The 968,224-nt window shown below is 30.1% G+C and overlaps 22 protein-coding genes, 4 long non-coding RNA genes, 1 other non-coding gene and 1 pseudogene across 38 annotated transcripts; 18 read left to right on the forward strand and 10 right to left on the reverse strand.

Annotated features, from left to right (window-relative positions):
• Positions 1-78,420: 78,420 nt before the first annotated feature.
• On the reverse strand, positions 78,421-199,397 carry LOC142241854 (uncharacterized). Its single transcript, XM_075313683.1, has 3 exons — positions 199,137-199,397; positions 117,235-117,406; positions 78,421-79,115 (listed from the first exon to the last, which is right to left on the reverse strand). Exons 1-3 carry the CDS (start codon positions 199,296-199,298, stop codon positions 79,087-79,089), a joined length of 363 nt encoding a protein of 120 aa, XP_075169798.1. The 5' UTR covers positions 199,299-199,397; the 3' UTR covers positions 78,421-79,086.
• On the forward strand, positions 117,314-179,322 carry Ntan1 (N-terminal amidohydrolase 1). Its single transcript, XM_075313682.1, has 7 exons — positions 117,314-117,455; positions 170,842-171,193; positions 171,532-171,714; positions 174,578-174,786; positions 174,857-175,018; positions 175,093-175,206; positions 179,230-179,322. The coding sequence occupies exons 2-7, from the start codon at positions 170,941-170,943 to the stop codon at positions 179,239-179,241; spliced, it is 933 nt and encodes a 310-aa protein (XP_075169797.1). The 5' UTR covers positions 117,314-117,455; positions 170,842-170,940; the 3' UTR covers positions 179,242-179,322.
• LOC142238686 (CDK5RAP3 protein homolog) lies at positions 193,761-195,825 on the forward strand. 2 transcript variants are annotated; one of them, XM_075310396.1, is made up of 3 exons: positions 193,761-193,869; positions 194,114-194,288; positions 194,358-195,825. In XM_075310396.1, exons 1-3 carry the CDS (start codon positions 193,864-193,866, stop codon positions 195,719-195,721), a joined length of 1,545 nt encoding a protein of 514 aa, XP_075166511.1. In that variant the 5' UTR covers positions 193,761-193,863; the 3' UTR covers positions 195,722-195,825. The 2 variants fall into 2 exon arrangements, with proteins under 2 accessions (XP_075166511.1, XP_075166512.1); XM_075310397.1 differs by lacking the exon at positions 193,761-193,869 and having other exon boundaries at positions 194,108-194,288.
• Positions 199,398-204,177: 4,780 nt separating the features above from the next.
• Positions 204,178-248,676, reverse strand: LOC142241606 (uncharacterized). Its single transcript, XM_075313391.1, has 8 exons — positions 247,167-248,676; positions 213,393-214,798; positions 212,197-213,337; positions 212,009-212,141; positions 211,319-211,776; positions 211,134-211,233; positions 205,121-206,553; positions 204,178-205,053 (listed from the first exon to the last, which is right to left on the reverse strand). Exons 1-8 carry the CDS (start codon positions 247,263-247,265, stop codon positions 204,178-204,180), a joined length of 5,646 nt encoding a protein of 1,881 aa, XP_075169506.1. The 5' UTR covers positions 247,266-248,676.
• On the forward strand, positions 239,936-240,264 carry LOC142237577 (uncharacterized). The gene is made up of 2 exons (XR_012722514.1): positions 239,936-240,016; positions 240,079-240,264. It is a non-coding gene; the product is annotated as an uncharacterized LOC142237577 (long non-coding RNA).
• A 1,736-nt stretch (positions 248,677-250,412) lies between the features above and the next one.
• Positions 250,413-251,603, reverse strand: Prosalpha3 (proteasome alpha3 subunit). The gene is made up of 2 exons (XM_075310641.1): positions 251,462-251,603; positions 250,413-251,295 (listed from the first exon to the last, which is right to left on the reverse strand). Exons 1-2 carry the CDS (start codon positions 251,462-251,464, stop codon positions 250,507-250,509), a joined length of 792 nt encoding a protein of 263 aa, XP_075166756.1. The 5' UTR covers positions 251,465-251,603; the 3' UTR covers positions 250,413-250,506.
• A 7,417-nt stretch (positions 251,604-259,020) lies between these two features.
• Positions 259,021-265,054, forward strand: dgt3 (dim gamma-tubulin 3). Of its 2 annotated transcripts, none has more exons than XM_075312527.1 (7): positions 259,021-259,107; positions 259,811-260,142; positions 260,209-260,386; positions 260,478-260,662; positions 261,368-262,021; positions 262,100-262,277; positions 264,760-265,054. In XM_075312527.1, the coding sequence occupies exons 1-7, from the start codon at positions 259,090-259,092 to the stop codon at positions 264,916-264,918; spliced, it is 1,704 nt and encodes a 567-aa protein (XP_075168642.1). In that variant the 5' UTR covers positions 259,021-259,089; the 3' UTR covers positions 264,919-265,054. The 2 variants fall into 2 exon arrangements, with proteins under 2 accessions (XP_075168642.1, XP_075168643.1); XM_075312528.1 differs by having other exon boundaries at positions 259,090-259,217.
• Positions 265,055-280,952: 15,898 nt separating this feature from the next.
• Positions 280,953-309,067, forward strand: LOC142238871 (atrial natriuretic peptide receptor 1). The gene is made up of 16 exons (XM_075310598.1): positions 280,953-281,775; positions 286,771-286,882; positions 290,382-290,547; positions 290,907-290,981; positions 295,760-296,036; positions 298,231-298,340; positions 298,404-298,592; positions 298,668-298,924; positions 299,241-299,356; positions 299,558-299,636; positions 299,702-299,822; positions 302,849-303,374; positions 303,469-303,796; positions 303,865-304,204; positions 307,818-308,091; positions 308,149-309,067. The coding sequence occupies exons 1-16, from the start codon at positions 281,187-281,189 to the stop codon at positions 308,367-308,369; spliced, it is 3,780 nt and encodes a 1,259-aa protein (XP_075166713.1). The 5' UTR covers positions 280,953-281,186; the 3' UTR covers positions 308,370-309,067.
• A 4,702-nt stretch (positions 309,068-313,769) lies between these two features.
• Positions 313,770-317,253, forward strand: LOC142241433 (ribitol 5-phosphate transferase FKRP). The gene is made up of 3 exons (XM_075313205.1): positions 313,770-314,981; positions 315,045-315,161; positions 316,033-317,253. Exons 1-3 carry the CDS (start codon positions 314,223-314,225, stop codon positions 316,867-316,869), a joined length of 1,713 nt encoding a protein of 570 aa, XP_075169320.1. The 5' UTR covers positions 313,770-314,222; the 3' UTR covers positions 316,870-317,253.
• An 8,140-nt stretch (positions 317,254-325,393) lies between these two features.
• On the reverse strand, positions 325,394-356,290 carry LOC142240681 (dynein intermediate chain 2, ciliary). Its single transcript, XM_075312390.1, has 9 exons — positions 355,950-356,290; positions 336,868-337,131; positions 336,694-336,799; positions 333,998-334,323; positions 332,789-333,227; positions 332,656-332,733; positions 332,423-332,595; positions 326,071-326,711; positions 325,394-325,785 (listed from the first exon to the last, which is right to left on the reverse strand). Exons 1-9 carry the CDS (start codon positions 356,040-356,042, stop codon positions 325,602-325,604), a joined length of 2,304 nt encoding a protein of 767 aa, XP_075168505.1. The 5' UTR covers positions 356,043-356,290; the 3' UTR covers positions 325,394-325,601.
• A 3,048-nt stretch (positions 356,291-359,338) lies between these two features.
• On the reverse strand, positions 359,339-364,398 carry LOC142241186 (uncharacterized). Its single transcript, XM_075312928.1, has 3 exons — positions 363,144-364,398; positions 362,369-363,067; positions 359,339-359,780 (listed from the first exon to the last, which is right to left on the reverse strand). Exons 1-3 carry the CDS (start codon positions 364,319-364,321, stop codon positions 359,483-359,485), a joined length of 2,175 nt encoding a protein of 724 aa, XP_075169043.1. The 5' UTR covers positions 364,322-364,398; the 3' UTR covers positions 359,339-359,482.
• A 37,438-nt stretch (positions 364,399-401,836) lies between these two features.
• Positions 401,837-402,377, forward strand: LOC142240104 (uncharacterized; annotated as a pseudogene).
• Positions 402,378-405,703: 3,326 nt separating this feature from the next.
• Grl40a (Gustatory receptor-like 40a) lies at positions 405,704-411,268 on the forward strand. The gene is made up of 2 exons (XM_075311820.1): positions 405,704-406,711; positions 411,155-411,268. The coding sequence occupies exons 1-2, from the start codon at positions 405,704-405,706 to the stop codon at positions 411,266-411,268; spliced, it is 1,122 nt and encodes a 373-aa protein (XP_075167935.1).
• A 1,685-nt stretch (positions 411,269-412,953) lies between these two features.
• On the forward strand, positions 412,954-414,604 carry Bap55 (Brahma associated protein 55kD). The gene is made up of 3 exons (XM_075309209.1): positions 412,954-413,275; positions 413,344-414,186; positions 414,251-414,604. The coding sequence occupies exons 1-3, from the start codon at positions 413,074-413,076 to the stop codon at positions 414,484-414,486; spliced, it is 1,281 nt and encodes a 426-aa protein (XP_075165324.1). The 5' UTR covers positions 412,954-413,073; the 3' UTR covers positions 414,487-414,604.
• Positions 414,605-415,945, reverse strand: Mtap (Methylthioadenosine phosphorylase). Its single transcript, XM_075309210.1, has 3 exons — positions 415,815-415,945; positions 414,787-415,566; positions 414,605-414,731 (listed from the first exon to the last, which is right to left on the reverse strand). The coding sequence occupies exons 1-3, from the start codon at positions 415,830-415,832 to the stop codon at positions 414,687-414,689; spliced, it is 843 nt and encodes a 280-aa protein (XP_075165325.1). The 5' UTR covers positions 415,833-415,945; the 3' UTR covers positions 414,605-414,686.
• A 6,481-nt stretch (positions 415,946-422,426) lies between these two features.
• Lhr (Lethal hybrid rescue) lies at positions 422,427-423,694 on the forward strand. The gene has a single exon (XM_075313857.1). It carries the CDS (start codon positions 422,503-422,505, stop codon positions 423,337-423,339), a length of 837 nt encoding a protein of 278 aa, XP_075169972.1. The 5' UTR covers positions 422,427-422,502; the 3' UTR covers positions 423,340-423,694.
• Positions 423,695-426,540: 2,846 nt separating this feature from the next.
• Positions 426,541-469,781, reverse strand: EDTP (Egg-derived tyrosine phosphatase). Its single transcript, XM_075308916.1, has 8 exons — positions 469,637-469,781; positions 469,006-469,481; positions 436,055-436,980; positions 435,417-435,971; positions 432,208-432,294; positions 431,939-432,142; positions 428,753-429,127; positions 426,541-428,671 (listed from the first exon to the last, which is right to left on the reverse strand). The coding sequence occupies exons 2-8, from the start codon at positions 469,111-469,113 to the stop codon at positions 428,536-428,538; spliced, it is 2,391 nt and encodes a 796-aa protein (XP_075165031.1). The 5' UTR covers positions 469,114-469,481; positions 469,637-469,781; the 3' UTR covers positions 426,541-428,535.
• Positions 469,782-472,576: 2,795 nt separating this feature from the next.
• Positions 472,577-481,866, reverse strand: DUBAI (Deubiquitinating apoptotic inhibitor). Its single transcript, XM_075309237.1, has 5 exons — positions 480,915-481,866; positions 480,592-480,849; positions 478,044-478,405; positions 477,057-477,978; positions 472,577-474,582 (listed from the first exon to the last, which is right to left on the reverse strand). Exons 1-5 carry the CDS (start codon positions 481,563-481,565, stop codon positions 474,043-474,045), a joined length of 2,733 nt encoding a protein of 910 aa, XP_075165352.1. The 5' UTR covers positions 481,566-481,866; the 3' UTR covers positions 472,577-474,042.
• A 959-nt stretch (positions 481,867-482,825) lies between these two features.
• Positions 482,826-485,505, forward strand: Tmem18 (transmembrane protein 18). The gene is made up of 4 exons (XM_075312300.1): positions 482,826-482,988; positions 483,049-483,166; positions 484,036-484,184; positions 484,667-485,505. The coding sequence occupies exons 1-4, from the start codon at positions 482,923-482,925 to the stop codon at positions 484,787-484,789; spliced, it is 456 nt and encodes a 151-aa protein (XP_075168415.1). The 5' UTR covers positions 482,826-482,922; the 3' UTR covers positions 484,790-485,505.
• Positions 485,506-486,489: 984 nt separating this feature from the next.
• cav (caravaggio) lies at positions 486,490-487,640 on the forward strand. The gene is made up of 2 exons (XM_075312362.1): positions 486,490-486,685; positions 486,744-487,640. Exons 1-2 carry the CDS (start codon positions 486,599-486,601, stop codon positions 487,548-487,550), a joined length of 894 nt encoding a protein of 297 aa, XP_075168477.1. The 5' UTR covers positions 486,490-486,598; the 3' UTR covers positions 487,551-487,640.
• Positions 487,641-488,864: 1,224 nt separating this feature from the next.
• On the forward strand, positions 488,865-546,929 carry Pdk (pyruvate dehydrogenase kinase). Of its 3 annotated transcripts, none has more exons than XM_075309052.1 (7): positions 488,865-489,769; positions 529,345-529,552; positions 529,628-529,818; positions 536,161-536,510; positions 536,582-536,806; positions 540,476-540,574; positions 546,233-546,929. In XM_075309052.1, the coding sequence occupies exons 1-7, from the start codon at positions 489,664-489,666 to the stop codon at positions 546,299-546,301; spliced, it is 1,248 nt and encodes a 415-aa protein (XP_075165167.1). In that variant the 5' UTR covers positions 488,865-489,663; the 3' UTR covers positions 546,302-546,929. The 3 variants fall into 3 exon arrangements, with proteins under 3 accessions (XP_075165167.1, XP_075165168.1, XP_075165166.1); XM_075309053.1 differs by lacking the exon at positions 546,233-546,929 and adding an exon at positions 541,886-542,146 and having other exon boundaries at positions 488,866-489,769; XM_075309051.1 differs by lacking the exon at positions 546,233-546,929 and having other exon boundaries at positions 488,866-489,769; positions 540,476-541,635.
• Positions 546,930-557,659: 10,730 nt separating this feature from the next.
• On the reverse strand, positions 557,660-637,752 carry ced-6 (PTB domain-containing adapter protein ced-6). 5 transcript variants are annotated; one of them, XM_075309047.1, is made up of 6 exons: positions 596,026-596,163; positions 595,431-595,846; positions 570,703-570,931; positions 570,200-570,636; positions 569,465-570,126; positions 557,660-559,708 (listed from the first exon to the last, which is right to left on the reverse strand). In XM_075309047.1, the coding sequence occupies exons 3-6, from the start codon at positions 570,892-570,894 to the stop codon at positions 559,473-559,475; spliced, it is 1,527 nt and encodes a 508-aa protein (XP_075165162.1). In that variant the 5' UTR covers positions 570,895-570,931; positions 595,431-595,846; positions 596,026-596,163; the 3' UTR covers positions 557,660-559,472. The 5 variants fall into 5 exon arrangements, with proteins under 5 accessions (XP_075165162.1, XP_075165163.1, XP_075165165.1 ...); XM_075309048.1 differs by having other exon boundaries at positions 595,431-595,561; positions 596,026-596,121; XM_075309050.1 differs by lacking the exons at positions 595,431-595,846; positions 596,026-596,163 and adding an exon at positions 637,607-637,752.
• On the forward strand, positions 608,200-608,856 carry LOC142237659 (uncharacterized). The gene is made up of 2 exons (XR_012722538.1): positions 608,200-608,351; positions 608,587-608,856. It is a non-coding gene; the product is annotated as an uncharacterized LOC142237659 (long non-coding RNA).
• LOC142241944 (uncharacterized) lies at positions 631,711-632,405 on the forward strand. The gene is made up of 2 exons (XR_012723881.1): positions 631,711-631,823; positions 631,889-632,405. It is a non-coding gene; the product is annotated as an uncharacterized LOC142241944 (long non-coding RNA).
• A 6,904-nt stretch (positions 637,753-644,656) lies between the features above and the next one.
• Camta (Calmodulin-binding transcription activator) lies at positions 644,657-927,711 on the forward strand. 4 transcript variants are annotated; one of them, XM_075309042.1, is made up of 24 exons: positions 644,657-645,257; positions 676,852-677,783; positions 681,911-682,949; positions 834,265-834,356; positions 878,512-878,579; positions 883,419-883,554; positions 891,649-891,720; positions 891,794-891,938; positions 894,002-894,057; positions 894,203-894,457; positions 898,505-900,013; positions 905,250-906,842; positions 906,911-907,032; positions 907,108-907,213; positions 907,293-907,402; positions 911,267-911,386; positions 911,454-911,575; positions 911,911-912,045; positions 920,685-920,752; positions 920,820-921,195; positions 921,277-921,694; positions 921,794-921,868; positions 924,561-924,674; positions 927,321-927,711. In XM_075309042.1, exons 2-24 carry the CDS (start codon positions 677,115-677,117, stop codon positions 927,403-927,405), a joined length of 7,485 nt encoding a protein of 2,494 aa, XP_075165157.1. In that variant the 5' UTR covers positions 644,657-645,257; positions 676,852-677,114; the 3' UTR covers positions 927,406-927,711. The 4 variants fall into 4 exon arrangements, with proteins under 4 accessions (XP_075165157.1, XP_075165158.1, XP_075165159.1 ...); XM_075309043.1 differs by lacking the exon at positions 911,911-912,045; XM_075309044.1 differs by lacking the exons at positions 644,657-645,257; positions 676,852-677,783; positions 681,911-682,949 and adding an exon at positions 748,194-749,067.
• On the reverse strand, positions 671,219-671,367 carry LOC142242215 (small Cajal body-specific RNA 14). Its single transcript, XR_012724055.1, has one exon.
• On the forward strand, positions 862,145-868,271 carry LOC142241102 (uncharacterized). The gene is made up of 2 exons (XM_075312839.1): positions 862,145-862,550; positions 867,407-868,271. The coding sequence occupies exon 2, from the start codon at positions 867,425-867,427 to the stop codon at positions 867,731-867,733; it is 309 nt and encodes a 102-aa protein (XP_075168954.1). The 5' UTR covers positions 862,145-862,550; positions 867,407-867,424; the 3' UTR covers positions 867,734-868,271.
• Positions 927,712-951,310: 23,599 nt separating the features above from the next.
• LOC142238458 (uncharacterized) lies at positions 951,311-954,062 on the forward strand. Its single transcript, XR_012722729.1, has 2 exons — positions 951,311-951,405; positions 951,552-954,062. It is a non-coding gene; the product is annotated as an uncharacterized LOC142238458 (long non-coding RNA).
• Positions 954,063-968,224: the final 14,162 nt, after the last annotated feature.

Here is a 968,224-nt window from a genome sequence, read left to right on the forward strand (position 1 = left end):
ATTCACTGGTAATTTGTATTCATGTATTCACTGGTAATTTGGAAAATAAAGTCATTAGAAAAGAAAGAAAAGATTTTTTTTTTTGGGGGGAAATTCCAAAATAAAGTGGATAAAATGATAGAAAACACAATACGTCTAATAACATCGCTCAAAATACAATGGATTTCTCAACCATGATATTTCATTTCAATTAAAATAATTTAATTGCTTCGCTGTTACTTTATAATAAATTTTGTTATTACATTTGGAAGTTAAAATATATATAAAAAATTGAAATAAAAATAAATTAAAATAAATATTCTCTATCACAATATTTTATATCAATTAAATTAATTTAATGTTATTGTTACTGTGTTAAATTATTATATGTAATTATTAAATTACGATAATTAAATTAAAATAGACTAAATGTATATTATTAATTAATAAATTAATAAAAAAAAATAAATAAAATGACATTAAATTAAATAGTTTTAAGTTAACCTGTAGCCTAAGTAGATAATGCAAATTATTCTCTTTTATTCTTATATTTACTACAAGTTTAATAAATAAGTTAACCTAAATTAAAGCGCATCAAACTATATATATTTAAATTAAGTAAAATTACATTACATTGGAAGTCAATTTAATTAAGTTTAATTAAATCATATTATAATTATAATTAATTAAATTAAATTAATTAAGTAGTTTAAATTAAGTTTACTTAAACTAATTTTATTAATCAATTAAATTAAATCTAATGTAATTCCATTAATTTAATTAAAATAATTAAATTACAAATTAAATCCAATTCGACCAACAAAAAAGCTCATAATATGCTATAATAACATTGTTCCATGGAAAATCACCCCATTGTATAGCATATACATCCACATATGGTTAAAACATTCTCGTAACAACCCTGACCTATTTTGAACCCTTCATACGTTTTTTGTTTTGGGAGATTTTGTTGACATTAAATTGCGACAATTAGGTTTCAGCGAGGCAAAACGCTTGGAAAGAGCCAACACAAATGCAATGGACAAGCAACTCATTCGGCCGTAAACACATACTCCTTCCACCTACCCCATCACGCCCCTATGGCAATAAATGCGTGTGTTGGTCACATCGTGTCAACAAAACCATTGAAGCATGTAATTATGAATGGAAAATGGGAAAAATCTTCTACCCATTGACCATTACTAAAAGTCACTGCGATCAAGTTCAAAACCAACGCATCATAGGTCAGATGGATGGACGTTTGCTTGGTGATAACCATGTGTGCAAAATGTTGAAGTAGGTTTGCTAAAAGTTCAAAAAACTTTGACTTTCATGACATTGAGTTTTATTTGTGTATAGAAGATTGAATTTGAGAGATTTCGGAATTCGTTTTGACCTTATTGGATTTTTTGTATACTCCTCCTTGGTATAACCAAGCCCAAAAGGCGTGTCAAGAAAAGCTTTGAAATACATATAGGAATGTCACCAGTATTGCTGAGAGGATATAAATCACAGCTTAAAACTTGGGATTAAATGCAAGCCAGATACAACCCCACGGTGTCTCTCAGCGTGGAGGTGTCAACACGTGCGTCATATTAAAAGCTATAAAACGAAAAACGTGTTCAAACAAATGAAGAATCCATATAGTGCTTTTTTTGGGATCTCTTAAAGTGGACAGATAAGGAATCCAATATTGTCCCCTGCCATGAACATTATTCACCTAAAACAGTGCGATAGAGTATTTAAAACATGAAAATTTTGCGAAGAAATTTTCCGCAAAGAACCCAGGACCTTTGCCGTCCTCCCTTTATTTAAAGGCATTTTACTATAAATATTACCTTCGATTTCAACGTAGACGAATCTCTATTCTTCTTATTTTTGACACATTAGATAATTTCCCGTCTTGTGTTTATTTTTACCTTTTTCTTGGCTTCCTATTCCTTACCTATTAACGCCACCTGTTGCTACATAGAGAAACTATTGCATACACAGCCTTATCGATAATTCTTCAAATACATTAATTTGCAGTTAGCTTTGCCACAAACCTTGTCGTTAATAACGTAAATTCCATTTACTTGACAACAATGAAGTTTTCGCATATGATTGCTTTGTGGGAAAAATGTAAACAATCGACAACTCTATTGGAATTTTACTGGCATATATTGTCATAGATATCTTATGAGCAGACACTTTACGGTTGCCCTAGTTTGTAATTAATACCCAAAAAGCCGTAGAAATAATCTTGTAATGGGAATTAAGTGCCGTTCACTTGGATGAGGATTTGGGAATTTTTCATAAAAGCGATGCCAACGATTTCAATTGATTCAAACCAGCATTGCCACGTTTTTGTATGACACCAAGCGCAAATGGTTTTAACAGGTTGGCTGATAGGTCCCCGGTCTGACATATAGATGGCGTCGCTAGTATTAAATGCATATTCACCCTTATTCCTGAAGTCGCCCTCGCTCTCGCCATCGCTTTTTGTCGCTTTTTAGTCGTCTCGTCATTCAATTGGTATTCCTGTGAAGTGGCGACGGCGACGACGACGATTACTTTTTTACCAATTACAATACTCGGTAATAAAAGGCCGGTATCACTAGAAAACAATCAGCTGCTGTGCAAACAATGAAATTTATTTTTTTCGGTTTAACATATTTTTATTTCCGACGCACTTCTATGTCGGAAAATCAAGAAAAATATTTAATTTGACGCGGGAAAAATGTGGATATATATTCAAGGAAAGTAAAAGCTTACAGAACTATAAAAATGGAGACGACGCTGAGATCAATGGCACAAGGATCATCATGAAAGAAAACAATCAGCTGATATACAAAACTGAATTTTAATTATTTGCGTTTAAAATGCTATTTGTTTGTAATCCAATTTTGACTTGGAAAATCAAAATAAATGATAAATTTGACTCGGGAAATGATTTAGATATCCACATTAGGACAATAACAACATCCGACATATACAATTGGAACGACGTTGACATTATGTGCCCAAGGATCACTCAAAGTTCGTGAAGGACACATTTGTCATCTAAGTTTGGTGCTAAATAAAATACATTGGCCTTGAAGGGTTTCTATTAAAAATAAATGGAATTGAAAATCAACACGTTTACTTTAATTGTACAATGTTATTTTCTATGATGTGAAGGTGATGACCATAACTGCTATATATACTGATTTTTTCTCATTTTTTGTAATTGTTGAAGATTAGTCACTTTACTTCTTACCAATTTCTATTTTTTTAATTTATTTTTCAATTGTTCGATTAATAAAGTCTAAAAAAACTTCTTCAAAAATTAAACACTAAACTCGTCGCTGGTAAATTTAAAGGCGACAAAAAGCGACGATATTGGCGAAAAAAGCGACACCAGGAATACCGATTTTCTTCGATAGCAGAATATATCGACGAACGGAATACCAATTAGTGGCGACAGACGAAAAGCGACAAAGAGCGACGGCGAGGGCGACTTCAGGAATAAGGGTGATTATTTGTATATAGTACCAACCTTCAAATGATTCGTGTCAAAATTTGATGTCTGTAAGTCAATTAGTTTGTGATATAGAGCGTCTTTTGTGAAGCAACTTTTGTTATTGTGAAAAAAATGGAAAAAAGGAATTTCGTGATTTGATAAAATACCGTTTCTGAAGGGAAAAAATACGGTGGAAGCAAAAACTTGGCTTGATAATGAGTTTCCGGACTCTGCCCCAGAGAAATCAACAATAATTAATTGGTATGCAAAATTCAAGAGTGGTGAAATGAACACGGAGGACGGTGAACGCAGTGGACGCCCGAAAGAGGTGGTTACCGACGAAAACATCAAAAAAATCCACAAAATGATTTTGAATGACCGTAAAATGAAGTTGATCGAGATAGCAGAGGCCTTAAAGATATTAAAGGAACGTGTTGGTCATACCATTCATCAATATTTGGATATGCGGAAGCTCTGTGCAAAATGGGTGCCGCGCGAGCTCACATTTGACCAAAAACAACAACGTCTTGATGATTCTGAGCGGTGTTTGCAGCTGTTAACTCGTAATACACCCGAGTTTTTCCGTCGATATGTGACAATGGATGAAACATGGCTCCATCACTAGTCCAATCGACAGTCGGCTGAGTGGGCAGCGACCGGTGAAACGTCTCCGAAGCGTGGAAAGACTCAAAAGTCCGCTGGCAAAGTAACGGCCTCTGTTTTTTGGGATGCGCATGGAATAATTTTTATCAATTATCTTGAGAAGGGAAAAACCATCAACAGTGACTACTATATGGCGTTATTGGAGCGTTTGAAGGTCGAAATCGCGGCAAAACGGCCCCATATGAAGAAGAAAAAAGTGTTGTTCCACCAAGACAACGCACCGTGCCACAAGTCATTGAGAACGATGGCAAAAATTCATGAATTGCTCCCCACCCACCGTATTCTCCATATCTGGCCCCCAGGGACCTTTTCTTGTTCTCAGACCACAAAAGGATGCTCCCAGGGAAAAAATTGGCTGCAATGAAGAGGTGATCGTCGAAACTAAGGCCTATTTTGAGGCAAAACCGAAGAAGTACTACCAAAATGGTATCAAAAATTGAAAGGTCATTACAATCGTTGTATCGCTCTTGAAAGAAACTATGTTGAATAATAAAAACGAATTTTGACAAAATAAAGTGTTTTGCTTTGTTAGACCGGGTTTTTCTTTGTCAGCCAACCTGTTATTAGAGAAATTTTCCTCATGACTGCCACCTACTGACGCAGTTTCGCTTCACAGTTTCGTCCTCTTGTATTTTTATTCTCTCTGACGGCAATGAAGAGTACAGAGCCGTTCAAACTCACTCAAAACATATTCAACATCTGTTTCACCAGCTGATTCCAAATGAGAACGCAGCTGATTTCCATTTAATTTCATATATTGTTGTTTGTTATCCGAGTGATTTACTATTTAATCTCGTATTAATATAAATGATAAAGCCTTAAAAAACATTCTAGTTGTGAAATACATAAAATTATATGAGTGTAGTGTTGAGAGACGATTAACGTTGAAAAGTGTTTGAACAAAGTTGTTGGGGCATAATTACAACATTCCAACATTCTTCCCATAAAGTGGTAAGAGCAGAACTCAAATAAACAACCAATTTGATTTTAGGATCTCCATCAGAACTTTGTGCAACGTGACTATCTTCAATATCTGTGAGGTATGTATATTTATAAAAGCGAATGAGAAGTTACATTGCCGGCTTCTTTCGGTTTATATGGCTCTTTGTTTAAGTTTTTTATCATTTAGGTTTATAGTATTTGATTCATAGACTCATTTTTATACTTATATAGACTCGATACGTTGTTTTGACCAAGTAATTTTTAAATTTGTATATTCCAAAATCGATTTTAATTAAAGTAGACTTTAGATTTATCCAACCTAAGTAGTTACATTTATAAGAGTAGTACTCGCAAAACAGTTTAGTTATGCCCTTTTTTGCCCGGCATTCTGATTTCTGAACCCGCACGAAGAGTTTAATTGTTCTGAAGTGTAAATTTTTCATATTCACTGTTGGAAGTTTATAAAGAATGGTGAAATAGAAAATAAGTTCGCATACAGCAACATGTATTTGATAAAATTTATTATATTATACACAGATCAAAAATAATCTGTTTTCTAATGAATAACGTAAAAAGTATTTTAAAATCATAGTTGTTCTAAAACAGAGCTTCTTAATCCAATTTGCTTCGCTTTTATGACATGCATTAGTTTTGAAATCGGGTTTTTGGCAGCTTCGACAATAAAATTGTAATAGTTATTATTATAAAAATAAATATATTTTAAAAAACAGCCCGTTTGTAGAAAAGTGTGTTTTTTTGCCAAAAGTTCAAACAATGCAGTCCAGATTTCACTTCTGTATCTTTCCAAAACTCAAGTGGTCACTGCAAAAACGGTTGAGTCGAATGAGGAGCTTAAAACTGAATCGAAGAAGTTGTTGATGTATATACCGGAAAGGAACTGTTCATCGTGAGTCGAGAATTGAGATTTACATTTTATCGGGGTATTTTAATCTTATTTTTCGTTCACAGTGGTATATTAATGTTTTATAAGCTTGAATTAGTTTCGTTTGAATAGTTTCTACATTTTCTAGGTGAATACTTGGATATTATTGATGTCAATGATCTCACATCGACATGTATACTAGGGCCACGAAAAAAGTTGATGCGGTCACCCCCCAGTTTTGTAGCATATTCGAAGACAATTTCAGAGCACCAAAACTTTTTTCCGTGCACTCTACGACCCCCCGAAATACAATTTATTGTGCTGTGTCGTCATTTGAAGTCCGATCGAAAAGAAACGCATATCGTTGTTCGTGGTTGATCAGGGGCTATATTTCGTACATTGGTCATTTTTGACTCCGACGTCAAATTTGATTATTAATTTTTTTATTTCGCTTCCTATGATGCCCATTTCTTATAACCATTATAAAGATCTTAACAAAATATAAATCTTTTGCTTTTGAAGTATTTACTTATATTCATAAACAAAAAAGTTACAGAGATTTTAAAAAGTCAATAGGTCACAAAAATATGGACAGACTTAAAAAATCATGTAGCGAAAGTGATTGTTAGAATTTTAAAACAGTAGGCTCTCAAAATTTTCTAGCAAAAACACATGCACTATGCATAACGCAGAAAATGCCGTAGTGCAAACAACGAGTATGTATACAAAGGTACCGTTAGAAAATGCCTTATAAATTAATTTCGTAGATGTGAATAACGATGTGCATGTGGTTTCGATCGGACATCATGACAACACAGTAAAAACTATTTGGTGGTGTGTAGGGTGACCTATTGACTTTTTTTTTTTGATTTTGATTTCCATTTATTTAAGCAATTCTTTTTAAAATCTCTGTAACTTTTTTGTTTATGAATATAAGTAAATACTTCAAAAGCAAAAGATTCATATTTTGTTAAGATCTTTATAATGGTTAATGAAATGGGCATCATAGGGGTATACGAAGCGAAATAAAACAAGTAAGGAATGTCTAAAGTCGGGCGGGGCCGACTATTTTATACCCTTCACCAATTTGTAAGTCCACATTTTCGATACCATATCAAATCCGTCTAATGTGTTGGATGCTATATGAATCCATACACATATATTCTGTATATCTGAGCAGATCTGTACAGAGTTATGCAATACTTATAGATTTTACATTTAAGTCGGCTAATGCGCTGAGGTGGAACACAATGTTAGTAAAAAAATATAGGAAACATTTAAATATGAACCATTTTTGAGGCAACTTCGCAAAAGTGTATTTATGATTTATCGGTCGATAGATGTGTAATAGAGTAGTAGGAAAATTTGAGTCATTTTGATAAGTTTTCGACTTAGCAGTGGCGATTTGATAAGGAAAATGTAGGTATTTCGGCCAGTTTTGCCTAAATAGGAAAAACATATATATGGAATCTATATCGAAATCTGAACCGATTGCAATCAAATTTCACATGCATAGTTACTATGTTGAATCTACTCCCTGTACAAAATCTCACGTAAATCGGATAACAACTTTGACCTCTGTGGTCATATGACGGAAAATCGGGCGAAAGATTTATATGGGAGCTATATCAAAATCTGAACCGATTTCAACCAAAATAAAGACGCATATGCAGAACCTTAATTCTACTGCCTGTGCAAAGTTTCAAGTTCAATTCTACTTCCTCTGCAAAATTTCACGTAAATCAGAGTAGCACTTTTGCCTCTGTGGGCATATTAGTCCAAATCGGGCGAATGATATATATGGGAGCTATATCTAAATCTGAACCGACTTCAACTAAATTTTGCACAATTAACAATACTATAAAACGTACTCCTTGTGCAAAATTTCAAGCAACTCAGGGCAAAACTCTTGCTTTTGGGGCCATATAAGTCCAAATCGGTCCAAAGATATATATGGGAGCTATATCTAAATCTGAACCGATTTCAACTAAATTTGGCACAATTAACGATACTATTAAACGTACTTGTTGTGCAAAATTTGAAGCAAATCAGGGCAAAACTCTGACTTTTGGGGCCATATAAGTCCAAATCGGTCCAAAAATATATATGGGAGCTATATCTAAATCTGAACCGATTTCAACTAAATTTGGCACAATTAACGATACTATTAAACGTACTCCTTGTACAAAATTTTAATCAAATCAGGGCAAAACTCTGGCTTTTGAAGCCATATAAGTCAAAATCGGACGAAAGATATATAAGGGAGCTATATCTAAATCTGAACCTATTTCAACTAAATTTGGCACAATTAACGATACTATTAAACGTACTCGTTGTGCAAAATTTGAAGCAAATCAGGGCAAAACTCTTGCTTTTGGGGCCATATAAGTCCAAATCGGACGAAAGATATATATGGGAGCTATATATAAATCTGAACCGATTTAGCTGATATTTGACAGTTTTGACGGGACTGACAAAATATTCAGATGTACAAAATTTGAAGAACTTCGGTTCATAAATACGTGAATTATGATCAAATCGGTGATAACTATATATGGCAGCTATATCTATATCTGAACCGATTTGTTCCAAAATTAATAGCGATTGTTTTCTACCCGAAGAAAGACGTTATGTCAAATTTGAGGACGATCGGACTTAAACTGCGACCTGTACTTTGTGCACAAAATTACATATACAGACAGACGGACGGACAGACAGACAGACAGACGGACATCGCTAAATCGACTTAGAATTTAATTCTAAGCCGATCGGTATACTAAAAGATGGGTCTATGACAATTATTTCTTGGCGTTACATACAAATGCACAAACTTATTATACCCTGTACCACAGTAGTGGTGAAGGGTATAAAAATTAAAAATCAAATTTGACGTCGGAGTCAAAATCAACCAAATATAAATGTCCGATCATATAAAATATACATATTCTTGATCAGGATGAAACACGATGTTGGCATGTCATTTCAATATTCTAAAACGTACTGTAAATCTTGCACAGATTTGTTTTTTTTACTGTACAAAGATCGAGTTTAAAGGTTTTTATAGGTTTCATATGAATCGATCACACCAGTTAGAATAATTTTTGTGTTTGGTGACAATCCCCTGATTGGACTTCTTGCGCCTCTAAAAGACGCAATTTCTGTCACCGCTGTCTAAACTTAGAATCTTGTTTTAGAACAATGTTCTGAACATTGTTTATATCAGTCCTTAGGTTAGATATAGTGACAGCTCAGACTCTCTGAGACTACTACTCAATGCCATCTTTATCTCAATCAAAAGGACAACAGAGCTTTATAGCCGAGTTCGAACGAGTGTAACATTACCTCTTAAAGAAACTTTGAAACATCACGATATACATCTTTTATTGTAGCTCAATTATTGCTCGGTATTCCAATTTAACTCGTGAAAGCCATGACGAACCGTGTTTATTGTCGATATATCTTTAATGTCCTTTATCGAATAATTGAAATGTTGAGTTCCGACTGTAATATTAGATGAGTTCCAGCATATCATGAAATTTTCAACTACAACGTATTTTCAGTTTCGAAAACTGCAATAGTCCAAATAAATATTGTCGGTTTTTATATCCATGGAAGATTTTTATCTTTAACCTAAAAAAAATTAAAATTAACAATGTTAGCAGAAAAAACAAGCAAAGTCTACGTCGGACTATATTATCAAAGTTGTTGGCTGCTATATCCAAATGACTATATTCCCCTATACATATATTTAAATTTGAACAGACTTAGAGAAAATTTTTTACACATCTAAAACATCTCTAGACTTAAAATTTGAACCGGCTAATGTCCTGGGACAATGCACAATGTTAGTAAAATCAATTTGAGTAAAACTGTGGGCTCTTTGGTCATATGAATGTAAATTGAAAAATTTAAATGGCCCTATATCTAAATCCGATATTTGACACACATAGTAAAAAAAAATTAACTCTACTCCATGTGCAAAATTTCACGTTAATCGAAATAAAACACTGGCTTCTATGGTCATATCAGGTATATATAAATCTGAACCGATTTCATCCAAATTTGACACACTTTACCATACTATCAATTGTACTCCTTGTGCATAATTTATAGCAAATCCAGGTAATTCTCTGGCTTCTGAGGCCATAAAGTGTATATCAGACGAATGATATACATATATGGGAGATATACACCCAGAAAAAAGTGCCTTCGAAACTAAAGGAAAAAATTTTCATCAATATAGTTTATCCATTTTATTTCCATTAAGGTAAATTTTTGTGAAAAATAATAAAATTTACTCGTTTCAGTAAAAAAATCCTAAACTGTAAGCAGTTAGGATTAGTTCATTAACTAGAATAAGGCATGGAATTTTACTCATACTATTTTCTTCGCTGGGTATAAGAATTTACTACTGAAAAAGAAAATTTTATTCACCGATAACAAAGCATTCGTAAAAATAAACAAAAACCGAACTAAAACCAAGTTTCCTCAAAATTAGTAAAATTTCTTATAAAATGATAATTGCTACTTCCTTTATAATAGAAAGTTTTTCATACATACGAACAACACTTGGCATAGAAAAATATTTTAGTTCATTCGTACTAAGAAGTATGCAATCCTTTCAAAACTTAAGGAAACACACTTGTTAGAATATAAGAAATTTTCCTACATTTCTATTGTCTACCTGTAATCGATACCTGTCATCGTAATCGATGTGTTTGCGCGTGGGTGTAATCGATATATTTGCGCGTCGGTTGTTTTTTAGTTGGAATCGCGTTGTTTTGGTATGCGGAGAGATTGTTAAAAAATAATATGGTAAAATAATATAATAAATAACAAATAAAATATATAAAATATTTGTTATTTTAAATTAGTGAGAAAAATTTTCGTTTTTTTAAATAAATCTATCAATGTTCGTGATAGTGTATAAAGAAAGAAAACACCAGCAGAATAACAACCCTTTCATTTGACTTCATTTTGGAATCTTCAATTATCAGGTAATATTCAGTGACGCTAACCTTTTGCAACAAAAATGTTTTATGATTTTTTATATTTGTAGGTATTGAAATTGTAAAAGGAGGACAAAATCGTTAGGCAGCAACTTATTAAAAGTGAAAAGTACAAGAAGAAGAAAAAGTGTGTTTTACAGTTGATAATATCACACGGAAATTGGAAATAGTGGAATAATAAATTAATATTTCAAAGAGATTCGATGCTGTTGATTCTTAATAAATATATTCAATATATTAATAAAACATGTCTTTTATTGAAGATAAATTTGCTTATAGAAATAAATAAAATTGTATTTAAAAACGAAGGTAAGCAGTTCTAATTATGAAGTAAAAGTTTTACCACAAATGTGTAAGATTTGTCGAAATGAATGAAAAAATTTCAATAAAATCATTCCATATATGAATTCAAATTAGTTAAATTTTTTCATTCTGTAGTATAGTGGTATATAAATATAGGAAAATGTTAACTAATATATGGAATGCATTATTCCTAATTTCTGCGAAAATCACATCGTTCAAACAAATAAAAATGTCTTTGGCGCTATACGAAGTTCAACTTTCTTCACAATGAGTTCATTTTAACTTAAAGAAGGGGTCACTTTTTTCTGGGTGTACCAAAAACTGAACAAATTTCTATCGAACTCAATAGGGCTTTATTCTCACCCCAAAACAAATACCTGTGCAAAATTCGATTGGGCTAAAACTGCGATTTAGACTTTGATCACAAAAGTGTGTTCACAGGCAGACAGACATGATTGGATCGACTCGTGGGCACGGTTGACATGTGAGCCAAAAATAATCTATCAACATTTGGAGAAAATTTTACCAACAAAACTAACACCAAAAAATCTTATTTTGTATTTGTTATTTTCTTTTTGTTTGTACAGAAAATTTTGTCGAAATTTTATTCCTAAGAAATTTTGTCAAATTTTTTGCTTTCTATAGAAAATTTTGTCAGTTTTTATTTCTATAGAATTATTTTTATTTGTACCGAAAATTTTAATTCTATAGAAAATTTTGTCCGAATTTTATTTCTTTCGAAATTTAGTCAACATTTTATTTGTACAGAAAATTTTGTCAAAATTTTATTTCTATAGAAATTTTGTCAACACTTTATTTGCAACGATAATTTTGTCAAAATTTTATTTCTATAAAAATTTTGTCAAAATTTTATTTCCATAGAAAAATTTGTCAGAATTTTATTTCTATAGAAATTATGCCAGCATTTTTTTCTATAGAAAACTTTGTCAAAATTTTGATTTTTATAGCAAATTTTGTCAAAATTTTAATATCTATAGAAAATATTTCTATAAAAATATTGTCAAAATTTTATTTCTATAGAAATATTGTAATATTTTTTTTTTTTGTAATTTTGTCAAAATTTTAATTTTATAGAAAATTTTTTAAAAATTTTATTTTTATAGAAAATTTAGTAAATATTTTGATTTCTATAGCAAATTTGATCAAAATTTTGATTTCTATAGAAAATTTTGTCAAAATTTAATTTCTATAGAAATTTTGTCAGAATTTTATTTCTATAGAAATTTTGCTATTTCTATAGAAAATTCTGTCAGAATTTTATTTCTATAGAAATTTTGTCGGCATTTTTTGGATAGAAAACTTCGTCAAAATTTTGATTTGTATAGCAAATTTTGTCAAAATTTTGATATCTATAAAAAATTTTGTCAAAATGTAATTTCTATAGAAATTTTGTCAGAATTTTATTTCGTCAAAATTTTGATTTTTATAACAAATTTTGTCAAAATATTTCTATAAAAATATTGTCAAAATTTTATTTCTATAGAAATATATTTTTTTTTGTTGTAATTTTGTCAAAATTTTAATTTTATAGAAAATTTTTTAAAAATTTTATTTTTATAGAAAATTTTGATTTCTATAGAAAATTTTGTCAAAATTTAATTTCTATAGAAATTTTGTCAGAATTTTATTTCTATAGAAATTTTGCTATTTCTATAGAAAATTCTGTCAGAATTTTATTTCTATAGAAATTTTGTCAGCATTTTTTTGGATAGAAAACTTCGTCAAAATTTTGATTTGTATAGCAAATTTTGTCAAAATTTTGATATCTATAGAAAATTATGTCAAAATTTAATTTCTATAGAAATTTTGTCAGAATTTTATTTCGTCAAAATTTTGATTTTTATAACAAATTTTGTCAAAATATTTCTATAAAAATATTGTCAAAATTTTATTTCTATAGAAATATTGTTAAATGTGTACTTTTTTTGTAATTTTGTCAAAATTTTAATTTTATAGAAAATTTTTTAAAAAGTTTATTTTTATAGAAAATTTAGTAAAAATTTTGATTTCTATAGCAAATTTGATCAAAATTTTGATTTCTATAGAAAATTTTGTCAAAATTTAATTTCTATAGAAATTTTGTCAGAATTTTATTTCTATAGAAATTTTGCTATTTCTATAGAAAATTCTGTCAGAATTTTATTTCTATAGAAATTTTGTCGGCATTTTTTGGATAGAAAACTTCGTCAAAATTTTGATTTGTATAGCAAATTTTGTCAAAATTTTGATATCTATAAAAAATTTTGTCAAAATTTAATTTCTATAGAAATTTTGTCAGAATTTTATTTCGTCAAAATTTTGATTTTTATAACAAATTTTGTCAAAATATTTCTATAAAAATATTGTCAAAATTTTATTTCTATAGAAATATATTTTTTTTTTGTTGTAATTTTGTCAAAATTTTAATTTTATAGAAAATTTTTTAAAAATTTTATTTTTATAGAAAATTTTGATTTCTATAGAAAATTTTGTCAAAATTTAATTTCTATAGAAATTTTGTCAGAATTTTATTTCTATAGAAATTTTGCTATTTCTATAGAAAATTCTGTCAGAATTTTATTTCTATAGAAATTTTGTCAGCATTTTTTTGGATAGAAAACTTCGTCAAAATTTTGATTTGTATAGCAAATTTTGTCAAAATTTTGATATCTATAGAAAATTATGTCAAAATTTAATTTCTATAGAAATTTTGTCAGAATTTTATTTCGTCAAAATTTTGATTTTTATAACAAATTTTGTCAAAATATTTCTATAAAAATATTGTCAAAATTTTATTTCTATAGAAATATTGTTAAATGTGTACTTTTTTTGTAATTTTGTCAAAATTTTAATTTTATAGAAAATTTTTTAAAAATTTTATTTTTATAGAAAATTTAGTAAAAATTTTGATTTCTATAGCAAATTTTATTTCTATAGAAAATTTTGTCAAAATTTTATTTCTAAAAAATTTTTGTCAAAATTTTATTTCTATAGAAAATTTTGTCAGAATTTTATTTCTATAGAAATTATGTCAGCAATTTTTTCTATAGAAAGCTTTATCAAAATTTTGATTTTTATATCAAATTTTGTCAAAATATTTCTATAAAAATATTGTCTATTGAAATATTGTCAAATGTTTACTTTTTTTGTAATTTTGTCAAAATTTTAATTTTATAGAAATTTTTTTAAAAATTTTATTATTATAGAAAATTTAGTAAAAATTTTGATTTCTATAGCAAATTTTATCAAAATTTTGTCAAAATTTAATTTCTATAGAAATATTGTTAGAATTTTATTTCTATAGAAATTTTGCTATTTCTATAGAAAATTATGTCAGAATTTTATTTCTAAAGAAATTTTGTCAGCAGTTTTTTGTATAGAAAACTTCGTCAAAATTTTGATTTTTATAGCAAATTTTGTCAAAATTTTGATATCTATAGAAAATTTGGTCAATATATATATTGTCAAAATTTTATTTCTATACAAATGTTTTCAAATGTTTATTTTTTTTGTAATTTTGTCAAAATTTTATAGAAAATTTTTTAAAATTTTATTTTTATAGAAAAATTTATTTCTATAACAAATTTTGTCAGAATTTTATTTCTATAGAAAATTTAGTCAAAATTTTATTTCTATAGAAATGTTGCTAACATTTTATGTGTATAGAAAATTTTCTAAAAATTAGTCATAATTTAGATTTTTATAGAAAATTTTGTTAAACTTTTGGTTTCTATTAAAAATTTTGCCGAAATTTGTCAATTTATTTATTTATTTGTTTTTTTTTTTTTTTTTTGTATAGAAAAATTTTCCAAAATTTTATTTCTTTAGACATTTTATTTGTAAACACAATTTTGTCAAAAGTTTATTTCTATAGAAATTTGTGAGGCTTCTGGGACCATATAAGTGCATATCGGGAGAAAGATATATATCTACCAAAATTTGGAGAACATTTTATGGTAAACAAGTATATACAGCAGTAAGTTCGGCCGGGCCGAATCTTAAATACCCACCACCATGAACCAAATATTAGGGGTTCCTTTGAAATTTCAGGAGGGCTTGAGGACTTGAGGACACTTTCCGAAGATAAATTTAAAGATTTCACCTATGAGGACTATATCATATTCTGGATTTATAAGAACCATTTTTGTTTGAGTTTTAGAGGAATCATTAACATCTCTTGTAAGTGTGCAAGAAAATTATAAAATAGCGTCTTGATTTGAAATCTTAAATCTGTAGAAGTAAAATCTGGAAATTTTACATTGAGTTTCAAGCAATTTTCATGATAAGTGCGCTTTCTACACCCTCAAGAAGTGAAGTCGGTCTATATGGAGGCATTACCAAATGGACCGATAAAAACTTAATCCGATACACGTTTTTGTGAGCCTAAAATACCAGAATATTTACAATTTAAGGCAAATCAGATAAAAACTACGGTTTCTAGAAACCTAAGGAGTTAAATCGGGAGATCGTTCTTATGGGGGCTATACTAAAATATGGACCGATACCGTTTTCGGCATACCTCTTTATGACCCGAAAATACCTCTAGATTTCCAATTTCAGGCAAATAGGATAAAAACTTCGGATTCTAGAAGCCCAAGAAGTAAAATCGGGAAATCGGTCTATATGGAGGCTATACGAAAATATGGACCGATACTCACAATTTTCGGCACACCTCTTTATGGTCCTAAAATACTTCTAGGTTTCCAATTTCAGACAAATTGAATAAAAACTACGGTTTCTATAAACCCAAGACCCCAAATCGGGAGGTCGTTTTATATGGGGACCATACCAAAACATGGACCGATACTCACAATTTTTGGCGCACGTATTTGTGGTCCTACAAAACCTCTAGATTTCCAATTTCAGGTAAATTGAATAAAAACTGCGGTTTCTATAAGCCCAAGAGTAAAATCGGGAGATCGGCCTATATGGGGGCTATACCAAAATATGGACCGATACTCACAATTTTTGGCACACGTATTTGTGGTCCTACAATACCTCTAGATTTCCAATTTCAGGTAAATTGAATAAAAACTGCGGTTTCTATAAGGTCAAGAAGTAAAATCGGGAGATCGGTCTATATGGGGGCTATACCAAAACATGGACCGATACTCACAATTTTTGACACACGTATTTGTGGTCCTACAATACCTCTAGATTTCCAATTTCAGGTAAATTGAATAAAAACTGCGGTTTCTATAAGGCCAAGAAGTAAAATCGGGAGATCGGTCTATATGGGGGCTATACCAAAACATGGACCGATACTCACTATTTTTGGAACACCTCTTTATGGTCATAAAATACCTCTAGATTTCAAATTTCAGGCAAATTGGATAAAAACTACGATTTCTATAAGCCCAAGACCCCAAATCAGGAGGTCGGTTTATATGAGGACTATATCAAAACCTGGACCGATATAGCCCATCTTCGAACTTGACCTGCCTGCAGACTAAAGACGAGTTTGTGCAAAATTTCAGCACGATTGCTTCATTATTGAAGACTGTAGCGTGATTACAACAGACAGACAGACAGACGGACAGACGGACATAGTTATATCGTCTTAGAATTTCTCCCTGATCAAAAATTTATATACTTTATATAGTCGGAAATCGATATTTCGATGTGTTACAAACGGAATGACAAACTTATTATACCCCCGTCACCATTCTATGGTGGTGGGTATCAAAACTACCAACAAATAATCTTATTTTGCAAAATGTTATTTTTTTAGAATTTTATTTCTATAGCATTTTTTTATTTGTATAGAAAATGTTGTCGAAAGTTTATTTCTATAAAAAATTTGGTAAAAATTTTATTTCTATAGAAAATTTTGTCAGAATTTTATTTCTATAGAAATTTTGTTAAAATTTTATTTGTATAGAAAATTTCGATTTTTATAGCAAATTTTGTCAAAATTTCGATTTTTATAGGAATTTTAATTTCTATAGAAAATGTTGTAAGATTTTATTTCTATAAAAAAGTTGTCAGATCTTATTTCTATAGAAATTGTTTTATTTGTATAGAAAATATTGTAAAAATTTTATTTGTATAGAAAAATTTTATTTCTCTAGAAAATTTTATCAAAAGTTTATTTCTACAGAAATTTTTTGAAATACCTCTTAGTTGAAGAGGAATATTTTGGAAAATCTGCCAAAACATCAGGAATTCTACCAATTAGTAAAAAATCTACCATTTTTGGTAGAATTGTACCAACTATGGAAACTGTGCTCTGGGGCCGGCCAAAGACACCATGTGTCTATCTCGTCTCTTTCTGGAAGACCCTGTTTCACAGTGTGGCGCAGGGAATAAATATTAGCAAAATATTTCCAATTAAAAATTAAAGATTATCTGAGGACATAAAATTTACACGATATTTGGGACAAATTTCATTAAAATTTTTATTTGAATTGTATTAAAGCTTCGACTAATGGTTAAGATTAATTTTTAATTAATGAGGACGTTTCATGATTGAAATGTTTTTGCAATTAGGATAAAATTGATCAATTTGACGTATCTACTCATAATAATATTTGTTTATATATTCCGTAAATAATATGGAATGCAAAATAATTCCTAATCCTCACTTCAATTTTATAGAATCTATATTTTAGTTGGGTTGCTTCCTCAAAAACGCTTTATTTTAAAGAAGCCTCGTCTATGTTTCGGAGTCAGGAACGAAATGCTTCATTTTATATCGAACTCTTTGACTCCAATTTTTTTTTATTTTCGATTTGACCTTTTGTGTTATGTACCAAAAGTTTAATTAAACCATTTTTAAAATTAACTCAAGATTTTTGTCAGTGTATACGAACATAATGTTAGTCATTTGCTAATCACCCTTTATTCCTTTAATCACACTCTATTACATCAAAAATTTGATATATTTCTAAATGATTCCTCTTAAAATTATAGACAAGTAATGATCAATTAGGCAGTCACATGACACTGTGGGTAACCACAATGCATTTTAGAAAAGAGGGTTAACTGGGCATTCAATGGACAGCATATATGACCCACGCTTATTCGGAAAGTGTCGATTATGAGGGTACCCTTTTCAAAGGCGATCTATCTACTGCTCTTAGATGGTGTTAACAATGGCTACTCATTCAATTTATTAATTATACCCCGACTATTATAGAAAATGAACATTTAAAAATCTCTTGTTAACAATGAAAGAGGTCAAAATTGAAAGAGACACCCCAAAAATAGGAAAACCTTAATTCAAATCGCATTTGTTTCTTGTTCACTTGGAAAGTCATAGTAATTCTATAGGAAAATATGATGGTTTATGAAACAAAATTCCCATAAATTGTTATTAAAATCAATTAGACCTCTTGGGTTTGTTAGATTTAGGTTTTAAGGTCTGCGGGGAAGGGTAGAAAAAAGCGATCGGTCTTTCACAAATTGTTATTCACCTAAATCTTTAACATTAGAACTAAACTCAACTGTTGTTATTATAAGTTTCCTTCACTACCAATTTTGTATTTGAACCCTTGGTCAATAAAATTATTTTCTTTTTGGGAATCTTCTGATCTCTTCTCTGTTACATAGGACATTGTCCGTCAACTCTTTTCGTTGCCTAAACAACTTGTCAATATACCCAAGTCTTAATAAAATTATTGTATTAATGAAATTTATTTTTATGATACAAACACGTTTTCCAATCTTAAGTAAATAAATATGTTTTGGGCAGCAATTCCTTTTCAAAAAATCATTATGATTATCATAGTTTTACTTCAACAAGGAAAAATCACTGCAAGCTGATAGAAAAATCCCTCTGGAAATCTAAAACCATCATAGTGAAATAATGATCCTTTTAAAACAAACATTGTAATCTTTATAAATCTCTTTCGTTTGTTTTTGCTGCAATTGGTGAATTATTTTGATGGCCTAATCGTTAAATATACTAAGTCGATTTAGCTTGTTGTCGAAAAAACAAATATAACAAAAAACGAGAAGAATATCAGGTACATATAGACGGCTTAAATTTCGGTCCGCCTGAAACTCAAATCTACTCCCCAATGTTCCTGCTCAGAAAAAAAAATACCAAAATATTTCCAATTAAAAGTAAATACAATTAAAAGTGAAATTGTTTTATCAAATTAGAAACTAACAATGATTAAAAATTTTTAATCTTTTAATTAAAAAATTATTTGACACAATTAACTTTTTAATCAAACTCGGAAGACTAAGTCAGATAAAAAACAATTATGAATTGTTTTGTAATGGTTGATAAAAATTTATTTGAACAATCAAACTAAAAACAGAAAGTGATTGAAAATAGTTGCGTTTTAATTAAAAATTATTTGAATTTTGCAATCAACATCAATTAAAAAATTAATTGATTTTTTTAATGAAATCAATTAATTTTTTAATCAAGTATTTTTGGTGCTTAATTAAAATTGTGATTGATAGACATTTCCGCGATTGAAGACATTGTAATTAAAAAAAATGGGACAATTAAATTCGTGATTGAATCAGAAACAAGTATATACGGCCGTAAGTTCGGCCAGGCCGAATCTTATGTACCCTCCACCACCACCGTGGTGCAATGGTTAGCATGCCCGCCTTGAATACACAAGGTCGTAGGTTCGATTCCTGCTTCGACCGAACACCAAAAAGTTTTTCAGCGGTGGATTATCCCACCTCAGTAATGCTGGTGACATTTCTGAGGGTTTCAAAGCTTCTCTAAGTGGTTTCACTGCAATGTGGAACGCCGTTCGGACTTGGCTATAAAAAGGAGGTCTCTTGTCATTGAGCTTAACATGGAATCGGGCAGCACTTAGTGATAAGAGAGAAGTTCACCAATGTGGTATCACAATGGACTGAATAGTCTAAGTGAGCCTGATACATCGGGCTGCCACCTAACCTAACCTAACCTAACCTCCACCACGGATTGCGTAGAAACTTCTACTAAAGACTGTCATCCACAATCGAACTACTTGGGTTGGGGTAACACTTGCCGATGGCAAAGTATCTTAAAACTTCTAAACATCGTCTTCTAAATTGTAAGATATTCCATATGGGCCGATTAAATACGTATATAATTCAGTTTGACAAAATTTTCCATAGAAATAAAATTTTGACAAAATTTTCTATAGAAATAAAATTTTGACAAAATTTTCTATAGAAATAAAATTTTGACAAAATTTTCTATAGAAATAAAATTTGGCAAAATTTTCTATAGAAATAAAATTTTGACAAAAATTTGTATATAAATAAAATTTTGACAAAATTTTCTACAAAAAATAAAATTTTGACACAACTTACTACAGTAATAAAATTTGGACTAAATTTTCTATAGAAATAAAATTTTGGTAGGTTATTTTTGGCGATTTGGACCAATTTTTGTGTGATTGGTCATCGGCTATATATAACTACAGTCCGATGTGGGCCAATTTTTGCATGGCTGTTAGCGGTCATAACTAGCGCACAATACCAAATTTCAACCGAATCGGATAAATTTTGCTCCTCCAATAGGTTCTGGAGGTCAAATCTGGAGATCGATTTATATGGGGGCTATATAATGGACCGATATGTACCAATTTTTGCATCGTTGTTAGAGACCATATACTAACACCACGTACCAAATTTCAACCGGATCGGATGAATTTTGTTCCTCCAAGAGGCTCCGGAGGTCAAATCTGGGAATCGGTTTATATGGGGCTAAATATAAAAATGGACCGATATGTACCAATTTTTGCATGGTTGTTAGAGACAATATACTAACACCACGTACGAAATTTCAACTGGATCAGATGAATTTTGCTCCTTCAAGAGGCTCCGGAGATCAAATCTGGTGATCGGTTTATATAGGGGCTATATATAATTATGGACCGATATGGACCAATTTTTGCATGGTTGTTACAGACCATATACCAACACCATGTACCAAATTTCAGCCGGATCGGATGAAATTTGCTTCTCTTTGAGGCTCCACAAGCCAAATCTGGGGATCGGTTTATATGGGGCTATATGTAATTATGGACCGATATGGATCAATTTTTTCATCGTTATTAGAGACCATACACTAACACCACGTACCAAATTTCAACCGTATCGGATGAATTTTGCTCATCAAAGAGGCTCCGGAGATCAAATCTGGGGATCGGTTTATATGGGGCTAAATATAAAAATGGACCGATATGGATCAATTTTTGCATGGTTGTAAGAGACAATATACTAACACTACGTACCAAATTTCAACCGGATCGGATGAAATTTGCTTCTCTTAAAGGCTCCGCAAATCTGGGGGTCCGTTTATATGGGGGCTATACGTAAAAGTGATCCGATATGGCCCATTTGCAATACCATCCGACCTACATCAATAACAACTACTTGTGCCAAGTTTCAAGTCGATAGCTTGTTTCGTTCGGAAGTTAGCGTGATTTCAACAGATGGACGGACATGCTTAGATCGACTCAGAATTTCACCCAGACCCAGAATATATATACTTTATGGGGTCTTAGAGCAATATTTCGATGTGTTACAAACGGAATGACAAAGTTAATATACCCCCATCCTATGGTGGAGGGTATAAAAAATTGTTTCCTGTACAGACATGCTGACGGACATCGCTGGATTACTATATCATTTTTCCCTGCTCAGCCCCTGCATAGCCAGAAATCGATTTTATAATATGTTACAAACTTAAACTTTTCGAGTTAGTATACTTTAGAGTTATGGTATCGATATGACTTAATGCCTACTTTTTAAAAGTATAAAATATCCAATTTTCTTATACCAATACGCGGGAGGATGATACGTTTTGTCTTATGTGGTTGAGGCAATGATTTGCGCGAAAGTATGCTGTGCTGCATGTTCCATCTAACACCCTGAAAACCAAAAAAAAAAACGAAAACTGGTTGGTTGTCCGATCACATCTAACACTCGATACATTTAATGAATTTTCCGTTGACCGACAAAAATAAGAAAAAACTTAACGTTGTCGTTATTGTTTGCCTTTTGGGATATTTTTCCGCCTCTGTAATAACACGAGTGATGCGGCTCATTGTAATTGGTTTGGAGCGATTTCTACCACCCCTTTGGGCAGGGATGTAAAAGAATTGTTTCAAAGAAAATGTGCAAATATGTCTCAGGTACACATGAGTTGAGAAAAATGTTGCATCTTAAGATTAGAATTTTGATTTCTATTATCCGCAGCAAGCCCACACTCGAGCATCATCATCTACTTTAATTAAATATTGACCTAATATTAAAGATTGTGCAACTTAAAATTTAGGATACGCAATTTGCACAATATTTAGGACAAAAATTCTTTGTTAGTTTATAATCATTGCTTCAAAATTAGTTTTTTTTTTTAATCTGCGTCCCTCCGTATGTTTTTGAATTAAGGAAATTTTTTCCTTAATGTAAAGACAAACATGTTTTCTTTAAAGAAATCGTCTTTAAATTAATTTATATATCGGATTTTTAGATTTAAGATAAAAAAGCTTTAGATATAGGCTACACTCAAATAAAATTTCATTAAAATTGAGCCAACGAAAACTTTTCATTAATATAACGAAACATTTTTATTAACACAATGAAAATATTCGTTAATAGTACGAAAGACTTATATTGAGAATTTTGCATCTTTGGTTTAAAGTTTTTGTTTTTTTTTTTTGAAATTAAGAAAATATTTTTACTTTGAAGTATCTATTATAATTTGGGGTCTTAAATTGGCATTGGTTTGTACGTAAATAGCTTTACTGGTATATCACAAAAATATATTGAATATTCGATAAATGAGATCTGTTGTAAATTTAATTTTATTGCCTAAAAATGTCTTTATTTTAAAGAAGCCGCATCTTTGGCTTGGAATCAATATCAAAAAAACGCTTTCATTTTTAATAAAAAGTTCAACATTATTTTGTAAATGGGTTTGAAAATATAAACCACACGCAGAGAAGAAATATGATCACCCAAACATGTTTCAAGAGCAAAATATTATTTTTGGGCGGTGATCACAGAACATTTTTGTCGCAAAAATGTTCTTTTGTTGGCAAACATATACATGGTTTCCGAGATCAGATACATAATTTTCGAGAAAATAACATTTTTGCGACAAACATGTTACATATTTTCCTACCAAAAACAACATTTTTCTCTTGAAAGACGGTCATCCACAATTAAATTACTTGGGTTGCGGACGATGGCAAGGCATTTTAAAACTTCTTAACATCATCTTCTAAGTTGTAAGTTAGTCCATGCGGGATATATAATAGACAAAAGAAAGGTTGATTAAATACGTGTATATTCAGTTCTTAACCGGTATATATAGGGAAGAAATAATTGCGAACTGATATGAACTTTTGTGCGGTAATTATAGAGCCAGAATTTAAATATGGGGGTCGCTTTATATGGGGGCTATATACAATTATGAACACGAGTCTGCCAAAAATGGCAGATTTTTTACTAATTGGTAGATTGGTAGAATTCTTGATGTTTTGGAAGATTTTGCAAAATATTCCTCTACAACTATGAAATGCTTCATAAAATTTCTATTGAAATAAAATTTTGACAAAATTTTCTACTGAAATAAAATTCTGACAAAATTTTCTATAGAAATAAAATATTGACAAAATTTTCTATAGAAATAAATTGTTGATAAAATGTTATATAGAATTTATATTTTGACAAAATTTCCTAAAGACAAATGTTGACAAAATTTTCTATAGAAATAAAATTTTGACAAAATTTTCTATAGAAATATAAAATTTTGACAACATTTTCTATGGCAATAAAATTTTGGTAGATTATTTTTGGCTCGAGTGGCAATCGTGGTTTTTCTGTGATTGGGAATCGGTTTATTTGGGGGCTATATATAATATAAATCGTTTCGGACCAATTTTGGCATTGTTGTTATCGGCCATACACTAGCGAAATGTACCAAATTTCAAACGGATCGGATGAATTTTGCTCCTCCAAGAGGCTCCGGAGGTTAAATCTGGGGATCGGTTTATATGGGTGCTATATATAAATATGGATCGATATGGACCAATTCTGGCATGGTTGTTAGAGACCATATACTAACACCACGTACTAAGTTTCAACCGGTTCGTATGATTTTTGCTCCTCCAAGAGGCTCCGGAGGTTAAATATGAAGATCGGTTTATATAGGGGCTATATATAATTATGGACCTATATGGACCAATTCTGGATTGGTTGTTAGAGGCCATATACTAACACCACGTACCAAATTTCAACCAGATCGGATGAAATTGGCTTCTCTTAGAGGCACGCCAAATCTGGGGATCGGTTTATATGGGGGCTACATATATTAATGAACCGATGTGGACCAATGTTTGCATGGTTGTTAGAGACTGTATACATACACCATGTAACAAATTTCAGCCGGATCGGATGAAATTTGCTTCTCTTAGAGGAATCGCAAGCCAAATATGGGGATCGGTTTATATGGGGGCTATATATAATTATAGGCCGATATGGACCAATTTTGCATGGTTATTAGAGACCATATAACTACCAACACCATGTACCAAATTTCAGCTAGATCGGATAAAATATGCTTCTCTTAGAGGCTCCGCACCGTGGTGCAATGGAGCCACTGTGGTGCAATGGAGCCACTGTGGTGCAATGGTTCGATTCCTGCTTCTACCTAACACCAACAAGTTTTTCAGCGGTGGATTATCCCACCTCAGTAATGCTGATGACATTTCTGAGGGTTTCAAAGCTTGTCTAAGTGGTTTCACCGCAATGTGGAACGCCGTTCGGACTCGGCTATGAAAAGGAGGTCCCTTGTCATTGAGCTTAACATGGAATCGAGCAGCACTCAGTGATAAGAGAGAAGTTTACCAATGTGGTATCACAATGGACTGAATAGTCAAAGTGAGCCTGATATATCGGGCTGCCACCTAACCTAACCTAACCTAGAGGCTCCGCAAGCCAAATCTGGGGGCCCGTTTATATGGGGTTATACGTAAAAGTAACCGATATGGCACATTTACAATACCATCCGACCTACATAAATAACAACTACTTGTGCCAAGTTTGAAGTCGATAGCTTGTTTCGTTCTGAAGTTAGTATGATTTCAATAGACGGACGGACGGAAATGCTTAGATCGACTCAGAATTTCACCACAACCCAGAATATATAAAGGGTGATTTGTTAAGAGCTTGATAAATTTTAAAAAAAAAAAAAAAGCATAAAATTTGCAAAATCTCATCGGTTCTTTATTTGAAACGTTAGATTGGTCCATGACATTTACTTTTTGAAGATAATTTCATTTAAATGTTGACCGCGGCTGCGTCTTAGGTGGTCCATTCGGAAAGTCCAATTTTGGGCAACTTTTTCGGCCGGAATAGCCCGAATTTCTTCGGAAATGTTGTCTTCCAAAGCTGGAATAGTTGCTGGCTTATTTCTGTAGACTTTAGACTTGACGTAGCCCCACAAAAAATAGTCTAAAGGCGTCAAATCGCATGATCTTGGTGGCCAACTTACCGGTCCATTTCTTGAGATGAATTGTTCTCCGAAGTTTTCCCTCAAAATGGCCATAGAATCGCGAGCTGTGTGGCATGTAGCGCCATCTTGTTGAAACCACATGTCAACCAAGTTCAGTTCTTCCATTTTTGGCAACAAAAAGTTTGTTAGCATCGAACGATAGCGATCGCCATTCACCGTAACGTTGCGTCCAACAGCATCTTTGAAAAAATACGGTCCAATGATTCCACCAGCGTACAAACCACACCAAACAGTGCATTTTTCGGGATGCATGGGCAGTTCTTGAACGGCTTCTGGTTGCTCTTCACTCCAAATGCGGCAATTTTGCTTATTTACGTAGCCATTCAACCAGAAATGAGCCTCATCGCTGAACAAAATTTGTCGATAAAAAAGCGGATTTTCTGCCACTGATTTTGGTAATAAAATTCGAACGGAATGACAAAGTTAATACACCCCCAAACTCGAAAACTTGAAATGTCTACCTTTAAAAAAATCTATTTCCCAAATTTTGAAAAAGTCGAAAATTTCACAAGAAAAAAAGCCTGGCTAGGCCTTTCAATTACATACAAAAAAAATTTTTTCTGATTCAATCACGAAATTAATTGATCCAATTAATGTTTTAATTGAAATGTCTTCAATCACAGAAATGATAGTATCAATTAAAAAATTAATTGACAGTCAATTAAAAAATTAATTGATCCAGTTAAAAAATTAATTGATACTATTAATTTGTGTGATTGATTTTTGTTTCAATTAAACAATTTGTTGAATCATGTAAGTTTTTAATTGAATATTTTTTACAACTCCTTTAAGATTTTAATTGGAAAAATTTGCGTGAAGTTTTTTTCTGTGTAATTGAAATAGTGGACTGTATTCGATGAATGTGCTGTAAAGAAGCCGACGTCTGCCGCATTGACCGGAATGGTGACGACCACTGTTTTAGGGGAATCACAAGGTGAGATTTCCTTGGAATATCTGGGGAAGAATAAATAAGAGGACACCGATGGGCCATGTATATCGTATTCTTTGGTACCTTTAGAGTATTCAAAGTATCTTCGCGATAGGTTTGGAAGCTTTTTTAAAATCCTTTAAGTTCATAATTTAAAATATACACCCAGAAAAGGAATATGATCACCTCAAACATGTTTCAAGAGCAAAGGTTATTTTTGGACGGGAAACGTGTAATCTGTTTGTCGCAACCATATTTTCTTCTCAGAAATTATAATTTTGGCAACCATGGATAATTTTGATGAGGAAACAACATTTTTGGGACAAGCATGTTCCATATTCTCCATCTATAAATAACACTTTGCTCTTGAAATATGTTTGGGGTGATCATATTCCTTCTCTGCGTGTAGACCACATTTCGCTCGACTCAGTGCTGTTGAGGTGAAAACCACATTTGTTGGACTTTTTCTGTAAGAAAGGGAAAATCTTCTATTTTACATGTTTTCATTCTTTAACACTTCTGCCGTAGCTCGATCTAAACACCGTTAATATTTTCCAAACAATACCTCACATTTCTTAGTTTGGCCTACAAAATAGAGACTCTCCCAATGTTGGCTAACAGGCAACTCGTAAGTTAAACTACAGCGTGCGTGAGATATGCATTATTTATCTTTTGGGGGAATTTCTTTTCTCATTTTAGACAATTTTTTTTTTCTTTCTCTCTAATTTTGCCCTGTGAAATGAAAAAAACTTCCTGGTTTCCATTTCTCAATATCGACCAAAAACGCCACAAAAATATAATCAGGCTGTTGGTTTTAGCACCGGCATCATCATCATTGTCGTCTGCATCGTGGTCTTCATCATCATTCCATGGATGCGAACACACATTGCTGATGGCTATTTTGTTGGTGAATGAGGTTATTTTGTCGTAATAACAACGGCCAATGAAAAACCTGAGATATCCTCCAAAGTCCAGGAAAAGAGTTAAGAGAATTAGCTTATTGAAATTTGTAAAATTTCCTTCTATTGTTAAGTTGCCCCACTCTCTACGCCATAGCGTTTTTCGTTTCATTCCATTCAATTGCTATTTTCATTTTATTTTTCGGACTTTGTTAATTTATACTATCGTGAATTTTTTTCTTCCTTAAGATATTGGAATGAAATATTTTCCCCCCTTGTTGTTTAGCAGTCATTGAAGAGGATTTTTATCTCCGCATTTCAATGTGCTGTATAGCGAACGGAAGAATGTTAATGACATTCAATGACTTTATGGGATTTACGGTGCTGTTGTAATGACCACTGTTGGCTGGTTAAGTGCTGAGGCAATTGCTTGATATTGTGGGTATTTCTTGTTTGTATTAATTATTTTTTTTTTTTCGTTCGTTTTTTCGCTTTATTTTGGTTTCTACATTTTCCCATCGCTATATTGTGTGCGGAGGTTAGGAACCCTTTGATCGTATCCTGTTTGGTGTTGTATCGGATGTTCTGTATTTTTCGTCTGTGTAGCCAGTTGTATTTCCTTTTTGAAAATTTGTGTCCATTCTCGATTAAATGGACATTTGTATGTTAATTTATGCTAAAATTTCATGTGATATTCATTAAGACAAGAAATCCCCTTTCTTGGGATTTATAGAGCATTTATAGGTAACAGTTGTGTTTTAGTTAGCAAACAGATATTAGAAGAAATTATGTTAGTCGAAATATTAAAAAAAAATTTTTTTCAATAAATTAAAAATCGTAAAGCGAATTTTATTAAAAAGGACCTAAATAAGAAATAAATAAAAACCATATGTCAACTTAGCTAGGGACATTTTTTTTAATTTTTTTATATTTTAATTTTTTTTGGTAACGTAATCTTTGAAATTGGCATCAACCCGATTTGTAATTATAAGATTCCCAGCAAAAAAAAAACAAGCGTCGCCAAAAAATGCATAGAAGCGATGAATTTAACTTAGGCTTGTCCTAGGACGGAAGTCCACAATATCAACAGCCGTTGCACTGAATATGCATCGCTTCTTTGGATGTGACTTTGTGATATTTTGCAAAATAAATAAATTTTATAATTTTTTATGATTTTTAATGCATTCTAACGTTTCTCTTGGTCTCTGTGATCACATTAGTGTAAATCAGGCGAAAGATATATATATATATATATATATAAGTGCTACATCTAAGTCTGAACCGATTTCTATCAAATTTGGCCACATGTGTACACTGATATAACAGCTTACCAGATTCCAAAGATTTCGTCTTTACAATAATGATATTCGTACTGATTCCGCGACAAAGAAGCGGAGAATTGAAGGACGAATGTCTTTAATTCGTGTTTTGCGTACTTGATACTAGGAAACAAATTTGAATTTACTAGTTTTGTTCTGCTTTTTTCTTAATTTGCTTTCACATTTTTAAGTCGAATCGAAATAACTATAACGAAAAAACGACTTCATTGAATAATTTATCGACTTTTGGACAAACTTTATATCACAACAAGTATATACGACCGTAAGTTTGGCCAGGCCGAATCTTATGTACCCTCCACCATGGATTGCATAGAAACTTTTACTAAAGACTGTCATCCAAAATCGAATTACTTGGGTTGCGGTAACACTTGCCGATTGCAAGGTATCTTAAAACTTCTTAACACCGTCTTCTCAATTATAAGTTAGTCCATACGGGGTATATATTAAACAAAAAAGGCCGATTAAATACGTAAATAATTCAGTTTGACAAAATTTTCTATAGAAATAAAATTTTTACTGTTGTTTTTGATCTCAGCTCAAAGCCATGCATTGACTAAACTACAAGTGTAGCTTAACCAACAGAGGAAAAGTATGCTTGTCAAATTTATTTGGGCATACTTTTCCTCTGTTGGTTAAGCTACACTTGTAGTTTAGTCAATGCATGGCTTTAAGCTGAGATCAAAAACAACAATAACGATTGAAGAGAAGCCAACAATAACAAACAAAACGAAATAAAATTTTGACAAAATTTTCTAAAGAAATTAAATTTTGGCAAAATTTTCTATAGAAATAAAATTTTGACAAAATTTTCTATAGCTATAAAATTTTGACAACATTTTCTATAGAAATAAAATTTTGACAAAATTTTATATAGAAATAAAATCCAATGAAGGACTGGGGAATTCTTCCCACTTAAATATGAGATAAATTATTAGTTTTTGTACCCAAAAGAATAGCAACAACCGAATTCCAATTACACCCAACAACAACAATGCAGTAATTTTAAATTAAGCCAAACGAAGTTTCGACAACCCACAAAACTGCTAAGAAAGCAACTACAGGGATTGATAGCAACAACAACAATGGTGTGAAGTCTGAGCAAGATTTTCCACTTGCACAAAAGTTAAAGCTACCACCAGTAATCATAAGTTTTGTTGGGTATCGGTTTAAATGGGGGTTATATATAATTAAGACCGGTGTGGACCGATTTTTGCATGGTTGTTAGAGACCATATACTGACACCACGTACCAAATTTCAACCGGATCGGGTGAATTTTGCTCTTCCAAGGGGCTCCGGAGGTCAAATCTGGGGATCGGTTTATATGGGGGCTATATATAATTATGGACCGATGTGAACCATTTTTTGCATGGTTGTTAGAGACCATATACTAACACCATGAACCGGATCGGATGAAATTTGCTTCTCTTAGAGGCACCGCAAGCCAAATCGGGGGATCGGTTTATATGGGGCCTATATATAATTATGGACCGATGTGGAACAATTTTTGCATAGTTATTCGAGACCATGTACATACACCAAGTACCAAATTTCAGCCGGATCGAATGAAATTTGCTTCTCTTAGAGGCACCGCAAGCCAAATCGGGGGATCGGTTTATATGGGGCCTATATATAATTATGGACCGATGTGGAACAATTTTTGCATAGTTATTCGAGACCATATACATACACCATGTACCAAATTTAAGCCAGATCGTATGAAATTTGCTTCTCTTAGAGCCACCGCAAGCCAAATTGGGGGATCGGTTTATATGGGGGCTATATATAATTATGGACCGATGTGAATCAATTTTTGCATGTTTGTTAAAGACCATATACTAGCACCATGTTCCGAATTTCAGCCGGATCGAATAAAATTTGCTTCTCTTAGAGGCTCTGGAAGCCAAATCTGGGGATCGGTTTATATGGAGGCTATATATAATTATGAACCGATTTGGACCAATTTTTGCATGGTTGTGAGAGACCATATACTGACACCATGTACCAAATTTCAACCGAATCGAATGAATTTTGCTCCTCCAAGAAGCTCTGCAATTCAAATCTGAGCGTCGATTTATATGGGGGCTATGCGTGATTTATATGGGAAGTTAGCGTGATTTCAACAGACGGACGGACGGACATGCTCAAATCGACTCAGAATTTCACCACGACCCAGAATATATATACTTTATGGGGTCATAGAGCAATATTTCGATGTGTTACAAACGCAATGACAAAGTTAATATACAATATGTGAAAACCTATATATGATTTTCCATTATATATTGTTACTGTAGTATAGATAGCGGGGCTATAGCCGCCCTGGTTAAAAATATCTAGATACGGCAATGCATATAACACCCAGTGTATAAAAAGAATAATAAAAAAAAATTGTCATAAAAACAAAGATTTCATACCCTTAAAGTGCGAATATCACTCTTTGCGTAGTATAGATTAGATTAAGTATATTGGAAGCCCGATATTTCATGCTCACTTAGACTACACGGATGAAAAAGGCTGTTTTTCATATGTTTGGCTATAAACATTATATGTTTGGAACACAAATTTTTAAACACAATATTTTTGAGTGCAAGCATATAATGTTCATAAACTAGCATAACATTTTTGGGACATATATGTTAATATGTTAGAACATATTATGTTTGGGACATAAAATGTTTGTAAATATAATATGCTTGGATGCAAACATATATTAATTTAGAAATAGCCTATAAACATATATGTGTTTAGTAGCTTGGAGCGCTATTTAACAGGGAGCGATATTGAATTAAGTTGGTGGTTTTTGCTTATTATTACAAAATTAACATTTTATTTTCCCTTGGGCAATTGATCAGCTACTTCTTTGATCCTTACAAACTGTGTGGTCCGCTGTTCGAATCCCCGTCCGGCAAAAGGTAAAATTAAAATAAAAAAATCATAAAATTGAATAATTTCTTCTACAATGTTTGTATTACAGAAAAAGGTGCTAAGAACTAAAAAATCTCGTGGAAGTGAGAAAGATGTGGGGGAATATACAATTGGGCAGAAACAAAATTTTGAGCATTCAGGTCGAATATTACCTGTTTATTTTCATAATTCATTATGATTGTAAATATATAAATAAATAAATAAAATTTTGAGCACAATATTGTTTGGGAGAATTTTTTTAAGCATATAATATTTTTGGGTGCAAAATGCTTCCAAACATATTATATGTTCACATAATACATATTGTTTTTTGGAAGACAACATTATTGAATTTGGATGCAAAAATACAAAATGTTTGGAACTTAGACTACCCAAACATATATTGTTTAGACCAATATGCTTTCAAACATATTATATATTGGAAGAGATCAAACATATAAATGTTTGGGCAATACCCAAAAATGTATATGCTTGAACCAAAATATGTTTGGGAGTATATGTTACAGAAGCGATTTTTTGTGAGCGTGTATGCAGTCCATTGTGATACCACAGTGGTGAACTTCTCTCTTATCACTGAGGGCTGCCCGATTGTACCTTCAATGACAAGGACCTACTTTTTATAGCCAAGACCGAATGACGTTCCACACTGCGTTGAAAGCAGTTAGAGAAGCTTTGAAACACTCATAAATGTGACCAGCATTACTGAGAGGAGGAGATAATCCACCGTTGAAGAATGTTTTGGTGTTTGGTCGAAACTGGAATTGAACCCATGACCCTTTGTATGCAAGGCGAGCATGCTAACCATTGCACCACTGCGGCTCACAAATGCCCTCTATCAACCGTTCAAAATTGGATCGATACAGGTCCATAATAATCTATAGCCTCAATTGCAAGGCGACAAATTCAATAGCATCAACATGATGGCCTTTTTGCACTTCATCCCAATAACTTCCCTCATATTTGGCGTTAAAAAAATCAACTAAAATTAATGCGTAAAATTCGTGAAATTTTATGATCCTCTTCCTAATTTAAATAGGGGAAGCTTCATAGAGGAACAAATTTCATCCGATCCGATTGAAATTTGATCCTCTAATTATCATGCGAAAATTGGTTCCGGTTTATTATTACTTATAGTCTCTTCTATATAAGCCGATGAAGAACTTAAGAGGTTTATATAGTTGTTTAATCTGCCTTACAATTTATAAGGCAAGGTTACCCTTGCCATCGGTAAATTTTATCACGACCCCAGCAATTCGATTTTGTTGACAGTCTTTAGTAGAACTTTCTACGCAATCCATTGTTGAGGGTACATAAGATTCGGATTTGGATTTTTTATTTCTCTCAAACTACATCGTTTGCTCATATCTCATCCACGCTTAAAATTTAGCTTTTGGTAATGCTGCAGAGAAGTTCTTTCTTCATGGGACATGTCCTTGCAAAAGTAATTAAAATTTCCATTTAATAGTAATTGGTTACCAATTTTAAACCAAGTTATCTTCAAAATTATTTGGTAATAAGAGTTTTTGCTGGCTAATTATTATGTTTAGACACAGAAATCATTAGCACCTTCCCCTATTTAAATTAGGAAGAGAATCATAAAATTTCACATTATGTATTGGTTGACTTTAAACGCCCCAACACGTATTTTACGCAATAATTTTAGTTGGTTTTTTAACGCAAAAGATGAGGAAGTAATTGGGATGGAGAGCCAAAAGGCCATCATCTTGAATATTTTATAATGTCCATCATTATCAGTTCTATAGAGACGCTTATTCCGCTATAATTTTGGCGCCCAACACGTTTCAAATGCTATTGAATTTAACGCCCTGTAGTTGACCCACATATTAGCTAACTACTTCGTATGGTACGAACATCATAATATTGCATTGAACTTAGAATTCAATCAACAATGTTCAATAAATAAACACCTCTGGAAATCACAGTTGATATGCAATCAATGGTAGCAATCCTTTGCCACAGAGACCACAGAAACAAATCAACCTTAATGTGGTGTGGTTTTTGTGTAGTAAATTACGTGGTAATGTGGAATTTTGCGATGGTGGAGTCTTATTGCAAATTACTGTATCGAATTTCGAACATTTGTGGTAACTGCAAGTCAGCATTTACTCCTTCCTGCAAACTCCAACTCTCATCAATATGCAAACACCATCCACCAGGGTATTTTTTGTTTTGTTTTTCTCACTTCATCGATCATTTGGCTTGACTTTGGCATCTCCATTAACTTCTTGAGCTTGATTTGTTTTTTCATTTTTGGGAGCACATTGATGTGATCTTTCAAAGCCTTCAATTTCATCAACTTGGATCTTGGCAGTTGGTGATCTTTGATTTTTCACTTAAACTTGTGAGGCAATTGCTCTTGCTTTTCCAGCAAATTTTTTGGTGGCAAATTGGTGTTAAATTGTTTGATAATCCTGATATTCTCTGCTACTTAGCCTTTATTGTTTTTTTCCCCTTTTGTTAGAGCTCTGTGTTTGTATTGGATCAGGGGTTCTTTGGGCTAATTTACTTTAGTGCAAATGAAGTTCAATTCCAATTGAACTTGAAATGACTCGGTTGGTATTGTTGACTTGATCTCAAGTAAATTTATGGGATGGGTGTTGTTCTTGAGTTAATTTTCAATTTGAGTTTTCATTTCTTGAATAAATCTTTGGAATTGAAAAATAAGATATTTTACTTGTTTTCTTGCAAAACAAATTGAATAAAAAAATTGGTATATATTTCGGCTGGAAATTCCAGAAGGGAGAAGGGGCGAGTCAAATTATGTGTGAAACATTCTGAAATATTACAAGCACTGCTGAGACTAGTATTAGGTTGAGACGGGATCAGATTCCGTGACCCTCTGTGTGTCAGGCAGACCTTTCATGAATATTAAACTGTTCAGCCATCTCGTTGACAGTTCAAGGGTTTGTAGGGCGACTGTCTGAGCATATACTTGTTGGAATATATCAGTCAATCGACCACCTCTTTCATGGCTAATCTTTCAGTTTGAATAACTCTAATTATACCCTGCGCCACACTGTGGAACAGGGTATTATAAGTTAGTGCATATGTTTGTAACAACATGGTGTCTTTGGAAATAATACTCAGGGTGGGTCCCTGAGTCGATATAACCATGTCCGTCTGTCCGTCCGTCCGTCTGTCTGCGAACACATTTTTGTGATCAAAGTCTAGATCGCAATTTAAGTCCAATAGCCTTCAAATTTGGCACATGTTTCTAATTTGGGTCAGAATAGAACCCTATTGATTTTGGAAGAAATCGGTACAGATTTAGATATAGCTCCCATATATATCTTTCGCCCGATATGCACTAATATGGACCCAGCAGCCAGAGTTTTATACCGATTTGCGTGAAATTTTGTACAAACATAACACTTAGTCCTATAGTCAAGTGTGCAAAATTTGATTGAAATCGGTTCAGATTTAGATATAGCTCCCAAATATATCTTTCGCCCGATATGGACTAATATGGTCCTACAAGCCAGAGTTTTGGCCCAATTTGTTTGAAATTTTGCACAGGGAGTAGATTTAGCATTGTAGCTATGCGTGTCAAATTTAATTGAAATCGGTTCAGATTTATATATAGCTCCCATATATAGCTTTCGCCCGATTTACACTCATAAGACCACAGAGGCCAATTTTTAACTCCGATTTAGTTGAAATTTTGCATAGGGAGTAGAATTAGCATTGTAGCTATCCGTGCCAAATTTGGTTGAAATCGGTTCAGATTTAGATATAGCTCCCATATATATGTTTTTCTGATTTCGACAAAAATGGTCAAAATACCAACATTTTCTTTGTAAAATCGCCACTGCTGAGTCGAAAAGTTGCAAAAATGACTCTAATTTTCCTAAACTTCTAATACATATATATCGAGCGATAAATCATAAATAAACTTTTGCGAAGTTTCCTTAAAATTGCTTCAGATTTAAATGTTTCCCATATTTTTTTACTAACATTGTGTCCCACCCTAGTGCATTAGCCGACTTAAATTTTGAGTCTATTGATTTTGTATAAGTCTATCAAATTCTGTCCAGATCGAGTGATATTTAAATGTATGTATTTGGGACCAACCTTTATATATAGCCCCCAACACATTTGACGGATGTGATATGGTATCGAAAATTTAGATCTACAAAGTGGTGCAGGGTATAATATAGTCGGCCCCGCCCGACTTTAGACTTTCCTTACTTGTTTTATAATGCATTATTCCAATTTTTTTTTGCCCAAACTTCTATTGCTCTCGCTATAGCATTGTATTCGTGATTTTTTCGAACCAAGCGATTGCTTACATACTCTTACGGCTGTTATTGAGGGAGACTTTTTGAGCAATATGTCTAAAGGCGATAGATGTAAATCCGATACATGTTTTTGTGAGTCTAAAATACCAGTATATTTACAATTTCAGGCAAATCGGATACAAACTTCGTTTTCGGGAGATGGGTCTTATGGGGGCTATACTAAATCAAAAGACCAATACATCTCTTTATGGTCCTAAAATACTTCTAGATTTCAAATTTCATGCAAATTGGATAAAAACTATGGTTTCTATAAGCACGAGAAGTAACATCTGGAGATCTGTCTGTATGGAGGCTATACCAAAATATGGACCGATACTCACCATTTTTGGCACAGCTCTTTGTCGTCCTAAAATACCTCTAGATTTCCAATTTCAGGCGAATTAGATAAAAACTACGGTTTCTATAAGCCCAAGACCTCAAATCGGGAGGTCGGTCTATATGGGGACTATATCAAGACCTGGACCGATATAGCCCATCTTCGAACTTGACCTGCCTGCAGACAAAAGACGAGTTTGTGCAAAATTTCAGCACGATTGCTTCTTTATTGAAGACTGTAGCGTGATAACAACAGACGGACGGACGTGGTTATATCGTCTTAGAATTTCTCCCTAATCAAGAATATATACTTTATATAGTCGAAAATCGATATTTCGATGTGTTACAAACGGAATGACAAACTTATTTTACCCCCGTCACCATTCTATGGTGGTGGGTATAAAAATGTAAGAATTCGTAAAAACTTGTTCACAAAAATCATGAATTTTGAAGAAAGTTCCGTAGTAGTAACTTTCTTTAAAATATGAAATTTTCTTAAAAAAGAAAAAAAATGTATAATTTTTTATTTTTTTATTTTTAATAACAAAACATTAACTTATTTCTAATATTAACATATTAGCTAAAATAAAAATAATCCTACATTTTCTTTCATTGTGGGTTCACTTTTTTGGGTTAATAAATATACGTTTTAATATCTAATTATAATAAGAATAATATCCAATTATGATACTTTAATTTAAAAAAATTCTTAAAATTTTGTTGTATGTGAAATTCCCTAAATAAATAATTCTCGATTATTTCTTTTCATGTACCAGCCTGAAAAAATAAACTTACATTGCAAATTAGTAATGATTAGTTGTAACTAACTCCCTTTTTCCACACTTAGTTTCAAACTCCGGCAAACCTCCTAAGTCATTTAAACAATTAATATTCACATGCAATTGTCTTCGTGTAGGAAATTTTGTTTAACCACACCACAACGAACCCTTTGTCAATATCATTTCATTTGTTAAAATAACAATTATTTAAATTGTTAATTTGACATACAATTCTACACTCGGTTTACAAATTGTCAATAATCATAACTCAGAGAGATCATAATCTGTCTGCGGGCCCTCAAGCCTTACCAAACGGTCCAAGAGATCTCTGACAGATGAATGAACGAATGCAATGGCGATTAATGCCTCCGCCCATATAATAATCGTATAACTAATATACAGTAGTTCAAGAAGAACAACCCGTGAACAAGATAGCTTGCGGCCAGTTAGATTTAGCTAACCAAACAATCCGAATATTGCGTGTATTATGAACATAAATTTTGAACCTCTTTTTCTTTTGGATATGGTTCTCAGTTTTCTATGTGTGTGTGTGTTCTTTATGGTTCTTCAGAAGTATTTTCATTTACCAACATTATCGTCGTTAAACCACCCTTGGCATGAGAATTGCATATCACAGTTGCATTAACAGCAGCCGCCGAATCGTTTGCAACCACTTAGCTGATGTTTTAGTCAGAGGGTGAACGTGCAACAATAGCTCCCCAATGTCTGGTTAAAGTGCGATCAACAATTTGTTCTTGATGCTAATTATATACAAACACACAAAATGATCTCACAGTTCATTACACCATTTCCATTTGAATGGTATTGCAAAATTTTGAATTTTCATCTATAACAGATATCAGAGAGAGCTTACATTTTCACGGTGCACTGAGAAAAAAATCGTAGTTAAACTAACGCTAAATTTAACTTATTTTTATTGCAAAAAAATATTTTCTTGGAATTAAATTTTATTTTTTTTCTTCGAAATTTTTCGCAGCCCAATGAAGTTTTCCTTCTTTTTTTTTTAGTAAGTATGTCTCAAACATTTTATGAACTCAACGTTGGTTCAATGACCGTACACAAAAGTTTAATATGAACTAAAGCAAAAGAAAATTTTCGTACGATTCGTACGATAGTATGAATGAACTACAATATGGTTAAAATGGTCATGATTTGGGGCCAATGATTTTTTCTTTACTTTTAGTTCATTTAATTTTTCAACTCCGGAGCCTCTTGAAGAGCAAATTTCATCCGATCCGGTTTAAATGTGGTAAGTGGTGTTAGTATATGGTCTCTAACAACCATGAAAAAATTGATCCATATCGGTCCATAATTATATATAACCCCCATATAAATCTATCCCCAGAATTGACCTCCGGCACCTCTTGGAGGAGCAAAATTCATCCGATTCGGTTGAAATTTGGTACATTGCGGTAGTAACATATATGGCCGCTAACAGTCATGCAAAAATTGGTCCATATCGGTCTATAGTTATATATAGGCGATCGCCAATCACAAAAAAAATTTGTACATATCGCCAAAAAAAATCTATCAAAATTTTATTTCTATAAAAAATTTTGTCAAAATTGTATTTCTATAGAAAATTTGGTCAAAATTTTATTTCTACAGAAAATTTTGTTAAAACTTTATTTCTAGAGAAAATTTAGTCAAAATTTTATTTCTATACAAAATTTCAGACTTTTTTTTTTTGTTTAATATATACCCCGTATGGACTAACTTACCATTTAGAAGACGATGTTAAGAAGTTTTAAGATACCTTGCCATCGGCAAGTGTTACCGCAACCCAAGTAATGCGATTGTGGATGACAGTCTTTAGTAGAAGTTTCTATAGAATTCTATTCTATAGATTGCATATATGCAATCCATGTTGGAGGGTACATAAGATTCGGCCTGGCCGAACTTACGGCCGTATATACTTGTTTCTACTATGAGACGATGTAATTTCGTGGGTTGTAGTTAAAAAGTACACCATAGCATTATATTTTCTGGTTTTAACAACACTTTGTGGAAATCTCAAAATGTGGACTATAGTTTAGATCAATTTACGCACGACGTAGTTCATTCTTGCTATAAAACAGTTTACTTTTTTTATGTGAAGTGTGATCCATCTTCGGCGATTGGTTCTCTTGATTTCTTGAAAGACAAGTGGCGTTGTGCTAGTGCTACGATTGCGACATGTCCAGTATTTACGAAAAATAGGTGAGCATTTGCTTGGAAGTACTTCGTGCGCGGGCATTTTTTGTTGGATTTAGCTCATGTTGAAACACCCATACAGTCGACTGCTGTTTTCTGTTTCAGGCTCATTCTCGAAAATCGACGAAAAAAGTTTTGACGGTCAAATGTTCATATATTTTTTTGGTACTCAAGCGCTAATTTATAATTTTAGTCAGCTAAGACATTATTTTACAATTGTGAAATCACTTCGCGAGGACTCAGACGTAAATTTTGCCCCCTCACCAATGTTCACCACTGATTTAGACAATATATCCTATAAATATAAAAATGATGGCTCACCTTCATATTGATCTGCCCCCGAGTTTTATTACTTGAGTATGTAGATGTAAAATTTCGTTCATAAATACATAGTAACCCAATTCCCATTATTATTTGTCATGGATTATTTGTCTCCTGCAAAAAAAAATATCACCAAAATATTTCCAATTAAAAAGTTGAGTGAAGTTGAACATTTTTTCAATTAATAAATTAATTGATACAACTGATAGATTTTTTTTTATTTCAATTTTTAATTAAAAATTTATTTCAAACAATCGATTGTTAATCAAATTATAAACAATAAATCAATGCGGAAAGTAATTTAAAATAGTTATCTTTTTTAATTAAAAATTAATTGAGTTTTGCAATTAAATTGTTAATTGAATCAATAAAAAAATTGTTAAAATATGCTAATGAAATCAATTAACCCTTATACTACGTTGGGGTCATTTGATGACCCATGTCGTATTTGTCATCACCGCATTTCTTACTGTTCGAATATAATTAAAAATTTCTATCACTCAGTGCATGAATTGGTGACATATGCTGAATTCATGTTGAGTAGTAAGAACTTTTAATTATAATCCAACAGTAAAAAATTCGGTGATGAAAAACACGTCCTAATACCCAACGTAGTATAAGGGTTAATTTTTTAATCAACATTTTTTTAATACCCAATTAAAACTGTGATTGATATTATCATTTTCGTGATTGAAGACATTTCAATTAGTAAAATTAATTGGATCAATTAATTTCGTGATTGAATCAGATTTTTTTGTGCGTGATGGTTTTGTGTTTCGAAACCTTGACCTTATTGCAGCCTGCAAGCTGTTAGTTGGGAGCCGCCGTGGTGCAATGGTTAGCATGCCCGTCTTCCGTACAGAGGATCGTGGATTCAAACCCGGTTTCGACCAATCACCAAAGCTTCTCTAAGTGGTTTCACTGCAATGTGGAACGCCGTTCGGACTCGGCTATAAAAAGGAGGGCCCATGTCGTGTTGGCACACAGCATCAATGGTTTCCGGAACAACAACTGATTTTGGTTGACCTTCACGAAATTCGTCTTGGAATGAATACGACCTCGGTTGAATTCACCAAACCATCGATAAACTGTGGTCTTGACGGAGCTTCATCGCCAAAAATTAAATTAAGTTAATTGATGTATTGTTCTTGGGTTAATCCACGTCGAAAGTTGTAAGAAATATACGCAAATGTTCACGATTTAATTAAATTTTTTGGGTGTGACGAATCCTTTAAATTGCTGTAGACAACACAAATACCGCTCTATGTCAAAACGTTCTGGGTGCGTACACAGAAAAAAAATCACGAAAAATTTTCCAATTGAAGTCTTAATTAAGTTATAAAAAATATTCAATTAAAAATTTAATTGATTCAACATTTTTTTTAATTGAAATAAAAATCAATTACAACAATCAATAGTAACAATTCATTTTTCAATTGGATCAATTAATTTGTTAATTTACTTTCAATAAATTTTTTAATTGATACTATCATTTCTGTGATTGAAGACATTTCAATTAAAACATTAATTGGATCAATTAATTTCGTGATTGAATCAGAAAAAAAATCTTTGTATGTATAACCTTGAAAATGTCAAGCTTTATGTTAGAGTTGTCAGTTGGCAGATTGCAGCACTAGAGTTGCTCAATACCGAAATATAAAAGTCAAACATAAAAGGTAACATAGTTTTTGCAATAATTTAAATTTTCTGAATTTGGTAATTCCCAAAATTTTTTTGAAAAGTTTATCGGTTCATTTTTCGGTTGATGTGGAATGTACCATAAAATATGTCCTAGTGCACACCCAGAGAAGGAATGTGATTTTGACTAAAGACAATAACTATGGTTTTTTATGTGTATCCAAATTTGAAAATAAATTTTCATTTGGAAATGGTCTTCTACTAAATGACTACAAGTTAATGGGCCTAAAAGCTTAAGTCACAACGGCTCTTGCAATTTTTTTTAGAACTCATACACACAAAACCACGATTTTTTGCAGTGAAAAAGTCTAAACAAGTTTTCTTTTACGTATTTCAATTTAAATTTCAGCAGTTCAAGTTTATGCTGATTGTCTTTCGAAATGTAGTGGTTGTCGCCGCCAACGTCGTTGTCGTCGTCATCGTCCTCATCGAATTACAATCGATTTTGCAACACATCTTGACTTTATCTCCAATTTAAAATCTTTTGCTTCTACGTTGTACTCCGAAATGGACAGATGATGTTGGGGCTACACGGCTGCTGCTGCTGGATTTGTAGTTACTGTGTGCTCTGTGTTGTGATGTTTCACTAATTGCATGTTGACGTTCTGTTTGTTCGTCCGTTCGTCCACCGCCATTGACGGACCTTTTGTTCTAGCTAAGACTGCCACCGCCGGCTACCCCATTCAAGAACAATCATCTCTGAGGCAATAATTAAATGCCAAGAAATACAACAAAATTGCATTTAATTAGAATTAAAAGTGATAATTTAAATAGTAATTGTGACGATTCTGCCTCATTTTGTTTTTGACGATCTTAGCTTTTTTATACTTTATCTGTTGATGGGTTGTAATTAACTTGGATGTATGTTACTAAGAGTACCTTTGGTTATCTTGGACAGTTCTTATTACGTTTTAGATCGGTTTTCGGTTTTAGAAGAGAGATTAAATGATATAGTAAACGTTTATTGTAGGAAAATTTGATAGGAATTAGTAAGAACAACAATATTCAAAGCCTAATTAGGAGGGTGACCCAATAGGTACTTAGCCTTAATAATATTGCAATGAAATTTTCTATACACTCAAAAAAAGTTTACTTGTATCAAAAGTTTTGATCTTCCCTTAAGGATTTTGGTATTGATTCCGTGCAAAAGATGCGGCTTCTTTAAAATTAAAACATCTTTGACGGACCTCCCTGGCTTTAAATCTAGGATAAATAAAATTAAAATTAGATACAGATCTCATTCATCGAATTTTTATCCTCTTTTTGCGATATATTAATAAAGGTATTTAACAGATTGGCTGATAAGTCCCCGGTCTAACAAAGAACAACACATTTTTTTTGTCAAAATTCGTTTTTATTATTCAACATAGTTCCCCTCAAGAGCGATACAACGATTATAACGATCTTCCAATTTTTTGATACCATTTTGGTAGTACTCCTTCGGTTTTGCCTCAAAATAGGCCTCAGTTTCGGTGATCGCCTCTTCATTGCAGTCACATTTTTTCACTGCGAGCATCCTTTTGAGGTCTGAGAACAAGAAAAAGTCGCTGGGGCCAGATCTGGAGAATACGGTGGGTGGGGAAGCAATTCGAAGCCCAATTCATGAATTTTTGCCATCGTTCTCAATGACATGTGGCACGGTGCGTTGTCTTGGTGGAACAATACTTTCTTCTTCTTCATATGGGGCCGTTTTGCCGCGATTTCGACCTTCAAACGCTCCAATAACGCCATATAATAGTCACTGTTGATGGTTTTTCCCTTCTCCAGATAATCGATAAAAATTATTCCATGCGCATCCCAAAAAACAGTGGTCCTTACTTTGCCAGCGGACTTTTGAGTCTTTCCACGCTTCGGGGACGGTTCACCGGTCGCTGTCCACTCAGCCGATTCGACTCAGGAGTGTAGTGATGGAGCCATGTTTCATCCATTATCACATATCGCCGAAAAAACTCGGGTGTACTACGAGTTAACAGCTGCAAACACCGCTCAGAATCATCAACACGTTGTTGTTTTTGGTCAATTGTGAGCTCGCGCGGCACCCATTTTGCACAGAGCTTCCGCATATTGATGAACGATATGACCAACACGTTCCTTTGATATCTTTAAGGCCTCTGCTATATCGATCAACTTCATTTTACGGTCATTCAAAATCATTTTGTGGATTTTTTTGATGTTTTCGTCGGTAAGCACCTCTTTCGGGCGTCCACTGCGTTCATCGTCCTCCGTGCTCATTTCACCACGCTTGAATTTTGCATACCAATCAATTATTGTTGATTTCCCTGGAGCAGAGTCCGGAAACTCATTATCAAGCCAAGTTTTTGCTTCCACCGTACTTTTTCCCTTCAGAAAACAGTATTCTATCAAAACACGAAATTCCTTTTTTCCATTTTTTTTTTCACAATAACAAAAGTCGCTCTATCTCTATAATTGACTTACAGACGCCACCGTGGTGCAATGGTTAGCATGCCCACCTTGCATACACAAGGTCGTGGGTTCGATTCCTGCTACGACCGAACACTAAAAATTTTTTCGGCGGTGGATTATCCCACCTCAGTAATGCTGGTGACATTTCTGAGGGTTTCAAAGCTTCTCTAAGTGGTTTCACTGGAATGTGGAACGCCGTTCGGACTCGGCTATAAAAAGGAGGTCCCTTGTCATTGAGCTTAACATGGAATCGGGCAGCACTCAGTGATAAGAGAGAAGTTCACCACTGTGGTATCACAATGGACTGAATAGTTTAAGTGAGCCTGATACATCGGGCTGCCACATAACCTAACCTAACCTACAGACGTCAAATTTTGACACGAATCATTTGAAGGTTGTTACTAAATAAAAATAATATGCATTTAATACTAGCGACGCCATCTATGTGTCAGACCGAGGACTTATCAGCCAACCTGTTAAAGACATCTTTGACGGACCTCCCTTGCTTTAAATCTAGGATAAATAAAATTAAAATTAGATACAGATCTCATTCATCGAATTTTTATGTACAAACAAATTCCAATTTAAAATCCAAATTATGACAGGTACTTCAAAGTAAAAACTTTTTTTAATTAAAAAAACAAAAAACAAACTTTAAACCGAAGAAGCAAATCCTTAAAATAAGTCTTAGCCTATATTTGAAGCGATTTTATCTTAAATTTAAAAATGCAATAAAGGGTGATGGTCAAAATTTGGTAAAGGGAAAACGCGTGTAAATCGGTGAAATCGTTTATTTAAAAAATCAAATTAAATTTCTTTTTCAAGTTCAATTAGTATAAAATTCAGGAAAAATATTCAGTTAGGCTTTCGCTTTTCCAAATCCGAATTGCCGGGCCTCACGCTTGACATCTGCCATCAGATTTTGTACAGGCACCTTGTCCACCTTCTTCGCCGCAGAAAGCCAGTTTGCCTTGAACTGCAGCTCGTCCTTAGCAGTTTTTTTGGTCTTCTTTAGGTTCCGCTTGACAATAGCCCAGTATTTCTCAATTGGGCGGAGCTCTGGCGTGTTGGGAGGGTTCTTGTCCTTGGGAACCACCTGCACGTTGTTGGCGGCGTACCATTCCATGGACTTTTTACGGTAATGGCAAGATGCCAAATACGGCCAAACAGTACGGAACAACCGTGTTTCTTCAGGAAAGGCAGCAGACGTTTATTCAAACACTCTTTCACGTAAATTTCTTGGTTGACAGTCCCGGAAGCTATGAAAATGCTGCTTTTCAAGCCACATGTACAGATGGCTTGCCAAACCAGATATTTCTTTGCGAACTTTGACAGTTTTATGTGCTTGAAAATATCTGCTACCTTTCCCCTTCCTTTTGCCGTATAAAACTGCTGTCCCGGGAGCTGCTTGTAGTCGGCTTTGACGTAGGTTTCGTCGTCCATTACCACGCAGTCAAACTTCGTCAGCATCGTCGTGTACAGCCTCCGGGATCGCGCTTTGGCCGTCGTATTTTGTTTATCATCGCGATTTGGAGTCACTACCTTCTTGTAAGTCGATAGTCCGTCTCGTTTTTTGGCTCGATGCACGGTTGTAGACGATACACCCAGCTTATTTGCGGCATCTCGGAGATAGAGAGGTTAGGGTTTCGCTTGAAACTACCGGCAACTCTCTTTGTCGTCTCAGCGGCTTCCGGTTTTCGATTCCCCCCGATCCAGACTTCCTGGCTGTCGACAAACGTTCCCCAAACACTTTAATTACATTTGTAACGGTTGATTTGGCAACTTTTAGCGATTTTGCCAGCTTTGCGTGCGAGTAGCTCGGATTTTCGCAATGCGCGAGCAAAATTTTGATACGCTGCTCTTCTTGCTTGGACGGCATTTTGACAACTGAAGAGTGAATTCCAAAATCAAGGAGCAACATTCTACACACACACACCTTCAGAATGAGGGGTGTTCAGGTTTTTTAAATACAAAATTGAAAGAAATACGTCAAGTTTATATTGACCAAATTTTGACCGTATCACCCTTTAGATATGCCACTTTTCTTATGAATGACTCTTTTTATACTTTTTGGTAATTTTTCACGCAACTTCATTCTACCACATCTTTCTCTTACAATGTTTGCTTATAGGTCTACTTTTATTTCTTAAGGAAAAATAGGTAATCGTTCTCCGCCACCTCAAAAGAAAGAGGGAGGCTTAAACAATTCACTAGACAATAATACGATACATTCGTTTAATTTGACAAATGCATTCAATTTGTAATATCATTTTTCAAAAGTCCCAAGACAATCGCTCTGTTGTTGTAGTAATAGCAAATTATATTACATAATAAGTCGTTAGTTGTAGCTGGTCATTCAAATGCCAATGCCAGATATTAATACGGTCTTCTCACCTTCGACGGTTGGCTTTCTTGGGAAAATGGCAATGGTCCCATTCAATCCTTTTCGGCCATGTAAACTTTTATGTTCTTTCCTTCTCAGCCTCCTTCTTTTCTTCTTTAAAACGAATCCTTAAATACGCATTAGTTCTTTACAAATGTTCCTGATAGTCCATGCTAGACAGTGAGCAAAGGTACCACCACCACGTAACAATGGAAAAGATTCTTTCATTTTTTGTTTTTTGTTTTCTTTCTGTTGGGCATCCATGACAACAAATTAGATTCTGTGACCACTGGTCATTAAAACAAATTTACTACGCACATCCAATGAACACATGTTGAGTGTGGGACAAACCTGAAAACAGTGTAACATGGAATAGGATATGGGGTATAAAATTCTTGTCTCCATTTCAATGGATAGTAGAATGAAAGTCACATTACAAGTGTGTGTCCCATACAAATCTAAATGTCCGTCCTAGAGGCTTTCGGTGACTCTATGGTTTGTGGTCTTGTGTTGGGCAAGGCATCCAATTTTGTATGCTCAGTGTTTGAGCATGGTGGTAAATTTATATTGATGGCAAATTGATCGAAACATAAGTTAAATTAATTTATCTTGGCGTTGGACAAAATCCAAATGTGATGTTAACTTCTTGGCTAGCTGTTTTTTTTATTTTTATTTTGTATTAGCCAATATTCTCTTTGGCAATAGTAATGTATAAAGGAACTGGTTTCACTACCATAGGTATGATTATAAAGTTTGTCTTTATAAAGAGTATATTAGTTTTTGAAATTTATTTATTATTTAAATTTAATCCCTGTGATTTAGGTTATCGTACCACTAAGTCAATTTCGTAGATTGGTGTATTTTTGTGTCTTTAACGCCGCATTGGATAAAATAAACACATATTGTATTCAGGATACATTTCATTAATATTAAGATATTTCAATAAAAATATTTATTTTATATTTGTTTCAAAGAAATTCTTAAAGAATTTTACACTGAAAATTACAGTGGACTGAATAGTCTAAGTGAGCCTGAAACTTAATCGGGCTTCCACTTCATCCTTTAACCTTTACACTGAAGAAAAAATATATAGAAATATTTAAATATATAAAATATAGAGTATATTTAGGTTAATTTTATGATATACAATTTACACAATATTAAGAACAAATATCATCAAAATAATAAAATTTCATTTAAACCAACATTTTCATGAAAGTAAAAAAAACATTTTTGATTTAAAGAATTAATCTTTAAATCTTGTAGTCGAAGATAATGCTGAAAGACAAGCTACATTCAAAAAAAAAAAAAGTTTATTTAAATGCAAAGATGTTGACCTTCCTTTAGGGATTTTGGTATTGATTTCGATCCAAAAATGTGGCACCTTTAAAATTTTTGAGACCTTTTTAACTTTAAATATAGGATCACTAAAATTAAAATTAGGTTACAGATCTCATTTATCGAATCTGTATTCTTTTTTGGCGATATATTAATAAAGCTACTCACGTACAAACAAATGCTAGATAAAAATGATAACATATACTTCAAATTGAAACATGTTTCTTAATAAAAAAAATAAAATTAAAAAATAAAGCAAAGATGCAAAATCTTTAGAATAAGTCTTAGACTATATTTGAATCCTTTCCTTTCCTTTCCTTAGTTCAAGAACATACAACTTTAGCGAAGGAGTGAAAATTTGCAAGATTCGTGTCATAAATTTATTGCAAACATTTTTTTAAGCAAAGATTGTAAGGCATTAGGAAGATGAAAAGGTTCAGGGGAGGTTAGTCCTTTCGTTCCTCCGAAAGGAGGACAAAAATCTGATTCCCACTCGGCTGTAAATCAAGACGTCAACATCACCACCTTGGCGAACCTATTGAAAACATTTTTTTAAGCAAAAATTATAAACTTTCTTTTAATTAAAATTTCTCTATTTTAAAGAAATTTGTCCTTAATGTCGTGTAAATTACGTGTCCTAAAATTTAGGTTGCATTATCTTTCATATGGGGTCAATATTTTTTCATTGGCTAGATGCATTAGGAAGGAAAAGGTTCAGGGGAAGTTTGTCCTTTCCGTCCTCCGAAATGAAGAAGAAAATCGGATTCCCACTCGGATGTAAATGAAAGCGTCAATATCACCACCTTGACGAACCTAATTTACGACGAGGTCTATCTGGGGTCAAGACTGACCATGAGATGGAAGAAATTAACTGGGGCAAACCAACGAAAGTTGAAAAGAAGCAACCAGATGATGAACGAAAAGCTCTGGAAGAGTAAAACACTGAAATACCGGGAAAGAAACCTTAAATACTGTCCCGACGGGGATCTCGAGTAGGCAGAATCTAACGGATTGCGGAAAAATTCGCCCTAATACGATGAAGGCGAGCACGTCCTCCCAGTCAACTGCGAAAAAGGAAAAACCAATCTAATAGTACCATCAATTGAGCATCGAGGATCTGACCAGCAACAGAATCCTGGACTATATTATGGCTAATGAAAATGGGCTAACAGTCTAAATAACAACCTGTGATATCAAAGAGGACCATCTCTTGTAGAGGCTTGGATCGAAAGACCCTGCATCAAATAGGGGATGAAATCCCTTCTAATAGTGGAAAAGTCAATCTGAAGCTGAAGAGGAAAGGCAATATCCCATGCACAGAAAAAAATTTCCGTAGTTAACCCTCTATCACTCATGAACTCCGATTTGTATGATTTTTTGTATTGGAGATGATAACAAAAAAATACACTTTTTTTTAATTTTCATTTATTTTTATTATTTGAAGAGAAACTCCCACAAATTGGGTGTGTTGCCAAACATTATTTGCCACCAAAAACAAAAAAACCGTAAAAATTGGTCAATAAGAACATTGTACAATAAAGCTCAAACACTTACCTCTCCAATTTATCAAGATTACACACAAAAAACAAGCACAACAATTTTTTATTATTTTTTGAAGTCAAAGCAAACCGGCACTTTTTCGTAAATACCAATAGTCAATAAAGAAATATCAATTTCCAGCAAGTAGTGACACCTAATTGTTCTATTTTTACAAGTTTATTAGCTCAGTATGTAAACCACGGGATTCAGTGCGTGATTGTGCTAAATAAGTTATTTCTATTAATTTTGAGGCATTCGAACGGTATGTTGCCTACAGTCTACACTATGATATAGAGGGTTAAACTAACGTTAAATTTAACTTATTTTTATTGGGAAAAAAATATTTGCTAGAAGTTAAATTTTATTATTTTTTCTGAAATTTTCCACAACTTAATGAAATTTTACTTTTTTTAAGTATGCCTCAAAAATTTTATGAACTAAATGTGGGTATAAAGTTCAATGACCGTACACATAAGTTCAATATGAACTAAAGCAAAAGAAGATTTTCGTACGATTGCCAATAATAGTAAGAATGAACTACTATATGGTTAAAATAGTCATGATTTGGCCCCAATGATTTTCTTCTTTACTTTTAGTTCATTTTCCTTCTATGAGAGGATGTAATTTCGTGAACTGCAGTTAAAAAGGGCATTAAATTTTCCTGGTTTTAACGACGCTTTATGGAAATCTCAAAATGTGGAGTAAAATTTTGTTCAATTTTCGTGCGAGGTAGTTCATTCTTCCTATAAACAGTTTACTTTTTTTCGGTGTAACTGGCGTATGTTTCGGTCTACGTAAAATAATGTTGCCGAAAATTCATATTGGAACGCATTCTAGAGGTATTAATTGGGTCGACAGAACAAGATATTGAGACTCGAGCAACAAAATCATGGATTATGTAATGGCTAATGAAGAGGGGCCGACAGTTAACAAACTGTAACTTCAAAGGGACCTTCTCATGTTGAGGCTTAAATCGGAGCTTATGTGAAGAGCCTGCTTCAATCCAATTAATTTTTTAATTGAAATGTCTTCAATCACATATATGATATTATCAATTAAAAAATTAATAGAAAGTCAATTAAAAAATTAATCGATACTATTAATTTTTGCGATTGATTTTTGTTTCAAGTAAAAAAATTTTCTGAATCAATTAAATTTTTAATTGAATATTTTTTAAAACTCAATTAAACGTTAATTGGAAAAAAATTCATGAAATTTTTTCCGCGTAAACAAAAATTAAATTTTATACAGAAAAACTCTATGGGATTGACTTTTTACATAATAAATCTAAAACTTGACTTATTCACTGAAAAAAAAAATATTGTCGTGAGACCAAATATTTCATGTCCTGAAAATGCGAATCCGAATTTTGCTTACCATGGAAAACGCATTTCTCTGATATATATTTTTGTCCTTGTCCAAAAGATGATAAACTTTTCAATGAAGTTTAGTTTTCATAGTTAAGTGATGCGACTTAAAATTGGGTATCCTACACTGAAAAAAATATTGACCTAATATGGAAGACTAGAGAAGACAACTTAAATTTTAGGAATCAAAATTTACCTAAAGTTAAGGACAAAATTCTTTAAAATAATGACATTTTAATTTAATGAAAATTTATAATCCTTGCTTCAAAAATTTTTTTCATTACATTTAGGAGACAAATCTTGAAAATTTCCGTCTCTCTGCTGAAGTTGTAGATCTTTGAAGTAAGACAAATTTTCCTTAAAATAAAGAAAAACATTTAATTTGAAGTACCTGTCATAATTTGGATTTTAAATTGGAATTTGGTTGGTATATCGCAAAAAGAGGATAAAAATTCAATGAACGAGATCTGTATCTAATTTTAATTTTTTTATCCTAGATTTAAAGCCGGAAGGTCCGTCAAAGATAAATTTATTTTAAAGAACCCGGATCTTTGACTCGGAATCAATACCAAAATCCTTAAGGGAAGGTCAAAACCTTTGGATCCAAGTAAACTTTTTTTGGAGTGGAAACGAAAGAAAATTGTGTTTGACTAAGGTTAACTTGGCTTTAAAAATTCTGCGAAGTTATTTAAAACCTTTAAATTTGTTCTTACTTTTCCTACATAAACAAAGCCTAATTTATACTTATAGTCGAGTCCGAAGTTGGAATGTTAAGTTGTCGTTATCATGACTTTAAAGGATCCTGATAGCACATGAAGTACAAAGCTGAAAATGAATAAATTAAACTTTGTTTCCTAGAATCAAGTACCCAAAACATAAATTTAAAAGAGAATTATGTATTTCATATGTCCTTACTACAATTCTTCGCTTCTTTGGTTTGGAAATAATTAGTATAAAGACAGACTTTTGAAACCGGGCATCCTTTTTATTCAGTGTTTATTCTCATTACAATTCCCAATATCTGAAAATTTAACAAAAGCTAAGGTAAAAGTATAACTAAACTTTTCAATTAATACCATGAAAATTGCAATCTCATACAAATTCATCTCAATTTCCTCAATAAAGTCAGTTCATGTCTTCATATTCTTTCCCCCCTATTGTCTTTGGTGCGGCGGAAGTACTTGTCACTCACAATTTCCTTTATAAAATTTAAGAGCAAGATTTTAATTAATCATTTGCACTTTAAAATAATTATTTATTATTCAAGTCAACAAACACCTCTACGTTCCTTTCCAGTTGCATAAATGACAATTAAGTCCATAGTTTTCATTTCCATTCATATCATGCTAGGTCTTCGCAAAATGGTACACTACCAGGGAAAGATTACCATTTGTATTAAAACCAAAGATTTTACGGCAGCTTGGACAAAACTTAAATGAAGTCAATTAACAGAGGGCAATCATAGTTGTTTTTTTTGCATATATGGCACATGCGTTGGTTATTGTCTTTGTTGCTTGGTTTTTTCTTACAGCTTGGAAGGAGTAAAAACTACGACCATCAGCACATGGTCATTGTGTGATATTTTATTAGATTAAATACACTTTTAGGATAATACAAGCGACTTATATTCGTGGAACTTTGCCTTGTATCTTTCGGTATTAGAGAATAAAAACAAACATAAACAATCGAAAATAGCTTTATCGTTTTTCAAAATATTCCCTTTTAAGATCTATACACTTTTGCATGCTTTTGAACCAATTGTCAGAGCACTTCTGCGACTCTGATTGAGATATCGTCAAAACGTTGTGAACACATCAATCGTTTCTTCAGGTGTCGGAAAACGTTGATCTCTCATTTTACTTTTTACGTACAGGAATAAAAAAAGTCATTCGGTACCAAGTCAGGACTATATGGGTCATGACCTATCAAATCGATGTTTTGAGTGCTTAAAAATGCAGTTGTTTGGGTCGATGAGTGAGAGCTCGCATTGTCGTGGTGAAAAGTGATTCGTCTTCGGCGGTTGGTTTTCCTGGTTTTTTGGAAATACAAAGGGTTATGTACTAGTGGTACGATTCCGGCATGTGCAGTTTTTCCGAAAAAAAAACACGCTATCATTTGCTTGGAAGTGCTTTGTGCGCGAGCAACTTTTGTTGGATTTGGCTCCCCTTGAAACATCCCTACAGTCGACTGCTGTTTACTTCCGGGCTCATACGCGTAAATGCACAATTCATTACCTGTCACAATGTCATCGACGTCTTACGAAACACCGCGATCGTGTTTTTGGAGCCTTTCGTTGGACCAATCGACACGAGCCTTTTTTTGAGCAGTTGACAAATTTTGTAGGATTGAACGCGAATAAATCTTTTTGCGGTTATAACAGGTTGGCTGATAAGTCCCTGGTCTGACACATAGATGGCGTCGCTAGTATTAAATACATATTAGTTTTATATAGTGCCAACCTTCAAATGATTCGTGTCAAAATTTGACGTCTGTAAGTCAATTAGTTTGTGAGATATAGCGTTTTTTGTGAAGCAACTTTTGTTATTGTGAAAAAAAAAATGGAACAAAGGAATTTCGTGTTTTGATAAAATACTGTTTTCTGAAGGGAAAAAATACGGTGGAAGCAAAAACTTGGCTTGATAATGAGTTTCCGGACTCTGCCCCAGGGAAATCAACAATAATTGATTGGTATGCAAAATTCAAGCGTGGTGAAATGAGCACGGAGGACGATGAACGCAGTGGACGCCCGAAAGAGGTGGTTACCGACGAAAACATCAAAAAAATCCACTAAATGATTTTGAATGACCGTAAAATGAAGTTGATCGAGATAGCAGAGGCCTTAAAGATATCAAAGGAACGTTTTGGTCATATCATTCATCAATATTTGGATATGCGGAAGCTCTGTGCAAAATGGGAACCGCGCGAGCTCACATTTGACCAAAAACAACAACGTGTTGATGGTTCTGAGCGGTGTTTGCAGCTGTTAACTCGTAATACACCCGAGTATTTCCGTCGATATGTGACAATGGATGAAACATGGTTCCATCACTACACTCCTGAGTCCAACCGATAGTCGGCTGAGTGGACAGCGACCGGTGAACCGTCTCCGAAGCGTGGAAAGACTCAAAATTCCGATGGCAAAGTAATGGCCTCTGTTTTTTGGGATGCACATGGAATAATTTTTATCGATTATCTTGAGAAGGGAAAAACCATCAACAGTGACTATTATATGGCGTTATTGGAGCGTTTGAAGGTCGAAATCGCGGCAAAACGGCCCCATATGAAGAAGAAAAAAGCGTTGTTCCACTAAGACAACGCACCGTGCCACAAGTCATTGAGAACGATGGCAAAAATTCATGAATTGGGCTTCGAATTGCTTCCCCACTCACCGTATTCTCCAGATCTGGCCCCAGCGACGTTTTCTTGTTCTCAGACTTCAAAAGGATGCTCGCAGGGAAAAAAAATTGGCTGCAATGAAGAAGTGATCGCCGAAACTGAGGCCTATTTTGAGGCAAAACCGAAGGAGTACTACCAAAATGGTATCAAAAAATTGGAAGGTCGTTATAATCGTTGTATCGCTGTTGAAGGGAACTATGTTGAATAATAAAAACGAATTTTGACAAAAAATTTGTTTTTCTTTGTTAGACCGGGGACTTATCAGCCAACCTGTTATGTCCATGCTGTTCCCATTATTCTTACAGCCTGTTTCTGTACGTCTTACAGCCTGTTTCTGTATGTCGAACGAGCTCTATCGATCGACCGAAATGCGTAAAAACAGTTGATTTTTGGTTATAAATTCAGCTGTTTGTTTCCATTTCAGTCGATCGATAGAGCTCGATCGACATACAGAAACAGCCTGTTAATCTCACGATTGGTCACATGACGACCCCGCAATACCACTTGGCGCACCTTCACGAAATTCGTCTTGGAGCGAACTATGACCTCGCTTGAATTCATCATACCATCGATAGCACTGGTCCTTGAAGGACCTACATCGTCAAAAATTGAATGAAGTTCACCGATGCACTGATGTTGAGTTAATCCACGTCGAAAGTTGTCAAAAATAAACACACGAACTTGTGCACGATTTAATTCCATTTTTTGGTCGAAATGGATCTTTGCTGTAAACAACAAAAGTAGCGCTCGTTTTGACATAACGTTCTGAGTACGTATAACCTCAAAGTTCACGATAGAGCTTTCAATTGCCAGATTGTTATAAAGGGTGATTCTTTTGAGGTTAGGATTTTCATGCATTAGTATTTGACAGATCACGTGGGATTTCAGACATGGTGTCAAAGTGAAAGATGCTCAGTATGCTTTGACATTTCATCATGAATAGACTTACTAACGAGCAACGCTTGCAAATCATTGAATTTTATTACCAAAATCAGTGGCAGAAAATCCGCTTTTTTATCGACAAATTTTGTTCAGCGATGAGGCTCATTTCTGGTTGAATGGCTACGTAAATAAGCAAAATTGCCGCATTTGGAGTGAAGAGCAACCAGAAGCCGTTCAAGAACTGCCCATGCATCCCGAAAAATGCACTGTTTGGTGTGGTTTGTACGCTGGTGGAATCATTGGACCGTATTTTTTCAAAGATGCTGTTGGACGCAACGTTACGGTGAATGGCGATCGCTATCGTTCGATGCTAACAAACTTTTTGTTGCCAAAAATGGAAGAACTGAAGTTGGTTGACATGTGGTTTCAACAAGATGGCGCTACATGCCACACAGCTCGCGATTCTATGGCCATTTTGAGGGAAAACTTCGGAGAACAATTCATCTCAAGAAATGGACCGGTAAGTTGGCCACCAAGATCATGCGATTTGACGCCTTTAGACTATTTTTTGTGGGGCTACGTCAAGTCTAAAGTCTACAGAAATAAGCCAGCAACTATTCCAGCTTTGGAAGACAACCTTTCCGAAGAAATTCGGGCTATTCCGGCCGAAATGCTCGAAAAAGTTGCCCAAAATTGGACTTTCCGAATGGACCACCTAAGACGCAGCCGCGGTCAACATTTAAATGAAATTATCTTCAAAAAGTAAATGTCATGGACCAATCTAACGTTTCAAATAACGAACCGGTGAGATTTTGCAAATTTTATGCGTTTTTTAAAAAAAAAAGTTATCAAGCTCTTAACAAATCACCCTTTACTAGGGTTACCCAATCCCGCCAAATAAAAAGCAACACTCTTAGGAGACACATTTCTCTGATACAAAGTTGTTTCCTTGACCCTGAGTCGATAAACTTTTCAATGACGACTTTTGTTCTTAGAGTTATTGGCCCCCAAATACTTGTACAAAAATAGGTGTTGTCCTTCGAGGCTGTATTTTGAAGACACTTTTTGCTTGATACGTGACATAATTTGTTAGTGAAGTCGAATCTCCCATTTTAACCATGGGAGCCACCGTGATGCAATGGTTAGCATGCCCGCCTTGCATACACAGGGTCGTGGGTTCGATTCCTGCTTCGACCGAACACCAAAAAGTTTTCAGCGGTGGATTATCCCACCTCAGTAATGCTGGTGATATTTCTGAGGGTTTCAAAGCTTCTCTAAATGGTTTCACTGCAATGTGGAACGCCGTTCGGACTCGGCTATAAAAATGAGGTCCCTTGTCATTGAGCTTAACATGGAATCGGGCAGCACTCAGTGATAAGAGAGAGGTTCACCACTATGGTATCACAAAGGACTGAACAGTCTAAGTGAGCCTGAAATATCGGGCTGCCACTATACCTAATCTACCCTAACCTAACTATGGTTGTGAAAGGTCTTTAATACCAGAAATAAATTCAAATTCGCCTTTTTGACTTGGAATCAATACGAAAATCATTAGTGTAAGGTCAAAATCTTTGGAAACGGATATATAATTTTTTTTCAGTGTACTTATATACTGTGCTTTCAACGAAAATGAAACGGACATATAATTTTTTTCAGTGTACTTATATATTGTGCTTTCAACGAAAAGCCAGTAGCTTGTCCAGTATAGGGAACTATAAGGATCAGGGAATCCGAAGCAGTTGTCTTCCCTGTAGTTTGCATTACATTTTTATATTTTCACCACAAAGAAAAATATTAATTTTTATATAATAATAATTTATTTTAGTTTAATAAAATTTAATTTAGTGTAATGTTAATAAATTTTGTATTACTAATTTAATGAAATACGATTAAATTATTGGGATTTATTTCTTCAAAATTTCACTTAGATCGTTTTCTAGGCAGATTTTTATTTTCACTGTGTATCCATCACATGTTAGTGCATGTCCAATGAACTATTCTATTCCTTTTTGTACACCAAAGCATCTTTCAATTCATTCATAAAATTGGCATTGGACAATCAAACCATCATCCTCCATTCATGAAGCACCACATAATTGTGTTGGTCTTCTAGTGATGCATGGTAATTAATGCAGGGATTGTAGCCAGTCAACACAAAAAACAATGACCGGAAGTTTTCATTTAATTGCACTTTTAGTTCAAATCATTGTTTTAATTTTGTTTGAAATTTTCGAGGAATTACAAAAATCATAGAACTAAGAGAAAGAGGAGAAAAGACCAGATTGTGGTCAACACCTTAATCATTTTTTTCTCCTCTACTTTTTCCTACTGCTCAAATGTCAACCAGTTTTAAACCATCAAAATAGAAATTCCTTCCATTTTTATGACACCTTATTGCACTTGAATAAAAAAAAATATGAAACTAAAACAAAATGTTAATATTAATTTTCCAAATGCCGTTCTGAACTACAGCATTTTAATTTACATCTTCTGTATCTCGAAAACAAAAAAGTTTACGACTTGGATTTTATGGCATTTTTACACCTCACATCAGCAAAAAGATGTCTTAGAATTGCCGGCTTTCACGAAAAGGGGCTTTTGCGGTTTAACTTAATTACATTAGTTTTGCCACATGGGTGATATTTTGTGCGCTTGGTGGTGATGGAGTCTGCATAATAATTCGTTTAAAAAATTTTTTTCTATGCGCTGAATTAGTTTTTATGACCAAAAAGATGCTGTTGGCCATTGAGGACCAGCTATTATCATCATCAGCTCAGCTCAGCATCATTTCCATACTGGTGGTGTTCTTTACCTCACTAATGGTTAAAGTGGCAATTATCTACGCAATTAAATGTTCATTTCAAATGTTTGTTGTAAAAAATATGGACAAGTGGTTTTCTTTCTTTTTTACTTTTTTTTTATTTTTTTTTTTTTTTGTTTTATTTGTGCTTAGACCTTGTGACACTTGGTCAAGTTTAATAACCTAAAAACATGTTACAATTGTAAAATGTAATCATCTTTTTAGAGCAGATACATCAATGAGAAAATAGGGCTGACATTACATCTTGTGAAGTTTGAAGAATTTACACATGTATACATGGGTCCTCAAGAAGATTAAATTCTAGTTTTCAGATAAGTCAGAAATTTAGAATTTATTCGCATGAATCCAAAATGTACACTCAAAAATATGTTTACTTGGATTCAAAGATTTTGACTTTCCCTTAAGGATTTTGGCATTGATTCCGAGTCAAAGATGCGGCTTCTTTAAAATAAAGAAATTTTTTAGCGACCCATCTGGCTTTAAATCTAGGACCAATAAAATTAAAATTAGGATCTCATTTATCAAATTTTCATTCTGTTTTCGCGGTTTATTAACAAAGCTATTCACGTACATACAAATGCCAGTTTAAAAATTCAAATTATAACGGATACTTCAAAGTTAAAAATGTTTTCTTAATTCTAAAAAAACTTTAAACCAAAGACGCTAAATCCTCAAAATAAGTCTTAGCCTATATTTGAAGCGTTTTTATCTTAAATCTAAAGTTTCAATATTTCAGTTAATTTAATGACAATTTCTTTAAATCAAAAATGTGTTTCTTTACTTTAAGGAAAATTAGCCTTAGTTCAAACACACGCGACTTTAACAGAGGGACGCAAATTTAAAAAATTTGTGTCCTAAATTTAATGAAAAAAAATTTTGAATCAAAGATTATAAATTTTATTTTAATTAAAATTTCATTATTTTAAAGAAATTTGTCCTTACTATTTTGTAAATTTCGCATCCTAAAATTTAGGTTGCGTAATCTTTAATATCACGTAAATATTTTTTTCAGTGTAGATTTAAATCTAGATAACTCCCTCAAAACTGTTTATACCCTGCACCACACTGTGGAACAGTTAGTGTATATGTTTGCAACACCCAGAAGGAGACGAGATAGACACATGGTGTCTTTGACAAAAGTGCTCAGAGTGGGCTCCTGAGTCGATATAGCCATGTCCGTCTATCCGTAAAAACATTTTTGTAATCAAAGTCTAGGTCGCAGTTTAAGTCCAATCGCCTTCAAATTTGGCACAAGTATGTGTTTTGGCTCAGAATAGAACCCTATTGATTTTGGAAGATATCGGTTCAGATTTAGATAGAGCTCCCATATATATCTTCCGCCCGATATGGACTTATATGGTCCCAGAAGCCAGAATTTTACCCTAATTTGCTTAAAATTTTGCACAAGAAGAACAATTAGTACTATAGCCAAGTGTGCAAAATTTTGTTGAAATCGGTTCAGATTTAGATATAGCTCCCATATATAACTTTCGCCCGATATTATTCCATATGGTCCCAGAAGCCACAGTTTTACCCCAGTTTGGTTGAAATTTTGCACTAGGAGTACAATTAGTAGTGTAGTCAAGTGTAATAAATTTTATTGAAATCGGTTCAGATTTAGATATAGCTCCCATATATATATCGTTCGCCCGAGTTTCACTCATATGACCACAGTGGCCAATCTTTTACTCCGATTTACGTGAAATTTTGCACAAAAAGTAGAATTAAAATTTCAACTGTCTGTACCAAATTTGGCTGAAATCGGTTCAGATTTAGATATAGCTCCCATATATAGCTGTCGCCCAATTTACACTCATATGGTCACAGAGGCCAATTTTTTACTCCGATTTTGTTGAAATTTCGCACAGGGAGTAGAATTAGCATTGTAGCTATGCGTGCCAAATTTAGTTGAAATCGGTTCAGATTTAGATATACCCAGCAAAAACTCCTATTACCAGGTATGAGTACAAGTATGCCTGCGCCAAATTGGTAACAACTTCCTCGTACATATATCAGTAGTAATACTTTTACACGGGCATGACATTGGAGGAAAGTACTTCCGTGCAAGCATACCAGCAGTCGACAAATAAGTACTTCTTCGCAAGCATACCAGCTCTCCAAAAATAATATCTTTACCATGAAGATACCCAAAAAGTGCGAACTCACCCCTGTTGTTTTGTAATCCAACACACTATACCACGCACCACGACATGGAACTATTCAATGATGTTATTTTGTAATATAAATTATGTACTATACAACTTTAGAAAACAAATTTTTATTGGCAATTTTTTCTGAAATGTAATTTGGCATTACTTATCAAGATGTGATTTTGATTACCGGTATTAATAGAAAGAATCACTTTTTGCCTACACAGGTAAGTTATTATTTTTAAATCCCAGGTAATACTACAATTAGTAACTTTTTGATTACCGGTATTACTGAAAGAATCACTAGTGCTTACCCAGTTTTTGCTGGGTAGCTCCCATATATATGTTTTTCTGATTTCGACAAAAATGGTCAAAATACCAAAATTTTCCTTGTAAAATCGCCACTGCTTAGTCGAAAAGTTGTAAAAATGACCCTAATTTTCTTAATATTCTAATACATATATATCGAGCGATAAATCATAAATAAAATAAATTTTGTGAAGTTTCCTTAAAATTGCTTCAGATTGAAATGTTTCATATATTTTTATACCCACCACCATAGAATGGTGACGGGGGTATAATAAGTTTGTCATTCCGTTTGTAACACATCGAAATATCGATTTCCGACTATATAAAGTATATATATTCTTGATCAGGGAGAATTTCTAAGACGATATAACGATGTCCGTCTGTCCGTCTGTCTGTCTGTCTGTTGTAATCACGCTACAGTCTTCAATAATGAAGCAATCGTGCTGAAATTTTGCACAAACTCGTCTTTTGTCTGCAGGCAGGTCAAGTTCGAAGATGGGCTATATCGGTCCAGGTTTTGTTATAGTCCCCATATAAACCGACCTCCCGATTTGCGGTCTTGGGCTTATAGAAATCGTAGTTTTTATTCAATTTTCCTGAAATTTGAAATCTAGAGGTATTTTATAACTATAAAGAGGTGTGCCAAAAATGGTGAGTATCGGTCCATGTTTTGGTATAGCCCCCATATAGACCGATCTCCCGATTTTACTTCTTGCGCTTGTAGAAACCGCAGTTTTTATTCAATTTACCTGAAATTGAAAATCTAGAGGTATTGTGTGACCACAAATACGTGTGCCAAAAATTGTGGGTATCGGTCCATGTTTTGGTATGGTCCCCATATAAAACAACCTCCCGATTTGGGGTCTTGGGCTTATAGAAAACGTAGTTTTTATCCAATTTGTCTGAAATTGGAAATCTAGAGGTATTTTAGGACCATAAAGAGGTGTGCCGAAAATGGTGAGTATCGGTATACATTTTGGTATAGCCCCCATATAGACCGATTTTACGATTTTACTTCTTGGGCTTATAGAATCCGAAGTTTTTATCCTATTTGCCTGAAATTGGAAATCTAGAGGTATTTTCGGGTCATAAAGAGGTGTGCCGGAAACGGTGAGCATCGGTCCATATTTTCGTATAGCACCTATAAGAACGATCTCCCGATTTAACTCCTTGGGTCCCGTAGTTTTTATGTGATTTGCCTGAAATTGTAAATATTCTGGTATTTTAGGCTCACAAAAACGTGTATCGGATTAAGTTTTTATCGGTCCATTTGGTAATGCCTCCATATAGGCCGACTTCACTTCTTGAGGGTGTAGAAGGCGCACTGATCATGAAAATTGCTTGAAATTCAATGTAAAAGTTCCAGATTTTACTTCTGCAGATTTAAGATTTCAAATCAAGACTTTATTTTATAATTTTCTTGCACACTTACAAGAGATGTTAATGATTCCTCTAAAACTCAAACAAAAATGGTTCTTATAAATCCAGAATCTGATATAGTCGTCATAGGTGAAATCTTTAAATTTATCTTCGGGAAGTGTCCTCAAGCCCTCCAGAAATCCTGAAATCCTTAAAAGGAGACCCTTATATTTGGTTCATGGTGGTGGGTATTTAAGATTCGGCCCGGCCGAACTTACTGCTGTATATACTTGTTTTTTACTAACATTGTGTTCCACCCTAGTGCATTAGTCGACTTACATTTTGAGCCTATAGATTTTGTAGAAGTCTATCAAATTCTGACCAGATCGAGTGATATTTAAATGTATGTATTTGCGACAAACCTTTATATATAGCACCCAACACATTTGACGGATGTGATATGGTATCGAAAATGTAGATCTACAAAGTGGTGCAAGGTATAATATAGTCGCCCCCGCCCGACTTTAGACTTTCCTTACTTGTTTTGTTTTAAAGAAGCCGCATTTGTAGTTCGGAATCAATGTCAAATCCCTTAAGGAAATATCAAAATCTTAAGATCCTAGTAATCTTTTGTTTGAGGGTAGATAACAAATTAGACACAAATTCGACTTTCTAAATTACAGTGAAACCTCTGAAGGGTTGACACCCATGGTCGCCTATATGTTGTCCACATTTGGGAGGTGTCGAGTTATGAGAGGTTAATTTTAATGTGTTAATATAGCAAACGTCCCGAGATAACTGTCCACATTTAGAAGGTGTCCGGTTTTCAGAGTGTTCAAGTTTGAGAGGTTTCACTGTATTGTTGAATAAGAATTTTAAAACAATTAAAACCCTGACTAATTTAAAATAACGAATTCATTCCAACTATCCATAATACCATCTCCACTATTATTTATAAACCATTTAGTCCTTGATAAAAATCTTTGAATTAAAAAACTAAAATATTTTTCATTCAACATGTCTACTCTAAACCAAAAATGAACTCAACCGGAAAGAAAATCTATGTTTTTTAATTTTTTACTAAACTATATTGCAAAACGCCGTCATTTTAAAAATAATAAAAATAAAAAATATTTGTCGACATATTAAATTTAATAAAATAATATATTTCTTTTTTTTTCTTTTCAGCTCATGTAAGTAAAACACAAATTATTAAAATGAAGGAGAAATATTCTCAAATTAATTTTCATGCACCAAAATAAAGTTAAATCTGCCTTTGGTGTCTTCTTTTTTTTTTGTTGAGTGTATTGAAAGACAGTTATTCTATGAATTCAATTTAAATTTCTGAATAATTTTTCCACTAAATACTTTAAAATACTTAAATATTTCTAAAAATGAACTCAATGAATTAATTAAACGCCAGATAACCAGCAATATAACCATCTGACCAATTAGAAAGAAACACTCATAATTGAAATAGTCAAGCTGAGTTTGTTGTCGGGGTAATGCATGAATGCATCTCACATAGCGTTGTCTGGTAATAATCACCCCACCGTCTCATCCCCCATCCAACGGCGCTTATCCTATGGATATTAGTTACACACATACTGCCACACACAATGTTATGACAACTAACAACATACCAAACTGTGCCTCTGAATTTTGACTCAATGTGTTAGAGTGAATACCTGCAACGGGATGAGGTAAATGGAATGTCAATAGAAAGAGATAAAGACTCAATATAAATTGTCAGCATACATGCGGGTATACACAATGAATTCCTGTGACCAATGAGTAAAAACTCTCTTTGGGGAAAGCTCATAAGTGTTGTGGCAAATAAACGAGGGTAGTTTACTGAGTTACGTATTTGATGCTACTCTTACTTCACCTATCTGTGTACATGCGTCCGTCTGGTGAAATCCCATTTATATATACAGCTGCGGTTAAAACAATAGTAGTGAAGAAACATAGACTAAGATTTGTAGCTCTACTACACTTTTCTCAACAAAACAAAGCAAATGTTTAGATTTAAGTTGAAATTCAGCCTAATTCTTAAAAAGTAGTAAAATTTAATTTTTTTTCTGAAATAGAATTTCGTTAAATAGGTTTGTATATAAAAGTGAGTTGTTGGTTTACGGTCCGCTTATGCTTTCTTAACTGCTCGCAGAGTAGGAATATGATCCTCCTAGACCAAAATATTATTTTGTTTGTCGCAAATATGTTATAAAATACATAATGTCCGAGAAAAAAACATGGTTGCATGGACTTCATTTTGCCGAATTATTTTCCCGCAACCATCTCCGAAGGATTTCAGTTCTCGCTTTCACGTTTAAATACTTTATGGTACCACCATAAAGCAAACGGTTTGCTTTTATGGACTACGGAGTATATTTTATATAGCATATGGGATCATTGTTGGCGAACAACAGACAATTTTTTAATTTGATTTATATTTTCCCCTTAAGAAATGAGTTTTTTTTTATAAATTCTCGTTTTTCAGAGGTTCAATGCTTCCTCTGCGTATTTTTAACACCAAATTCAAAACAATTATTTTTAATTTAAAGATAGGATAAAAACTTTCAATTCTTGTCGTATAAGAATATATACATCATAGTATATAATGTCGTTACAACAGTTTTATAATATAAAATCTCCGCGAGAAGTTTGATCGATGGATGGGCACGCGCAACTATTTTGACTGATACAACCATAAAATGGTATATCGTTACAACAAAAACAAAATTTAATCGATATAACGGAGTAATTATTTGATTATGCTACCTCGGCATGAGTGATTCGCTTAAATAAGGATTAAAGAATATCTCAGGGCATGGTATTCCATGCTATTTGCACTTGTCGGAAAGTTCGTCCGAATTTTTCTGCAGCTATCGCGATTACCCTTACGATTTTCTATGGTAATTGGGTAATTGGGCTGGCCACATCAAGACATTAACATCGTTATGCTTCAACCACTTATTCTGACATTTTTCTGTATGATTTGGAAGTTTATCATGTCGATACCTTCATTTGAGTGTCATTTCTTCTTCTGCGCGTGGCCACATTATATTTTGCACAATGTCTTTATATACGAAACGATCCATAATACCACTTATTTTATGTATTGGGCCGATTCCATGTTCTAGACAAACCAAAACGTTTCCTCCTCCAAGACGTTCAGCTTTAGGTCTGCGTACTAGCCTGAATCCATACGAATTTTTCAGATTGAACTTCGATTTAGCAGAGAAGAGGACCGTACTCTATTGATTTTTACTCCATTTAAGATGTTTCTCTGGAAATTCGATCTAAACTTCTATATTTTTAGTAGAAATAAGGATTTTTTTGCACTTCGGTACGATTTTAAGGCACCTTCAACAACTCTTCTTGGAATTGATCTTATAGAAAGACCGATCCTTTTTTTAATCGGATTATCGAATGATCGTCACATTTACTAGTTTTTATTGGTCGACCACCTTTCATTATGGGAGCCTTGTGAGCCTGAAGAACGAAGACGGCTTTTAGTTCGCGAAATAACACTATGATGGATTCCAAATTTGTTTGCACAGTTTGTTATTTTAAATGCATCAAGTACTTATTATTACCCATTTTTCACGAAATAATAAGGAGAAATAACCAATGTCTCAAATAAGAAGATTACTAAACATATGTATAGTTTCCTATTAATATTCTTATGACGCTCAGAGAGTGTTTTTGTTGTTCATGCACGATTTTTAATGCTCTGTACAGAAATCTATTCGCTCTGATTTTCTCTCCATTGCACTAAACATGCAGTAATCTCCTGATCGACTCAGTATTCAAGAATCCTACACACAAAGAAAATTTCATTAAAAGTCAGCCAACGAAACAATTTCATTGATATAACGAAACATTTTCATTAATACAATGAAAATATTCGTAAATAGTACGAAAAGTTACGTTGATTGACAGAAAATTCGTTATAGTAACGAAAAATTTCGTTGTATTAACGAATTTGTTTCATTGGATGACTTTTAACGACACATTTCGTTAACATAACGAAACTTTTTCTATTAGTGTAACTTTAAAGATTCGCGAAATTATATGTCGATTCCTTGAAAATAAAAAATAAAAATATTTATTTTTCTATTTTCTTTTTATGACCACTTAGTTTTAATAGATTTTTGTTTATTTTAATGGGCTGTTTTCGTCAATATATATAAATGCAAATAAAACAAGTTTATTTCATCTTTTTTCTCGACGTTTCATCGGCTTTTTTCCGACCTTTTCCAGAGAATTTTTTTTTTTAATATATTATTTTACATTTGTTTCATTTATAAATTATTAAAACTGGACATCACAAACAATAATAATAACTAAATAAATAAATAAAATGTAAATATTGCAGCAAAACTTAAAATCTATATCACAGAACTAAAGGGTGATTCTTTTGAGGTTAGGATTTTCATGCATTAGTATTTGACAGATCACGTGGGACTTCAGACATGGTGTCAAAGAGAAAGATGCTCAGTATGCTTTGACATTTCATCATGAATAGACTTACGATCTGCCACAACGTCGAATTTTCAGTGAATGGGCCCTAGAAAAGTTGGCAGAAAATCCGCTTTTTTATCGACAAATTTTGTTCAGCGATGAGGCTCATTTCTGGTTGAATGGCTACGTAAATAAGCAAAATTGCCGCATTTGGAGTGAAGAGCAACCAGAAGCCGTTCAAGAACTGCCCATGCATCCCGAAAAATGCACTGTTTGGTGTGGTTTGTACGCTGGTGGAATCATTGGACCGTATTTTTTCAAAGATGCTGTTGGACGCAACGTTACGGTGAATGGCGATCGCTATCGTTCGATGCTAACAAACTTTTTGTTGCCAAAAATGGAAGAACTGAACTTGGTTGACATGTGGTTTCAACAAGATGGCGCTACATGCCACACAGCTCGCGATTCTATGGCCATTTTGAGGGAAAACTTCGGAGAACAATTCATCTCAAGAAATGGACCGGTAAGTTGGCCACCAAGATCATGCGATTTGACGCCTTTAGACTATTTTTTGTGGGGCTACGTCAAGTCTAAAGTCTACAGAAATAAGCCAGCAACTATTCCAGCTTTGGAAGACAACATTTCCGAAGAAATTCGGGCTATTCCGGCCGAAATGCTCGAAAAAGTTGCCCAAAATTGGACTTTCCGAATGGACCACCTAAGACGCAGCCGCGGTCAACATTTAAATGAAATTATCTTCAAAAAGTAAATGTCATGGACCAATCTAACGTTTCAAATAAAGAACCGATGAGATTTTGCAAATTTTATGCGTTTTTTAAAAAAAAAAGTTATCAAGCTCTTAACAAATCACCCTTTATGTATGTTTACTCTTCCATTGCAATAGTTTAAAGAGTAAACATACATAGTTCTGTGATATAGATTTTAAGTTTTGCTGCAATATTTACATTTTATTTATTTATTTGGTTATTATTGTTGTTTGTGATGTTCAGTTTTAATAATTTATAAATGAAACAAATGTAAAACAATATATTTCAAATAAAAAAATTCTCTGGACAAGGTCGTAAAAAAACTTGTTTTATTTGCATTTATATATATTGACCAAATCAGCCCATTAAAATAAACAAAAAATATTTAATATCTGGACAGTCCTTAGCAGTTGAATACAAATAATTTCTAACAGCAATTTGATGTATTGAGTAGAGTGAAACTTTGTGAGTGTATTAACTATTTTGTAACTACAAAATACGAGTGGAATTTTTACCGGCATAGTTAACTCACATGTACAATATAGTCTGTCATATCAATTAATCTCAACTCTTTCCATCAGATTACGTATGCCAAGCATCCACGTACTTTCCTTGCAGCATCATCTGTTGCTTCACTTGTGCGTGTATGTGTGATTTTAACTTGGCTAGTTTGTGGTTTTAAATGAGAAGATGTTATGTTGAAGTCTCTCTCTCTCGCCAGATTTTGCTCTGCGAGATATTTCTTGGATTGAGGAGTGTTTTGTTTTTGTTTTGTTATCAAATTTGAACCGATTTGAGTTGAGAATAACGTTGCCACTTCCCGAATGCAAGTTTACGAAAATACAACAATAGCAAACGTACATAGGCACATACATTCTGTCGTATGATGACTGCCCCAAGAAATTGTTACAGTTGTAGTGTTGCCATCTAATACTAGAAACTTTGGGAATTTGATAGCAAAATATAAGAGAATTAAAAAAAACACATTGGGAATATAATTCATAACTTTCAGTGCAGTACATATTTTTTATAAACAGTTTAGTTATTACGATGTTGACGTCACAAGGAATTGCAATCATTTTTTTATAGATTGCTGATTTACACTATTTTAATAATTTTTGTATTTCACTAAAGGCGGATAAAAACTAAATACGTTTGTAAGACATAATTCTCTTTTAAGAATAACTTTTACCTTTGAAACTAAAAGGCAAAACTCTATTCGACTATTCATATTGGGTACTTACTATCTAGCCCACCAAACTGAAATAGAAATGTGCGCGTTACTTGAACTTGTCGTCACTCACGTGGGAGTCACGTGAAACGTTAACAAAATTCAAAGCAACTATTTTGAATTGGACTAAAACAATTTGACGTCAGTGAGCGCGAGTGCGAAATAAAATTGTTTCGCTTATGAACAAGATTTAGCTCAGGGTTAGATTGGGTTGTGGGGGGTGACACGAATCTGTGCAATATTTGTGTCCACATAGACCATAGTCGGTCCATTGCTGTCACGAAGCGAAGGAGAAAAGGTTCAAATTCCTTTTCTCCTCTTCATGACTGTCCCATTCCGGCCGAGATAATCATATGGTGTAATGATGAAAGCGAAAATACTCCTCAGACTGCAGTTTCGCAAATCGTTAATAGTCTGAAAGAAATAAGAGCCTAGTATCTGGTTTCTTCTATAAGATAATGCTGGACACTGGCTCAGAAAATGGTACGCATTTTCTATAGCCTCAAGGGCCAGACACCATCTACAAATATTAATATTCGTTTGACCGATCCTTACTATGTGTTTTCCCATAGTATTGTGACCTGATATGACTCCTATAATTATTTCAGAATTTTTTCTATTAGTTTCGTCCCATATCAGTTTTGTTTGGTCACTGAAGAAGCCCAACGCCCCTTCCAAAAGTCGTCATATTTGCCATTGATTCTTTTAATATCCAAAAAGCGGAGGAAAAACGTCTGTAATAGCGAATATATCCACCTGAAATATGCTGCATTCATCGTCCAACTTAAAGTATTCCCCAATTTTAAACTCCTTACAGTAAATACCACTGTCTGTGTCCTCGGTCATTTTAGAATCTCCGTATAGGTATTTAGATCTCCAAAAAGTATCCTGTTCCCAGTCCCAATCCTCTCTGTTTGGGATAATAGAGTTTAGATAACCCTCAGTCGAATGATTATCACCTACGCTGTCTTCCTGATATGCAAGTACAGTGGGCATACCCCCATTAAAATTTCCAGGGCGACAGTATCCGTTGTCGTCATCACACCGCTCATATAACAGGTTGGCTGATAAGTCCCCGGTCTAACAAAGAAAAACGCATTTTTTGTCAACATTTTTATTATTCAACGTAGTTCCCTTCAAGAGCGATACAACGATTATAACGACCTTCCAAGTTTTTGCTACCATTTTGGTAGTACTCCTTCGGTTTTCCCTCAAAATAGGCCTCAGTTTCGGCGATCACCTCTTCATTGCAGCCAAAATTTTCCCCTGCGAGCATCCTTTTGAGATCTGAGAACAAGAAAAAGTCGCTGGGGGCCAGATCTGGAGAATACGGTGCGTGGGGGAGCAATTCGAAGCCCAATTCATGAATTTTTGCCATCGTTCTCTATGACTTGTGGCACGGTGCGTTGTCTTGGTGGAACAACACTGTTTTCTTCTTCATAAGGGCCGTTTTGCCGCGATTTCGACCTTCAAACGCTCCAGTAACGCCATATAATAGTCACTGTTGATGGTTTTTCCCTTCTCAAGATAATCGATAAAAAATATTCCATGCGCATCCCAAAAAACAGAGGCCATTACTTTGCCAGCGGACTTTTGAGTCTTTCCACGCTTCGGAGACGGTTCACCGGTCGCTGTCCACTCAGCCGACTGTCGATTGGACTCAGGAGTGTAGACAATGGATGAAACATGGCTCCATCCATGTTTCATCCATTGTCACATATCGACGGAAAAACTCGGGTGTATTACGAGTTAACAGCTGCAAACACCGCTCAGAATCATCAACACGTTGTTGTTTTTGGTCAAATGTGAGCTCGCGCGGCACCCATTTTGCACAGAGCTTCCGCATATCCAAATATTGATGAATGATATATGACCAACACGTTCCTTTGATATCTTTAAGGCCTCTGCTATCTCTATCAACTTCATTTTACGGTCATTCAAAATCATTTTGTTGATTTTTTTGATGTTTTCGTCGGTAACCACCTCTTTCGGGCGTCCATTGCGTTCACCGTCCTCCGTGCTCATTTCACCACGCTTGAATTTTGCATGCCAATCAATTATTGTTGATTTCCCTGGGGCAGAGTCGGTAAACTCTGAAAAAAGTCGACTTATCGACAAGTGAAAAAAGTCGATTTTTCGACATTTGTATCCGTAGTCTCCGCGAAATCTTCCAATTCAAACCAACCGAAATGATGAAAGTCATGATGCCGTACGCCCTATGTATAAAGATAAACTAATTTATTTGACATATGGCAACACTATACGTCTACAAATCCAACCATTCGTTTATACGAGCAGATTGTTGTTGGTTTTTATATGCCCCCATAAGTGTGCAAGTGTTTGTGCTTGAGTATCGATGAGTTTTAATTTCTTCTCCTTGCTTTGGTTGTATCTGTCGGTGGTGTCCGAGCGTAAAAACGACCCACAATTCATTGGGTGCGCTTAGCTAGATTTGAAGTGCGCCCTCAACTCATTTTCAGTCCGGTTTTGTATTTGCCAGCGATCGTAGCAACTAGGCTGTCGTTTCCAATCGAATCCAACCAACTCTTTTTTGTTTGTTTTATTGTTTGGTGTGTGGCACAACACAAACCAACAAAAAAATATTGCTTGTCTGTTTTGGCTTTCGTATGTGCGCGCTAGGCTTCTTGCGGTCTTGTGAGGTTTGTCAGTCAAGTAAAATAAGCCTGCTGGCGTTGTCGTCGTCAAGTCAGTGTTAATAGAACGTTCCTGTCTTCTGTGTGATAAGAAGGAAGACATTTTACTGTGATTAATAAGAACAAACCAATTCCCACTGTGCGGTAAACGTAAATGTGAACACCAATTGGAAAATACCGACGGTATTAAGATAGTGAACTAGCCAGTGGTCGAGTGACGGCTCTATGTGGTTTTTCATTTTACTGATATTGAAAATTAATTTGCAAAATTTTCTTATATCTGAGTTGCTGTCGCGTAGACCATACAATACAGCCTTGACAAAATACGCATAAATATCGCGTAGTACCGCCATTGTGTTATGAACTTTGTGATTTGTGGGCTTCCCTTCTCCCTTGTCCCAGTGAAAACGAAGAAATTGTGCATAAATAATTAATCCGAAGAATAGAATTTTGCAATACAAAAAAAAGTAGAATTAAAAACATTTTCACATACATACACACACGTGTTACTTATCTTCCTTTCAATCCCTCATCGTGCTGGTGTTGTGGTATTATTGAACGAATTTGTTGTGAATCTATCCGATAAGAAATCGAACGTAATTCTCACATAAACAAAATAGAAAACCCCGCTTTTGAATACAATTCGAAGAAATAACAATAATCGAAGACAAAAACAAAACTGTCATGTAAGTAATTTTTTTTTAATAATATATCAATTTTTTATTATTCGTTGACAATTTCATATTCAGCTGGAATATTAAATACCCATACTGACAATTAGCGACAAATAATTAGCTTTTGTTTTTATTGTTGTTTTTTTATTAATTTGGTTAGCTAATCTAACGTTCCAATATTAAGAATTTCTAAAAAATATTATTTATAAAAAATTAATTCTCAGCCACAATAAAATAGTATGCAATTTTTATATATGTAACTCAAAATTGAGAAATGATTTAGGAAAATTTCTTTAAAATACATAATTTTTTTTTTGAAAGTTCATTTGTTTTGAAAGTACATTATAATCATCTTTAAAATTCGTGCAGTCTTTTATTGAAGTACGACACAATTTCCTTACTGTAAAAGGGAATAATCGTCAAATAAAACATACAATATTAATTTACAAAAAAAAAGTAATTACTACACAGAAAGAAGTATTAATTTAATATAAAAGTTTATGTCTTTAGAATCACGAAAAAAATCTTTAAAATAACTATAACTCATTTAAAAGAAATTTTGTAATATTTTTGTTTCTAAAGCCTAGTACTAAGATCACGTTTTCGCACGAAAAACTGTTATACTCCATATAAAAAACGTTAGCGCGGAATAAATGCGAAGTCTCTGTTTTGAGCATTTTCAAACACATATTTATACAACCCTGGATTTTTCGCACGAAAAAATAGGCAGGTATATTATTTCGCATAAATAAGTTAACATCCCTGGGTTTGAGACACTATTTACGGAGATAGATGAAGATATTCAGTTTTCGCAGAAACGAACTTAGTACTAAGCATAATTCATTAAACTTTGGATAATAGTCTTTGAAATATGCGTATATCCGTTAAAGTAGAATTTTGTTGAAGTAAGGCACATTTTTAAAAATGAAGTCTAGATAAATATTTTAAAATTAAAGAAATAATATTTAATTAAGAAAGAATATTTAATTAATTACAATTTTAACTTAGAAAATATAATATGAACTTATAAACAAACACTTAAAGAAATATTAATCTAATATAAAAAATATAAATAAATAAATAAATAAAAATAAATAAAATATATAAATAATTAAAATCAAAATTAAAATTAAAAAGATTAAGAAAAATTTCTTTACAAAAAGAAATTTAAGTTAAAAAGAGATTGTATAATATCCCAGCAAAAACTGGGCAAGCAGTAGTGATTCTTCCAGTAATACCGATAATCAAAAACTTACTACTTGTAAGTTCCTTTTATTAATAAAAGGAATCACTTTTGGTATTAATTAATACCAGTAATTAAAATCATATCTTAAGGTCCGGGTTCGAATCCTGCTGAGACCCTCCATTTAATTTTTTTAGGTTTTTTTAATCTTATTAAATAATAATAAATTAAATTGTTCTTGAAAGTTTGGTTTTTTCTTGACATTTTTCAAAAAAGAATAACCTCTACAGGTAAAATGTACCACCTCGCACACATGTTTAACATACATCCCAGCAAAAAGTGGATTACTATTTCAGCAGGATTGTAAGGGAGAGCGGCAGTACCAACTGCTTACAAAACAACGGAATCAACGCTGATTTTTGTGGGCGATGTCCCGATTTAGAGCAGTTTCTATATATATATAATTGCTCATTTTAATAGCAATATTACTCAGAAGTGATATATAATCTTGAGTAAAGCATTGTTGGCGTGCATCTATACACCATAAATTGGTTGCAATAACGTAAACGAATGATCATAAACTTGTTTGATTACTCGTTTACGTTATTGCCACCGATTCATGCAGTGTAGATGCACTGCCTACTTTATTGTATACCAAAAAGCGCAATTAACTCTTATTGCTGAAGTATTTTTTGCGATGTATTATAAATAAGATGGATGAAATAAAGTGCATGCTAATTTTTTAAAGTACATATAATATGTCGAAATATTGTTTTATTTTCGTTAAATACAATGTGTTCTAAACAACAAATGTAATAATGACACAAAAAATAATTTTTAGCGAAAATTACATTTCAGAAAAAAATTTCAACATATTACTTGATAATGCCAATAAAATATACCCTTGGTTTCTTAAGTTGTATAGTACATAATTTATATTGAAAAATTATAACATTGAATAAATCCATGCCATGGAGTAGGGTATAGTGTGTTGGATTACAAAACAACAGGTCTGGGTTCGATTCCTCCTGGCGTCATAGAGATTTTCAAAGTACAAATTGTACCATAAATATAAAGGGAGAGAAAAGGTTAGAAAAAGACCGAGAATAAGGGAGAATAAAATTTATAAATAGATATGAGAGACCAGAAAACTCACTCGCACTTTTTGAGTATATTTATGGTAAAGCTATTATTTTTGAAGAGCTGGTATGCTTGCGACGAAGTACTTATTATTCGACTGCTGGTATGCTTGCACCGAAGTATTTTCCTCTAATGTCATGCCCGTGTAAAAGTATTACTATTAATATATGTACGAAGAAGTTGTTACCTATTTTGGCGCAGGCATATTTGTACTCATACCTGGTAATAGGAGTTTTTGCTGGGTAGGATTGGATAATCATCTTTGAAATAATAGATATGAGAGCAGAAAACTCACTCGCACTTTTTGAGTATATTTATGGTAAAGGTATTATTTTTGAAGAGCTGGTATGCTTGCGACGAAGCATACCAGCTCTTCCAATTCCTGGTAATAGGAGTTTTTTCTGGGTAGGATAGGATAATCATCTTTGAAATAAGCGCACCTCCGTTAAAGTCGTATTTTTTGTGACCCTTAAAGTAAAGAGAAATATTTTAATTTTAAGGAAATAATCTTTAACTAAAATATACAATATTAATTTATAAAAAATAGTAAAAAATAACCACACTGAAGAAAATATTAATATACATGTTTATGCAATCAAAATTTTTAAGCTCAATATTTAAAAAAAATGTCTTTAAAATAAAAACATTTTTATTTAAAGGAAATTTCATAATATTTGTTTTAAACATTCATTAATTTTAGGATAACCATCTTTGAAATTTAAAACAGCCTTCTGAGGCAGTAAGAGATTGCTAGCTACCTGCAAAAAATATGAAAAATAACCTAATATGAAAGATTAACAACATAAATTTTAGGATATGCAATTTATACAATCAACAGAAAGTTCATAATCTTTGCTTCGAAAATAATTTAGGGCACGAATCTGAAATTTGCATCGTGCCGATAACATACGAATTTCTTTGAAGTAAGGAAAATTTTCCTTCAAGTAAACAATAGTATTCTTAAATTAACTTATCATACTTAAAATAATTCTAGAATAACATGAGATCATACACTGAAAAAATATTGATAAAAATAGGCTAATACTTTGTTGAGGTTATTGCATGTTTCGCTAAAAGTTTTTTTTTTAAGAAAACACGTTTTGCTTTGTTTTGGATTGTTGATATATCGCAACAAGAGAACAAAAATTCTGTAGATGAGGTCTGAATCCTAATTTTAAGTTTTAGAGCTTAGATTTGACTTTATTTTAAAGAATCCGCATCATTTGCTCAGAAGCAATACTAAAATCATTAAGGAGTCGTAAAAATCTTTGGATCCAGTAAACTTTTTTTAGTAATTACTTTCCTCCCAAACACATGTTTAGTACAGCGAATATCGTTTTGTAACAGAATATAAAAACACTTTAATTTTTATGGAATTAAAAAAAAATAATTTTTTAATTTTCTGGCAAATGTTATCTTCTATGGGATTAGTTCTAGCCACGTTCTCATCTGCAAATTTTGACAAAGTTTTCTATAGAAATAAAATTTTGACAAAATTTTTATAGAAATAAAATTTTGACAAAATTTTGTATAGAAATAAAATTTTGACAAAAATTTCAATAGAAATAAATTTTTGGCAAAATTTTCTATGGAAATAACATTTTGACAAAATTTTTTATAGAAATAAAATATTGACAAAATTTTCTATAGAAAAAAAATTTTAGCAAAATTTTCTATAGAAATAAAATGTTCACAAAATTTTCTATAGAAATAAAATTTTGGACAAAATTTTCTATAGAAATAAAATTTTGACAAAATTTTCTATAGAAATAAAATTTTGACAAAATTTTCTATAGAAATAAAGTTTTGACAAAATTTTCAATAGAAATAAAGTTTTGACAAAATTTTCTAAGAAATAAAATGTTCATAAAATTTTCTATAGAAATAAAATTTTGATAAAATATTCTATAGAAATAAAATTTTGATAAAATTTTCTATGGAAATAAAATTTTCACAAAATTTTCTATAGAAATAAAATTTTGAAAAAAATTTCTATTGAAATAAAATTTTGACAGAATTTTCTATAGAAATAAAATTTTGACAAAATTTTCTATAGAAATAAAATTTTGACAAAATTTTCTATAGAAATAAAATTTTGACAAATTTTTCTATAGAAATAATATGTTGGCAAAAATTTCTATAGAAATAAAATTTTAACAAAATTTTCTATAGAAATAAAATTTTGACAAAATTTTCTATAGAAATAAAATTTTGATAAAATTTTCTATAGAAATAAAATTTTGATAAAATTGTCTATAGAAATAAAATTTTGACAAAGTTTTCTATGGAAATAAAATTTTGAAAAAACTTTCTATTGAAATAAAATTTTGACAGAACTTCCTATAGAAATAAAATTGTGACAACATTTTCTAAAGAAATTAAATTTTGAAAAAAATTCTATAGAAATAAAATTGTGACAACATTTTCTGAAGAAATTAAATTTTGACAAAATTTCTATAGAAATAAAATTTTGCAGGATAACAGCCTGTTTCTGTACGTCGAACAAGCACTATCGATCGACTGAAATGGAGACAAACAGATGAATTTATAACGAAAAATCTGCTGTTTCTGTGCATTTCAGTCGATCTATAGAGCTCGTTCGACATACAGAAACAGGCTGTAAGATTTTTTTGTTTGGTCGTTTTTTGACAAAATTTTCTACAAATTTTGGTAAATTATTTTGGACTCGAGTGGCAACCGTGATTAGAACTGCAATTCTTATGTTAATGATGGATGACATCGTTGCAATTTTCCACGTATGGGGACCCATTTTAAATATTTATCGCAGCGATAACTGTCCATTATAGCCAGAATTCTCATTTCGCACCATTAAATAAAGACTTTAATCAATCGTTTGCTTGTGAATATCGTTCACATTTTCGAAATCTGTATATTGCATTTTTATGGTCATATTTATGACTCAATTATAATTTGAAGTGTCTTTCATTTTGTAATTTATGTGTAACGACATAACAATGACAACAAGACGCTCTCGGTTAACTGATAAGAAATTATGTTAGGAGGAATTTGCTCATGTCTGAATAACCGTGGACAGACATTGGAAAATGTAAATAAACACAGCATGATTTCGTTTTCGTTGAAAAGAATCCCAAAATCCCACTTCACACATTCTGATGTTTCTTCATTGATGGCAGGGCACCCAATTGCTTTCAATGAGTAAATCTTATCTGTAGCATTTCATCAGATCAGTAGTATGAATGCTTGTCCGAAAGGCTTTAACAAAATGAGAAAATTATGGTAAATAAAGATTATTGCTGCTATTAATCGATGATGATGATGATGATACTGTATAGATCATTTGAACCGTATTTCCGTTGTTAGAAGGAGGGAAGTGTAATACGAAAATGAGATTCATCGGCTCCAAATCTTAGGCTCCTTGCATCGTGAATCGCATAGAGGAAAGTTTCTTACAGTGACAGATTTTGAACCTATGTTGACCATTTATCATGTCGGAATAATCGAAATTCGGTTCATATAAAGAATATTAATTTTAACATAAGTGACAATTCGACTATTCAACATTATAGCTTATATTTTTGAAATCCGGCTGGAATTGAACACACACTGAAAAAAAAAACAATGAACCCACCAGGAAAAAAAATTTTTGTTAATTTTAGAAAACTTAGATTATTTTTAGAAATTTTTAACTAAACTGTATTACAAACGCTGACATTACGCCGATATCACAAAATTAAGTAAATATTTTTCGACAAATTTATGAAAAATTATTAGACTATTGTGTTTGGCTGATAAGTCCCCGGTCTAACAAAGAAAAACACATTTTTTTTTGTCAAAATTCGTTTTTATTATTCAACATAGTTCCCTTCAAGAGCGATACAACGATTATAACGACCTTCCAATTTTGTGATACCATTTTGGTAGTACTCCTTTGGTTTTGCCTCAAAATAGGCCTCAGTTTCGGCGATCACCTCTTCAAATTCTTTCCCTGCGAGCATCCTTTTGAGGTCTGAGAACAAGAAAAAGTCGCTGGGGGCCAGTTCTGGAGAATACGGTGGGTGGGGAAGCAATTCGAAGCCCAATTCATGAATTTTTGCCATCGTTCTCAATGACTTGTGGCATGGTGCGTTGTCTTGGTGGAACAACACGTTTTTCTTCTTCATATGGGGCTGTTTTGCCGCGATTTCGACCTTCAAACGCTCCAATAACGCCCTATAATAGTCACTGTTTATGGTTTTTCCCTTCTCAAGATAATCGATAAAAATTATTCCATGCGCATCCCAAAAAACAGAGGCTATTACTTTGCCAGCGGACTTTTGAGTCTTTCCACGCTTCGGAGACGGTTCACCGGTCGCTGTCCACTCAGCCGACTATCGATTTCGCTTAGGAGTGTAGTGATGGAGCCGTGTTTCATCCATTGTCACATATCGACGGAAAAACTCGGGTGTATTACGAGTTAACAGCTGCAAACACCGCTCAGAATCATCAACACGTTGTTGTTTTTGGTCAAATGTGAGCTCTCGCGGCACCCATTTTGCATAGAGCTTCCGCATATCCAAATATTGATGAATGATATGACCAACACGTTCCAGTGGGTCCATAATTAGTGGACAGTCATGAAAAGAAGTATAAATTCCTTCGCATTGCCCAAAATTTCGTGTAGGATTTGATTCACGGGATCTTTGGAACTGCATACTTTCTCTGACTTAATGCGTTGACACAATTTTAAATAAAATTCCGGCTGAAAATTGGGAGCATATTATTTCCAAATGTTTTTTTTTTTTTTGTTTCATTAACCGCTTTCCTTATACACATATACCATATGAACTTCCCAACCTTCCCTCGTATCTTTAAAACAAAACTAAATCCAGAATTTTTAGAATAGCGATAAGAAGCAATATGGAGTTTTTATGATCTTTGTTTTTTGGTTTTTAAGTGATAAGTTTTGTGTTTTTTTAAATGTTGTCATAAACTAAAAGACAATTACGAGAAGTAAACCCCAATGTTATCCTTCCAATGTCTGGTTCATCTTTCATGTATTTAACGATCTACCACTGCGACATAAATGGCCAAACTAAACGAAAATGATTTTGATAGCGACGATCTCTGCTGGTGGACATACACTTCCCATTTTTTTTTTTTTTTTGTGGGGGTTACCGACGAACTTAGCATATCGCACCAGCGGCATCATTATACTCTTCCTTCTCATCATCGTCATCATCATGATCATGGATATCAGAAGTCGTCAACATAAACAGATATTTCGGTGGGAAATTTATGCGTTTAATGAACTGCAAATGCATATCAACAACAGTGACGGCGTCTCGCAAACTCCAGTGAATATTCCATAGATATGCAGTCAATGATAAGCCCTTGGAGGAAACTCCAAAACTCCTTTAAATGTTTACTAAAGACCATCATCCATATGCGCTAGCGGTAGTTCAAAAAGCATAAAGCAACCTCTTTCTTTCGACATCATCGGAGACATTGAGGCGATGAGAAGGATGGACGGACTTTCGGGAAGGGCAGACATAAAACTTCAAAAATACATTGTAGTCTCGATATATGCTGAAACAAAAGGAAATAAAAGTTAAAAAAATGATAAAGTCAGTTTAAAACCAGAAGTTGATAAAGACAATTTTAAATTGGCAGATTCATATTTAAAACGTAATATGGTTGAGAAAATTTCGTTAAAACTTTCATAGAGTGGATTGCTGTGTTACACGAGTGAAAATTAGGCCACTTTAGGTTCACTTAGACAAACGGTCCATTTTTATAGCATTGCCAGATTTTAATTTCGAAACTATCCTTATCCTACATTGTCAGCATATTTTTTTGTCGTTCTAAATAAAGCAAAATACTGCGTCAGCGCTAAATTAAAAAAAAAAAAACAAGTATATACGACCGTAGGCCGAATCTTATGTACCCTCCACCATAGATTACGTAGAAACTTATACTAAAGACTGTCATCCACAATCGAATTACTTGGGTTGCGGTAAAACTTGCCGATGGCAAGGTATCTTAATAAATCCTTAACACCGTCCTCTAAATTGTAAGTTAGTCCATACGGGGGACATATTAAACAAACAAAAACGATTAAATACGTATATAATTCAGATCGACAAAATTTTCTATAGAAATAAAATGTTGACATAATTTTCTATAGAAATAAAATTTTGACAAAATTTTCTATAGAAATAAAATTTTGACAAAATTTTCGATAGAAATAAAATTTTGACAAAATTTTCTATAGAAATAAAATTTTGACAAAATTTTCTATAAAAACAAAATTTTGACAAAATTTTCTATAGAAATAAAATTTTGACAAAATTTTCTATAGAAATAAAATTTAGACAAAATTTTCTATAGAAATAAAATTTTGACAAAATTTTCTACGGAAATAAAATTTTAACTAAATTTTCTACAGAAATAAAATTTTGACAAAACTTTTTTTAGTAATAAAATTTTAACAACATTTTCTATAGAAATAAAATGTTGGTAGATTATTTTTGGCGATATGGACCAATTTTTGTGTGATTGGCCATTGGCTATATATAACTATAAACCGATATGGACCAATTTTTGCGTGGCTGTTAGCGGCCATATACTAGCGCAATGTACCAAATTTCAACCGAATCGGATGAATTTTTCTCTTCCAAGAGGTTCCGGAGGTCAAATCTGGGGATCGATTTATATGGGAGCTACATACCGATATGGACCAATTTTTGCATGGTTGTTAGAGACCTTATACTAACACCACGTACCAAATTTCAACTGGCTCGGATGAATTTTGCTCCTCTAAGAGGCTCCTGAAGTCAAATCTGGGAATCGGTTTATATGGGGGCTATATATAATTATGGACCCATATGAACCAATTTTTGCATGGTTGTTAAAGACCATATACAAACACCACATACCAAATTTCAACCGGATCGAATGAATTTTGCTCCTCCAAGAGGCTCCGGAGGTCAAATCTGGGGATCGGTTTATATGGGGGCTATATATAATTATTGACCGATATGGACCAATTTTTGCATGGTTATTATAGACCATATACTAACACCACATACCAAATTTCAACCGGATCGGATGAATTTTGCTCCTCCAAGAGGCTCTGCAAGCCAAATCTGAGGGTCGGTTTATATGGGGGCTATACGTAAAAGTGGTCAGATATGGCTCATTTGCAATACCATCCGACCTACATCAATAACAACTACCTATGCCAAGTTTCAAGTCGATAGCTTGTTTCGTTCGGAAGTTAGCGTGATTTCAACATTTTTTATTTACAAGCATTTTATGTCCCAAACATAATATATTCTAACATAGTAGCATATATGTCCCAAACATGTTATGCTAGTTTATGAACATTATATGCTTGCACTTAAAAATATTGTGTTAAAATTTTGAGTTGCAAACATATAATTTTTTATACCCAAACATATGAAAAACAGTCTTTTTCGTCCCCGTGCATAAAGTTTTTTTCCTTGTCCAGAAGTCGATAAACTTTTCAATGAAGTCGTATTGTCCTTATAATTAAGTGATTTGACTTCAAAATGGGTATCATAACATGAAAGAAAAAATTTTTGGGCTAAGGTCAACTTGACTTTAATAATTTAGAAAAATTCTTTAAAATTAATGAACTTGTCTTTAAATTTGTTGTGTTTTTGCATCTTGACTTCAAAGCAAAAAATTGTTTAAATATATGACATGTTTTTCAACACTTTATTTTAAAGAGTTTTTTTTACTTGAAACATAGCAACATGGAAACATGGAAAATAAAGTTGTCGTTAACTCGTTTTTAAAGGACTTTGATACCATATGGAAAAAAGCTGAAAAAAAACGAAAAATTAAAATTTGCTTCCTAGAAGCAAGTACACAAAACTCAAATTTAAAAGTATCCTTACTTTTAAATTTAAAAGTATCCTACTTGTATTCTCTGCTTCTTTGGCTCTGAATCAATACCAAAATTTTTAAAGTAAAGACAAAATCTTTGGAACCGGACATGCTTTTTTTTTCACTGTAGCCATATACGTTTCAAATAAACTTTTTCTCCCAATTTCTATTGCTCACTGTTGCAACATCTCCAACTTGCTGGTTCTAGAAGCCTAGTTGATCTAAAAGCTTCCCATCGGGCAAATGACTAAGTGAATGACTTTTATTGTCTATCTGTCCTTCTTGACGTCTGTCTATTTTCATCTGATGCCTGTTGCTTTCGTCCGTTTGTCTCTTCAAGTTCCATTGTACTCGGCAGTTAACATTTTTGCCGAAACCGTGTTAACATTGTTAGCAAACTTTACAAAAAAACATCACAAAACATCATCAGACAACACAGCAACACCATTGTTTTTGACTTCTCCAAAACATGATGTTATTCTGCAGTTACTGATGTTGTTATTTTATTTTAGTTTTTTTTTAAGTGATTTGGGAAAAATTAACGTTTTTCACTTCGCATTTTGTGTTTGTCCAAGTGGAGAAAGAAAACTGGCAAAATAAGTAAATTTTCTTAGTAGCCTGGCCCCAAGCGAAAGCTAATAAAACCTGAATTATGCAAAAAAAAAGTTTTTTTAGGAAATTTTAATAATTTTTTTTTTTTTAATTTACTTTCTTATAGATATTTTAAAAATTTATTTTATAAGTCAGTCAGCATTTACTTGTCACCATATTTATTTGAACGGAAATTTTAAATTTCCGAATAAGTAAACATTATTTTTGGTTAAATTTTCTCAAAATAAACCTATGTACACAGAAAAAAATTTCACGAAAATTTTCCAATTTAAATATTAATTGAGCTTTAAAAAATATTCAATTAAAAATTTAATTGATTCAACAAAATTTTTAATTGAAACAAAAATCAATCACAACAATTAATGGTATCAATTATTTTTTTAATTGGATCAATAAATTTTTTAATTGACCTTCAATAAATTTTTTTAAATTGATACCATCATTTCTATGATTGAAGACATTTCAATTAAAAAATTAATTGGATCAATTAATTTGGTGATTGAATCAAAAAAATAATTTTTGTGTATAGATTTTGTTGAATTACTTAATTTTAATGAGTTAATATAGAAAACGTCCCCAATTGTCTACTTTTGGGAAGTGTCTGGTTTTCAGAGTGTCTAAGTTTAAGAGATTTCACTGTCCACAGAATAACCCTCATATTCATAAAAGTTAACGTAAACTTTATACCTACTATTACCATACAAATTCATTCGATAAACTGTCAGTAAATTATTATGAATATGGGCATAAAAATTTAACAAGAATGAACTAACTCTGGCTAAAATTGATCGAATTTTATTGAATTTTTGAAATTTCCATAATACGTTGTTCAAAATAACGAGAATTTACAAAGATTTCTGAGTTTTTAACTACGATCTTGAAAATTTTCCTTCATAAAAGCAAAAATGAACTAAAAGTAAAGAAAAAAATCGTTAGCGCTAAATCAGGTTCCAACCACGCAGTAGTTCATTTTTATTATTTTTCAGCAGTGTAGGAATATTTTCTTCTGCTTTAGTTAGAATTGTATAGTTCACACAATTTTTTAGACACACTGGAAAAAAGAAAAAATTTCTGGGAAAAATTTTTTACAAAATTTTAAAAATTAACTAAAACGAAATAATTGTTTCCAATAAATATAAGTTACTTTTAGCATTAGTTTAACAACAAACTTTTTATCTATAAATAAGAAAGGTCATTTGCATGACCTGCATGTAGTAAATTTCATTCGAATGAAATACATTTCGAAGAAAATTTCGTATAGAAAAAAAATGAAATTTTGAATGAACTTTGTGTATCGAAAAGTTCTCTTGGAAAAGTTTTTTTTATCGATAAACTTAAAAAAATATATTTGAAGGAATGTGGTAATTCCGAAACGTGCGTCCATCCAACCATCTTGCAGTCTATAGGGCTTTGCCCAAATAAATTTGACAACCATTATTTTCCTCTGTTGGTTAAGCTACACTTGTAGTTTAGTCAATGCATGGTTGTAAGCTGAAATCAAAAAACAACAACAACATTTTGATAAACTTTTTTATTTAAATTAAATTATTTAATTAAATTACATGAAATTCAATAAAATTAAATAAATATAATAAAAGTACACAAAAATTCAGGTAAATTAATTTAAATTCAATAAATTATATTAAAGCGTATAATTATTTTTTTGGAATTTAATTTTAATTTGCGTAGTATTATAAATTATAAATTTAATTGAATTAAAGTGTAGCAAATAAAATTAAACCAAATTAAATATTTGTTTTTTTTTTAATAATTATTATAAATTTAAGGAAATAAATATTGTTTTAATTCAAGTTAGACAAAACTAAATTTCGTATAATTGAATATAAATTTAAAAAATAACAAAATAATAAAAATAATATAAAGTAAATTTAATTAAATTGAATTAATTAAATATAACTAAATCAAATTTTATGAACATAAATGAAATCAGATAAATTAGAATAGTCTTAATAAAATTGAATTACATATAATTGAAAATAAAAAATATAATAAATAATAAAATAATAAAAGTAAAAATAATATTAAAGTAATCTTAAGTAAATGGAATTATTTAAATAATTTTTTTTACTATGTTTTTTAGTAAATACACCCTCACAAAAAATCGCTTCTGTAACATATACTCCCAAACATATTTTGCTTCAAGCATATACATTTTTGGGTATTGCCCAAACATTTATATGTTTGATCTCTACCAATATATAATATGTTTGAAAGCATATTGGTCTAAACAATACATGTTTGGGTAGTCTAAGTTCCAAACATTTTGTATTTTTGCATCCAAATTCAATAATGTTGTCTTCCAAAAAACAATATGTTATTATATGACCATATAATATGTTTAGAAGCATTTTGCACCCAAAAATATTATATGCTTAAAAAAATTCTCCCATACAATATTGTGCTCAAAATTTTATTTATTTATTTATATATTTACAATCATAATGAATTATGAAAATAAACAGGTAATATAGGTGCTAACAACATAGGTTTTCGACTTGAATGCTCAAAATTTTGTTTCTGGCCAATTGTATATTCCCCGACATCTTTCTCACTTCCACGAGATTTTTTAGTTCTTAGCACCTTTTTCTGTAATACAAACTTTGTAGAAGAAATTATTCAATTTTATGATTTTTTTATTTTAATTTTACCTTTTGCCGGACGGGGATTCGAACAGCGGACCACACAGTTTGTAAGGATCAAAGAAGTAGCTGATCAATTGCCCAAGGAAAAATAAAATGTTAATTTTGTAATAATAAGCAACAAACACCAACTTAATTCAATATCGCTCCCTGTTAAATAGCGCTCCAAGCTACTAAACACATATATGTTTATAGGCTATTTCTAAATTAATATATGTTTGCATCCAAGCATATTATATTTACAAACATTTTATGTCCCAAACATAATATGTTCTAACATATTAACATATATGTCCCAAACATGTTATGCTAGTTTATGAACATTATATGCTTGCACTCAAAAATATTGTGTTTAAAAATTTATGTTCCAAACATATAATGTTTATAGCCAAACATATGAAAAACAGTCTTTTTCATCCGTGTAAGATCAGATAAATTAGAATAGTGGCTATAAAATTAAATTAAAGTAATCTAAAGAAATTTGAACTAATTAACATAATTTACACTAAGTGAAGATAAGATCTATGTAAGAAAATAAAATCAGAGATTAGAACAATGTAAATAAAATTAATTTAAAAGTGAAATTAGTAGAAATTTTTATTTGGTCCAGCCTGACTTACTCGATATCCTTTACACAAAAAACCTATCACCAACATTTTCCAATTAATTTTTTTATTGAATTAAAAATATATTCTGTTTTATTTTATTCAACTAATTATTTTATTAAAACAAAAAACTAACACAAAAATTAATTGTATACATTTTTTAATTGGATTAATTGACGTTGGTGTTTGAAAATATCATTTCCATGATAGAATAATATCAACCAAAATTAATTGAATCAATTAATTTCGTACTTGAAAATAAAAATATATATTTTTTTCTATATACACATGGCTTTGTTTTTCTAATCACTTGCTATTTCTGTTTTAAATCATATATTTTTTTATTAAAATTTAACCTTTTAAATGTCAATTTGTTCTAATAGCCTTTTTCAATTTGTTTCGTTATTTCGGCATAATGTTTCTTTGATGTGACACCCTCAAAAGTGACCACATTCATATTTACACCCACTGTAATTTGTTTATTTGCGGCCAATGGAAAAAGGTAGGCAAACTAGGTGGACAACAAAAAACACTAACTTTTGTCATTTACAAACAACAACATGGAACATGGCAAATCTTTTTCCGTTTTTTTTTTGGTTTGTATTGTATTGTTGCATTTCCACAGAACATGCACTAAGTAAATGAAAAGAAACTGTTCACTGGCAAAAAAAAAACAGCAACGAAGCGCATTTTTTATGTTTGGAGTGTAGCAATTTTTTATTTGCATTCAAGTCCCCCCAAAAATATGTACACAAAACACAACAACATGACAATGACAAAGAAACTACACAAGAACAGAAGAAACTACCAAGAAGAAGAAGAAGAATATAAAAATTAAACCACCAAAAGGAAATGAACACCATCGAATACCAGGCAAGGCGGCAAAATTGCCCTCCCTCGATCTCACTACCAACAATCGTCAACAGGATCAACATAAAAAGCGAAAAAAAAATTAAACAACGACCCACAAAACCAATACCGAAAGCCTAACTTAGAGATGACATACAGAGAAGTTTCGAATTTGTGCTCTCTATTGTAGATCAAGAATTTGTATAGCCATTTTATTTTTATTTTATTTAAATTTATTGTGAAAATAATTGTTACAAAAAGACTACAAAACTAAATTTTCAATTATATTGTTCAATTGTTCAAAAGCAAAAAAAGTTGTAACTAACATCAAATTTTAGAATCAGTTTGTTCGAATGGCTACCTTTGTCGCGTATCAGCGAATTCAATTGACCGGCAAATCTATCACATGCTGTACGAACGGTGCTGCCAGGCAAAATTTTCGGTTTGCTCTACAAGGCCAAAACAAGTTCCCCACTTTCTCCTACATTCTCTACAAAAAAATGTTTCCCCGCAATATTTTTCGTGAAATTTAAACAAAAATTACAAAAAATGTGGTTCTATATGATTTATTATCTTAAAACATACTCACAAAGTCCCTTTTGTTGGTCTATTGATAAAACTTCGTGTCCGCCAAAGAACATAACTATTTTTTCACGCCCAGAATAAATAATATAAAAATTATTAAAAATTGTATTGAATGAAAAAGTCCCTACATTTTGCTATATTTGGAAGCGTCGTCATTTGATGATAGAAACTTTGAAATGTTTTATTGCCAACCTTACAATCCAAGGTGGCCCATGCTCCAACGGATTGAAATCCGGAGGTTTTGGTTGAGATCCGGAATCTGGATTTCACTTTTCGGATCATTTCTGGTATTGTTACCGGTTTTCGTCCAAGTGACACCAACCTTACTCACCAAATTGCTCCAGGCGCAAAAGTTCAGCAAAACAATTTGGAAGTTCTTCTTAAGGCACAACTTTAAAAACACTTCCAAAAATGTCCTACCAAAGATGTTCTTTATTTTAACTGCACAGGAAGTTCATTTGAGTCAGTTTCTTATATCTCGTTTTTTTTTATATTTTTAATGGGAAATTTAAAATTTTATTGTTTCAAATGGGTTAAAAACAGATTAAAAATTAATAAAATAGTGCAAATTATTTAAATTTTGCCGAAAAAAAAACTAAATCCTTTCTAGAAAAATTGCGAATTTTTGAACATATTTGATATCAAACGTTCCAGACAAGCGTTATAATGCATTAAAAATCATAAAAAAATTTTGAAAATTATTTATTCGTCAAAATATCACAAAATTTCTTTACTCACATCCAAATCACTGGATCGCATCACACCTTTTTAAGAAGTGAAGCAAATTTATTGAAACGGCTGTTGAAATGGTGGACATCCGTCCTATGACAAGCCCATGTTAAAATCATCGCTTCTGCGCCAATTTTGAACCACTTCCGGATCCAAAAAAGAACATTTTCACTACTTTTTTGGCGACGCTTTTTTTGCTGGGTGGTTACGGTGGCGGTTTCACCATCGCAGCAAAAAAAGGGCTTCCCAAACACTAGTTTGGATCCCCAATTTGTGATCCGGAAGTAGTACAAAGTTGAATCATCTCCAATGAATTTTGTCATAGGCTTGTCATAGGACGGAAGTACTCCATTTTTGGATTCTTTGCATTGCTTTAGAAGTTGTGCCTTGAAAATTCATTTGGATGAAGAAAATTAAAAAACTAAAAAACAATTTTTTTTTTTCAATTTCTCTTTTTATTTTTATCAGTATTTTTTGTTACACTTTAATATTTAAATTGAAAAACTTCTTTGCTTCGACCGGGGATTGAACCTGGCTCTGTTGGCACCATAACAGAATGCCTTAGCACCCTCATCCACAAACGCCATTGAACACGATGCATCAAAACGTATATTCAAATGTTTGTGCCATGAGTCTAATATGCCCCCACGGCATGACATTCTAACTACTTTCTGAGATGTACTTTATTATTATGAATTAAAAAACTAAAGAACGCTGGTTCAAATCTCGCCACCGAAATGTATTTTATTAAATATTTTTCTAAAATATTATTTTTTTATGTTATACATCGTTTTGTATAAATATATTCAAATGGCGCAGGTTCAAATACCAGCGGGGATGATTTTTATTTATTTTTTTTATACCCTCCACCATTGGATGGGGGTATATTAACTTTGTCATTCCGTTTGTAACACATCGAAATATTGCTCTAAGACCCCCTAAAGTATATATATCCTGGGTCGTGGTGAAATCCTGAGGCGATCTGAGCATGTCCGTCTGTTGAAATCATGCTAACTTCCGAACGAAACAAGCTATCGACTTGAATCTTCGCACAAGTAGTTGTTATTCATGTAGGTCGGATGGTATTGCAAATGGGCCATATCGGTCCACTTTTACGTATAGTCCCCATATAAACGGACCCCTAAATTTGGCTTGCAGACCCTCTAAGAGAAGCAAATTTCATCCGATCCGGCGAAAATTTGGTACATTGTGTTAGTATATGGCCTCTAACAACCATGCAAAAATTGGTCCACATCGGTCCATAATTATATATAGCCCCCATATAAACCGATCCCCCGATTTGGCTTGCGGAGCCTCTAAGAGAAGCTAATTTCATCCGATCCGGCTGAATTTTGGTATATGGTGTAAGTATATGGTCTCTAATGACCATCCAAAAATTGGTCGAAATCGGTCCATAATTATATATAGCCCCCATATAAACCGATCCCCAGATTTGACCTCCTTGAGCCCCTTGGAGGAGCAAAATTCATCCGATTCGGTTGAAATTTGGTACGTGATGTTAGCATATGGTATCCAACAACCATGCAGGAATTGGTTCATATCAGTCCATAAATTTATATAGCACCCATATAAAGCCATCCCCAGATTTGATCTCTGGTGCCTTTTGGAGCAACAAAATTCATCCGATCTGGTTGAAATTTTGTACGTGGTGGTAGCATATGATATTTAACAACCATGCCAAATGTGGTCTTTATCAGTCCATAATCATATATAGCCCCATATAAAACGATCCCGAGATTTGGTTTTGGAGCCTCTGGGAGGAGCAAATTTCATCCGAGTCAGTTGAAATTTGGTACATTGTACTAGAATATGCACGCTCACAAAAAATCGCTTCTGTAACATATACTCCCAAACATATTTTGCTTCAAGCATATATATTTTTGGGTATTGCCCAAACATTTATATGTTTGATCTCTTCCAATATATAATATGTTTGAAAGCATATTGGTCTAAACAATATATGTTTGGGTAGTCTAAGTTCCAAACATTTTGTATTTTTGCATCCAAATTCAATAATGTTGTCTTCCAAAAAACAATATGTTATTATGTGAACATATAATATGTTTGGAAGCATTTTGCACCCAAAAATATTATATGCTTAAAAAAATTCTCCCAAACAATATTGTGCTCAACATTTTATTTATTTATTTATATATTTACAATCATAATGAATTATGAAAATAAACAGGTAATATAGGTGCTAACAACATAGGTTTTCGACCTGAATGCTCAAAATTTTGTTTCTGCCCAATTGTATATTCCCCCACATCTTTCTCACTTCCACGAGATTTTTTAGTTCTTAGCACCTTTTTCTGTAATACAAACATTGTAGAAGAAATTATTCAATTGTATGATTTTTTTATTTTAATTTTACCTTTTGCCGGACGGGGATTCGAACAGCGGACCACACAGTTTGTAAGGATCAAAGAAGTAGCTGATCAATTGCCCAAGGAAAAATAAAATGTTAATTTTGTAATAACAAGCAACAACCACCAACTTAATTCAATATCCCTCCCTGTTAAATAGCGCTCCAAGCTACTAAACACATATATGTTTATAGGCTATTTCTAAATTAATATATGTTTGCATCCAAGCATATTATATTTACAAACATTTTATGTCCCAAACATAATATGTTCTAACATATTAACATATATGTCCCAAACATGTTATGCTAGTTTATGAACATTATATGCTTGCACTCAAAAATATTGTGTTTAAAAATTTGTGTTCCAAACATATAATGTTTATAGCCAAACATATGAAAAACAGTCTTTTTGATCCGTGTGGCCGTTAACAACCATGCCTAACTAGGTCCATATCGGTCTATATATAGTCAGATAAATCGATCCCCAATCACACAAAAATTGGTCCATATCATATAGCCCCCATATAAGCTACCCCCATATTTCAATTCTGGCTCCCTACGTACCGTGCAAAAGTCCATATCGATTCGTAATTATTTGTAGACTTTCATACCTTTTTGTCTAATATATAGAACGTATGGACTAACTCACAATTTAGAAAACGATTTAAGATACCACAACCCAAGTAATTCGATTGTGGATGACAGTCTTTCGTAGAAGTTTCTACGCAATCCATGGTGGAGGGTACATAAGATTCGGCCCGGCCGAACTTACGGCAGTTTATACTTGTTTGTTATTCTTTTACTTTTTTATTGATTTTTCTATGCTTTTTTTGCGAAATTTAATTGTCCAAAACTTAAATTTTCACTTAAGACGGCCTAATTCCGTACTTTGTAAAACTTGTTTGAAATGTTTGTGGACTTATCCAAAAGGATTGCATCGGAAGTGGAAAAACTTGATGGGGGATTCCGGGATGCGCTTTAAAAGAAATAGTTATGGAACAACTTCCAATTTTGTTTGCTGGGATTATCATCCGCATGAGTTCTGGTGGTCAACTGAATTCAACTAAATCCGATCACTTTGGAATGGCTTCTCATCAGAGAAAACCAGATTTACTTGGTGCCCACTATGTTCATCTGTGAGCTCTTGCACTTTCTGGAACTTTACTGGCTTTAGTCCAATTCAATATGTACTGCATCCGTTCTCGCGATGTGTTCAGCTTACGTTTTCTACCACTGCGTCGTGGATTTTGACTGAAGCTGGCCTTCACTTTTCGAACCATTTCTGGTGTTGTTATGTGTTTTTTTTGTCCATATGTCGTAGGCGATGCATCACTGCCATTATCAGGATAAATGCTAGAGGGCTCAAACCAGGGCCACTTGTGTTTTTACAGCCAAATATAAAACAATCTATCACTCTGAATTTCCATCACGAGTACTTTAATTTGTGAATGCAAATATCAAAATGCTTTTGTAAACTTGTAAACAATAAAATAAACTGTCAATTGAATAAATCTCTCAGCTTTCAAACGAGCGGCCGAGAAATGAGAGCAACCTGAAGATGATTGCAATACTTATCAGCCATCGAGATGGGATGTGTTTGGCTATTTTTTATACATATTTTTTCATAAACAATTTTTTCTATTTAAATTTGTTTCGTTTAATACAAAATCGATTTTAAAACTTTCGGTATAAATCCTTTATTGAACTTCCTAATTCAGTAAACCAAATAAGAAAAACAAATCCCTAAGTGCTTTCAAGATGCTCTTCACGTTGTTGGTACTGTTGCTTCTGTGATTGTTAGCTGTTGTTTAGCAATAACATCAACGTGGAAGCTTTAGCAAAATAGTAATAACAAAAAAAAACTCATTGATACACATATGTGCAACACGTAGCAAAAGCACTAGGCCATGTCCAGCCAAGTATAAAACCAACTCCATCAGATTCCCTACTACCAATTCCAACATCAACATCAGCAGTAACATTGGAGACAGCAACTAGAAAGAAATTACGCAAAAGCGCAGGCGCAACATGGTGCTGACGATTTTTGTTAGCGCTTTCAAATCCAAATTACTGCCGTCTTTTAGCAGAGATCTTCTTAAGCTGTTCTCTTTGTGAATACCAAAGTATTTCGTCCATCCTTGTGGTAGCATTGAGTCTGCCACAAATGATGTTGCTGATGTTGGCCAATGTCGTTCCTTTTGAATTTTGTTGCTGATGACTTGTAGTTATTTCAAAATCTGTTCGGATTGTTTTTGTTGTTTTTTTTTTTTTCGTTGAGTTCTTTCTCTACTTCCCGGAGAACTCCAAAATTTCAAGCTTGTCGAAGAAAACACATAAATACATGCCTCCATAGTCGGTAAATAAGTGGTTTATACTTTGGTTTGGAATAAAAACAAACTAAATTAACATCTCTTCACATTGAATACACTTGGGAAAAAGTAAACAAGAATCTAAAATGGAGAGATGGCCTAGAATTTCAGTGGCAAAAGACAAAATTGTAAAAAAAATATATTTTCCTTAAACTCAAGGAAAACACTTTTCATTTAAAGAAATTATCTTTAAATTAACAAAAATATAGATTCAAAATTTCAATTAAGATGAAAATTATTTGTTTAAATCAAAAACGCTTTTCTTTAATTTAAGAGAAATTTGACCTACTTCAAAGACATATGACTTTAACGGAGGGACGCAAATTTCAAAGCTTCATGTCCTAAATTTAAAGAAACCAATTCTTAAAGCAGTTAATAAAATTTCTTTATTTGAAAGAAATTTGTTCTTAACCCTTTGACTACCGATGTCGAAAACGACAGCAAACCCTATTTCCCCACTTAGTTTCGATTTATTTCTCGATGTTATTTAAAATTTAAGGCTTTAATCTAAATAAAGGGTGATACGGTCAAAATTTGGTCAATATAAACTTGACGTATTTCTTTAAATTTTGCATTTAAAAAACCTGAACACCGCTCATTTTGAAGGTGTGTGTGTGTGTGTAGAATGTTGCTCCTATTTTGATTTTGGAATCCACTCTTCAGTTGTCAAAATGCCGTCCAAGCAAGAAGAGCAGCGTATCAAAATTTTGCTCGCGCATCGCGAAAATCCGAGCTACTCGCACGCAAAGCTGGCAAAATCGCTGAAAGTTGCCAAATCAACCGTTATAAATGTAATTAAAGTGTTTGGGGAACTTTTGTCGACAGCCAGGAAGTCTGGATCGGGGGGAAATCGAAAACCGGAAGCCGCTGAGCCGACAAAAAGAGTTGCCGGTAGTTTCAAGCGAAACCCTAACCTCTCTATCCGAGATGCCGCAAATAAGCTGGGTGTATCGTCTACAACCGTGCATCGAGCCAAAAAACGAGCCGGGCTATCGACTTACAAGAAGGTAGTGACTCCAAATCGCGATGATAAACAAAATATGACGGCCAAAGCGCGATCCCGGAGGCTGTACACGACAATGCTGACGAAGTTTGACTGCGTGGTAATGGACGACGAAACCTACGTCAAAGCCGACTACAAGCAGCTTCCGGGACAGGAGTTTTATACGGCAAAAGGAAGGGGAAAGGTAGGAGATATTTTCAAGCACATAAAACTGTCAAAGTTCGCAAAGAAATATCTGGTTTGGCAAGCCATCCGTACCTGTGGCTTGAAAAGCAGCATTTTCATAGCTTCCGGGACTGTCAACCAAGAAATTTACGTGAAAGAGTGTTTGAATAAACGTCTGCTGCCTTTCCTGAAGAAACACGGTTGTTCCGTACTGTTTTGGCCGGATTTGGAATCTTACCATTACGGTAAAAAGGCCATGGAGTGGTACGCCGCCAATAACGTGCAGGTGGTTCCCAAGGACAAGAACCCTCCCAACACGCCAGAGCTCCGCCCAATTGAGAAATACTGGGCTATTGTCAAGCGGAACCTAAAGAAGAACAAAAAAACTGCTAAGGACGAGCAGCAGTTCAAGGCAAACTGGCTTTCTGCGGCGAAGAAGGTGGACAAGGTGGCTGTACAAAATCTGATGGCAGGTGTCAAGCGTGAGGCCCGGCAATTCGGATTTGGAAAAGCGAAAGCTTAACTGAATATTTTTCCTGAATTTTATACTAATTGAACTTGAAAAAGAAATTTAATTTGATTTGCACGCGTTTTCCCTTGACCAAATTTTGACCGTATCACCCTTTAGAACCACGTGCCACTTCCTAATAAATAAATTAACACAAAACAGTAAATCCGTATTCCCCGTCCATTCCAAGAAACAATCAACACACGACTGAGGCGCAAAATGAAAATCGTGTGTACCTGCTCAATGTTTTTATAAAATTCTTTTCGCTGCAAAAAAGTTAAAAAATTAAATGGTCACGAAAAAAATGTACATGGTCTTTATGACCATGTAATGGTTCTAGACATGTCTATACTTAACCTATAAAAATACTTTGTTCCCTGTAAAAAAAGTAAAAAAAATTGAATGGCCAGGTACATGATTTTCCCGACCATTTAATGGTCTCAAATTATATCATTTAAATGATATAACATGTTTGCGGTAGTTGAGAACCATTCAAATGCTTATGGCCACCATACATTTTTCTTTCGCGGCAATTACATGCTCTAGATAAGCATTATGTGGATGCGGCACCCAGGTTTGCGGCACAAGGTTTTTCTGTGCGTGTTGAGGATCACTAAAATGCATTTTTATAAACTTCTTTAACAAAAATCGAAAAATACGAAATTTTGAGACCATTTTTCTACTGTATGCCTCCAGTAAATGGACATTCAAACAAAAACTGTAGATGCGATTTTTTCGGGTTCTTTTTTGTCACACTCCGAAAGATATTATAGGCCAAATAGCGCTTATTTTAGTAAGGCCATTTGGTGACAATTCAAGAATCAAATTTTCAGAAGAAACTCATATAATTGAGGGAGGGCCTAAAAATTACAATTTTTGTTCTACATGCTGTTAGTACAAGTAAACACAGAAGAAAAATTAAAGTTTATAATACTAGGTTTATTTCAATAGTGAAAGTGTTAACATTGTATAAATTGAGTCTGGTAAAATTTAGTTTGCATAATCTTTCATATTAGGTAAATATTATTTTCAGTGTAAGTGTACTTCCTCTTGAACATTATTGTCCTCAATAAAAATTCTGTCCTCTTTTGTGGGTCATGTCATTTCTTCTTTTTTTCTGTTTGGTGTTTTATGCTGTCGTTTTTTCATTTGTTTCGTATTCATTCTCATATGAAATAAAGTAGAAAAATTTCATTTACGTCAAGAATTTTTCAAATAACTCAAAGAATGGTAAATTTCATAAATGCATTTTACTCTTTGCCCGCAGCATAGTGACAACTTATTTAGTTGATATAAAAATATTATTGGTGATTTTTGCAATTCGCCACTAGCATGCGATATTCTGAAAATTTATTGTCTGTAGGGAAATGAAATATGTTTAATGGAAATATATTAAATGGACTATGGTAAATGTATTTCTCATAAAAATGTGTCAAATGAAAATTCGACTAAGTGAAGTACTTTCAATTCAAAAATTAATTGGATCAATTATTTCGCGATTGTATTGAAAAAAAATCTGTGTGCAAATTGAGTCTAGAATCAAAACTTTTTAAAATTTTATTTTTTATTTATTATTATTTTTTAATGTTATAAAGGTCCATCTATCTATTGGTATGTGGTTTAAAACTATTGTCGAGAGCAAGTTTTCTTTATTCCAACTACCTAACAAGTCTACCCTATCCATCCAACCCCTTATAGTCATATAAAATTTTGATATTTTAATTTAATATAAAATTCACAGGGAATCAAAACCACAATTTATATCTAAACCACCATATGTGCTGCATTCTTCTTATAAATTAAATTATAAATTAAAAATCCAATAAAAAAAATCATATGGAATCCAACCACAATACTCAAATCTCATATGCCTGTATTCAGCTCTACTATAAATAAGCTCAGTTACAAAGCTTGTTAAACCAACTCGATGCGCATGCGCAACGTGCCTGCTTATGGCAGTCTACAATATTTTTATCCCTGAAACTCTAAAGATAATTAATGATGCAATGCAGATAGAAGATATGCCTCTAATGCCAGCAAGACTGGCAATAAGAAATATGCAATCCTAGGTTAAGCCATCACAAGACTCTTATGGTGGCTTTAGTTTTGATCATTGACTGACAAGGATTCCTTTAGCAATCACACTCCAATATCGACATCACCATCATCCTCTTCGTTGTCGTCGTCAGGCCATAGACTACGTCATTGTCGTCATCAATAAATAGTTGGTCTCTCTATGATCCGGCCAGCAAGCACAACATATTTCCTCTAGATCCCTAGATTGCTATGGAAGAATACGGAAGACGGCGACAAGCCATGGACGAAATGCCTGGCATCTTCTCTCAGTAGGTAAAAGCCATCTCACGTATTTGTTTTTTTTTGTTTAATTTTTTTTTCTTACTGATACTGTATTCCTTTATTGCTGTGTGGGATAAAAAGCGATCTCCATCATCGCTGCCATCGTCAGTTTCCATAGGTCTGCGATCAACAATTTTTTGAACAATTTAAGCGTGTTATACCTATATTGAAACTATTGATGATGATGTTGTCCTGTGCGTGTAGCCACAATTTATTTTCCTAACAGTTTAAAATCATGTCCAACAATGGATAATGACCATATAGGAAACATTGTTTGAATACAAAATTCGGCCATTTCATTTTTATACAATGTTATCTTTATAAGAGAACTGTTTTATGAAAAAATTTCATCGAAATTTTATTTCCATTGAAAATTGGTTCGAAATTTTATGTCTATAAAAAATTTCGTCAAAATTTTATTTGTATAGAAAATTTCGCCAAAAAATTATGTTGCTACAGAAAATTTCCTATTTTCTATAAAAATATAAATTCCTAGAAATTTTATTTTAATAGAAAATTTCCTAGAAATTTTATTTCTATAGAAAATTTTTTAGTTTTTTTTTCGTGGAAATTTTATTGCAAAAGTAAAATTTTTGGAAATTTTATTCCAATAGAAAATTTTTTCAAATTTTTTTTTCCAATAAATTTCGTCGAAATTTTATTGCTATAGAAAATGTCATCGAAATTGTATTGCTATAGAAACTTTCATTGAAATTTTATTTTTATAGAAAATTTCGCCAAAATTTATTTTCTATATTTTTTCTTTTGGAAAATATTTTATTTCTTTTGGAAAATATCCTAGAAATTTTTTCTATAGGATACTTTCCTAGAAAATCTATTGCTATTGAAAATTTCCTACAAATTTTATTTCATTAGAAAATTTCCTAACAATTTTGTTTCCATAGAAAATTTCGCCAACATTTTAGTTAGGAAAATTTTCTAGAATTGTTCTCTATAGGAAACTTTTCTAAAAGTAAAATTTTTTAGAAATTTTATTGCAATAGAAAATTTTTTTTAAATTTTATTACAATAAATTTTGTTGAAATTTTATTGCTATAGAAAATTTTATCGAAATTGTATTGCTATAGAAATGTTCGTTGAAATTTTATTTTTATAGAAAATTTCGCCAAAATTTATTTTCTATATTTTTTCTTTTGGAAAATATTTTATTTCTTTTGGAAAATATCCTAGAAATTTTTTCTATAGGATACTTTCCTAGAAAATCTATTGCTATTGAAAATTTCCTACAAATTTTATTTCTATAGAAATTTTCCTAAAAAATTTATTTGTATACAAAATTTCCTAGAAATTTTGTTTCTATAGAAAATAGCGTCGAAATGTTATTTCTATAGAAAATTTCGTCATAATTTTATTGGTATAGAAAATTTCGTCAAAAATTGAGTTGTTATAAAAAATGTTGCCGAAATTTTGTTTCTATAGAATTTTTGCCGAAATTTTATTTCTATAGAAAATTTCGTCGGAATTTTAGTTTTATAGAAAATTTCGTCGGAATTTTATTTCTATAGAAAATTTCGTCGGAATTTTATTTCTATAGAAAATTTTGTCGAAATTTTATTTCTATAAAAAATTTCGTCGGAATTGTTTTTCTATAGAAAATTGTGTCGAAATTTTATTTCTATAGAAAACTTTGTCGGAATTTTATTTCTATAGAAAATTTCGTCAGAAATTTATTTCCATAGAATTTTTTTTTCGAAATTTTATTTCCTAAAAATTTTATTTCTATAAAAATTTCCTAGCAATTTTATTTCCATAGAAAATTAACTAGAAATTTTGTTTCAATAGGAAAATTGCGATGGAAAATTTTGCCAAAATTTTATTTATTTATTTGGCCGAAATTTTATTTCTATTAGAAATATCGCCAAAAATTTTATTTATATTGAAAATTTCCCAGAAATTTTATTTCTATAGAAATTTTGTTTCGATGGAAAATTTCGCCAAAATTTTATTTATATATAAAGTTTGGCCGAAATTATATTTCTATTGGAAATGTCGGCAAAAATTTTATTTATATTGGAAATTTCGTTAAAATTTATATTGTTGGTTTGTAATTTAATCATATTTGTTGTTTTGATCTCAGCTTTAAACCCATTTTCTTAACTAAACTACAAGAGTAGCTTAACCAACAGAGAAAAAGAATGTTTGTCAAATTTATTTGGGCAAAGCCGTATAGACTGCAAGATGGTTGGATGGACGCACGTTTCGGAATTACCACATTCTGCAGCACCTCTACCACTTGCAGCAAAACTATCAACCAATTATCAGAATAAATTCAGACAGTTCGCTAAACCCAAAGTGAACCACACTTGAACCTTCCGAAAAAATGATAGCCGGCTTATGCCGAAATAAATTCATATAAACATCTCTCTTTTCCTTTGCCACCATCAAATCATCGATTTGAGTGCAGTTGGCTGGGTTTATTTTGAGCGTGCTTCCTCTTACTTCATTCGTGCTTTGTTTCTTATTGTTGGTTTGTACTTCAATCATATTTGTTGTTTTGATTTCAGCTTTAAAACCATTTTGTTGTTTATTTCTATAGATATTTTGTTTCGATGGAAAATTTCGCCAAAATTTTATTAATTAAAATTTGGCCGAAATTATATTTCTATTGGAAATATCGCCAGAAGAAATTTCGTCGAAATTTTATTTCTATACAGTTCGTCCAAATTCTATTTCTGTAGAAAATTTCGTCGAAATTTTATTTCCAAAGAAAATTTTCGTCGAAATTCTTTTTCTATAAAATATTTTGTCAAAATTTTATTTCTTAGAAAATTTCGTCGAAATTTGATTTCCATAGAAAATTTCGTTAATATGTTATTTGCGAAATTTGATTTTTTTTCTAAAATCGATTTTTTATTCTGCGCCACTGTTATGTAATGAAGATCATTACACTCTAGCTTCAATATTCTCTTAGGTTTGCAAACGCCAGTTATGTATGCTGGCAGTGGACAAAGGAAAGCAGAAAAATTACTGATCATACAAGCTGTAATGCGTTGCAATCCATACATTATCCATGACGATCAATCAATTTGATCAGATCATCGTCTGGCCACAAGAGATGGCATCTAGTCCGTGATGATGATGGTGAAGTTGGTGTGATGCCTAATTCAGTTACTGCGCCTTATCCACGTATTGTCCAATGGAATTAAGTTTAAGTACACTTTTGCACCTTACCATGGCATTGCTGCTGACAACTGACATATGTTGCCTGAACTCCTAGCTTCTGCTGATACCTCTAGAGCTAGAGGTAGCCTGACATGCTTCATGGTGATGCACACGCTATCGATCACTGACAATGGGGTTGCCGAGCCGATCATGTGGCGCACGTTTACCAAAAATTCTTCATATGGCCCAGGGATGCTGTCGTTGCTCTTGTTGAGCTATGAAATATGGCCAACGGTCCGTCGTTTCTGGTACAGTGCTCTGTGTGTGGATATGAAGATGCTGCAAACATTGATGTCTTAGCTCACTTCTCTTTGCCCATGGATCATCAAACAATTGCTGGGGATAATTTAATATTGTCCTCTCTTTGTATTCACAGCAAGACTGTAATTTTCATCTAAGAGTTGGTTTTGCTGTTTTTTCTTTTTTTTTGGTTTTGACGACGGATATCTGACTTTGATTACTGACTCTTCACTCCGTTTATGAATGAAATGAAATCGTTGCAATTCTCGATCAATGTTGATCGCTTTGACTTCAATAGACTATCTAAAATTACAGATTATGACCACTTTCAGTAAACACTGCAATTACTGTCATCCTTTTATGTATTCTTAAGAGTTTTATTAAGCCAGATTGAATTATCATTTGTCATCATCATCATCATCTTGGCGAAGATTAGCGTGCTCAAGGAAATTGGAAATACCTTATCCGATACGAATATGGATGAAACTTTATATGTATATAGAAAATGTCAGGAATATTTAGGTTTAAGTTATTTATTTAAACAGGTCTATGGTCTTTATTATCTCGAAATCGTTTACAATAGCTTCAGGAAACTAATATGAAAAAAAATCTTTTAACATCTCCCATTTCTAATGTTGTTTTGATGACCAAAACAATAAAAGGTCCTATGTATGAATAAATTTTCTTAGAATTTTTAACATTTTAATTAAACAAAATTGTTGTAATAATATTTTAATAAAATCTTTTTTTTTCGGAAATTTCTATTCACATATATACAGGCAAAAATATTACCAAGTGATAACTTCTGATTGCTACTTCATGCAAAAGAATATCCAAATCAAAGCATTCAATTTATTTTATTTGTAAGTTAACCAGACAACTTCTATTTGTAAAACTAGTGGGGTGTTAGAGGGGGGTTATAGTCCAGGAAATAATGTCTTGATATTTAAATCGCTTTTCCCATATTATTCGAATCATGTTCATGTTGTGTTAAACGTCCATCATTCTTTTCATTGATTCACACACTCTGGTGGTCGCTCCATAGCAGTTGTAATACTCAAACATATGTCCATCCTTCCTTAACTTTGTCTCCGCTCGCCCTCTCCTGCTCTCTATCGGTCCTGAATAGAGGGACATTCTACATTTCACAATACTTTCCCAAAACAAATAAGGGGTGGAGTCCAATTGTGGTCAATGGACATAACATATTGATGTCCAAACATTTGTTTGGCTTTTCTTAATCAAAAGAAGATATTCTACTGATGGGATTTTAGAATAAATATATTTTTGAGAATATTTGTGGTTTCCCCATCATGTCGCATCGTATTGCAAAAGGACATAATAGTAAGTCAAGACGAGTTACAAATTGTATTTGATTACTTTAGATTAGTTGAACAAATTATTGTGACATCTAAAATAAATGTAGTATATATGTTAGTTTTAGATAATGCACAGTGGATGGAAAAAATATAAAAATAGGAATTGATAATTTTCGTCTCCATTTTTCATTACGAAATGAAGTAGAAAATGTTTTGGGGATAAAAATCATTAGATACATATTCACATCAAGTATATAATATTGCAGATATTTTATGGCCATCGTTCGTGAGCGATCCCAGTCCGCTCCACTGCACAATCATCGCACAATCATATTTAATTTTAATTTGATTTTACAATATTTTAAAAGGTGCCACAAATTGTTCGCTTCCAAAGATTTTGTCTTTACACCAAAGATTTTGGTATTGATTCCGAGCCAAAGAACCAGAGAATTGAAGTAGAAGACACTTTTAAAACAAAAAGACACTTTAAAACAATAAATTTGAGATATGAACAAATCGCTTGTGTTTAGTGACTTTTGGATAAGGAAAATACGTTATATCACAGAAATGCGTCCTCTACACACAGAGAAGAGATTGGTTGGAAATCGGTTGTACTAATGAACATTCTACGTTATGAATTATAAATCGGTTGCGTCAACCTATGTTCAACAATTACAAAAATTTATTCGTCCTATGTACGATTTGGTAATGGTTTCCAGAGACAATCTTTTATGATACAACACAAATAGTTGTAGCAACCAAATATCACTACTACAAAAAAAATTACTTGAAATCGGTACATATGACCTACCTTAAATAAACACCGTAACTGACATTCAGCAATCATCACTTACATACGGTAGCCATAGCCGAATATTATTTAAAATATTTTTCAAAAGTCATTTCTGTTATTATATTGTCAATAAATTCATATTTAACAGTATATGTATATAGAAACTTAAATCTTAGGTGCCCTTCGCCAAGGACAATATTCAAGATTTTATTCGGAAAATATCGCAACTTCAAATGATGGACCTATGAATCGGTTCGGTTTGTATCGGAATTGTATTTTGTTAGGGAACATAAATTAACTCCATATTCGTAACTTACAGGATCCGATGAAAACGGCCATAAAACTGGAGGTTTTGGTGGATGTTGGAACGTATGATTTTACTTCATCTATAGGATTTTGTTAGTGAAAAGGATAAACATGCTCCCTCATTTTGCTCTATTTTTTGAGAACATGTACCTGAAGACGAATGTGAACTATCGGTCCATATATGTGATTTTCACAACTAAGTGGTAGTCAGCGCTTTAATTAGTTCCCCAACGCTATTGAATGTTTGAAAGATCGGACAAAATGAAGATATAGCTCCCACATGCATCGCCCAATTTTGTAACTATAGTCTCTCTTTAATTTGGTACATACTTTATTATAATATCTCTGCATATATAAAATTTCGATATAAGAGTCACATAATTTGAAATTATAAGAAAGACCAAACAGCAAATTCGTATTTTTTGTAATAATAAATAATTTTCAACTCAGTTGTAGGAATCCTTAATGTTGGGTGTCACAACCGAATTATGGTGGTACCTTTAACCTGCACCTTAATATCACATAAGTTGTAATTGCCGTAATTCGATTGAATCGATTGAATCGACCGAATGACACAACTGCCAACAGATAATTGCTGTAACTGCCAAAAATGAGGTTGGCAATAAATTCTTTTATCACAACCAATCTGTATTCTCTGTGTATGCTAAGCAAAATTGGCATACGTACTTTAAGGACATGAAATATTTGGCCTCACGATATTTTTTACCAGTGCAAAAATATTTCTTCTGATTCAAAATTGTTTAATTGAGACAATCCATTATTTAATCCATTATATCCCAGCAAAAAAGCGTCGCCAAAAAAGTAGTGAAAATGTTCATTTTGGATCCGGAAGTGGTTTTTCTAGAATGGATTTAGCATTTCTTTTCGAGAAAAATTTAATAATTTGTACCCTTTTATTACTCCTTATTTTAGGTATTTAACCTATTTGAAACAAAAAAATTTTAAATTTCCTTTCAAAAATTTGAAAAAAGCGAGATAAAAAAGAATTAAAAGAACTTCCTGAGTAGTTAAAATAAAAAACAACATCTTTGGGAAAACATTTTTGGAAGTGCTTTTAAAGTTGTGCCCTTAGAAGCACTACCAATTTTTTTTTTTTTTTTTTGCTGGGATATTGTATATTTATAATTATTTTTCCTTTTTTTAATTTACATGAGTACGATTTTTTTATAAATGGATTTTTGAGTGAAATTTTAATGAACCAATGAATGGTTGATTTAAAACAAAATTTTCACTTATATTTTTAATTGGAGATATTTTATTTATTTAATTGTTATTTTAATTTTAATTGTTATAATTACTATTTAAATTAAAAATGTAAACAATTTTCAATAATTTTCATAATAGACTTTATATTTTAATTAGATTAAAAAATTAATTGTAATTATTTATTTTTGAAATGATTACGTTTTAAACTACACAGAAAAAATATCACCAACATATTTCCAATTAAAACAACTGATTGAAGTTGAAATCTTAATCAATTAAAAAATTAATTGATACAATTAACGCTCATTTTCATGTAGCTCCGTTAGGGTTTAACTCCCAGTTAAAAGAAAGTAAATTGCAAATATTTTCTCTTCGATTAACTTTAACTGAAAAAATTTCAGCAGTTCATTTGCTAATTGACATATGGAATATATAGGCAAGATGACAGATAAGTTCATAGTGCTGTTTAAAAGTTCGTTAGCTAACGGAACACTAACGGAGCTTCATGAAAATGGGGGTAAATTAAATTATCCCAATTAACATTTTATTAAAACAAAAAATATATCCCATTAAAACTTTAGTTTGAATTTAAACAATTTTTTTGGGGAATAATTAGTTTATATATACATACACTTCATGGGTTCAGTAAAGAAAAATTCAAAGAAAGTGAAACTCTTAAATTACAAGAAACATTATTAAAATAATTATGAAGAAATAAATAATGCAATAAATAATTGATTGTATCAATAAAAAAGAAATAATTGAGTTTTGCGACCAAAATCAATTAAATTTTTAATTGAACCAATTAAAAAATTAATAGAAGGTGCCGAAAACATCAATTAATTTTTTAATCGAGTATAGTTTATAGTTCTAATTAATTCTGTGATTGCTCTTAATTTTTGGTTAAGATGTCCTCAGAAATGATAGTATCAACCACCAACGTCAATTAAAAAATTAATTCATACAATTAACTTTTGTGATTGATTTTTGTTGAATTTTGAATTTTGCAGGGAACCTAATCTTTGCAAAAAAAAGTTTGATTGATTATCATAGCTGAAACGTCTTTTTTCGACGTCAGTTGACACTAAAAGAAGTATAGACCACTTTAACAATTTTTGTTAAATTATTATAATTTGAATTAAAATATAATATAATGCAATCAATTAAATTCTATTAAATCATTTTAAATTAGAATTTATGTTAATGTTCTATTTGTTTATGTTGTTTTATTTATAATTTCATCGACCTTAATAAATCACTTTAGAGAATTCACTCGCGCATTCAACATTGTAGAGACATTATTGCGATAGACAAAAATTATTCACATATTATCTCTACAAGGCAAGATTTCAGCACTTATATTTAAATGTCATCTAAACAATTTATTTCTTAGAGTTTTATTTTAAAAATATAAAAACAAACATAAGCAATTTGAATAGACTTTAATCGTAAAATTCCTGTACCAAGAGAATATTAAAAACCAAGCTTTGAGAATTATCATCTAATTTCTTGACAGAAATCCATTATGAGTTGAATTATTTAATAAAATTGGTCGAATCAAAACAGAAATATAATTCCGGTCTTATCAGTAATAATAAATAATAAACCATAAATAATTGAACATTTTCGATTGCGTTTTATTTGAATTTGAAATTCATGATTTAACAAAATAGCCAATAAATGGCCAAAAATATGAAAAGAAACACGGATATTATGACGTATATCCCAACCATTCAAACTGATATACTGCCCGCATAACTAAATGTTCACACGTTTGTTGATGTTGCCGTAAAAAATCCAACCCAACAAAAACTGAAAGAAATTTTACCAAATCAAAAAAAATATATATATTGCAGTATTCGATCAAATTTGTGTGTTGATTATGAAAAAAAAATGTTTCTTCGAAAGAAATATTTATTTTTTTTTTATTTATTATTTTATGATCACTCCCAATAGCGAAAATTTATTAGGGTGTATAAATATCCCTTGAATTATAATGTATCGAAATTGTAAATACTTTTAGCTTGCACCGACAAAAGAAAGTTAATATTTCCACTAGAAGGAAGAAAAAGGGAGACTTTGATAGTATGACCCAAAACGAAAATTGAAATTTTGAAAGATATTGACTTCATAAAAGGTTTAGTCAAAATTTTATTTTTGTAGAATTTTTTTTCCTATAGGAAATTTTATTACTATAAAAACTTTTTCAAAATTTTATTTCTATAGAAAATTATGTCAAAAATTTTATTTCTATCGAAATTTTGCCAAAATTTTATTTCTATAGAAAATTTGTCCAAAAATTTCATTTCTATAGAAAATTTTGTCAAAATTGTATTTCTATAGACAATTTTCTCATAATTTTATTTCTAAAGAAAATTTTCTCAAATTTTTATTTCTATAGAAAATTTTCTCAAAATTTTATGTAGATTTTTTGCAATATCTACAAAAAAAAAAAACAAATTTTGCCGATCTACCAAACAGTAGAAAATCTATAATTTTTGGTAGAATTTTATACTTCTATAGAAAATTTTCTCAAAAATACGAAATTTTCTCAAAATTTGACATCTATAGAAAATTCTCTCAAAATTTGACATCTATAGAAAATATTCTCAAAAATGCAAAATTTTCTCAAAATTTAAAATCAATAGAAAATTTTCTCAAAATTTTATATCTATAGAAAACGTTCTCAAAATGTTATATCTATCGAACATTTTTTCAAAATTTTATATCTATCGAAAATTTTCAAAATTTTATTTCTAGAGGAAATTTTTTTCAAAGTTTTATTTCTAGAGGAAGTGTGAGAAGTACCCTTTGTTGGAGAGAAATATTTTGCAAAATCTATATTACCAGAAAATTACGAATTCTGCCAATCTACCAAATAGTAGAAAATCTACCATTTTTGGTAGAATTCTACCAACTGTGGCAACCGTGCCTTCAAACTCCCGACAAAGCCATCAAACGCTGCACGAAAGTGTCTCTGTGGTATTTTGGTGCATTCCCAGCGAAGCGACCTCTTGAGATGATCGTCATTTTGGTATTTTTTAGTGGCAACCCTTACTCTCCAGGTACAAAATTCTTAATGATTGATCCGGAAATTTTGTTGGCTATTGTGTGGAAGATATGAACTTCCGTTTTAAGCTATTCGTGGTTGACCCGTGCTAAGTACGATGATGTTGAGTCCATATGTATGATCTGCGGTCGAAATGTTTTTATGCCCAGGACTTCATACTGTCTTTAGGACATTTTTCCCCAATAATATTCGGTGTCATATATAATTTTGACCATGGGATCAAAATTATATTTATTTTGAGCCCACGGACGATAAATACAAGCGGGTGATAAATACAAGCGATCGTTACGGCGGCCCAATCCATTACCATCGGCGGCACTTTAGTTCTGGTGGCCAATCGAAAGTGTAAAATTGTAGTTGGCAAGTAAACTCGATCGTTGTCACAAACGAGCTCTATAGATAACAACCTGAAGTTAGGGGTACTACATATCAGTCACACAGTACGTATATCAATATTTGATGTTACGTTGTGAAACTACACTGAAAAAAATATTGTCGTGAGGTCAAAGTTTTCATGTCCTTAAAATACGAATACAAATTTTGCTTAGCATAGGCGACGCATTTCTCTAATATAAAGAGTTTTTTCCTTGTCCAAAAGTCGATAAACTTTTCAATGAAGTCGTATTGTCCTTATAATTAAGTGATTTCACTTAAAAATGGGTATCATAACATGAAAGAAAACATTTGTGGGCTAAGGTCAGGTCAACTTGACTTTAATAATTCACAAAAAATCTTTAAAATTAATGTAATTGTGTTTAAATTTGTTGTCATTTTGCATCGAGGCTACAAAGCAAAAAAATCGTTCAAAAATAGGACATGTTTTTCAACACTATATTTTAAAGATTTTTTTACTTGAAACATAGCATAATTTCTACTGCAAGTCGACTCTGAATTTGGAAAATAAAGTTGTCGTTAACTCGTTTTTAAAGGACTTTGATAATATATGAAGAAAAAAGCCGAAAAAAAAACAAAAAATTAAAATTTGCTTCCTAGAAGCAAGTACACAAAACCCAAATTTAAAAGAGAATTGTGTCTTAAAAGTATCCTTACTTGTATTCTCCGCTTCTTTGGCTCGGAATCAATACTAAAATTGTTAAAGTAAAGACAAAATCTTTGGAACCGGGCATGCTCTTTTTTTCAATGTACTTAATTATACTATTGGATATTTAATAAAATTCTAAAGAAATTTTCCAAGTTAAATAAAATTTCCATTTAATTTACATCTCTTCAATGGCTCCAGTTAAGAAAGACGAAAATCCATAAAAACTAAAACCCATACATTTGCGTCAATAACATATATACGTAAAAGAAATCAATTAGAATTTATTATATTTTTTTTTTCATCTCACTCTACTCTATAGACTCTATAAACCAATGTGGTCAATGAAAAAATCTAGAAAAAAAAAACTTTAAAATATGCAAGTAACATTTCTTATTGGAAAATTTGTTGGGAGGAGCAATTAAAAATTTCAGACCAATCAAAATCTTGTAAAACAAATTTACGTTGTTATGTGGCAGTTACAATTTGCTCAAATTAAATCCACATATACCCCACCTTGAACTGCAATCTAACTCCTCTTTTTGCTACGAGCGAAGTAGTGGTAGTTATGGCTATTATTACTTGATTTCATATACTAGAGCTTAACTTAATTTTTGCCATTTTTATTCGCCATATTGTCGGACAAATGCAGAGTAATAACTTGATTTAATACCAAGAAGCTTGCTTTAATTATAGCTCATGTATAATTTTTTACACTCGTCTTATGTGTTTTATTTTTACACTGAAGAAAATGGAAAATAATGTCGGAAACAAATAACAACATCTTCATTATATTCAACGTCATAAGAAAACATGAACTAACTAATAACATATTTAAAAAACCATTAACCGGCTTTTAGTGTAGGGATACCAAAACGGGTTTTGAATGTCTTTCCGTTTGCCGGTTGTTGAAATTCCCTATTAATTATTAATTAACATTGACATACTGTGGGATACAATCAATTTTTTTAGTTTCGATTTCTTTAGTTATTCTTTGTTTATAGAGAATGAAATTATTGAAAAGGTCATTGGAGTATTCTAATTAAGAATCATTAGAACACAACAATAACATTTCAAATGACAAAAATATCAGATTCTTTAAAGAATAAGACAGTAGGAATTTTTGTAATTCTTGAAATATTTCAAATAGCAGAGTATAACTCGTCCATATTAAAATTTAAACTCGTGTATAGAAATATGTAATAGATTACATATGTACACTGACGAAAAAGACTTTTTTCATATGTTTAAGTGTAAACATTATATTTTTGGAACTCAAATTATTTGCACATTATTTTTAAGTGCAAGCATATAATGTTCACAAACTAGTATAATATGTTTGGGACATTACATTTTCTCAAATATAATATCTCTGGATTCAAACGTATAGTAATTCAGAAATTTCGTATAAACATATATATGTTTAGAAACGTCAGAGAGAGAGAGAATAAAAAAGACCGAAGAAAAATACATGTTTGTTTTCCGATTTCTTCGAAGATAATTGAATGGATAAAAAATGATACAGTCTTAAAATAGATTTTCAGTTATTACATTAGTTCACAGGATGACGGTTTTTAATGTATGGAACATTTCTAATTTCCACTATTCAATAGCTGTAAGATCTAAAATTTCAAGAACCTACAAAATGAAGGTTGTGTAACAGTTGGCTGACAAACAACAAAGAAAAACACATTTTTTTGGCAAAATTCGTTTTTATTATTCAACATAGTTCCCTTCAAGAGTGATACAACGATTATAACGACCTTCCAATTTTTTGATACCAATTTTTTTATACCATCCTTCAGTTTTGCCTCAAAATAGGACTCAGTTTCGGCGATCACCTCTTCATTGCAGCCAAATTTTTTCCCTGCGAGCATCCTTTTGAGGTCTGAGAACAAGAAAAAGTCATTGGGGGCCCGATTTGGAGAATACGGTGGGTGGGGAAGAAATTCGAAGCCCAATTCATGAATTTTTGCCATCGTTCTCAATGACTTGTGGCACGGTGCGTTGTCTTGGTGGAACAACACTTTTTTATACCCTCCACCATAGGATGGGGGTATATTAACTTTGTCATTCCGTTTGTAACACATCGAAATATTGCTCTAAGACCCCATAAAGTATATATATTCTGGGTCGTGGTGAAATTCAGAGTCGATCTGAGCATGTCCGTACGTCTGTTGAAATCACGCTAACTTCCGAACGAAACAAACTATCGACTTGAAACTTGGCACAAGTAGTTGTTATTGATGTAGGTCGGATGGTATTGCAAATGGGTCATATCGGTCCACTTTTACGTATAGCCCCCATATAAACGGACCCCCAAATTTGGCTTGCGATTGCTCTAAGAGAAGCAAATTTCATTTGATCCGGCTGAAATTTTGTACATGGTGTTGGTATATGGTCTCTAACAACCATGCAAACATTGGTCCACATCGGTCCTTAATTATATATAGCCCCCATATAAACCGATCCTCAGATTTGGCTTGCGGAGCCTCAAAGAGAAGAAAATTTCATCCGATCCGGCTGAAATTTGGTACATGATGTTGGTATATAGTCTCTAATAACCACGCAAAAATTGGTTCACATCGGTCCATAATTATATATAGCCCCCATATAAACCGATCCCCAGATTTGGCTTGCGAAGCCTCAAAGAGAAGCAAATTTCATCCGATCCGGCTGAAATTTGGTACATGGTGTTGGTATATGGTCTCTAACAACCATGCAAAAGTTGGTCCACATCGGTCCTTAATTATATATAGCCCCCATATAAACCGATCCCAAGATTTGGCTTGCGGTGCCTCAAAGAGAAGCAAATTTCATCCGATCCGGCTGAAATTTAGTATATGGTCTCTAATAACCATGCAAAAATTGGTCCACATCGGTCCATAATTATATATAGCCCCCATATAAACCGTTCTCCAGATTTGACCTCCGGAGCCTCTTGGAGGAGCAAAATTCATCCGATCCGGTTCAAATTTGGAACGTGGTGTTAGTATATGGCCACTAACAACCATTCCAAAATTGGTCCATATCGGTCTATAGTTATATATGTTATAGCCGATTTCCAATCAAACAAAAATTGGTCCATATCGGTTCATAATCATGGTTGCCACTCGAGCCAAAAATAATCTACCAAAATTTTATTTCTATAGAAAATTTTGTCAAAATTTTATTTCTATAGAACATTTTGTTAAAATGTTATTTCTGTAGAAAATTTTGTCAAAATTTTATTTCTATAAACAATTTTTTTTTAAATTTTATTTCTATAGAAAATTTTGTCAAAATTTTATTTCTATAGAAAATTTTGTTAAAATTTTATTTCTATAGAAAATTTTGTTAAAATTTTATTTCTGTAGAAAATTTTGTCAAAATTTTATTTCTATAAACAATTTTTTATACCCTCCATCATAGGATGGGGGTATATTAACTTTGTCATTCCGTTTGTAACACATCGAAATATTGCTGTAAGACCCCATAAAGTATATATATTCTGGGTCGTGGTGAAATTCTGAGTCGATCTAAGCATGTCCGTCCGTCCGTCTGTTGAAATCACGCTAACTTCCGAACGAAACAAGCTATCGACTTGAAACTTGGCACAAGTAGTTGTTATTGATGTAGGTCGGATGGTATTGAAAATGGGCTGTATCGGTCCACTTTTACGTATAGCCCCCATATAAAGGGACCCTCAGATTTGGCTTGTGGAGCCTCTAACAGAGGCATATTTCATCCGATCCGGCTGAAATTTGGTATATGGTGTTTGTATATGGTCTCTAACAACCATGCAAAAATTGGTTCACATCGGTCCATAATTATATATAGCCCCCATATAAACCGATCCCCAGATTTGGCTTGCGGAGCCTAAAAGAGGAGCAAATTTCATCCGATCCGCCTGAAATTTGATACATGGTGTTGGTATATGGTCTCTAACAACCATGCAAAAATTGGTCCACATCGGTCCATAATTATATATAGCCCCCATATAAACCGATCCCCAGATTTGGATTGCGAGAGAAGAAAATTTCATCCGATCCGGCTGAAATTTGGTACATGATGTTGGTATATGGTCTCTAACAATCATATAAAAATTGGTCCACATCGGTCCATAATTATATATAGCCCACATATAAACCGATCCCCAGATTTGGCTTGAGGAACCTCAAGAGAAGCAAATTTCATCCGATCCGGCAGAAATTTGGTACATGATGTTGGTATATGGTCTCTAACAACCATGCAAAAATTGGTCCACATCGGTTCATAATTATATATAGCCCCCATATAAACCTATCCCCAGATTTGGCTTGCGAAGTCTCCAAGAGAAGCAAATTTCATCCAATCTGGTTGTAATTTGGAACATGGTGTTAGTATATGATCTTGAACAACCGTGCCACAATTGGTCCATATCGGTCTATAATTATATGTAGCCCCCATATAAAACGTTCTCCAGATTTGACCTCCGGAGCCTCTTGGAGGAGCAAAATTCATCCGATCCGGTTAAAATTAGGAACGTGGTGTTAGTATATGGTCGCTAACAACCATACCAAAATTGGTCCAATCACACAAAAATTGGTCCATATCGGTTCATAATCATGGTTGCCACTAGAGCCAAAAATAATCTATCAAAATTTTATTTCTATAGAAAATTTTGTTAAAATTTTATTTCTAAAGAAAATTTTGTCAAAATTTTATTTCTATAGAAAATTTTGTCAACATTTTATTTCTAGAGAAAATTTTGTTAAAATTTTATTCGGTTCATAATAAAATTTTCATCATTGTCAAAATTTTATTTCTATAGAAAATTTTGTCAAAATTTTATTTCTATAGAAAATTTTGTTCAAATTTTATTCGGTTCATAATCATGGTTGCCACTCGAGCCAAAAATAATCTACCAAGATTTTATTTCTATAGAAAATTTTGTCAAATGTTTATTTCTATAGAAAATTTTGTTAAAATTTTATTTCTGTAGAAATTTTTGCCAAAATTTTCTTTCTACAGAAAATTTTGTCAAAATTTTTATTTCTATAGAAATTTTAGTGAAAATTTTATTTCTATAGAAAATTTTGTTAAAATTTTATTTCTGTAGAAAATTTTGTCAAATTTTATGTCTACTTTGTCAAACTGAATTATATACGTATTGGATCGATCTTTTTTGATTTAATATATACCACGTATGGACTTACATACAATTTAGAAGATGGTGTTAGGAGGTTTTGAGATACCTTGCCATCGGCAAGCGTTACCGCAACTTAAGTAATTCGATTGTGGATGGCAGTGTTTAGAAGAAGTTTCTACGCAATCCATGATGGAGGGTACATTAGCTTCGGCCTGGCCGAACTTACGGCCGTATATACTTGTTTTTATTTTATTTCTATAGAAAATTTTGTTAAAATTTTATTTCTATAGAAATTTTTGTCAAAATTTTATTTCTATAGAGAATTTTGTTAAAATTTTATTTCTATCGAAAATTTCATCACAATTTTATTTCTCTAGAAAATTTTATTTCGGTAGAAAATTTGGTCAACATTTTATTTCTATAGAAAATTTTGTTAAAATTTTATTTCTGTAGACATTTTTGTCAAAATTTTCTTTCTATAGAAAATTTTGTGAAAATTTTTATTTCTATAAAAAATTTTGTGAAATTTTTATTTCTATAGAAAATTTTGTTAAAATTTTATTTCTGTAGAAAATTTTGTAAAAATTTTATGTCTACTTTGTCAAACTGAATTATATACGTATTGGATCGATCTTTTTTGATTTAATATATACCACGTATGGACTTACATACAATTTAGAAGACGGTGTTAGGAGGTTTTAAGATACCTTGCCATCGGCAAGCGTTACCCCAACTTAAGTAATTCGATTGTGGATGGCAGTGTTTAGAAGAAGTTTCTACGCAATCCATGGTGGGGGGTAGATAAGCTTCGGCCTGGCCGAACTTACGGCCGTATATACTTGTTTTTTTTTTTTTTTGAAAATATTTAGCTTTCGCTTAGTTATTTGAAATAGTTATTTGAAATCACTCAATCTCCAATTTCATTCAATAAGATTGAATTCGTAGAAATTACACATTATTATTATAGTCCATGAATTACTAAACAAGTTAGCACAATCATTTATTATTTCTGTTTTTTTTTTTTTTTTTTAATAAACGACGACGACAGATCTGGTGGTAATAACCTACTATCATGAATCTATACCATGGCAATTTTAACTTCATAACAATTAAAAACACATTATCAATGCTAAGGTAAATATAAGTGAATGTATTATCTTTGTTAAAAATAAAGATGAATAGTAATCAATAAGTAAAACAGACATCAGAAATAATTAAACATGTATGGAAAAATATTCAAACTGTAGTGAAAAAAAGATTGGCGAGTCTGTAATGCAACAAAGTAATGCGTTATTTTTTATTTTATTTTTTCATTTTATGATCAAAAACAAAAATGTTGGCAATAATAACAAATTTTAGAATCAGTTCAGAACTCTTTAAATTGGCATAACTAAGGCACTAACTAGGGACTTAAAAAAAACAATACAGTCATCGCACGCTGTACGAAAGTGGATCTGCGGTATTTTGAGCCACACCGCCTTGCATACACATGGTCGTGGGTTCAAACCCAGTTTCGACCAAACACCAAAAATTTTTTCAGCGGTGATTTTTTCCCACCTCATTAATGCTGGTGACATTTCTGAGTGTTTCAAAGGTTCTCTAAGTTGTTTCATTGCAACGAAACGAACGATAGAAATAAATTGAGTAGCCTCCGTTGACGCGTATTGAGTGCGATGATGCTGATTCATGTTCATGGTCTGCGGTCGAAAGTTTGGCTGCCCAGAGCTGTAATACTGTTTTTATTACATTCTCCCTTAAGATCATCTTGAGATTATCGTCAGTGTCAACCTTACTTCCCCAAATGCCCCAGGCACAAAAGTCCTACAGATTTAGACCTTGAGATTTGGTGACAATTATGCGTTAGAAATTAAGTGAGTAATCTCTTTCAAACCTTTTTAGTTGACGAGTGTTGAGTGCGTTGGCGCTGAGTCATGGTCTGCGACTGAAAAATGTGCCGCATATGGCTTCAATACAGTTTTTATGAGATTTTCTCGATAATATGCAGTATTTAATTTGACCCACTATCAATGTAGAAGGGAGAACCGGCCGTTGCGACCCACTCAATTACGATCAACGGATCTTAAGTTATGGTAGTCAATCCAAGGTGTAAATTTGCAACAAAACCCTTTGGCAAGTAAATGCGATAATTTTCTATAAATATAAAATTTTGACAAAATTTTCTATAGAAATAAAATTATGACAAAATTTTCTATAGAAATAAAATTTTGACAAAATTTTCTATGAATATAAAATTTTTACACAATTTTCTATAGAAATAAAATTTTGACAAAATTTCTATAGAACTAAAATTTTGACAAAATTTTCTATAGAAAAAAATTTTGACAAAATTATCTATAGAAATAAAATTTTGACAAAATTTACTATAGAAATAAAATTTTGACAAAATTTTCTATAGAAATAAAATGTTGACAAAATTTTCTATAGAAATAACATTTTGACAAAATTTTCTATAGAAATAAAATTTTGACAAAATTTTCTATAGAAATAAAATTTTGACAAAATTTTCTATAGAAATAAAATTTTGACAAAATTTTCTATAGAAATAAAATTTTGACAAAATTTTCTATAGAAATAAAATTTTGACAAAATTTTCTATAGAAATAAAATTTTGACAAAATTTACTATAGAAATAAAATTTTGACAAAATTTTCTATAGAAATAAAATGTTGACAAAATTTTCTATAGAAATAAAATTTTGACAGAATTTTCTATAGAAATAAAATTATGACAAAATGTTCTATAGAAAAATGTTCTATAGAATTTTGACAAAATTTACTATAGAAATAAAATTTTGACAAAATTTTCTATAGAAATAAAATTTTGACAAAATTTTCTATAGAAATAAAATTTTGACAAAATTTTCTATAGAAATAAAATTTTGACAAAATTTTCTATAGAAATACAATTTTGACAAAATTTTCTATAGAAATAAAATGTTGACAAAAATTTCTATAGAAATAAAATTTTGACAAAATTTTCTATAGAAATAAAATTTTGACAAAATTTTCTATAGAAATAAAATTTTGACACAATTTTCTATAGAAATAAAATTTTGACAAAATTTTCGATAGAAATAAAATTTTGACAAAATTTTGTATAGAAATAAAATTTTGACAAAATTTTGTATAGAAATAAAATTTTGACAAAATTTTCTATAGAAATAAAATTTTGACAAAATTTTCTATAGAAATAAAATTTTGACAGAATTTTCTATAGAAATAAAATTTTGAAAAAATTTTCTATAGAAATAAAATTTTGACAAAATTTTCTATAGAAATAAAATTTTGACAAAATTTTCTATAGAAATAAAATTTTGACAAAATTTTCTATAGAAATAAAATGTTGACAAAATTTTCTATAGAAATAAAATGTTGACAAAATTTTCTATAGAAATACAATTTTGACAAAATTTTCTATAGAAATACAATTTTGACAAAATTTTCTATAGAAATAAAATTTTGACACAATTTTCTATAGAAATAACATTTTGACAAAATGTTCTGTGAATATAAAATTTTGACAAAATTTTCTATAAATATAAAATTTTGACAAAATTTTCTATAGAAATAAAATTATGACAAAATTTTCTATAGAAATAAAATTTTGACAAAATTTTCTATGAATATAAAATTTTTACACAATTTTCTATAGAAATAAAATTTTGACAAAATTTTTTATAGAAATGAACTTTTGACAAAATTTTCTATAGAAATAAAATTTTGACAAAATTATAGAAATAAAAATATAATTATTGTTGTTTTGATCTCATCTTAAAACCATGCGTTGACTAAACTACAAGAGTATGTTAGCTTAACCAACAGAGGAAAAGTATATTTGTCAATTGTTTTTAGACAATGCCCTATAGACTGCAAGATGGTTGGATTTTCGGAATACCACATTCCTCATCAGCATTCTCTACTTGCAGCGAAACTATCAATTAACAGAATATCAGAATAAATTCTGGTAATTCACTAAACCCAAAGTAAATTACACTTGAACCTCCCAAAAAATTCAATTTGATCAGTTAAAATCAATTAGATTTTTTAACAAGTAAAAATTATTTTTAAGGAAAGTGACAAATATGGAAGGTAAATTAATTTGAAATAAATCTGCCAGCTATCAGACGAGCAGTTTAGAGGCGAAAGCAATGTGATGTATTGGCAAAACCCAACCTGCAATTATTGATATCATCCTTCAGAAAGAAATAAAGTTGAAATTTTTTTATTTTCCAAGTACACAACTCCAGTATATTGGCGTTTTGGTCAAAACCCCCATTTAATATCATAATTAATTATGGTTTTAAATTATTTAATAAATAAGTATATTGACGTTGTTGTGGATTTACTAGAAGTTTCTTCTGTCAACCATTTCCAGAATATTAAGATTATCTTAGACAACATTTTAAATTCTTCTCCCAAAACGAGATAACTTCTCTTCAAATTGGTTTAATCTAATAAGACTAATATTTCAATCCCACTTCAATGAATTTTTCATATGTAAATGAACAACTTCCCATTTTGGTTTAGTTTTTTTCCTAACCATTGTTTGGAAACTTTTCTAAGCTGATGAATCAAGATAAACTAGCTAATATCTGGTGTTCATGCTGTCCATTATTTCATAATATTTTGTCTTTTGTTTAAAATAAAATACATACCTTGTTTAATATATTTCAATGTAGATTTTTTGTAATCTCTTTTCAGTAGCAGCAGGTGGCAAATGGTTGAGGTCTTTCCATCAATATTTTCAATTAACAGAACTGTTGCGGTTAGGAGAAGGTACCGTTGTATCCGGAAAGAATAGCTGGTTGTTTCATGTACGGAAATTAACTATAGATAATTGAATAGAATAAATTGAAAGTGTTTGAGTAGTAAAAAGGTAAGTTTTTTAAATGTTTTTTTTTTTTTTTTTTTAATTCTACATAAGATAATGTGTGGTTTCTTTAGTGATATTTGCTATCCTCTAATGGGATTTTTTTATTAACGTCACTGTTAACACATTGAAAAGATATTACTCTTGGCCATTAAAATCAATATTCTAAATATATTAAGTATTTTTAAATGAAGTATGAACAAGAAAACTATATACTATACATACTTTGTATGAAATTTTCAAGCCGTACTAATAGAGCACCAGATTTTCTTATCATACCTTCTTTTTTAAATCATATCAAATTCGATTTTCTTGGAAAAATCGAGAAATGTCCCGCTAAAAAATTGCCTTATCATTTGGTCCTATTTAGGAAGAGAAGTAAAAGGTCCACTTTGTCCGACCATTATTGTTTAATAATTTCAGGGAAGGCAATGAAAATGGAATACCTCATCTTTATTGAGCTTCAGAGAAAGGAAGTTTCGAGCAAGCCGTGCTCGTTTTCTGAATCTATTTACATGAAAATATCTGAGAACACGGAGGAGTTGAAATTTAAAAATACAAGGGCGGGGTTCAGTTTCCCACTCATACGTTAAAAAAAATAGAGTTGGGTAGTTCGCGAACGAACTAGTTCAATCATTTCGTACTATTAGGGAAGAGAAGTAAAAGGTCCACTTTGTCCTACCATTATTGTTTAATAATTTCAGGGATGGCAATGAAAATGGGATACCTCATCTTTATTGAGCTTCAGAGAAAGGGAATTTCGAGCTCGTTTTCTGAACCTATTTACATGAAAATATCTGAGAACACGGAGGGGTTGAAATTTAAAAATATAAAGACGGGGTTCAGTTTCCCACTCATACACCGAAAAAAAGTGAACTGTTTTATAGGAAGAATGAACTACCTCGCACGAAAATTGAACTAATTTTTACTCCACATTTTAAGATTTCCACAAAGCGTTGTTAAAACTAGGAAAATTTAATGCCCTGTTGTACTTTTTAACTGCAGTTCACGAAATTACATCCTCTCATAGACAAAAAAATGAACTAAAAATAAAGAAGAAAATCATTGGCGCCAAATCATCACCATTTTAACCATACAGTTCATTCTTACTATTTTTGTTGGGTAGTTCTCGAACAAACTAGTTTAATTGAACGGATCACTGAAATTAACGGGTTGAACTAGTTCGCATCAATCGTTATTTTTCGTTCACCATGTCAATTTAGCCAACTAAACACATTGCATCAGTTTCTTCGCTTCCCTTGGCAATGCCAAAATGTTCAGTCTTTATGCTCATATCACACTTTTTCGCACAGAAATTATTCCGGATTATTTTCGTATATGTTTCTGTGGAATAAATCAACACAGAGCTAATACTCCGGATCACTGAAATTAACGGGTTGAACTAGTTCGCATCAATCGTTATTTTTCGTTCACCATGTCAATTTAGCCAACTAAACACATTGTATCAGTTTCTTCGCTTCCCTTGGCAATTCCAAAATGTTCAGTCTTTATGCTCATATCACATTTTTTCGCACAGAAATTATTCCGGATTATTTTCGTATGTGTTTCTGTGGAATAAATCAACGCAGAACTAATACTCCTAATTTATGATGAACTGAACAAGAACAACAAAAGAACTTGAAATGGACCGACAATGAACTAGTGATCTAACTGACCGAACTAGTTCATTGATCGGAAAAGAGCTAAAGTGAGTGATCATTTCATTGAACTACAATGTCCAACACTACAAAAATTTGTATAGTGAAAATAAAGAAGCCGAGTTAATAAATATGGGATTATTAAACAAAATTAAATAAAAATGTATGACAATAAACATGGATGGAATCCAAAATCTACTGTGGCGCTTGGCCTTGGGTAAAGTTAAAATAAATAGTTGTACACACAAAAAAAATCCTTCCTCTCAAAACAAAGTTTAGACCAATGACAATATTTTTGAATTTTATTTTCCTGGTACAAAAGTTTCTTTATTTTGTTGATGTATTTTACAAGATGTAAATACAATTTAATAAGGCTATCTTCCGAAATTTTTCTGGTTAATTGCATCATACCTATATCTTCATCACTTCCTCATGATTTATTTTTCTCTCACCTCTTTCTCTTCTGTAATACACACCGTTTGTCCCCTTTTCCTAATTAACACAGAAATATCACTATAGTCATCAGCACACAAGTAATGTATACGGCCAAGCTTGTCTATTTATAGACCAGTGTGTAATGCACATACAAGTACATTTAAAGAAACTTTATTTATATTTTTTTATGATAAATATTTGAACTTTTTTGAGAGGTATAAAAATCTGTGACAAAAAACCAACGCTTCAGCAGAAAGCTTATTTTTGTTTTGTTTTTTGCATACAGGTAAAGTTAAATTATAAATAGAGACCAAAGATATTGAATTTTCTTCTCTTATAATTGAGTGCTACCCTATTCTATGGTTACGTTTCCCCGAGACAAATTAAATCGTTTTACAATTCGACTAAAATTGTTCTTTTTTTATAAATTCTTTTAAATGCACCAAATAAAATAATTTCAGTATTGTTCATCTCTTGTTCAACACATTCTTTGCTCAAGAAAGGCAAGACAAAACAACACCTGCCCAAACGCCATCTGATTTGACAAAAAGGCAACAAAAACTATAAAAATTCATGGAACTTTATCCAAATAAATACAATTTTTTCTTCACTATTATTTATTCTAAGTATTCGATGAATTTGAAACCAGTGATTATCTATCATTCCAAGCTAAATTTAAAAGGAAAAGAATTCGTCTTGAGATAGGCTTCGTTAACGCCGTCGACCACAACCACCATCATTGTTATAATGGCATACATCAATTATATTCATTTTATTGTAATTTACAACGCCTACCACCTTTCAACACCATTCGCGATTATTTAGAGCTTTGGAAGAGATAGCCTTTTGCAAACGCTATCAAACCACTATCATTCACCATTCGGCTGTAAATGAACTTAGAGAATGCTCTAAGAAGAAATTCAAAGTGAGACTCTTTCAAAAAAACAAATGGGATCCTTCATACCGTTTGTTTTTTGTTTTTCTTCAAATACTTCTTCCAGAATTCCGTTGAAAATCAAAGTTGATAGAAGAAAAAGGTATTCGCATGAAAAACCGCTGCATATTGCAGTCAAATAGACACTTCATCGCACCGATCAATCTCAACTATGCCAAGAGTTTCATTTCAAGCGGTAACGAAGAGAACAGATGAGGTAACAGATTTTTGTAAAAGTGAAATAGTATGAAAAGTGGAAGGAATTATACGAACCCTTCACACATTCAAAATGAAAAGATTTATGTATTAACCTCCCAAAGCTATTGCTTATTTGGGACCATGGGAAAACAAAAATCTAATTGAAGTATTTAAAAGACTGCAGTTCCATATTTTCAAGTTTAGTTCTTTCTATTAGTTAAATTTTTAGTTTTTAAATATATTGGTGAAGTATTCTAGCCATAAAAAAAGACAAAATGGAAAAGTATTTTTATTGACCCGGTATACATCAGCTGACTGTATTGAGCGGGCGAATTTTATGAAAAAAAAATTCTTCTTTATATATGTTAATAGTTGATACACACTGAAAGAAGAGTTTTCTTTTCTGAGGAACGACATTTTAGACAAACGATTTTTTTTTGCGTTAAAAATATTCTTGAAAACAATTATTTTATTTAATTTTTTTTTTTTATGTTTACATACCAAAAAATATTTTTTTCCCTCTGAAACGAAATTTTCCTACTTACTTTGGCCTCAGTAAAAAAAACAAGCACAATTGAATCATATATGAATATATGGAATGGAGTGATATTTGCACGCAAAAAAATAATTCTTTCCTCCTAAACGAAATTTTAGACAAACAAAGTTCGTTTCTCATTTGCTTTTCGTTGAAAGGAAGTGTATTTGGAAGAAAAGTATATACTTTTTGTGATAAACGTTTATTCTTTTCCAGGATGTAAAAACCATTTCATAAAGACTAACTCAAAAAAAATTTTTTTTCTGGCTAAGTGCATTTTCCCTCACATCTTTCTCACTTCCACGAAGTTTTTTAGTTCTTAGCACCTTTTTCTGTAATACAAACAATGTAGAAGAAATTATACGATTTTATAAATTTAAAAAAATTTTTTTTTACCTTTCGCCTGGACGGAGAATCGAACCGCGGACCATGCAATTTGTAAGCCAACACATTATCCACTGAGCTATATAGCCGTTACTGTCATCAATAAACAATTACCCATATAAGTTATATTTATATAGTATAGCTTGCGGCGCCCACGAGCCGATTAAACAAAGTTTATTTAACAGAAAAATACATTAGTTGGGCACCGTGGAGCAGTGGTTGCTACGTCCGACTTGAATGCCAAAGGTCGTGGGTTCGATCCCTGCTTCGACCAAAGTTTTTTTTGTACATATAAAGGGTGATACGGTCAAAATTTGGTCAATATAAACTTCACGTATTTCTTTCAATTTTGCATTTAAAAAACCTGAACACCCCTCATTTTGAAGGTGTGTGTGTAGAATGTTGCTCCTATTTTGATTTTGGAATTCACTCTTCAGTTGTCAAAATACCGTCCAAGCAAGAAGAGCAGCGTATCAAAATTTTGCTCGCGCATCGCGAAAATCCGAGCTACTCGCACGCAAAGCTGGCAAAATCGCTAAAAGTTGCCAAATCAACCGTTACAAATGTAATTAAAGTGTTTGGGGAACGTTTGTCGACAGCCAGGAAGTCTGGATCGGGGGGAAATGAGAAAACCGGGACCCGCTGAGACGACAAAGAGAGTTGCCGGTAGTTTCAAGCGAAACCCTAACCTCTCTCTCCGAGATGCCGCAAATAAGCTGGGTGTATCGTCTACAACCGTGCATCGAGCCAAAAAAACGAGCCGGACTATCGACTTACAAGAAGGTAGTGACTCCAAATCGCGATGATAAACAAAATACGACGGCCAAAGCGCGATCCCGGAGCCTGTACACGACGATGCTGACGAAGTTTGACTGCGTGGTAATGGACGACGAAACCTACGTCAAAGCCGACTACAAGCAGCTTCCGAGACAGTTTTATACGGCAAAAGGAAGGGGAAAGGTAACAGATATTTTCAAGCACATAAAACTGTCAAAGTACGCAAAGAAATATCTGGTTTGGCAAGCCATCTGTACCTGTGGCTTGAAAAGCAGCATTTTCATAGCTTCCGGGACTGTCAACCAAGAAATTTACGTGAAAGAGTGTTTGAATAAACGTCTGCTGCCTTTCCTGAAGAAACACGGTTTTGGCCGGATTTGGCATCTTGCCATTACGGTAAAAAGGCCATGGAGTGGTACGCCGCCAATAACGTGCAGGTGGTTCCCAAGGACAAGAACCCTCCCAACACGCCAGAGCTCCGCCCAATTGAGAAATACTGGGCTATTGTCAAGCGGAACCTAAAGAAGACCAAAAAACTGCTAAGGACGAGCAGCAGTTCAAACTGGCTTTCTGCGGCGAAGAAGGTGGCTGTACAAAATCTGATGGCAGGTGTCAAGCGTGAGGCCCGGCAATTCGGATTTGGAAAAGCGAAAGCCTAACTGAATATTTTTCCTGAATTTTATACTAATTGAACTTGAAAAAGAAATTTAATTTGATTTTTTAAATAAACGATTTCACCGATTTACACGCGTTTTCCCTTGACCAAATTTTGACCGTATCACCCTTTATTCCAGATATGGTTGGAAGATTCCGAAAAAATGTTCAACATTACATTCTACTATTTTAAATTTTTACTATGAACTGTAAAATGTGTCTTATTAAAGACCTAAAGTCCGAAAAGAACAGTGTTTGATACAAACGAAATGGACTGTATTGTTGGTTCAAAAATAACCTTTTTTATTGAAAAAATAAAAGTTTTGTAACAAACGAATTTTTATGGTGATAAAAGTGTATACTTTTCGAAGCAATTCAAAAAAACTCTAACAAAAGAAAAACGTTTTCGGTACACGTTTTCCAAACATAGAAAATGTTGTCAAAATTTTATTTCTATAGAAAATTTTGTGAAAATTTTATTCCTACTTTTCCTCTGTTGGTTAAGCTACACTTGTAGTTTAGTCAATGCATGGCTTTAAGCTGAGATCAAAAACAACAATAAAACTTTATTCCTATAAAAAATTTTGTGAAAATTTACTTTTATAGATAATTTTGTCAAAATTTTATTTCTATAGAAAATTTTGTCAAAATTTTATTTCTATAGAAAATTTTGTGAAAATTTTATTTCTATAGATAATTTTGTGAAAATTTTACTTCTATAGAAAATTTTGTCAAAATTTTATTTTTATAGAAAATTTTGTCAAAATTTTATTTCTATAGAAAATTTTGTCAAAATTTTATTTCTATGGAAAATTTTCTCAAAACATCATTTCTATAGATAATTTTGTCAAAATTTTATTTCTATAGAAAATTTTGTCAAAATTTTATTTCTATAGAAAATTTTCTCAAAATTTTATTTCCATAGAAAATTTTGTCAATATTTTATTTCTATAGAAAATTTTGTCAACATTTTATTTCTATAGAAATTTTTGTCAAAATTTTATTTCTATTGAAAATTTTGTCAAAGTTTTTGTTCCCATAGAACATTTTGTCAAAATTTCATTTATATAGAAAATTTTAGTTCTATAGAAAATTTTGTAAAATTTTAGTTCTATAGAAAATTTTGTCAAAATTTTATTTCTATGAAAAATTTTGTCAACATTTTATTTCTATAGAAAATTTTGTATTTTTTTGTCAAAATTTTATTTCTATAGAAAATGTTGTCCAATAAAATATTTTGTCAAAATTTTGCTTCTATAGAAAATTTTGTCAAAATTTTATTTCTATAGAAAATTTTGTCAACATTTTATTTGTATAGAAAATTTTGTCAAAATTTTATTTCTATAGAAAATTTTGTCAAAATTTTATTTCTATAGAAAATTTTGCCAAAAATTTTATTTCTATAGAAAATTTTGTCAAAATTTTATTTCTATAGAAAATTTTGTCCAAATTTTATTTCTATAGAAAATTTTGCCAAAATTTTATTTCTATGGAAAATTTTGTCAAAATTTTATTTCTATAGAAAATTTTGTCAAAATTTTATTTCTATAGAAAAATTTTGCAACATTAAAATCCTTTCCCTTTTCTCTCTCTCTCTCTCTGGTATATTTCCCGTATTAAGCAACTTCCCAAAAATCCTAAAATTCCACAATCCTTACTTATTATACCATCTCCTCCTATTTAGAGTACATTTTACAAAATCTTATAACTAAAATAAATCCCCAAAAAAGACCCCAATTGCAAACGTAGTTCTATGCATAGCTGGCATTGTTACGGCCGTCGTTCAACATCACTGTAGTCTCCCAAAAAGCCGCCATGCCGTTAAACTAGATCGCACACTAGAGATAGAGGCGTGCCTCGCGGCTAAAACTCTGTACGTGTTGGTATTATGTCCAATAAAAAACCACAAGTAATCCACATCAACTTACAATACAACCATCACCATGATAGGCTTTCTCCATAAACCAAAGTTAGTCAGTCATCCATATAGCTGTACCCCCTTTTGCAGTTCCCCCAATCTTGGATTCTGGGAGGCATCCTGCAAACTCTATTCAGTGCATAGAGATCATGAATTTTTGTTAGTTTTTATAAGATCATACAATTGCCATGGATAGAATGAAATTTATACATTGAAAAAAATATTAATCATAATTTTGAGTTAAGAGTTTACGTAATTTTAGTAAACCTTTAAAGCTTCAATTGTGACTCAGTATTATCTTCAAAGAAGATTGAGATGGTTCGGTTTCCAAATTTTGAATTTTGAACTTTTGAATGCCATGCACATTGAAAAAATTAGCATATAAAACCGAAATTGAGTCATGTCCACGGCTGCCTCTCATGCTACTAAAAATCTACTAAAATTTGAAGAACATTTTACCAATTCTACCAGATTTCAAAAAAAATCTTGTTTGAAGTTTAAAAAAAAAAAATATAAAACTAGAAAATTTTGAGAAATTTCTATAAAAAATTTTGTCAAAATTTTATTTCCAGAGAATATTTTATCAAAATTTTACTTCTATTAAAAGTTTTGTCAAAATTTTATATATACGAGTATAGAAATTTTTATCAATTATTTTTTTCATAGAAAATTTTGTCAAAAATTTGTTTCTATAGAAAATTTTGTCAAGATTTTATTTCTATAGAAAATTTTGTCAAAATTTTATTTCTATAGAAAATTTTGTCAAAATTTTATTTCTATAGAAAATTTTGTCAAAATTTTATTTCTATAGAAAATTTTGTCAAAATTTTATTTCCATAGAAAATTATATTTCTATTGAAAATTTTGTCAAAATTTTATATATATAGAAATTTTTGTCAATTATTTTTTTCATAGAAAATTTTGCCAAAAATTTGTTTCCATAGAAAATTTTGTCAAAATTTTATTTCCATAGAAAATTTTGTCATAATTTTATTTCTATAGAACATTTTGTCAAAATTTATTTATATAGAAAATTTAGTCAATTTTTTTTCTATAGAAAATGTTCTCAAAATTTTATGTCTATAGAAAATTTTGTAAATATTTTATTTCTATAGAAAATTTTGTCAAAATTTTATTTCTATAGAATTTTATTTCTATAAAAAATTGAAGAACCTCTTACTTGGAGAGAAATATTTTGCAAAATCTTCCAAAACATCAAGAATTCTACCAATCTACTAAACTGTAAAAAATCTACCATTTGTGGTAGAATTCTAGCAAATGTAGTAACCGTGGTCATTTCCCCCCACCAGATCTATGCTGAAGGAACATGGAAATGCGACCCTTGCCAGTGTTGAAACATGTGTAGCTTAGCGAACTAAAGATTGGCCACTCTCAGTTCAATAAATTAATGACTAAATTCCGTTTTCGTTACCCACCAGAGCTTCTATATAGTTGTAATTTTTATATTTTAAATATTGGGATGTATTAAAACAATTGGGATGTTTTGTCAATAAAATAATACCGAAAATTTTCTTACTCAAAGAGAATATCTTTAAATTTTCAAATGTCCATTCGCTTACAATTAGGAATAATAAAGGTCTAGTTGAATTATAAAACTGATAGACTAACAGCCATTTTCATGTAGCTCCGTTAGGCTTTAACTGCCAGTTAACAGAAATTAAATTGCAAATATTTTCTCTCCGGTCAACTTTAACTGAACAATTTTCAGCAGTTAAGCTCCTAACTGGCATATGGAATATATACGCAAGATGACAGATATGTTCATAATGCGGTTCAAAAGTTCGTTAGCTAACGTAGCACTAACGGAGCTTCATGAAAATGGGGGTAAATATATTTATTAAATGAATTATTATTTCAATTTATTTATTTCTTAAATTTAAATATTATTAAACTTTATTTATTTATTAACCATTTCCCAATTAATGTATTTGTTCCTTTGGAGAAGGAATTTATTTCATTCGTGTTCGTTTCATAATTCGTTTAAGTGATTGAAGGACGGTTGGTCTTACCACTGAATCTTCTACAATAAATAATTGCAAAATCTCTTAGAGTTCTCATTTTTCAAGTGTATTGCGCTTTCAAAACAATTGTGCTTCATTGCAGTCTGTTACATGAAATAAATTATACTACAGTTGAGATCAGCCTCAAAGTGAAGTGATGCAATAAATGTATAACTCTCCACCCCCATTTGAAGTTGGAAGTTTTGCAAAAACATCCAGTTTTCATTTCAGTTTTTCCCATTTCATCTACTATCCAACAAAATAGACATCATTTGGATGGAAGAATAACAAAGAAATCGAAGCGCATTGGTTTCTTCAAATCAACTAAAACATTGCAAAAACGCATTGTTTCGTAACCACACTGGTTATCAGCATCATTACATTGGCTTACCAGCATCATCGAACCAAGATCATTGCAAGAAAATCTCCTCTATATTTTGTTGTAAATAACCGTTATTAGGGATTATTGCTGTACCGATAGTGGGAAGGAAGTGCAGCTATTATCATTGTTTGTTTAAGAGTTAAGAACTACATTATGCAGAGAATAAAGTGTGTCTTTGAATGTGTTCACAACATTTAGGAAATTTTTATTTTGAACAATAGATGATTGCAAAGAACATATATTTTCTTATGAAGAAATATGTTTCTTTTTTTCCTCCTAATCTCACTAAACAAGTTTATGGTATTTTATATGATTTTATTTGGTTTTATACAAAATATTGACTTTAGAATAAAGTATTACATGGATTCTAAAACTAAAAGGACCTATTCAGTTAAGCCTTCTGGAATACAAAGGGAGCTTTTACTAATCTGAAGAATTTGTCCAAAAATATTGTATTTATGCACACAAGAACATAAAACGTTTGGAAATCAGGTGTCACAAACGTTGTGTTTTGCAGTTTTTTTGTTCCAAAAGTTTAACATTTATTACTGTAAACATTTATCACTTACACGTTGAGTGGTTGCACTCAAACCTTCAATAAATGTTTGTTTTTACCTCTTAATAAAGAACATTTACGGCCATTTTCATGTAGCTCCGTTAGGCTTTAACTGCCAGTAAACAAAATGTAAATTGCAAATATCTTCTCTCCGGGTAACTGAACTGAAAAATTGTTCCTAACTGGAATATGGGATATATAGGTAACATGACACATATGTCCATAGCACGGTTTAAAAGTTCGTTAGATAACGTATCACTAACGGAGCTTCATGAAAATAGGGGTTTAAACTCTTAATTACCTGCACACAGAACGGACTTCCCAAATAAACACACGTGTGCAGGATTTTACCGTTCGAGTTTCTTACCACGGGTGGGAGAAAACTCGATCCGGCTCGAAGGACCAAAATGTAAAGGAATTAAATTGACTTGACCCCACAGCCCTCATCTAGCAACTCAAACTGTCAAGCACACATAAGCCGATCTAAAAAAAAACTTTATTTAAAGTAAACAAGCCTCTTTAGGTCTCTTTCTTAAAGACGTTGTTCCTGATACAACTTTTGGAATTTGAAACAAAGTAATTTTACATACATTCCAAACATGTTCGCAAGATTTCGAAAGGATATCCGCAATTTCACAGAACTATATTAAATCTTTACTACGAAATCTCAAAATGTCTTATTTAAAGACATATTTGCTTGTTATAAACGAAATGTTCTGTGATTTTTGGAAAAAAAAAGTTTTGTAATAAGAATATGGTTGGTGAAAAAAAGTTTGAACATAACAAAACAAAACGATTAAAAAAAAAGAAGAGGAAGCACGCTCAAAATTAAACCCAGCCAACTTCACTCAAATCGATGATTTGATGGTGGCAAAGGAAAAGAGAGATGTTTGTACGAATTTATTTCGGCATAAGCCGGCTATCACTGTAAAGCCTTTTTTCGGAGGGTTCAAGTGTGGTTTATTGTTGGGTTTAATGAACTGCCTGAATTTATTCTGATAATTGGTTGATAGTGTTGCTGCAAGTAGAGGATGCTGATGAGGAATGTGGTAATTCCGAAACGTGCGTCCATCCAACCATCTTGCAGTCTATGGGCTTTGCCCAAATAAATTTGACAAACATTCTTTTCCTCTGTTGGTTAAGCTACACTTGTAGTTTAGTCAATGTATGGTTTTAAGCTGAGATAAAAAAAAAACAACAACAATGATTTCGAAGAAATTCAAAAAAACTGCAGCAGAAGAACAACGTTTGCGATACCCGATTTCCGAATATTTTTTTTTAATAGGAAGACTCAATTAGCCAGAAAATTAATTTTTACATCCCGTAAAGACTAGTTTATAACAAAACTAATAGATTTTTCCTCTAAACAACCTTTTTACCGCGAAAAAAATTCAAATGAAATTCGAAGGTCTGAAACTCATTTTGGAAGAACAGAAGTTTTTTGTGTGGAATAAAGGGTGATACGGTCAAAATTTGGTCAAGGGAAAACGCGTGTAAATCGGTGAAATCGTTTGTTTAAAAAATCAAATTAAATTTCTTTTTCAAGTTCAATTAGTATAAAATTCAGGAAAAATATTCAGTTAGGCTTTCGCTTTTCCAAGTCCCAATTGCCGGGCCTCTCGCTTGACACCTCCCATCAGATTTTGTACAGCCACCTTGTCCACCTTCTTCGCCGCAGAAAGCCAGTTTGCCTTGAACTGCTGCTCGTCCTTAGCAGTTTTTTGGTCTTCTTTAGTTTCCGCTTGGCAATAGTCCAGTATTTCTCAATTGGGCGGAGCTCTGGCGTGTTGGGAGGGTTCTTGTCCTTGGGAACCACCTGCACGTTGTTGGCGGCGTACCACTCCATGGCCTTTTTACCGTAATGGCAAGATGTCAAATCCGGCCAAAACAGTACGGAACAACCGTGTTTCTTCAGGAAAGGCAGCAGACTTTATTCAAACACTCTTTCACGTAAATTTCTTGGTTGACAGTCCCGGAAGCTATGAAAATGCTGCTTTTCAAGCCACAGGTACAGATGGCTTGCCAAACCAGAAGCTGCTTGTAGTCGGCTTTGTCCCGGAAGCCTGTCCCGGAAGCTGCTGCCATTACCACGCAGTAAAACTTCGTCATCATCGTCGTGTACAGCCTCCGGGATCGCGCTTTGGCCGTCGTATTTTGTTTATCATCGCGATTTGGAGTCACTACCTTCTTGTAAGTCGATAGTCCGGGTCGTTTTTTTGCTCGATGCACGGTTGTAGACGATACACCCAGCTTATTTGCGGCATCTCGGAGAGAGAGGATAGGGTTTCGCTTGAAACTACCGGAAACTCTCTTTGTCGTCTCAACGGCTTCCGGTTTTCGATTTCCCCCAGATCCAGGCTTCCTGGCTGTCGACAAACGTTCCCCAAACACTTTAATTACATTTGTAATGGTTGATTTGGCAACTTTTTGCGATTTTGCCAGCTTTGCGTGCGAGTAGCTCGGATTTTCGCGATGCGCGAGCAAAATTTTGATACGCTGCTCTTCTTGCTTGGACGGCATTTTGACAACTGAAGAGTGAATTCCAAAATGAAAATAGGAGCAACATTCTACACACACACACTTTCAAAATGAGGGGTGTTCAGGTTTTTTTAAATGCAAAATTGAAAGAAATACGTCAAGTTTATATTGACCAAATTTTGACCGTATCACCCTTTAGGAGTCAAACACGGATCAGGGATGCGAACAAGCAAGAAGCTGCAAAGCGGTCAAATCCACTGGAGAGGGTGAGAGGTTGAGTGAGTCTCTTATTGCTAGTGACAAAGCGCGATGCATTTAGAATCTTGAAAAAAAATATAACTTAAATTATGCGCAGATGGTTCCAATACTTGAGCAGCTAGAACTGAATATCGTGCAAGAGGCTACATGGTGTAATGGTTAGCATGATGCCCACACATACGATAGGTCGTGGGTTACCTCTCAGTTTAACCCGGACACCTAAAAATTTATCTTCTCTTCGCAATGCTGTTGACAATTCTGAGTTTGCATACTTCACAATAATCATTGATAGCCATTGATAGAATCTACTTTGGAAACATATTCCAAAGAAATCATAATTGTCACTAAGATTTTAAAAATAAACGATGATGGAATAAATTCGTCTCTTGCTTTTATATAATTATACGCTTTTAAAACAATATGAATGGATTTTTGTTTAACAATACATTTGCAATAAACGATATAGGTATGCAAATAGGCTTTAAGCATTGTTGTCACAATTGCAGCAATTTGAAAGTCAAATTAGAGAACAAAACAAAAATAATATAAAGAGAAACATACTAGCCCCACTAAAGCAATACCTAGGAAAAAATTTAAAAAAAATAGACAACAAAACACGATCATATTAAAACACACTTTTGGTTAAAAAAAAAGCGAAAAAAGCTCAAATTATTCCTTGAAAATTTATGATTTAAAATGATGTACCCCACTACTATGGTATGGTTGCAGGAAAAAAATATGCCTGAATAGAATATACAATGACCAAAAGTTCCGGAAACACCTATTTTTGTGTGTCTTAACAATTGTCTGTGGCATTGCCATGCTTCTCGGATGATCTAAGATCTAAATCGAATTCAATGACCAAACACATGTATGAATGGATGGTATATTGGTAGGAAATTCGAATGCGATCTTTAGTTATTTTTTTATTGCACTCCGAGCATTGTTTCCTTTATTGTTCAATAGATTCAATCAGTGGGGCAAACTTCGTACTAACACGCAAAACATATGTCGACATGGAAAAACACCCTAAAAATAAGAGAAAAAAAGTATTTCAGTCAATATACAGCTAAGTCGAAGAAAAACACCAACATTGGTATCAATGACTTTCGAAGCCACTCCCCATTGCATATGCATTTCATGTTCTTGCATTCCAATATCACAGATCGGTTCATCAGTTTCTTTCCTTTTCTTAGACAAGCTAGTAAATCCAAAAAACCTTTTACAAAAAAAAGTTTATAGTTTTGTGGGGCCTTTATATTGTTTTAGAGTATTTTTTCTTAAAAGAAAAATTGGCTTAATATAAAATATTAATATAAATACACAATATGGAGAACAATTTTTTTTAAATTCTCTAAGGTAGGGGAATTTTAAATTAAAGCAACAAAAAAAAACATTTTTGTTCCAAATAAATCTTTAAATAATGTTAAAATTAAATGAGATATTGCATCTATGGATTAAAGATTCAATATCGAATATAAGCTAAGACTTACTTTCATTAATTACTAAATAAAAACGAAATTTTTGTTAAAAATGTCTATAAAAATTAAATTTCACAAACAAAAAATATTTTTTTTTTCCTCAATCACGAAAATAATTGATCCAGTTAAGTTTTAATTCAAATGTCTTCAATCAAAGAAATGATAGTATCAATTAAAAAATTAATTGAAAGTCCATTAAAAATGTAATTTTTGTGTTTGATTTTTGGTTCAATTAAAAAAATTTTTTAATCAATTAAATTTTTAATTTAATATTTTTTAAAACTCAATTAAGCCTTTAGTTGGAAAAATTTTTGTGATTTTTTTCTGTGTTTGATAATAAATAAAATTTCAACAAAATTCTTATGAAAATCAAATTTTCTTTTATTTTGTTATATTTCAACAAAATTTGTACAAAACAGAAATTTAAACGATTTTTGTTATGAAAACTATGTTATCTTCTTTCGAAGGCCTTGCTTTAGTTTAAATCGTATGTATCCATATTGCCGCTAACACTGCAAGGAGTGTATGGCGATTTGTTAACCCCAACACCACCAAAATGGTTCGATAGTTTACCAAATCGAAGAAAATGCTAAAAAGAGCCTACCAATAGCCACAGAACGCAATAAGGAGACGCTAGCAACAAACAAACAATTCAGTGCGCATTCACCGTTTTGGCAGCGGCAATCGTGATTAAGATGAACCACAGTTCATAATGAGATATTCGAGCATTAACAATTCAACGACTATTGAATTTAAAAGGATGCCAAACAACGGTAATATTGACATACCAAAAACAAGCTAAAACTATTTTGCCAAAACTTTTATTCAATAGATATTTTGTAATATTGATTTGATATAATTTAATTCCTAAGAATTCCAATATCAATGGCTAAGGGTATTGATCTTTTATGGGTTGTGTTTTTGAATCGCTAAAATCCATGAAATTCATGTCTTATCTTGAAGATTGTTGTCACCGCTAATAATTAAAAAAAAAAAAAATACTTTTCAGTCATTAACTCCTTTGAGCCTTTTGCCCTTACCTTTAATTCGATAGATTTTTTTATTTGAGAAATTCAAGTGATTATGGACTCATAAGACCTTATGAAAAAGAAAGAAACCCCATCGTGACATTTTGAGCCTTTGAAACATTGTACCTCGTAAAGGAGAAAACAATTAAATCGTATTCCTGTCGCCAATATTTGTACACAGCCGACAGAAACAACAGCAATTTCATTTTCTGTACTTTGTAAAACATTTTTGTTGTTTTTTTTATTTACAGCTTTAGTCTCAGGCATTTGGCCTAGAAAGGGTTATAGAAGAGTTCTGAATAGATTTTCTCCATTTCTATAAATTACTAAAGCACGAAAGGGTCGCTTAAAGATTTTGATCTTAAACACTTAAAAGCTGAAAACTCTTTCTGTTCAATAGATAAACTACAGGATATATAATAAAATAAATATGAAATAAAAATTGAGATTCATGAAAAGATGATGTACAGTGGTAGTAGGAATGGTTCAATTTGGGAAGATTATTTCCATTAGAAGTTTGGATATACGACTCAAAATATGTTATCTTCCCCTGCCAGATCTACACTGAAGGCTATGGAAATTAGTTTTTACTGGCGATAAAACATGTATAGCTCGGCTTGTGTAGATTAGGTTAGGTTATGTGGCAGCCCGATGTATCAGGCTCACTTAGACTATTCAGTCCATTGTGATACCACATTGGTGAACTTCTCTCTTAACACTGAGTGCTGCCCGATTCCATGTTAAGCTCAATGACAAGGGACCTCCTTTTTATAGCCGAGTCCGAACGGCGTTCCACATTGCAGTGAAACCACTTAGAGAAGCTTTGAAACCTGAAAAACTTGTTGGTGTTCGGTCGAAGCAGGAATCGAACCCACGACCTTGTGTATGCAAGGCGGGCATGCTAACCATTGCACCACGGTGGCTTGTGTAGATTGGTATTTCGACATTTTCTTTCCAATAACTAATAAAGGCAATACCTTAATCTTCTTTATCCTGCATAGTTGGTATGTAATTATAATAACCTAGCAAAAAAGCGTTGGCAAAAAAGTAGTGAAAATGTTCTTTTTGGATCCGGAGGTGGTGCAAAATTGGCGCAGAAGCGATGAATTTAACATGCGCTTGTCATACACCGAAAGAATTTTCTTCGTAAAAAGAACGAAAAATTTCGTTAAAAGTACGAAATTTGTCATTGTTTTACAACCAAAGAAACTTTTCATTAAAAGTACGAAATATTTCGTACTTTTTACGAAGAAAATTTCTTCCAAAATTTTCGTAGTTTGTAAGAAAAAAATTCGTACTTTTTATGAAGAATCTTCGTACTTTTTATGAAAAATCTTCGTACTTTTTATGAAACAATTTTGTTCTTTTTATGAAAATGTTTCGTACTTTTTATGAAGAAATTTTAACGCAGAATGTTTCGTAAAATATTCGTAAAAACTTCTTCACAAAATTCATGAAATGTGAAGAAAGTTTCGTTAAAAGTACGAACTTTTTACGAAGAAAAGTTAATGTAGAATGTTTCGTATATTCGTAAAATGTTCTTAGTAAAATTTACGAAAATGAATGAAAATTTCGTTATTTTAATGAAGAATTCACGAAGAATATTTAATGAAGAATTCTTCGTAAAATTAACGAAGAGAATTCTTTCGGTGTAGGACGGATGTCCACCATTTCAACAGCCTTTACACTGAATATGCATCACTTCTTTACGTGTGAGCCGAATTCAGTGTTTTGGATGTGAATGAAAAAAATTTTTTATATTTTGACAAATAATTAATTTTTATAATTTTTTATGATTTTTAATGCATTCTGACGCTTGTCTGAAACCCTTGACCTCAAATATTTTCAAAATTTCGTAATCTTTCTAGAATGAATTTAGAAATTTTTTCAACAAAATTTAAATAATTTTTACCCTTTTACTAATCCTTACTCTGTTTTTAATATATTTGAAACAAAAAAGTTAAAATTGCCCTTTCAAAATATGAAAAAAGCGAGTTATAAAAAATTGAATTAAAAGAACTTCCTGATTAGTTAAAATAAAGAACATCTTTGGAAGTGCTTTTAAAGTTGTGCCTTTAGAAGTACTTCCAAATTTTTTAGCTGGGAATATATAATAATGGAAAAGTACTACATTTCTTGACGATATCTTCCTTAGTAATAAAATTTTGAAAATTTCGGCGAAATTTTCAATGAAAACTTGATTTCGACACAAATTTAAAAAAAAAAATTAACCTTTTTTACTGTAAGTAAAATGTTAAAAAAATTCTCTAAAAATAAAAATTTTCTGAAACAAATTTCCATAGAAAAACAAGTTTAACGAAATCTTCCAAAATTTTGAAACTCAACGAATTTTTCTATAAAAATTTGATTTAAAAAAATATATAAAAATAAAGTTTAATTTTTTTACAGTAAATAAATAGTTAAAAAAAATCAATAAAAAGAAAACTTTGAAAATTAAATTTTAAATTTCTTTTTATAAAAATCAAGTTTTTTTGCAAAAACCAAATCGTATATAAAAATTATAAAAATCAAATTTTTGTACAAAAACCAAATCGTATATAAATATTTCGACGATATTTTATACGAAAATTTGTTTCTGAAAAAAATATGTTAGCAAAATTTTCTTTAAAAAAGTCCACAAAAATCGAAAACTTTTACAAAAATAAAAATTCGATAATTTTCTATAAAAAATCAAAATTTAACAAAATTTTTATAAAAATAAATTTTTAATTGTTTTGTTTACAAAAAATGAAATGTTAACAAAATATTCTCTAAAAATAAAAATTATTATTTTTTAAATTTATTTTTAAAGAAATTTTCTTTAAAGAAATTCGTTCAAATTCTTTGTTTTTCTCTCGTGATCCAAAAGATAGATTTTAAAATCCAACAATTTAATTTCGAAGAAATTTCTATGTTATGAAAATTTTATTTCCACAAAATTGTTCATAAAAATAAAATTTTAATAATTTATTTTTACTAAAGTGGAATTCTAACAACATTTTCTTTAAAAATAAAAATTTTAAATTTTTGTAAAAACTTTTCTTTAAAAATATTCGACAAAATTGAAAAAAAAAACTTCTTCAAAAACAAAAGTTCGGTGAAGTTTTCTTAAAACAACAAATTTCGACCTAATTTTTTTAGAAAAATCTAATTTTATACTAAAACCAAATGTTGACGAAATTTTCTGTTTGTTTTTCTTTTGGGATGAACAAGTTTGCATAGTTATAAGGCCAAAAAATTAAATTTCGACGAAATTTTCTATAAAAATTTGATTCCGAAAATTTTTTTATAAAAATAAAATTTTAACTTTTGTTAATGAAATAATGATGAAGTGATGAAATTTTCTTTAAAAATAAAAAAAAATGTTTTTTTTATGAATTTTTCTTAAAAAATTTAGAAAATTCAAAAACTTCTCTTAAAATCTAAGTTCGATCACGTTTTCTGAATCTGAGGAATTTACTATAAAAATCAAATGTTGATGAAATTTCGTACTAGAACCAAATCATCTAAAAACCCCAAAATGAGTCATCCCCCACATCAGTCAATCAATTTTTCACCTCCCCCGTCAGATTAATACTAACATTAGACGACGATGAAAAATTTATAGCTAGGCTTCTGTAGATTGGTATCCGGCATTTTTTATTGAATAGAATATAGTAAAGTGTTGACAAATTTTCCCATAAAAAATTCCATAAAAAGAAAATTTCGGTAAAAATTCCGACAAACTTAAATTTCTACGATATTTTCTATTTGGCTATGACAATGTTGTTTTATAACAAAATTTTAACTATTTTTTTACAAAAATAAAATTTTAAAAATTTAGATAAAAGTTAAATTAAAAAAAAATCTTTAAAAAAAATAACCACATTTAAAAAAAGAATTTCACAAAAATCAAAGTAAGTGTTTTAACAAAATAAATCTGTAAAAATAAAATTTTTACCAAAATTTTGATAATTTCGATAAAATTCGACAAATTTTTTTGTAATGAAATTTTAACATTATTTTTACAAAAATAAAATTTTGAATATTGAAAAACAAAATTGTAATAAATTTTTCTTTAAAATAATTGACAAAATTCAAAAGAAAATCCAAAAAATCAAAACAACTGTTGACAAATGTTCACAAAAAATTATATATAAAAAAAAATTTACAAAAAATTTGATAAAATTATGTTTTAGCGATGTTTTCTATTTAATTTCGACGTTTTATTTTTATTATTTTTAACAAATTTGTTTACAAAAATAAAATTTTGAAAATTTAAATAAAAATTAAATTTGTTTAAAAAAATGGACAGAAATAAAAAAAAGAATTAAAAATCAAAATTCGACGTATTTTTATGTAAAAAATTTATATTTCAATTCAAGTTTTTATAACTAATCAAATTTTGAAAAAATATCCTACAAAAACGAAATTATTACTTTGTTTATCTCTTGCGATATATTTCCCCCAAAAAACCATAGGGTCCTCATTTTATAACCTTTTAGTAACCCTTTTTGCTTCGTAGAAGAACATGGTTACGTTTAATTGCAACAGATTTCAGATGCTGTTGTAGCCGTTGACTCCAATGTTTTTGAATCGCTGTGTGTTAGAGTTTCACCATAAAAATTGATCTTCATTCATTAGACAAAACGTGATAGTGTTTTACAAGAAGGTCTAACCAAAAACAAAAAAGCAACTCCTTTCGCGATATTATAAAGCAATGGAATCATAAACCTTATAGAACATGGGAAAGGGCTAAGCGAATGTGAGAGAGTGTGTTACTTATGGGATGTTGGCTGATGAAAAAAAGTGTTATAGTTTTAATCTTTTTTGGTTGCCTTCGCTTCGCAAGCATAAGATTGGAAAAACCAACTGTCTTCTTATCCACCTTTAATTAACAATAGCCTATATAATGAAGTCCCGTCATGATGATTGCTTCTTTAGAAAATCTTAACACTTCGCCTTTAGTTATCAGTCCCCTCTTCCATTTTGTTTTGGGGTTCAATAAATTATTTCAATTAGAATCATAAGATACCCTTTAATGTGTTGAAATTAATGTAATTGTTTGAATCCGCCTCTATAGAAAAAATGATTAATGATGATGATCAAGATCTCTATTGACATGCAGAAGATCACTTGTCCTAGGAATCTATCATTTCGCTTAAGAATCTACTTATATCTTTGAAAGTTATTTCCTAGAATAGCACGCACTAACAATGATGGTCACTGTTAACTAGAATACAGGCTGTTTAGAGTTAAAGTGGCATTAATGATCTTTCTTTCTTGTGAGTAGCATTTACTTTGCTTCAATGGAATAGATAATGATGAAAAGATCAGCAGTGGGCTTTATTCTTTTTAAAGAATAAATCAACAGGAGGTATGTGTTTTTTAAAAGAGGTGTTTTTTCTCTTCCATGGACGCCAAGATGGGAACAGGGTATTAATGAGGTGCATAATTTTATGGCAAGTGAACTATAAAAATGCATCAAATACCAAAGTCCTAATTCCCTAAGATAATTGTTCTGATTTACATATTTTATCATAAATAATACATACTATTTTTTATCCTAATAACTGAAACACATCTCTGACAATCCATTGAAATTTGATAAGTCAATTGTAACTGTCATAAATGTCGTCAATTGTCACTTCACTGTAGAAAAGAGTCTATCCGCAATATCTCAAAATATAGGATAGCCTGAAAAAGTGAAATGAAAGCTGCACCGTCTTATGTCGATGCCCGCATTCGGCTTATTCTGCTTTTTATTATTAATTTTCAATTCTTAAACATAAATTCTCTCAGTTTCCTGCTGTCAAGAGCTCCAGGCTTGTTATCAAATGACAAGATCTGGGCCTTGTGTCAAGGTAGAACAGTAAGAAATTTTTCAAAATATACGTTGCCTACGATTCCCGTTCCAGATTCTCTAACGCTGGTCACTCCTATTCGACATAAAACATTTTATGGATTTTAACAACATTAATTTTTTATGTTTTTAAGGTGTAACTTCATTATATTTTGGGACCGTTATGAAAATAAACTCCAATATTCCAATTAAAAAGTCCCTCAATTTTCTTTTAGGGATTGTGCCTCGTTTTAAAGGGTGCCTATTTTCTATTTCTGGGGTTTGACAATGGTGAGAACATTACACGCTTTTTGTTAAAATGTCGTTGCTATAGGAAATTTCGTCAAAATTTCTTTGCTATAGGAAATTTTGTGAAAGTATCATTGCAACAGGAAATTTTGTGAAAATGCATTTGTCATAAGAGATTCTTACAAAATTTCTTTACTAAAGGGTGATACGGTAAAAATTTGGTCAATATAAACTTGACGTATTTCTTTCAATTTTGCATTTAAAAAACCTGAACACCCCTCATTGTGAAGGTGTGTGTGTGTAGAATGTTGCTCCTATTTTAATTTTGGAATTCACTCTTCAGTTGTCAAAATGCCGTCCAAGCAAGAAGAGCAGCGTATCAAAATTTTGCTCGCGCATCGCGAAAATCCTAGCAACTCGCACGCAAAGCTGGCAAAATCGCTAAAAGTTTGCAAATCAACCGTTACAAATGTAATTAAAGTGTTTGGGGAACGTTTTTCGACAGCCAGGAAGTCTGGATCGGGGGGAAATCGAAAACCGGAAGCCGCTGAGACGACAAAGAGAGTTGCCGGTAGTTTCAAGCGAAACCCTAACCTCTCTCTCCGAGATGGCGCAAATAAGCTGGGTGTATCGTCTACAACCGTGCATCGAGCCAAAAAACGAGCCGGACTATCGACTTACAAGAAGGTAGTGACTACAAATCGCGATGATAAACAAAATACGCGACGATGCTGACGAGGTTTGACTGCGTGGTAATGGACGACGAAACCTACGTCAAAGACTACAAGCAGCTTCCGGGACAGGTGTTTTATACGGCAAAAGGAAGGGGAAAGGTAGCAGATATTTTCAAGCACATAAAACTGTCAAAGTTCGCAAAGAAATATCTGGTTTGGCAAGCCATCAGTACCTGTGGCTTGAAAAGCAGCATTTTCATAGCTTCCGGGACTGTCAACCAAAAAATTTACGTGAAAGAGTGTTTGAATAAACGTCTGCTACCTTTCCTGAAGTAACACGGTTGTTCCGTACTGTTTTGGCCGGATTTGGCATCTTGCCATTACGGTAAAAAGGCCATGGAGTGGTACGCCGCCAACACCGTGCAGGTGGTTCCCAAGGACAAGAACCCTCCCAACACGCCAGAGCTCCGCCCGATTGAGAAATACTGGGCTATTGTCAAGCGGAACCTAAAGAAGACCAAAAAACTGCTAAGGACGAGCAGCAGTTCAAGGCAAACTGGCTTTCTGCGGCGAAGAAGGTGGACAAGGTGGCTGTACAAAATCTGATGGCAGGTGTCAAGCGTGAGGCCTGGCAATTCGGATTTGGAAAAGCGAAAGCCGAACTGAATATTTTTCCTGAATTTTATACTAATTGAACTTGAAAAAGAAATTTAATTTGATTTTTTAAATAAACGATTTCACCGATTTACACGCGTTTTCCCTTGACCAAATTTTGACCGTATCACCCTTTACTACGTCCTACAGACTATAAGTTTTTACGGACGGAATGTCTGTGTTTGTAAAGAATCTTACAGTGTGTCCAATCGATACGACAATTCGTTGATGACTAAATAATCGGTAAATGTGTTCTCGATCCTATAAACATGCAACAGTATCGATTATGCCTTCGGACTTAACTTATAATGTGACCAATATATGTGAAACGTTCGACACCACCACTGTCGTCCAGATAAACTTATAGTCTGCAAGGCGCATAAGATATAAATTCACTGATTATTGTAGATTTTTTTAGTATATACGAATTAATTAGTGATAACAGAACATGGCTAAAAATGACTTAGACCACTTTAAACCGAACAAAGCTTTTTGCCCTGTTTGGATTGGAAATTTTTAAAACTTTAGTCACAGGCTACGTACAATATTAACTATAACTTTTGATAGAAGTGTCCGATAAATTCGAACTTTTGACAGGATGCAATTCACATCAATCCGAATAAAAAACAACGAACTCCATAAACAAATGCTAAGTCGACTTAGCGTACTCTGGAATGAGGACATCGAAATATAATGTTGCTTTTTTATCCACTTGTTTCCTTATCCCATATTCACTCAAGTACTTCAAAGATACATTTACTTCATACAATATTTTAGTTAGTCTACATGAAATCATTACCTTTTCGAAATCGTTTATGCTGCCAATGATAATAGTGACGGTGTTGGCGACGGCGACAACATTAAACAAATACCCATGATTAATGTCTTGCCATAGTGGAGACATTTTGCAGCAATCTTTATTTTCAGATCAACAACTTAACCATGAAGCAATCCTTGGTTGGTTAGTAGTACTTTACTAGGTATTAAGTAGATGCAATATGGTCACTTTGAATCTGTGGACCATCGAACATTGCATAGACTATGGAATATGATCTCATAAATTGTCTGCACTACCTTTGTCATTATTAATAGAAATTATACATAATATCTGACATAAATGGTCAATAAAAGTGTCGACTATAAATAATTTCCTTTCAATTCAATAGGTCTGCTTTAGCATTTTTTTTTGAAAATGCTTTGCGTGTTTGCCGTGAAACACCATGGAACACGCTTCTCTTCACGGAGTTCACCTTGGGAATATAAGCTTCATGCATGCAACATAGCATTATAATACATCTGCGTTCAGATCCATGCTTGTAATAAAGATATTAAATAGGTGCGAGGAAAAAAATGGGGATATATTAATATTATACTATCAATTTGATATTATACGAAGGAGGTTTGATAAGTACTTAATGAAAAACAAATAGAACAAAAACAAAGTTTCGAGTTAGTTGTTATTTTCAACATCAAAGTTATATCCTCAAACTCTTTTAAGCAAGCTGAAAACTACGTTTTCTCAATGCCTATAACACAGGACCAAGTGGCAGCTATGACATCCTCATTCGAACAATATTTGTACCCGCCCTGCTTCTTTTCTAAATTAGGAAACAACAAGAAGTCGAACTAGCTGTTCATAGTCCAATTCAATCAATTTAACAGTGGCTGGCTTGATCCCATCAATAAAATCAAGATAACCCATTAAAGATCGGCCCAATAATAACAATAGCATAATACGGTCAAGTAATCGTATTATATCCTGGATAGCACTTTGTGAATCCCAGCAAACGGCAGTCATAAACTTTCCGCCCGATGATACAGACTTCACCTTCTTCGTAGCAAGCTCATCGGCTATTGTTCATTGTTTCGACTGTCACCAAACAACGCAGAATGCGCTTATACAGTGTCAAACTCTACTCAGAAATAGTCCCAAGTATTCGCTTATTGTACGCAGTGAGCAAATGAGGCGTTTGATAGAGCATTCGCGTGATAAAAATGTATCCTAAAATAATAATATTTGTATCCTAACAAATGATTTTAATTTTATATAATCTAGGGATTTAAAGCTTTATTTTAATAGCAATCAATACCAAAATTCTTATGATAAGGTCAAAATCTTTGAATCCCAGTAAACTTCTCTAAACAAACTTTTTATATTTTTTGACACACACCAAAAAAATAAATTTTCTAATTCAATCACGAATTTAATTGAAATTAATTGATTAATTGAAAGATGATAGTACAATCACAGTTTTAATTGAGCACAAAAAAATGGTTGATTAAAAAATTAATTTTTTTTTTTTAATGGAAAATTTTGTAAAAATTTTATTTCTACAGAAAATTTTGCCAAAATTTTATTTTATCTTACCAAATTTATTTTATCTACCAAATTTATCAAATTATCGAAAATTTATTTTATCTTATTTTATCTACCAAGATATCAAGAAATCTACCAATATACCATACAATAAAAAATCTACCATTTTTGGTAGAATTCTACCAACTGTGGCAACCGTGGTCACCATACAGTACAATGTGGTCACTATACAGTATACACGAATTTAGATGTACAAATTTAAATATTTTTTTTTATTTTTTATAAAAAAGATTTAACAAATGTTTTGGAGATTTTTGTCAAGAATTTTAATTTAAGCTGGAAAAATTTGGAAATGGAAGCGTTCCAATTAGGGGACAAGAGCTAGAAAAATACTAGCTAAACTGGGTCTCCGTAACAATATTTGTTTCCTCTTTCATATTATCGTATGCTTCTCTCTCTCTCTCTATCTCTCTGAGTACATTTTGAAATATTGGGTGTTTAAAGCACATTTCTAAATTAAATTATTTTATATCCAAACATATTATACTAAAGCTATATACATATTATACTAAATGCTTCCACATAAACAACTTTATTTTAAAATGTTACGTCAAACACACATATTTTAGGGATTTTACTGCCAAGAATTTTTTTAAATTGTTTCTGATCCAATACCATTGCCTTGGATTGAATCAACTTTACTCAAAGCAGGAATAGTTACTATTTTACTTTTCTAGAAGAAAACTACTTTATTTTCCAAAATAAGCTCTGCAATAGCAACTCTATAAGTTTATTTTTATATAAAATTATTCCCAATAGTAATGTATATGTATATATATAATGTAAAAAAAGTTATTTCCAAATCTTCCTTTTATCTCACATGTGTTTTTAGAACCCAGGCGAACTCTGTTTTTCATTTGGATCATCTGGTAAGGCTTATTTCTTGGCTTCCCCTTCTATGATTTTTTGCCTTCACCTTCTATGTGGAATGGTGTAAATTACACCAAGTCAAACGTCCGCCAGCTATAACACCTCCTACTTCAGTACGCAAGCTAGCACTTTTTTTGTGGCTGGATATATCTAACTGACGGATTTGTATTGTCTGTTACAGGTCTTTTGTTTGCTATGCTGCTGTGAAATTTCCTTCTGCAAGTGAAGTTAGTTGAACAGAAAATGATCTTGTGAACAACAAGAACTTCTAAAGTCCAAAGAGTGTTGGTTCGTCATTTGTCAAATGCCATTGGCAATCAATCATTATAGCTGGTTAACCAACAATGTCTAAACAATCGTAGAGATAGTCAGTAATACAGGCCTTAGCCTCAACCACCATCAACACCATCGCCATTCCTGGTCATAAACAATTGTTCCTTTTGTATATCTCTTCTTCACAACTTAACACAATAGAGAGGAAATGATCTTTTGTGTTGTTATTGCGGAGCTTATTTTGGAAAATTAAGTGGTTTTCCTCTACAGAAGTACAAGAGCAACTATGCCCGATCCCCAGTCGTTGCTTTTGGTATTGGCCTCAAAACAATCAGAAACTATTTACAAAATTCTTGAGAGTACATTTTCAAAAGAGTCTTTTAAAATAAGTTCGAATTTATTGACTACCCTCATGTTGTTTTAGCAAAAAAAAAAAAAAAAAAAACATCTTAAAGATTTGTGTAATTGGTTAATTAATTAATTGTCAATCAATTTTATTGCTGATCTATGGAATCGTTGATGTCTTTATTAACTAAGACATTTTATAATCTTTCAAGTGCGAGAGGAAGAGAAAATAAGATAGTATCTTTGAGAACCTATTTAAATCTTTTCCTATTTCTATACAAACCACCAAAGGAAGTAGATATATAAAGGTGGTCCGATCAGTACAGAGTTTAGTAAAGAGAACAACCAGAGTCTACTAAAAGAGTACAACCAAAATCGCGACTGATAGTCTCTCGAGCCGAAATGTTCTTCGGTAGCTGCAGGACACACATTCCATTTTACAGATATTAGTAGCATGCGCGTGATTTTTAAGCTTGGAGACGAAATCCTAATGGCCAAATAAGAAGAACATCGCGAAGACCTGCTCCACCGTGTTGAGGAGCAATATGAAAAACTCAATTTGTTCTTCGCCACGGAACCACATCAGACACTGGTATCGCACTGGTATAAAGTAGAGGTATGCACAAAATTACATGGACAAAGGCAGTGTTACCACTGTGCCACTTCTTTCAAGCGGTGATACTTTTGTGCCACTAAATGTTATAATTTTTTACATTTTAGCTCCACTTTTTTGTTATACTGTGATACTTTTTATTTACTTATTAGTTTTTTAATCTCTAAAAGAGCATTTTTGGATGAACTTTAAAAGTAATGACTTAGATAGAACTTTTTTTGTTGTGCTGTGGTCCGGTAATCAGAATAGGATCTCGGTGTCTGGCTCCTCCATATACACGCCCAGTCCTCTCAGTTAGCATGCCCGCCTTGCATACACAAGGTCGTGGGTTCGATTCCTGCTTCGACCGAACACCAAAAAATTATTCAACGGTGGATTATCCCAGTAATGCTGGTGACATTTCTGAGGGTTTCAAAGCTTCTCTAAGTGGTTTCACTGGAACGCCGTTCGGACTCGGAGGAGGTCCCTTGTCATTGGGCTTATCATGGAATCGGGCAGCACTCAGTAATAAGAGAGAAGTTCACCAATGTGTTCACAACCATCCGCCATTTCACCTACCGTCTCCTTTGATGGTTGGAAAAAAAATTACACGAAAATTTTCGAAATTATGTCGCATTTCCACCAGACTATCGATGAGTATGTCAGTATTGGCATTAATACGCTCTCATATATCCAGTGCGTCACCTTTGGATTCAGGCCTCATTTAGAGCCCACAATTCTTCTGCACAGTGTCCAATAACATATCTGTAGCATTTCTCAGTGTTCCTTTTGATGTGGCTCTCCCAATTCAGTTTGTTATCTAAGGTTATTCCTAAGTACTTTATACTAGAGGTGTGCACGTGAGTAATAGTTTACTCACGCTCACGCACACTCACGACTGGAAAATCATACTCACGCACGATATTTTTTGGTAGGACTCACGCTCACGCACACTCACGACAAGAAAATTTGTACTCACGCACACTCACGCACGAAATTACCATGACTCACGAAAAATACCGTAACTCACGAAAAATATCGTGACTCCCGAAAAATGTCGTGACTCACGAACATTTTTTTTTGAGTAATTTACCTTAGCGACGTGTCTGAAAACATGAGCATTATTAAAATCGAGAGCGTTATTACACTCTTAACATCACAGTTGTCACTGTAATTTTAAGTGAATTTAACTATTTAGCGTTTTACACTAGAGGTGTGCGCGTGACACGAATTGTCGTGACTCACGCGTGAGTCACACTCATGACAACGGCGTGAGTGTGCGTGAGCGTGATTAACAAACCAAAATGTCGTTCGTGAGCGTGAGTCACGAAAATAATATCTTCGTGAGTGTGCGTGAGTAACGAATTACACTCACGAAAATATTCCTGCTCACCAACATAAAACGCTTAAGAGTTAAATTCAATTACAATTCTAGTGACCCTGGGATGTTAAGAATTTAATAACACTCTCGATTTTAATAATGCTCATGTTTTCGGACACTTCGGTAAGGTAAATTAATCATAAAATTATTCGTGAGTCACGATATTTTTCGTGAGTCACGGTATTTTTCGTGAGTCACGACGTTTTCGTGCGTGAGTGTGCGTGAGTACAAATTTTCTTTTCGTGAGTGTGCGTGAGCGTGAGTCCTACCAAAGAATATCGTGTGTGAGTGTGCGTGAGCGTGAGTAAACTATTACTCACGTGCACACCTCTAGTATAAAGTACTTAGGAATAACCTTAGACAACAAACTGAATTGGGAGAGCCACATCAAAAGGAGTACTGAGAAATGCTACAGATATGTTATTGGACACTGTGCAGAAGAATTGTGGGCTCTAAATGAGGCCTGAATTCAAAGGTGACGCACTGGATATATTAGAGCGTATTAATGCCAATTCTGACATACTCATCGATAGTCTGGTGGAAATGCAACATAATTTCGAAAAATTTCGTGTAATTTTTTTCCAACCATCAAAGGAGACGGTAGGTGAAATGGCGGATGGTTGTGAACACATTGGTGAACTTCTCTCTTATCACTGAGTGCTGCCCGATTCCATGTTAAGCCCAATGATAAGGGACCTCCTCCGAGCCCGAACGGGGTTCCAGTGAAACCACTTAGAGAAGCTTTGAAACCCTCAGAAATGTCACCAGCATTACTGGGATAATCCACTGCTGAATAACTTTTTGGTGTTCGGTCGAAGCAGGAATCGAACCCACGACCTTGTGTATGCAAGACGGGCATGCTAACCATTGCACCACGGTGGCTTCCAGAGGGAAACAACTGCTATGCCGATGAATCGAAGATGGCTGAGGGGACTGGGCGTGTATATGGAGGAGCCAGACACCGAGATCCTATTCTGATTACCGGACCACAGCACAATCCTGCAGACAGCAAAAAATTTTCTAAGTTCTATCTAAGTCATTACTTTTAAAGTTCATCCAAATTAAAAAACTAATAAGTAAATAAAAAGTGACACAGTATAACAAAAAAGTGGAGCTAAAATGTAAAAAATTATAACATTTAATGGCACAAAAGTATCACCCCTTGAAAAAGTTGGCACAGTGGTAACACTTTCTTTGTCCATGTAATTTTGGCTCATATCCAAAGAAATATCCCACTATTATTATAATTAAAAATTCATACGAAAGTATAAACTCTTCATCTAAATAATTATTATTAAATAATAATATATTAAATAATTGTGTGCCTCAATTAATTGAACCAAATTAATTGGAAGTGCTTAGTATAGTATAACATAAGAAGTGTATTGTTTATATCTAAATAATTCTGTGATTAAACCAAATTTTCTATAAAGAGGAAATTTCGACTCATATTAAATTATGTTATGCTTACTTATAAAAACGACCATCAAATCATAAAAAATTCTTAGAAGACCATAATCTCTCACTGAATTGGAGCATTTATTTGTCCACTTCCAGATCAATTTTGATATTCCAACCATCTAGATTATAGGTTGTAATATTCAATTTCTTGTTATCGAAATGATAACACTTATATGGCGGCGCTTGAATAAATCGACTACAACATACAAAGTATGTGTATGTAATAATTATTGAGATCTTTCATAGAAAGAATATGAGTGGCCCAAGCAAATTGACTTGTCCATCCGTTGACAACGTTGTCTCAAGTTGCAGTTGCAACGAAAAGCGAAACATGTCATTAAATGTCAAATTATAATGTTGACACTTGTATAACCAAACGTTTGTCATCCAAAGAGGCATTGATGTGAACAGTACAAGTAACCTGGACATCTAAGGCATACTTGTCGTCAATTAATTTAAATATATGTCCAAGTGTCTGTCTTATTGAATGGAAAAATTAATAGACATAACCCAACATACTCTCTTTGTAAAAATAATCAACAATGTTATGATTTCAAAGAAAAAATGTGTATAAATAGTTTTAATAGTACCCTTGAACAACGCCTTGAAATTAATAGAATTCACTACAAAAATAGCGATCCATTCCAATGAAGTCCATCAAAGAATCATTTTCCCCACATCCATGGCAATATTGACAAGCAAATTTATCGCAATTGGGACTCTGAAACTCCAAGAGTTACTATTGAGAAGCCCATCCATCCCCAACGTATGACTGTTTAATGCGATTTATGGTCCGGAAGGATCGTTTCGATCATACTCTTTACAAAATCAGGTTGATTGAACATGGGAGCCACCGTGGTGCAATGGTTAGCATGCCCGCCTTGCATACACAAGGTCGTGGGTTCGATTCCTGCTTCGACCGAACACCAAAAAGTTTTTCAGCGGTGGATTATCCCACCTCAGTAATGCTGGATGACATTCCTGAGTAATGCTGGTGATTCAGTGATAAGAGAGAAGCTCATCAATGTGGTAGCACAATGGACTGAATAGTCTAAGTGAGCCTGATACATCGGGCTGCTACCTAACCTAACCTAACATGTTCGTTACTGATCACAATTGGCCACCGATATATTGCGATTTATATCCTTGACCTTCTTCCATTAGGGCCAAGTGAAAAATAAGATCTATGCCTAGATTTCGTGAGGGTATTGAGGACATAGGGCAGTCAATTTGCGATTTAGTTATGCAAAATTTCATGAAAGGGATATGGTCCTATACGAATTGTCGCTTTGGGTATTAGGCCAGTATTACCGTTGTGCCATTTAGTTTTTACCAGCGGTGATATTTTTGTGCTTCTAAATGTCATATTTTTTACATATTTGTGCCACCTTACCCCATATTGTAAGGGGCACAATTGAATTACAGTAAAACCTATCTGAAGTGAATACTCACGGTGTTCACTTATTGTGGTCCCTAATTCATTTAAGGTTAAGGATTTGATTGGTGTTTATCAAATGTCCGCCGTGTTTATCAAATATATCGTCAAATACTAAATTTATAAGCGCTTTTCCATTCCCATACACAGAAAAAAAATTCACGAAAATTTTTCCAATTAAAGTCTTAATTGAGTTTTAAAAAATATGCAATTAAATAATTAATTGATTCAACAATTTTTTTACTTGAAACAAAAGTCAATGACAAAAAATAATTAAAAATTAATTGTATCAATTAATTTTTTAATAGAATCAATTTCTTAATTGACTTTCAGTTAATTTTTTAATTGATACTATTATTTCTGTGATTGAAGACATTTCAATTAAAAAATTAATTGCATCAATTAATTTCGTGATTGAATCAGAAAAAAAAATTTATGTGTATATAATGCTTTCAAGGGGACGTAGAAGCTGAGCCTTAAAGTATGCAAAGAAATGTTCTATAGTAGGCAAAACGGGTTACTTCCCTAAATTGTCAAACTTTTTTCTGTGCCTATTCTAGATATGTTTGCTGGGATTTATACAAGTCTTGGTTTTTTTCATTCAAATAATTTCACAAGAATATCTGGCCTATTGATTTGTTTTCCATAGAAGTACTGGTTTTTTCCACCGTATTCGCTTAAATAAAATATCAATTTCTTGAATCTGCAAACGGGTCTTTTTTTGTAGATTTTTTTTGCATGGTTTAACTTTCGTTACTATCAATTAATCATTGTCATGAACAAACCCCATTGCAACCAGCAAAAAAAACTCCAAAAACTAACTATTAAAATATCTCTTTTAGTCACTGACTTGATCGTAGCATTGGGGAGACTCTTAAGAGGTAGCGGCGAAGGCGATGCTGATCATCGAAATGCAGTAAACGTTTTTTTTTCGGAGGTTTTATGTGGTCCATGATGATGGCGGCATGCCATGTACATTCAATTCCTCATAAAACATCAGCATTAGCAACCGCATTGGCAAACAAACTTGGCCAGCATAGAAATATTCACAATCGTACTTAGATTATAGATATGTATATACCTCCCCCATCTTAATCCACCCACCCCCTACCATCGTGTCCTAATCTATAGAGTTTCACTTTAAACCGTCGGCCATCATCCTCATCGCCTTCGTCATTTCATATCAAATGTATTGAATCTCTATCGTATTGGCGTATTTTCGGAGCGATTTTTTCTTCTGCTTTTTTTGTTTTTCCCCATGTTAGGTTTTTTTATTGATTTCGGTTGCTGGTTTTGTGGCAAATAAAAAGCACGATTTACTATAAAAATAGTACCTACCAAATTTATTCCTAACTTTATTTTACTGTCCGTCCGTACGGATGTATGTCGCCGTCATGTATTACAATGGAATAAAAAACATAAAAAATAATAATTCCGAAACTTATAGATAGGACCAGAGTTTAGGCAAATGAAAGGAGTTGTAAAATTTTCTGTAAAAATAAAACGTTTCCAAACAATTTTGTTCTATAAAAAAATATTCGAAAAATTATATTTTATTTTCGGAAATTTTTATTGCAATAGAAAATTTTCGAAAAAAATATATCTGCAGAACAATTTTGAAAAAAAAATTATTTCTATCGAAAATTTTTATTTTCATAGAATTTTTTTTGGAAAATTTTATTTCTATAGAAAATTTTCGCAAAATTTTATTTCTAGAGAACGGAACGAAAATTGAATGTAAGTTAAACTTTTAGGGAAAACAATAGAATGAAGGCTAAGATCTAATGTAATTCCATATGTTGTTGCCAGATCCAATAAATAAATCATCCCCGATGTGGTTGGAAATAATACCAGAGAAACGTTGGATGGAAATAATGGAATAATTCAATACTTGTTTTATACGCATTTTAAAGTGACCTTGAAAGCCCATTAGAAAACATACAAAAAACAAATAGGAATATCATTTCTATAGAAATTTTTGTTTCTACAGAATATTTTCGAAAAATTTTATTTCTATAGAGAATTTCGAAAAATTTTATTTTTATAGAAAATTTTGAAAAATTTTATTTTTATCGGAAATTTTCCAAAAATTTAATTTTTACAAAAAGATTTGGAAAAATTTTCTTTCTATAGAAAATTTTCGAACTTTTATAGAAATTTTTCGAAAAATTTTATTTCTATAGCAAATTTTTGAAAAATTTTATTTTTATCGAAAATTTTCCAAAATATGTATTTCTCTCGAAAATTTTCCAAAAATTTTATTTCTATCAAAACTTTTATTTCTATAGAAAATTTTTCAAAAATGTTATTTCTATAGAAATGTCCCCAAAAAAAAAATATTTCCATAGAAAATTTCGAAAATTTTATTTTTTAGAAAATTTTGAAAAATTTTATTTTTATCGCATATTTTCCAAAAATTTTATTTCACAAAAAGTTTTTGAAAAATTTATAAATCTATAAAAAATTTTGAAAAATTTTTGAAAATTTTCGAAAAGTAAAAAAAAATGTTTCTTTAGAAAATTTCGAAAAATTTTATTTCCACAAAAAGTTTTGAAAAATCTTATTTCTATAGAAAATTTTCGGAACATTTCATTTCTATAGAAAATTTTCGAAAAATTTTATTTTTACAGAAAATTTTTGAAAAATTTTGTTGCTATAGAAAATTTTCGAAAAATTTTGTTTCTATTGAAAATTTTGAAAATTTTTGTATTTATCGAAAATTTTCCAAAAATTTTATTTCCACAAAAAGTTTTTGAAAAATTTTATTTCTATAGAAAATTTTCGAATTTTTTTCTATAGAAATTTTCCAAAAAAAATTATTTTTCTCGAAAATTTTCCAAAAATTTTATTTCTATAGAAAATTTTTGAAAAGTGTTATTTCTATAGAAAATTTCCAAAAAAAAAAATATTTTCATAGAAAATTTTTTAGAAAATTTTCGAAAAATTTTATTTCTATAGAAAATTTTCGAAAAATGTTATTTCTATAGAAAATTTTCGAAAATTTTTATTATATTATTTTATTTTGAAAAATCTTATTTCTATAGAAAATTTTCGGAACATTTCATTTCTATAGAAAATTTTCGAAAAATTTTATTTTTACAGAAAATTTTTGAAAAATTTTGTTGCTATAGAAAATTTTCGAAAAATTTTATTTCTATAGAAAATTTTGAAAATTTTTATATTTATCGAAAATTTTCCAAAAATTTTATTTCCACAAAAAGTTTTTGAAAAATTTTATTTCTATAGAAAATTTTCGAATTTTTTTCTATAGAAATTTTCCAAAAAAATTATTTCCCTCGAAAATTTTCCAAAAATTTTATTTCTATAGAAAATGTTTGAAAAGTGTTATTTCTATAGAAAATTTCAAAAAAAAAATATTTTCATAGAAAATTTTCGAAACATTTTATTTCTATAGAAAATTTTCGAAAATTTTTATTTCTAAGAAAATTCTTGAAAAATTTTATTTCTATTGAAAATTATCAAAAATAATTATTTCTATAGAAAATTTTCAAAAAAATGTATTTATATAGAACATGTTCTAAAAATGTTATTTCTATAGAAAATATTCAAGAAATTTTATTTCTATAGCAAAATTTTCGAAAAATGTTATTTCTATAAAAAATTTTCAAAAAATTGAAATTCTGCAGAAAATTTTCAAAAAATGTTATTTCTATAGAAAATTTTCAAAAATTTTATTTCTATAGAAAATTTTGAAAAAATTTTATTTCTATAGAAAATTTTGAAAAAATTTTATTTCTATAGCAAAATTTCAAAGAAATTTTATTTCTATAGCAAAATTTTCGAAAAATGTTATGAAATTCTATACACAATTTTCGAAAAATTTAAATGCTGTAGAAAATTTTAAAAAAAATTGTATTTCTATAGCAAAATTTCAAAGAAATTTTATTTCTATAGCTAAATTTTCGAAAAATGTTATGTCTATAGAAAATTTTCGAAAAATTTAAATTCTATAGAAAACTTTCGGAAAATTTTATTTCTCTAGAAAACTTTCGAAAAATTTAAATTCTATAGAAAATTTTCGGTAAATTTTATTTCTCTAGAAAATTTTCGAAAAATTTTATTTCTTTAGAAAATTTTCGAAAAAAAAAATTGTTTCTATAGAAAATTTTCGAAAAAGATATTTCAATAGAAAATTCTTGGAATATGGAAAACTTTTTTCTAGAAAAAAATGTGTTTGTTCGCCTTTCATCTCGCCTTCCTCTCATTTCTACGCTCCTGTTTGAACAATAGAAAAAAAAAACAAAATTTATATGCTACATCTGTTGCCACTACAGAAAAAGCCGTTGATGGTGGCGTTTTATGTGTTCCCCTTTTCCTCTATGGTCTAGCCTCTAAAAAACTCTTAGGGGGGAAAGGGAGAGTTTTTGCTTTGTCGTCTTTATATCGTTAACTGTCATCATTTTCAAATTATTTCTCGTAGAATATCTAATCGAGATTCATGCATGATCCTTTGCTAAATTGCATCCATGATTTTCGATGCTATTGTTCGTTCGATAGCAGCTTATACAACAGCATACAGATCTATGCTTAGGTCTTTTCCATTCGCTTACAAGTCTGAAACAAATGAAAATCATGATTTTTTTATTCCCTTTTCCTTTGTGTTACTTGAGATGTTTCGAGTTTTTGGGCGAAATTGTTGTCAAACAATTGGGCTTATGATAACTTTTTCTTGAAGGCTGAATATAATTTCTTTTCATCGGCATAGCCTGCTTTATTTTTTTGCTACTTTGAGAAGAAGGTTAATACGTGTGCCAAAGATTTCATGCATTTATTGTCCATGCATATTAAAATGGAAAACGACATGATAAACTAGATTGGATTACTCTTGCTTTAGGTGTTGTTGCATCGGCATTGTCAGATGGAGAGTACATACGTGGAGGCCACCTACTTCCTTTAGCCTTGTCGTCAGTTTTTTTTTTTTTTAAATGACAATGTAAAACAAAAAGAAAAACAACTCCAGTTTGGTAAACTACAACTTGGAGGCTTTTGGAATTATAAAACGGAAATTAAATTTTTTTCCGTTATATTAAAAAAAAACTTATTTGTGTCACTTTATAGTTTTTGTTTCACATTGGGACATTTTAAAGTACATATTTTAGGTTAGATTAGGTATGGGTAGTGGCAGTCCATTATTGAAGATTGAATGATTGAAATCATAGTTTTAATTGGGCATGGTTACACTGAAAAAACAGTGAACCCTTTTTCATTGCAAAATGAACTAAACTGTAGTAATATTGACCATGATTTAGCCCTTAAGATTTTTTTCAACTTGTCTAGTTTATACTTCTCTTAAATTTTAGTTCATATATAACATTGTATTTTAGTTCATTTTTACAACACCATAAGATTTATATACCCCTACCAAGTTAAAAAGTCAGTATTATTTTGGTTTACTTGCTTAGTTTGTAGGAAACCCGATAATAAAACTTGGTTAACAGTCTCTTTAAAATGTCGACGACTAAACTATTTTTAAATCAATCATTCCACAGTTCAGAGAAATTAAATAATTAAAGGAACAACAAACCGTTTTACTATTATGAAATTGTTCATACATTAAAGTTAAACTTTCTTTAAGCAAAAGTACTTTATTAGAAAAACTTATGATGAAAGTTCTTAATACAATGTTTTTTGTGAATAAAAATTATGACCACGTGGAACAGAGAGTAGTTCATTTGAACTTGCTGTTTGGACATTTTGACTTATCCTTTTTTTGTTCATCGTAGGTACACCCAGAAAAAAGTGACCCCTTCTTTAAGTTAAAATGAACTCATTGTGAAGAAAGTTGAACTTCGTATAGCGCCAAAGACATTTTTATTTGTTTAAACGATGTGATTTTCGTAGAAATTAGGAATAATGCATTCCATATATTAGTTAACATTTTCCTATATTTATATACCACTATACTACAGAATGAAAAAATTTAACTTATTTGAATTCATATATGGAATGATTTTATTGAAATTTTTTCATTCATTTCGACAAATCTTACACATTTGTGGTAAAACTTTTACTTCATAATTAGAACTGCTTACCTTCGTTTTTAAATTCAATTTTATTTATTTCTATAAGCAATTTTATCTTCAATAAAAGACATGTTTTATTAATATATTGAATATATTTATTAAGAATCAACAGCATCGAATCTCTTTGAAATATTAGTTTATTATTCCACTATTTCCAATTTCCGTGTGATATTATCAAATGTAAAACGCACTTTTTCTTCTTCTTGTACTTTTCACTTTTAATAAGTTGCTGCCTAACGATTTTGTCCTCCTTTTACAATTTCAATACCTACAAATATAAAAAATCATAAAACATTTTTGTTGCAAAAGGTTAGCGTCACTGAATATTACCTGATAATTGAAGATTCCAAAATGAAGACAAATGAAAGGGTTGTTATTCTGCTGGTGTTTTCTTTCTTTATACACTATCACGAACATTGATAGATTTATTTAAAAAAAAAACGAAAATTTTTCTCACTAATTTAAAATAACAAATATTTTATATATTTTATTTGTTATTTATTATATTATTTTACCATATTATTTTTTAACAATCTCTCCGTATACCAAAACAACGCGATTCCAACTAAAAAAACAACCGACGCGCAAATATATCGATTACACCCACGCGCAAACACATCGATTACGATGACAGGTATCGATTACAGGTAGACAATAGAAATTTAGGAAAATTTCCTATATTCTAACAAGTGTGTTTCCTTAAGTTTTGAAAGGATTGCATACTTCTTAGTACGAATGAACTAAAATATTTTTCTATGCCAAGTGTTGTTCGTATGTATGAAAAACTTTCTATTGTAAAGGAAGTCGCAATTATCATTTTATAAGAAATTTTACTAATTTTGAGGAAACTTCGTTTTAGTTCGGTTTTTGTTTATTTTTACGAATGCTTTGTTATCGGTGAATAAAATTTTCCTTTTCAGTAGTAAATTCTTATACCCAGCGAAGAAAATAGTATGAGTAAAATTCCATGCCTTATTCTAGTTAATGAACTATTCCTAACTGCTTACAGTTTACGATTTTTTTACAGAAACGAGTAAATTTTATTATTTTTCACAAAAATTTACCTTAATGGAAATAAAATGGATAAACTATATTGATGAAAATTTTTTCCTTTAGTTTCGAAGGCACTTTTTTCTGGGTGTAATTTTTTCACATATCTTGCTGGAAAAAAATGGAAGCAATAATGAAAATTGTTAAAAATTAACACCATGTAATGAAATATAATTTTTTAATTCATCATTTTAGCTTGTAACTTACCATATTTTATCAAAAGGTGTAAGGAATTCAACTTTTCTTTGGAAAACGTATCTCATAAAATGTGTACCTTAAACAATTAGAGAAATAATGGAGTATTCTAAATAAAATCATAAAACTGTGTTGTTATCGATGTGAAGGATATAATAAAATAATTATTCTAGTTGAAAGAAAGCCAAAGTTTTAATATAAAACTTACCAATTCTCTATTAAATTGTACGCTGAGGGGAAACATAAAAAGTTGTCCAAATTTATTTGGGTTACTCTGAAATTAAATATTTATTTTTTACATTAAATAAAATTACTAAAGAGGTTTTCAAAAGATCTAATGAAAAACTAATAATATGCATAAAAAACAAATATTCAGGTTAAAAGAAAGTTAAAGAATCCTTACCAATTCACTATTAAATTACAAGCAAAGGAGTACTAAAAATTTCTCCAAATTTTTAAGGGGTTATTGTGAAATTAAATATTTTGTTTTACATTAAAAATATTACATTGGTTTCCAACAAATTTTATTAAAGAAATACTAAAATAAAACTTGTAATATTGATGATAAAAAGGTCATAAAAACGTAAATATTCTAGTTGAAAGAAAGCCAATTTTAAAAAGGAAAACTTACCAATTCTCTATTTTTTTAAATTTGTTCAAATCCATCTGGAGTTTCTCTGAAATTAAATATTGATTTTACAACAAAGAAAAACATTAAACTGGTTTCAAAAAAAAATAATTAACAAATAATAATAGGCATAAAAAATATTATTTTTAAAAGAAAGCCATATTAAAAAAATGCTTACCAATTTATGCCTAAACTATATGCTGAGATATAACAAAAATTTTCCAAATTCATCTGGAATTGAATATTAATTTTTTACATTGAATAATAACAATTTCAATACACTTTCAATTTCAACATATTTTCATAAATATTCTTAATAGCTTTTTTCTAAACTACCGATAAAATATTAATAACTTTCATTTAAAAAATTTAATAAACAAACACCAATATATGTATCAAAACTCCAAAATATTCCATGCCTTTATATTCCCTTGTTGCATACCTGATTAAAAGATGCAACAGCCCACGCCAACGCCAACTATACAACTGAAGCATGCCAAACAAAACCAAGCAAAGCCAAAACATTCATACAACAACAAAAACACATGTGCCTTTATTGAAAACAACACCTCATCCAGCCAAATAAACCATCCGCGAATATCAAACACACACAAACCACTAAATGAACAAAAATAAAAACAACCCCACGCTCATGTATACACAACAAAACTCAAGTAACATCATCTTTACATTAATCACATTCCACTATGCCGATAAAGATCTCTCTACTATGCATTAGTTCATCGCATCTGCTGACAATTTACTCTAAGAATAATATTCGTAAAGACACACCAGTTTATGAACGATGAAACGTTTAACTTAAAATTTGCAAAATTTTCATGAAATGTTATCTACCATTTTTGACGAAAATGTATATAAATTTAATTACATGTGAACTAAAAATATTTCATTGGGTAATTTTTTACCAACAATTATTAACTATAGGAATTGTCAGTAAGAAATTGCTATCCACTTTCAAGTTCATTTTTCGTAAAAAAATATTTTCTCATACAAAAAAATTTTATAGTAAATTGCACTTATTATTTAGAAAATATTTTACATTTCACAAGTAGTTTTATAGCATGACAAACGAATTTTTAACTACCAGTTAAGAAATTTTTTAAGGAAATTCCCATCGTATTTTGTAGGCCATGAACTAAACGATTGCTACTTAGAATTTGTAAAATTTCCTTTCGAGTAGTTAATTTTCGTTGAAGATACGAAAAATGAACTAAAATTCTGGAAAATTCTTGTAATAAATTATTGTAAAAATCTTCTTAAATTTACGAGACACTTTTTTTTCTGTGTAGGTTAAGTTAGGTATAGTGGCAGCCCGATATTTCAGGCTCATTTAGATTATTCAGTCCATTGTGATACCACAAATGGGGAACTGCTCTCTTTTCAATGAATGCTCCCAGATTATATGGTTAGCGGGCACACTAACCATTGCACGGAATCATTGTGGTTCGATTTAGATATAATTCACAATATCTAAGGATTCTAAGGATAAGGATTTCAACCCTATTTAATTTTGTTGGTGATTAAATGATTACAGAAAAGTTCAAAAATACCGTGGAATTCAAGAATCTAAATTTTCACGTTCGTGAATAGTGGAAATGGAATTGAAGTGGATCTCTGAACATGGGTAATACAATTTTTTTTTAGTCAAATCAAGGGAGCCACTGTGGTGCAATAGTTAGCATGCCCGTCTTGCATACACAAGGTCGTGGGTTCGATTCCTTCGACCGAACACCAAAAAGTTTTTCAGCGGTGGATTATCCCACCTCAGTAATGCTGGTGACATTTCTGAGGTTTTCAAAGCTTCTCTAAGTGGTTTCACTGAAATGCGGAACCCCGTTCGGACTCGGCTATAAAAAGGAGGTCCCTTGTCATTGAGTTTAACATGGAATCGGGCAGCACTCAGTGATAAGAGAGAAGTTCACCAATGTGGTATCACAATGGACTGAATAGTCTAAGTGAGTCTGATACATCGGGCTGTCACCTAACCTAACCTAGTCAAATCAGTATTTTTTCAGTGTAGATACAGTAACATAAAAATTTTCTTCATTTATCAATGCTGCACCATTAAACAAATTTCCGCTTTCCATTTTCTTATTAAATTAACATCGTGTCCTGACCCGGTCACCAATTAAATTAAATTAGTGAATTGAAACAGAAAATTGATAGATAGATCTGTTCATTGGTTAATTGGTTAAATTAATGATGACACTCAAGACAACGAGACCAACTCGCTGACCAAGTATCCATCCAGTCGCTAAGTATTGATAAGTAAATGCATGTTCTCAATAGTTTCTGTCGAAATGGTTGGGCGAACATGTTGAAAATGACACTATAAAAACCACCACATCAACTAAATCAATTTTTGAGGAGATCAAACAGAAAAGTCAATTGGAACTAAAAGCTATGTACATTCATATTTTTTTTTATTCTATTCCATAAATTGAGTAGACGACCAAAATGAAGATGAATTTATTTTTGTTAGAAGAAAATAATTTTTGTCTAAAGAATATTTTCTTAGGATTGTAAGATTTTAATCTTTATTTTATGACGACGTTGCAGATTTTGAGCTGAAATAGTGATTCTCAGCGTCTGTAGTCCGGAAAAAATTTTAGACAAAGTAAATGAATTGGTTTTTACCATTGATCAAAATTTGCCCAATTACCGGTTTAGAATTTGGGGATACTACACTGAAAAAATATAGACCTAATATGAAGGACTATGCAACCTAAATTTTAGGACATCATATTAAGGACAAATTTGTTAAAATATAAAAATTTTAAAATTGCTTTAAATCTTTTTTCATTAAATGTAGGATACGAATCTTCGAAATGTGGGTCCTTCCGTTAAAGTACACGGATGAAAAAGACTGTTTTTCATATGTTTGGCTATAAACATTATATGTTTGGAACACAAATTTTTAAACACAATATTTTTGAGTGCAAGCATATAATGTTCATAAACTGGCATAACATGTTTGGGACATATATGTTAATATGTTAGAACATATTATGTTTGGGACATAAAATGTTTGTAAATATAATATGCTTGGATGCAAACATATATTAATTTAGAAATAGCCTATAAACATATATGTGTTTAGTAGCTTGGAGCGCTATTTAACAGGGAGCGATATTGAATTAAGTTGGTGGTTGTTGCTTGTTATTACAAAATTAACATTTTATTTTTCCTTGGGCAATTGATCAGCTACTTCTTTGATCCTTACAAACTGTGTGGTCCGCTGTTCCCCGTCCGGCAAAAAAAAATTTTTCCTTGGGCAATTGAACAGCTACTTCTTTGATCCTTACAAACTGTGTGGTCCGCTGTTCCCCGTCCGGCAAAAGGTAAAATTAAAATAAAAATAAAAAAAATCATAAAATTGAATAATTTCTTCTACAATGTTTGTATTACAGAAAAAAGGTGCTAAGAACTAAAAAATCTCGTGGAAGTGAGAAAGATGTCGGGGAATATACAATTGGGCAGAAACAAAATTTTGAGCATTCAGGTCGTAAACCTATGTTGTTAGCACCTATATTACCTGTTTATTTTCATAATTCATTATGATTGTAAATATATAAATAAATAAATAAAATTTTGAGCACAATATTGTTTGGGAGAATTTTTTTAAGCATATAATATTTTTGGGTGCAAAATGCTTCCAAACATATTATATGGTCACATAATTACATATTGTTTTTTGGAAGGCAACATTATTGAATTTGGATGCAAAAATACAAAATGTTTGGAACTTAGACTACCCAAACATATATTGTTTAGACCAATATGCTTTCAAACATATTATATATTGGTAGAGATCAAACATATAAATGTTTGGGCAATACCCAAAAATGTATATGCTTGAAGCAAAATATGTTTGGGAGTATATGTTACAGAAGCGATTTTTTGTGAGGGTGTAGTTTTTGAAGTAAAGCGAATTTTCCTTAAAGTAAAAATACACATTTTTTTTAAGAAATCGTCTTAAAAATAACTGAGATGTTGAATCATTGGATTGAAGATAAAAAATTTCAAATGTAGTGTAAGAATTATTTTAAGGCTTTTGCATACTTGGCTTACAAGAAGGTAGTGACTCCAAATCGCGATGATAAACAAAATACGACGGCCAAAGCGCGATCCCGGAGGCTGTACACGACGATGCTGACGAAGTTTGACTGCGTGGTAATGGACGACGAAACCTACGTCAAAGCCGACTACAAGCAGCTTCCGGGACAGGAGTTTTATACGGCAAAGGGAAGGGGAAAGGTAGCAGATATTTTCAAGCACATAAAACTGTTAAAGTTCGCAAAGAAATATCTGGTTTGGCAAGCCATCTGTACCTGTGGCTTGAAAAGCAGCATTTTCATAGCTTCCGGGACTGTCAACCAAGAAATTTACGTGAAAGAGTGTTTGAAGAAACACGGTTGTTCCGTACTGTTTTGGCCGGATTTGGCATCTTACCATTACGGTAAAAAGGCCAAGGAGTGGTACGCCGCCAACAACGTGCAGGTGGTTCCCAAGGACAAGAACCCTCCCAACACGCCAGAGCTCCGCCCAATTGAGAAATACTGGGCTATTGTCAAGCGGAACCTAAAGAAGACCAAAAAAACTGCTAAGGACGAGCAGCAGTTCAAGGCAAATTGGCTTTCTGCGGCGAAGAAGGTGGACAAGGTGGCTGTACAAAATCTGATGGCAGGTGTCAAGCGTGAGGCCCGGCAATTCGGATTTGGAAAAGCGAAAGCCTAACTGAATATTTTTCCTGTCAAAATTTTATTTCTATAGAAAATGTTGTCAAACTTTTATTTCTTTAGAAAGTTTTGTCAAACTTTTATTTCTATAGAAAATTTTGTCAAAATTTTATTTCTATAGAAAATTTTGTCAAAATTTTATTTCTATAGAAAATTTTGTCAAAATTTTATTACTATAGAAAATTTTGTCAAAATTTTATTTCTATATAAAGTTTTGTCAAACTTTTATTTCTATAAAAAATTTTGTTTCCATAGAAAATTTTGTCAAAATTTCATTTCTAAACAATTTTTAAAATGTCTAGCGATATATAAAGTTTTAGACAGGTAAATTTAAATATAATTTATTCAATAGAGAAACTTATGAACTCACTTTCAGCAAACTTCACCCATTTTAGGAAAAGGAATTATTTTCATATTTAGTAAAATTGTGTACTTTATTTGTATAAAACCTTTTTTCTCACGTTTAGTTGATGTCATTTAAGTAAGCAAAAAATAATTAAAATAAGAAAAATTTTCTTACATTTGGCAAGATTAAACTAAAATCAACTAATTTTCATGAACTAAAATAAACGTAAATTGACAATAAAAAAATTTGTTGTCTTTTTTTCTGGGGGTGATTTTAATTGTACAGAGCCTAAGTATATAGCTTATAACTAAAGTGGATTTACATTAAAAAGCCGCATCGTTGGCTCGAAATCAATACCAAAATTTTAAAGGAAGGTCAACACTATTGGATTTAAGTAAACTTTCTGTGGAGTCTAACCATATTTTTAGAAGTTTTTGTTTTGCGAGATATTCATCAATAACTCCTAAATAAAAATTTCCAAATAAAATATATCCCACATATATTTTTTAAATATAAATCCAATTTCTTAAAAACAATTTCAATATTTACATAGGTTTACCCATCCGAAAAAAAATCTAAAAAATTTATCCATGATAAATATCGACAAATATGAGCAACTACTGTAGCATTCCAGTACACCGTGTGTCACGCTAATCACAATGCAATTGTGTAAAAAGTAGTTTAAATCTTTATCTTAATCACTTTTTATTTCTGGGCGAGAGAAATAGGGAGAGCAATAAGTGATCCCGAGCTGAAAACCAACTGCTTTAGAGAAAAATGCATTCGTTTCGATTAAAAAAATACAACAACGACATATTCATAATAATCCATAGCAAAGAAGCGTTCCATGTCCTAAATTATTAGCCAGTTTTGTATAGGCCAAGATCGAGTCATCATGAATGTGGCGATAAAAAGACAAGAAAAACATATACAGCAGTCGAAATTGCACCAACTGCAGCAGCCGGCCGTTGCAATAACAGAATTGAATAAAAATTATTAAAAGTTGTTCGGCAAGCGACGAATGCACAAACGGACAAACGAACGAGCAATATAACAATAACAAATCACACATAGATTTAAATGTTTGATAATCATTTTTGCAACGACATTTGATTGTTGTACCATAAATTTTTTGTTTTGGTGTAGAAAGCTTTTGTCTGGCCTCTTCGGATTTATCTAGGGATGACAGTTGAGACAGGTTTTGTAAATTGTGGGAAAGTTATTTATTAATATCCTAATAGGGAGAAGTGGACTTTTGCTTACAGCCTAATTATATTGGAGGGGTGGAGTGCTGAGGAGATATCGTTTTCTAAGGTTGCAGCATTCTCACACCCAGAGGAGGAATATACTAACCTCCTAGAGCAACATTTTATTTTTGAACGGAAGCCGCTGAGATGACAAAGAGAGAGTTGCCGGTAGTTTCAAGCGAAACCCTAACCTCTCTCTCCGAGATGCCGCAAATAAGCTGGGTGTATCGTCTACAACCGTGCATCGAGCCAAAAAACGAGCCGGACTATCGACTTACAAGAAGGTAGTGACTCCAAATCGCGATGATAAACAAAATACGACGGCCAAAGCGCGATCTCGGAGGCTGTACACGACGATGCTGACGAAGTTTGACTGCGTGGTAATGGACGACGAAACCTACGTCAAAGCCGACTACAAGCAGCTTCCGGGACAGGAGTTTTATACGGCAAAAGGAAGGGGAAAGGTAGCAGATATTTTCAAGCACATAAAACTGTCAAAGTTCGCAAAGAAATATCTGGTTTGGCAAGCCATATGTACCTGTGGCTTGAAAAGCAGCATTTTCATAGCTTCCGGGACTGTCAACCAAGAAATTTACGTGAAAGAGTGTTTGAAGAAACACGGTTGTTCCGTACTGTTTTGGCCGGATTTGGCATCTTGCCATTACGGTAAAAAGGCCATGGAGTGGTACGCCGCCAACAACGTGCAGGTGGTTCCCAAGGACAAGAACCCTCCCAACACGCCAGAGCTCCGCCCAATTGAGAAATACTGGGCTATTGTCAAGCGGAACCTAAAGAAGACCAAAAAAACTGCTAAGGACGAGCAGCAGTTCAAGGCAAATTGCTTTCTGCGGCGAAGAAGGTGGACAAGGTGGCTGTACAAAATCAAGCGTGAGGCCCGGCAATTCGGATTTGGAAAAGCGAAAGCCTAACTGAATATTTTTCCTGAATTTTATACTAATTGAACTTGAAAAAGAAATTTAATTTGATTTTTTAAATAAACGATTTCACCGATTTACACGCGTTTTCCCTTGACCAGATTTTTGACCGCATCACCCTTTATAAATAGAAATGCTTGACTGTAAACTGTGAATCCACCAGAAAGAAAAATTTTGGTTAATTTTAGAAAATTTAGATTATTTTTAGAAAATCACTCACATCACGCCGATTTCACAAAAGTAAGTAAACATTTTTCGACAAATTTAAGAACATTTATTAGAAATAATTAATTTTTTTAACTCCTTAAAGAAAATTTTGTAGTTTGAAGGAAAAAATTGGAATTCAATATTGGAAGAATGTCTTTAGTGCTATACGAAATTCAAGATGCACGCATTAGTTAATTTTTTAGTTAATTTTTTTAATTTTTCTAACGTACGCAAAAATATTACAATAAAGGAAACATTCTCCAAACATAATAAGTCCATAAAATAAAGTTAGGTTAGATAGCAGCCTGATGTAACAGTCTCACTTAGACTATTCAGTCCATTGTGATACAATAAATAAAGTTAAAGAGGGTTCACTTTTTTTGAGTGTATGTGTTGCTTGAAGATTGTTGGCTATAGCAATAATTGTGTGTTTATGAAAAACTAGGCAAATATTTGCCCAAAATGACTGTAAAATTTTTTCCAAGGGCACTTTTGAAATATCTGGATACAGTGTTTTTAAATTATAAAATAAAATTAAATTGTAAAATCGTAAAATTATGGGATTAGTTTTTATTAAGTTGGTTTCATTTATTATAAGATTCCACGTTTACCACAAAAAGTGTATACATTTCGACTCAACATCCTTCCTCACATCCAGGGTTGCCAGCATTGGGGATTTTTTCCCAAATTGGGGATTTGGTGGGGAATTTCCATAAATTTGGGGATTTTTGTGGGGATTTTTTTCGTGAAATCGGTTTAGTCTTTTTTTAAACAAAATTCTATTTCTATAGACAATTTTGTCAAAATTTATTTCTATAGAAAATTTTGTTAAAATTTTATTTCTATAGAAAATTTTTGCAAAATTTTATTTTTATGATTTTTTATCTCATAATCTCGGCTATAGGTCTATAAATTAAACTTGAAATTGTTGGTTTCTTGTTTTTTTATTTTTAGTTCAACAACAAACACAAATTTTATTTCTATAGACAATTTTTGCAAAATTTTATTTCTATAGAAAATTTGTCAAAATGTTATTTCTATATAGAACATTTTATTTCTATAGAAAATTTTGCCATTTTTTTTCTATATAGAAAATTTTGTCAAAATTTTATTTCTATAAGAAAATTCTGTCAAAATTTTATTTCTAATCTAATCTACCAAACAATAAAAAATCTACAATTTTTGATAGAATTCTACAAACTTTGGCAAAGTGTCTACCATCCACTTTTACTAAAGGGTGATTTGTTAAGAGCTTGATAACTTTAAAAAAAAAAAAAAACGCATAAAATTTGCAAAATCTCATCGGTTCTTTATTTGAAACGTTAGATTGGTCCATGACATTTACTTTTTGAAGATAATTTCATTTAAATGTTGACCGCGGCTGCGTCTTAGGTGGTCCATTCGGAAAGTCCAATTTTGGGCAACTTTTTCGAGCATTTCGGCCGGAATAGCCCGAATTTCTTCGGAAATGTTGTCTTCCAAAGCTGGAATAGTTGCTGGCTTATTTCTGTAGACTTTAGACTTGACGTAGCCCCATAAAAAATAGTCTAAAGGCGTCAAATCGCATGATCTTGGTGGCCAACTTACCGGTCCATTTCTTGAGATGAATTGTTCTCCGAAGTTTTCCCTCAAAATGGCCATAGAATCGCGAGCTGTGTGGCATGTAGCGCCATCTTGTTGAAACCACATGTCAACCAAGTTCAGTTCTTCCATTTTTGGCAACAAAAAGTTTGTTAGCATCGAACGATAGCGATCGCCATTCACCGTAACGTTGCGTCCAACAGCATCTTTGAAAAAATACGGTCCAATGATTCCACCAGCGTACAAACCACACCAAACAGTGCATTTTTCGGGATGCATGGGCAGTTCTTGAACGGCTTCTGGTTGCTCTTCACTCCAAATGCGGCACTTTTGCTTATTTACGTAGCCATTCAACCAGAAATGAGCCTCATCGCTGAACAAAATTTGTCGATAAAAAAGCGGATTTTCTGCCAACTTTTCTAGGGCCCATTCACTGAAAATTCGACGTTGTGGCAGATCGTTCGGCTATTCATGATGAAATGTCAAAGCATACTGAGCATCTTTCTCTTTGACACCATGTCTGAAATCCCACGTGATCTGTCAAATACTAATGCATGAAAATCCTAACCTCAAAAGAATCACCCTTTACTTGAATATTTAAAAGTAAATTTTCGTTAATAAATACTAGGTTAGGTTAGGTTAGGTTAAAGTGGCAGCCCGATTAAGATTCAGGCTCACTTAGACTATTCAGTCCATTGTGATACCACATTAACTAAAAGTACCTATTACATATGGGCACTTCTAATTTTAACCGTTGAACCAACCAGATTGTTCCAAAAACATTAGCAGACAGCTTAAGTTAACGTTTTCCAGGTCCGCCAGTAATCTGAAGCTATATGCCCCTAAAATTTGCTTACGCCTTACACAAAATGCAGGACACTCACACAAGAGGTGTTTTATTGATTCCTTTTCCTCCGCATCATGACAGCTCATACAATAGTCATTATACTTCGCGCCAATTGTTTTTGCAAAATCGCCTATCAGGCAGCGACCCGTTATAGCAGATATCAGGAGTGATATCTGGCGTCGCGAGAACACTAGCATATCTAGTGTGCGGTTTAAGTTTAAATGGGGCCATATTTGCTTGGTGTCGTTAGGTTAAGTGGCAGTCAGGCTCACTTAGACTATTCAGTCCATTCTGATACCACATTGGTGAACTTCTCTCTTATCACTGAGTGCTGCCCGATTCCATGTTAAGCTCAATGACAAGGGAACTCCTTTTTATAGCCGAGTCCAAACGGCGTTTCACGTTGCAGTGAAACCACGTAGAGAAGTTTTGAAACCTTCAGAAATGTCACCAGCATTACTGAGGTGGGATAATCCACCGCTGAAAAAATTTTTGGTATTCGGTCGAAGCAGGAATCGAACCCACGACCTTGTGTATGCAAGGCGGGCATGCTAACCATTGCACCACGGTGTCTCCCCAGATTGCCAGAGGCATACCAACAGATTCTAGTTCCCCTGGAATATGTAAGGTAGTTCCTAGCCCTGCTAGTTCATCTGCTTCGCAGTTCCCCGGTATGTTCCTATGGGCAGGCACCCATATTAGGTGAATATTGTGCTGCTCAGCCATCTCATTGAGAGATTTGCGGCAATCGATGGCCGTTTTCGAGTTGAGGAACACAGAGTCCAAGGATTTTATTGCAGGTTGACTGTCTGAGTATATATTAATGTCAATATTGCTTGGAGCATTACTTCTCAGCCAATTCACCACTTCTCTTGTTGCTAATATTTCAGCCTGAAAAACACTACAGTGATCAGGTAATCTTTTCGCTATTCGAAGTTCCAGATCTTTAGAATATACTCCGAAACCCACTTGTCCATCCAATTTGGAGCCATCAGTGTAGAAATCTATATATCTCTTATTCCCCGGGGTCCGTGTACACCACGCCCCGCTGTTGGGAATTAGAGTCGCAAACTTTTTGTCGAAAAGTGGTCTCGCCAAAGTGTAATCCACTACGTTAGGCACATCTGGCATTATTTTGAGGAACGAACTGTGTTTAAATACTAGGTGACCGAACTTCCATTTTCATATCTCCAGCATTTGGAAGACAATCACCAGCCTCTTGGTGTTCTGGTTCGAAATCTTGATCTTATTGCAGCTTGCAACATCCCACCAAAAAAATGGAGCACTATTTCAGCAGGATTGTAAGGGAGAGATGCAGTACCAACTGCTTACAAAACGACCGAATCAGCGCTGATTTTTGTGGGCGATGTCCCGATTAAGAGCAGCTTCTACATAGCGCTGATATAATTACTCATTTTAATGTAAATATTGCTCAGAAGTGATATATAATCTTGAGTATAGCATTGTTGGCGTGAAGGAAAACAACACGACCTCTCATGCATCTATACACACAAAGAAAATTTCATTAAAAGTCAGCCAACGAAAAATTTTCATTGATATAACGAAACATTTTCATTAATACAATTAAAATATTCGTTAATAGTACGAAACATTACGCTGATTGACAGAAAATTCGTTATAGTAACGAAAAATTTCGTTGTATTAACGAATTTGTTTCATTGGCTGACTTTTAACGAAACATTTTGTTAATATAACGAAATTTTTTCTATTAGTATACTGCAGGAATATCGTAAACGAATGATCATAAACTAGTTTGATTACTCGTTTACGTTATTGCCATCGATTCATGCAGTGAGGATGCACTGCCTACTTCATTGTATACCAAAAAGTGCAACTAAACTCTTACTGCTGAAGTATTTTTTGATGGGATGTGACAAAATTTTAATTTTTAAATTTTTTTGATGTTCTACAGCAGAGCCTTTTTTCTTGAAAAAAAAAACTTGTCAAAAATTTATTGGGGATTTTTGTGAGGAATTTATATTTAAATTTTTGGAGACGAAAACATCATAATTTGGGGACAAGAGCCATTCAGAAGCAAATGGTAAACAATGATTGTTTGTCTAAAATTTCATTTGGGAGAAAAAATTTTGTTTTGAGCTAACGAGATCAATAAATAGAACAAACCTATTAGCATCAAAGCTGTGGTGATCTTGCTATTCCTAAATTTCTAAAATTTTGCATTTCCTTGATTGGCATATCTAAAACCATTTATATATCGCAAGTAGACAGAAGGACGGTTTAAAATTCTTGTCGTATACCCAAAACTTTATACACTTCAGCACTAACAACAAACTCCCCCAATGTCATAACTTTAAGGCTGGTTGATGGGAATCACATGAAGGTGGTCTTCCTGGCTCTGTCCAAAACATACACAAAATTTACAAAACGGACACATACAATATTCATGATTCTATACACTGCGCTGGAGTAGGGCCAAGAGTATAGAACTGGCCCAATAAAGAACCCAGAGCAAAAGATGCACCATGTATGTTGGTTGTATTATCAATGAGCATGTAGGTTTCCATGTTTTAACAGTTGTTGGTCCGTCCTACCCTCTCCAAAATCAAAGGAGAGATGGAAGATTTTATTAGGTGAGATATGAAGTTATACTCGATGGTGTATATGCATATGTAGTCATTGGATGAATCCTTTATTGCGTTATTGACCATGTTGGGCAGCGTTTTTTGGTTTCTACGTAAACTTTTGCATATTCTCTGTTATTGGTCATATCATAAATTTGTAATGTCTTCATATTAAAAATTTGTCATTTAATGTTTTTTATTACCTTAACACGCTCCTACACACACACACACACTACTTGTCATTATCCTTTATACTTAAAATTGATGTATATTAGGTCAGACAATTTGTCTTTAAAAAATAAAATTTTGTTGGAGGATTGGTTTGTGGAAAAACAAACAATGGTCTACAAAAATTTAATAGAAGAGTAAAAATCATGAAATTTATGAAAAATCTTTTTTTTTCAAAAAAATATATAAAAATCCAATTTCGAAAAAATTCTATGAATACAAAATTCGAATAAAATTTCTATGAAATCAAGTCTCGAGTTAAAAAATTTATTAAAATCAAATTCATAGAAATTGTTCTATGCCATTTTCAAACATTGATTTTAATTTAATTTACATTTATTTTTTTTTCAAAATTATTTAAATCTAATTTCGAAAAAATTTCTATGAATACAAAATTCGAATAAATTTTCTATGAAATCAAGTCTCGAGTGAAAAAATTTATTAAAATCAAATTTATAGAAATTGTATGCTATTTTAAAACATCGATTTTAATTTAATTTATGTTTATTTAATTAACTTAATTCAAATAATTTTAGACATACACTTTAACAAATAAAAAAAAGATTATGCAACCTAAAATAAAAATATATAAAAAAAAATCAAAAAAAAAAAAAAAATACAGTAACAAAGATTATAAACTTTCTTTTCATTGAGTTTTTTTTTGTGTCAATGAAAATGTATCCTAAGTATTTTGTAAAATAGAGTTACTATAGAAATTTTTAAAAGAGTCCCCATATACACCGCCCTCAATTTGCCTTAGTTTGATAAACTTGTAGGATATTGCTTAAGCTTATATAATATAAATATATTTATAATTACATCACATTGCATAATACACATATTATAATTTCTCTTTTTTTTTTTTTTTTTTGTTTGCAAAATCTAATTTCAGATTAACTCGTTTTTGTGTGGAGCTTCAATCTCAATCAAATCACAATATCTCAAAAAGGAAAAAAGCTTAGACTTTCATCATAGAATCCTTGTTAACAAAATGGTTTTAGTATTGAATGGAGTACTACAAGATGATTGTCCTATGGACACTACCAGTTTGTTCATGCAGCATCCAGTCTATAGAGATTATGCCCAGCAATTGTTATCGATACCCACAAAATCTGTAGGTCCAGTGGGTCTTCTATACGTAGGTCAACGTGAGCTGGCTGCCGCAGCACCACATGATAAAAATATCAATATAATCGGTACAGATGATGCCACCACCTGTATTATAGTGGTGGTTCGACATTCAGGTGAGTACTACAACTACACAAAGAAAATCCTAAGTATCCTTTTGTTAAGAAAAAGGATATGCCATAGCATCTACTTTCTGGGAATTTTACTATGAATTCCCCCTACTCCCCTCATTCTAAAGAACTTAAATTGGCTTCATTTTACATCTTTATGATGGACAAAGACTTTGTCCGTCTTGGCCACAGGACCATCTTAACGATGTGAGGGAAGTGTCCTTTTTAATTGAATTTTCTTAAACTGAATTTCTTTATGCATCCTTATTAGTAGCATTTGTAAAATGGTTTCCCATAACTATGAGATGCATTGTTGATTTGCTTCATTTCACATATACTTCCAGGTTCCGGTGCTGTGGCATTGGCTCATTTCGATGGTACTGGTGTTGATGAAGCTGTCTGCACTATGGTAGCTCGTGTACAAGAACTTGCATTGGGTTATCCTGAGGGTCGTATTGAATTACAATTAATTGGTGGCTATCGTGATCCTCAAAGCTATGGTGAAGAGGTTTTTTACAATATAATGCGTAAGTTGAATATTTTATTTAAGAAATAATTAATTTCAGAAAATTTTAAACTTCCTTTGGAATAATACAAAAGGAAAATGAATGAAAATAGGATTTAAAGTTGTTTATGAAAATTCAATAATTTTTAAAAATCCAATAAATTTTTTTACATCTCATTTGATTTGAAAATATCGAATTCTTAATAGCGAATATTTGGGAGAAATAAAATTTTGGGAAAATTTTCTATAGAAATAAAATTTTGATAAAATTTTCTATAGAAATAAAATTTTGGCAAAATTTTTTAGAGAAATAAAATTTTGACAAAATTTTCTAGAGAAATAAAATGTTGACAAAATTTTCTAGAGAAATAAAATCTTGACAAAATTTTTTAGAGAAATAAAATTTTGGCAAAATTTTCTATAGAAATAAAATTTTGGCAAAATTTTCTATAGAATTAAAATTTTGGCAACATTTTCTATATAAAAATTTTGGCAAAATTTTCTACAGAAATAAAATTTTGGCAAAATGTTCTATAGAAATAAAATTTTGGCAAAATTGTCTAGAAAAATAAAATTTTGGGAAAATTTTCTATAGACAGAAAATTTTGAGATAGTTTTTTATAGAAATAAAATTTTTGCAAAATTTTCTATAGAAATAAACTTTTGGCAAAATTTTCTAGAGAAATAAAATTTTGACAAAATTTTATAGAAAAATAAAACTTTGGCAAAATTTTCTAGGGAAATAAAATTTTGAGAAAATTTCCTATAGAAATAATATTTTGGTAAAATTTTCTAAAAAAATAAAACTTTCGCAAAATTTTCTAGGAAAATAAAATTTTGGCAAAATTTTCTAGTGAAATAAAATTTTGGCAACATTTTGTATAGAAATAAAATTTGGCAAAATTTTCTATAGAAATAAAATTTTGGCAAAATTTTCTAGAGAAATAAAAAAAAATTGACAAAATTTTCAAAATAAAATTTCTTTATATAGAAATTTTCTATAGAAAGAAAATTTTGGGAATATTTTCTATAGAAACAAAATTTTGCGAAAATGTTCTTTAGAAAAAAATTTTGGGAAAATTTTCTGTAGAAGTAAAATTTTTGCAAAATTTCCCATAGAAATAGAATTTTGGCAAAATTTTCTATAAAAAGAAATTTTTAGGAAAAATTTCAAAATAAAATTTTTTTATATAGAAATAAAATTTTGACAAAATTTTGTATAGCAATGAAATTTTGAAATAAAATTTTGGGAAAATTTTCTATAGAAATAAAATTTCGGGAAAATGTTCTATAGAAATAAAATTTTCGGAAAATTTTCTATAGAAAGAAATTTTTAGGAAAATTTTCAAAATAACATTTATTTATATAGAAATAAAATTTTGGAAAAATTTTCTACAGAAATAAAATTTTGGGAAAATTTTCTATAGAAATAAAATTTCGGGAAAATGTTCTATAGAAAGAAAATTTTGGGAAAATTTTCTATAGAAATAAAATTTTGGGAAAATTTTCTATAGAAAGAAATTTTTAGGAAAAATTTCAAAATAAAATTTCTTTATATACAAATAAAATTTTGAGAAAATTTTCTAGAGAAATAAAATTTGGCAAAATTTTCTAGAAAAATAAAACTTTGGCAAAATTTTCTAGAAAAATAAAACTTTGGCAAAATTTTCTAGGGAAATAAAATTTTGAGAAAATTTTCTATAGAAATAAAATTTTGGCAAAATTTTCTAGAAAAATAAAACTTTCGCAAAATTTTCTAGGGAAATAAAATTTTTGCAAAATTTTCTATAGAAATAAAATTTTGGCAAAATTTTCTAGAAAAATAAAACTTTCGCAAAATTTTCTAGGGAAATAAAATTTTGGCAAAATTTTCTAGAGAAATAAAATTTTGGCAAAATTTTCTAGAGAAATAAAATTTTGGCTAAATTTTCTAGAGAAATAAAAAAAAATGACAAAGTTTTCAAAATAAAATTTCTTTATATAGAAATTTTCTGTAGAAAGAAAATTTTGGGAAAATTTTCTATAGAAACAAATTTTTGGGAAAATGTTCTATAAAAATAAAATTTTGGCAAAATTTTCTATAAAAAGAAATTTTTAGGTAAAATTTCAAAATAAAATTTTTTTATATAGAAATAAAATTTTGACAAAATTTTGTATAGAAATTAATTTTGATAAAATGTTGGCAAAATTTTCTATAGAAACAATATTTTCGTAAAATTTTCAATAGAAATAAAATTTAGGCAAAATTTTCTATAGAAATAAAATGTTTGCAAAATTTTCAATAGAAATAAAATTTTGGCAAAAATTTCTATAGAAATAAAATTTTGGCAAAATTTTCTAGGGAAATAAAAAAATTTACAAAAATTTCAAAATAAAATGTCTTTATATAGAAATAAAATTTTGGCAACATTTTCTAGAGAAATAAAAAAAATTACAAAAATTTCAAAATAAAATTTCTTTATATAGAAATAAAATTTTGGGAAATTTTTCTACAGAAATAAATTTTTGGGAAAATTTTCTATAAAAATAAAATTTCGGGAAAATTTTCTATAGAAATAAAATTTTGGGAAAATTTTCTATAGAAAGAAATTTTTAGGAAAAATTTCAAAATAAAATTTCTTTATATAGAAATAAAGAAATAAATGTTGTCGAAATTGTCTATAGAAATGAAGTCTTGACAAAATTTCCTTTAGACATTTTTTTTCAATAGAAATAAAATTTTAGCAAACAAAAGAAATAAAATTTCTTCAGATTTGTGGTAAAATTTTCTTCCAATTTTGGTAGATTATTTTTGGCACGAGTGGCAACCGTAGCTATATAACCCGGAGCACAGCGTTTGGAACATATTACCAATATTTCCTTTTTTTGTTTTTGTTTTCTTTCAGAATCATTCCACAAACATCACCTCGAAATAGATCTTACACAAGCCTGCGTAGGTGAATTAAATACAATTTTGCGAGGTGATCTCAATTATCCCATCATTTATGGAGTTGGTGTCAATATAAAAACTGGAGAAATTTTCCCAGCCGCTTTTCCCGAACGGGGACCAGACAGAGAACTTCGCGATGCTCGTATTTTTATGGGAGCACAAACGGTAAGCAATTGATATTTAATTACTTGGCAAATATTGAGAAATAAAATTCAATTCTATATTTTCGAAACAGGTTCTTGATATATACGATGCCTCATTGGGTCTATTGCGTATTGGACCATTCAATTATGATCCCTTGAGAGGTGCTGATTTATGGTTATCACAAACCGATGAATTTCTGCTTCAACATTTATCCACCAGTCCAGAGGTGGAACCACCACACTTTACACATCATGTAAGTTTTACAAAATTAATTTAATTCATTTAAATTAAATTATTATTAAATTAAATTATTTTTTATTTGTTCAGATGAGGGCCACCATTAAATTCATTCAAGAGAATCAATTCCCTGCCATCACCGTTTTTCGTGATAACCGACCTCGTTATTATAGACGTGATGAAACTACAGGTTGCTGGACACTGGTTAGATATTAATTTATAATTCCTAAATGTTGTATCTTCTTTGAATTTGAATATTCTTATAATGTTTACTTTACATATGTACATGTATGTGTATGTGTAGGTATATATGTATGTCCTATCCTATCCTCTTATATTTTTTGTTTTCTTTTTTTATTCTGTTTTTGTGTTTATCCTAATTGATTGCAAAATATTTGAATTATTGTGTGTTTGAAACAAATAAAAAAAACAATAACAGCAAACGGCATTGATTATGCTCAAAAAGATTTAGTTCGAAACAAAGTAAAGTATTGATTTAGCAAAGAAAAGATAATGTTCCGATAATCATAATCGCAAATCGTAAGAAATTAATTTTTTTATAATGAAAAAAATCGAGATACCTTCTTACTTCAATCCAATTGTATGTGAAGTAAAAATTTTGTGATACCGATTATTGGAACATTTTTGAAGATTATCGATTTATTGTCTTGTTTGTAATCTTCTTTATTTTACTGTATATTAACAATATCTAATTTTCGATATATTCTTTGTACTTCATTCGATAATTTGTAGTATCCTTGACATTTCATTTATATCTTAAACTTTGTTTAGTTTGCCTTTTTCTAGAGAGTCGCATCAATATGCAGAAGTTTATTATGATGAAATTTTAAATTATATAACTAATAATCAATTTTCAACTAATCGATTTTTACAAAAAAAAATCGAGTTTTGTTATTTATATAATCAACTGAAATCCACATGCCTAAAAGATGGTTTTCTTTGAATTTAAAATCGATGTGAGATACTGGACGAAATCAAAGATGGCCTTCGACAAAAAGCCTTTTGTAATTCAAACTTTTTGAGATGGTCGATTTTGTCCAGTATCTCAAATCGATTTTAAATTCAATAGAAAGCCATCTTTTAAGCATGTGGATTTGTGTTATTTCAGTTGATTATATAAATAACAAAAATCGTTTTTTTTTTTTTGTAAAAATCGATTAGTTGAATATTGATTATTAGTTGTCTAATTTAAAATTTCAACATAATAAACTTCTGCAAAAAACTGTTTGTCATTTTCTCAAGATATTTAGAGTTTTCTTTCACGTTTAGTGTTTCGTTTTATACCATATAACGCGAAACAGTTCTCAATCAAATTGCAAACAGTTCTGGCATGAATTTGAAGTAAACAAAAACACCTCTCGGGTCAGTCCAAGTATGCATTACCATTTCTTTCGCAATCCTTCTCAAATGCTTCTGTTGAAAGGCATTTTGACTGAAAACATTTTATAAGTTAAAAATTCCTTAAATAAGGAATGTCATAATTTTACATTCCTTATGTGGACCAAAACTGACTAAAATGGACCTTTCGATTTTTGTCGAATTTAATGTTGAATAAACGAGTTTGACAAAAAAACAAGATGATTGACGATTGGTCAATTTTGATCAATATGAAAATTTGATTTGATTTAATTTCGAGTCACGATTTGACTCATTGACTACAAGCTAACACAGGAAGTATTTTTTTTTTTTGTGAAAAATTTGGCGTGTGAAAACTTTTTTCTACGTATAAATTTTCATTTTTGAATTGGCCAAAATCGACTAATTGACAAAAATTCTTTTATTCGAAAACTATACACGGAACCAAATATCATCAAAATATTTCCTAATAAAAAGCTGACTGAAGATGAAAACTTTTTCAATTAAAAACTTAATTGACACAATAAACTGTGATTGAAAATAGTTACGTTACAAAATTAATTTAATTTTGAATTAAAAAAATAATTGAAACTAGCTAATGAAATCTATTAATTTTTTAATCAACCATCTTTTTATGCTCAATTAAAACTGTGCTTGATACTACCATTTTCGTGATGGAAGATATTTCAATTATTTTATTAAATAATTTCGTGATTAAATTAAACATTTTTTTCTGTATACCTTTATTATGCTCTGACTTTTTATTTGAGCAAAAATTAACTAATGTTCTTAAAGTCGATTAAGTAAGATTTTATATTAGCCTAAATCAAATATTAAGTCCGCAAAAATCGAGAAAAAAATTTTCAGAATCAATCACAAAATTAATTGATCCAATTAATTTTTTAATTGAAATGTCTTCAATCACGAAAATGATAGTATCAATCACAGTTTTAATTGAGCATCAAAAAAATACTTGATTAAAAAATTAATTGATTTCATTAGCAAATTTCAATTAATTTTTTAATTGATTCAATTAAATTTTTAATTGATGTTGATTGCAAAATTCAATTAATTTTTTAATTAAAAACGAAACTATTTGTAATCGCTATACTATATTTCAATCACTTTCTATAACTATTTTAAATCCTTTTTAGTTTCATTCAAAAATTTATAGTTTCAAAAAAATTAATTAAGAATTTAAAAAATGTAATTTTTTAACTGTCCTATTCTTCGAGTTTGATTAAAAATTTAATTGTATCAATTAATTTTTTAATTGAAAATTTTAAAAATTTCAATCATTGACTTAATGTTTCTAGTTCGATTAAAAGATTAATAGTATCCATTAATTTTTTAATTGAAAAAGTTTTCAACTTCAATCAACTTTTTAATTGGGAATATTTTGGTGATATTTTTGTCTGTGTAGGCAGAATTTGATGTCATTCTTTCAATACCAATATAGGGCTGCTCAACTGTAGATTTCTTAGCAAAGAGACAATCCCACCCAATGACACCTAACCATTGCCCATAAAAGGGAATATTAACCTACTAACTATTCAGAAGTATTTGAATATAATTAAGACCTAATATTTGCTGTGGCATTGGGGATTTTTTATGTGGAACAAAACTGACTAAAATCGACTTTGATTTTATTTAATTTTGAAGAACATTTGAAGGCAAATATCAAGTCACGATTTGACTCAATTTTTTAAGAACATTGATTAAAAGCTAACATGGAAAGTAATTTTTCATTTTTTTTTTTTTAATTTGGTTGTTTGAAAACTTTTTTTACTCATGTATCCTTTGCATTTTTTTCAGTTGTCGAAAATCGACTAATTGACAAAATGTCGTTTATTTGAAAAGTGTATGTTCTACTTTTGTATTCTCATATTATGCTCGAAATCTCCCTTTTTGTGTTAGCAAAAATCGACAATTATTCCAAAAATCTATCAAGTGAGCTTTTATATTGGTCAAAATCGAATATTAAGTCCCCAAACATCGAAAAATTTGTTGCCGTTCTTTCAATGCTCACCAACAGGAAATTTAGACAATCCCACTCAACATTTTATTTCTATCGAAAATTTTGTCAAAATTTTATTTTTATCGAAAATTTTGTCAAAATTTTATTTCTATAGAAAATTTTGTCCAAATTTTATTTCTATAGAAAATTTTGTCCAAATTTTATTTCTATAGAAAATTTTCACAAAATTTTATTTCTACCAAAATCTACTCACTCACTTGTTTCTATCTAAAAACTCACTTGTTTTTATATTGGTCAAAATCGAATATTAAGTCCCCAAAAATCGAAGAATTTGTTGCCGTTCTTGCAATACGGACTCGAAGGCGACATAGTGCTGACCAACAGTAAATTTATAGCAAAGATACAATCCCACTCAAATAAACCTAAACATTGACCATAAAAGAGAATCTAACTATTTACAAGTACTTCAATGTAACAAAAGTGTAATTTTTCCATGACATTATTTAATAACTAATTTAGTTGTGTATTTTAAAAAATTATACATCTATTGAGAAAAAAAAATCGAAGCAAAATTTTTAAGTTTGCTGTACCGTCAAATGAGACGACTTTGCCTTTTTCAGCAGAGAAAAACTTGTGAAACGTTAATTTTGCTGCTTTTGCTGTTATTAATAATGCTTTCTTTTTAGTGTAATATTTGTTGTATATTCCCATAAATTGTTTAATATCTGTTTGTATATAGTTTGTAATTTTTGGTTATTCTCCCGAAAAAATATGTTGATAATTTCCTTGATGAAATACAAAAACAAAGACAAAATGAAAATAACAAACTGTAATCAATTTATTTAATTTTCTTTCTTTTTATCTACTTAAAGATTTTAGATTGAATATCATATCGAAAAGATTTTATAAAAAAATGAGAATTCTGCACTTATTTGGTACACGCCTTATTACGAAAGAAAACAAAATAATGGATATATGTTGCAAACACAAAACTCTCTTATTAATGAAATTGTTTAATTTAATTGAAATTATATAGTTAAAAATGATAAGAATTTAATAAATAAAATGTACTCTAATTACAAAAAAAAAAACAAATACAACAAGAAAACAATAATACAAGTTTATATTCAATAAAATTGATTTATGATCAACAAATAATCGAAAATTTAATTTATTCATAGTTTTTGTTTGAGGACAAGGTTAGGTTAGGTTAGGTTAAAGTGGCAGCACGATTAAATTTCAGGCTCACTTAGACTATTCAGTCCATTGTGATACCACATTTAACTAAAAGTACCTATTACATATGGGCACTTCTTTGAGGACAAAGAGGTATGCATTAGATAGGGTCACGGCCTAAAGGAAAAAAAAACAAGTATATACAGTACTAAGTTCGGCCGGGCCGAATCTTAAATACCCACCACCATGAACCAAATATTAGGGTTTCCTTTGAAATTTCAGGAGGGCTTGAGGACTTGAGAACACTTCCCGAAGATAAATTTAATGAGGACTATATCTGATTCTGGATTTATAAGAACCATTTTTGTTTGAGTTTTAGAGGAATCATTAACATCTCTTGTAAGTGTGCAAGAAAAGTATTAAATAACGTCTTGATTTGAAATCTTAAATCTTAAATTACTTAAAGAAGTAAAATCTGAAAATTTTACATTGAGTTTTAAGCAATTTTCATGGTCAGTGCGCCTTCTACACCCTCAAGAAGTGAAGTCGGTCTATATGGAGGCTTTACCAAATGGACCGATAAAAACTTAGTCCGATACACGTTTCTGTGAGCCTAAAATACCAGAATATTTTCAATTTCAGGCATATCAGATAAAAACTACGGTTTCTAGAAGCCCAAGGAGTTAAATCGGGAGATCGTTCTTATGGGGGCTATACTAAAATATGGACCGATACTCACCGTTTTCGGCACACCTCTTTATGACCCGAAAATACCTCTAGATTTCCAATTTCAAGCAAATAGGATAAAAACTTCGGATTCTAGAAGCCCAAGAAGTAAAATCGGGAAATCGGTCTATATGGGGGTTATACCAAAATATGGACCGATACTCACCATTTTCGGCACACCCCCTTATGGTCCTAAAATACCTCTAGATTTCCAATTTCAGACAAATTGGATAAAAACTACGGTTTCTATAAGCCCAAGACCCCAAATCGGGAGGTCGTTTTATATGGGGACCATACCAAAACATGGACCGATACTCACAATTTTTGGCACACGTATTTGGGGTCCTACAATACCTCTAGATTTCCAATTTCAGGTAAATTGAATAAAAACTGCGGTTTCTATAAGCCCAAGACTCCAAATCGGGAGGTCGGTTTAAATGGGGACCATACCAAAACATGGACCGATGCTCACCATTTTTGGCACACCTCTTTACGGTTCTAAAGTACCTTTCGATATCAATTCGCTACAAGGCAGAAATGCAGCCAATGTGTAAGCAGCATAACGATCATGACAGCAAAACTATTCGGTGGTGTGTGGGATGACCTATTGACTTTTTAAAATCTCTGTAAAAAAAGTTTCATATTTTGTTAAGATCTTTATAATGGTTATCAGAAATGGGCATCATAGGGGTATACGGAGCAAAATAAAAAAATTAAAAATCAAATTTGACGTCGGAGTCAAAAATGACCAATGCACGAAATATAGCCCCTGATCAACCACGAATAACGATATGCGTTTCTTTTCGATCGGACCTCAAATGACGGCACATCACAATAAATTGTATTTCGGGGGGTCGTAGGGTGCACGGAAAAAAAGTTTTTGTGTTCTGAAATTGTCTTCGAATATGCTACAAAACTGGGGGGTGACCACATCAACTTTTTTTCGTGACCCTATCTAGTATGCATCCAAAAACCTATGTCAGCTATTAACATAAGCTGATATAGGGCCTGACGTAACTCGAGGTGAGTATAATTTCACTAGCTCATGGGGGGATAATAAGAAATATGGCTTGGCATATGTTGATTATCTCAAAATAAATAAAAGTAGTACAGCAAACTAGCAATTTAAATTGATATCTCGCCATAGTAAAAAGCTTTGATTTCGAACAGGCCCTACATTTTACTTTGAGGTGCAATTGGAGATTAAAGTTTCAAATGGATCCATTACTGAATTGTTGTTCCTAGCCGAGACACAAACCATTTGGATTTTTGGTTTCTATGCAAATTTTACAAATATATATAATTTGTTGCTATCATGATATGATCATTCACGATCACACAGGAACGATGTATTATTCACTCAAAAAAAATCTTAGCATACACTTCAGTAATATCAGCTAAACAATTGGGCAACCATACGGACTCAGCATGTATATGAAGGCAAGGTGAACTAAATCATCCTAAGTATTGAGGATAAAGAAGATACATCTGAATAATTATATGGATGGATCGTAAATGGCTGAAGGCATTGGTGGTGTGACGAGTTGAGAATTAGAGATTTATACGAGATGAACAGCGAATACAGCATTTGGAAAAAAATTGGCAAAGCATGCAGAACTTCTATTGATGAATGTGTGTGAAGATAAATTCGAATTTGAAATTTGCAGCAAAAACTTAGCCGAGACACAAACCAACACCAAAAATATTTTTCAAATTCGAATTTAGGATTTCAAATTCGAATTTGGATTTTTAGTATTTAGCTTATTATTTAAAAACTAAGCCGCGTGCGATATAGAGAGTAGGCTCATTGGAAAGGGCTTGAGCTCAGCTTTCATAATCACAAAAGTCTTCATTAGAAAAGTATTTGTGAAAAGCGAAAATTTGAAAACAAAATTTTCATCAAATTTTTACAACGGGTCCACTGTGCCAAAACTAAGCCGCGTGCGATATAGAGACTAGGCTCATTGGAAAGGGCTTGAGCTCAGCTTTCATAATCACAAAAGCCTTCATTAGAAAAGTATTTGTGAAAAGCGGAAATTTGAAAATGCTTTTTAAACAAAATTTTACAACGGAGCCCACTGTGCCAAAACTAAGCCGCGTGCGATATAGAGCCTAGGCTCATTGGAAAGGGCTTGAGCTCAGCTTTCATAATCACAAAAGTCTTCATTAGAAAAGTATTTGTGAAAAGCGAAAATTTGAAAACAAAATTTTCATCAAATTTTTACAACGGGTCCACTGTGCCAAAACTAAGCCGCGTGCGATATAGAGACTAGGCTCATTGGAAAGGGCTTGAGCTCAGCTTTCATAATCACAAAAGCCTTCATTAGAAAAGTATTTGTGAAAAGCGGAAATTTGAAAATGCTTTTTAAACAAAATTTTACAACGGAGCCCACTGTGCCAAAACTAAGCCGCGTGCGATATAGAGCCTAGGCTCATTGGAAAGGGCTTGAGCTCAGCTTTCATAATCACAAAAGTCTTCATTAGAAAAGTATTTGTGAAAAGCGAAAATTTGAAAACAAAATTTTCATCAAATTTTTACAACGGGTCCACTGTGCCAAAACTAAGCCGCGTGCGATATAGAGACTAGGCTCATTGGAAAGGGCTTGAGCTCAGCTTTCATAATCACAAAAGCCTTCATTAGAAAAGTATTTGTGAAAAGCGGAAATTTGAAAATGCTTTTTAAACAAAATTTTACAACGGAGCCCACTGTGCCAAAACTAAGCCGCGTGCGATATAGAGCCTAGGCTCATTGGAAAGGGCTTGAGCTCAGCTTTCATAATCACAAAAGTCTTCATTAGAAAAGTATTTGTGAAAAGCGAAAATTTGAAAACAAAATTTTCAACAAATTTTTACAACGGTCCCACTGTGCCAAAACTAAGCCGCGTGCGATATAGAGACTAGGCTCATTTGAAAGGGCTTGAGCTCAGCTCTCACAATCACATAAGTCTTCATTAGAAAAGTATTTGTGAAAAGCGGAAATTTGAAAACAAAAATTTCAACAAATTTTTGCAACGGGCCCATTGTGCCAAAACTAAGCCGCGTGCGATATAGAGCCTAGGCTCATTGGAAAGGGCTTGAGCTCAGCTTTCATAATCACAAAAGTCTTCATTAGAAAAGTATTTGTGAAAAGCGAAAATTTGAAAACAAAATGTTCATCAAATTTTTACAACGGGCCCACTGTGCCAAAACTAAGCCGCGTGCGATATAGAGCCTAGGCTCATTGGAAAGGGCTTGAGCTCAGCTTTCATAATCACAAAAGTCTTCATTAGAAAAGTATTTGTGAAAAGCGAAAATTTGAAAACAAAATTTTCATCAAATTTTTACAACGGTCCCACTGTGCCAAAACTAAGCCGCGTGCGATATAGAGACTAGGCTCATTGGAAAGGGCTTGAGCTCAGTTTTCAGACCCACAATAGTCTTCATTATAAAAGTATTTGTGAAAAGCGGAAATTTGAAAATGCGTTTTCAACAAATTTTTACAACGGGCCCACTGTGCCAAAACTAAGCCGGGTGCGATATAGAGACTAGGTTCATTGGAAAGGGCTTGAGCTCAGCTTTCATAATCACAAAAGTCTTCATTAGAAAAGTATTTGTGAAAAGCGAAAATTTGAAAACAAAATTTTCAACAAATTTTTACAACGGTCCCACTGTGCCAAAACTAAGCCGCGTGCGATATAGAGACTAGGCTCATTGGAAAGGGCTTGAGCTCAGCTCTCACAATCACATAAGTCTTCATTAGAAAAGTATTTGTGAAAAGCGGAAATTTGAAAATGCGTTTTCAACAAATTTTTACAACGGATCCACTGTGCCAAAACTAAGCCGGGTGCGATATAGAGACTAGGTTCATTGACCACGACCTTGTGTATGCAAGGCATGCTAACCATTGCACCACGGTGGCTCCCGAATGACAAGGAACTTCATTTTCATAGTCGAATCCGAACGGAGTTTCATATTTCGATGAAACCACTTAGAGAAGCTTTGCAATACTCAGAAATGTCAACTTTTTAGTGTTTGGTAGAAGGTGGGATTGAACCCGTAATCCCTAGTATTCAGGACGGGCATGCTAACCATTGCACCACGGTGGCTTTTGTAAAAAATCTAATGTTGACAAAATTTTCCATAGAAAAAAGTATAGAAATAAAATTTTGTCAACATTTTATTTCTATAGAAAGATTTGTCAAATTTTATTTCTATAGAAATAAACATTTTCTATAAAAATAAAATTTTGAAAAAATTTTCTACAGAAATAAAATTTTAACAAAATTTTCTATAGAAATAAAATTTTGACGAACTTTTCTATAGAAATAACATTTTGACAAACTTTTCTATAGAAATAAAATTTTGACAAAATTTTCTATGAAAATAACATTTTGACAAAATTTTCCATAGAAATAAAATTTGACAAAATTTTCTATAGAAATAAAATTATGACAAAAATTTCTATAGAAATAAAATTTTGACAAACTTTTCTATAGAAATAAAATTTTGACAAACTTTTCTATAGAAATAAAATTTTGACAAAAATTTCTATAGAAATAAAATTTTGACAAAACTTTCTATAGAAATAAAATTTTGACAAAACTTTATATAGAAATAAAATTTTGACAAAATTTTGTATAGAAATAAAATTTTGACAAAATCGTCTATAGAAATAAAATTTTGAAAAAAATTTCTATAGAAATAAAATTTTGACAAAATTGTCCATAGAAATAAAATTTTGACAAAATTTTCCATATAAATAAAATTTTGAAAAAATTTCTACAGAAATAAAATTTTGACAACATTTTCTATAGAAATAAAATTTTGACAAAATTTTCTATAGAAATAAAATTTTGACAAAATTTTCTATAGAAATAAGATTTTGACAAAATTTTCTATAGGAATAAAATTTTGACAAAATTTTTTATAGAAATACAATTTTGACAGAATTTTCTATAGAAATAAAATTTCGACAGAATTTTCTATAAAAATAAAATTTTGACAAAATTCTCTATAGAAAAAAAAATTGACAAAATTTTCTATAGAATTAAAATTTTGACAAACTTTTCGATAGAAATGAAATTTTGACAAAACGTTCTAACATATATAAATGTTGACAAAATTTTCTATAATTCAACTGAAATCAAAGCAATAAGAAATAAATATAATTTGGACAAAATTTTCTATAGAAATAAAATTTTTATTGTTGTTTTGATTACAGCTTAAAACCATGTTTTGAATGAACTACAAGAGTAGCTTAAGCAACAGAGGAAAAGCGTGTTTGTCAAATTTATTTGGGAGTTTTTTTTTTAATTTTTAATTTGTCGTAAATTTATGTTCAAATTTTAGTAGATTATTTTTGGTATTACGAAGCAGTTTCAACATTTTCTTTTACATACAAAATGAGCCCTTTTTGTTATTTTCATTTTTTAATTCAATTGGCAGTTCATTAAATAATTTAAGCCTATTATATAATAATAAATATAAAAAAATTAACTCTTAAACAATTGCAAAAAAATATTTCTTTTGCTGGTAAAATAATTATAAATAAATAAATAATAGAAAATTATACAATTGATTGTCTCTAATAAAAAATTTAGTTTTCTACCAAAATCAATCAAATTTTTAATTGAAGCAATTAAAAATTAAGTGAAAGTGCCGAAGAAAACAATTGCTTTTTTAACCAAGAATATTTTTTATTTCTAATTACTTCTACGATTAATACTATCGTGATTGATCAGTTAAAAGTTTAATTGGAAATACGTTGGTAGTATTTTTTTCTGTGTATGGTCTACTATGAGTTTTTTTTATTAATTTTTAGGTTTTTGCACAAAAAATTTTGTTTACTTTTTTATCACGAAATTAATTGAACCAATTAAAAAATTAATCGACACTATTATTTATTTGTAGTTTAATTAATTATAAATGAGTAATGATACAATAAACAGTTTATTGGCATAATTTAAAAATTAATTGAATCAACACTACAATTGATTGTAAATTCCGAATTAATTAAGTATTTTTGTAATTTGTGATTGATGCTATCTACTTCTTTATGTAAGCCATTTCAATAAAAATAAAATTGCTTCGGTGAAAAAATAGTGTTTTGCTATCGTAATCAATTACACTTTTAATGGAATCAATTGGATTTAATTGAATTAATTACATTTGCGGACAAAATGATTCGGAACCGCGAATCAACAAAATCTTCATTACGCAGCAAAAATACCACCAATTTTTTTTTAAATTAAAGTTTTAATTAATAATTTAATTTAAAACCTATTTAATCACAATTTAATTGATTTCATTATTTATTTAGTTAAAACAAAAATCAATTGCATAATTGAATTGGAACAACTAATTTTTAGTTGTTATAGATGATTGATATTATCATTTTCGTGATAGAAAAAAAATTTAATTAAAAATCGATTGGAGCAATTAATTTTGCGATATATCAAAATTTTATTTTTCGCATGCAAACGCAGTGAACATAAAAGTTTATTGATAAATATCAGCTGTTCCCAAAGTGTGAGTCCTACGCAGAAAAAATATCTTCAACACATTTCCTTTGAAAAAGTTGATAGAAGTTGAAAAATTTTCCAATTAATAAATTAATTGATGCAACTAACTTTTTAATCAAGATGGAAACATTAAATTAATTAATAATCTTAAAATTGTTAAGTAAAAAACTAATTGATACAATTAACTTTTTAATGAAAAAATTAATTGATCAATTAAATTTTTAATTTAGTCATTTAAAAAATCAATTCAAATTTGCTCTTAACATCAATTAATTTTTTTAATGCCATTTTCGTGATTTAAGAAATTTCAATTAAATAATTAAATGTATCAATTAATTTCGTGATTGAATTAGAAAAAAAAGCATTTTTGTGTGTATACAAAAAAGAATATTGACAATATTGAGAAATTGTTTATCCTTTAAATAAAACTTTAAAATTTAATTACATCTATATGGTGAAGACTATTGTGGGTCTGAAAGCTGAGCTCAAGCCCTTTCCAATGAGCCTAGTCTCTATACCGCACGCGGCTTAGTTTTGGCACAGTGGGCCCGTCGTAAAAATTTGATGAAAATTTTGTTTTCAAATTTCCGCTTTTCACAAATACTTTTCTAATGAAGACTTTTGTGATTATGAAAGCTGAGCTCAAGCCCTTTCCAATGAGCCTAGGCTCTATATCGCACGCGGCTTAGTTTTGGCACAGTGGGCTCCGTTGTAAAAATGTGTTGAAAATTTTGTTTTCAAGTTTGCGTTTTTCACAAATACTTTTCTAATGAAGACTTTCGTGGGTATGAAAGCTGAGCTCAAGCCCTTTCCAATGAGCCTAGGCTCTATATCGCACGCGGCTTAGTTTTGGCACAGTGGGCTCCGTTGTAAAAATTTGTTGGAAAAGCATTTTCAAATTTCCGCTTTTCACAAATACTTTTCTAATGAAGGCTTTTGTGATTATGAAAGCTGAGCTCAAGCCCTTTCAAATGAGCCTAGTCTCTATATCGCACGCGGCTTAGTTTTGGCACAGTGGGCCCGTTGTAAAAATTGATGAAAATTTTGTTTTCAAATTTTCGCTTTTCACAAATACTTTTCTAATGAAGACTTTTGTGATTATGAAAGCTGAGCTCAAGCCCTTTCCAATGAGCCTAGTCTCTATATCGCACGCGGCTTAGTTTTGGCACAGTGGACCCGTTGTAAAAATTTGATGAAAATTTTGTTTTCAAATTTTCGCTTTTCACAAATACTTTTCTAATGAAGACTTTCGTGATTATGAAAGCTGAGCTCAAGCCCTTTCCAATGAGCCTAGGCTCTATATCGCACGCGGCTTAGTTTTGGCACAGTGGGCTCCGTTGTAAAATTTTGTTTAAAAAGCATTTTCAAATTTCCGCTTTTCACAAATACTTTTCTAATGAAGGCTTTTGTGATTATGAAAGCTGAGCTCAAGCCCTTTCAAATGAGCCTAGTCTCTATATCGCACGCGGCTTAGTTTTGGCACAGTGGGCTCCGTTGTAAAATTTTGTTGAAAAAGCATTTTCAAATTTCCGCTTTTCACAAATACTTTTCTAATGAAGACTTTTGTGATTATGAAAGCTGAGCTCAAGCCCTTTCCAATGAGCCTAGTCTCTATATCGCACGCGGCTTAGTTTTGGTGCAGTGGGCCCGTTGTAAAAATTTGATGAAAATTTTGTTTTCAAATTTTCGCTTTTCACAAATACTTTTCTAATGAAGACTTTTGTGATTATGAAAGCTGAGCTCAAGCCCTTTCCAATGAGCCTAGTCTGTATATCGCACGTGGCTTAGTTTTGGCACGGTGGGCCCGTTGTAAAAATTTGATGAAAATTTTGTTTTCAAATTTTCGCTTTTCACAAATACTTTTCTAATGAAGACTTTTGTGATTATGAAAGCTGAGCTCAAGCCCTTTCCAATGAGCCTACTCTCTATATCGCACGCGGCTTAGTTTTTAAATAATAAGCCAAATACTAAAAATCCAAATTCGAATTTGAAATCCTAAATTCGAATTTGAAAAATATTTTTGGTGTTGGTTTGTGTCTCGGCTAAGTTTTTGCTGCAAATTTCAAATTCGAATTTATCTTCACACACATTATTGATGAGATCTATATTCAGAAACGATGTCAGCATCTTCATCGTAAGTCAAGCTGCAACTGAAAATACCTTGGGTAATGTGAACATAAGGTCGTAGGAATACTTATGAGAGAGCTTAGAGCTTCCACTAACCGACATAATATTACTCTGTGCTGGGTACCGGACAGTATGGAATAATAGATAATGATGAGAAAGACGTGGCCATTGCGGACCTCTTTTCTCCCCTATCAATACTGATGACTCGAGGAAAGGAAGTTGGCCCCAGAGAGCCTGTTATCAAACCAAATCGATATTGGACGGCAAGAGTAGCAAGAACTCTATAGTTCTAATGCCAAAATAGAGAGGATTTAAGACCACGGTTGCCAAGAATAATCTACCAAAATTTGAAACAAATGTTACCAAAAATCTACCAAAGTTAAAACAATGTCTTAAGTTGGAATGTTTGGTCAAACATTTTGTGGTTAGTACGAAAAAAATTTTTTTGAAAGAAATGTTTCATTATTATTTCAGCATTTGCAATATTATATATTATGATCCCTCCTATATATATATATACTTTGAATTGTAGATGTATCGAATTGTAAAACTTAAATTTGACGTCTACAGAAAATATTGTCAAAATTTTATTTCTATAGAAATTTTTTTTCAAAATTTTATTTCTATAGAAAATTTTATTTCTATAGAAAATTTTCTCAAAATTTGATTTGTACAGAAAATTTTCTCAAAATTTGATTTGTATAGAAAATTTTCTCAAAATTTTATTTCTAAAGAAATTTTGTAAAAATTTTATTTCTATAGAAAATTTTGTAAAAATTTTATTTCTATAGAAAAATTTCACAAAATTTTATTTCTATAGAAAATTTTGTCAAAATTTTATTTCTATAGAAAATTTTGTCAAAATTTTATTTCTATAGAAAATTTTGTCAAAATTTTATTTCTATAGAAAATTTTGTCAAAATTTTATTTCTATAGAAAATTTTGTCACAATTTTATTTCTATAGAAAATGTTCACAAAATTTTACTTCTATAGTAAATTTTGTCAAAATTTTATTTCTATAGAAAATTTTGTCAAAATTTTATTTCTATAGAAAATTTTCACAAAATTTTATTTCTATAGAAAATTTTCACAAAATTTTATTTCTATAGAAAATTTTCTCAAAATTTTATTTCTATAGAAAATTTTGTCAAAATTTTATTTCTATAAAAAAATTTCTCAAAATTTTATTTCTATTGAAAATTTTGTCAAAATTTTATTTCTATAGAAAATTTTGTCAAAATTTTATTTCTGTAGGAAATTTTCACAAAATTTTATTTCTATAGAAAATTTTCACAAATATTTATATCTAGAAAATTTTGTCAAAATTTTATTTCTATATACAATTTTGTCAAAATTTTATTTCTATAGAAAATTTTCACAAAATTTTATTTCTATAGAAAATTTTGTCAAAATTTTATTTCTATAGAAAATTTTGTCAAAATTTTATTTCTATAGAAAATTTTGTCAAAATTTTATTTCTATAGAAAATTTTGTCAAAATTTTATTTCTATAGAAAATTTTGTCAAAATTTTATTTCTATAGAAAATTTTCACAAAATTTTATTTCTATAGAAAATTTTGTCAAAATTTTATTTCTATAGAAAATTTTGTCAAAATTTTATTTCTATAGAAAATTTTGTCAAAATTTTATTTCTATAGAAAATTTTATCAAAATGTTATTTCTATAGAAAATTTTCACAAAATTTTATTTCTATAGAAAATTTTGTCAAAATTTTATTTCTATAGAAAATTTTGTCAAAATTTTATTTCTATAGAAAATTTTCATAAAATATTATTTCTATAGAAAATTTTCTCAAAATTTGATTTGTATAGAAAATTTTGTCAAAATTTTATTTTAAAAAAAATTTGGTCAAAATTTTATTTCTATAGAAAATTTTCACAAAATTTTATTTCTATAGAAAATTTAGTCAAAATTTTATTTCTATAGAAAATTTTGTCAAAATTTTTTTTCTATAGAAAATTTTGTCAAAATTTTATTTCTATAGAAGATTTTGTCAAAATTTTATTTCTATAGAAAATTTTGTCAAAATTTTATTTCTATAGAAATTTTTCACAAAATTTTATTTCTATAGAAAATTTTGTCAAAATTTTATTTCTATAGAAAATTTTGTCAAAATTTTATTTCTATAGAAAATTTTGTCAAAATTTTATTTCTATAGAAAATTTTGTCAAAATTTTATTTCTATAGAAAAACTTCTCAAAATTTTATTTCTATAGAAAATTTTGTCAACATTTTATTTCTATAGGAATTTTGTCAAAATTTTATATAGAAAATTTTCACAAAATTTTATTTCTATAGACAATTTTCACAAAATTTTATATCTAGAAAATTTTGTCAAAATTTTATTTCTATAGATTTTGTCAAAATTTTATTTCTATAGAAAATTTTCACAAAATTTTATTTCTATAGAAATTTTGTCAAAATTTTATTTCTATAGAAAATTTTGTCCAAATTTTATTTCTATAGAAATTGTGGTCAAAATTTTATTTCTATAGAAAATTTTGTCAAAATTTTATTTCTATAGAAAATTTTGTCAAAATTTTATTTCTATAGAAAATTTTGTCAAAATTTTATTTCTATAGAAAATTTTATCAAAATGTTATTTCTATAGAAAATTTTCACAAAATTTTATTTCTATAGAAAATTTTGTCAAAATTTTATTTCTATAGAAAATTTTGTCAAAATTTTATTTCTATAGAAAATTTTCATAAAATATTATTTCTATAGAAAATTTTCTCAAAATTTGATTTGTATAGAAAATTTTGTCAAAATTTTATTTTATAAAAAAATTTGGTCAAAATTTTATTTCTATAGAAAATTTTCACAAAATTTTATTTCTATAGAAAATTTAGTCAAAATTTTATTTCTATAGAAAATTTTGTCAAAATTTTATTTCTATAGAAAATTTTGTCAAAATTTTATTTCTATAGAAGATTTTGTCAAAATTTTATTTCTATAGAAAATTTTGTCAAAATTTTATTTCTATAGAAATTTTTCACAAAATTTTATTTCTATAGAAAATTTTGTCAAAATTTTATTTCTATAGAAAATTTTGTCAAAATTTTATTTCTATAGAAAATTTTGTCAAAATTTTATTTCTATAGAAAATTTTGTCAAAATTTTATTTCTATAGAAAAACTTCTCAAAATTTTATTTCTATAGAAAATTTTGTCAACATTTTATTTCTATAGGAATTTTGTCAAAATTTTATATAGAAAATTTTCACAAAATTTTATTTCTATAGACAATTTTCACAAAATTTTATATCTAGAAAATTTTGTCAAAATTTTATTTCTATAGATTTTGTCAAAATTTTATTTCTATAGAAAATTTTCACAAAATTTTATTTCTATAGAAATTTTGTCAAAATTTTATTTCTATAGAAAATTTTGTCCAAATTTTATTTCTATAGAAATTGTGGTCAAAATTTTATTTCTATAGAAAATGTTGTCAAAATTTTATTTCTATAGAAATTTTGTCAAAATTTTATTTCTATAGAAAAACTTGTTAAAGTTGTATCTCTATAGAAAATGTAGTTAAAATTTTATTTCTAAAGAAAATTTTGTCAATGTTTTATTTTTATGGAAAATTTTGTCAATATTTAATTTTTACAAAAAAGTTGCTCAAAACTGTATTTCTATAGAAAATTGAAGTTCTTCTTAGTACAAGAAGTATATTTTGGAAAATTTACCAAAACATCAAGAATTCTACCAATATATCAAACAATAAAAAATCTATAATTTTTTGATAGAATTCTACCATCTGTGGCAACGGTGTTTGAGACCCTTAATGGAAATCATAACAGGAGGTGCTTATAAAATGCACTTCACAATCGGGCATTTTGTACAAATAAAGCGAATCACAATCAATATTGATTTATAAGGACGCAGAACAAAACCATTAACCCTATGAAGATCATTTATACATCATAATGCGGAATCCATTGGTCTGACAAGAGAGGTTAAAAGGCGCTTGGTTCGTATGGAGAACTTTTTTCCCCCAGTGCTGTATGAAAGACAGAACACCAAAGCTGCATTGAAAAAATTTTACATAATATTTTGTACAACCTCTTTTCAAAGCTTCTACACCTTTACATTAGTTCATTCATTTTCAGAGTGTTTCTTACAAATTTCGATTATAGTTGCGCCACAAATTTAAATGGAAGATAATTGCTTGTTTTATTAGAAATTATGAACAGCCTGTTTCTGTATGTCGAACGAGCTCTATCGATCGACTGTAGTTCATAGAGTCGATCGATTTAGCTCGAGAACAGCCTATTTCTATATGTCGATCGAGCTAAATCGATCGACTGAAAAACAGCTGAATTTAAAACCTAAAGTCAGCTGTTTCTATGAACTTCAGTCGATCGATAGAGCTAGTTCGACATACATAAACAGGCTGTAAGCTTATCCGGACGACAGTGGTCGTGTCGAACATATCACATATTACGTTAACTGCCTGTTTCGGTATGTTGATCGAGCTCTATCGATCGACTGAAAATCCCAGAAACAGCTGATTTTTGGTTGTAAATTCAACTGTTTGTTTACATTTCAGTCGATCGACAGAGCTCGATCGACATACAGAAACATGCTGTAAGTCCGAAGGCATAATCGATACTGCTGCATGTTTATGGGATCGATGACACATTTACCGATTATTTAGTCATCAATATAACACATTTACCGATTATTTAGTCATATCCGACATGTCGTATCGATCCGACACGACATGTCGGATCGATACGATTATCAGTTATTCCGACATTCCGTCCGGAATAACTGATAATCTGTAAAGCGAATAATACACAACCTTGTATTTTTTTATGATGTGAACGCTCCATAATATGAAAGCTCATATGTTAACACGATACGGCAACACTAAAACTTCTAATCAAAATATTGACAAGACGAGAATTGTTTGCGTGGACACGAAATAAATAAATTCAGCATAAAATCATGAATGTAAGTAAAAATAAAGTATAATAATAAATCTCCATGCTTCTCAACAAATTTAAATAATTTAGCATCCGAAAATAGTTGTGGGGCAAACACCTGTTGAGCTAATTGAGAGCCATACGTTTGCTTTGTTCCAGACACTATTCCAAAATATCTCTAAAATAGTTAACAATAAAAATTAATTTAATAGACCCAATTACCAGACTTCATTAACTTTCAACACATTTAATTTACTTTCTTTATAATGCAGGAGGCCGACATACCCATAGATATACATACTCTCAAATTACAAGATTGGCTTGTAAGTCGGAGAATTGTTCCTAAAAATATTCAGGCCAATCTTAAAGAAATTCGTTCAAAGATAACAACGGCTTTAATGGACATGCCTTCGCATGAGAAATTAATTGAATTATTAAAGGGCACAAGTAATTATACTTCTTAAAAAATCATCCAAATATATCGATAATAATAGCCCACTATCTACTTATTTCCAGACATAAACTACTACCATTGTAAGGAAATCATAGATATACTTAAGCAAACTGAAAAGGATACCAAAGGCCTCTTCGGTTCTTATGGCAGTAAACGTATGAAGGATTGGCAAGAAATCGTTCGTCTCTACGAAAAAGATAGTATATATTTGGCTGAAACTGCACAAATCTATGTGCGTAATGTAAACTATGAAGTACCCAATGTACGCAAACAAATGACCAAGCTAGAACAACAGAGCGATGAAAGTCTAAAACGAAGCATCGATTTGGGTAAACCAGAAACACAACTTCTAAATGAACATGCGGCTTTGCTGCAACAAATTGGTGTGAAAGGCGAAAATTTGAGGGAGGAATTCACCCAAGTTCTCTCTGGCTTACCAGAAATATATGCCAAGAGTATAAAGAAGATTGGTACATTGGATCAAGCTCTGGACTTGTATGCCGCCACAAGTGGACAAACGAAACAACAATGTTTACCCATTACCAGACATTTAATGGAATTCGGAAATACTACTGTCTATCAATACATTCACAAAGAGCCTCCATTGTCTGTGGAAGAACCCCCCATTAAATTGAATTTGAGCGAAGAGCATGATTCAAGGGGCAACGACAATGAAATCGATTTTGGAGATGATAATGGAGGAGCTTCTTCCACCATCTCGGGAGAAATGATAGATTTTGGTGAATTAAACTTGGAAAGTGGTGGAGAGTCAATAGATTTTGGCGATGGCGGTGAAGGAGGAGACATAGATTGGGGAATTGAAAGTTCACCCGCCGAAGCTGTTGAGGTAAATTTCGATATTCCCATAGAAGAATACGGTATTGTAGTAGAGGGAGCCGGTATGGATGGAGGAGTTGCCAAAGGCGATCAGGCTTATACGATCCTTGATTCTCCCAATTATCGCGAACGTTTTACAGATGAATTATATGAACTTGAAGCTTTCCTTCGTATGCGCTGCTATGAATTGAAACAAGTTAATACTAGCAGTAACATTATGTTCTCGCTTATGGAATCAATTTCTACACACGACGAGGAATCGCTGAGAAAAATGCTCTCAAATATTGAAGATATTTTATCTGAAATAAGTAGCCAGCAAACACGCCATCTCTTCCAATTGAAACATTCGCCTAAATACGCTGATCTATTGGCATCGAAGTTGAAGCAAATGATAAAGGCTGTAGAAAAGATACGCATTACCAAGCAAATTCTCAAGGACCGTTCAGTTGAATTGAAAGAACAACGTCTTCAATTAAATCCGGTGCTGGAGAAGTTGGTAGCACAAACAAAAGATCTACAAGTGAAAATTGAACACGATATATCGAAGCGATATAAGAATCGCGTGGTCAATCTATTGGGAGGTGTTTAGATAATTTTTTGTTTTCTGGTGAATTGTATGCAATATTTATGTGTGAGAAAAAATGTTAACAAGGTTGACGTGTAAAATAAATAAAAATATATTTTTGTTAAAAATTTTTAGACTAATTCTAAGAATCTAAAAGAGTTTGCCATAGCTATCTTGTAAATTTCTGAAGACCATGTTAGGTAAGCTATAGAGGCAGACTGATATGTCAGGCTCACTTAGATTATGTGATGAACTTCTCTCTTATCGATGAGTGCTGCCCGATTCTATATTAAGCTCATTGACAAGGGACCTCCGTCTTATAGCCGAGTCCGAACGGCGTATCACATTACGGTCAAACCACTTTGAGAAGATTTGAAACACTCAGAAATGTCACCAACATTACTGATAGGGGATAACCCGCTACTGAAAAACTTTAAGTGTTCGGTCAAAACTGGCGTTGATCCCACGACCTTATGTATGCAAGGCGGGCATGACACAGTTGGTATATATAGAATTACTTTTGTGCCAAATCGGCAACTGTTTTCGTAAAGTGATACTTTTGTCCTAGAAAATCCTATTTTTTCGTTTTTTGTGCCACCATTTTGTCGTGATATACAAATTTTGGCTCCGAATCCCGTAAAGGTTACAGCTGTGATTAGATTTAAGTTTAAAACTGTATTTGGGAACGCTTTTTCCATTCTAGGGTCCGCCCTCTAGCGGTGTTCATAAAAATGGGAAGCTTATATTGAAACCCGAAAATGATTTAATATAAAAAAACTCAGCTTGAACTTTCAAAAAGAGCCTACGTCATGCACTGGATTTTACGATATTTTTGTTTTGTTTTATAGTCTACGCGATAAACCCTGTACCAAAATAAATTGGGCATTTGAGAGGGTTATAATAAAGCTACTTCAGAGCAAATTCCGTGTAGCACCGCTGGAATTTAACTGTCAGTAAATTCGAGAAAGTTTTCCGGTTAAGTTTAAGTGCAAAATATTTATCAATTAATTTCCGAAATGTTATACCTCATTCACATTATACTTCCAAAATCCACTTGCCTTATAAAAAAGCGATTTCAAATCTACTTTTAGTAGATTTTGTGCCTAATATGTATGGGCTATTATATGAGTATATAAACAAAATGACTGATATTTTCCTAGAACATATTACAAGTTGGCTAGATAACCTTGTACTAACGGAGATTCATGAAAATGGGGTCTATGAGAATTTTTGATGAATTGGAGAAAAAATATTGTCAGGTTAATTTAGATCTAATTTGCAATTTAGATCTAATTTGCAACACAATATATACCACGTAGTCCATACGTGGTATATATTAAATACGTATATAATTAAGTTTGACAAAATTTTCTATAGAAATAAAATTTGGACAACATTTTCTATAGAAGTAAAATTTGGACAAAATTTTCTATAGAAATACGATTTTAACAAAATTTTCTATAGACATAAAATTTTGACAAAATTTTCTATAGAAATAAAATTTTTACTAAATTTTCAAAAGATTTAAAATTTTGACAACAGAAATAAAATTTTGCCAAAATTTTCTATAGAAATAAAATTTGACAAAATTTTCTATAGGAATAAAATTTCGACAGATTTTGCTAGATTATTTTTGCTCGAGTGGCAAGCATGATTATGAACCAATATGGACCAATTTTTGTGTGATTGGGGATCCGCTATATATAACTATAGACCGATATGGACCAATTTTCGCATGGTTATTAGCGGCCATATATTAACACCACGTTGCAAATTTAAACCGGATCGGATGAATTTTGCTCGTCCAAGTGGCTCCGGAGTTCAAATCTGGGGATCGGTTTATATAGGGCTATATATAATTATGGACTGATATGGACCAATTTTTGAATGGTCCTTAGAGACTAATACTAATATCATGTACCAAATTTCAGTCGGATCGGATGAAATTTGCTTCTCTTAGAGGATCCGCAAACCAAATCTGGGAATCGGTTTATATGGGGGCTATATATAATTATGGACCGATATGGACCAATTTTTGCATGGTTGTTAGAGACCATATATTAACAACATGTACAAAAATTTCAGCCGGATCGGATGAAATTTCCTTCTCTTAGAGCAATCGCAAGCCAAATTTGGGGGTCCGTTTATATGGGGGCTATATATAATTATGGACCGATATGGACCAATTTTTGCATGGTTGTTAGAGACCATATACTAACACCATGTACCAAATTTCAGCTAGATCGGATGAAATTTGCTTCTCTTAGAGCAATCGCAAGCCAAATTTGGGGGTCCGTTTATATGGGGGCTATACGTAAAAGTGGACCGATATGGACCAATTTTTGCATGGTTGTTAGAGACCATATATTAACACCATGTACCAAATTTCAGCCTGATCGGGTGAAATTTGCTTCTTTTAGAGCAATCGCAAGCCAAATTTGGGGGTCCGTTTATATGGGGGCTATACGTAAAAGTGGACCGATATGGACCAATTTTCGCATGGTTATTAGAAACCATATACTAACACCATGTACCAAATTTCAGCCGGATCGGATGAAATTTGCTTCTCTTAGAGCAATCGCAAGCCAAATTTGGGGGTCCGTTTATATGGGGGCTATACGTAAAAGTGGACCGATATGGCCCATTTGCAATACCATCCGACCTACATCAAAAACAACTACTTGTGCCAAGTTTCAAGTCGATAGTTTGTTTCGTTCGGAAGTTAGCGTGATTTCAACAGACGGACGGACATGCTCAGATCGACTCAGAATTTCATCATGACCCAGAATATATATACTTTATGGGGTCTTAGAGCAATATTTCGATGTGTTACAAACGGAATAACAAAGTTAATATACCCCCATCCTATGGTGGAGGGTATAAAAAACAAGACAAATATTATTATATATTTTTAAAATAGGCGTACCACTTTTTTCGGAAATTCTTAACTGTAACGCTGCCCACCATAAAAATGTATGAGGCCATAGTCAAGCTATCCAGAGGAAAACGAAAATAATTCGTTACTTTGGACTCAATCTTCTGCCTTCGACGACCCAATTATTTACGAATTGGTTTGCTGTGCGCAAACTATTATAACTCTTTAAACTTCATAAAATCAACAGTTAAATAGAAAGTTTGGTTTCAAAGAAAAAAGCAAATTTTTTCTGGCAGTGTGAAATAAAGCAAAATTCCAATTTTTGGCATTTTTCTAAATGAAATTTGAAAATTTTTTCTTAACAAGAGGTTGAACCACTAAAAAGTTAGGTTAGGCAATACCAAGAATCACTTATTACAATTAGTGCCGATTTCTCAGTGTCTTATTATTAATCGTGGTCATAGAACAGCTGATCGCATGCGAAATTTTTTTTTTTACCAAACAGTGTTTGAAAAACTTGCCATTAGGATATTTTATTTATTAAAAATTGAAGATTTTACTTACAGTAATTTTTTCGTAACAACTGATGACGTGCTTGCACATTTTTATACTTGCTCTGAACAGATCCCGTTTGAAGTTTGTTATAGAATCGTATGATATCGTAAAAAACTTCGTACAAGTTTTGCATTTCACTACTAATATCGATATCGATTTAAAATTAATCATGATGTCCACACAAATTCACACAAAATTTGGTTTATTTTTTTTACTGGATATTGGATTTATGTATTTATATAGCGCGAACTTCAACTTAATAATGCAAATCTCGACAGTATTACCAGATTGAATTTTAATAAAGTTGCATATCCTGGCATATTCCCAATAACAATTTATTGTGAATCATTAACCAAAGTTTTATATGCGATCATTGTGAATTAACTCGATAGTAGGATGGTTTTCTTATGGTATTGGCCTAGCCGTGATAAAATAAAAGACATCACAGAAAATTTATAATATGCCCGTCTAGAACTTCGAATCAACTAATCACTGCAAATTGCGAAGGTATTGCCAGGTTCTATTTTGATAAACCACTTTTATAACATATTCCCAATAACAAAGTCTTGTATGTGATCACCGTGGTGCAATGGTTAGCATGCCCGCCTTGCATACACAAGGTCGTGGGTTCGATTCCTGCTTCGACCGAACACCAAAAAGTTTTTCAGCGGTGGATTATCCCACCTCAGTAATGCTGGTGACATTTCTGAGGGTTTCAAAACTTCTCTAAGTGGTTTCACTGCATTGTGGAACGCCGTTCGGACTCGGCTATAAAAAGGAGGTCCCTTGTCATTGAGCTTAACATGGAATCGGGCAGCACTCAGTGATAAGAGAGAGGTTCACCAATGTGGTATCACAATGGACTGAATAGTCTAAGTGAGCCTGATACATCGGGCTGCCACCTAACCTAACCTAACCTTATATGTGATCATTGTGAATTAACCCGATATGCAAAGATTTTGATAGTACTGGATAGGCAAGTCGTAACGAACTAAAATAAATAACAGAACTCATTTATCCAGATCATTTCCACAAATATGCAACACTAGCACCAGCTGTTTAGATACAAAATAATCACAAAATTCGTCCGTTGATTAACATTCTAACCATTATGTTCCGGTCATACAATATTGGTGGTGGTAGATTTGAGTTACCACAACTCGCCACCAACAGTGACGAGCCACATTAATTGGTCATGTAAGAGACGTCCGACAACTGCGGCCATGAAACTTAATTGGATGATTGTCAATTGAACTTAGGAGTAAAGGCATTGAGTAGTTTTTATCCTTTGTCACATATCGAAGCAAAATCCTGGGGTTATTCAGCGTCATCACATCCTTCTACAAGGTACTCAATGAAGATCCATGCGCATCAAAAATACAGACTCCATAACCATGCCAGCCGATTATTCAGTTTTTCCACTCGGATAACTGAGCTATGGATGAAAACCTATTTTCACATATCGAACCAAAAACTTTGGTTTATTACAATTGAATATAGTCAGCCTTCGCGTTATTCACTTCACACTGAGCGTTCTCATACCCAATAGTTGGCGAATGATATGATAGACACAATAGTCGATGTCTTTCGAGAAGAGATCGTAACCATAATCATTGGTAGCTACCGTGGTTAAATGGTTAGCATTCTTGCCTTGCATACACAAGGTCGTGGGTTCAAACCCAGTTTCGACCAAACACCAAAAAGTTTTTCAGAGATGAATTATCCCCTCTTAGTAATGTTGGTAACATTTCTGAGTGTTTCAAAGCTTCTTTAAATGGTTTCACCGCAAAGTGAAACGCCGCTTCAACTCGGAAATATTTGCATCATATTCCCCATATCCTGCAAACTTGAATTTTTGTTTAAAGCCTTTTCTCCAACTACATTATAAATTCTCCTGCAACAAATTTGAATAAAAACACATTAGATTTTTAATTATTTTCTTTTTTATTTAATATACAAACTTTTTTCTTTTAATAATTACAGTTTTAGGTCTAATTGTTTTTTTTTTAATTTATTAAAATGTGTGTTTTTCTCTCTAGCATACTTTAAGATACTTTTTTATTGTTTATTTTTCTTTATTTTAACATACTTTCTCATTATGTTGTATATTATTATTATTGTTATTGTAATCTGATATTTTTAAACTTTAAAATCTGTAAGGTTTTTTTTTATTTATAAATAAAAAAAATTCACTTAAATAATAAAAACAATCTATAGTAAAAAAATAAAATTCACAAAATTTTTAAACAAAAAAAAAACAGATACATTATTACGATGTGTGTTTTATTAGTATAGAATACGAGTATACAATAGTATTAGAGGAGTTATAGTCAAAACAGGAAGAGTATAGTGTAATGTGGGAGATTTGGGGCGAGTGGGGGAAGTTGGATGTAGAGATATCATAACTAAAACGTATACGCATAATGCAAATGTGGAAGAGGTGGGTGTGGTGGTTATTAGATTTGTTGTTGTTCACAACAAAAACTAGTATTTCTAAAATAATAATCATCGTCAACAACCACTTGTACTAAAAATTATAAAATGAGTTTCATCTTTCGTTTTTGTTTTACAACACATTCATGTTTATACAAATTTGTTCCTTAAACGAGACACTAGAGTGATAGGACAAGAGATTAAATGTGCTATTTTATAAGGACATGAAATACGAGATTTTAAGCCCACTAGCAGAAATTACAAAGGACGTGGGTTAAAGAGTAAGATAAAAAAATTATAAAATTTATAAATATACACTATTATATTTTACAATAATATTTAAAAACCTACTATATATACTATATATGTATTATTGCTTATTTTAGTTAATGTTTTTTATGTTTCTTTTTTTGTATTATGTATTTGTGTATTTTTTATGTTTTTTTTTTTTTTTTTTTTTACTTGAAGTATATAATATAATGGGGTTTCTTGTATTAAAAATGAAACAAAATTATTAACTGGCTTCTTATAAATTGTTCCGATGACATTGCTCACCAGATTTGTTGTTTTCTTTTGTTAGAAAAAATATATATATAAAACATTAAAATTCTATAATAAATTTGTTCTTTTTTTAAAAGTTTAAAATATGATAAATGAAAAACAAAAAAACAAACAAACAAATAATTTATAATTTTTTTTAACTTTTAATCGAGTCATATGATTTCTTTCTATTTTATATGTTTGTGTTTTGTCCTTTTTTATTTAAAACAATTAATATTCTTTGAATTATTGAAAGCATACATTTTATATATATAAAACAAATATAACTTGCCTTAAAATTAATATTTTGTTTTGAGTGTGTGTGTGTGTTTTTTTTTTTAATTTCTGATCTTTTTTCTCATTTATTGTTTTAACAATAATCTTAAACATCTAAAGCATTATGCATTATGTATATTTTCTTTAGAAGTAGTAGTAGTAGTAATTTATACGTTTTTGTTTTTCTTATTTATCTTGTGTTCTGTCACTTTTCAAGTTATGTGTATGTGAGGCATATGCTGTTATAAACCGGTGAAAGTATTGTGAAAATGTTTTTAAATACCAATCCACTTTTATGAAGTTTGAAATCTTTAATCAAAATATTGAAAAATACGAACTTCTATTTATCAAATATTATGAAAAATTTATTGGTACAGAAGAAGTCTTTTTATAGAAATCAATTTGTTCTCTAAATGGGTTCTAAAATCGTGTCAAATTGAACTTTTCATTATATTTTAATTAAAGTGTATACATATAAACATAGTGATAGGTTGTAGGCGAAACATTTTTCCCCGACGAAGAAATAAAACAACCTTGTCGGCAAAAATTTTCTCATTTCTTGTTTCCGAGTGTTTTTGTTTTCAATAAAGCATGATTTTTCAATATTACACAGAAAATTTTTCCAATTAAAATGGAACAATTGTGTGTAGTGGTGAGTTAAAAAATTTGATAAGTGATGACTAATATATCCCTATTAATTTGACGACACAAACATGCCAACAGAGACCGGGAAATTTTTTATTGATATATATTCGGCGTTCAACTACCAATCCAACAACTGAAATAGTTGTTATACCAAAAGGCTGTGTTGCCCCTACTATAACCTTTTACCGATTTTAGCAAGCAGACTGATAAAAAAAATTACAAAAAATAAAAGTTTTGTTGTCGGTAATAATCTAGCCGTAGAGAGAATGATGTATAGCTCATTTTTTAAATTTAGATTTAATGTTAAAAAGTAAAATAAAAATTGTTTGAAAAAAAAACATCATCCCTTACCTTGATATGTCGACGAAGGTTTTATTTGTCAAGTAGATAAGTGATCCTTCTTTCCAATATAGAGTACAGTTCACGACTTCACATGTATCCCGTAGATAGATATTAAGTCAAAAATTTTGAAAATCGATTTAAACTTCTCATGGGATTCTCACTTATTGCGAGTTATTCCGATCGCTTTCAAGATGCACTCATACACTATTTGATTTTCTCATGCATAACACAGAGCGTTGTGACAACGCATCAGAAGCATTAAAAAGGTTCTAATACGTAAGAACTCTCAATGCTTCCTTTCATTTTTTGTTCTTAATTAAATATACTAGACTATTTATATTAAAAAATATATGTATATGTGTATATGAACAAAATATAATTAAAAAAAAAGAAAAAATAATCCTAAGACCTAATATGAAACATCGCCTCTCTTAGATTTTGTATTTGCAGTGGATAATGATGGAGATGAAACGGCCGATGGTGATGCCACCGCTGTTGATGTTTGTGATGTAGACATTGATGGAGGCACTGGTGGTGGCGGCGGCCACCAATGCAGCAACTCACTTTGTGTGTGTGCCGCCGCAGAATGACCAGGATGATGATGGTGGTGGGATGGATGCGTTTTACCACGCTGATATTGTTGCTGCATGTGATGGTGGGGGTGGTGGTGATATGGATACTGTGTCTGTGGATGCTGTGGATGGTGGTGGTGGTGATGGGATGCAAGTCCCTGGTGATAGACATGCGCTGCTCTCGTCGTACTACTATTGCTATTCCCGCCAGCCCCACCAGAGGGCATGACCTATTTTAAATGTCATTCATTTTTCACTGGATAGTACAATAAGTCGGGTTGTTGGACGTGTTGTTGTTGCATGTGATGCATATAATCACTGATCGGTGGTAATACCGCTTTGCCATCTTCTCCGCCCAGCACAGAATAACCGCCACGATCATAAACATGATGACCAGCATGCGGTGGCGGAGGAGGTAACAAGTGTGAAGCTGCAGCCAAAGGATGATGGGCTGTTGGCGCCAATGGGTGACCTCCCAAGGCATGGGCATGCGATTGCAAGGCATGAGGATGATATGGCTGAAAGCTATTCTTTTGCTGTTCTCCCATTTCGGCTAAACTTGTGGCATGATGGGCAGCTGGGTGATGAGGATGGGGGTCATAAATTGATCCTGGTGCTCCATATACACCAGCATGCCGTATTAAACCACTGGCTCCAGCAGTGGGCTGTAATCCATAAGCCGATGCAGCACTAGCTGTCTGGTGTTGTTGTTGCTGTTGTTGATGATGCACACTCAAAGCTGATTGCTGCTGTTGCTGTTGTTGTTGATTTTGTGTAGCTGCTGCCGTAGCCGTTCCTGCACTTCCTGCCACAGGCACAGAACTCTGTTGCATTAATTCGAAATTATATTCCATTGGATTCGGATTGTTATCGATGAGATTCGTTAAAATACTGCCAATGTTATTGTAGTTATGGGGATCAGCAGCTCCACCAACATTGCTAACACCGGAAGCTTGTTGATTCGCAGCACTTTGTTGTTGTGTAGCTTGAGGTGGTTGTTGTTGCTGCTGCTGCTGCTGCTGCTGCTGGGCCTGCTGTTGCACCTGTTGCTGTTGTTGACCTCCATTTGTACTGTAAGCCATTTGATTGGGCGTTTGATTTGTTTGCGGCCACATATTCTGAAAAATGAAATATATTAAGGAAATTTTGGTTAAATTACTCTAGAAATTTTTCTTGTGAACTTACCTGAAAGCTCATCAAATCTTGTTCCTGTTGTTGTTGAGCTGTTTTATTCGCCACCATTGGTGATTGGGGCTGTTGTTGCTGCTGCTGTTGTTGTTGATGTTGAGTACTAGTTAATTGATTTGTTTCTGGCACTCCTGGTGTACTACTGCCAGAAACATTCATTGGAAGACCCAGAAATTCGGAAGAATCTACTATGTAAAATTTATTGGGATTATCTTTGTCAGATGTTGGTAAATTACTAGCATTAGCTTGTTGTTGTTGCTGCTGCTGCTGGGGATGATTACTAGCATTTGCCGAGTGACCAACAAAGTTTATATTACCCCATGCATCTGTTGTATATTGCTGTTGATGGTTGGCAGCAACACTTGACTGTTGCTGTGGTGTAGTTTGAGGCTGTGGCGTATGAGACTGAGGCGCCGGTGATTGCAAACGAGTGTGTTGGGGTGAATGCATGGGCTGCTGGTGTTGTTGTTGCAACTGTTGTGCAGGCGTTTGATGGGGATGAGGTGATCTTTGCTGATTGTGTCTCTGATGGGAAGCGGCCGCTTGTTGCTGATGTTGTAATTGCTGTTGGTGCATCATTTGCTGGTGATGATGCATTTGTTGTTGGTGCTGTTGCTGAGCAGCGCTCTGTTGCAAATGTTGCTGATGGGGCGATGAGAAGTGCGGATGCTGTTGCGGCACGTGACTATGATGTGGACTTTGCGGAGTTTGACTACGCATATGTTGTTGTTGCTGTTGTTGGCCCTGTTGCGGTGGTGGCGGTTGAGGCGTTTGCAGCTGCTGCTGTTGTTGGTGGTGCTGTTGTTGATACTGGTTAATAATTTGATGTTGTGGATAAGCACCGGGATTAGTAATGGTTGATGAAGGGCCGCCAGCGGCACTTGGATCGAAATGAAATTGTGTTTCCGGTTGTGTGGGTCCACCGCCACCAAAACTGTTAATACGGGGCAAATTATTGTCCGGCGTGTGACTATTATTAGGGGTGTGACGATGATGCTGCTGCTGCTGTTGGTGAGGTGGTGGCGTCGGCCTTTGTTGCGGATGTTGACCGTGTGAAGTTAACATTGATTGAGTTTGTTGTGGCGGGCCTCCGGTTGGTGTTGGCTGTTGTTGTCCCAACAATTTCTCAGCACTGAAATTTTGACTGTACATGGAATTTGGTTGAGATTCACCAGACTGCAATGAATGTTGTGATGTAGACGCAGTCGACGATTGTGAGCTATTGTTACTAATGATGGCAGCATTGAAGGGATCTTGTTGTGAGGATGATGATGTTCCTGGTGTTGTTGACAGGGGTGGTGGGGTGGCAATTGCTCCCATCTTTTGTTGTTGTTGTGCCGCTTGTGGTTGCTGTTTTGGTTTACTAGCATTCGATTTCTTTGCAACTTTAGCTGGTGGTGGTCCAGGAACATCAGACATGGGAACCAATTCTGTAGAGTTTACGTAAAAAAATGTATCAAGTTATGAAAGTTGAGATATTAAAAACATTGCAAAGATCGGGTTAATATTGTAGACAACAAACATCTACTTCGCATACTTTTGTGTGGCGAAATTATATCCTGACCTAGGCCGGGAAATCATAAATGCAAATATTAGCTTTTCTCTTTATCAGAACCGAATATTTTCATATAGGTTTGAACCAGTGTTGCCAGTATTTTTCTGGCTCTTGTCACCAAATTATGACGCTTTCGTCCCCAATAAGGTATGAAGGTAACCATCTTCATAATTTCTATATTTATGGAATATATTGCCAAATCAGTGATGATCAGGGCAAGATTACTCACGAAATGATTGCACAATTGTAGAAAAATGTCTTAACCTAGCTGAGTAAAATTATAAATTAGCGTTTGGGCCCCCAAAATAAATGATTGCAAATCTTATTTATTATACTTAACGGATGTCGAAAATATCCCCAAATTTATGGAAATTCCCCACCAAATCCCCAAGTCCCCAACTCAAAAAATTCGTCCCCATTCATGAAAAATATCCCAATTTGCGGAAAAAATTTCCAATACTGGCAACATTGGGTTGAGCTTATATAATGACATTTATTTTCCCTGATGATGGGAACATCTCAACAAGATAGACTTATCGCAACACAAGCACCCACAAAACCCCACACTTAGGCTAAGAAGACAACAAGACCACAATTCTCTTCTATTCAATGCCAAGGAATCTTATTTGTGGGAACAATGTACAACCAATTAGTGAAGATTTGAAACACTCAGAAATATCACATGCATTCAGTGTTGCGAGTATTTTTCTGACTCTTGTCCCCAAATTATGATGTTTTCGTCCCCAAAAATCACCAATTTAAATATTCCCTGTAGGAATGTCTCGAACTCACTCAAAATCAAACTAACTTTTTACTAACTAATTTGAGGCGACTTTAAGATAACTCATTAGTCAGTTGAATTTTTCCCAAACTCACTTTTTCTCGATCAGCAATGAGTTACCTTTTAACTCACTCTAAGCTGATGCATATTTAAGTGAAGTAAAGTCATGGAAACAATTCAAATAAACAAACAAAAAATATGTATTGGCTTCTATAACTGTCAATTTGGATTTGGCTTTTTATATTTGTTTCAATTTAGCTTCTATTTTCAGAGAACTTTTGTAATTTTTTGTCACGGTTAGCGGTAAGTAGCATAGAAATGCATAATTCAAACGCAATTTAATAATTAAACTTTCCTTATTTCCTCGCCGTACTACTATTGCTATTCCCGCCAGCCCCACCAGAGGGCATGACCTATTTTAAATGTCATTCATTTTTCACTGGATAGTACAATAGGTCGGGTTGTTGGACGTGTTGTTGTTGCATGTGATGCATATAATCACTGATCGGTGGTAATACCGCTTTGCCATCTTCTCCGCCCAGCACAGAATAACCGCCACGATCATAAACATGATGACCAGCATGCGGTGGCGGAGGAGGTAACAAGTGTGAAGCTGCAGCCAAAGGATGATGGGCTGTTGGCGCCAATGGGTGACCTCCCAAGGCATGGGCATGCGATTGCAAGGCATGAGGATGATATGGCTGAAAGCTATTCTTTTGCTGTTCTCCCATTTCGGCTAAACTTGTGGCATGATGGGCAGCTGGGTGATGAAAATATGTATTGGCTTCTATAACTGTCAATTTGGATTTGGCTTTTTATATTTGTTTCAATTTAGCTTCTATTTTCAGAGAACTTTTGTAATTTTTTGTCACGGTTAGCGGTAAGTAGCATAGAAATGCATAATTCAAACGCAATTTAATAATTAAACTTTCCTTATTTCCACTAGAACCCATCATTATCAGTCAAGGAATAAATGGAAACTTCGAATAAAAGTGTTAAATGGCTGTTTGAGGACGAAGATATTGGGAAATACACTTAAGCGTTTTGGACTTCCCTGACGAATGCCACTTCCATTCAGTGTGCGTCATTACAAAAGTAGGTACAACTCCCTCTGAGTTAAACGAGAAAATTAACACAACACTCCAACTCAAGACAAGATGAACTCAACTAATATTATCCGAATTTTTACTTACGTTATATTTTATTTATTGTAAAATAATTTTAAAAAAATCTGAATTGTTATTATTTTTTAATTAATTCAAAATAAAATGAATCAAAAATAATAAAACAAAAACAAAATATTTTATTATCAACAAAGAGCTCACCATAAACTAATCAGTTAAGAGCTAACTCATAGTATGCTCATATATTATCAGCCTAAAGCTAACTCACTTTGAGCTAACTTTTGGTTAGCTGAAGCTTATGCAGGCTTGAGTGAGGACTGACTAGTTCCAATGACAACACGTGTTAAAACTGAATAGGATTTTACATGAGAAATGAGTTAGGATTTGAGTCACCTGTAACTCAGTTATGACTAACAATTTATTAACAGGGTTAATTCCTCACAAAAATCCCCAATACACTGACAAGATTTTTTGAAAAAAAAAATATAGCAAAAGGCTCTGCTGTAGAAAATCAGCAATAACTTAAAAATTAAAATTTTGTCAAATCCAACAATCTGCAATAAAATCAAGATTTCGAACCACAACATCAAGAGACTGGTAATTGTCTTCGAAATGCGGAGATATGAATTCGGTCACCTTATATTTATGAACGAAAATTTGCTTCTAAATATTCAAGTAGTAAATTTCGGTGGTAGACACGTTGCCAAAGTTATTCTAACAACCAGAAATGGTAGATTTTTATTTGTTTGGTAAATTGGTAGGATTTTTGATCTTTTGGTAGATTTTGCAGAGGTAAATTTTTCTATGGAAATAAATTTTGAGAAAATTTTGTATATGGAAAAAAAATGTTGAGAAAATGTTCTTCATAGAAATAAAACTTTGACAAAATTTTCTATAGAAATAAAATTTTGACAAAATATCTATAGTAATAAAATTCTGACAAAATTCATAGAAATAAAATTTTACAAAATTTTCTATAAAAATATAATTTTGACAAAATTTTCTATGGAAATATAATTTTGACAAAATTTTTTATAGAAATAGAATTTTGACAAAATTGCTTATAGAAATAAAATGTTTTTCAAAAAGTTTAAACCGATTTCTTGAAAAAATCCTTACAAAAATCCCCAAATTTATGGAAATTCCCCACCAAATCCCCAAGTCCCCAACTCAGAAATTTCGCCCCCATTCACCAAAAAATACTGGTAGGAGATAACCCGTATTTAAATTTTTTGTGTTCTGACGTGTGTGTATGCATACAAACAATTTCATGAAATTTTGAGGGTAGTCCTGTAATGTTTAGGATAACCAAACCTAACATGTGATGAATACGGCGAAACACAATTTTTTAATTATGGGAAGGCTTTTTCCTTGGTCGCAATTATTTTCCGTTATCGTTGGGTACTTTTTATTTCAATCGACATATTTTCACCGAGTTGCAATGGTTAGCATGCCCGCCTTGCATACATAGGGTCGTGCGTTCATCCCCAGTTTTTATCAAACATCAACAAGTTTTTTAGCGGTGGATTATCCCCTCTCAGCGGTGGATTATCCCTTCTCATTTCTGAGCGCTTCAAAGCTACTCTAAGTGGTTTCACCGCAATGTGGAACTCTGTTCGGACTCGGCTATAAAAATGAGGTCCCTTGTTATTGAGCTAAATATAGAATGCGGTAGCACTCCCTGAAAAGAGAGAAGTTCACCACTGTGGTATCATCACAATGGACTGTTTAATGTAAGAGAGCCTGAAATATTGGGTTGCCACTACACCTAACCTAACCTTGGATCAACATAAATGAATGATCCATTTAATCAGAAACTTCCGTTATGCCTATTCCGCTTTTAAATACACTTAGCTGAAACAGTTTACTTGAAATCTCTATGAACCATAGGAAGAGTTCTTGGGATAAATAAAGAGTACATCGTTGGTAAATATATGGAAGGGAATGAAAAAATAAATTGCCATATATTTTTATGTGTGGGCTTAAGGGGTCCTTAAATTTGTATGATTTTCTCCTTGTTAAAAGCTCAGAATAAAATCGTCGATGTATCAGGCTCACTTAGACTATTCAGTCCATTGTGATACCACATTAGTGAACTTCTCTCTTATCACTGAGTGCTGCCCGATTCCATGTTAAGCTCAATGACAAGGGACCTCCTTTTCGTCAAGTCAAGTCGATTCAAAATCATTTCGAAATCTTCTTTACATCAACATAGATATTCTAAAGTTAAACGGTATGAGAACTTTAGGATTCGGCAGCATTCCAGCTGCAATAAGGGGAACATATTGAAAACATGCCAAAGTAGAGATAATCGAAATAGTTCCTGGGAGATCCAATGTTCAGTATAGCATTTTGATAATCTATTAATTAAAAAGAAGAGGTAGAGTGCACAACAAACCGGATAGTGGTGTCTTGGGTTTAGTCAGCCGGTATGAGACAGAGAAACCTGAGCGCTTTCTTTAACCTATCCTCTAAGGGATAATTCTGACCTCTCAAAAAGCTCGAGGGAAAAAATATAATAAAAGTAAAAATAACCCCGCAAGTACTTACCATCACCATCCTTTGAAAATCGTTTAACCTTCTTTGGAGAGGGTTGATTGCCGTGAACTGTTTGTTTATGGCGAACAAGATGTGTTTTCCATTTAAATGTCTGCAAGGAGAAAGAACAAACATTTAACAAAAACAATAATGAGCAAAGTTTCAAAACAAAACAAAATTCAATTCGATAAACATACCTGTTCGCAATAACAGCAACTATGTGGCCTCTCTTCCGAATGTGATGGTAAGTGGCGTTGTAATGATTTCACTGAACCAAAACGTTTACCACACAATGTACATTTGCATTCGGAGGCATCCGTATGGGCATTACTGTAATGATCTTTTAAAGCTGGATATGTAAAATATGATGAACCACAGATCTCACAGACATATGTCCTCTTAATCTCTGTGTGTAATTGTACATGACGTTCCAAATTGGCCTTTAGGGTAAAACGATTCTGACATATGTGGCACTCGAACAAATTATCCTTTTTATGAACTCTAACGATATGTTGATAGAGAGCATTCTTGGAAGGAAATTCATCACCGCATACTTCGCAAATAGCACCATCAGCTTTATGACCAGTATCGTCCAAATGTTGTTGATGAAGTTTTTTATGGGAGAACTTTTGGCCGCACTCAATGCAAGAATATGCTAAAAAAAAATTGGAAATTCGTATTTTTATAAATAAGGCAAAATTAAACATGAACAGAAATAATAATCGTCTATAATCTAAAAAAAAAAAGAAAAATCATTTCAAAAATTCATTTTAAGAAAACGAGGCTGCACATAATGTGGGGGTTAATAATTTTTGTTTTTCTATTCGATTGAAATTTACACTTAATTATATGTTAGTCGACTGTTATGATTCTTGACACAAACTCACTTTTGAATTCCTTCTTATTGTGAGATTCAACATGGGCATGAAATTGTTGACGTCTTGAGTAAGATTCGCCACAGGTCTCGCAAACGAAAGGAAAGTCCTTTGCATGTACCGTGCGATTGTGATGTATAATTTCCTACGAAATAAAAGAGAATAAATACCAGCAAAATTTTATTATAATTCAGTCCTACCTCTAGGGAAGTACCATTGGCTTTGCCACAATCATGACAATAGCCAGGATGAATCTTATAATGATCCAATAGAGATTTACGTTTACGATATGACTTGGGACACAATAAACAATTGTATATGGGTTTTTCTTTCTTCGAGCCTCCTGATGCATTTGTTCCTCCTGGAGGGGCCTGCAGAGAGGTACTACTACTGCTACCACCATCGATAAGCTGCTGTTTTGGTTCCATGCCATCATTTGTATCGTTTTCATGATCTTCATCATCTTCGTCATGTGACATATCAGGATCGTCATGATCGAATGATGCATTGGCCGATGAATTATTACCAGTGGGAGTACTTGGATTTTGCAGTATACAGGGTGTTTGAGAGGTAGATGATGGTGGCATTGACCCCGAACCTGTCATGAAAGACGAGTGATCTTGTTGCTGCTGTTGCATAAGCATATGAGGTGGCATATTCTGCATGTGAGGTGCCATTTGTTGCTGGTGGCCTTGTTGTGGCTGCTGCATATATTGCAAATTGTCTGGGGTATTTGCTTGCGGTTTAGAACCACTTCCAGCAACTCCCAGAATATTGTCTATACTGTTGATAACATTATTGGGAGCATTTATTGGCATACGTTGTTGTTGTTGCATTTGTTGATGCTGTTGATTGGCATTCTCCATCATGCCACCCATCATAGCCAAGGGATGATTTTGCCCTGGCATATGCGTATTATATGGACCTTGTTGATGATGCTGGGTCTGCTGTTGTTGTTGTTGTTGCAGGAGGTAACGTTGCTGAGGAGTTTGTTGCTGGTGATGGGGCGGTGGCCCACCCTGTTGAAAAGCTTGTGGCTGTCCCATATTATTGTTCATTAGATTAGCAATGTTATGTTGCTGGGGCTTTCCACCAACCATTTGTCCCATATTGGACCCCGATTTCAGCCCATCTTCGGTCATTTGTTGGTTATGTTGCAGCATTTGTTGTTGGTGGTAAAGTTGCTGTTCCTTCGAGGACATATTTGGATGATTGTGATTACCAGCCATAGGTGGCAAGCCATGCATTTGTTGATTATTTAAATTATTAGGAATTAGATTATTAGCAGCGGGAACTGTTGCTGGTGTTAACCCATTCATGAGAAGACTGTTGTTGGCATTGCTGTAAAATACCATACATTAAAATATGACCTAACGCATAGATATTTCACACTTACCCTTGTTGTTGTTGCTGCTGTATTATATGATTTTTGAATGAAGCTCCTCCTACAGCTGTCAAATCATTATTGCCTCCAGCGCCCACAAAGGGTGAGGTCAGAGTAGAGGCACTATCTGTTGTTACCAAATCATTGGGCAAGGTATCCAAGCCATTACCGCCGGAGCTATTACTACTACCACCACTTACACTAACACTTGCACCACTGCCTCTTTCAATAACATCCTCGATCTCCGGCTCCATTACCAAACCATCAATGAGGCGGCCTGGTCCCACACCCTCATCAATAATCTCCTCAAACTTCATGATTTCATGTGAAGCCGATGACAATTGAGATTCAGATTCCATCTCGAAATCCATTTCGGAATCGTAGTTGTTCCCGCCAAGATTAGACGCTGCCAAAATACGTCTTCTCTGTTGCATAAGCAACATTTGTTGCTGTTGTTTTCTTAACTTCTGTTGACGCCACTCCTCTTCGCGTTCTAAACGCAGTGTATCGAGCACATGTTGAGGTGGTGTAGTGCCCAGTAATTTCCCCGTAAACACTAAATCAATTTGAAATTGTCGCAGGAATTCTTTGTTACGTTCTCTCAAGGCTATTTTTAAATGTAAACGAAATTGTTCTTTGAACACGCGTATACTCAACTCTTCGGACTTCGCATGGAAATGAATTGTAAACTCATTGTCCGCATGGAAGACATAACCTTCGCCCAAATGGGATACACGTTGTAGCTTTTCAAACAACAAACGTGAGTGATGCAATTTGCCCAGATTATTTTTACTACTATGTATAGCGAATCCTCTTCGTCTCGTTCTCTTCAAGCTATCGGAGGCAAGAGCGTCTAAACTATTACTTTCATCACCGTCACCATTATCGGCAGCCGCTATGCGGCCAAGACGTCGGGCGTGTATTACAGAGGAGGGGATCAAGTCTAGAGGATCACGACTGCTACCACTGGCATTCAAATGACCTGCGGCTAATGCTCTGGCCGATACGCCGACAACACCACCTCTAGGGACATAACGTATACGACGTTTATTGTGAAAATTTGAGTTTTCATTATCAACATCATCACCAGCATAATCAGCGTCCTCTTCATCCAGGCACATGAACTCCTCTTTGCAGAGGATTTTATCAAAGTTTTGATTTAAATCAGTCGATGAGGCATTCTCATCCTCAATCTTAATGTCCTCCTTTTTAGTGGCAAGTAATAATTGTAATTGTTTTTTCGAGGCGCCCTTTGTAGTAGTCGCGTAACCGCGATCCAGCAAATGTGAGAAGACACTTGGCACAACTTGTTCGCAAGTGTCCGAATATTTAAATTTTAGATTCTGTAGTAGATAATGCAGTGCATCGCAACGTGAGACTGGATCGAAACCATCCAGTGAGTTGAGTGTTTGATCGACCTGCAAGAAAGAGGAAAATTAAAAAAAAAATAGTTGAGTATTTATGATGTGTGACAATTTTCGTAATAATGATAAAATATACGATTAGAAATTATAGAAAATGCCCAGGGAACTAAAATGTGCTTCAAGTAAAAAAGTAAGCCGCACTTGTCGAGATACCATTTTACAAGTTGGAAGAAAGAAAATTTTAATAAAATTAAAGAGTGGTGTCCGAAGTTGGAACATCACAATTTAGTATAGTGACAATCCCAAGAATACGAATTCGACATGATACGCCGGTCCGTCTGCTAATGGCTGAATATCTTGAGCATATGGTGAGGATTATTACAGAATTTCCATACAAATAGTCATGGACCCAATCCCATTTTTTGCTCGACACCAAAAAGTTTCACAGTGGTGGTTTATGAGCTGGTGATATTTAAGAATATTTCAAAGCTTTTCTTGAAGCTTGATGTCACACTAAATTTTATACGCCGTTCAAACAAGGCCTTAAAAAGGCGGTAAGTCAACAATTATTTACGTGCATTTTGAATTTTCATGGGAAATTCATAATCGTCTGCGGATATACGCTACTTTTAGCAGTGATTCTGCAAATTAAATTAGAGTTTAATAGCTTACCGTGCTCCTTGCACAGAATTCTAATTAACTCTTCATTTTTAAACTCTCCACTAGAATAATACGGCTTCGCTTTAATTAATAATCGGCTGTTTTAGCAAAATAATAAAATATCAGAAAGAACCTCTTTGACCCTAAATTAAGTTGGTTTACAATTATAGTAATAGGATTTTTATTTATATTGTAAAGTAACAATAAGTTCTTTAAAAACTCAAAACCAAACAATATAATCCCTTAGCAACCCTACGTAACTATGCAAATAATATAAAGAGAGAGGGTGTGAGTAACAGGTTAATCAAATAAAATTATTTAGTCCATAAAAAAATATCTATTAAATTTTTGATGCAACTTAAATAATTATTTTCTCTCTATAACTGATCTAAAACTACAAAATATCCAAAGTCGTCTTTTTGGAATTTTGCAGAAGGTGCCGTATAAGTTGGCAACTCTGGTGATTGCGCGCACACACACGTCACACACGTATTGTGTGAGGGTTCAATTTAAAGAAGACCACGATCGCGAACAGAAATTTTTTAATAATTCAAGTGACACACATAATCTAAGAGCAAACAACAAAAACTAAAACGTTTCTCTTTTTAACGAAATGAGATCTAAAACATAGGAGAAAGATATTTTTAAAGAATTCTCTCATTTGTAAAAAGTACATAAACTTTCAAAAATAGTTTTTACTTTAGATATTTCCCAAATTCCATTAAGTTTTTTTTTGTAGTTTTAATTTTTTTCCAAAACAGGCTGAGTTGTTTTTTAATCACTTTATCCGAAATGGGGTTTGAATGTCAAGTCTTCCAGAATTGCTTACATACCACGGTTGTCGTCGTTGTCGTACAACCAAGCCACTAACTCACACCAACATAAACGGATGTAGAGAATGTAATCACACAGCACAATGATAACGGTAATGATTATTATTTAAAAAAAGTCTGATGAATGATATCGTTTAAAATGAATCAAAGGTATGGTGCATGCCCAGATGATGATGGATGTATTTTGGAAATTCACAAAAAAACAAAACGATACAATAGCCGCCACACCACCAACCCGAAATTCACTTGTTTATCTTCCGCCACAGATTCAAAAACTATTTTCAAATACAAATTTTACGAAAAACGCAAAAATACTGAAAAACACAGAAGAATAAACACAACACACACGAAGCAAAACTAAAATTTAATTTGTGCCACTTTTCCCCCATATATCAATCTATTAAACATTTTTTTTTAATATAACAACGTTGAGAAGTTGAAGTCAAGCTTAGAAGAGCTCGGCGGCCGCATACACATACATCAGCAACAAGGCATAAGAAGCAGCAGCAGAGTGACATATTACCATCACACAATTGCAGCGGCTGGCTACTGGTGGAAATGGCAGCTGCAAAATTCAAGCTGCGCAGTAGGCACAGCAGATACAAAAGCCAGTCGATGTGGTGGTATGTGTAATGACTATTCGTTGTCTCGTTCGTTGGTTGGTTCATTGTAGTCGTCGTGGTCGGTCGATGGTAATGAACGAAGAATGCATATTATTACTCTTGGGTTATGTTTTGGGTACTATGCTCAAAATAGAGTTGCCATCATCAAAGGGAAGCCGTTAATTTTGGCCTATAACTTTTAAAAATGGCTTAACATCAAAGACCATAAAGAGGAAGATATGAAATGAGGTGTGCTTGTGTTAGTATCAGAAACCAAAGATTACTATCATACTTGTAGGAAAACCGCACCGAATTTATTGATTTGATGCCGACAATTTTTATTATGCTATTTCCTTGAAAGTTCTCACATTTTTCTGCGTCGATTGTACTAAATTAATAATAAAATATTGCTCTTTGGAAAGTTAAAAAAATGGTTAAATTTGTGTTACTATTGCAAAGCGAAAAAGGAACTGAAAAAAAAAATACTTGCAACTTCTCATGAAACGTACAGTGGGTAACCGATATAAGTACATCACATATAAGAACATTATGCATATAAGAAAGTCATTAAAAACACCATACCCTCTTTTTCTGGTGAACATTAATTGCCTATAAAGGTGGGTATTAAGTTCGAGTTTAGCCGCTAAAGTCGTCATTTTTCACGATTACTTTTCTTAATTAATCCACTTTAAGGACTGCAAACTTTGTGAAAATTTGCTTTGGGCTATTCCGCATCAAGTTATAATAAAATTTGCAACAAATATGTATAATTGTTTGCCTTATTTTTACTGATTTAGTTTTCACTTTAGCGATTTCAGCGGCTAAACTCGAACTTAATAAAAAAATTAATTAAAGATATGATATCTTTAACAAAAACAATCGAATAAGTCCTCTTTTTACTTTGGTTTTGGTATTTTTAATCATTTACTTTTTTAGATGTGACAACCCTAATACAACCTCGTTACTCGACAGAGTACAGTGTGGTTTGCCTACTTGTCTCTGCATTTGTTGTTTGAACGTCGTTCGTTCGTTTGCTTTATCTAGTTCCGCTTCAGGCCACGAACACTAACTAATATTGGTCGTTGCCGTCGTATTAACTATACAAAGGCAAATGCATGTTGGATATGTTTGCAAGAATGTGTGTTCGATGTTCCTAATGTTGCGTTGTAGTACGTTCAGCCAACCAAAAACACCCACCCACTGAACACATCCGAACGAAGTCGGTATAAGAAATTCGAGAAAATTTTAAATTATTCCATTGGAATTGAAATATTAACGACATTAAACATAAACAAAATATTTTAATAGTTGAATTGAAATAGAGTACATTTTTTTCCTTTTTAACAGAAGATACTTTTAGGTTTTATTTATTTTTTCTGTTGGGTTCTAATTCAAGAAAAGTCACTAATAGGCTCTACACATTACGCTCAAAATCTACATTTTCGAGATTTGAAATCTACTTTTTATAATGCAAATGACAGTTGAAATCTAGTAGAAGTGGATTTTGAATGTGTAATGTGAATGAGGTATAAAATTAGAACTTAACACAAGCTGCTAAGAATAGCGTATATATAGTATAAATTCGAGATTCGATCGATGTAATAGTTTTCTTTGACCAGCGTTGTGTGACCATTTTCTTTTGCCATTGCTAGACCCTCGTATATAAAGTTGGATAGTTTTTAAATGCTTCTTCTGTTTTTGTGATATTGGTATTTTTCTAAGTGTATAAGAATAACATTGGCCGTTGTTTTTCGTAAATGTAGTTTTCTTTTTCTTTTTTTGTTTTTGTTATTGGTTACACGTCTTCCTTCCAATAACCAAAATCTATGGCCCCCATAAATATGCATGTATTAAAATCCATACAACCATGCCCCCCAATGGGCCTACCAACCATCCAACACTCAGCCACCCAACGCCCTCTTGGTGTATGCTTCACTTTAAAGCAATCATACAAACTAACAAGTACACAGTATCTGGTGGTACACACGTTAAACGTATATGGCCGTAGTTGGGTACGTAGTATTAAGTTGTTGTTGGCATTGTTTTTTTTACTACAAAAATATACAAATACATACAAGTGAACATGTAAAAATGGTGTACTTGTTTTTATTATTGTAGCAAGTTGTTGTACTTGTTTTCTTCCTTCGTCTCCGTCGTTGCTTGCTGCCGTCTACGTCGCCGTTATTGTTGTCATTTTTGCTTTCTGTTGTTGTTCTTTACTTTTGCTTATTGTAAAATGTACATCAGAAACAAGAACACGAACACACGGCTGCAGCAGCAGCAGAAGAAGCAGCTACGACGTCAACACACAGTCCGCACACAACCGAATGAACACACAGTGTGTCAAGTAAAATGCATTTAGCTCAGCTATATATAAAAATACATACAATACACAATGGACGGACGTTCAGACAGACACTCTACACAACAGCACAGCGCATAAAACTAAGCACACCAACAAATAACAAAAGCACATGCATATGACACACTCTCACACTATATAACAAGAATATTCACTGTTTGAATAAGTACAATACAGAGATGGATAAGTTGATTCTCCTTAGTTTCATATTTTGTTTTAAACGAAATGAGCTTTAAATATAAAAAAATATTTATATTCTCTTACTGATTCTATAAAATACTTGACTGACTTTTGATGCAAAATTCAATTAATTGCTTTATTTAAAATTTTAATTGCTGTTGCGAAAAAAATAATTACATATATTATTGAATTGTAAATAAATGTAGGCATATACAGTGAAACTTCTCAGTAGTGGACACTCACAAGCACCTAAGCACCTACATATTTAAGATGTGTCCACTTATAAGAGGTTAATTTTAGTGTGATAAAATTGCTAATGTGTCACGAAAATTGTCCACTTTTGAGAGGTTGTTCAAGTTTGAGAGGTTCCAATGTAGTTAAATTTTGAAAAAGTAGTTGACTGTTATCAAAGTTCCTAGGACTTGCCAAATCTGTTGCCCTCAAATTATCTCCTTTATACATAGTAATATCAACAAAATATTTCCAATTAAAAAGTTGATTGAAATTGAAATTTTTTTAAAGTAATTGATACAATTAACTTTTTAATCAAGATAGAAACATTAAGTTAATTAAGACAATGATTGAAAATTTCCAAATTTTTAATTAAAAAATTAATTGATGCAATTAACTCTTTAATCAAGTTCGGAAGACTAAGTCACATAAAAAGCCATGGATTTTTTTAAATGTTTAATTAAAAAAATATTTCAAACAAACAATTGTTAATCAAACTAAAAACGCTAAATCAATTCAGAAATTAATTGAAAATAGTTACATTTTTTAATTAAAAATTAATTGCGTTTTGCTATCAATGCCAATTAAATTTTTAATTGAATCAATTTGATAATGAAATCAATTAATTTTTAATCAAGTATTTTTTATGCCCAATTAATGGGAGCCACCGTGGTGCAATGGTTAACATGCCCGCCTTGCATATACAAGGTCGTGGGTTCGATTCCTTCTTCGATCGAACACCAAAAAGTTTTTCAGCGGTGGATTATCCCACCTCAGTAATGCTGGTGACATTTCTGAGGGTTTCAAAGCTTCTCAATGTGGAACGCCATTCGGACTCGGCTATAAAAAGGAGGTCCCCTGTCATTGAGCATAACATAGAATTGGGCAGCACTCACTGATAAGAGAGAGGTTCACCACTGTGGTATCACAATGGGCTGAATAGTCCAAGTGAGCCTGAAATATCGGGCTGCCACTGTACCTAACCTAACCATGCCCAATTAAAACTATGATTTTAATCATTCAATCTTCAATCATTTTCGTGATTGAAGACATTTCAATTAAAAAATTGGATCAGTTTCGTGATTGAATTAGAAACAATTTTTTTGTGTGTATGCATTTGTAGTAAATACCAAACTTTTACAGGCAATAGTTCGGTACTAAGTTTGTGTTGCTCTTGTTCAAAACGATTATTTTGAGTATTTTTGTTTAGTTATAAATTACGCTTTCTAACTACTCAATACACTTGCGTTTAAAAGTTTGCATATATTTTTAGGTTTATTATAGTTGAAGCAAAAATTCCGGCCCCTAAAGAATTATTACATATTAAAATATATTGTAAAATACATATATTTTAATAATAAAAAGAAATTAAAATGAAAATTACACAAATACTAGAACTCGTTCATTCAATTGTGATGCACTTGAAATATTAAAAAAATTTATGAAATGAAAAATTTTCAAAATTTTATTTCTATAGGAAATTTGGTCAATATTTTATTTTTATAGAAAATGTTGTAATTTTTTTTATTTTGTCAAAATATTATTTTTGCAAAATTTTATTTTTATACAAAATATTTATTTCTATAGAAAATTTTGTCAAAATTTTGTTTCTATAGAACATTTTGTCAAAGTTTTCTATAAAAAATTTAAGTTCTTCCTTGTTGGAGAGAAATATTTTGAAATGTCTACCAAAACATGAAGAATTCTACCAATTTACCGTGGTGCAATGGTTAGCATGCCCGCCTTGCATACACAAGATCGTGGGTTCGACCAAACACCAAAAAGTTTTTCAGCGTTGGATTTTCCCACCTCAGTAATGCTGGTGACATTTCTGAGTGTTTCAAAGCCTCTCTAAGTGCTTTCACTGTAATGTGGAACGCCATTCGGATTCGTCTAAAAAAGGAAGTACCTTGTCATTGAGCTTAACATGGAACCGGGCAGCACTCAGCGATAAGAGAGAAGATCACCACTGTAATATCACAATGGTCTGAATAGTCTAAGTGAGCCTGATACATCGGGCTGCCACCTAACCTAACCTACCAATTTACCAAACAGTAAAAAATCTACCAATCTTTTGTAGATTTCTACCAACCGTAGCAAGTGATTGCATTGCAAAAAACCTACATCTAAAAAAAATAGGAACACAAAAAAATAAAAAATGTCAAAAACCAATTTCTATGTAAATTATTACATTTTTATGGATATTATGATAATTATCGAAAATCTAATTTCCATCTCTGATATAGTGGGTACGTCGTAAATACCATCGTTGTTTGCCGTTGCCTTAGTAGTGGTGTACAACAAAAACGATGTTTGAACACTGAAACAAAAACAGACAGAACACATAGGACCACCATCATCAACCTCACACATAAAGTAGAAAAAGAAAGAAAAACAACACATCAAAATTGTTGCCAGATTTTGCTTTTGTTCTATTCTTTTATTAAATTTAATTTAATTGAATGCATTTTTTTAGATCTATTTTTATTACAACTGTTATACCCTTTTCTCTTTATACACAAAGCTCATAGATATCCGTATAGAGATATGTATGTTAGTAACTAAGTAATATATTTAATATATCAATAATATATTTCTTCAAAAGAAAATCCTTTAATGGCATTGCATGAAAAGCGTTTTGTTGACAAGATGTATGAGCTAGCAAATTTTCCCACTCTCTGCCTGCTTAAGGAATGTTTATTTTTGTTTATATCTTCCCACATTAATGTTCCATACCCCCTCACTCCCACGAATTTCCTATTAAGAACCCCAGTCTTTTGTTTTTAATTAAAGTTGTCCAATATTAATAAATAAATATAATTAATTTCGTATTTATATTTCCATTAAACATTTACTTAATGGATATTCATTTTTGTGGCGGTGGATAAGTGTATACGTGTATGTAACCCCATATATACGAACCACAAATAACATACATACATGCATAAATGCATATTTTAAATTGCCATACATACAAACACTGATGTACATATTTACGAACGAGTGTATGTTTTTGTATCCATACCTACACACATGAAGTGTAGGTCACTCTACAGGCGAATTTTAATATAAATTGCATAAATTTTTTGAATTGTCACAAAAACTTAAATTTTTTAACTAGGATTTTGTGTGTAGGTGTGTGCGTGTGTTTGAGTTTACATGCATATTTATATGTCAAACACAAACTTTCAAGTAATTGTTTGACACTATGAGTGAGAGAGGGCATAAAATATTGTTTGCCGCATTTCATTGAAGATTTTTCTTTTCTCAATAAAAAGATATAGCACAATGGCATTTGATATATTTAAGACCTGAAATAACACGCACGAAATACGAATGGAAAAAATTGCCACCTGTTGAAGAGAAAAAGCTAGCTATTCGCAAACCTTAACACATGATAATAAAGGGTGATTTGTTAAGAGCTTGATAACTTTTTTTTAAAAAAAAACGCATAAAATTTGCAAAATCTCATCGGTTCTTTATTTGAAACGTTAGATTGGTCCATGACATTTACTTTTTGAAGATAATTTCATTTAAATGTTGACCGCGGCTGCGTCTTAGGTGGTCCATTCGGAAAGTCCAATTTTGGGCAACTTTTTCGAGCATTTCGGCCGGAATAGCCCGAATTTCTTCGGAAATGTTGTCTTCCAAAGCTGGAATAGTTGCTGGCTTATTTCTGTAGACTTTAGACTTGACGTAGCCCCACAAAAAATAGTCTAAAGGCGTCAAATCGCATGATCTTGGTGGCCAACTTACCGGTCCATTTCTTGAGATGAATTGTTCTCCGAAGTTTTCCCTCAAAATGGCCATAGAATCGCGAGCTGTGTGGCATGTAGCGCCATCTTGTTGAAACCACATGTCAACCAAGTTCAGTTCTTCCATTTTTGGCAACAAAAAGTTTGTTAGCATCGAACGATAGCGATCGCCATTCACCGTAACGTTGCGTCCAACAGCATCTTTGAAAAAATACGGTCCAATGATTCCACCAGCGTACAAACCACACCAAACAGTGCATTTTTCGGGATGCATGGGCAGTTCTTGAACGGCTTCTGGTTGCTCTTCACTCCAAATGCGGCAATTTTGCTTATTTACGTAGCCATTCAACCAGAAATGAGCCTCATCGCTGAACAAAATTTGTCGATAAAAAAGCGGATTTTCTGCCAACTTTTCTAGGGCCCATTCACTGAAAATTCGACGTTGTGGCAGATCGTAAGTCTATTCATGATGAAATGTCAAAGCATACTGAGCATCTTTCTCTTTGACACCATGTCTGAAATCCCACGTGATCTGTCAAATACTAATGCATGAAAATCCTAACCTCAAAAGAATCACCCTTTATAACCAGCTAGAGTGAGCGTGTGTAAAAATGAACTCTTCTTACATTCGCTAAAGTTTGATTATTTATGTTGGAATGGAAACATTTATCAAAGTAGAATTTTGACTTTTGATGTGTGAATTGTTGAAAAACTGTTGGAAGTTTAAAAAACGGCCCTTGTAATAACCATACAGAAAATTGAAATCACATTTCTCCAAAGTAATCTTAGGGAATTTCGTTTGTCGAAAAGTTCATTCCGGAAGAAAGTATTTTTTCTTTGGGTGTATAATAGTTTACTTTCGTTCTACACGCAAAGAAAAAAAACGTTTGGAAAACGTGTACCGAAAACGTTTTTCTTTTGTTAGAGTTTTTTGAATTGCTTCGAAAATTTTAAACTTTTATCACCAAAAAAATTCGTTTGTTACAAAGTTATTATTTTTTCAATAAACAAAGTTATTTTTGAAACAACAACAGAGTCCATTTCGTTTATATCAAACACTGTTCTTTTCTGACTTTTGGTCTTTAATAAAACACATTTTACAGTTCAAAATTTAATATAGTACAATGTAATGTTGAACATTTTTTTCGGAATCTTCCGAACATATGTAGAATGTATGTAAAAAAAAAAAAAAAAAAACTTTGGTTGAAGCAGGGATCGAACCCACGACCCTTGGCATGATAGTCAGACGTAGCAACCACTGCTCCACGGTGCCAAACTAAATGTTTGTTTCTGTTAAATAAACTTTGTTTATTCGGTTCGTGGGCGCCGCAAGCTATGCTATATAAATATAACTTATATGGATATTTATCTATTGATGACCATAACAGGTACATAGCTCAGTGGTTAGTGTGTTGGCTTACAAAGTGCATGGTCCGCGGTTCGATTCTCCGTCCAGGCGAAAGGTAAAAAAATTTTAAAAATTTATAAAATCGTATAATTTCTTCTACATTGTTTGTATTACAGAAAAAGGTGCTAAGAACTAAAAATCTTCGTGGAACTGAGAAAGATGTGAGGGAAAATGCAATTAGCCAGAAAAAAATTTTTTTTTGAGTTAGTCTTTATGAAATTGTTTTTACATCCTGGAAAAGAATAAACGTTTATCACAAAAAGTATATACTTTTCTTCCAAATACACTTCCTTACAGCGAAAAGCAAATGAGAAACGAACTTTGTTTGTCTAAAATTTCGTTTGGGAGGAAAGAATTATTTTTTTGCGTGTATAGTAATATAACAACAATTTAATTTTTCAGAGAGTTTAAAAAAGTTTGTATGGTACCTAGGGTAAGGCTCTTAACTGTAGATTTCAATAATACTACGCCTCCATTATTTTATCCATGGTTGCGACATGTTCCCTATCAAAAAATAACATTTTGCTCTTGATAGATGTTTAAGGATATAATATTCCTTCTATTTGTTGTTCGTTTGACCCTAAAGTACAAAAATACAACAGCAGATATGGACTGATTTTCTTAGCACACATTTTTCTATGAGTGTAGTGCACGATTTTTTTTTTTTGAGATATTGCTCCTTGGGATTAGGTCCTGCCGAAAATATGTTATTCCGATGGAGATACGTTTCGAATCTGTGAAACCCTATCACCAATCAGAATCCTCTTCTTTTGGAGATATCTGCAGTTATACGGGAAAATGATACTTATGTTCCCACTGACTCGTTTTCCTCATTCGTTTTTCCTATGTTCTTCAAAGCCTTTGTTTATTCGTTTTTGTTTTGTATGAAGTTTATATCCATAATTTGACATATATTTTGAAAAAAGTATGTTCAGTCAGAGCATAATCCAAATGTCACTCAATTTTCGAATCAAATTCAGCCTATGATGCCATCTCTCACGGTAGATTTGTACTAATTGTTATGTTAACACATTTAGCCGGTATTGAGCTAGACGTACATTGATATAAATATACCAAGTTCTTTTCAATAATTGTAATTAATCAAAAACCAAATTTCTTCAACATGTCTGTTAAAGGAAAGCCCGAACGGAATTTTCGCTAACTAAAGGTGTAGAAAGTTCGAGTTTAGCCGCTAAAATCGTCATTTTTTCACGATTACTCTTCTTTAATAATCCATTTTAAGGAATACAAACTTTGTGAAAATTTTCTTTGGACTATTCCCCATCAAGTTATAATAAAATTTGCAACAAATATGTATAATTTTATGCTTTTTTTACTGATCTAGTTTTCAATTTAGCGGCTAAACTCGAACTTAATACTCACCTTAAAGTAGAAATTAATTTCTTATAGTAGTAAAAAATTATTTAATTCTAGATGAAAGAGAGCGAGAGAGAGAGTACACAATCTCCTTGTAATTGATTCATATAGAGTGCAATCTAACATATATTTCATGATAACCAATAACATTTACATCATGCTGTAGCGTATATAGCAGTCGTAGTGTGTTAAGGAGAAACAAAAGAAAAACAGGCTAAAAAAATACGATATTTTATTTCAATTTTTTTTTATATTCCTTTTTATATTTATATTAAAGCAAATTAAATTTATTGCTGCGGGCTTATGTGTGCTCAGAGTTGTAACGTTAAGCGAGGGGGCGGAAAAGGCGGTTATAATAGGAAGCAACAGAGGGAGGAAGGGAAGGTGGAAAATAACAACAACAACAGCTATAAAATTATGGACAATACTGGGAGGGAGAGGTGTGTTGGAGCGGGCGGCTAGAGGAAACAAATGGGGGGGGGGGGGTAGGTTAAGATAAAAGAAGCTTAAGAATAAAGAGGCAAAAAAGTAACAACGAAAATTCAGCAGCTGTACGCTGAGTTTGAGGGTAGAGTATGTATATGATGTATGTATGAATGTAGACGACATACTACATACACTCGTATATATGTATATTCCTGTACATGTATTTAGCTATGTATGAATATTGTACAACACATTGGATGGGATTGAATTGAATGGATGGTTGCTTGTTTGCTTCGTTGGACACCAACGTTTGTGGGGACTATGCTTGTGTGTGCGGTGGGGGGTCTAAGAGAGGATCTTTGTAAGAAGAAACAAGAAAACAAAAAAATTCAATGTATGAGTAGAGCGGCAGTAGAGAGCTCAGCAGCATTGTGTAAACGAACAGCTGGCATGACTGCGACTGAGCAGAGACAAGCATAAGCAGCAGTAAAAGCTAAATAAAAATAGAGGAAGAAAACTTGCTTATCAAGAAGAGAAAGCACTCAAATAGAAAATGTATTATTTTTTATTTATTATTATTTTTTCCTTATTATTGCTACCGTTGTTGTTATTGCTGTTGGCTGATTTTTTTTTTGTACGAATATACGATGCATGTTATTACATGTGTGCACATGTGTGTGTGTGTACAGCATGTATTTATATTAGAATATGCTGTCGTCGTTGTTATTATTATCGTTGTTGTAGCCAGTGTAATTGTGTGGTTGACGTTGCTGTTGTTTTAGTTTTGCGATTGTTGTTATTATTGTAATGACTCTGAGTGGGAAGTGGGACAAATGCATTTTTAGAAGCTGTCATACTAGTATTTGGCAAAAAGCTACAAGAAATAAAATATAATGCATAGCAAAAGACCAAAGAAGAAGAAGAAGCGAACAGCGACTAGTGCACAAACACAGATATCATCCACTTACTGCTCGCTTGCCACAGCAACAACGAAACGCGAAATGAAAAACTAGTGCAAATACATATTTTAGCAATTTAGTAGCATGCTTGTGTTGTAGTTATTGCTGTTGTTGTTGACTGTCAAGATGAGATGAAATTGCATTGGCATGTTTTGATGTTAATACCAGAATTAATGAAAATTTGAAACAAATATACCACACACTAACTACATACATATCCGTATAATTATGAAAAACTAGAAAGATATCTTCGGTGGCATACTAGTCATTTACATTAATAAAAAAACCTAAGGAAACACTTTCAAAAGAAACGACAAAACAGAAGCAAATGCATAAGTGGTACTGAACTATAAGATTGTTTTGCGTGCTTTTTGTTCCATCGAACGTAAGCAAGAAGTGCGTGCATGAATTATGATTCACAAATTTCGAGGAAAACTAATAGAAGAGGCCAATCAAAGCAAAGTTTTATGATTGATTTCTAATCAAATTCACATACACCCAGCTATATGTAAGTGACGCAATTTTGCCATACACAGAAAAAAATATCACCAAAATATTTCCAATTAAAAAGTTAATTGAAGTTGAAAATTTTTTCAATTAATAAATTAATTGATACAATTAACTTTTTAATCATGATAGAAACATTAAGTTAATTAAGTCAATGATGGAAAATTTTAAAATTTTTAATTAAAAAAATAATTGATACAATTAACTTTTTAATCAAATTCGGAAGACTAATTCAGTTAAAAAAAGTGCTGATTTTTTTTTAAATTTTTAATTAAAAATGTATTTCAAACAATCATTTGTTAATCCAAATAAAAACTCTAAGCCAATTCAGAAAGTAATTAAAAATAGTTACCTTTTTTAATTGATAAATTGATTGAATTTTGCAATCAACATCAATTAAATTTTTAATTTAATTTTAATTTGCTGAAAAAATCAATTAATTTTTTAATCAAGAATTTTTTCTATGCCCAATTAAAACTGTGATTGATACTATCATTTTCGTGATTGAAGACATTTCAATTAAAAAATTAATTGGATCAATTAATTTGGTGATTGAATCAGAAAAATTTTTTTGTGTGTATGTAACGTTTGTTGTTACTTTTAATATATATTTTTATATATCGCAAATTATACGAACTTCTTATAATTCGACTTTCATAATTCGATACACAAGCCAATCTCACCAATAAACTACACACTGACTGGACCACTCTTTGAAAATAATTAGGAAGTTTAATTTCCAAACCCAAAAAAAATTGAACCCACCATGGAAGGAAATGTAGATTTATTTTTGAAAATTTTAACTAAAATAGTTTTCTAATTGCAACATGTTAAAAATAAGTAAAAAAAATATATTAAAATTAATAAATATTTTTCTGTTGTTTAAGAAAATTTCATATGTAAGCATGGGTTACACGATGAACGAAATTTCTAGGCATATGGCATAAAATATTTTGTAGTTTGAATTGACAACACTTCGTGTCATCTACCCTGTTTAAATATTAAATTTTCTAACACAAAAAAGTGAACCCTCTGGGGGCCCTAAATCCAATTTTTTCAGTTCATGGAATTATTATTTTTTGAGAAAGATTCCTGAAAATTTGACGTACTTTATTTAAATTAACTAAAAAAGGGAAAACTGTACACAAATTAATCATAAAATTTTACTAAATTCGTATTTCCCACAAAATAGTTCACGAATACGCCTATCTTGAACTTCGTATGAAGGTAAAGACATTCAATTTTGAAGTAATTTTTTTCTTTCTTTCAAACTAGAATTTTTTATGGATTGAAAAACAAAGTAATTATGTTTAATAAATTTGCTTGCTTTTGTCGAAAATTATTTACCTCTTTTTGTGATATCGTCGTTTGTAATACAGTTTAATTAACATTTTCTAAAATTAACCCAAAATTTTTTTCCTGGTGGGTACACTGTTTTTTGAGTGTAAGAAGATCAAACGAATATATCAACATTCAAAAGTAAATATAATTGTCACCATTGATTTGGTACCCTATATATCCCATGGTCAATATTAATGGCTGCTGAACTCGTTATTGCTTCATTGGCAAGTTAACATTGAAAAATTTAATTGAAATTAACGTTAAAAATCCCAAACACGATCCTATATAGGTTTATGAAAATTAGGCTTTTCGAAACGTTCAAAAATGCATTTTGGCAAAGCCAAAAGTAGAAAAAGTCAATTTGATTCTGATCACAATTCCGACTTCATCCTTATCAGAACCTTACTCAGCACCATTTTGTACCAAATTCCATTATTATTTTTGTCACTTCCGAGAGATTCATGCGATTTACAATAAACTTGCGAAAAAAATTTATAGAAACCATTATTTCGCACATTGAAAGGTGTTTAGTTAGGTAACAGGGAGCGCTATTTAACAGGGAGCGATATGGAATTAAGTTGGTGGTTGCTGCTTGCTATTACAAAATTAACATTTTATTTCTCCTTGGGCAATTGATCTGCTACTCCTTTGTATATTTTAGGACCAATAATATGATCCGTGTTTGCGTTATAAACCCACACAAATAGTTTTAGTAAATAATTTCTTAATTCAGATTGCAAATAAGGCCATGCTATAAACGTCAGTTTTTCAACTCGAAAAAAAAAAACAAAGTACCACAAATGGAAAAAATTTCGCTAGTTTTTCGCATTTTTTTGGGTTTGTATGGAGTTTCAACGCGAAAACCGAACAGAGTACCGGCCTTTACAAAAAACGGCAGCATATCTTTAATTGTGTTTTATTTCTTGAAACCACCTATTTCTTGAACATATCACAAAAATCATTCCGTTTTTATACTCTAAAATATGTGGCAATCCTATGCATTCGACAAGAGTCTCTATGATGTTTTATTTTTCCTATTGTAAAACCCCTTTCTGAAGTTTATTCACCATACCCCCATTACATTCATCTCTAGGAATCGTTGTCAAGCCACTCAATATAGGACCCAACACACATGTATCCATGTCTGTGTGTACCTTTTATTGCCCCCATAAAACAATAATAAAAAAACACAACATAAACTAAATCTAACTAAAACCGTATGTATATTTGTGTGTATAAAAATGTCGGATACATATGTGAGAACGTTCGTATCTCACTCTCTCATACTTCTTCATAAACTCAATTAAAAGTGATAAAAACAAAAACTTAAATTGCCCAACATTAAAAACAAACTACAGGGGAATTAATTAAGATGAAATAACAATAAACCAAAAACACAGAATAAAAAAGGAGTACAGAAACTTGTCATTAGTCATAATAGATGAGAAAATACCCTACCTTATCATACTACAGTGAGACTGACATTGCCATGTTAAAGTACTGCAATAGAAATTCGTTCTTCTATGGCAGTATTTTTTATATAAAATATTGAACAAAGCTATTTTGCACTAAATAAGTCTTCTCGGAAGTTGGGAGGCTATATTAAAATTTTTGAACTTGATTTGCATATACATTATTTTGGTTAAAATTTGAGTGGTATTAATAAAATCAGAGGATTTATCCATATAGGGACTACATCAAAAATTTAACGTTACGAAAAATATTTTGAGTATTAAATTTTGAAGGAAATAGAGTACCCACTCCAAAGTAAGTGATAAACATAAACACTTTGTTCCTTTCGTTTCAAAAACTTCCAACTGTAGTACACACACAGAAAAATAATTATTTTGTTTTAATTTATTCTTAAAATGTTGTAAGATATTTCCCCAGCCCAATAAGATGACTTTGTCATTCCGTTAGTAACACATCGAAATATTAGCAGAAGACCCCATAAAGTACACATATACTGTGTCGTAGTGCAATTCTGAGTCGATCTAGCGATGTCAATCTGTGGAAGTCACGCTAACTTCCGAACGAAACAAGCTATCGACTTGAAACTTGGCATAAGTAGTTTTTATTGATGTAGATCGGATGCTATTGCAAATGGGCCATATAGGACCACTTTTACGTATAGCCTCCATATAAACCGACCTCCAGATTAGGCTTGCGAAGCCTATTAGATCAACAAATTTCATCCGATCCGGTTGAAATTTGGTACTTGGTGTATGTCTATACCCTCTATCAGCCACGCAACAATTGGTCCATGTCGGTGCATAATTATATATAGCCCCCGTATGAACCGATATCCAGATTTTGATTGCAAATCCTGTTGGGCGAGCTAATTTGAACCGATCCGGTTGAAATTTGGCACATAGTGTTAGTATATGGCCACTAACACCCATGTTAAAATTGGTTCATATCGGACCATAATTATTTATTTCTCCCTTATAAACCCATCCCATATTTGGCTTGCAGAACCTCTTGCAGGCGCAAATTTCACCAGATCCGCCTAAAATTTGGAACGTAGTGTTAGTATATGGTCTCTAACACCCATGCCAATATTGGTTCATGTCGAACCATAATCGAACTATATCACCCATATTAACCGATTCCCAGATTTGATCTTCAGAGGTATCTGGAGATGCAAATTTCATCTGATCCTGTTGAAATTTTGTACGTGATGTAAATATATGGCTTCTAACCACTCATGAAAACATTGGTATATATCGGTTCATAGTTACATAGATCCCCCATTTAAACCGAACCCCATATTTCACCTCTGGCTCTCTATTTTTCGCGGAAAATTTGTTTCAAATCGGTTAGTAATTATTTATACAGTCCTCTATTATACCGGTAAAGAACTGTATTGGACTAACTTCATGTGGACTGTTACAATTGACAAGACAATGTAATTAGGCTACCATGCCATTGGCGAGTGTTACCATAACCTAAATAATGCGATTGTGGATGATAGCCTTTAGTAGAAGTTTCTAAGCAATCCATGGTGGAAGGTACATAAATTTAGTCCTGACCGAACATACAGCCGTATATACTTGTGCTTTATTACTAGTATGTCTCAAATTTATGAACTAAATGCCTGTAAAATTTCAATGACCTTACAAATAAGTTCAATGCTAATTAAAGAAGAAAAGTAAGAATGAACTATGTTACAACGTTAAAAATCCAAAAATTTTAGTAAATTTTCGTTAATTTAATTAATCTCAAAATACAATAATAAATTGAAATACAATTTAGTTCCATATTTGCACGACATTCTTTATTTTTCCATAGCATAAATTACTTTTTTTCTGTGCACGATACTATAAAGTAGTTCCGAATTTCCTAAAACTTGTAAATCTTCAACTTCGTTAGGCGCTTAGGACATTTTTACATATTCTAACTCAATTTTTTTTCTTGAAAAAACGAAATGTTCTTAAGCCTTTGGAAAAAAAATTATGTCTATAAAATTTCTTGAATATGCCGAAAAATATTTAATTACTTCGTGATACTTTCACTTTTTATTGAGTGTAAGGGTGGAAAAAAAGTATGTGCGTGATGATAAATTCCGAATTTAGTTAGCAAAGACACAAACCATTTTTTTTGCAGAGCTCTGTTAATCAGTTAAACAGAGCTTCATAAAGGAGATAACAGAGTACTGTAACGAGTTAACAGAGGTATTTTCTGCCCTAACCAATGATAGATTTATTCTTTGATCGCCAGGAAAAATATTAAATGGTCTTCCTGACCATTTTACTTTATCTAAAATTAAACCACCCACTTGTGGCATTATCATTCACAGCTACATTCACACATATGTCTCAAAATTTTGCAGAAAATTGAGTTTTTCGGCACAATTTTTTTAGGAGGATGGGACTCACGTGCCCATACCCCATATGAAAGAGCTTGAAGAGCTCTATCGATATTAGAAAGAATTTTTTAGATCCGCCGGTCAGTTTTGGAGAAAAATAAAATTCTTTATAAAATTCTGGACAGGATGCCTCCAGTGGCCTCTGTGGCAGATCTGACCGGCGGATCTAGGTTAGGTTAGGTTAGGTTATGTGGCAGCCCGATGTATCAGACTCACTTAGACTATTCAGTCCATTGTGATACCACAGTGGTGAACTTCTCTCTTATCACTGAGTGCTGCCCGATTCCATGTTAAGCTCAATGACAAGGGACCTACTTTTTATAGCCGAGTCCGAACGGCGTTCCACATTCCAGTGAAACCACTTAGAGTGGGTACTGAGGTGGGATAATCCACCGCTGAAAAACTTTTTGGTGTTCGGTCGTAGCAGGAATCGAACCCACGACCTTGTTTATGCAAGGCGGGCATGCTAACCATTGCACCACGGTGGCTCCCGGCGGATCTAAAAAATTCTATCAAATATCGATAGAGCTCTTAAGCTCTTATGTGTGTGAAAATAAATTATAATGGATCTCGTTATAAAATTACAAAATGAGCGCCCCCTATATGTCAAATTTGGAACTAAAGTTACATTATAATGGATTTATGGTCAAAAAATAATTGTAATAAAATGCACAAAACGCGCAAATTAGTTAAGATAATATATCAAATTGTATAATATAGGTCGAACTCTATCCAAAAAGGTGTTCCAATACTCCATAACAATCATTGGTATGGAGATATAGTACCTTTTATACCTTGTGTCTCAGAAAGCAAACAAACAAGTGTGGGCTGTCAAAACCTACGGGGACTGGAAGTAGAAATCCAGATCTACTCAAGAACACAAACCTTGTGTTCCAGACCCGCTGGGGAGCCGAGATATTGACCACATTGTGTTATGGGCCACTCATCCTGGAGAGAAATTTTCAAATTTCATCCAAATAGAAATATGTGGGCTGTCAAAACCTACGGGAAATGGAAGTAGAAATCTAGATCTACTCAAAAACACAAACCTTGTGTTCCAGACCCGCTGGGGAGCCGAGATATTGACCACATTGTGTTATGGGCCACTCATCCTGGAGAGAAATTTTCAAATTTCATCCAAATGGAAATATGTGGGCTGTCAAAACCTACGGGAAATGGAAGTAGAAATCTAGATCTACTCAAAAACACAAACCTTGTGTTCCAGACCCGCTGGGGAACCGAGATAGTGACCACTTTGCGTTATGGGCCACTCATCCTGGAGAGAAATTTTCAAATTTCATCCAAATGGAAATATGTGGGCTGTCAAAACCTACGGGAAATGGAAGTAGAAATCTAGATCTACTCAAAAACACAAACCTTGTGTTCCAGACCCGCTGGGGAGCTGAGATATTGGCCACTTTGCGTTATGGGCCACTCATCCTGGAAAGAAATTTCCAAATTTCTTCCAAAGGGAAATATGTGGGCTGACCAAATTAACGTGGAATGGAAGTAGAAACCGAGATCTACTCAAAAACACAAACCTTGTGTTCCAGACCCGCTGGGGAGCCGAGATATTGGCCACTTTGTGTTATGGGCCACTCATCCTGGAAAGAAATTTCCAAAGTTCTTCCAAAGGGAAATATGTGGGCTGACAAAATTAACGTGGAATGGAAATAGAATCCGAGATCTACTCAAGCACATAACTCATGTGTTCCAGACCCGCTGGGGAGCCGAGATATTGGCCATTTTGTGTTATGGGTCAGTCATCCTGGAAAGAAATTTCCAAATTTCTTCCAAATGGAAATATGTGGGCTGACCAAACCAATGTGGAATGGAAGTAGAAACCGAGATCTACTCAAGCACATAACTCATGTGTTCCAGACCCGCTGCTGACCCGAGATATTGGCCATTTTGTGTTATGGGTCACTCATCCTGGAAAGAAATTTCCAAATTTCTTCCAAATGGAAATATGTGGGCTGACCATACCAACGTGGAATGAAAGTAGAAACTGAGAGCTACTCAAGCACATAACTCATGTGTTCCACACCCGCTGGGGAGCCGAGATATTGGACATTTTGTGTTATGGGCCACTTATCTTGGAAAGAAATTTCCAAATTTCTTCCAAAGGGAAATATGTGGGCTGACCAAACTAACGTGGAATGGAAGTAGAAACCGAGATCTACTCAAAAACACAAACCTTGTGTTCCAGACCCGTTGGGGACCCGAGATATTGGCCACTTTGTGTTATGGGCCACTTATCCTGGAAAGAAATTTCCAAATTTCTTCCAAAGGGAAATATGTGGGCTGACCAAATTAACGTGGAATGGAAGTAGAAACCGAGATCTACTCAAAAACACAAACTTTGTGGGCTCCAGACCCACTGGGGAGCCGAGATATTATTCACTTTGTGCAACTAGCGGGACTTTTGACCTTAGTGTAAAATCTCAAAAATGAAACTTTTTGAAAATGTTTAAAACAATATATTTTTATCTCCTTTACGTACTTTTTGTGAATATATTTTTTGTCGACAGGTATTAATTACATATTGATTTAATATATTAAATTTGTTTATGAAATAAAAAGTTATTAACGAGACAATATACCATAACAAAATTTCAAATTATACTTTTTATATATTCCATTGATCAATTTAAAAATTGTACAATATTGTTAATGCGTATTTAATGTAATATATTGAATTTGTTTTAAACTTTGAGTTTTTTTTAATTGTAATGCATGATATCGTACAAGAAATGTGGCTAAAATTGCTTAAATCGAAGTACAGTCTTATTAAGGTTTCTTAAATTGAAGTACAATCTTATTCACTTTCTTAAATCGAAGTACTGTGTTATTGAATTATTTTCTCTAACGTTTTTAGAGTTTTTTGCTAAGAGCAACGACTAAACCAACAAGTAATAAAAAAAGAATTTCGAGGGAATGGAGAATATTGAACACTTCCATAAACATTAAAATTATATTTGAATACAATTTGAAATCATTCAATTAAATTATTGAAGAAATTTGGAAATTTCTTTCCAGGATGAGAGGCCCATAACATAATGTGGTCAATATCTCGGCTCCCCAGCGGGTCTGGAACACAAGGTTTGGGTTTTTGAGTAGATCTAGATTTCTACTTTCATTTCCCGTTGGTTTTGTCAGCCCACATATTTCCATTTGGATGAAATTTGGAAATTTCTTTCCAGGATGAGTGGCCCATAACACAAAGTGGCCAATATCTCGGCTCCCCAGCGGGTCTGGAACACAAGGTTTGTGTTTTTGAGTAGATCTCGGTTTCTACTTCCATTCCACGTTAATTTGGTCAGCCCACATATTTCCCTTTGGAAGAAATTTGGAAATTTCTTTCCAGGATGAGTGGCCCATAACGCAAAGTGGCCAATATCTCAGCTCCCCAGCGGGTCTGGAACACAAGGTTTGTGTTTTTGAGTAGATCTAGATTTCTACTTCCATTTCCCGTAGGTTTTGACAGCCCACATATTTCCATTTGGATGAAATTTGAAAATTTCTCTCCAGGATGAGTGGCCCATAACGCAAAGTGGTCACTATCTCGGTTCCCCAGCGGGTCTGGAACACAAGGTTTGTGTTTTTGAGTAGATCTAGATTTCTACTTCCATTTCCCGTAGGTTTTGACAGCCCACATATTTCCATTTGGATGAAATTTGAAAATTTCTCTCCAGGATGAGTGGCCCATAACACAATGTGGTCAATATCTCGGCTCCCCAGCGGGTCTGGAACACAAGGTTTGTGTTTTTGAGTAGATCTAGATTTCTACTTCCATTTCCCGTAGGTTTTGACAGCCCACATATTTCTATTTGGATGAAATTTGAAAATTTCTCTCCAGGATGAGTGGCCCATAACACAATGTGGTCAATATCTCGGCTCCCCAGCGGGTCTGGAACACAAGGTTTGTGTTCTTGAGTAGATCTGGATTTCTACTTCCAGTCCCCGTAGGTTTTGACAGCCCACACTTGTTTGTTTGCTTTCTGAGACACAAGGTATAAAAGGTACTATATCTCCATACCAATGATTGTTATGGAGTATTGGAACACCTTTTTGGATAGAGTTCGACCTATATTATACAATTTGATATATTATCTTAACTAATTTGCGCGTTTTGTGCATTTTATTACAATTATTTTTTGACCATAAATCCATTATAATGTAACTTTAGTTCCAAATTTGACATATAGGGGGCGCTCATTTTGTAATTTTATAACGAGATCCATTATAATTTATTTTCACACACATAAGAGCTTAAGAGCTCTATCGATATTTGATAGAATTTTTTAGATCCGCCGGGAGCCACCGTGGTGCAATGGTTAGCATGCCCGCCTTGCATAAACAAGGTCGTGGGTTCGATTCCTGCTACGACCGAACACCAAAAAGTTTTTCAGCGGTGGATTATCCCACCTCAGTACCCACTCTAAGTGGTTTCACTGGAATGTGGAACGCCGTTCGGACTCGGCTATAAAAAGTAGGTCCCTTGTCATTGAGCTTAACATGGAATCGGGCAGCACTCAGTGATAAGAGAGAAGTTCACCACTGTGGTATCACAATGGACTGAATAGTCTAAGTGAGTCTGATACATCGGGCTGCCACATAACCTAACCTAACCTAACCTAGATCCGCCGGTCAGATCTGCCACAGAGGCCACTGGAGGCATCCTGTCCAGAATTTTATAAAGAATTTTATTTTTCTCCAAAACTGACCGGCGGATCTAAAAAATTCTTTCTAATATCGATAGAGCTCTTCAAGCTCTTTCATATGGGGTATGGGCACGTGAGTCCCATCCTCCTAAAAAAATTGTGCCGAAAAACTCAATTTTCTGCAAAATTTTGAGACATATGTGTGAATGTAGCTGTAAATGATAATGCCACAAGTGGGTGGTTTAATTTTAGATAAAGTAAAATGGTCAGGAAGACAATTTAATATTTTTCCTGCTGATCAAAAAATAAATCTATCATTGGTTAGGGCAGAAAATACCTCTGTTAACTCGTTACAGTGCTCTGTTATATCCTTTATGAAGCTCTGTTAACTAATTAACAGAGCTCTGCAAAAAAAATGGTTTGTATCTGTGCTAACTAAATTCGGAATTTATCTTCACGCGCATAAAAAAAGTCCGCTGTTAACCTGATGAAAAAATTAATTCATGTTTAAGGTGGGTATTAAGTTCAAGTTTAGCCGCTAAAATCGCCATTTTCACGATTACTTTTCTTAATTAATCCTCTTTAAGGAATACAAACTTTGTGAATATTCGCTTTGTGCTATTCCCCATCAAGTTATAATAAAATAATTAACAAATATGTATAATTTTATGCCTTTTTTACTGATTTAGTTTTTACTTTAGCAATTTTAGCGGCTACACTCGATCTTAATACCCACCTTTATTGCGAAACGATTATTTTGTTTCAGTTTGTTTTATAATTTTTTAAGAAATTTTCTCCAACAAAAAATTTTTTAAAATATGTGGAAATTTTCTATATTGCAAACAACTACTAAAAATTTTATTAACATGGGTATAAATTACAATGACCGTACAAATAAGTTCAATGCTTTTTTAAAAAAAGTGTAATAATGAACAACCGCGTGGTAAATATGGTATTAATTTGGAGCCAATATTTTTTTTTACTTTTGGTTCATTTTTGTTTTCGTTGGAAAGAAGTTAAAAATTCAAAAATTTCGGTAAATTCTATTTTTTCTTTTTTTAACTAGGCATTATGGAAATTTCAAAAAATTAGTGCAACTTAGTTCAATTTTCGCCAGAGGTTGTCCATTCCTCCCCCCAAAACTCTTGTATCTTGTATATGCAGTATGTACCTATTTCCCCATATCCTTAGCCATATTAGTCTAAAATCTAATGTAGTCGCATACTGATCTACTTAGTTTTTCTTGTAAGCAATACACAGTGGTATCTAAAGTTGCATCGAACATTCTCACCTGTATTTGTTTCATTTTTTATAAGCAATAAATACACCCAGAAAAAAGTGCCTTCGAAACTAAAGGAAAAATTTTTCATCAATATAGTTTATCCATTTTATTTCCATTAAGGTAAATTTTTGTGAGAAATAATAAAATTTACTCGTTTCAATAAAAAAATCCTAAACTGTAAGCAGTTAGGAATAGTTCATTAACTAGAACAAGGCATGGAATTTTACTCATACTATTTTCTTCGCTGGGTATAAGAATTTACTACTGAACAAGAAAATTTTATTCACCGATAACAAAGCATTCGTAAAAATAAACAAAAACCGAACTAAAACCAAGTTTCCTCAAAATTAGTAAAATTTCTTATAAAATGATAATTGCGACTTCCTTTATAATAGAAAGTTTTTCATACATACGAACAACACTTGGCATAGAAAAATATTTTAGTTCATTCGTACTAAGAAGTATGCAATCCTTTCACAACTTAAGGAAACACACTTGTTAGAATATAGGAAATTTTCCTATATTTTTATTGTCTACCTGTAATCGATACCTGTCATCGTTTGTGTTTGCGCGTGGGTGTAATCGATATGTTTGCGCGTGGGTTGTTTTTTTAGTTGGAATCGCGTTGTTGTGGTAAAATAATATAATAAATAACAAATAAAACATATAAAATATTTATTATTTTAAATTAGTGAGAAAAATTTTCTTTTTTTTGAAAATAAATCTATCAATGTTTGTGATGGTATATAAAGAAAGAAAACACCAGCAGAATAACAACCCTTTCATGTGTCTTCATATTGGAATCTTCAATTATCAGGTAATATTCAGTGACGCTAACCTTTTGTCACAAAAATGGTTTATGATTTTTTATATTTGTAGGTATTGAAATTGTAAAAGGAGGACAAAATCGTTAGGCAGCAACTTATTAAAAGTGAAAAGTACAAAAGAAGAAAAAGTGCGGTTTACAGTTGATAATTTCACATGGAAATTGGAAATAGTGGAATAATAAACTAATATTTCAATAACAGTCGATGCCGTTGATTCTTAATAAATGTATTCAATATATTAATAAAACATGTCTTTTATTGAAGATAAAATTGCTTATATAAATAAATAAAATTGTATTTAAAAACGAAGGTAAGCAGTTCTAATTATGAAGTAAAAGTTTTACCACAAATATGTAAGATTTGTCCAAATGAATGAAAAAAGTTCAATAAAATCATTCCATATATGAATTCAATTCAGTTAAATTTTTTTCATTCTGTAGGATAGTGGTACATAAATATAGGAAAACGTTAACTAATATATGGAATCCATTATACCTAATTTCTACGAAAATCACATCGTTCAAACAAATAAAAATGTCTTTGGCGCTATACGAAGTTCAACTTTTTTCACAATGAGTTCATTTTAACTTAAAGAAGGGGTCACTTTTTTCTGGGTGTAGCTTTCTCAAAACAATTGGACCTTCTTGATCCCCTTTACACGAGATGCGAAGAAAACTATAGGATTTTCTATAAACAAAATGCCATAGTACACTTTTCCAGGTATTTCTGATAGGTCTATATCAACTTTCACTACTGCAGTTTATTTTAACAACGACAATAAATCAGCTGATACGTCAAAACATTACATGTCATGTTTCTGTCAATGATTAAAAGCAGGATCTCGTAATTTCTTTGCCAAACATAAAATTGCAGCAAAAAAAAACAGAAATGATGATGAAACTCTAATAAAAATTGTCTTCATTTGTTCCTTTGTTAAAAGAGCCTTTGTTGCATTGTTCGGTCGGTTGATATTACTAGACAAAAGGTATGTACAAATATCTCCTCCTCATGCCCAGCAGTATACATTTGTATGCACATATAAACTTATAAATATACAAACACACACACCCTCCCACAGACACCAATATATTTACATGGTAATAAAAAAAAGTAAAACTAAATATTTTCTCAAAATAAAAATAACAAACTTAGAAAAAGAACATAACAACAGACAAACAAGAAAAACAACCAAAAACATTGCCACCACACAACCATCGACGTATCCACCAGAAACAACAAGAACAATATGATGATGGCAAAAAAAGAAATAAAATACAAAATAACAAAAACAATAAAACGAAATTTTTACAACAATAACGACAGCATTAACAAAACAAATGAAAAAATCTATACAGGGATAGGGCGACAGGTAGTGAGTTTGGAGGGGGGCAGAAATGGCCAAATTTGTAAAGAATGTTTGTTAGCCCAAATGACAACGAACTGACTGTCAGTTCGACAGACAAACTTATCTATCTCACTGTCTTCACGACCCGTTATTTAGCCTAACTGACGATGGCGATCCAACTATTCATCTATCCATACATCCACCAACCAACTCTCTGAATGTCTGGTTAGATTTTTTATTGCAAAATAGAAAATAGCGCAAACTTGAGGATTGGGAATGAAGAAACCGCCAACCAACCCAGCCATCCAGTCAGCCAACCAACACTAATAGTGAGCGGCGAACGAATGAATGAGATTTAGAACGTTTTTAGGGTAAATAAGAGAAAAGCCCAGAACAAACCATGGGAGAATATTTGCGTTTTTCTGTTATGCACAAAATGTAAGTCTGCTGCTTGCATGAGACGACTAGATGGGGATTTCGTTGGGGCCGAATATGATAGCAAGAGTAGGGTGGGAGAGATTTGAAAAGCAACCCATCGTTACCAACCATTTATAACGGAAGTAAAGTAAGGTGTGTGTGAGAGTGAATGAGCGTTGAATGTGGCATGTTTTTCTTGTTGTTGGCGTTGCCAGTAGGTAGGCAGATAGGTGGGTAGATTGATGGACGAATGTTTTATGGAGGGTATTTTTGAAGGGGGGAAACAGGAATTCCATTTAATTTCACAAAAAGAGAGCAAGAGTTGTGAGAGGGTGCGGTAGATATGCATATTACATTATTATGAAACAAGAGAGAACGAGCGAATGAACGAAAGACCGAACATAACAAACATGAATTCGTGGGAGGGGGTGTTGTTGGGTGGTTTGGGTGTTTGTATCCAACAACCTTACATACATACAATTCATGTATCTCCCCACACTAACACACACACACTCACACAAGAACTACGTTGTACGTGTGCGTTTGTATTGTAGATGTTGGATAAAATGCTAGAAAGGTTATGTTGAGCGCGCAAGCTGCAAATAGGCAAAACCGGTAGGTTGGAGGAGACAGGTTCAGTGTAAGGGAGGTGGGGTTTAGTGAATGTACAAAAAATTGGATTTTAAAAGGCTTTAATTTCGAGTAGAAGGAAGAAAAGCATTGTACATAAATTTCCAAAAAAAACGACGACAACAACAACCACAACATTGAGAAAATAGCAAGAATATACAGAGGAAGTTAATTTAAATTAAAATTGGAAAGAACAAAATCTCTTAAAGCATTAAAATGAAATTATATGTGTTTTAAATTAAGGCAGCAGATATTAATGGAATACTAATGAAATTGCTGGCTATGAATATTGGCAATTCCTTTAATAATCTAATAATGAATACACAATTGAAATTAAGATATACAAAGGGTTCTACGACGAAATTTTATATTCGGTTATAAAATTCGACTTGGAACTTGACTTGGACTTGGATTCTCAAAACATTTGAATAGGCAATCCTGAGTTCAGTAATATTTATTTTCGACACTCCATACACATAGCTGTAGATTAATGTAAAGTAGAAAATCTCAAAGCCACACTACACACCCTTCTGAATATCCTGATTGTCTTCTGAAAGAAACCGGTCTTAATCGGAGATGACTCAAAATGCTCAACAATGACATTTACATTTATAATATTGTGAACATGCAATGGAGAAGAATTGGAACATGATAATATATCAAATAACCTATTGGCCTTATTGTCTCAGAATAAGTGTCCTCGTCGAGAAATTGTTAAAGTGGCAATGGAAAACCAAAACATGATACTGATATTAATTTATCTGGCGAAACATGCGTGAGTACGGCTTTTTATGAGTGAATTTGGGAGCGTACGTACTGAACCCAGACGCCGAATGTGGAAGTGCTAGTGACAAAGGTACGTTCCAAATAGCTCAGCATAAAAACGAGGGCGAATATAATATGACAATTGAGAACTTCATGGCGTGTCTCAGTGACATACTTCTCACTTTATTTTACACAAATTCCTTCAAAATTTGATCAACTCATTGATCAATTGCCTCTAAATTGCCGATAAACCAAATTAATATATAAATACATAAATTTTACAACATTTTACGATAAAATAAATAGAAAAAAATATTTTATCCATTGTCACATATTGGTTAGATATGGCTGTATCATCTCTCAATGCTGCTCCAAAATACCTAAGGTAGCACCCACATTGCAAAAATATGATATAGAATTTATACACTCGCCTTTTGATGGTTAAGGATAAGGATTCCAGTATTGCTATCATTTTAGGAGCCACCGTTGTACAATGGTTAGCATGCCCGCCTTGCATACAAAGGTTTTGCAGCGGTGGATTATCCCTCCTCAGCGTTTCAAAGCTTTTCTAAGTGGTTTCACTGCAATGTGGAACGCCGTTCGGACTCGGCTAGAATCGGGCAGCACTCAGTGATAAGAAATAAGTTCACCACTGTGGTATCACAATGGACTGAATAGTCTAAATGAGCCTGAAATATCGGGCTGCCACTATATCTACCTACCTACCTACACTTAAGACTTTTTGATTGACCTGTTATTTTTATCTATAAAATGAATTTGGCATTGCTGTTGTTGTTATAACGTTTATTGTCACACATCTACGATCTATTATGAGTCAAGTTTGTTTGTCAAGACAAGTTTACAATTATCATGAAACCTGCAAAAAAGATTATAATATTGTGTGTGAAACTTGGCACAAATAAAATTGAAAATTGAAAACAACCTTGACATTCCTAGGATTTGGACCCTCTAGATGGCGATGGTTGGCGGTTACTGCAAAAACAACTTAGGAGGTGCTCTTTTACCACGAGAAGTAATATTTCGTCACAGACAGGATCGTCGTCTCCACACGAAGATGGTCAAGGGCACACCGCGAAAACTACATCTTAAGTCAAAACCTGAGCTGCATAATTTACCAGAGACGAGCAACAAATTTGTTTATATGAAGTTCATAAGATTTCGTTGGGACTTGTCCCAAATAGCTGTGGCATTGTGCGGATAGCTTGACCAGGACGTCGAAAATAAGGTCGAGATATAATATTCCCAATAAGTTGGCTGAGTATAAGCAATATTCACATAATATGAGTGTTGACGACTGGCTTACATCTGGGGAGTGCAAAACAGATTAGATAACACGTAATTACTAATGATATGTAAGCTATGCCTCTTCCAATTCAGGATAAGTAGAAGATAATCCGGCTGATTTTAGTTGAATTGATTACTCTTAGATATTCTCCTTCTACAAACAACATTGGCCCCCATTATTTCAGGCTCACTTAGACTACCCATCGTTTGCTCCCGCATGTACTATTCAGAAACCAACGTTTAGTCTCCAAGGATATAGGCTTTATTTCTGTCATAGGTTAAGATCTATGATGGCCGACCGAGCTATGGCTGGGACGGCTTAAAACCTCTGACGCATGCAGGAATGATATGCAACAAAATGGTTGCTTTTAGTTTACAATCCATGTTGATTATCGGCAACTGTAAATTTCCCTAGAGGTTCGTAACTAGTAAGAGAAGGGATATCAGACTATATGATTCACCATTACTCGTGTTCGAGTCTGATATCAGTAGCGGAATCACACTACCCATTTTCCAGAGCTTTGATAATTGAGTCGACCAATTAAAAAGTCAGAAAGCCTATAAAGGTCATTGGACTGTTTAGCAAGACCATCCCATGTGGACCATTGACCAGTCTTGGGCAACCCCTTTAGATCCTGTTTCGTGTTAAGCATCCAAATAGGTCCATCAGTGGCAATTGGAGCGAAATTCTCGTTGGATGGTTTCTGGGGAAAGAACAATACCAGAGTTCAGGGTTCTGCTCTATCCCCGCTCATACTAGAAGTACACGTTAAAGCTCCCCGGGATGATACTCCTACTAATAAACCTTAAGTCACAACTTTAGTGCAATGGTTGGAATGCTAGACTTGCATACAAATGAATAATTCATGGTGTTTGGCTAAATTTCAACTATTTCCGGAAAGTTGTTCTGACAATTTCTAAGCTTCTCTTAACATAGTGGTACCAACTCCTTCGAACATGTCTATCAAAATGTTTCAGTTTATCATTGAGTTTAAGTAAGAGCACTCATATATGAGAGAAAATGAAGCCTCCTGCGCGTGTAACTATAGGTATCGAAAATATCTTATATAGGCAGCATGAAGTTATTATTTTTCCTATCCTCCACTGTCACTTGCTATCAAATCCTATTATGGAGAATCCATTAGATGCTCCCAAGCGCCGATTAACATTTGTCCAATATTTTAATGACCTATAATTGCCCTATAAAACAATCATAAAAGCCAGTATCGTGTGCGACGATCTATAACTATGATCTAGCCTAATTAAAAGTTTACTTCATTAAATACAAAAACCGAATAAAGTACCAGCTTTAGTCCGTTATCATGATCAGTTTTCGAATTGAAATCACACTATTATCGCCGTTACTTAATAAATATTTTTATTATTTAATTAATTAAAATATTTGCTTCAAATCGAACTAGTATTTTAATAAAGCAAAAAAAACCTAGTACCGGCCTTTCAATAAAAAGCTACTAAAACCTTTTTAGTTTTGTTTGAAATATCATCATGTTGTATTTTATATGTAAGTTCCAGCATAAAAAAAATAATATTTTACTTTCGTGCTCAATTTCACAACTGGTTAAATGTACTGTTTTTATTTTGCATATTTAAAATGTCAAACTTGTTTATAGACGATCTCTTTTTTCTCTCCAGCTAAAATTTCATATTTGTTTACATTTTACTCCAGGGACATACTGGCAAATATTATTTGTTCATGGCAGCAGTAGCGCGGTCATAAACTTTAAAATAACCGACGTCATCTTATTAAACGTTTACAACAATAAAACTAGTGTTGTTGTTGCTGTTGTTCACATAAAAATGCTAAAATACTGGTTCTAACTGCTGCCGACGATGTCCCAAATACCACCTCACACTCACTAAGTCACTTACTCGCTCGAATTGAATGAGAGTAAATTAGATAAACGTTGTAAACAAACACGACAAACGATATGACGAGGGACGGACGGACAGACAACAAACGACGACGATCTATTTAATTAAAGCATTTCTTGCTGGTTTGTTGTTGTTGTTGTTTCTTTTGTTCTTTTTCAACAATATTTATCTTAACTGTACTCCTCCTCTTCACACACAATTCTCACAAAACTACTATGCGCTCAATATACACTCACAAGCAGCAACAACAAAAACAATAGCTCATCATACAACCAGCTAGATAGCTACATTGCCATCCAGCCAACTCGCTCACACCAGCCAGCACCGCACATAGCAATACACTCGTGAAATACACAAAACCAAAAAAAAAAAACAAATACAAGTAGAGCGCGCGCCTCAAATAACCCCCCAACCCGAAGGAGAAGAGCAAAAACAAAAACTGGTGGAATGAAAGCAATACGATAGACGACGACGTACCATCCACCATCTTCATCATCGTACCATGGTGATGTTGAATAATTTCCAATGTATTATAACGATTACTTCCTTAATTATGTTTAATTAAATACAACTCAATTATAGGAAAAACAAACAGGCAAATGTGGAAGAGCAAAGCAGGCAAAAAGAGACAAATGAAATTAATAGAAATATGAATCTTTGACTTTGTTGTTGTTGTTCTTTTTTTATAGATGCTCTCTTCATTCATTAAGGTGATGGAATTATTAAGCTTTGTGTACGGTTTTCTATTGTATTAGCACAATTTATTTCTATAAGTTTTTAATTACCAGTATTTTAAAATCCAATTGTTTAGTTTTTGTTGTTGCTACCGCTGCTACAGCCGCTGATGTATTTGTTGGTGTTGCTATTGTTGTTGTCGTATCCATTTTGTTGCTGTTTTGTTGATTTCTTTTTCTTATTCTGCATTTGGCTCTCTTTGCACTATAGCCTTATTTATTTAGTTGTTGGTTTTTGTTTTGTATTCGTTTGTTTGAAAAGGGGGAAAGATTGATGCTAGCTCGTTTTATGTTATTTAGTTGCCATTGGATGGATCGTATTGTGTATATTGTATTTAATTATGTTTATTTCATTATTTTCAAGCAGCTCAAATTCATCACACAAAAATATATTTAACTTTTATTCGTTATTTTACTCGTACGTCATAAATACATCTCGATCCACTACTATTATAGCAAGCACTACTTGTTGTTGTCTTGAGAGAAAACAGAAAAAACAATTGAGAAATCTCGAAATCTCGTAGCAAGTACGTAAGATTATTTTAGTTCCATCACACTTTTATCTAGTAGCTATTATTGTTGGTTATCTTTTATCTTGATCTTTAGACAAATTATCTGCGACATTTTTTCTTTTAACAAAAATCAAAACAAAAGAGAATTAGAAATTTTGAATAGTGCTGAGAAATTCCCTTCTTTATTGGCTACTTTTCCATGCGAGTATTCGGTACACTCAGATATTGAGGCACCAGAGTATCTCACTATATAGATGCATGTATGTGTGTACATGAGTGCGCGATGATTGCTTCTTTCTTTTTCTCTCACATTAGTTGGTGTTGTTGCTGTTCTTCGTCGACGTTTCGTTAGATTTTAATATACTACTTTTTTCTTATTATTATTGACTTTTCTTCGGAATTATGTTTTCGCCACACTTTCATCACCGATTCTCCTATTTTTACATGCAATCTTGCATCCTTTAGAAATTCTTATTTCTTCATATTATTTTTTCACTTCCAATTAACATAAAAAATTTACTATAGCCGTCGTCGTTTGGGGATGTACACACATTTTTTTTAAACATGCAATGTTTTACACACTTTTTCCGCTGCCATATATAAAATTTTTTTATAGAACACATTTACACCATCTTCATCATGACCATCACCATTACTACACACAATGGTTGTATGCGTGCGAGTTGCATAAATTGTGCTGGCTTCTTGCTATTTTCACTTGTTTTTCTTCTTTTCTGACAAAAAAAAAATGATATATACATTAATTTCTTTTAATTCTTCTTGCCACTCGAGCATCTCCTGTGCCACACAGCCACACACTATTATAAAAAGAATACCAGGCGAAGCAATTCGATAGAATCGAAATCGCGTTGAAAATGTTGGATTGCCTTATTTCGCTGTCAATTTCATGTTTACTTGCGATATTTGTATGTATTTTGCACAACATACATTCAAATTTTCATTTAAATTTATTTATTTTAATTTTATTCACGAATTTCATTGGTTATATTGAATATTTTACGCGCTTTTAATGGCCGTCAAATGTAATAAAATCGAATTGTGAATAGTGAATGGGAAATCGACGTTGATGGTATTCGGTAATCGATTACTAACTCTATAAAACGACTACTTAAAAATTAATATTGTCTAGAATCGATATTTTATACAAAATTATCGCCAAGTTTGATAATTTTAAAGGGGAGTTTACACAGATGCTACTAGTATGAAGTCAAAGAGTACAAATAAATGTACCAAGTACGTGATTAATGATCGATTCGTGTTTCACAATTGAAAATAAAAAATTGTCAAGGCTACTCTTATCGTTATTCATATATTACGATCTCCTGGTTTCCACATGTGAAACACGAACTTAGAACTTGCTTTTTATCGATTTTTATTCGCTAAACTCGTACCTAATACCAGCCTTTGAAGAAAACTTATTTGATGCTTTGGGGTTTGCGTGTTTTAAGCATATGTTCAGGGCAATCAGCTTTAATTCTCAGTTTCTCCATTTCGAAACAAATAATTTCGTTGCGGCTAGAAAGGGAGGCCCTTGTCATAGAACCGGGCAGCACTCAGTGACAAGAGAGAGATGTTCACCACTGTTGTATCACAATGGACTGAATAGTCTAAAAACCTCTATAGCATTCAAAAGATTTTACCTATGCTAATCAAAATATTAAGTTGGCGCTCAAAGCACAGGATTCAAAATTTAAGGTGGGTATTAAGTTCGAGTTTAGCCGCTAAAATCGTAATTTTTTCACGATGACTTTTCTTTAACAATCCATTTTAAGGAATACAAACTTTGTAAAAACTTGCTTTGGGATATTCCCCATAAAGTTATAATGAAATCTGCAACAAATATGTATAATTTTATGGCTTTTTTCTGATTTAGTTTTCATTTTTGTGAAAAAATGACGATTTTAGCGGGTAAATGTTTAATACTCTTAATTCTGCGATTAAAGGATCTATGATGGAACAGAAATATTCCGATATTAATACACGAAGTTCAATGCGACTACAAAATTTCTTATTTTGGAAACGTACACTGAAAAAAGCATTCCCAGCTCCAAAGATTTTATTTTTACACTATTTTTTTGTATTGATCCCGAGGCAAGAAAATGGATACTTGAACTAAATCTCTTTTAAATTTGAGTTGCGTTCGTGATTCTTGGAAACAGATTTTTATTTAATCGTTAATTATCCTGTCATTACTGTAACTTTGTGAACAAATTGAACACACGTTATGCATGCCAGGTAAGTAGGAGCTGATATTAAATACCATTATTATCAATATATGGGATGAGACTCGAAGAAATAATCTTGTAGCTCATTCAACGTTTCTGATACAACATCCTTATAAATCCTGTTCCGACTGTTGGTGTGCTACATGATCTCAAGCATTTTTCGGGGCTGGCCGTTTCGACCCTGACTTCTCTGGGTTGAGTATGCTTATCTACCTTGGCTGTTAGTTTTTTACAAACTGTTGGAAATATCAACCAGATGGGCTCAAATTCATTTAATTTTGAAGGTAAAATTTTAGATTTGTTTTGTTTTTTGGCCAATTTTTATAATCTTTTTATATTCGGTTACTTTGAATTTTTTGGTCTACTTTTTAAACAATTAAAATGCAAGTTTTACTTCATTTTTTAGTTCAATCTAATTTCAATTAAAATAATTGTCATTTATCCTAAATATAGACAAATATGGATGCAGTCAATTACGTTGATAAATGATTTCAATACTGCACCAAGTACTTGATTCTCACAAATACGAAACTCTAAAATACCATTCTTTTAGAAATTTTATTTCCTCAAAGATCTTAAACTAAGTTCTCATTTAGAAAATTAAAAACCCCATAATTTAATCCGAGCAATTATTTATGACTTTTGAGCAGCAGCAGCTTGTTTTTCCTTTTTCGCAGCTTCAGCTTCTGCTTCCAACTTAGTGTATTTCTCAATCAATTGTTCAACATCGGGTTTGGTAAGGATCTTAATTTCTGTTTTGTCATTTACTCTTTGCAATGTGGCCATTTCAATCTTCTCCGCAGTCAATTTGGTTGTATCCAATGTTTTGCTCAAAACTTTGACAGCTAAATCTTTGGCCTGAGCCAGGGTAATTTTATCATTTTCACTAAGCTCTTGTTTTAATTGTGAAATGGCAGCGCCAAAGTTATTGCCAATACAAGTTGCCTTCCAACCACCATAATTTCCACTTGGATCGGATTGATACAATTGATAGCCATAGTGTTTGTCCCATCCCATATAGAGAATAGACACACCAAATGGCCTCTTTCCACCATATTGTGTATAGGCTTGTTTAATGTCACACAGATATGAAACCAATTGTTCACAAGGCATAGATTCGCCATAATTAAATTGGTAACGCTGGGCAATGATACGCAACTCATTGGTTAGGACATTGGCATCGGCAGTGATACCGGCCACCGAACAAACCATGTCGTTGTTCAATTTGTAAATTTTCTCGGCAAAAATACTTCCATCAAGTAGCTTATTGGTGTTGCGACATTCAGCGGCTAAAAGAATACCATCTTCGGCCAGAATTCCCAAACATGTACCGGCATGAGAAATGGCTTCCATGGCATATTCCACTTGGTAAAGTCTACCCTCAGGGGAGAAGATTGTAGTACGGGAATCATAACGGCGTGCCTGGAAAAATAAAAGTAATAAGTTTGTCAACAAGTAAAACAATTTTGTTATTCGTTGCCCAAAAATAAAACCAACGGGTAAAATTTGCAAATCATTGGGCTCATATGGAGAAGCACAATATTTGTCTACCATTATAATGTGTCGAAGAACTTATATTTTTACTCACCATATTGAATTAAATAATTTCTTTTCGGGCTTATTTTTATATAAACAAATCAAATTTCACCTAAAACTACAAACCACATAAACTTTAGATGAAATGAAAATTACTTGTCATTGCGAGCCGATTGTTTGCCAGAGTTGCTCTATAGTTGCCTTTTTCGTAGTACTCTGTAATACAACCATGTTTTACCATCGTCTTGTTAGAACCCTCATTATCGACATGTTCGGAGAATCCCTTAGAGGGCCTTTTCACTCGAAAACTCAAATAGTTTTTGAATGTCAAATAATGTTCATATTAAAATTGTATATGCACAATAATCCAACTTTTGTATAGGAATTTAAGATTTCTATTCAAAAGCAGATCAATTTAGGTTTAGAATAACCTATATTGCAGCCAATTACCCAATTATTACGCCAATTATCACAGACATTGGACTTATTATTAGTTATGTTCGAAGGCATAATCGATACTGCAGCTTGTTAATGTGATCGATGGCGCATCAGTCGATATTTTGTTATCGCCCACAATTCGTAGCTTTTGACCACATTGTAATGCGTCTTACAGACTATAAGTTTTTCTGGACGGAATGTCTGTGTTAGTAAAGAATCTTACAGTGTGACCTATCGATACGACAATTCGTTGATAACTAAATAATCGGTAAATGTGTTATCGATCCCACAAACATGCAGCAGTCTCGATTATGTCTTCGGACTTAACTTATAATGTCGAACATATCCCAAATATTGTTCGACACGACCACTGTCGTCCGGATAAACTTATAGCCTGCACAGCGCATAATGCGTCTTACAATTTATAAGTTTTTCCGGACGGAATGTCTGTGTTTGTAAAGAATCTTACAGCGTGTCAGATCGATACGATTTGTCGGCGATGACTAAATAATCGGTAAATGTGTTACCCCTGCCAACATTTTTTAAATTTGGGGGCGCTATTAGGTGCCCTTCTGGATACATTTAGAAGGACGCCAATAAGAACAATCAGAAAAAGTGAATTTTAAGATAATTGTAAAAGAATCATTGTGGTCAAGTAATACACGATTATTTAGATGCTTATTAATGTTATTAAACATTTATAAATTCTCATAAATATAACATTTATACGACTATCACAACACAGTTAACATATTTTTGTGCATTAATAAAATATTGATGTTGAGTTGTAGCGTCTATCAGCCAGCGCTTTTATTCCCAATGGAGGAAAAATATTTAAAAAAAACTATCACTTTATTCCATTTGGAAAGTAAAAAATTGTTCACCAATATACCTTTCACAATTTTAAGCGAAATAACTATGTTTTCAGCACTTCACTATCGTTTTTATTTAAATAAATTATAAGAAGCTAGTTGTGCTTGGTGTTTCACAAAATATAAAATGGCTCTTGTAATAATAGTGATGGCAAAATATTTTTATGGGAATAGTGATGGCAAAATACTACCACAGTTGGCGATAGTTGCAGTGTCACTTATGAGTTGGTGGTAGCGATGAGGAACTTTGAAATGCTGGCTGGGCAGTGCGATGAAAAGATAATTTTACTCAAGATAAATTTACTCAATTGATACGCATTATCTTTTTCATTTAGATTTGATTAAGATATAAGATGAATATATTCGTTTTCATTTATAATTTCATTTATAATTTTAGAAAAAGTAATTGCTAATATAAAGTGATTTTCAACTCGAAAACCGCACACAGTACCGTCCTTAAAGTGATAAACTATGATAACACTATCCCTTTTTTCGCAATGGAATTAGAATAGGTTTTAAGTTGGCGACACGCCGCTAATCGCTTCAGTACTCCGTTCTGTGCTTTTCGTCTTCCCAATAAACACAGGATGAGCGTTTTTCAAATGCAACACCTTTTCAGTTTGAGGGTAAATATCATTTTCAACATAAATTCAACTTGACTTGAAACAGCTCATCTTCAATACATCTTCGAATTGTTTGCGAATTACAACCAATTTGGCAAAATGTTGACGAAAACTTTGAAAATGTGTTGAAGATAATTGGAGAAAACTTTGACAAAACACTACCCTGAAATGCAACGAAAAAACCACATCCCAATAAACACAGGATGAGCGTTTTTCAAATGCAACACCTTTTCAATTTGAGGGTAAATATCATTTTCAACATAAATTCAACTTGACTTGAAACAGCTCATCTTCAATACATCTTCGAATTGTTTGCGAATTACAACCAATTTGGCAAAATGTTGACGAAAACTTTGAAAATGTGTTGAAGATAATTGGAGAAAACTTTGACAAAACACTACCCTGAAATGCAACGAAAAACCCACATCCCAATAAAAGGTAGGTACTATGTTCGGTTTCCGAAGCGAAATCCCATACAAAACCAAAAATGCGAAAACTACCGAAATATTTTTTCATTTGTGGTACTTTGTTTTTTTCGAGTTGAAAAACTGACATAAAGTGCATAGTCCCTAATTAGGTCGGCTTTAAATACTTCCATATGTTGAGATTAGTTAGTTTCAAAACATGGCGCCATTTGTAATGTGAATTAAGAAATAATTGATTTATTCAAATGATTTGTGTTAAATTAGAATACAAAAGTGGTTCGCGTTGTTATTTAAAAATGCAATTAGATTGACGAAATAAAAATAACGGAGTGCTATATGTATATAACATATATAACAGCATCTGGTTCTGTAGCCGTTTCTGCCACAGTAGCATCTGCCCTCACATCCCTGACACCCACAATTGCAGCCACTACATCAGCTACAGTGAACAACTCCAACATAGCACCCTCAACACCTGCCACGACCACAGTGGCTGTGACCGCAAATATTGTATTGCAACAACCAAATACAACGGCCGCCCAAGTAGTGAGTGGTCTCATTGGGGTGGCAGCAAATACTACTCCAACATTAGCCACTATTACTAATTCTTCAAATGCAATATCGACTGTTGCTGCCGTTAGTAATACAAATGCAATACTAATGCAATGGTGGTTTCACAATCATCCACAATAGTATCACCAGCAGCTGGATCGAATGTTGTTGGTCCCACCACTACAATGGCTTTAGCAGGAGCTACCGTGGGACTTAAGTCTGGTCCAGATATTACAATGACATTGAACCGTATAAATACGGCAGAGAATGAAGTTGATGTGGAGGAATGTTTACCAGGTGATGTTGTTAAATTGGATTTTGCTGGCGAAGAAGTGGCTGGGTGAAATTTTACCCCTAAGGAATGTCTTCTAGGAGTTTCCAATCGGCGACCGGTGCCCGTTGGAAACTCCGCCTATTACAACAGTACCATCATCGCTTCAGCCATCAGCAACAATAGCATTCCATCAGCGTCATATTGTAGAGATACAACCAGGCCACCATTTATCATCATCCCCTGCTAACTTAGAATTGACTAATGTTATGCAACATAATGTTTGCACAGAACACGAAGAAGTAGAAGAAGCTAATTGTCATAATACTGCAGATGTAATCGATGAAGATTTCTTTTTTAAAATATGCTTAAAAACGATTTCGTCTTATCGCTGTAAACCCAGTGCTTCTACATTCAACACCCATTTTTTTACAAAGAAATGAATCTTATATTTTTTTTATTATTTTACCGCTCCTCGTAATTGCTCCCTTTTCTATTTGTTAAGCGAGCTCGTTTTTTGTGTGTAAGAGGCGTAAATGAATGAGAACTGAACAAAAGAAATCTTAATGCAATTTTAATTTTTAATGGAAACAACATGAAAGCTAAATATGAGAAATGATAATTAAAAATTTTTAAATATAACAATATTAATGAAAGCTGATAATCCAGAAAAGAAAACATTGTGTTCTAGGGTCTTTAATTAGTGTATAAATGTACAAATTAATAAAAACTCATAATAAAATTATAATCGAACTTGTCTTATTTTTATATACCGGGGTATAGGTAATTGGGTGGTCTTATACGTTTTATACTTTTTAATATAAAATTAGTAAATTTTAATATAAAATTAGTAAATTTTTCTGAACAAAGTTATATCCAAAATAAATGTTTATAGTAAATAATTAAATAATTTTTATTTAAATAGCAAAATAATTTTCTTGTATTCATCATTTGTCCAAAATGATTGCGATAGGCTGGAATGAAACGATTTAATTTCGTTGTGGCTTTTAAATTTCAGTTAGCGGCATTCTTGCATTTTATCAATTCAAAACACTGGTTGAATTTCATAACGTGACTGAAATAGTTATTGGAACTTATACATTGGGAGAGTATAACATCCTTCAGTAAACCAGCCAATTGCTTCTCAATGTATTAATTTCAGTCAACGAAGAGTCTGGTATAGAACACTAACATCCCTTTGTGACGAAATATAAGTCGGGAACAGTGACTTTGGCTTAGGAACTACCCTTGAACTTGAGTTATGGGCTTAAGTTGGTTGTTCCCCCCGATGTAACAATATTGGCAAATGAAATGGCGTTATTATCCTTTGTGGGAACTGTGGTGGTGACCACTGGAGTTGAAATTGCTAGTGAGGCGGCAACAGCATGTGCATAAGTACACTCTTGTCCACTGTTAATGCAATGCGATTATGTAGATATTGTGGACACCAACGAATTAAGTTTGTTGCTGAACGAATTATGAACCCATTGCTGCGGATGATGTAAAAGATTGCATAACACCGGAATAATATGTTTTTTTGATGTGCGTTACAAATTGACGGTATCCATTTGGAAAAGCTGAAGAAGACAATGTACCACATGTTGTAAAAGCTGTTGCAGAATGTGGTAAGACACCAGGAGTAGAGCGGCTGGAGCTTTATTCTTAACAATTATTAGTGTCCAGTGCTGTATGAGATTTTTTAGCAAAACAATCCAAAAACTGGTGAAAAACACTTTTCAAAACAATTATCATGAATGCGTGTATGTAAACAATCAGCTGCTGCGTATGTATAAGTAAAAATAGTATGACATTTGGCGATGTTGTCAATTAAATTGCGGAGAAATAAACGCGGAATAGCTCCAAAATAGCGGTTTTCTTCGTTCGAAATGTATTGTCAACACTCTCATTTTTCAACGCGAAAGAATGGTTAAGTGAAGTTTTTTTCGTGCCAACAAACATAGTACCCACCTAAACACAGGATGAGCGTTTTTCAAATGCAACACCTTTTCAGTTTGAGGGTAAATATCATTTTCAACATAAATTCAACTTGACTTGAAACAGCTCATCTTCAATACATCTTCGAATTGTTTGCGAATTACAACCAATTTGGCAAAATGTTGACGAAAACTTTGAAAATGTGTTGAAGATAATTGGAGAAAACTTTGACAAAACACTACCCTGAAATGCAACGAAAAAACCACATCCCAATAAACACAGGATGAGCGTTTTTCAAATGCAACACCTTTTCAGTTTGAGGGTAAATATCATTTTCAACATAAATTCAACTTGACTTGAAACAGCTCATCTTCAATACATCTTCGAATTGTTTGCGAATTACAACCAATTTGGCAAAATGTTGACGAAAACTTTGAAAATGTGTTGAAGATAATTGGAGAAAACTTTGACAAAACACTACCCTGAAATGCAACGAAAAAACCACATCCCAATAAACACAGGATGAGCGTTTTTCAAATGCAACACCTTTTCAGTTTGAGGGTAAATATCATTTTCAACATAAATTCAACTTGACTTGAAACAGCTCATCTTCAATACATCTTCGAATTGTTTGCGAATTACAACCAATTTGGCAAAATGTTGACGAAAACTTTGAAAATGTGTTGAAGATAATTGGAGAAAACTTTGACAAAACACTACCCTGAAATGCAACGAAAAAACCACATCCCAATAAACACAGGATGAGCGTTTTTCAAATACAACACCTTTTCAGTTTGAGGGTAAATATCATTTTCAACATAAATTCAACTTGACTTGAAACAGCTCATCTTCAATACATCTTCGAATTGTTTGCGAATTACAACCAATTTGGCAAAATGTTGACGAAAACTTTGAAAATGTGTTGAAGATAATTGGAGAAAACTTTGACAAAACACTACCCTGAAATGCAACGAAAAAACCACATGGTTTTCAATATTACTTTGGACAACAAAGTTCGTGGAAGAAATACAAAAATGTGGAAATTTTTTAATAATCAATTGAAATTGCTTATAATAATTGGTAAGTAAAACTAAAACACGAAATGAAAACTTTAAGGAAGTCACTAAAATCAAATCTCTTTGCAGACAACTAAAATATTTGGATGCTGATTCTTGGACACATTAAGAGGCTGGCCGATGAAAAATGGCTTATCGAGAAGAGAAAGTTTCCATAAATCAAAGTGCAACCCAAAAAACTTGTTATTTATGCTTTTCCATATCAAAAACTACTGGATGATAATTCGCATCACATCGATAGTTTAATTTACATCGCATCATCGGTTTAATTTGTTATTTTGTGAATTGAAATTGCTGGAAATTTATTCCAATTATCTGGTCATCAAGTTCCTGAAAATTGCCAGTATTTTAATAACAACAATTTTGTAACACCAACGTTCTTGAGGAAATCACGAAGTATGTGGTCAGTTGGAAGAAATACAAATTGGTAAGTCAAAATAAAAAGTGAAATGAAAACATAATGGAAATCACAAAACTCGATTGTTTTGCAGAAAACTAAAATCATTGGATGGTATATTCTTGGAAGATGTCGGCCGATGAAAAACCGATGAAGGGAACAACAAAGAAAAGTTTTCAGAAAACTTACAAAGTGCAACCAATTAAAACAAAGTGCAGCAATTCCTATATCAAGAACTTCTGGATGGAAATGTGCATTACATCAATTTACATCCCGTCATCAGTTTGAATTTTGTGATTTCCTCTTGCTGGAATCTATTCTAACACACAAGCCAGCCTCGATAGTCATTATTTCAAATTGCCAGCATATTAATTAATAGTTATTTGACACCATCATTATGGAGGAAATGGAATTATACATGTAAAAATGTTTACGGTATTTAAAGTTGTATTCATAGTTTTATTTATTAATACGTTTAATAAGATAATTACATTTTGATTGGTATTATATTATTATTTTTATATATTATTAATGTTATTTTTAAGATTATTATGTTTGTTAACGAAAAAAATAATAAAATTTACAAAATCTCTAGAAATTTAGTATTGACTTTCAGTTAGAACTAGGATTGACTTTCATACAAATTGTGGTTTGAAAGTATTCGCAACAATGCTAATTTTTTATTTTTATCACATTGAAAACTGTTTGAGAAATTATTGAGTAGCGATGCATTTCAATTTGAGGATTACAATTGAGAAATTATTGCTATTGTGTTGAATTTTACTGTTGAGGTTAATGTCTGTTTTTTGTTGAGAACGCGATTTTCTCAACAATTTCTCAACTTGATTATTACCCTAATCCTTTGAAAAACTGTTTGAAAAATTATTGAATTTTAGTATTTTTCAAACGTTTGTGTTTATTGGGTTTGCTTTATGTTTACACACTTACCAGTGTTATCGACATCAGTGATTTTAAAATGTGGGTGTGAGCACCCCATTAGAATAAGTATGAGAAATCTTTTTGACAACTAATGTTAAGGTTTGTTTATTTTTTTATTTTGAATATAGCCGCCATTTACTTCAACAAGGACTATGGGGGATCTAATAAATGTAATTAAAGTTGGAAGGGTAAAATTGCTGCAGTTTAGATGACCGATAGTTGAATTGCTTGCCTTTGAAATATATTTTGCAGCTTTGCTTATAGTGTAAATTGTAATAAGGTAATGATTTTACGCGGAATTTAGTCCGCCCTTGTGATATGGCCTTCGAGAGGCTTTTTGTATCCCATTTGTTTAACATCTTAATGAAATAATAAATATTAATGTCCTTGGAAAACGTTCTCCAAGAGTTTTTAACTAATTGATTTCAAAACAAAGTACAAAATGTAACCATTTACCATAATTAAAAAACTTATCTCAAGGAGTCTTCATCCTGGCCACAAGCTTACGACCCCTGGAATGATATTTTCTCATATGGATAACATTTGAAGTGGGTTAACGTTGTCCACAACATATGGCTTTGGTTTATTGCCAGAGTCTTAATGATAGTATAACGAATCAAAGGTGTAAAACTTTCTCTTATATCAAGAATCAAAACTTTGTAGAATCTACTGTGGGCCAACACGAACTCTCATTGCGAAAGCTGGGAGCAAATTTATATTAAATGAATGAGTTGTATAACAACTTTTGTTGGTCCTTTGAAGACCATATCTCAGGGTCTTGGAGAAAACAATAACTTAAGCAAGGCGCCACTAAACTGCAGCTAAGCTACATATCTAATTATGGGAGTTCTAATATAATACTGTTTTATTTAGAATATGGAAATTTTAAAAAAGCTGGGCTTTGATTCTTCTAATCAATGGATATTCTACGATGAACGTTTCCATAAATTCTTTGATTTCTTTGCGAACAACATAACCGATGCAAATATATTAATGGAAACTGAGGTTTTGGACCATGAGGAATATATCAAACGGAATCAGTATTTAGATGCGAAGGAACGAAAACATCGTCTAGATGAATTGGAACGTGAATATAGCGGTTTATTGTCTCCAAACACTGTGGACAAAATCGATTCTCTCCAGCAGGAATATGAAATAATGGAAAAGTCCTATAATGAATACAATGAGTTGGTGGAAGATATGAGGTATTTCCAATGTTTTATACTCCATGTGCTGTGATTAACAATTTAACGTTGTTGTTGTTTTTTTAGAGATACTAAGCATCTTTTAAACTGTGAGTTTAGTAAACTAGAAGATCGCTACAATATTCTTAAAAATAAGGAAAAAGAATTGATGGCTCAATGTCATATGAAGGCGAAAAAACTGGAGGATAGCGAAAGTGAAAATCATAAGAAATGTGGTGAAGTTATGAAAACATTTTCTAAAATGGTAATGAACATATTTGTTAGACCCCCTATATAATCATAGTATCCAATCCCTGAAACGCAATACTAATTTTTTTTCTTTTCTTTTCTTTTAGCAATCACCCCCGTTATTTATGCACCAAATGCCTTTAGATCAATATTTTGCAAAGTGTGATTCATTTACCCAATACTTTTCCCTATACATAAAGGAAAATTTTAAAATTGAAGAATATATAGACATGGAAACAAGTTTGGGTGAAAGTCAAGAAACTGTGGAAAAGCTTGAGAAATTAAAAAAAGCGTAAGTACTAGGGATAGTAATGAGATGCACAAGGTAGACTTAAAGGAATTATTATTTTTTTTTAATTTAATTGGGTCGACTTTCAACAACTAGATTTTTAGAAAGTTGAATTTTCCACTTTTTTTTAATTTGGATAAATTGATATCGCCATTTTACAAATTTGGATAGGTAGACCTTCTCAACTTTTTGCCGACTTTCCTTTGAATTTTCCGAGTATCAAGAATACTTTTTGTTGACTTTTGAGATTAAGATTCCATACTTTCCTTTGAATTTTCCAAGTATCAAGAATAGATTAGTTGATTTCATCTAACAATCTTGGGCATTCAGCCAAAAATCCAATGTTCTTTAATTCCAAATTTTAGGAAAATATTGGGCTTTGTCCGATTAATTCCAAATTTTAGGAAAATATTGGGCTTTGCCCGATTAATTCCAAATTTTAGGAAAATATTCGATAGGGTTGCTGAACATCGGCTTCGACCAAAAAACCCCCTTCGGTCGAGCTCTACCACAGAGGAAGCCACCTCGAAGTAAAGCGAAAATGGCTATTTATCACAATGTAGTAATATTTATTATACCAGCATATACGACTATAAATTAGGTTTTGAATTAAATTAAAATTATACATTTTCTTTGCATGTAAAAAAAAAAATAAATATTGATTTTTATACTTATACGTTTTTTGTTAATAATTTCCTTTTTCAATAGTATCGAAAAATACACCCTAGCCTACATAACGGAAAAAGCTAAGAAAAATGCTTTACAATGTGCCATGGATGCCTTAAATGGTACCCAGATTCATGTTATCAGTCTATCCGATATGCAAAGAGAAACGCAAGAATTGATTCAAGCAAGAAGTCGTCATGATATTGCCAATCAAACTTTGATGCAACAAATAATCCATCAGATCCAACAAAAATCTCAACAAACTGTTGAACTAATATTGTATGAAAATACAAAACAAAAATTGGAAAGGGCTCTAAAGCGTCATGAAAATGATCGTAGTCTAACTAAAGTAATATCAGAGGCTTTATCCAATGCTGAACTCATATGGATGACCATTCAATTGGATATGGAAAAGAAACGTAATCGTTTTGATAATACCGAACAATTGACAGCAGATTCACAACGATGTCAATTGCGTATACAGCACATGAAGAATGCTCAATCAATGGGTATGTCAGAAGAGTTTATACAACAATTGGCTCAAATGTTGGGACAACATTTACATCAAAATTTACGCTGTGAAGTGAAAACTTGCTTGTATGAATATGAGAAATTTAAGCGGTTAATGAACTATTCCCTGCAAGGATTATTAAATCGAAAACCTTATGCCTCAGCTATGGAAAAATTAAAGGAGATGTATGTTGTTGAATTTCGTATGTTAGAGATGGGGTTTTTTGTTAATGTTTGTTTGTTTTTTCTTTTGTATTTTTTTAGTAATCGAATTGAGTCCATTTTACATCCGTTTGTTTATGATAGTCCCGTGATGGCTCCCATGTTTGAAAATGTCCATTATTTAAAACCAATTTTCAATGTGAAAACACAACAACATCGTGTTGATAAACTGCTGAGACAATTACGTACAGAGTTCCATGAGAATGTTACAGAGCGTTTGGTAAGTTTGGTTTTTTGGAAATACAACTCTTCTTATTTAATTATATCTTAATTATAAGCGCCTTAAAGCAAATTTTCAGTCACTATAATATTTTCCGTTTACAACGAAATGGCCCTGCGGGTATATAAATATACGAAAATTCATTTTAATCCAAGCGAAGTTTTGAAATAACTTGCCCATAAGCAAGTAACATATATGATATAGAGTGTGGACTTTATAATATATACTGCTGCGTTTCATTAAACACACGAATTGAGATTTCTTTAAGGGGATATATAGAAGGATTACATACATAAAGGAGCATCAATAAAAAACATAGACAAAATCTTTGGTACACCTTTTTACATGGAGCCATGTACGGAATATGGAGAAATAAAATTAAAAAAATGTTTTACAGGCTCACAAAATCAAATAGGGAGATTAGCTGTATATAAAATTGTTCGATATAGCTCATCCTAGAGAATTGCATAGAAAATTTTTATCTATTTTATTTATCCATAGCGACAACTTGAACGGAAAAACGCAAAAATTTAAGCACATCTCTTGGTTGGTTTCTTTGAAAACATCTGATCGTAACATGTTGTCGTATATTACATCAAGACGTATATCGGTGTATAAAAATAGTACAAATTCGGTTAATATCGGGTCTGTAGAAAATTTTAGGTAGTTAGGGGCATTTGAGACCATACATTAATGGCCAGTTTCTCATCCTCCGATTAATTTTAGCCGGAGGATAGACCTACGGTTAGTAAAATTTTTGTATGAGATCAGCTGTTTTATCGACACGATAAATAATAACAAGACATTGAGAAACCGGCCCTTAATATAAAGATTTCAAGTGAATTTGATTGAACCAAACCCCTCTCTCAGAAATACAATTTGTAGCATTAAATTTTAGATTTGTAGGAAATTTTTTTGTTTAATTTCTAGATTTCTGTCTAAGCGTTTAAGAAGATATAATCGGAATATCACTTTTGGTACGATTTCAGATCTAAATTCCGTAAATTTGTACAGTGGATGGGTATTGATCGAAATGGGTAATTTTAATTAAAATGAAAATAATAATATTTGCGATATTTAGTATAATTTATATATCCAAAAATAAATTAGTTCATGTTCAAACGGAAATTTTTTGCAAGATCTTTCTAAGTCATTGCTTTAAATGTACATCCAAAAATGGTCTTTTTGATATGGTCTTCATTTTCCCTTTACAAGAAGTTCTTTTGAGGATTTTAAAAATCCTTTGTTTTACTAATTTTTTTTCGCAATAAAAATAAATTTTTTGAATTTTTCTGTAAGTAAACCAAAATAAGAACAAATAAAATAGTGGGAGTTTTCAAAAAATATTTGAAAAATATACCTATTTATTTCTAGGCAGATGTGGAATTTGCGATAAAATACTTGCCAATATTATTTTTGAAAAAATAAAGAAAAAAAATTATATGTATTTGTAATTTTTTCCTTATTTATTTATTTAATGAAATCCGAAATACTGAAATAGCATCACATCGCAAGGACTAATATGAAATCAATGCAGTGGATGATTAAAAAGGTGGCTTTTGCCCTATGACAAGCCCATGTAAAATTCATTGCATCTGAGCCAATTTTGCACCACTTGCAGATCCAAGTGGTGCTTTTTTAGCTGGGTATAATCCTCACAACCCCTTTTGGATCTAAAATACCTCTAGCTTCTTTCTATGCTTCAAGAAATCAAGTCAAATAAGTCAAATCATGCACCGATATATACTAAAATTTAGCACAGCTTCATACGAGCCTAAAATACTTATAGATTTCAAATTACGAACAAATCGGATGAACATGGAAGTCGTAATTTTTAGAAGTCCAATCGGGAGATGGTAAATATGGGTGATATATCAAGACATGGACCGATATAGACCAAATTTAGCACAGCTCTTTACGGACCTAAAATACTTCTGGATTTTAAGTTTCAAGCAAATCAAATGAAAATTGAAGTCAAATCGGAAGATCTTTCTAATGGGGTTATATCGAAACATGTTGCGATATAGCCAATCTTCGAACCTAACCTGCTTACAGACAAACGACGAGTTTGTGCTAAATTTGCACCACGATAGCTTCATTATTGAAGGTTCTAGCGTGATTATAACAGACAGGCAAAAACCAGATAGATAGACAGACAGACGGACATTGCTAGATCAAGAATATGTATACTTTATATAGACGGAAATCGATATTTCGATATGTTACAAATGCAACTACAAACATATTATAACTCCATTACCATCCTATGGGGGTTAGTATAAAAATGGGTCTAAATTTTAATCTCGATGGAGGATTAAAATTTAGACCCATTTTTAAACGATATTCGTGCGTTATTTATTATAAACTCTTTTGCAGATTTCAAACTTTTCTTTGTTGTTCAACAGCAATATACCATTTATCCACAATTTTTTCATAGAAAGTCCTTATATCTCAAAACATTTTTGTTCTACCTTTATTACAGGAAAAAGATAAACTTTGGCGTTATAGCCAATTACTATGGATTTGGTTTCTTACTGAGCCCCGGCGTGTATTGCATGCAATTGAAGAAGCTAAAAAAGCTGCATCTAAAGTACCCCAAATGACTGGCATCAAAACTTTAGGAGGAATCAAACGTAAATGAAATTAAAAATGCATAAACAAAGTAAAACAAAATTTCATTAATATTTTTATTCTAATCGATTTAGATATTTTAAAAGTTGTTTTTTTTCAAGTATATAAAATAAAGTTAAAGCTATAAAAAATAACAAAAAGGAAAACTACTAATTGAATGGATCAAATAACAACGAATCCATGGATACAACCATTTCCACCCATACATTTATAAATTTGCAGTGTAACAATAAAGCTCTATACAGTGTATCATTTCAGAAGTGGACACCATAGTCGCCTATATATGGTCTACATTTGGGAGGTGTCCAGCTATGAGAGGTTAATTTTTATATGTTAATATAGCAAACGTATATAATTGTCCACTTTTGTCAGGTGTATATTTTTCAGAGTGTCCAAGTTTGAGAGGTTTCACTGTATATGGTGTTTAGAAATATCTTGATATAACCACAATATTATTTTAAACTTACGTATATGTTTACTACCAAAGAAAATGAAACCATAAGAATCCTCAAACCATATTTTAGTGAGAACAATATTGTAAGGTATGTATGTATATTGAACGCAAATGTCTATCAAAATGTATATCTGATTATATGTATATGAATGCTGTTTATTCCCATAAAGATGATCTATTGATGCTATAATGATTACTAAGGTTATTGAGATGAAATAGTAGGGGTATTCAATATGGAGTTAGTTGTTTGTGAATTGGTAAGTTTCTAAATACATTTGCCTTTTGTATTGAATTACTCACATTACTATATAGTTTGCCATGGAACACAAAGTCCTCAGAGTAAGCTGCTGGTGACCGCGATTGAGCCAAAAATAATCTACCAAAATTTAAGCCAAATTCTACCAAAAAATCTTTTTTTCAAAATTTTTTGACGAAATTTCCTATAGAAATAAAATTTTGACGAAATTTCCTATAGAAATAAAATTTTGACAAAATTTTCCATAGAAATAAAATTTTGACAAAATTTTCCATAGAAATAAAATTTTGACAACATTTTCTTTAGAAATAAAATTTTGACAAAATTTTCCATAGAAATAAAATTTTGACAAAATTTTCTATAGAATAAAATTTTGACAACATTTTCTATAGAAATAAAATTTTGACAAAATTTTCTATAGAAATAAAATTTTGACAAAATTTTCTATAGAAATAAAATTTTGACAAAATTTTCTATAGAAATAAAATTTTGATAAAATTTTCTATAGAAATAAAATTTTGACAAAATTTTCTATTGAAATAACATTTTGACAAAATTTTCTATAGAAATAAAATTTTGACAAAATTTTCTATAGAAATAAAATTTGGACAAAATTTTCTATAGAAATAAAATTTGGACAAAATTTTCTATAGAAATAAAATTTTGACAAAATTTTCTATAGAAATAAAATTTTGACAAAATTTTCTATAGAAATAAAATTTTGACAAAATTTTCTATAGAAATAAAATTTTGAAAAAATTTTCTGTAGAAATAAAATTTTGACTAAATTTTCTATAGAAATAAAATTTTGACTAAATTTTCTATAGAAATAAAATTTTGACTAAATTTTCTATAGAAGGAAAAAGAATAGAAAATTTAGTCAAAATTTTATTTCTATAGAAAATTTTGTCAAAATTTTATTTCTATAGAAAATTTTGTCAAAAGTTTATTCGTTGAGAAAATTTTGTCAAAAGTTTATTCGTAGAGAAAATTTTGTCAAAACTTTATTTCTATAGAAACTTTTGTCAACCTTTTATTTCTATAGAAAATTTTGTCAAAATTTTATTTCTATAGAAAATTTTGTCAAAATTTTATTTCTATAGAAAATGTTGTCATAATTTTATTTCTATAGAAAATTTTCACAAAATTTTATTTCTACAGAAAATTTTGTCAAAATTTTATTTCTATAGAAAATTTTGTCAAAATTTTATTTCTATAGAAAATTTTGTCAAAATTTCATTTCTATAGAAAATTTTGTCATAATTTTATTTCTATAGAAAATTTTGTCAAAATTTTATTTCTATAGAAAATTTTGTCAAAATTTTATTTCTATAGAAAATTTTGTCAAAATTTTATTTCTATAGAAAATTTTGTCAACATTTTATTTCTATAGAAAATTTTGTCAAAATTTTATTTCTATAGAAAATTTTGTCAAAATTTTATTTCTATAGAAAATTTTGTCAAAATTTTATTTCTATAGAAAATTTTGTCAAAATTTTATTTCTATAGAAAATTTTGTCAAAATTTTATTTCTATAGAAAATTTTGTCAAAATTTTATTTCTATAGAAAATTTTGTCAAAATTTTATTCTATAGAAAATTTTGCCAAATTTTTTTTTCTATAGAAAATTTAGTCAAAATTTTATTTCTATAGAAAATTGTGCCAAAAATTTATTTCTATAGAAAATTGTGCCAAAATTTTATTTCTATAAAAAATGTCAAAATTTTTTCTATAGAAAATTTTGTCAAAATTTTATTTCTATAGAAACTTTAATTAAAATGTTATTTCTATAGAAAATTTTGTCAAAATGTTATTTCTATAGAAAATTTTGTCAAAATGTTATTTCTATAGAAAATTTTGTCAAAATTTTATTTCTATAGGAAATTTTGTCAAAATTTTATTTCTATAGAAAATTTTGTCAAAATGTTATTTCTATAGAAAATTTTGTCAAAATTTTATTTCTATAGAAAATTTTGTCAAAATTTTATTTCTATAGAAAATTTTGTCAAAAATTTTCTATAGAAATAAAATTTTGACAAAATTTTCTATAGAAATAAAATTGTGACAAAATTTTCTATAGAAATAAAATTTTGACAAAATTTCCTATAGAAATAAAATTTTGACAAAATTTTCTATAGAAATAACATTTTGACAAAATTTTCTATAGAAATAACATTTTAATTAAAGTTTCTATAGAAATAAAATTTTGACAAAATTTTCTATAGAAAAAAATTTTGACATTTTTTATAGAAATAAAATTTTGGCACAATTTTCTATAGAAATAAAATTTTGACAAAATTTTCTATAGAAAAAAAATTTGGCAAAATTTTCTATAGAATAAAATTTTGACAAAATTTTGAAAAATTTTCTATAGAAATAAAATTTTGACAAAATTTTCTATAGAAATAAAATTTTGACAAAATTTTCTATAGAAATAAAATTGTGACAAAATTTTCTATAGAAATAAAATTTTGACAAAATTTTCTATAGAAATAAAATGTTGACAAAATTTTCTATAGAAATAAAATTTTGACAAAATTTTCTATAGAAATAAAATGTTGACAAAATTTTCTATAGAAATAAAATTTTGACAAAATTTTCTATAGAAATAAAATTTTGACAAAATTTTCTATAGAAATAAAATTTTGACAAAGTTTTCTATAGAAATAAAATTTTGACAAAATTTTCTATAGAAATAGAAATAAAATTTTCCGTGGAAAAAAAATTTGACAAAATTTTCTGTGGAAAAAAATTTTGACAAAATTTTCTATAGAAATAACATTTTGACAAAATTTTCTATAGAAATACAATTTTTACAAAATTTTCTATAGAAATAAAATTTTGACAAAATGTTCGAAAAAGCTCAGCTCAAAAAATGAACGCAAAGCCTACACCAGTCAACTCATCGAACATCTAAGGTATAATTTCTGAAGAAATAAAAAGCTTGCAAAAAATTAGCATTTCCGCCCTACTACAAGCCCATGTTAAATTCATCGAAAACGTTACAAATGTTCACTACTTCCTGATCAAAATTTTGCTATCGAAACAATTTTTTTCTGGAAGTTCCTATTTTGCACCACTTTGTTGTCATCAAAAGAACCATTTTTATTTTTGTATATTTAACCATGCTTTTATTTGTCATCCAATCATGTCGGTTTAACATTATTATTATTCATCCTTTTGATTTGAAGTCCTTTTATTAATCACTATTTACTATTTATCTTAAAGTTGATTTGTCACCATTCAAAAGAAAACCCATAAAATCGAGAAAAAACAGGGGATGTTGTCTTCGGGATGGGAGAAATAAACCATTACCAGTTATTGCTTTTGTTATGATTTTTCTTCCAATAATCAACCGCTTACCAAAGTAACAACGCAACGCAATGTTGCCATAAACATTGAAACCAAACGTTCGTCAAAATGGCTGGCAAAGACAGCATATCACAGCAAAAACAACGCAACACTAAACATCATCCGAAAATCTCAGTAACAGTTTGAAATGTTAATTAAGAGACTGTCAATAAAAGTAAGACACCCCAAGTTGTTATCCGTATGCAGACCTTCGACTTGTGTGCGAGAAATCAATGTCAAAATGTATTTGGAGAAGATGAAAAGAATAGGTAACTAAGTTATTGTTGTTGTGAATAACCACATTTGTTTGGCCATGTAGTTTTGGGACTAAACGCAACAATTTCTTATTTGATTGTTACGGAGAGTAAAAACAGAACGAAAAACATTGAAGTGATGACAACCATTCATACAAAGAAGTTAGAATATGGACGACAGGCTCCCAGACCATCTGAGGCACGCGACACGAACAAGAATAAAATGAATGAAATGAACAAGAACATTATTCGGATTCTGGTAAATATGTTACAACAAATTTAGACTATTAAACAAATCGGCAATTACAGGAGGTCAAATACGAGTGCAGAAATGAAATTTTTATGAATGGAAATACTTTTGGGTTTTTGAGTCCATACTTTCATAAATGCCCAACAGTATACATAGGGCATTTCCATAATGAAAGGGATAATTTGATAATGATAAGAACCAAAAACTTTTAATCGCTATTAGTTGAACACTTTAAAAAAGGGTGGCGTATGGGTGATGAATTTTACCTTAATCCGTGCGTTCCACGTACGCACCAAATAACTTTCCACTGCATGTAAAGTATTGCCAGTATTGGGTATTCTGAGTTTGGATGGGGAATTTCCATAAATTTGGGAATTTTTGAGGGGGAGTTTTTTGGTTTTTCTTTTCTAACAAAATTTTATTTCTATAGAAAATTTTGTTGAAATTTTATTTCTATAGAAAGATTTTGCCCAAATTTTGTTTCTATAGAAAATTTTGTCAAAATTTTATTTCTATAGAAAATTTTGTCAAAATTTATTTCTATAGAAAATTTTGTCAAAATTTTATTTCTATAGAAAATTTTGTCCAAATTTTCGTTCTATAGAAAATTTTGTCAAAATTTTCTTTCTATAGAAAATTTTGTCAATTTTCTTTCTATAGAAAATTTAGTCAAAATTTTATTTCTATAGAAAATTTAGTCAAAATTTTATTTCTATAGAAAATTTTGTCAAAATTTTATTTCTATAGAAAATTTTGTCAAAATTTTATTTCTATAGAAAATTTTGTCAAAAGTTTATTCGTTGAGAAAATTTTGTCAAAAGTTTATTCGTAGAGAAAATTTTGTCAAAACTTTATTTCTATAGAAACTTTTGTCAACATTTTATTTCTATAGAAAATTTTGTCAAAATTTTATTTCTATAGAAAATTTTGTCAACATTTTATTTCTATAGAAAATGTTGTCATAATTTTATTTCTATAGAAAATTTTCACAAAATTTTATTTCTACAGAAAATTTTGTCAAAATTTTATTTCTATAGAAAATTTTGTCAAAATTTCATTTCTATAGAAAATTTTGTCAAAATTTCATTTCTATAGAAAATTTTGTCATAATTTTATTTCTATAGAAAATTTTGTCAAAATTTTATTTCTATAGAAAATTTTGTCAACATTTTATTTCTATAGAATATTTTGTCATAATTTTATTTCTATAAAAAATTTTGTCAAAATTTTATTTTTATTATTTGTAATTTTTGGTCATTTTTATTGCAGTTAGTTTTATATTGTTCTATTCTCATTCTGTGTTATTATTAAAAAAAATAGAACTCATATTTACATAATTTTATTTATAAAACAAGTAAGGAAAGTCTAAAGTCGGGCGGAGCCGACTATATTATACCCTGCACCACTTTGTAGATCTAAATTTTCGATACCATATCACATCCGTCAGATGTGTTGGGTGCTATATATAAAGGTTTGTCCCAAATACATACATTTAAATATCACTCGATTTGGACAGAATTTGATAGACTTTTACAAAATCTATAGACGCAAAATTTAAGTTGGCTAATGCACTAGGGTGGAACACAATTTTAGTAAAAAAAAATATGGGAAACATTTAAATCTGAAGCAATTTTAAGGAAACTTCGAAAAAGTTTATTTATGATTTATCGCTCGATATATATGTATGTATTAGAAGTTTAGGAAAATTAGAGTCATTTTTACAACTTTTCGACTAAGCAGTGGCGATTTTACAAGGAAAATGTTGGTATTTTGACCATTTTTGTCGAAATCAGAAAAACATATATATGGGAGCTATATCTAAATCTGAACCGATGTCAACCAAATTTGGCACGCATAGCTACAATGCTAATTCTACTCCTGTGCAAAATTTCAACTAAATCGGAGTTAGAAATTGGCCTCTGTGGTCATATGAGTGTAAATCGGGCGAAAGCTATATATGGGAGATATATCCAAATCTGAACCGATTTCAGCCAAATTTAGCACGCATAGTTGCTATGCTATTTCTACTCCCTATGCAAAATTTCAACTAAATCGGAGCAAAAAATTGGCCTCTGTGGGCAAATGAGTGTAAATCGGGCGAAAGCTATATATGGGAGCTATATCTAAATCTGAACCGATTTGGCTGATATTTTGCAAGTTTTTCGAGACTAATAAAATATTCGGATGTACGGAATTTGAGGAAGATCGGTTGATATACACTCCAATTATGACCAGATCGGTGAAAAATATATATGGTAGCTATATCTAAATCTGAACCGATTTTTCCAAAATCAATAGGGATCGTCTTTGAGCCGAAACAGGACCCTATACCAAATTTTAGGACAATCGGACTAAAACTGCGAGCTGTACTTTGCACACAAAAATATACCAACAGACAGACGGACGGACAGACATACAGACAGACGGACATCGCTAAATCGACTCAGAATTTAATTCTAAGCCGATCCGTATACTAAAAGGTTGGTCTATGATTACTCCTTCTTGGCGTTACATACAAATGCACAAACTTATTATACCCTGTACCACAGTAGTGGTGAAGGGTATAAATATTTATTATATTATGAATGTTTTTTATTACATACCCAAAATCTCGTTAAAATTGGACTTCCCAGAATAATAAAATATTATTCTATTATTCTAATATCGAAATATTTACTCTAACTTTACGATCTGACCTCGTAGCCGAAGTCAAAGGAAGGACTAGAAATGTAAATATAGAAGCAACAGGCGGCTGGCATCTATTTCCACTCAATGACAAAACATTGAAATGATACAAAAGAAAGACGAAGCCAATGGTCTGTGTGTCTAATAGCACACCAGCTTGCAAGTTCTCAATATCTGTTGTGTTGATATCTTCGTTAAAGTGTGGTCTAACGATGCCATAGACACACATGGGGTGCTACCATCGTATGTGTGTTTGTGTGTGCGAATTACTCGTACATTGAGATTCGTGTATGAAAAACGAAGAAGATTTGACTGTTGATGTTAAACCGAAAACTTCTTGGTGTCTGCTGTATGCGTGTTTGTGTGTTTATGTTGTGTGTTTATGTTTGTGTTTTACGCCAAGCAAAGGACCATGTGCGTGTGACTTCTTACTGCTTTGCATAATTGTTATGGCCAACAGCACAGGGTCAGACATAAACACGCACTCACACACACACACACACCTATCAACGCACTTTATAATATGCAAAGAATGTAAGTTATACCACGATATCACTCTTGTGCCACTAATACACAGCCACTTTGATCCTTAAGGAATTTTTTGCTATAAAAGCGGCATCAGGATATGCAACAGTTTCATTCGTTTATCATCAGTCAAGTGTATTGGAACTCTCTACTAACAGTGTTGGATTACATAGCCGGTCTATAAAGCGGCAAACAGCAAATTCTAGTTGAAAAAGGATAATTTTTAAATTCTTAAAGGATAAAACCAAAGGGATCTTTGAATTTGTTATGCATGACAGCATTTAAAGTGTGATTTCAAAAGAACACAAGTGTGGAATTAAATTAATGAAGTGTTTGGGTTTCCCCATCACCCCCCTCCCGCCATCCACCCAACTCATGAATGTGATTTTATTATTAAATAAACAAGACGAGTGAGTAGATGTTTTGTGTTCGGTCTCATCAAAAATACTAAAGAGAAGTCATGAAAATATGGTCAAATGTTGAAGTGCTTGAATGAATGACAAATAATGAGAATTTATAAATGGAGAATTTTTGAATATTAAAACAATAACAAATGAATTAATGCATGAAATAAGCAACAAGTCAAGGCGACAAATATAATAAAAGATAATAAATAAGAAAAAGGCTTTTAATGATATTCTATATATAAAAAATTGCATTTAGCATTTAAAGTGAATAAGAAATCGTTAACGCAAAAGGAACAAATCTGAAATTTATATCAAAGAAAATAAAAATACTTACACGTGGAAGTGATAAACTATTTGCAATAGACCATTGGAGCGTATGATTGTTAACAATTCCAGAAGTTTATTGGTGCGTATAATTGTTAATAATGCATGGACCATATATAAATACCCTTGAGAGAAAAATGGTTATTTATAGATATTTATTTATTCATCCTTTATATTATAGAAATTCTAACATTTCACCCCTTAATATTTGAATGAACATAAATCAAAGCAGTGAGAGTTAATTGATTTCCCAAAAAGAAAATGCTCATGTCCACAGTCTATGGATATTTGTATTTGAAATTTAATGACTCGTATCATTTTGATTATAAATGTATATACGCAATGAAAATTTATATTTTCAATTCTATAAGAAAACAGTAATCAATTCAGACAGATCCTTAGGGATATGTGTTTGGGATTGGTTTGAAGTATCATTGAGAATCTTATGGCTAAGGCAAAACAAATTTAATTTATGCATTTTATCAGAAATTGTATAAGATATCCGAAGATGCCTGTACATTGCAATGGTTGTGGTCTAGGGCGAGAATTTCAAAATAAATAAATTAAATAAAAAAAAATCTTATTATTTCATTAATTGATTTTGGTGATGTCGAATTGAACTTCAAGCTAAAATTACCTAATCGATACAGAGATTTTTAAATTGGCATATTAAATGTGAGAGATGAACAATTAATCGAATAATTACCTAATGTGAGTGTTTATGTGTCTTATGGTATGGTCACACTAGGCAAATATTTGACCTAAATCAAAAAAGAATCCGTCGCCACAGCCAAAGCAGCATACATTTTTAGCTCATATTGGATATATAACATGGTGGTAGGATTATTTTTCAAAACCCGTATCCAGATATTTGAAAAATGGTTCTGGAAAAATATTTGACACTCATTTTGGTCAAATATTTGCCATATCTTTTCAGCAATAGAAAATTAAAGCCGATCATAAATTATCACTTCAGTAAATTGTGAAAATTATAAATTTTTTGCCTGGGTGTTTTGAGGTACCGCCTATATTTATTTTTAACTACCGAATTCCAGGATTAAAAAGTCTAAATGGTTTTTTATTTGACCACCCAGCAAAAAAAAAAAAAGCGTCGCCAAAAAAGTACTGAAAATGTTCTTTTTGGATCCGGAAGTGGTGCAAAATTGGCGCAGAAGCAATGATTTTAACATGGGCTTGTCATAGGACGGATGTCCACCATTTCAACAGCCGTTGCACTGAATTTGCATCACTTCTCAAGGTGTGATGCGAATCCAGTGATTTGGATGTGAATAAAGGAATTTTGTGATATTTTAACGAATAAATAATTATATTTTTTTTTATGATTTTTAATGCATAACGCTTGTCTGGAACGTTTGACATCAAATATTTGCAAAAATTCCCAATTTTTCTAGAAAGGATTTAGCATTTTTTTCGGTAAAATTTAAACAATTTGCACTATTTTAATTATTTTTATTCTGTTTTTAACCCATTTGAAACAGTAAAATTTTAAATTTCCCACTAAAAATATGAAAAAAGCGAGTTATAAAAAATTGCCTCAAATGAACTTCCTGTGCAGTTAAAATAAAGAACATCTTTGGGAGGACATTTTTGGAAGTGCTTTTAAAGTTGTGTCTTAAGAAGAACTTCCAAATTTTTTTGCTGGGTATTAATGAATAATTCCTATTTGAAGAACAGATATTATTTTGAGTTCCTTTTATTTATATATTGTCAATAGAAATTAATATATGTTGCCAATAGAATTTAAAATGTTGGTATTATTTTCGTTATGGAAACCATTTTCTTCTAAAGGTTACAGTCATGTCATTAACATTCCAAATATACACTTCACATTGGAGAGATTCATGGGAAATATTTATGACTATATCAACAGTTTCGAAGCAAAAAAAAAAAATATATAGTATATATATATATCTTAAATATGAGATGCATAAGATACACACAAATAAATAATGTTCTTATTAAATTATCAAGAGAAAAAAAAAAGAAAAATTATGAAGTGTGTTAAATGTGAACAACTCAAATTAATTCGTCAAATGAATAATTCACTAACACAAAGGAAGCCGATTTCATATTAATATCCCTCACAAAGGAGAGCGAAGTGCTAACATACCCTGTGGGAATTTCTTGAACTCATTCAAAAGCAAACTAAATTTTGACTGAATTTCCGACAGGGTATATTCACGCAGCCCCACACATTTATTGTTCGAATGACATGTCGTAATATTGTCGATTTAAATTTGATTTAAGGCATTTAAATACTTATCAGTGATAACGCTATGCAACAAAAAATAGTGAAAGGTTTTCAAAAAAGTTTTGAAAAGAAGTAACATCAAGGAATCAGTTTATATGGGGGCTATAACATAGAGAACCACCATGGTGCTATGGTTATGGCATATCGCTTTGAATACAAAAGGTCGTCGGCTCAATTTCAGTGTCAGTCGAATACCAAAAAGGGGAAATATAGCAGAACACATTGATAAGAAAGTAATTCACAATAAAGGGATCACAATGGACAAAGTTTGGTATCGGTAGACCGAAGTGGAGGATTTGTGTAACTTATTTTTTAAATTTTCACAAAACATCCCTAATTATAATTTAAGAATAAATAAAACATTCGATTTATGTATTGGACATTTTTTATTTAAAAAAAATGCACTTTAAAAATATATGTTTACAAAAATTTTTAACTTTATTGAATTAGCGAGGAATTTTATTGTTATTTAATTTTTACTTTTTAGAAGACAATTTTTAAACATTTTTGATAGGTTCTGAAAAAAGAAAGTTTTAAAGCCAAAGAATAAATTGATAAACATTTTTTTTTTAAATTTCTATGAACAAGGGATTTGGAAAAATAAGAAAACCATTTAAATATCATGATGAAATTTTGTGTTACAAAGTGTATATTGATGTTTTTTTGCTTCAGATGAAATCATATAGGAAATTATATTAACATCTTTGCTTTTGATGTTTTTTGCTTTGAATATAATTCTAGGGTCTGTTGCATTTATGGTGACAACATTAAAACGGATATGTCTGGATACAGGGAATTTATTATTTTATACAGGAGAGAAGGAAGTGAGGGAAAAACCGGATATTAATTAATCACTACGATAATGGTGGAGATGTTAAAACTTGGATTTGTAAAATAACTTATATAAAATGTAAAAGTACTTTAAAATAAAATAAAAATAAAATTTTGACAAAATTTTCTATATAAATAAAATTTTGGCAAAATTTGCTATAGCTTTAAATGTTGACAAAATTTTGTATAGAAATAAAACTTTGACAAAATTTTCTATAGAAATAAATTTTTGATAAAATTTTCTATAGAAATAAAATTTTGACAAAATTTTCTATAGAATTAAAATTTTGACAAAATTTTCTATAGAAATAAACTTTTGACAAAATTTTCTATAGAATTAAAATTTTGACAAAATTTTCTATAGAAATAAATTTTTGACAAAATTTTCTATAGAAATAAAATTGTGACAAAATTTTCTATAGAAATAAAATTTTGACAAAATTTTCGTTAGAAATATAATTTTGACAAAATTTTCTATAGAAATAAAATGTTGACAAAATTTTCTATAGAAATAAAATTTTGCCAAAAATTTCTATAGAAATAAAATTTTTAAAAAATTTTCTATAGAAATAAAATTTTGACAAAATTTTCTATAGAAATAAAATTTTGACAAAATTTTCTATAGAAATAAAATTTTAACAAAATAGTCTAACATATAAAAATAAAATTTTGACAAACTTCAAAAAAAAAAAAAAAAAAAAAAATATATATATATATATATATATATATATATATATATATATATATATATATATATATATATATATATATATATATATATATATATATATATATATATATATATATATATATATATATATATATATATATATGTGTGTGTGCTCTTGAGATGAATTAAATTTATGATACTTTCGTTTTGCCTATGACGCGCTCAACGATCTTGTTACACAGAAAAAAATTTCACGAAAATTTTTTCAATTAAAGTCTTAATTGAGTTTTAAAAAATATTCAATTAATTTAATTGATTCAACAAATTCTTTAATTGAAACAAAAATCAATCACAAAAATTAATAGTATCAATCAATTAATTTCGTGATTGAATCAGAAAAAAAATTGTATGTGTATACAAAATGTATAAGAGTTACGCAGTGTTGCCAGTATTGGGGATTTGTCCCCAAATTGAGGATATTTTTGGGTTGGGGGTTTGGAGATATGGGTATTCCCATAAATTTGGAAATTTTTGTGGAGATTTTTGTCGAAATCGGTTCATTATAATAAATCAGGTTTACAATAATATGCTTTCTTCCGTGTTCATCAATGATGAGAGGGCAATAAATATATAAATGATGAAGATGGTTAACCTTCATAGTTTTCTACCACCCTATTTTATTAGAGTATTTAGAGGTAAATTTGGAAGAAGATCACCGGTCTTCTGGTGTTGTGATTCGAATTCTTAATCTTATAGCAGCTCACAAGCTGGCATGAGAATACATTTTATATTTTTTTAATTTTTTTAAATTATTACTGATTTTCGTTATTTTTTTCAAAGCTAGGCAAAAAAGTATTGGGATTTTTGTGAGGAATTTTAACTTAAATTGGGGATTTTTGAAGACGAAAGCGTCTTATTTTGGGGGCACTATTAATATACATAAATCCCTATATTTCAAATGAAAATTAACCCCAATTCCCGTTTGGGATTGTGCTTTGTTTCAAGTGTTTTCTGCGAGTGAAATATGGTCGGCGTTTTAGGTGATTTATCGCAAAGTGGTATAATTGGCTGGTCTTCTGCCTGGATTTAAGACTTTCTCCTATGGACAGTATCCAAAGTACGATATCGTCCACTATTTGAATAAGGCTCATATTCAATATAAAGCGTCGGTCATCTTTTGGGACCGTGTTCCATTTGGGTTTTAAGGCTCATTTTTCTGGAGCCTATTTCATATAATATGGGAACAAGAGCCAGAAAAATACTGTCAACACTGGATATACGTATCTTTTATAGGTGCAATGAATATCCTTTATTTTTAGGATAACATTACATCATTGTAGGCTTCCATCTGATTTTAGCTCTTTCTTACATATGTGGGCATGGAGTAAAATTTGCATAACACTTTAGGATCTTTGTGCGTATGTGGAACGCACCTATTAAGGTAAAATCAGTTTCCATCACTCATACGAAATGTTTCAACGAATAGCGATAAAAAGTTTTTGGTTACCATTATAAAATTACCCCATCAATGGATTTCTTTTCACCAAAAGCCTCCACTCTCTCTCTTCCTTATGGGAATGCCCTAAGTATACTGTTGGGCATTTCTGAAAGTATGGACTTCGAAAAAAACCAAGTGCTAAAAGGAATTTCAAAATCATTTCACTTTAACATGATAATGTTGCAGATGATATTCCGGTCGACATACATACTTTGTCCATCGTGCTGGTAATGTCCTGGTAATATTCTTATATATTTTTGTTATGTTGTAAAAATTTCTTAAACAGATTTCAAGAGAATATTGAGATTGGGAAAAGAAGTTAGAAACAAGTATATACGGCCGTAAGTTCGGCCAGGCCGAATCTTATGTACCCTCCACCATGGATTGCGTAGGAACTACTACTAAAGGCTGCCATCCACAATCGAATTACTTGGGTTGCGATAACACTTGCCAATGGCAAGGTATCGTAAAACTTTTTAACACTGTCTTCTAAATTGTAAGTTAGCCCATACGGGGTATATATTAAACAAAAAAAGGCCGATTAAATACGTATATAATCTAGTTTGACAAAATTTTCTATAGAAATAAAATTTTGACAAAATTTTCTATAGAAATGAAACCTTGACAAAATTTTCTATAGAAATAAAATGTTGACAAAATTTTCTATGGAAGTAAAATGTTGACAAAATTTTCTATAGCAATACAATTTTGACAAAAATTTCTATAGAAATAAAATGTTGACAAAATTTTGTATAGAAATAAAATTTTGACAAAATTTTGTATAGAAATAAAATGTTGACAAAATTTTCTACAGAAATAAATTTTTTACAAAATTTTCTATAGAAATAAACTTTTGACATTTCTATAGAAATAAACTTTTGACAAAACTTTCTATAGAAATGAAATTTTAACAAAACTTTCTATAGTAATAAAATTTGACAAAATTTTCTATGGAAATAAAGTTTTGGTAGATTACAAAAATTTTCTATAGAAATAAAATTTTGACAAAATTTTCTATGGAAATAAAATTTTGACAAACATTTGTATAGAAATAAACTTTTGACAAAACTTTCTATAGAAATGAAATTTTGACAAAACTTTCTATAGTAATAAAATTTGACAAAATTTTCTATGGAAATAAAGTTTTGGTAGATTATTTTTGGCGATATGGACCAATTTTTGTGTAATAAGTCATCGGCTATATATAACTTAAGACCGATATGGACCAATTTTTACATGGCTGTTAGAGGCCATATATTGACAAAATGTACCAAATTTCAACCGTATCGGATGAATTTTGCTCTTCCAAGAGGCTCCGGAGGTCAAATCTGGGGATCGGTTTATATGGGGGCTATATATAATTATGGACCGATATGGACCAATTTTTGCATGGTTGTTAGAGGCCGTACACTAACATCAGGTACCAAATTTCAACCGGATCGGATGAATTTTGCCCCTCCAAAAGTCTCCGGATGTCAAATCTGGGGATCGGTTTATATGGGGGCTATATATAATTATTGACCGATATGGACCAATTTTTGCATGGTTGTTAAAGACCATATACTAACATCAGGTACCAAATTTCAATCGGATCGGATGAATTTTGCCCCTCCAAGAGGCTCCGGAGGTCAAATCTGGGGATCGGTTTATATGGGGGCTATATATAATTATGGACCGATATGGACCAATTTTTGCGTGGTTGTTAGAGACCGTATACTAAGACCACGTACCAAATTTCAACAGGATCGGATGAATTTTGCTGCTCCGGGAGGCTCCCCAAGCCAAATTTGGGGATCGGTTTATATGGGGGCTATACGTAAACGTGGTCCGATATGGCCCATTTTCAATACCATCCGACCTACATCAATAACAACTACTTGTGCCAAGTTTCAAGTCGATAGCTTGTTTCGTTCGGAAGTTAGCGTGATTTCCACAGACGGACGGACAGCCGGACAGACGGACAGACGGACGGACGGACAGACGGACAGACGGACGGACGGACGGACATGCTTAGATCGACTCAGAATTTCACCACGACCCAGAATATATATACTTTATGGGGTCTTAGAGCAATATTTCGATGTGTTACAAACGGAATGACAAAGTTAATATACCCCCATCCTATGGTGGAGGGTATAAAAATAAACGTTAAATTCTTATATCGATATTATGCTTAAATGGTCGTCTCCAAGTAATGACTTGTCTTTGGTTTGCTCTTTCCCTCTATCTTACAGCAGATTTAAGCTGGTGTTGCTCTACTGATGCCCACCAAAAATATGAACGTTGATACCATCACAAGCTATACAATGGCCTATATAAAGTGTGAATATTATTCATAAGGATGTTGTGTGAAAGGACTCTTCAAAGCAAGCAGTTAACAAAATAGATTGGGAGGCCAGACGATAATCGCTGGTTATAAAGAGAAAAGAAAAAAGGCAACATCCTCCCCACCCATTGACTCATAACTTTCTCCAATATCTTGAACTTGAAGCCATTTGTGGATGTGGAATAAAATGCGTTTTAAAAAGAACTCCATTGGTAATATAAGAAAAACCAGCTACAGTAGCAGTACATCAATACACACCTCCTCCTCCTCCACCCTATCGTCGTCATCTTCAGACCGTGGTTTCAATAGTAATGGGAATATACTTATAGCCTGTGGATGCTGTCTTGTTCTGATTATTACCACTTTGGCCATTGTATATGAGACGAAACATATATTCCATGAAGACAAGACATATTGGCAGTTTGCCGTCAACGATGCTGAATACAATGATGGTGGTGGTATTGTCAATACTCAAAATGTGGACAACAATATGAAAAATGTGGCTTATGACCTACAGTCATTGGCCACAGGTAGCTTTTCAAGTTCAAATGAATATTTTCTTGGCTCATCGTTATACTACGATGAGGGTAGTAGTGATGGTGGTAGCGGTAATGGTGCTGGTGGTTCGGGAGCTGGAAGTCTGACAGGGAATACCCTTCTAGCCGGAGATGATATGAAACTTCGAAGGAAACGTGAAACTGTTGAATATGATGAGATGGGTAATCGTGTTTACAATGTGGGCGTATTGATGGCATCGCATTTAGGTGAGTATGTGTCTGATATGGAGTGATTGATTTATGTGAATGTTTGTGGTTATAAAGACAGTGAATCATTTGATGGTTGATTAGGAATGCTATAGATGACAAATTTTCTATGGATGTCATGTATCAAAGGCTTAAAGAATTATGTGTCATTCCCAATTACATACTTTTGAAGTATTGTGCATTCATTTATATTAAGACATATATTAATTTAAATCAATTTTATTTAATCAAAACAACTTAAAATTATATTAAATGAATTGGAACTAAAAAAATGTATATAACATACATGCTGGCTGATATGTAATGTAATTTCATCAAAAGTAAAAAAATCGGATATAGCATTAACTTTTAGAATCAGTTTAGATTTGTTGGAATTGGCCACCCTTAACGCGAATTATGTCCTTCAAGAGGCCGACGAAGCCATCACACATTGCAGAAAAGATGTTTTGCGACATTTTGGACCGTTCCCGTTGTCTTGAGATTATCGACACTTTCGTGTTTTTAGTGCCAACCTTACTTTCCAAAGTGCCCTATGCGAAAAAGTCCAATGGATTTAGGTCTGGAGATTTTGCTGGTTATTGTGCCGTAGAAATGAAGCGAGCAATCTTCTTTTTAAAACATTTGTCACGTGGTTTTTGTAGTCGGCTGAGATAATCTCAATAGCTTCCAGGGTCTCCGTACACTAATATAAAAATTTTTATTTCAAAATCGTGAACGGATGGTAACAAAATGAAACGGAAACGATAGCAAAAAATGAACGGCTTTTGTTTTTCTTGGGCCATGAGAAGTTTTAAAATATTCGTTAGACGCTCTGTTGGCATCTTCGTCGATGGTGTAATGTGGTGGAAATTATTGCTGAGGAATTTGATTCTTAGGTAGTCGGTTCGTCGGTTCGTCGGTTGATAGTTGATGAGAAATTGGGTTCGTTGGTTGCTAATTGATGAAAAGTTCCACGTTTGTGATCGATGATTGATGAAAACGTTGGTCGTTGTTTGTTGATGGTTCGTCGACGGTCTCGATTCGTTAGATGATCGGGATGTCGTGTTCGGATAATGGTCGGTTTCTTGGTGTTCGGTAGCTGATGATAAAGGGTGGTTAAAATTTCAAGGGCCGATGTTGATTTTGAATAAAACACAAACTATTTAGGAAATTATTGTAATTTTATTTTATTATGATATATTGGTATTACTGAATTATGTATGGAACAAAATATCGGCCAAATGGGCGCCGCGACCTCGGTGGCACACCTTCATCCGATGGTCCAAATTTTCGATGACGCTAAGGCATAATGGAGGTTCTATGCCCTTAATGTGCCGAATTATCTCATCCTTTAGCTCGTGAATTGTTGCTAGCTTATCGACGTACACATTTTCTTTCAAATAACCCCAAAGAAAAAAGTCCAACGGTGTCGAATCACATGATCTTGGGGGCCAATTAACATCGCCATTACGTGAGATAAGACGGCCATTGAATTTGTTGCGCAAAAGAGCCATTGTTTCGTTAGCTGTGTGGCAAGTGGCACCGTCCTGCTGAAACCACATATCGTCCACATCCATATCTTCCAATTCGGGTCATAAAAAGTTCGTTATCATCTCACGATAGCGAACACCATTCACAGTAACTGCCTGACCGGCATCAAACAGTCACTCTTTGTGGGTGCATTGGTTTTTCGACAATCACTCTTGGATTCTCATTCGCCCAAATGCGGCAATTCTCTTTATTGACGAATCCACTGAGGTGAAAATGTGCCTCATCACTGAAGATGATTTTCTTCGAAAATTGATCATTCAGTGTTGCCATTTCTTGGAACCATTTAACACGTTGTTGGATTGTGTATCTCTCCATGGTTCAAATTGAGTAAGTCTGTAATAGAGAAATGTCAAATAAAATTCGGAAAATAACTTGACGTTTAGGTGTGGTCCATATTCAACATCGGCCCTTATAATTTAACCACCCTTTATGTTCTGCCCGTTGATAATAGATGGTTGATAAAATGTCGGTTCGTTGCTTATTGATGGAAGTTTCCTTCTGCCTTTGGGCGCTTTCGTGCTGCTACAGTTGATCGTTGTGCAGGCAGTGTTGTGTTAGCTTCGGTGTCGGTTGTTCCTGGGATTAGTCGGCTTCTCAGCTTCGGGCCGGCCAGGATTACCGGCCGGGATTACTCAACTTCGGGCCGGTAATCGGCCAATTTCGGTGTTTACTGGCGACTACTACTACGGCTACCAGCTAGTCTACGAGCGAACAGTAGGCCCGTAGGTCTCTGTGGTGGAACGTTAGATCGATCTCTGTGGGGCAACAGTAGACCCTAAAGCCTCGGTGGGGGAACAGACGGCCCGAAGGCCTCTGTGAGGGGGAACAGTAGATCCAAAAGTCTCTGCGGTGGAACAATAGGTCATACGGTCTCTGTGGGGTAACAGTAGCCCCGAAGGTGTCTGTGTTGGCACAGTAGGACCGAAGGTCTCTGTGTGGGAACATTAGGCCTGAAGGTCTCGTTGTTTTGACGAAACCGACCAGCTGGTTCCTCAGATGTTCGATAGAATAACCTTCGGTGGTTATTCCTACCCTCCGATATTGCTCCACGAGCTGGTCCTTTTTCAGTCAGTAGATCCAGTCGAATGATTCTATATTTAAAAAGTACTTAAATACTGAACTCGGTTCTCCCTCGGTGGCGTTTGTTTTGGATTTTCCGCAGTGCGATTCGGAGTTTTGTTCATGCTCGGGTGCCAATTACGTTTGCCACAATTGGTAGAATTCTTGATGTTTTGGTAGATTTTGCAAAATATTCCACTCCAACTTTTATAGAAATAATATTCTATAGAAATAGAATTTAGACAAATTTTTCTATAGAAATAGAATTTTGAAAACATTTTCTATATAAATAGAATGTTGACAAAAATTTACTGTAGAAATAAAATTTTGGCAAAATTTTCTATAGAAATAAAATGTTGACAAAATTTTCTATAGAAATAAACAATTTTGAAAAAATTTTCTATATAAATAAAATTTTGACAAAATTTTCTGTAGAAATAAAATTTTGACCAAATTTTCTATAGAAATAAAATGTTGACAAAATTTTCTATAGAAATAAAATTTTGACATAATTCTCTATAGAAATTAAATTTTGACAACATTTTCTATAGAAATAAAATTTTGACAAAATTTTCTATAGAAATAAAATTTTGACAAAATTTTCTATAGAAATAAAATTTTGACAAAATTTTCTATCGAAATAAAATGTTGACAAAATTTTCTGTAGAAATAAAATTTTGACCAAATTTTCTATAGAAATAAAATTTTGACCAAATTTTCTATAGAAATAAAATTTTGACAAAATTTTCTATAGAAATAAAATTTTGACATTTGATTTGGATTTTCTATATAAATAAAATTTTGACAAAATTTTCTATATAAATAAAATTTTAACAAAATTTTCTTTAGAGATAAAATTTTGACCAAATTTTCTATAGAAATAAAATTTTGACAAAATTTTCTATAGAAATAAAATTTTGACAAAATTTTCTATTAAAATAAACATTTTGAAAAAAAAATTCTATTGAACTAAAACTTTGACAAAATTTTCTATAGAAATAAAATTTTGACAAAATTTTCTATAGAAATAAAATTTTCTATTGAAGTAAAATTTTGACAAAATTTTCTATTGAAGTAAAATATTGACAACAATAAAATGACCTGTCACTGGAATAATTGTGTCAGCTGTCTGACGTTTAGATATGATAGCAACATGAAATGGATGGTTGAGCCACCCTGTAATAAAATTTATTTTAGATTAAATTAAAACGAAGCAAGTTAACACTAATAATTTTTATTTTAGTTAACTATTTTAAAATAAACTTTGTATCGAAATTAAAATAATTTGCTCTCCTTAAAATTATTCACAGTGTTATGGTCATTCTCACAGTCATATGAAACTGTATAAGTGCGATTCGGAGTTTTGTCCGTGCTCGGGTGCCAATTACGGTTGTCACAATTGGTAGAATTCTTGATGTTTTGGTAGATTTTGCAAAATATTCCACTCCAACTTTTATAGAAATAATATTCTATAGAAATAATATTCTATAGAATTTAGACAAAATTTTCAATAGAAATAGAATTTTGAAAAAAAAATTTATATAAATAGAATGTTGACAAAATTTTCTGCAGAAATAAAATTTTGGCAAAATTTTCTATAGAAATAAAATGTTGACAAAATTTTCTATAGAAATAAATAATTTTGAAAACATTTTCTATATAAATAAAATTTTAACAAAATATTCTGTAGAAATAAAATTTTGACAAAATTTTCTATAGAAATAAAATTTTGACAAAATTTTCTACATAAATAAAATTTTGACAAAATTTTCTATATAAATAAAATTTTGACAAAATTTTCTATATAAATAAAATTTTGACAAAATTTTCTATTGAAATTAAATGTTGACAAAATTTTCTATAGATATAAAAACTTTGACAAAATTTTCTATAGAAATAAAAACTTTGACAAGATTTTCTATAGAAATAAAAACTTTGACAAAATTTTCTATAGAAATAAAATTTTGACAAAATTTGCTATTGAAGTAAAATTTTGACAAAATTTTCTATTGAAGTAAAATTTTGACAACAATAAAATGAACTGTCACTGGAATATATGTGCCAGCTGTCTGACGTTTAGATATGATAGCAACATGAAAATGGTTGCAATACAATGAGCCACCCTGTATTAAAATGTATTTTAAATTAAATTAAAACGAAGCAAGTTAACACAAATAATTTCTATTTTAGTTAACTATTTTAAAATAAACTTTGTATCGAAATTAAAATAATTTGCTCTCCTTAAAATTATTCACAGTGTTATGATCATTACCACAGTCATATGAAACTGTATAACTAAATAAAAAAATTGAATATTTCCCCTCTTTGAATGCATAGTGAACACATATCCATGGTAACTCTCTTTCTATATACTCGTATCATCTTGTTACATTTTCTATTCAATAGATTCTCCCTTTGACTTGGAACGATGTGGACCTGCTGTTGATTTGGCTTTGGATGTCATTAACAAGGAGTTCTTAAGACCTCACAATATAACATTGCGCAAGGTGCAAGCCAGGTATGTACATTCGATGGAATGTGATGATAAAGTTGATATGAAGAGTCAATAACTTTTAATATATAAGAAGTTGAAGGAATCGTAGTATGAAGACATGAAGATGTAATTGGGAAGACTTTCATCTTTTATGGCGAAATTATATATCCATAGAAATTGATTATACATAATTGTGTACATATTTGCAAATTGTGGGTTTCAATCATAAAACATTAATGTCCTTTTTAATTTTGTGGATGATTGCATTCAAGAGATAAAGTTTCATTATTAAATTTACCGACCTTTTAAAATCTTTAATGGTTGGCATTTTCTTTGCATTAATTTGTTTTGTCCTATTTACTTGACTGCAAAAGTGAAGGTTGTATTCTGCTTCGTATTGCCTTTTGAAATTAATTGGATATCCAAGAAAATGCTTTATAATGTTTACCATTTGTTTTATGGTTTTATAACCATAATGTAATTTATACGAATGTGCATTTATTTGTTCCTTCCTTCATTCATTTGTCTTTAAGTGGCTGTAATTTGTGGATTGTGGGACAACGGAAACACTTAAAGAGTGTGTCCTTGAATAAACTTTCATCGGAGGAATGCCAGAGGGCGGTAGAAGGAATAGGGTAAACCGATTGAAAAATAAATAAATAGGAATTTAAAAATGGTCTTATGTACTTTACTAAATAATTTAATAAAAACTAATAAAATATTAAAAAATAAACAACATTTTATTCTCCCATGTTCCTATATTAGAAAAAAATCGATATAGTCTCGGACATGGTTGCCATTTTGGTCCGATCAAACCAAAATTGGTCCAAAAAGATATTAATTTTTAAATTTGGTCCAATGATCGGACCAAATGGAATTTGATTGTTTTATGTCTATTTTCGTCAAATCGATCATTTTTTCAAAATTTTCTATAGAAATAAAATTTTGACAAAATTTTCTACAGAAATAAAATTTTGACAAAATTTCTACAGAAATGCAATTTTGTCAAAATTTTCTATAAAAATAAAATTTTGGCATTTTCTATGGAAGTAAAATTGTGACAAAATTTATATAGATACAAAATTATGCAAAAATTTTGTATAGGAAGAAAATTTTATAAAAATTTTATATAAAAATAAAATTTTGCGATAACTTTCTATAGAAATAAAAGTTTGACAAATTTTCTATAGATATAAAATATTGACAAAATTTTCTATAGAAATAAAATTTTGGCTAAATTTTCTATAGAAATGAAATTTTCACAAAATTTTTCTATACAAATGAAATTTTTACAAACTTTTCTTTAGAAAAAAAATTGGACAACATTTTCTAATGAACTAAAATTTTAACAAAGTTTTCTACAGAAAAAAATTTTTTGACAACATTTTCTAGAGAAATGAAATTTTGTCAAAATTTTCTATAGAGATAAAATTTTGACATTTTCTATGGAAGTAAAATTGAGATAAAATTTTCTTTTGAAATAAACTTTTGACAAAATCTTCAAAATTTTCTATAGAAATAAAATTTTGACAAAAATGTCTATGAAATAAAGTTGTGACAAAAGTTTTTATAGAAATAGATAGAAATAAAAATTTTGAATAGAAATCAAAATTTAAAATTTGAAAATAGATATGAAATTTTGACAGAATTCCCTAAAGAAATGAAATTAAAAAAAAATCTATACAAATGAAAGTTTTACAAAATGTTGTAAAAAATTGAATTTTGACAAAATTTTCTATAGAAATAAAGTTTTGACAAAATTTTCTATTAAAAAGAAATATGGAAACCTTTTTTCTAATGAACTAAAATCTTAACAAAGTTTTCCACAGAAAATTTTGTATAGGAAGAAAATTTTATAAAAATTTTATATAAAAATAAAATTTTGCGATAACTTTCTATAGAAATAAAAGTTTGACAAATTTTCTATAGAAATAAAATATTGACAAAATGTTCTATAGAAATAAAATTTTGGCTAAATTATCTATAGAATTAAAATTTTGGCAAAATTTTCTATAGAAATGAAATTTTGACAGAATTTTCTAAATAAATGAAATTTTGAAAAAAAAATTCTATACAAATGAAATTTTTACAAAATTTTTTGTAAAAATTAAATTTTGACAAAATTTTCTATAGAAAAAAAAAAATTGACAAAATTTTCTAATGAACGAAAATTTTAACAAAGTTTTCTCAAGAAAAATTTTTTTGACAAAATTTTCTATAGAAATAAAATTTTGACAAAATTTTCTATAGAAATAAAATTTTGACAAAATTTTCTATAGAAATAAAATTTTGACAAAATTTTCTATAGAAATAAAAGTTTGACAAAATATTCTACAGAAATAAAATTTTGACTAAATTTTCTATAGAAATAAAATGTTGACAACATTTTCTACAGAAATAAAATTTTGGCTAAATTATATTAGAAATAAAATTCTGGCTAAATTTTCTATAGAAATTAAATTTTTACAAAATTTTCTATTGAAAAGAAATATGGAAAAATTTTTCTAATGAACTAAAATCTTAACAAAGTTTTCCACAGAAAAAATTTTTGACAACATTTTCTACAGAAATGAAATTTTGTCAAAATTTTCTATAAAAATAAAATGTTGGCATTTTCTATGGAAGTAAAATTGTGACAAAATTTATATAGATACAAAATTATGCAAAAATTTTGTATAGCAAGAACATTTTATAAAAATTTTATATAAAAATTAAATTTTGCGATAACTTTCTATAGAAATAAAAGTTTGACAAATTTTCTATAGAAATAAAATATTGACAAAATTTTCTATAGAAATAAAATATTGACAAAATTTTCTATAGAAATAAAATATTGACAAAATTTTCTATAGAAATAAAATTTTGGCTGAATTTTCTATAGAAATGAAATTTTGACAGAATTTCCTAAAGAAATGAAATTTTGACAATTTTTTTTATACAAATGACATTTTTGCAAAACTTTCTTCTGTAAGAATGAAATTTTGACAAAATTTTCTACAGAAAAAAATTTTTTTGACAAAATTTTCTAGAGAAATGAAATTTTGTTGTTGATATTGTTGACCTTTTTATTTTAATTTTTATGATTTTTTATCTCATAATCTCGGCTATAGGTCTATAAATTAAACTTGAAATTGTTGGTTTCTTGTTTCTTTATTTTCCGATATTTCGGTTGACTTCGTCAGAACCGTTTTCAAGGATTTTCTACGCTGTCTGTTTTTCTACTATTTGTAGGATCTTTTCATCCATTTTGTAATCCACTATATACCCTCACATTTGAAGTTCACTTTCTTTATCCTAGTGAGCATTACGTTTACAGAAATAAGTTAACCTTGATGACCCCCCTCTAGGAAAACTAATCTTAATGAAGTCGTAGTTGTGGGTCCGTGATTATTTTCTCTAATGAGTTCTGCTATTTCATAGTCATTTTCAAGAATCCAGATATAATAGCCACTGGAATAAAATAACAAAACATCCACAATTGCTCCCAATTATTTGTATATTTATTGTACATTCGTTTTTCCAGTTATCCCTCATGCTCGGGTGCAAGAGCACCTGGGTTGGCTGCCGATATGCATTTTAAAAATGATGTGATAGCTTTCGTGGGACCTGCATGTGCTTTTGCTTTGGAACCTGTTGCACGTTTGGCTGCCTACTGGAATTCACCCATCATCACTGGAATGGGTGATCAGGTAAGCAATGAAATGGCACCAACGAAAGATTAAATTTTATCGTTGATTTCTCATTCGAAGAAATTCCATGGCTTAATCTTTTGTTGTTATTGTTGAAATGGTTAATTTCATTTGAATTAATTGACTGCGTGAGGTTAATTTCTCTGTACAGAATCTTTCGTTTTGTTCTTGGGGGTTATTTTCATTTGATTTTACCTGACAAATTCCGCAATTAAGTCTAGCCACGCAATTCATAGGAAATTTTGAATTGCCACATCCCCTGCAATAGATTTAATCATCATTTAATACATGGGTATTGTTTCCTTCTATGTTGTCGTTATTTCCTCTTCCTTTTTTAAAACCCCCATATTGCACAACAGCCACCATCAGAGGGCGAATTGACGGTTACATCTGGCATACTGGGCCGCATACACAAATGGAAAAATGAAAGTACCGTAAGTAGTAGTAATGCAATTATTTAATCTTAAATAAAGTTTTAATTTAATTTATTTTATCACGCCTTTGAAATAACTGAACAGATTCGAGTGTAGCAAATAAAGGAATAAAACCCGTCAGGGAATATAAGCTTCCTACAGTAGAACTCAGCATATAAGATATAAATAAGCCATCGTCCTCCATCAGATACATATATACTAAAAGTAATGGAAATGATTTTTTGCAAGTGTGGAATCATGTTTTGAATCTGACATTTGTTTTCCAATGATAATCTTTTTGATATATTTAGAAAATTACCTTAAAAAACTATTTAAAATCTACTGAAATCATTTTTTAATCCTATAGTTTAATTTTAATTAGAGTTCTTTTACCTTATTATTCAATATGCTCTTTTTCTTTGCACTTTGATAATAATTTGTAAGACACACTCATAGGTGACGAAAAATAGCAATTTAGTCCTTTTACGATAATAGATTTATTACATGTCTATGTGTCTCAGACAATCCATCACTCTTTTGTTTAAATTTTTCGTTATACATATGTTGTAGCTCAATGACACTTATGTAAACTTTTCCTATAAAAGCGTCTAGTATTTTAATTCTCTCAAAAGCCTTTGATATACAAGAGTTTGATACTATCATAACCAAGATTACCAAAAAATACTAAAGAGTGCCACATCAATGAATATGCCAGCTAAAGTATTTAATCCAATCCTCTCTGTATTTAACACTCCTCTCTACATTCTCCCACCCACGTTTACCAATTCAATTAAAATGTTTACATTTTACTGCTATGTTTTGTGTTTCTCATACTCACACACAGACACATATATACATCAGTGCTTGCACATTTGAGTGCTCCCATCTCATTTATGTTAATCAAGAGGATTAGCTTACTTTATAACGGTCGGTCTGTTAAACGTGGTAGTAAATATGGGTGGTTGAGGAAATTTCAATGTATTGGTGGGTATTATATTCGTGTTTCGAGCCGAAATTCAGCTTGATTTTAACGTTAATTTCTAAGCTTAAATTCTAAATCTTCTTTCTTCGATGCGTTGGAGGAATTTCATTTTGTTTTCATGTTTTGGTGCGAAAAACGAATATAAAACCCTCTTATATGGAATTTGCCATGTACGAGGTTCTAATTAATTATTAAATGCTCATACTTCTCACTTTTTTTAATAATGTATTTTCGTAATTAGGCCTTTTTTATTTTTTTTGTTTTTATAAATTCTTAATTACTTTTTCTTCGAACTACACTGAAATATATTGGTTCATATGTCTTACAACATTTTATGTGCACTATATCAATATTATATTTTTCGTTCAAAGAATTATTATTTCATAAAACTAGGGATATTTCAGTTTTAAAATTTGTGGCCTTTGATTTGCGCGAATATATGCCTACCAGAAATATTGTTTCTAGTATACAATGATCGTCTCAGAATCATCTCAAGAGTTAAACCAGCTTGGGCTGTCTGCCCATATATTGTTTGTTTGCAAGAAAAATAATCTCAGTTCGTAGCCAATCATCATGAAATTCAGTACAAGGTATTTTTTGACACAAGACCAAACGCTATTGACCTTTTAGAAAGGGAAGACAATTTAAATGTCGTTCCCTTATACAGAATAGTATATAATGATCGGCTCAGAATCATCTCAGGAGTTAAACCAGCTTGGGCTGTCTGCCCATATATTGGTTGTTTGCAAGAAAAAAAAATCTCAGTTCGTAGCCAATCATCATGAAATTCAGTACAAGGTATTTTTTGAGACAAGAACAAACGCTATTGACCTTTTAAAAAAGGAAGACAATTTAAATGTAGTTCCCTTATACAGAATGGCTGATATGTATTCTAACCAACCTCAGCTTGCTTTTATTTCTAAACTGCTCGTCTGAGAGCTGACAGACAAGTGATTACAAAAGCATTTTGATCTATGGTGAACAGAATCGGGTTTACTTGCCACAAAAAGGTCAGCTGAAAATGTACAATTTCAATTGGCTTTCAGAACTCAAGTGCCGCCTATGGTAATGGTGAGGCCTACGTCGTCCGATTGTTGCTCCCCGCTGATAATAATCTGATTGTTGCTCCCCTCTGGTAGTAATCGGCCTTGGGGTTAAAATGAATATCGAATATTATCGTAACAAGTATATACGGGCCGAATATTAAAGGCCCACCACCATGAATCAAAAAATATAATTGTTCCCGTAGAAAACTCTTCGTCAGGTTACTTGAAAATATATATATAGAATTTCAGGTGGATTTGATGACAGATACTCTGCTAAGCAAATATATAACAATACGGAAATCGAGAGACTTATTACATGGGAGCTATACCAAATCGTGGACCGATACACACCGTATTCGGTCCATAAATAGGGTCCGAAAATACCTCTAAATTTTGAATTTCCAGCAAATTGGATAAAAATTACGGTGTCTCGAAGTAAAATCGGGAGATCGGTCTCTATGGGGGTATCAAAATCAATCGATACGCCCATATTCGGCTTACTTATGTGTGAACCCAAAGACCTCTTGATTTTGAATTTCAGGCAAATCTGATAAAAATTGGGATATCTACACATTTAAGAGCCAAATCTGGAGATCGGTCTATATGAGGTAAATACCAAAACTTTAACCGATATACACCATAGTAGGCGTACTTATGCGTAAAAACAAAATATCTCCAGATTTTGAATTTCAGATAAATCGGATAAAAATTGCGGTGTCTAGAAGCCCACGAAGTCAAATCGAGAGATCGGACTATATCGGGGCTACACTAAACCGTGCACTGATATACGCCATATTCGGCACGCTTATTTATGAACCCAAAATACCTCTAGATTTTGATTTTCAGGCAGATCGAATAAAAGATCGGAAATTTAGACGCTCAAAAAGTCAACTCGGGAGATAGGGCTATACGGAGGCTAAACTAAACCATATTCGTCACACCTTTTTATTGGCTCAAAATACCTCTAGATTTTCAATTTCAGGCAACTCGGTTAAAAACTACGGTTTCTAGAAGCCCAAGAAGTAAAATCGGAGGGTCGGTCTATATGGGGGCTATACAAAAACATGGACCGATATACACCATTTTTCCACACCTATTTGTGGTCTTAAAATAACTGTAGATTTCCAATTTCAGGCAAATCGAATAAAAACTACGGTTTCTAGAAGCTTAAGACCCCAAATGATGGGATCCGTTTACATCACCATAAAATGTCGTAAAGACAGTATTGAAAAAATGTCCTAAAGACAGTATTGAAACTCTGGGCGGACATACATTTCGGCCACAGACCATGGATATTCCAACAGAATTCAGCACCAACCAAGAGTAGATTAAAAATGAGGTATCTAGTAGAGGTCTGCATCGAATAACTTTTCACTACATGTATGCAATTCACTGTCGAATATAGTACATACTCTGTCTTTCTCTCAGAGCGCAAGTAGTGAAGAGAACACTTGCTTGTTAAATACCACCAAGTACTTATCCGAAACAATATGTGTTCCGAAAAAAAGGAACAATAAAAATGCATGTACTTGAGAAAAAGTACAACATGGATTCTTTTCACTTCATGTGGTACCACAAGTATTTCTCAGTTATGTGCGAAGCAAAACTTTCCATTATTATTAATCATAGATATCTATGTATGTCACATATTTCATATATTTATGTATGTAACACACTTACCTTAACATTTGCCGTTCTTTATAACAAACCGAAAACATATATTGTGGAGAGTAACTGTTTTTTTGTATTTCTGAAACTGCACGTGGTACATGGAGTACTCTATGAAGTTTTGTTCTCGCAACATACTTGACGTGATCACTCTGAGTACACTTCAATGAGAGAGAAAGAGGAATATGTGTTTGTTGGTAGTGAAGAAATAAGAGTAGCAACAAGAAGTTACTCGTGGCTTTTGGTGTTCATCAAAATGTGTACCAATTATTTTGCGACTCTCTCAAATAGATGTACTCATGTAGCAAGTACACGTGTACTCTGCATTTACAAATGGAATTGTGCAGACCTCTAGTATCTAGTTTAATTTCTACGCACATTCGCCTCCAAAATCCCCGAATCTCAATGCATTGGATTTTTGCGCCTGGGGAATTTTTGAGAGTAAGGTTGGCACTAAAAAATAACAAAGTGTCGACCATTTCAAGACGGCCATTTGCCGGATATGGGCCAAAAATACCTCGGGGCCACTTTTCTGCAACGTGTGATGACTTCATCGGGCGTAATTCATACCAAAATTTCATGTTATTTTCAAAAATTTTTGTTTTTGAATAATAAATTAAAAGTATAACACATGTTGCATATCCACCACCCTGTAGTATTAACATTTTGATAATGCAGGTCCATATATCAGAATAATAAGTCATAATTTTGTTTAGTTTTAAGATGTGTCATTTAGAGTAATATATTCGCTAGCATTTTCCTTCAATATTTATATTAAGATTTTAAAATCTATGCTAAACTAATGTGTGTCCTTGCATACATTAAATTTAATTCCAAAAAAAAAAAATATATGTTAATAAGACATAAAAAATACTCATAGACATACACGTATGTGGGAAATTGAATATTAAATCACTAGAGACGCTAGAGCCTAGTGACATGCCTAGACAGGACTTCATAAAAAAAAATCATAATTCTCAAACTGTTTTTAACCCACATTATTGATTTTATTCTCCACTTGCTTATTTTCCTCTATAATGTTTCCACACACAAAACATGAACCACAATTTTATATGACTTTTGACTTTGGCACACCACAAAAGGGAATGTTTAAAGATAAAACCAAATATCCAACATTGACACGAATGTCCTACTGCCAGTGTCGTTTGAAATTAGTTTTTGCCAGTGTATTTCGTCAATTCAATTGGAAACATGTTGCCCTACTGGTGGATCGGTCAGATTTATTCTCTCTGACAGTGGGCAAAAATCTCGAATATGGCCTGCGACAAGAGGGTCTCTTGAGTTTTGTACGTGAGCTGAATGGTAATGAGCAGGAACATTATGACACATATTTAAGGGATGCCAGTATGTATGCCAGAGGTGAGTATTATCAAGATTAAGATAATTGATGAAGGTTGTGGATATGTTTTTTGTTTTTTACTAGATGGGGATTTTACTAATACTGATGAGATTTGTGTTAAAATTGTCGTACAAAAACAATTTTAGGTGGGCTGCATAATTAAGCTTAAAAAAAAAATAGTGCATGCTTTTAGGCTGCTTGTTGTGCTATTTAATTAGATGTCAATAAACATACTAAAATTGTCTGTTACAAAAAATTAATGAAATATTGTTTAAATGTGATTTTCTTTTATGTTGTCTCCTACTTCAGTTGTTATTTTATCTGTTCGTAGGACCTTAGTGCGTAAATGTATAGTGGCTTCCTATTTATATTAGGTCGGCTGCATAATTAAGCATATGCTTTGCATAGAAAAATAAAGCATGCTTCTAGGCCGATTGTTGTGTAATTTAGTTAGTTGACTATAAATATAGCTAAAATTGGCTGTTACAAAAAAATAATGAAATAATAAATAAATTTTGTTTAAATGTGATTTTCTTTTATGTTGTCTCCTACTTCTTGTGCAAATTCTTTAGTTGACAATAAATGTAACTAAAATAGGCAGTTACAAAAAAAAATGAACAAATATTATTTAAATGTGATTTTCTTTTATGTTGTCTCCTACTTCAGTTGTTATTTTATCTGTTCGGCCTATTTATTTTAGGTCTGCTGTATAATTAGGGCTTTGCAAAAAATTAAAGCATGCCTTTAGGCTGCTTCTTGTGCAAATTCTTTAGTTGACAATAAATGTAACTAAAATAGGCAGTTAAAAAAATAATGAACAAATATTATTTAAATGTGATTTTCTTTTATATTGTCTCCTACTTCAGTTGTTATTTTATCTCTTCGTGGGACCTTGGTGCGTACATTTATAGTGGCGGCCTATTTATTTTAGGTCTGCTGCATAATTAAGGCTTTGCAAAAAATTAAAGCATGATTTTAGGCTGCTTCTTGTGCAAATTCTTTAGTTGACAATAAATGTAAATAAAATATATAACAAATTTTATTTAAATGTGATTTTCTTTTATATTGTCTCCTACTTCAATTGTGATTTTATATGTGGGACCTAATCACGGGCTAATCACGGCATTCGATATAGAATTCATAATCGTATCGAAAAAATTGTCGATACGATTAAAAGTTTGGATCACGGTATTCGATCGAAATTTGATGCAATTTCTCTAACATTGCCAACAGCAAAAAACGAAGCAGAACAAAGTGAAATGACAAAATTAAGTTAGCGGCACGAAATAGAATGTAGAAAAACACATTTTTTAAAAAGTAAATTGTATTGCATTATATCTTATGGATCCATATCTCTTTTTACATTCTTCCGAAAACCTTCCTAATTGGAGGATAAGATGAATATAAAATAATTCGGCGACAAATAAGGAATGAAAGTGCACATTGTTGTGTAAGTACATGGGTTTGAAATGGTGTGAACTGTTAGAAAGTCACCTTTTGCAGACTCAATGGACGATTTCGGCTGACAAAGGAGGCGTTCAAATGGAAAATAATTTTTGTTGGCATGTCAACGTCAATTCTATCGCTTTACAATTGTCTGCCGTCTTAAAACTTTTTGCCAGTGGAAGCCTTCATCATTCACTACTCTTGCAAGGTGGTCCAGAAGCGTTACGTTGTCACGGAATGGTACGGTAATTGGTTGATCACAATCTCTTGGATATCGATCTAGCATGTGCACTTTATATGCGGTTCTTTGCCAAACAAGGATGCTCGCTCCCGAATTCGACTATGACCAATTTTTGTAAATTTCAATTTATGTAAATTTACTACAAATTAGGAACAATTCGAACTAAAACTAAATAAACATTTACTATTCCTATATGAAGAATAGTAAATCGAAAAAATTGTCGATCAAAAAAACTCGATATCGACTCCCGTGATCCGAAAAATTTCGATTTCGATCAAAAGTTCTCGATATCGAATGCCGTGATTAGCCCCCTGGGTGCGTAAATTTAGTGGCTATCTATTTATTTTAGGTAGGTTGCATAATTAAGCATATGCTTAAAAAATTAGTGCATACTTTTAGGCTGCTTGTTGTGCAATTTTATTGATTGGCATTGAATATAATTAAAATTTGATGTTACAAAAAATAAAGAAATATTTAACTAAAATTTATTTAAATGCGATTTTCTTTTACATTGTCTACTACTTCAGTTGTTATTTTATCCGTTCGTGGAACCTTGGTGCGTAAATTTATGCTGGCTGCCTATTCTTTGGGTATGACCAATGGAGATTGGGTCTTTTTAGATGTGGAAATATTTCAGGTGAGTTAGAAATAAATGACAGAATATAGTTGAAAAGAAATAAAATTCGGAAAATCTCTTTAGAGTTCCTATTGGGGTGATCATGATTGGGAAATGGGTGATGCCGATGATAGTCGTGCCCGTAAAGCTTATGAGGCTTTGTTAAGGGTTTCGTTGCTGCAGCCTTCAAGTCCTAAATATCAAGGATTTGCAGATAATGTTAAAGAAATGGCTTTACGGAATTATAATTATACTTTTAATGAGGGAGAGGAGGTAAGAGCGATGCTACAATCTTTGCAAAGCAAATTTAGGGTTTTGTTTATATCTTTTTTTGTTATACGAAATTAGGTTAATTTTTTTATTGGAGCTTTTTATGATGGTGTCTATCTCTTGGGTATGGCTTTAAACGAAACCTTAACCGAAGGTGAAGATATCCGTGATGGCATGGCTATAACTAGACGTATGTGGAATCGTAATTTTGATGGTATTACCGGTCATGTTCGGATTGATGATAATGGTGATCGAGATGCTGATTATTCCATATTAGATTTGGATCCCATTAATGGCAAATTTGCTGTTGTTGCCCATTATTATGGATTACATAGGTATGTTTCGTTTTAATTGTGATTTATAGATTTGCAATGAAATTATTTGTAAGTACTAACTGGTATACAGTTAAACATCTATAACTTGGACACTCTGAAATGCGGACACCTCTTAAAAGTGGAAAATTTTCATGAGTTGTTAGCCATATTATCACACTAAAATTTTTATGCTTCTTTATCATCATTAATTCGAAGTCTAATTTTGATTTTTATAGAAATTTTTGTTAAATTTATTTTTTGTTAACTTTAGTTTTCATAAATGTTTTATTCAAAAAGTACATATTCGGTTTAAATATTAAATTTTCTATTCATTTAGAAACTATTCAGGAGTCCATGGTAAGAAAATACATTGGCCTGGAGGTAAAGAAGGTCCGCCTCCTGATATTCCTAAATGTGGATTTCTTGGTAATTCACCAAAATGTCATGGTAATGGTGAGTTTAATTTTATATATTTAAAATATTTAATTTTTTTAATGAAAAAATATTTCAATCATGAATTAATTGGTGCTATTAATTTTGATAAAAAAAAAATAAACTAAAAATGTATTAATTCATTGGCAACTGAGGCCATCAGCTAATTAATTCATATTTTCTGATGATTTTGTATGCATTTGTATTTATACCAATCTATAGAATTGATCATCATGTATGCCTTGTTTGCTCTGGCCATATTTGTGGGGTTTACCTTTCTGGTTGTCTATCTTATGTGCAAGTACGTATCATTACTAACAAATTAAAGGTTTTTAATACAATAATGTATCTATGTAATGTTTATAGGCAAATGAAGCTGAATAATGAACTCAATAATATGTCCTGGAGAGTAAGGCCGGATGATGTTTTACTAGAAGTTGGTCGTCTATACGGAAGTAAGGTGGGATTGCAGAAACTTAATGCAGAGGTAAATAGGAACATATGATGAGAAAATGTTATGAGAAATTTCCCATAGAAATAAAATTTTCACAAAATTTCCCAAAGACATCATATTTTGAGAAAATTTCCTAACGAAATTAAATTTTTAAGAAAATTCATATAGAAATGAAATTCTCAGAAAATTTCCCATAGAAATTAAATTTTGAAAAAATTCCTATAAACATGAAATTTTAAGAAAATTTCTTATAAAAATAAAAAGTTGGAAAAAAATTTCGTATAGAAATGCAATTCTCAAAAGAAAATTTCTTATAGAAAGGAAATTTTGAGAAAATTTCCTATAAAAATGAAATTTTGAGAAAATTTTCTATAGAAATGAAATTTTGAAAAAATTTCCTATTGAAAATAAATTTTCAGAAAATTTCCTATAGAAATAAAATTTTCAGAAAATTTCCTGTAGAAATTAAATTTTCAGAAAATTTCCTATAGAAATTAAATTTTTAGAAATTTTTCTATAGAAAAAAAAAAAATTTCAGAAAATTTCCTATAAAAATGAAATTTTCAGAAAATTTCCTATAGAAATGCAATTTTCAGAAAATTTTAAATAGAAATGAAATGTTCAGAAAATTTCCCAAAGAAATTAAATTTTCAGAAAATTTCTTATAGAAATAAAATGTTCAAAAAATTTCCCAAATTAAATTTTTAGAAAATTTCCTATAGAAATTAAATTTTCAAAAAATTTCCTATATGAAAATTTGAGAAAATTTCCTATAGAAATGAAATTTTTGGAAAATTTCCTATAGACATAAAATTTTCAGAAAATTTCCTATAGAAATTAAATATTCAGAAAATTTCCTATAGAAATGAAATTTTCAGAAAATTTCCTATAGAAATGAAATTTTCAGAAAATTTCCTATAGAAATTAAATTTTCAGAAAATTTCCTATAGAAATGAAAGTTTTAGAAAATTTCCTATAGAAATAAAATTTTGAACAAATTTCCATAGAAATGAAATTTTGAAAAAAAAATCCTATAGAAAAGAAATTTTAACAAAATTTCATATAGAAAAGAAATTTTCAGAAAATTTCCTATAGAAATGAAATTTTTGGAAAATTTCCTATAGAAATAAAATTTTCAGAAAATTTCCTATAGAAATTAAATATTCAGAAAATTTCCTATAGAAAAGAAATTTTGAGAAAATTTCCTATAGAAAAGAAATTTTGAGAAAATTTCCTATAGAAAAGAAATTTTCAGAAAATTTCCTGTAGAAATTAAATTTTCAGAAAATTTCATGTAGAAATTAAATTTTCAGAAAATTTCATGTAGAAATTAAATTTTTAGAAAATTTCCTATAGAAATTAAATTTTTAGAAAATTTCCTATAAAAATAAAATTTTCAGAAAATTTCCTATAAAAATGAAATTTTCAGAAAATTTCCTATAAAAATGAAATTTTCAGAAAATTTCCTATAAAAATGAAATTTTCAGAAAATTCCTATAGAAATTAAATTTTCAGAAAATTTCCTATAGAAATGAAAATTTTAGAAAATTTCCTATAGAAATAAAATTTTGAACAAATTTCCATAGAAATGAAATTTTGAAAAAAAAAAATCCTATAGAAAAGAAATTTTAACAAAATTTCATATAGAAAAGAAATTTTCAGAAAATTTCCTATAGAAATGAAATTTTTGGAAAATTTCCTATAGAAATGAAATTTTTGGAAAATTTCCTATAGAAATAAAATTTTCAGAAAATTTCCTATAGAAATTAAATATTCAGAAAATTTCCTATAGAAATGAAATTTTCAGAAAATTTCCTATAGAAATTAAATTTTCAGAAAATTTCCTATAGAAATGAAAATTTTAGAAAATTTCCTATAGAAATAAAATTTTGAACAAATTTCCATAGAAATGAAATTTTGAAAAAAAAAAATCCTATAGAAAAGAAATTTTAACAAAATTTCATATAGAAAAGAAATTTTCAGAAAATTTCCTATAGAAATGAAATTTTGAGAAAATTTCCTATAGAAAAGAAATTTTCAGAAAATTTCCTATAGAAATGAAATTTTCAGAAAATTTCCTGTAGAAATTAAATTTTCAGAAAATTTCATGTAGAAATTAAATTTTCAGAAAATTTCATGTAGAAATTAAATTTTTAGAAAATTTCCTATAGAAATTAAATTTTTAGACAATTTCCTATAAAAATAAAATTTTCAGAAAATTTCCTATAAAAATGAAATTTTCAGAAAATTTCCTATAAAAATGAAATTTTCAAAAAATTTCCTATAAAAATGAAATTTTCAGAAAATTTCCTATAAAAATGAAATTTTCAGAAAATTTCCTATAGAAATGAAATTTTCAGAAAATTTCTTATAGAAATAAAATTTTCAGAAAATTTCCTAAAGAAATTAAATTTTTAGAAAATTTCTTATAGAAATAAAATTTTCAGAAAATTTCCTATATGAAAATTTGAGAAAATTTCCTATAGAAATGAAAATTTTGGAAAATTTCCTACAGAAATAAAATTTTCAGAAAATTTTCTATAAAAATGAAATATTCAGAAAATTTCCTATAGAAATGAAATTTTCAGAAAATTTCCCAAAGAAATTAAATTTTGAAAAAAAATTATAGAAATGAAATTTTGAGAAAATTTCTAATAGAAATGAAATTTTGAGAAAATTTCTTACAGAAATGAAATTTTCAGAAAATTTCATATAGAAATGCAATGTTCAGAAAATTTCTTATAGAAATGAAATTTTCAGAAAATTTCCCAAAGAAATTAAATTTTCAGAAAATTTCTTATAGAAATGAAATTTTCAGAAAATTTCCCAAAGAAATTAAATTTTGAAAAAAAAATTATAGAAATGAAATTTTGAGAAAATTTCTAATAGAAATGAAATTTTGAGAAAATTTCTTACAGAAATGAAATTTTGAGAAAATTTCTTACAGAAATGAAATTTTCGGAGAATTTCCTGTAGAAATTAAATATTCGGAAAATTTCCTATGGAAATTAAATTTTCGGAATAATTTAAGAAAATTATTTTATCTTACTTGCTTTCAGAATTTCTCGCTCCAACAGTATGGCATACATTCGGGACGTGCTTCTATAGCCAGCTGTACATCTTTACCCTTAACGCAAGTTTTCACTACAATTGGCATATTCAAGGGAGAACGTGTTGCCATAAAAAAGATCCATAAAAAGAAAGTGGATATAACATCAACCTTATTATGGGAAATTAAACAGGCTCGTGATGTTAGTCATGAGAATACGGTACGATTTGTGGGATCCTGTATTGATTTGCCTCGCCCAACGGTACTCATATTAACCGAATATTGTCCGAAGGGAAGTCTTAAGGATGTCCTAGAGAATGAAGCCATACAATTGGATTGGAATTTTCGTATGTCCTTAATACATGACATAGTTAAAGGAATGGCCTACCTTCATAATAGTGATGTTCAGGTTCATGGAAAACTACGTTCCTGTAATTGTTTGATAGATGGTCGATTTGTTTTGAAAATATCTGATTTTGGTTTGAGGACTTTAACCACCCCTTCGGAATTTATTAAAGATCAAAATTATTTTAATAGTAAGTATTGTTGGGCAAAAAAATCCTTGCAAGAAATAATGCAGGATGGATGATAGGTATCAGATGTAATAATAAAAAGTTTGTTTTTGTGTAGAATTTATGTGGATTGCTCCAGAATTGCTGCCGTTAACGGTATTCCCAGGCAATCCGGCCACTCAAAAAGGTGATGTCTATTCGTTTGCCATAATTTTGGAGGAGATTGTTGTTCGAGGTGGACCCTATGAGACAGCTAGGCAGTTTATGGATATACAAACAATTTTAAATCGAGTGGAGTCACACGAGAGTCCCCCATTTCGTCCATTTGTGGGTCAACGCGATTGTCCGCCTGATGTTTTGGATTTAATGGAGAAATGTTGGGCTGATCATCCAGATGATAGGCCAGCATTTGCTGCCATACGATCCACAGTGAGATTGATAATGAAGTAGGTATCATTTTAGATATCACTTGGCTACATTATTGAGATATATTATGGCTCTCCTTTTATTGCAGAGGATTTTGTGAAAACCTAATGGATGATTTGTTGCGTCGCATGGAGCAGTATGCTAATAATTTGGAAAGTTTAGTCGAGGAAAAAACAGAACAGCTGAGCATAGAAAAGAAGCGTACTGAAGAATTGCTATATCAGGTCTTACCACGACCAGTTGCGACGCAATTATTGGCCGGAGAAATGGTTCAACCTGAGCAATTTGAATGTGTGACTATTTATTTTAGTGATATCGTAGGCTTTACAGCCCTTTGTGCTGAGAGTGGTCCCATGGAAGTTGTGGATTTCCTTAATGATCTCTATAGTACATTTGATCGTATTATAGGATTTTATGATGTCTATAAGGTGAGTAGTTAAACGTAGAGTCTTGCAGGGCTCTCTACTGAACTTGGTCAACCAGAGTGAATGGTTATAGTACCTCAGGAAGCGAGGAAGTGGTGTTTCTTTCTATTTCTCCTTCAATGTAAATCACGAGTATATGTTACAAGTTATCATCATCAACTGAAGTTCGAGAGATGTTTTTTCTCTATTGCTTGTAATGAAGTTATTGCAAACCGTAGTGCCAGATCGAAATCTCAGCGATTGGGCTGAAAACAAAGTTGATACAAATATTATTACAATCCTATTCAATTTTGGTTGGTGCTATTAAAAAATGGACTACAATAACTCCATGGGAGTTATTGTACTGAATAGTCTAAGTGATCCAGCAACTTAATCGGGCTGCCACTTTAACTTAACCTTTAACTCCACGGGAATACAATTACGCATTTATACCCTATCCCATTTTCCAATAGAAATCTCAATCACATACAAAAATTGGTACACTTGCGTTGTTCGGCATTCAGAAAGGTTGGAGGCTACTTTCCTATTTTCTGGTGTCACAGACTTCTGTGAAAGAAATGAAGACCACCCGACTCGCACATATAGGTTTGCTCTTACCTCGTGGCACAGACAACATGACATGTAGACAATGTAGACCATGAACTCTGACCCTCTCCCGATCACGTTGGAAATTGACCTTGTGACAAACATCGTCATTCCCGGGAAGAGGACGTTTATGAACTTTGGTAAAGCTAACTGGGAGCTATTTACCACGTTAACGGAGTAAGACTTTGCCATTACTCAACTGACAACGTTAGCTCCTCCAGAAGAGAAGATCTCCAGGATACCGAGTCTCGCTAAAGAGATCGACCATCTTGTTATCACTCCTGAGCGAGCAAAGTGACACAAGCATTTGTAGGAGTCCGATCTGGTATTCAAAAGGTAGTGATTGATGATTCGGAACCTCTGGAACCCCAAACGGAAAGACAAAATCTTCAATTGATTTGGGAAGCAAACTCCGAAGGATAATACCCGTACGGCGAATACTTTCTGCAGACGAGCAACAACAACTGCAAGCAGAAGGCAAAAGCGAGACTTCCATGCACTCAGACTAAACAGCCCCCCTATGGTACCTTAAAGCTGTATACCGTCCTCAAGGCTGTGAACTGTCCGCTTCTCCTTTTTTTGTGCCGAAATCGACAGTCGCCTTTTTCACGTGTGTGGGAGACATCCACCTTTCAGCGTCGATGAGAGACGGCTGCCTAGAGAGACTCACTCTGTTATGATCTGGCATCACCATGTACCTCCCACTTCTGAACCCAGCAATTAAAGATGAATGCCAAAATGTGTATATTCGCTTCACATCGCGAGGCATCTCTTCGCATGTCCTGCCACCGTGGTGCAATGGTTAGCATGTCCGCCTTGCATACACAAAGCCGTGGGTTCGATTCCTGCTTCGACCGAACACTAAAAAGTTTTTCAGCGATGGATTATCCCAGCTCAGTAATGCTGGTGATATTTCTGAGTGTTTCAAAGCTTCTCTAAGTGGTTTCACTGCAAAGTGGAATGCCGTTCGGACACTCCGTGATAAGAGAGAAGTTTACCAATGTGGTATCACAATGGACAGAATAGTCTAAGTGAGCCTAATACATCGGGCTGCCTCATAACCTAACCTATGTCCTGCGAACCCAACATTCCTGAGGGAGTTCGTTTCCTCGAACTGGAAGTAGACGCCTAAAAAGCTAAATGCCCAATGTAATTGCATTGTCTTTTCAGATCGTACAAGCAGAAGGCAAAGGCGAGTATTCCGTGCACTCACACCAGAGAGGTTCCTATGGTCACCAGCCACTGCTGTGTACTGGAAGGGCTACACTACCATAAGAGCCGTGGGGTCGATGCCTGCTTCGACCGACAACCAAAAATTTTTTCAGCGGTGAATTATCACCTCTCAGTAATGCTAGTGACATTTCTGGGCGTTTCGAAGCTTCTCTAAGTGGTTTCAGAGCAATGTTAAACGCCGTTCGGACTCGGCTATAAAACTGAGGTCCCCAGTCATTGAGCTTAACATGGAATCGACAGAACTCAGTGATAAGAGAGAAGTTGATCACTGTGGTATCACAATGGACTGAATAGTCTATGTAAGCCTGAAAATTTTGATTGTCACCTAACCTACTACTACCAGATGTCTTTGTCTGCAAGGATCGGAAACTTTCTGCCCCGAAATCGACAGCAGCTATTTTCACGTCGTGGGAAACCACCACTTGTCAGCGACGAAGATAGACGGCTGCAGATCATCAGATGATATCTCAGCTATGATCTGACATCTTTATGTACCTACACAGTTACCTCTAACCTCTGAACCCAGAAATTCAAGATGAATGAAGTCAGTATTACAATGGTATTATAATCGACTGAATGGTCTAGGGTAGGTATGGTAGTTGTAGTGGCAGCCCGATATTTCAGTGGTGAACTTCTCTCTTATCACTGAGAGCTGCCCGATTCTATGTTTAGCTCAATGACAAGGGACCTCCTTTTTATAGCCGAGTCCGAACGGCGTTCCACATTGCAGTGAAACCACTTAGAGCAGCTTTGAAACACTCAGAAATGTCACTCTTTGCATGTCGAACCCAACATACCTGAGACAACTCGCTCACCCGAACTGGTTGTAGACGCTAAAACTCATGTTTGCCTTTTCTAGGATATACGTACATATCCTAGGGGCCGCAGCAAACACGTTGACTCCAAATCTTAGTGATTAAACTGCAGAATCTCAGCGATTCAACTATCAATGAAGTCTCAGTGATGTAAGTGCAGACCGAAGTGTCGGGATTGAATATCTGCCTGAGGACTAAGTAATTTGAAATTCGAACCGAAACCTCTGTGCCTGAATTGTAGATCATAGTCTCAGTGGATAAGCTGCAGATTGATTGAAATACCGAGCGGAAATTCTGTGGTTCAACTGCACAGTCTCAGTATTGAAAATTCCCTCTGCCTCTGCGTGTTGGAAATATACTGAACAGTACCAATATATTTAGTAGGGAGCCACCGTGGTGCAATGGTAAGCATTCCCGCCTTGCATACACAGGGTCGTGGGTTCAAACCCAGTTTCGACCAAACATCAAAAAGTTTTTCACCGGTGGATTATCCCCTCTCAGCAATGCTGGTGACTGATTGTTTCAAAGCTTCTCTATGTGGTTTCACCGCAATGTGGAACGCGGTTCGGACTCGGCTATAAAAAGGAGGTCCCTTGTCATTGAGCTTAACATGGAATCGGATAGCACTCAGTGATAAGAAAGAAGTTTACCACTGTGGTATCACAATGGACGGAATAGTGTAAGTGAGCCTAAAATATCGGGCTGCCATTATACCTAACCTAACCTAAACTAACATATTTAGTACGTTATGGTACAATTTTAGTACCTAAACATGGAACTTTATATACCTTGATTTTCGTGTGCTTAAAATTAATAGTCGGTGTTCCGGTTAATAGCAGTGCAAGTTGCAAGATAACTTATTTTTCATATTTTTGGAATAGTTTGGGTCCCGGGTTCGTCTTCTGTATCTATTGAATATGGGTCATATATCATTGAATTGTTCCACGCTAATGTTGACACTATCTTTAAACAATTTTTGTTAGGTGGAAACCATAGGAGATGCATACATGGTGGTATCGGGACTTCCTGAACGTAATGCTGATAATCATGCTCGAGAAATTGGTCTTATGGCTTTAGCTATCTTGGATGCAGTAAAGAGTTTCAGTATAAAACATAAACCAGAGTATCAATTAAAAATAAGGATTGGTATACATTCGGGACCCGTTTGTGCTGGAGTGGTGGGACAGAAAATGCCACATTATTGTCTATTTGGAGATACTGTGAATACGGCATCACGTATGGAATCAACAGGAATGCGTAAGTATTCCGTAGCTTTAAAGACCCCTTCGCTTTAAAAATCGCTTTCAATTGCAGCTTTACGTATTCATGTCTCCTCGGCAGCCAAAGTGATATTCGACAAATTTGGAACATTTGAAATGGAATTACGTGGTGAAGTAGAAGTCAAGGGTAAAGGTACCGTGACAACCTATTGGCTTGTTGGTTGCTCTGAACCAGATCCTCGACCACCAACACCACACAAAAATAATAATGACGATGTTCCATTTCCAATCCTGTTTCCGGCCATTGGAAAGTAAATGTCCATATTTATGCTATTTTCGAAAATATTTTCTTTAGTTCATTATCTTTATCTAAGCTAAGTTGGAGTGCTTAAATTTTATTTATATAAAGTCTGTGTACTATTCTAGATCACCAATCACTAAACTATTTAATCCCACTATAGTTCAATTATATTAGCATATATAGTTTGCATTGAAATTTCACCTGGTGAATTATGATGGATTTATGAAAATCTATCACAAGTGATATGAATATGAGTATTTTTGTTAGTGTTGTTTAGAAAAAAAAAACCAAAGGATTTAATTTCAAATGGTTTCTTAGGACTAAGCGAATGTGGTGAGAGAGTAAGATTAATATAAAAGCCATTGTGGGAGGGTGGTCGCATAAACACTTCAATTGTCAATAAAGTTTCCTTTTAACACTCGATACTCTACCAAGAGAAGAAAACATGTTTCAAGAGCAAAATATTATTTTTGGACAGGGAATATGTCACATGTTTGTCTGTCTATATCTTATTTACGATATAATTTTGTATGCGCTTAAAATATGTATTGTTTTCACGTCACTTTGCAAGGACTATTAATGTTAAGTATAAAAATGTTTTATATGGTGAAGTTAATCAAGAAGTTTGTATAATGAAATTTTGTATGAGATTTTTAAATGGAAACTTTTTGAAATAAATCTTAATGTTAAATGTTTAACATAAAAATATGTACATATATAGTTTTTATTTTGTAAGACTTATAGGTGGTTCCATCAATGACAATGTGGCACAACCACGATTGCAACAGTTGGTAGAATTCAACCAAAACTGGTAGAGGTTTTACTGTTTGGTAGCTTGGTAGAATTGTTTTCCAAATAAGAGATTCTTCCAATTTCTATAGAAATAAAATTTCGACAAAATTTTCTATAGAACTAAAATTTCGACAAAATTTTCTATAGAACTAAAATTTGACAAAATTTTCTATAGAAATAAAATGTTGACAAAAATTTCTGTAGAAACAAAATTTTGACAAAGTTTTCTATAGAAATAAAATGTTGACAAAATTTTCTATAGAAATAAAATTTTGACATAATTCTCAAATTAAATTTTGACAAAATTTTCTATAGAAATAAAATTTTGAAAAAATTTTCTATAGAAATAAAATGTTGACCAAATTTTCTCTAGAAATAAAATGTTGACCAAATTTTCTCTAGAAATAAAATGTTGACAAAATTTTCCATAGAAATAAAATTTTGACAAACTTTTCTATTGAAATAAAATTATAACAAAATTATTTATAGTAAGAAAATTTTAACAAAAATGTTTATAGAAAGAAAATTTTAACAAAATTTTCTATAGAAATAAAATTTTGACAAAAAATTTCGATAGAAATAAAATTTTGACAAAATTTTCTGTAGAAATAAAATTTTAACAAAATTTTCAATAGAAATAAAATTTTGAATAAATTTTCTATAGAAATAAAATTTTGACAAAATTTTCTAGAGAAATAAAATTTTAACAAAAATGTTTATAGAAAGAAAATGTTATCAAAATATTTTGTAGGAATGTAATTTTGACAAAATTCCTGTAGAAATAAAATTTTGACAAAATTTTCTATAGAAATAAAATTTTGGCAAAATTTTCGAAAAAAATTAAATTTTGATAAAATTATCTATAGAAATAAAATATTGACAAAACTGTTTATAGAAATAAAATTTTGACCAAATTTTCTATAGAAATAAAAAAAGATTCTATAGACATAACATTTTGCAAGAATTTTATATAGAAATAAAATTTTGATAAAATTTTCTATAGAAGTAACATTTTGACAAAATTTTTTATAAAAATGTAATTTTGACAAAATTCCTGTAGAAATAAAATGTTGACAAAATTTTCTATAGAAATAAAATTTTGACAAAATTTTCCAAAGTAATTAAATTTTGATAAAACTTTCTATAGAAATAAAGTTTTGATAAAATTTTCTATAGAAATAAAATATTGACAAAACTGTTTATTATAAATAAAATTTTGAAAAAAATTTCTATAGAAATAAAATTTTGCAAAAATTTTCTATAGAAATAAAATTTTGACAAAATTTTCTTTAGAAATCAAATGTTGACAAAATTTTCAATAGAAATAAAATTTTGAATAAATTTTCTATAGAAATAAAATTTTGAATAAATTTTCTATAGAAATAAAATTTTGACAAAATATTCTACAGAAATAAAATTTTAACAAAATTTTTAATAGAAAGAAAATTTTTACAAAAATTTTTATAGGAAGAAAATGTTAACAAAATATTTTATAGAAATGCAATTTTGACAAAATTCCTGTAGAAATAAAATTTTGACAAAATTTTCTATAGAACTAAAATTTTCACAAAATTTTCTATAGAAATAAAATATTGACAAAAATATTTATAGAAATAAAATTTTGACCAAACTTTCTATAGAAATAAAAAAAGATTCTATAGAAATAACATTTTGACAAAATTTTCTATAGAAATAAAATTTTGACAAAATTTTCTATGGTAATAAAATTTTGCAAAAATTTTATATAGACATTAAATTTTGCAAGAATTTTATATAGAAATAAAATTTTGCAAAAATTTTATTTAGAAATAAAAATTTGATAAAATGTTCTATAGAAATAAAATTTTGATAAAATTTTCTATAGAAATCAAATGTTGACCAAATTTTCTCTAGAAATAAAATGTTGACCAAATTTTCTCTAGAAATAAAATGTTGACCAAATGTTCTCTAGAAATAAAATTTTGACAAAATTTTCTCTAGAAATAAAATGTTGACAAAATTTTCTATAGAAATAAAATTTTGACAAAATTTCCTATAGAAATAAAATTTTTCAAACTTTTCGATAGAAATAAAATTTTAACAAAATTATCTATAAAGAAAATTTTAACAAAAATGTTTATAGAAAGAAAATTTTAAAATTTTGAAAAGAAAAATCTATAGCAATAAAATTTTGACAAAATTTTCGATAGAAATAAAATTTTAACAAATTTTTCAATAGAAATAAAATTTTGACAAAATTTTCTATAGAAATAAAATTTTAACTAAACTTTTTATTAGAAAGAAAATTTTAACAAAATTTTCTATAGAAATAAAATTTTGACAAAATTTTCTTTAGAAATCAAATGTTGACAAAATTTTCAATAGAAATAAAATTTTGAATAAATTTTCTATAGAAATAAAATTTTGAATAAATTTTCTATAGAAATAAAATTTTGACAAAATATTCTACAGAAATAAAATTTTAACAAAATTTTTAATAGAAAGAAAATTTTTACAAAAATTTTTATAGGAAGAAAATGTTAACAAAATATTTTATAGAAATGCAATTTTGACAAAATTCCTGTAGAAATAAAATTTTGACAAAATTTTCTATAGAACTAAAATTTTCACAAAATTTTCTATAGAAATAAAATATTGACAAAAATATTTATAGAAATAAAATTTTGACCAAACTTTCTATAGAAATAAAAAAAGATTCTATAGAAATAACATTTTGACAAAATTTTCTATAGAAATAAAATTTTGACAAAATTTTCTATGGTAATAAAATTTTGCAAAAATTTTATATAGACATTAAATTTTGCAAGAATTTTATATAGAAATAAAATTTTGCAAAAATTTTATTTAGAAATAAAATTTTGATAAAATGTTCTATAGAAATAAAATTTTGATAAAATTTTCTATAGAAATCAAATGTTGACCAAATTTTCTCTAGAAATAAAATGTTGACCAAATTTTCTCTAGAAATAAAATGTTGACCAAATGTTCTCTAGAAATAAAATTTTGACAAAATTTTCTCTAGAAATAAAATGTTGACAAAATTTTCTATAGAAATAAAATTTTGACAAAATTTCCTATAGAAATAAAATTTTTCAAACTTTTCGATAGAAATAAAATTTTAACAAAATTATCTATAAAGAAAATTTTAACAAAAATGTTTATAGAAAGAAAATTTTAAAATTTTGAAAAAAAAATCTATAGCAATAAAATTTTGACAAAATTTTCGATAGAAATAAAATTTTAACAAATTTTTCAATAGAAATAAAATTTTGACAAAATTTTCTATAGAAATAAAATTTTAACTAAACTTTTTATTAGAAAGAAAATTTTAACAAAATTTTTTATAGAAAGAAAATGTTAACAAAATATTTTATAGAAATGTAATTTTGACAAAATTCCTGTAGAAATAAAATTTTGATAAAATTTTCTATAAAAATAAAATTTTGACAAAATTTTCGAAAGAAATTAAATTTTGATAAAATTGTCTATAGAAAAAATAATATTGACAAAACTGTTTATAGAAGTAAAATTTTGACCAAATTTTCTATAGAAATAAAAAAAGATTCTATAGAAATAAAATTTTGACAAAATTTTTATTATAAACAAAAGTTTGAAAAAAATTTCTATAGAAATAAATTTTGCAAAAATTTTCTATAAAAATAAAATTTTGACCAAGTTTTCTTTAGAAATCAAATTTTGACCAAATTTTCAATGGTAATAAAATTTTGCAAAAATTTTCTATAGAAATAAAATTCTGCAAAATTTTTATATAGAAATAAAATTTAGCAAGAATTTTATATAGAAATAAAATTTTGCAAAAATTTTATTTAGAAATAAAATTTTGATAAAATTTTCTATATGCTTGCAAAACTTGTTTAGGCAGTAGCCGACTATCAAACCCTTTTTCGGAAGGTTCAAGTGTAGTTGACATTGGGTTGAGTGAATTACCCGAATTTATTCTGATAATTGGTTGCTAGTTTTGCTGCAAGTAGAGGATGCTGATGAGGAATGTGGTAATTCCGAAACAGCTGTACATCCAACCATCTTGCAGTCTATAGGGCTTTGCCCAAATAAATTTGACAAGCATACTTTTCCTCTGTTGGTTAAGCTACACTTGTAGTTTAGTCAATGCATGGCTTTAAGCTGAGATCAAAGACAATAATAACGATTGAAGAGAAGCCAACAATAACAAACAAAACAAATAAAATTTTGACAAAATTTACTATAGAAATAAAATTTTAACAAAATTGGGTTCACTTTGTTTTGAGTTATAGATGTCTCAAGTAACAGAAATATTAAAGGTACAACTAAAAACATTTAAGCTTTTTTCTTCAAAAGCTTTAATTCAGTATATTCCTGAAATGTCAAATAAGACATCTCCAGCATAGATGTATCATGTAAAGTTAACAGAAATGTTAATTCACTTATACCTGTATTTCTTGGTCTATGCTATACAGCTACAAAACTTTTAAGCTTTATTCCATTAAAAGCTTTTCAGTTATTCTCCTTTTCGCAGTATATTCTTGTCAAGTGTCAAATAAAAGCTTCCAACACATTGTCCATATGTAGATACGACAACAATGTACTCCTTTATCCTTATATTGACTTTAGCTGTCAAAATGTGAAAAAGGTGCTCAAAGAAAATCAAATTTGCAAAAAAAAAAAATAGAATAAAAAAGGATCTGAAGAGTAATAAATGAAATTAAATCAAGTACAGATACTAAGCCAAGGAACAAACTGCAATATGAATTGAATTCTTAGAATTTAAAGTAGAATAGATCAAAACAGAAAGTCATGTAGAAGCAGATTCCCGTGAAAACATCCCAAGGAACAAATAGCAATAGACCTTCAGATATGATGCTTGCACTGAATATACAAACAAGTCGAAAGGAATAAAAGGATACACAGTAACGAAATCATCTCATCCCCGGTTTAATCAATAGCAGTGCACGCACACATAAAGCAATAGTAGTCCACCAACCACCATTACAAACAATACCACCATTGTCCTCATCAGCACTGTAGAAGACCTACATCAACAATCCTCCAACCTAATAGCAAAAGTAACAGAAACCATGAAAATTATGCGTGTTCGTCATGCCAAACTCATTGTGGTCTTGATAGTCATAGCGAATCTTATACTTTTCTATTATTCGTGGAAATCAACATTGTGGAAAAATATAGCAGCCTCATTGACTCTGCCCAATATGGAGTCCTATGATTTGTTAAGAAAACCCACACAGCCTCATGTAGAGAAATCACCCAAAGATCGAGCCCGCAATGCCTTCAAACATATTCGAAAATCTATAACCATAGTTTTTCGAACATTCTATACATTCGAGAATGACATTAAAGACTCCATTGATAGTATATTGGACGTGATACCCAATATGCCCATTGTCATATACCTGGAGGGTATTCCCTATCCCCCATTGGTCTATCAACGTAATAGTTCAGCAGGCAGAGATGAGGTTAGTGTACGATTTGTTAATCTAGGATTTGATATTGCCAAGCCCATATACGAGCTTAACCCCTTGTCGGCCATACATACCAAATATGCTCTCTTTATGCCAGATAGTGTACGATTGTCTAGTAAAAATCTATTGCAAAAAATTCTAAGAGAAATTAATACCAATACCTGGGACAAAGATCCCAAGGTGGTAAGTAAATCGAAAGCTATGATTGCCCCCGAAGAGATAGTGCGTAGAGTGATAATAGTCCCCTTTGCGGGTAATTTGAAATCGTTTGTCGGTTGTACCCAAGTCACTTTAGATTTACCAAATTGGACGATACAATATGTGGCGGTGAATAGTACAAGTGATAAATGTGATTTGGTAAGGAGTTTTTAAGTAATGAAATTGAATGAATTTTTGAATTAAGCATTTTCATAATTTTAGTTTTTACAAAAACATGCTTTACTCGTGGATGTGGGAGTACTCAAAGAAATGCCAGAACCCTTGGCGGCGCCATTTCCTGAAATGTTCTACATACAATCCAAGCTGAGTAATATTACGGTAAGTATTGATGTAAAAAAAATACAAATATTTTTGAAAAGTCTGATTGAGGATTATTGTGCAGCTTTGAGATTCCTAAAGATTCCATTAGTTCTTCGTTTTTAAATAGATTTTAGTTCAGCTCTTCTTTAATGACAATCAAAACATTAAAAATTTTTATGAAAAAAAAATTAAGTCGAAAGACATTTTTTGGTCCTCAATTATAGGCTTGACTGTTTCCAATTTATTAACGCGTTATGAGAGCTCTACTAACATATATTACTGTTATGAGAGTCCATTCTCCTATCCATTTCGATTAAGATATTTTTTAAGAGACCATTTACACTCTCAGTAATCATGTTCGTAGTAGTAGATGATGAAGCTTGTTTACCGAAACGTTTATCCATTAGCATTATTATACACTGAGGGGGCCTCGCTCAAGCTGCGGAGAGGAGTGCTGCTGTTGCTCTTAAGAAAAGCATTATGCTGAAGATCTCTCACTCGTTTAGATCTCATAAATAACATATCATTCTCAGTTGCAATGTTATTAGCTTGTGTGCAGTTGAGACTGGAATCTGTCATTATTGCAAATGTCGAGAATGAGAATAATGTTGATATGATTATAGAGGTTAAGTTCCTTTTTGGTTGTTGTAATATTGCTTTTTTTTCAAAAGCTTTGGTTATGTTTTATGTTGCAAGTTTATTTTATTATTTAAAATTTGTTTTTGGTTTGTTGTTGGGAGAAAAGTGATTTATATTTAATGTGGTGGTATTTTCACAAATCTGTTATTTTTCTCTCAAATCTCATCTATGACTCCACGGTCGCTCTCTCATTTGTTTTATATTAAATTAGCAAATACATTTTAAAATTTTATTGTTTTTTCCCTTTCAGAAATTCGTTTATCCCCAATCATTTCAAGATGGACGTCGCCTCTTTGCCGCCTATCACACGAAACAGAGACGTACCGATATTAGACGACGTCAATTTCGAGAAATGTACAAGAAACTACAAATCAAACGAATCGTAAGACGTTCTCATAAAATTTCGACAAAAAACGATTCCAAAGATTCCGCTTCGTATAATGCCCAACATAATTTGGTATTGGACACACAATTCTCCTCTTCGAATTTCTCCTTGCCACTAGTAACTGATATCGATTTAATTGGTTGTGAACGAACCACCAAATCCTGTGTGGGTACTGTGTACAATCAACGTCCATTTTATGTCTATTTGGGTAAACATACACCGCCCTGTTGCCTGGATAAATTGAAGAGTACATTCAATCATGTCCTTGAGGAATTTGAAAATGTTGGCATACGCTATTGGCTGGACAATCAGGCATTGCGTACAGCCATTGATAGCAATCATCTATCACCCGATGCCTATGACATTGATATTAGTTTTAATGTCAACGATTTGGAACGTTCCAATTCATTGAAGAAATCACAAAATAAGCCCTATGTGGATAATGAGGGTTTCTATTGGATTAAGGCCACCGATGGTCATTATTTTAAGGTGCAATTTTCGAAAATCAATCAAATTGGAGTGAATCTATTGCCGTTTGAGATAACGGGTAATGTTGTGAAACCAAACGGTTTCTTTGGTTGGAAGGCAAAACAATTTTCAGCGGATTTCTTGCATCCAATGTCGACGGTGCTGTTTTTGGGTAAAAATATTATGTGTCCCAATAATGTGAGAGATTATTTAGATTTTAAGAATATCCCCTAAGAAGTGGCTAAATGAATGATCTGCCTCAAAGGTGAGTATATTCTGGATCATTTAATCCCTATGGAGATACACGCAGAAAGAGAATACCTTGAATTGAAATGAAATTTTAGACGAGGTTTTGGGTGCCATAAGTTATGTTTTGTTTGCCTTAGAAGAAAGAGTGGTAAATTTTTCTACGGAACGGAATTTGCGATACACGAAGCTTTCTTTTTACGGCAAAAAAGTTTTTTTTAAGAGCAAATAAAAAGGGCTAGAGATACGGTTGCCACTCGTGCCATAAATAATGGACCAAAATTTAAAGAAAATTTTACCACAAATCTAGCAAATTTAAAATATTTTAAAGCTTTCGATCAACTTTTTGTGGTTAGTATGAAAAAATGTATTTTCTTCGAATGAATGAATGATGTCACCTATTAGCGAACATTTTTTGGGTTCAAAAATATCCCTTTAATTGTAAATGTGTCGAATTTAGTTTGTACCAAAAAAATTGAACTTATTCCAATAGACATTGATACTAACAAATAGTACTAAAATTTTTAAAGAATTTTTTAAAGAAATTTAATTATAGAAAATTTTGTCAACATTTAATTTATATTAAAAATTTTGCAAACACTTTTACTTCAATAGAAAATTGTGCCGAAATTTTATTTCTATAGAAATTTGGGCAAAATTTTATTTCTATAGAAAATTGTGCCAAACTTTTATTCCAATAGAAAATTTTGTCAAATTTTGTTTTCTATAGAAAATTTTGCCAAAATTTTATTTCTGTAGAAAATTTGGGCAAATTTTTATTATTATGGAAAATGTTGCCAAAATTTTATTTTTATAGAAAATTTTGTCAACATTTTCTTTCTATAAAAAATTTTGCAAAATTTTTAAAGATTTTTTAAAGAAATTTAATTATAGAATATTTTGTCAAAATTTTATTTTTATTAAATATCTCGCAAAAATTTTATTGCTAGAGAAAACGTTCCGATTCATTGTCAAAATGTTATTTTACTTCATTGATACCGACATTGATACTAATAAATAGTACGACAATTTTTAAAGAATTTTTTAAAGAAATTTAATTATAGAAAATTTTGTCAACATTTTATTTTTATTAAAAATTTTGCAAAAACTTTTACTTCAATAGAAAATTTTGTCAAATTTTGTTTTCTATAGAAAATTTTGCCAAAATTTTATTTCTGTAGAAAATTTGGGCAAATTTTTATTATTATGGAAAATGTTGCCAAAATTTTATTTTTATTGAAAATTTTGCAAAATTTTTAAAGAATTTTTGAATAAAAATTAATTATAGAAAATTTTGTCAAAATTTTATTTCGATTGAAAATATTGCAAAAATTTTATTTCTATAGAAAACGTTCCGATTCATTGTCAAAATTTTATTTTACTGCAATAGATTATTGTGCCGAAATTTTATTTCTATACAAATTTTTGGCAAAATTTTATTTCTATGGAAAATTGTGCCACAGTTTTGTTCCTATAGAAAATTTTACCAAATTTTGTTTTCTATAGAAAATTTTTACAAAATTTTATTTCTACAGAAAATTATGCCAATTTTTTTCTATAGAAAATTTCTACGGAAAATTTTGCAAACATTTTATTTCTATAGAATATTTGGTCACAATTTTATTCCTATAGAAAATTTTGCCAAAATTTTATTCCTATATAAAATTTGGCAAAATTTTATTTCTATTGAAAATTTTGCCAAAATTTTATTTCTGTTGAAAATTTTGCCAAAATTTTATTTCTATAGAAAATTTTGCAACATTTTTAAAGAATTTAAAAAAAAATTAATTAAAGAAAATGTTGTCAAATTTATATTTTGATTAAAAATATTGCAAAAATTTTATTTCTATAGAAAATGTTCCGATTCATTGTCAAAATTTTATTTTACTTCAATAGAAAATTGTGCCGAAATTTTATTTCTATAGAAATTTTTGGCAAAATTTTATTTCTATGGAAAATTGTGCCACAGTTTTGTTCCTATAGAAAATTTTGCAAATTTTGTTTTCTATAGAAAATTTTTACAAAATGCTATTTATATAGAAAATTATGCCAATTTTTGTTTTCTATAGAAAATTTCTACGGAAAATTTTGCAAAAATTTTATTTCTATAGAAAATTTGGTCACAATTTTATTCCTATAGAAAATTTTGTCAAAATTTTATTCCTATATAAAATTTGGCAAAATTTTATTTCTATTGAAAATTTTGCCAAAATTTTATTTCTATAGAAAATTTTGAAAAAATTTTAAAGAATTTTTAATAAAATTTAATTATAGAAAATTTTGTCAAAATTTTATTTTGATTAAAATATTGCAAAAATTTTGTTTCTATAGAAAACGTTCCGATTCATTGTCAAAATTTTATTTTGCTTCAATAGGAAATTGTGCCGAAATTTTATTTCTATAGAAATTTTTGGCAAAATTTTATTTCTATGGAAAATTGTGCCACAGTTTTGTTCCTATAGAAAATTTTGCCAAATTTTGTTTTCTATAGAAAATTTTTACAAAATTTTATTTATATAGAAAATTATGCCAATTTTTGTTTTCTATAGAAAATGTTTACGGAAAATTTTGCCAAAATTTTATTCCTATATAAAATTTGCCAAAATTTTATTCCTATTGAAAATTTTGCCAAAATTTTATTTCTATAGAAAATTTTGCAAAATTTTTAAAGAATTTAAAAAAAAAAATTAATTATAGAAAATTTTGTCAAAATTTTATTTTTATTAAAAATATTGCAAAAATTTTATTTCTATAGAAAATGTTCCGATTCATTTCAAAATTTTATTTTACTTCAATAGAAAATTGTGCCGAAATTTTATTTCTATAGAAATTTTTGGCAAAATTTTATTTCTATGGAAAATTGTCCCACAGTTTTGTTCCTATAGAAAATTGTGCTAAATTTTGTTTTCTATAGAAAATTTTTACAAAATTTTATTTATATAGAAAATTATGCCAATTTTTGTTTTCTATAGAAAATGTTTACGGAAAATTTTGCCAAAACTTTATTCCTATATAAAATTTGCCAAAATTTTATTTCTATTGAAAATTTTGCCAAAATTTTAATTCTATAGAAAATTTTGCAAAATTTTTAAAGAATTAAAAAAAAAATTAATTATAGAAAATTTTGTCAAAATTTTATTTTGATTAAAAATATTGCAAAAATTTTATTTCTATAGAAAATGTTCCGATTCATTGTCAAAATTTTATTTTACTTCAATAGAAAATTGTGCCGAAATTTTATTTCAATAGAAATTTTTGCCAAAATTTTATTTCTATGGAAAATTGTCCCAGAGTTTTGTTCCTATAGAAAATTTTTACAAAATTTTATTTCTATAGAAAATTATGCCAATTTTTGTTTTCTTTAGTACATTTCTACGGAAAATTTTCCAAAAATTTTATTTCTATAGAAAATTTGGTCACAATTTTATTCCTATAGAAAATTTTGCCAAAATTTTATTCCTATATAAAATTTGGCAAAATTTTATTTCTATTGAAAATTTTGCCAAATTTTTATTTCTATAGAAAATTTTGCAAAATTTTTAAAGAATTTTTTAATAAAATATAATTATAGAAAATTTTGTCAAAATTTTATTTTGATTAAAAATATTGCAAAAATTTTATTTCTGTAGAAAACGTTCCGATTCATTGTCAAAATTTTATTTTACTTCAATAGGAAATTGTGCCGAAATTTTATTTCTATAGAAGTTTTTGGCAAAATTTTATTTCTATGGAAAATTGTGCCACAGTTTTGTTCCTATAGAAAATTGTGCTAAATTTTGTTTTCTATAGAAAATTTTTACAAAATTTTATTTATATAGAAAATTATGCCAATTATTGTGTTCTATAGAAAATTTTTAGGGAAAATTTTGCAAAAATTTTATTTCTATAGAAAATTTGGCCACAATTTTATTCCTATAGAAAATTTTGCCAACATTTTATTTTTATGGAAAATTTTGCCAAAATTTTATTTCTATGGAAAATTTTGCCAAAATTCCTATAGAAAATTTTGCCAAATTTTGTTTTCTATAGAAAATGTTTACAAAATTTTATTTCTATAGAAAATTTTGCCAATTTTTGTGTTCTATAGAAAATTTCTAAGGAAAATTTTGCAAAAATTTTATTTCTATAGAAAATTTGGCCACAATTTTATTCCTATAGAAAATTTTTCCAAAATTTTATTTTTATGGAAAATTTTGCCAAAATTTTATTTCTATGGAAAATTTTGCCAAAATTTTGTTTCTATAGAAAATTTGGTCAACATTTTATTTCTATAGAAAATTTCGCAAACATTTTATTTATATAAAAACCGAAGTACCTCTTAGTTGGAGAGGAATGTTTTGGAAAATCTACCAAAACATCAAGAATTCTGCCAATCTATCAAACATTAAAAAATCGATCGTTTTTGGTACAATTCTACCAATTGTGCCGTGGTTAGCGACCGTCATTGCATTATTTGTCATAAATTCGGGTTTGTTTACTCTTAAAGAGAATTTATAAAAAGGGGTATTTCGTGTGTAAAATTTCGTTCCTGATGGAATAGTTTTTCTTTTTTTTGTAAGGATTTTAAATTTAATTTTAAATAAAACAATTTTTTGAGTGTAAATATAAAATATTATAAAAGTTTAGAGTCTTAAGCAAATTAAATAATCTTGGGACAAAACTAAAAAATGATTTCATACTTATGTAGTCTTAAGGAAAACATTGTGAAATCGAATTGATAATCAGAACAATATAATATTTTTTACAGGCCTATAAAATACGTTTGTGCAAACCAAATTTTTAAATAATTTTTTATTTTGTTGCTAATGCCTTTTAGAAAAACAAATGGATCACTTTTACAATAACCAATAACTTTTGTCCCTAACGAAAATTTAAAAATAATACCTTTTCCTATTACTAAAATAAATTAAATAAATAACATTTGTTGGAAACATTTGTATGGTTGCGACCAATCAAATTTATAGCAAAGTAAAGTCTCTAAAACGAAGATTTGTCTTAAATTTCATTTAAAATCAAAGTATTGTTTTGTTTTTTTGCGTGTATAATTATCCTTTTCGGAAAATCTTTTGAGAGAAAGAGACGCTTAGAAATATGACTTAGTTAGATTTTTATTAATTTAGTTTATAGTTTACTAATGCAAAAATCCTTGATTGTTGATTGTAATTTAATTACTACTACCCCTATCCTCCTTTTGTATTGGTACTACCATTATCTAAGTACACTTACAAAAAAAAATAAACTTTGTTAAGTATTTAGCCTTATATTGTGAAATACTTATACTTACACATAACCACACACATACACACACACACATGAATACCTAAACACATATATTACACTTATAATAAATGATAGATAATCTCTGTGACACTATATAGTGAAAAATCTAAATGTATTTTGTTTTTTAATATTCTTAATATTATTGTTATATATATATTTATTATTATTATTTTTTTGTATTATGAAAAATTTCATTATCTCTCGATTTGATTTCTTGAGGGCATAGAATCTGTAACTTTTATAAGATTTTCGAAATCTAGAGGTAGTTTAGATCATAATAGTCATCAAATTCAATATTTTCATATAGCCCCTATATCAACCGATATATAGATTTTCCTTCTTGGAGAGGAAGAAAACACAATCCGATTTGCCTGAAACTTGTAATTAAGAACTATTTTAGGGTGACTTTTAATAGAGAGTTCCCTCCCTATGGACCGACTTTCCCAATTGATTTTCTTGAGGACATAGAAACCGCAATTTGAAATCTACACAGAAAAAATATCACCAAAATATTTCCAATATAAGTCAATGATTAAACATTTTAAAATTTTTAATTCAAAAATTAATCGATACAATTAAATTTTTAATCAAACTCGAAAGACTAAGTCACTTAAAAAAAGGTGATGGATTTTTTTTTTAACTTTTAACTAAAAATTTATTTCAAACAATCAATATTTTAATGAAACTAAAAACACTAACGGCAATTTTCATGTAGCTCCGTTAGACTTTTACTCCCAGTTAAAAGAAAGTAAAATGGAAATATTTTCTATCCGGTTTACTTTAACTGAAAATTTTTTTAGAAGTTAAGCTCCTAACTGGCATATAGAATATATAGGCAAGATGATAGATATGTCCATAGTACGGTTTAAAAGTTCGTTAGCTAACCTAGCACTAACGGAGCTTCATGAAAATGGGGGTAAGTCAGTTAAGAAAGTAATTGAAAATAGTTACGTTTTTAATGAAAAAAACTGAGTTTTGCAATCAACATCAATTAAATTTTTAATTGAATCAATTAAAAAATTAAATGAAATTTGCTAATGAAATCAATTAATTTTTTAATCAAATATTTTTTAATGATCAATTAAAGCTGTGATTGATGCTATCATTTTCGTCATTGAAGACATTTCAGTTAAAAAATTAATTGGATCAATTAATTTTGTGATTGAATCAGAAAATTTTTTTTCTGTGTGGTGTCATTTCAAACCCACAAAGAGATGTGCCAAACATGGTTTATATCGGCCTATATTTCGATATAGACCTAATTTGACTTCTTGAACCCACACACAAACATTTTTTTACTGATTCAATCACGAAATTAATTGATCCAATTTTGATCCAATTAATTCAAAGTCAATTAAAAAATTGATTCAATTAAAAAAATAATTAATACTATTAATTTTTGTGATTGATTTGTATTTCAATTAAAAAATTTGTTGAATAAATTAAAATTTTAATTGAATTTTTTTCAAAGCTCAATTAAAATTTTAATTGGAAACATTTTTGTGAAATTTTTTTCTGTGCATAAATTAAAATAAAGCTTTCAATTTGATACTTTAACAATATAAACATCCCAGCAAAAAAAGCGTCGCCAAAAAAGTAATGAAAATGTTCTTTTTGGATCCGGAAGTGGTGCAAAATTGACGCAGAAGCGATGAATTTAACATGGGCTTGTCATAGGACGGAAGTCCTCCATTTCAACAGCCGTTGCACTGAATTTGCATCACTTCTTTAGATGTGATCCGAATTCAATGGTTTGGATGCACATTAAAAAATTCTGTGATATATTGTCAAATAAATAATTTTAATTTTTTTTTTTAATTTTTAATGGATTCTAAAGCTTATCAGAAACGTTTGACCTCAAATATTTTCAAAAATTCACCATTTTTACAAATTGGATTTAGCATTTTTTTCGACAAAATTTACATGATTTGTACCATTTTATGAATTCTTACTCGGTTTTTAGCCTATTTGAAACAAAAAAAGTTAAAATTACCCATTAAAAGTATGAAAAAAACGAGTTATAAAAAATTGTATTAAAAGAACTTCCTGGGTAGTTAAAATAAAGAACATCATTGGGAGTGCATCTTCTGGAAGTGCTTTTAAAGTTGTGCCTTTGGAAGAACTTCCAAAATTTTTTGCTGGGATGCCAAATCTACCATGAAATGGTTTTTGTCAAAATAGAAGCCTGAAAATTCTAAAATTGAGATAGGCCTTGTAAGGGAAGAAATCCTTTAGATCGGTTTGTCCAGGCAGAAGATTTCAGCTTAAAAGGTTTTTTAATTTTGTATTTTCTTCCTAGCCATGAATAAGGCAACTAGGCTCAGTATTCGTCTTAGGAATCACTTGCTACTGCAGTCTTAACCCTCTAATGCCCCAATTTTTTTGCCGACTGATTAAATATTTAATGTTAACGACACAAAAGCAAGAAAACGAAACAAGACAAATTTATGCGGTAAAATTCAGTAAATGCTGCAAAGCCTCTTGGACAGATTTTACTAAGTTTTCTTTTTATTTTACCCATTTTTGTTGTCTTAAGGTGTGTTTTACTAAAAGCTTCCTGATTTTACGAAGCCTGCCTAAAGGCGGGATTGGGCATTAGAGGGTTAAGATCTCATGAGTTTTAGAGATTATTTTCTATTCTATTCCTGCTTTGTTTTTAGCCTTCTGAGAGGAAATTCTGCGCTTGCGTTTGATTGTGTCTGTATTCTTTCACTGTACGATCAGAATGATGTTAGAATTTCAATAATTTCTACCATTAAGCTTCTTGCCAAATGAGAGTATTTAATGATGAGATTACTCATTGCGTCTTGCATGGTGATTGGTGAGTATTTGAGAGTGATATAAAAAATTGAGAGCAAGAGAAAAATAGTTATGATTTGTATCATATTTCTACCATTAAGCTTCTTGCCAAATGAGAGTATTTAATGATGAGATTACTCATTGCGTCTTGCATGGTGATTGGTGAGTATCTGAGAGTGATATAAAAAATTGAGAGCAAGAGAAAAATAGTTACGATTTGTATCATATACAATGGAAATACAGTTGAGATTTTTAGCGATTAACATAAGCGTATAACTACTGCTGCCAACTTTTGACGACCAGAAATAACTAGATCCAACAGAATTTATAGCGGTATTATTTTTGTAAAAAATATACAGAAAAATATGTAAATGAGAATTATTTAATTTATGAATATAAATTTATTATTTCTTATTGTTATTTCATTTCTTTATATTATTTTTATTTATTTATTTGGTAAATCTTATAATTTCTTTTTACAAAAAACACCGCAGCATTATATGATTTTTCACATACAAGTTCCTTAATTAAATACATACACAAAACAAACAAAAATATTTATTAATTGTAAAAAAATGCAAATAAAAAATAAACTAAATTCCGAAAAAGATAAATATAAAATACATTTCGAATTTTTCTTTTCAACTTTGAACAGTGGTGGTGGTATCTTTGATTATAGCACCTTCTGGTAATTCTCGAACCAAAGAAAGTAATTTTTCCAATTTCTGAATTTGTAAAATGGATTGATCCAAATTTTGTTGCTTTTTGGGTGGTTTTACCATTACACGAAGATTGGGGGAGAGTTTCAATGAGGTTACAGTGCCCCTAGAAATAATATAGAAGAAATACAATTTAAAAAACAAAAAATATTTTTTCATGCAATAAAGGAATATGATCATGTCAAACCTATTTCAAGAGCAAAATTATATCTTTGAACGGAAAAAATTCAAAAATTTTGTTTTCTCGAAAAAATATACATGTTTGTCGAAATAAGATTCATAATTTCCGCAGAAAAAACATTCCCCATTTAAAAATAACATTTTGCTCTTGAAACATGCTTGAGGTGATCATATCTCTGTGTATTCCCTACAAAACTCGCACATTACTTACTTATCATCTCCCACGATGATAAATGGTAACTTCTCATTGAAGGACAAACGTGTTAGCTTATTTTTCCTTTTTGGCACCACAGCTTGCACACAAATTGCCTTGTATTTATTCACATTCAAATCGAAGACAAATGCCTTACCCTCATTGGTGACAGCTGCAAACACAGTACTCGAGTATGGCGACCATTTAACATCACCCACTGCAGAGCCCAAATCGAAAATGAATAGAGGTTCAGGACGCATATCTTCCCAGATCTTGACACGCCAATCTCCACTACACGATATAAAGATATTCGAATTGAACCTATTGAAGTCAATGCGATACACCGATAGATTATGGGCACGATAGGTCATTAGATATTTTGAACTATAGGCTATGCTACATTTGTAAATGCAACCCTCTTCCGTGCCTACAAGAAATATTTCCGGATCTTCGGGATGGAATTTCATACAGGAACCACAGCTACGTAAACGCATTTCGGTACCATCTGGTCCTGATACTACACCATTTTCGAGGAATAATGTAATGATGGTGGTGCACATTAGCTTATTTTGCATTAGAACCCAATTGAATACCCGTCCGCCAGATGATACGGAATAGAAGTTAATCTCACCGTCGGCCATATCGGGACCCCATTTTATCTGAAAATTAGAAAAATAAAACAAACAATTTAGGAATCACATGAATTGGATGTTGACATAATTTCAAAATGTCACAACTACCTAAGGGTTACACTCTCTTTCATCATCTCTAAAATTCCTAAAGAACTCTTGTCTAGCCTTATCTCATATAAAAGAAACCTTAGTCGCAGAGTCCTGCGCACTTGTGCCAAAAAAAAAAACTACCAAATTTAAAATTTTTGGTAAAAGTTTTGTCAAAATTTGTCAAAAAATTTTATTTTTATAGAAATTTTTTCCAAAAATGTATTTCTATACAAAATGTTTGCACCATTTTTTTTCTATGAAAATTTTTGCAAAAGAAAGAAAAATTTCGTAAAATTTTATTTCTATAGAAAATTTTCACAAAATTTTATTTGTATAGAAAATTTTCACAAAATTTTATTTGTATAGAAAATTTTGCCAAAAATGGATTTCATATTTGTTGTTTTGATCTCAGCTTAAAAACCATTGCGTTGACTAAACTACAAAAGTAGCTTAACCAACAGAGGAAAAGAATGTTTGCCAAAATTGTAAGGGCCGATGTTGAATGTGAACCACACCTAAACGCCAAGTTCTTTTCCGAATTTTATTTGACGTTTCTCTATTTCAGACTTATTCAATTTGAACCATGGAGAGATACACAATCCAACAACGTGTTAAATGGTTCCAAGAAATGGCAACAGTGGATGATCAATTTTCGAAGAAAATCATTTTCAGTGATGAGGCACATTTTCACCTCAGTCGATTCCTCAATAAATAGAATTGCCACATTTGGGCGAATGAGAATCCAAGAGTGATTGTCGAAATACCAATGCACCCACAAAGAGTGACTGTTTGGTGCGGTTTATGGGCGGGCGGCATCATCGGGCCGTATTTTTTCCAAAATGATGCCGGTCAGGCAGTTACTGTGAATAGTGTTCGCTGTCGTGAAATGATAACGAACTATTTATGGCCCGAATTGGAAGATATGGATGTGGACGATATGTGGTTTCAACAGGACGGTGCCACTTGCCACACAGCTAACGAAACAATGGCTCTTTTGCGCAACAAATTCAATGGCCGTGTTATCTCACGTAATGGCGATGTCAATTGGCCGCCAAGATCATGTGATTTGACACAGTTGGACTTTTTCCTTTGGGGTTATTTGAAAGAAAAGGTGTATGTCGATAAGCCAGCAACAATTCAAGAGCTAAAGGATGAGATAATTCGGCACATTAACGGCATAGAACCTCCATTACGCCTCAGCGTCATCGAAAATTTGGACCATCGGATGAAGATGTGCCACCGAGGTCGCGGCGCCCATTTGGCCGATATTTTATTCCATACATAATTGAATAATGCCGATATATCATAATAAAATAAAATTACAATAATTTCCTAAATAGTTTGTGTTTTATTCAAAATCAATATCGGCCCTGGAAATTTTAACCACCCTTTATTTGGGCAAAGTCCTATAGACTGCAAGATGGTTGGATGGACGCACGTTTCGGAAATACCACATTCCTCATCAGCATCCTCTACTTGCAGCAAAATTATTAACAAATTTTTGCAAAATTTTATTTCTAGAGAAAATTTCACAAGTTTTCACAAAATTTTATTTCTATAGAAAATTTTGCCAAAAATGGATTTCTATAGAAAATTTTTGCAAAATTTTATTTCTGTAGAATTTTTTGCAATTTTTTGAATTCTTTAGAAGATTTTTGCAAAATTTTATTTCTGTAGAAAATATTTGCAATATTTTTATAGAAAATTTTTGCAATTTTTTTATAGAAAATTTTTAAAAAATTTACAAAATTTTACAAAATTTTATTTTCATAGAAAATTTTGTCAAAAATGTATTTCTATAGAAAGTTTGTACAAAATAGATATTTTTTTAATTCCTTAGAAAATGTTTGTCAAAATTGTATTTCTATAGAAAATCTTTGTCAAAATTTTATTTCTTTAGAAAATGTTTGCAAAATTTTATTTTTATAGAAAATTTTTGCGATTTTTTTTGTAGAAAATTTTTACAAAATTTTATTTTCATAGTAAACTTTTGCGAAAATTTATTTTTGTCAACATTTTATTTCTATAGAAAATTTTGCCAAATTGTATGAAATTTGTCAAATATTTTTTTCTAAAAAAATGAAAAACTGCCTAAACATCAAGAATTCTACCAAACAGAAACAAAATCTACAATTTTTTAAAGAATTCCACCAACGGTGGCAAACGTGGTCCTGCATCAGAAATTAGTTTATTGTGATAACACATGTGGTGAAATTCACTATGCTGAATTTCATATCAGAGAGAAAGTTGCCATATTAAATTCTTATTTCAATTAATTTTCTTTAATGCAATAAAGGAAAGCGCTATATTTTTTATTTGTTAATTTTGTTTTCTAAAGCATCAAATGTCGGAAATATTATAAAATTTTAGAAAAAATGTAGGTTTGTTCCAATTGGCTACATTGGATACTAATTATGGCCTTCAAATCGTAGAAAAAGCCATTATAGGCTGCACGAAAGTGGGTCTTCGGTTTTTTGGTCCATTCTCAGGAAAGCGCCATCACGAGATTATCGATATTTTCGTATTTTTTAGGGCTAAACCTTACTCTTCAAAGTGCCCCGAACGCAAAAGTCCAACGGATTGATATCTAGTGACGATAGTGCGGTAGAAATGAAGCCAGAATTCTTTTTAAGCCATTCTTGGTTGACTTTGAGTCCTGTTGGAATGTCCTTGGTCTGCTGCAAAAATCTTTGTCTGACCAGGGTTTCAATAGTGTCTTTAGGTAATGTTCCTGCTAATATTCGGCATTTATAGATGAATACGAGAGGAGAAAGACTATCAGCCGTAACGGCGACCCATACAAATATCATCGGCAGCAGAGTCAAGCAAATTCGGTAAGTGGCCGGTTTAGTACAAGCAACTCCAACTGTTTCCATGCCCCTCGTTTTTGGGATTTCAATGGCTTAAGTCCAAGCAAATTTTTCCCTATGTTTTGCAACCGTCCTCGCGGTATGTTTAGTTCAGTTTTCTACCATTGCGGCGTGGGCTTCGTTCCAATTTGACCTTCACTTTTCAGATCATTTCTAGCACGGTTACCAATTTTTGGAGGCGAACCAGTATCACGATAAGATGAAATGGTACGAGTAACAAAAAATGTATTCACATTAAAATGCTGGGGGGCTCTATAGCCCCTTGTGGTTTTCCTGCCAAAAATATAGCAATCACGCTATCATGCATGAATTATATATTTTAAATAAATTAAAATACGACACAAGACTATAGAGAGACCACATAAAAATATGCGTAGATAACAACAATCTCCAAAATATGTAACATATTTATAAAAACAAAAAATTTCAAAACATAATTGAAGTTTAAGAAGAAAAATCCTGCACCCAGAGAAGGAATATGATCACCTCAAACATGTTTCAAGAGCAAAATATTATTTTTGGATGGTGACCATGTAACATGTTTATCGCAAAAATGTTGTTTTCTCGGCAAACATAACATGCTTTCTGAAAACAGATACATCATTTCCGAGAAAATAACATGGTTGCTGCGAACATGTTACATGGTCACCATCCAAAAATAACATTTTGCTCTTGAAACATGTTTGAGGTGATCATATTCCTTCTCTGGGTGTGGAATTAATCTACATATATGGGAATTTTATAAAAAATAAATCTATATAAAAAAGAAAAACACACAAAAATCAAAATGACGGGCTAATCAGACAGAAAGTTTAGATGTTAAAAGATGTAATGTGTCGGATATAGAAAACAAACATAAACTGCCAAAAATTAGGACGGGCGGAATTTTAAATAACCACTACCATGACAGGAATAGCTGGACAGTTACGAAAATTGTTTCTATAGATATAAAGTGGTGAAACATCGATTTATAAATGGTCTATCAGTTATGGACACTAGAGGCCAGGGTTGATAAAGTTGACACTTTTGTGCTTTTTTTTATACATTTCGACTGCCAAAAGCACCGTGGCACGACCGCGAGTCATTTGGTTCTTTTTCATCACAATTACTCTATATAGAGTTATTCTGCCTAAATGTGAACGTTTCTCACATATAAACTCAACTCTAAAAATTATAAAAAGCGGACATTGAAGAAATTAGGATATTACAGGATCTCAACATTTTTGAGAGGAATATTGTCTATACCACATTCGTTTGGTAGATTTTGCAAAGAGGTACTTCTTTGTGACAAAATTTTCTATAGAAATAAAATTTTGAAAGAAAAATCTATAGAAGTTTTTGACATTTCCTATAGAAATAATATTTTGACAAAATTTTCTTAAAAATAAAATTTTGACAAAATTTTCTATAGAAATTAAATGTTTACAAAATTTTATAGAAATAAAATTTTTACAAAATTTTCTTAGAAGTAAAAGTTTGACAAACTTTCCCATAGAAATAAAATGTTGACAACATTTTCTACAGAAATAAAATTTTGCAAAATAAGATTTTTTTAGAAAAACTAAAAAAAAATGTCCAAATCGGACTAGATTTTAATATATACTAGATTTTAATGTATACTTTTACAATAGTCTTTAAATTTGATATTATATAGTTTTAGCACCTTTTGGCTTCGACAAGTACATTTTTAGTACTTTTTCGTCAACATAATTTATCATCCCTGTTAGAGGCCATGGCAGAGATTTAATTTAAAATTACAGCTTCCAAGGACATCGGGTGTATTTGGAGATTTCTCAAGTAATTATCTCCATATACAAAATATGGATCTCAAATAACTCTAAATTCAAAATTTCTGACAAATCTTATGAAGATTTTAGACTGGGAAAAACTTCTTAAAACAAATCGGAAGATGGGTTTATATGTAGGTGCTATATCACAAAATTGTCCGGTATGGCTCATCTTCGAACTCGACATACTTGCCAAAAAATTTAGAACGTTAGGTTCTACTGCTATATTGTCTTAAAATTGTACCTTTATCAAGAGTACATATATGGTCAAAAATCGATATTTTAATATATTAAAAATAGAACAATACAATTGATCTATGCGGCCCATATTCTAGTAAAACCTACTTTTTATATCACCGTGAAATTTCACCCATGGCCTGAAATCCATTACTTCGTTTTTCGTTGTTCAATTAAAAACCCTAATGGAATCTAATTTGTCGAAATATTTCTCTAGTTACTAAGATAGGAAGTGTTTTTCAGTTTTGTTTCGCCGGAGTCGGAGTCGATCAAAATTTCTACGACTCCGGCTCCGACTCCGACTCCAGCAAAATCTTCAGACTCCGACTCCGGCTCCGACTCCACAGCCCTTGTTTCGACCAAACGTCAACAAGTTTTTCAGCGGTGAATCCCCACTCAGTAATGCTGGTGACATTTTTGTGTGCTTCAAAGATTGTCTTAGTGGTTTCACCGCAGCCTTCGAATTCGGTTATGAAAAGCAGGTTGCTTTTCATTTAGTTAAACATAGAATCGGTCACCACTATGGTGTTACAATCGACTGAATAGTCTAAGTGAGCCTGGAATATCAGTCTGCCACTATACCTAGCCCTTCATATTCTTGTCCAATAATCTCGCTTAAATATTTTAATAAAAAAAACTTCGTTGGTCGAAAATTTCGTTTCGAATGAATTGAAAAACTTTTTTTGTGTCTAACTTATCTAAAAATGACTCTTCCTTCCTTCATTAAACTTCCATGCCATAACCATAGTCTTACCTCCCATACACATTCTATGTGCTTATGTCCAACACCCATTGATACATATAGAGGTTCTCGATAATTTTCTTTAAGATTATAGACATGGACGTTGCCATCATATAGGCCAACGGCTACCAGAAAAGGATATTTTGGGTGAATATCACAACACATGACACCACTTTCCGTCATAACTGAAATTAATCGAGAGTTAAGGAAATTAAAAAAAAAAATAAATAAATGCATATTCTCACTGATATAATCCGGATAAGATGGATTTTTGACAGTAAACAAACAAACTGATCCTTCGCTGGGTTGTTTCATGAAATCATCTAAACAGCAGAGAATTAAAAAAAAATATTCACCACATCACATTTTATTACTCACGTGATCCAAAACATACGGCAAATAAATCATAGTAATGAGGATTAAACATAACATCGGTTACACTCATTTTCTTGGTCCTTTCATATTGAAATTTCCATAGAGGCAAAAGAGTACCTTCACCATCACGAAATTCATCAGCTGGATCTTCCCAATAGCGATAATCATGAGCTATATCCTTAAAAATATTCTGATTTATCATACGTTCCAATATTTGCCAACATTTCAGATATTTCTTATTCAACTCTTCGGCCATGGCTGCTTTTAATTCCTGTTTACTCATTTTCGATACATCTTTACGTTGAACTTTCTTATCCTCTTTTTTATCGCGATCTTTTTGTTGTTTTTCAAAATCTTCAGCATAACTGTCATAGATAACCCATTGAAGAACATTAGCTCCATATTGTGATCGAGGTGGAGGTATGGTTTGGGTTTCCACATTCTAGCAATTAGAAAATATTGAATACATTAATAAATTCTGGAGGAAATTGGATTGAAACTTAAATTAATCACAGCTAAAACTTAGTAAGTAGTTGAGGTGAAAAACTCATTACCAAATGCTCTTGTGGCATTACCCGCACCAATACATTATACTAGGAAGTAATAAATTACCTTAAACGAATGCTTTCCGGTACTAAACACCATTTACTCATTAGTACTACACACAAAAAATATAATGCTTACCTCCGAAAACTACACTGTAAGAAAAGTTTTCTTTTCTGAGGAACGAAATTTTGGACAAACAAAGTTTCCTTTGGACTCTACAAATTTTCTTTAAAAGCAAGTAAATAATTGATTTAAGTTAAACATAGAATTGCTTGCCAACTTTAGATTTATTAGCTTTGATACAAACACTACACAGACAAAAATTTGCGAAAATTTTTTAATTGATTTTTCAAAAATATTCAATTAAAAATTTAATTGATTTAACAAATTTTTTAATTGAAACAAAAATCAATCACAAAAATTAAGAGTATCAATTAATGTTTTAATTGAATCAATTAATTTTTTAATTGATACTATCATTTCTGTGATTGATAACATTTCAATTAAAAAATTAATTGAATCAATTACTTTCGTGATTGAATCAGAAAATTTTATTTGTGTGTACAGCAAAGGGGAATTTCGTTTCGGGAGGTATTTCTTTTGTCTTCGTGTGTTTTTTCACCGTAACGTAACATACTTATTAACTTTGTTTCGTAAGTCACTCACCCTTGTAGGATTTGTAAAAGTCAATGCTGCTCTCTCACAGAAATTAAACTGATTAATGAGTTTTCGTTTTTTACCACCTGTAGGTGGAGGTGGAGGGGCTGCTTCCACCACTTCTTCTTCAACTTTTTCAGCTTCGCCTTCTTCACCCTCAGCGCCTTCCTCAGCAGCCTCTTCTTCCGCTTCCTCTTCTGCAGGTTCTTCTTCGGCTGCTTCTTCACCTTCTTTGGGTTCTTGATCATCACCTTCTCCATCGCCTTCCTCACCGGGTTTTACACCAGCAGCTTCAGCTTCCATGAGTGAGTACCTTGGGGCGGGCAGGGGATAACCTAGAGAAGTATTAGAGGATAATATAGAGCAACAAATAAAATTTTGACAAATTTTTCTATAGAAATAAAATTTTGACAACATTATCTATAGAAATAAAACTTTGACAACATTTTCTAAAGAAATAAAATTTGGACAAAATTTTCTATAGAAATAAAATTTTGACAAAATTTTCTACAGAAACAAAATTTGGGCAAAATTTTCAATAGACATAAAATTTTGACAAAATTTTCTATAGAAACAAAATTTGGGCAAAATTTTCAATAGACATAAAATTTTGACAAAAAATTCTATAGAAATAACATTTTTACAACATTTTCTAAAGAAATAGAATTTTGACAAAATTTTCTATAGAAATAAAATTTTGACAAAATTTTCTATAGAGATAAAATGTTGGCCATATTTTCTATAGAAATAACATTTTTACAAAATTTTCTATACAAATAAAATTTTGACAAAAATTTCTATAGAAATAACATTTTGACAACATTTTCTAAAGAAACAAAATTTTGACAATATTTTCTATATACATAAAATTTTGACAAAATTTTCTATAGAAATAAAATTTTGACAAAATTTTGTTTAGAAATAAAATTTTGACAAAATTTTCTATAGAAATAATATTTTGACAAAATTTTCTATAGAAATAAAATTTTGACAAAATTTTCTATAAAAACAAAATTTGACCAAATTTTCTATAGAAATAATTTTGACAATATATTCTATAGAAATAAAATTTTGACAAAATTTTCAATAGACATAAAATTTTGTCAATAATTTCTATAGAAATAACATTTTGACAACATTTTCTAAAGAAATGAAATTTTGACAAAATTTTCTATAGAAATACAATTTTTACAAAATTTTTTATAGAGATAAAATGTTGACAAAATTTTCTAAAAAAATAAAATTTTGACAAAATTTTCTATAGAAATAAAATTTTGACAAAATTTTCTATAGAATTAAAATTTTGACAAAATTTTCAATAGACATAAAATTTTGACAAAAATTTCTATGGAAATAACATTTTGACAACATTTTCTAAAGAAATAAAATTTTTACAAAATTTTCTATAGAAATAAAATTTTGACAAAATTTTCAATAGAAACAAAATTTGGACAAAATTTTCTATAGAAATAATTTTGACAATATTTTCTATAGAAATAAAATTTTGACAAAATTTTCAATAGACATAAAATTTTGACAAAAATTTCTATAAAAATAACATTTTGACAACATTTTCTATAGAAATAAAATTTTGACATTTTCTATAGAGATAAAGTTTTGACAAAATTTTCTATAGAAATAAAATTTTGACAAAATTTTCAATAGACATAAAATTTTGTCAATAATTTCTATAGAAATAACATTTTGACAACATTTTCTAAAGAAATGAAATTTTGACAAAATTTTCTATAGAAATATAATTTTTACAAAATTTTTTATAGAGATAAAATGTTGACAAAATTTTCTATAGAAATAAAATTTTGACAAAATTTTCTATAGAAATAAAATTTTGACAAAATTTTCTATAGAAATAAAATTTTGACAAAAATTTCTATAGAAATAATATTTTGACAAAATTTTCAAAAGAAATAAAATGTGTACAAAATTTTCTATAGAAATAAAATTTTGACAAAATTTTCTATAGAAATAAAATTTTGACAAAATTTTCAAAAGAAATAAAATTTTTACAAAATTTTCTATAGAAATAAAATTTTGACAAAATTTTCTATAGAAATAAAATTTTGACAAAATCTTCTATAGAAATAAAATTTTGACAAAATTTTCTATAGAAATATAATGTAGACAAAATTTTCTATAGAAATAAAATTTGGACAAAATTTTCTATAGAAATATAATGTTGACAAAATTTTCTATAAAAATAAAATTTTGACAAAATGTTCTATAAAAAAAAAATTTTGAGAATTTTTCTATAGCAATAAAATTTTGACAAAATTTTCAAAAGAAATAAAATTTTTATAAAATTGTCTATAGAAACAAAATTTGGGCAAAATTTTCTATAAAAATAATTTTGACAATATTTTCTATAGAAATAAAATGTTGATAAAATTTTCTATAGATATAAAATTTTGACAAAAATTTCTATAGGAATAAAATTTTGACAAAATTTTCTCTAGAAATAAAATTTTGACAAAATTTTCAAAAGAAATAAAATTTTTACATAATTTTCTATAGAAATAAGATTTTTACAAAATTTTCTATAGAAATATAATGTTGACAAATTTTTCTATAAAACTAAAGTTTGGACAAAATTTTCTATAGAAACAAAATTTCGACAAAATTTTCTAAAAAATGAAATTTCTCTATGGTTACACATACAATATTTTTCAAATAAAAAACAAACTCACCTATTTCACCACTCTCTTCCATTTGGTATTTCGCCTCTTCGGAATCAATATGAAGAGAGTTGCCATCGAATTTCAATAAGGTCACAGTATTGCTGGCAGGTGGAAGCTATGCAAATACCGAAAAACCTTAATAGGAAAACTCTTTTACGCCCCATTTCGATTTCTATGACTTACGGTAACATATGCCTCATCTTTGAAACTATAGACTACCAAGTTATGGACAACATTGGTATTGGTATTTGTGAGAACTTTTGTAATTTCCTCAGATAATTCAGCTTCTGACATATCCAGTTGATGTTCCGGTCTATGCAATTGACGGGATTTCATCCAGGCATCCAGGTCATCACCGTCACCACCACCGCCTCCACCACCAGCACCAGCACCATCGCCACCAGCAGGTGGTGGGCCCTTAGGTTTTGTTGTAGAAGCCCGATTAAGCTACATGAAGAGGTTAGAATTGCATTAAAATTAATTCAATCTTTCAAGACAATGGGAAACAAAAAGAAAACTCTGTTTGCTGCTAATTGGTGGTGCTCAAAAAACTTACCACTATATTAAAGCTTTGTTTTTAAGTATATAAATATTATTTATATTAATTATAACTATATTATAGTTTTTACAAAAGTTTTCTTAAAAATTCAAAATATATTTATTCAAAAAAGTTACAAAAATCCAATTCCTTTATGAAAGGAATATAAAATTCCAAAATTTTACTGCACATTTCTAAAGCTTGCCTTAAGTAAAAAATTATGTGTTTCAAGAAGAAGTAGAAAATGTCATTACTATTGGAAGAAAATGGAAGCATGCTTCATGCAATTGTTTGTTTGAAAATCTTTGCATTTTACCTGATCCACATCGTTTTCAAACGTCGAGTCTGTTACGTTTTCAATTTCAGCCTCTAGAGGCTCAGACTCTGTGATATGATCTTCTGTGGATTCCATGAAGTTAAGTTTCTTTTTTCTAAGATTTATTTACAATTTTATTTTCTAAATAAACTTTGGAACTTTGAAAATAAATAATAAAATAAAAAAGATTATCGAAATATTTTTAAAATGTATTTTGAATTTTGGTGTTATTTACAGATACCAATTGTAAATATCTAATAGTAATGTGTTGGAAAATGTTGGTGCAATTGTTAGGTAATAGAAATTCTATTTAAAATTTTCCTTTTAAGATGTTAAGAATTTGAGATGTGAAAACAAATTTAAGTTAATTATATCCTAAAAATTTAATATCGTTTATTTTTATTTATGGTTTCAAATAATTAACATTAATTTTTAAAATTTTTTAGTATCTTAATTCATTCATTTTCATTTCAAATTAATTCAATTTAAAGAAAATTTAATACATTTATAAATTATTTTATTAGTTAATTTTAACTATGTTTTAGTTTAATATTAATTCATATTAAACTAAAACATAGTTAAAATTAACTAATAAAATAATTTATAAATGTATTAAATTTTTATTTCAATTAACTTGATATGATACAATATAAATTCATTTTGATTGAGGTGATTTTATGTTAGGTTATGTTGAAAAGAAGAGCTCCTTATTTTCCACCTCAAGTCGACAGACATATACACGGAAAAAATTTCACGAAAAATTTTCCAATTAAAATTTTAATTGAGTTTTAAAAAATATTCAATTAAAAATTTAATTGAATCAACAAATTTTTTAATTGAAACAAAAAACAATCACAAAAATTAATAGTATCAATTAATTTTTTAATTGGATCAATTAATTTTTAATTGACCTTCAATTAATTTTTTAATTGATACTATCATTTCTGTGATTGAAGACATTTCAATTAAAAAATTAATTGGATCAATTAATTTCGTGATTGAATCAGAAACAATTTTTTTTGTGTGTACCCAAGGTTAGGTTAGATATAGTGGCAGCCATCATAACTATAGTGAAGCATATATTGAATTTTCCCCAACTTTTTCCGAAAACATAGTCATGAATATCATTCATTGAAAACAAATTGAGTACCATCTTTATTACACTCCCATCATGAAATTTCACTCACAGCTTACATGCTTGAGAATTTTTTTTCAAAAGATTTGTGAATCTACGCCTTGGGTAATGACTAAAGAATAAATCCTCAATGCCCCATTGCGAGCATACAGATTTGTTATGCCGCAAACATAACATGTTCGCTGTAAAAATAACATTTTTACTGTGAAAATAAAATGTTTGCTGCAAAATTATATGTTTGAGAGCATACAGATTTGTTATGCCGCAAACATAACATGTTCGCTGTAAAAATAAAATTTTTACTATGAAAAAAAATGTTTGCTGCAAAATTATATGTTTGTCGCAAAAATAACATTTTTGAACATAAAATTTTTTGTGATGTTTGAGGCAAACGTAATATTTTTGCTGCAAAAATAACAATGTCATTCATATTCATTCGTTGGTTGAAACGACATTCGCTCTAGCCTATAAAATGGAGGAAGTCGTTGGGCTACACATAGAATCGGGTGGCACTCGTTCATATATAAGAGAGATGTTCACCAATTGTGACATCACAATAGACTGAATAGTCAAAGTTAGCATAAAATAAACATGTTAAGCAAACATGTTTTTTTTGCTGCAAACATGCTATTCGGCAAAAATTACATGTTTGCCGCAAACATAATATTTTCGCTGCGAAAATAACATGTTTGATGCAAGAATTTTAGGTTTAAACATGTTATTTTGCACATGGGAGCCACCGTGGTGCAATGGTTAGCATGTCCGCCTTGCATACACAAGGTCGTGGGTTCGATTCCTGCTTCCAAAAAGTTTTTCAGCGGTGGATTATCCCACCTCAGTAATGCTGGTGACATTTCTGAGGGTTTCAAAGCTTCTCTAAGTGGTTTCACTGCAATGTGGAACGCCTTTCGGACTCGGCTATAAAAAAGAGGTCCCTTGTCATTGAGCTTAACATGGAATCGGGCAGCACTCAGCGATAAGAGAGAAGTTCACCAATGTGGTATCACAATGGGCTGAATAGTCTATGTGAGCCTGATACATCGGGCTGCCACCTAACCTAACCTAACCCATTATTTTCACGGCAAACATGTTACGTTTGCGGAAAGTTTGTTGCTAACCTAACATTTTAGCATTAACAAACTTGCTATTCGGCAAAACTTAAATGTTTGCCGCAAACATAATAATTTCGCTGCGAAAATAACATGTTTGATGCAAGAATTCTATGTTCAAACATGTTATTTTGCGGCAAACATATTATTTTGACAGCAAACATGTTATGTTTGCGGAAAGTTTGTTGGTAACCTAAAATTTTAGCTGTGAAAATAACATGTTTGCTGCACAAATTAAAAAAACAACATATTTAAACCTATTATTTGTGCAATAAAACATGTTGTTTTCACTGAACACTTGTTATTTTTGCCGCAAACATAATACAATTGCTGCAAAAATAACATGTTTAAACATATAATTTTTTGGAATAAACACGTTATTTTTACAGCAAAAATGATATTTTCTATAGAAATAAATGTTGTAAAAATTTTTTTTTAGAAATAAAATTTTGACATAATTTTCTATAGAAATAAAATTTTGACAAAATTTTTTATAGAAATAAAATTTTGACAAAATTTTCTATAGAAATAAAATTTTGACAAAATTTTCTATAGAAATAAAATTTAGACAAAATTTTCTATAGAAATAAAATTTTGATAAAATATACTATAGAAATAAAATTTTGACAAAATTTTTTATAGAAACAAATTTGTTACGAAAATTCCATAGAAATAAATTTTTGACAAAAATTTCCATAAAAATAAAATTTTGACAAAATTTTCTATAGAAGTATAATTTTCTATAAAAATAACATTTTGACAAAAGTTTTCTATAGAAATAAAATTTACACAAAAGTTTTCTATGGAAATAAAACTTTGACAAAATTTTCTATAAAAATAACATTTTAACAAAATTTGCTATGGAAATAAAATTTTTATCGGACCATGTCCTAACTCTTTTCGAATATCGAATCATTCCAATCACATTTTTGCACTGTGTACAATTGAGGTTGCTTTGATGAAAGAGAAATTTTTGGACAGTTTGAGAGATTCAATAGTTATTCAAATGGGTGCTATTATTTTGACCGACACTGTAATCCTTTAAACTTTTTGCACCGCCTTGATAATCAATTTCACTTATTTTAGTTTTTCACAAATTTTATCTTTTTTTTTTTTGTAAATTTTTTATTAAACATTCAATGTTTATAGACGAGTGAGACCTTAGATTACCGCATTTTCATCGTCCATATTGAATTATTTCTGTTGCCCACGGGGAAAAATTGAGATTAGGAAATAGTTCTGACAAACACTTTCACTTCAATCTAGATATGAAATTGAACTAAATTAAAAAAAACACAAATTTATTAATATGATTACACCCACCGAAGTTCAAACGGAACTGTTAAGTACCAAAGAAACCAAAACTCAGCCCCTCAATTCAACTCAACCCAACTTTACTCAAACTTTTTTCAATTAGAATAATAGTCACATCTAATTATAAATAAAACAAAAATAACAAAAATACCACTAACTCACATACGATTATTAGTTACTGTCTTTTTGGGAACTCATAAACTTGAATATCTACAGCATTTGATATGTGGGTGAAGGAGTTAGATATGATTAACTTTGTTTGCCGATTTAATTTTGATATCATCATAAAAGGGTTAGTTAGAGTAGTTATTAATTATTATTTTATTTAAATTTTCCTAATAAATAATGTTTGAATTTAGATACCACAACTGCCTTATTTGCTATTTTCCACATTTGCTTGTTCGCTGTTTTTACTCCGAACGAGTGTCGTTTTGTTTTGGGAATTTTTTCGAGTTCGAATACGATTCCGGACTATCTCAAACGTCAATGTTTTGGCTTGTAATGTCTTCGTCTGGCAAAGAACTAATGTGAAACTACCAGAGAGAAGTTGAATTGCTATTACACAGATAACAAATGAAAGTTCCAAAGTTTTACTTTGGTTGTTATGATTTTCCATACATATTTGGTTGTTCTGGTTGTACCTATTGGAGTTGGAGGGCATTTCATGGCTCTTTCATCTATTCAAATTCAAGGAGAATAATGTTAAATGTACAGTGGTTTCGCGATAAACATATTTGTGATAGAATTACATCAATAATCAATTTTTGGAAATCTACCATATCGAAAATTGATTATTGATTTATAAAAAAAAAAGTTAACTTGAATCCAAAGATTTTTGCCTTAATTTAAAGACTTGCCTTTAAAAAAAATATAATTTGAGGAAACATTTTTGAGAATATTTTATATAGAAAGAAAATTTTCTATAGAAATAAAATTTTGAGAATATTTTATATAGAAATAAAATTTTATATGGAAATAAAATTTTATATGGAAATAAAATTTTGAGAAAATTTCATAAATTATCTTTAAAACTTTTAATTTTCAATAAATATCTTTAAAATGTTCTACAAAACTAAAATTTTTACCAAATTTTCTATAGAAATAAAATTTTGAGAATATTTTATATAGAAATAAAATTTTGAAAATTATTTTGACCAAATTTTCAAAAAAAAAAAACAAAAAAATTTTAACCAAATTTTCTATAGAAATAAAATTTTGAGAATATTTTATATAGAAATAAAATTTTGATAACATTTTATTTAGAAATAATTTTGAGAAAATTTCATAAATTATTTTTAAAACTTTTAATTTTCATTAAATATCTTTAAAAATGTTCAAATTTTCTACAAAAATCAAATTTTGACTAAATTTTCTACCAAATAAAATTTTGATCAAATTTTCTACAAAAATAAAGTTTTTACCAAATTTTCTATGGAAATAAAATTTTTATAAAAGTTTCTACAAAATAAAATTTTTATAAAATTTTCTACAAAATAAAATTTTTATAAAATTTTCTACAAAAATAAAATTTGACTAAATTTTCTACAAAATAGAATTGTGATCAAATTTTCTACAAAAATAAAGTTTGATTTGATTTGATTTATTCGTTTATATGTTATACCAAGCACAACAAGATAAATCTTATAAATTACAGTGCCGGTCGATATTTGATTTTAACAATTTGAATTAACTTAAAACTTAATAGTAAAATATTAGGGGGAAAATATTAAATAATTACATAACGAGTATACAATTTATTGCAAAAAATTAAATAACTCTTTTTTAAACGATGTGTAATTGCTTATGCGTTGTGTGGTGGGAGGTAAGTTGTTCCAGAGACGAATGCTGTGAATGTAGAATTGTCTTTCAGATACTAGGCTGTTAGCTCTAGGAGTTATAAGTTTCCTTCCTCTGTTAGATCGAGCGAATGTTAATCGGTTGTAAAGATATTTAGGTTCTTTTGTGTAAATTACTTTGTGTAGCTGTAACAAGCACCTTATATTTAACAGATTGTTAAAATCAACGTTGAATATTTTATGCGAAAATCTTGTAATACTATCTCGTCGCTTCCTGTTAAAGACGTATCTGGCTATATCATTGTAGGCAACATTTAATTTCCGTCTATCTTCAGCATCACAATTAGCAAACACTTCACAACCATAGAGTAGGGTCGGAACAAGATATGATTTGACAAAATAATAAAGTTTTGACCAAATAAAATTTTAAGAAAATTTTATATGGAAATAAAATTTTGGGAATATTTGATAAATTATCTTTAAAACTTTTAATTTTCATTAAATATATTTAAAATGTTCTACAAAAATAAAATTTTTACCAAATTTTCTATAGAAAAAAAAATTTGAGAATATTTTACATAGAAATAAAATTTTGAAAATAATTTTGACTAAATTTTCAAAAAAAAAAAAACAAAAATAACATTTTTACCAAATTTTCTATAGAAATAAAATTTCGAGAATATTTTATATAGAAATATATAAAAAACTTTGTCAAAATTTTATTTTTATAGAAGATTTTGTCAAAATTTTATTTCTATAGAAGATTTTGTAAAAATTTATTTTTATAGAAAATTTTGTCAAAATTGTATCTCTATAGAAAAGTTTGTCAAATTTGTTTCTATAGAAAATTTTGTCAAAATTTTATTTTTATAGAAAATTTTGTCACAATTTTATTAAATTTTAATAAAATAAAATTTTATCTCTATACAAAATTTTGCCAAAATTTCATTTATATATAAAATTTTGTCAAAATTTAATTTTATAGAAAATGTTGTCAAAATTTTATTTTTATAGAAAATTTTGTCAAAATTTTATTTCTATACAAAATTTTGCCAAAATTTCATTTATATATAAAATTTTATCAAAATTTGTTTTCTATAGAAAACTTTGTCACAATTTTATTTTTATAGAAGATTTTGTCAAAATTTTATTTCTATAGAAGATTTTGTAAAAATTTTATTTCTATAGAAAATTTTGTCAAAATTTTATTTCTGTAGAAAACTTGGTCAATATTTTATTTGATAATTTGATTTTATTCGATATTTTTTTATAGCAAATAGAAAATAATTGTTTAAGCTTGAGATCACGATCTCAAATTTGAAAATTTTATTTCTATAGAAAATTTTGTCATTTTTTTTTTTTTTGAGAGAATTTTCGAAAAATTTTATTTCTATAGAAAATTTTGGCGAAATTTTATTTATTTTGTCAAAAATGTATATCTATAGAAAATTTTGTCAAAATTTTATTTTTATAGAAAATTTTGTCAAAATTTTATTTCTATAGGAAATTTTGCCAAAATGTTGTCAACATTTTATTTCTTAGAAAAATTTGTCAAAATTTTATTTCTATAGAAAATTTTGTCAAAATTGTATTTCTATAGATTCCTCTGTTGGTTAAGCTACAATTGTAGTTTAGTCAATGTATGGTTTTAAGCTGCAATAAAAAAATCAACAACAATGCTTAAAGAACAAAACCAACAATAACAAAACAAAACAAATGGAAAATTTTATTTCTATAGAAAACTTTGTCAAAATTTTATTTCATAAATTGATTTTATTCGATATGTAAGCCTTTTCTTTTTATAGAAAATTTTTTCAAAATTTTATTTCCGTAGAAAATTTTGTCAAAATTTTATTTCTATAGAAAATTTTGTCAAAATTTTATTTCTATAGAATATTTTGTTAAAATTTTATTTCTATACAAAATTTTGTCAAAATTTTATTTCTATAGAAAATTTTGTCGAAATTTTATTCTTATAGAAAATTTTGTCAAAATTTTATTTCTATAGAAAATTTTGTCAAAATTTTATTTCTATAGAAAATTTTGTCAAAATTTTATTTCTATAGAAAATTTTGTCAAAATTTTATTTCTGTAGAAAATTTTGTCAAAATTTTATTTCTATAGAAAATTTTGTCAAAATTGTATTTCTATACAAAATTTTGTCAAATTGTTTTCTACAGAAAGTTTTATCAAAATTTGTTTTCTATAGAAAATTTTGTCAAATTTTGTTTTCTATAGAAAATTTTTGCAAAATTTTATTTCTATAGAAAATTTTGTCAAAATTTTATTTCTATAGACAATTTTGTCAAAATTTTATTTCTATAGAAAATTTTGTCAAAATTTTATTTTTATAGAAAATTTGGTAAAATTTTATTTCTATAGCAAATTTTGCCAAAATTTTATTTTTGTTGAAAATTTTGTCAAAACTTTATTTCTGTAGAAATTTTGGTCAAAATTTTATTTCTGTAGAAAATTTGGTCAAAATTTTATTTCTGTAGAAAATTTGGTCAAATTTTTTGTTCTATATCAAATGGAAGTACCTCTTAGTTGGAGAGGAATATTTTGCAAAATCTACCAAAACATCGAGAATTCTGCCAATCTACCAAACAGTAAAAAATCTACTATTTGTAGTAGAATTCTATCAATTCTGATTCGGACATCCCAAGCCCAACATTAAGAAAATACAGAAAATTTTGTCAAAATTTTATTTTTATAGAAAATTGAAGTATCTCTTAGTTGGAGAGGAATATTTTGCGGAATCTTCCAAACTGTAAAAAATCTACCATTTTGGGTAGAATTCTACCAATATAATTCGGACATTGTAAGCCCAACATTAATTTTAGGTTTAATAATTTTCAAGTACAATAACTCTCAAAAATTTCTATAAAAACAATTTTATTTCTATAGAAAATTGTAGTACAATTTTTAAGATTTAGGTTTTTAATACAAAAAAAAATTAATCTCAATCATTTTAATTTTATCCTTTATATTCAAAAAATAATATAAAGTAAACTTTAATCCTTACTTTCCGTGATAAACTATCTATAAATTGTATGCAATATTTTGAGTAACCTAAATGTAATTAAGATTGTTTAAATCTTTTATCATAAAACTAAATGTATCTGGTGACATTATCATAAAAAGTAAAATACTACTACTTTTTTCACCATGTAACTTGTAGTCTCAACACCGAATTGGCTAATTTTAAAATCCCCTCCAGAAACCACTGTTCGAAGTTTTGTTTTTGCCGAAAGGGGTAGTAAGGAAGAGGTAGTCAAGGAGCTTCATTCATTCATTCTTTACCAATTCCATTCATTAAAGTCAATATTTCATCATTGTTGTTGGTTGATTTCAGTTTTGTCTCGAAACTGTTGTCTTACCACACCGCATTGTAACAGACAGTGCAACAACTCTGTGAATGTTAGAACAACGTCAATATTTTCCATGTGGTAGTTTGATTTTGTTTTTTTTTTTGTTCTTGTAGTCAAATGTCGAATGTCGTCCGGATCCATGAATGACAGCTTTGATTATTGTGAAAGGAGGGAGGCAATGGAAGGATATTAGCAATGGCTTGAGTAGATAGCGTGCAATGCAATTTTATTTTTAAACCTCAGCCGGAAACTATAAAAGCAAAAAAACCAAAAAAGTAAATAAATCATTGTAACGAATATTGCTTCATCACCTTTAATCTTCGTGTTCTAATTGTTTCTAAAGTTGACTTTATTATAATTATATTTGTATTTTTTTTGTCATTTGTTTGACAAGAATTATATATCTACAGTGGGTAATGTTTTTAAAAAAGGACTACATTCATTGAAAAAAAAGGAAACTCTGGTGCGAAAATTCTATTAAATTCTATTCCATTTTTTGAAATTTCGAAAAAATAGCCAAAAATTTTTAGAAATATTAAAATTTTTAAATACCATTTATAAAAATCGTTCTCTCATAAAAGAAACAAATGTAAACCAATAAAAAAAGTAAATTGCTTCTACGTTTGACATCCATAAGGAGGTGGGCTTAAGCCGGGAAAAAATCATCTTAAAAACCTCTCAAATTTGTTTTATATCACCATATCACCAGTAGTCTTGATTATGAATTTCGCATAGCTGGCTTCGCACAAATATATCTTTAATTTGTTTCCATTTTTTGTATTCATTACAATTGTCCTACTGTTTTGTCTATTTCTATTAAAAGTATCACTCATTTAACTCGTTGCCTATATTAATTAGTACAAGGACATTTGGTATTTATCCTTTCCCTTAAAACAATAGTAATGGGATATCATGAATAAAGTTAATTATTATTAATTGTTGATTATGAGTTCATACATTATTATGATGATATATAACATATGATAACATTTATGATATTCGGAAAACTACCAAAGAACTACGAGAACACATAAAAATCGTTACAATTGGCAAAATAATATATTTATTAATATATTTAATATAATGATAAACTGTCAATAAATTGTTTTGCATATGGGCACAAATCTTTAAAAAAAATGCATTTTTTTAATGAACTATTCATACATCACCACCGAACGAAATTTTAGGCAAACGAAATTGTATTTCTGTTTAAAAAAGTATTTTCTTTAGGAGCAAAAAAAAAACAAAATTTTTAACTAGCAATGCAACTATAGCCTCTAGCATGCAAAAAACGCTTCATGACTGTCAATAGGAAGATACCAGGAAAAAATTATTGGAAACCATCTCACATTTACGAGTCTAAGCCTCATAGAAGAGTTTGCAAAAAAACAAGTAAGGAAAGTCTAAAGTCGGGCGGGGCCGACTATATTATACCCTGCACCACTTTGTAGATCAAAATTTTCGATACCATATTACATCCGTCAATATCACTCGATCTGGACAGAATTTGATAGACTTCTACAAATTCTATAGACTCAAAATTTAAGTCGACTAATTCGATTTTACACGGAAAATGTTGGTATTTTGACCATTTTTGTCCAAATAGGAAAAACATATATATGGGAGCTACATCTAAATCTGAACCGATTTCAACCAAATTTGGCACGCATAGCAACAATGCTAATTTTACTCCCTGTGCAAAATTTCAACTAAATCGGAGTTAAAAATTGGCCTCTGTGGTCATATGAGTGTAAATCGGGCGAAAGCTATATATGGGAGATATATCTAAATCTGAACCGATTTCAACAAAATTTGGCACGCATAGCTACAATGCTAATTCTTCTCCCTGTGCAAAATTTCAACTAAATCTGAGCAAAAAATTGGCCTCTGTGGTCATATGTGTGTAAATCGGCCGAAAGCTATATATGGGAGCTATATATAAATCTGAACCGATTTCAACCAAATTTGGCACGCATAGCAACAATGCTAATTCTACTCCCTGTGCAAAATTTCAACTAAGTCGGGATTAAAAATTGGCCTCTGTGGTCATATGAGTGTAAATCGGGCGAAAGCTATATATGGGAGATATATCTAACTCTGAACCGATTTCTACCAAATTTGGCACGCATAGCTATAATGCCAATTCTACTCCTTGTGCAAAATTTCAACTAAATCGGAGCAAAAAATTGGCCTCTGTGGTCATATGAGTGCAAATCGGGCGAAAGCTATATATGGGAGCTATATCTAAATCTGAACCGATTTCAATAAAATTTGGCACACTTGACTACACTACTAGTTGTACTCCTAGTGCAAAATTTCAACCAAATTGGGGTAAAACTCTGGCTTCTGGGACCGTATTAATCTATATCGGGCGAAAGATATATATGGGAGCTATATCTAAATCAGAAGCAATTTCAATAAAAATTTGGCACACTTGACTATAGTACTAATTGTTCTTCTTGTGCAAAATTTTAGGCAAATTAGGGTAAAACTCTGGCTTCTGGGGCCATATAAGTCCATATTGGGCGAAATATATATATGGGAGCTATATCTAAATCTGAACCGATTTCCTCCAAAATCAATAGGGTTCTATTCTGACTTGTGCCAAATTTGAAGTCGATTGGACTAAAACTGCGACCTAGACTTTGATTACAAAAATGTGTTCACGGACAGACGGACATGGCTATATCGAGTCAGGAGATCACCCTGAGCATTTTTGCCAAAGACACCATATGTCTATCTCGTCTCCTTCTGGGTGTTGCAAACATATGCACTAACTTATAATACCCTGTTCCACAGTGTGGCGCAGGGTATAAAATATGAGTCGTAGTCACGGTTTCCACGCTTGGTAGAATTCTACCAAAAATTAAAGATTTTTTACTATTTGGTAGATTGGTAGAATTCGTGATGTTTTGGAAAGTTTTGCAAAATATTCCTCTCCAACTAAATTTTCTATAGAAATAAAATTTTGACAAAATTTTCTATAGAAATAAAATTTTGACAAAATTTTCTATAGAAATAAAATTTTGTTGTTGTTTTTGATTTCAGTCTAAAACCATGCATTGACTGAACTACAAATGTAGCTTAACCAACAGAGGAAAAGAATGTTTGTCAAATTTATTTGCGCAAAGCCCTATTGACTGCAAGATTGGATGGTTGAAAAAATGTTCTATAAAAATAAAATGTTAACAAAAATGTGTATAGAAATAAAATATTAAAAAAAATTCTATAGAAATAAAATTTTTACAAAATTTTCTATAGAAATAGAATTTTGACAACATTTTCTATACATATAAAAAAAAATTTTTTGCAGTTTTTTTTTTTGTTTTGATAAAATTTCTCTTAAAATGTTTGTGGATTATTTTTGGCTCGAGAGGCAACCGTGGTTGCAGTACACAACAGATTTTTGATGAACCCCATAGAAAAGATATGTTATCACTAATATGCTTTCAAATAAAATGCTGATTGAATTTGAGAAAGTATTCAGTTAAAAAATTAATTTGCCTAATTAATTTGCCTAAATTTATTATTACAAAACTAATTAACAGGAATAATGGTCTTATTGTCCAAGCAATCATAACCCAGTAAAAATGATGTCAAAATCCACGAATAGAGCTTGGAACTGCTTCCGCAACCAGCGTATCCTCCAGTTCTCAGGTCTTCCAAAAAAAGCTATCAGAGAAGTAGTTTTCGTCGAATGAAAATGTTCGTCGGCGAAACAAGGGTCTGTTTTAAAGCAGAGGACAAAATAATAGCAAGGATCATTTGGGGATCGCTTGGCTTAGAGTATTACACTAGGGAAAAATATATTGAATACAAAACTATTTTTTTAGGGTTGAGGACTTCTCAAATAACCTGCTAAATTAGGGATAACATTAATATCCCAATATATATAGAGTACACTCTCTCCGTCTAAAAAATCCATAACGCAGTCTATTACAATATCTTTTGCATAATAATTGCATTACAAATATTTCAAAATGCATTCATATCGTTAATAACTTCCGTGACAAATATAAATGTGAACGTTTTGTTTTTTTATTATTATTTTTTTGTCCATATCAAATTTTCCAAAAAAAAACTAATTTAAATGTAACTTCATAGTGGCACATATTAAAAGCTAATAAGTTTTTCCTTCCTGCTTTAGGATATGCAAATAACAAGCAAGGCCTTTCAATACCTTTATTACTCCCATAAAGGGGTGGCAGTTTTTGGGGTGGTGGCGATAGCGATTACCTTGCACGGTTGCCACACGTGCCAAAAATAATCTACCAAAATTTTAACTATTTTGAAGTTTTTGATCAAAATTTTGTGGTTAGTATGAAAAAATGTATTTTCTTCTAAAGAAATGTTTTATTTAAGTTATTTCAATCACTACTTCTACAAAAAGGCAGAACTTACTCACAATAGATTTTGTTAGCAGGACCTAACATGAAAATTAAAACTTTTCAAAATATTGAATTTATAGAAAATTTTATTAAAATTTTGTTTTGTCAAAAATTTATTTCTATAGAAAATTTTGACAAATTTTTATATCTATAGAAAATTTTGTCAACATTTTATTTCTACAAAAATTTTTCAATATTTTATTTCTTTAGAAAGTTTTGTCAAATTTCTTTCGAAAATTTAGTGAAAACTTTCTTTAGAAAATTGTCTAAATTTGTTTTCTATAAAAAATTTTGTCGACATTTTATTTCTAAAGAAAATTTTAATTTTAAAGTTTTAAAAATATTGAATTTATAGAAAATTTTATCAAAATTTTGTTTCTATTGAACTTGTCAACATTTTATTTTTATAGAAAATTTTGTCAACATTTTATTTCTATAAAAAATTTTATCGAAATTTTATTTATATAAAAAATTTGTCAATATTAACTATTAACTATTTTAAAGTTTTTGATCAAAATTTTCTGGTTAGTATGAAAAAATGTGTTTTCTTATAAAGAAATGTTTTATTTAAGTTATTTCAATCACTACTTCTACAAAAAGGCAGAACTTACTCACAATAGATTTTGTTAGCAGGACCTAACATGAAAATTAAAACTTTTCAAAATATTGAATTTATAGAAAATTTTATTAAAATGCTGTTTCTATTGAAAAATTTGTCAAAAATTTATTTCTATAGAAAATTTTGACAAAATTTTATTTCTATAGAAAATTTTGTCAACATTTTCTTTTTACAAAAATTTTGACAAAATTTTATTTCTATAGAAAATTTTGACAAAATTTTATTTCTATAGAAAATTTTGACAAAATTTTATTTCTATAGAAAAGTTTGTCAACATATTATTTCTACAAAAATTTTTTCAATATTTTATTTCTTTAGGAAGTTTTGTCAAATTTCTTTCGAAAATTTAGTGAAAACTTCTTTAGAAAATTTTCTAATTTTTTTTCTATAAAAAAATTTTGTCGACATTTTATTTCTACAGAAAATTTTAAATTTAAGTTTTAAAAATATTGACTTTATAGAACATTTTATCAAAATTTTGTTTCTATTGAAATTGTCAACATTTTATTTTCATAGAAAATTTTGTCAAAATTTTATTTCTATAAAAAATTTTATCGAAATTTTATTTCTATAAAAAATTTGTCAATATTTTATTTCTTTCGAAAATGTTGTCAAAATTTTAGATCTTTAGAAAATTTAGTGAAAAGTTTATTTCTTTAGAAAATTTTGTAAAATTTTTTTTTCTATAAAAAATGTTGTCGACATTTTATTTCAATAAAAAATTTTGTCAAAATTTTAGTTCTTTAGAAAATTTTCTTAAAATTTTATTTCATTGAGAAATTTTATTTCTAAAGAAAATTTTGTAAAAATTTTAATTCTTTAGAAATATTTGTCAAAATTGTATGACTTTCGAAAATTTTGTTAAAATTTTTTTTTCGTTCGAAAATTCTGTGAAAGTTTTATTGCTATAGAACATTTTTCAAAATTTTATTTTTATAAAAAATATTGTCAAAAATTTCTTTATATAGAAAATTTTGCCAAAATTTTTATTTCTGTAGAAAATTTTGTCAAAATTTTATTTTTACCTTGTCAAAATTTTATTTTTACCTTACCTTGCACGGTTGCCACTCGTCCCAAAAATAATCTACCAAAATTTTACGCATTTTGAACTTTGTGATCAAATTCAAATTTCGTGGTTAGTATGAAAATATGTCTTTTCTTCTAAAGAAATGTTTTATTTAATTTAGTTTAGTTATTTCAATTACTACTTCTACAAAAAGGCAGAACTTACTCACAATGGACATTGATAGTAGGATCTAACGTGAAAATTAAAACTTTTCAAAATATTTAACTTATTGAAAATTTTATTAAAATTTTGTTTCTATTGAAAAATTTGTCAAAATTTTTTTTCTTGAATAAATTTCATCGAAATTTTATTTCTCTAAAAAATTTTGTCAAAATTTTATTTCTATAGAAAATTTTGACAAAATTTTATTTCTATAGAAATTTTTGTCAACATTTTATTTCTACAAAAAATTTTTCAATATTTTATTTTTTTTAGAAAGTTTTGTCAAATTTCTTTCGAAAATTTAGTGAAAACTTTCTTTAGAAAATTTTCTAAATTTTTTTTCTATAAAAAATTTTGTCGACATTTTATTTCTAAAGAAAATTTTAAGTTTAAGTTTTAAAAATATTGAATTTATAGAAAATTTTATCAAATTTTCTTTCTATTGAAATTGTCAACATTTTATTTTTATAGAAAATTTTGACAAAATTTTATTTCTATAAAAAAATTTATCGAAATTTTATTTCTATAAAAAATTTGTCAATATTTTATTTCTTTCGAAAATGTTGTCAACATTTTAGATCTTTAGAAAATTTAGTGAAAACTTTATTTCTTTAGAAAATTTTGTAAAAAATGTTTCTCTAAAAAATGTTGTCGACATTTTATTTCAATAAAAATTTTGTCAAAATTTTATTTCTTTAGAAAATTTTGTTAAAATTTTATCTCATTAAGAAATTTTATCGAAATTTTATTTCTAAAGAAAATTTTGTCAACATTTTATTTCTTTAGAAATATTTGTCAAAATTGTATGTCTTTCGAAAATTTTGTGAAAACTTTATTTCTTTCGAAAATTTTGTCAAAACCTTATTTCTTTCGAAAATTTTGTGAAAGCTTTATTTCTTTAGAAAATTTAGTCAAAATTGTATTTCTTTACTTAATTTTGTCAAAATTTTATTTTTTTTAAATAAATTTTGTCGAAATTTTATTTCTAAAGAAAATTTTATCGAAATTTTATTTCTAAAGAAAATATTATCGAAATTTTATTTCTAAAGAAAAGATTGTGAAAACTTTATTTCTTTCGAAAATTCTGTGAAAGCTTTATTTCTATAGATTATTTTGTCAAAATTTTCTTGCTATAGAAAATTTTGTCTAAATGTTTATTTCTGTAGAAAATTTTGTCAAAATTTTATTTCTATAAAAAATTTTGTCGAAATTTTATTTCTATAAAAAATTTTGTCCAAATTTTATTTGTTTAGAAAGTTTTGTCAAAATTGTATTTCTTTCGAAAATTTTGTGAAAACTTTATTTCTTTCGAAAATTTTGTCAAAACCTTATTTCTTTCGAAAATTTTGTGAAAGATTTATTTCTTTAGAAAATATTTGTCGAAATTTTTTTTCTTTGATAAATTTTGTGGAAATTTTATTTCTTAAATAAATTTTGTCGAAATTTTATTTCTATAAAAAATTTGTCAATATTTTATTTCTTTCGAAAATTTTGTCAAAATTGAAGATCTTTAGAAAATTTAGTGAAAACTTTATTTCTTTAGAAAATTTTGTAAAAAAATTTTTTCTATAAAAAATGTTGTCGACATTTTATTTCAATAAAAAATGTCAAAATTTTGTTTCTTTAATAAATTTTGTCGAAATTTTATTTCTATAGAAAATATTGTGAAAACTTTATTTCTTTCGAAAATTCTGTGAAAGCTTTATTTCTATAGAACATTTTGTCAAAATTTTCTTCCTATAGAAAATTTTGTCTAAATTTTTATTTCTGTAGAAAATTTTGTCAAAATTTTATTTCTATAAAAAATTTTGTCAAATTTTTATTACTATAAAAAATTTTGTCGAAATTTTATTATTATAAAAAATTTTGTCGAAATTTTATTTCTATAAAAAATTTTGTCTATAAAAAATTTTGTCTATAAAAAATTTTATTTCTTTCGAAAATTTTGTCAACATTTTATTTGTATAAGAAATTTTGTTGTACTTTTATTTCTAATGAAAATTTTGTGAAAATGTTATTCCTATACAACATTTTGTCAAAATGTTATTTTTATAAAAAAATTTGTCGAAATTTTCTTTCTATATAAAATTTTGTAAAAAAAACATTTTTTTTCGAAAATTTTGTGAAAACTTTATTGTTTTAGAAAATATTGTCAAAATTTTATTTTTATAAAAAATTTTGTCGAAATCTTATTTCTCTAAAAAATGTTGTCAAAATTGTATTTTTTAGAAAGTTTTGTAAAAATTTTATTTCTTTCCAAAATTTTGTGAATACTTTATTTCTTTCGAAAATTTTTTCAAAACCTTATTTCTTTGGAAAATTCTTTGAAAGCTTCATTTCTATAGAACATTTTGTCTAAATATTTATTTCTGTAGAAAATTTTGTCAAAATTTTATTTCTATAAACAATTTTGTCGAAATTTTATATCTATAAAAAATTTTGTCGAAATTTTATTTCCTTAGAAAGTTTTGTCAAAATTTTATTTCTTTCGAAAATTTAGTGAAAACTTAGAAAATTTTGTCAAAATTTTATTTGTATAAGAATTTTTGTCGAAATTTTATTTCTAAAGAATATTTTGTCAAAATGTTATTTCTATAGAACATTTTGTCAAAATTTTATTTGTATAAAAAATTTTGTCGAAATTTTCTTTCTATATAAAATTTTGTAAAAAAACATTTTTTTCGAAAAATTTGTGAAAACTTTATTGTTTTAGAAAATATTGTCAAAATTTTATTTCTACAAAAAAAAAATTTGTCGAAATTTTATTTTTATAAAAAAATTTGTCGAAATTTAATTTCTATAAAAAATGTTGTCGAAATTTTATTTCTATAAAAAAATGTAAAAATTGTATTTATACCAATCTACTAAACAATAGAAAATGTTCCAGTTTTGGTAGATTTCTACCATATGTGGCAACCGTGGTACCTTGTCGTTTTGTTTGTATAAAAAGGAAGTTAAGCACCATGTAAATTGCCATTATTTGGTGGCATGCTCAAAGAGAAACATTAGAGCTATTAAATTTCAAAGGTTACCACACGGATAGTAATAATATTGCATTGATAATATATATGTGAATACAAAGCATTGGGCTTCTATAGAAAATTGCAAGATTTTTGAACAATAATAAAAAAAGATAAAATAAAAAATATTGTGTGGATAATTTTGCAATAAAGGTGGTTATTAAGTTCTAGTTTAGTCGATAACATCAAAAATAAATATGTATAGCAGAATAACATTATAACTTTGTTAATTATAACTTAAAAGACAATGATACAAAGTATCAATGGAAATAGTTTATTTTGTTTTAAATAAATTATTAAAAAAACTAACTGTGAAAAATTACAATTTTACCGCAATAATGCGAACTTAATACTGGTTTTAAAGGAAAATTTAATTTATTCCTCTTATGGTGTTTTCGATAGAGAATTGTTCATTTTTATTGTATACAAACCCCTTTGCTAGATCCTTTTCCTTTGTTCATCGATTTATCTCCTCCAGCTCCTGGAGCATTTTGTAGGTGGGTTTTGCCTTTTCGGTCTGGCATTTTCTATTCCAACCACAAAGAAAACAAGGATCTAATATTTCTTCAAATTATTACTAGCACTTCAAAAGCTTTCGAACTCTCAAAATTTTTCTTTTGTGGAAAACAAATTTTCAATAAACTCTATACACACGCGTTTGCAACACACATAAAATAATATTTTAACAAATATATTACAAGTTCTTCGTTGATTTGGACAATTTACAAAAATATCTGATATTGGAAAAATTATAGTGCTTGATAAATACTGATTTATTTGAAATATCAACAAAATTTCTTTTTGTCATTTATGTCAAAGTGAAAAGAAGGAAACAATATGGAAATCTAGAATTAAGGTAGATTCCAATAAAAACCAAACAAATAAAATAACCGAAGAGTTACTATAGAAATTTGTAGGTAATCGATTTGGTTTCCACCCATACAATATGAGACAGGGACGTAGCCAGGATTTTTTTACTTTATTTCGCAAATATACAAACATGAGGAATATACAAATGAGAAAAAAAACAAGTAGATACAGCAGTAAGTTCGGCCGAGGCGAATCTTAAATACCCACCACCATGAATCAAAAATACTAGTTTCCTTTGAAAATTTCAGGGGGGTTTGATGACAGATATTTTCCCAAGCAGATCAGTTCAACCATTACGCTTCTCGAAGATAAATATAAAGATTTTACCTATGAAGACTAGATCAGATTCTGAATTTATAAGAACCATTTTTAGAGGAATCATAAACGTCTCATGTAAGTGCGCAAGAAAATAAGGAAATAACGCCTTGAGTTGAAGTCTAAAGTCTGTAGCTTTTTATTCCATTTATTTAAATGATTACGAAAAGTAAAATCCGGAAATTTTACATTCAGTTTCAAGCAATTGTGATCAGTGCACCTTCTCTACCCTCAAAATCTGAAATCGGTCTATATGGAGGCCTTTCCAAATGGACCGATAAAAACTAAATCATGTACATTTTTTTGGGTCTAAAATGCCAGTATATTTTCAATTTGTGGCGAATCGGATAAAAACTACAATTTCTAGAAACCCTAGGAATTAAATCGGGAGATCTGTCTAATGTGACTTTTCCAAAAACATGGAGGGATACACACAATATTCAGCACATCTAATTGTAGTTCTAGAATCTAGACCCCAAATCGTAGGTCCGGTTTATGATGGGGCTATATCAAAAACTGTACCGATACACAATATATTCGTTACACTTCCTTATAGTCCTAGAATGCATCTAAATTCCAATTTCAGGCAAATTGGGTAAAAACTACGGATTCTAGAAGCCCAAGAAGTAAAATCGGGAGATCGGTCTATATGGGGGCTATACCAAAACATGGACCGATAGTCACCACTTTCAGCGCACCTCTTTATGATTCTAGAATACCTCTAGATTTCCAATTTCAGAGTTGGGTAAAACCTACGTATTCCAGAAGCCCAAGAGTAAAATCGGGAGATCGGTCTATATGGGGGCTATACCAAAACATGGACCGGTACTCACCATTTTCGACACACGTCTTCATGATCCTAGAATACCTTTAAATTTCAATTTTCAGAGAAATTGGATAAAAAGTACGGACTCTAGAAGCCCAAGAAGTAAAATCGGGAGATCGGTCTATATGGGGGCTATATCAAAACATGGACCGATACTCACCATTTTCGGCACACGTCTTTAGGGTCCTACAGCACCTCTAGATTTCAAATTTCAGGTAAATTGGATTAAAACTACGGATTCTAGAAGACCAAGAAATAAAATCGGGAGATCGGTCTATAAGGGGGCTATACCAAAACATGGACCTATAGTCACCATTTTCAGCGCACCTCTTTATGATTCTAGAATACCTCTAGATTTTCGACACACGTCTTTATGATACTAGAATACCTCTAGATTTCAAATTTCAAAATTGGATAAAAAGTACGGATTCTAGAAGCCCAAGAAGTAAAATCGGGAGATCGGTCTATATGGGGGCTATATCAAAACATGGACCGATACTCACCATTTCCGGAACACCTCCTTATGGTCCTAGAATACCTCTAGATTTCAAATTTCAGGCAAATTGGATAAAAAGTATGGATTCTAGAAGCCCAAGAAGTAAAATCGGGAGATCGGTCTTATGGGGGCTATATCAAAACATGGACCGATACTCACCATTTCCGGCACACCTCCTTAGGGTCCTAGAACACCTCTAGATTTTCGATTTGAGGCAAATAGGGTAAAAATTACGGATTCTAGAAGACCAAGAAATAAAATCGGGAGATCGGTCTATATGGGGTCTATACCAAAACATGGGCCGATAATCGCCATTTTCGGCACACTTTTTACAGTTCTAAAATACCTTTAGATTTCTAATTTTAGGCAAATTGGATAAAAACTACGGATTTCAGAAGCCCAAGAAGTAAAATAGGGAGATCGGTCTATATGGTGGCTATATCAAAACATGGACCGGTACTCACCATTTTCGGCACACGTCTTTAGGGTCCTAGAGTACCTCTAGATTTAAAATTTCAGGTAAATTGGATTAAAACTACGGATTCTAGAAGCCCAAGAAGTAAAATCGGGAGATCGGTACTCACCATTTTCGGCACACGTCTTTAGGGTCCTAGAGTTCCTCAAGATTTAAAATTTCAGGTAAATTGGATTAAAACTACGGATTCTAGAAGCCCAAGAAGTAAAATCGGTAGATCGGTATATATTGGGGCTATATCAAAACATGGACCGATACATCCCATTTTCCGCACACCCCTTTATGGTCCTACAATACCTCTAGATTTCCAATTTCAGGCAAATCGGATAGAAAATACACTTTCTAGACGCCCAAGAATCAAAATCGGGAAATCGGTCTATATGTGGACAATACCAAAACATGGACCGATTGGCACCATTTTCGGTACACTTTTTGATGGTCCTAAAATACCTAAAGATTTCCAATTTCACGCAAATTGGATAAAAAGTACAGTTTTTATAAGCCCAAGACCCCAAATCGGGAGGTCGGTTTATATGGGGACCAGATCAAAACTTGGACCAATATAGCCCATCTTCGAACTTGACCTGCCTGTAAACAAAAGACGAATCTGTGCCAAATTTCAGGACGATAGCGCCATTATTGAAGGCTGTAGCGTGATTACTACAGACAGACAGACGGAAATGCTTATATCGTCTTAGAATTTCGATATTTCGATGTGTTACAAACGGAATGACAAACTTATTATACCCCCGTCTCCACTCTATGGTGGTGGGTATAAAAAACAAATATATTTGCCTCAGCTATCTTTTTATTGTCGTGATCGAATTTAAACCAAACATTTCTTTCTTTGGGTGTATGTAAAGTTTTTATTTTTAATTTTTTATATTATAATTTAAAAAAATATCCAAGACTTATATCTGCCAATTTAATGAAGTGGTAGAATATTTTTGAATAGTTTTTCACCGTGATCTTCACTACCTTCTTAGTTATTTCTTAAATTCTTCAAATAGTAATAACGATTTGATGGTCCAGGTAAATATAAATGATTCAGAAATTCATCGTCATCAAACTCATGGGGACGATAGACAAAAGGTTCCATACCATCCAATTTGATGTCATTATCTGAACTCGATGTTAATTTTTCATATATTTTATGTTTAAATACGGTTTGACTATTTTCTCGTGATGACCTTGGGGATTTTATAAATTCGTTGGGTTTTTTTGAAATGCAGTCAGCATGTTTCTCTCTTTCGGCCAAGACTTGCAGAAGTATAGGATTTCTGAAGAAAAGACGAACAAAAGATATAGGTTTAATTAATAATATTATACAATTATAAATTAAGATATACACGCAAAGAAAAAAAATCGTTTGGAAAACATGTATCGAAAACGTTTTTTTTTTGTTTTGTTGAGAGTTTTTTTTTAAATTTCTACGAAAATTTCAAACTTTTATAACCAAAAAAAAAAAAAGTTTGTTACAAAATTTTTATTTTTGCAATAAAAACATAACGTTTGATCCAAAAACACAATTAATTTCGTTTATATCAATAGCTGTTCTGTTCTGACTTTAAGGCTATGGTCACACTAGGCAAATATTTGACCAAAATGAGTGTCAAACATTTTTCCAGAACCATTTTCCAAATATCTGGATGCGGTTTTTGAAAAATAATCCTACCATGATGTTATATATCCAATATGAGATAAAAATGTCTGTTGGTTTGGCTGTGGCGACGGATTCTTTTTTGATTTATGTCAAATATTTGCCTAGTATGACCAAAAGCATAAGTCTTTAATAAGACACATTTTGAGGTTTCATAATAAAAATTTAATACCATGTATGTAATGTCGAACATCTTTTCGTAGTCTTCCAAACATATTTGGAATATATGTAAAACAAAAAACATTTTGGTGTTCGGTCGAAGCAGGGATTGGACCCACAACCCTTGGTATGCAAGGCGGGCGTGCCAAACATGGCTCTACGGTGGCCAAATAAATGTATGTTTCTTTTAAATAAAGTTTCTTTAATAGGCTCGTGGGCGCCGAAAACAATGCTATATAAATAGACCTGTTTGGTTATTTGCATTTGGCTTGTGCGTTGATGGCTACACACAAACAAAAAATTTTCTGATTCAATCACGAAATTAATTTATCCAGTTAATTTTTAATTGAAATGCCTCCATTTTTTATACCCTCCACCATAGGATGGGGGTATATTAACTTAACCCCCATATTTCAATTCTGGCTCTCTACGTACCGTGCAAAAGTCCATATCGATTCGTAATTATTTGTAGACTTACCTATACATACCTTTTTTGTCTAATATATACCACGTATGGACTACTCACAATTTAGAAAACAGTGTTAAGAAGTTTAAAGATACCACAACCCAAGTAATTCGATTGTGGATGACAGTCTTTCGTAGAAGTTTCTACGCAATCCATGGTGGAGGGTACACGCACAGAAAAAACATGTTTGGACATGGTTGCCGCATCCATTTAATGCTTATTTAGAGTATGTAATTGTCGCGAAAACCATGTATTTTGTCTTTGTAAAAATAATTTTCGAGCGGAGAAAAATATATGTTGGCAATAAGCATTTAAATGGTTCTCAAATGCCGCAAACATGTTCTATTATTTAAATGATAGAATTTGAGACCATTATATGGTCAGGAAAATCATGTATCTGACCATTCAATTTTTTTACTTTTTTTCAGAGAAAAAAGTATTTTTATAGTTTACGTATAGACATGTCTACAACCATTACATGGCCATCAAGACCATGTACATTGTTTTCGTGGCCATTTAATTTTTTAATTTTTTTGCAGCGACAAGAATTTTATAAAAACATTGAGCAGGTACACACGATTTTCATTTTGCGCGTCAGTCGTGTGTTGATTGTTTCTTGGAATGGACGGAGAATACGGAATTATTGTGTTTTGTGTTAATTTATTTATTCAGAAGAGGCACGTGGTTTTATGTGAATACAAAAAAGGAAAGTGTAATTGAAAAAAATATACCTGGTTTTTGTTCTGCATTTCGATATATGGTATAATTTATTTGTATTTGCAGTTACATGATGTCTGCGTTTGTACATTTGATGGGCACGAAGTAAATATGGAATGATTACTTATTGTTGAAATTGAATCAAACTAGAGTGTGTAAAAATATGTGAAGTTTGCTTGCACGACATTATAAATACAAATAAACAATGAATTAGTTTATAAAACAAATAAATAAAGTTGATTTTGTGTTTTCTTTTCTCAAGTGGCATCCTTTTTTCGACGACGAAAAAAGTTTTTTCATAAAAATCAAAACATTTTAGGTTGTGACCATGTTCTTTTAACTAGAAGAAAAACATTTTTGACGAATAACATAACATTTTAGATCGTGACCATTGTCTTTTAATGGAAACAAAATTCTTTTTATCAATATAATAACATTTTAGATGAGGACAATTGTATTTTTCTTAGAACCATGTTCACTGAGCCAACATGGTTGCAGGTTAAAATGTTACATGGTCGCCGCAAAAATAGCTGCTATCATATTATTTTGCTCTTCGAATATGATTGTGGCAATCATGTTTCTTCTCTGCGTGTACATAAGATTCGGCCTGGCCGAACTTGCGGCCGTATATACTTGTTTTTTTTCTTTTTTTTAATTTCTTCACCCAAATGAACTTCCAAGGCACAACTTCTAAAGCAATGCAAATAATCCAAAAATGGAGTACTTCCGCTCTATGACAACTCCATGTCAAATTCATTGCAGATGATCCAAGTTTGCACTACTTCCAGATCACAAATTGGGGATCCAAACTACTTTTTTTGGATGCTCTTTCTTTGCTGGGTTGTATCATGTTATTGTATACTCACTTTGTTCTATTTAACCACTGATCAATTTCCTCATCAGTTTTCGTTTGATCACCTACATAAGGATTCTCTGCAATAAATCTATTTCGTTTCATAATCAAAGCAATATCCAATTGAGATTCTTCATCCAATCCACAACCAAGACATTCGAGTCTCAATAGGTTAAGATTTTGGGTTAATATCTTAACCAATTCATTGGCAGCTATTGAGGTTACAGGAATACCGGTAATATCCAAAGTTTGCAATATTTTATGTTCACCCAATAATTCCTTAGCTATACAGCATATCAAAGACTTTTCGTGTAAATTGTAGGCACCTCTTAAATTCAAAGATTTAAGATGAGAAGTACCCAAAATACTGGAAACTAAAGCATGTAGACCATCTTCAAGAAAAGGATTACGTGCTAGACCTAAATATTCTAGATTAGCATTTTCGTAGGATCTCAAAGATTCACCCAAAGTCTCTAAGACCTCCACACCCAAATGATTAGATTCCAATTCCAAATTGCTTAGACTTGAAGCATTTTCAAATAATTCATAAAATGTACTGGCACAATCATCACCCAATGTGTCATAACCAAAATCAAGGGTTTCCAAGCATGGCAGACTATTTAGACCTCTTATAAGGGTACGAAATTTATCAGCATCCATGCGGCTATGACGTAAACGGAATACCTTCAATATGGGCAAATGACTAAGACCTCTGTAATTAAAAAGAAAATATTTAAAAATATATCTTGCCACAAATCTCTTTTGCTTTTTACAAAACAAACACCCACTGTGCCAATCTCTTGATATCCTCATGAGAGAAATTCAAATGACGTGTATGATAATTACGTCCCAATATAGGTGGCCCAAATTCTATGGTAAATGTATGGAGATTCTTGAAATATTGCACAAATTTTAAGTCTATATGATCACAATGCTCTGGAGGATATTTATAATCTCTCTTGTATTTCAAATACAATTCAATATTGCGATGATCCAGAAGATATTTTTCTTCGTCCTCTTCACTTTCGGATAATTCAATATCGAAGAAGCTATTGAAATTTTTCCTTTTCTTCTTTTTCGGTTTCTCTAGGAGTTGTTGTTTGGCCAAACGTTGGGCCTCACGACGTTCACGCCTTTCTTCCCGCTCACGGTGAGCATTGGCTCTCTGCTCACGCAAAAATTGACGTTGCTGTTTACGTTTAGCCTTTTCTTCGGCAATTTTTTGTTGCTGCAAAATTTGGGATTCTCTTGCCATTACATCTTCTTGAGAAAGATTTTTTATTGGTTCAATTTCTTCTGAAGTTGCTATGGATAATTCTGAAATATCTTCTTCCTCGCTGATGTCTTCTTCATCTCCATCATCTGTTCCAAAAGGTTTCTTGGGCTTATAAAATTTCTCAAAATATCTTTCCGTTTGTGATTTCAAATGCCTTATATGCATTTCCACTACAAAATCCTTTACCTTCTGGGCCAAATTGATCATTTCGTTTTCGGGCCAATATTCTGCCGGGCATTCCTCAACCATTTCTGTATATTTTAAAGAAATTCCCATTTGTTTCCAATTGATATCATGCCTCAAGGGTAAAGTTTTATCTGGATGTTTATCCAATACAACTCTCTTCCAAAATCTTTCATTATCTATGTGATAACATTTCTCCAAGGGCATATTCACATCCAAGGCATCATAATGAATTTGCATCTTCATTGGATCATTTGCTACCAATGGTAAGGGATCTGGCCCATAATTCCTTGCCAAACTTCTGACCGCCAAGTCAGCCAATGTTCCCAATTTTGAATTTTCTATGAAAATTTCTGGATATATTGTACGACCTCTGGAAGCTTTCAGAGCCTGTTGCGAAGGCCTGAAAAGCTCATGCATCAATAGCAATGATCGATCATTTGGTATAGCAAAGGTGATTATGTTACTGGGGATAGTTAAATCTTCCAATGATGGTTGTTCCTCCATGATGGATAATTGTTTTGAAGTTAGACTTGCTCTGTATGAATGCTATAAAAATTTCAATTTTAAGTTTTAGATGCCAAAATGACATGATACAATTCTCTATAAAAAAAAAGTTGGACACAATTTTCTATAAAAATACAATTAAAAAAAAAACTATTAAATAAAATTTTGACAAAATTTTCTATAACAATAAAATTTTGACAAAATTTTCTATAAAAATAAAATTTTGACAAAATTTTCTATAAAAATGAAATTTTGACACAGTTTTCTATAAAAATAAAGTTTTGAAAAAATTTTCTATAAAAGTAACATTTAGACAAAATTTTCTATAAATATGAAATTTTGACAAAATTTTCTACAAAAATTAAATTTTGACAAAATTGTCTATGGAAATAAAATTTTAACAAAATTGTCTATAGGAACAAAATTTTGACGAAATTTTCCATTATCATTCCATTATCAAAATTGTAAGATTTTTTTTAAATTTGGTAGATTTTTGATAAAAATTTCTTCAAATTTTTCTATGAAAATCTCTATATTGTACGACCTCTGGAAGCTTTCAGAGCTTGTTGCGGTCTAAAAAGCTCATGCATCAATAGCAACGATCGATTACAAATAAAATTCTATACAAATAAAATTTTGAAAAAATTTTCTAAAGAAATAAAATTTTGACAAAATATTCTATAAAAATAAAATTTTGACAAAATTTTCTAAAGAAATAAAATTTTGACAAAATTTTCTAAAGAAATAAAATTTTGACAAAATTTTCTAAAGAAATAAAATTTGTTGTTGTTTTTTATTTCAGCTTAAAACCATACATTGACTAAACTACAAGAGTAGCTTAACCAACAGAGGAAAAGAATGTTTGTCAAATTTATTTGGGCAAAGCCCTATAGACTGCAAGATGGTTGGATGGACGCACGTTTCGGAATTACCACATTCCTCATCAGCATCCTCTACTTGCAGCAAAACTATCAACCAATTATCAGAATAAATTCAGGCAGTTTATTAAACCCAACAAAAACCACACTTGAACCCTCCGAAAAAAGGTATTACATTGATAGCCGGCTTATGCCGAAATTGGTTGATAGTTTTGCTGCAAGTAGAGGATGCTGATGAGGAATGTGGTAATTCCGAAACGTGCGTCCATCCAACCATCTTGCAGTCTATAGGGCTTTGCCCAAATAAATTTGACAAACATTATTTTCCTCTGTTGGTTAAGCTACTCTTGTAGTTTAGTCAATGTATGGTTTTAAGCTGAAATAAAAAACAACAACAATGCTTAAAGAACAAAACCAACAATAACAAAACAAAACAAATGGAAAAAGAAGAGGAGGCACGCTCAAAATAAACCCAGCCATGTGAATTCAAATCGATGATTTGACAGTGGCATAGGAAAAGAGATATGTTTGTTTCGAATTTATTTCGGCATAAGCCGGCTATCAATGTAAAACCTTTTTTCGGAGGGTTCAAGTGTGGTTTTTGTTGGGTTTAATAAACTGCCTGAATTTATTCTGATAATTGGTTGATAGTTTTGCTCAAGGCCGTAGCCAGGATTTTAATTCGGGGGGGGTTCAACTTAAAAAAAAAATATTCATATAATCTCATGTGTAGAAAATTTTATTTATGCATAGGTATATATACAATATTTTTATAATATTAAATTGAGCCGACGGGCTTTTAGGGCAGCAAATAAATCAATGACTTCTTCAGTCGGCACATTTATTCGGCGATGAACCGACATTAATGCCAATCCTTTGAGTCTGCTCTCGCTAGTCGAATTTCTAAGATACGTCTTTAATCTCTTCTTTGTTGAAAATTAACGTTCGGATGAGCACGTAGTAAATGCAGGGATGGAAAATGCAGTACTATAGTACTTTTTTCAAACCTTTTTCACCCCGGTCAGTACCGTAGTACCCCCGCGAATGATTTAGTACCTTTTGTGTAGACATTTTTGAGTCGATATCAGATTTATGGTACAATAGTTTTAACAAAATATTTTAATATTTTGAGAAAGTCTTTATCAACCTTATTTGCTAATAGTCTTTTACAACTATGGCAAAACAGACATGTTCATGTGGGAAGAAAATCTCGATTTTGTAAAAGACATAGTCAAAAACAGGATTTTATTGAACTTCAAGAAAGTTTTAGTCGAAACAAGTATATACGGCCGTAAGTTCGGCCAGGCCGAAGCTTATGTACCCTCCACCATGGATTGCGTAGAAACTTTTACTGAAGACTGTCATCCACAATCGAATTACTTGGGTTGCGGTAACACTTGCCGATGGCTAAGTATCTTAAAACTTCCTAACACCGTCTTCTAAATTCCAAGGTAGTCCATACGTAGTATATATTAAACTAAAAAAGGCCGATTAAATACGTATATAATTAAGTTTAAAGTTTCTATAGAAATACAATTTTGACAAAATAAAATTTTGACATTTTCTATAGAAGTAAAATTGGAAAAAAATTTCGATAGAAATAAAATTTGGAAAAAATTTTCTATAGAAATAAAATTTTGACAAAATTTTCTATAGAAAAAAATTTTTACAAAATTTTCTACAAAATTAAAATTTTGACAAAATTTTCTATAGAAATAAAATTTTGACAAAATTTTCTATAGAAATAAAATTTTTACAAAATTTTCTATAGAAATAACATTTTGACAATGTTTTCCATAAAAATAAAATTTTGGTAGATTATTTTTGTATCGAGTGGCAAACCATGAATATGAACCGATATGGACCAATTTTTGTGTGATTGGGGATCGGCTATATATAACTATAGACCGATATGGACCAATTTTTGCATGGATATTAGCGGTATGGACCAATATGGACCGATATGGACCAATTCTTGCGTGTTTGTTAGAGACGACATTCTAACACCATGTTCCAAATTTCAACCGAATCGGATGAATTTTTCTCCTCCAAGAGGCTCCGTAGGACAAATCTGGGAATCGATTTATATGAGGCTATATATAATTATGGACCGATATGGACCAATTTTTGCATGGTCATAAGAGAACATATACCAACACCATGTACCAAATTTCAGCCGGATCGGATGAAATTTTCGTTTCTTAGAGGCTCCGCAAGCCAAATCGGGGGATTGGTTTATATGGGGGCTATATATAATTAAGGACCGATGTGGACCAATTTTTGCATGGTCATTAGAGAACATATACCAATACCATGTACCAAATTTCAGCCGGATCAGCTTCTTTTAGAGCAATCGCAAGCCAAATTTGGGGGTCCGTTTATATGGGGGCTATACGTAAAAGTGGACCGATATGGCCCTTTTGCAATACCGTCCATCAATAACAACTACTTGTGCCAAGTTTCAAGTCGATAGTTTGTTTCTTTCTGAAGTTAGCGTGATTTCAACAGACGGACGGACGGACATGCTCAGATCGACTCAGAATTTCACCACGACCCAGAATATATATACTTTACGGGGTCTTAGAGCAATATTTCGATGTGTTACAAACGGAATGACAAAGTTAATATACCCCCATCCTATGGTGGAGGGTATAAAAAGAATGCGATTCTATATTATCGATTTTTTATTTCGGTAGAAAATTTTGTCAAAATTTTATTTTTATAGAACATTTTGTCAAAATTTTATTTCAATTGAAAATTTTGTAAAAATTTTATTTCTATAGGAAATTTTTGCAAAATTTTATTTCTATAGAAAAAATTTTGCAAAATTTTTTTTCTATAGAATTTTTTTGCAAAATTTTATTTCTATAGACAATTTTTGCAAAATTTTATTTATATAGAAAATTTTGTCAAAATTATATTTTCTTTAAAATTCAGTCTCTTGACAATCTATATAGAATTTTTGCAAAATTTTATTTTTATAGAAAATTTTGTCAAAATTTTATTTCAAATGAAAATTTTGTAAAAATTCTATTTCTATAGGAAACTTTTGCAAAATTTTATTTCTATAGAAAAAATTTTGCAAAATTTTTTTTCTATAGAATCTTTTTGCTAAATTTTATTTCTATAGAAAATTTTTGCAAAATTTTATTTATATAGAAAATTTTGTCAAAATTATATTTTCTTTAAAATTCAGTCTCTTGATAATCTATATAGAATTTTTGCAAAATTTTATTTTTATAGAAAATTTTGTCAAAATTTTATTTCAATTGAAAATTTTGTAAAAATGTTATTTTTATAGGAAATTTTTGCAAAATTTTATTTCTATAGAAAAAATTTAGCAAATTTTTTTTCTATAGAATTTTTTTGCAAAATTTTATTTCTATAGAAAATTTTATTTGTATAGACAATTTTGTCAAAATTTTATTTTCTTTAAATGAAATTTGTGGTGCGAGAACAAAAACAATTTGTTTTTTTCGACCGTCGTTTGACGGGCTTTTCAACTAGTATTCTATGATTTGTGCTATTTTTACAGGTAAGCGTTTTTCAAAATAAAACCTCAGCTTTTCTTCAACATATTCGATAAGATTTTTCTATGCAGCTAAAAATATATATTTATTTATATAAAAATATTCATTCATTTCGGGGGGGGGGGTTTGATCCCCCTCATCCCCCCCTGAATACGGCCTTGGTTTTGCTGCAAGTAGAGGATGCTGATGAGGAATGTGGTAATTCCGAAACGTGCGTCCATCCAACCATCTTGCAGTCTATAGGGCTTTGCCCAAATAAATTTGACAAACATTTTTTTCCTCTGTTGGTTAAGCTACTCTTGTAGTTTAGTCAATGTATGGTTTTAAGCTGAAATAAAAAACAACAACAATGCTTAAAGAACAAAACCAACAATAACAAAACAAAACAAATAAAAAAAAAAAAAAAAAAAAATTGACAAAATTTTCTAAAGAAATAAAATTTTGACAACAAAATTGTCTATAGGAATAAAATTTTGACGAAATTTTCCATTATCATTCCATTATCAAAATTGTAAGATTTTTTTAAATTTGGTAGATTTTTGATAAAAAATTCTTCAAATTTTTCTATGAATATCTCTGGATATATTGTACGACCTCTGGAAGCTTTCAGAGCTTGTTGCGGTCTAAAAAGCTCATGCATCAATAGCAATGATCGATTATTTGCTATAGCAGAAGTGTTTATATTACTGGTTACAGTTAAATCTTCCAATAATGGTTGTTCCTCCATGATTGATAATTGTTTGGAAATTTGACTTGTTCTGTTTGAATTTTATACAAATTTTAATTTTAATTTTTGTTTTAAATTGAGGATTTTTAGCATTCCAGAAAATACTGGCAAAACTTTTCGAATTAACACGAATTATTCAATGTCTTTACATTTTTTTATTTTCATTTAAAGAAAATTTTTTAGAACCAACACAAAATTTTTGTCAAAAATCTATTTCTCAGAAATGAAAATTTGTGTGTATAAATAACAGTTACCATAGTTGGCATAACTTTGACAAAATTTTATATAAAAAACAATTGACAAAATTTTCTATAAAAATAATGTTATGAAAAATTTTTCTATAAAAATAAAATTTTGACAAAATTTTCTAAAGAAATAAAATTTTGACAAAATTTTCTAAAGAAATAAAATTTTGACAAAATTTTCTATAAAAATAAAATTTTGACCAACAAATTTTTATATAAAAATAAAATTTTGACAAAATTTTCTATAGAAATAAAATATTGACAAAATTTTCTATAGAAATAAAATTTTGACAAAATTGTTTATAGAAATAAAACTTTGACAAAATTTTCTATAGAAATAAAATTTTGACAATATTTTCTATAGAAAAAAAAATTTTGACAAAATTTTCTATAGAAATACAATTTTTTTCTATAGAAATACAATTTTGACAACATTTTCTATAGAAATAAAATGTTGACAAAAGTTTGTATAAAAATAACATTTTGGCAACATTTTCTATAAAATTTATTCTGATAATTGGTTGATAGTTTTGCTGCAAGTAGAGGATGCTGATGAGGAATGTGGTAATTCCGAAACAGCTGTACATCCAACCATCTTGCAGTCTATAGGGCTTTGCCCAAATAAATTTGACAAGCATACTTGTAGTTTAGTCAATGCATGGCTTTAAGCTGAGATCAAAAAAAAAAAACAACAATAAAATTTTGACAAAATTTTCTACAAAAATAAAATTTTATCAAAATTTTCTATAAAAATAAAATCTTGACAATTTTTTCTATAGAAATAACATCTTGACAAAATTTTCTACAGAAAGGAAATTTTGACAAAATTTTCTATAGAAATAAAATTTTGACAAAATTTTCTATAAAAAGAAAATGTTGACAAAAGTTTCTATAAAAATAAAATGTTGACAAAAATTTTGACAAAATTTTCTACAAAAATAAAATTTTCTAAAGAAATAAAATTTTGACAAAATTTTATATAAAAATAAAATTTTGAGAAATTTTTCTATAGAAATAACATTTTGACAAAATTTTCAATAGAAATAAAATTTTGACAAAATTTTCTATAGAAATAAAATTTTGACAAAATTTTCTATAAATATAAAATATTGACAAAAGTGTTTATAAAAATAACATTTTTACAACATTTTCTATAAAAATAAAATCTTGACAAAATTTTCTATCGAAATAAAATTTTGACAAAATTTTCTATGGAAATAAAATTTTGACAAAAATTTCTATAGAAATAAAATATTGACAAAATGTTCTATAGAAATAAAATTTTGACAAAATTTTCTATAGAAATAAAATTTTGACAAAATTTTCTACAGAAATAAAATTTTGACAAAATTTTCTATAGAAATAAAATTTTGACAAAATTTTCTATAAAAAGAAAATGTTGACAAAAGTTGCTATAAAAATAAAATGTTGACAAAAGTTTCTATAAAAATAAAATGTTGACAAAAGTTTCTGTAAAAATAACATTTTGACATTTTCTATAAAAATAAAATTTTGACAAAATTTTCTATAAAACTAAAATTTTGACAAATTTTTCTAAGAAAATAACATTTTGACAAAATTTTCTATAGAAATAAAATTTTGACACAATTTTCTATAGAAATAAAATTTGGCAAAATTTTCTATAGAAATAAAATTTTGACAAATTTTTCTATAGAAATAAAATTTTGTCAAAATTTTCTATAAAAATAAAATCTTGACAAATTTTTCTATAAAAATTAAATTTTGAGAAAATTTTCTATAAAAATAACATTTTGACAAAATCTTCAATAGAAATAAATCTTTGACAAAATTTTCAATTAAAATAAAAAAGTTGAAAAAATCAGGGGTGATAAATTTTTGACAAAATTGACAATTTTACGAAATTTTCCATAGAAATAAAATTATAATTTTTTTAATTTGGTATATTTTTGGTAAAATTTTCTTCAAATTTTGGTAAATTATTTTTGGCATGAGTGACAACCGTGGTATAGATCCGACTGTTTTTTAACCTATCCTGGCCTAAATTTTAGAATATTTTTTATTTTTGTACCCTCCACCGTAGGATGGAGGGGTATACTAACTTTGTCATACCATTTGTATGAAATCATACAATTTAAAAGGCAATGTTGGGAAGGTTTGATATACCTTGCAATCGGTAAGTGCTATCACAACCGAAGTAATTCGATTGCGGATGACAGTTTTTATTAGAACTTTGTACGCAATCCATGATGGAGGGTACATAAGATTCGGCCTGGTCGAACTTTCAGCCGTATTTACTTGTTTGTTTAGTTTAAGATCTTTGGCCTGTTAGCCCTTTCCCTAGTATATTTGTGAATTTTAATGTTTTGACCAATGAAACACATTTTGGATTTAATATAAAAAAGACATTAATACACATTTATTTCTGTTAAAAATATTATTTGAAACAAAAAAAAACACATGCAAAATTAAAAACGTAATTTTCTTATATATTGCACAGATACCTCTGGCAAATGTATGCAAACAAAGAATACCATTGGACCAAAAATTAGAAAAAATAGAAACCAAAAATATATACAAAATATAATCAAGGCATCCATTCAATCGATCACTTAGTCTGTTGGTCTATTGTTTGCCCAATTGTTTGTGACAAATGACGTGTCCCAAAAAGACGAAAGACGTCAATTAGCGAAAAATCAATTTAAAACTTAATTTTTTAATATCACGGGACGTATTAAAATTCAAATATTCAAAATGTCCAAAATAAAACTACATAGAATAGGATACACATATAACCACATATAAAGAAGAACTATGCATACTAGTATATATAAAAGGACTGCTACCAAAAATGTAGCAGTTTTCTTAGAAATAAATTAGATTAAAGTAAATGCAAATATGAAATATAATCATAAGTAGTAAGTAGAATGGATACAATGAGAATGAGCAGGGCAGTTCCTTTTCTATACTGGCTAAGGGTCTCACAGACGATGATCATCTATGAATGCCATCTGCAAAGAGAAATAGAAAATAAAAAAAATTAAATAAATAAATATTAAAGTAAAAATTAATTTAAATATAATTACAATAAAAAAAACTAATACAAATTTTTCGCCCAATATTAATGTCCACAATTTTAAATTCAAGTTCAATAAATATATAAATTTAATCTATAAATCGATTTCTCATATCTTACTAAAAAATACAAAAACATTCCAACTGATAGGCTTCACTTTGGCAATGCGTCTCTTCTTCTAAATATTTGGATTGATACTGAATAATTTTTATCAAGCAAACAAAAACAATTCTGGCCATGTTTATGCGTCATTGATATGTTCTCGTACATGCCAACACCAATTTTATTGCATTGTTTACACCAATTTTTGGCTGAGGCAGACTTAGTAATTGACTTATCGTTCACACATATCTCCATATATGTGTACACATATTCGACATTTTATATTAGATCGTTTAAACCAATGTTTTTGTATGAGAATTCTGAATAACAATAAGTACAACAAAGTTGTTCTATAGCACAGTGGTTAGTTGAAAAGCTTTTTATTTGGTCAATTGAAAATAATCCAGTAGATAAATTTCGACATCTATCGGATCCTTAATTAGGATAAAATAATAAAGTGGCATCTCTGGAACAACGGATTGCAATTGTTGGAAAAAAATATTCTACAAACGAAAAGTACAAGGTGGCTGATGTGTATTGCAACTAGATATGGCTTTCGGGATTTTTTATTTAAACTTTTTCGGGATCCTAAAAACTGGGATTATGTTTTTGTTAAATTTTTGCTAAAATTAAAAAAAGAATAAATTGGCTTGGTGTACTAAAATTTTTTTGGCGCTGTGGATTGTTATTATTCAAAATATTTTAAAAATCCCGAAAATTCGGAGTCCCGAAAAAATCTCAGGATCTCGAGATTTCAAATTTTAAAATCCCAGGATTTATAATATTCAATCCCGAATGGCATCTATAATTGCAAACAACTTCAGATTGCTGCCATTTCCAAATCGATCGTCTGACAGCTGATAGATTTATTCCAGTGACAGTTCATTTTATTGTTTACAAGCTTACAAAAGCATTTTGAAATCAATTACACTTAGATAGATTCGTGATGAAATTCAAGTGCCAAAGTGTGATTGCTTTATATTTGGCTGGACAAGGGACTATCGTTGGAGTTGCCCAGCATTTCAATGTGAAATGCTTGGTTTCAAATGAAAGTTGTATGTGTTTCGAGTATGAAAAATAAATATCGAAAAGCACAAAACAACGTAATCCTTGGTTTCTCGTAATATTGCTCGTTACCGTGTTACGGGCAGTTGCATTACGTCCACAAAGAGGCAACACACCCTCACAAAAAATCGCTTCTGTAACATATACTCCCAAACATATTTTGCTTCAAGCATATACATTTTTGGGTATTGCCCACACATTTATATGTTTGATCTCTACCAATATATAATATGTTTGAAAGCATATTGGTCTAAACAATATATGTTTGGGTAGTCTAAGTTCCAAACATTTTGTATTTTTGCATCCAAATTCAATAATGTTATCTTCCAAAAAACAATATGTTATTATGTGACCATGTAATATGTTTGGAAGCATTTTGCACCCAAAAATATTATATGCTTAAAAAAAATTCTCCCAAACAGTATTGTGCTCAAAATTTTATTTATTTATTTATATATTTACAATCATAATGAATTATGAAAATAAACAGGTAATATAGGTGCTAACAACATAGGTTTTCGACCTGAATGCTCAAAATTTTGTTTCTGACCAATTGTATATTCCCCGACATCTTTCTCACTTCCACGAGATTTTTTAGTTTTTAGCACCTTTTTCTGTAATACAAACATTGTAGAAGAAATTATTCAATTTTATGATTTTTTATTTTATTTTAATTTTACCTTTTGCCGGACGGGGATTCGAACAGCGGACCACACAGTTTGTAAGGATCAAAGAAGTAGCTGATCAATTGCCCAAGGAAAAATAAAATGTTAATTTTGTAATAACAAGCAACAACCACCAACTTAATTCAATATCGCTCCCTGTTAAATAGCGCTCCAAGCTACTAAACACATATATGTTTATAAGCTATTTCTAAATTAATATATGTTTGCATTCAAGCATATTATATTTACAAACATTTTATGTCCCAAACATAATATGTTCTAACATATTAACATATATGTCCCAAACATGTTATGCTAGTTTATGAACATTATATGCTTGCACTCAAAAATATTGTGTTTAAAAATTTGTGTTCCAAACATATAATGTTTATAGCCAAACATATGAAAAACAGTCTTTTTCAACCGTGCAGAAATGACCTGAAGAGTGAAGGCCAGATTTAATCGAAATCCACACCGAAGTAGTAGTAAACTTTCTCGTGAAATGAAATGAACATACACAGAAAAAAATATAATCAAAATATTTCCAATTAAAAAGTTGATTGAAGTTGAACATTTCATTTCAATTAATAAATTAATTGATACTATAATTAAATTTTTAATCAAGATAGAAAGATTAAGTTAATTAAGTCAATAATTGATTGTTTTATTAAAAAATTAATTGATACAATTAACTGTTTAATCAAACCCGGAAAACTAAGTCAACTGAGATCAATTTTTTTTTTAATTTTTAACTAAAAATTTATTTCAAACAAAAAATTCTTTAATCAAACTAAAAACAGTAAGTCAGTTAAGAATTAAATTAAAATTAAAAATAGTTGCATTTTTAATGAAAAAAAAAATAATTGAGTTTTGCAATAAACATAAATTAAATTTTTAATTAAATCAATTAAAAAATTAATTGAAATTTACTAATGAAATGAATTAATTTTTTAATCAAATATTTTTTGTAATGTTCATTTAAAAATGTGATTGATATAACCATTTTCGTGATTGAAGGTATTTCAATTAAAAATTATTGGAACAATTAATGTATGGTGATTGTATCAGATAAAAAAGTTGTGTCCATCTACAGAAAGGATGTAGTCATTGAAGTTTCAAAAAGTGCAAGAGCTCACTGAAGCACAAAAAAGTTCATTGAATGGAAACAACCCAGAGTTGCTTCGCTTACACAAAAATGACCAGTTATCCATTATGGGTTTTGTCCGATGAGAAGCAATTCCAAATTGAGCAGTTTGAGAACAAACAAAATGATCGGGTTTACTTGCCAAAGAGGTCAGCTGAAAATGTACACCTTCGATTGGCCACCAGAATTTAAGCGTCGCTGATGGTAATGGTGTGGGCCGCCGTAAAGGCCGATGGTTCCTACCACATCCAGAGAAGGAATATGATCACCTCAAACATGTTTCAAGAGCAAAAAGTTATTTTGGGATGGTGACCATGTAACTGCAACCATGTTATTTTCTCGGAAATTATGTACTTGTTTTCGAAAAGCATGTTATGTTTGGCGAAAAAAAACATTTTTGCGACAAACATAGTACATGGTCAACATCCAAAAATAACATTTTGCTCTTGAAACATGTTTGGGGTGATCATATGTTATTCCTTCTCTGGGTGCAGATCGTATATTTATTGACCGTGTGGTCAAAATAAATGCTGAATGTTAAATGTCAAAATCAGTATTGAAGACCTGGGCAGACAAAGATTTCGTCGCCATGGACAATGTACATTCCAACAGGACTCAATAACATACCATCACACTCGCACGGGTCAACCAAAAATGGCGTATAAAAAAGATTCCTTGCTTGATTTCTTGCGCACAATTGCCACCAAAATCTCTGGGTCTCAATCCGTTGGACATTTGCGCTTGGAACATTTTTGCAAATAGGGTTGGCACTAAAAAATACCAAAGTGTCTATCATCTCAAGATGGGGTAAAAACCCGTAGAGCTACATTCACAGGAAAAAATATCACCAAAATATTTCCAATTAAAAATTAATTGAAGTTGAAAAAATTTTCAATTACTAAATTAATTGAAAAAATATCACCAAAATGTTTCCAATTAAAAATTAATTGATGTTGAAAAATTTTTCAATTAATAAATTAAATGATACAATTAACTTTTTAATCAAACTCGAAAGACTAAATCAGTTGATGATGTTTTTTTTAAATTTTTAAATAAAAATTTATTTCTAACAATAAAACTAAAAACACAAAGTCAGATAAGAAAGTAATTGAAAATAGTTGCGTTTTTAATTCAAAAATTTAATTTAAATCAATTAATTGAAATTTTCAAATCAAATCAATTACTTTTTTAATCAAAAAAATTTTTTATGCCCAATTAAAACTGTGATTGATACTCATTTTCATTGAAGACATTTCAATTAAAAAATGAATTGGATCAATTAATTTCGTGATTGAATCAGAAAAAATTTGTTGTGTGTTCGTGCAGGGTGTATTGGCTTTGTCAGCCATAACGCGTGCCAAAGGTAACCAATTCGAATCAATCTAAACTGATTCTAAATTTTTTGCTTTTTAACATATCAGCCATTATTGTCGAATAAAACAAAAATTAAAAACAGTGTTGAAATTGAATTACAGTGCACTCGCGGTAACGTGAACACGCTTTTTCTGAGACTAACTACTCCGTTACGCTGAAAAACATGAAATTTGACGTTAAAGGCAGATTCACAATGCCAATATACAATTTCAAATACACTTACGGATTTTTTTAGTGATCTAGTTTGGCTTTTTTCGTGAATTTTAATTATTAATTTAAATTGCTTTATAATTCCATACCCACTGATATTTTGCCGATCTCTTTTTTTAATATTTTTCATGAAATTAAATTAAATTTTTAATATTACTACTAATAAAAACAAAAAAACTATCACGCTAGAACGTGTAAAACTATGGCTATGTTATATTTGGAATGGAATATGGCTATGTTATGTTTTGAAATTCGCTGAAGTTCGCTAACGTGAATTCTCTTGGTTTTAATTAGTTCACGTAATGTGCACTGCATTTTGTTTTTTTATTTATTTAATTTTTTTATACAGAATGCTTCGTTTTTGAGCGACAACAAACCACTGTGCTTTAATAGCCCAGTATGTAATTGTTCTAGTCAAACATCTGTCCAGACCAAAAACACATTATTTAAGGCTTAATCATTTATAGAACTCACATGGACACAAGCAAAACCACTAATCAGCGTAACAATCTCGGTGTTGAGGCATGACGGCTGTCATGTATGAAAAATTTCTTGTGTCGCACTTCATCTCATACTACTGGATTTTGTAATTATTTAAAACTTTATTAACATTTCGAATTGTTTTGAAATTAAAACCGGTATCTCATATAATGTTCTAAGCAAAGAGCGTAACCTTCGAAAAGATCATTGTTCATTGGTGGTTATGGCCGGACAGACAGACAGACAGACAGACATTAAGATCGGAGTTAAAACGCCAGCGTAGATGCCCGATGATTTAACGCCTTTTTGTTGTTTTTGTTGTTATTTAGAATCATAAGTTTTTGGAATATTTCTAGTTCAATATCAAGAATATTTATGTTATGTTTAACTACTTCCGCTTAAAAATATTTACTTTTTCAATTAAAATAGAATATAAAGCTTGAAGCAATTTTAAACGTTTATCCGGAAAATTGTTAATCGCAAGTACGGTCAGTTATAAACTGAGCGGGTAAGACCTAAAAACTATGGTATTTGTGTAACTCATAGCATTGATGGATAAAGTTATTACTTATTCCAAGCCAGAATATTCTAAAGACAATAAAGGTGGGAACTTATACTGTATATTGGAATGGGTAGCAAATATGGATAGTAAAGATAATCTAAATTTTATAAAAAGTAAAAATTTTTAATACTAATTTTTTTTTAATATTTTATTTTGCAAGATATTTTTAATTCCGTCTAATAAAAAAATACCCATTATTTTTTCAATAGATGGCGTTATTTATCTTTTTTATAGAGTTCAATATGTCGGTTCGGGTTCCCCTAGATGGCGCCAGCAAATACTTATTGCACAGAGTGGAACTGGGTATTATAAGTTAGTGATATGTTTTTCAGGCAGATTTAACAGGTATATGTTTGGAAAAATTCATTGGGGAGAGATTTTGCCATATATTATCTCTTAGCAATATTTTTAATGTTGACCTATTTTTCATATGAAAACGTTTATTGCGTAGTTTAGAAAAATGGCTTGACCGTTTCAAGGTTTGTTTTTTTTATATTTTTGTTTTTCACTATCAATTCATAACAGTGGATAACAAAAAACACAAGCAAACATTCTAAAGACCTTGGCAATAGTTTATAATAATCAAAATAGGACAATAAAAAAGAAGAAACTAAAACAAACAGCTACGATTATCTAGAATTAAAATCAAATATAATTGTACTCATTTTTATTTCCTAAAATTTCCTAAACTGAAAAATAATGAAAAAAGATGATAATAGATTTTAGCTCCATTCGCGTACCCCCTAATTTTTATAGTTATCAAATTTTGTTTTTAGTTAAAACTAACAGGAGGTACTGTCTAATTATCTGATGATTTTCAGATATAAGCAAATCATGTGTGCAATATATTTCTGCTAATTTTAGTAAAGAGTGTAAAATTCATTCTAAGCAAAGTGTGTAAAATTCATTAAGTTTTTGCTGGATAATTTTTACTAGTAAAGTATGCAAACAGACCTATTTTATTCTATTAATTCTGAGCCGGCGTACTAAGGAAACTTTTAAGATTTTAAGTCAATATTATCATACACAGACTAAGAATCATTTCTCAATATTCTTAGATTTTTATTAGATTTAACTTTTTTAATTTAATATGTAACCCAAATTAGCATCATTAAAATTCTAATGAATCTTTCATATTTAATTAATTTATAATTATTTAATTATTAATTTATTTATTATAAGCTAATTATAAAAAAACATCTATTTTAGCATCAGCGTCATTAAAAATTTTTCTATAGAAATAAAATTTTGACAAAATTTTCAATAGAAACGAAAATTTTACAAAATTTTGACATAATTTTCTATAAAATTAAAATTTTGATAAAAATTTCTCAGAAAAAAGATTTTGAGAAAATATTCTATAGATATAAAATTTTTACAAAATTTTCTATAGAAATAAAACTTTGAAAGTTTTCTATAAAAATAAAATTTTGACAACATTCTATAAAGAATGTAATAAAATTGTGACAAAATTTTCTATAGAAATAAAATTTTGACAAAATTTTCTATAGCAATACAATTGTGACAAAATTTTCTATAGAAATAAAATTTTGAAAAAATTTCTATAGAAATAAAATTTTGACAAAATTTTCTATAGAAATAAAACTTTCATAAAAGTTTTCTATAGAAATAAAATTTTGACAAAATTTTCTATAGAAATAAAATTTTGACAAAATTTTCTATAGAAATAAAATGTTGACAAAATTTTCTATAGAAATAAAACTGTGACAAAATTGTCAATAGAAATAAAATTTTGACAAAATTTTCTATAGAAATACAATTTTGACAAAATATTCTATAGAAATAAAATTGTGACACAATTTTCTATAGAAATAAAATTTTGACAAAATGTTCTATAGAAATAAAATGTTCATAAAAGTTTTCAATAAAAAATAAAATTTTGAGAAATTTTTGTATAGAAATAAAATTTTGAAAAAATTTTGTATAGAATTAAAATTTTGACAAAATTTTGTATAGAAATAAAATTTTGACGAAATTTTCTATAGAAATAAAATTTTGACAAAATTTTCTATAGAAATAAAATTTTGACAAAATCTTCAATAGAAATAAAATTTTCTATAGAAATAAAATTTTGAGAAAATTTTCTATAAAAATAAAATTATGAGAAAATTTTCTATAGAAATAAAATTTTGACAACATTTTGCAAAGAAATAAATTTTGACGAAATTTTCTATAGAAATAAAATTTTGGCAAATTTTTCTATAGAAATAAAATTTTGACAAAATTTTCTACAACAATAGAATATTGTCAAAAATTTTCCATAGAAATAAAATTTTAACAAAATTTTCTATAGAAATAAAATTGTGACAAAATTTTCTATAGAAATAAAACTTTCATAAAAGTTTTCTATAGAAATAAAATTTTGACAAAATTTTCTATAGAAATAAAATTTTGACAAAATTTTCTATAGAATCAAAATTGTGACAAAATTTTCTATAGAAATAAAACTGTGACAAAATTGTCAATAGAAATAAAATTTTGACAAAATTTTCTATAGAAATACAATTTTGACAAAATATTCTATAGAAATAAAATTGTGACACAATTTTCTATAGAAATAAAATTTTGACAAAATGTTCTATAGAAATAAAATGTTCATAAAAGTTTTCAATAAAAAATAAAATTTTGAGAAATTTTTGTATAGAAATAAAATTTTGAAAAAATTTTGTATAGAATTAAAATTTTGACAAAATTTTGTATAGAAATAAAATTTTGACGAAATTTTCTATAGAAATAAAATTTTGACAAAATTTTCTATAGAAATAAAATTTTGACAAAATCTTCAATAGAAATAAAATTTTCTATAGAAATAAAATTTTGAGAAAATTTTCTATAAAAATAAAATTATGAGAAAATTTTCTATAGAAATAAAATTTTGACAACATTTTGCAAAGAAATAAATTTTGACGAAATTTTCTATAGAAATAAAATTTTGGCAAATTTTTCTATAGAAATAAAATTTTGACAAAATTTTCTACAACAATAGAATATTGTCAAAAATTTTCCATAGAAATAAAATTTTAACAAAATTTTCTATAGAAATAAAATTGTGACAAAATTTTCTATAGAAATAAAATTTTGAAATAATTTTCTATAGAATCAAAATTGTGACAAAATTTTCTATAGAAATAAAATTTTGACATAATTTTCTATAGAATCAAAATTGTGACAAAATTTTCTATAGAAATAAAATTTTGACATAATTTTCTATAAAAACAAAATTGTGGCAAAATTTTCTATAGAAATAAAATTTTGACAAAATCTTCAATAGAAATAAAATTTTAAGAAAATTTTCTATAGAAATAAAATTTTGAGAAAATCTTCTATAAAAATAAAATTTTGAGAAAATTTTCTATAGAAATAAAATTTTGAGAAAATTTTCTATAGAAATAAAATTTTGACATTTTGTAAAACAATAAATTTTGACAAAATTTTGTAAGAAATAAAATTTTGACAAAATTTTATTTATATAGAAAATTTTTGCTCCATAGAAATAAATACAATTTTGACAAAATTTTCTACATAAATAAAATTTTGTCAAAAATTTTCCATAGAAATACAATTTTGACAAAATTTTCTATAGAAATATAATTGTGACAAAATTTTCTATAGAAATAAAATTTTTGACAAAATTTTCTATAAAAATAAAATTGCGACAAAATTTTGTATAGAAATAAAATTTTGAAAATATTTTCCATAGAAATAAAACATTCATAAAAGTTTTTTATAAAAATAAAATTTTGACAAAATTTTCTATAGAAATAAAATTTTAATAAAATTTTCTATGGAAATAAAATGTGGACAAAATTTTCTATGAGAATAAAATTTTGACAAAATTTCCTATAGAAATAAAATTTTGACAAAATTTTCTATAAAAACAAAAATTTTCTATAGAAATAAAATTTTGACAAAATTTTCTATAGAAATAAAATTTTGACAAAAATTTTCTATAAAATACAATTTTGACGAAATTTTCTATAAAATACAATTTTGACGAAATTTTCTATAGAAATAAAATTTTTGACAAAATTTTCTATATAAATAAAATTTTGACAAAAATTTTCTATAAAATAAAATTCTGACAAATAATTATATCATATTTTCTATGAAATTTTCAAAATATACTTAAATATATACATATTGAACTTTATTGATTTATTTTAGATTCAATTTTTTATTTGTTTTTTTATAATCATTTATATATTTTTTTACTTACAGTATATAGAAGAATCTATCGGTATCCTTGCTCATCATATTCCTTAATGATTTATTATTTACATCGATATTTGGAGTCATTGTAGATGATTTATTGGTGTATAGATCCAGACCTTTGCCTGAACCCATTGTCTGGGTAGCAGCTGGTGATAAGGTGGAATCTTTTGTTTGTCCAGACAAGAAAGAGAGGAATGCTTTATCCATAGTTAAGGCTGTTAAGCTGGCTGTAAAAATACGGAAACAATGAAAACGAAATTATATATTAATAGGAAACAATCAATTTGAAAAATTATAATAAGAAAAATACCCATAATGTCTTTCATGGGAATACAAAAACAATATTAATTCTTTGTTGTTAAACCTTTTCTATGTATGAAAAATATTAAAATAAAAAAAATATTGTAAAATAAATTTTTTGATAATTTTAAAAACATTTGAAGTCTATTACCCTGAATTCAAGGTCAATGTTAACTTTATCTTACTTTATTCTATTCTGGTGATAAGAATATATAGAATGCGTTTTTACAAGGGTGCTTCTGTGCCGCTATTCGGAGAGATATATAATAAAAAAAATAATTTTAAACTGAATCGTAAGGACATTGATATGGGAGAGGTTGTTCTATTTTTTCATGTATATCATTGAATTTTAAACTTGTCCTTGATGAGGGATAAAGGGTATACAAGTTTAGTATGATATTCAGAAAATGTATAAGATTTGGTTAAAGAAATATATAACGACTACTCCATGAACTGCCATAATAATTGTTTTAAATTATTTTTTATTCCTATAAAAAAATATCTATGTCAAAATGTATAAATCAAATCGATTAATATTTGATTTGCTATAATTATACATGCATATATATTAAATAAATATTGCATGTTCTAATCTTTTTATAGGCCACTCGAAAATACCAAAAAAGGGGCGTTTCACTCTTTTAATTATTCGCCGAATATTTGTCGTATTATCTCTAAGTAAATATTATCAAATTTTCAGACTATTCCAGATGTTGCTACCCTGAAAAATCTTATTTTCTTATTATTATTCATTCAGCTGTTACCGATAAATTTTTATCAGTTGTTTTGTTTGCTATAACAAAGAAATATCTGCAAAAACCATTAATGACTTAAGTGTCATTCTTTAAAATTCTAATTATTTGTATTCTAGATTATTTTGATTTTGTGTTTAATTTATTCAAAATATGTGTTTGACCTGTATTTGCATTATGTATAGATTTCTTTTCAAAATTTCTAATACAAGTTGTTGCTAACTGAATTAAGTTGTTCGATAAAACTTTGACTCTAATATTGGAACATTTTTGGATTCATTAAATAGCAAAATCTAAAACCATATAACTAAGTATATTTTTCTGTTTATCCAATAGACCTTAAAAAAATTGTATATGATTTGGAAATGTGTTATGAGATATCCCTAACGAAAATAGATTAACCCCAGAATCGGTACAGAACTACTCCTTGGTGTTTATGAAACAGTCCCAGTTCTGGCCAAAAAGAGAAAATTTTCTATAGAAATAAAATTTTGATAAAATTTTCTACAGAAATAAAATTTTGATAAAATTTTCTATAGAAATAAAATTTAAAAAATGTTCTATATAAATTAAATTTTGACAAAAATTATATATATATAAAATTTTGATAAAATTTTTTATAGATCTAGGTTATGTATAGTGGCAGCCCGATATTTCAGGCTCACTTAGACTATTCAGTCCATTGTGATACCACAGTGGTGAACTTCTCTCTTATCACTGAGTGCGATTCTATGTTAAGCTCAATGGCGTTCCACATTGCAGTGAAACCGCTTAGAGAAGCTTTGAAACCCTCAGAAATGTCACCAGCATTACTGAGGTGGGATAAACCACCGCTGAAAAACTTTTTGGTGTTTGGTCGAAACTGGGTTTGAACCCACGACCCTGTGTATGCAAGGCGGGCATGCTAACCATTGCAACACGGTGGCTCCCTTATAGAACTAAAATTTTGACAAAATTTTCTACAGAAATAAAATTTTGAGAAAATTTTCTATAGAAATAAAATTTAAAAAATTTTCTATATAAATTAAATTTTGACTAAAATTATCCATAAAAGTAAATTTTGATAAAATTTTTTATAAAACTAAAATTTTGACAACATTTTCTACAAAATAAAATTTTTAGAAAATTTTTTATAGAAATAAAATTTTAAAAATTTCTATATAAATTAAATTTTGACAAAAAAATCTATAGACATAAAATTTTGATAAAATTTTCTATAGAAATAAAGTTTTGACAAATTTTTTATAGAAATAAAATTTTGCCAAATTTTCTAAAGAAACAAAATTTTGACAAAATTTTTAATAGAACTAAAATTTTGACAAATTTTTCTATAGAAATAAAATTTTGACAAAATTTTCTAAAGAAATAAAATTTTGACAAATTTTCTATAGGAATAAAAGTATGACAAATTTTTCTATAGAAATAGAAATAAAATTTTGAAAAAAATTTCTATAGAAATAAAAATTTTGCCAATTTTTCTATAGAAACAAAATTTTTACAAATTTTTCCATAGAAATAAAGTTTTGACAAAATTTTCTAAAGAAATATAATTTTAAAAAAATTTCTATAGAAATAAAATTTTGACAATATTTCTATAGGAATAAAATTTTGACAAAATTTTCTATAGAAATAAAATTTTGAAAAAAATGTCTATAGAAATAAAATTTTGAAAAAATTTTCTATAGAAATAAATTTTGATAAAATTTTTTATAGAGCTAAAATTTTAACAAAATTTTTATAGAGCTAAAATTTTAAAAAAATTTTCTATATAAATAAAATTTTGACAAAATTTTTTATAATAACAAAATGTTGACACAATTTTTATTAGAACTAAAATTTTGACAAAATTTTTTATTCGAACTAAAATTTTGACAAAATTTTCTAAAGAAATAAAATTTTGACAAATTTTCTATAAGAATAAAATTTTGACAAAATTTTCTATAAAAATACAATTTTGACAAAATTTTCTATAGAAATAAAATTTTTACAAAATTTTCTATAGAAATAAAATTTTGACAAGATTTTCTATAGAAATAAAATTTTGACAAAATTTTCTATAGAAATAAAATTTTGACAAAATTTTCTATAAAAATAAAATTTTGACAAAATTTTCTATAGAAATAAAATTTTGACAAAAATTTTTATAGAACTTTAATTTTCCAAAATTTTTCAATAGAAATAAAATTTTGACAAAATTTTCTATAGAAATAAAATTTGTAGAAAATTTTCAATAGAAATAAATTTTTGAGAAAATTTTCTATAGATATAAAAATTTGAAAAAGTTTTCTATACAAACATGGGTTTGTCATTGATGGGTAAATATGTTGCCTTGGTGTTACACTACTTTTTCCCTCATTGTATTTCCGCCCAAATAATAGTGTCATTCCAAAGTTATTGTAAATTCATAATGTTGTGAGGGATGTAGGATCCAAAATCTATGACAGTGTCCTTCATATTTTGCAATCAATTTCGAAAATTTTTTAATCTTTTTCCCCAATCGAAATCGCCATTAGACTCATTCCAAAAGACATGCCATGGGTCAATTTAGTAGGACCACACCATAGACATGCCTCCCCTGGACCAGTTTTGGACAACCAGAAAGGACATTTTGTAATTTAACTAATATCAATGCTCTTATTACATATCACATGCCACTATACTGAGAAAAATATTGACTTAATTGGCCTTAATTTTATTTCACGTAATTAACACAATATTTAGAACAAATTTCTTTAAAACAATGACATTTTAATTAAAAGAAAGCTTATAATATTTGCTTCAAAAAAGATTTTTTTATTAATTTTATGACACGTATCTGGCAAATGTTCATCCTTGCATTAATGTTGTATGTCCTTGAACTAAGGAAAAATTTTGAAATTAAAGAAATTCTCTTTAAATTCACTGATATATTGAATCTTTAGATGTAAGAAAATAGCACTTCCGGCTCAATTTTTTTTTTAATTAAGAAAACATTTCTTTCCTTCAAGTATCTCTTATAATTTGGAATTTTAAACTGACATATGTTTGTACGAATAGCTTTAATAATATATCGCAAAAAAACGAATGAATATTTGATAAATGATAAAGTGTATTCTAAATTAAAATTTGTTGATCCTAGATTTAATTTTTTTTTTAAAGAACCTTCTCGGAATTAATACAAAAATCCTTAAAGGAAAGTCAAAATCTTTGCATCCAAGGAAACTTTGTTTTGAGTGTATATATGTGTCAAGTAATTATTAATTTTCAATTATATAAATTTATTGCAATGAAAACCTATTAAAGCGACCGTAATTCACAATATTTTATAACTGGCAATCAACATTAACCGCATTCAATTAATATCACCTGAGTTGTATGGCATTTACAAAAAAAAAATCACATTGTCAGATATTTTCCCATAGCTTTACGTAAATTTATTTTTTTTTTTCTTCTGAACAAGATTGAGATGAGGTCCATGTGACTACGGTGTGATATTTCTATGATTCGTAAGAGACAGTCGAGCACATGCTCAAAATAACTGATTAAGTCAAAAGAGATTATACAAGTTAAATTTAGAAGCAATTACACATTTTTCATATATTTACGATTTGATCTTTGATTAAAAATTCTATGGGAAAATATTCCCAATTGACAATCCGCATTGTCTTATTAATTAGATTCCTATATATAGTATAAATCGTGTGAATACCTCTTATACTTCATAATCAATTAATAGGGCAACAGCACAGTGGAAGATGGAATTCAATAATTCCACTGCAAATTGCCTCCTTTTTATAGCCGAATTCGAGCTGCGTTTCACATTACGGAGGACTTAGTTTATTGATAAGACAGACATTTATCACCTGTGGACTGAACCTAAAAATAATGGGCTGCCACTATATCAAGCCTACTTAAAAGAAATTAATTAATTATATAAAATATGATTAATTAAAATATAAATAATTATATTTAAAGAATATATACTATAGTGATATTCCATTAAATGAATACTATATTTTAATACCATTTGCTGCGAAATTATTGAACTCTATCTTCCACTGTGCCCTTTTGTTCCATTAATTTATTATGCTGTATTAGATATTCATACGATTTACACTATATAAAAAATCTGATTAATAATACAATGGGAATTGTTAATTGGAACTAATCAAAGCTCAAATCGTAAATATAAGAAAATGTGCAATTGCATCTAATTTTAAATTGTATAATCTTTTTGGGCTTAATCAGCAATTATACATGTGCCTGTCTCATACGAATCATAGAAATATCACACCGTAGTCACATGGACCTCATCTTAATCTCGATCAAAAGAACTGTGGGAAAATATAAGTTAATATGATTTTTTTTAGTTCCATGTATCCCCTACTGTTGCCTGAATTCTTATCACCCAAAAAAAGTTCAAAAGAGATCATTAGCCCGTCTAATGCGCTAAATGTAAAATTTTACACTATGTACATAATCAAACGACAAAAAAGCAAAATTATTGTAGTTAAAATTAACCATCTCATGCCCAATGTTGCCTATAAGGAATATTGTGCTTATATGCTTCTACACTCAAAAAAAGTTTACTTGGATCCAAAGATTTTGACCTTCCTTTAAGGATTTTGGTATTGATTCGGAGCCAAAGATGCGGCTTCTTTAAAATAAAGACATTTTTAGGCACCTCTCTGGCTTTAACCCTTATACTACGTTGGGTATTAGGTCGTAGTTTTCATCACCCAATTTTTTACTGTTGGATTATAATTAAAAGTTCTTACTACTCAGCATGAATTCAGCATATGTCACCAATTCATGCACTGAGTGATAGAAATTTTTAATTGTATTCGAACAGTAAGTAAGTAAATGCGGTGATGAAAAATACGACATGGGTCATCAAATGGGTCATCAACGTGGTATAAGGGTTAAATCTAGGATCGATAAAATTAAAATTGGATACAGATCTTATTCATAGAATTTTTATTCTCTGTTTGCGATATATATGAAGGTGTATTCATGTACAAACAAATTCCAGTTTCAAAAAACTGTTTTCTTAATGTTAAAAAAAATTAAACCAAAGATTCAAATCCTTAAAATAAGTCTTAGCCAATATTTGAAGCATTTTTATCTTAAATTTAAAAATTCAATATGTCAGTTGAGTTAAAGACGATTTCTTTAAATTAAAAATGTTTTTCTTTATTTTAACGAATATTTGCCTTACTTCAAAGATCTACAACTTCAACAGAGAGACGCAAAATTTCAAGATTTGTGTCCTAAATTTAATGAAAAAAATTTTTTGAAGCAAGGATTATTAACTTTCTTTTAATTAAAATGTCATTATTTGAAAGAAATTTGTCCTTAGCATTGCGTAAATTTCGAGTTCTAAGATGCATAATATTCCATATTAGGTCAATATTTTTTTCAGTGTAAGTCCCGTCATTTTGATTTGTTCGACATGCGATTTTTTGCATTATGTGACAAACCAGGATAGCAAGAACTTTGAATTTTTTTCATTTCATGTGTGAGTCAGGACTAACATATACAGTGCATTAAAAATTTTTAGAACCCGTATTTTAATTCGGGCATGAGAGGTTTAAAAAACTGAGTCTTGTTGGGAAAAAAATCAAAATTTAGCATTTCTACACGTTTTGAAAATCTCGAGTGTTTACATTAGCAAAAACTGGATTTAACTGCTCAATACTTATTAAATAAAATACTAGAAATTCAATTTTCTTTATTTTATTTTATTTTATTTTATTTTATTTTATTTTATTTTATTTAAGTAATTCAAAGACTTTAAAAGTCCAATTTAGTCATTCTATTTATTAATTGATTTTTGTAACTGCACAAAAAAATCCCAGTCCCCAGTACAGATATTAGCATTTATACGAACAGATTAATATCGAAACAATTACAATGAATTAATCTAGATACACTAAATTTTCTTATTGAAATATGATATAAACAAATGGTGATTAATATTTTTTAAATCACCTCCACAATCCGTCCGTCTATCATCCAGTTACTCCTAATTTGCATCATACCCATTTTTCTCCTTAGAAATGATTGTGTTGTTACTTATTTTTAGCTTCTTTGTGATATATATTTTAGTGGTTACAAAAATAAAATCAACTTTTTTTAATATATGTATGACTTTAACTATATGTATGTAACAATAAACCGGATTGTTTGTATGCAAATTTGCATTTATCCTCAATGGTATTTCGATTTGTAGACTCCGCCTCAATCCGGTCACAAATTTACAGTGGAAATATTGCCCAACCAACATGTTTAACAGTTCAGGATAAAATTAAAATACATTGCACTCGCGGTAACGTGAACGCGCTTTTTCTTACACTAAATACTACGTAAGGCTGAAAACCATGAAATTTGACGTTAAAATCAGATTCACAATGCCAAATACAATTTCAAATACGGAATTTTTTAGTGATCTATTTTGGCATTTTTCGTGAATTTTATGGCCTGTTCCTGTATATCGAACGAAAACTCATTCGAAAGAAAGGCAGTCACTCGAATTCGTATGAATTTGGGTTTTTCTATTTTTGAAAGTTCGTTTCGTTTGTAGGAGAATACATTGATTATCCAAAATGAGTATTTTCAAATTTTTGGCCTGAGAATTCAGTCAAATGTTAACAATGTTTTTACTTTTTTCTTGACACTTATTGTATACGTTCGTTTATTACTCGACAACAAAATATGAAGTGACTTGCCTTTCGAAATAGAAGAACAAAAATCAATTTTCTTTCGTTTGGAATACGAAAGAAACCTTTCGTTCCATATACAGGAGCAGGCCATTAATTATTAATTTAAATTGCTTTATAATTCCATTGATATTTTACCTATCTCTTTTTTTATTTTTTTTTTTCATGAAATTAAGTTTTTAATATTACTAATAGAAAAAATAAAAAAAATGTCAACGCTAGAACGTGTAAAACTTCCCAAATGGCTATATTTTGTTCTGAAATTCGCTGAAGTTCGCTAACGTGAACTCACTAGGTTTTAATTAGATCACGTTACAGCGAATGCCCTGTATATTAGTCTTGTCAAATACCCTCTATATTAAAATTTAAAAATTCAGGCGAATCTCAAATAAACGGAAATAGTGTTGCCATAAAATAACAAATTGAATTATCGACAGAAAGTGGTACTTTCTGTCGATAATTCAATTTGCCAGTATTGGGGATTTGTTCCCAAATTAGGAACTTGGAGATTTGGTGGGGAATTTCCATACATTTGGGTATTTTTTTTTTTTAAATCGATTTAGCATAATAAATTATCATGAAATTTTAACATTTTTGGAAAAGAAGTCCAGAGCTTCATCAAAATTTAAAAAAGAAAATTATGCTGCTCTTTATTCCACGGTATAAGAAAGGGTGCAATTGAAGCATTTGGACTACACGGATGAAAAAGGCTGTTTTTCATATGTTTGGCTATAAACATTATATGTTTGGAACACAAATTTTTAAACACAATATTTTTGAGTGCAAGCATATAATGTTCATAAACTAGCATAACATGTTTGGGACATATATGTTAATATGTTAGAACATATTATGTTTGGGACATAAAATGTTTGTAAATATAATATGCTTGGATGCAAACATATATTAATTTAGAAATAGCCTATAAACATATATGTGTTTAGTAGCTTGGAGCGCTATTTAATAGGGAGCGATATTGAATTATGTTGGTGGTTGTTGCTTGTTATTACAAAATTAACATTTTATTTTTCCTTGGGCAATTGATCAGCTACTTCTTTGATCCTTACAAACTGTGTGGTCCGCTGTTCGAATCCCCGTCCGGCAAAAGGTAAAATTAAAATAAAAAAAAATCATACAATTGAATAATTTCTTCTACAATGTTTGTATTACAGAAAAAGGTGCTAAGAACTAAAAAATCTCGTGGAAGTGAGAAAGATGTGGGGGAATATACAATTGGGCAGAAACAAAATTTTGAGCATTCAGGTCGAAAACCTATGTTGTTAGCACCTATATTACCTGTTTATTTTCATAATTCGTTATGATTGTAAATATATAAATAAATAAATAAAATTTTGAGCACAATATTGTTTGGGAGAATTTTTTTTAAGCATATAATATTTTTGGGTGCAAAATGCTTCCAAACATATTATATGTTCACATAATAACATATTGTTTTTTGGAAGACAATATTATTGAATTTGGATGCAAAAATACAAAATGTTTGGAACTTAGGGTACCCAAACATATATTGTTTAGACTAATATGCTTTCAAACATATTATATATTGGAAGAGATCAAACATATAAATGTTTGGACAATACCCAAAAATGTATATGCTTGAAGCAAAATATGTTTGGGAGTATATGTTACAGAAGCGATTTTTTGTGAGCGTGTAGAAACGGACACAGAATTTTACTTTGGGGGCCCCAAGTTCTCTTTTTAATTTTTCTTAGTTTGGCTAAGATATTTTTCGACAAAATCATTTCAGACTCGTTGCCCCCGTAATCAGTGTTCATCACTGATTTGGATAATATATTCGATAAATACAGAAATTATTGATCTACCAACCAATTTTACAACTTAAATATTAAGAAGTAAATTTTCGTTCATGAATACTTGGTGACCGAACCCCCATTTTCATATATCCAGCATTTGGAAACCAACACAAAGAGGTTGGTGTTCGAAATCAGCTTGCAAGCTGGTTTGTTTTTTTTTTCAATTTTTTTATTATTGTATTGATTTTCTAGGGCAGAGCCTATTTCTTTTTTTTTTTTTGTTTTTTAATTGTAAAAATGGGGATTATTGTGAAGAATTTAAATTTAAATTGGGGATTTTTGGGGACAAGAGCTAGAAAAATGGTGAGTACTGCTAATTATCTTATTTACTTTATGGGGAGACTCTAGCCCAAAATGGCATTTCCAATGGCGCTTTCTTGTGCCGCGCATAGAGGCAAATTGTTGTCATTTTTAGCACTAACGACAAACGATAGTGCTGCGATTGCCCTGAAATTTTACTTTGGCTTGTTTTCTCCTATTAATTCTTATCTCCCCGTTAAGAATATAGCATTTTTTTTTAAAAGGAAACACCATAGTTAAGTATTCCATGTATTTTGCCCAGGGCTGTGGAGTTGGATCCGGATCCGGAGTCGGAGTCTTAGAGTCGGAGTTTGAAGATTTTGCTCGACTCCGACTCCGGCGAAACAAAATTTGAAAAACACTTCATATCTTTGTAACAAAAGAAATATTTCGACAAATTAGATTCCATTAGGGCTTTTAATCGAACAACGAAAAACGAAGTACTGGATTTCAGGCCATTCAAAGTGTATTTATATGGGTGAAATTTCACGTTGATATGAAAAATAGTTTTTAGTAGAATATGGGCTGAATTGATCAATTGTATAGTCCATTTTTAACATATTAAACTATCGATTTTTAACCCTATATATACTCTTGATAAAGGTACAATTTTAAGGCAATATAGCAGTAGAACCTAACGTTCTGAATTTTTGGCAGGCATATTGAGTTCGAAGATGGGTCATACCGAACAATTTTGTGATATAGCACCCACATATAAACCCATCTCCGATTTGTTTCAAGTAAATTTTCCCAGTCTAAAATTTTCAAAAAAAATTTTGAGTTATTTGAGATAAATAAATGCGGAAATTTCGCGTCGGCCTAGATTTTGTATATGGAAATAATTACTTGATAAATCTCCATATACACCCGATGTCCTTGGAAGCTGTAATTTTAAATTAAACCTCTGCCAACGTGCGGTCTTTTGGGAGAAAGTTTGTTTCATCAATGTCACTCGAAATTCTTTACATTAAATTAATGGCCTCTAATTACACTGTGGTGCAATGGTTAGCATGCCCGCCTTGCATACACAAGGTTGTGGGTTCGATTCCTGCTTCGACCGAACACTAAAAAGTTTTTCAGCGGTGGATTATCCCACCTCAGTAATGCTGGTGACATTTCTGAGGGTTTCAAAGCTTCTCTAAGTGGTTTCACTGTAATGTGGAACGCCGTTCGGACTCGGCTATAAAAAAGGAGGCCCCTTGTCATTGAGCTCAACGTGGAATCGGGCAGCACTCAGTGATAAGAGAGAAGTTCACCAATGTGGTATCACAATGGACTGAATAGTCTAAAGGCGTTTTCGTTTCGCAAAAAATATGTTGCCTTGGTGTTACACTACTTTTTCCCTTATTGTATTTTCACCCAAATGATAGTGTCATTTCAAAGTTATTGCTAATTTATAATATTGTGAGGGCTTCATGACCCAAAAGCTATGACAGAGTTCTTCATATTTTGCAATCAATTTCGAGAATGTTAAACCTTTTTTGCCAATCGAAATCGCCATAAGTGAGCCTGATACGTCGGGCTGCCACCTAACCTAACCTAATGCAAACATTTCCCAGTAAATCTCTCAAACAGTTAGCTTTTGAAATGGAAAAGGAGAAAATGGCTTGAATTGTGGTATAACATAGTAGAGCTCGACCGAATCCGATCGACAAAAAAGCTATAACCGGCTGAAGCCGAATATTTTCCTCAAATTTGTAATTAAAGAAATTTGCTATAGAAATAAAATTTTATCAAAATTTTCTATAGAAATAAAATTTTGATAATATTTCTATAGAAATAAAATTTTGACAACATTTTCTATAGAAATAAAATTTTGACAAAATTTTCTATAGCAATAAAATGTTGACAAAATTTTCTATAGAAATAAAATTTTCTAGAAGATTTTTTTTTTGTTTTGTAGTTTTTTGGTAGATTTTTCTCCACATTTTGGTAGATTATTTTTGGCTCGAGTGGCAACCGTGCTAGCGAGACTATACTTTCTTTTCACATATTACTTGTACCATATGTAAATCTATCTAGTAGAATTCGTCTGAAGTAATGCCAGCAACAACAATTGAATGTTTATTTTTCATCAAAACTTCATGTGTGGCATTTTTCTCAATTCCCCTACTGTGCGTTTGTTGAAGGCTAGCAGGTTTTCAATGTACATATATAGGTAACACTTAATTTAAATACTACATTAAATTGATATATCGATTGTCGGTTGTCAATTGAACTAACATCGTTTTCCATAAGCGCTTTGTCCTCAAAAAAAAAAATATGTATTCAACAAAAAAGTAAAAAATATATATAAAGTATTCACAGATATACATATATGCCAAAAATAGAGACCTCTAATGCATTATTTATTTCTATGGAAATTTAAAGAATCTTATGGATATATTCAGCTAAAAAAATAAACAAAAACCATATTAACGTACCAATGCTGTATTGAAATAATTATATTAAAATCCTAAATTTTAGGGCGTACAGCGTTTTTTTTTTTTTTCTTTCTTTGTAGATATTGAAGTTGATATTGTTTGTTTTTATTTGTCTTGTTACTTTATTTTCTTTATTCGAATTCTGTTTCCGCAACAATTCCCACTTATGGCTGATAGAGCACAATCACTTAGCACTCTACACTCACGGTAGTCTCTGATCAAACTGAATTATGAATTGATTTTTGTTTCCCCAATATACTTTTGTCAGCAATCAGCTGTGTCGCTTTTACTATGAAGAGGGCCGATCAGGTTAAGACGCCACAATAGTGAGTGCGCAGCTGATAAAATAAAATGTACATACTACATATATACATACACAAAGAGATTGTAGTATAGTTGTAGGAGTATGAAAAAATAAAATTATTTGTATATACACATAGATACAGACATGTGTATAACACACTTATTTAAAAAATTATGGAATAAGATTGTTTTTATTTTGAGGCAATGTGTACTGTGTCCCGAATCATTTGGCCCTTTACCCCTAATTTAATAAAAATGAGCGAGAGAGAGAGTGAGGGAATGAGTTTTTAATTCTCTCTTCTCAGCAGTTGATTTGAATAGTAATACTCTCCCTCTAATGAAATCTATAAGCATATGATATACAGAGACTTCAGATGTATATGATATTTTACGTATCCCTCCTAGGGTTGCCAGATGATGGTTGCCGAAATCCGGGACATTGCGCCGTACATTCCGGGATTTGTCGGGACAAGCAAAAACAGTCATATTTTTCGATATTAGTTCCCCATATTTTATCACTTGGTAAATTTGCATAAACGCCATGGCGTAGTCGTAATTGTCAGCAAGCTTTGAAATTCCTAAATATATTGGAGCCTCTGAAACTTTCTCCCAAGATGGCTGCGACGATTTTATATAAAACGTAAATAATTTTGGGAATATTTTTTTTTTTAAACGGAAACCGAAACTCATATTTACTGGCATATTACTTTCGGGTTTGGCAAACAAACTTAAGCTCTGAGGTGACAATCGCTGCTTCTTTTGTAGTGGCTTTCGACTGGACTGGGAATTTGGATATCGCCATGGACATGGTTTTAGGTATATTTCGTATCCGAATTGGGGATTGTTATAGTGTCACTAAAGGGTCTATGGTAATCATAGGATAAAATCGAACTTTGAAATGATGGCAGGGAGCACAAACTTGACTTATAATTTGTTAAAATGCATTTTGCAGAAAAACGTGAATTGGATATTTGCGTATATTTTTTTACATTTACTACTCAAGTGACAGCTGATGATTCGCAAGACAGTGATTTGATTTTTTTCTCAAAGTGGTGAGATTAAATGAAATGGTACAAAATCGGACAAACAAATGTACATTTAAAATGTATGAAAATCCAAAACCAAAAATAATTTTGAAAGCGATTTAATTTTAAATCGTTTTCATTTTTAAGAAATGTAAAAAAAATAAAACATATGCCTTGAGTAATTGAAATTCCGGGATATTTGGTAAATTTTGTGAAAGATCCGGGACACTTCATAGAGACGAAATTCCGGGACAATCCAGGCGAATCCCGGCCATCTGGCAAGCCTAATCCCTCCCCATCAAAACAAATGTATAGAAGCCGGTATAAAATCGATAAAATTTGTTTTGATATCGGAATCCTAAGATGTTACCATATCGCAATAAAAAAAAACGTTGATATACATACAGTCAGCAAAAGAAAATTGTATATTAATCATTTGAAAAAAAATGTAAGACGATATATGAAGTAAATTATATATTAATTATACTTCACATTAAAGTTTGAAATCCGAGTTGCAAAATAATAAGAAAATTAATTCAGTTTTATTTCTATTTAGGGAAAGAAATAATAAAACCAAAAAAAATTAATTTCGCTTAGTACAAAAAAAAACCACAAAAGTATATACAAATTATTGGTTTTATATTCTAAATATTACAAGTTTCTATTATTTTGTATATATATTTTCCTGAAATTCCTATGGGGCCGTAACAAATGCATTCCATTATTTTGTATGGTGGCCTTTAACGTTTTTTACATCCTGCAGTCGCTTTAGTGGACCAGGCGTTTCGTCAAATCTACAGGAATTGATCTCTATATATCCATAAAGGCGGTTTTGATAGTTAAAGTTCTTCAGCTTTGTTTTCATGTATACCCACAGGTGTTCAATTGGATTCAAGGCCGTTAATACATTTTTGGTGTTACATAGCAAGTATTATTTAATAATATGGGACGAATGGAAATTCGACTTGGCTAGCGATAGAACATGTGTATAGTCAGTCTTGTGCACGGATGAAAAAGTCAGTTTTCATATGTTTCGAAAGACATATAGACGCACAGAAAAAAACATGTTTGGACATGGTTGCCGCATCCATTTAATGCTTTTCTAGAGTAGGTTTTTGTCGCGAAAACCATGTATTTTGTCTTTATAAAAATAATTTACGAGCGGAGAAAAATATACTCGTATATTGGCAATAAGCATTTAAATGGTTCTCATTATTTATTTTGCTCTTCGAATATGATTGTGACAATCATGGTTAGGTTAGGTTATGCGGCAGCCCGATGTATCAGGCTCACTTAGACTATTCAGTCCATTGTGATACCACAGTGGTGAACTTGGTAACATTTAATTACAACAAATAAAAGTGTAGGTTGCTGAGTACACGTTATGAATACAATAAAATAAATAAATTAATAAATTTTGCTGGAATTAACTATTTGGAGCCTTAAATAAAGATATGCTTAGAGTGAAACATAACATGTTTGCACAGTACAAACAATTTTTTGTTTGGACAAATTCTGAAAATATATATGCTTGAAGCAGAATATGTTTAGGAGTATATGTTACAGAGGTGATTTTTTTTTTGAGGGTGTGGATATTCATATCTGGCATTTTCTTTTCAATAACGTAATAATACCAATTTCTTAAACTTCATGTTCAATAAGCCCATATTAAAATTCTAATTATATGTAAAGTAATTAATTTGGAAGAACAACCTGTATTGATATCAGGCTAACATAAAAATAGTTTTTCGGAATATTTTTCTATAATCTACTTTGTTCATATTTCCTGCAATAAATATGAGTGTTCCAACGCCATTTGCAGCCACTGCACCCCACACTATCAACTACGTGTTTAACAGTATGTGTAATATTGCGTTTTTATAAACCTTCTCCCTTGTTTCTCCACACGTAGAATCAACCATCAGACGTAAATTAATTAAATTGGAACTCATCATTAAACAGAGCTGTGTCCCAAAATGCATTGCTTCGATCGATATATAAAATAATTATATATTTAATTCGTGAATTTTAAATAAAATCGTCGTTTATTCGATTTTAATAAATGTACAACTGTTTTTTTCTCTTCTTTTTTGCTGACTGTATAAAAAGCAAAGATCATCTTACACGTGCTGGCAATTTGCACCAATTACCCATAGGGTATGTATATTTTTCTAATACTGCAACTATTGGGAAATTCTTTTAATCATGTGACCTTCAATGTTGACGCTTCAAAACGATGTCCACTTTGTTTTCAATTTCGTTTAAACCAAAAGAATTTATAATTACACAAAATTATATATCGGTAAATGCATATAAAAGGGTGATTGTTTAGCTATTCGTTTATTCAGCGACGAAGCTCAATTTTGAACTATTGCAAAAGCTTCCAATTCTAAGATGACTAATTAAGTACTTGCAACTGAACAAAACTGAGGAAAATCCTGCCTCATAGCTTGTCGGCATCGCTGTCGTTGATTTATGCAATTTCGCAAAAGGGAAATTTTAAAAAAGGAATATATTTGTCCGCAACAGGTTGGAGTTGGAAAACGTAACGAAATCCAGAAGCAGTAGCATTATCTCCAACGAAGGTTCGGCAATCGTTGCGGCTACATCGGTAGTTATGTGGTGTGCCACTGAGAAATGCGAAAGATTAGTATCTATATTTACCCTTCGGGAAATTGGAGCAAATTGCCACTGACGGACCTATCACAGAACTGGCTCCAGTTAGTTGCAATAGTTGTAATTTATTTATTTCCGTACTCGCTTGATATTAAAATCTTAGATCCATTAAGATTTTAATATCCAGCAGTTTCACATCTAGTGAAATAAAATTTTCAGAATAACCCATTGTGCGACATATTTCAAAAGTTGTTTTTTTCATTTCGGGTTCGATTGGGATGCCCAAATTGAACAGACTTCTAAAAGTTTGTCCGATTCTGGTTCCTGAGAAGCTGTCTATGGGGTGCTCTTGCTAAATTGTCCCAGGACGTGTCCTTTGGGATGAGTCCAAGACGGAAGCCACCGTGGTGCAATGGTTAGCATACCCGCCTTGCATACACAAATTCGTGGGTTCGATTCCCGCTTCGACCGAACACCAAAAAGTTTTTCAGCGGTGGATTATCCCACCTCAGCAATGCTGGTGACATTTCTGAGGGTTTCAAAGCTTCTCTAAGTTGTTTCACTGCAATGTGGAACGCCGTTCGGACTCGGCTATAAAAAGGAGGTCCCTTGACATTGTGCTTAACATGGAATCGGGCAGCACTCAGTGATAAGAGAGAAGTTCACCAATGTGGTATCACAATGGACTGAATAGTCTAAGTGAGCCTGATACATCGGGCTGCCACCTAACCTAACCTAAGACGCGTCCTAAAATGTAAATTTACCCCGTCAATGACAACCCCATGTTAAAGTGACCGGTCCCTTCCACACGTTTTGACCAGTACTGGGACTGGTCCATACACACCAGGGACTAGTCCTGTACCGGTTCTGTGGTTGATCCATTTCCCATAGGGTAGCTCATCACGCCCGGATTCAGTTTCGCCTCGTGAATAGATTGTAACAGGTTGGCTGATAAGTCCCTGGTCTTACAAAGAAAAACAAATTTTTTTGTCAAAATTCGTTTTTATTATTGAACATAGTTCCCCTCAAGAGTGATACAACGATTATAACGACCTTCCAATTTTTTGATACCATTTTGGTAGTACTCCTTCGGTTTTGCCTCAAAATAGGCCTCAATTTCGGCGATTACCTATTCATTGCAGCCAAATTTTTTCCCTGCGAGCATCCTTTTGAGGTCTGAGAACAAGAAAAAGTCGCTGGGGGCCAGATCTGGAGAATACGGTGGGTGGAGAAGCAATTCGAAGCCCAATTCATGAATTTTTGCCATCGTTCTCAATGACTTGTGGCACGGTGCGTTGTCTTGGTGGAACAACACTTTTTTCTTCTTCATATGGGGCCGTTTTGCCGCGATTTCGACCGTTGATGGTTTTTCCCTTCTCAAGATAATCGATAAATTATTCCATGCGCATCCCAAAAAACAGAGGCCATTACTTTGCCAACGGACTTTTGAGTCTTTCCACGCTTCGGAGACGGTTCACCGGTCGCTGTCCACTCAGCCGACTGTCGATTGGACTCAGGAGTGTAGTGATGGAGCCATGTTTCATCCATTGTCGCATATCGATGGAAAAACTCGGGTATAGTACGAGTTAACAGCTGCAAACACCGCTCAGAATCATCAACACGTTCTTGTTTTTGGTCAATTGTGAGCTCGCGCGGTACCCATTTTTCACAGAGTTTCCGCATATCCAAATATTGATGAATGATATGACCAACACGTTCCTTTGATATCTTTAAGGCCTCTGCTATCTCGATCAACTTCATTTTACGATCATTCAAAATCATGTTGTGGATTTTTTTGATGTTTTCGTCGGTAACCACCTCTTTCGGGCGTCCACTGCGTTCAACGTCCTCCGTACTCATTTCACCACGCTTAAATTTTGCATACCAATCAATTATTGTTGATTTCCCTGGGGCAGAGTCCGGAAACTCATTATCAAGCCAAATTTTTGCTTTTTATCAAAACACGAAATTCCTTTTTTTCCATTTTTTCACAATAACAAAAGTTGATTCACAAAAGACGCTCTATCTCACAAACTAATTGACTTACAGACGTCAAATTTTGACACGAATCATTTCAAGGTTGGTACTATATAAATATAATACGCATTTAATACTAGCGACGCCATCTATGTGTCAGACCGGGGACTTATCATCCAACCGTTAAATGTACGCTCCACATTAAGCATTTATTTAATTAGGACGACAAGCCACATTATTGAACGCTTCTTTACGTTCCCTGTGCAAAAAAATGAAGCTGATATATGTCTCCGGTTGATGTGCCGCGTAAAGGATCCACGGATTAATGACATTACTGGGTATATTAATGAAGTTAAGGCACCATTAGAGCTATTGGTTTATACCGTGAGGTCTCATACCCGAATTGGAATGGATTGTTTTGGTTTCATGCACTTATAGTAAGGTCGTAAGTATAGCATTGGTTGTTCAATTGGAATTGGACAGGTTGAGCGAAAGTTTGTTTCCCGAATGTATTCCAGGTTGATGGAGTTTGAATTTTGTTCCCTGATTATTACTAGGTTGAGCGGCTCTGTGGAGGTATTCCACATTGAGCGATGGTTTGCGTAATTTTGTTCCCTGGTTGTTGCCAGGTTAAGCGGCTCTGTGTTTGTAGTACACATTGAGAGATGGTTTATTTGGTTGTTCCTTGGGTATTGCCAGGTTGAGCGTCTATGTGATGTTGATTTACATTGAGCGTTTATTAATTTAGTGTTCCCTGGACGTTTTTCAGGTTGAGCGGTTTGTTGGTTCTGTGGCAGCGAAGTTTTCTGTAAATGAAGACTGAGCCATGATCACTGAGGACAGGGTGGCCGAGTTGTAAGATGACTAACTAAGTACTTGCAACTGAGGAAAATCCTGTCTCAGAGTTGTGTATCATTTTCTACTTTACGTAGCTTGTCGGCATGGCTGTCGCCGATTTGTGAAAAACTTTCAATAGGCAGTAGTAGCAGGCGTGTCGAGAAGTTACGTTTTTTACAATGCATCTAGAAAAAATCACAGTTTGGTGCGGTTTATGGTTTGATGGCATCATTGGACCGTACTTCTTTAAAGATAATGCGAATCGTAACGTAACTGTGGATGGTGAGCGTTACCCTGAGATTATATCCAAAATTTTTGTGTCCAAAATGCAAGAGTTTGACTTGCCTGTCATGTGGTTTCAACAAAACCGTGCCACATATCACACATCACGCGTAACAATGGAGTTATTGAGAGGCGAGTGCGGTGACCATTTTATTTCACATTTGGGACCGGTCAATTGAACGCCAATATCGAGCGATTTAACGCCTTTAGAGTATTTTTTGTGGGGCTATGTTAAAGCTAATGTCTATACAGACAATCCCGCTTTAATTGACGCAGTGGAAGACAACATCGAGGCATTTCGTTAGATACCGGCCGTAATGTTGTTGGTTTCAAAATTGGACCAATCGGATGGACCATTTGAGACACAGTATCTGTCAATATTTGCATGAAATAATCTTCAATCGTTATTATTGTTTCAGCTTAAAACCATGCGACTAAGCTATAAGAGAGGAAAAGTATGTATGTATTTTTTTTTTTGGCAAAGCCTGCAAGATGGTTGGATGGACGGATGTTTTGGAATTATGACCAGAAAATGAAGCCGACACATTTTTGTCGGCGGCGGCGGCGGCTTGACGACTAAACCGATATAAATTTGTCGATTCGGCGGCGGACAATTATTCAATATAAAATCAATTTAAAGTTATCCGAATGGCAATGAGATTAGTTGTGCAACCAATCTTGCCATCAAATTTCCATTCCATTCAAATTTTCTGAGTTAAATTTTTGCAAAACTATTATAGCGACTTGATACTGACGGATTTTGGGTTGAAAGGTAAATATTTTATTAAGAATTTTTTCTGATTTAAATCAATATTTTTGATTTACGGCTAATTTTGAGTCGAGATGAGTCTACATATTCGGCGGCGGCTTCGACTGGCAAAAAACAGGTCGGCGGCGAGGCGGCGAGATGGCTTCATTCTCTGATTACAACATTCCTCATCAGCATCCTCTACTTGCATCGAAACTATCAACCGATTATCAGAATAAATTCGGGTAACTCACTAAATCCAAAGTAAATTTTATGTGTTTTCCTATAGACTCTTAAAAATTCACCCTTTAATGCAGGTGTATAACGCACGAACTCAAATAAAGAGTAACAGCCATCATCAAGGCCGTAGCCACGATTTTAATTCGGGGGGGGTTCAACTTAAAAAAAAAATATTCATATAATCTCATGTGTAGAAAATTTTATTTATGCATAGGTATGTATACAATATTTTTATACCCACCACCATAGAATGGTGACGGGGGTCTTCAATAATGAAGCAATCGTACTGAAATTTTGCACAAACTCGTCTTTTGTCTGCAGGCAGGTCAAGTTCGAAGATGGGCTATATCGGTCCAGGTTTTGATATAGTCCCCATATAAACCGACCTCCCGATTTGGGGTCTTGGGCTTATAGAAACCGCAGCTTTTATTCAATTTACCTGAAATTGGAAATTTAGAGGTATTGTAGGACCACAAATACGTGTGCCAAAAATTGTGAGTATCGGTCCATGTTTTGGTATGGTCCCCATATAAAACGACCTCCCGATTTGGGGTCTTGGGCTTATAGAAACCGTAGTTTTTATCCAATTTGTCTGAAATTGGAAATCTAGAGGTATTTTAGGACCATAAAGAGGTGTGCCGAAAATGGTGAGTATCGGTCCATATTTTGGTATAGCCCCCATATAGACCGATTTCAAGATTTTACTCCTTGGGCTTCTAGAATCCGAAGTTTTTATCCTACTTGCCTTAAATTGGAAATCTAGAGGTATTTTCGGGTCATAAAGAGGTGTGCCGAAAACGGTGAGTATCGGTCCATATTTTAGTATAGCCCCCATAAGAACGATCTCCCGATTTAACTCCTTGGGTTTCTAGAAACCGTAGTTTTTATCTGATTTGCCTGAAATTGTAAATATTCTGGTATTTTAGGCTCACAAAAACGTGTATCGGATTAAGTTTTTATCGATCCATTTGGTAATGCCTCCATATAGACCGACTTCACATCTTGAGGGTGTAGAAGGCGCACTGATCATGAAAATTGCTTGAAACAATGTAAAATTTCCAGATTTTACTTCTACAGATTTAAGATTTCAAATCAAGACTTTATTTTATAATTTTCTTGCACACTTAGAAGAGATGTTAAGGATTCCTTTAAAACTCAAACAAAAATGGTTCTTATAAATCCAGAATCTGATATAGTCCTCATAGGTGAAATCTTTAAATTTATCTTCGGGAATATCCTCAAGTCCTCCAGAAATTTCAAAGGAAACCCTAATATTTGGTTCATGGTGGTGGGTATTTAAGATTCGGCCCGGCCGAACTTAGTGCTGCATATACTTGTTATAATATTAAATTGAGCCGACGGGCTTTTTGGGCAGCAAATAAATCAATGACTTCTTCAGTCGACACATTTATTCGGCGATGAACCGACATTAATGCCAATCCTTTAAGTCTACTCTCGGTAGTCGAATTTCTAAGATACGTTTTTAATCTCTTCATTGTTGAAAATGAACGTTCGGATGAGCACGTAGTAACTGCAGGGATGGAAAATGCAGTACTATAGTACTTTTTCAAACCTTTTTCACCCCGGTCAATACCGTAGTACCCCCGCGAGTCGATATCAGATTTATGGTACAATAGCTTTGACAAAATATTTTAATATTTTGAGAAAGTCTTTATCAACCTTATTTGCTAATAGTATTTTACAAATATGGCAAAACAGACATGTTCATGTGGGAAGAAAATCTCGATTTTGTAAAAGACATAGTCAAAAAAAGGATTTTATTGAACTTCAAGAAAGTTTTAGTCGAAAAAAGAATGCGATTCTATATTATCGATTTTTTATTTCGCTAGAAATAGTTGTCAACATTTTATTTCTATATAGAATTTTTGCAAAATTTTATTTTTATAGAAAATTTTGTCAAAATTTTATTTCAATTGAAAATTTTGTAAAAATTTTATTTCTATAGGAATTTTTTGCAAAATTTTATTTCTATAGAAAATTTTGCCAAAATTTTATTTTCTTTAAAATTCAGTCTCTTGACAATAATCTTCCAGTGAAATTTTTGTTGAAATTTAGTAAAAAATACCTTTCCGCTCAAAAAATACCTTTTTTGTACTTTCTTAAAAATTGTATTTTCCATCCCTGAGTAACTGGCAAAGTGACCAAAATTTTTAAAAGAATATGCACGTTTGGAAAAATCTCTTTATTGCTTCCATCGCTGAATTAGGCAGGTTCTTTTCGCAGGTTTTGCGCCATTTCATTTACACATGTGTGTTTGGCTGTTTCGTTGTTGTTGCTATGGCCAAACAAAGCGAGTCATGTTCACAAAAAGAACAACAAACACACATAAAAAGCAGAAATACATTTTCCAAAAATGAAATTTGTGGTGCGAGAACAAAAACAATTTGTTTTTTTTTCGACCGTCGTTTGACGGGCTTTTCAACTAGTATTCTATGATTTGTGCAAGTTTTATTGGGAAGCGTTTTTCAAAATAAAACCTCCAGCTTTTCTTCAACATCTTCGATAAGATTTTTCTATGCAGCTAAAAATAAATTTTTATTAATATAAAAATATTCATTCATTTCGGGGGGGGGGTTTGATCCCCTTCATCCCCCCCCCCCCCTGAATACGGCCTTGGCCATCATGCTCCATTACCCACAGATAAAATCTCTCATTTGGCATTCGGTTTATGAATGGCCTTCAATAATTTTATAAATTCTATGGATAACATATAATTTGGGAAAAAACGAATCAGTTTAAATTATTACTTTGCGCAATGAATTATCAACGTATTTTGAGAGTGACTAGTGGATTTCTTCTGTTGACAGGTTATCAACTTCGTTCACTGGATCCAAAAAGTCTTCGTTACCGTTTATCACTATGGAGTGTTTTGAATTTCCTTCTAATAGCCTTGACTTACACTGTGTCTTTTGGTCATCATTTTGAGAAATCAGCTCTTTTAAAAATCGCTCTGGACTTATCGCCATTTTTAAAAAATCTCATAATTCTTCAAATATGGCTAGGACTAAAAGTCTTCATATTCTGTATAATTGAATGGAAATCGGTGACAAGTGTTCTAAATGGTCTGGTCTCAGTGTTGACCTTTAAGACCAATACTGATGATGACACATCTGCATCACCATTAAAAACGAGGTGGTGCAATGAAGTTGCTGCATATTTCATATTTTTCATCACTTTAATAGTAGCCCTGGCCTTTGGTCTATATATAGCAATTGAAATGAAATTTGAATTTCCACCATCAGACAATATAATGATTGCCTTGGCTTTACTAATACCCCATTTCATTGTATCTGGATCCCTAAGACTTCACAATATAATTTTATGGCTTCTACGCAACGAGCTGGAAAATTACAAGCAATTGGTTATACAGAAAAATGAGAAAGACCCTGCAGAAATTGTCATTGAAATTATTAATCCAGTTTTAAAAACCACTCAAGGCGATGTAGAATTGGTCAAGAATTCATCTTGTGAATCTTCACCCATAGATATATATGATATAGTTTTAAAGGGAATTCAATCTATAGCGGATTTTTTGAAATCCACCAATGGAGTTTTACAAAGACAAATGCTCATTTTAAATGGCCTCAATTATAATTGCCTTTTGTATGGAATTTTTAATCGTTTATATTTTGAAAAATATTGGCACCTTGTGTTTTTGGGTCGTCTACGTCGTATATTCTATGCCGCTAATTCAGTGATATTTGTGTGCATTTTTCTGGACTATTTGTTGCTGATATCAATGCATATCTGTTTTGATAAAATGGTGAGTAGAAAAAGTTATTTTGGAACTATTAAAGCTGGTGTATTAGAATCAGCTTAACATGTATAAAGATATATCAAAATATCAACTACTATTAAACAGTTTAAACAAGACGAACAATGGGGGCTACTCAGTCCGAATCTGTCTAACAGTTCAATTAACAATTGATCCAACTAATTTTTTAATTTAAATGTCTTCAATCACGAAAATTATAGTATCAATCACAGTTTTAATTGAGCATAAAAATTTAATTACATATTAAATGATTCCATTAGCAAATTTCAATTAAATTTTTAATTTATTCAATTAAAAATGTAATTGATGTAATTTAAATTAAAATCGGAACTGTTTTTAATTACATTCTTAACTGACTTATTGTTTTTTTTGTTTGATTAAAAATTGAATGCAAAAAAAAAAAAAACAAAATAATAATAATAAAAAATTGAAATAATTTTTAATTAAAAATTAAAAAAAAAACGTCCATCACTTTTCTTAACTGATGTTTTAGTTAAAAATTTAAAAAATGTATATCATTGACATAGTTAACTTACGGCCATTTTCATGTAGCTCCTTTGGGCTTTAACTGTCAGTTAACAGAAAGTAAATTGCAAATATCTTTTCTCCAGTTAACTTTAACTGAAAAATTTCTAGCAGTTAAGCTCCTAACTGGCATATAGAATGAATAGACAAGATGACATATATGTCCATAGATCGGTTTAAAAATTAGTTAGCTAACGTAGCACTAACGGAGCTTCATGAAAATGGGGGTTAATGTTTCTATCTTGATTAAAATGTTAATTCTATCAATTTTTTTATTTTTCAATTGAAAAATTGTTCAATTGGAAATATTTTATATTTGGAAATATTTTGGTGATATTTTAATATGGCCGGTTCGATAAGTACCTAGCCTCACTCCCTAATCGATACACGGTTGAAAAAGACTGTTTTTCATATGTTTGGCTATAAACATTATATATTTGGAACACAAATTTTTAAACACAACATTTTTGAGTGCAAGCATATAATGTTCATAAACTAGCATAACATGTTTGGGACATATATGTTAATATGTTAGAACATATTATGTTTGGGACATAAAATGTTTGTAAATATAATATGCTTGGATGCAAACATATATTAATTTAGAAATAGCCTATAAACATATATGTGTTTAGTAGCTTGGAGCGCTATTTGACAGGGAGCGATATTGAATTAAGTTGGTGGTTGTTGCTTGTTATTACAAAATTAACATTTTATTTTTCCTTGGGCAATTGATCTACTACTTCTTTGATCCTTACAAACTGTGTGGTCCGCTGTTCGAATCCCCGTCCGGCAAAAGGTAAAATTAAAATAAAAAAATCATAAAATTGAATAATTTCTTCTACAATGTTTGTATCACAGAAAAAAGTGCTAAGAACTAAAAAATCTCGTGGAAGTGAGAAAGATGTGGGGGAATATACAATTAGGCAGAAACAAAATTTTGAGCATTCAGGTCGAAAACCTATGTTGTTAGCACCTATATTACCTGTTTATTTTCATAATTCATTATGATTGTAAATATATAAATAAATAAATAAAATTTTGAGCACAATATTGTTTGGGAGAATTTTTTTTAGGCATATAATATTTTTGGGTGCAAAATGCTTCCAAACGTATTGTATGTTCACATAATAACATATTGTTTTTTGGAAGACAACATTATTGAATTTGGATGCAAAAATACAAAATGTTTGGAACTTAGACTATCCAAACATATATTGTTTAGACCAATATGCTTTCAAACATATTATATATTGGAAGAGATCAAACATATAAATGTTTGGGCAATACCCAAAAATGTATATGCTTGAAGCAAAATATGTTTGGGAGTATATGTTACAGAAGCGATTTTTTGTAAGGGTGTAGAGCTCGTTCGACACAGAGAAACAGGCTGTAGGTTAGGTTAGGTGGCAGCCCGATGTATCAGGCTCACTTAGACTATTCAGTCCGTTGTGATACCACATTTGTGAACTTCTCTCTTATCACTGAGTGCTGCCCGTTCCATGTTAAGCTCAATGACAAGGGACCTCCTTTTTGTAGCCGAGTCCGAACGGCGTTCCACATTGCAGTGAAACCACTTAGAGAAGCTTTGAAACCCACAGAAATGTCACCAGCATTACTGAGGTGGGATAATCCACCGCTGAAAAACTTTTTGGTGTTCGGTCGAAGCAGGAATCGAACCCACGATCTTGTGTATGCAAGGCGGGCATGTTAACCATTGCACCACGGTGGCGAACAGGCTGTAAATATTGTATAAAACTGTTATCATTTCAGTCAGATCCAAACGGCATTCAAGTTATCAGAATGCCACAGAAGCCTATTTTCAAGGCATTGAGAATTCGTATTTATATGTGCCGCAGCGAATTTCTCATATACGAAACGAACGCATTCGTTCGACTGAATCGCCAAAACCAGCTGATTTTTTCGTAATAAAGCTGCTTTCGGATATGAAAAATTTTCTGTTACTATTTTTATATCCATCACCATAGAATGATGATGGGGCTAACACATCGAAATTGGAGGTGTGCACGTGACACGAAATTGTTGTGAATCATGAAAAATTTCGTGACTCAAGCGTGAGTCACGCTGATGGCAATGGCGTGAGTGTGCGTGAGCGTGATTAACAAACCAAAAGTCGTGCATGAGCGTGAGTCACGAAAACAATTTCGCTAACGAAAAAAAATCCCGCCCACGGACATAAAACGGTTACGAGATGAATTCATTTACAATTTTAGAGACACCTAGGGTGTTAAGAGTTTAATAACGCTCTCGATTTTAATCATGCTCATGTTTTTAAACACGTCCCTGAAGTAAATTAGTTATAAAAGTAATTGTGAGCCACGACATTTTTCGTGAGTCACGACATTTCGTGCGTGAGTGTGCCTGAGTAGAAATTGTCTTTTAGTGAGTATGCGTGAGTCCTATCAAACAATATCGTGCGTGAGTAAGATTTTTCCGTCATGAGTGTGCGTGAGTAAAATATTACGCACGTGCACACCTCTAATCGAAATATCAATATCCGACTATAGAAAGCATAGCGAGAAATTCTAAGACTATAAAACGGTGCACGTCTGTCTGTTGTTATCACGGCACTGCCTTCAATAATGAACCTATGGTGCTGAAAATTTTCCCAGACTCGTCTTTTGTCTGCAAGCAAGTCAAGTTCGATGATGGGTTAAATTGTCCAAGTTTTTATATAGCCCCCCATATAAACCTACCCCCCGATTTAGGCACTAGAGCATCTAGACATCGCCAAATATGCTGTGAATCGGTCCATGTTTTGGTATAGCCCCCTATCTCTCAGTTTTACTTCTTTGGCTCCTAGATATCATAAATTTTATCCGATTTGCCTGAAATTGTAAATCAAAAGGTATTATAGGTCCATAAACAAGTGTGCCGAATATGGTGTTTATCGGTCCATGTTAGGGCATATCACCCATATAGATCGGTCTCTCTATTTGACTTCTTGGACTTGAGGCACCGCAATTTTTATCCGCTTTGCCTGATGTTTAACATGTAGAGGTACTTTAGGTCCAAAAATAGGTGTGCCAAATGTGGTTTGTATCGGTCCAAGTTTTGCTAGAACTCCCATATAGACGGATCTCACGATTTGCCTTCTTGGGCTTCTAGATACCGCAATTGTTAATATAGATATTTTTATGTACTTGATTTTAGGATGTATTTTCCATCAGCTATGATCACCCTATTACAATATAGCATTTTTAAAAGTCCTCCATGGTCGAGCCCAAGAAATTTTGTGGATCAAAATTCAAGTTTTAATTGCGGAACAATGCTGGAGAATTTATAGTACAATAAGGGAGGTATGATCAGTTCTATAAAACAAGAACTAATGGGCGGTATGCAACTTCTAGTGAAAATTGCGTTTACATGACAATAATATAATTTTTCCTGTGTAAAGAATCGATATCATGGGCTTGTGACTAACATATATGTAAATTTAGGTTAGAATCCCCCTAAAGGAAAAAAATATTTATTGCTTATTTTATAAGGAAATTTTTAGCATAGCGAAAGCTTATTTTAGTGTATTTGACATTTAGATGTATTTTTGTTTTCAGTAATCAACTGTGCGTCAGCTAATTGTAATACACAATCTTTAATAATTTCGTCATGATTTTCTGTATCCGAATTTGATTTCATTACCACTTCTATGTCTTCCAGAAACATGACTTTGCAAAGGAAATAGGCCTCCAGCTTGAAAATAAAAATTTAGAGAAGGAAAAATCTACAATTTTGGTGCAAATCAAATGTATTTTAAAAGAAAAACTAAATTTGAAACTTTTTGGATTTATGGATTTTAATTTATGGAATTTTGTCATAGTAAGTAGTGTTTCTTCCACTACTATTGTAATTTAGAAAATCGTCTCAATTCGTTCAATTTACTTTCAGATGCAATCCATAATGCTTTTGAGTATTGGAATTATTATCGTATATCAATATTTCAATGATCAGATTGATGCAGTTACCCAGCTTGTAGAGCATAGTAATGACGACGATGAGTAAACATGGGTAAACATGCACAGAAAAAACGTAAACTGTTTTATGGGAAAAATTAATTATATCTCGTGTGAAAATTAAACAGAAAAATACAATAACATTGTCCTCCAAAATATGTTTCTGAATGATTTTGTTGCATAGTTTTTTTAATATTCAACATTGGAGTTGAATAAAAAAATTATTTCTTATAGCAAAATATATTGCAATTTCGATTTTGGATAGAAAATTAAAAACTCTTGTTTTAAACGTTTAAAATATTTTTGTTTAAATTTAATTAATCATCAATAAAAACATTTTCTTTATACAAAAAAAAATTTTACCAAAAATGTGTGATGTTTCGATAAACATTCTTATATGCGTTTTTTTATATGAGATATGCTTATATCCGTTATCTACTGTATCCCATTTTCTACCAAGGAATTAGAATACATTTTTATTTGGCGATACACCACTATCGTTCATGGATTTTCGGCTACTGGGTAGGGTTTATCCGACTGTGTTAGGTGCTCTTAAGGGTACCGATTACAGCCAATACGTTATCAATTTGTCTCTCACTTTTAATACTTTATTCTCATTTATATTTTATATTTTTGCGTGGGTGACTAGCCTAAAGGAATTTTATTTAAACAATGAATGACTCGCACTCAGTGGTGCCAACTGTTTTGGGCTGAAAATCGTCAATTTTAAACATATTTTTCGTCAAAATCGTCAATTCATCCCAAGGAATTCGTCAAAAAATCGTCACTCATAAAACAGTTGAAAAAAAAAGATTTAGGAACAAAATAATAGTTTTATTCAAATATCTGAGGCATCCATATATTGTATACACAATAAAGCTGTTATTAAAAAAGAGGTTTTATTCATTTTAGTTACATGAATAATGCCATTTAAATCTCTAAGTAAGTCATATAGTTTCCAGTTTTTTAAACGACGATTAATTGAAATAAATTTTTAATTAATTTAAATTAATATATCGGATTGTGACCACATGTACTACATTGTTTAACAACATTTTCATGACAGAAAAATTTCCTATTCTCCAAGCGAATTTAAATCCTTATTACTTGCTCATGTATAATTTTTGTTATTATTACTATTATCGGTAATGAATAAATAAATAAAGTGAATTTAACTAAACTGGCTTCATAGCAATCAAAATTATTTCGCTTTAAATAGTTTCTAGACAAAAGAATACCTTGCAATGTTTAAGATTCAAAGGGATTTCGAATTTTAGGTTTATTTATACTGATTGCTTTGAAACTTCTTTCTACATTGGAGACGGCTGAAAGCAAGCTACATATAAATTGTCATATTATTGAGATCCAAAATAACATGTTTACATTACAACTTATGAAAATCGTCAACTTATAACTATATCACTTTGAAAAATCGTCAAATTGGCATAAAAACTCTTACAAGGAAACACTTGAGTCGAGCATTTTAAGAAATCGTCATCTCATAACTAAGTTGTTTAAAATCGTCTTCAAATTGTCAGAGGCCAAATTTACCATTAAAAATCGTCAAAATGACGAAAAATCGTCAGAGTTGGCACCGCTGCTTGCACTATAAAAATTCGGTCAAAATACATTGAAAGTATTATGACCGAATCTTGTATATTCGGTAGGCCCAATGCGACGTTACGTACGCCAATAATCCAACAAAATATTTATCGATAACTGTAAGCAAAACAAACAAAATATCAAGCGGCATTTGTCAAGAGTGTGTATGCCAGAAAGCTAGAATTATTGGCGAATTTTTTATACAAGTTTTACAAATAAATCTACCGCGGATAAAGTAGACTAGACACCAATATGAGTGCCGGTAATATGCTGTATGGAGGCGATGAAATTGGGGCCCTGGTTTTCGATCCCGGCCATCATTCTCTAAGAGTAGGTTATGCTCAAGAAGATACACCCAAAGCTGAAATACCCTCCGTAGTGGGAGTAGGTCCTAGTGCACAAGATTCTAATATGGACATCGAAACAAAAACAGATAATAACATAACCCAAAACAGTAAGAAAAACATTAAGCCAATTCTCATAAGGGAATGAATAATACTTCCCCTCCCATCCTATGTTTAGATTCTTCTTCCAGCAAATACTATGTTGATACCACATACATTAATGTTCCACGATCCCATATGGAGATACAAACATATATGAAGGATGGCATGATTGATAATTGGGATTTGTTTGAAAAAGTCATAGACTATGCTTATGCAAAGGTAATACAGTCGGAACCGGAATATCATCCGGTTTTATTTTCAGAGGCATCATGGAATGTACGAAATAATCGAGAGAAACTTACCGAATTGATGTTTGAAAAATACAATGTTCCAGCATTCTTTTTGGTCAAAAATGCAGTACTGGCCGCTTTTGCCAGCGGTCGTGCCACAGCATTGGTGGTAGATAGTGGAGCAACACATACTTCGGCAGTTCCTGTACATGAGGGCTATGTACTCTCCCAGGCTGTTGTAAAATCTCCTTTGGGTGGTGATTATTTGTCCATGCAATGTCGTCAACATTTGGAAAAACTATCCATCGATTTAACTCCATCGTATCAAATCGCTTCCAAGGATGTAGTGAAAGAACGGGATACGCCTCGCTTTACAACGCGTAAGATACCTGAAAATCTGACACAATCATGGCAAAATTATATGCAGAAGCTACTTTTGCAAGATTTTCAAATGAATATTTTACAAGTATTGGAAAATCCTTATGATGAAAGAGTTGCATCCCAAATACCCACTGTTCACTACGAATTTCCCAATGGCTATCATCAAGAGTTCGGTTCAGAGCGTTTTAAATTGGCCGAAAGTTTATTCGATCATGCTCCTTTGGGTGCAGGTCAACTAGCATCAACAAGTGTGGGCATGTGTGATGCAGATGTCCGCTTATCATTATATGGATCTGTGGTTGTTACGGGTAAATTGATCATTGTAAGGATTCTTTATAAAAAAAAGTTTACGAGTTCTTGTTATTTTCACAGGTGGTAACACTTTACTCCAGGGTTTTCCTGAAAGATTGAATCGTGATTTGCAACTACGTGCTCCTTCGAATACACGACTGAAAATGATTTCTGCCAATGGCAGTGTTGAGAGGCGTTTTGGAGCTTGGATTGGAGGCTCGATTCTGGCCTCCATTGGTACATTCCAACAAATGTGGATCTCCTCACAAGAGTATGAGGAATCAGGAAAAAGTCAAGTAGAGCGAAAATGTCCTTAAATAACTCGAGAAACATAAGATAAGCCAATATGACAAAATTTAATTATGGTCTGAGTTGATATCTGCCGAAAACTATAATAGTTTCTAATAAAAACGAAACAAATAACAATGTATACAATTTTTTTTTGAAATCAATGTTTATTTAATTAAATGCAGATTCCGCCAAGATAGGTAATTTTATTACATATCTCAAATTCTGATCATTCCTTGGTTCCTCCTCCCATCGTATTGTTGGCCACGCATTGCTGAAAAAGAAACATGGTCAAAACGTGGAAACATAAAATCAACAAATTGTCATACTTTTGCTTCCGTTATGGCATCTGACCATTCTTCTTGGACAATCTTACCCACAGCTTTCACCAAAATCATTTTTACTTTTTTTACATTCTCAGCAAATGTTTTCAAAACATCTTGTACGTTTACACTTTCGCATCCCTCACGCCAACAATCATAATCTGTTGCGATTGCTATTGCCCCATACAACAATCCAGCCTCTTTGGCTAAAACTACTTCGGGACACGTAGTCATATTGATAAGATCGCCACCCCATTGGCGAAACATTTTACTTTCGGCCCGTGAAGAGAATCGAGGTCCCTCTATTGTCACCATACAAGCCTTATCATGGACATCGTATCCCAGGTCCTTAGCGGTTTGAAGTAATATATTCCTGCAACGCTCGTTGAACGCAGGATACATGGGTAAGTGACAAACACCTTGTGGGCTGGACATTTCACCATCGTGAAAGGTTTGACACCTCTTAGTGGTTCGATCAATAAAATCATTTGGTATTACCAAATTACCAGGTTTAATTTCCTCACGCAAGGACCCACAAGCTGTGGAGACTAATAAATGTGTACAACCAGCTTCTTTCAATGCCCATATGTTTGCCCGGTAATTAACATTTGAAGGCATTATATTGTGTTTCCTACCATGGCGAGCTAAAAGCACACATTTTACTCCATCTATGTCACCTTCAATCAAAACATCAGACGGATTACCGAAAGGTGTTGTAACTGAAGTTTCTTTACGATTTACCAGAATATCTGGATCATCTAGACCAGAACCACCAATGATGCCAATCTGTAATTTATATTATGATTAGGAAATAAACACACACACACTTCATCTCTTGCTTAGGCCTATTCTTATCACCGGTAAAGTTCAAATGTGTTGAACTTAAGACAATTAAATGTAATAAGGCCAGCGATAAAATTTTCAGTGACACAATTCCAATGTTCGTACATAGGGAAAATGAACTCCCATGTGTCATGATCCCTTTATAACTATGGAGCACAATTTTCCTTTTAAAAAAGACCAACAATACTCACTTTCACGTTTTGTACCATTTTTATATTTTCGAATCCCAGACTTCTCAAAAGTTAGCAACCGGCACAAGATTCCAAAGAAAACAAATTATCTTTTGACATATTGTGGTTGCAGCACGACGAAAGCGACGTCGATAAATTTTGTTATCGGAAACATTACAGGGTGACTAAGAGGAGATAAAATAAACTTATAAAACAAAACCTCCGATTGGTCCAAGTATGTAAACTTTCGGTTCTAAACTCGAAAAATTAAACAAAAAATCAATAATTAAAATTTGTACTATAACTTTGCTTTTGTATGTCGAACGAGAGTATTTCAAATGAAGAAAATTTGATTTGGGTTTCTCTATAGGTAAGTACTATGTTCGTACTAAATTAAAAGTACAAATATATTTGTGAAGACGTTTATATTTTGCTCAAATAATGGATGGAACAGATCCAAGGAATTGATTGCAAATAATTTTATATTTCTAAATTAATTAATGAAAAAAGTAACCATGAAAACAAGCTGGTTTTCAGCTTGAAAACTTAACATAGTACTCAGCTTATGTCGAAAGGCAAGTCACTTCATATTTTGTTGTCGAGTAGCAAACGATCATATACAATATGTGCCAAGAAAAAAGTAAAAACAATTTTAAAATTTTAATGAATTCTCAGGCCAAAATTTTGAAAATACTCATTTTTGGTAATCAATGTATTCTCATATCTCTCTATCTTTGACAGTTATTAGAGAAATTACAAGTTTTGGCTAGAGATTTTTTTCCCCAGTAAAATCTTGCAAACCATAGGACACGTTGCCAGCTGGTTGTTGATAACAAACAAACTACCTGTAAAATGTACAAATGGATGTCAAAACAACAGGATCATGTTTTAGAAGCTGAAATTTTAAATGTGCATATAGTTACTGGATGCCGTTCGTGTACTTTTCAGAAAATTTTAAACCAAGAGAGTAAAATACATTTTGACCCTCTTTCTAGTTTTTAATGGATATTTTTCACTGGAAAAGTACGTGAACATAGGTATTGACGGTTGATCTCAATATTCGAATCATTACTCTTTTAAATTTATAAACCACCCTGTTATACAAGGGGCCCTCTGAACAATATTGTTATTCATTTTTGTTTTATGCTGTTGTACCCTGCAATATTTTCGAAATCGGATATTTATCGATGTCATTAACTTTACTCTTTTGCCAACTTAAATAAATAAACTTCATGTCGTGAGCGTCGTTCGTCAAGCAAGGTTGTGTTTTTTCAAGGCTGAGCTTCACGGAACTTGATCACTGCGGTTTTTCGAAATCAAGAAGATTGTGAAATTCTATCTATTTGGTTTCTCTTTTCTTTTTGATTTGGAAAAGAAAAATTGTTACCTATTATTGGCAAGGTGTATTTGCTGATTTTTGTTTATAGGCGGTAAAAATGCCGAATGGGACTGAGGCAAATGTCCCGCCAATTCCACCACCACCGGACATTGGGCGAAGATGCAGATCTAGAAGCCGGAATAAACTAGGAGGAAGAGAGGAAAGTCTGGACAAGCAAGGCACTAAGGTACCGAGATTAGAGGGTCGCCGTGATGTTAAAACATCTGGAGGTTCTCAGGTGAACCAATCGACCATGCTGACTAATTCTAGCCGTGTTTATGAATATGATGCAACAAGCGAAGGCCCCTTTTTAACGTTTTTAGAAACTTTTACGTCTGGCAACGAAAGAAAGCCGATTAACACCATGGCTGCGGCTAGATTCCTCAAAACGTTAAATATACCCAATATTCTGGAAATTGTTAAAGTTGGGTATGGAAGAGTGAAAGTTGTCTTCAAAGATGGTGCTTCGGCAAATAACTTCGTGAAGGATGCCCGTTTAAGTGAAGGTGGATATCAGGCCAGAATATTGGCTCACTTCGTGTCTATAGTAGGAGTTATTTATAATGTACCGGAAGAAATTTCCACAGAGGAGCTAAAAGAGGATTTAAAAACCAATGAGACAACGATTTTGGATATTATTCGAATGACTAGAAAAGAAAGAGGAGAGACCATAAATACAAGGAGAGTGAAGGTCATCTTCAAGGGGCGCAAATTGCCAGAGGTTATTGACTATAGTGGTGCAAAATTGAGGGTACACCATTTTATCCCCTTTGGTCAATGCTATCGGTGTTTCCGATTTAACCATTTTGCAGATCACTGCAAATCACCTGCTAATTGTCGTATTTGCTTCCAACGCCACGAAGTGGTTGACCCGAATAATTGCAGTAACCCGATCACATGCTCTAACTGTGGACTGGCGCACCCTTCCAATAGCCGCGACTGCCCTGCAAGGGAAAAGGCTTTTAGAATTAAAAAAATCATGGTCGTTGAGAATCTATCCATCCGAGAGGCAAGATCTAAATATTCTGCCATTTTTTCGAATAGGTTTGATATTTTGGATCAAAATCTTGATGTGGCTTTTCCCCCCATTCGGCACAAGCCGAACTTTAAGCCTTTCGCTAATAACAGCAATGTGAGCAACAATCTTGATGCAGCAAAAGATCTTCATAAACAATTTTCGTTTGCGCGAGTCGCCAAACTGAATATAAATAAGGAACGAGAGGAGGCTAACGCAAGAAGGACACAAAAAGAGCACCAGGCTGCTTTACAAGAAGGTGAGACGTATAAAGCTCCAAACGGTGTAGGTATTATTGCAGCGGAGAATTTGAAGACATCTGGTTTTGAGAGAGCTATAAATGAATTAGCTAAGAAATTAAATAATTACATTGTTGTGGGTGCAAATGGCTCCGGAGGAGACCATTTGAACTTCATTCAAGATCTTCATCAAGATATGAATCGCTTTTTTGCTACGCAAGACGTCGAGTTGATAAAAGCTGGGGGGGCCACTAGCCTCTCAGTGTAATTTTGTTTTTTTCATTGTATTATTATTGTTAAAGAAAAGATGAGAATTTTACAACTGAATATTCAGAGCCTGAGAAAGAGAGAGAACAAAGATGTCTTGGAATTATTTCTTGAGACTAACAAGATAGACATAGCACTACTGTCTGAAACATGGTTGACTGATAATTCGACTACAAGCATTTGTAATTTTAATTATGTTTATAAGAACAGGAGTGATGGATATGGAGGTGTAGGCATCTACATTAGAAGAGATATATCATTTTCAATTTTGGACAAATTTCCTGTTGGGGAAGTGGTTGGTATTCGTACTCATAATTTGAGGAAAAATGTCTGTGTTGTTTCGGCTTACATACCACCTAATACCTCAAACGGTGCTTTTAAGGCGATTATTTCCAGTTTCATTGACTCTGTTGAGAACATGTCCCTTCCGATGATTTTTGGCGGTGATTTGAATGCCAAATCGCATCTTTGGGGGTCTCCAGTTTCTGATACGAGAGGTGACATTCTTGCAGATTTGATGTATGGTTCTTCTTTTTGCTGTCTCAACACTGGTGACTACACTTTTTCTGTTCGTGATGGCCAATTCTCTTTTCTTGATGTTACGTTCTGCAGAAACTTTGTTCGAAATCCGAGTTGGTCTGTTCGGAAGGCAAAACTGACTAACAGTAATCATTTTCCCATTGTAATTGAAATCTGTGATATTGATCCGGCACCAAGGGGTTTCTACAAAGTGTGCCATCGCCGTGTATTAGACGGTGTTAGTCGTTTGAGTGTGGGCACCTCATATGAGGAATTCAGTTCCAAAATGGATTCTATAATTCAAAATTGTTCGGAATACATAGATTCTAGGAACAAATATAAACCCAAACCATGGTGGGACCCCGAGGCCTCAAGATTATTTCGAAGGCGCAATGCTCTTAGATTGAAATATCACCGATACAGAACTTATGAGAACTGTCAAGATTGGATTATGGCTGACAATGAATTGAAGAACTATATTGGAACTTTAAAGAAATCGAATTTTCAAGCCTTCCTCTCTGAAGTCTCTTCGGCTTGCTCTCCGAGGGAGGTTTGGGATAAAGTGAAGAACGTGCGGAAATTTGGTAAGGAAAAAAATATAAACAACATCTGGAATGAGGAACAGAAAGAGTGTTTTATCAATATGGTCACAGAATCTGCTCCCATTAACATCCCGCCGCCGCTCTCAACTGATTTTAAAAATAGAGACCCATTACCTCAATTCGGAGTATGTGATTTTGAATCGTTCATTAGATCAAGAAATCCCGGATCTGCAGCTGGTGCTGATAAGATAACTTATGAAATGATTATTAATTTAAAGGACTCAGACAGAATTGCGTTTTTCGAAATCCTGAAGAAGCTTTTCGAGGACGGTATTTTTCCTAATTCCTGGAGGAGAATTCTTTTAACGCCGGTCCCAAAGAGGAACAAAGATGCCACCATGATCGTAAACTTTAGACCGATATCGCTTCTGAGTGTACATGTCAAATTAATAGAAGGTGTGCTGAAAAATCTGATTAATGAACATATCAGATCATTTAACCTGCTCCCTGAACGCTCTTATGCCTTTAGACCTCATCATTCGACAGCCATGTGCATAAACGACCTTGTGAATTTTGTGGCCGACCTGAAGTCGAGGTCAATGCATGTAATGGGTATGTGTGTTGATGTGGAGAAAGCGTATGATTGCACAGATATAGAGGTTCTGAAGGATGTCATGGAAATTTTGGGCTTTAACAGTCACATTACTTGGTGGATCTATGAATTTTTTAGAGAAAGGATATTAATTTGCGGGACAAAGTCGAAAGAGACATTTGGTGGACTAGCTCAAGGGAGTGGGCTGAGTCCAATTCTTTTTAACTTATACACCATTTCACTTCATCATGTCAATTCGAGTCAATGTCGTTTATTTCAATATGCAGATGACTTTGTTTTGATCTGTTATGACAAGGATTTTAACAGTACCAAGACATTGCTTCAGTCTAAAATTATTGACTTTAAGGCAAGATGTAATGAAAAGAGTCTTAATTTCAACATGGCCAAGACAAGTGTGGTTCACTTTAACAGAAGACAACGAGATTTGAACATATGCGTTGAAAACACACTCCTGAATCAAGTACAGGAAATGAAATACCTAGGTGTGGTGATCTCGACAAATGGTTCGTCGAACGAACATGTGGACTTTACGATCAGGGAGATTGAAAAGAAATGCCGCTTCATGGATATTATCAATGGGTGTCGTTTTGGAGTGCATCCGATTAAGGCATTACTTTTTTATAAAGCATTTGTGAGGTCGAAAGCTGAATATGGAGCCTCGGCTCTTTCAAATATGTCTCAAGTTGCTTCTGGCAGAATTAAAAGTTGCCTTAATAATGTCCTGAGAAAGGCCCTGGGTCTCATACGCACAACACCTGTTTCAGTCATATATCATATGGCTGGTGAATTGCCTCCTGACAAGAGATTTGAATTGGCAACGGCAAAGGAACTAATAAAAGTTTTTGCGTTGAACCTTCCGGCAAAGGAGATAATGGCTGTTCGGGATCGTCCATTGAATTCTAGTTACTACAGAATCTATCATCAATTCCAGCATATTTTTGAAGACGTCGCACAGATCTCTGAATCAATCATTAAGCCAAGTAATATAAAGTTTGATGAGGACTTTTTCAAAGGAGCTGTCAAAAATAAGGCTGAAGCTAGCGTTGAACTGGTTAGGAGTCTGAGGTTGGAGAAGGAGGCGGATCTACAAGATAGAAAGTTTGATTTAATCTTCACGGATGGCTCAGTGCATGCTGAATATACGGGGGCTGCTTTCTACCACCAGGCTTCTGGTTTGGTTCAGGCCTTCTGTGTCACCAAAAGACTGTCTTCTATGTCGGCGGAGCTTGTTGCGTTATATAAAGCTCTTGAATTTGCTACAAACAACGGGCTGACAAATATTGCATTTTTAACGGATAGTCTAGCTGGAGTTCAAGCGCTTAAAAACAACGGAGGACTTAATTTTTTGGCACATCAATTTCTGGCTCTTGCAAATGAACACTGTGGAAGCATCGAAATACATTTCATTCCCGGGCACATGGGAATACCTCACAATGAGAAAGTGGATGAAGCAGCGAAAAAGGCATTTGAAGAGGGATGGCGTTTAGATTTGAAATGGCCCTTAGGTGATGCTATTCGTACAATAGAGGAAAAATTGTGGTTGAAATGGTCAACGGAATATATACAAGAGGCGTCAGTACGAAATTCCTGTTACTTCAGAATCTTTCCGACGGTGCGGAAGAAGCCGTGGTTCGGTAATGTGGCAGTGAATACTCTTCAGTGTAAAGCAATTAATAGAATACTGAGTGACAATGCATTCTGCAATTCTACACTTTATAAGGTGCGAGTAGCTGATTCTCCAGAGTGTGAGTCATGTGGTGGGGTGGAGACCCCATCCCATGTGATTTTTGAATGCCCTAGATTTTTCTTGGAAAGAACGCACTTCACCGAATTGGATGGTATATTTGATATTGAACAATTTGTTGACAAATTTGGTATAGAAGGTTTGAGCATTTTAGCGGATTTCTTGGAGAAGACTGGTCCATGCATTTAGTTTCATCACAGCATTGCGATGTCTATTAGTGTTGGCTTTGTGATTCCGGGCCAAATAAGTCTTCCAATAAGGGTGTTTTTTTTCATCGGCATTGGGAGCAACTTAAAAGGAAAAAAAAAAAAAAAAAAATAAATAAACTTTGCTTTCGTACAGCATTTCTCCATTCATATTAACCGAATAGTATAAGACACAAATAACCAATAATGGTTGGTGCCGAAGGGCGTGGAATCCAAGTTTTGAACATCTCCAATGTGAATGCACTAGGGAAGACCGTGCTCAACGATTGCAAACTACTGGAACTTATCCAACAATATCCTTTCCTATATAATCCTCGTGTCCGTCCCTATGGAGATTCAGACTATTCCATGTGGGCCTGGAAGCGTATTAATGCTGCATTTAATCGCAGCTATGAAAATGATCCATTTGCTGCATTCTCTATATCCGATTTAATGGAACGTTGGCAAACATTAAAACCTCTCATACAGTGTCTGAGTAAAGCATATGACCTTAATGCCATACCAGCATCGTTAAGAAAATCTGTTTTACAAATTAGTATAGAGCTAGAGGATAGTTCAACCAACTGCCTGCAAAAAGTAAATACACAAACACAAAATCTTCTATTGGAAAGAATGCAGGACATTGGTCAATTACCTTTGGAGAAAAGATTAATACTGGAATCGGATATATTAAATCTAATACTTAAAGCGGAAATTGATTTCAAACAGTCGTATACAATGGAACAAAGTGACATCACACAAGCGAATCAGGAAGCCGATGAATTTTTAAATGATATTGGCTTCAATCAGGTTTTGGAGATGGCATGGAAACAGCAACCTAAAATACTTCCCATTAAAACTGAAAATGGAAGTGTGACGAATGGTATCCAAGGTAAAAAACGTTCGCGTGGTAAATGGATACCATTGTCAGAAGTGGACAAACATATACGACATTGTTATGTCAGTATTAAGCGGATGAATATTGAAGATATACCTCTATCTGTCGTTAAAAAGGCAATTAGTCTTAAGACAGAAGTACATTAAGTTAACGTAATATAGATATAGTAAAGATGATTTTGTGGACAAGATATTTTCATCACTTATAAACGATATTCTCATATTTCGTATTCTAGCAAACTATTGAGATCGGCTTTTTATATTGACACTATAAATAAGAAGATATTGAGAAACCGCCTCTTAGTCTATAACCAATACTTAAATAAATGATATCATTGTAAAATAAAGGAATTATCCTCTGTATTTGGATATGTATATGTAGCGTAGATATAAGAATCTGTAGTACTAGTAGTGATTATCTAAGTTTTAATCCATAAGAACTTTTCATATTACTAAATAAAAAATAAAGGCCACATTCAAAAAATTAAACAACCAACAATAATTTTGAGAAAATTCTACCAAAAACCTACCAAACAAAAAAATCTTCTATAGAAAAGTTTATTTCTATAGAATATTTTATCAAAATTTTACTTCTATAGAAAATTTTGTCAAAATGTTATTTCTATAGAAAATTTTGTCAAAATTTTATTCCTATAGAAAATTTTGTCAAAATTTTATTTCTATAGAAAATTTTGTCAAAATTTTATTTCTATAGAAAATTTTGTCAAAATTTTATTTCTACAGAAAATTTTGTCAAAATTTCATTTCTATAGAAAATTTTGTCAAAATTTCATTTCTATAGAAAATTTTGTCAAAATTTTATTTCTATAGAAAATTTTATCAAAATTTTACTTCTACAGAAAATTTTGTCAAAATGTTATTTGTATAGAAAAGTTTGTTAAAGTTGTATTTCTATAGAAAATTTTGTCAAAATTTTATTTCTATAGAAAATTTTACCAAATTTTATTTCTATAGAAAATTTTACCAAATTTTATTTCTATAGAAAATTTTACCAAATTTTATTTCTATAGAAAATTTTACCAAATTTTATTTCCATAGAAAATTTTGTCAAAATGTTATTTCTATAGAAAATTTTACCAACTTTTTTTTATTTCCATAGATAATTTTTTCAAAATTTAATTTCAATAGAAAATTTTGTCATTATTTTATTTAAATAGAAAAATGTGTCAAAATTTTATTTCGATAGAAAATTTTGTCAAAATGTTATTTCTATAGAAAATTTTATCAAAATTTTACTTCTATAGAAAATTTTGTCAAAACTTTATTTCTAACGAAAATTTTGTCAAAATTTTATTTCTATAGAATATGTTGTCAATATTTTATTTCAATAGAAAATGTTGTCAAAATTTTATTCCTATAGAAAAATTTGTCAAAATTTTATTTCTATAGAAGACAATTTTGTCACAATTTAATTTCTATAGAAAATTTTGTCAAAATTTTATTTCTATAGAAAATTTTGTCAAAAGTTTATTTCTATAGAAAATTTCGTCAAAATTTTATTTCTATAGAAAATTTTGTCAAAATTTTGTCAACATTTTATTTCTATAGAAAATTTTGTCAAAATTTTATTTCTATAGAAAATTTTGTGAAAATTTTATTTCTATAGAAAATTTTGTCAAAATTTTATTTCTATAGAAAATTTTGTCAAAATTTTATTTCTATAGATTTTGTCAAAATTTTATTTCTATAGAAAATTTTGTCAAAATTTTATTTCTATAGAAAATTTTGTCAAAATTTTATTTCTATAGAAAATTTGTCAAAATTTCATTTCTATAGAAAATTTTGTAAAAATGTTATTTCTATAGAAAATTTTACCAAATTTTATTTCTATAGCAAATTTTACCAAATTTTATTTCTATAGAAAATTTTACCAAATTTTATTTCCATAGAAAATTTTGCCAAAATTTTATTTCTATCGAAAATTTTGTCAAAATGTTATTTCTATAGAAAATTTTGTCAAAATTTTATTTCTATAGAAAATTTTACCAAATTTTATTTCCATAGAAAATTTTGTCAAAATTTTATTTCAATAGAAATTTTTTTCATTATTTTATTTAAATAGAAAAATGTGTCAAAATTTTATTTCTATAGAAAATTGTGTCAAAATTTTATTTCTATAGAAAATTGTGTCAAAATTTTATTTCTATAGATATTGTGTCAAAATTTTATTTCTAAAGAAAATGTTATCAAAATTTTATTTCTATATACAATTTTGTCAAAATTTTATTTCTATAGAAAAATTTGTCAAAATTTTATTTCTATAGACAATTTTGTCCAAATTTTATTTCTATAGAAAATTTTGTCAAAATTTTATTTCTATAGAAAATTTTGTCAACATTTTATTTCTATAGAAAATTTTGACTAAATTTTATTTCTACAGGAAATTTTTGGAGAGGAATATTTTGCAAAATCTAGCAAAATATCAAGTATTTTACCAATCTACTAAACATTAAAAAAATCTACCATTTTTGGTAGAATTCTACTAACCGCGGCAATCATTGTACGGATTGATCTTTATACATAAAAAGCGGCCCATTTTTTGCGTATCAAAATTCGATACTAAAAATGCCCAAATATGGATTCATCATCTTTAAATTCAGTCATATGCCTAAATATGTTTGTATCCAATTGAATATAAATAAATATCGGATAAAAATTAAGGACACCACACGCTACCGTAGTCAACACGGAGAGTTGATTTAAATGGGCTCTTCTTTCTTCGTGAGTGTAAAAAAAAGTAGACAATGTTTGCTATTTCCACAGAGACTGCTTTCCCTTTTTCAGCAAACGTTTTGCTATTCTGGCAGACTGTTCTGCTGTGGGTGTATGAATTAGCAACCAATTTTTGGCAGTTCTGTAACACCAGGTCAACGACTTTTAATGATAATCTGAGGGATAGAACAGATATTTCTGGTAGACATATTTTCATATACATCAAGTTTAGTATACCCGGACCCGATCAATGCAAATAGAGGATACACAGAAAATATATGGATTCTTTTTTTGAAAATTTTGTTCCAGTTCATTAAAGTAAGAGAATCAAATTGCTAAAAATGTTTATCCCACTATAAGTATTAAAACAAAGACAAAGATATATACTAGAAGCGAATATTGGTTATATATCCTCTTTTTTATCGCACAATTGCTCTACAACTCTTTCATTTGTCAAAGGGTACGTTTTGACCAAATATTCTCTGTTCGACTGTCCTTTATGGCATTCACATTAGACTTGCAAAATCCACTTTAACTAGATTTCCCATGCATTTGTCTTTTATAAAGAGTCTATTAAAAAATTATCTAAATGACCTCCTGAGTTAAAACAAAACGTTTTATAAATTAGAATAATATATTTATTGTTGTTTTATTTAAATATAACAATGCTGCAATTTATATTTGTAACATTTTTTATTTAAATTGTTCAGTTGTTGTTTGCAAAAAATGCATTATACTAAAAAAAACAAACAAAATAAAAATTATGAATCAAGTAAAAAAATAACAATTCTTTTACAGCGGCAGCATATTTTTTTCTTTTGTTTTACATCATAATTCGAATATTTTTTTTTCATATATATATATACATAATTATATATACACATGGTAAACTGCATTATTTTATTTATAAACATTAATGTAAACATGGAAATTGCATTGCTTTTCAAAATTGTTTGTTGTATAATGATCTTGTTATAGTATTAAAAAAAAAACATAACAAACGAAACAAAATTACTGCAGAGTAGTATTATTTCATTTAGCTAAATAATTGTATGAGTAAATAGTATTGTATATTATTGTTTTTTCGGATTTTGAAAAACGGTTAAAGATTGTAGATAAAATATTTAGAAAAAATTTCCATAGCAGATTATAAATTAAGGATCGATAATTAGAATTGTGAATTAGGGTAGCAGAAGATTTATATCGCATATGAAACGTTCTTCAAAAAAATAAAATCAAACAAACTACTTTAGGAAAATTTAATTTAAGTGGCTCAAATAAATATTATATCAAAATAATTTAGTTGGTCTAATTAAAACTTTGAAGGTGAAGAAAGTAAAAAAAAAACTTGGCAGAAAGTAGCAGGGCACTTTCTTTTAACAAAATAAAAGGGAGAAGTCATAGCTAATGATTTCTTAGGCACGCAGATTTCAGAGAGTAGAAATCTACTACAAATCCTATTCTACTACTTTCTTCACATAGTGATTTTTAAACAATAATTTTTTTCTTTTGGTCAATACCTTAATTGCATAATTTGTACTTAATATAATTTGACAATAATTCCAAAAGATTTCCTCTTACTAAAAATTGAGCAATGATTTTTAATAAAATCGTGAAGTCAAGGCATTTTCCTTGAAATTTAACAAAACAAAATAATTTCAATCACATTTTTATATACAATAATATTATTTTGAATTTTTATTATGATTTAAATTAATGCCCCATTTTTTGCCAGCTAATAAAATCTTCGGGTATCTATAGGGTAAAATTCAGTGCATGCTATAAAGTCTCTTGTACAGTTTTAACAATTTTTTTTCTAACAATGTTGTTGTAAAGGACTTCTGCGACGATTAATAAATGGAAAATAAATAGGTTTTGTATTGTTCTTCTTATTTGGAAATTTATAAATAATAAATAAATTAAAAAAAAAAAACGGAATGCCTTATTAAAATTTACAACTTAAAAAACAATTTCGGGAAAAATACATTTTTTCTGTGCAAAAATCCACAGCAAATAGAACAATAATTGTTTGAAACAATTTTTCATGTCTAATGCCACCGTTTTATATTTTATTTTCAAATCGTCGAATTAAGGTATTGACCTGTCTTCCAAAAAATTTTCATTTGAAGACGTATCATATGCTGCTTTCCAACTTTCTAATAATCTGTAAAAAAATATGACTATATCTTAAAAATCATCAGCTAATAAATAAAAATATATATAAATTCTCAATTAAAATAAATGAAATTAAATTATTTTTTTTACAACCTCACTATAAATGGAATACACAAAAGTACTCATGCTGTTTGCTTTAGTCGTGAGAAATTTTAAACAACACTTACAAATCCCAAGACTATAATGCTCTTTAAAGCTATTTATCGTTTGTATATACTAAACTCTTTCGCTCCCTTTTGTATAGCATCAATCAAATATTCTCTTAATGATACAACAGCGTAATGTTAACACAATACAAAAAAATACAAACAAATATGTATATGTAAAAAATAAAATAAAATAAAAAAGTAACAAAAACATATATAGCAGGAACGAAAAGGTAGTTAGGTAGGGATTTTTTTTAGGTACTCCGGCGGAATTAAAACTAGTTGCACTTTAAAACAATTGATCGGCCAAAGTACCTATAAATGTGGCTAAATTCATGGCAGAACCTTCTTTAAATTTCAAACCTATGGTCTTTCCATAAGCCTGTATGAAAATTGCTCGAACGGCATTTAATCGTTTCTTTCGCCTGTATATTGTGGAAGAAAAAAAGAGGAAACAAAACCAATCATTATAAAATCCATATAAAAAATATTAAAAATTTACTTACGTTAATGTATTGATACCATTTGTTGTTCTATTTTCACTGATACCATTTGTAATATAATTAAGTCCATTATTGATACTGCCTAAACTTGCATTACTACCATTACTGGGTGTATTTGAGAAATTATTGCTACCATTACCAACACCAATACCATTTCCAGCTACAATGTAATGACCACTATTACCGCTGTTGCAGGATGTTACTGAATGTCCATCAGATTGTTGTTGCGATATAAAATGCATCATATAACTTCCATTCATCATTGAATCAATGGACCCCGTATCTGTAACCACTTGCCAACTGCCATTGGATGAAGTAGACTCTTGACGTTGGCGATTGGCACTAACACCTGGTACTGATATAGGACTAGTCTTCGATCTGTAAGGGAAAAAACGAAAATAAAATTCAATGAATTTTCCATAAGACAGTTAATTTAATTTAGAAATAGTGTCCTCATTTTATGATAAAAATTAATGTGGAAGAAATATTTCAGTAATCTCCGCACATCTTTTAGGCTCTCAAGAAGGAAAATCTAGAAGCCAGCCGGAAGTGAATTAATACAAGTCATATACTTCATCTTTATTAGTATACAAACATATACACACATATGTTCTCACATTGTCATAACTTGAATTGTACTTTATTCATAGTTAGTAGTCCGTTGTAATTTATATAAATTGGCCGCTATGTGGCTTCAAATTACATGATTAAAATGAAAATAAATAAAATAAACATACAGTGAAAACTCTCAAACATGGACACTCTTAAAACCGGACACCTCTCAAAAGTGAACAAATACCATGGCAAGTTTTCCACATAAGCAAATTAAAATTAACTCATAACTGAACACCTGCCAAATGTGGACAAAATTTAGGCAACCGTGGGGGGTTTACTGTATATAATTGCAATGAACATCTCATAAGTACAAAAGGCAACTTATTTCACAACAATAAGTTTAACTCAACTGAGTTCTTTTTAATTTCTCTAAACTTTGGGGACCTTTGTGAACTTATCACCTATCAATGAGTGCTACCCGATTCTATGTTTATCTCAATGACAGGGACCTCCTTTTTATAGAGGAGTCCGAATCACGGTTGCCACAGTTGGTAGAATTCAACCAAAAATGGTAGATTTTTTACTGTTTGGTAGATTGGTAGAATTCTTGAAAAATTAGACAAAATTTCTATAGAAATAAAATTTTGACAAAATTTTCTATAGAAATAAAATTTAGATAAAAATTTTGCCAAATTTTTCAATAGAAATAATTTTGACTAAATTTTCTATAGAAATTAAATTAGACAAAATTTTCTGTACAAATAAAATTTTGACAAAATTGTCTATAGAAATACAATTTAGACAACATTTTTCATAGAAATAAAATTAAGGCAACATTTTCCATAGAAATTAAATTTAGACAAAATTTCCGATAGAAACAAAATTTAGACAAAATTTCCAATAGAAGCAAAATTTTGAGAAAATTTTCTATAGAAATAAAACTTTGACAAAATTTCCGATAGAAAAAAATGTACACAAAGTTTTCTATAGAAAAAAAATTGACGATAGTTTCTATAGATATAAAAATTTGACGATATTTTCTATAGATATAAGAATTTGAAAAAATTTTCTATAGAAATAAAATTTTGACAAAATTTTCTATAGAAATAAAATTTCCGATAGAAAAAATATGTACACACAAAAAAATTTCACGAAAAATTTTCCAATTAAAATTTTAATTGAGTTTTAAAAAATATTCAATTAAAAATTTAATTGGTTCAACAAATTTTTTAATTGAAACAAAAATCAATCACAAAAATTAATTATTTTTTTTAATTTATTTATTTTTTAATTAATTTTTTAATTGGATCAATTAACTTTTTAATTGACCTTCAATTAATTTTTTAATTGATACTATCATTTCTGTGATTGAAGACATTTCAATTAAAAATTAATTGGATCAATTAATTTCGTGATTGAATCAGAAAAACAAATTTTTGTGTGTAGACAAAATTTTCTATAGAAAAAAAAATTTTGACGATATTTTCTATAGATATAAGAATTTGACAAAATTTTCCATAGAAATAAAATTTTGACAAAATTTTCTATAGAAATAAAATTATGACAAAATTTTCTATAGAAATAAAATTTTGACAAAATTTTCTATAAAAATAAAATTTTTACAAAAATTTCTATAGAAATAAAATTTTGACAAAAATTTCTATAGAAATAAAATGTTGACAAAATTTTCTAAAGAAATAAAATTTTGACAAAATTTTAAATAAAATTTTGACAAAATTTTCTATATAAATAAAATTTTGACAAAATTTTCTATAGAAATAAAATGTTGACAAAATTTTCTACAGAAATAAAATTTTGACAAAATTTTCTATAGAAATAAAACTTTGACAAAATTTCCAATAGAAACCAAATTTAGACAATATTTTCTATAGAAAAAAAATTTTGACGAAATTTTCCATAGAAAAAAAATGTTGACAAAAATTTTCTATAGAAATAAAATTTTGACACAATTTTCTTTAGAAATAAAATTTTGACAAAGGTTTCTTTAGAAATAAAATTTTGACAAAATTTTCTATAAAAATAAAATTTTGAAAAAAATCTATATATTCAATATCCTTAAAAATTTTATTTTTCGTGTTGGGTCATATCTTCAAAGTCAATTGTAAGTTCTCACTTTTTAAAGAAATAGTAACTTTCCCTTGTTGGTGCAAGCTAAATCGTTAAAACATTTAAAATTAGAAGATTTATATATTTGGTGGATTGTGGTAAATTTTTCTTCAAATTATGGTAGATTATTTTTGGAAGGAGTGGCAACCGTGGTCCGGTGAAACCAATTGGAGACGCTCTGAAACACTCAAAAATGTTACCAGAATTATTGAGGGGGGGGGGGTCGAAACTGTATGCAAGGGGAAACTTGTATGCAATGCTGCAATAGTTAGCATTGCATACAAGTTTCCCCTTGCATACATACATACAACGGTGGCCCCGACTTAAAACAAAAAAAAACTTTCCATTCGGTTTTTTCGTCAAAACTTGGACAAGGCGGCCACTGACTTTTGAAAACCTTAGGTTTTGTATCACCACAATTTAAGTTTAAATCTTATTGCCTATCATATCATAATCTTTAATTAATAAATATTCAATGAAATATACCATTAAAATTCAATTACATACCTTTTGGGATTTGGTGAACGACTCGTTAAAGGATTTATGACCATATTATTGCATGATGATTGTTGTGCTGTTACTGTTGCGGCGACTGTTGTTGTTGATGTCGTTGTTGCAGTTGCATAAAAATTATCCGTTATGGACATATCACAGTTGGAACTATTGGAAAAACTATCATTGCTGTCTTGATCGTAACTTAAAATAAAGTCTCTGCAATGAAAGTTAAAACCAAGAAGTTCAATATTGTTGATTGCACAAACATGAAAAATACTTACTCTTTAAGTGGTTCATCATCACAGCAATCAGACTTAATAACAATAACACTACTACTACCACTACTACTTGAGGTTTTAGTACGTTTTCTGGAATAAATAAAAAAGAATAAATATAAATCAAATTTAAAGAAAACTAATATGGAATTTCGAAATAAGTTAATAAATTAAAAACAAATATCTCATCCAATATTAGGACTTTTTCATTTGTTCCTAACTCCATGGTCATTAGTATACGAAGGTCCGCAGATGTTAGAGCAAAAAAAATATATATAAAGTCTTTGACTTTTGTTGCGACCATGGTAAACAAATTAAAGACCCCTTTGAATTATTTCTCTACGATACCACAGTAAGAGTTCATTAGCCTTGCACGTTAAATATGCCAATATGGGTTCGGGGACATTGTGTCCCACAAATGACGATTTATTACACCCAGTTAAATTTCAAAATTTTCAGAGAAGAGAGAATATAGACACCGTTCAATAAATATTATTGTTACAAATCGCTAATATTGCGGTTTTTGGATTATACGGCTTCTTTGTCTATTTGCTGTCCATATATAGCCTATCTTCAGAATGAAACTCTTTTTAGGTCCTGAAAATCTCGAGATCACTAAATATCGCCAGGTGAAATGTTTGAAAAACAAGCAGAAATAAAAAGTTTCCAACATTCCTATTAATGACTGTTGTCTTTGGTATCATAGTGTAATAACCAGCAGTGCCTCTAGTGGAGAATAGTGGCGAAAAATCAAGTGAAACCTCTGAAAGGTGGACACCCATGGTTGCCTAAATTTTGTTCACATTTTGGAGGTGTCCAGTTATGAGAGGTCAATTGTCCAAGTTTGGGAGGTGTCCGGTTTTCGGAGTGTCAATGTTTGAGATGTTTCACTGTAGATAGTTCTATAAACAAATCGGTGTAGACTGAAAACATAGCCAAGGTTCAATATCGTTACAAATTGCTAATATTGTCGTTTGGGATTCTCAAGAAATAAAATTAGAATACCGGCCTTATACGGTTTCTTGGTCTATTCGCTGTCCATATATAGCCCATCTTCAGAAAAAAAATATTATCAAGATTCTGAAACCGAAGCAAAGACAACATAAATGTAGATTAGTTTCTCCAAGCTGCTAAAACAATAACAACTTGTATCAAAAGAAATCCAGAACCCAAATTTCACCTAATCGGGATCCCAATTTTTGATGCTTACCCCAGCAAAAACTAGGTAACCGCATCTCATTACAATTCGCATTACCAGGAGTAATGCTGCCATTACACGTTGCATTACATTGCGGTGAGTTATAATGACTTACTTGTAATGACAAAAATAAATATAATGCCTAATAATTTTCGAATAGTTATTCTCAAATTTTTAGGCAGTTGGCTTAATAAAATAGAATTGAAAGGATTGAATACTTCTTAGTACGAATGAACTGAAATATTTTTCTATGCTAAGTGTTATTCGTATGAATGATAAGCTTTCTATAATAAAGGAAGTCAGAGTTATCATTTTATAAGAAATTTTACTAAATTTGGTTTTAGTTTTTGTTCGGTTTTTGTTCATTTTTACGAATGCTTTATCAGTGGATAAAATTTTCTTGTTCAGTAGTAAATTCGTATACCCTGCGAGGAAAACAGTATTAGTAAAATGCCATAAATTTTTTGTGATTCAATCACGAAATTAATTGATACAATTAATTTTTAATTGATCACAGAAATGTTATTAATTAATTAATTGATACTATTATTTTTGTGATTGATTTTTATTTCAATTAAAAAATTTGTTGAATAAATTAAATTTTTAATTGAATATTTTTTAAAACTCAAATAAAATTTTAATTGGAAAAATTTTCGTGAAATTTTTTTGTGGGTAGTTAATGAACTATTCCTAACTGCTTTCAGTTTAGGATTTTTTTACTGAAGCAACTAAATTTTATTATTTCACACAATAACACTAGTTTACAAAAAAATAAAAAATTCATGTACACTTAGATCAAAATACATAAAAAAGGTCGGCTCTCATCAAGTGTACATTTTCAGTGTAAACTAGTGTAATTTAACTTAATGCAAATAAAATGGCTAATCTAAATGGATGAATATTTTTTCCTTTAGTTTCGAAGGCACTTTTTTCTGGATGTAGTGCTCCTATTACACCATTACTCGCCATATTTTGATCCATTGTAATCGGCGATAGAAATCAATATTTTCGTGATTTGGTTGCCTGAGACAATAAGTGGCTATTTTACAAGCTTTGGTGTATCTACGAATAAGTGATTACATATTATGTTATTATATGCTTTAAAAGCACTACTTATTTCATGGCCGAAAGTATGCCTGGGGAGAAGTACTTTCCTCCTAGGACATGCGTATGTAAATGTAATCCGGAGCGATGCCAATTAATAAGTGGTTATTATTTTTTAAAACGGCTTACCTACAAGATTACCGGGTAATGAGAGTTTTTGCTGGGTACGGTGTAGACATAGACAGACTGGAAAAACATATTAAATATATAAAGCATCGCCACTAGAGTTGATGCAGTGTTGTCATTTATGTTGGTAACGAAGTATTTCTGACCATATAAACAGTGTTATCTGCTGATATGTGTTTCATACAAAAAATAATTTAATACGGTTTACCAGAATTTTAAAATTCCTCTTAATTGTCTTTTGATATCAAAGGGATAGTCTACATTTTCAATTTAGTGTGTAAATTTAAATTTTTGCCGCGACGACAAATACAATAAGCTTGTCGACAAAAAGAGAAAATCCTCTTTTCTTGTTTCCAAGTGGTTTTGATGGTCAATATAGCATTTTTCAATATGTATCTTTTCAATATGTATCTTGTTTGTTCTTGGGTTATTTGAAGATAAAAGAATGTCCACGTGACCAGGCGAAAACAATGCCTAATGGTGAATTCAAAAATTTGATAGGCGATGGCAACACTATACCACTATACCATCGCCAAGGAATTACAATAGATTTTAATTTGGCGACACGCCGCTAGCCGTCACGGTATTCCATGGCGGATTTTGGGCTTCCCATTTGAAATACACATAAACAAGTGTTCGCCTATCGTTATGGTTATATTTACACACTTAGAGAAATATTCCGAAAACTATTGTATTCAACTATTCTGAATCATTCGCTATTTTTGGTTTTAATATCTTTCACATAAAAAAATAATAAAATTATATAAAAACGCTCATTAATACATACCTATGTTCTACAATACTAAATTCATCATCGGTTATATATTTAAGCACATGAAAGCAAAAGAACATTATGTCTTCTCCTCTCTTTAGACGATCTGGCAGTTGATGGCCAAATAAATACCAATCGTAGGCCAATGTTAAATAAGCCATTTGTAAGGCATTTAAATTTTGATGTATTAGACCATCTGCCCACAGTGACAGACGTACTAGTGATATAAATAAGGGCGTTCGATCCCAGCCGCTAATGCAATGTATCAGTAAACCGGAATTTTCCTCTTGTATATACTTGAGACAAGCCTTTAGATAATTTTGTGTTATTAGCACCAAATCCCATTGTTTATAATCATTCCATTGGATATTCAAATCGGTGGTAGGACCTATTTTAGGTAAACTTATGATGGCATCATTGAATGACTGTTTCCAATTATAGTAGAGATTTTTGGCCATGTAATTATTGTCACGGAATTTCTTAAAAAATTCACAGCCAGGATAGGGAAGTGATAAAATATTGAATTCTTCATAATGATTTTCGGGATCAGCCTTTTCGGATGAGGATACACTATGGAAAAGAAAAAAGAAAACCAAATAAAAAGTAAATTATTATTAAAATGACAATATACTATGCCCCTATGGAATACATACGCCATAAAGTATTTGATTTTCCTTTTCTCCACCATCAAATCCACTATGGTTGTTACATTGAGTGCATTCAACAATTGTATGTCACTCTTAATCACTTCATCGTAAGAAAACGGTGAAGATTCATTTAAGGCATGATTCATCAAAGAATCTTCATTGTTATCATTGTTCTCATCATCGACTATATGATTCCCCCGATCGCTGTAATTGGTACCATTCAAGCAATCATATGCATAATCGACCACCTTGCGTCCATACGTTTCAGGCATTACAGATATGGTGGCCGAACGACAAATATATCTTCCACGATACATGATTACGGGAACGGCAAAACGTTGACGACATCTTGCATACTTGGCCATGGTAATGAGTTCACGTATTTTGTTTGCGTCATACAAATCTTCATAAATAGTATGTTGTGGATAAGAGGAACCCCCGATACCACCGCTACCGATGCCTCCTCCGCCACCCCCATTGACAGGCATTAGAGGTGATGTTGTCTGCTGGGGATACTGCAATTGAGTTGGAAAATATGATGGATGGGTGGTGGTGGAGGTGGTGCCGGTAGTAGAATGCGGTGATGATATTGAACCATTTGCAAATGTCACAAAAGCATGTATTCCATTATTGGCAGTTCCCATATTGAGGGAGGCTGGGGAAGAACCATTGATGTTGCTAGTCGAATTGTGATGAAAACCGTTGCTACTGCTACTACTACCGTTAATTTGTGTTGTTGTATTGATACCGTTTTGTGAGAATATATTCGTATTATTGGCTGTGATCGTCGTGGCCATATGTCCATGTTCGTATTCGGGTATAAAAATTCGACCAGGATAACGAGGACTTAGGATACCATTGCTGTTTTCAAGCTCGATAAGGGTGTAGTCTTCTTTAAATAGGAATTCACATTTTTTTGTTATCTCTTCTTCCTGAAAAGAAAAATAGAAAACAACAACAATAGAGTCAATAGATTTCATTGAAAAAATTTAGTTCCTAAACTTTGAGCTTAACATAGAGTCGGGCAGTAATCAGTCATAAGAGAGAAGTTCATTTTGATGTGGTGTGATAATGGAGTGAATAGTCTAAGTGAGCCTGAAATATAAAGATGCCATTATACCTAATCTAGACTTTTAACTAACGAAGTAACCTTCTTTTCTTCAATATTTGTCGAGAATAAAAGGAAAATAGTTGTTGTTGTAGTCCCTGGGAATTTATGTATGATAACAAATAAGGAGAATAAAAGACAACAAACAAATTATTAGGATTAGACATTATGACTCGTGATGTGAAGCGACAGTCCCCAATTTGGGCAAATATCTTGAATTGCGGGGTTCAGAAGGAAGAGGTAGCTATTTAAGTACTTAGAGATGCCAGATCTTAGCTGGGATAGAACCTTCCTAGTCTTTCTAGGCAGCCGTCTCTTATCGTCGCTGACAGGTGGTGGTCTTCCCCCAGTACAACGCTGCATAAATTAATAGGATTAGACATTTAGTCTTCTACATCTAGTTCGAGGATGAGTTCAGAGTGGGGTAGGTGTCAGGTTTGTTGGCTTTGCAGGAAACGCGAAGAGATGCCTCGTAATGTGATGGGACTGTCCACAATTTGGGCAAACATCTTGAATTGCTGGGTTCAGAAGGGAGAGGTAGCTATTCAAGTACCTAGAGATGCCAGATCTTAGCTGGGATAGCACCTTCCTAGTCTCTCTAGGCAGCCGTCTCTTATCGTCACTGACAGGTGGTAGTTTTCCCCCTAAAACAACGCTGCATACATTATTAGGATTAGACATTTAGTCTTCTATATCCAGTTCGAAGAAGCGAATTGCCTCTACTGGATGAGTTCAGAGTGAAGTACGTGTCAGGTCAGTCGGCTTCGCATGACACGTGAAGAGATGCCTTGTGATGTGAGGCGACTGTCCACAACACGGGCAAACATCCTGAATTGCTGGGTTCAGAAGAGAGAGGTAGCTATTTAAGTACCTAGAGATGCCAGATCTTAGCTGGGATAGCACCTTCCTGGTCTCTCTCTCTCTCTAGGCAACCGTCTCTTATCGTCGCTGACAGGTGGTGGTCTTCCCCCCAGTATAACGTTGCACTGGTAGGAATCTATAGCCTTCTGGACCGCTGCCGTGTGTGCCGCCCACAATGCCCTCCTTATTTCCTCATAACTGTGCCATCGACGACCAGTGGCATTCCGCAATGCTGTATTTTGCTCCGTTTGAAGATTTCTCCATTGGGTATCGCTAATACTGGGAGTCCAAACGGGGGCCGCGTAATCGATAAGGGTACCACCAATAGACTCATAGGTCCTCTGTATAATCTCTTTATCTTTCCCTTAGGTGCTACCAGCCAATGCCTTCAGAATCTTGTTTCTACTCCCAACGTTTTTGACTACCATTTCCGCCTGTTTTCCCAAGAGGAACTGACTATCAAAAGACACACCAAGAGGATACTCTGGCCACGGATGTAGATATCGAGTTCCAGGTTCAATTCCTTGGTCCGCGATGTGAAAATAGTCGCCATCGATTTAGGAGCAGAAAGTTTCAGATTCCTGTCGATAAAAAAGGAGACTCCAAGTGCAGGAAGGTAGTAGTTAATTCTCATCTCAAGGCCCCCGATATCCCTACCAGATGTAACTATGGAACAGTCGTCCGCATAGGTTATCAGGTGGAGAGGGAGCTCCTACCACGTAAAAGTTAAAAAGGAGGGGGAAGAGTACACCGCCTTGAGCCTTGTTCATTCCTCCTAGCTGAAAATCTTTCCTCTGAATTCAATATAGGACTATCTGCCAGCCATGTAGTTCTCCAATCATCTCTTAAAATTATTAGGGGAGAAGAGTCGAACCCTTTAAGCAAGTCTATTGCTACGAGAATCGAACGTTTATGCAGCCTCTTAATATTCAATCCCTCTATAATGTTGACGGTCAATTCACACAACGCAGTGGTTGTACTCTTGCCCGAGCGAAAACCATTTTAATGTTCTGCCAACATTAGATGTTCTGTGAAGTAGGGCAGTAAAACAGTTTCCAGAATCTCCGTAACGGAAGAAAGAAGACCAATAATAATGGGTTTACAAGTATAAAGGAAAATAGTTGAATGTAATGGTTTCTGATGCGAACCTTTCGAAAACACATTAATCGGGACTATAATCTTTTAATTAGAGGATCTTCCCATACATATCACCTAAAATGTACATCATTAGTGAAAGCATCGTCTCATATTTATGACAATACAAAAATACGGAAATGAATGAATATTACAGTTTGAAATTACAATTTCTCTTAAACTAAATACAAATTTATATCATTTTCTTTCAATATGCTCTCAGAAATTGTATGCGAAACTGTTCTCCAATACTTTTATCTTGATATATGTACGAATCAATGTATGTATATATAGAATCTAATCATGATGTGTTCTCAATGTCATCGAGAAATGTGTTTGTTCAATGAACATCGTATATTTATACGTTCATTGTGTTGTATTATAAAAACAAAAAATAAAAAAGATTTATTGCAAAATAATTTACCCTGCTATTTTTATTTGTGTTTTGTTTGAACTTCACACAATTAAGGTAAACAACACCGTCGTGTAATATGGGAGAACGTACATTGACATATACTGCTGAAATCAGAAATTCACTACCAGCGACGTCATCTCATCCCAGAGCACAATATACTCAGCGTAGAACGAATCACTGTTACCCTGGTAGATTGAAAAACGTTGGCAAACACTTTTCGATGCATTTGTTAATAAATAAGAAAATAAGAAGTTATAGTTTTTTTTTTACATTCAAATATGTTTTACCATCTTCGATGGATGTGTGTGAAGATAAATTCGAATTTGAAATTTGCAGCAAAAACTTAGCCGAGACACAAACCAATACCAAAAATATTTTTCAAATTCGAATTTAGGATTTCAAATTCGAATTTGGATTTTTAGTATTTGGCTTATTATTTAAAAACTAAGCCGCGTGCGATATAGAGAGTAGGCTCATTGGAAAGGGCTTGAGCTCAGCTTTCATAATCACAAAAGTCTTCATTAGAAAAGTATTTGTGAAAAGCGAAAATTTGAAAACAAAATTTTCATCAAATTTGTACAACAGGCCCACTGTGCCAAAACTAAGCCGCGTGCGATATAGAGACTAGGCTCATTGGAAAGGGCTTGAGCTCAGCTTTCATAATCACAAAAGTCTTCATTAGAAAAGTATTTGTGAAAAGCGAAAATTTGAAAATGCTTTTTCAACAAAATTTTACAACGGAGCCCACTGTGCCAAAACTAAGCCGCGTGCGATATAGAGACTAGGCTCATTGGAAAGGGCTTGAGCTCAGCTTTCATAATCACAAAAGTCTTCATTAGAAAAGTATTTGTGAAAAGCGAAAATTTGAAAATGCTTTTTCAACAAAATTTTACAACGGAGCCCACTGTGCCAAAACTAAGCCGCGTGCGATATAGAGACTAGGCTCATTGGAAAGGGCTTGAGCTCAGCTTTCATAATCACAAAAGTCTTCATTAGAAAAGTATTTGTGAAAAGCGCAAATTGGAAAATAAAATTTTCATCAAACTTTTACATCGGGCCCACTGTGCCAAAACTAAGCCGCGTGCGATATAGAGACTAGGCTCATTGGAAAGGGCTTGAGCTCAGCTTTCATAATCACAAAAGTCTTCATTAGAAAAGTATTTGTGAAAAGCGAAAATTTGAAAACAAAATTTTCATCAAATTTTTACAACAGGCCCACTGTGCCAAAACTAAGCCGCGTGCGATATAGAGACTAGGCTCATTGGAAAGGGCTTGAGCTCAGCTTTCATAATCACAAAAGTCTTCATTAGAAAAGTATTTGTGAAAAGCGAAAATTTGAAAACAAAATTTTCTTCAATTTTTACAACGGGCCCACTGTGCCAAAACTAAGCCGCGTGCGATATAGAGACTAGGCTCATTGGAAAGGGCTTGAGCTCAGCTTTCAGACCCACAATAGTCTTCACCATATAGATGTAATTAAATTTTAAAGTTTTATTTAAAGGATAAACAATTTCTCAATATTGTCAATATTCTTTTTTGTATACACACAAAAATGCTTTTTTTTCTAATTAAATCACGAAATTAATTGATACATTTAATTATTTAATTGAAATTTCTTAAATCACGAAAATGGCATTAAAAAAATTAATTGATGTTAAGAACAAATTGGAATTGATTTTTTAAATGACTAAATTAAAAATTTAATTGATCAATTAATTTTTTCATTAAAAAGTTAATTGTATCAATTAGTTTTTTACTTAAAAATTTTAAGATTATTAATTAATTTAATGTTTCCATCTTGATTAAAAAGTTAATTGCATCAATTAATTTATTAATTGGAAAATTTTTCAACTTCTATCAACTTTTTCAAAGGAAATGTGTTGAAGATATTTTTTCTGCGTAGGACTCACACTTTGGGAACAGCTGATATTTATCAATAAACTTTTATGTTCACTGCGTTTGCATGCGAAAAATAAAATTTTGATATATCGCAAAATTAATTGCTCCAATCAATTTTTAATTAAATTTTTTTCTATCACGAAAATGATAATATCAATCATCTATAACAACTAAAAATTAGTTGTTCCAATTCAATTATGCAATTGATTTTTGTTTTAACTAAATAAATAATGAAATCAATTAAATTGTGATTAAATAGGTTTTAAATTAAATTATTAATTAAAACTTTAATTTAAAATATATTGGTGGTATTTTTGCTGCGTAATGAAGATTTTGTTGATTCGCGGTTCCGAATCATTTTGTCCGCAAATGTAATTAATTCAATTAAATCCAATTGATTCCATTAAAAGTGTAATTGATTACGATAGCAAAACACTATTTTTTCACCGAAGCAATTTTATTTTTATTGAAATTGCTTACATAAAGAAGTAGATAGCATCAATCACAAATTACAAAAATACTTAATTCGGAATTTACAATCAATTGTAATGTTGATTCAATTAATTTTTAAATTATGCCAATAAACTGTTTATTGTATCATTACTCATTTATAATTAATTAAACTACAAATAAATAATAGTGTCGATTAATTTTTTAATTGGTTCAATTAATTTCGTGATAAAAAAGTAAACAAAATTTTTTGTGCAAAAACCTAAAAATTAATAAAAAAAACTCATAGTAGACCATACACAGAAAAAAATACTACCAACGTATTTCCAATTAAACTTTTAACTGATCAATCACGATAGTATTAATCGTAGAAGTAATTAGAAATAAAAAATATTCTTGGTTAAAAAAGCAATTGTTTTCTTCGGCACTTTCACTTAATTTTTAATTGCTTCAATTAAAAATTTGATTGATTTTGGTAGAAAACTAAATTTTTTATTAGAGACAATCAATTGTATAATTTTCTATTATTTATTTATTTATAATTATTTTACCAGCAAAAGAAATATTTTTTTGCAATTGTTTAAGAGTTAATTTTTTTTTATATTTATTATTATATAATAGGCTTAAATTATTTAATGAACTGCCAATTGAATTAAAAAATGAAAATAACATACATTTCTAAAAAAGGGCTCATTTTGTATGTAAAAGAAAATGTTGAAACTGCTTCGTAATGCCAAAAATAATCTACTAAAATTTGAACATAAATTTACGACAAATTAAAAATTAAAAAAAAAACTGCCAAATAAATTTGACAAACACGCTTTTCCTCTGTTGCTTAAGCTACTCTTGTAGTTCATTCAAAACATGGTTTTAAGCTGTAATCAAAACAACAATAAAAATTTTATTTCTATAGAAAATTTTGTCCAAATTATATTTATTTCTTATTGCTTTGATTTCAGTTGAATTATAGAAAATTTTGTCAACATTTATATATGTTAGAACGTTTTGTCAAAATTTCATTTCTATCGAAAAGTTTGTCAAAATTTTAATTCTATAGAAAATTTTGTCAATTTTTTTTTTCTATAGAGAATTTTGTCAAAATTTTATTTTTATAGAAAATTCTGTCGAAATTTTATTTCTATAGAAAATTCTGTCAAAATTGTATTTCTATAAAAAATTTTGTCAAAATTTTATTTCTATACAAAATTTTGTCAAAATTTTATTTCTATATAAAGTTTTGTCAAAATTTTATTTCTATAGAAATTTTTGTCATCATTTTATTTCTATAGAAAATTTTGTCAAATTTTATTTCTATGGAAAATTTTGTCTAAATTTTATTTTCATAGAAAATTTTGTCAAAATTTTATTTCTATAGAAAAGTTTGTCAAAATTTTATTTCTATAGAAAAGTTCGTCAAAATTTTATTTCTATAGAAAATTTTGTTAAAATTTTATTTCTGTAGAAAATTTTTTCAAAATTTTATTTTTATAGAAAATGTTTATTTCTATAGAAATAAAATTTGACAAATCTTTCTATAGAAATAAATTGTTGACAAAATTTTATTTCTATACTTTTTTCTATGGAAAATTTTGTCAACATTAGATTTTTTACAAAAGCCACCGTGGTGCAATGGTTAGCATGCCCGTCCTGAATACTAGGGATTACGGGTTCAATCCCACCTTCTACCAAACACTAAAAAGTTGACATTTCTGAGTATTGCAAAGCTTCTCTAAGTGGTTTCATCGAAATATGAAACTCCGTTCGGATTCGACTATGAAAATGAAGTTCCTTGTCATTCGGGAGCCACCGTGGTGCAATAGTTAGCATGCCTTCCATACACAAGGTCGTGGTCAATGAACCTAGTCTCTATATCGCACCCGGCTTAGTTTTGGCACAGTGGGCCCGTTGTAAAATTTTGTTGAAAAAGCATTTTCAAATTTCCGCTTTTCACAAATACTTTTCTAATGAAGACTTTTGTGATTATGAAAGCTGAGCTCAAGCCCTTTCCAATGAGCCTAGTCTCTATATCGCACGCGGCTTAGTTTTGGCACAGTGGGCTCCGTTGTAAAATTTTGTTGAAAAAGCATTTTCAAATTTTCGCTTTTCACAAATACTTTTCTAATGAAGACTTTTGTGATTATGAAAGCTGAGCTCAAGCCCTTTCCAATGAGCCTAGTCTCTATATCGCACGCGGCTTAGTTTTGGCACAGTGGGCTCCGTTGTAAAATTTTGTTGAAAAAGCATTTTCAAATTTTCGCTTTTCACAAATACTTTTCTAATGAAGACTTTTGTGATTATGAAAGCTGAGCTCAAGCCCTTTCCAATGAGCCTAGTCTCTATATCGCACGCGACTTAGTTTTGGCACAGTGGGCCCGTTGTAAAAAATTGAAAAAAATTTTGTTTTCAAATTTTCGCTTTTCACAAATACTTTTCTAATGAAGACTTTTGTGATTATGAAAGCTGAGCTCAAGCCCTTTCCAATGAGCCTAGTCTCTATATCGCACGCGGCTTAGTTTGGCACAGTGGGCCCGATGTAAAAGTTTGATGAAAATTTTATTTTCCAATTTGCGCTTTTCACAAATACTTTTCTAATGAAGACTTTTGTGATTATGAAAGCTGAGCTCAAGCCCTTTCCAATGAGCCTAGTCTCTATATCGCACGCGGCTTAGTTTTGGCACAGTGGGCCCGATGTAAAAGTTTGATGAAAATTTTATTTTCCAATTTGCGCTTTTCACAAATACTTTTCTAATGAAGACTTTTGTGATTATGAAAGCTGAGCTCAAGCCCTTTCCAATGAGCCTAGTCTCTATATCGCACGCGGCTCAGTTTTGGCACAGTGGGCCTGTTGTAAAAATTTGATGAAAATTTTGTTTTCAAATTTTCGCTTTTCACAAATACTTTTCTAATGAAGACTTTTGTGATTATGAAAGCTGAGCTCAAGCCCTTTCCAATGAGCCTAGTCTCTATATCGCATGCGGCTTAGTTTTGGCACAGTGGGCTCCGTTGTAAAATTTTGTTGAAAAAGCATTTTCAAATTTCCGCTTTTCACAAATACTTTTCTAATGAAGACTTATGTGATTGTGAAAGCTGAGCTCAAGCCCTTTCCAATGAGCCTAGTCTCTATATCGCACGCGACTTAGTTTTGGCACAGTGGGCCCGTTGTAAAAAATTGAAAAAAATTTTGTTTTCAAATTTTCGCTTTTCACAAATACTTTTCTAATGAAGACTTTTGTGATTATGAAAGCTGAGCTCAAGCCCTTTCCAATGAGCCTAGTCTCTATATCGCACGCGGCTTAGTTTGGCACAGTGGGCCCGATGTAAAAGTTTGATGAAAATTTTATTTTCCAATTTGCGCTTTTCACAAATACTTTTCTAATGAAGACTTTTGTGATTATGAAAGCTGAGCTCAAGCCCTTTCCAATGAGCCTAGTCTCTATATCGCACGCGGCTTAGTTTTGGCACAGTGGGCCCGATGTAAAAGTTTGATGAAAATTTTATTTTCCAATTTGCGCTTTTCACAAATACTTTTCTAATGAAGACTTTTGTGATTATGAAAGCTGAGCTCAAGCCCTTTCCAATGAGCCTAGTCTCTATATCGCACGCGGCTCAGTTTTGGCACAGTGGGCCTGTTGTAAAAATTTGATGAAAATTTTGTTTTCAAATTTTCGCTTTTCACAAATACTTTTCTAATGAAGACTTTTGTGATTATGAAAGCTGAGCTCAAGCCCTTTCCAATGAGCCTAGTCTCTATATCGCATGCGGCTTAGTTTTGGCACAGTGGGCTCCGTTGTAAAATTTTGTTGAAAAAGCATTTTCAAATTTCCGCTTTTCACAAATACTTTTCTAATGAAGACTTATGTGATTGTGAAAGCTGAGCTCAAGCCCTTTCCAATGAGCCTAGTCTCTATATCGCACGCGGCTTAGTTTTGGCACAGTGGGCCTGTTGTAAAAATTTGATGAAAATTTTGTTTTCAAATTTTCGCTTTTCACAAATACTTTTCTAATGAAGACTTTTGTGATTATGAAAGCTGAGCTCAAGCCCTTTCCAATGAGCCTAGTCTCTATATCGCACGCGGCTTAGTTTTGGCACAGTGGGCCCGTTGTAAAAATTTGATGAAAATTTTGTTTTCAAATTTTCGCTTTTCACAAATACTTTTCTAATGAAGACTTTTGTGATTATGAAAGCTGAGCTCAAGCCCTTTCCAATGAGCCTAGTCTCTATATCGCACGCGGCTTAGTTTTGGCACAGTGGGCCCGTTGTAAAAAATTGAAGAAAATTTTGTTTTCAAATTTTCGCTTTTCACAAATACTTTTCTAATGAAGACTTTTGTGATTATGAAAGCTGAGCTCAAGCCCTTTCCAATGAGCCTAGTCTCTATATCGCACGCGGCTTAGTTTTGGCACAGTGGGCCCGATGTAAAAGTTTGATGAAAATTTTATTTTCCAATTTGCGCTTTTCACAAATACTTTTCTAATGAAGACTTTTGTGATTATGAAAGCTGAGCTCAAGCCCTTTCCAATGAGCCTAGTCTCTATAGCGCACGCGGCTTAGTTTTGGCACAGTGGGCCTGTTGTAAAATTTTGTTGAAAAAGCATTTTCAAATTTCCGCTTTTCACAAATACTTTTCTAATGAAGACTTTTGTGATTATGAAAGCTGAGCTCAAGCCCTTTCCAATGAGCCTAGTCTCTATATCGCACGCGGCTTAGTTTTGGCACAGTGGGCCCGTTGTAAAAAATTGAAGAAAATTTTGTTTTCAAATTTCCGCTTTTCACAAATACTTTTCTAATGAAGGCTTTTGTGATTATGAAAGCTGAGCTCAAGCCCTTTCCAATGAACCTACTCTCTATATCGCACGCGGCTTAGTTTTTAAATAATAAGCCAAATACTAAAAATCCAAATTCGAATTTGAAATACTAAATTCGAATTTGAAAAATATTTTTGGTGCTGGTTTGTGTCTCGGCTAAGTTTTTGCTGCAATTTTCAAATTCGAATTTATCTTCACACACATCTTCGATGGTATATAGTGTAAACCATTGGAGAGGAACAAAAATTGTAATATCTGTAAGGGCTGTCCGGGAGAAAAATAATTTATTTATTTTTTTTTTTTTTGGCTTCGAATAGTGCAATTCGTGGCTTCGAATAGTGCAATTCATCTATTTGTTTGATGGGGTTTTGTTTGTGATATATACAAAGGTATATACTACACTTGTTTTATGTACGTAGACTGATATTCCGATTTGTCTGAAATTTGTAATTTGTTTGTTTGTTAGTTTCACATATCAAGCGAAGCGAAATAAGGATAAATAATTTATAATATGTTAAGCCATAAAAAGAAAAACGTAATATAAAATTATTATGAAAATAATTTGACAATAATTGCGATAAACAAGAACATTTAGTACATAATAAAATCAAAAGATAGTATATTTCGTTTTGCATCGTTTAAAAAAATAGAGATATTTTGAACTAATCTGCGTTGCTTGCATTTGTCAAGGAAGAGAATTTAGTTTTGATTTAGATATGGCGAAAATGTGTTTTCTTAATCATATATTCATAATTTATAGAACTCGACCGAAACGGGGTTTTTTGGCCGAGGGCTATGTTCGGCAAAAAAGCAATAATCGGCCGAAGGCAATTATTTTCCTGTAATTTGTAATTACGAGGGCAGTTCGGAAACTTCTTAGCCTAGCACAAAAAGCGCGGAATAAACAGAAAAAAGTTAAGTGTTTTGGAAACTTCCATCTCTATTATGAACACATGTTAAATTTTGTTTCGATCTGGCAACTCCTTCATATAGAAACAGGTGTTCAAAAAAGACACATCCACTCATTTTTTTTACAATGGAAACATTAGAAATTCAAGCTGTCATTAAATATTTACATAAAAAAGGTTTATCGGGACAAGAAATTCATAATGATATGAGTTAGGTGAAAGTGCTCCTTCATATGCAACGTTAAAAATTGGGTTGCTGAATTCAAACGTGGTCGCACAATGGATTTTAAGCGTCGTTTCATAACTGTTGATGAGACATGGATCCACTACTACACTCCAGAGACAAAAGAACAATCCAAACAATAGACTGAAGCTGGAGGAAGTGCCCCAAAGAAGGCAAAAACAAATCAATCGGCTGGTAAGGTTATGGCAACGGTTTTTTGGGACTTCAAAGGTATTTTATTGATTGACTATCTGCAAAAGGGTAAACCAATAAATTCAGAGTACTATTGCAACCTTTTGGATTAATTAAATGTATAAATTCGAGAAAAACGTCCTGGCTTACAACACATAAAAATAATTTTTCATCAAGGCAACGCACCAGCGCACAAGAGTGTTTTAACAATGGATAAAATCAACGAATTAAAGTACGAGTTGCTTGACCACCCACCTTATTCTCCTTATTTAGCTCCCAGTGACTTTTACTTGTTCCCAAATTTAAAAAAAAAAATTCCTTGCTGGCAAGCGTTTTACCTCAAATGAAGATGCAATTACAGTTGTAAACCACCATTTTGAAGACCTTTAGGAAAACTATTTTAATCAAGGGATAGAATTGCTAGAAAAGCGTTGGACTAAGTGTATTGAAGTTTCAGGATATTATATTGAAAAATAAAAATATTTTTGAAAAACTAACTATTCTCTTTCATTGATAGGCTAAAAAGTTTCCGAACCGCCCTCGTAAAGAAGTTTGAAGGGCTTATTTCAATATTAGCATATTTTATTCATCAAAGGCATAAACAACAACAATAAATGGTAATTAAGTCTATGTCTTATAACATTCTCTTAGAACTAACAGACTTTTTAGAATTCAGTAGTTTGATATAATATTGACAAATAAGAATTTAACACTGGGACAATTCGATATGAAATAAATTATTAGAAAATCATCGGTTAATCGGTCTCTTGATGCCAAAAGCCGATTATCTATTTTTGGCCGAATGCCGAAGCCGACTATTCGGTTGAGCTTAATGTATGTAGCCCGAAGAACTTTACAACAGTTCCCTCGACTATTGAAAAAATGCAAACACAATTGCAAATACCTCCTTATTTCTTGCACTAAACTATCTATCTAATTGAGCTATAAATATATGTAGTAACCAATTTTAATATATCAAAAATCCCTTGAGTTTTAGTAAAAAGAAATTATAATATTGTCTAACAGAGTTTCCACCAAACCGCAAACAAGAAGTAAAAAAATCACATGGAGAACCAGAATTTTGCAATAGCCCACTACGGTACGCTGCATCACACATACCAAAAATTCTCATGGCGTTGTCGAAGCATAGTAAAAGCCCGAACAAATCTCACTACAAAAGATTCTTCTACCAGAGCGAGTAATACGTGCGTCAGAATGAAAAGCACTGATTCCTCCATACCCTGTAAAACTTAGTCAGACTACGAATAAACACAAGACTGCCGAGCGAACGCCCTACAAAGCGCTCAACAAATGGTGTGATATGAGAAACCTGACCTGATCCGAATCGCACAATTAAACGCTTCCTGGACTTTTTCAAGTTATACCATACAAAATGACAGACATGACCAACACCGGGATCGATTTAATCCTTACACCACTCGGCAAAATTAAATCGTAATTATAGAGCTGTAGGAGACTCACTGAAACTAAGCCTGTCATCTACAAGAACTCTCAAATACGAGGGCGGTTCGGAAACTTCTTAGCCTATCAATGAAAGAGAATAGTTAGTTTTTTCGAAAATATTTTTATTTTTCAATATAATCTCCTGAAACTTCAATACACTTAGTCCAACGCTTTTCTAGCAATTCTATCCCTTGATTAAAATAGTTTTCCTCATGGTCTTCAAAATAGTGGTTTACAACTGTAATTGCATCTTTATTTGAGGTAAAACGCTTGCCAGCAAGGATTTTTTTTTAGTTTTGGGAACAAGTAAAAGTCACTGGGAGCTAAATCAGGAGAATAAGGTGGGTGGTCAAGCAACTCGTACTTTAATTCGTTGATTTTAGCGATTGTTAAAACACTCTTGTGCGCTGGTGCGTTGTCTTGATGAAAAATTATTTTTTGTGTTGTAAGCCACGACGTTTCTCTCGAATTTGTACATTTAATTGATCCAAAAGGTTGCAATAGTACTCTGAATTTATTGTTTTACCCTATTGCAGATAGTCAATCAATAAAATACCTTTGAAGTCCCAAATGAAACGACGCTTAAAATCCATTTTATTTCGCTTAAAACGATCCAAACAAGCTTGAGAAATTTTCATTCTTATGCGTTTTTGATCGACTGTTAACAAATGCGGCAGCCATCTAGCTTTTTCATATAATTTATAAATTTTTAATTTATAAATTTTTATTCAAATTAATAAACAACTAAACTAAACAATCTTATTTTACTTGACCACAATTATTCTTTTACAATTATCTTAAAATTCAAATTTTCTAATAGTGTGAAGGGGCTCTTATTGACGTCGCACCTAATAATTGCACTTATGCGAACATTTTTTTGTGGTAACTTGGCGTGGAACAATTTATCAATAGTGATGGCACTTTTGCGACGAGTTTTTGATATCGTATACGAGACTGTGGTGGAGACTCTCAGAAGTGCCACCAAATTCAAAAAAAAAAATGTTGACATGGTAATATGTTAAAAAATAATTTATTTAAATTTAATTATTTTTTGTAGCGCTCTATTTGGCCTATATATAAAAAAAAGTAAAATTTAATTTTCAAAGATTTTTTCTGTACAAATTCGGGAAAAATTGCAAGTCAAATTTATTTAAAAAAATATTATTTTACTAATAATTTGAAGGGGCTCTTATTGGCGTCGTTCTAAATTTATTTAAAAAGGCACCTAATAATTGCACTCATGCGATAATTTTTTGTAGTAACTTGGCGTGGTACAAATTCTCAATAGTGACGGCGCTTTTACGACGAGTTTTTGATATCGTATACGAGACTGTGGTGGAGACTCTCAGAAGTGCCGCCAAATTCAAAAAAAAAAAATGTTGACAGGGTAATATGTAAAAAAATAATTTATTTAAATTTAATTATTTTTGTAACATCTGTTATTGGCCTATAAGCTTGGTTATTTCACAAAAAAAATATAAATAAAAAAAGTACAATTTAATTTTCAAAGAATTTTCCTGTACAAATTCGGGGAAAATTGCAAGTCAAATTTATTTAAAAAAATATTATTTTACCAATTTTTGTATTTTAATTCAATTTTACTAATTAAAAAAAAAACGTTTTTTTTGTAAAAGTTTTCTAAATATCTCTTGAATATTGGTTTCATAGAACTTCGTATACAATGTTGAATTTTGCAAAAACAAAAAAAATTAAACTAATAAACATAACCCGGGTTCTTCTCCACACTGTATGGGCCACAGCTAATATATCATCCTCAAAGATTTCTGAGAAAGAAAATCAATGCACATTTTTTTATTATTATTGTATTTTTTCTTCTTATTGGACACAAAGGCAGACAACAATAAAAATAACAACAAGACAAACATAAACAAAAAAATATATATAACAATAAAAACAAATAAGAAGAACGACATGAAATTCATTACAATTACATGGCTGGCTGTAAACGTACAGCAAACTGCAATACAAAGTCATGCAAGAAGTACATATGTATGCGTTATAATATCGTCGTGTAAGTGTATTTTACAACAGCAAAATATTATATGTATGTATGTGAGATTGTAATTTTGTTTTGCCCACTGCTGTTGTTAATGAAAACAAAACAAAAAAAAAGAAAACACATTGAAAAGCGTCATCGCCGTCGTTGAACAGAAACATCTGAGCGCCTGCTTCTTTGGCGGAGCAATAGTTTAGTGAAAAAACAACAACTGCTCATCATTATGTTGGTGGTTTGGATGATGATGATGACGATGATAGTTTCTACTATTTTAGTGTGGTCGTCTTTTGTTGGGACACTCACTATTCACAAGTTTTACCACCATACAGGTTTCATGTAATGCGTTGCATGAGCATCAACGTAGTCATTCTATTTACACTACTACTCAAAAGTTTGTGATGTATATAGTAAAGGTTAGTTATAAGATACTAGCGTAACCCGGCCCACTTCGCTGCGCCTCCCGAAGCATATTTTCCTTAACTTAGTCAACCATATCTTTCGATCTGAAAACCAATTCGAAAAGATTTGAATTCTTTTAAAGACTAGGGTCAGGAGAAGTCTGGCACAAAAACTGAAGTACTGATTAATCACTCCATGATTTCCACACACGTGTCCCGTACAAAAAGTCGGACTACTTGCTTTTTCGTTATGCAGATGTAAAACGGACCGGCGTAACAAATTTTCAGTGAATTTCATGCGTGGTTTATCAAGGGAAGGTATACTGCATACCGTCCAAAAAATTGGAAAAATTAAAAGTACTTAAAAATTTACCATATTAATATTTGTTAAAGTATTGGCCACGGAGAACATGCCTTTCCCAAACATTTACCAGAAAATGAAGCACCCTCTACGTTGCTTGTCAACTTCATGTAAATTAAAGTTTTTTTACTTAAAAAAGTCTGACAGAAGCCTGTGGAAAAGTCATAAAATTATGTACCGAGTTCCCATTTATCGACAATCCTCTACTTTATATTTTCAAAAAATCAGGCAAAAGCGAACCTCCCACCTTCGCTCCTCCCCGACCAGATATGGTAAATTCACGTACCCTATATTAATTTCACAAACTACCCAACTTCACTATTCCCCTTCCCCAACCAGACATGGAAAAATCATGTACCCTGTATAAATTTAATCATCTTTCAAATAAAGCGGAGAAGGTTAGATTTTGCTCTATTTTTTCTAAAGGGACGTCACTTTCTCTGCAAATTCCAAAGAAATCTCTAAACTTTCCCTAAAATTTCGTAGTGTGGGGCAAGGAGAAAGTTCCCGTACCCAAAAATCAAGTACACCATATTGATTTCATAACCTTACCCTACGGCCTTTGTAAATTTCAAGTAAACTTGAGAATTATATTTTTTTTTTTTTTCAGTTTTAGAGGAGGTCTCACGCCCCGCCCCAATATCGATAAATGATATAGCGTATATTGTGTAGACATCCCAGAAAAACTGAAGCAAATTATAAGCCCAATTTTTAAACAGCATGGCAAGGGGAGGCCCCTCTTCCCTTCCGAATATCACAAAATCAAATATCCATTATAATAATATAACCTACCCCATCGTCCTCTGTAAATTTCAAGTAAATTGGAAAACTTTAATTGTTTCACGGTATGAACTTGAGGAGAAATGATGTCTCCCTGTGCCCTTTCATTTTTCCCCGACCAAATATTAAAAAATCTTATACCTCATATAAATTTAATAATCTCCCCCAAGTTCTCCGTAAAATTTCAGTTTTGCGAAAAATGTTAGTTCTTTCACTGTACTTTAAAAAAAAGTCGGACAAAGGGGAGGACCTACTCCAAATATCGAAAAATAAAGTAGCTGTCTAGACGCCCCCTTCAACCTTCCCTGAAATGTTCAAGCAAATCGGATAATTTTGTTCCAATTTTCAAAAAGTCGGGCAAAGGGGGGACCCCACACCATATATCAAAAAATGAGGTACCCTATTTTTACCACACGATTACCCTCTACGTTCTCCGAACATTTTTCATGTGAAAAAATTATAGCACTGCGATGAATTCAAATTATAAATTTTTGTAATGTGCGCTGTATGTAAAAAAAAGATTTCCCGCTTTTCTGTTAGTTAAAATGGGGGTAAGTTTTCTTATTATTCGACTATCTGAACATTTCACCGTTACCGATGAATTCTACAAAATACAATGCTGTTGTTACATTTGCTTTAGCTCTCTCTCTCTCTCTCATGCTATAAATTTTCTCTCACTATCTCTCTAACTATGCATTAATAAAACAAGTATATACGGCCGTAAGTTCGGCCAGGCCGAAGCTTATGTACCCTCCACCATGGACTGCGTAGAAACTTCTTCTAAACACTGCCATCCACAATCGAATTACTTAAGTTGCGGTAACGCTTGCCGATGGCAAGGTATCTTAAAACCTCCTAACACCATCTTCTAAATTGTATGTAAGTCCATATATATTAAATCAAAAAAGATCGATCAAATACGTATATAATTCAGTTCGACAAAATTTTCAATAGACATAAAATTTTGACAAAATTTTCTATAGAAATAAAATTTTAACAATATTTTCTATAGAAATAATATTAAAAAAAAAAATTTATAGAAATAAGATTATGACAAAATTTTCTTTAGAAATAAAATTTTGACAAAATTTTCTACAGAAATAAAATTTTAACAAAATTTTCTATAGAAATAAAATTTGAACAAAATTTTCTATAGAAATAAAATTTTAACAAAATTTTCTATAGAAATAAAATTTTGACAAAATTTTCTATAGAAATAAAATTTTGACAAGATTTTCTATAGAAATAAAATTTTGACAAAATTTTCTATAGAAATAAAATTTTGACAAAATTTTCTATAGAAATAAAATTTTGGTAGATTATTTTTGGCTCGAGTGGTAACCATGATTATGAACCGAATAAAATTTTAACAGAATTTTCTATAGAAATAACATTTTGACAAAATTTTCTATAGAAATACAATTTTGAAAAAATTTTCTATAGAAATAAAACTTTGGTAGATTATTTTTGGCTCGCATGGCAACCATGATTATGAACCGATATGGACCAATTTTTGTGTGATTGGAGATCGGCTATATATAGCTATAGACCGATATGGACCAATTTTGGTATGGTTGTTAGCGGCCATATACTAACACCACGTTCCAAATTTGAACCGGATCGGATGAATGTTGCTCCTCCAAGAGGCTCAGGATGTCAAATCTGGAGAACGGTTTATATGGGGGCTATATATAATTATGGACCGATGTGGACCAATTTTTGCATGGTTATTAGAGACCATATACCAACATCATGTACCAAATTTCAGCCCGATCGGATGAAATTTGCTTTTCTTTGAGGCTCCGCAAGCCAAATCTGGGGATCGGTTTATATGGGCGCTATATATAATTATGGACCGATGTGGACCAATTTTTGCATGGTTATTAGAGACCATATACCAACACCATGTATCAAATTTCAGCAAGATCGGATGAAATTTGCTTCTCTTTGAGTCTTCGCAGGCCAAATCTGGGGATCGGTTTATATGGGGGCTACATATATTTATGGACCGATGTGGACCATGTACCAAATTTCAGCCGGATCGGATGAAATATGCTTCTGTTAGAGGCTCCACAAGCCAAATCTCAGGGTCCCTTTATATGGGGGCTATACGTAAAAGTGGACCGATATGGCCCATTTGCAATACCATCCGACCTACATCAATAACAACTACTTGTGCCAAGTTTCAAGTCGATAGCTTGTTTCGATCGGAAGTTAGCGTGATTTCAACAGACGGACGGACGGACATGCTTAGATCGACTAAGAATTTCACCACGAACCAGAATATATATACTTTATGGGGTCTTAGAGCAATATTTCGATGTGTTACAAACGGAATGACAAAGTTAATATACCCCCATCCCATGATGGAGGGTATAAAAAAGGTAAATGACACCAACAAACGCAAGCTATTGCGGTGTGCACGTGAAATTGTCGTGAATCACGAAAAATTTCGTGACTTACACCTGAGTCGTGAGTCACGCTGATGGCAACGGCGTGAATGTGCGTGATTAACAAACGTGAGTCACGAAATTAATTTCTTCGTGAGTGTGCATGAGTGACGAATTTCGGAAAAATACGCACACAAAAAAACATGCCCACGGACATAAAACGCTTACGATATAAATTCATTTACAATTTTAGTGACACCTGCGATGTTAAGAGTTTAATAACGCTCTCGATTTTAATCATGCTCATGTTTTCAAACACGTCCCTAAAGTAAATTAGTCATAAAATTATTCGTGAGTCACGATATTTTTCGCGAGTCAAGGTATTTTTCGTGAGTCACGTGCGTGCGTGAGTACAAATTTTCTTTTCGTGAGTGTGCATGAGCGTGAATCCTACCAAACAATATCGTGCGTTAGTAAGATTTTTCCGTCGTGAGTGTGCGTAAGCGTGAGTAAAATATCACTCACGTCCACACCTCTAGCAACAACTACGCAAAAAAGACTTGCATATGACAAATCCCTGCGCTTATTCTTAATAAAATTCATGTAAAGCAATTTCTTTTCGACTGATACATAAAAATTTTCCCTCAAAATACCGCAATATGTAGCCAATATCGGTGCATACTAGATCTTCGGTACATGCAAATATTAGTTCTACTTTAAATTACTTGTTGGAAAAAAATGTGTAAACATTTGCCCAATAGTGTGTATGTCTCTTTAAACTGTAATAGCAGCAATAAGAAACAATCTTATAAAATAAGTAAGTGTTGTAAAGTTGTGTCTTGGAAACCCGGATTTTAAAGCCTTCAGAAGTAATGGGCAAACAGCAAATGCTAGTTGGAGTATGAACTACTTTTGTTTTATTTTTTTTTTTGGTACCATGTCTCAAGAAATAGTTTTCAGTTATTTTTTTCGTCTTCTTTCACAAGACTTTGTTGAGGTAGTTATTTTGGAGTTGTGCTATTGTTATTTAGCTTAATTCAATGGATGGATGGATGGCTGGCCGGCTGGCTGGATGTTTACTAAGTCAGGTTTATATGTCTTGTTATGTTGTTTATTTGCAATCCAAGATTACTAGTAGAGTTGGTTCATAAAAATGCAATTTTACAAAAACAAAAAAAATAAAGAAAATTAAGAGAGCAACACCAGTTTCGAGTAGGTAGTACTACCAGTTACTGATTCTTGTGTGTGTGTTTTTATTTCATGTCGGAAAGCATCAGCGGGAACAGCAATGGGGATGTTGGTCACGACAATGAGCACATGAATGAATGTAACTAAAAGTGCACAGCATTCCCGTGACCACTCACATTTCATAAAAAAAGTTGTTGGCATTTTTACATTCACAATACGAAGAAAATGCACACCCAATAATAAAAAGCAAGAAAGTAATCGAATGAACGGGTTTTAATTATAACAACAAAATCACGACCACCTCCAACAATATTAGCAGAAACAACAACAATGTGATTCATTAAAACAGCTATGGAGAAAAGGCATAAAGAAAAAATGGTGATATGTAAGCCATTACATTTCTTACACCCCCACATTTTGAAAAGCTTTGATGTCTAAGAGGTCAATTAGAAAATTCAATCATTTTGTTTAAAGAAAAATTTCTTTCTGGGAATATTGGGCTCTGAGTTTTTAGTGAAATTGTTTATTTTGGGTAATATCAAATAATTTTTAGTCTAAAAAAAATATTTTAAAATAACGCCCACATAGTGTGATTTGCTTAAATTTTTGCAGGCACGGTTGCCACACTTTATTTTAAAAATAAACTACCAAAATTTTAAGAAAAATTTACCACAAATCTACCAAATTTAAAAAAAATTATTTTGATCAAATTTTTAAGGTTAAGGTGGGTATTAAGTTCGAGTTTAGCCGCTAAAATCGTCATTTTTTCACGATTACTTTTCTTTAATAATCCATTTTATGGAATACAAACTTTGTGAAAATTTGCTTTGGGCTATTCCCTATCAAGTTATAATGAAATCTGCAACTGAAATCTGATTTAGTTTTCACTTTAGTGAAAAAATTACGATTGTAGCGGCTAAACTTGAACTTAATACTAACCTTTAGTATGGAAAAAATATTTTACTTCGAATGAATGTGTGATCCCTCCTATTAGCGACAATTTTTTTGGGCGTAATATTTTGTCAAAATTTTATTTCTATTAAAATTTTTGTCAAAATTTTATTTCTATTAATAAAAATTTTGTCAAATTTTTATTTCTATAGAAAATTTTGTCAAAATGTTATTTCAATAGAAATTTTCTCAAAATTTTATTTCTATAGAATATTTTGTCAAAATTTTATTTCTATAGAAAATTTTATCAACTATTTGCTTTTATAGAAAATTTTATCATATATTTATTTTTATAGAAAATTTTGTCAAAATTTTATTTCTATAGAAGATTTTGTCAAAATTTTATTTCTATTATTGTTGTTTTTGCTTAAAACCATACATTGACAAAAATACAACTGTAGACAATTTTTATCAAAATTTAATCGCGTAAGCGGACGAACCACGTTAGGGAGAGTGCTAGCATAGCCTTAGAAAGGAAGGTGGGATAGTAGAAGGTAGTGGGGAGTGGTGGTTAAATACAAGGATAGGATGCGAACGAATCGCCCTATGATGAATCGGGTGCTGCTATGGAAGTTCGGCTGCGGTCGGTGCCACTCGCTTTACTACTCGTCAAGCCTCGATTGATCCATCGCTGGCGGTTGTTTCACGGTTTTCCGCAGATTGATTCTGATCGGGTCCCTGTTTGGGCGCCATTTTTCATAGACAATTTTGTCACAATTTTATTTTTATAGAAAATTTTGTCAACATTTTATTTCTATAGACAATTTCGTCCAAATTTTATTTTTATAGAAATATTTACTTTTATATAAAAATTTGTCATATATTTATTTTTATAGAAAATTGTGTGAAAAATTTTATTTCTCTAGAAAATTTTGTCAAAATTTTATTTTTATAGAAAATTTGGTCAAAATTTTATTTCTATAGAATATTTTGTCAAAATTTTATTTCTATAGAAAATGTTGTCAAAATTAAATATCTATAGAAAATTTCGTCAAAATTTTATTTCTATAGAAAATTTTGTCAAAATTTTATTTTTATAGAAAATTATGTCAAAATTTTACTTTTATAGAAAATTTTGTCAAAATTTTACTTTTATAGAAGATTTTATCAAATATTTACTTTTATAGAAAATTTTGACAAATATTTATTTTCATATAAAAATTTATTTTCATATAAAATATTTACTTTTATATAAAAATTTGTCATATATTTATTTGTATAGAAAATTGTGTCAAAATTTTATTTCTATAGAATATTTTGTCAAAAATTTATTTCTATAGAATATTTTGTCAAGATTTTATTTCTATATAAAATTTTGTCAAAATTGTATTTCTATAGAATTTTTTTTTCTATAGAAAATTTTATTTCTAAAGAAAATTTTGTCAAAATTTTATTTCTATAGAAAATTTTGTCAAAATTTTACTTCTATAGAATATTTTGTTAAAATTTTATTTCTATAAAAAATTTTGTCAAAATTTTATTTCTATAGAAAATTTTGTCAAAATTTTATTTCCATAGAAAATTTTGTCAAAATTTTATTTCTATATAAAATTTTGTCAAAATTTTATTTCTAAAGAAAATTTTGTCAAAATTTTATTTCTATATAAAATTTTGTCAAAATTTTATTTCTATATAAAATTTTGTCAAAATTGTATTTCTATAGGAAATTTTGTCAAAATTATATTTCTAAAGAAAATGTTGTCAAAATTTTATTTCTATAGAAAATTTTGTCAATATTTTATTTCTGTAGAAATTTTCGTCAAATTTTATTTCAATAGAAAATTTTGTCAAAATTTTATTTTTATAGAAAATGTTGTCAAAAGTTTATTTTTATAAAAAATGTTGTCAAAATTTTATTTCTAAAGAAAATTTTGTCAAAATTTTATTTCTATAGAAAATTTTGTTAATATTTTATTTCTGTAGAAAATTTCGTCAAAATGTTATTTCTATAGAAAATTTCGTCAAAATTTTATTTCTATAGAAAATTTTGTCAAAATTTTATTTTTATAGAAAATGTTGTCAAAAGTTTATTTTCATAAAAAAATTTTGTCAAATATTTATTTTTATATAATATTTGTCATATATTTATTTTTATAGAAAATATTGCCAAAATGTTATTTTTATAGATTTTGTCAAATATTTACTTTTATAGAAAATTTTGTCAAATATTTATTTTTATATAAAAATTTGTCATATATTTATTTTTATAGAAAAATTTGTCAAATATTTATTTTTATATAAAAATTTGTCATATATTTATTTTTATAGAAAATATTGCCAAAATTTTATTTTTTTAGATTTTGTTCCATTTGTATTTACTTTTATAGAAAATTTTGTCAAATATTTATTTTTATATAAAAATTTGTTATATATTTATTTTTATAGAATATTTTGTTGACATTTTATTTGTATAGAAAATTGTGTCAAAATTTAATTTTATATAAAAATATATATTTATTTTTATAGAAAATGTTGTCAACATTTTATTTTATAGAAAATTTTATCAAAATTTTATTTCTATAGAAAATTTTTCGAACATTTTATATCTGAAGAAAATTTTGACAAATTTTATTTCTGAAGAAAATGTTGTACCTCTACCAAAACATGAAGAATTCTATCAATCTACCAAACAGTAAAAAATCTACCATTTTTGGTGGCAACCGTATCCTGTATCCGTCACAATATTATGAATTAACAATAACTTTGGGCTGACACTACTTTGTTTGCGAATTGAAAACGCCCTTAATCTATAAATCTATGCGTATAACATAAAAATATCAAGTATTACGATAGAGCTGTCAGTTGGCAGATTGCAACACTAGGGTTGTCCCAATTCCACCAAATAAAGGGCAACCCTCGTAAACGAAATTAAGTGTGAAATGTGATTTTTAGGTCTTTCTTTACAAGACGAACGAAACGTTTGTGTGTTTCACGGCCCCAAAGCATATACCATCACCTGAGATGGAATATTAATTATGATTACCATTTGCAAGCTCAAATTCTTATGCGTTGACTAGACAATTACTCTTGAAATCCATCACGAACAATTTTATTTTCATTGCTTTATGCGAGACTAACGCATTACTACTGTGTTACGAATTCTCTTGTTGCCGATCAGACGCATATCCGATGTAAAGGTGATAATGATTTCTCATTAGCAGATCTTAGTTATCGTAAGACGTAATAAACTACAAGCAAATTCTCAAAATCCAAATGACTTCATCGTAGTGTATTTTATTTCGTAGTTGATTTTATTTAGATTAATTCACAAAAGTGGTTCATTAAGTGCATTATAAATAATCGAGAAACAAACATTTAAAGATCGAACATCCTTATTCCAAAAACAAATGCGTCAGCAACCTATCTCAAGTAAAATATAAAAATGTGTACTACGTAGCTTTGTAGGTAGTAGGTAATAGTATAATAAAATAGTAAAAATAAAATAAATAATATGTACATCATTTAAGAGGCGCACTGTCCCTTCATTTGCGTAATGAACTTGAACTTGTTTTGGTTAGATAGCGATTGCAAACTGCATTTGATAAGATACAATTTTCTACAAAAAAGTATTTTTATATGAATTCAAATGATTAAAACGTAATGGTCGACTATGATACTCCTCTAAGGAAATTGTGATGTGAGAAATTATGTCGACTAATGATAACCCCCAACTAAGGGTGCATATACATTATATACTATGTCCTTTATCAACTATTTAATTATAAAAAATTAAGAAAGCCAAACAATTTTGGTTACCAGCTATATTGATTAGATGGATCAAAATTACTTTGAGGAAACATGATAATTATGAAAAAGTAATAAACTAATTATTTCAAATACGTTTATATTAATTGTAGCCTATAATATCCATAAAACTAGTCTAAATTTACGATCTACATCATTTTCAAACGACATTTGTTTCTGTAGGGTAGCTCAACTGTAAACAATTCCCATTATTTGCAAAAACATGACATTGAAGGAGAAAGTGTATTATAACACCTTCACAATCGACAACGTCTGGCTTTTATCTTGATTTCATTATATTATAAAAGAAATTTTTAGAATTTTTATATATTATTGATGGTTGTGTTCACATGCCACCATAAAACGTACGGAAAATATTATTTATTTTGCACAATTGCTTGTGTTTAATAATTACCATTGGAATTTTCAATCAAACATAAAGGAAAGATAAAATTTTGAAACACAGTGACAGAACAATACATTTTATTTTATTAATTGAAAGGTGATAACCTTTATAAGATAGATGGATTATAAAAAAAATCGAATATTTTTATATTGTGGAAAGTGAAATATCCATTATATGTAATTTCTCGAAGTAACTAAAGGCCAGTTAATAACAATTTTCTTACAATATAAATGTCTGTGTAACAAAAAAGAATTTGAACCTCATACTACGTTGGGGTCATTTGATGAACCAAATCGTGTTTAACATTAGCGCTACCTTTAATTGGAAAAATGAGTTATATACTCGGTTGCCAAAGTTGGTAGAATTCTACCAAAAATCATACAATTTTTTACTGTTTGGTAAATTGGTAGAATTCATCATTATTTGGTAGATTTTGCGAAATCCCAGCAAAAAAATTTGGAAGTTCTTCCAAAGGTACAACTTTAAAAGCACTTCCAGAACATGCACTCCCAATGATGTTCTCTATTTTAACTACCCAGGAAGTTCTTTTAATTCATTTTTTTATAATTTTAACTTTTTTTGTTTCAAGTAGGTTAAAAACAGAGTAAGAATTAATAAAATGGTAGAAATCATTTAAATTTTGTCGAAAAAAATGCTAAATCCAATCTGAAAAATTTGTGAATTTTTGAAAATATTTGAGATCAAAAGTTTCCGACAAGCGTTAGAATTCATTAAAAATTATACAAATTATTTATTTGACAAAATATCACAGAATTTTTTAATTTACATCCAAAACATTGAATTCGGATCACACCTAAAGAAGTGATGCAAATTCAGTGCAACGGTTGTTGAAATGGAGGACTTCCGCCCTATGTCAAACCCATGTTAAATTCATCGCTTCTGCGTTAATTTTGCACCACTTCCGGATCCAAAAAGAATATTTTCATTACTTTTTGGCGACGCTGTTTTTGCTGGGATATTACTATTCGACTGACAAAATTTTCTATAGAAATAAAATTTTTTGCAAAAATTTTCTATAGAAATAAAATTTTGCAAAAATTTTCTATAGAAATAAAATTTTGCAAAAATTTTCAATAGAAATAAAGTTTTGCAAAAATTTTCTATGGAAATAAAGTTTTGCAAAAATTTGCTATAGAAATTAAATTTTTTTAAATTTTCTATAGAAATAAAATTTTGCAAAAATTATCTATAGAAATAAAATTTTGCAAAAATTTTCTTAGAAATAATATTTTGCAAAAATTTGCTATAGAAATAAAATATTGCAAAAATTTTCTATAGAAATAAAATTTTGCAAAAATTTTCTATAGAAATAACATTTTGCAAAAATTTTCTATAGAAATAAAATTTTGCAAAGATTTTCTATAGAAATTAATTTTTTTAAAAATTTTCAATAGAAATAAAATTTTGCAAAAATTTTCATTAGAAATAAAATTTTGCAAAAATTATCTATAGAATTTTTTTTTTTAATTTTCTATATAAACAAAATTTTGAGAAAATTTTCTATAGAAATAAAATTTCGAGAAACTTATCTATAGAAATAAATTTTTGCAAAAATTTCTATAGAAATAAAAATTCGAGAAAATTATCTATATAAATATAAATAAAATTACTATTCGACTGACAAAATTTTCTATAGAAATAAAATTTTTTGCAAAAATTTTCTATAGAAATAAAATTTTTTGCAAAAATTTTCTATAGAAATAAAATTTTGCAAAAATTATCTATAGAAATAAAATTTTGCAAAAATTTTCTTAGAAATAATATTTTGCAAAAATTTGCTATAGAAATAAAATATTGCAAAAATTTTCTATAGAAATAAAATTTTGCAAAAATTTTCTATAGAAATAACATTTTGCAAAAATTTTCTATAGAAATAAAATTTTGCAAAGATTTTCTATAGAAATTAATTTTTTTAAAAATTTTCAATAGAAATAAAATTTTGCAAAACTTTCTATAGAAATAAAATTTTGCAAAAATTATCTATAGAATTTTTTTTTTTTAAATTTTCTATATAAACAAAATTTTGAGAAAATTTTCTATAGAAATAAAATTTCGAGAAAATTATCTATAGAAATAAATTTTTGCAAAAATTTCTATAGAAATAAAAAATAAAAAAGAAATAAAAATTCGAGAAAATTATCTATATAAATATAAATAAAATTACTATTCGACTGACAAAATTTTCTATAGAAATAAAATTTTTTGCAAAAATTTTCTATAGAAATAAAATTTTTTGCAAAAATTTTCTATAGAAATAAAATTTTGCAAAAATTTTCTAAAGAAATCAATTTTTTTTTTTAATTTTCGGCAATCCAAAGTGATCATATAAAATAATTACAATTAATTTTATGTTAGTTAGCTGATGGCCTCTGTAGCCAATGCTACTATTGTAATATTATTCTTATATTATACTATAAGTCTAATTTTGTGAATAAATAAATAAATAAATAAAAATTTTCAATAGAAATAAAATTTTGCAAAAATTTGTTATAGAAATTAAATTTTGTTAAAATTTTCAATAGAAATAAAATTTTGCAAAAATTTGCTATAGAAATAAAATTTTGCGAAAGTTTGCTGTAGAAATTAAATTTTTTTAAAATTTTCTATAGAAATAAAATTTTGCAAAAATTTTCTATAGAAATAACATTTTGCAAAAATTTTCTATAGAAAAAAAATTTTGCAAAAATTTTCTATAGAAATTCATTTTTTTTTTAAATTTTCAATCGAAATAAAATTTTGCAAAAATTTTCTATAGAAATTAAATTTTTTATATTTTCTATAGAAATAAAATTTTGCAAAAATTATCAATAGAAATAAATTTTTTTTTTTAATTTTCTATATAAACAAAATTTTGAGAAAATTTTCTATAGAAATAAAATTTCGAGAAAACTATCTATAGAAATAAATTTTTGCAAAAATTTCTATAGAAATATAATTTTGAGAAAATGATCTATATTAATATAAATAAAATTTTGAGAAAATTTTCTATAGAAATAAAATTTCGAGAAAATTATCTATAGAAATAAAATTTCGACAAAATTATCTATAGAAATAAAATTTTGAGAAAATTATCTTTAGAAATAAAATTTTGAGAAAATTTTCTATAGAAATACAATTTTGACAAAATTGTTAATAGAAATACAATTTTGTAGTGTTTTGTAAAATTTTCTTCAAATTTTTGTAGATTATTTTTGACTCGAGTGGTAACCGTGGTTATATACGAATAAAATATTGCTATATAATCATAATTTTTGTATTAAAAACAAATTTTATGTATGCGAATATAGAGAAAATTGTCATCGGTCGAAGAGTTTTTGTCCCCATCTATTCTGTTTTTTTTTTGTTAATAAACAGACTTAAGATTAATTGGGGAAATAGTATTAAAAAATACAATTTAAAAATAAAAAATTAATAGATTAATACGATTAAAAATATATTCCTAAAATACAAGCAAAAAATTTAACCAAGAGTACAATGAAACGATATTTCTTTTAGGTCCACAATAGGGTGTACCGAATATGGTTTATAATATCGCCCATATTTTCAGTATCCCCCATATATAGCGATCTCCCGATTTGACTTCGAAATACCGTAGTTTTTATCCGATTTGCTTGAAATGCTAAATATAGAGGTAGTTTAGGTCAAAAATAGGCCGAATACTGTGTATATCGGTCCAAATTTTGTTAAAGCCCCTATAAAAACCTATCTCCCGTTTTGAATTCTTGGGCATCTAAATAACGCAATTTCTATCCAATAGTCTTTGTAAATTGTAAATCTAGAAGTATGTTAGAACAATAAAGAGATATGTCAAATTTGGTTTATATCGAGGTAGTTTGGGTCAAAAATAGGCCGAATATTGTGTATATCGGTCCACATTTTGGTGTAGGCCCACAAAGACATGTGCCGAATTTGCTGTTTATCCAAATTTTGTTAAAGTCCCTATAAAAACCTATCTCCCGTTTTGAATTCTTGGCCATCTAAACACCGCAATTTTTATCCTATAGTCTTTGTAAATTGAAAATCTAGAAGTATGTTAGAACAATAAAGAAAATATGTGAAATTTGGTTTATATCGGTAAATTTTTGATATAACCCTTATATACACCGGCCTTCCTTCTTGAGGTGATAGAGGGATTGATAATACAAATTGAACGAAACTAGAATACTGAATTTCTTTTTGAAATCATATGAAAGGCGTTATTTCTTCGGACGCTTAGCCGAGATGTTTAACATTCGTATAAAACTAAAAAAAATGTTTTTATATATTCAGAACCTAATGTGGTCTCCTCCAAATGTAGAAACTATAAATTTAACTTCGGGAAGCACACCATTTGAACTGATCTGCTTGGGAGAGTATCGGCAACGACGGCGGTTTCAAAGGAAACTATTAAATTTTGATTGCTGGTGATAAGTATTAAAGATTCGGCTTGGCCGAACTTACGGTTTCTGTTTATATTTATATTTACATTATAATGAAACAAATATGTATTACTTTCCGCTAGAGGCATTTTTAATCGGTGGTGGTTTCTCTACAAAAGCAACGTTTTTCCGAGTTCTGCATTGATCGAAACAAATAGTAGTTCGATGAAGCAACGTCAGGGATATATGGTCGATGCATCTAAACTTCCCATCCAAGTTCTCTCAGGGTTTGCTGAGTAATCAACAATGTGTGTAGTCTAGCGTTGTCCTGATCAGATTTGACTTCGGTTGCTTGCTTCAATCTAATAATTTTTACAGACAATGTATGCGTTACCTAAAAATTCTTTTTGAACCCACGTCTTTTTTAAATCGTACAAATCCGTTGGATGATGAATATTTAGTTCTTTGGCGATGTAATGGCTGATTATGTGATGGTCCTGGCCAATTCTTTCCATAAATTCATAGACATTTTCAACAATAGTTCGACCAGAACGAACAATTTTTGGAACTCAATGGACGATTGAGTTCATCGTCTCCGTAAAAAGTTCATTTTATTTGGAACAAAAAAGCAGAAAAGGAAAATAAAAATATTTCTACTGTTTTTCATTTTAGACTCTTGAAAACTCTATCCTATTATCGATCTTTAATCTTATAATAATCGCTGACTTTATTAATATGTTCAACAAATGTCTTATTGTCTAATAAAGATCCAAACAATATTAGATGTACTTAGTTAATGCGCAATGTGAACAAGAAAATGGAATAGTGTTTATTTTTATTTAAGTCGTATCTAAGAATTGTGTTAATTGATAGCAAATTACGCAGTATATGGTACTAAAAATAATCACCAATAAAGCCATCAACAATGTATAATAAAATATTCTTAACCATTATAAAGGTGTCTCAAATCCCAAAAGATCATCCAAACCACTGAACTAGTTACTAATAGATTGTACTAGTTAACAAAATTTTTTGCACAATACAATTGTAAACGGTTGATAACCTCTTCAAAATCCAATAGCCTTGCTGGAGGGTAAGGCGATTCATTCTATAATAATGGCGCCATATAAACATGTTATTAGTTCTATTCATAAAAATTGTTGTGAGAATGTAATGGAGAACGTGAATTACGTATAATAACAGCAGAAAAAAAATCAAAACTACAATTACCACCTGACACTTTGCACCTTGGAAAAAGGCAAAACAGAAAATAAACAGTGAAAAAACGAAACTTATACGTTCTAATGCATAAAATCAACTTGTATGACAGAAGAAAAAAAAGACATTTGTCTTAACTATAAGTGCTGACGACAACAATCTTTCAGTTACAACACCACACCGCACCTCCGTTGTCTTATTCCAAAACCATATCAGTTAGGCCGCGGTGCGGTTTAGTCCCCTCACCTAAAAATTATTATCAACTACAGTTTATTATTGTAGCTTCTCTCTCATTGTTATTGTAATAATAAATATTTTTTTATTTCTATTTGCTTATCTTGGTTAGAAAATATGAAGGAAACAAAAAAAAAAAAAAAAACAAAATAAGAAATAGTTTATTTATTTTGCAATCAACGCAACATGAACGAAAACATTGTAGCAAAAACAACTTTAGCTTCAAGCTATTGTCTCATAAAGTAAATTCTTCATACATATATGTTTATTAATAATTTTTATATTTTGTAAGCTAAAAAATTCGATTGAATCAATTTTGAATTTTTTTCTGGGTAAACATTCTAAAACTCCATATGAAAAAATCTATGTATTTCAAGCAGTAAATTATTTATGGCAGTGCCCTGTTCGGGAACCGATCCCGGCACCGAGGCTATGTCGCATGCACTGACAATTACGGCGCATGGTTATCATACAGTTAATATAAACTCATTAAAGTTATTTTTGTCAATGGCACATCACATTAGATGTACGCGCTTCCACTGCAGAACATATGTGTCACCATGGACCGCTTACTTTCGAACTAGTTAAAGACTTGGGATTTTCAAGTAGCTGATGTATGAGTAGGACCAAGCGCTTCAATCAGGTACTTCCAACCCAATTCCAATTTTACAACAAAGCGAGAGGAGGTGTATTTATGAGCCCCTCACTGATTTGTTTGAATTTGAAGCACCTTGGTGTGCTGATTCTAATGAGATAAAAAAGTCTTTAGATATAGACCTCAAAGGGATCAATAATTTAGTATGTCAAGTTTTTTTCTTGGTATAAAAAATATTGTTTTCTTATTTCTGAAATTCGGCAGGAAAACGACATTCCGCTATGGACAAATTCCAAAGTGGGCTATCGCGAGAGCAAAGAGGATTGAGTCCATAGTGAGTTAAGGCTATCCTAAAGGGGAATAATTGGTCGCCCTTCGGCTGGGGATTGAGACCCTCTGCTGGATCGATAAAGCCCAAAGGCATATAGGTGGCCGGACTTCGGCCGTGGTTTGGGACTTTCTCTTGTGAACAGAGTCCAAAGTGAGCTAACACGAGCATAAAGGAGAATAAGTGGCCAGACATTGAGACTTTCTTCTATGGGCATAGTCCATAATAGGTTAAAGCGAGCCCAAAGGAGAATAAGTGGCCGCAATTCGGACGGGGTTGGAGACTTTCTCCTATGGCCGCCAGAGTCCAAAGCAAGAATAAAAACATCCAATTCAAACAATTCGGTATGGGATCCATTAACTGCAGTTTAGTCCAATACTGTTGATTCAGTCATCATATATATAAAGTCTAAGGTCCATCTTTTCTGCTTATACCAAGGACATACATATATATATAGACATTAATACATCGGAAATTCTTATAATATAGCCATAAAGCCAGTACTTACCACTGAACCTTCCTCACAAGGACCTGCTTCGAAAGATTTTCTTTCGAAAATTTCTAACAAATCGTGCAAATCCTTCTGTGTCACTTCGTGCATGGTGTTGCTGGACATTACCACGATAATGCATTTAATTTATGCTAAATACTTTGGAATTATCGCCTTTCCTTCTTTTTTGTTGTATTAATATGTGGTGACTCCTAAGTTTTGGGCTCGAAAGTTGGATTCCTTTATTATTTTTGTGTTTATTCCTTTGGTTTTAATCAAAAGTAATATTAAATAACACATCAATACACACACGAATAAACCGACACGTACACAGCGCTCTCTCACACCCTCTTTCTCTTTCTTCACCCCCTTACTTGGTTGTTTGATTGCTGATGCTGTTTGTGGTGTTTTATCTTGTTTTGTATATTTATAAATATTTTATATTATACTATTTAATATTATTTTTCCGTTTTTGTTTTCGTCTAGCCCAGAAACTAAAACAACAACAACCACTCACAAAATGTTATGTTGTGTTTTTATTGCGTATTTAAATGGCAAGTGTGTGTTTGTATGTTTTTGTGTAAGTGTGCGTTAAATACGCCTTAAAAAACGCGTGGACTTTAAGATTCGGTTGTAATATTGCACAAACCAAAGGATCGCACGCGAAAATGAACCTTATGGACATTCATTGAATTTTCACTATTATTAATTGTGATATTATAACTGATATAGGGAGATATTATTAGACACTGATTTTGTTGAGATTTTATAAACACAGACTACTGTCGCACTGACAACGCAAAATAGTGAAGAGAAAAACACTAGCGATGACGATTTCGATTGGCGCTCGATAAATAATCCCAACATGTTAGGTATGACAAAACAATTACAGGTAGTGCATTACATACCACAGGTTATTGAAATCAGCAAACTATCAAATATTAATAAAACTGGGGTACAAATACTGGCTTTTCTAACTCCATTTGCAAGTTTTTAAGGCAGGATCATAACAAAACTATATGAAATTTCTACACTTTAAAGTTCGATTTCATTCTCATCTTTACTACAGACACGTTTATATAAATAAACTAATTCATAGAAAATAATAAATAAATAAAAACATACAATTTTTTGGAACATAGAAATTAATGTCGGTGTCGGTTGAAGTGCTTATGCTTGATTTGCAACATCAATTGCAGTGCCATTTATTTACATTTTGTTTTGTGTTTACTATTCCGATGCCCAGTACAAACGAAACACTTGTAAAATGTAATTCACCAAATAAAGTTTTTTTATTAATATTTGTGTTTAAATTTCATGCTATATACATTGTTTATATTCTACCATATAGAAGGGAGCAGCTAGATGGTGGTTGCTAGTTTATTACGAAAATACCTCTCCATGATATATTTTGTTTTATCAATCGATCTGATTACATTCTTAAATAATAATGCGATCTACATTAGTATTATACAGTCACACAAATCAGTTTAATAAATAAATTATTTCTGAATTCACATTGCAAATGGCGCCATGTTATGAAAATACCGACTACACGGTTTACGTCAGTTTTTCAACTCGAAAAAAACAAAGTACCACAAAAGGAAATATTTTCGCTAGGTTTTCGCATTTTTGGTTTTGAGGCCGGTATGCACCTCTAGCGAAATTTTCGGTAGCAAAAATTTATTTAAGTCTACAACAAAAAAACAGCGCTGTGTACACAAATTTTAAACCAGCTAATAGCTTTTAAAAATTGTTAATATATGTTCCAAATACTCTTCAAATAAATTCTTTATTATTTACAGACCTTTTACGTACACAATGATTGTAATAAATTAAATGTTTGCTGCCAAAATATGCTTTTGACAACCCTGTTATTTTCATTAGAGATGCGTACCAGCTTACGAAATTGAACGCTACCGAAAATTTCGTTAGCATAAATAGCAATGCATTTCTTATGGGAATGAAATTTTTCGCTAGAGGTGCATACCGGCCTTTGTATGGGATTTCGCTGCGGAAACCGAACATAATACCTACCTTTTTATATGGGATTATATATGTGAATATCTTGAATCACCTTGTTGTTACTCCGATAATTTTGTTATCGAAACTTAACTACGCTGCTAGTGAAACCTTAAGGTGGGTACAATTTATTGGGTTACTAGCCGAAAAGCAGCTTTTTCCATGGTTGCTCCTTTGATTTAATTAATTTTAAAAATGAAATTGCACACAATCAATGCTTCAAATTTTATATTTTACATATTATAATTTTCATGTTGAAAGATTTGTTTGAAATGCTAATTTTTAATTTGAATATTCAAATCGAACATCTATTAACGAAAACTATTTTCAATATTTTTTTTTTTTTTTTTTTTTTAGGTAAGGTTATGGCGGATGACACGAATCCGAGCTAGAGGATTTGTGTCCACTTAGACCATAGTTGGTCCATTGCGGTTCCTCAAACTTCTTTCCATCTTCCTCTTCGTGTCTGTCTCGCTCTGGCCGGAATGAGTCCATTCTATGATAATGTGTCCTTCGTATGCGCCTAGGTCCTCTACCCCGATGCCTTGATGAAGGCAATACTCGTCAGGCTGCATTCTCGCAAGTCGGTCATAGTCTGAAAGAAATAAGAGCCCAGTATCTTGTTTCTTCTGAAAAATAGTGCTGGACACTGGCACAGGAAGTGAAATGAATCTTCCGTAGCCTCGGGGTCCAGACACCATCTACACATGTCATCATTCGCTAGACCGATCCTTACCATGTGTTTTCCTGGAGTGTTGTGTCCTGTTATGATGCCTGTTATCGCCCTCACATCCTCTCTTTGCAATGACATCAGGATTTCAGAGTTCCTAATATTATACTCGTCCCATATCAGTTTCGTTTGTTCACAGCCTATAGAAGAAGCCATCGTCTCTTCCATAAATCTTCATATTTGCTATTGATCCTGTAAATAAACAAAGAAAGCGGAGGAAAAACGTCCGAAATGACGTTATCCGTGCCACCTGCGCCTTCCTTAGCCAGTACATTTGCCTCTTCATTCCCAATTATGTCATAATTCCCAGCACAGAGTTACATTATGCTGTTCAGTGAGAACCGTAAGCTCTCTACGACAGCGGCTGACTACCTTTGACCTTATGTTCGTATTGCCCAGGGCCTTTATAGCTGTCTGACTATCGATGAAAATGCTGATATCGCATCTAAATAACGGCCTCATCGATAGAAGTTCCGCAGCTTTTGCAATATCAAATATCTCAGCCTGAAAAATGCTGCATTTATCGTCCAACTTAAAGGACTCCTTAAGTTCCAACTCTTTGAAATTTGTAAGAACTAAAAAAAGTTTATGCTTTGCCCTTATTAGTGTCTGTTTACAAATTTCATTCAGTGTGAAAAATAGCCCCTAGAGTACACATCTTGTTTGATGATATCAACCAAATTAACATCTTTTTTTCGGCAATTTCATTTAGAAAATGACCAAAGTAGATTTTGGCAAGCAGCTTTACCACTTCAGCAGATTTTTGTAAAAAATGTATGCTAACAAATTGTGGTTTGTGTATCGTTTCGGCCTCATTTGGAAATAAAACATTTTGCATTGCTTTTTTCTTCGGTACTTTTTGTTTTATTTTAAACACTTCTGTTATAAATCATTATTTTTGTTGTTAGGTTTATATCAATACATCCAAATCTCTTAGGTCCAAATTTTGGGGGTTATTAAGTTTTTTTTTTTTTGTTTTTGTATACCAGTCTTTGTTTTATACTTAATCCACATTCAATTCATATTTTTTGCGTGTTTATTTTGTTTACCACATCATTTAAAACAATAATTATAAGGAAAAACGAAAAAATAAACAAAAATATACATCGTACAATATTTTATAGTAATAAAACAAATTATTTAATAAATATATATTTTTTTTGTATCATATCTTATGAGTTTTTTTTTTATTTTAATTTCTTGCAAATTAAAATTATTATATATTTTATATAGTTTTTATTTTTTTTCTTTCATTTTTCATGTATGTTTTTATATCATTAATGATTGATTCAATAGGGATTTTGAATATTTTTTTTTGATAGTAATTATAATAATAATTTATATTTATGATTAAGAATATAATAATTATAAGTAGGAGTATTACAATTTTATTGCAATACCTGTATGTTTACGAATAAAATGTTATTTCCTTGCCTTGTTTTGTGTGAAATATTTAGCGTAAATTTCATTGTTTGATTTTATTGATTTAAACAGAATATAGGGTTTGGGCGGGAAGCGGATGTGGTGATAAGACTGTCTGTTCTAGATTGATTTCAGATTTTCTATAATTGCTGGAAAATATAATCGATAAGTTTCTTTTCCGAAATAGTAGAAGTATTTCTTTTAACAACAATAACTAAAGTGATTGACGACATTGGTTTGGTGGGTTAATGCTTTACTTTGGTTTCTTGGGATGACATGGGAAGGAGGGATATATAGATGAATTAAAGAATAAAAACAAAAATGTTCCTTAAGTGCTATACCGTAGAGGCCTTTCAAAGGTTCGTCTTTATCGATAATCGGAGAAACAAAATTCGTATCATACAAAAAGGCGTTTAATAGTTTCGTTCGTTCTCTCTATCTTCTTATAAAATTATCTTAATAAAATTTTGTCATACAAATTCCTCCATTTCCACAATCCGGAACCCAAGAATCTTGAGATATTCTTCACATTTCACACACAAATTTATTTTGAGATTTTTTGTTTTCACTCCTAAAATATCCTATTATCATAATGCATTTGTGCTATTCAATGGGAACTGTGAGGAATATAATATTTTCTTTTCTTCTACTACATATGTGTTCTCTAAAGTACAAATCATCTAGTACTTTCTTATAAGAATACAATATTTAATTACATTCCAAATGAATTGTGAGTTTAAGAAAAAGAGATAGAAGATGGTGATCCTATGCACATATTTTATCAAAAGGCAACAAAGAAATGTTAAAGGAAATTAGTAAGGAATCGTTGCTTCCAGTTTTCTAGTTATGCAGTTATTGTTTTGCTAAGATCAATTCATGGTTCAATACACAAACCGATTCATATTGTTTAGCATACTATTACCACCACATCCACTTGTGGGCGGTTCATCATCATCGAAACTATCACGTCTTGAGCCCTTTGATTTTGTCGATGACGATGTGTTATTTAAGGCTGCATTATTTTTGAATCGTCTTAGCTTAAGCTCTTCGGCGAATGCAAAATTATCATGTGTCACCATATCCCTTAGATCGCGCGGTAATTCTTCCAATGTCAAAGGTGAGGGAACATCTACTTTAATTACTTTAGTCGATGTTTCCGGTGTTTCATTAGACCTTGCTCCCATTTGATAGAATAAAATATATGGAGTGTTGGGTGGAGTTAGATTATGTAATTCCTCTGTACGAGATGGAGTTACAATGCTGTCATTGAATTTGTACCATTTATTAGAAGCATCAGCTGCATATGTATAATAATGCCCTGAGTCCATGCTAAATCCAGAATGTACAACTCCTGCATAGATGTCATAATGGACCGTTGCAATTTCCTCAAGATTTTCAGGAGAGCAAACCTTCAAAGAGACCTGAAAGTAAAGGAAATGGATGAAATGGATGTTACAATGATATTAGACAATGGAGAATAGAATAGAAAATTGGGCATTGTAGAATGAAGTCAAGATTTTAGATTTTCCAAATACAATATAGTCATATGCTCATATGAGTCCATTATAGTATATTCCTGTTGAAAACTATACGTTTGAATTCTTCAAAAAACGGTATGTTTTTAACTGTTTGGTAGATTGGTAGAATTTTTGATGTTTTGGTAGATTTTGCATAATATTCCCAACTAAGAGGTTATTAACAAATTTTCTATAGAAATAAAATTTTGACAAAATCTTCTATAGAAATAAAATTTTGACAAAATTTTCTATATAAATAAAATTATGACGAAATTTTCTATAGAAATAAAATTTTGAAAAAATTTTCCATAGAAATAAAATTTTGACAAAATTTTCTATAGAAATGTAATTTTGACAAAATTTTCTATAGAAATAAAATTTTGACAAAATTTTCTAATAAAATTTTGACAAAATTTTCTAATAAAATTTTGACAAAATTTTCTATAGAAATAAAATTTTGACAAAATTCTCTATAGAAATAAAATTGTACCAAAATTTTCCATAGAGATACAATTTTGACAAAATTTTCTATAGAAATAAAATTTTGACAAAATTTTCTATAGAAATAAAATTTTGACAAAATTTTCTATAGAAATAAAATTATGACGAAATTTTCTATAGAAATAAAATTTTGAAAAAAATTTCCATAGAAATAAAATTTTGACAAAAATTTCTATAGAAATAAAATTTTGACAAAATTTTCTATAGAAATAAAATTATGACGAAATTTTTTATAGAAATAAAATTTTGACAAAAATTTCTATAGAAATTAAATTTTGACAAAATTTTCTATAGAAATAAAATTTTGACAAAATTTTATATAATTTTCTAATAAAATTCTGACAAAATTTTCCACAGAGATAAAATTTTGACAAAATTTTCTATAGAAATAAAATTATGACGAAATTGTTTATAGAAATAAAATTTTGTTGTTGTTTTTTATTGCAGCTTAAAACCATACATTGACAAAACTACAAGTGTAGCTTAACCAACAGAGGAAAAGAATGTTTGTCAAATTTATTTGGGCAAAGCCCTATAGACTGCAAGATGGTTGGATGGACGCACGTTTCGGAATTACCACATTCCTCATCAGCATCCTATACTTGCAGCAAAACTATCAACCAATTATCAGAATAAATTCAGGCAGTTTATTAAACCCAACAAAAACTACACTTGAACCCTCCGAAAAAAGGTTTTACATTGATAGCCGGCTTATGCCGAAATAAATTCGAAAGAAACATATCTCTTTTCCTATGCCACTGTCAAATCATCGATTTGAATTCACATGGCTGATTTGACAGTGGCATAGGAAAAGAGATATGTTTCTTTCGAATTTATTTCGTCATAAGCCGGCTATCAATGTAAAACCTTTTTTCGGAGGGTTCAAGTGTAGTTTTTGTTGGGTTTAATAAACTGCCTGAATTTATTCTGATAATTGGTTGATAGTTTTGCTGCAAGTAGAGGATGCTGATGACGAATGTGGTAATTCCGAAACGTGCGTCCATCCAACCATCTTGCAGTCTATAGGGCTTGGCCCAAATAAATTTGACAAACATTCTTTTCCTCTGTTGGTTAAGCTACACTTGTAGTTTAGTCAATGTATGGTTTTAAGCTGCAATAAAAAACAACAACAATGCTTAAAGAACAAAACCAACAATAACAAAACAAAAGAAAAGAAATAAAATTTTGACAAAATTTTCTATAGAAATAAAATTTTGACAAAAATTTCTATAGAAATAAAATTTTGACAAAAATTTCTATAGAAATAAAATTTTGACAAAAATTTCTATAGAAATAAAATTTTGACAAAATTTTCTATAGAAATAAAATTTTAACAAAATTTTTTAGAGAAATAAAATTTTAACAAAATTTTCTATAGAAATAAAATTTTGACAAAATTTTCTATAGAAATAAAATTTTGACAAAATTTTCTATAGAAATAAAATTTTGACAAAATTTTCTATAGAAACAAAATTTTGACTAAATATGATTTTTTTGTAAAATTTTCTCCAAATTTTGGTAGATTATTTTTGGCTCGAGTGGCAACCATGATACGAACTGATGAATTTCTTATTATTTATCATTTTAAGATTGTAAAAATTTTAATTGTACATCATACGATTGTATTACTTACAATACGATTGCGCCCACTGTGATTGTTTCAAATACGACTGTACCAATTACGATTGCGCAAATTATGATCTTCAAAGTGCAATCAACTGTAATTGGCATTATTTAGAGTATGGAACAATTCCCATGCTCTTTCCGTTTTGTGACCGACTTTTTGTTCGATATAACAAAAGCAGGCAATTTTATTGTCATATCGAACTATTTCCATTTGCAACAATAGATTTAAAATGTTACTTTTTTCGACTTACCTTCTCATCATGGAATACTTTGTGCATTAGTTTGGCCCGCATATGATATTTCTGATCATATTTGAAATGTTTCAGTGTCAATATTAGATTCTTTGGTGCACTGATAACATTAATATAACGCTCAGCATCCGATAATTTCTTACAACGTTCACAAAAATATTGATTATCCCCATAGAGTTTTTCCGATGAACAATAGTATTCGATTAAATCCTGTACCGAATAATTGGAAGCACAATCATTTTTGACATCCGGAAAAGATAGTTGTAAATCACGAAAACTATCAATGTTACAACTTTTCCAACCACATGTCAAACATTTATAGGTGGTGGCTAATTTGCCCGTAAAAGTTTTCTCGATTGTCGAATAGGATGTTGTCGTTTGTGGTAACATGGTGGCATTACTGCTGCCCGCTGCATTTGAAGAGGATAGATTTTGTGAATTTGAATGTATTAAAGTATTGCCAATGGCAACGGGATTTGTGCTTAATGTATCGGCGGATATAGTTGTAGTTGTGGCATTCGTATTGGCATTATTAGTGGATATGTCATTGCAGCATTGTTCATCTTCAGCATCTTTAAGCTCACCTTCATCTTCCACATCTTCGTCATCATCATCGCCTTGACATATAGCTGTTGCCCCTCTGGAATCGTTTAAGTTAATGGATAGCTTAGCCTGTTCCATCTTTTTGCCGGTTTTCTTGCGAAATGCCATCTCCTGCTCATGTAGTGTTTCCAATAGGTATCCCAAAAATTCAGAACTATCCTGTTGATGGCCTGGCGAGAACCCAGGAGGTCTAGTGGCATTTAACACTTTCGATGGTGTTAACTCTTGACGAGTAGAATAGAGCATTAGGGCAATTTGCTGTTGCATTTTGATTAGTAAAGGTGACTTGGAGTCTGACAAAAGAATTTCTCGAGAAAACCTAAAACAATTATGGATATGCATTACAATATTAACACGGTATATGAATTTAGTATTGTTACTTACTCCTTGGTCATGGCTAACGCTTGTAAAACGCTATTCATATAGCAAGTATTACCCAAATTTACCAGGCCCACCTTTGCATTGGTGTTTCCTTGTTGCGAGAATGACGAATCTCCAGATGTATCGAAGGTTTTCTTTCCATATGCAAAGTTTAGATAGTCCTTGATATATCTGGAGCTTTGAAAATCTTTAAGAGCAATTTCTATGGGTTCATATAGATCATCATAGCGATAGAGTCGTGCCATTAAAGCTCTTGTCATATCAACCAATTGTTGTAGAATGACTTTAGTGCTTTCAGAATAATCTTTGCTGCTATTGGATTGTTGTTTTAGTATTTGGATAACCCGGGGAAAACGTGGTAAGATCTGAAAAAAATATTTTGTGTAAAAAGGTATAGTTTAGCTTGTGGATTACTTAAATATGACATTATGACAAAATATTTTGATATGGAAAGTCCAAAATCTTTACGGTTTGAAAACAATTATACGCAGTAGTTTAACATTACAACTCATTAGAATATGTCGTAATGTAAAGATGGGTGGTTGGGAGCCACCGTCCCAGTTTCGACCAAAAAAAATTCACAGTTTTGGGTATTTTATTTTACAAATTTTGGGCATTTTTTCGACTTGCAAAGAAATCGTAAGTAAGACATTTTTGTGCGTAGAAACTAAAATCGATTATCAATGCTGAAATTTATCAGCACAGAAATCACATCTTGGTCATCAAAGCTAAGAAAAGGTGTTAGGATTGGAGGAACTATTTTCCTGAAATCAAATCGGCCGGGCTCTACTGGCAATAGTATAGACTCGACGGTAATTGAATTCCGTTGAAGGCTCGCTAACTGTCGACGTTCACACAAAAAAATATTTTTTGTCTTCAATCACGAAATTCATTTATCCTATTAATATTTAATCTTCAATAACAGAAATATGTTCAATCACGTAGCTTTTTAATTGATTTTTTTTAACTCAATTAAGACTTTATTTAGAATTTTTTTTTATTTTTTTGTGTTACGATGAGGCAATTGACTTAAGCTCTATATTAACGAAATGACAAAAAAAAAAAACTCATTGCGGATACCCATTAATAGTTAGACCTACTAAGCTATATTGTGTTATAATCTGATAGTACATTCGTAGAAATACACGCCCTTAATGCCACACTGCCACCTAATACTTCTAAATATATTGAACAAATAGTGTACCGCAACAACAGTTTTAGCTGTAGTTTAATATGAAGTACAAAGATTCCTGGGAGAAAAGGATATTCAAATCTCTAAACAGCTTGTTCCACATTTGTTGGGCAAGTAGATATTAATGTCTACTTACATACAAAACGTCATGGGTTCAATCCTAGTTTCGACCAAAAATACCAAAACGTTGGTCAGTAATGGTGACATTTCCGAGTATTCCAACGCTTGATAAAAAGAGGTTGCCTAGAGGCAATCATGGAGAAGTTTACCACCTGGTGTACCACAATATATTGAATAGTCTAAGTGAGCCTAAAACAAAGGAATGCCGCTTTACCTATCCTAATCTAATGCTCTAACTATATTAACTTATCTAAAAAATACTTGAAAGTGAACCCTTTTTTCTTTTATTCAAAGCGTTTCAATAATTCGGCATATGATGATGTTTTATCTTCCTGGAATAATATTTGCTTACTTTCGTGCATAAAATAAATAAAATTTTGTGCATGATCTATTCGATTCAATTTTGTACAGTTCTCCCTCTGTGATGGCTTATAAAAAAAGACAATGCGACCATTCTGAAAATTGTTTGGCTAATTTTTGGCAGTAGTAAGTGAACGATGACAATTTAAGCATAAACGCTTATGCAAGTGATAAAAACAAACTTAGGTGTCCAGGCTAGCCAACATTTCGAGAGTATTCGTCCCTTTATTTATAAGATTTCATAATTTTTTATTATATATTTCCAAAGGTCAAGCATAATTTAAATCAACCATTGGAATCTTACATTACCGTTGCAAACGGTTTGAATTATAAACGAACTGTATTGACATATCATAGAAAACAATTTTTATATTGTAATTATAGATATTCATAATTGTTTTTTTTTTATTGTAGATCAGTTCCCGATGAAGCAATTCAATGCAATTGCCAAATATTGAACAGTAAAGAAATCTATTACATAATATAAAATTCTTTTTCATTTTGATAAATAAAAAGATCGAATAATACAAAGAATTTATACACAATAGAACTATAAACCTAAAAAAATCTTCAAAAGGCAGGCGTCTAATACGCAATTCTAACAAGTCAAACTAAGCATTGTAGTGATAAGAACTACCCACTGGTACTACTACTTTCAAACATTGATGACTAAGGCTTTGAAACCAAATAGTACAGTTTGAGAGTTAAAAATATACATTTTTACCATAACAATTTATTACAATTTCATACACACTATGCTAACAAAAAAAAAATATGTAATGATGCATAGCCTTATGTAGAAGAAAACATCAATTAACACTGATTGTATTCCTTTTAGTCATAAAAAAAATATTGCTATTTAATGTACTTTTCACTTACCTTATGGAAAATTTCTGGAGTTTGATCTATACATGTCAACATATGGAAAACAATTGGTGCTACCTTAGGCCGTAGCACCGGTACAATAAGTGATGAAAATAGTTGTTCTATATTCTCCAAAGCAATCTGATCAACAAGTGTAAATTTTTGTTGATTCTGCAAGCCACACAAAATCTCCATAATCCAAACATTAAGATTTTGACAAAACGTACAAATTCGCAACCATTCACAAAGCAGTGATACAGTTTTACATATACTCTAAAAATGTAAGATAATTTATTTTATTGAATGGATTAATATATATGGGTAAAATATTATTTTACCTGATCGGCTACATCGTCTTGTAATAGCCCCTGTACAGCTTCGTGAATCATATCATTGTTGAAGAGTTGGAAAATAACAGATAAAGCACAAGACGGTGGTGGTTCGCCACCAACAGTGATCAATTTACATACAAGTGGCAGGTAAGTGTGAAAATAGACCAGCTTATCATTGTTCTTTGCAAAGAAGGCTCCAACTTTTGCAATATCCTGTTTAAAACGTTTCATATCCTCAGCCGATTGAAGTGGCAATGGAACTCTTGACAATTTCACAATAAGATGACTGTAGATTTCCAGAATATGATTACCTATATCACCTTGCTTCTTTTCTACCAAATCAATTAATAACAAGATTTGTTTAATATCATTTAGTTGTTGGCCCACCATAGGGGACTTGGCTGCTAAATCCAATTCTGCGCCTCCAGTTGATGTTGCATGTGAAGTTATGGGTTTCGACTTGGCACTGCATCCTGGTAAATCAGCATTACTTGCTACACCCAATCCGACAGAATTCACCCCACTTCCATCATTATTCGTGCCACTCGTGTTCATTTTTTTCGTCTTGGTTACCGTGCCAGTCGACTTTACATTGGTGCCATTGATTTGATTCGCATCCGAAGAATTTCCTTCGTTATTGTTTTGCTTGACCGCCATATCCCACCAATTGATTGGAAATTAGGTATGTCTTCCAGACGGGGATGTCTGTCTCAGTGTCCTTGATCTTTTGCTTTCTTTTTGTTGTTCGTTTCTGTGAGTGGCCCAATTTGAAAGTCCGACAATTGAAGAAAAGTGCAATAAATTATTTCTATTTCTTTAGCTAAAACGAAAGTCACAATTTTTCGTCGACAAATCCGATAGTTTGTATGCACTACAATTTGATTAAATATTATTTTGCTATTGCAAATCACTCAATTTTCAACATTTGTTGTGTATGTATTACGCCTTTGACATAACTTGACACATGGGTTGTGTTCATTAGGGGGAACATAAAAGGAAAAACCTACGTCATTACCCTCAGCTAATCTAAATTAAAATGTTAGAGCATACAAAACGAATATTAATCAAAGTTTGAGAATTGTTTGAACTCAAAACAACGTCAAGGGCGATGTTTAGGAACATACTCTGCCGCCATTTTAAAGCGTGATTACTAATGACATTTTCTTTTCTTGTAAAAAATGCGCACTTTTTTGCATTTTGCCCGGAAATTTTACTTTTTAGATTATTTTCTAAAAATAATAGGCAAAAGTGCGAAAAAAAACTTCGAATTCTATTGAGAAAATAGTGCCATTTCATCCTCATCGCTACCACAGACTCGTAAATGTCACCACAACCATCGCGAACTGTGATGGGGGAAGCATATCAAAAAGTACAAAATGTACATGAAAGTATTTTGCTGGCAGGGATGTAGTGTAGTGTATTATTATATATTTTATTTTGATAAAAATGAATAAATTATACAAAATTCATGGAATTTTTGGCTTTGACTTTCAATTTGAAGTGGGGATATCATTCATACAAATTTAGGTTGAAAAGTATTTGCAACGATGTTAATTTTGAATTTGACTCGCATCGAAAATTGTTTGGCAAATTATTGCGTAGCGATGCATTTTAATTTGAGGATAACACTTCAGATATTATTGCTAATGTGTTGAATTTCACTGTTGAGGGTAATGTCTGTTTTTTGTTGAGAACGCGATTTTCTCAACAATTTCTCAACTTGAATATTACCCTAATCCTTTGAAAAAATGTTTGAAAAATTGTTGAAATTTAGCATTTTTCAAACGTTTGTGTTTATTGGGAATCCTTTAAAAAAATGTTTTCAAAATTGTTGAAATTTAGCATTTTTCAAATGTTTGTGGGGAATACTCAAAAATGGCTTGGCAACACTGATCGTTGTCGAATGGCATTTTGTTTTGTTTTTGTTGTCAGTGCCGTGTGTGATTGACGCTGCCGAGTTCGATAGTCCTCCCACAGTTTATAATTATAAAAAAATTGTACATTTCCTTCCAAGATGGCTATAGATCCGAATTTTGTTGAAGTCAATGAGGTCACGGATTATTGGTCATTTTTGATGAGTGTATGTATAACCCGAACCCATATAGTATTGACCGCATTAAAGTTTTCATCTTTCATCTAGATTGACTGGTGGGACTGGTGGCTTATTGGACTTGTCTTATTGCATATAATAACAACCACAACAACTTTAATGACAAGAAATAATACAAATTTCCAAATATTTCTGTTCCTAATTTTACGTAAGTTTCTTATCCTTGCAACTACTGGTCTGGATGTGTAATTGTTAAAAGTGTGTCATAGCATGACAAATCGCTTCAAAGGTTAAGGACCCCGCATTGCATTACCTTGGAAGTACAAACATGTTTTTATGCATTCGTAAACTAGTAGGGCATGATATTATATGTATTTAAATATTTATTTCCTCAAAGAGTAGAAATATGACATTCGGCGTTTATTCTAACGATAGGCTATTTAAGCAGCTGTTAGCCTGCATTTGTGGGTGCCACTGTATGCAGGCTGACATAGATATTTTTGTCCATATCCCTGACTTCAAAGAGCGCTCCAGTCTTTTTTTAGTTCAATGACAAGGGAAGTAATAGCTGTCAAATATACAAAAATTTTCAGGACTAACTTCAGTCAACTGTTTATAAACTTTAGCTGCTATTAATCAACCGATTTTTTGCTATCTTAAGGCGGTTTTCATTAAAAGTTTCCCTCTTTAATAAAGAAATATGGCATTAAGCGTTTATTCTAACGATTGGCTATTTGAGCAGTAGGTTAGTTTGATGTACTAGACTTAGTGGCAGGGTGGCAGCCAATCAGGTTCACATAGACATTTTTATCCATATCCCAAACTTCAATGAGTGATGCTTTCAACATCAGGCGTGGAACCTTGGCACCTCTGTTCAAGCTAAACACACAACCTAACCCCAGAAACCGCAAAGGAAGCAGGCCCTTGATATATGAAATATTTATCTTTGTACAAAAAAAAAAAAAACGGAATGCTAAACAAGACATTGCTTTTTGTTCTGTCTTATCAGTTTTTCAGAGTATATAGAAATGCCAAAGGAATTTCTTAATCTATTTGCTTTTTCTTGACTATTTGCAGTGTCTGCTGTTTACTTCTCCGAGTCCATCAACGAGTATGCTGCCCTTAACTGGCGCTCATTCTCCAAACAACAATACTTCGATAGTAATGGCTTATTTATATCCACAGTTTTCTCAATTCCCATATTGTTGAACTGTATGATATTGATTGTAAGTATAAAACAATGGCATTAAGCAATAAATTAAACAATGGCAACATTTATCTAAAGAAGCTTTGAAAGCTTAAATAATTTATGATATGTACATTTTGTTCTTTGTTAATTTATTTCTAAAATAACTTCGAATAAAAAATATGATATTTAAAATTATTAACTATCACAAAATTGAATTAAATTAAACTAAATTCTTAAAAAATTGTAATAAAACAACATATTTTTTGAAAACAAATACAGTGAAAATGTTAAAATTAATATTTTAAAAAATATACTATCCTTGTTGTAATTAAAAGAAAATCTAGCAGCTAATGAAAATAATATAAAACTAATATAAAAATGTAAATCATCTGATGAGTGCATTTTTGAAACTTAGATTACACATATCCTATATTAACAACTTCTAAAATTTATTTTTTTGTTTATACATTTAAATATACAAAATTAACTATTATTGAATGATATTTTTTTCATTTTTAGGGTGCATGGCTGTATAATTCAACACAAATGATGGCCAAACTTAAAGTAGCCCAGTTAAAGGATAAACTTAAGCGAGAACGATTACAACAACAAGCATCTGAAGAACATTTGAAAGATCAATAATTAATCAATAATAATAATAGTAGAACTAATACTAGTACTTCGTCAAGGCGGCGTTCCTTATAATTTTAGTGTTTGTCGAGGCAATAGACTTAAAGTTTCGGGAATCTTAACTGTTTTATAAATCTTATGTATATACATGTTTAATGTACTTTCTTTTGCATTCAGCAAAGGTTTATATATTTGTTTATTTAATTTTAAAAGCTTTAATATAGAGTAGCGCCATCTAAATAATTAAAAAAAAAAATATTGCATAGCATAAATTCTCAAGACAATATTTTCGCCTTGGAAACATATTTAGATTTGTAACCATCCAAATTTAATTACTTTATTTTGTAAACCAGTCAAATACAAATATTTCTTACTTCGTATTGAGTGATTTTATGTATTTGAAGTTAGTCACCATATTGTATGTGTAGAAATTGTGTCAAACTAAAGTGCAGACATTTTCTATAGCAACGAAGCACTGTTGTTTCTAATAAATATGTATATCTGCGTAGTAATTTAGTATATTAGTAGCATAAAAAAAAATTCAATATTGTCATCATTTGCCGTTATTTTGATATAATCTTTTTTTTAACAATGTAGCACTTGCTCAATATATTTATTTAATTATATTCAGAACTTAATTATGCCATAAATTGTATACATAAAAGCTTTATAAATATATGGTACATATATAAATAGGAAAGAAAAGCTAACATTTGTCAGTAAAACAAGTACCAACACATCTTTTATTTCAAACTAATATTTTTGGGCTTTAAGCTTGAAATGAACTCAGAGAATTAATGTAGAAATAGTGATGAAATTAAATTGTTTAAAATTGGCTTGGTAAGTCCCATAAGGAATTGACTACGTTCAGAATGAATTTGAAGGAGATCGTTTGGCCATGTATGTTGTCTTTGTTCAAGAAAATACCTTGTCCTTGATTCGATAAAGAAAGATAAGAATTTCGACCTAAATCTTGGAACAAATAAATAGATAGGCAAACGGACAAAGGTCTATATCGATTCACAAAGTGATCCCGAGTCGATCAATATAAAAATTACAAGAATTTTTCACTTTCATTCATTCCCACATTTGTCTATTAATTAATGCCAGTATTAAGTTAGCATTATTGAGCTAAATTGGCAAATTTTTCACGGTTACTTCTCTTTAATAATTCATTTCACCGATAATAAACATTTGCATTGTATCATTCCCCATTAAGTTATAATCAAATTTGCAACAAGAAGATATAATTTTATTCTGTTTTTTGCAGATTTAATTTTGATTTTAGCGGCTAAACTCGAACTTAATACCCACCGTTAGGCGATAGTCAATTTTCCTATAAATAATATAATTAAAGGTATCCCAATCACTGTTACATTATTTGTACAATTAATTTTAATTTTGTTCATCGCTGCTTTCCATGTTTTGTTTTTTTTTTTTGTTAATTGTTAGATAAACGTAAAATTGAATTGTTCGTCTAAAATTACCGGAATTTGTCTCCAAAAGTTGTATAGCGATATTGGGGGATAAATAAAGGTATAGTGCGAACTAGCATATATTCCAAGGCAGCTTATTTTTCATATTTCACTTTGAACTCAAATATATTTTAATTGACGTTAACAGGGTGGCTTTATTATTTCCTTGGTTTTCTAGGCCATATGGCCTAGCACTTTTTCTATGACAGAGTATGGCAACACTGAATGCAAAAATTCAATGCCTCCAAACGTCAGACAAGATGAAGAAGAAAACAAAACAATGAAATAAATCATATAAAATACACTGGCGCCAATTATTATGAAATTTACCAAATAAATCGACGTGATGGAAACACCATTTTATCAAATCCGGGAGGAGGACATCCCAAGTAATTGTAATAAAGAGACTGTTATGATGTTTGCAAAGAAATTGGTAAGACTTATTGATAACCACATTATGGGACAATTCTATTTAATGGTTTGTGTTCCAGGAACCTACTCAGGAAGACATCAACCGACAGTTGACGGACGAGGAGTTAATAGAGCTATGTCAAAAAGTGAAATGCCGTGTAGATGCCTTTCTCTGGAATCCAGTTTACGAATACCAAAAGTTTCTGCTAAAGAGAAATCGTTTTGTGGGCAAGTCACCTCTGGATCAAAGAAATCTAGTGGCCAAAGCTGTCAATCGTCATAAAGACAAAATGATGTACGACGAACAAGAAATCAAAAAAATACGACGAAAAGATTGGATATTAAGGAAGAAGGATAATATACTGTCGTTGGATCACTGGGCTTACCAGCGTAAACACCCAGATGGAGAAACTTCGGAAACGTCATCACAGAACGAAAACATTCAAGAAGACCATATGGAATCCCTTCAAATCGATGACTCTCCCATGGTTGAAGAACACCTAGATGAAACATGTCAAAGACAGGAAATTCAATCCCAACAAACTCCATTGATACCCAGCGATCTACTTCTTTCCCAAGATGAATTTGAAAATATTGCAGTGGTGCAGGAAGAGTGCGCTGAAGATTTTCAAAGCATTGAAGCTGATCTTCTAAATTCATCGGATATTAATACCGAAGAACTTCGTGAGCGAGGCGTAAATAAAAGCATAGCCCAAATGTTTGACGTAAACACAGAATCCATGACAGTGTTTGACTCTGAAGAATCTTCGATTCCTAATAAAATATCACAAGATGCTCAATCACAGGAGGTACTTGTAAGCAATAATTATGACGATTTCGATAATGGGGTACCGCTGACTTCAACACAATCCCAGCAAAAAGATTGAAACTAGATGAAATATTGATTGCATACCATTTGACGAAAATTTATTGTATTTGTTTTTTTTTTAATAATAAGTAGTAAAAGTAGCATTTTACTTTGACTTTGTTCTTTTAATTTTTGTCCATTAGCAGGATTGTCAAACTGTGTCAAACATTATGAGTGCTACATCCATTTTTTATATAAATCCTTTTGAAATCGATTATAGAGGAATTACAGTATTCTCACAAAGTCAAACAAAAACCAATAGTTTCAAATAATGTTTTAATTGACATTCAATTAATTTTTTGTCGATACTATCATTTCTGTGATTGAGGACATTTCAATTAAAAAATTAATTGGATCAATTAATTTCGTGATTGAAACAGAAAAAAATTGTTTGTGTGTGCTGCATAATGAGACTCCTCTCCTTCGTTGGCTATTCTAGCAAATATGTATGTGCCGTCAAATTCCAAAAATTTAGAACACTATTGAAACCAAAGACAATAAAATTGAGGAAGATAGGAAATTGGCTTGTGTCATACAAAATGTTGCATTTACCATGCTAGTTCCATACATGTTTGTAATTTTTTATTTGTTTTTCGTTTTTATTTTTTAAATGAAAAACTTAATTTTCTTAATGATACAATGTTAAATTTTAGGCAACAAAAAAAAAAAGAAAAAAAATTGCCTTTATAGAAATTTATTGCCTGCACTTAATTTCGTTTTATTTGCATTTTAATGCTATATCAATCAAAGACAATAAACTTGAGGAAGATAGGTTGCATTTACCATGCTAGTTCCATACATGTTTGTAATTTTTTATTTGTTTTTCGTTTTTATTTTTTAAATGAAAAACTTAATTTTCTTAATGATACAATGTTAAATTTTAGGCAACAACAAAAAAAAAAAAAAAATTGCCTTTATGGAAATTTCTTGCCTGCACTTAATTTCGTTTTATTTGCATTTTAATGCTATATCAATACTTGTCGTATACGCTTTTGGTTCGAGTATGAAACTAACACGGTAAATGGTTTGATCTGCTCAGTAGCCAATTTCCCATCTTCCTAGAGTTTATTGTCTTTGGTTCTGTGTAGCTCCTCCAAATATTCCACTACTAAAAGAATACAGGTCTATTATTAGCGTATTTGTATTTGAAAATAACGTTTCGCATATTTATCGATTAGTCTACATATCGAATTTGATGTTTACATTTCTGATCGAATTATCGCCTTCAGACAGGTTATCGCACAAATTACGCCATCGATTGTTCTCGTTGTATCGATTTTTGTCTTGATATCGATTGTCGTTAATTTCGTTGACCACCACCAGAAGATTTCAAGAAACGTTACCAGTAGAAGAGGAGACACGGACGGGAAAGATGATGGAATAAATATTCTATTGTACCTACGATTTCATCAATTGTTAATACTTGTGTTCGCTCAAAAGAAAACACAAAACCACCAAGATAAGTTCGGTGAAACAGAGATTAAATTAAGTTGAAAGTGAAAAAAAAAATAAAAAAGTGTAATTAAAATTATTAGATAAGTGCAACTTAACAACAACAACAGACAAAGATTTAAAACAAATGCATTGGGATGCTCTGGCATTTGAATAACGTGTATATCAATCTCCCTCATAGGCATTTATTTAACAGCTGTTTTGTGTAACCACCACCCGCTCTCGCAAAAAAAAAAATATACATATATTCATTTTTACTATATTTGCAAAATTCTAAAAGATTGATATTATAATAAATAAACTGATATAGGAATAAAGAAATTAACCGTATAACTTTAGACAACGAGAAGGTCATATAAAATTCTCAATTCGCACTCCCCTCCACCCCTCACAACAATACGGTCGGTCTACGTGACTGTGAGATTGGTGGGGTTCTCTACGACGTTTTACTCTTCAATGTTGTTATCCTCCTCCCCTCCTGGCGGGTATTATTGCTTAAAATAAATACAGGCATCTAGCAAAAACACTCGACATCATCTGTAGTTAATACGGGCACACGGAAAATAGAGAGCACAGAATATATTACAATACATTGTTGTTAATTACTAGATTCTTCGTTGTTTTTGTTGTTGTACGTGTTTATTGGCCGGCAAACGAGAAACAAAAAACTAAACGACAAAATGCGGCTGTTTCCTGTGAGGTTTTCGAGTAGCATACCGAAAATGATTGATTTCTACTCACAGTTTAATCCATCGCCATTGTCTATAAAACAATTCATTGACTTTGGTGAGTATTATTTATTTTTTTTTTTAACTGGGTTTTTAATATTGTGTATGGTAATATCTAAGGTGGCATCTTAATTTATCAGCTGACCAGAGAGTAGGAAATACAAGGTATTTTCTACTCTCCGAGCTGACTTTCAAGGGCCCAAATCAGTCAAATATCAAAACATATTAGTGTTAATAGTGGTGTTCCGGAGTAGGTAAAATAATACAACTGTTGCAGTTTGTTGAATCTCTATATTTAAATGAAAACTTTGAGTAATTTCAAAATGTTTATGAATTGTAATTAGAAAATTGCCAACTGGTCTCTGCTTTATGGCGCAGAGCCAAAAATTTCTTTGAAAATATCGAATTATTGAATAAAATAATAAATAAAAATTAAATTAATAAAAAATTAGATCCCCGAAAAAAGACTTGAATTTTCAATGTGTCATTGATTTTGAAGAAATTCTAATTCGATCAAGACATATTCATCCATCCGTTCGTCACTTTTAAAATCTAATTTCTGATCGAGACAAGATTTCGGCTAGAACGCTTATACAAATGTTGCTATTGATGTAGGTTAGATGGTATTGCATATGGGCTATAGCGGAACACATTTACTTTAAGCCGCCATATAACAGGTTGGCTGATAAGTCCCCGGTCTAACAAAGGAAAAAACTTTTTTTGGTCAAAATTCGTTTTTATTATTCAATATAGTTCCCTTCAACAGCGATACAACGATTATAACGACCTTCCAATTTTTTGATACCATTTTGGTAGTACTCCTTCGGTCAAAATAGGCCTAAGTTTTGGCGATCACCTCTTCATTGGGTGGGTGGGGGAAGCATTTCGAAGCCCAATTCATGAATTTTTGCCATCGTTCTCAATGACTTGTGGCACAGTACGTTGTCTTGGTGGAACAACACTTTTTTTCTTCTTCATATGGGGCCGTTTTGCCGCGATTTCGACCTTCAAACGCTCCAAAAACGCCATATAATAGTCACTGTTGATGGGTTTTACCTTCCCAAGATAATCAAAAAACAGAGGTCATTACTTTGCCAGCGGACTTTTGAGTCTTTCCACGCTTCGGAGACGGTTCACCGGTCGCTGTCCACTCAGCCCACTGTCGATTGGACTCAGGAGTGTAGTGATGGAGCCATGTTTCATCCATTGTCACATATCGACGGAAAAACTCGGGTGTATTACGAGTTAACAGCTGCAAACACCGCTCAGAATCATCAACACGTTGTTGTTTTTGGTCAAATGTGAGCTCGCGAGGCACCCATTTTGCACAAAGCTTCCGCATATCCAAATATTGATGAATGATATGACCAACACGTTCCTTTGATATCTTTAAGGTCTCTGCTATCTCGATCTACTTCATTTTACGGTCATTCAAAATCATTTTGTGGATTTTTTTGATGTTTTCATCGGTAACCACCTCTTTCGGGCGTCCACTGCGTTCACCGTCTTCCGTGCTCATTTCACCACGCTTGAATTTTGCATAGCAATCAATTATTGTTGATTTCCCTGGGGCAGAGTCCGGTAACTCATTATCAAGCCAAGTTTTTGCTTCCACCTTATTTTTTCCCTTTAGAAAACAGTATTTTATCAAAACACGAAATTCATTTTTTTCCATTTTTTTCACAATAACAAAAGTTGCTTTACAAAAGACGCTCTATCTCACAAAATAATTGACTAACAGACGTCAAATTTTGACACGAATCATTTGAAGGTTAGTACTATATAAAAATAATATGCATTTAATACTAGCGACGCCATCTATGAGTCAGACCGGGGACATATCAGCCAACCTGTTATACTGATCTCTAAATTTGACTTTATAACACGTGTTAATTTCCTCCAATACGGTTAATATTCGATATGTAATGTTAGTATTGATCAATATCGGACTATCGATACCCACATAAAACTCGATTCCCTTGTTTCACCTTTTGTATTTCCTGCTGATCCACTTTAGTCTGACCCTTAGGGTATGTTACTAACGTTACACTTTCTAATAATAAAAGAAAACAAACAAAAAAATAGTTCATAACGATCCATATCTAGATTTTCTTTCTTACGAACGAAACCAACGGTCACTCTCCGCGACCCCTCCGACTGTGGGAGCCACATCGCCATTAATAATCTAATCTTCCCAATTATTTTTCAAATATTCATATATTTCATATATTGTACGTAATCAAGATTTTAAAAAGGTCACCAAATGCACACAAAGTTCACGAAATGCACACAACAAATATTTTTTGTCTTCAATCACGAAATCAATTGAACCAATTAACCTCCCAATTTTGTTATAATTGGCCATGGGGCTTTGAAATTACAAATAAAGTATGAATGAATTAATTTTTAATTGAAATGTCTTCAATCACAAAAATGATAGTATCAATTGAAAGGCAATTAAAAAATTAATCGATATATTTAATTTTTCCGATTGTTTCAATTAAAAAAAATTGAATCAGTTAAATTTTTAATTGAATATTTTTTAAAACTCAATTAAGACTTTAATTGGAAAAATTCGTGTAATTTTTTTCTGTGTGTTATCGATTATTCTTTACAAAAGGTTTATTGAAAGTAAGATGGTTTAGAATCCATATTAGTCTGAAATTGTATTTAAAATTAAAAATAATTTTCGTGCACGTTTGAAATAGACTTATATTTATTTATTTTGTTATTATTTTTATATTTATATTTTTGTTTTGACCACTGACTTTAGTTGGTAACCCTCGCTCAAGTGAAAAAGTTTTGAAAAATATTTCGCAACATTAACAAATATGTGGTTACTCTTTCGCAAGCTAGATATTTATTGCACAAATAAATTTTGTCAACATTTTTTGGCTATAGAATTTTTTGTCAAAAATGTTTATTTTACAGGAAACATTTGTCAAAATTTGTGTGTTATAGTAGATTTTGTCAATTTCATTCTATAGAAATATTTTACATTTTTTTACCTAACAAAATTTCATTTTTTTGTACTAATATGAAAATTTCATCGACATTTTTTATATGGAAAAATTTTGTCAAAATTGTTATAGAACTTTTGTATTGTTTCTTAATATATTTTTGCTTAAAAAAAGTTTGTAAATTCTTTTTGCAATAAAAAAGTTTGCAAAATTTTATAGAAAAATTTGCTTTTTTTGCAATAGAAAAATTTGCAACTTTTTTTGAAAAAAAAAAAATATATAAAAAATAAAAATATAAATAGAAAATATATATTTTCTAAGCAAAAATATTTAAAAAAAAAATCTTTTTGTTTGAACATTTTGCTTTGAAAAAAAATTTTGTAAATTTTTTTTTGTATAGAAAATTTTGTTAAAATTCTTTTTCTAAAAAAATATTTTTCAAAATTCTATATTTCTGCTTAAGAAAATTTTGTCAATTTTTTTTTTCAATAGAAAAATTTGCAAACATTTGTTTGCTTTTCAAAATTGTTTAAAAATTTTTTTTGAGAAAAATTATTTTTAAAAAATTTCCTTTTTTCTCATCAATCCATTGTTCAAATGTAAATAGTACTTCAGCTGCCTTCCTGAAAGATTGTTGAATATTGTTCTCACTTAAATCAAACGAATAAATCAATTTCATAGGGTACATGCAATTCAACTTAAATTACTCTATAGGAATGTCTTTTATGTTTTATCAAATTCTCATACTAGTACACATACTATGTATTTCGTCCAAGTAATTGGAACAATAATTGAAAACGAATGACGTGTTTATAGCTAATGTTGTTGTATTTACCTCTGGGAAGCGGGGTGTCAGTAGAAGCACACTCTGTTAAATGTGTGTTCGCCCATAGGCCAACGACACTGTACCATAGACCACTTTATATTTTCACGAAAATGTTGGTATAAGAATGTGGTTATATATCCTATTCGTTCATTGAGAAAGGATGGAAATTTCCTTAGAACTGACACCATACACTTTTGTTACTTGTGTCATTGAAATATCCTTGAAATATGTTCTTACTTATTTCCTATCGTACGCCTTCAAGGTTTACTCTATTAAAAGAGCCTATCACCATGTCCCATTTCAATTTGTTTAGAATGTGTTAGACGTGTATGGAAAATGTAAAGCAAAATAGCCTTTTGAAAAACAATAAAAATGCTTGAGGTTCTTATCAAAGGTTCAATAGCGGAAATTTAATTTATTATTTAAATAAATAATGAGTTATATTATAGAAATGAGGTAACTTTTTATTTTTGTAATATTATGCGATACAATAAATTGGTAAAATATTTGCAATATACGCAATTAAGTTACAAATCATAGGTTAGGTACGATGGCTTTCTATCTAAGTATAAGTGATATCCTTTTTTGAAGCCACCTTGTGCGAAACTTCGTATATAAGTTTTGTCACAACCATTACTGATCATAGATAAGATATGTAATAGATGACCCATTGCTCTCCGGCCTGAAAATGTTAAAACCAAATGAATTCTCTGACATTTCGTTTTGTGTTTTTCATAAAGACAAAATTTGCTCAAAATTAAATATTGTATTTTCGCGGTTTTGGTCGGAATTTTTTGTGTAAATATAAACTTTTGAATATTTAATTTAATTATAAATCAGCTGGTGTATCAAAAATGTTCAAATTGTGGATAAAATAGGAAAATTTTAAAAACGTATCTCAAAGAGAATTTGGAATTCCCCCTATTTTCTTCGTTTATTCTTCATTTTGGGAACTGTCAAACCGCGTTTGACACCGATGGGTCCATAAATAACTAAGTAATAGATGACCCATCTGTGTCAAACGCAGTCTGACTGTTCCCAAAATGAGGAATAAACGAAGAAAATAGGGGGAATTACAAATTCTCTCTGAGATTCTTTTTTACAATTTTTCTATTTTATCCACAATTTGAACATGTTTGATACACCAGATGATTTATAATCAAGTTAAATATTCAAAAGTTCATATTTGAACAAAAAATTGCGACTAAAACCGCGAAAATACAAAATTAAATTTTTAGCAAATTTTCTCTTTACGAAAAACACAAAACGAAATGTGAGAAAATTTATTTGGGCTTCTTCAACATTTTCTGGTCGGAGAGCGATGGGTCATCTATATTTTAAAGAGTCTATGGATGGGTCATCTATTACTCCGTTATCTATGTTACTGATCACCGTTGGCCAGTGTGAACATGACACTTGTTACGACCAATATCTTCAGGCAGTAACAATTATCTCGAAACTAATAAAATAAATGTCCGCAATATGTACATGTATATGAACTGGTCTGGATCAACCATATTAGAGATAGGAGACTTTCCAAATAGGGTATTACACCATTTTATAGATGTTCTTATTACGAATAAAAATGCTTTGTCCCCTTTTCGTATAATGTGATCGATTACATTGTATACTAGTATTTGTCAATCTGTCAATAAATGTTTTTGAACTAAACGTAAGTAGGTATATATTTACATAGACTATTTGTGAAATAAACTAAGTACTGTATAAACAAGTGATATAGACATTTTAAATGAGGACAATAAATATTTTTCATTGTGATGGGTATTGTTTAGTAAATGTAGAGATTCCGTTTTATTTTAAGACTTTGTATGCCTAGACACAATGGCAAATAATTTTCTTGAGACGTTTGTAATTTTAAAAACCGCACTAAAAAAAAATCACATTATAACGGATACTTAAGAGTAAGAATGGATTTCTTAATTCCAAAAAAAAAAAAGTTTAAACAAAATATGTGTTTCTATACTTTAAGGAAAATTGCCCTTAGTAAAAAAAACAAATTTAACTGTGGGATGCAAATTTTTAAAGAAATTTGTCCTTAATATTGTGTAAATTGCGCCTCCTAAAATTTAGGTTGCGTGACCTTTAATACCATGTAATTATTTTTTTCAGAGCATGATATGGACTAACTGATTTTAAATTTGTCGCAATTTACTCTATAATTGTTAATTATTTATTTGTCTTTATTTTACTACTAATATTTTTAATTACACTTTTTCATATCTTAGTGGATATGAGAAGATGGAAATTAAATTCTTCTTTCAGTGTTGTTATATGATGAAGAACTATTCTGTTTTCGAAGTTTATTTTTCGATTTTTAGAATCAAAGGATATATAAATTTTTAGAGTTTTTGTATTGAAATTCTGGCTTTGAATTTAGATATTTCAGAGTGTGTTTAAAATTTTTAGAATTTGTGTATTGAAATTCTGTCTTTGAATTTAGATATTTCAGAGGTGTGTTTAAAACATAAGGTCATTTGCTTGCACAGTTGTTTTGTGGATTTCTTTTTATTGTTTTTAAACAAAATGTTTGTGGATGACACATGCCTACGAAAAATTCAAAAATTGTGCGCAATTACTGTTTATCGTAAACATGTTAGCCGCATACGTCTTTTTCTTGTTACAAAGAATTATGAATTAAAGTCTTTATAATAATTAAAAAGAGTGAAAATTTAACTCACACATATTCACGAAAGGTCTTTGTTTTTTTGATTTTTAAATATTACAGTTCTTTAACCTTGAAATTGATCTTCTGAAGCTTCCTCCAAATGTAAATGCCCATGATAAATGACGTAAAACCAAATGTTGCCTCATGTCACGAGCCAATAGTAATTATAAACGTAACGTCGAGAAGGTTATATTTTCCCATGTGCAATATTTTTATTTACAATGGATTTCCAAATTTTTTTTCATTAATTTTTCTTTAATATATTTTTTAAACAATTTTGTTTTAATATATTTTTGCTTAAAAACGATTTGTAAATTTTTTTAGCAAAAAAAAAAAAACACAAATTTTTTTGTTTGAAATAAAAAAAATTGCAAATTGTTAAAAAAAAACTAAATTTTTTTTCAATAGAAAAAATTGCAAAATTTTTTTGCAATAGAAAAATTTGCAAATTTTTTTTGCTATACAAATTTGTTAACTTTTTCAAAAAAATTTTACTACAGGAAATTAAATCAAATTTCGTCTGCTATAAAAATCTATCAAAATTGTTCTTCTATAGAAAATGTTGTCTTTTTCTATAGAAATTGTTTTTTTTTTTTGGCTACATAAAATTTTGTCAAAAATGTTTTTGCCATAGAACATTTTGTCACAACGTCATGATGTGCAAAACTTTAGATCATCGATGATTTTTACAAAATATTTGTACTAAAGTTTGTAAATACCCATGACTAGTGACGTAAAAACAATTTTTGCCTATTGTCAGACACCTTTTTTGCAATAGAAAAATTTGCAAAATTTTTTTTGCTATACAAATTTGTTAATTTTTTTTTTTTGAAAAAAAAAATTTGTATAGAAAATTTTGTCAAAACTCGTCGGCTACATTTTTTTTTTTGCAGTAGAAAAATTTGGCAAAAAAATTTTATACAATTTAGTTTGAAAAAACTATTTAAGAAAACATTTTTTTTCTAAAAAATTTCGCTACACTGATATTAAAGATTATTATTATTAAATTTTACGATGCGAAATTTACAAAATTAAGGACAAATTTCTTTAAAATAATGAAATTTTAATTGAAATAAAGTTTATAATCTTTGCTTCAAATTTTTTTCTCATTAATTTTGGGACTCAAATTTTGTAAATTTGCGTCCCTCCGTTAAAGTCGCATGTCTTTGAACTAAGGCTAATTTTCCTTAAGGTAAAGAAACAAGTTTTTGATTTAAAGAAATTGTCCTTAAATTAACTGAAATTCTGAAACTTAAGATTTCAAATAAAATCGCTTCAAATATAGGCTAAGGCTATGGTCACACTAGGCAAATATTTGACCAAAATGAGTGTCAAACATTTTTCCAGAACCATTTTCCCAATATCTGTATACGGTTTTTGGAAAATAATCGTACAACGATGTTACATATCCAATATGAGCTAAAAATGTCTGTTGGTTTGATTATGGCGATGGATCCTTTTTTAATTTCTGTCAAATATTTGCCCAATGTGACGATTGCATAAGACTTATTTTGAGGATTTAGCGTCTTTGGTTTAAAGTTTTTTTTTTTTTTTGAATTAAGAAATCATTTTTTACTTTGAAGTATCTGTAATAATTTAGATTTTTAAACTGGCATTTGTTTGTAGGTGAATACCGCGAAAAGATAATGCAAATTTGATAAACGGGATCTGTATCCTAATTTTAATTTTATGGGTCCTAGATCTAAAGCCAGATAGCTCGCTAAAAAAATTTCTTTATTTTAATGAAGCCACATCTTTGGCTCGGAATCAATACCAAAATCCTTAAGAGAAGGTCAAAATCTTTGGACACAACTTTTTTTTGAGTGTATACGAAATTAAATCAAAATTCTTCTGCTATAACGAAAAAAATTGTCAAATTTGTTCTTCTATAGAAAATGTTGTCTTTTTCTATAGAAATTGTTGTTCTTTTGCTACATAAAATTTTGTCAAAAATGTTTTTGCCATAAAACATTTTGTCACAACATCATGATGTGCAAAACTTAGATCATCGATGACTTCGACGAAATATTTGTACTAAAGTTTGTAAATGCCCATGACTACTGACGTAAAACTAATTTTTGGCTCTTGTTAGATGCCAAAGTCATTATAAACGTAACCGATTAGTTTATATTTTCCCATGTGCATATTTTTATTTACAATGGATTTCAAATAAATATATTATATGTTCCCCGTAAAAATGTAACATTATGCTCTTGAAGCATATTTGAGGTGATTATATTCTTTCTTCGGGTACAGGCCGACATAGGTTAGGTTAGGTCAGGTCAGATGACAGCCCGATGTATCAGGCTCACTTAAACTATTCAGTCCATTGTGATACCACAGTGGTGAACTTCTCTCTTATCACTGAGTGCTGCCCGATTCCATGTTAAGCGCAATGACAAGGGACCTCCTTTTATAGCCCAGTCTGAATGGCGTTCCGCTGAAAAACTTTTTTGTGGTCGGTCGAAGTAGGAATCGATCCCACGACCTTGTGTATGCAAGGCGGGCATGCTAACCATTGCACCACGGTGTCTCCCACAGACGGACATAGTTATACAGTCAGAAACCAATATTTCTATGTGTTACAAACGGAATGGCAAACTTATTATATCCCTATCACCATTCTACACTGAAAAAAAGCATACCCGGTTCCAAAGATTTTGTCTTTACTTTAAAAATGTTGGTACTGATTCCGAGCCAAAGAAAGCGGAGAATACAAGTAAGGATACTTTTAAGACACAATTCTCTTTTAAATTTGGGTTATGTGTATTTGATTCTAGCAAGCAAATTTTAATTTTTCGCTTTTTCAGCTTTTTTTCTTCATATTTTATCAAAGTCCTTTAAAAACTAGTTAACGACAACTTTATTTTCAAAATTAAGACTCGACTTCCAGTAGTAATTATGCTATGTTTCAAGTAAAAAGCGTCTTTAAATTTAAGTGTTGAAAAACATGTCCTATATTTGAACGATTTTTTGCTTTGTAGTCAAGATGCAAAAAGTCAACAAATTTAAAGACAATTTCATTAAATTTAAAGAATTTTTCTGAATTATTAAAGTCAAGTTCACCTTAGCCCTAACGTTTTTTCTTTCATGTTGTGATACCCATTTTTAAGTGAAATCACTTTATTATAAGGATAATACGACTTCATTGAAAAGTTTATCGACTTTTGGACAAGGAAAAAACTTTATATTAGAGAAATGCGTCTTCTATGCTAAGCAAAATTTGCATTCGTATTTTAAAGACATGAAATCTTTGACCCCACGACAATATTTTTTTCAGTGTATGAAAACATTTTAAGGAGCCTTGAAAAATTGAAAATTTTAACTAGCATTATTGAGAAGATTAAACCCTTCGTGTGAGACCATTTTTGGCTTTGATCAAATCTGGAATTGATTCCATTTGTAAGAAGACATTATAACCATAGACATTATAAACATAACAGTTAAAAAATGAATGTCATAATTAATGGATTTGAGGTGTACTGGAGATTTCCCCATTTTACAGTCTTCACATAGATATATTATAATAGAAAAAATTAATAAACAAAATTCTCTAACATTTGTTTTTTTTATAATATATATGTAGATTAAAATCGTGCATTATAATGTTACAAAATTTCTAATATAAATTCATAGTTTCGTGTTAAATGCATCTAACAAGTAAATGGTGTTTTGGTGTCTATGCCATAGCTAATAAAAATTATTGCTCACATCTGTCTATTTATTCCCAATTAGAATTTCAATTTACAAAAAAAAAAATGAGTAAAACTCAAAAACGTGCCAAAATATTATACAATAAAAATCTCTCTAGCATATCCCTCTTGCATTATATCAAAGGCAATATATATAGGGTATAAGTAAATTGCACAATTGTGTCAAGTCCCCCCCACCATATAATTTTCCGAAAATAAATTCCAATCAAAAAAGAAATGTGAAACTTTTTGCAGTTAGTATTAGAATTGCACTTGCATTTTAGTCTTTAACATTTGTATGCAAATTCTAACATCCGCCATGAGGATCACATTTTCAATGACAGGGCCTTCTTTGGAGAATCGTTTAATTATACAACAGTAATGAGGGTTGTTTGATAAGGATATTTCAATATTATTTCGAAAATGTTTGAACTGAAAAAATATTTGTAATATAACAAATATTTTATTCTTTAAAAAAAAAAATTATCTAATAAATGTTCTTCAATTTGTCGAAAAATATTTACCTATTTTTGTGGAATTGGCGTGACATCTGCGTTTGTAATACAGTTAAGTTAAAGTTAGTTAAAATTTTCTAAAATTAACTTAATTTTTCTAAAATTAACCAAAATTTTCCTTCCTTTTGGGTTCACTGTTTTTTGAGTGAAAATTAAATCCACACCCAAAAAAAAAAAATAAACTGTTTTATAGGAAGAATAAACTAACTCGTACGAAAATTGAACTAAATTTTGCTGCACATTTTGAGATTTCCCCAAAGTGTTGTTAAAACCAGGAAAATTTAATGTCCTATTGAACTTTTTAACTACAGTTCACGAAATTACCCCCTCTTATAGAAGAAAATATTAACTAAAAGTAAAGAAGAAAATCATTGCCGCCAAATCATGACCATTTTAACTTTTGGGAATCGTACGAAAATTTTCATTTGTTTTAGTTCATTTTGAACTTATGTGTACGGTCATCGAACTTTATACTCATAAAATATTTTCATAAACATATTCATAAAATATTTGAGACATACTTAAAAAAACGAACATTTCATTGGGCTGTGGAAAATTTCGCAAAAAGTAATAAAATTTAACTACTAACAAATAATTTTTTTACAATAAAAATAAGTTAAATTTAGCGCTAGTTTAACTACGGAAATTGTTTTCTGTGCATTTCAGTGGAACAATTTCAATTTTATTGGCCTTCTCTTCATTCTTCCAACGAGCATTTCTTCGAGATTTGAGAACATGGAATAGTTATTAGGGCCCAGTAACTATAGAAATAAAATTTCCTATAGAAAAAAAGTTGAGAAAATTTTCTATAGAAATACAATTTTGAGAAAATTTTCTATAGAAACAAAATTTTGACAAAAGTTTTTATAGAAATAAAATTTTAATAAAAATTTGTATAGAAATTAAATTTTGACAAAATTTTCCATAGAAATAAAATTTTGACAAAATTTTCTATAGAAATACAATTTTGAGAAAATTTTCTATGGAAACAAAATTTTGACAAAAATTTTTATAGAAATAAAATTATGATAACAATTTTTATAGAAATTAAATTTTGACAAAATTTTCTATAGAAATAAAATTTTGACAAAATTTTCTATAAAATTAACATTTTGACAAAAATTTCTATAGAAATAAAATTTTGCGAAAATTTTCTGTAGAAATAAAATTTTGACAAAGTTTTCTGTAGAAATTAAATTTTGACAAAATTTCCTATAGAAATAAAATTTTGATAAAATTTCCTATAGAAATAAAATTTGGACAAAATTTTTTATAGAAATAAAATTTGGACAAAATTTTTTATAGAAATAAAATTTGGACAAAAGTTTTTATAGAAATAAAATTTTGACAAAGTTTTCTATAGAAATAAAATTTTGACAAAATTTTCTACAGAAATAGAATTTTGACAAAATTTTCTACAGAATAGAAACAGGTAAGGAAAGTCTAAAGTCGGGCGGGGCCGGCTATATTATACCCTGCACCCCTTTGTAGATCTAAATTTTCGATACCATATCACATCCGTCAAATTTGTTGGGTGCTATATATAAAGGTTTGTCCCAAATACATACACAGAAAAAAATTTCACGAAAATTTTTCCAATTAAAATCTTAATTGAGTTTAAAAAAATATTCAATTAAAAATTTAATTGATTCAACAAATTTTTTAATTGAAATAAAAATCAATCACACAAATTAATAGTATTAATTAAATATTTAATTGGATCAATTAATTTTTTAATTGACTGCCAATTAACTTTTTAATTGATACTATCATTTCTGTGATTGAAGACATTTCAATTAAAAAATTAATTGGATCAATTAATTTCGTGATTGAATCAGAAAAAATTTTTTTTGTGTGTACATTTAAATATTACTCGATTTGGACAGAATTTGATAGGCTTTTACAAAATCTATAGACTCAAAATTTAAGTTGGCTAATGCACTAGGGTGGAACACAATGTTAGTAAAAAAATATGGGAAACATTTAAATCTGAAGCAATTTTAAGGAAACTACGCAATAGTTTATTTATGATTTATCGCTCGATATATATGTATTAGAAGTTTAGGAAAATTGGAGTCATTTTTACAACTTTTCGACTGCTTAGTCGAGGAAAATGTTGGTATTTTGACCATTTTTGTCCAAATCACAAAAAACATATATATGGGAGCTATATCTAAATCTGAACAGATTTCAATCAAATTTGGCACACATGACTATATTACTAATTGTACTCCTAGTGCAAAATTTCAACCAAATTGGGCCAAAACTCTGGCTTCTGGTGTCATATAATTCCATATCGGGCGAAAAATATATATGGGAGCTATATCTAAATCTGAACCGAATTCAATTAAATTTGGCACACATGATTATAATACCAATTGTACTCCTTGTGCAAAAGTTCAAGCTAATCGGGATAAAACTCTGGCTTCAAATTAGGCACGCATAGCTACAATGCTAAATCTACTCTCTGTGCAAAATTTCAACCAAATTGGGCCAAAACTCTGGCTTTTAAGACCATATTAGTCCATATCGGGCGAAAGATATATATGGGAGCTATATCTAAATCTGAACCGATTTCAATCAAATTTTGCACACTTGACTATACTACTAATTGTACTCCTAGTGCAAAATTTCAACCCAATTCGGCCAAAAATCTGGCTTCTGGGGCCATATAAGTCCATATCGGGCGAAAAATATATATGGAAGCTATATCTAAATCTGAACCGATTTAGATGCATATCGGGAGAAAGATATATATGGGAGCTATATCTAAATCTGAACCGATTTCTTCCAAAATCAATAGGGTTCTATTCTGACCCAAATTAGGAACATGTGCCAAATTTGAAGGCGATTGGACTTAAATTGCGAGCTAGACTTTGATCACAAAAATGTGTTCACAGACAGACGGACGGACGGACGGACAGACGGACTCAGGGATCCACCCTGAGCATTATTGCCAAAGACACCATGTGTCTATCTCGTCTCCTTCTGGGTGTTACAAACATATGCACTAACTTATAATACCCTGTTCCACAGTGTGGCGCAGGGTATAGTAAAATTTGACAACATTTTCTATAAATTCAATATTTTTCATATGCTATCAAAGTCCTTTAAAAACGAGTTGACGACAACTTTATTTTCCAAATTTGGACTCGACTTCCTGTAGAAATAATGCTATGTTCCAAGTAAAAAACATCTTTAAAATAAAGTGTTGAAAAACATGTCCTATAATTGAATGATTTTTGCTTTGTAGTCAAAACACAAAAAGACAACAAATTCAAAGACAATTTCCTTAATTTTAAAGAATTTTTAAAATTTATAGAAATAAAATTTTCTTTAAAAATAAAATTTTGACAAAATTTTCTATAGAAATAAAATTTTGACAAAAATTTCCATAGAAATAAAATTTTGACAAAGTAGTTTTCTATAGAAATAAAATTTTGACAAAGTTTTCTGTAGAAATAAAATTTTGACAAAGTTTTCTGTAGAAATCAAATTTTGACAAAATTTCCTATAGAAATAAAATTTTGATAAAATTTCCTATAGAAATAAAATTTGGACAAAATTTTTTATAGAAATAAAATTTGGAGAAAATTTTTTATAGAAATAAAATTTGGAGAAAATTTTTTATAGAAATAAAATTTTGACAAAGTTTTCTATAGAAATACAATTTTGACAAAATTTTCTACAGAAATAAGATTTTGACAAAAATTTCTATAAAAATAAAATTTTGACAAAAATTTCTATAAAAATAAAATTTTGACCAAATTTTCTATAAAAATAAAATTTTGACAATAATTTCTATAAAAATAAAATTTTGACAAAATTTTCTATAGAGATGAAATTTTGACAAAATTTTCTATAGAAATAAAATTTTGACAAAATTTTCAATAGAAATAAAATTTTGACAAAATTTTCTATAGAAATAAAAATTGACAACATTTTCTATAAATTCAAACGAGTTGACGACAACTTTATTTTCCAAATTTGGACTCGACTTCCTGTAGAAATAATGCTATGTTTCAAGTAAAAAACGTCTTTAAAATAAAGGGTTGAAAAACATGTTCTATAATTGAATGATTTTTGTTTTGTAGTCAAAATGCAAAAAGACAACAAATTCAAAGACAATTTCCTTAATTTTAAAGAATTTTTCTGAATTATTAAAGTCAAGTTGACCTTAGCCCTAACGTTTTTTCTTTCATGTTATGATACCCATTTTTAAGCGAAATCACTTAATTATAAGGACAATACGACTTCATTGAAAAGTTTAGCGAGTTTTGGACAAGGAAAACAGCTTTATATTAGAGAAATGCATCTTCTATGCTAAGTAAAATTTGCATTCGTATTTTAAAGACATGAAATCTTTGACCTCACGACAATATTTTTTTTTCAGTTTACAGAAATATTATGCGAATTTGTTATGCAATGAACTTCATTTGTATCCCCCTTAATGAAAAGGTATTTTTTATTGGACAAATGCCAGAAATTAGCGGCGGCAACATATGATCTACTTTATTAGCCAGTGACCCACTTATTTTATATCAAATTGAATATCACACACAACACACGTTGTTGATTATTTGATAACTAAAAATTCCATTCGAGTTCTAGAAAATTAAAGGTGGTTGAACTTTTATTATTTATAGCGTCGTTTATTGCGGAATTTCGATAATGTTTTAAAGTGTTAACAATAAAATCAAATTTTGTCTGTGGACCCTTTTCTATTCATGACCCTACCCAATAATTTTTTTTTGATTTCTTTTTTTATATGCCCTTGCATTCGCTTGTAATGTAATTGTGATTGAATTCACCCTATAGTTTAGTAATTTATTTCTAGTTTTTCAATCAATTTCCAACCAATTCCACACCCCGCAGAATTTTCTCTTTCATTCTATATGATCTGATTTACTTTTCGTCATTATACTATAGTCATTCTAGATATAGTTCAGGGTTTTTGTTCTACTGTTTGTACTCTCTTCAACGTTTTTATTGTTTTTGTCGTTATATGTCGATGTGGCGAGTACTGCGTTAGAATTTTTCGATTATCCAACAATAAAGACGTCAATTAATTTTCTCTTTTGTCTAATGTAGAATTACAAGAAACAAAAATATATAAAATGCTCATGATCAATAAACTCTTGTGTTAAAAAAAAAAACACTAATAAAACTATCATATTTAAACTCAAAATAAAGTGACCGCTTCTTTAAGTTGAACTTCCTATAGCGCCGTAGAAATTAGGATGAATACGTTCTATATATAAGCAGTCTTGCCAGTATTATCCGGGCTCCTGTCCCCAAATACGGCCGCATTTTCCCCAAAAATCACAAATTTAAATTAAAATTCCTCACAAAAATCCCAATAACTGTTTGTCAAGTTTTTATGGAAAATCCACTGAAACGAAATATTGACCTAGTATGGACCTAATATGCAACCTACATTTTAGGATACCTAATTTACATAACATTACGAACATACTCTTTGCATTAAGATTTTTATATCCTCCACCATAGGATGGGGGGTATATTAACTTTGTCATTCCGTTTGTAACACATCGAAATATTGCTCTAAGACCCAATAAAGTATATATATTCTGGGTCGTGGTGAAATTCAGAGTCGATCTAAGCATGTCCGTCCGTCTGTTGAAATCACGTTAACTTACGAACGAAACTTGGCACAAGTAGTTGTTATTGATGTAGGTCGGTTGGTATTGCAAATGGGCCATATCGGACCACTTTTACGTATAGCCCCCATATAAACCGAGCTCAGATTTGGTTTGCGGAGCCTCTTGGAGGAGCAACATTCATCCGTTATGGTTGAAATTTGGTACATGGTGTTAGTATATGGTCCCTAACAACCATGCAAAAATTGGTCCACATCGATCTATATATATGGCCCCCATATAAACCGATCTCCAGATTTGGCTAGCTGCTGAAATTTGGTACATGGTGTAAGTATATGGTCTCTAACAACTACGCAAAAATTGGTCCATATCGGTCCATAATCATATATAGCCCCCATATAAACCGATCCCCCGATTTTGCTTGCGGAGCCTCTAAGAGAAGCAAATTTCATCCGATCGGGCTGAAATTTGGTACATAGTGTAAGTATATGGTCTCTATCAACCATGCAAAAATTGGTCCACATCGGTCCATAATTATATATAGCCCCATATAAGCCGTTCTCCAGATTTGACCTCCGGAGCCTCATGGATGAGCAAAATTCATCCGATTCGGTTGAAATTTGGTATGTGGTGTTAGTATATGGTCTCTAACAACCATGCAAGAATTGGTCCATATTGGTCCATAATTATATGTAGCCCCCAAATAAACCGATCTCCAGATTTGACCTCCGGAGCCCCTTGGAAAAGCAAAATTTACCCGATCCGGTTGAAATTTGGTACGTGGTGTTAATATATGGTCTCTAACAACCATTCAAAAATTGGTCCATACCGGTCTTAATTATGTATAACCCCCATTTAATCCGATCCCCAGATTTGGCCTCCGGAGCTCTTCTTTCGATCCGGTTGAAATTTGGTACTTGCACAGAAAAAAATCACGAAAATTTTTCCAATTAAAGTCTTATTTGAGATTTAAAAAATATTCAATTAAAAATTTAATTGATCCAGCAAATTTTTTAATTGAAATAAAAATCAATCACAGAAATTAATAGTATCAATAAATTTTTTAATTGGACCAAGTAACTGTTTAATTGACTTTCAATTAATTTTTTAATTCATAATATCATTTCTGTGATTGAAGACATTTAAATTAAAATATTAAAAAATCAATTAATTTCGTGATTGAATCAGAAAAAAAATTTAAGTCAATTAAAAAATCAGAAAAAAATTTGAAAGTCAATTAAAAAATTAATTGATCCAATTAAAAAATTAATTGATCCAATTAAAAAATTAATTAATACTATTAATATTTGTGATTGATTTTTGTTTCAATTAAAAAAAAATTATTGAATCAATTAAATTTTTAATTAAATATTTTTTTAAAACTCAATTAAGACTTTAATTGGAAAAATTTTCGTGAAATTGTTTTCTGTGTAAGGACATGCAATTTTTGTCCTTACGACAATATGTTTCCTCAGTTTTAGACGGGATAAACTATTATAGGAAATTTTTTGGTCATCGGCCACCAAAAATAACCCCTCGTTTTTTTTCATAATGTTATTTGGATTAATTTTTCCTAAAATTGTTTTCCATATTGACGTTGATGTAAGCAAGCAGAATTTACGTCATTTCCGGTATTTTTGTCTATTTATTTTGCAGAATATATTTAAAACCTGTTGCTTACATGATTTTATATTGTTGTGGGGTTATTCTGCGTAGTCGCATGTTCAATGCCTAAGAATTTGTCATAGTACAATGTCCACAAATTTTTTATTTAGCATGTGTCTACGAAAATAAACAAATTTATTCACATATATGTATACGTATATCTGCAGATATTTATATGTATGCGTTTCTAATTTTTGTTTTATATTTTCTTCTGGAAAATGCTTATTCGAAGAAAAAAATTAATTAATATTGTTAGAAGAGAATATAATAACAATGTTGCTATTTTATTAATACACAATTATATTTGGTTTTAAATATTGATGCGAAAAGTTTTTATTATCCCATTTGACTGTAATTAAGTCCGTATCGAGAAAGATGTGAACAAGATCATTTATATTGGACAAAATTATTATAATTATAAATAGCCGTTTCTAGAGCAAGTTTGATGACGAACTGAATATTTCAAATTGTACCAAATAGATCATTGTAGTACAGTTGTACTTTTGGGAAGAGAGATGTAAAAAACGAATCTGTGCCAAATTTCAGGACGATAGCGCCATTATTGAAGGCTGCAGCGTGATTACAACCGACAGACGGACATGCTTATATCGTCTTAGAATTTCTCCCTGATCAAGAATATATACACTTTATATAATCGGAAATCGATATTTCGATGTGTTACAAACGGAATGACAAACTTATTATACCCCCATCACCATTCTATGGTGGTGGGTATAAAAAGTTAAATTTACCCATTAAGGTATGAAAAAACCAAGAACTTCCTGGGTAATTAAAATAAAGAACATCATTGGAGGTGCATCTTCTGGAAGTGCTTTTAAAGTTGTGCCTTTGGAAGAACTTCCAAATTTTGTTTGCTGGGTAGTAATGTATCACGTCATTGGCTACAAATCAATGCCAAAGTCATTAAACTAAAGGCAAAATATTTATTTCTTTTTCAGTATATATTTTCTAAATTTTTTATATGATCTTATGCATTTTTTTTAATTTGCAAAAAAACGTCACTAAGTCTATTTAATACATTTTATCAAAAGATCAAGAATTACATTTATATTTATTTATTTGCAAATTGGTTCAACAAGTCTTAATATTTGTATGTCAGAAAGCATTATGTGGTTGGATAAATGCCATGAATTCCCATATGATTATTATAGTACACTCGGGTACATTTAAGATTTAGCCATTGTCAATTGTCTTGTCTACTTATTTGTAAAAGGATTTTTATTATGTGTGTAAGCCTACCAGGGAAAAGGCGGTGGTTTTTTGCTTCCACTGTCAGAAATGACAATATTTCCCTAATGTATCTAAATCTATTTTTATTTTTAATTTATTATTCAATATTTGGTATGTTATTATAAAAAAATATGATGCAAACATTATTATTGGAAGCAATGGAATGTATGACAATAATTTGTCATATTTTGTGAGTGCAAAGATCGACAAATATACTAAGAAACTAAATATTCTTAGATGTCAAAATGTAGATGATATTGCTGATTTAACAATTGTACACTGAAAAAAAAAAAAAATATTGACCTAATATGGAAGATTATGCAATTTAAATTTTAGGACTCGAAATTTACGCAATGCTAAGGACAAAATTCTTTAAAATAATGACATTTCCATTAAAAGAAAGTTTATAATCCTTGCTTCAAACAATTTTTTCATTAAATTTAGGACACAAATCTTAAAATGTTGCGTCCCTCTGTTGAAGTTGCAGATCTTTGAAGTAAGGCAAATGTTCCTTAAAATAAAGAAAAACATTTTTAATTTAAAGAAATCGTCTTTAATTCAACTGACATATTGAATTTTTAAATTTAAGATATAAATGCTTCAAATATAGCCTAAGACTTATTTTAAGGATTTGCATCTTTGGTTTAAAGTTTTTTGTAGCATTATGAAAACATTTTTTACTTTGAAGTACTTGGCATAATTTGGATTTTGAAACTGGAATTTGTTTGTACATGAATACTTTTATTAATATATCGCAAACAGAGAATAAATATTCGATGAATGAGATCTGTATCCAATTTTAATTTTATCGATCCTAGATTTAAAGCCAGGGAGGTCCCTAAAAAATGTCTTTATTTTAAAGAAGCCGCATCTTTGGTTCGGAATCAATACCAAAATCCTTAAAGGAAGGTCAAAGTCTTTGGATTCAAGTACACGGTTGAAAAAGACTGTTTTTCATATGTTTGGCTATAAACATTATATGTTTCGAACACAAATTTTTAAACACAATATTTTTGAGTGCAAGCATATAATGTTCATAAACTAGCATAACATGTTTGGGACATATATGTTAATATGTTAGAACATATTATGTTTGGGACATAAAATGTTTGTAAATATAATATGCTTGGATGCAAACATATATTAATTTAGAAATAGCCTATAAACATATATGTGTTTAGTAGCTTGGAGCGCTATTCAACAGGGAGCGATATTGAATTAAGTTGGTGGTTGTTGCTTGTTATTACAAAATTAACATTTTATTTTTCCTTGGGCAATTGATCAGCTACTTCTTTGATCCTTACAAACTGTGTGGTCCGCTGTTCGAATCCCCGTCCGGCAAAAGGTAAAATTAAAATAAAAAAAATCATAAAATTGAATAATTTCTTCTACAATGTTTGTATTACAGAAAAAGGTGCTAAGAACTAAAAAATCTCGTGGAAGTGAGAAAGATGTGGGGGAATATACAATTAGGCAGAAACAAAATTTTGAGCATTCAGGTCGAAAACCTATGTTGTTAGCACCTATATTACCTGTTTATTTTCATAATTCATTATGATTGTAAATATATAAATAAATAAATAAAATTTTGAGCACAATATTGTTTGGGAGAATTTTTTTTTTAAGCATGTAATATTTTTGGGTGCAAAATGCTTCCAAAAATATTATGTGTTCACATAATAACATATTGTTTTTTGGAAGACAACATTATTGAATTTGGATGCAAAAATACAAAATGTTTGGAACTTAGACTACCCAAACATATATTGTTTAGACCAATATGCTTTCAAACATATTATATATTGGAAGAGATCAAACATATAAATGTTTGGGCAATACCCAAAAATGTATATGCTTGAAGCAAAATATGTTTAGGAGTATATTTTACAGAAGCGATTTTTTGTGAGGGTGTAAACTTATTTTTGAGTGTAGAGTATTATTACAAGCAAATCAGCGTTGTCACAATGAATTTTTATTTTGGACCAACATTATTCCAAAATTGGACCAAAATTCGTACCAGCGGATTTTTCCATTTTAAATTAATATAATTTAAAAGTTAAAAATTTTCCAAAATTTTCATAATATACATAATTTTGTGCAATGCTATGACATATACATAATTTTGTGCAATGCTATGGCATAATTTTTCAATTAAATTAATAAAATAGTATTTCTAAAATTTTTCATTTAATCGCCCATTGTACTCAAAAGTCGTGTGTTTGTAAATACTAAATTGAAAATGGGGATGGTCTATGGCATGGCGTGAATATCTTTTTCACGTCGCTCTCTTGCCCATACTTTTTTTACTACATTGTTATTGACGATTACGATTAGATTACACTGCCCTTTTCTAAGGTCATTGAAATTGGTGGATGATGTTCTCATCATTTGGTATTCGCAGCGAACTCGTTTTATTTACACTTATTGGCCAAAGAGTTAAGATATTTTATTTTTGCGGTCAATATTTTTTTTATAATATCCCGAAACAAAAAACAAACACAATAAAATAATATTTATTGCCATGTAGTAAATACGGACATATATACAACACAATATATACCAATACCTTTAAGGTGATAAGTAATTTGTAATGTGTTATTTTCGATAAAAAAAAAGTGAAAAGAAAATTATTTTTTTACAACATGCTATAGACAAATGGACTAATTCCATATCACGTTTATGATTCTTCATAGATATTGAACCAATTGCCGACACCTATTAAGATAAAAACAACATATTTATGATTGGGAATAGAAGAATACAAAAGATTAGTTTTTTTTTTTTTTAATATCAAGATCATATTAAAATATTTTAAAATTTCCCAATGTAGAATAGAGCAAGTTTGTCCCAAAAAAACCCGAAAAACAAAGCTGACTAAATGAAATCCTAAAAAAAGGAAGACACACCTCATGAATCCCATGATTTTAATCTTTGATACAAACGCCAATATGTTTGTCCATTTTATTACAGAGTTGCCTTTTATATTTCGTGATTAGAGAACAAAAATAAATATTAATCATCGAAAATCGCTTTATTGTTTTTTCAAAATATTCCCTATTAAGATATATTCTACTTTTGCATGTGTTTGAACCAATTGTCTATTGACTTTTCCACTCTGATTGAGGTATCTTCAAAACATGCAATATGAACGCATCAATCGCTTCTTCAGATGTCGAAAAAACGTTGACCTCTCATTTTATTTTTTACGTACATGAAAGTGAATCAGCACACATGTGGTGTCAAACGGAGAACAGGTGGTGTCAATTTGACAACGATAAAATGACACCATGCGTTGGCAAAAGAACAACCAGCGTTCATGATCTGAAAACGTAATGGTTACGAATTTATAAAAAAAATCTCCTCTACCGTGACTCGAACCTGAATTGTCTGCTCCAACTACGGAGTTGCCGTAAGAATATGAATATTGACTACAACGAATAAGGCAACATGGTCAAAGAAAAAAGATAGTCGTTCATAAAATCTGCGGAGCACGAAATCGTGAACATTCTGTTTTGATTTTTCGTGAACGTTTCCTTTTCATTTTGTTACCGCCCGTTCACGATTTTGCAACGTATTTTGTTCTATTAGTGCGGGAATAAAAAGAAGTCATTAGGTGCCAAGTTAAAATACTATATAGCGGATTACCATAAAATCGATGTGTTTAGTGCTCAAAAATGCTATTGTTGTAGCCGATGTATGAGAGCTCGCATTTTTGTGCTGAAAAGTTATCCTTTTTCGGCGGTTGGTTTTCCAGATTTCTTGGAAGACAACTGAAAAACGAATCGTTGTGTGGTATCATTGCGACATGTCCAGTATTTCCGAAAAGACTGGCGACCGTTTGCTTGGAAGTCCTTCGTGCGCGAACAACTTTTGTTTTGATTTGGCTCATCTTGAAACCTGCTGTTTACTTTTGGGCTCATATGCTTAAATCCATGATTCATCAACTGCCACGATATCATACACGCTCACAAAAAATCGCTTCTGTAACATATACTCCCAAACATATTTTGCTTCAAGCATATACATTTTTGGCTATTGCCCAAACATTTATATGTTTGATCTCTACCAATATATAATATATTTGAAAGCATATTGGTCTAAACAATATATGTTTGGGTAGTCTAAGTTCCAAACATTTTGTATTTTTGCATCCAAATTCAATAATGTTGTCTTCCAAAAAACAATATGTTATTATGTGACCATATAATATGTTTGGAAGCATTTTGCACCCAAAATTTTATATGCTTAAAAAAATTCTCCCAAACAATATTGTGCTCAAAATTTTATTTATTTATTTATATATTTACAATCATAATGAATTATGAAAATAAACAGGTAATATAGGTGCTAACAACATAGGTTTTCGACCTGAATGCTCAAAATTTTGTTTCTGCCCAATTGTATATTCCCCGACATCTTTCTCACTTCCACGAGATTTTTTAGTTCTTAGCACCTTTTTCTGTAATACAAACGTTGTAGAAGAAATTATTCAATTGTATGATTTTTTTATTTTAATTTTACCTTTTGCCGGACGGGGATTCGAACAGCGGACCACACAGTTTGTAAGGATCAAAGAAGTAGCTGATCAATTGCCCAAGGAAAAATAAAATGTTAATTTTGTAATAACAAGCAACAACCACCAACTTAATTCAATATCGCTCCCTGTTCAATAGCGCTCCAAGCTACTAAACACATATATGTTTATAGGCTATTTCTAAATTAATATATGTTTGCATCCAAGCATATTATATTTAAAACCATTTTATGTCCCAAACATAATATGTTCTAACATATTAACATATATGTCCCAAACATGTTATGCTAGTTTATGAACATTATATGCTTGCACTCAAAAATATTGTGTTTAAAAATTTGTGTTCCAAACATATAATGTTTATAGCCAAACATATGAAAAACAGTCTTTTTCATCCGTGTAGAAGTGTTTGGTCATTTTTTTTTAACATTTCTTCGACTAATCGACACGAGTCTTTTTCGAGCGTTTGACAAATTGTATGGGATCCAACACGAAAAAAATTTTTGGCGGTGAAATGTTCATGCAATATCAAATGTTTGTTGGTGCCACTAATGCCTAAGGTTGTCTAAATCTCACGATAGGTCACTTGACGATCTTGCAATATAAGTTGGCGCACATACAACACCAATGGTTTCCGGGACAACAAATGGTTTTGGATGACCTTCGCGAAATTCGTCTTGGAGTGAGCTACGGACCTCGGATGAATTCACCATATCATCGATGGAGCTTCGTGGCCAAAAATTAAATTTCGAAAAAATAATCGCACGAAAATGTTTTCGATTTAATTCCAATTTTTGGGCGAGATGATTCTTTTTAGTTTCTGTAAACAATAAAAATAGCGCTCGTATGTCAAAACGTTCTGAGTGCGTATAACCTTAAAAATATCAAGCTTTACGAGAGAATGTGGGCGATTGCAATACTAGATTTGAGAGTGTTATAAGCCACCAGATTTGGGAGTGTTTGGGAGTGGTGAGAGCTCGACTGAAGAATCGGCTTCGGCCAAAAACGATAATCGGCCACGAATCGGCCATCGACGTCAAGAGGCCGATTAACCGGAGCCAGTGTTGAATTTGTCTCAGTCAAAACATCCAGGAAAATAATCCACATCGGCCGATTATTGCTTCGGCAAAAAAACCGTTTAGTTCAAGCTCTAGAGTATTATTACAAGCAAATCAACGTTGTCACCATGAATTATTATTTTGGACCAACATTATTCCGAAATTGGACCAAAATTCGTACCAGCGGACCATTTTTCCATTTTAAATTAATATCATTTAAAAGTTAAAAATTTTCCAAAATTTTACTTCGATAGAAAAATTTTGTCGATATTTTATTTCTATAGAAAATTTTGTCAATATTTTATTTCTATAGAAAATTTTGTCAAAATTTTATTTTTATAGAACATTTTGTCAAAATTTTATTTCTATAGAAAATTTTGTTAAAATTTTATTTCTATAGAAAATTTTGTTAAAATTTTATTTCTATAGAAAATTTTGTCAAAATTTTATTTCCGCAGAAATATTTTCCAAAATTTCTTTTCTATAGAAAATTTTTGTCCAAATTTTATTTCTATAGCAAATTGTCAAATTTTTTTTTCTGGATCAAAATTTCGTCAACATTTTATTTATATAGAAAATTTTGTCAAAATTTTATTTCTATAGAAAATTTTTATCAAAATTTTATTTCCATAGAAAATTTTGTCAAACTTTTATTTCTGAAGCAAAATTTCGTCAAAATTTTATTTCTATAGAAAATTGTGTCAATATTTTATTTCTGTAGACAATTTAGTAAAAATTTTTGTTTCTATAGAAAATTTTATTTCTATAGAAAATCTTGTCAAAATTTTTGTTTCTATAGAAAATTGTGTCAATATTTTATTTCTCTAGAAAATTTTGTCAAAATGTTTGTTTCTATAGAAAATTTCGTCAAAATTTCATTTCTATAGAAAATATTGTCGAAATTTTATTTCTATAGAAATTTTTGTCAAAATTTTATTTCTATGGAAAATTTTGTCAAAATTTTATATCTGGAGAAAATTTTGTCAAAATTTTGTTTCTATAGAAAATTTTGTCAACATTTTTTTCTAAGAAAATTTTGTCAAAATTTTATTTCCATAGAAAATTTTATTTCTGGAGCAAAGTTTCGTCAAAATTTTATTTCTATAGAAAATTTTGTCAATATTTTATTTCTGTAGACAATTTAGTCAACATTTTTGTTTATATAGAAAAATTTGTCAAAATTTTATTTCCATAGAAAATTTTGTCAAAATTTTTGTTTCTATAGAAAATTGTGTCAATATTTTATTTCGATAGAAAATGTTGTCAAAATGTTTGTTTGTATAGAAAATTTCATCATAATTTTATTTCTATAGAAAATTTTGTCAAAATTTTATTTCTATAGAAAATTTTTGTCAAAATTTTATTTCTATGGAAAATTTTGTCAAAATTTTATATCTGGAGCAAAATTTCGGCAAAATTTTATTTCTATAGAAAATTTTGTCAAAATTTTATTTCTATAGAAAATGTTGCCAAAATTTTATTTCTATAGAAAATTTTGTCAAAATTTAATTTCTGCAGAAATTTTTGCCAAAATTTCTTTTCTATAGAAGATTTTTGTCAAAATTTTATGTCTATAGAAAATTTTGCCAAAATTTTATTTCTACAGAAAATTTAGCCAAAATTTTATTTCTGGAGCAAAATTTTGTCAAAATTTTATTTCTGCAGAAATTTTTGCCAAAATTTCTTTTCTATAGAAAATTTTGTCAAAATTTAATTTCTGCAGAAATTTTTGCCAAAATTTCTTTTCTATAGAAGGTTTTGTCAATATTTTATTTCTATAGAGAATTTTGTCAAAATGTTTGTTTTTATAGAAAATTTTGTCAAAATTTTATTTCTATAGAAAATCTTGTCAAAATTTTTGTTTCTATAGAAAATTGTGTTTGTTTCTATAGAAATTTCGTCAAAATTTTATTGCTATAGAAAATATTGTCAAAATTTTTGTTTCTATAGAAAATTGTGTCAATATTTTATTTCTATAGAAAATTTTGTCAAAATGTTTGTTTCTATAGAAAATTTCATCAAAATTTTGTTTCTATAGAAAATTTTTGTCAAAATTTTACTTGTATGGAAAATTTTGTCAACATTTTATATCTGGAGCAAAATTTCGGCAAAATTTTATTTCTATAGAAAATTTTGTCAAAATTTTATTTCTATAGAAAAATTTTATTTCTGGAGCAAAATTTGGTCAACATTTTATTTATATATAAAACTATGTCTATAGAAATAAAATTTTGACAAAATTTTCTATAGAAATAAAATATTCTATAGAAAATTTTGTCAAAATTTTATTTCTATAGAAAATTTTGTCAAAATTTTATTTCTATAGAAAATTTTGTAAAAATTTTATTTCTATAGAAAATTTTGTAAAAATTTTATTTCTATAGACAAAGTGTCAAAATGTTTGTTTCTATAGAAAAATTTGTCAAAATTTTATTTCTTTATAAAATTTATGTCAAAATTTTTTCCTATAGATAATTTTGTCAAAATTTATTATTATTATACACTCGAATTTCCCACTTTTGTTTTCAACGATATCACCACGTTTTTCAATGTCGAAATTTCACGTTTTTGGCAAAATCTTACTTTAATGCGAAATGTTGGCGTCTTCTTAACTTCCCAAAATTTCGAAATTTCTTTTAAATATCAATCTTTCTTTGAAAAATCTTTCTTGCTTTTTACTATCTGCTCTATTCTCTATTCTTCTATTAGCAGTACAATAGTTTTGTTTTTTTTTTTTTGCTTAATATATAATTTTATATTCTACAGAGAATGCTTTACTTCGACATGACCTTGAGAAGGCTAAATACACTACACATATAGCTTTACAAACGAACAAAGTAGCAACAAAATTAGTTAATTAATTAATTATTAATTAAGCGAGCAAGCAAAGTTGTAACAAAGACATTTTTAAATAAATTACATTATAAACATTAACTGATACGAAATTTTAGACACAATGGCAAATAGTAACAATAGAAGTACAAAGCAAAATTGTTATTTTAACGTTTTATCGTTATCGTTATTTTATTTATTTATACAAAGTACTCAAGTTGAGGCTGTTATTCCATCCATCATATTCAATTGTTTATCTTAAAAACCATGATACGATGTTTACTTTTAAAACTTAAAATAAAATATGCTCCCTACTCGTCTCAAATAACATAACAAAACAAATACTAGTAAAAAAGCAGCCATAATGTAGACAAAAATATAAAAAAAAAACAAGTCCAAAGATCAGTAGCAAACGTGTTTGCTCTAAATAGGGAAGTGGCACTATATACAATATACAAAAATACGCTAAAATCAAACTCGAAAAATCAAAACAGTAGAAAACATTTTTTTATAAGGTGTATAACAATATTAATTGTATGTATGAGATATTTAATATAAATTTGTCTAGATTTTTATTTATTTTTCGGGTGGCAAAAAACGTTTTTATTTTTAAATCAATTATGAGACAAAAAAAGTCCAAGTAATTCAAATATTTTGTTCAAAGGGTAAATTAAAAGCAAATGACAGTGTAAAACTGAGAACTACTTGGTAACGATTTAAAAGAAATTTGTGAAGAAGTATGAAGAAGTTTACTGGCAAGGGCCAAATGTATACCAGTTGGTTGGCTCTTTGATATCCATCCCAATTTTGTTTTGGTTGCTTTAATTGGCCAATGAGATCGGGAAGAATACCCGACCAAACCTAGGATATAAATTCAGGCTAGTCGAGAGAAATTGAGCAAGCGCGTGAAAGAGTCCGATCTTGGATATTGGGCTGCACTCAGAGAAGGAATATGGTCACCACTTCGATTAAAATGTTATATGTGGACGGTGTACATGTAACAAGTTTGTCGCGACCTTGATATTTTCTTAGACATTGTGTATCTGATTTCGACAAAAATTTTATGTTTTCTCCAAACATCTTGCTTTCTCTCCATCCAAAAATAATATTTTGCTCTAGGAGATAATCGTATTCCTTCTCTATGTGTGTAATCGATCGATGAACACGGCATAAAGGATAACATGTGCATTTCGTATGGGACACAAAATCCAATGTTGACTCGTTCAGCGACTTTATTTTTTAGTTAAAGCCCAGATTTGTGTTCCATTGCCTTATAAATGCCGGACATCTGGAAATAAGGGATGGAATACAATTTTGACAAAATTTTCTATAGAAATAAAATTTTGTCAAAATTTTCTATAGAAATAAAATTTTGTCAAAATTGTATTCCATCCCTTATTTCCAGATTTGGCAATATTCTATAGAAATAAAATTTTGACACAATTTTCTATAGATATAAAATTTTGACAAAATTGCCTATAAAGGTAAATTTTTGACAAAACTTTCTATAGAAATAAAATTTTGACAAAATTTGTTCTACACAAAAAAAATTTTGACAAAATTTTTACAAAATTTTCTATAGAAATGAAATTTTGACAATTTTCTATAGAAATAAAATTTTGACAATTTTCTATAGAAATAAAATTTTGACAATTTTCTATAGAAATACAATTTTTACAAAATTTTCTATAAAGGTAAAATTTTGACAAAATCTTCTATAAAGGTAAAATTTTGACAAAATTTTCTATAGAAATAAAATTTTGACAAAATTTGTTCTACACAAATAAAATTGTGACAAAATTTTTTTTAAACAAATAAAATTTTGACAATTTTCTAAACAAATAAAATTTTGGCAAATTTTTTTCTACACAAATAAAATTTTGGGAAAATTTTCTATACAAATAAAATTTTGACAAAATTTTCTATAGAAATAAAACTTTCACCAAATTTTCTATAGAAATAAAATTTTGACAAAATTTTCAATAGAAATAAAATTTTGACACAATTTGAAAAAAATCCATTCAAATAAAATTTTCATAACAAATAAAATTTTTTAAAATTTTGACAAAATTTTCTATAGAAATACAATTTTGAAAAAATTTTCTATAGAAATACAATTTTGAAAAAATTTTCTATAGATATAAAATTTTGACAAAAATTTCTATAGAAGTAAAATTTTGAAAAATTTTTCTATAGAAATAAAATGTTGAGAAAATTTTCTATACAAATAAAATTTTGAGAAAATTTTCTATACAAATAAAATTTTGACAACATTTACTGTAGAAATAAAATTTTGACAACATTTTCTATAGAGATAAAATTTTTACAAAATTTTCTATAGAAATAAAATTTTGGCAAAATTTTCTATAGAACTAAAATTTTGCCAAAATTTTCTATAGAAATAAAATTTTGAAAATTTTTCTATAGAAATAAAATTTTGACAAAATTTGTGCTACACAAATAAAATTTTTTCTAACCAAATAAAATTTTTACAAAATTTTCTATAGAAATAAAATTTTGACAATTTTCTATAGAAATAAAACTTTTGAAAATTTTCTATAGAAATAAAATTTTGAAAAAAATTTCTATAGTTATAACATTTTGACAAAATTTTCTAAAGAAATAAAATTGTGACAAAATTTTCTATACAAATAAAATGTTGACAAAATTTTCAATACAATTAAAATTTTGACAAAATTTTCAATACAATTAAAATGTTGACAAAATGTTCAATACAAATAAAATTTTGACAAAATTTTCTATAGAACTAAAATTTTGACAATTTTGTATAGAAATAAAATTTTGACAATTTTCTATAGAAGTAAAATTTTGAAAAATTTGAAAAACAATTTTGAAAAAGAATCTTACATATCATGATTAAAAATTATCAAACCACTTTTATTGTAGATCGACTCCTGATGAAGCAATTCAATGTAATTGCGAAATATTGAAAAAAAAAAATACATACAAAAAAACGATCTCAAGCTTGATTAATTATTTTCTATTGGATAAAAGATAGATCGAATAAAATCAAAATTTCTAATAGAAGTAAAATTTTGAAAAATTTTTCTATAGAAATAAAATTTTGACAAAATTTTCTATACAAATAAAATTTTGACAAAATTTTCTATACAAATAAAATTTTGGCAAAATGTTCTACAGAAATAAAATTTTGACAAAATTTTCTATAGAAATAAAATTTTGACAAAATTTTCTATAGAAATAAAATTTCGACTAAATTTTCTATAGAAATAAAATTTCGACTAAATTTTCTTTAGAAATAAAATCTTTTCTATAGGAATAAAATTTTGACAAAATTTTCTTTAGAAATAAAATTTTGACAAAATTTTCTATAGAAATAAAATGTTATCAAAATTTTCTACAGAAATAAATTTTTACAAAATTTTCTATAGAAATGAAATTTTGACAAAATTTTCTATAGAAATAAAATTTTGACAATTTTCTATAGAAATAAAATTTTGACAATTTTCTATAGAAATACAATTTTTACAAAATTTTCTATAAAGGTAAAATTTTGACAAAATCTTCTATAAAGGTAAAATTTTGACAAAATTTTCTATAGAAATAAAATTTTGACAAAATTTGTTCTACACAAATAAAATTGTGACAAAATTTTTTTTAAACAAATAAAATTTTGACAATTTTCTAAACAAATAAAATTTTGGCAAATTTTTTTCTACACAAATAAAATTTTGGGAAAATTTTCTATACAAATAAAATTTTGACAAAATTTTCTATAGAAATAAAACTTTCACCAAATTTTCTATAGAAATAAAATTTTGACAAAATTTTCAATAGAAATAAAATTTTGACACAATTTGAAAAAAATCCATTCAAATAAAATTGTCATAACAAATAAAATTTTTTAAAATTTTGACAAAATTTTCTATAGAAATACAATTTTGAAAAAATTTTCTATAGAAATACAATTTTGAAAAAATTTTCTATAGATATAAAATTTTGACAAAAATTTCTATAGAAGTAAAATTTTGAAAAATTTTTCTATAGAAATAAAATGTTGAGAAAATTTTCTATACAAATAAAATTTTGAGAAAATTTTCTATACAAATAAAATTTTGACAACATTTACTGTAGAAATAAAATTTTGACAACATTTTCTATAGAGATAAAATTTTTACAAAATTTTCGATAGAAATAAAATTTTGGCAAAATTTTCTATAGAACTAAAATTTTGCCAAAATTTTCTATAGAAATAAAATTTTGAAAATTTTTCTATAGAAATAAAATTTTGACAAAATTTGTTCTACACAAATAAAATTTTTTCTAACCAAATAAAATTTTTACAAAATTTTCTATAGAAATAAAATTTTGACAATTTTCTATAGAAATAAAACTTTTGAAAATTTTCTATAGAAATAAAATTTTGAAAAAAATTTCTATAGTTATAACATTTTGACAAAATTTTCTAAAGAAATAAAATTGTGACAAAATTTTCTATACAAATAAAATGTTGACACAATTTTCAATACAATTAAAATTTTGACAAAATTTTCAATACAATTAAAATGTTGACAAAATGTTCAATACAAATAAAATTTTGACAAAATTTTCTATAGAACTAAAATTTTGACAATTTTGTATAGAAATAAAATTTTGACAATTTTCTATAGAAGTAAAATTTTGAAAAATTTTAAAAACAATTTTGAAAAAGAATCTTACATATCATGATTAAAAATTATCAAACCACTTTTATTGTAGATCGACTCCTGATGAAGCAATTCAATGTAATTGCGAAATATTGAAAAAAAAACCAATACATACAAAAAACGATCTCAAGCTTGATTAATTATTTTCTATTGTATAAAAGATAGATCGAATAAAATCAAAATTTCTAATAGAAGTAAAATTTTGAAAAATTTTTCTATAGAAATAAAATTTTGACAAAATTTTCTATACAAATAAAATTTTGACAAAATTTTCTATACAAATAAAATTTTGACAAAATGTTCTACAGAAAAAAAATTTTGACAAAATTTTCTATAGAAATAAAATTTTGACAAAATTTTCTATAGAAATAAAATTTCGACTAAATTTTCTATAGAAATAAAATTTCGACTAAATTTTCTATAGAAATAAAATTTTGACAAAATTTTCTATACAAATAAAATTTTGACAAAATGTTCTACAGAAATAAAATTTTGACAAAATTTTCTATAGAAATAAAATTTTGACAAAATTTTCTATAGAAATAAAATTTCGACTAAATTTTCTATAGAAATAAAATTTCGACTAAATTTTCTATAGAAATAAAATTTTGACAAAATTTTCTATAGAAATACAATTTTGACAAAATTTTCTATAGAAATACAATTTTGACAAAATTTTCTATAGAAATAAAATTTTGACAAAATTTTCTATAGAAATAAAATTTTGACAAAATTTTCTATAGAAATAAAATTTTGACAAAATTTTCTATATAAATACAATTTTGACAAAATATTCTTTAGAAATAGCATTTTGACAAAATAGTTTTGCGACAAAAATGTTCTACGTTACCCATCCAAAATTAAAATTTTGTTTTATTGAGTTTGGTAGATACGTTTTATTTTTTTAATTTTCATAAAATATCTGTTTTCTGTTTTTGAGGTTCTTTTTGTATTCAATTTGATGTACAATGACCCATATGCTTGATTAGAAGTGGACAATTTGATTTCTTTTTACGAACAGTAAAAAAAAACCAAAACAATCTGAAAATACGTAATACCAAAAAAAAAAGTCAAAACAAAACAAAAATAAACGACTAGCCGAAAAAAGAAATAAACGGACAGACATGATTATGTATAAAAAAGCAAAACTAGTGGAAATAAACAAAATATGTAAAAATAATAGCAATAAATATATAGCGTCAGTGAAGGCTCGTCCAATGGTTCATCTATCTACATATGTATGTATGTAAAAGTTCCTAGTTTGTATGTATTAATTCATTGTTATTATTTTCATCGAAAAACACACACCCCCTTATCTATGTATCACTGTTTGTGTCTGTCTACTATCTGTCTTCTGTAGTTTTCTAGAATGATTAGTGAAATGCATATAAAAGTAGCTACAGTGGAATGAATTCATATATGGACATTGTACGTAGGTCTGGTGGCGATGAAATCATATGAATTTGATAACAATACCGTTCACAATAACATGTCAGTTTTTATAGAAAAACAAATTATGGTGTTATTTACAAACAGACTTTGAAATGAGTACTGAATAATCGATTATATTTTTCTATTGTCTTGCAAACTTTGAGATTTAGGAGAATCCTTAGGATTTTAAATAGTATCCCTTTAGCACGAGAATAAATTGAAGCAGTCTTTTTGAACACTTTAGAGCATATTTCAGGTTTCGATGAAACCAAATAAACACTCGATTTAGGTGGAACATAAAAAAAAACCTATTGCCTATATGCATGAGTAGGTTTAGTTACAAATTATTTCTCCATATCCAAATAAACAATTGCAAGAAATTGATTTTGAGTGTGGAGACATTCCAGGAGGCAAGGAAAGAAATTTAGTTTGTTCACGCAGAGAAGGGATATGATAACCTCAAAACTGTTCCAAGAGCAAAATGTTATTTTTGGCTGGTGACCATTTAACATGTTTGTGGAAAAAATGTTGTTTTCTCGCCAAACTTAACATGATTGCCGATAACAGATACATAATTTCCGAGAAAATAACATGGTTGGAAGATGTCAAAAAGTAACATTTTGCACTTGAAACATGTACGTGAGTGGATCATATAAGGAATATGGGTATTGGAATTGTGTGGAGAATGGACATACACTAAAAGAAGAGTTTTCTTTTCTGATGAACGAAATTTTAGACAAAAGTTTTCTTTTGACACTACAAAAGTTTCTGTTAAAAGAAATAATCGTCGGGTTATTTGCCTATTAGAATATTCTGTTTTAGTTGCGGCTACGATAACAAGAATCCGAACGTTGATGTATTCCAAACGCATCAACGGCTTCTTCAGGTGTCGATCTTTCGACTGCTTCGTAATTTCGGGCTCAATCGAAGATTCATCACCTGTCACGATGTCATAGACGTTTTTCTAAGTACCACGATCGTAATTTTGGAGAATTTCTTTCGACCAATCGACACGAACATTTTTTGAGCAATTGACAAATTGTGTGGGATCCAATGCGAAAAAAACTTTTAACGGTAATATGGTCATGCAATATTGTATGCATGCTGGTCCGGTCCCACTAATGCCTTGTTTCAATCTCATGATAGGTCACATGACGATCTTGCCGGAAACCATTGGCTCTGTGCGACTGATAGCACAGAGCCAATGGTTTCCGGAATACACGCAGAGAAGGAATATGATCCCCCAAACATGTTTTAAAAGCAAAATGTTATTTTTGACAATTTTGGACGGTAAATATGGAACATTTTTGTTTTAAAATTGTTCTTTTCTCGGCAAATATATACATGGTTGCCCAAATAAGATACATAATTTTCGAGAAAAAACATTTTTGCGACAAAAATGTTATATGTTCCCTGTCCAAAAATAACATTTTGCTCTTGAAACATGTTTGAGGTGATCATATTCCTTCTCTGGGTGTAACAACTGATTTTGGACGATCCTCAAGAAATTCGTCTACGACCTCGTTTGTAATCACCATACCAACAATAAACATTGCGGCTTGTTGGTGCTTCATGACCAAAACTGCACTGTTGTTGAGTTAATCCACGTCGAAAGCTGCAAAAAAAAAACACACGAAAATATTCACGATTTAATTTTTTTTGGGTAGGAGACTTTTTAAATTGCTCTAAACAATACAAATAACGCTCGTATGTCGAAACAATCTGAGTACATATAACCTCAAAAATGACAAGTTATGCGATAGACTGTCATTTCGTAGATTGCAACACAGGGGTTGCCCAAATAAAAGGCAACCCTCGTATCACATTCTCCTTTCAATTAAAATTCAACTTTTGACGTGTCGACGACGTGTAATTCGATTACTAGATTTTGGCCACTATAATAACCCAGCAAAAAAGCGTCGCCAAAAAAGTAGTTTGTATCCGGAAGTGGTGCAAAATTGGCACAGAAGCTAGGAATTTAACATCTGATGCACTGAATTTGCATCACTTCTTAAGGTGAGATCCAAAGGTGAATTTAGAAATTTTTAGATAATTTTATATTTTGTATTTTTCTAGCCCAGTAAAAAATTTGGAAGTTGTTCTAAAGTCACAACTTTAAAAGCACTTCCAAAGATGTTTTTGTTTTAACCCATTACTGCACTCTGTTCCCACATGGGGACACCTGTTTAAAGTCAAACAACTATGAGCTACACGATATTTTTGTAATTTTAAATACACACAAAAAATTTTTTTCTGACTCAATCACGAAATTAATTGATCCAATTAATTTTTATTGAAATGTCCAATTAAAAAATTAATTGATACGATTATTTTTGGGATTGATTTTTGTTTCAATTAAAAAATTTGTTGAATCAATTACATTTTTAATTGAATATTTTTTAAAACTCAATTAAAATTTTAATTGAAAAAATGTTCGTGAAATTTTTTTGTGTGTACACGTATGACAGTTTTATACTGCATCTGATCTATAAACAAAGTCATATTCAGTGCGTTATATTTGTGTGATTGGGGATCAGGTTATCTGAGGGCTATCTATAACTATAGACCGATATGGACCTAGTTTGACATGCTTGTTAGCTTCCTAGCACAATGTGCCAAATTTCAACCAGATCGGATGAATTTTGCATTTCCAAAAGGCACCGGAGGTCAAATCTGGGGATCGGTTTATATGGGGGCTATATACAATTATGGACCGATATGGACCAATTCCTACATGGTTGTTAGAGACCATATACGAACACCATGTACCAAATTTCAACCGAATCGGATGAATTTTGCTCTTCCAAGAAGCTCCGGAGGTTAAATCTGGGGATCGGTTTATATGGGGGCTGTATATAATTATCGACCGATGTGGATCAATTTTTACTAACACCATGTACCAAATTTCAGCCGAATCCGATGAAATATGCTTCTCTTAGAGGCTCCGCAAGCCAAATCTGGAGATCGGTTTATATGGGGGCTATATATAATTATAGACCGATATAGACCAATTTTTGCATGGTGGTTAGAGACCATATACTAACACTACCTACCAAATTTCAGCCAAATCGAATGAAATATGCTTCTCTTAGAGGCTCCGCAAGCCAAATATGGGGGTCCGTTTATATGAGGGCTATACGTAAAAGTGGACCGATATGGCCCATTTGTAATACCATCCGACCTACATCGATAACAACTACTTGTGCCAAGTTTCAAGTCGATAGCATGTTTCGTTTTTAGCGTGATTTCAACAGACGGACGGACGGACATGCTTAGATCGACTGTGAATTTCACCACGAGCCAGAATATATATAAAGGGTGATACAGTAAAAATTTGGTCAATATAAACTTGACGTATTTCTTTCAATTTTGCATTTAAAAAACCTGAACACCCTTCATTTTGAAGATGTATGTGTGTAGAATGTTGCTCCTATTTTGATTTTGGAATTCACTCTTCAGTTGTCAAAATGCCGTCCAAGCAAGAAGAGCAGCGTATCAAAATTTTGCTCGCGCATCGCGAAAATCCAAGTTACTCGCACGCAAAGCTGGCAAAATCGCTAAAAGTTGTCAAATCAACCGTTACAAATGTAATTAAAGTGTTTTGGGAACGTTTGTCGACAGCCAGGAAGTCTGGATCGGGGGGAAATCGAAAACCGGAAGCCGCTGAGACGACAAAGAGAGTTGCCGGTAGTTTCAAGCGAAACCCTAACCTCTCTCCGAGATGCCGCAAATAAGCTGGGTGTATCGTCTACAACCGTGCATCGAGCCAAAAAACGAGCCGGACAATCGACTTACAAGAAGGTAGTGACTCCAAATCGCGATGATAAACAAAATACGACGGCCAAAGCGCGATCACGGAGGCTGTACACGACGATGCTGACGAGGTTTGACTGCGTGGTAATGGACGACGAAACCTACGTCAAAGCCGACTACAAGCAGCTTCCGGGACAGGAGTTTTATACGACAAAAGGGAGGGGAAAAGTAGCAGATATTTTCAAGCACATAAAACTGTCAAAGTTCGCTAAGAAATATCTGGTTTGGCAAGCCATCTGTACCTGTGGCTTGAAAAACAGTATTTTCATAGCTTCCGGGACTGTCAACCAAGAAATTTACGTGAAAGAGTGTTTGAATAAACGTCTGCTGCATTTCCTGAAGAAACACGGTTGTTCCGTACTGTTTTGGCCGGATTTGGCATCTTGCCATTACGGTAAAAAGGCCATGGAGTGGTACGCCGCCAACAACGTGCAGGTGGTTCCCAAGGACAAGAACCCTCCCAACACGCCAGAGCTCCGCCTAATTGAGAAATACTGGGCTATTGTCAAGCGGAACCTAAAGAAGACCAAAAAAACTGCTAAGGACGAGCAGCAGTTCAAGGCAAACTGGCTTTCTGCGGCGAAGAAGGTGGACAAGGTGGCTGTACAAAATCTGATGGCAGGTGTCAAGCGTGAGGCCCGGCAATTCGGATTTGGAAAAGCGAAAGCCTAACTGAATATTTTTCCTGAATTTTATACTAATTGAACTTGAAAAAGAAATTAAATTTGATTTTTTAAATAAACGATTTCACCGATTTACACGCGTTTTCCCTTGACCAAATTTTGACCGTATCACCCTTTACTTTATGGGGTCTTATAGCAATATTTCGATGTGTTACAAACGGAATGACAATGTTAATATACCCCCCTATCCCATGGTGGATGGTATAAACAGACAATTTAACAGATAAAGCAAACTTCAAAACAAAAAAGAAGATGTTTTCACATCCATTAAAATTTTGCAAAATTCAAAATAGAATAATCATTTTCTACACTTGGTTCAATTGAATTGAATAGCCAAACAAAATCAACTAATTATCTCATTTCACTTTCATCTATAATTTTTTGCGTATTAGTTAAAGAGGAACTATTTTATTTTGCTTTAGCAATTAATATAAAAACAAATTGAAGAAGGTCATGAAGAGTAAAAGGAAACAATAAAATTATTAAAAACAAATAATAATAAATAGGACAAATAAAAACTTAATTTGGACTGGGATGAGTCTTAAGGGCACTTCTAAACCAGTTACTACTTCCAGAGAATCTTTAACAAAAATTGAAAGAAATTCAAATCTTGATTAATGTAATCATTCATTATTATTAATGGGTTTCTGTGAGAACAAAAATTAAAAATATCGCTGATTGTCAATGTCGTATATAACCTTGACATTAGCTTTCTCAATAGAAGTGATCAAAATGCTATCTTTGTTATGAATTTTCTTTGTGCTGTTTATCCTCCAAAAAGTAGAATAATTGTTCCAGAATACAATAGACATTTTTAAAAGCGGGAGTAAACCATTATCACATTTTTTTTTTAGAAAAAATAAACAATATAACACTTGAGTATATTGAGTTTGCTTGTCAAAATGATTAGATATTAATATGGCTGGGCGATATTATCAGCGGCACGGATGGCCTAGAATTCTAATAAGTCCAATCCATATAAATTCGTTTTTTTTTTGTATATATGTTTTCCTTTCATTGTTTGTTGATAACAAATATAGCAGTGTCTATCTCGAATAGTCCATAAGGCCGCTATAACAAATGTTTATATATTTTGTCATTTCTTTGACAACCTACTGCTAATCGCTAGACTTTATTTTATTGTTTTTTTTTCTGGGTCTACACAATAAAACGATGATCAATTTTATAAACAAACCAATTGAGAAAAAAAATGTTTTAGATTATAATATTTTTTTCAAATTGATAGTATATTGATAATGTCCATAAATCTGATTTGGGCTTATTTGAGAAGCACTTATTAATTGACTATTTATGCCATTCATCACAATTTCTAATCTAACTAATGCATAATTTTGTTTCTACTTTTTTGTTTTTAAAGGTCAAAATGCCTGTGAGAAAAAATCCTATATATTTTTGCGCAAGGAACTTCCAGTACGTTTGGCCAATATTATGAAAGAGATTGCCTTATTACCTGATAATCTATTGCATACACATTCGGTAACTCAAGTTAACTCATGGTATGTAAAAAGTTTCGAAGAAGTTCTGGAATATGAAAAGGCCGACCCCACTCATGATAATCTAAAATCGTAAGTCAAAATCATTTTCAAATGTAGAAACCCCTAAAGCAAATTGAAATCTTTGTTTTTTTTTTCGATATATAGTTTTTGCAGTGCTTTGGAACATATAAGAAATCGTCATAGTGATGTGGTTCAAACCATGGCTCAGGGTGTGCTCGAAATGAAGGCAATTGAAAATGGCAATGTTGACTCATCTATGGAAAACTCAATACAATATTTTTTGGATCGTCTTTACATGTCGCGTATTAGCATACGTATGTTAATCAATCAACACAGTAAGTGGAAATTTCATATTCATATTACTAAAATTAAAGAACAAAATAGAAAAAGAAAAAGCCAGTCAATAGAAAATTCTCACAGTTGTTTGTGATTTTTCAAAAAGTATATTTTTTTACTCTTTATTTCCAACAACTTGTTGAATGTGTTTGATGTATGATGTAGCTTTCAATTGTTGCTTAGTAAACAAGATCATAAAAGCTATACAGTTGAAACATATACCGCTTTAAGTTCATTAAATAATTGGTCTATAAAATATATTGTGGGAGATAGGAATTGGAATCCGAAATGATAATAGACTTCTCGACTTTTATGGAAAAAGTATTTTTTTTAAACCTTAATTCGCTATGTTGCTAGGGAATTGCTTTGACATAAAGGGTGATACGGTCAAAATTTGGTCAAGGGAAAACGCGGTGAAATCGTTTATTTAAAAAATCAAATTAAATTCCTTGTTCAAGTTCAATTAGTATAAAATTCAGGAAAAATATTCAGTTAGGCTTTCGCTTTTCCAACTCCGAATTGCCGGGCCTCACGCTTGACACCTGCCATCAGATTTTGTACAGCCACCTGTCCACCTTCTTCGCCGCAGAAAGCCAGTTTGCCTTGAACTGCTGCTCGTCCTTAGCAGTTTTTTTGGTCTTCTTTAGGTTCCGCTTGACAATAGCCCAGTATTTCTCAATTGGGCGGAGCTCTGGCGTGTTGGGAGGGTTCTTGTCCTTAGGAACCACCTGCACGTTGTTGGCGGCGTACCACTCCATGGCCTTTTTACGGTAATGGCAAGATGCCAAATCCGGCCAAAACAGTACGGAACAACCGTGTTTCTTCAGGAAAGGCAGCAGACGTTTATTCAAACACTCTTTCACGTACATTTCTTGGTTGACAGTCCCGGAAGCTATGAAAATGCTGCTTTTCAAGCCACAGGTACAGATGGCTTGCCAAACCAGATATTTCTTTGCGAACTTTGACAGTTTTATGAAAATACCTTTCCCCTTCCTTTTGCCGTATAAAACTCCTGTCCCGGAAGCTGCTTATAGTCGGCTTTGACGTAGGTTTCGTCGTCCATTACCACGCAGTCAAACTTCGTCAGCATCGTCGTGTACAGCCTCCGGGATCGCGCTTTGGCCGTCGTATTTTGTTTATCATCGCGATTTGGAGTCACTACCTTCTTGTAAGTCGATAGTCCGGCTCGTTTTTTGGCTCGATGCACGGTTGTAGACGATACACCCAGCTTATTTGCGGCATCTCGGAGAGAGAGGTTAGGGTTTCGCTTGAAACTACCGGCAACTCTCTTTGTCGTCTCAGCGGCTTCCGGTTTTCGATTTCCCCCCGATCCAGACTTCCTGGCTGTCGACAAACGTTCCCCAAACACTTTAATTACATTTGTAACGGTTGATTTGGCAAGTTTTAGAGATTTTGCCAGCTTTGCATGCGAGTAGCTCGGATTTTCGCGATGAGCGAGCAAAATTTTGATACGCTGCTCTTCTTGCTTGGACGGCATTTTGACAACTGAAGAGTGAATTCCAAAATCAATATAGGAGCAACATTCTACACACACACACCCCTTCAAAATGAGGGGTGTTCAGGTTTTTTAAATGCAAAATTGAAAGAAATACGTCAAGTTTATATTGACCAAATTTTGACCGTATCACCCTTTATGTGACTATGGAGTTGGGTTGGATATAGTATCAGCCCATTATTTTAGGCTCATTTAGCCTTATCAGTTCATTGCGATACCACAGTAGTGAACTTCTATCTCGTCACTGAGTGCTGTCCGATTCCATGCTTAGCTCAATGACAAGGGCCTTCCTTTTTTGTAGTCGAGTCCGAAAAGAGTTCTACATTAGGGTGAAGGTTAGGTTGGGTTAGGTTAGGTTAGGTTAGGTGGCAGCTCGATGTATCAGGCTCACTTAGACTATTCAGTCCATTGTGATACCACATTGGCGAACCTCTCTCTTATCACTGAGTGCTGCCCGATTCCATGTTAAGCTCAATGACAAGGGACCTCCTTTTTATAGCCGAGTCCGAACGGCGTTCCACATTGCAGTGAAACCACTTGAGAAGTTTTGAAACCCTCAGAAATGTCAACAGCATTACTGAGGTGGGATAATCCACCGCTGAAAAACTTTTTGGGGTTCGGTCGAAGCAGGAAGAACCCACGACCTTGTGTATGCTAGGCGGGCATGCTAACCATTGCACCACGGTGGCTCCCGTGGATGAAACTCCTTAGGAAATTTTTGAAACACTCAGAAATGTCACCAGGGTCACGGAAAGGGGCAAAACTGAGAAACTTTTTGGTGTTCGATCGAAACTGGGATCAAACCCAGGGCCCTTTATAGACAAAGCGGGCATCTTAAGCAATGAAACCACTTAGAGAAGTTTTGAAACCCTCAGAAATGTCACCAACATTACTGAGGGGGGATAATCCACCGCTGAAAAACTTTTTGGTGTTCTGTCGAAGCAGGAATCGATCCCATGACCTTGTGTATGCAAGGCGGGCATGCTAACCATCGCACCACGGTGGCTCCCGTGGGTGAAACTTCTTAGGAAATTTTTGAAACACTCAGAAATGTCACCAGGGTTACGGAAAGGGGCAAAACTGAAAACCTTTTTGGTGTTCGATCGAAACTGGGATCAAACCCAGGGCCCTTTATGTACAAAGCGGGCATGTTAAGCAATGCACCATGGTGGCTCCTTTGCTGACTATGTACCTAAAAGAATTAGTGGTTGCAGAGTCATCTGCCCCCAAAGTCTGTCTGTCCGTATTATTATCTTTTTTGCAATGTTAGCCTTAATTTTTATATGATCTTGATAACATTTTATATTATTTTAGTCAAAACAAACAATTATTGTATATCCAATAAATATGACCATATCCGTAATATTGTTATTAAACAATTAACTCCTGGGCTATCAAAAAGTCCATAAGTTCAGACTTAGATATCGCTTCCTTTATTTGTACAACTCATTGTCATTCTTTTTGCATTTTATTATCCTGCTAAACAATCTCATAAGCGATTGATCAGAGCGGGAATTCTAGAAAAAAATTATTAAATGCAAACGGAAATATCCGTCGATTCTACATTTTTGGAAGCTAAAGACGCAAAGATTATTCTCCTTCTCCGTTGTTATTATTTTCCTTCTCCGCCAAAATTTGGCTTAACATATTTCAATACGGTCGGTTTTTTAAGATGAAAGTCCTATTGCTTGCAACCTGCTAACATGGATTATACAGTAACGAAATCCCACTATCTCGTATGAGTAGAACACCGATTTTAAGTCCGCCGTATTTCTGGGACTGTAGATATTTCCAGAAAAAAAAAATATTTACCGATCATTATATTCTTGTTTTTGGAAGGCAGGGAGCCAAAGAACATTTGGATGCTGTGTACAATGAATATTCTCTTTAGTTCAGGTACGAGCAGGTGTTATAAACAGAATGTCAATTGAAAATGCGTGAAATATCTGAGGAAGAAGGCATATCCTACATGAAATTTTGCTAGATTTTTAGATTTTAAGTTTTTTTTTTTAATATATTTTTAGGATTTTAGAATTTTCGTGTTAGTGCCTTAGCAAGTTTTAATGTATGTAATTTATATTTTAAATCACGTTATTGTTCTACATTATATATCTATCAGCTTATGGTCCATGGGGGCTCAGTTTGATTAAATAAATTTAGCGGTGAACGTACTCCGAATACTATCCCATTAAACGGAAAAATGGTATCCACCTTTTCTAAGATGCACAAGGTGTAAAATGATCGCATGGGTGTTCTATATTCACATATTGGATTGATTCGATGTTGAATTGAAGAAATGTTGGTCTTAGTTTCTTAAGAAAGCTGTGATATGTTCACCATCAGAGTTCAAACACTCAGATTTGACTTTTTAAAAATTTGAAAAAGTAGACTTTCCGAACCGATTTCCAAATTTGGCACGCATAGCAAGAATGCTAATTCTACTCCCTGTGCAAAATTTCAACTAAATCGGTGTTAAAAATTGGCCGCTGTGGTCATATGAGTGTAAATAGGGCGAAAGCTATATATGGGAGATATATCTAAATCTGAACCGATTTCAACCAAGTTTGGCACGCATAGCTACAATGCTAATTCTACTCCCTGTGCAAAATTTCAACTAAATCGGAGCAAAAAATTGGCCTCTGTGGTCATATATGTGTAAATCGGCCGAAAGCTATATATGGGAGCTATATATAAATCTTAACCGATTTCAACCAAATTTGGCACGCATAGCTACAATGCCAATTCTACTCCCTGTACAAAATTTCAATTAAATCGGAGTAACAGATTACCCACTGTGGTCATATGAGTGTAAATCGGGTGAACGATATATATGTGAGCTATATCTAAATCTGAACCGATTTCAATAAAATTTGGCACACTTGACTACACTACTAATTGTACTTCTAGTACAAAATTTCAACCAAATTGGAGTAAAACTCTGGCTTCTGGGACCGTATTAGTCCATATCGGGCGATAGATATATATGGGAGCTATATCTAAATCTGAACCGATTTCAATAAAATTTGGCACACTTGACTACACTACTAATTGTACTTCTAGTGCAAAATTTCAACCAAATTAGGGGCCATATAAGTCCATATCGGGCGAAATATATATATGGGAGCTATATCTAAATCTGAACCGATTTCTTCCAAAATCAATAGGGATCTATTCTGAGCCAAAACACATACTTGCCAAATTGGACTGAAACTGCGACCTAGACTTTGATTACAAAATGTGTTCACGGACAGACGGACATCGCTATATCGACTCAAGAGCCCACCCTGAGCATTTTCGCCAAAGACACCATGTGTCTATCTCGTCTCCTTCTGGGTGTTACACTAACTTATAATACCCTGTTCCACAGTGTGGCGCAAGGTATAAAAAGTCACTCATAAGGATCAAATATCAGTGGACTGCATGTAAAATTGATTAGTCCACTTTAGGCGATATGGATGATCGATTAGTCGACTTTGGCCACACAGCTTGTTGATTAGACGGTTATTAGATCTTATCAAAGACATGAAAAGTCGATTAGACAAGAAAATTGTAACAGTCTGACCAATGCAAGCATTGTTCATCGCTAGACGACTTCCGAATTTTTGATGATTTTTGTGCATGAAAGGAGCTACATAAAATACGCTTTCAATTCACAGTCGACTTTTCTGTTAAAATGGGATTAATCGATTTTGAACAACATCAAAAGTTTATTAGTCGATTTGACTCGATTTTCGAAAAACAAGCAAACCTCGATTTTGGAGGATTTCGACTTTGGATTATATACTTATATACTTTGGATAATATTTTGGATTCGCTCTGGTACGACTCCCGTTTTGTTTCCAATATTAAAAAAGTCACTCAAGAATTAAATATCAGTGGGCAACATGAAAAATCGATTAGTCGACTTTGGCCAATATGGATGGACTTTGGACTTTGGACTTTGGGCGATATGAATGATCGATTAGTCGACTTTTAGAAGGCTTTGGATCTTGTTAAAGACATGAAAAGTCGATAGTGAAGAAAATTGTAACAGACTGACCAATGCAATAATTATTCATCGCTAACCTCAACTTTCTCCCGTCCTTCTGGTAACATGCGGATTCCGCTTCGGAAGAAGAACGCGAACGAAAATGCTGATCAGCTAGGACATGTATCATCGATCGGAAAAAAAGTGGTAACCAGAAGGAACTATAACAATGCTATGCGGCGGCTGGGGTAGAACTTCTAAAATGACATACTGAAATGAAAGCTATGGAATGAGATTGTGATATTAATATATTTTCAGTATTGTCTGATGCGTATATCCCGAACTACGCCATCTGTTGTCAATCCCGTATTGCTAATTTTCACATTCAATGTTTTTTAAAGTGACGAAAGTCGATTTAAATAATTTTGCAAAATCGCTTTCATAAAGCATTTACGATTTATTTATTTATTCAAAAATCGAAAATTGTTTTAATTTTCCGTTTTAACATTTAAGCTAAAATGAGGAATAAATATCAATTTCAGGTATTGGAAATTTTATTAAAAATCGTGGAAAGCTCATAAATCTTCTCCGTACTTTTTTTTTACGACAAAAAGAAGATTTGTCGGCATTCCCCTTTTTATACATCGGTATATCGTAATTTTTCAGGTGAATTTTTAAATTTCAATCAGTGGCTTTAGATCTATATTTGAAAATAATTTGGATTTTTGTAAAATTAATCAAATTTTCGAATAAACAACTCATTGTAATTTATGACTAGTTAATAATTCGAAAGTCATCCGGATGCACAAAAGAATAAAGACCAATAATCGCACAACTGTCCACTTTCTTCCTTCATAGCAATACTATTTGGTCAGTCGACAGAAAGTCAAGGCCGTCATGTTGGTTGCCTAGATCCCGCCTGCAAACTCTCCGATGTAGTTGAAGATGCCTATGAAAATGCCCGTTTCTTGTGTGATCAATACTATTTGGTTAGTCCCGAATTGGAAATCGAAGAACACAATAGAATACCCGGTGAATCATTACCGATACGTACAGTATACGTACCGTCACATTTATACCATATGCTGTTTGAACTATTCAAGAATTCAATGCGTGCTGTTGTGGAACATCATGATCAGGATGAATGTGAAAAATTACCTCCAATCAAAGTTGTTATAGTCCGTGGCAAAGAAGATATTTGTGTAAAGGTAATAAAAAAAAGTTATTTTGAAAACAAAGTTTTTTTATATTTCTTTATTGTTTTTTTTTTTCATTTTAGATCTCAGACCAAGGTGGCGGCATTGCTCGTTCCCAAAGTGATCAATTGTTTAAGTATATGTATAGTACGGCCCCACAACCATCAAAATCGGATTTACATACAGTACCTTTGGCTGGCTATGGGTATGGTTTACCTATATCTCGTTTATATGCTCGTTACTTCCATGGTGATATTGTTTTATTGTCATGTGAAGGTTACGGTACTGATGCCATAATATATTTGAAGGTAAATATTATTGCTAATTTTATTCAAATCTGGTCAACTAAGAATGGGATTGAGAAAATTGGGAATATTATCAACACCAATAAATTAGTATTTCTAGATTATTAAAGGGGTTTCCAATAAGGAAGAGTTATTTTAAATCACCCGGTATTTAGGTAGTCGTTATTAACAATGAACACTTCAACAAAGCTTTGAAATATTTAAAATTTTCTATAGAAATAAAATTTTGACAACATTTTCTATAGAAATAAAAATTTGACAACATTTTCTATAGATATACAAATTTGACAAAATTTTCTATAGAAATGAAATTTCCACAAAATTTTCTGTATGAATAATTGAGAAAATTTTCTATAGAAATGAAATTTTCTCAAAATTTTCTATAGAAATAAAACTTTGACAAAATTATTTATAACAGGTTGGGTGATAAGTCCCCGGTCTAACAAATTGTCAAATTTAAAAATTAAAAAAAAACTATTATTCAACATAGTTCCCTTCAAGAGCGATACAACGATTATAACGACCTTCCAATTTTTAGATACCATTTTGGTAGTACTCCTTCGGTTTTGCCTCAAAATAGGCCTCAGTTTCGGCGTTCACCTCTTCATTGCAAATTTTTCCCCTGCGAGCATCCTTTTGAGGTCTGAGAACAAGAAAAAGTCGCTGGGGCCAGATCTGGAGAATACGGTAAGTGGGGAAGCTATTCGAAGCCCAATTCATGAATTTTGCCATCGTTCTCCTTGTGGCACGGTGCGTTGTCTTAGTGGAACAACACTTTTTTCTTCTTCATATGGAGCCGTTTTGCCGCGATTTCGACCTTCAAACGCTCCAATAACGCCATATAATAGTCACTGTTGATGGTTTTTCCCTTCTCAAGATAATCGATAAAAATTATTCCATGCGCATCCCAAAAAACAGAGGTCATTACTTTGCCAGCGGACTTTTGAGTCTTTCCACGCTTCGGAGACGGTTCACTGGTCGTTGTCCACTCAGCCGACTGTAGATTGGACTCAGGAGTGTAGTGATGGAGCCATGTTTCATCCATTGTCACATATCGACGGAAAAACTCGAGTGTATTACGAGTTAACAGCTGCAAACACCGCTCAGAATCATCAACACGTTGTTGTTTTTGGTCAAATGTGAGCTCGCGCGGCACCCATTTTGCACAGAGCTTCCGCATATCCAAATATTTATGAATGATATGACCAACACGTTCCTTTGATATCTTTAAGGCCTCTGCTAACTATCTCGATCAACTTCATTTTAGGTCATTCAAAATCATTTTGTGGATTTTTTTTATGTTTTCGTCGGTAACCACCTCTTTCGGGCGTCCACTGCGTTCACCGCCCTCCGTGCTCATTTCACCACGCTTGAATTTTGCATACAAATCAATTATTGTTGATTTGCCTGAGACAGAGTCCGGAAACTCATTATCAAGCCAGGTTTTTGCTTCCACCGTATTTTTTCCCTTCAGAAAACAGTATTTTATCAAACCACGAAATTCCTTTTTTCCATTTTTTTTTCACAATAACAAAAGTTGGTTCACAAAAGACGCTCTATCACACAAACTAATTGACTTACAGACGTCAAATTTGACACGAATCATTTGAAGGTTGATACTATATAAAAATAATATGCATTTAATACTAGCGACGCCATCTATGTGTCAGACCGGGGTCTTATCAGCCAACCTGTTAGAAATAAAATTTTGACAAAATTTTCGATAGAAACAAAATTTTTACAAAATTATCTATAGAAATAAAATTTTGCAAAAATTTTCTATAGAAATAAGAATTTGCAAAAATTTTCTATAGATATAAATTTTTGATAAAAAATTTAATAGCAATAAAATTTTGGCAAAATTTGTTGTAGAAATATAATTTTGCAAAAATTGTTCATAGAAATAAAACTGCAAAAATTTGCTGTAGAAATAACATTTTAAAAAATTTTCTATAGAAATAAAATTTTGACAAAATTTTCTATAGAAATAAAATTTTGACAAAGTTTTCTATAGAAATAAAATTTTGACAAAATTTTCTAAAGAAATAAAATTTTGACAAAATTTTTTATAGAAATAACATTTTGACAAATTTTTCTATAGAAATAAAATTTTGACAAAATTTTCTATAGAAATAAAATTTTGAAAATATTTTCTATAGAAATAAATTTTTGACAAAATTTTCTATAGAAATAAATTTTTGACAAAATTTTCTATGGAAATAAAATTTTAACAAAATTTTCTATAGAAATAAAATTTTGACAAAATTTTCTATAAAAAAAAATTGGGAAGATTGTCTATTGACATAAAATGATGACAAAATTTTCTATAGAAATAAAATGTTGACAAAATTTTCTATAGAAATAAAATTTTGACAAAATTTTCTATAGAAATAAAGTTTTGACAAAATTTTCTATAGAAATATAATTTTGACAACATTTTCTGTAGTAATAAAATTTTGACAAAATTTTCTATAGAAATGTTGACAAAATTTTCTATAGAAATAAAATTTTGACAACATTTTCTATAGAAATAAAATGTTGACAAAATTTTCTATAGAAATAAAATTTTGACAAAATTTTCTATAGAAATATAATTTTGACAACATTTTCTATAGAAATAAAATGTTGACAAAATTTTCTATAGAAATAAAATTTTGACAAAATTTTCTATATAAATGAAGTTTTGACAAAATTTTCTATAGAAATATAATTTTGACAACATTTTCTATAGAAATAAAATTTTGACAACATTTTCTATAGAAATAAAATTTTGACAAAATTTTCTATAGAAATAAAATTTTGACAAAATTTTCTATAGAAATAAAATTTTGACAAAATGTTCTATAGAAATAAAATTTTGACAAAATTTTCTATCGAAATAAAATTTTGACAAAATATTATATAGAAATAAAATTTAGACAAAATATTATATAGAAATAAAATTTTGACAAAATTCTATATAGAAATAAAATTTTGACAATTTTCTATAGGAATAAAATTTTGACAAAATTTTCTATAGAAATAAGATGTTGACAAAATTTTCTATAGAAATAAAATTTTGACAAAATTTTCTATAGAAATAAAATTTTGACAAAATTTTCTATAGAAATAAAATTTTGACAAAATTTTCTATAGAAATAAAATTTTGACCAAATTCTATATAGAAATAAAATTTTGACAAAATTCTATATAGAAATAAAATTTTGACAAAATTTTCTATAGAAATAAAATTTTGACAAAATTTTCTATAGAAATAAAATTTTGACAATGATTTCTATAGAAATAAATTTTGATAAAATTTTCTATAGAAATAAAATGTTGACAAAATTTTCTATAGAAATAAAAAGTTGACAAAATTTTTTTGACTATAATTTCTATAGAAAAAAATTTTGATAACATTTTCTATAGAAATTTTTTTTTGACAAAATTTTCTATAGAAATAAAATTTTTAAAAAATTTTCTATTGAAATAAAATTTTGACAAAATTTTCTAAAGAAATAAAATTTTGACAAAATTTTCTATAGAAATAAAATTTTGACAAAATTTTTTATAGAAAAAAAGAAAATTTTCTATAGAAATAAAATTAAAAAAACTGTTTTTATAAATAATATTTTTAATTTATATTTAATATAATTTTTCTTATGCTGATCCATTTTTTTCTCCAAATTTTAGGCTTTATCTGATGAGGCGAATGAATTGCTGCCAATTTTCAATAAAACAAGTTCGAAGTTCTATAGAGCTACTGTACCAACGGGTGATTGGTCGAACCAGGTAAAACATACGAAAAAGAAACGAGACAACACAACACATGAGAAACAAGATATTATACATGCCTCGAATTAGGCATTCTAGACAATCATATCAATTATATATACACAGAACCTTATGTATTTGTGACAAAAAAAGAAAGAATTGGCTAAACCATGTCATAATTTTGTTTCAATGGCAATGGCTCGGACTGTGTTGTTATATATAAAGTAGAATTTGCTGTTCATAGATTTTAGACAAAAACTCATTTTGTGTTTATTTTTTGTAATAGCTCAATGTGTGTTATTTTTATGATTAAGCTTTAATAATGAGAATGAGAATTTTTGTTAAGCATTAAAAGGCATATATATGTAATATTTTGTATGTAGATAATTTTATATAGATTGGTAATATAAAAAATTTGATGAGATATATTGGATTTTTCCCTCCAAAAAAAACAAATTTGAAGATATTCAAAATAACAATTGGCTAAATTATTTCATAATTTGTTTTAACTAATTTTAGGCTAACATTCCAAAATTGTCAAACAAAATTTCTATTGTGTTTTATTTTAATGATTATGAGTGTTCTCCCTCTTTATATTGATGCATGCTAAAATAGTATATTTGTTATTAGATTTTCGCTTTGATTAAGTCAAAAAATTGTTGATTGATTCTTTAAAATTGTTTCATAGTGTATTTCTTTGTTAAGAATTTTTTGTATTTGTAGATATTTCTAGCTTTTATTTATATATGCATATTTATCATTTAAATAATGAAAACATACACACGAACATAAATGCATATACACAAATGGTTAAATGCTTTACCTAGCACCTATCAATTCTAATCATCTGTACCCCCCTTAGCCCCTAAAAAGTATGTATAACCTATCCTATATGCAGAATTTTATTGGGACATTTGTATAAAAAAAAAAATTATTTAAGTTTTATTTAAATCTATAGTAATACAAAATAATGTATTAAATATTTTTTTGGAAAATATTATTTACTCATTGGTAAATAAAAACAATTAATTCTTATTGTTTTAGAATAAAAACTCATTATTTGTTTAATACAATTGAAACATTTGTTGTTTGTGCTAATATATATTTTTTAACGATATATATGAATATTTATTTTGATTTTTATTTTACAGTGGCGGCATTGTTTTTTTCGTCATATATACCCTTATAACTCTATGTTATTGGTTTGGTCCTGAATCCCTTTGTTTCCTATGCCCAGCTTTGTGTTATACTATGATTATTTTTATTTTAGTTTAATTTATTATATCTACTTTCTCTATCTTTCTATTTAATTTAATTTTTTATTTACAGAATTATTCCACTGGTTGGCGTGTTATTATTTAACATTACGAAACAAAAACTTTAAATTATTTAGTTGTTTTCAATATTAAAGAGAAAAAACATAAACATAAACAAACGAAACAATTAAAAAAACGTTACCTATTAGTGTATAATTTTGAATTGAAATTTATTAGACTGTGACATATGATGATTTATTTTATTAAAATGTTTATAAATATTTATAGTGCAATTTTTTTTATTAGCAATGAAAATAAATTTTATGCATTTTTTTATTCAATTTGATTTGTTTAAAATGATTACTTTCTTCTTCTTCTTCTAATTTTATGTTAAAGTACAAAAGAAAAAAATTATATTAATAATTTATTAAATTAATAGATAGGGAAAGTTAGATTTTCTATTAGATTAGATTTTCTAATTATCCAGTAAAAAACTATGGTGGTGGTTAATTAATAATGTCTTTACACTAACCCATAATTTATATAAAATTGATAGTAGAATTATAATAGAGAACTAGTAATGTAGATTAATTTAACATTTAAGGTGATTATTAAGTTCGACTTTGCATTTTAAAGAATATAAACTTTGCGAAAAGTTGCTTTGGGCTATTTCCCATCAAGTTATAATAAAATTTGAAACAAAAATTTATTATTTTCAGTTTTCACTGATTTAATCCTGATTTTAAAGGCTAAACCCGAACTTAATACTCATCATTATCTGGTATTTATAGCTTTTGTAAATGAATTGTTATATCAAACCTACGTCATTATATCATTGAAAAAAAAAAAAATGTTCACATAACTTTTTTCGACCTGATTGATGATTCAAAACATAGATTGAGAGATTTAATAATTGAGGAGGGCGGGTATGTCCCTTAAGAAACCATTCAGTATGGGCCAAATCACCGCATTTGTCATCGAGTTCGATCGCATTAAATTTTTAGATCACCGCATTCGATCGTAATGTATTTTGTCTACTACTTTTTTTTACATTGCTGTAAACATATGGCAATAAGAAATTGGAAGCGAGAGAATTTCAAAATAAGTTTTTGTGATCAAAATATGTTATTTCTGAGAAATTTATATTGTTTTTTACGATGACAAAGTACTCGATTTTGACTGCGGTGATTTGGCCCCAGATCGGCGAGAGGCTGAAAGAAAAACGGAACCCAGTATCTTGTTTCTTCTTCGCGAGGTGGTCTACTTTAAAGTTGCTCAAGAACTTCAATTTATTCGTCTTCTTTAAAGTTGCTTAAAATATCCAATCAGAGGTTCTGACGAAGGCGAATATATATCCCTTAAGCTACCCTCCCGCAGATCGGCGAGGGGCTGAAAGAAAAACGGAGCCCAGTATCTTGTTTCTTATAAAGAATAATGCTGGACTCTAGCACAGGAAATGGTATGAGTCTTTCGCTATGTGTTCTCTAAGCTCACTTCTCTATGTGTTCTAGCTCTCATCGTCAATTCATTTGCCTTTACGTTTCCTCTTATGCTGGCAATTCCCGGCAAACATATGATTCCGTATTCCGACTATTCGTTGATCATTCCTTGACATTCTAATATCTGCGAAAATGTTCGCAGTGTTATTTCCGAACCAATGGCACGCACTTCTGTCTGCAAGATAATCCTGTAGGCCGGCAATCGGAATAAAGGGTGATACGGTCAAAATTTGGTCAATATAAACTTGACGTATTTCTTTCAATTTTGCATTTAAAAAACCTGAACACCCCTCATTTTGAAGGTGTGTGTGTGTAGAATGTTGCTCCTATTTTGATTTTGGAATTCACTCTTCAGTTGTCAAAATGCCATCCAAGCAAGAGCAGCGTATCAAAATTTTGCTCGCGCATCGCGAAAATCTGAGCTACTCGCACGCAAAGCTGGCAAAATCGCTAAAAGTTGCCAAATCAACCGTTACAAATGTAATTAAAGTGTTTGGGGAACGTTTGTCGACAGCCAGGAAGTCTGGATCGGGGGAAAATCGAAAACCGGAAGCCGCTGAGACGACAAAAAGAGTTGCCGGTAGTTCCAAGCGAAACCCTAACCTCTCTCTCCGAGATGCCGCAAATAAGCTGGGTGTATCGTCTACAACCGTGCATCGAGCCAAAAAACGAGTCGGACTATCGACTTACAAGAAGGTAGTGACTCCAAATCGCGATGATAAACAAAATACGACGGCCAAAGCGCGATCCCGGAGGCTGTACACGACGATGCTGACGAAGTTTGACTGCGTGGTAATGGACGACGAAACCTGCGTCAAAGTCGACTACAAGCAGCTTCCGGGACAGGAGTTTTATACGGCAAAAGGAAGGGGAAAGGTAGCAGATATTTTCAAGCACATAAAACTGTCAAAGTTCGCAAAGAAATATCTGGTTTGGCAAGCCATCTGTACCTGTGGCTTGAAAAGCAGCATTTTCATAGCTTCCGGGACTGTCAACCAAGAAATTTACGTGAAACGTCAGCTACCTTTCCTGAAGAAACACGGTTGTTCCGTACTGTTTTGGCCGGATGTGGCATCTTGCCATTACGGTAAAAAGGCCATGGAGTGGTACGCCGCCAACAACGTGCAGGTGGTTCCCAAGGACAAGAACCCTCCCAACACGCCAGAGCTCCGCCCAATTGAGAAATACTGGGCTATTGTCAAGCGGAACCTAAAGAAGACCAAAAAAACTGCAAAGGACGAGCAGTAGTTCAAGGCAAACTGGCTTTCTGCGGCGAAGAAGGTGGACAAGGTGGCTGTACAAAATCTGATGGCAGGTGTCAAGCGTAAGGCCCGGCAATTCTGATTTGGAAAAGCGAAAGCCTAACTGAATATTTTTCCTGAATTTTATACTAATTGAACTTGAAAAAGAAATTTAATTTGATTTAAAAAAACGATTTCACCGATTTACACGCGTTTTCCCTTGACCAAATTTTGACCGTATCACCATTTAGGGTCTCGATGTCTGTCCACTTATACACCCAGTCCCGTCTTCTCACCCATCTTCGATCCATCAGTGTAGCAATTATTTCCCTCTGGTGTCTGTTCCGGGGGTCCCATTCTCTCAGGACCATCTTACTGGTGACAGATTATCAAACTCGATAGCTATGGCCACCTCAGGTATACACAATCATGAATAGTTGCGGAATCCATCATTACACCCATTCTATTATACTTTGATGACATTATTTCCGTCCATTCTCTCGACATCTTCAATCTGATCGCAGCAGTACTTGGTTGACATGGTCTTCATTGCTCCAGTTATGCCAAGACAACATGTCCGTTGGATTCCCCACTATCTCCCTGTTATGCTTTGATGGTTCGTTATGCTTCGTGTTTCCGTTCATTCTGCCAACATCTTCAATCTGATTGCAGCAATGGCGGCCTCGCTTTTGATTTGAACCTCTAAGTCCAGTATCTGCTTGAAGTGGTAGTCATTGCACCAGTTATGCCCAGACAACATGTTCATTGGACAAGTTGTAAAATGTCTAGGATGCACATCTAGGATGGACATCGATGGAGACGAACATCGATGTCCGCCAAACTATCGTCGCGTATATCAGAACTGACCATATTACATTCTCATATATCTAGTTCATCACCTTTGGATTCAGGTACCATTTGGAGCCTATCGCTCTTGTGCACAGTGTCCAATATGTGTTGACTTTCTTAGTACTCGCCAAAGAAGGTTTAAAATCCCGTCTTAGCTAGAATCCTTAGTAGCTCGTGTAGAGTGCCCTGATCTACATTGACTGTTATGGTCACATTGTGCGATCCACAACGAATCCTTCTATTCCTTAGCATATGGACTATGCAATATTTTAAAGATACGGTCATCATGTACTTCTTAACAGAGAAAGACCACTCTCAAGTATGTACCATGTTATGTAGGGCCGTCTCCACCGATCGCCCCTTTACATATGCGTACTTCTTATACCTCAGGATTTCGCCCGAAGTCCCTCTTTTTACCATGGTGTCATCCACGCCATCTAACTTTGTACATTTGGCAATTTTATATTGAAATCACAGTAACCGAACCCCGATGTTTGAGGCGTTGAAAACACCGGTTCTACCGATCCATCGAAAACAGGCTTTTTGACAAAGTCGACCATCGGTGTAAAAAATATAAACCAGTTCACTGGGTTTCGTCCCGCGATTTTGATCAGTGTTTTTACTTTCATTATTTCAATGAAAAGTTGGGGAAAATTATTACCAAATTATTACCATTTCAATATATAATTAATATTTTTAATTATAATTAAAATATTTTATTTTTTTTTTAATTTTAAACACAAAAGATACTCAAATATTGAGTAATGTGAAGAAGACCTTTAGACCAGTATTTAAAAAAATTGTTTTTAATAAAACTGAAATTTCTTCTAGAATTCCGACATGAATACCCGTCAAATGAATGCTACTGGACCGAAGAAGTTTGTAAATGAAGCTTTATAGGACGATGCCTTGCCTCCTAGTCCTATATAAATGCATACAATCAGGACCTGGTAAGGCATAACATCCAAATGAATACCAAACAACAGCAACAGAAGCAGCCGCAGCTATAACACCTAGGCAGTACACCTATTATAAATGAGTCCAACAACAACAGCAACAACCAAACCCTTGAGACACAAAACCACTTACGGCACCCACCAGCCCTCCAGCCTATCCTTTCAAAACGAAAGCATCCTCAAAATCTGCAATAATAACTCGCAAACAATGCGACGGCGATATGCGAATCACATGGAATATGTTTTTCGAGCACAAACAAATCGATTGTAGTTTTTAGTCCTCCTCAAGTCGATCGATATCAGGAAAAGTATTTTTTATTGTATTATTCTGTAAAACACACACACACACACAAAGTGAAAAACAAAAACTTATTCTACGGAAATAAGCAAAAAAAGCAAATGATTGCTTTAGTATGATTTTTATGATGGTGTTTTGTTTGTTATTAATTTTTTAAGTAAATGTCTCTGGTGTTGAGTAGTGAAACGATAAAAGAAAATCAAATTACAAAAGATATTCATATACGAGTATATTTAATAAATAAATGAATTCCCTTTATCACCTAGAAACGAAAGCGTTTTATTCTCTGGTAATTATTGAGGCATTTTACAAACTTGTATGTGTATATGTAAGTACATCCTTTGAACCCCTTTTTGAATAAATTTGGATAGAAGGATACGGACCACAAAACATACATATATAAAGCTTCGTAAAACTAATAAACTCCAAAAAAACAACGTTGGCAACACTCTGTGCAATAACGAAAAATCACCAGAACTTTGACAATGTGAGAGCGTTGGAGAGAGAGAGGGGGAGAGCAACAACAGTAAGCGACTAACATAGAAATGTTGTACATCAACAATGTACCAACTGAGAAGAAAATCATCTAGAAATAACATACAGTTAGCATTGCTTACATATACTGACACATCTTATAAAGGGTGATTCTTTTGAGGTTAGGATTTTCATGCATTAGTATTTGACAGATCACGTGGGATTTCAGACATGGTGTCAAAGAGAAAGATGCTCAGTATGCTTTGACATTTCATCATGAATAGACTTACGATCTGCCACAACGTCGAATTTTCAGTGAATGGGCCCTAGAAAAGTTGGCAGAAAATCCGCTTTTTTATCGACAAATTTTGTTCAGCGATGAGGCTCATTTCTGGTTGAATGGCTACGTAAATAAGCAAAATTGCCGCATTTGGAGTGAAGAGCAACCAGAAGCCGTTCAAGAACTGCCCATGCATCCCGAAAAATGCACTGTTTGGTGTGGTTTGTACGCTGGTGGAATCATTGGACCGTATTTTTTCAAAGATGCTGTTGGACGCAACGTTACGGTGAATGGCGATCGCTATCGTTCGATGCTAACAAACTTTTTGTTGCCAAAAATGGAAGAACTGAACTTGGTTGACATGTGGTTTCAACAAGATGGCGCTACATGCCACACAGCTCGCGATTCTATGGCCATTTTGAGGGAAAACTTCGGAGAACAATTCATCTCAAGAAATGGACCGGTAAGTTGGCCACCAAGATCATGCGATTTGACGCCTTTAGACTATTTTTTGTGGGGCTACGTCAAGTCTAAAGTCTACAGAAATAAGCCAGCAACTATTCCAGCTTTGGAAGACAACATTTCCGAAGAAATTCGGGCTATTCCGGCCGAAATGCTCGAAAAAGTTGCCCAAAATTGGACTTTCCGAATGGACCACCTAAGACGCAGCCGCGGTCAACATTTAAATGAAATTATCTTCAAAAAGTAAATGTCATGGGCCAATCTAACGTTTCAAATAAAGAACCGATGAGATTTTGCAAATTTTATGCGTTTTTTTTTTTTAAAAGTTATCAAGCTCTTAACAAATCACCCTTTATATGGCAGGTATATATACCAGCATCGAACATCTGAGAGAACAAGAGGGATGTGAGTGCAACATCAGTAGCAAACGAGCGTAGTGATGCTACTCTATATTAAAACATTTTGCGGGTTGTTGTTCTTCGCTTAAATGTTAATTATACTATGAAATTTGTTCTCCGAAAGTTGTGTTTTGTTCCTATTATATTTTCTGTTCTCCTGATACTGCTGATATACATTTGATAGAAAATCCTTATATTGAAAATCAATAGAAATCACTAAATCCATATCACTTAAATCCATGTCGTATAGATTAAAGAGTAACTAGTGGTACTTATAGGTGATTGGTGAACTTGATAGTCAATAACTAGCTACTGAACAAGCGGGTTATATAGAAGCATCCAAAATCAAAGAAAACAAGGGGGTAGTGATACAACGCTTTCTTTTAAGTATTATGACGGTTGTTGTTTTATGCTAAATGTTAGTTATAGGTAAGAGTTGCCAGTATTGAGGATTTTCTCCAAATTGAGGATATGTTTTCGTGGATGGAGCGAAATTTTTAGTTGGAGACTTGAGAATTTTTCGAAATCTGTTCAGTATAATAAATCAGGATTTAAATAATGGCTTCCATGAAAATCTTTTTGCTACGCGAGGACTTGAATCTAAAAACGTTGCCCCCTTATCAGCGTACATTACTGATTTTGACAGTGTATCCCATTAATATAGAAATGATAAAATAAAATAAAAATCATTTTGATCGATCGATGGTTAAACTTAATATTGATCGATAATCTAAATTTTAATCATAAAAACTTGTCAAAAATTTATTGAGCATTTTTGTGAGGAATTTAAGTTTGAATGGGCGATTTTTTTTGTGACAAAAACGTCCCAATTGGGGGACAAAAGTTGGAAAATATGCTGGCAACACTGTACGTAAGTGTTCTCCGAAAGTTTTTTTTGTACCTATTGCATTTTCTGTTCTCCTGATACTTGTTGATATACATTTGACAAAAAATCTATGAATTGAAAATTAATAAAATTCAATATGAGGAACTACCAAAAAATTGGATAGAAATTCTGGGTTAAATATTTTATTTGTCATAATTAAAAATATCTATCATTCTTATTGCAGATGCGGTCCCGATGAAGCAGTAAAGAGTTCTAGTATATGTTATAATAAATATCTCAAACTTGAAAATTCTATTATTTTTCGATATTTTTATTATTTTTTTTTTCAATTGAAATACTGAAATATGAAAATTTGGAATATTGAAGAATTAAAGCAACGGATGCTTAAAAATGACTTAAGCCCAATTGGAAGTGCTTGTAAACTTCATTTATTCTAATCCGATCTTAGGTTAGGTTAGGTGGCAGCCCAATGTATCAGGCTCACTTAGACTATTCAGTCCATTGTGATTCCACATTGGTGAACTTCTCTCTTGAACCACTTTCAGATCCAAAAATAACATTTTCATAGCTTTTTTGGCAACACTTGGGGGACATTTTAAATCCTATAAATTCTTATTTCATTTCATTTATTAAGTCATCATTACAAAGCAAGCCACTAAAAGCCTATTACATTGTAATATTTTTGGAAATTTTGGTTTATCAACATTTATTTGATGGACCATGAAGTACAAAAATATGACAGCAGATCCGGTCTGCTGTTTTTAGTAGCATTTTTTCTATGAACGTAGGAAATTAACCAGAAAATTATTTTTTGAGCTAGTTTTTATTAAATTTTTCCCATAGGGTCGTACTAACAATTTTCACATTTTGTATAGCAGAAGAATTTAAAAAACTTTTGTTTTTTTTTTAAATATTTGTATTTTTTAAGCAAAAAATATATTAAGCAAAAAATAAATTCAAAAAATATATTGAAAAATTAGAATTATACTATAGCAAAAGTTTTTGATATTTTCTGTAGCAAAACAAATTAATTTGATATACACAAAGATGTTGACATTTTTTTTTACTATTTTTTACAAAATTTTCTATAGCAAAAAAAGCTGACAAAATTTTTTATACACACAAAAACGAAATTTTTGGATTCAATCACGAAATTAATTGATCCAATTAATTTTTGATTGAAATGTACCAATCACCGAAGTCAATTACAAGATTAATTGATCCAATTAACAAAACAAAATTTGTTGAATCTATTAAATTTTTTATTAAACAATTTTGAAAATTCAATTAAAATTCCAATAGGAAATATTTTGGTGAATATTTTTTCTGTGTAATGAAAAAAATTTTCTATGGCAAAAAAATCATCAATCATTTTCGGCAGAAGCAAAATTTTGATCAAATTTTCTATACCAAAAATATTTTGGAAAATATTTTCTATACAAAAACAAAATCACAAAAATTTCCAAAACTTTCGATAACAACACAAAATTTTAACAAAAATGTTCTGTAGCAAAAATAAATGACATTTTTATAACAAAAACCTGGCAACATTTTCTATAAAAAAAAATAAAAAAATTATTAAAGTTTTCTATAGTACAAAAATGTTCATAAAATTTTCAACAACATAAACGTTTTGAAAATATTTTTGCAAAATTTCCTATAGCAAACAAACTGGGAAAATATTTTCTATACAAAAACAAAATCACAAAAATTTCCAAAACTTTCGATAACAAGACAAACTTTTAACAAAAATGTTCTGTAGCAAAAATAAATGACATTTTTATAACAAAAACCTGGCAACATTTTCTATTGTAGGGACACACTTTAATATTTTGTACTTGTAAAATTATTCATCAGTTAGTCTTTGAAATTTGAGTATTGTTTTTTTTTTTTTTTTTTTTTTTTTTTTTGAAAAAAGAAAGGGAGAGGAGAATAAAAGAATTTGTTCATTAATTTTTAAATGTGCCTTTGTTTAATTTTCTTAAAAATATAAAACTACGAACATAATTGGTGACCCCGCGTTTTAAGTCGTTTAAATTGTATCTTGCGCGTATCTGCAACAATGCCTAATACAGCGGAAAATTTGGATCCAGCAGGAGATGGACGGAACGAAAATTCTCAATCCCGGAACGTCGCTGCTTCCAGTGTACACAAGCTGCCTCCTTTCTGGAAAGAAAATCCAAAACTCTGGTTTATGCAGGTTGAAGCCATTTTTGGAATTTCTGGAATCACCCGAGATGAGACCAAATTCCAATACGTCATAGCAAATATTGATTCAAACTTTCTTCCTCATATTTGTGATATTTTGGAATCCCCTCCTGCTGATGGAAGTAAATTTGTGGCCGTTAAGAATCGCCTAATTGAAACTTTTTCCGAATCTCAGGAATCAAAACTCCGCAGATTGCTAAAAAATCAAGAATTAGGAGATCAAAAACCATCGCATTTGCTTCAGGTCATGAAAAATCTTGCTTCTGGCCAATTAAATGACGCTGTCCTCAAGACTCTCTTTTTGGAACAACTTCCAGAAGATGTTCGGTCCATATTAACAATAAGCCAAGTAAGTGACGTGTCTTCTTTAGCTTTGCAAGCTGACAAAATTATGGGTCTACGTTCGCCACAACTTTTTGAAGTAACTGCTACATCTGGAAATATTGATCTGACAAAAATATCCCAGCAAATTGAAGCTTTAGAGAAAAAATTCAACAATTTTTCTAGAAACCGCAGCCAAAATCGTGCCGGAACCGATTCCAAATTACGAGACAGAAGTAAGTCACGACGCAGGGATTGGTGTTGGTACCATAATCGGTTTGCCGAAAAGGCAACAAAATGCATTTCCCCATGCTCATTCTCAAAAAACTAGAGGAACATTCGGAAGTTGCGACAATTCCGGATGATAATGGTATCTCGTGTCGCCTTTTTGTTGAGGATAAGCTTTCTAAAAGACAATTTTTAATTGACACCGGGGCCGATTTATCTGTAATTCCTCCAAGTTTTAAAAATGCGAACAATTATGAATGCGGTATCAAAATTTTTGCTGCAAACGGTTCTCCGATTCGAACCTTCGGTCAGAAAATTATGCATTTAGATTTTGGATTACGCAGAAAATTTTCATGGACTTTCATTATAGCAGACGTTACCAAACCAATTATTGGATCTGATTTTTTAAAACATTTCCATCTTCTGCCTGATCTAAAACGTAAAGCATTAATTGATGGCAAAACTAATCTTCAAGTTACAGCAAAAATTTCGAAATGTCCGTCACTTGGCATAACAACGCTGGTCAAAGATGACTCTGTATATAACAAATTGTTAATGAAATATCCAGATGTCTATAAGGTTTCCAACCTCCTTGGAATAAAGTCGGAACATGGAATATACCATCATATTGAAACGTCAGGACCACCCGTTTTTGCGAAACTACGACGTTTAGATCAAAAACGTTTTCAAATTGCCAAAAAAGACTTTGAGTATATGCTTGAACTCGGTATTATTAGACCATCTAGGAGTAATTGGTCGAACCCTCTTCATATGGTTCCCAAAAAAAACGGTGAGTGGAGATGTGTTGGAGATTACCGATTTTTAAATAAAATTACGGAGCCTGACCGTTATCCAATTCCTTTTATTACTGATGCCAATATTAACTTAGCTGGTAGCTGCATATTTTCAAAGTTGGATTTAGTACGAGCATTTTACCAAATTCCTGTATTTCCCGACGACGTCCCAAAAACTGCTGTCGTTACTCCGTTTGGGTTATATGAATTTGTCAAAATGCCATTTGGTTTGCGAAATGCTGCTCAAACCTTCCAACGAGTTATGGACGAAGTACTACGTGGCTTACCTTTTACATTTGTCTACATTGATGATGTCCTTATTTTCTCAAAATCTGCCGCTGAACACTTAGAGCATCTCAAGATCGTTTTTGAGAGGTTTCAGAAATTTGGTATTGTCGTCAACCAAGGAAAATGTTCCTTCGGTAATACTGAGATCGATTTCCTTGGTTTTCGAATATCATCAACTGGAATGCAACCCATTCGAAGGAAAGTAGATGAAATTGAAAGTATCCCTAAGCCTTCTACTATCAAGGACTTACGACGCTTTCTCGGAATGGTAAACTTTTATAGGCGCTTTTTACCTAATGCAGCGACGGATAGTGTTGTAAATTTTGATTACTTTTGACTACTCGTTACTACTCGTTACTTTTGAATTGAGTACTCGTTACTACTCGTTACTTTTATAAAAAAATTAAAAAAGACATTGTAGGCACTTTTTAATAATATCTTCCTCTTTTTTAAATTTAAAAACAGTATAGAAAAGCAAATTACACTATCCAGTTTTATTCTAGTGTTATAAAATGTGGTGTTGTAGATATATGGGTCTCGTTAGAAAGATTTTCACAAATCATTCAAATTTTTGAGCCAATTTCGTATTCACTATTTGGTATTTTTTCGTCAGGGTATATCTAAATGGCATTGTGTATTACTGATGCTTGCAATTTGCAAACTTTTTAAATCCACCATTTTCCACCATTGACAGCGGAAGAAAATATTTAGCGATCATTTTTATCGTGAGACCCAATGTTGAAATTTACCAAGGGTTTTTGAATAAGCTTGGGTACCTTCTCTGAAAACAATTGGATTGAACCAGCTGAAGTCAACGACATTATTATACATACTATTCGCATGAGACGTGATCCATGTGATGCTTTAAATTATAGCTCCCACCTACACCCAATGCAATTTTTTTCAAATGCAAACGTTTTTAAGAAATCAGCTAAATTTTTCACTTTGTTCAAAGGTGAAGCCATATATCCTTTTCGTGTTATTTTAACTGATAAAACGATTTTCGAAAACTTCAATTAATATTTTCCAAGAAGTCAAGAATTTTACTTCCAAACCGCCAACTTACTTACCGTCAGAAGAAAAAAACTGGCATTGAAGATATTGAGTACTTTTTTACTAGTAACGAGTACTCAAAAAATTAGTCAGTAACGAGTACTTGTAATCAAATACTCGTTACTTTCCCAACACTAGCGACGGAACAGGCTCCATTAAATCGACTTCTCAAGAATGTGGTGAAAAATGATAAACGACCTGTAATTTGGACTGAGGAAGCTGAGAAATCATTTTTGCAATGTAAGTCAAGCTTATCAAATGCAGTGTCATTATTCCATCCCGTTAGTGGTGCCGAATTATCTATTAAAGTCGACGCATCTGACTTTGCATTGGGAGCTGTTTTGGAACAGCGAATTAATAACGAATTCCAACCATTATCTTTCTTTACTAAGAAACTAAGCACAACTCAACAACGCTATAGTACTTACGATCGAGAACTTCTAGCAATTTATGAAGCTGTAAAATATTTTCGGGACTATCTAGAAGGACATTCGTTTTCTATTTATACTGACCACAAACCATTAATTTACGCCTTTTCTCAAAAGCCAGAAAAAGCAAGTCCTCGTCAACAACGACAATTGAATTTTATTGGCCAATTTTCAACAGATTTGAGATACATTAAGGGTAATGAAAACATCGTGGCAGATACATTCTCACGTATAGAATCGTTGTCATTATTGGATTTTGAAGAACTTTCAAAACTTCAACAAAGTGATGAAGAACTTCAAGATATTTTGAAATCTGAAACATCTTTGAATTTGCAACTCATTACAATTCCTGCCTCAAATACAAAAATATTCTGTGATGTCTCTCAAAAAAATAGTCCTAGACCATATGTTCCACTTAAATTGCGGAAACCAATATTTTATGGTTTACACAATTTATCTCATCCTGGTACAAAAGCTTCCGTAAAACTTGTCACAGAACGTTATTGTTGGCCTTTTATGAAGAGAGATTGTGCACAGTGGACGAAATCTTGTCAGGATTGTCAACGATCAAAAATAACTCGACATACAAAAAGCCCTATTGGAACATTTCCACTATCCTCGCGACGTTTTGCGGAAGTGCACATAGATATAGTTGGACCATTCCCGTTATCAGATGGACATCGATATATCCTTACATGCATAGATCGATTTACCCGATGGATGGAAGCAATACCAATGCAGAATATTACAGCTGAAACTGTGTCTTTAAGTTTTTTAAATGGCTGGGTGTCTCGTTTTGGTTCACCGGATATTGTTCACACAGACAGAGGACGTCAGTTCACATCGAACACTTTTCGTAATTTATTAAAAATTTTGGGAACAAGATTAAAACACTCGACATCTTATCATCCACAATCGAATGGATTAGTCGAGCGTTTTCATAGAACACTTAAGTCCGCATTGATATGCCACAACAAAAATCAATGGACTAGGTCTTTACCTTTAGTTTTGCTTGGATTAAGAGTTTCAGTAAAAGATGGGATATATTGCTCTCCAGCCGAAATTGTGTACGGCGAAACACTTCATGTTCCTGGTCAAATTTTTAGCGAAACTAATACCGTTATAGATTCAGACGATTTTCTATTGCATCTTCAAACATTAATGTCAAGTATTAAACCCGCAACAACTTCAAGTAAAAATAGTCCAAAAACTTTTATCAACAAAGATTTGAATATATGCTCTCATGTGTGGATAAGAAGTGATCATGTACTAAAACCTCTTGAGCCAAAATTTAATGGACCATACAGAGTGATCAAAAGATTTCCAAAATATTTTACCCTTCAAATCGGAAGCAAAACAGAAAATATCACAATTGATCGATTAAAACCAGCATTTACAGAAGTTGAATTATTAGAAATGGATATCAGTCAACAGATTGTCCCTATCAAACCGAAAGAGAAATCAGTATCGTTTTCACTAGGAAGGGGGTAGTGTAGGGACACACTTTAATATTTTGTACTTGTAAAATTATTCATCAGTTAGTCTTTGAAATTTGAGTATTGTTTTTTTTTTTTTTTTTTTTTTTTTGAAAAAAGAAAGGGAGAGGAGAATAAAAGAATTTGTTCATTAATTTTTAAATGTGCCTTTGTTTAATTTTCTTAAAAATATAAAACTACGCACACTATAAACAAAAAATAAAAAATTAAAAATAATTAAAGTTTTCTATAGTACAAAAAGGTTCACAAAATTTTCAACAGCATAAACATTTTTGAAATATTTTTCTATAGCAAAAATTTGTATACACGCTCACAAAAAATCGCTTCTGTAACATATACTCCCAAACATATTTTGCTTCAAGCATATACATTTTTGGGTATTGGCCAAACATTTATATGTTTGATCTCTTCCAATATATAATATGTTTGAAAGCATATTGGTCTAAACAATATATGTTTGGGTAGTCTAAGTTCCAAACATTTTGTATTTTTGCATTCAAATTCAATAATGTTGTCTTCCAAAAAACAATATGTTATTATGTGAACATATAATATGTTTGGAAGCATTTTGCACCCAAAAATATTATATGCTTAAAAAAAATTCTCCCAAACAATATTGTGCTCAAAATTTTATTTATTTATTTATATATTTACAATCATAATGAATTACGAAAATAAACAGGTAATATAGGTGCTAACAACATAGACCTGAATGCTCAAAATTTTGTTTCTGCCTAATTGTATATTCCCCCACATCTTTCTCACTTCCACGAGAGTTTTTAGTTCTTAGCACCTTTTTCTGTAATACAAACATTGTAGAAGAAATTATTTAATTTTATGATTTTTTTTATTTTAATTTTACCTTTTGCCGGACGGGGATTCGAACAGCGGACCACACAGTTTGTAAGGATCAAAGAAGTAGCTGATCAATTGCCCAAGGAAAAATAAAATGTTAATTTTGTAATAACAAGCAACAACCACCAACTTAATTCAATATCGCTCCCTGTTAAATAGCGCTCCAAGCTACTAAACACATATATGTTTATAGGCTATTTCTAAATTAATATATGTTTGCATCCAAGCATATTATATTTACAAACATTTTATGTCCCAAACATAATATGTTCTAACATATTAACATATATGTCCCAAACATGTTATGCTAGTTTATGAACATTATATGCTTGCACTCAAAAATATTGTGTTTAAAAATTTGTGTTCCAAACATATAATGTTTATAGCCAAACATATGAAAAACAGTCTTTTTCATCCGTGTAGCAAAACGAAAAAAAAAAACATAAAATATAAAGACAAATTTTTTTAATAAAAATTTTCTACAGCAAAAAAATGACAACATTTTTATTGAAAAAAAACGTGCCATATTTTCTATAAAAAAATAAAAAATAAAGTTTTCTATACCACAAAAATTTTCAAAAAGTTTTCTACAGCCTAAATATTTTTGAAATATTTTTCTTTAACAACAACTTTTTGACCAAGATTTCTATAGCATAAAAAATAATAAAGTTTTCTATAGAACACAAATTTTCACTAGAAATTTTTTGAATTATTTTTCTATAGTAAACACTTTTTGACATGGTTTTCTTTATCACAAACATTTTTGACAACAAAAAAAATCTATAGCAAGTTAATTTTGACAACATTTCCTATAAAAAAATCTATTACATTTTTTATATACATGTGATATGTGATTAAAAAAATCCTTACAATTGTTTTGTTTAATTGTTTTTATTATTTTTATTTGGTTTTTTTTATATTAATAAAAATATTGAGAAACAAAATAATAATAATAATAATGAAGATATACAATAATAATAATAATGATAACTAAACTAAATAACATTTATACAAGTAAACAATACAATAATATATTCGTATGTATGTATATATATTTAGATGTCATATATATCCGATTATATATACTCCCTTTCTTACATAAACTTATATTCATCAATGTTATATGATTATACGTAACATTAGATATAAATAAGATTTTTTTTTAACTATTGCAGCACATTTTTGTTCAACATAATCATTTGTTTGTAGTACATTTTAATTTATAGCAACTTTTCTAATTTAATTTAAAAATCATTAAATTTTGATAGCGCTATTTTGTGCTTTGCACAGCATTCAACCACATAGCCAAAGGAAAACAAAAGAAAATATTGAAATTCGATAGCACAGTCCCAAGGGAAATTCAATAAAATCTGGTCGAGTTTTACTACAAATTTTATGCAACAATGTCACATCATGAGATGAATTGCCACCTTTTGAAAATGGTGGGACGGGATTATAGGTCGATATCCAGAAAAACTTTCCTTCCTTAAAATATGTCTATGATATTCAAAATTTTCATAAAAATAATTAATATCGTTTAGTAGACCATTTCTTTCCGATTTTTTTGTGAGATGGCTAAAAAGGCCAAAGTCTTCGAAATTGATTTTTGTTTTCATATAACGAGTGTAAAATTGCGTTGCATTTTATTCGAATCTCCCCTAGGGAATGTGTTTCCTTGTTTTGTATCACTTTGTTGTAGATTTTGATTTTTTCCTTAATTTTTTAATATTATATACGGCCATTTTCATGTAGCTCCGTTAGGCTTTAAGTGCCAGTTAACAGAAAGAAAAATGAAAATATCTTTTCTGCGGTTAACTTTAACTGAAAAATTTTCAGCAGTTAAGTTTCTAACTGACATATGGAATATATACGCAAGATGACAGATATTTTCATATCACGGTTTAAAAGTTCGTTAGCTAACGTAGCACTAACGGAGCTTCATGAAAATGGGAATAGAGTGATTGAATATATGACGAGAATACTAGACGAATATTTTTTAGTCATATCTGACATGGAGATATCAATGAAATTTCTTACTAATTTGGAAATTGCGAACATGAACAACAAATATTTGACTAAACATTAAATTAAAAATTATTTTTTTAGGCAATTTTAATTACAAAATAAATTATTCATGCATTTAAGGCTCTAAAGAGATTTTAAATAATTTTAGAAAACATTTTAATAATTTATTTTGTTTCATATTTTCCAAAAAAAAACAAAATATTTATATATTCAATCACATTCATCATACACATAAACTAGTGAACAGATTCATATATCTTATGAAATAATCATAAAATAGAATGCTATCCTCTGTTGACTTTCTTTACATATTTAGACTTAGATTATTTAGAAATGGTTACATCTTAGATCTTAAATAATTAAGAGAGATGAAGAAAGTGGAACATGGGACGTAACTGGGAAGGGGAGAGAAATTGATACTCCAACCGATATACTGCAGCAATATTTTATGTGTGTGTGTGTGTGTGTGTTTTGTATGGGCTATCCTCTCTCCCCATCACTACAAAAATCCAACAATTCTGTGTCCCTGTTGAAAGAGAATCCATTGGCGTTTATGAATTTTGATTATTATTGACATTATATTTATATATTAGTGATGATTCTTTACAACTGGCTACTTATTCGTCGGGCTGATTGATTTTGTATTTTCATTGAATCATATCATTTCCTTAAAGGATCCAAACTTTCCAAGGTGAAATCGTCTACAGACATTTTACTAATTTTCTGTGGAAAAATACTGTGACTGCCACTATTTGATGTATCAAAGGGATCCGAACCAAAGATATCGGCCAAATTATTATTGCCATTGGTCAATAGATTATTGATGCCATTTGGTGTTGAACTATTGGTCACCGATGTACTGCGTCGTGAAGCGGAGATTTTTGGTGGTGGAGCCACTAAAACAAAAAGGGGAAAAACAAAATATATTATTTCGAAATAAATTTCATATTCAGACTTTGTTTGCAATTTTAAAGCTTAAAAATAAATAAATTTCTGTAGGGGAAAAAATGTTGTTGAAATTGTCTATAGCAAACAAATTGTGACAATATTTTCCATAATATTTTGAAATTTTGTTAAGGATAAAAATTTGACTTAATTATTTATAAGAAAAATACACAACCCTTTTTATTAAGATTTTGTATAGCAAACGAATTTTGGCAAAAAATTTTATAGCAGAAGAATTCCGATAACATTTTCTATAAAACAAATTTTGGCAAAACACCTTACAGTGATAAATTTTGGAACAAATTTTCTTTCCAAAAAAAAAGGTTCGAACAAATTTATACAGCAAACACATTTTTGCAATTTTTTCTATTAAAAAAAAATTTGGAGAATTTTTCTCAAGCAAAACTAAAGAATTATGACAAAATTCTCTATACACTGAAAAAACAGTGAACCCACCTGGAAGAACATTTTTGGTTAATTTTAAAAAAATTTAGATTACTTTTAGAAAATGTTTAACTAAACAGTATTACAAACGCCGACCTCAAGCCATTATCATAAAAATAAGTAAAGGGTGGTTAAATTGTAAGAGCCGATGTTGAATGTGAACCACACCTAAAAGCCAAGTTTTTTTCCGAATTTTAGTTGATATTTCTCTATTTCAGACTTACTCAATTTGAACCATGGACGTCGTGAATGGGCAGAATGGTTCCAAGAAATGGCAACAGCGGATGATCAAGTTTTGAAGAAAATCATCTTCAGTGATGAGGCACATTTTCACCTCAGTGGATTCGTCAATAAACAGAATTGCCGCATTTGGGAGAATGAGAATCCAAGAGTGATTGTCGAAAAACCAATGCACCCACAAATAGTAACTGTTTGGTGCGGTTTATGGGCTGGCGGCATCATCGGGCCGTATTTTTTCCAAAATGAGGCCGGTCAGGCAGTTATTGAAAATGGTGTTCGCTATCGTGAGATGATAACGAACTTTTTATGGCCCGAATTGGAAGATATGGATGTCGACGATATGTGGTTTCAGCAGGACGGTGCCACTTGCCACACAGCTAACGAAAGAATGGCTCTTTTGCGCAACAAATTCAATGGCCGTGTTATCTCACTTAATGGCGATGTCAATTGGCCGCCAAGATCATGTGATTTGACACCGTTGGACTTTTTTCTTTGGGGTTATTTGAAAGAAAAGGTGTACGTCGATAAGCCAGCAACAATTCAAGAGCTAAAGGATGAGATAATTCGGCACATTAACGGCATAGAACCTCCATTATGCCTCAGCGTCATCGAAAATTTGGACCATCGGATGAAGGTGTGCCACCAAGGTCGCGGCGCCCATTTGGCCGATATTTTGTTCCATACATAATTGAGTAATACCAATATATCATAATAAAATAAAATTACAATAATTTCCTAAATAGTTTGTGTTTTATTCAAAATCAACATCGGCCCTTGAAATTTTAACCACTCTTTAAATATTTTTCAACAAATTCAAGAAAATCTGTTAGGACATAATTAATTTTTTTTCACTTGTTAAAGAAAATTTTGTAGTTGGAAGGAAAAATTGGAGTTCAAAATTGCAAGAATGTCTTTAGTGCCATACAAAGTTCAAGATGGGCACATTTGTAGTAAAATTTACAAATTTAAAGAAATAATGGAATATTTTGTGAGAAGTACGAAATTAGTAAATCTGTATGCTTCATTTGTGTATAATTTTCCCCCGTTTTTCAATTCATTTAACAAAGGTAGGCAAAAAATTATTAGAGTAAAAGAAACTTTCTCCAAACATAATAATTCCAGGAACTTAAATAAAGTTAAAATGGCTTTAGTGAAATATAGGGTTAATTTTTTTGTTGAGTGTAGAAAAAAAATTTGTAACTATATTACAATATTAATTCGAGCTTGTTGAACAAGAAGATTAAGGGAATATATACTACTAAGGCTATGGTCACACTAGGCAAATTTTTGACCAAAATGAGTGTCAAACATTTTTCCAGAACAATTATCCAAACATCTGGATACGGTTTTTGGAAAACAACCCTGCCATGATGTTATATATCCAATATGAGCTAAAAATGTTTGCTGGTTTGGCTATGGCAACGGATTCTTTTTCGATTTCTGTCAAATATTTGCCCAGTGTGACCCTGGCATAAGTTACTGAAAAGAAAATTCCTGATAACGAAAAATTGACGAAATTTTCTAAGCCAAAAAAGTTTTTTTTGACAAAAGTTTCTATAGCGAAATAAAAAATATTCTATAGAATAGTAAATTTTTTTTTTACAAATTTTTCTATAGCAAAAACTTTTAATAAAATTTTCAATTGTAACATATTTTAACATATTTAGCGAAAAAAATTTTGACAAAATTGTACATAGTAAAAAATTTGGGATACTATTTTCATATAGAAAAAAATTTACAAAATGTTATATGGCAGACGTTTTTGACAAAATTTTGTATAGCATAATAATTTTTACCAAATTGTCTATAGAAGAACAATTTTGACACAATTTTTTATAGCAGAAGAACACATTTTTGCAAACTTCTTTTTTTTATTAAAATTTGAACACATTTTCTTAAGCAAAAATATTGAAATTTAACAAAATTCTCTACAGAAAAACATTTTTTTAACAATATTACAATATTTATTCGAGCTTATTGGACAAGCGAATTTCTACTACTAAGTTATTGAAAGAAAAATACCAGATACACACGCCTGATTATGTTTCATCGCTGGCTAATTCCGAATTCCCATAGCCATTAGCTTAGATCTGGAGGTGGGATATGATTCATTTTGGGACTTAAATGCTAATTTTTTATTGAAATTACAATCGAGAATTATTCTTCCCAAATTGAACCATTTTGGCAAAATTTCCTATAGTGACAAAATGTTTGACAAATTTAAAAAAAGAAAAAAGACCATAAAAGACAAAAATCTCTATAGATTTAGGTTAAAGTGACAGCCCGATTAAGTTTCAGGCTCACTTAGACTATTCAGTTCATTGTGATTCTATAGATTTAAATTTTGAAAAAAATTTTCTTAAAAAAAATACATATTTTGACAAAATTTTCTAAAGCATGAAAACAGTTTGCTAAAATTTTCTAAGCGAAAAAAGTTTTTTTTTTTTTTGACAAAAGTTTCTATAGCGAAATAAAAAATAGTCTATAGAATAGTAATTTTTTTTACCAAATTTTCTTTTGCAAAAAATTTTAACAAAATTTTCCATAGCGAAAAAAATTTTGACAAAATTTTACATAGTAAGAAAATTGGGATACTATTTTCATATAGTAAAAAATTGACAAAATGTTATATGGCAGACGTTTTTGACAAAATTTTGTATAGCATAATTTTGACCAAATTTTCTATAGAAGAACAATTTTGACACAATTTTTTATAGCAGAAGAATTTTAACAAAATTTTTTAGATAAATTTTTGCAAAAGTTTTTTGACAAAATTTTCTCTCAAAAAAAAAAAAAATCAAAGAACTGCAACAAATTTTGACAAAATTTTGCATAGCGAAAAATTTTGACAAAATTTTCCATTGCAAGCAAATTTTACAAAATATACTATAGCAAAAAAGTTGAGATAATATTTTCATATAGTGAAAGAAAAATTGACAAAATGGTCTATGGTAGACGTCTTTGAAAAATTTTATGTAGTATAAGAAAACTATTTTCATAGTTTGACAAAATTTTCTAAGCCAAAAAAAATGTTTTTTTGACAAAAGTTTCTATAGCGAAATAAAAAATAGTCTATAGTATAGTAATTTTTTTTACCAAATTTTCTATAGAAAAAAATTTTAACAAAATTTTCCATAGCGAAAAAAATTTTGACAAAATTGTATATAGTAAAAAAGTTGGGATACTATTTTCATATATTAAAAAATTGACAAAATTTTATATGGCAGACGTTTTTGACAAAATTTTGTATAGCATAATAATTTTGACAAATTTTCTAAAGAAGAACAATTTTGACAGAATTTTTTATAGCAGAAGAATTTTAACAAAATTTTTTAGAAAATTTTTGTAAAAATTTTTTGACAACATTTTCTTTCAAAAAAAGAAAAAACAAAAGAAAAATCAAACAACTGCAACAAATTTTGACAAAAATTTCCATAGCAAACAAATTTTACAAAATATACTATAGCAAAAAAGTTGGGATATTATTTTCATATAGTGAAAGAAAAATTGACAAAATGTTCTATGGTAGACGTCTTTGAAAAATTTTATGTAGTATAAGAAATTTGACAAAATTTTCTATAGAACAATTTTGACAAAATTTTTTATGGCAGAAGAATTTTAACAAAATTTTCTATAAAAATTTTTGGCAAAATTTCCTATAGGAAAATGTTTTCACAAATTAAAAAAAAAAAAAAAATGTATAGCAAAATTTTTTGCAAACATTTCCATTGCAAAAAATTGAATTGAAAAAATTGAAATTGAATATATTGAAAGTCAAAAACAAATTTGAAAAGAAATTTTTGCAATTGAAATGTTTGCAAAACATTTTGCTATACTTTTTTTTAAATTTTGTCAAAAAATTTTCCTATAGAACAATTTTGACAAAAATTTTTGTAGCAGAACAATTTTAAGAAAATTTTCTATAAAAATTTTTGGAAAAATTTCCTATAGGAGAATTTTTTGACAAAATTTAAAAAAAAAATGTATAGCAAATTTTTTTGCAAACATTTCTATTGTAAAAAATTGAATTGAAAAGATTGAAATTGAAAATATTGAAAGTCAAAAACAAATTTGAAAAAAAAAATTCTAAAGTAAATTATATTGACAAAACTTTCCAAAGCGAGAAAATTTTGACAAAATTTTCTATAGAAATTTTTTTTTATAAAATTATGACAAAATTTTCTAAAGCAAAAGATGTTAACAACATTTTTTACAACAACAAAATTCTTATAATTTTTTAATAAAATAATTTATTTATTTTACAGCAAGCCCAAAAAGCCACAAAAAGAAAATTTGGAAAAATTTTGTTTTGGCAATTATAAATCCATCTTCGAATTCGAACTTCGGTCATGACCCTTTACAATGGCTGCAAAGTCCTTTATAAGCTAACATTACACCATAGCAAAAGTTTTTGATATTTTCTATAGTAAAACTAAATTTTTTACAAATTTTTCTATAGCAAAAACTTTTAATAAAATTTTCAATAGTAACATATTTTAACATATTTAGCGAAAAAAATTTTGACAAAATTGTACATAGTAAAAAATTTGGGATACTATTTTCATATAGAAAAAAATTTACAAAATGTTATATGGCAGACGTTTTTGACAAAATTTTGTATAGCATAATAATTTTTACCAAATTGTCTATAGAAGAACAATTTTGACACAATTTTTTATAAAGGGTGATTCTTTTGAGGTTAGGATTTTCATGCATTAGTATTTGACAGATCACGTGGGATTTCAGACATGGTGTCAAAGAGAAAGATGCTCAGTATGCTTTGACATTTCATCATGAATAGACTTACTAACGAGCCACAACGTCGAATTTTCAGTGAATGGGCCCTAGAAAAGTTGGCAGAAAATCCGCTTTTTTATCGACAAATTTTGTTCAGCGATGAGGCTCATTTCTGGTTGAATGGCTACGTAAATAAGCAAAATTGCCGAATTTGGAGTGAAGAGCAACCAGAAGCCGTTCAAGAACTGCCCATGCATCCCGAAAAATGCACTGTTTGGTGTGATTTGTACGCTGGTGGAATCATTGGACCGTATTTTTTCAAAGATGCTGTTGGACGCAACGTTACGGTGAATGGCGATCGCTATCGTTCGATGCTAACAAACTTTTTGTTGCCAAAAATGGAAGAACTGAACTTGGTTGACATGTGGTTTCAACAAGATGGCGCTACATGCCACACAGCTCGCGATTCTATGGCCATTTTGAGGGAAAACTTCGGAGAACAATTCATCTCAAGAAATGGACCGGTAAGTTGGCCACCAAGATCATGCGATTTGACGCCTTTAGACTATTTTTTGTGGGGCTACGTCAAGTCTAAAGTCTACAGAAATAAGCCAGCAACTATTCCAGCTTTGGAAGACAACATTTCCGAAGAAATTCGGGCTATTCCGGCCGAAATGCTCGAAAAAGTTGCCCAAAATTGGACTTTCCGAATGGACCACCTAAGACGCAGCCGCGGTCAACATTTAAATGAAATTATCTTCAAAAAGTAAATGTCATGGACCAATCTAACGTTTCAAATAAAGAACCGATGAGATTTTGCAAATTTTATGCGTTTTTTTTTTAAAAAAAGTTATCAAGCTCTTAACAAATCACCCTTTAGCAGAAGAACACATTTTTGCAAACTTCTTTTTTTTATTAAAATTTGAACACATTTTCTTAAGCAAAAATATTGAAATTTAACAAAATTCTCTACAGAAAAACATTTTTTTAACAATATTACAATATTTATTCGAGCTTATTGGACAAGCGAATTTCTACTACTAAGTTATTGAAAGAAAAATACCAGATACACACGCCTGATTATGTTTCATCGCTGGCTAATTCCGAATTCCCATTGCCATTAGCTTAGATCTGGAGGTGGGATATGATTCATTTTGGGACTTAAATGCTAATTTTTTATTGAAATTACAATCGAGAATTATTCTTCCCAAATTGAACCATTTTGGCAAAATTTCCTATAGTGACAAAATGTTTGACAAATTTAAAAAAAGAAAAAAGACCATAAAAGACAAAAATCTCTATAGATTTAGGTTAAAGTGACAGCCCGATTAAGTTTCAGGCTCACTTAGACTATTCAGTTCATTGTGATTCTATAGATTTAAATTTTGAAAAAAATTTTCTTAAAAAAAATACATATTTTGACAAAATTTTCTAAAGCATGAAAACAGTTTGCTAAAATTTTCTAAGCGAAAAAAGTTTTTTTTTTTTTTTTGACAAAAGTTTCTATAGTGAAATAAAAAATAGTCTATAGAATAGTAATTTTTTTTACCAAATTTTCTTTTGCAAAAAATTTTAACAAAATTTTCCATAGCGAAAAAAATTTTGACAAAATTTTACATAGTAAGAAAATTGGGATACTATTTTCATATAGTAAAAAATTGACAAAATGTTATATGGCAGACGTTTTTGACAAAATTTTGTATAGCATAATTTTGACCAAATTTTCTATAGAAGAACAATTTTGACACAATTTTTTATAGCAGAAGAATTTTAACAAAATTTTTTAGATAAATTTTTGCAAAAGTTTTTTGACAAAATTTTCTCTCAAAAAAAAAAAAAAAATCAAAGAACTGCAACAAATTTTGACAAAATTTTGCATAGCGAAAAATTTTGACAAAATTTTCCATTGCAAGCAAATTTTACAAAATATACTATAGCAAAAAAGTTGAGATAATATTTTCATATAGTGAAAGAAAAATTGACAAAATGGTCTATGGTAGACGTCTTTGAAAAATTTTATGTAGTATAAGAAAACTATTTTCATAGTTTGACAAAATTTTCTAAGCCAAAAAAAATGTTTTTTTGACAAAAGTTTCTATAGCGAAATAAAAAATAGTCTATAGTATAGTAATTTTTTTTACCAAATTTTCTATAGAAAAAAATTTTAACAAAATTTTCCATAGCGAAAAAAATTTTGACAAAATTGTATATAGTAAAAAAGTTGGGATACTATTTTCATATATTAAAAAATTGACAAAATTTTATATGGCAGACGTTTTTGACAAAATTTTGTATAGCATAATAATTTTGACAAATTTTCTAAAGAAGAACAATTTTGACAGAATATTTTATAGCAGAAGAATTTTAACAAAATTTTTTAGAAAATTTTTGCAAAAATTTTTTGACAACATTTTCTTTCAAAAAAAGAAAAAACAAAAGAAAAATCAAACAACTGCAACAAATTTTGACAAAAATTTCCATAGCAAACAAATTTTACAAAATATACTATAGCAAAAAAGTTGGGATATTATTTTCATATAGTGAAAGAAAAATTGACAAAATGTTCTATGGTAGACGTCTTTGAAAAATTTTATGTAGTATAAGAAATTTGACAAAATTTTCTATAGAACAATTTTGACAAAATTTTTTATGGCAGAAGAATTTTAACAAAATTTTCTATAAAAATTTTTGGCAAAATTTCCTATAGGAAAATGTTTTCACAAATTAAAAAAAAAAAATGTATAGCAAAATTTTTTGCAAACATTTCCATTGCAAAAAATTGAATTGAAAAAATTGAAATTGAATATATTGAAAGTCAAAAACAAATTTGAAAAGAAATTTTTGCAATTGAAATGTTTGCAAAACATTTTGCTATACTTTTTTTTTAAATTTTGTCAAAAAATTTTCCTATAGAACAATTTTGACAAAAATTTTTGTAGCAGAACAATTTTAAGAAAATTTTCTATAAAAATTTTTGGAAAAATTTCCTATAGGAGAATTTTTTGACAAAATTTAAAAAAAAAATGTATAGCAAATTTTTTTGCAAACATTTCTATTGTAAAAAATTGAATTGAAAAGATTGAAATTGAAAATATTGAAAGTCAAAAACAAATTTGAAAAAAAAAATTCTAAAGTAAATTATATTGACAAAACTTTCCAAAGCGAGAAAATTTTGACAAAATTTTCTATAGAAATTTTTTTTATAAAATTATGACAAAATTTTCTAAAGCAAAAGATGTTAACAACATTTTTTACAACAACAAAATTCTTATAATTTTTTAATAAAATAATTTATTTATTTTACAGCAAGCCCAAAAAGCCACAAAAAGAAAATTTGGAAAAATTTTGTTTTGGCAATTATAAATCCATCTTCGAATTCGAACTTCGGTCATGACCCTTTACAATGGCTGCAAAGTCCTTTATAAGCTAACATTACACCATAGCAAAAGTTTTTGATATTTTCTATAGTAAAACTAAATTTAATTAATATACAAAAAGATGTTGACGAAGTTTTTGTTTTTTTTTTAACATTTTTGGTGAAATTTTCTAAGCAAAAAATTTTTCTATAGGAAAATTTTTTTTTACAAAATTTTCTGTAGAAAGTAAATTTTTTACAAAATTTTCTATTGTAAAATTTTTTTGTGAAAAAATGTTCTATAGAAAAAAATGTCAAAATTCTCTACAGAAACAAAATTTAGATAAAATTTTCTATATCAATAAATTTTTGCAAAAATTTCTATAGCAAACAAATTTGACAAGTTTTTATAAGCAAAAAAATGTTCTATAAAATAATAAATGACAAAATTTGTCATTTATTTTTTTTATAAAAAAACGCAACATTTTTTATAAAAAATAAAGTTTTCTAAAGTATAAAGATTTTTGACATATTTTTCTATAGCAAAAGCTTTTTGACCAAGTTTTCTATAGCAAAATCCTTTTCGACCAAAATTTCTATGGCAAAGAAATTTTGAAAAAATTCTATACTCGTCGTCTTCTATATATAATTTTTCGAGGAAGGTCAAGGAGTATGAAAAGCAGTGATGAGCTATGTTTAAGTGAGTTTATGTATTTATATATTTACAAAATTTCCTATAGCAAAAAAAAAAAAAATGGACAAAAAATTTCTTTAGCAAAAAGATTTGACAAAATTGTCTATACCAAACAATTATGACAAAATTGTAAACAAAGTTGACAACATTTTTATACCAAAAAATATTGAAAAAAAAATATATATATATCTATTTTCGAATTTAAAACCCCTTATAAGCTAAAATAGTACTACTTACACAATGGTGGTGTAATGGTCAACTCAGTGAAACTATTATTGGAGTTATTGCTTATAACACCGGTTCCATTATTGTGATTATTATTCAGGAATTTATTGTCATTGTTGTTGTAGAATAATTGTTGACCAAACGAATTCGAAGGTTCAAAACCGAATAAATCATTGGTAAGATTTTTACCACCACTACCAGTGCTATTGCCATCAGTGGTTGATTCATCAGCCCGAGGATCAAAATCACTATCTGAATCGGAATTCAATAGAAGCTCCTCCATTTTCTGGGTATTAGTATTGTTCATGGCCTTTGTGGACATGTTGTTGCGTGGCGGTACTGCAGGTAGGAATAATGATGACTTGAGAGAATTCGATGAATTTGAATTGGTATCGATCAGGAGGGTCTTATCATCATGATTCGATAGACCATTTGTACCATTGGTGAGATTAGTTGAGGATTGTATTTCCCCATTGCTGATGTTATTCTGTGGTGGTACTTCGAGTATGTCTTTGATGCCTTGATTAAATAGATATGAATCCAACTGAGATTTGTTTAGTTTCTGTGACAGATCTCTCAGGCGATCCTTGTAAAGACTGACAGTTTTCTCCAGATCGGCAATCTGTTGTTGGGCCTTACCCAATTCGGTCTTTTCGGTGTTGTTTACATATTTTCTAAATTGGAAGAAAAAAAGGGGGAAATAATTTAAGAAATCTTTTGATTATGATGGGGCTAAAGTGATCTCACCTAAATGCCAATTCAAATGCTTGACCAATGGTCAATGTTATATCCGATGCCAATTTATTTGATATGAATACAAAACATTCATGTGTCTCTTCGCCCGATGAGGATTGTGTTGATCCATCAGGACTACCACCACGCCCATTTGAGTTATTATCGCCTAGGGGCTTCACTGTTTTGGCTATAAAACTAAAGAATTTCTTAACACCCTTCTCATCGGCACAATAGGAAATATTGTGCAATGGGAATTGATGGAGAATCTTTTGTGTTCGAGGTTCTTGAACGGCAACACCATCTACACTTATGGTAATTTCAACTTTTTTGAATTTCTCTTGAGTTCCTGTTTCCGCCTTTTTCATTTGTTGGGCAAATTGCAATTTCCGTATGGTATCCTTAACGACTTCAATTCCCTTTGGTTGATCAACGGAAACATTGCCAAAGAACTAAGCGATTGAAAGAGCACAGTTTAGTTTTTGTCCAAAGATAATTGTTGGTACTTGTATACTCACTTTGACTAGATAGACTACATGACCATTTACTAGAGCTTCGGGTGTGTGTAACCAATTACGTTTGGCTGCCTTGGTATCTTCCTTGTTAGCACCATTTTTTGCTTCTGTTGTTTCGCCATCCTTATCTTTATTGGCGTTATTGTTTTGTTTGTTCCAAAATTTTAATTGAGATATTTTCGCCGTCTTCTCCATGTTGGCTTTGTGAGGGTGGTCTTAATTAGGAATGAATCTGTAAAAATAATAAAAGAAAATATTTATTAACAAATAGTCCAAAAAGCTTTCTAAGTAAATGTGTAAAATAATAATTTACCACAAATTTTTATACCCTGCGCCTCACTATGGAACAGCGCAGCAAAAAAATTTGGAAGTTCTTCTCAAGGCACAACTTTAAAATAACTTCCAAAAATGCTCTACCAAAGATGTTCTTTATTTTAACTACACAGGAAGTTCATTTGAGCCAATTTCTTTATAACTCGCTCTTTTCATATTTTAATGGGAAATTTTGTTTTTTTTTTGTTTCATATAGGTTAAATGCAGATTAAGAATTAATAAAATGGTACAAATTATTTAAATTTAGCCGAAAAAAATGCTAAATCCTTTGTAGAAAAATTTCGACTATTTGAAAATATTTGATCACAAAATTCCCAAACAATGCATTAAAAATCATAAAAAATTTTAAAAATTATTTAATTGTCAAAATATCACAAAATTTCTTAATTCACATCCAAAACACTGAATTCGCCTTACACCTTAAGAAGTGGTGCAATTCAGTGCAGCGGCTGTTGAAATTGTGGAATCCGTCCTATGACAAGCCCATGTTAAATTCATCGCTTCTGTGTCAATTTGGTACCACTTCCAGATACAAAAAGAACATTTTCACTACTTTTTTGGCGACGCTTTTTTTGCTGGGAGCGAAGGTTAAAGTGGCAGCCCGATTAAGTTTCAGGATAACTTAGACTATTCAGTCCATTGTGATCTATAGCGAAACAACATTTCTATTCACAAAATTTTTTATATAAGATACAACAATTATGAAGTTATCTGCAAATAAAAGTTACATAATTTTCTATAGCAAAAATATTTTTGCAAAATTTTTCTATAGCAAAACAAGTAAGGAAAGTCTAAAGTCGGGCGAGGCCGACTATATTATACCCTGCACCACTTTGTAGATCTAAATTTTCGATACCATATCACATCCGTCAAATGTGTCAGGTGCTATATATAAAGGTTTGTCCCAAATACATACATTTAAATATCACTCGATGTGGACATAATTTGATAGACTTTTACAAAATCTATAGACTCAAAATTTAAGTTGGCAAATGCACTAGGGTGGAACACAATTTTAGTAAAAAACAAGTAAGGCAAGTCTAAAGTCGATCGGGGCCGACTATATTATACCCTTCACCACTATGTAGACTCTCAACTACTTCAAATTTGCTGGGAGCTATATAAAGGTTTGCATTTCCAGATACAAATACTTTTAATGGACACATTTTTTTGTACTTTTACAAAAACTCTAGAATTACAATTTAAATCGGCTAACGCCCTGGGATGAAACACAATGTTAACATAGTAAAAAAATATGGGAAATATGAAGCGAGAGAAATTTTAATGCAATTATACAAAAGAGCATTTATGATTTATCAGGTGATACATATGTATTCGAGATATAGGGCAATTTTAGTAATATTTACAATTTTTGATACTGAGCAGTGGCGACTTTACAGGGATATTGGTTAGATCCCGCCAAGATATATGGTCAAGTGTGGGTTGTGATGTATTATTTGGTCAAGTCGGGCGACTTGGAGCCTTATTTAAAACTCAACCGTTCTGTGGAAATTCTGGCATTACAGTGTTTAGGATATGACTAAGATATGGGGAAATCATCACAGAATTTTGTGTCAAGTGTGGGAATTTTGGACATATTTGTATAAACCGGAAAAACGAATATATGGAGGCTTTATCTAAATCTGAACCAAATTAGATCAAACTTGACACACTTAAATATCATATTAAATATATTCTCTGTGGAAACTATCCAGTCAATTGGAGGAAACTCTCATTGAAAATGGGTCTAAAATATGAAACAGTCTACCATATTTCCCCACCTCTGTTGTACGTATATTTGGGAGCTATATATAATTTGAACCGATTGTGACTAAATTTGACATGCATAGTTAGAATAATAATTCTGCAATCTCTGCAAAATTTCACGTAAACGGAGTATAACTATAGCCTCCGTGATCATATGAGTGTTAATCGGGCGAAAGATATATATGGGAGCTATATCTAAATCTGAATCGATTTCAACCAAATTTGGCACACATAGCTACAATGCTAAATCTAAATCAAATTGGGCCAAAACTCTGGCTTTTAGGACCATATTAGTCCATATCGGGCGAAAGATATATATGGGAGCTATATCTAAATCTGAACCGATTTCAATCAAATTTTGCACACTTGACTATACTACTAATTGTACTCCTAGTGCAAAATTTCAACCAAATTCGGCCAAAAATCTGGCTTCTGGGGCCATGTAAGTCCATATCGGGCCAAAGATATATATGGGAGCTATAGGTAAATCTGAACCGATTTCAATCAAATTTTGCACACTTGACTATACGACTAAGTGTTATGTTTGTACAAAATTTCAAGCAAATCGGTATAAAACTCTGGCTGCTAGGTCCATATTAGTGCATATCGGGCGAAAGATATATATGGGAGCTATATCTAAATCTGAACCGATTTCTTCCAAAATCAATAGGGTTCTATTCTGACCCAAATTAGGAACATGTGCCAAATTTGAAGGCGATTGGACTTAAATTGCGACCTAGACTTTGATCACAAAAATGTGTTCACAGACAGACGGACGGACAGACGGACATGGTTATATCGACTCAGGGACCCACCCTGAGCATTATTGCCAAAGGCACCATGTGTCTATCTCGTCTCCTTCTGGGTGTTACAAACATGTGCACTAACTTATAATACCCTGTTCCACAGTGTGGCGCAGGGTATAAATATGGGAAACATTTAAATCTGAAGCAATTTTAAGGACACTTCGCAAAGTTTATTTATGATTTATCGCTCGATATATATGTATTAGAAGTTTAGGAAAATTAGAGTCATTTTTGCAACTTTTCGACTAAGCAGTGGCGATTTTACAAGGAAAATGTTGGTATTTTGACCATTTTTGTCGAAATCAGAAAAACATATATATGGGAGCTATATCTAAATCTGAATCGATTTCAATTAAATTTGGCACACATGACTATACTGCCAATTGTACTCCTTGTGCAAAATTTCAAGCTAATGGGGATAAAACTCTGGCTTCTGGGTCCATATAAGTGCATATCGGGCGAAATATATATATGGGAGCTATATCTAAATCTGAACCGATTTCAATTAAATTTTGCACACTTGACTATACCACTAATTGTACTCCTAGTGCAAAATTTCAACCAAATTCGGCCAAAAATCTGGCTTCTGGGGCCATATAAGTCCATATCGGGCGAAAGATATATATGGAAGCTATATCTAAATCTGAACCGATTTCTATTCTGACCCAAATTAGGAACATGTGCCAAATTTGAAGGCGATTGGACTTAAATTGCGACCTAGACTTTGATCACAAAAATGTGTTCACAGACAGACGGACGGACGGACAGAAGGACATGGTTATATCGACGCAGGGACCCACCCTGAGCATTATTGCCAAAGACACCATGTGTCTATCTCGTCTCCTTCTGGGTGTTACAAACATATGCACTAACTTATTATACCCTGTTCCACAGTGTGGCGCAGGGTATAAAAAAACATACAAAATTTTCTATTGCACAAAAACTATTACAAAATTTTCTATAGCAAAAAATATGTTTGCAAAAAAAAATTATAAAATTTTTTATATAAAAAAATTGTGAGTCCTACTTCATTTATGTTTTGAGGCTAATTTCCTTGGGCCCCATATTCATAACGACAGTAAATTGTATTGTGCCTACCTCGAATTCCGCACAGCACTGAAGACATTTTAAATTTCTTTTTCCTTTAGAATATGAAATTTTCTTAAACCATAGAAAAAATACAAATTAGAAAGATAAGGGTGCCATTTATGTTCGCGGAGTAGATTGAATTCTCCTGTTTTCAAACTCTGACACGGATTGATTAATTTGTTAGGTAAAAAAAAAATATTCAACAAATTAATTGAATTTGAGAAAATGTTACACAATTTTTTTTAACAAATTTCTACATTCTTAAATTGTCCACAGTAATATTTTTTTGTTTAAACTAAAAATTGAAATAATTGTACAATTAAGATTGTAAAGATGGTTACATAAATAGCCTACGATATAATTCATTATAAATTCTTTTGTTTAATGGAATATTTTTTTTGTAAAATTAAGTTTCTATTTTTCTATCCACCTTCAATGATCTCCCAGTGGAATTTTTATCCTCTGGGTAATTTGGAATTTGCAATATTTTGCATTTCGTGATGGAATGCCCTCTACTGTATAGTTTATTTTTTTCATATGAATATATGCAGTGTGAATGGCTTCATTAAACATTTTTATTATTTGCTGTATCTTTTTTTTTTTCAGAAGCTATTTTACTGGGAGTGCATGTGCATACGAATTAAATTTAATCTTTTTAGTTTTTTTCTTTTAATTATAAAACTTATTTCTATTTTCACAGCACAAATAAAGCCGTTTACTACACGAAATCCCACTCAGCATCATCATCTGTTTGTCTACTACACACATAGAAAAATTCTGCATTGAAAGGAATTTGTTAGAAGATCTAGCAGAGAATAAAGATCTTCAAAAAAGCTACTATCAGTCGTAGCTAATATAAGAAACTCTTTTAAATGGGTTTTATTTTTGACTAAAATAAATAAAAAGAATTTGTAAGCAATTTTACAATTAAAAATATACTAAAAGATTTTTCTCAGTGTATTATATTTTTCAGAATGTTATGTTCACTAATGCGACAATGTTAACTAAAGGGTGATTCTTTTGAGGTTAGGATTTTCATGCATTAGTATTTGACAGATCACGTGGGATTTCAGACATGGTGTCAAAGAGAAAGATGCTCAGTATGCTTTGACATTTCATCATGAATAGACTTACTAACGAGCAACGCTTGCAAATCATTGAATTTTATTACCAAAATCAGTGTTCGGTTCGAAATGTGTTTATCGACAAATTTTGTTCAGCGATGAGGCTCATTTCTGGTTGAATGGCTACGTAAATAAGCAAAATTGCCGCATTTGGAGTGAAGAGCAACCAGAAGCCGTTCAAGAACTGCCCATGCATCCCGAAAAATGCACTGTTTGGTGTGGTTTGTACGCTGGTGGAATCATTGGACCGTATTTTTTCAAAGATGCTGTTGGACGCAACGTTACGGTGAATGGCGATCGCTATCGTTCGATGCTAACAAACTTTTTGTTGCCAAAAATGGAAGAACTGAACTTGGTTGACATGTGGTTTCAACAAGATGGCGCTATATGCCACACAGCTCGCGATTCTATGGCCATTTTGAGGGAAAACTTCGGAGAACAATTCATCTCAAGAAATGGACCGGTAAGTTGGCCACCAAGATCATGCGATTTGACGCCTTTAGACTATTTTTTGTGGGGCTACGTCAAGTCTAAAGTCTACAGAAATAAGCCAGCAACTATTCCAGCTTTGGAAGACAACATTTCCGAAAAAAATCGGGCTATTCCGGCCGAAATGCTCGAAAAAGTTGCCCAAAATTGGACTTTCCGAATGGACCACCTAAGACGCAGCCGCGGTCAACATTTAAATGAAATTATCTTCAAAAAGTAAATGTCATGGACCAATCTAACGTTTCAAATAAAGAACCGATGAAATTTTATGCGTTTTTTTAAAAAAAAAGTTATCATGCTCTTAACAAATCACCCTTTAGCTTTGTTTTGTTTTCATTTATTTATTTATTTTTAAATTGATTATCAAAACAATGAGGGAGAACTGATCAAATAGCCCCTTATTAGAGATTAGAATAATGATGATGAAATTAAAAAAATATATATATACAAAAAAAAACACAAATAATAAACCTTAACAATTAATTAAAGATGCAGACAAGTTACGAGCATTTACTACTGTAGTTGTGAGCATTTAATCGGTTGGTTATACATAAAATTATTTTTTATAATTTATTTAAATAACTATTTAGAATCATGTGTGACAGGTAAAGCGAGTGAGAGAGAGGTATCATCCACTTAATTTTTAAACAAAGATAAATTAGATTTTCGTTTTCATATTTCAAGATTTCTAATGATGTTCTACTTCCGCAAGAATGCTTATGGAAGGTTTAGTATTCTACTTAGTGTAAGGCACAAATATCTTTTCCCCATATGTTATTTTAATATTGTAGTACAGGATGGTAATCATATAGACGGACGGACAGACATTAGGTTAGATTAGGTTGGATACAGAGGCTGACAATTGTTGTAAACTATCAACACCATTGTGATACAGTCAGGGCTGCCAATTTTTCGGCATTTTGACGATTTTTTACTCAAAAATTAGCTAATGCCGATTTTCCGATTTTTGCCCTAAAAATGACGATATTAGCTCAGTTCAAAAATGTTGAATAGAAGCAGTTCGTTTACACGTTTAGAGCCAGCAAATGAGAGAATACATTTGACAATTGTGAGATGGAGAAATTGTATGTTTTTGCTAGAGATTTGATAAATGTAGGAGCTATAACTCATTTTACTTTACTTAGTATCAAGGTTGTCACTCGTGCCAAAAATAATCAGCCAAAATTTGAAAAAAAAATTACCAAAAATCTACCAAATTAAAAAAAGTATTTTGCAGTTGTTGATCAAATTTTTGTGGTTTGCATATACAAAAATATTTTTTTTTCGAAAGAAATTTATAGAAAATGTTAAAATTTTATTTCTATATAAAAAGTTGTCAAAATTTTATTTTTAAGGAAAATTTTGTCAAAATTTTATTTCTGTAGAAAATGTTGCCAAAATTTTATTTCTGCAGAAAATTTTGTCAAAATTGTATTTCTACATAAAAATTTGTCAAAATTTTATTTTTAACCCTTGTGTATGTGATAACACCGGATGCGATACCAGCGTGATAAGGTCCCGTGGGACCTATAATAAAAAACGAATGGTAGAGAGGTTATCCCTACGATATTTTTCGATTATTTACTATGGGTGGAGTCTTCTATGACTCACAAATTGCATATATAGATATTTGTTAGTAAATATATAGTTTTTTTTTTTAATTTTTAATAGAATACATATAATGTATAAATTTTTGATTTGTATTCTAGAGGCCCTGATGTTTGTCAAAGGCGTGATACCTATAAGTATCCTTATACGTACCAAGCAACAATATATTGTTTTAGAAGTTGAATGTTCTGAACAAACTGGATTTTTAAAGGAAAGTATTATGTGCAGTGGTTGCTTCAAACTTGGTCAAAATTGAGGAACATTTTGCCAAATTCCAGGATCCTATGGGTCTGGAATATGTATAGAAATATAAAAACTTTGATCGACCATGATTTCTATGAAGTTCAAATAACTTTTTTTTGCACTTGTAGTTTCGCTATAGTGGATATATCCTCGGAACACATACAATTATGTACTATGAAGCAATGAAACCAATGGAAACTTCAAAAATGACAAGTTCTTCTAAATAACTGTATTTTCTGAAAGGATGCTATTGTTATTAACTGTTCCAAATACAAAAATCGCATTATCTTTATGCAACTTTTTAAACGGCGCTAAAACCACTGATGCAATTAGTGGTAGGTCCCAATGGACCTCATCACGCAGAAACGCACTAAACTTTTTAAAATACCTATAAAAACCGATTTAATGATTCAATCACATAAAAATTTACAGTTTTCAACTTAAAACACTTTTATACAAGAAGTCATAAACCATCACGCTGCAAATCATGCAAAAGATAAAGTTATGTAGGAATAAAAATCAAAAAAGTCCAGCGGGACCACATCACGCACAGAAGGGTTAAAGAAAATTTTGTCAAAATTTTATTTCTGTAGAAAATTTTGCAAAAATTTTATTTCTGCAGAAAATGTTTGTCAAAATTGTATTTCTGTAAAAAATTTTGTCAAAATTATATTTTTTCAAAATTTTATTTCTATAGAAAATTTTGCCAAAATTTTATTTCTGCATGGGTGCCACCCACCGTGGTGCAATGGTTAGCATGCCCGTCTTGCATACACAAGGTCGTGGGTTCGATTCCTGCTTCGACCGAACACCAAAAAGTTTTTCAGCGGTGGATTATCCCACCTCAGTAATGCTGGTGACATTTCTGAGGGTTTCAAAGCTTCTCTAAGTGGTTTCTCTGCAATGTGGAACGCCGTTCGGACTCGGCTATAAAAAGGAGGTCCCTTGTCATTGAGCTTAACATCGAATCGGGCAGCACTTAGTGATAAGAGAGAAATTTACCAATGTGGTATCACAATGGACTGAATAGTCTAAGTGAGCCTGATACATGGGGCTGCAACCTAACCTAACCTTTATTTCTGCATAAAATTTTATTTCTATAATAATTTTTGTTGAACTCTGTTCAACAGTAATTTTTATCGTATAACAATTATTGAATTGATTAATTGAATCTATGAATTGCTAAAATGAATTACACCTAGATAGTTAAGTTCATATCTGCTTATTTATTGATATAGTGGTAACCCTAGCAGCTTTCTCTTTCACACAGGGAAAGTTTTCACTCAAATTATTTTCAAATATTTGTCCTTTTCTAAATTACCTTGTACTAATTAATTATGTCTGCCTAATGAATTTTCAATACTTCACTTGTGTTTTGTCAGTCAAACTGGTAAGCAGCCGCCATCCACAATAAACCTAAATTTTATAACGTTTATACTGAAACTGCCTCTTTTTATTTACTTTCTGTTTTTTCATACTGACTTACGATTCTGGGAGATTATTAAACTATACAGTCCATTCCAGTCTAAGCCGTCTCGGAATTGTACAATTTTTGTCAAAAGTTTATTTCTATAGAAAATTTTGCTAAAATTTTATTTCTATAGAAATTTTTGTCAAAATTTTATTTCTATAGAAAATTTTGTAAAAATTTTATTTCTGTAGAAAAGTTGGTCAAAATTTTATTTCTTTGGCTTTAGTGAAATTGAGGGTTCAGTTTTTTTTAAAGTGTAGGATAAGTTAGGTATAGCCGGTGCCTTAGACTATTCAGTCCATTGTGATACTACACGTGGTAAACTTTTCTCTTATCACTGAGTATTGCCAGATTTTATGTTTAGCTCAATGACATGGGACCTCCTTTTTATAGCCGAGTCCGAACGGCGTTCCACATTGCAGTGAAACCCGTTAGAGAAGCTTTGAAACCCTCAGAAATTTTACCAGCATTACTGAGATGGGATAAATCCACCGCTGAAAAACTTTTTGATGTTTGGTCGAAACTGGGTTCGAAACCACGACCCTGTGTATGCCAGAGGGCATGCTAACCATTGCACCATGGTGGTTCCCTATTGCATAAAAAAGTTTACCAAATTGTCTATACCCTACGGGAAATGGATCATCCACAGGACTAGTCCCTGGTGTGTATGGACCAGTCCCAGTTGTGGTCAAAACGTATGGAAGGGACCGGTCACTTTAACATGGGTTTGTCATTGACGGGGTAAATTTACACTTTAGGACACGTCTTGGACTCATTCCAAAGGACACGTCCTGGGACAATTTAGTAGGAGCACCCCATAGACAGGTACTCATGAACCAGTCTCGGACAAAGTATTGAGAATCTGTTTCTTTTTTGGGACGAATCGCATCAGAAGTGAAAAACTTTCAAACTATGAGGGCGGTTCGGAAACTTCTTAGCCTCTCAATGAAAGAGAAAAAAATTCACCAAAATTTTTCCAATTAAAATTTTAATTGAGTTTTAAAAAATATTCAAATAAAAGATTAATTGATTCAGCAAATTTTTTAATTGAAACAAAAACCAATCACACAAATTAATAATATCAATTAATTTATTAATTGACTGGCAATTAATTTTTTTAATTGACACTATCATTTCTGTGATTGAAGACATTTCAATTAAAAAATTAATTGGATCAATTAATTTCGTGATTGAATCAGAAATTTTTGTTTGTTTGTAGAGAAGCTTTGAAACACTCAGAAATTTCACAAGCAAATCTACGAAATCTCGTTATTTTGCCAGTCCGAACACTTGAGATTTATAAAGAGTTTTTGGTTCTAAATAGCGAGATTTCATGTCTAGTGCGAACGTAGTATTTTTTTGAAAGTACATATAATATTTCGAAATATTGTTTTATTTTCATTAAATACAATGTGTTCTAATCAACTAATAACTATTTTTTTATAGAAAAATTATTTATTTACCCCACGTCCCAAACTACGCAAAAAAAAATTCACCTAACCAGTTAAAGGATATTGAATTGGTTTCGAAACCGAGAGTATCCAAATTTTTCGTTATAAGTAAAATTAATTCCTTGTGTTTCCCGATTCTGAATATCAGAATATGGGGAAAATTCCCATTGTCCAATATTGCATTCCGGAGGAAAGTATTTTTTCTTTGGATGTATAAATTTTATTCAATACATTCAAGAACAAGTTTTATACTATAAAACCTGTATTTGAATTTGCAATCTAGGTTATAGTGCCACTACACACAATCCACATTTATGTTACAGTGTTGCCAATTGAAGGGATATTGCCCACATATTGAATAATATTCCAAAAAAAAGTTCCATTAATATAATTAGCCAAATTAAAACCAATGGCAAATTTTGGAATCAGTCACCACATTATATGGGTTTTAATTGACGTAATAAAAATAAAACATGTGGAAGCGTCTACAACAAAATCTATTTGGGACCACTTTAATCAAAATCCAAATAAATAAATATTTGTGTTAATGCAGAAAAAATCCCCAAAAACAAATAAGCTTTAACAGATATAACATATATAAGCATAACCCCCAACTACTTAACGATAGAAGAGCAACAACAACAACAATAATAACAAAAACACATGAGTAAAAGAAAACTGACGTAACATAAACTAGAGGTAAAGCCAACCACAAACAATTTTGACAAGAGACAAGAAAAAAAAATCGAATAAAAAAAAATTACACACATTAAGTTAATATTTTTATTGCAAAATAAAGCGAAAGTAAATGAAAATAAAACAAACTAAGACATCGGACGATCAAGGCAAAGTCGAAGGAAACACGCACAAACAAACAAATGAGTCAAGAAAAAGAAGTACCCCCAACTACTCGTACTGTCTAAAACCAAAACAAATGGCGGTGAAATACCAAAAAAAAAAAAATATTACGATAAATGATAACAATAAAGTGAACACCAGAAACAATAACAAAAAAAGTCTAAAATGTTTTAACAAAAAAAAAAAAAACTATGTAGAAAACAAGAAACCATAGGTAATTTAAATAAATAAATTCTCTCACATACATATTATAAGCGCCCTCTTTCTTCTCTTACCCCACTCCTCGTCATCTATCTTGCTTACTCTTATGTCCTTCGATCAATTGCTCTTACCTCTTTATAATGAGTGCAAATATAGAGCTGCATGTGTATGCAATCAGAGACTCGGATTATGTGTGTGAAAAATTTACTTGGGTAATGAATGAATGAGCACATATGACGAAACACCCTGTAAATGGTAATGAGCAAAAACAACAACAATGACAATCACAACCGCTATAGCATAACCGCAAAACGCATGCCTCAATCGTTTGGTTGTAGTTGTCTAACTAACTAAGCCAACACCAACAATTTTGTGTAAATACAAAATCTAGCTCCACCGGCAGGCTATACTTTGTCTGTTCAATGGCCACTATTGCACACAAGTGCGGAAGTTATTGTCGGTTGGTCAGTTAGTTTATCATTGGCCCGTCTGACGTCTGCATATGATTTAATTTAACTATGACAAAAAATTATTAATTTTGTTTTTGTTAAATTATATTTAAATGAGGTAGGCATGATTAAGGCAGTTGTTCAGGAAAAATAAAAAAAAATTCATATTTCCCGCAAAATCTGCATTTATTCTATTTGCGGAAAATCATTTCACGACTTTTTAGTGGTTTTTAGTGTTTTAATCTAACCCTTGCTGCCGGAATAATGGTTTCCACATATTTCAAAGCTCAATCCAAACATTAACAATAGGTATAGTGACAGCCCGATATTGCAGGCTCATTTAGACTATTCAGTCCATTGTCTTACCACAGTGGTGATGATTTCTCTTATCAATGAGTACTGACCGGTTCTACGTTTAGCTCAATGACAAGGGCCCATCTTTAAATAGCCTTCATGGATGAAAAATCAATATTTTGAATTGTACCAAAAAGAACCACAACGTGTACTTTTTCAGATCAAATTGCACCAATTTTGATTTAGAAAAAAAAATGTTTGGTGTTATTTTTATTTTTAGTTACACCATAATATTTTTTCCATAATATTGTGGTATATTCCAGCAACGTATACCAAAAGTAATTCTGGGGTTGGTACCACGGTTGCCACTCGTGCCAAAATTTCAATAAACCTTTACCAAAAATCTACAGAATTTAAAAAAGAAAAAATATTTTGAAAAAAAATTTGTAAAAATTTTATTTTTATAGAAAATCGTGTCAACATTTTATTTCTATAGAAATGTTTGTCAAAATTTTATTTCTATAGAAAATTTTGTCAAAATTTTATTTCTATAGCAAATTTTGTCAAAATTTTATTTCTATCGAAAATTTTGTCAAAATGTTATTTCTATAGAAAATTTTGTCAAAATGTTATTTCTATAGAAAATTTTGTCAAAATTTTATTTCTATAGAAAATTTTGTCAAAATTTTATTTCTATAGAAAATTTTGTCAAAATTTTATTTCTATAGAAAATTTTGTCAAAATTTTATTTCTATAGAAAATTTTGTCAAAATTTTATTTCTATAGAAAATTTTGTCAAAATTTTATTTCTATAGAAAATTTTGTCAAAATTTAATTTTTTAGAAAATTTTGTCGAAATTTTATTTCTATAGAAAATTTTGTCAAAATTTTATTTTTATAGAAAATTTTGTCAACATCTTATTTCTACAGAAAATTTTGTCAAAATTTTATTTCTATAGAAAATTTTGTCAAAATTTTATTTCTATAGAAAATTTTGTCAAAATTTTATTTCTATAGAAAATTTTGTCAAAATTTTATTTCTATAGAAAATTTTGTGGAAATGTTATTTCTATAGAAAATTTTGTCGAAATTTTATTTATATAAAACATTTTGTCATAATTTTATTTCTATAGAAAATTTTGTCATAATTTTATTTTTATAGAACATTTTGTCAACATCTTATTTCTATAGAAAATTTTGTCATAATTTTATTTCTATAGAAAATTTTGTCAAAATTTTATTTTTATAGAAAAGTTTGTCGAAATTTTATTTCTATAGAAAATTTATCAAAATTTTATTTCTATAGAAAATTTTGTCAAAATTTTATTTTTATAGAAAATTATGTCAAAATTTTATTTTATAGAAAATTTTGTCAACATCTTATTTCTATAGAAAAATTTGTCAAAATTTTATTTCTATAGAAAATTTTGTCAAAATTTTATTTCTATAGAAAATTTGTCTAAATTGTATTTCTACAGAAAATTTTGTCAAAATTGTATTTCTATGGAAAATATTGTCAAAATTTTATTTCTATAGAAAATTTTGTCAAAATTTTATTTCTATAGAAAATTTTGTCAACATTTTATTTCTATAGAAAATTTTGTCAAAATTTTATTTCTATAGAAAATTTTATCAAAATTTTATTTCTATAGAAAATTTTGTCAAAATTTTATTTCTATAGAAAATTTTGTCAACATTTCATTTCTATAGAAAATTTTGTCAATATTTTATTTCTATAGAAATTTTATCAAAATTTTATTTCTATAGAAAATGTTATCAACATTTTATTTCTATAAAAATTTTATCAAAATTTTATTTCTATAGAAAATGTTGTCAACATTTTATTTCAAAAAAAAAAATAAAGAAAAACAATTCAAACAATTGTATTTCAAATTATTCTAATTAATTATTCTAATTATCGTGTGTACTAGTGTTAGTAGTAGCATCTAGCGCCTCAATTGTTTTTATCAGGGAGACGAATGAGTAAAGGGTGATACGGTCAAAATTTGGTCAAGGGAAAACGCGTGTAAATCGGTGAAATCGTTTATTTAAAAAATCAAATTAAATTTCTTTTTCAAGTTCAATTAGTACAAAATTCAGGAAAAATATTCAGTTAGGCTTTCGCTTTTCCAAATCCGAATTGCCGGGCCTCACGTTTGACACCTGCCATCAGATTTTGTACAGCCACCTTGTCCACCTTCTTCGCCGCAGAAAGCCAGTTTGCCTTGAACTGCTGCTCGTCCTTAGCAGTTTTTTTGGTCTTCTTTAGGTTCCGCTTGACAATAGCCCAGTATTTCTCAATTGGGCGGAGCTCTGGCATGTTGGGAGGGTTCTTGTCCTTGGGAACCACCTGCACGTTGTTGGCGGCGTACCACTCCATAGCCTTTTTACCGTAATGGCAAGATGCCAAATCCGGCCAAGACAGTACGGAACAACCGTGTTTCTTCAGGAAAGGCAGCAGACGTTTATTCAAACACTCTTTCACGTAAATTTCTTGGTTGACAGTCCCGGAAGCTATGAAAATGCTGCTTTTCAAGCCACAGGTACAGATGGCTTGCCAAACCAGATATTTCTTTGCGAACTTTGACAGTTTTATGTGCTTGAAAATATCTGCTACCTTTCCCCTTCCTTTTGCCGTATAAAACTCCTGTCCCGGAAGCTGCTTGTAGTCGGCTTTGACGTAGGTTTCGTCGTCCATTACCACGCAGTCAAACTTCGTCAGCACCGTCGTGTACAGCCTCCGGGATCGCGCTTTGGCCGTCGTATTTTGTTTATCATCGCGATTTGGAATCACTACCTTATTGTAAGTCGATAGTCCGGCTCGTTTTTTTTTGGCTCGATGCACGGTTGTAGACAATACACCCAGCGGCATCTCAGAGAGAGAGGTTAGGGTTTCACTTGAAACTACCGGCAACTCTCTTTGTCGTCTCAGCGGCTTCCGGTTTTCGATTTCCCCCCGATCCAGACTTCCTGGCTGTCGACAAACGTTCCCCAAACACTTTAATTACATTTGTAACGGTTGCTTTGGCAACTTTTAGCGATTTTGCCAGCTTTGCGTGCGAATAGCTCGGATTTTCGCGATGCGCGAGCAAAATTTTGATACGCTGCTCTTCTTGCTTGGACGGCATTTTGACAACTGAAGAGTGAATTCCAAAATCAAAATAGGAGCAACATTTTACACACACCTTCAAAATGAGGGGTGTTCAGGTATTTTAAATGCAAAATTGAAAGAAATACGTCAAGTTTATATTGACCAAATTTTGACCGTATCACCCTTTAATGTTGGATACAGGAAATACTACCTTAGTGATAGTATGTAATTGCTTATAGTGAGAGACATGACAATCATGTCATCCGAAGAGGATGTGCTCTTCTTTTATAAATGCGCGTAAAAGTTTGTATAACAAATGAACTGTTCTCTTTTTAAAGAGATATATTTATCAGCGACTTTTCCCTAAAAGTGGGTACTATGTTTGATTTTTCCACCGAAACACTAAATTAGAAGTGTACAAATATATATGAAGACGATTATATTTTTATCAAATAGTACTGTCTCATTATGGATGGAAAAGATCGAGGTCATTGATGGTGGAACATTTCATATTTCTGAATTCGTAGATTCTAAAAAGTAACCATGAAAACAAGCTTGTTTTCGGCTCGAAAACTGAACATAGTACCCACCTTATTTCGTCGATGGAGGCAAAATTTTTGGGTTGGTGAGTTCGGGATTTTATTCGGACTTGGAAAAAATCAAAAGGTCAACAATATTACATTTTGATTCTGATTACTATATCCAGTTCTCTTGGGCTACATCTATTCTTTGCTTGCTAATCTCTATAATTTTAGGTCTTATTTACTTTAAGAATTGAAAAAACAAAAAAAAAAAGACAAAAAAACAAAAAAAAAAAAAAATAATACCCTTAATTATCAGTGTCATCTCGTAGAATGTCTATTTAATGATTGTCTACACATCTTCCTACAATTTAATTTAACCATAAGCTTTGAAAATTAGTATTCTCGAAGCATTTCATCGTAGGAGGAGGCACAACTCAATCATGCTTTCTACTAAACATGTGAACAATTTTTTGTTAACATTTTTAATTTATTCCGTGAACATGGTCTTCCTATATTAAGTTTGTAGGCTTAAGATCAGAATATTAGATAGACAATTGCACATTTATACCAAGCCTCCTACAAAATTGATCGATAAAATCAACATGAGCGTAATCAATCTGATGGATACGTCAATCCAACGATGCAAATTGAAAATGTCGAGCTGATCAGTAGCATTATTATTGTTGTTGTTTCTTTTTAATAGAAATATAATCTTGTCAACAAGGAATTGCACGCATATTTTAAATATGTAAATTATAAAACAATAATTTAATCAAATAATCATCGTGTATACACTCGAGAAAAAACAGGGTTAAAAGCACGGTTGCACTCGAGCCAAAAATAATTTACCAAAAATTTGAAGATTTTACCAAAAAACTACCAAAACAAAAAATCTTATTTTGCAATATTTTTATAGAAAATTTTTTTTCTATAGAAAATTTTGTCAAAATGGTATTTCTATAGAAAATGTTGTCAAAATTTTATTTCTATAGAAAATTTTGTCAAAATTTTATTTCTATAGAAAGTTTTCTTAAAATTTTATTTTTATAGAAAACTTTTGCAAACTTTTATTTCTATAGAAAATTTTGTCAAAATTTTATTTCTATGGAAAAGTTGGTCAAAATTTTATTTCTATAGAAAATGTTGTCAAAATTTTATTTCTATAGAAAATTTTGTCAAAATTTTATTTCTATAGAAAATGTTGTCAAAATTTTATTTCTATATAAAAATTTCTCAAAACAATATTTCTATAGAAATTTTTGTCAAAATTTTATTTGTATAGAAAACTTTGTCAACATTTTATTTCTATAGAAAATTTTGTCAAAATTTTATTTTTATAGAAAATTGTATCAAAATTTTATTTCCATAGAAAATTTTGTCAAAATTTTATTTCCATAGAAAATTTTGTCAAAATTTTATTTCTATAGAAAATTTTATTTCTATAGTAAATTTTGTCAAAATTTTATTTCTATAGAAAACAACAATATTTCTATAGAATTTTTTGTCAAAATTTTATTTGTATAGAACACTTTGTCAGCATTTTATTTCTATAGAAAATTTTGTCAAAATTTTATTTTTATAGAAAATTTTATCAAAATTTTATTTCCATAAAAAATTTTGTCAACATTTTATTTCTATAAAAAATTTTGTCAAAATTTGAAGAAAATTTTGTTAACATTTTATTTATATAGAAAATTTTGTCATCATTTTATTTCTATAGAAAAGTTGGTCAAAATTTTATTTTTATAGAAAATGTTGTGAAAATTTTATTTCTATAGAAAATTTTGTCAAAATTTTATTTCTATAGAAAATTTTGTCAAAATTTTACTTCTATAGAAAATTTTGTCAAAATTTTATTTCTATATAAAAATTTGTCAAAACAATATTTCTATAGAACTTTTTGTCAAAATTTTATTTGTATAGAAAACTTTGTCATCATTTTGTCAAAATTTTATTTCTATAGAATATTTTGTCAAAATTTTATTTCTATAGAAAATTTTGTCAAAATTGTATTTCTATAGAAAATTTTATCAAAATTTTATTTCTATAGACAATTTTGCCAAAATTTTATTTTTATAGAAAATTTTGTCAAAATTTTATTTCTATAGAAAAATTTTTCAAAATTTTATTTCTATAGAAAAATTTGTCAACATTTTATTTCTATACAAAATTCTATTTCTTAGAAATTTTTGTCAAAATTTGATTTCTATAGAAAATTTTGTCAACATTTTATTTCTATAGAAAATTTTGTCAAAATTTTATTTCCATAGAAAATTTTGCCAAAATTTTGTCAAAATTTGATGAAAATTTTGTTAAAATTTTGTTCCTGTAGAAAGTTTTGTCAAAATTTTATTTCTATAGGAAATTTTATCCAAATTTATTTCTATAGAAAATTTTGTAAAAATTTTATTTCTATAGAAAAGTTTGTCAACATTTTATTTCTGTAGAAAAATTTGACACAATTTTATTTCTATAGAAAATGTTGTCAAAATTTGATGAGTTTTTTTTTTAATTTTATTCCTATAGAAAGTTTTAAAATTTTATTTCTATAAACAATTTTGTCAAAATTTTATTTCTATAGAAAATTGTGTCAAAATTTTTATTCTATAGAAAATTTTGTCAAAATTTTATTTCTATAGACAATTTTGTCAAAATTTTATTTCTATAGAAAATTTTGTCAAAAATTTTATTTGTATAGAAAACTTTGTCAACATTTTGTTTCTATAGACAATTTTGTCAACATTTTATTTCTATAGAAAATTTTGTCAAAATTTTATTTCTATAGAAAATTTTGTCAAAATTTTATTTCTATAGAACATTTGGTCAAAATTGTATTTCTATAGAAAATTGTGTAAAAATTTTTATTCTATAGACAATTTTGTTAAAATTTTATTTCTTAAGAAAATTGTGTCAAAATTTGTATTCTATAGAAAATTTTGCCATAATTTTTTTTTTTCATTTTTTATCGTTGTCTAGATTAATTTAGAATTGAATTATGAGTTTAGTGCTAGCAAAATAGAAAGTGATGAGCAGAAAGACAATAAGAACTTAAACAGATAATGAGCCTTCCATGAGGTTCATTTAGTTTTGCAATGTAGTCACCGTATATGTGAGGTAATACCTATGTGGAGGTAATACCTTTTTTATTAATGGATGGAATTTTTTTTGGTCTCGATAGTACCGCTTTATGGAGGAAAATAAATCCAAATTGTAATTTATATCCAAACTAAGATTTTATCCTGCTTGGAACGCAATGTTTGAAAGACATTGTTAGTCTTGGTAGTCTTTCAGTTACCATTTCACTATAGCAATTCTTGGTAAGTTGCCACAAACAATTCCTCATAAAACGATCTTCCTCAACATTAGAGTTCACCACACAATCTACATATATTCCATTAAACAAAACGTAGATCTCATTGAAATGTACTTAAGTCAAGTGTGAACACTTCAAAGTCACTCTTCCACCACTGTTAACTTCCTTCCTCTGTTTGTTTGTTCATTCACCCATAACGACGGAAGTTTTCCAAAGATACGGAGAATATCGTCGACTTTTTATCAGCTTGCGCCACCGACACCAAATGGTTTGTAGTTTGAACTTTCATCACAGTATGCGAGGGTTGAAACACAAGTTTGCTAAGCAAAATTCAAAATAAAAAACAAAGCATTTTTTATAGATTATATTTCTTAAAGTCAATATCGAGCACCACATAAATTCTTAGAAAATTAATTTGAAAAAGAAAATAAAAACTCATTGGGTTATGGAATAAATAACATCTGTGTCAGCAAAAGATATTTCGATTCATTAACACAGCTGCTTCCGAATAAAAACAAAATAAAGCTAGACATCCATACTCTGTTTGTATATTTGACAGTCTAAACCTAAAATTAATATGCAAAATTATGAAACTTAATAACCCATATTTGTATAACACTGCACGTAAATTAATAATTGGGGGATTAAGAGAGGAAAGCCATCTATGGTTGATAGATAATGTGCCATATGTAGGTAAGGTTTTGTATTCATCAAAATCATGGGAAATTCATCAAATTTCGAATATTAAAATACATTTACCTAAAAAAACTGGTTTATACAGATTTTATTTGGAAATAAAATTTCCAATTCAATCGTTTGTAGAATATTTCAAAACTTTTCTGTCAATTTTATTTCTATAGAAAATTTTGTCATAATTCTATTTCCACAAAGAAATTTCAAGAAAAAAATATTTCTATAAAAAAACTGTTTATATAAAATATTTCGAAAAAAAAATATTTTTATAAAGTAAAATCCAAAAATTGTATATCTATAAAAAATGTTTAAAAAAAAACAATTTAAATTATATAGAAAATGTTGTAAAAATTGTAGGCCTAGAGTGACATGTTAGTATGTAGTATGGACTGTAATAACATCTGACGTCTCAATTGTTTTTGATCAGGCAGACGAATAAGTAATGTCAGATGTATGCATTACCCATACGCCCTGAGGGTTGTAGGACACCGGAAATACTACCAATGTATGAGTGATAGTATGTACTCGCTTATTTAACATTTGGTGAGAGATATGATAATCATATCAATCAAAGAGGCTGTATTGTCATTTATTAAGAGAGAGCAAATGTTAAGGTTTATGTTGGTACTGGATAACGGATGAATGGTTCTCTTTTTAAATATACTACCAATGTACGTACTATATACTCGCTTATTTAACATTTGGTGAGAGATATGATAATCTTGTCAATCAAAGAGGCTGTATTGTCATTTATTAAGAGAGCGTAAATGTTAAGGGTGATGTTGGGACTGTATAACGGTTGACTGGTTCTCTTTTTAATGATAACTCCAGTGTTGCCAGTCTTGGAGTTTTTTCCTCTAATATGCATATATGTTTTTATGGATGGGGATGCCATTTCATTAATCTTCTGATATTATGTTCTTTTAATTTTTTATTTTGAAATGTCGGTCTTATTGAAATTCACAAACTTATATGACAATTTTTAAATTTTTAATTATTTGCTAAAAGAGAGTATATAAGTTTCGGTTCAGGTACAAACAACACACACAAATTATAATAAATTGGAATGTTATGCGTTTCTGTAAATTTAAATGTCAGCAGGTAATTCAGTAAATTTAGTTTTTCACAAAAAACGGCAAATTTTTTGTTTATCTCCCCCGTTCGGGTTTTCGAATTCTCAAAATTCAAAAATGTTCTCAATTTCTATTTTTCAAAACATAATTATACTTAACACGAAAGCTTTACACGTCGTTCTTATGGAAAAAGAATTTATTTCAAAGAAATTGTTTGGAAAAATAAGGCATTCAGAAGTTATTGACAAGCCGAAATTTCGAGTTTTACGAATTTGTAAAGGCCTCTCAATCTGGGCGACCAATTTATACATAAACAAGTATATACGGCCGTAAGTTCGGCCAGGCCAAAGCTTATGTACCCTCCACCATGGATTGCGTAGAAACTTCTACTGAAGATTGTCATGCACAATCGAATTACTTGGGTTGCGGTAACACTTGCCGATGGCAAGGTATCTTAAAACTTCCTAACACCGTAATATATACCACATAGTCCATATGTGGTATATATTAAACTAAAAAAGGCCGATTAAATACGTATATAATTAAGTTTAAAGTTCCTATAGAAATAAAATTTTGACAACATTTTCTATAGAAATAAAATTCTGACAAAATTTTCTATAGAAATAAAATTTTGACAAAATTTTCTATAGAAATAAAATTTTGACAAAATTTTCTATAGAAATAAAATTTTGACAAAATTTTCTATAGAAATAACATTTTGACAATGTTTTCTATAAAAATAAAATTTTGGTAGATTATTTTTGACTCGAGTGGCAACCATGATTATGAACCGATAAGGACCAATTTTTGTGTGCAATCCCCAAGATCGCCTATATATAACTATAGACCGAAAATCTGGGGATCGATTTATATGGGGGCTATATATAATTATGGACCGATATGGACCAATTCCTGCATGGTTGTTGGATACCATATACTAACATCACGTACCAAATTTCAACCGAATCGGATGAATTTTGCTCTTCCAAGGGGCTCCGGAGGTCAAATCTGGGGATCGGTTTATATGGGGGCTATATATAATTATGGACCGATTTCGACCAATTTTTGCATGGGTGTTTGAGGCCATATATTAACACCACGTACCAAATTTCAACTGAATCAGATGAATTTTGGTCTTCTAAGAGGCTCCGGAGGTCAAATCTGGTGATCTGGCTATATATAATTATGCACCGATGTGGACCAATTTTTGCATGGTCATTAGAGACCATATACTAACACCATGTACCAAATTTCAGCCGGATCGGATGAAATTTTCTTCTCTTAGAGCCTCCGCAAGCCAAATCGGGGGATCGGTTTATATGGGGGCTATATATAATTATGGACCGATGAGGACCAATTTTTGCATGGTTATTAGAGACCATATACTAAGACCATGTACCAAATTTCAGCCGGATTGAATGAAATTTGCTTCTCGTAGAGGCTCGGAAAGCCAAATTGGGGGAATGGTTTATATGGGGGCTATATATAATTATGGACCGATGTGGACCAATTTTTGCATGGTTATTAGAGACCATATACTAACACCATGTGCCAATTTCAGCCGGATCGGATGAAATTTGCTTCTCTTAGAGGGTCGGCAAGCCAAATTTGGGGGTCCGTTTATATGGGGGCTATATGTAACAGTGGACCGATATGGTCCATTTGCAATACCATCCGACCTACATCAATAACAACTACTTGTGCCAAGTCGATAGCTTGTTTCGTTCGGAAGTTAGCGTGATTTCAACAGACGGACGGACAAGCTCAGATCGACTCAGAATTTCACCACGACCCAGAACATATATATACTTTATGGGGTCTTAGAGCAATATTTCGGTGTGTTACAAACGGAATGACAAAGTTAATATACCCCCATCCTATGGTGGAGGGTATAAAAACCTGGGGGTTTATTGGGAATAGAAGTCTTATGTGAATTCACAACGCTGTGGTTTGTTTGCACACCGTAGATGACACTTTTTCGTCTGCAAATGAGTGACTAATTTAGCTTTAATATTTTTCTTTCCCTTGTTCTTTTGATGAAACACCAAAAAATGCAAATTGACTGATTTGTACCATAATTCCCGTTTTCCAAAAAGAAATTGAGTCACTTGACTGCGCAATTGAGTGCAATGACTGCGCACTGCAAATAAACAAAATCTTTGTGAATTATCAAAAGACGTCTATGCCGTTTCTTCGTCTTATGTAATATGAATAGCTCTGGGAAAATAATAAAGTAAATAGGTAATATCATAGAACAAGAAATGTATAGACGTCTCAAGTCCATTCACAATTATTTTGCTTCTTTACAGGCCTCATATCAATTATCAACTGCTTATACGATTCACTCAATTTCTGTTGGGAAATCGAAAAGCCGAAATTTTGGGTGAATTAGAATTTAAAAAGGTCTGGATGTGCAAAATTTTATACATATTTTTTTAAAGAAATTATGCTGTTTTTTCAAAAGAAGAAATGAAATAAATCAAATTGGAGACAAATTAAACATTTGAACAAGGTGTCATAAAACAGTAAAGTGCAAGTCACTCTCGTTTTATTCAATTACCTGACCCCGCAGAAGATTGACGATGTCAAATCGAAATATTGGCTTCAATAAAAAAAAAAAACTCAAATAAAAACATCTGGAGTTTTTTTTTTTGCATTTATGACCTCGAACTGGACTAAAACCAAAGATATTTTTATTTTACATCTTTGTCTCAAATGCTATACTCTCTATTTTAATTTTTGGTTCTTCCATTTTTGTGATTTTTAATTTTTACATTTATTTTATGTTACATTTATTTTATGTCAGATGTTATTGTTATTTTTTCGTGGAAACCACAACAGCTGTTATTTAAGGATAATCATTTTGGTCATTGTGAATGTACTTGTGAAAATAATGTGCAAATAAACAGAATCATTGTGAATGAAAGTGAGACGTCTATATCTTTCTTGGTCTATTTTTTTAATGTTAAAGGTGAGTATTAAGTTCGAGTTTAGCCGCTAAAGTGAAAACTAAATAAGTAAGAAAATGCATAAAATTGTACACATTTGTTGCAAATTTTATTATAACTTGATGGGGAATAGCCCAAAGCAAATTCTCACAAAGTTTTTATTCCTCAAAATGGATTATTAAAGAAAAGTAATCGTGAAAAAATGATGATTTTATCGGCTAAACTCGAACTTAATACCCACCTTAATTCGGAATAGCAGACTTGTTTATTGTGTTTTTAAGGCTATCTAATTCGATTATCAGTATAAAAGAACAGGGAACCCCACTAATGGTATTTATTCTCTGTATGTAATGCGGACACTTGGCTAGCTCCCCAATCACCTGATCACATAACATTACCCTATTCATTTAACCATGTTTATGGTATTGCATCATATTCTAAACCTAATTTTCTTGAGTGTAAACACAGCTGAAAATAAAATAAATTTATTGGAAAACGGACGGACATCTTCACTTCATTGGTTTTAGTTGCATGTCATTCTGCTATGCTTACATACCAATGCAGGTACTTTCACGTCTCACTTGTTGTTTTTTTTTTTATCGAAATGTTAAATAAAATAAAAAAAATAATAAACTCATATCTTAGAAAAATGTTTAATGCACGACTAGAGATGAGAAACGAAATTCGAGAACTTTGACAGATTTTTTTTCTGTACCATCAGCTGCTGCGGCAATGATGATGATGATGCAAACTTTTGAGGTGTGTTATTGTTTCAAAGGTGAAATAACAAAAACAACAACAATGCAAACAAAAACTAATACGATCCTTTTTTATGTAAGTTGAAAAAAAGCGGTTTTGTGGCTTTTTTATGTATGTTGGATTTTTTTTAATGACTATTTGACTTACTTCACAGAAGAGGAATTTGTTTGCGTTTTAGCAAAATTTCTTTGGTAGTGTGTAACGAAAACTGACTTCAACGATAAGCGTGTTTCTCGATCAATGTCTCATTGGCCAGGTGCTATGGCTTTGGATATTTCCTTTTTGGTTATATTGGCCAAAATTATATGAGATACAAAAAACAGACACTATTAATTATTTGCTTTGAAGTTAGATGTGTTTTTTGTTATAAATCAATATCTTGATTTTTTTTGCTGAATTTCATTCACAATAGAGAGAAAAAATCGTTATGGATATCTTGTTGTCTAATTGCTGGATACAACTTTTTTTTTACTTTGTTTCTTTTCGTTTGTGTTGTTGTTTTTAGTTTAATTATTTCTACGCCTCATATACACCACACCGAAACACAATGAACAATGGATGAACTAAAACAAAAAACACACGAATGAAATTATAATAAAAAAAAAACAATAATCAAAAAACCAGGTTCAAATTATTCTTGATTCTGGAGTAATATAAATCATTCAGAATCGATAGATATCACTAATTTATTTATATCATTTTCGTTAAAAATTTATTTAAAAAAAAACAACTGTTAATTTACAATTCAACACGAAGCAACAACAATAGGCGAGCGTTGTTGTAAAGTTCCAATACAAATGATGCACACACGAATAAAAGAAACCAGAAAATACCGACTCTGTTGAACAGCTGCTAACTGGAGACTAAATAAAAGCCGAGCTTTGATATTCACAAGAAATTACTCATACCAAATCACACACATACACACACATTAACACTCAGTGAATCTCTCATAATTTTGATTTTGGGGTTGCCAACTTAACGTTTTTTACCATGATTTAATGTTTTTTATCCGTCGTAGGGAAGGGAAAAAATAAATATATTTTCTGAAAACAAACAATAGTTTTCATTTTAATAAAATATTATTAAAAAAAAATATTTAAGAGCAATTAAAACTGATTAGTGGTAATATTTCTTTTGCTTATCATAAATTCGGACTTATTGTACCCTTAAAATTTGGGTACAATGTGGAACGCCGTTGGGACTCGACTATAAAAAGGAGGTCCCTTGTCATTGAGCGTAACATGGAATCGGGCAGCACTCAGTGATAAGAGAAAAGCTCACCACTGTGGTATCACAAGGTACCGAATAGTCTAAGTGAGCCTGAAATATCGGGCTGCCACTGTACCTAACCTAATTTCATTGTTAATCTGTCCCAACATGGGGACACCCTTTTTTTCTAAAAAAGTGTCAGTTTTTTTATTTAAATATTTTTTTTATTTTGATTTTTTTATTTAAAAAAAGTTTTCTCTTTGTGTGTTGCAATAAAAAATTATCTGACGCGAAATTTTAAATAAACAACATTTTCATTTTGAAAAAAAAAAAAACAAAAAATCTTTAAGAATAATAAAAATATTGGAGGCAATCGGCACTATGCTTGTCATAAATTCCGGTTTAGTTGTTTCTTGAAGAAAAAAATCCAAATGCGTTTGTTTGATATTTCGTTTGGAAGCAAACTTTTTTTAGTGCAAAAAATGTATAATTTTTATACCCTGCGCCACACTGTGGAACAGGGTATTATAAGTTAGTGCATATGTTTGCAACACCCAGAAGGAGACGAGATAGACACATGGTGTCTTTGGCAAAAATGCTCAGGGTGGGCTCCTGAGTCGATATAGCCATGTCCGTCTGTCCGTGGACACATTTTTGTAATCAAAGTCTAGGTCGCAGTTTTAGTCCAATAGACTTCAAATTTGGCACAAGTATGTGTTTTGGCTCAGAATAGAACCCTATTGATTTTGGAAGAAATCGGTTCAGATTTAGATATAGCTCCCATATATATATTTCGCCCGATGTGGACTTATATGGCCCCAGAAGCCAGAGTTTTCCCCAATTTGCTTAAAATTTTGCACAAGAAAAACAATTAGTACTATAGTCAAGTGTGCCATATTTTATTGAAATCGGTTCAGATTTAGATATAGCTCCCATATATATGTTTCGCTCGATATGGACTAATACGGTCCCAGAAGCCAGAGTTTTACCCCAATTTGGTTGAAATTTTGCACTAGGAGTACAATTAGTAGTGTAGTCAAGTGTGGCAAATTTTATTGAAATCGGTTCAGATTTAGATATAACTCCCATATATATCGTTCGCCCAATTTACACTCATATGACCACAGTGGCCAATCTTTTACTCCGATTTAATTGAAATTTTGCACAGGGAATTAGCATTGTAGCTATGCGTGCCAAATTTGGTTGAAATCGGTTCAGATTTAGATATAGCTCCCATATATTGAAATTTTACTGCCGTTTAGTTCATAACATTTTTGAGACATACTTGTAAGAAAAAATCGTTGGGCTTGGGAAAATTTCTTACAAAATCTTAAAAATAAACAAAATAAAATTTTTTGCAATAAAGATTAGTTCATTTTAGCATCAGTTTTACAACAGACTTTTTTCCTGTGTGGCTGTGTGATGATAAAATCGTTTGAACACTAATTTTTCACGAGGTCTGCAAAATACGCTTCCACGTTGGCGATGATTTCCACTGACATTTGTGCTCAGCGAGTTAATTAAAAAAAAAAACAAGTAGTCGCACCGGGAAAATCAAGAGATTCCATTCACCAGAGGTAGGTCTTAGCCCAATTTGACCATGGTGAGTCGGGAGGTTTAACTCCTTGGGTTATTCTGATCAAACTGCACTTTTCTTTCCCAAGAAAAAGATCGACATAATCATTTGAAATGGGACATCCCCGTGATCGTTACCAATTCGTATAATTTTTGTTACTTTTGAAATGTATACCATCGAAAAAAGTTGTACTATAGATATATTTGGTGCTACGATGGTTTTCTAATAAGTACATAGCCTTAAAAAACAAAAACAAACATATTGAAAAATTCTCCTTTAAACCCGCATAGTAATACTCTAAAAACTACGTTTTCTCGAGGCCTCCGTGGCGATGATGATTTTCAGATTCCATTGATATTTGTACTCAGCCAGTGAATTGTTTGGCAGTAACACCGGGCAAAAGAGATGACCACATAGGGATGCCAGATTTTGAAGAGGCAAAAAGAGCACATTCAGCTTATAAAAAGAGCACATACGAAAAGAATAGAGCACACTTTTTCAAATAAAAGAAAAACATTTAATTCCAATTTATTGAAATATAATTCATTTAAACATAGCAAAAAGTTCATTGAGTTGAAACTCAAGCTAATTTGCTTACAATACTTTGTATGTCATTTTTTGGTGTTTTTGTGAAAAACGTTATTGAAGAAGTTTGTTTACATTTAGAACAGAATACAAAGTGAAGAATCAACATCTTATACGACTCAGATATATACAGTAAAACACTATTTAATTAGAAAATAACGGCTAGGAAAATCTATTAGTGCGACATTTACGTATTTTCAGTTTACTTTTACCATTTATTGAATCGCGTTTGATTAATATTTGTTGTGATGCAAAAAAAGAGCACTTTTGCGTGCTCTTTTGGCCTGTCTCGTTTTAAGACCACATTTTGTAAAAAAGAGCACAATGTGCTCTTTAAAAGAGCACGTCTGGCATCCCTATGACCAAAGTTCGTTGTCCACATTACATTGACCATGACCAGCCGATAGATTTAATCCCTTGGGTCGAACTGCACTCTTTCATCGCCAAGCGTGCTAGAAAAAGATATTGGCACAATCATTCGCTATAGTTAATCCCTGTGAAAACGCGGTCATCATCTTTGCGGCCGATGGTATAAATTAGCTATTTTCTGATCAAATTCACCAAGCTCAGCGCACTGCTTCAACTGCTTTGGGTATGTGTACCAGAGAATTCTCGCTTTTACGAAGGCCACGATAAAATCAGATATATCAGCATTCAGGTTGTGCTTAAACACTGCTTTCAAGGGGTTTCATTGTTGCGGATTAAGCTCCCGAACGCAACGCATTATTTCGACTGCTCTTTGGTCTATGTGAACTAAAGAATCCACGTTTCGACGACTGTCACTTAATAACGCAGAAACTCACTCGGATTGCGCTTATATTCCGCCAACTTAACACTGAACAACATTGGAAAGTTGAAACGAAGTAAATATGACGCGATCTGTCAATACGAGATTTTGTTGCTCCGTTTTTTAGTCGTTTTAGCGGAATCTGGACTTGACTCATAAAAATCCGACGATCCATCACATGGAAACTCGTTAAATACTAACGATAACCATCCGGGAGATCCCATAGAGAGCTTAAAAATTCACTTTCTTTAAAAGAAATCTAATCACCAATCGATATTGTTCTTTTAGTTACCATTTTGTCAGAAACCGTGAATATTCGGAAATCAGATCTGGACCACAGTGAAATCTCTCAAACTTGGATTCTCTGCACTTCTCAAAAGTGGAAAATGACACGTTTGCTATATTAAGACATTTTAAGACATTTATCACAATGGACTGAATAGTCTAAGTGAGCCTGAATCTTAATCGGGCTGCCACTTTAACCTAATTAATCTCGTTTGATATATTATCCTATTAAAATTAATATCTCATAACTGGACACATCTCAATAATATGAATGTTTTGGATTGGTTTTTTCAACAGTTCATATCAAATGTGCTAGTTTTTTTTTTTCTTAACCTGTCACCGATTAATTATGCAGCACTAAGAGAAAAAACACAGAAAGACAATCGCGATATAATTAGAGACTTTGAGTCAATCGTAATGTTTTTCTTTTTGTTTTCACGAAATACAGAACGTTGGCAACCCTATATTTTCTGATCACACTCAGTCAATTTTCAATAGACACAGAGATAAATAGCGGGAGAAGTATAAAGTTTGAGAGAGTGAGAGAAAATAATAGCAATACAATAACAAAAACTTGATTGGCAAGCTGTTTGACGGACGACAATAGTTTTTATTGGCCGAGACTTGGATGACTGGCACCGATCTCGCCACTACAAAAAACAAGAAAAAAGTAATATTACAAATTTTTACAACAACTACAACAACACATACAAATCGACCCACGACGTCAGCGGCATTGTTACGTTCGAATGAAACATAATAACATAAAAAAGATACAACAACAAAACAAAGGCTTAGCATGCAAAAATTATTCAGCATTAAACTTAAGCAAGCCCTCCCCCCAAAACATACGAGGTGTGCTAAATTAATTCAGTATGCGGCAGAATTAGAGAAGTAGAGTAGGGCTATAGGAAAGTCATCTCTCCAAAATGTCTTATCATTATTTATCGAACCGATCAATGAGCTGATCACATACAAACATTTTATTAACTGGTGCTTTATCCTCCCCTTAAGTACTAATAGAAGGATGAGAAATCGGCCATTAGTAATCAGGGGGGGGAGCAGTTTTGTCAGTATCCATTCTTCAGCATCCTCACAGAAATAGTTCCATATCGGTTCATATTTATGTTAGAGACGGCATCCAGATATTTCGCAAATGTTTCTGGAAAAATGTTTGACACTCATTTTGGTCAAATATTTGGCCAATGTGACCAAATCTTTTAGGTGGCGGGCTTGAAACTTAGGGTTACAATTATAATTGAAATTTCAATGTCAGGCTCTTCTTTAAAATGATTTTTCAAAATTTTGAATAAAGTGGGGAGCAGTTTCTATGCGATCTCCTTTGTTGCCCGTGATGCTAGTCTATCGCAATAACTTACGACATACATTTTATTTCGTGAGTCTTCTTAAACGGATTTTGCATTCGTGGTAAACTAATCGCCAGATTTGACCATAAATAAGTGTCCTATAGGCTAGGGAGGAGAGCCAACGACCCTGTCAACTTTAGAATTTCTTTCACTTTTTACAATTTTTCACAATTTTACCTATCGGAGTTGATAGATTGTCATTGTGCCACTCAAGATTCTAAGGTAGCAATGTGAATAAAATCGAACTTGGCAATGCTGGCAGGATGTAGTTTTTCATCGGTGGTTTACTTCCCCTCATTCTATAGATTGTAGAACGAGACTATAGCGTGGCAATGTATTGCAATCAACTTCATGTTGCTATCATTTTAAAACCGCTTGTCTGAAGCTAACAAATTTATTCCAGTGACAGTTAATTTTATTGTTTACAAGCTTTCAAAAGCATTTTGATCTATTGCATTCAGTAATGAAGTCATTCGTGATGGAATTCAAGCGTGATAGTATTATTGCTTTATATTTGGCTGAAAACCCAAAAGTGACTTTCGTTACAGCCCTTCAGCATTTAGGTTAGGTGACAGCCCGAGGTATCAGGCTCACTTAGACTATTCAGTCCATTGTGATACCACATTGGTGAACTTCTCTCTTATCACTGAGTGCTCCCCTATTCCATGTTACGCTCAATGACAAGAGACCCGCTTTTTATAGTCGAGTCCGAACGGCGTACCACGTTGCAGTGAAACCACTTTGAAACCCTCAGAAATGTCACCAGCATTACTGAGGTGGGATAATCCACCACTGAAAAACTTTTTGGTGTTCGGCCGAAGCAGGAATCGAACCCACGACCTTGTGTATGCAAGGCGGGCATGCTAACCATTGCCCCACGGTAGCTCCCAGCATCAGCATTTAGAGAAACATTTAAATGTTTCTCGAACCATTGCTCGTTATCGTAATATTGGAAGTGTTGCATCGCGTTCAAAAAGTGGACGAAAACAAAAATGGAAACAACGCCAGAACTGATCCCAATAGTGAAATCCAGATTTGATCGAAATCCACGCCACAGTGGTAAGATAGGTTAGGTATAGTGGCAGCCCGATATTTTAGGTTCACTTAGACTATTCAGTTCATTGTGATACCACAGTGGTAAATTTCTCTCTTATCACTGAGTGCTGCCCGATTCTACGTTAAGCATTACACATTGCAGTGAAACCACTTAGATAAGCTTTGAAAACCTCAGAAATGTCACCAGCATTACTGTGGTGGGATAATCCACCGCTGAAAAAATTTTGGTGTTCGGTCGTAGCAGGAATCGAACCCATGACCTTGTTTATGCAAGGCGGGCATGCTAACCATTGCACCACGGTGGCTCCCGTGAAGTTCCAAAAAGTGCAAGAGCTCACCGATGCACAAAAACAATTAGAGTGGAGTTGCTTCGTTCGCACGAAAGTGACCACTTACCGATTTTGGTTTTCTCCGATGAGAAGACATTCCAAATTGAGCAGTTTGTGAACAAACAAAATGATTTGTGGGGTTAACATACTATCTAGATAGGTCAGCTAAAAATTTACAGCCTCGATGGAGCCACCGTGGTGCAATGGTTAGCATGGCATACATAGGGTCGTGGATTCAATCACAGTTTCGACCAAAAAGATTTTCAGCGGTGGATTATCCACGCTCAGTATATCACAATGGACTGAATAGTCTAAGTGAGCCTGAAACTAAATCGGGCTGTCACTTTAACCTTTATCCTCGCTCAGTAATGGTGGCGACATTTCCGAGTCTTTCCAATGTGGTATCACAATGGACTAAGTCTACGTTAGCATGAAATATCGATCTGCCACTATACCTAACGTAACCTAAACCTTCGATTGTCCGCGAGAAATCAAGCACCACCGGGTAATTGTGTGGTCCGCCGTAAAGGCCTATGGTCGCTCCCCGCTCCTATTAATCGACCGTGGGGTTAAAATAAATGCCGACATTCCAAGAAGTTTCAGCACCACCGCACTCAACTCGCATCAACCAAGGCAAACAATTTCAATAGGACTCAGATCCATTGCTCTGAGCTCGCGTCAACCAAGATAGGCTTTAAAATGAGGTTCTCCGCTTCATTTCTACAGCACAATGGTCACCAACATCTCCGGATCTCAATCCTTTGGACTTTTGCATAAGACCCTTTTTGGGAGAATCATCTCAAGACGACGCTTCGCAGGGAATGGACCAAAATAGCGCACACCCACTTTTGTGTAGCGGGCAATCGATTTATCGGCCGTTTGAAGGCCACAATTCGTGTCAAAGATAGCCAATACGAACAAATTTAAACTGATTCTAAAATTTGATGTTATTTCCGACATTTACAACAAATGAAATATGTAGCACTTTATTGCATTGTATATAAGCCACCCTGTATGTTTGATTTTGCATATTGAAAATCACTTTATTTTCTCGATTACGGTTCTTAAAACAATTAATTTGAAAGGTAATTTTAGAGCTAGTTTCACAATGTCTGGTTATTTTGTATCATATCGATGTGGCAATTAATCGTCTACAAATATTTTTTTATTTGCAAGTTTTTCCTTTGGTTAAGAACTAATTGGAGGATGAAAAAGTGGCCATCAGTTGATTTCCTTCCATATATTTTTTCTAAATTAAACACGAAGATGTTTTTTGGTTTCTTTTTAATAAACAGATTTTTAATTCGAACCGAACACAGTAATTGTGTAGCTGAGCGAATCCTTCTCGCGCGAATAAGCAGTCTAATCTTAATGGGACCAGTTCTTGACTAGATGCTGACTTTAGTCACCAATTGTCTGCAATTTCGCCTTTGACATTGATAAAATAGATTTCTTTCATACAAAATAATCGAATACCTAAATACCTCAGTCAAAATCCCATTTTATAATTATAATTGATCATTTCTATGTGTACTCTCCTAATAAACCAGAGGTAAAAATACGAGAGCACTCATTCTCCTCTCACTGTTAACTAAACCATGAAGAGTTCAAAAAAAAAAACACTCATGTTCACTTACATTTTTCCAATGTTGCCCGCAGGTTATTTATTGTACGATGTTTCTACTTCTTTCTCTTGTTTTTCACTGATCGCGACAAGGCTTTCGGGTGGAGAGGGATTAGAGCTAGAGTAGAGCTGATTGTATTTTAAGGCCTTTGTCTGGCTTGTTTGTTTTTTGATTTTCGTGAGATTGTTGGATGGAAATTATGATAATTTTCTTTAATTTCAATTTTATACTAGGTAGTAATTTATCTATTGCGCGAACAATTGCTTGATTTGTTTTTTTTTTTTTTTATTGTAGACAAGTGCGTGCGTATGTGTTAGTAAAATATTATTTTCTTATTTTACAGAAAGCCACAAAAAATAACTTGTATATGCTACAAATATTAAACAAAACAAATTTAACACTGGTTTCAATTATTTTTGGAATTTTGGGGCCGTAGCACTTTTGATATTTTCTATGATTTTTCGTTTTTCTTGAAAATTTTCTCGTGTATTCGACTCTCGTGTATAGCAACTATTGTTGCTGTAGAAAACCAGTTATTTGTATATTTTTTTGTTATTTCTTTTCTTCTTTAACCTTTTTTTGTGATGGTCTTTGCACTTTTTCGAACTTTTTTTTTATGAATCACAGTAACAACGGATAATAAAAACAACAGTGCTAATGTACAACAAAAACGAAGACAAGTAGAAGAGGTCTTTCCGCCGATATTTGTTTTTTTTCTTCTGTTTTATTCCAAATACATGGAGCTCTAACTAGACGCCACCAACAATCAAGGCTTGAATGAATGATCACAACCGACCGCAGTCTAAAACGAGACTGAATTGTGGTGGTCTATGGAGTTTTCAGTTTTTGTGGCTATGGCTGGTTATTTTATTGTTCGCAATGAAAAATGATGCTGTTGCTGCCGCCGCCACAGTCACCGTCAATTCGTTTGCTGTAGATAACGTCTCTCTGCCCCATGGCCCATGGGGCTTGTTCAGAAAGTATAGATAAAAAGTGTGTGTGTGTATGTATGTTTACAAAAGTGTATGGTAAGCGAGGGGTCGAGAGAAATGGGTGTAAGTTTAAGCTACGCATCTGTAACAGATGAAATGAGAGAGTAAAGAGAGTAACAGAGTTAACACACATATTCAATTGTCATGCTACATAGTACCAGAGCAACATACTAAGTACCATCAACATAATTTTTCCTAATTTAACTAATAAACGGTATTTTGAATAGATTGTGTTTGTTTGTATGGCTGGATGTATGCATACTTGTACTATATCTTATCTTTCATCAAATTATCTTTTTGTATTCGGTTGTGATGGTGGAGCTGTCCTCCAGGTAATTTAGTTAATTTACAAAGATTTATTCAATTATATGTCCATTAAAAAAAAACACCACTATCAGAATAGTCAATGTGAATGGAATGCAGGTAGCTTTGTAAGATTACTCTTTCCCATTGTGTTTGATTAGAAAAATTTTATAAATATAGTTAGGTTTGATACAAACACATCAATTGAAAAATTTCCATTGTAAATGCATTTTTATTATATTCACTGTTTGATTAGATCGAATTCAGAGTTGCCAGCTTTTTACATTTAGACACGATATGACACTTGATGAAATTATTACAGGTGTAAGGCACAGGTGCAAGGGATCTTAAAGCTTCTTAACATCGTCTTCTAAATTGTAAGTTAGATGAAGTGAAATATGGGGGTAATACTCGTATATGGTTAGGTTAGGTTAGGTGGCAGCCCGATGTATCAGGCTCACTTAGACTATTCAGTCCATTGTGATACCACAGTGGTGAACTTCTCTCTTGTCACTGAATGCTGCCCGATTCCGTGTTAAGCTCAATGACAAGGGACCTCCTTTTTATAGCCGAGTCCAACCGGCGTTCCACATTGCAGTGAAACCACTTACAGAAGTTTTGAAACACTCAGAAATCTCACCAGCATTACTGAGGTGGGATAATCCACCGATGAAAAACTTTTTGGTGTTCGGTCAAAGCACCACTATATATATTTATGGACCGATATGGACCAATTTTTCCATGGTTGTTAGAGGCCATATAATAACAGAACATAACATACTAAATTTGAACCTGATCGTATGAAATTTATCCTACCAAGAGGGACCTAAAAACATGGTTCCAGAATAGGTTAAGAATATATATATATATAACAGGTTGGCTGATAAGTCCCCGGCCTAACAAAGAAAAACACATTTTTTTGTCAAAATTCGTTTTTATTATTCAACATAGTTCCCTTCAAGAGCGATACAACGATTATAACGACCTTCCAATTTTTTGATACCATTTTGGTAGTACTCCGTCTGTTTTGCCTCAAAATAGGCCTCAGTTTCGGCGATCACCTCTCCTTTTTAGGTCTGAGAACAAGAAAAAGTCGCTGGGAGCCAGAATACGGTGGGTGGGGAAGAAATTCGAAGCCCAATTCATGAATTTTTGCCATCGTTTTCAATGACTTGTGGCACGGTGCGTTGTCTTGGTGGAACAACACTTTTTTCTTCTTCATATGGGGCCGTTTTGCCGCGATTTCGACCTTCAAACTCTCCAATAACGCCATATAATAGTCACTTTTGATGGTTTTCTCCTTCTCAAGATAATCGATAAAAATTATTCCATGCGCATCCCAAAAAACAGAGGCCATTACTTTGCCAACGGACTTTTGAGTCTTTCCATGCTTCGGAGACGGTTCACCGGTCGCTGTCCACTCAGCCGACTGTCGATTGGACTCAGGAGTATAGTGATGGAGCCATGTTTCATCCATTGTCACATATCGACGGAAAAACTCGGGTATAGTACGAGTTAACAGCTGCAAACACCGCTCAGAATCATGAACACGTTGTTGTTTTTGGTCAATTGTGAGCTCGCGCGGTACCCATTTTTCACAGAGCTTCCGCATATCCAAATATTGATGAATGATATGACAAACACCGCTCAGAATCATCAACACGTTGTTGTTTTTGGTCAATTGTGAGATCGCGCGGTACCCATTTTTCACAGAGCTTCCGCATATCCAAATGTTGATGAATGATATGACCAAAACGTTCCTTTGATATCTTTAAGGCCTCTGCTATCTCGATCAACTTCATTTTAATCATTTTGTGGATTTTTTTGATGTTTTCGTCGGTAACCACCTCTTTCGGGCGTCCACTGCCTTCACCGTCCTCCGTGCTCATTACACCACGCTTGAATTTTGCATACCAATCAATTATTGTTGATTTCCCTGGGGCAGAGTCCGGAAACTCATTATCAGGCCAAGATTTTGCTTCCGCCGTATTTTTTCCCTTCAGAAAACAGTATTTTATCAAAACACGAAATTCCTTTTTTTCCATTTTTTTCACAATAACAAAAGTTGCTTCACAAAAGACGCTCTATCTCACAAACTAATTGACTTACAGACGTCAAATTTTTACACGAATCATTTGAAGGTTGGTACTATATAAAAATAATAAATGCATTTAATACTAGCGACGCCATCTATGTGTCAGACCGGGGAATTATCAGCCAACCTGTTACTTTATATAGTCGGAAATCGATATTTCGGTGTGTTACAAACGGAATCACCATTCTATTATGATGGGTATAAAAATGTTGGGCCTGGAAATTATTTGAATTTGGAAATCATTTTTCATGCATCTGGCAACTCTCAATTATTTTTTAATAGTATTCATTGGTGATAAATCACCTTTAATCATCATTTATTCAATCGAGAAGGTGTTTGATGTTAAAAACAATTTCGAGGTAAAAAGTGAAATTTAATTGCAAAAGTAAACGATACAAATGGGAGATCATTTGTTATTTGCACATACCATGTAAAACAGCAAAGAAACCATTATTTAATAGACTATAATGGATGTGTGTGAAAGAGAGAGAGAGAGATGAGAGCTAACAAATCAAACAGAGTAAAAGAGTTGTAATTGCATTGCAATTGAAGATAAATGAATTATGGAAATTAAATAATGCATGTATGTAAGAGGGGGAGTGTATTGTATGTAAGTATGTTATAATAACAAAAAAAGTTTTCAGATTAATATGTTAATATCTTGTAATTTTCGTGACTATAGCCTAACAGGGCGTTAGGCAACAAAGGTTGATATTCATAATTTTGTTTAATGCATTGCAATATTTTAATCTTTGCATAGTTAATGAAGTTTTGCACAAACACATTTGTTGGAGACTAGTTTTTCAAGAGGGCCATACTCTCCACATTGATAGGAGGTGAGAGAATCAGAATATAGGTGATCATAAAATGTTGTAGAAAATACTCTGTAACTAATTAGAAAAAGAAGAAGAAGACATACCACTGTTAAATACTGCAACATACACACACAGATAACATGTCTTTTTCCAACACACTTGTTACATTTTCATTAAGTTCACATTATCAGAGTAGCGAAGAAAATTTGTACACAATATGCGTAACATTTTCCATTTATTTGTTGCATTTTATTCTTTTCACCTCGTTTATTACAGTTACACAAATCCATCATATATATGAAGCAGTCCGGAAAGTGAGTGATGTGATGGATTTTTACCTACACGAATATATCAGAAACTTTAATGGAATTTACGAGGTGCCATTAAAAAAATGAGTACACGATTCCTATGGACCATAATATTAGATATATTGGGTTGCCACCCTACCATAGTCACTGATGTTTCTTATGGAATTGGAAAGTTTTAAAGATTTTAAGTAAGACGAAAATAAAAATTCAATCGTTATAAACCTTTTTCACCACCCCATTTTGGTTTTGACTGATTGATTTTTGGTTGATTGTAGGCCAGCCACAAAACAATTGTTAAGCAAGTTGTAAATAAGCGTTAGACAGATGGATGGATGGTTGGTTGGATGGATTGATGTTGTAAGTCTAGTTGGTAATGTCACTTCACACACTTAACACCACTCAAAACAAAGCAACTGCTTTGTCTAAGCCAAGATTTACAAACACAACTATGAATATTACTAACACTATAGTACTATAGTGTGGCACTTTTTGTGTGAGTTGGTATATCTAAGTGGTATGCCGGCAGTAGTTTCCATATTTGCAATGCTCGTATATTTTTCCCACTGTTAGTATAGCTACAATGTGATCAACTTTGGAAAAATCTTGTTCTTCCAGTTGCAGCTATTGCAGGAAAAACGTGGAAAATGATACAATTCTTAGTATGTGCTTAAATTGGGTTGTGCGTTATTAAAACGAGGATGGTGTGACAAGGCGAGGAGACTAGTTCTTTGGACTATATATTAGACAACAAAAGAGATTTGAATAATGAATATTACTAATGTTTTTTTTTCAAGTAAACTTCTTAAAAAAAATTCAATTAAAAATTCAACAGGCTGATCCCATGTGTAGAGGATTGGGAAGAAAGGCGCATACATTTTGTAGATCTGAACATTTATAAGGATGGATCGCAAATGGTTGAATGCACTGGCAGTGGTATTTACTGCGAAGACTTAGAAATCAGCATGTTCAACACGTTCACTGTGAGATGGTTAATAGAAGACCACACCAGAAAGCGATCTAGACAGGAATTGATATCACTCTCAAAAATTTCTGATGAAGAACTAGCGCCATTAAATAGTAAGAAAATGTCATCACCGAATATAAAATATCCCCGATTTGGAGAAAAATCCCCAATACTGACAACACTGGTAGTCAGCCGCTGTCGTAGAACAGTACAGCATAATATTACTCTGTGCTGGGTACCTCGACATTATGGAATAGTGGGTAATGAGGAGGCAGATGTGCAGGTCCACGCGGCACGGTAATATCATTACGGATGTTTTTCTCCCGCTATCTTAATACGAGTATACTTACAGGGTCAATATTAAATACAATGATTTTTGGAAAGGACGATGAGCTTGCGATGCTTGCGAGCAAACCAAATTGGTATGGAACGACAAGATTAGTAAAAGCTTTGGATTTCTAATGGAGATACATACGAGTAGAGAAGATTTGGGACCGTTAATACGCATCATAACAAGACATAACAGATAGATAATGAAGAGTAAAGAAAGAACTATGAGGACCAACAATGGACCAACATGGTGGACACCAATTCTCTTCCTACGGATTAGGTGTCATCCTCTATAAAATAACCTATAGACCACAAGAATCACTAGAAGGACTAAAATAAAATAAAATATTTAGGATTAATCATAGTCAGGAAACAGAATTGGCAGAGCTACATTAAAAAGAGCACTGAGAAAGCCTAGAGATATTGGACACTGTGCAGAAGAGCGGTGAACACTAAACGGCACTGAATTCAAAGGTGACGGACTGCGTATATGAGAGCGTAATTAGTCCAATCCGACGATAATTTGGCGGACATCGATGGAGAGGAATTTTCCACATAGAAATTTTGCAACGGGTCCAATGGAAGTGTTGTCTTCGCATAACTGCAATATTGGACTTAAGACCTATAGAGGTTCGTTCACATGCAATGAGATTAAAGATGATGGGGAGAGGTTCCCATGCGATGAGATTGAAGATGATGGGAAAAACGACGGAATATGGCATTTTGAGGTCAATAAGATGGTCCTGGAAGATTGGGACCCCAGAATAGTTATCAGAGGCAATAAGAGGACTGAGAATGCCTAGAGATGTTGGATACTGTGTAGAAGAGCGGTGGGCTCTAAATGGGGCTTGACGCACTGGATATATGAGATTGTAATTGGGCCAATCCTGACTTACACAAGAAATGCAATATAGAAATTTTACAACGGGTCCAATGGTAGTATTGTCTTGACATTACTGCGGGAGCCACCGTGGTGCAATGGTTAGCATGCCCGCCTTGCATACACAAGGTCGTGGGTTCGATTCCTGCTTCGACCGAACACCAAAAAGTTTTTCAGCGGTGGATTATCCCACCTCAGTAATGCTGGTGACATTTCTGAGGGTTTCAAAGCTTCTCTAAGTGGTTTCACTGCAATGTGGAACGCCGTTCGGACTCGGCTATAAAAATGAGGTCCCTTATCATTGAGCTTAACATAGAATCGGGCAGCACTCAGTGATAAGAGAGAATTCTACCAATGTGGAATCACAATGGACTGAATAGTCTAAGTGAGCCTGATACATCGGGCTGCCACCTAACATAACCTAACTGCGACAATGAAGGTCAAATCAATCAAAATCCGCATCATTTGGGTTACGGGAATTGCCGGAATAAGGGGAAACGTAAAGGCAAATGAACTATTGACAAGAGCTAGGACACCTAGGGAAATAAACTTAGAGACCCATAGAGACAAACCGGGCCGAGTTGGATTAATGGACACAGGAGACATATACTCGTAGAGAAGGAATATGATCACCTCTTAGAGCATACATATTTTTCACGCCAAATATAAAATTGTTGTCGAAATCAGATACTCTTGCTCTAGGAGGTGATCATATTCCATCTCTGGGTGTAAGGTGATGTGGGCCGACAAAAATACTATGCGGTGATCCAGATAAGAAAAAGTCTGGAAAACTTCTCAAGGAGAGTAGGACGAGAGGCAGGATGGCCGTGGAAATAATTACCGTACCACAGAATTGTGAGCACATTTGTGACGAATAGATGCAGCAGAAGATGGTGCATGTAGGTCGAGTTTTGAGGATGATTAGACCATGGAACACTACATTTGTCACTGCTCTGTCTTTACTAGACACAGATTTAACCATATCGGTCAAGAGGTTATTCTGGGCCTAGCCCAGCTTGGAAACAGGGATAGGAAAAAATTGGGAATTCGTTAAGGACACAGAGCTCCTGGAATAAAAGATAGGTACAAGAATGGGATTGGAATGGGATGGGAAAAAGATGGGATACAAGAAGTTACAGATCTGCTGAATTTTGAGGTCAAATCTGGGGATCGGTTTATATGGAGGGTATATCTGAAAGTGGTTCGATATGGCCCATTTGCAACAGACAGACGAGCGGACATCGCTTTATCGACTCAGAATTGGGTCTGACACACGCTATGACATAGTTAACAGGTTGGCTGATAAGTCCCCGGTCTGACACATAGATGGCGTCGCTAGTATTAATTGCATATTATTTTTATATAGTACCAACCTTCAAATGATTCGTGTCATAATTTGACGTCTGTAAGTCAATTAGTTTGTGAGATAGAGCGTCTTTTGTGAAGCAACTATTTGCTATTGTGAAAAAAATGGAAAAAAGGAATTTCGCGTTTTGATAAAATACTGTTTTCTGAAGGGGAAAAATACGGTGGAAGCAAAAACTTGGCTTGATAATGAGTTTCCGGACTCTGCCCCAGGGAAATCAACAATAATTGATTGGTATGCAAAATTCAAGCGTGGTGAAATGAGCATGGAGGACGGTGAACGAAGTGGACGCCCGAAAGAGATGGTTACCGACGAAAACATCAAAAAAATTCACAAAATGATTTTGAATGACCGTAAAATGAAGTTGATCGAGATAGCAGAGGCCTTGAAGATATCAAAGGAACGTGTTGGTCATATCATTCATCTATATTTGGATATGCGGAAGATTAGGTTAGGTTAGATTAGGTTAGGTGGCAGCCCGATGTATCTGGCTCACTTAGACTATTCAGTACATTGTGATACCACATGGGTGAACTTCTCTCTTATCACTGAGTGCTGCCCGATTCCATGTTAAGCTCAATGACAAGGGACCTCCTTTTTATAGCCGAGTCCGAACGGCGTTCCACATTGCAGTGAAACCACTTAGAGAAGCTTTGAAACCCTCAGAAATGTCACCAGCATTACTGAGGTGGGATAATCCAACGCTGAAAAACTTTTTGGTGTTCGGTCGAAGCAGGAATCGAACCTACGACCATGTGTATGCAAGGCAGGTGTGCTAACCATTGCACCACGGTGGCTGGATATGCGGAAGCTCTGTACAAAATGGGTGCCGCGCGAGCTCACATTTGACCAAAAACAACAACGTGTTGATGATTCTGAGCGGCTGTTTGCAGCTGTTAACTCGTAATACATCCGAGTTTTTTCGTCGATATGTGACAATGGATGAAACATGGCTCCATCACTACACTCCTGAGTCCAATCGACAGTCGGCTGAGTGGACAGTGACCGTTGAACCGTCTCCGAAGCGTGGAAAGACTCAAAAGTCCGCTGGCAAAGTAATGGCCTCTGTTTTTTGGGATGCGCATGGAATAATTTTTATCGATTATCTTGAGAAGGGAAAAACCATCAAAAGTGACTATTATATGGCGTTATTGGAGCGTTTGAAGGTCGAAATCGCGGCAATACGGCCCCATATGAAGAAGAAAACAGTGTTGTTCCACCAAGACAACGCACCGTGCCACAAGTCATTGAGAACGATGGCAAAAATTCATGAATTGGGCTGCGAATTGCTTCCCCACCCACCGTATTCTCCAAATCTGGCCCCCAGCGACTTTTTCTTGTTCTCAGACCTCAAAAGGATGCTCGCAGGGAAAAAATTTGGCTGCAATGAAGAGGTGATCGCCGAAACTGAGGCCTATTTTGAGGCAAAACCGAAGGAGTACTACCAAAATGGTATCAAAAAATTGGAAGGTCTTTATAATCGTTGTATCGCTCTTGAATAATAAAAACGAATTTTGACAAAAAAAAATGTGTTTTTCTTTGTTAGACCGGGGACTTATCAGCCAACCTGTTAGTATACCCCCCCATGCTATGGTGCAAGCTCTAAAAAAATAGATAAACTTATTTTTAATTTTCATCAGATTTTCTGGTATTTTTCTGATGTGTCTCCTTTGGAAATATGAGATTTAGGAAATACGACAATTCCGATGTCATTACGTCTTCAAACACAATTATATGGTCTAACGATCCAAGTATACCGACATTCCCTATCGTTGTGTTTACAGATCAACATTCGAAAAATATCCCAATGAAATGATCCTTTAGATCTTCAGACCATTACTGTAAAATGCAATCCACCAACAGTATTTCTTGTCATCCTTACTGTATCTTTTGCCATTAAATGGCAGTTATGAGGCAAAATGAGTGTTCCCAGAGTGTTTCCAAAATGGCATTGAACTTGAGCATGGAAATTATTATATTTAGTTCAAAGTATTTCATTCACATATAAGTCTTTGATCGATAACAGTTGAATTGAGGTGTGGTTTGGGCATTTAAGTAATCTTGGGGCAGTAATCTTGAAAACAAGCAGAGACGTGGTTTGAATATAAATGTGGATGCAATGTAGGAAGCGTATGGTCCCGAAAACGAGAAGAAATTCAATGAAGGTTTTATGAACGAACCATATACATTTTCTTTTATTTTATGGAATTTTTTCGGACTATTGGTTGGTTAAAAATATGGGGTGGGCCAAACATAATTCACAGTACTGGGTGGCTGTTATGTATTACAATCAAATTCAGCAGACAGTTTGATTCCAGTGATAGTTCATTTTATTTTATTTATAACCTTACCAAAGCATTTTGATCGGAAAAGAAAAGTTTAGATTTAATCGAAATCCACAACGGCAGCGGTAGAAAACGTAGCTGAACAAGCGAACGGAGGCAACACATATTGAAAAATGAGCTTGGATTAATTGTAGTTCCAAAAATGCAAGTGCGCCGATGCATAAAACAAGGCAAACTGGAAAGAGCTTGCACGAAAGTGGTCAATTGCCGAATTTGGTTTTCTCCGATAATAAGACATTCCAAATTGAGCCGTTTGTGAACAAAGTGATCGAGTATATTTGCCAAAGAGATCAGATGAAAATGTACACCTTCTATTGCGTACCAGATCTCAAGGCTGATGTAACAGCCGCTTGTCATTCCCCGCTAGTTTTCATATATTGTGGATTCAAAATAAATGCTGAATAAACTCGGAGAAATTTTCTCTCAACAGAACTGAAGCACGGGACAGGCCACAGGACATCGCCATTCCAACAGGACATCGCTCTCAAAACGCACCAACCAAGAATGGCACAGTGCCAAACAAAATATCCGGATATCAATCACGGTTGGCACTCGTGATAAAAAAATGTACCAAAATTAAAAAGAAAATTCCAAAAGTCTACCAAATTTAAAACCTTTTATTTTAAAGGAAATTTTTCATTTCAGTAAAAAATTTTTACCAAGAATTTTTTCTATAGAAAATTTTGTCAATTTTTTTTTCTACAGAAAATTTTGTCAAATATAATTTCTATAGAAAACTTTGTTAAAATTTTATTTTTGTAGACAATTTAGTCAAAATTTTATTTTTATAGAAAATTTTGTCAAAATTTTATTTCTATAGAAAATTTTGTCAAAATTTTATTTCTATAGAAAATTTTGTCAAAATATTATTACTATTGAAAATTTTATCAAAATTTTATTTCTATAGAAAATTTTGTCAAGATATTATTTCCATAGAATAATTTGTAAAAATTTTATTTCTATAGAAAATTTTGTCAAGATATTATTTCCATAGAATAATTTGTAAAAATTTTATTTCTATAGAAAATTTTGTAGAAATTTTATTTCTATAGAATATTTTGTCAAAATTTTATTTCAATAGAAAATTTTGTCAAAATTTTATTTCTATAGAAAATTTTGTCAAAATTGTATTTCTATAGAAAATTTTGTCAAGATTGTATCCCTATATAAAATTTTGTAGAATTTTTTTTTATAGAAAATTTTGTCAAAATTTTATTTTTATAGAAAAATTTCTCAAAATTTTATTTCCGTAGAAAATTGTGTTAAATTTTTATTTCCGTAGAAAATTTTGTCAAAATTTTATTTTTATAAAAATTTTTGTTAAATTTTTATTTCCGTAGAAAATTTGTCAAAATTTTATTTTTATAAAAATTTTTGTTAAAATTTTATTTCTATAGAAATTATTGTAAAATTTTTATTTCTATAGAAAATTTTGTCAAAACTTTTTATTTTTATAGAAAATTTTGTCAATTTTTTTTATAGAAATATTTATCAAAATTTTATTTTTATACAAAATATTGACAAAATTTTTTTTCTATATTTGTCAAAATTTTATTACTTAAGAAATTTTGTCAAAATTTTATTTCTATAGAAAATTTTATCAAAATGTTATTTCTAGAGAAGAGTTTATCAAAATTTTATTTATATAGAAAATTTTATAAAAATTCTATTTCTATAGAAAATTCTATTAATTTTTTTTTCTATAGAAAATGTTATCAAAATTTTATTTCTATAAAAATTTAAGAACCTCTTAGTTGGAGAGGAATATTTTCCAAAATCTACCAAAACATCAAGAATTCTATCAATCTAACAAACAGTAAAAATCAACCATTTTTGTTAGAATTCTACCAACTGTGGCAACGGTTATCACAATCCGTTGGACTTTTGCGTCTGGGGTATTTTGGAAAGTAGGGTTGGCACGAAAAAGGCAAAGTGTCGATCATCTTTGAAGGCCATAATTTGTGCCAAGTTATTCAATTCAACAAAATTTTTTTCTATAGAATATTTAAGATTTATTTCTATAGAAAATTTTGTCAAAATATTATTTCTATGGAAAATTTTGTCACAATTTTATTTTTATAGAAAATTTTGTCAAAAGTTTATTTCTATTGAATATTTTGTAAAATTTTTATTTCTATAGAAAATTTTGTCAAAATTGTATTTCTATAGAAAATTTTGCCAAAATTTTATTTCTATAGAAAATTTTGTCAAAATTTTATTTCTATATAAAATTTTATTTCTATATAAAATTTTGTCAAATATTATTTCTATAGACAATTTTGTCAGCTATTATTTCTATAGAGAATTTTGTCCAAATTTTATTTCTACATAAAATTTTGTCAAAATTTTATTTCTATAGAAAATTTTGTAAAATTTTTATTTCTATAGAAAATTTTGTCAAAATTTTATTTCTATAGAACATTTGTCAAAATATTATTTCTACAGAAAATTTTGTCTAAATTTTATTTCTATAGCAAATTTGTGAAAATATTATTTCTACAGAAAATGTTGTCAAAATTTTATTTCTATAGAAAATTTGTGAAAATATTATTTCTACAGAAAATTTTGTCAAAATTTTATTTCTATAGAATATTTTGTCAAGAATTTTTTTCCTATAGATAATTTTGTCAAAATTTTATTTTTTTAGATTATTTTGTCTAAATGTTATTTCTATAGAAAACATTGTCAAAATTTTATTTCGATAAAAAATTTTGTCAAAATTTTATTTCTATAGAAAATTTTGTCAAAATTTTATTTTTATAGAACATTTGGTCAAAATATTATTTTTTATAGAAAATTTGGTCAAAATATTATTTTTTATAGAAAATTTTGTCAAGACTTAATTGATTTTTTTTCCTAGAAAATATTGTCAAAATTTTATTTCTATTGAAATTTTTTTCAAAATTTTTTTTCTATAGAAAATTTTGCCAAAATATTATTTCTATAGAAAATTTTGTCAAATATTATTTCTATAGAGAATTTTGTCACAATTTTATTTCTATATAAAATTTTGTCCAAATTTTATTTCTATAGAAAATTTTGTCAAAATTTTATTTCTATAGAAAATTTTGTCAAAATTTTATTTCTATAGAAAATTTTGTCAAAATTTTATTTCTATAGAACATTTGTCAAAATATTATTTCTACAGAAAATTTTGTCTAAATTTTATTTCTATAGAAAATTTGTGAAAATATTATTTCTACAGAAAATTTTGTCAAAATTTTATTTCTATAGAAAATTTGTGAAAATATTATTTCTACCGAAAATTTTGTCAAAATTTTATTTCTATAGAATATTTTGTCAAGAATTTTTTTCTATAGATAATTTGGTTAAAATTTTATTGGTGTAGAATATTTTGTCAAAATTTTATTTCTATAGAAAACTTTGTCAAAATTTTATTTCGATAGAAAATTTTGTCAAAATTTTATTTCGATAGAAAATTTTGTCAAAATTTTATTTCTATAGAAAATTTTGTCAAAATTTTATTTCTATAGAAAATTTTGTCAAAATTTTATTTCTATAGAATATTTGGTCAAAATTTTATTTTTATAGAAAATTTTGTCAAAATTTTATTTTTATAGAAAATTTGGTCAAAATTTTATCTTTATAGAAAATTTTGTCAAGACTTAATTGATTTTTTTCCTAGAAAATATTGTCAAAATTTTATTTCTATTGAAATTTTTTTCAAAATTTTTTTTCTATAGAAAATTTTGCCAAAATATTATTTCTATAGAAAATCTTGTCAAATATTATTTCTATGAAGAATTTTGTCAATATTTTATTTCTTTATAAAATATTGTAAAAATTTTATTTCTATAGAAAATTTTGTCAAAATTTTATTTCTATAGAAAATTTTGTCAAAATTTTATTTCTATAGAACATTTGTCAAAATATTATTTCTACAGAAAATTTTGTCTAAATTTTATTTCTATAGAAAATTTGTGAAAATATTATTTCTACAGAAAATTTTGTCAAAATTTTATTTCTATAGAAAATTTTTGAAAATATTATTTCTACAGAAAATTTTGTCAAAATTTTATTTCTATAGAATATTTTGTCAAGAATTTTTTTCTATAGATAATTTGGTCAAAAATTTATTGGTGTAGAATATTTTGTCAAAATGTTATTTCTATAGAAAACTTTGTCAAAATTTTATTTCGATAGTAAATTTTGTCAAAATTTTATTTTTATAGAAAATTTTGTCAAAATTTTATTTCTATAGAAAATTCTGTCAAAATTTTATTTTTATAGAAAATTTTGTCAACATGTTATTTTTATAGAAAATTTAGTCAAAATTTTATTTTTATAGAACATTTGATCAAAATATCATTTTTTATAGAAAATTTTGTCAAGACTTTTTTCTATAGAAAGTGTTGCAAAAATTTTATTTCTATAGAAAATTTCGTCAAAATATTATTTTTATAGAAAATTTTGTCAACATATTATTTTTATAGAATATTTTGTCAAAATTTTATTTCCAAAAAAAAAAAAAATAGAAAAGTACCTATAGTACTTTTAAGGCTTAATGGTACTAAAAAAGAACAAAAAATAAGGGACATTATTGCCTTTGAATGGTCACGGGAGACACATTAAGTGATGTGAACTAATGCAACGGTCGAAAGTGCGACGAAAATACTATGGGGGACCAAGATAAGGAAAAGCCTGGATAAAGAATAATGAACGGGCACCTAGAATTGAGAGTGCATCTGGTCCGAATAGGAGGACGGTGTATATTGCACAAAAAAATTATTTTTGGATTCAATCACGAAATTAATTGATTCAATTAATTTTTAATTGAAAAATCTTCAATTACAGAAATGATAGTATCAATCAAAGTCAACTAAAAAATTAATTGATCCAATTAAATAATTAACTTATATTATTAATTCTTGTGATTAAGTTTCATTTTAATTAAAAAAATTGTTGAATCAATTAAATTTTTAATTGAATATTTTTGAAAATTCACTTCAAATTTTAATTGCAAATATTTTGGTGAAAATTTTTTCTTCGTGGGCGGGTTTTGAGCATTATAAGGCCATGGAGCACTGGTCACTGTCCTGCTAAAGTTTTGACCATATCGGTGAAGAGGATATTCTGCGCCTCGTCCTGTTTGGAAACAGGGACTGCAGGAAAATTAGGGAATTTCAAAGAGTTCGTGGAATAAATGAAGAGTATTGTGGAATATGAAGGGTATGTTAGGAAAGGAGAAGTTAGAGAGCACATCCTCTTTTCATGGTCCCGAAATTCCTTTAGATTCTGCCCTATTAAAACAGCTAAAATTCCCTGCATATCCCAATTTTTTTTAACCATTTCTCAATAGAATAATCATTAGATTATATTTTGCAAAATCATTCATAAACAAGAAATAAATATTCTATTGACCTATTGCAATGGCAATGACTGACCACAACTAACCTCAGGAACAAGTTGTTTCTTCGTCGTTCTTTTTTTATCAATCAAAAAAATTAATATCTTGATTGTTTAGTGAAATTGTAATTTAATTCAATTAGAATAATTCCTTTATTTCAAATTCGAAAAAAAAAACAAAACAGAAAAACAGAATCACAGAACAAGATCAATTTCATCGATTGATTAGCATTTCTTTCACAACAAAATGCAACGAAATTGTGACGAAAGTTCAATGAAACTATAAACAATTATAACACGATAATACGTTGTTTTTTTTGCGTTGTTCTTTATTATTTATGAAATTTTGTACAATTGCTTGTTATTGTTTCTGGAGAATTTATTGATTCGTAAAAAGATTTTGTAGAAATATAACGTTGAGAATTATTTGTGAATTACAATTTTATCAGGTTTCTCGTGTTAAAATATCAAACGCCTTATATTCAAAACGTGGCTATTGGATATTTTAAAAATTATTCTTATTTATTTTTTTTTTAACCCCTTGGAGGTTTGGAATTATATTCCGCCCCCAAAAATTATTACAAAAAATATGTGCATAAAAGGAAGAAAAAAAGTGTTGAACTTTCCCAAAGGAATTATGACAACCACTGTTAATGGAAATTTAATTTCCTGATTGTTGCAATTAATCGACCATGAACTTTTCCAAGATACCAAGAATGGAAAAATGCATATACACCCAACAATAAGAGTGATCTCAGCCTGGAAGAAAATATGGGTTTATTTTAGAAAAATTGAACTAAATGTTTTACTATATAAAATATTTTTCGACAAATTTATTTTAGAAAATTTTAACTGAAATGTATTACAAGCGCCTATATCACAAAAAAGGTGAACATATTTTTCTATGTTACAATTCAAGAAAACTTATTAAAATTAATTATGTTTTTTTTTATTTTAAAGAAAATTTCGTAGTTTCAAGGAAAAAATTGAAGTTGAAAATGGCAAAAAAGTGCTTTGTGGTTAATTTAAAAATTTTAAGAAATTCTGAATTATTTTATGGGAAATACGAACGTGTACAAAAATATTATTGAAGTGAAGGAAAAATTCTCGTTCTCATTCCAGAAACTTGAAAAAGGAAATAAATTCGAAATCTAGAGATATTTAGGATCCTTAAATAGGTGCTCAATACTAAGGTTTGGTATTGCTCCCATATATACCGATCTCTAGATTTGACTTCTTATGCGTCTAGAAATCCAGATGGATCCAGATGGTGTATCAGTCCATGTTTTAGTATAGCCCCCATAAAGACCAATCTCCCTATTTGACATCTTGAGCTTCTACATACCGCAAATTTTATCCACTTAGTCTAAAGTTGGTAACCTAAAGGTATTTTAGTTTCAAACATTAGTGTGCCAAACATGGAGTTTTTTGTAAAAATTTTATTTCATATTTTATTTTGTTAAAATTTTGACAAAATTTTATTTCTATAGAAAATTTTTGCAAAATGTTATTTCTAAAGAAAATTTTGTCAAAATTTTATTTCTATAGAAAATTTTGTCAAAATTTTACTTCTATGGAAAATTTTGTTAAAATTTTATTTGTATAGAAAATTTTGTCAAAATTTTATTACAATAGAAAATTTTGTCAAAATTTTATTTCTATAGAAAATTTTCTCAAAATTTTATTTCTATAGAAAATTTTGTCAAAATATTATTTTTATAGAAAATTTTGTCAAAATATTATTTTGCTTTTTTTTATTGTTGGTTTGTACTGTAATCATTAGCGTAGCTAGTCAATTTTCCTAGGGGGGGCTATAGCCCCCCTAGCTAAAAATTTATATTTCATTTATTTATATTTCAATTAATGTTTTATTTCATAAAAATGAATAAAAAAAATTCGACATCAAAATAACTCGAAAATTAATTTATAATAAAGCAACTAAAAGTAGTTCCACACATTTCTCAGCAAAAAAATTTGGAAGTTCTTCCAGAGGCACAACTTTAAAAGCACTTCCAGAAGATGTACTCCCAATGATTTTCTTTATTTTAACTACTCAGGAAGTTCTTTAAATTCAATTTTTTATAACTTGGTTTTTTCATACTTTCAATGGGAAATTTTAACTTTTTTGTTTCAAATACCTTAAAAACGAAGTAAGAATTCATAAAATGGTACAAATAAATTAAATATTGTCGAAAAAAATTCTAAATTCAATCTGAAAACCTTGTGAATTTTTGAAAATATTTGAGGTCAAACGTTTCCGACAAGCATTAGAATCCATTAAAAATTATAAAAATTATTTATTTGACAAAATATAACAGAATTTTTTAATATACATTCAAAACATTGAATTCGGATCACACCTAAAGAAGTGATGCAAATTCAGTGCAACAGCTGTTGATCCAAAAAGATCATTTTCAGCACTTTTTTGGCGACGCTTTTTTGGTTGGGCTTGTCTATTTTTTATAAAAATGCAAAATCGTAAATAGGTTTTCAAATTCTGGAGGGGGGGCTAAACTTTTTCTGGGGGGGGGGGGGGGTCTAAGCCCCCTCCCCAGAGGCCTTCCTACGCTTATGACTGTAATCATATTTGTTGTTTTGATCTCAGCTTTAAAACCATTGTGTAGACTAAACTACAAGAGTAGCTTAACCAACAGAGGAAAAGAATGTTTGTCAATTTTATTTGGACAAAGTCCTATAGACTGCAATCCATCCAACTATCTTGCAGTCTATAAGGCTTTGCCCAAATAAATTTGACAAACATTCTTTTCCTCTGTTGGTTAAGCTACTCTTGTAGTTAAGTCAACACAATGGTTTTAAAGCTGAGATCAAAACAACAAATAAAATATTATTTTTATAAAAATTCTTGTCAAAATATTATTTTTATTGAAAATTTTGTCAACATTTTATTTTTATAGAATAGTTTGTCAAAATTGTATTCTGTAGAAAATTTTGTCAAAATTTATTTCTGTAGAAAATTTTGATAACATTTTATTTCTATAGAAAATTTTGTCAAAATTTTATTTCTAAAGAAAATTTTGTCAAAATTTTATTCCTATAGAAAAGTATGTAAAAAATTTATTTCTATAGAAAATTTTGCCAACATTTTATTTCTATAGAAAATTTCGTGAAAGTTTTATTTCTATAGAAATTTGTGTCAAAACTTTATTTCTATTTCACATAGAAGATTTTGTCAACATTTTATTTCTATAGAATAGTTTGTCAAAATTGTATTCTGTAGAAAATTTTGTCAACATTTTATTTCTGTAGAAAATTTTGTTAAAATTTTATTTCTATAGAAAAGTTTGTCAAAGTTTTATTTCTGTAGAAAATTTTATTTCTATAGAAAATTTTGTCTATAGTTTATTTCTATAAAAAAATTTATTTCTATAGAAAATGTTGCCAACATTTTATTTCTATAGAAAATTTCGTCAAAATTTTATTTCTATACAAAATTCTGTGAAAATTTTGTTCCTATAGAAAATTTTTCCAATATTGTATTTCTTTAGAAAAATTTTCCAAAATTTTCTTTCTATAATAAATTTTATTTCTATAGAACATTTGGTCAAAATTATATTTCTAAAGAAAATTTTGACAAAATTTAATTTCTATAGTTTTTTCCAAAATTTTATTTCTTTAGGAAGTTTTTGTATAGAAAATTTTTCCAAAATTGTATTTCTTTAGAAAATTTTCTTAAAATTTTATTTCTATAGAAAATTTTGTTAGAATATTATTTCTATAGAAAATGTTGTGAAAATTTTATTTCTATAGAAAATTTTGTCTAAATTTTATATCTATAGAAAATTTTGTAAACATTTTATTTCTATAGAAAATTTTGTCAAAATTTTATTTCTATAAAAAAAAATTATTTCTATAGAAAATGTTGCCAACATTTTATTTCTATAGAAAATTTCGTCAAAATTTTATTTCTATACAAAATTCTGTCAAAATTTTGTTCCTATAGAAATTTTTTCCAAAATTGTATTTCTTTAGAAAAATTTTCCAAAATTTTCTTTCGATAATAAATTTTATTTCTATAGAAAATTTGTTCAAAATTATATTTCTAAAGAAAATTTTGACAAAATTTTATTTCTATAGTTTTTTTTCCAAAATTTCATTCCTATAGGAATTTTTTTCCAAAATTGTGTTTCTTTAGAAAATTTTGTTAAAATATTATTTCTATAGAAAATGTTGTCAAAATTTTATTTCTATAGAAAATTTTGTCAACATTATATTTCTATAGAAAATTTTGTCTAAATTTTATATCTATAGAAAATTTTGTAAAAATTTTATTTCTATAGAATATTTTGTCCAAATTTTATTTCTATAGAAAATGTTCTCAAAATTTTATTTCTATAGAAAATTTGGTCAAAATTTTATTTCTATAGAACATTTTGTAAAAATTTTTTATAGATTTTTTTTCGAAAATTTTATTTCTATAGAAAATTATGTCAAAAGTAAGATTAGAAAGTAATTCAAAATAGTTACGTTTTCAATTCAAAAACTTAATTAAGTTTTGCAAACAACATCAATTAAATTTTTAATTGAATGAGTTAAAAAATTAATTGAATTTTCAAATCAAATCAATTAATTTTTTAATCAAATATATTTTTTATGCCCAATTAAAACTGTGGTTGATACTATCATTTTCGTGAGTGAAGACATTTCAATTAAAATATTAATTGGAACAATTAATTTCGTGATAGGTTAGGTTAGGTTAAGTGGCAGCTCGATGTATCAGACTCACTTAGACTATTCAGTCCATTGAGATACCACATTGGTGAACTTCTCTCTTATCACTGAGTGCTGCCCGATTCCATGTTAAGCTCAATGACAAAGGACCTCCTTTTTCTAGCCGAGTTCACAGTGAAACCACTTAGAGAAGCTTTGAAAGCCTCAGAAATGTCACCAGTATTACATTTCTGAGGGTTTCAAAGCTTTCGTGATTGAATCAGATTTTTTTGAGTGTATATGAAATTTTGAAAAATGTATTTAGTTCTGGGAAATGATGAAAATCGTCCCTTGGCTTCCTTGATTTTTTTTTTAATTTTATTTTGATTTCTAACCCTTTCTCATTTAATTTAATTATTGTAGCTGTAGTTAGGGTAGCACTTTTTTATCCATCACTAGAAAAAAAAACGGGTCTATTATTGAAATCGTTATAGGATAGCTTTAACTCTTTTTTTTTCTAGAGAATTGCCACTAGAAAAAAAGTAAAAGTATGGCACGGGATTTCCATATTTGTACGTGATAGTTTTAGAAAAACTAATGCTCACCAATACGTTGTAGCTGACTGTCAGTGGCAAATCCATCCATATAAAATTTCTAACCCAGCACAGTAGTAGGGAACTTCTTCAAACCATCCCTAGGGCTTGCTGTGGATAAATCAAGTATTCAATTTTCACATTCGCCTAGAGCGTCTTTTAGAAGTGTCATTAGAATGAATCAGTATCGTTTGTTTTCATGTCTGCCACCAAATAAATCCATACGCTTGGAGAGAAGAGGCTTAACAGCAACAAGAAGAACGAAAAAAAAACGTGACTTTGCTGCGCCTTAAAAATAGTCACGTAAATTTTATTTCTATTTTTTTTTTCAAATCGCTTTATTTTTTCACCTCACTTAAATTCGTTTTAGTTGTTTGTTTTTTTTTTCAAAAACAAAAAGCTCCATAACTAGAAATCAAGTTAAAAAATGTTTAGCTTTGTATTTGAAATTGAACAAAAAAAAAAAAAAAACAAGAAGAATTACTATGTTATACTGAAAATATATAGAAATCATGTCAACACGTTTTATTACCCATCACTTGTTAAACATTTTTTAATAGATTTCTAATCGAAATATATAATGTAATAAAAAAATCTATATTTTAGTTCTACAGTATGTTAAATCGACTTAGCATGTTTTTGAGCAATAGGGGATTTTCAATATCTACACCAAAAAAATATAATCGTTCCTCCGAGACCAACGTAGTTTTTTCTTCCAACGAACGTTGTTTCACCTGAAACAAATAATTTAAAAAAAAAAACAAAATGTTTGCAAAAGGCCCTCACTCGAGGAAACGATTGTCGAAAGCCCATCAGCGGTCAAAGTCGCCCTTACAATGGATGGGCAAATTTCTTCGTATTGCTGTTCGAATGCTCAAATTCTGGTCCATGCTCTCGGTTTTGTACCAGAATTTAATAGGTTTTCGCATTCTGGTTTTCACTTTTCGAATAATTTCTTTTGTTATTAAAATTTTTCGTCCACTTTTTGGAAGCGATGCAACACAGTCACAATCATGGTAACAAGCTGTGGTACGAAAAATAAAACAAAAAAAAAATATTCACATATAAATGCTGGAGGGCTCTAAAGAAATAATACTATGACTACTGATTTCCATTACGAATAACTTTATTTCTGAATGCAATCGATCAAAATGTCTTTGTAAGCTTGTAAACAATAAAATGTACTGTCACTGGAATAAATCTTTCAGCTGCGAGAAGAGTGGCTTAGAAATGATAGCAACCTGAGGTTGGTTACAATACATATCATACACATTGTGTTGTCAAGATCTTCTCAAAACGCTTTCACCCACTTTTTAAAGATTTATTTGAAATTTCAACCAATCACAAACACGGTTGCCACTTGAGACAAACAAATATTCTAATTTGGAGAATATTACTACCAAAAAATATTATTTAAAAAAATATTTCTTCAGAAAGTTTTGTCAATATTTTATTTTAGTTTTCGTCATCATTTCATTTGTATCGAAAATTTTGCCAAAATTCTAATTCTATAGAAAATTTTTCCAAAACTTTATTTCAATAGAATTTTATTTCTATAGAAAATTTTGACAAAATTTTATTTCTATAGAAAATTTGCCAAAATTTTATTTCTATAGAAAATTTTCTCCAAAATTTAATTTCTAAAGAACATTTTATTTCTATAGCAATTTTTTCCAAAATTTTGTATCTATGAAAGATTTTGTCAAAACTTTATTTCTATAGAAAATTTTGCCAAAATTCTACTTCTATAAAAAACTTTTTCAAAATTTTATTTCTATAGAAAATTTTGCCAAAAATTTAATTCTACAAAAAATTTTGCCAAAATTGTTTTTCTATAAAAACTGTTGTCAAAATGTTATTTCTATATTTCTATATTTTGTTTTCTAAACTTTATTTCTATAGAAATTTTTTCCAAACATTTTATTTCTATAGAAAATGTTCTCAAAATTTTATTTCTATAGAAAATTTTGCCAAAACTTTGTTTTATAGAAAATTTTCTATAGAAAATGTTGACAAAATTTTACTTCTATAAAAAGTCTATCAAAAGTTTATTTTTATAGAAAATTTTACCAAAACGTTATTTCTATAAAAAATGTCAAAAATTTATTTCTATAAAAAACTCTTTCAACATTTTATTTCTACTGACAATTTTGCCAAATTTTATTTCTAATGAAATTTTTACCAATATTTTATTTCTATAGAAAACTTTTGCCAAAATTTTACTTCTATAGAAAATTTTGCTAATATTTTATTCCTATAGAAAATTTTGCCAAAATTTTATTTCTATAGAAAATTTTGCCAAATTTATATATCTATAGAAAACTTTGCATATGTTTTATTTCCATAGAAAATGTTGCCCAAGTTTTATTTTATTTTTTGTCAAAATTTTATTTCCATAGAAAATTTTGCCAAAATTTTATTTCTATAGAAAATTTTACCAAAATTTTATTTCTAAAGTTAAATTTCTATAGAAAATTTTGCCAACATTTTATTTTTATAGAAAATTTTGTCATAGTTTTGTCAAAATTTTATTTTATAGAACATTTTTGCCAAAACATTATTTCTATAAAAAATGTTGTCAAAATTGTATTTCTATAGAATATTTTGCTATTTTCTTTTCTATAGAAAAATTTTACAAAATTTTATTTCCATAGAAAATTTTGCCAAAGTTTTATTTCTAAAGAAAATTTTACCATTATTTTATTTTTATAGAAAATTTTGCCAAATTTATATATCTATAGAAAATTTTGCAAAGGTTTTATTTCCATAGAAAATGTTTCCCAAGTTTTATTTTATTTTTTGTCAAAATTTTATTTCCATAGAAAATTTTTTCAAAATTTAATTTTTAAAGAAATTTTTTTTTAAAGGAAAATTTGTCATAATTTTATTTCTATAGAAATCTTTGTCAAAATTTTATTTTATAGAACATATATATATATATATATATATATATATATATATATATATATATATATATATATATATATATATATATATATATATATATATATATATATATATATATATATATATATAAAACTTTTCTAAATATTATGTATATAAAAACTTTTTCAAAATTTTATTTCTATAAAAAAAACTTTTTTAAAATTTTATTTCTATAGAAAATTTTGCCAAAATTTTATTTCTACACTGAAAAATATATTTACGTGATATTAAAGATTACGCAACCTAAATTTTAGGATGAGAAATTTACAAACTATTAAGGACAAATTTCTTCAGAATATAATGGCATTTTAGTTAAAATAAAGTTTATAGTCCTTGCTTCAAAAAATTTTTTTTCATTAAATTTAGGACACAAATTTTGTAAATTTGCGTCCCCCGTTAAAGTCGCATGTCTGAGGCTAATTTTCCTTAAAGTAAAGAAACACATTTTTGATTTAAAGAAATTGTCCTTAAATTAACTGAAATATTGAAACTTTATATTTAAGATAAAAACGCTTCAAATATAGGATAAGACTTATTTTGAAGATTTAGCGTCCTTGGTTTAAAGTTTTTTTGGAATTAAGAAAACATTTTTTACTTTGAAGTATCCGTTATAATTTGGATTTTTAAACTGACATTTGTTTGTACGTAAGTACCTTTATTAATAAACCGCAAAAAGATTATGAAAATTTGATAAATGAGATCTATATCCTAATTTTAATTTTATTGGTCCTAGATTTAAAGCCAGATAGGTTGCTAAAAAATTCGGAATCAATACCAAAATCCTTAAGGGAAAGTCAAAATCTTTGAATCCAAGTAAACTATTTTTGGAGTGTATATAATATTTTACCAATATTTTATTTCTGTAGAAAAATTTTCGAAAATATTAGTTCTATAAAAATGTTGCCAACATTTTATTTCTATAAAAAACTTTTTCAAAATTTTATTTCTATAGCAAACTTTTTTAAAATTTTATTTCTATAGAAGTTTTTGTCAAAATTTTATTTCTATAGAAAATTTTGCAAAAATTTTATTTCAATAGAAGATTTTACCAATATTTTATTTCTATAGGAAAATTTTCAAAAATATTAGTTCTATAAAAAATGTTGCCAACATTTTATTTCTATAAAAAACTTTTTCAAAATTTTATTTCTATTGAAATTTTTGCCAAAATTTTATTTCTATAGGATATTTTGGTAACATTTTATTTTTATAGAAAATGTTGTCAACATTTTATTTCTATAGGATATTTTGGCAACATTTTATTTTAATAGAAAATGTTGTCAAAATTTTATTTCTAAAGAAAGTTTTCCAAAATTGTATTTCTATAAAAATATCAAAATTGCATTTCTATAAAAAGTTTTGTCAAAATTTTATTTTTAAAAAATTTTTTCCAAAATTTTATTTTTATAGAAAATTTTGACAAAATTTTATTTTTATAGAAAATTTTGGCAAAATTTTATTTCTATAAAAAATTTTGTCAAAATTTTATTTCGTTAGAAAATTTATGAAGTATCTTTTAGTTGGAGACGAATATTTTGCAATCTTGTACTAAACAAAAAGCAAACCTATTGTTAATTTTGTAGAAGTGATGCCAACTTTCTTTTTTCATCATGCTTCTGTACTATTTTTCTCGCCTCTAACTATTGCATTCCGAAGATGACAGGTGTAGGTCAATGTTTTTTCTATCTTCGTTTATCTTGACCTCCTTACGAATAGTTCAAAAAAGTGTTACGAGGGCATACAAATACTTTTGACCCACATCTGTTTTTATAATTCTGAGCCGATAGCTCATTACTCGATGTCCATTCAATTTAAATACAACTCAATCTTAAAAATAAATTCGTCATAATCCGCATTAACTTCATCGACAATATACCCTCTATCAGGCTGAATAACTTAAAGCTTTTGAGTCTTTGTTAAAAAAAAACATCGTGATAAGAATTTATGTTTAAAAAAAAGAGTTCCTTAAAAGCAGACGCAGTTTCCATGAAATCTCCACATTACATTACATACCAGATCAAATGTTTAATTCTCAATTCCTCAAAAAAATAAAAAATAAAATAAAATCGACAATAAAAACCAAGGGAAACAATGGAAAATATAAATTGAACTTGTCGAGTAAAAAACGCCTTCAATTTCCCCAAAGTACCCCACTCATACTAAATATAAATCCACCCACTTTATGTCCCATACCATTTGGAGACTGTTACATATTGAATTTGAAAATACGTAAAACGTGTGCATTTTCTTCCAAATTTAAATTATCTTCCGTCTCCGACCGGATTGGGGGACCATCCCATTTTCCCATAAACATCCTACTATCATCACCACTGCCACCACAACCACCATTGCCATAATAATCTCTCGGTCTATTTTTATCTAATTGAACAAATTTAATTTAAACTAAGTAAGTAAGTGAGCGAGTGGAGTGCATGAGTATTTCAAGTGTCCGAAAGAAAACTAAGCTAAACTAAATAATCCAGATGCCATACTATGCCATCAGAGCGACCAAACGGTGGGCGGACGGACGGATCAGAGGCGAACAATTGCATAGCATTGAGGAATACAAAACAAAACAAAGAGACAAACCAAAAACAAATCTCAGCGTAATCTAACTCAAGCTTTAAACTTTCCTACGTCCTCACCGTGCGCTTCATCATATGGCTCGATTGGGAAATGAGGATTGATCGCGGCTCGAGAGAAGGCCTTTTTAAAAAAATTAGTAGGTACGTATTAGCGATGACCTCCTTTTTCGACTGATATTTTGATCCAACGTGACATTTTTTGGGTTAGGAATAAAGCAAAAATCAAATCAGGAATTTTAGGTTCACTTAGACTATTCAGTCCATTGTTATACCACATGTTGTGAACTTCTCTCTTATCAATTCTATGTTAAGCTCAATGACGAGGAACTTCTTTTTTTGGTTTTGCGCTTTGGGACATCAATTTGTATCCAGATCAAGGAACTTTGTGGCTAGGATGGGATGTGTCTGGCTGTGAGTCGGGTAGGTTTAGCTGGGTAAGCTAAACGGTGACACGTCTCATGTGACCCTTGATTGCAGAAGGGATACACGTCAGATATGCCAGATCATAGTTGGGCAAAAATACCTTGGTCTGCCGCTGGAGGTCTATTTCCTCCGGTGCTATGGGCGGTGGTCGAGCTATGAGAACAGGATTAACTTTATAGTTTCTCACCGCTTCAGCTACAGTATCCTTATGAATGCTATTCAAACCTCCCAATAAACACAGGATGAGCGTTTTTCAAATGCAACAACTTTTCAGTTTGAGGGTAAATATAATTTTCAACATAAATTCAACTTGACTTGAAATAGCTCATCTTCAATACATCTTCAAAATGTTTGCGAATTACTTCCAATTTGCCAAAATGTTGACGAAATCTTTGAAAAGGTGTTGAAGATAATATGAGAAAACTTTGACAAAACACTACCCTAAAATGCAACGAAAAAACCATGTGGTTTTCAATACTTATTTGTGCAACGAAGTTCGTGGTCAATTGCAAGAAATAAAAAATAATGGATAATTTTAGACAAATAACCAAATAGTTTATAAAAATAGGTAAGTGAAAATAAAAAATGAAATAAAACTTTAAGGAAGTCACTAAATGTATATCTCTTTGCAGAAAACTAAAATTATGGATTCTACGTTCTTGAAAACATTAAAAAGCTGACCAATGAAAAAATGGTGGACAATTAACTGGAACTGCTTCAAATAGTTTATAATAATTGGTACGTCAATATGAAAAATTAAATCAACACTTTAAAGAAGTCACTAAATTTAAATCTCTTTGCAGAAAACTAAAATCTTTGGATTCTACATTCTTGCAAACAATAAGAAGCTGACCAATGAAAAATGAGTGGCTTATCGACAAGAAAAAGTTTCCAGAAACATTACAAGTGCAACCATTAAAATTGTTAAAAACAACAAATTGTTGAAATCAACAACTTCTGGATGAAAATGTGCATCACATCGTCAGTTTAATTCATATGCTATTATCAGTTTAAAATGGATATTTTGTGAATTCCTTCTGCTGAAAATCAATTCTAACACGCGGTCCAGTACGTTCCTAATTTCAAATTGCCCGCATGTTAATAAAAGGAAGGAACCAAAAGGAAGGAAATCGAATTATCAATGCAAAAGCGTTTACTAATAATGTTTAAGATAAAGTTTTGTTGTTTTTTTTCTTATTTGTTGATATTTTTAATAAGATTATTATTTATCAATTGGTATTGTAGTGTATTATGTAGTGTAGTGTATTATTATATATTTTATTTTGATGAAAATGAATAAATTATACAAAATTCATAGAATTTTGGCTTTGACTTTCAATTTGAAGTGGGGATGTCATTCATACAAATTTAGGTTGAAAAATATTTGCAACGATATTAATTTTGAATTTGAACTCGCATCGAAAATTGTTTGACAAATTATTGAGTAGCGATGCATTTCAATTTGAGGATAACACTTGAGATATTATTGCTAATGTGTTGAATTTCACTGTTGAGGGTAATGTCTGTTTTTTGTTGAGAACGCGATTTTCTCAACAATTTCTCAACTTGAATATCACCCTAATCCTTTGAAAAAATGTTTGAAAAATTGTTGAAATTTAGCATTTTTCAAACGTTTGTGTTTATTGGGCTGTCTTGTATGTCTTTGGCTCGGTGACCGAGGATGCGAAAAATGGCTCTCACTCTCGGGCTGATCAGAAACTGTTAGTTGAAATACCTCGCGCATATCTTCGGATTAGTTACCATCATGTCGCCAAAGGTAGCTGAGATCTCAACATCCATTGTACCGGGGTTCGTGAGGGCTCTTACTATTGACCGCAACTTAACTGTGGCCAGTGCCTAGGTTACATTGCTTCAGTGGCTCTAAATCAATGTTTAGCTTGTACTCGTCGACTATCTTGCTAATCTCAGATTCGGATAAATATATTAAGTTCTCTGTTTCTTGGTATTAGCATGACGGCGTTCATCACGCTCGTCTGCAAGTCCCTCCACTTCTGTTGGAAAGTTGGGATTCACCTGGGAAATTAGACCAGCGGCTGTTGTGTTGATGATGTCCTGCAATACCCTTTAGGCGACATGAACATGGGAATGGGACGGGAGCTCACTTAAGTGGCGCAGTTGGCTTTCTCTTGGTTGATGAACGTCTGGCGTTAAGAGGTTATGAACATTTAGGGTCCACCAATGGTAAACATTATGGGGAGGTGGTATGATCCGAGGGTTTCCAAATCATTTATCAGGCCAATTTACGCTAAAGATTTATCTGGCGAACTTCTGCAATTAGCCACTATTCTCGTAGGGCCTTTGAGTTCTTCGATCAAAATGTGGAGGGTCATCTATCTGCTCTGCCAAAGCTATGGCTCTCTGGTGGAATAAGGATCTTATGAACATCAGAAAGAAATCTAGGAAATTGTAAATGTGGCCAGGAAAAACGGCACTGGACAGGCATGGAATGAATGTAAGGAATGTCTGGGAGAGTACAAAAAGGAGACAAGAAAGGCGAAAAGGAAGGACTTCATCCGGGTGATAGAGGAACTATCAAATATAAAGGATACTGCAAGACTACGGAAACTTTTATCGAAACAGCCTAAGTTTGGTGGGAATTTGCAGAAACCAGATGGGACATGGACGGAATCACCAGAAGAAACACTAGATATGCTACTTGACACATATTTTCCAGAATGTGAGTTAAACATGGCACCGGACCCGTGCAGTTTTTTTTAAAGATTTCGAGGGAGGAAGAGAGGATGTCTCTGATATTATTACAAGACGAAGCATCAATTGGGCACTAAATAGTTTTGGTCCTTATAAGTCTCCGGGACACTTATGTGGGACTTTTCAGGGCATCATTGGAGCACGGATATATACCGAAGGCTTGGCGAAGGGTTAAAGTAATTTTTATTCCCAAAGCAGGCAGAATAGTACACGGAACAGCCAAGGACTTCAGACCTATCAGCCTGACATCATTCTTATTGAAGACTCTAGAGAGAGTCTTGGATAACCATCTAAGGAATAAATTTGATAAGAAGCTGTCAAACTACCAACATGCATATTTAAAGGGTAAATCGGTGGAATCTGCGCTACATTCTGTAGTGCATTATATTGAGAAATGAATAGCGGATTGTATAAAGAAGACCTATGTGGCATTATACGCGTATCAGAAGCTTGTTGGGGAGCGGCTGTAATAAGGCCAGTAGCTGTGTATGGATGTCATGTCTGGTGGCCCATCACTAACCACCACAATCATATACTGAGATTGGGCAGGGTAAATAGAACGGCCCTTATCTACATGACCGGGGCGATGAGGACAACGGCCACCGATGCACTGGAGGTATTGATGGGGATATGTCCACTGGACCTGCATATTAGAAGGACTGCGCAGGTCATACTGATCAGACTGAAGAGCCTGGACTCTTTGGAGAGCACGGGCTGCAGACACACTGAACTGATAGTGTATGCCGGACGACATATGAGAACGGACTATATGGCGTCACGGCATATGTTTGAGAGCGACCTGGAATCAATTATCCCGAGCATAGAGGACTGGGATGAAAATAGGATACACTTTGGGAATCTCAACATCTACACTGACGGCTCAAAAATGGCCGAGGGTGCGGCAGCGGAATATACTGCAAGGAGTTGGAACTTAAGGAGTCCTTTAAGTTGGACGAACAAGGCAGCTTTTTTCAGGCCGAGATATTTGCTATTGCAAAAGCTGCAGAACTTCTATCGATGAGGACGTTATTTAGATGCGATATCAGCCAATGCCCGATGAGCTGGATCCATCAGGTCAATACGGTGCTGAGAACCCGCCGCCGTGGCATTGTCCAAACTCGTTATCACATTGTGGTGAAACCACTTATAGAAGGTTTGAAACACAATATAACCTGCTTTGTTGAGAGGGATAGTTGAGGTTGGGACAATCCTCGGTGTCTCCACGTGAGGGGATAAACCGCCGCTGAAAAATAACTTTTTGGTATTCGGTTGAAACTGGGTTTTGAACTCACGACCATTTGTATGAAAGATGGGCATGCGACAAACTATATTTTGGCGAAACGAGATATCATTACAGTTGATCGTTGTAGGTTATACCCTGTAAATCCCATAAAACGGGATTTGTGATTGTTTTTGTCTACCTTGGAGCACACAGCTACGACGTCAGTATGACTATGCTCCTGTAGCGATGTTAGGCCGGGAAAGTTCTGGGAGTGCACTGACTCCAGGCACCGGTTACACCTCACCGAAACCGAATGGTGGTGAATTTGGTTTATACAGATTGAACAATACCATGGTACGGAGGTTTCCTCCATCCCGGCTCGGACCAAAAGGAAAGGGAAGGCTTCCTCCAATACAAAAAGACGGACGAAACAACACGTACACTGATGTGGCTATCCGATGAGCTGGATTCATCGGGTCAATCCGGAACTGAGAACCCGCCACGCATGACATTGCTGTGAAACCGCTTGTAGAAGGTTTGAAACACAGAAAACTGAAACCATTACCATTGCTAATGATGGGATTGTCTTAGTCTGCTTCGTAACACTTGCTCCGCGTACAATTTACTCTTTCGATGATTTCTTGGTTTTATTTTGTTGATTGTCATGAAACGACATAGAAACTTTCTCTGATTGCGATTAAGTAGGGTCTGTGTTAGGGTTGTGTTTTTGTCCCGAGTGAGCACATGCGCTGTCCATCGCGACAGCATATCCCTTCGGATATGAGCCACTCGACCTTTCGAAATGCCTACTGCCTCAGCAATATAGCGAACCTTGAAATGGCGGTCTGTCAATACAAGATCGTGGAGTTTCGTCACTTTATTCTCCGTGGTAGCCATTTTCGGGGCACCTGGTCGTGATTCGTCGTCAGGTTAGGTAGACAGTGAGGCCTGCTTTTAACAAGTACATATCACACACAGAAAAAAATTTCACGAAAATGTTTCCAATTAAAATTTTAATTGAGTTTTAAAAAATATTCAATTAAAAATTTAATGATTCAACAAATTTTTTAATTGAAACAAAAATTAATAGAGTCAATTAATTTTTTAATTGGCCTTCAATTAATTTTTTAATTGATACCATCATTTCTGTGATTGAAGACATTTCAATTAAAAAATTAATTGGATCAATTAATTTCGTGATTGAACCAGAAAACAATTTTTTTGTGTGCACCATTGTGGGATAATTATGGCATACAGCCCACAAATCCTCAGCCACACTGTTCAGATAGGCGGCAATATTGTGCAAGCAGCTAAACGTCAGAGTGGATAAGTACAGGAATCAGTGCTAACAGTATTGAGGATTTTCCCCAAATTGGGTAAATTTTTTCGTGAATGGGGACGAACATAGGTGTTATTACGCTAATTTATAACTTTACTCAGCTCGGTTGAGACATTTTCCTACAATTAATGCATCATATTGTTAACACTCGTGTCTGATTGTTACTCTCATTAGTGTTCATCACTGATTTGGCAAATATTATCCATAAATATGGAAATGATGAACATGGTTCACCTTCATATTTATCTACCACAAATTTTATTACTTGAGTATTTAGAAGTAAAGTTTCGTTCGTAAATACATGGTGACCCCTTTTCCCATTTTCATTTCTCGAATATTTGTTACGAAATTTCGAAGTTATGATAATAAATTCTTTTTTTTTTGGGATTTGCTACCGCAAAGTCTATTTCCTTATTTTTTCATAAAAACTTGTCATAAATAGGTATATAATACATTATTTGAGCAATTTATTTAATTTAAATTGGGGAAAATGAAAGTGTCCTTTTTTGGAGCCAGAAAACTAGTGGCAATACTGACAGAAACATTCTTGATTAAGTTCACAGAATCGTTGTCGATTCTACGACCAATTCATTGGATCAATGTATCGTCACCTTTCAAGGCCCTTTATAGATGAAACTTCTCTTTGATACGCCCTAACAAAGCTTGTAGTACTCTACAACTAGTCATTCAATTGCAGCAAATAATACAAAGAGCATAAACACATATTCACACACACAGGGCATGCATACAACGACTGCATATATGCACGCTCATATAAACATACTTCATATTACAAAGAAGAAATAACAACAACAACCAGCAACTATGGCCCCAACGGAGATAAATAAAAGGAAAGAAAAAAACTTATTTTCACACTGGCACCGACTGGTACCCCAAAATGACAACAACAACAATAACGACATCATAGAGCGCCAACGATATAACCATCGTATAGAGCGGTCTCAACCATCATCATCAGCCGCAGCAGCTGTTGAAACACAATAAAATCCAGTATTTAAGCTTATTTCATTTGACTCTTAATAGACTCGCGTCACTAACTACTTGGAATAGCCATCGATCGGTCGGTTGGTCGTCAGTATCAGCTAACTAACCCATCATCCAATGAAATAAAGGAATTGAGTATTGTTTAGTTTGATAGTATTAATTACTGCAACTGCATAGAGATCGCAATATGGAGCTGTAGACAAAGAAATTGTTTATAATACTCACCATAGCATATAGATCTCTAAAATTTAATTCTTGATTGATGAGGATCACAGCCACTTAAGGTCAATTATAGATGTAATGAGTATGTAGGATATAAATAAATGAATAGGGTATCTAGAAGGATGGTAGTCTTGTCTTGTGTCGTTTCGCAGCGAACTAGTTCCAATGAACTATTCTCCAAATGCAAAGACCGATATTAATTTCGTCACTTTAGTGGCTTTGTTCGACAATTCATTTCTTTATTTAATATCTTAAAGAACTTTCGTCAGCTGATGGTATCAAGCATCAGAGACAAAGAGACTCTCTGGGAGAGGTGTGAGAGAGAGAGAAAACAAATGTGAAAAAATGTTGAATTTCATATAGGATGGAAAATATAAGTTGAATTTATTAGAAAATTAATTAAGAAAACATTTTAAAAACGAAATAATTATTGTCAATTATTTTATTTAAATAGTTATGTCAATTTTTATATATTTCTTCACACAAATGCATGCAAACTTGCTTCTTCTTCTAAATTACTTGCCTATGAATCAGAGTTGTAAGCTTGTAAAGAGAGTTAACAGCTTAATGATTGACATTATTCAAAGGAACTATCATGAACGACGAAACGTTATAAAGGACGTAGTACATCTGATGGAATCAAACGAAAAGGTCGATCACTTTGGTGAAGGAAATTGGTCAAGACTACTGGCTGTCTATAGTAAATGATAGTGACTATGTACAAAAGGAACGATAAATTCGAATTTTCTCATCTGGATCAGCTGTTCTATCCACATACAAAAAGGAAATTAAAATAACGGTAATAGTTTTACCAACCTTCAGGATTACTAGTGTGTAAACACAATCATATCGAATGTCGGTAATACGGCGCTCTCAATAACCATGTTTTGGGGTTTGAAATGTTTTCCCTTTATAAGCATTCAAAACGAGTTCAAACTATATGTCAAATTATTAAAATCAATTTCATAGAAAAAACGAATAAACAAAGGCTTTGAAGAACATAGGGATGTGAATATAACTTAAAAAATGTTTTCCCTTTGTGATTATTTGAACAAACGGTGCGTATAATAAAGGGTGATTTGTTAAGAGCTTGATAACTTTTTTTTTTAAAAAAACGCATAAAATTTGCAAAATCTCATCGGTTCTTTATTTGAAACGTTAGATTGGTCCATGACATTTACTTTTTGAAGATAATTTCATTTAAATGTTGACCGCGGCTGCGTCTTAGGTGGTCCATTCGGAAAGTCCAATTTTGGGCAACTTTTTCGAGCATTTCGGCCGGAATAGCCCGAATTTCTTCGGAAATGTTGTCTTCCAAAGCTGGAATAGTTGCTGGCTTATTTCTGTAGACTTTAGACTTGACGTAGCCCCACAAAAAATAGTCTAAAGGCGTCAAATCGCATGATCTTGGTGGCCAACTTACCGGTCCATTTCTTGAGATGAATTGTTCTCCGAAGTTTTCCCTCAAAATGGCCATAGAATCGCGAGCTGTGTGGCATGTAGCGCCATCTTGTTGAAACCACATGTCAACCAAGTTCAGTTCTTCCATTTTTGGCAACAAAAAGTTTGTTAGCATCGAACGATAGCGATCGCCATTCACCGTAACGTTGCGTCCAACAGCATCTTTGAAAAAATACGGTCCAATGATTCCACCAGCGTACAAACCACACCAAACAGTGCATTTTTCGGGATGCATGGGCAGTTCTTGAACGGCTTCTGGTTGCTCTTCACTCCAAATGCGGCAATTTTGCTTATTTACGTAGCCATTCAACCAGAAATGAGCCTCATCGCTGAACAAAATTTGTCGATAAACACATTTCGAACCGAACACGGATTTTGGTAATAAAATTCAATGATTTGCAAGCGTTGCTCGTTAGTAAGTCTATTCATGATGAAATGTCAAAGCATACTGAGCATCTTTCTCTTTGACACCATGTCTGAAATCCCACGTGATCTGTCAAATACTAATGCATGAAAATCCTAACCTCAAAAGAATCACCCTTTAGAACTTAGAGTAGATGGGAATTTCGAGTTTCCATGGCAACCGTCAAACTAAAACATCTCAACTCGGTGTGAACGGTGAAATGTTTAGGAAAAACGAATGAGGAAACGAGTCAGTGGGAACATAGCATAAGCGAAACATTTGTTTATATGTACCCTGCCAACATTTTTTGAATTTTAAGGCATTTCTTAGAATCCCCTCCACGTCGAAAACAGTCGTATACGATATCCAAAACTCGTCGCAAAAGTACCGTCACAATTGAGAAGTTGTACCACACCAAGTTACTACAAACAAGCATCGCATGAGTGCAATTATTAGGTGTCTGTTTAGATACATTTAGAACGACGCCAATAAGAGCCCCTTCAAACTATTAGAAAAAGTGTTTTTTAGGATATTTGTAACAGAATCATTGTGGTCAAGTAAAATACGATTGTTTAGATGTTTATTAATTTGAATAAAAATTTATAAATTATTCGAGGTACAACATTTAAACGAATAAAAAGACTTTGGACATTGCCTTGACAAAGGGATTTTGTTCATTTATAAGCTGCAATTCTGTTATATTCGCCTGATGCCCCAGCGTCTATCAGTTTTTATTCTTGATGGAAGCAGCGTGTCTGAAAAATATTTGAAAAACTATCACTTTATTCCATTTGGAAAGTCGAAAATTTTTTTACCAATATACCTTTCACAATTTTAAGCTTAATAACTAGGTTTTCGGAACTTTATTTTCGTTTTTATTTAAATAATTTACAATAAGATAGTTGCGCTTGGTGTTTCACAAAATATAAAATGGCTCTTGTTACAATAGTGATGGCAAAATACTTTCATGTACATTTCGTACTTTTTGATACATTTCCCTATCACAGTTGGCGATTGTTGTAGTGTCACATACGAGTCTGTGGTAGAGAAGAGGATGAAATGGAACTTTGAAATGCTGGCAGGCCGCATTATGGAAGTCCATAATGCGGCGGCTAGCGCAATATCGCCAAATTAATATTTATTATAATTCCATGGATTTAAATACAAAAAAGACAGGTAGGGTAACTTCCACAAAATTTAATCAATTTTATTCTCAAAATATTAATACATATTTACTAGGGCTGTCATTCGGGATGTATCCCGTCCCAAAATCCCAGGATTTATCCCGAATTCTGGTATTTTTTATTTTGAATTCTGGAATTTTTTAGGATCCCAAAAATATAATCCAAATTTGGTAAATTTGTGACTTTTTAGGATTTTTTATTAATAAATTGTTGTACTAATTCAGTATAAACGACCCTTAGACTAGTATCGAATGTGAGAGATGTTTTCGTCTGCAATAAGATAAGATGGTTTAAATCTGGCGGAACTTTGGATACCTTGATATTTTTAAGATATTACTTAAAACGATGAAGTATAAAAGAAAATCCTTAAAATCTTTTGTTAAATACGAAAGCAATATGAAATAGCTTTACATTTATTTTTGTCTCCATTGTTTTTTATTGAATAGCAAGTTAAGTTACCCTTATGTTCTTTTGTTACTTTTTTGTTAATAAAGTTGAATTAAACCAAATTTGATTAATGCACTACAATTTGTTGATGCTGTACATTATTATTACTCAATAATAATTTGAATATCCTCTAATATTTGTGGAAGATATCAGAAATTGGGATACGAAAACAAGACTTAAAAAAGGCTCTACGAGAAGAGTGAGATCGAATAAGTCCGGAATATATCACAAAGTTTGTGGAATCTATTTCAGATCGCCTTTGATTAGTTATTCGTCGAAAAGGATACCCAACCAAATAATAAAACCCTATACATTATTCTAGCATATTTATTTATACTTAATACACTATAGTTAAAGTCGACCATTCTCGCTGTGACATGAATTTCTAACATATTTCGTCTTGAGACCATATATTTTTACACTGTAAATGAATTAATAAACTTGAAAATTATTTGTTTTTCGAAATAGGTCTTTAGTAACGTCTTATTACAGTGTTGTATTGGTATTTGCATGGTGACATCTAGCGGCGAGTAGATGAAAAATGTTGGTAATCACAATAATTTTCAATTGATGAATATGTGACATATTGTTGAGTTTTTTTGATAGAATCTCATTTGAATTAGGGAATAATATAATAATATTTTATTTATTCAAATAAAGGGTGATTCTTTTGAGGTTAGGATTTTCATGCATTAGTATTTGACAGATCACGTGGGATTTCAGACATGGTGTCAAAGAGAAAGATGCTCAGTATGCTTTGACATTTCATCATGAATAGACTTACTAACGAGCCACAACGTCGAATTTTCAGTGAATGGGCCCTAGAAAAGTTGGCAGAAAATCCGCTTTTTTATCGACAAATTTTGTTCAGCGATGAGGCTCATTTCTGGTTGAATGGCTACGTAAATAAGCAAAATTGCCGCATTTGGAGTGAAGAGCAACCAGAAGCCGTTCAAGAACTGCCCATGCATCCCGAAAAATGCACTGTTTGGTGTGGTTTGTACGCTGGTGGAATCATTGGACCGTATTTTTTCAAAGATGCTGTTGGACGCAACGTTACGGTGAATGGCGATCGCTATCGTTCGATGCTAACAAACTTTTTGTTGCCAAAAATGGAAGAACTGAACTTGGTTGACATGTGGTTTCAACAAGATGGCGCTACATGCCACACAGCTCGCGATTCTATGGCCATTTTGAGGGAAAACTTCGGAGAACAATTCATCTCAAGAAATGGACCGGTAAGTTGGCCACCAAGATCATGCGATTTGACGCCTTTAGACTATTTTTTGTGGGGCTACGTCAAGTCTAAAGTCTACAGAAATAAGCCAGCAACTATTCCAGCTTTGGAAGACAACATTTCCGAAGAAATTCGGGCTATTCCGGCCGAAATGCTCGAAAAAGTTGCCCAAAATTGGACTTTCCGAATGGACCACCTAAGACGCAGCCGCGGTCAACATTTAAATGAAATTATCTTCAAAAAGTAAATGTCATGGACCAATCTAACGTTTTAAATAAAGAACCGATGAGATTTTGCAAATTTTATGCGTTTTTTTTTTTTAAAAAGTTATCAAGCTCTTAACAAATCACCCTTTATATCCAATAAGAAAGTTAAAAGATATTTGAAGATAATTTTCTGAGCCCATGTACCGTAACGTAAGCAAAAGAATTGAAATCAGCTGACATACCATTGACTAAAATAGGGATGCCATATGTACTGTATGTAGATGTACTGTATGCAAGTTTACTTTGGTGTTTAAGGTGTGTAACGGTAAATTTCATTTCAATTACAGTGAAACCTCTGTCGGTCACCTAAATTTTGTCCACCTTCGGGAGGTGTCAGTGTTTGAGAGTTTAGTTTTAATATGTTAATAACAAAGTAAAATACATTTTAATGTTTCAAATATACTGGAGAATATGTTGAAGGCAAGTAATTTGCAATGCCAGAAAAATGTGGATTTTGGGAGTAATGTGTAGAGCCTATTATACTGAGGATGGGGTTTATGCGCTTTACAGACTTTCAGTTATTCCGGACGGAATGTCGGTGTTTGTAAAGAATCTTGCAGTGTGTCGGATCGATACGACATGTCGGCGATGACTAAATAATCGGTAAATGTGTTATCGATCCCATAAACATACAGCAGTATCGATTATGCCTTCGGACTTAACTTATAATGTGCACAATATATGGGATATATTCGACATTGATATGGTGTTGCATATGAAAGAAGCTCATTCATGTGTTTATTAGTTATTGGTCAAATCAGTGATGATACGGGACCAACATTTAGGGCCGAGACCTCATGACATCATTTGACAATTGTAGAAAAATGTCTTAGGCAAGCTGAGTAAAATTATAAATTAGCGCTTGAAACCCCAAAACTAAAATCCTGTGTCTGTTTCTAGTCCAAATTCTTCATTTGTACACTTTTGTATGCCTTGAAATTAAGAAAAGTAAACTTTTCTTTTTTAATAATAAAAAGAAATATATTTTTTTAAATAACCGATGCTTGGAATCGCATATAATTCAAGTATTTTATTTTTCAAATGCCAATAATTTACTGTTAGATATGCCCGTTGCTCGCATTGTGTAGACAGATACAGTCAAAGATTATCTGAAATAACAAGATGTCTATATGCTTCATCTTTTTTTCCAATAGACTCATGAGTTTAGGTCCATACATGTATGAAAGAGTTGGAAAAAAATGGGTATGATGTTATGAATTTAAAAAAGAAAAAAAAAAATGAAGAATTTTCAATTGGATTAATAGGCCTGTTTCTGCACTCTTTTCATTCAACATTTATGCCAAAAGAAATTACTTCAAGTAAATTGTGTTTATTTTTATTTTGTTGTGTCTTTATTGGTACCGTATCTTTACAAATTACATTGCCATACAAGACATAATGCCTAATATGGTTTATTTATAATTATATGATGATAAAAATAGCAATTTTAACGGCTAAACTGGAACTTAATACCCACCTTAAGTCATTAAATCATTAAGAGATGTCTATTATGCTCCCTGGTGTTCTTTCTACGTTAAGTTTTCTACAGTTTTTCTGAGAAAATAGGAATTTTTACTTTACAGTTTTAATTTTGGAAACACGCCCGTAGTAGCGGCCCATTCAAAATGTTTCCCTTTTTTAACTTCTTTATTTGTCAATTGTTGTTTTTTTATCTCTTTTTGTTTGTGTTTTTATCTAAACGAAAGTCACAAATTATTATCTAAAGTCACAAATTATTATACATTATTGGTCCCCCGAACACAGCTATTTAGACACATGATTGTTACGAATACAATTTTAAAGAGGAATTGAAGAAAATGTTGCAAAGAAACCTTCCAACAAGCAAAATAGATAACGAACGTGTGTGAACCTAAAGTCGTGCACTTTTATCTATTCAAGAATAAGAGGCAATTTGGACATCTTGTTACAATTACAAAGTCTTTGGATACAGTACTTTATGCATCCCTATTTTAATCAATAGGAAAACAGCTGTTACCGTTACACTTCTAGACGTTACGATACGCTAGCCACAGAAGTTGTCTTCAATGCCTACTCTCTCATTGGCTAAATTTCTAGTGCTGTCGTAAATAAAAGTTTTAATTAAATTTCCCATTGAATTTAATCAGATTTTTCAACAAATTCTATTAAAAACAATACTCTACATTGTTCCGCGTGTGTACGAATTGAAGAGAAGTGCGGTTTTAAAACGATTCACGTGTTTTTCACCAGGAATTTTCGCATACGAAAAGAATCAAGAATCTTGTTCTCATATTTTTTTGGGGTTTTCTTGGTGCGTTCGTGCGAGTGTGTGTGTGTTCATATAGAGTGCGCTGCCAATCGTCGCTGCTGCAGAGTGGAGCAGAAAAAAATTGTTATTTTTGTTTACATTTTTTTCTTCATTATTGTTGACCTGAAATAGTGAAAATATTTATTAGAAAAATACAAAAGCAAATAATAAAGGTGAAATGAAATAAGAATTTATTGATAGCGAAATTTCTTTGCGATGAACAAATTTCCCCTATTGGTTAATAAGTGACAGATATGTACAACAACAACAACAAGAGCAGAAAGAAAAAACTCAATTAAAACATCAACAACAACAATCCCCATCCATCCCTTAGTAGTGGTCAAGTGCAACAGAAGCAAATATATCCAGGTAAATAATAGATAAGTAGCAACTAATTATTTCATTTGTTATTATCGTTTGCTTTTGACATAACTACAGAGCCGATGTTAGTGAGAGCCACTAGTCGAACGGCGTTGCCTTCTTTACATTTTTCAACCGTAAACGCAGTTATGGGATTAGCAGGGGAATGTTGAATGTTAGATCAAAAATTGAATTTGAAATTTTTTATTGGATAATAATGTTGCATAGTTTTAAGAAACACAATTATTTGCAATTTTAATTATTTTTCATTTAAATATTTCACATAGATAGGGATGCAATAGTGGAAATCTGGAAATCTGAAGTCGTCTCTTTGTACTGTTCAAATTCAAAAGTCGACATTTAGTTAAAAGGAGAATAAAAGGTATCAAAATTTAAAAAAGTCAGTCAAAATATACAATAAGTCGACATGTTGAAATGTCGATTTTGTCAGGCTAGGTTAGAGTGGCAGCCCGATTAAGATTCAGGCTCACTTAGACTATTCAGTCCATTGTGATATTGTTGTCAGGATGAATTACTACTATCTGACACACTTGGAATCATTTGTTCAATATCCGTTAAAGATAATCCAACTACAGAACGTTGTTATGTCCTCCGATTAAATGCTAATTGTAAGCTGAGCAATATGGAATTTGGTATCATGTGGCGGGCCATGTTGGTTAGGTTAGGACGTATTGAATCGAATTTTTGAATTAATGCCCACTTAGACCAATAAAAGTCTTCATCCTCTTTCCATCGTCTTCGTGAGGTGGCTATCTTTAAAGTTGCTCAATAACTTTCATTTATCCGTCTTCTTTAAAGTTGCTTCAAACCAGTGCCCTGATAAAAGGGAATTTTTTCTTAAGCATCACTCCCGCAGTTCGATGGAAGCCAGAAAGAAAAAGGGGCCCAGTATCTTGTTTCTTCCAAAAGGATAATGCTGATTACAGACATAGGAAGTGGTATTCGTCTTCCATAACTTCCGGGTCCAGACACCATCTGCAAATGCCATCTTTAAGGCCTATTCTTACCATATGTTTTACAAATTTGATATGTCCAGTTGTAATGCCAATTAATGGTCTCAATTCTTGATATATGATCGCCAACAATTTTTTGCAATTCCTACGGTTCGCCATAGTTCTTCATATTTGATATAAATCCTGTATAGATGAAGACCGCGCAGGAACAAATCCGCAAGGACGATGTCATCCTATGATACTATTTTGTGAACTTCCATCTTATCAATAAGTGCCGCCCGATTGTATGTTTAGCACGTTGACAATCACTTTGTGGTGAAACCACTTAATACATTTTTAAGACTTTCAGATATTCCACAAGCATTACTGAGAGGTTTTAATCCACCACTAAAAACTTTTTTGGTGTTTGGGTGAAACTGGGAATATTTCTAGCTAGTTTATCTTCTATTTTAAGGATCCTATTTAAATTCTTCTATAAGTAGGCCTCGAATCTATACAGTCGAACTAAAGAGACTTTTTAAAGTCTGGGAAAAACAAAGTGGTAAGACGTTCCATATTTGATAGTATTCATCTATTCAGGGTTGATCTACGTGATTCATGCGAAAATGGTCTAGATAGCATTGGACATGGGATGTACCCTAAGGTCTTTATTTCAAATGTCGTAGTGGCCACATGGTTCATCTCAATTCCAGAAGTACATTGTGGATATATTCTCTCCAACACATTTTTGGTGAATTATGTTCCTAACTGACTTATGAATATGTGAAAAAGATGACGAATTGTCCCTAGAACGGTTTAATGGTTTATTAGCTAACATTACACTAATAGAGCCTTATGACAATGGAAGTAAAACCAGTTTCAATATAAAATTAGTTTTCTAAAATGTTTGTCACAATAGGTTTGCAATATATCGTTGACACTCTGGTAGCGAAATTTTTATACTATAAAAAGTGTCAAACTCACTTCTTCAACATTTCACATTAAGATTGAATAAAATTTTAATTCAAATTTTTCTAGTACAAATAAAGGCCTACAAGTCCTTTGCTAGGCCATGTATACATATATATATCCCCTAGTTACAGTGTCCATCACGAGTATCTGATTTTTTTTTCTACACATGCATATCATTAGATTAGTTAGAACTACCACTTTGTTTCTTTTTGTTCTTTAACATTTTTAGTATGGTGAATCGTTCGTATTGTACAGACGTCTATGTTGTATGCAAACATACAAGCACAAGTACTGGTTTTTTTTGTTGTCCTTTGAATGAACAAACACAGATAGCCGACTTCAAAAAAGAAATCTTTTGGTGCTTATGTGTTTGAATCTATTTGATATAGTCCTTTGTTTAGAATAACGGCAAAAGAAACGAAAAAATCTTATATATCAAGCGCGTATTTTATCACCATGAGTAATCTGAATGCCATCTCACATAGCACCTAATTAGAGAAAACGGCGACCAAATAGAGACCCGCACATTCAATGACATTTTTTTTTGCATTGTCGCTCGCTTTGCTGAGCTTTAGAGAACTGTATTTCACATAGAATAGATTATGAGCCGTAGAATCCTACATTTTTTCTTTTTATAAGCCTTATTTCTACAGTAATTTTTTGTCAAAATTTTTTTCTATAGAAAATTTTCTCTAAATTTTATTTCTATAGTAATTTTTGTCAATTTTTTTTTTCTATAGACAATTTTCTCAAAATTTGATTTCTATAGAAAGTTTTGTCAACATTTTATTTCAATAGAAAATTTTCTCAAAATTTCATGTCTATAGAATCTTTAGTCAAAATTTTATTTCTATATGAAACTTTGTTAGAATTCTATTTCTATAGAAAATTTTGTCAAAATTATATTTCTATAGAAAATTTTGTCAAAATTTTATTTCTATAGAAAATTTTGTCAAAATTTTATTTCTATAGATAATTTTGTCAAAATTCTATTTCTATACATAATTTTGTCAAAATTTTATTTCTATAGAAAATTTTGTTAAAATTTTATTTCCCTAGAAAATTTTATCAAAATTTTATTTCCATAGAATTTTTTGTCAAAATTTTATTTCCATAGAATTTTTTGTCAAAATTTTATTTCCATAGAAAATGTTGTTAAAATTTTATTCCATAGATAATTTCTCAAAATTTTATTTCCATAGAAAATTTGGCCAAAATCTTATTTCTATCAAAATTTTATCAAAATTCAATTTCTATAGAAAATCTATAGAAATTTTATCAAAATTTTATTTCTGTAGTAACTTTTGTCAAAATTTTATTCCATAGAAAATTTTATCAAAATTTTATTTCTATAGAAAATTTGTCCAAATTTAATTTCTGTAGAAAATGTCAAAATTTTATTTCTATAGAAAATTTTGTCAAAATTTTATTGCGATAGAAAATGTTGTCAAAATTTTATTGTGATAGAAAATGTTATCAAAGTTTTATTTCTATAGAAAATTTTATCAAAATTTTATTTCTATAGAAAATTTGTCAACATTTTATTTCTTTAGAAAATTTTGTCAAAATTTTATTTCTATAGAAAATTTTGACAAAATTTTATTTCTATAGAAAATTTTGACAAAATTTTATTGCGATAGAAAATTTTGTCAAATTTTTATTATGATAGAAAATGTTATCAAAGTTTTATTTCTATAGAAAATTTTGTCAAAATTTTATTTCTATAGAAAATTTGTCAAAATTTTATTTCTTTAGAAAATTTTTACTTTTATAGAAAATTTTGTCAAAATTTTATTTCTATGGAACATTTTTAAAAAATTTGATTAATATAGAAAATATTTAAAAAATTTTATTTGTCAAAATTTTATTTCTATGGAACATTTTTAAAAAATTTTATTAATGTAGAAAATATTTAAAAAATATTATTTGTCAAAATTTTATTTCTTTAGAAAATTTTGTCAAAATTTTATTTATATAGAAAATTTTGTCAAATTTTTTGTTTCTATAGAAAGTTTTGTCAAAATTTTATTTCTATAGAAAATTTTGTCAAAATTTTATTTCTATAGAAAATTTTGTCAAAATTTTATTTCTATAGAAAATTTTGTCAAAATTTTATTTCTATAGAAAATTTTGTCAAAATTTTATTTCTATAGAAAATTTTGTCAAAATTTTATTTCTATAGAAAATTTTGTCAAAATTTTATTTCTATAGAAAATTTTGTCAAAATTTTATTTCTATAGAACATGTTGTCAAAATTCTATTTCTATAGAAAAAGTTCTCAAAATTTTATTTCTATAGAAAATTTTGTCAAAATTTTATTTCTATAGAAAATTTTGTCGCAATTTTATTTCTATAGAAAATTTTGTCAAATTTTTTGTTTCTATAGAAAATTTTGTCAAAATTTAAAGTCTATAGAAATTTTTTTTCCATAGAAAATTTTATCAAAATTTTATTTCTATAGAAAATTTGTCAAAATTTTATTTCTGTAGAAAATTTTGTCAAAATTTTATTCCTATAGAAAATTTTGTCAAAATTTTATTCCTATAGAAAATGTTGTCAAGATTTTATTTCTATAGAAAATTTTGTCAAAATTTAATTTCTATAGACAATTTTGTCAACATTTGATTCCTATTGAAATTTTTATCAAAATTTTATTTCTATAGAAAATTTTGTCAAAATTTTATTTCTATAGAAAATTTTCTCAAAATTTTATTTCTATAGAAAATTTTGTCAAAATTTTATTTCTATAGAAAATTTTCTCTAAATTTTATTTCTATGGCAAATTGGTCAAAATTTTATTTCTATAGCAAATTTTGTCAAAATTTTATTTCCATAGAACATTTTCTCAAAATTTTATTTCTGTAGAATCTTTAGTCAACATTTTATTTCTATCGAAAATTTTGTCAAAATTTTATTTCAATAGAATTTTTTTTTTAACATTTTATTTCTATAGAAAATTTTGTCAATTTTTTGTTTCCATAGAACATTTTCTCAAAACTTTATTTCTATAGAATCTTTAGTCAAAATTTTATTTCTATATGAAATTTTGTTAAAATTCTATTTCTATAGAAAATTTGTCAAAATTTTATGTCTTTAGAAAATTTTGTCAAAATTTTATTTCTATATTTAATTTTGTCAAAATTTTATTTCTATAGAAAATTGTGTCAAAATTTTATTTCTATAGAAAATTTTGTCAAAATTTTATTTCTATAGAAAATTTTGTCAAAATTTTATTTCTATAGAAATTTTTGTCAAAATTTTATTTCCATAGAAAATTTTGTCAATATTTTTCTTTCTATAGAAAATTTTATCAAAATTTTTGTTTCTATAGAAAATTTTGTCAACATTTTATTTCTATAGAAAATTTTGTCAAAATTTAATTTCTATAGATAATTTAGTCAATATTTGATTCCTATTGAAATTTTTATCAAAATTTTATTTCTATAGAAAATTTTGGCAAAATGTTATTCCTATAGAAAATTTTGTCAAAATTCTATTTCTATAGAAAATTTTGATAAAATTTTATTTCTATAGAAATTTTTGTCAAAATTTTATTTCTATGGAAAACTTGGTCAAAATTTTATTGCGATAAAAAATTTTGTCAAAATTTTAGTGTGATAGAAAATTTTATCAAAGTTGTATTTTAGAAAGTTTTATTAAAATTTTATTTCCATAGAAAATTTTATCAAAATTTTATTTATATAGAAAATTTGTCAAAATTTTATTTCTTTAGTGAAATTTGTCAAAAGTTTATTCCTATCGAATATTTTGTCAAAATTTTATTTCTATAGAAAATTTTATCAAAACTTTATTTCTATGCAAAATTTTGTCAAAATTTTATTGCTATAGAAAATGTTGTCAAAATTTTATTCCTATAGAATATTTCCATAAAAAAGTGTTCAAGTTTTGTTGCCATTCCTTTTTATTTAGCTATTCTTCTTGGTGGTCTTCAACTAGTTCACACTTAAGCAACTAGTGTCCATCTATATTTTCAATTCAATCATCACACGTCCTCTTTTGGGTTGTTAACATTCCAATGAGTCCTAAACATTTGCAGTCTTAAATGTTAGTAATCGTTTTCATGACATAGGCCAATGTCTATACTTTAAAACATGCAGGGCTTTGAGGGGAAATCTCATACCCTTCCCTTTGCGTAAATTCCTCTATGTAGACCTTTATAATGTCAACACTATTTCTAGTGGCTCATAATTCACACACACTTTTTATTGCGTTCTATTCTATTCAGTTGTGGTTGTTGTTTGTTGTTCGGTCAGTGATGATTCCCGCCGCCTAAGAAGTATGCAAAGCGCAATAAATATGTCCTCTTACTTTTGATATAAAGATAGGGCGGCTATTTATTTACAACTTGTTTTTGTAAACAATGGTGATTCCTTTTGCTTTTGGCCACCAGTTGTCCATTTATTTTCGTCGCTGCCGCTGAAGGAGAATATTACCACCATTGTTCACTGGGCCTTTAGCTGGTCGTCTCATCGTTGACCCATCCAATTGTCTGTTACAATGGCCGGGGGTATTAGGAATGGTTCACTTCGCAGGATGACTGCCATTTGTTTTGACTGTGGTCACTGTCGATGTTGTCGTTACTTTTAACTTTTGACTTTTTTTAGATCGTTTTATAGTTTCTCAAACGTTTTGTAGCTTGAAACCTAAGGACAACGACAAAGCTTTAGTAGAAGGACCCTCTGGTAAACATTTTGTTGGTGTTGACTTAAACGCATATATGGATGGCCTTAGAATGACCCTAGTAGCTCTCTCTCCCCCTCACCGCAAAAGGATATTTATGAATGTCTTTGGGTGGATTTTGTATAATCAACCGGCTCTCGTATGGACGAAAGCCAAACACATTTGCGGGGGATAGAAGAAAGAGGGGAAACACGTTTTTCTTCCACTTTGGTTGTCGGATGTCAACAACGTTACAACAACCACTATTACCCAATGTGTTTTTAAGTTCATGTAATCATGGGCCGGTTGAGCTGAGTAGCTATGCGTTTGTGCGAAAGTTTGTGTGCTTAGGTGTGTCATGTCCTCGTCGTACATTATCTTGTTAGGCATAACTCAACTCTGAAGTGCATTTTGTCGCGTGCTGTCATTTTGTCTATTTTTATAGAAGGGAGGCAGAAAAAAACAAACTATTTTCCTTTCGCTTAAACAAAGGGAAGAAGATCAGGGTACAGTGTATTCAGACTGAATTGTTGCGGGAACTTCCTTGAAAACCAAAAAATATTGGAAGCGCAAAATAATAATGCAGGACTTTTTCAAAAGTTTGAGAATTTATTCCGAAAAAAATTAACACAGTGATCAATCAACCATATTTCTGGCTCTGGGTACCTCGACGAAAAAATGTCTCAATCCGTGAATCGACATGATTTTCGTATTTTTTGATGGAATTCCACTACAATAAAAATTTTCTATAGAAATAAAATTTGGAGAAAATTTTCTATAGAAATAAAATGTTCACAAAATTTTCTATAGGAATAAAATTTTCACAACATTTTCTATACAAATAAAATTTTGAGAAAATTTTCTATAGAAATAAAATTTTGAGAAAATTTTCTAGATAAATAAAAATTTTGACGCAATTTTCTATAGAAACAAAAATTTTGACAAAATTTTCTATAGAAATAAAATTGTGACAAAAATTTCTATAGAAATAAAATTTGTCAACATTTCTTATGGAAATAAAATTTTCTATAGAAATAAAATTTTAACAAAATTTTCTATAGAAATAACATTTTGGATAATTTTTCTGTAGATATAAAATTTTGAAAAATTTACAATAGAAATAAAATGTTGAAAAAAATTTATTTAGAAACAAAAATTTTGAGAAAATTTCCTATAGAAACAAAATTTTTGACAAAATTATTCTATAGAAATAAAATTTTGACAAAAATTTCTATAGAAATAAAATTTTGTCAAAATTTTTTATGGAAATAAAATTTTCTATAGAAACAAAATTTTGACAAAATTTTCTATAGAAATTAAATGTTGACGAAATGTTCTATATAAACAAAAATTTCGAACAAATTTTCTATAGAAATAAATTTTTGAGAAAACTTTCTATGGAAATAGAATTTTGACAAAATTTTCTATAAAAATAAATTTTTGACAAAATTTTCTATAGAAATAAAATTTTGAGAAAATTTTCTATAGAAATAAAATTTGGAGAAAATTTTCTATAGAACTAAAATTTTGAGAAAATTTTCTATAGAAATAAAATTTTGACAAAATTTTCTATAGAAATAAAATGTTGACAAAATGTTCTATAGAAACAAAAATTTTGAACAAATTTTCTACAGAAATAAAATTTTGAGAAAATTTTCAATAGAAACAAAATTTTGAGTAAATTTTCTATAGAAATAAAATTTTGACAACATTTTCTATAGAAAATAAATTTTTTACAAAATTTTCTATAGAAATAAAATTTTGAGAAAATTTTCTATAGAACTAAAATTTTGAGAAAATTTTCTATAGAAATAAAATTTTGACAAAATTTTCTATAGAAATAAAATTTTGAGAAAATTTTCTATAGAACTAAAATTTTGAGAAAATTTTCTATAGAAATAAAATTTTGACAAAATTTTCTATAGAAATAAAATTTTGACAAAATTTTCTATAGAAATAAAATTTTGAGAAAATTTTCTATAGAACTAAAATTTTGAGAAAATTTTCTATAGAAATAAAATTTTGACAAAATATTGTATAGAAATAAAATGTTGACAAAATTTTCTATAGAAATAAAATTTTGAGAAAATTTTCTATAGAAAATAAAATTTTTACAAAATTTTCTATAAAAATAAAATTTTGAAAAAAAATTCTATAGATATAAAATTTTGACAAAATTTTCTATAGAACTAAAATTTTGAAAAAAATTTCTATAGAAATAAAATTTTGAAAAAAATTTCTATAGAAATAAAATTTTGACAAAATATTGTATAGAAATAAAATGTTGACAAAATTTTCTATAGAAATAAAATTTTGACAAAATTTTCTATAGAAATAAAATTTTGACAAAATTTTCTATAGAAATAAAATTTTTACAAAATTTTCTATAGAAATAAGATTTTGGCAAAATTTTCTATAGAAATAAAATATTGATAAATTTTTCTATAGAAATAAAATTTTGACAAAATTTTCTATAGAAATAAAATTTTGACAAAATTTTCTATAGAAATAAAATTTTGACAAAATTTTCGATAGAAATAAAATTTTGACAAAATTTTCTATAGAAATAAAATTTTGACAAAATTTTCTATAGAAATAAAATTTTGACAAAATTTTCTATAGAAATAAAATTTTGACAAAATTCTCTATAGAAATAAAATTTTAACAAAATTTTCTATAGAAATAAAATTTTGACAACGTTTTCTATAGAAAATAAAATTTTGACAAAATTTTCTATAGAAATAAATTTTTGACAAAATTTTCTATAGAACTAAAATTTTGAAAAAAATTCTATAGAAATAAAATTTTGAGAAAATTTTCTATAGAAATAAAATTTTGAGAAAATTTTCCCTAGAAATAAAATTTTTACAAAATTTTCTATAAAAATAAAATTTTGACAAAATTTTCTATAGAAAATAAAATTTTTACAAAATTTTCTATAGAAATAAAATTTTGAAAACAATTTCTATAGATATAAAATTTTGACAAAATTTTCTATAGAAATAAAATTTTGAGAAAATTTTCTATAAAAATAAAATTTTGAGAAAATTTTGTATAGAATTAAAATTTTGAGAAAAATTTCTATAGAATTAAAATTTGGAGAAAATTTTGTAGAAATAAAATTTTTAGAAAATTTTCTATAGAAATAAAATTTTTAGAAAATTTTCTATAGATATATAGAAAATTTTGTCAGAATTTTATTTTTATAGAAAATGTTGTCAAAATTACATTTCGAAATATAATTTTGACAAAATTTTCTATAGAAATAAAATTTTAAAAAATGTTCTATAGAAACAAAGTTTTGACAAAATTTTTCATAGAGATTTGATTTTAACAAAATTTCATATAGAAATAAAATTTTGACAAAATTTTCGATAGAAATAAAATTTTGAGAAAATTTTCTATACAAATAAAATTTTGAGAAAATTTTCTATAGAAGTAAAATTTTAACAAAATTTTCTATAGAAATATAATTTTGACAAAATTTTCTATAGAAATAAAATTTTGCTAAAATTTTCTCTAGAAATAAAATTTTTGACAAAATTTTCTATAGAAATAAAATGTTGAAAAAATTTTCTATAGAATTAAAATTTTGATAAAATTTTCTATACAAATAAAATTTTGACAATTTTTGTTTATAGAAATACAATTTTGAAAAAATTTTCTATAGAAACAAAAATTTTGATGAAATTTTGACAAAATTTTCCATAGAAATAAAATTTTGACAAAATTTTCTACAGAAATAAAATTTTGACGAGATTTTCTATATAAATAAAATTTTGCTAAAATTTTCTATAGAAATAAAATTTTGACAAATTTTTCAGTAGAAATAAAATGTTGACAAAATTTTCTATACAAACAAAAATGTTGACAAAATTTTCTATAGAAAGAAAGTGTTGGCTTTGGCGTGTAACTTCGAACGGTTTGGCATGTTCTTCTTGCGGTCAACACGAGTAACCATAGAATGCCTCCTCTTAATCATTTTCGAACTTTTTCGGCTGTCTTGAGTGTGATCATTACTCCACGACTCCTAAAAAACGGTGTTAGTTTGCCTCTACCCCTTTGAGAATGGTGTCTCTTATGAATAATAATTAAACTTAATTGTTAGTTAAATATTTTTTTTGCTTTGACCCACTGTTCATCTTCTTTAGATGTTTAAAAAAAACATCTCATTGATATGTTAGCTATTTGTCATCACTGTTATCCTTTTTCAGAACACACACAAACACGCTGACTCGCTCAGTTACACAAAGTAAAAACACAACACGAAGTATATTTTGTTAGAAAATGTGTTTACAATAGATGTCATTGTCATTGTAAAGGATCCCTCGGAAAACTCCATAAATGAACAACTCCACGCAACAGCAAGGACGCCAATAAAGCAATGGGGTCCGGTTTGCTATATGAGGACGCGAAAAATTGTTCTATGGACAGTAACGGTATTTTCTAAGCACAGAAAAAAGTCGGACACGTATTCTAGTTGGTTAAGTGGGATATATGATGTTACCCTTTCCACCTCGGACACGTTAAGTGGGGTATACGCCGCCAGTTTTTCTCCTCCTCTTCTATCTCTCTCCTATGTACCATTGACAATATGAAGTAATAAATTTCCGGTTGGTTTACCCTTTAGATGGTTTATCATGTTCTTGGTTTCGATAACGGGTAGGCTAGTATTGTTGTTCATGGCACATTCATTCAGTTGGTTTGGGGTGATATGTTGAGGTCAGAGTTTAAAAACCCCCTACACTATTGACCAACAATGACGCCAAAAAACAAATCCAAAGAAATGCAATCTGAAATGTGTGAATATTCATACACTCCAAAAAAGGGTTGAACTAGATCTTTAGATTAACCCTTTGCATAAAGGCAAGACTCTGTGTAAAAGCGAGTCTTCCGTCAGACCAGATAGGTCCCCTCCTCCTACGGTCATCAGTCAATGGGCAAATGTCACCTAGTATTCCACCATAAATGGACCAGATGGTTTGTTGCGAGTATACTGAAGCACATGTAGAGAATGGTGCTAGGGTCCTGACTCACACATACAGTGTATACGTAAAAAATTTTGAAAACAGAAAACAGCTAGTTCCGGTACTGAAACCACTAAAAATGACCTTAGAGACTCGTATAGAAAAAATAATCTGGCGATGAAGTTCCGTCAAGGATCAGTATTTATCGATGGTATGATGAATTCAATCGACGTCGCAGTTCAATCAATTTCGTGTAGGTCCTCCAAAATCTGTTGTTGGTCTGGAAACCATTGATGCCGTACGTCCACCGATATTGCAAGATCATCATGTGAGGCTGAGACACCCTTAGGCATTAGTGCGATCAGCATCAAAAAAAAATTGTTCCCGATGGACAAAGTATGTCAATCACTCTAAAAAGGCTCGTGACGATTGGTCAAAAGAAATGCTCCAACGGCAGTATTCAAGGTGTTTCAAGATGAGCGAAATGCAACAAAAGTTACTCGCTCATGAAGCACTTCTAAGTAAATGATCGCCTGTTTTTTTGGAAAATACTGGACATGTCGCAATCGTATTACTAGAACAACCCAGGACAGCCAATTTTGAGTGGCACACAACCATTTGTTTGTTATTTGTCTTCCAAGAAAACAGGGAAACTAACCGTCGAAGAGGGATCACTCTTCACCAATGGGACAATGTAACAGGTTGGCTGATAAGTCCCCGGTCTTACAAAGAAAACACACATTTTTTTTTGTCAAAATTCGTTTTTATTATTCAACATAGTTCCCTTCAAGAGCGATACAACGATTACAACGACCTTCCAATTTTTTTGATACCATTTTGGTAGTACTCCTTCGGTTTTGCCTCACAATAGACCTCAGTTTCGCCGATCACCTCTTCATTGCAGCCAAATTTTTCCCCTGCGACCATCCTTTTGAGGTCTGAGAACAAGAAAAAGTCGCTGCGGGCCAGATCTGGAGAATACGGTGGGTGGGGAAGCAATTCGAAGCCCATTTCATGAATTTTTGGCCATCGTTCTCAATGACTTGTGGCACGGTGCGTTGTCTTGGTGGAACAACACTTTTCTTCTTCATATGGGGCCGTTTTGCCGCGATTTCGACCTTCAAACGCTCCAATAACGCCATATAATAGTCACTGTTGATGATTTTTCCTTTCTCAAGATAATCGATAAAAATTATTCCATGCGCATCCCAAAAAACAGAGGCCATTACTTTGCCAGCGGACTTTTGAGACTTTCCACGCTTCGGAGACGGTTCACCGGTCGCTGTCCACTCAGCCGACTATCGATTGGACTCAGGAGTGTAGTGATAGAGCCATGTTTCATCCATTGTCACATATCGACGGAAAAACTCGGGTGTATTACGAGTTAAAGGGTGATACGGTCAAAATTTGGTCAAGGGAAAACGCGTGTAAATCGGTGAAATCGTTTATTTAAAAAATCAAATTAAATTTCTTTTTCAAGTTCAATTAGTATAAAATTCAGGAAAAATATTCAGTTAGGCTTTCGCTTTTCCAAATCCGAATTGCCGGGCCTCACGCTTGACACCTGCCATCAGATTTTGTACAGCCACCTTGTCCACCTTCTTCGCTGCAGAAAGCCAGTTTGCCTTGAAAACCCACACTTTAATTACATTTGTAACGGTTGATTTGGCAACTTTTAGCGATTTTGCCAGCTTTGCGTGCGAGTAGCTCGAATTTTCGCGATGCGCGAGCAAAATTTTGATACGCTGCTCTTCTTGCTTGGACGGCATTTTGACAACTGAAGAGTGAATTCCAAAATCAAAATAGGAGCAACATTCTACACACACACACCTTCAAAATGAGAGGTGTTCAGGGTTTTTAAATCCAAAATTGAAAGAAATACGTCAAGTTTATATTGGCCAAATTTTGACCGTATCACCCTTTAATCTTCAAGTCAATATTTCCTTCAGTGTATGCACGAGAAATCCTACGCATTTCTTTGTAAGAAAATTTCATCCACCACTCCGTATTATCAGTGCTATAAAGAAAGCAATCCAACCATTAAACCAAACAATTGAACAACCAACTTTGACTTATTTTGTCTCTTTAAAATGTTAACTGTATGACAATAAAATAGTTTGCATACCATCATGACTATGCGTGCGTGTGTCTGAAGAGACATTGGCTTTTCCGGACAATATCAATTGATTCGGCTCAACAATGTTGCCGTCGTTGTAGTCGTCGTCAGCGCTGACATCCTGGAATACTATTAAGAAAGGAAAAAAAACTCCCAACTTAAATGGGCTGTGTACAAATGTCGGTTGAAGCAACAACTTAACATATTGTTGACAAGTTGCAGGCAGTTGAATCGTACGATGGAGGAGGACGATAACGATGACAACTTGTCGTACAAATTTAATTTGATTGGGAAATTCGTTAAATAACTTTGAAAGAATGTCTTTGGTGAAATATGAATATCCAGTTAAGTATTTTTTTGTTTTCAACAACAAATGATTGGGATCATTGGCAAAAGTATTAGGCCGAAACCAAAGCGTGATTTGAAAAAAATTTAATTTCCAAAACTTAGGATTGTGAAGTGCCTGCTAAAGATGACATTTCATGAAGTATGTTTGATGGATTCTCTTTGTCGCCAAATTCAATTTCTCGGAGCAACCGTTTCAATCGCTCTTGCTCCGAATCCATAAATGATTCTTGTATGTTCCTCTTTAAAGTTTTATACCTATTGGATTCTGGCAGATTTTTTATTATGTCCCTTAGGTTAGGTTAGACGGCAGCCCGGTGTATGAGACTCACTCAGTGGTGAACTTCTCTCTTATCACTGAGTGCTGCCCGATTCCATATTAAGCTCAATGACAAGGGACCTCCTTTTTATAGTCGAGTCCGAACGGTGTTCCACATTGCAGTGAAACCACATAGAGAAGCTTTGAAACCCTCAGAAATGTCACCAGCATTACTGAGGTGGTATAATCCACCGCTGAAAAACTTTTTGGTGTTCGGTCGAAGCAGTAATCGAACTCACGACCATGTGTATGCAAGGCGGGCATGCTAAAAATTGCACCACGGTGATCCCACATGTCACTTACATGTGGTAGAAAATTAGCATCTACTATTAATCCATGTGTAGATTGTTACTGATAATGGTTGGGATAAACTGGCTTTCGACCTGCTTGAACCAATTGGCAGGTTTGTCATTTGCTTCAGAGGTTTTCACTGGAGAAAAAACCCTTGCAATTTGTTGCTGCAGTGTAGTCAAGGGATCATTCATTATTGGGTTTGCAGACCTTTTGTTCTATCATTTATACAAAAGTTTTCACTGTGGTATGAATGTCTAGTCATATCCGCTATTTCAGGCTCCCTTAGACTATTCAGTCCATTGTGATACCACATTGGTGAACTTCTCTCTTATCACTGAGTGCTGCCCGATTCCATGTTTGGCTCAATGGCAAGGGACATCCTTTTTATATTCGAGTCCGAACGGTGGTACACATTGCAGTGGAACCACATACACTAATAGAAAAAAATTACATTCCAAAATCGTGAACGAACGGTAACAATATGAAACGGAAATGTTCAAGAAAAATCAAAACGGAATGTTTAACGTTTTGTCCACGGGCGTTCACGATTTCATGAACGGCTTTTGTCCGCACGGCGGTATACATTGCAGTGGAACCACATACACTAATAGAAAACAAATTACCTTCCCAAATCGTGAACAAATGGTAACAAAATGCGCGGAAACGTTCACGAAAAATCAAAACGGAATGTTCAAGGTTTCGTCCACGGGCGTTCACGATTTCATGAACGGCTTTCGTTTTTCTTTGGCCATGAAAAGTCTTAAAATACTCCTTAGATGTTCTTGTAGCAACTACGTCGGTGCTGACAATCCAGGTTCGAGTCACGGTAGCTGTTTTGTTTTTTTTTTTTTTTAATTCGTAACCATTACGTTTTCAGATCATGAACGCTGGTTGTTGTTTTGACAACGCATGGTGTAATTTTATCGTTGTCAGATTGGCACCATTCAATCTGACAAAGGAACTGGGTTTGTACCCATTGACCCTTGGTATGCCAGCAGTGAAATATGAAAATATTGTCTAGGAATAAACGGACAGAGAAGACCGTGCCTACAAGGACCGCGACAAGCAACAAGCCGTTGATATTGCGGGTAATAAGGAGATATGCTTTTGATTCAATAGCAATAAACGATCGGATATCCTAGGAAACCAAAGGCTTAAATTGTCCTTGTCTGGTCGCTAAAAAATACAAATGCGAGTTTTGCTTAGCATAGAAAACGCATTCCTCTGATACAATGTTTTTGTTCTGCACTAAGAGCTTCGGTAACCGCACTAATTGTTTCGGCAATTAGCTTGCTTCTCCATTAATCGATTTACCAGTGGTACCTTCGGCAACTATACTACTTTTGCACTATTTGTTGCGGTACTAGCTTGTTTTCGCATTAAGTGCTTCGGCTTTTAGTTTTTCTCCGTACTAGAAGCTTCGACAACTAGCTTGCTTCCGAACCAATTGTTTCAGCAGTTAGCTTACTTCCGCAATAATCGCTTCGGTTTTTATCTTGCTTCCGCACTAATCGCTTCGCTTTTTATCTTGCTTCCGCACTAATTGTTTCCGCATTTATCCTCACCTGCATCTGCTTCGCCCGAACTGCTGCTTGAATCAATACTGCTGATCTAACGAATCCGAACCAGGTGAACCGATGAATCGATTCGAACCAGCCAAATCAACTATTCAAAAAATGAGACCAAGCTAGAGCAATGAACCGAATTAACAAAACCTAAACCACATTTCACGAATAAACAACCTCAAACGAACGAAATTCATTTGTGTGAAGATAAATTCGAATTTAAAATTGCGGCAGAGGCCTTAGCCGAGACAAAACCAGCACCTTCAAAGCAATTTTAAATTCGAATTTATTTTTTTAAATTCGAATTTAATTTTACAAATTTATCATTTTTTTTGGAAACGCTAAGAATTTTTAAATGGAATATGATAGAATTCGTTAAAGACGGACCTAAGTATCCTTAATTCGAACAAATTTCTCACAAAAATAATTTAGAAACCGGCAAAATTAAAATTTTGTTTAACAAAAAAAGGGACAACTGTGGCAAAACCGTTCGGGGTTCCAAAAACTACCACCATTGGATAGGTATTAGTGCGTACTATTCAAATTCGAAATAATTTCATAAGAAAAGTATTTCAGAAAGCGGAAAATTGAAAAATATTTTCAGAGTTAATTTACATCAACGAAGCCACTGTGCGAAAACCGTTCAGGGTTCCAAAACGAAACTACCACCATTGTATAGGTCTTAGTGCGCACTATTCAAATTCGAAATAATTTCATTAGAAAAGTATTTCAGAAAGCGGAAAATTGAAAAATATTTTCCGACTGAATTTACATCAACGGGACCACTGTGCGAAAACCGTTCGGGGTTCCAAAACGAAACTACCACCATTAGATAGGTCCCAATTACCTTACCGACTATACTAATCAAAATCTCTTCGTCTTCCTTGTCTAGAAAGCTTGAGTATAATAATTATAATATGTAGAATTAATTTTATAAGAAAATATTATGAACTTCAAAAGTTATTGTTTCTCAACTCCTTTTTCGTGTATCAATTTATTTCAACTTAATACATTTACGAACTAAAATAATGTATACATAATTAATATGACCACAATTAACAAATTTGTTTTAATAAAAATGTTGATGAAAATAAATTGAATTATTTAAACAAACTTCCGTATATTTCTTTTTGTTATCTATAAATTGCAAAAATTCTCCTACTCTCTCCTACCCTACTATGCAGCAACCATAACATGTTTGCTGCAACCATAACTTGTTTGCTGCTAACATAACATGTTTGCTGCAACCATAACATGTTTGCTGCAACCATAACATGTTTGATGCAACCATAACATGTTTGTTGCAAACATATGGTTGCCGCAAACATATTATGGTTGCCGCAAACATATTATTGTTGCCGCAAACATATTATGGTTGCCGCAAACATATTATGATTGTTGCAAACATATAAATATTATGGTTACCGTAAACATATTATGTTTGCAACAAACATGTTCTTTTTTGGGCCAAACGTTTATGGTTGCAGCAAACATATTATAGTTTATAATTGGGTTGTCGCAAACATATCATGTTATGGTTGCAGCAAACATATTATGATTAGCATATATGTTAGCAGCAACATATCATGTTAGCAGCAAACATATTATGATTGCTGCAACCATAATATGTTTGACCAAAAATAGCATCAACCAAAATATGCTTGCGGCAACCATAATATGTTTGCAGCCAGCATGTTATGGTTGCAGCAAACATATTATAGTTGCAAAAACATTATGTTTGCAGCAAACATGCTTTTTTTTGGGTCAAACTTATTATGGTTGCTGCAACTATAATATGTTTGCGACAACCCAACTATAATATGTTTGCTGCAACCATAAATGTATGGCCCCAAAAATGACATGTTTGGTGCAAACATAATATGTTTGCGGCAACCATAATATGTTATATGTTTGCAACAATCATAATATGTTTGCAGCAAACATGTTATGGTTGCAAACATATTATGTTTGCCTCAAACTTATTATGGCTGCAACAAACATGTTATGTTTGAGGCCAAACATTTTTGGTTGCAGCAAACATATAGTTGGTTGCTGCAGCTATAATATGTTTGCTGCAACCATAATATGTTATATGTTTGCAACAACCACAATATGGTTGCGGCAACCATAATATGTTTGCAACAAACATGTTATGGTTGCAGCAAACATGGTATGTTTGCAGCAATCATGTTGGTTGCGGCAAACATAATATGTTTGGCACCCAAAATAACATAATTGCGGCAAACATAATATGTTTGCTGCAAACATAATATGTTTGCTGCATAACATATTATGTTTGCAACAAACATGTTATTTTTTGGGCCAAACGTTTATGGTTGCAGCAAACATATTATAGTTTATAATTGGGTTGTCGCAAACATATCATGTTATGGTTGCAGCAAACATATTATGATTAGCATATATGGTAGCAGCAACATAAAATGTTAGCAGCAAACGTATTATAATTGCTGCAACCATAATATGTTTGACCAAAAATGGCATCAACCATAATATGTTTGCGGCAACCATAATATGTGTGCAGCAAGCATGTTATGGTTGCAGCAAACATATTATAGTTGCAAATTTATGTTTGCAGCAAACATGTTATTTTTGGGTCGAACATATTATGGTTGCTGCAACTTAATATGTTTGCTGCAACCATAATGTGTTTGCGACAACCCAACTATAAACTATCATAAGTGCGCTGCAACCATAAATGTTTGGCTCCAAAAATAACATGTTTGTTGCAAACATAATATTTTTGCGGCAACCATAATATGTTATATGTTAGCAACAATCATAATATATTTGCGGCAACCATAATATGTTTGCAGCAAACATTTTTTTGCTGCAAACATATTATGGTTGCCGCAAACATATTATGATTGTTTTGCTCCAAAAATAACATCTTTGTTGCAAACATAATATTTTTGCGGCAACCATAATATGTTATATGTTAGCAACAATCATAATATGTTTGCGGCAACCATAATATGTTTGCAGCAAACATGTTATGGTTGCAGCAACATAATATGTTTGCAGCATAACATATTATGTTTGCAGCAGCATAATATGTTTGCCAAACGTTTATGGTTGCAGCAAACATATTATAGTTTATAATTGGGTTGTCGCAAACATATCATGTTATGGTTGCAGCAAACATATTATGATTAGCATATATGGTAGCAGCAACATATCATGTTAGCAGCAAACATATTATGATTGCTGCAACCATAATATGTTTGACCAAAAATAGCATCACCCATAATATGTTTGCGGCAACCATAATATGTTTGCAGCAAGCATGTTATGGTTGCAGCAAACATATTATAGTTGCAAATTTATGTTTGCAGGAAACATGTTATTTTTGGGTCAAACATATTATGGTTGCTGCAACTATAATATGTTTGCTGTAACCATAATGTGTTTGCGACAACCCAACTATAAACTATCTTAAGTTTGCTGCAACCATAAATGTTTGGCTCCAAAAATAACATGTTTGTTGCAAACATAATATTTTTGCGGCAACCATATGTTATATGTTAGCAACAATCATAATATGTTTGCGGCAAGCATAATATGTTTGCAGCAAACATTTTATGGTTGCAGCAAACATAATATGTTTGGCACCAAAAATAACATGTTTGCAACAATCATAATATGTTTGCGGCAAGCATAATATGTTTGCTGCAACCATAAAATGTTTACTGCAAACATATTATGGTTGCCGCAAACATATTATGATTGTTGCTAACATATAACATATTATGGTTGCCGCAAAAATAGTATGTTTGCAACAAAACATGTTATTTTTGGGGCCAAACATATTATGTTTGCTGCAAACATATTATGGTTGCCGCAAACATATTATGATTGTTGCTAACATATAACATATGGTTGCCGCAAAAATATTATGTTTGCAACAAACATGTTATTTTTGGAGCCAAACATTTATGGTTGCAGCAAACTTATGATAGTTTATAGTTGGGTTGTCGCAAACACATTATGGTTGCAGCAAACACATTATGTTTGGCACCAAAAATAACAAACATAATATGTTTGCTGCATAACATATTATGTTTGCAACAAACATGTTATTTTTTGCGGCCAAAAATATTATGTTTGCTGCAACCATAACATGTTTGCTGCAACCATAATATGTTATGCAGCAAACATATTATGTTGCTGCAACCATAAAATGTTATGCAGCAAACATGTTGCTGCAACATGTTTGCTGCAACCATAACATGTTTGCTGCAAACATATTATGGTTGCCGCAAACATATTATGATTGTTGCTAACATATTATGATTGTTGCTAACATATAACATATTATGGTTGCCGCAAAAATATTATGTTTGCAACAAACATGTTATTTTTGGAGCCAAACATTTATGGTTGCTTATAACAGGTTGGCTTATAACACCCCGGTCTAACAAAGAAAAACACATTTTTTGTCAAAATTCATTTTTATTATTCAACATAGTTCCCTTCAAGAGCGACACAACGATTATAACGACCTTGTAATTTTTTGATACCATTTTGGTAGTACTCCTTCGGTTTTGCCTCAAAATAGGCCTCAGTTTCGGCGATCACCTCTTCATTGCAGCCAAATTTTTTCCCTGCGAGCATCCTTTTGAGGTCTGAGAACAAGAAAAAGTCGCTGGGCCAGATCTGAAGAATACGGTGGGTGGGGAAGCAATTCGAAGCCCAATTCATGAATTTTGCAACCATAAAATGTTTGCTGCAAACATATTATGGGTGCCGCAAACATATGATTGTTGCTAACATATAACATATTGGCGCAAAAATATTATGTTTGCAACAAACATTTATTTTTGGGGCCAAACATTTATGTTTGCTGCAACCATAATATGTTATGCAGCAAACATATTATGGTTGCAGCAAACATGTTATGGTTGCAGCAAACATGTTATGGTTGCCGCATATTATGCTTGCTGCAACCATAACATGTTAGCAACAATCATAATATGTTTGCGGCAACCATAATATGTTTGCAGCAAAGATTTTATGGTTGCAGCAAAGATGTTACGGTTGCAACAAACATGTTATGGTTGCAGCAAACATAATATGTTTGGTACCAAAAATAACATGTTTGCAACAATCATAATATGTTTGCAGCAAACATTTTATGGTTGCAGCAAACATGTTATTTTTGGTGCCAACCATATTATGTTTGCTGCAACCATAACATGTTTGCTGCAACCATAACATGTTTGCTGCAACCATAAAATGTTTGCTGCAAACATATTATGGTTGCCGCAAACATATAACATATGTTGGTTGCCGCAAACATATTATGGAGAGGTGATCGCCGACACGGAGGCCTATTTTGAGGCAAAACCGAAGGAGCACTACCAAAATGATATAAAAAAATTGCAAGGTCGTTATCGTTGTGTCACTCTTGAAGGGAACTATGTTGAATAATAAAAACGAATTTTGACAAAAATGTGTTTTTCTTTGTTAGACCGGGGAGTTATAAGCCGAAAACGACTATTTTTTGTTCTTAGATCTCAATTGAATGCTTGATGGGAAGATATATTTATTGAATGAAGTGGTGATTACTAAAATCGAGGTATCGTTACTTAAACTGTCATAATTCACAAATTATTAATACAAAATCTCTCAAATGTATATAGACGTCTTATGCAGGTTTATGCAAATTAAAAATTATATGCATTTTATTCCAGTAACTCAACATATTTGTCAGGTTATAGAGTTTTGAATTGATTATTTGATGCCCCATTTTAGAAAATATAAAATCTTTTTGTCTTAGAATAAATATTAAAAAAAGGATATATTTATTTAGCTGACACTTTATGGCTTCTTTCAGCAAAGAGTTGGATAACGATATGGTTCAGTGAGGGCAAATATTTAAAAAAGAAGTGAGTGCTCTCTGGGAAGGAAACTTAATGGAATGAAGAAGTGATCGCTTTAATAGAGATTAACTTACTTAACATACTATACTTTATAACTAATAATACGGCATCGTGATTGCAGCAAAACTAACATGTTTGCAAACATGCCAAGCCATAAAGTGTCAGCTAAATAAATATATCCTTTTTTTAATATTTATTCTAAGACAAAAATATTTTATATTTTCTAAAATGGGGCATCAAATAATCGTTTTTATTATTCAACATAGTTCCCTTCAAGAGTGACACAACGATTATAACGACCTTGCAATTTTTTGATTTTTCGGTTTTGTCTCAAAATAGGCCTCCGTGTCGGCGATCACCTCTCCATAATATGTTTGCGGCAACCAACATATGTTATATGTTTGCGGCAACCATAATATGTTTGCAGCAAACATTTTATGGTTGCAGCAAACATGTTATGGTTGCAGCAAACATAATATGGTTGGCACCAAAAATAACATGTTTGCTGCAACCATAAAATGTTTGCTGCAAACATATTATGATTGTTGCAAACATGTTATTTTTGGTACCAAACATATTATGTTTGCTGCAACCATAACATGTTTGTTGCAACCATAACATCTTTGCTGTAACCATAAAATGTTTGCTGCAAACATATTATGGTTGCCGCAAACATATTATGGTTGCCGCAAACATATTATGATTGTTGCTAACATGTTATGGTTGCAGCAAACATAATATGCGGCAACCATAACATGTTTGCTGCAACCATAATATGTTTGCTGTATAACATATTATGGTTGCAGCAAACATAAATGTTTGGCCCCAAAAATAACATGTTTGTTGCAAACATAATATTTTTGCGCCAATATGTTATATGTTAGCAACACACAAAAAATTTTTTTTCTGATTCAATCACGAAATTAATTGATCCAATTAATTTTTAATTGAAATGTCTTCAATCACAGAAATGATAGTATCAATTAAAAAATTAATTGAAGGTCAATTAAAAAGTTAATTGATCCAATTAAAAAATTAATTGATACTATTATTTTTGTGATTGATTTTTGTTTCAATTAAAAAATTTGTTGAATCAATTAAATTTTTAATTGAATATTTTTTAAAAGTCAATTAAAATTTTAATTGGAAAATTTTTCGTGAAATTTTTTTGTGTGAACAAGCATAATATGTTTGCGGCAACAATAACATGTTTGCTACAACCATAACATGTTTGCTGCAACCATAAAAAGTTTGCTGCAAACATATTATGATTGTTGCAAACATGTTATTTTTGGTGCCAAACATATTGTGTTTGCTGCAACCATAACATGTTAGCAACAATCATAATATGTTTGCGGCAACCATAATATGTTTGCAGAAAAAATTTTATGGTTGCAACAAACATGTTATGGTTGCAGCAAACATAATATGTTTGGCACCAAAAATAACATGTTTGCAACAATCATAATATGTTTGCAGCAAACATGTTATGGTTGTAGCAAACATGTTATTGTTGCAGCAAACATGTTATTTTTTGGTGCCAACCATATTATGTTTGCTGCAACCATAAAATGTTTGCTGCAAACATATTATGGTTGCCGCAAACATATAACATATGTTGGTTGCCGCAAACATATTATGTTTGCAACAAACATGTTATTTTTGGGGCCAAACGTTTATGGTTGCAGCAAACATATTATAGTTTATAATTGGGTTGTCGCAAACACATCATGTTATGGTTGAAGCAAACATATTATGATTAGCATATATGTTAGCAGCAACATATCATGTTAGCAGCAAGCATATTATGATTGCTGCAACCATAATATGTGTGACCAAAAAGAGCATCAATCATAATATGTTTGCTGCAACCATAATATGTTTGCAGCAAGCATGTTATGGTTGCAGCAAACATATTATAGTTGCAAAAAACATTATGTTTGCAGCAAAAATGCTTTTTTTGGGTCAAACTTATTATGGTTGCTGCAACTATAATATGTTTGCTGCAACTATAATATGTTTGCTGCAACCATAATATGTTTGCGACAACACAACTATAATATGCTTGCTGCAACCATAAATGTTTGGCCCCAAAAATAACATGTTTGTTGCAAACATAATATGTTTGCTGCATAACATATTATGTTTGCAACAAACATGTTATTTTTGAGGCCAAACATTTTTGGTTGCAGCAAACATATTATAGTTGCAGCACACATATATGGGATATGTTCGACACGAGCACTGTCGTCCGGAATAACTGATAGTCTTTAAAGCGCATTACTGCAGCTTATTGCGATCGTTCACATACTTATTTGCAGCAAACATGTTATGGTTGCAGCAAACATAATATGTTTGGCACCAAAAATAACATGTTTGCTGCAAAACATAGTATGTTTGCTGCAAACATAATATGTTTGCTGCATAACATATTATGTTTGCAACAAACATGTTATTTTTGAGGCCAAACATTTTTGGTTGCAGCAAACATATTATAGTTGCAGCACACATATATGGGATATGTTCGACACGAGCACTGTCGTCCGGAATAACTGATAGTCTTTAAAGCGCATTACTGCAGCTTATTATTGCGATCGTTCACATACTTATAGAGTTTTCACAAATCGACGAAAATTCTTAACGTTAGAACGCACTGTAACATTTCGAACGGAAAACTGATACTATGAACGGCGCATTAGAAATAATATTAAATTCAATTTTATTTAATAACAGTTTTGTTATTTCAACCATCTAAAATAATTATCCATTTTTCAAACATCAAGAATGTAATTCATTCAAACATCAAATTTCTTGTTTATCATTCGCACTCGAAAACAAGTTACCTTAAACCTTAAAATCCAAAACTTGGCAATACTGATGAAATCCAATTGGAGCTATAAAGCGGAAAAATGAAACATAAACAATTCCAGTTTTCAATTGAAATTTCGCTGATCTATCTCATCAAATGATCCAGTTTAAAGTATGTACACAACTCTTTTAAAGATATTTCATTCGAAATTGGTAAAAATCATCATTTTTGGGTATTTTCTATACAGACAATAAAATTGGACGAAGGAAGATGCAGCGTAATAAAGTACCACCCTCCTTTAAGAAGAGATTTTAGAAGCCTGAAGGAATGCATATAATTTTTAATGTTATGTTTGCGGCAACCATAAAATGTTTGCAGCAAACATTTTATGGTTGCAGCAAAGATGTTATGGTTGCAACAAACATGTTATGTTTGCAGCAAACATTTTATGGTTGCATCAAACATGTTATTTTTGGTGCCAACCATATTATGTTTGCTGCAACCATATTATGTTTGTTGCAACCATATTATGTTTGCTGCAACCATAATATGTTTGCAGCAACCATAATATGTTTGCAGCAAACATTTTATGGTTGCAGCAAACATTTTATGGTTGCAGCAAACATAATACGGTTGGCACCAAAAAATAACATGTTTGCTGCAACCATAAAAAGTTTGCTGCAACCATAAAAAGTTTGCTGCAAACATATTATGATTGTTGCAAACATGTTTTTTTTTGGTTCCAAACATATTATGTTTGCTGCAACCATAAAATGTTTGCTGCAAACATATTATGGTTGCCGCAAACATATTATGATTGTTGCTAACATGTTATGGTTGCAGCAAACATAATATGTTTGGCACCAAAAATAACATGTTAGCAACAATCATAATATGTTTGCTGCAACCATAATATGTTTGCTGCAACCATAAAATGTTTGCTGCAAACATATTATGGTTGCCGCAAACATATTATGATTGTTGCTAACATATAACATATTGGCACAAAAATATTATGTTTGCAACAAACATGTTATTTTTGGGGCCAAACATGTATGGTTGCAGCAAACATGTTATGGTTGCCGCATATTATGTTTGCTGCAACCATAACATGTTAGCAACAATCATAATATGTTTTCGGCAACCATATTATGTTTGCAGCAAACATTTTATGGTTGCAGCAAAGATGTTATGGTTGCAACAAACATGTTATGGTTGCAGCAAACATAATATGTTTGGTGCCAAAAATAACATGTTTGCAACAATCATAATATGTTTGCAGCAAACATTTTATGGTTGCAGCAAACATGTTATTTTTGGTGCCAACCATATTATGTTTGCTGCAACCATAACATGTTTGCTGCAACCATAACATGTTTGCTGCAACCATAAAATGTTTGCTGCAAACATATTATGGTTGCCGCAAACATATAACATATGTTGGTTGCCGCAAACATATTATGGAGAGGTGATCGCCGACACGGAGGCCTATTTTGAGGCAAAACCGAAGGAGTACTACCAAAATGATATCAAAAAATTGCAAGGTCGTTATAATCGTTGTGTCACTCTTGAAGGGAACTATGTTGAATAATAAAAACGAATTTTGACAAAAATGTGTTTTTCTTTGTTAGACCGGGGAGTTATAAGCCGAAAACGACTATTTTTTGTTCTTAGATCTCAATTGAATGCTTGATGGGAAGATATATTTATTGAATGAAGTGGTGATTACTAAAATCGAGGTATCGTTACTTAAACTGTCATAATTCACAAATTATTAATACAAAATCTCTCAAATGTATATAGACGTCTTATGCAGGTTTATGCAAATTAAAAATTATATGCATTTTATTCCAGTAACTCAACATATTTGTCAGGTTATAGAGTTTTGAATTGATTATTTGATGCCCCATTTTAGAAAATATAAAATCTTTTTGTCTTAGAATAAATATTAAAAAAAGGATATATTTATTTAGCTGACACTTTATGGCTTCTTTCAGCAAAGAGTTGGATAACGATATGGTTCAGTGAGGGCAAATATTTAAAAAAGAAGTGAGTGCTCTCTGGGAAGGAAACTTAATGGAATGAAGAAGTGATCGCTTTAATAGAGATTAACTTACTTAACATACTATACTTTATAACTAATAATACGGCATCTTGATTGCAGCAAAACTAACATGTCTGCAAACAATTTATTTTTGCGGCAAACATATTACTTTTGCTGCAAACATTTTATTTTTGGGCCCAGCATATTATTTTCTTTTTGCGGCAAACATAATATGATTGTAGCAAACATATTATGCTTGTTGCGACATACATATAATTTTTGCTGCAAACATGTTATTTTTGGGGCCAAACATTTTACGGTTACAACATACATATTATGTTTGCAGCAAACATATTATGATTGCATTGCATTGCGTAAAGACGGACAGACAAACAAACGATTATAGATCGATTTGTACCAATTTGTGTAGTAGACGCATCTCAAAATTAATTTGATTTCACACTAATGACAAAAGGATTTGTGTTAGCGATTACTATTTAGTAACTTTATTTTTTCAGCACCTTACTACCGCCTTATTATTGAATTCGTTTTTATTTATTATTTACATTCGTTGCATGATATTCAGGAATAGGAATACTGTGAACTTCGGTATGAGGTCACATTCGATAGCTGCTATGTGTTCTGCCTCCAAGACAAATAGAATGGCCTGCTCCTGTATATCGAACGAAAGCTTTATTTCGTGCTTCAAACAAAAGAAATCCGATTTTGGTTCCTCTATTTCGAAAGGCAAGTCACTTCATATTTGTTGTCGATTAGGATGAAACCAATTGGTTCGAATTCGAGTGACTGAGTTCCTCTGGAATGGGGTTTCGTTCGATATACAGAAGCAGGGTGCAATCGTTTACGCTGCCTGAACTTAATTTTGATGGATGGACGAGGCAGATCGACACGGGCTTGGATTCCTTCAGGCTTCTAAATCTCTTCTTAAAGGAGGGTGGTACTTTATTACGCTGCATCTTGGAACCCCGAACGGTTTTCGCACAGTGGCCCCGTTGATGTAAATTAACTCTGAAAATATTTTTCAATTTTCCGCTTTCTGAAATACTTTTCTTATGAAACTATTTCGAATTTGAATAGTACGCACTAAGACCTATCCAATGGTGGTAGCTTCGTTTTGGAACCCCGAAGGGTTTTGGCACAGTGGCCTCGTTGATGTAAATTTTCCGCATAATCGATACTGCTGCATGTTTATGGGATCGATAACACATTTACCGATTATTTAGTCGTCGCCGACAAGTCGTATCGATCCGACACACTATAAGATTCTTTACAAACACCGACATTCCGTCCGGAATAACTGATAGTCTGTAAAGCGCATAAGGTGTAGGATCTTCAATATGTTTCGAAAAGTTGTACGCGTGCACTATAATATAGATAAAATGATATAATGAATGGAGCTTAGGGTACTCCACGAATTCAAATTTTTTCACACAAGTAACAACCCCGAAGGATTTTGGCACAGTGGCCTCATTTGTGAAACTTCACCCGGAATATATTTTTCAATTTTCCGCTTTCTGAAATACTTTTCTTATGAAATTATTTCGAATTTCAATATTACGCACGAAGACCTATCCAATGGTGGTAGTTTCGTTTTGGAACCCCGAAGGGTTTTGGAACAGTGGCCTCGTTGATGTAAATTCACTAGGAAAATATTTTGCAATTTTCCGCTTTCTGAAATACTTTTCTTATGAAATTATTTCGAATTTGAATAGTGCGCACTAAGACCTATCCAATCGTTGTGGTTTCGTCTTGGAACCCCGAACGGTTTTCGCACAGCGGCCTCATTTGTGTAAATTCACTCAGAAAATTTTTTTCAATTTTCCTCTTTCTGAAATACTTTTCTAATGAAATTATTTCGAATTTGAATAGTGCGCACTAAGACCTATCCAATGGTGGTAGTTTTGTCTTGGAACCCCGAACGGTTTTCGCTCAATGGGCCCTTTTTTGTTAAACAAAATTTTAATTTTGCCTGTTTCTACGTTATTTTTGTGAAGAAATTTGTTCGAATTAAGAATACTTACGACCGTCTTTAACGAATTCTATCAAATTCCATTTAAAAATTCTTAGCCTTTCCAAAAAAATGATAAATTTGTAAAATTAAATTCGAATTTAAAATTGCTTTGAAGGTGCTAGTTTGTGTCTCGGCTAAGGCCTCTGCCGCAATTTTAAATTCGAATTTATCTTCACACACATACGAAATTCTCTCATTAGCAAAGCCAAGACTGTCGATGACTTCGTTTAATTTCCAACCATTCCAAGTCGAAAACTGGGCAGAAACGAAGCCCACAGCCACAAGATCAACAATTACCTCCCTGCACTTAGGGACTTTTTTGTCAGCAGGAATCTGAAACTTTCTGTCCCTAAATCGACGGCGATCATTTTCACATCGTAAACCAAGGAAGTGAACAGGATTATAATTGTTATAAGTCGGAGACGTTTTAACATTTACAATCCTGCACTGTAATTATAAGATTTTAATCTTGTTGTGTAGATACTCAATAAAAATTAAATGAAATGTACCTGCAACTCGATTTCCACATCCGTGGTGTAACCTTTGATAGCCTATTCCTCTTTGGAAAATATGCGGAAATGGTAGCTAAAAACGTTCGAAGTAGAAACAAGATCTTGAATACCTTGGCTGGTAGTATTTGGGGGAAAGATAAAGAGATGATACAAAAGTCCTACGAGTCTATTGGCCGTCCCCTTATCGATTATGCGGCTCTTGTTTGGATTCCCATTTTTAGCGATATCCATTGGAGAAATCTTCAAGCGGGACAAAATACTGCGTTGCGGATTGCCACTGGATGTTACCCCAAAACTCAAGAATAGCATCTGCAACATGAGTCTCGATATTAAATGGATTGAAAACTCTGAATTTTGATCAAGGAATACTTCGGCTGTTACACGAACTTCTTACGAAGAGAAGTATTTCAGCCAGACTAGGACAAGGTTAGGTTAGGTGGCAGCCCGATGTATCAGGCTCACTTAGACTATTCAGTCCATTGTGATACCACATTGGTGAACTTCTCTCTTATCACTGAGTGCTGCCCGATTCCATGTTAAGCTCAATGACAAGGAACCTCCTTTTCAGAACCGAGTCCGAAAGGTGTTCCACATTGCAGTGAAACCACTTAGAGAAGCTTTGAAACCCTCAGAAATGTCACCACCATTATTGAGGTGGTATAATCCACCGCTGAAAAACTTTTTGGTGTTCTGTCGGAGCAGGAATCGAACCCACGACCTTGTGTATGCAAGGCGGGCATGCTAATCATTGCACCACGGTGGCTCCCTAGGACAAGCATACTGACAACGGTATGTGAACAGAGGCACTCCCCAAGGAGGAGTTCTATTCCTACATTGGATACACTGGTCATGGGTTCAAACCCAGTTCCGACCAAACACCAAAAAGTTTTTCAGCGGTGGATTGTCCCACCTCAGTAATGCTGGTGACATTTCTGAGTGTTTCAAAGCTTCTAGGCAATAAAAATGAGGTCCCTTGTCATTGAGGTGATGCTACTATAAATCGGGCAAAAGGCTATAGGATAGGCAACACTGCACCCTCCTCTCCCACCAGCACCTAATAAAGTGCAGAGGGGTAAATCAGCCAAACCAATTCCCACCAAGGAGGGTACCAACCGAACGAGACAAACCCATTCGGTTCGATTTTAGGAATGATATTAAGTCAATTGACAACTTGATCGGCAATAAAGGAATAAGGACGGCACACACGGCAGCGGTTCAAAAGGCTATATATTCCTACCAGTGCAGCGTTGTGCCGGGGGGGATGATCACCACCGGTCAACGATGATGGGAGACGGATGCCTAGAGAGACTATATCGGTGCTATACCAGGTAAGATCTGGCATCTCCAGGTACTTGTAAGTTATCCCTCTATTCTGAACCCGGCAATTCAAGATGTTTGTGCGAATTACTTACATTGCATACACATGGTCATGGATTCAAACCCAGTTTCGACCAAACGCCTAAAAGTTTTTCAGCCGTGGATTATCACACCTCAGTAATGCTGGTGGCATTTCTGAGTGTTTCAAAATAAAAATGAGGTCCCTTGTCATTGAGGTGATGCTACTATAAATCGGGCAAAATGCTATAGGATATGCAACACTGCAACCTCCTCACTCCCCAGCACCTAATAAAGTGCAGAGGGGTAAATCAGCCAAACCATTTCCCATCAAGGAGGGTACCAAACGAACGAGACAAGCCCATTCGGTTATATCAGCAATAAGGGAGGCACACACTGCAGCGGTTCAGAAGGGTATAGATTTCTACCAGTGCAGCGTTGTGCCGGGGGGAAGATCACCACCGGTCAGTGATGATGGGATGAGGATGGGAGCTATACCAGGTAAGATCTGGCATCTCCAGGTACAACTATTTCGGTCGTCCACTTATGTCTGCTGTTACCAGTTGGTGTCTTCACTGAATCTGAACTTTGGTTAATATTTTGTTGTATTGATGGCATTCTTTGCAATCTCTGTATAGCTCTCAACTTTCAACAAACATCCATAGGTCACAATAAGTCAACATATTGATTTATAACTTTATTTAATTGAAGTCTCAATAACCAAAATTACTTATCAATCCTGTTTTTCTTTCAATTTCAGAATAGAACAAGAGTGTGAGAGAGAGGTGATAACTTCAACAAATGACTTGTCATCAAATTTGTCACGACAGCAACGATTTACTTACTACTTCCCATAGGTTGATTGATTGAATTTTGTTTATAAAATCGTGCAAACTACAAAAAATAACAAAAAGTACTTCAAACACCGCCAATAGAACAACGCCGAAGGCCACAAAAACAAAAAAAAATTGAAGCAACAAATGTATCAAACAAATACAACGATAGTTTAGAAACCGATTATTAATGCAGCAACAACAACAGCAGCCACATCCAGCACATCAGCAACAGCAATTATCCAATCAAACAATTACACAGCATTCATCAAATCAACATCCATCCTCAGCGACCTCGACCACAACTCTACAATTTCAACCAAGCGTAGCAACCATTACCTCACATAGTCAACAGCCAGCATCATTGCAGCAGCAACATTTAACCAACAATATCATTGTTGTGCGTGGATCACGCAACGAACATGGCGAAATTGTCATACAAAATAAGCAGGACATTTTCACTTTCCTTACCGAACATCATCAGCAGCAACAGCAACAGTTGCAGCAACAAAATGAAAAAGCCACCGTGGCTACATTAACTCAATTGCCACCAACCACAACGGTTGCACGCAAGACAAGCATATCGTTATTAACGAATTCCAATGGCAATGCGGCTGTTGGTTTGGGTGGTACCACGGCTGGTGGTGCGACGGTAGTTTTGAGTGGAGGAGTTAATGCATTAAACAGTGCAACTACAACAAATTCGGCAACAATACCGAAGGATTCGAATACGATATTGTTGCAAACGCCCATCAATGCCAGTCAATTGGAGACAGTATTGTTGCAATCCGGACAATTGAAGAAATCGAATTCGACAGTGACGGCAACATCTACGGATCGTCCATTTTTATTCAAAAATGTAAGTACACTTTTTTTTAGATGCCTAAGTTTTTATAGCCATTAGATATTTAAGCTTCTACATTCAGTTCGAGGAAGCGAGCTGCCTCTACTGGATGGGTCCAGAGTGAAGTAGGTGTCAGATCTGTAGGTTTTGCAGGAAACACGAAGAGATGCGTCGTGATGTGAGACGACTGTTCAAAATTTGGGCAGACATCTTGAATTGCCGGGTTCAGAAGGGAGAGGTAACTGTTCCAGGAGATGCCAGATCTTAGCTGAGATAGCACTGACCTGGTCTCCTTACGTAGCCGTCTGTCGACATTGCTGATCGGTGGTGCTCTTTAACTCAGTACAACGCTGCACTGGCAGGAAGCTATTCTCTCATCACTATCTCAACGATCAAGTGGTCAATTGTTTGTATTTCTTTCCTGAAATAGAACCGGATGGGCTTGGCTCGTTCAGATGGTACCATGGTGGGTGAAGGGGTCACATTGTTGCCTCACCGAAAACATTTTTGCCAGATCTTAGCCTGGTCTTTCTAGGCAGCTGTCTCTCGTCATCGCTGACAGATGATGGTCTTCCACCCAGTCCAACGCTACCCTGATGGATGGCTTTTCTCTCACCACTGTCATCGTCGATTAAGGGGTCAATCGTATTTCTTTCCTGAAATCGAACCGGGTGGGCTTGGCTCGTTCAAATGTTTCGCTCATGGATTTGGTGGGTGAAGAGGTTGCAGTGTTGTCTCACCGAAAACATTTTCGCCAGATTTTAGCTGAGATAGCACCGCCTGGTCTGTCCAGGAAGCCTTCTATCGTCATCGCTAACAGGTGATGGCCTTCCACCCAGTACAACGCTGCACTGGTAAGAAGCTATTGCTGCCGTGTGTGCCGTCCTTATTCTCGCGTCACTGTCATCGCCGATCAAGTGTTTAATAGATTGTATATCTTTCCAGAAATTGAACCTGGTGGGCCTGGCTCATTCATATGGTACTCTCCTGGATGTGGTATAGTTTGGGTGGTTTATCCCTGTGCACTTTATCAGGTGCTGGTGGGTAAGGAGGTCGCAGTGTTGCCTCACCGAGAGCTTTTTGGACTTATGCTGCAGATGCTGTTCTGGTGTTTTGGACTGACATCCAGTGGCAATCCGCAATGCATTATTTTGCACCGTTTGAAGATTTATCCATTGGGTGACGCCGATATTGGAAGCGCAAACGGGGGCCGCATATTCAATAAGGGGATAGGGTGTTTAGCCAATTCCTTAAGGTTATTAGGAAGTTTCTATAATATCACCTAAGATGGTGGTGTGGTACATTGTATCCAGCGCTTTAGACAAGTCGAATGCTATGAGAATCGGACGATGGTAATTCATGAACGTTGTTGTTATAACAGGATGTTGTGTTATCCATTTTTGTGTTTCGCTTTTGGCACATTAGCTTGTATCCAGATCGAGGAACTATGCGACTAAAACGGAATGTGCCCAGAGTGATCTGATCTATGCTGCTATCAGTCACTGATAGTTAGGAATTATGGCGGCTGCACTTGCCTGATCGTAGTTGGGTTTTCCGTGGGAGATCTCTTTCCTCCGGTGTTAATGGAGGTGGCGAGATTCCGAAAACAGGATTAACCTTGTAGCTTTTCACCGCTTAAGTTGCCTGATGTATAGGCTCTATTGTGTGACCCTGGATCTCGCGCTCTAGATAGAGATCAAACCTTGTATTCCTGGGTTGTAGTTGTTTATTGATAAGATGGTTGTTTTGATGGTTACTGGTTAATTGTGCATACGCACAGAGAGGATCTTGGTATCCACATAAAAATTATTCAGAGGTGTATTGGAGGCTTCCTGTCGAAAAGTAGCGTTCTGACGGGCTCGATGAGGTGCCGCCAATGCGCACTTTTTACCATGGACCGGCCAATTGTTTTATATGCAGTCAAAAAGGTTTCATTACCCGCACTCCAAGTGCTCCAAGGGCAAGCGAATTGTGTACCTTGTTTCTACCGCTCAGCCTTTAACAAATTGCAGAGGCATGGACAGACCATTTAAACAGGTTGGGCTATGTGATTCCGTTGGGGTAGTTAGTGGTCGGAATTGTTACGCCATCGACTCTAGCATTCAACTGCCTGCGGACTTCTACTGTCCATCTAGTGAGAAGGAGCGTGGGTGTATGTTAAATGCAAATCTGTTATGTAATTTACGGAGTCCATATTGATGCAAAATTATCTCCGAGGCTGGGGAAGAGTAGTGTATCAAATATCTTGGCTACTCGCGAGGGAAAATATGTGCGATTCACCTTACTCAAGTCGTTTCCTGGCTTCAGACATCGGGTATAATTCCAAGGACAAATTGAGGAGTCTGGTCATATACTCAACTCCTAGTAATCTCAGATCTTTCTGGGGACACTTTTCGCTCTTCGCATTCACGGATCAGTCACCGTCACGTCTGCAAAGGTGAATGAGAATCATCATCCCTTGTATCGGGGTTCAATAAGGCTCATACTATTGACTTACTTATGCATGTGTCTAGTTTACATTGTTTCAAAGGGAGCCACCGTGGTGCAGTGGTTAGCATGCCCGCCTTGTATACACAAGGTCGTGGGTTCGATTCCTGCTTCGACCGAACACCAAAAAGTTTTTCAGCGGTGGATTATCCCACCTCAGTAATGCTGGTGACATTTCTGAGTGTTTCAAAGCTTCTCTAAGTGGTTTCACTGCAATGTGGAACGCCGTTCGGACTCGGCTATAAAAAGGAGGTCCCTTGTCATTGAGCTTAACATGGAATCGGGCAGCACTCCGTGAAAAGAGAGAAGTTCACCAATGTGGTATCACAATGGACTGAATAGTCTATGTGAGCCGATACATCGGGCTGCCACCTAACCTAACCTAACCTTCATGTGCTGTAATCATGCGGTACGCTTGTGCTCTTCGACTAACTTACAAATCTCTAGGTTCAGTTCCCTGATTCTAGGATCAGCAGAGTTAGCACGATGGTGTTCATCTGCGAGTTCCGCTGCTTCTGATGAGATATTGGACCTCATCTGGAAAATTCGACCAGCGTGTATAAAGTGAGCAGTTGCAGCTTTGATAATGACCCGTTATATCCACTGGGCTACATGACCACAGAAGGGGTCGTGAGCTCACTGAAGCGGCGATCTGTGTATTGTCCCAGTTGATTTTCTTTCCGATGATAAACGCCCTGCGTTCAGAGGTTATGAAATCGGAGGGTCGGTCAACGGTGAGAATTATGGGGAAGTGATCTGATTTCAGCGAAATTACGGGTTGATAAAAAAGGCAGTTTTCAGGCGACAGAAAACATCATAAACCGTACCGTAAATCGGTCCTTCCAGGTACTGATTTGCTGAGTGAAATTGAATAGAAGTCTTGAATCTTTTCAGCCTCATGGTTAGGGATACAAAAGTCGAGAGACTTTTAATAAACTTCAAATCGACCTTTGAGTTTGATATTGAATATAATGTTTAAATCTCGGTGCCTGGATATCACCTTGTACACTACCAAACCTAGGATCACCTCCATTGATGGATGATCCATCCATGTCGGCCTAGTGTTCGTGCACACACATCCCATAATAAGTCGAAGTTTCGCCTGCAGAATTATACAACGGTTTGCCAGTTGCAAAAGAATCTCGTAATTATCAGGTCCTTGTTTCGGTCCACTCTCCCACCTCACTCTTGGCCAGTATCACTTTGGGTATCACACCTTTCAGTTGAAAATAAATCTAACGCCCGATTATTTCGAGATAGCCATGATATTCTCGTGTTGAACCTCTTCCCTCTAAATGTTCACCCAACTATCGATGTTTATCGACCAACCTCCCAGTGTGACACCTTTGGGTCTACTGCCTTACGGCATAAGACACAGAATTTTTGAGTCTTCTCAGCTATCTCGTTGATGTAGTGAGACTTTCAGCATTGCTGGATTTACATGAGAGTTTGTCACGAATAAAATCTGTGCGTGAATGTTCATCAATAAATTGTCTGACCTAGGAAGGTAACAAACAACTGAGAAGGTTGTTTTGACGGGAGAATTTTCGTGACAAATATCGGTTACTACCTTTTTTTAAAATTTCTTATAATATTTCCTACACTTCAAATCCTTTAAACAATCTTGTATATATCTCTCCTTTCGATACATTTAGGTCTCACGCAGTTTAAGCACTGATAGCAATCGTTTTGGAGCAGCAACATCAGTCTCAGCCAGTGGCGATGACAAAGGTCCTTTTGTTTTGCAAACATTGAAACGTTTAGAAAAATCACAATCGATTTTGGTAATACGCAATTCATCGTCCATTGCTTCAACGTCAACATCGTCAACTACATCAACATCGTCAACTACATCATCATCGTCATCGACATCTTCTTCGAATACATCAGGTGCCAATTCTACCTCATCCTTAACGAATTCTTCATCACCATCTTTGGCCACAGCGTTGACCGTAGAGCATAAGCTTAGCCTATCTTCATCATCTTTGGCCTCCATACAGCAACAGCAAAAGCATCAGCAGCATCAACAACAGCAATCCCAGGTGTTATCAACGACAGGTAATGTCAACACAAAAGCCAATACTATCACCTTTACACGATCCAAACCAACAAAATCTCAAAAATCAACGGCAAGTGGAACAACAAACAATGGCAATTCAACCTCCACAACCATAACTACAACAAAATTGGGTGATATTTTAGCTTCGGTTAAGGGTCAACAGCGTCATTCCATCTTGACCACAACCAGCACCAACAATGGTAGCAATAATCCAAAAGCAACAAATGCTGGAGGTAATGGTGGGCAACAACAACAACAAACTACAACAACCTATTTGCGTTTGACAAATGGCAATTGCAACAACAACAGCAACAACAAGATTGGCAACAATAAACTAACTAACATTGTATCGAACACCCCTTCTACGGTTGGTACTCTAACTGCTGCCAATATTGTCCATAAAAATCATAATTCTTCACGTGTAAATCTCAGTGGTACAAATGTCGAAACAATAGCTTCTACAACAATTGTTGGAAGTGGTAATGGTCCAGGCTCGGCAACAGCAACAGCAACACAACATCTCCATCACCATCAACAGCAGCAGCAACATTTAAATTTGGCCGATGTCCAGTTAAAACATGAGAGAATTTCACCATCTGGCAGCACAACAGCCTCTGTAAAGACCCCAGGGAGCGGTAAGTCTTTCAAAAATATTCGTACATAAATGTCTTTGTTTAGTTGGCTATTTTTTCTCTATAGAGTTTGGGTTTTTTCGAAACGCAAAAAGAAAATCTCAGAAAAAGTTGAAAGTTACGATGGTTTTACAAAAAAAATATTTTTTGGTACATTTTACAAATTTTGTTTTGGTGAGAAGTATGGGACAATATCCACGAATTTTTTAAGGCCTTTAAATTATTAAGTGAAATTATGTTTTCTCATACCTATGGATCTGATTTCGACCAACATTTAAGTTCCTACTAGTAGAAAATGATTCATCTCCATCAAACTCCTTTGAAAATTGTCACGACTGCTTTATCAAGAATACTCAAAATCTGCTAATTTATGGGCTGGTATCCTTGATCCATCTGGTACACAGAGTCTGGGGAAGAGGACGGACTGCTGAATGTAGGTTCCCTACAGCAATGTGGTGCAAATTGTCCCTGACTGACCTATAACAGGACTAGTACCGAAACCTGTTCTTAAAATGTCCAAGACAAGTTTATAGGTACCTGACTGTTCCTACTAAACAGTTCTAGGACTAGTACTTTAGGTTAGGTTAGGTTGTAGAGGGTGACATCAATGTTCTTGTATTGATACCCACTTAGACCAGTATAGGTCCATTGTGATCCCTCGATGTGATTTTTCAATCTTTCTCCTTCCGATGCGGCCGCTTTGTCCCAGAAACTTCCATCTGCTCGTTCTCTTTGAAAGAAATCTCAGAATAACCAACCAGAGGCCCTGATGAATGCAAGTATGTTCCTTAAGCTGCACTCCCGCAGATCAGTGAGAGCCTGAAAGAAAAAGGAGCCCAGTATCTTGTTTCTTCTAAAGGATAAAGCTGGGCACTGACACAAGAAGTGGTACGAGTCCTCAGTAACTTCCGGGTCCGGGCACCATCTACAGATATCATCGTCTTTAAGTTCTATTCTTACCATGTGTTTAACAGGACACAATACACTTGGTTGTGTCCTGTTATGATACCAATCAATGGCCGTAATTCCTCTCTGTTCATCGACAACAAAATTTCACAGTTCCTACGTTTCTTTTCATCCCATATCAACTTGGTTTGCTCGCAACCATCCGAAGACACCCAGCGTCTTCTCCATTGCTCATCATATTTAACCTCTATCCTGTAATGATAAGAAGATAGTGGAGGAAAAACGTCCGCTAGGACGTTGTTCGTTCCACGAGCACCCTCCTTAGCCAGCACATCCGCTTTCTCATTTCCTATTATCCCATCTCCTTACGATGCGGCCGCTTTGTCCCAGAAACTTCCATCTGCTCATTCTCTTTGAAAGAAATCTCAGAATAACCAACCAGACGCCCTGATGAATGCAAGTATGTTCCTTAAGCTGCACTCCCGCAGATCAGTGAGATCCTGAAAGAAAAAAGAGCCCAGTATCTTGTTTCTTCTAAAGGATAAAGCGGGGCACTGGCACAGGAAGTGGTACGAGTCCTCCGTAACTTCCGGGTCCAGGCACCATCTACAGATATCATCGTCTTTAAGTCCTATTCTTACCATGTGTTTAACAGGACACAACACACTTGGTTGTGTCCTGTTATGATACCAATCAATGGCCGTAATTCCTCTCTGTTCATCGACAACAAAATTTCACAGTTTCTTTTCATCCCATATCAACTTGGTTTGCTCGCAACCATCCGAAGAGACCCAGCGTCATCGCCATTGCTCATCATATTTAACCTCTATCCTGTAATGATAAGAAGATAGTGGAGGAAAAACGTCCGCTAGGACGTTGTTCGTTCCACGAGCACCCTCCTTAGCCAGCACATCCGCTTTCTCATTTCCTATTATCCCATAGTGCCCAGCAGGGATGGAAAATACAATTTTTAAGAAAGTACAAAAAAGGCACTTTTTTGAGCGAAAAAGTATTTTTTCACTAAATTTTAATAAAAATTCCATTGGAAGATTATTGTCAAGAGCTACCTTAAATTGAATTTTAAAGGAAAGAAAATTTTGTTTGCCAACTCCTAAATTTTAAATATTTTCTTTTTTTAGTCTTATATTCGCTCACAAAGACTACCGTAGTATTGTAATCGCGGCTGCCACAGCTCTACTTTATGGTACTACATAAATTTTCTCTTGATAAATAAAAATAAATTTTTGACAAAATTTTCTATAGAAATAAAATTTTGACAAAATTGTCTATAGAAATAAAATTTTGACAAAATTTCCTATAGAAATAAAATTTTGACAAAAATTTGTAAAAGACTATAAGCAAATAAGTTTGTTAAAGACATTCTTAAAATATTAAAATATTTTGTCAAAACTGTTGTACTATATATCTGATATCGGCTCAAAAATGGCTACACAAAAGGTACTAAATCATTCGCGGGGGTACTACGGTACTGACCAGTGTGAAAAAGTATTGTAAAAAGTACTATAGTACTGCATTTTCCATCCCTGGTGCCCAGGTACCCAGCACAGAGTTATATTATGCTGTTCAGTGAGAACCTTGAGTTCTCGGCGACAGCGGCTGACTACCCTAGACCTTATATCAGCACTGCACAATGACTTTATAGCTGCCTGACTGTCGATGAAGAAGCTGATATCGCTTCTGAATAACGGCCTCATCAACAGCGACTCAGCAGCCTTTGTGATCGCAGAAATCTCAGCCTGAAAAATACTGCAATCACTATCCAGCGTGTAAGACTCCCTTATTCCTAGTTCACTACAATAGATTCCGCTGCCCGTTCCTTCCTCCATCTTTGATCCGTCCGTATACATGTTCAGGGTTCCGAAGGGTATCCTCCTGTCTTCCCACTCCTTCATACTTGGTATAATGTATGTCGGTTTGTGATGATAAACATGCTCCGTGGCCATATGGTCCGTCTCTCTATACTGCCCGGGCAGAATTTCAGTATGCCTGCAGGCTGTGTTCAAGCTCCTAAGTCTCAGAAGTGTCAGTTCAGACGTCTTCCTTACGTGTAAATCGAGTGGGATAAATCCCATCAGTACCTCCAGAGCGGCAGTGGCTGTGGTCCTCTTGGCAAATGTAATATAGATGAGTGCTGTCCTATTCACTCTACTTATTCTCGATATATGATTTTGGTGTCTCATGATTGTCCACCAAACATGACAACCATATGTGGCCACAGGTCTTACAACCGCGGTATAAAGCCAGCCAAAAAGAGAAGGCCTCATTCCCCATCCCTGCCCGACCAATTTTTGACACGAGTATAGTGCCGCATAGGCCCTCTTAATGCGATCGGCAGTATTCTCCATCCAGTTCAGCCTGGAGTCCAAAATAACTCCTAGGTACCTTGCTGATTTCGAGAGCGTCAACTTTATGCCATGGAATTCAGGAGACTTGTACCCGATAACCTTTCTCCTCCTGGTGAACAGTACTAACTCCGTCTTACTAGGGTTTACCCCTAAACCGCATCCTAGAGTCCACTCCGAGAGATACTGCAAAGACTCGTTCAGCAAATCCGAAATAGAATCGAGGAATTTTCCCGATACCATTATCACAATGTCATCCGCGTATGCCACTACCTTGATACCCTTACTTGTCAGCCCAAACAATACCTCGTTCACCACCAATAGCCTAGTATATTATGTCTAACTACTATTCCAATTAAAGGCCTCAACTCGTGCTTATCCATCGCCATCGGAAATTGGCATTTCCTTGGTTCGATCGCCCCCATTCGAAGAAATTCTTTATTTCCCATTATTCCACAGCGCACAGGAACCCAGCACAGAGTTACATTATGCTGTTCTCGTTTAGACCTTATGTTTAAATGGCTTGATCGGTGAAGAAGCCGATATCGCCTCATCAACTGCGACTCAGCAGCTTCAGCAGGACTATGAATTGTCGGCGTGTGTCATGGGCTCTGACATTGACGATCGTCCTATAGACATTGACGATCGATTCTGACTTTCCTAACTATGAGGAGGGTACCTTTCTAATTTAGGGCAGCCACCTTGGACATATCCTCCTTGTGTGGAGAGTCTTAATCTTAGTCTTATCTTAGTCCCTGTGCTACAGGCGAATTACTTGAAGACCTTGTAACCTTGGAATATTTTTGTCGAAATTGTTAGCCAGAGTCCATGGCTGTCTGAGTACTTTTGCCGTCTATGTAGTAAACATAGCGTCTAAGAATTTGGTGTCACAAATCTTCAAATATCTCCCAGTATTCGCAGCTCTTAAGTGAAGGTGAAACAGATGTTTCATCGTTGTGAAAGTCTTGTTTCACCCTACCTTTCATTTTCCATTTCATTGGTTGCCTTGGTTTAGAGATGAGTTCGAATGAAAGGCCATAGGTTAGGTTAGGTTAGGTGGCAGCCCGATGTATCAGGCTCACTTAAAATATTCAGTCCATTGTGATACCACATTGGTGAACTTCTCTCTTATCACGGAGTGCTGCCCGATACCATGTTAAGCTCAATGACAAGGCACCTCCTTTTTATAGCCGAGTCCGAACGGCGTTCCACATTGCAGTGAAACCATTTAGAGAAGCTTTGAAACCCTCAGAAATGTCACCTGCATTACTGAGGTGGGATAATCCACCGCTGAAAAACTTTTTGGTGTTCGGTCGAAGCAGGAATCGAACCCACGACCTTGTGTATGCAAGGCGGGTTTCCTACTTTTCCACTTTATCAGACATCAGGTATAATGAATGAATGCAGGAACAGTTGAGGAGTCTTGTCAGTTGTGGAGTCTCTGTAAAGCCAAATGTTTTAACTTCAACGTTGAAATTTCGTAGAAGACTCCTATGATGCATGTATTCATAGACTGCCTTGTTGATCACTAGAATCAGTTTCCAGATTCTCGGGAAAGGAATAACGCTAGCACACGTACAAGATTCAAGAGATGTGAAAAAAGCTTCTGCTTCTCTCTTGATATTTATCCTCATCTGGGGCATTTAACCAGGAGCTATATGTCGGGTTTGTGATAGTAGCTTAAAAAGGCGACTTTGCGGAAAATCTGAGGAGTATCCAGTTCACTTTCTTCTGATTGAGATGCTCCTCCCGTTCAGGCTATGGGTGACATCCTAAACTTCAACGGGTTTCGATAGAATTTTGACAAGCTTATATTATTGCTTCGGATTATATTACATTGCTTCGGATTGTCTAACCTCGTAAGCTGTTTGTATTCCTGGACTAGCTTGTTGATCACCAGAATCAGTTCCCAGATTCTTGGACCAGGGAAAGGAACAACCCCAGCGTACGCACATAATACTCGAGATGGGAAATAAGCTTCTGTCGTGATGTTTATCCCCATATGTGGCATCTAACCATGCAGCATTTAAATCGAGTTAGTGCTGCGTTGACGATATCCCGAAAATTCGCCTGAGCAACTTGAACATCAGAGGAATGGTAGTGTACTAAAGCGGCGATTTTATGAAAAGTCTGAAGATTCCTCACTTTGCTTTCTTATGATTAATGTACTTCTGACGTTCAGAAGTTCTGAGATCAATAAGTTGGTCAGTCGGATATCAAGGGTATGGTAGCTTCATAAAAGTAAATTTTATGGAAAATCAGAAGACTCCAGAGATTGCTTTCTTCTATTGAGATACGCCTCGCATTCAGAAGTTCTGAGATAAACAGGTCCGCGGAACACTAAGACGGTTATCGTTGCTTGAGCAATAATACCCATCCAGTTCAACTTAGTAACGTGGAGCAAAAGTTATCACTTCCACCTTGCATACAAAGGTTAATGAGTTTCAATCCAGTTTAGGCCTTCATTGATTCCCTCTTTTGGCTTCCTACAATAAGCCGATATTGTCTGTCTCTACTTGTATAGTAAATGGTTTCAATGATTGATATAAAATTAATAGTCTTACAAAGCAATGTATATTGATTCTGTAATTAGAATAATTATCGATATTTGTGTGATACTCTACGTAGTTAAAAACAACCCAGAGCAATTGTTCCAACTTTTGTCTAATTAAAGTCCCAAATGAATTCAATTGTTGCTCATACTTGAACTGCCTACAATTACACTTTGTTATTTCCCATCCAATAATCACAGAATGATTTTTCCACACACACTGTATTGGCTACTATGCAACTATTTGACTCGATATTCTCGGAACCAGGATGAGAAGCAGTAAATAAAAACCAAAACAAAAATAACAAAGTCCTTGCTATCATCTCATTAGGTTGATTTCTTCAATTGGTGGCTTATTATTGGAGAAATCGATAAGACATCTCATTCTCAGACCTCTTTGTGGACTCTTTCTCATTTTATCCTTCGTAACTACAATCTTCAATAAAAACACAATAAGCGATGAAAGAAAAATGAAGAAACTTTTCCACTTTCCGCTTTGTTGATTATTTCGTTAAATAACTTTAACTAAATAATTTTGTTGCGATTCTTCGTCTAAGTGTTCTAGACAAGGATATGGTGTGCGCAACTAACACACCTCCATGATTAGCTAAAAAAACTCTTCTCATGTTCTATGAACATGTGAAACAGAGGGGGTGAGGGCAGAGAGGGTAAGGAGTATGGGTCCGAATTTCGACAAATAATGAAAATTAAAGCTAACTGCTGCTCATATTAAGTAGATGGTGGTGATAGGATCATTTGAACGGATGTTGAACATCATTTTATTGGGGAGGTAAACGTAGCAGAGGATTGAACGAGATGAAGTATTGAACGGTTATACCACCGTATATCACATAGGCTATCATGGGTTGGAGTAGTTACAGTATCCTGTTAAAATATTGGAGAATGTATTGAAATAAAATTGTAGCAGGCATGTAGTACTCAGCATATTAATTCATACATATTTCTATAGACAATTTTGTCCAAATTTTATTTCCAAAGAAAATTTTGTCAAAATTTTATTTCTATAGAAAATTTTGTTAAAATTTTATTTCTATAGAAAATTTTGACAAAATTTTATTTCTATAGAAGATTTTCTAAAAATTTTGTTTCTATAGAAAATTTTCTAAAAAGTTTATTTCTATAGAAAATTTTGTCAAAATTTTATTTCTATAGAAAATTTTGTTAAAATTTTATTTCTATAGAAAATTTTGACAAAATTTTATTTCTATAGAAAATTTTCTAAAAATTTTGTTTCTATAGAAAATTTTGTCAAAATTTTATTTCTGTAGAAAATTTTGTCGAAATTTTATTTGTATAGAAAATTTTGTTAAAATTTTATTTCTATAGAAAATTTTGTCAAAATTTTATTTCTATAGAAAATTTTGTCAAAATTTTATTTCTAAGAAAATTTTATCAAAATTTTATTTCTATAGAAAATTTTATCAAAATTTTATTTCTATAGAAAATTTTGTCAAAATTTTATTTCTGTAGAAAATTTTGTCAAAATTTTATTTCTATAGAAAATTTTGTCAAAATTTTATTTCTAAGAAAATTTTATCAAAATTTTATTTCTATAGAAAATTTTATCAAAATTTTATTTCTATAGAAAATTTTGTCAAAATTTTATTTCTATAGAAAATTTTGTCAAAATTTTATTTCTATAGAAAATTTTGTCAAAATTTTATTTCTATAGAAAATTTTGTCAAAACTTTATTTCTATAGAAAATTTAGTCGAAAATTTATTTCTATGGAAAATTTTCTAAAAATTTTAATTCTATAGAATTTTTTGTCAAAATTTTATTTCTATAGAAAATTTTGTCCAAATTTTATTTCTATAGAAAATTTTGTCAGCATATTATTTCTATAGAAAATTTTGTCAAAATTTTATTTCTATAGAAATTTTGTCAAAATTTAATTTCTATAGAAAATATTGTCAAAATTTTGTTTCTATAGAAAATTTTGTCAAAATTTTATTTCTATAGAAAATTTTGTCAAAATTTTATTTCTATAAAAAATTTTGTCAAAATTTTATTTCTATATAAAATTTTGTCAACATTTTATTTCTATAGCAAACTTTGTCAAAATTTTATTTCTATAGAAAATTGTCTAAAAATGTTATTCCTATAGAAAATTTTGTCAAAATTTTATTTCTATAGAAAATGTTGTCAAAATTTTATTTCTATAGAAAAATTTGTCAAAATTTTATTTCTATATACATTTTGTCAAAATTTTATTTCTATAGAAAATTTTGTCAAAATTTTATTTCTATAGAAAATTTGGCCAAATTATTATTTCTATAGAAAATTTTGTCACAATTTTATTTCTATAGAAATTTTGTCAAAATTTTATTTCTATAGAAAATTTTGTCAACATTTTATTTCTATAGAAAATTTTGTCAACATTTTATTTCTATAGAAAATTTTGTCAAAATTTTATTTCTATAGAAAATTTTGTCAAAATGTTATTTCTGTAGATAATTTTCTAAAAATTTTTATTCCATATGAAATCTTCTAAAAATTTCATTTCTATAGAAAATTTTGTCAAAATTTTATTTCTATAGAAAATTTTGTCAAAATTTTATTTCTATAGAAAATTTTGTCAAAATTTTATTTCCATAGAAAATTTTGTCAAAATTTTATTTCCATAGAAAATTTTCTAAAAATTTTATTTCTATAAAAATATCTCTAAAAATTTTATTTCTATAGAAAATTTTCTAAAAATTTTATTTCTATAGAAAATTTTCTAAAAATTTTATTTCTATACAAAATTTTCTAAAAATTTTATTTCTATAAAAAATTTTGTCAGAATTTTATTTCTATAGAAAATTTTGTCAAAATTTTATTTCTATAGAAAATTTTGTCAAAATTTTATTTCTAATGTACATAATGTTTAATTGTATACATCAGAGATAATTCATGTTAAATACTGATTACAATGTTAAGTACTCATTGCTATGTTAGTGCTCATTTACAATAACAGAATCTTTAACTCTCTTGCTCTCATAAGGATTATGTTGAATCGACTATGATAATCGCTCATAACGGAACTAAATTTAAATTGTTGTTGTTGCTTTCAATTGTATTTTTTATATCACAGTTAAAAGCTCATTGCTTCTTTTTCATTTTTTCATTCTTAACTCTTCACTATACAAGATGCATTGATTTAAATACTCTAGATTACATATCTTTAATTTGGCCACTATTGAATTGTAAACTCATTCTGATCGGGCAGTGAAATACTAGAAACACAACCAAAACTAGCCGAAAACTTCGAGATCGTGGCATCCACTTTATACTAAGTTAATTATCATTTGTTCCTGTCCATAGCAAACGATTTTGTTGGTCAACAACAATCCTTGAATAGAAACGAGAACTTCCATTAGATTGGCACGATGAAATTACTATTGAAATGGTTAGAAGTTATCGAGCAAAACGGGGTATTCAAACTATGGCAATTGAAGCCTTTAATTGCAAGCACACATAACCAATATCCTTTTACTACAAGTGATATGAAATGAAAGCAATAAAATGAATTATATTAGTTTTCAATATAAAATTTCCCTTCCCATTTCCCATCTATGAACCACATAATATCACAAAAGCTCGCCTTATATTTCGTCCGACTACTGTAGCTGTGTATCCTTGGGCTAATTTAATATTTTTTTTTATAAATTCTTCGGTAGTCTGAGTACTTGTGTTTGTGTGTGTGCGTGTGTTAAGAGGCTCTTTAACCAAAAAACACTTGTTCAGCTTTAGAGAAGTGTATTAGCCGACTATGTTATTTACAGCACGTGAGTTTCTTTGTGTCTATGTGTGTGTATCTGTTCGGTTGTTTGTTTATTTGTATAAGAATGTATTTTGTTTTTCGTGGCCTGTGGGGTATATAGAAAATGTTGAGTATGCACATTAAGTTTGCTAACAGTGTTGTTGCTTTGGTAGTTGCTGTTCACTGTTTACACTTGACTTATAAGTGTTAGCCCATAGCCCCAATATACTGACAAACACACTTCACACTTAAGCTTATGGGAAGATATTCTCAATGTCTATGGTAAAGTTTTCTTCATTGATAGATTTGAAGATTTAAGAGAAAAAAAAAAAAACAACTCAATGTGTTATTTTTTGCTTCTCGTTCACACATTTTAGTATGCAACGTCAGATGGACGGCTGACTGAATTGAGTCGATAAATTTGAAGATTTGTAAATTTATTTGCTTCCTCTACTATATGTTCTTTTATTGCAAGCTTTGTTTAGTTTTTCCTTAGACTGGCTACGAGGGGAACACTGCACATATAAAACAAAGAGGCCTCTGGGGAAATGGTATTTGTTGGTAATTTATTTCCTTATTTAAAATGTTAAAAAAAAAACGAAAGAATATATTTTTATTCCAATAATAGAATATAAAAAAATTGGCAATATTTTCTAAAGAAATAAAATTTTGACAACATTTTCTATAGAAATAAAATTTTGACAAAATTTTCTATAGAAATACAATTTTAACAAAATTTTCTATGGAAATACAATTTTGAAAAAAATTTTCTATGGAAATACAATTTTGAAAAAAATTTTCTATAGAAATAAGATTTTGAAAACATTTTCTATAGAAATAAAATTTTGACAAAATTTTTCTATTGAAATAAAATGTTGACAACATTTTCTATAGAAATAAAAATTTTCTATAGATATACAATTTTGGCACAATTTTCTATAGAAATAAAATTTGAATAAAATTTTCCATAGAAATAAAATTTTGACAAAATATTCTATAAAAATAAAATTGTAAAAAAAAATCTATAGAAATAAAATTGTGAAAAAAAATTTCTATAGAAATAAAATTTTGACAAAATTTTCTATAGAAATAAAAATTTGACAAAATTTTCTAAAGAACTAAAATTTTGACAAAATTTTCTATAGAAATGAAATTTTCAGAAAATTTTCTGTATAAACGAAATTTTCAGAAAATTTTCCGTAGAAATAAAATTTTGATAAAATGTTCTATAGAAATAAAATCGTGAAAAATTTTCTATAGAAATAAAATTGTGAAAAAATTTTCTATAGAAATGAAAATTTCAGAAAATTTTCTGTAGAAATAAAATTTTGGCAAAATTTTCTATAGAAATAAAATTTTGGCAAAATTTTCTATAGAAATAAAATTTTCGGTAAATTTTCTATAGAAATAAATTTTTGCAAAAATTTTCTATACAAATAAATGTTTGACAATATTTTTATAAAAATTAAATGTTGACAAAATTTTTATAGAAATAAACTTTTGACAAATTTTTTTATAGGAATAAAATTTTGAGAAAATTTCTATGGGAATAAAATTTTGACAACATGTTCTATAGAAGAAAAATTTTGAAATTTTTTTTTTATAAAAATCAAATTGTGAAAAAATTTTCTATAGAAATTAAATGTTGAGGAAATTTTTTATAGAAATAAAATTTTGAGAATATTTTCTATAGAAATAAATTTTTGAGAAAATTTTCTATAGAAATAAAATGTTGTCAAGATTTGTACAGAAATTTCTATTGTTTCGTTTAACTTTTTGTGGATTCAATTCGTACACTGATCACATCACATATTTGCTTCCCAGGTTTGTGGGCATTTTAATATGATTTGTTTTGTAATGAAAATGGGTTAATTGATTTACCTTTTTCGACCACAACAAAAAGGGTAGACGAAAAATTCGCACTTAAGCTCTGTGAAATAATTTCACCTAATAAGAGTTACGTGTTTTGTTGAACTTTATTTTAATTCGCCTTCTTGTAGCCAACATCCTTCATTTTGGAAAAGAATTTGTTACCTTGGGAAATACTTTAAAACTTTTTCTGTTCACCCAAATTGAACTCGTCCCTGTCACAAAGAAGACAGGAAACAAACAGGACGGACGGGTATGGAAGATAGGAACTCCAAGCTTTGAATTCTAGGAAGCAAAAACAAATAACGAAGAAAATCATGTAGAAATTAAGCATTGTGATTTCTAATTAACTGACAAGTGTTACCCAGTGAGTGGTGGTACCAGCCACCAGGACGACCGAAGTCATCCAATGTGTCTGCTAACAAACAAAAAAACTTGCTTTCCGCTTCTCATTTTTTCGGTTGTCGGTTGGTGGTCCTTTTTTATGATTTTTTTCTTGCTTTATCGAAGAGAATTTCTTTCTCAGGTTTATTTGTGGCCTTTTTATTAAAGGAAATTTGTTTCTTTCCTTTTGGTTTTAGTACCTAGTGCACCAGCCAGCAACACAAAGATGTGTTACGGGTGTCCTTTTTTGGAGGTTCGCATTAGATGTGGGCTTTTGTCTGTCTGTCTCGCCGCTACAAAATTTAGTTGTGAATGGATATCAACAAAAGAAATTAAAATTTGTTTAACATTGTTAAGGTTTTGTTGTCCTCCTTCTCACTTTGCAAAGGAAAACTTTTTTTGGGGTGCACCCAGGAAAAATTATAGTCGTTAATAACAAAAAATTGTCTCATTAAAAATAGAATATGAATTTTCCGAAATTTTATAGAAATTTTTTAGAATTGTCTATGTTTTGTTAACATTTTTACATCTATTAAAAATTTTATTTCTACAGAAATTTTCAAAATTTTATTTCCATAGAAAATTGCGTCTATAGAACATTTTACGATTTCATTTCTGTAGAAAAAATTGCCAACATTTTTGCCATACAAAATTTTCTCATAATTTGGTTCTATATAATTTTTTTTAAATAATTTATATATGTAGGAAATTTCTCAAAAATTTCTTTCTATAAAAAATTTTATTTCTATAGAAAATTTTGTCAAAATGTTGTCAACATTTTATTTCTACAGAAAAATTTGTCACAATTTTTTCCATATAGAAAAATTTGCCAAAATTTAATTTCTATAGACAAATTCTTTTTATGTATGAAATTTTAGCAATCATTTTATAATCTTTGCCTACGAGTTACTTATTTTTTTTACTGAGTGTATATGTTTTTCGGCTATTGCTTCGATGGTGGCAAATTTCGGCAAAGGTATTCACTTTGTTAGCAAGGTATCAAAATGAATGTGGGGCTTTGGGTTTACATCCCATATCTTACAAATGGTGTTATTTGTTGCCATTTCCCTTTTTCATTTCGGTGTTGGCGGCGAGTATAGAGCTCTCACTCAGGGCCAATATGGGCGTCATATAAGCCATTATGCACTTTCCCAGCTAATAAAATAAATTACAATAAAAGAGAAAAATATAAAAAAGAAACGAAAACATAAAACCGCCGAAAATAGAAAACCAAAATATTTTGGTAAACAAAACGTGCAGTCGAAGAAAAATAAAGTTATGCCCATAAACGTGCCGAGACATTATGATGAGCTACTGTGGTATTAGAGAACGACACTAGTTCGAGGTGCCCACCATTGTATATGAGGATCTAAGGTTCAGAAGAGTGGAATTTTATGGCTATTGACTTTTTTTCGAAATTGAAAATTTTGTAAAAAATTTATTTCTATAGAAAATTCTGTCAAAATTTTATTTTTATAGAAAATTTTGTCAAAATTTTATTTTTATAGAAAATTTTGTCACTAGTTTATTTGTATAGAAAGTTTTGTCACTAGTTTATTTGTATAGAAAGTTTTGTCAATAGTTTATTTCTATAGAAAATTGTGTCAACATTTTATTTTTATAGAAAAATTTGTGAAAATTTTATTTCTATAGAAAATTTTGCCAAATTTTTATTTCTATAGAAAATTTTGCCAAATTTTTATTTCTATAGAAAATTTTGTCAAAATTTTATTTTTATAGAAAATTTTGTCAAAAATTTATTTGTATTCAAAATTTTGTCAAAATTTTATTTCTATAGAAAATTTTGCCAAAATTGTATTTCTATAGAAAATTTTGCCAAAATTTTATTTCTATGGAAAAATTTTGTCAAAAAATTATTTGTATTCAAAATTTTGTCAAAATTTTATTTCTATAGAAAATTTTGTCAAAATTTTATTCCTATAGAAAATTTTGCCAAAATTTTATTTCTACAGAAAATTTTGTCAAAACTTCATTGCTACAGAAAATTTTGTCAATAGTTTATTTCTATAGAAAATTTTGTCAAAATTTTATTTTTATAGGAAATTTTATTCAAATTTTATTTCTATAGAAAATTTTGTCAAAATTTTATTTCTATAGAAAATTTTGCCAAATTTTTATTTCTATCGAAAATGTTATCAATGTTTTATTTCTATAGAAGATTTTGTCAACATTTTATTTTTATCGAAAATTTTCTTAAAATTTTATTTCTACAGAAAATTTTGTCAAAATTTTATTTCTATAGAAAATATTGTCAAAATTTTATTTCTTTAGAAAATTTTGTCAAAATTTTATTTGTATAGAAAATTTTTGCAAAATTTTATTTCTATAGAAAATTTTGTCAAAATTTTACTTCTATATAAAATTTTGTCAAAATTGTATTTCTATAGAAAATTTTGTCAAAATTTTATTTCTATAGAAAATTTTGTCAACATTTTATTTCGATAGAAAATTTTGTCAAAATTTTATTTCTATAGAAAATTTTGTCAAAATTTTATTTCTATATAAAATTTGTCAAAATTTTATTTCTATAGAAAATTTTTTCAAAATTTTATTTCTATAGAAAATTTTTTCAAAATTTTATTTCTATAGAAAATTTTGTCAAAATTTTATTTCTACAGAAAATTTTGTCAAAATTTTATTTCTATAGAAAATATTGTCAAAATTTTATTTCTATAGAAAATTTTGTCAAAATTTTATTTCCATAGAAAATTTTGCCAAAATTGTATTTCTATAGAAAATTGTGCCAAAATTTTATTTCTATGTAAAAATTTTGTCAAGAATTTATTTGTATTCAAAATTTTGTCAAAAATTTATTTGTATTCAAAATTTTGTCAAAATTTTATTTCTATAGAAAATTTTGTCAAAACTTCATTGCTACAGAAAATTTTGTCAATAGTTTATTTCTATACAAAATTTTGTCAAAATTTTATTTTTATAGAAAATTTTATTCAAATTTTATTTTTATAGAAAATTTTGTCAAAATTTTATTTCTATAGAAAATTTTGCCAAATTTTTATTTCTATAGAAAATTTTGTCAATGTTTTATTTCTATAGAAAATTTTGTCAAAATTTTATTTCTATAGACAATTTTGTCAAAATTTTATTTTTATAGAAAATTTTATTAAAATTTTATTTTTATAGAAAATTTTGTCAAAATTTTATTTTTATAGAAAATTTTGTCAAAATTTTATTTTTATAGAAAATTTTGTCACTAGTTTATTTGTATAGAAAGTTTTGCCAAATTTTTATTTCTATAGAAAATTTTGTCAAAATTTTATTTCTATAGAAAATTTTGTCAAAATTTTATTTTTTTAGAAAATTTTGTCAAAATTTTATTTTTATAGAAAATTTTATGAAAATTTTATTTCTATAGAAAATTTTGCCAAATTTTTATTTCTGTAGAAATAAAATTTTGACAAAATTTCATTTCTACAGAAAATTTTGTCAAAATTTCATTGCTACAGAAAATTTTGTCAATAGTTTATTTCTATAGAAAATTGTGTCAAAATTTTATTTTATAGAAAATTTTGTCAACATTTTATTTCTATAGAAGATTTTGTCAAAATTTTATTTCTATAGAAAATTTTCTCAAAATTTTATTTCTATAGGAAATTTAGTCAAAATTTATTTCTATAGAAAATTTTGTCAAATTTTTATTTGTATGGAAAATTTTGTGAAAATTTTATTTCTATAGAAAATTTTTTCAAATCTTTATTTGTATAGAAAATTTTGTCAAAATATTATTTCTATAGAAAATTTTGTCAAGAGTTTATTTCTATAGTAAATTTTGTCAAAATTTTATTTCTACAGCAAATTTTGTCAAAATTTTATATCTATTGAAAATTTTGTCAAAATTTTATTTCTACGAAAATTTTGTCAAAATTTTATTTCTATAGAAAATTTTGCCAAAATTTTATTTCTATAGAAAATTTTGCCAACATTTTATTTCAATAGAAAATTTTGCAAAAATGATATTCCTATAGAAAATGTTGCCAAAATTTTATTTCTGTAGAAAAATTTTGTCAAAATTTTATTTCTATAGAAAATTTTTCCAAAATTTTATTCCTATAGAAAATTTTTTCAAAATTTTATTTCTATAGAAATTTTGTAAAAATTTTATTTCTGTGGAAAAATTTTGTCAACATTTTATTTCTGTAGAAAAATGTTGTCAAAATGTTATTTCTATAGAAAATTTTGCCAAAATTGCATTCCTAAAAATTTAGTCAAAATTGTATTTCTATAGAAATTTTGTCAAAATTTTATTTCTATAGAAAATTCTGTCTAAATTTTATTTCTATAGAAAATGTTTTTTATTTCTATAGAAAAGTTTGTCAAAATTTTATTTCTATAGAAACTTTTGTCAAAATTTTATTTCCATAGAAAATTTTGCCAAAATTGTATTTCTATAGAAAATTTTGTCAATGTTTTATTTCTATAGAAAATTTTGTCAAAATTTTATTTCTATAGAAAATTTTGTCAAAATTTTATTTCTGTAGAAAATTTTGCCAAAATTTTATTTCTATAGAAAATTTTTGCAAAATTTTATTTCTATAGAATATTTCGATCAAAATTTTTAATTTCGCTTTTGTTTAGTTATCGTAAATTTTTTTGTTATAAAAATTGATATCTTTTTAAATCACTGTGCTTCTTTACAAATGAACCCATTGGCTCAACTAATTCCATCTCTTTGGCCACAAGTCCGTTTACCCTCATTTGCCAGAAAAAAACCCTTGCCGGCTTTGTGCCCCCTCGATATATGTTCAAGGTAAAAATGAGGGGAACGTGTGACGGGTTACATTTCACCAATAAAGTTAACATATGAAACGGATACGGATGGAAATGAATTCAATGGTAAATTAGTTGAACTGGGTGTTCGTCTCTTGAAACCTTGTTTTGCTGATTTTGATGTTGTCTATTTTGAGGAGCTGTTTTGCTGACTGGCTGGCTGGCTTACTTTGTTTTCGATTTTTTTTGTTTGTGTGTGATGATTTATTTAAAATAATAAAAACAATTTCATGTTTGAAGGTTATTTGGCTCGCTGGTTGGCTCAATGGTTGATTCGCTAACTGACTTTGTTTTGCTTCTCAAAATCAAAAAGAAATTATAAAAGTGAAATATTCACAATGATTGTTGCCTTGATTTGCTTACCTTAATGTTTAATGGTGGTTCCATATCCGTTACGGTGTCCTGGGTATTATTTTTATTATTGGTGTTGCTGTTGTTGTTTCATTAGACTTTTGCTCCTCTATAACTTTCAAAGTTTTATCAATACCAACTTTAAATAAAAACACATTAGTTTTAAAATCAAAATAATAGCAAAAACTAAATTAGAAAAAGAATCAAGGAACAATAAGACACATTTGTGCCATATGGTGGAGCCATAGCAAAAAAACTAAAACGACAAAGGCCTTGATATCTTTTGGAATCCAAAAATGAAAAAAAAAATGGATTAAAAAATTGATTACCTTAAAATTATTTATTAATTTATTTAATATATATTTACTTATTTAAAAAAAAAATTGACAAAAACTTTGACAGAAATAAACATGTTGGGAAATGTTTTCTATAGAAATAAAATTTTGCAAAATTTTCTATAGAAATAAAATTTTGCGAAAAATTTCTATAGAAATAAAATTTTGACAAAATTTTCTATAGAAACAATATTTTGCAAAAAAAATCTATAGAAGGAGAATTTTGACGAAATTTTCTATAGATATAAAATTTTGACAAAAATGGCTATAGAAATAATTTTTTTTCAAAAATTTTCCATAGAAATAGAATTTTACAAAAATTTTCTACAGAAATAAAATTTTGAAAAAATTTTCTATAGAAGGAGAATTTTCACAAAATTTTCTATAGAAATAACATTTTGACAAAAATATCTATAGAAATAAAATTATGACAAATTTTTCTATAGAAATAAATTTTTTTTTCAAAAATTTTCTATAGAAATAGAATTTTGCAAAAATTTTCTACAGAAATAAAATTTTGCAAAAATTGTCTATAGAAATAAAATATTGGCAAAACTTGCTATAGAAATAAAATATTGGCAAAACTTTCTATAGAAATAAAATTTTGACAAAATTCTCTATGGAAATAAAATTGTGCAAAAATTTTTTACAGAAATAAAATTTTGACAAAATTTTCTATAGAAATAAAATTTTGACAAAATTTTCTATAGAAATAAAATTTTGACAAAATTTTCTATAGAAATAAAATTTTGACAAAATTTTCTATAGAAATAAAATTTTGACAAAATTTTCTATAAAAATAAAATTGTGACAAAATTTTCTATAGAAATAAAATTTTGACAAAATTTTCTATAGAAATAAAATTTGGACAAAATTTTCTATAGAAATAAAATTTTGACAAAATTTTGAATACAAATAAAATTTTGACAAAAGTTTCTATAGAAATAAAATTTGGACAAAATTTTCTATAGAAATAAGATTTTGACAAAATTTTCTATAGAAATAAAATTTTGACAAAATTTTGAATACAAATAAATTTTTGACAAAATTTTCTATAAAAATAAAATTTTGACAAAATTTTCTATAGAAATAAAAATTTGGCAACATTTTCTATAGAAATAAAAATTTGACAAAATTTTCTATAGAAATAAAATTTTGACAAAATTTTCTATAGAAATAAAATTTGGACAAAATTTTCTATAGAAATAAAATTTGGACAAAATTTTCTATAGAACTAAAATTTTGACAAAATTTTCTATAGAAATAAAATTTTGACAAAATTTTCTATAGAAATAAAATTTTGACAAAATTTTCTATAGAAATAAAATTTTGACAAAATTTTCTATAGAAACAAAATTTTGCAAAAGTTGTCTATAGAAATAAAATATTGACAAAAATTTCTAAAGTAACAAAATTTTCTGTAGAAATAAAAATGTGACAAAATTTTCTATAGAAATAAAATTTTGACAAAATTTTCTATAGAAATAAAATTGGGACAAAATTTTTTATAGAAATTAAATGTTGACAAAATGTTCTATAGAAATAAAATTTTGCGAAAAATTTCTATAGAAATAAAATTTTGACAAAATTTTCTATAGAAACAATATATTGCAAAAAAATTCTATAGAAGGAGAATTTTGACAAAATTTTTTATAGATATAAAATTTTGACAAAAATGGCTATAGAAATAATTTTTTTTCAAAAATTTTCCATAGAAATAGAATTTTACAAAAATTTTCTACAGAAATAAAATTTTGCAAAAATTTTCTATAGAAGGAGAATTTTGACAAAATTTTCTATAGAAATAACATTTTGACAAAAATATCTATAGAAATAAAATTATGACAAATTTTTCTATAGAAATAAATTTTTTTTTCAAAAATTTTCTATAGAAATAGAATTTTGACAAAATTTTCTATAGAAATAAAATTTTGACAAAATTTTCTATAGAAATAAAATTTTGACAAAATTTTCTATAGAAATAAAATTTTGACAAAATTTTCTATAGAAATAAAATTTTGACAAAATTTTCTATAGAAATAAAATTTGGACAAAATTTTCTATAGAAATAAAATTTGGACAAAATTTTCTATAGAAATAAAATTTTGACAAAATTTTCTATAGAAATAACATTTTGACAAAATTTTCTATAGAAATAAAATTTTCACAAAATTTTCTATAAAAATAAAATTTTGACAAAATTTTCTATAGAAATAAAATTTTGACAAAATTTTCTATAGAAATAAAATTTGGACAAAATTTTCTATAGAAATAAAATTTTGACAAAAGTTTCTATAGAAATAAAATTTTGACAAAATTTTCTATAGAAATAAAATTTTGACAAAATTTTCTATAGAAACAAATTTTGACAAAATTTTCTATAGAAATAAAATTTTGACAAAATTTTCTATAGAAATAAAAATTTGGCAAACTTTTCTATAGAAATAAAATTTTCACAAATTTGTCTATAAAAATAAAATGTTGACACAATTTTCTATAGAAATAAACTATTGACAAAACTTTCTATACAAATAAAATAGTAACAAAATTTTCTATAGAAATAAAATTTTGACAAAATTTTCTATAGAAATAAATTTAGGACAAAATTTTCTATAGAAATAAAATTTTCACAAAATTTTCTATAGAAATAAAATTTTGAAAAAGTTGTCTATAGAAATAAAATATTGACAAAAATTTCTATAGTAACAAAATTTTGACAAAATTTTCTGTAGAAATAAAAATGTGACAAAATTTTCTATAGAAATAAAATTTTGACAAAATTTTCTATAGAAATAAAATTGGGACAAAATTTTCTATAGAAATAAAATTTGGACAAAATTTTCTATAGAAATAAAATTGGGACAAAATTTTCTATAGAAATTAAATTTTGACAAAATTTTCTATAGAAATAAAATTTTGACAAAATTTTCTATAGAAATAAAATTTTTGACAAAATTTTCTATAGAAATGAAAATTTTTCAAAAATTATCCACAGAAATAAAATTTTGCAAAAATTGTGTATAGAAATAAAATTTTGCTTTTTAATTTCTTAAAATAATAAAACAAAATTTTTAGCAAATACAACTTTAGTAGAATTATGAATTGGCTGCTGAGGGCATCATCTTGTCTTTAAGCCTAACCTTTAAAAACTTGAATCTTTTAACAATAAATTCATTTTGAATATTTTTATCTTTTTTTATGTCTTTATAAGTTTTTTGTTAGATCCTTTTGTTCTCCCTATAATTCTTTAAACGGATATGAAACTCTTATCTTCATTCTAAGATCTATTTTTCCCTTCATTTTCCTGGCGAACCCCAGCAGAGACAATTGAAATATCAGCAACATTTTTAAGATTCATTTCATGATAACTTGTAGAGGATATTTCCTTAATTTCATTGCTGTTGTTTTTTTCCTGCTTGTACATGATTTGAAACATAAGGCGTTAGAATTGTAGTTATTTTGTACTTTTTTCATCTTCATCGTTGACGCCACACTTGTGTTATCCCCATGTGCTAATCTTTTCTCATCACCCACAATTGAAAAGCTATTCGAAATTCATATACACTGAACAGAAAAACGGGAGAAAAAAAATAAATTTAAATAAAGCAAAAAAAAAAATATTTTGCATATATCTTTTTTTGAAAAAGTATTTGAGGCCTATTTATCTATTGTTCTACACTCAAAAAAGTTTACTTAGATCCAAAGATTTTCACCTTCCCTTAAGGGTTTTGGTATTGACTCCGAGCCAAAGGCGCGACTGTAGGATCTATATAATTGAAATTCGGATATAAATTTTTTATTGCATTTTAATTTTTTGTGGTATATTAATAAAGCTCTTTACTATTTTACTTCAAAGTAAAAAATTTTCCCTATGTATTCATGCTCATCTCTAGCATCTATTTCGATACACTTTTTTTTGCCAAATCGGTATTCCTTTGATTCTATACCGTTGTTCTTGGTTTATTTAAGTAGTAGAAAATTTTCTCGAACGTCAGCAAAAAATCATTTCACGATTGTCGAATTATCACAGCGCGACACAATGTTCTCCAATCGTCATCGCAGTCATGTGCTAGTCCATAAAGTTGCATATCTTTTTCCTATAGACTGTAGATTTGTTTTTTGCGAGCTACGACAAAGACACCCAGCCTAGACTGATATTAGAACGCCTTAAGGGGATATTCTTAATGTCACATGTATAGACATTTCGTTTTTTTTTCAGATTATAGGCGGAAAAAGAAGGAGGATTGAGAATAGCCATTCACACAAGTGTCCTCATTGAATAATATCCTAGGGAAAATCACTTGAGAGATTTTCATGAAAATGCCATACCATTACAAGTACATTCTAATAATTTGTTTTTTTTTTTTTTTTTTTGCTTTGCAAAGGAAATCAAATGGTTTTTGTGTTTTGTTTCAAAATTTATAAAGATGTGTTAAACATAATTGGTTTTGGTTAATGAGGGTCCATAGGGAAGTTTTGGTAATATTTAGATGGCTGTTTAAGATTATTCCGCTACTCCTTCATCGGAGTTTCGAGAAGCAATTCCCTGGTATTTGCAGGACTCGAATCTCAATCCCCAAATTAAAAATTCCCCATTCATACGAATGTCAGCTTGATTTCAATAGGTGGACGGACAACTTTGTTTGACTTCGTTTGGGATTTTTCAATAAAACATTTTCTTACCCTAACTATACATACTTACCTCGTTTATTCTTCCCTTTATGACTCTTAACTTTCTATAAACTACTTGTGAAATATTTCGGTGGTAAAATGCCAAAAAGTCAAGATGTTTTGTGACAAATGAACTTGCCATCTGAACCCTCGAGAGAAATTAAGAAAGGGATTAAGAAAGCATCCATCATAATGGGATGAGACTAAGAACTTTAGAAATCAGTTAGTAGCTGCCCATGTCTAGCAGATGGTGAACAAGATTTTATCTTCCAAAATCGTCAAAAAATCATTTGAATCGGAAATTTTCTTAAAATTTCATTTCTATTGGAAATTTTGTCAAAATTTCATTTTTATAGGAAATTTTCTCAAAATTTCATTTTTATAGGAAATTTTGTCAAAATTTCACTTCCAAAGGGTGATACGGTCAAAATTTGGTCAAGGGAAAACGCGTGTAAATCGGTGAAATCGTTTATTTAAAAAATCAAATTAATTTTTTTTTTCAAGTTCAATTAGTATACAATTCAGGAAAAATATTCAGTTAGGCTTTCGCTTTTCCAAATCCGAATTGCCGGGCCTTACGCTTGACACCTGCCATCAGATTTTGTACAGCCACCTTGACCACAGTCCCGGAAGCTATGAAAATGCTGGCCGTCGTATTTTGTTTATCATCGCGATTTGGAGTCACTACCTTCTTGTAAGTCGATAGTCCGGCTCGTTTTTTGGCTCGATGCACGGTTGTAGACGATACACCCAGCTTATTTGCGGCATCTCGGAGAGAGAGGTTAGGGTTTCGCTTGAAACTACCGGCAACTCTCTTTGTCGTCTCAGCGGCTTCCGGTTTTCGATCTGCCCCCGATCCAGACTTCCTGGCTGTCGACAAACGTTCCCTAAACACTTTAATTACATTTGTAACGGTTGATTTGACAACTTTTAGCGATTTTGCCAGCTTTGCGTGGGAGTAGCTCGGATTTTCGCGATGCGAGAGCAAAATTTTGATACGCTGCTCTTCTTGCTTGGACGGCATTTTGACAACTGAAGAGTGAATTTCAAAATCAAAATAGGAGCAACATTCTACACACACACACCTTCAAAATGAGGGGTGTTCAGGTTTTTTAAATGCAAAATTTGAAAGAAATACGACAAGTTTATATTGACCAAATTTTGACCGTATCACCCTTTATAGGATTTTTTTTTTTTTGAAAATTTCATTTCTATAGGATATTTTGTCAAAATTTCATTTCTAAAGGCAAGCTTTGCAAAAATTTATTTCTATAGGCAATTTTGTTAAAATTTCCTTCTATGGGAAATTTGCAAAAAATTATTTCTATAGGAAATTTTGTGAAAATTTCATTTCCATAGGAAATTTTGTAAAAATTTCATGATTATAGAAATTTTTAGAAATTTCCTGAAAATTTCATTTCTGGAGGAAATTTTCTGAAAAATTTTGTCAACATTTTATTTCGATAGGAAATTTTCTGAAAATTTCATTTCTATAGGAAATTTTCAGAAAATTTCATTTTCATTGGGAATTTTTTGAAAATATCATTTCTAAAGGAAATTTTCTGATAATTTCTTTCCTAAAGGAAATTTTCTGAAAATTTCATTTCTGAAGGAAATTTTTTTGAAAATTTCACTTTTATAGGAAATAATCTGTCAATTTTTCTGGAAATTTTCTCAAAATTTTATTTCTATAGGAAATTTTGTCAAAATTTAATTTCTATGGAAAATTTTACTGAAAATTTCATTTCTATTAATTTTTTTTTTGAAACTTTCATTTCTAAAGGAAATTTTCTGAAAATTTCATTTCTATAGGAAATTTTGTCAAAATTTCATTTCTATAGGAAATTTTGTCAAAATTTCATTTCTATAAGCAATTTTGTCAAAATTATATTTCTATAGGAAATTTTGTCAACATTTCATTTCGATAGGAAATTTTGTCAACATTTCACTTCTATAGGAGATTTTGTCAAAATTTAATTTCTATAGGAAATTTTGTCAACATTTCATTTCTATAGGAAATTTTGTCAAAATTACACTTCTATAGGAAATTTTGTAAAAATTTCATTTCTATAAGAAATTTTGTCAAAATTTCATTTCTATAGGGAATTTTGTCAAAATTTCATTTCTATAGGAAATTTTGTCAAAATTTTATTTCTATAAGAAATTTTGTCAAAATTTAATTTCTATAGGAAATTTTGTCAAAATTTCATTTCTATAGGAAATTTTGTCAAAATTTCATTTCTATAGGAAATTTTGTCAAAACTTCATTTCTATAGGAAATTTTGTCAAAATTTCATTTCTATAGATTTTGTCAAAATTTCATTTCTATAGGAAATTTTGTCAAAATTTAATTTCTATGGAAAATTTTACTGAAAATTTCATTTCAATAAAATTTTTTTTGAAAATTTCATTTCTGTAGGAAATTTTGTCAAAATTTCATTTCTATAGGAAATTTTGTCAAAATTTCATTTCTATAAGAAATTTTGTCAAAATTTCATTTCTATAGGAAATTTTGTCAAAATTTCATTTCTATAGGAAATTTTGTCAAAATTTTATTTCTATAAGAAAATTTGTCAAAATTTAATTTCTATAGGAAATTTTGTCAAAACTTCATTTCTATAGGAAATTTTGTCGAAATTTCATTTCTATAGGAAATTTTGTCAAAATTTCATTTCAATAGGAAATTTTGTCGAAATTTCATTTCTATAGGAAATTTTGTCAAAATTTCATTTCAATAGGAAATTTTGTCAAAATTTCAATTCTATAGGAAATTTTGTCAAAATTTCAATTTTATAGGAAATTTTGTAAAAATTTCATTATCATAGAAATTTTCTAATTTTCTAATTTCATTCCTAAAGGAAATTTTCTAAAAATTTCATTTCTGAAGGAAATTTTCTGAAAATTTCAGTTTTATAGGAAATTTTCTGGAAATTTTCTCAAAATTTCATTTCTATTGGAAATTTTCTCAAAATTGCATTTCTATAGGAAAATTTGTCAAAATTTCGTTTTTTAGGAAATTTAATGAACATTTCATTTCTTTAGGAGATTTTGTCAAAATTTGATTTGTATAGGAAATTTTGTCAAAATTTCATTTCTATAATTTTTTTTGAAAATTTCATTTCTATAGGAAATTTTGTCAAAATTGCATTTCTATAGGAAATTTTGTCAAAATTACATTTCTATAGGAAATTTTGTCAAAATTACACTTCTATAGGAAATTTTGTCAAAATCGCATTTCTATAGGAAAATTTGTCAAAATTTCGATTTTTAGGAAATTTAATGAACATTTCATTTCTATAGGAGATTTTGTCAAAATTTCATTTCTATAGGAAATTTTGCCAAAATTTAATTTCTATGGAAAATTTTACTGAAATTTTCATTTCTATAATTTTTTTTTGACAATTTCATTTCTATAGGAAATTTTCTGAAAATGTCATTTCTTTAGGAAATTTTGTCAAAATTGCATTTCTATAGAAAATTTTGTCAAAATTTAATTTCTATAGGAAATTTTGTCAAAATTTCATTTCTATAGGAAATTTTGTCAAAATTTCATTTCTATAGGAAATTTTGTCAAAATTTCATTTCTATAGGAAATTTTGTCAAAATTTCATTTCTATAGGAAATTTTTGTCAAAATTTCATTTCTATAGAAAAATTTGTCAAAATGTCATTTTTATAGGAAATTTTTGTCAAAATTTCATTTCTATAGGAAATTTTGTCAAAATTTCATTTCTATAGGAAAATTTGTCAAAATTTCATTTCTATAGGAAATTTTGTCAAAATTTAATTTCTATAGGAAATTTTGTCAAAATTTCATTTCTATAGGAAATTTTGTCAAAATATCATTTCTTTGGGAATTTTTGTCAAAATTTCATTTCTATAGGAAATTTTGTCAAAATTTCACTTCTATAAAATCTTACAAGAGCATGCTATATAAAAAGGGTTCATTTGTTCTTGCCAATACCTAAGATACTCAACCAATGGTCACATTCTTTGTGGCCCATTTTATTCTTAGTCATTTTATACTTAATTAGCAAAGTAATTATTTAACAAAACCTATTGCAATTTTCCTACCAACATCAGAAGTTTTAAACCATTATCAATTTTCATGAAATTGGCATCCTAATTATAATCTCATATATTTTAATAATTACATATTTGACCAATATTACATATTGTTAGAGACATCTAGCCATCCTCATGGCCGAAACTATTTAATATCAATCTCAACATTCACAATAAAGTGATTAGATTTTTAGTCAGCGTTTGTTGTTGTCACCATTGTCATTATCCTCGCCCATCAAATGCCTCATCCTTATCACAATGAATATACGAGATATAATTATTAGCTTTTCCCCTCTAATGTTTAGTATAAACAAATTAATTTGGTTAGTACATAATAATGTTTGCAAGCTTTTCTCTACGATATTAACTTTGTTGTTAGATATAAAATTAATTGAAATTCCCATATAACTATGGTCGATTATGGGTATCTCTGTGTGTGTTCGAATATTTAAATAGCTGTGTAACTACAAATTATTTAGAGTACACTCATAAAAAAATTTTTCTTCGTTATTTTTTTGTAGAAAATGATAGAAATACAAAATATCAATTTTATAGAATATTTTATCAAAATTACGATTTCTCAACAAAATTTTGCCAAAATTTTATTTATTTAAGAAAATTTGTCAAAATGTTATTTCAATAGAAAATTTTGTCAAAATTTCATTTCTATAAGAAATCATGTCAAAATTTTTAGTTATAGAAAATTTAAAAAAAAAAAAATTTAAGATTTCAGTTCTATAGAAAAATTTTTGAAAATTATATTTAGAAAATTTAGAAAATGTTGTCAAAATTTTAAATCTTTAGAAAATTTTGTCAAAAGTTTTTTTTTTCTATAAAAAATTTTAAATTTTTTTTATAGAAAATTTTATCAAAATTTTATTTCAATAGAAAATTTAGTCAAAATTTAATTGCTTTAGAAAATTTTGTCGAAACTTTATTTCTATAGAAAATGTTAGCAAAATTTTATTTCTAAAGAAAATGTCAAAATTCTATTTCTATTGACAATTTTGGCAAAATATTATTTCTATAGACAATTTTATTTCTATAGAAAATGTAAAAAACATTTTATTTCTATAGAAAATTTTGTCAAAATTTTATTTCTATAGAAAATTTTGTTCAAAATTTATTGCCATAGAAAATTTTGTCAAAATTTTATTTCTATAGAAAATTTTTTTAAAATTTTATTTCTATAGATTTTTTTTATGGTATTGTTATAGGGAATTTTGTCAAAATTTTAATTTCTATTTAATAAAAAAAATTTTTTTCAAAATTTTATTTCTATACAACACTTTGTTAAAATTTCTCTTTAAATGTTTTGATTCCATTGAAACAATAATTAAACTATTTTTCTAAATGCATGTAAGGTTTGTTTTTTCTATGGGCCTACAAATGTCACCATCGTAGTCAACTCTGCCATCATTATTGCCACTACATACCATTATAATCATCCGTTTATTATCATCACCATTATTCAAATCACAGTCAACAAATTTAATGGAGTTACTACTTCGTTTTAATTTTTTTTCGTGTGTTCACACTACCCCCGTTCTAAGAGGAGGTCAACAATGTCTTTGTTTGTACAGTTGAAATTAGGTATTGTTCGATATCATCATATTTAGACAGATTTTCAAAAAAGGGAATAATAACGATACTATAAATTTGTCTAAAATGTTATTTGATTATAAAAATAAACTCATACAAAATTCCACAGCTACATAATTAGAGGGGAATAGTGAGAAAGAAAACGAGAAAAACATTAAGGACACTAAAAACATAAAATTTCGACAAAATTTGTAAAAGAAATAAAATTTGGACAAAATTTCCGTAGAAATAAAATTTTTACAAAATTTCCCTAGAAATCGTTTTTTTTACAAAATTTTCTATAGAAATAATTTTTTTGCAAAATTTACTATAGAAAAAGAATATTTTCGATATTTCTTTCGAATTTTCTACAGAAATAAAATGTTGACAAAATTTTCTATAGAAATGAAATGTTGACAAAACTTTCTATAGAAATAAACTTGTGACAAAATTTTCTTTAGAAATAAAATTTTAACAAAACTGTCGATGGAATAAAATTATTTGGAAATTTTCTATAGAAAAAGAATTTGATAAAATATGATATAATTTTCTATAGAAATAAAAATTTTGACACAATTTTCTATAGAAATAAAATTTTGACAAAATTTTTTATAGAAATAAAATTTTGAAAACATTTTCTTAGAAATAAAATTTTGACAAAATTTTCTTAGAAATAAAATTTTGACATAATTTTCTATAGAAATAAAATGTTGACAAAATTTTCTATAACATATGTTAACAAAATTGTCTATAGAAATAAAATTTTGACAAAATTTTCTATAGAAATAAAATTTTGACAAAATTTTCCATAGAAATAAAATTTTGACAAAATTTTCTATAGATATACAATTTTGACAAAATTTTCTATAGAAATTAAATTTTGACGAAATTTTGTATAGAAATAAAATTTTGACAAAACTTGCGATAGAAATAAAATTTTTATAAAACTTGCAATAGAAATAAAATTTTTATAAAACTTTCTATAGAAATAAAATTTTGACAAAGTTTTTTAGAGAAATGAAATTAAGACAAAATTTGCTATAGAAATAAAATGTTAACTAAATTTTCTACAGTAATAAAATTTTGTCAAAATTTTCTATAGAAATGAAATTTTTGCAAAATTTTCTACAGAAATGAAATTTTTGCAAAATTTTCTATAGAAATGAAATTTTTGCAATGTTTGCAATGGAAATAAAATTTTGACAAAATTTTTTATAGAAATAAAATTTTTACAAAATTTTCTATAGAAATAAAATTTTGACAAAATTTTCTATAGCAATAAAATTTTGACAAAATTTTCTATAAAAATAAAATTTGACAAAATTTTCTATAGAAATAAAATTTTGACAAAATTTTTCATAGAAATAAAACTGCAAAAATTTGCTGTAGAAATAAAATTTTTAAAAAAATTTCTATAGAAATAACATATTGACAAAATTTTGTATAGAAATAAAATATTGACAAAATTTTCTATAACATAAAATGTTAACAAAATTTTCTATAGAAATAAAATGTTGACAAAATTTTCTATATAAATACAATTTTGACAAAATTTTCTATATAAATACAATTTGAAAAAAATTTTCTATGGAAAGAAAATTTTGACAAAATTTTCTATAGAAATAAAATTTTGACAAAATTTTCTATAGAAATAAAATATTGACAAAATTTTGTATAGAAATAAAATTTTGACAAAATTTTCTATAGAAATCAAAATTTTGATAAAAGATTCATTAGAAATAAAATTTTGACAAAAATTTCTGTAGAAATAAAATTTTGACAAAAATTTCTTTACAAATAAAAATTTGAGAAAAATCTGTATAGAAATAAAATATTGACAACATTTTCTATAGAAATAAAATTTTGACAAAATTTTCTAGAAATAATATTTTGACAAAATTTTCTATAGAAATTAAATTTTGTCAAAATTTTCTATGGAAATGAAATTTTTGCAAAATTTTCTATAGAAATGAAATTTTTGCAAAATTTGTGATGGAAATAAAATTTTGACAAAATTTTCTATAGAAATAAAATGTTGACAAAATGTTCTATAGAAATAAAATTTTGACAAAAATTTCTATAGAAATAAAATTTTGACAAAATGTCCTATAGAAATGAAATTTTTGCAAAATTTTCTATAGAAATGAAATTTTTGCAAAATTTTCTATGGAAATGAAATTTTTGCAAAATTTGCGATGGAAATAAAATTTTGACAAAATTTTCTAGAAATAATATTTTGACAAAAATTTCTATAGAAATAAAATTTTAACAAAAATTTCTATAGAAATAAAATTTTGACAAAAATTTTTATAGAAATAAAATTTTGACAAAATTTTCTATAGAAATAAAATTTTGACAAAATTTGCTATAGAAATGAAGTTTTTACAAAATTTAAATAAAATATATATTTTTTTTGAATTTGCTCAAAATATTTTGCTGGTCCATCCTAAGAGTATAGACTCTGTTTAAAATGTCATTCTCTTAAAGTATGTTCTCTTGTTGTTATCTGCAATCTCTTACGGTGTCCAACTTTTACCATAAGTCAGTCACAATTTTGACAAAATTTTCTATAGAAATAAAATGTTGACTAAATTTTCTATAGAAATAAAATTTTGACAAAATTTTCTATAGAAATAAAATTTTGACAAAATTTTCTATAGAAATAAAATTTTGACAAAATTTTCCATAGAAATAAAATTTTGACAAAATTTTCTATAGAAATAAAATTTTGACAAAACTTGCGATAGAAATAAAATTTTGACAAAACTTGCGATAGAAATAAAACTTTGACAAAATTTTCTATAGAAATAAAATTTTGACAAAATTTGCTATAGAATTGAAGATTTTACAAAATTTAAATAAAATATATATTTTTTTAAAACTTGTTCAAATTGGTTTGTTGGTTTATCCTAAGAGTATAGACTCTATTTAAAATGTCATTCTCTTAAAGTATGTTCTCTTGTTGTTATCTGCAATCTCTTACAGTGTCCATCTTTTACCATAAGTCAGTCACAAGTTTGTTTATATGCAAAACTCAAAACTTCGACCAAGAAGAATAAGCATAAAATCCCTACATAAACAACAAGAAAAACCAAAACAAACCGATTGTTTGTAAACAAAAACCGAACGAAATATTGTCACGTGTTCGTATCATTGCAACACGTGCTACGAACCATAGCCTATTTCACCTCGCCAACATCGGCGTTTTTGTGTTCGATGTTGTTGGTGTTTGAAAAGGGGGAAGGTTTACAAGTTTTAGGCGCGCTTTTTTTGCGTTATTTTGTAATTTAGAAATGGTCGTAGTGCGCAGGATCATAATTTTTGCAATAAACCAACCCTTATGAATTTTTGAACGACAAACACCAACAACAATAGCAAGAACGGAAGATATATCTAAGTGGGGTTTCCTTAAAAATCTCCTACCACAATGCATACGTGTTAGTGTTGCAAACGAATCGTAAGAAAGATTTTAGTTTTAAGAGGAGGTGGTGGCAGTCGTTCATCATCACTGGTAAACGCACACATCGTAAGATGTAATAGCAAATGTGCTTATTTCTGTCTCTTAGCCAAGGAGAATAGAAAGAAATGCAAAACTATTACAACAACAGGAAAAACAACAAAAGTTCGAGTATTGCAATAATAATGTCAGAGTGAGAGAACCTAAAAAGGAGGTTGCACCTTATGCTGTTACACAAAGGTAGCGAAAAAAGAGGAGAAATGAAGGAAATTCTTTGAAAGCAAAAATATGCAGTTGGGTTAGAAAATTTGAAACTTTTTTTTTAAATAATAATAGAAAAAGAAACTTTAAAAATATTATTATATATAAAAATTCAATTTTTTTGAAATTCAGAATTTTAAACACTTTTACTAAAAGAAAAAAAAAATATACATTTTTTTTCAAAAAGCTTTTCGACAGTCTTGTACAGAAATTCGATGAAAACATTATTCTCAAAAAAATTTCAATAGAAAGCAACTTTCTATAGAATTTTCTTCTATAGAATTTTATTCTATAATGTATAATTGCTACAATTGTAGTTTAGTCAATGCAGGGTTTTAAGCTGAAATCAAAAACAACAGAATGATTGAAGAATAAACCAACAATAACAAAACAAAACGAAATTTCGAAATTGGCCTTAATATATTTGTTGGAAAATAGTTTTTAAAAATTATATATTTCTATAGAGACATTTTAAAAAACAACAAGTATATACGGCCGTAAGTTCGACCAGGCCGAATCTTATGTACCTTCCACCATGGATTGCGTAGAAACTTCTACGAAAGACTGTCATCCACAATCGAATTAATTGGGTTGTGGTATCTTAAAACTTCTTAACATCGTTTTCTAAATTGTAAGTTAGTCCATACGTGGTATATATTAGACCAAAAAGGTATGTTTAGGTAAGTCTACAAATAATTACGAATCGATATGGATATTTGCACGGTACGTAGAGAGCCAGAATTGAAATATGGGGTCGCTTATATGTGAGCTATATACAATTATGAACTTGTTATAGACCAATTTTTGTGTGATTGGGGATCTATTTATCTAAGGGCTATATATAACTATAGACCGATATGGACCTAGTTAGGCATGGTTGTTAACGGCCATATACTAGCACAATGTACCAAATTTCAACTGACTCGGATGAAATTTGCTCCTCCAAGAGGCTCCAAAACCAAATCTCGGGATCGGTTTATATGGGGGCTATATATGATTATGGACTGATATGGACCACTTTTGGCATGGTTGTTAAATATCATGTACTAAATTCACGTACCAAATTTCAACCGAATCGGATGAATTTTGCTCTTCCAAGGGGCTCCGGAGGTCAAATCTGTGGATCGGTTTATATGGGACCTATATATAATTATGGGCCGATTTCGACCAATTTTTGCATGGGTGTTTGAGGCCATATATTAACACCACATACCAAATTTCAACCGAATCGGTTGGTTTGGTCTCTTTAAAGCCTTAAGGCGCTGAGACCTCAAAATGTACATATTGTAAATTTAAAATATGAAATAAAATGAATTAAAAAAAAAAAAAAAAACAATTTTACTCTTCCACGAGGCTCCGGAGGTCTGGGGATCGGTTTATATGGGGGCTATATATAATTATGGACCGATGTGGACCAATTTTTGCATGGTTGTTAGAGACCATATACCAACACCATGTACCAAATTTCAGCCGGATCGGATGAAATTTGTTTCTCTTAGAGGCTCCGAAAGCCATATCGGGGGATCGGTTTATATGGGGGCTATATATAATTATGGACCGATGTGGACCAATTTTTGCATGGTTGTTAGAGACTACCATCCCATCCGACCTACATGAATAACAACTACTTGTGCCAAGTTTCAAGTCGATAGCTTGTTTCGTTCGGAAGTTAGCGTGATTTCAACAGACGGACGGTCGGACATCCTATGGTGGAGGGTATAAAAAAATTTGCATAGAAATGCAAATTTCTCAAATTATTTTATATGAAAAAAAAAATCTGGAAATTTTGTACTGAAATAAAATTTTCAAAAAAAATTTTATTAATAAAATGTTCAAACAAAATCAACTAATCGCAGAACTGACAGAAAGACTCATTTATTTTGTATTGAATTAAAATTTTTTTAAATCTTTACTTAGTTATGAAAAAATCTCAATAATTTTCATAAATATAATTTTTTTTGAGACTTATCTTGAAAGTTCTAAAAATATACTTGTATAGATAAAAAGCCTAAATTTTCTTGCGAGAATTCAATTTAATATTTCCTTAATATTAATAAGATTAATAAAATTTTTTATTGAGATAAAATTCCCTGGTGAAAAAGTATAATTTTCCAAAAATTTCCCAAAAAAGGAAAATTTCGAAATTTGTTAAACACAAAAAATTCCCAAAAACTAAGTCTTAAAAATTTTATATAAATTTCCATATTTTTTTTTCTCAAAAATTAAATGTAAATAGGTAAAAGTAAAAAAAATGTTTCTTTGCAAACAATTTTTCAAAACAAAAACAAAAAAAAACAAAAATCACAATATTTTCCGTAGAAATAAAATTTTCTATCTCCATCCCTATTATCATATTTATTTTGTTGAGGTAAAATTCCGATATAAACATTTTTAAGGAAGATCTTCGAAAATTTGTATAAAACAAATTCTTCAAAGTCCAAATTTAAGAAAAAACAAGTATATACGGCCGTAAGTTCGGCCAGGCCGAAGCTTATGTACCCTCCATCATGGATTGCGTAGAAACTTCTTCTAAACACTGCCATCCACAATCGAATTACTTAAGCTGCGGTAACGCTTGCCGATGGCAAGGTATCTTAAAACCTCCTAACACCATCTTCTAAATTGTATGTAAGTCCATACGTGGTATATATTAAATCAAAAAAGATCGATCCAATACGTATATAATTCAGTTTGACAAAGTAGACATAAAATTTTGACAAAATTTTCTACAGAAATAAAATTTTAACAAAATTTTCTATAGAAATAAAAATTTTGACAAAATTTTCTATGGAAAGAAAATGTTGACAAACATTTCTACAGAACTAAAATTTTAACAAAATTTTCTATAGAAATAAACTTTTGACAAAATATTCTATAGAAATAAAATCTTGGTAGATTATTTTTGGCTCGAGTGGCAACCATGATTATGAACCGAATAAAATTTGAACAAAATTTTCTATAGAAATAAAATTTTGACAAAATTTTCTATAGAAATAAAATTTTGACAATGATGAAAATTTTATGATGAACCGAATAAAATGTTAACGAAATTTTCTCTAGAAATAAAATTTTGACAAAATTTTCTATAGAAATAAAATTTTTGACAAAATTTTCTATACAAATAAAATTTTGGTAGATTATTTTTGGCTCTAGTGGCAACCATTTTGGTATGGTTGTTAGCGACCATATACTAACACCACGTTCCTAATTTGAATCGGATCGGATGAATTTTGCTCCTCCAAGAGGCTCCGGAGGTCAAATCTGGAGAACGTTTTATATGGGGGCTATATATAATTATGGACCGATATGGACCAATTCTGGCACGGTTGTTAAAGATCATATACTAACACCATGTTCCAAATTACAACCGGATTGGATGAAATTTGCTTCTTTTGGAGACTTCGCAAGCCAAATCTGGGGATCGGTTTATATGGGGGCTATATATAATTATGAACCGATGTGGACCAATTTTTGCATGGTTGTTAGAGACCATATACCAATATCATGTACCAAATTTCAGGCGGATCGGATGAAATTTGCTTCTTTTTGAGGCTTCGCAAGCCAAATCTGGAGATCGGTTTATATGGGGTCTATATATAATTATGGACCGATATGGACCAATTTTTGCATGGTTGTTAGAGACCATATACCAACATCATGTACCAAATTTCAGCCGGATCGGATGAAATTTACCTCCCTTTTAGGCTCCGCAAGCCAAATCTGGGGATCGGTTTATATGGGGGCTATATATAATTATGGACCGATGTGGACCAATTTTTGCATGATTGTTAGAGACCATATACCAACATCATGTACCAAATTTCAGCCGGATCGGATGAAATATGCTTCTCTTAAAGGCTCCACAAGCCAAATCTGGGGATCGGTTTATATGGGGGCTATATATAATTAAGGACCGATATGGACCAATTTTTGCATGGTTGTTAGAGACCATATACCAACACCATGTACCAAATTTCAGCCGGATCGGATGAAATTTACCTCCCTTTTAGGCTCCGCAAGCCAAATCTGGGGATCGGTTTATATGGGGGCTATATATAATATTGAACCGATGTGGACCAATTTTTTCATGATTGTTAGAGACCATATACCAACACCATATACCAAATTTCAGCCGGATCGGATGAAATATGCTTCTGTTAGAGGCTCCACAAGCCAAATCTGAGGGTCCCTTTATATGGGGGCTATACGTAAAAGTGGACCGATATGTCCCATTTTCAATACCATCCGACCTACATCGATAACAACTACTTGTGCCAAGTTTCAAGTCGATAGCTTGTTTCGTTCGGAAGTTAGCGTGATTTCAACAGACGGACGGACGGACGGACGGACGGACGGACATGCTTAGATCGACTCAGAATTTCACCACGACCCAGAATATATATACTTTATGGGGTCTTAGAGCAATATTTCGATGTGTTACAAACGGAATGACAAAGTTAATATACCCCCATCCTATGATGGAGGGTATAAAAACCTTTTTTTTAATTTAATAAGTAAAATAAAAATTCTCTGGTAAAAAAGAATAATTTTCCAAAAATTTTCTAAAAAAGGGAAATCTCTGAAATTTGTTAAAAACAAAAGTTCCCAAAAGTTCCCAACTAAGTCTTGAAAATTTAATAGAGTTTCCATAATTTTTTCTCAAAATTAAATTTAAATAAGTAAAAGTATCATATTTCTTTTGTTGAGGTAAAATTGCGATATAAAAATTTTTAAGGAAGATCTTTGAAAATTTGTATAAGAAAAAAATTCTTCAAAATCCAAATTTAAGACAAAAAAACTTTTTTAATTTAATAAGTAAAATAAAAAAAAATCTGCACAAACAATATAATAAACAGATTTTAAAAACTTTAATTTGAATATATTTCTATAGAAAAAAACTAAAACTTTTTTTAGAAATAAAAACTTCCATCTTACCCTCTATTAATAAGATTTTTATTGATGTAAAATCACAAAATAAAAAATAATAATGTAAAAATGTCTAACGAGAGAAAATCTTCAAAGGTTTTTTTTTATTTGTATACATTTCTACACAGAAAAACCCATAAAATTTTCTCTAGAAATAAAATTTTCTAACTCCCCCTCTATTTATATTTATACGATTTTATTTTTCTTGATGTAAAATTCCCAGATAAGAAAATAATAATGTTCTAAAAATTTCTATGTAATGGAAAATCTTCGAAATTTTGTATAGGATAAAATTCTTAAAATTTCTATTTTTAAGGAAGATCAATATAAATTGCCTATATATAAAAACCTTTATATATAAAAACTTTAATATGTTTATAATTCTATAGAAAAAAATTCTTAAACTTTTCTTTAGATATTTCCTATTTCTCCACTATTAATAATATTTTTTGTTGAGATAAAATTCCAGAGATTATCACTTTTAATCTTTGGAATGTTAAAAATGTTTAATAAAACTCTGTAATTTGTATTGAAAAAATCTTATTTTAAAAATTAAAATAAGATCCATAAAACCGCCTTTAGAAAGTATTTAAAACTAAAATTAAATAAGTAAAATTAAAAAAATTGATTTTGCCCAAAAAAAAAAAAAAAATTGATCTCTTTTATTAGCAAGATTTGTTTATTTAGGTATAAAAATCCACATCAACGAAAACGTCCAGAAAAAATAAAATGAAAACAAATCTTTTTATTTAAAAATTTAAAAAAAAAAAAATACAGAAAAGCCTATTAAAAAACTTCGAAGCTTAAAAAAATAATAAGGTTTTTAAATGTCTAAAGAAAGAAAAATCTCTGAATCGTCGTAGTGCGCAGTTGACTTTGAAAAGTTTTGTAGGAAAAATTTTTCCATTTCCAATTTTATATCAAATGCCCATTAGAACATATTTTTGCAAAATAAATGTAAGGAAATAAAATTTAAAAAACTATTTTTTTTTTCTTAAAAAAAGTTGAAAAATTGCTGTTAAGATCCATAAAATCGACTTTAAAAAGTAGTTTTCAAAATTAAAATTAGATAAGTAAAATTAAAAAAAAATCTGCAAAATGTTCTATCTTCGCCTCTATTAGTAAGATTTTTTTATTTAGGTATAAAAATCCACATCAACGAAAACGTCCAGAAAAAATAAAATGCAAACAAATACATTTATTTACTACAAAATAAAAAAATGACCTATTAAAAAACTTCAAAGCTTAAAAAAATAATATGGTTTTTTTAAAATTTCTAAAGAAAGAAAAATCTCTGAATCGTCGTAGTGCGCAGTTGACTTTGAAAAGTTTTGTAGGAAAAAATCTTCCAATTCCAATTTTATATCAAATGCCCATTAGAAAATATTTTTGCAAAATAAATGTAAGGAAATAAAATTTAAAAACAATTTTTTTTTTCTTAAAAAAAGTTGAAAAATTGCTGTTAAGATCACTAAAATTGACTTTAAGAAGTAGTTTTCAAAATTAAAATTAGATAAGTAAAATTAAAAAAAAAAAAATTCTGCAAAATGTTCTATCTTCGCCTCTATTAGTAAGATTTTTTTTATTTAGGTATAAAATCCCATACCAGCGAAATCGTTGAGAAAAAATAAAATGAAAACAAATACATTTATTTACTACAAAATAAAAAAAAAACTGACCTATTTTAAACTTCAAAGCTTAAAAAAATAATAAGGTTTTTAAATTTCTAAAGAAAGAAAAATCTCTGAATCGTCGTAACATAGTGCGCAGTTGACTTTGAAAATTTTTGTAAGAAAAAATCTTCCAATTCCATTTTTATATCGATCCCCATTAGAAAATATTTTTCCAAGTAAATAAAATTTAAAAACATTTTTTTCTAAAAAAAAAAAAACAAAAAATAGAAAAATTGCTGTTCTCCTATTTAATGAAAAACTCATAAAGACTAAGTTTTTTGAGTGATATGTTTTTTTAATAACACCTTAAAATTTGTGTGACATAATTTTACAAGACTGCCCCCAACCTTGATGACCGTTATCGTTACACTGATATCTACCCACATTGATTCTATCTCCCTCTCGTTGAACAAGGCCTATGCAATAGAATAACATGCGAATCAGTTAAGTTATAGAGCCACAGAGATTGCAATTCATAGCCATATCATAATTCATATCATTTCTCTTTCTCTCATTGTAATGGTGTGGGGAGTAAGACAATCAAAACTACAGCAACAACAACAACAAGATTGCCTATAGGAAATATGTTTTCAATTCATTTTATTGAGTTTTTGTTGTTGTTGCTCCATTTCAACCATACACCACCAATGGTATATTCTTGGTCTTCTTCATAATATTGCACACACACACAGAAAGACAGGCATACAACAAGAGCAACACTACGAAGGAGAGTAGCAACAACAGTACTCCAAAAAGACTCCTTGCCACATGGTGAGTGCAAGATGTGTCTGCATATGTAAGTGTGCGTTTTTTTTTTGTTTGGCGAGGGGTGGGGAGAGCATTCTGGTTGTAACTACGAAAGGATATATGTACTGCGAGTTGTTGGCCGTTGTTGCAGCCAACCAGCCGTTCAAACGACCAACCAACAATAATACAAAAATTTTGTTGTTGATGTGAAAGGATTTAGTTACTAAATGCTAGCCACACGTGCAACACACCACACACGTTTTCTCGCATAAACGAAGAGACAGAACATTTTGTGTAATGCAAAAATTATGGAATATTTTGTATTGGACTCTTACAAAACGATTTCGTAATATTAAATAAAACGATTACAAATCAATGTATCGCATGGTATAAGGGAGCGTATGAGAGTTGTGGAATTTTTGAATATCGTTTAATTCGTATAAATCATACGCTCTGACGGTTTCGATGTTTTCGATGTGAAACGATCGTAAAACAATGAATACATGAACGTAATTAAATGGTGAACTTCAGTGAAATTTCCCTTTTCTTGGAAATATCTAAAATAATTAAAAAAATAAAAAAAAATAATTAATATCAATCATACGCGAATAAGAACCACCGGTCCGGTTGAAATTATAAACGTTATTGGAACGTTTTAGGAATATAAAAAATGTGACTAATAAATTTATTTCAATGCAAAATATATGAAAAAAAGATTTTAAAAAAATTATAAATTGTCAAAATAACAAAAAAAAAAAAAAACTTAAAGAAAAATCACATTAATGGAAGTGCACATGATTTGGTGAATTTTAGGAAACAAAAAGGTTTTTAAAACTAAAAGAATTTTGTCATTCTAAATATCTATGTTATGGGTGTTAGTTTTCGGTGTTTTTAAGTGTTTTGTGTTTTTTAGGAAAAACAAGGTTTTTAAATAAAAGAATTTCGTTGTTCTAAATGTCTATGTTATGGGTGTTAGTTTACGATGTTTTTTAAGTGTTTTTAAGTGTTTTTTTTTTTTTTTTTTTTTTAATATCAATGTTTGATGTTCTTATCTGTAAAATTCTTCTCTATCTCAGCTATAATATTAATGTTGTAATTCATAATGTATATAATCATAAGCCTTTTTCTAATTATGGATAACCGAAATTTTATTTTTCTATCTCTGTATTTTGAGAATTAATCGAAAAAATTTTCCTATACAATTTAAAAAATATTGAAAATTATTATCCAAATCCTCATAAAAATGTTATATTATATTGAACTCCCAATTTTGTTCTAATTTTCTAATTACTTGGTGAATTAAAGTCAATTTGTGTCTCGAAATGGAAGTTCTATTTATCAAATAATAATAACCATTTTGTCGAAACTAAAAGACTATTTCGATAACATCAAATTCATATAATTTTAATGTTGGTCGAAGTATACTAATCGAAAAGTTTGAAAAACACTTTTTTAAATTTGTGAAAAGGCAAAAAATATTTTTTTTTAATTTTTAATTTGGAAAATAATGACTATATTATTTAATCTCTTGAAGAGATGATCACACCTAAATCTTATGCTTTAAAAACTTACGATTTCTTCCTTTTGGGACATGTGAAAGTTATTGCCGGGGAAAAGTTCAGCGTCGATTCAATACCTCTACTTTAGGTGGGGTCATGGAGGACATAGGGCAAAAATAAAGTTCTGCGACAACTGTCCAGAGTTGATTCAAGACCTCAGCGATAGAATTCTGGAGCCTATGGAAAACATTAAACATCTACTCTACAATTAATCAATCAATTATCTCAAAACATATTTTTTAGTACCAAGTTAACACCTCTTACTGGAAACACCTTTATTAAAAAGGCCGAATTTAGTAAAAGTTCAGAATTTTTAATATTAATACCTTTTGTAGTTGGAATTCAATAGTGGAATATTAGCATTTTGTCCAAAACAAAAATCTTCAGAAGAAGCCGACTAATTGTAACTTTGAAATTCGATTAATTGCCTTTTAATAATTTTGTATTAATATCTTAATTTTTTTACCAAAAAAAAAAAAATCGAAACATATAAGAAAACAAAAATATTTAAAAGGACAATAGCTCGAATTTGTCATATTCCAATATTTTAAAAACAGTTTTTTTTTTGTATTTTATGAAAAATATTAGAAAAACTGGCCTTTCCCCTATCTTCTTTGAATTATCAAAATTTGTGTTTTTATTTTTTATCGGATATGAAAATCCGAACATCAGTTTTCTAGGCAATTTGAACTACGGTTCTATTTTTTTTCTCCATAACACCATAAAAAACAATATTGCTAGTCTAAAAAGTAGGCCTATTCACTTCCTAGAGCAAATTGTTATTTTTGAATGGGGAACATGGAACATTGTACGGCAAAATTAATTGTCTTTATCTCAAAAACCCGAAAGCCAAAGTTGCATTTTGATTAAACGGCTTTTTAAGATTTATATTAGATAGTGTCCGATAAACCAGTATTACCTTTGAAAATTTCTAAAAAGTGGCACAAAAAGTTTTACACGCAATAAAAGGTGGCATACTCTTTTACAAAAAATTGATTCGCCTGTTCAAAAGAAAAAAAAAAATATATGAATTATATCATATAATCTTTTTTTGTTGAGAAATGTGGTTTTTTATTAGTTTTAAATTTCAACAACAACCACGTTATCTCCATTTCTTGGAAAATGACTCCATGAAGTTCTTCTGCTATAGAAAATGTTCGTTGCATACTTTTAGGCGGTACAAGTACACGACTGCACTGCCACCCGTGGCAGAAATAATCTACCATAATTTGAAGAAAATTTTACCAAAACTCTACAAAATTAAAAAAATCTTATTTTAAAGTTTTTTTGTCAAATTTTTGTCAAAATATTATTTCTATAAAGAATTTTGTCAAAATTTTATTTCTATAAAAAATTTAGTCAAAATTTTATTTCTATAGAAAATTTTGTCAAAATTTTATTTCTATAGAAAATTTTGTCAACATTTTATTTCTATAAAAAATTTAGTCAAAATTTTATTTCTATAGAAAATTTTGTCAAAATTTTATTTCTATAAAAAATTTTGTCAAAATTTTATTTCGACAGAAAATTTGTCAAAATTTTATTTCGATAGAAAATTTTGTCAACATTTTATTTCTATAGCAAATTTTCTCAAAATTTTATTTGTATAAAAAATTTTGTCAAAATTTTATTTCTATTAAAAATGTTGTCAAAATTTTATTTCTATAGAAAATTTTGTCAAAATTTTATTTCTATAAAAAATTTTCTCAAAATTTTATTTCTATAGAAAATTTTCTAAAAATTTTATATCTATAAAAAATTTTGTCAAAATAAAAAATCTTATTTTAAAGTTTTTTTTGTCAACATTTTATTTCTATAGAAAATTTTGTAAAAATGTTATTTCGATAGAAAATTTTGTAAAAATTGTATTTCTATAGAAAATTTTGTCAAAAATTTTATTTCTATAGAAAATTTTGCCAAAATTTTATTTCTATAGAAAATATTGTTAAAAATTTTATTTCTATAGAAAACTATGTATTTCTATAGAAAATTTTGTCAAAAATTGTATTTCTATAGAAAGTTTTCTCAAAATTTTATTTCTGTGGAAAATTTAGTCAAATTTTTATTTCTATAGAAGATTTTTGCAAAATTTTACTTCTATAGAAAATTTTGTCAAAAATTTTGTTTCTATAGAAATCTTTGTATTTCTATAGAAAATTTTATCAAAATTTTATTTCTGTGGAATATTTTGTCAAATTTTTATTTTTATAGAAAATTTTGTCAAAATTTTATTTCTATAAAAAATGTCAAAACTTTATTTCTATAGAAAATTTTGTCAAAAATTGTGTTTCTATAGAAAATTTTGTCAAAAATTGTATTTCTATAGAAAATTTTGTCAAAAATTTTATTTCTATAGAAAATTTTGTCAAAAATTTTATTTCTATAGAAAATTTTGTCAAAATGTTATTTCGATAGAAAATTTTGTAAAAATTGTATTTCTATAGAAAATTTTGTCAAAAAATTTATTTCTATAGAAAACTATGTATTTCTATAAAAAATTTTGTCAAAAATTATATTTCTATAGAAAATTTTGTTAAAATTTTATTTCTGTTGGAAAATTTTGTCAAAATTTTATTTTTATAAAAAAATTTGTTAAAATTTTATTTCTATAAAAAATTTTGTCAAATTTTTATTTCTATAGAGAATTTTGTCAAAAATTTAATTTCTATAGAAAATTGAACACTGGAGAGGAATATTTTTCAAAATCTACCAAAAACATCAAGAATTCTGCATTAAAAAATCTAAAATTTTTGGTAGAATTCTACCAACTGTGGCCAACGTGCAAAAGTGTCCTTTTGGAAAAATAATGTTATTATTTTTGTTTAGGCATCAGCCACATCAGTAATGTTAACGGCATGTGAAAATTAATTAAAATTAAAAAGTGGCAAAAAATTGTAAATCCATAGCATTACGTGGTACAAGAAAGAAAATGCTACAAAAGTATTACCGTTTGAAAAAGTGCTATATGTGTCACTTAACCCGTTCACTACCGATGTCCACCTAGGAGGACATTCGAAAACGACACCAAACTCTATTTCCCCACTTAGTTTCGATTTATTTCTCGATGTTATAGAGGCTTTAATCTAAATAAGCTGTAAATATTTTCCATATTGGTAAGCACAAAAATGCATTTTTATAAACTTCTTTAAAAATAAGCGAAAAACATGAAATTTTTGGGTCCATTTTTCTACTATATGTCTCCAGTAAATGGACATTCGTACAAAAACTACCGCTGATATTTTTTCGGGTTCTTTTTTGTTTTGTATTTTTTCTCACACTTCTATAGATATAATAGGTCAAATAGCGCTTATTTTCATAGAGATATTTGGTCACAATTCAAGAATCAATTTTTCAGAACGAACTCATAGAGCTCTTGAAGTGATTGAGGTTGGTCCTCAGAATTTTTTTTCGGTCTGTATGACTAAATCAGTGCATACATTGAATTTCTATATGGTTTGGAAAAAGGCTTATGATTGCCATCTTCTCATATTCAATCATGTTACAAAATAAATATTTACATTAATTTAAAGTTATTAGATGGTGTCTTAATGATTTTATATGTGTTCTTTTTTGGTGTATATATCTAATCTAAATTTTATGTATAACTAAGTGTAAAATATTTTTTATGTTGTAAATAATATCATCTAACATAAATACATATATGGTTTGTTTTGATGTACTCTCGATGTTTGTCACTAAATAAAAGAAAGTTTTAATGTGTAGAGTTATTAATTAAATTAAGAATTAATTAAGTGGAGAATTAATTATTTAATATAATTTTTCTTAACCTATTTATTCTTATGTAATAATCTATTAAATATTAAAAAAAAAAAAAACAAACAAAAAACAAGTAAGTAAAGTCTAAAGTCGGGCGCGGCCGACTATATTATACCCTTCACCACTATGTAGACCAACATTTGTGTTACCATCTCAACTACTTCAAATTTGCTGGGAGCTATATCCAGGTTTGCATTTCCAGATAACAATACTTATAATATAGAGACAATTTTTTGTACTTCTACAAAATCTCTAGAATTAAAATTCCCTTCTCAACATAATCGATAAAAATTATTTCATGCGCATCCCAAAAAACAGAGGCCATTACTTTGCCAGCGGACTTTTGAGTCTTTCCACGCTTCGGAGACGGTTCACCGGTCGCTGTCCACTCAGCCGACTGTCGATTGGACTCAGGAGTGTAGTGATGGAGCCATGCTTCATCCATTGTCACATATCGACGGAAAAACTCGGGTGTATTACGAGTTAGCAGCTGCAAACACCGCTCAGAATCATCAACACGTTGTTGTTTTTGGTCAAATGTGAGTTCGCGTGGCATCCATTTTGCACAGAGCTTCCGTATATCCAAATATTGATGAATGATATGACCAACACGTTCCTTTGATATCTTTAAGGCCTCTGCTATCTCGATCAAGTTCATTTTACGGTCATTCAAAATCATTTTGTGAATTTTTTTGATGTTTTCGTCGGTAACCACCTCTTTCGGGCGTCCACTGCGTTCACCGTCCTCCGTGCTCATTTCACCACGATTGAATTTTGCATACCAATCAATTATAGTTGATTTCCCTGGGGGCAGAGTCCGGAAACTCATTATCAAGCCAAGTTTTTGCTTCCAACGTATATTTTCCCTTCACAAAACAGTATTTTTATGAAAACACGAAATTCCTTTTTTTCCATTTTTTTTTCACAACAACAAAAGTTGCTTCACAAAAGACGCTCTATCTCACAAACTAATTGACTTACAGACGTCAAATTTTGACACGAATCATTTGAAGGCTGGTACTATATAAAAATAATATGCATTTAATACTAGCGTGACGCCATCTATGTGTCAGACCGGGGACTTATCAACCTGTTACCTCTTGTGCGAAATTTGAAGCAAGTTAGGGCAAAACTCTGGCTTTTGAGGCCATATAAGTGCAAATCGGACGTAAGATATATATGTGAGCTATATCTAAATCTAAACTGATTTCAATCAAATTTACCAAGAAAGGGAGCCACCGTGATGCAATGGTTAGCATGTCCGCCTTGCATACACAAGGTCGTGGGTTCGATTCCTGCTTCGACCGAACACCAAAAAGTTTTTCAGCGGTGGATTATCCCACCTCAGTAATGCTGGTGACATTTCTGAGGGTTTCAAAGCTTCTCTAAGTGGTTTCACTGTAATGTGGAACGCCGTTCGGACTCGGCTATAAAAAGGAGGTCCCTTGTCATTGAGCTTAACATGGAATCGTACAGCACTCAGTGATAAGAGAGAAGTTCACCAATGTGGTATCACAAAGAAAGGGAGCCACCGTGATGCAATGGTTAGCATGTCCGCCTTGCATACACAAGGTCGTGGGTTCGATTCCTGCTTCGACCGAACACCAAAAAGTTTTTCAGCGGTGGATTATCCCACCTCAGTAATGCTGGTGACATTTCCGAGGGTTTCAAAGCTTCTCTAAGTGGTTTCACTGTAATGTGGAACGCCGTTCGGACTCGGCTATAAAAAGGAGGTCCCTTGTCATTGAGCTTAACATGGAATCGTACAGCACTCACTCTCAGTGATAAGAGAGAAGTTCACCAATGTGGTATCACAATGGACTGCATAGTATAAGTGAGCCTGATACATCGGGCTGCCACCTAACCTAACCTATTTACCAAGCATTGGTTGAATGCCAATTCTACTCTCTGTGCAAAATTTCACGAAAATCGGTACACAGAAAAAAATATCACCAAAATATTTCCAATTAAAAAGTTAATTGAAGTTGAATATTTTTTCAATTAATAAATTAATTGATACAATTAACTTTTTAATCAAGATAGAACATAAAGTTAATTAAGTCAATGATTGAAAATTTTAAAATTTTTAATTAAAAAATTAATTTATACAATTAACTTTTTAATCAAATTCGGAAGACTAAGTCAGTTAAAAAAAGTGATGAACATTTCTTAATCCAAATAAAAACTCTAAACCAATTCAGAAAGTAATTGAAAATAGTTACCTTTTTAAATAAAAAATTAATTGGGGTTTGGATTCAAAATCAATTAAATTGTTAATTGAATCAATTAAAAAATTAATTGAAAATTGCTAATGACATCAATTAATATTTTAATCAAGAATTTTTTCTATGCCCAATTAAAACTGTGATTGATACTATCATTTTCGTGATTGAAGACATTTCAATTAAAAAATTAATTGGATTAATTAATTTCGTGATTGAATCAGAAAAAAATTTTTTTGTGTGTAGTAAACTTTGGCATCTGTTGCCATATGAGTCTAATTTGAACAAAAGATATATATGGGAGCTATATCTAAATCTGAACCGATTTGACTGATATTTTGCAAGTTCTTCGAGACTCATAAAATATTTGAATGTACGGCATTTGAAGAACATCGGTTGATAAACACGCCAATTATTACCAGAACGGAGATAAATATATATGGCAGCCATATCTAAATCTGAACCGATTTTTTCCAAAATCAATAGCGATTGTCTTTGTTCCAAAAAAAAAAAAAAAAAAAAACGCGACCCTATGCCAAATTTAAGGACGATCGGACTTAAACTGCGACCTGTACTTTGCGCATAAAAATACATGAACAGACAGACAGACAGACGGAATCGCTAAATCGACTCAGAATTTAATTCTAAGACTAAACTACTAAACGATGGGTCTCAGACTTTTCCTTCTTGGCGTTACATACAAATGTACAAATTTATTATACCCTGTACCGCAGTAGTGGTGAAGGGTATAATGAACTATAACATACATTTATTATTAATATTCAATAATAATTTGGTCATATTAGTGCATTATATAATTTCTTTAGAGAACCCTACATATCTCGAAGCTATATCGAAAACTAAACCAACTTGTTATACCCACCACCATAGGATGGGGGGTATATTAACTTTGTCATTCCGTTTGTAACACATCGAAATATTGCTCTAAGGCCCCATAAAGTATATATATTCTGGGTCGTGGTGAAATTCTGAGTCGATCTGAGCATGTCCGTCCGTCCATCTGTTGAAATCACGATAACTTCCGAACGAAACAAGCTATCGACTTGAAACGTGGCACAAGTAGTTGTTATTGATGTAGGTCGGATGGTATTGCAAATGGGCCATATCGGTCCACTTTTACGTATAGCCCCCATATAAACGGACCCCCAAATTTGGCTTGCGAGGCCTCTAAGAGAAGCAAATTTCATCCGATCCGGCAGAAATTTGGTACATGGTGTTAGTATATTGTCTCTAACAACCATGCAAAAATTGGTCCACATCGGTCCATAATTATATATAGCCCCCATATAAACTGATCACCAGATTTGACCTCCGAAGCCTCTTGGAAGACCAAAATTCATCTGATTCAGTTGAAATTTGGTACGTGGTGTTAATATATGGCCTCAAACTCCCATGGAAAAATTGGTCGAAATCGGTCCATAATTATATAAAGGCCCCATATAAGCCGATCCCCAGATTTGACCTATAGAGCCCCTTGGAAGAGCAAAATTCTTCCGATTCGGTTGAAATTTGGTACGTGATGTCAGTATATGGTATCCAACAACCATTCAGGAATTGGTTCCTATCAGTCCATAATTATATATAGCTCTCATATAAACCGATCCCCAGATTTTACCTCCGGTGCCTTTTAGAGGAGCAAAATTCATCCGATCTGCTTGAAATTTGTTATGTGGTGATCGTATATGATATTTAACCACCATGCCAAAAGTGGTCCATATCAGTCCATAATCATATATAGCCCCATATAAATCGATCCCAAGATTTGGTTTTGGAGCCTCTTGGAGGAGCAAATTTCATTCGAGTGAGTTGAAATTTGGTACATTGTGCTAGTATGTGGTCGTTAACATCCATGCCTAACTAGGTCCATATCGGTCTATAGTTATATATATCCCTCAGATAAATCGAATTCCAATCACACAAAAATTGGTCCATATCAAGTTCATAATTGTATATAGCCCCCATATAAGCGACCCCCATATTTCAATTCTGGCTCTCTACGTACCGTGCAAAAAGTCCATATAGATTCGTAATTATTTGTAGACTTAACAATACATAACTTTTTTGTCTAATATATACCACGTATGGACTAACTCACAATTTAGAAAACGATGTTAAGAAGTTTTAAGATACCACAACCCAAGTATTTCGATTGTGGATGACAGTCTTTCGTAGAAGTTTCTACGCAATCCATGGTGGAGGGTACATAAGATTCGGCCTGGCCGAACTTACGGCCGTATACACTTGTTTTTTTTTTTTTTTTTATAAATTTAGTAGAATTCTTCCTTGGAACAATAAAGACACTTGTTCAGCAATGTTTTATAACGATGCAAAAAGTACGAATGACTTGACAGATGAACAGAAATTGGTGAATATAATCATAAAGTTGTTCTGAATTTATTTGTAAAAATTTGTACTACACAGAAAAAAATATAATGTTTTCTATATATAGGTAAGGTTAGCAGTATGTATTACTTATGAAATATTCATGTGTTGATGAGTATAAGAGCTATAGTGTATTGATCCGTGGATGTAAAAAATGCTATAAACAGATGGACTGACATTACGAGTATTCTATGAAATGACAAAGGAATACATTCATTACAAATTTAGTGTTTTATAATTTAGACAATCATCATACGCTGCTTAGTTATATGGTGTAGACTATAAAAACACAATTAGTTTATTATTAATGTATAGAATACACATCATATACTACTGTATCTGGCGTTATGATAAGACATTTTATTGAGACTTCAATCTCAATGTAATTTTATGTGACTGTTACGTTGTTAAGCTTTTTAAAATATGGGCCATATTTTGGAGATTAACTTAGGACAAACCTAAATTAACTTCCTTATCATAATCTTTGATAAACATTTTTTTTTTGTATTTACTCAAAGATTGTGCCTATCATAATTTTTGTTTTGTGTCTTGGAAAGTAAACAAAATGAAATGAATGTGAAATTTGAGGTTACACAAGGGCTAACCGTTTGATGCTCTAGACATCCATCTCATGAGATAGATGTAGTCAAGCATGTACAGATGCTGGAGTAAATAATGTTTGCAGAATTATATGATATATATACTCGTATATTTATATATATTTTGGTCGAAAACATTGTAGATCTTTTTTGATTTTTAAACAATCAAGACTGTGGGACCATGTGTGGTTTTCTGTATACGTATTTTGTATACAATTTAAATAAATTAATTTGTTTAATTTTATATGTATTATATATATTTCTTATTCGAATTTTTGTTTCGTAATTCTCTTCAACTTTCAATTTCGTTCTTTTTACTATGATTACATTTTCAGTTTTCAATTGGAGATCAAAATATGAAATACCTTTTCAAAAAAGAATAACTACGAATATATGAAAAAAACATTAAAATCATTCTTTCAAGTTTCATTGAGCCTAATGTTTCGTGAATGTGAATTTTCCCCCAAATCTCACTTTTTATGCATATACTTTTCAATAATCATATGACAAAAATGAAATGAAATATTTCGGGACGATCTGTAGCATATATGTTTCTGGCTGACCCACTGTATTCTTATTTTATCATTGAAAAAGGCTTAAATGACACACAAAGGTAAATACAGAAGCTCTTGCCCATATTTAAATGTTGTCATTATTCTAAAATTGAAAAATAATAAAAACAAGTATATAAGGCAGTAAGTTGTAAGTGTGCAAGAAAATTATAAAATAACGTCTTGATTTGAAATCTTAAATCTGTAGATTTTCACCCGAGAAGTAAAATCTGGAAATTTTACATTGAGTTTCAAGCAATTTTCATGACAAGTGCGCCTTCTATACCTCCAAGAAGTGAAATCGGTCTATATGAAGGCCTTACCAAATGGACCGATAAAAACTAAATCAGATACCCGTTTTTGTGAGCCTAAAATACCAGAATATTTACAATTTCAGGCAAATCGGATAAACACTACGGTTTCTAGAAACCCAAGGAGTTAAATCGGGAAATCGGTCTATATGGTGGCTATACTAAAACATGGACCGATACTCACCATTTTCAGCGTATCTCTTTATGGTCCAAAAATAATTCTAGATTTCGAATTTCATGCAAATTAGATAAAAACTACGGTTTTTATAATCCCAAGAAATAAAATCCGGAGATCGGTTTATATTGGGGATATACCAAAACATGAACCAATACACCCCCTTTTCGGCACACCTCTTTATTGTCATAAAATACTTCTAGATTAACAATTTCAGGCAAATTGGATGAAATCTACGGTTTCTATAAGCCCAGGAAATAAAATCGGAAGATCGGTCTATATGGGGACTATACCAAAACATGGACCTATACTCACTATTTTTGGTACACCTCTTAATGGTCCTAGAATACCACTAGATTTTCATTTTCATGCAAATTGGATAAAAACTACGGATTCTAGAAGCCTAAGAAGTAAAATCGGGAGATCGGTCTATATGGGGGCTATACCAAAACATGGTGCGATACTCACCATTTTCGCCACACCTCTTTATGGTCATAAAATACCTCTAGATTTCAAATTTCAGGCAAATTGGATGAAAACTACGATTTCTATAAGCCCAAGACCCCAAATCGGGAGGTCGGTTATATGGGGACTAGGTTAGGTTAGGTTAGGTTAAAGTGGCAGCCCGATTAAGATTCAGGCTCACTTAGACTATTCAGTCCATTGTGATACCACATTAACTAAAAGTACCTATTACATATGGGCACTTCTAGTTTTAACCGCTGAACCTTCTTGATTATTTTTCTTTGTTGAACCAACCAGATTGTTCCAAAAACAGTAGCAGACTGCTTAAGTTAACGTTTTCCAGATCCGCCAGTAATCTGAAGCTATATGCTCCTAAAAGTTGCTTGCGCTTTACACAAAATGCAGGACACTCACACAAGAGGTGTTTAATTGATTCTTTTTCCTCCGCATCATGACAGCTCATACAATAGTCATTATACTTCGCGCCAATAGTTTTTGCAAAATCGCCTATCAGGCAGCGACCCGTTATAGCAGATATCAGGAGTGATATCTGACGTCTCGAGAACATTAGCATATCTAGTGTGCGGTTTAAGTTGAAATGGGGCCATATTTGCTTGGTGTCGTTACAACCCTTGCAATTCTCCCATCGAACATTTGCCATCATAACAGCCTTCTCACGCAGCATGAGCTTGCAGGTAGCTAGGGGCATACCAACAAATTCTAGTTCCCCTGGAATATGTAAGGTAGTCCCTAGCCTTGCCAACTCATCCGCTTCGCAGTTCCCCGGTATGTTCCTATGGCCAGGCACCCATATTAGGTGAATATTGTACTGCTCAGCCATCTCATTGAGAGATTTGCGGTAGTCGATGGCCGTTTTCGAGTTGAGGAACACAGAGTCCAAGGATTTTATTGCAGGTTGACTGTCTGAGTATATATTAATGCCCACATATTTTGGAACATTACTTCTCAGCCAATTCGCCACCTCTCTTATTGCTAATATTTCAGCCTGAAAAACACTACAGTGATTAGGTAATCTTTTCGCTATTCGAAGTTCCAGATCATTAGAATATACTCCGAACCCCACTTGTCCATCCAATTTGGAGCCATCAGTGTAGAAATCTATATATTCTTTATTCCCCGGGGTCTGTGTGCACCACGCCTCACTGTTGGGGATTAGAGTCTCAAACTTTTTGTCGAAAAGTGGACTCGCCAAAGTGTAATCCACTACGTTAGGCACATCTGGCATTGTTTTGAGGACAGAACTGTGACCGTAACCTTTTTCCGACCACAGCGATAGTTCGCGCAACCGCACAGCCGTTGTTGCAGCTGACTGTTTGGCCAAAATGTCTAAAGGCAATAGATGCAGCACGACATTAAGGGAATTTGTTCCTGTCTTGCTGAATGCGCCTGAAATACACAAACACGCCATACGCTGAACTTTATCTAAACAAGTCGGTTTCTGAAGTGCCGGCCACCAGACTACAACACCATATAGCATTATAGGTCTAACCACTGCCGTGTATAGCCAATGCACAATTTTTGGTTTCAGTCCCCACTTTTTTCCTATTGCCTTTTTGCACGAGTACAAAGCTACAGTTGCCTTTCTCGCCCTTTCTTCAATATTAAGCTTAAAGTTCAGCTTCCTGTCCAAAATAACGCCAAGGTATTTTGCACATTCACCAAAGGGAATTTCAATACCCCCTAAGGAAATAGGCCTAACCGTGGGAGTTTTGCGATCGTTGCAGTACATGACTAATTCTGTCTTTGCAGGATTTACCCCAAGACCATTGTCTTTCGCCCATTTCTCAGTCATCCGGAGGGCCCTCTGAATAATATCTCTGATTGTGGATGGGAATTTTCCCCTGACTGCCAGAGCCACATCATCTGCGTATGCCACCACTTTTATCCTTTCTTTTTCTAGAGTAACCAGAAGGCTATTTATAGCAACATTCCAAAGAAGAGGTGATAGGACTCCTCCTTGGGGAGTGCCTCTGTTCACATACCTTTGTATGTTTGCTTGTCCTAGTGTGGCTGAAATACGTCTCTTCATTAGCAGTTCGTCTAACAGCCTGAGTATACATGGATCAACATTCAGAGTTGTCAGTCCATTTAATATCGAGCTCGGATGGACATTATTGAACGCCCCTTCGATGTCTAGAAACGCCACGATTGTGTATTCTTTGACAGATAGTGAGCTTTCAATAAAGCTGACTAGTTCATGTAGTGCGGTCTCAGTAGACCTGCCCTTCGAGTATGCATGCTGTCGTTTCGAGAACAAACTTGAATCGATGCTAGTTCTAAGATAAATATCTATCATCCTCTCCAGAGTCTTAAGTAGGAATGAGGATAAGCTGATTGGTCGGAAATCCTTCGCCCTCGAGTGAGAGGCTCTTCCCGCTTTAGGTATGAAAACGACTTTTGTTTCCCTCCACTTTCCTGGGATATATGATAAGTTGATACATCCTTTATATATCACCGACAACCAGGGGATAATTTTGTCAGTTACAGCTTGTAACTCCGCCGGAGTAATTCCATCAGGTCCAGGGGATTTGAATGGTCCAAAGCTATTTAGCGCCCATCTTATTCTAGTTTCCGATACAATTTCCTCGACAGGAAACGACCGCTGAGCAACTGTGGCACCGTCAGTACATGGTTCAACCGTCTGATTTCCAGGAAAATGTGTGTCCAATAGTACCTCCAGCGTCTCCTTACTGGACGTTGTCCAATTGCCCTCCGATGTTTTAATGAAACCTGGAGCGGAGTTGGTGGATGCTAGAACCTTCCGTAGTCTGGAAGCCTCGGACGTATTCTCAATACTGCTGCAGTAAGCATTCCAAGAGTTATGCTGAGCCTTTCTCAGTTCTCGCTTGTATCCTCTCAGATTCTTCTTGTAAGCGTCCCAGTCCTCAGGGGCTCTGGTGGACTTTGCCTTGTTAAAGAGCTTCCTGCAGGATTTCCTCATATTACTTAATTCCGTAGACCACCATGGTGGTCGATGTTTCCCCCTTGGCTTTCCTCTAGGGCATGCAGCTTTCAGTGAGATGTTGAAGGCCTTAGTAATCCGCTCCACTGCGTGTTCGATATCTTGCACATTTCTCATATTTGTCTCTGTTATTTCCGGTATCATCATATTGAACGATTCCCTATACCTATTCCAGTCAGCTTTCCTAACATTTGGCGGAAATATGATCTTGGTGATATGAACATCAAATTTGAAACTGATGTAGCGATGATCTGAGAAGCTGTGTTCACTTAAAACCTGCCACTCAGATATCATTTCATTTAGTTCTTGCGAGGCCAAGGTGATGTCCAAAACCTCTTGCCTGTTTTTAGTGACAAAGGTTGGGACATCTCCCTTGTTGCAAACTACCAGATTAGTACGCAAAATAAACTCTATTAGCGACTCTCCCCTTGCATTAGTATCACTACTTCCCCATATACTATGATGTGCATTCGCATCGCATCCCATAATGAGTTTCGCCTTTGTTTTCAGTGACTCCTCCACTAAGGTCTTAACGGCATATGGAGGCATCTCCCTGTCATGTCCCATGTAGACCGAAGATACCCAATATTTGCATTTGGCTATTTCTAAACTTGCAACGACAGTGTCTGTATTGCACATTGAGGGAAGCAGAAACAAATTGAGCTCGTTTTTAGCAATTATACAGGCTCGATTTACATCATTACCAGTATACTGCAATAGTTTGAACCCCGGAGTACTTAATTCACATATTTTGTTTTTGTAAACATATGGTTCTTGAATAAGAACTATATCTATGTCCCCTTTCATCAGGAGAACTTTTAAGGCAGCACATGCAGCCTTACAATGATGAAGATTTATCTGGAGGATCCGTAGGACCATCGAGATTTTCAACAACCGTCACATCAGCCGCTTCGATCGAGTCATCAAGAATGTCCTCTTCAGAGATATCGGTGACTCTCTCAATAACCATAGGTTCGACTTTGGTGAGTTCTGAGGCAATAGAAGCCTCCTCACGCATACGGTATCTATCCATGTCTTCAACTTTGGTATCTCCCTCGACTTCGCAAGAGAATCCGCTTACTTCTGATTCAGACAGAGGCTTGTCCATTTCTGAATCCTTTAGCTGATCGTTTTTATACACCTTCATTTGGATATAATGAAAGCCATAACATACACGGCCCTGGGACTTTGCCAGATGTGGCAAAGACTGAGTGTTCAATATAAACACTGCATGCCGTCTTGGTCCATCCACTTCATCCAAACGGCCAACCTTCCAATCAGCTGTTGGAAGATCTGGATTGCATCGTTTCAGTCTATTTAAAATAGATTCAGGGTCAGAAGGGTTTGCAGGTATCCAGGCATGTGCTCTAGGTCTAGCCGGTATGTCTTTCTTCTCGACTAACTCTAGAGCAGCTCCTTCCCAAACTTCACCAATTAGTATCAGAGCAGCTTTAAAACATTCTATAGACCTCTGGTCCTCAAATGCGACTAGCTTAAATCGTCCTTGATACCAACCAGCCTCTTGGTGTCGAGGATCTGGGCCGGGAAACTTTTCCAGTACCTGTGAGTAGACGACAGATAGAGCATTCTCAATTTCCCCCCATTTTTGCTTTGGAACCATACCGTCCAATGCTCCTTTATTAATGATAGCCATCACAAGGCTATCTTTAGCAACTGAGGCAAACGATCTTTGATCCCTTTTGGAGGATGGCAGCTCATCCGGCGATCGTTCCCTTTTTCCAGTCTCAAGAATTCCTTGAGCCCATTTTTAGGAATCGCTTTGTTTAGCCGACAACGTCCTTGGGTCGACTGATCCTAACTTCTTTAGGATAAACAAAGCATTTCTGCGTTCCTTGAATCTCTTTCGTGAGGGATTACCTCCTTTTGATGTCGTTACCTTAGAAAAAGTTCGACTTGTCAGTGTGTCGCCACCTGTCGACCCGTCTACAGGTCGACTAATTGGGCCTAACTCTTGGTCATTGCCCAGATTTATAACTCCAGTCGATACCCGTCCACTGGGCCCTGAAGTTAGCAACCCAGTGGATGACTTGGAATTTCGCTGCATGGTGGCTTAATATCCCACCACACTTGAAATTCGTAGTAGGTACCTATTACTATGAGTTTATCCGCTATTGAAAAACACGTCCGTTCCGTTCGACGGTTGAATAGGAATCCTATATGGGGACTATATCAAAACCTGGACCGATATAGCCCATCTTCGAACTTGACCTGCCTGCAGACAAAATACGAGCTTGTGCAAAATTTTAGCATGATTGCTTCATTAATGAAGACTGTAGGATGATTACAACAGACAGACAGGCGGCGAGACGGACATGCTTATATCGTCTTAGAAATTCTCCCTGATCAAGAATATATATTTTATATAGTCGGAAATCGATATTTCGATGTGTTACGGAATGACAAACTTTTACCCCCGTCACCATTATATGGTGGTGGGTATAAAAATAATTGGATCAATTAATTTCGTGTTTGAATCAGAAAAAAAAGTTTGTGTGTAAACAATTTAATTAAAAAATAATTTAATTTAACAAGTATGTACGGCCGTAAGTTCGGCCAGGCCGAAGCTTATGTACCCTCCACCATGGATTGCACAGAAACTTCTTCTAAACACTGTCATCCACAATCGAATTACTTAAGTGTATGTAACGCTTGCCGATGGCAAGGTATCTTAAAACCTCCTAACACCGCCTTCTAAATTGTATGTAAGTCCATACATGGTATATATTAAATCAAAATAGATCGATTAAATACGTATATAATTCAGTTTGACAAAATATTCTATAGAAATAAAATTTTGACAAAATTTTCTATAGAAATAAAATTTTAACAAAATTTTCTATAGAAATAAAATTTTCACAAAATTTTCTATAGAAATAAAAATTTGACAAAATTTTCTATAGAAATAAAGTTTTCACAAAATTTTTTATAGAAATTAAATTTTAACAAAATCTTCTATAAAAATAAAATTTTAATAAAAATTTTCTATAGAAATAAAATTTTGACAATATTTTCTTTAAAAATAAAATGTTGACAAAATTTTCTATAGAAATAAAATTTGACAAAATTTTCTATAAAAATAAAATTTTGGTAGATTATTTTTGGCTCGAGTGGCAACCATGATTCTGAACCGATATGGACCAATTTTTTTGTGATATGGACCAATTTTGGTATGGTTGTTAGCGGCCATGTACTAACACTACATTCCAAATTTGAACCGGATCAGATGTATTTTGCTCCTCCAAGAGGCTCCGGAGGTCAAATTTGGGGATCGGTTTATAAGGGGTCTATATATAATTATGAACCGATGTGGACCATTTTGTGCATGGTGTTAGAGACTATATACTACCCGATGTACCAAATTTCAGCCGTATCGGAAGAACTTTGCTTCTCTTAGAGGCTCCGCAGGCCAAATCTGGGGATCGGTTTATATGGGGGCTATATATAATTATGGACCGATATGGACCAATTTTTGCATGGTTGTTAGAGACCATATACTAACACCACGTACCAAATTTCAACCAGGTCAGATGAATTTTGCTCCTCTAAGAGGCTCCGGAGTTCAAATCTGGGGATCGGTTTATATGGGGGCTATATATAATTATGGACCGATATGGACCAATTTTTGCATGGTTGTTAGAGACCATATACCAACACCATGTGCTAAATTTAAGCCGGATCGGATGAAATTTGCTTCTCTTTGAGGCTCCCCAAGCCAAATCGGGGGATCGGTTTATATGGGGGCTATATATAATTATGGACCGATGTGGACCAATTTTTGCATAGGTATTAGAGACCACATACCAACACCATGTACCAAATTTTAGCCAGATCGGATGAAATATGCTTCTCTTATAGGCTCTGCAAGCCAAATTTGGGGGTCCGTTTATATGGGGGCTATACGTAAAAGTGGACCGATATGGCCCATTTGTAATACCATCCGACGTACATCAATCACAACTACTTGTGCCATGTTTCAAGTCGATAGCTTGTTTCGTTCGGAAGTTAGCGTGATTTCAACAGACGGACGGACGGACGGACATGCCCAGATCGACTCAGAATTTCACCACGACCCAGAATATATATACTTTATGGGGTCTTAGAGCAATATTTCGATGTGTTACAAACGGAATGACAAAGTTAATATACCCCCCAACCTATGGTGGAGGGTATAATTAAAAAATTTAATCGATGCCGTTTGCAAAACTTAATTATTAATTGGAAATAATATATTGAAGTTTAACTAAATAATTAATTGAATCAATTAATAAACACGAACCTTCCAACCGACATCAATTTATCAATGAAAAAATGAATCAATGAAAAAAATTAATTGATTTTTGCAATCGACGTCAATTAAATTTTTAATTGAATCAAATAAAAAATTAATTGAAATTTTCAAATCAAATCATTTAAGTTTTTAATAAAATATTTTCTTTATGGCCAATATAAAAAAATAAAAATATAATCAAATATTTTTTATTTATGTAATTGATACTATAATTTTCGTTGAAAACATTCCAAATAAAAAATTAATTGGATCAATTAATTTCGTGATTGAATTATATTTTTTTTTTGTGTAGAATATATCTCTCTAGTTGACCCATTGTTTTCTACTTTGTTATCATTGAAAAAGGGCTTAAATGGCAAAACAAAAGTAAACACAGAAGCTCTCGCCCATATTTCAATGGCGTTATTGTTTCATTAAATTTTTAAAATTTCATTTTTGTGAACATCACGATATTATATATGGGGCAATCCCTTTTGTAACGTAGCCGAATTATAAAAATTACAAAAAATCGAATATCGTTTCAAAATGCATGCCGTTCTATTAAGTTTTCACCACTTCTGATGAACTTCATTTGGAAAAGTCTGGGAAATTACGCGATTTGCCACTTGAAGAGAAATTGGTTTTGTTGGACTTTTTCACTTCCATGTAAGAAAGTTCTGTTCAGAAGGGTTTGCAAACTATGAGAAAGAAAATATTGATATTTTTTCTTGATTTTAAAAGAGGAAAAAATAGAAATTTATACAAAAATATATGTCGAAAATAACAAAAGAAAACAATGTTCAATATTGGTGTTGAGATTTGAACCTGCGTTCTTAAAATATGCTAAAATTTTGCACAAAGTCTTTTTTTGTTTGCAGGCAGGTCAAGTTCGGCGATGGAACGATCTCCCGATTTGACATCTTAAGGCCAGGGAAGTCACCATTTTTATCTCTTTTGAAATTTTGATTTTTTTTTACATTTTTAATTAGATCGATTTTTTATAGCTCTCATATAGACCAGTCCCCGATTTGAAGCTCCATTGTTATCCCATTTACTGCTAATGTTAAATCTAGAAAAATTCCTACAAATCTAAAAACTAAAATGGAATTTAAATTTAAAATTTAGATTTGAAAAACGTATCCTATGAATCGATTGTCTTGAAAGAGGGATATATTTCATTCATTGAAATTCTAATATTAAATTCATGACTTCAAGTGTTCATAACAAAGCCCTTAGATATATAGAATTTACTACAGATTAAAAAAGAAGTATCTTTATTAAGTAAAGCAAAATGATTGTAAACCTTATGAAGGGTATATTAAAATTTCGTTTCCACCGGCCAAGTCATTCGATTCATTTTCAATCTGAGTCCATGGAAATTGTGAAGCGTGAACAAATTCCTCTATCGTCGTATCTTCTGAGCATCTTATCTTTGAAAGATGATTGTATTTTGTGTGTTGTGAGAAAGCTCATTAATAGATAATAGAATTGAGAAACATACATCTTCTCCCAATTGTTAACTATTGTTGTTTTTTTTTGTTTTGTTTTCGTCCAAGATAACCAAGATGAATTAAAAAGACAAATTCTATATTTTAAGAAGAATACACAATGTAATCAGATCCATCACTGAGATGTTATATTTAGTTCTATAAAACGTGTTTCGTGTGTCAAGACGTATACGTGGTCGGTTGTAGTTTTTTTTTTACTATATTGTTAATATAATATAAAATTAAATTAATTAATATTTACAAAAAAAATCAAAATTAATTAACAAAATTATTATACAAAAATATGGGAAGGAAATTTTATGAATTTTATAACAACCACCTAATAGAGTTTTGATGATGCCCATAAAAAAATTTTAAATTTTAAATTTAAAAATATAAAAAACATAAAAAATGGAAAACTCGATCTCCACATTCGTTACAGGCGATCTTTTAATGATCGAAAAATCGATAGTTTAAAAAATTGACAAAGGTTTGCGATATTGTGACCTTTGTGGTTTTTCTACACCTACATTTGGGCTAAACTTAGAATTCTGATTACCTTGTTAACATCTTCGAATTGATTAGTCCTATTTTGAAGATTTCAACTACAACTAAATGAATTTTTATGTTGACTTCCAATCACGGTTGCCACTTGGCCCAAAAAACGAAAATCTACCAAAATTTGAAGAAATTTTTACCAAAAATTTATCAAATTAAAAATAAATCACAAAGAAATTTGTCAAACATATTTTTCCTCTTTTGGGTAAGCTACTCTTGTAGTTATCAAAATTTTATTTCTATTGGAAAATTTTCCAAAATTTTATTTCTATAGAAAATTTTTCCAATATTTTATTTCCATAGAAAATTTGTTAAAATTTTATTTCTATAGAAAATTTTATCAAAATTTTATTTCTATAGAAAATTTTGTCAAAATTTTATTTTCATAGCAAATGTGTTAAAATTTCATTTCTATAGAAAATTTTGCTAAAATTTTATTTTTATAGAAAATTTTGTCAAAATTTTATTTCCCTAGAAAATTTGTTAGAATTTTATTTCCATAGAAAATTTGTTAAAATTTTGTTTCTATAGAAAATTTTGCCAAAATTTTATTTCTATAGAAAATTTTGTCAAAATTTTATTTTCATAGCAAATGTGTTAAAATTTCATTTCTATAGAAAATTTTGCTAAAATTTTATTTTTATAGAAAATTTTGTCAAAATTTTATTTCCCTAGAAAATTTGTTAGAATTTTATTTCCATAGAAAATTTGTTAAAATTTTGTTTCTATAGAAAATTTTGCCAAAATTTTATTTCTGTAGAAAATTTTGTTAAAATTTTATTTCCATAGAAAATGTTGTCAAAATTTTATTTCTATAGAAAATTTTGTCAAAAATCTTATTTCTATAGAAAATTTTGTCAAAATTTCATTTCTATAGAAAATTTTGTTAAAATTTTATTTCAATAGAAAATTTTGTCAAAATTTTATTTCTATCGAAAATTTTGTCAAAATTTTATTTCTATGGAAAATTTGGTCAAAATTTTATTTCTATAGAACATTTTTTCAAAATTTTATTTCCATAGAAAATTTTGCCAACAGTTTATTTCTATAGAAAATTTTGTCAAAAATCTTATTTCTATAGAAAATTTTGTCAAAATTTCATTTCTATAGAAAATTTTGTTAAAATTTTATTTCAATAGAAAATTTTGTCAAAATTTTATTTCTATAGAAAATTTTGTCAAAATTTTATTTTAATGGAAAATTTTGTCAAAATTTTATTTCTATAGAACATATTTTCAAAATTTTATTTCTTTAGAAAATTTTGCCAATATTTTATTTCTATAGAAAATTTTGTCAAAATTTTATTTCTATAAATTTTTTTTATCAAAATTATATTTCTATAGAAAATTTGGTCAAAATTTTATTTCTATAGAAAATGTTGTCAAAATGTTATTTCTATAGAAAATTTTGTCAAAATTTTATTTCTATAGAAAATTTTGTCAAAATTTTATTTCCATAGAAAATTTTGCCAACAGTTTATTTCTATAGAAAATTTTGTCAAAATTTTATTTCTTAAAAATTTTTTCCAAAATTTTATTTCTATAGAAAATCTTTCCAAAATTTCATTTCTATAGAAAATTTTGCCAACATTTTATTTCTATAGAAAATTTTGTCAAAATTTTATTTCTATAAAAAATTTTGTCAAATTTTTTTTATAGTTTTGCTGCAAGTAGAGGATGCTTATGAGGAATGTGGTAATTCCGAAATGTGCGTCCATCCAACCATCTTGCAGTCTATAGGGCTTCGCCCAAATAAATTTGACAAACATTCTTTACCTCAGTTTGTTAAGCTGAAATCGAATAGAACAATAAATTTTGTTTCTATAGAAAATTTTATTAAAATTTTATTTCTATAGAAAATTTTGTCAAAAATTTATTTCTAACGAAAATTTTGTCAAAAATTTATTTCTAACGAAAATTTTGTCAAACTTTTATTTCTATAGAAAATTTTGCCAAATTTTATTTCTATAGAAAATTTTGTCAAAATTTTATTTCCATAGAAAATGTTGTCAAAATTTTATATCTATAGAAAATTTTGTCAAAATTTTATTTCTATAGAAAATTTTGTCAAAATTTTATTTCCATAGAAAATTATTTCTATAGAAAATTAAAATTAATTTTAAAATTTTATTTCTATAGAAAATTTTGTCGAAATTTTATTTCTATAGAAAATTTTGTCGAAATTTTATATCTATAGAAAATTTTGTCAAAATTTTATTTCCATAGAAAATTTGTTAAAATTTAATTTCTATAGAAAATTTTGGTAAAATTTTATTTCTATAGAAAATTTTGTCAAAATTTTATTTCTTTAGACAATTTTGTCAAAATTTTATTTCTATAGAAAATTTTGTCAAAATTTTATGTCTATAGAAAATATTGTCAAAATTTTATATCTATAGAAAATATTTCCAAAACTATATTTCTATCGAAAATTTTGTTAAAATTTTGTTTCCATGGAAACAATAGGAATGTTTCAAAATGTGTCAAAATTTTTTTCCACAGAAAATGTTTCCCAAATTGTATTTCTTTAGACAATTTGTTAAAATTTTATTGCTATAGAAAATTTTGTTAAAATTTTATTTCTACAGAAAATTTTGCTAAAATTTTATTCTTATAGAAATTTTTATCAAAATTTTATTTCTATAGAAAATTTGTTAAAATGTCATTTCTATAGAAAATTTTGCTAAAATTTTATTTCTATAGAAAATTTTGTCAAAATTTTATTTCTATAGAAAATTTTGTCAAAATATTATTTCTACAGAAATTTTTGTCAAAATTTTATGTTTATAGAAAAATATTTTAAAATTTCATTTCTATAGAAAATTTTGCCAATATTTTATTTCTATAGAAAATTTTGCCAATATTTTATTTCTATAGAAAATTTTGTCAACATTTTATTTCTATAGAAAATTTTGCTAAAATTTTATTTCTATAGAAAATTTTGTTAAAATTTTATTTCTATAGAAAATTTTGTCAAAATTTTATTTCTATAGAAAATTTTGTCAAAATTTTATTTCCATAGAAAATTTAGCCAACATTTTATTTCTATAGAAAATTTTGTTAAACATTTTATTTCTATACAAAATTTGTTAAAATGTTATTTGTATAGAAAATTTTATTTCTTAAAAATTTTTTCCAAAATTTTATTGCTATAGAAAATCTTTCCAAAATTTAATTTCTAGAGAATATTTTGCCAACATTTTATTTCTATAGAAAATTTTGTCAAAATTTTATTTCCGTAGAAAATTTTGTCAAAATTTCGTTTATTGTTTTGCTGCAAGTAGAGGATGCTAATGAGGAATGTGGTAATTCCGAAACGTGCGTCCATCCAACCATCTTGCAGTCTATAGGGCTTTGCCCAAATAAATTTGACAAACATTATTTACCTCTCTTGGTTAAGCTGAAATCGAATAGAACAATAAATTTTGTTTCTATAGAAAATTTTGAAAAAAATGTGAAAAATTTTATTTGTATAGAAAATTTTGTCAACATTTTATTTCTATAGAAAATTTTGTCAAAAGTTTATTTCCATAGAAATTTTTATTTCTATAGAAAATTTGGTCAACATTTTATTTATATAGGAAATTTTATCAAAATTTCATTTCCATAGAAAATTTTGCCAACATTTTATTTTAGCAGAATTTTATTTCTACAGAAAATGTTGTCAAAATTTTGTTGCTATAGAAGAGTTTGTCAACATTTTATTTCTGTAGAAAATTTTGTCAAAATTTTATTTCTATAGAAAAGTTTGTCAAAATTTTAATTCTGTAGAAAAGTTTGTCAAAAGTTTTATTTCTATAGAAAATTTTGTCAAAATTTCATTTCTATAGCAATTTTTGTCAAAATTTTATTTATACAGAAAATTTGGTAAAATTTTTTACTTATATAGGAAATTTTTTCAAAATTTCATTTCCACAAAAAATTTTGTCAAAATTTTAGTTCTATAGAAAATTTTATTTCTATAGGAAATGTTGGCAACATTTTATTTTATCAGAATTGTATTTCTATCGAAAATTTTGTCAAAATTTTATTTCTATTGTAAAGTTTGTCAAAATTTTATTTCTGTAGAAAATTTTGTCAAAACTTTATTTCTATAGAAAATTGTGTCAAAATTTTATTTCTATAGAAAATATTGTCAAAAATTTAATTTCTATTGAAAATTTTGTCAAAAAGTTATTTCTATAGAAAATTTTGTCAAAAAGTTATTTCTATAGAAAATTTTGTCAAAATTTTATTTCTATAGAAAATGTTCTCAAAACTTTATTTCTATATAGAATTTTATTTCTATAGAAAGTTTATGAAGTGCCTGTTAGTTTGCAATATTTACCAGAACAAAAAAAATCTACAATTTTTGGTAGAATTCTACCAACTGTGGCAATCGTGTTTCCAACACGTAACAAAAAAAAATTTTTGAAATAAAATAAAATAAAATAAAATAAAATAAAATAAAATAAAAATTAAAATAAAATAAAAAATTAAATTAAATTAAATTAAATTAAAATAAAATAAAATAAAATAGAATAATATAATATAAAATAAATTAGAAATGTCGAAAATTCGATTTTCTTCCAAATTTTGAATAGATGTTCACAGTTCTTTTTTTGAAAAAGTGGAAATCCATATTTTTCATAAATCTAAAAACATGGAAAACTCATATTTTCCCAAATTGAAAAGTAGATAATACTTTGACCCAAACAGCCTACTAAAATATATAAAAATTTTTCAAAATTAGCGAGTGAAATCAGAAAAGTAGAATTTTTGATACTGACTTCAAACCGCAAAATATAGGGTCATCTAGCGATTTGATTATATTTATTTGTAGTTATTCTTAGAAGAAGTACAATGAAATAAAAAATAAATAGTAATGAATAAGTTTTATTTTGAAAATTAATTTATCTAAGCTAAATATAAGTTTAGGTTTATAAGAATTGTATATTTAGGGCTTTTGGATTAGGATATTCGTTTAGACTTATTGCCCCTATAATATATTTAAAACATAAATAATTTTTTGATCCATTTATTGGAAATACTTTTTTGATGAGAGAATAATTCTATTCCCAAGAAATTCTTTGAACTCTAATACAAATAAAATCCATAATACTATCAAAAATGTAAACAAATTACATTAGAGAAAAACAAAACACACACACATTTCTCTAAAATTAAAAAAAAAAAAAAAAATTATTAAAAATCGTAATGGCCGGTTATCGTGCAATGCCATTGGCTCCCGTTACCGCTACAGCCATGGCCACGGTCTCCGCTCAACCGAATGGACCCACCATGTATCATCATCAGTCGATGACAGCAATGTCCAATAATGGTATTATCTATCAATCGGCGGTACACGCCTCCATACATTCATTGAATACAGTACAAAATCAACGCTCAACTACACATCATATTTTAGCTACAGCCACAGCCACAGCGGCGGCAGCAGTTGCAACAGCAACAGCTCGTCAATATGCAGCAACAGCAGCGGTGGCAGCAGCAGGAGCAGGAACAACACCACCGGCATCATTACAAGCATCTGCTACGGCCACAACGGTTGGTGGTGGGGGTGGGGGAGTAGGAGGCCATCAGCATTTTCCAAACTCGGGAGCTGGTTCACAGCAGCAGCAACAACAATTGGTATCCTCTTTGCAACAACAACAACAACAACATCAACAACAGCAACAGCAGCAACAACGCTTGACGGGACAACAACATCAATTGATGACAGCAGCAGCAGCCGCTGCGGTTCATCATCAACAACATCAGCAACTTTCCCACCATCCTCTATCCCACCACCATCCACACCACCCGCAACAGCAGCAGCAGCCACAACAGCATCATCCACATCATCCGCACCACCCGCAGCAACAACATCATGCCCACCAGCATCATCATCACCACCTCCATCCGCATCCGCATCAACAGATTGCTCTGCATCAGAATCATCTGTTCTTTAGCGGTACCACTTTGGGTGGCCATGGCCATCATCATCACCGTCAGTTATTTAGTCACATGCAAAGTGCAATTATGCCACTTGGTGTCAGTAAGTATTCCCAGTTTTTGCTTTGATTTTTTTAATGTTAATTTTAAAGTCCACTTGTAAATAGCTACTTTACAAACAAAAGTATTGCTGTCTGACCAAACAAAAAAAATACTTTGTTGACTTTATATATGGGTAAGCAATTTTGCTCCTTGAAATAAAATTTAGGTCTATTCTTTGATGTTGTTGATGTGCTTTTGATGTTCTCTTGATGTTCTTCATTATTTGAGTAACATTTTCTTAGTTTTTATTTTTGGAATTGTGAATCAATTTTTTTGGAATGATAACACACATTTTGATAAAAGATAACTTTATCACCATATCAAATGCCAGAAACTTATTAATAAACTCATTTAAATATTATAAGATAACAGTAGGTTATCTACCTTAAAAATCAATATTTAATTTCTTCTTCTTCTTCTGTGAATTTTATTTCTTAAGATTTTATTAAAATTAAATATAATTGTTTTAGTCTGTGGATATATTAAAATCCTAACAGACTAAGTTTATAACTAAAAAAATATTTTTTTTATCGCGAGTGTTCACAATTTGTGCCTCAACAACCTTTAACTGTACGACCTGCAACATTCCTCAATGTTTTTTTTCTCGAAAACATGTATTCGTATTGAGAAGGTATTATTTTCCTACTGCTTAGTATCCATGTGTTGAACTCTGCTATATTCTTGAAAGAGATTACAATCTCTCCCTCACAAATGAGTAAATGAGATCATTCTCTTTACAATGACATCGTATCAGTGTATGTATGTAAGGCTAGCATTCTCACATGAATGAAAACTCACACTCAAAACATACAAAAAGTGAACCCAATAGGATAAAAAATATATGTTAATTTTAGAAAAGTTTAATAAAACCCTTTTACAACTGCCTGTATGATAAAAAAATGAATACTTTTCGGCAAATTTTATAAAATTCATTTGAGATACAAAACTTATTTTTCTATTGCTTTGTAGTCGTCTCTTTACTAGTATGTGTGTGTTGAACTCTCTGCTATGTTCTCGTGTTAGATTACCATCTCTCTCTCTCAGCAATGAGTTAATTAGATAATTCCCAAGAGAATGAAATGTAACTCTCTAAAAAAGAAAACAAAAGAATCCACAACAGGAAAGTTAATATACGTTGAGTTAATTAAACTGATAAAAATAAGTGAATACTTTTCAGCAAATACTAGAAAATTTATTAGACATAATTAATTTTATGAAAATTTCATATTTTGAAGGAAATACTTGGAGTTAATGGGATAGTAAATTAAAAATACGTGTTTTCTTTTTAAAATGTTTGAGATGTATTGCCTATCGCTAGTCACTAGTTCTTCTCATCGTTCTGCGACAAAAATTAAAATTGAAATGAAAATTTAAGTTAGAATTGAAATTAATATATATATATATATATATATATATATATATATATATATATATATATATATATATATATATATATATATATATATATATATATATATATATATATATATATATATATATATATATATATATATATATATATATATATATATATATATATATATATATATATATATATATATATATATATATATATATATATATATATATATATATATATATATATATATATATATATATATATTTATTTATTTATATATATATATATATATATATATATATATATATATATATATATAAAATGTAAAGTAAAAAATAAACTAAAATTAAAATTAAAAAAAATGAAATTTAAATTTGTGATCAGAAAGGTTTTGTAATTTTAGTTGTACTTTTAATTTTAATATTTATTTTTATTTTTGTTTTAAAAATTTGTTTTAAAAAAAATAAATTAAAGTTAAAATTAAAACTACAACTAAAATTACAAAACTTTTCTGACCACAAATCATGACTTGACCAGCATTTAAAATGAAAAGTAAAATTTGAACAAAAACAATTAAAAAACTAAGACTAAATTTTCAATAGAAAAAAAATTGTGACAGAATTTTCTATAGAAATGAAATTTTGACAAAATTTTCTATAGAAATAAAATTTTGACAAAATTTTCTATAGAAATAAAATTTTGACAAAATTTTCTATAGAAATAAAATCTAAACAAAAATTCTATAGAAATAAAATTTGGACAAAATTTTCTATAGAAATGAAATTTAGACAAAATTTTCTATAGATATGAAATTTTGACAAAATTTTTTATAGAAATGAAATTTTGTCAAAATTTCTAAGACTAAGACTAGGTTAGATTAGGTGGCAGCCCGATGTATCATGCTCACTTAGACTATTCAGTCCATTGTGATACCACATTGGTGAACTTCTCTCTTATCACTGAGTGCTGCCCGATTCCATGTTAAGCTCAATGACAAGGGACCTCCCTTTTTATAGCCGAGTCCGAATGGCGTTTTACATTGCAGTGAAACCACTTAGAGAAGCTTTGAAACCCTCAGAAATGTCACCAGCATTGCTGAGGTGGGATAATCCACCGCTGAAAAACTTTTTTGGTGTTCGGTCGAAGCAGGAATCAAACCCACGACCTTGTGTATGCAAGGTGGGCATGCTAACCATTGCACCACGGTGGCTCCCTAAGACTAAGACTAAGACTAAGACTAAGACTAAGACTAAGACTAAGACTAAGACTAAGACTAAGACTAAGACTAAGACTAAGACTAAGACTAAGACTAAGACTAAGACTAAGACTAAGACTAAGACTAAGACTAAGACTAAGACTAAGACTAAGACTAAGACTAAGACTAAGACTAAGACTAAGACTAAGACTAAGACTAAGACTAAGACTAAGACTAAGACTAAGACTAAGACTAAGACTAAGACTAAGACTAAGACTAAGACTAAGACTAAGACTAAGACTAAGACTAAGACTAAGACTAAGACTAAGACTAAGACTAAGACTAAGACTAAGACTAAGACTAAGACTAAGACTAAGACTAAGACTAAGACTAAGACTAAGACTAAGACTAAGACTAAGACTAAGACTAAGACTAAGACTAAGACTAAGACTAAGACTAAGACTAAGACTAAGACTAAGACTAAGACTAAGACTAAGACTAAGACTAAGACTAAGACTAAGACTAAGACTAAGACTAAAACTAAAATTACAAACCATTTCTGACCACCAATCTTGGCTTGGCCACCGTTTACTCGGAATACCCATAAAAATTTTTGTCAAAGTTTTATTTCTATAGAAAAGTTTGTCAAAATTTCATTTCTATAGCACTTTTGTCAAAATTTTATTTCTATTGAAAATTTTGTCAAAATTTTATTTCTATAGAAAATTTTGTCAAAATTTCATTTCTATAGAATTTTTGTTTAGATTTTATTTCTATAGAAAATTTTTGTCAAAATCTTATTTCTATAGAATATTTTTTGCAAAATTTTATTTCTATAGAAAATTTTGTCAAAATTTTTTTTCTATAGAAAAGTTTGTCAAAATTTCATTTCTATAGAAAATTCTGTCACATTTTATTTCTATAGAATTTTTGTTTAGAATTTATTTCTATAGAAAATTTTGTCAAAATTTCATTTCCATAGAAAATTTGTCAAAATTTCATTTCCATAGAAAATTTTGTCAAAATTTTATTTCTATATAAAATTTTGTCAAAATTTTATTTCTATAGAAAATTTTGTCAAAATATTTTTTCTATTGAAAATTCTGTCACATTTTTGTTTTTTCTATTTAAGATGTTGTCAAAATTGTATTTTTATAGAAAATTCTGTAGCAATTTTTTGAAAATTTTGTCAAAATTTTATTTCTATAGATTTTTTTGGGTTTAAGCTGAAATCAAAAATTTTAAAAATTTTATTTTATGGAATATTTTGTCAAAATTTTATTTCTATAGAAAATTCTGTCACAATTTTATATCTATAGAAAATTTTGTTAAAATTTTATTTCTATAGAAAATTTTGTCAAAATTTTTTTTCTATAGAAAATTTTGTCAAAATTTCATTTCTATAGAAAATTCTGTCACAATTTTTTTTCAATTGAAAATTTTGTCAAAATTTTATTTCTATAGAATATTTTTTCAAAATTTTATTTCCATAGAAAATTTTGTCAAAATTTTATTTCTATAGAAAATTTTGCCAAAAATTTTATTTCTATAGGATTTTTGTTTAGATTTTATTTCTATAGAAAATTTTGTAATTTTTTTTTTTCTATAGAACATTTTGTCAAAATTTCATTTCTATAGAAAATTCTGTCACAATTTTTTTTCTATTTTCAAAATTTTATTTCTATAGAAAATTTTGCCAAAATTTTATTTCTATAGAAAATTTTGTCAAAATTTTATTTCTATAGAAAATTTTGTCAAAATTTTTTTTGTATAGAAAATTTTGTCAAAATTTTATTTCTATAGAAAATTTTGTCAAAATTTTATTTCTCTAGAAAATTTTGTCAAAATTTTATTTCTTTAGAAAATTTGTCAAAATTTCATTTACCTAGAAAATTTTGTCAAAATTTTATTTCTATAGAAAATTTTGTCATTTTTTTTTTCTATAGAAAATTCTGTCACAATTTTATTTCTATAGAAAATTTTGTTAAAATTTCATTTCTATAGAAAATTTTGTCAACATTTCATTTCTATAAAAAAAATTTTCAAAATTTTATTTCTATAGAAAATTTTGTCAAAATTTCATTTCTATAGAAAATTTTGTCAAAAATTCAGTTCTATAAATTTTTGTTTTTCAAAATTTTATTTCAATAGAAAATGTCAAAATTTCATTTCTTAAATTTTTATTTTTTTTTTGGTTTTAAGCTGAAATCAAAATTTTTCAAATTTTTATTTTATGGAATATTTTGTCAAAATTTTATTTCTCTAGAAAATTTTGTCAAAATTTTATTTCTATAGAAAATTTTGTCAAAATTTTATTTCTATAGAAAATTTTGTCAAAATTTCATTTCTGTAAAAAAAATTTCAAAATTTTATTTCGATAGAATTTTTTTTTTGTTGGTTTTAAGCTGAAATCAAAAATTTTTAAAAATTTTATTTTATTGTAGAAAATTTTGTCAAAATCTTATTTCTATAGAGAACAGAAGTACCTCTGAATTAGAGTGGAATGTTTCGCAAAATCTACCAAAACATCGTAAAAAAATTAACATTTTTGGTAGAATTCTACCAACTGTGGCAACCGTGTGTGGGACGCCGTTCTGACTCGGCTATAAAAAGGATGTTCCTTGTCATTGAGCTGAATATAGAATCGAGCAGCAATCAGTGATGAGAGAGAAAGTTACCACTGTGAGGGAGCCACCGTGGTGCAATGCAATCGGGCAGCACTCAGTGATAAGGGACAAGTTCACCATTGTGGTATCACAATGGACTGAACCGTCTAAGTGAGCCTGATTCATCGGGCTACCACTTAAGCTAAACCTAAACCACTGTGATATCACGGACATGGTCGGTGTCTTAATAAATATTCGAGTTTACCATTCGAATAATATATTTGTGAAAAATTTCCCCTATTGTGTCACAATGTTCTCAGTGGACAAGTGTTGTGCCTGAAAGTATGCTAAGGAAATTTTCTATAGTGGATAAACCAAGTTAATATTAAATTTCAAAGAATGCTTTTAAATAAAATGAGTGTTAGGTTAGTGAAGATTTAAATTACAAAATATATCATAATTCTATATAAAATATTGATATAAATAAACACATTTATTGTATTTATTGTTACTTTCCCTTCATGAAAAAGTGTGTCACTTTTTCTGCCATACTCAAAAAAAAAGTGAACTCTCTATTTCACTAAAGCCAACTTAACTTTATGTTAGTTCATGGAATTATTATGTTTGGAGAAAGTTTCATTTACTCTAATAATTTTTTGTGTACGTTAGTTAAATTAACTAAAACCGAGCAAAAAAATATACTTAAATAAAGCATAAAGATAAAGCATAAATTCGTGTCTTACACAAAATAGTTCAGAATTTCTTTCAATTTGTAAATTTTACCAAAAATGCGTCCATCATGAACTTCGTATGTCACTAAAGACATTCTTGCAATTTTGAACTCCTAGTTTTTCCTTCAAACTACAAAATTTTCTTTAACAAGTGAAAAAACTTAGTTATGTCTAATAAATTTTCTTGAATTTGTCGAAAAATATTTACTTATTTTTTATGACATCGGCGTGATGCCAACGTTTGTAATACTGTTTAGTTAAAATTTTCTACAAATATTAAAAATTTTCAAAAATTAACCGAAAGTTTTCTTCCTGGTGGGTTCACTGTTTTTTCAGTGCACTTTTCAGGAATTCTCTGCGGTGTCGCTTCTGATATTTTAAATCGTTTTACGTGGATTTTTCCTGTCTACTTGCTATAAAGATCAGATCTATATTTGTTAAAATGCATAATAACGCACATTTCTAACCCTCATTAACATCTGTTCACAAGAATGTAGTTGGTGGGCTTGTATAGCCCTTCAACAAAATCCTTCTGTTCAAATTCTTAACTAGAATACCAAAGACAAGAGCGGCAACAAAAGTTAAATGTCCTTTTTAACACACTTCATTTTTACCTGTTCAAATTCCTTTTGTTGGGGCGGCGTTGAACAAGGAAAGAGGTTTCATGGTAAACCAAGACTTGTTGGTTGGTTATATCACAAATGCTGTAAGTGGCGAATGTGGGTGAACGTGGATAAAACAAAAGCTGTGGACGTTTTCAATAGACGTCAACAATCAGACAAACACATACACCCACAAGCTCAGTTCACCAATAACAAAACAATAACAACAAACCAAATGCTATAGGAAAAAAAGTCCTTAGGGAAGGAAATTTCAACAAGAAAAAAGTTTGACAATTTGTTGGGATATAATATGGAATATTAGGGTTTGCGTAGAAACGTGTGTGTGTGCGAGGATCCATATGTTTGTCCATCCATTCAGGTAACCGAAACCTGGTAAAATGTCTTTATTGTTATTTCATGTGTTCGTGTGTGAGTGTGTCCCTAAAAATTTCTCCCAAGTTTTCCCTCATTGTCGTTGACATCCATCGTTCGTAACCAAACAAAACGTTTCTTAGTCTCATTGTTAGCGTTGTGTTTTATTTTCTCCTCAATATCAGTTTTGCGAAAATTTTCCTGTTGTTTTCACCTCGTTTGCTTGTCCTGACTCTGTGTGAGTGAGTGAGTATGTCTCGGGAGTGTTGTGTTATTCCGTTTTTTTTGTGTTTTGCTTGCGAAAAAGGAATTCTCGCCCAAGACAATTTGCACTACCGCCACATACGCGCTTATCCGTGCGGTAACGATGTGTGAATTACAGGAAGGCATTCCAATGATATAAAATTTAATGAAACGGAAGAAGTGCCAACTACACATTTGTCTCGCACACTTGTATTCGCACACACACACACATCCACTCATACATACGCACCGGAACATTTACACATACTTAACGCATTGTTTTGAGCTCTGGCGACGAATTGTAGTTAAGGAATGAGGGTCATTCAAAATATTTGCTTAAATTTTGGCAATGTTTATGTGTGAAGTACAAAAAGCAATGAAAATGAAATCTCAGCCAAAAATTGACTTAAGGAGGAAGTTTTTTTTTTGGTTTTTCGAAAATATAAGAAATTAATTTTCATTTTGAATGTCGAAAATGTTAGGATCATAATCTTTAAGTAAATTTTAATATATAATTTATAAGCTTTTATTTTCATGTTTTTTAAATAGTATTACGTATACCTTCATCGGGCCCCTAGACACTACACGCACTAGTGTCCACGAGTCAAATATTAATCGATTGTGTTCTAATATGAATTCCTGAATATTTTTTCCAAATTTTGGAGAAGAGTAGATCCATTAAAAATTTTTAATTAAATTTTAGTAACGTCTATGTGTGTAATTGGAAGCATTTACTCAAACCTCAGCCAACAAATTACTTAAGGTTGATGGATTTTTATGCTTTTCTAAAATATAAGTAATTTTTATGCATTGTCGGAGATTGTAGGATTATAATCCTTAACATAAGTAAATTTTAAAATATGTTTATAAGCCTTTACGTTCATGGTTTTTTTATTAGTATTACCTTTATTGAGGTTCAGTATACTCATCGATGTTCACAAGTAATGTATTAATTAGAGGTGTGCACGTGACACGAAATTGTCGTGACTCACGAAAATCTTCGTGACTCACGCGTGAGTCGTGAGTCACGCTCATGGCAACGGCGTGAGTGTGCGTGAGCGTGATTAACAAACCAAAATGTCGTGCGTGAGCGTGAGTCACGAAAATATTATCTTCGTGAGTGTCCGTGAGTAAAGATTTACGCTCACGAAAATAATCCCGCTCAACAACATAAAACGCTTAAGAGTTAAATTCATTTACAATTTTAGTGACACCTGGGATGTTAAGAGTGTAATAACGCTCTCGATTTTAATAATGCTCATATATTCAGACACGTCGCTAAGGTAAATTACTCAAGAAATTGTTCGTGAGTCATGACATTTTTCGTGAGTCACGATATTTTTCGTGAGTCACGGTATTTTTCGTGAGTCACGACATTTTCCTGCGTGAGTGTGCGTGAGTACAAATTTTCTTTTCGTGAGTGTGCGTGAGTCCTACCAAACAATATCGTGCGTGAGTGTGCGTGAGTAAGATTTTTCCGTCGTGAGTGTGCGTGAGCAAAATATTACTCACGTGCACACCTCTAGCATTAATCGATTGTGTTCTAAGATCAATTCCTGCATATTTTTTTAACATTTTGGAAACGAATATTTGCTTAAACGTGGCATTATTAATGTGTGGAATAAAAAACAAATTAAATCAAATCTCAACCAAAAATGTACTTAATGTAGAAGTTTTTTCGTCTTTCGAAAATATAATGTAACCAATTTATTTTTGATTGTCGGAAATTGTGAATTTTAATATATTTTTTATCCTACACTGAAAAAGCATGCCCGGTTCAAAAGATTTTGTATTTAACAATTTTGGTACTGATTCCGAGCCAAAGAAGCGGAGAATACAAGTAAGGATACTTTTAAGACACAATTCTCTTTTAAATTTTGGTTTTGTGTACTTGCTTCTAGGAAGCAAATTTTAACTTTTCGTTTTTTTCAGCTTTTTTTCTTCATATGCCATCAAAGTCCCTTCTAAACGAGTTAACGACAACTTTATTTTCCAAATTCAGACTCGACTTCCGGTAGAATTTATGCCGTGTTTCAAGTAAAAAACGTCTTTAAAATAAAGTGTTGAAAAACATGTCCTATTTTTGAACGATTTTTTGCTTTGTAGTCAAGATGCAAAAAGGCAACAAATTTAAAGACAATTCCATTAATTTTTAAGAATTTTTCTGAATTATTAAAGTCAAGTTGACCTTAGCCCAAACATTTTTTTTCATGTTATTATACGCAATCACTTAATTATAAGGGCAATACGACTTCATTGAAAAGTTTATCGACTTTTGAACAAGGAAATAAACTTAATATTATAGAAATGAGTCTTCTATGCTTAGCAAAATTTGCATTCGTATTTTAAGGACATGAAATCTTTGGCCTCAAGACAATATTTTTTTCAGTGTACTATCATATTATTATAAGTATTACGTATACGTTCATTGGACCCTTAGTTAATATTGCGTATACGTTTATTTAGGTTCTGTATCACCCTAGTCAAAACTCTTCCAAAAATGGCAGATATTTTACTGTTTTGTAGATTGGTAGAATTATTGATATTTTGGTAGATTTTGCAAAACTTTTCTCTCCAACTAACAAGTACTTACATTTTCTATGGAAATACAATTTTGCAAAGATTTTCTAAAGAAATAAAATTTTGCAAAAATTTTCTATAGAAATTAAGTTTGTTGAAATTTTCTCTGGAAACAAAATTTTTCTATACAAATACAATTTTGATAAAATGTTCTATAGAAATAAAATTTTTATTGTTATTTTTATTTCAGTTTAAAACCATGCGTTGACTTAACTACAAGAGAGTAGCTTAACCGACAGAGGAAAACCATGTTTGTCACAAGGAAAGATGGTTGGATGGAAATAAAATTGTGCAAAAATTGTCTATAGAAATAAAATTTTGTAAAAATGTTCTATAGAAATCAAATTTTGACGAAATGTTCTATAGAAATACAATTTTCACAAAATTTTCTTTAGAAATAAAATTTTGCAACAATTTTCTATAGAAATAAAATTTTGAAAAAAAATCTATAGAAATAAAATTTTTTAAAAATTTTCCATAGAAATTAAATACTGGAACAAAATTCTATGGAAATTAAATTTTGGAAAAATTGTCCACAGAAATTAAATTTTGCAAAAATTTTCTATGGCAATTAAATTTTGTAAAAATGTTCTATAGAAATAAAATATTGATAAAATTGTATATAGAAATAACATTTTGCAAAAATTTTCTATAGAAATAAATTTTACCAAATTTTTATAACAATAAAATTTTGACAAAATTTCCTATAAAAATAAAATTTAGATAACATTTTCTATAAAAATACAATTTAGCTTAAAACCATACATTGACTAAACTACAAGTGTAACTTAACCAACAGAGGAAAAAAATGTTTGTCAAATTTATATGGGCAAAGTCCTATAGACTGCAAGATGTTTGGATGGACGCACGTTTCGGAATTACCACATTCCTCATCAGCATTCTCTACTTGCAGCAAAACTATCAACCAATTATCAGAATAAATTCAGGCAGTTCATTAAACCCAACAATGAACCATACTTGAACCTTTCGAAAAAAGGTTTTACATGATAGCCGGCTTATGCCGAAATAAATTCGTACAGACATATCTCTTTTCCTTTGCCACTGTCAAATCATCGATTTGACTGCAGTTGGCTGGGTTTATTTTGAGCGTGCTTCCTCTTCTTTCTTTCATTCGTTTTGTTTTGTTATTGTTGGTTTTGTTCTTTAAGCATTGCTGTTGATTTTTTTTTATTTCAGCTTAAAACCATGCTTTGACTAAACTACAAGTGTAGCTTAACCAACAAAACCGACAAAATTTTCGATAGAAATAAAATTTTGACAACATTTACTTAAGAAATAAAATTTTACAAAATTTTCTATAGAAATAAAATTTTGACAAAATTTTCTTTAGAAATAAAATGTTGACCAAATTTTATATAGAAATAAAATTTCGACAAAAATTATCTATAGAAATCAAATTTTGAAAATATTTTCTATAGAAATTAATTCCGAAAGGGCCCTCCATTCCATTCATCTTGCAGTCTAAAGGCCTTTGCCCAAATAAATTTGTCAAACACACTTTTTTTCTGTATGTTATGCTACTCTTGTAGTTTAGTCAACGCTGAAATCAAAACAATAATAATGATTGAAAAAGAAGCCAACAATAACAAACAAAACGAAAGAAATAGAATTTTGCAACAATTATCTATAGAAATAAAATTTTATACAGAAATAAAATTTTGCAAAAATTTTCTACGGAAATAAAATTTTGTTAAAATTTTCTATGGAAATAAAATTTTGACAAAATTTTATATAGATTTTTTTTTAATATTAGTAGTCCGTTGTAATTTATATAAATTGACCCTATGTGGCTTCAAATTACATGATGAAAATAAAAATAAATAAATAAATATTCTATAGAACTAAAATTTTGCAAATATTTTCTATAGAAATAGAATTGTGACAAAATTTTCTATACACACAAATTGGTTTTTTTCTGATTCAATCACGAAATTAATTGATCCAATTATTTTTTAATTGGAATGTCTTCAATCACAGAAATGATAGTGTCAATTAAAAAACTAATTGAAGGTCAATTAAAAAATTAATTGATCCAATTAAAAAATTAATTGATACTATTAATTTTGTTTCAATTAAAAAATTTGTTTGGATTAAATTAAATTTTTAATTGGATATTGTTTAAAACTCCGTTAAGATTTTAATTGGAAATTTTTTGTGAAATTTTTTTTCTGTATAGAAGTAAAATTTTGGAAAAATTTTCTATCGAAACAAAATTTTCTATAGAAATAAAATTTTGCTAAAATTTTCTATGGAAATAAAGGTTTGCAAAAATTTTCTATAGAAATAAAATTTTAACAACATTTTTTCTCTAAATTCAATATTTTTAAAAACTTGAATTTTCGTGTTGAATCGTAATATCCAAGTCCATTGTGAGTAAGTTTTCGGTTTTTGAAGAAGTAGTAACATTACCTTGTTGGTGTCAGCTAAATCGTTAAAAAATTTAAAATTCAAGGGATATTTATACACCTAAAAAAATTTAGTTAATATGAGAGATCATTATAATAAACTTCTAAAATTAAATAATAAAATATTTCTTTCGACGAAAAACACAATTTTCATACTAACCACAAAAATTTTATCAAAATCTTCAAAAAAAAAAAAAGATATTTGCGTTTAGTTGATTTTTGGTAAATTTTTCTTCAAATTTTGGTAAATTATTTTTAGCACAATGTGCAATCGTGTTCGGTATACGTACCGGTGTTCACAAATCATGGATTAATCGATTGTCTTCTAAGATCAGTTTGTTAATAATTTTTTTCAACAAATATTCAGGAATTTTAAACACAAGTGTTTTTTATAACATAAACACACAAAGTGATGTGTTTATAAAAATATTCCTGCTTGAACTTTATTTTATATTTATTAAATATTTCTTATTTTACATCCCGAGATATTTTTCATATTCTTAAAGTTCATATTTTCTGGCACCAAAGCTAATAACATTCAATACACTAAAAAAAGAACTTTTTTCGCCATCGCTATTTGGGAAATGTTTCTATAGAAATTTTGTTTTATACATTTTTGTTGTTGTTTTGTTTTTTTGTGAAAAAAAGTGTCGAGAATATTACAAAACAATGACAACAATGCCAATAAAAATATAATTATATGGAACAATGTACATACCAAAAAAAAAAAAAAAAAAAAACAAAACACAGAACACACACTCACTCTTTTGGAATCTAGGAACTTTACGTATGCCACAATAACACTAGCAACCTACACTACGTGCATAATATCATCATAAACGTCATACCATACATGGGGATACTTACCGCCGCCACTTAATCATATTTCTTGTGATTGTTTTTCAAGTGCGTTGTCGTTACCGTCGTCGTCGTCGTCGTTGTTGCTGATGTTGTATGGTATTGTGTTTTCTTTTTGGCAAATGCTAAAGTAGTGGTGGTAGGCCAAAACAATGTCCTCGTCCTCGTCAAAAAACCAAAAAAAAAAAAAAAACAAGAAAAAGAAGAATACTCAAAAGTTAGGATGAGGCTATTGTTTTTAAAAAGCCCCCTCAATAGCAATATTTTTTATTTGTCTTTAGTGTATGTTTTTAGTTGTACAACGTTATGAGACATACGAGTACATTAAAAATGTAAACTCCTAACATTTGTAGAGTGTGGGGCTCATGTTTTGTTGTTGTTTTATGTGTGATGTAAACCACTGTGATTTCATTTAGGTTTGACTTAGATCTTGTATTGTTGTTGCTGTTTTTATTATTATTTTGTTGTTGTTGTAAAATAGCTTTGAGACAATTTAATGTGTTTGTTATGATTGTGACAGTATGTGCGTTGTCCATTGAATGAATATATATGTTGTTGTTGTAGTCATTGTCTTTAGGGTCTGCTTAACATTATTATACTCTTGCTCTCCCATACTCTTTTTTTGCCCAATAGAGTAAATTATACACACTAACAGTTAGTGTGAGTAGGGATGGCAGAGTTACCTTTTATATTTGGTGTTGTGCTTAACGATGTTATATCTTTTGATTTCGTTTGCTAAGATGTGTGAGCATGTGTGTGTCTCTCTCTCTCTGTCATTGTAACAAAATATGTGTGTGTACGTTTGTCTGTGACCGAGGGACCTTTTAAGCCTAAATAAGATAGCTTGCTTGCTTGCTTATGTGTCGCTCTCCAAAAGGTAATTGTCTTTCATCTCCTTTTGGTATGAATGTGTATGTATGAGTATATTAATAACAAAATATCCTTATGTTTGTCTCTCTCCTAACTAGCTTCATTATATTAAGGCAATTCAAGTTTAGGTTGCCAGAAAACAGCCTAGCATTTGTCGTAAAAAATATATTTGTAGACTATTGTCTGACTTGCCAGACAAAAGAGTAGTAACTGGATAATTTGGTAAGAGAAATAATTTATTAAGTGGATAATTTTAATTGGTTTAGATAGCTAGTTACGAATAATATTTCATTAATAAAGGAGACTTCAAATTGGTTTGCCAACGATGATACGTATATAAGTAAAAGTGGTAAATATTAAAGAAATATCTTATTTTTTATGACAGGTAAACTAAATTATAAAAAAAAAACTATTGAATAAATATCAAAATATTTAAATACGGCGGAACCTCTGAAAGGTGGACACTCACGGTCGCCTAACAGACAACTATCCACGTTTGGAAAGCTGTCCGGTTTTCAGGGTGTCCAAGTTTGAGAGGTTTCACTGTACTTTCTTTAAAATGTTCTCTATGCAATAAAATCAATTTTTAATTTATATGGGGATTGCCATAAAATTTATTTAGTTCTAAAAAATTCTTGTAGAAAGATTCGATATTTTGTTTTGTAAAATATTCCCATGAAAAAAATTTTCATATTAGGCCGATAGCCTTTAGTTGCTAGTGCCCGTATAACCAAGTTTATTGTAAATTTTAATTATAATAAATAAATAAATAAAATAAATAATACAATTTTCATAAAACCTGTTTTGGAAGTTTCATAGAAAATTAAAATCATATTAATATGGGACTATAGTAACAAATTCTATCTACCAAATTTCCCAGAAACTTTATAAAAGTTTTCCATAAAAATTTCATAGATATATTTTTATGAAAAGTTGTCAATGATCGTTTTATAACAATTTTCTGCAAACCCTTAACATTTTTTTCTGGTAAATTTTTATACAATTTACATAGAAAGTTTTTAATGGAATTTTCATAGAAAGTTTTTAATGGAATTTTCATAGAAAAATTTTGTATAAAATTTTCATAGAAAATTTTTGTATAAAATTTTCATAAAAAATTCTTTGAAAAATTTTAATAGAAATTTTGTTTTATAAAATATTCATAGGATTTTTTTTTATAAAATTTTCGCAGGATTTGTTTTGTAAAATTTGTATAGCATTTTTTTATAAAATTTTTGGAGGCATTGTTTTATAAAGGGTGATTTGTTAAGAGCTTGATAACTTTTTAAAAAAAAAAAACGCATAAAATTTGCAAAATCTCATCGGTTCTTTATTTGAAACGTTAGATTGGTCCATGACATTTACTTTTTGAAGATAATTTCATTTAAATGTTGACCGCGGCTGCGTCTTAGGTGGTCCATTCGGAAAGTCCAATTTTGGGCAACTTTTTCGAGCATTTCGGCCGGAATAGCCCGAATTTCTTCGGAAATGTTGTCTTCCAAAGCTGGAATAGTTGCTGGCTTATTTCTGTAGACTTTAGACTTGACGTAGCCCCACAAAAAATAGTCTAAAGGCGTCAAATCGCATGATCTTGGTGGCCAACTTACCGGTCCATTTCTTGAGATGAATTGTTCTCCGAAGTTTTCCCTCAAAATGGCCATAGAATCGCGAGCTGTGTGGCATGTAGCGCCATCTTGTTGAAACCACATGTCAACCAAGTTCAGTTCTTCCATTTTTGGCAACAAAAAGTTTGTTAGCATCGAACGATAGCGATCGCCATTCACCGTAACGTTGCGTCCAACAGCATCTTTGAAAAAATACGGTCCAATGATTCCACCAGCGTACAAACCACACCAAACAGTGCATTTTTCGGGATGCATGGGCAGTTCTTGAACGGCTTCTGGTTGCTCTTCACTCCAAATGCGGCAATTTTGCTTATTTACGTAGCCATTCAACCAGAAATGAGCCTCATCGCTGAACAAAATTTGTCGATAAAAAAGCGGATTTTCTGCCAACTTTTCTAGGGCCCATTCACTGAAAATTCGACGTTGTGGCTCGTTAGTAAGTCTATTCATGATGAAATGTCAAAGCATACTGAGCATCTTTCTCTTTGACACCATGTCTGAAATCCCACGTGATCTGTCAAATACTAATGCATGAAAATCCTAACCTCAAAAGAATCACCCTTTAAAATTTCCTGAGCTTATTTTTTATGAATTTATAGAAATTTTCAAAAAAAAAAAAAAAAAAACAAGTATATACGGCCGTAAGTTCGGCCAGGCCAGTTTGACAAAATTTTCTACAGAAATAAAATTTTAACAAAATTTTCTATAGAAATAAAATTTTCAAAAAATTTTTAAAGAAATAAAATTTTGACAAAATCTTCTTTAGAAATAAAAATTTGACAAAATTTTCTACAGAAATAAAATTTTAACAAAATTTTCTATAGAAATAAAATTTTAACAAAATTTTCTATAGAAATAAAATTTTGAAAAAATTTTCTATAGAAATAAAATTTTGACAAAATTTTCTATAGAAATAAAATTTTAACAAAAATTGTCTATAGAAATAAAATTTTAACAAAATTTTCTATAGAAATAAAATTTTTGTAGATTATTTTTGGCTCGAGTGGCAACCATGATTATGAACCGATATGGACCAATTTTTGTGTGATTGGAGATCGGCTATATATAACTATAGACCGATAAGGACCAATTTTGGTATGGTTGTTAGCGGCAATATACTAACACGACGTTCCAAATTGGATGAATTGTGCTCTTCCAAGACGCTCCGGAGGTCAAATCTGGAGAACGGTTTATATGGGGGCTATATATAATTAAGGACCGATGTGAACCAATTTTTGCATGGTTGTTAGAGACAATATACTAACACCACGTACCAAATTTCAATCGGATCGGATGACTTTTGCTCCTCTAAGAGGCTCAGGAGGTCAAATCTGGAGAACGGTTTATATGGGGGCTATATATAATTATGGACCGATATGAACCAATTTTTGCATGGTTGTTAGAGATCATATGCCAACACAACGTACCAAATTTCAGCGGGATCGGATGAAATTTGCTTCTCTTTGAGGCTCCGCAAACCAAATCTGGGGATCGGTTTATATGGGGGCTATATATAATTATGGACCGATGTGAACCAATTTTTGCATGGTTGTTAGAGACCATATACCAACACCATGTACCAAATTTCAGCAAGATCGTATGAAATTTGCTTCTCTTTGAGGCTGCGCAAGCGAAATCTGGGGATCGGTTTATATGGGGGCTATATATAATTATGGACCGATGTGGACCAATTTTTGCATGGTTGTTAGAGACCATATACCAACACCATGTACCAAATTTCAGCAAGATCGGGTGAAATTTGCTTCTCTTTGAGGCCATATCTGGGGATCGGTTTATATGGGGGCTATATATAATTATAGACCGATATGGACCAATTTTTGCATGGTTGTTAGAGACGATATACCAACACAACGTACCAAATTTCAGCGGGATCGGATGAAATTTGCTTCTCTTTGAGGCTCCGCAAACCAAATCTGGGGATCGGTTTATATGGGGGCTATATATAATTATGGACCGATGTGAACCAATTTTTGCATGGTTGTTAGAGACCATATACCAACACCATGTACCAAATTTCAGCAAGATCGGATGAAATTTGCTTCTCTTTGAGGCTGCGCAAGCGAAATCTGGGGATCGGTTTATATGGGGGCTATATATAATTATGGACCGATGTGGACCAATTTTTGCATGGTTGTTAGAGACCATATACCAACACCATGTACCAAATTTCAGCAAGATCGGGTGAAATTTGCTTCTCTTTGAGGCCATATCTGGGGATCGGTTTATATGGGGGCTATATATAATTATAGACCGATATGGACCAATTTTTGCATGGTTGTTAGAGACGATATACCAACACCATGTACCAAATTTCAGCCGGATCGGATGAAATTTGCTTCTCGTTGAGGCTTCGCAAGCCAAATCTGAGGATCGGTTTATATGGGGGCTATATACAATTGTGGACCGATGTCGACCAATTTTTGCATGGTTGTTGGAGACCATATACCTACACCATGTACCAAATTTCAGCCAGATCGGATGAAATTTGATTTTCTTTGAGGCTCCGCAAGCCAAATCTTGGGATCGGTTTATATGGGAGCTATATGTAATTATGGACCGATGTGAACCAATTTTTGCATGGTTGTTAGAGACCATATACTAACACCATGTACCAAATTTCAGCAAGATCGGATGAAATTTGTTTCTCTTTGAGGCTTCGCCAGCCAAATCTGGGGATCGGTTTATATGGGGGCTATATATAATTATGGACCGATGTGGACCAATTTTTGCATGGTTGTTAGAGACCATATACCAACACCATGTACCAAATTTCAGCTGGATGGGATGAAATATGCTTCTGTTAGAGGCTCTACAAGCCAAATCTGAGGGTCCCTTTATATGGGGGCTATACGTAAAAGTGGACCGATATGACCCATTTGCAATACCATCCGACCTACATCAATAACAACTACATGTGCCAAGTTTCAAGTCGATAGCTTGTTTCGTTCGGAAGTTAGCGTGATTTCAACAGACGGACGGACGGACATTCTTAGATCGACTCAGAATTTCACCACGACGCAGAATATATATACAATATTTCGATGTGGTACAAACGGAATGACAAAGTTAATATACCCCCATCCTATGGTGGAGGGTATAAAAATGCAAAAAAAAAAGAAATCCAGTTCTTTGCGTATATTTCATAGGCATTTTTCTTGAAAAATTTGTATACATGCATATTTGATAGAAATTTTGAATGACCATTTTATAGAATATTTTGCAAATGTATTGACAGATAATTAAAAAAAATTCTTACTAAATTTTTAAACAATTTCCATGGAAAGTTTTAATGGAATTTTGATAAACATTTTTTTACGTTTTAAAAAATGTCTTGTTTGAACATTTTCTATAAAATTAAAATTAAAAGTAAAAATTGTAAAAAATTATTGATTGAAAACATTTTATAAAATTGGCGTAGAATATTTTTTATGAAATTAAAAAAAAAAAAAATCGCCAGTAGTCTATAGAAATTTTTGTATAAAATTTTCATGGAAAATTCTTTAAAAAATTTTCATAGAAATTTTGTTTTATAAAATATTAATAGGATTTGTTTTATAAAATTTTCGCAGGATTTTTTTTAATTTTCATAGCATTTATAAAAATTTTGGAGACATTGTTTTATAAAATTTTCTGAGCTCATTTTTTATGAATTTATAGAAATTAAAAAAAAAAAAAAAAAGAAATCCAGTTGTTTGCATATATTTCATAGGCATTTTTCTTGAAAAATTTGTATACATGCATATTTGATAGAAATTTTGAATGACCATTTTATAGAATATTTTGCAAATATATTGACCGAAAATTAAAAAAAAGCTTAGTAAATTTTTAAACAATTTCCATGGAAAGTTTTAATAGAATTTTGATAAAATTTTTTTTACGTTTTAAAAAATGTCTGGTTTGAACATTTTCTATCAAAGTAAAAGTACAAAAATCTTATTGATTGAAAATATTTTATAAAATTGGCATAGAATATTTTTATGAAATTTTCAAAAAAAAAAAATCACCAGTAGTCTATAAAATTTTTTGTATAAAATTTTCATAAAAAATTCTTTAAAAAATTTTCATAGAAATTTTGTTTTATAAAATATTAATAGGATTTGTTTTATAAAATTTTCGCAGGATTTTTTTTAATTTTCATAGCATTTATAAAAATTTTGGAGACATTGTTTTATAAAATTTTCTGAGCTCATTTTTTATGAATCTATAGAAATTAAAAAAAAAAAAACAAAAAAAAAAAAAGAAATCCAGTTGTTTGCATATATTTCATAGGAATTTTTCTTGAAAAATTTGTATACATGCATATTTGATAGAAATTTTGAATGACCATATTATAGAATATTTTGCAAATATATTGACAGAAAATTAAAAAAAAAATCTTTGTAAATTTTTAAACAATTTCCATGGAAATTTTTAATGGAATTTTGATAAACATTTTTTTACGTTTTAAAAAATGGCTTATGTGAAAATTTTCTATAAAATTAAAAGTAAAAAAATTTTATTGATTGAAAACATTTTATAAAATTGGCATAGAATATTTTTTATGAAATTTAAAAAAAAAATCACCAGTTTTCTATAAAAATTTCACATAAATTTTTCATGAAATTTATTTTAATATACAATTTGGATGATCATTTTATAGATTTTTTGCAAATAGTTCATAGAAGCTTTCTATCATAAATTGTTACAAATTTTCTAAGAACTTATTTTTTATTTAAATGTAAAAATATGAAATAAAATGATATGAAATTTTCATAGAAAATTCAATGGAAATTTCATAGAAAATGTTTTATAAATTGCTCACAAAAATTTGTTTTTCGTAGAAAATTTTAAAATTTTCAATAAAATTGTTAAACAATTTCAATTTCAAGTAGACATTGTTCTAAAAATGCTTAAAATTTTATAAAAAAAAATCGCAATTTTTCTATAAACATTTAAATTGTAAATATATTAATTAAAATTTTTTTTATTGAATTTTCGTAGAATTAAAAAAAAAATCATTGATAACTTTCTTATCACAATGGACTGAATAGTCTAAGTGAGTCGGAAACTTAATCGGGCTGCCACTTTAACCTCACATTTCTATGAAATTTAAAAATTTTCTAAAACAAACCACTCCCGTTTTCTACAAAAATTTCTAGACTTTTTTGTAAAAATTCGAAAAGAATAAAATAAAAAAAACACGGAATTTTGTTTTTTATAAAAATTCAAAATAAATCTAATTTAAAAGTTTTACTTGTTTTTTATGGAACAATTTAAAAATTTTCTAAAACAAATCACTCCCGTTTTCTACAAAAACTTCATAGACTTTTTCATAAAAATTGGTATAAATGCAGATTTGATAAATATTTTGACCGATATGTTATAGAAATTGTTTGCAAATATTTTAATTTGCAAATATATATGATATAAATTTTGATATGCAGATTTCATATAAATTTATAGAAAACAACTTTCCTAGATAATTTTTATACAAAATTTATAGAACATTTTTAATTTAATTTAAAGAAATTTTCATTGATTTAAAAAGCATAAAATTAAAAAAAAAAAAAACAAACAAACAGAATCATGTTTTTTATAAAAATTCAAAATAAATCAAATTAAAAATTTTTATTTGTTTTTTATGGAACAATATTATAAATTTTTTTAAGCAAATTTTGGAATTAAAAATACGTGTTTTCGATAAAAATGTCATTGCAAATTTTTCGTGACAAAATCGTATACACGCTAATTTGATAGAAGTTTTGTGTTATGAAATTTTCATAGACCTTTTTTTAAATGTTCAATGATTTTTTGTGAAATATTTCATAGAGTGTTTTTATGAAATTTTCGTAGCAAATATGCCATATAATTTTAAATCTCACTTTAAAAGAGTTTCTTTAGTAGCCTTCGGTGGCTTGTTGATTATATGTTTCTTGAGTATATTCATAAGCTCGTTTGTTGATTGTTTTTAGGCCACATTTTTCCACAACCATACAGACATCTCATATTCTCATTTAACTGCTATATTTCTCCCCCTCCCACAGAGTTGAGTCTCATGGCCTTTGTACCCAGTGTTTAGATTTTATATTCTCATAATTTTAACAATTTCCATTGTACTCTCTCTTCTAAACATTTTCAAATCAAAGGGGCCTCTCTGGCATTGTTTTTGTTGTGTGCTGTTGAACTAAGCAATAATATTTTATTTTATTATTATTGTGTGAGTGTTTTTTTGTTTGTTTTGTTTTCATTGTTGCTTTAGCCATTGTTGTTGTCAATGTTCTGTTGTCATTTGTAAGGACGCGAGCAAGTGTGTTATTTAACCGTTTCACTCATACTCCTCAAACATTCACACATGTGCGAATTGTTATACAGAAAGACCAGGCCGCCATACACACACATACCACATCACACCTGTTTCGTGTTTATTGTTTTGTTGGTCAAGTGTGTATTATTACATTTACGACTACTTAGGCGCGTGGTGGCGTATGTAAGTCATTCTCATGTTTATGTTCGTTTTTTATTTCAAAAGGATGTGTCTATTTAGGGACATTTTAAATAGCGATTTAATAAAATGGGGAAAAACAAACAAACAAACGAGCTACTCAACGCAATAAAAATGTTTTCATATTCTTGCTACCCCCACTTCATTGGTTCACTCTCTGACATGTCCGTATGAAAGAAGACTGCAAGTATAGCTGCCAGGCAGCGGATACTTCATTGTGTAACACTTTTTGTTAGTGTTTTTGGTATTGTCCTCGCAGGATTTTTGTAAGTGCTTAATGGTTATTTTTTATGTCACACATTATATGCCGGTGTATGGGTGTGTGCGTTTGGAATATTACCATACTATAAGTTTGCTCTTTGGTGAACAACATCAAAATGTTTCTAATGGAAGTATAGTATAAAATTAAACTTTAAATAATTTAGACATTTTAATAAGTTTTGAGTGTCAGCCATGAAATTTTCTATAAATATAAAATTTCTAAGAAATGTTCTACAGGAATAAAATTTGTAGGAAATTTTCTGTAGTAATAAAATTTCGACGAACTTTTCTATAGAAATACAATTTTGACAAAATTTTCTAAAGAGATGAAATTTTGACAACATATTCTAAAGAGATGAAATTTTGACAAAATTTTCCATAGAACTAAAATTTTGACAAAATTTTCTATAGAAATAATATTTTGACAAAATTTTCTATAGAAATAAGATATTGACAAAATTTTCAATAGAAATAAAATGTTGACAAAATTTTCTATAGAAATAAAATTTTGACAAAATTTTCTATAGAAATAAAATTTTGACAAAATTTTCTATAGAAATAAAATACTGACTAAATTTTCGATAAAAATAAAATTGTGACAACATTTTCAATAGAAATAAAATTTTGACAAAATTATCTATAGAAATAAAGTTTTGACGAAATTTTCTATAGAAATAAAATTTTGACAAAGTTTTCTATAGAAATAACATTTTGACAAAAATTTCTATAGAAATAAAATTTTGACAAAATTTTCTATAGAAATAAAATGTTGACGAAATTTTCTATAGAAATAAAATTTTGACAAAATTTTCTATAGGAAAACATTTCGACAAAATCTTTCATAGAAATAAAATTTCGACGAAGTTTTCTATAGAATAAAATTGCGACAACATTTTCTATAGAAATATAATTTCGACAAATTTTTCTATAGAAATAAAATTTTGACAAAATTTTCTATAGAAATAGAATTTTGCAAAAATTGTCTATAGTACCAAAATTTTGCAAAAATGTTCCATAGAAATAAAAATTTGCAAAAATTTTCTATGGAAATAAAAATTCGTAGAAATTTTCTGTGGAAATGCAATTTCGACGAAATTTTCTGTAGAAATTCAATTTCGACGAAATTTTCTATAGAAATAAAATTTTGACAAAATTTTCTATCGAAATAAAATTTTGACAAAATTTTCTATAAAAAAAATTGACCAAATTTTCTATAGAAAGAAAATTTTGACGAAATTTTCTATAGAATAAAATTTCGACAAAATTTTCTATAGAAATAAAATTTCGACAAAATTTTGTATAGAAATAAAATTTCGACAAAATTTTCTATAGAAATAAAATTTTGCAACATCTTTGCATACAAATAAAATTTTCCAAAAATCTTCTACGGAAATAAAAATCGTAGAATTTTTCTGTAGAAATGCAATTTCGACGAAATTTTCTATAGAATAAAATTTCGACAAAATTTTCTATACAAATAAAATTTTGACAAAATTTTCTATAGAAATAAAGTTTTGACAAAATTTTCTATAGAAATAAAATTTTGACAAAATTTTCTATAGAAATAAAATTTTTGACAAAATTTTTTATAGAAATAAAATTTTGGCAACATTGTGACAAAATTTTCTATAGAACTAAAATTGCGACAAAAATTTTCTATAGAAATAAAATTTTGACAAAATTTTCTATCGAAATAAAATTTTGACAAACTTTTCTATAGAAAAAAAAATTGACAAAATTTTCTATCGAAATAAAATTTTGACAAAATTTTCTATAGAAATAAAATTTTGACAAAATTTTCTATGGAAATAAAATTGTGACAAAATTTTGTATAGAAGTAAAATTGTGACAAAAATTTTCTATAAAAAAAATTGACCAAATTTTCTATAGAAAGAATATTTTGACCAAATTTTCGTTAGAAATAAAATTTTGACAAAATTTTCTATAGAAATAAAATGTTGACAAAATTTTCTATAGGAAAACATTTCGACAAACTATATGGAATAAAATTTCGACAAAATTTTCTATAGAAATAAAATTTCGACAAAATTTTCTATAGAAATAAAATTTTGACAAAACTTTCTATAGAAATAAAATTTTGCAACAATTTTCCATAGAAATAAAATTTTCCAAAAATTTTCTATAGAAATAAAATTTTGACAAAATTTTCTATCGAAATAAAATTTTGACAAAATTTTCTATAAAAAAAATTGACCAAATTTTCTATAGAAAGAAAATTTTGACGAAATTTTCTATAGAATAAAATTTCGACAAAATTTTCTATAGAAATAAAATTGCGACAAAATTTTGTATAGAAATAAAATTTCGACAAAATTTTCTATAGAAATAAAATTTTGCAACATCTTTGCATAGAAATAAAATTTTCCAAAAATCTTCTACGGAAATAAAAATCGTAGAATTTTTCTGTAGAAATGCAATTTCGACGAAATTTTCTATAGAATAAAATTTCGACAAAATTTTCTATACAAATAAAATTTTGACAAAATTTTCTATCGAAATAAAATTTTGACAAACTTTTATATAGAAAAAAAAAAATTGACAACATTTTCTATCGAAATAAAATTTTGACAAAATTTTCTATAGAAATAAAATTTTGACAAAATTTTCTATGGAAATAAAATTGTGACAAAATTTTGTATAGAAGTAAAATTGTGACAAAAATTTTCTATAAAAAAAATTGACCAAATTTTCTATAGAAAGAATATTTTGACGAAATTTTCGTTAGAAATAAAATTTTGACAAAATTTTCTATAGAAATAAAATGTTGACAAAATTTTCTATAGGAAAACATTTCGACAAACTATATGGAATAAAATTTCGACAAAATTTTCTATAGAAATAAAATTTCGACAAAATTTTCTATAGAAATAAAATTTTGACAAAACTTTCTATAGAAATAAAATTTTGCAACAATTTTCCATAGAAATAAAATTTTCCAAAAATTTTCTATAGAAATAAAATTTTGACAAAATTTTCTATCGAAATAAAATTTTGACAAAATTTTCTATAAAAAAAATTGACCAAATTTTCTATAGAAAGAAAATGTTGACGAAATTTTCTATAGAATAAAATTTCGACAAAATTTTCTATAGAAATAAAATTTCGACAAAATTTTGTATAGAAATAAAATTTCGACAAAATTTTCTATAGAAATAAAATTTTGCAACATCTTTGCATAGAAATAAAATTTTCCAAAAATCTTCTACGGAAATAAAAATCGTAGAATTTTTCTGTAGAAATGCAATTTCGACGAAATTTTCTATAGAATAAAATTTCGACAAAATTGTCTATACAAATAAAATTTTGACAAAATTTTCTATAGAAATAAAGTTTTGACAAAATTTTCTATAGAAATAAAATTTTGACAAAATTTTCTATAGAAATAAAATTTTGACAAAATTTTTTATAGAAATAAAATTTTGGCAACATTGTGACAAAATTTTCTATAGAACTAAAATTGCGACAAAAATTTTCTATAGAAATAAAATTTTGACAAAATTTTCTATCGAAATAAAATTTTGACAAACTTTTCGATAGAAAAAAAAAATTGACAAAATTTTCTATCGAAATAAAATTTTGACAAAATTTTCTATAGAAATAAAATTTTGACAAAATTTTCTATGGAAATAAAATTGTGACAAAATTTTGTATAGAAGTAAAATTGTGACAAAAATTTTCTATAAAAAAAAAATTGACCAAATTTTCTATAGAAAGAATATTTTGACGAAATTTTCGTTAGAAATAAAATTTTGACAAAATTTTCTATAGAAATAAAATGTTTACAAAATTTTCTATAGGAAAACATTTCGACAAACTATATGGAATAAAATTTCGACAAAATTTTCTATAGAAATAAAATTTCGACAAAATTTTCTATAGAAATAAAATTTTGACAAAACTTTCTATAGAAATAAAATTTTGCAACAATTTTCCATAGAAATAAAATTTTCCAAAAATTTTCTATGGAAATAAAAATTCGTAGAAATTTTCTGTAGAAATGCAATTTTGACGAAATTTTCTATAGAATAAAATTTCGACAAAATTTTCTATAGAAATAAAGTTTTGACAAAATTTTCTATAGAAAGAAATTTTTGACAAAATTTTCTATAGAAATAAAATTTTGACAAAAATTTTTATAGAAATAAAATTTTGGCAAAATTGTGACAAAATTTTCTATAGAAATAAAATGGTGAAAAAATTTTCTATAGAAATAAAATTTTGACAAAATTTTCTATAGAAATAAAATTTTGACAAAATTTTCTATAGAAATAAAATTTTGACAAAATTTTTTATAGAAATAAAATTTTGGCAACATTGTGACAAAATTTTCTATAGAACTAAAATTGCGACAAAAATTTTCTATAGAAATAAAATTTTGACAAAATTTTCTATCGAAATAAAATTTTGACAAACTTTTCGATAGAAAAAAAAAATTGACAAAATTTTCTATCGAAATAAAATTTTGACAAAATTTTCTATAGAAATAAAATTTTGACAAAATTTTCTATGGAAATAAAATTGTGACAAAATTTTGTATAGAAGTAAAATTGTGACAAAAATTTTCTATAAAAAAAAAATTGACCAAATTTTCTATAGAAAGAATATTTTGACGAAATTTTCGTTAGAAATAAAATTTTGACAAAATTTTCTATAGAAATAAAATGTTTACAAAATTTTCTATAGGAAAACATTTCGACAAACTATATGGAATAAAATTTCGACAAAATTTTCTATAGAAATAAAATTTCGACAAAATTTTCTATAGAAATAAAATTTTGACAAAACTTTCTATAGAAATAAAATTTTGCAACAATTTTCCATAGAAATAAAATTTTCCAAAAATTTTCTATGGAAATAAAAATTCGTAGAAATTTTCTGTAGAAATGCAATTTTGACGAAATTTTCTATAGAATAAAATTTCGACAAAATTTTCTATAGAAATAAAGTTTTGACAAAATTTTCTATAGAAAGAAATTTTTGACAAAATTTTCTATAGAAATAAAATTTTGACAAAAATTTTTATAGAAATAAAATTTTGGCAAAATTGTGACAAAATTTTCTATAGAAATAAAATGGTGAAAAAATTTTCTATAGAAATAAAATTTTGACAAAATTTTCTATAGAAATAAAATTTTGATAAAAATTTTCTATAGAAATAAAATTTTGACAAAATTGTCTATAGAAATAAAATTTTGACAAAAAATTTTATAGAAATAAAATTTTGACAAAATTGTGACAAAAAAATTGACAAAATTTTCTATCGAAATAAAATTTTGACAAAATTTTCTATAGAAATAAAATTGTGACAAAAATTTTCTATAGAACTAAAATTTTGACAAAATTTTCTATAGAAAGAAAATTTTGACGAAATTTTCGTTAGAAATACAATTTTGACAAAATTTTCGTTAGAAATAAAATTTGGACAAAATTTTCGTTAGAAATAAAATTTTGACAAAATTTTCTATAGAAATAAAATGTTGACAAAATTTTCTATAGGAAAACATTTCGACAAATTCTATAGAAATAAAATTTCGACAAAATTTTCTATAGAAATAAAATTTTGACAAAATTTTCTATAGAAATAAAATTTTGATAATTTTTGATAGTTCCAAAATTTTGCAAAAATTTTCCATAGAAATAAAATTTTGCAAAAATTTTCTATGGAAATAAAAATTCGTAGAAATTTTCTGTAGAAATGCAATTTCGACGAAATTTTCTATAGAATAAAATTTCGACAAAATATTCTATAGAAATAAAATTTTGACAAAATTTTCTACAGAAATAAAATTTTGACAAAATTTTCTATAGAAATGAAGTTTTGACAAAATTTTCTGTAGAAATAAAGTTTTGACAAAATTTTCTATAGAAATAAAATTTTGATAAAAATTTTCTATAGAAATAAAATTTTCTATAGAAAAAAAAATTGTACAAAATTTTCTATAGAAATAAAATTTAGACGAAATTTTCTATAGAAATAAAATTTTGACAAAATTTTCTATAGAAATAGAATTTGCAAAAATTGTCTATAGTACCAAAATTGTGCAAAAATTTTCTATGGAAATAAAAATTCGTAGAAATGTTCTGTAGAAAAAAATTTTTGAAATAAATTTTCTACAGAAATAGAATTTTGGCGTTTTTGTGTCTGATAATGTCTAAATGCTAACGAACTCTTAACTTATATCGTAATTTTTTTTTTCAAAAAATTATCACTGAAAGTCTTTCCATGTGCTGATGGATGACTTTATCACCATCCTCTATGTAAGAGAAATTTATATCTTTACCCTCTTCTCTCTATTACTCACCATAATAGGCAAGACTTAATGTTTACAAGCTAAAAGTCATGTCCAAAGTCTACCCAAACCATGGCCTATCTCAACTCATTGTAGGCAAACAACCGGTTAACACTAGCAAGGATATGCCACGAAGATATCACCTTAACCTAACTTTTGTTTAAGTGAAAAAGGTGAATGTAATCAAACATACAAAGTATTTGGGATTGAATCCTGGTCAGATAAATTGCTACCTTGTCGCCTATCCATCCATGATAAACTTTGCCGGCTAATGTCGTCATCGTAACCGCCGGAGAGTTTTGTCAAATGCCTCAATTGGCTTGACTAGTGTTTGTTCGTATTGTACATATGACCTGGTCTAAAGCATCTCATACCTCAAGACTGTCTGTTGTTTCATGGACTGAGGTGGATGGCCATTTCCCATCACTTTGCCAAACAAGAATAACAATTCCAAGCAATTAAATCACTTTGATGGTAATTTGGATTAATATTGTAATGTCCATTTAGGACATACGAACAATTAGTTTTACCAACCAAACCATTTAGGATGGGGGTAGTATGTGGAGGGTTGTTAGCTGGCTGGTCGATTGTTGATTTGACCTGCTTGGCATTGGCTACAGTGTACAGCAGGTCGGTGTCATTTGTTGTAAAGCTATCTGAAGTTGTCTATACTTTTCTCCTCTACATTGATTTCACTTCATATGGACCATTACCTAGTGGAGATAGGTATTGAACATGTTCGTCTTTGAATCAATTTTGTATTAGTCTGAGTGTAGGCAAATGTATATCAATTGGTCACATATGGGATGCTTCATAGTTCAAACTTTTTTGAAGGTAATTTATTTGATATTACAATTTTATTTATATAGAAAATTTTATCAAAATTTTATTTATATAGAAAATTTTGTCTAAATTTTATTTCTACAAAAAATGTTTGCAAAATTTTGTTTCTATGTAAAATTTTTGCAAAATTTTATTTCCATAGAAAATTTTGTCAAAATTTTATTTCTATAGAAAATTTTGTCACAATTTTATTTCTATAGAAAATTTTGTCAAAATTTTATTTCTATAGGAAATTTTGTCAAAATTTTATTTCTATAAAAAATTTATTTCTATAGGCAATTTGTCAAATTTTTATTTCTATTGATTTTTTTTTTAATTTCAAAATTTAATTTCTGTAGAAAATTTTGTCAAAATGTTATTTCTTTATAAAATTTTGTCAAAATTTTATTTCTATAGAAAATTTTTTCACAGTTTTGTTTCTATAGAAAATTTTGTCAAAATTTGGTTTTTATAGAAAATTTTGTTTTTATAGAAAATTTTATTTCTATAGAAAATTTTGTCAAAATTTTATTTCTATAGAAAATATTGTCGAAGTTTTATTTCTATAGAAAATTTTGTCAAAATTTTATTTCTATAGAAAATATTGTCGAAATTTTATTCTATAGAAAATTTCGTCGAAATAGCATTTCTACAGAAAATTTCTACAAATTTTTATTTCCATAGAAAATTTTTGCAAAATTTTATTTCTATGGAAAATTTGTGCAAATTTTTATTTCTATAGAAAATTTCGTCAAAATTTTATATCTATAGAAAATTTTGTCGAAATTTTATTTCTGTAGAAGATTTTGTCGAAATGTTTTCCTATAGAAAATTTTGTCAAAATTTTATTTCTATAGAATATTTTGTCAAAATTTAATTTCTATAGAAAATTGTGTCAAAATTTTATTTCTATAGAAAATTTTGTCAAAATTTTATTTCTATAGAAAATTTCGTCAAAATTATATATCTATAGAAAATTTTGTCAATTTTTTTCCATAGAAAATTTTGTCAAAATTTTATTGTGATAGAAAATTTTGTCAAAATTGTATTTCTATAGACAATTTTTGTCACAATTTTATTTCTATAGAAAGTTTGTGCAAAATTTTATTTCTATGGAAAATTTTTGCAAACTTTTATTTCTATGGAAAATTTTTGCAAAATGTTGGTACTATAGACAATTTTTGCAAAATTCACTTTCTATAGAAAAATTTGTCAAAATTTTATATCTATAGAAAATTTTGTGGAAATTTTATTTCTATAGAAGATTTTGTCGAAATGTTTTCCTATAGAAAATTTTGTCAAAATTTTATTTCTATAGAAAATTTCGTCAAAATTTTATATCTATAGAAAATTTTGTCAATTTTTTTTCTATAGAAAATTTTGTCAATATTTTATTTGTCAAAATTGTATTTCTATAGAAAATTTTTGTCACAATTTTATTTCTATAGAAAATTTTGTCACAATTTTATTTCCATAGAAAATTTTGTCAGAATTTTATTTCTATAGAAAATTTTGTCAAAATTTTATTTCTATAGAAAATTTTGTCAAAATTTTATTTCTATAGAAAATTTTGTCGAAATTTTATTTCTATAGGAAATTTTGTCTAAATTTTATTTCAATAAAAATTTTAGTTCTATACACAATTTTGTCAAATTTTTATTTCTATTGATTTTTTTTTAATTTCAAAATTTAATTTCTGTAAAAAATTTTGTCAAAATGTTATTTCTTTAGAAAATGTCAACATTTTATTTCTATAGAAAATTTTGTCAACATTTTATTTCTATAGAAAATATTGTCAAAATTTCATTTCTACAGAAAATTTTGGCAACATTTTATTTCTATAGACATTTTTTCACAATTTTGTTTCTATAGAAAATTTTGTCCAAATTTTGTTTTTATGGAAAATTTTGTAAAAATTTTATTTCTGTAGAAGATTTTGTCAAAATTTTATTTCTATAGAAAAGTTTGGCAACATTTTATTTTTATAGAAAATTTTGTCAACATTTTATTTCTATAGAAAATGTTGTCAAAATTTTGTTTTTATAGACAATTTTGTAAACATTTTATTTCTATAGAAAATTTTGTCAAAATTTTATTTTTGTAGAAGATTTTGTCAAAATTTTATTTCTATAGAAAATTTTGTCAAAATTTTATTTCTATAGAAAATTTTGCCAAAATTTTATTTCCATAGAAAATTTTGTCAAAATTTTATTCTTATAGAAAATTTTGTAAAAATTTTATTTCTATAAAAATTTTCGTTCTATAGACAATTTTGTCAAAATTATATTTCTATAGAATCCTTTTTTTTAATTTTGTTTCTAAAGAAATTACGTTAAAAGTTTATTTCTATAGAAAATTTCGTTAAAAATTTTTGTCTATAGAAAATTTTTATAGACAATTTTGGTCAAATTTTTGTTTTTATAGAAAATTATTGTCGAAATTTTATTCTACAGAAAATTCCGTCGAAATTGCATTTCTACAGAAAATTTCTACGAATTTTTATTTCCATAGAAAATTTTTGCAAAATTTTATTTTTATGGAAAATTTTTGCAAAATTTTATTTCTATGGAAAATTTTTGCAAAATTTTATTTCTATAGAAAATTTCGTCGAAATTTTATTTCTATAGAAAATTTTGTCAAAATTTTATTTCTATAGAAAAATTCGTCAAATTTTTATATCTATAGACAATTTTGTCATTTTTTTTCTATAGAAAAATTTGTCAAAATTTTATTTCGATAGAAAATTTTGTCAAAATTGTATTTCTATAGAAAATTTTTGTCACAATTTTATTTCTATAGAAAATTTTATTTCTATGGAAAATTTTTGCAAAATTTTTTTTCTATTGAAAATTTTTCAAAATTTTGGTACTATAGACAATTTTTGCAAAATTCTTTTTCTATAGAAAAATTTGTCAAAATTTTATTTCTATAGAAAATTTTGTCAAAATTTTATTTCTATAGAAGATTTTGTCGAAATGTTTTCTTATAGAAAATTTTGTCAAAATTTTATTTCTATAGAAAATTTTGTCGAAATATTATTTCTATAGAAAATTTCGTCAAAATTTTATATCTATAGAAAATTTTGTCAATTTTTTTCTATAGAAAATTTTGTCAAATTTTATTTCGATAGAAAGTTTTGTCAAAATTCTATTTCTATAGAAAATTTTTGTCACAATTTTATTTCTATAGAAAATTTTGTCACAATTTTATTTCCATTGAAAATTTTGTCAGAATTTTATTTCTATAGAACATTTTTGTCACAATTTTATTTCTATAGAAAATTTTGTCAACATTTTAGGAAATGTTTGCAAAATTTTAGTTCTATAGAAAATTTTGTCAAAATTTTATTTCTATAGACAATTTTGTAAAAATTTTATTTCTTTAGAAAATTTTGTCAAAATTTTATTTCTTTAGAAAATTTTGTCAAAATTTTATTTTTATAGAAAATTTTGTCAAAATTTAATTTCTATAGAAATGTTTTTTTTTTTTTTGAAAATTTTGTTTCTAGAGAAAATTTTGTAAAAATTTTGTTTTTATAGAAAATTTAGTCATAATGTTACTTCTATAGAAAATTTTTGCAAAATTTTATTTCTATAGAAAATTTTGTAAAAATTTTATTTCTATTGAAAATTTTTTCAAAATTTTATGTCTATAGAAATTTTTTTCAAAATTTTGTTTGTAAAAATTTTATTTCTATTGAAAATTTTTTCAAAATTTTATTTCTATAGAAAATTTTTTCAAAATTTTGTTTGTATAGAAAATTTTGTCAAAATGGTGTTTCTATAGAAAATTTATAGAAAATTTAATCAAAATGTTACTTCTATAGAAAATTTGTGCAAAATTTTTTTTCTATTGGAAATTTTGTAAATTTTTTTTTATAGAAAATTATTTCTATAAAAATTTCTATAGACAATTTTGTCAATATTTTATTTCTATAGAATATTTTTTTAAGTTTATTTCTAAAGAAAATTACGTCGAAATTTTATTTCTATAGAAAATATCGTTAAAAATTTTTGTCTATAGAAAATTCCGTCGACATTTTTTATTTATAGAAAATTCTTTCTCTATAAAAAAATTCCAACCAAATTTTTCATCTATAGAAAATTTCGTCGACATTTTTGACATATAGAAAATTTAATTGAAAGTTTTTTCTATAGAAATATTTTGTCCGTGGAAAATCAAATTTTTTATTCTATAGAAAATTCACGAACATTTCATATACATAAAGTTTTTGTCATTAGAAGATTTCGGTGACATTTTGCGTCCATAGAAAATTTCATCGATAGTTATCGTCTGTAGAAAATTTCATCGAAAATTGTTCTCCGTAGAAAATGTCATCGAAATTTTTTTTTCTATAAAAATTTCTTTGACATTTTTTATCCATAGAAAAATTCATCGAAAATTTTTGTCTTTGTTTTTTTTTTTTGAGTCCCGTGTCTATAGGAATATCCCATATCCAACAGAAATTTATGTTGGTTTTTCTGTTCGATCTATATGTTTTATGTGGTCCTACCAATGGCGAGCATACAACATTGACTCTTTTTGTAATCGTATACTCGTACATTCATATGAATACATTCACACACACACACACACACACAAAACTTTACTTCTCATACGCACTGACATTCACATGACTACGATTAGAGGTAAATCTAAAATAGATTTATTAGCCAATTGCATTGTATACGACCTGTGATAATAGTCTCTCATTTCGAATATCCGACACAAACACCGACGTGGGGAGTTGGTGTGCTAATTGTAGTTGTTTGTGCGTGAGTGTGTTTGTCGGCTTAGTAGAATGTAAATATTTGGAAAATATATTGGCCTTTGGCTACCTAGAATTTGTTTACCTCCTAACTAAGTGTAACAATTGATAGTGGTGGGTGGGTGCTCTCCATTCCCATTAAATGCAAACTTTCACATGTGATGTTGTGTGCGTGGGAGCGAGAGAGTGAGAGAAGAACGTTTTAAGGTAAATTTAACACAACACGATTTGTTGATACTCCAATTTATTTTATAAAAAGCTTATCGATGGTTATAGGGGATATGCTTAAATGAACAGTGGTATATTATTAAAAAATTGAATATAATATAAATTAAAAATAAATTATAAAAACTGTAAAATACTTCAAAATAAAGGGATTTTTGTACGTAAATAAAGTTAAAAGATAATTATAAAAATATAGAAATATGTTTGATATTCGGAACTATTTTTGTGGAAATTCAATTTTCTTTTAGACAATCGTACTTCACAAACGTAAATTAAAATATATAAACGTAAATTAAAATATATAAATTAAAATATATATTATTTAAAATTTTGGCGGAATTTTATGTTTATACAAAATTTTTTTATCGAAATTTTAATTTAGTATAAAATTGTAATTTAGTATCAATTCGACTATGTTCTTCATAAACGTTTCGCGTAAATTAAAATATATATTATTTAAAATTTTGGCGGAATTATATGTTTATAAAATTTTTTTTTTCCGAAATTTTAATTTAGTATAAACATTTTTAAAAACTTTGTATTCATAAAAAATTTTAAAGGAATTTGATTTTCATAGGAAATTCTCTAGAAATTTGATTTTTGCTGAAAACTTTGTAGAAATTTGAATTTCATTGAAAATTTCGTCAAAATTAGATTTTCAAATTAAACTACTTCGAAATTTAAATCTCGTAAGATTTTCTTTAACTCTCATTGAAGATTTAATCGAAATTTGATTTTCGTAGACAATTTTGTCAAAATTCGAATTTAAGAAAAAATTTCGTTGAAATTTTATTTTTTTCTCTAACACATGATTTTCTCACCAATAACATTAGCTATCAGAAAAATTGGGTTTTAAGAAAATTTCCATCGACATTTGATTTTCAAAGACACCCCTATCAACATTTCTTCCAATATTTTTGTCTACAGAAAATTTCATAGAAATTTTTTGAATACAGAAAATTTTATCGAAATTTAAATTTTGTAAAATTTTTTGCCAGTTTTATTTTCATAGAAAATTATGTCGAAATTTTCTATTTATTGAAAATCTTTTGGAAAAATTGATTTTTGCCAAATATAATTTGTCTTTTTTATGTTAATTTCATGTAAAAGCAGGCTGGCTTTTTCTCATCAATAAAATACTGCAAAAATAATGAAATTATTTTAATGTTTGATTAATCATTTTTTTTGATAATTATTCCACTGTTTGTCCTGGTCAAATCGCCTATTTAGTGGTTTGCCATGTATCTACACATTGCCCCCTCCTTGCTGGCAATCCTGATAATTGACCACAGGTACTATTGCTATAGCAAGAAATCGCTTCTATTCATCGTATGAGTACACAAACGAGAAACAAACTTTAAAATTTTGGCAGACACCTATAGAAGGGTGGGTGGTGCTATAGGTGTACACAAAATCTATTGTACCTTGACTTGTCGTTGATGTGGTTATGTTTTTGGTGGTGGAGGAAAATGGACTCTAATGTGTGTGTGTGTGTGTGGCTATATTAATTAGTTAGATAAATATTAGTATTAGTTTTAGATTAATGCGTTTTTCCATATCGCATTTATTATCGAAGCTGTAATGGATTTTTAAATGACTCCACATATTAATAGAGAGATTTGCAAAAGGGCAAATGAAATGTGCGTGTGCTTTTCGATAGCTCAAAAAGGAGGAGAAGTGAGATATTTAAGGATGATATTTTGCGAAATATTAAATAAAATGTATTATTTTTAGATTTATACTTGACTTATTGGATATTATTAACGTTCATTGGAATGTCCGTCCAGATGAACGTTTTATTTTTGTTTTGCTGTGCACAAGATATTTAGAGGTAAAAAACACTGAAGTTGTTCAGGTGATTCCGAGTCAACCTTTAAGGGGTCTAATCCACTCTTGTCACAGTATAGAAATAAATTTTTGACTAAATTTTTTATAGAAATAAAATTTCAACGAAATTTTCTATAGAAATAAAATTTTGACAAAATTTCTATAGGAATAAAATTTTGACAAAATTTTTTATAGAAATAAAATTTTGACAAAATTTTCTACAGAAATAAAATTTTGATGACATTTTTTATAGAAATAAAATTTTGACAAAATTTTCGATAGAAATAAAATTTTGACAACATTTTTTTTTTTAAATAAAATTTTAACAACATTTTTAATAGAAATAAAAATTTGACACAATTTCCATAGAAATAAAATTTCGACGAAATTTTCTATAGAAATAAAATTTTGGTAAAATTTTCTACAGAAATAAAATTTCCATGAAATTTTCTACAGAAATAAAATTTCCATGAAATTTTCTATAGAAATAAAATTTTGGCAAAATTTTCTATCGAAATAAAATTTTTGATAAAATTTTTTATAAACATAAAATTTTGACAAAATTTTCTATAGAAATAAAATGTTGACAAAATTTTCTATAGAAATAAAATTTTGACAAAATTGCTATAGAAATAAAATTTTGACAAAATTTTCTATAGAAATAAAATTTTGACAAAATTTTCTACAGAAATAAAATTTTGGAAAAATTTTCTATAGAAATCAACATTTTGACAAAATTTTCTTTAAAAATCAATATTTTGACAAAATTTTCCGCAGAAGTAAAATTTTGACAAAATTTTCTACAGAAATAAATATTCATCGAAATTTTCTATAGAAATAAAATTTTGATAAAACTTCCATAGACATAAAATTTTGATAAATTTTTTATAGAAATAACATTTTGACAAAATTTATTATAGAAATACAATTTTGACAAAATTTTCTATAGAAATAAAATTTTGATGACATTTTTCATAGAAATAAACAATTTTTATAAAAATAAAATTTTGACAAAATTATCTATAGAAATAAAATTTTTGGCAAAATTTTCTATAGAAATCAAAATTTTGACAATTTTCTATAAAAATCAATATTTTGACAAAATTTTCCACAGAAATAAAATGTTCGTCAACATTTTCTACTGAAATGAAATTTTCTATAGAAATAAAACTTTGGCAAAATTTTCTACAGAGATACAAGTTTGATGACATTTTTATAGAAATAAAATTATGACTGTAGAAATAAAATTTTGAAAAAATTTTCTATAGAACTAAAATTTTGACTAAATTTTCTAAAGAAATGAAATTTTAATTAAATTTCTGTAGAACTACAATTTTGACTAAATTTTTCATAGACATAAAATTTCAATGAAATTTTCTATAGAAATAAAATTTTGACAAAACTTCCACAGACATAACATTTTGACAAAATTTGCTATTGAAATAAAATTTTGACAGAATTTTCTACAGAAATAAAATTTCGATGACATTTTTATAGAAATAAAAATATGACTATAGAAATAAAATTTTCGAAAAATTTTCTATTAATATTGTGACAAATTTTTCTACAGAAATGAAATTTTAATTAAATTTCTATAGAACTACAATTTTGACTAAATTTTTCATAGAAATAAAATTTCATCGAAATTTTCTATAGAAATAAAATTTTGATAAAACTTCCATAGACATAAAATTTTGATAATTTTTTATAGAAATAACATTTTGACAAAATTTTTTTATAGAAATACAATTTTGACAAAATTTTCTATAGAGATAAAATTTTGATGACATTTTTCATAGAACTAAAATTATGACTGTAGAAATAAAATTTTTAAAAAAAATCCTGTAGAAATAAAATTTTGACAACATTTTTTATAGAAATAAAATTTTGACAAAATTTTCTATAGAAATAAAAATATTGACAAAATTTTCTATAGAAATAAAATTTTGACAAAATTTTCTATAGAAATAACATTTTGACAAAATTTTCTATAGGCATACAATTTCAACGAAATTTTTTTATAGAAATAAAGTTTTGATACAACTTTCTATAGATATTAAATTTAGACGAAATTTTTTATAGAAATAAAATTTTGACAACATTTTCTACAAAAATAAAATTTTGACAAAATATTCTATAGGTATAAAGTTTAGACAAAATTTTCTATGAAAATAACATTTTGACAAAATTTTCTATAGAAATAAATGTTGACAAAATATTCCATAGAAATAAAATTTCGAACAAATTTTCTATAGAAATAAAATTTTGACAAAATTTTTTATAGAAATAAAATTTCGACGAAATTATCTGTAGAAATAAAATTTTGACAAAATTTTCTTTATATATAAAATGTTGACAAAATTTCCATAGAAATAAAATTTTGACAAAATTTGCCGCAAACCATCAGATTGTATGATTAATATTGATTCAATACCATGGGAGCGTATATTTTATGTGATGATGAGCATTACGTATACTCACCCTGTCCATTTTCTGAAGAAATAAAATTTCGACAAAATTTTCTATAGGAAAACATTTCGACAAAATCTTCTATCGAAATACAATTTCGACGAAATTTTCTATAGAATAAAATTTCGATGAAATTTTCTATAGAAATAAAAGCTTTGACGAAGTTTTCTATAGAAATAAAATTTTGACAAAATTTTCTTTATATATAAAATGTTGAAAAAATTTCCATAGAAATAAAATTTTGACAAAATTTGCCACAAGCCATCAGATTGTATGATTAATATTGATTCAATACCATGGGAGCGTATATTGTATGTGATGATGAGCATTACGTATACTCACCCTTATCCATTTCTCTGTGTCTGTGGTTTTCTTTTATAAATTTATTTTTCCTTTAATGAAATCTAAACTAAAGTAAATTCTATTCGTTTCAATTCAAACAACAAAATAATTAAAAATCACAGATGTCTTTGATAGAAGTATAAATATATTGGTCTACCAGCTTGAAGCGCGTTTACTTGTTCAGTTTTTCCCACTTCAATCTCTCTATTTATCTGACCATAAAGGATGTAGATTTAATATATCCCCATTTAAATTAATTGAAAATTACTTGAAATAAATGTAAATAGCGATGCCATATAACCATAAGAGTTTACCCGCCATATGGTAAGAGTGATATATATGCCAGGGCAAATCATAGCCTTTTAACTTGGCTGGCAAAAAAAATGATAAATACCAACATTAAGCAAAATTATACCTTTTAACATTTCCCTATGAAATTGTGTCTTCTATTTGGTCGACAGCATTTCATAAACTATTCAGAAAAAATAACCAAAGTTATATTATTTTTTTTTGCAAAAAAAGACACCCAAATGAGAGTCATGCTCTTATGGCCAGACGGACATCATAAATATTTTGTGCATGGTTGTATGTTACACTCTTAAATAGAGTTTACCTCGGGTTTTGCTTGTCTTGATCCTTCTTTGTATAAATGGACTGCGAAAATCTTCTTCTGTGTGTTTGTTTGGTTGTGTGTAGTACTCTTTGGTTTTTGACTTTTCAAGGGATTTACCCTGACCCTAAATCAAGATTATAATTTAAGTAAAACACACCATATGTGTTTATCTGAGCGTGTGTGTGTGTGTGATATCCTTTTGGACAGTAGAAAAATCTAAATGAGAAAAAAATGTATTTCAAAAAATAAATGTAATAATGGCTTAAAGCAAATCATCCTTTCTGTCTTTCTTAAATACTGTTGCATGTTTGGCCACACTAAACGTGGTGAAAAAATACGAAAAAACAAAACCTGAGCTGAAATATTCATTCTCATATTCAAAAAAGACTGTTCACATTACTTTTAATGGCAAATGAGTCCACAACTATGAACTATAATCATCCAAAACTGCCGGAAGTACAAAATAATAATAAAAATAGTAACTGTAAATCAGTTTTAAATGGTTGTATTTTTTGTTTGTTTTTTAAAGAAATTTTTGGATTATAACTTTTTTTTAAGGTATTTAGAATATATTGTTGCCACTCGAGCCAAAAAATCTAACAAAAATTGGAGAAATGTTACCAAACAAAAAAAATGTATTTCTATAGAAATTTTATGTCTTCTCTTTTTATACCCTTCACCACTACTGTGGTACAGGATATAATAAGTTTGTGCATTTGTATGTAACGCCAAGAAGGAAAAGTCTGAGACCCATCGTTTAGTATACCGATCGTCTTAGAATTAAATTCTGAGTCGATTTAGCGATGTCCGTCTGTCTGTCTGTCTGTTTGTCCGTCTGTCTGTCTGTCTGTTGATGTATTTTTGTGTGCAAAGTACAGCTCGCAGTTTTAGTCCGATTGTCCTAAAATTTGGTATAGGATCCTGTTTCGGCTCAAAGACGATCCCTATTGATTTTGGAAAAAATCGGTTCAGATTTAGATATAGCTGCCATATATATTTTTCACCGATCTGGTCATAATTGGCGTGTATATCAACCGATCTTCCTCAAATTCCGTACATCCGAATATTTTATGAGTCTCGAAAAACTTGCAAAATATCAGCCAAATCGGTTCAGATTTAGATATAGCTCCCATATATAGCTTTCGCCCGATTTACACTCAAATGACCACAGAGGCCAATTTTTTGCTCCGATTTAGTTGAAATTTTGCACAGGGAGTAGAATTAGCATTGTAGCTATGCGTGCCAAATTTGGTTGAAATCGGTTCAGATTTAGATATAGCTCCCATATATATGTTTTTCTAAGTTCGACAAAAATGGTCAAAATACCAACATTTTCCTTGTAAAATCGCCACTGCTTAGTCGAAAAGTTGTAAAAATGACTCTTATTTTCCTAAACTTCTAATACATATATATCGAGCGATAAATCATAAATAAACTTTTGAGAAGTTTCCTTAAAATTGCTTCATATTTAAATGTTTCACATATTTTTTTTACTAATATTGTGTTCCACCCTAGTGCATTAGCCGACTTAAATTTTGAGTCTATAGATTTTGTGGAAGTCTATCAAATTCTTCCAGATCGAGTGGTATTTAAATGTATGTATTTGGGACAAACCTTTATATATAGCCCCAACACATTTGACGGATGTGATGTGGTATCGAAAATTTAGATCTACATAGTGGTGAAGGGTATAATATAGTCGGCCCCGTCCGACTTTAGACTTTCCTTACTTGTTTTTCTATAGAAAATTTTGTCAAAATTTTATTTCTATAGAAAATTTTGTCAAATTTAATTTCTATAGAAAATTTTGTCAAAGTTTTATTCCTATAGAAAATTTTTTCAAAAGTTTATTTCTATAGAAAATTGTGGCAAAATTTTATTTCTATAGAAAATTTAGTCAAAATTTTATTTCTATAAAAAAATTTCGTCGAAATTTAATATCTATAGAAAGTTGTATCAAAACTTTATTTCTATAAAAAATTTCGTCGAAATTTTATTCCTATAGAAAATTTTGTCAAAATTTTATTTCTATAAAAAATTTCGTCGAAATTTAATATCTATTGAAAATTTCATCAAAATTTTATTTCCATAAAAAATTTCGTCGAAATTTTATATAGAAAATTTTGTCAAAATTTTATTTCTATAGAAAATTTTTTCAAAACTTTATTTCTATAGAAAATTTTTTTCAAAATTTTATTTCTGTAGAAAATTTTGTCAAAATTTAATTTAATTTAATTTCTATAGAATATTTTGTCAAAGTTGTATATCTATAGAAAATGTTTCTATAAAAAATTTTGTCAAAATATTATTTCTATAGAAAATTTTCTCAAAATTTTATTTCTATAGAAAATTTTGTCAAAATTTTATTTTTATAGATAATTTTGTGAAAATATTATTTCAAAAATTTTTTTTCTTTAGAAAGTTTGGTCAAAATTTAATTTCTACAGAAAATGTTGTCAAATTTTTTGTGCTTTAGAAAATTTTGTCAAAATTTTTTTTCTGTAGAAAATATTGTCAAAATTTTATTTCTATAGAAAATTTTGTCAAAATTTAATATCTATTGACAATTTTGTCAACATTTTATTTCTATAGATAGTTTTGCCAAGATTTTATTTCTATAGAAAATTTTGTCAAAATTTTATTTCCATTGAAAAATTTGTCAACATTTTAATTCTATAGAAAATTTTGTCAAAATTTTATTTCTATAGAAAATGTTTCTATAAAAAATTTTGTCAAAATTTTATTTCTATAAAAAATTTTGTCAAAATTTTTAGAAAATTTTGTCAAAATTTTATTTCCATAGAAAATTTTGTCAACATTTTATTTCTGTAGAAAATTTTGTAAAAATTTTATTTCTATAAAAAATTTTGTCAAAATTCTATTTCTATAGAAAATTTTGTTAACATTTTATTTTTATAGAAAATGTTTCTATAAAAAATTTTGTCCAAATTTTATTTCTATAGAAAATTTTGTCAAAATTTTATTTTTTTAGAAAATTTTGTCAACATTTTATTTCTATAGAAAATTTTGTCACAATTTCATTTCTATGGAAAATTTTGTCAACATTTTATTTTTTTAGAACATTTTGTCAACATTTTATTTCTATAGAAAATTTTGTCACAATTTCATTTCTATGGAAAATTTTGTCAAAATTTTATTTCTATAGAAAATTTTGTCAAAATTTTATTTCTATAGAAAAATTTTTTTCAAACTTTTATTTCTATAGAAAATTTTGTCAAAATTTTATTTCTATAGAAAATTTTGTCAAAATTTTATTTCTAAAGAAAATTTTGTCAAAATTTTATTTCCATAGAAATTTTTGTCAAAATTTTATTTCTATAGAACATTTTGTCAACATTTTATTTCTATAGAACATTTTGTCAACATTTTATTTCTATAGAAAATTTTTCAAAATTGTATATCTATAGAAAATTTTGTTAAAATTTCATTTCTATAGATATTTGTTTATTTCTATAGATTTTTTTTCAAAATTTTATTTCTATAGAAAATTTTGGCAAAATTTTGTCAAAATTTTATTTCTTTAGAAAATTTTATCAACATTTTATTTCTATAGAGAGTTTTGTTAAAATTTTGTTTCTATAGAAAATTTTGTCAAAATTTTATTTCTATAGAACATTTTGTCAAAGTTTTATTTCCATAGAAAATTTTGTCAACATTTTATTTCTATAAAAAATGTTGTCAAAATTTTTTTGCTTTAGAAAATTTTGTCAAAATTTTATTTCTATAGAAAATTTTGTCAAAATTTTATTTCTATAGAAAATTTTGTCAAATTTTTATTTTTGTAGAAAATTTTGTCAAAATTTTATTTCTATAGAAAATTTTGTCAACATTTTATTTCTATAGAAAATTTTGCCCAAATTTTTTTTCTGTAGAAAATTTTTTCAAAATTTTATTTCTATAGAATTTTTTTTTTCAAAATTTTATTTCTTTAGAAAATTGTGGCAAAATTTTATTTGTATGGAATATTTTGTCAAAATTTTATTTTATTTCCATAGAAAAATTTGTCAAAATTTTATTTCTATAGAAAATTTTGTCAAAATATTATTTCTGTAGAATATTTTTGCAAAATTTTATGTTTATACAAAATTTTGTCAAAATTTTATTTCTATAGAAAATTTTGTCAAAATTTTATTTCTATAGAAAATTTTGTCAAAATTTAATTTCTATAGAAAATTTTGTCAAAATTTTATTTCTATAGAACATTTTGTCAACATTTTATTTCTATAGAAAATTTTTCAAAATTGTATATCTATAGAAAATTTTGTTAAAATTTCATTTCTATAGATATTTGTTTATTTCTATAGATTTTTTTTTCAAAATTTTATTTCTATAGAAAATTTTGGCAAAATTTTGTCAAAATTTTATTTCTTTAGAAAATTTTATCAACATTTTATTTCTATAGAGAGTTTTGTTAAAATTTTGTTTCTATAGAAAATTTTGTCAAAATTTTATTTCTATAGAACATTTTGTCAAAGTTTTATTTCCATAGAAAATTTTGTCAACATTTTATTTCTATAAAAAATGTTGTCAAAATTTTTTTGCTTTAGAAAATTTTGTCAAAATTTTATTTCTATAGAAAATTTTGTCAAATTTTTATTTTTGTAGAAAATTTTGTCAAAATTTTATTTCTATAGAAAATTTTGTCAACATTTTATTTCTATAGAAAATTTTGCCCAAATTTTTTTTCTGTAGAAATTTTTTTCAAAATTTTATTTCTATAGAATTTTTTTTTTCAAAATTTTATTTCTATAGAAAATTGTGGCAAAATTTTATTTGTATGGAATATTTTGTCAAAATTTTATTTTATTTCCATAGAAAAATTTGTCAAAATTTTATTTCTATAGAAAATTTTGTCAAAATATTATTTCTGTAGAATATTTTTGCAAAATTTTATGTTTATACAAAATTTTGTCAAAATTTTATTTCTATAGAAAATTTTGTCAAAATTTTATTTCTATAGAAAATTTTGTCAAAATTTTATTTCTATAGAAAATTTTGTCAAAATTTTATTTCTATAGAAAATTTTGTCAAAATTTTAGTTCTATAGAAAATTTTGTACAAATTTTATTTCTATAGAAAATTTTGTCAAAATTTTATTTCTATAGAAAATTTTGTCAAAATTTTATTTCTATAGAAAATTTTGTCAAAATTTTATTTCTATAGAAAATTTTGTCAAAATTTTATTTCTATAGAAAATTTTGTCAAAATTTTATTTCTATAGAAAATTTTGTCAAAATTTTATTTCTATAGAAAATGTTGTTAAAATTTTATTTCCATAGAAAAGGTCTTCTTGTGAAAATTCTAGAGACCATAGGTGCGTATGATTTATAAAAATTGAATGGGGAAATAAATAATAAATAATAATAAATAAATAATAAATGACCTATACACCTTATTTCTTAATTTGAATTTATCATAATCGATTTATGCATTATATCTATATCTGATTTTCTTTCCTTAATATTTTCATGCAAAAAACAAAATTAAATTAATGTCGTTTCTTGTGAATGTTCTATGGATCGTAGACGTTATAGAATTTAGGGAACATTGGTGCGTATGATTTATAAAAATAGAATGGGAAACATTGCGCCAACGACATAAATGGCCTATAAGTTTTCTATATGCTTTGAGGTAATCAGGTTTGATGTATTTTTGTAAAACCTTACCATTATATCTATCTGAGTTTACATTTATATAAAATTAATAATTTTATTTAATTTTAAAGGTCTTACCTAAAGATATTTATACATTTAATGCAAATGCAAAAATTCTCCAAAAATCCTTCGTGTATATTTAAACAAAAGCAATTAAAACCTAAACAAAAGAAAATATTTTGTACAACATCCGGAAACATTAATTAACCTGAAAAATAACATTAAGACTTTTCAATATTTATGGATTATAATTTCAAAGAACCAAATACCATCTAAACTAACATTACAAGGATTTACAATGGATATTAAAAAAAAATAGAGGAATCCGTTAATGATCCCTTTATGAGTGTTTTGCAAAAATGTATTCACAAAAATGCATTTAGTTATGGCATTCGCTAAAAAAAGGGCGATTAAAGCCACAAAATGTAATGATAACATGAACCAGGTGCTTCGTTGGAGGACAATACCATTTACCACATCTCTCTCACTCTCAGCAGAATTGTGACTGCCTTAGATATTTGCATATATGAGGAGGGGATAAAACAAAACAAAACCAAAAACGGATTTTGATTCAAACGAACTGACACAACTGCCATACAATACCCATACCCATATCGAATAGGAGGAGAATGCCTGAACGTCTGAGTTCAACAGCTACAAAAATAACAATAGTTATTATCCTTTTGTGAATAGGTGTGCAAATGCTGGTGCTGATGTTGTTGCTGTCCTATATGAGTGAAATAATAGCAAGCAACAATAGTCATAAGGAAAGCTCCTAGGCTTTGGAACAATTGTTGCTGGTGATGGTGTCCCATTTGAATAAAGCCTGCCATACAAAGATGGAACTTTGGTTTTGGTTTCTCTTATTTGTTTTTTTTTTTGTTTTTCTATGTGTACAAATAAAACTTAATGATTGTCTCAAGGAAATGCAATTATTATTATTTTTTCTCATATTGCAAGTTTTCTTGTTTGTTAAAAAGAAACACAGTGTTGGGCCCATGGCCCAGAATAAAATTCTTGTGGTTCAAAATTATTTTTCCCTCGATTATTATTTTTTTGCTTTTTCATTCTCATCATTTTCATTTATTCATTTATTTTTCAAAAGAAAATATTAGACCAGAAAAAAATAAAATGAAATGAAATTTATTTAATGTATTTTTTGCTGCTAAAGGAAACCAATATGTTGTCCCCTCGCCCAACTACTCATGGAAAGTTGTGAAAACTAAAAATATTTTGCTTTAAATGACATACGAGGACGTATATTCGAAACTGATGTTATGATGATGATGACGAGACGTCTCGTATTACCATACATGCCACCATTTGCATGACCTGGCCAAAAATGAGAACTCATATGGTTATGAAGGGAAAACGCCTAAATTTATGAGATGAAATTTATGAATGGAATTATTGTTTTTTTTTCGTTTTTGCTCCAAACAGAAACGTAAAGGACAGAGAAAACCAATTCCTTTGAGAACAATATTATTATTATATTACTTTAATAATTAAATTATTTTTTTTTTCTAAATATCTTTAAACATTTTAATTTTTTTTTAAAACTACGATTTTTTATATTTTTTAGGTATTAAAAAATAAAATCTTAATTTGGTTTTATTATTTAGTAAATTATATTTTAAGCAAATTAATAGTATTAACATAAATTATTTATTGGACGATTCCATGTGGTACCCTTAGCTTAGAAATTTTTAAAATTGAAGGTATTTTTGTGAATGTCCTATAGATCGTATACGTTATAGAATTTTAGAGAACATCGGTGCGTATGATTTATAAAAATTGAATGGGAAATACTAATCAAATGAAATAATTGGCATATAAACTTTCTTTAAAAATTGAATTCATTAGAATCGATTCATTATGTAATTACTAGAGTATTCCACGTCGATCCCTTTGATTTAAGATGGCCTTGTTTGAGTAAAAAAAGCTTTAAAGTTGAATGTCTTCTTGTGAAAGTTCTATAGATCGTATACTTTATAAAATTGGGAGAACATCGGTGCGTATGATTTATAAAAATTGTAGTAGGCCTATGAACTGTCTATTTAAATTGAATTCAACAGAGTCGATTTATGTTTTGAATTGCGTACATTAAAATTCTCACGCAATAAGTAAATTAAATTTATTGTAGATTAAATCAAATTATTGCTTCAGAAAATTAATAATACTAAAAAATATCAAATTGTTTAATAATTAGAGAATAACATGTCAAACTCTTAGAGTTAACATGGTTTAGTTGGTATTAAGAAAATCTTTAAAATCAAAGGTCTTTTTGTGAGAGTTCTATAGTTCGTATACGTTATAGAATTTGGAAAACATTGGTGCGTATAATTTATAAAAATAGTATGGGAACAAACAAAACAAATAACCTATAACGATTCTATCTAAATTGAATTCGGTAGAGTAGATTTATTTTTAATATTCTACATTAATATTTTAACGACATTAAATAAATTAGAAAAATTTTGTCAAAATTTTATTTCTATAAAAAATTTTGTCAAAATGTTATTTCTATAGAAAATTTTGTCAAAATTTTATTTCTATAGAAAATTTTGTTAAAAATTTTATTTCTTTAGAAAATTTTGTCAAAAGTTTATTTCTATAGAAAATTTCGTTAAAATGTTATTTCTATAGGAAATTTTGTTAAACTTTTGCTTCTATAGAAAATTTTGTTAAAATTTTGCTTCTATAGAAAATTTTGTAAAAATTTTATTTTAATATTTTAATTTTGTCAAAAATTTTATTTCTATAGAAAATTTTGTCAAAAGTTTATTTCTATAGAAAATTTTGTCAAAATTTTATTTCTATAGAAAATTTTGTCTAAACTTTATTTCTATAGAAAATTTTGTTAAAATTTTATTTCTATAGGAAATTTTGTTAGAATTTTATTTCAAAACAAAAAAAAAATTGTCAAAATTTTATTTCTATAGAAAATTTTGTTAAAATTTTATTTATATAGAAAATTTTCTCAAAATTTTATTCATATAGATAGATTTCTCAAAATTTTATTTCTATAGAAAATTTTGTTAAAATTTTATTTCTAAAGATTATTTTGTCAAAAATTTTATTTCTATAGAAAATTTTGTTAAAAATGTTATTTCTTTAGAAAATTTTGTCAAAATCTTAGTTCTATAGAAAATTTTGTCAACATTTTATTTCTATAGAAAATTTTGTCAAAATTTTGTTTCTATAGAAAATTTTGTCAAAATTTTATTTCTATAGGAAATATTTTCAAAATTTTATTTCTATAGCAAATATTGTCAAAATTTTAGTTCTATAGAAAATTTTGTCAAAAATTTTATTTCTATAGAAAATTTTGTCAAAAGTTTATTTCTATAGAAAATTTTGTTAGAATTTTATTTCTATAGAAAATTTTGTTAAAATTTTATTTCTATAGAAAATTTTGTCAAAATTGTCTAAAGAAAATTTTGTCAAAATTTTATTTCTATAGAAAATTTTGTCAAAAGTTTATTTTTATAGTAAATTTTGTCAAAATTTTATTTCTATAGGAAATTTTGTTAAAATTTTATTTCTATAGATAATTTTGTTAAAATTTTATTTCGATAGAAAATTTTGTCAAAATTGTATTTCTATAGAAAATATTGTCAAAATATTATATTATAGGATCTTTTTTCATAATTTTATTTCTATAGGAAATTTTGTTAAAATTTTATTTCTATAGATAATTTTGTTAAAATTTTATTTCGATAGAAAATTTTGTCAAAATTTTATTTCTATAGAAAATATTGTCAAAATATTATATTATAGGATCTTTTTTCATAATTTTATTTCTATAGAAAATTTTGTCAAAAGTTTATTTCTATAGAAAATTTTGTTAAAATTTTATTTCTATAGAAAATTTTGTTAAAATTTTATTTCTATAGAAAATTTTGTCAAAATTGTCTAAAGAAAATTTTGTCAAAATTTTATTTCTATAGAAAATTTTGTCAAAAGTTTATTTTTATAGTAAATTTTGTCAAAATTTTATTTCTATAGGAAATTTTGTTAAAATTTTATTTCTATAGATAATTTCGTTAAAATTTTATTTCGATAGAAAATTTTGTCAAAATTGTATTTCTATAGAAAATATTGTCAAAATATTATATTATAGGATCTTTTTTCATAATTTTATTTCTATAGGAAATTTTGTCAAAATTTTATTTCTACACGAAATTTTGTCAACATTTTACTTCTATAGAAAATTTTGTCAAAATTTTATTTCTATAAAAACTTTTGTCAAATTTTTATTTCTATTGAAAATTTTGTCAACATTTTATTTCTATAGAAAATTTTGTCAAAATTTTATTTCTATAGAAAATTTTGACAAAATTTTAACATTTTATTTCTATAGAAAATTTTGTCAAAAGTTTATTTCTATAGAAAATTTTGTAAAAATTTTATATTCTATAGCAAATTTTGTTAAAATTTTATTTCGAAAGGAATTTTTGTCAAAATATTATATCTATAGATAATTTTGTCAAAATTTTATTTCTATAGGAAATTTTGTCAAACTTTTATTTCGAAAGGAATTTTTGTCAAAACTGCATTTCTATAGAAAATTTTGTCAAAATTTTATTTCTACATGGAATTTGTCAAAATTTTACTTCTATAGAAAATTTTGTCAAAAATTTTATTTCTATAGAAATTGTGTCAAAAATTTAATTTCTATAGAAAATTTTGTCAAAATTTTATTTCTATAGAAAATTTTATTTCTCTAGAAAATTTTCTCAAAATTTTATTTCTATAGAAAATTTTCTCAAAATTTTATTTTTATTGAAAAATTGTCAAAATTTTATTTCTATAGAGAATTTTGTCAAAAATTTTATTTCTATAGAAAATTTTGTCAAAATTTTATTTCTATTGAAAATATTTTCAAAATTTTATTTCTATAGAAACTCTTGTTAAAATTTTATGTTATATAGCAATTTTTGTCAAACTTTTATTTCGAAAGAAATTTTTGTCAAAATATTATTTCTATACAAAATTTTGTCAAAATTTTATTTCTACACGAAATTTTGTCAACATTTTACTTCTATAGAAAATTTTGTCAAAATTTTATTTCGATGGGAAATTTTGTAAAAATTTTATTTCTACACGAAATTTTGTCAAAATTTTATTTCTATAGAAAATTTTGTCAAAATTTTGTTTCTATAAAAAATTTTGTCAATATTTTATTTCTATAAAAAATTTTGTCAAAATTTTATTTCTATAGAAAATTTTGTTAAAATGTTATTTCTATAGGAAATTTTGTTAAAAATTTGCTTCTATAGAAAATTTTGTCCAAATTTTATTTCTACACGAAGTTTTGTGAAAATTTTGCTTCTATAGAAAATTTTGTCAAAATTTTATTTCTATAGAAAATTTTCTCAAAATTTTATTCCTATAGAAAATTTTCGCAAAATTTTATTTCTATAGAAAATTTTGTTAAAATTTTATAGCTAAAGATCATTTTGTCAAAAATTTTATTTCTATAGAAAATTTTGTCAAAATTTTATTTGTATAGAAACTATCGTCAAAATATTGTTTCTATAGGAACTTTTTTTAAAATTTTATTTCTATAGAAAATTTTGTCAAAAATTTTATTTCTATAGAAAATTTTTTTAAACATTTTATTTCTATAGAAAATTTTGTCAAAATTTTCAATCCCACAATAATCGTTCGATTGGTCAATTCAGGGCATCTGACCACCAAAAAATTCCATCTAATTTTATATAAATATTTTAACCCTATTGCATATTTATTTACAAATGCCATAAAATTTACTTTCAACCAAAACTTGCTCTTTTTGGTCAATCACATAAAATTGTGAAATTAAATTTGCAAAAAGCTATAAAACAAACTAGAGACATAAAATCTTCCCAAATAAAAAATATGGGATATATTATCTCTAATTCTTTTAATTTAAAATAAAAAATTGGCCCAAAAATCCAAAAAGCCGATGGAGGGTCTTCACTACCCATATAAAAAATGTAAGAGAAAATGTCGAAAAAAAGTCACAAAAAAAAAGTTGTAACCCAACGACGAAATAAGCAATATTTATTGAGTACGTGATCTTTGACAAGTCCTTATGTGACCATTTTGAATTTTTTATTGCCACATGAGGACATCTCTCATACTTGTGGCAAACGATGTAAGTGGGAAAAATGTTCGTGTGTGCCCATTGAAGCATTGACTAAAGGTAAAGGGAATGAGGACAGGATGTAAGTGGGTAAAATCGCTAAGGATGTGACATTAAAAGGCTTGCTGCTGCTGCTGCTCCAAGACTAGCAAAATGTTTCAATTTTGTAAGGCACATTGAATTTGCTTCTATCATCTACCATACTACTAAAGATTTTTTGATGACGTTGATGTTCTCAACTCATGCCATATCACCACCCCCTGCTCTTGTCATATTCTATAACAGTTTCCATCTTCCCATTTAGATGGATTTTTATACTCAAAGTCCACAGGTTAAATTTTTTTAGCCAATGCCATATAAAATGGATCTTATTAAAATTTACTTTCTTTTACATTTTGGCTTTACATTCAGTACATATTTTTTTTTTGCTTTTTGAAAAATTTTGCCAACAGACAATTCCCCATGGCATTAGAATAGAGAACATACACAGAAAGTGTTTGTTTTAACATTTAAATAGCAATTTCACTGTTTAAGATTATAAAAGTATCCTTTGCCCTGTGATGATTAATATCCTTTTCTTGTCTGACGATACAGCTTTTTGTAGGTGGAATTGATGATGACAATTCTCGTAACGAGATTAATTATTAATTAATTGCCCATAATGAAAAATGTTCTCTGTTCAAATGAATAATGGTCGTTGGATTGCAATAAAGTGAAAGAAGAGGTGCAAAAAAAGAACAATTCAATTTGCTTGAAGCCTAACAAAATTTTCTATAGAAATAAAATTTAAAACAACAAATTCTAAGGTAATTACATTTTTAGAAAAAAATTTTAGAAAAATAAAATTTTGCAAAAAATTTTTTATAGAAATAAAACCTTGCCAAATTTTCTATAGAAATCAAATTTTGACGAAATTTTCAATAGATATAAAATTTTGACAAAATTTTCTGTAGAAATAAAATTTTGACAACATTTTTTATAGAAATAAAATTTTGACAAAATTTTCTACAGAAATAAAATTTTCTATAGAAATAAAATTTTGACAAAATTTTCTATAGAAATAAAATTTTCACAAAATTTTCAATAGATATACAATTTTCACAAAATTTTCTATAGAAATAAAATTTTGCAACAATTTTCTATAGAAATAATATTTTGCAACACTTTTCTATAGAAATAAAATTTTGCAACAATTTTCTATAGAAATAAAATTTTGCAAAAAATTTTTATAGAAATAAAATTTTGACAAAATTTTCTATAGAAATAAAATTTTGCAACAATTTCCTATAGAAATAAAATTTTGCAACAATTTTCTATAGAAGTAAAATTTTGAAAAAATTTTCTATAGAAATAAAATTTTGACAAAATCTTCTACAGAAAAAAAATGTTGATAAAATTTTCTATAGAAGTAAAATTTTTACAAAACTTTCTATAACAATAAAATTTTGACAAAATTTTCTATAGAAATAAAATTTTGACAAAATTTTCTATAGAACCACTATCAACCAATTATCAGAACAAATTCTGGTAGTTCACCAAACCTAAAGTGAATCACACTTGAACCTTCCAAAAAAAGGTTTATGATAGTGGACTTTTGACCACTATCATAAGTAAAGGATGCTGATTAGGAATGTTGTAATTCCGAAACGTGCGTCAGAAAGTTTTCCAAAAAAATAAAAATTTTGTAAAAATTTTCTAAAAAATTAAATATTGCAAAAATTTTTTACAGAAATAAAATTTTGCAAAGTTTTCTATAGAAATATAAATTTTGCAGAGATTTTCTTTAACAATAAAGTTTGCACAAATGTTCTACAAAAATAAAATTTTACAAAAAGTTGCTACAGAAATAACATTTTCAGAAAAATTTTTACTGAAATAAAATTTTGAAAACATTGTCTAAAACATAAAATTTTGAAAGAAATTTTCTATGAAAATAAAATGTTTACAAAATTTTCTATAGAAATACAATTTTGACAAAACTTCCTATCGAAATAAAAGTTTGACAAAAATTCCTATCGGAATAAAAGTTTGACAAAATTTTCTATAGGAATAGATTTTTGACAAAATTTTATTTTTATATATTTATTTATATTATTTATATTATTTCTGTAGAAATAAAATTTTCTATAGAAATAACATTTTCAGAAAAATTTTTACTGAAATAAAATTTTGCAAAAATTGTCTAAAACATACAATTTTGAAAGAAATTTTCTATAGAAATAAAACTTTGACAAAATGTTCTATAAAAATACAATTTTGACAAAAATTCCTATCGAAATAAAAGTTTGGCAAAAATTCCTATCGGAATAAAAGTTTGACAAAATTTTCTATAGAATATAAAAATTTGACAAAATTTTCTATAGAAATAGAATTGTGACAAAATTTTATTTTTATGTATTTATTTATATTATTTATATTATTTCTATAGAAATAAAATTTTCATAGAAATAACATTTTCAGAAAAATTTTTACTGAAATAAAATTTTGCAAAAATTGTCTAAAACATACAATTTTGAAAGAAATTTTCTATAGAAATAAAATTTAGACAAAATGTTCTATAAAAATACAATTTTGACAAAAATTCCTATCGAAATAAAAGTTTGACAAAAATTCCTATCGGAATAAAAGTTTGACAAAATTTTCTATAGAAATAAAATTTTGACAAAATTTTCTATAGAAATAAAATTTTAACAAAGTTTTCTATAGAAATAAAATTTTGACAAAATTTTCTATAGAAATAAAATTTTGACAAAATTTTCTATAGAAATAAAATTTTGACAAAATTTTCTATAAAAATAAAATTTTGACAAAATTTTCTATAGAAATAAAATTTTGACAAAATTTTATATAGAAATAAAATTTTCAGAAAAGTTTTTACTGAAATAAAATTATGCAAAAATTTTCTACAGAAATAAAATTTTGCAAAAATTTTCTAAAACATAAAATTTTGAACGAAATTGTCTATAGAAATAAAGTTTTCCAAAAATTTTTAATAGAAATACAATTTTGCAATAATTTTTTATAGAAATAAAATTTTGCAACAATTTTCTATAGAAATAAAATTTTAACAAAATTTTCTATAGAAATAAAATTTTGACAAAATTTTCTATAGAAATAATATTTTGACAACATTTTCTATAGAAATAAAATTTTGACAAAATTTTCTATAGAAATAAAATTTTGACAAAATTTTCTATAAAAATAAAATTTTGACAAAATTTTCTATAGAAATAAAATTTTGATAAAATTTTCTATAGAAATAAAATTTTGACAAAATTTTCTATAAAAATAAAATTTTGACAAAATTTTCTATAGCAATAAAATTTTGACAATATTTTCTATAGAACCACTATCAACCAATTATCAGAACAAATTCTGGTAGTTCACCAAACCTAAAGTGAATCACACTTGAACCTTCCAAAAAAAGGTTTATGATAGTGGACTTTTGACCACTATCGTAAGTAGAGAATGCTGATGAGGAATGTGGTAATTCCGAAACGTGCGTCAGAAAGTTTTCTAAAAAAATAAAAATTTTGTAAAAATTTTCTAAAAAATTAAATTTTGCAAAAAATTTTTATAGAAATAGAAATTTTGCAGAGATTTTCTTTAACAATAAAGTTTGCACAAATGTTCTACTAAAATAATATTTAACAAAAATTTTCTATAGAAATAACATTTTCAGAAAATTTTTTACTGAAATAAAATTTTGCAAAAATTGTCTAAAACATACAATTTTGAAAGAAATTTTCTATGGAAATAAAATTTTTACAAAATTTTCTATAGAAATACAATTTTGACAAAAATTCCTATCGACATAAAAGTTTGACAAAAATTCCTATCGGAATAAAAGTTTGACAAAATTTTCTATAGGATATAAAATTTTGACAAAATTTTCTATAGAAGTAGAATTTTACAAAATTTTCTATAAAAATAAAATTTTTATAAAATTTTCTGTAGAAATAAAATTTTGCCACAATTTTCTATAGAAATAAAATTTTGACAAAATTTTCTATAGAAATAAAATATTGAAATACTATAGAAATACAATTTTGACAAAAATTTCTATCGAAATAAAAGTTTGACATAATTGTCTATAGAATATAAAATTTTGACAAAATTGTCTATAGAATATAAAAGTTTGACGAAATTGTCTATAGAATAGAAATGACAAAATTTTCTATAGAAATAAAATTTTGATAAAATTTTCTATAGAGATAAAATTTTCTAACAAAAATAAAATTTTGCAAAAATTTTCTAAAAAAATTACACTTTGCAAACATTTTTAATAGAAATGAAATTTTGCAAAATTTTCTATAGAAATAAACATTTTGCAAAGATTTTATTTAACAATAAAGTTTGCACAAATGTTCTATAAAAATAAATTGTTGCAAAGATTTTCTATAGAAATACAATTTTGACACAATATTCTAAAGGGTGATTTGTTAAGAGCTTGATAACTTTTTAAAAAAAAAAACGCATAAAATTTGCAAAATCTCATCGGTTCTTTATTTGAAACGTTAGATTGGTCCATGACATTTACTTTTTGAAGATAATTTCATTTAAATGTTGACCGCGGCTGCGTCTTAGGTGGTCCATTCGGAAAGTCCAATTTTGGGCAACTTTTTCGAGCATTTCGGCCGGAATAGCCCGAATTTCTTCGGAAATGTTGTCTTCCAAAGCTGGAATAGTTGCTGGCTTATTTCTGTAGACTTTAGACTTGACGTAGCCCCACAAAAAATAGTCTAAAGGCGTCAAATCGCATGATCTTGGTGGCCAACTTACCGGTCCATTTCTTGAGATGAATTGTTCTCCGAAGTTTTCCCTCAAAATGGCCATAGAATCGCGAGCTGTGTGGCATGTAGCGCCATCTTGTTGAAACCACATGTCAACCAAGTTCAGTTCTTCCATTTTTGGCAACAAAAAGTTTGTTAGCATCGAACGATAGCGATCGCCATTCACCGTAACGTTGCGTCCAACAGCATCTTTGAAAAAATACGGTCCAATGATTCCACCAGCGTACAAACCACACCAAACAGTGCATTTTTCGGGATGCATGGGCAGTTCTTGAACGGCTTCTGGTTGCTCTTCACTCCAAATGCGGCAATTTTGCTTATTTACGTAGCCATTCAACCAGAAATGAGCCTCATCGCTGAACAAAATTTGTCGATAAACACATTTCGAACCGAACACTGATTTTGGTAATAAAATTCAATGATTTGCAAGCGTTGCTCGTTAGTAAGTCTATTCATGATGAAATGTCAAAGCATACTGAGCATCTTTCTCTTTGACACCATGTCTGAAATCCCACGTGATCTGTCAAATACTAATGCATGAAAATCCTAACCTCAAAAGAATCACCCTTTATAAAAATAAAATTTTACAAAAATTTTCTATAGAAATAAAATTTTCAGAAAATTTTTTACTGAAATAAAATTATACAAAAATTTTCCACAGAAATAAAATTTTGCAAAAATTTTCTAAAACATAAAATTGTGAAAGAAATTTTCTATTGAAATAAAATTTTGACAAAATTTTCTAAAGAAATAAAGTTTTAACAAAATTTTGTATAGAAATAAAATTTTGCAAAAATTTTCTATACAAATAAAATGTTGACAAAATTTTCTATAGAAATAAAATTTTGACAAAATTTTCTATAGAAACAAAATTTTGACAAAATTTTCTATAGAAATAAAATTTTGAAAAAATTTTTTATTGAAATAAAATTTTGCAACAATTTTCTATAATATAAAAATTTGACAAAATTTTCTATAGAAATAAAATTTGAACAAAATTTTCTATAGAAATAAAATTTTGCAAAAATTTTCTCTAGAAATAAAATTTTGACAAAATTTTCTATAGAAATAAAATTTTGACAAAATTTTCTATAGGAATTAAATTTTGAAAAAAAAAAATGCTGTAAAATTAAAATTTTGACAAAATTTTCTATAAAAATACATTGTTCATAGAATTTTATAAATAACATTGGAGTGTTACGCTTCTTAATCGCTGAGAAGTTGGTGGAGGCAAAGTTTAAAATCTTTAAATTATATACATTATACGCCACCCCCTACATGTAATTAATATGAATCATACGCACATCTGACCAATTAGAATGTTTTCATACAGATTTCTTCAATTACTGTTCTATAAGATATTTCTAAATTTTGTTTTTAAATTTCATTTCTCCTAAATCAAATTTTAAATCATACACATTTTTTTTATTAAATTTAGTAACCCCCATTTATAAGAAGCCTAGACAATGAAATGTCCATAGAATAATGAATAAACCAAATAGAAACATTGTGACTTTACAAAAAAAAAAAAATATATATTTAAACTGATTGTTGAATATTTCATAAGAATGACTGTTTAAATTGACGTTGAATGGTAACCAAAAACCGAAAAAACTAAGAGAAAGGGGCCCACCTAAATGGATAGAAAAGAAATCCAGTCATGAACAGGTGAAGTGATATCCAACAAGACCGACAGAGAACTCCCAATTGTTGGATATCAACGTCGTCAACATCAACCTTTATGGCTGACTACACACACACACACACACACACACACCCCTAGTTACTATGTGGGGTTCAAGCAAAGTCATGAACCATGTCCCCACACAACTGACAACCACAAGATAGACATGGGCCAGAGTACTGAAAACACTTTGGTGGCTTTTAAAACAATTGTCAAATAATGGTTAAAGATGATATCAATGAAACCACACAAAAAATAATAAAAACAACAAAACTCTTGTCCAGAGACAACTGTCAGTTCTCTCTTTTCTGTATGTTTTTTTCTCTTGAAATTTACAAAAATAAGAATCACCAATGGTCCACCAGGTATCCGACATGTACACAAAACCAGAGTTAATTGTGATAAATGTGACACGAGGGGTTATTGTGGAAAAAGATTGCATCCTTTTAATCCAAAGGAAGAAAAAACTTGTAAATTTTTTTTAGACTTAATAACAACTTAATTTCTTCTCTTCTATATATCTCAAGAGACAGGGTTTGAAAACTTTAGTACGAAAAGAAAATAAAAAAATTTAAGTTAAAAAATTTACTTGTTTTTTTTTTTCGAAAACGAATTTAAGTTTAAGTCAAATCATATCCATTTACTTAACAAATTGTATTGTCGTATACCTTGTATGACCTAAAGTTAATCACATAAATATCGCAATAAAGTTTCCAAACGAATAACAAACCAAAATAACTAACTAAGAGAGCGTTATAAACTTTTTAAGTTTATTTAGAGAGCCAAGAAGTGTGAAATTGCTTTTTGGCCAATTGTCCTAAGCCTATATAAAGTTTAATGTCCCTGGTCCCTTTGTATGTCTATGTACGTATGTATGTGTGTATGTTAGTGTTACTAACTCCCAACTCCATTTGTAGTAACATAGAGGCTTGACAAATTTCATATCGTTAAAATGTCTACAAAAATTTCGGCTACATTTTGTAGTTTATAATTTCTAGGAAATGCTCGACACTCCAACACCACACACACACACACACTCAGACACGTACCTATGTAGAGCCCAAAACAACAGGACATGTAATTGTTACACCGGATATTTCAAATATTTTCTTACCCAAAAATCAACAGTTTTAAAGGAATTTCATTGAAAAAATTCGAAAAATAATAACAAAAAAAACCCACACCAAAGACATTGACCATGGCTGGTAGTAGTGGAGGACATTGGCGTGGGAGTGGAGCGCACAACGATATTTTTTTTTATTTCTATAGAAATAAAATTTTGATAAAATTTTCTAAAAAATTATATTTTGCAAACATTTTTGATAGAAATAAAATTTTGCAAAATTTTCTATAGAAATAAACATTTTGCAAAGATTTTCTTTAACAATAAAGTTTGCACAAATGTTCTACAAAAATAAAATTTTGCAAAGATTTTCTATAGAAATACAATTTTGACACAATATTCTATAAAAATAAATTTTCTATAGAAATAAAATTTTCAGAAAATTTTTTACTGAAATAAAATTATACAAAAATTTTCCACAGAAATAAAATTTTGCAAAAATTTTCTAAAACATAAACTTGTGAAAGCAATTTTTTATAGAAATAAAGTTTTGCAAAAATTTTTATAGAAATAAAATTTTGCAAAAATTTTCTATAGAAATAAAATTTTGCAAAAATTTTCTATAGAAATAAAATTTTGACATTTTCTATAGAAATAAATGTTTGACAAAAATTTCTATAGAAAATAAAATTTTGACAAAATTTTCTATAGAAATAAAATTTTGACAAAATTTTCTATAGAAATAAAATTTTGAAAAAAAATTCTGTAGAAATACAATTTTGACAAAATTTTCTATAAAAATACATTGTTCGTAGAATTTTATAAATAACATTGGGGCGTTACGCTTTTTAATCGCTGAGAAGTTGGTGGAGGCAAAGTTTAAAATCTTTAAATTATATGCATTATACGCCACCCCCTACATGTAATTAATATGAATCATACGCACATCTTACCAATTAGAATGTTTTCATACAGATTTCTTCAATTACTGTTCTATAAGATATTTCCAAATTTTCTTTTTAAATTTCATTTCTCCTAAATCAATTATTAAACCATACACATTTTTTTTATTAAATTTAGTAACCCCATTTTTAAGAAGCCTAGACTATGAAATGTCCATAGAATAATGAAGTGGATATGGCCAAATTCAGTTTTTCATATAAAATTTTGGATTTTGAATATTTTCAACGAAATTTTGATTTTTAGGCGATGGTCATAAATTATCATCATATAAAAAACTGGATTTTTTTAAAGGATTTTCATCGAAATTTGGATTGTTTTCACAACGATATTTTGAGAATTTTCATTGGAAGTTTTATTTTTTTTTTTTATGGTGGTCACAAATTAGGACCATTTTCGCTATAGGACCCATATTTAAGGATATATTTTTCATATAAACATTTTAATTTTTTTATGAGGTTATTCATCGACATAAGAGCCATTTTCGTGCTAGGACGCATATTTAAGAAGATATGACTAAAATAAGTTTTCATATAATTTTGGATTTTTCGACAATTTTCACTGTAATTTTGCATTTATTTTTTGAGTGGGCCTTTTCACTCTAGGACGAATAGCTAAGTGGATATGGCCAAGTTCAGTTTTTCATACAAAATTTTGGATTTTGAATATTTTCAACGAAATTTTGATTTTTAGGCGATGGTCATAAATAATCATCATATAAAAAAACTGGATTTTTTAAAGGATTTTCATCGAAATTTGGATTGTTTTCAATCGATTTGAGAATTTTCATTGGAAGTTTTATTTTTTTTATGGTGGTTACAAATTAGGACCATTTTCGCTATAGGACACATATTTAAGGATATATTTTTCATATAAAAATTTTGATTTTTTTATGAAGATTTTCATCGACATAGGAGCCATTTTCATGCTAGGACGCATATTTAAGAATATATGACCAAAATAAGTTTTCATATAAGTGTGGATTTTTCGAGAATTTTCACTGTAATTTTGCCTTTTTTGGGTGGGCCTTTTTACTCTAGGACGAATAGCTAAGTGGATATGGCCAAATTCAGTTTTTCATATAAAATTTTGGATTTGGATTGTTTTCAACGAAATATTGATTTTTAGGCGATGGTCATAAATTATCATCATATAAAAAATTTGATTTTTTTTAAAGGATTTTCATCGAAATTTGGATTGTTTTCGCTCTAGGAGTTATGACCACAATAAGCTTTTTTTATACACATAAAATAATATTATAATTTTTGCACTTACAATAAATAGTTGTTAAAGAAAATTTTTAAGTTCAACAGAAATGTTTGTTGATATAACAAAATTGGTTGCTAAAATCGTAATTGTATTTACAAATTACTTTGCTAGCTCAAATTTTAAATAAACAAATTTTAAATAAATAATTATATAAAAATAAATTTAGTTGTATTGACAAGAAAATTCGTTGATTATTTTTTTTTTTTTTGTGTATAAAAATATGTATTTTGTGAGAATTTTGGGATGGTATCGAATTAGTTCATATGAGAATTTGAATTGCTTTTGAGAATTTTCATCAAAATTTGAATTTTTTAGGGGTGGTCACGAATTTGTATTCTTTTCGCATAATTAAGGAGATATGCCCAAAATAAAGTTATGCTATAAAAATTTGGATTAGAATTATAAAAATATAAAAATTTATTATATAATTATAAAAATGTATAAATTATAAAAATATATAAGTTCATAAAAATTTTTATATAAGAATTTGGATTTTTTTTTTTGAGAATTTTTATCAAGATTTGAATTTTTTTTGAGGGAAGTCACGAATTTTGATCCATTTCGCATAATTAAAAATGAATAAAGTTTTCCTATGAAAATTTAGATTTGAAGTATTTAAATAAAAAAATTCTGTGAAATAATGATTTCATAAAAATTATAAAAAAATTTTCTTCCTGTATATAATTTTTTTTTTTTAAATTAAATGCGATATATTTTCAGGAACAAAATTTTATTTCTAAAACATTTCTACCAACACATTGTGGATAATTCTTTCATCGCTTGTCATAAAATCGTAGATTGTTTTCTTCTACAGAAAATACTATACAACAGTTTTTGTAAATATGAATGTTTAAATAAAAACTCGATTTATTTTTAAATAACTCCATTTAATTTTTTTACAAATAAATTTTCCATCAAAATTGCAATTCTACGAAAAATTTAAATAAATTCTACTTCCACATTTTTTGTAAATCCATTTCATAGGAATTTTCTAAAAACAAAAATCAATTTCTATGAAACTTCTATTTCAATTAACTTTTCTAAAAAAAAATCAATGTCAATGAAAATTAAAAAAAACATTCCATTTCAATCAAATTTTCTATAAGAATTAAATTTCAATGAAATTTTCTATTAAAATTCCAATTTCAATGAAATTTTCTATAAAATTCCAATTTCAATGAAATTTTTTAGAAAAATTCCATTTCAATTAAATTTTCTATAAAAATTCCATTTCAATTAAATTTTCTATAAAAATCCAATTTCAATGAAATTTTTTAGAAAAATACCATTTTGATTAAATTTTCTATAAAAATTCAATTTCAAATAAATTTTCTATAAAAATTCCATTTTAAAGAAATTTTTTAGAAAAATTCCATTTCAATTAAATTTTCTATAAAAATTCCATTTCAAATAAATTTTCTATAAAAATTCAAATTCAATGAAATTTTCTATAAAAATTCAATTTCAATGAAATTTTTTAGAAAAATTCCATTTCAATTAAATTTTCTATAAAAATTCCATTTCAAATAAATTTTCTATAAAAATTCAAATTCAATGAAATTTTCTATAAAAATTCAATTTCAATGAAATTTTTTAGAAAAATTCCATTTCAATTAAATTTTCTATAAAAATTCCATTTCAATTAAATTTTTTATAAAAATACAATTTCAATGAAATTTTTTAGAAAAATACCATTCTAATTAAATTTTCTATAAAAATTCAATTTCAAATAAATTTTCTATAAAAATTCCATTTTAATGAAATTTTCTATAAAAATTCAATTTCAATTAAATTTTCTATAAAAATCCAATTTCAATGAAATTTTTTAGAAAAATTCCATTTAAATTAAATTTTCTTTAAAAATTCCATTTTGATTAAATTTTTTATAAAAATCCAATTTCAGTTAAATTTTTTAGAAAAATTCAATTTCAATGAAATTTTCTATAAAAATTCCATTTTAATGAAATTTTTTATAAAAATTAAATTTCAATGAAATTTTCTATGAAAATTCCATTTCAATGGAATTTTTTAGTAAAATTCAATTTCAATGAAATTTTCTATAAAAATTCAATTTCAATGAAATTTTCTATAAAAATTCCATTTCAATGAAATTTTCTATAAAAATTAAATTTCAATGAAATATTCTATAAAAAATCCAATCATATAAATTATACGCCACCCTCTACTTGTAATTAATATGAATCATACGCACGTATGGTCAAATAATTTTTTCATATAACTGGGGAGTATCGATGCATTCGCCGTATACAGTTGATATTGCACCATCGGATCGAAGTCCATTGTGGTACCACAATTATTCTCACATCAATGTGTGCTGCCCGATTCTAGTTTTGGCTTAATGACAAGGGACTTCCTCCGAACGGCAACATATTTTTGTTTGCCTAATTGCCTTCTACATTACTTGTAAATTAAAAACCACAATTTACTTCATTGTCATATTTTGATTCCATATAAATTACTATTAAGATAAATTGCGTAAAAGTTCATAAAGAATCTTTTAAAAGGGAGGGTGATGACAAATTAGTTTGGCAATAAAACTTAAAAGTACCAATGATTCGTGTTTTATTTATTTTTTTCTACCAAAACAAAAAGACAAGCCTAGCCAACTACCAGTCAACCAATAATAATGGTAAACAAACAAGGCTATAAAAAATGCATACTGAATATCCAAGAATAAAAAATAAAATTGTGTTTTTTTGTGTAGAGTGGGGAGATGTGTTACAGGGGGCTATGAAAGGACAGAAGAAAAAAAAAACGAGTTGAAAAAAGAAACAACAAGCGTTGTACACGTTGTAATAAGCGTTTAATACCAATGTTTACAAGCCAAAAGTAATAAAACACGCGACATTTAAGCCAAGATACTACACGAAATATTGTCCATATAGAAATATATATATTCTATGGGATACACTGAGGGAAAAAATAAAAATTGATAATTCTTCAAAAATGGAATTAAATTCAATAATGACATTTGTATAAATATATTATATATTTAAGTTTTTCTTATTATTATTATTTTATTATTTCATTTCTATAAAGATTCCATTTTAATAGAATTTTCTAAGAACATTCAATTGCAATGAAATTATCTATAAAAATTAAATTCAAATGTAGTTTTTTTATAAGAATTCCATTTCTATAAAAAATCCATTTCAATGAATTAAAAAAAAAAATCCATTTCAATTAAATATTCTACAAAAATCAGTTTCAAGTAAATTTTCTATAAAAATTCAATTTCAATGAAATTTTCTATAAAAATTCCTTTTCATCCCAAATTTTCTATAAAAATTCCTTTTCATCCCAAATTTTCTATAAAAATTTCTCTGCAATTGCCTTAACAAAGAATTTTTTTAGGAAAAAAATCTTAAGATATAAATTTTCTGTAAAAAATCCATTTTATGGTAATTTTATATAAAATTTCCATTTCAATGAAATTTTTGATTAAAATCCCATTTCAATGAAATTTTCTATAAAATTTCCATTTTAATTTCATGTCAAAGAAACTTTCTATAAAAATTCCTTAACAAAGAAATTTCCTATAAAACTTCTTTAATAACGAATTCTCTACATTAATATTCCTCGCCATGAAACATTCTACAAAAATTCCGTATTCCGGAATATTCTATAAAAATTCCATTTCAATGAAATTTTCTATAAAAATTCCATTTCTATGAAATTTTCTATAAAGATTCCATTTCTATGAAATTTTCTATAAAAATTCCATTTCAATGAAATTTTCTATAAAACTTCCATTCCATCCCAAATTTTCTATAAAAATTCCATTTCAATGAAATTTTCTATAAAAATACCATTTCAGTGGAAATTTCTATGCAATTCCCTTAACAAAGAATTTTTTTAGAAAAATATATTAAGAAATAAATTTTCTGTAAAAAATCCATTTTAAAGTAATTTTATATAAAAATTCCATTTCAATGAAATTTTCTATAAAAATTCCATTTCAATGAAATTTTCTATAAAAATTCCATCTCAATGAAATTTTCTATAAAAATACCATTTCAGTGGAAATATCTATGCAATTCCCTTAACAAAGAATTTTTTTAGAAAAATATATTAAGAAATAAATTTTCTTAAAAAATCCATTTCAATGAAATTTTCTATAAAAATTCCATTTCAATGAAATTTTCTATAAAAATTCCATTTCAATGAAATTTTCTATAAAAATTCCATTTCAATGAAATTTTCTATAAAAATTCCATTTCAATGAAATTTTCTATAAAAATTCCATTTCAATGAAATTTTCTATAAAAATTCCATTTCAGTGGAAATTTTTATGCAATTCCCTTAACAAAGAAATTTTTTAGAAAAATATATTAAGAAATAAATTTTCTGTAAAAAATCCATTTCAAAGTAATTTTATATAAATATTCCATTTCAATGAAATTTTCGATAAAAATTCCATTTCTATGAAATTTTCTATAAAAATTCCACTTCAATGGAATTTTCTATAAATATTGGAATGCAATTTTCTATCAAAATTTCTTTGAAAAATAAAATCGAAATATTAACATTATATTTTTTAGTTTTTATAATTTTTATTTTACCCAATTTGTTATTATATATTATTTACTACTACATAACTTTATTTTTTTTTAATTTTTGTTTTAGTTTTACTTAATTTTTTTATAACATACTTTATATTATTATGTAGTAATTTTTCACTCCGTTGTTTCTGAAAAATTCCATTTCAATGAAATTTTCCATAAAAATTAAATTTCAATGAAATTTTCTATAGAACTTCCATTCCATCCCAAATTTTGTATAAAAATTCCATTTCAGTGGAAATTTCTATGCAATTCCCTTAACAAACAAATTGTTTAGAAAAAAATCTTAAGAAATAAATTTTCTATAAAAAATCCATTTCAAAGTAATTTTATATAAAATTTCCATTTCAATGAAATTTCGTGTAAAAATTCCATTTGAATGAAATTTCGTGTAAAAATTCCATTTCAATGAAATTTTCTATAAAAATTCCATTTGAATGAAATTTTCTATAAAAATTCCATTTCAATCAAATTTTCTATAAAAATTCCATTTTAATGAAATTTTCTATAAAAATTCCATTTCAATCAAATTTTCTATAAAACTTCCATTACATCCCAAATTTTCTATAAAAATTCCATTTCAGTGGAAATTTCTATGCAATTCCTTTAACAAAGAAATTTTCTAGAAAAAATATCTTAAGAAATAAATTTTCTGTAAAAAATCATTTTAAAGTAATTTTATGTAAAATCTTATGAAATAAATTTTCTGTAAAAAATCCATTTTAAAGTAATTGTATATAAAATTTCCATTTCAATGAAATTTTCGATAAAAATTCAATTTTTATGAAATTTTCTTTTGAAAATTCCATTTCAATGAAATTTTCTATAAAAATTCCACTTCAATGGAATTTTCTAGATAAATTTCTTTGAAAACTAAAATCGAAATATTAACATGTAAATATTTAATATGTAAAAAAAAAAATTATAGTTTTTATTATACCCACCACCATAGAATGGTGACGGGGGTATAATAAGTTTGTCATTCCGTTTGTAACACATCGAAATATCGATTTCCGACTATATAAAGTATATATATTCTTGATCAGGGAGAAATTCTAAGACGATATAACGATGTCCGTCTGTCTGTCTGTCTGTCTGTCTGTCTGTCTGTCTGTTGTAATCACGCTACAGTCTTCAATAATGAAGCAATCGTGCTGAAATTTTGCACAAACTCGTCTTTTGTCTGCAGGCAGGTCAAGTTCGAAGATGGGCTATATCGGTTCAGGTTTTGATATAGTCCCCATATAAACCGACCTCCCGATTTGGGGTCTTGGGCTTATAGCAATCGTAGTTTTTATCCAATTTGCTTGAAATTTGAAATCTAGAGGTATTTTATGACCATAAAGAGGTGTGCCAAAAATGGTGAGTATCGGTCCATGTTTTGATATAGCCCCCATATAGACCGATCTCCCGATTTTATTTCTTGGGCTTATAGAAACCGCAATTTTAATTCAATTTACCTGAAATTGGAAATCTAGAGGTACTGTAGGACCAAAAATACGTGTGCCAAAAATTGTGAGTATCGGTCCATATTTTGGTATAGCCCCCATATAGACCCATCTCCCGATTTTACTTCTTGGGCTTATAGAAACCGCAGTTTTTATTCAATTTACCTGAAATTGGAAATCTAGAGGTATTGTAGGACCACAAATATGTGTGCCAAAAATTGTTAGTATCGTTCCATGTTTTGGTATGGTCCCCATATAAAAAGACGTCCCGATTTGGGGTCTTGGGCTTATAGAAATCGTAGCTTTTATCCAATTTGTCTGAAATTGGAAATCTAGAGGTATTTTAGGACCATAAAGAGGTGTGCCGAAAATGGTGAGTATCGGTCCATATTTTCCCGATTTTACTTCTTGAGCTTCTAGAATCCGAAGTTTTTATCCTATTTGCCTGAAATTGGATATCTAGAGGTATTTTCGGGTCATAAAGAGGTGTGCCGAAAACGGTGAGTATCGGTCCATATTTTAGTATAGCCCCCATAAGAACGATCTCCCGATTTAACTCCTTGGGTTTCTAGAAACCGTAGTTTTTATCTGATTTGCCCGAAGTTGTAAATATTCTGGTATTTTAGGCTCACAAAAACGTGTATCGGATTAAGTTTTTATCGGACCATTTGGTAATGCCTCCATATAGACCGACTTCACTTCTTGAGGGTGTAGAAGGCGCACTGATCATGAAAATTGCTTGAAACTCAATGTAAAATTTACTTCTACAGATTTAAGATTTTAAATCAAGACGTTATTTTATAATTTTGTGCACACTTACAAGAGATGTTAACGATTCCTCTAAAACTCGAACAAAAATGGTTCTTATAAATCCAGAATCTCATATAGTCCTCATAGGTGAAATCCTAAATTTATCTTCGGGAAGTGTCCTCAAGTCCTCAAGCCCTCCTGACATTTCAAAGGAAACCCTAATATTTGGTTCATGGTGGTGGGTATTTAAGATTCGGCCCGGCCGAACTTACTGCTGTATATACTTGTTTTTTATAATTTTGTAATTTTATTTTACCCAATTTGTGTTATTATATATTACTACATAACTTTATTTTCTTAATTTTTGTTTTAGTTTTACTTAATTTTTTTTAATAACACACTTTATATTATTATGTAGTCATTTTTCACTCCGTTGTTTTTTATTTGTTTCTTTTTTTTTAATTTTTATATTATTATTATTTGATGAGTGCCATCATTTAAAAGTCTACCATTAAATTTATTTTTGAAATATTTTAATATTCAATTTGTTGAGAATTTAAATTTTGTCTCTGTGTATTTTATTGTATTTCATACTTGCATTAGTCCAATGCACAGATATCCACCACAGTCATTGTCTCTCACTCACTCTCTCTCTCCCTCTCTATAATAAACGGATATGGATGGCCATAAACACATGCCCCCATGCATACAAACACACACACACACAGGCGCACATACTTAAAGGATCATAAACTACACGTTGGCAATGATTACAAAACATTGAATTCTCGCCTGAATAAACCGTGTCTTCCGTCGTCCCTTTGTCCATTTATCCGTTCCGTTTGACTATTTTCGAACGCAACGAACATTGAAACTTGGCCATGTCGAGTGGAATATTGAACCATCACAAGTTGAAGTGGTCGATTGGCTTGCTTGACTGGTTTATGCGAATGTCATTGGCAGAGGTTGGATGAAAAAGTAGAACTTTTGTAAAAGGATTTATTCTATATATGGAACGTATATATATTTTTTGAATTCATGGTATATTAAAAAAAAAAAAAAAAACAGAACAAGACAAGAACAACGACCATAATGTTACGTTATGGTTGCAAATATCATTCATAGTTCAACTCAAAGCCCATTCATTCAATCGGGCCCAGCTCATTGTGGTTACAATTGTGTGGTGATTGTCATTTATATTATTTAACGTAAAAAGAACGAGGTTGGAACTATAATTTAAAAAGTAATAATAAAAAAATTAAATAAAATTAAAAAAGGGTAAACAAACTGTTCCATAAGCAAGGCTGTAACAATGAAAATTTCAACGGAACACAATACTTTCGTAGCAATCAAATTTTCTATAAAAATTTCATTTCAATGAAATTTTCTATAAAAAATCCATTATAATGAAATTTTTTATAAAAATTTCATTTTAATGAAATTTTTTATCAAAATTCCAATTCAATCAAATTTTCCATCAAAATTCTAATTTAATAAAATTGTCTATCAAAATTCCAATTAAATTTCGAGAAAATTTTCTAAAATTTTTTTAAAGAGATTTTTGGAAAAAATCTTAACAAATAAATTTTCTATAGAAATTCCATTTCAAAAAAATGTATATAAGAAGCCCATTTCAATGAAATTTTCTATAAAAATTCCTTAAAACGATTTTTTTAGAGAAAATCTTAGAAAAAAATGTTCTGTACAATTTCCATTTCAATACAATTTTCTATTTTTTATACCCACCACCATAGAATGGGTTATGGATGGTATAATAAGCTTGTCATGCCGTTTGTAACACATCGAAATATCGATTACCTTGATCAGGGAGAAATTCTAAGATGTTCCTCTGTCGTTCTAAAATTTGGCACAGATTTGTTATTTCTTTTCAGGCATGACTCCTCCCGATTTGGAGTCTTGGGCTTATAAAAACCGTAGTTTTTATCCAATTTACCTGAAATTGAAAATCTAGAGGTATTTTAGGACCATAAAAAGGTGTGCCGGAAATGGTGAATATTGGACCATGTTTTGGTATAGCCCCCACATAGACCGATCTTAGTTTTTGGGCTTCTAGAATCCGTAGTTTTTATCCAATTTGCCTGAAATTGGAAATCTAGATGAGTTTAAGGACCACAAATAGGTGTGTCGAAAATGGTGTGTATCGGTCCATGGTTTGGTATAAGCCCCGTATAGTCCGATCTCCTGATTTGACTTCTTGGGCTTTTAGACACCGCAATTGATATCCGATTTACCTAAAATTAAAGATGTAGAGGTATTTTGGGTCCATAAAAAGGTGTGCCGAATATTGTGGGTGTATGTCCAAGGTTTAGTTTAGCCTCCTTATATCCCTATCTACCGATTTGACTTCTTGAGCGTCTAGACATCCGAACTTTTATCCGATCTGCCTGAAATTCTAAATCGAGAGGTATTTTGGGTTCATAAATAAGTGTGTCGAATATGGTGTGTAGCGGTCCACGGTTTGGTATAGTCCCCATATAGCCCAATCTGCCGATTTGACTTCTTGGGCTCCTAGACACCGCAATTTGTATACCATTTATCTGAAATTCAAATTCACGATATATATTGCGTCTACGCATAAGTACGCCGAATATGGTGTATTTCGGTTCATGTTTTCGTATTTACTTCATATAGACCGATCTCCAGATTTGACCACATAAGTGTGTTGACAATTTTTATGCGATTTCCACGCATAAGTAAGTCGATTATAAATTCCATTTAAATTTAATTATTTATAAAAATGAATGATGAATTTAAATGAAATTTTCTTTAACAAATCCACTTAAATCAAATTTATTATAAAATTCCATTTAAATGAAATTTGTTTTATTTTATATAAAATACCATTTCAATATAATTTTATATAAAAATCCATTTTATTGAAATTTTCTATAAAAATTTCGTATCACTGAAATTTTTTATAAAAACTCCATATAAATGAAATTTTCTATAAAAATTCCAATTTATGATTTTTTTTTATAAAAAATCCATTTCATTTTATTTATTATAACATTCCATTTAAATGAAATTTTCTATAAAAAAAGTTTTATATATTTTATGTATATAAAATTCCATTTCAATGTAATTTGTATAAAATTTCCATTTTAAAAAAATTTTCTACAAAAATTCCATATCAATTGAATTTTCTACAAGAATTCCATTTCAATAAAATTTTCTATAAAAATTCCATTTCAATGATTTTTTTTTAAATTCCATTTTAATGATTTTTTTTAATTGCATTTCAATGAAATTTTATATAAGAATTCCATTTCAACGAAAGTTTTATAAAAATTCTCTTTAAATCACTTGTTTTTGTAAAACTTCCATTTCAATGCAAACTTTCTATTAAAATTCCATTTCATTGCAAACTTTCTATTAAAATTCCATTTCATTGCCAATTTTCTATGAAAAGTTCATGCTAATTAAATTTTCTATGAAAACTCCATTTCATTGCAATTTTTCTATGAAAATTCCATGTCAAAGAAATTTTCTATAAAAATTCCTTAACAAAGAAATTTGTTATAAAATTTCTTTAAGTCTCTACATTACTATTCCTTACCATGAAACATTCTACAAAAAAAAATTCCATTTTAAAGAAATTTTCTTAAAAAATCCATTTCAATGAAATTTTCGATGGAAAATCCCATTTTAATTAAATTTTCTATAAAAAATCAATTTCAATGAAATTTTTCAGAAAATTCCATTTCAATGACTTTTTTTAATTCTATTTTAATGATTTTTTTTTCAAATTCCATTCCAATGAAATTATAAAAAAAATAATCCATTTCAATGAAATTTTTCATAAAATTCCATTTCAATGACTTTAATTCTATTTTTATGATGTTTTTTTTTTCAAATTCCATTCCAATGAAATTATAAAAAAATCCATTTCAATGAAAATTCTATTTTAATGAAATTTTTTATGAAGAATTCATGTTAATGAAATTTTCTATAAAAATTTCTACAAAAAAATTCCATTTTAAAGAAATTTTCTTAAAAAATCCATTTCAATCAAATATTCGATGGAAAAACCCATTTTAATTAAATTTTCTATAAAAAATCAATTTCAATGAAATTTTTCAGAAAATTCCATTTCAATGACTTTTTTTAATTCTATTTTAATGATTTTTTTTTTTAAATTCCATTCCAATGAAATTATAAAAAAAATAATCCATTTCAATGAAATTTTTCATAAAATTCCATTTCAATGACTTTAATTCTATTTTTATGATGTTTTTTCAAATTCCATTCCAATGAAATTATAAAAAAAAATCCATTTCAATGAAAATTCTATTTTAATAAAATTTTTTATGAAGAATTCCTGTTAATGAAATTTTCTATAAAAATTTCTACAAAAAAATTCCATTTTAAAGAAATTTTCTTAAAAAATCCATTTCAATGAAATTTTCGATGGAAAATCCCATTTTAATTAAATTTTCTATAAAAAATCAATTTCAATGAAATTTTTCAGAAAATTCCATTTCAATGACTTTTTTTTAATTCTATTTTAATGATTTTTTTTTTTCAAATTCCATTCCAATGAAATTATAAAAAAAAATAATCCATTTCAATGAAATTTTTCATAAAATTCCATTTCAATGACTTTAATTCTATTTTTATGATGTTTTTTTTTCAAATTCCATTCCAATGAAATTATGAAAAAAAATCCATTTCAATGAAAATTCTATTTTAATGAAATTTTTTATGAAGAATTCCTGTTAATGAAATTTTCTATAAAAATTTCAGTTATTGAAATTTTCGGTAAGAAATTCAATCAAAGAAATTTTCTATAAAAAATTATTACCATACAGAAGTTTTCTTTAAAAATTGCTATAAAAATTCTTTATCAAAGAATTTTTTTTGCTATACAACTTCCTTAACAAGGAATTTTATAGGAAAAATTGATAAAAATAAATTTTCTTTAAAAAATCCCATTTAAATGAAATTTTCTATAAAAATTCCTTAACAAAAATTTATTTTAGAAAAAATGCTTAGCAATCATATTTTCTGTAAAACTTCCATGTCAATGAAATTTTCTATAAATTTCCATTGCAATGAATTTTTCCATTAAGTTTTTTCTTTTACACAAATAAATTTTCTTTAAAAAGCCCATTTCAATAAAATTTTCTATAAAAATTCCTTAACAAAAAAATTATTTTAGAAAAAATGCTTATCAATTAAATTTTCTGTAAAAATCCCATATCAATGAAATTTTCTATAAAATTTCATTTCAATGAATTTTTCCATTAATTTTTTTTTGCACAATTTTGTCTTCCTTCCTCGTTTCCCCTTCCCAGTTTTTTCCATTGTTGGCAACCATGACAAATAATTGCTTCGATAGGTGGGAATGCATGTGTTCAACATCCTCCTTTTTCGTTGTTGTTGTGTTGGCTGTTAAAGGACTTTGACAATAAAAATTGATTTGTTAATATATTATGGCCAGTGTTGTTGATGTAGTTGAGCTTATTATGAAGTTCATTTTAAGTTTATATAAATGTCAAAGTAAAAAAAACGTAAATATTTCATAGCCATTCATAGATCTTAGTTTAGCAATATTTTTGCCCATATAAACCTCTTCTAAGATGGAGGGGATTTCAATAAAAGACTTAAGATTTTTACTAAATTACACTTTTTAGGGGAAAGAAAAAGTTTCCGTTTCACTTCAAGAATTCTACAACAAAAGTGATATATATTCAATAAAGGAATGCTATTGTATACTGTGGTTGTTGGTTGCCAATTCATGCTAAAGGTGGTTTTTGGCTCTCAAGTAGAGCAGAGTGTCGTAAATATTTGCGTGTTATTCTATAAATTTCCCGTTGAGAGTAAAGATAGTTTTTATGACCAAAAAAATATAATAAATCTCTAAATTTCAATGAAAAAAAAAGAGAAAGGGGAAAGGAGAAAACAACCTCGAGAGCTGGGTAAGGAGAGAAATGAGACAACTTTTTAAGTGCATTTCGCAATTATTCAAAATCCTTTCTCCTTATTTATATCTCCATGGGAAAAAGGGGCCAAACAAATCGTTTATCCTGGTAAAATACTTGAGCGAATAAAAATTAATTTTACGACTATATTAATATGTCTTTTATACCATGGAAGAAAATTGATGACATTTGGAAAACAATTACGAGTCGCTTAAGATGATACAACGGAAGCTTATTCGATAAACATATGGGGCATTCCATACTGAAAATATCAATAAAAAATTAAATCATTGGAATTTATTGAAATCGATTTTTTTTATAGAGAAAATGTCATTGAAATGAATATATTATAAAAATTGGATTTTCTTAAAAACATTTCGTTGAGATATATAAAAATAAGAAATATATAAAAAAATAGTTGTTAAGAAATTTTTGTAGCAAATTTCTTTGCTAAAGAAATTTTTATAGCTAATTTCTGAATTTCTATAGCAAGTTTTTTTTTAAAGTAATTTTGTATCATAATTATTTGTCAAGGGATTTTTATAGCAAATTTATTTGCTATATAGATTTTTTATAACAATTTTTTTGACGATTGATTGAAATTGATTTTTATTGAGAATTTTCTTTAAAGAAAATTTCATTGAAATGGAAATTGATTTTTTTATAGAAAATGTCATGAAACAGATATATTATAGAAATTGGATTTTCTTAAGAATATTTCGTTGAAATATATAAAACACGTCGTTGTTAAGAAATTTTTGTACCAAAGTTCTTTGTTAAAGAAATTTTTTAGCCAATTTCTGATTTTTTTGTTAAGTAATTTTGTATCATAATTATTTGTCAAGGGATTTTTATAGCAAATTTCTTTGCTATATAGATTTTTTATAACAAATTGTTTTTTGACGTTTTGTTAGCAAATATAATTGATATTGATTTTTATTGAAAATTTCATTTAAATGGATTTTTTTTTAGAAAATTTCATTGAAATGGAAATTGACTTTTTTATAGAAAAATGTCATTGAAATGGATTTATTTTAGAATTTAGAAATTGGATATTCTTAAGAATATTTCGTTGGAATATTTAAAAAAAAAAACGTTAAGGAATTTTTATAGAAAAAATATTTTTTAAGGGATTTTTATAGCAAAATTCTTTACTGTTATAACAAATTTCTTTGTTTACTTTTTTTTTTAGAAAATATAATTTAAATTGATTTTTATAGAAAATTTCATTGAAATTAAATTTTTATAGAAAATTCCATTGAAATGAAATTTTTATAGAAAATTTCATTGAAATGGAATTTTTATAGAAAATTTCATTGAAATGGAATTTTTATTGAAAATTTCATTGAAATGAAATTTTTATATTTCACTAAAATGATATTTTTGTAGAAAAATTCATTAAAATGGAATTTTTATAGAAAATTTCATTGAAATGTATTTTTTATAGCAAATTTAATTTAAAAATTGATTTTTTATTGAAAATTTCATTGAAATGGAATTTTTATAGAAAATTTCATTGAAATTGAATTTTTATAGAAAATTTCATTGAAATGAAATTTTTATGGAAAATTTCATTGAAATGAAATTTTTATGGAAAATTTCATTGAAATGAAATTTTTATAGAAAATTCCATTGAAATGAAATTTTTATAGAAAATTTCATTGAAATTGAATTTTTATAGAAAATTTTATTGAAATGGAATTTTTATAGAAAATTTCATTGAAATGAAATTTTCTATGAAAATTTCATTGAAATGGAATTTTTATAGAAAATTTCATTGAAATTGAATTTTTATAGAAAATTTCATTGAAATGAAATTTTTATGGAAAATTTCATTGAAATGAAATTTTTATGGAAAATTTCATTGAAATAGAATTTTTATAGAAAATTTCATTGAAATGGAATTTTTATAGAGAATTTCATTGAAATGGAATTTTTCTAGAAAAATTAATTCAAATGGAATTTTTATAGAAAATTTCATTGAAAAAACATTAATATGAACTTCTGGCCTCAAATATCTTGTAGAAAATTTTATATTTTTTTGTAAAATTTCATTGAAATGGAAATTAAAAAAAAACCCTTTGTTAAGGATATTTTATTGCTGTACATTTTTGGTCCAACTCTTTGGTGAGGAAGTTTTATGAAAAAATTTTATGGAAAATATCATTGAAATGGAATTTTTATAGAAAATTTTATTGAAATGAAATTTTTATAGAAAATTTCATTGAAATGGTATTTTTATAGAAAATTTCATTGAAATGAAATGAATTTCATTGAAATGGAATTTTAATAGAAAATTTCATTGAAATGGAATTTTTATAAAAAATTATAGAAAATTACATTGAAATGGAATTTTTATAGAAAATTTCATTAAAATGGTATTTTTATAGAAAATTTAATTGTAATGGAATTTTTATAGAAAATTTCATTGAAATGGAATTTTTATAGAAAATTTCAATGAAATGGAATTTTTATAGAAAATTTCAATGAAATGGAATTTTTATAGAAAATTTCATTGAAATGAAATTTTTATACAAAATTTTTATAGAAAATTCCATTGAAATGGAGTTTTTATTGAAAATTTCATTGAAATGGAATTTTTATTGAAATGAAATTTTTATAGAAAATTTCATTGAAATGGAATTTTAATAGAAAATTTCATTGAAATGGAATTTTTATAGAAAATTACATTGAAATGGAATTTTTATAGAAAATTTCATTGAAATGGAATTTTTATAGAAAATTTCATTAAAATGGTATTTTTATAGAAAATTTCATTGAAATGGAATTTTTATAGAAAATTTAATTGTAATGGAAATTTTATAGAAAATTTCATTGAAATGGAATTTTTACAGAAAATTTCATTGAAATGAAATTTTTATAGAAAATTCCATTGAAATGAAATTTTTATAGAAAATTTCATTGAAATTCTTTACTGTTATAACAAATTTCTTTGTTTACTTTTTTTTTAGAAAATATAATTTAAATTGATTTTTATAGAAAATTTCATTGAAATTAAATTTTAATAGAAAATTCCATTGAAATGAAATTTTTATAGAAAATTTCATTGAAATGGAATTTTTATAGAAAATTTCATTGAAATGGATTTTTTAGAGAAAATTTCAATAAAAGTGCTTTTTATAGCTTTGAAATGTATTTTTTATAGAAAATTTCCTTAAAAACGATTCTTTATAGAAAATTCCATTGAAATGGAATTTTTATTGAAAACTTCATTGAAATGAAATTTTTATAGAAAATTTAATTGAAATGAAATTTTTATAGAAAATTTAATTGAAATGGAATTTTTATAGAAAATTTCATTGAAATAGAATTTTTATAGAAAATTTCATTGAAATGGAATTTTTATAGAAAATTTCATTGAAATGGAATTTTTATAGAAAATTTCATTGAAATGGAATTTTTATAGAAAATTTCATTGAAATGGAATTTCTACAGAAAATTTCATTGAAATGAAATTTTTATACAAAAGTCCATTGAAATTAAATTTTTATAGAAAATTCCATTGAAATTGAGTTTTTATTGAAAATTTCATTGAAATGGAATTTTTATTGAAATGAAATTTTTATAGAAAATTTCATTGAAATGGAATTTTAATAGAAAATTTCATTGAAATGGAAGTTTTATAGAAAATTTCATTGAAATGTATTTGTTATAGATAATTTCATTGAAATGGAATTTTTATAGAAAATTACATTGAAATGGAATTTTTATAGAAAATTTCATTGAAATGGAATTTTTATAGAAAATTTCATTAAAGTGGTATTTTTATAGAAAATTTCATTGAAATGGAATTTTTATAGAAAATTTCATTGAAATGGAATTTTTATAGAAAATTTAATTGAAATGGATTTTTTATAGAAAATTTCATTGAAATGAAATTTTTACAGAAAATTTCATTGAAATGAAATTTTTATAGAAAATTCCATTGAAATGAAATTTTTATAGAAAATTTCATTGAAATGGTATTTTTATAGAAAATTTCATTGAAATGGAATTTTTATTGAAAATTTCATTGAAATGGATTTTTTTTTGATAGAAAACTTAATTGAAATGGATTTTTTATAGAAAATTTCATTGAAATGGAATTTTTTAGAAAATTTCATTGAAATGGAATTTTTACAGAAAATTTCATTGAAATGAAATTTTTATAGAAAATTCCATTGAAATGAAATTTTTATAGAAAATTTCATTGAAATGGATTTTTTATACAAAATTTCATGGGAATGGAATATTTATAGAAAATTTCATTGAAATTGATATTTTATAAAAAAATTTAAGTGAAATGAAATTTTTATAAAAAAAATTTATTGGTTGATTCTTTGTGAAGGAATTTTTATAGAAAATTAAATCGAAATGGAATTTTTATAGATTATTTCATTGAAATGGAATTTTAAAAAAAATCGCAGTGAAATAGAATTTCATTGAAATGGAATTTTTATAAAAAAATATTTATTGAAATGGATTTTGTATACAAATTTTTCTTTCTTAAGGAATTTTTATAGAAAATTCCATTGAATTGGAATTTTTATAAAAATTTCATTGGAATGGAATTCTTATTGAAAATATCATTGAAATTGATATTTTATAGGAATTTTCATTGAAATGAATTTTTGTTAATGTTAATGAAGTTTTAGAGAAATATCATTGAAATGGAATTTTTATAAAAAATTTCATTGAAATGGATTTTTATTGACCATTTCAAGTTTTTATAGAAAATTTCATTGAAATAGATTTTTTATAAAGAATTTCATTGAAATTGATATTTTTATAGAGAATTTCATTCAAATGGATTTTTTATAGAAAATTTCATTTACAGTGGATTTTTTTTATAGAAAATATCATTTACATGGAATTTTTCTAGAAAATTCCATTGATTTTTTTTTTGGCTGGAAAACCCCATATTCTTTATGTCTTAATGGATGATCCTTTCAAATAAATGGTCGTAAAAATTATTGCCACTTTGTCGTCGGCATTATTGGCATCTTTGGAGCATCCTTAAAGCCTTTTAACGAGCGTATTAACGAGGCAATCATCTTCTCTGTCAGACATCTACAGGTATAAACTATGAATATTATGAGATTTATTATTATATCGTGTCACGCATATGTTTCTTCCTTCCCCCCCTATAAAACAAAGAATATTCTTATGATAAATGTGTTATGATGAATAACACAATAATTGAGTCTTTTGTCTATGCATGTGTGCGTGTGTGTTGGTCCTATCTCTGTACGTCAGTGTATATGTCAAAGAGTCAATTATCATAAATTCAAATATGATATCCTTAAAAAAACAACAAAAACAACAACAATAATATCAACAAGGACAACATTCATCCCAGGAGGCAAAATTGACAGCTCTTTTGAATATTGCTTCATTCATCTGACTGTACGGCATGGTATGGGATGGAATGGCGTTTTTTGCTTTGGCTGCTAGGGACCATAAGCATCATGAGTCAATGATTGTTGATGATATTATGGTTAATACTCGATGATATGCTCGCAAATATACCCAGGATATTTGGTATCATCTGTTCCGTAAACATTTGAGTGTCAAGTCGTGTTGTGTGATTTATGAACTTTTGATGATGTGTTTGTGTTCTTGTTGTTTTGGTGTTTTTAGTTTTGCAAAAATATCAAAGAGATTATTTTATTGAGATTAAAGGATGAATTTGGAGATTTGTAAGATAGGGGAAATATTTACCTTTAATAGTCGTACGGTCTACCATCACGTTTGCTACAGTTGTTAGCATTCTTCCAAAAATGCTAGATTAGTGTTTGGTAGATTGGTAGAATTATCGATGTTTTGGTAGATTTTTGCAAAATATTCCTATCCAACCAAGAGGCATTTCACAAATTTTTTAATAGGAATAAAATTTTGACACAATTTTCTATAGAAATAAAATTTTGCCAAAATTTTCTGTACAAATAAAATTTTCATTAATTTCCTATAGAATTAAAATTGTGCAAAAATTTTCTATAGAAATAAAAATTTTGCAACAATTGTCTATAGAAATAAAATTTTGCAACAATTGTCTATAGAAATAAAATTTTGACAAAATTTTCTATAGAATTAAAATTTTGACAAAATTTTCTATAGAATATATATTTTGTGGTAGAATTTTCTCCAATATTTGGCAGATTATTTTTTGGCTCGTATGGCATAATCGCAGCACGGTCTACCATCACGGTTGCTACAGTTGGTACAATTCTACCAAAAATGGCAGATTGTTTACTGGTTGTTAGATTGGTAGAATTCTCGATGTTTTGGTAGATTTATGCAAAATATTTCTCTCCAACCAAGAGGCATTTCACAATTTTTTAATAGCAATAAAATTATACTTAGAAAAACAAAAAATTCAATAGAAAAAAAATTTTGACAACATTTTCTATAAAAATAAAATTTTGCAAAAATTTTCTATAGAAATAAAATTTTGCAAAAATTTTCTATAGAAATAAAATTTTGACAAAATTTTCTATAGAAATAAAATGTTGACAAAATTTTCTATAAAAATAAAATTTTGACAAAATTTTCTATAGAAATAAAATTTTGACAAAATTTTGTATAAAAATAAAATTTTGCAAAAATTTTGTATAGAAATAAAATGTTGACAAAATTTTCTATAGAAATAAAATGTTGACAAAATTTTCTATAAAAATAAAATTTTGACAAAATTTTCTATAGAAATAAAATTTTGACAAAACTTTCTATAGAAATAAAATTTTGGCAAGATTTTTTTTAGACATAAAATTTTAACAAAAGTTTCTATAGAAATAAAATTTTGAAAAAATTTTCAATAGAAATAAAAATTTGCAAAAATTTTCAATAGAAATAAAATTTTGCAAAAATTTTCTATAGAAATCAAATATTGCAAAAAAAATTCTATAGCAATAAAATTTTGCAAAAATTTTCTAAAGAAATTAAATATTGCAAAAATTTTCTATGGAAATAAAATTTTGCAAAAATTTTTTTACGAAATTTTTTATAGAAATAAAATTTTGCAAACATTTTCTATAGAATATTTATTTTGTGGTAGAATTTTCTCCAAATTTTTGTAGATTATTTTTGGCTCGTGTGGCATAATCGCACGGTCTATAAATAAAATTTTGACAAAATTGTCAAAATTTTGTAGAAATAAAATTTTGCAAAAACTTTCTATTGAAATAAAATTTGGCAAAAATTTTGTATTGAAATAAAATTTTGCAAAAATTTTCTATAGAAATAAAATTTTGACGAAATTTAGAAACAATTTTCTATAGAAATAAATTTTTGTCAAAATTTTCTATAGAAAAAATTCTGCAAAAATTTTCTATAGAAACAAAAATTTTGCAAAAATTTTCTATAGAAATAAAAATTAATTTAATTAAAAATTAAATTAATTTCCTATAGAATTAAAATTGTGCAAAAATTTTCTATAGAAATAAAAATTTTGCAAAAATTTTCTATAGAAATAAAAATATTGCAAAAATTTTCTATAGAATTCAAATTTTGAAAAAAAAATTCTATAGAAATAATATTTTGAAAAATTTTCTATAGAAATAAAATTTTGCAAAAATTTTCTATAGAAATAAAATTTTGACAAAATTTTCTAAAAAAATAAAATTTTGACAAAATTTTCTATAGAAATAATATTTTGACAAAATTTTCTATAGAAGATTTATTTTTCCAAAATTTTCTCCAAATGTAGGTAGATTATTTTTGACTCGTGTGGCATAATCGCACGGTCTATAAATAAACTTTTGACAAAATTGTCAAAATTTTTTAGAAATACAATTTTGCAGAAATTTTCTATTGAAATAAAATTTGGCAAAAAATTTCTATTGAAATAAAATTTTGCAAAAATTTTCTATAGAAATAAAATTTTCACAAAATTTAGAAATAATTTTCTATAGAAAAAAAAATTGCCAAAATTTTCTATAGAAAAAAAATTTGCAAAAATTTTCTATAGAAATAAAATTTTGCATTCAATTCCTATAGAATTAAAATTGTGCAAAAATTTTCTATAGAAATAAAAATTTTGCAAAAATTTTCTATATGAATAGAATTGTGACACAATTTTCTATAAAAATAAAATTTTTATAAAAATAAAATGTTGCAAAAAAATTCTATAGAAATAAAAGTTTGCAAAAATTTTCTACAGAAATAAAATATTGCAAAATTTTCTATAGAAATTACATTTGGGAAAATTTTTCTATAGAAATAAAATTTTGCAAAGAAGATCTATAAAAATAAAATTTTGAAAAAATTTTCTATAGAAATAAAATTTCGCAGAATTTTCTATAGAAATAAAATTTTGACAAAATTTTCTGTAGAAATAAAATTTTGACAAAATTTTCTGTAGAAGTACAATTTTGACATAATTTTCCATAGAAGATTTATTTTGTGGTAGAATTTTCTCCAATCATTGGTAGATTATTTTTGGCTCGTGTGGCACGGTCTACCATCACGGTTGCTACAGTTGGTAGAATTCTACCAAAAATGGCAGATTTCTGTTTGTTGGTTTGTTAAAATTCTCGATGTTTTGGTAGATTTATGCAAAATATTCCTCTCCAACCAAGAGGCATTTCACAATTTTGTAATAGCTATAAAATTTTCCTTAGAAAAAATTTCTATAGAAATAAAATTTTGCAAAAATTTACTATAGAAATAAAATTTTGCAAACATTTTCTATAGAAATAAAATTTTGTAACAAAGCTGTTGCATTTCTTGCCCTTTCTTCTTTACTGGAAAATCTCGGACTCTGGGAAATTTTCCTTGAATTTCCTCCATCTCTTTTGTCAACTAGATCCAGTCTTGGTATGATTCCTTTTCACATGGCCTACTGTTGCTATCGTTTGTTATACAAGTGAACTCATCTCCATCATTGTCTTAATTTCTTTTAGTGGTTTTTTGGCTCGAGGTCATAAACGACCTCGAGCTCGTTTTTATCAACAATTAACAATTGGGAAAAAAAGAAATAAAATTTTAACAAAATTTTCTATAGAAATAAAATTTTGACAAGAAAAAATCTATAGAAATAGAATTTTGACAAAATTTTTTAAAGAAATCAAATTTTGACGAAATTCTCGATGTTTTGGTAGATTTATGCAAAATATTCTTCTCCAACCAGGAGGCATTTCACAATTTTGTAATAACTATACAATTTTCCTTAGAAAAAAATTTTCTATAGAAATAAAATTTTGACAAAATTTTCTATAGAACTAAAATTTTGCAAAAATTTTTATAGAAATAAAATTTTGCAAAAATTTTCTATAAAAATAAAATTTTGACAACATTTTCTATAGAAATAAAATTTTTTAAAAATTTTCTATAAAAATAAAATTTTGACAAAATTTTCTATAGAAATAAAATTTTGACAAAATTTTCTATAGAAATAAAATTTTGCAAAAATTTTCTATAGAAATAAAATTTTGCAAAAATTTTCTATAAAAATAAAATTTTGACAACATTTTCTATAGAAATAAAATTTTAACAACATTTTCTATAGAAATAAAATTTTGTAAAAATTTTCTATAAAAATAAAATTTTGACAAAATTTTCTATGGAAATAAAATTTTAACAAAATTTTCTATAGAAATAAAATTTTACAAAAATGTTCTATAGAAATAAATTTTTGACAACATTTTCCATAGAAATAAAATTTTGCAAAAATATTCTGTAGAAATAAAATTTTAACAAAATTTTCTATAGAAAAAAAAAATTGACAAAAAATTTCTATAGAAATAGAATTTTGACAAAATTTTTTAGAGAAATAAAATTTTGACAAAATTTGCTATAGAAATAAAATTTTGACATAATTATCTATAGAAATAAAATTTTGACAAAATTTTCTATAGAAATAAAATTTTGACAAAATTTTCTATAGGCATAAAATTTTAATAAAATTTTCTATAGAAATAAAATTTTGCAAAAATTTTCTATAGAAATAAAATTTTGCAAACATTTTCTATAGAAATAAAATTTTGTAAAACAATTTTCGATAGAAATAAAATTTTGCAAAAATTTTCTATAGAAATAAAATTTTGCAAAAATTTTCTATAGAAATAAAATTTTGCAAAAATTTTCTATAGAAATAAAATTTTGCAAAAATTTTCTATAGAAATAAAATTTTGCAAAAAATGTCTATAGAAATAAAATTTTGCAAAAAATTTTCTATAGAATTAAAATTGTGCAAAAATTTTCTATTGAAATAAAAATTTTGCAAAAATTTTCTATGGAATTAAAATTTTGAAAAAATTTTCTATAGGAATAAATAAAAAAAATTTCGACAAAATTTTCTATAGAAATAAAGTTTTGACAAAATTTTCTATAGAAACAAAATTTTGACAAAATTTTCAATAGAAACAAAATGTTGACAAAATTTTCTATTGAAATAAAATTTTGCAAAAATTTTCTATAGAAATAAAAATTTTGCAAAAATTTTCTATAGAAATAAAATATTGACAAAATTTTTTATAGAAATAAAATTTTGCAAAAATTTACTATAGAAATAAAATGTTCTATTGAAATAAAATTGTGCAAAAATTTTGTATTGAAATAAAATTTTGCAAAAATTTTCTATAGCAATAAAATTTTGCAAAAATTTTCTATAGAAATAAAATTTTGCAAAAATTTTCTATCGAAATAAAATTTTGCAAAAATTTACTATAGAAATAAAATTTTCTATTGAAATAAAATTTTGCAAAAATTTTCTATAGAAATAAAATTTTGACAAAAATTTTCTATAGAAACAAAATTTTCTATTGAAGATGTTTTTTGTTTGGAGTTTTTTGTAGATTTTTTTTCCAAAGTTTGGTAAATTTTTTTTTGGCTCGTGTGGCAACCGTGCTTATTCTCCTTTCTGTAACGACCCTGGGAGGGTCATATTGGTAGGCACGAAATTCTATTAATCCTTTTGTATACTAAGAACTGTTTGTAGCACCCTCGTAAATTCATCATATTTTCTCCATTTAATTTAGGTTTTACTGCTGCATCACCTGGTTATTATGACACAAATGATTTATTGTAAATTTCAGCTTTTAATTTCATTTCCTTCTCTTTTGTACTTATCATTCAATCTCAACAATGTCTAGCTAGGAAGGAGTTTTTGTATTTGGTTACCATCACCTTCAATTCAATACAAATTGATTTGAAATGGATAAAAATCGTTTACAAAACATATCCCTCTTCAAAGTGCTTATAAATATAATTTTATTGTGTTTTTTTGTTGTTGTTGTTGCTTTCTCTTGCCTTGAATTTATTTTCACTTGTATCCTTACTTTTGATATCTTTCCAGATGGCGATCCCATTAAACTACCAGACAATTTGGAAAGCTTGCCAAGAGCTGACAGTTTCCCGTCACAACGTCATCGCTGGAATACAAATGAGGTCAGTTTGATTTATTTTTTTTTTGTGTTTTGAAAATATTTGCATTTTATTTGAATGAAGTCGAAAATTTAACAACATCGTTTTAAGGAGATACACTACCAAAAAACGAATGTAATGATATGTTGTAAGGATAAACTAAACATAAAAGTATTCATTTATAAAAAAAAACTAAAGCTATAAAGAACGTCGTTAAGTTAGCCCTCATATGTTATTATTTAAGAGAATTATTTTCGTCTTGTTTTTACACTGAAAAAAAAAATATATTTATTTTTTTATTTATTCAATAAAAAAAACTCCCTTAAAATAATCCTTCATAAACAAGGTTGGCCGAAAGATCCAAAGATGCATCATGGCATTAAAAAAAGTTGGTTTTGTTGCTGTAGCCCCTGGGTATGAAGACAAATAGGGAAAATAAAAGACAAAACAAACAAATTATTAGGGTTAGATATTTAGGCTTCTACATCCAGTTCGAGGAAGCGAGCGATGAGTCCAGAGTGAAGTAGGTGTTAGGCTTTGCACGCGTAGAGAAGCCGCCTGATGTGATGCGATTGTCCAAAATTCGAGCAGATATCTTAAATGCCCGGGCTCAGAAGGGAGAGATAACTTTTCAAATACCCGGAGATGCCAGATCTTAGCTGAGATAGCACCGACCTCTCTAGGAAGCCGTCTGTGATTGTCGCTAACAAAAGGTGGTTTCCAGTCCCGCCGCTTCTACTGGAAAGTTGGACTTCAACGGCGCAATTCGACCAGCGGGTATAAAGTGAGTGGCTGTTGCGTTGATGATTTCCTGGATCTCCCTCTGGGCAACATGCTCATGGGAGGGGGACGGAAGCTAGCTGAAGAGGCGATCTGTGTATTCTCCGAATCCTTCCCAGCTGGCTATCCTTTGGTTGATAAATGACCGGCGCTTAGAGGTTATGAAATCGGAGGGTCGGTGAATGCTGGGAATTATGTGTAAGTGGTCTGATCCCATTGAAATTACGGATTGCCAGGATAAGTCATTTATCAGACCAGGCAACCTAGTCTGGCGAACAGCTGCAATCGCCGATAATCCCCTTGGGTTCTTTTCAATCACCGTTCAAAGTGTGAAGTCATCGATCTGCTCTGCCCAAGCTATGACTATCTGGTCATTACCTCGGAGAGAATGCCAAAGTTCATGGTGGGCATTGAGGTCTCCGAGCACCAATCGGTTATGCTCACACAACATACACTCAGTATGTGGACGATAACCTGGAGCACAACTAACTACCGGCGATATGTATACATTGTATCTCGGTATGTATTTCGGCCTATTGAGGCCTCTTCATTCACCGTGCAAAGTTTGGAGTCATCGATCTGCTCTGCCCAAGCTATGTCTCTCTGGTCATTACCTCGGAGAGAATAACAAAGTTCATGGTGGACATTCAAGTTTCCTAGCACCAATAGGTTATGACCCCACAACAACCACTCAATATGTGAACTTGACTGCTCTGTAGACCCAGACTTAATTACTGCACCCATACGTTTTCATGTGGCAGCCCGAGATTTCAGGCTCACTTAGACTATTTAGTCCATTGTGATACCACCGTGGTGAACTTCTCTCTTATCACTAAGTGCTGTTCGATTCTATGTTAAGCTCAATGATAAGGGACCTCCTTTTTATAGCCGAGTCCGAACGGCGTTCCCCATTGCAGTGAAACCTCTTAGAGAAGCTTTGAAACACTCAGAAATGTCAACAGCATTACTGAGGTGGGATAATCCACCGCTGAAAAACTTATTGGTGTTCGGTCGAAGCAGGAATCGAACCCACGACCTTGTGTATGCAAGGCGGGCATGCAAACCATTACACCACGGTGGGAGGTGGAAGGAAGCTCCCGGAAGAGGCGATTTCTATATTCTCTGAAGCCTCCCCAGTTGGCTTTTTTGTTGTTGTTGATAAACAACCGGTGCCCAGAGGTTATGAAATCGTTGGGTCGATCCATGGTGAGAATTATCGAGATAGGTGGTCTGATCCCAGTGAAATATCAGGTTGCCAGGATAAGTTACTTATCAGATCAAGAGACGTTAAGGAAATATCTGGCGAACTGTTGCAATCCTCTTGGGGTCTCTTCATTCACCCCGTGCAAAGTGTGGAGCCATTGATCAACTCTGCCAAAGCTTTGTCTCTCTTGTCGTTACCTCTGAGAGAATGCCAAAGTTCATGGTGGGAATTGTAGTCTCCTAGCACCAAGCGGTTATGACCACACAACAGCCACTCAATATGTGGACGATAACCAGGAGCACAGCTTCCGACCGGCGGTATGAATACATTTTTTATCTCTATCTCGGCTTCCTGAGGCCTCTTCATTCACCGTGCAAAGTGTGAAGTCATCGATGTGCTCTGCCCAAGCTGTGTCATAATCTTGGAGAGAATGCCAAAGTTCATGGTGGGCATTAAAGTCTCCTAGCACCAATAGGTTATGACCACACAATAGCCACTCAATATGTGAACTATAACCTGGAGCTGCTTGACTTGACTGCTCTGTAGACCCAGACTTGACTTCTACATCCATATATTCCATGTACTCACTTAGGCTATTCAGTCCATTGTGATTCCACAGTGGTGGACTTCTCTCTTATCACTGAGTGCTGCCCGATTCTATGTTAAGCTCAATGATAAGGGACCCCCTTTTTATAGCCCAGTCCGAACGGCGTTCCACATTGCAGTGAAACCACTTAGAGAAGCTTTGAAAGACTCAAAAATTTCACCAGCATTACTGACACTGTGAGTCCAAACGAAATTGAACTTCGTTCTTGGATCGGCGCGATCCTGTCTCTCTTCCGATTCATCACGTCTATAATATCACTAATGTTACCATGGAGACCGTTGCAATTAAATTGAAAAAAAAAAACGATGCATTTTCCGGAACTGGTACAACAATAAGGGACGTCAGTTGCTGCGGCGGTGAATATTATGGTGTGGGAATGGTCGAAAGGGGGTCCCATAATCTGATGACCCACTGCTGCTATCTTTGGCACAGCATCCAGCCACGTAGTCAGTACCACTATACACTCGCGGCGATGTTAAGCCGAAGCAATTGTGGAACTGCGCCCACTCCAAGCACCGGTTACACCTCTCCGAAACGGATCGGTAGTTTTCATAGAATGAACAATACCATGCCCAGGGTTTTTTCTTCTATCCCGCCTTCGTGGTGCAATGGTTAGCATGCCCGCCTTGCATACACAAGGTCCTGGGTTCGATTCCTGCTTCGACCGAACACCAAAAAGTTTTTCAGCGGTGGATTATCCCACCTCAGTAATGCTGGTGACATTTCTGAGGGTTTCAAAGCTTCTCTAAGTGGTTTCACTGCAGTGTGGAACGCCGTTCGGACTCGGCTATAAAAATGAGGTCCCTTGTCATTGAGCTTAACATGGAATCGAGCAGCACTCAGTGATAAGAGAGAAGTTCAACAATGTGATATCACAATGGACTGAATAGTTTAAGTGAGCCTGATACATCGGGCTGCCACCTAACCTAACCTAACCTATCCCGCCTCAGACCAAACGCAAACGGAGGAGGATCCCCGGGATGCATCTCATCTAACACAAAAAAGATGAATGAAATAAAACGAACACCGATGTAGCAGCCCTTGGTCGATGAATTTGGGCCAACGGATCAATCTGGTGAGAATATACCTTGTTTACTTGTAATTATTGTGTGATCGTCTTCATATATATTTTATTGCACTAATAGAAAAAATTGCGTTCCACAATCGTGAACGGACGGTGACAAAATGAAACGAAAACATTCACAAAAAATCAAAACGGAATTTTAACGATTTGGTCAACGGGCGTTCACGATTTCATGAACGGCATTCGTTTTTCTTTGGCCATGAAAAGTCTTAAAGTAATCGGTAGACGTTGTTATGGGAACTCCGCCTGTGATGCAATGTGCTCAGGGGACTGTTAACGTGTATTGTGTAGACTACACAGGTTCGAGCCTCGGTTGCGGAAAGTTTTTTTTTTTTTTTAAATTTTGTTTATAAATTCATAACCCCGTTTTCAGAGCATGAACGCAGGTTGTTGTTTTGACAACGGATGGTGTCATTTAATCCTTGTCAGATTGGCACCGCCTGTTCTCCGTTTGAAACCACATGTTTGTTGATTCAATTTTATGAACGGATCATTTAGAAATGAGCACGCCGTTTATGATTTTTTCTATCGGTATAGAAATATAACATTGATATACTTTACTAAAAATAATACATTACTTAATTTGTTGACAACAATGTTTTTCTCCAAGCATAATGCTTCGTAATCTCTTTCATTAAAATAAAAATATTCATATGAATAACGTATAAGCTTGTCTATAGATATATTTTTATTTGAGGTTGAGCCAAATCAACCAAATAATTTTTCTACTTACACTTTCTGAAGAAACCTAAATATTTTTCTTAGTGTAACACAATAGTTTATCCATCCCCATTTGATGACAGATGGTATTTGAAAATCCATCATCTAAATATGTCCTGTTTGCGCTTGTTAACTGTGTCTGTGTGTGTGTTACTCCCTTTATTTTGCATTTCAAATGGGATTTGTTTGTCTTTTTTGGGTTTTTTGTTTTGATGTTTGTCAAGGACTATTTCAGTAAACACTGTCGTTTAGCATTTAGTGAGATTGTAACCTTTTTTCTTATGTTTTTTTTGTTCCATCTTTATCCATGTGACCATTAAGATGGTCTTTACTTGTTTTCAGGACATTTCAAAGAACAACTTTGTGATGTCGTTGACGATAGTAAGCCACGAAAAATGATTCTTGGCAAAAAGCATGATTTTTTCAAATTGGAATATGGGTTGACATATAACACCCCATTAACTTTATCACTTAAAGTTTAAAGTTCTTTTCTATGATATAACAAGTAAGGAAAGTATAAAGTCGGGCGGGGCCGACTATATTATACCCTGCACCACTTTGTAGATCTAAATTTTCGATACCATATCACATCCGTCAAATGTGTTGGGGGCTATATATAAAGGTTTGTCACAAATACCAAATTTGGCACGCATAGCTATAATGCTAATTCTACTCCGTGTGCAAAATTTCAATTAAATCGGAGTAAAAGATTGGCCATTGTGGTCATATGAGTGTAAATCGGGCGAAAAATATATATGTGGGAGCTCTATCTAAATCTGAACCGGTTTCAATAAAATTTGGCACACTTGACTATAGTACTAATTGTTCTTCTTGTGCAAAATTTTAAGCAAATTAGGGTAAAACTCTGGCTTCTGGGGCCATATAAGTCCATATCGGGCGATATAAATATATATATGGGAGCTATATCTAAATCTGAACCGATTTCTCCCAAAATCAATAGGGTTCTATTCTGGGCCAAAACACATACTTGTGCCAAATTTGAAGTCGATTGGACTAAAACTGCGACCTAGACTTTGATTACAAAAATGTGTTCACGGACAGACGGGCAGACGGACAGACGGACATCGCTATATCGACTCAGGAGCCCACCCTGAGCATTTTTGCCATAGACACCATGTGTCTATCTCGTCTCCTTCTGGGTGTTGCAAACATATGCACTAACTTATAATACCCTGTTCCACAGTGTGGAGCAGGGTATAAAAATTAATTGAGTTTTGCAATCAACATCAATTAAATTTTTAATTGAATCAATTAAAAAATTAATTGCAATTTTCAAATGAAATCAATTAATTTTTAATCAAATATTTTTTAATGTTAAAATTAAAACAGTGATTGATACTATCATTTTCGTGATTAAAGACACTTAAATTAAAAAATTAATTGGATCAATTAATTTCGTGATTTAACCAGAAAAAATTAAATTGTTTGTGTGTGGTTATTAAAATTAGAAAGGGAGCCTAGGCTATATAAGCTCTGATACGTATTTACGTATTTCATCAACAGATGGCGTTACAATCGTCTATTTCCAGGTGACATTTTAAGCTGCATTTAAGCAAACAAAACTTAAACTTAGAGAAGCTGAAAAAATTTTATGGCTATTGTATATTTTGGTAAATAAGCGCATTAAAGTATCCATAGTTTTTTGGTCATTATTTTCTAAATAACCACAAAGTTAGATTATTCAAATCGCGAATTTTCTCAACTAGGAGAAAAACAAATCAAAAGTCGTGTCTTCGTATTTCGCAATTAATTAAATGAATTTTTTATACCTTCACCACGGGTACTATCGCAAATTTCTTTGTTGTCGTTGTTTGTTTTACAACTGTTTTGTGTTTGTTTTTTTTGTTCGATATGACTGGTATTTCGCACGAGTTTGGTGGAATTATTTACATTTATTTTTCGACAACTATAACTTTTAATATTAACCTTTGTGGTGGCCTTTTGTGACGCTATTTTATGGAGCTTTCACACAATACATTTGTCCTAGGGATAACCAACAACCTTCTTCTCATTCCAAACATATTTAAATTTCAAAAATTAAAACTATGTGGTTAGCCGCACTCCGAACACCAATTGGACGCACTTACACACACACATACTTACTCGCATTTTATAAACTTGGATTCCTGGAGCATAGGTCATTGTATAGAGTTTATATTTAAGTGTGTGTGAGTTTGTGATTCTGTGTTAAACCAAATTGCCGGTAAAAATGCATCTCGCCCTTAAACTCTAGCCCAAGTTAAGAATATACAATGTGGTCACGGTAAATGTCCATTGGCCTCAACAGGACAGTACGAATTTACCATGACGATATTCTACCAGTATATCCCAGGAGAGAATTCATTCAAATATGGGGTTGGCTATGGTTGATGGTGGTAGCTACTGTTGCTGCTACGTCTGCTGCTGCTGCTTGTTACATGACCAAAATAAGTGTGCGTAATTTTATTTATGTTACGAATTCGGTAGTAACATTACATTCATTCATTTTAACCACCAAATAGCACCATACCAATTTGCAATGACCATCCTTTACCTTTATACTAAGGGAAGTGGTTTCTATGTTTAATTTTAGTATTTCAATTTTAATTTTAAGATTAATTTTACTTTTAATTTAATTAAATTTTACAGAATTTTTAATTAAATTTAATACAATTTTGACAAAATTTTCTATAGAAATAAAATTTTGCAAAATTTTCTATAGAAATCAAATTTTGACAAAATTTTCTATGGAAATAAAGTTTTGACAAAATTTTCTATAGAAATAAAATTTTAAAACATTTTTCCTCAAAAATAAAATTTTGACAAAATTTTCTATAGTAATAAAATTTTGCACAAATTGTCTACTAAAATAAAATTTTGCAACCCTTTTCCACAGAAATAAAAATTTGAAACATTTTTCCATAGAAATAAAATTTTGCAAAATTTTCGGAAGTAAAATTTTTGGCATTTTCTAAAATGAAATTTTGCAAAAATTTTCTACTAAAAAAAAATGGTGACAACATTTCCGATAGAAATAAAATTTCGACAAAATTTTCTATGGAAGTAAAATTTTGACAAAGTTTTCTATAGAAATAAAATTTTGACAAAATTTTCTATAGAAATAAAATTTTGCAAAAATTGTCTACTAAAATAAAATTTTGCAACCCTTTTCCATAGAAATAAAAATTTGAAACATTTTTCCATAGAAATAAAATTTTGCAAAATTTTCGGAAGTAAAATTTTTGACAACATTTTCTAAAATGAAATTTTGCAAAAATTTTCTACTAAAAAGAATGGACAAAATTTTCTGTAGAAATAAAATTTTTACAAAATTTTCTGTAGAAATAAAATGTTGACAATATTTTCTATAGAAATAAAATTTTTAATTATACTCTAAACCACATAGTTCTATAGTAAAATTTTTGACAAAATTTTCAATAGAAATGAAATTTTGCAAAAATTTTCAACTCAAATAAAATGTTGACAAAATTTCCGATAGAAATAAAATTTCGACATTTTCTATGGAAATAAAAATTTGACAAAATTTTCGATAGAAATAAAATTTCGACATTTTCTATGGAAATAAAAATTTTCACAAAATCTTCGATGGAAATAAAAATTTTGACAAAATTTTCGATAGAAATAAAATTTTGAAAATTTTTCTATAGAAATAAAATTTATTCGTTTTGTTTGTTATTATTGGCTTCTCTTCAATCGTTATTGTTGTTTTTGATCTCAGCTTAAAGCCATGCATTGACTAAACTACAAGTGTAGCTTAACCAACAGAGGAAAAGTATGCTTGTCAAATTTATTTGGGCAAAGTAGAGGATGCTGATGAGGAATGTGGTAATTCCGAAACAGCTGTACATCCAACCATCTTGCAGTCTATAGGGCTTTGCCCAAATAAATTTGACAAGCATACTTTTCCTCTGTTGGTTAAGCTACACTTGTAGTTTAGTCAATGCATGGCTTTAAGCTGAGATCAAAAACAACAATAACGAAATAAAATTTTGCAAAATTTTCGAAGGAAGTAAAATTTTTGACAAAATTTTCGATAGAAATAAAATTTTGAAAAATTTTCTATAGAAATAAAATTTTGAAAAATTTTCTATAGAAATAAAATTTTAAAAAATTTTCTATAGAAATAAAATTTTGCAAAATTTTCGAAGAAAGTAAAATTTTTGACAAAATTTTGTATAGAAATGAAATTTTGCAAAAATGTTCTACTAAAATAAAATTTTGACAAAATTTCCGATAGAAATAAAATTTCGACAAAATTCTCTATGGAAATACAAATTTTCTCAAAACCTTCTATGGAAATAACATTTTTGATAAAATTTTCTCTAGAAATAAAATGTTGATAATATTTTCTATATAAATTTTTCTATATCTATAGAAAAATTTTAATTATTTTAATTTTAATTATACCCTAAACCACATAGTTCTATAGTAAAATTTTTGCAAAATTTTCTATTGAAATGAAATTTTGCAAAAATTTTCAACTCAAATAAAATTTTGACAAAATTTCCGATAGAAATAAAATTTTGCAAAAATTGTGTACTAAAATAAAATTTTGCAACCCTTTTCCACAGAAATAAAAATTTGAAACATTTTTCCATAGAAATAAAATTTTGCAAAATTTTCGGAAGTAAAATTTTTGGCATTTTCTAAAATGAAATTTTGCAAAAATTTTCTACTAAAAAAAAATGGTGACAACATTTCCGATAGAAATAAAATTTCGACAAAATTTTCTATGGAAGTAAAATTTTGACAAAATTTTCTATAGAAATAAAATTTTGACAAAATTTTCAATAGAAATAAAATTTTTCAAAAATTGTCTACTAAAATAAAATTTTACAACCCTTTTCCACAGAAATAAAAATTTGAAACATTTTTCCATAGAAATAAAATTTTGCAAAATTTAATTTTAAGTTTAATTTTACTTTTAATTTAATTTTATATAATTTTTAATTAAATTTAATATAATTTTGACAAAATTTTCTATAAAAATCAAATTTTGCAAAATTTTATATAGAAATCAAATTTTGACAAAATTTTCAATGGAAATAAAGTTTTGACAAAATTTTCTATAGAAATAAAATTTTAAAACAAATTTCCTCAGAAATAAAATTTTGACAAAATTTTCTATAGAAATAAAATTTTGCAAAAATTGTCTACTAAAATAAAATTTTGCAACCCTTTTCCACAGAAATAAAAATTTGAAACATTTTTCCATAGAAATAAAATTTTGCAAAATTTTCGGAAGTAAAATTTTTGACAACATTTTCTAAAATGAAATTTTGCAAAAATTTTCTACTAAAAAATGGACAAAATTTTCTGTAGAAATAAAATTTTTACAAAATTTTCTGTAGAAATAAAATGTTGACAATATTTTCTATAGAAATAAAATTTTTAATTATATCCTAAACCACATAGTTAGTAAAATATATATAGTAAAATTTTTGACAAAATTTTCAATAGAAATGAAATTTTGCAAAAATTTTCAACTCAAATAAAACTTTGACAAAATTTCCGATAGAAATAAAATTTCGACATTTTCTATGGAAATAAAAATTTTCACAAAATCTTCTATGGAAATAAAATTTTGACAACATTTTCGATAGAAATAAAATTTCGACATTTTCTATGGAAATAAAAATTTTCACAAAATCTTCGATGGAAATAAAATTTGACAAAATTTCTATAGAAATAAAATTTTGAGAAAATTTTCTATAGAAATAACATTTTGAAAAATTTTCTATAGAAATCAAATTTTGACAAAATTTTCTATAGAAATCAAATTTTGACAAAATTTTCTATAGAAATAAAATTTTGACAAAATTTTCTATAGAAATAAAATTTTGACAATATTTTCTATAGAAATAAAATGTTGACAAAATTTTCTATAGAAATAACATTTTGCAAAAATTTTCTACTAAAATAAAATTTTGCAAACCTTTTCCACAGAAATGACATTTTGAAACATTTTTCCATAGAAATAAAATTTTGCAAAATATTCGAAAATTTTATTTCTATAGAAAATTTGTCAAAATTTTATTTCTATAGAAAATTTGTCAAAATTTTATTTCTATAGAAAATTTTTTCAAATTTTGTTTCTATGGAAAAATGTTTCAAAAGTTTATTTCTGTGGAAAAGGTTCGCAAAATGTTATTTCTATAGAAAATTTTGTCAAAATTTTATTTCTATAGAAAATGTTGTCAACATTTTATTTCTATAGAAAATTTTGTAAAAATGTTATTTCTATAGAAAATTTTGTAAAAATTTTATTGTTGTTGGTTTTTATTTCAGCTTAGAACCATGCATTGACTAAACTACAAGTGTAGCTTAACCAACAGAGGAAAAGAATGTTTGTCAAATTTATTTGGGCAAAGCCCTATAGACTGCAAGATCGTTGGATGGTCGCACGTTTCGGAATAACCACATTCCTCATCAGCATCCTCTACTTGCAGCAAAACTATCAACCAACTATCAGAATAAATTCAGGCAGTTCGATAAACCCAAGGTGAACCACACTTGAACCTTCCGAAAAAAGGTTTATGATAGCCGGCTTATGCCGAAATAAATTCATACAAACATTTCTCTTTTCCTTTGCCACCAGCAAATTATCGATTTGAGTGCAGTTCGCTGGGTTTATCTTGAGCGTGCTTCCTCTTCTGTAGAAAAATTTGTAAAAATTTTATTTCTATAGAAAATTTTGTAAAAATTTTATTTCTATAGATAATTTTGTCAAAATTTTATTTCTGTAGAAAATTTTGTCAAAATTTTATTTCTATAGAAAATTTTGTCAAAATTGTATTTCTATGGAAAAATGTTTCAAAAGTTTATTTCTGTGGAAAAGGTTCGCAAAATGTTATTTCTATAGAACATTTTGTCAAAATTTTATTTCTATAGAAAATTTTTCAAAATTTTACTTCTATAGAAAATTTTGTCAAAATTTTATTTCTATAGAAAATTTTGTCAAAAGTTTATTTCTATAGAAAATTTTGGCAAGAGTTTATTTCTATGGAAAATTTTGTCAAAAGTTTATTTCTATGGAAAATTTTATTTCTGTAAAACATTTTGCCAAAATTTTATTTCTATAGAAAATTTTTTTTCTATAGAAAATTTTGGCAAAAGTTTATTTCTATAGAAAATTTTGGCAAAAGTTTATTTCTAAAGAAAATTTTGTTAAAATTTTATTTCTGTAGAAAATTTTGTAAGAATTTTATTTCTATAGAAAATTTTGTCAAAATTTTATTTCTATGGAAAATTTTGTCAAAATTTCATTTCTATAGAAAATTTTGTCAAAATTTTATTTTTATAGAAAATTTTGTCAAAATTGTATTTCTATAAAAAATTTAGTAAAAATTTTATTTCTGTACAAACTTTTGTAAAAATTTTATTTCTGTAGAAAATTTTGTCAAAATTTTATTTCTATAGAAAATTTTGTCAAAATTTTATTTCTATAGAAAATTTAAATACTATTTAGTTGGATAGGAATATTGATCAAAATCTACCAAAACATCAAGAATTCTACCAAACTTCCAAACAGTAAAAAATCTACAATTTTTGGTAGAATTCTACCAACTGTGCGCAGGCAGTTATATATTAGTGTCGATGGCGAAATAATTCCGACCACAAATTACCCCAAGATTCTTGGGGTCACATTTGACAGCCTTTTCAGGTCGTCTGCCCATGCCACTGCAATTTGTAATAAGCTCCGTGGTAGAAACAAGGTCCTCAAATCACTTGCCTTGCGGACAAAGAAACTTGGGGTGCTTGGGGTGCGGACAAAGAAACCTTGTTGGCTACCTATAAGGCAATTGGCCGGTCAGTGGTAAACTATGCAGCGCCAGTGTGGACACCGCAGACTAGTGATGCGCAGTGGAATAACATACAAATCTGTCAGAACGCTGCCCTTAGAACTGCGACTGGGTGTCTCCGCAGCACACACCTGGATCACCTTTATGTGGAGACAAAGATCATCCCTGTGCGAAGACACAACTACATGTTCTCAAAGCGGTATCTCGTGGATGCACAACCACCACCCAGGAACGTAAGGGTTGATATACATAATCTAGAGCGCGAGATCCAGCGCTACAAAAGAGAACCTCTAGATCAAGCAGCGTAACAGGCAGGTTTGAACAGGATTCATGAGGATACTGTAGCTGAAGCGGTGAGAAGCTACAAGGTTAATCCTGTTCTCGGAGTCCGTCCACCGCCCATAGCACCGGAGGAAAGAGACCTCCCACGGCAAACTAGGGTAGTTTTAGCCCAGTCAAGATCAGGCAAGTTTAGCCGCCTCAATTCCTATTTATCAGTGATTGATAGCAGCGTAGCTGACGTATGTCCAATTTGCAACCAAGGGCCACACGACACGCGTCATCTTTTCTCTTGCCCAGCTAAACCAACCCGACTTACCGCCAGGTCACTCTGGACGCACCCCACCTTAGTCGCAGAGTTCCTCGATCTAGTCACAAGCTGAAGTACCAAAGCGTATAACATAAAAATGGATGAAATCACAATAAACTCTTAAAACAACAACCGTGGTCACGCTGCGCTTCTTTTCATCTGTCTTCAAGTGTGCTAAATATCATCGAAATCGGTTCAAATTTATGAAAATCGGGCGATACATATATATGGGAACTATAGTTGATAGCTCCCATATATATGTAGCGCCCGATTTTCACAAATTTGGCCCTAAAAACCTTATTTATCAACCGATCTTACTCAAATTTGGCCAAATCTAATCTTCTGCAGTACTAAGTATATGTGCCAAGAATCATGGAAATCGGTTCAGATTTAGATATATCTCCCATATATATGTATCGCCCGATTTTCCAATATGTTGTCATAATAGCCCTATATACTGAAATTTAGCACAAGATCTTACAAAAATTTAGCACAAGATATCTTTCTGTGGTATCAACCTAACTTGCAAAATAGCATCCCAATCGGTTCAGAAATAGATATTCTTATTTTTGACCATAGTGGCCTCATTTATTAACCGATCTTACACAAATTCAACACAAGGTAATCTCCTGTATTATCTACCAAACCTGCAAAATATAATCCAAATCGGTTCAGATTTAGATATAGCTCCCATATATATGTATCGTCAGTTTTTAAAAATGTACCCCTTATAACTTTACGATCTTTCCTAAATTTATCACAAGGTAACCTTCTGTGGTATCAACCAAACCTGGAAAATATCATCCAAATTGGCTCAGATTTATGTTAGATATAGCTCCCATATATATGCAACGCTCGATTTTCCCAAATTTGGCCATAAGACTCTTATTTATTAAATAATGTTACTCACATTTTTTAATATTGAAGTATTAGCCGATTGTAGTTAGACTTACATGTAGATCTTACATAAATACATTTGCCAAGTTTCACAAATTTGTATGTTTTCCCCACACTGTTTCAGCGATTTCCCCATATTTTTTTATAATGGCATCAATATTAGTGGCATACTTACTCTGTATATTCAGAATCAACTATAGCTCCTAATATCAGACATTTTTGTTCAGATGGAGGAAAAACCATGTACCCCTTAATGTTCTTAAATACGGAAATGCAGTTTATATCCCCACAAATAATATTTACTAATTAAGTAGGGGTGGTTTAGGGTATGATATAGTTAACCCTGCCCGACTTGTTTTAATTTTAATTGTTTTATTTTAATATTAATATTAATCTTAATTTGTTTTATTATACCCACCACCATAGGATGGGGGGTATATTAACTTTGTAAGTCCGTTTGTAACACATCGAAATATTGCTCTAAGACCCCATAAAGTATATATATTCTGGGTCATGGTGAAATTCTGAGTCGATCTGAGCATGTCCGTCCGTCCGTCTGTTGAAATCACGCTAACTTCCGAACGAAACAAGCTATCGACTTGAAACTTGGCACAAGTAGTTGTTATTGATGTAGGTTGAATGGTATTGCAAATAGGCCATATCGGTCCACTTTTACGTATAGCCCCCATATAAACGGACCCCAAAATTTGGCTTGCGAGGCCTCTAAGAGAAGCAAATTTCATTCGATCCGGCTGAAATTTGGTACATGGTGTTAGTATATGGTCTCTAACAACCATGCAAAAATTGGTCCACATCGGTCCATAATTATATATAGCCCCCATATAAACCGATCCCCCGATTTGGCTTGCGAGGCCCCTAAGAGAAGCAAATTTCATCCGATCCGGCTGAAATTTGGTACATGGTGTCAGTATATGGTCTCTAACAACCATGCAAAAACTGGTCCACATCGGTTCATAATTATATACAGCCCCCATATAAACCGATCCCCCGATTTGGCTTGCGAGGCCTCTAAGAGAGGCAAATTTCATCCGATCTGGCTGAAATTTGGTACATGGTGTTAGTATATGGTCTCTAACAACCATGCAAAAATTGGTCGACATCGGTTCATAATTATATACAGCCCCCATATAAACCGATCCCCCGATTTGGCTTGCGAGGCCTCTAAGAGAAGCAAATTTCATCCGATCCGGCTGAAATTTGGTACATGGTGTTAGTATATGGTCTCTAATAACCATGCAAAAATTGGTCCACATCGGTCCATAATTATATATAGCCCCTATATAAACCTATCCCCCGATTTGGCTTTCGAGGCCTCTAAGAGAAGCAAATTTCATCCGATCCGGCTGAAATTTGGTACGTGATGTTAGTATATGGTCTCTAACAACCATGCAAAAATTGGTCCACATCGGTTCATAATTATATATAGCCCCATATAAACCGATCACCAGATTTGACCTCCGGAACCTCTTGGAAGACTAAAATTCATCTGATTCAGTTGAAATTTGGTACGTGGTGTTAATATATGGCCTCAAACTCCCATACAAAAATTGGTCGATATCGGTCCATAATTATATATAGGCCCCATATAAACCGATCCCCAGATTTGACCTCCAAAGAAGAGCAAAATTCTTCCCATTCGGTTGGAATTTGGTACGTGATGTTAGTATATGGTATCCAACAACCATGTAGGAATTGGTTCCTATCAGTCCATAATTATATATAGCTCCCATATAAACCGATCCCCAGATTTGACCTCCGGTGCCTTTTGGAGAAGCAAAATTCATCCGATCTGCTTGAAATTTGGTACGTGGTGGTAGTATATGATATTTAACAACCATGCCAAAAGTGGTCCCTATCAGTCCATAATCGTACATAGCCCCATATAAACCGATCCCGAGATTCGGTTTTGGAACCTCTTGGAGGAGCAAATGTCATCCCAGTGAGTTGAAATTTGGTACATTGTGCTAGTATATGGTCGTTAACAACCATGCCTAACTAGGTCCATATCGGTCTATAGTTATATATGGCCCTCAGATAAATCGATCCCCAATCACACAAAAATTGGTCCATATCAAGTTCATAATTGTATATAGCCCCCATATAAGCGATCCCCATATTTCAATTCTGGCTCTCTACGTACAAAAAGTCCATATCGATTCGTAATTATTTGTAGACTTAACTATACATAACTTTTTTTGTCTAATATATACCATGTATGGACTAAATCACAATTTAGAAAACGATGTTAAGAAGTTTTAAGATACCACAACCCAAGTAATTCGATTGTGGATGATAGTCTTTCGTAGAAGTTTCTACGCAATCCATGGTGGTGGGTACATAAGATTCGGCCTGGCCGAACTTGCGGCCGTATATACTTGTTTCTTTTAATTTTAATTTTAATTTTAACTTTAATTTTAATTTTAACTTTATTTTTTTTAATTTTATTTTAATTTTAATCAAATTTAATTTAATTTTATAATCCTCTTTAACCACTGTGCATATCATAATGAACGAATGCATAAACAAGCATTCAATGTTAAACATATTTTACTTACATACTGCTCAGGTTGACTTTTAACTCCACAGGCATTTAAACAACCAAACGACCCATGCAACCGACACAAATTCCCAGCATATTGCCTGCTGTGGTAGCCAGTAAGAATTTCGTTGTCGTTCAACGATTTCTGGTTTTATTTGCTGTTGTTAATTTTTATCTGTTTTTTTTTGTTATTTTATTTTAATAAACTTTTATTTTTAATTTAGTCAACTTGTTTTTTAAATACAGCAAACACAAGTGGTCAAGTCTTCCAAGGATATGATGTATGTATGATGTGTGTGTGTGTGCGCGAGAGTTGTGCTTATGAATGTCCTTGGTTGTGATTGTGTGTTAAATACACGGTATTAATTGTTTGTCCTGTATTATATGAAGTTACCTCGATCTATTTACTCGATGTTTTTTATAATAAAGTTACCTTGGAGAATCGAAGAGATTTCCACCATCACTACTATCTACCAGTAGTGAAATTCATCTTATAGTCAAGGGAATGCCAAATAGTAGGTGTGTGGTAGAGTTGTGTGATAGAGAGAGATAGAGAGAGAGAGAGTGGGAGAGTCGACTATGAGTTTGAGGGCCGTGTATCCTCTTCGTTGATATCTTCTTGGTATTTAACGCCGTTGAACTTTACATCTGACAAATGTATATTTGCGGTTTCTCTTAATTCACAAGTATAATACCAACAATAACAAGAACATGAAAATTAAAATTAAAAAATAAAAAAACAGTTGTAATTTTCCATTGTAAATACTGGACAGTTTACACGGACATTACGTGAACCTCCTCGCGATATAATTGTGGAATTTATTTTATACACGTTTTTTATTCTTAATTTTTTTGGGGGAAAGAAAAGGCACAGAATTGCACTAAGTGGACACTGGAGAGAAACACAAGTATATACGGCCATAAGTTCGGCCAGGCCGAAGCTTATGTACCTGCCACCATGGATTGCGTAGAAACTTCTGCTGAAGACTGTCATCCAAAATCAAATTACTAGGATTGCAGTAACACTTACCAAGGTATCTTGAAACTTCCTAACACCGTCTTCTAAATTGCAAGGTAGTCCATACGTGGTATATATTAAACTAAAAAGGCCAATTAAATACTTATATAATTAAGTTTGACAAAATTTTCTATAGAAATAACATTTTGACAAAAGTTTCTATAGAAATAAAATTTTGACAACATTTTCTATAGAAATAAAATTTTGACAAAATTTTCTATAGAAATAAAATTTTGACAAAATTTTTTAACAGAATTAAAATTTTGACAACATTATCTATAGAATTAAAATTTTGAAAACATTTTCTATAGAAATAAAATTTGACATATTTATATAATTATGGATCGATATGGACCCATTTAGAGACCATATACTAACACCACGTACCAAATTTCAACCGAATCGAATGAATTTTGCTCCTCCAAGAGGCTCCGGAGGTCAAATCTGGGAATTGGTTTATATATATATAATTATGGACCAATATGGACCAATTTTTGCATGGTTATTAGAGACCATATACTAATACCATGTACCAAATTTAAGCCGGATCGGATGACATTTGCTTCTCTTAGAGGATCCGCAAACCAAATCTGGGGATCGGTTTATATGGGGGCTATATATAATTACACTAGCCAACAGTCGTTTTGTGAATTGGTTTTAGCATAATTTTGCTCATTGATTTTGACCTACTAAACACGAAAATGGGTTTTAAAAAATTTTCTGTCGATTGGTTTTCGAGATACAAATTTTTGAACTTTTTTTTTTTAATTTTTGGGGGTACACTTACAATTTGGAGCATATCTTTCGTCTTCTTTGACCTATTTGATCCTACTACTACTCAAATTAAAGAAAATTGAGCCGTCTACAACTCATTTTCAAATAGGGTAAGTAATTTGGATGTTGGCGGCTTAAAAAGGTTAAAAAAACGGCGTTTTTTTAGTAAAAATGTGGCAGAAAAAAAAACCATATAAAAATTCATATAAAATATAAAACACAATGCTAACAGCAATTTTGGTTTTTCACGTATAGCTGAAATTTTTACAAAGAAAATAAGTCTATAGAAATAAAATTTTCATAAAATTGTCTATAGAAATAAATTTTGCAAAAATTTTCTATAGAAATAAAATTTGCAAGAATTCTCTATAGAAATAAAATTTTGCAAAAATTTTCTATAGAAATAAAATTTTGCAAGAATTTTCTATAGAAATAAAATTTTCAGAAAATTTTCTATAGAAATAAAATTTTCAGAAAATTTTCTATAGAAACAAAATTTTCAGAAAATTTTCTTTAGAAATAAAATTTTCAGGAAATTTTCTATAGAAATAAAATTTTCAGAAAATTTTCTATAGAAATAAAAATTTCAGAAAATTTTCTATAGAAATAAAATTTTCAGAAAATTTTCTATAGAAATAAAATTTTGACAAAATTTTCTATAAAAATAAAATTTTCAGAAAATTTTCTATAGAAATAAATTTTTGACAAAGTTTTGTATAGAAATAAAATTTTGAAAAAAATTTCTACAGAAATAAAATTTTGTTAATTTTCTAAAGAAATGCAATTTTGAAAAAAGTTTCTACATAAATAAACTTTTGACAACATTTTCTATAGAAATAAATTTTGCAAAAATTTTCTATAAAAATAAAATTTGCAAGAATTTTCTGTAGAAATAAAATTTTCAGAAAATTTTCTATACAAATAAAATTTTCAGAAAATTTTCTATAGAAATAAAATTTTCAGAAAATTTTCTATAGAAATAAAATTTTTACAAAATTTTCTATAGAAAAAAAATTTTCAGAAAATTTTCTTTAGAAATAAAATTTTCAGGAAATTTTCTATAGAAATAAAATTTTCAGAAAATTTTCTATAGAAATAAAAATTTCAGAAAATTTTCTATAGAAATAACATTTTCAGAAAAATTGTTATAGAAATAAAATGTTGACAAAATTTTTTATAGAAATAAAATTTTCAGAAAATTTTCTATAGAAATAAATTTTTGACAAAGTTTTGTATAGAAATAAAATTTTGAAAAAATTTCTACAGAAATAAAATTTTGTTAATTTTCTAAAGAAATACAATTTTGAAGAAGTTTCTACAGAAATAAACTTTTGATAATATTTTCTATAGAAATAAATTTTGCAAAAATTTTATATAGAAATAAAATTTGCAAGAATTTTCTATAGAAATACAATTTTCAGAAAATTTTCTATACAAATAAAATTTTGCAAAATTTTTCTATAGAAATAAAATTTTGCAAAAATTTTCTATAGAAATTAAATTTTCAGAAAATTTTCTATAGATATAAAATTTTCAGAAAATTTTCTATAGGAATAAAATTTTGAGAAAATAAAAAATTTTGAGAAAATTTCATAGAAATAAAATTTTCAGAAAATTTTCTATAGAAATAAAATTTTCAGAAAATTTTCTATAGAAATAAAATTTTCAGAAAATTTTCTATAGAAATAAATTTTTGACAAAGTTTTGTATAGAAATAAAATTTTGAAAAACATTTCTACAGAAATAAAATTTTATTATTTTCTAAAGAAAAAATTAACTTTTGACAAAATTTGCTATAGAAATATAATTTTGACAAAATTTTCTATAGAAATAAAATTTTGACAAAGTTTTGTATAGAAATAACATTTTCAGAAAATTTCCTATAGAAATAAAATTTTGACAAAATTTTCTATAGAAAAAAAATTCAGAAAATTTCTATAGAAATAAAATTTTCGGAAAATTTTCAGTAGAAATAACTTTTTAACAAAACTTTCTATAGAAATAAAAATTTGACAAAATTTTCTATAGAAATAAAATTTTGAGAACATTTTTTTGAAATAAAATTTTGACAAAATTTTCTATAGAAATAAAATTTTGACAAAATTTTCTATAGAAATAAAATTGTGAGAAAATGTTCTATAAAAATAAATAATTTTTAATAAAATAATTTCATTTAATTTGATTTTAAATAATATCATACATAAATAATTGACATTTAATAAAATTGGTTAAACTTAACATATAAATAAATATTTTATAAGCATTTTAAACAAATATGGTTGTACAAATATGTTTGTAAGTACGAAAATGAGCAAACAAGGCAAAATGTTTCTCTGGCTGCTACCATATTAACAGGATTCTTTATTTTCACCCTCATGGTTCTTATTTTTTTTATTTTGCAACTAAAAGAAGGATGTAATTTTTCGCACCTTGTTTTCAATGGAATGAACGGCAAGTTTACGAATTTTTCACACATATCCAAACATGTGATAAAATCCTTTAAGGATCTGTATTAAGCACTCACACGAATGGAGCAGGGATGTGTGTATGGTCGGTCACTGCTTCTCGATGGTAACGGTACAATTTTATGCCCTAATGAAAATTTGTGTTATACGATTCAAGTAAATATTTTTACAATTTCCTCCATATGCCATGCATGCCACAAGGCCACCACATGGTCATGTGGAGGAATGTCACGTGGCTGGGGCTATTACAAAATTTTAAGTTGGCAGCTGGCGAATGCTTGACACCTTCTCAGTATTCTGTTAATTTTTTGGAAAAAGGAGGATGTTGGTACATAAAAGCACTATTTTTACGGAAATGATTTAACATTTTTCATATTGTCCTGCGAAAGGGCCTAAAAGTCCAGAGGGCTAAAACAAAAAAAAAAAAAAAACTTCAGAATAGTGTTAATATGGTTCTGGACGCCTGGTTATGGTCTCATGCAATGTGAGTGGTTAACTGTTTTGTCATCCGGCCACATAAAGATGACCACTAGCAATTGCTTTTCATTTCTGGCTGACTGCTTTGTTGGGTAGATGGTCACCACATACGACCGACGTAAAGGACATCATACCACTAAAACCACAGACCTTTAATTTACAGGTGTCATATATGCCAAGAATTGGTTGGTACGGTTAGTAGCTTTACATTCCGTAGGTTGTATACTGAAGAATGGCAAGTGGTTGGTTGGAATTTTGTTTATTTCGCGAGAGGTATTTTTATTATTGTCTTTAGAATTATTTATGCAAAATGTTTAAGTGGACACCATCAGTGGACGTATGTTTAACGTGAATGACATTCCATATGAGGATAATATGGAAATTTTGGCAAAGAAATAAATTGTGTTTTTAATGACGGGGTTTTTTGGGGAAAAACATTTAAAGATAAGGATATTCCCAATAATTTTACAACAAATGCATAGGGCATTCGATTTGAGTCATACAATTTTTAGATTTTTTTAAATGAATGAGGAAAGAAAAATCTAAACTTCAATTTATGTTTTTTTTTCATAAAAATCCATCTTTATTTGCCGTAGATATAAATAATTTCCTAAAAAAAAATTAATATTAAAAATAATCATACGCACTATGGGTCAAATGCAAAGGGCATTCGATTTGAGTCGTAAAAATTGTACATTTTTTTAAATGAAAAGGAACGAAATAAGCTTTTATCTGGGGAATATAGATAGATTTCTTTAATCCAAAAATAGCCTCGAATCTCAACTTCAATTTACGTTTTTGGCATAAAAATTCATCTTTATTTGCCGTAGATATAAATAATTTCCTACAAAATTTAATATTAAAAATAATCATACGCACTATGGGACAAAGTTAAAATATATTCGAATTTAAGACTTCGGGCGAATACAAGTCAACTTCATATAAATAGATTTCCTTAATCTAAAAATTGCCTCGAATCTTAACTTCAATTTATGTTTCATAAAAATCCATCTATATTTGCCGTATGTATAAATAATTTCCTAAAAAATTTAATATTAAAAATAATCATACGCACTATGGGTCAAATGTAAAGGGCATTTGATTTGAGTCGTAAAAATTGTAGATTTTTTTAAATGAAAAGGAACGAAAAAAGCTTTTCTCTGGGAAATATAAATAGATTTCTTTAATTCGAAAATAGCCTCGAATCTCAACTACAATTTACGTTTTTTTTTTTATAAAAATCCGTCTTTATTTGCCGTAGATATAAATAATTTCCTAAAAAATTTAATATTAAAAATAATCATACGCACTATGGGTCAAATGCAAAGGGCATTCGATTTGAGTCTTAAAAATTTTACATTTTTTTAATGAAAAGGAGCGATATAAACTTTCATTTAAGGAATATAATCATATATTTATAATATTGGTGTCCTTCCGTTTTATTTCACCACATACTTATTTGTAATTTTTTAATGTAGAAAATGGAATATTTAAATCTTTAGTTACTCTTTATTTGATAAAATTCGTTCCATATTTGCCTAAGATATGGAGAAATTAATAACAAAAAGCTACTATTAATAATTATCATACGCAATATAGTCCCCTTAGAATTATTGAAGCAACCAGTCAATTTAAATATGAAATTCTTTCTTATTTCATCTTAATTGATTTTGTCTCTCTTTAAATCCTTCGTAAATTCATACATAGAATATTGACTTCAAATGGCACTTTATTCGGTGTTTATTTATCTTAGACATACATAAATTTATAAAAAAAAAATAATATTAATAATAATCATACGCAATATAGTCCATGTAGAGACATTTTTAGTTTGTAATATATTTTCTTTTTAATTTTTTATCATTGAAACAATAAAAACTCGTTCATTTTTCCAACATTTTTTTTTAATTTTTAATTTGTTGAGTATATTATTACATACTAACAATTTTCAAAGAATTAATTGCTTTTGACTTTGTCTTATATTTATAATATTGGTGACTTTCCGTTTTACTTCATCACATATTTATTTGTAATTTTTAATGTAGAAAATGGAATATTTAAATTTACAATCACTCTTTATTTGATAAAATTCGTTTCATATTTGCCTAAGATATTAATAAAAAAATACTATTAATAATAATCATACGCAATATAGTGCCCTTAGAATTATTGAAGCAACCAGTCAATTTAAATATGAAATTCTTTCTTATTTCATCTTAATTGATTTTGTCTCTTTTTAAATCCTTCGTAAATTCATACATATAATGTTGACTTGCACTTTATTCGGTGTTTATTTATCTTAGACATAGATAAATTTATAAAAAAATAATATTAATAATAATCATACGCAATATAGTCCATGTAGAGATATTTTTAGTTTGTAATATATTTCCTTCTTTTTATTTTTTTATCATTGAAACAATAAAAACTCTTTTAGTTTTCCAACATTTTTTTAATTTTTAATTTGTTGAGTATATTATTACATGCTAACAATTTTACAAAAACTAACGGCTTTTGACTTTATCATATATTTATAATATTGGTGACTTTCCATTTTACTTCATCACATATTTATTTGTAATTTTTTATGTAGAAAATGGAATATTTAAATCTTCAATTACTCTTTATTTGATAAAATTCCTTCCATATTTGCCTAAGATATGAAGATATTAATAAAAAAATACTACTAATAATAATCATACGCAATATAGCCCCCTCAGAATTATTGAAGTAACCAGTCAATTTAACTATGAAATTATTTCTTATTTCATCTTAATCGATTTTGTCTCTCTTTAAATCCTTCGTAAATTCAAACAGAGAATATTGGCTTCAAATGACACTTTATTCGGTGTTTATTTATCTTAGACATAGTCTAATAATCGATTTTGTCTCTCTTTAAATCCTTCGTAAATTCAAAGAGAGAATATTAAGTTCCAGTGGTGTTTATTTATCTTAGACATAGATGAATTTATAAAAAAATACTAATAATAATATTCATACGCAATATAGTCCATGTAGAGACATTTTTAGTTTGTAATATATTTTCTTTTTTTTTAATTTTTTATCATTGAAACAATAAAAACTCGTTTTTCCAACATTTTTTTTTTTAATTTTTAATTTGTTGAGTATATTATTACATACTAACAATTTTAAAAGAATTAATTGTTTTTGACTTTGTCATATATTTATGATATTGGTGACTTTCCGTTTTACTTCATCACATATTTATTTGTAATTTTTAATGTAGAAAATGGAATATTTAAATTTCCAATCACTCTTTATTGGATAAAATTCGTTCCATATTTGCCTAAGATACGGAGATATTAATAAAAACGTGTTCTATTTATAATAATCATACGCTATACAGTCCGCATAGAATTAATTGAGGATATGCGGTATATTTCATTCATTACTTATTTTTCATTTAGGCAATTCAAATAGAATATGTAAATCTCTAATCAGTCTTTAATTGAAAAAATTCCTCCCATATTTGCCTATGATATGGAGAAATTAATAAACAAATTACTATTAATAATAATCATACGCAATACAGTCCACTTTGAATTATTTGAGGTATATTTTGTACCATAATTATTTTTAATTTTTTTGTTTTGAAGTAGAAAATTGAAATGGAATATTTAAATGTCCATTCACTCTTTATTTGACAAAATTCGTTCGATATTTGCCTAAGATATGGAGAAATTAATAAAAAAACTATCAATAATAATTCTCATTCGCAATACAGTCCACTCAGAATTTTTTGAGGTATATTTCATTCCATATTTATTTAGCCCTTTTGAATTTATTGAAAAATTAAAATAGAATATGTAAATATACAATCATTCTTTATTTGATAAAATTCGTTCCATATTTGCCTAAGAATAATAATACGTGTTACTATTAATAATACTCATACGCAAAATAGTCCACTTAAAATTATTTAAGGGTTCAAGGTATAATTCATTCTATAGTTATTTGTTATTTTTTAATGTAGAAAATTTAAATGGAATATTAAAATCTCCAATCAATCTTAATTTGATAAAATTCGTTCGATATTTGACTATGATATGAAGAAATTAATAAACAAATTACTATTAATAATAATCATACGTAATACAGTCTACTCAGAATTATTTGAGGATTTGAGGTATATTTATTTCCATTTTTTTAATTTAGTAAATTAAAATAGAATATTTAAATGTCCAATCACTCTTTATTTGATTAAATTCGTTCCATATTTGCCTAAGATAGGGAAAAATAATTAAAATTTTTACTATTAATAATTATGATTATAATCATACGTAATACACTTTATAATACTTGTGACTTTCCTTTAAACTTCATCACATTTTTAATATAAAAAATTGGAATGGAATATTTAAATCTCCAATCAATCTTTCTTTGAGGTATATTTCATTCCATACTTATTTAGCCTTTTTTTTGAATTTTGAAAATTAAAATAAAATATGTAAATATCCCATCACTCTTTATTTGATAAAAATCGATCGATAGTTGCCAAAGATATGGAGGAATTATAAAATAATTTCACTATTAATAATAATCATACGCAATATGGTACACTTATAATTATTTTAGGATTTGAGGTATATTTCAAATATCCGATAATTGTTTCGTATTAAATCATTATTATTTTTAGAAAATTGGAATGGAATATTTAAATCTCCAATCAATCATTCTTTGAGGTATATTTCATTCCATACTTATTTTGCCTTTTTTTGAATTGTGAAAATTAAAATAGAATATGTAAATATCCCATCACTCTTTATTTGATAAAAATCGATCGATAGTTGCCAAAGATATGGAGGAATTATAAAATAATTTTACTATTAATAATAATCATACGCAATATGGTACACTTATAATTATTTTAGGATTTGAGGTATATTTCAAATATCCGATCATTTTTTCGTATTAAATCATTATTATTTTTAGAAAATTGGAATGGAATATTTAAATCTCCAATCAATCTTTCTTTGAGGTATATTTCATTCCATACTTATTTTGCCTTTTTTGAATTTTGAAAATTAAAATAGAATATGTAAATATCCCATCACTCTTTATTTGATAAAAATCGACCGATAGTTGCCAAAGATATGGAGGAATTATAAAATAATTTTACTATTAATAATAATCATACGCAATATGGTACACTTATAATTATGTTAGGATTTGAGGTATATTTCAAAAATTTTTTCGTATTAAATCATTATTATTTTTCCAAAATTTTTCTTAAATATCTACATCCCATAACCGATCCCAGAAACTTATTCCCATCGAGTAGCATTTATGATTTTCTTAGCTCGAGTAGCATTTATGAATTTCTCTTTTTTTTTTGGATAAACATCACATCAAAGATATATGAAGGCGATATCATGATTCCCTTCAATATGTGTATACAAATTATGGTAGTTCTTGTTGTTGTTGTTATTGTACATAAAAATTAATCAATTAATATGATATAAATGTCACGATTTATTTGTCACAATTTGTTGTGAACACACCATGTGAAAATAAAAACTCAAAAAAAAAAAGACTTTCGTTCAAGTGTTGTGATGTGGTACTTTAATATTTATAAAAATGGTTGTTGAGCATGGGTTTTTTGCAATTGCTATGGACATGCAACCAAATAAAATAAAAGATGATATGATGGGAAAAACCATTTTTACTTATCAATTTGATTGTTGGTAGCGATAGGAATATCTGATTTTTTGTTTTTCTTAACACAAAAATGTCCTCTCAATATTCGAGCGCGCTCATGTTTACCATTTTATGAATAATTTAACATGGTTGTTTTGTTTTTCTCCACGACTTGTGTTTTTCTGTTTTTTTTTTCATGTTTTTTTTTTCTACTCCACTTTATGGAGTATGATGTGTGATTTATATCCTTCTGACACACACACTTTTGACTCTCATTCGTTGGTGGAGTTCGTTTTGTTTTTTGGCCAGAACCATCTGTGGTTATATTGACTATAGAACTGACACACATCATAGTATGGGGAGATTCAGTCAAGTCCATTATGTGAACCACTTTAGTGTGACATATTGTCGCGAATTTCAAATTTTTCTTCATACAATATGTCACACAGTGGCATATAAAGAGAACGATTTTTTTGTTTTCTATAAAATATATAAGTTTGAAGCAGATATCTATTTAAATTATGGATCAATATCTGTAATTTGCAATTAATTTGTTTGAAAGCTCTTAATAATTACCAAAGTTATAAAATAAATAATATAGAGTCCCCATATTAATATTAGTCATACGCAACATGGGCCCAATATTTGATTTTTATTTTTACAGAGATTTATTGGGAATTTTAAAAATATAATTATAAAAATATTCTAACCAGTAGCACACTCTCTACTAGAAATTCCATAGAATAGATCACGATGACATAAAGTTATAAAATAAATAATGAAACAGTCTAACAATTAACATGGGACCAATATTTCAATTTTATCTTTTTCAAGATTTGTGCCAACTTTAAAGATAATTTCAAAAATATTCTAACCAGTAAAACTATTTCCTTTTCGGACAAAAGCTGAAGGTGATAGAATCTTATGTAATTTCTACTAGAAATTCCATGGAATAGATATGACGAAATATCAGTCATACGCAACATGGGACCAATATTTGAATTTTATGTTCACAGAAAATAATATTATAATATTTGAGCTAACAATAAATTGTTGTTACAGAAAATTTTTGTTTAAGTTCAAATGCCGTTTTCTTAGCTTTTGTTAAATCATATAATCATTTTCAAGTGTAATCCCTCCGTTAGGATTTGTCTATGCCTTTTTCTGCCTTTCGGTACGAAAATGAGGACATTTTCTAACGTCAAATGTCATCAACCCCCGCCTTTCGGCATCCAAGCTTTTTGGTCATTCTCTTTGAGACTCTCTCGCTTCTACGAAGGTAAATATTGTTTGACGAACAATAATTTATTAAATAAAGCCCATACATTTTGGTTCAAATTCTAAACCAGTGCCTTTTTATTTCTTTTCTACTTTTATGCCACGCATTCATTGGTCCATTCGAGCCGAATAATTGTTGGAAAGTATTAATTCGGTGTTTTTTATTTCTTCCTCGAAGGCAAAGGCTACGCCACCAACAACAACAAACGATTGACGATCACCATCCTCTACGAGGCATTTTCAATTTATTGCACATAAATATAATTATATTATCAACAACCAAGGTATGTACTTTCAGTGATAATTAAAAAGTGAGCATATCCTTCGGTGTGAATATAAATAAAACAGAAATAAACACTCGCCTACGGTCGCTTTACAACTCGTATTTTATATCGGTTGTACATTAAATCTCTACGAGAAAAAATTAAATTATCCGTCGGTCTTTAATACCCGGTTACATTGTCATTAAAGTGTTGAAAAGTGCGTTTAATTCCACTTTGTTTTCGTCCAAATATTCAACGTCAAAGTTGCATTTAATTTTCGCTGTATTTTGTCATTTGTTTGCGTATACATTGTTGTGTTTTTCTTTTGGTTTTTTGATCTTCGATCGGCATAGAAAAAACAAAAACAATTGCATTGGTTGTAAGCATTGGTTTGCCAATAGGCATCAATAGTAAAGTGTTATACAGTTGCCGTTCAACTTGCTATACACACGTACGCACACAGGTGTTACAACCAACATACGTTCGAACTGCATACACGTTGGTTTATTAGCGTGGGTCGCTTACGGCGCGAAATTATAAAAATAATTTTTTGCAAGTTCAATTGAGAAAAGTATTTATTGTTGATTCCTACGGATATCGGTCGTTTACTATTATCGTTCGTGTTACGTGGTAGTGTACCCTACGGTCGGTCGATATAAACAATAAAATAACAGTATTTATTATATATTATATTATCGTAATACTGACATATTTGAGTTTCCACGAAACTTTTTTATTTTTTATATTACTGTTGTTGTTGGACCTTACTGTTTCGTAGTGTGCATCTTACAGTCCGTGCACCCTACAATCGGTCAAGTTGATATTTTACAATCTAAAGTTCACGACTTTTTATTGTTTTGTAATTTTTCCATTTAGCAAGTGATATTCACGATACACTTGCACAAATTTTGTGTATCTACGTACACTGGGAGAAATTTTGGATAATATATACACTGAGAGAAACTCTCTCGTAATATATGAAGTTTTCAATTTTTTCGATAATTCGCCACGCAAAAATTATTCTTTGTATTCTACGATACACTGAAAATATTTTTTGTATTCACGATACACTTGCAAAAATCTTTTGGAACACAGGGTACACTGGAAAAATATTGTAATATTTTCCAAATAAAGATTTTGCATATATTTCGCCACGCAAAAAAGGGTTTCTTGTATTTACGATACACCGGAAGAAACTTTACGTGTTTTCATACACTTGGAGAAATTTTTCGCCAATTTTTACAAAAAGTTGAAATACTTATAATTTACCTTGCAGAGCTAATTTTAGCTGGTATTTCCAATACACTGTGAGGAAATTGGTGTATCGACGATACACTGTAAAAAATTGGTTGTACTCCGTACACTGTGAGAAAGTTTCGGATCTCATTTTTTGTGTTTTTGTGGTAATCACGTTACCTTACTCACATTTTTAGTACTTTCGGTACACTGCGAAAAATATTGTGTGTTGACGATACAACTTTCGCATACACTGAGAGGAATAACTGCGTTTTCATTTGTTCGACGACGAATCGAAGTAGCGTTTGGATCGATTTATACTCTTTTCGAGAGTTTTGGACATCACGTGTCAATTTTTTCGCCCTTTAAGTTTGACAGTACTTGATCATAATGACTACTACACCACTGACTGCTTTCACAAGAGCAACTGACGCAGTAGTCCGATTTGAAACGAAGTTTCACAGTTTGCGAGACGATGATTTAACCGCCTATAGACTAGAATGTCATGGTTCCGAGGCTAAGTCGTTGTGGGAAAAAGTTAAGGGCTTATTCGACGAATGTCTTGACTTTGTTTCCACACAGAGCAACGCAACCGAGGCAGTCGCCGCTGCTGACAGCAAATATGACGTGGCTTATAATTGTTATCTGAATGTCATGGAGTCAATTCAACGTAAATTGGAGGCACTACGTGCACCATCTAAGCATTCTGCTAAATCGCCTCGGTTGGAGGACCAAACATCACTTTTGAATGTTTCCCATAGGTCCGATGAGTCACGCGGCTCTTCTATCAGCTCTAGGGGAGACAATAGTTCCTCCCACAGTCTCAATCTGCCGCCTTGTGATATAGATGTTTTTGACGGCGATTTTCTCAATTGGCCGACATTTAGAGATTTCTTCACAGCAGTATACATTAACAATAGCCGACTTAGCGATATTGAGAAATTATGTCATTTGCTCAAGAAGACCAGTGGTGAAGCTCGCGAGGTTGTTTCGAAATTTCCGCTCACGCATAGAAGCTTCGCTCTTGCGTGGAAGGCACTAAGGGGTACTTATGATAATACCCGCCTATTGGTGAATCACCAACTCAAATTATTATTCGATTTACCAGTCATGGAGTCTGAGACCAGTTCAGGACTGAAGAAACTACAACGTGGTATCTCGACATGCATTTCGACAATGTCCATCTACGATGTGGCCACTGACGATTGGGATCCTATCCTCGTCTTTTTATGCCTTCAGAGGTTGCCGAAATGTACTGTTACACTTTGGGAACAGAGTATTAAGGACAAGTCTGCTTTGTCTTCTTGGTCAGATTTGGACTTCTTTCTCACGGAAAGAATCCAGACATTGACATGTCTTCGCGATATCCGCGGCATTGACGCCAGGCCTCCGGCCAACAAAAGAGTTCGTTCGCATTTCACGAATGCGAAAGCACCTCGTTCCCCAACAAGTACGCCTCGTTCCTCCCAGTCCTCTCCTGACAGATTATGCGTTCTCTGTCGACGACAGCATCACCTCAGAACGTGTTCTAGGTTTCATAATCTTTCAGTTCTTGAGAGGATGAATATTATTAAGCGCCATCAGTGCTGCAGGAATTGTCTGTCCCGCAGACATATTGCAGCTAATTGCCCCAGCGCATATGATTGCGGTAAATGTGGTAGAAGACACCACACTCTTCTGCACAGGGATATATCAAATGATCCCATAACTTCTCCGGTCGTTTCCGCACCGCTTATACGAGATACCGGGGTAGCATCAGTGGATACCGATCAGCCTTCTACATCGACTGGCATTGTGTCAGGGACGTCGAGTAGACAGGTATTCCATACTTCGCGTACTGGAAATGTATTACTAGGAACTGCAATGGTGAATATCGTTCACCAGGGTATCACGTATCCTGCTAGGGCCTTAATGGATCCCGCTTCGGAATCATCCTTTATTACGGAAGGATTGCGGAACCGACTTGGACTGAGCACGTCTTCGACTTCGGCTACAATTTCTGGAGTGAATCAAAGTGTTTCGATCACGTCGAGAGAACTTTGTTCACTTTGCATTGGTACCCCACTAGATGAGTCGCTCCTACTGGAGACTACAGCGTATGTTCTTCCGAACATTTCCGGCAACCTGCCATCTTTTTCTCTAGATCGTGACATTGTGTCTAGTATGCCAAATCTACGTTTGGCTGACCCCAATTTATTTGTTTGTCGTCCTGTTGATCTGCTTTTGGGCGCGGATCTTTATCCGAAAATTGTGTTGGAGGGTACGCGAACGAATATTTTGGGATCATTACTAGCACAAAACACAGTCTTCGGCTGGGTTGTCACGGGTCCTATCCCTTCCTCGAATATTTCTGTCTACACGACTACTGTGGACCTCTCCAAGGAAAATGGTCTTCACGAGACACTTCTCCGCACTTTGGGAACTAGAAGAGCTTCCCCGACGTCCTCTCTTATCTGATTTAGATAAGTTTTGCGAGGAAAATTATAAAACGACATCCCGACGGTATTCTGAGTGAAGATACTCTTCCTCTTGAAAATTATTTCTTCGGACAAATCGGAAAGCAAGGACGGCCTGGCTGACACAATTTCTTCGAAATTAGGCATCCCTCTTGTGAAAACCATGAATTTAGACGATTCACCACGACTTTGTCCGGGGGTATATACAGTTATACCATATGAGGCCAGTTTAGGTTACGCCTACAAATGAAAATTTGTTATCTGCCTTATCGCCGGTCATCCACCGATAGAAAGACAATTTGACTTCGATTGGTTTTCACTGCCTTGAATGACATTTTTACACGTCGGTCCGACTCAACAATCAGACTTGTTTCTCCTCGTTTTGAGGTGGAGGTTGTATAAATTCGTATACAATTGCGATATCACACAGATGTATACAGACATATATATGTTGACCCGTCCTAGACATTTCTGCATTGAATACAGTTAAGATATTCTCTGCAAAATATTATCCGGAACTTTTAGTTACAGACAGTGACTTGGACAACTTTTGCATTTGGCTGACGACACGGAGAATGGGTTTCCTCTTTATGTACAAGTCCTACGGAAGAGCATGTACGTTGACGACGTATTGACGGGGTACCATAATTTGAATAATGCGTCTGGTTCAAGGGGCAATATACACCATAATTCTGAGCTGTCTTCTCACATAGAGCGCGACGCTATTTTACCACTACTGGTTTTGACAATGGGATTATGTGGAATGCTTTACAGGTCACGCCTTGATGATAACCCACGGTTATATTTACAAAACTGTCTGCTTTTCTACGAAAGCGGTAACTTTACATGCTACTTTTGATTTGTCCACGACATTCTCGACGAGAACTATTACTCCCCACTACGTGGAAATTATGTCGTATTCGCGATGTTCATCCGGGTACTAACGGTCGTCGTTTGTTCAAATGGATTACATCCTTGTCTTTTAGGGAGTTAACATAGGTCTATCTGTCGCGTTATGCTCGCGTCCTCCCTAGTTTTTGTTACGTGAAAAATCTTTGGGTTGATGGCCGCGTTCGAATCGCAATAGATCGGACTACAAGTTGTAAGGCGACCTACGGTTTCTGGTCACCCTGACCATTATGTTAATTTGGTTTTCCGTTCCGAAATCTTTCTATATTTTCATAGATAGAAAACATAGCAAAGATGGCTGCTACCCTTCCAGAGTCTGAGGACGACGTCCCCATGTTGGATGAGGAACGGGAGATTAATTCTAGCATCGCACCCCTTGCCGATGAACATACCATCAGTACGACTACTGATTCTGCCATTCTGGCCGACAATGTTGCAACAGCAACCAATAAAAAACCGTTGACGACGGCTTCTGGGGTCCCTCCAGGAGAATTGTTTGTGGCTTCGCCACACCATATCACACTTGGGTGTAAGGTAGTCTTCCACTGCCTTCTGACTTTACGAGTCCTCGACACCCGGCTCTTCCGAGTCAAATTTATTTGAAATTTAAAAATCGATCGGGCTTAACGAGTCCATTTACGATCGCGTGCTTGACGAGCACATTTGTAAATATGAATTTGTTTTTGAAAAAATGAATCATGAATTGGAAACAATAACAAGAAAAAACAGAATTGAACTAAAATAAAATGCTCCTTTTTTATTAACTGAAATGTACATTCTGTATACTTTCATTATTTAAATTGAACATATAATTAATATTACTTTAAATTTTGCAACATGGCTGGATGTTGCAAGGCGGGCGGCAATGTTTAAGTTCAAATGCCGTTTTCTTAGCTTTTGTTAAATCATATAATCATTTTCAAGTGTAATCCCTCCGTTAGGATTTGTCTATGCCTTTTTCTGCCTTTCGGTACGAAAATGAGGACATTTTCTAACGTCAAATGTCATCAACCCCCGCCTTTCGGCATCCAAGCTTTTTGGTCATTCTCTTTGAGACTCTCTCGCTTCTACGAAGGTAAATATTGTTTGACGAACAATAATTTATTAAATAAAGCCCATACATTTTGGTTCAAATTCTAAACCAGTGCCTTTTTATTTCTTTTCTACTTTTATGCCACGCATTCATTGTTTTAAATATAACCGTGATAAATAGCGTACTATAGGACAAGATAGCTCAAACTCGTATTTTATATCGGTTGTACATTAAATCTCTACGAGAAAAAATCAATGAATGCGTGGCATAAAAGTAGAAAAGAAATAAAAAGGCACTGGTTTAGAATTTGAACCAAAATGTATGGGCTTTATTTAATAAATTATTGTTCGTCAAACAATATTTACCTTCGTAGAAGCGAGAGAGTCTCAAAGAGAATGACCAAAAAGCTTGGATGCCGAAAGGCGGGGGTTGATGACATTTGACGTTAGAAAATGTCCTCATTTTCGTACCGAAAGGCAGAAAAAGGCATAGACAAATCCTAACGGAGGGATTACACTTGAAAATGATTATATGATTTAACAAAAGCTAAGAAAACGGCATTTGAACTTAAACAATTTTTAAGTTCAACAAATTTTTTGTTGATATAACAAAATGTTTGTTGATATAACAAAATTGGTTGCTAAAGTGACTAAAATCGTAATTGTATTTACAAATTTCGTTGTTAGCTCAAATTTAAACATAATTTTAATTGTATTGACAATCAAATTAATTGATATTTTTTGTGTGTTTTTTGAGGTTTATGGGAACTTTGAAGATAATTACAAAAATATTCTCAAAACGATTGAATTTTATGTATCTTCTATTGGAAATTCCATGTATTACATGTAATTTCCCAATGGAATTATAGGACCATCTTAGGGAGCTGTTCAAGATAGCGTTTTGCAAATGGACCTGATAAAAAATGAATCTTAATGCTCAGGAAATGAGAATTAAAACAAAAGCCCTACTGAAGACTTCATTGCATCTAAGCTCATTTCATATCAATCATATAAATCCTATTATTAATATTAGTCACATGCAACAAAGGACAACACCTTGAATTTCTATCTTTATAAAAATTTATTGAACTTCGAAAAATAATTTAAAAAATATTCTAAAAAAATTTTTGGGAAAAAGTTCAAGAAGATAATGCATTCATAAATTAAATATTCAAACAATTAGTTTAAAAGTTCTTAGTAATTTCTAAAGTTTTAAAGAAATAATGAAATAGTCCCACAATTAAAATTAATCATACGTAATAAAGATCCAAAAATTATTTTTTATTTTTATGGAGATTTATTGGGATTTCACAGAAAATTAAAAACTAAACAGTAAAAGTATCTCCTTTTCGAAGCATAAGAATATCGAAGCATAAGAATATCGAATCTTTTGTACCTCCTTCTACCAATTCCTTCTGGAGAACTGCTCTCGATTGAGTTTGGAATTGGACCGGGTAAGATATGAATCTTTTGGGAGAATTTTAAAAAGACTTACGCTGCTAAAGACTTCATTGAGTAAATCCTACTATTAATATAAATCATACGCAACCAAGGACCAAAATTTTTATTTCATCTTTTTCAATATTTATTGGGATTTTCAAATAATTGCAAAAATATTCTAAGCAGTAAGAATATATTGTTTTCGGGGAAAAGTTAAAGAATATAATGCATTCATATATTTAATAGAAATTATAAAACAGTTCCACTATTAATATCAGTCATACGCAACATGGGACAAAATGTGAATTTTATGTTTGTAATAATCTATTGGGATTTTAATATCATTCATACGCAACCAAGGACCAACATTTGAATTTTATCGTTATAAATATTTTTTTTTTAATTCTAAAAATAATTTAAAAAAGCTATTCTGAGCAGTAAAAGTTTTTCCCTTTGGAGCAAAATTTGATGAAGATAATACGTCGATATCTTTGTAACCAATTTCATTTTCAATAATTATCAAAGTTGTAAACTAAATGATGAAACAGCCCCATTATTAATATCAGTCATACGCAACCAAGGACCAAAAAGTTTAATTTAATCTTTATTGAGATTTATTGGAACTTTAAAGACAAGTAAACTATTAAAAGTACTTTTCTTTCGGAAAAACGTGAAGAAGGTCAAATCTTATGTACCTCTTCATAAGTCATACGTAACCATGGATTTTAATTTTAGTTTTATAAATATTTATTGCAATTTTTTAAATAACTAAAAAAATATTCTAAGCAGTTAACGTATTTCAGTTACGGACAAAAGCTCAAGAAGATTGAATATTATGCATACATTACTAAGCATTTCATACAAAGGAATTACGCTTTTTAGGGAGGGATGAAATATGCATTCTAATTGGAAAAATATGTTATAATCATGGTTACCACTCTAGCCAAAACATTTACTTGTCAAAATTATATTTCTATAGAAAATGTTGTTAAAATCATATTTCTATAAAAAATTTTGTCAACATTTTATTTCTATAGAAAATTTTGTCAAAATTTTATTCCTATAGAAAATTTTGTTAAAATTCTATTTTTGTAGAAAATTTGTCAAAATTTTATTTCTATAGAAAATTTTCTCAAAATTTTATTTCTATACAAAATTTTATTTCTATACAAAATTTTGTCAAAATTTTATTTCTATAGAAAATTTTGTCAAAATTTTATTCTATCGAAAATTTGGTCAAAATTTTATTTCTATAGAAAATTTTGGCAAAATTTTATTTCTATAGAAAATTTTGGCAAAATTTTATTTCTATAGAAAATTTTGTCAAAATGTTATTTCTATAGAAAATTTTGTCAAAATTTTATTTCTATAGAAAATTTTGTCAAAATGTTATTTCTATAGAAAATTTTATTTCTAAAGAAAATTCTGTCAAAATTTTATTTCTATAGAACATTTTGTGAAAAATTTTATTTCTATAGAAAATGTTGTCAAAATTTTATTTCTATAAAAAATGTTGTCAATATTGTATTTCTATAGAAAATTTTTTCAAAATTTTATTTCTATAGAAAATTTTTTAAAAATGTTATTTCTATAAAAAATTTTGTCGAAATTTTATTTCTATATAAAATTTGTCAAAATTTTATTTCTATAAAAAAATTTTTCGAAATTTTATTTCTGTAGAAACTTTGTCAAAATTTTATATCTGTTGAAAATTTTTTTAAAATTTTATCAATATTTATTTCTATAGAAAATTTTGTCAAAATTTTATTTCTATAGAAAATTTTATCAAAATTTTATTTCTAAAGAAAATTTTGTCAAAATTTTATTTCTATAGAAATTTTTGTCAAAATTCTATTTCTATGGAACATTTTGTCAAAATTTTATTTCTATAGAAAATTTTGTCAAAATTTTATTTCTATAGAAAAATTTTGTCAAAATTTTATTTCTATAGAAAATTTTGTCAAAATTTTATATCTATAGAAAATTTTGTGAAAATTTTATATCTATAGAAAATTTTGTGAAAATTTTATATCTATAGAAAATTTTGCCAAAATTTTATTTCTATAGAAAATTGTGTCAAAATTTTATTTCTATAGAAAATTTTGTCAAAATTTTATTCCTATAAAAAATTTTGTCAAAATTTTATTTCTATAGAAAATTCTGTCAAAATTTTATTTCTATAGAAAATTTTGTCAAAATTTTATTCCTATAAAAAATTTTGTCAAAATTTTATTTCTATAGAAAATTCTGTCAAAATTTTATTTCTATAGAAAATTTTGTCAAAATTTTATTTCTATAGAAAATTTTGTCAAAATTTTATTTCTATAGAATTTTTGTTTTTTAAATTTTATCTCTATAGAAAATTTTGTCAAAATTTTATTTCCATAGAAAATTTTGTTAAAATTTTATTTCTATAGAAAATTTTGTCAAAATTTTATTTCTATAGAAAATTTTGGCGAAATTTTATTTCTATAGAAAAATGTTGTCAAAATTTTATTACTATAGAAAATTTTGTCAAAATTTTATATCTATAAAATTTTGTCAAAATTTTATATCTATAAAATTTTGTCAAAATTTTATATCTATAGAAAATTTTGTCAAAATTTTATTTCTATAGAAAATTTTGTCAAAATTTTATTTCTATAGAAAATTTTGTCAAAATTTTATTTCTATAGAAAATTTTGTCAAAATTTTATTTCTATAGAAAATTTTGTCAAAATTTTATTTCTATAGAAAATTTTGTCAAAATTTTATTTCTATAGAACATTTTGTGAAAAATTTTATTTCTATAGAAAATGTTGTCAAAATTTTATTTCTATAAAAAATGTTGTCAATATTGTATTTCTATAGAAAATTCTTTCAAAATTTTATTTCTATAGAAAATTTTTTAAAAATGTTATTTCTATAAAAAATTTTGTCGAAATTTTATTTCTATATAAAATTTGTCAAAATTTTATTTCTATAAAAAAATTTTTCGAAATTTTATTTCTGTAGAAACTTTGTCAAAATTTTATATCTGTTGAAAATTTTTTTAAAATTTTATTTCTATAGAAAATTTTATCAATATTTATTTCTATAGAAAATTTTGTCAAAATTTTATTTCTATAGAAAATTTTGTCAAAATTTTATTTCTATAGAAAATTTGGTCAAAATTTTATTTCTATGGAAAATGTTGTCAAAATTTTATTTCGATAGAAAATTTTGTCAAAATCTTATTTATATAGAAAATGTTGTCAAAATTGTATTTCTATTTACCCTTATCTACAATTTTTGGTAGTATTCTATCAATCGTGGTTACAATCCATTTATAGTCTAATTTGGTCCATAATTCTCATAAAGTAAACCGATTTACAGTAACAAATGTCTATTAATAAAACTCATACGCCAACTGGGTCAAATACTTTGGATTATTTCCATTTGCAGTGCTTTTTTATATGTCATCGAAATATGTTGCAATTATTTCATAAAAAATTATAAGAGATTTTGAAGAATATGTTGAACTTAATTTCTGGTAGATATAATCGATTTACTTCAATAAATTTCTATTAATCGGCTTCTTTCCCTATTTGTAGTTATTTTAATATTTAATCAAAAAAAGTTGCAATATTTTAATTAAAAAAATAAAAGAGATTTTGAAAAATGTTTTGTATCTTATTCATAGTCCGATTTTGTCGATATCTTATAGACATATAGCCGATTTACATTAAAAATGTCTATTAATAATACTGATACGCCAACTATGACAAATAGCCACTGTTCTTCCTATTTTCAGTTATTTTTAATATTTCAATGAAATACTTTCCCCAATTATTTCATCAAAAATTATTTGAAATTTTGAAAATTGGGTTGAAATTTATTTTTAGTCCGATAGGGTCCACATTTCTCACAAATAAAACCGATTTACATTAAAAATATTCTATTAATAACAATCATACGCCAACTAGGCCAAATATATTGGCTTCTTCCCGTATTTGTAGTTAGTCCATTATGTCATCGAAATTGCTTCCAATTGGGTCCATATTTCTTGCAAATAAAACCGATTTACTTTAAAAAAATTCTATTAATAACAATACGCCAAGCAGGCCAAATATATTAGTTTCTTCTCGTATTTGCAGTTATTCCAACATGTCATCGAAATTGCTTCCAATTATCTCTTAAAAAATCATTAAAAATTTTAAAAAATATATTGAACTCCGTCTGAGCTTTGGATTCTTATTTGTTTTAGCTTTAATTGCTGTTTGACTTTCATAGTATCCTTAACAAATTTTTCCACAAAAATATTTATTTAAATTTTTTATCCATTCAAATCACTGTCTATGTAAACATCACTCGTTCTCACTTGCAGTTACTTACTTCCCTTGCGATTTCAAAATGTTCTGTTCTCGCTTGGCCATTTCCATAACATAGTACTTCAAGAAATCTTAAGTAAGTAGGGTGAAAGTGCCGGTGGTGGTGCTGGGGGTGTTGGCGACGGTATTTGTTTCTGATGGGAGTTTAAGCTTTACAAAGTCAACAAAATATCCCAAAGTACTTAGGGATAACACAAAATCCGTTAAGGCTTATTTCCGTTTCCGTTTGCCAACATCTCAAAGTGTTGTTGTAGTTTTTGTTGTTGCACAAATACTTCTGATTCAATCAGCGTTTCGATGGAATTCATCGAAAAAGATTTTGTACGTACGAAAGCAATTTTTTATAATATTTAGTATCGTTCCTCATGTTTTTTTGTGTTTTTTTTTTTAGAATTTGTTTTCATTATACAAAGAAATATTTATGATGGCATTTGAGGTCATTACATATGTTAGACATGTTCCACAGTGCCTTTAAATCATATAAGAGAAAGAAAAAAACAACAACGAATTGGAAGGACAACCCACCAAATAATATTAATAATATTGAGGACATGACATGGCTTTGTAGCTACAAATCACGATACATCGAATAACTGCTGCAGACCTTCAAAAGCTACATAAAATATTTATACAAATCAGCATATTTTACTTATTTTAGATTCTAATATGAGGTAAGGAATTTTTTTTATATTTAGGGTTTTTCCAAGTAGTAAAGTTAACCACATGGTTACAAGTGATTTGAGTTAAAAATATTGAAAAAAAAGTTTATTTTTCCCAATAATTTAGTTAATGATTTCATTTAGGTATTAAGAAAACAAAAAAAACACATGTTTTTATTCTTATGAGATCACGTGTTGCTCATATTTGTCTATGTTTTCATTTCATTCAAGTTACCTTGGATTGCGATTGCAAAACAGAATATAACCACTATCTGATAACATTTCCATGATTCTTATCTCAAATTTGAGTTTTTTATGTAGGGTGAAATGTGTAGTAAATATGAAGAGAATTTCTTCATAGATCACAAATATATTTGCCTGTATTTTATGGGCAATGATTAAAATGTTACCATATTTTAAAAAATATTTTATAATGGAATTCATTCATTGAAGGATTTTTTTAATGAATATCTTCCCGTCTCAGCAAAAAAAATTGGAAGTTGTTCCACAAACATTTCTTTTAAAGCCCATCCCAGAATCTCCCATCGAGTTTTTTCAACTTCCGATGCAGTCCTTTTGGACAAGTCCACAAACATTTCTTCTAAAGCGGATCGTGGGATCCCCCAATAATTTTTTTCCACTTCCGATGCAGTCCTTTTGGACAAGTGCACAAACATTTCTTCTAAAGCGCATCTTGGGAGCCCCCAATGATTTTTTTCTACTTCCGATGCAGTCCATGTGGACAAGTATTAGAAAGAAAGCAATCAGGCTATTTTAAGTGCAAATTTTGTACAATTAAATTTTACAAAAAAAAAAAAAATAGAAAACTAATAAAAAAACTAAAAAAAATAGAAATTAATAAAAAAGGAAAAAAAAATAAATTTCATCCCCGCTGGGATTTGAACCTGTGCCGTTTGACTTTTTTGCTTCCATGGAAGTTCTTTTGAGAAGGTTTTGCAAATTACGAGACTTTTTTATTTCTTTGTTGATTTTTAATGGAAAAAATATATTTATACGAAAATATATGCCGGAAATAAAATATAAAAACAATGCATGACATAAAAAAATATTTTTTTAGAAAAATATTTGATAAAAAAAATTGCCGCTGGTGAGATTTGAACCTGCTTTTCTTATTTTTTCGTTCATACTAATAAAGAACATCTCGAGAAGCAATTAGAATGTTATTCCTTGTTATCGTATTACGATCATCTCACAAACATTTGAATTGACCTTTCGACGCTTTATGTTCAATGGCGTTTGTGGCTGAGTGTGCTAAGGCGTTATATTATGGTGCCAGCAAACCCAGGTTCAACCCCTGGTCGGAGCGAAAAAGTTTTTCAAATTGTAAAAATTAGATAATAGGAAAATAAATAATTAAACATTGCTTAATTAAAATGTTCATAAAGAACTGAGACTGACTGAATTACATTTTCCCAATTCTGCCGGGCTGAATTAAAGTTTGCGTAAAGAAAACCTAATTCAGCTGGGCCGAATTAAAGTTGTCCTAAAGAAAACCTAATTCAGTCATGCTGAATGGAAGTTTTCCTAAAGCAAACCTAATTCATCCTGGCTGGATTAAAGTTTTCCTAAAGAAAACCAAATTTAGCCCGGCTGAATAAAAGTTTTCCTAAAGAAAACCTAATTCAGCTGGGCCGAATTAAAGCTTTCGTAAAGATACCCCAATTCAACTGGGCTGAATTAAAGAAAAGTTAATTCAGCCGGACTGAATTAAAATTTTCATAAAGAAAACCTAATTTAACCGGGCTGAATTAAAGCTTTCCTAAAGAAAACCTAATTCAGCTAATCTGAATTAAAGTTTTCCTGAAGAAAACCTAATTCAGCTGGGCTGAATTAAAGCTTTCCTAAAGAAAACCTAATTCAGCTAATCTGAATTAAAGTTTTCCTGAAGAAAAACTAAATTTAGCCTGGCTGAATAAAAGATTTCCCAAAGAAAACCTAATTCAGCCGGGCCGAATTAAAGTTGTCCTAAAGAAAACCTAATTCATCGTGGCTGGATTAAAGTTTTCCTAAAGAAAATCAAATTCAGCTAGTCTGAATTAAAGTTTTCCTGAAGAAAACCAAATTTAGCCTGGCTGAATAAAAGTTTTTCCAAAGAAAACCTAATTCAGCCGGGCTGAATTAAAGCTTTCCAAAAGAAAACCTAATTCAGCTAAAGTTTTCCTAAAGAAAACCAAATTTAGCCGGGCTGCATAAAAGTTTTTCTAAAGAAAACCAATTCAGCTGGGCCGAATTAAAGCTTTCCTAAAGAAAACCTAATTCAGCTGGGCTGAATTAAAGCTTTCCTAAAGAAAACCTAATTCAGCTGGGCTGAATTAAAGAAAAGCTAATTCAGCCGGGCTGAATTAAAATTTTCATAAAGAAAACCTAATATAATCGGGCTGAATTAAAGCTTTCCTAAAGAAAACCTAATTCAGCTAATCTGAATTAAAGTTTTCCTGAAGAAAACCTAATTCAGCCGGGCTGAATTAAAGCTTTCCTAAAGAAAACCTAATTCAGCTAATCTGAATTAAAGTTTTCCTGAAGAAAAGCAAATTTAGCCTGGCTGAATAAAAGTTTTCCCAAATAAAACCTAATTCAGCCGGGCCGAATTAAAGTTGTCCTAAAGAAAACCTAGTTCATCCTGGCTGGATTAAAGTTTCCCTAAAGAAAATCAAATTTAGCCGGGCTGAAATAAAGTTTCCTGAAGAAAAACCAAATTTAGCCTGGCTGAATAAAAGTTTTCCCAAAGAAAACCTAGTTCAGCCGGGCCGAATTAAAGTTGTCCTAAAGAAAACCTACTTCATCCTGGCTGGATTAAAGTTTCCCTAAAGAAAATCAAATTTAGCCGGGCTGAATAAAAGTTTTCCTAAAGAAAACTTAATTGAGCCGGGCTGAATACAAGTTTTCCTAAAGAAAACCTAATTCAGCCGGGCTGAATTAAAGCTTTCCAAACGAAAACCTAATTCATCTAAAGTTTTTCTAAAGAAAACCAAATTTAGCCGGGCTGCATAAAAGTTTTCCTAAAGAAAACTTAATTCAGCTGGGCCGAATTAAAGCTTTCCTAACGAAACCCCAATTCAGCTGGGCTGAATTAAAGAAAAGCTAATTCAGCCGGACTGAATTAAAATTTTCATAAAGAAAACCTAATTTAACCGGGCCGAATTAAAGCTTTCCTAAAGAAAACCTAATTCAGCTAATCTGAATTAAAGTTTTCCTGAAGAAAACCTAATTCAGCCGGACTGAATTAAAGCTTTCCTAAAGAAAACCTAATTCAGCTAATCTGAATTAAATTTTTCCTGAAGAAAAACCAAATTTAGCCTGGCTGAATAAAAGTTTTCCCAAAGAAAACCTAATTCAGCCGGGCCGAATTAAAGTTGTCCTAAAGAAAACCTAATTCATCCTGGCTGGATTAAAGTTTTCCTAAAGAAAATCAAATTCAGCTAGTCTGAATTAAAGTTTTCCTGAAGAAACCCAAATTTAGCCGGGCTGAATAAAAGTTTTCCCAAAGAAAACCTAATTCATCCGAGCTGAATTAAAGTTTTCATAAAGAAAACCTAATTTAGCCGGGCTGAATTCAAGTTTTCCTCATCGAAACCCTAACTCAGCCTGGCTGAATTAATGTTTTCCTAAAGAAAATCTAATTCATCATCGAATTTATTGATTTTGCTAAGTTTATACTTTCTTCTATAGCAAGTCTTTCTTTCCATTCTACGTCATTCTTTTCTTCTACTATATATATATGACCAATTAGTCGTAATAAATAAATCCTCTTATCTTAAGCACATGTCATCACTGCCTATTTTCTATGACTTAAGATTAATTTAGATTAAATTTCTAGTATGGCCTTTTTTTGTACTAATAAATCGCCTTGTTTTCGTGTCTTTTGTGTTTGTATTTTCAGGAAATTGCTGCGATTCTTATCAGTTTTGATAAACACAACGAATGGCAATCCAAAGAAGTTAAGACAAGGTGAGTGAGTCATGAGATAAGAATTTCCTCTATTCAATAGAAGCAAAAAAAAAAAAAACAAAAATAGATTATACATGAAATCTCTCAAGTCCATTAAACGGAGTAGAATATGGATGGAATTTTATTGGGTTATTGTTACACGTGTTTGATAAATACGGCTCTCTTTGATTTGAAAAGCACAACACAAAGCCCTATAATAATAAACAAAAATTAAATATTTTTTAACCATTTTTAAAACAGAAATAAAAACAAAGTGTTTTTAAAGGAGTAATAAACAATTATGATTTTTTATTATTATATGTTTGTGGGATATGTTTTTGATATCAAGAATTGCCATGATTCTAAACATGTGTACTATCACCCCAATGATACAAAGAAACTCTGCATTATCGACACAAAAGAATAATTCCATTTTAATCAATGTCAGCATCTAAAAAAAAAAAACACAATATATTTTTAATTTTTATACCCTCCACCATAGGATGAGGGGTATATTAACTTTGTCATCCCGTTTGTAACACATCGAAATATTGTTCTAAGACCCCATAAAGTATATATATTCTGGGTCGTGGTGAAATTCTGAGTCGATTTAAGCATGTCCGTCCGTCCGTCTATTGAAATCACGCTAACTTCCGAACGAAACAAGCTATCGACTTGAAACTTGGCACAAGTAGTTGTTATTGATGTAGGTCAGATGGTATTGCAAATGGGCCTAGATTTGGCTTGCGGAGCCTCTTAGAGAAGTATATTTCATCCGATCTGGCTGAAATTTGGTACATGGTGTTGGTATAGGGTCTCTACCAATCATGCAAAAATTGGTCTACATCGGTTCATAATTATATATAGCCCCCATATAAACCGATCCCCAGATTTAGCTTGCGGAGCCTCAACGAGAAGCAAATTTCTCCAAATCCGGCTGAAATTTGGTCATGGTATTAGTATATGGTCTCTAACACACATGCAAAAATTTGTCCTTATCGGTCCATAATTTATAGCCCCCATATAAACCGATCGCCAGATTTGACCTCCGGAGCCTCTTGAAGGCGCAAACTTCATCTAATCCGGTTGAAATTTGGTACATTGCGCTAGTATATGGCCGATAACAGCCATGCAAAAATTGGTTCGTATCGATCTATAGTTATATATAGCCCCCAAATAAACCGATCGCCAATCACTGCAAAATCACGATTGCCACTCGAGCCAAAAATAATCTACCAACATTTTATTACCATAGAAAATTTTGTCAAAATTTTATATTTCTATAGAAAATTTTGTCAAAATTTTATTTCTATACAAAAATTTTGTCAACATTTTATTTCTTTAGGAAATTCTGTCAAACATTTATTTCTATAAAAATTTTGTCAAAATTTTATTTCTATAGAAAATGTTGTCAGAATTTTATTTCTGTAGAAAATTTTGTCAAAATTTTATTTCTATAGAAAATTTATTTCTGTAGAAAATTTTGTCAAAATTTTATTTCTATAGAAAATTTTGTCAAAATTTTATATTTCTATAAAAAATTTTGTCAGAATTTTATGTCTATAGAAAATTTTGTCAAAATTTTATTTCTATACAAAAATTTTGTCAACATTTTATTTCTTTAGGAAATTTTGTCAAAATATTATTTCTTTAGGAAATTTTATCAAAATATAATTTCTATTGAAAATTTTGTCAAAATTTTAGTTCAATAGGAAATTTTGTCAAAATATAGTTTCTATAGAAATTTTTGTCAAAATTTTATTTCTATAGAAAATGTTGTCAAAATTTTATTTCTATAGAAAATTTTGTCAAAATTTTATTTCTATAGAAAATTTTGTCAAAATTTTATTTCTATAGAAAATTTTGTCAAAATTTTATTTCTATAGAAAATTTTGTCAAAATTTTATTTCTATAGAAAATTTGGTCAAAATTTTATTTCTATAGAAAAATTTGTCAAAATTTTATATTTCTATAGAAAATTTTGTCAAAATTTTATATTTCTATAGAAAATTTTGTCAAAATTTTATTTCTATACAAAAATTTTGTCAACATTTTATTTCTTTAGGAAATTTTGTCAAACATTTATTTCTATAAAAATTTTGTCAAAATTTTATTTCTATAGAAAATTTTGTCAGAATTTTATTTCTGTAGAAAATTTTGTCAAAATTTTATTTCTATAGAAAATTTTGTCAGAATTTTATTTCTGTAGAAAATTTTGTCAAAATTTTATTTCTATAGAAAATTTTGTCAAAATTTTATATTTCTATAAAAAATTTTGTCAGAATTTTATGTCTATAGAAAATTTTGTAAAAATTTTATTTCTATAGAAAATTTTGTCAAAATTTTATTTCTATAGAAAATTTTGTCAAAATTTTATTTCTATAGAAAATTTTGTCAAAATTTTATTTCTATAGAAAATTTTATCAAAATTTTATTTCTATAGAAAAATTTGTCAAAATTTTATATTTCTATAGAAAATTTTGTCAAAATTTTATTTCTATAGAAAATTTTGTCAGAATTTTATATTTCTATAGAAAATTTTGTCAGAATTTTATGTCTATAGAAAATTTTGTCAAAATTGTATTTCTATACAAAAATTTTGTCAACATTTTATTTCTTTAGGAAATTTTGTCAAAATATTATTTCTTTAGGAAATTTTGTCTAAATATAATTTCTATAGAAAATTTTGTCAAAATTTTATTTCTATAGAAAATTTTGTCAGAATTTTATTTCTGTAGAAAATTTTGTCAAATTATTATTTCTATAGAAAATGTATGAAGCTTTTCATAGTTGGAGAGGAATATTTTGGAAAATCTTCCAAAACATCAAGAATTCTACTAATCTACCAAACACTAAAAAATCTGCCATTTTTGGTAGACTCGTGTTCATAACAGGTTGGCTGATAAGTCCCCGGTCTATCAAAGAAAAACACATTTTTTTTGTCAAAATTCGTTTTTATTATTCAACATAGTTCTTTTCAAGAGCGATGCAACGATTATAACGACCTTCCAATTTTTTGATACCATTTTGGTAGTACTCCTTCGGTTTTGCCTCAAAATAGGCCTCAGTTTCGGCGATCACCACTTCATTGCAGCCAAATTTTTGCCTGCGAGCATCCTTTTGTGTTCTGAGAACAAGAAAAAGTCGCTGGGGGCCAGATCTGGAGAATACGGTGGATGGGGAAGCAATTCGAAGCCCAATTCATGAATTTTTGCCATCGTTCTCAATGGCTTGTGGCACGGTGCGTTGTCTTGGTGGAACAACACTTTTTTCTTCTTCATATGGGGCCGTTTTGACGCGATTTCGACCTTCAAACGCTCCAATAACGCCATATAATAATCACTGTTGATGGTTTTTCCCTTCTCAAGATAATCGATAAAAATTATTCCATGTGCATCCCAAAAAACAGAGGCCATTACTTTGCCAGCGGACTTTTGATTCTTTCCACGCTTTGGAGACGGTTCACCGGTCGCTGTCCACTCAGCCGACTGTCGATTGGACTCAGGAGTGTAGTGATGGAGCCATGTTTCCCATGTTTCATCCATTGTCACATATCGACGGAAAAACTCGGGTGTATTACGAGTTAACATCTGCAAACACCGCTCAGAATCATCAACACGTTGTTGGTTTTGGTCAAATGTGAGCTCGCGCGGCACTCATTTTGCACAGAGCTTCCGCATATCCAAATATTTATGAATGATATTACCAACACGTTCCTTTGATATCTTTAAGGCCTCTGCTATCTCGATCGAACTTTATTTTACGGTCATTCAAAACCATTTTGTGGATTTTTTTTTGATGTTTTCGTCGGGCGTCCACAGCGTTCACCGTCCTCCGTGCTCATTTCACCACGCTTGAATTTTGCATACCAATCAATTATTGTTGATTTCCCTGGGGCAGAGTCCGGAAACTAATTATCAAGCCAAGTTTTTGCTTCCACCGTATTTTTTCCCTTAAGAAAGCAGTATTTTATCAAAACACGAAATTCCTTTTTTTTTCAATTTTTTTCACAATAACAAAAGTTGCTTCACAAAAGACGCTCTATCTCACAAACTAATTGACTTACAGACGTCAAATTTTGACACGAATCTTTTGAAGGTTGGTCCTATATAAAAATAATATGCATTTAACACTAGCGACGCCATCTATGTGTCAGACTGGGGACTTATCAGACAACCTGTTAATTATATATAGCCCCCATATGTAGCGACCCCCATATTTCAATTCTGGCTCTATACACACAAAAAAATTTTTTCCTATTCAATTACGAAATTAGTTGATCCAATTAATTTTTTAATTGAAATGTCTTCAATCACAGAAATGATAGTATCAATTAAAAAATTTATTTAAGGTCAATGAAAAAATTAATTGATCCAATTAAAAAATTAATTGCTACTATTAATTGTTTTGATTGATTTTTGTTTCAATTAAAAAAATTGTTGATTCAATTAAATTTTTTGCTTTGAATATTTTTTCAAACTCAATTAAAATTTTAATTGGAAAATTTTTCGTGAAATTTTTTTCTGTGTAATTACCGCGCAAAAGTTCATAACGGTTCGTAATTATTTCTTTCCTATATATATACCGGTCAAGAACTGAATATATACGTATTTGATCAACCTTTCTTTTGTCTACTATATATCCTGCATGGACTAACTTACAATTTAGAAGATGATCTAAGAAGTTTTAAGATGCCTTGCCATCGGCCGCAACCCAAGTAATTCAATTGTGGATGACCGTCTTTAGTAGAAGTTTTTACGCAATGCATGGTGGAGGGTACATAAGATTCGGCCTGGCCGAACTTATCGCCGAATAACCTGTTTTATTCCAATCGCTTTTTATATTTTTATTTCTTTTCAGACCAAAAAGTGGCTCTCTACTGCTTTATTCTCGCAAAAAAGTACGATACCGACGTGATGGTTATTGCTGGAAAAAACGTAAAGATGGTAAAACTACACGCGAGGATCACATGAAACTAAAAGTACAAGGCACAGAGGTAAGTCGAACCATCAATGATCCTGTTTTTTTCAATCCGTCTGGAAAATACGTATCCTCGAGGGCTTGCATTTAGGTCCATGTGTCAGTGAAGACTTCATTTGACTGATATTTATGGCCAGCGAACGAATTGCCAAGAACAAAACAAATTGTCTGGCATTAGAAAATTCTCCTTTAAACCGCTTCAAATATTTTTCTTCAAATAATCGCAATTATCCCACTATGAAAGGATACATCAAAGAAGGGGATATTACCACTTTCACAAAATTAAGCTTATCCCGGCATTTGCTCTATTCTCAATCCATTCAATGTTATCACGTTGTGTGTCCAACAAAGCATGTTAAAGAAATGACCAACCACCAAAACATACTCCCAAGACCCATCTCCCCCTCCCCCCCCCCCACTGCTAAGTATTCCTTATCCATTTGAATTGGTTCCTTTATTCCTTCGAACCCTAAGTGTTTCGAAAGACCGACAAATTAGCGTCGTTTATTAGGATTTTCTTTGGAATTAATTTACGACTTAATGAAGAACACAATTCCTAGTTGGTACAATTAGACAAAAATACAAAAGCTACTTTGCTGGCCACTCGTTGTTATTCTCGAACCAAAAGAAATGAACTTAGCCGCGTCGTATGTGTTTATCTTGGCTTTTCCGGGTTTTTTTCCATGTTTTTTAATTCGTTTCAAGAGAAGTTCATTTGGGGAGAGGAGGGTTCTCTGAGAGGGTTTTTATTTATTTTTTTTTTGTTGGCAAATGCCATGAATTATGATTTCCTAACGGAAACATACGGAATTACTCCACTCCATTTTCATAGAAAAACAGATTTTTGTTCTTTTGGTTTTTTTGTGCTCCAATCCCAGTCACATTCAAGGGTTAAATGTTACACTTTTTTTCGCTAAAGCTCATCATCCTCCAAATTTTCTTTAGGGTTAAGAAGAAAAACCGAAGAAAAAAGTTGGAAATGAAATCAAAGTAATTTCACGCCAATTTTTTTTGCTTGATATTTGGTCTCACTTTGGGAATCTGGAAGTACACTCAAAAAAAAAAAAATATATTTCTAAAACAAGCTCTTCTGCCAACATAAGAAATACTAGAGGGGTTTGCCAGAAACATTAGTATGATGGTTGAACATTTTGTGCGTGATTTTTATGCTCAAAATTTTGTCTGTTGTTGTAGAAAAAAATACCTGTTAAAATAGCAGAGATTTTTTAATTTCAATCCTCGAAATGGGTTAGGTTTTGTGCCGAATAGAAGTATTTTGTATTTTGTACTAAAGTATTTTTAAAAAATTTATTTACCAAATATTTTTATATCCACCACCATAGGATGACGAGAGGTATAATAAGTTTGTCATTCAGTTTGTAACACATTGAAATATCGATTTCCGATCAAGTAAAGTAAAGACAAATATTTTTGATTTAAAGAAATCGTTTTTAAAGTAACTGAATTGTTGAATCTTTAGATTTAAAATACAAAATGTTTCAAATATAGGCCAAGACTTAGTTTGAGGGTTTTGTATCTTTTGTTTATTTTTTTAAATTTTAAAACATTTCGTACTTTGGGAAATTACATACCTTTGTTGAGCTAACATTTTCACTTTTATAAAAGCTATTCTTTTTTTTTTTTTTTTGGTGTAGATTTTTTTAAATTGTTATGAATTTTTATATTTGCCAACCTATTTTTCTTTGGTTATTCGTTTTTTTTTATTTAACTGTCTTTAAAAGTGGATGTAAATACATTTCACTCTTCTGTTTTTTTTTTGGTGGCATAAGTTCTTCAATGTTTTTTCTTGAGTTGAATGTGTTTGGAATGGAATGTGTGTGGTATCTTGGAAGATTTATGTTTTGTTTGAAGACGGAAATGCTAAGACAACAAACGCGTCTGTCTAATGTCTGGAATATTTTTAACGCGATAAGTGACTACAACTTAGAACCACATTAAGTCTAAGAACATTAGGATGTTCTTTGTCGTTCTTAATTTTGGCAAAAAAAGAAGTTCCATTAAATCAATCGTATTGCGACCAGTGTTGCCAGAAGTAGGGGAAATTCCCTACATGTAAGTTTTTATCTAATATTTAGCGTCTTGTAGGCGCGTATGGGCACAATGTAGAGACTTTTTCACTCAACACAATTTTTAATCATTTTTACATTTTGGTGGCTCTAGAGGAGAAAATTTGAAGCCGGCAAGGCTTGATCTTTAACAATGCGTAGTAACCACGGTTACCACTCGTGCCACAAAAAAAAATCAACCACAATTTGAAGAAAATCTTACCACAAATATACCTAAAAAATATTTCTATAGAAAATTTTGTCAAAAGTTTTTTCCCATAGAAAATTTTGTCAAAATTTTATTTCTATAGAAAATTGTCTATAAAAATGAAATGTAATTTTTAAAAAATTTAGTTTTTAAAATTTTATTTGTATAGTAGAAAATTTTTTCAAAATTTTATTTCTATAGAAAATTCGGACAAAATTGTCTTTCTATAGAAAATTTTTATTTCTATAGAAAATTTTATCAGAATTTTATTTTTATAAAAAATTTTGTCTAAATTTTTTTTCCTATAGAAAATTTTGTCAAAATTTTATTTCTATAGAAAATTTTGTCAAAATTTTATTTCTATAGAAAATTTTGTCAAAATTTTATTTCTATAGAAAATTTTGTCAAAATTTTATTTCTATAGAAAATTTTTTCTAAATTGTTTTTCTATAGAAGATTTTATCAACATTTTATTTTTATAGAAAATTTTATTTCTATAGAAAATTTTGTCAAAATTTTATTTCTATAGAAAATTTTATAAAAATTTTATTTCTATAGAAAATTTTGTCAAAATTTTATTTCTATTGAAAATTTTGAAAAAATTATTTTCAATAGAAAATTTTTTTTGTGAAAATTTTATTTCTATAGAAAATTTGGTCAAAATTTTATTTCTATAGAAAATGTCAAAATTATATTTATTTAAAAAATTTTTTCTAAATTTTATTTCTTTAGAAAACTTTGTCGAAATTTTATTTCTATAGAAAATTTTCTCAAAATGTTATTTCTAAAGAAATTTTTGTCAAAATTTTATTTCTATAGAAAATTTTGTCAACATTTTATTTCTATAGAAAATTTTTGTAAAAATTTTATTTCTATAGAAAATTTGGTAAAAATTGTCTTTCTATAGAAAATTGTGTCAACATTTTATTTCTATAGAAAGTTGTGTCAAAATTTTATTTCTATAGACAATTTTTTCAAATTATTTCTATAGAAACATTTATGTTAAAATTTTATTTCTTTAAAAAATGTTGTCAAAATTTTATTTTTTTTTTAACGTTGTCAAAATTTTATTTCTTTAGAAAACATTGTCGAAATGGTATTTCTATAGGAAATTTTGTCAAAATGTTATTTCTATAGAATTTTTTTCTTCAAAATTTTATTTCTATAGAAAATTTTTGTGAAAATTTTGTCAAAATTGTCTTTCTATAGAAAATTTTGTTAAAATTTTCTTTCTATTAAATTTTTGTCCAAAATGTTCTTTCTATAGAAAATCTTGTCAAAAATTTTCTTTCCATGGACAATTTTGTCATGATTTTAATTCTAAAGAAAATTGTGATAAAATTTTAATTCTATAAAAAATTATCTCAAAATTTTATTTTTATAGAAAATTTTGCCAAAATTTTATTTATTTTATTTCTTTAGAAAATTTTGTAAAAATTTTATTTCTCTATACCCCAAACACATTTTGCTTCAAGCATATATATTTTCAGGATTGGTCAAAACAAAACATTGTTTGTATTGTTCAAACATATTATGTTTCACCTTAGGGCATACACTGGTAGTAAAAAATGTTTATGATTTTGTTTTGTGTGGATATATTTTTAAAGCGCCAATTGGTTACTTCCATTATATTACTTGCAGCATACTCTCTAGGTTTCTCTTTCTAAACACATATATGTTTATAGGACATTTCCAAATTAATATATGTTTGCATCTAAGCATATTATATTTACTAACATTTTATTTCCCAAACATAATATGTTCTAACATATTAACATATATGTCCCAAACATGTTATGCTAGTTTATGAACATTATCTGTTTGCACTTAAAAATATTGTGTTAAAAAAATTGAGTTCCAAACATATAATTTTTACACCCAAACATATGAAAAATAGTCTTTTTTGTCCGTGTAGAAAACTTTGTAGAAATTTTATTTCTATAGAAAATTTTGTCAAAATTTTATTTCTATAGAAAATTTTGTCAAAATTTTATTTCTATAGATAATTTTGTCAAAATTTTATTTCAATCGAAAATTTTGTCAAAATTGTCTTTTTATAGAAAATTTTGTCAAAATTTTATTTCTATAGAAAATTTTGTCAAAATTTTATTTCTATAGAAAATTTTGTCAAAATTTTATTTCTTTAAAAAATTTTGTCAAAAATGTATTTCTTTAGAAAACTTTGTCAAAATTTTATTTCTATAGAAAATTTTGTCAAAATTTTATTTCTACAGAAAAGTTTTTCAAAATTGTATTTCTAAGAAAATTTGGTAAAAATTTTATTTCTATAGAAAATTGTGTCAAAATTTTATTTCTATAGAAAATTGTGTCAAAATTTTATTTCTATAGAAAATTGTGTCAAAATTTTATTTCTATAGAAAATTGTGTCAACATTTTATTTCTATAAAGATTTTTGTCAAAATTTTATTTCTATAGAAAATTTTCTCAAAATTGTATTTTTATAGAAAATTGTGCCAAAATTTTATTTTTATAGAAAATTTTGTCAAAATTGTATTTCTTTAAAAATTTTTGTCAAAACTTTATTTCTTTAGAAAACTTTGTCGAAATTTTATTTCTATAGAAAATTTTCTCAAAATTTTATTTCTATAGAAAATTTTGTCAAAATTCTATTTCGATGTAAAATTTTGTAAAAATTATATTTCTCTAGAAAATTTTGTCAAAATTGTATTTCTATAGAAAATTTTACCAAAATTTTATTTCTATAGAAAATGGTGTAAAAATTTTATTTCTATAGAAATTTTTTCGAAAAATTTTATTTCTTTAGAAAATTTGTGAAAAATTTTATTTCTATAGAAAATTTTGTCAAAATTGAATTTCTTTAGAAACCTTTGTCAAAATTTTATTTCTATAGAAAATTTTGTCAAAACTTTATTTCTATAGAGATTTTTGTCAAAATTTTATTTCTATAGAAAATTTTGATAAAATTTTATTTCAATAGAAAATTTTCTCAAAATTGTATTTCTATAGAAAATTGTGTCAAAATTTTATTTTTATAGAAAATTTTGTCAAAATTGAATTTCTTTAAAAAATTTTGTCAAAACTTTATTTCTTTAGAAAACTTTGTCGAAATTTTATTTCTATAGAAAATTTTCTCAAAATTTTATTTCTATAGAAAATTTTGTCAAAATTTTATTTCTATGTTAAATTTTGTAAAAATTATATTTCTATAGAAAATGGTGTAAAAATTTTATTTCTATAGAAAATTTTGTCAAATTTTTATTTCTATAGAAAATTTTGTCAAAATTTTATTTCTAAGAAAATTTTGTCAAAATTTTATTTCTTTAGAAACCTTTGTCAAAATTTTATTTCTATAGAAAATTTGTCAAAATTTTATGCCTATAGAAAATTTTGTCAAAATTTTATTTCTATGGAAAATTTTGACAAAATTGTATTTCTATAGAAAATTTTGTCAAAATTTTATTTCATTTCATTTTATTTTAGAAAACTTTGTCGAAATTTTATTTCTATGTAAAATTTTGTAAAAATTATATTTCTCTAGAAAATTTTGTCAAAATTGTATTTCTATAGAAAATTTGTCAAAATTTGATTTCTATAGAAAATGGTGTAAAATTTTTATTTCTATAGAACATTTTGTCAAAATTTTATTTCTATAGAAAATTTTGTCAAAATTTTGTTTCTACAGAAAATTTTATCAAAATTGTATTTCTACACAAAATTTTCTCAAAATTTTATTTCTATAGAAAATTGTGTCAAAATTGTATTTCTATAGAAAATTTTGTATAAATTTTATTTCTATAGAAAATTTGTCAAAATTTTATTTCTATAGAAAATTTTGTCAAAATTTTATTTCTATAGAAAATTTTGTCAACATTTTATTTCTATAGAAAATTTTTTCAAAATTTTATTTCCATAGAAAAATTTTTGTCAACATTTTATTTCTATAGAAAATTTTTTCAAAATTTTATTTCTATAGCACATTTTGTCAAGATTTTATTTCTATAGAAAATGTTGTCAAAATTTTATTTCTATAGAAAAATTTTTGTCAAAATTTTATTTCAATAGAAAATTTTGTCAAAATTTTATTTCTCTTGAAAATTTTGTCCAAATTTTATTTCTATTGAAAATGTTGTCAAAATTTTATTTCTATAGAAAATTTTGTCAAAATTTTATTTCTATAGAAAATTTTGTCAAAATTTTATTTCTATAGAAAATTTTCTCAAAATTTTATTTCAATAGTAAATTTTGTCAAAATTTTATTTGTATAGAAAATTTTTGTGAAAATTTTATTTCTATAGGAAATTTTTTCAAAATTTCTATAGAAAATTTTGTCAAAATTTTATTTCTATAGAAAATGTTTGTGAATTTTTTTTTCTATAGAAAATTTTGTCAAAATTTTATTTCTATTGAAAATTTTATCAAAATTATGTCTATAGAAGATTTTTTCAAAATTTTATTTCTATAGAAATTTTTGTATAAAATAATAAAAAACTATTATGAAATTGATCACTATTTTTTTAGGATTAAATGGAAGGGAGAGAAAAAAAATTAAGTTAGTTCATATATTTCCCAAATAAGTACATTTTACTCAATTTATATCTCTTTAGAACTTCACATAGCATAATTTGTTGTTTATAATTTTTTCTTCCAAAATATGAAAATTTATTAGATATATTATTAATTTGCATCATGGGGCAATTACTAAAATATTTTAGTTAAAATTTTTTAATATAATCCTACACTTTCATGGTTACTGCACATTTTCTAATCATCAATTTTATTTTCTATATAATTTCATGGAAAATATTATTTTCTAAAATTCATCATTACACCCTTATTTTCATATTTCTGGCTCATATACTTAAATGTTTTTTTATTTTTTTTTATTTTATGAAATCTTAACTTCCACCTCTTTTTTTGTCGTTTTCATTTTTCGTCCTTACTCAATAATGTATATGAATTAGATTACAAAACAGCGGTATATCTCCAAATAAAAATTTATCATTTCAGTCAGTTGGCGTTTTTTTTTTTGTTGCTGGTGATATTTTCACTGGTTTTCTCATCTTGAACTTCTAGCCAGCCCCCTTTTGGAAATGTGAAAAAGGGTTTTTTTTTATATTTTTGGCAATCATTGTTGGCCTTCTTGTAACATTTGACAGGCTTATGCTTTTTGGAGGATATTACTCTTATTTTTATGGCAACTTTGACTTGTTTTCGTTTGGGTCTTTAGTTCAATATCAATTTTTGCCTACAGTTGTTATTCATCGTAAAAACTTTGTAATTTTAATAAAATTTATTGATATTTTAAAATGTAGAAGGAGTTCTACTACTTAATGGGATAAAAACAAAAAACAGAAAAATATATTGCATTTCAAACTCACTAAATAAGGGGACAAAGGCGAAGTGAAGAATCAATTTTTATACCAAATTAAAAAAATTAAAAAAAATTTTTTTTAATTTGTAAAATTGCATTTCAAACTCACTAAATAAGGGGACAAAGGCTAAGTGAAGAATTAATTTTTATACCAAATTAAAAAAATTTAAAAAAATTTTTTTTAATTTGTAAAATTTAAAAAAATTTTTTAATTTGTAAAATTTAAAAAAATACGTTAGGGATGAGGAATATGTTTTAATTTTGTTTATCTGTCCTTAAGTATATTCAAGATTTTCTGCAGCAGAGCCTAAAACTTCACTAAAACTATGCTGGATATATAAGCTTCGGTTGCAACATATTGAACTTCCAATAATTCCAATATTGTTTACTTGTTCTAATTTTACAACTTTTTTATGGCTTTGTTTTCGTATTAGAAATAATAAAGTTTTCTTGTTTTTTTTCTCTTCCCACATTCTATTCCAGTGCATCTATGGTTGTTATGTACATTCTGCCATATTGCCCACATTTCATCGCAGATGTTATTGGTTATTACAGGTAATACACCCATCCATATTAAATGGTACATTGAGTTATTTTTTAAAATTTTCCAATTTTTCAAAAATTTCAGAATCCTGATATTGTTTTGGTTCATTATTTGAATGTTCCATATCCGGATGATAATAAAATGGCTGTTATAGCACCAAGTATCAGTTTGTGGGGTGACAAAAAAGAATGGACAAAGGAGGAGCTTGTTAGTCAATTGAAACCAATGTGTAAGTAAATCAATTTTTAGATTACAAAAAAACATAAAACAAAAATAAATAAATAATTAATGTTACTATAACTGAAAAGAGGTCGATAAATTCAAATAAAACTGAATAAAATTAATTTATTTATTGTATAATAAATTATATTGAATAATAATAATAATTAATGAAACAAATAATTTAATCTCCATAAATTTATTTTTAATAAATTCTAAGGAATTGCAAATAAATTAAAAAATTTAAACTAACATTAATTTAAATTTGATATAATTAATTAAATCTAATTCATTCACAAAATTAGTTGATAATTGTTTTTATACCCTCCACCATAGGATGGGGGTATATTAACTTTGTCATTCCGTTTGTAACACATCGAAATATTGCTCTAAGACCCCATAAAGTATATATATTCTGGGTCGTGGTGAAATTCTGAGTCGATCTAAGCATGTCCGTCCGTCCGTCCGTCCGTCTGTTGAAATCACGCTATCTTCCGAACGAAACAAACTATCGACTTGAAACTTGGCACAAATAGTTGTTATTGATGTAGGTCGGATGGTATTGCAAATGGGCCATATCGGTTCCATATAAAGGGACCCTCAGATTTGGCTTGTGGAGCCTCTAACAGAAGCCTATTTCATCCGATCCGGCTGAAATTTGGTACATGGTGTTAGTATCTGGTCTCTAACAACCATGCAAAAATTGGTCCACATCGGTCCATAATTATATATAGCCCCCATATAAACTGATCCCCAGATTTGGCTTGCGGAGCCTCAAAGAGAAGCAAATTTCACCCGATCTTGTTGAAATTTGGTACATGGTGTTGGTATATGGTCTCTAATAACCATGCAAAAATTGGTCCACATCGGTCTATAATTATATATAGCCCCCATATAAACCGATCCCCAGATTTGGCTTACGGAGCCTCAAAGAGAAGCAAATTTCACCCGATCTTGCTGAAATTTTATACATGGTGTTAGTATCTAGTCTCTAACCATGCAAAAATTGGTCCATCGGTCCATAAATATATATAGCCCCCATATAAACCGTTCTCCAGATTTGACCTCCGGAGCGTCTTGGAGGAGCAAATTTCATCCGATCCGGTTCAAATGTGGAACGTGGTGTTAGTATATAGCCGCTAACAACCATACCAAAATTGGTCCTTATCGGTCTATAGTTATATATAGCCGATCTCCAATCACACAAAAATTGGTCCATATCGGTTCATAATCATGGTTGCCACTCGAGCCAAAAATAATCTACCAAAATTTTATTTCTATAGAAAATTTTGTCAAAATTTTATTTTTATAGAACATTTTGTCAAAATTTTATTTCTATAGAAAATTTTGTCAAAATTTTATTTCTATAGAAAATTTTGTTAAAATTTTATTTCTATAGAAAATTTTGTCAAAAATTTATTTCTATAGAAAATTTTGTTAAAATTTTATTTCTATAGAAAATTTTGTTAAAATTTTATTTCTATGGAAAATTTTGTTAAAATTTTATTTGTGTAGACAATTTTGTCAAAATTTTATTTCTAAAGAAAATTTTGTCAAAATTTTATTTCTATAAAAAAATTAAAAAAAAATTTTTTATATAGAAACTTTTGTTAAAATTTTATTTCTATAGAAAATTTTGTCAAAATTTTATGTCTATAGACAATTTTGTCAAACTGAATTATAGACGTATTTAATCGATCTTTTTTGATTTTATATATTCCACGTATGGATTTACATACAATTTAGAAGACAGTGTTACGAGGTTTTAAGATACGTTGCCATCGGCAAGCGTTACCGCAAATTAAGTAATTCGATTGTGGATGGCAGTGTTTAGAAGATGTTTCTACGCAATCCATGATGGAGGGTACATAAGCTTCGGCCTGGCCGAACTTACGGCCGTATATACTTGTTTTAATTACTTCAATCACGAAAATTATAGTAATTAGAAATACAAATTAGAATTAATTGGAAATATAAAATATACTTGATTAAACAATTTATTAAAACATTTTTGACGCCTCTATATTTATTTATTTTTTGTAATATTTAATTTTTTGTTTTGTTTTTCTTTAGTATCAACAGTAACATCGGACGATGATTCAGATTCCGGAAACGATATTGAAATATCGGTAAGTATTTTATTTTTTTTTTTTTTGTTCAAAATTCCATTTTAATTATTTAATAAATATATGTATTTATTTATGTATTTTTATTTTAATTATGTAATTTTTATTTATATTAATATATTTCATCTATGGTATATTCTTCTGACAGACTGCTGAAACTGTCGAATCAATTGTTTGCCAACTTATGGAGAAACAACGTCTATCACGCCAAGCAGCTTTAGTCAAACAACTGGATTGTGGTTGTGGCGATGCCTCTTGTGCTGATGGTAAAACCTGCACCCATCCAGTTATGCGTAGGCCTAGTTTAATTAAATCCTCGACAGAAAAACGACTGCCTGCATCTAATGCAGCCGATGGGTTTGGAAATGCCAATACCACACCTAATGTTGTTGTGGGACCTAAGGTAAGATTGAGAATTTATTACATCCATATAAACTGATATATTAGAGATTGAACATTTTAATTAAATTAAACTAAAGCAATTCAATTTAGTTTTTTTTTAATCTTGAATTAAATTAAATTTAATTATATTGAAATAAATCCAATAATTTAAACTAAGGTACAATACACTCGCTTGTCTTTCGATAAGTGCAATATTTAATATTCTCTGCCATAATACATTTTAATAACTAATGGCTTTAAGTCCTCATCTAATACGCAGACGATCGAAAGATGGGTACTTTGCTGTAAATGTGGCGAATGGCTTGTAGTTTTGAAAATTATTAGGCTTAAGTGGAAAATTAAGTAGTTTCGGAGTAGTTTCGTCATGGAAGATATCATCTTCTTATCGAATAAGAGTCCCCGTTCGAGAAATATCCCACTATGCGTCTTTGGGGAAACGAACCAATGTCTAAAAGAAGTCAAACAAGTATATATGGCCGTAAATTCGGCCAGGCCGAATCTTATGTACCCTCCACCATGGATTTCGTAGAAAGTTATACTAAAGACTGTAATCCACAACCGAATTATTTGGGTTGTGGTAATACTAACCGATGGCAAGGTATCCCAAAACTTCTTAACATCGTCTTCTAAATTGTATGTTGGTCCATACGGGGTATATATTAGACAAAACTAAAGGCCGATAAAATACATATATAATTCAGTTCTTGATCGGTATATCTACTGTTGCGTGGTAATTAGAGAGACTGAAGTGGAATATGGGGGTCGATTTATATGGAGGCTATATACAATTATGAACCGATTTGAACCAATTTTTGCATGGGCGTTAGAGGCCATATACTAACACAACATACAAAATTTCAAACGAATCGGATGAAATTTGTTCCTCCAAGAGGATCCGTCTGGGGATCGGTTTACATGGGAGCTATATATAATTATGGACCGATTTGGACCAATTTTTGCGTGGACGTTAGAGGCCATATTTAAACACCACGTTCCGAATTTCAATCGGATCGGATGAAATTTGTTCCTCCAAGAGGCTTCGGAGGTCAAATTTGTTGATCGGTTTATATGGGGGCTATATATAATTATGGACCGATTTGGACCAATTTTTGCGTGGATATTAGATGCTTTATATCAACACAACGTACCATATTTCAACCGGATCGGGTGAAATTTGTTCCTCCAAGAGGCTCCGGAGGTCAAATCTGGGGATCGGTTTACATGGGGGCTATATATAAAATTTTTCCAAAGTTTTATTTCTGTAGAAAATTTTATTTCTATAGAAAATGTGTGTAAAAATTGTATTTCTATAGAAAATTTTGTCAAAATTTTATTTCTATTGAAAATTTTGTCAAAATTTTATTTCTATAGAAAATTTTGTTAAAATTTTATTTCTATAGAAAATTTTGTCAAAATTTTAGTTCTATAGAAAATGTTGTCAAAGAGAGATTTTTTTTTTGAAAATTTTATTTCTCTAGAAAATTTTGTCAAAATTTTATTTCGGGATTATTCGTTTGGCTTGAGGTCATGGACTAATGAAAAATGCTGGCATTGTTGTTTTTCATTACTTTTTTTATTGAAATGTTGCTGTTCTCGAATATTTCGATACACCATCGGTGATCATCTTCAGCGAGATATTATATTTTACAAAGTTATGGACTTTCTCCTTACAAAGCTCATGTCTAACTGTAAGGAGAAAGTCCATAACTTTATAAAATATAATATCTCACTGAAGATGATCACCGATGGTGTATCGAAATATCCGAGAACAGCAACATTTCAATAAAAAAAGTAATGAAAAACAATAACACCAGCATGTTTCATTAGTCCATGACCTCAAGCCAAACGAATAATCCGAAAATTGTAAAATTCCAAAGGTCAACTAACAAAACTAAACAAAATTTGATTTCTGTAGAAAATTTTGTCAAAATTTTATTTCTCCAGAAAACTATGTCAAAATTTTATTTCTCTAGAAAATTATGTCAAAATTTTATTTCAGTAGAAAATTATGTCAAAATTTTATTTCTATAGAATTTTATTTCAAGATTTTATTTCTATAGAAAATTTTGTCAAAATTTTATTTCTATAGAAAATTTTATAAAAATTTTATTTCTATAGAAAATTTTATAAAAATTTTATTTCTCGAGAAAATTTTGCCAAAATTTTATTTCTCTAGAAAATGTTGTCAAAATTTTATTTCTATAAAAAATGTTGTCCAAATTTTATTTCTATAGAAAGTTTTGTCAAAATTTTATTTTTATCGACAATTGTCTATAAAAATACAATTTTGTCAAAATTTTATTTCTATAGAAAATTTTGCCAAATTATATTTCTATAGAAATTTTTGCCAAAATTGTATTTCTATAGAAATTTTTTTCAAGATTTTATTTCCATAGAAAGTTTTTTCAAGATTTTATTTCTACAGAAAGTTTTGTCCAAATTTCTATAGAAAATTTTGTTAAAATTTTATTTCTATACAAAATTTTGTCAAAATTTTATTTTGTTAGAATTTTATTTCTATAGAAAATTTTGTCAAAATTTTATTTCTATAGAAAATTTTGTTAAAATTTTATTTCTATACAAAATTTTGTCAAAATTTTATTTTGTTAGAATTTTATTTCTATAGAAAATTTTGTCAAAATTTTATTTCTATAGAAAATTTTGTTAAAATTTTATTTCTATAGAAAAGGTTGTCAAAGAGAGAATTTTTTTATTTTTATTTCTAGAGAAAATTTTGTCAAAATTTTATTTCTGTAGAAAATTTTTTCAAAATTTTATTTCTCTAGAAAATTATGTCAAAATTTTATTTCTGTAGAAAATTTTATCAAAATTTTATTTCTCTAGAAAATTATGTCAAAATTTTATTTCTATAGAAAATTTTGTCAAAAATTTTATTTCTCTAGAAAATTGGCCAAAATTTTATTTCTCTAGAAAATTTTGTCAACATTTTATTTCTATAAAAAATGTTGTCCAAATTTTATTTCTATAGAAAATTTTGTCAACATTTTATTTTTATAGACAATTTTGACAAAATTGTCTATCTATAGCAAATTTTGCCAAAATTATATTCTATAGAAATTTTTGTCAAAATTTTATTTCTGTAGAAAATTTTGTCAAAATTTTATTTCTCTAGAAAATTATGTCAAAATTTTATTTCTGTAGAAAATTTTGTCAAAATTTTATTTCTCTAGAAAATTATGTCAAACATTTATTTCTATAGAAAATTTTGTCAAATTTTTATTTCTATAGAAAATTTTATCATAATTTTTATTTCTCTAGAAAATTATGCCAAAATGTTATTTCACTAGAAAATGTTGTCAAAATTTTATTTCTATAAAAAATGTTGTCCAAATTTTATTTCCAATTATAAAATTATTTTTCGAGATTTATGGACTGATATAGATTAAGGAACATGGTTTATTTCTATAGAAATCATTATATTTCTATAGACAATTTTGTTAAAATTTTATTGCTATAGAAAATTTTGTCAAAATTTTATTTCTAAAAAAAATTTTGTCAGAATATTTCTATAGAAAATTTTGTTAAAATTTTATTTCTGTAGAAAATTTTGTCAAAATTTTATTTCTGTAGAAAATTTTGTCAAAATTTTAGTTCTACAGAAAATTTTGTAAAAATTTTAGTTCTATATAAAATTTTATTGCTATAGAAAATTTTGTCAAAATTTTATTTCTATAGAAAATTTTTGTGAAAATGTTATGTCTATAGAAAATGTTGACAAAAATTTGTTTCTATAGAAAATTTTGTCAAAATTTTATTTCTGTAGGAAATTTTTTCAATTGATTTATTTCAATAGAAAATGTTTTCAATTTTTTTTACTTCAATAGAAAATTTTATCAATTTTGTTAATTCTATAGAAAATTTTGTCAATATGTTATGTTTATAGAAAATTTTGTCAAAATTTTTATTCTTTATTTTGTCAAAATTTTATTTCTATATAAAAATTTCAGAAAATGTTATTTCTCTAGAAAATTTTGTCAATATATTATTTCTATGGAAAAATTTGTCATTTTTTGTTTTCTCTTTTTAGCTTTATTCTCGTTGGTTGGACAAAAGAGCCATACGTGATACCAGTAATTCCATGGATACATCCAACTCTCATTATCCGCAGCAGCAGCAGTCATCTCATCATCATGGTCATGGACATCATGTCACGACTCAACAATTGACCCAAGAATCTGCCATTAAATTTCAAATTATACCGCCTCACAACGAACAACAACACCAGCAGCAGTCACAGCAATATCGTAATCATCATTACACTAACAATATTGGCAACTCTACAACAGCTAATCATCAGCAATTGATGAATACGACAAGGAATAATTTACTAATGCAGCAACAGCAACAACAGCAAATGCATACAGCAAATCAAGCTAATTTCAATCAATTGCAAGTCAACAGCAATAGCAATAACAACCATGCTAATGCTACAACGACTGGTGGTCTAAATAATCAAAGTCTACAACGATACAATAGCCTCAACAATACATCATTACAGCAACAACAACAACAGCAGCAGCAACGTTTCCAAATAGCTAAGACAACCATTACAGCAATGGATCATAGCAGTAGTAGTGGAGGAGGTGGTGGTGTGACCACTGGCAATAATAATCATCAGTCTCATAATCAACATCAACAAACCACAGGAACTTCTTCATCATCATCTTCCTCGGTAATGTGTACTCAATCGAATATGACATCCTCTACGATTGGAGGAGATGTTAATATGTTGAATCATCATCAACAACAACAACAGCAGCAACAACATACAACGAATTCTGGCAGTAGTAACAGCAATGGCAGTGCTGGCAATAAAATCAACAACCACAATCCAAATATCATCAACAACATCCATAGTCCAACATCAAATTCAAATGGTGTAACAGCAACAACCACTTCCTTGGCCACAATGCTACAACAGCAACAAAATCAGCATCAGCATCATAAGCAAAATGATTTAAATGTCATAAATAATAATGGTGCTGCAACCACAACGACAACAGCTACAACAAATAAATTCACAACTAATTACAATCATTCTCATCAACAAATAAATTCTTCCAATAATAATTCAATTCTAAACCATGGCAACAATAATAACAACTGCAACAGCAACAACCCAACCACTAACTCTCAACAACAAAAACAAGAGCAACAATTCTATAAAATGACTCACAACAACATCAACAATAATAATAATAAACAACAGCAACAAGCCTCCCCATCTCCAGCATTAGCAGGAGCCGCTTCAGCATCATCATCATCAACTGTTGAACCCATGTGCATGTCACCGGAACATCAACTCTCTTCCCCTGCAACCTCCTCACCATCGCAACAGCAGCAGCAGCAGCAGCAACAACAACAATCTGCACATAAACAGCAACCACATTTAATGATGTCTTCATCGGATTCAATTTCAGAATCTTCATCTCTGTCATCATCCCTGTCAACCTCATCCCAGAATTTTGTTGATGTAAATCAAAAGTCCAATACGACGACAGCATCATGCAATGCCACAACAACAGAAAATACACAGGTATGAGACAAACAAAAAAGAAATGGCAAATGAAGAAAATGAAAAACTAATTGCCCATATATATATATGAGAGAGAAATTTTATGATTTTCAATTTTTCAATTTTAAAATTAAAATCATAAAATTTAATGACCTACATGCAGTAGAAAGAGTTACGGTCATCGCACCACTCTTTTGTTTTGTCATCAAGATTCAATTACATATAACTTTTAAGGAATGTAATGACCAATACCCAAAATTCCTAGTACAGTATGTGTTTTTAGGTTGTATATGATAAAGTTAGTTTAGCAAGTTTCTATAATGATATAAATACACTGAAAAAACAGTGAACCCACCAGCAAAGAAAAATTAATTTAATTTTAGAAAATTTTAACGAAACTGTATTAGAAACGCAGATGTCAAGCCGATTTCACAAAAATAAGTAAATAATTTTCGACAAATTCAAGAAAATTTATTAGACAAAATTATTATTTTTCACTTATTATGGTTAGGTTAGGTTAAAGTGGCAGCCCGATTAAGATTCAGGCTCACTTAGACTATTCAGTCCATTGTGATACCACATTAACTAAAAGTACCTATTACATATGGGCACTTCTAGTTTTAACCGCTGAACCTTCTCGATTATTTTTCTTCGCTGAACCAACCAGATTGTTCCAAAAACATTAGCAGACTGCTTAAGTTAACGTTTTCCAGATCCGCCAGTAATCGTAAGCTATATGCTCCTAAAAGTTGCTTGCGATTTACACAAAATGCAGGACACTCACACAAGAGGTGTTTAATTGATTCTTTTTCCTCCGCATCATGACAGCTCATACAATAGTCATTATAGTCGCGCCAATAGTTTTTGCAAAATCGCCTATCAGGCAGCGACCCGTTATAGCAGATATCAGGAGTGACGTCTCGAGGAGCATATTTCATCCGATCCGGCTGAAATTTGCTACATGATGTTACTATATGGTCTTTCACAACCATGCAAAAATTGGTCCAAATCTGTCCATAATTATATATAGCCCCCATATAAACCGATACCCAGATTTGGCTTGCGTATCCTCTAAGAGAAGCAAATTTCATCCGATCCGGCTGAAATTTGGTACATGGTGTTAGTATATGGTCTTTAATAAACATGCAAAAATTGGTCCACATCGGTCCATAACCATATATAGCCCCTATATAAAATTTGGCTTGCGGAACCTCTAAGAGAAGCAAATTTCATCTGATCTGGCTGAAATTTGTTACATGGTGTTAGTATATGGTCTTTAATAAACATGCAAAAATTGGTCCACATCGGTCCATAACCATATACAGCCCCATATTAAGCGATCCCCAGATTTGGCTTGCAGAGCCTCTAAGAGAAGCAAATTTCATCCGATCTGGCTGAAATTTGATACATGGTGTAAGTATATGATCTCAAACGACTATGCAAAAATTGGTCCACATGGGTCCATAATCATATATAGCCCCCATATAAACCGATCCCCAGATTTGGCTTGCAGAGCCTCTAAGAGAAGCAAATTTCATCCGATCCGGCTGAAATTTGGTACATGGTGTTAGTATATGGTCTCTAACAACCATGCAAACTTTGGTTCACATCGGTCCATAATTATATATAGCCCTATAAACCGATCCCCAGATTTGACAACCATGCAGGAATTGGTCCATATCGGTCTATAATTATATGTAGCTCCAATATAAACCGATCACCAGATTTGACCTCCGGAGCCATTTGGAAGATCAAAATTCACCCGATCCGGTTGAAATTTGGTACGTGGTGTTAGTATATGGTCTCTAACAACCATGCAAAAATTGGTCCATACCGTTCTTAATTATATATAAATCCCATTTAAACCAATTCCTAGATTTGACCTCCGGAGCTATTGGAGGAGCAAAATTCATCCAACCCGATTGAAATTTGGTACGTGGTAAAATTTGGTACATTGCGCTAGTATGTGGGCGCTAACAACCATGCCAAAATTGGTCCATATCGGTCTATAGTTATATATAGCCGATCACCCAAAATAATCTACCAAAATTTTATTTCTATACAAAATTTTGTAAAAATTTTATTACTATACAAAATTTTGTTAAATTTTATTGCTATAAAAAATTTTGTCAAAAATGTTAGTTCTATAGAAAATTTTGTCAAATTTTATTGCTATAGAAAATTTTGTCAAACTGAATTATTTACGTATTTAATCGGCCTTTTTATACCCTGCGCCACACTGTGGAACAGGGTATTATAAGTTAGTGCATATGTTTGTAACACCCAGAAGGAGACGAGATAGACACATGGTGTCTTTGGCAATAATGCTCAGGGTGGGTCCCTGAGTCTATATAACCATGTCCGTCTGTCCGTCCGTCCGTCTGTCTGTGAACACATTTTTGTGATCAAAGTCTAGGTCGCAATTTAAGTCCAATCGCCTTCAAATTTAGCACATGTTCCTAATTTGGGTCAGAATAGAACCCTATTGATTTTGGAAGAAATCGGTTCAGATTTAGATATAGCTCCCATATATATCTTTCGCCCGATATGGACTAATATGGTCGAAAAAGCCAGAGTTTTGGCCCAATTTGGTTGAAATTTTGCACAGGGAGTAGATTTAGCATTGTAGCTATGCGTGCCAAATTTGGTTGAAATCGATTCAGATTTAGATATAGCTCCCATATATATCTTTCGCCCGATATGGACTAATATGGTCCTAGAAGCCAGAGTTTTGGCCCAATTTGTTTGAAATTTTGCACTCAGAGTACAATTAGTAGTGCAGTTAAGTGTGCAAAATTTGAGTGAAATCGGTTCAGATTTAGATATAGCTCCCATATATATCTTTCGCCCGATATGGACTAATATGGTTCTAATAGCCAGAGTTTTGGCCCAATTTGGTTGGAATTTTGCACAGAGAGTAGATTTAGCATTGTAGCTATGCGTGCCAAATTTGATTGAAATCGGTTCAGATTTATATATAGCTCCCATATATAGCTTTCGCCCGATTTACATTCATATGACCACAGAGGCCAATTTTTTACTCCGATTTAGTTGAAATTTTGCACAGGGAGTAGAATTAGCATTGTAGCTATGCGTGCCCAATTTGGTTGAAATCGGTTCAGATTTAGATATAGCTCCCATATATATATGTTTTCCTGATTTCGACAAAAATGGTCAAAATACCAACATTTTCCTTGTAAAATCGCCACTGTTAGTCGAAAAGTTGTAAAAATGACTCTAATTTTCCTAAACTTCTAGTACATATATATCGAGCTTTAAATCATAAATAAACTCTTGCGAAGTTTCCTTAAAATTGCTTCAGATTTAAATGTTTCCCATATTTTTTTACTAACATTGTGTTCCACCCTAGTGCATTAGCCGACTTAAATTTTGAGTCTATAGATTTTGTAGAAGTCTATCAAATTCTGTCCAGATCGAGTGATATTTAACATAAATGTATGTATTTTGGATAAACCTTTATATATAGCCCCCAACACATTTAACGGATGTGATATGGTATCGGAAATTTAGATCTACAAAGTGGTGCAGGGTATAATATAGTCGGCCCCGCCCGATTTTAGACTTTCCTTACTTGTTTTATATATATTTTCCCCGTATGGACTAATTTACAATTAAGAACACGACGTTAAGAAGTTTTAAAATACCTTGCCATCGGCAAGTGTTATCGCAACCGAAGTAATTCGATTGTGAATGACAGTCTGTAGTACAAGTTTCTATGCAACCCATGGTGGAGGGTACATAAGATTCAGCTTGGCTGAACTTGTGGCCGTATATACTTGTTTTTATTATTTTATTGTGTTCCACCCCAGGGCATTAGCCGACTTAAATTTAAAGTCAAAAGATTTTGTAGAAGTCTAACAAATTTAGTCCAGATCGAATCAAATTTAGATATATGTAAATATATGGGAATAAAAACCCATACGACGGATTTGATATGGTATCGAAAATGTGGATCAACAAAGTGGTGCAGGGTATAATATAGTCGGCCCCGTCCGTCGACTTTAGACTTTTCTCACTTGTTTTTATTCTTTTCAATGGTCAGCAATGGTCCAGCAAAAAAAAGGCGTCTCCAAAAAAGTAATGAAAATGTTCTTTTTGGATCCGGAAGTGGTGCAAAATTGGCCCAGAAGCTACGAATTCAACTGGGCTTGTCATCGGACGGATTTCCAGCATTTCAACAGCCGTTGCACTTAATTTGCATCACTTCTTATGGTGTGATCCGAATTGAGTGTTTTGGATGTGAATTAGAAAAGTCTGTGATATTTTGCAAAATCAATAATTTATAAAAAAAAATTAGACAACATTTAAATTTACTCGTGTCTTTAACGTATTAAAAAAAACGTAAAATTTCCCTTTAAAAAAATATGAAAATAGCGTTTAAAAAAAAATTAATTAAAATAACATTCTATGCATTGAAAATAAAGAACATCTCTAGAACATTTTTTGAAAGTTATTTTAAAGTTATGGCTTTAGAACAACTTCCAAAAATTTTTTTTGCTGGGATGATATTGGACATGGAGTCATGTTTTTCTCATATGGAGAACTTTGAGGTTTTTGTTTTATTACTGGGACAATTCAATCGGCTACGGTTTGGACGAATTCATGGGATCCACCAGTTTAAGAGTTATTTCCCTCTGGTACCTGTTTTAAGGTCCCATTCTACCAGAATGTCACACTCGGCGATTAGGGCCACCTAAGGTATACGATCATGGATTGTTGCGACTTCGGCCACTACTGATTGACTGACTCTACAACTTATTTCAGAAAAATAAAAGCATACAAAAATTTATTTGAGAGGGAAACCCCCTCTCACTGGTCCAAAAGGATATAATCTTATTCTCATCGAAAGTTTCTAAGAGAAGAAGACTGCCTCTCCAGTGGTAAGGGTGATAGGTGATAAGAAAATCCAAATCAAGTTACTTTCAAATCGAAGGACAGAACTACAGACATAGCCACCAAAGTAGCAAGACCGCTTTGCATACAAGGGGTCACGAGTTCAATCCCAGAACAAAGGTTTTCACCGGTTCTATCCTCTCTCAGTAATGTCACCAGTACTGCGTGTTTCAAAGTTTCACATGTAATACAACGACCAAATGGAAAAGTGTGTGATTTTGAAGTTATTTTCAACATTGAAAAGCTTTCCAATCAGAAGGATTATAATAAGCCCAGACGATCTCAATTGTCTCCATGTATTTAATTGCCATACTAACTCTCTCTCTCTTCCTCTCCCTTGCAGACGTCTTCGAACAACGAGATGAAAACTTCCAATAATAATAACAATAGCAACAACAACAACAACAACAATAAAATAACTGATAACAACAACAGGAACAATCAATTAGATGACTTCAACAATTGTAATATTAATAAGAATCCAACAGGTTGTGCAGCATCCGAAGCTTCCAATTGTAACAATTCCGTGATGTCCGTTAGTAATCAAACTCCCAACTCCAATACAAACCATACCACAGATAACAACAATGATAATTTACACAACAACAACAACAGCAGCAACAACAATAATATGGCAAATCCTAATACCATAGGATTTGAGGCTCTCACCGAAGGTGGTCAACATATGGAACAACAGTCAGGTCAACCGGAGAGAAATCCAACAGAATTACATGATACCATGGGTTTCTTTAATGAGACCTTAGATTTGTCGCATGAGGATATACAAAGGACCCTAATAGCCAATATGCCCAATGAGAACACTCTATTAACATCATTAGATTTTATGGGAAGCGCAGTTGGGGCCGGAGGTAGTGGTGCAACTGGTGGTCATTCAAATGATGGTGTAGTGGACGGTATAAGTCCCATAGTTACAAGTCAATGCGATGGCGATCAATTGTCAGCTGGTGGTGGTGGTGGTGCCGATGCTGATGATGAAGACACCGATGATGTATTTGCTCATTTAGATGCATTTGATATGCTCGTGGAATTTCCCGAATTGGATTTAGATGATAAGCAGGCCTTGTCGAATACAGCTTTGGAGCAGGCAGCAAATGGTGTTAGTGCCCATCATCATCATCATCATCAACATCATGCAGAATCCTCAGTGGAGTCATGCTCACATCCTCCTCCTCCTCCCTCAAACCATATGCAAAATAGTCTTTCACTTTATGAAACTGGAGTCGCGACTCATACCGATGAGTCGGGTGATAAAAAATTCTTAAAAATTTGTGATTTTAGTCCCGATTGGTCATATCCCGAAGGTGGTGTTAAAGTTTTAGTAGCTGGCCCATGGTCCATGGATTGTCATTATACCATTCTATTTGACTCACAACCAGTGCCCACGGTATTGATTCAAGAAGGTGTTCTACGCTGCTATTGCCCATCCCATGAAGTAGGCTATGCCACAATGCAAGTGTCCCTCGATGGTTTTGTCATATCCGATTCCGTTATGTTCGAATATAAAATGTCTGCCTGTCAAGAGGCTCCCTTTGATGCCAATACCAATGAGTGTTTGTACAAATTCTCGTTATTCAATCGCCTAACGACAATTGAAGAATCTCTACAGCCAAAAACGGAAAATGTTGACATTCTACCAGCAACACAACAAATTTTCTCTTTACAAGGTAATTTGGAAGAGAAATTGGTGAACTATTGTCATCAATTGACGAAAATGACATGGCAAAGCAGTAATGGCTCAAGTGGCGCCGGTTGGAATACTGGTTATAAAGGCATGACCCTTTTGCATTTAGCTGCCGCTTTGGGCTATAATAAACTTGTGTGTGCCCTATTGACTTGGCGCTCGGAAAATCCTCATATCATTTTGGAAACCGAAATTGATGCATTCAGTCAGGATGCTCATGGTTATACACCAATGGTAAGTTCAAGGTGCATTTCCCAAATAGGCCTAATGAATTGATATTGATTTTTTTTCTTCAATTAAAGACTTGGGCTTGTTCTCGTGGTCATTTGGAGACTGTCATTCTCTTATATAAATGGAATCAAAATGCTTTGAAAATTAAAAATCATAACCAGCAGACACCATTGGATGTGGCCCATGCAAAGGGGTAAGAATTTTGTGTTTTTATCTAAAAATTAAATTCAAAAATTAATTTTTTTATTCCTTTTCTTTTTATTTCCAGTCATAAATTGCTAGTCTCTGAACTGTATCGTCTGGAACATGAGCGTCAAAAGAAACAAAGTAGAGGGTCCCTGAGCAGTTTGTCCATTAATCTCAACAAATATTCGGTATGTTATTGTGGAAATATTTTCTGTTTTTGTTTTTTTTTTTTATTGTAATCGAAATAAAATTGGTTTTTCATTTTAGCTAAGCAACGACGATGGTGATGATAATCCATCATTTACAGTTTTCGATACATCTGATCCATCACAACGTAGCCATGATGGTGTATTTTTAAGACCCGTAGCAGTGAGCAGGTAAGAATAATACCGGGACCAGATAACTGCAACCGGTGGCTTTTTTTTTCGTATTGCAATCTTACCCACAAAATGCCGGTGGCAGTGAGTAAGATACCAATGCGATTTACATTGATACAAATGCGAAAATAAAAACACCACTAGTATATAACAATGTTCGTATGCAGTGTCTTGCAATCTTAAACCAATCGACATCGTAACAATGCTCGGTAAACAAAAAACGAGTGTGGCACTTAAATGTGATTGCACTCAACAACACCAATTACCAGCAGTTGGCATTAGCTGAAGAGAATTGAGAGAGTACCAAATAAGAGAATACCAAACTGCTGAGATATGGGTAACCAATTTGTGTGATTGCTTTACTACGGTGTTTTCGAGAGACTAACACTCATACTAACAAACACCGGCAGTCGTCGGTTGCATCGGATATTGGTGGTTGAAATTTTTTTTTTACCAATTGGTGTTTTAAGATTGTAAATATTGGTGTTTACTAAATACACTGGTCGGTTGCGGTAGATCGCAGCCGTTCTCTGACCGGGACGTTCACATTTTGTATGGGTAGAGAAAGAGGATATCCCCTATTCGTATATGTTACTCATCTCCGAGGTATTTCAGATTCTGTATTGATCCGTCACGTAGAAGATATAGTGCTGCAAAGTGCTCGCATGTCTTAGCGGTCGATTAGTGATTTATCAGGATGTTTCGACAAATTTTTCTAAAATTTGAAAATTAGATTTGGAGTTGTTGACCTTAGAGTTTGAGACTTTAGACTTTTTTCTTGCAACAAATCAAGGTTTAATGGATTCCCGACCTTTCACTCCTTACGCAATTTCCAAGTTTTATTTTGTGCGTCTCTTATTTTGATTTTGATTGAAAATTTTATCAAAATTTTATTTCTAAAGACAATTTTGTGAAAATTTTATTTCTATAGAAAATTTTGTCAAGATTTTATTTCTATAGAAAATTTTGTTAATTTTTTTTTTTCTATAGAAAATGTTATTATAATTTTATTTCTATAGAAAATTTTGTCAAAATTTTATTCTATAGAAAATTTTGTAAAAATTTTATTTATATAGAATATTTTGTCAAGATTCCAAAATGAAATGAAAATTATATTTCTATAGAAAATGTTTGCAAAATTTTGTATCTATAGAATGTTTTGTCAAAATTTTATTTCTATAGAATAATTTGTCACAATTTTGTCAAGATTTTATTCCTATAGAAAATTTTGTAAATTTTTTTTTCTATAGATAATGTTATTAAAATTTTAAATTTTAGTTCTATAGGAAATGTTATTCTATAGAAAATTTTGTCCAAATTTTATTCAATAGAAAATTTTGTCCAAATTTTATTCAATAGAAAATTTTGTCTAAACTTTATTCAATAAAAAATTTTGTCAAAATTTTATTTCTATAGAAATTTCTGTCAAAATTTTATTTCTATAGAAAATTTTGTAAAAATTTTATTTATATAGAAAATTTTGTCAAGATTCCAAAATGAAATGAAAATTATATTTTTATAGAAAATGTTTGCAAAATTTTATATCTATAGAATATTTTGTCACAATTTTATTTCTATAGAATATTTTGTCACAATTTTGTCAAGATTTTATTTCTATAGAAAATTTTGTCAAAATTTTATTTCTATGGAAAATTTTGTAAAAATTTTATTTATGTAGAAAAATTTGTCAGAATTGTATTTATATAGAAAAATTTGTCAAAAATTTGTCAAATTTGTCAAAAATTTGTATTTCTATAGAAGATTCTGTCAAAATTGTATTTCTATAGCAAATTTTGTCAAAATTTTATTTTTATAGAAAATTTTTACAAAATTTATATTTCTGTAGAAAATGTTGTCAAGATTCCAAAATGAAATGACAATTTTATTTCTATCGAAAATTTTTCCAAAATGAAATGAAAATTTTATTTCTATAAAAAATTTTGTCAAAATTTTATTTCTATAGAAAATTTTACCAAAATTTTATTTCTATAGAAAATTTTGTTTCCATAGAAAATGTTGTCAAAATTTTATTTCAATAGAAGATTTTGTCAAAATTGTATTTCTATAGCAAATTTTTTCAAAAATTTTATTTTTATAGAAAATTTTGTCAAAATTTTATTTCTATATAAAATTTTGACAAAATTTATATTTCTATAGAAAATTTTGTCCAAATTTTAATTCTATAGAAAATTTTGTCAAGATTCCAAAATGAAATGAAAATTTTATTTCTATAAAAAATTTAGTCCAAATTTTATTTCTATAGAAAATTTTTCCAAAATTTTATTTCTATAGAAAATTTTGTCCAAATTTTATTCAATTTCTGTCAAAATTTTATTTTTATAGAAAATTTTGTAAAAATTTTATTTATATAGAAAATTTTGTCAATATTCCAAAATGAAATGAAAATTATATTTCTATAGAAAATGTTTGCAAAATTTTATATCTATAGAATATTTTGTCACAATTTTATTTCTATAGAATAGTTTGTCACAATTTTGTCAAGATTTTATTTCTATAGAAAATTTTGTCAAAATTTTATTTCTGTAGAAAATTTTGTCAAAATTGTATTTCTATAGAACATTTTGTCAAAATTGGACTTCTATAGAAAATTTTGTCAAAATTTTATTTTATAGAAGATTTTGTCAAAATTTTATTTCTATAGAAAATTTTGTCAAAATTTTATTTTTGTAGAAAATGTTGTCAAAATTGTATTTCTATAGAACATTTTGTCAAAATTGTACTTCTATAAAAAATTTTGTCAAAATTTTATTTTTATAGAAAATTTTTCCAAAATTATGTTTCTATAGAAAATTTTGTCCAAATTTTATTTCTATAGAAAATTTTGTCAAAATTTAATTTCTGTAGAAAATTTTGTCACGATTCCAAACTGGAAATGACAATTTTATTTCTATAGAAAATTTTGTCCAAATTTTAATTCTATAGAAAATTTTTCCAAAATTTTATTTCTATAGAAAATTGTGTCCAAATTTTAGTTCTATAGAAAATTTTGTTAAAATTTTACTTCTAAAGATAATTTTGTCAAAATTTATTTCTATAGAAAATTTGATCAAAGTTTTATTTCTACAGAAATGTTTGTTAACATTTTATGTCTATAGAATATTTTGTCAACATTTTATTTCTACAGAAATTTTTGTCAAAATTTTATTTCTATAGAATATTTTTGTATTTCTATAGAAAATTTTGACAGACTTTTATTTCTATAGAAAATTTTGTTAAAATTTTATGTCTATAGAATATTTTGTCAAAATTTTATTTATAGAATATTTTGCCACAATTTTGTCAAAATTTCTAAAGAAAATGTTATCAAATTTTAATTTCTATAGAAAATTTCATCCAAATTTTATTTCTAAAGGGAATTTTGTTAAAATTTTATTTCTATAGAAAATTTTGTCAAAATTTTATTTCTATAGAAAATTTTGTCAAAATTGTATTTCTATAGCAAATTTTTGTCAAAAATTGTATTTTTATAGAAATTTTTGTCAAAATTTTATTTCTATAGAAAATTTTGTTAATATTTTATTTCTATAGAAAATTATGTTAGAATTTTATTTCTATAGAAAATTTTGTCAAAATGTTATTTCTATAGAAAATTTTGTCAAAATGTTATTTCTATAGAAAATTTTGTCAAAATTTTATTTCTATAGAAAATTTTGTCAAAATTTTATTTCTATAGAAAATTTTGTCAAAATTTTATTTCTATAGAAAATTTTGTCAAAATTTTATTTCTATAGAAAATTTTGTTAAAATTTTATTTCTATTGAAAATTTTGTTAAAATTTTATTTCTATTGAAAATTTTGTCAAAGTTCTATTTTATTTATTATATATTATTTTTTCCTTTACAGCAATCAAAGTCCCCCAAATAGCAGTCGTTTCTCGAAGCGATCTTCCATTGATAGCGGTATAAGTATGGATATACGAAGTAAACCAGTGAAAACTTTTAAGGATTTAACACGGTTACATAGGTAAGACAATAGTAGAGATTTTAGACTATAAGTTTGCTATATTCATTCAACTTGTATTTACTTACAGTCTTGATGCACATGACAATTATGGTGGTAATTCCATTGAATCATCATTGGATTCAATTGCAGCACCTACAAACACAACGAATTCTTTGTTATCGCCCTTAAGGAAAATGGATTTTGCCTTATGTAAGTATACAAAAAAAAAGCAAAAACAGAATCACTCTATGGAAAAAGAAAAAAACATTTCCTGAAACTTTTTTTCCAACTTTCACTTTAACCATTAATATTCAGACATAAAAACGAAACTTCTTTCAATTTCATCAAGACCAAATGAAAATAAATATACAATTTTATTATGATTTATTTATTGTTTTATTATTTTTTTGTTTAATTTTTATTGATTTGTTTGATGTGTTTTTATTTTTTATATATTATTAATAATTTCTTTTATTTTAATTACAATCTATTGTGAATGAAATTGATCAAAATTATTATTAATTATTATTGAATTGCAAAATTAGGCGAAGTATCAACTGGTGATGCAAGTCCTTTACCAGACAAAAGTCACGATGATGACGATACATCAACGATTGATAATGATGATTGTTGTAACGATGTTGTTACAATGCCCAATAAAAATATCGATGGTGTTGTAGGTCAGTTAATTATTTTGTTTTTTTCTCCTACATATATCTCTGTCTCGCTCTCTCACTATCACCTGTTATCTGTTAATTGTTATTACATTTGAACAAAACGAACCCGAAACGATTGTTAACAAATACAAAACATTCTAAATAATCAAAAGCAAAGCTAATCAATACTAAAAATTGCCCCGAAAAACCAAACAACATGTACTCGTTTTATTACCTCGTACATATTCGTACAAGCATTTCTATATAGTATAATTACAATATCATTGATGGATATTTTATATTACTGTTTAAACTGCTAGTACTAACAAAATCATAAAATATGATACAAAAAATAAAAATAACTAAATATTGTGTTATATGTACAATTATTTTGGAAATAAAAAAAGTTACTAAAATGAAGCAGATTTATAAATAACAAATAAAATTATATATTTGTATAATTCGTTTTTATATTTGTTGTAAAATTGTGTTAATTTTATGTTGTAATATTATATTCATATTTCATGTGTATGTATACATGTATGTATGTGAGTGTGAGTTATTTTTGTACCATTCATGTATGTGTTAATTTTGTGTATGATGTGCTTACAAATTATATTTCCCACAAAGTCATTGTTATCTCTATGATTTTACTTAAATTCCATACATATCCCAAGATATCATATAAACTTTTATTTTAACCGATATTTTTGAGAATTTATTGGATATTCGTTAATTCATGTGTAACTTAATATTGTGTCATACATTTCTTTATTTTATTTGTTTTAAACGTTCACATAAATGTTTAATCATATCATATGAATATCAATATAAATTAGATTTTAATTAAGTTTATTATACAACGATAAGAAAAAGTCTACTCAAAACCAACAGTCGATGCCTGATGTTAGATTCTTGTGTTTAACGGTCTAGGAAAAAACAATTCCTATTATTTTTAGGTTTTAAAAACTTTTGGGATGTTCATTTGATTTTATTTCTTTACTTATACGAGGGTTGCTTCTCTCGCCAGTAGCCACGACACTTGAGGCACTACTCCTCCCCAGCCTTGTGGACAATTTTCCAGCTGCCAATGATCAAGATGAATTCCGCAAAGTACATACTACGACCACTGCTTTGCATGTCATTTCAGCATACATAAATAGGGAACTCAATCAGCCCAGCCGTGTCACAGGACCGTTCCCAAGTTTGCTGATAGCGACCACTTCGAAAATACTTTCAGGTTTTCTCTGCTTCGGTTATGGCAATAACTTCAGATTTAATAAACTATTCGAAACGTTATTCGACATTTTGTCAAAATAGACCCGAAAACGACTCTTTGTAATCCTCATAAACTACTAAGATAATTTTAATTTAAATCGACTTCCAATGTTGTCTTTGAAAATGTATTTTATTCATATCTTCTTAAAGATGAGTCCTAGACACGGTTGCCACTCTATCCAAAGATAATCTACAAAATCTTGAAGAAAATTTTACCAAATAAAAAAAAATATTTTGCAGTTTTTGATTTGAAAATTTTATTCAAAATTTTATTTCTATAACATATATTTATATATTTTATTAATTGTTTTTCTATAGAAAATTTTGTCAACATTTTATTTCTATAGAAAATTTTTTATGAATTTTAATGCATTATAACGCTTGGATGGAATTTTCAAAAATTCAAGGATTTAACATTTTTTTCGGCTAAACTTATGTAATTTGTACCATTTTATTAATTCTTCATATGTTTTTAACCTATTTGAAACAAATAAAAATAAATTTCCCTTTAAAAATATGAAAAAGGCGGGTTATAAAAAAAATAGACTCAAATGAACTTCCTGTGCAGTTAAAATAAAGAACATCTTTGAGAGAGCATTTTTGGAAGTTCTTTTAAAGTTGTGCCTTGAGTATAGAATATAATATAAAACATTTTGTCAAAATTTTATTTCTATAAAAAATTTTGTCAAAATTTTATTTCTATTGAAAATTTTGTCAAAATTATATTTATATAGAATATAGAATATATAGAAAATTTTGTCAAAATTTTATTTCTATAGAAAATTTTGTCAAAATTTTATTTCTGTACGAAAATTTTGTCAAAATTTTATTTCTGTATGGAAATTTTGTCAAAATTTTATTTCTATAGAAAATTTTGTCAAAATTTTATTTCTATAGAAAATTTTGTCAAAATTTTATTTCTATAGAAAATTTTGTCAAAATTTTATTTCTGTATGAAAATTTTGTCAAAATTTTATTTCTATAGAAAATTTTGTCAAAATTTTATTTCTATAGAAAATTTTGTCAAAATTTTAGTTCTATAGAAAATTTTGTCAAAATTTTATTTCTATACAAAATTTATTAAGTAACAGGTTGGCTGATAAGTCCCAGGTCTAACAAAGAAAAACACATTTTTTGTCAAAATTCGTTTTTATACCCTGCGCCACACTGTGGAACAGGGTATTATAAGTTAGTGCATATGTTTGTAACACCCAGAAGGAGACGAGATAGACACATGGTGTCTTTGGCAATAATGCTCAGGGTGGGTCCCTGAGTCGATATAAACATGTCCGTCTGTCTGTGAACACATTTTTGTGATCAAAGTCTAGGTCGCAATTTAAGTCCAATCGCCTTCAAATTTGGCACATGTTCCTAATTTGGGTAAGAATAGAACCCTATTGCTCCCATATATATCATTCGCCCGATATGCACTAATATGGACCCATCAGCCAGAGTTTTATACCGATTTTGTACAAACATAACACTTAGTCGTATAGTCAAGTGTGCAAAATTTGATTGAAATCGGTTCAGATTTAGATATAGCTCCCATATATATTTTTCTCCCGATATGGATTAATATGGTCCTAAAAGCCAGAGTTTTGGCCCAATTTGGTTGAAATTTTGCACTAGGAGTACAATTAGTAATATAGTCATGTGTGCTAAATTTAGTTGAAATCGGTTCATATTTAGATATAGCTCCCATATATATCTTTCGCCCGATATGCACTTATATGGGCCCAGAAGCCAGAGTTTTATCCCGATTAGCTTGAAATTTTGCACAAAGAGTACAATTAGTAGTATAGTCATGTGTGCCAAATATGATTGAAATCGGTTCAGATTTAGATATAGCTTCCATATATATTTTTCGCGCGATATGGACTTATATGGGCCCAGAAGCCAGAGTTTTGGCCCAATTTGGTTGAAATTTTGCAAAGGGAATAGATTTAGCATTGTAGCTATGCGTGCCAAATTTGATTGAAATCGGTTCAGATTTAGATATAGCTCCCATATATATATCTTTCGCCCGATATGCACTTATATGGACCCAGAAGCCAGAGTTTTATCCCCATTAGCTTGAAATTTTGCACAAGGAGTACAATTGGTAGTATAGTCATGTGTGCCAAATTTGATTGAAATCGGTTCAGATTTAGATATAGCTTTCATATATATTTTTCGCCCGATATGGACTTATATGGCCCCAGAAGCCAGAGTTTTGGCCCAATTTGGTGAAATTTTGCACTAGGAGTGCAATTAGTAATATAGTCATGTGTGCCAAATTTGGTTGAAATCGGTTCAGATTTAGATATAGCTCCCATATGTATGTTTTTCTGATTTCGACAAAAATGGTCAAAATACCAAAATTTTCCTTGTAAAATCGCCACTGCTTAGTCGAAAAGTTGTAAAAATGACTCTAATTTTTCTAAACTTCTAATACATATACATCGAGCGATAAATCATAAATAAACTTTTGCGAAGTTTCCTTAAAATTGCTTCAGATTTAAATGTTTCCCATATTTATTTTTTACTAAAATTGTGTTCCACCCTAGTGCATTAGCCAACTTAAATTTTGAGTCTATAGATTTTGTAAAAGTATCAAATTCTGTCCAAATCGAGTGATATTTAAATGTATGTATTTGGGACAAACCTTTATATATAACACCCAACACATTTGACGGATGTAATATGGTATCGAAAATTTAGATCTACAAAGTGGTGCAGGGTGTAATATATTCGGCCCCGCCCGACTCTAGACTTTGTTATTATTCAACATAGTTCTCTTCAAGAGCGATACAACGATTATAACAACCTTCCAATTTTTTGATACCATTTGGCCTCAGTTTCGGCGATCACCTCTTCATTGCAGCCAAATTTTTTCCCTGCGAGCATCCTTTTGAGGTCTGAGAACAAGAAAAAGTCGCTGGGGGCCAGATCTGGAGAATACGGTGGGTGGGGAAGCAATTCGAAGCCCAATTCATGAATTTTTGCCATCGTTCTCATTGACTTGTGGCACGGTGCGTTGTCTTGGTGGAACAACACTTTTTTCTTCTTCATATGGGGCTGTTTTGCCGCGATTTCGACCTTCAAACGCTCCAATAACGCCATATAATAGTCACTGTTGATGGTTTTTCCCTTCTCAAGATAATCGATAAAAATGATTCCATGCGCATCCCAAAAAACAGAGGCCATTACTTTGGCAGCGGACTTTTCAGTCTTTCTACGCTTCGGAGACGGTTCACCGGTCGCTGTCCTCTCAACCGACTGTCGATTGGACTCAGAAGTGTAGTGATGGAGCCATGTTTCATCCATTGTCACATATCGACGGAAAAACTCGGGTGTATTGCGAGTTAACAGCTGCAAACACCGCTCAGAATCATCAACACGTTGTTGTTTTTGGTCAAATGTGAGCTCGCGCGGTACCCATTTTGCACAGAGCTTCCGCATATCCAAATATTGATGAATGATATGACCAACACGTTCCTTTGATATCTTTAAGGCCTCTGCAATCTCGATCAACTTCATTTTACGGTCATTCAAAATCATTTTGTGGTAACCACCTCTTTCGAGTGTCCACTGCGTTCACCGTTCCGTGTCCATTTCACCACGCTTGAATTTTGCATACCATTCAATTATTGTTGATTCCCCTGGGCCAGAGTCGGGAAACTCATTATCAAGCCAAGATTTTGCTTCCACCGTATTTTTTCCCTTCAGAAAACAGTATTTTATCAAAACACGAAATTCCTTTTTTTCCATTTTTTTCACAATAACAAAAGTTGCTTCACAAAGACGCTCTATCTCACAAACTAATTGACTTACAGAGGTCAAATTTTGACACGAATCATTTCCTTACTTGTTATATATAATATATAACAAGTAAGGAAAGTCTTAAGTCGGGCGGGGCCGACTATATTATACCCTGCACCACTTTGTAGATCTAAATTTTCGATACCATATCACATCCGTCAAATGTGTTGGGGGCTACATATAAAGGTTTGTCCCAAATACATACATTTAAATATCACTCGATCTTGACAGAATTTGATAGACTTCTACAAAATCTATAGACTCAAAATTTAAGTCGGCTAACGCACTAGGGTGGAACACAATGTTAATAAAAAAAATATGGAAAACATTTAAATCTGAAGCAATTTTAAGGAAACTTCGCAAAAGTTTATTTATGATTTATCGCTAGATATATATGTATTAGAAATTTAGGAAAATTAGAGTCGTTTTTACAACTTTTTGACTAAGCAGTGGCGAAAAAAAACGTTGGTATTTTGACCATTTTTGTCGAAATCAGAAAAACATATATATGGGAGCTATTTCTAAATCTGAACCGATTTCAACCAAATTTGTCACGCATAGCTACAATGCTAATTCTACTCCCTGTGCAAAATTTCAACTAAATCTGAGTTAAAAATTGGCCTCTGTGGTCATATGAGTGTAAATCGAGCGAAAGCTATATATGGGAGATATATCTAAATCTGAAACGATTTCAATGAAATTTGGCGCACTTGACTATAGTGTTAATTGTTCTTCTTGTGCAAAATTTTAAGCAAATTAGGGTAAAACTCTGGCTTCTGGGGCCATATAAGTCCATATCGGTCGAAAGATATATATGGGAGCTATATCTAAATCTGAACCGATTTCTTCCAAAATAAATAGGGTTCTATTCTGAGCCAAAACACATACTTGTGCCAAATTTGAAGTCGATTGGATAGAAACTGCTACCTAGACTTTGATTACAAAAATGTGTTCACGGACAGACGGACAGACGGACATCGCTATATCGACTCAAGAGCCCACCCTGAGCATTTTTGCCAAAGACACGATGTGTCTATCTCGTCTACTTCTGGGTGTTGCAAACATATGCACTAACTTATAATACCCTGTTCCACAGTGTGGAGCAGGGTATAAAAATTGGAAGGTCGTTGTGATCGTTGTATCGCTCTTGAGGGAACTATGTTGAATAATAACAAGTATATACAGCAGTAAGTTCGGCCGGGCCGAATCTTAAATACCCACCACCATGAACCAAATATTAGGATTTCCTTTGAAATTTCAGGAGGGCTTGAGGACTTGAGGACACTTCCCGAAGATACATTTAAAGATTTCACCTATGAGGACTATATCAGATTCGGGATTTATAAGAACCATTTTTGTTTGAGTTTTAGAGGAATCATTAACATCTCTTGTAAGTGTGCAAGAAAATTATAAAATAACGTCTTGATTTGAAATTTTAAATCTGTAGATTTTTCACCCGAAAAATAAAATCTGGAAATTTTACATTGAGTTTCAAGCAATTTTCATGATCAGTGCGCCTTCTATACTCACAAGAAGTGAAATTGGTCTATATGGAGGCATTACCAAATGGACCGATAAAAACTTAATCCGATACACGTTTTTGTGAGCCTTAAATACGAGAATATTTACAATTTCAGGCAAATCGGATAAAAACTACGGTTTCTAGAAACCTAAGGAGTTAAATCGGGAAATCGTTCTTATGGGGGCTATACTAAAATACCGACCGATACTAACCGTTTTCGGCACACCTCTTTATGGCCCAAAAATACCTCTAGATTTCCAATTTCAGGCAAATTGGATAAAAACTACGGTTTCTATAAGCCCAAGAAGTAAAATCGGGAGGTCGGTTTATATGGGGGCTATACCAAAACATGGACCGACACTCACCATTTTTGGCACACCTCTTCAAGGTCCCAAAATATCTCTAGATTTTCAATTTCGCGCAAATTGGATGAAAACTACGGTTTCTATAAGCGAAAGACCCCAAATCGGGAGGTCGGTTTATATGGGGGCTATACCAAACCATGGACCGATACTCACCATTTTTGGCACACCTCTTCAAGGTCCCAAAATAACTCTAGATTTTCAATTTCGCGCAAATTGGATGAAAACTACGGTTTCTATAAGCGAAAGACCCCAAATCGGGAGGTCGGATTATATGGGGGCTATACCAATACATGGACCGACACTCACCATTTTTAGCACACCTCTTCAAGGTCCCAAAATATCTCTAGATTTTCAATTTCGCGCAAATTGGATGAAAACTACGGTTTCTATAAGCGAAAGACCCCAAATCGGGAGGTCGGTTTATATGGGGGCTATACCAAAACATGGCCCGATATAGCCCATCTTCGAACTTGACCTTCGCGCAGACAAAAGACGATTCTGTGCCAAATTTCAGGACGATAGCTCCATTATTGAATGCTGTAGCGTGATTACAACAGACAGCCAGACAGACAGACGGACATGCTTATATCGTCTTAGAATTTCTCCCTGATCAAGAATATATATACTTTATATAGTCGGAAATCGATATTTCGATGCGTTACAAACGGAATGACAAACTTATTATACCCCGTCACCATTCTATGATGGTGGGTATAAAAACGAATTTTGACAAAAAAATGTGTTTTACTTTGTTAGACAGGGGACTTATCAGCCAACCTGCTATAGAAAATTTTGTCAACATTTTATTTCTATAGAAAATTTTGTCAAAATTTTATTTCTATAGAAAATTTTGTCAAAATTTTATTTCAATAGAAAGTTTTGTCAAAATTTTATTTCTATATAAAATTTATGAAGTATCTCTTAGGTGAAGAGGAATATTTCGCAAAATCTACCAAAACATCAAGACTTCTACCAATTTACCAAACAGTAAACAATCCATCATTCCTAACCACGCCAAAAAATCAACATTGCAATTCTCAAAGAAATTTAATTTTTATACAGAAAACTTATTTTGGTAAAATTTTCATAAATAAATAAAAAGTCGAACGCTGACTTTTCAAATTTTTAAAAATCGAAAACTTTCAAAATTTTGTACACATCTCCTAAAGGAGATGTGAAAATCTGAAACTGTATACTCTACTCATTCCATGTAGTTTTAATTAGATAAATTCCATTAAATAAAACATAAATAATAAAATTCTAATAAGTAGTAGTGTGATACACAAATAAATGATTAATTATAAGTAGTCTTCTTAGTGGGGATATAACTATGATGGCCTAGCCGGACGAAACCTTCTTCATTTTGTGTTTTTTTATATGAATACTTGTTTGATTAACCTATTTTTGTATAAAAATCCAACAAACATTTTTTTTTGTTTTTAATCATCAGAGTGATATTTTGTATATACATATAATTTCTCTATATTCTTTGTACACACATACATCAGACATTATAGTTAATTTTCGATCAAAAATATCATTCATTGTCTAATATTTCGATGTAGTTTTCATGTTCGCTCTGTTTCTAAGTGTATCTCTGCTAATGTTACTACTACTACTACTTCGATGTTGATTTATGTTTTTACAAATAAAATCTCAAAAAGATCTAATATATATAAATTATTTTACTTTTCCAGGGGATTCAGATGCCAAAGTTTTAACATTAGCTGAACATATCATAGCTGCTATGCCAGAACGTATAAAGGTAAAATGAAATGTTTGCTTTTTAATATGTTTTTTTTCTAAAACACAAATTCATTTATTTCTTTTAGAATGAGGCTGATGAAATGATGGTTTTGGGTAGTCCCATGACAGAACCTTTAAATTCCGAATCATCGGGTTTAAATGATAGCTTTATGGATCCCCTATTGGATTCCCTGCCCAATGCCCATTTCGATAATGAATTCAATTTCGATTTTAACGATCATACATATCGTTACCATGAAGTTAGTACACCCTGTTCTAGTCTCAGTCCGGCCAGTTCGGGGCCTTTACAATCTCCAGCAAGTTATTCCATATTGGGTCATGATCCATCGGTTAGTTCACCTAGTCCACCGCCATCTACCAAACAGCTAACAGAATTTCTTCATGCCTCCAGTAATTCACAATATCCATTTGAGGCTGATTTCTCGAAATTAACCTTAACAGGTAAGACCCCCCCCCCCCCCCCCGATAAACAATTTTTTGAAAATACCCAAAAAAATCTAAAAAAATTCCCCCCTTTGTTAGATACTGAACAACGAGAACTTTATGAGGCTGCTAAATGTATCCAAAAAGCCTATCGCTCTTATAAGGGCCGCCAAAAATTGGAAGAACAAAATAAGGAACGTACCGCCGCCATTGTTATCCAGAATTATTATCGCCGCTATAAACAATTTGCTTATTATCGTCAAATGACCAATGCCGCTTTAGTTATACAGCATGGCTATCGTTCATATTGTCGAAATAAACGTTTCAAGAAATCTCAAAATACTTCGATAATGACACCTGGTGGTTCGGTGTTACACAATAGCGATAGTCAGGATAGCACGAATTCACAATGTTTGTCAAGCTTTTTTGATAATTTTACGAAACAGGAACAGAACAACGATAGTTCACCGCAATCCTGTAGCACACCCAAGGAGACTAGTCCTTCGGGTCCATTAAAGTAAGTTTTTTTTTTTGTTGAGGGGAAGAGGGAGGATGTCTCTTCATTATGTTATTCAATGTTGTATTGTTTTAATTTAATTTTCATCTTTTGTTACAGACGTACTTATTCACAATCTACACAAAATCAAGCTGCCAGAAAAATTCAACAGTTCATGCGACAATCACGCATTAAGTGAGTATTTCTTAAATTATTTATACATTGTTTGGTTTTGTAAGGCGTTTTATCCTTAATTTTAAATTTCAATAATAATGCGAAGTTTTTAGTTATAAAATTTAAAAATCCATGATGGATCTACAACCTCTTTGAAAACATACTTGCACTTTAAGAATTTTTCTAAAGAACGAAGTGTCTCAAAAAATTCTTGAGTGCTTATGTACAGACCATTTGGCCTTGTGTATAATAGATTTCCATGATCTTCAGTGACAAAGTTTTTTTTGTAAAACACTTGAAAACATTGACTCCAGAAGGCATTGATAAAATTCTTTCGATGTCCCGGAAAGGAAAGGATGAGAAGCAATGCATTCTAAAAACGATTGTCTTAAGGCAGATGTCCTTCATTGTATTGGTTTATTTTATAGCATTGATACTTCAAATGTCATGCCGCGCTTCAGTATATTAGCAAACATATAAAGAAAAAAGTAAAACTAAAAACAAATATTATGTTTTATCATTTTTCTCTCTATTTAAAGATAATGTTTGAGAATTTATTCCGAAAACATGTAACATACTGACCAATCAATGTATTTTCCATCGCTATCCACTTGTTTTTCGTATCATTCGGGCAACATATTTGTGTAATGTCTCCGCAGGTTTTCCTAGATCCTCAACCCCGAAGCCTTAATAAAAGCGATTATAGTTCTCAGATTGTAGTTTCGCATATCGGCAATAGTCTGAAAAAATTAAGATGCCCGTAACAGGTTGGCTGATAAGTCCCCGGTCTAACAAAGAAAAACACATTTTTTTTGTCAAAATTCGTTCAACATAGTTCCTTTCAAGAGCGATACAACGATTATAACGACCTTCCAATTTTTTGATACCATTTTGGTAGTACTCCTTCGGTTTTGCCTCAAAATAGGCCTCAGTTTCGGCGATCACCACTTCATTGCAGCCAAATTTTTTTCCCTGTGAGCATCCTTTTGAGGTCTGAGCACAAGAAAAAGTCGCCGGGGGCCAGATCTGGAGAATACGGTGGGTGGGGAAGCAATTCGAAGCACAATTCATGCATTTTTGCCATCGTTCTCAATGACTTGTGGCACGGTGCGTTGTCTTGGTGGAACAACACTTTTTTCTTCTTCATATGGGGCCGCGATTTCGACCTTCAAACGCTCCAATAACGCCATATAATAGTCACTGTTGATGATTTTTCCCTTCTTAAGATAATCGATAAAAATGATTCCATGCGCATCCCAAAAAACAGAGGCCATTACTTTGCCAGCGGACTTTTGAGTCTTTCCACGCTTCGGAGACGGTTCACCGGTCGCTGTCCACTCAACCGACTGTCGATTGGACTCAGAAGTGTAGTGATGGAGCCATGTTTCATCCATTGTCACATATCGACGGAAAAACTCGGGTGTATTACGAGTTAACAGCTGCAAACACCGCTCAGAATCATCAACACGTTGTTGTTTTTGGTCAAATGTGAGCTCGTGCGGCACCCATTTTGCACAGAGCTTCCGCATATCCAAATATTGATGAATGATATGACCAACACGTTCCTTTGATATCTATAAGGCCTCTGCAATCTCGATCAACTTCATTTTACGGTCATTCAAAATCATTTTGTGGATTTTTTTGATGTTTTCGTCGGTAACCACCTCTTTCGGGCGTCCACTGCGTTCACCGTCCTCCGTGCTCATTTCATCACGCTTGAATTTTGCATACCAATCAATTATTGTTGATTTCCCTGGGGCAGAGTCCGGAAACTCATTATCAAGCCAAGTTTTTGCTTCCACCGTATTTTTTCCCTTCATAAAACAGTATTTTATCAAAACAAGAAATTCCTTTTTTCCATTTTTTTTTCACAATAACAAAAGTTGCTTCACAAAAGACGCTCTATCTCACAAACTAATTGACTTACAGACGTCAAATTTTGACACGAATCATTTGAAGGTTGGTATTATATAAAAATAATATCAGCCAACCTGTTATATCTGAATCTTGGCTTCAGTATCTTACATTGTGTTCAGTGGGTTAGTTGATTGATAACCTAATACTGTCTTCACGACCCTTTAATGTTTTAGAATCCTCTCTAAAATAGATTATTCGAAATTCCAATTTTCTATTATAAATAAATTGTAAACTTTTTAGTTTTTTTTTTTTTTATCACTTTCGGGTTGCTTATATACACTCCATGAATATTTAAACTAATTATAAATCTAAATTATACAATTTTATGCATAGCATTTGGGATGGAAATTTAACAACATTGGTAAGAAAATGGAAAAGATTCCATTAACTCGTAGTTCTTATTGGTTTTGTCTTCGATTTTGTTGGTTTTAATAAAAAAATGCTATTGTATATTATATTATTGTTTTAATTTTTCTCAAAAATTTCATAATTTTCATATTGAATACCATCTTCAGGGTGTGTGCACTCCAATAAACAACAACAACAAAAAGAGATATGCCTACAGTTTCTTGTAGTTTCATTACTCTCACTCATTTCATTTCATTTCATTTCATTACAACTGAGAGTAACTGATGATGAGAGTAACAGAGAAATTTCAGTACTTTGTTGTTGTGTTTATTATTGTGTTTATTACATGCCTTCCCCTTGAAAATGCAATTCATTTTTTTATTTATAACAATTATATTATTTAAACATTAAAAATTTATATATTTAAATTCATTTATATTTCCTATAGACTTCAGAGAGAACGAGCCGAAAAAGAGAAGCTGGTGCACCAACGCAGGGCGGAATACCTTCAAAACTTGCAGTATCAAGGACAACCGGAAATTGTTTGCCCAATCGAAAAGAGGTAAGGAAGTTAAGGTAATCCAACGATTGCCACTCGTGCCGAAAATAATCTATAAAAATTTAAATTTTTAAAGAAATTTAATTTATAGAAAATTTTGTCCAAATTTTATTGATATAGAAAAATTTGCTAAAATTTTATTTCTACGGAAAATGTAGCTAAAATTTAATTTCTTTAGAATTTTTTTTTTAAATTTTATTTCTATAAAACTTTTGTCCGAATTTTATTTCTTTAGAAATTTTTGTGAACATTTTATTTCTATAAAAATTTTGTCAAAATTTTATTTCTCTAGAAAATTTTGTCAAAATTTTATTTCTAAAGAAAATTTTGTCAAAATTTTATTTCTATAGAAAATTTTTTCAAAATTTTATTTCTCTAGAAAATTTTGTCAAAATTTTATTTCTATAGAAAATTTTGTCAAAATTTTATTTCTATAGAAAATTTTGTCACAATTGTTCCTATCGAAAATTTTGTCAAAATTTTATTTCTATAGAAAATTTTGTCAAAATTTTATTTCTATAGAAAATTTCGTCAAAACTTTATTTCTATAGAACATCTTGTCAAAATTTTGTTCCTATCGAAAATTTTGTCAAAATTTTATTTCTATAGAAAATTTTGTTAAAATTTTATTTCTATAGATAATTTTTGGCAAAATTTTATTTCTATAGAAAATTTTTGACAAAATTTGATTTCTATAGCAAATTTTGTCAAAATTGTATTTCCATAGAATTTTTTGTCAAAATTGTATTTCTATAGAAAATGTTGTCAAAATTTTATTTTTATAGATAACTTTGTCACAATTTTATTTGTATAGAAGATTTTTCACATTTTGTCAAAATTTTATTTCTATAGAAAATTTTGTCAAAATTTTATTTCTATAGAAAATTTTTCTATAGTAAATTTTGTCAAAATTTTATTTCTATCGAAAATTTTGTCCAAATTTTATTTCTATAGAAAATTTTTGTCAATATTTTATTTCTTTAGAAAATTTTATTTTGATAGAAAATTTGATTTCTATAGATTTTTTTTTGCAAAATTTTGCTTCCATAGAAAATTTTGTCAAAATTGTATTTCTATCGAAAATGTTGTCAAAATTTTATATTTATAGAAAATTTTGTCAAAATTTTATTTCTATAGAAAATTTTAACAAAACTTTATTTCTGGAGAATATTTTATCAAAATTTTATGTCTATAGACATTTTTTGCAAATTTTATTTCTATAAAAATAAAATTGTGCCAAAATTGTATTTCCATAGAATTTTTTGTCAAAATTGTATTTCTATAGAAAATGTTGTCAAAATTTTATTTTTATAGATAATTTTGTCACAATTTTATTTGTATAGAAAATTTTGTCAAAATTTTATTTCTGTAGAAAATTTTGTCAAAATTCTATTTCTATAGAAAATTTTGTCAAAATTTTATTTCTTTAGAAAATTTTGTCAAAATTTTATTTCTATAGAAAATTTTGTCAAAATTTTAGTTCTATAGATAATTTTGTCAAAATTTTATTTCTATGGAAAATGTTGCCAAAATTTAATTTCTTTAAAAAATTTTGTGAAAATTTTATTTCTATAGAAAATTTTTGTCAATATTTTATTTCTTTAGAAAATTTTATTTTGATAGAAAATTTGATTTCTATAGATTTTTTTTGCAAAATTTTGCTTCCATAGAAAATTTTGTCAACATTTTTTTTTATATAAAATTTTGTCCAAATTTTATTTCTATAGAAAATTTTTGTCAATATTTTATTTCTTTAGAAAATTTTATTTTGATAGAAAATTTGATTTCTATAGATTTTTTTTGCAAAATTTTGCTTCCATAGAAAATTTTGTCCAAATTTTATTTCTATAGAAAATTTTTGTCAATATTTTATTTCTTTAGAAAATTTTGATAGAAAAATTGATTTCTATAGAAAATTTTTGACAAAATTTGATTTCTATAGCAAATTGTGTCAAAATTGTATTTCCATAGAAAATTGTGTCAAAATTGTATTTCTATAGAAAATGTTTGTGAAAATTATATTTCTATAGATAATTTTGTCACAATTTTATTTGTATAGAAAAATTTGTCAAAATTTTATTTCTGTAGAAAATTTTGTCAAAATTTTATTTCTATAGAAAATTTTGTCAAAATTTTATTTCTATAGAAAATTTTGTCAAAATTTTATTTCTATAGAAAATTTTGTCAAAATTTTATTTCTATAAATAATTTTGTCACAATTTTATTTCTATAGAAAATTTTGTCAAAATTTTATTTCTATCGAAAATTTTGTCAAAATTTTATTTCTATAGAACATTGTGTCAAAATTTTATTTCTATAGAAAATTTTTGGCAAAATTTTATTTCTATAGAAAATTTTTTGGCAAAATTTTATTTCTATAGAAAGTCTTGTCAAAATTGTATTTCAATAGAAAATTTCGTCAAAATTTTATTTCTATAGAAAATTTTGTTAAAATTTTATTTGTATAGTAAATTTTCTTAATTTTTTTTTTTATAGAAATTTTGGTCCAAATTTTTTTTCTATTGAAAATTCAAAACCTAAAGCTACATTTTTCGTATATATATTTTTGTATATATTTGTTTTAATTTATTTATTTATTTATTACAAATTAAAATTTTTAACAATTTTTGTTATTTCTTCTATTTACAGTGATACCTTACTACACAATGACTCAAACATTACAGAGCTTGTCAATAATGACATAAATCAACAACAACAATCATCAATGAAATGAAATTTAAAATCTGTTAGTGTAAATTATATTATGCCCTTAATAATCTTAGCAGATATTCAAAACCAAAAACAAAACAAAAGAAACACAAAAATACGATACTACATAAATGAAAGAAATCGAAATCTTTAAAATCTTTCGAAATAGAAAAATATCCGTTATACACTATGATAAAACCATTAAAATAAAAATCCTTTCTCTCTTAAGAATATATGCTCCGGCCCCCTATTTTTCCCTCCATTATCCTCCTCTTAACTTCCATATACATATAAATAATAAATAAACACACAGTTGTTTTTAGCAAATGAATTTTCAGAATTTTACTGAGATCTTTTTAAAAAGCTTTACTTCAATGAGTGAAACTATTACTATATTATTATTATTGATACTATTAAATATAAAAAAAAAAAAAACTAATATTAAATGACTATACTTAACTATTATTGTTACTAAAAAAGAATAAAAAACTTAAGTGAAATACTATTACAATTATAAATATATAAAAAACAAAACAAATTATATTATAAATATATTATGAAATATAAAATCGAAAAAAAGAACTAACAAAAATATAGTTACCCAAGTAACTCCAGAGATGTTAATGTTGCTAGCCATGTTGCCAACTATTTAGTCAACAGACATCATCACTTAAAAAAAAATTAAATATATACATATACATACATATATTATATGCATATATTATTACTATTATTATTATCTATCTACTTAATAATGAGTATTATATATTAGCTGCAAAAAGGTAAAGAGTAAAATTTATTGTACTTTAAAAAAGCAAATTATTTTTGTTTTTCAAAATGAGAAAATAAGACCTCTTTGAATGTTCTAAACACTTTTTTTATTATTATAACTATTACTTAGTATTAGTTAGACACACATTTTCTTCAATTTGTATCTATAACTAAAGAAAAACAAAAAACAAATACTGAGAGAGAATTTTATGTACGTGCACTTTTTACTAAAAGAAAAAAACAAACAAAATTAAATTAAATTAAAAAAACTTAAAACCACAAACACTTCTATTTAAGCATGCTCTACACCTACACCTCTATTTATCAATTCTGAAAAAACTACACTACACTGGATCTTGTAATAAATTAAAATCAAATTTTCTATTGATACACAAAATCGAACCTTATAGTCTTGAGGCATTAATATTAACTTAGAGACTTTCTTTTTTTTAACTTAATAAAAGAAAATAGGCTAAGAAGTAACCCAAATATCCATATTTTAAAAATGCTGTCTTAAATGAAAACAATCAAAGAATTTAGTATAACATTTTATGCACGCTTTATTAAAAAAAAGGTTATATATATTTTATTTAAAGTTTGGAATGTTTTATAAATCCAAAATAATTTTATGTTTATATTTTTTTAAATTAAAATTTTAAAAATTCTAATATTGGAAAAAATTAAAAAAAAATATTATAGGTGAGGTTGTTATCTGCTTGTAGTCTTTTGGTCATAGAGGCCCGATTTTATATTCAAATTTTTATATTTGATTTTTATATAGTGTCAGTGATTTATACTTCATATCTTGAAAAAAGTTTGACTTCAAAGTTTTAAATCAACGCATATTTAGGAAGTTATTTTCAGGGACACAGCTGACTACAATTTTTTCATTGCAAAATTTTGTTCAAATATATTTTATAAATGGCATTGGCGTAAGTAGAGGCGTTTAATGGTCTGCCATCTCGTCCTACCAAATACCATGCATTATTCCTTCTTCTGTCGCAGTTCTAAGGGTGGCGTTCTGGCAGATCTGTATGTTATTACACTGCGTCCAATTGCCTTAAAGGTAGACAACAAAGTTTATTTGTCCGCACCCCAAGTGTTGCCGGCAAGTGACATGAGAGCCTTATTTCTAACACGAAGATTATCACAAATTGCAATGGTATGGACAGATAACTTAAAAAGGCTGTCGAATGTAACCCCGAAAATCTTGGGATAGTTTTTAGTCTGATCCATCCTAGCGTCCATTCTGATATTCAAGTCCCTGCAAACTTCTGCCGCCATGTAGTGTGGTAGAGGATTTGGTGGTGAATATCCTTAAATTTATAGCAATGCAATAACTGGTAAGATCAGCCAGGATGATGTTCAATCGATCGCATATATCATCAACAATAGGACTGTGATTGTACAATCTGTGATACAACCTATGATACAATCTCAAAGCCGTCAGGTGGGGATGGAATAGAGGATAAATTTAAGCGCCACGAGGACAGTGCTGCGACACTGCTTAGGCTGGTTGAGTCCCCTATTTTTATAAGCTGAAATGACATGCAAAGCCGTTGTTGGGCTACGCACTTTACGGAATCTATGTTGATGGTTGTCAGCTTTAAAATTCTCCACAAGACTGGGGAGGAGCAGGAGCATAGAAATTCTGTCGGAGCCCAGAGCCTTGGATGATTTTGTGCTGTTGATGACATTGGTAACTTCGGCTGGGGTAAATTATGGTATTATTATGTCACTGGCTCGGAGATAACGGATGCGAGTTATGGCTCTCCATTTCTCTCTAGCATTCTCGAGATATCGGTTTAAAAAGCCACCATGATGCAATAGTTAGCATGTCCGCCTTGCATACAAAGGCTCATTAGTTCAATCTAAAACTCAAAAACTTTTTCAGCGGTGCATTATCTCCTCTTACTAATGCAGGTGATATTTTTGAGTGTTTCAAAGCTTCTTTAAGCGGTTTCTGCAATGTGTGGAACTATGGCCCCATAGTTAGTAGAATCCTACCAGTAAAAAATCTATAATTTTTGGTAGAATTCTTTATGTTTTGGTCGATTTATAGAATTCTTTATGTTTTTGGTAGATTTTGCAAAGAGGAGAAATAACCTTTTGACAAAATTTTCTATAGAAATAAAATTTTGACAAAATTTTCTATAGAAATGAAATTTTGACAAAATTTTCTATAGAAATAAAATTTTGATAAAATTTTCTATAGAAATAAAATTTTGACAAAATTTTCTATAGAAATGAAATTTTGACAATATATTCTATAAAAATAAAATTTTGACAAATTTTCCTATAAAAATAAAATTTTGACAAATTTTCCTATAAAAATACAATTTTGACAAAATTTTCTATAAAATAAAATTTTGACAAAATTTTCTATAAAATAAAATTTTGACAAAATTTTCTATAAAATAAAATTTTGAGAGAAACAAATTTTATAGGAATAAAATTTTGACAAAATTTTCTAAGGAAATAAAATTTTGACAAAATTTTCAATGGAAATAAAATTTTGGCCAAAATTTTCAATGGAAATAAAATTTTGGCCAAAATTTTCTATGGAACTAAAATTTTGACAAAATTTTTTATAGAAATAAAATTTTGCAAAAATTTTCTATAGAAATAAAATTTGTACAAAATTGTCTACAGAAATAAAATTTTGCAAAAATTTTCTATAGAAATGAAATTTTTACAAAATTTTCTATAGAAATGAAATTTTGACAAAATTTTCTATAGAAATAAAATTTTGCAAAAAATTTCCATAGAAATATAATTTTGACAAAAATTTCTCCTCTTACTAATGCTGGTGATATTTTTGAGTGTTTCAAACCTTCTTTAAGTAGTTTCTGCAATGTGGAATGCGTTGGGACCACGGTTGCCACAGTTGGTAGAATTCTACCAAAAATGATAGATTTTTTACTGTTCCGTAGATTGGTAGAATTCTTTATGTTTTGCTAGATTTGTAGAATTCTTTGTTTATTTTTTCTATAGAAATAAACTTTTGACAAAATTAGAAATAAAATTTTGAGAAAAACAAATTTTATAGGAATAAAATTTTGACAAAATTTTCAATGGAAATAAAATTTTGGCCAAAATATTCGATGGAACTAAAATTTTGACAAAATTTTCTATAGAAATAACATTTTGCAAAAATTTGCTATAGAAATAAAATTTGGACAAAATTTTCTATAGAAATAAAATTTGTACAAAATTGTCTACAGAAATAAAATTTGTACAAAATTGTCTACAGAAATAAAATTTTGCAAAAATTTTGATATGGAAATGAAATTTTGACAAAATTTTCTATAGAAATAACATTTTGCAAAAATTTTCTATAGGAATGTCATTTTGACAAAAAATTTCTATAGAAATATAATTTTGACAAAAATTTCTCTATAAAAATAAAATTTGGACAAAATATTCTATAAAATAAAATTTTGAGAAAAACACATTTTATAGGAATAAAATTTTGATAAAATTTTATTTCCATAGAAAATTTTGTCAAGTTTGTCAAATTTTCAATGGACTTAAAAATTTTGGAACTAAAATTTTAGCCAAAATGTTCTATAGAAATAAAATTTTTCAAAAATTTTCTATGGAAGTAAAATTTTTACAAAATTTTCTATAGAAATAAAATTTTGACAAAATTTTCTATAGAAATAAAATTATACAAAACTTTTCTATAGAAATAAACTTTTGACTAAATTTTTTATAAAAAGAAAATTTTGACTAAATTTTCTATAGAAATAAAATTTTACAAAAATTTTCTGTAGAAATAAAATTTTGCAAAAATTTTCTATAGAAATAAAATTTTGCCAAAAATTTCTATAGAAATATAATTTTGACAAAAATTTCTCCTCTTACTAATGCTAGTGATATTTTTGTGTGTTCCAAAGCTTCTTTAAGTGGTTTCTGCAATGTGGAACGCGTTGAGCCACGGTTGCCACAGTTGGTAGAATTCTACCCAAAATGATAGAATTTTTACTGTTTGGTAGATTGGTAGAATTCTTTAAGTTTCGTTAGATTTGTAGAATTCTTTGTATATAAATAAATTTTTGACAAAATTAGAAATAAAAATTTGACAAAATTTTCTTTAAAAATGAAATTTTGACAAAATTTTCTTTAAAAATAAAATTTTGACAAAATTTTCTTTAAAAATAAAATTTTGACAAAATTTTCTTTAAAAATAAAATTTTGACAAAATTTTCTTTAAAAATAAAATTTTGACAAAATTTTCTATAAAATAAAATTTTGAGAAAAAAATTTATAGAAATAATATTTTGACAACATTTTCTATGAAAATAAAATTTTGACAAAATTTTCAATGTAAATAAAATTTTGGCCAAAATTTTCTATAGAAATAAAATTTTAACTAAATTTTCTACAGAAATAAAATTTTGACAATATTTTCTAAAGAAATAAAATTTTGACAAAATGTTCTATAGAAATAAATTTTGTCAAAATTTTCTATAGAAATAAAATTTTGTACAAATTGTCTATAGAAATAAAATTTTGACAAAATTTTCTATAGAAATAAAATTTTGACAAAATTTTCAATAAAAAAAATTTGGAAAATTTTCTATAGAAATGAAATTTTGACAAAATTTTCTATAGAAATAAATTTTGTTAAAATTTTCTATAGAAATAAAATTTTGTAAAAATTGTCTTTAGAAATAAAATTTTCTATGGAAATAAAATTTTGCAAAAATTGTCTTAGAAATAAAATTTTGACAACATTTTTGATATGGAAATGAAATTTTGACAAAATTTTCTATAGAAATAAAATTTTGACAAAATTTTCTATAGAAAAAAATTTTTGACAAAATTTCTATAGAAATATAATTTTGACAAAAATTTCTCATCTTACTACTGCTGGTGATATTTTTGTGTTCCAAAGCTTCTTTAAGTGGTTTCTGCAATGAGGAACGCGTTGGGACCACGGTTGCACATTTGGTACAATTCTACCAAAAATGATAGATTTTTTACCATTCGGTAGATTGGTAGAATTCTTTATGTTTTGTTAGATTTGTAGAATTCTTTGTTTATTTTTTCTATAGAAATAAATTTTTGACAAAATTAGAAATAAAACGTTAACAAAATTTTCTTTAAAAATAAAATTTTGACAAAATTTTCTTCAAAAATTAAATTGTGACAAAATTTTCTTTAAAAATAAAATTTTGAAAAAATTTTCCATAAAGTTTTGAGAAAAAAAATTATAAAAATAAAATTTTGACAAAATTTTCTATAGAAATAAAAATTTTCTATAGAAATAAAATTTTGCAAAAATTTTCTATAGAAATAAAAATTTGACAAAATTTTCTATAGAAATAAATTTTGTCAAAATTTTCTATAGAAATAAAATGTTGACAAAATTTTCTATAGAAATAAAATTTGGACAAAATTTTCTATGGAAGTAAAATTTTGCAATAATTTTCTATAGAAATTTTCTATGATATGTTTGTGTGTTCCAAAGGTTCTTTAAGTGGTTTCTGCAATGTGGAACACGTTGGGACCACGGTTGCCACAGTTGCCACAATTCTACCATAAATGATAGATTTTGTACTGTTCGGTAGATTGGTAGAATTCTTTATGTTTTTTTAGATTTTTAGAATTCTTTGTTTATTTTTTCTATAGAAATAAATTTTTGACAAAATTTTCTTTAAAAATAAAATTTTTACGAAATTTTTCTATAAAATAAAATTTTGAGAAACAAATGTATAGAAATAATATTTTGACAAAATTTTCTATAGAAATAAAATTTGGACAAAATTGTGTACTGAAATAAAATTTTGACCAAATTTTCAATAGAAATAAAATTTTGCAAAAATTTTCTATAGAAATAAAATTTTGCAAAAATTTTCTACAGAAAAAGTTTGACAAAATTTTTGATATGGAAATGAAATTTTGACAAAATGTTCTATAGAAATAAAATTTTGACAAAATTTTCTATAGGAATAAAATTTTAACAAAATGTTCTGTAGAAATATAATTTTGACAAAATTTTCTATAGAAATAAAATTTGGCAAAATTTTATACAGAAATATTATTTTGACAAAATATTCCGTCCAAACTCATTTTTTTCGACCGCTTATAGGGAGAATGACCATATTGGTCAAAATCGATTACGAGACTTGTGGATAATTTTTATAACATGAATTAATGGACAAAGCTGTAAACTTGTCATTGAGCCTACATAGAATCGGGCAGCACTCCCGTCTGTGGTGTACATTATCAGAAGTTTTTTTTGTATATCAAGCATTGGTCAAAATTTTTGACATTTATGATCGTATCAAAGTCGACTAATCGACATTTGGATAACATTGGTCAGCATAGATTAAAAGACATTGCAATTCGTACAGATTCAGAAACGCTTTTGGGCGTACATTATATTGAAATAGGAAAGTTGGATGTCGATATTTGTATGTAAAAAATCTAGAAAATCGATTTTACAAAAAATTTTCAAAATCAATTTATTCTGATTAGTTTTGTAAAGTCAAACTTTGTTCAACACTATAAATGATTAAATCTGGCTACAATACAATTTATTTCGTTTTTTTTAATTTTTATAAATCTAAAAAAATCCTATGGAATGATTACTAAATGCTTTCTTAAGCACATTTTGTAAATATCAATCAATTATTTAAAGCAAAAAAAACTTAAAAATGTAATCCGAAAATTTTAAAGCCTTTGTTTAGTTTTCTCTTTAACACAAAAAAAAAAAAAAAACGAACTAATTCTTTAGAATCAAAACATATACAGATATCTATATAAATAGATTTTTTTTACATATATTTCATGAGAAAAGAAATGGTAAAAAATATTGATAATATACCTAGTATATAAAATATTTATATGTAAAAAAAAAATATCTAAAATTGCAAAACAAAAAGAGAAAAGAACATATAAAGGAAAATTGTAACTTTAATCATATATTTATATATATACATTACATATATATACATACTTATTGCTTTTAACTAAACAAAAAACATACTTTACTGCTATTGCCAAATAGTTGCTAGTCTTTATGGAAAACTAAAAAAAAAAAATTGGAAACAGAAAAAAATTTTAACTTTTAACATATTTTTTTATTTATTTTTTTTTTTTAATTATCCACACATTTCTATTATTACTTCTTATACTAATAATCTTAGATTTGTAATATTTAGACTAATAAACTATATCTTTAAAAGATTGTTTGTTTATAGTTTCTTAATTTTAATTAATTGTTATATTGATAGTTTTGTATTCGCTCTAATATATTATGTTTGTTTGTTTTTCTATTGTTATTTTCTTATTATAGATATTTTAAATAATATATAAGCATTTTATGTTTTTCATGTGTTTTTTTTATATATATATTATACATATATATTCTGCCGAACAAATACAATTTGTATAATGAAAGTTAACTACAGTTGGGTTGTTGGTATATTTGTAATTCGCTATCTAAGATATCTAATCTAATACATATACAATTGCTACTACTACAACATACATAGAAATAATTTCTTCTTGCAATAATTTGCAATAATTTCATTTTAGTTTTATTAATTGTACACCACATGCATATATAAAACAATTTCATTATTTAATTGTTGCAAAATAAATTAAAGCTATTTTTGATGTCTAATTTTTGTTTTTTTTTTTTTTTCAAGAGTTTTAAAGAAAAAAGCTTCCAAATGGGTTTAGCGTAATGTACAGTATTACCTGATATTTTGGCCTAACATTAACATATAAATATGGCCCAACATTTTTGAAATTGCAATACAAAGTCGTAAATAGAAATATAATATATAATTTTAATACGCGCTTAGTAAGTAAAACTAAAAAGTTGGGATAATAGAAGAAATCGAATATTCGATTTTTTACAAAAGTAGGTTTTTAATTTTTTTTTAATTAAAAAAAAAAACTATTTTTCAAACAAAATAAATCCAACTACACCCTCTCGCCGACATTTTTTAAGACGAACGTTTTACATATGCATATCCGCCGTATTTGTACCTATAAATAAAAAAGCAAGTAGTCCGATTTGTTTGAAAGAAGTCAAATCTTTTCGAATTTGTTTTCAGCACGAAGTTTTGACAAAAAAATATTTATAGAAATACAATTTTGACAAAATTTTCTATAGAAATAAAATATTGACAAAATTTTCTATAGAAATAAAATTTTGACAAAATTTTCAGCAGAAATAAAATTTTATCAAAATTTTCTGTAGAAATAAAATTTTGACAAAATTTTCTGTAGAAATAAAATGTTGACAAAATTTTCTATAGAATAAAATTTTGACAAGATTTCCTATAGAAATAAAATTGTGTCAAACTTTTACATCTATAAAAATTTTGTCAAAATTTTTATAGAAATAAAATTTTGACAAAATTTTCTATAGAAATAAAATTTTGACAAAATTTTTTTATAGAAATAAAATTTTGAAAAATTTTCTATAGAAATAAAATATTGATAAAATTTTCTATAGAAATAAAATTTTGACAAAATTTTCCGTAGAAATAAAACATTGACAAAATTTTCTATAGAAAAAAAATTATGACAAAATTTTCCATAGAAATAAAATTTTAACAAAATTTTCTGTAGAAATAAAATGTTGACAAAATTTTCTGTAGAAATAAAAATTTGACAAAATTTTCTATAGAATAAAATTTGGACAAAATTTTCTATAGAAATAAAATTTTGACAAGATTTCCTATAGAAATAAAATTTTGAAATAAATTTCTATAGAAATAAAATATAGACAAAATTTTCTATACAAATAAAATTTTGATAAAATTTTCCGTAGAAATAAAATTTTGACAAGATTTCCTATGGAAATAAAATTGTGTCAAACTTTTACATCTATAAAAATGTTGTCAAAATATTTATAGAAATAAAATTTTGACAAAATTTTCTATAGAAATAAAATCTTGACAAAATTTTCTATAGAAATCAAATATTGACAAAATTTCCTATAGAAATAAAATTTTGACAAAAATTTCCGTAGAAATAAAATTTTAATAAAATTTTCTGTAGAAATAAAATTTTAACAAAATTTTCTGTAGAAATAAAATTTTGACAAAATTTTCTATAGAATAAAATTTTGACAAAATTTTCTATAGAAATAAAATTGTGTCAAACCTTTACTTATAGAAATAAAATTTTCACAAAATTTTTATTGAAATAAAATTTTGACAAAATTATCTATAGAAATCAAATTGTGACAAAATTTTCCGTAGAAATAAATTTTTAACAAAATTTTCTGTAGAAATAATATATTGACAAAATTTTCTTTTGAAATAAAATATTGACAAATTTGTCTATAGAAATAAAATTTTGACAAAATTTTCCGCAGAAATATAATTTTAACAAAATTTTCTGTAGAAATAAAATTTTGACAAAATTTTCTTTTGAAATAAAATTTTGACAAAATTTTCTATAGAATAAAATTTTAACAAAATTTTTTATAGAATAAAATTTTAACAAAATTTTCTATAGAAATAAAAGTCTGTCAAAATTTTCTATAGAAATAAAATATTGACAAAAGTTTCTATAGAAATAAAATTTTGAAAAATTTTCCGTAAAAATAAAATTTTGACAAAATTTTTTATAGAAATAAATTATAGACAAAATTTTCTATAGAAATAAAATTTTGACAAAATTTTCCGTAGAAATAAAATTTTAACAAAATTTTCTGTCGAAATAAAATTTTGACAAAATTTTCTGTAGAAATAAAATTTTGACAAAATTTTCTATAGAAATCAAATTGTGACAAAATTTTCCGTAGAAATAAATTTTTAACAAAATTTTCGTTAGAAATAATATTTTGACAAAATTTTCTTTTGAAATAAAATTTTGACAAAATTTTCTATAGAATAAAATTTTGACAAAATTTTCTGTAGAAATAAAATTTTGATAAGATTTCCAATAGAAATAAAATTGTGTCAAACTTCAACATCTATAAAAATTTTGTCAAAATTTTCTATAGAAATAAAATTTGGAAAAAAATTTCTATAGAAATAAAATGTTGACAAAATTTTCTATAGAAATAAAATATTGACAACATATTCTATAGAAATAAAATTTTGACAAAATTTTTCGTAGAAATAAAATTTTAACAAAATTTTCTGTAGAAATAAAATTTTGAAACAAATTTCTATAGAAATAAAATATAGACAACATTTTCTATACAAATAAAATTTTGACAAAATTTTCCGTAGGAATAAAATTTTGACAAGATTTCCTATAGAAATAAAATTGTGTCAAACTTTTACATCTATAAAAATGTTGTCAAAATATTTATAGAAATAAAATTTTGACAAAATTGCCTATAGAAATAAAATTTTGACCACATTTTCTATAGAAATAAAATATTGACAAAATTTCCTATAGAAATAAAATTTTGACAAAACTTTCCGTATAAATAAAATTTTAATAAAATTTTCTGTAGAAATAAAATTTTAACAAAATTTTCTGTAGAAATAAAATTTTGACAAAATTTTCTATAGAATAAAATTTTGACAAAATTTTGTATAGAAATAAAATTGTGTCAAACTTTTACTTAGAGAAATAAAATTTTCACAAAATTTTTATTGAAATAAAATTTTGACAAAATTTTCTATAGATATAAATAATGACAAAATTTTCTATAGAAATAAAATTTTGACAAAATTTTCCGTAGAAATAAAATTTTAACAAAATTTTCTGTAGAAATAAAATTTTGACAAAATTTTCTTTTGAAATAAAATTTTGACAAAATTTTCTATAGAAATAAAATTTTGACTAGATTTCCTATAGAAATAAAATTTTGACAAATTTTTCTATAGAAATAAAATCGTGTCAAACTTTTACATCTATAAAAATTTTGTCAAAATTTTTATAGAAATAAAATTTTGACAAAATTTTCTATAGAAATAAAATATTGACAAAATTTTCTATAGAAATAAAATTGTGTCAAACTTTTAAATCTATAAAAATTTTGATAAAATTTTCTATAGAAATAAAATATTGACAAAATTTTCTATAGAAATAAAATATTGACAAAATTTTCTATAGAAATAAAATTTTGACAAAATTTTCCGTAGAAATAAAATTTTGACAAAATTTTCTATAGAAATAAATTATGGACAAAATTTTCTATAGAAATAAAATTTTGACAAAGTTTTCTGTAGAAATAAAATTTTGACAAAATTTTCTTTTGAAATAAAATTTTGACAATATTTTCTTTTGAAATAAAATTTTGACAAAATTTTCTATAGAAATAAAAGTTTGACAAAATTTTCTATAGAAATAAAATATTGACAAAATTTTCTATAGAAATAAAATTTTGACAAAATTTTCCGTAGAAATAAAATTTTAACAAAATTTTCTGTAGAAATAAAATTTTGACAAAATTTTCTTTTGAAATAAAATTTTCTATAGAAATTAAATTTTTTAGAAATTTTTTTTAAATTTTTGAATAATATTTTGTGGGTCGAAATTTTAACTGTGTTTATTTCTATTCTTCCTCTTTTAGAATGATCAACTGCTTTTTTTAATATTTCTCATATACACAAAAAAAGACGGTTGTTACAGTCATGCTAAAATTAACTTTCTTTTTTTGGAGAAATTATTTGGTTTTAGTGTTAAATTTTTTATTTATTTAGGAAATTTTCCCCAACCCAATGAAACATTCTCTATTTCAAATATGTCTTAAAAATTGTATGAACTAAACGTCGGTATAAAGTTCAAACAGAAGAACTTTTTCGTATACTTCTCAAAAATAGTAAGAATGAACTAAAGCGTTGTAATTAATAATTTAGCGCTAGTGATGTTTTCTTTATGATGTTTAGTCCATTTTTGCTTTTATGAGAAGGATGGTAGTTAAATGTTGATTAAAAATCCAAAAACGTCTGTAAATTTTCATTATTTTGACAACACATTATAGAAGTCTCACGAAAACGAAATACAATTTTTCGCAAAAGATTGTTTATTTTTCCTATAAAACAAAAGTTGCCTTTTTGTGTATTTGATTCCCTCCGCAGCCTGTTTGGAAGCTGTTACAACAATGTTTGGTATTACTTTTATTTTAAATTAACAAATCCCATAACTGCAGCAAGTTATCGACTTAAAATTCTAAATAGTAATTAAACGAAATGAACAGAAACAAAATAAGAAGATTATCACAACCTTTTGAAAACAGTATATATTAAAATTATAATAGAACAAAAAACAAAACCAAGAAAACAAAAGATCATATATAGTTATTTTTGTCCGTCCACATTGTTAGCTTTCATAATGCAAAACCAAGAAGACAAACAAAAAAAAAAAATAAATTAATATAAAAAATAAAAAAAAAAATAGTGAAGAAAATATGATAGAAAACTATCCAGCAAAATAAAATAAAAATTACAAAATGTGTGGGTTGATAAACCTAAAAAAGAAAATAAAAATTAGAAAGCAGTAAAAATTTCAGAATGTTTTTATTTTTGTTTTGTTTTAATACTTAATAAACATAAACTCCCCCCAAAATATATATAAATCAATACAAAATGAAGAATATATGCAACAAATTAGAAAATTAAAAATAGAAAAAGCTCACCCTCTTCCTCCTCCTCCTACATTTATCTCAACAAATTGCAAATATTTAATCTCAGATATTCTACTACTGTAAGGACAAAGGAGAAGGGGATATATAAATGAATGCTAAAAGGCTGTGAACTCCTTGAAGAACATTTAAAACAAATTTAAATAAAAAAAATATATATATAACAAAAATACAATTTTGTTATATTTGAAGAAAACAATGATCAGAGTTGTATAAGAAAACGAAAATATGAATGCCACAGAGTATAAAGCAAATATGTTACTGAAAAAACAAAACTAAAGCAACTTAAAGGAATTACCAGATCATCACAATTATATCTTACGAATTATATAAACCAAAAAAATATGGACTTGACCTACATATATAACTTTTCTTCTGATGGTTATAAAAATAGATTTATTCAAAATTTATTGCTTAATATTAGATTATTTGATTTTTTTATTGCTCTCTTTCAAATTGTAAGAAGAATTGTTTTTTTTTTAATTTTTTAACAAAAAATTTTATTAAAAAAATCCAAAATTTTTATTACTGATCTATAGTCTATAAAAAATGAATATATGCACCAACGAATTACTTCAATTATCTAAAATCTATCTAAAACTCAAACACATACTCCCTCACACACATACACAGACACCTTTCAAAATCCTCTTATATCTCAAGTATTTGAAATTTTCATGGATGTTGTATATCCTTGTTGAATTTAAAAGCCTTAATGTTAGTTTTGAAATGTTTTAATTATTGCACCCTTAGGCTTAATGTTGACTAAAAGAAGGAGGTTAACTTTTAATGAAATCTATAGAAATAAATTTTTGACAAAATTTTCTATAGAAATAAAATGTTGAGAAAATTTTATATAGAAATAAAATTTTTTCTATAGAAATTAAATTTTTGAGAAAATTTTCGATAGAAATAAAATTTTGAAAAAATTTGTTATAGAAATAAAATGTTGACAAAAATTTTCTATAGCAATAAATTTTTGACAAAATTTTCTATAGCAATAAGTTTTTGACAAAATTTTCTGTAAAAATAAAATTTTGACAAAATTTTCTATAGAAATAAAATTGGGACAAAATTTTCTATACAAATAAAATTTGGACAAAATTTTCTACAGAAATAAAATTTTGACAGAATTTTCTATAGAAATAAAATTGGGACAAAATTTTCTATAGAAATAAAATTTTGACAAAATTGTCTATAGCAATAACATTTTGTTGTTGTTTTTGATTTCAGCGTAAAACCATGCATTGACCAAACTACAAGTGTAGCTTAACCAACAGAGGAAAACAATAGTTGTCAAATTTATTTGGGCAAAACTCTATAGACTGCAAGATGGTTGGATGGAATTACCACATTGCTCATCAGCATCCTCTACTTGCAGCAAAACTATAAACCAATTATCAGAATAAATTCAGGCAGTTCACTAAACCCAAAGTGAACCACACTGGAACCTTCCGCAAAAAGGTTTATGATAGCCGGCCTTTGTCGAAATAAATTTGTACAAACATATCTCTTTTCCTTGACCACCATCAAATCATCGATTTGAGTGCAGTTGGCTGGGTTTATTTTGAGCGCGCTTCCTTTTACTTCTTTCTTTTTGTTTTGTTATTGTTGGTCATTTTGTTGTTTTTGACTTCAGCTTAAAACCAAGTATTGGCTAAACTACAAGTGTAGCTTAACCAGAGGAAAACAATGTTTGTCAAATTTATTTGGGCAAAACTCTATAGACTGCAAGATGGTTGGAAGGATCCACGTTTCGGAATTACCACATTCCTCATCAGCATCCTCTACTTGCAGCAAAACTATCAACCAATTATCAAAATTTTTACAAGATTTCCTATAGAAATAATATTTGGCAAAATTCTCTATACAAATAAAATTGTGTGAAAATTTTACTTCTATAAAAAAATTTTCTTTAGAAATAAAATTTTGACATAATTGTCTACAGAAATAAAATTTTGACAAATCTTTTTATAGAAATTCAATTTTTGAGAAAATTTTCTATTGAAATAAACTTTTGACAAAACTTTTTACAGAAATAAAATTTTGACAAAATTTTCTATAGCAATACATTTTTGACAAAGTTTTCTCTAAAAATAAAATGTTTACAAAATTTTCTTTTGAAATAAAATTTTGACAAAATTTTCTATAGACTAGAATTTTGACAAAAATTTTTAAAGATATAAAATTTTGACAAAATTTTCTATAGAAATAAAATGTTCACAAAATTTTCTATAGAAGTATGTTAAAGTTTTGACAAAGAATTTTTATAGAAATAAAATTTTTGACAAAATTTTCTATAAAAATAAAATTTTGACAAAGTTTTCTATAAAAATAAAATTTTAACAAAATTTTCTATAGAAATAAAATTTTGACAAAATTCTCTGTAAAAATACAATTTTGAAAAAATTTCCTATAGAAATAAAATTTGCACAAAATTTTCTGTCGAAGTAAAGTTTTGACAAAAAAATTTATAGAAATAAAATTTTGACAAAATTTTCGATAGAAATAAAATTTTAACAAAATTTTCTATAGAAATAAAATTTTGACAAAATTTTTTGTAGAAATAATATGTTGACAAAATATTCTATAGAAATAAAATTTTAACAAAGTTTACTATAGAAATAAAATTTTGACAAAATTTTCTGTAAAAATATAATTTTGACAAAATTTTCTATAGAAATAAAATTTTCACAAAGTTTTCTCTAGAAGTAAAATTTTTGCAAAATTTTCTATAAAAATAAAATTTTGACACAATTTTCTTTTGAAACAAAATTTTGACCAAAATTTTCTATAGAAATAAATTTTTGGCAAAATTCTCTGTAAAAATATAATTTTGACAAAATTTTCTGTAAAAATAAAATTTTAACAAAATTTTTATAGAAATAAATTTTTGACTAAATTTTCTATAGAAATAAAATTTTGACTAAATTTCCTATAGAAATATAATTTTGACAAAAATTTCTTTAGCAATAAAATTTTGACAAAATTGTCTATAGAAATAATATTTGGAAAAATTTTCTGTAGAAATACAATTTTGACTAAATTTCCTATAGAAATAAAATTTGCACAAAATTTTCTTTAGAAATAAAATTTTGACAAAATTTTCTATAGAAATACAATTTGACAAAATTTTCTATAGAAATGAAATTTTAACTAAATTTCCTATAGAAATAAAATTTTGACTAAATTTCCTATAGAAATATAATTTGACAAAATTTTCTATAGAAATAAAGTTTGCACAAAATTTTCTTTAGAAATAAAAGTTTGACAACATTTTTTATAGAAATAATCACCCATGTTCTGATATCCACTTCAATTGCACTTCCTCTATTCACCTCAAATCCACGAACGTTTAAATTTGGTGTTCTTAATTCCACGTTCTTTTTTGTAACTAGTTGGGTTGCACAAATCACCCAAATATTCACTAAGACGGAAATCAAAATAAGTGGAATCAATAGACTTATTATAATTTATTATTTTTTTAATTAAAAATGACGCAGTTTTAATAAAACTCATGTATTAAATATAAAAGATTTCAAATTTTCTATAGAAATAAAATTTTAACAATATTTTGTACAGAAAAAAAATTTTGACAAATCTTGCTATAGAAAGTAAATTTTTGAGAAAATTTTCTATAGAAATAAAATTTTGACAAAATTTGTTATAGCAATGAAATTTTAACAAAATTTTCAATAGAAATAAAATTTTGACAAAATTTTCTGTAAAAATATAATTTTGACAAAATTTTCTATATAAATAAAATTTGAAATACAATTTTAATTTTGTCAAAATTGTAGAAAAATATTTTGACAAAATTTTCTATGGAAATAAAATTTTGACAATTTTTGGTTGTTTTTGATTTCAGCTTAAAACCAAGCATTGGCTAAACTACAAGTGTAACTTAACCAGACAGAGGAAAAAAATGTTTGTCAAATTTATTTGGGTAAAGCCCTATAGACTGCAAGATGGTTGGATGGACGCACGTTTCGGAACTACCACATTCCTCAATCAATTATCAAAATTTTGACAAGATTTCCTATAGAAACAATATTTGGCAAAATTTTACTTCTATAAAAAATTTTGACATAATTTTCAACAGAAATAAAATTTTGACAAATCTTATTATAGAAATTAAATTTTTGAGAAAATTTTCTATAGAAATAAACTTTTGACAAAACTTTTTACAGAAATAAAATTTTGACAAAATTTTCTATAGCAATAAATTTTTGAAAAAATTTTCTGTAAAAATAAAATGTTTACAAAATTTTCAGTAGAAATAAAATTTTGACACAATTTTCTTTTGAAATAAAATTTTAATAAAATTTTCTATTTTGACAAAATTTTTTAAAGATATAATAAAATTTAGAAGTAAAATTTTTGCAAAGTTTTCTATAGAAATAAAATGTTGACACAGTTTTCTAGAAAACAAAAAATTGACACAGTTTTTTATAGAAATACAATTTTGACAAAATTTTCTATAAAAATAAAATTTTAACAAAATTTTCTATAGAAATAAAATTTTGACAAAATTCTCTGTAAAAATATAATTTTGACAAAATTTTCTGTAGAAATAAAATTTTAACAAAATTTTCTGTAGAAATAAAATTTTGACAAAATTTTCTATAGCAATAATTTTTTTGTTTGTTTTTGATTTCAGCTTAAAACCAAGCATTGGCTAAACTACAAATGTAGCTTAACCAACAGAGGAGAACAATGTTTGTCAAATTTATTTGGGCAAAGCTCTATAGAGTGCAAGATAGTGGATGGACCCTCGTTTCGGAATTACCACATTCATCATCAGCATCCTCTACTTGCAACAAAACTATCAACCATTATCAAAATTTTGACAAGATTTCCTATAGAAATAATATTTGGCAAAATTTTCTATACAAATAAAATTGTGTTAAAAATTTACTTCTATAAAAAATGTTGTCAACATTTTTGTAGAAATCAAATGTTTACAAAATTTTCTATAGAAATGAAATTTTGACAAAATTTTCTATAGAAATAAAATGTTGACAAATTTTTTAAAGAAATTGAATTTTTGAGAAAATTTTCTATAGAAATAAAATTTTGACAAAACTTTTTACAGAAATAAAATTTTGACAAAATTTTCTATAGAAATAAAATTTTGACAAAATTTTCTATAGAAATAAAATGTTGACACAGTTTACTAGAAAATAAAAATTTGAAAAAGTTTTTTATAGAAATACAAATTTGACAAAATTTTCTATAGAAATAAAATTTTGACAATATTTTCTATGGAAATAAACTTTTGACAAAAATTTCTATAGAATTAAAATTTTGACAAAATTTTCTATAGAAATAAAATTTTGACAAAAAAAAATCTTCTTTTAGTCAACAAGCCTTAGTTTTCTTGTTATCTACACACCCACACTTTCTCTAGATCAAATATCTCTTCTCTCTCTCTATAGAAACTTAAACAATTTTCTCCACTAAAAAATATTTCTTTACTCTATTTAACGGAAATTAAAACACAAATGTCTCAAAGGAAAGAACTTTTTAAAACTATAACCGAATTACGAATACATAAACGAATTATGTATTAAAAACAAAATATATAAAATAACATACTACTTAAGTACCTTTAGCCAATTGGCATTAAAAAAAAATGAAAAGAATTTCTAATTTTAGTTTGTGATTTATTTTCTATTTTCAATTAAAAGTTATAACAGAAATTAAAGCTAAACTTGCAAACACTTGGAATAAATTTAGAAAAACAAGCAACAACAACACGACATGTTATAAAAAAAGCAGAAGAATAAAATCTATGTAATAAATATCTATAAACACCAAATACTTAAAACCTAAGTAAATCATAAAAAGAAAAAATAATACAAAAAAATTCTACTCAAGCAACAGCAACTTTTAGAAAATTACATTAAAAAATATAATGCAAAATTTTCCAAAAACAAAAAAAAACATTTTTTTGTTAAAAAAAAAACAAAGCAACAAAAAACGAAATAAAATGAAAATCAGCCCTTATACAAAAAAAATATATATGCAAGCAAATGATGATTAATGAAGAAAAATATAAAAGAAATCTTATAAAAAACTAAAACCAAAAGCAAACCTATATATTGTAAAAGTGAACTTTTAATCTTAAATTAACTTTTTTTGTATGTATAAGTCCTCCTCTTAAATGAAAATATGACACACACAATCCTACACATACACACACACACAATTTAAATTAAAAAATAATTTGCAATTATTTAATATGATTATGTGTGTGTAAGTTATTATTCAGAAAGTTGAATCAAAATTTTAGAAAAATTATCGGCATTTTATCACACACACACATGAATGTGACATTATGGATGACATATGAAAACTCTAGATCTTGTTTTTTTTTCAAATAATTGCAAATTAATTTTTAATTGCATGTTAAATTAATTAATAAATAAAATTTCTAACTATTTATTCTATTAATAAATTTGTCAACAATAAATAACAAACAACAAATCGAAGTTTTATTCAAAGTAGCCTAATATCTAATCTAGTATTACCAATAACCCAGTAAAAATTATTTGTTAACAAGTATATACGTCCGTAAGTTCGGCCAGGCCGAATCTTATGTACCCTCCACCATGGATTGCATAGAAACTTGTACTAAACACTGTCATCCACAATCGAATTACTTGGACTGCGATAACACTTGCCGATGACAAGGTATCCTATAATTTCTTAACACCGTCTTCTCAATTGTAAGTTAGTCCATACGGGAATATATTAAACAAAAAAGGCCGATTAAATACGTATATAATTCAGTTTGACAAAATTAAAATAAAATGTTGACAAAATTTTCTATAGAAATAAAATTTTGACAACATTTTCTATAGAAGTAAAATTTGGAAAAAATTTTCTATAGAAATAAAATTTGGAAAAAATTTTCTATAGAAATAAAATTTTGACAAAATTTTCTATAGAAATAAAATGTTGACAAAATTTTCTATAGAAATAAAATTTTTACAAAATTTTCTATAGAAATAAAATTTTTACAAAATTTTCTACACTGAAAAAAAAAAAGCATGCCCGGTTCCAAAGATTTTGTCTTTACTTTACCAATTTTGGTATTGATTCCGAGCCAAAGAAGCGGAGAATAAAAGTAAGGATACTTTTAAGACACAATTCTCTTTTAAATTTGGTTTTTTTTTGTGTATTTGCTTCTAGGAAGCAAATTTTAATTTTTCGCTTTTTCAGCCTTTTTTCTTAATATGCTATCAAAGTCCTTTAAAAACTAGTTAACGACAACTTTATTTTCAAAATTAAGACTCGACTTCCAGTAGTACTTATGCTATGTTTCAAGTAAAAAGCGTCTTTAAAATGAAGTGTTGAAAAACATGTCCTATATTTGAACGATTTTATGCTTTGTAGTCAAGATGCAAAAAGACAACAAATTTAAAGACAATGTCATTAAATTTAAAGAATTTTTCTGAATTATTAAAGTCAAGTTGACCTTAGCCCTAACGATTTTTCTTTCATGTTATAATACCCATTTTTAAGTGAAATCACTTAATTATAAGGATAATACGACTTCATTGAAAAGTTTGTCGACTTTTGGACAAGGAAAAAAACTTTTTATTAGAGAAATGCGTCTTCTATGCTAAGCAAAATTTCAGTGTACAAACAAATAATTTTTTGCAAAAAAAAAAAAGTTAAATTTAGCGTTAGTTTAACTACGGATTTATTTTTATTAGTGTAGAATTCTGGACCATTTCTGGACCATTTTTTATTAAATTAATGTTTGAAAATATGTTGAATTCATATATATATAACTAGTGAACTGTGTGGAACAACAAGCAATGGTTAACATCTGAGATAAATTATATAATTTCAATTTGGTAACACTGATTGTTTCCTATGGCGCCATCTATCTCTCATAGTTAATAATTATGTTCATGCAAAGATTTAAATTTCCTAAAGATGCCTCACTTCAGATGTAGAATATGGACAAGAGAGGACTCTAGTGAATATGGTTCCAATCTTTCACTCATTAGAAAAATTCATTTCTGAACTTGCACTCATGACAGTGTTGCCGCTGTTATATTTCCGCACTAAATGTAACAGACGCATATTTAAAATACATTTTGAGATTTTTAGCTCACTCCAAACAAAGATTATTTTAAAACCTCAATTGAAACCTTAATATATATAAAACGAGATAAGGTTAGTAAGAAGAAAGTATTACTCACGGATTTGCGTTACGAAAGACGAACATAGCATTGGTTTTTATATATGAAAGACATGAATACCATGAACTTCATATTACAAAAAGGGTCGGATACCATACCATACATATATTATATATTTATATATTTGTGCATCCTGTTATTAAGAGCCGTTTTCGGCACCAGGCATATAACGAGGTTCCTCTCATTTGGATAGCCAACAGACGTTACAATATGTATTCTCACAGAGTAAACAGTTACACGCATTCCCAGGAAACCAGAAATCCAAAGGAGGGTGATAGATGTTGACCACCAGTCGCCCATCCCAGCCTTGGTAACCAAAAGATTCCAAATGAGGTTTATTAGGTGACATTTTACCAGGGAGCCACCGTGGTGCAATGGTTAGCATGCCCGCCTTGCATACACAGGGTCGCGGGTTCAAACCCAGTTTCGACCAAACACCAAAAAGTTTTTCAGCGGTGGATTATCCCCTCTCTGTAATGCTGGTGACATTTCTGAGTGTTTCAAAGCTTCTCTAAGTGGTTTCACCGCAATGTGGAACGCCGTTCGGACTCGGCTATAAAAAGGAGGTCCCTTGTCATTGAGCTAAACATAGAATCGGGCAGCACTCAGTGATAAGAGAGAAGTTCACCACTGTGGTATCACAATGGACTGAATAGTCTAAGTGAGCCTGAAATATCGGGCTGCCACTATACCTAACCTAACCTAGGTGACCCCTTGAACCCGTCCGCATATTGCACATTTTACATTGCCGCTACCTCAAAAAAAAAACTTACCACATATTTATTTCCAACTTCCCAATACGGGGATAAGTTATTAATTGAATGCAAAAGTTACTTCCACGGATTCAAAAGAGACCATTACTATTAATTTCCTTATTTGTAGCTTATTTATATTTTCCTTTTTTCTTATCCTTTGTCTTTACGAAACATTACATAAACTATCCTATTTAATAAATATCATATATCAAATAAATTTTAACTTTCACATAAATAAAACTTCAGTTACGAAAATCACACCCCTAATACACACTCTCAGATTTATTTAAACAGTCCTCTGTCCAAATTCTCTTTGGGGGAAACTGTTATATTACTCAGAAATCACTCAATACTCTATTCTCCTGCTTATCCACCAAAGACTGAAGGGGAATGACTATAAACTGTAATACACACCTATCTTAAAGGAGCTCCCAAAAGTATACGGCGTTGCGCTTTCAGTTACGAATATTCAAAATCAATACGCTATGGTTCCTTTGTGAATGGAAAAAAAATAAAGGCTGAGGTCGGTTCAAAACGCTAATTTTAAATCTATATATAAATATAAATAAATAATTCTATCTACAGATAATCTTATAAATAATGTTATATTCCTTCGTAACTTATATTTTTCTGCTCTTATGAAATTTTTATATTTGGAAACTGTGCCTTGCAATATCCTTTCGAACCATTAAGGCCTTATTTTTTCCAACACACATAGAAAAGTGCAATGCTCGCTTCATAAACATAAACAAATTTATATTTTCCATCACAATCCTTGAAGCAAAAAATGTTTATAACGTCAAAACCAAAACAGCCTACCAAAGCCTAAGGATGGGTACTATGTTCGGTTTTCGAGTTGAAAATCACTATATTTTCGCGATTACTTTTCCTGAAATAATCAAAATTATAAATGAAAACAAACATATTCCTGTAAAGTCTTCCCGAAATCTAGAGGGAGAAGAAACTGCGCACCAATTGAGTTAATTTATGTGCTTTATTTTGAACTGTTTTAATAAAGTAACCGCGAAAATTTCAACGCGAAATGCGAACATAGTACTGACCTTAAGTTAAAATATTTTAAACGTTTTTTGAAGCTTCGGCGTCTACATTTATTGTGTGCAGCCTCATATAATAACGTGTACTTCAACTTTTTTCAAAGCGGACTTAATGCGCTTAACAGACTATCAGTTATTCCGGACGGAATGTCGGTGTTAGCAAAGAATCTTATGCGCTTTACAGACTATCAGTTATTCCGGACGACAGTGCTCGCGTCGAACATATCCCATACATTGGCCACATTATAAGTTAAGTCCGAAGGCAAATTCGATACTGCTGCATGTTTATGGGATCGATAACACATTTACTGATTATTTAGTCATCGCCGACATGTCGTATAGATTCGACACACTGTAAGATTCTCTACAAACACCGACATTCCGAACGGAATAACTGATAGTCTGTAAAGCGCATTACAGTGTGTCGAATCTATACGACATGTCGGCGATGACTAAATAATCAGTAAATGTGTTATCGATCCCATAAACATGCAGCAGTATCGATTTTGCCTTCGAACTTAACTTATAATGTGGCCAATGTATGGGATATGTCCGACGCGAGCACTGTCGTCCGGAATAACTGATAATTTGTAAAGCGCATAACGTCGGTAACTAGGGGGCGGAACGCTTTTGTCTTAAGACTTGATGGTATACCAGTTATAATGACTTTTATCATATTTACAAGTATTTCTTCGGATTGGTTGAGTCGCTTTGACTTATCCAATCCAATTATTACTTTTTCTTTATCTTCCTAATATATCCATTTTACTAATCTTTTTTTCTTTTCTTTCCAGGTTCTTGGCCACCATCGGATGCACTGTGGATTCCCTTGCAACTACTTGAATCAATGGATTTTAGTACTGTGGTAATTCCAGTGTGTCCCTTGTGGTCAAGATTAAACGATGCCGTAAAGAGCAACCTTACCCTGGGCATCGCATCGTGGGAGAGACTTGAGTGTGAGACGATAATCCCTCCCAAGGCAGAGCACTCCAGTCTCCATCAAAGGTCATAACGATACATTTGTATCGCAACGTGGGACGATGTAACAGAAATTGGCATCGCTACGTGGGAGGGACATGGGGTGGTGCCGAAAACTGAGAAAAACACAAACTAGTGTGTTTGCCTCACTCCAGTCCCCAACGAACATAATATAATAAAACCCCCTAAAAAAAAAACGAGTACATACAGCAGTAAGTTCGGCCGGGCCGAATCTTAAATACCCACCACCATGAATAAAATATTGTCAGGTGGGTTTGATGACAGATATTCTCCCAAACAGAGCAGTTCAACTAGTACACTTCCCGAAGATAAATTTAAACATTTTACCTATGAATACTATATCAGATGCTGGATTTATAAAAACCATTTTGGTCGAGTTTTAGAGGAATTATTGATTTAATTTGCAATCTAGAATCTGTAGATTTTCGCCCCCATTATTTGAATGATTACGAGAAGTAAAATTTTCACATTCAGTTTCAAGCTTCAATTTTCATGATCAGTGAGTCTTCTATACCCTTAAGAAGTGAAATCGGTCCATATGTAGGTATTACCTAATGGACCGTTAAAAACTAAATCCGAAACACGTTTTTGCGAGCCTAAAATACCACTATACCCAGCAAAAACTAGGTAACCCCATCTCATTACAATTGACATTACCGGGAATAAAGCTGTCATTACACGTTGCATTACATTGCGGTGAGTTATAATGACTAACTTGTAATGACAAAAAATACTTCTCGGTAATTTTCGAATTGTTATTCTCAAATTTTTATGCAGTTGGCTGTTAACGACTTAAAATAGAATAATTGAGTATTTACATAAAAAATCAAATATGTAATATAACGGTAATTCTGAAGATTTTTCCGTTAAGAAATTTTTATCACAAATATTTCATAATAATTGTACTTAAATTAATGACGTTATCATATTATGTTTTAAATAAATGCTTTCTTATCCTCATTCACATTACACTTCCAAAATGCACTTAACGAAATTTCAAATGCCATTTGCCTTCTAAAAAAGGGACTTAAAATCCACTTTTAGTAGATTTCGAACCTAATGTGAATTGGCTATTGGATATATTGTAACGTAATTCACGAATTCAACTCCCTTAAACAACCTACATTTATTTCTATTTTAAGTGTGAAATTAATTTGCGTGTAATCTTATTTAGATGATTTATTAGATTTTTTTGTTTATTTATACAATATTCGTTTCTATTCAAGTATTGCTCCTATCACAGCATCACTCGCCATATTTTGATCCATTGTAATCGGCGATAGAAATCAATATTTTCGAGATTTGGTTGCCTGAGACAATAAGTGGCTATTTTGCAAGCTTTGGAGTATCTATGAATAAGTCATTACATATTAGGTGATTGATTATATGCTTTAAAAGCACTATTTATTTTATGGCCGAAAGTATGCCTGGGGAGAAGTACTTTCCTCCTAGGACATGCGTATGTAAATGTAATCCGAAGCGATGCCAATTAATAAGTGGTCATTAATTTTTAAATAGGTTTACCTACAAGATTACCGGGTAATGAGAGTTTTTGCTGGGATATTTACAACTTTTGGCAAATTGGATAAAAACTACGGTTTCTAGGAGTTAAATCGGTCTATATGGGGCTATGCTAAAACATTATCCGATACTCTACATTGTCGGCGCACCTCTTTATGGTCTTTAAATAATTCTAGATTTCAAATTGCATGCAAATTGGATAAAAATTACGGTTTCTATAAGCCCCAGAAGTAAACTCGGGATTTCGGTCTATATGGGGATATACCAAAACATGGTCCGATAATCACAATTTTCTGCACACCTCTTTATGGTCCTAAAATACCTTTAGATTTCCAATTTCAGGCAAATTGCATAAAAACTACGGTTTCTATAAGCCCAATGCTCCAAATAGGGAGGTCGGTTTATATGGCGACTGTACCAAAACATGGACCAATACTCACCATTTTTGGCATACCTCTTAGGGGTCCTCAAATAGCTCTAGATTTCCAATTTCAGGCAAATTGAATGAATGAATGACAAACTCATTATACCCCGTCACCATACTATGGTGGTGGGTATAAAAACCGCCGGCCAAGAAATAGTGTGGATTACGGCTTCATCCTTGCGAAGCTCCACGCAAAATTTTTTTTGCGTCATTTGGACTGCGTGTTGGGGTGATTATCGTATTTATTTATGTGTGAAAAAATCTTAATTTCGCATTTGATGCCAATTGAACTCTATATTTCAAATTTAAGGCAATGTCGGTCCTATGTTTAATAAATAAAATAATGTATTATACCCTTCTACACATTGTGGACCAAAATTATTGATACCATCTCAAATCCTTTAAGTTTGTTGCGAGCTTTATAAAGTTTTATATTCCCATATGCATGAATTTGAATCTGAACCGATTTAGACATTTGTATACACTTCAACAAAATGTGTGTACTTAAAATCTAACGTTATGGGACGAAACACAATTTTAGTATAAAAAAAACAAATAAGGAATGTCTGAAGTCGGGTATGGCCGACTATAATATACCCTGCACAACTTCGTATTTAGATTTACATTTCGATAAAATCTCAAATCTTTCACATTTGTTGAGTGCTTTATATAAATCATTAATCAACTTTTAAAACTTACCCGATTTGCACAATATTTTGTAATACTTCTGCATAATCTTGGGCACAGTATGGCGTGTTGTCCTTATAATTAAGTGCTTTGACTTAAAAATGAGTATCATAACATGAAAGAAAAAATTTTTGGACTTTTATAATTCAAAAAAATTCTTTAAAATTAATGAAATTGTCTTTAAATTTCTTGCATTTTTGCATCTACATCTACTACAAAGCAAAAAATCGTTAAAAAATAGGACATGTTTTTCAACACTTTATTTTAAAGACGTTTTTTACTTGAAACGTAGCATAATTTCTACTGGAAGTCTTGTGTTTAACGGACTTCGATAGCATATGAAAAAAAGCTGAAAAAGCGAAAATGTAAAATTTGCTTCGTAGGGTCAAGTACACAAAACCTAAATTTAAAAGAAAATTGTGTCTTAAAAGTATCCTTACTTGAATTCTCCGCTTCTTTGGCTCGGAATCAATACCAATATTAAAGTAGACAATCTTTGAACCGGGCATGCATTTTTCAGTGTATAGTGAGTGCCCTTTCGCTAGTTTTTACGAAGACCCCTTTGTAATTTTTATATTTTCCACGGTTTTTTTTTATAATTTCCTTTGTTTGAATATTTTGACTTACTCGCCCTACGTTCCGATTTGTTTTGACGAAAAAAAAATGTGCCCATAATATATGAGTTCGCTCTAAACTGATTAGTTTATGGTGAGTTCTTTGTGAATAATAAAATATTTCGTTTTATTATTTTTCATTTATTTTATTTTGAATTATTAATTAAAAATAACAATTCAGGTTTTTTAAATTATTTTACAAGAAAAAAATGTGACGCAAATACAAATATATGTAATATTCCATCGAAATAAATACAATTATCTTTATTTATAGGCCAATAATTAGCACTATAATTTTACTAGATACTAAAGATACATGTCTTTATGTTAAAGTTAATTGTCTTTAAATTTATACAATTAGGTTTCATGGTAAAGACATTTATCATTATATGTAAGGAAAATATGTATCTTGGATTGTAGGATACAAAATCTTCATTCATCATTCAATCATCATTTTTTCAGTGTATATTATATGCTCGTACTTCTGTGATTCAATTCCGGTTTATGGTAAGGTGGACAAAAAGAAGAAGTTTAAATCCGAAGGTACTGTGATTTGTTCCATCATTTCGACCATATCATACCAATTTTCAATTGAGTTCTGTGGAAAATATACATTAGAATTGTGCTTATAAATATATTTACTATTATGGGACTTACCAATCATTGAATGAAATGTCCGAAAATAATTTTAAAATGATCGGGCGATTACATCCCCATTTAAATTAATAATGGATTCTTGCGCCAAGTTTTTTTAGCTTTTTATTTCGTAATCGCTTGCGATTTTCTGCGTCAATTTGTTCAGTTTTCCATTTAGAGTTTTTAAATATTAGTACTCGAAGTAGAAATTCAAGCTGTTGAAGCCTGTGCTTATAGCAAACGTCCTTTTCATCAAACCAATCATAATTTTTATTCATACTATTCACAATTTCATTGAAAAGTAAACTCTTAATTCCTTCTTTATAAGCAAACTTTTCAAACAAAATTGCATACTGTTTCATTTGGTATCGACTCATTTCGAAATACTTGTCGTTGGGCGCCATAAGATATAAAATTTTACTATTAAAGTTTTTATTTCGAATGAAATGTTCTGAAATTTGTGTAAAAATTTCGCTTTTTTCAATATACATAATACATCGGTCGCAGTTCGTTTTAGTAACTACAGTTTTATAAATAATGTAACCGGCCAGATAGCGTTGGGTTTGAATTTCTGTTATGTAAGATCGTTCTATTTGATATTTATTCATTTCCTTATTAACCGCATCTATCTCATCAATATTGTTTGCCAAGCCGTTATCTTCTCGTACCATATCTTCAACCTCTGTTTTTAAGTCCGTATGCCATATTAAAAGAGTTTCGTCGTCATCTTCGCAGTTGTTTTTTTTATTCATACTGTTCTTAACTATTTTTAAGGAAACTAGTTTTGCTGTTATATATCGCACATCTCTAACGGTCGGGTTGGAATTATTTCCAAGGGATGCTCGCACTTGGGCAAACAAATTTTCCAGTGCATCCTGGTTCAGTTTCCCAAGAAGTATATAATTCACATCGCTACATGTCTCGAAAATATCATTTGAAAGTGCAATGATATTAGTGATCGTTACTTTTAGTCCTTCTATACATTGAATTTTTGTATTTTTGTATTTAATTTTGTCTATATATTCCAGAGCCTTTTTAAGTCTATTGATTTTATCCTTTGATATTCGCAAAATAGGGCGATTGTTTGGATTTCGTGATGACAGTAATTTTACATTTAGTTCATCAAAAATGTCATTCATGTGTTTGATGAATTTTTGGGTTGCTGCCGCCGATGAATGTAACCAACCTGAATCCATACCAGTTTGTATTGCTGCGGCCATGGTATTGCTGAGAACCTGAGTAGCCCTCGATACTGACATTTTTTCCCAAAACGTGGGATATATATGTTTATATGTAATTTTAGGACACATTTTAAAATGTAAATTGTTTTCATCAACCTTAAATACCTCTTGAATGACACTAAATTGTACCTCGCCATCATCTGTTGTGAAGCCATTTGACATGAGATTATTTCTAATACTTTTAAACAAATGAGGATAATCATACAAACAATAAATTTTTCGGCCGTTGTGGTAGAAGGCCATACTGTTGGGTTCGCATATATCTCTATAGGCAGCGATGTTACTCGTTGCTTGATCACAAACCAATGCTTTCACCTGTAGTCCCACTGAATATGCAACATTTATATTTTCATATATAAGTTTCTTCAAAGTATCGAATTTTATATCAGCAACGGCGTAGTAGCTGAGAATATATTTCCAATCACTACATAATCCTTTCAGCATGAAAAATAAGCACTTTTTTGCTGGTTTATTTGTTCGTTGCCCTTTCCCGAGATCTTCAAAGCCATCTATTAAATCTTCGGCTACGTTGTAATCAAATGACCGTTTTATTGATATCTCATCGAAACACAGCACACAAAGACGTTCACGTTGATTAAACGAATTTACTGAAATGCTCAGATTGAGTACGATGGAAGAATTTATGCCAGGACAGACGGACTTGATAGGTCTACGTCGGAGTAAAGTTGACGGATGTGGAAGTCTGAGCGGAAAGTCATTTCTCAGCAATTTGTAGCATTTGTTGCTTTGCAAGTAAATGCTTTGTGATATTCCAATTTCTTCATCGTCATATTTTTTAATCGGACCCACTGCCATGCTAGCAAATTTAAGCGCAAGATCGCTGGTTTGTGGATGAGGCATTATAGCTCTATGTTTCATCATTTCAATCTGAGCATCTAATTTGGCATATTTTATTATCATTTGATTTCGATTTTTTGTCATTTCTACCAATTTCTGTCCCTTTAGTTTTAGCATCTCTCTTACTTTTCTGATTTCTTTTCTTGCCATGCTTAGTTCAATTTCATATTGTTTTTGTTGTGCTTTCAAATCTTCTATTTCCGTTTTTAATTTATTTTTTATAACGGCCGCATTTATATGGCATTTACACGTACATATTTCTTCAAAATCGCTTTTCATCATACGGGACCTTTTCCCATTTCCATGATCCAACATGTATGTATATTTGGTATTTTCTTTAATACTACGATTTGATATGTCAAAATTTTGGGATATTTTATTATTCAATATTTCTGACGCGCAAGGGGAAATAAATTCACAATCTTGAACATCCTTGGAAATGGTTTGCGATTTAATGTTTTCGTCAGAAATTCTCCGTTTTTTCTGGTATACACACTTTGGCGATTCAACATGTATCGGAATGAGTTTTTCCTCAATTGGTGAACTGCTTCTTTCTGGGCTTGCCGTTCGTTCAACTGTAACAAAACAAATATTTTTTGATTGACGTTTAAAAATCTTTTGGTTTTTGGTATATAATAATTTTAAGGTTTAGGATTAGGGATTAGGTTTCTAGAGCGGTGGCACCATTAATGGTTACAATTCAAATTTGAATTTACTCAGAGACAAAGACAGACGTTCATTCCTAAACGAGCTAGGTAATTAATTCATTTAATTTTTTTTGCTAGAGGCTTTTGACCAAAGACAATACACGTAGGAAGATGGGAGATTGGCTACTGAGCACCAGAGATGGTCTGTATCAAACCTTTTTATGTTTGCGACTGTCGCAAAGTTGTAAACGTCGTAAACGTCACATACGCGTCGTAAATGTAGAAAAAGTAGCAAACGTCGCAAACTCAAAATACTTCAGTCCCTTCAGCTAGGCAGCGATTGATATCCAAGATGATGATATGTGCGAAGAAGTTTCAATTCTCAGGAATGTTCATAAAATTATTATCGAGTTTAAAAAACTTGAGAATAGAGTTATTTCAATTGGAGACTCCAAGCCAAAATTACTATGAACTACTCGATGGTGCAGTAAACGTGACGGTCGGTACTCGCTCATAATTAACATTTCACAAATTTCTGCAGAAACTGGAAGGAAGGAAAACTACTTAAGTCTTGCATAAGTGAATTGCTGTTTAAAGAGAATTTTATAAAATCGCTTTTTGGCTTATTAGAGCCAATTTCCATACTAATTAAAAATGTTCGAAATTGTAGCTAGTCATTCGCTGATGCAACTAAAGCTTGGATGGACATTATGGACCACGCAAACCAAGAATAGTTTGAAGTTGCGAATGAGAGATGTAAAACTTGTAGAGTTTTGAATAAATACAATATAAAGCATTTTTTGCATCCCTTTTATCGGGGAGCCTAACTAAAGTAAATTAAAAAATATTCACAATTTCTTTAATTCAAAATTAGGTTTTCTACATTAGGTTTACGACTTTTGCGACATATGTATTATACCGTCGTAAACGTATGTCGCAAAAGTCACCGTTTGCGACAGGCCATCCCTGCTGAGCACATCAAACCATTTACCACATTAGTTTAATACTCGAACCAAACGCGTATACGACAAGTATTGGCATAGCATTAAAATGCAAATAAACAAAAATTAAGTGCACGAAATAAATTTCAATGAATTCATAAGCTTACACATGTCAATCGGATGTAGTAAAAAGCCCATTTTCGTAAAGCTCCGTTTTACGTTAGCTAAACAATGCTCATTATCCTGCTTATGCATACATATGTATATTCATATATCTGCAATTAGTTTCTGTTAACTGGCAGCTAAAGCCTAAGGGAGCTACATGACAAAGACCGCATGAATTAGAATATATATCAACATGAAAATGGAAGTTATAATACAAGAACTTAGTGAGATTCACACCAATACATTTTTTGTTGAGGATGAATTGGAATGTGAAAAGGAATTGAAAATAATTGAAAGTTTACTGGAGTGATATCACCGACGCCAATCAAATTATTAACTATTGCAATCTATTAATTATTAAAAAATGTTGTCGTTAGTCAATACAACTCCTAAAGTAGCAAAATAATAACGATTTTCTATAATTTATTTTGTACATAATTTATATGATATCGTATGTATGTAATTACTTGGTACCGCTGACAATAACAACTTTTTCTTTCCTTTGTGTTCGGATAGAAAATGTAAATTGCATATTCGTTCTTTGTCCGATATTTCACAAATATTTAAATTTAATTTTTTACACCATATCTTTAAAATGTTCTCATCTTTTGGGAATTTATATAAATGTTCAAATTTTTCACATTTAAATATACACTTTTTGGTAGACATTTTGTTTTTAATTGACACGCGTAATTTTTAAAATGATTGCAAAAATATTCTAGAAATGAATATGAAAAAAAAGTTTTCATAGCCTACTACATCAAATTAAAATTCAAATGTGTAAAGTTCGTACCAGACTAGTAGAACTGAATATGCAAAAAGAAAAAGATTTCATAGCCTACTAAATCAAATTGAAATTCAAAATATAAGCGCCATCGTCTGTAATGCACTAAAAGCCAATATGAATTAAACAACTAGGAAAAAGCATCTATTAAATAAAAACGCGATAAATTAGTCCATAAAATTATTAAAGCAAAAATACATTTGATTATCTAAATATATGTTTAATTTGAACTCAAACATGTCCAAAAGAGTATTACAGGGAACTGAATAAATGGTTTAAGACTAGATGTAAATAACGGAGAAAATGGTAATTCATTAGTTATAACTGATATTAATTCATGTTTTAGCTTTAGCCAAAACAAAAACTTGGGGTTTCCAAAGTCAACGAGAGGAAAAAAATAATAAGGGTTTGTTCTTTTGTTTTTACGGAATTAATAATTTGGGAAAAATAGTATAATCGTCATTCATAACATTCGTACAAAACTTAAAATTTAATAAATTTAATACTATGACCTTTCAATAATTTCTTTATATACATAATAGGAATTTTCCAGGTTTCGTTTGCAAGACTTTTGGATTATGTAGTTTCTCGTGGAATTCAGTGATGAGAAATATTGTAGCAAATTTTTTCTAGTAATAGTTTTCTAAGAAGTGAAAAAAAAATAATTATGTCTAATAAATATTCTTGAATTTTTCGAAAAATAATTGATTATTTTTGTGATATCGGCGTGTGTATCACAAAAATAATTTCTAAAATTACCCAATATTTTCCTTTCAATGATTATCCTTTGATGGCAGCTACGCATACGTATGAACTGGCCAGTGATTTCTTACCTCCACAATTTGGATATAAGTCTTCCTATGATAGGATATAGCTGTCTTTGTGGTACGAATTTGGATGCATGAAATTTTCCGGCTTCACAAAATAATGCAAAACACCAGTTTCGAATGAATAGATGGATTCGATGTCCAATGTCCTAATGATAATGATTGCGTTAGTTGTTTCTTTAAACAATATTTTAAAGGAATCTCTCAAAAAATTACTTACATTGCCGTAATGTAAGTTTCCACCGTAACAATATGACCTGAACTTTACAATATCACCTGAACTTTACTAAAATAACTGTTGCAAATTTTTTAATAATAGGGAATGCCCAATGATGTTTACAATTCAATGATCCAAACCCAAGTGATCATCTATTAAGCCTGATTGTAGCGGGACAAATTTTTTTAATTATTCACCACTAACAGTGTTTATGGTAGGCATTGTCATACTATGGTATGTAAAGCAAATGAAATCTTACTGGTCATTGCAAAACAGTTTTACCAGGTAATTTAAAGTAAAATGTGCAAAAAAAAAATATTTAGTAAAAAAATTGGAAAAAAAATAACACCCATAAAACCTCAGCCGGGGGATGAACCATGGTTCAGTGTTATTAGTGCCTAACATACTACCACTGGGCTATGTCATACTTGGCTTACACCTCGACGAATGACTTAATAAATCTCCACCCAAGAAACTCTCAACTCTCTCTCTCTCTCTCGCAATCACCTAACTCTACACCGAAAGAAATTTGTTAGTAGGGACAGCAGAAAAGTCTGCTAAAACAGCAGAAAGTCTGCTGAAAAAGGGACAGCAGTCACTGTTTGCTGAAATAGCAAACATTTCCTGCTATTTTTGAAGCTCGATTACACTAAAACATGTTTTATTTTAGCTAAAACAAATAAAAATGTCAACTTAGGAGCTATCCTAACATAATTAAAACAATATTTTATGAATATCTATAGTATTTGACCAAAAATCTGAATATTTATCGAATTGAGGCATAACAGCAAACAAAATGTTTGCTGATCGTATTTAGGGGTTTGTAAGTATATTACAGTGCAAAAATATACCAAAAACTACTTTTGGTTCTTAAATATGCTTTGGGGAAAAATTTATAACCTAAAAATTTTATCAATTGTTTTTCATTTGGCCCTGAAGTACAAAAATATAACAGCAGACATCGACTGCTGTTTTTAGCAGACTTTTTTCTATGAGTGTAAATATAGAATTAATTTTGGGTGTAAATAACATCATGTTTGAAAGCTAAGGGCCAGTTTCTCAATGTGTTTTATCGACACGATAAATAATATCATGTCGATAAAACAGCTGATCACATACAAAAAATTTACTAACCGGTGGTCTATCTTCCTGTTATGTATTAATCGGTGGATGAGAAACTTGCCATAAGTCAGATAAAATATTCTAAAGGGGAATTTAAATGAAGTTCCCACATGTCACATGTGGAAAACATTGCGTTAAGAATATGTTTTGTATTTACTCAAGATTTTGATTTTTTTAGGAAAACTTCACAAATTGTTATTCGCTAGACCATTACTAAGAAAAATATAATAGCATACCGACTGTTACGTTTATAAAAGACTAAAAAAATTTATTGATTTTTTTTTTGTTATTTAAGAAAATTTGATTTGTTAAAAGAAAAAATTAGATTTAAAAATTGTTAAAATGTCTTTAGCGCTGTACGAATGTACGAATGTCTAGACAGGTACAATTTTAGCAAAATTTACTCATTTGAGAGACTTATGAACTAAACTATCCAAATTTCTGCTATTTTAGGAAAATATGAACTATTTTATTTTTTAGTAAAATTGTGCACCATATTTGTATACAACTTTGTTTTCTTATTGTTAGATCACGTCATTAAAATTGACAAAAATTATTCAAATAAGGAAGATTTGTTCATATTGTGCAAAATTTAACAAAAATCTTCATGAACTAAAATAAAGTTCGGTTGGCATTAGCGACTCTTTTTTGTGTGTAGGACCAGACTTGTACATTTTATACTCTTTTTTAATTTTAACCAGTGAAACACGAAGATAGATGTAGATTCCCAATGCTCCGACAAGCAATCTATTAAAAATTGTAGCTTCGAATCATTTGACAACGTTGTCAGAAAAGGTTTTACAAAGTCAAGTGTTTGAAAAACTTTTTGAATATGACCATTCCTACAATGATAGTGCTTATTGGGTACTTTTCTGTTAAAGCGTTAGAAATGCAACTCTATGTTTACTTCAAATCTTTTTCACTCAATTTGTGAGCTATTTTTCTATTGGAATAAAATGAACTTTTCCATATCCTGTTCAGAGCCATCTATGCGGTTTAAATTATCCCTACTGGAAATTTCCAGATAATGAATCTTTATAATTTACATCTTTGATGGTAGCAAAGATGTAAATTATAAAGATTCATTATCTGGAAATTTCCAGTAGGGATAATTTAAACCGCATAGATGGCTCTGAACAGGATATGGAAAAGTTCATTTTATTCCAATAGAAAAATAGCTCACAAATTGAGTGAAAAAGATTTGAAGTAAACATAGAGTTGCATTTCTAACGCTTTAACAGAAAAGTACCCAATAAGCACTATCATTGTAGGAATGGTCATATTCAAAAAGTTTTTCAAACACTTGACTTTGTAAAACCTTTTCTGACAACGTTGTCAAATGATTCGAAGCTACAATTTTTAATAGATTGCTTGTCGGAGCATTGGGAATCTACATCTATCTTCGTGTTTCACTGGTTAAAATTAAAAAAGAGTATAAAATGTACAAGTCTGGTCCTACACACAAAAAAGAGTCGCTAATGCCAACCGAACTTTATTTTAGTTCATGAAGATTTTTGTTAAATTTTGCACAATATGAACAAATCTTCCTTATTTGAATAATTTTTGTCAATTTTAATGACGTGATCTAACAATAAGAAAACAAAGTTGTATACAAATATGGTGCACAATTTTACTAAAAAATAAAATAGTTCATATTTTCCTAAAATAGCAGAAATTTGGATAGTTTAGTTCATAAGTCTCTCAAATGAGTAAATTTTGCTAAAATTGTACCTGTCTAGACATTCGTACATTCGTACAGCGCTAAAGACATTTTAACAATTTTTAAATCTAATTTTTTCTTTTAACAAATCAAATTTTCTTAAATAACAAAAAAAAAATCAATAAATTTTTTTAGTCTTTTATAAACGTAACAGTCGGTATGCTATTATATTTTTCTTAGTAATGGTCTAGCGAATAACAATTTGTGAAGTTTTCCTAAAAAAATCAAAATCTTGAGTAAATACAAAACATATTCTTAACGCAATGTTTTCCACATGTGACATGTGGGAACTTCATTTAAATTCCCCTTTAGAATATTTTATCTGACTTATGGCAAGTTTCTCATCCACCGATTAATACATAACAGGAAGATAGACCACCGGTTAGTAAATTTTTTGTATGTGATCAGCTGTTTTATCGACATGATATTATTTATCGTGTCGATAAAACACATTGAGAAACTGGCCCTTAGCTTTCAAACATGATGTTATTTACACCCAAAATTAATTCTATATTTACACTCATAGAAAAAAGTCTGCTAAAAACAGCAGTCGATGTCTGCTGTTATATTTTTGTACTTCAGGGCCAAATGAAAAACAATTGATAAAATTTTTAGGTTATAAATTTTTCCCCAAAGCATATTTAAGAACCAAAAGTAGTTTTTGGTATATTTTTGCACTGTAATATACTTACAAACCCCTAAATACGATCAGCAAACATTTTGTTTGCTGTTATGCCTCAATTCGATAAATATTCAGATTTTTGGTCAAATACTATAGATATTCATAAAATATTGTTTTAATTATGTTAGGATAGCTCCTAAGTTGACATTTTTATTTGTTTTAGCTAAAATAAAACATGTTTTAGTGTAATCGAGCTTCAAAAATAGCAGGAAATGTTTGCTATTTCAGCAAACAGTGACTGCTGTCCCTTTTTCAGCAGACTTTCTGCTGTTTTAGCAGACTTTTCTGCTGTCCCTACTAACAAATTTCTTTCGGTGTAGAGTTAGGTGATTGCGAGAGAGAGAGAGAGAGTTGAGAGTTTCTTGGGTGGAGATTTATTAAGTCATTCGTCGAGGTGTAAGCCAAGTATGACATAGCCCAGTGGTAGTATGTTAGGCACTAATAACACTGAACCATGGTTCATCCCCCGGCTGAGGTTTTATGGGTGTTATTTTTTTTCCAATTTTTTTACTAAATATTTTTTTTTTGCACATTTTACTTTAAATTACCTGGTAAAACTGTTTTGCAATGACCAGTAAGATTTCATTTGCTTTACATACCATAGTATGACAATGCCTACCATAAACACTGTTAGTGGTGAATAATTAAAAAAATTTGTCCCGCTACAATCAGGCTTAATAGATGATCACTTGGGTTTGGATCATTGAATTGTAAACATCATTGGGCATTCCCTATTATTAAAAAATTTGCAACAGTTATTTTAGTAAAGTTCAGGTGATATTGTAAAGTTCAGGTCATATTGTTACGGTGGAAACTTACATTACGGCAATGTAAGTAATTTTTTGAGAGATTCCTTTAAAATATTGTTTAAAGAAACAACTAACGCAATCATTATCATTAGGACATTGGACATCGAATCCATCTATTCATTCGAAACTGGTGTTTTGCATTATTTTGTGAAGCCGGAAAATTTCATGCATCCAAATTCGTACCACAAAGACAGCTATATCCTATCATAGGAAGACTTATATCCAAATTGTGGAGGTAAGAAATCACTGGCCAGTTCATACGTATGCGTAGCTGCCATCAAAGGATAATCATTGAAAGGAAAATATTGGGTAATTTTAGAAATTATTTTTGTGATACACACGCCGATATCACAAAAATAATCAATTATTTTTCGAAAAATTCAAGAATATTTATTAGACATAATTATTTTTTTTTTCACTTCTTAGAAAACTATTACTAGAAAAAATTTGCTACAATATTTCTCATCACTGAATTCCACGAGAAACTACATAATCCAAAAGTCTTGCAAACGAAACCTGGAAAATTCCTATTATGTATATAAAGAAATTATTGAAAGGTCATAGTATTAAATTTATTAAATTTTAAGTTTTGTACGAATGTTATGAATGACGATTATACTATTTTTCCCAAATTATTAATTCCGTAAAAACAAAAGAACAAACCCTTATTATTTTTTTCCTCTCGTTGACTTTGGAAACCCCAAGTTTTTGTTTTGGCTAAAGCTAAAACATGAATTAATATCAGTTATAACTAATGAATTACCATTTTCTCCGTTATTTACATCTAGTCTTAAACCATTTATTCAGTTCCCTGTAATACTCTTTTGGACATGTTTGAGTTCAAATTAAACATATATTTAGATAATCAAATGTATTTTTGCTTTAATAATTTTATGGACTAATTTATCGCGTTTTTATTTAATAGATGCTTTTTCCTAGTTGTTTAATTCATATTGGCTTTTAGTGCATTACAGACGATGGCGCTTATATTTTGAATTTCAATTTGATTTAGTAGGCTATGAAATCTTTTTCTTTTTGCATATTCAGTTCTACTAGTCTGGTACGAACTTTACACATTTGAATTTTAATTTGATGTAGTAGGCTATGAAAACTTTTTTTTTCATATTCATTTCTAGAATATTTTTGCAATCATTTTAAAAATTACGCGTGTCAATTAAAAACAAAATGTCTACCAAAAAGTGTATATTTAAATGTGAAAAATTTGAACATTTATATAAATTCCCAAAAGATGAGAACATTTTAAAGATATGGTGTAAAAAATTAAATTTAAATATTTGTGAAATATCGGACAAAGAACGAATATGCAATTTACATTTTCTATCCGAACACAAAGGAAAGAAAAAGTTGTTATTGTCAGCGGTACCAAAGTAATTACATACATACGATATCATATAAATTATGTACAAAATAAATTATAGAAAATCGTTATTATTTTGCTACTTTAGGAGTTGTATTGACTAACGACAACATTTTTTAATAATTAATAGATTGCAATAGTTAATAATTTGATTGGCGTCGGTGATATCACTCCAGTAAACTTTCAATTATTTTCAATTCTTTTCACATTCCAATTCATCCTCAACAAAAAATGTATTGGTGTGAATCTCACTAAGTTCTTGTATTATAACTTCCATTTTCATGTTGATATATATTCTAATTCATGCGGTCTTTGTCATGTAGCTCCCTTAGGCTTTAGCTGCCAGTTAACAGAACTAATTGCAGATATATGAATATACATATGTATGCATAAGCAGGATAATGAGCATTGTTTAGCTAACGTAAAACGGAGCTTTACGAAAATGGGCTTTTTACTACATCCGATTGACATGTGTAAGCTTATGAATTCATTGAAATTTATTTCGTGCACTTTTAATTTTGTTTATTTGCATTTTAATGCTATGCCAATACTTGTCGTATACGCGTTTGGTTCGAGTATTAAACTAATGTGGTAAATGGTTTGATGTGCTCAGCAGGGATGGCCTGTCGCAAACGGTGACTTTTGCGACATACGTTTACGACGGTATAATACATATGTCGCAAAGTCGTAAACCTAATGTAGAAAACCTAATTTTGAATTAAAGAAATTGTGAATATTTTTTAATTTACTTTAGTTAGGCTCCCCGATAAAAGGGATGCAAAAAATGCTTTATATTGTATTTATTCAAAACTCTACAAGTTTTACATCTCTCATTCGCAACTTCAAACTATTCTTGGTTTGCGTGGTCCATAATGTCCATCCAAGCTTTAGTTGCATCAGCGAATGACTAGCTACAATTTCGAACATTTTTAATTAGTATGGAAATTGGCTCTAATAAGCCAAAAAGCGATTTTATAAAATTCTCTTTAAACAGCAATTCACTTATGCAAGACTTAAGTAGTTTTCCCTTCCTTCCAGTTTCTGCAGAAATTTGTGAAATGTTAATTATGAGCGAGTACCGACCGTCACGTTTACTGCACCATCGAGTAGTTCATAGTAATTTTGGCTTGGAGTCTCCAATTGAAATAACTCTATTCTCAAGTTTTTTAAACTCGATAATAATTTTATGAACATT

The sequence above is a fragment of the Haematobia irritans genome, chromosome 5 (genome assembly GCF_050003625.1).
Source record: "Haematobia irritans isolate KBUSLIRL chromosome 5, ASM5000362v1, whole genome shotgun sequence".
Classification (NCBI taxonomy): domain Eukaryota; kingdom Metazoa; phylum Arthropoda; class Insecta; order Diptera; family Muscidae; genus Haematobia; species Haematobia irritans.

What these genes read in the sequence shown, in the direction of transcription:
- Ntan1 (XM_075313682.1), top strand. Translation starts at nt 170,941, where the DNA reads ATGGTTTTAGTATTGAATGGAGTACTACAAGATGATTGTCCTATGGAC. An exon ending in GGTTTTTTACAATATAATGC is followed by an intron (nt 171,715 to 174,577) that starts GTAAGTTGAATA and finishes GTTTTCTTTCAG; the next exon opens with AATCATTCCACAAACATCAC. An exon ending in CACCACACTTTACACATCAT is followed by an intron (nt 175,019 to 175,092) that starts GTAAGTTTTACA and finishes TTATTTGTTCAG; the next exon opens with ATGAGGGCCACCATTAAATT.
- LOC142238686 (XM_075310396.1), top strand. An exon ending in TGAATTATTAAAGGGCACAA is followed by an intron (nt 194,289 to 194,357) that starts GTAATTATACTT and finishes ACTTATTTCCAG; the next exon opens with ACATAAACTACTACCATTGT.
- LOC142241854 (XM_075313683.1), bottom strand. Translation starts at nt 199,298, where the DNA reads ATGATTAATTTTAAATCGATATCGATATTAGTAGTGAAATGCAAAACT. An exon ending in GTTGTTACGAAAAAATTACT is followed by an intron (nt 117,407 to 199,136) that starts GTAAGTAAAATC and finishes AATTATCTATAG; the next exon opens with TTAATTTCCGTACATGAAAC. An exon ending in ATTGAAATATATTAAACAAG is followed by an intron (nt 79,116 to 117,234) that starts GTATGTATTTTA and finishes CTTTTGTTTCAG; the next exon opens with CATATATCGAGACTACAATG.
- LOC142241606 (XM_075313391.1), bottom strand. Translation starts at nt 247,265, where the DNA reads ATGGATACGACAACAACAATAGCAACACCAACAAATACATCAGCGGCT. An exon ending in GTTGCTGTTATTGCGAACAG is followed by an intron (nt 211,234 to 211,318) that starts GTATGTTTATCG and finishes TTCTCCTTGCAG; the next exon opens with ACATTTAAATGGAAAACACA. An exon ending in AAGATTTGATGAGCTTTCAG is followed by an intron (nt 205,054 to 205,120) that starts GTAAGTTCACAA and finishes TTCATTTTTCAG; the next exon opens with AATATGTGGCCGCAAACAAA.
- dgt3 (XM_075312527.1), top strand. An exon ending in GAGTTGGTGGAAGATATGAG is followed by an intron (nt 260,143 to 260,208) that starts GTATTTCCAATG and finishes TTGTTTTTTTAG; the next exon opens with AGATACTAAGCATCTTTTAA. An exon ending in CTTGAGAAATTAAAAAAAGC is followed by an intron (nt 260,663 to 261,367) that starts GTAAGTACTAGG and finishes CTTTTTCAATAG; the next exon opens with TATCGAAAAATACACCCTAG.
- LOC142238871 (XM_075310598.1), top strand. Translation starts at nt 281,187, where the DNA reads ATGTGGAATAAAATGCGTTTTAAAAAGAACTCCATTGGTAATATAAGA. An exon ending in TAGATGTGGAAATATTTCAG is followed by an intron (nt 298,341 to 298,403) that starts GTGAGTTAGAAA and finishes AAATCTCTTTAG; the next exon opens with AGTTCCTATTGGGGTGATCA. An exon ending in GATTTTATGATGTCTATAAG is followed by an intron (nt 304,205 to 307,817) that starts GTGAGTAGTTAA and finishes AATTTTTGTTAG; the next exon opens with GTGGAAACCATAGGAGATGC.
- LOC142241433 (XM_075313205.1), top strand. Translation starts at nt 314,223, where the DNA reads ATGAAAATTATGCGTGTTCGTCATGCCAAACTCATTGTGGTCTTGATA. An exon ending in CAAGTGATAAATGTGATTTG is followed by an intron (nt 314,982 to 315,044) that starts GTAAGGAGTTTT and finishes TCATAATTTTAG; the next exon opens with TTTTTACAAAAACATGCTTT. An exon ending in CCAAGCTGAGTAATATTACG is followed by an intron (nt 315,162 to 316,032) that starts GTAAGTATTGAT and finishes TTTCCCTTTCAG; the next exon opens with AAATTCGTTTATCCCCAATC.
- LOC142240681 (XM_075312390.1), bottom strand. Translation starts at nt 356,042, where the DNA reads ATGCCAGACCGAAAAGGCAAAACCCACCTACAAAATGCTCCAGGAGCT. An exon ending in CTTTTACAAATCCTACAAGG is followed by an intron (nt 333,228 to 333,997) that starts GTGAGTGACTTA and finishes TCTAATTGCTAG; the next exon opens with AATGTGGAAACCCAAACCAT. An exon ending in ACATAGAATGTGTATGGGAG is followed by an intron (nt 326,712 to 332,422) that starts GTAAGACTATGG and finishes TCTAATTTTCAG; the next exon opens with ATAAAATGGGGTCCCGATAT.
- LOC142241186 (XM_075312928.1), bottom strand. Translation starts at nt 364,321, where the DNA reads ATGGAGGAACAACCATCATTGGAAGATTTAACTATCCCCAGTAACATA. An exon ending in GATATCAAGAGATTGGCACA is followed by an intron (nt 363,068 to 363,143) that starts GTGGGTGTTTGT and finishes TTTTAATTACAG; the next exon opens with AGGTCTTAGTCATTTGCCCA. An exon ending in CAGTGGTTAAATAGAACAAA is followed by an intron (nt 359,781 to 362,368) that starts GTGAGTATACAA and finishes TCTTTTCTTCAG; the next exon opens with AAATCCTATACTTCTGCAAG.
- Grl40a (XM_075311820.1), top strand. Translation starts at nt 405,704, where the DNA reads ATGAATTATCAACGTATTTTGAGAGTGACTAGTGGATTTCTTCTGTTG. An exon ending in ATATCTGTTTTGATAAAATG is followed by an intron (nt 406,712 to 411,154) that starts GTGAGTAGAAAA and finishes ATTTACTTTCAG; the next exon opens with ATGCAATCCATAATGCTTTT.
- Bap55 (XM_075309209.1), top strand. Translation starts at nt 413,074, where the DNA reads ATGAGTGCCGGTAATATGCTGTATGGAGGCGATGAAATTGGGGCCCTG. An exon ending in TAATAACATAACCCAAAACA is followed by an intron (nt 413,276 to 413,343) that starts GTAAGAAAAACA and finishes TCCTATGTTTAG; the next exon opens with ATTCTTCTTCCAGCAAATAC. An exon ending in TGGATCTGTGGTTGTTACGG is followed by an intron (nt 414,187 to 414,250) that starts GTAAATTGATCA and finishes TTATTTTCACAG; the next exon opens with GTGGTAACACTTTACTCCAG.
- Mtap (XM_075309210.1), bottom strand. An exon ending in ATGCCATAACGGAAGCAAAA is followed by an intron (nt 414,732 to 414,786) that starts GTATGACAATTT and finishes TTTCTTTTTCAG; the next exon opens with CAATGCGTGGCCAACAATAC.
- Lhr (XM_075313857.1), top strand. Translation starts at nt 422,503, where the DNA reads ATGGTTGGTGCCGAAGGGCGTGGAATCCAAGTTTTGAACATCTCCAAT.
- EDTP (XM_075308916.1), bottom strand. Translation starts at nt 469,113, where the DNA reads ATGTCCAGCAACACCATGCACGAAGTGACACAGAAGGATTTGCACGAT. An exon ending in CTTGTGAGGAAGGTTCAGTG is followed by an intron (nt 436,981 to 469,005) that starts GTAAGTACTGGC and finishes TTTTCTTTTCAG; the next exon opens with GAAGAAGAGATAACAAAAAA. An exon ending in CGTTCACCAAATCCCAAAAG is followed by an intron (nt 429,128 to 431,938) that starts GTATGTAATTGA and finishes TTTCCCTTACAG; the next exon opens with ATCGAAGACTAGTCCTATAT.
- DUBAI (XM_075309237.1), bottom strand. Translation starts at nt 481,565, where the DNA reads ATGGCGGTCAAGCAAAACAATAACGAAGGAAATTCTTCGGATGCGAAT. An exon ending in CTCCAGAAATTTTCCATAAG is followed by an intron (nt 478,406 to 480,591) that starts GTAAGTGAAAAG and finishes TATTTTTTTCAG; the next exon opens with ATCTTACCACGTTTTCCCCG. An exon ending in AAGTATTCCATGATGAGAAG is followed by an intron (nt 474,583 to 477,056) that starts GTAAGTCGAAAA and finishes CTTTACTTTCAG; the next exon opens with GTCTCTTTGAAGGTTTGCTC.
- Tmem18 (XM_075312300.1), top strand. Translation starts at nt 482,923, where the DNA reads ATGGCTATAGATCCGAATTTTGTTGAAGTCAATGAGGTCACGGATTAT. An exon ending in ATTGGTCATTTTTGATGAGT is followed by an intron (nt 482,989 to 483,048) that starts GTATGTATAACC and finishes TCTTTCATCTAG; the next exon opens with ATTGACTGGTGGGACTGGTG. An exon ending in TGAACTGTATGATATTGATT is followed by an intron (nt 484,185 to 484,666) that starts GTAAGTATAAAA and finishes TTTCATTTTTAG; the next exon opens with GGTGCATGGCTGTATAATTC.
- cav (XM_075312362.1), top strand. Translation starts at nt 486,599, where the DNA reads ATGGAAACACCATTTTATCAAATCCGGGAGGAGGACATCCCAAGTAAT. An exon ending in TGATGTTTGCAAAGAAATTG is followed by an intron (nt 486,686 to 486,743) that starts GTAAGACTTATT and finishes TTTGTGTTCCAG; the next exon opens with GAACCTACTCAGGAAGACAT.
- Pdk (XM_075309051.1), top strand. Translation starts at nt 489,664, where the DNA reads ATGCGGCTGTTTCCTGTGAGGTTTTCGAGTAGCATACCGAAAATGATT. An exon ending in ACTCATGATAATCTAAAATC is followed by an intron (nt 529,553 to 529,627) that starts GTAAGTCAAAAT and finishes TTCGATATATAG; the next exon opens with TTTTTGCAGTGCTTTGGAAC. An exon ending in TATGTTAATCAATCAACACA is followed by an intron (nt 529,819 to 536,160) that starts GTAAGTGGAAAT and finishes CTTCCTTCATAG; the next exon opens with CAATACTATTTGGTCAGTCG.
- ced-6 (XM_075309050.1), bottom strand. Translation starts at nt 570,894, where the DNA reads ATGGAGAAGACGGCGAAAATATCTCAATTAAAATTTTGGAACAAACAA. An exon ending in ATGTAGTCTATCTAGTCAAA is followed by an intron (nt 570,637 to 570,702) that starts GTGAGTATACAA and finishes TCAATCGCTTAG; the next exon opens with TTCTTTGGCAATGTTTCCGT. An exon ending in GACCATTACACCACCATTGT is followed by an intron (nt 559,709 to 569,464) that starts GTAAGTAGTACT and finishes TTTTTGTTTTAG; the next exon opens with TGGCTCCACCACCAAAAATC.
- Camta (XM_075309042.1), top strand. Translation starts at nt 677,115, where the DNA reads ATGCAGCAACAACAACAGCAGCCACATCCAGCACATCAGCAACAGCAA. An exon ending in TGTAAAGACCCCAGGGAGCG is followed by an intron (nt 682,950 to 834,264) that starts GTAAGTCTTTCA and finishes ATATCTTTCCAG; the next exon opens with ATGGCGATCCCATTAAACTA. An exon ending in ATCGCTGGAATACAAATGAG is followed by an intron (nt 834,357 to 878,511) that starts GTCAGTTTGATT and finishes TTGTATTTTCAG; the next exon opens with GAAATTGCTGCGATTCTTAT.
- LOC142241102 (XM_075312839.1), top strand. Translation starts at nt 867,425, where the DNA reads ATGGCTGCTACCCTTCCAGAGTCTGAGGACGACGTCCCCATGTTGGAT.